A 1153433-nucleotide genomic window follows, 5' to 3' on the forward strand; every position below is an offset into this window, starting at 1 on the left:
TTAAAAAAAACTCTTTTCAAAGAAGTAGCAGCTCATTTTTAAGAGACTTTTTATAGCTTAAATTGAAACGTGATTGAAGAATCCAACCTGCAGGTAGCACAAACACATTCTCTTCCTCCTGTAACCCAGTCCATAAAAATCTGGTATCCATAAAAACCTGACACAGGCTGGAAAGGGAATGATTGCTTCTGGGATAGGAGTAGTGAAGGTGTGGAGCAGATGGGATGACTATTGCTGGGTGAAGTGGAGGAGGTGGTTTGTAGCAGGTGGTTCCTGCTGGGTGTGGGGCTGCTGAGTATGGTTGGAATTGCTGGCAGCAGTGCTAAAGATCCTTGCTTTTCTTGCCCCATCTTCTTCCCATTGGTATTTAATCCACTGTGTGATTTAACGCAATTATTCTACTCTCTGAAGTAAAATGTAATAGATACTGTGAGACGAGATTGATTAGGCCCAGAGGCATCCTGCTGGAGGCCTCAGGTCCTGCCACATTCTGTCCCAAGGAAGAGCAGAAGAGAAGTAGCTGCAGGGGAAGCAGCCAATCGGGTGCTGCAGGAGTAGCCAAGCAGGGACCAGGAGGGCCATATGAAAGGGAGCAGCAGAGACAGAGTCAGTCAGTTGCTGCCTGGGGCTGGAAGAGAGAGGACTGTGTTCTTGGCTGGCTGAAAGATTAGCAGGACCACAGTCAGCTCAGTGTGAGCAGGGACTGGAGGAGCTAAGAAGGAACTCCTGGCTGGCTGTTGGGACTCAGTAAGGACTGAGCTCAAAGAGGGTGGCAGGAAGACAGTGTTTCCAGGGAGAAAGCCCTGGGGTACGGTCCCATACCAGGAAGAGGGTTGCTCTGTTTCACCTACAGACAGGGTGTGTGACTGACCTGGAAGGTTGAGTCTCTGAAGACGCACTGAAGAAACCGTCAACCAAGGGGGGGGCAGGTGCTCACGAAAGGTGGATGCCACCCTCTTATAACACCACAAACTGAGAGATTTCAGGCACATGAATTCAAATGGGGGATGCTCACAAGAGGTGGCTGCCAACCCCGTACACACTGTAATTCTACTAATGTGCTGTGTTTGAACTGGTTCAAAAAATAAGCAATACAGTCCAGAAGCTGCTGATTCTGGCTCAGACAGTAACAGATGTAATCCCTTCACAATGGCTCATTATCACAGGTAATAAATCGTTTATAAGAGCATTAGCGGTTCCTTGGGGCCAGAAACAAGCGCATATGTTACTGCTGGCTGCAACCAGTTCCTCCAGAATTACTGCTCAAGACTGATGTGAGATAGTAATGTTGTTTACAATTAAAGTCAGCCATGTATTGTCAGATCCCTGTTTTTGTTGCTCACAATCCATAAGTACTTATTGGCTTATCAAGGATAAATATTCATGGAAAAGTACTGTTGAATTAAATTATATTATCTTTATGACTCTTTTTGAAAATGTCAAGAAGCCAAAATATAATAAAATATTCGAGCCACTTTAAGCATATGATCCATGTGTGCTGTCATATCTGCCCCAAATCTCAAAGTCTAGGGTCAATTCATGAAGTGAGGCACTTTAGGAATGTTAATGAGGGGCAGATGTTGAGCCCAAAAAGTAAACTGTCACTCATTTATTGGCAAAATTGTTAAACATATATGTCCATTTTCTCAAGACCTAAATTTTAGTTTCTCTTTATGTAAAATTGAGTTGGTATTTTCAGAATTTTAGCATTTGGGGATGGAAATGTAATATCTGATAGATTAGTGATTTAATCCTAATTTCTGTCACTAGACTAGCCTATAATTTGAGTAGGCACACACATACTATGGTGATGGGTGGCAGTATAAAGCCATAAGATAAATTAGTAATTCCTTCTCCAAGAAATGATACAGTCATATAAAGGAATATATTGATATTGTAGTTAGTGGTACAGCTAGAATTTACATTAATGCACTTTCTATGGATACCCAGTGTACTATTGTGACAGGGTGTACACTCTGCATAGGCTCTACACCCTGCACAGGCTCTGAGAAGCCAATTAAGGTATCTGGCTGCACTTGGAGGGAGAAGCAGGCTCAACTGAACATGCAGCCCAGCTGGGCAAAAGCAGGCTGGTTAATATACAGTCAGGAAGTTGATAGCAGAAGTAAGTGGCAGAGAGAGAGACTACAGTAGCTCTCTGGGAACAAAGAAGTTGGGAGGAGAAAACCCAGGATAGACAAAAAGCTCTGGGATCCTAGCTCTGGAGAAAATCAAACTTGGAGGAGTTGTGGGGAAGAAACAGAAATTAAAAGGTACAGTGACTAGAGTGAAATCCGTGCAAGCTGCATGGACACTTTTCAAAGACACCATCATAGAGACTCAACTTAAATGTATACCCCAAATTAAAAAACACAGTAAAAGAACTAAAAAAGATTGACCGTGGCTTAACAACCATGTAAAAGAAGCAGTGAGAGATAAAAAGGCATCTTTTAAAAAGTGGATGTCAAATCCTAGTGAGGTAAATAGAAAGGAGCATAAACACTGCCAAATTAAATGTAAAAATGTAATAAGAAAAGCCAAAAAGGAGTTTGAAGAACAGCTAGCCAAAACCTCAAAACGTAATAACAAAATGTTTTTTAAGTACATCAAAAGCAGGAAACCTGCTAAACAGCCAGTTGGGCCCCAGACGATTGAGATACGAAAGGAGCACTTAAAGACGATAAAGTCATTGCAGAGAAACTAAATGAATTCTTTGCTTCAGTCTTCACGGCTGAGGATGTTAGGGAGATTCCCAAACCTGAGCCGTCTTTTGTAGGTGACAAATCTGAGGAATTGTCACAGACTGAAGTGTCACTAGAGGAGGTTTTGGAATTAATTGAGAAACTTAACAGTAACAAGTCACCGGGACCAGATGGCATTCACCGAAGAGTTCTGAAAGAACTCAAATGTGAAATTGCAGAACTATTAACTATGGTTTGTAACCTGTGTTTTAAATCAGCTACTGTACCCAATGACTGGAAGATAGCTAATGTAATGCCAATATTTAAGAAGGGTTCTAGAGGTGATCCTGGCAATTACAGACTGGTAAATGTAACATCGGTACTGGGAAAATTCGTTGAAAGAATAGTAAAGAATAAAATTGTCAGACACATAGAAGAACATAAATTGTTGCACAAAAGTCAACATGCTTTCTGTAAAGGGAGATCATGTCTTACTAATTGTCATAAATATAAAGGGAAGGGTAAACCCCTTTGAAATCCCTCCTGGCCAGGGGAAAGCTCCTCTCACCTGTAAAGGGTTAAGAAGCTAAAAGTAACCTCGCTGGCACCTGACCAAAATGACCAATGAGGAGACAAGATACTTTCAAAAGCTGGGAGGAGGGAGAGAAACAAAGGGTCTGTCAGTCTATATGCTGGTTTCTGCCAGGGATAGACCAGGAATGGAACCTTAGAACTTTTAGTAAGTAATCTAGCTAGGTATGTGTTAGATTATGATTTCTTTAAATGGCTGAGAAAAGAATTGTGCTGAATAGAATAACTATTTCTGTCTGTGTATCTTTTTTGTAACTTAAGGTTTTGCCTAGACGGGTTCTCTATGTTTTTGAATCTAATTACCCTGTAAGATATCTACCATCCTGATTTTACAGGGGGGATTTCTTTATTTCTATTTACTTCTATTTTTTATTAAAAGTCTTCTTGTAAAACACTGAATGCTTTTTCATTGTTCTCAGATCCAAGGGTTTGGGTCTGTGGTCACCTATGCAAATTGGTGAGGCTTTTTATCCAACATTTCCCAGGAAAGGGGGGGTGCAAGTGTTGGGAGGATTGTTCATTGTTCTTAAGATCCAAGGGTCTGGGTCTGTAGTCACCTAGGCAAATTGGTGAGGCTTTTTACCAAACCTTGTCCAGGAAGTGGGGTGCAAGGTTTTGGGAAGTATTTTGGGGGGAAGGACGCGTCCAAACAGCTCTTCCCCAGTAACCAGTATTAGTTTGGTGGTGGTAGCGGCCAGTCTAAGGACTGGTTATTAGCCAGGATGGGCAAGGAATGGTGTCCCTAGCCTCTGTTTGTCAAAGGGTGGAGATGGATGGCAGGAGAGAGATCACTATCATTACCTGTTAGGTTCACTCCCTCTGAGGCATCTGGCATTGGCCACTGTTGGTAGACAGGATACTGGGCTGGATGGACCTTTGGTCTGACCCAGTATGGCCATTATTATGTTCTTATGAAGGAAAGCTGGAGAGGGCTGGGTAGAAAGAAGCCCAGAGAGAAACAGCAGCAAGAGGTAGGATCATGCAGCCTTTGGCTGCTTGTTCTAGGGTTCCTGGGCTAGAACCCAGTGTAGAGGGCGGGCCTGGGTTCCCCCACCAGCCACTGGGTAGTGGCACAGGATAGTTGGAGATACCGACTAGACAGTTGGTCTGGAGGGACTTTGTTACCCCAGAATGGGGGGACAATATAGTTACTTAAGCAGAGGGCTGAGTCATGAAGAGAGGGAGCACTCCAAGTTGACTCCAAGACAGAGAGAGGTGCCATGGCATGAGTGAATGACAGAAGGAGACACCAGTCCGGATGAGAGCTGATTCCCCAGACACAGCCATGAGGAGGCTCCCCAGTGGATGCACACATACCTACCTACCCACCCACACACACGGCAAACAAACACAAGCAAACCCTTTTAAATACTCCAGTGGGCCCTAGTGAACAAAGTTTAATTACTTTGGAATAGTCTTAATAAAATATGAATTGTGGTGACTATAGGAGATATAAACTGTAAAAGTTGAGGAGTTTTTTCATTTTGTTCGAGATAATTCCTGTTACTGAGGCTGGAGACCTTAACAGAGGAAGGGCAATGGCTCCACTGATTCAGGACAGCAGACACTTGTTTACCTTGCCACAATTCTTATTGCATGCTGATCAGGGAGCCATTGAAGGGATGGGGGGCATAGGCATCCTGGCCTAGAGGTTGCAGCCTGGCCTAGAAATCACAGCTGGGCTGGGGTCTGCACATCAAGGAGGGTAGCTGCTGAGCTGGAGTCAGAGGAATCACAAGAGCCAGCTTCAGTAAGCAAGAGTTGGGACCGGAGTCGGGCAAGAGTTGGAGACTGGAGATTAAAGGTTGTACCAGGCCAGAATCCAGGTCAGAGTCAGACTAGGATTGGGGGATCAGGAGACAAGGTGAAATGTGGAGTTACAGGAGGACAAAGTCTGTATGGTTGCTCAGATAACTTCCTTGGGCAACCCCTGGGGTAAAAGAGGGCTTCAGGGTACTGTCACTCTGGCTCCCTGGGTGGTACTACATGTGGCATCCAGTCTCCCTTCCCCACTGGCTTCCAGCCTCACAACCAGCTGGGTTGTGGGGGTTCAGCCTCACAACCAACCAGTCCCAATATCCACTCCCCCCACACTCACAGTCATCGTAGAACCCTAGAGATGTAGGGCTGGAAGGAACGTCAAGAAGTCATCAGGTCCAGGCCCTATGCTGTGGCAGGACTAAGTAAACCTAGACCATTCTTGACGGGCATTTGTCCAACTTGTTTTTAAAATGTCCAATGATGGGACTCTCTTGGAAGCCTATTCCAGAGCTTAACTACCCTTATAGTTAGAAAGTTTTTCCTAATATCTAACCTAAATCTCCCTTGCTTCAGATGTCCATTACTACTTGTCCTACCTTCAGTGGTCATGGAGAAAAATTAATCATCGTCCTCTTTATAGCAGCCCTTAAAATATTGGAAGACTGTTATCAGGTCCCCCTTCAATCATCTTTTCTCAAGACTAAACATGTCCAGTTTTTTTAACCTTTCCCGATAGGTCAGATTTTTAAAAAACTTTTATAAACGCCTGTGGACTCTTCCTAGTTTGTCCAAATCTTTCTTAAATTGTGGTACCTAGAATTGGATACAGTACTTAGCTGAGGCCTCACTAGTGCAGAGTAGAGCAGGAAAATTACCTCCTGTGTCTTACATACAACACCCCTGTTAATACATGCCAGAATCATATTAGCCTTTTTTACAGCTGCATCGCATGGATGCTTCATATTCAGTTTGTGGTCCACTATAGCCCCCAGATCCTTTTCAGTAGTACTATCCCCTAGCCAGTTATTCCCCATTTTGTAGATGTGCGTTTAATTTTTCCAACCTAAGTGAAGTACTTTGCACATGTCTTTACTGAATTTCATCTTGTTGAATTCAGACCAGTTCTGCAATTTGTACTGGTCATTTTGAATTTTAAACCTGTCCTCCAAAAGGGTTGCAACCACTTCCAGATTGGTGCCATCTGCAGATTTTATAAGCATACTCTCTACTTCATTATCCAGCTCATTAATGAGAATAGTGAATAGTACTGGACCTAGGACTGACCCCATTAGATATGCCCTCCCAATTTGACAGCAAACCATTGATAACTACTCTTTGAGTACAGTTTTCAGTTATAGTAATTTCATATAGACCACATTTCCCTAGTTTGCTTATGAGAATGTTGTGTGGAACTGTGTCAAAAGCCTTACTAAAATCAAGGCATATGACATCTACTGCTTTCCCCTTATCTGTTAGGTAAGTAATCCTATCAAAGAAGGAAATTTGGTTAGTTTTGCATTATTTGTTCTTGACAAATCCATGATGACTCTTCCTTATAGCTCTATTATCCTCCAGGGACTTACAAATCGATTGTTGAATAATTTGCTCCAGTGTCTTTCCAGGTATTGAAGTCAGGCTGGCTAGTCTGTAATTCCACTGGTCCTCTTTGCTCCCTTTTTAAAAGATAGGTACTATGTTTGCCCTTCTCCAGCCTTCTGGGACCTCTCCTGCCCTCAGGAATTCTCAAAGATCCAAGGTCTTGTCCAACCAGTCCAAGCCTGACCTTCCATTCCCACCCCTGGTTTACAGTCTCTTTGCATGGACAATGCCAGTCTCTGCCCCCTTCCCAGTATCCAGTCCCAATTTCTGTCGCCTCTTCCAGTCTCATCTGAGTCCTTGTCACAAGCTCCTTCTTTCCCTCCCCTCTAGTCTGGATTTTGTCCCCTCTGCATTTGAATCAAGCAGCTTTCTTCTCCACACTGCCTGGGTATGGGGGGTTTGGAGTGGGGTCTTTGACAGCACAGAAGGGACAGGCTTCCTGCTCTCTGTTCTGGTGTTTGGCCCCAGCCTGGCTCAGAGCAGCTGTTACAAGGAAAAAGCCAGTATTGCCCCTTGAGCCCAGGGCTGGAGGACGCTTAGCCACTCTGTGGCTGTGGTGATGGCATATGCACAGGCTGGTCATAGATAGAAGCTGTGAGGGGCTGGAGCATATTTGGTGAGGACAAAATCTTCAGATATATTAGTTGCAGTTTAGCAAGTCTCTACTGAGCATGTGCAAACTGCATTGTCCCCCAAAGGCTTATAACTTGACTAAATCTGGTCAGGTTTTCATGGGGACAGCAAAAAGACACCCCCAGGACACACAAGCTATCTTTCAAGTCTAAATTTCAAGTCTCTATCCCAAAGCATGGGGGCATTAGATCTTTTCAAAGAAAAGGTCACCAGAATTGAACATGGGTAAAACAAGGTATTTCCCCCCAGATTTGTTCTCAGAAATGGCTGAAATTTCCAAAATTATATAATATATTCAGTTTGAAGCAGACAACCAGCCTACAAAACTTCAGTCCAATGGTTGTCAAAGTTATAAGCAACTGAAAACAGGATCTTACAATGGGAAATGTCAGACAATATTAATAATAGGTGGTGCTACCAGCCCCACCTATAATATACAAGGTCAGGTATTTTTTCCCTTAGTTTGTGTACAGCACTATGTGTATCTAAAGTGCTAAATAATGACAGAAAATCACTATGCTTACGCATTACGGCACAAGAACAACATGCATAGGTATCATTCATTTTGCCTGCTAGGAATCCTGTTATTACAAGACGACATTAGACAACCATTTCATACTTGGTAAAAGCTTTTCAGATTTTATCTCTCTCTTATTGCAGGCACTTCAGCTCAAGCAGCTACTAAAAGGTCCTAGCCAAACTCAAGTATGTTTTAAATCTCCACGGACCTTTAGTCTTTTAATCTGTTTTCAAGCTTTGTAGCAGATTTTCTTCATGTCCATCATGCACCAATATCCGTATTATTATTTTCAAAGGAGTTTGTAATGAACTTGCCTGTTCTTCAAATGTAAGACATCTGTAACTGGGAAGAAAGCAAACAAAAGACTCTAACTGGCTGAGAGACTAACTCAAGGTTTGTTCTCAGAAATTTTTGCACAATGAGTTTTGTTTGCTCAGCTTTCTGTTTCTGAAGTGGGTATTATATGTTGCCAAAAACGAATATCTTTCATTTTGTTCTGAAAGCCATAAACTTCAGTGTATTTTCCCCATTAGTACACTGTTTTAGATCTATTAGGTGTCTTTCCTGTTCCTGGTGAACTCAATGGAAATGTTGCCATTAACTCAGATAGGAGCAAGATATTATGCTTTTGGAGAGGAATATAGCAACAAAGCTATTGTTTGTCTTCACATAATTTTAAGGAGAGCCTTAGTGCCCCTGAAAGGCACCACACTGACAGCCTGAAAACAGTCCTATATTTATCCAGAGAAACAGTAGTATGGCCAGTGGCCAGCTTTGCCATGCTGTATCTCCACCCCCACACCATGCGTGTTCCTCAATCCTCACTTGAAAGGTCACCTCAGAATGTACGTGGATAGTTTAGTCTTCAGTCCATCCAATAACTGGACATGCCTATAGGGGTGCAAATTGTGATGGTGTGATGTGGACACCTGTTCACTTAAAGCTCAAGTGAGACCATCAGCTTGTTTCACATAGGCCACCAAGTATCAAATCATTGGTTAGTGACACCTGATAATTGCAGACATGCTGGATTTGAGCAAAGGAGCTGGAAGTGAATATCTATTATGAATCCCCTGAGCCATTTACCTTAGCACCACCCACACAAGCTATTGGCATACAACTTTAATATAGTAGATATTGGTATGGCCATGGAAAGAATCCAGAATTTAATTTTCAGCATCAGTTCTGCTGACAGTTTCATCTGTAATATTATGAATTAGCTACAGCAATTTCACTTATGAAAACTTCATATTAATTTTCTGCCTCTAAATATTAGTCAGCTCTTGTTCCTTAACTTAATGTGCTTTTCCATAACTATCTCACAAAACTACAAAACTCACTTTCATTTAATTATACCTTTTAATGTTCTGATTTTGATCCTGTCACAGTGAGAATTTCTTTTAAAAAGGATAGATTCTTGGCACAGAAAGACAGGATTTTAGTTCATTGTCTGGCATTGCTACTACTCATTGTTGATCACTAAATTACAAGAAAATGCCAAATTAATAAAAAAAAAAAAAGAGAAACGAAGAGACATCATTTTGTGGGGGAAGCACAAGGACCAGAACAGAATGAACAATCTCCATTAATCTTCCTTGGGATTTGGAGAGGAAATGGCAAAACTCTCATTGGAATTATAAACAGTGCTTGAATCATTTTCATAGTGCAGTATCCCTGTTTAAACAGTAATAAATTACAATCTTGCTCTGTTATCATCTGGCACATTCCTTTTGCTGTTGCCATGAAATAGCCATAAGATGATTTAAGGTGTTTTTGTTTCCTTACTATCTGACATCAGGGAAAGGGTTTACTGGTGATTGCGTTATGCAGATATTATGCCATTATTTCTTTCTTCTTTCCCCACAACTCCCGTATCATAAAAGGCTCAATCTTGCAAAGTGTCAATGGGAGCTGAGAGTACTCAGCACCTCTCAGTAGGTACTTAGCATTTTACAGGATTGGGTCCAAACTGATTGTCAGAAGGATATTTGCATATTTAATTTTCATGGCATTGCTTTCTGCAGAAAGACTGTCGCCATCACCACTCTTATTTCATTTGATTTATTCCCCCTTATTTGCATTTTCACTAATCTTCACCTTGAAAGAAATGATCCTCCTTCACCTTAGAACTGACCCTAGTTTTTAATAAGCGTATTTTCTGTTCGCTCTTTGAAATGGATGAGTAAGTCTCTGTTTCCTTTCATACCCTCAAGCACTGAAATATATGGGAGTGACAGAAATGGCAAGGAACTCTTTAAGTTAACTTTGCAATCTGCAGTTTGAAAAGAGAAAAATACCCCCGTGATTCTTCTGCTGGGGATCTTAGGTCAAAGAGGGGAAAAGTAACTGTTTGACAAGCAGACATAAAAATGCACCCCAGGGAGCCTTAGTAAACTACAATACTTATGCTGCGGTTTGGTTTAATGTTTATCACTCCCTTCAATTGATGAAGATTTCAGAATGAAACAAGAACAAAAAGATTTCCCTTTCTTCATTTGTATCACGAACTCAGTCTGTATCAGGGCAGTTCTCTAGAGGTTCAAAACTTTGCATGGTGTAGGCTATTTAAAATGAATGATGTTCAAAAAACCTTAGCATTAACTGATGCTGATGAATTATTCTTTTGTAGCTTTCTTTCAGACTCTCAGACTAATCCATAACTGCGTGAAAGAGATCTTTTCAATTGCTTCTCACCTGGAAGCCCATTCAGTGTCCTGAATCTGTCATACTATGGATCAGCATACTTTTTTTTTTTTTTAGGGTTTTAAACTGATGCATAGCTCTGCCTGGCTTGTTTTTGCCTTTCAAATAACAAAGAAACTAAGAGGTGATAGTATCTCTAAAGCTCTCCGATCATTTTATCTTCTTTAAATTTCATCGATTTATAAGCATGGATCTGATCGAGTATAGGTAGAGGAATGTTAATACCTTTGCTGTAATAACCCCTGTGGAAATCTGTTTATTATAAGTAGTATAAACCTAATGGAAGAAACTAAAAATAAAGCCTTTTATGGGACTGCCCTGCTAGATATATATACAATGTTATTCTACCAGTGAAGAGTGCAAAAATATACGGGCATTTCTCCATAGTGTTTTATTTAACCCTAAAAATGTCAAAAGGAAATGCAGAAATGGCAAGTCATTTTCTACAGTTCTGCACTTCTATGCCTAAAAGAACTGATAATGATATTGTGAAATAGTACACTGGAAGGTTATGATTTTAAAATGCATTCCAATTGTTTTTTCTACAAATGTGTTTACTTTGTTTCCTGGGAGCAGTAAACTTGGACAATCACAAGATGAATCCAATACACTCTCTCAGCAAATTTCAACCATGAAGGGGATGAAATAAGAAATCTGAAAATTGTGAACTTAAAAAAAGAGGGGAATGTAGAATTATGTTTTGAGAGAGCCCTGGGAAAATAGATATGGACAATTTGTTGTGAGATAAGACATGGAAACATGTAGTTCTGGGCAATTTCTTAACACACACAAAATCACTTCTCAGTAGAACAGCAGAAAGGGCACCAAAGTTGTAGGCTACTTTAACAGTGGAAGACTTGATAGATCTGTAAACCAGTGCTCAGAGCCCTAAATGATGGCACATCTGTGGCTTAGTTGTCCTAAGTTCATCTTCCAGAAAGTTTTAAGTAGCCAGTGCAGCCCCCAAATGGCTATCAGGTGGTCAGCAGATATGTGGAATCAGTGCATCTCTCAATATTCTCACCTGGCAGGGCTTCTTTGGAGCTCCCTGTGAAACCAATAACTGTTTTTACTAGGTGCATTTTTGTGCCTCCATGTTCCCATCCCAGTCATAATGTGTCTGGCCCCTGGCTAGGAACCTGGAAGAATATTCCCTGGGCAATAGCATTTATACAGAAATGGTGATGAAAAGGTATGAAATAACTATTTAGATATGAAGTATGGAGGTCTTGCCTTGTCTACAGTAACTTGAATATCTGCAACTGCTGCTAAGCCAACCAATTTCAGCCACTAACTTGATCCTGCAGTCTTTTGGTATGAATAATTCCTGTTGGCTTCCATGGGAATTCTGTGCGTGAAATGACGGCAGGATCAAGCAAGAGTCTGCTAGAATGCTATGGTAATGGCACTGTGATCCCTTTTATCCCAAGACCCTTAACTGAGCCTTCTGTGGCGGTCTGTTCACTGTTGTCCCATTGACAATTGCTCCTGTTCTACAGGAACAAAATGTATCTGACTTATAGAAATTCAGTGTTAGTCAATGTAAATCCCCTTCATGATGGAAGAATTTGGAAAAGGTACTATCGTTATTCTTTGGTAAGAATGCCTGGTATAAAAGTTTAATTATGTACCACCACTAAGCCTGTCATTTCTCTTTCATCAGTAACACAGAAGTAGGATATTTTCTACTTTGCTGACCCGTGTTCCCCAGTCTACTTGGCTTTGGTATTTCTCCACAATTCTCACTTGAGGCTTCCATGCCAAATAGGAGAGTTTCCTTTACATAAATGAGGGCAGCTGAATGAGGATGGCTGAATAAATGATGTCTCTTAATTTACCTCTGCCTCTAATATATTCTTAGATGTACTTTGTGCTGTACTCCAACGGAGTGGTTACAGCACTGCAATAGGTCTGTTTCCCAGTCTCATTAAGTCATTTCTGTGGTGGTTAAAAGTCTCCATCTTATCAATCGTTTCTTTAAAAATGCATTAGAAGTGAACAAAATATGAAAAAGGAGGTGATTGTAGCACAGCTTTATATTAAAGGCTGAGTAGTTCCCTGCTTGTGCTGCTTTCTCTGTTTCCCAGGTGGGCTGTGCAGACTCATTCGTTCTTTCTCCATAATGACTTATTTTTCTTTCAGATTTTGAAAAGAACAAAAAAACTGATCTGAAACACAAATATTCCATACCAAAAAGCCATTGCTAGAGAGAGAGGAAATACGTTCCTATATTAGCCCTGCTTTGCGGTGATAGGGCCAAGTCATGGCTCTGGAGAGTCAGGGAAATGCAAGCAGTCATGGAGCAACTGTAGTGCCTAACCCATGTAGAAAAAAAATTATGCTGGTGCAGAGCATAATGCCTTTGGACACTGGGCAGCAGCACAAACTATACCTTCAAAAAGATATGCCATATATTTAAGCACCTAAGTCCCAGATTTAGGCACTACTGCAATCCACAAAAGCCCTGCTCAGCTGCTCCCTAATGCTGTAGGTGTTAATTTTCACAGTAAAAGTTTCCTAGGGTGCCTACGTTTCTGTGCATGCATCCTTCTACCTCAGTCAGGTGCCTGGACACCTATCCTATACTAAACCCCAGTGTGATCCTCAAATCAAGGGACAATAGATGGGACAATGCTTACCTTGTCTGGTAGGCATGCTCTGAGCATGACCAGCTCCACACAAAATGGCCAGAGAGGTATCCCTTTTACCCTTTAACTCAGTGGTTAGGGCACTTAGCTGGGATGTGGGAGATCCTGTTTCAAGTCCTCCCTGTATCTGAGGAGAAGGGATTTGAACTGGGGTTTCCTGCCTCTCAGGTGAGTGCCCTAATTCTTACTGTATCTGGCCCAAAGCATGTTTAATTATTTATACAAAATGAGATGCCTTCAACAGGGAAGGAAAACTGAGAGAACCCCCACATCAGAGTATCCCATACCCCAGTGCTCAGAGCACTCAGCTGAGGGATGGGAAACCCTTTTTCCAATTCCTCCTTCTTCTAAGGCACCCAAGGTGGAAACTGAACCAGGGTCTCCCACATCCCAGATGAGTTCCCTAATCAATACCCTAAAGGTTACAAAGGAGGCGGCTGCCTCCATCTCCTGCCCCCTGAGCCATTGTGTATGGAGTTAACTGTGCACTGCTCCTGTTCTTGCAAGAAGTGGTTTAGGTGCCTGACTGCAGGAGATGGTTCATGGCTGTGGATCACAAACCGAGATGGGCCATCTCCCTGCAGCCCAGACTCAGGTTCCTAACTCTGTGAGAGGGGCAGGACTTACAATGGACCCCACTCATCAGTGCTGCTGTTGACTAGCTTAGGAGGCTCTCTGCCTAGAGTGCTGGCTTTTGTGGAGCCCATTCTAAGGTGCCTGTTTCTCCCCAAGGATTCTATAGGGAGCCTAGTCACCTTACCCAGGGTTAGTGGATTCCATTGGGTGGTTAGGGCCCAGATTCACAATAGCATTTAGATGTCTTATGCCCACTGAAATCAATGGGAGGTTAAGCACCTAAATTCCTTTGGGGATCTGGACCTAGGGACCTAAAAGTTAGGCCTTGCAATGCTCAGAGTGGCCTCTTTGACTTAGGATGTGTATTGTATAAATAAAAGAGAACAGCATTGAATGATTTCAAGGTAACCATTCACTCTGGGCGTTGGTGGATTGTCAGAATGCATTTGGCATCTCCACATAAAAATTTAAAAGATAAATGAAGAAGCAGGTTTTTTTATGGAGAATACTGATCTGTTCAGCTCTACCTGATTGCTTCTCACACCCAAGTGCCTTTGGTAAACACAAAAGTTATTGACTCTGCTTACATTTGTTAAGAGCAGGACAAATTCTTTTAGAACTTTCATCCCAAAGCAGCAGGACTGAATCAATGGCAGTTTAGGCTCTCTAGTGAAGTGCCTGCGGGTCTCTTGCTGGAAAAATGGAATGGTGCTTTTAATCAATCACAGGAATGAATCTTTGCAACAAGGCTTGGAAACGTAGCAAGTAGGTTTTTTTTAATTCTCCTGTCAAAAACAAAATTGGAACCACATTAGAAGTGCTGGATGTGCGCTATTGAGCCACAGTACTAAAGGGATCTTAAAATCCCCACATGCTATAGAACTTTAAAAAAAGGAGGGGGAGAAAGAAAGGAAAATAGAAATTGTCATTTAACTGTGTACTGAAGTGATCCAAACTCCCCCTGATTTTGGTTTCCAAGCAAGATGAGAATACCACACTTCGCAATGATTTCTAACCACTATGTATGTCTATATTCTGGGCATTCTTAAGGAAATAGTCCAGCTCTCATTAAAGGCAAGGTAAAGTTTTGTATGAACTTAAATGGAAGCAAGATCAAGCTCTTATTGGCCCTTAATGGTGAGCACCTCTGGTTGCTAGTGTCACTTTATGTTTAATTGTACATTTTAACCCACAGAAAGCCTGGGTGGATCCAAAACCTATTCTCACAAAGGTTGTGGCTAGGAAACCACACTGGTATTGGAACAAACATAACATAGTCGAGTGGATCAAGCACTAGGCTGAAATTGAAGAAACCTGGTCTCTAATCCCAGCTCTACTGCTGTGTGACCTTGGGAAATTCACTTTACCTTTCTGTGCTGTCTTGTCTGTTTAGACTGCAAGCTCTTCGGGGCAGGAAGTATCTCTCACTATATATTTATAAAGTGTCCAGCATCATGGGTCCCTAATTTCAGCTGGGGCCCTGAGGTTTTACTATACGACAAATAACAATAATGATACTAGTTTCCCAAAAGGCAAGAAACCACTGGTTTAAAGAGCTGCTTTTATTTAATATATGTTTTGGATCGAAGACAAAGATGCATGATTAGGAATTATTAGATAGCCCCTACTATGTTCCATTTACTGCTCATCTCAAATCTTTTCTAAGGTAAATTCACTTTCTCTCACTTTCTTGTGTGGATATACTTTATTCTTAGTCAGAAAATTCTTTTGTACATAAAAATGGGCAAGAGATGTTACTTGAGAAGAAAACAGTGATACCAAGTAAATAGCATATACAACTTTGTGATGGGGGGCTTGTGGGTCTGGTTGGCCTACTGGTTAGCACACCTGCCTCCCAGTCCCTTGCCCCTCTGTCAGGGCAGCTGCAGTAGTAATATCTGTCCTGACTTTGAGGCTGGAATCTTCACCTTTCCATCCCCTCTGGGCCTCAATCCTTAAAGAGATGCAATATGGGGACCTGGGCCTTCCTTCTACTAGGTTGCAACCCAGGGCCCTGTGGGAGGCAACACTGGCTGAGTCCTCCCTGCAGCATGTGTAAGTCCACTTCCTTGGGTTCCTTCCTACCAGTGAGTCCCTTCACTATGGTCCAAACAGTTAGCCTTTCAACAACAGCAAAAGAATCCAAAGGAGCAGGGTCCTGCAAGTTTTCAAAGGGGGTAGGGGTAGTGGTTGGAGAAGGCTCTGCTTGAGGGCCTTACCCACTCTGTGCTCCCCTCTCCAGCTCAACCTTCAGTCTGGCTTCCTGGAGAAGGATTCCTCTCTCTTGCAGCCTGTCTCACCACCCTTTGCCTGGGCTTCTGAGCTGCCTTTTAACTTTCTCCTCCAGCTGGAGCATGCTCAGCAGGCCCAGAGGGTGGGGTTGCCAGGCATCCGGTTTTCAACCAGAACGCCCGGTGGAAGAGGGACCCTGGCGTCTCCGGCCAGCCCTGCTGACTGGGCTGTTAAAAGTCCCGTCGGTGGCGCAGTTTGGCGAAGGCAGGCTCCGTGCCTGCCATTGCTCCGTGTGGCTCCCGGAAGCAGCGACATGTCCCTAGGTGTAGGGGTAGCCAAGGAGCTCTGAGCGCTGGCACCACCCCAAGTGCCACTCTGCAGCTCCCATTGGCCAGGAACCGAGGCCAATGGGAGCTGCAGGGGCAGCTCCTGAGGATGGGGTCAGCACACAGAGCCGCCTCAACACGCCTCTATGTAGGAGCCAGAGAGGGGACGTGCTGCTAGTTCCGGGAACCTCCTGAGGTAAGCACCACCTGGAGCCTGCGCCTCAACCCCCTACCCCAGCCTTGATTCCCCCTCCTGCCCTCCAAACCCCTTGGCTCTAGCCTGGAGCACACTCCTGCACCCCAAACCCCTCATCCCCAGAGCCCTCACTCCAACTTCCTGTCCCAGCCCAGATCCCTCTCCTGCACCCCAAATCCCTCATCCCTAGCCCAACATCAGAGCCTCCACCCCCAACCAGAGCCCTCACCCTCCTGCACCCCAGCCCCCTGCCCCAGCTTGGCGCCACCTCCCACACCCTGAACCCCTCATTTTTGGCACCACCCTGGAATCCACACCCCTAGCCCAGAGCCCATACCCCTTCCCACACCCCAACCCCCTGCCTCAGCCCAGAGCTCCCTCCCATACTCCAAAGCCCTTGGCTCCACCCCCCCAGCCCAGAGCCCCCTCGTGCACCCCAAACCTCTCATCCCCAGCCCCACTCCAGAGCCCAGACCCCCAGCCAGAATTCTCATCCCCTCCCGGATCCCAACCCATTGGCCTCAATCCAGAGCCCCCTCCCATACCGTGAACTCCTCATTTCTGGCCCCGTCCTGGAGCCTGCACCCCCAGCTGGAGCCCCAACCCCAAGAGCCAGCCTGGTGAAAATGAGTGAGTGAGTGAGGGTGGGGAAGAGTGAGGGAGGAAGGGATGGAATGAGCAGGGGCGGGGCCTCAAAGAAGGGGTAGGGCAGGGGCAGGGCCTCAGAGGAGGGGTGGAGCAGGGAGCGGAGCAACAGTGTTCGATTTTGTGTGAGTAGAAAGTTGGCAACCCTACCAGAAGGGTGGGGCTACTTGGGCCCAGTATTGTCTTTTAATCCATTTGGGCCCAATGTGGGGACTGTTTACACCATCACAAACTGGTTACTGTATAGTGTCCCAGTTTTACAAGACAACATGAAAAGCCCAAGAAAAAATGCCCACATTGAAAAATGGAGGGATGGAATTAGAAAGGGAATATTGTCAATTTGAGTGATAGGGTAGGGATTCCTGTGCATCTTGGTGAGATTGTACAGGGCAAAAAGAAAGAAATTATTAAGAAGGTAATAGCATTGTTATACTGAAATGAAATTAAAAAAGAGAACGTTTAAGCTGCAGATCAGGAAAAGCTGGGAGAATAAGGTTTCTTAGCTTAGAACTATTCTCTATAAATGAACTGATTGCAAGCCTGTCTTTTTGTTACTTAAAATTAGGTTAAACAAAGCACTAGTTAATGGACCACGGGAGATGGACTAGATGACCTAAGTGATCTTTTCCATCTCTTAATATATACAGTTCTGTGTTTCAGTCCAAAATGGTTTACTAAAAATGCTGCTGCTTTTTCCAGGGGGGTGGTTGGCAAAAGGAGATGCATGGGTTTTTGAGGATGCAGTAATTGTAATGAAACTATCCAGTGGATTAGTGAGACACGGGGGACATATTTTTAAAGTTCTGAGTGACAGTTCCACTATGTGCACAAATCCCATCATTTTCGATGGGATTTGAAAATGTAGCCCTAGCTGTCACATAACAGGCATATTCTGAGGCTCATGATTGTGGAGCGGGATGAATGTATTATGGAGAATTGTTTCTTCCTTCACTTCATAATATTGCTGAATTGAATATCATTCTGGGTTGCTTTTTTAACTTGCTAACCTCTCATGCTTTCTCATATATAATACCTGTAGCATGATGGAGGAACTTTTCACTTCTGGATCACTGAGTGTGGTGATATATTTAGCTGGCAGTGCAAAGGGCACACATCTTTCCTGAGTTGTGTGAAACCTTTGTTTTTACAGAATATGTCAGGGTGTCAACAGCTACTTGTATTCTGTCATCATACAGAAGATACCATTTGCTAACACTTTCTCATAACCTTGTCTTGGAAACTTAGAAGTTAGTGATGGAAACATCCCATTAGATGATATAGTCCAATTTCTTGCAAATTGTTTCCTACAGCACCTTTTCCAATATATTGTCCACTCAACTTTAAAAGTCCCAAGTTATGAAGTTTCCCTTGGCAGACTATTCTACAACCTTATACCTGTTACTGTTGGGAAGCTTTTCTAGTAATTTAGCAAAATTTTCCATCCTATTTCTCCAAGTTATACATGCACCCTCTCCATCTTCAGTACATCCTACAGACTCATATGCTCTCCTCCTCTCCTGTTTGTATTCCTTTACTAAGCTATTCACATTTTTATGCTTTGAATCTTTCTTTGTAAGTTGTGCCAGTCTTCTGGTGATTTTTCCTGCTCTGTTCTGAACACACTCAAGCTTCAGTATCTTTTTGGGACTGTTGTGGCCTCAGTAGAATTAATAATCTAGGTGTGGTTTTACCAGAGCAGTACGGAGCCGGGTCTAATATTTCCCCACTCCATGATACCTTCATGAATGCAACACAAAACTACGTTAGTCTTTTGTGCGTCCCTAGTATGTTATAAACTCATGTCTAACGTTCTTTCAGGCATTTTTCTAATGACTGAGTGCTCTTTCATCATGTTCCCTTTAAACTCCTTCCTCGGATGAGTGTCAACTAAGGAAGAATTCACATCTGCACAAGATTCTTGGGGGAAGCACCTAGCTATTCCATGGTGGCCCTTCTGATATCACCTTTCCATTGGCATGTCCACCTGGCACTGGTGTGAGAGACTCACAGGTTGACCTGAATCAGTAGAGCACCTAATGAGGTAAGCTCCCTTTAAATCAACTGATATCCAACTCCCATTGCCATCTGGGTTTTAAATTCCACAGCTTAAAACAAAAACAGACATTTGCTGACTCAGTCAAAAAGTTGTAGTTAGATTTAGACCCCTGACCAGTCCAGGCTTTTTTTGGGTTAAGATAGGGGAGATCCTTCTGCCTCAGATTCACACACAACTGACCACTGGAGGAAGCACTGAGTTACTCTAAGTTGCCTGCTGGGCACTCATCTGATATCCTTCTGCTCACTCCCAGCCTTTTTAGCCCCTGAAGGACCAATTCTCGGTGATTCTGTCAGCTGCTAATCCTGGGAGGCCTCTCTAAGGCAGTTCTTGGAGGTCTAAACTTTCTGCCTCCTCTTCTTCCCCTCCCGCCCCGGCCCAGGACGTCATCTTCAAGCAGGGTGTGCCCTGGCAGCTGGGCAGAGGGCAGCAAATGCCTGGTACACCCAGTCACAGACAGCAATGACTATCAACTGCAACTATGGTGATACTACCGCCCAACTATAATCTTTGCTCTTTCCTTTTGTAGCTTTGCCTACGATTTTGGATCCAAATTTGGAAAAATTCTAATTTTTGTTTTCTTCCATATGAAACCCTCCAGGCAGCTATATACATTATTATAGCAAGTAAATGGAGGGAAAACAAAAAAAAAATTTGAACTCATAGTAAGCAGCTGAAAATTATAAAATGAGAGTTTAATCATCAGGTTCCTTGGAACGCAATTCTCTCTCACACCATCAGGGAGGTAGAGTTAGAAACTGTGTTGCTTGCTCTTTCAGTAGCACGTGGGCTGTACAGCAATTAATATGTGATCAAGGGATTCTGCCAGCTGCCTGTCACCTTCACCATGCTGCTGTGCACCCTTATCTCCCACTGAAGTAGGGGAAACTCTCTGCCACAGACGGAAGCATAGAACCATGTTAGGTTTGATGGGCCATGACATGTCTACGATCTGGATCCCAAGAGCTATATTGCATCTAAAATAGAAGCAAAAGGAAGACATTTTACCTGATATTGATAGAGTAAGGGACATAGGAATGGTATATTGCTTTGTGTGTTTTTGTGTGTTCTGTATCATGTCGTGTTTTATGTCACTTTTTTTCGGGGAACTAAAAATACTTTCTATAATTGTGGAATAGGTCCCAGGTAGCTAGTGACCAAACTGCTGGGTACAGGGAGTGCTGGATAATTTCAATTCTCCTTGATTTGTTTCTTCAAGAATTGAATATACTCTTCAGCCTCAAGCAAAATTTGTTGGCATTAAAAAAAAAAGACAGTGTCTCCATAGAAGTGAACTGACTCCTTACAAACTGTAAAGAAGGGAGTAAATTGGACAGCAGTTAATGCCACTTCATTTGGATTTAAAGTCATTAGAGCACGAAAGAAGCTGGGATTCTAAAAGTGACATTTCTAAGTTTCACTTTTATGCTGTAGAATTAAAAATGTATTTGTTGCTTTTATGACAGAAAAAAAAAAGCCTTAATGCCACCAAATGTTCTGACAAGAACTTTACGACTTACATATATTTTCTGCCATACAATAACAGGCTATTGACTGTGCAAAGGGAAATGAGAGTAATAAAATAAGGAAACTTTCACTGTCTTTGAAACCATTTTAAAAATTGTACTTGTAAATGTTCAGATTTGTCTGCAGGGAATCAGACAGTAGTTCACTGGAATTTACATGGATGATAGTTTGCACAGTGCTCTGTCCTAGTAAATCTACAGGAAGTCTTTGCTTGTCTTATAATGAACTTATTTAGAGATGGAAGAATGTTTTTGAAATTTAAATGTAGTGGGCTGAAATGTTTCCCATAGGACTGAATAATATCTTCATTAAGAAGAGATGAGGGGACCAGAAAACCTTAACATTTTTTCAGAGAGGGAGGAGGTAAAGCAATTATGAAATATAGAAAATTAAAAATGCAGAGAAGTAATGGTTTGTTAACTCTCTATTAAAACATAAAGTAATTATAGAGCTGTAGTTTTACTGTCTCAGATTCCTCTCCTCTAACTCTATCTTGGATTCCCCACAATTGGGCTTCTGTCCTCTCCACTCAATTGAATCAGCTCTAAGGAAGGATTTAGATTATTTTCCTGGACAGATCTTACCTTATATGGCTCTCTACCTGGCCAACCAGTGCATCCCACATCTACACTGCTATTTTTAGTAGTATAGAGTCCTGTTGTTTCCCACTTGCCAGAGCCTTTCACTGTGGTGTGTGGCTATGCACCACAGAGACAAATGTGGATGCACCCTGCCTTTCACTAAGGTTCAGGTGTGTAGGGGACTCTACTCCACTCACTGAAGACATGCCTCACCGTCTGCACTGCTATTTATATCCATGCAAGCTGGGTGTGCAGTGTCTGTACTTTACACACTGCCATAAGTGTAGACGCACTCTAAGAGGTGGAGGGATGCAATGGATACAATACTGGATTGGGATTCTTTTCTTGGCTCTGCCATTGACCTGCTGTGTGACCTTGGGCAAGTCACTTTATTTCTCTTTGCCTCTGTTTCCCTCTCCACCCTTTGTCTGTCTTGTCTATTTAGATTGCGTGTTGTTCAGGAAAGGGACTATGTGTTTGCACAAAGCTGAACATGATGGGTCCCCAATCCTAAATGAAACCTCTAGGCCAGGGGTGGCCAACCTGAGCCTGAGAAGGAGCCAGAATTTACCAATGTACATTTCCAAAGAGCCACAGTAATATGTCAGCATCCCCCCATCAAAAACCCTCCCCCTCGCTCCCAGCGCCTCCCGCCCACTGGCAGCCCCGCCGATCAGCAACTCCCCGTCCCTCCCTGCACCGCCCGATCAGCTTTTTCGTGATGTGCAGGAGTCTCGGGGCGGGGGGGGGGGGAGAGCAGGGAGGAGCAAGGGCACAGCAGGGGCGGGGGAGGGGGCGGGAAGGGGTGGAGTGGGGGCAGGGTCTGTGGCAGAGACAGGGGTGAGCAGTGACCACCCCCTAGCAAACTGGAAAGCTGGCGCCTGTAGCTCCAGCCCCGGAGTCCGTTTCTATACAAGGAGCCGCATATTAACTTCTGAAGAGCCACATGTGGCTCCCGAGCCACAGGTTGGCCACCCCTGGTCTAGGCCCTACTGTTGGTAGTGAGGTCTGCTAGTAATAATAGCGTAATGGGGCCCCAACCCTAATTGGCATCTTTGGGTATTACCATAACACAAGTCTTAATTATAGAGGAAGGACTTTGGAGCAGAGACAAGGGTACGTTTGTGGTGATATAGTTGCTGTGGGGAAAGTGGGGAGGAGAGACTGAGTTTGAAGTAGAAAGCAAGGCTGAAGCAGAAATTGAGGCATGGCCCTTGAGGCCCTGGCACATGTGACAGTGTGCATATGGCAGAGAATATGTGTTGATGGGTTAGCAGAAGTGGAGAGGGAGAATTTCAGATGGTTATGAAGGCAAGGGCTTGGCAGAGTGGGAAGGCAGGGCAATAGAGAGAGTGAGATAAGGGAAACTGGAGTTAGGAAGAGGGTCTGGAGCAGACAGTGTAAATGCATCATTCCCTTGGGATGAAATTAGAGTAATAACCTGCAGTGGATAATGGGAAGATTCAAAGCTAGTGGCTTCCATGTAAAGGAGAGTTACACAAAGAGGTGCTGCAGCATCCTACACTGCCCAAATGGAGCTACAAAGTGTTCAAAGACCACAAATTCTTCAGTGACTCTCTGCCCTAGAAATACTGTATGAGGGCTCCTATACCAGGGGAATGGCAGGGGACTTTGCTATTTTCAATTTTTATTATTGTATCCTGTAAGCATAAGAATTACTGCAGAAAACCACTGGGTCAGTCTTGTCTAGTATGCTGTCTCCCACTGTGCCAGTGTCAAATGCTTCAGAGGAAAGAGCAAGAAATCCCATAGTGAACAGTTATGGAGTAATTTGCTCAGAGAGGAAGTTGCTTCCTAACCACTATCAATGGGTGGTTGGATTATACCCTGCAGCATGAGGATTTATATCCTTTATAAAAACATTTTACCTTATCTGTTGTAACTGTTCTCATTACCTCTATGAAATCTCTATTTCTTTTAAAAATCTTACTTAAGATCTTTAGCTCACTGGTACTTTGTGGCAATGAGTTCCACAGACCAGCTATGCGACTGAATATATCAAAAGGATTTCTTTTATCTGGTTTAAAATTGCTGCATTTCAATTTCATTAAATGGCCCCTTCCCCATGTATTATGAAAAGGATAAACAGGAGCACTTGACTTACCCTCTTTATAACATCCATTGTTTTAGATACTTCTAGGTCCCTTCTCATTACTTTCATTCCCAAATGAAACTATCCCATTCTTTTCAATCTTTCCTCATGTTGAAGTCTTTCCAGCTGGTGCAGTTCTAATACAGAGAGGGGAAGGGGGCAGAATTTCAGAGGATTGTGCAAAGGATGTTCACTAAGGCATGGCGCCCAGCTATTTGCACACCAGCACACAGGGAGGTTGGGCATTGGTGGGCCAAAGGAGAGGTGGGGGTAAGGTCTGAACTTCTGCAGCTGTTCTTTTCCTTTTACCCACAGAGGGGGCTGTGTTTAAAGTTGCAGTGACTACAGAAACTTCAGGGTACCAGGGGAGCAATTGAGTAAGCACCACAATGCAGTGGAAACCAGGAGAAGCAGACTTATCTAAAATATTAGCCTAAATAAATAAATAAATAAAATGGCTGCCAGCCGCTGGCCACATAGGACGGTGTGAAGAGGAATAGATCTTGTTTGAGGATGTTTTTGAGGTGACCAGTGGGGAAATTAGGTTTTTAGTGGACAGCAGGTCTAAACCTCAATTGTGGAGAGGCCACCATTGCTCTTGAATACAAAATAATTGAGACACATGATGTTCCTTGAGGCTTCTTTAACTATACTAGTCATCTGGAGTCATGGTGTGCTGAAATCAATGGATCTTTCATTCAGCAAAATCCATTTATGCATGCTCAAAAAAAAAGAGGTGTTCTTTAATGATTCATGATAGATACTGTGACCTCAAACTCAATGTTTTAAAATTTTCTCAACTAGAGATCAATATTAAAATGTGTTCTCTATACTTGCATAACATAAATATTTTATTAGGAGAAACTATTTCATTATGCTTGGTTAAAGCTGTCCAATCCAATTAAAAAAAAACAATAAAAAGTACTCAGTATATTGGATATATTAAATGATCTATATGATCACTTTAAGTGATAAATATGATAGTACACATATGTCCTTATAATTTAGCTGAGCCTGTCACTACAAATAAACCCTGGTTTATTAACTACAAATAGACAATGGTAAGGATCCTACACTCCTTATTCAGGCTAACCTCCATTTGGAATCAATGGGAATTTTTCCTAAATAGAAGTGCATAACAAGACCCAGTGCTTGCATGTATTTTACCAGAAGAAACATACATTTTCTAGATACTTACAATTTTCATTTTATTATTATTGCCACTATAATATGGTGAGCATAAAATTAAAATTGCACAGCCATCTAAACAAATTTAGCCTGAGAACATTTACATGGGTATATCTAAAAGCAATTGCAGTTGCTGGAATTATCTTAATAAGTGTACCCATTTAACACACTGGGCAAAATGTTTCAGTGGCTTTTTGGCAAGTGACTAAAATACTCTTTTTGATTCTTGTTTTGAGGGCTCATCACACATTGTAATCAGCTTTTAGAGAAAGGCTGAAATCTGAATTGATTCAGTGATGTTTCAAAAACAGCATTCCGTAGCCAGCTGCAAGGAAAGAGGCAAAAGCCAAGTGAGACACAAAAGAGAAATGTGCCGTTAGTTGATAGGGAGGAAGGGGACATAATGAAATTAGTATAGGTTTTCTAAGGGCTATGTTTTATCACAGACCTAAAGAATTTACATACATAAGGAATCTATTTTCTGTTCTATCTTGTTTTGCACACTTGAAGCAAATGTAAAGAATAAAGCCAGCTTCCTCTCCGTTACTTCCGTACAACTGCATTGACTTTACCCTTCTTTTAAACAAAGCAAAGTAGATATAGGTATATCTCAAATTCAGGGGATTGGCAAATAATCTGAATGTGGAGTGGAATGAAATTCCAATTCTCCTGCACACTCCTGTAACTGTGTGAATTCTTTGGCATTGTGCTCTGTGAAACAGCTGAGAACAGGCACCCGGATTGAAGTTCTAGGATGAAATCCTTAGCTCCATTAAAGTCACTGAACATCAATGGGATCAGCATTTTTTATGTATAATAGAAAATTTCCTTCCAGGACCTTTATTATGGTGTCAATTTTATATTTTGTTTCACCAAGTGCTAAGAGTTGTTTCTTTCTCCAAGAGCTTCATATACTGGAAAATGAAAGGGTGCAAGATTAACCTGGAGTTTGGGGGTTAAAGTACTTTGCTGCCATTAAAGTAACAAGACAGAAAGTGTGTGTGCGCTGTCGAGCTAATCTTATAACTGAATTGTCACACAGCTTTTCTGAAATATTAAACCAATTTTATTGTCAAATAAGTTAGCATTCCATAAAACATTAACAATATGCAGTTAGGCAAGGTAAGTAGCAGGGAAATAAATCGTCTATATAGTGCTGATATTATTATATCATGTGGTATTCTAACTAGTTACTTTGCCATAACCCATAATATTTTCTTCTAGGTGTGTTCTATGAGTTCACATGTTGTTGCTTGTTTGAAATCACAAAGGGGTACCTTCATGAATTAGATATTTCTAAATGCTCTCCTAAAACCTCCACTACACTGAGGTGTAAAATGATCTAAAGAAGCTACCTTCTTCACATAGCTGACTGCCCATCAGTCTCAAGAGCTGCTGGTGCCCAAGTGGGTTTAGCAATGTCTAGAAGGTAAGTGTGAGTTGGGAAGTAAACAATTTCCTCCATAGTAGAAGAATGGAGGTGATTGTAGTTATCAGAATCTCGGCATATATTAGTTTGGGGGACAATTATTTGTGCCTGGTTCAGAGACCCATTTCCCCTCGGTTTCCTTTTCCTTCTGTCTTGCCATTGATACTCAAGAAGCATAGACAATAGTGGGATATTCTGGGCATTTATACTATGCAAAGTCCTCATGGCTTCTCTGGGTTTCTGCCCCAGAAAGAGGTAGGTGTCAGCTGGGATTAGTACTAGGGAAGAATGTAGGCAAGAAACTTTTGAACAAAAAATTCTTTCAAACACAATTTCTGAATTGAAATGAATGGTCATTATAAAGAGCTTAAAAAGAAGTCATGTACCAGTCACAAACATTTTGTTAGGGCTGGGGGCTTATTCTTTATAAGAGATCCATTAGTTGGGCTGGAGCCAGGTTTCTGGTATTCTGTCCAATTGATCAGTAAATCACCTACTGCTGCTGTTTTGTTTTGTTATGAGAATAGGTTTTTCATCCTTTAGATTTCCAGTGGTGGAACTGTTGTGGCTTCTGGAAGAGATTAGTCAATAGTATGTTACTCTTCAAGTGTTTATGCGTCATAAACACAGTTGAATGGGGCCAAATCCCAAATGTTTCATGAATATACTGTATCATTTGCAACTTAGTTTATTAGCAACACTGTCTATATGTGATGTTTCAAATGACTAAACTTTATACCTATGGAGTTATCGCTTCTGTCAGCCTACTGCAATGCCAGCTAAAAAAAAGGAAGGTGAATTAAGGAAAAGATTGAGTTTGGCAAGAACTTCAGTCACATGTCTCATTTGAAAGATGTCTCAGTAACATGACTTTTCTTTGATTCAATAACAAATTGCACAGCACATTTATTCCAGAGGCAGCAGGGAGATCTGTCTTTCCTTTAAATGCAGTGAATGAATTAGTGCATGGTTGAGCTGCAGGGAATTTTCTGCTTGTCTCAGTGGTTTGAGTTGAACTGTGTAAATTCCGTTTCTTGCTTAATTATTTATCAGTATATTATTCATAGTAGAACTATAGTCTCAGAACCTGCTCAATTTCACCCTCTGTTAACTTGATTGTGCAGTTTGTATTTAATAAATGTTACCTTGATCAACTGAAGCCGGAACATTTTAATAATTTGATTGATACAAAAGACCTGGTCAGATCAGATGTCTTTTTGTTGAGTCTTTGATGGATCAAGCAACATTTTAAAAACTTTTTAAAGAAAAGTCTAAGAAAAAATTAAAATGGTCTGCTTGCATATTAGAATTTAAAATAACAGTTAAAGTCTTGCTTAAATATTTTGTACCTTAGTGATAGAGACACTTGCCTTTCAGTCAGGTTGCTGAAGTCTTTTTGCATGCCTTATTCAGTGACAGCATTTATGCCAGTTTTACTTCTAGAGTAAATGCAGATGTATTGATTTACCACTAGCAACTAGTCCAAGCCCTTAGGGATTTGATAAACCAGCATGCAAAACTCCACATAGAAAGATGTTCCCTTATCCTTTTAAAATAAATAAATACACTAAAGACTCAAAACCTTTCAGTGTGTAATTTTTACCGCAAAGGAATGTGACCACAATGATGCACTTTTCAGTCAGGATTTTATCTAATTTTTTGAAAGTATTCTGGGGAAAAACACACACAGAGTACAACAAGCCCTAAAATCGGGCTATAGTAGGGATCAAAGGCTAGAACAATGTGTCAAGAAGCAAGCCACATTTCTGGCTCTTGGCACGACTCCAGCATTTAGAAGCTGTTGTAAGTGCTGGTCTTACTTTTAGATTGTATACTAGTTTTCGGCACACAAAGCCTTCATTGCCATTATTTGCCATTATTACTAAAAAGGAATTTAAAAAAAAAAAACCCTGAAGATTCCTGAGTTGCAAAGAGCAGGTATTGGACATGTATATTTCAGGCTGAATCGACTTGCCAAGGACATCGATTCGGTCGATACTTTTTTCATCAAAGTCCCCTTTCTAAAAATAATTAGCGTAGTGATGACCACTAGCGGATCACTACTCCTCACTTTTTATGAGCTGCGTAACATGTTTTCCATGGTGGATCACATCGTGGCAGAAGCGTATCCTTTCTCCCAGCTCCCTCCTACTACCTGAGGACGAGCCTTAAAATTACACTTGGTTGAAACTGACCTCAGTTTCGTTGAATTCCTTTAATTCCACAGACCTCATCAACTGTTGAAAAATAAATATAATTGCAAAGGCAATGGCGTTGCCTCGAGATTACTGCGGTGTTACAATAGTAGAATTTCTTGTGTTTTCTAAAATGTCTTATCCCCTTTCCTCTGTCTCGATCCTCTATGACCCTTTTTTCTGCTGAGTAGCAGAGAGCTAGCAAAGTGCACAGACCAGATGCTGTATCCTTCCTGCAGACCCCTTCAGCTAACTTTGTAGTTGTTTGTGGAAGCGGAAACGGACTACTGAGACCCCAGAGTCTAAAAGTTTAAGATGTATTTATTAAAGCAAATGAAATCAGAAAAAAAAAACCCACAAAAAAACACCACAGCAAGACAGTTCCCGCCCGAGCGCCTTTCGCTGTGTAAACCGTGCAATTCATAGACAAGAAGCGAGGGCTCAGCCTTCAGGCTCGCCGGCTCCTGCGGGCTCAAGAGCGACTTGGACCCTGGCTACGAAAAGAGCGACAGTAGAAAGACAACTTCGAAACATTCACATGGGGGTGGTTAGTGTTGTTTCTCTGGAGGCACCGAACTGCCAACCCGCGTCCTGGTTGTTATCAAACGAATAAAAAACGGTGGAAGGAAAATCTCTAAAACAGGAATTAACATTTGACAATCAGCATTTCCTTACCAACCCCCCCCCCCCCCGCTCCCCTCCCCTTCCCCGTTTTTAAACCAGGCAGCAAAGTGCATTATAATCACTATATACAAGGCGCTGCAGGAGGCTCAGTTCTGGCCGGGTCACACACAGAAGAGAAAGACGCGTCCTGGCTCCTTGCTGGGGCTGTGTCCGTCCCGCCCAGCCACCCAGCTCAGGAGCCGCGGGAGTCCCGAGACTTGCATCGGAGCGTCCCCGGGCAGCAAGCAGTGACAGAGCCCCCAAGCCAGCAGCGGGTCCCGGGGCGCCTCCGCTCCCCTTCCCGGGGTGGGGCTGGCCCCCTCGGGCAAAAGGCAACCTTGGCCGCTGGAGCAGCAGCAGCGAGGGCCTGCGCAAAGTGCCACCTGTTTCCTGGCCGGATCCTCGGCGGGAGGCACTTGCTGTCAGTAGGGCCCGACCACCACCGCCTCCACCTCTTTGGACGGTCTCCGGTCCTTCACCAAGAAGTTGATCATCCCCTCGGACTTGATGAGCAGGTTGCAGCCCAGGAAGAAGATGCCGAAGACCACGGTGAGCGAGAGGACGCACATGACCGCGATCTGCACCACCCGCATGATGTAGAGGCTCCTCTCGTCCTGCCCGGTCACCACGAAGCCGTTGTCGGTCACCACGGAGGCCTGGGTGCAGCAGCCCAGGGCCCGCTCCAGGGCGTCACTGCTGTTGGCGAAGAAGAGCCCCGCCGCCTCGGTCTGATTGCCCAGCGAGGCGTTCATGGCCGGCCGGGGGAGTGGGCGCGGGCGGGCGCAGAGCGGAACAGGTGGCCCCGAAGACCAGCCCGGCGCGCCTCATGCAGCGGCGGCTCGGCGGAGCGGGAGCGAGGGAGCGGCTGGCTGGGGTGCGGGGCGAGGTCCAGGCAGCGGCAGCTCCTGGCGAGGTCTGCGCGTCCCCCCGCCAAGCTCGCACGAGTCGCCGCCGCCGCCGCCTCCTGCTCGGCTGGGGCTGAGCGAACTTCTCCGCCTGGGAAGCCGCTGGCCGGGGGAGGCGTCCGCTGCTCCTGCCGCCGGCAGCTCCGAGGGGAGAGCGCCCCTGCCCGGCTGCTGCGGGCAGCTGCTGCCGGAGCCACAAGAGCCTCCGGGCGCTCGCCTTGTCATTTGATGACTTGGAGATCTGGTTTTTTGTAAAGGGCGGGAGCAGTGCAGCGGGAATGAGGACTTGGCTGCTGCACTGCCTCCCACACAGCTGGGAAGTTGGCTAGAGAAGAAAGATGCCACCATCTCCCCCCCCCCCCCCAAAAAAAAAAAAGCCAGCACCCCCTGCGTTTCCTGGCACAAAGCAACTCCACAAGCGCTACACTGGCACCTGTATCCTGCTGGGCCGAGCTCCTTTGTGGTCGCATCACACCTGGTATTGCCACAGTCTCTAAGGTGCCACAAGTAACCCTTTTCTCTTTGCGGATACAGACTAGCAGGGCTGCTACTCTGAAACCTGTCTAAATTTAGTGCATCTGCAGCTAGGAGCAGTGATACTTTGTTTCTATTTTGATGGTGTAATTTCTGAGTGTGTGACCAACATTTGTCAGGTTCAAGGAAAATCTGATTGCTAGATCCAACCTTTTGGGGCACAGTTGCATGGGGACACAAGCTCTAGATTTATAGTGTGCAGCATGAGTGGGTGAATATCTTCTCTATTTAAGCAGTGGAATTTGGCTGATGAGACACAAACAAACAAACCCTGGCAGGATCTAGCTTTTTGCAGCACCTTTGTCCTAGGATGCACTGCTGGCAATACTTGGGGGGCGGGGGTGTAAGATGAGCATCTACAATTCCTCTCTATTTATGTAAGCGATTTAGGAGGGTTGCGGCCAAAAATTAGCTGGATCCATCAGGAGGCACAAGCCAGATCAGAGGGTTTGCTGTGCTCTTGTGTTGAGATGCATCTTAATCTGGATTATCACAATAGGAGTGTCTACATATGTGCTTTATTTACATAGATCCAAATGTCAGATGCAGTTTTTGCTGTGTTGTGGTACCAGGATGCATGATCACGTAGGGTTTTTTGGGTGCAGTAGAGTGACTAGATATGTGCTTTATTTTGGCAGTTTAATTTGTGGGCTTGGGTATAAAATCAGCTAGATCTTTTAACCATACTCATTTATTAGCTGAAAATGCAGGTGCCATTTGGCTGCTTGTTTCTGCAGTAGCCACCTGTCTCCCTTTGCTCCACTCAGCTGCTTCTAAACAGCAAAGTGCTAAGCTCCCATGAAAGTATCCATAGTTAGAAATCTCTGGAAATATTTTTGTTGCACAAAAGTATAAGCACATTGCAGGCTGCTGGCAGTTGATTCTCCTGAAATAAGAACATTAGAATGACCATACTGGGTCAGACCAAAGGTTCACCCAGCCCAGTATCCTGTCTACTGACAGTGGCCAATGCCAGGTGCCCCAGAGGGAGTGAACCTAGCAGTTAATGATCAAGTGATCTCTCTCCTGCGTTCCATCTCCACCCTCTGACAAACAGAGTCTAGGGACACCATTCCTTACCCATCCTGGCTAATAGCCATTCATGGACTTAACCTCCATGAATTTTTCTAGCTCTCTTTTGAACCCTGTTATAGTCCTAACCTTCACAACCTCCGCAGGCAAGGTGTTCCACAGGTTGACCGTGCACTGTGTGAAGAAGAACTTTTTTCTATTTGTTTTAAACCTGCTGTCCACTAATTTCCCTAGTTCTTATATTATGGGAACAAGTAAATAACTTCCTTATTCACTTTCTCCACACCACTCATGATTTTATATACCTCTATCATTTCCCCCCTTAGTCTCCTCTTTTCCAAGCTGAAAAGTCCTAGCCTTTCTAATCTCTCCTCATATGGGACCCGTTCCAAACCCCTAATCATTTTAGTTGCCCTTCTCTGAACCTTTTCTAATGCCAGTATATCTTTTTTGAGATGAGGGGACCACATCTGTACGTAGTATTCAAGATGCAGGTGTACCATGGATTTATATAAGGGCAATAAGATAGATCTTATTCTCTGTCCCTTTTTTAATGATTCCTAACATCCTGTTTGCTTTTTTGACTGCCGCTGAACACTGCGTGGACATCTTCAGAGAACTCTCCACGATGACTCCAAGATCTCTTTCCTGATTAGTTGTAGCTAAATTAGCCCCCATCATATTGTATGTACAGTTGGGGTTATTTTTTCCAATGTGCATTACTTTACATTTATCCACATGAAATTTGTCATTTTGTTGCCCAATCACTTAGTTTTGTGAGATCTTTTTGAAGTTCTTCACAATCTGCTTTGGTCTTAACTATCTTGAGCAGTTTAGTATCATCTGCAAACTTTGCCACCTCACTATTTACCCCTTTCTCCAGATCATTTATGAATAAGTTGAATAGGACTGACTCTTGGGGAACACCACTAGTTACCCCTCTCCATTCTCCAAACCCTAAAGAGTAGCTAAATAGTTTAGCAGGATGCTATGCATCATCACTTATGGTGCCATTGGAGATGTAGACCTAATTCTATATTCGTCTTCCCTGCTTTCTTGAGAACTGTGTATTTGGGAGTCAGAGATCTGAACCATTTCACATTACACTCCATGTGGATTTGACTAAAAAATTGACCTTATGTCAGTCTGAATGGATGGCTAAACTGAACAGATTGTCTTTTACGTCTTACTTCTCCAGTAAAGGGGAGCGGGTGATAATAAGGAATTGCATCACCAAACACCCAGATATATAAACAGAATCTGTTTGTCATGAAAAAAGCCAGCAAATGTAGAATAACCAGGCTGAATTAAATAACTTTCTGTCTTGTACAACATGGGCTAGCCCCAGGACAACAACCTCGGCACTCTGGAAATCTTCTATGCCTCAAGGAGGAGAGAATCTGCTGTCACACTTGTGTGCAGCCTGCCTTTTGGATCTGCAGTGATGTTTCCCAACTCTGGGAATAAGATAGAGTTGGAGAATGGCATTTCCTGCTGGTGTCAAGCATGCTACCAGGGTTATTGTTGCCCGTTTTCTTACATGAGAAACAGCGAGCATGATAAATGGAGGGACAGCAAATGGATCCACGACAATCAAGACAACAGGAATGCATCCATTGCTAGAGCCTAGTGGGTCCGTCTCTAGCTGTACAATGCATCCAGCTGGCTGAAAAGTTGGGTTGCAAGAGTTCACTGCCAAGGGTCCCAAATACCAGGGACCCTCAGTTTTGCATATTTTCTTGCTGTAGATCCAGTATCCAATAATGTGATTGATTTACTGTCAACTGCTGTAATTTTCAACCCTGCAGTCTCCTCTGCCTGAATTGAAATTTAGTTCTTGAAACAGCTACCAGAATCTACTTGTTAGGGCTGTCCACTATTGAGAGTAAGTACTCACTGTGTAATTGATATACAGAATAGTTGGTATGTTGTCTGTGCAACAGGTTACACAATCAAGTGGCCTGTCTTTGAAATTGTGAATAAGTCTACAAGGAGTTCCAGGCAATTGAAATGGAGGGATGACTACTTCTGAGCCTCCTTGTGGCTAGTTTCCTGCAGTGCAATCCCTAGTTGATAAGCTAACATCAGACTATCACTAAGTGCTGAAAGAACCTAAATATAAACCCCTTCCTCATTCCAGGCCCGCATTGGCCCTTCCTCTAGGCAGAGTATACTGGTGTTCCAACGTCTTTCCCTAAACCACCAAGATATCTTCTGTCTCTGGAACTCTTGCCACAGGCTCACCTGCATTCTTGGAATTCCTTGGCAAGCCATAAGGGACATATCCAATCCTTTCCCTGGGCCCCTGTCAGACCTATCTATATATGAAGTCATGCATTGGATGAGCTCTGATGTCATTCTCACATTAGCAGACAGGATAGGATGAGGTCATTTTGTTTTCACTGCTGGATACAAACCACCATGTTAATTCTAATCAGCAAAGAAGGCTGGTGGTTATTTCATCCAGTGGATATTGGGGGAAGATACAAAATCTCAAGAACTGATGCCACCAGGCCTCTAGACAAGGTTTGTGGAGCACCCCTTAATAACAAGATTGTTTTGTGGACCATCCTCTGTCCTGTGTGAAATTCTCTGTGTGTGCACCATCTCCACTCCCAGTCAAGAGGGCATCACATCTCCACAGCAGTTAGAGCAATGGATTATTTGGAAAGTACTTAATGTTTTTTTAGCTTTTTGAAAAATGTTATTTAGTAGCTGGGAATGAGGAGAGCCAGAACCCTATGCCAAGTCACCACCCTATGGACCATTAGCAAGTGCTTCAGGGATGACCACAGATTAGGAACTACTGGTATAGCACTTTCCATCTGACAAACTCAATTTAATGAATTAACCCCATGACAATATGAGGTGAAGGTAATGTTCTCATCCCCATTTTATAGATGGGGACATGGAGGCATAGCGAGGCTGTGATTTACCTAGGGCCACACAAGAAGTAGAAAGAGCACCCAGATAAGATAACTCCTAATTCTGTACTTTGTGTCTTCTGACTTAAAAATTTGTTCTAAGATTTTCTTCTATGGGGGAGTGGCAAAATATAGAAAGAGTCATGACCATAAACAAACAAATCCTATATTCCATACATTTTATTTTACATTGTAATTTAATGCCAGAATTAAGGCAGGATGTATAATTTCACCTCTGTAGAATTACTGTAGTTTAATTCTTATTTTACATCTGCTGGATTTGAAAAACAAATCTAGAGCACCTTTGAAGTGCAGGTGATCTGTAGTCTACAATCAAACAATCTTCTACAGTGCTAGGAGAGCCAGACTTTCCATAATACGTTCAGTGACAGGTGGTTGCTTAGTACTAATGTGTAAAGAAGCATGAAAATGGTAATTTCTGTTCTCTGATCCAGGCTCATTTAAAAATATGAGGCAGAGGAGAATCATTGTCATACCTCAAGAGTCCTGTTAACTTGAGGATTAAAAATACCAGAAATAAATTACTTTGAGTAAACCAGTAATTGAAAGAGCCAAAAACAAAACATTGACCGCTTCTTAAAACTCTCATTTAGTGTACTTGCATGAATCTTCATTAGTGACAAATCTAGCTTGAAACCTATCTTATAAGTGTTGATGTAATGATTAACCAATAAATAACTGATCTGATCAAATATTAACCAAATTTATCCTGCAACAGTTTCACTGATGCTCAGTTTCCAAACTTATTGCACTGTAGCATTTCACTTTTCATTTTCAGTGGTTGCTTTCCTTGTTAGACTTCAATGCAGTAAGCACTGTATAGTTAGAGAAAGGTATTCCAGTCTATTTTCATTCACTTTATTCATTAATTTACTTTTGTGCTGAGTCTTGCCATGATTTGTTTCAGCCAAAATATGAATTGTGGTGTTTAGGGTTTTGTTTGTTTTTGCAAAGGGACAATTGGTTCAGTAATTTTTATGAGGAGTTTGACACATCAAAAGCTTTTAAATATTTTAATGATAGTTTTTTGTATAATTAAGAAATGGGGGAAAGTATAAAGTTGAATACAATAAGAGCCTTCAACGATGAAGAAAAATTGTCAAAGTTAAAAAAGTTTTGATAATATGTGCTAATATATCTCCTTCCCTCTGTGGGTCTGAAAACAGTTTTCCAAAAACAAATTAAGCTTTACCAACAACCCTCTTTGGAAAAAAATTATGAAAATATTTTAATTAAAAATGGACATTTTTACTCTCAGTTTTCTGACCATCTTCATTATTACCTTCATTATACAGATGCTGAAACTCCAACTCAGGGAAGTTGGTCATTTACTCAAGGTCACTGTGAGACCACCCCACACAAAGCTTGAAGGGATTAAGGTGGCTAGGTAGGCCAATTAACTGCCAAGATTTCAACTGGAGGAGGAGTGAGGATTGATTAGAGATGAAGTTCAGTTGGACAGGAACAGGAGTGGCCTGTATAAAGCTCAAAAGATGAGTACAGCTATGGGCTGCAGGGAAGTAGTCTGTAGTCACTCCCTAGCAGAATGGAGGTGTGTTTGGGGCTACAGAGGCAAGTAACCTGCAGTAACTCCTTGGGATGAGAGAGTTTGGGCTGGCAAACTCGGGTGGGAGCCAGACTGTAAAGGAAGGCTCAGGGAAAAGGCAGTAAGCTCCAGGATGGTACAGGCCTTGGGTGCTGACTAGAGGGCCCCTGAGCTGGAACCCAGTGTAGAGGGCTGGCCTAGGTTCCTCTACCAGCCACTGGGGAAGTGGCTCAGACCAGACAGTGGAGGGCAGAATGCCTGGGACAGTTTGCCCCCAAAGACTCTGATACCCTGGAAGGGGAGGACTATAGTGAGAAGGGCCACAGGGTGAGAGAGGATGACAGGTGGAGAGACCACCAGAGGAGGGTGCAGCACCTGAAAGAAGCTAATCCCCAGAGCGGCCAGCAGAAGGTGCTCCTAGTGTAAGTGGACCCTGTGACTATCACACAGCAAGTGACTGTCAGGAAGAGAACTCAGCGTCCTCCCTCCCATGCCCATAGTGTAAACATTGGTGTTGAGGGAGTAAAGGCCCAGCCAGAGTGTCCTTCTGCACTGGCAATCTGTGGGTGTCGAACTAGCCCCTTGGGGCTGTGATGGCTTGCCATAGGTTAGAGAAGGGCTGAAATTGCTCTAGGACAGTGGTTCTCGAACTTTTTTTTTCCCCACGGACCACTTGAAAATTGCTAAGGGTCTTGGCGGACCACTTAATTATCTTTCCAAATGTTTTTGCCATAAGCTATTGTAAAGCGCTTTGGATAAAAGCGCTATATAAAAAACATTAATGTTTTTTGGTTCTACAAATAAAAGCACACAACTTGTATTTTAATATCAGTAGTCTTACCTTTTTAATGCGATGGATGTGCCCTCTCTCCCCTGCTGCGGCAGACACAGAACTGGGGCTGGGAAGGAGGGCTGTCTCTCCCCAGCAGCCACAGCCCTGGAGCTGGGGAAAGTCGCCCCTTTCTCTGGCCGCCGCAGCCCTGCACATCCCAAATTCCCCCCATCCCCTCTTCTCACCCCACTGCCCCCTCCCATCTATCCCCTATTCCCCCCCCCCCCCAAGGCCACCACCTCACCTTACATGTACGTCTTCTCCAGGGTCCAGACACCTAATTAGTGGAGCCATGCCTGCACTGATTAGGTGGGTGGCCCTTCATTCTCTTGTGCGGCTGCCCAGGAGTGCACCTTAGAGGGAACTATCCGTGGATCACCTGAATGGAGCTCACGGACCACTGGTGGTCTGTGGACCACAGTTTGAGAACCTCTGCTCTAAGACATGCTGGTGATTGGGCTAGCTGGTTCTGGGATTGGTGGAGAATAAAGGTAGTGCAAAAGCACTTTTGGTCCATCTTCAGCTGCTCTTGCTACAGCTTGGATAAAACTCAGAATTGGTGCTAAGTCTCTAACATCAGGATAGAAAGATACACCTAAAATCTAGATCAAGATGCAAAAGTTTCCTTTGAGATGAGTAGCAGCTCTGGTCAGAGAAGCTAATGAACTGAAAGATAGCAGTAAGAAACAGAAGACTGCATTATGCTACTGTTAAAATTAAAGTGTGATTTCTAGCTGTGGATTTATTATCCATATTCAAATAAAAGCAAAACCATGTTTTTGGGGGGCAAGATAATTTCTTTTCTATTGTGTGGCATTTTTTGTTTGAGAACGTTAAGGAAATAGATCAAAATCCAGAGTATATTTCAGGTCATGTAGTGACATCTAGTGTGTATAAGAGACAACAGGCAGTATTAACTTACACACAGTGGGTTTTGAAATGAGAAACAGAGAAGGGACGCAATCTCACAACAGCTTCTGGAAATCTGAATGAATAATTGGAAGCAACGAGACACAGTTGTGGTGCCATCTGATTATAGTGTGATCATTACAGATCTGACCATACAAACAAATATTTGAGCCTGCCAGCACTAAACTAGAGAGGACATCAAATTAACCACAAAACTAATGGTCCTTTAAGGTTAAAACAAATTTAGGCTGCCTCTTCTGCAAATGGGGAAAAGAGGTAGCTAAGTGGGAAACCACTGCTGTGTACCTTTCTGAATTTGTCCAATACCTACTATTGAGGGCATCCTTCACCAAAAATTAAAAATTCTGCACACAATATTTTAAAATTCTGCAAGTTTTATTTGTTAATAAATAAATGCAGAGGCTCCAGCATGGCAGTGGGGAGCACAGGCCATTGGCTGCATGAAGGTGGGAGATCACCCTGCAGCCCCCTCCAGCCCCAGGACATGGACTCAGCGGTGTGTGTCTGCACCCAACCGTAACACAGCACAAGGCCTGGGCCTGCCCCAGAAACACCCTGGGGCCCTGCTCCTCTGCACCAGGCACGCCAGGTGTGGGACAGGCACGCTCCACCAGGCAGGATCCAAGTGTGGAGGGGCTCAGTGTGGAGGGATCCAGGTGTGAGATGAGAGGATTCTGTGTTGGACAACTGGGGTGCAGGCAGCTCTGTGGGGGGGTCTAGGTGTGGGGGATCTGGATGCACAGAGGGTCGTTGGGGGGTGGGGTTCCAGGTGCAATGGGACTCTGCAGGGGCTTCTAGGTGAAAGCAGAGGGGTCTCAGCAGGGAAGTCTGGGTGCTGGGGGAGTGGAGCTTTGTGGGGTGGGGGTCAGGGTGCAGTTAGTTGGGGGTCAGTGGTATGGAGGTCTGGATGTGGGGGCTCAGGGTGGTGCAGGGGGTGTAGCATCAAGGTGGGGTTTTGGGTGCAGGAGTGGGGGTCTGCGTTCAGGGGGCTCCAGATTCAGGGGTTGAGGTTTAATGTGGTGGTGTTTGAGTATGGAGGGCTAGGGGGGTTCTGGGCATATGGGGTGAAGCTTGGCAGCTTCTCTGGGTATGAGAGGTCTGGATGCATGGGGGTTGGGCAGATGGGGGAGCCCCTCTCCCCGCAGCTGAGGAACAATGGGGGCAGGAAGCAAGGGAGGATGCTGAGCTTCCTGAAGCTGGGGGAAGTTTCTGGGGGTGAGTCTGACACAGCACCAGTCACTTTTTGCAGGGGAAGAGGAAGTCCCATCCTCTCCCACCTCCAGCCCAGCCGGGACTAGCATCTGATCCTGGCTCAGGGTAGGAGTCACTTGCTGGGGTGTCTCCAGCCCTGCAGTGATTTACCTCTTCACTGGCTTCCTGAATCGATGTACCTGCACAGCTAGGGTGTGGTGCGTGACTGCTCTTGCAGTTTCCCTTTGCTTCCCTGTCAGAAAGTCATTTTTCTGTGGGGAAGCAAAGAAATCTGGGGCGCGGTGGGGACACACACACGAATTCTGCGCACATGCAGTGCTGCAGAATTCCCTCAGGAATAAATATCTGAGGACTTAGCACTTTGCATGTGCTTGGCAGCCACAATTATGGGTGAGTGGGGAACTTGGAATAGTAAGTGCATATCTTCTCTGACCCAGCTGTAATTAGTCTTATGTAAATTACACCTACTCTTGATAGGAGTAGCCTGCATCGGGCTCTGTATGGAACTGCATCAAGGTCAAATAAAGGCCCTCATTGATGCTGTGTTTTCATTAATGCATGGTCATGTGTGCCAACAAATGGAATAGGGAATGAATCTGAATTGAAGTAAAGAATGTTGACATAATCGATTGTTGAAAATATCTAAATGTACTGTGCGCATATACTGTGTGCCTATACCAATATATTCTGTGTATCAGTCAGCCCCAGATTGATCTGCACTACCTGTCTCTTGCTCTTTTCTATTGCTAATACATTGCACAAACATTACTGTCACCATTTAAAAGAGTTATATAATGTCAATCTTGTTACGTAGTTTGAAAAATTACCTGCCCTTTGTACAGGTAATCTTAACCTAATCTGTACCGTCTGAATCATTCTCAATTTAGAGGGCTGCAATTTCACTTTGGTTTTTTGTGTATATGTACCACATCTGAGAGTCCTTACATATTGAGGATATTAGCTGTGATTAATACTGTATGGTCACTGCACTGCGTTCTGGTTACAATTTGGATAACAAGATTTTAATGTTGATTTATAATACAGAGGGCACTTTATTTTTAAAGTTGCTCTAGAAGAGCTGAATGCTGGTCCCACTGACGTCAATGGCAAATCTCCCATCAACTGCAAAGGGAACAGGATCAGCAAAATGTTCATGCCTTTTATACAACATTCGGTTTCCATAATACAAGGAGCCTGGTTGATGGTTATAGACTCGTTTGAGACAAGTGCCTTAGAATGGCTTCTACCTATTGGTGTTTTGGGTACTGATACTAATAATGCCTTGAGAGTTGCTTCCTTCAGGTCTTCTACAACTAGTGCATTTGCACACACTTAAGGGGATAATATAAAAGAATCTTCAGGTGAGGTTAGTGAGGACTACAGGCAGTGATCTCCAGGACCTCTGGGACATTAACTTCCATTGTCAAAAATAATTGGCTTTCCAATAACCGGTGAGAGCCATTCTTAGCCTAGTAGGATTTTTTTGTTTTGTTCCCCACCCAAGATTAAAAATAAAAAACAAAAATGTTGGAACATTTTAACTTTTAGGTGAACAGCAATACTTCGTAGGACTTGGCTCCAGTACCCCTTTTGAGGATATCAAATTTATGATAAAGTTAGATACATTCTCAGTATGGTTTATTTGTCACTAATAGTCCAGATTCTCCCCTCTACTTCTGGCCACTCAAGCATCTGTCCCTGTGTGGTCAGCTGAGAATTTGAACAGTGTTGGGGGCTCTTAGCTGGTATCGAAGGATCAAGCCACCTCCTACATCAACTGCCCCTCAATACCAGGGCATGAGAGAGATGAAATTAAGCATGCCAATTGCCATATGGTCCCATAGAGACTATAGATAGCTGGCATAAGAGTAGCCCCCAAACTGCTCTAATTTACACTGGTGGGCAAACACCAGTGGAAATGCACCATGAGAATCAGGGAGGAATAACCCTAGGAACTGAGCAGATCATGAAGAGGAGACCTAGTTTAATGTGTTCTTTGCTCCACAAGGTATAAATTAGTCTCAATACTTGCTATGGGATTATTTGTTTCATTAGAGCTTGCATACTGTAACTAAATGCAAATATTGATTTTTTTAAATCTACATTTGAACACCACTTTTATTTTTATCGCACTTATGTTTATCGCACTTATGATGAAGTCTATGAAAAGGTCAGTGATATTGAAATTCTATTAAAGTGGCTTTGTTGCCTGGCAAAGAAAACTTCTCTTGTGCAAATTCAGATGCATCTTCTCCCAAAAAGGAAATACTGGGTTACACTGCCTTTCATTTTTCCAGTTGCTCATTATAAGCATCTCTTTTAACTTGTTTTGTCAATTTCAATAATGGTGCTAGATCTAAGTTCAGGCAGTCTTTATCACTACGATAAGCAGTAGAATTTAGACTTCAAGATCATGTAGCACATAGTCCAAAGAAAAAGCTGAAGACAGAGTAAATCAGGTGCTTTAGAAGTCCAGATAAATGTTGAACTTGTCTGTCAGTAGCTTATTGCCTTGGTAAATGACAATGTTCCCTGCTCACTTTGTCATGAGATTTTATGACACATATATACAGTAACTTCCCTGATAGGCTATGTGAGCCATTTTTTTTTTAACACTTTTGGGTTGTTCATTATCTTAATTTGTTTTATTTTGATAAAGGCAATGAAAACAAGTTAGTCTTTTGAAGTACTTTGTTAGGAATTTAGAAATTGTGTATGTATAAACATGCCACCAACTAACCACAAATAAAATATGCTGTTTTATTTCCTATATATAGCATTCTCACTTAGTATCTTTTTATAAATATATTCTATTTTGATGTGGAAAAACTATTCCAGATCATCTTCCTCCCTCAAGGCCTTAATGAAGTGGGCAAGTGCTTTTATTATATGTTTGTAAAGCCTGTGTCACCCTGACTTCCAGCTCAGAAGTCAAGCCATCAGCAGAGCAAATATCTCATATCAGGGTCCTCCAATCTTGAGTATAAATACTCACAACTTCATTTCCCCTGTTTTGTGACCAAAAGTACAATGCATGATAATGAAAGCTTAAAAAAACAAATCCATAAATTCGTAGAGTTTGATTCTCCTCTCATTTACACTGGTTTTGCACCAATGAAACAATTTCTTTTTTTTTTTTTTTTTGCAGTGGAGTTACTCCTGGTTTATATTAATGTAAATGAGAACCAATGTAAGTGAGAGGAGATTCCAGGTCTGACTTCTAGATCATCTATAGGATCTGTGACAGGTTTCAGTCAGTCCTCTAAGCCCCTAGGGGGCGATGGAGAGCTATGGTCCCACTGGCAGGCCTTAGTCACACCTTTCGGATGCTGGGGAATTAGCGGGGAAGGTGCGCCGGCTCGAGTCTGCGGCACGCCCCTCAGGCAGGGCAGGCCGGCCCGGCCCGCCCCGCCCCTCAGGTAGGGCGGGGGGGGGGGGGCGGTATGGGTTTGTAGCACACAGTTCTGCTACCCAAGGCAGGTCGGCTGGGGTAGGGGAACGCAGGCCCACCCAACTCCACTGCGTTCCACCCCAGGGACCGGTCAGTGGCGGGAGGCAAAGGTCCCGCTGCTGGTTCAACGGGGGGCCATCAGCACCGGCTGACCAAACACACCCACCCCACGGTGCAGTTCTACCCCTGGGCTACTTCCTACCCGGTCTCTCAAGCGGGTCTCTCAGGTCCCTCCAGCTCGTCCGGGTATTCCGCTGCTGGCAGCTCCAGCTCCCCCTCTGTGTCGGACTCACACTGGCCCAGGCTACAGCCGGGCCCCTCCAGGTCCTCTGGGTATTCAGCGGCTTGCAGTCCTGGTCGCCACAGGCCTTCCTCCCGGTCAGGTTCCTCCTGGCCCAGGGCTTCCCCTGGGTCAGGAGCAGGATCCACGAGGGAGCAGCCTGTGTCTGTCTCCCTCCCTGGTGCTCTCCTCACTGGGCAAAGGGCCCTGCCCTTTGTACTTCCTGTCCCACCCCTCCCCTTCCGGGGATTGGCGGAAGCTTGGTCTGGGCCCGCCCACTCAGGCTGAGAGGGTGGCTCTTTACCCTCTGGTTCGGAGGGAAGCCACCCTGGCTCCCTACTGGGTCTAAAATAATCAGTTAGCACAAATATATAATGACCTCTTAGAAGCTGGTCCCAAGGGGAAACAGCATTCACTTTTAACTTCTGCCCTGCACCAAGGAGTGAAGTTTTATTGAACTTAGATTTTTTTTACAGCTTTTAATATTTACTTTGGAAGGGGAAGATTTTTGTTGTTGGTTTAACCAAATGGCTAAACTAAACTGTCTATACCAATGAGGAAGAGGGAATCTGTGGGAGTATCCTGATGATGGAAAGATGAGATGCTATTATGCTCCAGCTTAGCCTTGTGGGAAGCCGCAGCGCAATTCCTCTTCTCTGAGCTGTTACAATAGTGATTCTCTCCAACTGAAGTTTCCTTAGACAATTCCAGCCACCTTTAAATAAAAGCAAAATTTACGGGCAACTTGCAGAGGGAAGGAAGCATGAAGTAAGAAATGTAAACTGGGTTACACTGTTATTCCAAAAAGTATAGCTAAGCAATAACACGCCAAAAACTCTTGCATATTCGGAAGCTCTTGGTCTGCTGCAGTAGTAGTACTGCTGAGTGTTGCTTTCGTATCAGTACGTGACACGCACGCCAAAAATATCACTCTGTTAATCAAAGTTCCCCCCAGATACAGGAAAGGGAGCCTTTTGTTTTTCCAGCTGTTTCAAAGAGACCAGTTACCTACCACATTCTCTTCCAAACACTAGTTTTGTCAGATATGTAAGTTTTATTACAACTACAGTATATTTAGCTCTCTGAAATATAAAATTGACCTCACTTTTTAATATATATCTGAAAAGTTATAAAGCGTAAAACTCACATATCAGGAGACATGCCTTAGTTTTGATGTAGTTTCATAGAACATATTTCCTTAACCACAAGCACATATAGTCTCTAGTCTCATCTATTTATCTTAGGTAACTATATGGCCCCCCCTTACCTGAGCACCTCATAATCTTTAATTTATTTATCTTCACTACACCCCAGTGAGGTATTTTACAGATGGGGAATTGAAGCACAAAGACGCCAACTGACTTGCTCAAGGTCACACAGGAACTCTCTGGCAGAACAGGGAAACAATCCTGGATCTCCCAGATCCCAGGCTAGCGCCCTGACCACTAGACCACTGTTCCTCTGTGAAGTCTTTTCTCTACCCCTCTTCCCTACACACACTTTTCATGTGCAACTGGTTCATAATAATACACAATATGAGCTGTCATTGTGTGATTTGTGTGTGTGAGATAGCTGGTGTTCTCCTGGGTCTTAGCAGAGCAGCTATTTACAATGTAAGATATGGCTGTTTCTACCACAGGTTCACTATAAAATATTATAATTTTGCTTTCCTACATATTATAGACCATTGTCTCTTTCTTGTAATAGTAATTTTGAGACCATCACGACAGCTTTGAGCAGGTTAGCTCAGCCCAAGATCATTATGTGGCCCTGGATAGCTTATGCTACAAATTGCAGATTATGAACTAGCTGGCTGGAGGTTTACCATACCTAATAGTCAGCTGGCCATATCCTCTTGGGACTGAGGTGTGCTGGCTGGTATGGAAGCTGGGTTTTCCTGAGTACAAGATTGATACTCAGCCCTGATACTGGAGGATGAAAGTTCTCTACCTCTGCAAACACAAGGCCAAACAGAAAACATTGCCCTGAGGTACAAAAAGTGGCCTTCATTTGTTGAAATTCATATGTATACATAAAAGCTGCATTGAGACTGTTGAAAATGTCTCCTCTTTGGTGTTTGCCTGTGTTTTCACCCAAAATCCCATCATACATACACAAGTAGCACCATGTGATCATTATAGAAATGGTTCTTCTGTAGATATCCCATTCAGCAAGAGTATAATGATCTCTTTATCATGTTTGGTAGCTTTTTACATTACATAAATGGACACCTGTAAATCAGAAGAAAATTCTGTTTAGAAAAAGGTATCTTGAATAGGGCTGGATGAATTATTTATGGACAATACTTTCACTGGAAAATGTAGATTTGGGCTGACTAAAACATTTCACAAATTCATGCTGAATTCACCAAATTGTTTCAGATGGGGGGAGGGGGTTGAGGAAGTTTCCCCAAAACCAAAATGTTTTGTTTTTAACACTTTTGAAATGTCTCAATTTTGTTTCAAAACTTTGCTTCAAATTTTATTTAAAAATAGTAAAACATCAAAATAATTAAATGTGGTGGTTCAGGTTGAAATGCTTCATTTGACCCAAAATGAACTTTTAATTTTTTTTATATGGCCATTAACACAAAAAGTTAGTTATTCTCACAGCTCTAATCATGAAGTTGCTATTTTACTCTCAGTAAAAATAAGGACGTTTATAAAAATATATACTGTCCATTTGCAAATCATAAAACTAACAACCGCTGGTTTAAGTAAACATGAGAAAGTTCCCTATTTTTTAAAAGGAAAAATAACATAAAATATATTCTCATAGCTCTCATTACAAATCATTTGAAAAAGATGTTAAAACATGTCCTCAATATGAAAAGAAAATAAACAGTAGCATAGGGCATGTCTTCACTGCAGAGTTAATTGAAATTATAACTCAAGTGTGGCCCCAACCACCCCAAACCTCCTAACTCGCATATGGTAGTGCCTTTAACTCAAACTGACTAGCACATCAGGGGTATGGGCTGAAGTTCAAGTTAGCACAACTTGTCAGCAGCTAACACAACCCCTCTGTGTAGTGTGACTGTTATTTTACAGTGTGGCTAGGCTATCTCAAAAGGAGTTAACTCAAATTTTCTACATTCAGGTTAACTCTGCATTGATGACATACACATAATCTGATCTAGGGTAGGCCTGGGAAGGAAAGATGCCTAAAGGGTTCGTCTGATGTGAGCTATGTGATTTGGAATCTCCAGGGTTTATTTAGACTGGGGCTTGGCATCAGATCAGCCCCTTCAAGTATGATATGATATTTGTCATCTGCTAGTGGCTAACCAGAACTGGCAGCTTCAGTGAGAGGCTGTTTACTGTTCCCCAAATCCCTTTATCTTTACTTGGCAATTCCTTCTACATTGCCACTTGGGACAAGAGGCCTCCTGAAGACGTACCTATGTAGGAAATAGTTATCCTAGGTAATTCTTCAAGGACTAATTCTTTCATGTTGTCTGATATGACTTCCAGCAATAGGTTCTGCTTGATGTGATTCTAAAAGCATCAGGCCAGCTGCAATGTAAAGGGTAAGACTGCAATTATGTACATTAATATATTTACTTATTTTTATCTGAATAAAGCCAGCAGGCTCTGTGCTTTCTCTAAACTATCTTGGCTTGTAATTTGGCTGCCTGTTGGGATGGAGGTAATTAGAGAGAGACAGCTGTAAAATTTGAGTACAGACATGACATGAAGAAATTCACCTTATGTTACAAAAATGTTCTGCTCTACTAATCCTATGAGAAGCACATATTAATGTATTCATCAATGTACTTTTTGCTACCTTTTTTCTGTGCCCTCCACGGGCTTACAAAATCAATATCAGAGACTCGTTTGAGGCATGACATTGCCATATTGATGGTTTTATATAAAACCACTGTCTGACAAGATATATTGTTAGGTGAAAATTAGGGCTGTCGATTAATTGCAGTTAACTCACACGATTAACTCAAAAAAATTAATCGTGATTAATGGCAGTTTTAATTGCCCTGTTAAACAAGAGACTACCAATTTAAATTTATTAAATATTTTGGATGTTTTTCTACATTTTCATATATGTATGTATCTATCTATCTTGTATTCTGTGTTGTAATTGAAATCAAAGGGTATATTTTGATTATAAATATTTGCACTGTAAAAATGATAAACAGAAGAAATAGTATTTTTCAGTTCACTTCATACAAGTACTGTAGTGCAATCTCTGTCCTGAAAGTGCAACTTACTAATGTAGATTTTTTTTGTGTTACATAATTGCACTCAAAAACAAAACAATGTCAAACTTCAGAGGCTACAAGTCCACTCAGTCCTACTTCTTGTTCAGCCAATGGCTAAGACAAACAAGTTTGTTTACATTTACAGGAGATAATGCTGCTCTCTTCTTATTTACAATGTCACCTGAAAGTAAGAACAGGCATTTGCATGGTACTTTTGTAGCCAGCATTGCAAGGTATTTACTTGCCAGATATAGTTAAACATTCGTATGCCCCTTCATGCTTCGGCCACCATTCCAGAGGACATGCTTCCATGCTGATGACGCTCGTTAAAAAAAGAATGTGTTAATTAAATTCGTGACTGAACTACTTGGGGGAGAATTGTATGTCCTCAGCTCTGTTTTACCCACATTCTGCCATATATTTCATCTTATAGCAGTGTCGGATGATGTCCCTGCACATGTTATTCGTTTTAAGAACACTTTCACTGCAGATCTCACAAAACGTAATGAAGGTACCAATGTGAGATTTCTAAAGATAGCCTACAGCAATCGACCCAATATTTAAGAATTTGAAGTGCCTTCCAAAATCTGAGAGGGATGAGGTAGGGAGTATGCTTTCAGAAGTTTTAAAAGAGCAATACTGTAATGCAGAAACTACAGATTCCGAACCACCAAAAAAGAAAATCAACCTTCTTATGGTGGCATCTGACTCAAATAATGAAAATGAACAGGCGTCGGCCCGCACTGCTTTGGATGGTTTTCAAGCAGAACCCATCATCAACGTGGACGCATGTCCCCTGGAATGGTGGTTGAAGCATGCGCATCTGGTGACAAATATCTTGTGACGTCAGCTACAAAAGTGCCATGTGAATGCCTGTTCTCACTTTCAGGTGACATTGTAAATAAGAAGCGGGCAGCATTATCTCCTGCAAATGTAAACAAACTTGTTTGTCTGAGCAATTGGCTGAACAAGAAGTAGGACTGAGTGGACTTGCAAGCTCTAAAATTTTACATTTTTATTTTTGAATGCAGTATTTTTGTACATAATTCTACATTTGTAAGTTCAACTTTCATGATAAAGAGATTGCATCACAGTACTTGTATTAGGTGAATTGAAAAATACTATTTCTTTTGTCTTTTTACAGTGCAAACACTTGTAATAAAAATAAATACAAAGTGAACACTGTACAATGTAGAAAACATCCACAAATATTTAAATAGTATTCTATTATTAACAGTGTGTTTCATTGTGATTAATTTTTTAAATTGCTTGACAGCCCTAGTGCAAATATGACCACTTGAATGTTGTATAGCATCGAATGCCCGTGTGATAACAGCATTGTGTGGAGATAGAGCTGATGACAATCACCATGTGATTTCTGTTTTCACTGAAAGCATGCATCAGTGCTATGAAATGTTTTTTCTATTACATTCCTATTGCAGTTATTGGTGAGGTTGTGAAACTGAATAACAGTGTGTAGAGGGAATTACAAGTGCTTTCCCTCTGTACATGCATATTTGTGTAAGGATGGTGGTGTGAGTTGGTGAAGTCTCTTATTCAAATGCCTGATGGGCAATATGAAATTTGCACCATTAAAAAGACTCCTAGATCCCAGGGAAGCAGCAATATTGATTGATTGATAGCATTAGGACCCAGAAAAGGAATGCAGTAGGTACCTGAAATAACTGCTTAAAAAGAACACAAACACCCTTATCATAAGCTGATGCAAGGAGCCCCACTAAAAGCCAGAGTCTTCCAGGGCTGGAGCTTTGGTTGGTAAATGCCTTACATCTAAAGTGAACCCAGTTTCAAACAATTTATGTAAACTTTATCTTCCAAAGGCATAGTCAGAGATAAGCAAATGTGTACCTGAATCTGCCTCCTCTGAAGGATCAGGAAAGCAGACACTTATTACCACACATAGCTGGGTTGAGCTTAGTGATGGCTGATCCTCAAAAGATTTGACATGGGCACTTATACAGTCTCCTGAGTCTGCAAAATTGGGCTGTGAAACTTATAGTATCTGCAGTTGGTTAAATATAAGCTATTGGACAGAAAGGATCCATTCCAAATCCTACTGAAGTCAATGGAAAGATTCCTATTGACTTCAATGGGCTTTGGATTAGAACCTAAATTTGTTGACAAGAATGCTTTAAAATTCAGAATCACCATGGTTTTCTTAGCCCAGATATATTTTTTGTTACCTCAGTCACATAAGGGCATTAAAATGTTTTTTAATGTACAAATTATCTGTATTAAAACTGACATCTTGTTTCTCAACATCTCTGCTCCCAGGGCCTGATCCTTCTATTACAGTCACTGAAAAGAAACCCCTTCACTTCAGTAGGGGAGGAGAGATAATTCAGATTACTTGCGTAATATCTAGACCAGGGGTAGGGAACCTTTTTTCTATCATGAGTCATTGACCCACAGAAAAATATCAATCGCGGGCCACACACAAGTAAAAATCAACTTAATTTAGGGTTGGTTTTTTTTAGGGAGAGAAATATAAAATGTTCAAATCACTGTCCTGGGAGGGGGCATGCGCAGACCCGGGACTTCCCGCTTGTCTGTGGCGGGGCAGGGCGAGCTGGCGCTCGCAGCTCCAGCCTTGTGGAGGGGGGTGCCAAGACTTGCCGTGAGCCAGATGAAATTAAGCAATGGGCCAGATCCGGCCCGTGGGCTGTAGGCTTGCCACCCCTGATCTAGACTGTCATAGCTGCTAACTGTAATGACAAAAACATGTTCTCTCCCCCTACACACACACTTTTTAGTAGCCCAGAAACTCCTAGAGCACTGCAGTCGATCTAGGTATGCAATAGTGAGTTGAACTCTAGTCTGGCTTCTGCACGGTCAACAGAACTGTTAATTTAGAACTCAATTTTATGAGGCACTGAAATCAATGTTACTCACATGAGTAAAGCTACTCACATGGATAAGTGTTTGTAGCACCAGGTTCTTTTGGAATGCCCAGGATATGCATATGAAAGAACACAGCACAGCAGCCCACCCTGAGAATTATCTCTTCTAAATGAGGATTAAATTAAAGCATAAGTAGTCATGAAAAGGCCCTTTCCCCCCAACTAAAGCAGGAAAACCGTAGTGTAATTATTTAGCTGAATAAACTGAAATGCAGGAATGGTAATTTTCAAAGATCAGACACAGAAAATTACATTTCTTTGAGCAAACAAACAGGTCCATTATTTTAAAATTATTTGTTTATATTTATAACCAGTATGTTTTTAAAAAGCCTGTCCTGTGCATGTGACATAATCCAAAATACAGTTGCATAAAAGATAAAGCCTGCAGGTCTCCCTTACCTCCCAACCACAAAACAACCAATTACAATGAAATAAACTCCACCAACACCTCACCTGACCCACAAATCCCAGGATTTACTATACCCCTCATTTCCAAAAGGCTGGGTGAAAAGAGAAACCTTGCACCATGTCAAGAAGGTCAATAGATATAGGCAGCTAATGTAGACCTTGGAGTGGAAGTACAGCTGATCCTCACAAAATGTTAACCTCAGAAAATACCCTGCTTAAGAAATAGATTTCCACATGCTACACCAGCTTTAGTTTTCAGGTTGATACAAGGTTTAGGCCTACACAGGGCATGTCATGTTAGTCTAATCTTGGGGTGACCAGAGGAATGGATTACAGTAGCAAGGTAATCCAAGTTCTGGTCACCTCAAGATTAACCACCAAAATGTCCTTTGTGTGGGTTGAAACCTTATCTCCACTTATACAAGAAATGGAGATAAAATCCAGGCCAAATGAGGATGAATGACATTACAGCTCCTCCAAGAGTATTTCACGATCAAACAGTAAATACTTCCTGATTGTCATTAGGCACTGGAATTCATAGGCGCACTCCTGCAATTAAAGGGGCAGATGTAATCCTCATGAAAGCTTTCAGTGTGTGAGTGTTGTTTTAGCAATGTTGATGTTAATTTTGCTAGTGAATGCTAATATTTTGCAGACGTGATCTTCTGGTTTCTTGTTTATAACCACATTATTGGGAGTTGAAAGACTTGTTTGTTCATTCTCATTTCTGCCATTGGCTCACTGCGTGATTTTGGGGGGAGAGAGAATTCCTTCAACTTATTCGTGTTTTTTCTCCTTCTATAAAAGTGGGGATAAAACCCATGTTTTTAAGGCCCTTTTGGAATTTTGGATAAGATGCTATATAAGCCAAATATTATCTATAGGAAATTCCCCACCATAGTTTATGGCTATGCCTTTGACATCTTAGTTTTTCTGAAAATGTAGAATCTGGACTGAGGAATTGCCAAGGGAGGTTTTTAACAGCTGGTAAATTTCTTGCCCAGTTCTTTCCTAAGTGATTTCTATTTGGTCAGAGATAGAATAGCTTGCAATTGTGCCCTGATGGCTAGATCTGCAGGCAACTCAAAGGTCATAGGCACCTCCCTATGTAATAGCAGCTTTGGCCCATTCGAAAAGATCGTTGAAATGATATACTCTAAGGCTGAAATTGCTAATGGATGTCATCCGGGATCTTGGCTCCTAAGACAATCACAGACGTTAATAAAACCAATGGGTGTACCAAGAACTCTTTCAGGTTCAACAGAAGGCTAGGCCCCTTTATGTAACAGAAAACAGCTGCAGACAAAGTGGCCTTATGGCCAGGGCAGAGCTAACAAAGGAGTATTAACAAGAGAGTCTCTGATTGCAAACGTAAGCTACGTCTACACTGAGCACTTCTTTCGGATATGTGTAGAGTACCTATCTGTGTAACCCCTTAGCACAAGTATAAATAGCAGTGTAGACCCTGAGGCATGGTTTAGGTGAGTAGAAAGTTCTACCAATCCTTAAGGATCAGACACATTACCTCCCAGGTTAAGGAATATTTCAGATCTTACCCAAATACACGCTTACAGTAAATTCTTATTAACTAAACTAAAATTTATTTTAAAAAAAAAGAGAGAGTATTGGTTAAAAGATCAATACACATACAGACATGAGTATAGTTCTGAGATCAGATTCATAGTAGAGATGGTGAGCTTTGTAGTTGAAAAGAGTTCTTTCAGAATTAGTCCATAGGTTATAGTCCAATGTTCATATTCAGGGTGATCCAGATAGGACTGGAGATCTCAATCTTAAGATTTAAGCTACCCCTGCATAAAGCATCAAGCAGACCTGAGATGAAAAGGACCAGGACCCAAGACATGTTTATACAGTTCCAGGCCTTCTTTTGACAGTTTGGAGTCCTGAGGCAAACAGTAGGCAATCATGGAGACTTTGAAGTAGACCTATTCCCTAGGCATCACTGGTAATTAGCTACACAGATTAACATAAGGCAATTGCCTGTTTTCCATCATTCATAGGTGATTTGCTATACATTTCAAAGAGAAATGAATACAGTAATATCACTATGTTTATAGTTCATTTAAATTTTATTTTCTCCTTTTGATCTCTGAATTAACAGAATACAGCATAGACAGGGACTGTGCGATTATATTGCTAACCTCTAACAATATATATGTAAACACACAAAAACACAAACATTATCTACCAATATGTCCCTAAAGGTTGAATCTGGGTCAATTAGCCTGCAAGCTGGTTAACCCTTCCTGGGATGGGTCACAGTTGTGGAAATATTAAACGTTGGCAGTTCGGATCCATGTTAGCTTCATACTTACTGCATTCTAGCTTCACTCTGCTGGGTCTGCCAGACAGCCGCTTCATTATTAAGAGACCTTAATGTAGTAGATGTGACAAACAATGAAAGTCAGAAAACATTATGATGAAGCTGATGCTGCATCCTTCAGTCATGTCTTTTTTGAAATATTAAGTAAAATGCTGTGAACTACGAATTCTGCCCAACAGTACATGAAAACAAGTGTTGTTTTCAACAATCACTTTTGGATGGCAAATCAGCAGAAACAAATATTAATACCAGCAATGATAACTGTAAATCTCTATGCCAGTGTCACCGTGCCTCAGTGGGTCACAGCTGAGAATATCAGATTCAGGACAAACTGCTGAAAAATAGAGCAGACTCACCCGAAACTGGTGGTTATTCTACCATTAGCTACACCAAGACAGTAACAAAAGTAAATGTCTGTCTCACCACACTGATTAACAAGAAGTCAAAAATGTAGTCTCCTTAGGCATTCCAGCACTTACCTCACCACCCAGACAGCAGACTTTATAATAAGTGGTTCTTAAAAACTTATTTAATTAAACAAAGGGTTCTTCTGATACCAAGAGAAGCCACATAGCCAGATCAATATATAACTCAGATCTTACCCAATAATGATGCTGCTGCCTATCCTTTAATAACTAAAATCTAAAGGTTCATAAGAGAAAAGAAGAAGAGAGTTAAAATCATTAAGGGAATCATATACATAAAAGTGATTGCAAAGTTCTTATATCAGATTTGAAGCAGTGATGGAATAAATGCTAGCTTGCAAAACTCTCTGGAAATTACCCAAACAGCTTGGGGGATCATCCGTCCTTGCTTAGAGCTCCCTTTGTTAGAAATTCAGTCCCGATAAAAGAAGAAGGAAATGAAGACAAAATGGAAATATTTCCAGGGTTTCTTATGCCCTCTACCATGTGGATGGAATTTTACTGTCCCAAACAGAGCCCACAGCACAGTTTGTGGAAAAGTTCAGGCACAAGATGGAATCGAGGGTCACATGAGCAAGTCAAATGGCCTTACATGGCTTGCTGACTCACAGGGGCAAGCCATTTGCCACTTGGAGGCTAAGGCAGCTGCTGGAAGAGCCATCTGGGTGGAATGAGTTTCGTCTGTGGCCCATGGTGAGTGTTAATTGCCTTTGATCGTGTCAGGGTTCCCTCCCCACTCTGAACTCTGGGGTACATAAAAGACCCTCTAAGCTTATTTTTACCAGTTTAGGTTAAAAACTTCCCCAAGGCACAAATCCTTTCCTTGTCCTTGGACAGTATTGCTGCCACTACCAAGTGATTAGACAAAAATTCAGGAAAAGGACCACTTGGAGTCCCTATTTCCCCCAAATATCCCCCCAAGCCCTTTCACCCCCTTTCCTGGGGAGGCTTGAGAATAATATACCAACCAATTGACTTTAATATAAGTATAGACCTTTATCTTTAAGACACTAAAATCAATCAGGTTCTTAAAAGAAGGACTTTATTATAAAGAAAAAACTAAAAGAAGCACCTCTGTAAAATCAGGATGGAAGGTAACTTCACAGGGTGATAAAAAGATTTAAAACACAGAGGATTCCCCTCCAGGCTCAGCTTCAAAGTTACAAAAAAACCCCAGGAATAAAACTCACTCTTAGCATAGGGAAGATTCACAAGCTAAAACAAAAGATAATCTAACACATTTCCTTGCCTTTATTTACAATTTATGTAATTTTAGATGTATCATTTTAGGTATGTTTTTAGGAGATGTTTTACCGGCTTGGTCTCTCTCTCCCTGTCCAGAGAGGGAACAAAACAAAGAGAGCACAGACAAAACCATTTCCCCCCTCTCCCGTATTTGAAAGTATCTTCTTTCCCCATTGGTCCTTCTGGTCAGGTGCCAACTAGGTTAATTGAACTGATTAACCCCTTACAGATAAGGGCAATTCAGTACAGCTGCTCTGTGTATATTTATGACAGATGGGCCATCAACACAAAGCTGTCTGGCATGGGTGGCACATATAAGAGGCCAGTGGAGGCTAAGTCTCCCCAAAAAAGCCATGCAGGGGGCGGGGAAATACTGCGAATGTGGAATGGGTCACCCCTCCACAGGTGCGCCTGCCCGCTGCTGCCTTTGGAGTGCTGGAAGCAAAGCTCCATAGAAGTGAGGGGGGCCACTGGCGCCCAGACCATGGCCCTGTCCATTCTCTGCCCCACTCCCACTCTGCCTCTTCCCCTGATGCTCCCCTGCCTGCTGCTTGCCTAAGGCAGGAAAAAGTGATGGGGCCATGGCTCCCCCTGTTCTCGGAAATGGGTGGAGAGGAGCGAGCAGTGATGGGGCTTCAGAGGAAAGTGGCTGGGCCATGGTCCAGGCACTGGTGGGGTCCCCCTTAACACTTCTAGGTTGCTTCTGACGCTCACGTGTGAGCCTCTCCAAGCGGAAGACTCACACCCCACCTATGCTGTCTGGCTTCAATGTAGACTTTACTGGTGGGTGTTATACCAGTAACAGATACATTTGAAATACAGGTACATAGTCAATATTCATAACTTTATACGCATGTATCATCTTTGAATCTAAACAGGATAATCATATTTGATTGTAACTTTTCCGTTGATGGGTTACATGGCATACTTTGTATAAGATTTGCTGCAACTGTATAACAGTGGTAGCAACAATGATGTACATAGTCACATTTCAATCACAGCATTACAGCCAGGGCCTGAGAATATGAAATGTGTATAACTCCCAGGGGTTGTATTGACTGGGAGCTATGGAGGCAATATGGTACATGGTCTGATTACCTGATAATTATGCAATTAATTTGGCTAATGACTGATGTGCCACATGGAACAAGCTGACTCTATGCCTGGGTATGATGAATCAGGTACAATTTTATAAGAAATTGGAGAGTAAAGGGTAGTGAAAAAAATAACAGTAGAAAATCAAAACCCCACACTGCGTTTTGAACCTTGCGATAAGCTTTCATGTGGAGAGGCTAACTCGGATTGTTTTGTTGTAGTGACAAGGGAAAAGGAGATTCTTTGAGTTGGATGGAGAATTTGCAAGCAAAATAAAGGCCTTTCTTCTTTTGAGCTTCTAGATGGAATTCTGCTGTCTGCACAGTCCATTTTATTTAGTAATGATTCTAGAGTAGCAGCTCCTCCCTTTGATTTGCGTCCACATAATTTACTCAAGAAGCATTGTATAGTGGCTAAAGCACAGAGTTTAGGAATTGGGAGAACTGTTTTCTTTATTTCTGGTTCTGCTGCAGATTTGGGCCAGTTACTTCACTTTCCCCCCTCATCCCACCCCAGCTACTGCACAGGAATGCTGTAATGCTCAGTCAATATTTGTAAAGTGCTTTTAGATCCTCAGTTGGGGAAAAAACACTGTATCTCTAAAGTATAAAGAAAAGGAGTACTTGTGGCACCTTAGAGACTAACCAATTTATTTGAGCATGAGCTTTCGTGAGCTACAGCTCACTTCATCAGATGTTTACCGTGGAAACTGCAGCAGACTTTATATACACACAGAAATCATGAAACAATACCTCCTCCCACCCCACTGTCCTGCTGGTAATAGCTTATCTAAAGTGATCAACAGGTGGGCCATTTCCAGCACAAATCCAGGTTTTCTCACCCTCCACCCCCCCACACAAATTCACTCTCCTGCTGGTGCTAGCCCATCCAAAGTGACAACTCTTTACATAATCAAGTCGGGCTATTTCCTGCATAGATCAAGGTTTTCTCACATCCCCCCCACCCCCATACACACACAAACTCATTCTCCTGCTGGTAATAGCTCATCTAAACTGACCATTCTCCAGGTTTAAATCCAAGTTAAACCAGAACATCTGGGGGGGGGGGGGTAGGAAAAAACAAGAGGAAACAGGCTACCTTGCATAATGACTTAGCCACTCCAAGTCTCTATTTAAGCCTAAATTAATAGTATCCAATTTGCAAATGAATTCCAATTCAGCAGTTTCTCGCTGGAGTCTGGATTTGAAGTTTTTTTGTTTTAAGATAGCGACCTTCATGTCTGTGATTGCGTGACCAGAGAGATTGAAGTGTTCTCCGACTGGTTTATGAATGTTATAATTCTTGACATCTGATTTGTGTCCATTTATTCTTTTACGTAGAGACTGTCCAGTTTGACCAATGTACATGGCAGAGGGGCATTGCTAGCACATGATGGCATAGATCACATTGGTGGATGTGCAGGTGAACGAGCCTCTGATAGTGTGGCTGATGTTATTAGGCCCTGTGATGGTGTCCCCTGAATAGATATGTGGGCACAATTGGCAACGGGCTTTGTTGCAAGGATAAGTTCCTGGGTTAGTGGTTCTGTTGTGTGGTATGTGGTTGTTGGTGAGTATTTGCTTCAGGTTGCGGGGCTGTCTGTAGGCAAGGACTGGCCTGTCTCCCAAGACTTGTGAGAGTGTTGGGTCATCCTTTAGGATAGGTTGTAGATCCTTAATAATGCGTTGGAGGGGTTTTAGTTGGGGGCTGAAGGTGACGGCTAGTGGCGTTCTGTTATTTTCTTTGTTAGGCCTGTCCTGTAGTAGGTAACTTCTGGGAACTCTTCTGGCTCTATCAATCTGTTTCTTTACTTCTGCAGGTGGGTATTGTAGTTGTAAGAAAGCTTGACAGAGATCTTGTAGGTGTTTGTCTCTGTCTGAGGGGTTGGAGCAAATGCGGTTGTATCGCAGAGCTTGGCTGTAGACGATGGATCGTGTGGTGTGGTCAGGGTGAAAGCTGGAGGCATGCAGGTAGGAATAGCGGTCAGTAGGTTTACGGTATAGGGTGGTGTTTATGTGGCCATTGTTTATTAGCACTGTAGTGTCCAGGAAGTGGATCTCTTGTGTGGACTGGACCAGGCTGAGGTTGGTGGTGGGATGGAAATTGTTGAAATCATGGTGGAATTCCTCAAGGGCTTCTTTTCCATGGGTCCAGATGATGAAGATGTCATCAATATAGCGCAAGTAGAGTAGGGGCTTTAGGGGACGAGAGCTGAGGAAGCGTTGTTCTAAATCAGCCATAAAAATGTTGGCATACTGTGGGGCCATGCGGGTACCCATAGCAGTGCCGCTGATCTGAAGGTATACATTGTCCCCAAATGTGAAATAGTTATGGGTAAGGACAAAGTCACAAAGTTCAGCCACCAGGTTAGCCGTGACATTATCGGGGATAGTGTTCTTGACGGCTTGTAGTCCATCTTTGTGTGGAATGTTGGTGTAGAGGGCTTCTACATCCATAGTAGCCAGGATGGTGTTATCAGGAAGATCACCGATGGATTGAAGTTTCCTCAGGAAGTCAGTGGTGTCTCGAAGGTAGCTGGGAGTGCTGGTAGCGTAGGGCCTGAGGAGGGAGTCTACATAGCCAGACAATCCTGCTGTCAGGGTGCCAATGCCTGAGATGATGGGGCGCCCAGGATTTCCAGGTTTATGGATCTTGGGTAGTAGATAGAATATCCCAGGTCGGGGTTCCAGGGGTGTGTCTGTGCGGATTTGATCTTGTGCTTTTTCAGGAAGTTTCTTGAGCAAATGCTGTAGTTGCTTTTGGTAACTCTCAGTGGGATCATAGGGTAATGGCTTGTAGAAACTCGTGTTGGAGAGCTGCCGAGCAGCCTCTTGTTCATATTCCGACCTATTCATGATGACAACAGCACCTCCTTTGTCAGCCTTTTTGATTATGATGTCAGAGTTGTTTCTGAGGCTGTGGATGGCATTGCGTTCCGCATGGCTGAGGTTATGGGGCAAGTGATGCTGCTTTTCCACAATTTCAGCCCGTGCACGTCGGCGGAAGCACTCTATGTAGAAGTCCAGTCTGCTGTTTCGACCTTCAGGAGGAGTCCATCTAGAATCCTTCTTTCTGTAGTGTTGGCAGGTCATGCAATCACAGACATGAAGGTCGCTATCTTAAAACAAAAAAACTTCAAATCCAGACTCCAGCGAGAAACTGCTGAATTGGAATTCATTTGCAAATTGGATACTATTAATTTAGGCTTAAATAGAGACTGGGAGTGGCTAAGTCATTATGCAAGGTAGCCTGTTTCCTCTTGTTTTTTCCTAACCCCCCCCCCCAGATGTTCTGGTTTAACTTGGATTTAAACCTGGAGAATGGTCAGTTTAGATGAGCTATTACCAGCAGGAGAATGAGTTTGTGTGTGTATGGGGGTGGGGGGGATGTGAGAAAACCTTGATCTATGCAGGAAATAGCCCGACTTGATTATGTAAAGAGTTGTCACTTTGGATGGGCTAGCACCAGCAGGAGAGTGAATTTGTGTGGGGGGGTGGAGGGTGAGAAAACCTGGATTTGTGCTGGAAATGGCCCACCTGTTGATCACTTTAGATAAGCTATTACCAGCAGGACAGTGGGGTGGGAGGAGGTATTGTTTCATGATTTCTGTGTGTATATAAAGTCTGCTGCAGTTTCCACGGTAAACATCTGATGAAGTGAGCTGTAGCTCACGAAAGCTCATGCTCAAATAAATTGGTTAGTCTCTAAGGTGCCACAAGTACTCCTTTTCTTTTTGCGAATACAGACAAACACGGCTGTTCCTCTGAAACCTCTCTAAAGTATGATGTTCAACAGAATGAAAAGTAAGAGTGTGCACTTGGAAAAGGTCATGTACTCTGTGCTGTGTATGGTCATTGAACTGAGGAGATATGGTCCATCTGAAATGAGTGAGATATTGAAGTATTAAATTAAGAAGTAGTCTGTTAACTTTTAGAATAGTACAGGGTACAGTAACTTATGGGAAAGATCTGTTTATCAGATGGAGACATCATCCAAATATTTCATGATGAATTACACCTATAGATTGTATCATCTCAGTGTTTCTTCTCTTTCTCTTGAATTTCTTTTGTGAACTGCAGATGAAGCACGGGGTGCAAATAATATTCCCAGATGTATATTCTAAGTGCTCCACAGAGAGAGAATACCTGTATTAACCATCTGTGATTAGCAACTCAGCACTATTTGCTACATTTGCCATTGATTTAACTGGGATCAGGATTTTGATTTATGGAAGTGTAAAATAATTCAGTTAGAAAATTACATTCTAGAGTAACCACTGTAACCAATTGCATAATCTATATTTTGATTCATGACCCATTAATTTTATTTAAATCTAGTGATATATCAATTTCACCTAGGTAAGTCTGTCTAGCTGTGGATAAATCTTTCTTTCAAAGGTGTGTCAGCCTTGACTTGGAATTTCCTGGTTTGTCTATTGTATCACAATATTAAGATTTAAATGTAACTTTGCATAATCTTGTGTTCATTTTTTGTGTGTAGATTTTTCTAATGAAAGGTTTTAAATGTGTTTATTTAACATTTTATGTCTTTTGAGGTAAATATGCCCTTACACTAAGCTTGTGTATAGAAGCATATTTCATAAATTTGAGCTTAATTTGTTTATCCAGTCAAACAATATTTTGTAGCATGTATTCATTGATCCAAACAGTTTTTGGACATCTATGGTTTTGTTGGGTAAAAGGTACTTTTGGTAGGCATACTCGTTCTGGAAATGTACTGTTCACTGTTCCAATCTGTATAAAGTTAATATGCAGTTTTTTAAAAAGGGGATTTTACAAACCCTTTTGGATTAGAATCTTGTACTTGTTACAGTTTATTGGGCCAAATAAACTCTCAGGCAGTCAGTGCACTTCACAGCAGCCTGTTTCAGCCAAATCCCATTGACTACTCCATTTTCTTAAAGATAAGCATGGATTTAAGTGCTTTGCTGGATCAGGGCCTTAGTCTGTATCCTAGGAACTATTTTGAAACATTCAGTGAAAGATGTGTTCATGCACAGGAAAACCACCATTTCTACATAAATTGGGCCAAATCCTAGTATAGCAGAAGTAAATACTGTTTTACCCTGGGAGAGAACATTTGTTTCTGTGTCTGGCCTTGTTGGGTTTGCATGTTGCTTTAACTGACACTAACAGGAACTTAGCTGGTGGGAGCCTCCCAGTCAATGCCCTCTCTAGCTGACCTAATTATTCACCTTATTTTGCCAGCACTATTATTCACTTTTAGGACTTAAGTGACCCCTTTTGCCAGTATCCCAAAAGCGAAGCTGTACTTACTTCTCTTATTCTATCTTCATTGTTGCCCACCAGAGAGCTCTCCCAGCATTTTCGCTGGTGCCAACATAAATGCTGGCAGTGAACTTGGTCCAATAACTTCAAGACTACTTAAAATCTAGAATACCTACTGCACATTGCTATGCCCTTTGTGATCTTTAGCAAAAGAGCTTTTATATCAATTCCATTCATTAAATGGAAATCTTTCCCTTGACGTGCTCCTCATCAGGTCCCTTCTGATATCAGTAACTCCATATCCTTCACTTTCCCAGACAAGAATGAAAATTCATTAACTAAATGCCTGTCTACAATGAGAATGAAAAGAAATAGAAGGGCAAAGGAACATTTTTATCAGTGCAGATTGCAAACTTACTCTATGAACTTTTAATGTGTTGTCAGTTAATGCTTTCAAGAGTATAGGTGTAGAGTTACAGACAAGTACCTAAAAAGGCTTTTATTTTATGGTACTTCCATAGTTGAAATAGCAAAGCAGGTTTTGGGAATGGGGGAGTGGTTCGTTCTAATCTGAGGTTGAAAAACTAAAATGTTTGGAGTCTAGGTTTTATTAAGGTTGTGTATGCAAACCCTGTATTTGCTGGTTCGAGTGCACAGTTACTTTGCGTTCTTGTATTCTGTACTCACGCAGATTTTGCAGACTTTGTATATTCAGTTTCCATCAAAAAATATTTTTCGTGCTTGAATTTTCAAAACCTGAGAGAGGCTTATGTTGGAAAAACACCAGACACTTTAGCAGCAGGAGTTTGTGGAGCATAATAAGGATAAACTATACAAGTTAAGAACTGAAAAATGAGAATTTTAACTCGTTAATCAATAAGAAAAATATCAGTCAGTCCTTACCCCTGTAGAGCAGAAAAGACCAAATTTTATTTCCTTTGGCAAATAGTACTGTTCCTTTTTTTTTCTTCTTCACTACCTCTCACCACTGTCTCAGATATTCCCTCTCACTTGATGTCAATTTCAAAATCTCAAGCTGTACACAGATAAACTGGATTCATTTCCACAATGTCATTGCCATTCAATTTCGTTTTAGAGACAACACAAACTGAAATGAGAATTTATTGTGTCAGTGGTAAGCCATACAGTTTTCAGGTTCTTTAGAAGTCTGTATCTCCTCCCAAATTCAGTTAAGCGTGAAACAAACATCCTTCTTCAGAACAGCACAACACATATAATGAAGCAACACAAGAACACATTAGACATCCTTTTTCATCTGTATCCTACGCAGAGATCTATCGTTCTTTCTTTCTTTTTTTGGTGGTGTGTGTATAAATGCTTCACCAGCCTCCAACAGCAGGAGTCTGAAGTGGAGAAGGATGAATACCACACAGTGGGGATGACTCATTTCTTTTGTCTAGTCTATTGTTATCACACTGGTTGTCAGTCAGTCTGAAATACCTGCACTTTGAGGGTAGCTTTAATATTATGCTACATGCTGCATCCGATGAAGTGAGCTGTAGCTCACGAAAGCTTATGCTCAAATAAATTGGTTAGTCTCTAAGGTGCCACAAGTACTCCTTTTCTTTTTGCGAATACAGACTAACATGGCTGTTACTCTGAAACCATAGATTATTTAGTAATTCAGCAGCTCTGAGCTTCTCCTTCTAGTTTTTTTACTTTGACATTCTTGCGTATTGTATTCATATAGCCATGCACACCCATCAAAATTTCATTCTTTGATTTATCCCCCATGGCCAAATACAAGCACAAGACTTTCTTTTTTAAAACATCTTTTTTTTAAAAAAAAAAATCCTTTTAGCATTTACTCATCTGAAAATAGATGGGTTTAGGACTGTTCTCCCTCCCTGCTGAGTATGCCAGCAGCGTGCTTTAATTAGTAACAGGGAATTAGCATATCAAGCTGTACCTCTGTACTAGCACATAAGAGTAACATGGCTTAGTTTGGCAGAAAAAAGTATGAAGAGATAGCTACAATCTAGCCCCAGTTTGGCAATGTAGAGGCATAGGAGGGAGTAGGGTTTCCTTACACCCCAGAATTGCCATTCTGGGAGTGCAGGAACTGAGATCCAAATTTTCACTCTTGATTAGGAAGGGGACAGATAGTAGGCGGAGCCATGCACTGGCTAGCAGAACTGGCTGAGATGTGGGGGAGGTACACTGCGTCCCATAAAAGAGTGTCACAAATTACTCCCTACTCAAACTGGGGAACCCCAGGAAGTTTTTTTTTAGGATGCTGCCACAACATAAATAATAATCAGCTGTTGTATTAAAACCTATCTAATTTTTGTTTTTGGTGAGACAGTATGTAAGTTACTATGACCTGTGTTAGGCCTCCCATCCATGGCACCTTGCATGGGCATGTAAACAAAACTGTCAGTTGGTTATTGGATGTCATTACTGGTAAAAGGCATATACATTTCACCAAGAACAAATAAAGATGTTTTAAAATGACGGGTGGCTATTATTACTGAACACTTGCAATGCTGCCAAGCTCAAAGACCCCAATCAAGATCAAAGTCCGATTTTGCTAGGTGTTGTAAGGAAGGAAGGGAGTGTTCCTATCCAAAAAAATTGTCTCTATAAAGACAAAAAACAGATGAATGGTGAGGAAATTAGGATTGGCATACAAGCAAAATGATTGTGGTGATAGGCACGTATCTTGTTTGTTCTATTTTAATGCTAGTTATACGCAATCCTTGTCTAATTATTTAAAGTTATAAACATAGTGATTCAGAACACTGATAATTGTTGTTGTGTCCTCAAATTGTGTTGGGATCTATTCTCCATATTCTTTCATTCCAGTCTTATATTTAGGGCCCGACCAAATTCACAGGCATGAAAAACGCGTCATGGACTGTGAAATCTGGTCTCCCCCCATGAAATCTGGTCTCCCCCCATGAAATCTGGTCTTGTGTGCTTTTACCCTATACAATACAGATTTCCCGGGGGAGATTGGCGTTTCTCAGATTGGGGGTCCTGACCCAGAATGGAGTTGCAGAGGGGTCATAAGGTTATTTTTTGGGGGGGTTGCGGTATTGCTGCCCTTACTTTTGCGCTGCCTTCAGACAGCGGTGGCCAGACAGCGGTGACTGTTGGCCGGGCACCCGGCTCTTAAGGCAGCACCCAGCCAGCAGCAGCGCAGAAGTAAGAGTGGCGATACCATCCCACGCCACCCTTACTTCTGCGCTGCTGCCTTCAGAGCTGGGTGGCCAGAGAGTGGCGGCTGCTGACTGAGGGCCCAGCTCTGCAGGCAACAGCTCAGAAGTAAAGGTGGCAATACCATACCAGGACATCCTTACTTCTGCACTGCTGCTAGCGGCGGCTCTGCCTTCAGAGCTGGACTCCTGGCCAGAAGTTGCCTCTCTTCAGCTCTGAAGGCAGTACCCTGCCAGCACCAGTGCAGAAGTAAGGGTAGAAGTACCACAATCCCCCTACAATAATCTTGCAAACTTCCCCCTTCCCCCACAACTCCTTTTTGGGTCAGGAACCCTACAGTTACAACACCGTGAAATTTCAGATTTAAATAGCTGAAATAATGAAAAATACTATTTTAAAAATTTTATGACCATGAAATTGACCAAAATGGACTGTGATTGGTAGGGCCCTACTCATATTCAAACTGATACACAAATAGCTATTACAATTATATCCCCAAGACCAAATAGTAAAATGGTACCATCAGATTATTAAATCCTAGATGGAACTTCAAAGTATTTTGAAGGAGGAGTCTATCAGTTTCTTACTGTACTTGATCAGGAACTCAGCTTAGGGTATGCAGGCCCCCCCCCAAATCCTCAAACTAGCCCTAAAAGACTATATTGGATACCCTCAAATTTGGGGACTCACAGTCTTTCTGGATGTCATGATTCTCAAAGCTCAGCACTGGGCAGCTCTAGAGTAGGTTGTGAATAAATCATTAGGATCAAATGTTCACAATTCTTCCTAACTCCTAGTTTTACATTTGGAAGGCTACCTGCACACTTCTACTTAGGAACATTTAAAAAAAATTAAGCTGAGATTAGCATTGACATTTAAGGGATCCTTAACAGCAGGGACCTTATGACCTTGGGCTCCACAGGACCCAAATCCCAGGCCTGGAGATATGCAGTTGAACATGATTATGAGATTCATCAAGCTTACATTCTGAGTCAAATGTTGAGGCAGTATTTATTTTTTCTATAAACAGCACAACCAGTGAATTATTATGCTCTACTCCTAGACTATATAAGATATTTTTACTTGTCAATTTATTCTTAAAGTGTTTCAGTTAAGTTAAACCCACTAGGAAGCTGCTACTGTCAAGAAAAGTAATAATGGACATTTCTAGATTTGAAGTTTGCCAGCTCAAGCAAGAATGACTTGCTGTCTGATGAATTTTTCAGTCTACCATCTCTCAGAAATAGTATCTACACATATGACTTCTTGATGTATGTACTGAGGTGCTTTTTTCAATGTTTCATTCAAACATGGAACTTAACTTCCAGGAAAACACTGAATTTGTTTAAGCCCCATATAAATATTGGGACATGCTCTGTTTTGCAGGTACTAATTAAGAATATTTAATACAGAAAAGGTCACTTTTCATTCTTTTGTGTTTGGGAACATGTTTTCAGGAAGAATATCACTTCATGAATTTAATATTTGAATCACAGAGGCAAGTAGAATAATGTAGAATATTTCAGACCTTCATTAGAATACACCTGTTACATCATAAAACAGATACAATAAAACTTTGAACATTTTCATTTCATAGGAAGAAACCATAATCCATAATAGAACGCTTGTTTCGTTTGATTAGGGTGACCAGATAGCAAGCGTGAAAAATCTGGACAGAGGTATTAGACACATTTAATACTTCTTTTCAGCAAGAAGTACTAATTCCTGATTTCTGTACAGTAAGTGTAAATATAAAGGAAGATTACTTGCAATGGACGAGTCCTTCTCATAGAAATTGCCAGAGCTTACCTTAGAATAATATCTCCAAATAAGGGGATACCTACTACAGATATGCATTTGGATCAGACCCATGTCTGTTTCCATTCTAAGGGCTATTCAGACACGGACACAAAGCACAGTATTAAAGACAGTACAGTACTTACAAAGGTAATTGTGATGTGTTAGCTTTCATCTGTCCGTTCATATTTGTCCTAGAGTAGAGAAAATGTGAAAATGGAATTACTGATAAATAGGAGGGTAAAATTTCCAAAAGCACCCAAACCATTAAAAAATCTAAATTACACTGACTTTCAATGGGATTTGGGCTCCTAAATCATGTATAGAGTTCTGAAAATTTCACTACATCTCTCTTTAGGGAGCGGGTTCCAAGGTAACGACCTAAACTGGGGACAGTGAATACTTGAAAGGAGGGTTGTGACAATCAGAGAACAGGGGTTGCTATCTAACCTGGTTTTCCCAGGATCGTTCCTTCTTGGAGGTAGCAGTCCCAGGAAATTGGTGAGGGTGCTCATTACACATTGCTAGCTGCCCAACTTTATGGGCTCAGGATCATCCCAGTAGTCTTTTTTTTTTTTTTTGGTACCTCAGAAGTGGCAACCCTGTTTGGGGAACCTGTCTATAAATCTTTACTTACAATTTCATAACTCAATCAGAATTCATTCATGGAATGCCTCAATTGATGTGGAGTTGGGCATCTGCTGTCAGACCTGTAGCATGTTCTCCTCAGACCAGGTGCAGTGGTGGGTTTTGTTTGATCATACTGGTTGCCTACTGAGGTGGGTCAATGTGTTGGCGGAAGCTCGGAGAACCAATTTTCTCCAACTTCTCTGCAGGGGGCTGCAGTTTGGAGAGTGAAAAAAATCCCAGACATGAAACAAAGAAACCCAGGTTGATGCTAGCCTTTAAAAGCCACAGAGTGGGTCAGGGAGACTTGGACACACACGAACCTTTGGGCAGGAGAGAGGGACCAGGGTGGCATGTTTAACTGTGGGACCAGTCAGGCTGAAGAGAAGCAAGCTGACCTAAAGAGAGAGGCAGGCTTTATGATTAGAAAGAGAAGCCACGGGAAGGGGGCTGTGTGCCTGGACTCCTCAGAGGACTCTGCTCTAAGCCCAAGAACTCTCCAGAGTGGAGCAGAAACTGGGAAATGCATACAGGTATTTTATTTAGGGTTGTCAATTAATCACACTTAACTCACACAATTAACTAAAAAAAAATCAATTATGATTAATTGCACTTTTAATTGCACAGTTAAACAATAGAATACCAATTGAAATTAAATAGTTTTGGATGTTTTTCTACATTTTCAAATATATTGATTTCAATTACAACACAGAATACAAAGTGTATAGTGCTCACTTTATATTACTATTTTTTATTACAAATATTTGCACTGTAAAAATGATAAACAAAGAAATAGTATTTTTCAATTCATCTCATACAAGTACTGAATTGCAATCTCTTTATCGTGAAAATGCAACTTACAATTCTAGAATTTTTTTTTGTTACATAACTGCACTCAAACGAAACAATGTAAAACTTTAGAGCAGTGGTAGCAACCTGCGGCCTGCCAGACAATTTGTTTACATTTGCACGGCCACCTGCAGCTCCCAGGGGCTGTGGTTTACTGTTCCCGGCCAGTGGAAGCTGTGGAAAGCGGCGCAGGCCGTGGGGATGTGCTGGCCTCTGCTTCCCACAGCTCCCATTGGCCGAGAACAGCGAACCATGGCCCCTGTGAGCTGCGGGCAGCCGTGCAAATGTAAACAAACTGTCTGGCAGCCCGTGAGTGGATTAGCCTGATGGGCCATATGCACCCCATGGGCCGCAGGTTGCCCATCACTGCTTTAGAGCCTACAAATCCACTCAGTCCTACTTCTTGTTCAGTCAATTCCTGAGAGAAACAAGTGTGTTTACATTTACAGGAGATAATGCTGCCTGCTTATTATTTACAATGTCACCTGAAAGTGAGAACAGGCATTCGCAAGACACTTTTGTACCTGGCATTGCAAATTATTTACGTGCCAGATATGCTAAACATTCATATGCCCCTCCATGCTTTGGCCACCATTCCAGAGGACATGTTTTCATGCTGATGATGATCGTTTAAAAAAAATGTGTTAATTAAATTTGTGACTGAACTTCTTGGGGGAGAATATTATGTCTCCTGCTCTGTTTTACCCGCATTCTGCCATGTATTTCATGTTATAGCAGTCTCGGATGATGACCCAGCACATGTTTGTTTTTAAGAATACTTTCACAGCAGATTTGACAAAATGGAAAGAAGGCACCAATGTGAGATTTCTAAAGATAGCTAAAGCACTCCACCCAAGGTTTAAGAATCTGAAGTGCCTTCCAAAATCTGAGAGGGATGAGGTGTGAAGTCTTAAAAGAGCAACATTCCAATGCGGAAACTACAGAACTGAACCACCAAAAAGAAAAATCAACCTTCTGCTGGTGGCATCTGACTCAGATGATGAAAATGAAAATGCATCAGTCAGCACTGCTTTGGATCGTTATCGAGCAGAACCCATCATCAGCATGGATGCATGTGCTCTGGAAGGATGGTTGAAGCATGAAGGGAAATATGAATCTTTAGCACATCTGGCACGTGAATATTTTGTGACACCGGCTGCAGCTGTGCCATGCGAATGCCTGTTCTCACTTTCAGGACATTGTAAACAAGAATCAGGCAGCATTATCTCCTAAAAATGTAAACAGACTTGTTTCTCTGAGCAGTTGACTGAACAAGAAGTAGGACTGAGTGGACTTGTAGGCGCTAAAGTTTTACATTTTTATTTTTGAGTGCAGTTATATTTTGTACATAATTCTACATTTGTAAGTTCAATTCTCATGATAAAGAGATAGCACCACAGTGCTTGTATTAAATGAACTGAAAAATACTACTGTTTTTTACTGTGCCAATAGTCGTAATCAAATAATATAAAGTGGGCACAGTACACTTTGTATTCTGTGTGGTAATTGAAATAAATATATTTGAAAATGTAGAAAACATCCAAAAATGTTTAAATAAATGGTACTGTATTATTCTTTAACAGTATGATTAACTGCACAATTAATTGTGATTAACCTTTTTAATTGCTTGACAGCCCTAGTATTTTTATTTTGTTTAGATCGGTGTGTCTCTTATGCTATCTCAAGAGTAATTTGTTTTAGAATCCAGTTCAAAGTGTGTCTATTTTGCTTTACTATCACACGTGCTCCTGAAGAGTTAAATTGTAAATCCGGAGTGCCCACGTGGTCGGAGTTCTTGAAGACAGTGAGCTTGGGCTACTGGGGAATCTGAGGGGTCAGCACTGGCCTAGAGCAGCTGGACTGTATGGTCCCATTTCTGTGAAGAAGTAACAGACAGAGAGCACCTGTGCCCAGGAGATGTGCCAGAGAGGCTGTGGGGAGAGAGGGAGACAGTGATTGAAGGATTTGATATTAAGGGAAGCTTAAAGCACATGAGTCCAGTGGATTGGGACCCAACAGCATCCTGGTGAACAGCCAGCAGAGGGAGCTTTATTAAGGTCTGTGGGTGAGACAGATTAATTATGATGGTTGGTTTGAAGATTCCCTGAGATCCAAAACAATTGGGCTGGGAATGGGGAGATGCAAATCTGGGCTGAAACAGCTATTGCGTGAAGAGCAATGAAGAAATGCAGTACAAAAGGGATACAGAAACAGGAAATACAGTCCTAAATGGATTGGGAGGGAGAACAATGGATATTTTGTGAGACATGACTGTTGTATCCAACTGTCTGGGTATATACACTTGTGGGGGAAGTTTGGAATTAGAATGAACAGAGTATACATAGGTGGTGGACATGACGATTGATATAAGATGAAGAGTTTCAGGGACGCTAATGGCTGCATCTCAGATAGCCTGACAAAGAGTCGGAGAGGAACAAGACAAGCTAGAGAAAGATAATGTGCTCTAGAAGAGTGAGATTTTGCTCACATGTGGTATAATGCACATGGAAGTATTTTGACGCCTCTATTTTAACTTTTTGTTTGTTTTCCATCATGAGATTGTCCGAGGGAAAACAAATTGAGTGAGAGCCCTCTAATGGAATTCTCTGAATTCTCTGAGAGGAGCAGGCTGGAGTTTGCACCACCAATTTCTAACTGGCTCCAGTGGAGCTTTGTCTTTAGCTGCCCCTGAAACTCTCTCTTTAAAGGGGTTTCCCAGCACAGGGGCTCAGCACAAGGTGTAATAAATACAGAGGATTTAATGTACTTCAACCCCGGCCTGCTCCCTTGTCTCCACACATGGCTCTTTGCAACCCATGGAAGTGGCTAATGTATTAGAAGGAGGAGAGCCACAAATGAAGGTTTGGTCCCCTCCACACATGCATTGGGGAATGAATGGGCACGTTGTACTCTCTTTCTCAAGTGCCTGCCATTTTTTAGACCTTTTGGCCTTCTGATCTCTCTAACCTGGTGTTGGAACATTCTTTCCAAATGAATTTAATTACATTTGTGTTTTTTACATTTTTGGCTCTTCTGTCACATTGAAAAAAATATTCAGAACAATTCCTACACAATAAGATAAATCTGTGTGCAAGGTAATATGGTAACAACTGTAATTTTCACCAATGGTATGGGTGTAATGACCGCTCGAAAGCAGTGACAATAATTAAATGTTGAGACAATCCTGAAGGGGAAAGACCTCTCCCTTTCATTTATTAATGTTCTTCCTCCTAGGAAACTGGATTTATCAGGAGGCAGTGCAAACTGACAAATTTAATTTTGCATTGCTTGCCTAGAAGCAAGTTTAATTATATTAATATTTGTTTTTATTTTTTAAACCCAAATGCTTTAAACTAAAGTGCTTCAAAGTTTAAAATAGAGAGAGATTAACTGTCTGAGACTTTGTTTGGATTTCTTCTGTTCAAATAATAATAGATGAGAGGAAGGTTTTTGGGAAGCAGTCCAAAGATGTGCATATTGTACCAATTAAGAACATATTTTTTTCTGCTACCCAATAAGAATATAAAAAAAATTTAAAATGTTCATAATCAAGATTTGAATGATTATGGCAAATTTTTTTTAATGTGGACAATCAACATCTATTTTCTAGCCCAGTTCTCAGAAACAGTTGAACTGTTTGGTTGATGTTTTTTTTAAACTTCAGTCAAGAGTCAGACACCTCCCATAGAAAATTTCAATCCAAACGATTAAAGTTTGACAAAGTTATAAGCCATGAAAACAGGCCCTTCTACTTGGAAACAGTGGGCACAGTTACCAGCCACACCTGTACAGAAATATAATGCAAATGGACAAGGGTAGCAAGTACAAGTGTTGCTTGCATCACCTGGAAGTAAGCCTCTAACTTATTTCCGGCAGCACCAGCAAGGCTTACACCAGTTTTCCCCTAGGTTGAACAAGAATGCACATGTGTTACAGCTGGTCCTTCCACCTCCATCTCACAAGGAGATGTTTTATATTTTAGCTACCCTTCTTTGCTAGGATCCTTTGACACTCCATGGCCCTCGTCACAGGCATCCCATGGGGCAGTTGCATAGGAGCTCCCTTCTATGTACATAATGTTCAGCATTTACTGCGGATAACTCTCTCTCTCTCACTCACTCTCTCAAGTTATTTTGCCTCCTTCCAGAAACTGGAGGGAAAAAAATCATCTATATATCTGTAGATAGATTTTTTTTTCTCTAGTAGCTGGAAGGAGGCAAAAAAAACTTTTTCCTCTCTTAGGTGGCTCTTTGCTTTCTTCTGTCTGAAATACTGAGCTAAACTGGGAAACAAAGACCTTGACTTCAGAAAAGCAGACTTTGACAACCTCAGGAAACTGATGGACAGGATCCCCTGGGAGAATAACATGAGGGGGAAAGGAGTCCAGGAGAGCTGGCTGTATTTTAAAGAATCCTTATTGAGGTTACAGGGACAAACCATCCTGATGTGTAGAAAGAATAATAAATATGGCAGGCGACCAGCTTGGCTTAACAGTGAAACCCTTGCTGATCTTAAACATAAAAAAGAAGCTTACAAGAAGTGGGGATGAGGTGGATGAGGCTTTCTTCTGGTAACTGACGGAAGTTACTAGATTGCAGGCTCTGGTTCTTATGGGAGACTTCAATCACCCTGATATCTCCTGGGAGAGCAATACAGCGGTGCACAGACAATCCAGGAAGTTTTTGGAAAGGGTAGGGGACAATTTTCTGGTGCAAGTGCTGGAGGAACCAACTAGGGTCAGAGCTATTCTTGACCTGCTGCTCACAAACCGGGAAAAATTAGTAGGGGAAGCAAAAGTGGATGGGAACCTGGGAGGCAGTGACCGTGAGATGGTCGAGTTCAGGATCCTGACACAAGGAATAAAGGAGAGCAGCAGAATATGGACCCTGGACTTCAGAAAAGCAGACTTTGACAACCTCAGGGAATTGATGGGCAGGATCCCCTGGGAGAATAACTTGAGGGGGAAAGGAGTCCAGGAGAGCTGGCTGTATTTTAAAGAATCCTTATTGAGGTTGCAGGGACAAAGAATAGTAAATATGGCAGGCGACCAGCTTGGCTTAACAGTGAAATCCTTGCTGATCTTAAACACAAAAAAGAAGCCTACAAGAAGTGGAAGATTGGACAAATGACCAGGGAAGAGTATAAAAATATTGCTTGGGCATGCAGGAGTGAAATCAGGAAGGCCAAATCACACCTGGAGGTGCAGCTAGCAAGAGATGTTAAGAGTAACAAGAAGGGTTTCTTCAGGTATGTTAGCAACAAGAAAAAAGTCAAGGAAAGTGTGGGCCCCTTACTGAATGAGGGAGGCAACCTAGTGACAGAGGATGTGGAAAAAGCTAATGTACTCAATGCTTTTTTTGCCTCTGTCTTCAAGAACAAGATCAGCTCCCAGACTGCTGCACTGGACAGCACAGCATGGGGAGGAGGTGACCAGCCCTCAGTGAAGAAAGAAGTGGTTCGGGACTATTTAGAAAATCTGGACGAGCACAAGTCCATGGGGCCGGATGCGCTGCATCCAAGAGTGCTAAAGGAGTTGGCGGATGTGATTGCAGAGCCATTGGCCATTATCTTTGAAAACTCATGGCGATTGGGGGAGGTCCCAGATGACTGGAAAAAGGCTAATGTAGTGCCCATCTTTAAAAAAGGGAAGAAGGAGGATCCTGGGAACTACAGGTCAGTCAGCCTCACCTCGGTCCCTGGAAAAATCATGGAGCAGCTCCTCAAGGAATCAATTCTGAAGCACTTAGAGGAGAGGAAAGTGATCAGGAACAGTCAGCATGGATTCACCGAGGGCAAGTCATGCCTGACTAATCTAATTGCTTTCTATGACGAGATAACTGGCTCTGTGGATGGGGGCATGTTGTTCCTTGACTTCAGCAAAGCTTTTGACACGGTCTCCCACAGTATTCTTGCCAGTAAGTTAAAGAAGTATGGGCTGGATGAATGGACGATAAGGTGAATAGAAAGCTGGCTAGATTGTTGGGCTCAACGGGTAGTGATCAATGGTGATCCATGTCTAGTTGGCAGCTGGTATCAAGTGGAGTGCCCCAAGGGTTGGTCCTGGGGCCGGTTTTGTTCAATATCTTCATAAATGATCTGGAGGATGTTGTGGATTGCACCCTCAGCAAGTTTGCGGATGACACTAAACTGGGAGGAGAGGTAGATACACTGGAGGATAGGGATAGGATACAGAGGGACCTAGACAAATTGGAGGATTGGGCCAAAAGAAATCTGATGAGGTTCAACAAGGACAAGTGCAGAGTCCTTCACTTAGGACGGAAGAATCCAGTGCACCGCTACAGACTAGGGACCGAATGGCTAGGTAGCAGTTCTGCAGAAAAGGACCTAGGGGTTACAGTGGACGAGAAGCTGGATGTAAGTCAACAGTGTGCCCTTGTTGCCAAGAAGGCCAATGGCATTTTGGAATGTATAAGTAGGGGCATTGCCAGCAGATCGAGGGACGTGATCGTTCCCCTCTATTCGAACCTGGTGAGGCCTTATCTGGAGTACTGTTTCTAGTTTTGGGCCCCACACTACAAGAAGGATGTGGAAAAATTGGAAAACGTCCAGCGGAGGGCAACAAAAATGATTAGGGGACTGGAACACATGACTTATGAGGAGAGGCTGAGGGAACTGGGATTGTTTAGTCTGTGGAAGAGAAGAATGAGGGGGGATTTGATAGCTGCTTTCAACTACCCGAAAGGGGGTTCCAAAGAGGATGGATCTAGACTGTTCTCAGTGGTAGCAGATGACAGAACGAGGAGTAATGGTCTCAAGTTGCAGTGGGGTTTAGGTTTAGGTTGGATATTAGGAAAAGCTTTTTCACTAGGAGAGTGGTGAAACACTGGAATGCGTTACCTAGGGAGGTGGTGGAATCTCCTTCCTTAGAAGTTTTTAAGGTCAGGCTTGACAAAGCCCTGGCTGGGATGATTTAGTTGGAGATTGGTCCTGCTTTGAGCAGGGGGTTGGACTAGATGACCTTCTGGGGTCCCTTCCAACCCTGATATTCTATGATTTTATGATTTAGCTCTGCCTGCAGCTGCCACCATTATTATTAACTACTGGGTAGAACTGATTTGTGAAGCCAGAGTGCTCAGGGTAGGACCCTCCTCTCTTGCTGACAGCTGCCCATTGTGGGTGACCGTGAAGTGGAGACCAAACTTTTTGTCAAGTTTCGTAAAGGTTTTTAAGGACAAACAGCATTGCAGGCACTCAAAACCAGATCTATTTATTTTGCTAACTTCTGCAGGTAGCACTGGTAGCCCAGACAATAGTGTAATGAGCCCATTACAGCTAGGCAGGATTGGCATCAATATTTAGTGCCAATAAAAGCACATGTTGGATTTAATCTTTTTCCAACTGTCAGGACCATGAATCTCTTCCAGTTCCACACCTAGTTTATGTGGCAAAACATCTTTCCCTTGAATCTGACTAAAATTCGCATACTCTGGCATAGTAAAAGGGGCACCAGCTGTGATCATTATTTTTAACAACTTTTTGAGCCCAAACACATCAGGAAAGCTGCTCAATATGACAAAAAGGGACATACCAAATCAGTGAGGAGGGGATGAAATTTGCCACTCCAGTGACTCCCCGTTATTAGGCCTGATCTCTTGGTTGGCCTGAAATAAGTCTGTAAGGCCCTCAGACTGTACATCCTATACCAACAACACACCCAACACTGCCAAAATTAAGAGTATTAAAATAGCATAATGGTCTAAGAGTGATTCTCTGATCTTGGATATGTGCTCCAGAAAATATATATTGTGACTTAAAACACCACTGAAAATTAGATAGCATCTAATATGGAATGCATTTTATTAGAGGTTCACCAAGACACCCCTCCCCCCAAACAATTGTAGTGAATGGTCAGTGTCATCTTACTGACAGTCAGTTCTAGTATCTGGTTCTCGTGTGATTTCACAGTGGTTTTGCATTCAGATTTAGAACTGGCTGCAGTGGAGTACTTAAACAATAATAAAAAAATTATAATATTCTGTTTTTCAAACATGGAATGAATTTTATAGAGATCTGAAAAAACAACAACACCTGATTAAAATTCTGCATTCAGTCCCTGGAAAAATCACGGAGCAGGTCCTCAAAGAATCAATCCTGAAGCACTTGCATGAGAGGAAAGTGATCAGGAACAGCCAGCATGGATTCACCAAGGGAAGGTCATGCCTGACTAATCTAATCGCCTTTTATGATGAGATTACTGGTTCTGTGGATGAAGGGAAAGCAGTGGATGTATTGTTTCTTGACTTTAGCAAAGCTTTTGACACGGTCTCCCACAGTATTCTTGTCAGCAAGTTAAGGAAGTATGGGCTGGATGAATGCACTACAAGGTGGGTAGAAAGCTGGCTAGATTGTCGGGCTCAACGGGTAGTGATCAATGGCTCCATATCTAGTTGGCAGCCGGTATCAAGTGGAGTGCCCCAAGGGTCGGTCCTGGGGCCAGTTTTGTTCAATATCTTCATAAATGATCTGGAGGATGGTGTGGATTGCACTCTCAGCAAATTTGCGGATGATACTAAACTGGGAGGAGTGGTAGATACGCTGGAGGGGAGGGATAGGATACAGAAAGACCTAGACAAATTGGAGGATTGGGCCAAAAGAAATCTGATGAGGTTCAATAAGGATAAGTGCAGGGTCCTGCACTTAGGACGGAAGAACCCAATGCACAGCTACAGACTAGGGACCGAATGGCTAGGCAGCAGTTCTGCGGAAAAGGACCTAGGGGTGACAGTGGACGAGAAGCTGGATATGAGTCAGCAGTGTGCCCTTGTTGCCAAGAAGGCCAATGGCATTTTGGGCTGTATAAGTAGGGGCATAGCGAGCAGATCGAGGGACGTGATCGTTCCCCTCTATTTGACATTGGTGAGGCCTCATCTGGAGTACTGTGTCCAGTTTTGGGCCCCACACTTCAAGAAGGATGTGGATAAATTGGAGAGAGTCCAGCGAAGGGCAACAAAAATGATTAGGGGACTGGAACACATGAGTTATGAGGAGAGGCTGAGGGAGCTGGGATTGTTTAGCCTGCAGAAGAGAAGAATGAGGGGGGATTTGATAGCTGCTTTCAACTACCTGAAAGGGGGTTCCAAAGAGGATGGCTCTAGACTGTTCTCAATGGTAGCAGATGACAGAACGAGGAGTAATGGTCTCAAGTTGCAGTGGGGGAGGTTTAGATTGGATATTAGGAAAAACTTTTTCACTAAGAGGGTGGTGAAACACTGGAATGCGTTACCTAGGGAGGTGGTAGAATCTCCTTCCTTAGAGGTTTTTAAGGTCAGGCTTGACAAAGCCCTGGCTGGGATGATTTAGTTGGAGATTGGTCCTGCTTTGAGCAGGGGGTTGGACTAGATGACCTTCTGGGGTCCCTTCCAACCCTGATATTCTATGATTCTATGATTCTATGATGCTTGGAGTAACTCAGATACAAATTGTTCTTTAAAAATACTCCAGAAGTCTTGAAATAGGAATGGGATAGTAAAAATACAGTATTCATACAACAGAAAATATGTACTTTCAGGAGTTACAAAATAAAATAAATCATGATGCAGGAGGGAAGATTTTAAATGTCCTCAGCTAGAAAGCTTTATGTAAGACTTATTGGGCATCCCCCAGAAACCACAACCAGGACCTTGTATCTCTATTTAGTCACACACAAAAACACTGTATTAAGATGAGTTAAGGTTGAGAGTGTGGATAAACAATGGAAGGGTAAAAAACAGTACAGGGATGTTGTAATTAACCCAAAACAAAATAATATAAATCTAGGAAATTCAGAGTTAAGCTTTCAATTTAAAAGAAATCCGAACATGTTAAGGTAAGAAAAACACGGTTAAGACCCCAAAGCAACCTTAACTCTGCCCACCAGTGATATCGTTCAATAACCGTTTGATTAAAGTATTTTAGTGTTTGTGGTAGCAGATTAATTACACTGATTTTTTTAAAGACACATTTGATATTTTTAATGGAAAGACTTTTGGAGGAGAAAGATTTGACACAAAATATACTATTTATAGTGAGAGTCACAAAAATAAGATACACGTAGGTGAAAGCCTGGCCCCATTGAAGTTGGTGGGAATTTTCTCATTGGCTTCAGTGGGAGTGGGATTTCACACTAGGAGCTGCACAGGAAGATATAAAATGGCTCAAGCTAAGTTAGAACGCTTAGAAAATTACTGAGATTTTGCAAGGTCAGTTCATCATTTTCAATATCACAGTGGAGAGTGACAGACCCTTTCTGTCTGAAGCATGGTAGAGTGGAGCAGGAAATGGTTTTCCCAACCCATGACAGTTTTTGAGATTTTGAAAACTTTTTCCTATCCCGAAATGTTGAAATCTCAAATTGTTGAACTGATAATCAATCTGAAAATAATTTTGGGTGAGGTCAATCGAAATCTTTCAATATGGGATACCATGGGCTGTTAGGTGTCCAGTCACTGTAAGGTAAAGGATGTTCGTGGCACTTTACAGAATTGGCTGACTGACTAATTATTGTAACAGCCTTTGTGGTAGGTAAATAAAATCCCTATTGTACAGATGTAGTAGCTGAGGCAGAGAACAGCAGAGGCCAATGTTTAGAAACAATTGTATAAAATTAAGCATCTATATCCATATTCAGGCACTTAAGTAAGAGTGGCCAGATGACCTGCAGCTTCAGAAGAAATAAAAGGGACAAATTTAAGTTGTGATTATTCTGAATCCTAGTGGCCAGGCCTTGCTGACTGTGAGGGGAATGTAAATAACTTTGAATCTTAAGAGGGAACAGTGACAAGCTTTCAAAGCTATTGATTGATTTTACATCAATTTACACTTTCAAGGCTATCTTCAAAGAGCTAGAAATGCACTTTTCTTTTTTTTAAAAACGGAAAGCTTTGTATTTCTAGGTCCTCAAAGTCCAGCTCTGTGGGCAGGGATGGAGGAGTCTCTGTGGCTGCATCAGTAAACAAGGGTTCTCAACCTTTTTCTTTTTGAGGCCCTCACCCAACATGCTGTAAAAACTCCATGGCCCACCTGTGCCGCCACAACTGGTTTTCTGCATTTGAAAGCCAGGGCTGGCATTAAGGGGTAGCAAGCAGGGCAGTTGCCTGGAGTCCCATGCCACAGGGGCTCCTGCGAAGCTACATTGCTCAGACTTTGGCTTCAGCCTCGGGTGGCAGGACTTAGGGCCCCAGGCTTCAGTTCCAGGCAGTAGAGCGTTGGCTTTCTGCCTGGATCCCAGCAAGTCTAACACTTAATGGTCCCCCTGAAATCTGCTCGTGGCACCCCAGGGGACCCTGGACCCCTGGTTGAGAACCACTGCCTATAAGATGAGCTGATAATCATTCCTTGATTAACTTCAGACAAAAATTAACCTCTCACTGAGAAAACAAGCACATCTACTAGAACAGACAGACTTCAGTTAGCCAAAGAACAAAATAACTGCTCCTAAAAATATGCTGTACCCTTAAAGATTTCTGAATGCTTTAATGCAACGTAATGAGCTCTTAGCTCTTGGATAAAAATAGAATTTTTTTCTCCACCAATCCAGACTGTAGTCCTGGAAAGCACTGTATATTAGTCTATTAGGTTTAGAGTGCAATAAAAACATTTATCTTTGCCTGTCCAAATGTAGAAAGACAAAAATCAATTTCTCTGGAGCCAGTTGTCATTTAATGTTCTCACTTTAGCAACATGGCACAATCTGTGTCACCAATAAAGTTAGATTTTGTGTTGTTTGTTCCAGGAGTGCAAAATGCACTTATCTCTTAGATTGCTTTCTACTGCAGTTTTCACAGGAAAGAGCCACTGTGTCCCTTCTGTCTTTGAGACAGCTAGTGTCTACTAAAGATGGTCAATCAAGGTTTGTTCTTTGTCATTTTGCTGCTTCTAGCAATGTAATTAACTTCTTTTATCAGAAAGATGCAGAAGAATTAAATAAGAGACTAGACACAATCCACACTAGACTGTCTTCTTGCTACATCCTGAATTTCCTCCCTTGCTTTAAATACAAATAGGATCCAATATTCGTTCCTAATTGAACCTATGTATAATTGATTATTTCATCAAAGGTTGACCATGCTTCAGCCATCATTTGAATAAAGAACTTCCTTTGGTATTTTTCAAAAATGAAATTGAAAAGGAATGTATAACAAATAATTGAATGTAATAGAAACATGTGGATGAATCTTTACATATTAATGCCCTTTCTTCAAGTGCAGTCTGCTAATACTCCATCTTCTCTTCCTCTCATACAGACCAGAGGCAGTGCAGTGAACTTAATGGAAATTTTGCCATTGTCTTTAGTGGGGCCAGGACTTTACCATCTGATTCTTAAGTGGCAACTCTCTCTTAACATCCTACTTGGACAGGTAATAGTGCCTAAAAGCCACAAATGGAAATGACATAGGTATCTACTGAAAACTGTGTCCAAGAGGGAGGAAGAGACAATACCTGCAAGACACGGCCAATATTCTACATGGGGAATACGTAGCACATAAACAGTTTGACAGATCTCTGGTTTGATGTAAACATGCTGGGAAATAAAAAAACTATACAAACCTAGCCAGGGGCGGCTCTACCAATTTTGCCGCCGCGAGCAGTTGCTACCAAATTCCCTCCTGCCGCCCGAAAGCCGCTGCGGCAGGAAGAGCTGCCGTCATATTGCAGCCGTGGGACACGGACTGCCACCCCATTCTAAATGCCGCCCAAAGCACCTGCTTGGAAAGCTGATGCCTGGAGCCGGCCCTGATACCTAGCCCTTTCCACATTTGGGCAGAGACCAGAAAACAAGCAAGCAGTGCTGAGGTTCCCTAAAGGAAGCTATTGGACCAATAACCTCATTGTCTTTGACTAGTTGGCTTTGTAATGGTTTTGAGGCAGACTCCTCTGAGGAGGGTATCAACCAGTTTCTGTAAGACAGTGAAATAATGCCCCTGGAAGGGGAAATTTATTTCTGTTAACAAGCCCAAAAAATGTACTTGTTTTGCCTACAACAGAGGCAAACAAAATAATTGCCCCAGCTGCCTTGGTTTCTGAGTAGGAGCCACTGAAGATTTAAAATGCACAAGTAGCAATTGTAGCTTTCTTTAGTAGTGGTGTGTGTGTGTGTGTGTGTGTAATTATACACACACATACAGATATAGGTACCGATCTTGGTCTCTGGTCCTTCCCTTTGCACTGCTCCAGCGGTGCACACCAGTCACATCTCTCTGGCTGGGATGATCTCGTGGGTATAGAGGTGAAGTAGCTGACTCCTACACACCCCAACCTCTGCAATCCCTTAGGCTGCTCTAAACTCAGATGGGGCTGACATAAAATGGACTGCAAGATCAGAGAGCTGTAAGCAGCTCCAGGAGGCCTCCCCTGGTGCCCTGCAGAGACTGCAAGCAGCAGGTGATCTGACCATACTGTATATCGTAGGAGCTCTCTCTGTCAAAACATAAAGGTAGTTGGTCTAAATTGTGGGTACCGAATGAATGGGACGAGTGCTTGTGTGTTCAGAGTGCTCCCCTGGTTGTCTGGAATGAGCAGCTTACTGACATTTATTAGCATTTTTCCTCTTCGCTGCCTTAAGGCATTTCCATAAAATCCTAAGTGCTCTGCTATTCTTGTAGGATAAGCATTATGCTCTTGCAGCCGCACTGCAGCTCTCAATGCAAATCTCTTTTTGTCTATTCTGCAGCTGATCCCTGTACAGAGCTCTTATTGTTAGAGTACTGAATTATTTACTATTCTTATTGTCGTTCAGGAGCTGTAGTCAAGGACCAGAACCTCATTGTGCTAGGTGCTGGATAAAGCCCCAAAAGACTGTCCCAGCCCCAAAGAGCTTGCAATCTAAAGAAAAGCCATGAGATGACAGGTGGATAGAGACAAACAGATGGGGAAGTGTAAGAAAATAATGAGACAATGTTGGTCAGCATGATAGGCGGTGGTCTATCTTATCAAGGATAAGAGAGAATGTCTGGTGATCCAAAGGCACAATTTTTTTCCTTCTAGTTTATTAACTCTGCTTTTTGTCCCAAGGGTTTAGTGCTCTGAGTGTCTCTTCACTGTAAGCCTGATTGCACATGGACTACAGTGTGTGGCTCCTGACTTACAGGTGTGAGAAGGTCAGAATTAGGCACAGTTGGTTTTTTAAAAATACTTTTGACCCAATTCTGCTTTCAGCAGCATCAGTGATCTTGAGCAATTCTGTCTCCACTGAAGTTCCTCCAGATTTACACTGGTGTCAGAGAGAAGAAAATTTGTCTCTTTGTCTAGCCAACCAGCTGCTTTGACTGTCCTGGGACACTTCTTTTCCTATACAATCCCTTTAGATTTTCCTCTAGCCCTTTTTATGACACTTTCATCTCTTTGCCTTTTTTCTCCCCAACACACTGAAGTGTCCCTTCTTCCATCTGCCAATTACACTGAACCATCCTTTTCCTTTCATTAGGCTTGTTTCCTGTTTTGATATATTAGATCTGACACACTTCGCTCCATATACTGAGTCCTGAGGTCAGGAGTCCATTTCCCGTCACTATTTCTTGTGTATGTGCTTCAGCTGAGCATACTAAATTAAAAATATCAACTGGTTGGAGAATATTGTTTTTAGCTAAGGAAGCATTCACTATGATTTTCATGTCACTGTCTAAAACTCCCTGATGATTTTCATCATTTGACCGGAATGTTTTCTTTAAATTCTCTTCCTCAGGGAATACCCAGCGGCATGGAGCCCTGTGATTTAACTGCTCTAGCTGGCAGCCCTTGGAGTTGGGATTTCCCAGTGCTATCTCCAAAGGGATGATTCTGGAACATCTATCCAGTCTGGGCCTGATTCACCATTGTGTAACTCCAGTTTGATGCAGGTTTAACACTGTTTAAATCAATGTTGTTACACTGACATAAAACTGCAGTAACACAATGCGGAATAGAAAAGGAGGACTTGTGGCACCTCAGAGACTAACAAATTTATTAGAGCATAAGCTTTTGTGAGCTACAGCTCACTTCATCAGATGCATGTGATGAAGTGAGGTGTAACTCATGAAAGCTTATGCTCTAATAAATTTGTTAGTCTCTAAGGTGCCACAAGTACTCCTTTTTACGGATACAGACTAACACGGCTGCTCCTCTGAAACAATGGGGAATCTAGCCCTGGGTGTCAGTTTTGGAAACCATCTGAGGCCATTAAACCAGCACATTCAAGAAGAGCTCACTGAATGGCGATCTGAATATCATTCAGCATGAAAGGCAAGCAATGACTTTTCTAGGCAGCATGGTCTTGTGTTTAAAGCATGGGACTGGGAGTCAGTCGACCTGCGTTCTGGTCCCAGTTGTAACAATGACTCATTGAGTGAACTTAGGCACGTTATTACTTTACTCGGTCTGTTTCAGGATGGGGTCCCCATTTAGTATGGGTTGTAGTTGCTTGGGAGCTTACATTCATAACTTTGCTAGACACTAAAAATCATGGTCTTAATAAAATACACTGAATTTATGGCTTATTACAACAATCTGAAACCCACTAACTACAACAATCTGAAACCCACTGTCCTATGACTACATGGATGTTGGTGGGCCACTTCTCCTTGAATGGTCCCTTAGAATATGTGCTAACTACTTATGCTGTCCTGTGTTCCTTTATTTTCTTTGAATGGTAAAAACCACCCTGTGCCAGGTTTATGTGGGTACGTCTTGCCAGTAAATTTTAAAAAAGATATTCACAGAAAATAATAAATGAGTAGAACCCATACCATCAATGATTATTGTTTGGGGTTGATACCAGACAGGCTCAGGCAATGAATGGGAAGAGCATCAGGCATCTGTGTTAAAGAAAAACATTGGAGGATGAAAAATACAATGACTTCCCAAAATGCAAACATTAATGCAGTGCTGAGCATTAGCTTTTAAATGCACAATAATCAGGAGTTTCAAGTTATGGTTCCCACAATAATCATAACAGCCACAATTATATATAACTTTTATGCCTTTATATATGTGTAAAGTGGCAGAGTTATGGTGCCCATAACAACTATAACTCTTCCTTTCCTGACTTTTTTGTGAATTTCAAATCTCCTCCAAGGGCCCAGTCTTGTATCTCTATTGGCAAAACTTCCATTGAATTAAAAGACCTTTAACTTCAGTGGGCGACTTTCCCACGTAAGTATTACAGAATTGGGCCATGCAGTGGTGCTTTAGCACAATTGTTTGCATTTAGTTACCTTTTTAACTATTACACTTAACTTTGATATGGCCCATGATATATTTGCCTTCTTATCCACATAGACAGCAACAAGATTGGCCAGTTTGCAGATACAATATGCTGAGTGATTCTGCTGTTATTCACTCTTTAGATCTATTTTTAAATTTGAATAATTAATACAAGTAGGTAGTTTACCAGAATTAAGCTTCTAGAGATTCAGTTTTAGTCAAGAAGGGACAGTGGCCTTTCTAAGAGTAATAAAAAGCAGCCTTCACTAAAACTTCAGTTAAGATCATTAAAATTGATCTTTTACTCTGATACTGATCAACAGTAAACTTGATTTTAGAACCTTGGAAGACATCATAAGAAACAGATAGGAACTCTATTACAGATAACAGCAGATTTTTTCTCTTTAGCACAAAAATCTGTAATATTATGATATTCTTTATTAATCTTTTGCTCAGTCTTGGAAGAAGCCCATGCATCACTATAACATTTTCAGGATATTTGAGCAAGTAATATTATGCTTTGATCTGATCTAGCTGCCTTTTTATGAAATTCAGCAATCTCTTAACATCTGTGGGAGTTATCTGTTTATTGATGGATCTCTAAATACATTTAGGATTATTTTTGTAACAATGTCAAGAGTCTATTTTATTTTTTTTAAATAGCTAAAGAGGGATTAAGTAAAATTTGGGAACTATTTCCCATGGGACCAGATTAGCCACAGATCCAGTAAGTAACCGTCTTAAATGTACAAGCCTTTGTCAATGCCAGGAGGATCTGTAAACAGTTGCTTACAAGATTTTCCAAGACTATGTTACAATTACTCCCATAATTTGAAGGAAAATCCCTCAAATCTCCCTTAGTATAAATTTATTTTCAATGGGATATTGGCTGGGGGACCCTTCACTGGAAGCATATATCTGGGAGGAGGGGCTGGGGGAAGGTTGCAATTTGTCAATTGTATATGAAACTTGGAGTTCAGATTGTAGGCTTGGTATTTTGATTTTTGTTTTTGTTTTTTTGCTAATTAACTTCCAGTTCCAGGTTCTAAGCACATTAGGAATAATCTATTCTGTTGAATTAATACTTTAGCAATATACTCAACTCCTTATGGCTTTGTCAGATTCTAAGTAAATAAAACTATCACTTTTTCCTTTCTTTTCTTCATCCCTTTGCCAAACATCCCATTCTACCATTTGGAATGGCTGTCTTCAGAGAGGCAAACTCTACAGTCTGACAAACACAGGTCAGAATAATCTTTCCTTCCTTATTGTAAGCTTTTATTGTACAGCATTAATGAGAGCTATGTGAAATGTTCAACTCAGTCCTAAAATGTACTCAGAAATATCCTTGGTTAGAGTTCAATGTGCATTTAGGTACCGGCAGTGCTTTGTTAGCATAATTTTTGCATCAATTAATTGTGAGAATTATTTTTTTGTCTTGCAGTCAACAAACTTTTTCAGGTTACAGTTTGCATTCAGACTGAACTCATTGGGAAAGGTGATATGGTATTACTCTTCTGTCCCTTAGTGGCTGAGCCTATGCTGTGAAAGCAGGAGGTTTTTGGTGTAGGCCATGGTCTGATTCTTGGAAGGAATAACATAGTATATTATTCTCTTCTATAACTTCCCCAAATGGTGAGAATGTGTGACACTAAGCACCCTCTATTCATACCCTACCCAGTAGTGTAAACAATATGCCTCGTGAAATGTACTTGAAAACTAACAACTCACTGATTATTAATGTTCTTGCATGATATAGGTACACGAGAGGGTTAGGAGTTATGGATATATGGTAGAATTGGGACTAAAGTGTGTGTAAACCAGGCATTTCGGGGGGAGTTGTTAAACAGGTCTGTCCTAAACAAAGGAATGTGTTTTTACCTCAGATTACATATAAGCACTAAACAGAACCATCAAGACAGCAGGGGGAGGAGATGGCAGGAAAGAGAACAACTTGCATTTCAGCAAACACAAGAGGGGGAAGAGAGAGCACAGTGCTTCCTTCACTACCAGACTCCATGTTGCTTTCCTCACAGCTTGAATAAACTTTGCTTTGGAAGGTAGAATCCATTTCAAAGGCTATCTTGGGTCTATAAAGATGGGGGTGTGGAGGCTGAACCTCAAGTGATAAGCAAAGGAATCAACTGATTGAGTACAATAGTACTGTATTATAAGAGCACGCAGAGGGGGGGACTGCTGAAAGCAGGGAATCAGAAGCACAGCTAGAAAGTGCTGTGGCACAGGGTTTGCTAGGAGTGGTGGGATACCAGCACAGCTAAGTAAATAGCTATAGGCCAGCACTCAGAGCTGGGAAGACTTCTGGGAGTGGTAAGTCTCTGATACAGATAGGAAAACTGGGGGCCAGAACTCCACTGAGAGCAAGGTAGACTCAAAATGGTAAGTGATGTTTTTTCACACTTTAGGCGGTGATAAATCTTCACTGGTCTGGGTGAGGGAAACTGAGGAACTCAGGGTTACAGAGCAAGTGGTGATACAACCCCTCACTGGTTTGAATTGCCACCCAGATCTTGAAAGAATGGTCGTCGTGTCCCAGATGTCTTTTACTCTGATAACTTCTCAGTTTTAGAAGGGAAAATGTGAGCTTCCATATCATGCTTCTCTACAGGAAACCTTCCAGTCCCTCCATTCCTTGTGCAGAATCATGATTGGAACCTCTTCCATCTATCTTCCACTGGCTCAGTTTTCTCTAGGTTCCTACTTGCTGTATTAACAGTTCTCCCCACTCCCACCACAAGCACCCACCATCTACAACATCTCTCTCCTCCCTCAACAGGTTCTGGGTGATTTTTGCTTCAGGTGCATGAGACAGTGCTTCACAATGTGAATAACTCTGCCTCTCCCTCCCACCGGTACCATGCTCCTGTTGCATCTCCACCACCAACCTGCTCATACTCTTCATGACAGTGGCTCTTTAGATGCCTTCACAGAGTCGTAGATTCTGATTGTCTCTAGTGGTGCAAGTAGAAATCATTTCTTGCCGGTACTGCACTCATGGGAGGGACACAAGGGGGGCACATGACCTCCCCATGTGACCGTCCATGTGACTCCTCCCCACCCCACCCCGAGCCTGGGGTTCCCACGCTCTCCCCGTCCCCTCTAACACCCCCCTTTGTATATACAAACATCAAGATGCTTAACTACTCACTTTCTCCACAAATATGTAGTATTCAATCTGTTTATATGGAATATGGGAGTTGGGTGAGGAGCCATTTCAGCATATGTATGACTTATTAAAAGACAAATTTTAAGTAGAACTGTATCCTAAACTGCTTTATGGTATTGTACCCAAACATTGCATTTCAATGGGGGATTCAACCTCCTTTATAGGAACAGACTCCTGAAACTCTTAACAGTCAACAGAAGTGGTCTATAGTCATGCAAATAGTCCCATTGATCAAATGATTAAGGGTTTACAGAATTAGGTTCCAAGTTTGTAAATTGTTCTGGATGAAACTGACAATGCCTGAGCTGTCAGATCAGAAGGAGCTTCATTCGAATAAAGGAGAGCAGATGTGTGATAAGTCTTAGCTCTGTTGCTAGGATGAGGAACACATTTTCAGCAAAGCTCTTGGCAGATTCCTGAGGCAGCTAATTTAAGGCCATCAGTGTCTGGCATTATAATCTTCACTTATAGTTCTCTCACCCACAAAGCTAGAAAATGAGGCATTTGTTTTCTTTGTTTTGCTGCTCCAGTTCCAGTTAACAAAATGCATGTTAGACTAGTTTGGCTGCAAAGAAAAATTCTATGTACACTGTGGATAACACCTGATTCCTGTAAGGCTGCAGAGCTGGGCTGACATCAAAATCCAAATATCCTCTGGTCAGTGCAAGCAGAGGCATTCCTCTAATGATTTGGACTTGATGTGATGCAGTTTGGATGTCATGGATAATTCAGCCCAATGGGGAGAAACAGAATCAAAAACACTGTTTAAATAGCTTCCATCCCCCCACTCCACCCCTCTTGAGGACTCCTGACCAACATAACAGCACAATACATATGTATTGTGCTGTTAAAGCCATTTAAAGAATGAATGCCCTCCCTAGCCGTGTTCTGCTCCTTTAAGGGAGCAGAGCGCATCCCCACCCCCAAGTCTTTCCGATACCCCATGCCCACTAAAAATCTCTTGCCGATACTGTGTACTGGAGAGTACTGCCCTACTTGCACTCCTGATTGTCCCCTACTTATACCATGCCCTGGTTGACTGCAGAATGCCTAGATGAACCTATGTCCTAGAGCTCAGGCTGAATCTTGTCCTCCTCCAGGGTGCAGGCAGTTCTGCATACTCGGCTTCTTCACTTTTATTTGTTGCTTCTGGGTCCTCCTCTAATCTTAACTATATTACACTACACTAAAGCTAAGGGAAACCTCTAAATCTGCCTACTGATACTGTGCTAATGCTGCACAAACTACAAAAGGAACCTGAAAACCACTTTGTGTACACCCTGTTACCACTGTGTCTAATAAATACTGGTAACAATAAAATGCAAATATGGGAGAAAATGAAGCAGGGACTCACACCAGATCAGGTCCTTTGGGGCATTTTGGCATGTTCAGTCATCTAGAACTCAGATATGAAAAGTCATTCAAAACTGGTGAGGGGGAAAAATTTGCATTGAGTTTATTTCCAAAATAGTGCAAAAGGTCAAAGTAGGAGCATGAATTATGGTTTTGAAGTGATTTGCCCACGGCTATTTTTTTTTCCTAGTGATTTCATGAGAGTAGAGTAATGTTGGACCCAAAACAAAACCACTGATCAGAACATAACTGAACTTCAGTTAAACCTTCAATCACAGCCCAAAATTTCTCGCTGCTTGCTATCTCTACTATCAACTGAACCAACACAGCAGATCTGAACCATCCCAGGGAATTTTGGATCTGAATCTGAACTTTGTGGCTTGGGGCCCATCTTTAAAGAAAATCTTCTCTCTGTGAGTGTAGTAAATGACTATGCTCTGTTATGTTTCATGGCCTAAAAATAGAATTTAAATTAAAAAGAAAAAAAATACTTTGCTGGAGGTTTGCAACGTAACACTACTTTATTTCTTAGAATTCAGAGTTATAACACACAAGAACCCCAACAGAGGGAGACAAAGCGGCTGCTCCCTAAAACAAACAGCACATCTTGCCCCGCTTTACTGTAGTCTGTCTGCAAACTGACACTGATTACATGCTTTTTCTTAGAAATCCCCCTGCCTACAAGCAGGACTAGGAAAACCCCTCTGAATTTAAAGTAATAGATCACAGATTGAACAGTTTTCAAATATACCACACTCTATAGAGGAGAAGAGCCTCCAAATTTGTAGTGAAATAAAAATTGTTTTGAAATTATCTAAATTCAAATCTATCTACAGCACTAATAAATCTATGATTTTACATGCTCTCACTATAAACATGTAAATATAAAATAAGTAAGTAGGAAGCAGCCCTACTGTCATTTTGAGGAGTCCATCTAGACCAGTAGTTCAGAGTTACAGAAAGACACACCAGTAGCAAAAGGAGTTCTCCACATCTCTTTATTTAATTTCTTTGGGGGTGGGGAAAGGAGGGATGTTTAGTCACCTATATAATGCTTATTCTTGTCCTAATCAGATGTGCAGGGGCTGTAGTGGAGTGTAGTTTGCCTCTGAAGCCCACGCTTTCCAAAATGCTTGCTGTTCCCTATATGTCTGCTTGCAGCTCAGATCTTCTGGTCCTGATGGACATTTCCTGTTGCATTTATCATTAAAGCTTTAATCTAGCAAATCTATAAGGTGCACAGCGGCACAAAGCTGTTGCACTCCAGTAAGTGGAGGCAATAAGTGGGCACAAAGAAATGAAAGTGGTAGAAATAGTCTCCTCCATGCTAAGCAGGAATAAATCTCAAGTCCCTTCCATGCCTACTCTCACGTGTGCAGGATTAAAAAAGGGAAGTGGAATGGACAGACAATGGGCATGTCTGAGATGTGGCCTTAAACATGACTCTTTATTCTAATGAGGTGCTTTGCTATGTGCTCATCTCATAGGTCTTACTTCTGCCACTTGTAGGAGTATCTTGCTTGCAGTGCAGTAGTGCTGTCATTAATGCAGAATCAGGTTCCTCTGTGCTCCCTGTTCTTCCCATCACTTCCTGGCTAACTTTGCTTATACGCAAAGTGCTCCCCACCTACATTGTGAAGAATCAAGCTCTAAAATGGCATCAAATAGGGATTACCTGGCTACTCAGTTCATATCAATGGGGACATTAAAGTATTTGCAAGTATCTGCAGAATACTGCTTTAAATTTTCTCTGAGCTTATATACTGCAAGTAAATGTTTTTATAATCTGCTAAAGCAGTACTAAAAGTACAGCAATTTTCCTTCAAAGCTCTTTAATAACATAACTGCTTAGCAAATCTTCCTCATCATTCATATAAAGACATGGTGCTATACAGTTAGGATGTCATAAAAATCCACAGTAATCAATAAAGCACGGGGAAAAGACTATCAGTCTCCTTTTTGTTTAATTATTCTTGATGTCTGACTTCTGAAGCCCATGGACCCTAAAGATTTAAAATGTAATTAGCCCCCCTTTGAGTGATGTTGATTTAGACTTCATGATTTTCAATCATTCTGTTGACAGATGTCAGATGCAATGTAGAAGAACTTCCATAACTTTCTATGACAGATTGACAAATTGTCAGGAATATAAACAGAAGTTACACTAGGACTCACAAGTGCAAAGCTAGTGGGAAAACTTTTCAGTATGAAAGAGTCATTTTGCTGCCTGAATATGAGCTTTATGAAAAAAAAAGTTTGTTGCCCTAAATATCAATGGATGTGTATGCCGTGAAACAGTCCATACATTTATAAATGCACGTAAATAATATTGTTGTAAACATGTTTATTAAACCAATTGTTTTGATGCCAGTGAATTCCAGGAGGTGTTAGAGTACAAATCCAACAAAAGAACAGACTCTCAAACAATTATTTATAACAGGATATTTACCAGCATTGGCATTAGGGAGACAGTGTAGCCTAGTGCATAGGGCTCTGAACAGGGACTCAGGAGCCCTGGTTTCAATTTCTAGCTTTGCTACTGGTTTGACTGATCTTGTGTGATTCACGTCACCTTTCTGTGCCTCAGTTTCCCCATCTGTAAAAGGAGTATAATGATACTGACCTGTGTTGTAAAGTGCTTTGAGATCTAAAGATGAAAAGCACTTATGAGAGATAGGTATTATTATTAGAACTTGAAATAGAGTATTCTAATGGTGCTCTAGGGCCAAATTCCCTCCCCCCTTTGCACAAAAACATATGGAAGTCGAGAAATTCAACCACTTTCCATGTGTTTCTAGCACTAGAAAAGCTGGTTTCTTCCCTCCCTGGTCCCTTTTAGGATGAGCTGGCAGATGGGTGGAATGGTCAAAGAGGCTGGTCTGGTCTTCTAATTGCGTGGAGATCAAAAATTCTGGGGGAGCCCTGGCCTGCAGGTCTTGTGACATCCATGCAGATGGCCTGCCTCTGTGTTGCTTCTTCTCTCCAGACAGCATGCTGACTCAGTACCAAGACTGCCATCTGTCCCCTCAGACTGTGCACAGACCTGACTGTGCACTACCTCCTGCTAGGTAGAAGTTATGGGTCAGAAGTTCAGAGTAGTCCAAGTGCTTGTGCAGTACCCAGAGGTTTTAGGGCTCATTCTGTGCTGCTGTTTGTGGGGGCATACATCAAAAAATGCTGTTCTCACGGTTCTGCCCCAGTCCCCTCCCCAGATGAGAGATCCACCCCAAATCCTATGGAACTTTTCACATTTCTGTTAGAAGTTTGGGGTATTTTCTGGACCTATCTCCTCAGCATCCCTCTCCCCCTATACAAATGCTCAAGGCACATTGGGTTCCCTTCCAGACATGGGACAAAGAAGGCTATGTGGCCTTTAAGTGGTAAATTTGACTTGGTGCACCATTGGATTCTATTTTAATCTTTAAAAGGATAAAAGAAAAGCATTTTGGACATATATTTAGTATGCATTTCATAATACTTTATCCAGTAAACAATTTTTGCCACTAATGTACATACTATACGGTATATATTAATTGCATGATGGTTTGCCCTATAATGTATCACATACAAAAACTCCATTAAAAGAATGTATTTAGGTGGCAAAGTCAGGCACCTGAAAATTAGCAAATACCAGATTTATAATTGCCCATGTTTCAGAGTAACAGTCGTGTTAGTCTGTATTCGCAAAAAGAAAAGGAGTACCTTAGAGGTGCCACAAGTACTCCTTTTCTTTTTATAATTGCCCATGGAACCTTAATTCTGTCCCCTTGTATGTCCATCCTGTGTACTGAACAAGGCAGGGTGACTGCTGCCATCTTGGCCAACAGACTGCAGATTGAAACGGGGACCTCCATAGCTAAAAGCCTGAATATTTACGGCTTAAGTTAAAGAAATAGGCTCTGTAGCTGAGGCCTGCAACAGACTTGCATCTTCTGTAGATCAGGAACAGATGGGGAAACGTACACACCAGTGGGTTACTTGTGCATCAAAGTTGTCTTGTCCTCACACTGGAAAATATAAGTCTTGCTAATGGGTAGAGGAAGCGGTGATGAGAAGGTTGGTTTGTTTGTTTATTTTTTTGGTCCCCATTTAGGCTGTGATCCAGCAATGGACTTCAATAGAATTACTCGCATGCTTACATGCGCTGGTAAGTGCTTGGCTGCCAGATTGGGAACTTATTGAGGATCTTTCTTTGAGGGCAGCGAACCAAGATAAAGATCTGGGTATTACAGTCAAAGCACATCCTTCCCACAGAAGGCTCCAAAGATCTATTTCCTAGCTACATGATTTGTGCAGGCTATTCCACTGTTTACCCCTGCGTGACCTTGCAACACTACTACCTGGCCTCCTGACCACAAGGCTTGATTACAGTAATTTCCTCTTAGGAGGGTTTACAGCAGGGCTTCACTTTTTCATTTACAGCTTGTTTAGAATAGAAAAACATGTTTGCTCACTGGTTCAAGCATATAACACCTCTTCTCAGCTGTTTATGTTGGCTGCTATAAAGTGGTATACGGACTTCATGTTGATACTGTTGGCTTTTAAAGCCCTTAACTCCATAGGTCCTAGCTATATAATTGAGACCTTAAGTATTATCCTGACAGGAATTTGTTCGTGTTCTTTCTCTCTCGACCCCCACCACCAATCCCAACATTGCCATCTTAAGTCAAAAAGCAGTTACATTTGTATTCTCATGGGTGCTACAGTGTGAAACTTTCTCAAACCCATCCCCATCCCCCTTTTAAAAAAACGATTCTTTTTTTTTACTTGAAGCTGTATTTTCCAATGACCATTGTTAGACTCCCTGTTTGTTACCTTTTTTCCTTCTGTCTCTTTCCCACTTCTTTTTTTAATGGACATTCCAATTTGCATTGATCTGCCTGAATTAAGAAGGTGGATTTTAATGATGTTTCTATTGTACATTTAATTTGGTTTTGTTTGTTCCACAGAGCCCCAAGCACCTTTTAAAATGCAATAGAAACAAAATTACTATAAAATATTAGACACACAAAATGCTCAGAATTTGTTTTAGATTAAGCTTTTTTACAAAGCATCCATTGATGCACTTATTTCCAAAGGTGAATATACTGTACTATGTTTCTGAAATTCTGTTTAAATGAGCAAATGTCCTGAGTTCCAAAGTCTAATTTCAGAGTAGCAAACCACAATACAATACAATACAATAAAGTATTGTAGGGTTTTTTTAAAAAAAATTCCACACACCACTCTGACAATTACCTTTTCAGCATTCTGCGAGGGAAATCAGGCACAAAATACCCATTAAAATAACAGAAGTTTTCTCATTCTCAATTCCCTGTGCACTCTGCTGAATATGTCCCAATTTGTGTTTAGTTGCACACATTCAATATAAAAGCAGATTTGGAACCAGAGAAAGCTGTAAAATTGAGAACAGTAGCAAAGACCTGGTTTTCACACCTCCCTCACTCTGAGATTCCTTAACATAAGAATGTCGATGCTGGATCAGACCAATGGTCCATCTAGCCCAGTATCCTGTCTTCCAACAGTGGCCAGTGTCAGATGCTCCAAAAGGAGTGAACAGAACAGGGCGATTTCAAGTGATCTATCCTCTGTCATTCAGTCGGAGCGGGTTAGGGTCCCTCACCATCTTGACAAATAGCCATTGATGGAGCTATCTTCCATAAACTTCTCTAATTCTTGTCTGAACCCAGTTATACTTTTGGTTTTCACAACATGCCCTGGCAGTGAGTTGACCGTGTGTTTTGTGAAGACATGCTTCCTATGTTTGCTTTAAATTTGTAGCCTATTAATTTTACTGGGTGACACCTAGTTCTTGTGTTATGTGACGGGGGTAAATAACACTTTTTCTTCACACTAGTCATGGTTTTATAAACCTCTATCATTTCCCCCCCTTAATTGTCTCTTTTCCAAGCAGAAAAGTCCCAGTCTTATTAATCTCTCCTCATATGGAAGCTGCTCCATACCCCTAACCATATTGTTGCCCTTCTCTGTATTTTTTCCAATTCTAATATATCTTTTTGAGATGGGGAGTCTAGAACAGCACGTAGTATTCAAGGTGAGGGCATACCATGGAATTATATAGTGGCATTATGATATTTTCTCTTTTATTATCTATCCTTTTCCTAATGGTTCCTAACAGTGTTAGCTTTTTGACTGTTGCTGCACATTTCACAGATGTTTTCAGAGAACTATCCATGATAACTCCAAGATCTTTCTTTTGTGATATCAGCTAATTTAGATCCCATCATTTTGTAAGTATAGTTGGGATTGTTTTCCAATGTGCATTATTTTGCATATATCAACATTGAATTTCATCTGCCATTTTCTTGCCAAGTCACCCACTTTTGTGAGATTCCTTTGTAACTCTTTGCAGTCTGGTTTGGATTTAATTATTTTGTAGCTTTGAGTCATCTGGAAACTTTCCCAACTCACGGCTTACCCCTTTTCCCAGATCCAGGATATGACCAGGAGAATTTAATCTCCTTGACATTATTTTAAATCTGACTAATAGAGAGAGCTGAGTTTGGTACATAAGAACCTGCTGATGACTGCGGTGTCTGTGTGTGGCCACAGATTGTTTTACTTTTGTGTAATATGATCTGATAAAGCAATATGTTTCAAAAGGAGAACCTATTTTGCGGTGCTTAAATTTTGCATATAGGGTGTTATACGGGATTCCTATCTTGTAAGTAGGAGAGCTGCTTCTGAAGAGAAACCACACCATTGTTCATTATGGGATTGTTCTCTCAACATAAGGAAGATGTAACTCTATGAGAAACTATAGTACAATTTAGTTGACTATTTCTGTAGCTTTCAAAGTAGGTGCAGTCAATGGATGTACAACTATTCAAATATGTATATTGTAAAGCAATTATAAATGAAGATAATTCATTTAATACTTCAAGACATTCTAGAAAAATTGAAAGAGGAAGCAACCAAAGCAATTTCCTGACATGCTTCTTGCTGGAAAATTATTGTGAGCCTGAGTACTTTGAAAGTTCTAGCGTCATTTTTGTATTGGAATTGGAGCACGAGATAACCTATTTGGATCTGCTCTTCCTAAAAACAATCCTTTTTTGCAATTATCACCTTTCTTTTGATAATTTCACCTAGCTCTTTTACAGGACTTTGCTTCATACATCACACAGTGCTTTACATAGGAGGTAAGTATATCGTTGTCCCCAGTTTACAAATGGCAACACTAAGATGCAGAGAAACAGTGACTTGCCTGAGGTAACCCAGCAACAGAACCTGGAATAAAACCCAGGTTTTCTGAGTCCTGGGCCAGTGCACTGTCCACTAGGCCACGTTCTGAAGGAATGCAAGCTGTTAAAATGTTAAGACTCACAATACCTCTGTGAGATGCAATAGTATTACAGAGGCTGTACTTCAGTGCACTGTACCTCTGCACTTAGGTACAAGCTAACACAGATAGCTAGTATGACATATGTTTTTTAATTTAGAATATTGACACAAATTCAGTGTTGTGGTGCTGATGGAGGTTTCTTTGACTAAAGAATATATGAGAATTTAAAGAATGCTGTACCAAGGAAAGGAAGTTTACTGTGTCTTTATCCATTGACTGCTCTATGTACTCAAATTATACACATAATAACTTAATATGCCTGCCTGTGTTTTCTGCTGTTTTTCAATAGTCTTATTTTTACCTTTAATGCTAGGATCACAGTACTGTGGGAGCACATGGAATTCTTTGAGTAGATTACAGATACACACTTTTGGGGACACACCCATGTACTCCACATCTGACCTGGAACCCTATGGAAAGCTCTGGCTGTTGGGGAGCTGTATAATGTTCCATGAAAGGTAAAGTGTATTTTGAAGGCTCTCTAAATTCTTCTCCACCCTCAGGATCCAATGCAAACAAAGAAATATGAATGGGAAGTAGAGGATGGGTCTCTGTTTATGATCTACTTAAAGAACTCAGATACAGGTGAGTAACTTTTCTTCTTTCAAGTGCTGTCAATGCAGATCCCTCACACTTTTGAGATTCACAAGCAGGAACAAAACCCTAAGGTGGTGGGGGTAAGAAGGAGTCCTCACTGAATGGTGAATGTGGACATTTTTAACTTCTGAGGTCAGGTGGAGAAGATAATCCTTCACAAAGGCGTGGTCTGAGCTCCACGCAGCAGCTGTTTTTATTTCTACAATGGGAACATGACAAATGTATTTGGAATCTAGTCAAATGTGCTCTGGGGCTTTCAGGGACTGGGATAAGCACTAGCTCAGGAGTGGGAAAACTTTTTGGTCTGAGGGCCACATCAGGGTTCCAAAACTGTATGGAGGGCTGGGTAGGGAAGGCTGTGCCCCTCAAACAGCCTGGTCCCTGCCCTGTATCCGACCCCTCCCACTTCCCGCCCCCGACTGCCCCCCTCAGAACCTCCCCACACTCCTTGTCCTCTGACCGCCCCCTCCCGGGACCCCATGTCCCTAACCACCCCCCGGGACCCCACCCCCTATCCAACCCTCCCTGCTCCCTGTCTCCTGACTGCCCCGATCCCTGACAGGCCCCCTGGAACTCCCATGCCCTATCCAACCCCCCGTTCTCCATCCTCTGCTCCCGCCCCTGAACTACTGCCCCATTCAACCGCCCCCTGCTTCCTGTCCCCTGACTGCCTCCCGGGACCTCCTGCCCCTTATCCAACCCCCCCAGCCCTGGCCCCCTTACCATGCCGCTCAGAGCAGCATGTCCGGCAGCCGCCCGGCTGGAGCCAGACACGTTGCCGCGCTGCCCTGCATGAGTGCGCAGCCCCGTTGTCCAGAGTGCTGCCTGCACAGTGCCATAGCTGCAGGGGAGGGGGGACAGCAGGGGAGGGGCTGGGTGTAGCCTCCCCGGCTGGGAGCTCAGGGGCCAGGCAGGACGGTCCTGCGGGCTGGATGTGGCGCACAGGCCATAGTTTGCCCACCTCTGCACTAGCTCATAGCACGTTTCCATACAGGACTTAACCCATTTTGACAAGTGTTGAGATGATCTAGCCTATCTGTCATCATGAAACTTGACTCTGTTGTCATAAATCACAACTAATCTGGGGAATTTATAGCATATTTTTGTTTTATTAAAGTAGCAGCTCCTTATGGGCCTTCTTAGCCCCTGGCATGTCTGACCTGGCAGTGAATGTAAGTTAGGGAGGATAATGGGTAAACTGGTGGTGTGATTTGGATGGAATCCTTGATTACATTACGGATACAATGGGGATGAGAATGCAGTTCCATTTTATCCTTGTGAAAGAGCATGTAAAAAGGATTAGCCACTAAAGGCTGGAGCCTGATGATTCTCCTGGCATTGGCTGCCTCATGTTCTCTCGGGCAAAGGGGTGTCAACTTGCTCCTGCTGAATAAATCATGCCTATGGCACAACTATCTCAGAGGCACTGTGCTACATGGGGGAGAGCCTGCAGGATTTTCAGATGTACCCATTTTAGCACCAAGCACCTTAACCACACCCCAGAACTGGCCTTTGGCCAATTTACTCCCTTACCCCATCTCAGCACAGAGCCCTTGAGCTCATATGGCAACCAATCCCATTCTTTTAGCCTCCCATGCTGTCCCATTTGTCTGTACAAGCTTTTGAAATTCTGGCTGTAGCGTACAATGGATAGCCTTGGTATGTATTCATTATTCATCACTAATAGGTTATTAGTATCTCTTATCTCACCAACAGATAGTTTGTGCTGGTGATTTAAAAGATTGTTCTCTGGACTCACTGGGTAAATACCAAGCGGATATGAATTTAATTAGAGTACAGTTTTTTCTTCTTTCTTTTCTGTGAAGAGAGCACGGGAGAAAATATGTTCTAATAAACAATATTATTGGCTTCTCTTTTTAAAGGTTAAATTCTTGTATAATTAAATACCATTCTCTTCCAATGATGTTGCAAAATATGGATGATATTAGGAATTCAAGTCCAAACCCGCACCCATTTAAAATCTCTGAAATTTCTGGGGTGTGATGAAACCTCATTCTTGCTGGCAGAAACTTACAAGCATGTGAGTGGCAAGTTTCTCTTCAATGACATTTGTACAGACTACAGTGAACGGAACTGCAGATTACATGTCTTGGAGAGACTATAATGTTTATGGATGTTTAAATGCTGTAGAGGTCTGTACACAAGCCAGACAGTAGCAATCAACAGGATGTGATAACACCTAAGCTCTGTCTGCACTAGTGTTTCCACCGTGGTTACCAATGGTGGCATTGTACTGGGTGGTGAATTACATGTCCAACTTTTGCTAGAGAAAAAGAGGAATCCTGAGAAGATGGGTGGGGTGGGATGGACGGAGATATAAGAACACTTCGGAGGGGAGGCATGGATATTTTGTGAGGGAAGAGTCCTGAGAAAGGAAAGTATAGAAGGATCATGGAGATTCTTGAGTAGCAGGGCAGGAGAAGCGTGGGAGTTGTCTTGAGAGGAAGGGGGTTTATACAAGGGAGGTGTCCAGAAGGCAGTGCAGGAAAATAAGCAAGTGCATGGGGTTGGTTCCTGAGGGGAAGAAGGGGTGGTAATGGGACACTAGATGGGCAGCGCTCTGAGTTACTACAGAGAATTCTTTCCTAAGTGTCTAGCCAGTGGGTCTTACCCACATGTTCAGGGTCTAAGTGATCACCATATTTGGGATTGGGAAGGAATTTCTCCCTGGGTTAGATTGGCAGAGACTCTGTAGGGGTTTCACCTTCCTTTGCAGAATGGGGCATGGGTCACTTGCAGGTTTAAACTAGTGTAAGTGGTGGATTCTCTGTAGCTTGAAGTCTTTAAACCATGATTTGAGAACTTCAGTAACTCAGCCAGAGGTTAGGGGTCTATTGCAGGAGTGGGTGGGTAAGGTTCTGTGTCCTGCAAATATGCAGGAGGTCAGATGAAATGATCATGATGGTCCTTCTGACCTTAAAGTCTATGAGTCGACACAAGGTGGAATCCTGAGGTGTAATGTATGTAATTATGTCCCTGTAAGGAGAAGTGTGAATCTGTGTTTTGTGTGCTCCATCTGTACCCATAAAGAGTCTTCCTGGCTACTGTTTCTCTATTGTGGGGAGGGGTCACTTTGAGATATATCAAGGAGGCTGCTACTGATTTGGAGGCACACATGCTTGCTATCTCATTCACACCCACACTCTCAGAGCATGCTCTTTGTCTTGTGCAGACTTAACATTTTTTCTTCCTTGGTTTCATTCATCTAAAATAAAAGCCGATTGGACTGAAAGTTTGGGTTTGATCTTTGTGTATGGAAAATATAATGAGGATATTGGAGTGTGGGAGGCTAAGGGGAAGAGGGGAGCTGGTGAAAGAGGGAAGGAGGTGAGGTAGGACAGCAGCTTTTAAACTACACAAAACCTGCAGCCCTCTCCACCAACTCCACTACACCCAGTGCTTGGCTGCCTCTTCAGCGACACCAGCTCACCCCTTCCCCTGTCTCAAACTGGGTGCTACCTTTGCTCATCCTCACAAGCTAATTTGCCAGTTGGTCTCTAATTGGAAAATCCGCCCCTGCATTTTCCTGGTATTCCTCACCTTTCCTTCTTTCATCAAATAAAGAGTTGATCTGCACATTACAGGCTGTGTCTACCTCTATAATCAACAATGGATAGGCTGCTGTAGAAACAGTCCTTTAAAAGATAGTTTAATTGAATATTAACTGGGGATGTGTGTCCTCTTACCTTTTAAGGATTTCTTTTTGAACCAGGAGGAATACACTATATCTTCCTGACTCCCTGTGGCAAAATCACAGGCTGCAAACTCATGAATCAACATTTATTCACCAAAACTATATTTGTGGTCTGAACTGGTGGCCTTGGGGTACCCTCTTTCATGCAGCGAACAAACGGCCAGTCCTGTAAGAACACCTTTCTTGATGGGAGTGGCTCTTACATATATACATAAGGCCCTTTGTTATGAGGTTCTATTTTCTTTAAAATTTCCCAGGAATTTATCAGTGTTTCTAAAAAAAAAATGTAAAGTGTGAAAATCAATAAAAAAAAGAAAAGAAAAGAAAGAGCCCGTGGGGTGAAGAGTGCGTGCTATTTATTGGCGGCAGTGGATGTGTATGTGGTTAGAGGAGCCTTCCAATCCTTACAGGCCTAATCCTGCAGCGATGGTGGGTCTCTGCTGCCAGGACCTGGCTCCTCACCCATTTCACTCCCCCAAACTGTGCGCTGGGGAAATGAGATGGGCAGGGAGCTGGGTGAAGGGGAGCAAGATGAGCAGAGAGGCCCTTTCAGCAGCCAGGACCCAGTTCCTTGCCCATCATGCTCCCCCACTGCACCAAAGCAGCAGCCACCAGCTGGCAGTGACTCTCTTCTGCACAGAGAAGTGCCTTGTACCATCTGGTAAGCAGTCTGCAAGTGGGGAGCAAGGTCCAGGGAGTTCAGCCAGCACTTGAAAAATTCAGGTTAAGAATAGGTAAAAACTGAATATTTGCTTTTTCAAAACCTGGGATTTTTTAGTGAAATTCAGTAAAAACTGAAAACAAAGGGCTTTACATATATATAGTCCCACTGACTTGATCTTAGATTCTGTACATATAATTACCTTTGTCAGCTCTGATCCTACAAGTACTTACACATGCTCAAACTTCCAGTGGGACTACTCAGTGTGTAAAGTTAAGCACGTACATGTTTTGTGCAGGATCAGGATCACAGATGGAGAGTCTTCAGTGGCACTAATCACACGAAGGACTACTCATGGGGTAAATATTTGCAGTAGTGGCCCAACATTTCTGATCCAAATCTCTCTCATCCCCACCCTATGAGTGGTTTTTCAAAAATAGCTGAAATACCTGTACGTCCTCTGCCCATCTAGCATAAGGTGATGCTAAATCAAATTTCATACATCTGAATTTGTTCTTTCCTAGAGCTACTATTATCTTTTAAAATACAGGTATACTGGTCTGAGGAAAATCGGTACTATTACTCTTGTTTTATTAGCATGAAGTATGATTATATCTGTGCCTAGCTACCAAAAATATGATGAGGAAAAAAAATCTGTGTATTTAAAAATAAAAGTTGATCAAACAGGAGAAATTCCATAAACAAAATAAAGAACTCTGGGTTGTGTAGTCAATTGCTGGAAACTACAACAGCTGATAAATCATACTCTGTCTAGTTCTGAGGAGTCCAGAATTATCATCATTATGAGGTTGTGGAAAATCTAGCAAATGGTTGGCTAAGCAACTCCAGGAGGAAGTATCAAGGATGATAATTCAATTAATGTTTAAGACTGGATTGTAATTGGTAAAATTACTAACTGTTTTTCTTTATTTTTTTTACAAAAGATTGTATCAACCAGAAAGATGTCTTTAGATAGATTGGTACAACAGATACAATCTTAAAAAAATAACAGGTGCAATTCTGACTCTTTCATTCATCATTAGTGAGATATTAAATCATCTGTATGTCTTCTTTCTTTGGGAAGTTCACATCCTCAGGAGCTACTTTTATAAGTATAGTCCTAGCATCAACCCCACTCAAATGAGATTTTCCTATTAATTCTGTAGATCTTTTCAACTACAAGAATTAAAAAAAAAATCACTGGGAAAACTAGTTTGTCACCAACAAAAATGTTTTATGGAAAAGGACATCTTAAAATTGTCTTGATAAAAGATCTCTAGCTCCCTCTACTTACATTGCTCTTATCACACTGAAAAAGGTCTTTGTGAATGTTGTATCTGTTGCATTCTGCTTAGGACAGATTATGATGGAGGTAGAGGTGGCACAGAGAAGGCAGAACGAAAAGCAAATACAAAGACTTTATTTTTAAAAAGGCAGAAAACTTTGACTCATGCATACCTTTTTACAAGATTGGGTCCTGGTACTGCAATCAAGTTTCACATAAACTTGAAATCTATGAAAATATTGCTGGATTTCAGTGAGATGCATTGAACTGAAGATATAGCAAATTCAGGACTTTGCTACAGCTATATTCTCCTCATAGATTACTAATTGGGGATTTCAAGGTTTGGTGGTTACAAAATGGCTATATTTAAAAGCATTTGTATGGTGGTACAATAAGATGCAAATGAAAATGAAGGATTACTGTAATTAAAATGTTAGAAAATGGTGAGCCTTTCAAGATATTCTAAAATCACCCAAACTCTCAATGATTCAGAGACAATTTTTGTTGTATTTATAAGCATTTCTCTAGCTTACTGACAATAAATCACTATTTAATTTTGGAAATGTCAGAAAAAAGCTGAAAACCTTTTATTGGCCTGGTACTGCACATGTAGCTGAAACACAGTGGATCAATTTCATTACCTGTAAGCAACGGATTGACATTTTGAGTGTCATCTGGGAACGCCACAGACACAAATCTCATCCAATTAAAGTATATTGAAAAGACCAATTTTATGCAGTTCTATCCTGTTTTATATTGTGTGGAATACTTGCATTTAGGATAATAAAGGAAATGGAAGCAACTGACAGCAGTTGTATTTTACTTCAATGTCCACGTTTTGCCCTGCTAATTAGCTCAACTCTGACTTGAGAAAAACTGTCTTCACTAGGTGAGAGAAGTTATTCATTCTCCTTGCCTGCCTGATTCTCATTCTTTTCTGAAAAGAAATTGTCAATCATGCTTAATTGCACTAAATTATGTGATAGATTGGAACAGAACTACTGGTTGCTTGAGGCTAAAATGAGTGCCTAGTTTACTTTCATGAGTCTCAAATTGGGATTTTAACCATGCTCTGGAAGCAATTTATATGATGGCAAAGTGGTGTCAGTATTCAGGGCAATTGAGCTGTTCAGAAAATGAGGACACTTTTCCCCCCAAAAAGAAGTTTTTTTTCCTTGAAACATGAAATTCAACTTTTGAAACAGTTCTATAGAGCAGCTTTTTTATTTGCCAGGTTTCTAAACTGTGGTTTATATTTTGGTTTTCCTGGAGATCTGGAATTCTCTCTGGGGCAGACGTCTTTCTAATTATTAATAGTGCTGAACAGAAATTTTGGGTAAAATTTTGCTCAGTTTTTGTATCCAACCTCAACCTTCTGTAAATATATTCCTCACCTCTGACACACACCTCTTCACTTCAAAATTTCAACTGGAAGTGCCGCAAGAACATGCAGAAAGCCAGTGAGAAATACCATTCAGAAAAGCTGACACTAGGAAATATCACACATCTTTTCTTAGCAATTTCTAATCTTATTTCTAACTATCTGACTTTGTCTTTTCTAATGCACAGTTGCTATAGTATCTGGGTATAACAATCCAGCCTCGGCACAAGTCATGAGCAGGACTAGAACTTGGGGCTACCGTACCAAAAACCACAAGCTTTTACCTCGGTAACAATAAGAACAGCTCCCTTAGCTAGAAGAACTAGGAACCTCTTATCCCCTAAAGGCCAATTTCAAGATTTTATATGTACTTCAGATAAGCAGCCAAGCTTTTGGATCCTTAGCTGAACAAAGCCTATCAGTCTTCTGAGGTCTGTTCATCACAAGTGTTTTAAGTGGTCTGAGGTAAGGCACCTGATTCCACAAAAGTGAAAAACAATGTGCAATATCCTTTGTTGTGTAAAGCACTCCCCATTTAGTGACTGAGGGTTAGATTCACCAACGGATTTAGGTGCCTACCAGCCACTTCAGGCACCTAAATTCAAAATTTTTAGATCCTCAAAACCTCTGCTCAGCAGTTGTCTAAATCTGTAGGTGCCTAAATTCCCTGGGTGCTTGTATTTCTGCTGCCTGTAGAGGCCCCATGGCACCTACATTTCTGCTGGTGGGTATGCACAAGGCTGCCTAAATTCTGATAGCACTGAGCTGCACTGCACCCGAGTCTCCTCAAACTAGGTATTGAACTAGATATCTCACCTGTGGGGCCTAAGCCCGTAGGGGGCCTCTAAGCATGTCCCTACACAAAACACAGTCCCAACAAGGTGGTTCAAGTCCTCATTCTGCCTGAGAGAAGCAGCGGTTTAATCCCAAGTCTCTTATATCCTGGAAGAGTGCCCTAACCACTGGGCTATTGGGTATTCTGGGGTGGGGTTCTCTAAATCTCTCCTGTTGAAGCTGTTCCAATTTCTATAAAATGTGTTAGTGCAGGGACTTTGGTCTCCCACATCCCAGCCGAGTGCCATAACCACTGGGTTATAGTGTCAATCTCTCTGGCACAACGAACATTTATTTAGACAAAGTGGAGTATTTTCAAGGTGAGAGCTACCCACTTCAGAATATCCTGCCGCCCAGTGGTTATGGCACTCCCATGAGATGTGGGAGAGCTAGGTTCAATTTCCTTCACTGAATCAGGCACATGGTGACTTGAACCTAGATTTCCCACATCCCATTTGAGTGCTCTAACTATGGAGAACTACTGCAGCTTTGGTAGCGCTACACTCAGCTTGCTGGCTTTTGTGAATCCCATTCTTAGGCACCTAACTCTTCCCATTCATTGTACAGGGAGCTGGACACCTAACTCAGGGCTGAGGATTTCACTGGGTGACAGGGAGCCTAAAGTTAGGCACTGCAAAGTTAGATCCACTTGTTTGTGGCTCTCCCCTGAAAGATTACCTAATCCACTGCATAGTAGCGTAATAAAATCAAACTCATCTGTAGCCTGTAATCTGTATTACTTCAACTCACCCATAATCTCTCATCTTGTATACATCATACTGTTTTTTACTGCTTTGCTGGAAAAATAATGTATGTCAATGATTCAGTTTACTGTTAATAGAAATTCAGAAACTGAAGATCTGAGCTTATTAATCGCCATTTGTGCAAAAGTGTATATTGTAATATATCGGAATGATATGGACAAAATAAGTGTGATGCATGAGACGGCACTGCAATAAAATTTAGTTCTGAGGTGATCTGGTGACTTAGTTCAGACCCTAGTTTACTGGGGCTGCCTGACGAGAGAAAGCTGCAGGATATTTCTTACACAACTGTACTAATGTTCACCTTATCAAGACAAGTAATTATCAAGAAAAGTTTACAGCATAAAGAAGAAAGTCATGATAATTTATTGATGCCACTAGATAGTAGAAACTCAAAGCTAGTAATGAAATGACTCCACCCAACCCTCCAACATATTTTGTGGATGCAATTCAGTGGATTTTTCCCCACCTTATCCTCCTTCACATACCACTACCACTCCATGGGCATAGAAACAGGGAGGGACTGAAATCGCAGGCCCAGGATTTGGCCCTAAGGCACTGTGCCTCTGCTGGAGAACAATTCCTACAGAGGGATATTTTAGATTCCCAGTGGTGAAGATAGGTATTCTGAGTTCAGCACTTACAGTCATGCTATCCCAGCTTAGCTGATGTGCATACACACCACTACCTTCTCCTGTCTGGAATATGAACTGTGTAACTAATAGCTAATGCTGCACTAGCTCATGTAGCTGAGCCATTTTTTGGAAGAGAATGTGAGTTGTGTTCATATCATACGTGCACAAATTCACTGATAACCATGATTTCTAGGAGGTTTTCTGTGACTGCGGACATTTATAATGCAGGCTGCTTATGTTTTACATAAGATTACATATGTACATACACTGCTTCAGTTTAATTTAGTTTTGTGTTTTATTTGAAGTTACTACGCTTTTTAATTTTTGGAATGATAATTTGCATTGTGTTTTCAGATACAACTATTGGCTAATTCAATCAGGATTTAGTTGGGGATTGGTCCTGCTTTGAGCAGGGGGTTGGACGAGATGACCTTCTGAGGTCCCTACCAACCCTGATATTCTATGATTCTATGTTTGATTGAACCAGCCACTGAAGAATTAATCACATGATTTATCATGTTTCAGAGTAACAGCCGTGTTAGTCTGTATTCACAAGAAGACAAGGAGTACTTGTGGCACCTTAGAGACTAACCAATTTATTTGAGCATAAGCTTTCATGAGCTACAGCTCACTTCATTGGATGCATACTGTGGAAAATACAGAAGATGTTTTTATACACACAAACCATGAAAAAATGGGTGTTTATCACTACAAAAAGTTTTCTCTCCCCCCACCCTACTTTCCTGTTGGTAATAGCTTATCTAAAGTGATCACTCTCCTTACAATGTGTATGATAATCAAGGTGGGCCATTTCCAGCACAAATCCAGGGTTTAACAAGAACGTCTGAGGAATGGGGGAGGGGGGGGAATAATAAACGAGGGGAAATAGGCTTGAATAGAGACTGGGAATGGTTGAGTCATTATAAAAAGTAACCTAAGTTAATTGTATCCAATTTGCAAATTAATTCCAATTCAGCAGTCTCTCGTTGGAGTCTGTTTTCGAAGTATTTTTGTTGAAGGATAGTCACTTTGAGATCAGAAATCGAGTGACCAGAGAGATTGAAGTGTTCTCCATCTGGTTTATAAATGTTATGGGGGGGTGGGGAGAAAACCTGGATTTGTGCTGGAAATGGCCCACCTTGATTATCATACACATTGTAAGGAGAGTGATCACTTTAGATAAGCTATTACCAGCAGGAGAGTAGAGTGGGGGGAGAGAAAACCTTTTGTAGTGATAAACACCCATTTTTTCATGGTTTGTGTGTATAAAAACATCTTCTGTATTTTCCACAGTATGCATCTGATGAAGTGAGCTGTAGCTCACGAAAGCTTATGCTCAAATAAATTGGTTAGTCTCTAAGGTGCCACAAGTACTCCTTTTCTTTTTATGATTTATCATGTACAACAAAAGAAACCAGATGTATCACATCTCTGTTTGAGTCACCCCAATTACTTTCCAACATCACTAGCTCAATGGTGCAAAGTGAAGGGCTGGGTCAAGAGAAACTGGAATTGGACATTCTGCAGCATGTGGATATGCAGTCAGACGTAAAATAATAAGAAAAAAATATCTATTCCTCTCCCCCCTCCATATGTATCCACACACATTCATCTCTTATTCACTTCAGTAACCATAGCAACTATGCAAGCTGAGAGCAAAATTTGGCTCCTAGACTTACCCATGTGCAATGAGAAAACAACATGTTAGAACAGTTCTGTAAGAAGTCTATTGTGATGTCACCTAGCAGCATGAATTTTAAATTCTCATCTCATCTTGTCACCTCGCTCACACAATTATTCAGGAATGCTAGGCAGTTAATAGGCTCAGATGAAATGAAGCTCAGATGTTTGTTGTGTCTTGTTCTTTAAACAAGAAAACCAATATGAAGAAACCACTTGAATACAACAAGAACAGGAGTACTTGTGGCACCTTAGAGACTAACAAATTTATTAGAGCATAAGCTTTTGTGAGCTACAGCCCACTTCATCAGATGCATAGAATGGAACATATATATACATACAGATAAGTTGGAAGTTGCCATACAAACTGTAAGAGGCTAATTAGTTAAGATGAGCTATTATCAGCAGGAGAAAAAAACTTTTGTAGTGATAAACAAGATGGCCCATTTAGACAGTTGACAAGAAGGTGTGAGGATACTTAAATTTAGGGAAATAGATTCAATATGTGTAATGACCCAGCCACTCCCAGTCTCTATTCAAACCCAAGTTAATGGTATCTAGTTTGCATATTAATTCAAGCTCAGCAGTTTCTCGCTGGAGTCTGTTTTTGAAGCTTTTCTGTTGCAAAATTGCCACCCTTAAATTTTTTACTGAGTGGCCAGAGAGGTTGAAGTGTTCTCCTAACGGTTTTTGAATGTTATGATTCCTGATGTCAGATTTGTGTCTATTTATTCTTTTGCGTAGAGACTGTCCAGTTTGGCCAATGTACATGACAGAGAGGCATTGCTGGCACATGATGGCATATATCACATTGGTAGATGTGCAGGTGAACAAGCCTCCGATAGTGTGGCTGATGTGATTAGGCCCTAAGATGGTGTCCCCTGAATAGATACGTGGACGCAGTTGGCAACGGGCTTTGTTGCAAGGATAGGTTCCTGGGTTAGTGTTTTTGTTGTGTGGTGTGTGGTTCCTGGTGAGTATTTGCTTCAGGTTGCGGGGCTGTCTGTAAGCAAGGACTGGCCTGTCTCCCAAGATCTGTGAGAGTGATGGGTGGTCCTTCAGGATAGGTTGTAGATCCTTGATGATGCGCTGGAGAGGTTTTAGTTGGGGACTGAAGGTGACAGCTAGTTCTGTTATTTTCTTTGTTGGGCCTGTCCTGTAGTAGGTGACTTCTGGGTACTCTTCTGGCTCTGTCAATCTGTTTTTTCACTTCAGCAGGTGAGTATTGTAGTTGTAAGAACACTTGATAGAGATCTTGTAGGTGTTTGTCTCTATCTGAGGGATTGGAGCAAATGCGGTTGTATCGTAGAGCTTGGCTGTAGACAATGGATTGTGTGGTGTGTCCTGGATGGAAGCTGGAGGCATGTAGGTAAGTATAGTGGTCAGTAGGTTTCTGGAAAAGGGTGCTATTTATGTGACTATCGCTTATTAGTACAGTAGTGTCCAGGAAATGGACCGCTTGCGTGGATTGGTCTAGGCTGAGGTTGATGGTGGGATGGAAATTGTTGAAATCATGGTGGAATTCCTCAAGGGCTTCTTTTCTGTGGGACCAGATGATGAAGATGTCATCAGTGTAGTGCAAGTAGAGTAGGGGTGTTAGGGGACGAGACCTAAGGAGGCGTTGTTCTAAGTCAGCCATAAAAACGTTGGCATACTGTGGGGCCATGCAGGTACCCATAGCAGTGCCACTGACTTGAAGGTATATATTGTCCTCAAATGTGAAATAATTGTAGGTGAGGACACAGTCACAAAGTTCAGCCACCAGGTTTGCTGTGACATTATCGGGGATACTGTTCCTGATAGCTTGTAGTCCATCTTTGTGTGGAATGTTGGTGTAGAGGGCTTCTATATCCACAGTGGCCAGGATGGTGTTTTCTGGAAGATCACCGATGGATTGTAGTTTCCACAGGAAGTCAGTGGTGTCTCGAAGATAGCTGGGAGTGCTGGTAGCATAGGGCCTGAGGAGAGAGTCCACATAGCCAGACAATCCTGCTGTCAGGGTGCCAATGCCTGATGGGCGTCCAGGATTTCCAGGTTTATGGATCTTGGGAAGCAGATAGAATACCCCTGGTTGGGGTTCTAGGCATGTGTCTGCACAAATCTGTTCCAGTGCTTTTTCGGGGAGTTTCCTGAGCAGATGGTGCAGTTTCTTTTGGTAATCCTCAGTGGGATCAGAGGATAATGGCCTGTAGAATGTGGAGTTAGAGGGCTGCCTAGCAGCCTCTTGTTCATATTCCAACTTATTCATGATGACAACAGCACCTCCTTTGTCAGCCTTTGTGATTATGATATCAGAGTTGTTCCTGAGGCTGTTGATGGCATTGTGTTCAGCACGAGGTTATGGGGCAAGTGATGCTGCTTTTCCACAATTTCAGCCTGTGCACGTCGACGGAAGCAATCTATGTGGAAGTCCAGTCTGTTGTTTCGACCTTCAGGAGGAGTCCACGCAGAAACCTTCTTTTTGTAGTGGTGGTAAGAAGGATTCTGTGCGTTAGTATGTTGTTCAGAGGTGTGTTGGAAATATTTTTTGAGTCGGAGACATCGAAAGTAGGATTCTAGGTCACCACAGAACTGTATCATGTTCATGGGCCTGGAGGGACAAAAGGAGAGGCCCTGAGATAGGACAGACTCTTCTGCTGGGCTAAGAGTATAGCTGGAAAGATTAACTATATTGTTGGGTGGATTAAGGGAACTACTGTTGAGGCTCCTTGAGGCATGTAGCAGTTTAGATAGCTTAGTGTCCTTTTTCCTTTGTAGAGAAGCAAAATTGATGTTGTAAATGGCTTGTGTAGTTTTTGCTTTTTGAATACAGTTGGATTCCAAATAGCAGGCCACAATTTTTAACACAACGGAGGGGCGCTCCTTCCCCCCCCCCCCCCCCCCGCAATCACCTATACCTGGCATTTCATTGGTTACAGGGCTCGTTACCGTATAATCCATAATGCAGGGCAGGCTCTCTTCAGCCTACCCCCCAGGACTCTGCTCTCGCTGAGTCCTAGTACCCTCTAATCCTAGGAGGGGGATGCAGGTTGGGGACCTCAGCCCAGGAGGTCCCCAGGTCTGAATTTGGCCTGCAAAGGCCACAAAGTCTCACCCTGTCACCTGAGTCCATCACCAAAATCCAAGGTCTTTTACTTCTGGGAACCATTCATTCTCTGACCCATGCTAGCGCTGGCTACAAGTTGTGATGAGTAAGCAACATTGCCCTAGTACCTTAGTTTAGGTACCATGTACATTTCTACTTAACCCCCTGTGGCTTGCAGGTGCTGCAAGGAAGGCAAAAAACTCCCTAGTCCTCCGCCAATTGGTCCATGGAAGAAAAATTCCTTCCTGACTCTCTGAACTGGCGATTGGCTAGACCCCTGCAGCATCTGTCAGGTTGGGTTCCCTTTGCTAGTTCAGATGGGTAGGGTGGGCTGCTGGAACAGAGCCCAAAGAGGCTTCACATGGCTCCTGTGTGGGGCCAAATCCTGTGAGCTGGGGAATGCTGGCCAATCAGCACCCCTCACCGTCAGCTGGCCATCCCACATTGAGTAACATGGGACCCTAAATGATTAAAATAAGTGGAAGTCACTGTATTGTGAAAGACAGGTAGACCATATGTTATTAGAATATGAAATTAAGTAATCTAATGTGATTAAAAAACATTGCAACGGACAATAAAAATATATGGTCATATAAGTAACATTTATAGTTAATTGTAAAATAGATGCATCTATCTGGCAGAATCATTACATTAATGCCTTTTCAAGTTTTAATGGTCGCATTTAGAGCCATTTACTGTGATTGGCAATATACCAATCAGAAACTAAATTTTTTTGTCATTACATAGGGAAACTTTTAGTAGTGACCAAAAATTAATTAACAGAGCTGGTATTTCAACCAAATGGAGCAGAATTATACTGTATGTCTTTGTGAAACTCTCTTAAGACAAAAAATGGTCTAATGGTGGTCTGTCATATAGGTTTCCTTGGACTTCTTTTTTCTCTTCCAGTTCCCAAACAGGCCCAGAAATTCAGAATACTATGTGATTAGAGCTAGTCAAAATTCATCTGAAATTTAAAGGTTTTTTTCAAACCAACATATTTTGTGGAAAATTTGTCTTGAAATTTTCTAGTTCTTTGACCAACCCCCAAAATTGAAAAAAAAATCATTTTTTGAAAACCAAAACAGGTTGGTTTTCAGTTTATCAACCAACCATAACTTTTCCATGAACATTTTTGAATAAAACCAAAAATGGCTTATTTTAAAATGTTTCACAGAAGTTTCTTTCCATTTTTGACCAGCTCAATGTGCGATAATTGATATTAAAGTGCCAGTATTCATTGATCTTCACAGGGAGCATGTAAGTCACACCATCCTGTTCCAGTAGGGCCCTTTGTCCCTCTGGGGGATTCATCCTGGGGAAGGGCAGGCACTTACTGTAGTGGGCTCCTTCCTTGAGTTTCTCAATAGAGTGAGGGAGCAGCTTTAATACCTAACAGGAGCTCCGTAGGATACTACTGGCTGAGGTTGCTCTGGGAATGCACTGAACTTACATACAGGGTGCTGGACTGGATGACCTCTCGGGGTCCCCTCCAGCCCTATACTGATCACAGAAATCATAGAAATGTATCCCCTGGTTGTTTTGGCCACTCCTTCCTCCTGGCCCTTGCTGCTCACATTTGGGCCTGTTTTTACTCCTTACAAAACCCCTACATATATTGCAATATTTCCCCTAGTGAATTTTCCATCTCAGGGAACCTCTTTTGGGACTTGTGCCATCAGAAGCTAGGGAAAGACTCAAAAGTAAGTCAATACCATTATCGCCATAAAATCTCTGTTGGTGTTTTTAACTCCATTTTGTAGTTTGTCTCTCTCTCTCCCAATCTAGCTTCTAAATTTGTTTTTAGCTTCTTTTTCATGGCATCAACTAGCCGAGTCATGTCTTGGTTTCAGTATGGGAAATCTAAGACTGAAAGCAATATTTTTCAAATAATTACAGTAATAAAGGGTAATTTATATGGCACTGAAATCCAGAAGGCCACTGAATGTCTCTGTGTTTCAAAATGTAGTTTTCCGACAAATTATCTATGACTTCTAAATCATAAATAGTTCTGGAAGCTCTTTCTGGAGTCCTTTGTAGAAAAATGTATCAAATACATACTCGGTTATTACTTATGTACTCCTGTATATCTGAATACAGAGGCCCTGAAACTACAATCAGATATCCAGGTATGGAGCCTGGGACCCGTGCAGAATCTCGGGGTTATGCGCAGATGTAACAGTGTGCCCTCAGTGGGTAGTGGACAGTGGGGACTGAACCCAGGGCTTCTGGTTCTAAAAGCATAAGCTTCTACTGCCTGAGCAAAAACACACTCCTCTGTTAGCTGCAGCTACAGCAGGCTCATCAACCTCTATGTGTAGCTCCACCACCACTAGAGGGGGCAGAGTACCAGACTTAGTTGCTGTGAGTTAGACAGGCGCTAAGATACACTCGCTCACATGGATCACACTGCAGGATTGGAGGAGGGTGTTGTGAACCACGTGCCTTTCTTTTCTAGGGGAAGCAAAGTTAGTTTAAGCCTTTGGCAAGTATTTAGATTTATTTATTACAGATGTAGTGTCTATCAGTGACAAATTTCAATGAGACCACTGAAGTTTAACTACACAGTCATTAATCCTGGTGCCAAAATTTTTGTTCTTTTTAAATTTATGTAATTTAGAGCAGTAAAGCATGAAGTGAAAGGCACAGCGATGTATGACAGTACTTGATGGATTGCCATCCCTGATTTTTTGACCTTCAGGACTACTCAGAAGTCACTAGACTGTACACTATAGACACCCACAGGATGTTCATGTTCATAAACAGGGATAAAATGCAGGGCCTTCTATTCCAGTATTAGAGGCTCCTGCCACTAGCAGTAAAGTCGAATTGTAATGCACACTCGGATGGGGCTACTGTTCTAGTAGAGGGGCTTTGGTATGCAAACACTGGCTAGTGCGTTACTTTCCAGAGAGCTCTCTCTCGCACAGAAGTTCGTACCGATGTGGTTTTGTAAAAGATGGCAATAATGTTATCAATAACCCTGGACAACATTTTTCAAATTTTGGAGTTCAAAGAAACAGGAACATTTCTAAAATAAATAAATGAATAATAATAATAATAAAAAAAACCCAGCTTCTCTCCTAGCTCTAGGTATCAGTATTTTTCCAAAAGTGTTTGGAAAGTGCATATGTGCCCAGTGTGCATTTAATTCCATGTATATACCAAATCCAAAATGGAAAGGTCAGTCTTCAGTTTGAAAACCTGTCCTTTGTCATGCGAACAGGAAAGACTAGTAGTCTGATCCTGGAAGGACTTAATTACTTGAGATGTTGAACATCACTTTCAATTCCTACTGAAATCAACATGAGGCACTCAGCACTCCATAGGATAGATCCCTTAATAACCCAATAAATGTCTAATATCTATGACTCTATGGAGTCTATGATAGTCTTAGATGTACTTGTGATAGATATGGCAATGTCCTGCCACATCTTTGGGAGACTTCTATTGAAAAGTTTCAGTATCTTTGGGGTCCATTGAATTAATGAATGATTTATGTAGTAGTGTGGGACAGGACTGTATGTAAACTCTCTAGGGTGGAGAGGTGAGGTCTCTTAATACACTCCAGGATCATATTAGCCTTTTTTTGAAGCTGCATGTTGTTGACTCATGTAGTTTTCATTTTCATAACCCCCAGATCCTTTTCAGCGGTACTACCACCGAGACTGTTATTCCCCATTTTGTAGTTCTGCCTTTGGTTTTCCCTTGCACTTGTCTTTATTGAATTTAATCTTGTTGAATTCAGAACAATGTGCAAGATAAGAATGGACTTTTGGGACAATAAATGTTAAGTGGATTCCCCACCTCTGGTTATGAAAAAACACAGCCTGATGAAGCTGTGCCCTAAAGAGTGGGTCATTGTCTGCAGATTATCTGTTCCTGGAGACTGGAGATCAAAGGCCCAAGCTGTCTATAGAAATAAACCCAGCCTGGGTTCTGGTTCTGAATCTGAGACAGTTATGAACTTGTAACCATAGGCAGGGCTGGCTGTAGGGAAAATGGCACCCTGATGAACTTGTATTTGGGCACCCCTGGTCCCTGCTACCTCCCCACTGCCTCCCTCGGCCCATCCTCCCCATCACCCATGGCCCCCACCACCGTGCTTAACTTGTGCCAGGGCTTGCCAGGACTAAGCCCTGAAACCTCTAGGCTTCGCAGTTCATAGCCCTGGCACCTCTGGGCACCCAGCCAACAACCACCACTTTCTGACCATCCAGCTTGAGCCCCAGCCTCTCTTGCATTACAAATCAAGCACGGCCCCGCTGCCTCCCCATCCATCCCCCCATTGCTCCCAGACCCACTGGCTTCCCACCATGTTGCTGTGAGCTCCCTTCTGCAGCCTTGTACCTCAGGCCCACCCCACTCCTTGCCTCTTGACCACGGTGCCCTGGGAAGTCACCCATGTTGCCCACCTGTAAGACTGACCCTGTTTAAAGGACAGAGGCCAAGGTCATTGTTGGGGTGACTTCTGAGCTTTTTTAGCCATTTTTTTTCCTGCATGTAGGTTCTTTTATTGTTTTAGTATGTTTTCTCTCATGGTTTCCCCCTTAAGAATAAATGTTCTTGCTTAGCTAGAGCTGTGTAGTAACTTGTAACTATGCAATTACATTGTGCATAGCCTTGAAAAAGAGAACAGATTGCAGACACTGGCCTGCTTAGCCAGTCTGGCTTGCTGTGAATATCACAGTGTAAAACAGGGAACTCTGCAGCCTTAAAAAACCCCAATGAGGAGGGAGGGAGAGGCAGGTCTCCACCCAGGAGAGGTGATGGTTGGGAGTGAGAATCTTTTAAATGGATGCCCTTGGTAGACTATAGATGGGGAATATATGTGCAGTTACGCTGAAACTGTGACATGTAGGGGTTACATACAATCCTGGGTCACAATAATACATAAATCATTCATTAATACAATGGACCCCAAAGATAATTGAACTTAATTCAGTAAAATCTCCCAAGGATGTGGCAGGATATTGCCATATTTGTTACAGTACTTACAGGCAGTTTTCCTACAATAGGAACAGTCAGCTAAATTAATTATAAAATAATTCTCCATTAACAATATCTAGTGATGCATATCCAATAGTAGCAAATGTCACACATTTCTGGAGTATTTTTAAATGCTACACATTTCTGGAGTATTTTTAAATTATTAAATAAGATCTAACCAGCATGTTATACAAAACATTAAACCCATTAGCAAATTGTTTAATTGGCAAAATCAGATCTCTGATTTTTTGTATATTAATGTGAACCAGAAAACTTTTAACTCTGTCTGAAATAATCATTATAAATTTGTTAGCTACTTGATTTTCTAGTAACATAACCTGTCCCAAATGAAAGACAAGGAAGTAAACAGCAGTTTAATTAAATTTACACATGATCTTTTTGCTTAGAAAGCATTCCTTTCCCATTAAGATAAGAAATTTTAACCTTGTAACACAACTGAATTTCAGAGCATATGATATTAAAGGATCCCTACTCTGGAATATGTATTCAGTCCTTACTGGTCTCTGTTTTTCTGAAAGGTAAATTAAAAAGTTAGAACAACAATTTCCTTACTTTCTAATAGAAAGTTTCATTAACATGCTACAAGTACAATAGAGATGTTATAATTTTCTCATAAAAGCAAAATTCTTTCTTCTGTTGCAGGATGCAGTTTTACTTTTATTGTTCCTTTACTATCCTCTGTTTGTTAAATTATAAGAGCTTGCTAGTACTAGACAGGGCCGGCTCTAGGCGCCAGCGAAGGAAGCAGGTGCCTGGGGCGGGCGTCTGGGTCTTCGGCGGCAATTCGGCACCGGGCCCTGCAGTCCCTCTCTTCCTCTTCGGCAGCAGCTCAATGAGGATCGTTTTTTTGTTGTTGTTTTTTCCCTTTGCCGCTTGGGGCGGCAAAAAAGCTGGAGCCGGTCCTGGTGCTCGATCTCCAATGTCTGCAGCGCATCTTCATAAAAAATAACCCAGGCCAAATCCTGAGATGCAGTTTTCCCTTAGTCTTTTCTCATACACATTTCCATTGGCATTAGGATATCAAGATTTAGCACATAGTTTATGATGGATTTTGGTCAAGTTACCATTGTAAATGGAGCTGAGTGAATAACTTGCAGCTGATAAATCTTGCTGCTACAATTTAGTGAGCAGATTTGTGATTTCCATTAATATACCTGTTATGGAATTAAAGTCTTTCAATTTTTTTAAACTCTCTGGAACAATCATAAGTATGCGAAACTCAAACTGTTTAGCTCAGCTGTAATTAGCTGGAGAGATAACGTGGTATTGTTTTTATTTTCTGATTAGATGAGTGCACAAGCATTTGAAGCATAAATTTTTGTGTGTGCTTTCTTCAAGTTCAGTTTTGTGAATTATGTGTAACTTCACATGTTGAGGCAGACCCTTAGCTGGCTTAAACTGTCAGCTAAGAATTTTGAAATGCACTTTACGTGAACATTTATGACCAACTCAATTGCTTGAATTTTTGTGAAAAGCAAATGAAAAAGAGCATGAGTGAGTATGGCAAAAGTAAAAACGGAAAAGTTTTAGCATGATTCAATGAACTCTAATCATAAGCAAGAATTTGCAATCGGTAAATTAATGGATTTGGTTATTTCAGTCACACCTTACACTGTAGATACACAGCTGAGATTCATGCAATTTATTTGTTAAGTATGAAGTATGGGGATGAAATCTGCTAGAATTAATTTAAGGATATAACACTTCAATTTCCAGTTCTATTTAGATATTTCATGCTTGAAAATGGGACTCATAAAGCCTAATCCCCTCCTCCCCCGGTTAAATACACAAATTTCCATTATTTTTTATTGCAGTACATCAGTTATTTCAACAGAATTATCATAGGGCTGTAACAAAGCAAAGATCACTAAATATAAAAATGTTAAAGTTTAAGCATGGAAACATTTTATTCAATAGAAGAGCCTATGTTCTTATTTCAATAAACGAGCTAGTCATCTAGCGAAACCTAAATAATGTTCTTTTGGTAAGTTCATGAAATGCATGGTTTCCCTTGTAGCTTAGTGTATAATATCTCACAACTATTGTAAAACTAATTCCACAAGTGGCACAATACCGAAGCCAGCACAACTTAGAGATTTCTGTATTGCTACCTGTGTGCTCAGGTTGACTAATGTGAAAGTTTAAGGCTCACAGTGGTGTCAAATATTGTAATTTTATTGGAAGTCTCACAACATTCAGTGTTTTTGATAAACATCACGCTTCTGGGATCAGGTCATTGTGAATCTCAGCTTCCATTTAAAAAATAAAAGTTTCTGGCTCTTTTGGTTCTGGAGAAAAGCTTGAAAATAAGAACCCTAAGGCTTTAAGAATAAGTGTTCACATAAGAACCACCCCAAATTTTGTATTTTTAAAGTCTCATAGAAAGGTAGGGCTGGAAGGGACCTCAAGAAGTCATCAAGTCCAGCCCTTTGCACTGTGGCAGGACCAAGTAAACCTAGACCATCCCTGACAGGCATTTGTCCAACTTGTTTTTTAAAAGCTTCCAGTGATGGGAACTCCATGACCTCTGTGGAAGCCGATTTCAGAGCTTAACTACCCTTCTAGTTAGAAAGTTTTTCCTAATATCTGGCCTAAATCTCCCTTGCTGCAAATTAAGCCCATTACTTCTTGTCCTACCTTCAGTGGACATGGAGAACAATTGATCCTCATCCTCTTTATACCAGCCCTTAACACACGGGAAGACTGTTATCAGGTTCCCCGCTCCCCTTCTTTTCTCAAGACTAAACATGTCCAGTTTGTACCTTTTCTTATAGGTCAGTTTTTTAAAAACCCTTTATCATTTTTGTTGCTCTCCTCTGGAGTCTTTCCCATTTGTCCACATCTTTCCTAAATTGTGGTGCTCAAAATTGGATATAGTGCTCCAGCTGGGGCCTCACCAGCACCAAGTAAAGCAGGACAATGACCTCCCATGTCTTAGAATCATAGAATCATAGAATATCAGGGTTGGAAGGGACCCCAGAAGGTCATCTAGTCCAACCCCCTGCTCAAAGCAGGACCAATTCCCAGTTAAATCATCCCAGCCAGGGCTTTGTCAAGCCTGACCTTAAAAACCTCTAAGGAAGGAGATTCTACCACCTCCCTAGGTAACGCATTCCAGTGTAAAAAGAAAAGGAGTACTTGTGGCACCTTAGAGACTAACCAATTTATTAGAGCATAAGCTTTCGTGAGCTACAGCTCACTTCCTCAGATGCATATCGTGGAAACTGCAGCAGACTTTATATATACACAGAGAATATGAAACAATACCTCCTCCCACCCCACTGTCCTGCTGGTAATAGCTTATCTAAAGTGATCATCAGGTGGGCCATTTCCAGCACAAATCCAGGTTTTCTCACCCTCCACCCCCCCACACAAATTCACTCTCCTGCTGGTGATAGCCCATCCAAAGTGACAACTCTTTACACAATGTGCATGACAATCAAGTTGGGCTATTTCCTGCACAAATCCAGGTTTTCTCACATCCCCCCCCACCCCCATACACACACAAACTCACTCTCCTGCTGGTAATAGCTGATCCAAACTGACCACTCTTCAAGTTTAAATCCAAGTTAAACCAGAACATCTGGGGGGGGGGTAGGAAAAAACAAGAGGAAACAGGCTACCTTGCATAATGACTTAGCCACTCCCAGTCTCTATTTAAGCCTAAATTAATAGTATCCAATTTGCAAATGAATTCCACACAAGAGATCCACTTCCTGGACACTACAGTGCTAATAAACAATGGTCACATAAACACCACCCTATACCGGAAACCTACTGACCGCTATTCCTACCTGCATGCCTCCAGCTTTCACCCTGACTACACCACACGATCCATCGTCTACAGCCAAGCTCTGCGATACAACCGCATTTGCTCCAACCCCTCAGACAGAGACAAACACCTACAAGATCTCTGTCAAGCTTTCTTACAACTACAATACCCACCTGCAGAAGTAAAGAAACAGATTGATAGAGCCAGAAGAGTTCCCAGAAGTTACCTACTACAGGACAGGCCTAACAAAGAAAATAACAGAACGCCACTAGCCGTCACCTTCAGCCCCCAACTAAAACCCCTCCAACGCATTATTAAGGATCTACAACCTATCCTAAAGGATGACCCAACACTCTCACAAATCTTGGGAGACAGGCCAGTCCTTGCCTACAGACAGCCCCGCAACCTGAAGCAAATACTCACCAACAACCACATACCACACAACAGAACCACTAACCCAGGAACTTATCCTTGCAACAAAGCCCATTGCCAATTGCGCCCACATATCTATTCAAGGGACACCATCACAGGGCCTAATAACATCAGCCACACTATCAGAGGCTCGTTCACCTGCACATCCACCAATGTGATATATGCCATCATATGCCAGCAATGCCCCTCTGCCATGTACATTGGTCAAACTGGACAGTCTCTACGTAAAAGAATAAATGGACACAAATCAGATGTCAAGAATTATAACATTCATAAACCAGTCGGAGAACACTTCAATCTCTCTGGTCACGCAATCACAGACATGAAGGTCGCTATCTTAAAACAAAAAAACTTCAAATCCAGACTCCAGCGAGAAACTGCTGAATTGGAATTCATTTGCAAATTGGATACTATTAATTTAGGCTTAAATAGAGACTGGGAGTGGCTAAGTCATTATGCAAGGTAGCCTGTTTCCTCTTGTTTTTTCCTACCCCCCCCCCCAGATGTTCTGGTTTAACTTGGATTTAAACTTGAAGAGTGGTCAGTTTGGATCAGCTATTACCAGCAGGAGAGTGAGTTTGTGTGTGTATGGGGGTGGGGGGGATGTGAGAAAACCTGGATTTGTGCAGGAAATAGCCCAACTTGATTGTCATGCACATTGTGTAAAGAGTTGTCACTTTGGATGGGCTATCACCAGCAGGAGAGTGAATTTGTGTGGGGGCGTGGAGGGTGAGAAAACCTGGATTTGTGCTGGAAATGGCCCACCTGATGATCACTTTAGATAAGCTATTACCAGCAGGACAGTGGGGTGGGAGGAGGTATTGTTTCATATTCTCTGTGTATATATAAAGTCTGCTGCAGTTTCCACAATATGCATCTGATGAAGTGAGCTGTAGCTCACGAAAGCTTATGCTCTAATAAATTGGTTAGTCTCTAAGGTGCCACAAGTACTCCTTTTCTTTTTGCGAATACAGACTAACACGGCTGTTACTCTGAAACCTGGCATTCCAGTGTTTCACCACCCTCTTAGTGAAAAAGTTTTTCCTAATATCCAATCTAAACCTCCCCCACTGCAACTTGAGACCATTACTCCTCATTCTGTCATCTGCTACCATTGAGAACAGTCTAGAGCCATCCTCTTTGGAACCCCCTTTCAGGTAGTTGAAAGCAGCTATCAAATCCCCCCTCATTCTTCTCTTCTGCAGGCTAAACAATCCCAGCTCCCTCAGCCTCTCCTCATAACTCATGTGTTCCAGTCCCCTAATCATTTTTGTTGCCCTTCGCTGGACTCTCTCCAATTTATCCACATCCTTCTTGAAGTGTGGGGCCCAAAACTGGACACAGTACTCCAGATGAGGCCTCACCAATGTCGAATAGAGGGGAACGATCACGTCCCTCGATCTGCTCGCTATGCCCCTACTTATACATCCCAAAATGCCATTGGCCTTCTTGGCAACAAGGGCACACTGCTGACTCATATCCAGCTTCTCGTCCACTGTCACCCCTAGGTCCTTTTCCACAGAACTGCTGCCTAGCCATTCGGTCCCTAGTCTGTAGCTGTGCATTGGGTTCTTCCGTCCTAAGTGCAGGACCCTGCACTTATCCTTATTGAACCTCATCAGATTTCTTTTGGCACAATCCTCCAATTTGTCTAGGTCCTTCTGTATCCTATCCCTCCCCTCCAGCGTATCTACCACTCCTCCCAGTTTACTATCATCCGCAAATTTGCTGAGAGTGCAATCCACACCATCCTCCAGATCATTTATGAAGATATTGAACAAAACTGGCCCCAGGACCGACCCTTGGGGTACTCCACTTGATACCGGCTGCCAACTAGATATGGAGCCATTGATCACTACCCGTTGAGCCCGACAATCTAGCCAGCTTTCTACCCATATCTTACATATAACACTCCTGTTAATACACCCCAGAATTATAGTAGCCTTTTTTGCAGGCTATGAATGTTTGGGGTTGGCAATACTGGGCTCTAAGAGTATGTCTACACTTCAAGATGGCAGCGTGATTCGCAGCTCAAGGAAAAATAGAATGGCGTGGCAGCAGCATGAGTGGCGAGAGCAGCTAGTTTATCTGAGTGTGTGCTTGCCAGAGATGCTAAGTACATATGCAGGGCGGCTAGTTCCTCCCAACACTCACGCTGCTATGGCTACCTTCTATATTTAGCGCATTAGTTTGATAAGAGCTAGTGCAAGTTTAACTCCTTGAGCTGGGAATCACACCCCCAGCTTGAAGTGCAGACATACTCTAAGATTCTGATCTGTGACGTAGGGGAAGGAGGAGGTGCAGTGCCCCAGCAGTGGCACCTGGAAGCATTACGCTGATGGAGCTCAGGAACAGGGACAATGGCCTAGATTTTTAAAGATATTTAGATGCCTAACTCCCATTGATGCCAGTGGGAGTTAGGCACCTACACAGCTTTGAGGCTCTGGGCCTATGCTTTTAGGCTCTTGTCAAGGTTCCTTCACCACTCTGAACTCTAGGATACAGATGTGGGGACCTGCATGAAAAACTCCCTAAGCTTATTTTTACCAGCTTAGGTTAAAATTTCCCCAAGGAACAAACTATTTTACCTTTTGCCCTTGGACTTTATTGCTGCCACCACCAAGCATCTAACAAAAATATAACAGGGAAAGAGCCTGCTTGGAAACATCTTTCCCGCCAAAATCCTCCCAAACCCTACACCCCCTTTCCTGGGGAAGGCTTGATAAAAATCCTCACCAATTTGCATCGGTGAACACAGACCCAAACCCTTGGATCTTAAGAACAATGCAAAAGCAATCAGGTTCTTAAAAGAAGAATTTTAATTGATGAAAAAGTAAAAGAATCACCTCTGTAAAATCAGGATGGTAAATACCTTTCAGGGTAATCAGATTCAAAACATAGAGAATCCCTGTAGGCAAAACCTTAAGTTACAAAAAGACACAAAAACAGGAATATACGTTCCATTCAGCACAGCTTATTTTCTCAGCCATTTAAACAAAACAGAATCTAACGCATATCTAGCTAGATTACTTACTAAGTTCTAAGACTCCCTTCCTTTTCTGTTCCCGGCAAAAGCATCACACAGACAGAGAGAACCTTTGTTTCTCCCCCCTCCAGCTTTGAAAGTCTCTTGTCTCCTCATTGGTCATTTTGGTCAGGTGCCAGCGAGGTTATCCTAACTTCTTAACCCTTTACAGGTGAGAGGGTTTTTCCTCTGGCCAGGAGGGATTTTAAAGGTGTTTACCCTTCCCTTTATATTTATGACAGCACTCATCACCTGCAATTACTAGGGGTCTGATTCTGATCTCAGACCAGGATAAATTAGGCCTTGCTCTGCTGAAGCCAATGGAGTTACACCATCAAGAGTATGGATCTTAATCGGGCCTTAAATCTGTAGAACATTTATCGCACACAATAATGCTGTTCTCCATACCATCCAGGCACACAAGGTATTGTGTGCTGCTTACAGAGTGAGTGGAACCTCTTTGCTCTTAAGGCAGAGGTGGGCAAACTATGGCCCGCAAGCCACATCCGGCCCACGGGGCCATCCTGCCCAGCCCCTGAGCTCCCAGCTGGGGAAGCTAGCCCCCTGCCCCTCTCCTGTTGTCCTCCCTCCCCTGCAGCCTCAGCTCACCACGCTGCCAGTGCTCTGGCCCACCGCTGCTGCCAGGCAGCGTGGCGGTGTGGCTGGCTCCAGCCAGGCGGCAAGCTCCCGCTGCTCTGAGTAAGTGGGCGGGCGGAGGGATAAGGGGCAGGGGGTTCCAAGGGACAGGGGGTGGTTGAATGGGGTGGAGGTTCTGGGTGGTGGTGGGTTGGATAGGCGTGGGAGTCCAGGGGGCTTGTCACGGTGTGGGGGTGTGGATAAGGGTCGGGGCAGTCAGGGAATGGGGGGGGTTGGATAGAGGGTGGGGTCGGTTGGATGGATTGGAGGTTCTGAGGGGGGAAGTCAGGGAGCGGGAAGTGGCAGATAGGGGGCAGGGGCCAGGCTGTTTGGGGAGGCACAGCCTTCCCTACCTGGCCCTCCATACAGTTTTGCAACCCCGAAAGAGTTTGCCCACCCCTGTCTTAAGGAATGCAGGCAGATGCATTATGGCTCCCCCCTGCATGGGATTGTTGGTGGCAGAATAATTATCCAGACCAATTCTCACCTAGCACACACCCATGCTGCAGTAGCCATAATTTGGCCTTTAATTTCTGCCAATAAACTGGAGCAAAGAGGAAAGTGAAATTAACTGGACAAATTAATTGTTTTGCCAGTTTTTATTTTTTCAGAAAGAACTCCAGGATAGCAGTAGCAACATGCTAGTACTTCACAGGGCTGTGTGTTAAATAGTATGCCCCACAACTTACTACCACATAGAAATGTGCTTTCCTAGCCAGTTTTCATCCTGATTTGCTCCTGAGTTTTAAATGGAAAGTGCTTTCAGATGAAGTGCTCATTGGATTTCACAGGTGTAAGAGGCCATAATTTGCAGACAACAGGCAGTATAACTGAATTATTACAGTGTCCTGACAATTCATTATTACTGGTAGTGATACACGAGAAGTAGAAAATCTAGGCTGAGCAGAAAAATGGAAGTTAAAGCAAAAATTATTTTATTTGTAAACACAGTTATATTGATACAGATCCCTGAGATGTAATCGACATGAAACCCAACAGAGCAGACGCTGACTAACAGGATTAGGTAATTTATCTATCCAGTATTTGTATTCTAACATATTTCAGAGTCATATTTGTTATGTTCAATAAGCTGCAGTTTACAAAATTCACGTCTGCTGATAAATGTATTTAAAGAAAAATCTTAGTACACAGCCCATATCTCGAATATCTTACTTTATAGATTTATTTTTTGAATCATCAAGCCAAAAATGATGTTTTCTTAGAAAGAAACTAAAAATTAAATGCCTTCTATGTCCTTTGAAACTCCTCTCTTCAGCTTACTGTTTCTGCATAGCCATTTAATGATTTCATGCACTTTGTCATGGGGCGCATCACTCCCCACCAGACTGGGACCTAGTCACTCAGGGGATTAGCTGGAGGCAGAGGCCCCCCCCATCCATACTCTGCACACCGTGACTCCATTTCTTTATCTGCCTGCAGCCTCTCTGGCAGCTTAAGGAAGTGAAGCATCCACTTTCTGGCTCAGCCCTCTGGCCGTGTTCCCCCCTTCCGGGGGCTTTAGCTTCTCAATAGTCTTAGGCAGTCTTCCTATTCACTGCCTCAGTGCCACTCACCCAATGACTGTTAGGGGAAGATGGACCTACCTTCTTCTCTGGATTCCAACCAAGGGACCCTCAGCTCAGCAATCTGGGTCTTCTCTCTTTGGTCTCACTGCTCTATCCCTGGGCAGCTTCCTACCACTAGTCCCCTTTCCTTCCTGGGCCTACCAGTTCCCAAAACCACCTCCTTCTTCCCAGGGAGCAAGTGACTGTAACCTACAATCTTCACTCACTCCTCCATTTCTCCTGGGAGTGTCTGCCTTTTCCCAGAAGCCCTTTCTGCTTTCAGCTCTGGGCTCTATAGGCCCTGCCTATTTCTGCCCAGCCCAGCCTCCTTAATTATCTGCCTAATTGGTTAATTGGCCCATTTGGCCTGCACTAAACCTTGCAGAATGAGAGTGGGGTAGACACCCTATCACACATTTCTGCTTTAATGTTAGTATTTTTCATTCCTGATGTATCAAGTGTTTTTAAGTTAGTGGTTTTTAAAATGTTTTATGATATGTAGTTTTAATGTTAAAGGAGGAAACAAAACAAAGTGTACCCTTTTTTGAGTCTAAAATGAAGATGTCTCATATTGTCTTGACATCATCTGTTCTTTATCCTCTGTTGTCTAGATACCACATTAAAAGCACATTTGGAAAGCAACATACTAATCCTTTAAGCATTCGTGTGCACAGCGAGCCAACATTTTAAAGAGAGCAGATGGAATAAGAGGCAAAACAGATTCACAAACGAACTGAATTCCATTTGCGGTCATACTAGTTGGTTGAAAATATTCAAATAACCATCAAGATAAATGAGAATATGAATGAATCATAGTTCATTTTCAGAAGTCAGTGGTTCCGTGAACTTAGGCCTTCCTTCACTGAACTTTTGATTCTACAACTAAATAACAAGCTCTGCCTCTAATGGCTAAATGGCATTTCTTTTATTAGAAAAATTCATTGGTAGTTGTAAATTTCTTATCCACTGTATGAAAGAAATAAAACTACCCCAATCTGTACACTGGTGTTCTAATCATCAGAGTAAATTATTGTCCAATAATCTTGTCTTTTTGTTGTTTTAAAATATATTCTCTACCTTGTGACAAAATCCATGTTTTTGGTCATTCATCTGTTGCCAAATTCATCTCTGGTGTAATTCCAATGTAGTCATCTAGGATTCTGAATCTTTTTTTTTTTATTATGATACCAACTCTGTTTAAAATGTTGGTATGTTTCAGTCTGTCAGTCGAATGAATGTTTGAGAAGGGGTGTGTGTATAAACTGTATCGCCTGCATGTGCGAAGAACAGGTGCTTAAAAATGCACATGGGAATGTTGTCATACAAAGTTGCTAATGCACAAATAGCGGCTGTGTGGGAGCCCCTTTGAAAAAATCGCCGTAGCTTTGAGTCTCCAAAAATCCATTGTTTTATACTATTGAACGTGAAATGCATAGACAACAAATGGAAATAAAAAAGAATATGGGAAGACAACAGAAGTTAAAATGTGTTATTTTAAGCAAGAAAATCACACATTCATGATGATTTTGCTACTTATTTAGGTCTCTAGCAACTAAGGCCCTGATCCACAAAGGTACTTAGGAGTCTATGTCCCAGTTTTAGGCTTCCGTGCAATCCAGAAAACTCCCACTAAACCCTACAGGCACCTAGTTTTCTGGGTAAAAATTCCCTAAGTGTCTGCCTTGGGACATATGCACTGCTGCCTCCCTCTAGGCATCTGGACACCTACCTCCTGCCTAGAGCAATCCACAAACTGGGAGAAAACAGGCATTTGCCTGCCTATCATGTGTACGGGGCCTGATTTTGATAGGCATGCTCAGAGGCTGCCTTCTGGATTGGAGTCCCATTCATAATCTGGCCACTGGAGGTGCCCACCTTACAACTTTTAGCCCAATAGTTAGAGTATTCACCTAGGATGTGGGAGACACATGTTCAGTTCCCTTCTCTGCCTGAGGGGTCTCCAACGTCTCAGGACTGTGTGCTAGCCAATGAGCTATGGGATATTCTGAATGGGGTGGGGGGATGTCTCTCATTCTCTCCTGTTGAAGCTGTTCCATCATGCATAAAAAAATGAAAGAGCAATTGTAGTAGAGGTACTGGACCCAGCCCTTCCTGCCTCTTAGGTGTGTGCCCTAACCCCTACATTACAGAATCATTCCCTCTCTATTGTTTTAGTAGTCTTAAATGACTATTTAAGTCTTTATCCGCACTGGGGCATACACAAAGAGGGAGATGAGGGACCATGTATGTCAGGAATCAAGGCCGTACTGGAAATCCTGGGACCAACTAATTGACCTACTGCTGAACACCCTGATTGCCCAGACCCTGGTTGGCTGGGAGGTGTCACAAGTCCTCCTCTTAAAGCCCAGCAATAGCAGCACTATGCTTTATGCCTGCAGCTGTGATTGCTTGTGTACCTGTCGTATTCCCAGCCTGTTTCCAGCCTTGTTCACCTGCTGGGTTCCTGACTCTGACTCTGACTCCTAGTTACTGACTGTCACTGTTCTGACCACCCATGCCTTGGTCTGCAACACAGGGCCCTGATATCCTGCTCCAGCCCTAAATCAGGCATTGTGGATTGCAGTTTGTTCCTGTGACTTTCTAGGCACCTAAAAGTTAGGTGCTGCAATGCTGAGCGATCCAATGTCTAAGTCCCTTTATGGATCTGTGCCCAAAATTCTTCCCTCCGTGACCAATTCTCAGTTTAGGAGGGGATTGAGACCCTCCTTCAATAAGGATCATGAATGCTCTTTTGATGGGATGAATTGGAGAGCCTCATGACTTATTGCTGGGCTCCAGATCTGACTATAAGAATTACAGCATTATTTCCTGCAGAGCTGGGTTCATCTTTCCTCTCCTATAACTATTTTTTCAAAATAGTAAGCTTCTGCTAACTTTCTCTGTAGGTTCCTAGCTGGGATCCACAAAGGGACGCAATAATGAAATGGTTCTTTGGGTTGCAACTCCTTTTCGATGGGATCGCCAGGAGAGAAACCCATGGCTAGGGATTGAAGTCTCAGTGGCAGCTGGGGGCTGATGTGGGGCTGTGTGGGTCTTCAAGCCTGAACAATTTGGCTTGGCAGGTCCCCCTGTAGCCTGGGCCACCCGCAATTGCCCTGCTTCCCACCCCCTGCAGGCCCTGTGGATCACTTGCTGTACTCAGGCATGTGTGTTTACCTACCAGTCCACTCAGCACTTGTTGTGTTGAAACCGGTTTGAAAAGTTGCTGTAGAAATAATTATAGCAATGGACCGTTTTCTGAAGAAAAGTGGAGGAAAGAAGGGTAACGAAGGGGAGTCAATTGCCACTTGCAGCAAAAGAAGGGCTGACAGCGAGGATCCAAACAACAGTAAAAAACCAAGAAACTGCAAATACGACCCAAAATATTTGGAATATGGATTTACATGAACTGGCTTTCAGGAGGACCCATAGTGTGTGTGTGTGTGGTGCAGTTCTGGCAAAGGCGAGCTTAAAACTGTCTAAAACGTTGCAGCACTTGCAGACCTGGCACAGTTCTTTTAAAACTGCTCAATTTTTTTCAGTGAAAGCTGGGAGTGCTAAAGGGCCAGAAAACAGTACTGAGAATGGCAGCTACAGCAAATGAGAAAGCCCTTGAGGCATCTTTGCTGTGTCATAGTGGATAGCTAAAAACTGTGAAACCGCACACTACTGGAGAAACTTTTTTTCTGTCACATGCCAAGAAAATGGTTTTGATTATGTTGGGGCAAGGGGCAGCAACTCAATTTGATTCAATTCCCCTGTCTAACAACACTATTGCCAGGCATATTCACAGTATGACAAATGACATGACTGAACAAATGATTGCTAAAATCAAGCAAAGTCCTTTAAAATTGGAGAATGACGAAAAACTCCAATCGGAATTTCTGATCTGCTGGCCATTACCATAGTGTGCTACAGGGGAACAGCTCTTCATACTTTTGGATGCTTTTGTCTCTGGTTCTGGCTTCGACTGGCAGTGCCGTGTAGGAATTTCCAGTGCTCGTGCAGTGATTGGAAAAACAGTGAGCTAGTCACCCGAGTGCAGGCTGTTGTACCTCAGGCAGTTTGGACTCACTCTATTATACACAGACAAGCCCTAGTTGCAAAAAAAAAAAAAAAAAAAGGGCACCCATTCTAAAACAAGTTCTCAATGAAGCTGTTTGCAGTGAACTTCATCAAGAGTAGATCACCGAGTGTACATCTGTTTGGAGTTTTGTGTGATGAGATAGGAGCTGAGCACCATCAGCTGCTTTACCACATAGAAGTTTGGTGATGGTGGCTGTCTCGGGGAAAGGTTCTCAATCGTTTATTAGAGCTCAGAGAGGAAATGAGAATTTCTCTTCCAAAGATTCCCCACTGGCCGAAAAGTTTGCAGATACCAAGTGGCTTGCTTTGCTAGCTTAGTTGGCAGACATTTTGGAATGCCTAAATGTGTTAAATGCTTCTGTGATGGGTTGGACCCTCCTTCCGGGGGTGCCATCTGATGTGCTGGGGTCCCGCTGAGCCCACCCATTCTACCAGCCTGTCTTACTGCACACACACACACACACAGAGGTAGGGATGCACCCAGGTGTAGAATTACACAGAGTCTGCAATCAGCTCTATGTGGGAAGACTCAGCTCAGGGAATTGCCCAGTACTCTGGTGCACACACCCTCTGGAGTGTAAACCCAAAATTATATTGTCTTACGCTATATAGACAGGAAGATATGCACAGGTTTTTGCTGTTATGAATTGCACAAACTGGTTATAGAATAAACAAAAAACAAGTTTATTAACTACAAAAGGTAAATTTTAAGTGATTATAAGGGATAGCAAACAGAACAAAGCTAATTACTGAGCAAATAAAACAAAACATGCAAACTAGGCTTTTTAAATTAAAGGAATTGGCTACAAATAGTAATTTCTCACCCTAAATGTTTTATGCAGGTTGCAGAGTTTCTTGAAAGTAAACTGCACGGCTTGCATCTTAAATCTCCAGATATACCCTTCACAGGCTGACCTTTCTTGCCTGGGCTCAGCCCCTGCCTCTCCCCCCCAGCTTAGTTCCTTTGTGTCTTCAGGTGTTTTCAACAGTCTTCCTTCTTGGGCGGGGAGGCAATGGAGAAGAGCCTATATTAACTCACTCCCCAGGATTGACGTATGGTGGGAATCTTTTGTTTCCTAGTTTGACCTCTACCTCCTTCTAGTGGAAAAATACCAGAAGTCAAAAATGATGTCCAGTACCAGGTGACACAATCACCTGACTCTACAGCTTCAAAGTAGCATCCCAGAAAACTTCTCAGGAGGGAGATTAATGTCTTCAAAGTCCTATTGTCCTTCCTAATGGCCCATCCAGGCTATTTGCATACTGTCTGGTGGGCATTCCCCAGGTGAAAACACAGTTGCAATTATTACATAGTCAATATTTCTAACTTCAGATACAGAAACGATACATGCATACAAATTGGATAATCATATTCAGTAAATCATAACCTTTACAAAAATATCTCACATGACCCATCTTGCATAAAATACATCTTGGTTATGCTGTATTCATATCATAACAATATTTCTGTGAAGAATGTGGGGCATAATGTCACAACCTCACTTCAAGGGCGAGATGCTTCCATCTTTTCTCTCACTGACAAAATCAGAAGTTGTATCAAAAAACTTTCCTTATATGCTCATGTGGCCAGTGGCAGTTTTGAAGGGTGGTTTTTTTTTTACTGCATGTCTTTTTGGACGAAAATGCCTTGCCAAAGCATGACTTGCAACCCATTATCGTCAGCCACCTGAAAAGCCTTAAACTGCAGTTTTTGAAAGGGATCAGAAAACAGAGGTGTGGATGCAGAAACGACTGCAAGTGCTGTTATGTCACTTACAGTGAAAGAAACATTATGGACCATTCCTGTGATGAGACATTGATGCTGAGATTTTCTGAGCAACCTATTGCTAACTTCTGGATTTCTATGTGAGAAGAATATCCAGAGGTGTCACCTGCAGCTTGAAAATGCTCATGCCATTTTCATTCACCTACTTGTGTGAAGCTGGCTTTTCATTACTGACTTTACTGAAAAACAAATACAGGACCCGTCTTACTGTTGAAGATGACCTCCATCTTTACCTCAGTCACATAGAACCCCGCTTCAAGGATTTGTGTTAATCAATACAAGCTCACCCCTCCCATTAGGTGAATTTGTATTTTTTATTGCTGGATATAAAGATAGTCTTGTGATTGTATTGTGAATAAAATATGTAGTGGCTATGTTTTGTAGCTACAGCCTTGAAATGCATTTTTTATTTAAAATACTACTCTGAGTAACACAGGGCACTAGGGTCATGTAATAATTTTTCTGGTCAGAAGGATATCACGGTGCAATGAAATTTGAGAACCAATGCAAGAGTGAGTGTCACAGAACCTAGAAAATCCAGCAAGAACAGTGCAATCCACAAAGCCGAGGTAGCAGCCTACACTCCCTATACAATGAAGGAGGAGAGATAGGCACCTTAGAATGTGACCCACAAATATGCTAGGCAGGGAGCTGCTAAACTAGCCAATGGGAGATGCTGACCAGAGAGGTATGTGCTAAGCCCCACTCCTCTCTTAGAGATAGGCACCTAAGTTCAGGCTGCAAGGAGTTGCCTATCTCTGCTTAGTGATCCAGAAACAGGCACTTGCTGCTTGGAGTCAGACAGCTTAGGTCGTAAGGCATTTCTTTTGCAGCAATGAATTAGGTGCCTGGCTTGCTGCTGCCACACTAAACCGCTGGAAGAGGAAATGGTGCCCACTTTATAACTTTTAGCCTGGTGGTTAGAGCACTCATCTGGGAGACCCAGGTTCAGTCCCCCCCCCACGCTCTGCCAGAGGGGGAGAAAGGATTTGAACAGAGGTCTTCTACCTTTCAGGAGTATACTCTAATCACTGACCTATGGTATATTCTGGAGCTGGGGCTCCCTCAGTTTCTCCTATTGAAGCTGTTCCATTGTGGATAAATAATGGAGTTGTTGGAGCAGCGGTACCAGGCCAGGGTCTTCCAAATGCGTGCCCTAACCATTTCAGTACAGTCATTCCCAAATTCATATTTCTTCACTCTTCCTCTCTGCCACTGATTGTTCCAATGTGGATAAACACTTAGTCATTGGAATAACTCTGTAGGCCAAGTACTTTTGCAGATCCCACCCCTAATTACTAGGAATAATCCCCATTCACTAGAAATAAGTGTAATACAGATGCTCAATGCATGTGATCATGCCTCCTAGGGCATGTGTACACTGCATCTGGGAGTCAGCTTCCACATATGTGTTAGCGGAGTTTGTGCTAATGCGCTAAAAAATAGCTGTACAGATGTTGTGGCTTGGGCTCTGAAGCCTGGAGTGGGGGTGGGCTTGAGGACCGAAGCCACAACCTCAAAGCTGTCTATTTTGAGAGCACTTGCACAAGCCCCACTAGCACAAGTCTGTTGACCCGGGCTGTCAGGCTTGCTCCTTAGTGTAGTGTGGACATATTCCTACTGACTGACCCCAGTGCCTGTAACAGCCTGCTACTTACTCCTTTAACTCTGGCACTGGGGCTTCTGCTTTTAGAATCTGTTCCAAAGCCTACTGGAGTTAATGGAATGGCTCCCATTGCCTTCATTGGGTTTTGTATCAGGCCCTTTGGAAGTAAAGGTCCTAACTTTTATTCTCTTTGAATACTGTGGTGTCTGGTATTTTTTTGGTGCAAAATCACACAGTAGTAAGCCACATCAGTAGTAAGCAAGGTGAGATCTCATGGCTAGACAGTAACATAGAGAGATTTTCTAACACTAAACAAAGAAGCTTTGCAAAGATTTAAGCATCTTTCTGTGCTGTGTTTGTACAGTGCCCATCTCAATGAGATCCTGGGCCATGACTACGGCCACTACTTGCTATAATGCCAATAATAATCTCTATAAGAAATAACCTCTAAATAAGGTGAAAAAAACTAGTTCTGCACTGTACTCATTTTCTGCTTCCTCTATTTCTTTGATTAGAACATATTTTATTTGGAAAATCTGATAAAAGCAGCATGATGTCATGTGTATTCCAAGGAAGTAATTCATGGTCAAGAGAATGTTACAAAATCTACAAAGATTATCAAATGTACAAGACATCAGGAACGGAGTTATACATAGAATTTGAGCATATGAGTTGCAAACGTTCTTACCCTGATGGAATTCTTCATATCAAAAACAAGAGAAACTTTAATGGTTATTATTTAAACAATATACATTTTAAACTGTATTTCTTTCAGTGGTTATAACAGCATAACGATTGGCTTGCTTATAGCAGAGATGAGTGAGCTGGTTTGAATAAAACAAGACCTGTTTCTTTCCCCAAACTTAGTCAAAATTCACAGCAGACTAATTTCTGAAATTTGGTATAGTTCTTTTTAAACACAACTTCTTTCTCATCTTCACAGGGGTTTCCATGTCCTGGCGGTGGACTGAACCAGAATTGGGATAGAGTCCAAAAGAAATGCTGTTGTCCTGGGATTTCCACCTCAACCTAAGGCAGAAAGCACCAGAAATCGCAGGAGAATGCCACATGCCGAAAGATCTCCAGCCCAAATGTACAGGCTCAAGAAATTCGGACAAAGCTTGATTAAGGTAATCTGGAAATGCAGGCTGAGGAACTCACATTGGGCATGTCTAATATGCATCTGGGAGCTAGCCTCCCAGTCTCAGTCCACAGACTCAGGCTAGCGCTCTAAAAAAAATATCTGTGTAGACAGTGCTTTGACATTACAGCTCAGACATTACACCTCAAGCCCTCCTCCCCAGGCTTCAGAGCCTGAGCTCTACCAGAGCTGCAATGTCTACATAGCTATTTTTAAAATGCTACTTTGAGTCCTGGTAGCAGAAATCTATGGAACCAGGCTGGAAGGCTTGCTTCCAGGTGCAGTGTAGACAAACCCATTGCGACCTGTGAACCAGGTGCGGTCCAAGTGTTTCAGAAATGGGGGAGGGAGGGAAATATAAAACAGGAAAAAAATATGTGGTCTTTGAGAGACGCATGTTTCTCACTCTGTAACAATACAGATTAAAGGGAACTCTTACCACACCAGACCAGGAGGGGGAGGTGCTTTCCCTGTTATTTGTCTGGTGGTCTTGCCTAGTTTGCCCCACTGTGCTAGGCACTGTACAGACACATTTTGAACAATACTATGCAAGAAGGAGGGGGAAGATCTCCCTCTGCTTTTCATGAAGGAGTGGGAGCTGCACACTTTCCTTGCCTTGACTAATAGCAACAATCGCAAACAAACCTACAGGAAGTGTCTTTGCAGACAGAACAGAGGGTCCACTTGAAAATGAAGGACATAGTTACAAAAGGGGTTGGGTGCTCTTATAACTCTGCATTCATTGCTACACAAAATACAAAAATATGAAGAGAAGTGATCTGGCAAATCTTAGCCCAGAAGTATGTGTCTAACTATACATTGTAAAAAGGCCATGAATGACATTAAGGGCAGGCCCAGAGGGTTTATCCTGGGCTAAGGCCAAGAAGCAAATCTTTCTTTTAAAGAAGCCTTTATTAAAAAGCAAGTGTAATGGAAACTTTGGTCAAAGGGGTCAGACTGCTAAGGCTCTGCCTGCACGGCAGCTGCCATCAGTTTTAGTTCTGGTTCAGCTGAATCAGTGAAAATTAGGGGGGAGACTTCTCCCGTGTATACAAAGTCTGATGACTGGAGAATGGTGAAATGACATGACAAGATCAAGACCTGAGCAATTGAGAAAGAGAGGGCTTTTCAGTTAGACACACACATAGTTTAAGGCAATCTGCTTTTGTTAACACTTAGTGTAAATGACTAATTGTGACGGGATGTACCTATACCGCACTGGTTCAGCAGGGGTTAACCACGCCTATGGGCTGAGGAGGCCATGCCCCCTTGGCCCTGCTAGGCATGCTCCAGCTGGAATGAGGGTATAAAAGAGAGAAACTCAGCTCAGTCTGGGCTGGCCACCACAGGGAGCAGATGTGTGTTGTAGGCCCCTGTAAAGAGACTGCTAGAGTGCCAAGAGGCAGAAGCCAGCTGGGGCAAGGCTCCAACTGAAGGAGGAGAGACAGCGGAAGCCTTGAGACTACTAGATTTGGAAGGAAGTGTAAGAAGGGCCTGAAGGAACCAGACTTTGATCTGGTTATAGAAGTGGGGATAGACTCAGTGTGTTTTGGAAGGACCCCTACTGAGCCCATGGGGGCTACACCTGCCACAGACAGGCTGGGACCTGGTGGAGTAGGTCCCCTTACCCTGGCTGCCACTCATCCCTTGGTGGTGGCCCACTCCCCTCTGGCCACTAGGATGCCCTCTCCTGCCTAGAAGAGTGGTCCTATTGATCCTGGCTCCTGGGGCCACCCAGCCTTTCCTAGGAGGATGGCTACGGCCACATAGGAAATTAGGCCACTCAGGCTGCCAAATCCCTACTTTAATTCTCCCACAATCTGGCACCCCTCTGATGGGGGTACCTACCCTGTAACACTAATTAATATGTTGATGAAAGGAAGCTTTTGTTAAAGATTTAGCATCATCACACTTTCCTAGCTTAGAGCATGTGTGGTGGTGCTAAATCTTTAACACCAGCTGTGAAGATCAAGCATAATCATATCATGATTCTTGATATTTCTAAGGTTTAAAAAAAAGTAAGAAATAAACAAACCTTTCATGACTTCTGTATTACATCATAAAGGAGCAAGACAGTTTATTTAAAAAATCCTTTCACGATCACTTTTAGATGAAGAACTTACTTTCTAAATTCACAGATTTGTGGGTTGAGTATAATGCTGTTTTATCTTTCTAATACGGTCCCCTATCACCACAGTATCTGAGCACCTCACAAGCTTTAATGTATTTATTCTCACAAGCCCCCACCCCCGTGAGGCAGGATGTTACTATTATCTCCATTGTATAGATTGTCTCTCTATGCCTCAGTTCTACAAGTGAGTTGCCCAGGATGGGACAGGATGTTCGGAGAGTAGGAATTGAACCAGGCCTTCCATGTCCCAGGCTAGTACTCTAATCACTGGACCATCCTTCTTTTCCTGGGAAGCTGACATTATAAATGTTAGGTGCAACTATAGAGGGTATTTCTTTTACTATTGTATTTGCAGTGCATGTCTTCCAATTACTCCCTTTGATGCTATTTCAGGTTGTAATGTGCTCTTGAGAGATTTTAAGGAATCATTTGGTTAGACAGAACATTTTAAAGATAATTTCTTTTAGCAGTGTTTTTTGTTTTGATGTGTAGTTACTGTTCTGTTGAGCTGCTATTTTCATCTCAGTATGATAAGTCATAAATAGATAATCCCTCAAGAGAAGGGATGTTACACTTATAGTCTGAAAAGACAAATAGAAAGCTATATAAACCCCTAGGAAATGGCCATATCGTGGGTATTTAAAATAGTACTCATTGGGGTATTTGTTCAGAACTTGAAATGTAAACCAGCTAAGAACAAACTTATAACAAAAGGCAAATAATATGTTTCACCCATGCCTAGTAATTCTTGCCTCAAGTCCATAACTTGTTTGTGCTAGGGTATTCTAACTTCTGCAAAGATTTGCAATCATGATTTAAAAACTGCAAGTAATGGAGAATCTACCTGTGATAGTCTCTTCCGTGGCTGAGTGGCCCAGTAGCTAGATCACTGGCCTTTCAGTCTGTATGGACAGAGGTGGGACTGAGACTCTCCCTCGCTACCGGGTCCCAGTCCAGGGCCCTGTGTAGATCAACCCCTAAACAGGGGAGATGGGTCTCCCTCCCAGCAGGGAGTCAGGACCCACTTCCTTGGGCTACTTCCTACAACTTTGGGGTGTGGCCCCATTAGTCCAGTTTTCCCAAGTGCTGGGGTTTATTTGCAGCCTCCTGTTGGCAGAGGAGCCCTTGCTTGCCCGCTTGGATAACAATTCCCCAAAATACCTCCAATCTCTGCCTAAAATAACTGGATAGGCAAGCATCAGAGCCATCAGGGACTCTTCTCGTCTCCCCACTGTTCACTTCACTGAAGTCACTTCAGTGCAGGGGTAGGTCCTCACGTCTCCATGCACACACTGTAACATGATGGTGCCCTGAGTTGGTCCTGGGTTACGAACCACTGCGCTTGTTAAAAGAGTCTGGGCACACCCTGAATCTACCAGCCTCACTGCTTCTCTTCCGTTAACCCACACTGTGATGACTCGTTTTGCTGGGTTGCCTTGACATGCTCATGTCCCCAGGGTCCATATCTTTCCGAAGCTGCATTCCATGTAGGGACAGGGTCTGGACCAGTGCCCAGAATGGCCACACGTGAAACACCGATCCTTATCTTGGGTGATTCCCTGTCTGGTCATTTGGGTGGTCTCTTCCCCATGGGCATCCACAAGTTCCATTCCCAACAATACCCCTTTCTGAACCTCTAGTGGCCCAGTCTTGAACTGGGGTGTGAGCGAATGGCTCTGGGTCAGGGAATCCTGGGACCTCTCAGGCCTCGTGCCATCTGGGGCTCTGGTAAGGGGGTAGCATGGCTATGCTCCTCAAGGGGCTGGGGTCCATGGGTGGTTCCGTCTTTCAGTGGCATGGGGCTCTTGGTCCCTACTGATTCCGGGGGGTGGAGGGGTCATCACAGGTGACCTAGCAGCTAGGTAGTTCTCAGTGAGCTGGATGGCATCCATCATGGTGTCAGTACCAGCTCTAGCAGGACCAGTTCATTGACCTGCGCTCCAGTCTTTGTTTCTGGCTTGAGCCACCTCCAGCATGAGTCCTGCAGCTTCTGGGCTCCCGGCAGGTACCACTCCCCCCAAAAATGTTGTTGGAACGTCTCCTCTGAGATGTCTAGGGCTTCAAATAACAGACTTAACCTGGGCATATTCCTGGGTGGCGACAGGGTCTAAAGTGCGATACATGGTCCGTGCTACCCCTGTTAAATATGGGGCCAACACCACTGCCACCGGGCTACCATAGGCACCTGCTCAAAAGTTTTCAGGAAAGCCCCAAGGCCATCATCGGGTCCCATGTTGGTGAGCCCGATAAGGGCAGGGATAGTTGACTCTGCTGGAGTGCTGGGTGTAATATTGTGCTGCTGTTGCTGGGCCACCAATTTGCGGATAAGCTGCTGCATGCCATCTGCTACAGCAGTTGCTGTTGATGGTGGGCATTTTGCTTGGTCATCCATTTTAGTAGCTGTTCCATCTCCATTTAAGTGTCTTTTTAAATTGCCTCTGGCAGGTACTAGGGCAAATGCCCACATTGTCCAACACTTGTGATAGAGTCTTCCATGACTGGGTGGCCTAGTGGCTAGATCACTGGCCTTTCAGTCTGTAAGGCCAGGGAGTTGGAGTGGGATCCAGACCCACCCTCTCTACTGGGTCTCAGCCCTGGGCCCTGTGTAGATCAATCCCTAAAGAGAGGAAATGTGGTCTCCCTCCTGGCGGGTCGTCAAAACCCGCTTCCCTGGGCTACTTCCTACAAGTCTCTTCAGTTTGGGGTATGGCCCCACAATCCAGTTGCCCTGAATGCTGGGGTTTACTTGGAACCTCCCTGTGGCAGAGGAGCCCTTGCTTGCCTCAAGTGGCTGCACTGGCTGGCAAGTTGCTGATTGGTCCCTTCGGGCAGGTAGACAGAGAGCTCCTGCCTCCTCACCAGTCAGCCCCTATCTGAGCCAGGCTCCTTTTTTCTCCCCCTCCAAGCCAAGCATTGGCTGCAGTATAGTGGGGTAGGGCCTGTTGAACCCCAATGATTTTCTTTAACCCCGCTGTGCTGGACACAACCAAATCCCTAGTTCTTCCAATGTTTAATTACCTTCATTGTTTAAAAAAACCCAAACTTGCATCTTGTTTCTAGTCTGAATTTATCTAGCTTTGGCTTTCAGCCATTGGATTTTGTTATGCCTTTGAATACTAGATCAATGAATCTGCTACCACAGAAAATCTTCTCCCCATGCAGGTATTTATAAACTGACCAAGTCACCTCCTATCATTATCTTGAATAAACTAAATTGCACTTCTTTAGACACTCACTGTAAGATGGGTTTTCCAGACCTTAAATCATTTTGTAGCTTTTTTCTGAACCCTTTCCAATTTGCCAGCATCATTCTTAAGCTAGAGACACCAGAACTGGACACAGTATTCCAGTAATGGTCTCACTAATGCTGTATACAGTGGTAATATCGCTTCTTATTTCCCTGTTTAAACATTCAAGAATCAAATTAGATTTCTTAGCCACTGCACCACGCTGGGAGCTCATGCTGAGTTGCTTATCCACCATGATCCCTAAATCCCTTTTATAGTCACTGCTTTCCAAAATAGTCTTCGTCCTGTAAGTGTGACCTATAATCTTTGTTTCTAAACATATGACTTTGTATTTGCCTGTATTAAGACGCATGTTCAAATGAGCCTATATTACCAAATGATCCAGATTGATTTATCTTGGCTATTTATATAGCTCCATTATTGTACCATATGAGTGACTTACAATCTTTATATTTATCCTCACAACAACTCTCTGAAGTAAACAAGTACTGTTTCCCCATCTGTAATAGATTCATAGATTCATAGATATTTAGGTCAGAAGGGACCATTATGATCATCTAGTCTGACCTCCTGCACAATGCAGGCCACAGAACTTCACCCACCACTCCTAAAAAAGACCTCACACCTATATCTGTGCTATTGAAGTCCTCAAATTGTAGTTTGAAGACCTCAAGGAGCAGAGAATCCTCCAGCAAGTGACCCATGCCCCATGCTACAGAGGAAGGCGAAAAACCTCCAGGGCCTTCCAATCTGCCCTGGAGGAAAATTCCTTCCCGACCCCAAATATGGCGATCAGCTAAACCCTGAGCATATGGGCAAGATTCATCAGCCAGATACTACAGAAAATTCTTTCCCGGGTAACTTGGATCTTACCCCATCTAAAAACCCATCACAGGCCATTGGGCCTATTTACCATGAATATTTAATTACCAAAACCATGTTATCCCATCATACCATCTCCTCCATAAACTTATCGAGTTTAATCTTAAAGCAAGATAGATCTTTTGCCCCCACTACTTCCCTCGGAAGGCTATTCCAAAACTTCACTCCTCTGATGGTTAGAAACCTTCGTCTAATTTCTAATCTAAATTTCCTAGTGGCCAGTTTATATCCATTTGTTCTTGTGTCCACATTGGTACTGAGTTTAAATAATTCCTCTCCCTCTCTGGTATTTATCCCTCTGATATATTTATAGAGAGCAATCATATCTCCCCTCAACCTTCTTTTAGTTAGGCTAAACAAGCCAAGCTCCCTGAGTCTCCTTTCATAAGACAAGTTTTCCATTCCTCGGATCATCCTAGTAGCCCTTCTCTGTACCTGTTCCAGTTTGAATTCATCCTTCTTAAACATGGGAGACCAGAACTGCACACAGTATTCCAGGTGAGGTCTCACCAGTGCCTTATATAACGGTACTAAAACCTCCTTATCCCTACTGGAAATACCTCTCCTGATGCATCCCAAGACGACATTAGCTTTTTTCACAGCCATATCACATTGGCAGCTCATAGTCAACCTATGATCAACCAATACTCCAAGGTCCTTTTCCTCCTCCGTTACTTCTAGTTGATGCGTCCCTAGCTTATAACTAAAATTCTTGTTATTAATCCCTAAATGCATGACCTTACACTTCTCACTATTAAATTTCATCCTATTCCTATTACTCCAGTTTACAAGGTCATCCAGATCCTCCTGTAGGGTATCCCTGTCCTTCTCTAAATTAGCAATACCTCCCAGCTTTGTATCATCTGCAAACTTTATTAGCACACTCCCACTTTTTGTGCCCAGGTCAGTAATAAAAAGATTAAATAAGATTGGTCCCAAAACTGATCCTTGAGGAACTCCACTGGTAACCTCCCTCCAACTTGACAGTTCACCTTTCAGTAGGACCCGTTGTAGTCTCCCCTTTAACCAATTCCCTATCCACCTTTCAATTTTCCTATTGATGCCCATCTTATCCAATTTAACTAATAATTCCCCATGTGGCACAGTATCAAACGCCTTACTAAAATCTAAATAAATTAGATCCACTGCGTTTCCTTTATCTAAAAAATCTGTTACTCTCTCAAAGAAGGAAATCAGGTTGGTTTGGCACGATCTACCTTTTGTAAAACCATGTTGTATTTTGTCCCATTTACCATTGACTTCAATGTCCTTAACTACCTTCTCCTTCAAAATTTTTTCCAAGACCTTGCATACTACAGATGTCAAACTAACAGGCCTATAATTACTTGGATCACTTTTTTTCCCTTTCTTAAAAATAGGAACTATGTTAGCAATTCTCCAATCATATGGTACAACCCCTGAATTTACAGATTCATTAAAAATTCTTGCTAATGGGCTTGCAATTTCTTGTGCCAATTCTTTTAATATTCTTGGATGAAGATTATCTGGGCCCCCCGATTTAGCCCCATTAAGCTGTTTGAGTTTCGCTTCTACCTCAGATATGGTGATGTCTACCTCCATATCCTCATTCCCATTTATCATGCTACCATTATCCCTAAGATCCTCTTTAGTCTTATTAAAGACTGAGGCAAAGTATTTGTTTAGATATTGGGCCATGCCTAGATTATCCTTGACCTCCACTCCATCCTCAGTTTTTAGCGGTCCCACTTCTTCTTTCTTTGTTTTCTTCCTATTTATATGACTATAGAACCTTTTACTATTGGTTTTAATTCCCTTTGCAAGGTCCAACTCTACTTGACTTTTAGCCTGTCTCACTTTATCCCTACATATTCTGACCTCAATAAGGTAGCTTTCCTTACTGATCCCTCCCTTCTTCCACTCCCTATATGCTTTCTGCTTTTTCTTAATTACCTCTCTAAGATGCTTGCTCATCCAGCTTGGTCTACAACTCCTGCCTATGAATTTTTTCCCCTTTCTTGGGATGCAGGCTTCCGATAGCTTCTGCAGCTTTAATTTAAAATAATCCCAGGCCTCCTCTACCTTTAAACCCATAAATTCTTCAGTCCAATCCACTTCCCTAACTAATTTCCTTAATTTTTGAAAGTCAGCCCTTTTGAAATCAAAAACCCTAGTTGCAGATTTATTTTTGTTAATCCTTCCATTCAGTTTGAACTGAATTAGCTCATGATCACTTGAGCCAAGATTATCCCCTACAACCATTTCCTCTATGAGATCCTCATTACTCGCCAAGACCAAATCTAAAATGGCATCCCCTCTAGTCGGTTCAGCAACTACTTGTTGAAGGAATCCATCAGCTATCGCATCTAGGAAAATCTGAGCCCTATTATTATTACTAGCACTCATCCTCCAGTCTATATCTGGGAAGTTAAAGTCTCCCATGATCACACAGTTTCCATTAGTATTTACTTTATTAAAAACATTAAAAAGGGCTCTATCCATATCCAAATTAGATCCCGGCGGTCTATAGCACACCCCAAGCACTATCCCAGGGGAGGCTCTAATAGCTTTCTTCCCCAATTTAATTATTGCCCAGACAGACTCAGTCATATCCATTTCATCGCTTCTTATTTCTTTACATTCTATCTCATTATTGATATACAGTGCTACTCCACCACCTTTACCTTTATTTCGGTCTTTCCTAAACAGCACATACCCTTCAATACCTGTAGCCCAGTCATGACTACTATTCCACCAGGTCTCTGTTATACCTATAATATCTGGTTTCACTTCCTGCACCAGTAACTCTAGTTCCTCCATTTTGTTACCTAGGCTCCTTGCATTAGTGTACAAACATCTTAATTTTTGCTGTTTGGCCTCACTCACATTCTGTACCCTATTAGGCACGGTTATTTTACTACCAGTATAACCTATTAGACTTGTATCTACACTGCCCTTCCTCCTACCTACAGCTGTATCCACTCTTACTTCATTTTCTTTCCACTCTATGCTAAATTCTGGCGTGGAGATTACCTGGACATCTCCCAACCATCTCCCCCAAATTCCTAGTTTAAAGCTCTCTTAATCAGTTGTGCCAGCCTCCATCCTAGAAGTCTATTTCCTTCCCTACTCAGATGAAGTCCATCCCGAGAGAACTGTCCTCTATCCATGAATGCCTCCCAATGGCCATACATCCCAAAGCCCTCCTTATAGCACCACTGCCTAAGCCATCTATTGATAGTCATAATCTTGTCACACCTTTGTTGCCCTTCTCTAGGAACAGGCAGAATCCCACTAAAGATCACCTGAGCCTCAATTTCCTTAAGCGTCCTCCCCAGCCTAACATAGTCTCCCTTAATACTTTCCAGTGAGAATCTAGCCGTATCATTTGTTCCCACATGAAGGATAATTAGGGGATTCTTTCCCGCTCCCTTTAGAATCCTTTTTAACCTCAGGTCTACATCCCGTATCTTAGCACCTGGAAGACAGCACACCCTCCTATTTTCTGGATCAGCTCTGGTTACAGGCCTATCTATTCTTCTCAATAAAGAGTCCCCAATCACATAGACCTGCCTTTTCCTAGTGACGGTGCTATTCTCCAGTCTATCCCCTGTTCCCTCTGGCTGCAAGTTTTTTCCATTCCCATTCTCCCTTGTAATCCTTTTTAACCCATCCTGTATCCTCCTGGGATAGCTCTCCTTGTCTCCCTCTCATTTACTGATACATGTGAGAGAGACCCCAGAATAGTCCAGTGTTTAGGACAGTTACCTGAGATGTGGGAGATGCAGATTCTAGTCTCTTATTTGGAACAGGGATTTGAGCCTGTCTCTCACACATCACAGGTGAGTGATCTAGCCAGGGCATAGACTCAACTTCTCATGTTGGAACTGTTTCACTTTGTATAAATTTAAGTAATCATTGGGCCAGAGAGAAAGAGAGAGAGACTGACTCAGGCAGAGCAGGGACTGGAAGCTGGGTCTCTCACATCCCAGTGAGCTCTAACCACTGGGCCATTCTGGAGCTCTTTCTGCTTTTTAGCAAAAGAATTTCCAAAGATCACGTTTTCATCCTGATGTGTCAAGAAAACAAATTCTGAAATGTTTTGCAAAATGGAACGCATGGTTTATAGGCATTAATTCCATTTAAGACTTTACTGATTGCATTCCGTATGAGCCTTTCCATGATTTTGCCTAGGATTAATATCAAGCTAACTGGCCTATGGTTACCTGTGTCATCCATTAATGCATTTTACAGAGCAGAGAGAGGCACAGAAGTGAAGTGACTCACTTAGTCACTCCCAGCTGGGATTAGAACACAGTTTTCCCTACTGCCCCCTCCCTTGTTCTACCCACTGGAACCTGGAGTCTTTACTTGAGGGAGCTGTTTATTTAAAATGTTTGTCTTTAACTTAAGTACTGATCTTTATAAAAGATGACTAATATGCAGCTAAGATTTAAACTTGTGCTTTTGCATCTTGACTGCTTCCAGAACGGGAATAGCATTGGTTTAAAACTGATGTAACTGAGTGAAGTCCAGTATCTTTATTAGTAGTTTATGAAAAATGATCAAGGAAAAGGGCTTTTCAAAAAAAGCTTTAAATACGTTTAATTAATTACTCTAAAAATAACTAATGCTGTCTGTTCAACCTGAGAGCAAGTCCTCCCAGCCATTAAGGTTCTTGAAGCAAATGTTATGGATTAATCTTTCCCATATGAGTGAAATTACAGCCTCTAACCTTGTAAAGTATACAGACCAAGTTGGACTGAATCCCAAGTTGGTTTTTGCAAAGATGTGGATGAAGAACTTTCACCAGTATTTCCCCAGCCTAAAGTTCAATGATACTCGAGCACTATGTACTCCTGGGGGGCTGTGCGGGACTGCGTGCCCTCAGAGAATGCCCCCCGCAGGTTTCCTGTGCTCCCCGGCTGGAAACAGCAGGGGAGCCATGCAGGGGGGACCATGGGCGCAGTTGTTTTTTTGGGGGGGGGTGAGGGAAACGCCCCTCTAAAAACAGAGGCGAGGCAGGGAGGGGCACACGGAGTTACATGCCTCTGCCCCCCCTCATTCTGCAAGCGCAGAGCTGCCCAGCTGAAGGAGGCTGTGTCTGGGCTCCCCTGACTCTGCAGCTGAACGCCACATCCTGGGTCCGAGTGCCAGTCATTGTCCCCTTCTGTGTGCTGGGAGCCTGTTTTCTGTGCAACAGTGAGTGCCCGTGGTGGGGGTGGGGATGGGGAAGGGGGGTGGGGTGGGGGGAAGGTGGGAAAGAAGGGAGAGTGGAATAGGGCATGGGGAGGGGAGTGAAGGAGGGGGATGGATAGGGGAGTCATGGGGTGGGGGGAACGGGTGCCCGGGCTGTGGCATCTCCTCTGCAGCAGCTGGGGCTCCCCTGTTAAGCAGAGCCATTGAACCCTCACCCTGACAAGCCTTACCCCCCTATGCCTGGACCCCTCTGAGCCCCCCACCCCCAGACCCCCATCCCACTGATCCCCGAACCAGTTGCACCTGGACCCCCACCCTATCTAGCCCCACTCCCCCAGCACCCGACCCCCATACTGAGCTCCCCACAGCCAGACCCCCTTCCAAGCCCCATCTCCCCACACCTAGGACCCCCATCCTGAGACCCAACCACCTTCACCTGGATCCCCTGCAGAGTCCCATTGACCCTGCTCCTGGAGCCCCCCAACCAGCCTCTGTGTATCCAGATCTCCCACTGAGCTGCCCGCACCCAGATTACCCCACACAGAAACCTCTCACCCCACACCTGGATCCACCAACACTAAGCCCCTCCACACTTGGATCCTGCTGGGCTGAGCCTGTCCACCCACATCTGGTGCACCTGGCACAAAAGGGCAGGGCTCTGGGGTGTTTCTGGAGCAGGCCCAGCCCTTGCACTGTCAGGGTCCGGTGCATGGGGCCTCAGGGTGATCTCCAACCTCAATGCAGCCAGTGGCCTGTGCTCCCCAGTGCCATGCTGGAGCCACATTTATTTACTGACAAATAAAATTTGTAGAATTTTGCAGAATTTTAAAATATTGTGCGCATAATTTTTTGGCACAGAATTTTAAATTTTTTTGGTGCAGAATTCCCTCAGGAATACACATGTACACTTGATGCTTTCAGAATGAATGAGTCTGTTTAGCATGGATGGTAGTTTCATGTAAAGTGAACAGCAGCATGTTCCTAATAAAGTAGCAAACAAGTTCTGGATTGGTTTATTCCAGTTGTCAAACTACAATATTCTCATACTGGGGACAGCGGTCAGTTGTTCAGTGTCTGGGAGGTGGGAAGTCTATCAATGACATATTATACATCATTGGCACGGATTCAGTTTCAAAAGCTGCAGGAGAGGGAAAGTCTGGTACATTTGTTCTAGAATTTCAGAGTCAGTTCCACCTGCCTAAAGTGGGATTGGGGAGAATTTGCCAGTGTTAAGAGGCAACTATCAGGAAGGGGAAATCCCCACATCACCACACACTTGGGGGTTTGTTCGCATCTTGTTAAACTGACGAGCTGTATGTGACACTTTGTGAGTAAAGCTATGGGGGACATTCTTCACTGAATTCTAAAACGAGGAAATGTGTATCAAGGTGGAATCATAACACTGGACAATGGATATACTGCATTTCCTGGGAAATAGAGAAAAGAAATCATGTTGCAATTTTCATACTAGTATTTCACTTTGTTAAACGTTTTCTCATTCTATCTCAGCGAAGGAACCTTTTGAAATGATCTGTTCAACTCTGATCTCTCTGGAGTTGGGGCAGGGCCTAGGGCTGAGCGGGAGCCTTGGGGGTCTGTGAAAAATTTTAAATCAAAATGCGGGTCCTCCAGTTGCTAAAGTTTGAGAACCGCTGCTTTAAAGGGTTAAAAAGCCAACAAAAGGACAAATAAAATAGATTTTTGTGCAGGTGGATCTAGATCTGCTGGTTATAGAGAAGTTTAATGGTACCAGTGCACTGGTCTGAGCCACTGCAGGTGTGCAGCTTAATGGAGTATTAATGGGTAGCAGTTGAACATGAACAGGGAATACAATGGAGTACAAGCAGTTGCCATGGACAAACGAACTGTGTGCATTTTGAGTTCATGCAACTCAAAATAAAATATGCTGTAGTTTACCTAGCTGCATTGCAGCATTTGTCATAGCTCTTGTAACTCCAATGTCTCCCTCCTCCCAGGTTTTTCATTCTATTATCCCAGCTTCATCTACTCTCATTTCTGAAAGCCATGGCACTACCTCTGTTTTCTTCTCTGAAGCCAATGAAATAGTTTGATTTCCCCTCTCCCCCAACATTGTGGCAAAACCAAGACAATTACCAGAAGGCTTCTGTGTCAGTCACCTAGATCTGTAGTAACTGACATCAGCCATCTTATGATACAGTAACAATGGCATCAGAATTCCATGGAAGGAAATGCAATGTTTGTCTTTTTGCTGCTGATAGAATGCCAACACCCTTAGGAGTGCTTGTCATCTTGTATTACATCTACACCATACCTGCAGGATTTGTGCTGTTCTTCAGTGAGCAATGAATGTTTGTAAACAATTTTATGTATTAAAGCCATATAAAAATGCATGTGTATTTTATATGGGCAAAAGGGATATTTTCCACATGCCTAATATCTGTAGCTGCATTAATGTTTACACTCCCCTAAACCCAGTCTCTATTTTGTGTATGTATATAAACACGCCATTCATCTGAACAAAAAATGGGAGATGTTGAATTTATTTGTAGGAGGGGCTCAGATGAAGAGATTTTTATTCATGAACAGAGAGGCACACATGAGGATGTAACCTAAATTCTAATAATGAAGGTAATTGTACTCTGACAAACAGGGAGCTGGAGCCAGAGAATGAACAATCTTTCAGTCAATTCATCTATTTAACATTTTGATTTTTGGTAAGATTTTTTTTTAAGAATCTGACTTTTCTTAACACACTTACCATTTTCTTTAATTTTTCATGTAAAGAAGATGAAGTTACAGCAGCTTAAGACCTTGCAGTTTATATTTTGCCCCATGGTTTAATCAGATCATGTCTAACGTTCTCTTGTCTTGAGTAAGTGTTCTTTGTTTGGCATTCATCACTATTAAAAATCAACCTGCATTTTCTGTTTTTCTAAAGGTTTCTAGTTCCAGTATAACATTGACCTTGGGATTTAAATTGTCCTTCAAAATGAGAATAGTTTCTGTTTTGAATTACAAGTGCTCAAAGATAAGAGATTTCCAGTTGTTTTTGTACATTCCTATAATTAAAAGTGGATTCCTATTTTAAAATGAAATCCAGGAAGAAACCTTATTCTTTCAATTGGGACATACCAGAGTCTAGTACAGCATCGTAACTGTTCATTTCCTTACTTTTATGACAGAAAGCTGAACATTAATGTAACTTTAATATGCAGTAAAAGGGTAAAAGAATGGAGACAACTATCCCATAAATCCAGAAATCAAACCATTAAAAAGAATATAACAGTAACTAAATACAAATCTATAATTCTCACACGTAAGAGCAAAATATAGAGTAAAATTAAGAAGATGTAGTAGCATGGGGTGTGGGGGGTCACTAAAATGTTTAGCACTAAAGTACAGAAACATTTCCAGCTCTATTGAAAGACAGGCAGGCAGCATATACTGTTACAGAATGAAAAGGAGTACTTGTGGCACCTTAGAGACTAACCAATTTATTTGAGCATCAGCTTTCGTGAGCTACAGCTCACTTCATTGGATGAAGTGAGCTGTAGCTCACGAAAGCTGATGCTCAAATAAATTGGTTAGTCTCTAAGGTGCCACAAGTACTCCTTTTCTTTTTGCGAATACAGACTAACACGGCTGTTACTCTGAAACCTGTTACAGAATGAAGTCTTTTGAATTTCTATTTTAATGACACAGACCTTGGAATTAAATTATATCTTAGAAGTCTGTTATTCACTAGTCTGATAATATGGAGAAAATTATCCAGTACTGTCTCAAATTGTCAGCAATGAGTTAAAGGTAACACAGCTCTTTAAAAGTGAGTGGCAATTCTGTCTCTTTGGCTAGTTGGAGCCAAGGGTTCTCTGCTGCAGAAACTGTCAGTTGTGTGTGTGGCATGAAGCCTGAGACCAATAACAAATGAAGAGATCTGTGTGTGAAGCTATCCATTTTTGCCTCTTGAGCTGCTGATGTGCAAGAACTGAGATTTTCATGAGTTTTTGCAAGATTTCTATACTTGATCAAGGGGGATAATTTGCTGTTTCTGCTACTGTGGACTTTCATGGCAAAAGAGATAAAATCCTACCCTGCTCCAAATTCTGAAACTTCTGTGTGGAAAAACTGGCAGCTTTTCACAGATAAATGGCATTTTTCCACCTTCAGTTTTTTTTTTTTTACTTTTCTGTAAAACAACAGACCAAGAATGCTAACCCCAACTTAAAAAACCTGAGATGAACCAAAAAATATTTCACTTCACAAAATCAACTTCCCCTTGTGCCCCCACCCCCATTTCAGACAAGATGTGGCAGCGAACTTATTATTTTATTAGATATTTATTTATATCTCTAATAATGAGAACAAGTACCTGAAGAGACTTTATCAGAGGACAAACATGAGGGTGTTTCAAAACAGTGATAATGTTTTAGCTACACTGGAGAAACACCCAGAGAACTTTTTATTTTAATGGTATTTCTTTTTTTCTAGATTTTGTGAACCTGCGGTCCTGATGTATAAATTATAGAGGGTATAGTTCTGCAAACTTGTCAGTCCCTGGCAGTTTACTTGTCCTTCACTGCTCAGAAATAAACACTCATTCATAAAGGATGATAATTATATTAAATAATTATAAGAATTAAATTATGAAAGAATCCCAGATGGGTCTTGGTTAAAAAGCACAGCCAGGAAATTCAGAATTCAAGATGGAGCTCCATTTTTGACCAATTCTGTTGTTCCTATGACTTGTAAAGAGACAAATTCAGGACTTAGGTTCCACACACAATGAGTGCATTCCTGCAGAGCTCTGGCTGGGACAGGGCACTGCCTTTATGTACCTAGCTCCCCAGAATCTGTGGAGTTTATATTTCACAGGTTTTCCATAAACAAAAATGGAGAAGCAGGCTTTCCAGGGTGGATCAAGGAATTTTGTCATTCATGAGGAATGCTTTCTTTCTCAACTCATACTAAGCTGTGTGTGTGTAAGAGGGGGTCCTTTAAAATTATTCTTTTAACCACAGGTTATGGCATTACTGCTAGGAGGAGGCATACTCATTTTAAATATAGGGAATATCTGTCTTCTGACAAAGTCGTAACACTGCAGTGCTGTAGTCATGTGTCCAAGACAGTGCTTAGTCTCATACTTCTGGGACCGGGAGCATCACGGATGCTGCACATTCATCAGTCTCTGTGAGGCGGGAGCACTTCTCATAACTTTCAAGGGTCCTCCTCTAGCCAATGATCTGAAATTCATTGTAGCCTCCAATGGCTAGAGAGTAATCACTTCTAATAGCCATCAGCATGACTTGCACCCAGAGGATTTGGTGGTTTGATGCTGTTGCTTGCGGCATAATGGGGAAGACGGAGGGAGAAAAAATGACTTCAAAAGAGATTTCGGATCCTTATGTTTTCTTGCCTGATTAGTGAAAAATTGCATCTATGGCTGAGAGGCACAAAAACAACACTCAACAGACACACTAGCCTTCAGAGAGTAATCACATTAAAGCAGATTTTATGAATAAGTCACCATCTCTGATATAATGTCTTGTTTTGTGGAAAAGCCCATTACCAAAATAAATATTTTGCTTTATTTAGATCAATAAATGGAAAATCTTATTTCAGTGATATATACTGTATGTTTACATTTATAAATTGTACTTCTAAATACAGCTTTAAGTGCCTCTCTTTGCTTATGTTTTCCTAAATTTAAAAAACAAAAACTTGGCAATATTAGGCTGTCCATAAAACCTTTATTATAAGCTAATTTGTTTCCAGTTTAGTAGAGTTTTATACTAATAAACCATTGATTTATTGGGTTCAGTTAATTCTAAATCTTTTGTCTATTTTTAATACAGCCAAATAAAGATCTACTATATTGCAGGATAGTTATTCTGAGCTCTAATGAACTAGAATTGCAGTAACCAGTTGTCAGATTTTAAAAAAATTTCTAGATGCCAAGAATTCTAGATACTTCTAATGCACTGGGCTTGTGGAAGTTTTGATTAAAAGTGCAAAAGGGATCTTTCCAATTTCATAATGTCAGCCAGACCCAGAGGAGCCCCACAAATCAAAGGGAAAGTTCTTGGCTGAAGTTAATACAGCACCGGCATATACTGGGGGTCAGATTCTCATTGTATTCTAGCTCTGGTGGCATAAAAACAACTGGATTCAGCCACTAAGGGAAATCCCCTGGTATAGGGGATAGTTGCCACTGGCATAGAACTGGCATAATAGCTCTCCGCCATGCCTCCTTGTAGTCCCCTTGTAGAAGGGGCCTGGCCAGGGGAAGAGATGTGGCAGAAGTGCTACTGCACTTCAGCTATTCCTGGCACTCAGAATACTCCTTTTAGGGTTATAGGCAGCCAGGTGTAAATTAAAGTAGCTCTGAGACTGGTTTAAACTTCATCTGGGGTCAGCCTGAAACTTTACTTCCTCCTCTCTGTTTTTGTTCTTGTGAAGAGATTATCTAAACCAGAATGAGACTCAGAGTTCAGGCCTGAATTTGTGCCATAGATATTCAAGAGCTTCAAATTTATGGTAGTGAAAGGAGCTGAAGGGATATTGGACCACGATTTATAGGAGGTGTTGAACAGGAAATACTAGATGGTAGTGGAAGAATCAAAGAGAACATGGGACAGAGAAAAGAGAATTCTCCAAGTAGTCTCCCCCTAAACCCACTGATGTGACAAGGAAAGGAAAACCTGGTAAGAAGGTGTTCATATAGCAGGAGCGTGAGGGAGATGCTTGTTAGGAGCTTTCATGTAATATTGGTTTTGGGACTACATAAAATGCAATTCTTTTTTTATTCTGAGTTTAGTGTGGATGGGTGCAGTGTTTTTGCCTCAGAATTGCATTTGATATCAACAAGCCTGGAGCTAAGTGGCAGTAGTTCATTACTCTGCTATATATGAAGAGCTAGATTCAGGAGCAAGGTCAGAGGGAAAATATGAAATATGTAGCCCCAAACTGGAGAGAGACTACAGTAGCATGTTGCTCAGATTCCTGGGGAGGAGGATGTGTACAAAAAAGATATATATTTGATAGAATGACCTAGTTCACAAACACTGTTAAGCTCTAGTGAATTGAGCTCTAGACTTTCAATCTTTTTCGCTACAGTAAGAGCTAGCTATAGAGCTCTCTTCATTTGCTGGCTAAAGTGGGTCAAATAAACCATTGCAAATAACTGATTTGGGGGACGTAGTCCTCCTTCCTCTTTGATATATGAACAGATCATGATTTTTAATACATTTGTTCATTCAATATTGCTTGGTGAATAATGTATTTATTTGAACAGTTCATAGTGTAACATTGTAGGTTTTTGTCTGAGAACATTTCCCCCTTGGATCATTTCCTCCCATGCCATGACAGTGAATCTGTCCCACAGATTATTAAAGGTAAATTTTGAACAGGTTTGTTACTGGCCTAAGTGAAACTGCCTGTATAGTCCACTTGTCACGGAAGTCAGATCTTATTGTTTTTGTTCTCCAAATGGATCTAATTATGAACTATTTTAATTTCTACTGAAATCAATTTTGTTTAATCACAAAGCTTTGTTTCTTGATTAAACAAATCTCAGCTCTAGGCTTCAAATCTGCTTTCTGACAGAATTAATAAAAACAAAACTTTGTGTATGCTCATAGATGAACTTCTTGAGAGAAAGACATGGACTCAGAGAAGAACAAAGGGGTGCTGTTTAGATGACTAGGAAACCGGAAGCTAAGTTTGTCTCAAGAGACATGAAGTGACCTAACCTGTATATCTTTTTCTTCTGTAATATAATATCCTGTAGTCAAGGACCTTGTAAATTTTACTTTTAATTTTATTTTCTCTATTTCTCCCTATGCTTTTTACTCTTTAATAAAGCTCATTTTAAAGAAGAACTGCTGTCTGCTAGGAAGTTCACCCTGCCTTCCATACCAGAGGAGAATAAACAAGCAGGTAGCTGATATTCAGTGTTGTGCAGGCTAAATGAAGGCCTGCAGCCACGCACTCACTCTAGGGCAGTGTTTCTCAAATGTGGCCACCAGGTGCTTTTCTTGCAGCCACAGCTGCCTGGGCTGTGATGGGGTGAGGGGTGGTCTTCAGTAGTGGTTGGCCCCTGCCCCCCTCTGGAGACACAAAAGCTGGAGGAGCAGGCAGCTAGTGAGTTCCTCACCTTCCTGGGGTCAGTGGGGTCAGGGTTCAGCCCTTGGGTGGTGGGTGGCAGGCTCCAGTCATGGGGCTTCAGGCTCCATTCTCTGGCCGTGCGGTGGCGGGCTCTGGTCCCAATCACCCTGGCCCTCGCTGCCTCCCCCAGTGCCCCATCACCACTGGCCCCCATTGCCTCTGTACCCACTTCCCCATCCACGGTTTAACTTGTACCCAGGCTTGCCGGGACTGAGTACGTCTGCTGTGAAAAGTGATACTTGTATGTTTGTTAATATTACTTTTCACAGCTGACTTACTCTCTAGCAAGTCTTAAAAAAAGCAACTAAAAAAGCAAAAGAAACAACAAGAAAAAAGACAAGAACATGTAAAGTGCCTGATTTGTGTTTTCTTTAGATCCGGTAAAGAATAGAGACAACTGTACATTATTTTTTTATTAAGTCTGCAAAAAACAAGCAAAGCCTACATAAATAAATGACAATGATTTGGGCATATATATGTGTAGATTTACTTGTTTTTCCTAAAGTTAATTCAGTATTTTAGGAAAATATTGTGAGAGTGGTCCCCAGGAAGAGATGGTGGCCGCACTCTGAGGCCACCAAAAAGTTTGTGAAAACCCCTGGTCTAGTGGATCATGAGATCCAATCCAAGGAAGGTGATCCCTAAAGGCCCTCACAGGGGGTAACAACTGACAGATCAAGCAGGAGAATGAGGTGCAGGTGTGGTTAAAAGGTAACAGTGAGTATATCTTCGCATAGCAGAGGCAACAGCAAAAACTGCATAATGCTTTCCATTCTAAAGCCTATTCACAGTTGCACATAACTTTCTGAAACTTGCAGCTATCAGACTGAAATTTTCCATGCTTGGTTTCTGTTCTAAGGTGACTTTGTTGGTAAAGGTGATCAAAATTTGTATACATGCTCTTGAAAATGAGGAGAGTGTGTGTGTGGGGGGAATAAATGCTTTCCTTTTATACAAAAGTTGTTGCATTTTTATTTTAAAGAACTTTGCTGATATAATGGCTGGTTGAAAATTTAAAAGTGGCAAGGAACTAGTCATCCCTGGGTTACCTGAATTTGAATTTTTCCTAAGAAAATTCGTTTAGGGTTGATTGTTATGAGCCTTTGAAATCACATACTGAGCATTTGTAACACTTACTGCTGAATATGTAGGGTGGCATTGATCTGACTGTGCTAATTCAACAGGGGAGCAGAGTTAGCACAATGCAAAGTGCTCTTGTAAATCCCACCCATAGATCGTGAAGCTAAGGAACAGATCTGCTATGTGTGACTGACTAGACAGTGAAGATATGCAGGGGATGAAGCAATGACCTCACAGGAGTCTGCTTCATTCAGTCCCTGTGTATCTTTCAAGTTACCCAGGATCTGGGGCAAGGGCTCCTCAAGAGAGGTGCACAAGGAATGCTACTGCTTATTGTGTAGAAAGCCCAGACAGGAGCCACAGTATGACTAGCAGCGCCCTAACTAGGGAAAATCGAAGACACCTTCCCCAGCTGAGCAGCAATTAAGGTTTGCAGGAGAGTACCCTTGTTGTGGGCCTTCCTAAAACATAATGGCATGGTCTTGTGCTGTCCAGCCAAATTGTTCCAGATTATGGAATTTACAGATGCTATTTTCAAGACAGAATAACTGCTCAATCCTAGAGAAGCTCCAACTAACCCTTTTGTTTTTCTAGTTTAAAAAAAAACCTGGCAAATTGCATACAGAAAATGTAGATTGGGGAAATGTTAAGGTTCCACAGTTAAAGAACTGAAACCCAAAAAGCAACAGTTATTGGTATACAGTTTTAACTCTCCCCCCGTGTATGCATTACTGTGGCGTTTAACTGTACAATACCAAAATATTTCTCAATATACAGTACATTTTTTTCCTGCAACTTTTATAATTATGTACTATTTTGTATCTTGACACTTCCTGTGTGGCCTAGGGCAAGTCACTTGATGTCTGTCTCAACTCCCTGTCTGTAAAATGGGGATAATGGTACTTCCCTGCCTTACTGGGTAGGAACAGTTGTGAGGACGAATACATTAGACTGTGAGTGCTCAGTTACTATGATAATGGATATATAAGAACCAAAGAGACAAACAATTTCACTGATATGAAATTCACACTATCTTATTATACCAGATACTACTATGGGGAGTGAGTGGACTTTTCAAATGTGTAACTTCAGTGGGAGCAGTGTTAGATCAATGCTGAGTGATTTTGAAAATCACATCCTGAGTATAATAACAGAGTAATAATGAACATTTGCTGGAACATAGTGACTACATAACTTGATAGCCTTCCCTGGATGCAATTCACAGAATGAGGGAATGTGCCACGTTGCTTGTTGAAAAGAAAAGGTATAGTAAATAAAGTCAGTTCTGAAATATATTAGCATAGAGGGGCAGAGCTAACCTTTATTGTGCTATTTCCTGACATGAGAACTTAATCTTGCAATTTTAGGGCATGCCTACACTACAAACTTTTGGTGATGCAAGTTACATTGGTATAAAGCTGCCACAGTCAGTATATCACTGTGCATGTGCATACTTGGCTCCTTGTGTCGTGGTGAACATATTCACCAGGAGGGCTTGTTTCGATGTGTAGAGAGGTGAACCATGGGTAGTTATCCAGTGTCCAACTCGCCACCATCCAGCATACTGTCTTTGAGGAAGTTTTGACAAGGTCTGACGGGGCAGAAATGAGTAGCACAGGGGTGACTGGGACTGCAGGCTCAAGTTCCCATCATGCAATTTTTCTCCACCCCATAATGCCATCTCATCCCATAATTTTCACGCCTATTTTGAAAATCCAGCACAGGACTTGTCGCTGTCTAAAATCTTTGACAGAAGTATGGAGCCCACCTCGCGCTACATTATCATCACATGCCTTGCAAAAACAGGATGCATGATCCTCCAGTATTTGCAGAGCTGCAAGAATCGCCGTGCAGAACATGACAATTTCCTGAAGGGCAGATGGCTGTAGGACATAGAGCGAACCAATTCAAGGTTGTTGGTGGACTTCGTGGAGCAGCTGCAAAGGATGAAGTACCACATCTGAGCCAGAGACATGAGCACTGACTGATGGGATCATACTGTAAAGCAGGCTTGGGATGATGAGCAGTGGCTGCAGAACTTGTGGAGGTTCTAGTGCTGACAGTGGTTGCCTTCAAGATATGGTACACTGAGCAAACTATTTGTGGGCTTGGAATACAGAGGAACCCTAATAATTACAGTATGCTGCAAAACTTTGAGCTATCCTTTGGCATCATTTAAATAGAGCCATAAGACATAAATTACTGTTCTGTCCTGTTCTGTATGTGACAGGAAAGATATTGTCGTGTGATTGCCGTTCCTCTGCCACTCTTTGAAACATCAAATGTCACTTGACTGCAGCTCTGAAATCTATGTGAAGAAAAGTGCTTTCAACATCTCAATTGCTTGAGTCGCTTCTTCTAGCATGCTGCTTTGTAGCTTTCTGTAATAGCTGTCTCTAAAGTGCACAGATATGAAGAACATTTGTAGAATTAAAAAGAGAAAAGCTGTCACCATCCCTAGAAATCCTTGTAGTTTCTGTTTGTTGTGTGGCCCTGACACTTCAGTAATTACTTCAACCTTAGTGCAGTCAGGCTTTGTGCTTCTCCTATATGAAACATTCTTAGATTTCGTCTTTCAGATGTTTCAGTCCTTCTCCCTTGTCATATTCAGTGCTACTTTTAGTTTGTCAATGTGTTGAAGTCATTTGTTAACTATATGAGAGTGTCATTGATGTGATGTGGCTGACATTCCTTGCTTTACTCATCAAGGACTGAACTGGCCCCTTACAATCTATCCTGAGACATTTACAGCCACTCATGCCTTGCAAACCTACTGTATTCTGTGTAAACTGTCTATTCTTCAACCAATCTTTTGAATCTCGCTAGTGATTTTCTTAATTATGACCAAACTCTCCACACTTAATAGCTCAGCTGTCTATTTCTGACTGCAACAAGCATTTTCTGGAGATTCTATACAAAAGGTGGCACATTGAGTGCAGCCTAATGAAAAGTTTACTGTCAACAAGGGTTCTATGCATTCCGTCTTGTTTGGGGGGGCTTAATTTTTTTAATGAGCTAGGATGTAGAGGTCCTCTAACCATTGCCCAGCCATGCTGAATTATCTTCTCCTGTCTCTGTCCATTGTGATTTGTACTAGAATGGTTAGCTATAGATTCAGGGGGAGTTAGGAAATACTACCAAAATTTTTTTTGTACAAAGGTATTGTTACTTCTATAAGAGTCATACGATGATAACATCAAAAAAGAGTAGCACTCCCTTTTAATCCTTTTTCGTTTCTCCTTCTCTTCTTGACCCCTTTAATTTTAATTTTCAGTTTTATCTAGGTCAGGTGATTTGGGATTTCCTGATTTTTCTACTGCTATTTCCTGATGCCTGATTATCTCTTCAGAAGACCACTCTCCCGGTCTTTGTCTGATGTTGTTTCAGGAAGGTCAGATTTTTCTCACTTTTTCTGTCTTCCCTTTCTTCCAGTATTGATTCCTCTCCACTGTGTAGTTTTATCCTCTCCTGTCTGTACCTCTCTCTCCCTTGCTCCTCTGTTTTCTCTTCTTCCTATTTGTCTCTCACCTTTATATTGAACGTTTTCTCACTTTGCTAATTCTATGCACTCTTTCCTCACCCCATTCTTTCTATCACTACTCTCCCCCCCTTTTTTTCTTTTGTCTCATTGATGGGTGTTTAAAATATTTGAAAATCTTTTATAATGAAACCAGAAACTAACCATTTAACTATCAGTTAACATTTATTTAGGAATTACTCAGAACTGACTGACTTTTATGGCTTTAAACTTCTGAAGCATGTAGTCCTCCATGACACACAGTGCACAGATTAGATTTAGCAAAATTTGATCATAGGATTAAACAGAAGAAGTTTAGAAAAACCCATTTTAATACATAGTCATGACTGAGAATTTAAACACAAACATCATAGAGGCAAAATCAGATGAAAATCTATTTTTGTGTCTAAAACATAAGCTTGGAAGTTAAGATTTCAATTCCTTGTGCTGCCAAGGATTTCCTGTGGGATCTTGAGCAAGACACTCAACCTCTCTACCTCAGTTTCCTCATTTGCCAAATATGGATAATAGGGTAATACTATCTCACAAGGGCAGTGTTAAGCTTAATATATTAATATTTTAAGCACTTAGAGAAGTGCAGAATAGTATTTGTTATTTACATGATGTGAAACTATACATCAAGGGACTTGATCCTCTGCTGGTGGTAATTGCTGTTGTTCCACTGAAGTCAATGGAGCTATGCTGATTTACACAAGCTGGAGACCTGACCCAAGGTGACCACACCAACCTTAATTTTGTTCTCTCCTTACTTGTATCCCATGAACCTTAAAGCTCTCCTTGTTGCCCCACTAATCAAAAGTATGTTCCTTTACCTCCACCTGCCCTCTATGTATGGACTAAAGATTGTCTTCTCTATGAGCCACAACGATATAGAGTAGGACAGAGATTTTGATATCCATACACTCTCCATACTGGGAATGAGACCACCTTATACCACAAATCTCAGCCAGCTTCCAGGAGACAGAGTTTAAGGTTGCTGTGAAGCAAATGGGACAATATACAGAATAAGGGTGCCATAAGCATCCTCCTAGCAAAATTGATCAGAGGGTTGCAAAATATTTTGGGAAGATATCATAGCATTCTAATCTATGTCAAATAGACAAGAGAGCACAGTGATGGCACTTCATACATCCTTATAAAAATAAATATTAGAGCTGATAAAAAAAATCTTGTAACAAGTTAATTGAAAATGCTTCCATTTTAAAAATCCCTTTTGTTAGTATTTTGTTGAAAAACAAAATTTTAACATCTGACCAGCTCTACTAAAGATCAGATTAGATGCTTTGAGAATTTCTTGGTTTTTCTTCCTTCCCTTGTTTCAATTCTTACCTTGATTGTGCATTAAAATTGTTTGCCACATTAATTTTCTTTGAGAATTTTGTTTTGGTTTTATATGTGCACACATAAATATATCTAACTGTTTAAGGCCCCATTCCCATACTCATATCTAGCTGGAGAGCCCTTTCACCTGCTTGGAGCCACCTGAGTTCAGTGGAGATCTTTGCAGGTGCAAGGGTCCACATGCAAGGGTGCGACTACTTGCTTAGGTCTTAAGACTGCAACCACCAGTTTTATCTGGTTTTCTCCTATAGCAATTTCCATAATGGTAGCAGTGGAGAGACTGCTGAAATTACAGTGATAATGAGCAATTCCAGTATGTCTGTACTTAATATTTTGAGATGGTCCCAAAATAAAAGTTCTCTTCTGGTCTGATGATAGAAAATGGAAGCAAGAGTTATTTCAGGAATATCTCTCCTCCCATCACCAAATACTTATTATTGTGGTGGTATAAAAATTACTGAAGATAAACTTTCAAAATTCTTGTGACTGTAGCCATAGTACTTTACCACTGTGGTTTAAAAATGAATATCATCAACTGTAGAGGATAAGAATAAAAATTAAGAGACATGAAACAATTTACTGCTTGTATTAGATCAAACTCAAGAACCCGAGAAGCTTGAATAAGTGGAATGAACTGATAAGTTACAGCAATGATTTTTTTAATCATATGTATACTTATTGCAACTCACAACCTATACTGCCTCTTTTCTGCAATATTCACTGGTCTGGAATATGTGACATCTTCCGATTTAGTCCTTGGACTGTCAACACTTTCATTCATCTGCAATAAAAAGTTAGTAACTAACTAACTGCCACTAACTGCCTTCCCATCCATGCAATTCAATTTCCACAGTTGAGACTGAGCCTTAACTACAGTCTGTGCCACATGCAAACAGCATTTAAATTATTAAATTTGTCTCTTTATTATTCTACTACACTTCCCCTGAGGATTTTTATAGAGTGCCCAAATGCTTATATCTGTCTTTTCATTATATCTAGTAATACACCAATCAACTGTCTCTGTAAGTAGTTCTATACAAAATAAAAACAAAAATCAGCTAAGTGCTAGTTTTCTATGCATTGCAGTTTTCATAAATATTTGGATTACAATGGTGCAAGTGTCACTATTTTTCCTAAATGTAAATTTAACATCAGTAGGTAGAGGCTTTCTTGCAGCATACTACAACATAAGATTGACAGCTTTTCTATCTTTGTCAGACTCTGTAGTCACTGAATAAATCAAGAACTATTTACATTTTGGTTGCTGTTCAGCTTCATTTCCATGTAGTTAAACATGGGAGGGGAATGTAATGGATTCATTTTTCAAGAAAATTCTCTATTTCTTTGACCCCTCGAATGATTCAGCAAGACACTATCAGAGTCACTAACATCTTTGCTGAACCACTCTATCTGATGTCACGTTACCAAAATTCACTGCCATAATGGTTCACTTTTTCAGTATGACACATAGCTCATATCTTAATCTAATGTGCCTGCTGATCAGATTATCTGATTATATTGTTCTATACATAAATTCCCTCAATTTATAGGGCCACTTACAATACAGTTTTCCAAACTTTACACAAGAAAATCTCCCATCTTAATCAAATTTAACTTTCTGGAGATACACAGTACAGATATTGCGTAGCCATGGCCTCCGCTTTCATTCTAGGCTTGACAGTTTTCCCATCTGACGTCATAAAACTTGATTTCCCCCAATCCTCTGCTTCATCTGACCTCCCCTGCCCTGAACAGTGGCCCAGGATATTCTCTTCATCTCAGGTGTTCTGTTCACATGTTGAACTTGAGTAGCTAGAAAAAGTGACTCGGGTAAGTAAAGGGACAACTCCTTCCCCTTCTGTCCCTTTCACACGGAGAGCTGAACTCAGTCATCATGTAAATGATGGTGTAACAGTGTAATTTGTACCAGGGCAATGGTAAGTGGGTGGTTGTGAAAAATGCATCAACCCTGGAGTGTTGCACCCACAGAATTCAAGCAGAATTTGGTATCTGGGTATGGTTTGGATATAAGTTAAAGTAGGGGGTACATATTAGGTCAGAATTTTTTTAAAGCAGAACTCTCCATTCGAATCAATAGGGCATTGTATTTTAAAAAAAATCAATAGCACAATATGGCACAAGAGGTTTGGTCTACTTTACACCTTCCTGTTAGTTGCTTTTCCTGACTCCATCAGTGAAAAAGTTATATTTGCTTTTCAGACCAGAGAATGCCAAATTAGCGAATGCTACATTAATTTGCTACTCAATCTACTGCTGAATTCCACACAGTGCCTGCAATGCTGGTGCACCCACTTGCATTTAGCTCCATGTGCCCTATTTTAAAATCTTCATAAGCCTTTATGAAAGAATACAAAGCTAAAAAATTCTGCTGTTCCGATATGCTAACTTTTTATTTCTGGCATATACCCATTTACTTGAGATAAGTAAACAAACAAGTTCCTAAGCATGCAGCCAATAAGTCCATCAGGTGTACGTCAACCAGTCTGGGAAGTATCAACCTTTTCTGCAAGTAAAAACATAAACCTTCCATATACACATTAAGCATCCTCAACATCCCTTTTGTAAATTTTTTTCTTTACGCTGTTCACACCATCAACAGTTTAAAACCCTCCTCTGATTTAAATATGGTTTAGCAAGCTTGATACCTATACTTTTGCAAGCTACATTTTGATTGTTAAATGTCAAAAGCTGAACAATCGCCTTGATCTTTAGGTGAAGGTAATAAACTCTCTTGTTTGGCTAGTGGCAAGATTATCTTTACTGAGTTTTGGGTATACTGGAATTTACATTGAGTTAATTTGCATATCAAAGTAGGCTTCCTCTTGGCTGCTACTCTGAAAAGTTTATTTGTACCTGGATGTAAACATAGCTAACTGCTAAACAAAGGAATGGATCCTTAGTGGCATCATTGTTTGAAATATGGTCTAGGATTAGGACAATGGTTAATGCTGCGAGATATGTTTTGATTTACCATGACTTAAAGTGTTCAGTTATTTTAAACTAGTTTTGAAGAGAAGGGGCTAAACCCCAAAACACTGCCTGAGTTTGCTGCTTGACCTAATTTAGGGTGGGTTTCAAGTTTCATACAAACATTTTGTATGGTCTTTTTGCCTCTGAACTTTCATTGGATGTTCCTTTGCTCTTGATTTAAGAAAGGGTAAACAGGAGCTGTCACCTGCCCAACATTATACCATTTGATATTTATATGCCTCTGTCGTGTCCTTTTTTACTTTCCACTTTTCTACACTAAACAGTCCTTATCCTTTTCAGTAGCTTCACAGAGTCCAGTTTATCCATTCCTCTAGCTTTTTATGCTGGTTGTGCCTGGACCACTCTACAGCATCTTTTGAGGTCAGAAGACCCTAAAGGAGGCAAGGTGAGGCTATACCAATGGAAATATAATTTCAGTATTTTCTGTCTTACTTTTTATACATCTTTAGCATTCTCGCTTGCTTTTTTCACCACTACTGGGCACTGAGCATGTTTTCAGTGAGCTGTCCAAACGTTAGAGGGCTTATTCCTTCATCCGCGTATTTCCCTGGTCCTTCTCGTATGAACAGAGAGCAACAATACCCGAAGTCTGAAGGTGCAAACAATTCGATGTTTATTGGGGTGAACTTCCAGCAAGCAATGATTCCAGTTTCCTTCCTTAGTGTCCCCCTTCCCAGCTCTGATACCACAGAGCCTTGCCTGTGTCCCTGTTCCCATTCCCCCTTAGCAAAACATGATTCCAATTCCCCACCCCCATTCCCTATTACCATTTCCCCCCCTTACTTCCTGATTGACTGCAGACTATATAGTAAAACTTGAGTTCTGCTTAGCTATACCTTAACCAATCATTTTTCTGAAATTTAACTAACCAATCCTAACATATTGTAACATGATTATCTAACCAATTATATCCCACCACCTTAATTAACTTACACCTAGCAAAATTAATTATGCAGCAGACAGAAACAATTAGAGAACCAGACAGATTAACAATAGAAAAGTGGGGGCCACAAAGATAAAACATACAGCCAGACAGAATGCTATCAGACTAAGTTTCCTTTTACATCTTCTAGGCTCTTCCCTTTATCTGGAGGTGATAAGCATTATCAGGACAGGACTGTATTTCTAACAGTCCAATAGCACCTTATTTCAATGTGACTAGTTTGAAATGTAAGGATGTGACCATTCGCTTCCCAGTTTATGGCTGCCTGTGCTGCTTAGCCAAAGGCATTAGCCTTTGAACAGGGCCTCAGACTGTCATAGTGAGAGAAGGCCTTTACACAGATTCTTTCTTTTATACCTCTATAACTAGCTAAATGATAAACATATATGTCATAAATATAAAGGAAAGGGTAAACCCCTTTAAAATCCCTCCTGGCCAGAGAAAAAAAATCCTCTCACCTGTAAAGGGTTAAGAAGCTAAAGGTAATGTCACTGGCACCTGACCAAAATGACCAATGAGGAGACAAGATACTTTCAAAAGCTGGGAGGAGGGAGAGAAACAAAGGGTCTCTGTGTCTATCTATATGCTGTTTCTGCCGGGGATAGACCAGGAATGAAGTCTTAGAACTTTTAGTAAGTAATCTAGCTAGGTACATGTTAGATTATGATTTCTTTAAATGGCTGAGAAAAGAATTGTGCTGAATAGAATAACTATTTCTGTCTGTGTATCTTTTTTGTAACTGAAGGTTTTGTCTAGAGGGGTTCTCTATGTTTTTGAATCTAATTACCCTGTAAGATATCTACCATCCTGATTTTACAGAGGTGATTTCTTTCCTTCTATTTACTTCTATTTCTATTAAAAGTCTTCTTGTAAAAAACTGAATGCTTTTTCATTGTTCTCAGATCCAAGGGTTTGGGTCTGTGGTCACCAATGCAAATTGGTGAGGCTTTTTATCCAACATTTCCCAGGAAAGGGGGGTGCAAGTGTTGGAAGGATTGTTCATTGTTCTTAAGATCCAAGGGTCTGGGTCTGTAGTCACCTAGGCAAATTGGTGAGGCTTTTTACCAAACCTTGTCCAGGAAGTGGGGTGCAAGGTTTTGGGAAGTATTTTGGGGGGAAAGACGTTTCCAAACAGCTCTTCCCCAGTAACCAGTATTAGTTTGGTGGTGGTAGCGGCCAGTCCAAGGACAACAGGTGTAATATTTTGTACCTTGGGGAAGTTTTGACCTAAGCTGATAAAGAGAAGCTTAGGAGGTTTTTCATGCAGGTCCCCACATCTGTACCCTAGCGTTCAGAGTGGGGAAGGAACCTTGACAATATACCTAAATTCTTAAAGTACAGGCCTTTACAGACAGGCCCGAATATCTATATCCTAATATCCACAATGAGCCACAGGTCTTTTTCCTGAGTGGTTTTAGGTAAGACCTCATCAGTGTGTACAAGTAGTTCAGATTATTCTTTCCAACATGCATTGCATTTGTCAACACTGAATTTAATCTGCCATCCCGGTGCTAAATTGTCTTGCTTTGTTTTATCCTATTTTCTAGGAGTCTTCTCTGGTCTTGACTAACCTCAATAATTTTGTAACATCTGCAGATTTAGCTTCCTCTCTGTTCACCTTTTTCTCTTGGACACTGATCCTTGTACCAAGACCTTAAGTATTCCAAGGTTAAATTCTTTCTATGTTGAAAATTTATCATTTCTTCCTACACTTTTTCCCTTTCTGAGACATTTTCTAATCTGACAGAATTTTCTCTCTATTTTGTTTCTTGAATAGCATCTTGCACAGGATTTTGTCAAAGGCTTTTTCAGAGTCTGAGTTATATCAACCTGTTCTTGTTCATCCACTATTTTGCTGGCTTGTTAAGAAAAGTTCTAGCAGATTGGCTAGCACAGTTTTGTGTTAGACACCATGATGGTTTGTCCCTATCAGATCCTGATCAGCTAGATGTTTTATAACCTTATTTTTAATTACTATTTCTATTGATATCCCTGGTGCTGAAGTTAGGCTCACTAGTCTATAATTCCCAGGATTCCTCATTACTGCCTTTTAAAAAGAGATAGATACAACTTCTTCTACCTTCAGTGAAATAGCTGTTTTTAATGAAGAAATGCATATTTTTGTTAGTAGTTTAACCTATTCTTTCAGTTATTTCTTTAAAATTACTTCAGAACTCTTAGCTGAATACCATCAGCTCCTGGTGACTGGTCACTTTTTAATTTCATCAGTTTGTTCCAATGCCTACTCTTCTGACACCTCAGTCATTGTGACAGTGACAATACCTATTTACCTTTTTACCTATTTACTTTGTCTTTACTAACTAAAAAGAACAGGTATCTCTCCAACATCCTCTGTAGAGAGGACTGATGCAGAGAAATCATGAACTTCTGTACAGTGTCCTTATCCTACTAAACTACTCCCTTTATTCCCTTGTGGATCCACCAATTCTCTTATAGTGCTGCCTGCTTCCGATGTACTTAAAGGATTTTTTTAAAATATCTTTGGCTCTTTAATCTTCACATTCCCTCCTACCTCGCCTAATGTCTATCCTACATTTTACCATTTTAGCTGCCGTAGTTTATTACTTATGGAACTCTCAAAGCACAAAATCATTCTATGCCATATCTTTCATGTTAGTGTCACAATAACCCAAACCTAACCACCTACATTTCCTCCCATATTTGAGTGTCTAAACAAAGAAAATAAAATCTTTAGATGGCATTGCTTAACAAATTACATGACTATTCTGAGTACTATTCAATGCAATGAGTTCCTAAAAAGTTACCATTACATATACATGCATTTTCCTTCAAGTGGTGCAGTATTTACTGATGTTAATTATATAAATATTAGACACATCTAGAATGGTTGCAGATGCAAAATTGGCACCCTGACTGTTAGGTTTCAGAAAGACACTTTTGAAGTTACAGTTACCTTTTGTTTCCTAACGGACAGTCAATAAGAGGATAGAAGATTTATGTCTATTGACATTCTTAAGAGGAGAAAATCTATTACTAGCACAGTAACTGGGGATATACTTTCTCTTAAATAGTTAGAACTGCCACATCAAATCTCTAATTGGACTTTTACTAAAATACCTTCCATCTTGGCATCTCTCCACATCCTTTTCCATCTTCCATTAATAAAATCCTCTTATCTTTAGGTAAAAACTTATTGTAAAGCTAGACCTGAATGAAAAGTGCAAAAAAAATTGTGATGGTATTTGTGATCTTTTATTCACTTTGCACAAACATTCATATGAGCAAAATGTTGTCAAGAATGTGCACAGAAAGAGGAAGTGTCCCAAATACCTGGGTTAATGTGTATTAAGAGAATTTTTGCAAATATACAAGAAGCATTCAATGAGGTTGTAACTAGGAAAATTCATGCACAGTTTGGCTTTCTGTTTGTCAAGTACTCTATGTAAACACTTATGGCCAAATTTTGCTCTCAGTTACATGGGTACAATGCCCATTGTAGCCAAGCAGATGAAGGACTAGACATTACATGAATACAATGGACAAATGCTTTCCCAATCTGAGTGCAAGAAAAAGAAGGGAAGCTCCATTTTTTGGAGATGCAGAGGGATGTGAAAAGTGTGTCTGAGTAAATTTAAGTTAGAGTTAAACATCAAAAGTATTTTTCTAAGACAGAAAAGATTTAGGCAGGAGGACAAAATATTTATGATGGATTATTTCAAGCATAACAGAGAAATGAGGTTTCAGGAGCATCAGATCCATAAGGAACTTATAAACGATTACATAAAGGGCCAAAAGGAGATTGCAGTGCTGTCCCAGGAATAGGTCCTTTACATCTGTTCATACATCATCTGCACACTACAATAGCATGATACCAAACCCACAACTGGATCCTTATAGCAATGAAACCTATATCCTTTGGTTCTACCCTATCTGTTGCAGAGCCTGAACGTCTGTGCGACAGGTATATTTATTTTGGCAAAAGATCTCTGTAAATAGTATATCAAGCATACTGCTTTAATGGCAATACATCCACAATACACTCCTTATTAAGTGATCACTTTAACTCTTACAAATCATATGAAAATTAAACACTGTCTAATTACATAATGATAAATCTTCCTCCGGTAAAGCAAACAATAGTATTTAATAGCAAGAATTTAATAATAATTGCTAAAATATAATGCTTCGTTAATACATTTCCCAGTACAGTCCTCCGTAAACTCCCTCACTTTAATTCATAAAATGTATATAACTATGGTGATTGCAAGAAACTCATAATTACCACACAAAGATAAAGCTATTATAAACAAAAGTTTGGTTAAGCACTGGAATAGGCTTTCAAGCGCAGAGAGCTGGACTAAATTACCTCTTGCAGTCCCTTCCAGCCCCACATTTCTATGATTTATGATTCTAAAACATCATAATTTCCCCTTGAAATCATAACATTTACTCCTACCTACATCAGATATCTGCATCATCCAGCTTCTCCTCCCTTCTGCACTTTGAAATATGTGCACAGAGCACTTCTAATTTAGGCAGTATACCTATTGCAGTGAGACATGCCAAACCTGCGGAAAAAACGCAGACATTGGGCTCGTTTTTGGCTTAATTGGCTTGTCAGTTGCTTGTTGGCTAGTTTTTGGCTTGTTGCTTGTTTGGCTTGCAGCTTGGTGCTGATTTTTTTTTTGATCGGCTTCCGGCAAGGGGGGACAAGCAGGGGCAAGGCGGGGAGAGAGAGTCAGGGGTGCACAGTGGCCCCACCACAGTCCCAGACTACACTGGGGGGATCTAGTCACATAAAGTGTAGGGGTTTTTAGGGATTGTCTTGTTTTGAAATGGGATTACCTTGATTTTTGGCTTATTGTGAAAGTCGGGGTGCTTATTTACCATGTGAAAGTTGGCAACTGATTGCAGCTGTGTTTATTTAAGTCACATCCTCAAGTGGCACAGCTTGTCTGTCCAATTATGAATAATTGCAGCAAGTCCCACTGCCTCGTCATTTCACAGTGCATTGCAGACAGATGATATAATTACTACATTGCTAATGGCTCTGTCATTGCAGACAGAGAGGTTCCATAGTACAGTAACTCCTCACTTACAGTTGTCCGAGTTAATGTTGTTTCGTTGTTACGTTACTGATGAATTAGAGAACATGCTCATTTAAAATCACGCAATGCTCCCTTATAACGTTGTTTGGCAGCCACCTGCTTTGTTCACTGCTTGCAGAAAGTAAGTTTGGTGGGGCTGGAACCCTGCAAGGTCTCTGTGCTTTGGTCACCCAATTATCTATTAGGCTAGATGCTCCTACATCTCTTCTACCATCTCCTTTAGCCTGGGAGACAGGGCTTACTTCCTGGGTGCTGCCTTGGCAGGCAGGCTAGTGACCCTTCCCCTCATGTAGGGATGTAGCTGGCTCCTGCCTCTTGCTAGTCAGCCCCTAGCTGAGCTAGGTTCTCTCCTTTTCTCTCCCCTCCAGGCCTGGCATTGGCTGCAGGTATAATGGAGTGGGGTTAACTGGGCCTAAAGGCTCTTTAACCCCTTCAGTGCTAACAGGTGGTTTCACTGTCCAAGAGAGATGACAGCTGGCAAGCTGGAAGCCTGAGAATGGGTACCCTTGGTGGACCATAGGAAGGGAATACAGGTGCAGCTGCCTTTAACTGTGACATGTACCATTTTAACTATACCGGTATTGTTAAAGCAGTACAATCCATGTGTGTAGACAAGGCCTTAGGGTATTATATATTTGAGAGACTGAGTCATTTAATGTTAAACCAATCATTAGGCACTTCACACTATTATCAGATTCATCTGTTCACATATTTTAATTTAATTATTTTGTAACTATGAAAACACACACCAAATGTGGAAAAAAATCCCCTCTGACCAGAAATTCTTCAGCATTTTTATATCTTGGTTTGTAAACTTCCCTTCATCTTGCTCTAATAAGGTACCAGGGATACATAGACTTAAATAATTTTCTGTAATAACATCCAAATCAGTTCTGTATGACAGCATCACAGTAGCTTTGCCTTAGCTATCACAGAACAGAGACAGGCAAACACCAATATTTATGTGATACCATGGCAAAACAATAGTTTGGGATCATCTGCTAAAATGTAATGCCTCAGTAGTATGGTTGTCTCTTTAACAGCAATTCAAACAGACTCTTGTTTGGCCTGCGGAGTGACCTACCTACCTTAAATTTTTCCCATATTGTAAGCCAAAAGGCTTATCTAGTCACATTTTTTGTCCTATATTAACTACGTTGGTTTAGAAACAGATATAATCAAATGGTACAACCCCCCCCTCCACTACCTCCCCCCTTACGAACTATATAGCACTATAAAGGTGCTTTTATCAATATAGCTTGTTTCCCCAAATCTGAATGATTCCTGCACTGTCAGACATTGCACTTTTCTACCAGTATTACTGTGTCACACTAGGGAGTTGTACCATTAACTGTTTCTAAACAAATAGTTAAAGTGGTACAAAAACGTTGTGTAGACTAGGCCTTAGACACCATTCATGCTGCAAAGGGCACCTTCCAGAGCTAGCAGAGGCTGCTTTGCCTCTGGGAATTCACCCTAACAGGAGAATAGATGGGCATGTCCCACTCTGAGCTAGTGCGCCAAATTTTGGGGCTTCGCTCCATTGTAGAGGGGGTGTTGTGGGGTCTTTGTGCCACCCCAGATTTTCTACCACTGTGGACCCTGAACCCACAGACCTATCTCAGAGCTAAATCTAGCCCCTCATCTTTGTTAGTCCAGAGGTTTATATTTTTAAGACTGGTATTTCCTTTTCTTTTTGATCTGCATTGCACAATCCCATGAATATTTTTGTCTTTCTTTGGGCACCATCCTTGTAAATATTTTCCTTTCTCTCATCTGAAGTCCTCAGACTCCCACTACAGCCAATTAATTTTGACCATGTTCTTTTTGGCTGATTAGTTCTGATTTCAGAGATAAACTGTTGCTTGGCATCTGCATCTCAAAATCAAATTTTCTCCTGCAAAATTGTAACATTCATTCATTTTTAATGCTCATAGGCAATTTGTTTTATTTTGAGGAGGCAGTATATGCTTTGATCTCAGTAAAAAACAGAATAACGTAATCTGATCTCATTACTATTTGTTTACTGAGATAAAAATGTTGGTAGCCAAACAGCCCTCGACAGGGTCTGTATATGCTAAAGCATATTTTAACACTGTGTCTCACATAGTTTGCAATTCTTTTCATTATATGCAACCTATACTGAAAGACCCTTTTACCCCGAGAGACATTTTATGTTGGGAAATCGCTGAATTCATGATAGGACCTTGTGAAGAACAGTTCCGCAAACAAAATTTCAGCCCTTATTTAATTTTTGTGATTAGTATTTTATGCCACATCCTATTAAATTTCCTTTTTTATTGGCCATGAGGAGAGTGCTTTTAAAATTCCTCTCTGACACTCAATTTGTGCTTTTTGAAAGGGAAGCTCTAATAACATAACATAATATGTGGCTCCTATGATTTCCTTATTTCATATCTCCTTTAAGTGGTTGTCTTGAAAAATATATTGATCTCAAAGGAAATTACTCCTTCCTCTGAGAATTCCATTTGTGATGGTATCTTGAATTAACGGATTTTTAAAGATTTTTGTTTTATCTCACTCATTAAGTTTGATCATTTGCTAAAATATAATGCCTCATCAGTACTGTACATCCAAGCTTTTCTGTCTTCATCTTGTTTTATTTTCCATTTATTTCTTTTTTAATCTGCTTATTTTGTCAAAAGTTTCTGATGTTTCTCCTAATCATTATCTTCTTGACATTTTATCCATCCATTTTATGTCTGTAAGGTTTGGATGAAAATAAAGCTTCACCTAATTCTGATTTTAAAAATCCTATCTACTGATTAACTTCAAATGCATGGTTTCAATATACTTTTTTTAAGGATGCTTTGCCCATAATCCATTGAATTTCCTGGCATTATTCCTTTGTTCCCCATACTGGGTTGAGGGCCATCACAGTAGCTGATAAATGTGTGGGTCTGGGTTTGTGGGACTATGGCATAATAGATCTTCTGAATGTACCAAGATCTTAAAAATAGGTCTCCAGTGACAGATGAAGGTTTTCTGATATGCCAGTGGTCACAGAGCTTCTAAAGATTTGTGTAAGAGAAAAAAATTTCCACCACCAAGAAGAATTGTGTAATAATTAATAACACTAGTATGGGAATTTTACATCTGGCATATAGGTTTGATGGTAACACCACCCTTTTTCATGCCTTTCTTTTATTGTTCAGTCCTCTCCTTTTCTTTAGTTCTTTAACAATATTTGATAATTTTATGTCCTGTAGTTTGAATATGGGTGTGCAATCTTCTCATGGCAAACTTCTGTGGAGATAATGGGTCATGGTTGCAGGACTAGCTGCAACTTTACTCCCTCTTGGTTATATCTGAGTGAAACGCCTAAGGAGTAAGATTTCATGTGCTCACATTTTCTGGGGTGGAATCCCTTGATATTCCTACTCTTAGACCTGGTCTTTGGCTAAAGCACCAGTGCACCAACCACGTTTACCCAGCAGGTCTAACTGGATTCAGCATCTGCAAGTCTTCCCTTTGAGAGCTGTCACCAGTGTTTAATCCAGTGATCAGACAGCTTCTTAAAACAAACTATTGTTTAATCTGAACAATGGCAACAGCAAAACATAAGAGAAAAGGGTTGAAACACAATAAACATTCTGTATGCATATTTGTCTTACCTTAAATTTACTATCTCTCTGGAAGCTGAGGAAAAGCCTGACTTCTTCGGACCCCCAAATGGTCTGCTCCTACAAGCAGCTCCCTGACAAATGTCTCCCCCTTCTCTTTACAGAGACAGTTTTTAACTGTAACAGTCCTTTTGATCTGTCTGTCCCCTGCATTGGCAAAACAGCTGTGTAATGTTGGCTGGCACCTGGAAATAACATCTTCACAACTAACAGTGCAGGTATTGTTTCTTACCACCTCACCTGTTTACCAGGCATACTTTATTTGGATCCATTGTGTTATCTTCCTGCTTGTTTCCTAACAGCTCAGCTATTAATTTAAACTCCCATATACATACAGTAAACATTCCAATGTATCAGACAGTAAACATTTTCCATGACCTGGTCACATATATCATTCATAAAGTAAAACAGAACAGCTCCATGTTGTTCATACCATGGCACCATACACAGACTGGCACAGTCTTTGTTTAGCACAGGGCAATTACAAAGTTGGCCTGTGAAGAAGAATGTCATCCAGTCAGGGAACATCCATCCATTCATCATGTCTTACGCTTTCAATCATCCGAGCTTGAATTGTGAATTTCTACTATCGAATACTTAAACTGTACACTGTGAGTACTGCTTTATGAACAGTCTATAGGCTGAAATTGCTTAAGATACAAAATTGCTCAAGATGATTAAGTCCCAGGCAGATTGCGAAGAGCTACAAAAGGATCTCTCAAAACTGGGTGACTGGGCAACAAAATGGCAGATGAAATTCAAGTGTTGATAAATGAAAAGTAATGCACATTGGAAAACACAATCCCAACAACACATAAAAAATGATGGGGTATAAATTGGCTGTTACCACTCAAGACTGAGATCTTGGAGTCATTATGGATAGTTCTCTGAAAACATACACTCAATGTGCAGCGGCAGTCAAAAAAGCGAACAGAATGTTGGGCATCATTAAGAAAGGGGAGATAATAAGATAGAAAACATCATATTGCCTCTGTCAAGGTTCCTTCCCCACTCTGAACTCTAAGGTACAGATGTGGGGACCTGCATGAAAACCTCCTAAACTTACTTTCACCAACTTAGGTTAAAACTTCCCCAAGGTACAAATTAATTTTATTCTTTGCCTCTGGATTTCCACTGCCACCACCAAACTTTAACTGGGTTTACTGGGAAACATAGTTTGGACACGTCTTTCCCCCCAAAATCCTCCCAACCCTTGCACCCCACTTCCTGGGGAAGGTTTGGTAAAAATCCTCACCAATTTGCATAGGTGACCACAGACCCAAACCCTTGGATCTTAGAACAATGAAAAAGCATTCAGTTTTCTTACAAGAAGACTTTTAATAGAAGTAAAGGAATCACCTCTGTAAAATCAGGATGGTAGATACCTTACAGGGTAATTAGATTCAAAACATAGAGAATCCCTCTAGGCAAAACCTTAAGTTACAAAAAAGACACACAGACAGGGATAGTCATTCTATTCAGCACAGCTCTTTTCTCAGCCATTTAAAGAAATCATAATCTAACGCATACCTAGCTAGATTACTTACTAAAAGTTCTAAGACTCCATTCCTGTTCTGTCCCTGGTAAAAGCAGCATACAGACAGCCACAGACCCTTTGTTTCTCTCCCTCCTCCCAGCTTTTGAAAGTATCTTGTCTCCTCATTGGTCATTTTGGTCAGGTGCCAGCGAGGTTACCTTTAGCTTCTTAACCCTTTACAGGTGAGAGGATTTTTCCTCTGGCCAGGAGGGATTTTAAAGGGGTTTATCCTTCCCTTTATATCTATGACAGCCTCTATATAAATCCAGGGTACATCCACATCTTGAATACCATGTGCAGATATAGTCGCCCTATCTCAAAAAAAGATATATTGGAAAAGGTTCAGAAAAGAGCAACAAAGATGATTAGGTGGATGGAATAGCTTCTGTATGAGGAGAAATCAACAAGACTGGGACTTTTCAGCTTGGAAAAGGAGACGACTAAGGGGGGATATGACTGAATTCTACAAAATCATGACTGGTGAGGAGAAAGTAAATAAGGAAGTGTTATTTACTCCTCATAACAGAAGAACTAAGGGTCACCAAATGAAATTAATAGGCAGCAGGTTTAAAACAAACAAAAGGAAATATTTCTTAACACAATGCACATTCAACCCGTGGAACTCCTTGCCAGAGGATGTTGTGAAGGCCAAGTCTATAACAGGGTTCAAAAAAGAACTAGATAAGTTCATGGAGGACAGGTCCATCAATGGCTATGAGCCAGGATGGACAGGGATGGTGTCCCTAGCCTCCCTAGTTTGCCAAAAGCTGAGAATGGGTGGTAGGGGATGGATAATTTGGTGATTACCTGTTCTGTTCATTTCCTCTGAGGCACCTGATATTGGCCACTGTAGAAAGACAGGATACTGGGCTAGATGGACCTTTGGTCTGACCCAGTATTGCCTTTCTTATGTTCTGATGAAATATGTATGCATAAACTCTGGAATAATTTCCAAATATGAAAATATGTGGACATTGCTATCTGAGTCCAAACAACTCATGAACAGAGAAAAGGCTAAATTAAGCTAACCAATTGTTAGCTGTAAATAGTTCACCTGCTCTCAGTTGGATTTGAGGGTTTTCCATTATGCCGGTGGCATACTCATAATTCTAATATTATAAAATTACAGCATTAAAATTGCAAGAGTAAAATTGGACAGATTAATTGCTACTGAGGGTAGTATCACAATTGTCATGTTGCCATCTGTCCTGCTACAGCTGTACTGACACATGATATATTTAAACATACAGTATGTAGTTTGCTTGGATTTGAACTTTAACTGGTTGTGAAGAATGTATGAATGATTTTACCCAGAAGGATGTTGTACTGTTGTGCACAAACTGGGAAAACTGATAAAACTATATTGTTGCCACTGAAAATCTATTTAGTACAAGAAAAAAAGCTTTAAGGAGTTACATCTTTCAGGTGGAGAAAAGTAACCTCATCAGTCAATTTATAAATGCTGTGCTGAAAGAAACAAATTAATGTATTTTTCCAATAGCAATGGTGCAAACAATATAAATGACGATTTAATAAGGGCCTGGGAAAATAAGTGTAAGCAGATCTCACGAGGGAAATCTAGCTTTTTCTTTTATAGTGCACATTGCTTCTCTACACATTTCTTCTGTTGTTGTAAGTGCTGAGGCCAAAGCCCTATTCAGTTAGGGAGAGTTAACTCAAATACATTGTGAGATACAGAAGTTACACCACACTTTTTATTACTGTTCATTTTTAAGTTGAAGAACATTCACAATTTATTCTTGAACCTAGTAGATTGTTGGCCGTTGTTAGATAGATGGAAATGTGATAACTTACTTAGCGCATAACAGTAGCTACTGATGGCGGTAAAACTAATCTCCAGAAAATAGTATATGAAGAAATCATATTTTTAAAGTATAAGTGAGGTCACAATTGGATGAGTTGTATGTGTTAAAATAAAAAGATTTTCCTAAAGCCATTGTTTCTATATGAGATTTGGACTTAAAAATTACCATTCACAGAGAAATACATTAGAAGGGTAGAGGCAGGAAAAAAGAGGTTGCTATGATGGTGCTGACAGAGGTTTGGGATCTAAAAAAGGAAGTTTTAGTAGCCAAAACATAAATCTTATTGACAGAGATGGATACAGGAGTCAAAGAAAAATTTCATTTTTCTAAAATAATAATTTTATCTATCAAATATGTCTTACCCTAAACAAGCCTGAGAACTAATGGGAGTTATCTGATCTAACTTGTTATGGGGATTCTGCATGGTGACAGATCTTTGTTTTGAATTAAGTCTCCACTAGTCAGAAACATTACCTGCTATAACATGAGCATCAAAAGCAAGTATTGTGAGTAAGGGAATTTGGCTGCATTTATTACAAAAATGATTGTCTGCTTACAAGATGAAATCCTGCCCCAAGCGATGAGTGGACATGCACGCCAGCTGCAGCCCAGCCCTGTGGCCTAGTTATGTTTCTTGCTGAAAGTACTAGCACAATCCTGAGGAAGAAAGCCCCCTTCAGGAGCAGTTATAGTCCTACTTTGTAGATGCCAAGCCACGTTCTTAGAGGTAGAATCTGAGACTTCGCTCTGTCACTACCATATACATATGGGGATGTTTTGTGTTGAGCAATTGCTCATCATCCCTAAAGTCATTTGCGGTTCCACAGGCTTCCATTTTGTCTCTTGTCCTGCTCAGTCAGTAGATGGGGCCATTGGAAAGTCCAGTGAGGAGGCATGGGCTCTGGTGCTTTCAGTATATTGGTGTGACCCTGCTTTCTCAAACTCATTATTTCATCCAACCCAGAAAATACTGGTGAATGCCTTGGCTAATGTCTGTTTAGGACTGGGGCTAACTGGCAACAGTCACTTGGGATAAGACTGAGATGATGCTGGTAGTTTAGGAGGAGCATTCAGAAGATCTGTCAAGTATTATGGCTGAACCTCTTATTGAAGATGTATGCTCACCATTTGACTTTGTTTAAAGTTTGCTAGATGATGTATCAATAATGTCTAGGAAGATTATTTTTTCTTCAAGTCAGGAGATTGTGACTATTTCTTGTGGCTAGAGATCTTGTTACTCTTTTCCATACCCTTTTCACCTAAAAATCTAGACAACTGCTATGTGTTCTACTTGGTGTGACAGCTTACATCAACTGACATCTGAAGTTAATGCAGAACTGGGCAGTCTGTTTGTTGATCCGTGTCTCCCCCTGGGAGCACCTCGCATCAGTGCTCCACTATTCACATTGCTGTCTGTTTCTGGATTGAGTTCAAGTGTTGTTTTTTAGCCTACAAAGACCTAAATAGCTTGGGACATGCCTACTTAGAACCCGCCTTGTTCCCCATGCCAGTGCCACAGCTGTACTCTGTAACAGCACCTGAGCTGGAGCCTCTTCAGTATAAAAAAGTAGGGTATTAACTGAGTGTCTCCCCTGAGGTGACCATGGAACCTACTTCCCCCACATCTCATTCCAAAAGAGACCAAATCTACACCCCTTCAGTGCATGTTGCAAGGCCCATCTGTGGACCAAGGCTTTTGGGGAGGAAGGGAAACAATAAGGGCTGAAATTTGTGAGGGTGTGAGATTATCATCATCATCAACCCTGATCATTCAAATTTATTATGGTGTTATAGAAGAATTCTGAAAATATCATGGATAGATACTCTAACCAATGAAAAAGTTTTGGAAATTATTGGAACTCAGCAAACACTAGTCAGCGATCTTGTAAAATGAGATTTGATTTCCAGGGCACATTTTAAGAGATTCAGTGGGTGATGTATGTTTACGGGCACCAGAAAGGAAAGTTGATGGCAGAAGAGCAGAGGGTAGAAAAAAAAAAAGATCTTGGATGGATGATATGGTATCTTGGGAGGATCAAAAGGACTATTAATCCACAATGAGATTAACAGAGGATTATACAGAATGGACTACCATGATTGCAAATCCCCAGTAATAGAGATGCCACATAAAAAGAAGGTGTTGGAAAAGATATAATCTTTGGTTGGGTATTTTCTGGGTTAGGAGTTTTAGGTGATCATTTCTATAATCTATTCTAAAGGTCCTAAAATCCAGGATAGTGTTTTAAAAAAATATTCTTTATAATGTTTCAAAATATAAATACATACTGCAGCAGCAGCTGGACAGGGAGACAATCCACATCCAAAGATGAAGAGTTGGGTCTACCCAGTTCATTGTTAAAGGGAGATGGGGAAAGGTAACATCCTCCCTGCCCCAAGACATTGAAGACTGCAAGAACTCCATAGTGAAGCTGTTATCCATGAAGACTACAGGAAACCTTATTCTTCCAGGGCATGGGAAGTGGAGCGGGTAGCAAAGCATCCCATACCCACCCCATAAGTGCCACTTTCAGAGGAAGTGTCTGATTGAACTTCAGCACGGACACACCTCTCTTGCCCTTAGAGATGCATATAATAACCCCCTTTGTCATTGCCTGCGGAAGACAGGGACAAGATCTATGGACAACCTGTCAGGGCATTGGGACCAGTTCATTTGCATGAACTCCCCCCCGCCCCCAATGTAGGGCTGTGAAGGTCCAGATCAGTAGGTGGCTGCTGTACTGCTCAGTGCCCCCTGCCATGTCAGCCTGATCCTTCTCAGGATCAGTGAGCCCAGCATGAAGTATCTCTATGCAGGAGTAATGAGTGTCCTTCAGAATTTGACTGCAGCATACATGAGATCAGCAAATCATTTCACATGAGTGACTGAATGCAGTTGTCCAATAATAATGACTTTTGGTCACTACTCATGTAGCCAAATTCACACTGGTAAAACAGAAGTTAAAAAGTTCTACATCCTATGACAAGTCCCTGGATCATCCATGAAGCGATTGGCTATTCTATAGTAAATTGAACTAATTCTACTTCTAATTCTACTTAGTGAACTACTAATTCACCTTCTCTCCAGTCTGAGTAGGTAGACTGATGATGTGGGAAAATCATAAGTAAATCTTTGTCTCACCCTCCCCAAACTAAATGACTTTTCTTAGCTTAATTGGGCCATGTATTTTATGTCCTTCCTGTTTTTAAGAGCTACTCTAAGTGAAAATCACTCCTACTCTAAAATGAATGACGAGTCACAGGTAATGAAAAACTGTACTTTAGACACTCCCATAAAGTCAAAAACAGCTTCGTTGAGAAGAGTATTGAAGTAATAAACTTGTAATGAATGTCAGCAAGATGTGAGCCCTTTATTGGAGAAAACTCACTTCTTTTAACAACTGTACTTGTCAGTTATACAAGTGAAAATGCATTTTGTATTTACAAAATTCTAGCATAATTTTTGGTTTTACTCTCTTAGTAATATTTATTTTACACTACAGGTAAATAGAAGTTTTGGACAGGATTTCAATGGGGTTTCTTTGTTTGTGAAGATATAATCAAAGACAGTTGTTTCTCTAGTTAAAAGGTACAGTAAAGATTATTTTCCCTAACCCCCAGAGGAAAGTCAGATACACTTTCTCTACGGGAGATCCCTATATGGCTATTAAGCTATGAAGCCAAGGCTATCAATTTGAATGAGGGAGGTTTAAAAAAAAAAAGTGAGATTTTACTGAAATGTATCACTGAATCACATTGAAATTTTCTTAATCACGAGAGAGAAGTATTTCATATGTTTAAGTGCGATGATACAAGAAGAGATTAAAAAATGTCATAACATTTGTCTATATGTAACCACTGCTCTGCTGGGATATAATGAATCCTCAGATAAGGAAGTAAATGCTCTTGTCAGATTGTGTCTATATGTTCACCTGGCAAGTACACAGGAGTGCGAAAAGCACTTATCTGGCAGGGTTGGCAATTTCCAGGGAAAACTCGTTTAGGAGAGAGCGCTAGCAAATACTGGCTTATACCAGTTTACATTGGGAAACTAGGAAAAATAATTGCATAAAAAGTTTCTAGAAAGTTCAGCAAGCACAGAATTAATTTTTTCCAACTTTGGATATATCCATTCAAAACTGAGAAATAGGCTCAGTATATATCAAAGTTGGTTTTCTACTACAGAATGCAGCATGCCCACATAGACTGGTAGTCTGCATCTCTGCATGCTTCTTATTGCTTAATGCTTCATCTACAACTCTCTATTATTGTCATTTTCATATAACTGAATTTTGACTTATTTATATAATATCGAAAAATGAAGTCATGTCTGTATAACTTCCTTGAGAAAATACCAAAAAAACATATACAGATGTTCCTATGTTCAGTATTATAATTACATTATACTCACTACAGCTTTACTTTTTATTTGTATAACCCTACAAATCTTCTGCTTTATGTAACCACAATTTGAATATGTAACTAACAAACTAAAACTAAGTGTAATGTGGTGTGATTTGAACAATTTTTAAATAGAAAATGTCTTAAAAACTTAGACTAACTAGCTAACCATGATCTTACCTGGTAAAAAACCACTGCCATCCCTGTAACCTGGGCCAATTGGTTGGATTAGATCAGTGGTCTCAAACTGGGGACTGCAACCCCTTAGGGGATCAGAAAGTTATTATGTGGGGGTCATGAGTACATGCACAAAAGAGAAACTGCTATAAAATATGTAATTTAAATCTAGCATTTTAGAAAATTACACACACCTTTCTGTTGCAACGTAGTGTATTTACTTCAAAAAGTATTGCAAATGTATAATGAAGCGAGCATTGTTCCTAAACAAAATATATATTATCACCACTTTAAGGAAATTGGACTCCGGGAATTGTAGTATTGTGCATGCAGGTTTGTTATCTTGAGACTAAAAAGGTGGGACTTAGACAATATTAGAGAGCTTGATTGTTCAACAGCTGAAATGAACTGCACACCAGTCAGAATACCGAGGCAAAAAAAGTAACATATAATTTAACAGTCAGATGGGCAGTGCTAGGAGGTCGTGCAGGCTATAGCCACCCCCAAATTTACCTTAGCCCTCCTCATAGCCACCCTTCCCGGCATACAAGTCAAACAGAAGTAAGGGTGGCATGGGACAGTCAGGAGCTGCCGTTCTCTGGCCACCACAGCTCTGAAGGCACTGCCTGCCACCAACAGCAATAGGGCAATAAGAAAAGGAGTACTTGTGTCACCTTAGAGACAAACAAATTTATTTGAGCATAAGCTTTCATGAGCTGCAGCTCACTTGAAACCTGTCAATAGGGCGATAGTAAGTCTGCTGTGAAAAATGAAATTTAATTAATCACAATTAATCACACTGTTAAACAATGGAATACCACTTTAAATTTATTATATATCTTGGATGTTTTTCTACATTTTCAAATATATCTATTTCAATTACAACACAGAATACAAAGTGTACAGTGCTCATTTTATATTTTTGATTACAAATATTTGCACTGTAAAAAGAATAAATAGTATTTTTCAATTCCCCTCATACAAGTACTGTAGTGCAATCTCTTTATCATGAAAGTGCAACTTACAAATGTAGTTTTTTTTTTTACATAACTGCACTCAAAAACAAAACAATCTAAAACTTTGGAGCCTACAAGCCTACTTCTTGTTCAGCCAGTCGCTAAGAGAAACAAGTTTGGTTACATTTATGGGCGATAATGCTGCCCACTTCTATATTACAATGTCACCTGAAAGTGAGAACAGGTGTTCACATGGCATTGTTGTAGCTGGTGACGCAAGGTATTTACGTGCCAGATGTGCTAAAGATTCATATGCCTCTTCGTGCTTCAGCCATTGTTCTATGCTGATGATGCTCATTAAATCCATTAATTAAATGTGACTGAACTCCTTGGAGGAGGAGAACTGTATGTCTCCTATTCTGTTTTACCTGCATTCTGCCATATATTTCATGTTATAGCAGTCTCAGATGGTGACCCAGCACATGTTTGTTTTAAGAACATTTTTACTACAAATTTGACAAAATGCAAAGAAGATCAGATGTGAAATTTCTAACAACAGCTACAGCACTCGACCCAAGATTTAAGAATCTTCCAAAATCTGAGAGGGATGAGGTGTGGACCATGCTTTCAGAAGTCTTAAAAGAGCAACACTCTGATGTGAAAACTACAGAACCCAAACCACCAAAAAAATCAACCTTTTGCTGGTGGCATCTGACTCAGATAATCAAAATGAACATCGTTGGTCCACACTGCTTTGGTTGGTTTTCGAGCAGAACTCGTCATCAGCATGGACGCATGTCCTCCTGAATGTTGGTTGAAACATCAAGGGCAATATGAATCTTCAGCACATCTTGCGATGCCAGCTACAACAGTGTGATGCAAACGCCTGTTCTCACTTTCAGGTGACATTGTAAACAAGAAGCAGGCAACATTACCTTCTGCAAATGTAAATAAACTTGTTTGACTGAGCAAGGACTGATTGGACTTGTAGGCTCTAAAGTTTTACATTATTTTATTTTTGAATGCAGGGGTTTTTGTACATAATTCTACATTTGTAAGTTCAACTTTCATGATAAAGAGATTGCTCTACAGTATTTGTATTAGGTAAACTGAAAAATACTTTATTTTGTTTTTTACAGTGCAAATATTTGTAATAAAAATATAAACATCTCTGTACACTTTGTAGCCTGTGTTGTAATTGAAATCAATACATTTGAAACAGTAGAAAACATCCAAAATATTTAAATAAATGGTAATCTATTAACAGCGGAATTAATCACGATTAACTTTTTTAATTGCTTTGAGAGCCCTAAATTTTGCGAATAACCTTTGTTTATTATTTAGCTAGATGTATAAAGGGTTAGTTCGTGTTAATGACATAATAGCATTTTTTTATGCCATGCTGCTCCTAAATTATTCATGAGTCATTTTATCACCATTCACCCAGTTTTCTGTTATTCTATCTCTAAAATAGGCTAGTACAAGATACTTAAGAGAAAGCTGTGTGTGACGGGTTCAGTCACAGAGACCCCCTTGGGACTGTCACCTGATGTGCTGAAATTAGCTGTGAGCCCATTTTCCCTGATGGCTTGGGACTTCAGAACCTTGCCTTGTTGAGCCAGACACTGTAGTTTGTTGCAACACAGACACAGTCTGGTGCATGCCCCCAAAGCTGCAGACTTTAACCGAAAACTGCTCTCAACACGTCACTTATCTCCAGCACCCAGTTACCAATGGGATCCAAATCCCAAATAAATCCGTTTTTACTCTGTATAAAGCTTATACAGGGTAAACTCAAACCGTCTGCCCTCTATAAGACTGATAGAGAGATATGCACAGCTGTTTGCTCCCCCAGGTCTTAATCACTTACTCTGAGTTAATTAATAAACAAAAGTGATTTTATTAATTATAAAAAATGGGATTTAGTGGTTTTAAGTAATAACAGACAGAACAAAGTAAGTTACCAAGCAAAATAAAACAAAACAGAAGTCTAAGCCTAATACATTTAAGAAACTGAATAGAGGTAAATCTCACCCTCAGAGAATGTTCCAATAAGCTTCTTTCACAGACTAGACTTCTTCTTAGTCTGGGCCCAATCCTTTCCCTGCTACAGTTCTTGTTAGTTCCAGCTCAGGAGGTAACTAGGGGATTTCTCATGACTGGCAGTCCTTTGTTTTGTTCCACCCCCTTTTATATCTTTGGCAGAAGGCAGGAATCTTTTGTCGCTCTGGGTCCCCACCCCTCTTTCTAAATGGAAAGCACTAGGTTTAAGATGGATTCCAGTACCAGGTGACATGGTCACATATCCTGTGAGACCCCAAGCCTCCATTCTTCCTGGTCTGACTCACAAGAAGGCTTGCACATAAACAGAGCCATTTACAACCAATTGTCCTAGTCAATGGGAGCCATCAAGGTTCCAAGCCACCATTAATGGCCCACACTTTGCATAATTCCAATAGGACTTCAGAATATTACTTCATATTTCTAGCTTTAGATACAAGAATGATACATACAAATAGGATGAACACACTCAGTACATTGTAAGTTTTGTAATGATACCTGACAAGAGACCTTTTGCATGAAGTATATTCTAGTTTCATTATATTCACACATTAGCATATTTCCGTAAAACATATGGAGCGCAACATCACAGAATGAATCCCACTCAATGGATAATAGGGCAGTAACATGCTTCCAAGCACGAAGCAACAGGAAGTTCATGTCCTGCAGAATGTCCTTTACGTGTCTTATTTTTTTAAGTCTTAGCTTGACTGTGACTGCAAATGATGGAGTACTTTTTTATAAATCCTACCAAGCAATTTGTTTCAATAATATATTGTGGAGGTGAATTCTACAGGTTAATTTATTTGTTTTACATGCTACCATATAATTTCACTGTGTCTCTTTTTATTTCTGTTTCACAAAGAGGGATCATAGGAGCACCCACCTGGCCTTTGCTATATTATCAGTTATTTTACATATGTTGGAAATATCACCTCCTCTTCATCTTTTCTCTAAGCTAGACATCAGCCACACTATCAGAGGCTCGTTCACTTGCACATCTACCAATGTGATATATGCCATCATGTGCCAGCAATGCCCCTCTGCCATGTACATTGGGCAAACTGGACAGTCTCTACGTAAAAGAATAAATGGACACAAATCAGATGTCAAGAATTATAACATTCATAAACCAGTCAGAGAACACTTCAATCTCCCTGGTCACTCGATTTCTGATCTCAAAGTGATTATCCTTCAACAAAAAAACTTTGAAAACAGACTCCAAGGAGAGACTGCTGAATTGGAATTAATTTGCAAATTGGATACAATTAACTTAGGCTTGAATAGAGACTGGGAATGGTTGATTCATTATAAAAAGTAACCTATTTCCCCTTGTTTATTCCTTCTCCCCCACTGTTCCTCAGACATTCTTGTTAAACCCTGGATTTGTGCTGGAAATAGCCCACCTTGATTATCATACACATTGTAAGGAGAGTGATCACTTTCGATAAGCTATTACCAGCAGGAGAGTGGGGTGGGGGGAGAGAAAACCTTTTGTAGTGATAAACACCCATTTTTTCATGGTCTGTGTGTATAAAAACCATCTTCTGTATTTTCTACAGTATGAATCCGATGAAGCGAGCTGTAGCTCACGAAAACTTATGCTCAGATAAATTGGTTAATCTCTAAGGTGCCACAAGTACTCCTTTTCTTTTTGCGAATACAGACTAACAGGGCTGTTACTCTGAAACCTTCTCTTTTAAGTCTCTCCTCTTCCAGGCACCTTATAACTTTCCTTGCCCTTGTCTGGGCCTTTTCTTTGTCATCTATTTCTGAGATGGACATAGTATTCAAAGCGAGGGCATGCTCTCAGCATATACAATTATATTCAAGTACTTACACAACAGTATTTCTCTGTATCTTACTGCAACCTAATCGCTTGTACGCTTGTTTTGCCCAGTGTCCACACTGATATGGAAGTCTTTTGCTTGAGCGTCTACAGAATTTTACGAAAAGGAGGACTTGTGGCACCTTAGAGACTAACAAATTTATTTGAGCATCAGCTTTCCTGACCTACAGCTCACTTCATGGGATGCACTCAGTGAAAATACAGTAGACTCCAGCCTCATGTAAGAGTAGCCCAGGGCTGACTCTGGCTGGCGTGTTCCCCTCCCGCGGGGATCAGCCTGGCGCTGCAAGGAGCGCTCACCCCGCCGCTTAGCGACTCCAAGACACGCCTGTACGCGGGCGGCCAAGGGGACGGAGGGGACTTTTCCCGAAGTTACGAGGGGGATTTGTCGGCGTCTCGCTGGGCAGTCGCAGCAGCCCCCTGGGGGCAGCTGGGCGAGGCTCTCAGGCGCTGCCTCACAACACCCGCGCCTGTGCGGGGAAGCGCCCCAAGCCCCGGATACGCGATGACAAGAGCCCGGGTAGGCAGCGGCTCTTGCCGTTGGCCGGGTGGGTGACAGACTCTCCCCCGGGCCGTCAGCGGGGGCTCGGGCAGCTCCCTGCCGTGCTGCAGGAGCTGCGCGGGGCCCCAGCGAGCAGAGCAGCAGCCCGAAGTCTGTCCTCCTCTCCGGGAGACACAGCCCCACCGCGGCCACTCTGCGGCTCTACCTGCCCACGTATCGCGGGACTTGTGCGCACCGCTCCCGCCAGCCGCGGGAGCCGATTGGGTGCCCGCCCGCATAGCCCTTGGGGAGGTGGGGCTAGTGACGTTGCGGCCCCAGCCCCGTGCAACCCCCACGGCTGCCGCTGTCGGGGCGAGCTAGCGAGGGAGGGACTGGAGGCGTTCGCAGCGCCGGCACGCGCGAGGGGAGGGAGCTGGTGACGTAAAGGTGCCAGCCCCCGGCCGCTGCGATAGGCGTGGCTGAGCCGGAGCCGCCGCCGCGGTGGCTCAGGCAGAGGTGACAGTGCGCCAGGCGCGCTCCCCTCACCTCTCCTGACTCGCGCGCCCGCCCGCCCGCCCGCGAGATGGAGACGCCCCTGGTGGATGAGGAGAGGCCGGAGCGGGGCTCGGCCCCGGGGGGCGTGTGAAACCCTCGCTCCCCGCCGAGCGGAGTCCAGGTGAGTCCTGGCGCCAGCGCGGGGCGCGCCCGCTCCGCCGGCTGCGGGAGGGCGCCCTGCAGCCGCGGTGCGGTGAGTCGAGGGCTGCCCCGGCGGCTCTGGAGCGGTGCGGGTGCTCCCAACTTTCTGCGGGGGTTGCCGTCCGGCTGGGCGCCCCGGGCTGCGCGAGGAAGCTGCCGGGGCCGTCGCTCCTGGCGGAGGCTGAACTGGTGCTACAGGGCGGTTTGCGGAGCCTCAAAAGCGAAGCGGCTACGGCGGCGGCGGCGGCAGCAACTTTCTCACGGGTTTGTGCTGCCTGGCCGGGGGAGGAAGGTGGCAGCGCCGAGCGGTGCTTCGAGGCTGCCTGGAGGGCTGGATCGGCGCGTCCCCGTCCGCCCGGCGGGACATGGCAGAGGGCATCTTCTTTCCTCGGTGCACGGCGGGCTGCGCTGTCTGGCAGCGGGCGGAGAAAGTCTGCCCGCGACTGCTCAGGGAGGTGCGCCGCTGCCTGACAAGCAGATGGGGCATCTTCCTTCCCAGCCACGCTCAGCACCACTGTAGGGGATGGGTTGTGGGTCGGGGAGAGTTGCAGCCTAAGAAGGGGATTGAGGTGTGGAATTAGGCATCTTTATCCTCGCGGACATTGATTACCGCTGCCTGGCAGAGAGAGGGGGCGTCTTCCTTGCTTAGCTCCTTGATGCACTAAGTATTGCTGATGGGATTGGGGTTTTAGGTCTCTGCATGCCGCTGAAATCTGCTCCTTGGCTGTAGTAGTTGGTGGGCTATAGAGAAGGATGGGTAGGTGGAAGAGGGGGCTCAGGAGAGACTTGTTCGCTTGTATCTTCACTGAGATGCTGGTGCTGTGGAGGAATCTCAGACTCCAGAGAGACCCTGACCTGAGTCTTCCGATTATGATAATTATTGCAGTTATTTGCTGAACAAAACAAATACATGGCAAAAAAAGATGCAGAAACTCAGAAGTGGATTGTTGCCCTTGTATACCTACTTTCTGTCACCTTTTATTTTTCTGTGTTCAACTTTCAGTCTTTTAAATATTTAATGTAAAGACATGTCTGCCTTTTTGCTGTTTGCCATGCAGCAGTTGTACACTATGGGGCTGAAACTCTAACAACTTGGGCAGATTTCCTGCTGTGTGGAAAGAGAAGGGTGAGAGTGCGATTAGAAGTCAGTCAGGAAACAAACTTGTATGTCAGATATCCTAGAAATCATTTAAATATAGGGCTGAGGGGAGGGATCTTGAGAGGTCATCTAGTCCATCCTCACATACTGAGGCAAGAACAAGTATACCTAGACCGTCCCTGATAGGTGTTTGTCTAACGTATTCTTAAAAACCTCCGATGATGGGGATTCCACAATCTCACTTCAATGCTTCACTATCCTTGTAGTTAGAAGGCTTTTCCTAGTATGCAATCTTGCTGCAGATTATGTCAATTATTTCTTGCCCTGCCTTCAGTGAACATGGAGAACACTGATCACTGTCATCTTATTAACAGCTCTTAACATATTTGAAGAGTATCAGGTCCTCCCTCAGCTATCTTTTCTCAAGACTAAACATGCCCAGATCTCTTACCCTTTCCTATTAGGTCAAGTTTTCTAAATCTTTCATAATTTTTGTGCTCTATTCTGGACTCTCTCCAGTTTGTCTACATCTTTCTTAAAGGGTGCAGCCCAAAACTGGACACAGAACTCCAGCTGAGGCCTCACCAATGCCAAGTAGAGCGAATAGTTGTTTTCCGGGGCTTACATATGACATTCCTGATAATATACCCCAAAAAGATATTTGCCTTTTTTCACAACTGTATCATATTGTTGACTCATTCAATTTGTGATCCACTATAATCCCTGGATCCTCTTCTGCAGTACTGTCTAGTCAGTTATTCCCCATTTTATAGTTGTGCATTTGATTTTTTCCTTACTAAGTGTAGCTTTGCGCTTGTGGTCATTGAATTTCCTCTTGTTGACAATACATCAGGATAAGATCAATGATGATCAGCTCTTGTTGATCCAGTTTATGAAGGTCATTTTGAATTCTAATCCTGTCCTCCAAAATGCTTGCAGCAACCTCTCCAACTTGGTATCATCCACAAATTTTATAAGCATACTCTCTGCTCCCCAGGAAGACCCCTGTGGGACCCCATTAGATAAGTCCTCCCAGTTTGACAATGAACTATTGATAATTACTCTTTGCATACGATTTTTCAATCGTTGTACACCCACTGTATAGTAGTTTCATTTAGACATTTCCCTAGTTTTCTTATGAGACGATCATGTTGGATTATGCCTTACTGCAAAGCATTACTAAAATCAAGATATATCACAACTACTGTTTTCCCACAATGAACTAGGCCAGTAACTCTGTCAAAGAAGGCAATTAGGATGGTTTGGCATGATTTGTTCTTGACAAATCAATGTTGGCTATTCCTTAACCCTATTATCCTCTAGGTGTTTAGAAATTGATTTGAACAAATTATTAAACAGTATCTTTCCAGAAATTGAAGTTAGGCTGACTGCTCTGTAATTTCCCTGTATCTTCCTTTGTCCCCTTTTTGTACATTGTACTAAGTTTTCCCTTTGTTAGTCATCTGGGGCCTGACATTTTTTCTGCCTGGGAAATAATCCTGCCCACGCTCAACTCGTTTTGAAACCCTTTGTGTTGAAGCAAATACTGGACAGAACATTAATATCCTGTTTAAATTATTTTTAGTTGGACTATGTATTTGCACAAGTGCTATTTAAGTTTTCAGTAGTGGTAAACTGATACTTGTATAACTTGCCCTCAAAATATTATTGGCATCCACAGTCCTAAAGATGTTAAAAATGTAAAGCAAGTGAGATACTCCTGTGCCAAAATAGTAGACAATAAGAGACTACCTTAGTGAGTTGCTGGGAATATAGTATATGGAAAGACATTTGCAAGAGCTGATCATCTGCCATATTACCGCTGAAGGTGTAATATCTACCTCAGTGGGTGTTTATCACTACAAAAAGTTTTCTCTCCCCCCACCCCACTCTCCTGCTGGTTTTGTAGCGATAAACACCCATTTTTTTCATGGTCTGTGTGTATAAAAACATCTTCTGTATTTTCCACAGTATGCATCCGATGAAGTGAGCTGTAGCTCATGAAAGCTCATGCTCCAATAAATCGGTTAATCTCTAAGGTGCCACAAGTACTCCTTTTCTTTTTGCATTCTGATTTAGTAGTCTTTTACACTCACTTTGAATGAGCGTAAATTCCCAAACTACAGGGCAAAAGAGAATCTGGCCTGTGTGTTTTCAAATCTAGGTTTTTGATTCATCACATGATAAAGTGATGAGTCAGTTGTAAAGCTCAGATATAGAATTCAGGTTCACATGCCAGCTATTCTTCCATGGATCAGGTTAAGCCTGATTTCAAGTTAACTGCATATAAATTAATTTAAATGTGTTAGAAAATACTTTATAATCAGTTTGGAGTAGTCGAGGCAGAAGCAACAGCTGGAGTTGCCATTATTCCACCTTTGTTGCAGAATGAGAATGAGAATATTTGTTTGGGTGTTTCTGAATGGCTGAAAATAGTAAATGAGCAATAATTAATGAGAGTAAGGCATGATTAGAATTAAGTACTTCACAGGAAAGGAAAAGATTAGGGTCATTTAACTGCTTGGTGGCTGTTGCACTCTAAGCAAAGAGATAAGCAGAACAATTACATTTTCCATGAAATCTCTATTTTCCATTGTATTCTCAGTTAGTAGTACAACCTCATTTTAGCTCTTAATAAACCAAAAGTCTTCTCTGTGTCCTGTGCACAGGAGTAGTACCATACAAACATTCTGATGCTAATGAGTTAAAACTGTTTTACTGAGACCCCTGTTTTAAGTCATGAGTCATCACTGTGTGAGACTGCGCTTTAACCAGGGTCATTACTACAAGTATTTTGGTTCTTTTGTCATAAAAAACAGCTTTGAATGTTTTACTGAGCGAGTCAAAGTGTTGGGTGTGTGGTTAGAAAGAATGGACTTTAAGCCAAGCTGTTTCAAGGACTTATTTCCAGGAATGAAGACAGACCTAAGTTTGGGTCCCCTGACTACATTCATAGGTTTATTCAGTGATTTCTTCATTGTGGCAATTTTTTTTAAAGATTAACTGAAAAACATATGGTCTATCAGCCCATCTTTCTATACAAATATGTCACTAAGAGTATGTTCCGAAAGGTGTTTCGGTAGTCATGAGAAGCTTGATTGCAACAAATAAAATAGAAATTCAAAAGGTGAGAGTTATGTTGATCGCAAATCTTAGAGGAATTGTGAGCGAGTGCATCTGAAGTTGATAGAGTAATATACCATTACAGCGGCATATCTAATAGTTGGATAGTTAAGTTTGCCTGAGTGTTTTCATTGTAAAGAGACCCTTTTTAGTTGCTTCTACTTTTCGCAGATCATTTGGGCTGAAAATTTCCAGATCTCTTCTCTGTCCATGAGTGAATTGCTTAAAATTAGTTTGAGAAAAAACAGTTCAGCAATATCAAACACACAGGGGAGAAGGAGGGGATAGTGGTATAGTGCATGCTGCCACCAGGGGCTTTTCTTGCAGCCACAGCCTCCTGGGAGGGAATTTGGGGGGGCGGGGGGAGGAGAGCAGTGGCCCCTCCCTCAGGGCCACCAGCAGATTTGGGCCCTGCCCCTCTCTTCCCATGGAGACACAAAAAGGCTGGAGGAGCAGGCAGACAGTGAATTCTCCACCTGAGGCGCAGGGAGGTTAGGCTTCGTCCTTTGTGTGGCAGGCTTCAGCCACAGAGGTTTGGGCTCAGTTCCCCATCCATGTGGTGGCATGCTCTGGTCCTGAGCTCACCCCTCCCAATCACTGTTGGCCCTTTGCTGCCCCCCCAGTGCCCCATCACCCCCTAACCCCCACTGCTGCCATACCCACCTCCCTGTTCAGGACTTAATTTGTCCCCAGGCTTGCCTTGACTGAGTGAGTCTTCTGTGAAAAGTGATATTTGTTTGTATGTTAATATCACTTTTCACAGAAGATTTAGTAGCTAGCAAGTCTTTAAAAAAAGCAAAGAAACAAGAAAAAAAGACAACATTCAAAGCATCTTATTGGTGTTTCTATTCTGTTTAGGTCCAGTAAAGCATAGAGACCAACTGTACATTTTTTTTATGGAGTCTGCCAAAAAAAAACCCAACCCTACATAAATAAATTACAATGATTTGGACATGTATATATGCATATTTATTTGTTTTCCCCAAAGTTAATTAAGTATTTTAGGAAAAAATTGTCAGAGCGGCCACCAGCAAGAGTTGGTGGCTGCACTATGAGGCCACCAAAAATTTGTTGTGAGAACCCCTGTCTTGAGCAGTGTTTTGCAACCTTCCAGATTACTGTACTCCTTTCAAGAGTCTGATTTGTCTTCCATACCCCAAGTGTCACCTCATTTAAAAACTACTTGCTTACAAAATCAGACATAAAAATACAGAAGTGTCACAGTACTCTATTACAGAAAAATGCTTACTGTTTCATTTTTACCATATAATTATAAAATAAATCAATTGGAATGTAAATATTGTACTTACATTTCAGTGTATAGTATATAGAGCAGTATAAACAAGTCATTGTTTGAAATTTTAGTTTGTACTGACTTCGCTGATGCTTTTAATATAGTCTGTTGTAAAACTAGACAAATATCTAGATGAGTTGATGTCCCCCCTGGAAGACTACTGCGTACCCTCTAGGATACACGTGCTCCTAGTTAAGAACCACTGTTCTAGTATAGTCTTCTTCCAAATCAGACAGAACGCTGTTTTCAGGTCTCTTGTAATTTGGATAGCCTTCTGAAGGTACAAAGAAGGAAACTGAAGCGGTTGTGGTAAGTATGCTAATGCATGCACTCCACCCTCAGAAGAAAGTTACTGAGTTCTTTGTCTTCTAATTTATATGGAGTGCTTATTGAAAGCAGGACAATGCTATAACTGGAATGTCTATCTGGAGTGTCGTCCATGTAATTTTTGAGTCTCTGCTATATCAGTTTAAGTTTCTTGGCGTGCTGGCAAAGTACTTCCTAGAAAGTATAAATAATGAAGGGGAAAGTTTTATAACTTGATTTAGGTTGGAAATTCTTTTGCCGCTTTAGGTTATGTTACTTTATTTGTAGCAGTAAATCCTATACTGTATTCTGTGTGAACCAGCCATAACAAACAAACGAACCACAATGCAAACAAACCACAAACAAGTAAACTCTACACACATTGAAAATTATGCCTCTCAATATGTTGACAAAGAAATTTAGCAACAAAGCAGCAAAATTAGGGACAACACTTAGATATAAGAAATAAAGAATAAGAAACCTTGTAAGACTATTAATGTAAGACTTTCAAGTGCTAGTCTCTTATGAGACAGTAGAATAAAAGGGGACAAATATATTTTTCTTGAAAATATGGGAGAACTAAATTTCTTCCTCTTGAAAAGCCTAAATTAATTATTGTGTTACAAATTGCTTAAATGAACAACACTAGGAAAAATAGCTCGAGGAATTAGATTTTCTGTTCGATATTGTGAGAGCTGTATATTTTTAAAGGACTTTTGTTTCTGCATGATTGCTTGAGAAATATTACTGAGGATAATAACAGGAAAGAGAGAATATACACTGTAACATTCCGGTATACTAATTTTGGAATGATGCAGTTTTGAATTTACAATAAACACAGTGGGAAAACAGCATTTTAGATCTGGTTTAAAAATAGTCTTGTATTTTCATATTCTGAAGTTACTACTATAAATTGTTTTTGATGATATCAGGGTTTCATAGAATCACAGAATATCAGGGTTGGAAGGGACCCCAGAAGGTCATCTAGTCCAACCCCCTGCTCAAAGCAGGACCAATTCCCAGTTAAATCATCCCAGCCAGGGCTTTGTCAAGCCTGACCTTAAAAACCTCTAAGGAAGGAGATTCTACCACCTCCCTAGGTAACGCATTCCAGTGTTTCACCACCCTCTTAGTGAAAAAGTTTTTCCTAATATCCAATCTAAACCTTCCCCACTGCAACTTTAACCTAGGTTATTTCTATTTTTATTTTTTTAAAAAAGAAAAATAATGGTCTCTTCATTAAACAGAATAACCAAAATAAGCTTTTATTGTGTTGCTGTAGCTCCAACCATTTTCGGTGTGTCCTGCATGCGTAAGGAATATGATGATGTCCTTCTGTAGTAACTAAGGGCCAGATTCACACAGGTATTTAGGCTCCTAAATTCCATTGAAATCAATGGAAGCTAGGAAACTTTCTGGATCGGGACCTCAGTGTTGGTAAGTCTTATCTTCAGTCTAAAGTTAGTAGCCAATAGTGAGAGTTGTCTTTGACTCTTCTTTTCTGAGATAAAATTATCAATTTTATATTGCTGGGATTAGGTTTATATGATCTTCTAGTGCTGAGGTTTTCCATACTGTTACGGTTTCAGTTTAAATCAGTAACAAGAGAAGTCAAATAGCTAGGCTTATACACCTTGATTAATCAAAGATTTAGTCAAAAATTAATATAGCATAATACAGAAAGGAAGGCCAATATCTTGACAACCAGTCTGGGAGGCAGCAGTGCAGTTGTTCAGCTGTCTCAAAATTTGAGGTTCACTTTATTTCTATGTATACTAAAATTGTTTAAAACCGATAAGGGTTTCACCATTTCTTTGTATTGCTTCAGACCTAATATATTATTCTTATCTATTGTCTTTGTGTTTTGGGAAGCCTTTTTTTCTAGGCTGACACAGACTCTGCAGTAAACAGCTTCCTATTTTGGTTTGACCATAGCATTCCAAAAGTCAGCAAAACTTTAGAAACATCCTGCACCAGCTATAAGTATGTTAGCTAAGCATCAACAGAATTGTTTTTGTTCTTTTTCTCTGGAATTTTTCTATACCTAATGTTGAGTTTACAGTACTTCACATCTCACCTTTTGTACCTGAGGGACTTTCTCGTATTTAGCTCCATATTTCTGCAAGACATATTTGTAGTAGCCAGTGTGACAGGGTCAGGCCAGATGGCTTCAGGAGAGTGATAGAAGGCAGATATTAGCCCCAGATTAAGCAGGTCCCTTTTCCCCAAGTAATGTAATGGGCTGTTCCAGAACAATCAGGAACTTGCTGGAACCAATTAAGGCAGGCAGGTAGGTTAATTAGGATGCCTGGATCCAATTAAGATGCTGCTAGAACCAGTAAAGACATGCAGGCTGTCAAGGTTCCTTCCCCGCTCTGAACTCTCGGGTACAGATGTGGGGACCTGCATGAAAAACCCCCTAAGCTTATTTTTACCAGCTTAGGTTAAAACTTCCCCAAGGTACAAACTATTTTACCTTTTTTCCTTGGACTTTATTGCTGCCATCACCAAGCGTCTAACAAATATATAACTGGGAAAGAGCCCGCTTGGAAACATCTTCCCACCCGCCCCAAATCCTCCCAAACCCTACACCCCATTTCCTGGGGAAGGCTTGAAAAAAATCCTCACCAATTTGCATAGGTGAACACAGACCCAAACCCTTGGATCTTAAGAACAAGGAAAAAGCAATCGGGTTCTTAAAAGAAGAATTTTAATTGATGAAAAAGTAAAAGAATCACCTCTGTAAAATCAGGATGGTAAATACCTTACAGGGTAATCTGATTCAAAACATAGAGAATCCCTCTAGGCAAAACCTTAAGTTACAAAAAGACACAAAAACAGGAATATACATTCCGTTCAGAACAACTTATTTTATCAGCTGTTTAAACAAAACAGACTCTAACCCATATCTAATTAGATTGCTTATTAGCCCTTTACAGGAGTTCTAACCTCCATTCCTGCTCTGGTCCCAGCAAAAGCAACACATAGAGAGAACCTTTGTTTCCTTCCCCCACCTCTCCAGTTTTGAAAGTGTCTTGTCTCCTCATTGGTCATTTTGGTCAGGTGCCAGCGAGGTTATCCTAGCTTCTTAACCCTTTACAGGTGAAAGGGTTTTTCCTCTGGCCGGGAGGGATTTAAAGGAGTTTACCCTTCCCTTTATATTTATGACACAGGCTAATCAGGGCACCTGGTTTAAAAAGGACCTCACTTCAGTCAGTAAAGGGTGTGCAAGGACCTGAGAGGGCTGGAGGACTGAGGTGTACAAACGCTATCTGGCATCAGGAAGAAGGTCCTGTGGTGAGGATAAAGAAGGTGTTGGGAGGAAGCCATGGGGAAGTAGCCCAGAAAGTTGTAGCTGTCACACAGCTGTTAAAGAAACACTGTAGACAGCTGTGATCCACGGGGTCCTGGGCTGGAACCTGGAGTAGAGGGCGGGCCTGGGTTTCCCGCCATCCCTCTTCCCCGCTACTGGATATAAGAGGAGTTGACCTGGACTGTGGGTCCCACCAGAGGGGAAGGATCAGCAGAGACTAGGTGGATCAGCAGAGACTGAGGGGATTGTTCTCCTTCCTTTTCCCCTTGCTGGCCAGTGATGAGGTTAGCTGAGTGAACGGCAGGTTTGAACTAGCAAAAGTGGCCAAACTGAGGGCTACCGTGAATCTCTGAGGGAAGCAAATCCACCAATAAGTGCCGGACCCATCAAGGCAGAGGAGGAACTTTGTCACACCAGGTATAGTAGCATACCTTAAGGCTGGTGGCCTGAATGTATTTCTTAAGACCTGTTGTGTGATACTGCAGGAAAATAGAAGAGTCTTGCGAAAATTACAGCATCTAACTGTTGTTCAGTTTTAGAATGATACAATTTAGCATGAATATAAAGTATTCTAAATGTAATGTATTATATTTCTTTACTGTTAACTGCTTTCTTATTTTGGGTACATAATGTCTCACTTTTAAACACACTTATAGTTACAACAGTGAACACTTACATTACGTGATTAATAGTGATATGGGGATGCATATATTTTCTGGTAGATAGCAAATAACAATTTATCTTTCTGGTTAATAATTCTGTTTCTGAAAGCTGTTTCTCCAGTATATTCTGTTTACAAGAGTCAGCTCCACAAACCTTGATAAAGTCCATTCTTTATTTGGTAACTGTTCCTATAGTGTTTAGCAGTGTACAGTAAAAGCTGTTTTATCTGGCCCTTCACCAACCGGAAAACTCTATAAACCTACATTTCTGATCTTCATTTAAATTCTAGTTTATAGTCCAGTTGGCACAGGGCCGGCAGGGGTTTGGGCGCCAGAGGGGGCGCAGGCTCTGGGAGGTAGTTTGGGTGCAGGAGGGGGCTTGAAGCAGTGGGTTGGGGCGCAGGAGGGGGTGCGGGTTGCTGGATCTGTGGGCTACTCACCTTGGATGGCTCCCTGCAAGCGGCAACCTGTCCCGGCTGCTCCTAGGCAGAGATGCGGCAGGTGGCACTATGCCCTGTCCCCGCCGCTCCCTGAGCACTAGCTCTGCAGCTGCCATTGGCTGGGAACCACGGCCAATGGGGGAGGCGGGGTCTGTGGGCAGGGTGCAGAGCCGCCTGCTGCGCCTCCGCCTAGGAGAAGCTGGGACAGGTTGCCGCTTGCGGGGAGCCATCCACGGTGAGTGTTCCCCAGATCTGGCACCCCACATCCCCATCCTGCTCCCCAACCTGCTGCCCCCCTGCACCCAAACTCCCTCCCTCTTTGTTAACTGGCATTTTTCATTTACCGGCACCCTCCATTTCCCCCAACATCTTGGATAAAACAGCTTTTACTGTACCTAACTAAACCTTTGCAAGCAGTGGTTCTCTCTCTCCCCTCCCCACCCCCCTTTTGCCTTTGGTCAGGCTGCAGAGTAACATGGGGCTTTGGTTTAGTTTGGTCAACAATACTATATCACCTATACATGCCTTCAGCCCACCAATCGAGTATCTCAGTTTCTTGTCCATGGTCTTGTCTGATTGGCTTCAGCAGGAATTGAGTTCCTCCTGGCGTATGTAGCTGGTTACAAGAGGCCACGGAGCCTCCAATAGGATGGTGTGTGTCTTACAGGAAGTAGCCATGGGATACTGTCATGGAAGCTTGGAGGTGGTGGAACCTGGCTGCACATGGAAACAGTTACTTGATATATAAGGCTCTGCGTAGCCTGCCCTGTTCAGGTGGCACAAGCCCTCCAACTATTTATTTCAAAAAATGTTGTATTTGTAATAACTATATTTTCACCTCTGAATACAACCATTTGTCACTTTCTGTTTATCAGTGGGCTTATTATGAAAAGAGCATTTGACATATGCTGTTCAGTGTTGCTGTAATATCTTATGAGTGTGTAATTTGGTGACTTTTGACCAGATTTCAGTCACAGTAAGTGCGCAGTCTCAAAATATGAAAATGTGACTCTCAGAAACAATCTATAAAAGAAAAGATGGACAGTGTAGGTAATGAATGCAATATAGTCTAGTGTAGCAACAGCAAGAAGTGCTATTGCCAACCCATCAACAGGCCACTTGTGACCTTTATATCAATTCAGCTTACAGGTTCAATTTTTAAAAACTTTGTTACATAGGGAATATGCCAATAAGCATTTTGTGCATACAAAAGAAGACAAACTGCTACATCTACTTACAGGTTATTAGTTTTTAGTTATAGTGCATGCAGAATAATGGGATGGCACAGCTGGGGTTGTGTGCAGGTTGGCTAGTTTCACAACATTGTGGAACTTTATAGCATCTGTGCTATTGAATACTATAAAGTAACACAATTGTAAAAGTTAGGGGAGAAATCCTTTGGTACACAGTTGATAAGTCTGCTCTACATTCTCACTTCAGTATTTGTCCCCTGGCTTTCCCGTAGGTCATTATCTGAATAGCTGGCTGCTACTGCATCATTTTATCCCTGTTTGGATGGGCAGTGCACATGGGGTTCTGGCCTGAATCTGTCAAGCAATCAACTTTGTGCGTGTGTATATGTTATTCTAATACACCTTTGCAGAACATTGAGACAGCACCAGTAATCTGGAGGAAAAAGGGAAGACATCACTTCTGCAAGGCACACTGTTAATTGACTGTGACAAGGTAAAGTGGCATCTTTGGCAAGAATCTCTTAACCTTTTTTATCACGTGGCTTGGCAGGGTAAAGGAAGAGGAGGCAGGGTTCAGGGGAAGGATGTATCCTGCTTCCGACTGTCTGGTTAAAGCCATGAAAAAGCCTCTTGAGGTTGACTAGTATTTTTTTTTTATTGAATTGTTTTATTTTTCATTGTTTGTCCTTTATAAGAAACAATACACTGTGCCCTGAAGAAAAAAAGGCCTTAAAAGGACTTGGGTGTGGAGTTTGTGTCCTTTCCCTGGCTGGTGAAATAGCTCGCCCTCTCACGAAGGCTAGAAGTCTCAAGGTGGACCAAGACTAAAGGTTCTGTATTTGAGTAGAGGCTGAGCAAAACTCCATATCCAAACATGCCTTTATTTTAGGATCCAAATTTTGTAAATGGCCTTTCTTTTTGTAATGGGCTGAGCCAAACCCCTGGATTTAGACACCTCCTAAATTTGTGATTTTTGAGCCCATCTGTTACAATCTTTTAACTTAGTAAAACTAAGTATTGCTTCTCTGTGGTATAAATTATGACTCTTCGGAGTCAGGAGAGGACCTCTGTCGTAACCATACAGCTAAGGGTAGCCTAGAATTCCTTCTTACTTGTAAGGGGTTAAAAAGCTTAAATAACCTGGTTGGCACCTGACCAAAAGGACCAATGGGGAAAGAAGATACTTTCAAATCTTGGGGGGGGGGGGGGAGGCTTTGTTTGTGTGTTCTCTGGAGAAGCAGAGAAGCATCAGGTCAGAAAACTTCTCCTAAAATCATCCTAAAATGAGTCTCAATATTGCAAAAAGAGTAAGTAAATAAGGGCAAGGTGCCTTAGATTATCTTTTGTTTTTAGCTTGTGAATTTTCCCTGTGCTATGAGGGAGGTTTATCCCTGTGGTTTTTTTTTTTTTTTTGTAACTTTAAAGTTTTGCCTAGAGGGGAATCCTCTGTGTTTTGAATCTGATTACCCTGTGAAGTTACCTTCCATCCTGATTTTACAGAGGTGCTTCTTTTACTTTTTCTTTTATAATAAAGTTCTGTTTTTTAAGAATCTGGTTTACCTATTTGGTTGGTATATTATTCTCAAGCCTCCCCAGGAAAGGGGGTGAATGGGCTTGGGGGGATATTTTAGCGAACAGGAACTCCAAGTGGTCCTTTTCCTGAATCTTTGTCTAACTCACTTGGTGGTGGCAGCAATACCCATCCAAGGACGAGGAAGGATTTGTGCCTTGGGGAAGTTTTTAACTTAAGCTGCTAGAAATAAGCATAGGGGGTCTTTCATGCGGGTCCCCGCATCTGTACCCTAGAGTTCAGAGTGGGGAGGGAACCCTGACAGTGTCTGAGCACCATGGAGGGAGGCTCTGTGCCTGTGTACACCTTTTGGCATTTAGGAAAATGTGCCTGGCAGCATCACTTACTACACCTTTTAAATAGCATTTTAGCTAATGTTTGCCAGTACTGTGGGGCCAGTGATGCCAATACACCCTTCTGAGGCTTGGAACACAGCTGGTAGTGTTGACTAGTCAATGTATTTCTCTCCCCAGTGCTTTAAGGCTAGATTAGGATGAATACTGGGGGAGGGAAGGAGAAGTTCTGATTGTGGGATCTATCAGAATGTGGAATAATTTTCCAAAGGCATTGATGTAAGCCTCGTCACTGGGGCCTCTAAAATTTGGTTTGGACATCACAATACAAAATATATTGTAAGTAACAGAGAGACAAGGTAGGTGAGGTAATATCTTTTATTGGACCAACTTATGCTGGTGAAAGAGACAAGCTTAAAAGATATTATCTCACCCACCTTGTCTCTCTAATATTTTGGGACCAACATGGCTACAACACTGCAAATGCTGTAATGAATAGTCCTGCATTGGGAAGTAAGTTGCTTAGATGAACGCAAAGGTCTTTTCTCACTCTAATATCTGAGAGTCACAGATGTGAGTTTTAAATGAAGAATAAGTCCATTTTAAAATGTCAAGTAGAAGACTCTCAAGAGAGGAAAAAAACTAAAAAGAATGCTTAAAAGACACAAAATGATGACTGATTTTTAGCTAGAAATACCGAATTCTAATTTTGTTGTCTTATCAAATGTGAAAAGGCTCTGTTCTGAGCTCTTGATAGGCTGTCAGTTCCATCATAATTTGTGCAGATAATTATTCATAAATTAATAAACTACTTGTGGGAATCCAATGATGCCTTATGCTGTTTCTGATCTATTCCTAGGATATTTGCAGACTATTAAAATGTATTGAGGATTGGTTTCACAGTAACTTAAACATGTCTTAACTCTGGAATAAGAAGTCTGTATAAAACACATTCTACTTTCAAAACATCACAATTTAAGAAGATAAGGTTGCGAAGTTTACTTATTAATGCCAAACGACCTAGGAAGGTTTCTGAAGTGGTGGTTTGGTTTGGTTTGTGCTTCGGTAGCAAAACTGATACAGTATGAAAGACATCTGTCACATGCATTGTAGCACACTTTAAAGATACACTAAACAAAAAATTTAATTCTCACTTTCACACTGTTTATTTTAGCCTATGAGATCACCTTTTATGCTTTCGTGGCTCCAATATACATATATTTTCTGTGCAGTTTTCTTGCTTCATGTTGTCTGATTGGGAATTGTCACCAATGCACTAATGTCCAAGTTAAATGCTGATGTAGAACTTGGCATAAACGGAGTCTATGTTGAGTTCCCTTTCTCCAAGCAGTATTGTGATATTCGCCATTCTGCATCTTCAGTGCATTCCACAACAGCCTTAAGTGGCTGATAGTCACATTCATTTTGTGATTCACCTGGGATATAAACTGGAAATTGCTTCCTATGGCCTTGAGCTCAGGTGATTAAACTAGACTCTCAACTGCACCTTGTACAGCAGAGTTGAATGTGTAGACTTGGCTTATTTCTCATGCACTGAAGGTGCTCTGCTATGGAATTGCCTGGCCCATTCCCTTGCCATTGACCTCAAACTCTTGGGACATCATTATAAGTGTGCTTGTACAATTTATTAAACTGGCCACTTATGAGGCCAGGATCTAAAGCTGAAAACAAGGTTGTTATTGACCCTAGGTCAGTATTGGGAGGGTAGACACTAAGGCAGAGTTTTACATGGTATTTCCACATTGTAGATTTTTATGTGTACTTTTAGTATTGAATGCTGCTCTCTGTGGTGTGCTTTGCTGGCATATTCTCTGTGTTGGTTTGAATACTTCACCATTACCACTTCTTAAGTTCCATCTTCATTAGCCATCTGCACCAGTTTGTGTTGAATGTTGCAACAAAATATTGCTTACAAAAAGTGTTTCTGCAGCTGTTGTGTGGACATGCCGTGTATGGCCTGTTCTTTGTAAAATGATGCAGCATGTTAACACACAACACAGATATTACCATACCAGTGCCTGTGGTCTGTGGCTCTCCTGAGGCCCCAGTGGAGTGATTATGGGAAAACCTGCAAAGTATTACAAGACAGGTCTAGAGATGGCGGTGGACAGAATTGCAGTGGTGAATTGAGATAGTAGGGCTTCCAGAACTGGAAGACTATGGCCCGAGTGGCATCTTGTATTTAAAATTGTGTTAGTGCAATTTTAAAATGCAGTGTGTCCCAGCTAAATAACAAAAAAGATTGGAAATAAAAGTGTTAAGGTCCTAAGAGGCATGTAATGAATTACATTTATTTATTCACTCATCCACCTTCCTATTGCCCCTATAATCCTGAGCAACATGTTTAGTTATTAATATGTACATAAAAAATCAACCAAATAGAGATCTTCTGCTCTTCCAGATGGTATTTTTTCCCTTTACTGTGTTTTATCTGGGGTTTCTTTGGGGCGGGGGAGGGGAAGGAGGAAACAAGAGTAGGGTGTGTGCGTGTATTTGTAATTTGTTGTCTTTTGATATTATAGGGAGGCATTAGAAAATAGGTCTCTGGTAAAAATGTATAGCTTTATATACTCCTATGTTGCAAAATGTATACTGTAGAGTTTACAGTTCAACATAGCTGAGTAAGTGGTGTTGAAATCCTGCCTTTCAGTTGTTTCTAATTGTGAAACCTTATATTATATTTGTATAGTGTTTGGTATTTTATTATGGATAGAGTAAGGATGTTGATTTAGCTGGAAGATGTTTCTACATCCAATACCTATGGGAAAGCAAGCATACTTTATTTGCAGTGGAGATATTAATGGTGCACACTTTGTTGCGTTTTCTTTCTGGAGAACAGTTGAGGTAACCTTATCCAGTGTTCCTCCATTTATAAATAACTTATCACTTAAAGCTTTGCTACCATATGGTAAAGTGATATCTCCTGTTAAACCGATTTAAGATTACACTAAACCAGGAGAAATAACTGAGACGCCTTCTCTGCCTTTTAGAGGATACTCTTTTATTCTTTTAATTTACACACCATCAAGAATCCTGGAAATGGTGGACCGTTTGCTCTTCTTCTTGATTATTAAGTGCATGATTTTTCCCTTTAACCCTAGATATTAAAAAGCTCTTGGGATACCTGAAAGGTTCTACGTTTTTGGTTTCTAAGATGAATCTGAAGCTGTTGAAAAGAACCTTGCAACAGTTCTGAAACCAAAACTAAAAAGACATGCTGTGGAAGTACAAATAAAAAAGATTTTAGTGAGTAATACTCACTAAAATGAAACAATACAATGGTTTGGAAACTTAGCTGAATTCCATAAAAAATCACCTCCTTGAGAAATGCAGCTACCATGAATTGGGTGCTAGGGACAAGACTGCTGATTTTTGTTGCCAAGCAACAGCAAAGTGAGGCTCACAATCATGCTTGAAATAGATTCACCTAAGAAAGTATCTCACAAACAGAAGGAAGTATGAATTCAATGTTGGGGATAGGGGAGAAAAATCTAACTAAAATAAGAACGCTTTCCATAAGATATGGTTAATCAGATTGTGTTTCCAGTAGGCATTAACTCTTGTCAACATTCCAATAGGCTTCTAATATTAAGATCAAAATAGCTAGAGATAGAAAACTACCTAGTAGATTAATTCAACAATAAATTGGCTGATTTAAATTTACTGCACTGCTTTATTATAAGAGTACATATAGCATTTTCACCTGAGGTTCTAACAGCACTTTTAATAAACTAATGACTAGAGATCCAGCACCCCAGAAAGGCTGTTTAGTATTAGGCCCATTTTATGGATGGATAAAGCAAGTTACAGACGGATCAAGTGATTTATCTGGAGTCATAGGCCCAGATTCTTAAAGGTACTTAGTCTTCTAACTTCCACTGAAATCAGTAGGAGTTAGATGCTTGAATACCTTTTGAGGATCTGGGACAGAATTGCCAGGCTGGAACTTAAACCCAAGAGGCCTAACTTCAGGTTCCCTGCTCTAGCACTCAAACTACACTTCCTCTAGTAAACCATTAACATTACTCAATGCTTCCAATACTCTCGGAAGGTGTTGCTGTGAGTAGTGATTATTTATTTGTGTCATGCGCTCTTGCCCTTGGTTCAGGACACTTCATTCACACAGTTGTCAATTCTCTTATTTGTGTCCACAGTAGTAGGAACTATTTCTCAAAGGCCAGCTGATCAATGTCTCACAGAAATCTACACTCTAAAAATGTATTTTGACGCATTTGTGTGTGGCTGTTTCTGAACACAACTTTTCCACGAGGTGCTTGCTGCCCCTGAAGTGATGCCACTGCGATACATCCTCCTATCTCCTTAGCAATTAAAAGCTAAGTCAGAATATAAAATCACAAGAGATTCTGAAGTTGTTGGAAAACAGGCTAATGAAATATGAAAACAAAAAAACTGGAATATAGGATTAGTTGTGTTATGGACATGGTTGGAGTGAACAATCAGGTTGTGAAATGGATGCTCCCTAGAGGAACCTAGAGTAAGATAATCAACAGGGACGTTCAAAGAAAACTCTCCCCAATATTTTAAAGGATGTGTCACTTTGACTGTTTCTCTCTGAGCTTACAGATAACACTTTAGCAAAATATCATATTGCATCTTGTATATTTAGTATTTTTATTCACATGGTCAAACAGATAAACTAGATAAAATACTGAATGTATAGGCCTTGTTGAGAGGTTAGCGTGCAACACGTTGCCTGAATAGAGGAAAGACTATGTCTGTATGCTCCACATTCCGATGATGATCAAGGAATTTGTCCAAGAGAGAAGTGTGGCTGGACCTGGCTTTGGGATCATGCCACTGGAACACTCTGCAAAATTTGAGCTAATGAGTTCTAGGAACTTGACACTTCAAGTGACAGAAGAAAATGCTGGCAAAAAAATATTTTTGTATTGACACTTTTTAACTTTGGCTGCGTAAAATACTCTGAAAAATAGGTTCTATTCTCACCCAGTCACAAAGGCACACAAAGTTATGAACTTTTAGAAATTTTGGTTTGAATCTCTTTGCCTCAGTTCCTCCTCTGTTAATGAAAATGGATTAATAATGTTTCTTGTGTACTCCTATACTAGGATAAGAAATGTCCTAGACTATCCTGTGAAGAAATTAATCCTCTATTCAGTGCAGAGTGTTGAGGATAAAAAGAAACCTTGAACAACCACCTCATTTACTGAACATTATTCATCCTGTGCATGGAATGCTGCAAGAGACTGATGAAAAAAATTATATGTCGTCATGATGCATACACACAAGGGAGCAAATGTAAGGGTTCATGGACAACTTTAATAATGGCATTCCTTAATGTTTTCAGTGCTTGACTTTGCAATCTTCAATTCTTTTACTACAGCTGTTTCTTAGTGGTTATTATAGACCAGGCTGGTAGCACTGCCTATGATGACGTTTGTCTGACAATTCCCTTATAAGATGTTGTTTTCAGTTGCTTATAATTTTGCTGATCTTTAATCATTTGAACTGAAATTTTCCATGCGAGGTGTCTATTTCAGGCTGGATTTCTTTTTGAAACCTGGAAAGTTCTTCAGCCAAAAGGATTTGGCTATTTCTGAGAATGAGGCTAGGGAAAAATAAGTTATTTTCCCATTTAAAAAATTCTGGTTTCTTAACTTCTGAGTGCTGGACTTTCAACCTTGATATTCTTTTAATGTACTTTTTTGTCTGGAATATATATATTATGGCACAGTGGTGTGCAAGGCAGTGAGAGCTAAGCCAAGGTCCCTGTCCTGAAGAGGTTATATTCTAAGCAGACAGTGAGTGGTGTGGAATGGGATAAAAAGAGATGCTAAGTGATAGATGCATGCTAAACTGCATTGCTAATGTTAGTTCCGTGTGTGTGTGTTTTTAATACTAACTCCTGACACGATTGTTAACCAGAATACATTGATTCTTTGGGCTAGCAGCACTGTATCCAACTTTTTGCTTTAAGCCTTTTCTTTCTGATAATTTTAAATACTTTTTAATTAATTTTTCATTTAAAGAAATGTATGTTCTCTAATATAAAGCATTTATGGGGACAAGTAGACACTTGAAAATCCATTAGCTCGTTGCCAGAAACAAGGAAAACTGGAATGGACTCTTAGTTTTATCTTCAACATATATAAGAAGTGTGTCTTTCTGGTACATAACTGGCTAGGTCTATTACCGGATGTTAAATGAAAATATCCACTGGTGGCTCTTCCTCTAGTTCTGAGATATGTTAATTATCATCTTAAAATGGAGATTTAAAGGATATGAAGAATGGGAGGCATGATTCTTATCTGTTTGTAAATTACAAATTCTATCTAAGGTACTTAGTCTAGTCTTAAGTGTAAGAATCTGATGTCAATGCACAGCATGCACTGCTACACAGATTGAAATTAGTCGCCATTTGCATAATGAACAAAAATATCCTGAATTATCTTTGACTTTTTTAAACTGCAGAATCCAGGTAGTAATTTTTAGTCCAGATGTTAATAACATAAGAGCAATTTACTGCCAAAATTAATTTTTCATTATTACCATTCACCATTAACCTCAGTATAGTTTATTGCACAAGCTTTATTGGACCACAGGTACATTTCACAGTTAAGGAAAAAAGTTCAGCAACATGTTGGAGTAGCCCTTGCATCAACAGAGACAGTGTTAAAACTTGTACAGCCTGGGGCGTGGAAGATTTCATGCAGCCCAATCTATAACAGCTATGGTTTTATTATTATTTTTAATATAAAGAGGTAAACTTAATTGAAGAGAGAGGTTCTTCTGGATTATAAGGTCCTTGGGGAGGGTCTGCCTTTTTGTCTTATATAGCATCAATCACATCTTTGGTATTGAACACATAATGATTCTGCTAAGCATCCCAAAAGCTAATTCTAACCTCCGTACTGGTAGGGAATGGGGGAGACCTAGCATATCAGTCATCATTTCTCCTGTTTTTAATAAACAGGATCTCTGTCTGTTGGGGCCCTACAATTAGAACTGGGACATGTGGAAAGGTTCATCAGATATCAAGTACAGGCATGGTACTTCAGGAACTATTTCAAGGGTTATATTTAAATATATACCATCTTTATCTTTCTCATCAGTTTAGTATGCAATTAAACTTAGTCACCTTATACTTTATATTTTTTATTGTTATTAATTCTGTTAATGAAATTCAGCACTCTTGCGAAGTGTTTTTACTGGGCTTTGGTTAAACATAGTGGTGGGTGAGGGAGGAGTAGTCATACCGTGTGCAGTGTTGTAGATTGTATATTTAAAGGAGAAAAAGAAATGTAACATTTAAACGGGTGCTCAGTTAAAACAAACCACCATCAACAAAAATGAAATACTATAAGCAAGTTATGCCCCAAATCTCAACTGTCTGAAATACCAACATCCTTGTGTGGGAACTCTGTCAATTCTAAATGTTTTTAATTTACTACACTATTGCTTAAATATTTTTTTAAAAGGAAGTAAATCTGAGCAGTTGTTCATGAAACTTAAGGTAGAGTGTCATATGTAAGACACAAGAGACAATTGTCCCGCTGTACTTGGCACTGATGAGACCTCAGCTGGAGTGCAATTCTGGACACCACACTTTAGGAGAGAGTCCATAGGAGAGCAACAAAAATGATAAAATGGTTTAGAAAATCTGAGCTATAAGGAAAGGTTAAAAAAACTGGGCATGTTTAGTCTTGAGAAAAGAAGACTGAGCAGGAACCTGATGAGTCTTCAAATATGTTAAGGGCTGTTGGAGAGGATGGTGATCAATTGTTTTCCATGTCCACTGAAGATATGACAAGAAGTAATTTACTTAATGTGCAGTAAGGGAGATTTTAGGTTACATATTAGGAAAAACTTTCAAACTATAAGGATAGTGAAACACTGGAATAGATTACCGAGAGAGGTTGTGGAGTTCCCCTCACTGGAGGTTTTTAGGAACACGTTAGACAAACATCTGTTACGGTTGGTCTATGTTTACTTGGTTGCCCCTCAGTGCAGGGGGCTGGACTTAATAGTTTCTCTACCTCCCTTCCAGCCCTACATTTCTATGGGTGTGTTTACATTGCAGTGTGGCTGGCTCGTGTTAGTTGACTTGGGCTTGTGCTATGGGGCTGTTCAATTGTGGTGTAGAAGTCTAGGCTCAGTCTGGAGCCCGAGTTCTGCCTCAGGGGAAGGTCCCAGAGCTCGGGCTCCTGCCTGAGCCTGAATGTGAATGCCACAAGCCTGAGTCAGCTGACATGGGCCAGCTGCAGGTGTTTAACTGCAATGTAGGCATACCTTGTGCTTCTAAGGAACATGAATTAACCAGCTAATCTTATTCCCAGAGCTATGCTGAAAATTAAGAGGATGCTTTTATCCCTTATTGGAAGTGGTTTGGGGGGCTCTTTAAATCTTCTTTCCCTTCATTGTGATTCTTCTAGTGGCTATTTAAGTACTCTTAATGTGCTCCAGACAGGAGTAATGGAGCCTGAGCAGCAGATTCTCCTGCTTTTTTCCAACCCTTCCTCCTCTTCCTGTTCCCACCCCACCCCACAAAATGAAACCATTCAATGGTGATCCACCAACAAAGGCACATAAAAATATTTTGAGTCATAACTGAATTGTAAGATCCTTGGGACAAGGAGTGTGTCAGCTTCTATGTTCTGTAGAGTTCTGAGCACACTGCTGACACTATAAAAGAATACAGAACAGGGACTAGATAAGGGCAAAGCTAGAGCGGAAAACGTTTCTAAGGCTCATTGCTCACTAGCCTAAAATCAGGCTTACCAGCTATGGTTTTGTTTGAGGGAGGGTATGTTTGAATTGCATCCTTTCTCAGCTTTTGTTTTTGGTTTTTAATCAGCAGGGAGAATATTGAAATATACAAGAATCCTCCTGTTTCAGTGCTCTAGTGAGAAGGATTCTTACAAGAAGGGGGCAGACCAGTGTAGTAGAGGGATAGTGTGGCATATATACACATACTTGTAAAGTAATCCATGCACTGAGTTAGTTGGGTCCCCCAGAGAAGATGAAATTTTATTAGCCTTGTTACTCTCTTTTTGAGAAGCCAATCGATTTTTTTTTTCCAATATCAAGAAGGTAGTTTACCATTTTCTTTAATACGATCTTTTAAGTAGATTCAAATTTGGATCCTCACAGTGGAGCACGCTCTTCCAAATGAGGGCTCTCTCTAAACTGTCATTTATTTTTGGAAAAGACATGTATGTAAGTGCTAATAGATGGCATATTTTGTTTTATTAGGCCCTGTAAGGTATCTAGCTGCTGAATGTTAGGACACTGCTTTTGAAACCTGGCATCAATATAGGAAGTGTCCTATACAATTTCCCATCTCTGCGTGGAATGCTCTTTGTAGTCATAGATGTGGAAGCTTAAATTTACAATCTAACTTTAATATATTACAGTAGAACGATGAATATGTAAGGGGACTGTTGCTCCCTTACTAACATTCAGTGGGGGTGTTTTGGTTGGCTAGCTCCTTGTCCTAAAAGGGGAAGGGTCTATGGGAAATCAGGACCCTGAGACTGATAGTCCCCAGGAACAATGGGGAGAGGCCAGTGCTCCAGGTCAGCCTGAATGACATGGCAGGCAGGCTAATCAGGGAATCAGGAGGCCAGGGAGGTCCCATCCTCCGTGTGAGCTGGATTTGCCTGGGTCAGACAGAGTGGGGCTGAGCTAAGGAGAAAGCAGGGGCCCAAGCTAAGCTGGGGAGCAGAGCCGTGCCAGATCCAGAGAGAGCAGACCCTGTTCTGGGAGCAGAGCTGCAGCAACCAGAGCCAGAGGGGCCAGAAAAGCAGCCCAGGAAGCAGGTCAGTGCTGGGAGCAGAGTCACAGAAGCAGCCTGCAGAGAAGACCTGTCCTGGGAGCAGAGCTGTAGCAACCAGAGGCAGAGGGGTTAAAGGAGCAGCCCAGGGAGCTGGAGGCAGAGCAGCAGCAGTGCTGAGACAGAGTGGTGCAGCTGGGGCTGGAGCAGTCCAGAGCTGGGTGCGGTGAGCAGCTGGGGAGAGCGAGGGGGACCCTGGGCAGCAGGACCAGCAAAAGGAGACGCCTCAGCCAAGAGGCTCTGCAGGCCAAGCTTGGATTGTAACCCCGACAGGGCGGGGGCGACACTGGGAAGAAGGGTCCTACCACTTAGAGCCTGAGAGCATGTGGCCACCACCAGAGCCAAGTGTCCAACGCACAGCATCCCTGCAGCACAGCCAGGGCCTGAGAAGAAGGCCTGGGACTTACAAGGAACAGACTGTGAACTGCCCTGACGTTCCAGAGACACTGTTTATGATGTTCGCTGCCACAGAGCGGGTTGTTGTGTTTCCTTTAACCTTTCCCATTTTTCCTTATTCTTTTTAAAATTAATTGTTGATTAAATAACTTGCATTTGCTTTAACTTGTATGTAATGGTCAGTGGGTCAGAGAAGTGCCCAGTGCAGAGTGTGTACCCCGGAGCGGGGACACCCTAGCCCGAGTCCTAGGTGACCACAGCAGGGTTGGGGGTCGAGCGCCCCAGGAATCCTGGGCCGAGCCTTGTTGGGGTTACGAGCCTTGTTGGGGTTACGGTCTCCCACAGTATTTTTCTCAGCAAGTTAAAGAAGTATGGGCTGGATGGATGCACTACAAGGTGGGTAGAAAGTTGGCTAGATTGTCGGGCTCAACGGTAGTGATCAATGGCTCCATGTCTTGTTGGCGGCCGGTATCTAGCTGAGTGCCCCAAGGGTCGGTCCTGGGGCTGGTTTTGTTCAATATCTTCATTAATGATCTGGAGGATGGTGTGGATTGCACCCTCAGCAACTTTGCGGATGACACTAAACTGGGAGGAGTGGTAGATACACTGGAGGGTAGGGATAGGATACAGAGGGACCTAGACAAATTGGAGGATTGGGCCAAAAGAAATCTGATGAGGTTCAACAAGGACAAGTGCAGAGTCCTGCACTTAGGATGGAAGAATCCAATGCACTGCTACAGACTAGGGACCGAATGGCTCGGCAGCAGTTCTGCAGAGAAGGACCTAGAGGTGACAGTGGACGAGAAGCTGGATATGCGTCAACAGTGTGCCCTTGTTGCCAAGAAGGCCAATGGCATTTTGGGGTGTATAAGAAGGGGCATTGCCAGCAGATGAGGGATGTGATCGTTCCCCTCTATTCGACACTGGTGAGGCCTCATCTGGAGTACTGTGTCCAGTTTTGGGCCCCACACTACAAGAAGGATGTGGAAAAATTGGAGAGAGTCCAGCGAAGGGCAACAAAAATGATTAGGGGTCTGGAACACATGAGTTATGAGGAGAGGCTGAGGGAACTGGGATTGTTTAGTCTACAGAAGAGAAGAATGAGGGGGGATTTGATAGCTGCTTTTAACTACCTGAAAGGTGGATCCAAACAGGATGGATCTAGACTATTCTCAGTGATAGCAGACGACAGGACAAGGAGTAATGGTCTCAAGTTGCAGTGGGGGAGGTTTAGGTTGGATATTAGGAAAAACTTTTTCACTAGGAGGGTGGTGAAAAGCTGGAATGGGTTACCTAGGGAGGTGGTGGAATCCCCTTCCTTAGAAGTTTTTAAAGTCAGGCTTGACAAAGCCCTGGCTGGGATGATTTAGTTGGGATTGGTCCTGCTCTGGGTAGGGGGTTGGACTAGATGACCTCCAGAGGTCCCTTCCAACTCTGTTATTCTATGATTCTATGACTCTGCCAGACAGGAGGGTGGAAGGGGAGTCCTCAAGGGCCGGGAGGCCACTGGGTAAAGGAAGAGGGAGCGAGGACTCAGATCCTTTCGCTAGCCCACTTCACCAGCGTAGTGCAGAAGCCAGGAAAGTTCCCCAAAATAGTGGGACTATTCACCCGCTTACAAATAGTTAAGTTTAATCCTCCTTCCCAAACATACTCTTTTCAAGGCAGTATTCCACATAAGTAGATAGAGTATCTAGTGGCAGTCTTCCTTCAGTGACATCTGGTGCTCAAGTGGTGGTCTAAATTTCAGTGGCAGGGTCACTCAGTTTTTTGGATTTACAGACATCTAGGTAAAATATAATCCAGCACAGGAAAAAATCAGAAGAACTGGACTCTTTACAAAAGCAAAGGAAACAAATCTTTGTAAGATGGGTTAACATTATCAAAGACGATATTTAGATACAGGAGAAAGGAAAATAGATTAATTTTTAAAATTGAGTAAAAACATCTCAGCATTATATGTTTTTGTATCATTTTTGGATCTTAAACCATGTATACGTGTTAGGTAATTCAGATATTTTTTTCTTTAATTACAGTGGATGCTCTCGACTTCACTTTCATACTGGAATTTAACTGTGTGGCTTGGACACATCCCAGCAATAGCCATCTTTACTAGTGTGTGAACTAAAAACCAAGACGAGATGAGGAGATTTGTCTACTGCAAGGTGGTTCTCGCCACCTCTCTGATGTGGGTGCTTGTGGATGTCTTTTTACTCTTGTACTTCAGTGAATGTAACAAATGTGATGACAAGAAAGAGAGGTCACTGCTGCCTGCTCTAAGGGGTAAGCCCAAGTTCTAAATTATGTACAAAGGTCACAGATTTGTTTGGAAGAATTTGTCCTGACCTGGAACTTGGACTGTGTTATGTTATGTATTGTTCAAAATTAGAAAGGCAAAATATCAGAATCTTAAGCATTCTGGTTCATATTACTATATTGGTTCAGTTTGTTGGTTATGTTAATTTATTTTAGTATTAGACGATTCGCATATTTGCAGCTCAGACAATTTGGTATAAACAAAATTAAATATACAAGTCCCATTTATATGTAAGTATTTGTGTAGGAGAAATCACAGTTCTGTGAAGAGTTTTTCATAAAGGAAAAACTGTTGACTGACATGCAAATCAGTTGATATGCAGAGTCTATGTAACTGCATTTATTATGGTACATGTTGAATTAAAAGTTTTGGTTTAACTCTAGTCACAAAACTTAAAAAAGAAAAAACATTTTTTTTTACCTTTTCTTCCATACAGAGCCATCAGGATTATGTTTGATTTAACTGTAGCTGCACAGGGGGTAGAGACTGGCAAATATTTAGCCACCCTTTCTCCTCCATCCTACTCCCCTTCCCCTCCCCCCCCAGCATCCACCCAGAAACCTCCCTTCCTCTAATGTTCATTCAGATGATTAAATGAACTAGAGTTGTCCGTTTTGCTTTCTTCAATATTTTAATAATTTGCTTTACTGGCAGTTATCTAAATGGAAACTGAATCTTAAGAGATTATAACAGAAATAGTCATGGAAAGCAAATTTGAATGTGTAATTGTGAATATTTGTACTGCAAACTTGGTTCTAAAGTTTCTCATTGGCTAAGAAATAGCATTGCACCATCTGTCTTATGTGTTCAAATAACACAATTCAAATGCAGACTGATACTTGTTCGAAAACAACCTCCCAGACCAAGAATAAGTCATTGCTATTTGAGAGAGAATTTTGATTAATGAATACATTGGAGACTCTTAATCAGTGGAAAATTAACAAACAGAAGAGGAAGTAAAATTTGTCAAATAAATTATTCATTATGAATTAGTTGCTCACCCCTGTTAGGGAGTCTAGGTACAGCCTATGCAGGAGGCAAAGTAGTTTGAGTCTTAAGTCCCATTTAACTACTATATTTATAATGTATCTTTTGCTGAGAGTATGCAAAAGAGAGTGTACAAGGCCATCATTTTTATAATAAATGCATATGTGGATTAATGCACTGATCTGTGGACAAAAGTTGAGAATAAATCAATCCTTCTGCCATTTGTTTTTTGTTGTGTGTGTGTGTAAGGTTCAGTTCAATTGCTGTTTCTGTTAAAAGTTGAAATACCTCATGATGGATCACTTCAGTTTGGAATGATCAGTTTGTCATTTGTTGAACTGATTCAGTCAGATCAGTTGCCAAAAGCAGTTGGCCTGAGTCAGCAAAAATCTGTCTAGCTTCTCAGCCAGGCTAAGGCAGTAGACGTAGGTTTGCCTGTCTTTATACTGAGTTTAGAGCTTCATTTATTTATAGTTAAATAAATAAATAGAATTCTATTGCAAAGGCTAAAACTAGTGATTGAGTTGGTTTTGTATGTCTGAAATATTCAGTTGTAAAATAAATGAAAGTATAATGTCTCTTTCTTGGAACATGAATTGGATTTGTTACAAAAATTTGAATAAAGACTTCGGTCAATAATACCTCTGTCTGAGAAAGGATGTAGAGGATTTCATCCATTTAAAACAAAACAAAACTAAATAAAAATAAACCAAAAGCCCTAACTAAATAATAAAGGTGCTTAAAGGCCTCCTATGGATATGTTGGTATGTCTGTCGATTTTGATATTTTCTTATTTGTTTTAATTTCTTGCATTTAGGTTTTAGATCTGGGTAATCTAGTGTGTTTGATTTTAGTGGGAATACTTGATCAAGATCTGGCCTACTGTAACTAAAAATTGATTTGCCTTTATCGTGAGCTGCAGAAAGAGGAGCACAGGGGTTCTCAACCTTTTTCTTTCTGAGCCCCCCCCCCCCCAACATGCTATAAAAACTCCACGGCCCATAACTACTGTTTTTCTGCATACAAGACCCAGGGCCAGTGTTAGGGGGTAGCAAGCAGGGAAGTTGCCAAAGGCCCCATGCCTCAGGGGACCCTACGAAGCTAAGTTGCTCAGGCTTCAGCTTCAGCCACAGGTGGTGGGGCTTGAGTCACCAGGCTTCAGCCCCATGTGGTGGGGCGTCAGCTTTCTGCCTTTGGCCCCAACAAGTCTAATGCCAGCCCTGCTTGGCGCCCCCCTGAAACCTGCTCGTGGCCCCACAGCGGGCTCCGGACCCCTGGTTGAGAACCACTGCTCTAAAGTACAAGGTAGAGATTTCTCAAAAGATACTGTACTGTTGTCAGAACATGCCTTTCACAGATAATTATACTAATCTTAACTATTTGCTTGCTGATTTCTTTGTAAAATAAAAAATGAGGCAATTCTACAATGGTTTTTGTTTTGGTGTTAAGTCTGTGCTTGTTTTTTTTTTATGTCGGTTTATTTAGGGTTTTTTTTTCTTTCTTCACAATTTATATTGAAATGTATGCATTTGATCACCACAGGGCTAAACATTTTGCTAATCTGTATGGATTAGCTAAAGAAATTATTTAAAAAAAACCCTTACATAATCTCCCAGATTTTACTTCATAAGTAATTTGGGTGACTAGACTGCAGTCGGTATCTTCTTGTAAACCGTGGTGTCTACTTTTCATGATTTTTAATATTCAGTTTATTGGATTTAATGTGTTATAGGTGTGACAAGATTTCTCTGCAGAATTCTCCTTTTCTTTCCATTGCAACTGAAGCTATTAAACTTGTATTGTAGTATTACTGCAACTGGGTGTCTGGGTTTTGTGGAGGAAGAGTCTTACAGAATATGTAGTAATAACCTTCCTGTTCAGAATTTTGGCAAATACAATATGGAGAGAGTGTGTGTGTGTGTTACTCTGCTCCTAGAAAAAAACTTGAAGTTATAACAGTGTTCATTGCAGAACTTTAATAATTATATTCATGTTGTATGAGGGTCCCAGGGACTCTACAGTTTCATTGGAAGATTTCTTGTGCATTGCATGTTTTTTTTAAAAAGTCTGTTAAAATTACATTAAACTTCTGACTTAAAGCAACAAAATGATGACAGTCTAATTTCATCTTTAGCTGCTTGCTTCTGCCTAGTAATTTCAGTTTCTATGAATATAGAACCATGCCCTTTGAGACCCTCTACTTTACTTGGTAACCACATGCTGAGTGAAGTCGAAGCAACTCTCTAAATTGGAATTGCCTGGTTTAGTTGTTTTTAAATGTCAAGTCTAATATGCTCTGTTAACATAGCATTTGTATAAAAAGCTTTTGGTTTTAAAGACAATATTGTACTGTGCAAACTACAGCAGTTATTTTGCTTAATGAATAGTTGCATAAATAATTGCTGCATACTTTTTTTTGTTTCTCTTCTCCTGACTGGCAGCTGTAACTTAGGGAATCCAAATGTCTGACACTCATATGGAGTTTTTGATGCCAGTAGTATTTCCAGAGTAGTCAAATCAATATATATATTGCATCACATGAATACCTACCTTTCAGAATAAAGATCACATCTGTTTTGCCATCAGCTTCAGTGGGAGCGGGTCTGTTGAATGCTGCAAATATTTTATTTAGAATATCCAGTAAGATGTGTTAACTCAGGTATTTCAAATTCAAAATGTGGATGTACTAAAATCTTTTCTCTTGAGCTGCTGCTGCACATCACATTTAATCCTCTTGAAAATTATATGTTGTCAATTTTTTGTTTGAAATACTCTATAATATAGGCTTTTTAGAAATATTTTTAAGACTGTAGTTCTACAAACTGCTACATATAGACAGAACCCTGAGGTCTGCTTGTGTCCATCAGTTTACAGGACCAGGACTGTTTTTTGTGCAAATGTTTTAATTCTATATAAAGGTAATAAATTTACATACTCTTTTACTATCAGCTATGCAAAAATTTTAATTATATATGTCTAGAGTGCTTATTAAATGTCCACATTTTCTAACATTAAATTTAAAAAATGAGTTTTTAATAAGTACCACAAAAATGGAACAATGAAAACAAAAATAGTAAGTCTATAAAGACCCTTTTGCTCTACAGGTGTTGTCTAAATTTGTACTTGCATCTGCATATAACATCTTATTGTTTTTAAATATTTTATTGATTGTGATATTCTTGTAAAATAAGTTTATGAATACTTCCAAGAGAGAGTGTAGAATAGCTGTAAAACATAAAAGCCAACACAGGTAATTGATATACCTATACCCATTATTTAATAAAATAGATTTTCAAAGGTAGACCAAGAATCTATGTACTAATTATTGTAAGGTCATATAATCCATTACTCTTGTAGTTAATTAGTAGGAGGGAAGGACTGCTACTTCTGTACAACTATATTTTTAGCCATGAGTAAAATAACAAATAGTTATTCCATGCCCTCTAATCTGCGATAATTGTTAAATCTCCTAAATTAAGGTGTCAAGTATTCTTGTGCCGATTGAGGCATTAGATTAAATGATTCAAAAAGTTAATACCAGCACAACTGTTGCTAAACTATGGGCAGTGGCAGTATGGAACAGCACATCCTTGTCTAGTATTATCCACTAGCATTTGTCTGTACATCTTTAGGTTTGCTAGCCAGTATAGTGGAGGCCAAGTGGTAAGAAATAGTGTCTGCTGTATTTGGTGGGATCAACTGAATGATCTCTTCATCTTGGTGCAAATGTTATCCTAAACTGGAGTTGATATTTGAGTAATGCTTTCTTTATGCTCTATGTTTGTTCTTGTTTTTTGAGCAAGCATCTCGTTGGAGAGAAGTTAGTTAAAGTAACCCCTGGATCACATCAAGAATTTATTTTTAAGAAATAGAAGAAAAAGGTAAATTGGGGTTCTCTCATTTTAAATGCTCATAATTTGTTCTATCTGATTGCCTTAAATATTAACCTCAACATCCATCCTAAAGAAGCTTGCTGTTGCCTGTTCACTGAGTAGAAACAGATTTTTGGTTCCCCATTCATTGGATAGACACTGATGACCCAGACTAGGTCTTTTGTAGTACTTCTCCTTCTCCATACTGCTTGGGTGCCAGAAGGTTCCAGCATTTAGAGCACTGGAGAAACAGAGCACCTCCTATAAACTGGGAGGAGTAATTGCAGGGTAAAAGTCTTGTTCGGCCCCCAGTACAGAAGGAGTCTTTGAAAAATTTTAGCTGCCACACTCTAACGTGTCTCTGCTGAGCATGTGTGAATTGAGACTTTTGGAGATTTATAACTTGGCCGGTTTGGATGGATTTTCATGGGGAAAGTAAAAGTCCCATCCCTGAAACCAGGGATACCTCTGCCTGATCCCACCCCTAAATTTCAAGTCCCTGCTCTAAGAATGCTTCCTTCTCAATGAACTAGCTGGGGGAAAAAGGGCAAAATAATATATTTTTCCTAAACTAATCTGTAGAAATGGCCATACCTTTTCTGAGGTGTATGTGTGGGGAAATTAGCTTGAGGTAGTCAGGAAAATTTCAGCTTCAAAGGTTAAAATTTCAGAAAGTTGTACATAACTGAAAAAGGATTCTTAAAGCAAAGTATTGGGCAACCTTAACTAGAGGTGTAGCTACCAGATCTGCCTGTAGTTAAATAAATGCACACAAGGGCTGTTAACTTTGAACAGAATGTTCAAAATAAAACACTCTCTCTCTCTCTCCCCGCCCTAGCCCCCTTGATCTCTGTATACTGCCTGTCCTCCTCTCCTGTCTGTGTCCTGTACTTTCTACTTGAGAAACCCCTAATCTGAGGTCACTAGGTCTGGACCACATGCAACTCAGGGTATATCTACACAGCAGCTAGGAGCATGCCTTCCAGTCCAGGTAGATAGACTTGGGCAGCTGGCAAGCCAAAAATTTCTGTTTTGTTTCTCCTGAATCACATTTTTGCTTGAAATCCCTGTGAAAAATTTCATTTATTTTTTTTATTTTTGACATTTCGTCCCAGTTCAGAATGAAAACCAAGAATTTTTTCACAGGAAGGGATTTCCAGTTTTTGGCCAGCTCTAGATAAAACCAGGTGTCTCCACCTCAAAATTCCCTTGCCTTTACTCAGTCAGTTTGTCAATCATTAAACAGTAACTGGTGTCTTATAGAACACATTGGGAAAAATATCTAATCTGCATTCCTCTTTCCCGTTTTAAATTAATGGGATGCTGACATCAAATAGGAACTTCATTGCCTGCAAGTTCATTTGCTTAATTTGCCTGAAGCCCTAAATATCTCATTTTGAAATAATTAGCTGAGATTTGTCACAAATAAGCATTACAGGCTTGTTCCTGGTGCTGTTCAATTCAATGGTGTTAGGAGTAAACCCAAACTGAAGAATAAGATGCAGGATTAGAAGAATTTATAAGCATCAGTGTTAGTAGCCTTAGTAATAAAAAAAAAAAAGGGGGGGGGAGAAGAAACAGAAAATATAACTAAGCAGAACTGTTGCTAAATACTTTTTATTATAGGCAGGGCTAAGTTGCCAACACTTCCTATTATAAGGCACTGTTTTCAGTTACCTAAAACTGCCAAACTTGTATGGGCTGAAATTTTCCAGGCCAGGTGTCTGACTCAAGCTGAACGTTTTTGGAAAAATTCAGCCAAAATGGATCAGCCATTTTTGAAAGCGAGGCTAAGGAAAAATACATGATTTTGCCTATGTTAAAAAATGCTTGGGAGCAGGGACTTGACATTTGGCCTTTGTGACAGGGATTTATCTACTGTCACTTTTGTGAAAATCTGCCCAAATTTGGCCAAGTTAAATGCCTTTGAAAAATCAGTTTGCACGTGTTCAGTAGAGACTTCTTGGGTTTTTAATAGCAGATTGCTTAGGAACCTATTTCCTAACTTGTGAGTACTTGACTTTGCAACCTTAATAATGTTTTTTAATTAAGTTTTTTTGTTTGTAATATATATCCATATGATGCCAGAAGCTCTTTACTGTTGTAACTTTTTTGTATTTAGTGTGCATGCACATTTTCCATTTCCCTCTGTCCCCCCTCCCCCCACCCCAGATGTAGGCTAAGCTGTAGTAAACACTATGCTAATGTTAATTATGTCCAATACTATAAATAGAGGGTAATGGTACTGAAGTTGCTAGACAAATTATTTAAAATATTATTTTGGAGGAAAATTTTCTCAATGTGACAGTAACTCTACTTTATTTAAACTGATAAAGTACTCCTATTTTTAAAGAGAAACAGGCTGTGTTGTGATCATGTGAATCAAGTTAATGAAACATTTGGATGCTGTAATAAAAGTTTGGGGTTATGGCCAAGTTTAGAAAATGAGGCATTCATTTCAGTAGTTTCCATAGAAACATGTTTATCTGACAAACTACTGTATGCATTGGACACTCTGCATTTACAATGGTAGCACATATTTTTAACAACATACCATATTTGTATAATAGATGGAAGAAATATTTGTTAAACAGAAATCTTGTCACAAATTTGTTGACAAGATTTAAAATATTGATTTGTCTATTGTGAAAATGCATTAAGTTTATAGATCTTTGCTATATACCTCATGAAATAGGGTTTCTAAAGGTTGAGAGAAAACTGTTACATAGACACCTTCTCTGATTGTGCATTTAAAAATAAATGGAAGCTCTGACTGAAATTTATAGAGTCCCTGTCAAGGAATATCATTGTGTTTCAAGTACTGGATGGAAATATATCATAGGACTTACTATTATTTGTAACTGTAGAAGCGACAATAATTTAGTTGTTACAAAGTTACCTATTTTTAAAGATATTGAAAGTATGACTGCCAAGCAGCTTCTTTTGTCAAAATGAAGGAATTTATTGTGGGATAGGTTTTAATAAGCAAATATTGTATTGGGAACCATGGTTCATGTTTATGTCTCTTGGAAACATGTTGCCATAAATACTGCTGCTTGAGCACTAAATAGTGCATCTGCAGTCTCATTTATTATCAGATGCATCTGGTGGCCAAAATAAGTTATGGTGTTGGCGATTAGATATTAAATACCCTTTCACACTTCTCTAATAAAATATTTCTGAGCTCTGAACCTCCCCACACTCCACCATTGTTTCTGATTTCCTAAATAAAATTAAGCAACCAACTAAACAATTTGGTGCGCTGTCTCCTCCCTTGATAAATATATTCTATCCCAATAGCTCTTCTGCTGCCACCTCTGCTCCCCTAATGCTATAAATGAACAGGTCACCCACTCTGCTCTGCACTAATGAAGAAGGCTCTTGCATGTCTGAGAGGTAACTGCTGGTTTTTGACCGATCCTAATGCGCAATAAAAGCAAATCTGATGTGCTCAATTCCACTGCATGTCATGGAACACAACACATAGGTGTTTCTGTCCTCCCCCAACACACATTAAACTGGAAATTGAGAAGTACAATAGAAAAAGGTTCATGCTTATGTTAATGTGCATAATACTAACGCTATGCCAATTTATTAAGTTGTCATGGTACATGACTATTCTTTTAACGTTCCACTGTTTGGTATAGAAAAGAATGATAAATACTTTCTAGTGGGTATGTCTTGTCATTTGATGAAGGTTTTTAAGTTCAGTTAGTATTAGTGTGACTTGCTGCGTTAATATAGGAACTTAGAGATTCAGAGATCGCTCCCTACAAAGGATCCCTTACAAAATGTTCCCTATAATACCTTACATTACCGGTCTTCAATTTTTATTGGGTTTTGTACTTCTGCCTGTCACTGCAGTGTCTGAGAAACTTCCACATAAAATTGATAGCAATAGCAAATTTCCTAATAGACTTCATGGAGTCTCTGGCACATTTCTCTTTTTGGGGGTATCATACCAATGAATTACCATGTTGTAGTAATAATCTGATACCTTTAGAGCCATTATGATCCCACATTCACTGTGGTGCTAAGATGGAAGTCAGCTTATCTTACTCTTAGAATTTTTCTCCAGAATATATTAGAATGATACAGCTATAATATAGTCCAGATGCTGGCCTGGCACCCATTCCCAAATCTGTAAACAAAGTACCATTATGTTACCAGTGGACAACTGTCTGTTAATACTATTGTGATAAGAACTTACTGCTATTATGTTTTATATAAAGGCTGTGAAACATATTTATAACAGCTGGCAGTCTGAGGATTTTGTTCAGCAGCGAAGTCCCAATGCTGTGCTGGGTAATTTTCCTTTCATTTACATACTTTACCAGCCTGCATTTGCCAAACCTCTGCCATGTTCCTGAAATCTGAATATGGACTGTGGTAGTTTGCATAGCTGAGAAGCCAGGGGAACTAACTTCCTGACCCCAGTTTACCACCACCTCAGCAGCCATTCCCTCCTCCTTGAACAAACCTTCCTAAACACACCTAAAGTAAAGATGATGGTCCTGGGGGTAAGGAGAGAACAAGCTATAGGTTCAAGTTCGCAAACTCCAGTCTCCAAGAGTATCTGCAGGGAGCAGATTCACTTTCAGCCCCTACAAACAAAGCTATAGGGTTCAGTTTGAGATTCCTTTTGCAAACCCTGCCCTGCATTTGCACAACACTAATTAAGAACCGCAGCAGGTGAAATCTCAGCTCCATTTGAAGTCAATGGTAAAACTTCAACTGATTTCAATAGGGCCAGGATTTCACCCCGGATTTTTCTGTTCATTACTTTAGGTGGGGTAAAGTACAGGAAGGAAAAATGGGAAAGTAATATATTGAATACAAATTTGATATATCCTGAAGCGATGTCTGGAGTTTGGAAATTGTAGGGTATTCAGGGCCTTTAAATGGCAGAGGAAGTCCACTGTGTGTCTGCCTGCCCATCCCTTCCCCACAAACATTGTGGTGGTACCTTACTTCATATTGTATAATGGTGCAAACTACAGCTGGGAACAAAACCCTGGGTCTGAATATATCCAGATTTATGGCTGTTCAAAATACAAACCTGGACCTAGGTCATAATTTTAAAAATGACGTACCAACACAACAGATCAGACACCCCCAAGTCCAAATCTATATCTGAACTTTTCAGCTTTGGTACTCTGTGCTAAAATGTAAGTCTGATCCAGTTCTCTCTAAAGACCATGGGAGCTTCATAATGGACTTCAGTAAAAGCAGGATCACATCCTTAGTCCGATCCCCTGGCTTTTGAACAATAAACCTAAATTATACAGCAGAAACATTGGAATTGTGGCACTGCCAGTTTCAGGATCTTTTGGTGCTACTGTTACTTAAATAAATTAAATATGACTCTTATTTTAAAGTGCCTCATGTTTTCAGTGTGGTGCAGGTTTTGCTTATTACTGTACTGTAGAAGTTGTTAGGGGGAACCAGTCTGTTTTGGCAGGTGACGGGGGCTTCAAAGTTTCTGAAGGCATGGGAATCTTCATCCCAGAGAAGCTGATTGAAGCTTTATGTATGGGGGAGGAAGTATATCTTCTATTTTCTGTTCCCTTTTGGGAAAGGAAAGTGGTGAATTTGTATTTGGGGAACAGGAGGGTATTGTATGCCCCACTGCCCACACTAGTAAGCCTTTATTAAAAAAAATGACCTGCTCCACTGCACGTCACCCCAATGTATACTGTGATGGGGCAAGGCCAGATGGCTACAGTAAAGTAGTGGGAGACAGATATATTAGTCACAGGCTAAACAAATCCCTGTTACCAGGATAAACAAGTGGCAGCTGCTCCAGGTCAATTAAGACACCTAGGGCCAATTAAGATCTTTCCAGAAGGCAGGGAAGACAGGTAGGTTGATTGGAACACCTGAAGCCAATCAGGGCCTGGCTAAAACTAGTTAAAAGCTTCCCAGTTAGTCAGGTGGGCGTGCATGTCAGGAGCTGTAGGAGAAAGTTGCGCTGTTGGAGAGACTGAGCAGTACACACCATATCAGGCACAAGGAAGGAGGCCCTGAGGCAAGGGTGAAGTGAAGCTTGAGGAAGTGGGGGCTGCTATAGGGAAGTAGCCCAGGGAATTATATGCATCCTGTTTCTAAAAAGTCAGCTACCATAACTGATGCTATTCGGGTCCCTGGGCTGGAGCCCAGAGTAGAGGGCGGGCCCAGGCTCCCCTCTTTGCCCCCACCGCTTAATCACTGAGACTGGGAGACAACAGAGACTGTGCAAGGGAGGATAGCCTCTCCTCACCTCCCTCACTGGCTTTTGATGAAAATGGCTCATTAGGCTGTGACCCTTGCCTCCAGAGAGAGAAGGGCTATGTGAAGGGTCACAGTGAGCCTCTGAGGCTAGCGAAATCTGCCAGGAAACGTGGGACGCATGGAGACAAGGACAGAGATCTGTCACAATACCAATATATACAAGAAATTTGATGTTTCTTCATAAATAATTAGTGTTGACATAGTTATGTGTTCATATTTTAAACCTGTTGTTGTTAGGTTTCAGAGCTAACCCTTCATTTAGATGAGTGGGGAGAGTTCATGCTTTGCTCAGAACTGTTGTTTCCTCTATCTGCAGGCTCAGGCAAACATTGCTGTATTGGTTTACAGCTAGTTCACAAGTCTAAGAATACATTTGCAACCATAAGGGCTAGAGAGTGAGGACAAGATTTTAAAAAGACTAGTGGCTTTGGGTGCCTCCATGTTTGGGTGCCCATCTTAAGTAATTAGGCTGACCAGATAGCAAGTGTGAAATATTGGGACAGGGACTGGGGGATGGGTAATAGGAGCCTATATAAGAAAAAGCCCCAAATATTAGGACTGTCCCTATAAAATCAGAACATCTGGTCACCCTATAGGTAATCTAAAAGAGGCCCAATTTTCAGAGGGTGGGTGCTCAGTGCATTCTGACAATTGGGTCTGTTTAAAGTTACTAGTTACTTTTGAAAATCTTGACCTGCACTTTATTTTTTAGATGAAAATTGAGATTCTGAAGTATATATTTTTGTAGAAAACTTAAAAAGAATGTATTGCAATTTACATGGCTGCATAAACACATTGTACATGTAGCCTTATCCTTCACATATTAATGGACAGAAAACTTTGTTAACTTTAATTATGCTACTCTGAACATATATCAAGGATGATTATACTATTAGGGGTTTTTAAAGCATTTAACAGTATAGAAATGAACAACTAAGAGCAAGTTAATGAGCATTCAGATATACTCTCAGCTCGTATAATAAATCCATTAACTTGGTTCTTTTCTTATGGATAGATTCTGGAGAGTTGCAATGAACAATTTTTCTTTTCCAAAGGCTCTCAGATGTGGAGTTTTTCAGGGATCATTCCTATCCTCTGTTATATTCATAATTCAAACAAGGCCATTAAAGGAGGGTGTGAGCTACCCAGAGCTCAGATGGACAATATCTACTTCTACAGATCTGCCCTAGATAGCAGTGCCTTTGTGACATGGCTCAATAAAGCTCAATCCAGATAAGATCCAGGAGGGCAGGGGAAGCGTTTTGATGAGATAACTGAAAAGATGACTTTTTCCAGTTCTGAAGGCATCTGTCTCTCTCGGGTAGTCATAGTGGAACAGTCTTCCGGTAGTGCTCTCAGAAATGCAGGTAGATGCAATGACCAGAATTGTTTCTAAATGGAAAAATTTGAAAGACATTTGTTTTATTGGATTTCAGTGGCCCTTTAAGCCTGTAGGGAGCCAGGGTGGCTCCCCTCTGAACCAGGGTAAAGAGCCACCCTCTCAGCCTGCGTGGGTGGGGCCAGACCAAGCTTATGCCAATCCCCGGAAGGGGAGGGGTGGGACAGGAAGTACAAAGGGCGGGGCCCTTTGCCCAGTGAGGAGAGTACCAGGGAGGGAGACAGACACAGGCTGCTGGCGGCTCCCTCGCGATCCTGCTGCTGACCCAGGGGAAGCCCTGGGCAAGGAGGAACCTGACCGGGAGGAAGGCCTGTGGCAACCAGGACTGCCAGTCGCTGAATACCCAGAGGACCCAGAGGGGCGCGCTGCAGACTCGGGCCGGCACACCTTCCCCGCTAATTCCCCAGTGCCCGAAAGGTGTGACTAAGGCCTGCCAGTGGGACCATAGCTCTCCATCGCCCCCTAGGGGCTCGGAGGACAGGCGATCCCTATCCCTGTAGAAAGGGGTTAGTGCGAGGGGGCCTCTGAAGCTCCCCTACTGGAAAGATGGAGATGGAAAGGCTTATCAAGTTCCTGGCTGAGAGCCAGCAACAGCAGCAGCACCAACTCGTACAGCAGCTGGGCGCCCACCAGCAGCAGTTGCTTCAAACCCTGGGGGCCCAGCACCATGAACAACAAACCCAATGCTTTCAGCAGCTTGCAACCCTGTGGCCGGGCCATGGTGGTGCTCAACCGGAGCGGGCAGCCACCCCGACCCCTCCCGCCCCACCGATCCGTCTGGCCAAGATGGGGCCTGAGGATGACCCGGAGGCCTATCTAGTGACCTTCGAGCGGGTTGCCTCAGTGGCTGGTTGGGCGCCTGACCAATGGGCGACCCTCCTAACCCCATATCTGATGGGGCTGGCCCAGAAGGCTTACCGTGGGCTCCCAGATGATGAGGCCCGAATTTATGCTAGAGTGAAAACAGCTATCTTGGATGCCTTTGACATTACCCCGGAGACTTTTCGGCGACGGTTTTGGGAGAAGGTCTACCCACCGGGCGCCAGACCCCGGGCCGTGGCCCAGGAACTGAAGGATGCAGGTAACCGATAGCTCCAACCCGAGCGTCGAACCGCAGCTGAGGTGACTGAACAGGTCATCCTCAAACAATTCGTGCACATCCTCCCACCCCAGGGGAGGGCTTGGGTGTTGCAGCACTGGCCACAAAGTCTGAGCACGGTCATCGCGCTTATGGAGGACTTTCTCGAGGCAGAGGCCCTGATAGGACTGTCCGCCCGCCCCCCAGACCCTGGACCCAATGCACAGAAACTTGAACGGAGGGGGCCCACCTCCCAAACCAACGCACCCCACCCTACCCGACGACCAGATGGCAGCAGGACCGAGTTTTGCTGACGCCCTGAGTCCACACCACTCTCCAGCCCTGGACGCTTAACCCGGCCACCGGGCCCCAGCCCACTCTGCAGCCCCACTTGTGCCCCCACGCGGCAGGCGTGCCCAGAGGTAGGACCTTGTTTCCGATGTGGCGAGTATGGTCATCTGCAACGGGGCTGTCCTGCAATGGATTACAACTTTGCCCTGGTGTGCGCCGGGGAGCGACGTGCCCGTCTGCCCTCCGTGGCCAAACTGACAGCTCCCATGGAAGTCGCCGGGATCCCCATGGTTGATTTGGGCTGTGGGCAGACCCTTGTCTGCCAGGTGCTCTTCTTGGACACCAAGCGGACCATTGGGGAAGTACGGATTCAGTGCATCCATGGAGACGTAAAATCGTACCCTACGGTTCGGGTCCCCATCACGGTGAACGGGGCAACTCAGTTAATGAATATGGCGGTGGCGTCATCCCTCGCCTATCCAGTGATCCTGGGCCGTGACTGGCCAGACTTCGTCGAGGTGCTCCAATCCCTACCCACCAAAGAGACGTTCGAGGGAGCCCCGCCTGAGAAGAAGACAGGACCTGACTCGAGTTCCGACCCTGGAGCTGACCCAGGTCCCACCCCTGGGCAGAATGGCCTGGAAATGGCTGGTCCCCTTCCTGACCTGGTGGACTTTAGCCGGGATTAAAGGGAGGACCCTACGCTCCGGTTTGCCTATGAGCAGCTGGCCCAGGTGGATGGTGAGGTCGTGGAGGTGCGGCACACCACCCAATGGCCCAGGTTTGAACTCAACCATGAGCGGCTCTACCGCTTTGACTGAGACCCCCAGACCCAAGAGGTCCGGACCCAACTCGTGGTCCCCCGCATTCATCGTCGGGCTGTCCTGAAGCTTGCACATGACATCCCGGCTGCCGGCCATTTAGGGCAGGAAAAAACTGTGGTCAGGGTCCTGGCCAGGTTCTTCTGGCCCGGCGTCCACCGTGAGGTGAAGGATTACTGTGCGTCGTGCCCAGACTGCCAACATGCAGCCACGGCAGGGGTACGGAAGGCCCCCCTGGTCCCTTTACCAGTCTTAGGTGTACCATTTGAGCGGGTAGCAATGGACCTGATCGGGTCTTTTCCAAAAAGTAAGGCGGGCCATCAGTACATCCTCGTCCCGATTATGAGCCTTCCCCGAGGCCGTCCCCTTAAGAAGTATCACCGCCCGCACTATCGCTGCGGAGCTCATGAAGATCTTTGCAAGGGTGGGCCTCCCACGGGAGATACTCACTCACTGATCAAGGGACCAACTTCATGTCTAAGCTGTTCCGTCAGGTATGTGCCCTATTGGGGATTAAGAAATTGCAGGCCTCGGTCTACCATCCCCAGACCGACGGATTGGTCGAACGGTTTAACCGGACCCTGAAGGGAATGTTGCGGCGTTTCCCCACCCAGGACCTCCGCCAGTGGGACCAGCTGCTCCCTCCTTTACTACTGGCAATTCGAGAAGTCCCACAGGCGTCCACGAAGTTCTCCCCATTCGAGCTCCTCTATGGGCGGCGACCCCGCGGGGTGTTGGACCTCTTGAGGGAGACTTGGGAACACAACCCGTCCGCAACACAGGGTCTCTTGCAATACGTCTTACAACTACAGGGGTGGCTGGTGCGGGCGAGCTCGCGAGGGAGAACTTAAACACAGCCCAAAGAGCCCAGGAGCAGCACTACAATCGGGGCACCCAGGCTCGATCATTTGAGCCGGGGGACCGAGTACTCCTCCTGCTCCCCTCGGACGAATCAAAGCTTTTTGCCCACTGGCAGGGTCCGTATGAGGTCCTCCGCCAGGTAGGGCCAGTCACCTACGAGATTCGGCAACCTGGTCGCTGTAAGGAAAAGCAGATTTATCATGTAAATCTCTTAAAACCCTGGCAGGACCGGGAAGGGCTCTTAGTTGCCCCATATCCCCCCGAACCGGAACTGGGGCCCCAACCGCCCGAGGAGTCGGATAATGGTGAGCCCCAGCTAGCAGAGACACTCACAGTTGAGCAGCAAGAACAGGCACTCTGCTTAGTAAGGGCATTCCCCAAGACGTTCACCATGAAACCCGGGCGGACTACGCTCACCTACCATGTGATCCAGATGGAACCCGGGGTGGTGGTCCGAGAGACAACCCGACCATTGCCTAGGTGAATGCGGGAGACCGTAGAGGAGAAAGTCCAGGCGATATTGGATCTGGGTGTTATTGAGCGCTCCCAGAGCGAGTGGCAGAGCCCCGTCGTCCTCGTACCAAAGCCAGATTGGAGCCGGCGGTTTTGCATTGACTTCCAGAGGGTAAACGCCATTTCAAAATTTGACGCCTATCCGATGCCCAGCGTCGATGAGCTCCTCGACCGGCTCGGGGAGGCCTGTTATATCACCACTTTAGATCTCACCAAAGGGTACTGGCAGATCCCCTTGGATCCCAGGTCCAAGGAGAAGACCGCGTTTGCCACCCCTTCAGGGTTATACCATTTCACCCGGATGCCTTTCGGCCTACATGGGGCCCCGGCAAACTTCCAGCGTTTGATGGACCGGGTGTTGCAACCACACACAAAGTACGCTGCGGCCTACCTGGACGATGTGGTCATCTATGGCAATAACTGGGAGGGACATCTTAACCAAGTAGTGGCAGTCCTCCGGGACCTCCGCACAGCCGGGCTTATGGCCAATCCAAAAAATGTTGAATCGGGCGGGAGGAAACCACTTACCTGGGGTACACCTTGGGCTGGGGACAGGTCCGCCCACTCATCGGGAAAGTCCAAGCACTCCAGGAATGTCTGGTGCCGACCTTGAAGAGGCAGGTGCATCAATTCTTGGGCTTAGCTGGTTACCGGCAGTTTGTACCCCACTTCGCAAGCATTACAGCCCTGCTAACGGAGCTCTTGACCAAGGACAGTCCCCGCCGGGTGCATTGGTCCAACGAGTGCGAGACGGCCTTTCGAACTATCAAAGAACGGCTGTGTAGCGATCCAATACTCTTCAGCCCTGACTTTCATCGTGACTTTATTGTTCAGACTGATGCCTCAGGGGTAGGGCTTAGGGCGGTCCTCTCTCAGGTGGTGGACCGGGAGGAACACCCGATTGTTTATCTCAGTTGGAAGCCGTTCCCCAGAGAACGGAACTACTCCGTCGTGGAGAAAGAGGTCCTAGCAGTTAAGTGGGCAGTCGATGCTCTCCGCTACTACATCCTCGGGGCCCCCTTTATACTGGTTACGAACCATGCATCCCTGAAGTGGCTTAATATGATGGACAATAATGCCAGGCTGATGCGGTGGTATCTCGCTCTGCAGCCCTATGCCTTCACAATTCACCATTGGGCAGGACGAGACAACGCCAATGAGGATTTCCTATCCCGCCTCGGAGGGGGTGAGGACGCCAGCTCCGAAGATCGGGAGCTGGATTTGAGGGGTGGGGTATGTAGGAAGCCAGGGTGGCTTCCCTCTGAACCAGAGAGTAAAGAGCCACCCTCTCAGCCTGAGTGGGCGGGGCCAGACCAAGCTTCCGCCAATCCCCGGAAGGGGAGGGGTGGGACAGGAAGTACAAAGGGCAGGGCCCTTTGTCCAGTGAGGAGAGCACCAGGGAGGGAGTCAGACACAGGCTGCTGGCGGCTCCCTCGCGATCCTGCTGCTGACCCAGGGGAAGCCCTGGGCAAGGAGGAACCTGACCGGGAGGAAGGCCTGTGGCAACCAGGACTGCCAGCTGCTGAATACCCAGAGGACCTGGAGGGGCCCGGCAGTAGCCCAGGCCAGCGTGAGTCCGACACAGAGTGGGAGCTGGAGCTGCCAGCAGCGGAATACCCGGACAAGCTGGAGGGACCGGAGAGACCCGCTTGAGAGACCGGGTAAGAAGTAGCCCAGGGCGGAACTGCACCGTGGGGTCGGTGTGTTTGGTCAGTGGGCGCGGATGGCCCCCGCTGACCCAAGCGGCAGGACCTTCGCCTCCCGCCACTGACCGGTCCCTGGGGTGGAACGCAGTGGAGTTGGGTGGGCCTGAGTTCCCCTACCCCGGCCAGCCTGCCTTGGGTAGCAGAACTGTGCGCTACAAACCCATACCGGCTCTCCCCGCCTGAGGGGCGCGCCGCAGACTTGGGCCGGCACACCTTCCCCGCTAATTCCCCAGCGCCCGAAAGGTGTGACTAAGGCCTGCCAGTGGGACCATAGCTCTCCATTGCCCGCTAGGGGCTCGGAGGACCGACTGAAACCTGTCACAAAGCCTAATACCAGTGGAATGTTTCAAAGAAGTTCTGAAAAATTTCCTTTTCATCCTATGTTTGTACGTCACTCTTATCTTCCACATGTTCTCTCTAATCCATTCAGTTGACCTTCATAATTGTGGTGAGGAATTATGCTGCTTAAGGACAGAGCTCTGTGATCATTTTCCTTCTCTTTTTTCATTCTGTGTCAAGGTCCAGTTTCTACAGAGGAAGACTGAATCTGTCTTTCAGTTTCTTTAAGAGTCACCAGTGCACGTTTTTCTCTCCCATGCACCTTGTTCTCACAGTAGTCAGACCAACCAGAGATCTCATTTTTATTTGTCTATTTCATTTTGCTCTCCATTCTGTCTTCCATAGTGACTTGATCATGTAGTATATTTAGTAGCGTGAGTGTTTGAGACTTAGTAAGTTTTTTCTTGGGTTCTGAAGAGCTCTGCAATAAATTTTTGATTTGAATTGGATCTCTACATTCCTATGTTGTGCATAACTCGTAAGAATGACATGTGAGAGACTTTTAAAATGCTGTTAATGAAATGCATCATACTGACAACACTGTAGTCTGAACTTACTTTACCATTTTTGGAATAGGCAAGGGGAGTAGCTGCATAAGCTTCCTTGCCCTGCCCAAGTACCATTGTATCTCTAAGGTGCCACCATAAGGGACAAAAGGGCACTTCATTCTCCATGTCCATTAAGTCCTTTGCCTGCTCTTGTTATATTTTTGTAGTGCAACAGCTATGCAAGATAAAAAAAGGATAAGGTAAGACAATTTCTGATGCGTGAATCTTACAATCCGAACATGTTAAGGACACAATACGATGATTACTATTCTGGAGGTGGAGGAATAATGCTATTTGGAGAATGTGATTTTTGTTCCCATGGAGCTCCAGTTGCAAAAGATGTCTTGTTTCACATTTTTTTGTACATATCTAGTTATTTTCTAGAGTTTAATGTTTAGGAGGACTGTTATTGAAAGTCTTTCTGGGAGAAATGTTTCATGGACGGATTTGAATTACTGCTGTAGTAGAATGGCATTCAAGTGCAAGATTATTCCAAATGTTATTGAAAGCATGGAGGAACGAACAAAGCCAGAGTGAAGAAAGGTTAAAAGGAGCAATTAGGAAGAAGACTTGAGTGGAGAAGAAGGAGCAAGAGGAAACAGGAAGAAACAAGAACAACAATGTAAGTAGAAAAGAAATTGTGAATTCTTTACAAAAAGAAAAGGAGTACTTGTGGCACCTTAGAGACTAACCAATAAATTGGTTAAGCTCATGCTCAAATAAATTGGTTAGTCTCTAAGGTGCCACAAGTACTCCTTTTCTTTTTGCGAATACAGACTAACATGGCTGTTACTCTGAAACCTGAATTCTTTACAGATACTGTTAATTGTAGTATTTTTTTAATGTTGCAGACCTATTGGTACTGGGTGGAGACCACAACTCACTTCATATAGAGAAATGACTAGCCAACCTCTGATTTATTAGACAGATGGTTTTGGATTTAATCACCTGAAAGGTTCCATGTTCCATCACCAATTTCCTGAATCATCCGGTCCTCGGAGGTTTTGCCTGTGGCTTACCAAAAGTTAGAGTGCTTTATGATTCTTCCTGTACACAGTCATGTGTGACTCCTGTACACTGTCACATGAGTAGCAAGGCTGCTCAAGGTAGAAAAATCTCCAGCTTTTCAAATGAAGACCAGGAGGTATTGGCCTGCACTCTCGGAGGAGTGAGTGCCACAGAATGACCCCAACAGGTTACTCTTATACAGCTACGTGTGAAGAAGAATTTTGCAAACATTCTTGAATAACTGTGAATGTTGTGTTGTGACTTTCACTCTGTTTTACCAAATCATTATTAGCAAAGTCACTTATGCTTGTGGGGTTTTTTTTACTTTGAAGGACAGTTAATTACTCTCTGCTTGACTGACTGGAATAAAGTGGTATCATCTCTGCTTGATGGCACTCTTTCAAACTGATACCAAACTCTTAACAAACATGTGCTGGTAGGAATTAACAATACCATCTTTATCCTATTTCACTGACATTCACAAGAGCAAATGCATTTTCAACATTTATCAGTTTAGGCAAGCGAAACAGTAACTATCAAAGTGACAGGCTTGCAAAAAAGTTGTTACACTGTTGAATAAAATGTCATGGTCCATTTACAAGGATGAAAACACACCATCCTCATCCTGGTAAATACAGTCAGTTATATGTGCTCATATATTGATCTGTTTGCAATACAAGGATTTAATAAATTCAGCATTTTTTGTATAGTCAGAAATGCCTAGAACGTGGTATGTTGTAGTTGTCATATTGTGTAGTACCTTTTTAGTATATTGAGCTAAATTCTGATCTCAGTGATGGTGGCATAAATGTGGAGCAAAATTACTGAAGATACCAAAACAGTCTCTCTTATTCTCAGCTGTTACTGAATGTTTAAGTATCAGAAATTGCCAAAAATGCCTTTTCTCTTTGGCATTTAGCAAGAAAGCAGTGGTGTTTTCTTTTGGACGTAGGCCTCGTTACATGCTTCTGTCACCTCAATGCTGGATTACTCTGATGTGCTCTACATGGGGGCTGCACTTTCAGGCCATCTAGAATTTGCAGCTATTCATTTATTAAACAGTTTCCGCAATAAGGAGTATATTACATCTGTGATCTGCACTACTGATCAGTTGATTTCTAGATAAAGTTTAATAAATTGAATTTAACCTATAAAGTCCCCTAAAGTTTGAGCATTGCTCTAGAGACCACTTCTCACCATATGTGATTCTTTGATAGTTGAGATCCACTAAGACCCTAAAGCTCGCGGCACCTGTCTTAAATTCTTAGTCTGCCAGTCCCCAGATTTATTTACCTAAGGGCATAGCATAAAATTCCCTTCTTCTATAAGGCTTTTCCAGGAGTGGGAGGCTGCTGTTTAATATGTTCCTGGAATGAATGATTGGGTGAATCTTTGGTTGGTATTGATTGATGTGGTAAATGATGTATTAATAATTATTTTAAACCTTGTACACTCAGTCCATTTAAAATATATAAATAAAATACATAACACTTGTCAGCGCTAGTTACTTACTTAATTTTACAGAAGTTTAGGGCAGTAGGCCTCAAAAATATTTTAAATTAGAACATTCATTACTGACTTGGAGTGCAGTAGTGCAACATGCTGAAAACAAATATTATCCCTGCCATCTATTTTACCATATGCTCTTTTTCTCCTGAGAGCATACTCCGATCCTGCACAGATGGTGGTAGCCTCCTGAAGAGAGTACTTACCTTGTTCTTCTCTATTATAGTTCAGAAGGTGTAGTTTATCAAGTTGTACTGTTTGTAAAGATATTCCTTTAGCTTTGTTTCAATGGCTTTTGTTCTTATTTTTCTATTCTAGCGTTTTATGTTTATTCCTTTTCATTATTCTGTCTTAGGCCCCAGTCCTACAATAGTGTGTGTACTGGTGTAGTCCTGCTCCCATGTGGACCACCACTGTCTTTAATGGGACAGAAACCTGTGCATGAAGTTAAGCTTGTGTTTTTAAATGGGACCGCTTATAGAAACGAAACAAAAACACTTCCCCTACCCCACCCCAAATTCCAGGTTGTGGTATAAATTGTGATCATTATATTGCAAAGTGATATTTTAGCTCCTGTAACTTTTTAGTTTTCAGTTAAACTGATATTTTTGTAAATGTTAATTTTTGAATCAAGGTCATCATCTGAAATCTAAAGTATGAATAAACTAAATATTTTTAAATCACTTACCACTTTTAAGAAAATGAAATACACTAAATGATCTTACTGCTGGTTGGCTTTACAAGCATATTGTATAGTGTGATAGCTGTAGTGAAAACAGTCGCTCTTCACTGTGTGATCTTCTGTTCAAGGGATCACTAATTTAAAAGAATAAAGCGGTTACACATTTACTGTGAGTGTGCGCACGCACACACTTAGTGCAGATATGAGTGTATATAACATATCTGTTTTGAGTTTGCATTATTCTCTATAATAAATTTGTTATAATATCGTGTTTCTGAAGGGAAAATATGAAAGCCATCTGAGTTGGGAGGCAGGGCAAAGAAGCCATTCTCTCATGTGTAGATTTGACACTTTCTGCAGATTGTTCACCTCAGGATGCCACAGAGATATTTGGAACAGATGCTCAAAACTTTTGAGGATCTATTTTTGGCTTTGGCAAAATGCGCCTTCGAGGCTGTTTTTTGTACGTTTTTCTTTGTTTTTGTTTTTAAATTTCCCAGGTAAATCAGAGAAATGGAGCTAGTATTGCATTCAAATCTGAGTATGAGATATCTGCCGAACATCCCCACTCCCATTTGATTACAAATATATACTTGTAAAATATATTACCCCTTGAAAAACAGTAGCTTAGGAGAAAAACATTTAATGAAAACTTACAGAAACACAACTGACTTCTAGCTTCAGAGATTGTAATGATGAATGTGGTATAACACTGTGGTCCCTATCTTGTGATTGGAGCTATGCAGTCATTGACCCATTGACTTAAGGGGGGCTCTATACAAGTTCAGGTGTCAGCCCAGTTCATATGTGATTGCAAGATTAAGACCTTCAATTGTGTAGCCCAAACTACCATCAGGTTCTCCCACTCCTGTTTATAAATAACACACATGCTTTTTGACAGATTGTTTTTACTTCATTCAGTATTGTTAACTATTCTGCTATGCTGAGGTTTTATTCTCTGATTTTAACACCTGAGAATGGTACTGGACAGGATTTAAGAAACAAAACAAGACATTGAAAACATTAGAAATAGTAAGAGAAAAAGTAGGGTATTAAGATGATATAGCATTGTTGACCATGCAACATGTTGCATCCTCATCTTCCAATTTCAGAGAAGTGTTTGTTGCATTTGTCTTCTCTACACTAACAGCTGTCATTCAACATTCTTGGGGAAACTTTAAAATGAGTGCTAATGAAGATTACCAGTAGAAAACACATTTGAACTTTTACCTCAAAATTAGTACACTATGGAATTTAAAATTATAATTACATGTGCACCATAATCGAAGATTTAAGCTCTAGACATTCCATGATTGCCAAATCATACAAGCTAAATAAACATTCATTTACATAGTAAAGAATCAGAGTGAAATGTATTCCAATATCATCCTTCTTATCCTTGGGATTCTGTGCTTCTTTTTTGAAAAAAATCAATCAACCTTTGAATGTCCAATCACCATATAGTAACAAGGATGCTTGTTGGTACCTTGATCCCTTTGCAATGTGCCAGCTAGTGGAGGCATTTTACAGAAAGGTGTCATTTACTTCAAATATTTGGTAAAAGAAAAAATCATGGTTTTTTATGAAAGGAAAAGAATAGGGTAGAGAGAATAGTAAAACTAAATGTTCTATGACAACATAGTAGATCAATAAAGTTCACATATTAATCTTGTATGATTATACGTGTCACTTCTAATTTCAAAGTTTTATTTTTAATATAAAAGACTTCAAGGAAATCCTTTGAATTCTGACTTATGTTTCTGCAGAATAAAGCTCACTGAAATGAATTACCCAATGCATAAAAAGTAATTTGTAGTCAAAAATGTTTTGCTGTAAAAGTATGTTTTCTTAGGTTCTTGTGACTTGTATACGTTTTCAAATATGAATACTCTAAAACGATATATGTATTAATCTCAAATTCTCTTTGCACACTTTTGATTTAAATTAGCAAGAACTGTCATTTGAAAATGAAATGAATTTCACAACATATTTTACTGTCTGTTAGCAAAAGGATCCACTCCGCTGTCCATGACATTGATTCTAATAGGAGCAGGATCAGAACCTAGTGCACAACTTACATCATGTGATTTCTAACTTTCCAGTCAGAACCTTCTACATTACAACTATCCTTGCAAAGGTACGCACAATTGCAGTGCAATTTTACACACATTTAAGAAAAGTTAGACATGAGGAATGGTTGTTAATTAGGGTGTGTCCACTGGTTTTTTTTTTTTTTTAAACTAAAAACAAATCTTCCATTAAGTTCAGTGGGGCCAGGTTTTTATCCTCAATCAATAACCATTGTCTAGTTTTATTTAAGATGCAGCATGCCTTGTTTTATTTATAAACCAAGCCCGGTCTTGTATAGATCTGTTTTGGTTTCTATTTAAATTTGAAGTTAGTAAATTGGTAACAATAAGCACCTAAACATTTAATACTTGCCAATATAACTTTAAGTGAATGTTCTCACAACCTTTTTATTTTAAAAATAATTGTTTTCAGCTGGCTAAACTGGTCTAGCCCTACTTTGGGCAGATACATTTTTAATTGTAACACAATCAATTTCACTTATCCATATATTCTTGAAGAGTAGTGACTTCAGGCGTACAATTACGGAAAGGTCTGCTGTTTAAATCCTAGCAGAATCCTACTGCCAGGAAGTATGGTGTTATCTATGTCAGAAACCTTTTCCTCCCCATTGTCCCTGTTAATTACATGCTTCACAGCTGATCTACTTACCAAGTATATTCAGTGTTGTTTTTGGAAATCTAATCACTTGGGCAGAGTGAGTAAGTGAAAGAAAATAGAAAGCATGATTATGCCCTTTCGAGAAGTCACTGTAAGGGTACATCTACATTGGAGTTGGGTGGTGTGATTCTGGGTTCACATAGATGTACCCGCTCTAACAAGTGCCTAAAAACAGCATTGTGTCCTTGGCGACTCAGACTAGCCACCTAAGTAAGTACCCAGGGGGTTGGGTGGGATTGGGCAGCTATCTTAAGTGGCTGACCTGCCACCATAGCCACCCTGCTATTTTTAGGCACTAGTTCAAGCAGATCTAGTGTGGTACATCTACACAAACTGGGATTCACACATCCCAGCTCAAATGTAGATGTAGTGTAAGTTCCTTCCACCCCACAAAACAGGGTGGCTTCTGTACTCCATTTCCTTCTTCTTGCTTGAACTAGGACTTCTGTTACATTTGCCTCATAGAGACAGATATGATACTGGTTTTAGGTCTGAGTAGTAGTCTGCTTTATAATCAAGAGTGGATAATTACCTACTGTACCTGTGCTGACAGAAGTATGCACTAGGAAGGGACTATTTTTTCGAAGATGAGTCAACTCCATTATCTTGGTGGATATATCTGTTTTTATTAACTATACAAGCTAGAAGTGTGGTAAAGTTTGCCAGTAAAGCTTTAATTCCAGCCTTGTAGAAGGAAAAGTATGCAAGTATAATGCCAATCTGTAATTCATGCCTTCTTTATTTTTGGTTGAAAGATCATTTTATCCCTGTTCTCTATGATTGGTTTTATATCATTGACAAAAGGAATTGAATAAAATGCTTGTACTTTTTGTAGTACTTTAAGCAGTTTAGCTACAGTACATTAACAGGTGTAATTGTAATCTATCACATGGGGCATAGTGTTCCTCCTTCCAAATATGAAAGATGCAGTAATTTATGAATTACCTCTCAAAAGTAAAATCAATAATTGTTTCTTCTACATTTCTTGTAGAATAATTAGGTTTGGATCTTAAATATTTCCCCCACTTTGCAATATACTCTTTTGTGATGAATCATGCACTTAATTATTTTTAAATCAGAAGTGTCTGAAGGTTATTTTTAGACACGATGCCTACTCATATATTCTATTAAGATAAATGGCAGTTTGACATGAAAGGATATTCTCTGTTTATGTCTTGTACTTTAAAATGCCATGGACACAATTGTGTCAGGAAATTGGAATCATATGAGTATTTGATGAATTTGCAGCATCTGCTGTCATTAACAGATCTCATTCTCTCCTTATGGCATTGTAGACAAGTTACTCAATATTTAAGTGTTTTAAATGTATATATTATGTGCTATTGCTTTGGTTACTCAGCATTACAATTTATATCTCAGAATTATACCTTTTTGTTTTTCAACCTGTTTCCTTAAATCATTGTCAAGTAAGGGCTCTAGAGACCCTCTCACCAAAAAGCCTGTTCTTTTAGCTTATAGATAGAGGCATGCCATCTACATCTGACTTCTCTTCCTGCTCCTGCATCATACATGACATTACATAATTGTCTCCCTTTAATTTAATGGTTCAATATTAGCATCAAGCAGCTACATAGCCCTGCTTAATAACTACCAACATCCCCTCTAATGGATTCTCCTGGGCACTTATGCTTCCTATTCCATTCTCTACATATGTACAGAAACAAAAATGGAACCAACACTGTCTGCCTCCTCCTCACTGTTCTTTTTCTGTGTACTTTAAAATTAAAATTGGGCTATTCTAACCCACCTGTTCCATGTATATTCATAGAGTTTAAGGCTAGAAGGGAGCATCAAGGTCTAGTCCAGCGATGCCCAGTGTTATTACACAGATGGTCACATAAGCTAAGAACAACCTTGTGTGGGCCAAACAGATTCTACATATTTTAATGAGACTTGGTCACCTGTACTGATTTATATTTTAAATTCAGCTTGTTTTGTATGTAGTTTGCTTGTTTCTGGTACAATATTGTCTATTTATACACTTGGATAAACTAAAATGTATGGAACAAAGACAGGTTGGACATGTCATACTTTCTCATTCCGCAGCATTCTGCACTATAAAGTAATGTTGAAGGTACGCAGCTCTGATAAATCTTGTTTGGTTTTGGTGTTGTATTTTGATGATTTCCAGAGTTTAACAAATGATAGTTGATGATAAATCTGTTCCACAGTTGAGTTACATCAGGGGCTAAATTTGGTTTAAGACTTTAAGAAAAGTCTTTTAGATATATTTTTCAAGAGAGGGGCATTTTTTAGTACCAGCATATTCTTCAGTAACTCATGTACAGTATTACTATACAATTAAGATGAACAATTACTACTGAGCCTTTTAAAAGGAAAGGAATTTATATAAATACATATCAGTGGAAGAACAATCTCTAGGTCATTTCTTTTGAGGTTAATAAGTTTTGGAAATATTTTCATTTTTACTGACTACATTTAAACATCAGTATAATGTGGTATTTTTCTCTGCTCATCTTGAAGTAAAATAAATTAGATCCCCACTTCTTCATTATGATGGGTAGAATGTGTTGGATTTCCCTTTTATCACTCATCTACTGAAGATATTTTGTTCTAGTAATTTTTTTAATTGGGGCACTTTGCATATAAAACATTAGAACTTACAGACTATCTTATAGTTAGTGTGTACAGTTCAAATTGAAACTCATTCTGTAATTGAAAGCACAAAACCTGCATTAGATGAGGCATTGGATCGTTTTTCTTTTAATGTACCAAAGTTTTATTGATAAATGAGATTTTTTTTTTTTAAATCTCGCTTTCATTTTGCTTTTCAAGCATTCACTGAACAAAATTAACTTTTCACTTACAGGATTAGAAACTGTGATTCCAGTTTGTCAAGGTATTTAAAAAATCTGGTGCTTTAGACCACAAAACATTTAGGACTGATTCAGTAAGGGCAGGTCTACACTTAAAACCCAGCAGCGGCACCGATGCAGCTGCGCCGCTGTAGCGCTTCAGTGAAGACTCTCCTATGCTAATAGGAGAGCTGCTCCTCCCAGTGTAGTTAATCCTCCTCCGCAAGCGGTGGTAGCTATGTCGACAAGACAAGCCCTCCTGTCAACATAGCGCTGTCTACACCGGTGTTAGGTCAGTATAACTGCATCGCTCAACCGTGCTGGTTTTTCATACATCCACCTGGGCAACGTAGTTATACTGATGTAAGTTTATAGTGTAGACCTGGCCTAGGGTACTTAAGATCTTGCTTAAGTACCACTGAAGCCAATGAAATTTAAGCATGTGCTTAAAGTTTGTGCATGCTTAAATATTATATGATATTGTGACATTAAATCTCATTACAGGGGTTGGCCTATGTGGATAGATCCTGGTGCGCACAGAATCCCATTGGACTTCAAGAGAACTCCGTGTGGGTGCAAGGGTTCTCCTATGTGGATCCAATTGCAGGATTAATGCCTTAGACTGAAAGATGTTTCTGGCACACTTGTGGGTAGTATAAAATAGTAAATAATGAGCAATGCAATCCTGTTGTTCAATTGATTCAGCTTACTTAATAAATGCACTAAATCATGCCTCTCTAGATAAATAATATACCTGATGACTGACATGAATTCATTTAGAGAAGCATTGTATATTTCTAAGCTACAGGGGTAATTTGGAATTAAAATTAGTATACCAAATTTGGCTTCAGTGATGGTGTGGAAACTAACATTGCCAACTGGCTTCTACAGGAATTTATCAGTAACTCCTATGAGGCAGGAGAGCGTGTAGAGTGAGCATGAGCTGTCAGTTATTATCTGATAATGAATTCACTGTGGATTCCGGTGTCCTCTTAGAAACATCTTTAAAATGAGTTAGAACTAGACCAATATAGTCAGAGAGAGAGTGTGAAGGAGATTACCAATATAAGATCTTCAGAATTATCCACTAGTGAGACATGGAATGAATTTCAGGAACATATGTAAAGAACTTAATTATATTATTTGAATTTATTTACAGTATATGGTATTTAATAATGTGATTCAAAGATTGCAATGGAAAATACTTATCTTTACACTATTTCAGTTTTTCAATAATTTTAATTTTTAAAAATCCATTTGACTCTTGAGCATGTGATTAAGCTTTACCCAACAGTACTACCTTCTAATTTTGGAGTTTATATTTTAATTTTGTGAGTGAACTTAATAAATGGTATCTTTACACCCTTGTACCACCTTGAATCAGAGGATCTCAGAGTACTTGAGAAATTAACCCTCACAACACCCCAATGAGATGATACTGTAGATATTATCCAAATATCTCAATGTGGAAACAGCAAGACTGTGTCTTGTGCAAGATTATACAATAATTCAATGGCAGAACTAAGAATAGACTCTTGGGGGCAGATCCTCAGCTGGTGTAAGTGGTCTTAGCTCCATTGAAGACCGGTGAAATTTACTTTCAGTGGCACTGTATGGCAGTGTACCCCAGTTGAGGATCTGGCCCAGAACTTCTAACTGCAAGTTCTGTGTTCCAGCTGCTCTATCATAATCTTTTGATCTCCTTGTGTAATCTCCTAGTGACCTTGATCACTTTAACAAGTACTAAATGGTGTCTAACTTTTGCACTGGAGAAGGGAGCTTAAATAAATGGCAACATTTTAGGACCATGAACATCTTGCCCAATTAGTACTTAATAATATTATTAGTTGAGTGGATATTAGATTACATTTTCTGCCTCTCTAAATTGTCTACCTTTCTAAGCCATGTGAGGCTACCTTTCTAAGCCTTTTGTTTTCATTTAATTTCCCCTTGTTCTCTTATTATGAGAATGGGTAAATAGAAGAGCACAATATGCAGAAAAGATTTTATTGTGGTAACTCTCACTTACGTAAAACATTTAAAGAAAATACATTTGTTTTAGTGGAACTGCTTTGAAAGAAAAATAGAAAAAATACGAAAATTTGGATTTTCACAATGGCCAATATAGTATGACATTCTGGCAAATTAAACTGTAAGTATTATAAACATATTGAGAGAGCTTCTTCACTCCAGACTGTGCTGAATTACAAGTATAATGTTCATCATGTAAATGTTGGTATCTGAATGTTGAATAAAGCTTTAAGGATAAAAGATTTTCTCCATTAAGTGATAACAAAGCCCTTTGTAATAGAAGGATTTTGTCAGTCTTTCAAGATTTAGGAATAATTTAACTGTTAAATTTTTTCATATTTTACACCGATTAAATGGTATTTCCGTTATCCGTTGTGCACTGGAAATCACAAATTTAAATATAGCATATTAGGACCCTAATATTAGCTGGCTAAGCAGTTACTACTAGAGTTGATGGTGCTGACCTTTTGTAATCTGTTAAAGGAAAATAATTTATGTGTTAGTCATCAGTATTAGTTAGAACAGGACGGTAACCACAATGAAGTTCCCAGCTTTCTTTTCCACCTTAAGGATGTAGATAGTATTACAATACCAGACCAGACCACTGGTCCATTTAGCTCAGTACCCAGTCTCTGATGATGATCTTAGCTTTGAAGTAAGGTGCAAGTTACCCCACAGTGGACAGCTATAGAATAATTGCCTAGACGGGAAGTTTTTTTTCCCATTCCTGCCAGTGATTACTTTGAAGCATAAAGGTTTGCATTGCCTATAAAAACATTTTCTTCAATTTAGTATACTGTAACGGGACATTTTCATTATCCATATAAATGTATAATTTTTAACTTTACCAAGCTCTTAGCTTCAATTTTATCTTGTGGCAGTGGGTTCAACAAGTTTAATTATATGCTATGTAAAAAGTATTTGCTTTCATGAGCTTTTAAAACTTGTTGCCTTTTGTTTTCATTTAATTTCCCCTTATTCTCTTTTTATGGGAATGGGTAAATAGAAGAGCACAATATACCTTGTCTGCAACATTTGTTATTTTCTATTCATATAACATGCCCCCCCTTCTTTAACTCCTCTCTAAATAACAAGCCCAACTTTCAGTTTCTCTGCAGATGGGGTTGCTCAATGACTAACCATTTTCAAGCACTTCTCCCTGTTCTATCTTTCTGTTTATACCATATCTTTGAAATAGGATGACCAGAACCTAACATATTCCAAGTAAGGGTGCAGTATTGATTTATATAATGGCAGTCTTCTCCTGTGACAATTTGGCAGCCCTGTCGCACCTGCCCTCTCCTCATTCTGAATGTGATGCTTCCAGAGGAGCTGCACTTCCTCCTACTGCGGTGGAGCCTGCTTACAGACAGTCAGGCCATATATCTCCCTCTCCTTTGACTGCTCCACTTGCTGGAGCTGGGCATGGAAAGAGCAGTCTACTGCAGGAGGTGTCCGTTCAACCTAGCTTTGTTATAGCCCTCTGAAGCCCCTCACTCTCTCCTTTACCTTGATTAGCATAAATTGTTTTGTCAGCCACAAACATTTTCACCTCTCCAATTACCACCCATGAGGCCTTGTCTTCACTAGAGTTTTTACCTTGAGCCAATAAAATCGAGGTATTTGATACCTTTGTAAAGGCTAGTCTGGATGCTTTGCCAAATATTTGTTCCAGGTTATAAATGTTCACGGTTTTCCTTAAAAATCCACATAGTGTAACTTACAGATGTTTACAGCCTTGATCAAACATTTGAGGGTTACTCAGTCTCATTTGGAACAAACGTTTTTAACTACCGCAAGTTAATTGCCTATCAATTACCCTAGTAAAAATCTCCAATGTACCCTCAGTCTCTAAATTCCTTTTTGATGAAATGTAGAAATTATAGAAAATAAACTCCATTATCACCTTGATTCCTCTGATGTATTTGCCCCCTTTGCAATCGGCTTGAGAATGACAATCAGCACTAAATGTACACAGTAATTTACAGAATAGGCAAAAACTGGGTTACTGCCTAGCACAGCTTACAAATTAGGGCCCAAGTCTTGTAATTAAATACATATTGTGTGCTGGGCTCTGGCTTTAAAAAAGCATGCAGGCTCCCAGTGGTTGGTAAGACACATGGCTGGTGAGCCTAAGGCAGCTGTGAGATTAAGGGAGCAGTTAGCTAGCTGAGTTTAGCAGCAGAGGAAAGCAGAGAGGTTGTTTTTCTTTAGCTTGTAGATACTCCACAAGGAAGAACTCAGTTTGGGAGGAAAAGGGCAAATTTGACAATACCACTGTTAGCTCTTCTTCTGCCTGCATGCATGGCAACCCTGGCCAGACAGGCATCCTGACCATGGAAACTTCCATGCATAGTCTGGTCTTGACTTGCTGGGGATGTGGCCTGCATGTTCCTGTTGAAGAAAGGCTGGGGAACCACCTAGTGTAAGAGGTGTCTGTAGATGGAATACCTCAGGAACCAGGAAAGAGAGCTGCAGGAAGAGTTGGCTTATCTATGTAGTATCTAGGAGCCTGAGGATCTCATTGACAGGATGGACATGGAGATGCAAGTGGATGGAAGATGCTAGCCAACTTGAATAGACTACAGTGGAGCCAAAGGAGAAAAAAGAACCATCTGCTCCACCAGGAGGAGACCTCAGGCAGTAAATTGTGATTCAACCTACATCCATGTCCCCCATTGATCAGGTCAAGGAATTATGGGAAATTCTGCAATTTTTGTATCAAGCCTTGGTTCAGGAACCAATCCCCACTTTATACCATTGATTCCTATGGGAAAAGTAGTTTTGACTTACAATGTTTCGACTTACAATTCGTTCCTCAGAATTGCATTATGTTGTTAGTCTCTGAGGACTCCCTGTATATGAGGCCCCTTGATCTATTTCACGAATGTCAAAGGGCACACTGCTACATACCCCCTGATCTTTCTTAATTTACACTCCTTAAGATGTAACTATCCAGCTGTGGTCCCTTTTGGTTAATTTAATCCAAGCACGTAGAAATACTCACATCTTCACTCAGAGGCTTCACACTTCAAAGCCTTTCTATCAAAAAGAAACAGAGTAAAATCTCTAAAGAGGAGACTCTGTATCTAATAGGCATACAGTTAATTATTCAGGAGGCTTGGAGTCCAGGATTTAAAAAAAAACCCCACAAAAAACCCTCTGGAGATGTAAGTTATCAAAACCTGTTCAGAAGATTATTCAAATTGATTATGAGTAAGTTACAAATGTCACTTACTGTTTCATTGGTAAACCTTACACCAAGCATCAAGCACAAAGTGTGCATTGTAAGAGTAAAGTTTTTTTGTCTCTGACACCATAGGAAGAAAGACATGACTCCAGAAAGATGGTTTAAGTAAGCCACAATTAAGTTTCACATCTGGGATGTACCAGGCAATGACTCATCCAGTGCTGGTCGTAGAATCATAGGACTGGAAGGGACCTTGAGAGGTCATCTAGTTCAGTCGCCCGCACTCGAGGCAGGGCTAAGTATTATCGACCCATGCCTGACATGTGTTTATCTAACCTGCTCTTAAAAATCTCCAATGATGGAGATTCCACAACCTCCCTATGTAATTTATTTCAGTACTTAATTAGCCTGGCAGTTAGGAAGCTTTTCCTAATGTCCAACCTAAATGGCCCTTGCTGCAATTTAAGCCCATTGCTTCTTGTCCTATCCTCAGAGACTAAGGAGAACAATTTTTCTCCCTCCTCCTTGTAACAACCTTTTATATACTTTGAAACTGTTATGTTTTCTCTTCTCCAGACTAAACAAACCAAATTTTTTTCAATCTTCCCTCAGAGGTCATTTCTAGACCTTTTGATCACTTTTGTTGTGATTCTCTGGACTTTCTCCAGTTTGTCCACATCTTTCCTGAAACGTGGCACCCAGAACTGGACACAATACTCCAATGCAGTGCTACTCAAAGTGGGGGTCAGCGGACCAGTGCCGGTCCGCGAGCCATCGGCTGCCGGGCTGCGCACACATTGGAAAAAAAAATTGCCACATCAGATAGCTTGAGAAGCACTGCTCCAGTGGAGTATTGTATTCATTGCAGAGTAGAGCAGAAGAATTACTTCATGTGTCTGTCTTACAACACTTCTGCTAATACATCCCCGAATGATGTTCGCTTTTTTTGCAACAGTGTTACAGTGTTGACTCATATTTAGCTTGTGATCGACTATGACCCCCAGATTCCTTTCCACAGTACTCCTTTCTAATCAGGTCCATCAATGGCTATTAGCCGGGATGGGCAGGGATGGTGTCCCTAACCTTGGTTTTGTCAGAAGTTGGGAATGGGCGAAGGGGGATGGATCACTTGATGATTACCTGTTCTGTTCATTCTCGCTGAAGCACCTGGCATAGGCCACTGTTGGAAGACAGAATATTGGGCTAGATGGACCTTTGGTCTGACCCAGTATGGCCATTCTTATGGACTTATTTACCTGTATGGCCCTGAGGATGTCACATGGGCAACAGATGTGTGCTGATTGGGCTGTGGGTTGAGAATCACTGCCTTTAGAGTAAGCCTCACTGTCTTTCCCTGACTCAATGACCATTCATTGTCATTATGAATGACTGTGAACAAAACAGATATTTTTGAACTGCCAGTAGATCAAAATATCAGTTATTTGCCAAGCTGTTTCCATCAATCGTGAGCTTTTATCAAACAAATTATTCTTATAAGGAAATCATTTTTACAAGATATTAACATAGTGGTATCAGCTACTTTGGAAATCATATTTCATGAGAAGGCATCTCTTTTGGTTTCACTACTGTTTGTTTTCATTTTCTAAAAGTTACGTATGTGGGTAGTCAGTCTTAACCTCTCATGATGCTGATAGCTTTAGCTCTTCATAGCAGGGATCCGTTCTGCATCCGGTTCCATTCAATATCTTCATCAATGATTCAGATAATGGCATACAGAGTACACCTATAAAGTTTGCAGAAGTTACCAAGCTGGGAGGGGTTGCAAGTGCTTTGGAGGATAGGATTACAATTCAAAATGATCTGCACAAACTGGAGAAATGATCTGAAGAAAATAGGATGAAATTTAATAAGGACAAAGTAAAAGTACTCCATTTAGGAAGGAACATTCAGTTGCACACATACAAAATGGGAAATGACTGCCTAGGAAGGAGTACTGCAGAAAGGGATTGGGGGGTCATAGTGGACCACAAGCTAAATATGAGTCAACAGTGTAAACACTGTTACAAAAAAAGCAAACATCCTTCTGGGATGTATTAGCAGGAGTGTTGTAAGCAAGACATGAGAAGTAATTCTTCCACTCTACTCCACACTGATTAGGCCTCAACTGGAGTATTGTGTCCAGTTCTGGGCACCACATTTCAGGAAAGATGTGGACAAATTGGAGAGAGTCCAGAAATTAGCGACAAAAATGATTAAAGGTCTAGAAAACATGATCTATGAGGGAAGATTGAAAAAATTGGGTTTGTTTAGTCTGGAAAAGAGAAGACTGAGAGGGGACAATGGTTTTCAAGCATGTAAAAGGTTGTGAAGAGGAGGAGGAAGAAAAATTATTTTTCTTAACCTTGGAGGATAGGACAAGAAGTAATGGACTTAAATTGCATCAAGGGAAGTTTAGGTTGGACATTAGGAAAAAATTCCTAACTGTCAGGGTAGTTACGCACCGGAATAAATTGCCAGGGAGGCTGTGGCATCTCTATCATTGGAGATTTTTAAGAGTAGGTTAGACAAATACCTGTCAGGGATGGTCTAGATAATACTTAGTCCCGCTTCTAGTACGGGGGACTGAACTAGATGACCTCTGGAGGTCCCTTCCAGTTCTATGATTCTATGATAGCTAAAATTTGGAATAGTAATAGAATCATGAAACTATTTAAGTCACAAAAAATAATCCCTGTGTGTTCTAAATAGCTCAGTTGTTACACAATAAACAAGGAAATGAGAGTTTCAGGCATATTATCTGTTAAAATGTTGTGTTAATCTCCTATACGTTATTGGGGTTCAAAGCTTTTTCTATGAACCACTTCAACTTCCAAGAGGAAGTCTGATGTGGAAATTAAAACACTGGAGTAGGAATCAGAAGATTTTGTTGTTTCTGGTTGTTCCATAGACTTCCTGTGTGACTGTAAGCAAGTCACTTAATCTCTCTGTGCCTTGTTTCACCATCTGTTAAATGGCAATGATAATACTTCCCTGCCTCACAGAGACACTGTGAGGCTTAACTAGTTAATGTTTGTGAAGTGCTTTGAATGAAAGGCCTTCTAGAAGTGTGAAGCATTAAAGTCCCTTTTCAATCTATCCTTTTAACCAGGGGTTGGCAACCTGCGGCACACGTGCCGATTTTTACTGGCACGCTGCTGCCAGCTGGGGTCCTGGCCGCCGGCCCTGCTCAGCCCGCTGCCTGCCTGGGTGAACGGAACCCCAGGCTGGCAGCGGGCTGAGTGGAGCCAGCGGCTGGGACCCTGGCTGTTCTGTCCACCAGCCCCGCGCAGCCCACTGACTGTCTGGAGTTCCGGCCGCCGGCCCCTTGCCAGCTGGAGTTTCGGCCACTGGCCCCGCGCAGCCCGCTGCCAGCCTGAGTGAATGGAAACCCAGGCTGGCAGCAGTTGAGCGGGGCTGGCGGCCAGGACCCCAGCTGGCAGGAGCCGGCGGACAGAACCCCAGACCGGCAGCGGGGTGAGCAGCTGCCAGTCTGGGGTTCTATCCCTCACACAGCTCAGCCCGCTGACTGTCTGGGGTTCTGGCCGCTGGCCCTTTGCCAGCCGCGGTCCCAGCCATCGGATCCGCTCAGCCTGCTGCTGGCCTGGGTTACCAACCGCTGGCCCTGCTATCCTCGCTGCTGGTCTGGGATTCCAGCCATCCAGCCCCCTGCCAGCTGGGGTCCAGGCCTCCGGCCCTGCTCAGCCCTCCTGCCAGCTTGGGATACTGGCAGCCAGCCCAGGGCTCTGTTCCTGGCCTGGGTCCAGCGCTCGGCAGCCCTTATCAAAAATTACACTACAATTAGCTTAGAAACGTACTTAAAAACTTTGTATATTACAGTAATTGTTAAGAAATAAATAATAATAAATACATAGGTTTGATGAAATAAAGTAGTTACTTATGCGCCTGTGCTTAATTTGTGTTTTCGATGATTTCCCTTCTAAAAAAATCTCGCATGTCTTGCACGCCCACCCCAGGGGGTGCGTGCACCCTAGGTTAAGAACCACTGCACTAAACTGATAAGATCTGCATTTTAATGTAATTTTAAATGAAGTTTCTTAAACATTTTAAAAACCTTGTTTACATACAACAATAGTTTAGTTATATAATATAGACTTATAGGGCGAGACCTTCTAAAAACATTAAAATGTATTACTGGCACGCAAAACCTTAAATTAAAGTGAATAAATGAAGACTCAGCACACCACTTCTGAAAGGTTGCTGATCTCTGCTTTTAACCTTTTGTTTTTCCATTTTTCATTTTGTGCTCCTTACCTTTCTCAGTGCTCTAAAATCTTTCAAAATACGGCTGTATTATTCTTTGCAATTTCATCACTGAGGAAAAAAAGTTCTGAACATCAAGTGCTTGAACTTGTACATGCTCTGGCAAAATACCCCTTGACATCATCAATATGAATGCGTGTTTTCCTTGTGCAGTGTGCAAGTGCAGGCCCTAGGTGTACTCTTTCAATTAGAAATTGACATTTTGTTTTCATCCTTTTTATACACATTATTCTACCTATTACTTCATTTTTACGTGATGGCCCATTTTTATTTCTTTAGCAGCTTGTTAATCTTTAGACCCTACATTGTGCATTGCCATAATGGTGGTGCTAGCAAATCAGTTAAATTACCTTATGTTCATGAATGTTGGACATTTTTTTCTGATGTTATGTTCATACATATTTGTTGAAACATTACGAAGATGTCGCAGCTTCATAAACGTACAAAAGAATAAACATTTATATATTCTCTTGATGCAGTCTCTCTAATTTTCATGTGCCACTGAAAATAGATGTTTTGCTAAGTTTTAGAAATATAAGTTGGAGCAGTAATTAACTTTACTTGCCCAGAAATACCTACTATATGGAGCCCTGTTTTCCTAGCTATTTGTTTTTAAGATGAATCTGAAAATCTCTTATCTCAGTAGCTCCGTGACTACTATCTTTCTATTTTTATATTTCACTAGTTTCTGCTGATAATGCATTTGCTGTCCCTCTTTCCAGATTAATTTTTATGACTCTGATTTTTCTCATCATTCTTTGTTATTCTTTGACATATCCTCACTTTTCTTAAGCTAATGCACAATGTTGCTTTTTAATTATACTGTAGTGTTTTTCCTTTAACTGGCATTTGTCTTACTGTTTCTTCTTGAAGTATATTCAAGCTTTTTTCATCCTTTTTTTCTATTTGTTTGTTTGTGTAAGTGTGTTGTGAATTTCAAATATGCCAGGTCTCATTTTCAAGCTGTGATGTGACACTCTCAAGCGCTATCATCACCCTCCTGAGGGACCGAGAGAGAGAGACACACAAACCCTGATGAAACCAGCAAAATTGTTTAAAATATTTCACATTACTAACTTAAGGGGATTTTTTGTGAAGAAACTCTTTGTAAATCTGAGTCTCGCAACAAAATATATTTAATTTAAAACAGCAAGCTGGCTCTATCAAGAATGAGCATGATTAGCTTTGGAATGTTCTCTTCTTTGTCATAAAGAGACATGCACATCTTTTCACTTCATCAGTTTCTTCATCATTAAGAGACCCAATAATAGATGCCCTCGACATCTACCTTCAGAAAATGATACCATTGATGATAGCAGTCTAAGGCTTGGGAACAGTCACTTTTATAAAAATGTAATATATAGCGGCAACCATATTCTTAAAAAAAACAAACAGACACAGCAGTAGAATATTGTTTATTTAGAAAATTAGATTTAGAAATATGGAGACTATCCTAATCTTTTCTTACTGTGGCAAATGGCTGGCGCTATTATGGTGTGTCCTGCACTTTTCCTTTGTGTGACAGCTCAGGGTGCCTGTTCTTGGGCATGGACAGCTCCACTAGTGCCCTGGTGGGGGAGGAAACGGGAGTGGGAAGGAACACGGGCCCACCCTCTACTCTGTCCCAGCCCAGGGGTCCTATGGACAGCAGCTAAGCACTTGGAGCTGTTTTTCTTTCCCCTTGGCTACCTACTGCCCTGCTCCTTCAGCTTCTCGGCTTCTTACTCTCTCCCTGCTTGGGTAGGGTTTCTCTTGGTCCTCTGTGCCTGGGGAGTCCCTCTGCTCTGCTTGCGCAGGATTTCCCTTCCCCGGGTACTCTGATCCTCTGGTCAACAACAGTACTCCTCCAACTATAGTCAGCTCTCCTTCCCTCCTCCCATTTGACTGAAGCTGGGGTTTTCAATTAGGTCCCTGGCAGGCCCTTAATTGACTTTAGGTGCTCTAATTGACTTGTTGTAACCTCTTTTCAGTCCACTGGGAATAAGACTCTGATCATCCTGGGATTTATATACTTCCCATCAATCACTCTTTTGCTACCCTTTGGTGCTGCTGTATCACATTACTCTCTCTCCTGTTGCTGTTCATTCACATATGCACCTCAGTGGGTCCTCCCACACCATCTCATTTATATTCAGACATTTCCCCTATATTTATTTTTGCTCACACAGTCTTAGTTTACTCCTGGTGGAATTCTGTGCCAAAATATTAAAAATTCTGCAACAAAAAATTAAAAATTCACACAATATTTTAAAATTCTGCAAAATTCTGCATATTTTATTTGTCAAAATAACACAATATAATCATACTGATGTTAGTTATGTGTGGTCATTTCTTTCAAAGTACCTGTCAGCAAGTATGTCCGTAACAATACATACAGACAACAAAAAAGATTTAGGAAATGTTTTTTGACAGATTCCTTACGAGGCATCTTAATACAGAAATCTGAGTAATTCATTTAAACTACAATACAGAACCATATTTCTTGCACCCCCCCAAAAGCGGTGCAATGGCTTGGGGGAATCAGCAGTAATGGAGGAGCTGATGGAGAGGGAAGTAGGAAGGAGCCTGGGTGTGAACTTGAAGGGTTGTTGGGTATGGGTGGGAAAAGTATTTTTGGGGGGGGCTGAGGGGGTACGGGGATGGATTGTTAGGGAGCTTCCCCCATTCATACCCTGGCTGAATCCTAGTCTCTCCCATTCAGTCAGGCACATCTGTCCCTGTTCCCATGTGTTCCTGCACCTCCATGTGTCCTTGCACCCCTGATCCTGTGTGTCCTCCCCAACCCATGTGTCTCTGTACCCCCAACCAGCCACTCTGCATCCCTATGTGTCCCTGTCCCTATGTGTCCCTGTCTACCTTTCCCCTGTCTCCATGTGTCTCTGTGCCCCCACTCAGCCACCCTTCTGACCCTGTGGCTCTGTACTCCCTCTCTTGTCCCCATGTGTTCCCACTCAGCCTCTGTCCTTATGTAGCTCTGTACCCCTTCCCATCACCATATGGCCCTATACCGCCCTGTGGCCCTGTGCTTCCACGCCCATTCAGCTCCTGCCCCAGTCTGTCCTCCCCAATGCCTGTTCTATTGCCACAGCACTCTCTGGTGGGCAAAAGGTGGAACTGTAGCAACGTTTTTGCAGAAGCTTTTTTCTGCACAAAAACTTAAAAGTATGCATGGCTCATTAATTATGCACATGTGCACTAGCACAGAATTCCCCCAGGAGTATTTGTTCTCTCCCTAGATTCACTCTCTTATAGCAGGAACAGGTTGGGGCTCTGGGGATTGGAAGGGGAGCAGGCGAGAGCAGAGGTAGGAAAGGATTTTTCACTTTTGATGCCTGTTCTCTTTTGCAGCTGGCTGGAACTGTGGGGAGTGATAACAGGTCGCCAACATAACCGCCATTGGTTGCATCCACAATACAATATGGGGAAGCTGGTAGTCTGTTTACAGAGAATTCATATAATAAACCCATCAGACTTTGAAGTAGTTGGCTAGCAATTCCTTGCAGAGTCATAACAATGACAATCTCCGACCAAAGAGATTGAAGTATTCTCTGACTAGTTTTTGGACAGTCTACATAAAAGAATAAATGGACACAAATCAGACATCAAGAATTATAACATTCAGAAACCAGTCACTGGAGCAGGGACTTGAGCAGTGTCCTAGCCACCAGGCTACAGAGTCTCTCTCTTTCTCTCTGTCATTGTCATTATGAAAGATAATGCTTAGTATCCCAACCAAAAAGGAGAGCAAACCAAGACAGTGCAACATTCAGGATCTACTTGTTCCTTCACATATACGGTCTTTTCTCATCAAGCACTTCATTAAGATAGTTTTCTAAGTTCCTATATGAAATCATACTCTAATACCCATGTTCATAAGTTATTTATCGTAACATCCTTTTTGTCATGTTTATTAGATGTAGCAAAATTAAACATGAATACAATAATCTGCTTGTTTACTCAATATTCTCTTATACCCCCATAAAGTCTATATCATCTAATAATAATTACTTAGATTGTAAACTCATTGGAGGAATCTGGGATGCTGCAGTGATTGTTTTCTCCTTTTTTCTTTTGAGGGGAGTGGGTTTGTAATGTTCTTAGTTTCTGATTTCGTGTACCTACAGGAGTTGACTCACTTCTGATACCACATTCAATGTTCAAGTATAAAAAGAGATAGAGCCATGTGCAGGTTCTAGTCATTGCTCCACATATTTGTCTTCTCTCATCAGGCACTTCCTGAAAGGCTAATTTTCTAAGTTCTGCTATTAGGAAGCTATCTGTTGCAACACCTGGAGGAATCCAGTGCTCCAGAAGCACTCATGTATCTTTGAGGATGAGTCTTGCTTTCTGGAAAAAGAAATTTATTGAATCCAGTTCTGACCTTGTTAGAGTTTAAACAGATAGGGTCTTGCATTCTCTTGACACAAACAAAATATCTCCCACATACCATGCTCAGGCCCAAACACACTTTACAATAAAGTGCCACACACTGTGCCCCCTAACCAAAATACAAACGCTGAGAATGCAGCATAAAACAAAACATACCACAGCCTCCAAATTAACTGCTCAGTATAAACTAATTACAACACTTATTGCAGGGTACTTATGTTATTCTAACTTTAATACTTGTATAATTTTTTTCACCCCCACATGGGTCATCAGCATCCTATTATCCCATATGTTAACTAGCCCTTAAAGGGAGACACAACATTTTCCGGTGGGTTATTTGTGAGACAGCAGTGGAACACTTCATATTAGGATTCTTAGTTTCTGTTCTTGGCTCTGGAAACAAAATGGGTATGTCCTACACTGCAATTAGACACTGACAGCTGGCCTGTGCCAGCTGACTCAGACTCACAGGGTTTGCGGTAAGGAGCTGTTTATCTGAGGTGTAGATGTTTGGACTTGGGCTGCAGCCCAAGCTCTGGGACCCTCCCACCTCGCAGGGTCCTAGTACCCAGGTTCGAGTCGGAGCTGGAACGTCTACACCGCAATTAGCTTGAGCCCTCTTGAGCATGGGCCAGCTGTGGGTGTCTAATTGCAGTGTAGGCATATCCAATGTGTCCTAGTGATTATAGATAGTGTAGCTTAAAGTAACAAATACTGCTCCGTGTTTGAGTACTTTGTGATGAGTGAGGACCTTTGTATGTAAAAGCATGAGCCTGTACCATTTGAGCTAAAGAATTGGCTCTCTTAAGATGGAAGCAGTAGCAGAGTCATAAACCTCTATGCTTGATTTTTTTTTTATCCAGTGTATTATATATGTCAGAACTGTATTGTCTAATTTAGAGTATAAAGTCCTATGTGAAGGGGTTGAGTCTACCTCTAGACAACTATGCTGAAAGCAGGTGTTGTCTAGTATAGAACACAGTCTTTAAGGTGGAACAGTTTTTTGTGGGAGAGGACTGATGTGAGAGTACTGGGTTGAAGGAGCATGGAAAAGAGAGTAATGGCCCAGTATTTCTGAGGAAGGCAGGACTGATTGTATATTTTTACTGAATTCCTGAAGACAAATAGGTACTCATGTCTGAGTGATTTTGATATCAACTGGGTCAAACATTCTCAGATTTACTTTTCAGCTTTTTCCTTAGCTGTCTGGTTTTTGCACATTTGGGTTATTATGCTTGGCAAATATTGCATGCATATTTGTGGAGGCTATTTGAAAGTTTGACTCTTGAAATCTGTCTTTTTTCTCTCTGTTAGTCTCCACTTCCTATCCTTCAGTCTAGATGTTTTTCTTCCCTTACCCCAATCACCCATTTTCAAACACTAGCAGGTGACTTGGGGGTGATATTGAATGAAGGGATTCAGTTTTCAAACTCATTCTATCGGACTCTGGCCAAATGAGTAATGATTTGTAAGCTTCCTGTGGAGGTTCCCTGAAACAGAGATGTCCTGGAAAATCTCAGTACTTGAAGAAAGCAGCTGATCAGACTTTTTTACTCCTAGAGATGAGCTCTATAGTAAGCAGCCTGGATGGGAAAGGAGCTAAAGTACACATCTAAACTTTTTATAACCTAAAATAATAGCTTGTTTTCACAGTTTGAGCTAAAGTTCAGGCTGATTCTCAATTATTAATTGGAACTAGTTCACCCATCCTTAATCTGAACCCATTCTTCAGCAAATAGGAGATGTTGTGGGATGGGTCTGATTCAACTTCCTTTAAAGTGAATGAAAAGTCTGTCACTGATTTCAGTGGGAACAGGGTTGGGATGACAAAAAGTTAAGATACAGAAATATCTGAACTTGTGAAACAGTTATTATTCTTGACTTATTCCTCCCATATCTGCTGTTCTGATGCAATCATTGGTATTTTTTTAATTTAAAAGGCTGAACTTTGCCAAATGATTAAAGATTGTGTACACTTTCCTATGTACTACAGTATGTAGACATTTATAATTCTCAGAATTGGAGATAGGGAGAGAATTCATCCATTCACTTAAGACTGGCCTGAAGGTTTAGTGTATTGTATATCCATTAAGATTATAAACCTTCAGACATGTAATTAAATTTTAAAGGCATAAGAGTTTATTCTGTTTTTTAAAAGTAATAAAGTTTAATAAAATGAATCATTATTGAACAGCTTTGTGAAATCATTTATTGTATTCATGTAGAGAATAGTCCCAATAGCACTTTGGTGGTGGTTACATTTTTAAATACAAGCTAGAATATTGATCAGATTACATTAGGATGTAGTTAATACATTAACTGATCAATAAAATTATCCTGGTGGTTTTAACTTCTTAGTATCCTTTCTTTTCGCTTTTTAGCTCTTAACATTCAATTTAATTTCCTTACACTTGGGTTTATATTTAGTGTTTCATTTTTCCATTACTTAAGTTATTGACTCTAAATTTTCCAATGTGATATTTGTTTTAATATATGGAGGAATCAATGAAAATGTATTAAAATATTGTCATTCTAGTACATATGAAAAAGTAAAGCTAACAAAAACAAACAGGGTTATCTTTAAACATACTAAAATAAAGTTTGGCACTATTTTGAAAAACACCGCAATCATATTATTGTAATTCAAATAGTTTAGAAGTTGAATTGCACTTTGTATACAAACATTTATTTGGATGAGAAGTACAGGACCATGTTTTCAAATGGACCTCAAACTGACCTCCATTTCTACATTCTTCTTCAAATAGACATAGCGCCTTCAGGCATTAGTGCTAGAAAAATATCTACATGGTTATTTGTGCCTGCACACATGGAAGCCACATTTTTAAAGTATCAGTGGGTAGCCGTGTTAGTCTGTATCCACAAAAACAACAAGGAGTCCGGTGGCACCTTAAAGACTAACAGATTTATTTGAGCATAAGCTTTCGTGGGTAAAAACCTCACTTCTTCAGATGCATGGAGTGAAAGTTACAGATGGACACATAAATATACTGACACATGAAGAAAAGGGAGTTACCGGACTCGTTGTTGTTTTAAAAGTGTGATCCTTGATCTAAGCAATGATTGCTGGAGTGATTCAGTGGTCTGAGGGAGATAAATGTACACAAAGATTTGTTGTTTTTCAGCATAGTTTAAATGCTTGTTTTAAAAGAGAAGAATTAGTTTGCTATCTCAGGCACACTTTTAATGCATACCTGTACTTAAAGGTGTAATCCAGTTATATTAGAATAAAGCTTAGCATTGGCCAGTAACTGTTCTTTTTAGTGAGTCAGTGTTTCGGACTGGTCATCTCTGTCAGTGGATCAAGGGTGGAAAAAACCCAAACAAAACATGAATGAGACTGGGGATATAAATGTGAGGTTGATGTTTAGATTGTAAGCTCTTCAGGCCACTGACTTTGTTCTGTTTTGAATAAAATAGATTTTGCTGTTTTTGCTGTTAAGAACATAAGAATGTCCCTACTGGGTCAGACCAAAGATCCATCTAGCCCAGTATCCTGTCTTCTGACAGTGACCAATCCCAGGTGCCCCAGAGGGAATGAACAGAACAGGCAATCGTCAAATGATCCATCCCCTGGCGCTCATTCCCAGCTTCTGGCAAATAGAGGCTAGGGACACCATTCCTGCCCATCCTGGCTAATAGCCATTGATGGACCTATCCTCCATGAACACTATTGTAAAGTGTTTTGTACGTCTATGGCACTCTATGTAGCTCTGACTATTTAAATGAATTCCTGTGCTTCACAGATCACAGCAAAGAGGACTGAAAGTCCATTACCAAGGATAGGCTATGCTGTAGGCACTCCAACACTGGTTCCTTCTTTAAGCAGCCTTAGTGGTAAATACAGAATACAACCAGACTAAAAGAAAAACAGCCTAATGACATATGAGTTAACCTTCCTCCCAGTAGTGAACAAATAGCACCTTCTCTTTGCCCAGTACCTATCAGAAGTGTACAACATTTCCAGTTTTCTTGTCTCCTGCATCTGATTGCTTGCCCATTGATGTAATTAGTTTCCAACCTTAGTTCTTACATGGCTGGGCTGGCTCCCATTTAGGACCTCTTAGTCTAATTAAGACAGCCACATTCTTACATGGTTGACTACATCTACAGTTCAGGCAGTTAGGACAGAAAACTCAGCGCACTCACCTGTGATCTCTGCCAAAATCTGTTTGGGGTTTGTCTTTTAGTCAGATTCTCTCGTAACACTAGCAGCAGTAAGGAATGCTTTGCTTGAGCTTGTGTGTAGGTAATATATTAAAAAGAGAAGTGACGATCTTGTCTAAAACATTATTGTTCTAAAGCTGCACACAGTACTTGCACAATGCAATACTCTATGTGCTAAGTGTGACTATTTTTGTCCTGTGTTCTTCTGAGAGAACATTATTGCAGTGTTTCACCCATTAACAGAATGCTGGTAGTTTGTGTTCATCGATGCTGTATTGTTCTGGGTTTTTTAAAAAAAGCCAATCAAGTTTTCTTGATAACTCTAACATTGACACATGCATACATATATCCGACAAAGTGGGTATTCGCCCACAAAAGTGAATATTATGCTCCAATACGTCTGTTAGTCTATAAGGTGCCACAGGACTCTTTGCTGCTTTTACAGATCCAGACTAACCCGGCTACCGCTCTGATAATTGAAGACCCAGTGATAACATTTCTTGTAGCTTATGCCCTTGTAATGTGGACTGTTTGCTGAAAAGTGATGCTGTTTGTTAATGTGCTTATGATTTTCCAAGAAAACATTCTGAAGTTTAAACTTAGTGTCAAGTTTTAGCAAATATTTTCTAACAATCCTAACCATTTTCAACTTGATAGGTTTTTTTTATCAATATTTCTTAATACTGGTCTTTGATGTATGTTTTTTCTTCTGATCCTTAATCTTGTATTAACTATGGAAGAATACATTTTCTTGCATCCCTTTTCTCGCATCACGGGCCTCATAGTTGATAGTGATGTTTTGGGCAGAAAAGTGAATAATTAAAACGTAGCAGCATGACAACAATAGGCCCCTGTTTCCTGTAAATTTCAGTCATTAGATAAATGAGGTTTCCAGTTTTTTGTATTACAGCTTGCACAGCATGCTACATTAAATTACTTACTTACAATTCAGTTTCTTTATAGACCACTTCGGTTTCTTTATAGACCACTTGCTGCTGAAATAGCCCTATCCCAATCCTAGATTAGTTGAGAGCAGTGTCCTTTTGTAACCACCTTTAGAATTCATCCCCATAACACTAAAAAAAATTATAAAAAACCAATAGAAAAGGCAATTTGCCCCCACAGTAAATTGTGCCTCTATTTTTGTGCCCGGAATTTATTCATGCTTTTTCCTGGAAATTCATTTCAGGTGAAAAAATGTGGTACATTTAATCTGCTGAAGCTCACCCTGAACAAAGAACCAGCACAAGGTGGGCTCAAGTGACTTTTAAATGGTCCATACATCTTGCAATTGTAGGCAAGTCTATGCACTGACTGTCTGCACAGGGTGAATTTTTCTCAATATAATAATTTACAAAGGGGTCTCCTTTTTGTTCGTGGTAATTAGAGAAGATCTAATACTTGCCATCAACTGAGAGTGAGCAACTTGAACTTCAGTCTATATAAAACAGAGATTGTACTGATTGATTGTACGATGCATGTTGGGTGAAATTCATCCCTGTGCCTTTGTTCCACCCCAGTCTCTTGTAAATGCTCAAAATATGCTTAAGTGGAGTATAGGCTTAAGCTGGCCTTTTGGAGTATTTAGGGAGGGTGTTTGTTCTCATTACTGTGGAGAAGAAAGGGTTTCAAGTCCAACTGTTGTAAGTTAGGTCCACAGTTTGGTGATACTTCTGATTTCTCATCAAGTTACTAGTAGTATCAGGGGCCAGAAAGCCCTTATTTCGTCTGTGTTGTGGTGATTGTGATGGCTTCTCTTTGATATGGACAGTGCCATTATCACCTCCAGACTGCATTAATGAAATACACTTTACATGAACTTTGTCATCCACTGCTTTATTTTACAGAGTGTATGTTTTATACAAATGACTATATTGATCCTAGGAAAATAAATAAACACAATTTAAAATATGTGGTGGTTGGTGTATTTCTCTAAAAGGGAAAAACATTAAGGAAAGGGAGAAGGAACAGTTAGATGAGTTTTGTCTCTGGCTATGAGATTGATTCCCTTTCTGTCTCTTTCCTCCCGCATAGCTACATAGCTTTGGCCACATAGCTAGGCAGCAAAACTCACAAGTGCTGAGAAGATTAACAAGTCCCATCAGATTCACTGGCCTCCATTCTTTCCTCAGCAGCAATGGCAGGCAGTTCTAAATAAATTTAGAGTTATTTTGATGGTAGAAAATCAAGGTAGCTTGCTTAAACATAGTCTTTCAGTTGAAGTCTAATATGGACACATGGCTAGATTTGTCAAATCCACATCTTTAAAAGAATTTTGAAAAGCTGAGCACCAAGCCTAGTTGTTTGTCAAGAGGAAAAAAGAGGGGAAGAAACAGTTTAGGCTATGAAAATAACCTTATAAAATAATCCAAAAAAAATAAAATCAGGAGCAATAAAAGATGGAAGAAAGGGACAGTTAATTAGGTTGAAAGATTACTTTAGAAGTCCAAGGTACACTGAACATTAATTCTGATGTGGTAAGGTATTAAATAGCTCCTTTCAGTGTCACACTGGTAATGGCCTTTCTCTATACTTCAACATATACACCTTGTAAAAGTAGAAAATCTAATTTTGCAGCAACAAAAAAGGCTTTTCCCAGAAATCTGATCTTATTTACCGTACATTTATCATGGCTAGCATGTCCCCGTTTTATCCTGTCACTTTGCTTAAGAACCCCATGGAACCTACACTGAATACAGAACCCAGGTGTTTAGCAATGTCAGACACAAATAGCTGCTTATGCTAGTGCTCCTGAGCCAGAAAAGGCTCCCTATTGTGCAGGTACAATTTGAGGTGAACATGTTTTATGTTTTGAAAATTTGTGCAGAGATTTTTCTGGAGTTTTTCTTCATGAAAACCCAAATCTCAGACGGTTGGGGTTTTGAAATCTTTGAAAGAAATAAAAAAAAATTCCCTAATATAATTGTTTTGAAAATAGGCAATTTTTCATTTAAACAAAAAGTAAAAAAAATTTCTAGTTATGAGCATCTGTGGTTCCTTTTCTGCAGTTCCCCCCGTGACTGTCTTGTCCATCACAGGGGAGTAGTTCTGGTTAGTCCATTGCCTATGTCCCTCCTGAGCTGGGTGAGGCTCAGAGGGAGAAGCATAAGAGCTTGAGTGGCTCTGCCAGAGCCCAGTGAAGCACCTAGGGGAGATCATTTTAGCCAAAGTATTGACTGTTTTTTGAAATTATACATGTTCAGACTGAAAAGGCTGTACACATAAGGTCACCTGGGGAAATTCCTGCCTGATTATCCACCTGTGTGCTTTCAGTCATCTAAGTAGCAAAGTTAAAATTTCTGTCACGTTGGATAGTTCTTTTGGTGAACATTGGGCCTTCCTGAGTCCCGGTTGGAGCATATACTGGAGAAGCTGGATGGAAAACTGGTTAGTCTGCTAGCCTAGGAGCCCGGAGACCTGGGTTTAGTCTCCTGCTCTGCCTCAGGCTCCCTACACTTAAACTGCATTCTTAAAGTATATGTTGTAATCACAGATCTTGATGAATATGAAGCCATATGTTTGCCTTTGCCCAGTTTATTCTGTTTGATAGTCAGAAATGATATTGCATACACAGCAGAGCTATGTCTTTTTCTAGCATCGTAACATTCAGTTGTACATAAATAAAAACAGTATATTGTAAATAACAAGTTAGTTCTGGGTTTTTATGGAAATATTGCTGCATTTCCCCAGTATTTGGGATAAAATGAAAATGAAGTACTTGTGTATTAAGTACCTTTACCAATTTAATGTAAGGAATAACTGGGGTAATTTTAAATGCCTTCCTGCTCTTCAGTAACAATAGAGAAGACTGGGGTTTTTGTAACACAGCAGAATTAATTTAACCTGCCTCTTAACAACAGCCACCATTGGTACCTCTCTAATAAATAACCTAAGTCATTCTTCATATTTTTATATAGGCATAAGCAGTAAGAAAGTGCCTCAGGTTAGAAAAACATGATTATTTTAGTAAATGCTGTAGTCTACACAATAGAAAATGGGTAGTATTCTATCATATGCCCTATTGTAAGGTGTATTACAGAAATAAAATTAACAAATATCCTATAATTCTGAACCAAACACAGTAAAGAGCTGATGTATGAGAGTATATTTTTAATCCAAGGTAGTTTTATAACTAAATAAAACCAGTCATAACTCTGAACAAAGCACTATTATATATGGCAAAGTATAAAACATTAATGTTCCTTACACTTGACAACAGTAAAAATGTCCTGGATTGTTTTGAGGCTATTGCTATCAAATGTTATTTGTCAATATAAGGGCAGAAATTACGTATGTTCTGTTATGAACAAAAGTCCCTAAACTCTTCTAGAAAATTGATTGCTGCAGGATAGGTTTTAATCTGGATTTCTGGAGTGAGTAGGTTCCCAGATACAGCATTGTCGTCTTTGCCATTCATATATCATAGTGAATGTTCATTTTGCTTTGTAGTTCTGAGAAGTCTTGTTTTTTTCTTCCCGAAGCCTCCACACAAGCAGTTACACTTAGTCCATGTTTATCCTAGTATAACTCTGTCATCTTCAAAAGAATTATACCTGGGTTGAATTTAGCTCATTGTTTACAATTGTCACATGCTCTGCAGCAGTCATGGTATGTGGTATGCAACTAATCAGTTAATTACAATGATGCTGACAGAGTAGAGTTTAGTTGCATTTTCAAATAAAAACAAAATTTCAGCACTTCTGAATTCTCATTGTCTTCATTAGTAGCCTAGCACACAGCATCATCAGATTGATTTTGTTTTTGCAGGCAATGTTTTAAGTTTAGTTCGGTCCATTTCAGAAAGTAAAGATGTTTTGATTAAACCACCACCCACTGTTTGCATTCAAGAGGTGTACTTTACTGTAAGTGTTGTTAGTTTCATATTTGGAAGAGCCTCATCAACATGATTATGGGCATTGGCCGCAAAAAACTATTGAGATCACACTGGCATAAACTAGATTTTACAAAGCAGAGTATTGGGCTTACCTTATTGAAAGTGGATGGCACTTAACTGGAGAAGCCATTATACTTGAAGTGGATTTTTTTTCTCTCCACATAATGAGTTACAACAGCAAAATTTTTGCATTTTTAACTCTAAAGCTGATGCTTTCTTTATCATTTTTGTTTTCCATAATTAATTTTTTTAAACAGACATCTTTTAGGAGTTCCTTTGAGAAAGAAAGCAAAAATGTGTTTACAGCTACTGAGAGTTACAGTAGATATATCTATATCTTATATGTAAATATATATTACAGCAATACTAGTGGGAAAGAATACCTGATGATGTATTGTCAGATTATAAAATGTATTTAATATTTTTAATGGAAAGACACAAGCATAAAAATGTAGTTGAATAGAGGATCATGCTCCCATATGTCAAAAATACTTCATTCATATATATTTTAGAATAAATAATGATTATATTGTAAATGCTCGTCATGGCTTTTTGCATACCTGCAAATTTTCTGTTCCACATTATCAGGGTTACTGGCACAGCTTTAAAAACAAAACAAAAACCTGGATCTGGTGAAAAGGAAAGGTTGCAATCAAGGATAAATACTTTATTAATGAAACTTACAAAAATCTTTTTACATTAAAAGAAACTCTACATTTTAGAGGGTAGGAGCAGTAGCCAAGGGCATAGAAGGTTTTGGGACATTGTGATTCAACCTTTCACTTTCTGTTACCAATTTCAGTCCCTCCTATGGAATAAATTGAGAATTAGAGTTGCTCTTTCCACTTAGAGTTGCTCTTTCCACTGATAGTGATTAAAATCATAGCTGGTACACTGGAAAATCCAAAATGGGACTTTCTGGCTTCATAGAAACTATACGAAACATTAATCAGGAGTAAAGTTTAGATTAGACATGGTAGGACAGTGGTTCTGAACTTGGTCTTTTCAATGATTACTGCCATCAATGTGAAGGTCTTACAAGATTTAGAACTGTAAGATGAGGATATTAAAAGAAGAACAATTGGTTTTGATTTGTTGTCTAATGACTACCCTAATTTTCTGAAAGTAAAAGCTGATCTTTGGGGAGAGATCAGTACAGTGAAGTCCAGAGTTGTTTGTACATTACATTTTGTAATGCAGAATCTAAATTGCTGCTGCCATTGTTGGTGTTATCCTTTGCCTCTTTTGTAATGTTTTAATACTAGTTCTCTCCATGTGCTGTATATAAGAGATTAACTTTAAAGCATCAGGAAAGTATAAGCTCATGGCTGCTCTAATTTAGGCTCAGATGCAGTTAGGGTGATCAGAGAGCAAGTTTCAGAGTAGCAGCCGTGTTAGTCTGTATCCACAAAAAGAAAAGAAGACTCTAAGGTGCCAGAAGTACTCCTTTTCTTTTTGCAGAGAGCAAGTGTGAAAAATTGGGATGTGGGAGGGGAGCCTATATAAGAAAAAGACCACAAAATTGGGACTGTCCCTATAAAATCAGGACAGCTGGTCACCCTAGATGCAGTTGCCTTTTAGAGCCCTTATCTAGAGCTGGTGAGAGGGCACAGGAGTGGCATAATGTCAGAATATCCCTCAGGGGACATTTCCACTGGCTTTCTAGAGGAGAGTAAAGAGATCACATTGGAATAGGGAATCCAGGCCTTTGTTAAAAAATGTAAACTTTATTTTGCATTAACATAAGGTGCGTGTATTTGTTTTTTGATGTTTTGCAGTGTATACAGACGGTGGAATCCTGTTTTTTATGTTTAAATCCAGGGACACTGAGCAGCTGAATTTGGACAAAATAATTTCATAACTCTTGAGAACTTTGATATAATATATGAAAAATATTTGGAGTTGGATATATAGAGAGTTAACAAAAATGCATTTAGGTGCCTCAGAAAGGAGAGAGAGAGAGACACATTTGTTTTTCTTACACATTCCTTATTCAAAGTGATTCATTTAAAATATTTACTAGTATTTCCAAGACTCAGATATTTTTACTGTTTCTGTGCTATTACCCAAGCATCCAATACCTGCAGATTCAGTCTTAACAAAGACACAGTGCAAACACCAGTTCCAGAAAACTATTCTGTACTGTTATTGCTCCCCTGTGTAACTGTATCCACATATGGAATATATTTCATGATACAGAAACCTTTGGCATAGAGAATCCTTAAATGGAACTAGCATTGAGGTTTATGGAGATGACACTAACATAGGCATGGACTTCAGACAATTGATTTTTAATCTTTTGTAGCACAAGGTGAAGTAAGAATCTTTGAAAAAAGGCAAGAAGTACAAAGTATTTTTTAAATGCTGGCTGAGCTAGGGGCTTGAGCCTGAGAGATTCTGGTTTAATCAAGGACTGATGCTGTGGGCATGGAAGAGAAGTCTGCATTAAGATGAGGTTTCAAAATCTTTTGTTTTATAGCCTGAGTAATTTAACCTAGAGGGCACTAATTTCTACATATGAAGCTCCTAATTATGATTCTTAATATTTATGAGTTTAAATAGCTTGGAGAGTGTTGCTATATGCAGTAAACTAAATATTTTAGTACACCTGCTTAGAACTGAGAAATTGACTCTTGTAAAGTCTATATATTCTGTAGGTTTGACTCCTCTTTAATTTCTGCAAGAAAATGAAAACTTTTAAGTGGTAAATTGAACTACTAGATAGAACAATGAAATATATTTTTTAAGAAATTTATTCTCTCCTGGCTCTAATGAACTGATACATGCTTTACTAAAGATTTTAATGTCTGCTTTGTGCTGTATATTTCAAAACTAATCCAAGGTCCAGTTTAGATACCTGAATCATAGATACCTGACCAAGTTTAGATACCTGACCAAGAATTAGTTCGGTTATGTAATATTTGAATAATACTTTGTGCCTTTATTTTACAAAGAACAATAATTCAAGCCCCACAGTGCTTCTGTGACATAGGTTTGACAGCTAGTTCACAAGTGGATAATATAAGGTATGGATAATTTAAGCAATGATCCCAAGATCTCAGTCAGTTGGGAATGGAATCCTGGAGTCTTGACTCTGGGGTCTGTTATATAGACACGATGCCCTGAGCAAATGGAATCAGTTATGCAGTCCCCCACATTGTGTTTTCCTGAAGTGATTGGATGTACAGAGACACGTATGGCAAAGCATATAGAAAGAGACTAGTTAGCTAGCCCATTTGTGAAGCAGTTTGTTTTTTGATGTAGGATTTGATTTGGACACCAAATAAGTGCATTCCCATGAGAAAGCTAAAGTAGGGCGGCTACCTAGAGAAACTAAATGACTCTGTATTTCCTCTGAAAGCCTTAAGCTTCAGTTTAATTGGCTAAATGCGTCACTTCTGTAACCACTAAAAGGATAGAAGTCTAACTGTGTTGATGTATTCTTTTGAAAGATTTAAACCCTTGGACAGACATCTGACCAGTATCTGTGGATCCAGTTAGAAACTGTCAGTATAAGACAAATTTGCTGTGGGTAAAATCCATTTTTAATTTACTTGAAATGTCTTTTCTTGCATCACTGTCATAATTTCATCTCTGGTGCTTGATGTTTTAAAGACCAGTTGGAAGCAGTTAGTGTTTCTCCCCCATTTTATGTTTTTGCAGTGTGGATTCCAAGAAACAAAATGTGGTCAATCCAGGTGGGCTGCTTAGGTTTTGTTTCATCCCTCACATAATCCCCTGGTCCAACACTTAGCATGGTGAAGAATAGGAGTACTGGGCCATGTCTGCCATTCTTCTTCTTCTTCCACAGTAGTAGCTGTACCCTTTCAAAGGCACACTTTCTACTACAGAGGGAGACCAAGATTTCTGTTTTCTCTGTAGACCACTTTTAGAATATGCTAGTCTGAATGCACAGTTGGTTTACTCATGCCATGTGTTCTTTCCCATTTTTCATGAGTTTAAGGGATGCCCCTAAACATTCTTTTCTTAGGGTAAAAAAACCCATACTGCTGCCAGCTGTAGCGCAGAACTGCAGAAGTAACATTTGATCTTTGTGCTGGGAGGGGTGGCAATGGAGAGGCAAAGGCAAATTTTGGGGTGGCTATAGCTCCCGCAAGTCTTGCTAGTGCTGCCCCTGCCTGCATGATTGTCAAATTATACATTACTATTTTTTGCCGATCTCAGTGTTCTGATTGGTCTGCAGTTTAATGCAGCTCTTCAGCTGCTGAACAATCAAGCCCTCTGTCCCACCCTTTTAGTCTCAAGACAACAAACCTGCATGTACAATACAATCCCCAGAGTCCAATTTTCTTAAAGTGGTGATAGTACAAATATATATTTTGTTTGGGAACAGCGATCACTTCATGTGTTTACAATACTTTTTGAAGTAAATACACTACATTGGGACAGAAAGCTGTGTTATTTTCTAAACTGCTAGATTTACATTATATATTTTATTGCCGTTTCTCTCTGTTTTCTGCATGTACTCATGATCTCCACATAATAACCCCATGACACCCTAAAGGGTCACGATCCCCCCCCCAGTGTAAGAATCCCTGTCCTAGAAGATACTTCAGTACATTTAATAACATTATCATAGAATATCAGGGTTGGAAGGGACCTCAGGAGGTCATCTAGTCCAACCCCCTGCTCAAAAGCAGGACCAATCCCCAATTAAATCATCCCAGCCAGGGCTTTGTCAAGCCTGACCTTAAAAAATTCTAAGGAAGGAGATTCCACCACCTCCCTAGGCGGTGTTTCACCACTCTCCTAGTGAAAAAGTTTTTCCTAATATCCAACCTAAACCTCCCCCACTGCAACTTGAGACCATTACTCCTTGTCCTGTCCTCTTCTACCACTGAGAATAGTCTAGAACCATCCTCTCTGGAACCACCTCTCAGGTAGTTGAAAGCAGCTATCAAATCCCCCCTCATTCTTCTCTTCTGCAGACTAAACAATCCCAGTTCCCTCAGCCTCTCCTCATAAGTCAGGTGTTCCAGACCCCTAATAATTTTTGTTGCCCTTCGCTGGACTCTTTCTAATTTATCCACATCCTTCTTGTAGTGTGGGGCCCAAAACTGGACACAGTACTCCAGATGAGGCCTCACCAATGTCGAATAGAGGGGGCTATCATGATAAAAGCAATACCTTAAAAGATAAATGCTTCTTTTTTAATGGCAATAACTTTGTGATTGATGTAATAAACCTTACACAGTACAAAAGAATAAATCTGTTTATCTCCTTGCTCTCCTGCATTATGGCTTGTCACAAACTAGAACCATATGGTTGGTTTTACTGTGCAGTAAAACCTATATATTTTGTACATTGTACTGTAACATAAGTTCTGATCAAATGTATACAAATATATAAAATAATACCTCAAGATCAAATGCAAAGATTCTTATGTTTTCAGTTCTAATGTGACCAAATGGATAACCTCCTTTACAGACCTTGGGCCAGATCCTCAGGTACATTGGTGTAGCTCCATTGATTTCATGCCAGTTTGTTAGCTGAGGATCATGCTGTATGACTCTTTGATTGCTTATTTCCCTGCCTCAGAGATCTTAGTTGACCATGATGCTGCTTATTTGGGCACTTTGCCTTTTGTGTATATAGGAAACATGCATGGACAGGAGGCACAGATATGAATTTAGGGAAAGAAGGAAAACAGTAAAGACTTCTAAGCAACAAAAAAAGACAGGATTTGCTGTAGGACAGTGTCTTGCGTACAGTACTGAAAAAACCTTGAATAAAACACAGTGGTTTAGAAAGTCCATCTTTTGAAGTTTTATCTTTGAATATAGGTACTGCATACAAATTAGGAGCCAACACTTTCACCTTGGTCACAGGTGGATGTTAACAATTGTGACAGGGTCAGGCCAGATGGCTACAGGAGAATGATCCTATTGGGATCTAGAAGGCAGATATATTAGCCCCAGGTTAAGTAGGTCCCTTTCCTCTGGGTTAGGTAACAGGGAAGGTTCCAGAATAATCAGGAACCTTCTGGAAACAATTAAGACAAGCTGATTAGAACATCTGCAGCCAGTCAAGAAGCTGCTAGAATCAATTAAGGCAGGCTAATCAGGGCACCTGGGTTTAAAAAGGAGCTCACTTCAGTTTGTGGTGTGCGTGTGAGGAGCAGGGAGCAAGAAGCACTAGTAGCTGAGAGTGAGAACGCGGACTGTTGGAGGACTGAGGAGTATAAGCATTATCAGACAGCAGGAGGAAGGTCCTATGGTGAGGATAAAGAAGGTGTTGGGAGGAGGCCATGGGGAAGTAGCCCAGGGAGTTGTAGCTGTCACACAGCTGTTCCAGAAGGCACTCTAGACAGCTGCATTCCACAGGGCCCTGGGCTGGAACCCAGAGTAGAGGGTGGGCCCGGGTTCCCCCCAAACCTCCCAACTCCTGGTCAAACATAGGAGGAGTTGACCTGGACTGTGGGTTCACAAAAACGGCCACACTGAGGCCTGCCATGAAGCTCCAAGGTGAGCAAATCCGCCAATAAGTGCAAGATCCACCAAGGTAGAGGAGGAACTTTGTCACGCAATGCAAAACTAGTGTCAATGTGGTCTCATGATCAGCACTGCCGTGTCTGCTACATTCTAGTCCCTGCATAGATTATTACTGCTAGGGGCTTGGGAACACTATACAACAAGTAGGCCATGCACTTTGAACACAGGATGCAGCCCAGAATGTCCTCTATGCAGCTTTAGCTAAGGAGGTCAAGACGTGGTGTCAAGGTTCCTCCCCCACTCTGAACTCTAGGGTACAGATGTGGGGACCTGCATGAAAAACCTCCTAAGCTTATCTTTACCAGCTTAGGTCAAAACTTCCCCAAGGTACAAATATTACACCCGTTATCCTTGGACTGGCCGCTACCACCACCAAACTAACACTGGTTACTGGGGAAGAGCTGTTTGGACGCGTCCTTCCCCCCAAAATACTTCCCAAAACCTTGCACCCCACTTCCTGGACAAGGTTTGATAAAAAGCCTCACCAATTTGCTTAGGTGACTACAGATCCAGACCCTTGGATCTTAAGAACAATGAACAATCCTCCCAACACTTGCACCCCCCCTTTCCTGGGAAATGTTGGATAAAAAGCCTCACCAATTTGCATAGGTGACCACAGACCCAAACCCTTGGATCTGAGAACAATGAAAAAGCATTCAGTGTTTTACAAGAAGACTTTTAATAAAAAATAGAAGTAAATAGAAATAAAGAAATCCCCCCTGTAAAATCAGGATGGTAGATATCTTACAGGGTAATTAGATTCAAAAACATAGAGAACCCCTCTAGGCAAAACCTTAAGTTACAAAAAGATACACAGACAGAAATAGTTATTCTATTCAGCACAATTCTTTTCTCAGCCATTTAAAGAAATCATAATCTAACACATACCTAGCTAGATTACTTACTAAAAGTTCTAAGACTCCATTCCTGTTCTGTCCCCGGCCAAGACGACTACAGACAGACACAGACCCTTTGTTTCTCTCCCTCCTCCCAGCTTTTGAAAGTATCTTGTCTCCTCATTGGTCATTTTGGTCAGGTGCCAGCGAGGTTACCTTTAGCTTCTTAACCCTTTACAGGCGAGAGGAGCTTTCCCCTGGCCAGGAGGGATTTCAAAGGGGTTTACCCTTCCCTTTATATTTATGACACGCCCCCCAAATCTCAGCTAGGGTGAAACACTGGCTGGGATTTCTTCCTGGAGCTCTAGGAAAAACAGAGTTAAGACACATGCATCTCTAAATATACTACCAAGTACATAAAGACTAACAATATTTTCCACATCTCAAGGACGATTTTAACCAGTTGATTCTGGGAAACTTTCACGGGAGAGTGCATCAGCCACTTTGTTAGAAGCTCCTGAGATGTGTTGGATGTCGAAATCAAAATCTTGGAGAGCTAAACTCCACCGAAGAAGTTTTTTGTTAGTTTCCTTGACGGTGTGAAGCCACTTTAGTGCAGCATGGTCGATTTGCAGGTGGAAACGCCGTCCCCAAACATATGGGCGTAGCTTTTTCAGAGCGTAGACAATGGCATAACATTCTTTTTCAGTGACTGACCAGTTGCTTTCCCTCTCAGACAGTTTTTTGCTGAGAAACACTACAGGGTGGAATTCTTGATCAGGTCCTTTCTGCATTAAAACTGCTCCCACACCACGCTCGGATGCATCTGTGGTTACTAGGAACGGTTTGTGAAAGTCTGGGGCCCTTAGTACAGGGTCAGACATGAGTGTCGCTTTAAGCTTGTTAAAGGCCTTCTGACACTTTCCGGTCCACTGAACAGCATTTGGCTGTTTCTTTTTGGTTAGGTCTGTCAGTGGGGCAGCGATTTGGCTGTAGTGCGGTACAAATCGTCTGTAATAACCGGCCAAGCCTAAGAAGGATTGAACCTGTTTCTTTGACTTTGGGACAGGCCACTTTTGGATAGCATCCACTTTGGCCTGTAGGGGGCTGATAGTTCCTTGACCCACCTGGTGTCCAAGGTAAGTCACTCTGTTTAGGCCTATTTGACACTTCTTAGCCTTAACAGTTAGTCCTGCCTCCCTGATGCGCTCAAGGACTTTTTGTAGATTTTCCAGGTGGTCTGCCCAGGAATCCGAAAATATGGCCACGTCGTCAAGGTAGGCGACTGCATATTCTCCTAATCCCGCTAGGAGACCATCTACAAGTCTTTGGAAAATGGCGGGTGCATTTCGCAGCCCGAAAGGGAGTACATTAAATTCATACAGCCCGAGATGTGTGATGAAGGCTGACCTTTCCTTGGCGGATTCATCTAGCGGTACCTGCCAGTACCCCTTGGTTAAGTCCAAGGTAGAGATGAACTGGGCCCGTCCCAGTTTCTCTAATAGTTCATCTGTGCGTGGCATGGGATAGTTGTCTGGGCGAGTTACAGCATTTAGCTTACGGTAGTCCACGCAAAAACGTATTTCCCCATCTGGTTTGGGAACTAGAACCACTGGAGATGCCCATGCACTTTCAGAGGGGCGGATTACACCCATCTGTAACATATCCTGGATCTCCCGTTCTATAGCAGTTTTAGCTTGAGGAGACACCCAGTAAGGTTGGACCCTAATTGGGTGAGCATTACCTGTGTCAATGGAGTGGTATGCCCGTTCAGTCAGTCCTGGGGTGGCTGAGAACGTTGGCGCGTAGCTAGTGCACAGCTCCTGGATCTGCTGTCGCTGCATACGCCCAAGGGTCATGGAGAGGTTCACCTCTTCCACACCACCAGCACATTTCCCTTCGTAGTAAACACCTTCAGGCCACTCAGCGTCGTCTCCTCCCTGGGCTGTAAACTGACAAACCTTTAATTCTCTGGAATAAAAGGGCTTTAGAGAATTAATATGGTACACCTTAGGCTTTCGGTTGGAGGTGGGCAATGCTATGAGCTAATTAACAGCTCCCAGGCGCTCCTGGACCGTGAATGGCCCTTCCCACGATGCTTCCATTTTATGGGCCTGGAGCGCCTTTAAGACCATGACCTGGTCTCCTACTTTGAAGGAACGCTCTCTGGCATGTTTATCATACCAGGCTTTTTGCTCTTTTTGAGCATCCTGTAAGTTTTCTCTAGCAAGGGCTAAAGAGGTTCGGAGGGTGTTTTGTAGGTTGGTTACAAAGTCCAGAATGTTAGTTCCTGGAGAAGGTGTAAATCCCTCCCATTGCTGCTTCACCAACTGCAATGGCCCCTTAACCTCACGGCCATATACAAGTTCAAATGGGGAAAACCCTAAACTGGGATGTGGTACAGCTCTGTAGGCAAAGAGCAACTGCTGCAATACTAGGTCCCAATCATTGGAGTGCTCATTTACGAATTTACGTATCATGGCCCCCAAAGTTCCATTAAACTTCTCCACCATGCCATTTGTTTGATGGTGGTAAGGAGTGGCAACCAAGTGATTTACCCCATGAGCTTCCCAAAGGTTTTTCATAGTTCCTGCCAGGAAATTAGTCCCTGCATCTGTGAGGATGTTGGAGGGCCAACCTACCCTGGCAAAAATGTCTGCTAGTGCCTGGCATACACTTTTAGCCCTGGTGTTGCGTAGAGCTACTGCTTCCGGCCATCGGGTGGCAAAATCCATGAAAGTCAGTATGTACTGCTTTCCTCTGGGTGTCTTTTTCGGAAAAGGACCCAGAATATCCACAGCTACTCGCTGAAATGGAACTTCAATGATGGGGAGTGGCTGGAGAGGGGCTTTGACCTGGTCTTGGGGTTTTCCCACTCTTTGGCACACCTCACAAGACTGGACATAGGTAGAAACATCCTTGCCCATTCCCTCCCAGTGGAATGATCCCCCCAAACGGTCTTTGGTCCTGTTCACCCCAGCATGGCCACTAGGGTGATCATGGGCTAAGCTCAAGAGCTTGGCCCGGTATTTAGTTGGAACTACCAACTGTCTCCGAGGATGCCAGTCTTCCTGGTGTCCACCAGAAAGAGTTTCCTTGTATAAAAGTCCTCTTTCTACAACAAACCTGGATCGATTAGAAGAGCTGAGAGGCGGTGGGTTGCTCCGTGCTGCCGTCCAAGCTCTCTGGAGGCTTTCATCTGCTTCCTGTTCGGTCTGGAACTGTTCCCTTGATGCTGGAGACATCAGTTCCTCATGGGATTGTGGACCTAGGCTTGGTCCCTCTGGAAGCGATATAGGGGATGGAGCTGTTTTTGTTGACTGTGAACCGCTCTCCGCTGGTACACTATGTTGGGATTCAGGCTCCGGCTGAGCCTCTTGTGTAGGGTTATCGGCTGCTGCTAGTTCAGGTTCGGTGGGGCCCTCTGGTGTTGAGGTTGCAAGTACTGGATTCAGTGCTGACACGGGGTCTGGTGTTGGTTGTTCGGCTGGTTCCGGTTCTGGGACTGGTTCCGTCTGGTCTCTGGGACTGGATCCACTACTGCTGTTGCAGACATTGGCCTGGGGTCCAGGTCCATCCCCTCTGACTGGGTCCTGATAGAAGTTTCCGGAACAGAGCTAGGCCTCACGGCTTGTTTAGCCTGGCTGCGGGTGACCATTCCCACCCTCTTGGCCTGCTTCACATGATTGGCCAAGTCTTCCCCCAACAGCATGGGGATGGGATAATCATCATAGACTGCAAAAGTCCACATTCCTGACCAGCCCTTGTACTGGACAGGCAACTTGGCTGTAGGCAAATTGAAAGAGTTGGACTTGAAGGGTTGAATCGTCACTTGGATCTCTGGGTTGATTAAATTGGGGTCCACTAAGGAAGCATGGATAGCTGACACTTGTGCTCCGGTGTCCCTCCATGCGGTGACCTTCTTCCCGCCCACACTCACAGTTTCCCTCCGCTCCAAGGGTATCTGGGAGGTATCTGGGCCTGTGGACCTCTGGTGTGATTCCCGTGCAATGAACTGTAATCTGTTGGGGTTCTTGGGGCAGTTGGCCTTTACATGCCCCAGCTCGTTACACTTAAAACATCGTCCAGCTGACGGGTCACTGGGGCGAGGAGGGTTGCTGGAGAACGGGGTGGTGGGACGATAAGGGGTCTGGAGGGTTCTTTGGGAGGTAGGTGGGGCTTTGGGCGGCCCCCGGTAATAGGGTGTGGTCTGGGGTGGTCCCTTCTGGTCTCCGCTCCAACTGCGACCAGTTTTCTTCTTCTCTGCCACCTCCACCCATCTGGCTCCAATCTCTCCTGCCTCAATTACAGTTTTGGGTTTCCCATCTAGGATGTATCTTTCTATTTCCTCAGGAACACCCTCTAAGAATTGTTCCATTTGCATTAGGAAGGGCAAATTTACTGGAGATTCAACACTTGCTCCTGATACCCAGGCATCCCAATGTTTTACAATGTGGTAGGCATGTCGGGTAAATGACATGTCTGGTTTCCACCTTAGGGCTCTGAACCTCCGACGAGACTGCTCGGGTGTTATCCCCATTCTGACTCTCGCCTTGGATTTAAACAGTTCATACTTGTTCATGTGTTCTTTAGGCATTTCAGCTGCCACCTCAGCTAAGGGTCCACTGAGCTGCGGCCTCAGCTCTACCATGTATTGGTCAGTAGAGATGTTGTACCCAAGGCAGGCCCTTTCGAAGTTTTCTAAGAAGGCCTCAGTATCATCACCTGGCTTGTAGGTGGGGAACTTTCTGGGATGGGAAGTGGTACCTGGAGAAGGATTGCTAGGGTTTGTTGGTATATTCTGCTGGGCCTTTATCCTCGCCATCTCCTCCACATGCTTCCTCTCTTTTTCCTTCTCCTCCTCCACATGCTTCCTCTCTTTTTCCCTATCCTCCTCCACATGCTTCCTTGCCTCCATTTCCCTCTTGTGGGCAGCCTCTTGGTGTTGTTCTGCCTCCCTTTCTTGTTCCTTCTTCAGCTGCATGAGTTCTATCTGTCTTTCATGTTCCCTTTGTTTTTCCTCAGCCTGAAATTTGGCTAATTCCAGCTGTAGTCGAGCTGAGGATTTGGCCATTCTAACCTCTCTGTTTTTAACTAACTTTACACCCGAGGTTTAGAAATAAACAAACAAAACTTGGCTGTAAAATTTTGCTGTGCTGGAATAGAATACCTATTCTCTGATAGTGATTGTCAGCCTACAGAAAAAGACAATTCCCTTGTCTCTGCTCTGGGCCCAAATTAAAGCAAAAAACCTCCAACTGCTTGGAAACCTGCTTACCCAGCCCAAAGAAAAAGCAAATGGGTAGAACACACACCCCCTATTTACTTTTAGGAAGAAAAGAAAAAAAAACCTCTGGGTTGGAAGACTGTGAATTTCCCTGCAGGAGTTAAGTACCCTGCCTCCAGGCAAAGAAAACCTGCAATTCACAAGATAATCCCCTTTTGTCTCTGCTTGGCCACAAAGCAGAGAGAAACCAAGCTGCTTTCAGTTTCAAAGCTGCTTTCTGGACTTGCTTTCCACAGGAAAAAAAAATTTCTTTTTAAAATCTGTATTTCTAGTTCAAAAAATCTCAACTGGATCTCAAAATGATTTCAGGTTAATCCCACCACTGTGCCACCATGTCAAGGTTCCTCCCCCACTCTGAACTCTAGGGTACAGATGTGGGGACCTGCATGAAAAACCTCCTAAGCTTATCTTTACCAGCTTAGGTCAAAATTTCCCCAAGGTACAAATATTACACCCGTTATCCTTGGACTGGCCGCTACCACCACCAAACTAATACTGGTTACTGGGGAAGAGCTGTTTGGACGCGTCCTTCCCCCCAAAATACTTCCCAAAACCTTGCACCCCACTTCCTGGACAAGGTTTGATAAAAAGCCTCACCAATTTGCTTAGGTGACTACAGAACCAGACCCTTGGATCTTAAGAACAATGAACAATCCTCCCAACACTTGCACCCCCCCTTTCCTGGGAAATGTTGGATAAAAAGCCTCACCAATTTGCATAGGTGACCACAGACCCAAACCCTTGGATCTGAGAACAATGAAAAAGCATTCAGTGTTTTACAAGAAGACTTTTAATAAAAAATAGAAGTAAATAGAAATAAAGAAATCCCCCCTGTAAAATCAGGATGGTAGATACCTTACAGGGTAATTAGATTCAAAACATAGAGAACCCCTCTAGGCAAAACCTTAAGTTACAAAAAGATACACAGACAGAAATAGTTATTCTATTCAGCACAATTCTTTTCTCAGCCATTTAAAGAAATCATAATCTAACACATACCTAGCTAGATTACTTACTAAAAGTTCTAAGACTCCATTCCTGTTCTGTCCCCGGCCAAGACGACTACAGACAGACACAGACCCTTTGTTTCTCTCCCTCCTCCCAGCTTTTGAAAGTATCTTGTCTCCTCATTGGTCATTTTGGTCAGGTGCCAGCGAGGTTACCTTTAGCTTCTTAACCCTTTACAGGTGAGAGGAGCTTTCCCCTGGCCAGGAGGGATTTCAAAGGGGTTTACCCTTCCCTTTATATTTATGACACGTGGACTGTGAACCACTGAGATTTTGGGTTGCAAGGTTTGGGGTGCCTTTTCTTTCTGGGCATATGCCTAGTCTTTGCCCAAACCTTGAATTTACCTCACATTTTGCAATTAAGAAGCCTTTGTAATTCCAGTTTAAACTCAGAAATATTATATTCCTTCTTCCTTTCTGCCCATCCTACATAGGTTTGATTTTGTTTTCTTTATTATTTAATGCCACAAGGATTCCTCGTTCTTTTTTATAGATCACAAAGGCACCCTAGATCCCTGAATGTTATACAAAGTAAGAGCATCATTTATATGATGGAAAATAAGTATTTGATTCGATAAATTTTCTAAAAATCTTGTTATACATATAACATTTGTAACTTAAGCAACCTGTTAATATCTCAGATCATTGTATTACTTTCTTTGAAAATGTTGAATTCTTTTTGTTTTAAATAGATATGAATTGGGTATTAATTCAAGATGAAAACTCAGTGACACTTTCTGGGTATAGAAGTCCTTCTGACATCATTTAATGATACCACATGCTAGGATTGTTGAAGCTTCAGCCTTTAGAGTCACAATAAAATCATTTTTAAGATCAGCTCAGTAAAGCTTCCTGAATTTTCCGATTTGACTTTTGAACGTGGTATGGCCCAAATCTTCTTCTCCTCTGTGCCCAAGTAAAGAGAGAAGGATGAAGAGAGTTCCAGCTCAATTGGAGCCAGGGGAAATAGAATCATCAGGTCCTCAGTAGTCAAATTAGCTGCTACACCCTCCCTAATGGAGTTAGATCTGGCATCCTGAATGATTTTGATATAGTCCCATGTTGGGAATGCAGGATGTCATTTACTGTATTACAAGTGTAACCCACATGCTTTGTACAGCAGCAATTGATTTGTAAGACCAAAGAAAGGGAGAGAAGCAATGGGGAGGAGACATGGATTATTTTGTTTGAACCCTTTATTCCCTACACATGTGCAGAGAGCAGGGCAGGGCAACTCATCTTGAAGGATCTAAATGGACTCATGGTGTGGCAGAACCTGGACATGCTCAATAGTTGTTTCTGAAACAGTTTAGAAAGTTTCCAATAAGGGTAAGCAATCTTACAGGCCTCGCTCATTTTCATAATCTGAGAGCGGAGACAATTAGAGTTCAGAAAGGAAAGACTAGAACTATGGGAGTTGGAGACAAATACAATCCTGTGGACTCAGTGGGTGAATAATGCAGGACCAAGAGATGTGTCTGCTGTGAGGGCTGCATCCCAATATCTATACCATTCTGAATACAAGTGAGTATTATGTCAGCTTTACTTACTAGGGTTGTCTAATTTATTAGTCTATAAAACTAATTTATAGTCAACCATAGTGCATGTACCTAGAGGGAGAACTGTAAGGGGGAGCATTTGTCACCCCTAGAGGCGACAGGGACTGTGAAAACTATGCTTTGATATAAACTAACTGCTTTAAATTGGGATTCTGTTTTAGTTAAAGAGAGCAGGGGGCAGAGTTCAGTCAGGTGAGAGTTTGTAAATCCTAACCTGATTTAGGTTTATGGGGGAAATATAGTACCCTATAGAGTAAGAGCCTTATAGAAATCTAGGGAAAGGGATATTTTATATATTGATCCCAATACTTGTAGCACTTGGGATACAGGCTACACCAGAAAATGAGGAGTCCAGTCAGCTGTTAACCTAAGAACTGGAATGCTGTTTAGCTGTAAGGATCCCCAGACTTTTGTTTACTGAGAAGGCTCTGAAGAATCTGGAAAAGAACAGAGGCGTTGTTTCCATCTTCTTAAGCTTTGAAATATCCAGGAATCCACATTACATATTATGGCCACATTTAGAGAGAGACTAAGAAATCATCTCTGAAAGAAGATCAAAGGGAAATATAAGTATATAAGAATGGCCATACTGGGTCAGAACAAAGGTCCATCTAACCAACTATCCTGTCTGCTGACAGTGGCCAATGCCAGGTGCCCCAGAGGGGGTGAACCTAACAGGTAATGATCAAGTTATCTCTCTTCTGCCATCCATCTCCACCCTCTGACAAACAATGGCTAGGGACACCATTCCCTACCCATCCTGGTTAATAGTCATTAATGGACCTAACCTCCATGAATTTATCTAGTTCTCTTTTAAACCCTGTTCTAGTCCTAGCCTTCACAACCTCCTCAGGCAAGGCGTTCCACAGGTTGTGTGCTGAGTGAAGAAGAACTTCCTTTTATTTGTTTTAAAACTGCTACCCATTAATTTCATTCGGTGACCCCTAGTTCTTATATTATGGGAACAAGTAAGTAACTTTTCCTTATTCACTTTCTCCACACCACTCATGATTTTATATACCTCTATCATATCCCCCCTTAGTCTCCTCTTTTCCAAGCTGAAAAGTCCTAGCCTCTTTAATCTCTCCTCATCTGGGAGCTGTTCCAACTCCCTAATCATTTTAGTTGCCCTTCTCTGAACCTTTCCTAATGCCAGTATATCTTTTTTGAGATGAGGAGACCACATCTGTACGCAGTATTCAAGATGGGGGCATACCATGGATTTATATATATAGATCTTATTCTCTATCTCTTTTTTAATGATTCCTAACATCCCATTTGCTTTTTTGACTGCCACTGCACACTGCGTGGACGTCTTCAGAGAACTATCCACGATGACTCCAAGATCTTTCTCCTGATTAGTTGTAGCTAAATTAGCCCCCATCATACTGTATGTACAGGTGAGGTTAATTTTTCCCATGTGCATTACTTTACATTTATCCACATGAAATTTCATTTGCCATTTTGTTGACCAATCACTTAGTTTTGTGAGATCTTTTTGAAGTTCTTCACAGTCAGCTTTGGTCTTAACTATCTTGAGCAGTTTAGTATCAGCTGCAAACTTTGCCATCTCACTATTTACCCCTTTCTCTGGATCATTTATGAATAAGTTGAATAGGATTGGTCCTAGGACTGACCTTTGGGGAACACCACTATTTACCCCTCTCCATTCTGAAAATTTACCATTTATTCCTGACCCTTTGTTCCCTGTCTTTTAACCAGTTCTCAATCCATGAAAGGATCTTCTCTCTTATCCCATGACAACTTAATTTACATAAGAACCTTTTGTGGGGGACCTTGTCAAAGGCTTTCTGGAAATCTAACTACACTGTGTCCACTGGATCCCCCTTGTCCACATGTTTGTTGACCCCTTCAAAGAAGTCTAATAGATTAGTAAGACATGATTTCCCTTTACTGAAACCATGTTGACTTTTGCCCAACAATTTATGTTCTTCTATGTGTAATATTCATAACATGTATGTAAATCACTTTATAAAAGCACATTATTTTTGCTTTCAGCTTCCCCGGTCGATAACATATTTTGCATTAATCTTATTCTTATATATTAATGCAAAATACATGGAATGTGTTTGTTTATATATGCTTGCTAAAGAACAGAAGTGCAAACGTTATGTTGAAGCCTTGAACTGAAATATATGTAGCAGAGTGATGGAAGTGTGTATAAGAAACACCAATAGTGTTACTATTTAATAGCATTGGTTTAAAGAAGTTATTCATGTTTTCCAAATAATGTTTACAACTTTTTTGTGTTAAATATTTATTCAGTATGCTTTGATAGCACAGTCTCTTTAAAGCTAAGTGAAAGCTGTTGTTAACATCTACCTGTATTCAGCTTTCTGCACACACCAGCCCTGAAGGTTTAACTCTGTAATGCTTTCCAAAATGTCCAGAAAAGACGCACTTTTCGCTTATCCTTTTCAGCAAGAGTTAAGCTGAGGTTCAGGAAAAGGGGAGTATAATAGCATGTTAAATAACTTTACCTCCAGCAATCCATCTACACCAATGGCAATCAGGGACTGCCACTTTTTACACAAGCAAAAGAACATATATATTCATAGAAAAACAAGGTCCTTCTGAAGAACATTAGGATACAGAGTTATACATTTTGATGTAGCTCTACTTGGTTGTGTTCCATGGCTGCTTTTATAAAGAACCTGCTTAAAATTTTGATTTTTAATTTCAACAGGAGTAGCTGTTAATGACTATAACATATACAAAGTAACTGATCATGTTTGTGCGGGGTACAAACAGAGGAAATATATTTGTGGTATTATAATAGTTACTCAGGCCTGGAGTTGTCCTTTTTGATATAAAAATAAGCACTTAGGTATAAAAAGTACATTTTAACAGAATGTACAACTTTTAAAACCTGTACAGTTTGATATCCAAGATCTGTCACTTTCCTTTTCTTCCTCTGCAATATCTCCTCAGGCTTAGTAACTCACTGGATTGTATAGAAACCCAGTAAGTTACAAAGTAGCAGTAGTTTTAGAAATAAGCTTTATTTACAAGCAGTCATAATAGTCTATGCCCCCAGACGTTAAAAGTTAGGCCTTTTCTTGGTATGGTAAAAACAGCTACAGCTGCTTTCCTTAAAAATAAAATAAAATAAAAAAACTGAACTATGGTTGCATTGGGCAAAATGGCCATTATATTGCATTAAAATTTAATTAACTGCTGTATTTATTCAGAAGTTAGGCATATTGGTTGTGCCAAATTTAATGCATACCACTCCAATAATTAAGTTAAAAATTATTAAAGATCCTCAACCAGTTCCCTGAGTAGAATATATCAATAGCCTATGTGACAGGATGTGACTCATGCTTTCTGTGTTCTTTTGTCACTAACAAAGCACCGCACATACCCTTTTGTAAGAATGGCCTGTGATGGGCAGTGGAAACTCCACAAATTGCAGTTTGCACAATGCCCTCTGGTTTTTTGGCAGGATTTTCCCATCCTTAACCCCTCCCGCTGAAGAAGCTGCAGGTTTTACATCCAAACTCATGGATTCCCCAAGACATTCCTTGCCACAGATTTTAAAGATACAGCAGAAACAAGGGCTTCCACACACATGCCTCTCTCTTGACTCTGCATTGTTGTCCAGGTCACCTGGCTTTGTGTTCCTGGTGATCCCCTTAAGGGAGGTGGTGGTCTAATCTGTGGATGAGAAATGGCATAGATTATGCCAACTTCCCCCATATGATTTGGGGAAGATGCTGGTAGAGCACCACTGGCTCCCTGTCTACATCAAATCCAGTTAACTAGAATCCTGTGAGGTGCTTCTGCATAGCTGAGTGGAGTGGGGAACATGCCACAGCATTAGGAGGATGATCTGTGAGAAGAGAACCCCTTCTATATATGGATGTATAGGGCATGAATGGAGCCATTGTTTTGTGCGCTTAAAATTAATGTCTGAGATTTTCAAAGCTACCTACCTTTCAAAGCTAACAGATTTGGATGCCGAGATTAATCAGAATTGGATGTTCAAGTCCCTTAGGCAGGTTTTAGAATCTTACCCTATATCTCTGTGACCAGAGAATGCCCTGTAGCATGATGTAGGGCTGAGTGACTGCTGCAAAAACTTTTCTGAGAATATCCAGTCCAATTTTGGAATGAATTCACTTTCTCTGTATTCAGACTCTGTTTTGTGTTCACTTTCTGTGAATAGTCTAAGAAACAAGCTTTACTGGGGTGAAAAATTGCAGAAAACTGAAAGTTAACTTGAATTCTCAAATTTTCGACAAAAGCCAATTTCATAGTATACAGGCTGAAATTGGTGATAGTGCTGGCTTGTCATTACATACATCATCCAATACCATCTCTGACTTCATTCAATACCATTTTTAAAGCTTCAGCCTTTAGACCCACAGAAGACTTATATACTGAAGTGATAATACAATGCGACTTTTGCACTGAATTGTCTATGACTAAACTTCAGACCAAGGCTTATTCTCTGAAAAAATTATAATTAATATATTTCAGAATTTTGCCATTTGTTTGCAGGAAGCTTACAAACAAGGACAGAGGTGAAAATTCTTGAATAAGTTACCGGATAAGAGTTATTCATTGTGCTGTACTACAAAGGCTCTCCTAAAAAGGAGAAACCTTAACTCAAATAACATTTTCTCAAACCTAGACCAAAGAACGTAGTTTCTATGAACAAGTTACTGATTTGTGCTGCTAAACTTAATGTAATTACACAATGAATCTTGTATCAAATATCACATGGGATAATGTGTAATGCTCAATATGCAACTTTTCTGTGGATCCACGGGGTGTTGATTCAAATGGCAGTTCAGAAAATAAGTAATTCCACTATTCATAAATAAATTGATTTATTCAGGGATAATCTCTTTTTCTCTGAAATAAGTAGCAGGGTTGGTTTTAATGGCTACAGAATATTCTAGGCTAGTGGTTCTCAAACTAGGGCTGCCGCTCGTTCAGGGAAAGACCTGGCAGGCTGGGCCAGTTTGTTTACCTGCCGCGTCTGCAGGTTTGGCCGATTGTGGCTCCCAATGGCCGCGGTTTGCCGCTTCAGGCCAATGGGGGCTGCAGAAAGGGCGGCCAGCACATCCCTTGGCCCGCACCGCTTCCCGCAGCCCCCAGTGGGAGCCGCGATCGGCAGAACCTGCGGACGCGGCAGGTAAACAAACAGGCCCGGCCCACCAGGGGCTTTCCCTGAACAACTGGCCTACTTTGAGAACCACAGTTCTAGGCCATGGCATTAAGTAAGAAACGCATGGGAGAAAGGATTTTAAATTTGGGCAGAATGATATCTGGACTGTGCATCAGTATGAAGAAAACAGGAGGAGCCAGTGGGCCAGATCCTCAGCCCCTGCCCTGAAATACATTTTCATCCTTTATAAGGGTTTCTATTAACATTAATAAAATGCACGAAGCCTGGGAAACAAGTAGGGAGAACTGGAAGTCCTGGCACAGTCAAGGAATTATGAGGTGATTGGAATAACAGAGACTTGGTGGGATAACTCACATGACTGAGTACTGTCATGGATGTTCAGGAAGGACAGGAAGGCCAGAAAAGGTGGGGGAGTTGCACTGTATGTAAGCGAGCAGTATGACTGCTCAGAGCTCAAGTATGAAACTGCAGAAAAACCTGAGAGTCTCTGGATTAAGTTTAGAAGTGTGAGCAACAAGGGTGATGTTGTGGTGGGAGTCTGCTATAGACCACCAGACCAGGGGGATGAGGAGGACGAGGCTTTCTTCCGGTAACTAATGGAAGTTACTAGATCGCAGGCCCTTTTCTCATGGGAGACTTCAGTCACCCTGATATCTGCTGGGAGAGCAATACAGCGGTGCACAGGCAATCCAGGAAGTTTTTGGAAAATGTAGGGGACAATTTCCTGGTGCAAGTGCTGGAGGAATCAACTAGGGGCGGAGCTCTTCTTGACCTGCTGCTCACAAACCGGGAAGAATTAGTAGGGGAAGCAAAAGTGGACGGGAACCTGGGAGGCAGTGACCATGAAATGGTTGAGTTCAGGATCCTAACACAAGGAAGAAAGGAAAGCAGCGGAATACAGACCCTGGACTTCAGAAAAGGAGACTTTGACTCCCCCAGGGAACTGATGGGCAAGATCCCCTGGTAGAATAACATGAGGGGGAAAGGAGTCCAGGAGAGCTGGCTGTATTTTAAAGAATCCTTATTGAGGTTACAGGGACAAACCATCTCGATGTGGAGAAAGAATAGTAAATAGAAAAGGAGTACTTGTGGCACCTTAGAGACTAACCAATTTATTTGAGCATGAGCTTTCGTGAGCTACAGCTCACTTCATCGGATGCATACTGTGGAAACTGCAGCAGACTTTATATACACACAGAGATCATAAAACAATACCTCCTCCCACCCCACTGTCCTGCTGGTAATAGCTTATCTAAAGTGATCATCAAGTTGGGCCATTTCCAGCACAAATCCAGGTTTTCTCACCCTCCACCCCCCCCCACACAAACTCACTCTCCTGCTGGTAATAGCCCATCCAAAGTGACAACTCTCTACACAATGTGCATGATAATCAAGGTGGGCCCTTTCCTGCTCAAATCCAGGTTCTCTCACCCCCTCACACCCCTCCAAAAACACACACACAAACTCACTATCCTGCTGGTAATAGCTCATCCAAAGTGACCACTCTCCCTACAGTGTGCATGATAATCAAGGTGGGCCATTTCCAGCACAAATCCAGGCTCTCTCACCCCCCCCCCGCTTTTTCCCGGGGACACACTCACACAAACTCACTCTCCTGCTGGCAATAGCTCATCCAAACTGGCCACTCTCCAAGTTTAAATCCAAGTTTAACCAGAACGTCTGGGGGAGGGGGGGGTGGGGTAGGAAAAAACAAGGGGAAATAGGCTACCTTGCATAATGACTTAGCCACTCCCAGTCTCTATTTAAGCCTAAATTAATAGTATCCAATTTGCAAATGAATTCTAATTCAGCAGTTTCTCGCTGGAGTCTGGATTTGAAGTTTTTTTGTTTTAAGATAGCGACCTTCATGTCTGTGATTGCGTGACCAGAGAGATTGAAGTGTTCTCCGACTGGTTTATGAATGTTATAATTCTTGACATCTGATTTGTGTCCATTTATTCTTTTACGTAGAGACTGTCCAGTTTGACCAATGTAAATGGCAGAGGGGCATTGCTGGCACATGATGGCATATATCACATTGGTGGATGTGCAGGTGAACGAGCCTCTGATAGTGTGGCTGATGTTATTAGGCCCTGTGATGGTGTCCCCTGAATAGATATGTGGGCACAGTTGGCAACGGGCTTTGTTGCAAGGATAAGTTCCTGGATTAGTGGTTCTGTTGTGTGGTATGTGGTTGTTGGTGAGTATTTGCTTCAGGTTGCGGGGCTGTCTGTAGGCAAGGACTGGCCTGTCTCCCAAGATTTGTGAGAGTGTTGGGTCATCCTTTAGGATAGGTTGTAGATCCTTAATAATGCGTTGGAGGGGTTTTAGTTGGGGGCTGAAGGTGACGGCTAGTGGCGTTCTGTTATTTTCTTTGTTAGGCCTGTCCTGTAGTAGGTAACTTCTGGGAACTCTTCTGGCTCTATCAATCTGTTTCTTCACTTCTGCAGGTGGGTATTGTAGTTGTAAGAAAGCTTGACAGAGATCTTGTAGGTGTTTGTCTCTGTCTGAGGGGTTGGAGCAAATGCGGTTGTATCGCAGAGCTTGGCTGTAGACGATGGATCGTGTGGTGTGGTCAGGGTGAAAGCTGGAGGCATGTAGGTAGGAATAGCGGTCAGTAGGTTTCCGGTACAGGGTGGTGTTTATGTGACCATTGTTTATTAGCACTGTAGTGTCCAGGAAGCGGATCTCTTGTGTGGACTGGACCAGGCTGAGGTTGATGGTGGGATGGAATTTGTTGAAATCATGGTGGAATTCCTCAAGGGCTTCTTTTCAATGGGTCCAGATGATGAAGATGTCATCAATATAGCGCAAGTAGAGTAGGGGCATTAGGGGACGAGAGCTGAGGAAGCGTTGTTCTAAATCAGCCATAAAAATGTTGGCATACTGTGGGGCCATGCGGGTACCCATAGCAGTGCCGCTGATCTGAAGGTATACATTGTCCCCAAATGTAAAATAGTTATGGGTAAGGACAAAGTCACAAAGTTCAGCCACCAGGTTAGCCGTGACATTATCGGGGATAGTGTTCTTGACGGCTTGTAGTCCATCTTTGTGTGGAATGTTGGTGTAGAGGGCTTCTACATAGTAAATATGTAAATATGGCAGGCGACCAGCTTGGCTTAACAGTGAAATCCTTGCTGCTCTTAAATACAAAAAAGAAGCTTACAAGAAGTGGAAGATTGGACAGATGACCAGGGATGAGTATAAAAATATTGCTCAGGCATGCAGGAGTGAAATCAGGAAGGCCAAATCACACCTGGAGTTGCAGCTAGCGAGAGATGTCAAGAGTAACAAGAAGGGTTTCTTCAGGTATGTTAGCAACAAGAAGAAAGTCAAGGAAGGTGTGGGCCCCTTACTGAATGAGGGAGGCAACCTAGTGACAGAGGATGTGGAAAAAGCTAATGTACTCAATGCTTTTTTTGCCTCTGTCTTCACGAACAATGTCAGCTCCCAGACTACTGCACTGGGCAGCACAGCATGGGGAGGAGGTGACCAGCCCTCTGTGGAGAAGGAAGTGGTTCGGGACTATTTAGAAAAGCTGGACGAGCACAAGTCCATGGGGCCGGATGCGTTGCTTCCGAGAGTGCTAAAGGAGTTGGTGGATATGATTGCAGAGCTATTGGCCATTATCTTTGAAAACTCATGGCGATCGGGGGAGGTCCCAGATGACTGGAAAAAGGCTAATGTAGTGCCCATCTTTAAAAAAGGGAAGAAGGAGGATCCTGGGAACTACAGGTCAGTCAGCCTCACCTCAGTCCCTGGAAAAATCATGGAGCAGGTCCTCAGGGAATCAATTCTGAAGCACTTACATGAGAGGAAAGTGATCAGGAACAGTCAGCATGGATTCACCAAGGGCAAGTCATGCCTGACTAATCTAATTGCCTTCTATGACGAGATAACTGGCTCTGTGGATGAAGGGAAAGCAGTGGATGTATTGTTTCTTGACTTTAGCAAAGCTTTTGACACGGTCTCCCACGGTATTCTTGCCAGTAAGTTAAAGAAGTATGGGCTGGATGAATGGACTATAAGGTGGATAGAAAGCTGGCTAGATTGTCGGGCTCAACGGGTAGTGATCAGTGGCTCCATGTCTAGTTGGCAGCCAGTATCAAGTGGAATGCCCCAGGGGTCGGTCTTGGGGCCGGTTTTGTTCAATATCTTCATAAATGATCTGGAGGATGGTGTGGATTGCACCCTCAGCAAGTTTGCAGATGACACTAAACTGGGAGGAGTGGTACATACGCTTGAGGGTAGGGCTAGGATACAGAGGGACCTCGACAAATTGGAGGATTGGGCCAAAAGAAATCTGATGAGGTTTAACAAAGACAAGTGCAGAGTCCTGCACTTAGGATGGAAGAATCCAATGCACCACTACAGACTAGGGACCGAATGGCTCGGCAGCAGTTCTGCAGAAAAGGACCTAGGGGTTACAATGGACGAGAAGTTGGATATGAGTCAACAGTGTGCTGTTGTTGCCAAGAAGGCCAATGGCATTTTGGGATGTATAGGTAGGGGCATAGCGAGCAGATCAAGGGTCTTGATTGTTCCCCTCTATTCGACATTGGTGAGGCCTCATCTGGAGTACTGTGTGCAGTTTTGAGCCCCACACTAGAAGAAGGATGTGGAAAAATTGCAAAGAGTCCAGCGGAGGGCAACAAAAATGATTAGGGGACTGGAATACATGACTTATGAGGAGAGGCTGAGGGAAGTGGGGATGTTTAGTCTTCAGAAAAGAAGAATGAGGGGGGATTTGATAGCTGCTTTCAACTACCTGAAAGGGGGTTCCAAAGAGGATGGCTCTAGACTGTTCTCAGTGGTAGCAGATGACAGGACAAGGAGTAATGGTCTCAAGATGCAGTGGGGGAGATTTAGGTTGGATATTAGGAAAAACTTTTTCACTAGGAGGGTGGTGAAACACTGGAATGGGTTACCTAGGAAGGTGGTGGAATCTCCTTCCCTAGAAGTTTTTAAGGTCAGGCTTGACAAAGCCCTGGCAGGGACGATTTAGTCGGGGATCGGTCCTGCTTTGAGCAGGGGGTTGGACTAGATGACCTCCTGAGGTCCCTTCCAACCCTGGTATTCTATGATTAATAGGAGTTGTAAGTTGGGATCTCCATGCATCATGCTGAGAATTTTTTCCTTTCAGTTTTGTCCCTCCATTTTTCTTCTAGTCCCTTTTTAAAATGGAGAATTGTATTATGTCTTGAAAATTTAATTCAGAAGTAGTTAATTTACTATGGAACTGTCATGTTTTAATTATCATTTACAATATGGAATAGTATATTTTAATGTGATTCAGTGTTATTTAAACAGCTGTAAATGAGGAATGATTAAAAATCTTGCAAATAATGCAATTTTTATAGGGAATGGTCCACTTTTTAGAAGTAGGTTTTTCATTCTGGGAGCAGCAGAAACATTCTGAGCAACAAGCTAAAGAAGTTCTGTTCCAGATTCCATAATTTACCTATATTATAGGAGTACCATGGATATAGAAACATACAGCGCAAATGACAAAATGTATACTGGATTGTTTGTAGGGCGCTGATGATGTCTTAAGAATGAATTGCTAAATGTAGGAACTCTAGAGAAAATCTGAAATTCCTCTTAGGAAAGTACTATTTGCTGTTAAATTTGGGCAGAATTGCATATTCTCCATCATGGCTCTCCAGCAGTAGGAGTTAACACCCAGTAGTGTGGTGATGAATCAAACACTTTTTTTTTTCACCAAATGGATCTGTTTGTCCTCAGTACCAGTTTCCCAGTTCCTTACTTCTGCAGCAGATGCCCAAAGCTTGGAAAAGGGCCCAGAATAGTGCACCTTCTGTAGAGGGAATTCAAGTCTTCCTACCGTTCCTTTCACTTGGAGAGTGACAGAAAATCCGGAAGGATGTTTGCTCCCGTCTGACCCTAATAGTTTTGGTTTGGGACAGGAGAGCTTTGTTTACACACCACCAGCAGTTAGTATGGTAATTAGCCTTCTTTCTTCACCCAATCCCACATTTCTACACATACACACACTCACTCTTGTAATTTCTTAGTTTTCCAGATCATCTCCTTCAGGGATGTCATCCTGCACACTGATCTCAGCTTGTCCAGACCTCTCACCTAGTTCATGAGTATAAAATAGTTGTATCTGGTGTTTCTCCATATAATCTCTTCTTTTACCATTTATTTTTGCTGACGTGTCATTGGGCTTCAGTGTCCCGGATGAGTGTTTTACTCTTACCCTTTGCATTTGTTACTTTTTCTCCTAGACTCCTGTTTTCGTGTGGACCGATGTGATGGGGTGTTCACCCCACACATGACTGGAGGGTTAAAGTGGCTAGGCAGGCCAATTAACTGTCCAGGCTCCACCTGAAGGAGACAGGGAGCAGGTGGCTAATTGGAAATGTGCTCAGGTGGGCAGGACCAGGAGGGGCCTGTATAAAAGCCCAGGAGCTGTAAGCAGGAAGGGGCTATAAGAAGTAGTTTGCAGTCACTCCCTGGGAGGAAGGAGGTTGGGCTGGCAAACCCTAAAAGAGGAGGAAGCTAGGTACGTAGAAAGGAAGAAGCCAAGGAAAACTGCAGCAAGGGGTAGGACTGTACAGATCTTGGCTACGAGTTATAGGATCCTTTGGCTGGACATTACTATAGAGGGCAGGCCTGGGTTCCCCTGCCAGCCACTGGAAAATGGCACAGGGTGTTGGAGACACCAGCTGTTCAAAGTGGAAGGACTTTGATATCACTGGAAGGGGAGGACCTTAGTGACCTGGCTGGAGGGAGAAGCCATGAACGGGAAGCTGCAGCTTTGGAAATGAGGGGCTGTAGGGTGAAAGAGAAAATGGGTAGAGATCTCTGCCAGAGGAGGGTGCAACACCTGACAAGAGCTAATCCCCAGAGCCACCAGGAGGAGGCACCATGTGTGGTGAGTGGACCCCATGACAGTTGGCTCATGCCTTGCCTCCTTTTCCACGTTTACTCTGTGGGCTGCTATTGAGAAACTTAATATCTATACTGGTAACAATCAAGTCACGTGAAAAAATAATTCCTACTGTGTTCTGAATGTTGCACCAGTTAACCTGTCCTCCGTCTAATAGGGATACAATTGGAAGCTAGAGGAAGAGGGCAATTTTTTCTTCCAGCTGCAGAAGTGCTTCACTGGTGCTTCAAGCAGCCCCATGGCAATGAAAATGCATGCATATGATTAGTTGCCACATATAAAAAGATATCAAATAAGACAACTATTACTGTTTGATCTGAGTCACTATGAACAATTTATTTTATAATCTGTCATTGGTTAAATATTCTCTTCCAGTAACAAAATTTTATATGTACAAGAGAAAAAAGATAATTACAATTACTACAAAATTAGTGACAATGTAATTGGTATGATATGTTTCGATCTTTCTCATTCATGATTATTTAAGATACGGCAATTTAGATATTGCATGTATTATGGTACAGAGACTATTTAAGTTTTCATATTATGATTTTTCAATGCAGAGCTGCCCTGAGTACCACATGTCAGAGATCTCATATTTCACTGCACTGTCTTAAAGTACTTATATTAGATAATTAAAGCATGTACAAAGTCTGCCAGTGGTCATAAAACATTTCAATATTTCCTTTTTCAGTGTGCTCCTGTGATAAAAGATAGTGTTCATTCTCTGTTTAGAAATCATATGGGGAAATAGGAAGCCCAGTAATGGAGAAGTGTCTTTATCCTCTTGAGGAAAAGTTTGATCCTTTGGGTGTCTTTATCCTTTTGAGAAAAATTTGAATATTCAGCTCAATTATCTGTGACTTCCTCTCTTAAAAATTACTGCTGAACAACTAAAAACAGATTATTGAACTGCTTCAAACTAGTCTAATATTTAGTTTGACTTTGAGTTTTCATCAAAATCTAGATTTGTGGGAGCGTATTTGGTCAGAGCTATTTTCTTGAACAAAACAAATAAAAGTTATACCAGTAGAAACATTTTACTTTAAAAGTGATGTAGTCATTTACTTGCGCGAGCTTGTACAAACAGCTTCTAGCTGATCAATGCTCTTGACACTTCATAGATCAGCATCTCCCGACCATGGGAAAATCTGGAGACTCATAGCTAAAGCAGCTTACCACAGTGTATATTTTGTCCTTGATTTGATCCTCATCTGTGCTTACAAATACTACATTATTTGCACATGCAATTACTATGGTGTTTGTGTATGCACACACACATTCACTGATATTGCTAAATACTTTACAAAAATAAGGTCTTAAATCCCTTCAGTACTTCACCCCACACGTTATGACCTTTGTTTTAAAATTAAAACAATCACTGGGTAATTGGCTGTTCTGTCCCTATAAAGGCCAGAGGTCTTGAGCTGACCAGACCTGGGATAGTGTGTGGGGTTTGTTTAGTAGAAGCAGCTGGTACAGAGCTGATTCCCCTATAAAGAGTATCCGGAAGCTGTAGAGAAGAGGGGGAATGCACTGAAACTGATAAGACTCCAGCAGGGAATGCTGAGCCTGCAGGGAAAAGGGCTGCAGGCAGGGATGCTTGGGAGACCCCCTGTGGGAAGGGACTGAAAGTATAGATTGGGTAAGAATGGGAGTTTTTGAGAACTCTATTTTGGGGAGTTATTTTATGTTAATGAATCCAGCCCCCAGGAGTTGTGTGCTGTGGGCTTCACCGAGAGCCCTGAGAAGTGAGGAAACTGAGGCAGGGTGACCTCAGGTCTGGGAGGGGCTTGGGAGGCAGCCAGAGTGTTCGTGCACTGCACCTATCAATCGCTGACATTCATGGTGAGGTTTTTTCTTAGAGGTACATTGTGTGTCACATTTTACTGGGTGTTCCATTTAGCTAAGTTAGATCAGAGCCATGACTATCATAGTAGGTAAAATACCTCTTACAAGATTTACACTGAAACTACCACATTAGAAGGAAGATAACTGGTTAGACCTTCTGTAATTGGCCTGATTTCATAGAATGCAAATACTGAAATGCATCAGTATGAACGTGTGTGTGTATATGGAGGAATAAACTCTCACTTTCCTTATTTGTGGGTCATCACCTGGCACATTAACGAGACACTAGATGCTTCTTCTCAGACCCTTGCGCCAAAAGTTTGCAATCATTATTCTTTAAATAGGTTTATAGCTGTCCTAAGGTGATTTTTTTCACCTGCTGCTTGCTTCATGGAATTATTTCTCTGTCAGTCAGACCCAGCCACCAATTTAATTCCTCCCCTCCGGCATCCAAGACTGTCTTTCTTATACCCCTCAAGCTGTCTAGCTTGAAACTGCCAATAGGAAACCCAAAGCAGTTTGGCATATCTCTAGACAGCACTTGTAGTAGAAGCACTGAAAAATGTATATATTTACAAGAGAGGCTGCAGTGATTACTAGTGCATTTAACTAGATTATTGAACAGCAGCTACAGATTTTTCAGAATTATACAATGTGAAATGCTAGTACAGAGAAATATTGTGAAGTGAATTATTCAAATTAATGATGTTTGACTTGTGCAGGATTTTGACATAGCATGTAATGAAAACTAGAAGTCTTTATGTTCTGGATTTAAGATTAGAGGCTGTGAGCAGCAAAAAGAATGTGTCATAAACAACGTATGAGTATGTTTGGCTGTGGTTGACCCTTTTGTTTATTGGATTCTGTGCAGAGTTGATGGCAAGAAATTCTGTGTGCTCCATGGAATGCAATACTGGTTTCCTTTCCTATTCCTGGATTTATTGTGGAGATGTAACAGAGAATTATCAGCCCAGGATGCTGAAAAAAACCTCCAAGTAGCAAGCTATTAGCAGGTCACCTTAACATGCAGACTCAGATGCACTGAAGTATAAAGTATTGTATTACATAAAGGATATTCAGGTGCTTCTAATGACTCTTAGAGCCTGAAGTATGTAGCAGATGATGGAACAGGAATGGGATACAAGACTGGTACCTGTACTATAATTTCTAATAGTTTTTTTTGTTTTGCTTGAAATGTTTTTCAACTTATTTCTGGAGTCAAGATGGAGATTGCTAACTGATATTCTTATGGCTGTTTATGACAAAAATGCCTTAGCTAATAAGATGGCTATTGCTGGCCGTACTGAGAGGAAGGGAAACTTGAAGCGGACCACAGAACTATTTTGATTGCTCAGGCAAAATGGTTTGGAAGAGAGAATAACGTAACTGCACCTGCTATATTTAAAAGTATATCTGAATGGTGGAAAGTAAAGTGAATTAGCAATACAGATAATTCTGTGAACTGAATTATAGCAAAACTTCATTAGTAATGAAGCAAAAATGAGCCACAGTTTAATGCAGGGGCTGTAGAGCTATTCATCATCTAAGCCACAGCAGTAGATCAATAGCCTCATGGGCCATCTCCTCCACAATTCCTATTAGTGTGGACCGCCTTCCTTCAGTTTGGGTCCGAATAACAGCTATGTAGAAATTATTCCTGACCAAAACTACCGTTCCAGTGTATCGAACTGCTCTGAGCCTTGTTTGATATGAGGTATTGTGTCACCTGCATTTGTTACCAGCTAACTCTTTGGCGGCAGGTGCTGGGTCTTAGAAAGCACCTAGCACATTTGGTGTTAGACTACAATCTAAATGACAAGGAATTGGGTTTTATGTTCTTCGAAATGGCTTAGCAAAACAGTAATTTATATCATTCTCTGTATAAAGGCAGTGTTCATAACCCTGATCCTACAGCACTAGCATGCTGTGAGGTTATCTTAGTATAGCCTGTGGAGTCCACATCAACCATGATGTTGTCATTGAGGATTAGTATCAAATTGCAGTTCCTGCTTTTCAATATTAGGTCCACCACTGCTTCAGTAACTCATGATGCCATAAAACTACTACGCTAACTTTGCCCCAACAATGGAGATGCTGTGGAGAAGCAGAACCATGACACCATCACCATCAAGAGGGGAGCGCTAGCCAAATATCAGGCAGGTGCACACTCTGGAACCATGCTTTGAGCACTGACTTCTGGTATTATGGGCTTACTATGATTCTAATTAATAAATGTGTGCATCCATCCATATGCTCTCTCCCACAGCAGAATGGTTAAGAGGGCCAAGAAAAGTACATTCTGAAGCACCTCTTGCTTCTGCTCCAGTGAAGAATCAACATGCATGCTCCATAGTGCATGCTGTCGATTTGCAGCATATGTGTATAACTGTAATGAATCTGTGTCCTTACGTAACTACTTCTTAGCCCTCTGTCTACTGAGTTTGCTCATCTGCTGACTTTTTCTGAGTGCCAAAGTAGGGAGCAAGAGAGCAGTATAGTAGCAGCTCAATAAACTTTTCCTGATTCCTTCAATGTCAGATCTTTCTGTCACTATTCATTGCATAGACAACACTGAAAGAGTTCAGTCTCTTTTCCCATTAAAGTTCATTGTCACACAACTTTTACAAAGGTCTGAGGGGTAGGGTAGTTTGCCAACTTGAAACTGTGCAGACCACAGCACTATGAGAATGTCTTGTTCGCATTGAAATCGGTGGCAAAATGCCTGTTGACTTGAGTGTTGTATAAGCAAACCCATGAGGTGTTGCCAGATGTGTTAGCTGGGAACCATCCTCCAGGCAAGCCTGACTGAAAGCTCATGAAAGGCAATGGTAACATACCCATTGATTTCAGGCTGTGGATCAGGTCCAGTATGAGTACTCTGAGGAAATCCTGGCTCGTTTCTGCCCTCACAGCTGTCGTCAGCCAATTCATGTAGCACAGGGCAAGATTGTGGAACTAAATCCCAGAATCGGCTTTCTTTTTGGCTTCAGCATTGTCTGTGTATATATGGTTTAACGTTAACAATCCATCAGTTTTGTGCTTTGTTGAACGGAGAAGCTCCATGCAGTTTTTGTTTTTGTAAGTTCCGTTTGCTGTAGAAGAGAGCTGCCAATTTCTATGTTTTAAAGTTTCAATGTATTAAATCAATTTGTGCACACAGAGGGATAGATTATGGGCAAAACTGTCTCTTGCCCTACGTACCCACATAGAATGTTAAGGGAATCCTGACTCCTCTGTATGGTATAGGATCTGCTATGTTGCTATCCTGGGGAAGGACAACAATCTCTTTGGAGCTGGTATTTCCGTTGATATGCAGGTGGTGGGTATGGTTATGGAATATGCAATGCCTTGGTTCCATTCCCACGGTGTGAGCCAAGACTGCTGGGATGGCATTGCAGGGGATATAATCTGCTACTGGTGTATCTCAGAAAAATTAAGCATGATTTTGAAACTTTTCTTTCTACATCAAAATATGAAATTTACAAAATAGAATGAAACTGCTTGGAACTTTGTCGCAGCTTCCATCCTTTATGTAAGAGGCACTCTGGATCACAATTGCATCCCTGATCTGCATCTGGATTAGTGCAGCTTTGTGCCACCCCTTACTCAGTGCAGATTGTAATCTGATGATTTATCCCTATATATTTAAACTTTCATATTTAGCTGTATTTAATTCTGGGACTTGTTTTGGAAGCAGTACTACTGAAGCCTAAACCAGTTTTCATGCAATTCCTTTGAGAATGAGACAGGAAAGCTTGATTTTTATGACTCACATTTTTTTTGGAATAAAAAATAAATCCATGATAATTAGGAACTGCATAATGCATAAGCTGTGTATGGATAGATACAGTGCTTGTACTGATAGAGAGGCAATTGGGCAAATAGAAATGTAGAAAAGCAAGCAGTCAGTAGTAAAATTTCTAGATATATATGCTCTACTATCTATTTAATTTATATACTTTACACATTTCAATTCTAGTCTATACTTATTTCCAAATTTATTTCAATGTTTATTTTGTCTATTTTATTATTTTATTTATTTTGAGAGGAGAAACGAAACTCTGTTTAGCAAAGTGGAATGGTTTACTGGTCAATGTGTCTTTTAAATGTTGGGGGAGGGGGAAGGGAGGGTGTGGGTCTTCCCCTAAATGTGCAACATACATAAGAGATTACAGAGCCAAATGTATCATGCACCATAAACTACCCTGCACTTTCCACATAGACTACATCCAAAGGCGGAATTACTAACTTCCAAAACAGTCTATTTGAAAAAAAAAATTATCCAACCAGACAAATGTTTTCTCAGTCTCCCCATATATTTGGAATTTTTCCTTCAAATTACCTGGAGGTACAGGATGGGTGAGATTCATTTTACATGGTTTTAACTCTGGAAGTCCCTGGTTCAATCCCTTGTGTGTTGGCCAAGAAAGGCACCCATCATATACGTGTGGATTTGTCTAGTGCAAATCCATGGCTCTTAGATGCTCAGGGTGTTTCCTCTCTCCAGAGGAAGTATGTAACCCACTAGTTAGTGTGTATTATGCATCACCCTTTGCGTCTGATCCCCAAAAGGGACATCTAAAGTGACATTTAGTTGCAGTTCCCTGGGAGTAGTATTGGCCAAGATTGTGAGTGTCACAATCTATAAATAGATCACATAAGGATGAAGTGATATTCCCAGCTCTTTCTCTTTCTGAAAAAGTCTGAGGGTTTTTTAAATTTTTTTTTTAAAAAATAGTACAACACTGATTTTAATGGTTTCTTCAGAGAACTAATTCTCAAATCTAAAAATCAAATTTGAGACTGACATTTTTTCCTTTTTCAAATGTTTTTTGAACATTTTTGGATCCAAATGACCAATCCCACAATTCTACATAACTCAAATCTTTTTTTAAGAATGTAGGGTGCACAGCCTTTCATATTTCTTTTATAAAAAAAAACAAACTCACTGTAATAATTTAATATTTAATTTAACTCATTTAATATAATGGAAGAAACTCAGTCACTTGCTGACTGTGGTAACTAAATGAGTTAACCTGTTGAAAGCAATAAATATGGAGGACTGTCAAATAGGACAGTGCTTTAATCCAAAAACAGCAATATTGTTGTGTAGGCATTATAGAAGAAAGGGTGCACAGTATGGAAGAAGAAAAGCAGGAAAGTTAAACAGGAGATGCTGATGAATTGTGTTCCTTGGCTAGTTTATACACTATTATTCAATTATCATTAAGGCTAAGACTTTGTCACGCATATTTTTAGTAAAAGTCATGGATAGGTCACGGGCTTCCATGAATTTATCCATGACTTTTACTAAAAATATGCATGATAAAATGAGGAGCTGCGGGGTCCCCACACCACCCCTGGGGCCCAGCTGGGAGCATCCCCACCACCTGTAGCTGCCAGCTGCAGGCAGCCCCTGCAATCCCACTGAGGCACCTCAGCAGCCTGTGGTGGCTCCCAGCCACCACGGGCGACGGGGGGACCCTGCAGCTCCCAAGCGCTGCAGGCTCAAGTCATGGAGGTCTCTGGAAGTCACATAATCCATGACTTTAGTGACCTCCATGACAAAATTGTAGCCCTAATTATCATTCTTGTATAATGGTTTGAAGATTTCCCAACAAACAAAATATCTCCTCACTGTCCAATGCATTCCTGCCAGTTACTTACCCAAGAAGCTCTTCAGTTATCTGCACTACTATCTTTGTATTTCATTGAGGAATGAAACTTGAAATTGCCTTTGTGTGAGGTAGGCAGCCTGCCTCCTTAGCATTCATTCTTACATCTACACTGAGGACTTGTTTGGTTGAAGGTTTGCTAGGTTGAGGGACCTGGTTTTTTTGGGGGGGGCTAGTGGTCTATATCCAGTGGTACCAAAGACCGAAAAGAGTCGAGTTCTTCTACTTTCTGTGTAGCTGGCTATGATACAGTCAGATTTTTGTCAATAGAAATAACAAGGTAATTGGGCAGTAGGAGATACAGTAAAAAAAAACCCTGTAAATTAAAAAACCTGTAGTGTACCTCAAACTTGGATTTCATTAATATTTACTTACACCCAAGCTACAGTTGTCACAACTTAAATATGCACATGAAAGTTCTAAATAAAAATAAATGTCAACATGTCAAATGTGTTACTGAGCCCTGGCATCATTTGAACATTCACATACTTACCTCAGCAATATTCCCTGTCTGAAACCTTTTCTGAATCATTAAATCCTGTTTTGAAATCCACTGGCTACTGCCTCCCCCACTCATTTATCTTCTGCAGTCCACCAAAGATCTCAGCACTTGTAATAAGCCCTTGAGTGGGTTGTTTTCACTTCCAAAGGAAGCCTATCTGTTGTGACAGATGATGAAATATGTCTGTAGGCAGAGTGCTGGAAAAGTAGCATTTTTATTCTTTTGGGGCATGCTTCATGTCACTTTGTTATCCCTGCATGCGCCAAACAGGTCATTGAAGGGATGAGCTGTTAATCTTGTGCTTGAAGGTTAAACTATTCTTGATCGACAAATTTGCTTGAGAAAGCATATTTGAAAAGTACTTGAAGCCTGCTTGACTATATTAAGAAGACTTAGTGTTATTTTTTAATTGCACCGATGAAATAAAATTAATCCTGCCATCGTGAGATTCATACTTCTGCCTATTTCTGATGTAAAGTGTATATATAGTTCCTACTGTAATTATACAGGTATGCCTAGTAAGATTTGCAAGATGTGGCAGTCTGCAGATATTTCTAGGTTGCCTTTGTGACAAGATCATGAAAGATAATTCTAAAAACGTAGGGCCAGATCCCCAGATAGTGTAAGTTAGTGTTGCTCCATTGACTTTAGTGGACTTACATTAATTTACACCAATTGAGGACGTGGCCCATAGTCTCTTAGGGCTTAATCCAAACCTCACTGAAGTCAATGGAAGTTTTCCCATTGACTTCAGCTCATGCCTTTAATCTTTCAGGATACCATAATGATAATAAAATAACAGACTAGGGAGCTGGAGGAAACCTCTTTGTTCATTTAGACCATCCCTCTGCCCCAGCTAGAATGTTCTGTATCCTCCAGTACTTTTACCAACACATAATTTTGCCCCTTGTTAAATTATTCTGTGTCTTCAGTCTAAATTCCCCTTTGCTAAATTTTGTCCCATTTATTCTAATTGACTCCTTGGCCCACCATTCAAATACTTATACAGATTATTGGTTCTCATAGTCCCATGTTTCTTATTCCATGTTGGTTTATGGATGGTGGCCATGTTTTTCCATGGGTCTGGACCTGCGTTAATAAATCATGAGTACTTCATTACATGCATTTTACCTCTTTCTGTTGGCCTACATGTGTGTAACGTATATGCAAACTTTCTTGCATTTATTCATAATTCTAAATAATGAGCATTTGAGACTCAAAGTTTGAGTCACTAGGATGTTTGGAGAAAGTAGACATAAAAGGGGGACACTTTAAAATATTTGTTTCAAACTAGTATTTGTAGATTTTTGTTTGTTTGTTTTTGATTTGCAGTATGCACTCAGCTGTATGTGGGATCAAGGCAGTGACATCCACATGCAGCCAGAGCTCCTACTGGCTTTGTTTATCATTTAACCAAGCCTTAATATGTATTTCTTTCCCATTTTACCCCAACATGATCTAAATTTTTATTTATTTTTTTGCTATTCCGTGAATTCTTCCAAACTGTCAATATCCTCATTGGGCTACTTTGGTGCCCAGAAATGTGTGACGGGCAGGGGGAAAGACTATCTCATTTCTGGTCCATGCTGTGCTTCCATATATATATTCCCCAATATTGCATGGACTTATTTTGCCAGTATAACCCATAATCTTTCTTAATATCTGTAACCAATGTGTACTTTCCAACTCTGATTTATAGAGATCTTGTCTGAAACCTGACAAAATACAGAAATTATTTCTGCCTGTAAGACATACATTCACTGTATGGTATCTCAGGCTATTGAAGCACAAGTCATCTGGCTTTCTTTTCTGTGATACGATGTAGATAGCATTAAATCTCAAGACTCCATTAGATATCGATCCTGCTTTTTGCTCTTTCTCTGTTACAGCCAGTTAGCTCTGGGTGAAGTTAAAGCCCTGGAAGTTTAAGCTTTGTAAATTTTGAAATACTTCAGTCTCGCCAGCATTTTGTGTGATATACATGAGTGAAGTTTTTTGTCATGTATCTAAAAACAAATCTCTGTAAAATAACCCTATTTACACAGAATGATTAATTAAAACTAAAATACATTAATTGACTTTGAGATTTACTAAAGTGTCATTCGCTCAGATTGTCATTATTTACTCTTTGTGAACTCACCAACATGTATTTGGGGATGTCGTATGCACCTGTGGCGTGAGCATTATGGGTTGTAGACTCATTTTATTCAGTCAGGGGGGAGGGAAAAATACTCCAGAAATTCATGAAGTATGCAAAAATAGGGGATTTTTATTTGAAATCTCATAAGAGCAAATAAGTTCGGCATGTACAAATTCAGCTCCCTTTTTTGATTTCAGCTAATCAGCCCTCTCCATCTTTCTCAACTGTTTCCTTAGGAGGTTTATGTACATACAAAAATAAATGGTTTTAGCTCTTTTTTTTTTTGATAATTTATACCAATTTGCCATTTTGGCTTCTTTGTGAGTTTAATTTCCACTCGTAACAGAATAGATTTGAAAATCAGGACTAAATTTGCATTTAGTACTTCATGAGGAATCTGATTTAGATTTTTTTTCCTGCTGCTACATTTCATCACTACTTTCCAAATCTCTCTTGCTCTAAATGCTATTGCTCTGTGCTAATGGCATGTGGTAGTATAGGTTGCTCTGTAATTTTTGATGTCTTTCACACCCCGAACTGCCAGTTCATGGGCGTATTGACAGATCATGTTAACTGAGGGGACAACAAGGTAGTACACTTCTATGCTTGAAAGATTCTTATTTTCTTTAGCTAAATTGACTGATTGTCTTAGAATAAATCACCAAACTTAAATTGAATCAAGGACTTAAATATCCCCTTCTATGAGGTACTTAGCTTAGATGCAACTTTTAGCACATGAGTAATCTCATTAATTTTAATGATACTATTCACATGCTTAAAGTTAAGCACAGTATCTTGCTGAATCTGGGCCTAAAGTGCAATGTAAAACAATTATAAACAGTGTTTTGAATATGAGTGAGGCTAAAATCTTGAAACTTTTTATTTAAAATTTAATAGAAATTTGCAAATATTAGACGAATGCTACAATATATGTTTTTAAAGTAACTTACTACTCCATTCACATGAGGGGTCCAATGATTGTATATTTTTCCTGCAATGCATGTTTTGATAAATTGTGCTTTCAGAGTTACATGTTCAAAAACTACGTTGCTACAAGTTTAAGCAGGAGGTTTTATTTTAACTACATAAGTCAGGTTACTATTTCCTTTCCACTGAATTATATTGCTTTTTAAAGAGAAGAAGAAAAAGGAGAGTGAATAAAGAAATACTATAATGAACTGGCTACTGTCTAGGTGTAGACCTCTATCCTCTAATGGATGGAATCTCAAACACTCACCTCTTGTCTTATGGCAGGTCTACACTACGGGGTTAAGTCAACCTAAGTTACTCAACTCCAGCTACGTGAATAACATACTTGGAGTCGACATAGCTTAAAGGACAATTTATTGTGGTGTCTACACCATGCTGGGTCAATGGGAGAAACTCTCCCATTGACTTACCTTATGCTTCTCATTCTGGTGGAATACTGGAGTTGACAGAGGAGCAATCTGAGGTCAATTTAGCTGGTCTTCACTAGACCCACTAAATCCACACCTGGTGGATCGATCGCCACAGCTTCTACGGTAAGTGTAGACATGCCCTTAGTTCCTACACTGCTAACAGCTATTAGTTATTCCTTTAACTCTAGTGATAGGGGTCTCTACCCTTGTAGCAGAACCGTATGAATTCTCTTAATACTATTGCTATGGAGTTAGAGTGGCCAGGCTAGCATGAGGATATTAACACCAACATTTCTGAGACCACAGATTTATAACAACAATTCCCCCAAGAGCTAAACCCCTATTGGATTACCCTAAGAGATGAGTATTTGCACCCCCCCTCCAAATCTAGTCAGAGCACTTCATCTGTCCCACTGCATTGTTAATGGCATTGGCTTTGTATTTTAAATTGTTTTTGATTCAGTTCTGGATGATTTTTAAATTTAAATTTCCTATAGTGCCACTACAGTAAGACTTTAATGGGAAGTTCATTGGATGTACTGAGATAGAAAAGATTTAATAAAATCTGATGACCTGTAATGAAATATGAAGATTAGTTCTCAGGGACACAAGCATAAAATACCTTCTCTATAGCTGGCAGCATTATTGGAATGAAGCCTATGTGTTTAATCATAGTGCAGAAGCAGCTCAAGATTTATGGAAATGTTTGCCTGAACTTCTAATGTTGTTCCCTCTAACTTCCTTTCTTTTGTGCCTGTGTGGAGGATTTTACATAGAAACTCTCTGGTGTCACTTCTGTTCTGTTAGCCTTTCTTGACTTAGATAACTCTTTGCTGATAGTATTGAAATGGGTTTAACAAAACGTCTTAAATGCCTAGTTTTTGGAGGGTCTTGGAAGCTGAGCACTCTCTAAAACCAGGCTCCTTTCAGGTGTCTCAAAAAACATAATACAAAAATTGAGGCACCCAGTATCACTATGTAAATAGGTTTGTTTTGTCTATGAAGTGGCTTTCCTTTTAAAATTGTCTATTAGCATTTCCCTATTATCAAGAAAGAGTACTGTATACATAAGGCCGTGAAGTATTTTATTCAGCGTTCAACTTCAAGTTGCTTGTGCTTATAATAATTAGGATTCTGATAAAAGATTTTAGAGAACAATTTTTTCGACACAGGTACATGAGAAGCCACATGAAAAATATTTTTGTTTCTGCCTTACATCCTCAATTTTTCTCTCCAAAATGATTGTGGCATCTGAAAATTTAATACTGCAATTAAAATTGTTTAAAGTCAATAAGGGCAGTGAGTACATTGAAAACAGTGATTTATAAACATAGGCGTTACATAAAATAACAAGAATATAACGTGACTTTTAATAAAACACATACATGTATTATGTGAATGGATTGGGGGCATTGACTATGCTTAGCTGCAAGTCAACTATAGTTAAATGTTTAATAGGGACTAAAATTTGATGCAATCCAGGTAAGACGTGGGGAAACAGTCTTTTATAGAATGTAGAGGAATCTATGTCCACACTACAATTAAAAACCCACAGCTGGGCTGCGTCAGCTGACTCAGGCTTGCAGGGCTCAGGATAAGGAACTATTTAATTGTGGTGTAGATTTTTGGGCTCAGGTGGTAAGACCCTGAAAGGTGGGAGGACCCCTGAGCTTGGGCTCCAGCCTGAGCCCAGATGTGTACACCGCAATTAAACAGTCCCTTATTAGAAGCCCAAGTCAGCTGGCATGGCCCTGCCATGAATTTTTGATAGGGTATGTCTACACTGCAATGTTACATTCTTAAGTAATCCATGAGATGCACATTGTAAAGCCACTTGTGTTTAAGGTATATGCAGCAGGAAAGCACATTGTTTATGTTTAGAGTAGAAAGCCACACAGGGCAACATCTGACCAATCTTAGATGTTGTAAATTGTGTGAGGGCACTGGCTTGGGAATCTGGAGCTGGAGGCTCCAATACCGTGGCAATGGTGGCTATGTATAACTAGGAGCTAATCTGCTGATAGATCTACTTGGTGATCAAGAAAATTAAATGTTTCATGTTGGCTAGTGTAATTATGAATATTCTTCTTACTGAGTCCTATTAAGCCTTTGCCTCACTAATATTGTAGCGGTGAGTTCTCCTCCACTAGAAAATACTGCCCTTCATCAACTTTAGTTAGATTGTCTAAATTTCATTGAATGTCTCCTTCTCGTATGAAGACTATATAGAAACGACAATATACTTTCTCTGTACTATTTTATATATAACTGGTTCTTGTTCCCTGTTAATCTCTTTTCTAAACTAAATTGTCCTAATATTTTTATTTCCTCATATGAAAGTCCTTTCATACTGCTAATAACTTTTGTTCTTCAAGTATGTCAGTGCGGATCCCACTCTAGGGATCCAAATGTGTGCAAGCTTGGAATGCTATAGCACAGGCCCTTGGGGCTGTGACTGCACAGAGCACATCCTGGTGCCACCACTCAGAGCATAAATGCTTGCTTCCATCATCCTATCCCTACAGCTCAAGATTAGGGTTGGCAATTTTGGTTGGACATATTCATGGAGGTTTCATCACATGACATAATCTTTAATTAAAGATTAATGTTTAATTCCTGAACAATCCTGGAGGGCTGGCAACGTAGGCTCTTGGCTTGCAGGATGCATACTTCCACACAACCTGCAGGAAGTATCTACAGTGTACATAATCTTCATGGTAATAAAACATGCATAGTCTATTGAGGACTGGGCCAGCCAGAGCAACCCCTGTTGATGGCATTATACTACTCTTTGTAGAGTGAAGTTCCAGATATGGCGCAATTCTACAAATCCACAAATCTCTGGGGTGGCCCCCTGGGTGATGCCAGGTGAAGTCAAATCATGCACATCAATGGAGAGCTTGAGAGCATGGTGGGCTTGTTCATCTGGGCAGCATGGCTGAAGAGCATGCAACAGTGCTTTTCAATATAGTGAGCTATCAGAGGAAGGCCAGATCTGTGAGATTATGGCATTTTGCACAAAGTTGGACTGTTTTATGGACTTGGTGCTGACAGCACATACAGAATGCTTCTAGTTGCTTCAAAGTCTGCCTGTAAGATGGTCCAGGTTTCTGACCCAGGTAGAAGTACAGGCAGCACACAGCTGCAGCGTTGGCTGCCCTCGAGGAAAGGGATGTTTAAAAAGCCATGTTTTGCGTGTGTATCGGCTGGGGTATTAAATCCCTCCTCAGTCCATCATTTTTGTTCTGGTTTATTTTTAGGGGGCTTCTGTGTTACTCTCATTTTTGAGCTTCTGTTTCATTCTGCAGTATTTTGCATGAATATAATACCTCTTTAAATATACTTTGTTTTTTGAACAGCAAGCATTGGGTCCTAATTTCAGTCTGTACGTGAAAATGGTAACTAATTTAAAGATTTAAAAGGGAAGTGGTGGAAACATTAAGCTCCTTCCTTCCGCCATTCTCCCCCGCCCCCACAGGATGGGGAAAAATAACCCTGTTTACAGATGGTGGCTGTCAGATACTGCCCACCTATGTATGCTATTGGCTGCTTCGGTGGGCAATGACACAAATCTAACTTGTATCTGTAAGTAATTTGTCCATATTGTATGGTGGAGACATCTTTTTTCATAATTTGCAAATGGTTTGATTTTTGTGTGCAGATTTGATTTCCAGCAGAAATTATTCCCCCCTCCAGTTTAATTCAAACTGGATATTAAAAGAGTGAGATAATGTTCTGAAGAAATAGCTGAAATTAATGGATTTTTCTTCCTACCATGTAATCCTGGCTCAGTGACACACTGGTGTGGCCCTAAAGAAAAATCACTTTGCCCTTTTCTGTTTCTGCACCCATACAAGGCTATAATAGGTTGACATTATCTTACAGTGGTGGTGTAAGCATTTAATACATAGGGGCAGATCCTCAGCTCATGTACGTCAATATAGCTCCATGGAAATGTATGGAATTAATTCCCAGTTCACAACAGCTGAGGATCCTGACCTTGGTGTCTGTACTGTGCTTTGAATATGCTAAGTATCATGATCGATTTCTTTTTTACTTTTGTGGATGTAAAAATTAGCTTCGTAATAGACTATAAATAAAATGATTGACAGCTTGCACAGTGTGCTGTCTTTACCCTGCTGTGTTTATAGTTGAGGGGGAAATGAGGGTGATTTCACATCTTGCAGCCCAATTTGGCATGGTGCTCTAGATTCACTGATTTTAATCACATTTTCAGAGTTGAATAAGGAGGACTTCTCTCTCAACATAAAACATCTTGTACTTCTCAGGGGTTCACAGCTGGAGGCCTTGCCCTCTGTCATTCCAAAACCAAAATGTTATTTTTTTAGGTTCCATTAAAGTGGCCACCTGTCAAGAATAGCTAACTATTAATTCACCACAGTTGCCTCAAATCCAGACAAGTTAGAGGGAATAGGAACTCTCATCCACCTGTTCTACACACACAGGAACCCGCAGACACCATTACATTAAGAGGATTCAGTTCAGATCTTCACTTCTCTGGAAGAAGTAACTGGCTTTCTGGTTAGCTGGCTGTGACCTCTCTGAATCCTGGTATCTCATTGCAAGGATGAGGGATATTTTCCCCAATGTGGGTTGTGAAGTGAAGTACTTTTGCTTTCAGAAGCTTTGTATGTGGTATCACCAAGGAACTGCAGGCCCGATCTAGTTATTTAAAGTCAGTGGAAGTTTTATTTATTAGCTTCAGTAAACTGTCTGGACCAGGTCCTTAGTATACAGTTGTTCTTGAAAATAAGAGAAGCATATTTATCCTACAGGTTTTATTTAACTAGAATGGAAAGTGTAAAAGTAACCAGATATTTTACAATAAAATGTAACATGCTAAACCTACTGTGGCTGTTGCCTGCAAACTGCAATTGCTTACCTATAGCATAGGTCTCCAGTGAATGATACCATTTGAATGTGCCTTTTATAAATTTGACTTTGATTCTTAATGTACTTGTGAGAATTGGGTAAACGGCAGTTGTCACAAAGAATCCAAATGTATTTATTCTGGGCTTTAAAAGTTCCTGTTGGCTTTCTGAACTAAAAGCTTTGAGATGCTCTGAGATTATTTTGGAGTCAGTTGCTGACCTTTATATACTGCATTCATAAACTAAAAACCATGAGCTGAATTTCCAGAAATAGGATTTAACATCCTCAATTATAGGAACACTATAAGAGAAGTTTAGATTCTTTTTACATAGTGCACAAATACAACAGTCATATATTGTGAAAATTGATTCAGGTCAGCAGGGCACAGTTCAAGGCACAGTGAGCTGTAGCTCACGAAAGCTCATGCTCAAATAAATTGGTTAGTCTCTAAGGTGCCACAAGTACTCCTTTTCTTAGTAGAAAGTGCATTACTAAAAATATAAAGGCAAAGAAAAATATTATGATGATTTGAAAATGGAGTTCCAGGGAACTCTAATAAAGGAAAAATGCAAGAGAAAAAAAGTGAGACCCTAAGCAAAAACATCATTGTAAAATCAGGAGAAATGATATGCAAAGAAATAAAACAAATGAAGTGTTCTAAGAAGCAGCTACAGGAAAATAAGGATATTTGTATTGCTTATCTTCTGAGAAACACTATTAGCTACTTTAGTGTAGACCCCAACTTAATCTGTAGGAAATAACAGTCTTGGTGAATAAGTGTATGCTTGTGTGAAAAATCCCCTTTATAATATGGAGATTTAGGATATGAAAACATTCTGCAGTATTTCATATGGATTTGAATGGTGGTACAGAAAGAGAAAGTACCAGTCTACAAAATCATAATACTGGTAAAATGGTGATGTATACTCTTGGTTTATAGTGGTTTTCAATTTGAAAAAAGGGGTGTGGGAGTGCTTGGCACTTGATATAAAACAGTAAACTGTGGTGGTTTGTGAAAGCTAAAGCTTAAAAATGGAAATGGGACTAGCACAGCTATACCTCAACCAGTTTATTTAAATTTTGACCTCATGCAACCCTGTAAGTGAAAACATAGCTAGTGCATTTTTATTTTCAAATGGCCAAGTTAAATAATATATACAGTTCAAAATACCACAAAACATATTAAAAATAATTAGTAGAATATTGGTAATGCAATGGCTGTGTAAGCAAACACAGCAGCCATTATGTGAGCTGAACAATAGCTCACTCATCCTTGGATGTTGGGACGTGATTTACTGAAAGAACGCACATTGGCTAGAGTGCCAAGCTTATCTCCTGCTCTTTTCAACAAGTATAATGGAATCTTTTACTCTCCTCTGTACAGCCACCAAAGTCCAGCAGGTTAAATATCTTTTAAGAAGAACAGCACTTCTCACTGGATGAAACTTACTCATGTTTTGTGCAGTGTGTGTGTAAATGAGCTTTGTGAAAGGAAACTATCCTGGGGTTGTGGGATCCACAGTACATGGCCCTTTTTCAGAGTAGCCCCTTACCCGCCTTTGCAGCCGGTACCCTAGGAAGGAATGGGGGTAGGCCCCCTTCACCTTCCCTGTGGAGGTATTTTGACCTACAGGCCAACTTGACAAAAATCCTTCCCTATGCTGGAATGTGCATACCTTGCGTAGGAGTAGTCTAAGTGTACTCTTGGAGCCCAGCTCTGCCATGTGTAGAAGAAGTGGAGCCTCCTGGTTTGCCTCTTCTGTAGGTGCTCATGCTACGCAGCAGAATCTCAGGGCTTTCCCCAAGTTGGGTGATTTGAGATACCTATTTGACTTGAATTTCATCGACTGCAGTACTGCAGGTGTGCTTCCAATTTAGGTGCCAGCAAATGTGTATTAGCCCAACTGCTAATGTGGGATTTGAAGTTTCTGCAGGGAAAAAAAAAGTCATAGCTTCCCTATTAGGAGTATTTTCAATATTGATCCCACATTAAGATTCAGTGAAGTACCAAAGACACAATAGTGACTAAATATAGTTATAATGGAAGTACAGGATAGCTGAGGGACAGCATGTAATCATGGATTAATCATGTACCCACCTAACATCAATTACCCCCACTGAATATTTTTTTCCCATTTAATGAACTGAACTATTGTAATCAGTGGGTAGAGTACAAGGTGGTGGTTTTGACAGATATAGCCCTAAAATGACCTGGAACCTCCTTGCCAGAAAGTGCACACTTCTCCAGGCAGCCACAGTTGAAATCAGCGGAGGTACCCAAGTTGGAGTCCCTGTGGTAAAAGATAAATAGTAAGGACCCAAAGCTTTGGAAATGACTCTCCCATTTGTCCAAAATAGCCCCAGTCTATTGACCTTCAGAGCATACTGCAAAGGCCATTGTATTTCCTCTCAGCTACAGAAAACAAAAGACTCTAATGGGAGATATTAAAGACTTTAAATTGTTTATTTGTTACGAGGTGTTTTTTTAGATGGCCAAAGAAGGAGGTACAAAGGAGGTCTAAGAACATTTGGAGCAAGGGATAGGCACTCCATTTTTAATGGATGTGTATAAATCAAAATATCTGATTTCTTAAGAAGTATTAACAATAAAGTAAATACAGGCACTATCATTTAGAATGTCATGATTCTTCAATCTTTTTTTTTTCTAGGTACATCTGGCGCATACTAATATACATCCCATGGTCAACCATGCACTTCCTGACAACCTATCTGCCCTTCATTTATCCCATATCTTGCTAACTTCACATACTTTCTTGGTTTGCTTAGTTTTTCATCCTCTTGTCAGCAGTTACAAGTCTTCTGACTGCACGGAGTTATAATCCACATAAAGGTCAACAGAAAACATTTACACTTTCTTTTTAAACTCCCCATAGGTAGATTAGGATCACTTGACAGCTAAGGGTCCCTGGGTTTATAGATTTTTTGGTGGGAAAAAATGTTAATATAAAAATGTGTAGTTGTTCATATTATGCACATAAAACACACAATCACTTTGCAAATTTCACTACGCTCCAATATTCATTTCAGTTTCTTCAAGGAATCTTTGTTGCAGTGTGTGGCAGGGTGTGGCAAGGGAAGTCCTAATCAGCTCCTGACACTCCAGCCCCCATCAGGGGAAATGGATTGGGGCGGGAAACTAGCTAGGACTGGCCTGGAAACTGGCCCCACCTGCCAGCCTCGTTAATGGGCTAAATGTTTGGGAGGAAGTGAGTCCAAGGGGGTTGGGGGGTGTGAAGACTAGGAGGGGAGAGTAGGCTCAGAAGGCCTGTGCTAGGCCAAACCTGTAAATAACTTGTAAATAGTTGGAGCTTGGAGGTGGGGACCAGTCAGAGGAATAAAGAGCATGGGTGTTGCACCAGCTTGGAGTGGTCCTGATTCATTGGGGAATGGGGCCAGGAGGTTGAACCTAGCAGGGCATGGTGAGTACCCCGTTATGCAGTATGAACATGTCATTTTTTTCCACACTAATGTTGAAATTTTGTGGGACAGAATATGCTGTCATTTTGCCTTTAGCGTGGAAAATGTCTGATCTAAATCTTATGATTTTTAGAAGTGTTGATAACCCACAGGTCCTGTTGACTTCAGTTCAACTTGTGGGTGACACATCTGAAAATCATGCTGTTCCTTCTGCAAACTCTCAAAAATATGGGCCATATATTTTTCATGACTGTGTTGTAGCAAATCAAAGGCCATCTAGGAACTTAACAGTTATGCTGTACACCATTGCCACTCAGACCTCAGAATGACAGTGGGGATAGTATGTAGTGTTGTAGCCATATTGGTCTGAGTTTAAAGAGAGAAGGTAGGTGAAGTAATATCTTTTATTGGACCAACTTCTGTTGGTATGAGAGAGAGAGATAGAGAAGCATTTGATCTTGCATAGAGCTCTTCTTCAGGTCTGGGAAACCCATTCAGAGTGTCAAAGCAAAATAAAGGACGGACCAGATTGTTTAGCAGAAATAGTTAACACATTTCAAGGGACCATTCAAAGTGAAGCGGTTCATTAACAGCCCTCCAGTCATGGTGGGAGTAGGGAGGAGATGGTAGGTGGGGGGGGGATGTTAGTGGGTTATAGATTGTAATAAGTGATAAATCCAGTGTGTCTATTCAATCCATGATTTTTAGAGTGTAGCAAAGTTATGAATTTAAACTTCCAGGCTCATCTTTTGAAAGCTTTTTGTAGGTTTTCCTTGGAGGAAGAGGACTGAAAGGTCAGATATAGAGTGATGGCTTTGTGAAAAAGGTTCCACCCCGTCCACAGGTGATGGGGTGGTATTGTCTGTTATTTTTCTATGAGTTCATTCAAGAGCATAGTAATTGTCTCATTTCACCAATGTAGTTGCTTTTGGGGCATTTAGTGCACTAGATGAGGTCACCACATGTTGTGATAGGCATGGATCTTGAAACGTGTGTTGTGGGGGGTGTTGATCCTTGCAGCAGTGGAGATATGTCTGCAGGACTTGCAACTGTTCTGGCAGGGTCTCGTGCCACTTTGACTTGGTGTCCGGGTCTGTGGGGAGCTTGCTTCTGATGATGAGCATGGAGAGGTTGGTGTGTTGTTTTGAAGGGAGGGACACTGGAGTAATAGGGAAATTAGGAGAACATTAAAGAGTAAACTAAATCGTGTTAATAACTAAATCATGTTAATAGTTTGGGAATAAGGCCGACGGGCTTAATGGTTCATTGCCAATCAACCATGCATGACATCTGAGTTTACTAGTAACTCAAACTCTTGCTATCTGGACTTATGAAGTTCAAATATACTCAAAAGTTACATGCTTGGTCTCTGGGGCTCAGCTGATGATCTATCTGCTCTAATAGTGCCCCTCACCTGACCGATAAACAATGTCGAACTTACTTTGGGTGGAGTCTTCTCACCCATTCTGCTTGCTGGTAGAAATGTGCTACAGTATTGATTGTCTATCAGAAGATGCCCTCTTGAGGACTACAGTTAATGTCTGCTGGATTTGATACAGTCAGGGATTATTTCTTACAGACTCTCTGGGCACAATCCATTTGCTCAAACATGAGAGAGAAGATAGCATCCATTTTAGAGCCATAATAAAAATAGATTTTCCTATGTTACCAATGCATCTGATTTAGACTATATATCCAGCTTTATTTTAAAAAGTGCTAATGAATTGTGGTTTGCTTAAATATATTTTATATCTTACATAAAGATTGGACATGGGTTGGCTTTGTTGCATTTTAACCACAATAGAGCTATAATTCTTCATAGCAAGAATGTGTTATCTAAGAATGAAATTTAATCTATTTTAGTTACAGTACACAGCATGAGTACAGACTCTGTAGGAAGTTATGTAGCTTTGCAGATTAAAAGCTACAATATAGCAAAATCTGCTTTTGAAGTTTCACCCTGATGGACTTCAGTGAATAACTGTAGAGCAACAACAGATTGCTGTGGTTCTCCAGCTTGATGAGTGTATAGTTCAAGCTTTCAGGAATGAATGTGCAAGTTGCAAGCCTGTTCTGTGCCTTATTTGTTAATTTATAATGTTCACAATGACAACCAGAAAATATTGTTCAGTAGTATACCATGCTATTGCCATGAAATTCCTGGATCCATCCACTGATGCTGTTTTGTATTGCTGGACCTTACCTGTTTGCACAAATTGCTATTAAGTCTGAATTATGATGTCACTATCTCAGGAATTTCCATTAGGTTTTAGTCTCTTTAAATACTAAGTATTTCTCTTCCAGTTAGAGTCTGGTGCTAGGGAGTGAAACACCCTGTCACAGCAGATAATGGAACAGATCCCACAGATTGTATTTAACTACATTTTAATGGGAGGTGAGGTTCTGCAAGGATAGGTATCAGGTCACTGCTAGTGACTAGATCAATGATAGGGCTGATCAAAAGTTTATCAACTGGTTTCAGCTAAAGAAAAATTTCCATTAAATTTCTGCTTTCTGCAGAATTTTTGTAAAAAAGAGGAATCTGAAGACCAAATACCTCTCAACTGAAACCTGAAATATTTTGATTCAGACTTGCTGCCACAGTGCATAATGGGAACTATAGTTTGGTTGTCTTGTGTCCCCATTCTCTTACATGGGCATGGCTCCTCAGTTGGACCTTATTTCTCATGCTGTGCCAAGGGACTCCCATCGTGTACCATCCTCCTATCAAAAATGGAGACTATGGGACTTCATGGGAGGTGCAGCTGACCCAGTGCCATGAGGCACTACAACTGCCATGAAATACTGCAGCAATATTTCCAGATTGAAATGTTTTGGATTTCAGCCAAAGTGTACATGTGTTTTTGTTTTGTTTTTTGTTTTTTTAAACCAAAAAGTTTAAATTTACAACCAGGGGGAAGAGGAAAGTGGGAAACCTCTGACCAGCTATAGTTTATGGATGATTTGATTTTACTGTGTTAATCATGTTTAAGCTTTTGAGCACGTGATTTAGGATGATTTAGTTGGTGTTGGTCCTGCTTTGAGCAGGGGGTTGGACTACATGACCTACCTTCCAACCCTGATGTTCTATGATGATCTGTCCACTGGTGTTCCTACAAGCCTGAGCAGACTCAGTCTGAGCTGGGTGCCTGTTCAGTTTATCATATGCTGTCTGTCTGTCTGTGTCTCTCTCTCTCCAGCAAAGCTGCTTCCTCGGTGATCACTGAACATTAGTTATGAAGCTGATCACATCTCCAGCAAGGAAACACTGTATAGGTCATTAGTACAGTACCTAATCTACTGACTGGAACAGCCACACAAATTAGGTACAGGTCCTAAACTGAAAGGTTTCCCTGCCAGGTAGATTGCATATTTCACTCCAAAGCATAATTGATTTAGTTGGGGTTGGTCCTGCTTTGAGCAGGGGGTTGTACTAAATGATTTCCTGAGGTCTCTTCTAAGTCTAAGAATGAGTAACTGTTGATAACTACAAACCTTTGAAGTATTTGCATCATTTTCTCCTGGCCTATTTAGGGGTATTGTGGACCAATGTAGGTCCATTTCTTAATTTTATTTTATTTTTTCATGGGGTGGAGGCAGAAGAAATGGGTGCCTCTTTCCTGGCCTGATTGCCTTGCAGAAGGGGATAGGGACAAACTTCCTCCCTAGTTTCACCACACTTGTAAGGAAGACTCTCTGCTATAGAGAGGAAGGAGACCACGGGCATGTGGAAAACAGCTATCTGGCCAGGTATATGCCCCACCCACCTCTCTGGTGGTAAAGGGATATGAACACTTTGAAGACTTGCTACAACATATTCACTCTGCCATTTCCCCAGATAGCCCTACTCAGACTGGGGGATTCATCCTCTCCCCCTTTCCATTTATGCTACATTTTGGGGTGTAGGGCAGTTATCTTGCTCCTTCCTTTGCCCAAAATGTTTTCCTCCCCTGGTTTCTTAAGTCTTGCTGCATCCTATGGCCAGTTTCATGCTGCTGTGTAGAGCAGAGATACTCAAACGTCATTGTACGGCAACCCCCTTCTGACAACAAAAATTACTACACGATCCCAGGAGGGGGGATCAAAGCCCAAGCCCCACTGCCCCAGGTGGGGAGGCCAAAGCTGGGGCTTCAGGTTCAGCTCTGGGCGATGGGGCTCAGCATTTGGCCCTGGGCCCCAGCAAGTTTAAGACAGCCCTGACAACCCCATTAAAACAAGCTTTGAGAACCATTGGTCTAGAGAGGGGCGTATACTCTGACATCTTCAGCAAATGGGTGACAGAACTTATTCCAGTAAGAAGGGTGGGATGAAGGGATTTTGAGGCTGTGTGTAAAAACTGTACCCTATTACAATTCTTAAATACATGTTTGGGTTTTAACAGTGTCTGACCCTCTCTTTTCTCCAAAAAGTGAGGGCCAAGGATACAGTATGCTTCAACATTAGTGGCTACCAGCCTAAATATTTTACATGCTTTTTATAATGCAGTGGGATGTTTAAAGCAGGATGAAAAGTTAACAATAAATAATGTGCATGTGGCTGCTGGTGGGATGAGATTGCCAAATGCTGTTCAGGGATAACTAAAAGAGCAGAACAACATACATGACTGCTTCTCTCTCTCTTGTGGGCTAGGTATACTTTCCAAGATAAAATCTGATGATTAGGAAGCATATAGAGCAGTATAAGTTCTTATCATTCCTTTCCCAGAGCCAGAGCCAGAGAACCAGCAACTGCCCAGACTCAGAAAAACTATTTTATAAAATGTCAAATGAGCATTTAGTAGCAGTTCTGGTGCATAGTGTATTTAGCTCTGGGGAGGATGCTGCTGACCCTGATGCACGTTAAACAGTGAGCCTGTCATATACACATAGGAACAGGAAACTTTATGGAGCAGACATAAAATTTCAGAATCACCACTTGCGGTTCTAAAGTGGCCCCAGTTTAAGAATCCCTCTGATAATTTCATATTACAGTCACAGTGAAACCTACTGTAATTCTTCCTCTTGCAATGTATAAATGTGCTCTGTGACAGGGTCGGGCCAGATGGCTACAGGAGAGTAATAGAAGGCAGATATATTAGCCCCAGCTTAAGTAGGTTCCTTTTCCCTGGGTAAGGTAACAGGGAAGGTTCCAGAACAATCAGGAACCTGCTGGAGACAATTAAGACAGGCTGATTAGGACACCTGCAGCCAATCAAGAAACTGCTAGAATCAATTAAGGCAGGCTAATCAGGGCACCTGGGTTTAAAAAGGAGCTCACTTCAGTTTGTGGTGCGTGTGTGAGGAGCAGGGAGCAAGAAGCACTAGGAGCTGAGAGTGAGAACGCGGACTGTTGGAGGACCGAGGAGTACAAGCATTATCAGACAGCAGGAGGAAGGTCCTATGGTGAGGATAAAGAAGGTGTTGGGAGGAGGCCATGGGGAAGTAGCCCAGGGAGTTGTAGCTGTCACACAGCTGTTCCAGAAGGCACTCTAGACAGCTGCATTCCACAGGGCCCTGGGCTGGAACCCAGAGTAGAGGGTGGGCCCGGGTTCCCCCCAAACCTCCCAACTCCTCGTCAGACACAGGGGTTGACCTGGACTGTGGGTTCACGAAAACGGCCAAACTGAGGACTGCTGTGAAGCTCCAAGGCGAGCAAATCTGCCAATAAGTGCAAGACCCACCAAGGTAGAGAAGGAACTTTGTCACAGCTGATATTGATCAAAATGGGCATAATAGATGGATTCTTTTAAATGAGTTGTACTATATTCTTTGTTCAGTTAAGGTGTAAACTAGAACTGGGGAGACAAGATTTCTGTGGTGTGGTCATACGCTATGTTACGCTATCTGTAGTCCATAATATATATAAAAAAGTCAAATGTCTAAGCTCATTTCTATTAAATTCACCTAATAAGGACTAATGTCTAATTTGTTTAGTGAACCCATAGTTCTCCAGTCTGCTCCGAAGTCCTTCATCTCCTGTGGAACAATGATGGTTTGGAAAGGCTTTTACAGGTGTTCGTTTTCTTTGTTGGAAGAATAAGCAATTTTAATGAATAATTGGCTACAGAGGCTCTGATAAGTAACAGCCCCCCTCTGGGCATTTATGCTCTGTATTTTTTTTTCAAAACCAAGCCAGTTCGTTCCCATGCTAAGGAACTGAAAACACAAACAGAGAAATAAAAGGTTCCCAGCTCTGAAAAGTAAGCCACTGTAGTCTCAGAAAAATATTGGGAGTTCCATGTGGAGATTGGAATACTGCAGATACTGCCCAGCCTGCTGAGGAGGAAGTCATGATTCATGAACTTAAATGGCAAGCTAAGCATGAAGATAGTTTGGTTGTATGTACGGGCACACAATATTTCTAAAGACCCCAATTAAATTCTATGAGACTTCTTTCCATATGGGGCACAGTCCTATGCAAAATGGGAATGGGTAAACCATCCTATAGTAAGGATATTGTTACTAAATTGTATAGACTTGTAAATTATTTCTGTAGTGCCTATAAAAAGATTTAAACTCCCTTAACCATTCCTGCAATTGTGGGCTCTACCCCCCATAACATGTGACATATACCGAATATATGTTATAACAAGCATTTATCTACACTAGTTTGTGATGACTTGCATAACTCATTTGTGGCTTTGCCAGTCATGGGTAATGCAACCATCCCAAACTCATTCTGATGATATTTTTATAGCAGATCACACTCTCATGTATTCCATTTCTCTCTTGGTAGACTTCTCTCTGTATCAGGGAATGAGGTAAGGTGGAGGGATTTTTGAAGATTTTGTTTTTATTGATTTGTGTCAGATTTTAAATGGCATGATATAAATGCTGTTTTTTATGCTCATTTACCTACATGTAGTTGTTAGCAGACACTGCTGTGTTGATGCTTCCTAGTTCCATTTTTATTACCTTCATATTTTTTTTTCAAGCCAAGTATGGATGGAATTGAACAGGAAACTGAGGACCAATATTGTATGATAAATTTCTGCAATTTAATGTAGAAAACTGGGTTGTTGCGTGTGTTAGATTTTTTTCAGGATCAGAAGCTAATTGGTCAGTACAATTCTCCTTCAAAAAGCTTTATTGAGTTCACTGTGGTCGATTGGTTTTGTAACGGTTTGTAGGACTGTTCTGTCACACAATTAATACAGTTAAGAAAGATTTTCTATTATTATGGTTTAAATATTTCACATGGGAGTGGGGTTCTCACAAATAATTTTCAGGTTAATGCTGTCAGTGGACAAGCTAATAGATCAAGTTGCCCAATTTGGATTCAATAAGTGGGACATCCTTTAGGATATCCCATTAAGCAGTCTATTTCATAGGAATGCTATGGAGACATGCCTGGGGTGAAACCCTGATCCCGTGAGAGTCTCTTGGGAGTCGTGCTATTGACTTCACTAGGGCTAGGATTTCACCCCGGCGAGTGAGACCTGGCTCCTGCCCCTGCCAGAGGTGACATCAGTGCTTCAGAGGAGAGTTCCTCTTCCCTTGCTTTTGGTACAGTTTCCTGAGATCCAGCTTTTTTGGGGTTGTTGATCAAAGTGGCTTCTTGTTTGTTTTTCCCTCCATCCCCCAGCAAGCTGGACAACTGTACTCCCTGTGCACCCCACCTCCGCTTAAAGGTGAGGTCAATCTCAGGTTTAGGAAACCTGAATAAAGGAATGGCTTGGTTTCAGACTTTAAACAGTAACTGAAGCTTTTGTTAAAAATATTTTGTTGTTTCTTTTATTCTAGGAAATGGGTTCTGCGGTTGTGTGACAATGTCTGGGCAAATTATGTCACACTAATATCCCTGGGTATTTTCTGATTAACTTTTAAGAACTTCCTTCACCAAACCTTCAAAACAAACTAAATGGCCCACCTTGATTATCACTACAAAAGGTTTTCTCCCCCACCCCCGCCCTCCTGCTGGTAATAGCTCATCTTAAGTGATCAGTCTCCTTACAGTGTGTATGATAACACCCATTTTTTCATGTTCTCTGTGTATATAAATCTCCTCACTGTATTTTCCACTGAATGCATCCGATGAAGTGAGCTGTAGCTCACAAAAGCTTATGCTCAAATAAATTGGTTAGTCTCTAAGGTGCCACTAGGACTTCTTTTCTTTTAATCCAATCCTGCAGTCAAATGCCTATGCAGGTTTGATTGTAGGATCAGGGCCACAGTGGCAATATTTTCATTTGATTATTCACGTCGTCGTCATCAGATAAATCTTGACACTGAAGAACTAGCAATTTTATTATGCTGATTGTTTTTAAAAGAATGCTCTTGTTTTATGGATTGATTTAACGTGCAAATAATTAGTAATATAAAAACTTAGTTTTCTTGAAGATTTTTTTTTTATTTAAATACACATTGAAGGTACATAGTGAAATTGATTGTACTTATTACATTGTTTTTCAGGAGGATGTTCCTTGCCACTCTTTTTTGTCTTGTACAAGCTGATGATGTAATTATATCTCAAGTTCAATATACTTTTTATTTTGATACTGAGAAACTTAGAAAACTAATAAGACACAGGTTAAAATGTGCTGTATGTACAAATACCTCTCATCAAGTATATAAAAGATATATATTTTAAGACTGTACCAATATTGTAGCATAATTCACATTGGGTTAATGTATGTTTACAATCTTCTCGCTCTGGGATTAGTTTCTTTAGGGCTAGAATATTTAGTAGCATGTGTGTAGCAGTCAAGGGTGAATTTTAAAAGGTTAGGAGTTTGGATTCAATTTTCATAAGCATCAGATAATTTGGATGCTTATATAAATCTCATGGACATCTCTTGTGTTTGCAAAATTTCACTGGGAATATGATACTGTGACACAATCATATGTATAGATATAATGAGAATAACAATTCATTGCTGTTATATGTGGTCACTGCAGAAACTAGAAGTGGGTGGAAAAATGTATTTGAAAATTCTAAACTTTTTCTTAAAAAAAAAAATGTTTAGAATTTAAGTTCAGGTCCAGCTATGGGTGAAATCTCAGGCTGGAGTGCAGACATTTTATTTTTCTCTAAATTACCCCATGTTGATAGATGACATAAGTCTCCTATTAGTGCAGAATGAAATCAACACACAAATATTAAAAGTGGGTATTTTGTTATCTTGTGTTACAGCTGTTATTTCAAGAAACCAAGAAGGACCTGGAGAGATGGGAAAGGCTGTGCTCATTCCCAAAGATGAACAGGAGAAAATGAAAGAGCTGTTTAAAATCAACCAGTTTAACCTTATGGCCAGTGACTTGATTGCACTTAACAGAAGTTTGCCAGATGTAAGATTAGAAGGGTGAGTTTGCAATGCGCTGTGTACTTTTCAACACATATGGCTCAAAAATCATACTATGGGCCACATTTTACCAGTAGATATTTGCCCGGGATTCCTAATTGATTTCAGGGCATGATAGGGCTCAATATTAGATTGTTTAATACTTGATTATTTTCAGTGGTTGGTTGAAGAAGCTGTTTGAAAACATAATGATTTATCTTCTATATTCCCTTTACTTACAAAATTCTTGTCAATGGCAGAAGGTGTGTGTGTGTGTGTGTGTGTGTGTGTGTGTGTGCAGGGGGTGTACTGAGGAGAATTAGACCTCAATCACGTTTTCTAAAGCTGCCTTTTATTTGTATTTTTTTTAAATTGCTATCAGCAGACAACTGTGGCATGCACTGAGCAATTTATACAGCACTCAGTTACCAGCTATAGTACCTGAGGGGAAAAACAGTATCTCTAATAATTCTGCTTGAAACATATTTGGGTAAAGATTTAACATACGTATGCATAATCAGAACCTTACTTTAAAAAAAAAAAGGTAGTAAGAACTATTTCCAAAGGCTAGAAAGATGTCCTGAGAAGTCCGTGACAACACTTGTTCTCCAATACCATCTCTAGAGTCTTCTACAAACTTTTATGTATTAAAAAATGTTAGTGTTCCACACAGTGTAGTTTATGAAGCACTAGACAATGTCAGGTTGCATCAATCACTTCATATCATGGCATATGACATAGTTATCTAGTGTGTGTGTCACATCACTGGGATCATAGTTACTTTTTTTCCCAAGGGGTACTTCTGAATATGTTATGAAAGTGTTTGTATTTACCATCTGAAAATTCATAGTAATTATGCATATAGATAGCTCCTAGCACTGAAGCACTAATGGTGGAAAAGTAAACTATCCTGAGACCGCATGCTGGCTTACATCATAAGGTCTTTGTAAAGTCCTGACTGCTTTGATTACTGAGATTTTATGTTACAAAAAACTTGGCTCAGATTTCCCATCATTGCAAAATTGCCTTGAGGAATTTTCTGTAACGTGCTGGCTTTTTGGGTGTCAATGGGTGTATTGCCCTCAAGTTGTAAATCCATGTAGCGGCTTTGAGGTCTACGCGTGTCAGTACCGCAACTCTCCTTCAGTTCAAGAGGCCTATTTTTAACAGAGTCAAAGTGTGCCATCCATTGTGCTCTGCGTGTACGTATGCATGAACATGTGATTTATATAATAATTGTCAGTGTCTGCAGTGTATGTTGTGCTAAGTTGTTGTGCCAAATAAAATTCCCCATTCATTGCTGAATGTAATGCTTCACTTAAAGGTAGAAAAAACTCCATTTGGTACCTGGCCAACTATGGCAATGGTGTATATAGGAGAGGATAGGAATAAGAATTTCCTCTTGTCCCCCCAACATGTGTATGTCCATATGTCCAGGAAATAATGGAGTTACTGCAGCATAAGCAAGGCCCTTCATTTTCAGTTTTTACCAATTTTTCCTGAAACATTGCCAGGTTTGACAAAACCTTTTATTCAATCACTCAACTACATGAAAAATTGGATTAAGAAAATCTAACACATGATGTTAGGCAGGTGTGTGTGATGTTAGATTAATTTTTTATCTGTTAAAGTAAGACAGTGTCATGGAAGATGTATGCACGTATGCATAGATATGTACCTCGGTGCTTGAGTCCTAAAATTAGAACTGCTGGAGCTCCCTGAACCCAGCTCCCTGTTCCAGAAGGAGAGATGGCAGCTTAGTAACTTGGGAATCCTAAGTAACAGAGTTGCCATCTCTCCTTCTGGAACAGGCCTAGAAGTGGAAGAGGTAGAGAAGGCAGCATGAGGAGACTATGCCCTTCCGTCCTCTACCTCTTCCACTTCTGAGGCCACTCTTCTCTATTTGTTGCTTTATTTCTCTCTTCTTGTCCCTGATATTTACCCAGAAAACTGAAGCACTGATTTTTTTCCCCATTTTAATTTTTTTTTTATAATAAACACCACCTATAAATTCCTGGGAAATTTTAAACAAAATAAAAACCAAAAATGAAGGGCCTTGAAGCATAAAGCTAATGTAATGGAGTGGAAAATCAGTCCCCTAATTTCTTAACTTCATTTTTTGGATATATATAAAAAAGATACTATTTTAAAAAGGTTTCAGAGTAGCAGCTGTGTTAATCTGTATTAGCAAAAAGAAAAGGAGTACTTGTGGCACCTTACAGACTAACAAATTTATTTGAGCATAAGCGAATGCATCCGATGAAGTGAGCTGTAGCTCACGAAAGCTTATGCTCAAATAAATTTGTTAGTCTCTAAGGTTCCACAAGTCCTCCTTTTATTTCTTAAAAAAAGGCTCAGTCCTTCTAAGGAGGTTTTCATTTGAAATTACATGCATGAAGGATTGACGTTTGGAACAAATCAAGTTCTACAGATGTCGGTATCCATTTAAGGATACTTGTAGATTGCGGTCTGTAAATTTAAAATCTGGGAAGGCCCCAGGGCTTTGTAACCTCACACCTAAGTTACTGAAGACAGGTGAGAGTATTGTTCCACGACTGTGCAGGTTCTTCCAGACCATCTGGCTCACTAATATAATTTTTCACTGGAAGAAGGGTGGTGTTCTGCCTCTTGTTAGAAAAACACAATAAGGCTGGATGTAATAGTCACTATAATGGTTTTATGCTGTTGTCGGTCCCAGGGAAAGAGTTAATGTCTTGAATCAGTTCTGAACTCTGTGGCAAAGGCACGAAACTTGGTAATTTTCCTATTGACTAAATCTTTACCACGAGACAGCTTTTTAGAAGATGCTTGAATTCAATAAACCATGTGTAGCACTTTATTAATAAACTATAATCAGACTTTGATTCAGTGCATCAGGTGATCCTGTAGGATTTGATGACATGACTGCATCCCTGGGAAGATAACATTATTAATAGAGTTCTATAATGAAATGGAAAGCTGTGTTTTGAGATAATGGTAGATATATAGCATGGTTTCCTGTTTCCATGGGAATTTGAGGCTACATCCTCATAGAATCACAGAATATCAGAGTTGGAAGGGACCTCTGGAGGTCATCTAGTCCAACCCCTGCCCAGAGCAGGACCAATCCCCAACTAAATCATCCCAGCCAGGGCTTGGTCAAGCCTGACCTTAAAAACTCCTAAGGAAGGGGATTCCACCACCTCCCTAGGTAACACATTCCAGTGTTTCACCACCCTCCTAGTGAAAAAAAATTTCCTAATGTCCAACCTAAATCTCCCCCACTGCAACTGGAGACCATTACTCCTTGTCCTGTAATCTACTATCACTGATAATAGTCTAGATCCATCCTCGTTGGAGCCACTTTTCAGGTAGTTAAAAGCAGCTATCAAATCCCGCCTCATTCTTCTCTTCTGTAGACTAAACAATCCCAGTTCCCTCAGCCTCTCCTCATAAGTCATGTGTTCCAGACCCCTAATCATTTTTGTTGCCCTTCGCTGGACTCTCTCCAATTTATCCACATCCTTCTTGTAGTGTGGGGCCCCAAACTGGACACACTACTCCAGATGAGGCCTCACCAATGTCGAATAGAGGGGAACGATCACGTCCCTCGATCTGCTCGCTATGCCCCTTCTTATACATCCCAAAATGCCATTGGCCTTCTTGGCAACAAGGGCACACTGCTGACTCATATCCAGCTTCTCGTCCACTGTCACCCAGGTCCTTTTCCGCAGAACTGCTGCCTAGCCATTCGGTCCCTAGTCTGTAGCTGTGCATTGGGTTCTTCCGTCCTAAGTGCAGGACCCTGCACTTATCCTTATTGAACCTCATCAGATTTCTTTTGGCCCAATCCTCCAATTTGTCTAGGTCCCTCTGTATCCTATCCCTGTCCTCCAGCGTATCTACCACTCCTCCCAGTTTAGTATCATCCGCAAATTTGCTGAGAGTGCAATCCACACCATCCTCCAGATCATTTATGAAGATATTGAACAAAACCAGCCCTAGGACCGACCCCTGGGGCACTCCACTTGACACCGGCTGCCAACTAGACATGGAGCCATTGATCACTACCCGTTGAGCCCGACAATCTAGCCAACTTTCTACCCACCTTATAGTGCATTCATCCAGCCCATAGTACTTTAACTTGCTGACAAGAATACTGTGGGAGACCGTGTCAAAAGCTTTGCTAAAGTCAAGAAACAATACATCCACTGCTTTCCCTTCATCCACAGAACCAGTAATCTCATCATAGAAGGCAATTAGATTAGTCAGGCATGACCTTCCCTTGGTGAATCCATGCTGACTGTTCCTGATCACTTTCCTCTCGTGTAAGTGCTTCAGGATTGATTTCTTGATGACCTGCTCCATGATTTTTCCAGGGACTGAGGTGAGGCTGACTGGCCTGTAGTTCCCAGGATCCTCCTCCTTCCCTTTTTTAAAGATTGGCACTACATTAGCCTTCTTGTTACTCTTAACATCTCTCGCTAGCTGCAACTCCAGGTGTGATTTAGCCTTCCTGATTTCACTCCTACATGCCTGAGCAATATTTTTATACTCATCCCTGGTCATTTGTCCAATCTTCCACTTCTTGTAAGCCTCTTTTTTGTGTTTAAGATCAGCAAGGATTTCACTGTTAAGCCAAGCTGGTTGCCTCCCATATTTACTGTTCTTTCTACACATCGGGATGGTTTGTCCCTGTAACCACAATAAGGATTCTTTAAAATACAGCCAGCTCTCCTGGACTCCTTTCCCCCTCATGTTATTCTACCAGGGGATCTTGCCCATCAGTTCCCTGGGGGAGTCAAAGTCTGCTTTTCTGAAGTCCAGGGTCTGTATTCTGCTGCTTTCCTTTCTTCCTTGTGTTAGGATCCTGAACTCAACCATTTCATGGTCACTGCCTCCCAGGTTCCCATCCACTTTTGCTTCCCCTACAAATTCTTCCCAGTTCGTGAGCAGCAGGTCAAGAAGAGCTCTGGCCCTAGTTGATTCCTCCAGCACTGGCACCAGGAAATTGTCCCCTACGCTTTCCAAAAACTTCTTGGATTGTCTGTGCCCTGCTGCATTGCTCTCCCAGCAGATATCAGGATGATTGAAGTCGCCCATGAGAACCAGGGCGTGCGATCTGACAACTCGCAGAAGCTACTAGAAGAAAGCCTCGTCCACCTCATCCCCCTGGTCTGGTGGTCTATAGCAGACTCCCACCACGACATCACCCTTGTTGCTCACACTTCTAAACTTAATCCAGAGACTCTCAGGTTTTTCTGCAGTTTCATACTTGAGCTCTGAGCAGTCATACTGCTCCCTTACATACAGTGCAACTCCCCCAACTTTTCTGGCTTCCCTGTCCTTCCTGAACAGTTTATACCCATCCATGACCGTACTCCAGTCATGCGAGTTATCACACCAAGTCTCTGTTATTCCAATCACATCATAATTCCTTGACTTTGCCAGGACCTCCAGTTCTCCCTGCTTGTTTCCCAGGCTTTGTGCATTTGTATATAGGCACTTGAGATAAGCCGCTGATTGCCCCTCATTCTCAGTATGAGGCAGGAGCCCTCCCCTCTCACACGCTCCTGCTTGTGCTTCCTTCCGGTATCCCGCTTCCCCACCTACCTCAGGGTTTTGGTCTCCTTCCCCCGGTGAACCTAGTTTAAAGCCCTCCTCACTAGGTTAGCCAGCCTTCTCGCGAAGAGCCTGCTCTTCCCTCTCTTTGTTAGGTGGACCCCGTCTCTGCTTAGCACTCCTCCTTCTTGGAACATCATCCCATGGTCAAAGAATCCAAAGCCTTCTCTCCGACACCACCTGCATAGCCATTCATTGACTTCCATGATTCGACGATCCCTACCCTGGCCTTTTCCTTCCACGGGGAGGATGGATGAGAACACCACTTGCGCCTCATACTCCTTTATCCTTCTTCCCAGAGCCACTAGTCTGCAGTGATCCGCTCAAGGTCATTCTTGGCAGTATCATTGGTGCCCACGTGGAAAAGCAGGAAGGGGTAACGGTCTGAGGGCTTGATGAGTCTCGGCAGTCTCTCGGTCACATTGCGAATCTTAGCCGCTGGCAAGCAGCAGACTTCTCTGTTTTCCTGGTCAGGGAGGCAGATAGATGACTCAGTCCCCCTGAGGAGAGAGTCCCCGACCACCTCCACCTGCCTCCTTCTCTTGGGAGTGGTGGTCGTGGAACCCCCAACCTTAGGACAGTGCATCTCATGTCTTTCAACTTGCGGAGTCTCCTTCTGCTCCCTTCCCCCAGACGTATCATCTGGGCCACTCCCCGCAATGGTACCTGTGGAGAGAATATGAAAACATGGTTACTTACCTGTATCTGTGTTGCTGGTACATGGACGTTCCCCCTTCTTCTTCTAGAGGTCACATGTTGCCAAATTTCTTCACTGGCCTCCTGCCCCAGCTGTGCAGCCTGCTCTGAATCTTCAGACCCTTGTGCCTGTAGATCCTATCACAGTCTTTGTTCAATATTTGATATCGATTGGCTGATGGATAGTCTAGAGAAGGCAGCTGTCAGTGGTGTTGAGCTGAACACCATTTTGCTTTGATACCTTGAACACCTTGATGACATTTGTCTTGTTGGATCAATCTTGTGAATCACTCTAGTTGATAGCTCATCTGGTAGGGCAAGAACCAGTACACTTTGGTTTGGTTATCAGACAGAAGTAAGTTCCTGAAGGAGCCTTTGACAATAGATTACAACCAGCCCAGTATTAACCTGACCAGATGGCATACAGATCAGATGGCAAATGTCAAATACTTTGGCTGTGTTGCAGACAGTGCTGGAGTGCTTGAAAGTTGTAGAAGCTCATATAGTAGCAGCCAAATTCCAGACCATTTAGTGATCTCTGTGGAGATGTCACAGCATAAAGCTTACGATGAAGCTGTGGATCGACAGAACCCTGGTTATACCAACTTTATTGTATGACAGTGAAACATGGGAGCAGAGAGAGGCTGAAGAATGGTGGATTGGTGTTTTTGCTTCTTGTTGGCTTCATCAGCTGCTCCGTATTAAGTGGCAGGACAAGATCAGCAATGAAGCTTTCCATAGTGAAATCCAGTGAGTGCCTGCATCAACACTGGTTCACTTTGTACAGGCATATTAGGATTGAAGACCTATTCCATATTCACCATCAACACTGGTTCACTTGGTACAGGCATATTAGGATGGAAGACCTATTACAAAGCATGGTTACCAAGGACTGCTACTACACAGTCAGCAATCACATGGTTGCCCAAAGCTTTGATGGTGTGATCGGTTCACCAGTGACAGACATAGACTGAACTGCCAGCCAGTCTTACGGACCTAGCTAGAGATCAGTCTGGGCGGTGCTTGATTCGTATGAGGGTCCAACCATTTTTGGATGTGCAACTAGGATGATTAGTTTTGTGTATTTGTTTTTGTTTGGGGGGAGCGGGGAGGGAGAGAAATATTATTTTGGTCACTTAAAACATACAGAAATATGGTGCTGGCTGACCTTTATCTTCCCCCTTTTAATTCTCTACTTCTCATCCATTCTATATTTTGCCACCTAGATACTCTGATAATGGCACACATATCAATGTAATAAATTGCTAAATTTGTTCTCTCAAATGACTCCCACTGTGGATCCCACTTTTACCTTAGATTTGCTGGACCTTCCATCCCTATACAGACACTTTCTGATAGGATACTCTTTAGCTCTTCCTTCCTTGACAAGGAGTCTTTTTTTTTCTTTTTTAAAATGATCAGATTCTGTGTAGTTAAAAATCCATGTGCATTCCTGATCTCACACACTTATTTGCATATTCATATTAAATGCTTTTCTTTAAGAAACCTGCTAAAAGAGCAACTGAAAGAGTAAATTAAACATTTAAGTGTTAAATAAATGTGTTATGTATTCCATATGCTTTTGTTTTGATGTGGGAATTATAGGGTATCAGTCACCACATGAAGGCTACTATCTGAACAGATAAGGAAGGACAAGAAAGCTTGTCTAAGTAGTTCATCTACCTTAAGGCTCATCATTCTGCAAGAGTGTCAACAGCTGGCATATGAACAGGATCATTTCAGTTATGTTACTGTATTTTCCCTAATCCCTCAGGGTTCCCTTAGAACAATATTCATTAGTCAAACTGATTGGCTGGTACTTATTACTAATAATTTAGTGCCTGATTCTGCAAATGCTCAGACACATGAGTAATGTGAGTACTCCCGAGTTGATTTACTCATGTGAGTGTCTTCAGGATTGATTACTAGATTATTTAGGAAAAGTGTGAGGCAAACTGAATTAAATTATAAAAATATCAATTTTAAATTTTCTCATTTAAGAAAAATCATGTTCCTAGAATATCATGACCTACACTTAACTCTCAATTATTTTAGTTTACAACACATTTTTTCAGATAAATGAAAACAATTAAATACACACACATTGTCAAGATGTCTAAATCTCCAATTGTGCATGCTTTTAAAATTGAATCTTCACTTAGCATAAATTATCCTGCATATATATATTTGGTTTAAACATTAATCTCTCCAGCTCTGAGTGAAATTTAAAATAAAACAAGCAACGCCTCCATGTCCCACAAAACACACACACACACACACACACACACACTGCTATTAGGGTAAATCTCATGCATAAACCATGCATGTATGCACCTCCTTGAACTGTAGTCATTTGAAAGACAGCACTAGGTAACCGTTATGACAAAGTTGTATCAATATTTTTTCCCCTACAAGGCAATATTTCTGGTGATTGTGTGGTAATTTTTGGCAAACCTTAATTTATCTTGTACAGTGATGGCTGCAGTTATCGTATGAACATGCAGATGAGCTTTTATAGTGAAATTAGTCCTAAGATAGTGGATTTTTTTCATTGCTCAGAGCTGAAAAGATCCATTTATGAAAACCAAGGACCTGGTTCTCCACTACAGTGGTGGTGGTTTGCATGACATTGTTCGTGGGTGGTTGTTGTTGTTGTTTTGTTTTTGGTGTACAGCCAGCATAGCTGGCTATTTAGGAAGGTAGAGTTGGTGTAGCAGTTCCTATACCACCACTCAGCCTGGATTTGGTTTAGGGAGCACACGATATGAAAGAGGCCATGGCCAGAATGGTCTACCCTCCACTTCTCCCTCACTGCTCCCTGTACCATGGGGCTTTGGCAGCTGGCAAAACTTGAGTTTACAAGAGTGATAAGTTTGTGTGTGTGCATCCTAAAGGAAAGTTTCTACTGCCCAAATTGCCATTCCTCCCATCCTTGTATCTAGGGTAGAGTTACTGAGTTGTGTGCGACAGTGAACTGATTTATTCTGAACACCTGCAAACAAGGTGGGCAAACAGAAGAAACCTGATACAAAATGTGCTGTTAATTCTCATATAATAACCTGATTCTTCATTTATGATATAGTTTATTGCAAAAAGCATCAGCTCTTTGACTTTTGGCCTGTTGAGAAATGGAAATATAAAGAAGGCAACATGTAGGGTGGCCAAGTTGTTGTTTTTTGTTTTTTTTTTTCCTGGTCATTTATCGTATTTGTTCAGTTCCTCAACAGGCTATGTTCCTGTTGTGGTCTAAGCTGTAGAATAGTGAGGCATATGCTATTGCTGCAGGGTTCAATATTTTTGTCAGAGAAAGGCTGTTGGTCCATCTCTGTGGTACCTCTATACAAAGTAAAACAGTTTCAACAGGAGAGACTGAGAGAAACTCACTCCAAAATAGCAAATAGCCTGGTGGTCAGGGCACTCACCTGGCATGTAGAACGCTGGGCCTCAAGTCTCTGCTTCACATCTGGCAAAGTGGGGAGTTGAACCTAGGTGAGTGCTCTAACTACTAGGCTGTTAGGTATAAGGGGTAGGGTGGGAGGGCAGTGGCATCTCCTCTTTTGAGACAGGACTAACGGCTTAGATGCATATCTCCAGGAGAGAGTTCACAGCTGTGAATCTTGAGCAGAGGGAAGCAACTCCCTCTGGCCCAGGGTTAGGTGCATAACTCCCTTTTCTGGGGGGGAGGGGAGGACTCCGGGGGTTTCCTACTGCTAGCTCCCTGTTCAGCTTGCTGGCTCCTGTGAATCCCTTTCTTAGAAGTCTAACTCTCCCTAGCCTTGGGTAGGAAACCTGGGTGTCTAACTCAGTGCTGGTTTCAGAATAGCAGCCGTGTTAGTCTGTATTCGCAAAAAGAAAAGGAGTACTTGTGGCACCTTAGTCTAACTAAGGTAACTCAGGGCTGTGGATTCCAGTGGGTGGCAAGGCACCTAAACATTAGGTGTTTGCAATACTGAGTCTGAATCCCCTTTGTGGATTCACCTCTGTGTGTCTTGTATGTTCTGCAAAAGAGTGTTTCAAGTGAAAACAGCACATATCCTTTGAATTTCTATCCTGAATTGTCATCTTCAGAATTTTTCTCTCTTCCAAGTCTGATTTGGCACACATACTAGTATGACATTTTGAAAATTACACTAATTCACCATAGAAAATCATGGTTTTCATTTTCTTTCTAAGAATTGTCTCAAGCAGTTTAAAAATATCAACCTTAATCTCTCTTTATTGATAAGCCTCTGACAATAGACTGTGAAGAGTATTCTATATACTGTATATTCCACTAGAGGTGGATTTTTCTCATCTTTTTAGGTTCATGTGAATTTGTTTCTCATCACAAAAATTCACATGAGAACAAAATGGTGAGGCTTTTATTTTTCTGCTCTGGAAACGCTTTCGTTTGAAGCAGCTAAGTGTAATCTCAGATGGTATTGTGTATTACTTTCTTTATATCCTTCATTAAAAACCACAACAGTTGAGCATTGTCTGAAATAAAAATATTCCAGGTCATATTAAGGTATTATGAATATGTACTATCATCTGAAATTTCAGAGCTTGAAATCTTTAATAGTCTGTGGTCAAACTGACTGTTTTGTTGGCTGACCTTAACATTCGCTTTAACACAGCCTCTGAATATTAATTTTTTATCAGAACTTCTCATGAAAGAACATATATAATAACCAATAAATTTTTCTGAGCCATATGGTGAACGAATGTTCCATCTCGCTTTGATGTTTCTGAAAACTGCAAGAAGAATTGCTATTGAGTTGATAGAAAGCTAGTCACAATGTTAACTATGGAAACTCTCTCTTACAAATCCAATTTTGACTTGACCTTTTAACTTCTCCATAACAAAACTAATCTATAAAAAAATTCAGATATAGGCTTCTCAGCCAGAGGGGACATTCTTTAAGAATTCTTAGTGATCATTGGACAAACATTGTGAAGGAATCAGAGGCCTATCATTTTTTGCAAGTGATATTTGTAGCTGTTTTTGGAACATAGTATCTCAAAAATTCTTGGTTAAGAAATTCCATTTTTGATTTATTTTGCTTTACTTGGCAACAATTTCTTTAATAAAAAAACCCCAAAACCTACAATATTCTGACTTTTTTCCCTTTAAACTACCAAAGCTCTTCTAAAGATTTTATTTTCATCCTTAATGATTGTATATCTACAACTCTAATTCTAGCTGATCTAAGTATTTTGTCTGGAATTTTTTTTAGCCTTGACTTGGTTATCACAAATCTAGATAGCTCCTTAGGTGTTTGCAACCAATTAACAGGAATTTCCAGTTAAAATACTCAACTGTTCCAATATTGCTCATTGTGATGCAAAAATCACATGTTTGCATTTCGGGTTTTGTTTTTCTCCATGTCCGAGCTAAATACATTGAATGGCAACTTGAAAGCCTGCCCCTTGCTTCTGACATTTATAAATAGAAGAGGTAAGGGAGAGCTTCCAATTTGATTTCAAAGACCAGGAAGGAGGATTTTAAGTAGTGCACACTTTATATTCTCAATCTGTGTACTTCCCAGGTCTTTTTTATTTTGTTTGTGTGCGTGTGTGTGTGATGGAAATCTTTGAAAGAGCACTTTGACTGCATATCTAATCAACTACTTGGGGAGGCGGATGGTTTTTCGGCACGTTATTCCATAGCTCACTTGATATTCATTTTTATTTATTACTTACTTGAAAACGGATTTCACAGCATCGTTTATAGGAATTTGGTGCTTAATTGATTGTACAGTTCACTTACTCACAGGGATTAGCCATTTAGTAAGGTGCATTACAGTTTTTAACATAAAGATCCCAATTTTAGATACCACAGATAATTGAAAGTGACCAGTGGTTTCTAAAATTTACTTAAAATTACTTTATGTGCATATTTCTGTTTTTGTTATAGCTTAGAATTATTTACAAATAAACATAATGTCTGTTCATGGAACTACTTTTCCTTCTTGTGAAATATATTCACACTCCTTGTAGGGAGTGTGTGTGTGTGTGTGTGTGTGTGGTAGGTAGTACTCAAAAAGTATCTGTTTACCACTACTTTTGGAGAGGGGCTGGTGTCGGAAAAGAGAGGATTTGGTTTTGGGTGCTTTTGTCTTTATCATCTACATCATTGTACTGGGCTAAGTTCACACCCCTCCCCCCACCCCATGGTTTACCTTGGCTTTTGACAGTGAAAACCTGGGTGCATGGTCCCAAGGGAGGAAAGCATTCACTGTGGGTAGTGGCAGCAGCAGTCAGTGACTGCAAGCTCCATTCTGTTGGGAAGGCTGTAGTGTTACATGGTAGCATGAAAATGCTTTCAGTACCTCAATACATGTTCGGGAGGAAAAGTGTTGATGAAACCTATAGGTTAGATGGCTGTTTGTCTAGGAAGGGAACACTTGGCAGGAGAACCTTCACACAACTTAACGCTTGGATAAATTGTTTTATGCAGTGGTGGTCATATATCCACTTCATTTGTCTTTTACCATCAATTGTTGTTTCATTCCTAGTTTTTGAGTCATGCTGGATCAACCTCTCCAGAATTCCTTTATTTTGAAAGTTGCTTCAAGTTGTAAGATTAAAAGCTACCCCATTAGTTTATTTTTGAGCATACAAGATATGCAGAGAAAAAATACAGACTACTCAGTTCTTCTCATTTACCTGTCTCAAACTGTATAATCTTTTGAAAAAGAAAATGGATTTGAAAGCCTACAGAGATTAAATTAATTAGTTCTGCTAGAAAGTGTTGTTAAATGAAAGTTTGAAAATGTACCTACCTTGTGAACACACAAAAGCAAAACAAACAAACACAATCCATCACCTTGGAAGACTGCCAATGGGGAGAGAAAAAATATAAACAGATACCCTGACTGAGATTAAAGTGAGTTCCCAACACATAAATTAGCTAATGACTATTAAGTCAGGAAAAAAGATAAGAGTGATGACAAATGGAACAATTAAAATCTGCAGCTTTTTCCTTTTGTCTCTCTTGATCTAGTTGCTGTTATCCCAATACAGAAATAAATGCTTGATTCCATTGTCACTTTCATCAGTATTATACCCATATGAATGTATTGTTTCCAGGTTATTTCTGGATTAGACTGGTGCATGTGAAAGCAGAATCATGCCCTAAGTTTGAGAGAACATGCCTAAATTCAAAGAAACGTTATGAAGGAATTTTAAGTTAGCAGCAATGTTAGAGAGAACATGTACTACTGCTTCTATTGATCACGTAGTCTGGGGTAAAAGTAGAAAGAAACATGACATGCTAAAAAGCGTTCTGATTACGTCAAGGAGAGATGGTTTGAAATACTGCAGGTAAGGTACTTTGAAAATTTACCCGAAAAGGCATCTAACTATGTAACACTAAAGCAGAGTTAATTGTGAAAAAGCCAGTACCTCAGAATAAATAGGTTTCAGAGTAGCAGCCGTGTTAGTCTGTATTCACAAAAAGAAAAGGAGTACTTTCAGCATCCGATGAAGTGAGCTGTAGCTCATGAAAGCTTATGCTCAAATAAATGGTTTAGTCTCTAAGGTGCCAAAAGTACTCCTTTTCTTTTTTCAGAATAAATAGACATTACACAGATGCATAGAAATAGTCCTCTAGTTCTCCAGATTCCTGCCCAAATATACACAATACCGTTCCATATGGAGAGAGATTCTGCTGGCCCCTTACCCAGGTGTGCAGTGGAAGTAGAAGGAGTAAGTAGCTTCCTCCTGCACTTCTTTAGAAGGCTTGCGTAAGGGCCAGGCAAAAATCCAGTCCTTACACTTAAGAGGAGTTCAAGGATTGCTCTCTTCTTTTCCCCCTAAACAGTAATAGAACCATAGCTCTAGCCTCATCAGGGATGTCTCTCAGTTCAGGGCAACTGCACTTGTATTCCTACTCTTTTATACCTCAAAATCACCCTAGGCTCATGGCCCCTCAGTCACACCCTCTCGGGCAGAGACCTGCATCTCTTCCCCTTCCCGGATATTTTCCGTGCTGACAGTTCCAGTTAGCACTGTGATAGTCCTGGCAAGCAGACCACCTACACAGGCCAGTGTCTGCACTTTGCTTTCTCTCCATAGTCTACGGATAACTCTACTCAGCAGCAGGTACCAAAGAGCTCTTTATAAGCAAGTACATCTATTCTTAGCCTGGAAGCATGACAGAGAAAACAGTAAAAGAATTTATGTGCGTGTTAAAAAGCTTACCAGAGGTCACCCCAACTTCAGCCTCAGGCCCTGCTCGATGTCATTCTTTCAGAACACACAACTGTGTTTTCCCATGGTTACAAGTTCACAACTGTCTCAGATTCAGAACCAGAACAACCATGGACAGTTCAGTCTTTTCTTTATACAGCTTGAGTCTTTTGATATTGGCTTCTTGTAACAGCTGGTCAGCAGGCACTGTCCTACTTTTCAGGGCATAGCGTCAAAAGGCTGGGTTTCTGCATAACCAGAGGTGGGAAATTTGAATTCACCATCACTTAGGTATAACCCAGGAAAACCATTTAACACTCTTTGTTCCAAAAATCTATTTTTGTCTGGCACATTGTTCAGCATAGATCTTTGAACAACCAGGTGTCTAATTTGTCACATTTCCCCACTGGAGAGGTTACATACAATCCCAGTCCACAATAATACATAAATCATTCATTTAGTACTTAAACTTAATTCAATAAGGTCTCCCAATTATATTCTAGGAAATGCTATATCTGACAGTGTCAACCAGCAAAGCTAGTTGGCCAGGCAGGGGAGCATGCTGTATGTCATGAAGGAGTAGGGCAGTGTTCATGCTCCCCAAGCACGCTGAGGAGGCTGCTATCCAAGCACTGAAGGAGGGAGCTGCAACAGTGTTCAGAATATCTGGGCAGGGACACAGAACCTTAACCCTGTTCTCTATTCTTGAAACTATAAAGCCTCTCTTTTTCAATTCCCATTCTAAACTTCTTAAGAGTTTCTTTAGTTCCCTTTGGAGCTGTCCCAGTTTTGCTGTGTTTGTCTAAAATCTTCTAAATTCCAGACTCTCCCTCAGTTGTAGGACATGGATGTTCATAAGCTTTGAATGGAAAAGAAAGGATCCAGAACTACTTGTTCAACCTCTTCTGCTGAATGGTCTTTTTAAGTTCTGTCCCTTTCTGTTCCTCTAACACATTCCTGTAGTGTAAGTGCATAACCTCATCCTCACACTGCACAAAACATTCTCACTAATTACTTTATAATTTGTTTAAAAAATTGCGTAACCTGACAGCAAAATAATTTAAGCCCAAATAACTTATATCCGTTTTAGTAGCAACTACAAAACCTTAATCAGTGTTCATTACAGCAATGCAAAACTGCTCTATAGCTTATTCTAGATATGACAGCTTTGGAATCTTGATACCAATATGCCTAAGAACTCAGTTACAGGAAATTATTTTAGTCATGGAAGGAGACCTGAACATACTAGCAATATAAATAATTTCTTACCTAATTGCATAAATCTATAATATTAAGTGTTTCACTAACTAACTCTTTGTAGAATTGGATCTAAAATTAAAAAATAAATTACTATCCTATCTACTCTCAAGCTATTCAGTGTAAGAAAATCTCTAGTCTGTATGCAGCCTTCTAGAACTATTGGAGCTTGTCTTTATAGATTTATACTGAAATGCCTCCCTAGAGCCAGATTCAATACAGACTGGCAGATTTTACTTTGCAGTAGGCTACTACCGGGAAGACTGTTTTTGAAATTGTCTTTAACATAATGTGCAATGAATTCTTTGTATTTCTTATTAGAATTGAAGATTTTTTTTATATAAAAATATTATTATTTATGGCTCAAGTGAGGGACTATGGGTCATTATGCAACATCTTACATCTGCCATAGCTATGAAACTTAAGATTTCAGATTCAAGCATTATCAGCTGAGCACCAAGATGGGTGAGGACAAGAAAACATGAATGTTCAGCAGGAGTATTTGTGTATGGCTAATATAATTTGAGGTTGCTTCAGTCACCAGCATTAATAAAATAATAATTCAAAGTTCTATATGTGCAGCTGTATTAATAAGCTCTTGGGGAAGGGAAACCATCTCTTTGTTCTATGTTTGTACAGCACCTAGCACAATGGGGTCCTGGTACATAAGAACCACTCCTAGGAGCCATGGTAATACAAATAAGTAATATGGTTTTACCCCGTGCTGTGAGGGAAGGGTTTTCATCCTGAAGTTGGAGAGTGCAATGGCACTCTGTGATATTTAGTAGTGATAATTTTGTGGAAAGTGTACATGATAGCTTTACTTCCAAATATTGATATACTGGTATGTTTTAATTTGAGCCATGTGGGTATTCAAATAAAAAGCATACATTACATGAAGGATTTAGACATTGCTTGGCTTTTGAGATATTTGATTCATTCAAATGACTCTCTTTTAGGGTGAAGAGGTCCACTTTTGAAAATGCCCTTTGTTCAGAGAATCCCTAAATAATTAAATGGCCTAAAAGTGCAAAAATATGTCCAGAGCTGATTGAAACTCAGAATTTCTATTTCATCTGAAATTTTGATATTTCAAATCCCCCTTCCTCCAAAATAGGAATTCTGAAAATTTTAATTTGGAAAAAATCTGAAATGTTTCAGAATTTATTGCCCCTTTATTTTTATATTTTAAAAAATTGCTTACATTGTTTCATGACATGTAAGTAGAAGTAGTGGATAATATGTCACGTCAGGTCATGTCATACTCTGTAATACTACAACTGACCTATCAAATTTGACAGATCAAAATATTTTATTGTATTTTTAAAATCATTAAAGGTAGTTGCTTCTTAGTACTGATGAAAAACTCTGATTTTGTAATTGTTCAATATGTCTCTTGTTTGTATTTGAATTAAAACAGTTTGACATTTCAGCACTTTCATCCAGAAAAGATCAGTGCTCAGTATTAATTAGAGGAGCAGCTATTTTCAGTATCCTAGGATTTAGAAAAAATGAGTCCTGTCTAACACAAGGATATTGAATACAGCGTCTCGTCTAATTGTTATTATGTAATAACATGTCATATTATGCACTACTAGTACTGACACCCCACAAAATAAAAGTAATATAAAAATGTTAAAAAATTTCAAACCAAAAATATTTTTTAAAATAAAATTTTGGAATAATTCTGAAACAAACATTTTTGCTGTCTGAAATCCTTTCAAAGGAAATTTTAATGAAAACTGGTATGATCTTTCAAAAATATTCAGTTTCATGGATATGGCTGTTTCCAATAGAAAATGTGCGATGAAAATGTTCCAAGCCACTCAGCAGCATCGATGCCACCGTATGGCTTTATTAGTGAGATCCTAAATGGGATCACTCTGTGAGGCATAAAGAACTCCTCTCCTTAATGAAGTTCAAAAAAGAAAAGTTCTCAAGTGCAATTTTGTTGGATTTGTTACACTATTTCTGGTTACTTTTCCACAATCCTTGTTGGTTTTTGTTTTTGTTTTTCTCTGTTAGTTTATTTCTTTATTTAAATATATTATGAAGTCTTGAGAAGGTTGATGTATGTGGGGAAGGTGGGAGGAAATGAGTTAATTGGAGGAGGGACTAGGAAGAAGAAGGTGGGACCCTGAAAGGAAACAGGAAGAGGGAGCAAGGAAGAGAAGGAAATGAAGGATTGAGGGCAAGGAGAGTAGGCAATGGGACTGCAAAGCAGAGGAGAAGGGAGGAGTTTGGGGAAGTAATCAACCATGACTCCACTGACAACAAAAAACATGACTTTTAGTTGTTTTTTGTAAAAAGTCATGGTTTTGGTTGCTCTGGCCAACCTAATAGTGAGACAGACCCTCTGTGATTTTTTTTTTAATACAAATTTGGCTCTGTGTATGCTAAATAGTACAGACCTGCTGGTTTTTTAAATGTTTTTTTTAACTATTAGCTACATATTGTTAAATGGCTTTGATAATTTTTATGTAAAATAACGAATATTTGACTTTGCTTATTTTTCCCATGACAAACAACTTTTTCATTAACATGTTGTATGGCAAACTTTTCTTCCTTTTTAAACTAAAATCATAACTCTTGCAATTTTGCCTCCGCAGCCAACGCAAAGAATCTTGCCTCCCCAGCGTCTTCCTAGCTCCATCATAGCTTGAAACTGATTAACATTAAAGCACCTTAAAATGCATCTCCCCCACCTCCAGGACAAATTGAAGGTCAAGGGGAGAATAGTAAAGGTGGCTAAGTGTTCAAGGTGGAGGAGGATTTTGAATTTTTGCTTGGCTAACTGGTGCTTGGTTACCTTTTTTAATAATTTTACTGTTCCTCTTAACTTAAAAATATCTGTCAAGGGTACCTGCCACATAAGCACCCTTTTAGTTTTCCTATAAATCTAAACAAAGAACAGAAATAGTGACATAAGACATTTATAAAACTCCTGAGGATGCACAGATTTCACCTAAAATATGCATTTATTTAGAATCATAAACGTACCTTGTTTACTATTTTCCATGAATGCAATTCTTTGGGGTTCCTCTTTGTTGTGTGCTGTTCCTGATGTAAAGATCCCACACATACACAGTAGACGGATACATTGGTAGTAGATTTGCTTGCAGCAGCATCTTCCTTGTGAACTGACAGTGGCTCGATTTTTCTGATTTAATAGTGCAAGGCTATTCAAGCATGAAATTGCCTCCTTCATATAGAGCAATCCCCTTTTGCCTGGCAAGTCAAGGCTCAGAAACTTGATATTTACTGTGATTACAGTTGTTGACCCCAAACAATTGTTGCTACTAACAAAGTTAAGCTTTTTTACATGGCCCAAGAGAGAAATGTTAGAATAACTCACCAAATTCTGTTCAGAGGTGAAAAGAGCATGCAATTACATTCAGCAACATGAAGCTAACTTATCCGTTTCCTTGTTTAAAAAGCTATTCTTTAATGGTAACATTACATTGTTTTATGCTATTCTAAAAATGAATAGACAATGAAAAGCTCAAGAACAGGAGTATGAGACACTACTCTTGCAGACCATGGCACAAATATTGATCACAGAAATGTAGGACTAGAAATGATGTTGAGAGGTCATCAAGTCCAGCCCCCTGCACTGAAGCAGGACCAAGTGAACCCACACCATCCCTGACAGGTGTTTCTCCAACCTGCTTTTAAAAGCCTCTAGTGATGAGAGTTTGCTCCTGAAGGTAACTGAATGCTAAGCATGGAGAGCCAAAGTGCAAGTGATTCACAGTCCAACTTTTTATCAGCAACTGCGGAGAGGGGCTTCTGCATAGTATAGAGAAATGTACTGGACATAATGAACTGAAATGAACTGGTGATTAGGCTGGAGCAGCAGCTCCACTATCTTTGAGTGGGTGCAACGTTAGACAATGATCAGGAAGTATTCGTATTGTGGAGAGGGTGGAATCAAAGTTCTGTCCTTCCTCTTCAGAAAGTGAGGGTCTGATGAGGTGCTAGCCAGGGCCTGGGAGTATGCTGACAAATGAGTTTTTGGTTGGCTCTCTGTAGGGGCACAAGAGGGCAAGGGAGTGGCTCATAGTTCTTTGAGCACCCATGTGGGGGCTGCCCAGAGAATATAAGAGCATTTGGAGCCCTCTTTCAGTGGTGGTTCCGGTCCTAGGCCTGGAGAGGGAAACTCTGGGAACAGCTTAGTTTAAGGAGAAAGGTTTAGGCATCTGACTTATTATATATGGTTATTGTATGTGATGCAGGTTATTTCCACACTTCAGGAAAATATTCTATTCTATTAAGTTAATGGACTTTTTATTTTTTTAACGCTATTGACAGCACACCCAGAAAATTTACTCGGTGTTACAGTGAATAACTTGGAGTAGTTCCCAGAATTCTAGGAAACAAAACCTCTGTAGACAATTCATGCTTCGGCCTTAAGTGCTTATTAACGAAAGCTGTCCTCTCATTTTTGGTGTGGATGGTTATTCAGGGAAAGAGATAATAAGCAATAATGTTGCATACGTTGTAGTTTAATATACATCTTACACTATAACTATTCACAAGTAAGAGCATAAGGCCTTTTCTACTAAGAATGCTCATTCATTGTGGAGAAGCTAGCAGAACATATTTATATAATATGCAGAACTGGAAAACAGCATTTCCAAATTTTGTAGTTGTTAATTAGCAGTTGCAAGAGACATTCAACAGTACATCTAATCAGCATGGAGAAGTCATGATGACAGATACCTGTACAAGGAGAGTTGACACAATAACAATACTAATGCTTGTGAATTTACAAAATTGGATTGTGGTTAATCAAGACGATAGATGTGAGCCTTGCATCACAGTGATTTGCTCTGGGTACATTTGAAAAATCTGGTGCATCATAGAACTATTGTTTCATGTGTTGCTGTTGCTATCTTGGCAGAAATCCAATTTACGGAAGAAGCTCTAAGACTAATACATCTGTTACCTGCCTTATGAAGCATGGCATTGAAGACTACCTTATACCTATTAGCTAACACTGAACAAGGAACTAAGTGACTGTGTCATAAATTATATCATCTCCCTTCTCTTTACTCAGAGTGACACACAGTTTTGCCTCTCACCTAATAGCTCCAAACCTAGCTTCTGTAGATTATCACAGAGCAATAAAATGAGGACATGATTAAGTCTGTAGCATACAAAATGTCATTAATGGTGCCATGTGAAAATGATTGCTGATTTTCCTCTTCTCTTATTTCCCTTATTGCAGTTATAAGTCAGAATACTTTTAGTTTCAGCACTGAACGCTTTCTAAAACATACTTTGAATATATAATGATTCATAGTATATAGAGCATGCAGGGGTGCAGTCAGAAAGGCCAAAGCACACTTGGAGTTTCAGCTAGCAAGGGATTGAAGGGTAACAAGAAGGGTTTCTACAGTTACGTTAGCAACAAGAAGGTGGTCAGAGAAAGTGTGGGACCCTTACTGAATGGGGGAAGCAACCTAGTGACAGATGATGTGGAAAAAGCTGAAGTACTCAGTGCTTTTTTTGACTTGGTCTTCACCGACAAGGGCAGCTCCCAGACTGATGCACTGGGCAGCACAGTATGGGGAGGAGGTGAGCAGCCCTCAGTGGTGAAAGAACAGGTTAAGGACTATTTAGAAAAGCGGGACATGCACAGGTCTATGGGTCTGGATCTATTGCATCCAAGGTTGCTGAGGGAGTTGGCTGATGTGATTACAGAGCCATTGTCCATTATCTTTGAAAACTTGTGCTGCTCGGGGGAGGTCCTGGATGATTGGAAAAAGGCAAATATAGTGCCCATCTTTAAAAAAGGGAAGAATGAGAATCTAGACCAGTCAACATCACCTCAGTCCCTGGAAAAATCATGGAGCAGGTCCTCAAGGAATCCATTTTGAAGCTCTTAGAGGAGAGGAAGGTGATCAGGAACAATCAACATGGATTCATCAAGGGCAAGTCATGCCTGACCAATGTGATTGCCCTCTATGATGAGATAACTGGCTCTGTGGCTATGGGGAAAGTTGTGGACGTGATATATCTTGACTTTAGCAAAGCTTTTGGTACGGTTTCCCACAGTATTCTTGCCAGCAAGTTAAAAAAAGTATGGATTGGATGAATGGACGATAAGGTGGATAGAAAGCTGGCTAGATTGTCTTACTCAATGAATAGTGATCAATGGCTCGATGTCTAGTTGGCAGCCGGTATCAAAGAGAGTGCCCCAGGGGTCGGTTTTGTTCAACATCTTCATCAATGATCTGGATGATGAGATGGATTGCACCCTCAGCAAGTTTGTGGATGACACGAAGCAGGGGGGAGAGGTAGAGACACTGGAGGGTAGGGATAGGGTCCAGAGTGACCTAGACATTGGAGGATTGGGCCAAAAGAAATCTGAGGTTCAACAAGGACAAGTGCAGAATCCTACACTTAGGATGGAAGAATCCCATGGCTAAGCAACAGTTCTGCAGAAAAGGACTTGGGGATTACAGTGGACGAGAAGCTGGATATGAGTCAGCAGTGTGCCCTTGTTGCCAAGAAGGCTAACGGCATATTGGGCTGCCTTAGTGGGAGCATTGCCAGCAGATTGAGGGAAGTGATTATTCCCCTCTGTTGGAACTCATGAGGCCACATCTGGAGTATTGTGTCCAGTTTTGGCCCCCCCCCCCACTATAGAAAGGATGTGGACAAATTGGAGAGAGTCCAGTGGAGGGCAACGAAAATGATTAGGGGGCTGGGGCACATAGCTTACAAGGAGAGGCTGAGGGAACTGGGCTTATTTATTCTGCAGAAGAGAAGGTGAGGGGGGATTTGATAGTAGCCTTCAACTACCTGAAGCGGGGGGTTTCCAAAGATGATGGAGCTAGGCTGTTCTCAGTGGTGGCAGATGACAGAACAAAAAGCAATGGTCTCAAGTTGCAGTTTGGGAGGTCTAGGTTGGATATTAGGAAAAACTATTTCACTAGGAGGGTGGAATGGGTTACATAGGGAAGTGGTGGATCTGCATCCTTAGAGGTTTTTAAGGCACAGCTTGACAAAGCCCTGGCTGGGAAGATTTAGCTGGGGTTGGTCCTGCTTTGAGCATGGGGTTGGACTAGATGACCAGACCTCCTGAGGTCTCTTTCAACCCTAATCTTCTATGATAGTAAGACAGAAAAGGTGAGGATTTCTCGGTAAGGCACAAAAAAATGCTGTATCAACAGGTAGACTGGAAATTAAGCCAAAGGGTCATCTTACTTGGTGGGGAAAAAAATAGCAATCAAAGGTGTTTTAAGAAAAAGCCTTTCCTGATCTATAATTTCCATTACAGATTTGTTCCAATTAAGCTATTGGTCAAATCATTATTGCTAACGCTTTCCTGTTTTAACAAACTAGGCCTCGACTCTACCCCCTTTAAGTTAGTGGTAAAATTCCCCTTGACTTCAGTTGTGCAGGTCTTGTGTTTGCAAATGTGTCCATTCAGCTTTGATTACATAGGTTTGGAGAGTCTAGAAAGAGGCCTGCCACCTCTTAAGTCACCTTAAAGATATAGAGAAATGAAATGGCCTCTATACTATGGTGTTTGTTTTTAAGTAGTACTTTGTCTACATTACCTTGTTCCCACTCAAACATAAAATAACTTTGAGCTTTTAGTAAATGACATTCTTGCATTGAGTAACTACTAAAATATTAATGCTGTATTTAGGGTTTGAAATCCCTAAGGAAGTTTTGATATTCAAGGCTACATTCAAAGTATGTCATCATTATGAATGGTGACAGCTGAAGGTGTGAGTGAAGGGTCTTTGCTCCTGCAATATACCTGCTTATACTGCATAATGGAACACCAGAGAGACATTTTCATGACATATTTTCACATCTATCTTCTGCTGGATATAAAAATTGATTGGTTCTACAGTATTTTGGTTCAATAAAATTCAGCAACACAATGTAGATGCAATTGCTTTATGATGCTGCTTCCCTGTAAGTGAAGTAAATCTCTTTTTAAAAAAATTCTGTTTACATTTCATTTGCATTTGTTTTAAAATACAAACTTTTGCAATTTGAGTAATGTATGTAATTAAAATTGAGTCTAAATCTCTACATACTGAAATGTTGTAACAGAATATATTTTAAGACATTACATTATTTTCTCTTGTCTAAGGTGCCTGGTTGAAACAGATAGTTCATTCCATATAGCTGTCAGAAGTTGACTTCTGTAGTTCCTGTGGGATTTGAGACTTACATACAGCTATGGTGGATGGGGAGGGGAAAGCATAATTAATTGATTAAACCTAAATTGTTGAAATATCTGTCAGAACATGGGAATTGAAGCACACTTGCTTTTTCTCTCATTCTCAGAATCTTATCTGGTCCAGTATAATGTTTCAATTTTCCTATGTACTTTCTAGATTGTGTATAAACTGTTCTGGGTGAAAAATCTATCTTAAACAATAGGCTTACAGTAAACATGATCACAGAGCCACATGTGTTCACTCCAACTTGTGTTTATAAGGAAATTTTTGCACTTTATGAGTGGCTTACTTTTTTTTTAAATCTGCTAACCGCTTATTAGGAAGTATAATTTTCAGAAAGCTCCCTTTTAGAAATTATCTGAACATGACTCTCTTCAGACCCAGTAAATCAGAGTTTGTGACAAAGAAGTGCTATTTCTTTAAGTGCTACTTAAAGGAAAATGAGGATCACTAACCTCTGATTCTAGGTATTATTTATAGTGGATACATTCAATGTAAATCGTATCAGGACTTTATTTGGCTTCATATAATGTACTTGGCAGTTCAATGATAATGTTTTAAAAGAAAAGACCGTGATTTTGGCTGTGTCAATTTTTTATTTAGAGAAGTGAAGTCAGAAAGAGCCCCTTCCATTACAACTGAGTGTTGAGCAAGCCATTGTTTCATTAGAGTACTCACTAAGCAAAAGGCTCCCTTTTCATTCATTTTCTAAAGCTGTTCAAGACTTCCTAGAAAGTACGGCTCAAGCTTTGTGCTACTACCTAAAAAAGACTCTGTGGAATTGTGTGAGACTCACAATCCATCTGTGACCACGTGTCTTGAACCCTGGTCCCTGGGGCTCATAGGAGCTGCTTATAGTTGCCAGCATAGAAGCTGAACTCCGGCAGAGGACTCCAGTCCTGGAATCTGATTGGCAAAACATTGGTGGTCCTGATGGGTTTACAGATTCTATTTAAACCAAGAACAGAAACAGGAAGTTGTTCATGCAATTGGGTTTTCCCTCCTTAGGACTTCTTCCTCTGCAATACCTGGTTCTACTGATCTCTTTCTCCTGACGCTGACTCTTGGGGTATGTCTATACCACCTGCTGGATCAGCGGGCAGCGATCGATCCAGCAGGGGATCAATATATCGCATCTAGACTAGATGGGATAAATCTACCCCCAAGCACTCTCCCGTCGACTCCTGTACTCCAGCGCCGTGAGTGGCACAGGCAGAGCCAACAGGGGAGTGGTAGCAGTTGACTCACCGTAGTGAAGACACTGCGGTGAGTAGGTCTAAGTACGTCGACTTCAGCTACATTATTCATTAGCTGAAGTTGCGTAACTTAGATCGATCCCCTCCAGTGTAGACCGGGCCTTGGTTTTGCCCTCTGGCCTGCTTCAGACTCTGATCTCTTGGTATCTGAACTAGCCAGACTCCTGCTCCGACCACTAGGTCAGACTGCCCACGACCTGTTTGATAGTCATCCATCCCATGCACATAATGTTATCTCTGAGGATTCTGTTGACACACACAGTTGCTTTTGGATTTCCATTACAATGTCCATATTGCACTATTTCCATGTTAATTTTGCTTTAGAATGTGAAGAAGGACATCTTGTCTCATGTTTAGTTCTAGAAGGAAGATGATGAAGCTTGACTTGTGTTCACTGGCTGCCGGTCTTAGTAAGTAATATTGCTTTCACCTCCATTCAGACATTAATCAGTGTCAAAACATGTAAATGACCCTGTGGCTGAGATCAAGCTTCACCTCCAGGCACTGCCTCTTGGTTATTGGAGGTGAAAGATTATTGGAAATCACTGATTCCAAGATTTCCTTCACTCATAGTAGCTGCAAAGGCAGGCCCGTGGGTTATTTCTGTGCCTCCATACCAAAGCTGATAGTTGATGGGAAGAGAAAAATTCTTTGATCCTGAGAGAGAACCCTGAAGTACTACTGAATTTTCTCCTGAGGATCTTCCAGTGATGCAGGGGAGATTGCTGAGGAAATAGTTCTCCTAGGCATTGGAAAATGTCTTTTCACTTTTAAACAGCTGTATTTACTTCATGTGTATTCCTAAAGCAACATCTGAGAACTATACAAGCAAAAGTGATGTTTTTAGGAAAACATTTCAATCACTAGTATATTTCTAACCATTAGAATGGATTGTAAATGATCTGGAGAAGGCAGAGAGTGGTTCCTTTGTGTTTATAATTTCACGATCAATAGCAGCTGATTTATTCACTACACCTTTGATGTGGTGCACCTTTAAATAGGAAAAAATACAACATGAATCCTTTTAATCATTTCAGCAATATAAAGTGAAAGGTCTTTAACTTCTGAACATCTATATATAGTACCAAGTGAGTAAAATGTCATTAAATCAAGTGATACACTGTTCAGAATTAAGACACTGTTAAAGGAGAACTACAAAGATTAATGGAGTTTAGCCTCAGGCTGTGGGAGATATTCAGCATTTTTGAGCCCATGAACCTTGAAACTGTACACTGTAGGACAGGTAGAGTCTACTGAGTTCTTGTAAGAAAGATACTCCCTTGTTGCAGGATTGGTAACATTTTAAAACTCCAGGATTCTAAACAGTTGTAGCAAACTTTTCTGAAAATATTTTTTCCTTCACCTGAAATTCTGTATCCTAACAATGTCCCAAAACTCCTTATTTGGTGACATCACTAACTCCGCTGGACATGTGTGCTGCATTATAAATCATACCATCTGGCAGGTGGTATTAATTGGAAAAATTAACCTGCCAAAAATACTAAGAAAGAACATTTGGAAGTCTGGTTGCCATTTAGATTCCCTGATAGTGAGTGGTTATTTCAGTTTAGTGAGGGGAAAGTAACAAAGTAACAACTTCAGAACAACAGGTCCATTATTTGTGTAACAACCCCTTGAGAATAGGGAATCACGGTTGGGTCTTTTAGCTTTTATTACTTGGCAACATTACTATCTGTACATTGCAAGAAGAACTTTGTATGCTGTAATACCTGTATATGCAACTTTACCTTAGACCGCTCTGTATTGCAACTGTGGAGCATGTATCTTTTTATACTGTTACCTTCATGTATCATTTAAATTTTTTCTTTAATAGTCATATAAAAACTCCACACAGGTTTGTTACAATTGTTTATATAACTCTTAGAACAGTACTTTGGTCATCTGGAAGCAAGTTTAAAATATACAGTAATTACATTTTTCATTGAATATATCTCATTCACACGTGGTTATATTAATGTATCTGGGATGAAAATATTCACTGAAAATTGTCAAGTATGTCACTTGTCTGAATTTTATTTTCTAAAACAGTTGATGTCTTTTATTATAGATTGTGATAATTTTCCATTGCACTTCCGGTAATTGAAAATGTGAATTACGGTAAGAACAAGACTAGTGATTATACACCCACCGTATGTGTAATGTTACTGTTTGTTCTTTAATTTTTTAAAAGTGAATTTAATACTTATGAAAGTGTGTGTACTGAAAACTAATCAGTCTTAGTTTATCCGCCAAAGTTTAGTGTAGGTGGTGACAGCACAAGCTTCCCATACTGACCAGTCTCAACCTTGAACTAGAGCATAATTCAATCTCCATGCCATCTTTGTTGTGCATGACAGTTATTGACAATTTGGATGGTGGCTTTTGTGATGTGCTCTAGAAAATAACTTTAATGACTAGCTGTGATGACTTTTGTGTGATGTACATTGGGAATAGTACTAAGAACACCAAACTTAATTCACATAGGTCTTCAAACAGTTAAAAGATTACAATGACTATCAGTTAGTGCTATGTAATACATTATCAGTTTGTTTAGCATCCTTTTCTTTTGACTTGGTCCATAGCAGCCTACTACCACAACAGACTTATAGACTCATAGATTCCAAGGCCAGAATGGACCATTGTGATAATCTAGAAAGACTTCCTGTAATACAGTGGCTCTCAACCTTTCCAGACTACTGTACCCCTTTCAGGAGCCTGATTTGTCTTGCGTACCCCCCAAGTTTCACCTTGCTTAAAACCTACTTACTTACAAAACCAGACCTAAAAATACAAAAGTGTCACAGCAATTTTTCAATAATAGTGTGCTTACTTTCTAACTTTTGCCATATAATTATAAAATAAATCAATTGGAATATAAATATTGTACTTACATTTCAGTATATAGAGCAGTAGAAACAAGACGTCTGTATGAAATTTTAGTTTGTACTGATTTTGCTAGTTCTTTTAAGTAGCCTGTTGTAAAACTAGGTAAATGTCTAAATGCCTAGATGTGCTGATGTACCACTTGGAAGACCTCTGCATATCCCAGAGTACACGTACCCCTGGTTGAGAACCACAGCTATAATACACAGGCCAGAGAACTTCCCCAAAATAATTCATAGAGCAGATCTTTTAGAAAAACATCCAATCTTGATTTAAAAACTCAGTGATGGAGAATCCACCACAACTCTTGGTAAATTGTTCCAGTACTTAATTACCCTCATTGTAAAATAATTTGTCTTTTATTTCCAGTCTGAATTTGTCTAGCTTCAACTTCCAGCCATTGAATCATGCTACACCGTTCTCTGCTGAATTGAAGAGCCTATTAAATATTTGTCTCTCATGTACATACTTACAGACTGTAATCACCACCTCTTAAGCTTCTCTTTGTTAGGCTCAAAGTGCTCAGGTTAGTTTATCACTATAAGGTACGTTCTCTAATATTCCCATGGCTCTTCTCTGAATCATCTCTAATTTATCAATATCCTCCTTGAATTGTGGGCAACAGAATTGGACACAGTATTCTAGCTGCGGTCACACCAGTGTCAAATACACAGGTAAAATAACCTCTCTACTCTACCTCTGCTGAAGATTCCTCTGCATTAACTCTTTTGCATTAACTCTCACTGTGTCATGCTGGAAGATCATGTTGATCTGATTATCCACCATGACTCCGAAATCTTTTTCGGAGTCACTGCTTCCCAGGATAGAGTCCCCCATCCTGTAAGTATGGCATAATTCTTTGCTCCTGGCTGATATTCCTTATTTAGCTCAAGTTGTAGATGTTTGTGCTGTGATGCTGAAGTTCCCAGTATTTAAATCATGCTGGTGACCAAAGCAGAAGTCGTCATAAATGTAAATCATGTAGTCACCTGTGCAAATAACTGTTTATGCATGCAAATTTTGCAAATGCATAAAGCAGAGTCTCTTTTAAGTTGGCCTAAAGAGTTATAAATGTCTCTGATTTGCAAAAAAGTTGGATCCTTTGCCATACATTGATGTAAGAAAATTTTTCAGTGAATTGGGTCTTATACAATAAATGGATATAGACCAAGAAAAATATTGTTAGAAGGAGTAAGTATTAAGGCTATATTGTTCCATGCAACTGCACCCACAAGCCCTTCCTGATAAGCCCTGCAGTATGTACAAACAAGAATCTAGCTTGAACACTCTGAAAGGTTTACTTTCTGGGGTTTACCCACGTGCTCCCAACAGAAAAGGGGATTGGAAACCCCATAAAGAGGTGAATAGGAGGCTCACTTTAAGACTCAGGATCTGTGAGAAAAGCAGACACCAGCCATGCAGAAGACTTACCCTCTCCTTGCTGTCATTGGCTTTCTCCCCCTCCTCATAGTTGTGTACTGTCCTTCTCTAACTGGGAATAGAGGCTTTGGAGGAAAGTTAATACAGCATTAAATATCTGCTGGATTTCTGCTCAGAAATTCTTTTTGTGTTTGCAGAGAGCATGCCATAGTGTTTTATGATATTTAGTGTTTTTCTTAAAGCCCTAGCTTCTGGAATCAAGAGATTGCATGAAAACCTTTATCTTTCATGAAAGAAGTAAGTGGCTAGCCTTCATGGCTGAAAAGCTTAGGAAAAAAAATTGTCCTGAGTGCACCATAAAGACTCAGAAACTAGAATGCAAATGAAGAAAATCTAAAAGATATTTTTTATCTGGAAAAAAAATCAAAATTTGGGAGCCTGACTCATGATTTTTGAATGCTTGGGATTAGCAATGCTGATGCCGAGTAAATACACTGACCACAGTCCTAAATGTAGAGCCTCAAACTCATGCTAGTGCAGAGGAAAGCAGAGAAGGGTTAAATGTGTTACAGAACCACTGCTTTGCTTAAGGTACTTCTGCCCCTTTTTATTCCCTTGTGTTCCCCTCTGTATTGCAGAGAGGAAAACCGAGAGCCCAATTTATAATGCACAGTGGACTAAAAACTCCTCTGAGTACTTTAATGGCAGCTACCTGTTTTCTAAATGACAACTAATGATACATTGCAAATTATGATTTAATACTGCAGCTTAGGCAAAGTAACAGCCTTTATGACTTCCACTAAAATCAAGTATCCTAAATTAAATGAATTGGGTAGTTTTAATTTAGTTTCTAGTGAGAGGTTCAGCTGTCGACAAATCCGAGCACATTACTTGGTGCACTGCAGAATTTGTTCATGGGAGTTATCCAGAATGAGCTGATCTGGAAAGCGAATGATCACTTTCACATGCACATAATTTCTCTACCTATGCTGTTTTCTTTGCTTTCTTATTGTTTTCTATGATTCATTCATTCATTAATTTGTATGTGTATATATATATGTGTGTGTGTGTGAGAGAGAGAGACAGAAACAGATTAGCAATGTCATTTTGTCTGTTTTGAATAACAAGAAATTATACAATTATAGTACACAATGATAGATTTCAGTCATATTAAATAAAAAAGATTCAAAATGACAGCTGTATGCATTAATTGTACATTACCGATCAAAGTCCCAGGCGTGAATGTAGCAGTCAAACTGTTACATTAGCCCTGTTTTACCTAAGGCCATTGTAATGTCTCTATAGGTGATTGCATACTTAATTGTACATACACGCTAGGTTGAAATGTAGTTGTTTGTTACTTGTAGGTTTATCTTTTTTCTTGTCTACATCCAGGTGTTTCTGTACTGTGCATTGATACACTCTGGTGTCTCCAATCTGTGGGATGCACCCTTAAACCACTTAAATTGGTTAACATACGTTTTTTCCCTATTTCTCTTGTTTTCAGTAACCCAAATTTATACACAAATGAACTTAGTTTATGTACAATATAATGGTAACTAATGACACAAATAATGTTTTTATATAGCCTATAACAGAAACATGACCTGGTTTTCTATATTTTAATTATTTCTATTTTTTATTCCTTTATTAAAATAATGTTTTGGTTTTTTGTCCTGGTTTTCTTAATCTTTTTTGCCACATACAAATGTACCTGTTTTAGATGGTTTTTCAGTTTTTACATAAAGAAATCCATTTTTACTTCCTTAACATGTTAGTAGTTTTCCATGATAAAGGTAGTGCTGGATTGCTAAAACAGGTACTCACAATCTTCTGTGAGACGACTTCTTACTCTGCTCCCTGCCCCCAGCACTTGGTTTTAGCAACAGACTAACAAATAGAATTTTTACTTAAGTTTTTGTTAATTTGTTTGTTATAGCAATTAATATTGCTTTTCTAAATATTTTCAAGGAGGTTGTGAAGGCTAGAACTATAACAGGGGTTAAAAGAGAACTGGATAAATTCATGGAAGTTAAGTACATTAGTGGCTATTTGCCAGGATGGGTAGGGAATGGTGTCTCTAGCCTCTGTTCGTCAGAGGGTGCAGACGGATGGCAGGAGAGAGATCACGAGATCATTACCTGTTAGATTCACTCCCTATGGGGCACCTGGCATTGGCCACTGTCAGTAGACAGGATACTGGGCTGGATGGACCTTTGGTCTGCCCCAGTATGGCCATTCTTATATTCAAGCATAAACTTTAATAACCAATTTTTTAAAAACACAACACAGAAGAAAATGGTATAAAATTAAAACAAAATGAAGTTTAAGTGCAGGTTTATGTACACATGTTGAGAGTAATACGTCTATGGTATTTGCTTGTGCTTGGGAGACAAATTTGAAATGTTTCGTTAGCTTTAACATTTTACAACATAAACAGAGATAATGTATATCCTTTTAAAAACATTTTGGCTACAACACAGGCCAGAGGACCTCACCCAGTAATTTCTACATTAAGCCTATAACTTCAAGTTGAGCTACAGCAGATCTTTTAGAATAGTAATTAATAGTAAAGGAGTTCTTTACATGATCCTGGCTAATACTGTATAATTATACAAACTGAATGTTTAGCAGAGGGGATATATACTGTAAAATAAAGTGCTAAAAACATGGAAGAGAAAAATCCTTCAAATAAATATCCACCTCCATGAAGGCAATTTATAAAAACACGGATATGTTTTCTTATTGCTTTTGCCATTCTAGAACCATGATAAAAATATTTTAATATTTTAGACTATACAATCTCATTTTAATAGTTCACTTCAAGTAGTTTTAATCTAGTTTGTTTTTGTTTAAAATCAAATACCAATCACTACTGAAATAATAAAAATTGTTTAACAATATCTGAAAAAGGAAAAAAAAAACAGTACAGAAATAACCCCTTCAACAATAACATTATATTATGAGGGCACTGGTTGTTAAAGTTGTATTGTGTTTTGCATTGAAGTCCTTCCATTTCACACTTCATTGACTGAATTTAGTTATCAGGTTTGGCCACCATATATCTTCGGGGGGGCAATTGAACGTCATATGTTTTTAGGAAAACATTTACTAACTTCTGCAAAGGAAACAATGTTCCCTTTCTGAGAGATTGCCCCGTTTTGGTCACATTTCTTTGGGTTACACTAACTAAACTACCACCATCCCCACAGATGATAATATAATAGCCATATTATTCATGAACCCTGTAAATCTAAATCATAATAGATGCCCAAATGTATAGTTAATTAGGCCCCCGCAGTAGTTAGGAAAACAATATGTACCACCTTTCTCCATGGATTTTAAAGCTCATTAAGCAAATGAATAGCTTACTGCTCTAAGGCCATGTTGTTTGACTAACTTCCTCAGTGATTGCTTCCAAATTATACATCGCTATAAAATCTGCAAAGAACAATTTCCAGTTCATACAAATTTAGCATGATTCCCCCTGGCTCGGCTGGGAGGAGATTCCTTTTGAAACTCACCTGGCAGAAGAGCTGCTTACTTATCACAATGCTCCTGGTTTTACTCTCCTGCAATAATGGGCAAGATGTACCACATGGATAAGACAAGCAATCAAGAGAGGTTCTTTGCTCTGGTTTCTAGAGCACACTATGGACTTGTGACTATAATATGGAAACCAGTGAACTAATAGACTTTCTTCTATATTTCATACCTGGAAATGTCACCCTTAAATTTTGAAGGCTGTCATTGTGACTCTATTTTATGTAAGTTTTCATGTCAGTGAAGCAATAGAAAGTTTTACAGAGTTTTGTTATGATGAGTGCGGGGGGGGGGGGGGGAGTTCAAGGTCCATTTAATGTTTCTTCAGTGCCCCAATTCTGTCATTCTTCTGACTCCTAAATCAAAAAGTAACTTGACAGACTAACCCAGTGTAAATCCTAGGGAGATAGCACAACATATAGTTCTAGTTGTACTGATTTTCTGCAGCATGGTGAGTATTAAAATATTATGGACCACAGTGATACATTGCTCTTGTGTGAGAATTACAGGACACCAAGTCAGAAAAGGCCAGTAGACTACAAAAGAGTTTCTCTGCTTGTAACATTAGTTAACATACATTTTCAGATTTAAAACATTTAAAAGAAAATGTTTAAAGAGGAATGTATAAACATGTTCTTAGCTTATCTTTAGTAAAAAAATAAATACCACGTATAGGCCTCAGGATAGGTAAGCATAGGGTGACCAGCTTTCCAAAATGCAAAAATTGGACATGTGCAGGAGCCCTGCCCCCTGACCAGGTCAGAAGCCTGGCAGTGGTAAGAGCCACCCAGGGAGCCCGGGCTGCTGTGGGGAGCCCTGGACCCTCCACCTGCCCTGGGTGTGGGATCAGGGTGCCCAAGAGCAGCCCCTGGCCTGTGTCCTGGGGCAGGGCCTTGGGGGGAAGAGGACGACGAGCAGGGGGCAGGGTCTTATGGCAAGGGGGGCCAAAGGCCCCACCTCAGCCCCACCAAGAAGAGGCTGGCAATGCCCCTGAGCCTCAGGCAGGCCAGGATAGGCACTACAGGGAATCCAGACCAAATGATGTCCCACAGTCATTCAGCCCAGAACTTGAAATTTACATTTTGGGACTGTGCCACCCAATTAGGGATGGGTGGTCACTGTAAGTAAGCACTGAACTTACAGGTAAGCATGTGTTTAAGTGCTTTCTTGAAATCGGGATCACAAAGATGAAAATAGAGCTAGAAAATGATTTTAAGTACATAGCTGACATTTATCAATATATCTAAAAGATTTTTTTAAGTAGCAATGCTGAAAATATTAGAATGAAATATCTTGGCTTTGATAACAAGTACTGCTGGTTTTATAATAGCTGCCTGTGCACATGAAGTGCATGTATTGGGGATGGGATGAGGAGACTGTATTTTGATTTGGGATTTGCAAAACACCGCAGGTGAATTTTCTTTACTCAAACCAGGAGTGGTTGGTATTTAGGGTACCGTTACATGACCTCGCCCCAAATTTTAGAGGACAGAGATAAAAGGTTTTAGTTCCATCCTTCTGTATTATGAGCAAACTGGAGTTTTTTTAAAAAATATTCATTTTTAGGTTTTAGTTTTAAGAAACTTCTAGCGTTGCTCAGTGCTGGGTCCCATTTTATCCAAGCTGTAGGACTTGAGGGGTCGTCACTCACATGTTTGGGTGTGTATGTATGTATGTATATATGTGTGTGCACTGTATTATTTCTTGGATGTAAATGTTAATTCTTCATTTAGGAGATCTGGTACAAAATTTTATTTGCAGCTTTAGTCTTTTTACTCATAGTTTTTCCTAGCCAGAATACAGTATTCAAAACCCCATGCCTGAGAATTTCCGTGTGATTTTTTTGTTTTGTTTTGTATTTTGAGGGGGGCATGGATGGGGGGGCGGGGAGCGTCTGGAGAGATTCATATCTTACTGAATGGTGAGCTGTCCAGCAATCTTGAAGCTCAATTTCCAGAATTTGATAACCTGTCATGTTGTTACATAGCACTGGAGAATGAATTTATAAAAAAGATTAACTTGTCTTTTTTTCTCTTTGGCAGATGCAAGACAAAAGTCTACCCTGATGAACTCCCAAATACAAGTGTAGTTATAGTATTTCATAATGAAGCCTGGAGTACTTTGCTTCGAACTGTTTACAGTGTTATAAACAGATCCCCACACCATTTGCTTTCTGAGGTTATCTTGGTGGATGATGCCAGTGAAAGAGGTATGACCCTTGCTCTAATTTTCTTGTGGATAGTTATAATAATTTGATAGAGATTTAAAATGTACATATTTTGTTAGTGTCACATTTGAGAAGCCTGCAGAAGGGATTGTAAATCAATAAAGTTTTAACCAGTAATGAATTTGACCCCCCAACTCAGAGGGGCAGTTTTCTGGATTAAGTAGCTCAGTGATAATGGTGCTTTTCAGTGACCATGTTATGAGTGCTGTGCCAATATTCCCGATAAAGAATATCAAGAATATAGTGTCCTATGTCTCCGTCGCTCATTTCTCTCCTAACAAGGAAATGACTCACTCTTGAGGTTTAAACTTGTTTAAATGTCAGAAGCTTGAACAGTTTCCTCAGATTACTCTTTGGTTTTTGTTTTTAATTTATTTTGAGCCCGAGTTTCACATAGTTTTTTTAAACTAGTAATTGAGGTTATTTGAGGGTAGAAAAAGCAAAAACTGCTTTTGCTCAGTAACAAAAACTGCTTTTGATAATGTTAATGTTTTAGAAATAAAAAAAATGCTAAAATAATGGAACTGGTGAAAAGCCAAAAAATGTCAATGTATTTGCTTTGGATGTCAAAATGTTTGCACAGCACGGCACCATGAGGACTGGAGGATTTGGAAGCTGTGTTGCCTGATTTCTCTCCGGGTGCCAAAACCTGTCCCCTGAGGGAAACCTTCAGCAAACACTGCAAGGTGCACCTCAAAGATTTCCCTAGGTCTTCTGTCCTCCTCATGGAGGTTTTACCATAGGCAGGTACGTTACTGTATCTGCAGCTGTGTAAAAATAAATGCAGGGGAATTTGAAGCTTATTGCACAGTATGAAAGGTACTGTCTTTTGTAATCCACTGATTAGCTACAGCATCATATCCTGTTCAGCATTATAGAGCTGTCGCTTAATATCAGGGGCAGGGCTGTGCCATTGATGTGACATGCCAAGCAGCTGAATTTTTTTGGTTTTCCCCTGTTCCACATTTTTAGGATTTTTTTTCTTCCAAACTATTAAAGTGGTCAAAAGCTGTTTTTTGTGACTGAAAACTTCAGACCATGCAGTATGGCTCCTGTACTGGCTTCCTCTACTCTGTGCAGGGTACCCCTTGGAGGGATTGCAGGTACAGAGCTGATATTAATGCTGCCCTAAGTAGCATTAACATCCACATGGCTACCCAACTAGATATCCCCGTTTCAAAGAGTAGAGGGGAAGCATGCTCTCTCTTGCTCACATTCACAATGTGCAGCTGTTACTAAGGGGTTGGGGGGAGGGAAAAGTATGCTGCACTGGCTTCACTATACCTTGCTTCCACTGCTCTGGGTTTTTCCCCGAACTGTACTTTTTGTTGCTCCCTTCCAAGTCAGACATCAAAGAGAAGCACGGGGTCAAAGTACTTAACATGACCCTCATACATAGGGAAAGGGTATTTATGGAAGCTCCCAAACTGCTGAAGAAGCTTATTAAAATGGATATATTTAAAAACTAAACTTCGACTTTATAACAAAATAGCAAAAACATATATTTAATCAAAGTACACATTTCTGGATTGAATTTATACTAAGCTTTGACTGACCAGTGCTATAAGTAGGAAATTAATCATAATTTTTTCTGTTTGAAATCTTTTATTTGCATGGTCTTCTCATGGGACCCATTTAACCAGAACTATATTGCAATCCTAGAATGTGAGCAGTGTCCTAATGTAAACCTCCATGACCTGGAAACTTATCTCTCATTCTTCAGAAAATTGACAAACATGTCTCAGACTGTATTTCCTGAATTGTGCTTTCAGGACCTTTGGTCTTTCAATATTCATGCATGAGAATATTGTCCAAGAATTACCTGAGTGACCAGTATGATGTATTAACCATACAGTTCTATTTTGACTCCTCACTGACTACTGAATCTAGTTTGAACAAAAGGTTTCTTGTATTTTTAAATTGCATTTGGCAGATTTTCTGAAAGCCTCATTAGAAAACTATGTGAAAAATTTGGAAGTGCCAGTAAAAATTATTAGGATGGAACAACGGTCAGGACTGATCCGTGCTCGGCTAAGAGGAGCAGCGGCTTCTAAGGGCAAGGTCATAACTTTTCTGGATGCACACTGTGAATGCACTTTAGGCTGGCTTGAGCCCCTACTGGCAAGAATAAAGGAAGACAGGTAAGGGCTGATATATGTCCTTCTGCATGATGACAATGCCTGCTACACTGCTCTAGTTAAGGGTCTGTCAGAGTTTCCTTTATAACCCTTTATTTTCAGTGTGATTATATTTTGGCTATAAAAAGAATCTTCTTTGGCCTGAACACATTGAAAACAAGTCATCAACCCAACAGCGTTTTTTAGTTTTAAAAAAATGGTTCAGTAATTTTTCAATCAATATTTTTGTCAGGATAAGATGCTTTAATAGTTATTGTATCTTTCTTCCTACACGGTCTCTGTTAGTGTAACTGGTAATAATAGTTAATAAATAAAGCCTTTTATCCAATCTTTGGTTGGCAAACTAACCCACCACCTTTGTTTGGTTCATGAGTGCTTGTGTATGCGGTGCATTCCTCCACTCTCCCCATCCGTTCCCTTTTCTTGTGAGCTCACAAGCAATTGGAATTTGTGCTTATCCTGTCTTCCAAGTGGATGGTGCAATGTGTACCCGCTCAGTTTATGTGCATAAGTGAATGTCCAGTCACAAACAGAAATCAAAGCAGAAAGCCTTGCTATCATCACTTTTTGCTATTGTTCTAAAAAGCAAATTCCATACACTTATATTTTATGTTGAGGAAGCAAGTGTGTGTGTGTGTGTGTGTGTGTGTAATACCTGCTTGCCTGCCTACCTATCTACAAATGCTGTTGTGTTCAAGGCCAAAAAAGACTCTTTGCCTCTATTTGTGAAGCAGATGGATTGCAAGAGGTCTTCACAAAATGTTCCCTGAGTGACCCAGAGAGCAGAGGGGCAACAGCAACCAGTTACTACAGCAGCTTCAGGGGTTAAAGATGGGTGGAGTGTCTCTTGTGTTTTCAGGATGATGGGTGACTGTGGGGAGGAGGGCAGACGTGTTAGAGTGAGGGGGGGCAGGGCTATCCATTGGAGGAAAGCAGCTTCACAGCATCAATTGAATGCTGCAGCAACAACTAAAGAGTTTATTTTGCTATTTGTGTAGAGAGAGGGTATGGGTTTATGTGGAGGGTGTCTCTACAGAGGAGAGGGTATAGGGAAAGGAGATGGGTGGGAACTGTGCGTATAAGTGGAGAGCAAAGAAATGGAGAAACTTTACAATATCAGTTCAGTTTTACTCTTGGGGTAAGAAATGACAGCAATGTCCCTGCTTACTTGAAGGAGGGGGATGTCTGTGCATGGGGATAGGAATCAGCAGTCTGACCTGGTGTTTGCTGAGGGCAGGGGAGGAGGGGGTGCCAAGGCTGCATAACTCACTGTGTAGTGCATCTAAGCTCGATGCTTCTCGTTTGATGGCCTTCCCCCAGCATCATCATCTCAGTGCTAAGAGATAATGAAATCACGTGTGTCCGAACCAAACCAATTTAAAGATAATTTTGTTGTTGTAAGAAGACCACAAATGCACAAGAGGCATGAAAGAGAGCTGACTGCTGCACCCTTATGGATCCAGTTTAATATAATATACTTTACAAATTGTTTACAATAACTTGCACGGAACTGTTATTGGAGTGTTAGGGAAATGCACAATATTTTAAATTGTGGTGCTCTAACTGCATCTTCTAATGTTTCATTAAGACTTTTCTAATATATAGGGGATTTTTACAGTTTGCACTTTGTGACCCTTATGTTATAAACAATGTTACAAATTATGAACTGATAAAACATCAAGCATAGCAAAAGAGAAAAGCTATCTCACTAGGGATAAAATAAAATATGGCACCCGCTGCAGAAAAGTTAAAGCTATGTGGTACGGAGGTCAGCTTGGCACATCAGCAGCAAAATTTAGGTGTATTTCAAAATCTGCCTGGCTCAGCTGTGGGTTGTCTCTTTAGCTAGAGCCCATACTGATGCAGAGGACACTAAGAAACACATTTGTTACTCTGCATGGTTTCAAGCAAATACACAGATTATGCTGTTTATGGCCGTTATATAGTCTATAACATGTTTGACCTTCTAAGCTGATGTTTTATTAATATGAACATCAGCTTGAAAGTCAATTAACGCACTGTGTTATAGAACCTTGAACAATGGAAATATGTACAAAAGCCCTGGAAAAATACTTTTACAGAGTAAGTGATGAAATGAAAATGAAATGTTTCATTAAGGTTTCAGGTTTTATTCCAAATCTGAAATTCATGACAGATTTGCTGAGGTTTGAGTGAACCTAGATGAATTTTTGACTTAACCTGCACCTAACCTAACCTGCATCAACTTAATGCATTTGGATGGAAACTGTGGGGACCACCTATTTGGTTACCATGAGTTAGTCCTGAAATCTGGTAGCTTAAAGCTGGGCTGTGATTTGAAATTGGGAGGCTAAACTTGGAGTGAAACTCAGGGAGTGCAAGCCTATCTATGTAAACCAAAATGGTGGAAAAAAAAGGGTTTGCAAAAAAAAATCTGACAATTTGAGAAAACTAATTTTGCACAATCTTGTTTCCAAATAAAATCTCTGGTGTGGGTCTTGATTTCTATGCTGCGAAGCCACAACAGAAAGGGGTCTCTAGCATATTTTAAAAAGTAATCTTTTTTTCTTATAGAAAAACTGTTGTCTGTCCAATCATTGATGTGATCAGTGATGACACATTTGAATACATGGCTGGGTCAGACATGACATATGGAGGGTTTAACTGGAAGCTTAATTTTCGCTGGTATCCTGTTCCTCAGAGAGAGATGGACAGAAGGAAAGGGGACAGAACCTTGCCTGTAAGGTAAGGAGAATGGGCAAAGGATGCTATTGTATTGTCTTTGACTCCATTGCATAATTGTGAGCATTGCAGTGTTTTATTTGTGGATAATCATTTTTAATTATTAAGACTTTACTGAAATTCAAATGTATACATATCCAAAAAGCATAAAGGTGTGGTACACCTTTTAGATTAAAGAAAAGGAGTACTTGTGGCACCTTAGAGACTAACCAATTTATTTGAGCATAAGCTTTCGTGAGCTGCAGCTTATGCTCACGAAAGCTTATGCTCAAATAAATTGGTTAGTCTCTAAGGTGCCACAAGTACTCCTTTTCTTTTTGCGAATACAGACTAACACGGCTGTTACTCTGAAACCTTTTAGATTAAAACAATAGAAGACCATTTTCTCACCTATTCACAGTGTGCAATATAGTTATCAGAACTGAGCAAATGCCTTAAAGTTCTTCTGTGAGTATTCAATAACATACAAAATGAATTTGTTTGGATGTGTTTGTCCCCTTTGCATTACTTTTCTTCAAATATTCTAGTGAAGAAGTGTATTGGCTAGCATGTTCATGAAAACAATGAATTTTAAGCTAATATTAGAAAGTACTTGTGGAGAATAACTTCTGAACTTGTAAAATTCAAATATTTTCCCTAGAAACTTGATTCTAAAATTCATGCTCTTCCAGTCAGGGAACAGAATTGATACCTACAGTACGTGTCCTATCAAATCTAACAAACATAACTCCCATTCTAGTACTGAACACTGTCAATGAATTGCTCATGAATGAGCTACAGACTAAGAATTAGTCACAAAAAGTATTTGGTGACTCACTGTAACACATTTGAGAAACTTGCTATCAGCTTGTAGAAAATTTGGGAACAGAAAAAAGAGGTGACATTCATTGACTGGATTATTTGCTCAGTCCTGATAGCTATAATGGTCCTTATGATAGTTAATGAAAGTATTGAAAAGCTGAAATAATGATTTCAAACATGTCTGAGGCATAAAGAAGTTGGGGAAATTCCCCTCCTGCATGTCCCATTACTGCGTGCAACAGGCAGATAAAGAGAGAGCCAGCTCAGGTTGAAATAGTTCACAATGCAGCCAAAAGAAAGGTTTCCAGACAAGACAATGGATAATTAGAGACATTTTCATAATTATGTACATCTGAAAGGGCAGAAATCTATGTTCTTCAGAGTCTTGGGTTTTTGTGGGTTTAGATTTTTTAATATATTTCTGCTTGACAATGAAGTTATCAGGTACCATCTTTTCTTCCACTTATTTATTAGGAAAAACTACAGCATGTTGGTATGTAGAATATAAGGATTAAATGCTTTCGCACAGCTGAGAGGGGGAATATCAAAGGTGGCTTTCAGCCACCTTTCTGTCCCCTCAATCTGAGTCCAAACTGCACCTTGCTGCAGCCAACCTCCAAGGGTCTATTCTTCAGAAGAGCCAGTGCATTGACCATACCTGTGAGTAAACCTTTATGCCAGGGCCAGGAGAAGCGGGGTAGGGCTGGCTGTCGCTGCTCTGTACCACCTGGGGTCTCCTCCATGCCAGTTGCCTCTCAAGCTTTAAGGGGACCAGGATATGGCTCTTAAGTTTTTGACTAGAAAGCATGCACCAAATTCTGTTTGGAAATTGCTTTGGGGAATTGGATGCTGGAGAGTATATAATGGCCCTATTTAAACTACCAGCAATTTTTGATGATTACCACAACATGATATTGGGGATACACTAGAAATAGGCAATAATTGTGGTAGGGAAATAGTACCATGAGTACCATAGGTGATAAATGTTGATTTTTAAAATAGTGACCACTGTAAATGTTAGCCATACTTCACATTTAGGGCTTAATGCTTTCCAGCGCTGCTGGGTGTGGCGTGGGCTCGGGGATGGCTGTCAGGGAGCTGATTCTGGCTCTGTGATTCTTGGAGCTAATTCCAGCCCCAAGGCTATGTCAAGATGCTCCTTGGCAGCACTAGCATGTGCCAGTGATGGATCCTTATGGACCCTACAGTAGTCGAGGAGTACAGTGGCAGAGCAAAGCTCAGCCAGGTGCCATCCCCGCCCATGATACACCTCCTCCCCAGGAATCATAGAATCATAGAATATCAGAGTTGGAAGGGACCTCAGGAGGTCATCTAGTCCAACCCCCTGCTCAAAGCAGGACCAATCCCCAACTAAATCATCCCAGCCAGGGCTTTGTCAAGCCTGACCTTAGAGGGTGTGGAGACCAGAGGTTCAGGGCCTGACTGTAGTGCAGATGTGCCTCTGTCAGGTGAATTCTCTTTTGGGTGTTTGCAGCTGGATTATAGCTCCTTTTGTAGTACCTAAATGGTGCAAAAGGGCTATAGCTCAGCTGGAGATTCAGGCCCATAATGTAGACTTGTAAATGACCTGTTTGTAGTTAAAAGGTACCCCACACAAATGTTCTAGAAATGTATACATACTGCATAGTATATAGTGTACACACACACACGTACACACACACGTGTGTACACACGTATTGATGGACTGGCCTCGAGCAAATATTGTCCGAAAGAGCAAAATTAGAATGGTGAGGGAAATACACAACAAACAAGGAAACTATTTTCCCCCAGGTCAAATTTTACTGCTATTATCTGAAAAGCCCCTCAATAGCTGTTCACTAATGTTGAGATGTTTGTGTAAAATCCCAAGAGTTAATTCTTACCACTACCCCTACTGGCTCAGCCTCTTTTCCTCCTCACCTGGTGGCTCCATCCTCCATGCCCCTTCCTGTACTGGATCTTTGTTCCCTCACATCCCTGCTTGGTGCTTTGTGTGTCAACCACCTCACTCGACTTATCCACTCTCCCTGCTCCTAGCACTGACTTGTGGGGAATTTCAAGAAATTCAAAAAATGCTAGTGGCACCAGCTCTCCTCTCCATGGTTATCAGCTTCTTTAGTGAGAAAGTGTTTGTGAGAAACTTGCTGGTATGTTGGCTGGTCTGTGTAGGACTTCACTACTGATATCCTATTTCCCTCTCTTGGAGTCAAATAGCATTATTTTATAGTTTGGTCCTGAGCCAAAATTAGTCAACGGATTTTAATTTTAAAAAATCCTTTTATTAAAATAAAAATCCTGAAGAGGTTGGGAAGAGACAGAATAAGATACTTATTTGGCAGGTGCTTTTTTTTTTAGCTGAGGTTGCTTGAAATGTTAAAAGTAGGCCCGTTGGAGATAATTAATGAGCAAAGTATAGGCAGAGGTACATGATAAGAGTAAATTATAGTATATGGGTTTATTTTGATTTACAAACAAATTATTAACTCTAGACATGTTTGAAAATTCACAAACAATTGAATTTGTAATATGTTAAAATTATTAACCTGCCTAAAATCCTCCCCAGCTTCAAAACAAAATATTCCTCAATTATCCACCCCATTCCCCTCCTGCCTGTGCCTTGGGGAAAAAATTGGGATAACAAGTGAGTCTTGCATCTTGTTCTGATGACCACCTGATCCAGGCCCCGATGTACCAGGAGAAGAGAGTTTCAGAGGCAAGGGCCTCTTATCAAGAACACCTACCACCAGTTACTCCTACTTAAACTAAGTGAATGTTAGCTCAGACACCACAGGTGAGCATGGCTGCTGTGATGTTCCATGTGGGGGAAAGGCTGTCTCAAGTAGCTAGGACCCTTACCTTCACCCCATTCTTTTTTCATAAGTCACAACAGCATGTGAAACTGGAAATCAGCTGGCAGCTAGTGCATGTCCTGAGCACAGGTACAATGGGCTTCCTCTGGAAATAACATTTAATTAGTGATCTGTTGTATTTGATGCTATCTGCAATTTTCAAATAGATTTTAAAGCATAGCCTCATATGGAGCTTATTGCAGTAAATCAACCTGTAGATGTTAAAGACATGGATAACAGTAACAAGGTCTGAATCCAAAAGAAAATGATGCAATATTCTAGCCAAATAGCCTAAAGTGTTTTTGGCAACCACTGCTACTTCAGAAGCTACTGGGGATCCCTCTCCCCCAAAAAAGACCCTCAAACTGCAAATCTTAGCAACAAACCATTTCTTCTGGTTGATTTTCTCATTCTATAAGCATCTGGGTTAAGTACTGAGTGTGTATCTAGATCTGTTTTTCTGTCCAACTGATGAAATAGGTGTATATAACACCACTGACTTTTATGTTTTCTTGAATATGTGTATAATAGTCATTGCACCCAAGTTCTTCTCTTTGGCACACTGAAAGTTAAGGGGGTTGTAGGCATATAATTGAAAGAAGAATGTTTCCCAGAGTATTTATTATCTATAATAAGTCAATATTGATCAACACTTACCTTTCCCTTTTTATATTCAGTAGCAACATGTATACACTCCAGTAAAAAATATGGGATGCTTTGTAAAGACCTTTACCACCTTTAGTAAGAAAGATCTGGATAATTCACTCATAAGTCACTCAACTTGCTCATGAAGATGAGTCTTAACAGAGCTCAGTCATCTTGTATTTTGTGTATATTAATCCTGATACGCTGAATGTGAAATTTACTGTAAACTCTAAGCAGTAGAATTTATCTGGTTCTTTTTCTTCAGTCGATGGAAATAAGCACTAGACTCACTTGCTTTGTTTGCCCTAGAAATTACAAGAAACTGTTTCATGAAATTTAATTCTGTAAGATGATTGAAGAGGTGAAGCAACAGAAATATCTGCCATTGCTGAAGTTTCTAGAATTTATAGCAAATGGTTAATTAATTCAATGACTTTTGTAAAAGCCTACAGATAATTGTCATCCAATACAGTTGTAAAGAGAACTTTCTTAGTGTAAACTATAACTGAAAAAGAAGCTCAGTCAGATAGCTTTTAAAAAAAAAATCACCTGCAATGAATAGTAGCTGTGGGAATTCATAAGTCTCTTATTTTATATTAAATAATGATGCTTAGTGTAGCAAACAAAGATTCAGAATTCAGTTACAGCAAATTTAAAATATCCTGATCTGATGTACAGTCACTGCTGTCACTGTTCTTCACAAATGTGTCCCTGTTGTTTTGATCCCATATTTTTCTTCTTTGTTTCCAAAATACTGCTCCAGTGTCCTTGTTTCCTTTCCTGCTTCCTCCTCACCATAGTCAAGAAGTCTACCTATCTAGGTTTTTATAAGGTCACCATAGTATATTATCTCCTCCAATAATAATTTTGCACTTAAATGGTGCATTTCATCCTAAGAACTCTTAGCACTTTTACAAAGGTGGATACCATCTCCAGTTTATAGGTGGTAAGTGACCTGCCTAAAACCACACAGCCAGCCTGGAATAGAATCCAGCTCACTCAACCTGCTGTCCTCTACACTATCTACTAAGCTGTGTTACTTTGTTCATGATTCCAAACAAATTCTTTATTTCTCTTTCAGCTGGGGAGTGAGGTAAAGGTTATAGGTTTGCACTGGGACAAAGAAACATTTTTGGATAATAATAAGAACCAACCAACTTTCTACCAAAATTCAAACAGAGAAATGAATCAGAACCTTTTCTAAAGTTCAAGAAGAATTAGCTGGATTTTTCTCAGGCTTGGTTGTTATCTATTTTTTTCCACAGATGTAATTATTTTAGTCTGTAACAAAAGCACCACAACACCAACAGAAAATCTGTGGCTGAAATTACAGAGCGAAGAGGAAAAAGGGAGGGGGGGAGGGTGCGAGAGAGAGAGGAAATCCCCAAGAGTAGATTGATTTCCAGAGACAAAGTAGTTTAGACAAGCATTGCAAATATTGTCTGGGCCCAGGCAGCCTGTGGAAGTTACTGCAGGACACTTCCTTTAAAAGGGTGCTTTGTTTATCTGAAATAGAATAAGTTGTAAGGACTGTCAATCAATATCTCTTAATTAAGCTTCTATTTAACTCCAAAGTTCTTATCCTGCTCCCATTTAAGTAAATAGCAAAACTCCCATTGACTTTCACTGGAATAACTTTAGGCCCAGTAGAGCTGCAATAGATTATTGGACCTTTTCCAAATGCTTTATTTTTATACATACACATAGTGTCATACACAGTTCCCTCTTCCATGAGTACAGAGATTGCTCAGGCTACAGAACCAGTGGGGTTAAGCTATGTAATGAGAGAGAGGGTGGCTAGATGCCAGGGGCACATAAGAGGAGAAAAGCCACAGAACTCTTCTCCAACTAAGCTCCCTTCATGGCTGTGCTTGAAAAATGGAAGGGGTGTGGCTGGAGGACGCATTGATATGTAGATCTTCTGCCCTACAAGTGGGAGGTGTGATCAAATATGGCCCTCTGTAGCCTTCTCCAGCCATCAGGCTTTAGACTACAGCCACATTGCATGCATTACACCATGTCTATACCTTTGTCTTCCAACATTTTCTCTGACAGCCATTGGTTTCACTCCACTGATGATTGCAACCAATGTGGTGGTTATAAAACTAGCAGCCATTGGCTGAAAGGATGTACTGGACATTAGAAGGAGTTCTGAAATCAAAAGACAATGGGAGCATGTTTGAGGGGCAGTTATAGTAATTTCCAAACCACTATTCTTTTTTAGCTCTAGATAACAAAATGGAAAAAGTACAAATCAGAGCTTCATGTAACTAATTACAGGCATCAAGCCAACAACTATCTGTGACTAATTAAAATGGAGTAACAAACACCACAGGGAATTTTGAACCGTGCACCTTTGTCAGGTTGTTGTATCCCACCACTGCACAAATGATGGAGAGGGTTAACCAAATCACATACTCTTGCTAAGCAGAACTACTTCCTTAATATTTTCCTTTAAATAGCTTTGCATACTATTTGTACTCTGCAGTGCTCACGGTGTGTTTGAGAAAATTCATTCCTCCTTCTGTCAGCGTGCCAACATATTATCAACCTTCAGGCAACAGAATACTGTCTGTGCTGAGAACAGTTTAAACACAGCTTGTGTCTTCATACCAGATGTTTTTGTGCTGTGCATGTTAAAGCTGTCCACGCCAGTACATCTTTACTGGATGTCACCATATTCACCATCCTTTCTTAAAAGCTCAGTTCACTAGGTACTAAAATCTATTGAGTCACTCTTTATTTCGACGTTTTTGCTTTCTTCCTAAGCATTTTATTATTATGCCAACTACTATGAATAAAAATAAGAGAACTAACATATACAGAAAGTAGGGAGCATACCTTGTTTATCCCTTTCTCATTCTCCATTCCAACAACTGGACGATGTCTGATACTAATAAAAACCTATATAAATAGAATCCTTATTCCAGATTACATATAATGTCCTTATTTATCTTACATACCTTAAGGTGGTGTATAGTTTTCACTTTTGGCTGTCTGTTGAGGCAGTCAACAAGGATGCTAGTTGGTGAAACTATAGTTCTGTTTTTTGGGTTGTGGACACCTTCTCATTAATAATTGGACTGAGACCACCAAATCATATGGCATAGAGTGGCACGGCCATAAGATGAAAAGGACTGTTCATTGGACTGAAAAGGTCATGAACGTTGACTTTGGAACAAAAAGCTTTATGTCTCATTCATAATTCCTAGAATCATGGAAAATGATGACTTGTCCATATTCCCTCATGCAGTCCCTCATGTTGCGAAATGTGAGTCATGCAATTTACGACTGTAAAATATGTTGTATGCAGTGTTGTTGTTAGGGTGACCAGACAGCAAGTGTGGTGGGGAAGGGGGGGTAATAGGAGCCTATATAAGAAATAGACCCAAAAATCGTGACTGTCCCTATAAAATCGGGACATCTGGTCACCCTAGTTGTTGTAACCAAGTTGGTCCCAGTATGTTAGAAAAACACGTTGGATGTAGTAATATCTTTTTTTCAGCCAACTTCTCCTGGAGAAAGAGGCAAGCTTCGAGCTGACACAGAGCTCCTCTCCAGAGGTCTGCAGAAGAAGCTTGAAAGCTTGTCTCTTTGTCCAGGAGAAGTTGTTTCAGTAAAAGATACAATTTCACCCATCTTGTCAGTGTAAAAATATGAAACTCATTAATTGCCTCTTAGAATTCTTGAAGCCAGTGTTAAATATAATGGGTAGTACTCTGTGCTGCTCTTCTGAAAGGTACAGCACAGATTTCACAGCCAGGAGCAGGGGGGCGTAGGGCAGCTTTAAGCCACCTTTCCTCCCTCCCCGTTCTAGGCTGCTCCAGGGCTTGAGGAGACTCCCAACATAACTTGGACAGCCCTGGAGGCCTTATCTAATTTTTGGCAGCTCCCCTAGTGGCCACAGTGCTGCCTGGAATCTCTGCAGCCTCCCCACCAGCATGCCTCTCTGTCCCGATGCCCTAGCTTGCGAGGTGATCATTGGGGGGCAGTCTTCCACTGGCCCTGCATTGACTAATTGTCCCTCATCAGGATATGGGGTTTTTAGGGTACTTTTATGCTGTGTTGCTCCTTTTACCCAGCATCAAGGAGCCAGATCTTCTTCCCTGGTCTATCTCAGTGGGTTGGCAAAAACTGAACAAACCAAAAAAGCCAAATAAGACCAGAAAAGACCAAACCAAATAAGACCAGAAAAATAAAATCATAATATACTACCTTTACTCTTAAACAATCAACACCTAACACACACAATGCACTAGCTCAGTGGTTTGAGCATTGGCCTGCTAAACCCAGGGTTGTGAGTTCAATCCTTGAGGGGGCCATTTGGGGCAAAAATTGATAATCATACAGTGGCAGCAGCTGAATTTCAACAAGGATCAATAGGACTTTATTCTTTCTATTATCACTATTTTAGTTGTTTTTATAATGACAGCTGCACAGCAATTTTTTAGGTAACAAGTTCAATTTACATAGTTGATGATAGTTTTGGCTGTCATGTTTTATTTAGGTAACCCCTTTATTGATGTGTATGTAAATTTTACAGTACACCTGTACAATACTCAGTAGTTTCAGTTTGTAAGGATTGAGGTGAATATTGCTTACACCCACAACCCCGCCATCATTCAGAAGCCCCACAAATCTCGAAGTAAAACTCAGTTGAAACTGCCAAGAGTCACCTGCTTTCACAACTAATCTGCAGAAATGAAAATTTTTACATGATTTTGGTGCAGAACACCGGGGCTTGATACTGCAATCCCGTGCACAGATGAGTAACTCTACTTATGTGAAATCAATGGGACTACTCATTTTAGTAAGATAGTCTTCTATATGTGTGTTTGCAAAACAGAGCTCATATGCTGGCCCACATTTGTTCATGCATTGCAACATTCAGGTTTGTGCAAAACATTTGTGAATCTTGGTGATCTCTTGATGAATCCGAAGTTGATCAAGTTTCATATATGTAAATAAAGCCCAGCAAACAGTGATTTTAGGTTTCAGTGTAGTGGTTTCACTCAGAAATAGAGATCTTTAACTAACCACTAATATAATTGTCATTTAAAGCTAATATTTTAAATTGGTAAGCACTCTCCAAAATATAAAGTGAAGAAGTGTATACAAATTGCAAGACTTTTTGTTTCTTCTCCTGCTTGATGATACTCACCTATAGTATTACGATATCGTACAATGAAATGCCCCAATCAGGTAGGGGACCATAACCAAAAATCATTACCATCTGTTCAGTTTCATTATTGTTCCTCATTATAGCTCAGAGGGTCAATGATATTACTTGTGGCAGAAATATAGCAAGATTGAGGGCAGTTAAGCAGCTTTGAGACCTAGAAAGGCTCAAGTATATTGAAATGACAGACAGTTAATTATCTGAGTTTACAGTGTAGAGAGCATGGGGAGAAAAACAGACCTATTAAATGTAGGTAAATGCAGAGGTTCCATATCATTTGGTTGCTCTTCACTGAACTATGCTATCTTATTAGGAGTTATGATAGTAAACTCTGGCAGAAGAGGAAATAATTATGCAAAGGCAAATTCCTTGATTCATTAAATATATTGCTAAATGAGAGGTTATTACTGGCACAGTTATGTTTAATATGGTCAGTTATACACTATGTACCTATACATATATTTTGTATGACATATACAGCTGATACCATAGAGTAACATGGAGGATTTCAAGGAAATCTCTTATTAGTGTAGCTTCGCTGGTGCTAGCAATGGCGGGAGTGCTAGTGTAGACCAGTAGCCAGCTTTCTTTACCACCGGAACGGTTAGAAAGAGGTGGCTAATGCACACTAGTGCTCCCAATGTTATCAAACACCAGTGAAGTTGTGCTGGTGCTAAAATAACAGTGGAAGAGGTCCCTCGGTGTGCACAAGGGTGTATGTGTTTCCAGATATTTGTCTATGTATAAATATATGTGGTTGAATAGAGTTGGATGAGTAAGGCAAACAATTTCCCTGAATACTCACCCATATTATTGAATGAATTCTGTTGAGCTATGCTCATTTGAGCAATCAAATTGACATCCACATTTTCACAAAGCCAACTGCAATGTCACATTCACAAGCATTCATGGAAACTGAATTTTAAATTCACACACACAGGTATTTGTGTTGGAAGTTGCATTGCTTATCCATTCAGGGAAGAGAAGCCTGTGACATAGCTGACAAAAGACAAGGAGGAAACTACAAATTTTAAACATTGTACTTGAGTATCTGATATTCAATCTTTACAAATAATCCATTGTATAAAAGAAAAATTGCCGAATAAATTAATTATGAATTACTAAATTATTGACTCGGCTCAATAATAAAGCTGTTTGTATGTGCGTCTATATACTTATTTGTATACAGAGTAATAGAAAAGATTAGTTTCAAAATTAAACACTAATTAAGTGTCATTCATTTTGTAATTGTTCTTAATTCTGAGGATAAAACCACTATTCAATTTCCAAATTTGAACACCAGTCCCTAATTAATAGTAGTTCTAATTTTTTTGTGCTCAGTTGTTCTTATCCAGCAAAGCACATAAGACCTCATTACTTTAATGGGGCTGCTTAAAGTTAAGCTCAAGCTTAAGTGCCTTGTCACATCAGCACCTTAAATATGAAAGGGTTACATTACTAGAATGTAACATTAGAACTTGCCTTCAGTAAGGGGCAGGGCTTAGCTACACCATCAGAGCAGATCAGAGAATTAGTTGCCATCATTTGCTCTCTGCCTTCCCTTTTGTACTGGAGGGAAGTAATCTGCTATTGGTCTATACCAGTAGCCTCCACACTGACTCGAATCTGCTGACTAGTGGATTGCAGGAGAGGGTCAGAGCGAACACCCTGCCAATCTCCCCACCCCCTGCCTGCTCACCTATACAATAGTGGAATAGCATTTCCACAATAGTTGCTCTCCTTCCCACACTGCCCCACCATGTAGATAACCCATGCAGAGGATTAACGCAGAGCCTTGCACCTTCTTATTCCCTTGTATGGTGTTGTAAGAACAGGTTACAATCCTGCCCTAAGGAATTTACAAATAGATTAACTAAAGTGTGGAGGGCCAATTTTTCAGTGAGGGAGAATATAGAACATAAATACTAGAACATATGACTAAAGTTCTGCATAGCCATGTTTGTAGGGTCAAGTTTTAACTTAGATTCCATGCTAGCTAGTTCTGTCCTCCCCCCCCCCCACCCTTAGCTGTGCACTAGTATTTAGGTTGACAGTACTATAGATGCACTAATGAAAGCATTGATTATGAAATTATCTCAGCCTTTATTCTGATGGGAAGAGAAGCCCAAAGCCAAGTGTCCGTGAAGCCTGAAATTAGTACCGTTTCAATAATGTATGTTTCTATTATCTCAGATAAACATTTGTCATTAATGTAGATTTAAACTCTAAAAAATCTTTCCAGGGAAACAGGATATTTTTACTCATAGTGAATTTGCACTCTGATTGGATTTGCCTGTTGTAAAGATTTATAATCCTGTTAAGGGAGATTATGCCTGGTAATTTTATGAACGTTTAGCGTCTCTCTCTAAGGAAAGAGCTAAAGGCATTAAACTCTTCACTAAGCATTTCAGATTGGATTTAAACTGCTATTCCAGATGCAAAAGGCCAATATTCCATCCATTTAAATTGATTATTTTTTTAGGTGCATCATATTAAGTGGAATTTCACGTACAGAGTGATGCTGCAGTTCTTCCTCAGTAAAACTCCTGTTGTCAGTGGGAGTTTTGCCTGAATAAGAACTGCATTATTTGGCCCACAGCTGGAGTAGAGCTGTAGAAATTCTAAACCATATTATTATTTTATATATTTTCATTAATGTACTTAGAATATATTTTATATTCAAAAGATCTGGAGGCATATGTGCTATAGTATCATTTTATTAAATTTCAGTGTCTTTCAAAAGGTATTTTTCTTTTTTTCCTTTTTTTTTTTTTTGTTTCTGTTTGTTTTCAACTAGGACCCCTACTATGGCTGGTGGCCTATTTTCTATTGACAGAAACTACTTTGAAGAGATAGGAACTTACGATGCAGGAATGGATATCTGGGGTGGCGAGAATCTTGAAATGTCTTTTAGGGTAATTCCCATTTTACTTCATTTTCTGACAACCAACAGTTATACTATAATGACATGTACATTGCAGATGAGGCACTTTTGTTTTAGCTAAAATGCAAGTTCTGGATTAATTTAAAATTCTAAAAATAACTAGAGATGCCTCGTGGTAGTGTTTCAGGGGCTCTTTTTCAACTGCATGCAACATTTATCTTTGTTCTGAAAGATTTTTAGATAATGATTTTAAAGTTATCATAAGGTTTACTAATATATTTATATTAAAAACCCAGGGCTTTCATTGAAACAGTAGGGATGCCAATTGACATAAATTAAGTAAAGAAGTGAGTTGGATTTTCAATACTGCAATGCTTTTCAACAGAAGCTTTCAACTATGTATATTCTCATGGATTTGCAAGCTATGACTGGGATTTCTATTGTTTTTACATATGAGAGCCCTACCCTCTAAGGAATTCAATATCCTGCAGAATAGTGACTTGATTTCTATCAGCATATTGCCCCTGACAAGAATAAAATGAAATGCATTTGTTTTATAAATTATCTTTTAAAATCAAATGAAGATTGGAAAAGTGGGGCTTTGATGAATAAATGATTAGGAAGGATGTGAAAAATGACTTAATATTATATGATGTATTGCAATCTTTACAAGGCAAAGTAGTTCGCAAAATAAAACTAAATAAACCCCTTTTCTACGCATAAAACGCAAGCAGACATTATTATTACTTTTAGAAGAAATCAGCTGAGGCTTTGCAGTATCTTAACTACACAGTGAAAGCATACATTGTTATTGTTCAGTGAAGTAGAAGGATAGAGACTTTTTTCCTAAACTTCTTTTGCCTTGAGTGTTTTTGCTTTAAAGTATCAGATGTACAATACTGTGTGTATATGTGCGCGCGCGTGTGTTCAAATGTACCTGTTAATTCAGTTCACTTTTTGCTGGGTATAAAAGGAAATGAATGTCTGTGACTTATGATGAGCATTTTAAAACTAAAGTTTTTGATGTAAATTAAACCATGTCCCAGTGAACCTGGACACAATAGTCTATAATTGTCCAGGAACAGCCTATTGTTAGAGCCTTCCATGGATACAAAATTTGTGTCCGCATCCAATTCGCAAAAGTGGTCCACGGATACTCGGATTTGCAGGGCTCTAGTTACAAAATTTGTGTCTGCATCTGATCCACAGACCATTTTTGTGGATATCTGCAGATTTGCAGGGCTCTACCTATTGAAGTTCTATTTTCAGGGTATTTCATCCATTGTCTTTGAGAGGGACTCTGTCCTGTTATTCAGGAAGATTCTCTCCATGGATCTCTTTGTAATGTCTGTCAAGAGGGAAACCTGGAAAAATTGCTTGCCCCTCATCTCGCAGCATCTAACTCCTTAAAGCTCTAATCCTAGACATTTGATAAAAGCATTTTTTGTCTCCTGTTACCTCTCAAGAAAAGTGTAGTATTCAATTCAGGACAGCACATACACATATATTTAGCTTTAAGCACATACTTAAGAACCAGTTTCAATAAAGATAGACTTAGTGTGTGCTTACCTGAATCAGGGCCCTATATTTTAAAAACTTGCTCCTAGGGGTTTAATGTCTTAAAAATGGTGGTCTCCATCCTCTGCTGATTCTACCTTGCCTTGCCTTTCCCAGCTCCCTGGCAGGCAGTTGGGGTATTCCTGTGGTATTTACCCAGACAGAGGTCAAGAACTCCGAGGATTTAGCTGCTTTGAACCATAGTGCACTAGTCAATAACTCTTTCCCTAACAGATGTCCCTAGGGAAATATAACCCTATTTAAACTGAGAATTGTTTTAAAGAACATGACTACCTATGAGGTGAAATCCTGGCCGCACTGACTTCAATGGGGCCAGGGCAAAACTCCCATTGACTTCAATAGGGCCAGGATTTCACCCTGTGTGTTTAGGTTTGTGATGTGAGTTGGCTGGTCTTAGAATATTCCATTCTCTGGAGAGCAGAGCATCAGTTTATAGCATTTTTTCCCCCTTTTAATACTTTCTTTAGACATATACCATCAAATCCTGAGGTCCTTGCTCAATTTGTATTTTGCTCCCATTCAGGGAAGTTAATAGGAATTGGTCTAAGTAAAGACCTCAGCATTTGGCCCATGGTATATAAATTGTGGGACTATTTCATTAGACACTAAATTCCAAATTCAGATTAAAAATGCCACTCCAGAATATTTGAAATGGTCAAGGGCAGTAACGCAAGTGCTAGTTTTAAAAGATGCACTGGTAGTAAGGAGAAGAGGGAGCTTCGCAAACAGAGCTATATTCCTTACTCATTAAAACTGGGCAAAATAAGCTTATGAATTTTCTGATGAACTCTCCAGGCATCACATTAGGAAAAGCTATTTCATGTCTTACTTCAGAAGACATTTAAACTTCAAGAAAAATCACCAGTTTGAAAAGTAAGAACAAACTAATGAGAGCAAGGTATCAAGAATAGAAATAAAATAATATGTTTTCAATGCAATGAGATTACCATGGAAATGGAAAGCATTAATACTATGCTATTTCTCGGTATTCAGAGCCTTTACATTTTAAAAGAAGGCAAAGTGTGACCTAATTAAAACAAAGTTTTTAGACCTCAAGCAGGAATTGATTGATAAAATACCAATGGGAACAAATTAAAAACTAAAGCTGGTGAAAACATTTCTAGTTTCAGTTTTTTTCTATGACGTTTTCTGTACTTTTTGACCAGCTCTGTTCAAAACTAGTGATGTAGCTACCATGGTACGGGTACCAGCAGGTGAGGCCTTGTCTAATGGTACCAAGGTTTACAGTATTTATTTTATGCAAGTGTTTTTTTTTCTGGAAGATGCCAGACTGATAGTTATGGTGGCTTGAATCAGTATTTAGTCACAAAATGAGCACAGTATGGTAAGAGACAACAAAACCTTCACTTATGTTAGCTCAGTAATGTGCCTCTCTCTATCTGTTCTGGAGGGATTACCTTTTATGGTGAGAGCGAAGTTTAGTCTCCTCACCTGTGAAATGCTTGGCCTGTCTGTGAAGACAACTAGCCAGGGATAGTGGTGAATGTTTGTTCATTTTCTTAAAAGAATATTTCATAATCTGAAGCGTTTGTGTCATCTAGCAGTAATATGTGTTGGCACATTGTGTCTCTCAAATCTGTGGTGGACTTTCCCTCTAGAGAATTCCACCAGGATGTAGTTTTGTCGAGGAAGTTTTCAGAATTCTATATAGGTTCTCCTCTTGCAAGCTTCTGATTATAGACTCCTCATGTTATTGTTTGAGGAATTTATGCTGAATGTAAAACTATATTCTGGGTATCTCAAGACCTACAGGTGCCTGCCATTGAGTTATTTTTGGTCTGTGAATAGTTACCAACACATAATAAGCAGTAGGCTTGAATAATGTTAATGATGACACACTTGCTATCAGAATCTAAGAAATTAAAAATTGTGATTGGAATCCCCACTTAAAGCTGAAAACAGATGCAAAACCTAATGAAAAGGTGGAGCGTCAATCCAAAGTTAGAATTTTCTGGCTTTTACCAGTTGGTGTCATACTATTTAATTATGTTGTTATTTTTGGAATACATGTCCCAGAGCTTAGTTTTAGCTAGCATCTAAAAGTTAATGGTAAGTGGTTCAAAACCTACCACCAAACAATCCCTTTTTATCCTATTGCCCCATGATGGACATTCTGTGGCATCACTCTTATGAATAAATTTAGGGGATAAATCTTCACTAGCCCTGTATATCCCTTTTATACTCCTATATTGCCACATTGGAGGGGAAGCAAGCTCCATAGAATTTTTTTTATGAAGAACAATAATTGGATGATTACAAAGAGGTGAGCATGGTATGTTCAAACAATAGGACGTTTTCAGAAATGCTGAGCACTTGAACTAAATAGGATCTGGGGATACTCATTACCTTTGAAAATCAGATTACAATGTCTGTCCATCTCTCTGACAAAAGGGACTGAAAACAATGGGCTTCAAAAGGATCAGGCCCCAAATCAGAGTTACATATATATATTTAACAGGTTTCAGAGTAGCAGCCGTGTTAGTCTGTATTCGCAAAAAGAAAAGGAGTACTTGTGGCACCTTAGAGACTAACAAATTTATTTGAGCATAAGCTTTCGTAAGCTACAGCTCACTTCATCGGATGCATAAGAGAATTTGTCTCCACAAAGACAGGGAGGAAAATGAAAGGCTTAAGAAAGGAGAAGTCAGATCTAAGATCATAACAAAACAGTCACTTTGGGGGCAGATGTTTTAGAGGCTGTTTACCTGAAGGTAAACATTTATAAGTTAAATAATAAAAATCATTTCAGCTCTTCTGGAGTCAGGAAAGGTTAGAAATATACAATTTTCTGGATATGAAAAAAACAAAATTCTGGCTACCTTTTTGTTTTCATAGGTATAACTCAAAAAGAGTTACACTCTGAGGGCCAGATACTCAGCTGGGGTAAATCAACATAGCTTCAGTGAAAGAATTTAAGTATTGAGTAGTCCAAACGAAGTCAAACACTCCATTCAGGAAAGCATGTAAGCACATGCTTAAAATGGGTTGAAATTTTGGGGAAATGTTCGTGAAATTTTTTTTCCAAAACGTTTATCCCCTTTTCTCTCTCTCTCTTTCTCTCTTGTCAAAAAATTGAAACTTAGAAATTTTTTGACCTGCTTTACCAATAATCAAGACAAGTTTGAAAAATAAAGTGTTTTTTTTCCTTTTGAAGTTAAGAATGGATAAGATTTGTAAGTCTTGGGACTACCTCAACTCATATACACTTAGAAAGGTGTATGCTAGTACATATGAAGGTATGGTCATTCATTCTGCAACACAAGGAGAGACTAGTTAACCTTGTGCTGACTCATGCCTGTTAATTCTTCAGATGCAAAATATGATGATAATAGGTGCCCATTGACACCTACCAACTGTTACCTGTCAGTTACAGAACTGGGAATCTGTTGGTCTGTTCTTTCATAAAGCGCATCCATTCCCTTTTGCGTAGAAGAGTTTTTACACTCAAGATAATTTTGTCACTGTGCATATTATCCTGTTATGCTTCATCTTTATAAGCTCCGATTGATGCAGCATGTAATACATTTTGGAAATAGATGGCAAACTTCGAGGGCTTGTCAACATTTTTCACTTTCTCCAGCCCCAGTTCAGCTCCACTGGTGCTAGCATCAGTGGAAGCACTAATATAGCACATTCAGGCATTTTTATCATTGCCTCATCTAACCGTGGTCTGAGTTGCATTGGTGCAAAATGAACAAAAAATGTAGAGTCCTAGTGCAAATGTACTTTTGGGACTCTTGGTTTGATAGATGCTTGACATGATTTTCTTGTTACTTCACTATTTTCCTACAGCCTCAAGGGGGTTAATACTCTTTTGTGTGTGCGTCTTTTTCTCCTGAATGAACATCCTTCATAATTTACCAATGGTAATCTCTTACTGCCATCCATTTTCCCTTTCTGCCATAGACTTGGAGAATTCTAACAGTTCATTTGACTTATTCATGCTTGTACCAATTGGTTATAACATCGTGGCTATGTTGGAATCCCTCCTCTAGAAAAAGAGTCCCTACGGCCATGTTTGAGGTGGCCAAGCTGATTTCTTTTTTAGATCTGAATGAACAAAAGGTTGCCACAATGTACAGATGAAGGAGTCAAGATGTTAGAAAACTATTTGAAGAGAGAGACAAATTTTATTAATGCAATAATGCACTCCATAGTATGCAGATTGTACTCTAATAAAAACACTTCTCAGATGAAAGGAGCACTTATATTTTGGGGTTGTTTTTTTTTAGTTTGTTCGTTACTGTGCACTTGAGACATCATTAAAGTAATGGTTGTATCATTCTATGAGAGCAAGCATGCACTACATTGCTTTTCTTGGCATAGAGATTTCAATCTCAAAGGTGCCTTGGCAAAACAGTTTCCTTAATGTTTCTTTGTCAGAAAATGATCCCATAGAGCCTAAAATGGAAACAAGACCACTTGAAAGTTAATTATTCTGAAGGGTAGGATGTGGGCATATTCCCTTAGCAGACTTTTTGTTACCAAAGACTGGCTTTAGCTCCCGTTGAAGCTCAACATGTATTAATTATCAGCAAAACTTCAAAAACAAAATTGTGGTGGATAAGAACATTTTTCAAAAGCTGCAGGAAATCAAAGATAGACTAATTATTGTTCTGTCCCAAGAGAGTCAAAGATATGTGTGTGTGTACCAACCAGAAGCATGATGAACATGATAGTAAAGCAGGAAGTTTGCTGCAGGAGCCTGTGTTGTCCTCGAAAAACTTCAAAACCAAACATTTAATTGAGAAAAGTCTTGTGAGTAGGAGTCAGCCACAACTGGCATTGTTAACATCTCTCAGATCTTCTAATACCTCTCTCTCTTTTCATCCAATGTTCGAGTTGAGAGGGAAAGGGTACCCTGAGGGTCCTTCACTTCCCAAATCACAAGAACAAACTGTGCATTCTTGGTGTCATTTCTGACTAAGAAGGCACCACCCTAGGAATGCAAACACAAAAGGATCAGGATCACTAAATATCTCCTCTAATGGTTATTTATAAAAGTTTTGCAGACTACAATTGTCTTTTGGGCTGATGTCTACAACTGCTTTCTTGAGTCCCATTGCCTGTCCACCCACTTCCTGGTGAAGATGGCATCATCTATAAGCACAAATATTAAATGGATTAATTGGACTATATGGCTTCTTTCTCACTCAATACTTTGTCCACAGTAAATCTAGACTAGATATTACAGCTAATTTGTAAGCTGATTTCTCTGTTATTCAACTGGCTTCAAGAAGGTGCATCAGTATTCAATAACCTGCTTTTATCCTGATGGATGAGGAACTGGGACTAGTGTTTTCATCACTTCAGAAAAGGCTTAGGAGTGTAATCAGTAGACATTAATATTTAGTATATTGAATTACCCAGCTGGAGTTATTTGCACTGCACAGAGATCCTTGAGCTGTGGAGTGAATGTGTGCAAATGGAATGGTTCCACAAAGTTTTCATTTCCACAAAAATACAGATTGGAGCCATCCTATTTCCCTTATTACTTGCAGTAACAATACAAGGCTTAGCTCAGATAATACAGATTAATGATACATAATGAAATGTGTAGGTATTCTGTTGGGAAAACAGTCACACAACTCCACATAAAATATTCCACAAGATAATGGTAATGCAAGTTACTAAATATGACTTTTGTATTTTCAAATAAATCAATATAATCGTTTAGCTGTGCTACTGATCTTTGGTACTTTCTCTTTAATGATTTTATTTGTAGCAAGTCATAGAACAATGGCAATTTGGCAAAATATGATGCAATATCTCCTTTAACACAGAATAAAGAACTTTAGTCTAACAAAAGAAAATATCTCTAAATCTATCCCTCTGTCTCTCTGCTGTAGTGTACAGTTTATGCCTACAGCTTTACCCACCTGTCTCCTGTATAGCTTTCTGATACTGATTTAACAAAGCAGTATACACATCACGAGTTGTCACATTCATCTTTCACTAAATGCCTTATGCTGTAAAACAACATGCTATAGTTACAAGAGGATTGCATACAGTGAAGGCTTGGGAGTTGCTAATTTTTCACTTTGCTCACTGCACCATATAAAAATAAAGTGGAACATTTAGCCATTCAGGAGTAAATAGTCCAGTGGTGTAAAAGATTTTTTAACCAGTTAGGTGAGTGTAATTAAGCACCTAAATAGTGTAACTAGCCGAAGTGCATAATTGAGACCTTTCTTAAAAAGTTCTAAGCAATTTAGTAAGGATGAAACCTCCAGTGTTTTGAAGACACTTAATAGAGTTTTATAGGAATTACTCTAAAGCCTGTTAGGATCTTATTCTATATTACGTTCTTTCTTTGGATTTTTTAAAAATCCATTCTAGGGAGTTTCTATAGCAAGGATTTATTTCCCTTAAATTCTACAGGATGTTTCAAATATTTTTCATTTTTTATTCAGTTCTGTAGGGTTTTTTTTTTCATAAGGGAATGCCCAGAGCCCCCTCATAGTGGAAAAGGAGCCTTAAATAGCAGGAGGTGGGCTTTTCTGAGGTGAGTGGAGCATTAAATAGGGAGTTTAAGCCAGAAAATGGGTTGTTCTTTAGAAAAATGGCGCATGTCAAGGCTAAAGAAAATTAAACTCATACTGTGTTGAGAATAAGATATTCTTTAATCTTGTTTTGTGCCTAGTATTGTGTGTGCCTAGAGATTTGTACAGACACCTTTTTTATTATTGTAGAAATCCAAATAAATCAATGAGGGGAAAGCATGTTTAATTCAGTTGTGTTACTTGGGTAATACCTCTCTCACATTATAGCAGTCATCAAAATCACTATGCAACAGCCACACAGCACTGCAGAATAGAGCCTTTTCCAGAAAAACAGTAAGGGGGTCTGAGTAACCAAAACCCACCCCATTTACTATATGCCTAACTATGGCAAACACTGAAAAACACATGACCACTGTTCAGATGCCCAAGGACATGTCTGACAGCTGTACCGTGTTCAGGCTCTTTTATATGTTACTTCTTAGCTTGCACCACTTTACTGGATTTTGCTTTCCTGATACAACCATTGACTAATGTGGGTAATGCTTATTCCAATGTGCAGAAAGGATTATTAATTCCAGATCCTTAATCTGACTTTATCTGAGTCTTCATTTTTGCACCTGAAAAATTGCAGTGATTACACAGGTGATTTAAATGTTTAAATACACTATTTTAGGCACAGTCACTGATTTAGCTGTCGAAAAGACCTAAGCTGCACTATATAATTATGGACAAAATAATGTGAGCCAGTGTAACTCGTAGTGAGGCTGGAAAAGTTGCATGCATGCTTACTTTTCAGAAGTAAAACTAAAGTAGATGGTGACACTGAAAATTATTTTAAGTGTTTGTGTAATTTTGATTCTCTAATTACCTGTCAAACAGTCATTCTAAAAAACTAGCCCAAAGGGTTTTTCAATATTCCATAAGTGTTCAACTCTGCTGACTAATTTTAGGAGCACAGTTTGTACCCAGAACGCACTGAACATGTGCTTACATGCTTTAATATACATCCCTGAACTCAGGACTCCCACTTATTTTTGCTCTTTCCTTTGGGCATGCAATAAGGTTTGTGCACCTAAGCTCTATTCTAAAAGTAAATTTGTGCACCACTATCTATACTTCATCCTCAGATTCATTTTTGTGAAAAGTTAGCTGGAAGTATCAAAAGGACATTGAAATAGCTAATTTCATTATTACAGCATATTTTAATTATTATTATTAATGGCTATTTTCAAATAAATTTTCTACATATTTCCTTATCAAAGCAGCTGTTTCTTGTGTTGATTATAGTCATTTTCATGTGATGGAAAACATCTCTTTTTGTACTGTGATTTCAATGCCTGTGTGTAAACTGTGATTGATGAATGATCTAATTGAACCATCAATACATGCTCTGATAAACATGTTCAAGTAAAAAAAAAAAAAGTATTAATTTCCCTTTCTAAAATCCTGTGAAACAGATTACTGATGCATATAAAATGTTTTCATTATCCGGATCTCTTGAAATCTTAACCTAAAATGCCTTTTTCACCATGAAAAGAGAAATTAAGCATGCAGAAGAGTTGTGACTTCAAGAATGAGGCTCTCACCAACAATTAAGACGTGTTATTTCTAATAACCTCCGTTGTTTTCAGTCATATGATTCTGTTTTAAAAGGTTGGAAATTAGAATGGTCAATTCGTAAAGCAGCTGTATCAACAGATGAGTATTTGGCAGTAAGAAGCTGACTGTGCCTTGCTTGCCCCAGTGTGATCTACCAGACATCAAATATCTACTAAATTTTTATTAAATTGTCAAGTTTAAGTATCCATGGTAACTGTTGGAGAATTCTATAGCAGCCTAAATATGATTATACTGTCAGACCTGGATATTCTACCTGCAGTGCAATAGTCAGTACAAAGACCAATAGTATCATTGTTGTTCTCAGCAACTATAAGGGTAGTTTAAAAAATGGAATCAAATCATGTGACTTCTTTTAAATAGATCAGAGTAATTTATGCTCTAAAGGACAAATGGTTGTAGGAGATATTTCACTTCTGGGCATCCATAAATTGTTTGCTGGTGTGTATACACAGGGACCTGAATGTAAGTGATCTTGCTTTGACTTGGTATTGACAAGACAGAAATGAAGCTTTGTGGAAGGAGAAAACACGAAGTGGTGGGATAAGTCAGGATCTCCATCATTTATCAGCAAGATGTGCACATCTTTTATCAAATTGGTTTGTATTCTGGGATGCTTTGGTCCCGTGCTGTTCTCACTTAGCAGCTTTGGCCCAAAATGTCTTTTATCATCTATGCAACTGCAGTCATTCCTAATATGGGCATTACCACTGTCGTTCACACGTTTGTCACCTTCAGGATGAAACACTATAGTGCTATATTGTAGACCACAAGAGGCTTCAGGCAGTGTGGAATCTAGCTGTCTGCCTCTCAAGAGGAGGTGAGGCAGCGATGAGCATATAACAGTAGACAAAGTTTTTTGCATTGGATTCTTATTTGCTTCCCAGTACCGTTCATGGTGTTTGTGATTATCTTTAAACATCTGAAAGGTCACTTCTTACACTAGCACGCAGGTGAGTTTGGCTTAGATGTTCTTTGACACCAGCAGCAGGGATGTCTCAGTTGAGGACTCTTGATTTTGGACTTTACTCCCCTCCTAGCCTTAAACTGTACTGTTTATAGCATCTTGCCATTACAAAACATGACTAACAAAAACAGGATGCAAGCAGACATTACAATTAATGGACAAGCTATAGAGGTGTGAATTTAATTATCTGGGATCATATTTATACAACCGAGGCAGCAGTTCCAAAGAAATCAGAAGACCACCTGGGCTGACCTTCCTTAAGAAAGTGTGGAAAAACCATGACATCTCAAAATGTACAAAGGTGTGACTGGTGAAAAGGCTAACTTTTTCCATAGCAATTTGTGGATGTGCATAGTGGGAAGTTAATGCTGCTGATAAGAAGAAAACTGAAGCTTTTGAAATGTTTTGGTGAAGACTCTTGTATATCTCTTGGATGGGAAAAAAAAGAATGAATGCCTATATTAGAAATGTTGTTGGAGAGAAGCAAACCCTGATGTCGGAAATCAACAGATACAAACATAAAAACTTTGGTCACATTAGGCACAGAGATGGAAATAACCTTGAGAAAATTGTTATGGAAGGAATGGTGAAGGGCCTTCATAGTAGGGGATGAGTAGCAAGTGGGTGGATGGATGGATGGTATGCGGCAGATCAGTGAAAGGTCGCTGCTAAGCGTTCAAAATTAGTGATGGCTCATGAAGGCTTCTGAAAATTCTGCTATGATGTCACCAATATTCAAACATTAATAAATGGATTAACTTATTGATCCAGTCAGTTCTCACTGTTAATACAATAGTCAGTTCTCGTTTAAAAGATTCTGGGATAATAGTACTTCCCTACCTCACAACGATGTTGGGGGGATAAATATACTTTAAAAGATTGTGTGGAACTTAGATACTACAGTAATGGAGGCAAGGCATTAATAGGATTGATAACAACAACAAATTCAAGAATAGACTCTCTCCTATTACATTTTTACATGCCCTCACTTGAAGGAAGCTGTAGAATACAAATTCCAGCACTCCCAGAAAAAAAATTGAATTAAAGGTCTGCTATACAGTAAGTTAAAAGGAATTGTAGCTAGTCAGCAAAATATAATTGCTGTATTGTGAAGCAGAGTTCAATTGCTAGTCATATAATTGCACATGAATACCATACTTGTTTCCAACTCAAAGGTGTGTTCATGTGCAGTTATATGACTAACCAGTGATCAAAACAAAATATTAACAGGTTGCTTGTCACCCCAGTTTTGGTCATGTCTACACAGATTCCATATAGTTTAAATACTACATTTTTAATAGTAGTCAATTTCCCTATGAATGCTTAAAAGCAGTTTACAAAAAAAAAAAAAAAAAAAAAAGACTGAAAGGTTAAAATGCTGTTCTTCACCATGGCATCTAGACACCTCTGTAGTCCTGTAACAAGTTTACTGGAGAGGAGGTTGTATCAGGAGCAAAAGTTAGTAGTATAAATTTAAAACAAATATTTTGGGAATTTCCTGATGGACAGTATAATCAGCAGGGGGAGGAATGGAAAATCTGATACTAGAGAAGTATCTCAGTGTTGTTGCTTAATGAGAGGCATAATGTTGAAATACATGAAATATATTGTTTTGGTGATGGTTTGTAAATATATACAGTAATGTAAATTTAATTCCCTTTTTTAAAAAAGTTAGCAACTGTTCTGTAGTATGTCAGCTTGAAGTTTCATCTATACTGACTAATTGTCACTGAATATAAAACACAAGATGTTAAACGCAAGAATGTTTTGTTGTTGTCATTGTTAATCCCACCAGAATACGTTCATTAGCATACTAATGAAATTATACAAAAGAGTTTAGCTTTAATTAAATAAGAGCTATATTGTTACTATGGCAACAACATTTCTATTCATACAGTTCATTCTTAAATGTTATGTCTATTTCAAGGAGTACTAAATCCAAAAATGTAACAGTTTTCATGTCAAAGATGCCAGAAAGTTTTTGTATTTTTTTTTTTTTTTTTTTTTTTTTTTTTTTTTTAGTGATCAGGAAGTGCTGTAAATTGACTTCATAAACTATACTGTCAGGGGACGTAGAAGGTGGATGGGTTCGACGGTGGCCGCTCTCTTTGCTTACAGCAAAAAAGGGAATGAATGTCAATTAAGTATGAGCCCCAAAGAAACTACATAATATAGGTAACATAGAGAAGGGAGTAGTTCTGAGGGATATGATTAAGTGCATTGTGAGGTGAAAAACTGAAAAGTATACGTGTAGTAACCACCTCACCGATTTATGCAGAGGTAACTAGTAGATAGAGTGAAACGTCTACATTGGAATGGTGACCCCACTAAACTCGCGCCATTTCTGGAATCATGTCAGTCCAGATTATTCAGCGGCAGTAGCACTACATACTGAAGGTTGCAGATAAGTTTCTGTTGATACATCCTTGCCCTTCATTTCCCCCCACTCCATGCTTCTGTGAATAACAGTTTCAAAATCGGTCGGCAAGGTCTGTGACCCGCGTGGAATATTTTTTTTACCAAATTACAGGGCTACTGGATGCTGAAACGTAGGAGTGAATTCTGAGTCCCCAGAAAGAGATGTTAAAGACTTCTGAATTTTTCCAGTGCTTTTTTTACTATTCGGTAGCCAAAAAAGACAAGAAGTAGAAAGGGGAAAAATCTGATTTGTTGGACTGTTCTCATTGAGGTCTATTGCACAGAATCAAATATTAGGTTATTAGATTCTAATATTAAAAAGTTAACATTTTAAATAGGAACATACATGAGTCATTGAGAGCTGATGCCCTAATTTTGGCTCATTGGCAGCTCCAGAGACATTGCTGGGAAGCAGAAGGAGACAGACAGGAAGAATTTATTATCTCCCCAAGTCGCCTGCATGGAGACTGGGGAGGAACAGCAAGATTACAGGCAAGAGCATATAATACGCTAACCTATGTATAGTCCTGGAACTTTAAAATTACTTTGGTCCTGCAGGTGGATCTTGTTTTGTGAGAACTTGCTGCTGTTCAGTGTAATTACGTCTGCAGGTCTGATGGACTATTGAAAGCCTGAGGCCAAAATTTGCCCTCAGTTATACCAGTGCAATCCCACTGAAATAAGTGGAATTACACTGATGTAACTGAATGTAGAATTTGGCTCCAGGACTTAAGTAAACCAGTAATTTCCATTGCATGGAGATTATCAGATTTTCTTTTGTGTGTATAGGTTTCTTCTTGCTAGTCTATGGTAGCAGAGCTGCCTATCTCACCACAGATAGGGACTGGTTTTGGAGCCAAAGAGCATACATTTGGGCCTAGTGCTTCATGTATGTAGCAGGATGATGGCCATGGTGACTGTGTATATGCATATCTATACCTATAATATTACAGTCAAGGACCGTTGTACCATCTTCTAAATAGCCAAAAAAACACGATGCCAGTAAAAATTACCAATGCTCTTTTCTATTGTTATAAAACGCTATGAATTGCAGAATGAAATTCTTGGAAACTCAAAATCATTACAAAGAAAAGAACAACTGACATCCTGAATTGAATATTAGTGCATAGCATAATTACACCATTTATAATGTAGGGTGCTCGAAAAAGTGTGTGTGTGTGTGTGTGTGTGTGTCTAAAATGATAGGGCTGAGTCTACAAGTCAGGTAAGCTTGCACAAGATGACAGAAGTCTATGGTCTTGCACGTACTTTATCATTAGTGAAATTTGACCTGTATAATTACATTAAAAATTGATGTGTAAATCTCTGTACACTTCTGGGATGAAAAAACAAAATAAGGAGTCATCTGTCAAATGTTTTCTTAGAGCTGGCTGCTTCTTGGAACAGAATTTTTGCAGGATACTTTTCATACACAGTTTTAAAATATTTTGCCTAATTTCAGATTTGGCAGTGTGGAGGCTCCCTGGAGATTGTAACATGCTCTCATGTTGGACATGTGTTCCGTAAGGCAACCCCTTACACTTTTCCTGGTGGCACCGGACATGTAATCAACAAGAACAACAGGAGACTAGCAGAGGTCTGGATGGATGAGTTTAAAGACTTCTTCTATATAATATCCCCAGGTAAGAAATCATTTTGTGTTCATTTTATGAAATGTGGATCTATCTGAAAAATGAATATGCCTATATATGTATGTGAGTGAGAGGCATGGGAGAGTATAGTTAGAGTTCTTTCTGCATCTCCTTCTCAAGTGTCAAATCCTTCTATATTCTTTTTTTAAAGAAAAAATATTGCCTATTTAAGTCTAGAAAAAATTGAAGGTCTTAAGAAGTCTTGTTTGAGATAATTTCTAGCATGTTATTTTCAAACCAGTGGGAAAGTTCTTTGGCTCTATTAACTCTAAGAAAAAGAGGATGTAGTCAGATCAGTCTTGCATTCTGGTGATCCCTTGGAAGTAGTTGCAACTGGTGCAAGTTAGAGCAGCTCTAGAACTGTTCTGCATTGCTCACTGGACTATAGCAGTACTCAGTGGCCTGGCAATCAGGGAGCCAAAATATTAAAAAGTGAAAACATGAGTCTAATTCCTCCATTTGATGTACATGCATAGCTCCCATTAATATTTCTCTCTTCTATGCATGTCAAGGAGAAGACTCATGTTTTCACTTAGTCCAGAGTAAGAACTTCAAGAAAATCATGAAATGAAGGAATGATTCTAAGATAATGCATATCTTGCTATAACTTATCATACAGAAATTGAAATGCCTGTACAACAGATATGAGTAATGTATGTAAAATATTGTATTTTAAACATGTTCTTGTATTTATGATTTTTATATTTCAGTAACATGTAAAAATAATTGCACAAATGTTTGTAAGTACATTTACAATCAACTGACAGGGATCACAGAGTATACAGATAGTAAATATGCAGTATTTTTTTCCCTTATGAACAAAACATGCAACATTTTTCAATGAGTCACTTAATTATTGGTTCAAAAACATATAAAATAGCAAAAATAAGAATATAAGGACATAAGTACTAAAGCGTGTCAAAAATGTCATTTAAGACATCAGCTGAAGAGTTGGTGTTTATAGCACCTGGAAGGTATAGTATCTTCAGTGTTACTGCATTTATTAAGGGCTAGACTGTGATGTTAAAATCAAGCCTCAAGCAAGGAGCGCAGCTCTGTTGAGAAGCCCAGAGGGAGACTCTTACACAGTCTCCTTTCTGGTCTCACCACTGCCATGGGGAAGGAGTGCATTGTGACAAGTCTATGTCCAACACAGCATATTCTCCCTGACACACTGGTGTAGCAAAGCTGCATGTGATGGGGGAATGAATGTCGAGCCTCTGCCCTGTCCTTCCCCTTCTCATCCCAAGAAGATTTGGGTTGGAGGGGAAGTGCTTTTAGAGTAGATCAGGATAAGGCTTTCCTGTCGCACATCACTTTTCAGGATTTCAGAAATGTTCCCATTCCACATCAGGCTGAAACAGCAACTTTTCAAAGTGTTTTGTGAAAAACGAGAGAGAGAGAGACCCCCAATCCACAGTAGCCAGGTCATCAGGACACTCACCTGGGATGCTGTTCTCCCACATCCCAGGTGAGTGTCCTGACCTCTAGACTTTTGGATCTTCTGGGATGGGTCTTTGTCTCTTTTTCAGTATGACCAGAAATTTCGTCCTGGACCTGAGAAACCTTTCCTGACAAAAGTTTTGTCAAAACAGGTATGTTCCAGTGAAAAGCTTAGGTTTTGATGAATCAGCAATCTTTTGACCAAAAAATAATAATTCAAGACCATTTCAGGTGCTACTGACCTTGGTACCAGTAATGACGCTGGAGGACCCCATCCTCAGCCACCTTTAAGACAGGGCTTTTCTGTACTCTGTCTGTGCAAGTGCATGAGCAATCATGCCTTCTTCCATCATAGTGCTTTTTGATTTATTTATATTTTTAAAGGAGGAAACTTTGACCTGATAGACCCCGTTCTCTGCTCCCCTACTAAGTTCCATAATGAAGTTATCCTAGGAAATTTCTTCTTCCTATCATGCAGCCCTGTTGTTATGGAATATCAGACATACTAAATGTATGATTGGTCAATATAATGTGTCCTTTATTGAGATGAGTTGTATCTAGGCAGATTAGAACCCTTGCTTTGGTGTGCATAAAAGATGTACCTGTGAAGTCCCATGAGTTTTTTTTTCTTTCCCCTGTGATTTTAAAATGTATTTCATATTTTTGTTTTCCCTTTTATTCCATTTTCAGTTTCTTTTATGAAATTATTAAATTACCATAGCTTTTTATAAAACATATAACAACCCTGTAGCCTCTTAAAGCTTGTGGCGGTTTTCGGCATATTGGCTGTCTCAGCTTAAACCTAGTGGTTCAAAAAGGAACTAGTTTTTACAGAACTGCCAACCTTTCAGATGGAAAACTCTTCCCTCCCTCCCCCCTCATCAAAGACAATAATTGAAAACTTTAAATTGTGGCTGTGATCAGAAAAAATAAGTGTTTACCAGCAAGTCAATGTTTCAGATAAAGAGGTTTTTTCCCCTCTTTTATTTCAAATAGTTTCTTGATTGGTAGTAGCCAGTCTCCTGAAAGCTGCCACAGGCTTTATGAGCTAAAGTATTTGTGAGCTTAAACCTGTGTTTTCATGTTTTGGCTGAACCCCCCCCCCTAAAAATAAGGGTAGTTAAAATCTATTTTATAATACATTTTTAAGATTTTTTTTTGTATAAAATCTAATGCCAGTGTAAGGTGGTTTACATTTTAGACAAGCTTGGTTTTATGGTTTTATTAATACCTTAAAATCACAGATTCCAAATCATATCTGTTTAAAGCCAGAACCTCACATCTGGAAGCCCATTATATTTTGCAGCTTTTAGAAATCATTGTTTAAAATGTTGAAAGAATTGGCTAGTCATAAACTGAAGGTGCTGTTGCTATGTTTTATCATGAATCTCTCAGTAGTCTCCCCACTCTCGTGTTGATAATGTACCTTGAGTCTACAGCAACAGAATCCCCGGGATAAAATTTACACAATAGTTCATGAAGAATTTGATTCCAAAATCCTATTATCACTGGGAGTTTTGTGTCTAATCCTCTGCACCGTGTATTAGACTGTTAACCAAATCCATTCATTTTAAAAGCCTAATTGGTGCCACACACGCTTTCACTGCCTGAATATTCCAGGACTTCAGGAGTTCAGTCAAAAAGAACATAAGAATGGCCATACTAGGTCAGACTAGTGGTCCATCTAGCCCAGTATCCTGTCTTCCGACAATGGCCAATGCCAAGTGGTTCAAAGGAATTGATCACAATAGGGCAATCAAGTAATCCAGCCCCCCATTGTCCAGTCTCAGTATCTGTCAGTCAGAGACTAAGGGACACCTGGAGCCTGGGGTTGCATCCCCGATCATCTTGGCTGATAGCCACTGATTGACCTATCTTCTATGAACTTATCTAAATCTTTTTTTTAATCCAGTTATAGTGTTGGCCTTCACAACATTCCCTGGCAATGAGTTCCACGGGTTGACTGTGCATTCTGTGAAGAAATATTTCCTTATGTTTGTTTTAAACCAGCTGCCTATTAATGGATGACCCATGGTTCTTGTGTTCTGTGAAGATGTAAATAACACTTCTTTATGCACTTTCTCCACACCATTCATGATTTTATAGACCACTATGATCCTCGTTTGAGTAGTCTTCCAAAGGATGTGCTGGCACAGTGGATCCTGTATTCAATTTCTGTGTCAATGTTGCCTGTTTTTGAGAGGTGGCTGCCAAGGTATGCAAAATGGTCCACAGGTAGTTTGTGCAGGTGAGGGCTGGTAGAGTACCTTGGTTTTCCCAATGTTGAGAGAGAGACCTAGGCTGTGATAGGCATCTGCAAGAAGATTTAGGGTACTTTGCAGGCCAGCCTCTGTGTGTGCAAGAATGACATACTCCTCTCTATACTGAAGGTCAGTGATGCTAATTCTTGTGATCTTAGATTTTGTTTGGAGACATCAAAGATTGAGAAGTTGGCCATCCATATGATACTCAATCCCGATTCCATCAGGAAGGCGGTCGCAAATGAGAATCAGGATCACGGCAAGGTAAATGGAGAAGTGTGTTGGAGCAATGACATGGCCCTGCTTGACACCAGTGCGAATGATGAATGGTTCGGTCTCTGAGCCATTGCACAGAATGCTGGCAGTCATCCCATCACGGAGTAGTCCGATGATGGAAATGAATTTCTGTGGACAGCCAAACCTACATAGCACCTTCCAGAGGGCATCACGATTAGTAGTCAAAGGCCTTGGTTAGGTCGATGAATGTTATGAACAGTTCCTGGTGTTGCTTTCTGCACTTCTCCTGAATCTGTTGTGCTGCGAAGATCACGTCGGTTGTGCCTTGGGGTGGCCTGAAGCCACACTGTGGTTTGGGGAGGAGTCCCTTAGCAAGGGGGAGGAGGCGGTTTAGTAGGATACGGGCAAGAATCTTTCCAGTGATGGAGAGGAGAGTAATATCTCTGTTGGTCCCACACAAAGATATATCCCCTTTCTTTAATGTAACAATGTTTGGGTTCTTAAAGTGAGGTAGAATTTCTTCGCAGGTCCAGATTTTGGCGAGGAGTTGGCAAAGTTTGTGCTGGAGCATTGTTCCACCAGCTTTAAAAACCTCAGCTGGGATGCTGTCTGGGTCTGGTGTCTTGTGATTTTTTTTTTGTTTGAGTGCTGGCATGCTGGACTTCCTCAAAAGATGGGGCATCAGCAAGGTGTTCCATTGCTGAGAATTGTGGAATAAACTCAATGGTGTCTTCAGAGACCAGGGATTTGTGGTTTAGTAGACTCTCAAAGTGCTCCTTCCAGAGTTGTTTAATGGATGCATTGTACCTGAGGAGGGTGGAGGCATCCTGAGAATGTAAGGGGATTGGGCTTTGGAGCTTGGCCCATACATAGCTTTGGTTGCTTGAAAGAAGCTTCTCATGTCATCCTGGTCTACGAAACCCTGGAACTCAGAGGCCTTCTCTTGCCATCACTTGTTTTTGATGTCATGTAGCTTCCTTTGGACTTTGGCTTTAAGCAGGTGATAAGCCTCATGTTTTCATTTGTTAGAGGAATCAATTTGCCAGTTACAAAATGTATTTCTTTTCTGTTGAATTAATGCTAGGATTTCCTCAAACCACTCTTGGTGCTGATGAGTGGAATATCCTTTGATTTCAGCACATGCATTGTGAATGGTGTTTAAGTTGATCCCAGTGCTCTTGAATGTCAATGATTTTGTCAGGCAGGTTAGAGAGTTTCTGTCAGATGTTGCTGGAATGTCTTGCAGCTGGCTTGGTCTTGAAGTGCTTTGACATTATATTGCTTTTGCTTAGTCTTTGGGTGTTTGCGGTGTGGTGGAGCAAGCTGCAGGTACCTGACAAAAATGATTAGGGAACTGGAACTCATGACCTGTGAGGAGAGGCTGAGGGAAATGGGATTGTTTAGTCTACGGAAGAGAAGAATGAGGAGGGATTTGATAGCTGCTTTCAACTACCTGAAAGGGGGTTCCAAAGAGGATGGATCTAGACTGTTCTCAGTGGTAGCAGATGACAGAACAAGGAGTAATGGTCTTAAGTTGCAGTGGGGGAGGTTTAGGTTGGATATTAGGAAAAACTTTTTCACTAGGAGAGTGGTGAAACACTGGAATGCGTTACCTAAGGAGGTGGTGGTGGAATCTCCTTCCTTAGAAGTTTTTAAGGTCAGGCTTGACAAAGCCCTGGCTGGGATGATTTAGTTGGGGATTGGTCCTGCTTTGAGCAGGGGGTTGGACTAGATGACCTCCTCAGGTCCCTTCCAACCCTGATATTCTATGACTGATCTTACTAATTGATGGTCTGGCCAACAGCGATCGGTACCTCTCAGACCTTGTGTTATATGATGTCAGTATAGTCTCTGGCTCTGACTATAACATAGTCAGGGAGGTGCCAGTGTTTGGACAGAGGATGTTTCCAGGTGGTCTTAAATGTATTACTCTGCCTAAAGATGGTATTTGTGATGAGCAGGTCATACTGAGGAAGAGAATACCATTGGGGTTTACCTTTCTCACCCCTTATTTGCCTATTGTGCCACTTTAGAGTTGGGAATCCCGTCCGACTCTGGCACTGAAATCTCCCAGGAGGATGAATTTGTCTGCCTTAAGTGTGGTTGTGAGGACTGCATCAAGAGTTCTACAAAACTTCTCCTTATTGTCTTCCTCATCATCGAGTGTTGGGGCATATGCGCTGATGACTGTGGCATATTGGTTGTTGCTAAACTTGAGCTGAAAAGTCATGAGATGCTAGTTGATCCTCCCGGGAAGCTCCAAAAGCTGACTGGCAATCTTATTTTTGATGGCAAATCCAATCGCGTGAATGCATCTCTCTTCGGGTGGCTGTCCTTTACAAAAGAAGGTGTAGCCACCTCCATCCTCTTTTAATTGGCTCTCATCGGCCTCGCGGGTCTCACTAAGAGCTGTAATGCCAATGTTGAGTCTTGTCAGTTCTCTGGCAATTATGTCAGTTCTTCTTTCTGGACATTCGCTGTGCTAAGAGTCCATAAGGGTGTGGACAGTCCAGGTGGCAAAATTCATTGTCTTGTATCTTTTGTTTCAGCTGCAGAGTTGAGTGATCCCACTGGATACGGCCATCCAGTCAGAGGAGTGAGAGACAGCCTGTGTTTGGAGCACCTTTTCTAGCCCCTTCCCCCTGAAAAGTCCTGCTCAGTCACAGCCACTGCTGTCAAAATGCACTTCTGTCTCAACCAAGCACAAAATGACCATGACTTGTCTGTCGCCATAGGACTTTGTGTGGGTGTGAACCCTTTGGCAGAGGCCTGTGCATGAAATCTTTTAACGTGGGGAAACCGGTGCGCAGGCAGTGACCACAGAAAACTTGACAGGAGGAAAACACTGATCCAGTGGCAAGGAGATCCAAGGGCCTCCTTCCTGCTGCAGCCTTCACAGCTGCAGGGTACTATTAGGTCCTCTATATGTGCCTGTTCCGCTGTTGGGGTCTTTTGAAGTTTGGACCACGGTTAGTCAGGAGCCTCGCCTCAGACCTGCTCACCAAGGGGGACCCTATCAGGAGTATAAACACTCCAGACGAGGATCTTTAGCCTCTCCACCGCAACAAGGTTGCGGTCCATCAGAGAGTACCACTATCATCTCTCCCCCCTTTGTCATCTCTTTTCCAAGCTGAATAGTCCCAGTCTGTTTAATTTCTCCTACTCTGTACCTTTTTCCATTTCTAATCTATCTCTTTTTGAGATGGGCTGACCAGAACTGCGTGAAATATTCAAGGTGTGGGCAAACCATAGATTTATATAGTGGTATTATGATATTTACTGTCTTATCATCTCTCTCTTTCCTCATGGTTTCTAATATTCTGATAGCTTTTTTGACTGCTGCTGCACATATAGCAGATGTTTTCAGAGAACTGGTCACAATGATTCCAAGATCTCTTTCTTGAGAGGAAATAGCTAATTTAGACCCCATCATTTTGTATGTAAAGTTGGGATTATGTTTTCCAATATGCATTTATCTCTGGCAGGTTGGGCGGCATGGCCGCAGGCTGCTAGCCCCAGAGCTGCAGCTGCTTCGGAGGCTGGGGAAGAACAGCATGGCCAGAAGCGGAGAGACTCTGGCCCGGCCTCTTCGCTTCTAGCTCTGCTGCCTCTCCTTGCCCCCCCCCGCCCCCCGTTGGGGGGAGGGGTTGTGTCCCACCTCTCCCTCTCTATACCTGTTCATAAGCCGACCGCCTTCTCTGATGCTTCCCTTTCTTACTAAAACAATTCAGCTTATGAACGAGTGTATACGATAGTTCCTCATTTTTCTGTAGTTCCTCTTTCTGAAATTAAATGCTACTGTGGTGGACTTCTTTGGTATTTCCCCTCCAACAAGGATGTTAAATTTAATTATATTATGGTTGCTATTACTGAGTGGTTCAGCTATATTTACCTCTTGGACCAGATCCTGTTCTCCACTTAGGACTAAATTAAGAATTACCACTTGTGGGTTCCAAGACTAGCTGCTACAAGAAGCAGTCAATAATGGTGTCCAGAAACTTTATTTCTGAATCCTGTCCTGAGGTCACATATACCCAGTCAATATGGGGATAGTTGAAATCCCCCATTATTACTGAGTTTTCTATTTTTATAGACCCTCTAATCTCCCTGAATGTTTCACCATCCTGGTTAGGTGGCAGGTATAATATTCCTACTACTGTACTCATATAACATAGCATCTCTATGGATAGAAATTCCATGGTACAATTTGATTCATTTAAGATTTTTACTGTATTTGACTCCATGCTTTTCACATATAGTGCTACCCTCCCACCAGCACAACCTATTCTGACCTTCCTATATATTTTGTATCCTAGTATTACCATGTCCCATTGATGGTCATTCCACCAAGTTTCTGTGATGCCTATTATATCAATATCCTCATTTAATACCAGGTACTCAAATTCACCCATCTTAGTATTTAGACTTCTAGCCTTTGTATACAAGCACTTCTAAAATTTGTCACTTTTTAGTTGTCTGCCATCATGTGATGTAATTGAATGGGGACTCTTTTTCATTTGACTGTTTCTCTTCAGTTCCTACCTGTATTTTATCAACTTCTATCCTCTTTACTAAGATACAGAGAATCCTGGTTAATGGATCCTTCCCATGGGATGTCTCTGTCCAAACCATGTGCTCCTCCACACCTGTTGGCTTTCCTCCAGCCTCTAGTTTGCTGGCATGTAAAATTAAAAAGGTCGTAATCTGGTTCTGTTTTGGTTTAGGGGAGCCCATCCATCCTATATAGGCTCCTCCTTTTTCCAAAAGGTTTCCCAGTTCATAATAAACCTAAAGTCGTCCTTCCTACACTAGCATCTCATCCATGCACTGAAACCCTGCGGTTCTGCCTGTCTAATTGGCTTTGTATATGGAACTGGAAGCATTTCAGAGAATGCTACCATGGAGGTCTTGGACGTTAATCTCTTACCTAGCAGCCTAAATTTGGCCTCCAGGAACTCTGAGCATGCCCCAGGTGGCTCTCATGATATCTGAAGACACTTGATTTGTGGTTGAGTTAACATGAGTATCCTATGACTGCCATGGCATGCATGTGCAAAAAAGGGGTATGCTGAGTGAGAGAGAATAGTCTCAACCCCTTAATTTTTTTAAATTTCATTTTAAACATCCTAAAAGATACTTATTCACCCTGCCACCCAGTAAAAATATAATCCAAAATATTTTTTAAAAAGCAACAAAATTCCCCACCAATCAACATCAACATATTTGCAACAGACTAGCTATGGTTTTTCTGTATTTGTTATTTTATGTTTGTTTTTCTGATCAAAAATGGAAGAGGATGTAATGGATTGAGAACAATAAAGATGCTGTGCTAGGAAAAGGACTCTTTGATATGATTTACCAGTGCATTTGACCAAATTAAGGTAGTTTTTTTAAAAAAATCACCTATTGTATCGTGGTATATTTTCTAAAAGAATGGATAATTCCAAGTTCTCTTTTCACATACAGTTTGATAATACAAAGATCCCATTGCAAGGGCCACCTGAGCTTGTTACAATAAATGGTTTTAATAATATCAATTAAGAATACAGTTTGGTTTATAGGGGTATGAAACAAGGAAATAATAATACCTTGATCCTAGGTGTCTGACATTCTAGCTGCTTTTGCATTACATCTTACCAGCAGGTGCTCAAGGCTGACTGGGGTTAGTTGTTTAATGCATTTCGGTGAAATAATGCACTCAAAATGTATTAGAAAATCACATTAACCTTCGTTTTATTCTAAAATACTTTAGAAAGTACATTCTGGATACATTATTGGTAAAAAGCATCATTATGTAAGTGTTTGGGATAGTGATATAGACAATGGAATAGTTAAATTATTCTATTTTTCTAAAAGGGCCTGGAATGAAATTGCAGCCTAGCAATGGTGATAGTCATTCCTAGTAGTAAAGACAAGTCTGTCAGCATTTCAGTTATGAAGACTAGCCAACCTGTGCCATTTTTATTTTACTCCTAGAAGCAACCCCCTCTTCACTGATCCTGGCTAACAGAGTGCAGCGGTACTTGGATATTTTGGGAAGAGGGTTTAATTCCATATCTGCCAGAGCTAGTGTAGGATCTCTTCATGCCATCATACTGTTTCATGCCTTGATGATTTCCTTTGTCCCCCATTCTGTTTTATTTTCTACTTGTCTTCCCTTGCCTCTCTGCTTAGTGTGGGGATTTCAATATTTAGGGCATCTTGATTACAGTAGACTCCCACACTGGGTTTTATTTTGTATGCCTTCTTACATAATTCTCCCACTGAATTTAACTGAACTGGGTGATAGGGGAATGTAGTAATTTGAGCCTCCCTCCCAAGGAGGTCACTAGTATAAACAAATTAATTAAAAAAGCGGAATGGAAAAGTAGATCCAAATTTTGCCTGTTTTTCACAAATTCAGCTTGTTCTCTGTTTGCTCCCCAAACCTGTATGTGCCCTATTTCCAAACTCTTCCCACTCTGTGACCTCTGTTAATCATGTGGCCAATTGTCAGACTCCCAAAATAATGTTCATGTGGAATCAAAGATAGTTAATAGAACAATTAAACCTTACTGACTAAAATGAATATTTTCTGGCCAGTCTTAATAGGGCTGGCCCAAAGTGTCTACACTATGTGGTGCTTTCTCAGTCTGCACCTCATCGATCCAGCCTTTTGTCTACAAATGCAATGGAAAATGGGACTAATACCCCGAAGGTGGTAGTTTGATAGTTTAGTATCACATAAAAACCAAGAGTATTATTTGCCTTAGATGTTTTTATATGAGAAGACAAAATATAATGTTTTAAAAAATGGATGCAGCCCTTTAGAAAGTAGATGTATTAAAAACGTGGGTGTTGGTAATGTCAAATGACTGTATAACCTTGCAGTTGCTTCAGTGTTTCATTCTGGTAAGTTTTAATAGCCAAGTGCCCCACTTTAGGAAGCAAGGGATAAAATCAATAGATTTTCTGAGATCTGCTGCCAGAAGTATGTATTTCAAGGGGTGAGCAAGAGGCAAACATATTTTTCACTGGGAATTGTCTCAAATACTCAGGAGATCCCAAAGCATGAAGCAGCATACAATTGGGATGCTAATTAGATTTAGAATCTCTTTCTGCAAAAGAACTACACTATTTTTTCACAACATGTATTTTAAAAGTGCCTAATTCGTTCCCTCAGAGCATGTGTTTGAAAAGTACCTCATGCACTGTATATCCTAATTTACCTCTATAGATTTTTTTTTCCCAGTCTTGTGAAACCTCTGTGGAGTTAGGTGCTTGGGATATAAGGTTTGCTTTTGAATGTTGATATGATTAGTACAGTAGGAAGTATTGGTATACGGAATTAGACACCTTACCCCATTATGCAACAGAATTATTCATAAGGATATCTTAATGCTGGGTCCTGTGGTGATATATTTAGTGTATGGATCTTTTCACAATATATTGAGTAGATAGATGATATCCTGCCTTAGGCAGGATGGGGGAACATTAATGAGCCTCCATTGTTGTGAATTGTTTAACAATCCCATTATTTAGCTAAATAGAAAATGGCTTATTTGAAAGTTTTGACACACACAGCCATTGAGTGATGCTCTTGTAGTGGAGCACCTGTCCTTTAAGAGCTTAAATGAATGAATGTTTTAGAGCTTCCTCACAGGAACTTCTATCTTGGACAAGGAGAAAAACAAAAGAGATTCTTCTGGTGTCATGTTTGGATCCTTTTGTGACTACGCTTACAATCCTGCAGAATACAGCATGTAGGGTGAGAAGTTATTTTCACCACCCAAATCCATACTTAGTCACATAAATATTCTAATATTCTCACTAATTCTATTGAAATAACTGAGATTTGCAGGAATCCCATGCCCTTGCAAGCCAAGTGACTTGTACTTTGATGCCCAAAGATAGATATAAATAAGAGTTTGTCTTCAGTGCATAATGCTGTTCCGTGTACTGTCTCTTAGCTTGATGCCCAGGGGCTGGATTGCCCTTTTCTGCAGTAAACTCTTCAGGAGGGGCTAAAAGGAGTGGCAACTATGTGGTGTCCAACATCATTTCATTATGTGAGGGGGAGTTATTTCCCCCTTCACAAAATGGACTATGGGGCCTGGGAAATCCCAGAATCAAGGTCCTTGAGCCCCAGAGTTTCCTAACCCGGGCCTAGTCCCTGTAGACCTTGCTTGACATAAGTAACTTGCCTCATTTCTTATTGGGCATAAGTGGGAAGGTGAATGGAAGGTTAAATTGTAAGTTCTTGAGAAACAGTATGCTGGACTCAGGATGTGTGTGCTAGCTAAGATAAGCAGCAACAGCCTGATGCTAGGGACTATGGACAAGAGTAAAGATCAGGTTCCACATGAACAGTAGGTGTACAGGGAAACCAATCCAAAAATGTGTGGTGTAATGGATAGCAAATGTAATGTGTAAATGTACATAAAAGAGGCTTTCTGTCTAACTTTGGATGTGTGGTATGCACATAGCCACCCCCTACTTTTGAGTCTGATCAACTCCTTGTCGCTTTGCTGTATGCCAAATAAAGGAACCTGAATGGTGAAATCCAGTGTTTTGGATCCTAGAGATCTGGATGAGGTATTCTCCCAGAACTGGACAAGGTGTTCTAGATAAGCCAAGTAGAAGAGGTCTTGGAGGGAATCCCAACAGTGCCTGTCAGTTGGCTCCAGTGGAACTCAACCACTTGGAACTCGCCTTGTTTTATTGGTCCGTGGGATTCCCTTAAAGTCCGCACCAGAGGGGGGAATCTGTGGGAACATTAATATAGCTCTAGGTAACCTCCACAGACCAATGGGTGGAGGGCACCGCTCTGGGGCTCACCTTTTCAGCTCCCCTACAAGGAAGCAACCTTTCCAACACAGTAGACTTACAAGGAGCTGTCCATATCTTGAAAAAGCGTGAGGATCCAGCTTCTTCTTGGTTATCACTCATCTATCCCCTTCTAGATGATGAAATGATAAGCTCCTCCATCTACCTCTCCATAAGGGCAAGCGTCCCTGATCTTGCTGTCAAACTGTCCCAACCCCAAATGAGCTAGCTGGCTTACAAACATCTGCCTGCGACTCTCAACATCTTACATTACAAAAGGCACCTGCAAAATCTACTTTGAGCTCAGTGGATTTTCATTAATGGCATCTGCTTTGTGCAAATATGTCCCTGTCTCAAAATTAGAATTTGGCCCAGGATATTAACCCTTAGGTCAGTATTGTTCTCAAATGATTATTTATGTGTTTAATGATTTGGATAAACTTTGGATAACAATATTGTTCTATAAAGCTTTTTATCACTTAAAGATTCAATTTGTATTACTACTTCTGTGCTAGGAAAATTAGGATGAGTGGGTAGCTTTACACATTGTATAATTCAGTGTTAAATTGTGATTTGCTTTTGCAGAATTTTACATTGTGATGAAGTTTTTAATTATAGTAAGTTTATAAGAGCTGCAGCTTTCTAAAGCAGAGAGTAGAGGTTAGATTTATTAATTACTTCAGAAACAAAGCAAATGCTTTAGGCTAAGTAAATGGATATTGAAAATACAAATCTAGCTTTCAGGCTTATTTAGACACAATGTTTAATTACAAACCTATGTTCCTATGTAAGCATTTATAATCATTAAATTACTTTCTCTTAAAATTGAATTGAAAAAAATGCCACTCACTCTGAAAATCACCACCCTCTCCTTGTCCTCTCCTCCCCCGGCATGCAATGTTGTTAGTTTTCAAATTATTTTCGAACATGGCCTTTCACATACTTTAAATACAGAAATCAAAGTAGAAGTGTGAATACAACATTAAAGTACCTAATTGTGCAGTCTTAAGACATGCAGGAACTCTGAAATTTGTGGGATTTTGGCTGCATGAAGACTGCAGGGGTGCTGGAACAATTTGTATAGTGGGGGCGCTGAGAGACATTGAACCAAACTGTAAACCCTGTATATAATTGAAACCACTTCAAGCCAGTGGGTGCAACAGCATCCTCAGCACCCGTAGCTCCAGCATCTATGGAGGACTGAGGAATCAAACTCTGAACTATATTTTGGATTAAAAAAACCTATAATACTTACATATTGAGGAATACTTTGAAACTGATTTATTTACCTCCCATAGGCCTCAAATGTTATTTTAGTCGTGTTTTTGAATGGCCAAAGATACATGTGTTGGTCCTGCAGAAAACTTGCACTGTTAATAACCATTTCTAAAAACTACTGGACCTGATTCTGCTCTGTTATACTGGTGTAAGTCCCAAGATCAGCAGAAGTACTCCTGATTTACGTTGGCGTAACTAGTCACAGACTTTAACATTGTGATATCAGAAATAGGAGATCGCGGCAGGATTCAAGGGAAGGAAGAGATTGGTTTTGTAGGGAAAGGTCTGTATTCAAACACATTTTCAACAACAAAGAAAAAATACCATATGACCAAACTAATCTTTGAATGAATTTTCACTAGTTTATAGTCTTTTTAAAAGTCCATTTAAATATAAATAATAAAATTATAATAAATATGGTTAACAAAGTAAAAATACAAGCAGAATTGTTGCAAATAAGCATAGTTTTCTTACATAAGAAGAGCGGCAAATATAAAAGGAATCTCTTCATTGACTTCAGCCATAAAAGAAAAGGGAACATAACAGAGCTGAGGCAACAAGGTTGAACTGCAGCAAATATAGATACTGTTGTTTTAAAAGTTATATCTATTATTTTTCCTCACCAGTTCATCCCATCTGCCCCATCTTTTTTTCAGATAGTTCAGTAATTAAATAGATGTGGCCTTTTTAAGTTCAGGTAGGATAAGTAAATGTACAACACCATAAACAGGTAGATTTCCAAAACAAATTTCCATGGAGGAATTTTACGACTAGCTGAATACAAGATTTTGTATGTTAACTTGTGCAATTCTTCATTCCAGCGTAGAGGGCCTTGCACAATAACACCCACATCACTTTAAGCCTTTTATGTCAGGCTTAAATGGTTTGGGATTCCTGCATTGGAGCGAATTTAATAATCTCTGCAGAATCCAATGAATCCCAGTAGTCATTGGGCAATAGAAAGATATATCTATAATAGTGAGTGTGTCATGATGAGAACCAGCCCAAGTTAGCTAATACTCTTTCACAAATATTTTAGTGATGTGGTGTTGTTTTGGCTGTTCATTTAATTCAATTTTGTACTTGCTTCCTCCACTCCCACCCCAAAGTTTTATTTTTCACAAAATTTTGAGACTGCTTTTCATAGCAAAGCAAGCAAAAGCTCACAAATTTGATCAATGAAGTAGTGCAAAACTTCAAGGTGGGAGAATGGTGCCAGGGATAAGTACAGATAATGTTAGCGTGGGCATAGAGATTGCTACCTTGATCATTCATTGATCTAAAATGCTAACATTAGTACTGCTAATTAGAGCTATGCAAATAACTAATTTTTAGTGCCAATTAAACTTTTAGAAAATTTTCAGTGATCTGAAAAAGTTAACAAGTTTCAGTCAAACGGAACATTTTGACCCAAAATGAAATGTTTTCAGGTTCTTTAACTTTTTAAAAAAAAACATTGCAGTAAAATTCAATATGAAATGGCCTTTCAGATAAAAATGTTTCGTTTTAAAAATGTCAGAACAAAACACACACATGTTTTCGCCCAGTTCTACTCCTGATCAAAATTTCTACCCATTTCTTTTATTCCAAGCATTTTGTTTGCTGCCTTTTTACAAACTCAAAACCTGGCAAATGTCACAGGAAAAAAAATCCATGGAGAACATTTCCTCCAGCTGTCGTCCCTCACTGGTAAAGTATAATAAGGTAGGATTGTAATTGCTGGATGCAAATCATGCTTGAGGATACAGCCATAAACTATACAGCAAGAAAAAAGCCTGTGGTTTGTTTCCAGAAACACTGGCCTGCCAGCCTGGGAGTCTTTCCTGTGCATCAAAATCAAATATGCTGGGAGTCAAGACCTCACCATGAAGCCCTTAACTTTGCGGGAACAGTCAGTGAGGAGTTAAGGCCTGTATAAGAGGTTCTTCTAGTTGAACTGTTAAACTCATTAATCCACATGTCGCTAAGGGATTGTTTCACCAACTTGGCACTGCTCCCCTTTAGTAGCAGATTTCAGAGTAGCAGCTGTGTTAGTCTGTATTCGCAAAAAGAAAAGGAGTACTTGTGGCACCATAGAGACAAACCAATTTATCCGATGAAGTGAGCTGTAGCTCACGAAAGCTTATGCTCAAATAAATTGGTGAGTCTCTAGGGTGCCACAAGTACTCCTTTTCTTTTTAGTAGCAGACAATGTGATCATCATATTTCATCAGGGTGATGGCTGCAAATGGAGCAAAAAAGTAATCAAGTTCATGTAGAAAATTGAAAATAAAGTTACCAATTATAAGATGACCTTCTCTATAAGAAACGTGTAGATAAAATATTAAGTAACTATAGCTCATTCTTTTATAGGTCATTTCTGGATGTCAGAAGATTATCAATATTATTAAAATTCTTTTTATGCTTATATCCAATACAGATCTTTCATAGTTTATTAGTCTGTATAATATAGGTTTCTAGATAATACTGTTCGAGAACAAAGAGGGTTACATTAGTAATTAGTTCTCTGAAGCGATTATCTATTGGGCACATGCTTATCTACCCTGCTCTCTTTGGGAACTGATTCACTTGAATACTTACATTATGTCCTAAGAGAGAGAGAGGTACTGATGGTTATTCACACTGGTAAGGTGTTAAATATATCCCTTAATATAAGCATGGAATACACCAAATATTATGCCTCGAGGCAAAATCTTGCTGAATTGAGCTATGAATTGCTGTCTTGTGGCTGTGTACCAGAGAAGTATGACTCCACTGATAACCACAACCTATTAGCTCAATTTATAGATAAAATAGCTCTCCTCACCTAGTATGTGATGTAGGGTCTGTAGGAACCAGAGTTTTGAAATAAGCACAGTTTTAAAAGATTTAAAGAAAATTCCGATTATGAATTTTTGTAGGTCAAGTTCTTGACAAAACATTGTGGCTTACAAGGTAGGCCAAGTTTTCCATGTAATGCAGTCAGAGTCTAAGACGCATAAGGATTAGGTACATACCTCCCTGCACTTACATTACCTTCATGGATAGGCACTTCACACTATTCGGAGCAGCTGTTAGGGATCCAGCAGAATGTGTTACTCTCCGATCTGTCTGAGCCACCCTGTGAGTGTGATGTCTATTGCTGCTTTCTGCAATCCCACCCTCAGTGCCTTATACTCCTAAAGGTAAATAAGGCATTTTTGTGTTCCTCTTTTAGAAAGTGGGATGCTGTTTGTTGCAGAGTGCAATAAATATATTTAAAGTATTCACGTATATAGTTTTATATAATATAATTATTTGGAAATTATGATCCTGCACTAAATGCATAAAATACAGTTTTTATGGCTGATCATTTTCAGTGCATGGGTATGGTGTATAATTTGAGCAGTCTCTCAAATGTAAAGATCAGTATTGTTAATTAACTGCAGTTGTGAGACAACTTTCTATGAGAAAATCTTGTGTCTGAACTGGAGGAATTTTCTAAAAGGTCATCTCAGCAACATGTATCATTTTCTTTTTGATTGAACAAATACTTCCAGAAAGCTACACATCCCTAGAAGCAACACTCTTTGTGAAGCCATCATGGATCAGCTGGAAGCTTTTGTAGACAGTGCATATGGAGTTCTGGTTTAGTGACATTTCAAATAGAGTAAGCTCTTGTATGCTACCATACTGAGGTCATAAACAATAAAGCCCAAGGATGCACTCTTTTGTTATAGTTTTGGTAAATGGAAAATGTTTCAGAGGAGGAAGTAGTCTCTAAGTTGAGTAACATATTTACGATAAATAGTCAATAAATCTAGTGTCCCCAGTCAGGACTCTCTAATGCTAGACATTGGACAAACAAAGGTAAGTTGTTCTTTCCTGATATAAAAAAGCTTCCCACTTAAGCAACCAAGCGAAAAACAAATAGCAAGGGAGAAATACAGTCAAATACATATTATCTATATAATAAGATTCCAGGATTGTCACTTTGTGTCTCATTCTGAAGACAAGTATATCTGAGGTATGAAATGATGGAAACAGCAACAAACAGGGTTGGAGAGGTGTTTTTGTTTGGAATATCACCAGCTTGAATTCTCACTAGGATTCACAATCTCTTACATTCCAATTTTTAAGTTCTTGGTCATTTGACTTTATCAAGCACTGGCTTTCAGCTACAATAAGGCATGCATCTATGCTGTGCCAGGAGACCTAGATCATTGTGATATCAGCAATAACTCAACTCTTCACCCCCCACACACCTTACTTTACAGCTAATTTGCATGCAACAATTTCATTAGTTGAATGAAGGAGATTGCACAGATGGTGAATTACTTGGCCCAACTGACACTCCCTTGGGACAGCTCAGGCTCTCAACTACTAGCTTTTATTTACGTGACATGCACTAAATCAAATCAGTCCCTTCCTTTGCAACTCTCTGGTCTTCACTGACTTTACCCAATGTAGGGTTGTCCTCTTACAGGAACTTACCCCCAGCATGCTGTTCTTAGAGTCTGGCCCTTTCAACTGGCAAAGTTATGCAGCTGCTGCCTTACTACTGATGCCACTTCCTGCATCTCGCTCTTTCAGCTGGTAAGTATTCTTGACTCCAGTTATGTTTTCCCTTTCCGATTCTGGAGGAGATGATACAGTCTCCCATTATTTATATCCATTGGGGCCTTAAGTAACATGGAATCTAGATCATAAACTCTAGTAAATTCAGGCATAGTGCTGGTGTCACAGATTAAGGGTTTGATCCTGCAGCCATTATGCAGCCAAAACTGTTGTTTTTTGCTGAGTGACTGTTAAAATGATCCAGGTGGCCAGAGAGGTATGCTTTATAATTTGCATAGCCAGATATCAATTCTGCTATCACAAACTAGGTTTTACCCCCATTAAGGGAAATCCATAATTTCCAGAAACCCAGGAACACTCAATTATAGAAGTTGCAATTTCTTTAGTTGGCCTCACAGACATTTAGACCTTTAAATGTTTCCAGGATTCTGTATAAAAGCTGCTTCTAATGTACTTTGGCCAATGGTACCTAATTGTAGTACTGAGTTCTACTATAGTTCCCTCATAAATTTGAAGACTGAGCCCGTATAGATACATCTAGTAACACTGACTCTGAAGTGTAGCTCACTCAAAACCCTTTAAACGATAATTTCTCCTGTCTGATCAGCAAGCCTCCCCCTCCAGCTGTCTAAAATGAGAGAGCTTTGATTCCTTATAGACACAATACCTGTTAGGGAGAAAATGTTGACAGATTTTCTTGTGTGTTAAGTTACGGCAGCAATTCCTGTATAAAAGGATACTGTATATGGTAATTTAACAATACTACTTTAAGTTAAAAATAGCAGTTTCATTTCATCTAGTGAAAAGGGAAGTTGTTCTGTATATCCATAGTGTTATTTTCCAGACACAAAACACAAAGAAAAGGGCAATTCACATTAGAATGCCATTATCAGTGTTGCAAATATGCTGTTTACTAAGAAAACTAAGATTGGTCTGAAGAATTATGTTGATAACATACTTAGGAAACCATATAGGGATGATTCAAAATATCATTCATAGAAGAGAGAGAGAAGTGAACAAACCTTTAAAAAATTCAATGAGAGAGCCCTAGCAAAGAGTGTTCAAAAGCAAAATAAATTTGCTGTTTACTATTCAAATGACAACATCATGATTAACAACACCAAAATGATGAGCACAGCTGTCTCTGAAGCTCCCAAAGGTGCCTGTAGTGTAGATAAAGAGCTTCCTGAGCTTCTCTTTTTAGGGTCAGTGGTTAGTGCCCAAACAACTCATGAACAAAATACTTTTTTGTTAATGGTTTTTACAGTGCTCTCAGAAAATGCACCAAATGTCTCTGCAGCTCTGGTTAAAGAAAAACTAATGTATGTTCTTTTGTAGAAACAGTATTCATTACTTTAGTTTACTGTGGAAAACAGATGGGCTGCTGATTATGGGTTCAATCCTGCCACCACTGAAATCAGTGGGAGTTTTGACATTGACTTCAATGGAAACAGGATTAGGTGTATTGCACACTATTTCATTTACACTAAGGGCCTGGCACTAGCATGGGTTCTCTTGGGGGATGAGGGGAGGGAGTCTTTCCACCCAGGATAATATCCATTCCCAAAGGGAGTGGAGAGGTTGTCAAGGTTCCTCCCCCACTCTGAACTCTAGGGTACAGATGTGGGGACCTGCATGAAAAACCTCCTAAGCTTATCTTTACCAGCTTAGGTCAAAACTTCCCCAAGGTACAAAATATTCCACCCGTTGTCCTTGGATTGGCCGCTACCACCACCAAACTAATACTGGTTACTGGGGAAGAGCTGTTTGGACGCGTCTTTCCCCCAAAAATACTTCCCAAAACCTTGCACCCCACTTCCTGGACAAGGTTTGGTAAAAAGCCTCACCAATTTGCCTAGGTGACTACAGACCCAGACCCTTGGATCTTAAGAACAATGAACAATCCTCCCAACACTTGCACCCCCCCTTTCCTGGGAAATGTTGGATAAAAAGCCTCACCAATTTGCATAGGTGACCACAGACCCAAACCCTTGGATCTGAGAACAATGAAAAAGCATTCAGTTTCTTACAAGAAGACTTTTAATAGAAATAGGAGTAAATAGAAGTAAAGAAATCCCCCCTGTAAAATCAGGATGGTAGATATCTTACAGGGTAATTAGATTCAAAAACATAGAGAACCCCTCTAGGCAAAACCTTAAGTTACAAAAAAGATACACAGACAGAAATAGTTATTCTATTCAGCACAATTCTTTTCTCAGCCATTTAAAGAAATCATAATCTAACACATACCTAGCTAGATTACTTACTAAAAGTTCTAAGACTCCATTCCTGGTCTATCCCCGGCAGAAACCCCCAGCATATAGACAGACACACAGACCCTTTGTTTTTCTCCCTCCTCCCAGCTTTTGAAAGTATCTTGTCTCCTCATTGGTCATTTTGGTCAGGTGCCAGCGAGGTTACCTTTAGCTTCTTAACCCTTTACAGGTGAGAGGAGCTTTCCCCTGGCCAGGAGGGATTTCAAAGGGGTTTACCCTTCCCTTTATTTATGACAGAGGTGGTGGGGTAATGGCCCTAGCATGCCCTACTGACCCACAGTGTTAGCCATATATGGTGATTGGGAAGACACTGGAGCACCCAAAGGGATGGTATGTGGGCACCTACCATAGTCACCAGCAGCTCAGACAGGGATTACATATCCTGAGGAACAATTGCTCCCCATGTTCCCTTTGTGGATGGGTGGCTCTAAACTGACTCAATGCAGGTCTTTGCATATCTGGCTTAATTTGGTCTCAACTCCAGTAGGTCTCGTCTACAGGCAGTTTTTGTATCACTGTGACTATATCTGTTTAGAAACCAACTTAAAGAGTTGCAATCCCTTAGTGTGAATACAGAATAAGGGTGCTTATCATTATATCTTGTTCCCTGTGAGGCACCTTTATCCTGCTCTAACTGCATCTGCAGTGGGAGGTTGTACCACTTTAACTATGTGAGTGTCTAAGGGCATGGCTACACTTGCAGATGTAGAACGCTGGGAGTTAAACCAGCCTTTGCAGACCGCAGTAGGGAAAACGCTCTCTTGTGTTTACACTGTCAGCTGCAAGGGCACTGGGGTGGCCATATTAGCAACTCTTGCAATGCCACAAAGAGCAGTGCATTGTGGTAGCTATCCCAGTGTACAAGTGGCTGCAGCGTGCTTTTCAAATGGGAGAGGAGTGGAATGTGACGGAGTGTGTTGTGTGTATGTGTGGGAAGAGACAGTGTGTTGTGTGTATGTGGGGGAAGAGACAGTGTGTTTTGGGGACCAGAGAGTGTGTCAGCATGCTGTCTTGTAAGTTCAGATGGCAGCAGACCCTCTTCCCCCGCCTCTCTCTCTCTCACACACTCACAGCAGCAGCATTCCACAGTAATGGTTTGCCTTGTCCCAGAGCAGATGAGCATGCCAGCTGTCAGAAACGGAGCTTTGAAAGGGGATATCCGCATGCCTGCAGCCGAGTTCAAAACAAGAGTGGCCGCTTGTCTTCAGGGGATTATGGGACGTTTCCAGAGGCCAGTCACAGTGCAGTAATGCAACATGTCATCCACACTGACACCTGGGCATTTCAGCCAGGCCGCAGAAAGCTTTATGCTTCTCTTGGAGGTGGATTACCAGGAGCGCTCCAGCTTCAGAGTCTAGGTGCTCTACGTGCCTTGCCAGTGTGGACACATTGGGAGTTAGGGTGCTGCTTTAATGCCAAGTGTAGCCAAGTCCTAAGATGATCTAGTCATAGTGGAACAAACTGTATATACAAGCCTTTACTCAGTGTTTGAACTGTAGGTAGTTGAATGAGTTCCCTTGATTTCCCTTGAAAAGAAGCAATTATGTTGAAGATCTGGATTTTCCCATGAAAATGCCAAGGGAAAGGAATAGTTTTGCGTGCCTTCGCGTTTGCACAAGCTAATTTTTTTTCTATTAGAAGTTAATAACCTTCAGACAACTTTCTGTAATATTTTAAACTTTAGATGACACTAGGTCTAAGTTAATAATGATGTAGGTTCTTGTTGGGATTCCCTCCAATGCCTTTTCCACTTGGCTTATCCAGATCGTCTGGTACAGTTCTGGGAGAACACTTCATCCAGTTCTCTGAGATCCAGAAAACTCAGTTTGACTCCACATTTTGTCACTCTCAGGTTTTTTTTATTTGGCATACAGCAAAGCTATGCTGAGTTGATCAGACTGAAGCATAGGGTTGAGCATAGGGTGTACCACACACCCAAAGTTACACAGAATCCTCTCCCTTCAGATGCAGCTCTCATTGCATTTACTAAGTATTACATCACACATTTTTTGATTGGCTTGGTCTCTTTGCAGGAAACAATCCCTGTACAACATGCTCAGTTCATGCATTGTCCATGCTTGACCTCCTCTTTACATCCCTAAGTATATTGTCCATTTTTAATAAATGCTTCCCTGGGTATTCTCCCTTTTATTTTAGCTGGCTCAGACATTGTCTTTTTAGCCCGCTGACCTATTTATTTCAGCCTAATGATCTGTTTACCTCCCTAATTCTATGCTGCAAAAAAGGAGGCCTCTCCTCATGTGTTCATTACTCATGTCAGGCCAGACCTATAGTTCTTAATGTGAAAGAATACGCACAGTTTATGTGAAATCTAAATAAGTAGATTAAGTTTTATTTTTTTTAACAAATTATCTGCCTCAGAAGATTAGTGCCCTAACCTTTCTATGCCAAGTACATCTATTTTTGGCATCCTACCAGCTTAACATTGGATGACTGAGGAAATAGGTCACATTTACTGAGGTATAATAATATTTCTGTCATATTTATGCAATAGTTATTGTAAATCCTATACATAATATCAGTAAAATTCCATGCAAGTTTGAATAGTCTAGTCACTGAACAGTCAAAGGGGATGCAAAGAAATGTATCTTGTTGGTAGGTAAGTAGCTATGAGTATATACAAGGTGTGTGACAAAATATATAAGCAGTGCTCTGCCTGTTCTATTTTTTCACTAGCTCCCTCTTCTCCCATTCGCATACCTGTTTTTTATCAGCTCAGTTAATCAAAAATGTTAATTATTTCATGTATTTTAAGTAGTTTGTAACTATATGTTTTTGTAGCCATATTCCTATTGTGATTCTGATTATTATTACTAAATAGGCTGTCAAGCGATTAAAAAAAATTAATTGCACGATTAATCGCTCTGTTAAACAATAATAGAATACCATTTATTTAAATATTTGTTTTCCACGTTTTCAAATATATTGATTTCAATTTCAACACAGAATACAAAGTATACAGTGCTCAATTTATTTTTATTTTTTATTAGAAATATTTGCCTTGTAAAAATAGAAGAAATAGTATTTTTCAATTCACTTAATACAAGTACTGTATTGCAATCTCGTTATCATGAAAGTTGAACTTACAAATGTAGAATTATGCATAAAAATATAACTGCATTCAAAAATAAAGCAATGTCAAACTTTGGAGCCTACACGTCTTCTCAATCCTACTTCTTGTTCAGCCAATCGCTCAGACAAACAAGTTTGTTTACATGCGCAGGAGACAATGTTGCCCACTTTTGGTTTACAGTGTCACCTGAACATGAGAACAGGCATTCTCATGGCACTGTTATAGCTGGTGTTGCAAGATATTTATGTGCCAGATGCGATCAAGATTCACATGTCCCTTCATGCTTCAACCACCATTCCAGAGGGCATGTGTCCATGCCGATGATAGGTTCTGCTCAATAAAGATACAGAGCAGTGCAGACCGACGCGTGTTAATTTCCATCATCTGAGTCAGATGCCACCAATGGAAAGTTGATTTTCTTTTTTGCTGATTCGGGTTGTGTAGTTTCTGCATCAGAGTGTTGCTCTTTTAAGACTTCTGAAAGCATGCTCCACACCTCGTGCTTCTCAGGTTTTGGAGGGCATTTCTGATTCTTAAACCTTGGGTCGAGTGCTTTAGCTGTCTTTAGAAATCTCACATTGGTACCGTCTTTGCATTTTGTCAAATATGCAGTGAAAGTGTTCTTATAATGAACAACATGCTGGGTCATCATCCAAGACTGCTATAACATGAAATATATAGCAGAATGTGAGTAAAACGCAGAGCAGGAGACATACAATTCTCCCCCAAGGAGTTCAGTCAAAAATGTAATGCATTTTTTTTTAACTAGTGTCATCAGCATGGAAGCATGCCCTCTGGAACAGTGGCGAAAGCATGAAGGGTCATACGAATGTTTAGCATATCTGGCATGTAAATATCTTGCAATGCCAGCTACAAAAGTGCCAGGTGAATGCCTGTTCTCACTTTCAGATGATATTGTAAATAAGAAGCGGACAGCATTATGTCCCATAAAAGTAAACAAACTTGTTTGTCGTAGCAATTGTGTGAACAAGAAGTAGGACTGAGTGGATTTGTAGGCTCTAAAGTTTTATGTTGGTTGTGAGTGCAGTTATGTAACAAAAAAAATCTACATTTGTAAGTTGCACTTTCATGATAAAGAGATTGCACTACAGTACTTGTATGAGGTGAATTGAAAAATACTATTTCTTTTTTCATTTCACAGTGTAAAAATAATATAAAGTGAGCATTGTACACTTTGTATTCTGTGTTGTAATTGAAATCAATATATTTGAAAATGTAGAAAAACATCCAAAATATTTAATAAATTTCAATTGGTATTTCTATTGTTGAACAGTCGATTAAAACTGCGATTAATCGCGATTAATTTTTTTGAGTTAATCGCGTGAGTTTACTGCGATTAATCGACAACCCCACTCAATAGATTATCCAAACTAAAATGATTTGGGAAAGGACAGCTGGTACAGCTAGGGAGCAGGCTGATAAGGTCATAATTAAAGTCCAGGAGTGTCTTTTTGTGCTGTATGTCTTTTTCTACTGTGAGATGTCCGTCTGTCTCTCTCCCCCAATCATCTCACTCACCATCTGTCAGTCATCACCATTTATCTTCTCAACCAGTCACTCTCGCCATGACTCACTCCATTCACCCTTTGTGACCCTAAAAATGGACAGTTATGCCTCCAATGACTATTTGTGTGCGTGTAGATACCTAATTTGTGCAGGCAATTGCATATTTTTATGTACACATTTGCACAGAGGCAATTTAGAAAAATCCGGCGCATAATATTTCAAGGTGTAACAGCTCAGTCCCTGTATGTCCTTGCTGCGTAGCTAAGCCATTTTATCTTCTTAATAATCAGTTAGTATACAATTAACACATAGTACCTAGCCTGTTAAATCTAAGATAAATACCCAGGTACTGTGTTTTTAGAGCACTGTAAATAAAGTGTTATTGGAAATTTAAATATACTAATTTTAGAGTTTTAATTTGGGATTGCAAGATGACTTCGTGTTTTACCAAGATTTACTCAGCAGATAATGTGCAATGCTTTTTTTCAAATGTAATTACATAATTAGGTTGATGATGACTGTATTAGTTTAGTGAACAAGAAACCTTGATAAACATTTTCACTCTTTCTTCAACCATTTTGAATTTTTGTGTTAAAGACTGCTGGAGTTATGCAGTGAAATAACTCCAAAGTAAACACTTTTAACCTGTGGCAATAGGGCCTGATCCTGTAATGGGATATGTAGGGCTAATCTTGTGTACCTCTGTAGCAGGACATTAACATACTGACTCAGGTTTAAAAACAACTGCATAGCATAAGAGTGGCTACTCCACATGTACAAAGCATTCTTAGCTTTTACTGCTTAATCATGTTGTTGCTGATAATGGGCTGTATAGTAAGAAATAGGTTCTGTTTAATATCTTAATAAAAGATTTAGATAATGGCCTAGAGCATACTTATAAAGTTTGTGGATGATATGTAGTTGGGAGGGGTTGCAAGTGCTTGGGAGTGTAGGATTAAAATTCAAAATGATCTGGACAAACTGGAGAAATGGTCTGAAGTAAATAAGATGAAATTCAATAAGGACAAATGCAAAGTTTTCCACTTAGGACGGAACAATCAGTTGCATACATACAAAACAGAAAATGCCTGCTTAGGGAGGACTACTGCAGAAGGGGATCTGGGAGTCATAGTGGATCACAAGCTAAATATGAGTTGACAGTGTAAAACCGTTGCAAAAAAAAGGAAACATTTTGGGATGTATTAGCTGGAGTGTAGTAAGCAAGACACAAGAAGTAATTCTTCTGCTCTACTCTGTGCTGATTAGGCCTCCACTGGAGTATTGTATCCAGTTCTAGGTGTCACATTTCAGGAAAGATGTGGAAAAATTGGAGAAAGTCCAGAGAAGAGCAACAAAAGTAATTAAAAGTCTAGGAAACATGACCTATGGGAAAAGACTGAAAATTGTTTAGTCTGGAAAAGAGAAGAATGAGAGGGGACATAACAGTTTTCAAGTACATAAAATGTTGCTACAAGGAAGAGGGAGAAAAACTGATCTCCTTAACCTCTGAGGATAGGACAAGAAGCAATGAGCTTAAATTACTGCAAGGGCAGTTTAGGTTGGACATTAGGAAAAGCTTTCTAACCACCACAATTTTTGTAAATTGCCTAGGAAGGTTGTGGAATCTCCATCATTGGAGATTTTTAAGAGTATGTTAGACAAACCCCTGTCAGGGGTGGTCTAGATAATAATTAGTCCCGCCATGAGTGCAGGGGACTTGACTAGATGACCTCTGGAGGTCCCTTCTAGTCCTTTGATTCCATGAAAAGTAGTCATGCTGTGGATGGAGAATGTGAGACAGAATTCAACACTACTTATTCCACATTCTAGCCACCAAAAGGGCTCATTCTTATATAACTAAATCTCCCTTTGACTGTACTGAGAATTTTGAATATATAATGAAAGCAAGATCAAATCCACAATGGTAATAGTCGTCATGCTGTTCGGAGTTACTTTTACTAAAGACAAAATTTAAATCCATTGATGCAGTTACTACTATTTAGGGCCAAAATTCACAGGATGCTTTTGACTCCAAGTGTATAGTGCATCTCCCAAAGACCACTCTTGCAGCCCTTCTTTTGGGCACCTGTAAAAGAGGAGAGGAAAACTGAACTATAATTAATTTGTTGTTGTTGGGATCTGTTATTGCTCCTGTGCCCAGTTACACTTTGTTAATATTCTTGGTTCTTTTAAGGCTCTGTCCCTTACTCTTGTAGCAGTCTGTGCATATATGTACAGTTCAGTTGAAGTTTAGTGTTTTCAGGTGCAGCTCTTTAGTCTACAGCTTTGTATTGGTTGACAAAAATAGAAATTGAATTAAAGCAATAACATTAAAATAACAGTCCAATCACAGGTTTCAGAGTAGCAGCCGTGTTAGTCTGTATTTGCAAAAAGAAAAGGAGTACTTGTGACACCTTAGAGACTAAAAAATTTATTTGAGCATAAGCTTTTGTGAGCTACAGCTCACTTCATCGGATGCATTCAGTGGAAAATACAGTGAGGAGATTTATATACACAGTGAACATGAAACAATGGGTGTTACCATACACACTGTAAAGAGAGTGATCACTTAAGATAAGCTATTACCAGCAGGAGAGCGGGGGGGGGGGGGGGAGGAGGAGGAAGAAAACCTTTTGTAGTGATAATCAAGGTGGGCCATTTCCAGCAGTTGACAAGAACATCTGAGAAACAGTGAGGGGTGGGGTTGGGGGGGGGGGGAATAGGTTACTTTTTATAATGAATCAACCATTCCCAGTCTCTATTCAAGCCTAAGTTAATTGTATCCAGTTTGCAAATTAATTCCAATTCAGCAGTCTCTCGTTGGAGTCTGTTTTTTTGTTGAAGAATTGCCACTTTTAGGTCTGTAATCGAGTGAAACCATTTGCTCAAGAAACTCCCTGAAAAAGCACAAGAACAAATCCGCACAGACACACCCCTGGAACCCCGACCTGGGGTATTCTGTCTGCTACCCAAGATCCATAAACCTAGAAATCCTGGGCGCCCCATCATCTCAGGCATTGGCACCCTGACAGGAGGATTGTCTGGCTATGTAGACTCCCTCCTCAGGCCCTATGCTACCAGCACTCCCACCTATCTTCGAGACACCACTGACTTCCTGAGGAAACTACAATCCATCGGTGATTTTCCTGAAAACACCGTCCTGGCCACTATGGATGTAGAAACCCTCTACACCAACATTCCACACAAAGATGGACTACAAGCCGTCAGGAACAGTATCCCCGATAATGTCACTGCAAACCTGGTGGCTGAACTTTGTGACTTTGTCCTCACCCATAACTATTTCAAATTTGGGGACAATGTATACCTTCAAATCAGCGTCACTGCTATGGGTACCCATATGGCCCCACAGTATGCCAACATTTTTATGGCTGACGTAGAACAATGCTTCCTCAGCTCTCGTCCCCTAATGCCCCTACTCTACTTGTGCTACATTGATGACATCTTCATCATCTGGACCCATTGAAAAGAAGCCCTTGAGGAATTCAACAATTTCCAACCCACCATCAACCTCAGCCTGGTCCAGTCCACACAAGAGATCCATTTCCTGGACACTATGGTGCTAATAAGCGATGATCACATAAACAGCACCCTAAACCGGAAACCTACTGACCGCTATTCCTACCTACATGCCTCCAGCTTTCACCCTGACCACACCACACGATCCATTGTCTACGGCCAAGCTCTATGATACAACCACATTTACTCCAACCCCTCAGACAGAGACAAACACCTACAAGATCTCTATCAAGCATTCTTACAACTACAATATCCACCTGCGGAAATGAAGAAACAGATTGACAGAGCCAGAAGAGTACCCAGAAGTCACCTACTACAGGAGAGGCCCAACAAAGAAAATAAAAGAACACCGCTAGCCATCACCTTCAGCCCCCAACTAAAACCTCTCCAATGCATCATCAAGGAACTACAACCTGTCCTAAAGGACGACCCATCACTCTCACAGATCTTGGGAGACAGGCCAGTCCTTGCTTACAGACAGCCCCCCAACCTGAAGCAAATACTCACCAGCAACCACAAGCCACACAACATAACCACTAATCCAGGAGCCTATCCTTGCAACAAAGCCCGTTGCCAACTGTGTCGATGTATCTATTCAGGGGACACCATCATAGGGCCTAATCACGGTCAGCCGCACTATCAGAGGCTTGTTCACCTGCACATCTACCAATGTGATATGTGCCAGCAATACCCCTCTGCCGTGTACATTGGTCAAACTGGACAGTCTCTATGTAAAAGAATAAATGGACACAAATCAGACGTCAAGAATTATAACATTCAAAAACCAGTTGGAGAACGCTTCAGTCTCTCTGGTCACTCGATTACAGACTTAAAAGTGGCAATTCTTCAACAAAAAAAATTCAAAACCAGACTCTAATGAGTGACTGATGAATTGGAATTAATTTGCAAACTGGATACAATTAACTTAGGCTTGAATAGAGACTTGGAGTGGATGAAGTGAACTGAAGCTCACAAAAGCTTATGCTCAAATAAATTTGTTAGTCTCTAAGGTGCCACAAGTACTCCTTTTCTTAGTCCAATCACAGTTTCAGCTTGCTCAAGGCTATCTGGTTTCTATTAATTTCCATAGAAGTCACACAACTAATTCCCCTTGTGCCACACTGAAAATGAGACACTTTGAGATATACTCATATAGTTCTATCTCTAAACATATAGTGTTGTCTGCCTGACAAACTACACACACAAAAAAGCCCAATCTTGCCCTTGATTATGTCCATGTAACTCCCAGCGAAGTCCCATGAGAAGTGTGCATGCATATCCAAGGGGAGAGTAAGTCCCTTTGGAATTAATGGCATATATTTCACTCAAGTTTTCATGTAAAATGTTCTGCATATTTAATTATCTCAAGGCCATCACTATGTCTGGAAGTATACTTCATTACATAGCATGAAAATTATTTCTGTATATATTCACATTTTTTGGTACTGGCATCCAGAACTCATGCATGCATGCAGGTGGTTCTCTGCACCCACATGGAGCTCCTCACAGGATTGGGCCTAACTGTATAAACATTTTATTAATATAGTGCTTATTCAGTATTTCCTGTAGTGGCTATTACTTCATTCATTCCAATGCCGGAAGGGAACACTGATCATCTAGTCCATTGTATTTCAACCTGTGGTCCACAGACCTCTGGGTGTCCTCAGGCTATACCTAAGATTTCCAAAGAGTCCATGTATCCATTTGAAATTTTTTAGGGATCCACACATGAATAAAGGCTGAAAACCACTGAACTAGTCTGACCTCTTGTATAGCCCAGGCCATAGAACTTCCCCAAAATAATTCTTAGAGTATATCTTTTAGAAAAACATCCAATCTTGATGTAAAGATTGTCAGTCATGGAAAATCCCCCACAACTCTTGGTCATTTTTTCCAGTAGTTAATCACATTCGCGGTTAAACATATACACCTAATTTCCAGTCTGAATTTGTCTAGCTTCATTTTCCAGCTATTGGACTGTTATACCTTTTTCTGCTAGATTGAAGAGCCGATTATCAAATTTTTGTTCCCCAAGTAGGTACTTAGACTGTAATCAAATCACCCCTTAACCTTCTTTGTTAAGCTAAATAGATATACTGCTTGAGTTTCTTGAGTTTAAGGCTGATTTTCTAATCCTTAAGCATTCTGGTGGTTCTTCTCTGAACCTTCTCTGATTTTCAGAATCCTCCTTGACCTTACTGACCTGTTTGTTTTTAAAAAAAAATTACAGTTTGCTATTAAAGGTCATACTTAAGTAACGTGTGAGTGGTGGAGAGGATAGTGAAACTAGAGCTGTGCAGCATATTTCTGTGTTTGCATTTTTAAATTAAGTCACTTGGAGTGGCCCCGTTGTGTTTCCAGCAAATGTTCTAAAAATGAGTTTACTAGCTGGAATGTTTGTGGAAACAGAAACATTTAGACAAGTAGTTGAAAGTATTTGTGGAAAGTGAATTCTGAGATCATATATGCAACTGTTCATATCAGAATCTTTTTGTGTCTGTGTCTGGGGGGGCGCCACACTGAGGTTACTCAATTAGGGCAAACTGCAAAGAATGGGGCAGATAATTCCCAAAGCTGCTGGATATTCCAATACTTAGATTTACCAAGCCAGCACAAAACCGCTTCTACAATTCCTTACTAGTTGCACAGAAGCCAAAACACAGTTCCCTTATTGCAACCCAGCCTTGGGTTTCCACCCAGACACCCAAGTCAAATATGATGATTACTGAAAATCATATTAATCATATAAGAAAGTTCTACCAATCCCAAAGGATCAGACACATTACCTCCCAAGTCAATGAATATTTCAGATTTTACCCAAATACACACTAACAGCCAATTCTTATGATCTGAAATTTATTATTTTTAAATTCTGAAAGTTATTAAAAAAAGAAGAGAGTATTGGTTAAAAGATCAGTGTATATATACAGAGATGAGTGCAATTCTAAGATCAGTTTTATAGACGAGATGGTGAACTTTGTAGTTGCAAAGAGTTATTTCATAATTAGTCCATAAATTATTAGTCCAGTGTTCATATTCAGGGTGATCCAGGTGGGACTGGAGATCTCAGTTTTACGACTTAGGCTTCCCCTGCATAAAGCATCAAGCAGATCTGAGATGGAAGGATCAGGTCCCAAGAGTCTTTTATACAGTTTTCTAGCAGCCTCTTTACCATACATCACAGTAATTAACTACATGGATTAACATAAGGCAATTTATCCATTAAGCAGTTTATCACAACCTTTAAAGAGACATATACACAGTGATATTTCACCCAAGATTCATGTAAATGTAATATTCCGTTTTGATCTCTGAGTCAATAGCTATAGTAATAGACAGGAACTGTCTGTTTACCTGGCTAACATCTAACAAGATATAAGTAAATACATACAATTAGTATCACCTCTAATTCTCAAACAATACAGGTTTGCATTCTCTCAATCTGTCCATGAAGAAGGAAAAAAAGGTTAAATTCTTCGTATAAAATATATATTACTTATTCTTCACCTGGTCTAGTTAGAATAAAGGTCCATGCTGTTTCATTAAGACTTTCATTTGTTGTTGACACTCTGATATATTCTAAGTGGAAAAGAATATAAATTATATGGAAAATATGAATATCAGATCCTTTGCTGAAAGGTTAATAACTACAGAAATAAGGTGTACTTTACAGCAAAAACACTTTAATTCATTTTTGCCTAATATGGTAAAGAAAGGAAGAAAAATACAGTAATGACATGTCAAGCAGATATAATAAAATCACAAAAAAACTGGATGGAAAAGGTTTAATGATTTAGGGTTGGAAATTGTTAGGTCATCTTTTCATTTCACTTCCAGAATTGTTCCCTACAGTATATTCTCTAGTTCTTTGTTCAGTTAAGCTTTAAATTCACTTATGTGACTGAATTACTTGATATTAAGAAAAGAAAGAGTAGCATTTATATAGTACCTTTTTATCTCCAGAACACTTTTTATAAAGATTAACTATTCTTTTACAAGACCTGTTTGAGGTAGTTGAGTGTTATCTATATTTTAAACAAAAGGAAACTGAGGCAGAGATGTTGAGTGAGTGTGACCGTCTGTATCTCTATGTTCAGTCTTTATACAAGACTCTGATAAACTTTGTACAAAGTATACCTTGTGAAGTATCATTTGGAAACTCATAATCTGCTGACCATTATTGTCATGGTAAAATATGTGTGGCAACATTGTATGTAAAGTTTCAGAGTAGCAGCTGTGTTAGTCTGTATACGCAAAAAGAAAAGGAGTACTTGTGGCACCTTAGAGACTAACCAATTTATTTGAGCATAAGCTTTCGTGAGCTACAGCTTATGCTCAAATAAATTGGTTAGTCTCTAAGGTGCCACAAGTACTCCTTTTCTTATTGTATGTAAAGTTATAAGATTCTACTGTACGACTATACTGAGTTATGCTCCAAGTTTAGAAAAGCAGGCACAAATCAGTTCCCCAGAGGCAAGAGGCTAGCCAACACAACAGCCAGGTGTCCACATAATCCCTCTGGTTTTAGGGAGCTTCTGCCACTCGTGCCCTAGGTAGTGTCAAAGTTAGTTACCCAAGGTCATAGAAGGAGTCTGTCAGGCTCAGAATTAGAATTATGCTCACATCACTAGAACATACTTCTCCCAGATACTGTAGGTATCTGCTCTTCTCCTGAATAGTGTGCCTATTAATACACTATATAATACAGTGATATGCATACAGAGAGAATTATGTAATTACATTAAAGCTTAATCTCTAATACAAGAATGAAGTTGTGAAAACTATACTCTTGTTTGCTGCATCATGCATGAAACAATGCTTGGAAGGTCATCCATCTTCACAGAGTGAGGAATGGAGTAACTGGCATAAGCTACAAGTAAAATCAGTTTGGTCATCTCAGTTGTCTATAGCACAAAACCACGACATATAATGTGGTGATTTGTCATGACTAGTAGCAATCCTTTTTTTCAGTGAGTCCCCTACTGGAGTTTCAGGGGAGTGTTGTTCTTTGGAAAGGTGAGTGGGAATATTGCACTGTGCCAGGCAATAGTGAGTTTTTTGTTCTCTTAAGATCTGTCAGTCTGCCGGGCATCAGCCTTTATGTTTAAAAATTTGCCTGCAGTTTGAAAAGCAAATGTTGACATTTCATACATGTGCTAATATTTAGTTCACATGCATAAACTGTCTTTGTAAATAATTTGCTATCCATGAAACAATTATCTGAGAAAATAAAAATTTAGACTAAATGTTTCAGCACAGGATTTAAATTTGAATCCTAACCAGTTTAAACAAAAACAGGTTCACACATATTAACAGTGGAAATTGAATTACCAGAGTTCAGAAAATATCTTGATATAAATTATAGGTCCCAAAAAACTTGTTTGAACAGATTTTAACAGCATTAAATTCTCCTTTTGCTGATCAGTTATGCTGTCTGACCCGCTCTCCTTTTGTGTAAACAAGGAGAAGCAGCTCAGATTAATGGCTCATTCCAGAATGCTTGGAAGGGCTTTGTATGTTCACAATGCTCAAAGCTTATTGCTGGCTAGAAATTTGACACATTGCTTCAGTATACCTTGTAAATTGCAGTTTACATGCGTTTTCTTGCTTTCAGAATAGGTTGACTTTATTAAACTCTGATTTTAACAATAGCTGTCTTGACTTAAATTTCAATCATATAGGCAGTAATGAGACTGGTATGTTTGCAATCCACTATTTTGAAATAATCAGTGTGTAATATTGCATCCACAAGCTACTGGTTTAAAACATGGTCTTACAGAGCAACATGCAGGTTTAGATACCCTCAGTAGAGTACATGATTATTTACTGTACATTTCTTGATTCCAAACAAAGATTCAGAGATATAAGGCTAGAAGGGACCATTATGATCATCCAGTATGACCTTTTGTATAACACAGTCCATGGGACTTCCCTTAATTCCTTTTGAATTAGAGCATATCTTTTAGAACAACATCCAATCTTTATTTAAAAATTGCCAGTGACCAAGAGTCTACCACAACCCTTAGTAAATTGTTCCAATTGTTAATTACTCTCACTATTAAAAACTTGCATCAGATTTCCAGTTTCAATTTGTCTAACTTCAGTTTACAGCCATTGAATCTTGATATACTTTGTCCGGTTAGAATGGAGAGCTATTGTCAAGTTTTTTGTTCCTGATGTAGGTACTTATAACCTCTGATCTTCTCTGTTAACCTTAACCTACTCTATGTAATGCTAAATAGGTTGAGCTCCTGGAGTCTATTACTATTTTCCAATACTTTAATCATTCTTGTGGCTCTTCTGTGAACCCTCTCCAATTTATTAATAGTCTTCTTGAACCCTGGAATTCTGAACTGGACACAGTATTCCATTAGTGGTGCCAGATACAGAGGTAATAGAGCCTCCCTACTAGAACTGAGTAAATAACTAAACAATTTTTTCAATCTTTCCTCAGGTCCTATTTTCTAGACTTTTGATCATTTTTGTTGCTCTTCTCTGGACTTTCCCCAATTTGTCCACATCTTTCCTGACATATGGCATCCAGAACTGGACACAGTATTCCAGCTGAGGCCTAATCAGCACAAAGCAGAGCGAAGAATTACGTCTCGTGTCTTGTTTACAACACTCCTGATAATGCATCCCAGAATGGTGTTTGCTGTTTTTGTGACAGTGTCACACTATCGCCTCATTTTTAGCTTGTGATCCACTATGACCTCCAGATCCCTTTCTGCAGTATTCCTTCCTAGGCAGTCATTTCCCATTTTGTATGTATGCAACTGATTGTTCCTTCCTAAGTGGAGTACTTTGCATTTGTCCTTATTGAATTTCAGCCTATTTACTTCAGACCATTTCTCCAGTTGGTGCAGATCATTTTGAATTTTAATCCTATCCTCCAAAGCACTTGCAACTCCATCCAGCTTGGTATCACTCGCAAGCTGTATAAGTATACTCTCTGTGCCATTATCTAAATCATTGATGAAGATATTGAACAGAACCGGACCCAGAACTGATTCTTGTGGGATCCCACTTATATGCCCTTCCGGTTTGATTGTGAACTACTGATAACAACGCTCTGGGAGTGGTTTTCCAACCAGTTATGCACTCACCTTATAGTAGCTCCATCTAGGTCATATTTCCCTAATTTGTTTATGAGAAGGTCATGCAAGTCAATATCAAAAGCCTTACTAAAGTCAAGAATGACCACATCTACCGCTTCCACCCCATCCACAAGCCTTGTTGTTCTGTCAAGAAAGCTATTTGGTTGGTTTGGCACAATTTGTTCTTGAAAAATCCATGCTGACTCTGTTACTTATGACCTTATTATCTTCAAGGTGTTTGCAAATTTATTTCTTAATTATTTGCTCCATTATCTTTCTGGGTACAGAAGTTAAACTGACTGGTCTGTAATTCCCTGGGTTGTCCTTATTTCCCTTTTTATAGATTTACATTATATTTGCCCCTTTCCAGTCCTCTGGAATCTCTCTTGTCTTCCATGACTTTTCAAAGATGATCACTAATGGTTCAGATATCTTTTCTTCAGGCCCTGGTGACTTGAAGATATCTAACTTGTCTAAGTAATTTTTAACTTGCTCTTTCCCTATTTTAGCCTCTGATCATACCTCATTTTCACTGGCATTCACTGTGTTAGACGTCCAATCACTACTAACCTTTGTTAATGAAAACTGAAACAGTCATTTAGCACTTCTGCCGTTTCTACATTTTCTGTTATCGTTTTTCTCCCCTTATTGAGTAACGGACCTACCCTGTCCTTGGTCTTCCTCTTGCTTCTAATGTGTTTATAGAATGTTTTTTGTTACCCTTTATTTCTTTAGCTAGTTTAATCCCGTTTTATGCCATGGTGTTTCTAATTTGTCCCTACATACTTGTGGTGTTTGTTGATATTCATCCTTTGTAATTTGACCTAGTTTCCACTTTTTGTAGGATTCTTTTTTTGAGCTTCAGATCATTGAAGATCTCCTCATTAAGCCAGGGTGGTCTCTTGCCATATTTCCTATCTTTCCTATGCAGTGGGATAATTTGCTCTTGTGCCCTTAATAATGTCTCTTTGAAAAACTGCAAACTCTTGAACTGTTTTTTCTCCTTCAACTTGCTTCCCATGGGAACTTACCCTACCCAGTCCCAGAGTTTGCTAAAGTCTGCCTTTTTGAAATCCATTGTCTTTATTGTGCTGTTTTGCCTCCTACCAGTCCTTATAGTTGCATTCTCTACCATTTCATGATCACTAAATGATAAAATGGGAGACAAGTGATGAAACTAAAAGAACTGGCAAGTCTCTGTTGTTCAAATGTAAAGCAGGATGTTTATTTTGGTGGGTGAGGGTGTGGTTAAAACTACCTTACTTCCTGATGGAAAAGCATGCAAGACCCAGAGCTGGCATTGCATCCCCAGACTGAATTATGCCATATTTTGAGTATTGTTGGACCATGAAATATTCTTCTCCCCTTTCCTTTTGGCTTACATCCACTTCTTTCTCTGGTACTTGTGTACCCAGTTATCTAACCCAGCAACTGCCTCACTGTTGCTTTAATTCTCAACAGATTTAATTCACAGCCAAGTTTAATTAAATTTAGGGTGTAAAAGTTTAGCTTTTTTTTACCCCCCACTTACTCTCATGATCCTACCCTTGTCCATATCTTCCTAACTTCATGCAATCTGTGGTGTTGACCCACAATCAGTTGAAAAACAGAGCTTAAAACTTTTCTTTCTCGTAGGTGCTCCTGTTTCATTTATCATGTTATTTTAAAATGTTTTACAAGACGAACATGACATTTGTACATCAAAAAGAGAAGAAGTGGCACAATACATAGTAAATATACATGAAGCAAAAAAACCCAAAATCTTATTTTATCTTGTGTGTCATTTACTACAGTCTGGTGCTTGCAAAGAGCACTCAATTACTTTTCCAGTAAAGTAAAATCAGAGAGAGGAGATTCCCAGATCATTGCTTATGGGGGAAACAAGACCATTCTAGAATTTGTTTTTCAGTTTGGTGTTCTATCATGAGCTACATAGCAAGGTCTATAAGGGCTCAGATCTCATGTAGCTTGTTAGCTGATAGGGGAGGTTGGTAGCCGTATCAGCAAAAACAACGAGGAGAACTTGTGGCACCTTAGAGACTAAAGCTTATGCCCAAATAAATTTGTTAGTCTCTACAATGCCACAAGTACTCCTCGTTATTTTTACTCATACTATAGGCAGTTTGTTCTAGAGGCTAGGATATTGTACTGGGAGTTGGACAACACACACATTCTATTACTGGGTCTGCCTCTGACCTCCTGTGTGACTTGGACAAGACACTTCACCTGTTTGTGCCTCAGTTTCCATTGCTGTCCTTTGTCTGCCATGCTAGATCTTTGAGGCAGAGATTGCCTCTTATGATGGCTGTACAGAGCCTAGCACAGTGTGGCCCAATCTCGTTTTGGGCCTCAAGGCAATACTGTACAAAACCCTCTTTTGTACAAATCCCTCTTTTATATACCCCAAATGCAGATAACTTGAGTCACCATCATGTTACTATATAAATAACTTGCTTTACCATTACTATCTGATCAAATAACCTTCTCACTTACAACTTTGAAAGCAACAAGTTAGACCATGCAGTATGCATATGTTTTATGAATAGATGTTTATTGCTTTATATGACAGTCATTTAACAAGCCATCATGTTGTGCTCCCTTTTATCTCTTAAATGATAAATAACAGATTTTACTTGCTTAAGGATATATAAGTAAAAGTATGTTACTTCCCTAATCAGAATGGCATAAAAAAACAAGAGTAAAAAAAGAGTAAAAACATGTTCATGGAAGGAGTGTGTGCAAGAGAGTAATGTATAAAATAATATGAAATAAATATTTGGAATATATTGAGGGGTTTTAAACTAAAATGTATCAGCCTGATTTGGAAAAAAAGAAAATCCTATTTTGCATGGATGCTCAGACATATAAGTTACTTCAGCACACTTGTTTGATTAGACTGTTTTAATATGTTCACTATCATAATAATGCATTCTATTAGTTGCATACCATTAATACTTTGCTATCAAAGTTGTGTACTTATTTTTAGGTGAAATTTAGAGATGGGAAAACCTCGGGGGAAGACTTAGATGTCATGGAAAACTGCAGGGAAGAAGAAATGTAGGCTCTAATCCTGGAACTTGTTCCAGGTAGGCAGACCAATGACACTACATCAAACCCTATTGACTTCACTGGAGCTTTGCGGGAGTCCAGGTGTTCCTTCGCGTGGAACAAATTGCAAGATCAGAGTCTTGGCATTCAAAGCAGAAGACAGGGAGTCAGTTCTGTTCCCAGCTCAGTCACTTAGTCACTTTTGGTGCCTCCATTTATCCACCTGTAAAACAGGGATGGTGATAGTTACCAATTTCATAGCCACCGTAAGGTTTAATTAACTGTTGGAAAGCAGTTTGAGAGACTTCACTAGAAGGTATGCAAAATGTTCCAATTTTATAACTTCTTCTTCCTATCATCTGTCCCCTTCATAATAAAGCTTGTGGTCTGTGTCTTGCTGCTGTTCAGACTGCTCCATATTGATCCCAGAATCCTTGCAAGCGGTGTATCACAATAGCGATGGTACTTGTACACAGGAACATAGGATTCTGGAGGTGGTCGCTCGTAGACAGATGCAGACTTGTATCTCTGAGGCTGTGGGGCCAGTTAGAAAAAGGGCTTTTAAGGATGAGTGAACCATTTAATTGAGAACAGGGATGGATTCAGACTTTGCTGGAGTTTTGCAAAAAGTGAGATTACTTTTTGTCCATTATTTTTCAGTTTCTTTTAATCTCTAAACTTCCTAATCTAATCTAAGATCAGAATGATAAAGGGGGAAATAACATGAAGTAGCCTGCTGTTGTGTTGTGTTGTATTGTTTTCTTTGTTTGTTGAGTTGTTATTTTGGCTTGAACAGAAGCTGAAAGTTCTGGAAATCTTAGCAACGTGGCGATTCTGATGAGTTGTCCAGTGCAATTTTTCCAATTCCTGTTTTGTAGAAAATTTGAATAAGTTCTGGATAATCATGCAGACTCCTGGACCAACTGAACCAAAGACAAATCTATTGAGGTTTTTTAATCCCTATTGGTGATATAGTTGAAAGTTTACAGTGCAGAGGCTGAGATAAGAGAGAGGATGGGGCTGAAGAGGCAGAAAAAAAGTAGTTGAAAAGAAGGAGGGTAGTAGAGACAGAAAGTTCTCTTAAATAACTGCAGTCTGTGTATAGTATGTTGTTGGTTTGAAAGTTAATCACTTTCTTAGGCTAGAGTAAAGCTTCTTACAGCCCCAGGTTTCCCTCTGTTGTAGTTTTAGGGAGTATGTGTAGGCTGATATTTAGATATTATAAGGCTATTTTAGATATTTAAATATAGTCATTCATGGGTGAGCCTAAGAGAAATACCAAAGAACCTAGCTAAAAATTGGATCTAATTTAAAGGAGTGTTTAAAAATGTATACATTAAATCTCTTGCAAAATTGAATAGCTTCATATGTATTTATTACATGAAAATATTGTCTTTCTAACCACATGGATCAATAACACAACTAGCAATAAGATGTTTTACCCTCCAGTGAACAGCAGTGGAAAATAAATGTGCATATAGTGATAAAATAGATTTTTGTACTATTTTTCAGTCTTGATTATGTTCTTTGAAACATATTTCTTTTTAAATAAATCAGCCCTCCATCATGCCCCTAACCTAGTGCCAATCCTGCAACCATGACTCATGTCACTAACAATGCTCACATGAGTAAGGACTAAAAGACTGACAGGGAAACAGGATTCCTGAGTTCTTTTTCTATTCTGCCACTTAGTCACCATGGGCCTACATGAGACATCCTTAAATCTTATAATCAGACTGAAGCACATATTTAAAGTTAAATGCACATTTTAGTGCTCTTCTAAATAGGGAAGTTTAGCGTATCTTAAGTATGTTCCGGAACTGGATCTTTGTAGTCCTGGTTCTGCAGATGCTTATTAACACACACGCTTAATTTTGGTGACATGAATAATGCATTCACCTCAAAGAGATTACTCAGGTGAGTAAAATTAAGTACATGAGTGTTTGCAGGATCTGAGCCAAAGTTAGTACTGTGTGCAAATCAGTTCACCTCTCAGAGCCTCTGTTTACTTACCTGAAAGAGGAATATGATATTAACCTTCCTAGTTGGTGTGTTGCAAGGATTAATGAATGTTTTAATGTTTTAAAGTGCGTTCAGAAGCTCGGATAGAAGACACTATATAAGTATGAAAGATGCTGCTGCTGCTTTATTTGTAGAAAGAAGTACTGACATTTTCCATTTACTTTCTTTAGTAATAGTAGTTTAGAATGACAAAGAATTTAAAAAGTCTCTAAAATTGTATAGCTTAATACATATATTTTCTCATATATTTAGAATCTGCCTAAGTCACTACATTTCACACTAATTAAACTACAATCATTTATATTGTTTTGCTCACAGGATGATCTAAGAACCATTCAGACAGGTATTTTGGACTCTCTTGTCAGTTGGGCATATTTTTTGCACAGTGCAAATGAAGCACAACTGAGAATTCCACAGCCAAGTTCATTAGTATTTTCCCTAATTGGAATGTTTATGAGCTGCCAATTAACATGTCTGCTTCTGATACAGGTGTGAAATAAAGGTCACTGGATTTCAGAAGTGTGTGTAATTTGCTTTAAATTTATTCTTTACTGAGCCACCTCGTATAAAGTTTCAGAGAAGCACAAAAGACATATTGCAATAAATCATTGTACTCTGCACATGATTTCAATGAATTAGACCAGGGGTCTCAAAGTCAATTTACCTTAGAGCCAGTGCTAGTCCTCAAATCCCCCCAGCAGGCCAATAATGTCACTCAAGCCCCCCCAGAACCACCCCCCAAAACTCCACCCCCATAAAACTCTGCCCCCACCTACCTAAGGCTCTGGGAGGGAGTTTGGGTGGGGGAGGAGGTCTGGGGTAGGGGCTTGGGGTGCAGGCTCTGGGAGGGAGTTTGGGTGCAGAAGGGGTGAGAGGTTGGGCTCTGGGAGGGAGTTTGGGTGAGGGAGAGGGTCTAGGGTGCTGGCTCTGGGATGGAGTTTGGGTGCTCAGTGCAGGCTCTGGGCTGGGGCAAGTGGTGGGGGTGCAGGAGGAGGGGTGCAGGCTCTGGGAGGGAGTTTGGGGGTGGGAGGGGGCATGTGGGAGGGGGTGCAGGCTCAGGGTGGGGGGGGTTGCAGCACTTCCCTGCTACCCCCAGGTGCCTCTTCCCATTGGCCACAGGGGCCCTTGTGCCGGAGGCAGCGCGCAGAGGCACAGCTCTGTCCTCCCCAGGGGCTGCAGGGAGGGACCGGCAGATACGTGGAGCGGCAGGTGAGGCCAAGGGAGAGACCTGGCCTCAAAATTGCTGGAGCCCCACGGGCCACATTGGGGAGGTTTGCGGGCTGCGATTTTGAGACTCCTGAGTTAGACCATGTATCCTGTAATGTATGGTGATTATTTTTGAGTTCTAGGGTTATCTTTTGCATTTCTGCAGTATGCCAGACCTAATTCAGTTTTCTGTTCTGCTGAGATGAAGGTAATTTCCATTTTCTAATTAAAATACACCTGGTTGCAAAGATTAAGTCACTTACTATAATAAAAAGAAGTAGTTAATTATGTGCAGTTCGGTAGAAAACCCAAATGGTGTAATATTACCCAAAGATTCACCTTGATAATGTCACATGGATTTTTGTGGAAAAAGTCCAATGTTCCATTAAGGCAAGATTCATGTGACCTTCACTGAGACTACATTACAAATACTCCTTCCGGAAAACAAGTTTCAGACATGACATTTAATACGATCTTCTCATACAATATTAATGATAATCTCCTGTATGTGTCACCCAAAGTTTGAAATAAGAATATAAGAATGACCATACTGTGTCAGAACAAAGGTCCAACTGTCACAGTATCCTGTCTTCTGACAGTGGCCAATGCCAAGTGCCCCAGAGGGAATGAACAGAACAAGTAATCATCAAGTGATCCATCCCCCATCACCCATTGCCAGCTTCTGTCAAAATATCCAACATCATGTGCTCTATCTGTGCGCTAATGTGACAGATTGTGTATATCCTTTCCTGATCTAAGTACAGTGCAGTGACCACAAGTGACTGGTGACTTTGGGTGCCTCTGTGTTTGGTCAAAACCTTAAAGGAGCCTGATTTTTAGAAAATGCCGAGTAACCATCCTCTGAAAATCAGGCCCCTTTAAGGTACTGGATGTTGCTTGCCCCAAAACTGAGGCACTCCAAATAACTTGTCACTTTTGAAAATTAAGCCAGTCTAGCCTCTCTTAAGTAAGATGCCACCTAAGTAAAATCTAGTACTGAATTTGAGGGATTAGAAGCAATGGCATTGAGCCACACTTGCTCTGTAATGCACTGGATTTTTATGTGGACATTATTTGCATCTGATGATATTTAATAAATTGCATTTCACAAATATAGGAAATACAGTATAATTTGTATGTTTTATTTTAATTTTTCCCAAAGATGGGGTTCTGGGCATATCTTTGTAAGATTTTGGCATAAAATTTAGTTTGTTCAAGGACTATATAAGTCATCGTACATGTCGCTGAAGCTATGAGTAGTCTCCTGATAAAACCTTTTTTCATACTGAAAAATTAAATGCAAGATGAGCTGCGATTTCAAATTAAGAGAGCATTGTGGTAAACAGAGAGATGCACTGACATGCATTTCTGTAATATTTTTAGATTTTAAAAAAATGGCTTGAAATTTGTCATTGAGCATCTATATACATTTCTGAGTAATAAAACTTCGGTAAGGTTTTATTTATTTATTTATTTATTTATGGACTTAAAGTAGGAAATGACAACTCTGGGCATTAACAGTTAGGTTAGTAATTGTAATCATGGCTTGTTGGGTTGCTTTTTTAACTCTAGGGCCTGGTCTACACTAGAAGAGCTATACTGGTATAAAACTATGTCAATTAGTGGTGTGATTATTATTCTTATTTTTTTTTTTACCCGTATAGTTTTATACTAGTATAAGGCCTTGTGTGGATGCAGCTATGAGTGGTATAAAGATGTCTTTTACTGATTTATAGTTTATTCTTAGTTTTGAAGTGAAATAAACTACACCAGTAAGCACTTTTATACTAGTATAACTGTGTTTACGCTAAAGGTGTTTTGCTGCTGTAACTGTACCAGTATAATTAAAGTGGCAAAGCTTTCTAGTGTAGACGAGCCCTGACTTGGTTGCTTTTTCCACTGTAATTTGTTCCTTTCTTCTCTGTTTCCCTTTTCATTATCCCTTCAGCAAGAAGAGGAGAGGCATTGTTATTCCTTGACTTTTTCCCCCCCTCAGAGGGTGGTTGTCTTCTCCACCTGGCCACTAAATATTTATTTAGTCTTCATTAACCTGACTCAGTTGTCAGGCCTGAGATTTGTAGGAAGTTTTACTTCTGTGATTGAGTGTGAGGAGGTTTGAACAGATTTACTTAAAGCAATTGCTTCCAAATTACTCTTCAGTTTGCTTATCCTTTGCATCAGGCCTAAAATATCTCATGGGCCATGATAGTCGCTTACCATAAACTGTCTTGAATAGTTGTTCTCCTGAACCATTTATGTACTGCCATCTGTTTATAATGACATATGCCTGCAACAGAAACTCTTCTGATTTTCCACTTATCCTATCGAAAGATAAAATCAGTGTCTTAAGGCCTGATATTAAACTTGTATTCACGTTTAATCCTTACTCATGCAGGTAGTACCAATTAAGTGAATAGATAAACTGGAGAGAGAAAAATTAAGAGAAACTTTGCATAATCAGCTCAGTATATGCCTCTGTCTTCACAGTCAGGGCTGCTCAGTGAGACCTTGCAATGGAACCCAAACTGTCACAATCAGGTGTTGCTATAAGTTAAGGGGAAGGCAGCTATGAGCACAAGGAGAAAAGCATAGCAGATTGAGATAGAAAGGGTGAGATCTGTGATGAGTACAATTTTGTAGACTGTGGGCTTATTCCTGCAAGCTCGCTACACATGGCACTTATATGGACTGCCAATGGGATTTTGCATGTTGGAAGATTCACAGGATTAGGCCCTTAAATTTCTTCAGGTTTTTTTTTTCCAGTTTTGTAAATTCTGTACAGGTGTGTTTGCTGCACAGACACCCATGGAAAAGTACATCGAGGGAATATTAAAAGTTAACTTGAAGTTTTACAACCTTATTGTTCTCACATAAAATCTTGCCATGTTAGCTCTTTATTCTTAGGGCATTTTAAATTTGTTAGCGTTAAATAATATTGACAAAAGCAAACTAATATGGAGATTTTCAAAAGTGCCTATGTGACCTAGGACTACAAGTCTTTCAATGGGATGTGCTTGTAGGTCACTAGTACCCATATCCACAAAGGTACTTAAGTGCCTAAATCCCATTTTTAGGCTTCACTGTGATCCACAATACTCTCACTCATCTGCCACCTAGCCCCATAGAAAATTAAATTCACTCAGCACCTAAGTTTCCAGAGTAAAAATTCCCTAGATGCCCTAGTTTCTGCTAATGCGTATGCATGCTTCTGCCTTACTCTAGGTGTGTGGGCACCTAAACCCCAGAGCAAACTGTGGGAAGATAGGTGAGTGCATAACAACGGCCCTACTGGGTCAGACCAAAGGTCCATCTAGCCCAGTATCCTGACTTCTGACAGTGACCAATACCAAATGTCCCAGAGGGAAGGAACAGAACAGGCAATCATCCAGTGATCAATCCCCTGTCGCCCATTCCCAGCTTCTGGCAAACAGAGGCTAAGGACAGTATCCCTGCCCATCCTGGCTAATAGCCATTGATGGACCTATACTCCATGAATTTATCTAGTTCTTTTTTGAGTGAAGATATATCTTGCCTGGGTGGGCTGATCTGCTAGGTATACTCAGAGGCCACCTACCTATTGGGTCTAATTCAAAATCTGGCAGAGAAGCAGGAGATGGAGCCTACCTTATAACTGTTAGCAGAGTGGTTAGAGCACTCACCTGGGATGTGGGAGACCAGGGCTTGAGTTTCCCCTCTGCGTGAGGAGAGGAAGAGGATTTGAACAGGGGTTTCCCACACATCTCAGAAGAACACTGAGCTATGGGATATGGGGCTTCCTTAGTCTCCTGTATGCACAGTGGAGCAGCTTCAAATAACTGGAATTATTGGGGGGACTGAACTCCTCCCAGTTGGGTCTCCTAACTACCACAGTATTGAGTCATTCTTGTCATCTGGCCCCTTGACTCTAAGTATTTATACAGAGTGGAAGACTGTCAATAGGAGAAACTGGAAAATAGGAAGCCCATGTCAGAATATCCTATAGCCCAGTGGCTACTGAATATCTTATAGCCCAGCCTCTGAGCACTTTCCTCAGAGGTGGGAGACCCCTGTTCAAATCCTTTCTTCCCCTAAGGCAGAGGGGGAAATTGAACCTGGGTTTCCCACATTCCAGGTGAGTACTCCAGTCACGGGACTAAAAGCTGTAAGATAGGTACTGCCACCTGCCCCACAAGAAAAGCCTTAGGCACCTAAGTTGCCTGACTCCAGGAGAGACATTCTTGGCTGTGAGTTGCCAGCAGGGATCGGCACCTCCCTTCAGCCTGGACTTAAGTGCCAAACTCCATGAGAGTGGTGGGACTTAAAGTACACACCTTACATCAGCATTTTTCATTGGCTAAGGTACACAAGACTTGAATTTATAAAGAATAAGTATATGTTTTTAAAGCAAAAACTTCTTACCTTCTTCATACATCACAAAGAAAGGAGCTGGGGGAGGGAAGGCACTCCCCTGATATTGCTTTTCTCTGTCTTTAATAACATAATTAAGAACCGGATCTTGCAGCACACTGCACATGGGAAACACTGCTCCACCTCCAGGGAGGCACACTGATTTCTATAGTCCTCTGCATAGCTGAAGTGAATTGCAGGACAGGCCTAAAATGGATTATATCAATCCCATTACTCTAGCTATTTGTAATGCCAAACCACAAGAGTATCAGAGATATAATACAGGAAAAATATAGATAAAAGAAAAAAGTTCCTGCTATGTGTTCACGCAGGCAGTCAACTAGGCTACCAAGGAAAATGATCTTATAGGAGGAATTGGTAGTGTCCTTTATGTTTAAATTGCCTTCCACTTTCCATTATAAAAGATTTTTGTGACTTGTTCTTTGAGGAGCTTTCACACCTCCTTGTGTGCGGTTTTTGTGTGTACGGCAGGAGGCCCTCAGGCTACCAACATGTATTTTTTGTTCCATGAAATTCCTTTCAGACAAAATGCTAAAAATTGCCATTTCCTTTTTCTGGCTTTTGTTCCTTGGGAAATTTTTGGCAGCATACCGGAATAACAGATCACACAAACTTTTTATCTAGCTGGGTTGGTGCCCTAGCAACAGCAATACTCAATGTGCTGGGAACACATGGGAGCTGCTAGAACAGCTGTAGCAGAAGGTATTGAGGGAAGAAGAGAGCTGGGAGAGCATCCCCTCACCTAAATCACCCTTCAGACTCAGCACCTGGACCCAACAGTCTCTCCCTCTATAGACTTCTGCTGCTGCCAGCTAACATACTTAGTCCTGTTTGAGTCTTAGAGCTTAAGTGGTAGCAGACAGTATTGCAGTGCTGGGAAGGGCTTAAACATCACTGATGATTAAGGCTGTAATTTGGTCATGGAAGTCACGGAATGCATGACTTCCAAAGACCTCCGTGACTTCGGATAGCACCAGTTAGGAGTGGTAGGGAGCTGCGGGGCACCAGCTACACACCACGCTATCCATTGTCTACAGCCAAGCTCTACGATACAACCGCATTTGCTCCAATCCCTCAGACAGAGACAAACACCTACAAGATCTCTATCAAGTGTTCTTACAACTACAGTACCCACCTGCTGAAGTGAAAAAACAGATTGACAGAGCCAGAAGTCACCTACTACAGGACAGGCCCAACAAAGAAAATAATAGAACACCACTAGCCATCACCTTCAGCCCCCAACTAAAACCTCTCCAACGCATCAAGGAACTACAACCTATCCTGAAGGATGACCCATCACTCTCACAAATCTTGGGAGACAGGCCAGTCCTTGCTTACAGACAGCCCCCCAACCTGAAGTAAATACTCTCCAGCAACCACACACAACAAAAACACTAACCCAGGAACCTATCCTTGAAACAAAGCCCGATGCCAACTCTGTCCACATATTTATTCAAGTGACACCATCATAGGACCTAATCACATCAGCCATGTCATCAGGGGCTCGTTCACCTGCACATCTACCAATGTGATATATGCCATCATGTGCCAGCAATGCCCCTCTGCCATGTACATTGGCCAAACCAGACAGTCTCTACGCAAAAGAATAAATGGACACAAATCTGACATCAGGAATCATAACATTCAAAAACTGGTAGGAGAACATTTCAACCTCTCTGGCCACTCAGTAGAAGATTTAAGGGTAGCAATTTTGCAACAGAAAAACTTCAAAAACAGACTCCAACGAAAAACTGCTGAGCTTGAATTAATATGCAAACTAGATACCATTAACTTCGGTTTGAATAGAGACTGGGAGTGGCTGAGTCATTACACATATTGAATCTATTTCCCTAAGTTAAGTATCCTCACACCTTCTTGTCAACTGTCTAAATGGGCCATCTTGATTATCACCTACAAAAGTTTTTTCTCCTGCTGATAATAGCTCATCTTAACTAATTAGCCTCTTACAGTTTGTATGGAAACTTCCAATTTCTCTCTATGTATATAAATCGTCTTACTATATGTTCCTTTCTATGCATCCGATGAAGTGGGCTGAAGCCCACAAAAGCTTATGCTCTAATAAATTTGTTAGTCTCTAAGGTGCCACAAGTACTCCTGTTCTTTTTGCGGTTACAGACTAAAACGGCTGCTACTCTGAAACCATTCAAGTTTAAGTTAAGACGGAATCTTAACTTAAATATTTGCCATGCATTTAAATACAATAATTTCATGTATGCATCCCATGATTGGGGTAGGAGGAGTGTGAGACAGAGAGAGAGAGAGAGAGAGAGAGATTCATAAACAATTAGTTGCAGCCATAGTAGTAATAGCAAATAGCAAAGACGTAAACGCTGTTTGTATGCAAACTGTAAACTGACATTTATGTGCATGAAACACTGTTAAATGTTACTGAATAAATTGATAAATATCAAAATCTCTTGACAAATATTCATGAACAAAAAAGGGTGGTGGTTGTAGATTACTCTACTGCAGAACTTTACTCTCTGACTCAGAGGGAGAAAAAAGAAGTGCTTTCCACTGCTGCTTATACCAGCTTTCAAGTGTTTCCAGTGGGATATGACACTTCTTTTTCTGGTGGGTTCTAATGTATCATATCTTCAAATGAGTATACTTATTATGAATCAAAGAGCTAGTGTGAAGAATTTTTAGTTTCTAAAGATCATTTCAGCCAACTTTCCTCTCCTTTTGAATTCAGGTTTGCAGACAGTGTCAATCAAGTTTTAAAACTCTCCAGTAGATTTCTAAATAATATTTTCTGCAAAATATGTGACATACACAGATTACATGATGGTGTGGGATAGTGGAAATTATTTTGGGGGAACAACTTGAATAATGACCTGGATCACTTGCTGGTACCTTAGCCACTCATGAGGAATTACAACTGCCCTAAAATCATGCCATCAAAACGTTGATACATCCCATACCACTCCCCACTCCTCACATGCATCTCTTAAGACAGCAGGCTGCTTAGTAAGGGGACAGATTTCACTAAAAATAATAAATGCTGTGAAGTATTGTGCAGATGCCTTTAAATAAGTTGCAAAATCACCCCAAGATTCCATCCCAAGATTCCATTCCTGGTCTGTCCCCCTCCTTTTTGCTCTCCATTTGAGACTTGTAAAATATAAGCTATTTGGGACAAAGCTTGTCTTTTACTCTTTGTACAAATCATAGCACAACAGGGCCCTAATCCTCTAAGCCAGTGGTTCTCAAAGCCGGTCCACTGCTTGTTCAGGCAAAGCCCCTGGCGCGCCGGACCAGTTTATTTACCTGCTGCATCCGCAGGTTCGGCCAATCGCAGCCCCCACTGGCCGTGGTTTGCCGCTCCAGACCAATGGGGGCTGCAGGAATGGCGGCCAGAACGTCCCTTGGCCTGCACCGCTTCCCACAGCCCCCATTGGCCTGGAGCAGCGAACCGGAGCAGGTGGGAGCCGCGATCAGCCGAACCTGCAGACGTGGCAGGTAAACAAACCGGTCCAGCGTGCCAGCGGCTTTCCCTGAACAAGCGGCAGACTGGCTTTGAGAGCCACTGCTCTAAGCACTATGGTAATAAATAGTAAAATCCCCAGCTTCATCACCTTGTACTTTGTTTCAAAGGCATGTCACTTCTATCTTTATCATTATGAATTAGTTTATGCCATCTTGTCTCACAAAAACAGTACATTTAGCCAATTTTGAAACTATATCTCCTTCCGACCATTTGCAGTATATTCCAGTTAGACAAAAGTAGGTGCAATGCAATGCCCCATATCATCTAGTTTGTTACCACTTGAAAATCATCTGCTTTTTCATCTAAAAGCTCTTTCCTGAAATATTCAAATCCATTCTTTTACAAACTATACTTTTTCTATAGCCTCAAATATTATGTTCAAATCATGCGATGCTTTCACTCTGCTGCCAGCAAGGACATGTTTGATTATTTGGTGCACAGTGACATTAATGTATTGATTCATAATAGCTTGGTTTTAAGTTGAGCAGAGGGGAATATAAAGGATTACTCAAAATCAATACAAATTAGTTTCTTGCTCAAAGTAAAAAGAATATATGTGTGTGCTAGCATGCATGTGTATAGTGTGATGTAGTTCTGGATAAGCCAGTCTGTTTAGGTAGTCTGAAATGAAAAGTATTTATTAGCTGAGTTCTTCTGTTTTTTTTAATACAATACAGCTCCGGCTGCTCACGGAAGCTACTAGATCGCATGCCCTGATTCTCATGGGTGACTTTAATTTTCCTGATATCTGCTGGGAGAGCAATACAGCAGTGCATAGACAATCCAGGAAGTTTTTGGAAAGCGTAGGGGACAATTTCCTGGCGCAAGTGCTAGAGGAGCCAACTAGCGGGGGCACTTTTCTTGACCTGCTGCTCACAAACCGGGTAGAATTAGTGGGGGAAGCAAAAGTGGATGGGAATCTGGGAGGCAGTGACCATGAGTTGGTTGAGTTCAGGATCCTGACGCAGGGAAGAAAGGTAAGCAGCAGGATACGGACCCTGGCCTTCAGGAAAGCAGACTTCAACTCCCTCAGGAAACGGATGGCCAGGATCCCCTGGGGGACTAACATGAAGGGGAAAGGAGTCCAGGAGAGCTGGCTGTATTTCAAGAAATCCCTGTTGAGGTTACAGGGACAAACCATCCCGATGAGTCGAAAGAATAGTAAATATGGCAGGCGACCAGCTTGGCTTAATGGTGAAATCCTAGCGGATCTTAAACATAAAAAAGAAGCTTACAAGAAGTGGAAGGTTGGACATATGACCAGGGAAGAGTATAAAAATATTGCTCGGGCATGTAGGAATGATATCAGGAGGGCCAAATCGCACCTGGAGCTGCAGCTAGCAAGAGATGTCAAGAGTAACAAGAAGGGTTTCTTCAGGTATGTTGGCAACAAGAAGAAAGCCAAGGAAAGTGTGGGCCCCTTACTTAATGAGGGAGGCAACCTAGTGACAGAGGATGTGGAAAAAGCTAATGTACTCAATGCTTTTTTTGCCTCTGTCTTCACTAACAAGGTCAGCTCCCAGACTGCTGCGCTGGGCATCACAAAATGGGGAAGAGATGGCCAGCCCTCTGTAGAGATAGAGGTGGTTAGGGACTATTTAGAAAAGCTGGACGTGCACAAGTCCATGGGGCCAGACGAGTTGCATCCGAGAGTGCTGAAGGAATTGGCGGCTGTGATTGCAGAGCCATTGGCCATTATCTTTGAAAACTCGTGGCGAACGGGGGAAGTCCCGGATGACTGGAAAAAGGCTAATGTAGTGCCAATCTTTAAAAAAGGGAAGAAGGAGGATCCTGGGAACTACAGGCCAGTCAGCCTCACCTCAGTCCCTGGAAAAATCATGGAGCAGGTCCTCAAAGAATCAATCCTGAAGCACTTAGAGGAGAGGAAAGTGATCAGGAACAGTCAGCATGGATTCACCAAGGGAAGGTCATGCCTGACTAATCTAATCGCCTTTTATGATGAGATTACTGGTTCTGTGGATGAAGGGAAAGCAGTGGATGTATTGTTTCTTGACTTTAGCAAAGCTTTTGACACGGTCTCCCATAGTATTCTTGTCAGCAAGTTAAGGAAGTATGGGCTGGATGAATGCACTATAAGGTGGGTAGAAAGCTGGCTAGATTGTCGGGCTCAACGGGTAGTGATCAATGGCTCCATGTCTAGTTGGCAGCCGGTGTCAAGTGGAGTGCCCCAGGGGTCGGTCCTGGGGCCGGTTTTGTTCAATATCTTCATAAATGATCTGGAGGATGGTGTGGATTGCACTCTCAGCAAATTTGCGGATGATACTAAACTGGGAGGAGTGGTAGATACGCTGGAGGGGAGGGATAGGATACAAAGGACCTAGACAAATTGGAGGATTGGGCCAAAAGAAATCTGATGAGGTTCAATAAGGATAAGTGCAGGGTCTTGCACTTAGGACGGAAGAATCCAATGCACCGCTACAGACTAGGGGCCGAATGGCTAGGCAGCAGTTCTGCGGAAAAGGACCTAGGGGTGACAGTGGACGAGAAGCTGGATATGAGTCAGCAGTGTGCCCTTGTTGCCAAGAAGGCCAATGGCATTTTGGGATGTATAAGTAGGGGCATAGCGAGCAGATCGAGGGACGTGATCGTTCCCCTCTATTCGACATTGGTGAGGCCTCATCTGGAGTACTGTGTCCAGTTTTGGGCCCCACACTTCAAGAAGGATGTGGATAAATTGGAGAGAGTCCAGCGAAGGGCAACAAAAATGATTAGGGGTCTAGAACACATGACTTATGAGGAGAGGCTGAGGGAGCTGGGATTGTTTAGTCTGCAGAAGAGAAGAATGAGGGGGGATTTGATAGCTGCTTTCAACTACCTGAAAGGGGGTTCCAAAGAGGATGGCTCTAGACTGTTCTCAATGGTAGCAGATGACAGAACGTGGAATAATGGTCTCAAGTTGCAGTGGGGGAGGTTTAGATTGGATATTAGGAAAAACTTTTTCACTATGAGGGTGGTGAAACACTGGAATGCGTTACCTAGGGAGGTGGTAGAATCTCCTTCCTTAGAGGTTTTTAAGGTCAGGCTTGACAAAGCCTTGGCTGGGATGATTTAACTGGGAATTGGTCCTGCTTTGAGCAGGGGGTTGGACTAGATGACCTTCTGGGGTCCCTTCCAACCCTGATATTCTATGATTCTATGAATACAAAGGAGAAGCTGTCAAAATCTCCTGATTGTATGTACTGTGGTAGAATTTTCAATTTGTGAGTGAGATCACACTGAGAATGTAGTTAATCGGAGATTAGCAGATCACAGTGAAAAAAGACACAGTATGAAACATCCAGTGAAACAAAAACTAGACGTCGTTCCTATAAGTCACATGGTGTTTGAGTTGAGAGGCAGCATTTCTGATTTGGATCATAAAAAGAACAACATCAAAGTTTCTTCTCCTGTATTGCTTGTGATCTTAAATGTTATAATCATTTTAATATCTTTTGTTCCTTGATGTTCAGCTTTAATGTGTTATCTGCAAATATTAAAACACTGAAAAAAACAATATTTGTATTTTGCTTTTAATTCTCTAAAATTGAGGCCTCTGCCCGAAAGTGGGCTGGCTAGGTCACAGACCAGAATTCTAAGCCACAAGAAAAAGAACTACAAGCATGCCTTCTCCCTGAAGTAGTCAAATAAGCACTCTCCTTCACCCCCCAACCCCAATACAATCAGATACTTTCCTTTAAAATGTTGTTTGACATTGAAAAGTGGCTCTTTTTTCAAAAAGTGAAAATGGTGGTTTCCCGGTCAAATGTGCAGAGTTTACAATTAACAAGAGGCTTCTCAAACTGCCACGCCTACAAATTCCACCAGAGCTCTGAATCTCAAGGTGGGTTCTTTTTGATTATCAACAACAAAGATTTTGCAAACAGAATTTAGTTAACCATTCTGTTGATGATGCATGAGCCAGAGTAGAAACCAATCCATACACTCTCAATTCTTTTGCCTCTTTAGTGGTAAAAGGAGTAAAAATGATACTTATTTTAGTCAGTAAAGTCACAAGGTCTGATTTGTTCTACAGAGTTCCGTTTCAGAGCAATACTGCATTTTAAATGGTGGCCTTTCAGCTGGCAGGTGGGATTGGTGGGTGTTAGTGGGTGCAGGTAAGAATGCTTAGGGATTGTAGTTTCTGGGTGCAGATAAGTAAGCATGCTGGCATGTGATGTTTCTGACACTAGGTGACTAATGCATTTTCCTTTTGAGTGTTGACCCAGGAACAATGCTTGGAAAAGTTTATTGTTCCTAATGTATTTATACAGTTTCCCTGACCTGCTGCATCACAAAATATTGCATCTTAAAGCATAAATATTTTTTCTTTTGTTGTTGGATATTAATTGTCTGGCTATGCCAAAAGGAGGACATGACACATTTGACATTGGTTTAATTAGGCTGCAACTTTATTATTAGATGTCTGGGACTACCCAGCAGATAACAGTGTACAGTGCAGGTAACCCCCATGTTTATTCCATAATTACCTGGGGGGCTTTTACCAGCTCCCCCTCTTTTTTCATCCATGTTCCTCCAGCAAATCCATTGCTGGGAACTTACCATCCACACCTGACTCGTAGGAGGGCTAAGGTAGGCTATAAGAATGCGGGGTTGGCTCCCTGCCATACCAACCATAGGAGTCCCCAACCACTCCCCTGTTCCTTCCTTTAATGAACACCTCTTTTTAAGTTCTTTTCCAAGCCATTTATCCAGTCACTCTATACCTTTTCTATGGAGTACCTGCACTGGACAATCGCCATACACTTAAATAATGAGTTGTGACATATGGCCTACCTGCCGTCATGCCATGCATGAACAAAGCCCTTTCTGAAACTTGCTGTGGGGAAAGCGGGAAAAAAAAAACCAACTGCACCCAAGCCAATATGGTGGTAAGGGAAAAATTCCTTCCCAGCCTCCTTAAAAAAGGGACAGCTAGTGTAATGCCTACAGCAGGTGTTGTCTAAACTGGATATTTTGCCACCTAAAAAGGAGGGAGGGTGGGTCCTGCCTCAGCCTTGGTCCATGTAAAAGGAAGGCCTTGCTACTCCTTTTCAAACCCTGCATTCCCAGGGGATGAGTCAGTGACCACTCTACCTGCCCCTTTTGCAGGAGTTTTCATACCCCCTCAACCCCCAGCCATAAAGCCCGGTTCCCTTCACTCGGCCAGACCAGCCAAAAAACCACCTGCTTAAAGGTGCAGAGTGGTCAGTATGTCAGTCAACAGATGTTTCGCAAAATTAAAGCAAAGCTAATCTATATCTTAGCTGTGTCTCCATTTCCCAGAGGCTGTCTGAGGGCTATACTGGTACTGCTGCTAACATGAGCATTTCCTGTTTCCATATCAGTCTGACAGTGAGGAAACAATCTCCAAGATAAGCTTTGGTCTCCAATGTGATAGCTCCTCATGTTACCATTAGGTCTGGGCTAACTCCCTTAAATGGCATTTTTGTCATATTTGAATACACTACTCTGATCTAGCATAGAAAATTGCAGAAGAGAACATTTCACTTCCCAAGCAACAGCTCAGACATTTGAACATGACATTCTTCTTAGACTTGATTCTAGGTTCATTCTAAACGGTTGTCAAAAATAACTGCATGGTCTTGGAGGTGAAAAACCATAATTGTAGTTTGCCTTTCAGTAGTTATATTACCAGGCTTCCTGACAAGGGAGTTTCAACATGTGTAATCAGAACTTCAGCAAAAGAAATACACACTAACCAGATGCTAATTAACTGAATCACAGGGTTAAGCACTGAGGTGAAAGAGAAGGCTCTCAGTGTGCTGCAAAGGAACAGTTATTCTAGGATAATAACCTATTTGGGAAACATTAAACCCATCAGAGACTAATGAGGGAAAGTGTCCTTATGTACCCCTTTACCTCATGGAACTGCTTATAAATTGGAGCTTTAAAATATATCTCCTGGACAAGTTTCCACATCATAAGATGACCTTCAGAATGGACTGTAACTGGCATTGATGTGGACAGTGACAAAATGAGCACAGCCATATCCTTGGAATTAAGCAGCAGGCGGTAACTTTAACACAAGGGAGAGGCGCTACCCCTCCCCCCATTACCCATAATGTCCTATACCAGGGATTTAATTGGTTCCAGTGCTGGGGTTACAGGTCTCCTTACCATACAACCCATATCATTGGGTAGGCTCTCCTCAGCCTACCCTCCCAGCCTGGACTCAGCTCTCTCCATATGAAGGGGACAGAGGGTTCAGCAGGGTGGGGACTTCTCACCCTATCAACTGAGCCCAAGGCCCATCACCAAAATACCAGGTCTCTTACCTCTGGGAACTGTTCATTTTATTCTCTTAACTGCATGGGAAATTGGCCCCAATTGTGACAAGTAAACAACTCCACCCCAGTAAATCGGCTGGGTATTAAGTGTGTTCCTACTGAACCCACTGTGTCTTGCAGGTGCTGTGAGGAAGGCAAAAAATTCTCTGGTCCTATGCCAATTGGCCTCAGGAAAAAAATTCCTTCCTGACCCTCTAAACAGGAGATCAGCTAGATCCTGCAGCATCTGTCAGGCTGGGTTCCCATTCCTGGTTCAGGTGGGTAGGGCGGGCTGCTGGAATGGAGCTAAAAGGGGCTCCACGTGGCCCCTGCACTGGGCTAAGTCCTGGGATCTGGAGAATGCTGGCCAATCAGCACCCCTTTCCCTCAGCTGGCCAATGGGTGCCAGAGACTCCCAGGGGCGGGGGGAGGATCTACATATTGTCCTTGGCAAGTGTCTCCCTTCCTTGCTGCTGGGACTGTTCCCCTTTCAGCGCCAGCCCCATCAATTTCCTCCACACTTTGATGTGGGTGGGTGGCATTTCTTGTTAGCAGAAATACTAATGACTGAACAGAGATGGAGACTGAATTCCCTCTTCACCTTCTATAAGTGGGGAAGTATGGGGGAAGCCAATACCCCTGTTGACCATAATATAAGGTCTTTCAGATTTTCAAAATGATTCATGACTTTGGGTACCTCCATTTTTGGGTAACCATTTTGAGACACCTTATTGGTCCATCATTTTCAAAGAGCACTGAGCACCCTCCCTCTGAAAAATCAGATCACCTCTAAGGTGTCCTAACGGGGCACCCCCACTCCTCAGCACCACTCACTTTTGAAAATCTAGGTCTAACTGTCCTGTATACAAAGGACTTTGTTCTGCAAAACTCTCAAACCTTTCACACATTGAATTCACTACAAAAACATATATATGATGACACCGTACCATCAGTCTGAATTTGTAGTCAATATTGTTGTCACATCTCTGTAGATTTTTTTTATTCTCAGAGTCCTAATGTCAGAAAATGTGTCATGGACTAAGTATAATGGCTACAGAACTAATGAAGTTGACTGGCAGGGATTTATTTAGCAGAATAACAGTTTGTCTGATAATTCCCTTTTTTTCCATTTCTTTTCTTATATTTGCCTGGCTTTGAGAATGTATCCTCAAATGCTATTGGGTTCTAAAGCTAGGAACAACTCATTGTTCATGTCTTTGCTTTGAATGCAATCCCACAAAGGAACACTTAACTTTGGAGCAAAAAGCAATATTTTCTTTACAAATTTCTGGTGTTTTTCTTCCCATCACAATTATGTATGAATTAAAAGGTGGGGGGTGGGTGTCCAGTTGCAGTTGTTGGTTTATCCCTAGGTACCAACTTGTATATGATGATGCTGTTCCAAAAGCAACATGATATAGCATTTAGCTGTATATTTACCATGCATATATGATCATATTGACCCATGTACCTAATTAGCCATTGTTCTGTGCACCAAACTGTAAATGCATTTTAAAATACAAATTCACAGGTAAAATAATAAGAACAAATAAAATAGACTTGAGTCAGGAAACCAAAAGCTCAGGAAAAAGAGCAAAACCATAGCCATGATATCAACTATACTTTCAGATCAGTTATTAAGTAACACAGGGCCAGATTGCTCCCTTCAACAGCAGGAAAACTCTGCATGAGTCCACTGGTGGAGTTCTCTTCACTTGTTTCAGCTGGGTGTGTGGTTTGCTCACATTCAAATCTGGAGGATACTCATGGATCTGCAAGATGCTTGGACAATCCACATAGACGCCACTGTCTTTATTCTGGCTCTATTCTCTGTATTCCCCAACAGTACAGTTCAAATGGGAGCTGGTCTACCAAGGTCTCCTCCTGGTTTTGGTTGCCCTAGAGTTCACTATCATGAAAGAGGTTCTGCAGAACAGGTAGTACAATCACAGGCTGTATTGCCTTTCCCAGAGAATCACCCTGGGGCCAGAGGCCCTATCAGGTTCCAACCCCACAGCTCTCTTCTTATTCTCAAGCAATCTCAGTCCCAGCCCCACTGTGCAGATCCTTTTACTGCCCTCCCTCCGCAAGTCCTAGGGAGTGGGGATGGAACACGCTGGTTTGCTGAACCTCCTCCCTCATTTAGCTGTGTCCTCCATTTACAGACCTGAGAGTCTGACACATAGAGAACAAAGATGCACAGAGAGCAGCAAATTTAAAAATAAAATAAAATAAAATAAATGCAAGTGGACATGATCCTTTTTCTCACATAAAAGCTTATATGCTATGAGGTGACAGGACTTTCTCAGCACAAGAGAATTCAGTGATCATTATATTAACAACTCAAAGATGTTGTTAGTTTTCTTTCACCACAACACCCTGTGCATGCACGCATGCTATCTCACGCTCTCTCTCGCTCTTTCCACCCCCCCCCGCCCCGCCCCAACAAAATCTAATTGAAATGAAAAGCTATACTCTTGTATTTTCGGAACATCACGACGGTATTTCCTCCCCTAAGTGCTCAAATATTATTAGTCAACCACAAGCAATTGTAAGATTAGCTTAACAATCATGAGTTTTTTTTAATTGAATTTTTTGTTTGCCTGAGCTTTTCTCCAAAACTATAATGCCTAGAAATGTACTTTAAAGGAAGGACAGTATGAAGAAAGGAATATCAGATAATAACATGATTCCAGGACTTGGGAGTTTAAGAAAGTCCTCAAATATTGAGAGGCTTGTATTACATTTGGCATTGCTACTATATGGGTTAGATATAAAATAGCTGAACGCTTGAGCAGAGACTCATTGCCGCATTAGCTGTACGCATAAGATCTAATCCAACAATCCTCATTGAGAATTCATGTCAAAATTTTGGCTCAATAAAGACTGCAGGATTCATCCTATTGACTTCAATGGCTTTGCCTGAGTAAGACCTACAGGTTTGCGTATATAGTAGCAGTACCTACCAGTAGCATGTATTTCATCTCCATCCATCTCTAATGAATTTTGACTACCAGGCTCCAGTTTTTAATGGGAAAACAGTTCCATCTGCTGGATGTTGTGTGTAAAGGACGGTGTACAATTCACTGCATCCACAAGTACATTTATGTATTTAAGTAAGCACTATACGTGTAGTGTAGAACTGCTACATAGTCTATCTAGAGTTTTCTGTTTTCTAAATGCTGACCTATCTAGGATATATTTATTTGGGGGATTTAACTAACAAATAAGTGAACAAAAATAATCAAAGCATAATGCATATTTTCAAATGTATAAGGGAAGCACAATGTTATTTAAGTTTTTTTTTACAGGTTTTATTTTTATTACCTGCTGTCAGGGTAAAATTCACTTTACCCACATTCATTCGCAGAAATGGAGAGTTTATGCAGGTGAGGTGTGCAATGTGTGGATCCAGAGCCAGGAGGTCACAGGGTAGCCACCTTCCCATCCCAGCCAATCATCTCAGCTACTATTCCATTCTGCTGTCTGGTGCAGCACCACTAACCTTTGTGCACCACTTTTAGGTGTTAGAGTCACTGATCCTGCCTGATAGCATATTTTATGGTTTCCATCCTGACTTGACCCCAATGCTTCCCTCTATGGAGGCCTATATATAGGATCAATGTATAGCCCTTATTCTGCAGTACTCTGCAGGGGGAGAGGTCACCCTGATGGGCCATTCTGAGGTAGCTTCCCTCACAGCCACACTTCAGGTGTGGAGGGTGTTACCCCAGCTTTCCACAGAGAGGTGAATTTAGCTTTGGTGATTGCACCATTGCTAGTTAGGGGCCAAACATATTTTCACAAAAATGCTCTAGGTTGTTTTAGTTTTGACACGTTCAAAAACTGTCCCTCCTTTTTCTTTAATATTCCCCCCAAATGATCAAAAATACTCTCCAAAACACTTATCAAAATGGTTATTGAATTTTTTTGTTTCACAAAAAACAGTTTTAGTAAACAAATTTTCTTGATAATATTCTCAATAATGCTTTTAATAAAAAAGAAAATGGAAAACAACATATAAGGAGTGAAAGCACATTTTTTCATGGCATGAAATATATTGACAATATTTTGTGCAACTTTTGATTTTGAAATAAAGGGTATTTTTCAATGAAAGAACTTTTCATGGAAAAATTTCAACCAGGCCTACTATTTAGTTGCTCTAAACCAGGGGTGTTCAACCTCAGTCTGAGAATGAGCCAGAATTTACCAGTGTACATTGCCAAAGAGCCACAATAATACATCAGCATCCCACCATCAGCTCCCCCACCCATCGGCCTCACCCTCCCTCCCTCCCTCCCTCCCCACACCTTCCATGCAGGAGGCTCTGGGAGGGAGAGGGAGGGACGAAGGCACGGCAGGCTGAGGGGAGGGCGCGGGAAGGGGTGGAGTGGGGGCAGGGCCTGTGGCAGAGCCAGGGGTTGAGCAGTGAGCATCCTCCCCCCCAGCACATTGGAAAGTTGCTACCTGTAGCTCCAGCCCAGGAGTTGGTGCCTATACAAGGAGCTGCATGTTAACTTCTGAAGAGCCACATGTGGCTCTGGAGCCACAGATTGGCCACCCCTGCTCTAAACATTATCTTTGTACTTCTACTGAGCATGTTCCAGGATTAATTAATTAATTAATGTCTAAATCCTAGTTGTTCAGTAGCTTGTTTTAGCATTTTTTTCCATTCCGATTTAGGCAGTGAATGGATCCCAAGTGTGAATCTTAATACCATGTACCTACAGCTCAGACATTTATAGACTAGAAAGATAGCGAACACATCTTAAAATTAGCTAACATGTTTTAACTAACACAGGTTACAATAAGAAAAGGAGTACTTGTGGCACCTTAGAGACTAACCAATTTATTTGAGCATGAGCTTTCGTGAGCTACAGCTCACTTCATCGGATGCATACTGTGGAAAATACAGAAGATGTTTTTATACACACAGACCATGAAAAAATGGGTGTTTATCACTACAAAAGGTTTTCTCTCCCCCCACCCCACTCTCCTGCTGGTAATAGCTTATCGAAAGTGATCACTCTCCTTACAATGTGTATGATAATCAAGGTGGGCCATTTCCAGCACAAATCCAGGTTTTCTCCCCACCCCCCACCCCACTGTCCTGTTGGTAATAGCTTATTGAAAGTGATCGCTCTCCTTACAATGTGTATGATAATCAAGGTGGGCCATTTCCAGCACAAATCCAGAGTTTAACAAGAACGTCTGAGGAATGGTGGGGGGAGGAATAAACAAGGGGAAATAGGTTACTTTTTATAATGAATCAACCATTCCCAGTCTCTATTCAAGCCTAAGTTAATTGTATCCAATTTGCAAATTAATTCCAATTCAGCAGTCCCTCATTGGAGTCTGTTTTCGAAGTTTTTTTGTTGAAGGATAGTCACTTTGAGATCAGAAATCGAGTGACCAGAGAGATTGAAGTGTTCTCCGACTGGTTTATGAATGTTATAATTCTTGACATCTGATTTGTGTCCATTTATTCTTTTATGTAGAGATTGTCCAGTTTGACCAACGTACATGGCAGAGGGGCATTGCTGGCACACGATGGCATATATCGCATTGGTAGATGTGCAGGTGAACGAGCCTCTGATAGTGTGGCTGATGTTATTAGGCCCTGTGATGGTGTCCCCTGAATAGATGTGTGGGCACAGTTGGCAACGGGCTTTGTTGCAAGGATAGGTTCCTGGGTTAGTGGTTCTGTTGTGTGGTATGTGGTTGTTGGTGAGTATTGCTTCAGGTTGCGGGGCTGTCTGTAGGCAAGGACTGGCCTGTCTCCCAAGATTTGTGAGAGTGTTGGGTCATCCTTTAAGATAGGTTGTAGATCCTTAATAATGCGTTGGAGGGGTTTTAGTTGGGGGCTGAAGGTGACGGCTAGTGGCGTTCTGTTATTTTCTTTGTTAGGCCTGTCCTGTAGTAGGTGACTTCTGGGAACTCTTCTGGCTCTATCAATCTGTTTCTTCACTTCTGCAGGTGGGTATTGTAGTTATAAGAATGCTTGATAGAGATCTTGTAGGTGTTTGTCTCTGTCTGAGGGATTGGAGCAAATGCGGTTGTATCGTAGAGCTTGGCTGTAGACAATGGATCGTGTGGTGTGGTCAGGGTGAAAGCTGGAGGCATGTAGGTAGGAATAGCAGTCAGTAGGTTTCCGGTATAGGTTGGTGTTTATGTGACCATCGTTTATTAGTACTGTACTGTCCAGGAAGTGGATCTCTTGTGTGGACTGGACCAGGCTGAGGTTGATGGTGGGATGGAAATTGTTGAAATCATGTTGGAATTCCTCAAGGACTTCTTTTCAATGGGTCCAGATGATGAAGATGTCATCAATATAGCACAAGTAGAGTAGGGGCATTAGGGGACAAGAGCTGAGGAAGCGTTGTTCTAAGTCAGCCATAAAAATGTTGTCCTACTGTGGGGCCATGCGGGTACCCATAGCAGTGCCACTGATTTGAAGGTATACGTTGTCCCCAAATGTAAAATAGTTATGGGTAAGGACAAAGTCACAAAGTTCAGCCACCAGGTTAGCCGTAACATTATCGGGGATAGTGTTCTTGACGGCTTGTAGTCCATCTTTGTGTGGAATGTTGGTGTAGAGGGCTTCTACATCCATAGTGGCCAGGATGGTGTTATCAGGAAGATTACCGATGGATTGTAGTTTCCTCAGGAAGTCAGTGGTGTCTCGAAGGTAGCTGGGAGTGCTGGTTGCGTAGGGCCTGAGGAGGGAGTCTCCATAGCCAGACAATCCTGGTGTCAGGGTGCCAATGCCTGAGATGATGGGGCGCCCAGGATTTCCAGGTTTATGGATCTTGGGTAGTAGATAGAATATCCCAGGTCGGAGTTCCAGGGGTGTGTCTGTGTGGATTTGATCTTGTGCTTTTTCAGGGAGTTTCTTGAGCAAATGCTGTAGTTTCTTTTGGTAACTCTCAGTGGGATCAGAGGGTAATGGCTGGTAGAAAGTTGTGTTGGAGAGCTGCCGAACAGCCTCTTGTTTATATTCTGACCTATTCATGATGGCAACAGCACCTCCTTTGTCAGCCTTTTTGATTATGATGTCAGAGTTGTTTCTGAGGCTGTGGATGGCAGTGATGTGCACAGCTGAGGTTGTGGGGCAAGTGATGCTGCTTTTCCACAATTTCAGCCCGTGCACGTCAGTGGAAGCACTCTATGTAGAAGTCCACTCTGCTGTCTCGACCTTCAGGAGGAGTCCACCTAGAATCCTTCTTTTTGTAGTGTTGGTAGGGAAGTCTCTGTGGATTAGTATGTTGTTCAGAGGTGTGTTGGAAATATCAAATCTGCATTTTCCAACAAAAAAACATTTTCTAGACATCTCACTACCCCATGGTATCTAGAGAGAGGAGGAAATTCAGACAAGGACAAAAAAAATTGAGCTAAACAAGTATAACTTGACTAGATGAGGACTCAAGTGATTATAGTGACTATTAGTATTTGAAGGCTGCAAACACCAAAGAATTGATTGTTGGGGTAGTCCAAGGGGTTCTGACTGAGAGTAAGATGATGAATCAAACGTTTGGTAACACTGCGTGTAATTAAACAGACAAATAGTTTTTCAAGAGGTACAGTGGAAGCCCAGTCACTAGTAGCTGTCATCTAAAATTAGATAGACAAGGCGGCTGATATAATATCTTTTATTGGACCAACTTCTGTTAGCGAGAGAGAGAAGCTTTTCAAGCTACACAAGCTTTCGAGCCACAAGCTTCTTATTTTTCTTCGTCCAATAAAAATATTACCTCACGCTCCTTGTCTCTCTAATATCCTGGGACCGACACAGCTATAACTATACTGCATATAAAATTAGAGTAGACTCAAGAATATAGGCACGCACTTCTTCAGCATGAGCTTTAGTCAGTCATTGGGTTTTTTTGTTTTTAATTCCAGGTCTTAAAATAACTCAAATTAGATGGTGTCATTGGAATGGCCTGCATGCTTCTTCCCATTATTTCAATGCACCTTGACTGGCCCATTCTTTCCCTGAGGCCTAGAAGTGTGCCAGCAGAACTGGCAATGCTTGTCATTAGATGACTATTGTGGTCGTCTTTGACAAATTATAGGCAAACCTGCAAAAAAAGTCAACTTGATAAGGAAGTAGAAAATGAAAAGAATGTCAGCTTGTCACATTTCCCTGTGTAAAGGTTAAGATATTGGCTATATAAAGCCTCCCTCCTTTTGGTACTAAAATTATATGCCTGACACACTTCTCTTCTCATCATGACTGGATTTTGTTCTTTTGACTAGCTGTTGAAAAGTTCTAAAGCTGAGCAGTGTGCACATTACCTCATCAGTTGTACCTTATACAGTCTCAGCATATGTTCTGGGTGGGCTTTTCCAAAGCTTCTGGGGTTGATTGACTCTTTCCCCATTGAAGGCAATGGTAGCAAGGTTGGGCCAACACTGTGTGCTTTTACAACTACCACCCTTTGTGGAATATCTGACAGTAGAAAATGTTGAGAGGGGATGAAATATTATATTGCTACTGCCCAGTCAAGGAACAGCATACAACCACAATTACTATCCTAAGACCCATGTTTAGGACTCTTCCATCTTCCCCATTTGTACCCGGGCATATCAAAGGAATGGCACGCTTTGTTTCCAAAAAGAAGTTTCCAATATGTGTTTGCTTAACATCCCCTGCTAGCCAATTAATAGCATACACAGCCCGCTCTTATAGCAAGAGATGTGCAGTTAACTTTTTGAAATCAAATTTCAATCAGAAAACATTTATACTTCCTTTTCCAATTTGTATTGCATAGTTTGTCAATAGTCAGCATCAAATGTGTTTCTTATTGAGATTGACTGATTGTCAGGAAGCTTATTCCGTGAAACATATATGAATGTTACAGTGTGGATTTCTTTCTAGTAACCATGTGAGAACATGTAAAGGCTACAGTAATTGCCAGTCTGCTCTGGGTAGTGTCACTTCTGCAGATGCATTATAGTTAGGAAATTAAATGCAACTGGGCAATACATTGGCAGTTACAATAGCATATACTATTGTACAGCTATTTAAAAATGAAGATTCAGATTGTTGTGTTGCAAACAAAATAATCGGTTCAAGTGGCTAATGCCTCATTTTTCAATGTTAGTCTGCAATGTGGTAAACTAATTGAAATAAAACAGTTAATTTAAATAAGGGAGTAGTAATCACAGGCTGTAGAAACACTTGCAAGCCTTGAAATTCCTTGTTTCTGAAGTCATAACTCAGATTTGGGGCCATATTTTGCTCTCAGATGTGGACTTCTCTCTTAATGTGCATGCTATCAAGGGCAGAAGGCCCATAATATATATTTGTTTGCTTTGACTGCAGACATTTATGTGGTTTCTTCCATGCTGTCTCCTACATATGGAACACCCACCTGTATCTGGTTCACAAGACTACCGCCTTCTCATTCAGATCCTTCCTGTACATGTTCATCTACCATGATATCCAGAAGAAATCAATAGACTAAATATTGCGAAGTTGTGAGATAGTTGGAGACAGTCTATATATTCCTTTAATTTGAATGGGAATCTACTAGTAGGATGTAGCCAGCCACCATCTGGCCACCTTACTTGTTTGGATTTCCCCCTATCCCTTCATCTGTTTTGTGTTTTGAGTGCATCAGTTCTCAAACTGAGCTGTGGATCCCTTGTTGAAGGTCTGCAGAGTATTGCATGCTCTTGTGCTGCTCACTATAGCTCATTTGAAATGCTTTGAGTTCTTATCTGTTAATGCCCTTACATATAATTAATTACTGACATTGCCAGATGGATGCTATCTCATGGTCGATAGGAAGGAAGGTATCCATGAGGCAGTCTGCCTATTGAGTTGTATCCCACACTGTAAAGAAGTTTGAGAACCTCTGTTTTAGGTCCCAGTCATACAATCTGATCTGCATGGGAGGACCCCTATGGCCATGCACAACCCTCTTGAAGTCAATATAACCACGGTGGCAAAAAAACAAACCTATAGCCATGTATAAGTGACCAGAGATTGTCCCATTCTATTGGACATAGATTTGGCTACATGACCTGTACGTTTGAGTATTCCAACCCATTATCTCTAGGGATGAAGCAGCACACCCTGAAAAGCACCAACTGGTAGAGAATTCAGTAATCCAGTTTAGCAACATGGGTTGCTATGAACACATCTCAGCCAAGCAATGCTCTCTGCACTGGGTTCCTCTTGCATAGAGAGGCCTTTGGAAGGTCTCAGTCCTAACATTTGAAGCCATCCATGGAACTGGCCCTAGGTATCTGAGGGAGTGCTTCTCCCTCCTCAGTTATGACTACTCACACCAGGTAGATTCCATTGGAACCATGAAAGTGTTGACCAGAAGAGCAAGGCTCATTAGTGGACGATAAAGGAGCTAGCCCTGGACTATAGAACTTACTCTCACAACAGATAAGTCGAGAATGAAAACGGGCCTTAGTACTTTCCGAACAAAATGCTAAACTTATTTCTTTAATTTCCAAATATACGTGCAAAAATGAGGTAATTATCACTTTGAACAGCTGTTAAATTTTGACAGTAAATAAAATAACAAATAGAAACATTTATTCATTCAAGTCTGAACCTCACAAAATATCTTATCTTTTTATTCCAAATAAAGGTGAGCCATAAAGTCAGTTAGAACGTTATTTCTCAGATAAGATGAGACAGAGTAGTAGTAATTTTCCACTGTCACATTAGGTATTTTTTATTTCATTCGTTCATGATTAGGCTTTCTCTTTGTATTAACAAATAGGAAAGCTGATGTAATGCAAACTCAGCAAGATTATTTTTGTATAAACTGAAAATTACCATTGGTGTGTATCATTAATATGATCAGATAACTGTCAAGAAAATTTTCGTAGCTGTGAAACACACTTTTGTTAATGAACTCAAAAGATAAAAAATTAGATGGCTAATATATTGTCAGAGTTCATTTTTCTGGGTTTATACAGATTGTCTTCATTTTAAGAAATTATCCAAAACTTTTTTTGAACAACTAAACTCTTTTAAGCCAGAGCTCTATTACAAATATTTTCCACTGCAGCCTCCAGACATCTCTATCCTTAGTAAAACCTGATCTAGACTGTGACTGAGAGGCAAATGTATCTTGTAGTGGATTATAACCTTTATTTATCTTCTGCTAATTACCCCCAGACCGAGGACCCATTCTCTTTTTCCAAATGCAAAGAGACTTGCCTGTCAACCGCATCTCCTTGTGCTTTATCAAGTTTGGAACTAAAGCTTCTGCACAGAAAGGCACCCTACATAGTTTTTGACAAGTAGAAAGGTAGTTTGTGCATGATTACAGCATATTTTTGGCAGCCATTTTTTCTCATTAACTGCTAGAAATAGAGAGCTATGCTTTATACCATTTGAAAGCTGAGGTTACAAGCTTTTGTATGGTCTACACCACTGATTCTGTGTTTAATAGCTCTCAAGATAACCAGTACTAAAGGCATGTCAAAATCAAAGGGGAGAGACAAAGGTAATTAGAATGTTGTGAGTTTAAAATCGATTATCTCATGAAACTCTAAACCTAAAAAAAAAATAGCTATCAACCATTCTAAAGCTGGGAGCCTCAGGAAACAGTATAGCTGTTTAGCAGCAGTGGAACAAATTCTGCTGTCAGTTTCACTGAATAATTACATTGATCTTAGCGTCATAAAAATGCACAGCTAGAAGGGACCTCCAGAAGTCATCTAGTTCATCTCCCAATGCTGAGGCAAGATTAAGTATACCTAGACCATCCCTGACCATTGTCTGTCTAACCAGTCTTAAAACGCCCCAATGACGGGGACTCCACAGCGTCCCTACATAACATGTTCCAGAGATTACCTGTCCTTACAAAGAGAGAGGTTTTTTTTCCTAATATCTACCCAGATCTCCCTTACTGCCAACTAAGCCAATTACTACCACTTCTACCCTCTGTGGACATAGAGGCCAATTGATCACAATCCTCTTTATAAGAACTTTTTACGTATTGGAAGTCTGTATCAGGTTCCCCCTCAGCCTTTTGTTCTCTAGACTAAATATGAATTTTTTTTTGGCCTTTCCTCACAGGTCATGTCTTCTAAACCTCTTATTTTTGTTGCTGTCCTCTGTACTCTGTTTGTCCACATCTTTCTTAAACTATACCACCCAAAACTGGACACAGATCTCTGGCTGAGGTATCACCAGTGCCAAATAGAATGGAACAATTGTCTCCCGCCTCTTGCATATGACACTCCTGTTAATACTACCCTATATTGACATTTGCCTTTTTTGCAATAGCATTACATTATTGGCTCATATTCAATTTGTGATCCATTATAACCTCTAGATGTTTCTCTGCAGTACTGCTGCCTAGCCTGTTATTTCCCATTTTGTGTTTGTGCATTTGATTTTTTTCCTTCCTAAGTGTAGTACATTGCACTTGTCTTTATTGAATTTCATCTTATTGATTTCTTATTATCCTGTAGTAAATGAATCAATTGAATTACTTTGGATTTACATAGATGTAACAGAGAGAAGAAATTGGGACCTGTATATTTTCCAGAGAACCTGTCAGTATATTGGTCCGTTCTTTTCTTTCCAGAGAAGTCCTTTAGAAACAGTCAAACACAAAGGGAGAGGGGAGAATGAATAATAACAACCAGATTTAGATTGCAAACATAAAAGTGTAAAATTTAAGAAGTAGGAATGTTAATTTATCCCACAACCATTGAAATCACTTTCTTGTGTTATAACTTCTGTGAATGACAATAGCAATGTCAAATCCTATAACCAGAAAAATGGAAATAAGATGCAAATTAGATTGCTGAGAACATGACTTTCTGAGCATATATTGACTGTAAGCAGAAAGAAAGATCATAGAGTAGAAAAGCAGATTGTATAGTGATTGTGTTTATTTTAATGAACAGATATTAGCACTTGACTGTGCCTTTAGGCTCATCCGTGAGTAAGGGGCAATGTGTACACTGCACCATGCCACAGTAGCACCAGAAGGCATTGTGCCTCTGGGACACCTCTTTAAGGCACAATCTCCTCCTTGTTTCTCTTGTTCCAAGGGGTAGTAATTTGCTGTTGGTTTATAACAAGAGCAAATTATGAGACTGTCTGCACCAGCTTGTGCTGGTTGTTATGTTGCAGGTGTGGAGCATTAGTTCTCAGTGCATGCACCCATAGAGTAGCGGAAAAGAAAGGCAGGATTTTCTCCCATAGAAATAACAAAATTGATTGAAAAAAGCAGCACTGTTACTTCCATACTTGTAATAAGACAGTGGGTTCTTTATGACAGTTGGTCAACTTTTTAAAGACAATGAACTAATTTTTGAGGGTTTGATAAAATAATCCATCTTCCTTTCAAGTTATTTTTCTCAAAACAATTAGTTAAATTTTAAAACCCCAGCAAGATGCCTTTTAAATCTGTACTTAAAAATTAGATGGCTATTTTTTTCTTTCTTTCTTAGAAAATCAAAGCACATAGAACCACTGGTAAACTAAAGCAAAAGAAAACCGTAGCACTTAAAATAATCTGCATTGAAATCTTTTATATAAAATGAAGCTGGATAAATTGATATTGATTTCAGTCATTTAGGTTAGTTCAAATTTAATTTTGATTCTGAGATAGTAAATTAATAATATTTCATGCCATATGTAATTAACTATCCAACATGGGAACCAAGACATTTGTATGGCTATATTTTTCCATATTAGCAAATTATAAATAGAACAAATATTGTTTTTATTAGCCCTTCATTTCCTAAAGTGGATGGCAGCAAAAATATCAGTGTTGTAACAGCTGCTACATACAATTGTATCTTGTCGATCTATAATTATAAGAATTAGAAAATGATAAAATGATCAGTGACATTTTTGTGTGGCTGTATAGAATACTATACATTGATTATGTATTTCTCTGAAAAATTCCAGGTGTTGTCAAAGTGGATTATGGTGATGTGTCAGTCAGAAAAGCACTAAGAGAAAATCTGAAGTGTAAACCCTTTTCATGGTACCTAGAAAACATCTATCCAGACTCCCAGATTCCAAGACGCTATTATTCACTTGGTGAGGTATGAATTATTTCTTTTGGTTAAGTTAAAATACATTGTGAATATGGGGGCATTGCTAAATAGCTAGAATTTCTGTAGCATTCTCAATTAAATGCTTTGAAATGTTCCCCACACCCGATCTTTTTATTTTAAACATTCTGCTGCTTTTCTTTTGCATGCTTCATAAGGGGATGCCTCTTCATAAATGTTCAGACCTAAAGGTTTATATTTTTAACTGCATGGCATGTTGGAAAAATAATGCTTGTGACTAATACTTTTAAAATGAAAATAATGTGCATTAGTTGGAGAAAATGCTTTCCAGTAGCATTTATGTGGTAATATAAGTGAGGTCATTTTTGACGAATCGGTTTATTCGTTTATGCCCTGTCATCTGGTGGTGTAGTTTACAGGTGAGTATCACAAACATTCCTAACAAACAGCAGATTTTAATGCAACAAAATGCAGAGACCTCTTTAAATGTCAGATAATTTACTATTTGAAATATTATTTTATGTTTTATCTGAGCTGACTTTTAAAAGCTCTAAATACTTGTGCAAAAAGATAACTACTGGTAGAACAGCAATCAAAAGGGTTTGTGTTTTTCTTACATTCAGCAAAGTAACCTCAACATTGTAAGAATTGGGAATTGCTATGCAAAGTAAAATCCACAGTAAGCTTTTTAGTCTAACTACTTAAAAAGTAAGTCAAACATGGTGTTAGAAAGAACGTACTTAATAAGCATGAAATAATAGAGTTTTGGAAGAGAATGTCGGAATGGTAAACCTGGGTATGTGAAAATTATAAAATAGTCATTAAAAACACCATATTTTCATCAATATGGCCTCAGTTTCTATGGAAACGGGAACAAAAACTCTGGCAGCATCTGTGAACTAAAACTCTTGCTTGTCAATTTCAGCTGCTGGCTGCCTGCTGAGCAGCAAAGGTGGATTTTTGCACCTATAGATAATAATACTGGAAATCTGAAAAAAGCAGAAGTGAGAGAGACACAGGACAGTATATGTCTATTACTTAATGGGGAAGGAGAGAAAATAATGGATGAAACAGACAAAGCTGATGTGTTGAATGCCTTTTTGGTTTAAAAAAAAAGTAAGAAAAGGAGGACTTGTGGCACCTTACAGACTAACAAATTTATTCGAGCATAAGCTTTCGTGAGCTACAGCTCACTTCATTGGATGCATTCAGTGGAAAATACAGTGGGGAGATTATATACACAGAGAACATGAAACAATGGGTGTTACCATACACACTGTAATGAGAATGATCAGGTAAGGTGAGCTATTACGAGCAGGAGGCGGGGAGGAACCTTTTGTAGTGATAATCAAGGTGGGCCATTTCCAGCACCTAACAAGAACATCTGAGAAACGGGGAGGGGGGGAGATAAACATGGGGAAATAGTTTTACTTTGTGTAATGACCCATCTACTCCCAGTCTTTATTCAAGCCTAAGTTAATTGTATCCAGTTTGCAAATTAATTCCAATTCAGCAGTCTCTCCTTGGAGTCTGTTTTTGAAGTTTTTTTGTTGAAGAATTGCTACTTTTAGGTCTGTAATCGAGTGACCAAAGAGATTGAAGTGTTCTCCAACTTGTTTTTGAATGTTATAATTCTTGACGTCTGATTTGTGTCCATTTATTCTTTTACGTAGAGACTGTCCAGTTTGGCCAATATACATGGCAGAGGGGCATTGCTGGCACAAGATAGCATATATCACATTGGTAGATGTGCAGGTGAACAAGCCTGTGATAGTGTGGCTGATGTGATTAGTCGCTACGATGGTGTCCCCTGAATAGATATGTGGACACGGTTGGCAACGGGCTTTGTTGCAAGGATAGGTTCCTGGGTTAGTGGTTCTGTTGTGTGGTTGCTGGTGAGTATTTGCTTCAGGTTGGGGGGCTGTCTATAAGCAAGGACTGGCCTGTCTCCCAAGATCTGTGAGACTGATGGGTCGTCCTTCAGGATAGGTTGTAGATCCTTGATGATGCATTGGAGAGGTTTTAGTCAGGGGCTGAAGGTGACGGCTAGTGGCGTTCTGTTATTTTCTTTGTTGGGCCTGTCCTGTAGTAGGTAACTTCTGGGTCCTCTTCTGGCTCTGTCCATCCGTTTCTTCACTTCTGCAGGTGGGTATTGTAGTTGTAAGGATGCTTGATAGAGATCTTGTAGGTGTTTGTCTCTATCTGAGGGGTTGGAGCAAATGCGGTTGTATCGTAGAGCTTGGCTGTAGACCATGGATCGTGTGGTGTGGTCTGGATGAAAGCTGGAGGCATGTAGGTAGGCATAGCGGTCAGTAGGTTTCCGGTATAGGATAGTGTTTATGTGACTATCCTGGAAGTGGATCTCTTGTCTGGACTGGTAAAGTAAAACCCTCCTCCCCCCGGCTGTTCCTCAGACGTTCTTGTCAACTGCTGGAAATGGCCTCACCTTATTAGCACCGTAGTGTCCACTTTTCCCCCACCCCCCGCTCTCCTGCTGGTAATAGCTCACCTTACCTGATCACTCTTGTTATAGTGTGTATGGTAACACCCATTGTTTCATGTTCTCTGTGTATATAAATCTCCCCACTGTATTTTCCACAGAATGCATCCAATGAAGTGAGCTGTAGCTCACGAAAGCTTATGCTCAAATAAATTTGTTAGTCTCTAAGGTGCCACAAGTACTCCTTTTCTTTTTGCGGCTGTGTCATAAATATAAAGGGAAAATTCCTCCTGGCCAGAGGAAAAACCCTTTCACCGGTAAAGGGTTAAGAAGCTAGGATAACCTCGCTGGCACCAGACCAAAAGGACCAATGAGGAGAGAAGATACTTTCAAAGCTGGAGGGGGGCGGGGAGAAACAAAGGCTCTTTCTATCTGTGTGATGCTTTTCCCGGTAACAGAAAAGGAATGCAGTCTTAGAACTTAGTAAGTGATCTAGCTAGATATGCGTTAGATTCTGTTTTGTTTAGATGGCTGATAAAATAAGCTGTGCTAAATGGAATGTATATTCCTGTTTTTGTGTCTTTTTGTAACTTAAGGTTTTGCCTAGAGGGATTCTCTGTTTTGAATCTGATTACCCTGTAAGGTATTTACCACCCTGATTTTACAGAGGTGATTCTTTTGCTTTTTTCTTCAATTAAAATTCTTGTTTTAAGAAGCTGATTGCTTTTTCATTGTTATCCAAGGGTTTGGGTCTGTGTTCACCTATGCAAATTGGTGAAGATTTTTATCAAACCTTCCTCAGGAAAGGGGGTGTAGGGTTTGGGAAGGATTTTTTGGAGGGAAAGACGTTTCCAAGAGGGCTCTTTCCCTGTTATATGTTTGTTAGATGCTTGGTGGTGGCAGCAATAAAGTCCAAGGGCAAAAGGTAAAATAGTTTGTACCTTGGGGAAGTTTTAACCTAAGCTTATAAAAATAAGCTTAGGGTGTTTTCCTGCAGGTCCCCACATCTGTACCCTAGAGTTCAGAGTGGGGAAGGAACCTTGACATGGTGGCAGAGCGGTGGGATTAACTTGAAATCATTTTGATTTTTTGAACCAGAAGCACAGATTTTAAAAGGATTTTTTTTTCCCTTTGGGCTGCTGGAAAGCAGGTTTTGAGCTGAAAGCAGTTAGTTTTCTTTTTGTCTCTGATTGGGGGCCAGAGCAGAGACAAAAGGGAATTGTCTTTGGTGAGCTGGAGTTCTCTCTACCTAAGGGCAGGGTAGTTAACCTCCTGCAGGGAAATTCACAAGTCTTCACAGACTTGAAGTGTTGTTTTTTTTTTTTTAACCTAAGAGCAACTAGAGGGGTTTTCCGTCTATTTGCCTGGAGACAAAGGTGTTAAGTTTTTGGGGGTTTTTTGGGTTTTTTTTGTTTTTTTTTAAGGATTTTTCTGTAGGCTGACAATCACTATCAGAGAACATAGGTATCCGGTTACAGCAGAGCAAAATTTTACAAGCCAAGTTTTTTGTTTGTTTTATTTCTAACTTTAGGGTGTAAAGTTAGTTAAAAACAGAGAGGCAAACATGACAGAAACCAAGACATAACACAAATTGGAGTTAACCAGACTGGAGGCAGTGAAAGAGGCAGAAAAAGCCCTAGAAGCTGCCCACAGGAGAGCTATGAAGGCAAAGGACAAAGAAATGGAGGCAGCGAAAGAGGCAGAAAAAAACCAAGAGAGCTATGGAGGTAGAAAAGAACCAAGAGGCTGCCCACAGGAGAGCAATGGAGGCAAGGGACAAAGAACTGGAAGAGAAGGAAAAAGAGAGGAAGCATGCACTGGAGATGGAGATGGAGAAGGCAAAGGCTCAGCAGAATATACCAACAAACCCTAGCAATCCTTCTTCAGGTACCACTTCCCATCCCAGAAAATTCCCCACCTACAAGGCAGGCGATGATACCGAGGCCTTCTTAGAAAACTTCAAAAGGGCCTGCCTTGGGTACAGCATCTCTACAGACCAATACATGGTAGAGCTGCAGACGCAGCTCGGTGGACCCTTAGCTGAGGTGGCGGCTGAAATGCCTAAGGACCACATGAACCAGTATGAACTGTTTAAAACCAAGGCGAGAATCAGAATGGGGCTAACACCCGAGCATTCCAGTCTGCAGTTCAGAGCCCTAAGGTGGAAACCAGACGTGTCATTTACCCGACATGCCTACCACATTGGGATGCCTGGATATCGGGAGCAAGTGTTAAATCTCCAGTAGATTTGCCCTTCCTAATGCAAATGGAGCAGTTCTTAGAGGGTGTTCCTGAGGAAATAGAAAGATACATCCTAGATGGGAAGTCCAAAACTGTAATCGAGGTGGGGGAGATTGGAGCCAAATGGGTGGAGGTGGCAGAAAAGAAAAAAACTGGTTGCAGTTGGAGCGGATACCAGAAGGGACAACCTTAGACCACACCCTACTACCGGGGCAGCCCAAGGCCCCAACTACCCCCCAAGGAACCCTCCAGCCACCTTATCGTCCCGCCACACCATTCTCCAGAAAACCACCTCGCCCCAGTGACCCGTCAGCTGGACAGTGTTTTAAATGTAACGAGCTGGGGCATGTAAAGGCCAACTGCCCCAAGAACCCCAACAGATTACAGTTCATTGCACTGAAATCACACCAGAGGTCCTCAGGCCCAGATACCTCCCAGATAGCCTCGGAGCGGAGGGAAACTGTGAGTGTGGGCGGGAAGAAGGTCACCGCGTGGAGGGTCATTGGAGCACAGGTGTCAGCTATCCATGCTTCCATTTAATTAACCCAGAGATCCAAGTGACGATTCAACCCTTCAAGTCCAACTCTTTCAATTTGCCGACAGCCAAGTTGCCTGTCCAGTACAAGGGCTGGTCAGGAACGTGGACTTTTGCAGTCTATGATGATTATCCCATCCCCATGCTGTTGGGGGAAGACTTGGCCAATCATGTGAAGCTAGCCAAGAGGGTGGGAATGTCATCCGCAGCCAGGCTAAACAAGCCGTCACGCCTAGGTCTGTTCCGGAAACTTCTACCAGGACCTGGTCAGAGGTGGACCCGGACCCCAAGCCAATGTCTGCAACAGCAGTAGTGGATCCAGTCCCAGAGACCCAGAAGGAACAAGTCCCGGAACCGGAACCGGTGGAACAACCAGCACCAGACCCATTGCCAGCACTGAATCCAGTACTTGCAACCCCAACACCAGAGGGCCCCACCAAACCTGAACCGGCAGCAGCCGATAATCCTACACAAGAGGCTCAGCCGGAGCCTGAACCCCAACATAGTGCACCAGCAGAGAGCGATTCACAGTCAGCGGAAGCAGCCCCATCCCTACATCGCTTCCAGAGGGACCAAGCCTAGGTCCACAATCCAATGAGGAACTGAAGTCTCCAGCATCAAGGGAACAGTTCCAGATCGAACAGGAAGCAGATGAAAGCCTCCAGAGAGCTTGGATGGCAGCACGGAGCAACCCACCGCCTCTCAGCTCTTCTAATCGATCCAGGTTTTTTGTAGAAAGAGGACTTTTATACAAGGAAACTTTCTGGTGGACATCAGGAAGACTGGCATCCTCAGAGACAGTTGGTAGTTCCAACTAAGTACCAGCTCAAGCTCTTGAGCTTAGCCCATGATCACCCTAGTGGCCATGCTGGGGTGAACAGGACCAAAGACCGTTTGGGGGGGTCATTCCCCTGGGAGGGAATGGGCAAGGATGTTTCTACCTATGTCCAGTCTTGTGAGGTATGCCAAAGAGTGGGAAAACCCCAAGACCAGGTCAAAGCCCCTCTCCAGCCACTCCCCATCATTGAAGTTCCATTTCAGCGAGTAGCTGTAGATATTCTGAGTCCTTTTCCGAAAAAGACACACAGAGGAAAGCAGTACATACTGACTTTCATGGATTTTGCCACCTGATGGCCAGAAGCAGTAGCTCTGAGCAACACCAGGGCTAAAAGTGTGTGCCAGGCATTAGCAGGCATTTTTGCCAGGGTAGGTTGGCCCTCCGACATCCTCACAGATGCAGGGACTAATTTCCTGGCAGGAACTATGGAAAGCCTTTGGGAAGCTCATGGGGTAAATCACTTGGTTGCCACTCCTTACCACCATCAAACAAATGGCATGGTGGAGAAATTTAATGGGACTTTGGGGGCCATGATACGTAAATTCATAAATGAGCACTCCAATGATTGGGACCTAGTGTTGCAGCAGCTGCTCTTTGCCTAGTGTTGCAGCAGTTGCTCTTTGCCTACAGAGCTGTACCACATCCCAGTTCAGGGTTTTCACCATTTGAACTCGTATATGGCCGCGAGGTTAAGGGGCCATTACAGTTGGTGAAGCAGCAATGGGAGGGATTTACACCTTCTCCAGGAACTAACATTCTGGACTTTGTAACCAACCTACAAAACACCCTCCGAACCTCTTTAGCCCTTGCTAGAGAAAACTTACAGGATGCTCAAAAGGAGCAAAAAGCCTGGTATGATAAACATGTCAGAGAGCGTTCCTTCAAAGTAAGGGACCAGGTCATGGTCTTAAAGGCGCTCCAGGCCCATAAAATGGAATTGTCGTGGGAAGGGCTATTCATGGTCCAGGAGCACCTGGGAGCTGTTAATTATCTCATAGCATTCCCCACCTCAAACCAAAAGCCTAAGGTGTACCATATTAATTCTCTAAAGCCCTTTTATTCCAGAGAATTAAAGGTTTGTCAGTTTACAGCCCAGGGAAAGGATGACGCTGAGTGGCCTGAAGGTGTCTACTACGAAGGGAAAAGTGCTGGTGGCATGGAAGAGTTGAACCTCTCCATGACCCTTGGGCATACACAGTGACAGCAGATCAAGGAGTTGTGCACTAGCTACGCGCCGACGTTCTCAGCCACCCCAGGACTGACTCAACGGGCATACCACTCCATTGACACAGGTAATGCTCACCCAACTAAAGTCCAACCTTACCGGGTGTCTCCTCAAGCTAAAACTGCTATAGAAGGGGAGATCCAGGATATGTTACAGCTGGGTGTAATCTGCCCCTCTGGCAGTGCATGGGCATCTCCAGTGGTTCTAGTTCCCAAACCAGATGGGGAGATACATTTTTGCGTGGACTACCATAAGCTAAATGCTGTAACTCGCCCAGACAACTATCCAATGCCACACACAGATGAACTATTAGAGAAACTGGGACGGGCCCAGTTCATCTCTACCTTGGACTTAACCAAGGGGTACTGGCAGGTACCGCTAGATGAATCCGCCAAGGAAAGGTCAGCCTTCACCACACATCTCGGGCTGTATGAATTTAATGTACTCCCTTTCGGGCTGCGAAATGCCCCTGCCACTTTCCAAAGACTTGTAGATGGTCTCCTAGTGGGATTAGGAGAATATGCAGTCACCTACCTTGACGATGTAGCCATATTTTTGGATTCCTGGGCAGAACACCTGGAACATCTACAAAAAGTCCTTGAGCGCATAAGGGAGGCAGGACTAACTGTTAAGGCTAAGAAGTGTCAAATAGGCCTAAACAGAGTGACTTACCTTGGACACCAGGTGGGTCAAGGAACTCTCAGCCCCCTACAAGCCAAAGTGGATGCTATCCAAAAGTGGTCTGTCCCAAAGTCAGAGAAACAGGTTCAATCATTCTTAGGCGTGGCTGGTTATTACAGGCGATTTGTATCTCAATACAGCCAAATCGCCGCCCCACTGACAGACCTAACCAAAAAGAAACAGCCAAATGCTGTTCAGTGGACCGAAGAGTGTCAGAAGACCCTTAACCAGCTTAAATTGACACTCATGTCTGACCCTGTACTAAGGGCCCCAGACTTTGACAAACCGTTCCTAGTAACCACAGATGCGTCCGAGTGTGGTGTAGGAACAGATTTAATGCAGGAAGGACCAGATCAAGAATTCCACCCTGTAGTGTTTCTCAGCAAGAAGCTGTCTGAGAGGGAAAGCAACTGGTCAGTCAGTGAAAAAGAATGTTACGCCATTGTCTACACTCTGGAAAAACTACACCCATATGTTTGGGGATGGCGTTTCCACCTGCAAACCGACCGTGCTGCGCTACAGTGGCTTTGTACCGCCGCAGGAAGTAACAAAAAACTTATTTGGTGCAGTTTAGCTCTCCAAGATTTTGATTTCGACATCCAACACATCTCAGGAGCTTCTAACAAAGTGGCTGATGCACTCTCCCATGAAAGTTTCCCAGAATCAACTGGTTAAAATCGTCCTTGAGAGGTGGAAAATATTGTTAGTCTTTATATACTTGGTCATATATTTAGAAGTGCATGTGTCTTATTAACTCTGTTTTCTCCTAGAGCTCCAGGAAGAAATCACAGCCAGCGTTTCATCCTATCTGTGATTTGGGGGGTATGTCAAAAATATAAAGGGAACATCCCTTTAACATCCCTCTTGGCCAGAGGAAAAACCCTTTCACCTGTGAAGGGTTAAGAAGCTAGGATAACCGCCCTGGCACCTGACCAAAATGACCAATGAGGAGACAAGATACTTTCAAAGCTGGAGGGTAGGAGAAACAAAGGTTCTCTCTGTCTGTGTAATGCTTTTGCCGGGACCAGAAAAGGAATGGAGTCTTAGTACTTAGTAAGTAATCTAGCTAGATATGCATTAGATTCTGTTTGTTTAAATGGCTGATAAAATAAGCTGTGCTGATTGGAATGTATATTCCTGTTTTTGTGTCTTTTTGTAACTTAAAGTTTTGCCTAGAGGGATTCTCTATGTTTTGAATCTGATTACCCTGTAAGGTATTTGCCATCCTGATTTTACAGAGGTGATTCTTTTGCTTTTTTTCTTCAATTAAAATTCTTCTTTTAAGAACCTGATTGCTTTTTCATTGTTCTTAAGATCCAAGGGTTTGGGTCTGTGTTCACCTATGCAAATTGGTGAGGATTTTTATCAAGCCTTCCCCAGGAAAGGGGGTGTAGGGTTTGGGGAGGATTTTTGGGGGGGAAAGACGTTTCCAAGAGGGCTCTTTCCCTGTTATATGTTTGTTAGATGCTTGGTGGTGGCAGCAATAAAATCCAAGGGCAAAAGGTAAAATAGTTTATACCTTGGGGAAGTTTTAACCTAAGCTTGTAAAAATAAGCTTAGGGGGTTTTCCTGCAGGTCCCCACATCTGTACCCTAGAGTTCAGAGTGGGGAAGGAAACTTGACAGGCTGCTACTCTGAAACCTGTCATTTTTGGTTTCATTCATCACTAAAACTGTTAATGGTAATCAGATGCTTAACTCAATTAACAACAACAACCGGGGGCAGGATCCCAGGCCAAAACACAGAAAGAACAAGTTAAAGGCTGTTTAGCTGGGTTAGATGTATTTACATCCACAGGGCCTGATGAATTTGACCCTAGAGTACTTACAGAAATAGCTAAAGCAATCTTTGAACTATTCATTGGAGAGTATCTTTGAGAACTTGTGGAGGACAAGTGAGGCCCAACACACTGGAGAAGGGCAAACATTTCTTATCTTCAAAAGGGAAGAAAAGGAGGATATGGGGAATTATAGACCAGTCAACCTAACTTTGATATCTGGAAAGATACTGGAACAAATTATTAAACAATCAGTTTGTTCAAACCTGGAGGATAATTAGGTGGTAAGTAATAGTCAATATGGATTTGTGAATTACAAATCATGCCAAATCAATCTTATTTCCTTCTTGACGAGGTAACGGATGGGGGAAGCAGTAGATTTGATATTCCTGGATGTTAGTAAGCTTTTGACACATTCCCCTATGACATTCTCGTAAACAAACTAGGAAAATATGGTCTAGATGAAATTACTCTAAGGTGGGTTCACAACTGATTGAAAGACCATTCTAAAAGAGTACTTATTAATGGTTTTCTGTCAAACTGGGAGGGCATATCAAGTGGGGTCCTGCAGGGGTCTGTCCTCGGTTGACTACTATTGAATATTTTCATTAATTACTTTGATGGAGTTGAGCGTTGTGATGCTAGGCACCCATGTATTCACAGCATACACACTACCGTAATAATAATTGTACAAATTATGCTTTGTGAGGTGTCATGTGAAAGCTAACATGCTGATTATTAATATCATTGTAAAATGCGTATGTTAACATTATATGTGAGTTATGAATTCCCTTACTATGATGTTACTAACTTGTTTAAGGCCAGATAGCCTAGCCTAGGTAAAAGTGATAAACAGGTCTGTCCCAGACAAAGGAATATGGGTTTACCTCAATTAGCAGTAAACAAAGCCATCAAGCTAAACCAGCAGGGCCTATCCAGATCCTGAACCTGAGATGCAGATAATTAATAGGGCTTCTTCACCCCAGACAGGAGACCGAATCCCCCGGACTGCAGAGGAGACTGAATCCCCCGGTGACCTTCCTGACTTATAAGACAAAAATATCCCTTTGGGGATATAAGGAGGAGAGAGAGAGAGCGAGAGAGATTATCTTTATCCTCTGCCTTAGGAGACAAAGAAACCAAACAATTTGATCTCTGTGATAGGTCCTAGCCAGGCTGGCCAGTAAAAGCTGGAACGGAGATGGTGGTGAGAGAAACCATCTAGAACAAAGACTGTATTTTGCTAGATTAAGTTTTAGACTTTTGGATGCATGTTTTCACTTGTATTTGCTTGTGACATCTCTATCTTGATCCCTTTTACTTGGTATCACTTAATCAGGGCTCTTTTGTATACTTTTACTATAAACCAATTCAGTGCTTTGTTTGAAGGGAAGGCTATATGTACCCCAGTTAAATTAATGAGCAGTGATGTACTGAACAGTGAACTCAACATCTTCTGTGAATGCACAATGGCAGGGGCAATGCACTGCAGAGAAACATATCTGCGGAGTTTGGTGTCTGGAGTTCACTGATTGTTACCTGCTAGGCAAGGCTTGGGCCAGGAGAGCCCTTAAGGAGTTTGCTGGTGATGGATTCTGGTGTGGCAGGGAGCTGACACACAGTCTAATCACCAGCAAAACTCACTCTTGCTCAGGCAGAGAGGTAACAGTGGCTCCCAGCTGTCGGTATTCCCAGCAATGTGTTACAAGAACATATTTATAGAATTTACTGATGATACCAAACTGGGAGGGGTTGCAAGCACTTTGGAGGATAGGATTAGAATTCAAATGATCTTGATGAACTGAAGAATTGGTCTGAAATTAAAAGTGAAATTCAATAATGACAATGCAAAATACTATGCTTAGGAAGGAAAAATCAAATATAAAATGGGGAATAACTGGCTAGGCAGAAGTACTGCAGAAAAGGGTCTAGCCTTTCTAGCGGATCACACATTTAATATGAGTGAATAATGTAATGCTGGTGTGAAAAGGCAAATAAAGCTTGGACAGAGAGCCTCCTTCAACAACCATGTGAGAGAGGGTTCTCCCCCACCACACATGGAGAACAGCTTTTCCAATTGCCCCAGTCTCCGGATAGGAGTAGTCCCCAGTCTCCAGCAGCTGAAGCTGCTTCTGCTTTTTAATAATAGAACAACCTAGTCCTGGAACCTTCCCTTTCCCCTCATTGGAGTCAGACATGAAGCCTGCTACAGACTTTGCACTGCAATCATTTTGTGGACTGCCAATGAAGAAGGATAGGGCTAGAACTGGGAGTAGCACTACTTACTTATCAATGAACTCAATCCCCCAAGCAGCTTCATAGCTCCTGTCTGCAGAGCAGATGGCTTGTTTCCATATACATCAGATCAACCTGTCCCTAAAGAGATCAGGCTGATGTGTGGGCATATTACACAGCCTTAGGGATCTCAGATACCCCAGAAAGCCACACATCTAACTTGCACAGCAGAGATTTAAACAAGCCTGAGATAAAATAAATAAACTGTTTAAGAACAAACACCCTGATGGTTTTCTCTGAGGGAAGGAAAGCAATTTAAAAACAGAAATATCTTTATCATCTCAAATATCTTAGTGATAAGCCTGTCACCATGCAAGATTCCCTAGTTGAATTTCTTGTCAGAGCCACTTTTCCCCTGGGCCAGTAAGGCCTAAGAGGGCTGTAAAATAAGACCACTGAGCATCTGAATGAGAGCCTTGTGTTTGTGAATAGTGACCTCCTTTAGCTGATTAAGAAGCAATGTTGTTAGGTTGTAAAGACCGTCCCCTTCCAGTCCTCCTTGGTATTGTGTAATATATTAAAATAATCTGATTTTACTTGTATCGGTGATTTAATTCTGATTTAATTACATTCCAGCTGGATTTATCCCGTACATACAATACCAGTTAGGCACCAGTAAGTGGTATTTGTAATTGCAGCTGATGGATAATTGTATTACATGTAAATGTTTAATCAAGACATTGAAGTATTTTGGAATTATGCAGTATCACAATGGTTTTTCATAAAGGATGCATGAGAGCTAAAGATGCATTTGTACTTTGTGTATTGCTGTTGGAAATTCCCCCTCTCCTACTGAAAGGGGAAAAAACGCTTTATTTGTAAGACACATTCTTTAGGGTCTGAGCTCCTTTCTTCTGAAGAAGGATAATAAATAAAAGAATAACTTTTGTGTATGATGAGAACTTTACACATTTTGTACATGCAGCTTCATTGAAACTTTGGGGTGCCAGACAGTATCACGTGGTGTGCTGATGGGGCCTCAAAAGGGATTGTAGTGTCACTTGTTTCAGTTCTGTCTACAAAGTGAAGGCAAGGGTTGAGGAGACTGTTTCTGAATTCACCCACTTGTCTGGTAAGTAGGCACACAGGCACCATGTTGATGGACGCAATATAAGGACCTAGACAGATACCCAGATACTAGAAAATCATCTTACCAGAATTCTTGAAGAGCAAATATTTTTGCCTTAGGAATACACCAGATTGTGCCAACAATATTTTAAAAAGTATTCCCTGGGGGGGTGGGTGATAGATTCTATATGGGGTATCTGCTACGTTTGCTTTATTACATGCATGCACGTGCACACACACAATTGCATTTGTTAGACATTGTGATAAACTATCAATATATTCGTGATCTGATTTTCAGAGATTTGAGCACCTTAAGTTCCCACTGACTCTAGTGGGAACTCTGTATGCTCAGCACTACGGAAAGTCAAGCCATCATTGTATTTTCAGGAGCAAACTATAAAATATGCTGTTAAAGTGCATTGAAGAAAAGTTTCCCATTTAGTGCATTATTCCATGTTTATTGCTCTGAGCGTATGGTTTTGTTTAAATGGAGAAAATAAACAGATTTCCAAATTTCTCAGGCCTCTCTAATTGTGTATGCCTGTGAGGATGGAAGGGTTGTCACAGAGTAAGGGGGAATGTTTAGTTGGAGCCCCGTGTTAAAATATGGGCAACACATGCTGGTGACAACCCACTGCACAGTATATTGTATTACAGTGGGGGAGGGGAAACCACTTTTAGTCAAAGGGCATTAGGGCAAACCATTACACTTATGAAAGCGCCATAAGATTGTTAAAGTCTGTGCAGAGCAGGTGGGGCCTCAGTCTTTAAGGTCTTATCTGAAACGACCACACACAGAACTGTGTGTTACTCAGCGGATCTACCTGGGAAAAATGGAGAGTGGAGTCAGCCCTGCTTCACTTGGAAAAACAACAACCAATTTTGAAGACAAATAATTTTGTCCTATGTCACTTTCTTCCGGAAAGGTAATATTTTATTAGATAATTAAGGCAAAACAGTCCATTGACATAGAAGGAGAGGTGAATTTTTATACATACAAGTAACACATTTAAATCACAATGCGCTGCTTTGTGATATTTTTCATGTGCTTGGAGATGTTCTTTGTTCAAAGCTGGGAATGCACATGTTGCAGGTTAAAACATTGGTGCATTCGGATCATGTAACTGAACATTCAGATGGGTAGTTGCTCATGCAGTTATCTTATTTTCACACATAAATGTGAGGTTTGGAATTACATTTTTCAAAGAGCATCTGTAGTATCTAGGTCTACAAATTTAATCCTAATGTTTTTTGCAGAGTCTTCTGGTTTCTTTTCTTTTTCTCTTCCTTTTAACTACCTGCATTTGTTTTCACCTTTATGTTTTCTTCAGATCAGAAATGTTGAAACCAACCAATGTTTGGATAACATGGGCCGCAAGGAAAATGAAAAAGTGGGTATATTCAACTGCCATGGCATGGGAGGAAATCAGGTAAAAAAAAAAATAGCTACACAGTAATTGCTTAAAGAATGATGTTCTTTAATCTGCGGGTGTGGAAACTAAGGCACAACAATCATCTAAATAATATAAACAGCCTGATTTAAATTCACTGAAGGTAATGCTGAGGCTGAAAAAGAGTCAAAGCTAAAATTTCTCCCTTCAGTACTTCACTGTTGCTTCTTCACTGATGCAGAATGGGATGGTATTTTTAAGTGCTGGTATTTAAATATTATGCTTCATGTTCACAGGGCAACAACATGTGTTGTCCCATTTACCTTTTATTTTTGGCAGCATTGAAACAGTTTACTTACCTAATTCTGCTTTGGTATTGCAGCAGAAATGTTGGTGTGTAGAATCACCCGGTATTCAGAGGTTACAAAACAAAAGCTATAGTTGCAATTATTGAGCAAAATAATGAAAGATAAAGACAGAGTTCCAAACTTACTTCTTAACTTCCTGCCACTTATGAATTTTAACAATACTCAAAAGGCCTAATTTTCAGATAGTGTCTGTACCCTTTGAACACCTATAAATTGTACACACAGACCACCATTTACAGCTCTGGCCAAACTCTTGAGTGAATACATTTTTCTTCTTTGTAAGCAAACAAAGACCTTAAGGTGCAATGTAGACACCAGCTTTGAACATTTGGTCCTGAATGTTTACTTATTTTTTTGCTTATGGAAAAAATATCCTTTATGGAAATGGATGAGACTTTGGATGGCTTACAACCTCATAGTCATAATTTTTAAAAATGTGTGCTGTTGTATTAATTAAGATGGAATATATGGGCTAAAGGTGTTAATATAACCCAGTCACTGTCCAGCATTAAACAGTGTTAAACAAGGTCCAGGGTTTGGTATACAGAGACCTCAGCCTGCGTAGTACCAGGGCAAACACAGCATTAAAAATATTAACCTTTTATTAAAGATAAAGGAAGAAGGAAAACAGTTATAGCATTTGAAATATAAAGTATTAAATAAGCTTTCACTTTAACAACATCCCTTGTTCCCTTTCCCTTTAGCTGGAGAGAGCTTTTAGAAGGGAAAAAAAACCCTTGTCTGGCAGTCTCTGAGATGGTATCAGAGGGTAATAACTGTCCCTTTTGGGAAAAGAGAAGTTAGCTGAGATGGGCTGGAGCTGTTGCTGCTGCTGTTAAAATTAAATCCCATTTCATCCCACCAGGGTGTTTGGGCTTCAGCTGGAGCTGGTAGAGGTGGTCGTGTCATCTGCGTCCCTCTCTCTGGCCTGGTCTGGTCTGGACATCTCCCAGGATTAGGATGATGAGGACCTGGGTTCCCAGGAGATGCGTGGGGAGGTGAGGGGATAGTAGTCATGATGATGAAGCTCACTCCAGTAGCCAATTTTTCTCCCAAAGTCTTTCTTTAAGAACCCAAAAAGAGAATGGCCCATCTTGTCATTATTTTGTCCACCAATTAGGTCTAGTTTCTAACACACCAATTTTGATTCACTGATTTCTGGTTTTACACTTTTCTTGTTAACCAAGCATGATCTTAACAAAGTCTTTGAGTTAGATCAATAAGTCTTTTTGTTTGGACTATTTCATACTTTTTCCCATCAATGTTTGTTGTTGTAGGTTATTGTTACAGCTTATGAACTAGCACTGACTTTTTACAATTGAACTCCCAATTAGGGTAAATCTGTAAACCCAATTATCACAACAGTGCTTACCACTATGAGTGACCCCCACTAGCATTCATGAGGCTACTCAGGGCAGTCAAAGCTTTGCCTGGTAATTGTGTTTGCTGGATTGGGCTCTAATATTTTTCTTTAATGAATGGCAATGGCGGATTCTGAGCTCCCCTGGGCTGGTGTCACACTCCACTGAAGGATTCTTAAATCTCCAGATTATTTTTGTCCCTCATACATGCACATTAGGGGCGACATTTCCAAAGTAAGCACAGTGGATGCACATGCAGAGTGTGCATTTACCCGTTGCACTTTCAAATCCCTATGTTTGCTTATGCAAATTATTTATCTTATATTTCTGGTGTTATTTTTGCTGAGCCATTCATATTTGACCTAAATATAGGGGTCCGTTATCCTTTAGTACTCATACATAACTCCTATTATCATTAATGGGAGTTCATAATGAGACAGAAAAATAGGACAGAATGTAAGTGCTAGAGGGATTGTATAGCTAACAAAATATAGCTATGGAATTGAACTATTTCAGATCGAAAAGGATGTCAAAAATAATACCAGGCTCGTTAGAATTTCTGAACAAAAAGTATACAAGCTTTCCCAGCTTGAGGCAAAGACAAATATCTCATGGCTCACAAATCTTGCTCAAAATATTTTGTAATTGTAACATGTCAAAAGCATTTCAAGAGACTTTAAGGCTAAAATATTAGAAAAGACCATATATTTTAACATTTCTTTAACAAAAAATGTTGCATTTAAAGTCTTAAGAAAATGAGCTCTGGTGATTATGAAGCCATGTATAGTACTATATGTTAGATTTATTTGATCCTACATTTTAGCAATGTTGCCAGGATATAATACTTTGATAGGCTTCATGGTCATGCAGACCTGTGCATTTCAGATAACTGCTAACCACTAATGTGTGGTGCATTGATGAGTTAACTACGAACCGCTTTTTTAAAAAGCTGCAAATTGTACAGTACAACTTACTGCAACTTTAAAACTGGCCTCTGTGCCAGGGAAAAACTTTAAAGGGTCTGGGGTCAAATACTGCCCTCTGCTATGGGGAAATGATTCTAAATAAAGTCAATAGATTTTGTGTACTGATGTCTGAGTGGAAAGAGCATATACACTTTGACATGGACACAGCAGCAAAATGAGGACACATGCATGAAATTAAGTGGCAGGCCACAACTTGTATTAAACTTTAAAACAGAGGAGGGGCTCTACCTCCCCATCACCCATCCTCTTTTATATCAGGCATTTAATTGGTTCCAGTGGAAGGGTTACAGGGCTCTGTACCATATAACCCATAACACAGGGTAGGATCTCCCCAGACTACCCCCCAAGACTCGGTTCTCTGAATCCTAGCATCCTCTCCCCCCCCAACCCGTGTGAAGGGGACAAATTGTACAGCAGGGTGGGGACCTCAGCTTGCAAGGGCTAAAAGGTCTCACCCTGTCACATGAGCCCAAGGACTATCATCAAAATACTAGGTTTTTTACCTTTGGAAACCGTTCATTTTATTCTCTTAGCTGCACTGGAAACCAGCTGCATGCTGTGACGAATAAACAACTCCACCCCAGTAACTCAGCTGGGTACTAAGCATGTTCCTACTTAACCCACTGTGGCTTGAAGGTGCTGCAAGGAAGACAAAAATCTCCCTGGTCATCTGCCAATTGGCCCAAGGGAGAAAAAAATTCTTTCCTGACTCCCTAAACAGGCGATTGGCTAGACCCTGCAGCATCTGTCAGGCTGAGTTCCCATTCCTAGTTCAGATGGGTAGGGTGGGCTGCTGAACTGGACCTGAAAGGAGTCCATGTGGCCCCTGTGCTGGGCTAATCCTGGAACCTGGGGAATGCTGGCCAATCAACACCCGTCTCCTTTAGCTGGCCAGTGGGTGCCAGAGACTCCCAGGGGGAGGAGCTACCTATTATACCTTGACAAATGTCTCTCTTCCTTACTCCTGGGACTGTATCCCTTTCATTGCTGGCCCCATTAAGTTTCCCCACCATTTGATGGTGGGCGGGGAGGGAGGGAGGTGGCAATTAAATCTGTACCTGTAGATAGATTTTTGATTCGATGGAACACTGGCGATAAGTGAGTCACACAGGAAAATGAATTATTAATGCTTATCAAAATCAGACATTAGGTAAAGCCCCTTCATTGTAATTCCACTTTTGCAATAGCTGACTTCTAGGATTTTTGTTATTTTAGTTGAAATCAGTTGATTTTACTGGTCAGTTAGACAATGAGTCAGCCATGTGATTTACCCGGCTGGAATCATCTCCATAGGCATCATGGCTTTGGCTACTCTTGTATTATGTTACCATGGAAGCGGTTTCTGTTACTGTGTATATTCAGAAATAGAGCCTCTGCTCATAACAATAATCTAATCCTACCTTCATTCACACCCAAGAAAAAGAAATAAAAGAAGCCTGAACTGGAGATTAATGGAAGTTTACAATTGCTACTCCTATATGTTAGCTTTACCAAAAGAAGCTTTCTTTTTAAACATTAAAATTTAATGATATTGGCTCTCTATGGTAATAGATGGGAAATGTCTCCCTTAGCCACACACATTTGTAGGAAGAGCAAGAATATATAATCAATCACTCTTTTTCTCTTATAAAGGTAAGTCAAATAAACAAAAAAGCTTGAATTTCAAGGTTCATCATTCATTCATTTCTCTTATTTTGAATTCCTTTCTTGAGATCCAGTGGTTGTATTGTGTTTGACACATTCAGTATAATAGCAAAAAGGCCTGCCTTTCTCCCAGTGAGCTGTTTTTAATAAAAATAAATTTAAAACCATCAACAGACATTTCTTGTAATACCTCTTAGCTTTTCTTTTTAGTCACTAAATCTTCAGAACTAAATGAACAAAAGAGGTCACCTTTTGAGAAGCCTAGATTAGAAGAGACCCTGTGCAGTGTTTTTTTTTTTTTTTTTTTTCCCAGTCTTCTGAGTTTTAGCAACAGGTTAAAATTAAGGAGTGAGATTTTATATTTTCAAAATATAAACACAGATTGATGTCGGATTGACAGGAGGAACGATGAAGGCAAATGCAATGAGAGAAAAACAGTGAAAAATCCAAGTGAGCTATGAAATGTACACAGTAGTAGATAAATGCATTTCTTTTTCTTTTGCTACATATTTAATTTTATGCTGAAGCTGGTTTAAACGATGACTTTCTGAAACTGTGCTGAACTTGTTTTGTCCTGGTCTACACTTGCAACTCAGCTATGTAAGTGGCAAAGTGGGGGTATGATTCTCAGCTCAAGGAGGCATGCTTGAGCTAGCTTGCGAAAAATAGAGAGTAGCTGCAGCAGCATGAGCTGCAGGATAAACTAGCCGCTGAGTACATGCCCTTCCGAGACCCTAGGCACATACTCGGGGTACTGCTGTGGCTACACTCTATTTTTAGCATGCTAGCGAGCTGGGAGTCACACCCACTCAGCTCGAAGTGTAGACATACCCTAAGAAGCACAGCACAGAACTCACAGCTCCGGGGTAGTGACTAAAGTAGCTTGAAGCCACCTTTGTATCCTCCTAATCCTGGACTGTTCTAGGTGCAAGAGGCTGCACATAATTTACACAGCTTCAAGGGACTGTCTAAATTACAACAGTTTCTTTGGGCTGCCATATGGCTGTCCAGACTCTCAATTCTGCTGAGTGCTAAAGATCTCCCCTTCTCCATTCCTTCCCCCACCCCTTCCCCCCCCCACCCAGCAAAGACCTCCTGCTTAACTTGTAATGGAAGAGGTGCCAGGGCTCAAGCATTTTTTTTTTTGCATTCATAACTGATGCAGCAAGCCCAGGGGCTGTGGATTGCTAAGTCTAGAGGTGCCGGGACTCAGCCCTGCACAAATAAAGCACTGCCTCCTGCCCTTCTTCAACTTTCCCCCATGCCACGGTTTGCAGTGAGGTCCTTGGAGCCTTACAGCTATCTCTGTAGTATTGGCACTGGGGTCACCTTCCCCAGCTGTATATGATACTTTTAGGGCTCCTTTACCCCACTCTGGTCCTTTTCCCCAGTTGAAAGAGTCTGGAGCAGAGGTGAGGCTCACATACCAGGAATTCATGAGTCCTAATTCCATTTCTAACACTGAACCCCTCTCTCTCCTCAGGCAAGCCGCTTAACCTTTCTGCCTCAGCTTCCCCACCAGAAAAATGCAGATGATAATATGTACATAACTCACCTCACACCATGAAACTCCAGGGAAGTCGTTGATGGTGAAAGGAGGTGAATTTCCTTGCAAAACACTGCCAAAGGCCTGCTGTTTGTTGTAAATCAGTGTGAATTTGACCCAGTGTTTCTAAAGTCCTCTAAAGCAGTGGTTCTCAAAGCCGGTCCGCCGCTGGTTCGGGGAAAGCCCCTGGCGGGCCGGACCGGTTTGTTTACCTTCCGTGTTCGAAGGTTCGGCCAATTGCGGCTCCCACTGGCCGCGGTTCGCCACTCCAGGCCAATGGGGGCTGCGGGAAGCGGCGCGGGCCAAAGGCTGTGCTGGCCACCCTTCCCGCAGCCCCCATTGGCCTGGAGCGGCAAACCGCGGCCAGTGGGAGCTGCGATTGGCCGAACCTGCGGACGCGGCAGGTAAACAAACCGGTCCGGCCCACCAGGGGCTTTCCCTGAACAAGCGGCGGACCGGCTTTGAGAACCACTGCTCTAAAGGTATTATGCAGTGATGTTGTGGTGACTTTTGCAATCCCTGTTTCTCCATTTTAACCTCACAGTTCGGCAATCCTTTCCTATTTGGCTTTCAGTCCACCATATTGTAGGACGTTATTCTGGGAATCTTTAGTCATGGTTGCTCAGCTCTATCCTGTCCTGCTGTAATGGAACATCACGAGTGTTACATGGTAATTCTGAAAGCTGATTTCTTCTAAAGATGCTGGCTTATTCGGGGTGATGTTCTGCTTTATTTTAATGCAATGTTAGAGATTGATGCTTTTACCAAATCTTTTTACCTTGCAAAGTACTCTTCCTAAATTTCATGAATAAGAAGGATATTTTATGTAATAGCTGACTGTAAATCTGAGACTAGTAAAAGCAAAAGCAGAAAATGACTATTCCCATATAATAGGGCTATGTAAGCTTTAGATAAAAATCCTTTTTTTGTTGCATCCAGATAAAAATTTCAGAGCTATCCAAATGAGGGAATAAATATGGTAAACTGAACCACTCCTCATCAATTGCCCTATTCAATTTTTTAATTCTTTCAGTTCGTCAGTTGGGGTTTTGTTTTCTTCTTCTAAGAATAATAAATGCATAGTCAACCTAAATTATACATTACAGTTGCTGATTTGGAGTGAGTTCTACAAGGTGTTGAGATCTTCCTCCATGGTGCTGTGAGCAGCATTCAGTTCATCTCTGGAAATGTGCAGCCCCTTGTAGAGTCAGACTGTAAGGAACTAAAAAAAAAATTGAGTTTGGAGACTGCAGGTGAGATCCTCACTTCTGCTCTAGCCTTTTTACTTCAGGTAAACCAGCCAGTGAGGCATAAAGGAGCCCTAAATGCCTCATGTCCAGCCTAGGGAGGTTTCTCCTGGTGCAAGAGCTATAGAAGGATCCAGAAGTCTGCATTTTGAGGACTCCTATACCAGCACTGATGTAGGGGACCTGCCAGGTGTATAGGTTGGGGAGGAGGGACAATATGGGGTGAGGTCGCAGTATGCAACATTGTGGAGACTTTTGGCCATGCTGCAGTCCATAGAGTAGCCCCAGAACCTGCTGTAAGTTAGGTCCCAAGGGCTGTCTAGGTTGAGCTGGATATTTTCCTTAAGTGAAATCTGAAAAAGTAAAGTTTTTTTATTCTGACTAAAAGTTGCATTATAGTGCTACTAAGGCTCAGAAGCTCTAAAAGGTTTCATATGGCTCTTATGCTCCAGGTTAACCATGCAGAAAGCGAAGTTACCCACCGGGTCAGTAAACAGTGCTGGCTATGGAAGAGAAGTGTGGGGAGCTGTGGTCAACCCAGTTGTGTGGCCAGAGAAGTGGGGCCAGAGAAACCTGCTTCTATTCAGGACCTCTTTTACATTTAAAAAAATAAAAAGTGACCATACATGTTGAGGCTTGGATCTCCTTCACCCAGTAAAGTTACTGGCTGCAGAGGTTTGGGGCTCATCACACCTTTCACTGGCTATGGAGACAAGGTGAGGGGAATCTTGCCTTCTTTCCCTCCATATAGGGCTCCCTCCTTGGTGATCACCATTTGTAGAGGAAGAACACAGACTTTTGAGCCGGTTGCTAGCAGCTCCAGCTCCATTTCAGAACTTCCACTTTCAGAACTGACTGTCAATTGCTCTGTGGTGCCTTCATTGAGCTCCACTGTCCTGTACAGAAAAAGTTAGAATTAAGGAGCAATGTAAGACTGGATTCCGCTATATGCAGCTGCTTCTGAGAGGGGGGTAACCTTTAGAATAAAGGGCAACATTGATGGCTATAGGTTTCAGAGGGGTAGCAGTGTTAGTCTGTATCAGCAAAAACAACAAGGAGTCCTTGTGGCACCTTAGAGACTAAGACATTTATTTGGGCATAAGCTTTCATGGGCTAGAACCCACCTCATCAGACGCATGGAGTGAAAAATTCTGTAGGCAGGTATAAATATACAGCCCATACCTGCCTGCTGTATTTTTCACTCCATGCATCTGATGAAGTAGGTTATAGCTTATGAAAGCTTATTCCTAAATAAATTTGTTAGTCTCTAAGGTGCTACAAGGACTCCTCATTGTTATTGATGGCTATGAAAGCAACGACTCTCAGAAATCTTCTGTGAGCTGTGCAGACAATTAAAAGCTGAACAGAGCCCGAGAATAAAAAAATAACCTGCAAATGTCCCCATTGCCTTTTTCACTTATATTCTACATATAATCTTAAAGGATGACCATAACATACGTAGTATGTTTGATTTGTTAAGCACCTTTTTGTTAGCATTTAGCCTTTTGCAATTTATTTTTAATTAGGATATCGGGGTGAAATAATGAACACAGGAACATAGTGTTTTGGTAGGTATCAGGTGGAGTTTATGGTCTTTCATGTTCTTCTTAGTATGTGAAAAAATGTTCAGTTTTTGGAAGACATGCTGTGGTGTTGATAAGTTTGATTATGCACAGTTCTGTTCCAAGGTAGTGGGCCTTGGAGAGGGATCTGTGAGAGCAGCAGGTGAGTTTGCTTTCTGTCTTGGTCTCTGATCCAAGTCAGAGGCAGAGTCTCTGAGGCACAGTTGCCCCCTGGAAATCAGGCATTGGTGTTGGACTGAGATTCCTGAAAGAAGAGATGACCTACCTGCCATTTGACCACCTCTATTCCAGGATTGGTGTATACGTGTAATAAAATAATAATATCTAGTTCTTGTATAGCAAGTTATATATATAATGACTGATTGCTCCTCCACAGGTAAGGTGACCTGCATGGTCTTGGCCTGGAGATCTGTTGCCACTTGGCAGAGGGGCAACATTAGTGTCATAACAGTACACTAATGTCAGTGCCCTAAGAAGGGGCAGCAGTTGGAACAGGCCAGCATAATATGCAAGTCGTGCAATGTAAAGCAATTAAAAATGCTATTTCATTACACAGGTATAGCCTATATCTAAACCATATTCTCCAGTTTCAAAATGATTTCCACCCTCCCCAAGAAGACTATTTTATGAATAATAATATAAAAGCAAGATACAGCTAAGAGAGTTTCAGTCACTTAGGGCTGCATCCTGCAAAATGCTGAGTACTCTCCATGCAGGTGAGGTGTTGAGTGCCCTGCACTCCTGTTGAGGGCACTCACAGCCTAGCAGGACTGAGCCCAGGGACATTGTTGGTTCATTGGCAGTTAGAACCCAATCCTTCAAGATGTTGAGTACTTCCTCTGTGGGGCAGAATTGGGCTCTTAGTGAATCCAAAATGAAAACAGCCAGATTTTTCCCTAGTTTTACTTTTCGTAATCAAACATCACATGGTAACAGTTGTTGCAGAGTGACATTAGAACAGGCATATTATGTGTGTTTTTAGCTACCATATATATGAGATAACCATTTCCCCCTATGTCTGCTGTCCGCTTAGAACAGATTAGAAACTGAATGACAAAAAGCATATAGTTTATTGAAGGAAGTGATGCAGAACCCCTTCTCAACATAGAATTCTAAGTAACAAATCTTTAGGGATTGTTATCCATCTGTGGAATTCTCATTCTATGCACACTTAACAACAGGATAGGTAATTGTAACATGCTAGTGAGTATGAGGGGTTTCTACGCAACTACATGTAAAAAAAATCTTGATGCTTGGAAGATATGCTTGGCTTTGAGAATCTGCTCAATTTTGACTATAACTATAAATGTATGTTTTATCTTGCTCTAGAGAATTTTCTACAATAGAAATTCTCAATTATAGGTATGTTATGTGGAGTAATTTTTTACTCAGTAAATACCCTGCCAAATCATAAAGACTAAGAGCCATATTGTGCCATTGATTTTAAGCACAAGAGAAATTGAATTTGAATAGAGAGTTCTGCTGAAAAATCACAATATGGCCTTATAAGTGTAATAATTAGTCACATTTTATATATTTTATTTTAATTATGTAGCAATAATTCTAACATTTTATACAATCATCTAAATGTATTTTAAACACATTAATTCAAAAGGGCAAAATAGTTTATTTAATCATAATTGGACATTAAAGTAAGAAATTTGTCATGTGTCAAAGAAAGGCATGCTGGTGATTTTGCAGAGTTTACGTAAGAGAAAGTATCACAGAATAGTGACTTTATTGCTGCCACCACCAAGTGTCTAACAGATATATAACCGGCAAAGAGCCTGCTTGGAAACATCTTTCTCCCCCCGCCAAAATCCTCCACAAACCCTACACCCCCTTTCCTGGGGAAGGCTTGATAAAAATCCTCACCAATTTGCATAGGTGAACACAGACCCAAACCCTTGGATCTTAAGAACAATGAAAAAAGCAATCAGGTTCTTAAAAGAAGAACTTTGATTGAAGAAAAAAAGTAAAAGAATCACCTCTGTAAAATCAGGATGGTAAATACCTTACAGGGTAATCCGATTCAAAACATAGAGAATCCCTCTAGGCAAAACCTTAAGTTACAAAAAGACACAAAAACAGGAATATACATTCCATTCAGCACTACTTATTTTATCAGCCATTTAAACAAAACAGAATCTAACGCATATCTAGCTAGATTACTTACTAAGTTCTAAGACTGCATTCCTTTTCTGTTCCCAGTAAAAGCATCACACAGACAGAGAGAGCCCTTCCCCTCCCCCTCCCCCCCGCCTGCAGTTTTGAAAGTATCTTGTCTCCTCATTGGTCATTTTGGTTAGGTGCCAGCGAGGTTATCTTTAGTTTCTTAACCCTTTAAAGCTGAAAGGGTTTTTTCCTCTGGCCAGGAGGGATTTAAAGGTGTTTACCCTTCCCTTTATATTCATGACAGCTGCTATTACATTGTTCACTCCACTTGTGTCGTACACCCCTTTCCACACCCTGTGGCTGTCTGATCTATTTATGTTGTTATCTCTTCAAGGCAGGGCCTGCCTAATACTCTGTGTTTGTACAGCACCTAGCACAAAGGGGCTCCGTTCTTGGTTGGTCTTTAGGCATCATATCTGTTTCAGATGGTAAAGGAAAGAATCTTGTTTATATAGTTAACATTTCCAAAGTCATCAACTGATAATAATTACCTCACAAAAAGTGTAAACTGGATATTTTTTATTTTAATGTTATTTGTTTAATATTTTTATACTTTATACTGGCTCTGAGTATTGGGCCTTGTTACCTTACAGTAACGATTGGTTTTAGGTTTTTAATATGCTTAGAAGCATCTGGGTATGAACACCAAAAATAACTAAATAAACAAACAAATATTCATGATTATTATTGGAGCTGGAAAACAGTGAAATAAATTTTCCATGAGTATTTTTTGCAAAATGAACTCTGCTTTGATGAAGTTTGAGATCACTGCTGTTGGTACAAAAATCTGTTAGATGAGATCTGAGTTAATTTCATGCAATTAAATATTCTGGCATAGTTCCTTGTTCAACACGGCACTTGACTGATTTGTCCATTGAACAACATAGTGTTGCAAAAGTCGTGGTTACTAAACATACTAAGATATTATTGTAAAATGAAGCCAAATATGTGATTATGCTTTGTCTCATTTATTCAATCGCAAATATTTACATTTATATTTTGGATCTGTCCATATGCTAAAATGAACTACAAGATTTTCATAATTAACTATCGAGTTTGAAAATGAATAAGCAGAGTATGCATAAATCTGCTGTAACATTTTGCCCCCTAAAATGTTCTAATTGGAAACTTGGTAACATTTGCGTGTATTCTTTAATTGGTAGTATAATCAACTTCAGTTTGAATGCTTTGCCTAAGGTGGCTTTCATCAATTAATGTCTTTGTGCATCAGCATAGTGTGTGAGGGAAGAGAAAGCACTTTCCCTGTAGCTTTTATTAGAATGCTTTAAATCAATTAAGAAAGGTGAATGCAAAATAATTGGGAAGCTTGGGATAGTTAATATGGCAGTAAGAATAAATGTGATTAGGCCCATATGCAGTGTTTCTTTCTGAGAGGTGTCCAGTTAGTGAATACCCTTACCTGCTCCTTGATTTTGACACTTTTTTTTAGAGAGAACATTTCTTCACTGTTTGAGTCCACATAGTATTTAAAAAGTATATTTCCTATCCTGGGCATTAGACTTCTTATTTTATGGAATCCTCAGAGAACCGATAAAATATACTTGCCAGAAACCTCCCCTCAGATCCATACAGAAATGTCTTGTGGACATGAGAGGAGAGTTTTGTTCATAAATGACTGAAGCTACATGCTTATTTGGCACTGCATCATGCCATCAGCATTTGTCCTACCTCCTTCTCAGTAGTCGGCAGGTCAAGGTTTCCACCTGGAGGGCATAAGATATAAATATCCTTCCCTCTGGTAGGTCAGTGCTATCTCATCTGAGCTGGGGTTCTGGTTCTATCTTGCTCACCTCAGGTGTTGCCCCCTTTTACTTCCTCTCATAACCCAGGGCAGTGGGGACTTTTCAAAGGGCCATCACTCCTTTTCATCTGCCCAGATAAAGACCCACTGCATTTAATTGCGGGATCATATTCCCTTTATCTTTTGGTTTGTCCATCCTGAGGCAAAAGGAAATACAAGTATATGTTAATCTTAAATCTGATCCCGTGATTGTACAAACCATTTGTACTTATCCATATTACCAAGTTCAGAAACTTTATATATTTCTGCAGGAGTGTTTAGTTAGAATAATCTTACTGTCACAATCTTTAGAACATAATAGCATGCAGATCAAGGCATAATCAATTTAATCACATTAATTTTGTTTTACTGTGTGTTAAGAACTCTAGATCATTTAAATTGATATTCTTTTCCCCTTAGAGACGGCACCCACCAAAGATGGTCTGTGGAGGTAAATGTGCTATTGATGTAGATGTTCAATGCAGAAGATAATAAACACCAGGTTTCATAGTCCAAACAGAAAGATAATAATAGAATTTTAAATATTGCTTGAAATCCCAATATAGGCAAATTGGTACAAATGTGTACCAATACTTGACTGGATAAAGAGTTAATTGTGTTGCTTTGAATTTTACCAGAGTTGACCAATCAAGTTAATTTCTCAGACTTTCACTTCAAGCAGAGTGGAATACTTGGTCTGCTTCTTTGTATGTCAATAATACACAAAATGACTCTGTCATTTCATAGTCATGCTGGTATGTGAGCAGTAAGCATAGGCTTTGACATGCTTGTGGCTTCATGGCGGTCATTCCTGATTATGTAGTTGCTGTTCTGTGAACAGTTCTAGGTGTCACATTACAGGGGTAATATTTAAACATTGAGAAAAGTACATAAGAAGATAATCACATTGATCACAGAAGCTTCCAGGTAATACAGCCATTGGGTATGTTTGCATAGCTACTGTCTGGGTCAGAATTGCATTAATTAGAAAAAGCTATCGGCTATTCAGATAGGGGTAGAAAAGGTAGAAGCCATTTCATAGAATAATAGTTATCTTATTATATCTTATCTACGTACTTGTATGCTCCTCCCCACAATACTTAAAATTTAGAGTTGGTTGAAAATGTTAATAGCTTTTTTCCATTTCTCTGATAAGCTCTGTTTTAAAAATAAAAGAAAAAATAATATCTTTCTCTTTCTTTCTTCACAGCCTATAGGAAAAATAGCTTAGTTAGTCGTGTGTGTGTTAAGGAGTGGGTCTATGTGCTTATGAAGCCCTTATGGAAAGAAAGAAAGAGAAAGAAAGAAAGAGAGTTTTGCAGGTAGTCCTGAACTAAGAAGGCCCCAAATCATTCTTACCTGAGGTTCAGTTGTGAAAGATTTGTCTCCTACACTCACAAGCCTGTCTCTATTTGTTGATATTTTCATGGTTCCGGCAGAGGCTAGCTATCATGGGAAGTTATGATTGCACAGAGAGGCAGCCTCTGAGGAATACAGACCCATTCCTATTGAGGGCTTTGAATATGAGGACAGAGACCTGAAATTAGACTTTGTTTTCAGTGGGAGTCAGTGTATAGAAAAAAGCAACTAGGAGATTTGTGCACAGTGACCTGTGTTGCTAAACAACGAGCTGCTGTGTTTTGTGCTATTTGGTGATTTTTCAGGGTCTGTGATGTCATCCCAGATATAATCAATTGTAATAATCCAGCCCAGAAGTAACAAATGTATGTATCACTGTGGCCAGATCTGAGTCTGTTGGGAAGTGGTATTCTTCTGTCCACTAACAGTAGTAAGTGGATGTTCTGTGCTGCCATTGTTATTTGAGCATCTAAAAATGCTCAGATCTCCAAAAGGAGCCCAATGTTGCAGCAACCTGGCTTAACATTCAGTGGGCAGATGTCCTCAGTAGAAGAGTATAGTATAGAGGTAGCAAGTTCTTCAAAGGTCTTCCATCTTCCTACTAGTATCCAGTCAGTCTTGCCTCGGTTCAGCTTTAGCCAGCTGCTCTTCAAACTGCCTATTCAACGGGCTCAAAAACAAGAAAACATGAAGCTATGAAAGGCCTGGGCAACAATGGATATTAACAAAAATGTCTTTACAGAGGGTCATGTATGTGTGGAATGAACTGTCAAAGGCATCAGCAAAAGCTGAAAGGGTAAACATATTCAAAAAGGAATTTGAGAAATATTCACAAAAAGCAAATTTTGCAAGGTAAAGACCCAGGAAGTTAAACACATGTGTGGCCTTCTTCTGACTGAACGCATTTCTAAATGGAGAACTAATGGTAGGAAATTGTTGTGCCCAATCTCTTTGTGTGTTTACATCACATTATCTAACATCGCTGATCTTATCCCCAGTTCTTTATTGTTATTGCAACACAAAATGCAAAGTTGGAATACTATGAAAGAGCAGCAAGAACCATTATTTGTGCCCTGTCAGTCCTACCTGGAACATCTTGTGAGGCAGTGATCCTGTGAAATTTCTAGACCAAAGTATTTAAATTTAGCATCTAAACTTGTGGGTGCACATCAGAAACAAGCCTTTGGACGGTGGTTCATCACTAACCAAATCCACAAAAGCTCAGTTTGGCATTTGGATCTCTGCTTTTGCTGAATTATATGTAACATTTCAGGTATATAGAGAACTCCTTACTAGCTACACATCAGTGAAGAGTCCAGAGGCAAACTTATAATTTACATTACTAACTGCTTTCAAAACTGTGATTTTTATACAGCAAAACAGAATTTATGGGTTTTGTTAAAACTGACTTCTTTTGTTAAGTAGGCTGCCGTTTCAGTGATTTGGCTTCACAAATGTGGGGGACAGGATCAATGGATGTTGTCAGCCCTCGGCGACATCATTTTTCAGATATAGTATCTGAGTATCTGTGGTATCAGGGAATAGAATTAGGTCTTCTTAATTTACCAAAAAGTATTAATTAGCTAAACTAACCCTAATTCAGTATATAAAAGTTACTGATAATACTCTGTAATTTATAGAGCTGGGTTAGAATTATTATTAAATAAAAGGAAATACCTACCATTCCTTAGGTCTTCAGAGAATAATACTTAGGCACTCAGAAGATTCTTCACTTTCTGCTTGGTGCATAACTTAATTGATAGATTTTATTTTCTGGGTACATGAGATAACCTTTTTATAAAGTAGTGTCATTCTTTCTTCTTAAAATAATCGGATGAAATATGAATGTTATTTATGATTGTATTCTGATGGTGTCCACAATGAACTATGCACTGAACACACAGAGGATGAAACCGTCCCTTCTCTGAAGAGCTTACAGTCTAAGAAATTTTGATGAAAAGCTGAAAACCAATTATGAACCAAGTCAACTGGGAGGAAGAATTTAATCAAAAAAATGTAAATGATGGGAATCTTGTAAGAACACCTTATTAGATTCCCAAAATGGTACAATTGAGGAAGAGGGCTGTACTGGTTAAAAATCTGACCTGGTTTAGAAGAGAAGTGAAGGCAACTATAAAATATATATATATATATATATATATATATATATATATATATATATATATATATATATATATATATATATATCCCTACACTAACACAGTGCTTGGGGTATTGTAAATTCCGCCAAGATCCAATTTGGATATGGATAGAGACCTCCTTAGTATTTTCATGAAATAAATCGTACTGGGAATTATGTGATTATGGGAGACTTTAATTTTCCAGATATAGATTGGAGGACAAGTGCTACTAATAATGGTAGGGCCCAGATATTCCTGAATGTGATAGCTGACAGATTTCTTCACCAAATAATCATAGAACCGACAAGAGGTGACACCATTTTAGATTTAGTATTGATAAGTAGTGAGGACCATCCTAGAAGAACTGGTTGTGGAAGACAATCTTGGTTCAAATGATTGTGAGTTAATTCATCTTAAACTAAATGGAAGGATAAACAAAAATAGGTCTGCAGCTTGGCTTCTTGATTTCAACAGGGCAAACTTAAAAAAAATAAGAGAAGTAGGAGTGTACTGGACTGAACAACTCAAGGATCTGAATGTGGAGGAAGCTAGGAATTACATTAAGTCAAAGTTACAGGAACTGTCAGAAGCCTGCATACCAAGCAATTGTAGGGACGAATCGCAGACCAAACTGGATGAGCAAGCATCTGAACCAAGTTATTAAAATACAGCCTATAACAAATGGAAGAAGGGATGGATCAGCAAGGAAAGCTACCTCTTGGAGGTTAGAAAGTGTAGGGGAAAAGTGAGACCTGCCAAAAGCCAAGTGGGTTTGGACCTTGCAAAGGAAATTAAAAACAATAGTAAAAGGTTATTCAATCATACAAATAAAAATAAAATAAGGAAAGAAATAGGATTTATAAACACTGAGGATGGGGTAGAAATTAAAGATAATCTAGGCATGACCCAACACCTAAACAAATACTTCGCCTTGGTTTTTAATGACGAGTTGAGGGGCAGTGGCATTGCGGCTAATGAAAACAAGAATATGGAAGTAGAAATACCAAAGTGGAAACCAAACTCCAAGAGCTTAATGGGACCAAATCAGGGGGACACGATAATCTCCATACAAGAATATTAAAGGAACTGGCGCATGAAATTGCAAGCCCAATAGCGAGGATTTTTAATGCCCACTGTGTACCCGGAGGAACCAGAGGACCTATGGGTTACAAAGGTACCAAACCCCCGGGAGGTAGGAAGTAGCCCAGGGGCAGCCGATGACTGTCCGGCTATGTTGCTGACTGACTCAAGGTCAGCATGTTACAGCTGGATCCCAGCTGACCCAGGGGCTGACCACTCTGCCACTGTTAGGGCCCGGGGCTGGAATGTGGTGGAGTCGGGCAGGCCCGCATCCCCCTGCTACCCCACCCCTGGGGTGGCCGACTTCCCACCATAGGCCAGGAGGCCTGTGTGAACCTACTGTCCATCGAATTAGGATGCTAGACTTGGTTGGTGCCCCCCCTCCCCCGGAGCCCCTAGACTGTGTGGGTGCTCCTTCCTACCCAAATCCTGAACTGAGTGTTTGTTGGCTGCCTTAGCCAGAAAGTTTAGGTTAAAGCCTGTCCCCAGCTCTGCCCTGCTCACAGGGCCAGAGCCACAGACTGTGTGTTTGCAGGCTGCCTTAGCCCACAAGCTTAGGCTGAAGCCTGCTCCCTGCTCTGCCCCACCCACAGGGCCAGAGCATTAGATAGTTAATTACTGCCAGGCTGAAGGCTAAAGACTGCTCGGTGCCTAGCACATCCGAAGGAGGGCAAGAGCCTTAGACTATTGCTACTTGTTTGCCTCTGCTAGGCGGCCACAGAACTATAGATTGCTTTCAACTCGGCCCTGCCAGCACGGTCCAAGCGCTGGTGCCTCATACAGCGAGGCGGAGTGGCCTCCCTCCCCACTTGAGACTGAGGAACCACTTCAGGACCAATCTTATTTAACATTTTCATTAGTGACCTTGGCACAAAAAGTAGAAGTGCACTAATTTAATTTGCAGATAACACAAAGTTGGGAGGTATTGCCTCAACAGAGGAGGATCGGAGTATCATACATGAAGATTTGGATGAACTTGAAAACTGGAGTAATAGAAATGGGATAAAATTTAATAATGCAAGGTTATGTACCTAGGGACTAATAACAAGAATTTTTGCTATAAGGTGGGGACATCTGTGTTCGAAGTAGCAGAGGCATTGGTGAGACCTCATCTGGAATACTGTGTGGAAATGTGATCTCCCATGTTTAAGAAAGATGAATTCAAACTGGAACAGGTGCAGACAAGGGCTACTAGGATGATCAGAGGAATGGAAAACCTACCTTATAAGAGGAAACTTAAGGTGATTGGCTTGTTTAGCCTAACCAAACAATGGCTGAGGGGAGATATGATTGTACTCTATAAATACATCACAGGGATAAATACCAGGGAGGGAGAGGAGTTATTTAAGTTAAGTGCCAATGTTGACAAAAGAACAAATAGATCTAAACTGGCCATCAACAAGTTTAGGCTTGAAATTAGACACAGGTTTCTAACCATCAGAGGACTGAAATTCCAAAACAGCCATTTAAGGAAAATAGTGGGGGCAAAAAACATAACTGGTTTCAAGACTGAGCTAGATAAGTTTGTGGAAGGGATGGTATGATTGCCTACAATGACTGCTAGTAGCAAATATCTCCAGTGGCTGGGTATGGGACACTAGATAGGGAGGGCTCTGAGTTACTACAGTGAATTATTTCCCAGGTGTCTATTAGTGGGTCTCGACAACATGCTCAGGGTTAACTGATGGCCAAATTTGGGGTCAGGAAGTAATTTCCCCTTAGTCAGATTGGCAGAAGCCTGGGGGGGGGGGGAGGATTGCCTTCCTCTGCAGCATGGGGCGTGGGTCACTTGTTGGTTTGAACCTGCAAAAACTTCAAGGTGTTTCCTCTATCATTTGCCCAACACACGCGTTTTAACCGTCACTTTCTCTCAATTCCTACTCCATCCTGTATCCACCCTCACATGCAGATTCTCCCTCCCTCCTTGCTTTATAGTCTCCCCAGTCAACAACATCAAATAACATTTTACAGTTTTTTTCACATTTGTATATTTTGCATATTGCCAGCTCCAATAACTAAAAATCATGGATCAGGCTCCCAAAATCATGAGACTGGCTTAAAAACCAGAGGTTTTAAAAATAATAAATGTTGGGTTCTTTTTATTTGCCTTCTGATGCTGGAAACTGTATGCTTCATTTTTAAGCTTTTCTTCACCACTGTGAGGGTTAGAAACTTATCCTTTTTTTCATCTGAGAACTAAGATGCTTGTATAAAAACTTGACTCTCGGAATCTGCACTTTGACCATACTTCCTCCTTTCTGGTGTTTGTGTCAGCTCTATTCCTTTATGAGCTGTTAGGAGAGCAATGAAAATTATCTATTTTTTGTTCTTCAAGTGATTGCAGATGTCTGTTTCACCAAGGTGTGCACGTGCCCAGCATGCCAAAGATGGACAACCCCTGAATTGAATACACATCGGCATCTACCTCTTGAAGAACTGTTACTGTGCAGATATGTACCGTGGGGATTTTTTGCTGTTTGGTGGGGGGATCTTGGGGAGACAGGAGGTGTTTCCAGGAAAAACTTGGGTTTTGGGGGGTAGGGCCAATAACAACTGCTTCTTTCTTGTGGTCTGCTAATTTACAGATGGATTGGGCATAGATTCTGTAGATTCAGGTACCCAGTCAGTTATTATCTGCACCCATGATGCAACATTGGTCCCTGGCCAAAAAATTGTTCGTAGACAAGTTCAAAAACTGAATAGTTGTTGAAGGTGAAAGTAAAATTATAAATTGATGAATCGCCTTTGTGGGAGATTAGTGATATAATTGGCAGTACAGGTATGTAATATCACTAGGGATATCAGAATAATATCTTATTGTTTGGAACTGTCTTTGGAGGAATTCTGTCTCTTGCCAATTTGGAATCATTCAGCATGAGTGATTTAGATGTAAATCATTGTTATATCACCTTATATAACTCCTACCATATCATATTATTATGTGTGTAACAGACTGTAAGGTTTCTTGGGCAACAAACCAGCACATACAATCACTAGAACCTCGACTGGGAAATGAATGCTGTGATTCTTTTCCAGATAATCTTGTTCTATTCCATTATGTCTCGTTTGGTTCAGTTCCATTCCACTGGATGTGATTATCATCTGAGGAACAAAGAAGAATTCTACCAAAATAAGATGACGACAGTCATTGCATTCGGAATAACAGTGCTTCAGCCCTACAGTGAAATAGGTGTGAGTTTCTAGTGACCCAAATATTTCCATGTGGAAAAACTTTTAATCTTAACATATCCTGGAAAACCTCTTAGAATTAAACTTTTTAAAAGTAATTCTGTTCAAATATATGTTCCCAGAGAGGATCCCCTGGGGGACTAACTTGAAGGGGAAAGGAGTCCAGGAGAGCTGGCTGTATTTCAAGGAATCCCTGTTGAGGTTACAGGGACAAACCATCCCGATGAGTCGAAAGAATAGTAAATATGGCAGGCGACCAGCTTGGCTTAATGGTGAAATCCTAGCGGATCTTAAACATAAAAAAGAAGCTTACAAGAAGTGGAAGGTTGGACATATGACCAGGGAAGAGTATAAAAATATTGCTCGGGCATGTAGGAATGTTATCAGGAGGGCCAAATCGCACCTAGAGCTGCAGCTAGCCAGAGATGTCAAGAGTAACAAGAAGGGTTTCTTCAGGTATGTTGGCAACAAGAAGAAAGCCAAGGAATGTGTGGGCCCCTTACTGAATGAGGGAGGCAACCTAGTGACAGAGGATGTGGAAAAAGCTAATGTACTCAATGCTTTTTTTGCCTCTGTTTTCACTAACAAGGTCAGCTCCCAGACTGCTGCGCTGGGCATCACAAAATGCGGAAGAGATGGCCAGCCCTCTGTGGAGATAGAGGCGGTTAGGGACTATTTAGAAAAGCTGGACGTGCACAAGTCCATGGGGCCGGACGAGTTGCATCCGAGAGTGCTGAAGGAATTGGCGGCTGTGATTGCAGAGCCACTGGCCATTATCTTTGAAAACTCGTGGCAAACCGGGGAAGTCCCGGATGACTGGAAAAAGGCTAATGTAGTGCCAATCTTTAAAAAAGGGAAGAAGGAAGATCCTGGGAACTACAGGCCAGTCAGCCTCACCTCAGTCCCTGGAAAAATCATGGAGCAGGTCCTCAAAGAATCAATCCTGAAGCACTTGCATGAGAGGAAAGTGATCAGGAACAGCCAGCATGGATTCACCAAGGGAAGGTCATGCCTGACTAATCTAATCGCCTTTTATGATGAGATTACTGGTTCTGTGGATGAAGGGAAAGCAGTGGATGTATTGTTTCTTGACTTTAGCAAAGCTTTTGACACGGTCTCCCATAGTATTCTTGTCAGCAAGTTAAGGAAGTATGGGCTGGATGAATGCACTATAAGGTGGGTAGAAAGCTGGCTAGATTGTCGGGCTCAACGGGTGGTGATCAATGGCTCCATGTCTAGTTGGCAGCCGGTATCAAGTGGAGTGCCCCAAGGGTCGGTCCTGGGGCCGGTTTTATTCAATATCTTCATAAATGATCTGGAGGATGGTGTGGATTGCACTCTCAGCAAATTTGCGGATGATACTAAACTGGGAGGAGTGGTAGATACGCTGGAGGGGAGGGATAGGATACAGAAGGACCTAGACCAATTGGAAGATTGGGCCAAAAGGAATCTGATGAGGTTCAATAAGGATAAGTGCAGGGTCCTGCGCTTAGGACGGAAGAACCCAATGCACAGCTACAGACTAGGGACCGAATGGCTAGGCAGCAGTTCTGCGGAAAAGGACCTAGGGGTGACAGTGGACGAGAAGCTGGATATGAGTCAGCAGTGTGCCCTTGTTGCCAAGAAGGCCAATGGCATTTTGGGATGTATAAGTAGGGGCATAGCGAGCAGATCGAGGGACGTGATCGTTCCCCTCTATTCGACATTGGTGAGGCCTCATCTGGAGTACTGTGTCCAGTTTTGGGCCCCACACTTCAAGAAGGATGTGGATAAATTGGAGAGAGTCCAGCGAAGGGCAACAAAAATGATTAGGGGACTGGAACACATGAGTTATGAGGAGAGGCTGAGGGAGCTGGGATTGTTTAGCCTGCAGAAGAGAAGAATGAGGGGGGATTTGATAGCTGCTTTCAACTACCTGAAAGGGGGTTCCAAAGAGGATGGCTCTAGACTGTTCTCAATGGTAGCAGATGACAGAACGAGGAGTAATGGTCTCAAGTTGCAGTGGGGGAGGTTTAGATTGGATATTAGGAAAAACTTTTTCACTAAGAGGGTGGTGAAACACTGGAATGCGTTACCTAGGGAGGTGGTAGAATCTCCTTCCTTAGAGGTTTTTAAGGTCAGGCTTGACAAAGCCCTGGCTGGGATGATTTAACTGGGAATTGGTCCTGCTTTGAGCAGGGGGTTGGACTAGATGACCTTCTGGGGTCCCTTCCAACCCTGATATTCTATGATTCTATGATCTCTAGTTAGTGAGATTGAGGTAGAGGCCAAGCTTCTTTGCTCTTGCTGGCTCCTGCAAATAAACTGCATCAGAAAATGAGCAACATCACAGCATTATCTTTCAAGTCTAAAAGCTGGCTCACATGCTAAGGAAAAGAACTTGGGGCGACGTGTAAAAGTACTATCTAATGACCCCTTACATAGCAGCAAAACAAAACAAAATAAAAATTTTATGGGAGATTTCTGAGATATAAGTTTTCAGACTTGAGTTCCTTTAATTTCTTTGTTAAGTAATTACTTGCTATTGTTTATTATTTGACACATGATTTTTCTCTTGGCACTGTAGTAATTTTCCCTCCAGTAGTTTTGTTACTATTAAGCAGTAAAGATGGTTACTGGATTAGAAATTGTGCGACTTTTGATAATACAAGAAGTATGTCCTGTATAGATAGGTGCCATACCATATGTGCACAGTTTAATCTATGCATCTGGCAGACAAGACAGCTTTATGAGCAATAGTTAAAGCACTTGAGCCTCACTAATACCAAAACATTTAAAATCTTCTTTTTAGACATTGCAGCATGCCATTATTTTAGTTAAATATTTTATCCTTGTAAAAAGATGCCTGAGAAAACCAACAAAATAACATTTGTTATGTCTGTGGTTTTGCTAAGTATTTATCAATTATAATACTTAATTTTCTTCCTCTGACTACTGCATGCTGTATCTCTAGCATATTTGGTAGCCACAGAAACAAACTATTTACTGGGGGCAGGGGAGATATCATTCTGGTCTTTGGTGTGCATAATGCACAGTTGTAAAATTTTCCTAATTATGGGCAAGATTCTGCTGACCTCAGGCTGACTACTCAGTGGGACTCCTTGTCTGGTAAGTTACTACTTAACGAGGTTTCAGAGTAGCAGCCGTGTTAGTCTGTATTCTCAAAAAGAAAAGAAGTACTTTTGGCACATTAAAGACTAACAAATTTATTTGAGCATAAGCTTTCATGAGCTACAGCTCACTTCATCAGAGTGAGGCTGGCAGAATCTGGCCCTATTTATATGTTCAGTACATTGAAATGAATTCTTAGAAAGTAAGGGCTGGATTGTGACCCAGACTTGCACAGCTGCGTAGTGAGTGAGGGAGAGTAAGATCCCCCTCACCCGCATGTGCAGTCACATTAGTGCTCTCCACTTCACAGCTGCGGGTGAGGGTAAGTGTAGAGGCTGTGTACCCAGCAAGTGCAGGCATTTAAATTGGGTCCCTTTTGGAAGGGCACGTTCTGTGCCCCTGCCATGGCCCATGCCGGGGCCAGGAAGAGCTTGCCCTTTACCACCAACCCCTCCCCCCGATGATTATTGGGGGGCATGCCCCTGGTGCCCAGTACTCTTCCCCTCATCTCCCCACCTACATTCACAGAGCATGTAGACGAGGAAGAGACGGAGTCTCGGAGTCATGCTCTGGCATAGGCTTGCCATCTCAGAGGTACAAAAAACTAGGATGTTCTGTGTTGATCCTTAGCCAATAAAACTTGACAGATGGCTTTGTGTACTGAGTGCACTTCCAGATTTCCTGGGAGACCTACCTCCAAAAAAAGGGACAACCCTGGGAAAACCTGGACAGGTGATAACCCTACCGTAGCATCCAATGCACTGACAAGTAAGTTACGTTGGAAAAAAGGGCTACAGCAAATGGCTTCCTGTGGCAACATAGGCAGGGAAAGAATTGTGCCTGAGTGTGAATCACTCCATGGGCTCCTCTTGGAACAGACAGCTATGCACCATCCATTCCACATGGCTAAAGGCTCCAGTTAGCCCTACATTTTTTTATATTATGAAATTAATTCACGTGTTAGTAAACTGTTACTGACTGATAATTTGAAACAATAATTGGTACGTCGTTTTCTTTCTCACACCGCATGTTTTTAAACAATGTATTGCGATTATTGAACATAAAAAAAGGAAACAGAAAAATGCACCTAGAAATTGACTTCAAAATATTATGGTTTCCTTTTCATAAAACACAAATACAAAAATCTCTTAGAAGTGAGAAGAAAATTGCCAAATTCAAACAGATTTTTGGGTTTTAAGATGAAAGTGACTGAGATGTTTTGCTTTCAGGTTAAATGAGCTGAAGCTGAAGCTTTGCCATTCAGTACCCCCAAACTGTGGGAATGTTTGGATCTAGATCTACACTTTTCATGCTAGTTCCCCTTTTTAACTATTTTTTTAAGTGTCAGTGTTTTATAATTACAGTTAATGCTACCCAGCTACCTTGGGCTAAAGGTTTTGTTTCTTGGAAAATTAACAACATCAACTGAGTTAATGAATTTTAGGGTAATGAACATAATAAAAACTCGTGTGCATTCTATATGAGTACAAGAGGGCTTCTGAGGTAGGAATATACAAGCATTACCTTCGGTAAGTAGTACCTTTATGTCATGAGCAGTCCCAGTGTTTTTTCAGATAAATCCAAAACAGACAACCATTCTGTTTTATTTCAGTTATTGCATTTTATGGCCAACACAAAGTAATCAGTTTCTCTCCCTGTATGTATATATAATTGCTTGGTTTCAAATGTATGTGTGTTGGCCATCAAAGGCATATATTAGGATAGCTTATTTTGATGAATGATTCTTAAAGGCAGGTTTGTAACATTTTAAATACATACTATCCAGCCCTGTCAAACAAAATCTGTCCAATTTTGATGGATTCCAGTCTTGGTGCGGGGGGAAAGGAATTAAATTTATATCTATGAAATTTATGAAGAATATTCTCAATACGAATAGAACCATTGGATAAGTAAGGAATATTTCACCTATAATTGAAATAATTTTGTTTAGAATTTACAGGCCATGCTGCAGTTCCAGTTCTGCCAAAAGAGTGCTATGTTTATATCAGTACTTATTAAGATTTATAGCACCAATATCCTTTTCATTCTAACCCCTATTTTTAGTTGCTTATAAGTTTATCCAAAAAGTACCTTTTGTGCTGAAATTTCTCATGTGGGCATTAGTTTAAAAGTGATTTGCAGGTGGTTGTGCTGATTTAGAAATTTCTGCAGTCATTTTTGTGTTACTGAAGAGGGGTTGGGGAAGTTGTTGTTTTTTAACCCATTTACAAGTATTTTTCATATGCTTTGTTGTACATTGATAATGCAAATAGCTTTATTTTTCAAAAGCTCCAGATTTGTTTTTAGCCCATTATGTGGACTTTTGTTTACCTCCCTTGAAGAAATTGTCTTAATGAGAAAGCGGTGAGCATTAGACAGCCTTGTAGCGAGTAGCTGAGTGCATTGCTTTTCTTAGTTTTGAGAATGTAACAAAGCACATTATGAACAATGTTCAAATATCTATTAACAGGGGTTTGTCATATTTCTTGTACCTATGTATTTCTAGTTGACGTTAAACAGTGTCTGAAGTGATTTGGACCTGGTAATCTGTAGGGCTTGGAAACGTATTTGAACATTTGCCTGTGCTTATGTGTTTTCAAGTGAAAATAAGACTATTAACACTTCAAAAGTGGCTTAGGGTATTTGTGTGTCAAACAGTAACTCCCAAATGGTGGCTGGTATTTTATAACACCTGCAGGATCCTGGAAGCTCTTAATCCACTTAAATAGCAGAGGCACAATTAATTCCTTGTCACTGAACCATGATTCAGTATCTCCCATTGTAATGGGTCACAGAACAATCCCGTTGATATAGTTTGGCTGCTAAACCAAAACTCAGAAGCTGTAAATTGAAGTTCCCTGTGGCAGTCCCTCATGTACTCATGGCAGATTCTGAAAATAAAGTCTGGGGGATGCTACACTAAGGTGCATTTCTACACAGTTGATGTTAAACCAAAGTCCTTTCTACCTGACTCTAGGTGAAAGTTCAACAGTTCATGATACTTTTCCAAATGATTAAGGGGTAACCTAGTGTTTTGGCCTGCAAAACGAAAAACCGAAAACAACACCCCCCACCCCCTCCCCACTTCCTAATTAACCATATTATAATATCTGGTTTCACATGGTCTATTGCTGAAGGTATAAATAAGGAGCAAATAATCTAATTAGGAGATGCTTCTGTCCCTACCACAGACTCTCTGGGCAAACCTCCAAAATGAACCTGCAAGGGTTAGTCCACTGCCTTCCCAAAGTAAAGCAAATGTGCAGTTTTCAATTCATATGACATGCATAAACTGAAGCCTGCAGAGTTTACACAGACATAGTTGAAAGGACAAATTCTCAGACAAAATGCAGAACTTGTTTAACATGTTTATATTGTAAAAGGGGGCAAATTCTGCCTTTGACTATGAATATGTGAGCCATGATCTTCTGCAGGGCATAACATGTCCTTCAGTAAATATGGTATTAATCAGTGGTTTGAGGTTGGCCAGTACACAACATACTAAGAACACTGCTTATTACATGTGTCTGAGAATATGAAATTTGAAAAAGTAGAAAAGGTCACTGATCCCCATCACGTCTGGTCCTTCTTAGCTTTCCTCATTCCCCGTTGCCTATTTCTAAACCTGCTTCTCTCTCCTCTTTACTTAGAAACTCATTTAGTTGTCTCTTCATCTGGCTGCTTCAGTGTCCCCTTTGGCTGTTTATTTAATACTGTGAGATTTACTACCATCTGTGTAAAATAAATTTGCCTAAATTTCAATTTCCCAAGTTTGAGCCCTATTCTCTTGTGCACTTGGTGTAGTGTGTTTACGTGCAAAAAGTCAGTTAGATGAAATTGCCTGTCCTAGTTTTAAAATCTTCAGTTGAGTCACAGCAAAGCTTCATGGTTTCCTAATAGAATCTGGCCAGCTTTTTCAATCTTTCTCATAATTCATTGAAAAATGGTTTCATTCTGATGTATGATGCTAGATATCTCAAGGGCAATTACATAATTTAGGAAGTACACTTGCCTTCCCAATAGATACAGCATTGTACTAGGTGAGAGTTATCTGGGGTTTGTATACCAATCCCAACTTTCTGATTTGGATTGTATTCCCCTGGCAATGCATGACATTATCATGCTTAACTTTTTCCCTACTTTAACACATTGGGTTTAATCCCATAGGAATTGTCCTATGGTAACTATGAAAACATTTTTAGTAGCTATGTATCATACCTCCATGTTTCATCAAAATTTGATATTTTTGAATATACTCTAATCATTTGTATTGATATCTGTTAAGTTACATTTGCCCTTTTTAAGTGAAACATTTAATGCTATACGATTTTAACTGCATTATTAGACGTTATCCAATATAATTATAAAACATTACATTTCTGTATAGACATTTATGTGACCAAATCATTCTACTACTCAGCGTGGTATTCACAGTATTTTGCTTGAAACAGCAGTACATCAAAGCGCGCTACAGAACTTCTGCATATGGTAACAGGGTCTGCATGGCCAGTTAGTGCACAGCAGGCTAGAGCAGCATAGATTCACACCCCGGCTTGCCATGCTCTAAGTCAGCATGTACACAATCCCTTAGAGGTGCAGCAACAGAATCTCACCCCATATCTTAACTATTGAAGTGTACTGCTAAAGATCATTGCTTGTGTATTAAAATGTGATGTGAAAATAATTATGGTAAATGTTGCCAGTATAGGCACGGTGTGTTTTACATATTTGCTCATGCACAAGAGTTAATAATCATAATGTCAAAACATGGAGCCTTTTGTTTGTTCCTACCTGAAGATATCCATAGTTAAAGAGCAAAAAAGTAGAGATATGCTGTGCAAGACTTTATAGAGTAATAGTTTTATTCAGTTACTGCTTCTACCATTTTTTTATTATCTAAAAAGTTGTAAATATTGATTTCGCTATCCTTTATTCAAGATGTTGTAAAACAGCACTTCCTCTAATGCAGGTACTGAAACCTAGCTTAAAATAGTTTTGTTCATGGTGACCCATTATTTTCCTGTTCTTCAACCATAATTTTATCAAAGTACCCCATATTTCTTATTCCAAGATATAGCCCTCTATACATACATGATAATCTTTGGTACAGTAAATTGGGAAGTTGAGTGTTTCGGCTAAGAACACGCTGATTCTTCAAATGATAGGGTCAATATCCAAATCCTGGTTTTTAAAAAAAATCCTGTGAAATGCTTTCTGAAATATCCATATATAGGATCATGTATTATTACTTTGTCCTTTTGTACTATTCTCAGCTTAAAGACTCACACACTTATTTAACTGTATCCACTGAATTGTCCCTTTGATTCAAAATTAAACACATGTGAAAGTCTTTGCTGGATAAGGGCTTTATACTAGTTTTCTGTTATAAAACATTCATTTCTTAAAGTCATACTGTGAACCTTATGTAAACTTCTGTGAAACACAGTACAACATTGTTTAGTCCTTCTCAGTGTAGAAGAAGGAACTGCTGGCAGGTCACTAACTTAAATCAAAATGATGGATGTTACAAGTCAGTAATCGTTTAAATAGGTGTGTGTCTTTAATCCCCTATAACTTTAATCATTTTCTGTTTTCAGGTATTTTCTTTTACTGCTGATAAAGAGATCCGCACAGATGATTTATGCTTGGATGTTTCTCGACTCAATGGCCCTGTGGTCATGTTGAAGTGCCATCATATGAGAGGAAATCAGCTCTGGGAGTATGATGCCGAGGTATATAATTATTTCATAATTAGAGCAGAAAAATACAGGTCCAGTGTTTCATATCTATTGTTACCCATTTTAATTTCAATTGGATTTGTTTGACACAGGGATGCAATAAGTATATCTTTGTCAGTTTTTTGTGACAGAAGATAATTTGTGAGTGTGATAGCTGATGGTGGAGTGACTTTATCATATTTATATCATGATGTGATGGTGTCCTTCCAGTTCAGGAATGCAAAGTGCTAAATGAATAGAGCTGGTTGAAAAGTTTTCAAATTTCAATTTTTCATTCAAAACTACAAAAAAATAAAAATAAGATGAGAATTAACTTCAATTTTTGTACGGTTATAGAGCATGATGCAATGTTTTGATTTTCAAAAATTTTCATTTAAATGTTAAATATTTAAAAACACAGTAAAATTCTGAAATTTTTACTTGTTTTTCTACCAGTTCTTAAATGGAAGATGCTTGGATATGGATTTTAGTGACTGAAACACTGTGATATGCAGGTTTCTTTATAAGACTCTGACCTTGAAAAAAATGATATACCTTTAACTTTACACAGTGTGAGCAGTCCCATTGTAGGCAACAGATTGAGAGATTCTGGACATCTTCAATTCATATTGAAGTCAGTTGGAGTTGAAAAGGGACAGAACCTTGCAGAAGGTGCTAAGCACCTCACAGGATCAGTCCCATAATGTGGATGAAACACTTGAAGGGCTCAGTTCTGCGAACATTCAAAAGGAATGCTCAATATCTTGCATAATCATGTCCTTAGTGTTAATTTTTTCCAGCATAATCTACTGTTTGGTATACCTTTTGTAAATGTAGGCTGCTTGTTGTAAGAGTTGATCTAACACTCATCTCTGCAATTTAAGGGACTGCAAATTGTAAATGGTCATTTATATTTGGATCAGTTGCTCTGTTAGGCAATAGATTTACCTTAGTTTCCAATGTTATCTTATTCCCAAAATTGTTAAACCATGAGTTTTTGTTCCATATTTCAAGAATGCTTTAACTGTCATGTAGCAGAAGTTACGCAATACAGTAAAGTTTTATAGCTAGATTCTGCTATTAGTTACACCAGTATATAGAGAACTGCATCAATAGAGTAACTGAGATTAGAAGATGTCTTAGATTATACTAAAAATCTAAAGTCTCATCTCTGAAATTGTTATAAATTATATGCAAGATATAGAGCATAGACTTGTAAAACTGAAGTGAAAATTGGTAAAGTTTATTGCTCTGAAACAAATGTAACAATTCTGAACTATGCAATTTTTGCAAATGCAAAAATTCTGAACAGCAAGCTAGAAGTGCCTGTGTTTAATGCTATTTCCTTGCTAAAATTCCATTCATACCCAGAAGAACTCTTCTGAGATCATATTGCTCTCCCTCATCTGCAGTGCTCTACTTGCAATATTTAACACCTTCCCAGAGCGTGGGACATGTCCTCTTTGTGGGAGTGTGAAGGACTAGCTGTGGGGAAATAAAATTAAGATGACTAGGTCTTTAAAACATTGTGAGGATGTAGTGGAACGAGACTCACTTGGTTTGAAAGGGAGCTCAGCTCTCAAAACTGATGAGACTTTTGGTGACTCAGGGCCAGATTGTGATGCTGTTTTTATTGCAGTACAAAATAGAGTAAATTGGGTTGGATCTCAGTGGTAATATATTACTGAAACAGCAAATAGAGCTGGTTAATAAAAAGAAATTTATTGAAATTTGTTTCAAAACTTTGTTTTGTTTTGAAATTTGAAATTGGCAGAACCAGAGTGTAGGTGGTCAAGCCTAGTGGTTCAGAGTCCGGGACCAAGGGTCAGAACCAAGGGTCAGAGCCTCAGCCAAGGGAGTAGGGTGGAGCAGGCCTGAAAGAAGGCAGTCATGGAAGCAGTCACTGTTGCAGACATAACCTAGTGCTGCTGCTGGGCTTAAGAGCAGGCCCTATGATTCCCCCTCCAGCCAATTGGAGAGTCTGGCTGATTAGGATGTTCAGCTGCATGTGCCAGGCTCAGCTGCAGGCCCTGATTCCTGATAGAAATATTATCAAATTTGGAAAGTGTTGATCAGCTTTATAATTAGTCAAAAAATGAAGGGGATCATGAAAACTTCATTAACATTTCTCCCTTTCGTTTTCAATTTTGAAATATTGCAATCTGACAAATTGTGACCAACTCTAATAGCAAATAAAGGCTCCAGTCCTGCAGCGGTTCCCCATGTGTAGAACCCTGAGTTTGTGTGGAGCCCCATTGAAGTAAATGGGGCTTAACACTATGGTTACCATCTTTGAAATGCAAAATAACAGGCATCCTCCACAGACAAGGCAAGCCCGCTACAACCCCAATCATAGGGTAGCTCTGCAACCCCTAGCTCCTCCCCACACCCCTTGAACAGACACTTATAGCGTCTAGGGAGATACAGAAACACAGATAAGATTGATAACATCATTTTCTCACCTTGGTCGTGTTTCTCGAAGCTGCTTTGTTTGTATCTGTCACAGAGATTATTTTTTCCCAAACTGCACTGATTCTGTGTTTTAACTATGTACTCGAATGTGAATGTTTGGGAACTTTATACGTAAAGAAAATCTAATGAGTCTATTTCTTGTATTTGTATTTGCTGTTTGTTTTTGCTATTTCCAGCAATTTCTTATTTTTAATGGCAACATCTTAGCATCTTTAGCTGGACTCAGACACTTTTAACATTAGATATCCTGGTGTATTGTGATAATAGTGCAAATACTGAGACCCATGTGAAAAAAAAAGGCAGATTAAATTATTTTTCAGGCAAATCCATAAAAAAACCAGCCAGGCCAGTCAAATATCAGCCAGGTGGTAACCCTACTTCACACAGATCTAGAGGTCTGCCTGTGCAGAGAATCTTATGCACAAGTTTCCTAAAGACCTTTCCAGGGGAAGGTTCTTAAAAATGTAATAGTACATTTCAGTTTTGCAGAGTGAAATTCACCAAAGTGTGAATTTAATTTGCTTCTACAAAAAAAATGTCTAATCCAAGACCGTAGAAGGCAGCATGCAAAGAATATATAGGCCATCCAATGCATGCAATTAAAGCAGTAACAAGAAAAATTACTGTAGAACTGATCTTGGCTGAGATCTAACTTACATAGGTCTTTGATGTCATAAATATACTCTATAGTATAACAGCAGAATGTAAACCCACTGTCCCCTCATTAGGAGGGAATCATTTTGTTCATATAAGCAATATTTAAAGATTCTCTAATCGGATCACTATTTAGCTACATTTTGGAGTGTGTTCACGCACTGAGGTGACATGGATAATATCTGAGACCCAAGATGTGATGACACAAAGTAACTCCACCTTAGTTATATTAATTGATATATCCAAACGGATGATGAATTCCTTTATAGCTATTTATAAATTGGGTAACAGACTCAAGAGCAGCCTGGTGCTAGCTTGTGGCCTTAGCGTTTAAGTGCTTTATGGTGATTCTTGTCCTAAATGCCCCAGGGGGACAGGCATAAAAGCACTGTGGACAAAGTATGCTCAGCCTCCTATTGTTCTACTCATATAGGATTCCCTCTGGATGATGCTTTTATTATCTTTGCTAGGTTTTGGTTAGAGTTATGTCCCGTTGTCTTCCACTTGGTATCAGGGTCCCTTTTTGACTATATTCAGTGTGTCTGCAGGACAGGGGGAGTGAGTAGGGATATACTAGATGTTCACTCCTTCACTGACAAAAGAGAATTATTAGCAGGGGAAAAAAACAGAATAAGACACTAGACAAGCAATCATGGGTAGGCCCACCAATTAAAGGTTTGTGCTGCGCTGATGCTCTTTCATCACTGATGTTGATTTTATCAGGTCTGGCTCGTGTTGTCATTCTCATAGCAAGCACTTTGTATCAGTATTATTCAAATCACAGCAGTATTAACCCGTGTCCACTGATGTGCATGATTCTTAGTTTTAAAGTACAGTGACATTAATCACTTTACTTTAAATGTCAGTTTTTCAGGCTATTGGATTGAGGTTTTTCAGGCTCATCTGAGACACAGCTCAAATGGTAAAACAGACTTTCTGTCATTAACTTTAATTGTTTTATTTTTGAAAAGGAGCTCTCTGTCCATGAGTGAATCTGAAGCTAGGACGAGCAAAACCTCTGGGGAATTTTCTGATATAACTTCCTGATGCTCACAGTGACCTATTTTATCATTTTATGCGTTTTCTTTTTCATGCGCATAAGCAGTCAGACCTAGTTAATCCAAGCCAACTGGTGTATTGAAAAAATGTGTTTGCAATCTGTGCATATAATTTAACTTCAACCAGGCTGGATCTTTAGTGAGTTCTTGAAGGCAATTTAAATTATCCAAGGCCAGAGGCTAACAAATTAATGTGTATTAATTGGATCCAAACTTCACTTGTGTATTTCCTGGAACTTACTTTTAGTATGTTCCCATTCTCAGAATTTCTCATTAATATCTGAAAAATGTTGACTGAGAGCACATTACCCATATTATAAAATCTTGACCCTATTGAAGTCAATGGCAAAACTCCCATTGATTTTGGTGAGGTACCCATAGTGCCTAGCATTCATATTGATAACCAAGTGTGCCATGGAAGTTTCTAAGTCTATCCTCCCTCACTTCAATTCTCTTTTGTAAATAGATTTTATTTCAGAGAAAATATTTTATTCCCCAAATCAAACTCAGAGAGGCATTTTTTGTTAATAAATATGGAACCTTCCCTCCCAAATATTTTGGCCTAAAATAAGCTTCCACAAAGACAATGGCCCTAATTTTGTTCCCCCTCCTAGTATATGAATAGCCAACAGTAGCTGATTTAACAGATTACTGAGTGATACATTTCTGCAGATCTGAGATCAGAATCTGGTTCTTAATCTGATTAGCTAGAGTCAAGGGAGCATTGCTTGTGACTTTCTTCTGAGCTTTAACAAGAGGCAAATTGTATTTTTTTTGGAGTAAGGCTAGAAAAATATCGGATTTATAACACCCTAAACAACTGTTTGGAAAACTATTTTGATTCTATTCATTATTCTACATATAAATTTTATAGCTTATTCTCTATATCTTCCATACTACAGAAAATGCTATCACTTGCTTTTTAAAATGCTATCTTTTTCTATTTAAAAGGATTTAACATAAAAGGTCCATAATAGAAGAATTAATAAGATACTTATAAAACAAAATCAACCATTAGATGGCGCTAATAAAAAAGAAATATTCACCATGCTTCTTGATCAGTTTTATATGAGAACTTTGTGAAAACTGCTTTGTTTTGCCATCTGTTTTTACATGTAAAACACAATCAGTTACATTAAGTAGAGAAATAGAATTTTTTTATGTGATTTATTTCATGGACTCCATTTTATAGAAGACATTGCAGTATCTGTCAGGTTATGTGATTCTTTGTGATACTGGACATAGTTCTCTTCTCAATCTCCTCTATGCCTTATGGGAGTGGGTTTTGGTACATTTTAAATTGAATATTCTCTCCCCAGCCTAGATATCTGTGGGGAGGATTGGGCCCCCTAGTACTACATGTTGTATTCCATGTGTTTACTAATGAAATATTATTAAGCAATACTGCATGATTTTGTGCTACAACCTGGGAAAAGGTAACTATGATGAGCATTATGTCCTGAGCCAAAGGTCAGTTATTTCATGAACATTGGGAGTTACGTTTATATCATCATAGTGGGTACTTCGATGCTTTGAGAAGCTTCCTTACTACACATTTTCCAAAGCCCAATATCAGAATGTTGGATAAAAACGGTAGCCAAAAGCTACAGAGACTGTATGCAGTATCTATTATTTGTTTGTGTGTAATGCTGAAAGAAAAGGGTATTGCCCTTTAGGCTTAACATATAAATCTTTGAGGATAAAATTGCTATCTAAACATATGTCTCTCTATGTCTTCTGTAGAAAGCATCAAAGTACCCACTATGATGATATAAACGTAACTCTCAATGTTCATGAAATAACTGACCTTTGGCTCAGGACATAATGCCCATCATGAATATAAATCAGAAGTTAGGAATTGTCATATGTATTGCCTCTCCTTAGTAAGACCACTTTACACTGAGCGTACATGAAAAAGTGGAGCGAGGTGACAATCAAAGACACGCCACACAGTGTGACACAATAGACAGTCTTTGCTTAAGAGAAACAGAGGACAAGGCATAGCATGGGTGTTGCAGTCAGGTGTGTGGTGCATTGGCTAAGCTGTATGAGCTATCTTGCACAGCACTAACCGTCACTTCAGCACTACGAGACCATCACTTTCATGAGCCCTAAATTCACTCCCAAACTCTTTAAAGTGCAATAGGTGATGTGAACTAAAGATAGGATGTCTTAGCTCTTAAAGGGATTAAAGTAGAATTTTGTTTTAAAAGGCCTGATTGGGAAAGGCACTGAGCACCTGCAACCTGCAAGTCAGCAGGACACATACTGAAGTCCTGTTTTAGTCCTTACTCGGTAACCTTCCCTGTTCACTTGTGCCTGAGTAAGAAGTGAGCAGGACTTCAGGCTCAGCCAAGGCTGGAGCCATGGTACTCAGCATCTATCACACTGACAGCCAGCCTGTGTTTAGGGGCCACTCATTATCCTCAAGGTTTTAAATTGTCACCCCGAGGGCAACTCTGTTAACAAGGAAATGTGAATTTGATTATATGAACTGAAAATGTGCTCCCTTAGCCCCACACTGTGGCTGTTAGACGGAAGTGTTTAAATCAGCCCCATTCCTGTGGGAAGTAATAGTGGGCACCATTTCCAGGGTGCTGCTCCAGGGACAGCTTTGGTGTTAGCTGTAAGTGTCATGAGCTGTGGTTCCTATAACAGCCCCTTAGCAGCTCTCTTACTGGTCCTCTCTTGTGTTGTAGAAGAGGGAAGATAGAGTAGCTCCATTGCTGCCCTCCCTGCTGGGCTGTGGGAACCCTAGGAAGAGTAGATAGAAGCTGGACTGACTGCCTGATCATAGGGGACTACATAGTGAACAATGACCGCCCTATCCCACATATATACCCAGGGCAACCCAGAAGAGGGGAAAAGAAAGAGAAGCTGAGACTAACAACAAATTTTGGCTCCCTATTTCTCTACCCCAGGCAAGTTGAAGAATTTTATGGGCAGCTGGAGACAGACCCATAAAAACCATACACCATCTGCACCTGAGTGGTGCAAAGGGAGCACAACAGGGTTGAGAATCTGTTTTAAAGTATTGATTGTGGCCCCTTGACCTTTCTGAAATAAAGTTTGGCTCTAGGGCTGAAAAGGTCCACTACTGACCTCTCAGGATCAGGGGCGGACAAAGCAGGAATTAATTTATGATATATTTATTTATAAAATACTTTCTTCTTTGAGTGCTAGTTCCCATGTGTGTTCCACTTTGGGTGTACAGATGCACTCCATGTGTCTGGAGTCAGATAAATTTTGAAAGCAGTATCCGTTGGTCCATGCATGCACCCTAACTCTCCTTGTGTCTCCAAACCAAGGGATAAAAGGTGGACAGGACAGATCATCTCTCTCCACTTCCTTCTTACCATCTCATGTCCTGGGTTAGAATCTCCAGTGTCCAGAGATTCCTGTTCCTTATTAGTAGAAGAAAAGATTTCACCAGGAAATGCTACTTGACCAAATGGAAGCATTTCTCCATCTGGGTGCAACAAAAATTTGTATCCACAGAGTCAGCAGATATCAGCAGTCTTATTTTAGACTATCTTCTGTACCTCAGAATGACTGGTGTCTCCATCAGCTCTTTACAGGTTCACCTGGCAGCAGTCAGTGCATACCACCCATCTTCTCATGGATATTCCATTTTTGCTCAGCCCCTGAGTAGTAGGTTCTGGAGAGGGCTAATCAGATCTTTTCCACCAGTAAGGTTTCATGGCTTGTGTCTGTCACTTCAGCCAGAGGGGTAGATGAGCTCAGAGCACGCACTGATGGCAGATCCACCTTGCACCATATTCCATAAAGCCAAAGTCTCATTACATTTACATCCTGAGTTCACCCACAAAGTTGTTTTGGAGTTTCACCTGAATCAGTCAATCCAGTTGTGCTCCACTTACCTGTGTTTTTTTTTTCTTTCTGAAACTACATGCATCTGGGGAAGAAAGGAGACTTTATTACCTTGACCTGTGATGAGCCTTAGCTTTTCACCTGCAAAGGACAAAGCTAATCAGAAAATTATTCAGACTGTAGCTGAATGAGTCCAAGGGCAAGCTACATCCTCACAGAGGACTTCTAAATGGATCTCGTGCTGTGTCTTACCCTATATGTTGTCACATCGTCCACCCCCTCCTGGAGTGAGGGCTCATTCTAAAAGAGCACAAGCAACATCAATGGTGTCTCCTCAAGAAGTACCTTTCCTGGACATTTGCAAAGTTGTTCTTTATGCTACTCTGATCACCGGCATGCAGTTTCATGTGTTTTGTGGTCACCTCTCAAATTCTGTACATTTTCTTTCCTCTAATCACTTAAGTCCTTCTCTAAAGACTAGAACCTAAGAAACCTTCCTTCCACATCTATTTATGTGGCCTGCTTATTGGGTGCACATCAGATGGACCCCCAACACACACACACACACCACGTATCACCCTTATTATACCGTAGGCCACTGGACTTCTAGAGATGAGCCAAAACTAGGATTTTTTTTTAACTCAATGACACCAGCCTGAACTTTGGTGGTTTGCCAACTCTGATCACAGACAAGGGATGGGACTGAACCCTGGCCTGTGGGACCTACAAGCCAATACTCAATTGCTCTTTAAAAGACGGATGGATTAGAACAGTCAGACCAGGTAAGAAGAACAGGAGTACTTGTGGCACCTTAGAGACTAACAAATTTATTAGAGCATAAGCTTTCGTGGGCTTCTCTCCTCAAAAGGTGAGCATACCAGGTCAAGTACTGCAACCTGTATGTGAGATTAGCCTCTTACAGTTTGTATGGCAACATCCACCTTCTCTGTGTGTATATATATCTTCTTACTATCCATTCTATGCATCCGATGAAGTGGGCTGTAGCCCACGAAAGCTTACACTCTAATAAATTTGTTAATCTCTAAGGTGCCACAAGTACTCCTGTTCTTTCTGCGGATATAGACTAATACAGCTGCTACTCTGAGACCAAGTAAAATCACCATCTGTTGGATTGCCCTGAATTAGGAATTACAGTATCTATCTTTTATTGACACTGACTAAGCCAATCTACCAAGGCATTTCCACCCTTTCCTTTCTGCTAGACCTAGGGAATAATCCTTTTGTTTGAGCCATGCATGTGTGTGTTTAGAGGTGACCCTGAGACAGAACCTCAGCTAGTGTAAATCAGCCTCACTCCATAGACTGCAACGAGCCAAGACTGACTTGAACCAGCTGAAGATCTCGTCCTTATGGGCCAGAGTTTTAAAGGCATGTAGGCATCTAAGATGTAGATAGGTTCCTATTGGGAATTCTAAAAGCTTCCCAATTCCCTTAAAAATCTGGCCCTATATGCTTTAGCACCTAACGAGCCTGTCTTCAAGGTTAGATTCACCTGGCAGGCTACCAAGTAACTGCTACAGGTTGGTTTATCACATCACTTCAGCCCAGCCATTGAGTGGGGCCAATTACAATGTTTTATAGCATGTATTAGAGCCTAGCAAAAATGCAGTAGCTTAAAGTGATCAATAATAATGGATGCTGAATTGGTGGAAGTGTCATAGCATCTCATACACAGGATGCAGTGCTTGACCTGGTATGCACACCTTTTGAGGAGAGAAGATAAATAAATCTGAGTTTAAATACTGCCTTACAAAGCGGACCAAAGGGTGACTGAAGATCTATCAAATATTAGCCAGTGGACAGGATTTTTTCCTCCTGAGAACTGTCATCACAGCAAAAAGACCAATTGTTTAAAAACTGGAAAGTGATCGCTAAATGCTGTAGTTTCAGTGAAGTCCCAAACATGAGGGTCATTCTTGTCAGTTGCCAGCGTGTGCAGATCAAGGAGTGACTGGTTCACATTCTTTTCCAGGTGCAAGGCACACTCCACTGCTGTCAACCCATTCTCCCAGTCACTGGAAGCATGTTGTAGTACCAGCACCCCAGTGATCACGGTAACACTAACATTTGGGGTTACGTCTGCAGTTACAAAGATTATTTTCACGTCCTATAATTAAGTGAACAGTCAGAGGTGATTGAAACAGGCCCTTTCTTCTCTCTACCCTCAAAAAAATGGAGAGAGTCACCTTGTTTTTTCTTTGCAGTCACTGAAAAGAAAAAAGAAACAGAGCAGCTTCCAGACAGGATCAAAAGAAACAAACAACCTCCTGTAAGACTGAGTGAGTGATTGCACTCACAGACCATCCACCCCAGGTGGCATTTTGTTTGTCCGAAGCTGTTTCCATCCCCTATTGTGAAACAATTATAATGTTTATTATAAGCCTCTTATGCTTGGAATGAAATCCTCATGGCTGTGAAAAACACAGAACTGGCATGGTTCCAGTGAGAGTGTAGACTAGGCACTGTCTGGGCTAGGGACAAGCGCCATCATGGCCCATTCATTGGAAGAGTCAAGAGGGAGACAGCATGGTGGGGCAGAATGGGGTTATAGACGGGGGGGCCATGAATCGCATGCATGTACTGCCCACAAAAATATATGCATGGAAATATCAGTCTGTGGACACTACTACTGTCCATACAATGCAGGCTGCTACAGGTTGGGACTGGAAATTCTGAGACCCGCATGCATGCACACAGGAACACAACCTTTTTATTTAGGCTGTGTGCTGTTTCCCAGAAAGTCATCCTCACTGAGCATCATCACTTTGACTCATCCCAGTTGGCATCTGTATGGGCAAAAGCAGCTCATGTAGATAATGTTTCCTATAAAAACAGAACAAAAGTCCAACATTAAATCTTTTCTTTGGAAGTTAAAAAAAAATCTTTACCTGCATAATTGATCATAGGGACACAGTTCAATTTTAAGAGAGCAACATTCCAAATTAGGGGAGTCTGAGGCCACCGAAAACAATAATGGCAGTAAACTTGCAGCTTGCAGACCGCTACTTGAAAAAGTTATTCTCCAAGAAGGCAATGCTAGGCAGGGCAATCTACTTAATTTCTAATTTCTTCATGAAGTATTTTGTTTATTTGTTCTGCGAATTCAATCTTGGCAGGAAACTCGTTTGATTTGATTTTTTTAATCCATTATTTTTCTTCATTGTTTCTTAACGCTGTTATTTCGCACTTCTCAAAAAGCACATTAAGATTCTTGCATTCCTTCCCCTTTGAAATCTGACTATTTAATTACAAGGGCAACCTCACCATATGCTATATGCATAGGTTGAGACAAAATAGAATTTCCCAGTTTTCCTTTGGGCTATCCTACAAAATTTAGGCTAAAATACACCATCTAATAAATGTTATAATGGTGATAGATTTAAATAGATATCTCTCTTGCTTTGTTTTAGTCTGTATTTGAAGCGAGCTCTGATGCTTCATCTTATATTGTGGCTTGCAGAGTCAAGCCAAACCCCATAACTTCTCTCTCCCTCTCTCGTTCCCATATTAGTGTACTATCTGAACTTCTCACAATCTTCAAGAGCTTCTGGCATTCCTGGCTTGAATTATTATATAATATTTATATTACAGTAGCATTCAGGCTCATGAAATATGTATGAAAACCACATGAAACACATCTGTGCCTGTGCTCATATAACTGGCAAACAGAATGGCATTTCTACCCAAAAATCCAGGTGGCTGTAATGTGTATGGAATCTCTTACAATATATGAAAATATGTACAAGAAAAAAATTGTAAACCTTTATCTATTATAAACCTGCCATACTTTCTGAAAATAATAACTATATATATAATTATTTATCTATATAGCGCGTGAATAAAGATTTCAAGATTTTTGTGGTAAGTTTGCATCACCTAACATTAGTATAGTATAAACCTATAGGATAAGCATTGTATAAACCTATTGGAAAGATAAGGGATTTGCAAAAAGACGTGTTTGTCCTGAGTCATTGTTTCTTTCATATTTCTGTGCTTCCGTCAGTATGTAGGTAAATGGGAATATAGTTTTGAGGTAAGTATACTAACGCTTGCAGTTCCTGTAATAAATTCTAGTTTAGTATCTCCCTGTCCTTGTAGCAGTGTGGTACAAAAGTGACCTTTACTTGGTATCTTTCAGTAGACTGTGTTTCAAGATGATAGATCTTAACTTTTCAGTTAGTGTATAGTACCTATATGTGTAAATGTTTTCTGTGGAATGCATTAGTTTTTAGAGAGACTGATAACTCAGGGGTACAACTTCAAAATCTGTTGTTGATGGAAGATGTACACACAAGTGCCTGTGTACTGAGCCAAATTGTTCCCTCACATAAGCATCCAGGGCACCTAGCAGAATTTAGTCAGCGCCCTATGAATGTATCAGAGAACAGAATTTGCTTGATTATTGGAACATGAGGAGTAGATTTATATATCAAGTCTGATTCTCTCCAATCAAATGCAGTAATTATGTCCTTTGGAAACCATAACTGACTTTGCCAAACAAAACCCCATTTAGGGCTTAATGGCTATAGAAGTCAGTAGCAAAGCTTTCATTGACTTCAGTGATGCAAGAGCAAGCACATACTGTTCTAAAACAATACATTTTCCCAACAATACAACATAAAGAGTGACAGTGGAGAAATATAGAAGCATATATTTCCAATTAATTTAAGCAACTATTCGTATATTGACTGAATAGTCTAATAAGCCTTTGCAATCATGACTGACTTAACATGCAGTGATGTGTCATTAACTTCACGTTTACCAGTGCGCATCATTAAAATAACTATAGCCTTTGCTGATCTGACACTTTGTAAATGTATGGGGCTCATAAACTGAAGTCAATGAAGGCATACTAACTTATACCAGCTTGAGGATCTGGCCCATAAATCAGATCTTTAGGTAAATTGCAGTCTGATTACAATTGATCTAAAAGGACCCATGCATTTTTTGAAAGGAAAGAAAACCCAGATTTTGCACTTCTTTCTTATGTTTTTAAAAGGACACATTTAACTGAAAGGAAAACAATCTGGCATAAGTCAACATAGCTCTTTTGAAGACAATGAAGCTATGCTGATTTCCACCAGCTGCCAGCTCTGACCCTGCTTGTCTGAGAAAATCAAATACATTGGTCTGTCCATTAAAATAATGCATCACTGTATATGTACTTCCCATTGAATCTGCCAAATATATAGTATGTACATTTAAACATATAATACATTGAGATTATTAAATCTTTTCCTTAATTTGTTTATGTAACATTGTTTTTCCTTTAATAGAGAAGTAGACAGATGAGAGGGATATGAACATGAAGCAATGATACATAATGAAACAAAAACAAAAATTGATGTTCATGCTGGTTACTCAAAGTGACATTATAAAGACGTTTGTTCTTGAATTTTCTTTGTGGCCTCCATATATTTTATTTTTTACTTTGGAACAAAAAGTGGGATGGCTGCAATGAGTTATACATAAAATACTAAGTAAGATTTTGTTATGGGGTTATATGAAATATAACTTCAAAGAAAGGTCTCATTCAGGACTAGCTGTAATTTCTGTGAGTACTGCGCTTTCTGTTTTAATGACAGTACTTTCTATTAATATTAAACTAATTTTTAAAAAACATGCAATTAAATTCCAGAGCCTATATAAACTCTATATATTGACTCTCCCAACATACTATACAGATGTATGCAATGTATATTGGTTCAAGACATTAAAAAGTTGCTTTACTGTATTCTAGTCAGTTTTACTTCAAGTGACAAAAAAAGTAAAGCAGCTATTTAAACTCTTCATGCACAGAACTCTATACAGGTTTCCTGAAGGCTATGGTTCTGTAGATTTAAGGTGCAACTTTTATATATTTATGGGAGCTATTCATGAACATTTTCCTCCCAGTAAAAGTTAAATTCTCTTGTTCGTTTCAAAAAAGGATACCCGTCTTCTACATACGCTGCACAAACTTGTTGTTCATCCATCCAACAATCTGCAATTCATAAGTTTAGGTTTGCAGGATGTTCCCTCATGGGGTTTCATACCACTTGAGTTTTGAATTTTAGATTAACACAGCACAAGAAGTAGAAGTGAAACTTAGTAAAATCCACTAAGCTTTGCCTGACTGTAGTCAAAACAGAGAATCTACTTCCCCAGAGGTTATTGTGAGTCTGTGGAGGGAAAGATTGCTCCTTTCCCCACACCAGGATGACAGGAGCAATCTAGCAGTCATTAGGTTGGTAGCTGAAAGCAGCAAAGCCAGTTAGCTGCTTGAGAAGGAGGCAGGGTTCTCTGAATTCTCCACTTGGTGAACATCCTACCTCCAGCTTTGCAAAACACATCAAACCTGGACTCAGTTTGAGTGGGCTCACTGTTATGTTGATTAGCAAATCCCTGAACTCTGCTGGAAGACAGCCTCATGAGTTTGTTATAGAGGGACAACAAATGCTAACATGAGGCAGAAGGAAATACATATTCAGTGCATTCATTAAATAGAATAGCATCTCTATAAAGCTCCTTGTTGAGCGCTACTTAAACAGTAGATTATGGGAAAATGTATATTTTTCATAATATCATGATGGAGGATCGGCGCCAACATTTACAGTAATTTAATACAAAGTACCAGATAAAAAGCTTTGTACTGTGTCCTGCAAGTGTTTCATAATATGCTAAATCCTGCAGTTTTATCAGGGGATGGACTTGTTATCATAATAGCTCCTTCCCATCTCAATTTACTATGATTCTGTATGGAAATATAGGGGCCAAGAGGTAAAATTATGGCTGGCAGTCAAATTCTTCTCATCTAGCATTTTTATTTGAAACATATGCACATATTATTAATTATAGTATTTATTATTTACATTTCAGTAGCAATCACGGATCAAGGACCAACTGTGCTAGGCACTGGAGACATGCAATTAAAAAAAAATCTTTACCCCAGTCTTAGCATATGATGAGACAACAGGTGGATAAAACAAACAGATGTGTGCTGGGGGAGAGAGAACAAGTGAAATAAGTATAGTGAGCAGTGGTCTCAGCATGCCACTTGCCCAGCATTGTCAAGTGTTTTGTTCTAATATTTGTGCCTCAAGGTAATTGCTCCCAGTTAATTTGCACCAAGTCCTAGCTCCTGCATGGAGCTCTGTGTGGGCAGGTTCCTGAGATCAAGAAAAGTCCCATTGGAAGGGTCTGCTGACCCAGAGCTTCATGAAAAGATCAGACCCTAAACTTGTGGTTGTGCACATTCGTGTGTGGGTTAAAACTATCCAAATGCTGTAAGTTTTAAGAATATCCTCCAACAATAAAACGGTGCTCACAGATGCAGCTAGACTTGAGAGTATCACTTTCTCATAATTTCCCTGATGTACTGTTATAGGTGCATAATAGTACAGTTTTTAATTTTATTTTATTTGTTTTTGCTGTCTTTATATTTGCTTTTAAAATTTTTCTGTCATGCAGACCCACACCTTTCTTCATATAATCACCCAATCGTGTCTGACAATAAGCAAAATAGAGGATGGCACCCATGGTCCCACCGTGGAGACTTGTAATGGTAGCCCTTTACAAATGTGGATGCTAAGAAACTACACAAGGCTGGAAGTTTTTAGGAATATTTTTTACAGCCCCACTGATTATTTCCTTTAGCAAATTATTGGAGGTTGGTATTAAAGAGCGAAATAAATGTATTTCAGTTAAGATTTTCCCTGAATAATGCTGTCTTTCATTTTCTACTTGTTAACTCATCTCACTTCCTTTTTTTGTTTTTATACTCATAAATATTCTAATATTATAGAGATACAAAGTTGATTATTATTAGTTAAATACAATTTTAGATGCGTTAAAATATCTGAGTTCCACTGAGTTTAATGGAACTTTGACAATTTACACCAGCTAAGGATCTGGATCCTTTTATAGAGGTATATTCCAACATAGACAGGAACTACTTATTACCAAAAAAAGGTCTCTGTTACAGACAAATATGTTCAGAAACTCATATTTATTTTTAAATGTTTCTGTTATCAAAATGTGAGCAAAATGTGTTTCGGTTATCAAAATGGATAATTTAAGTAACCATTTGCCGTTGACTGAGTCATAGCAAACCTGCTAAATGCTCCTTGCCTTACTCACCAAGAGGTCCTATTGGAAGTAGTAGGGCCATTAACAGGAGCAGGATTTGGCCCTAATTTCTTACATGCATCCCTGATCCTACAAACATGCATATGCTTGCCTTTAAACGTAAGAGTAGTGTCTTTGAAATCTCTGGGTGAAGTCCTGGAAAAATTCCCATTGACTTCCATGGGATCAGGATTTCACCCTATGACACTACTCATGTGTTTAAAGTTATGGGCATTGGAGTTTGCTGAACCAGGGCTATAGTATTTATTCATTTAGACAACACTCCCATTAAAGTATATGGGAGTGTTGCTTGATGATAGATTCCAGAATTTTATCCATTTATGTTTAACTGATCTTGTTTTAAAATATTATTTTGTCAGAATCTCATTCCTGAGATTTAGTCTCTGGAGAAGGTTAATTTTCATTATTGCAAAAAATTAAGATTTTATAGTGTACAGTGTTTGTGAGTGAGCAGAAGGCAGACTCAGGTATATGTTCCATCAGCAAAATAAATGGGTCATTGCAAAAAATGTTTTGCTATGTAGTAGCTTTGCAGTAGTATACTGAGATATGTTTTTTCTCAGTATATATATAAAACAGCTGGGTAGCAAAAAAAATTGTTGAGATTGTTTGTGTTTCTCAGTATTACATTTTAAAAATATTTCTAAATGTTAATTCACCTTTCATTTAAATAACATTTCATTGGTATCTTTTCAAGTAAAATGATTCATAATAATCATTTCCTCTAAGCAGTTTGATAACACAACTATTTTTCCATCACTTTGATGTTTATAATTACATGCTAGAATTGCTAGGGTAAAGGGAACTTCAATTTTTATTACGTTTGTCATAATGCATGTGAATTGTATGCTCATCAGAACATATTTGTTTACATATACTTGGTGAGTAAGAACATACAGAGACTTGCTCTTAAGCTTCTGAATGTTTATATAACTAAAGCTACTTCAGTGTAATCATTCTTTGATTCTGGACATTAAAAGGAAAATCCAGACTGTTTTGTATGTGTGGTATATTACCCAGTGTAAATGATTGTTTTCGAAACAAAGGAGCCTTTTCTGTAATAGCATTAATAATGATAGAATGGAGAAAAATGCTTTTAGGAGACAATTGAAAAGCTCAGTGATATGCTAGCCTTATATGAAATTGTACACTGAATAAAAAGGAACAGCTGATGAAGGCAGCAGTATCATTTTTAGATTTGTTTGCATTTCTGGTTTATAGTAGAGAATGACAGAAGCTTAATTGATCTTAAAAACATATAAGTGAAATATCTTTAATGCTTTGAAGAGGGTTATTTAATAAACAAGCTACTTCTGTTAACATTACTAATTCTTTTCTCTTGTGATTAGTGAAAGATGGCTTATCTCCCAGCACTGAATGAGTATTAAATGGCCCTGAATGATTTAGTAAAACAGATGTAGGCTTTTCTTTGGGAATTGTATAACAGTTTGTTTTGAACTGAAGAGCAGGACTCTGGGGAAGCTTTACTTAAAGAATAGACCCAGGAGAAATCATGCACTGCATAAAATGTTGAAATGTGACATATATCAATCCAGCATGGACTGTAAAGTAATATTATCTTCTGCAGTAGAGTGGAGAGATGTTTGGATAATATAATTACTGCTATTGCTCAAGTCTTAGGAGAAAATAGCATCTTTAAAAAAAAAGTGTTTTAACAAATAGTATTGGCAAGGATATACTGAAATTCATATACAATCATATACATTGTCAAGGTACTGTAATTGGCAGCATGTCATACTGTGGTTCCTGAGGGCCACCTAAGGAGGGTGCAGAATATGATACAAATCTCTGAGTTAAAGACCATTGACAACAACTTCATTACTGTGATCAACCAGTAAATAATCCATTATTTATTATTAACTTGCAGCTTAAATCCATGAGGTCCCTTAATCAATGTGGCCCAGCATGCCTATGAGCAACTCAGTGGCCCAGCTTCCAGAGATATCCTACCCCATACCAGAAGTCTCTCTTTTTACAGTTTTGCCCCCTGGGGAGAATTACATAGCTTGGTCTTCATTCCTGTACCCAATAATAGGGTCCATCCTTGGCAGTGATGTTGCCACCAAGTTTCCAGCACTTTGTGTCCCAATACAAAGCTGGATGCTGTCCCACAACATTCTCCTGATGCCGTGTCAGCTCAGCTGCACCATAGCACATTGAACCTGAGTTGTGGGGATTGTTTTTGGCCTTGGAAATATCTAGCATCCCTAGAACTAGGCTTGGATTTCAGCAGGTCTGACTCAGCCCTTCATATTTCTGAGGCAAATATGCTGAGAATGCAGTTTAATGTGTGAAGGTCTTTTAGATAAGACTTTAAAAACAGGTTTTAACTGCTTCATGTGGACACTTAAGCTCCCATTGCATTTCTTGTATGACTAAGGGCTTGTCCCAGGTGCTTGGCCAAAATTTCCCCTCAACACACACTGTTTCTATGCTCCAATTGGTTGGTACTCTCCTCTCTGTGATCCAGTGTTGGTGTATGAAAATGCTGGTTTTTGTAAAGCACCTTGGAACCGTAAGGTTGAAAAGCCCTATGAGAATGTAAAATATTATCGGCTGCTGGATTTTTATTAAGTAGCTTTTTGAGATGCTGCAGGCATCTCTGAGATACATTGGTTACCATTGTAAGAGCTCTTGTACACTGATTACTGCAGAAGGCAGCATACAATATACAAACTTCCAGGCAGCAATTTAGATGTAGCTTTGGATGATAGTTCATTTATCCACACCCCCATTTAAAATAAGACATAACTTATTCAAAGCTTTGTGTGTACTTTTCTGGGAAGAAATGGTTGAGCAGGGTCATTTGTTTCCCAGGATAAGTCTTCATGGCAAAAAAATAAAGGTGTGTTCTTAATTCGTTTGCTAATTTGCATAAACTAACTCAGGTTAAAATAGCAGTGAAGACCCAGCAATTCATCTGTTAACTTACATTAGCAGCTTGAGCTGAAGCCTATAAGGAAGCTGGAGGTTGAACTCAAGCTACTAATCTAAGTTAGCAGCCCAATTGTTGTGTCTTTACTGTTGTTTTAACTTTAGTTAGCTAACTTTGGGGGGAGGAAAGGGAGAGTGAGGACATATCCTCAGATTACTCTCTCATTTGGGATTGTCCACAAGTTGGAGTCACAGTAGGGCTGATTTTATTCTTAGGGAAAGGGTTGTGCATGCCCAAAACACAGAGCAAATTTCCTGTTTGGTTCACAACTACTGTGTGTTTTTTGATATGTTGGCCACCCTCTAACATTTCATTTAACAGGAGAAATTTGGGGCTAGATTGTACATTTTATGCACTTTGAGTGAGGGTCATTACATAGCAGCACCAGCTCTGGAGGCATCGTATCTCAGAGGAAAAATTCCTCCTGGGCGTCTTGGTTGTGCTGTATGTTACTTTTCTGGGGCCAGATGACAGAGTTGAGGATCGGAACTGGGTTACCTGGAATGAGACAACAGGGAACAAGCAAAGACTATCACAGCCACAGGTAGATGTTTTGAGCAGCCACTGAGCTGCTGCTGCTGGGCTTAAGAGCCAGTCTGCTGACTCTTCCTACCAATCAGGTGGTGCAGCCAATCAGGTTGCCTACTCCAGGTCAACTGTGCTCCATAGATTGCCCAGAGACATCCTATGTTGCAGGCCGTGCTTGCAGACTGGGTGCATTGCAAGCCCTGATTCCTGACAGTGTGTAGGAAGGGATGCAATTTGCTACAGATTTTATCAAGCTGCAGTTTACTTCCCCCCTCCTGCCATTGGGCCAGATAACTCTGCTAACCAAATCCATTCTCACTTGCTCCCTTGGGGATCATATGGCACATGACCCCTGCACTCTCCTGACGACCTAATGCCAAGATCTTGCTAGCCTTAACGTGGTTATATAAGGAAAGAATCCCTTGCCCCTGTTTCCATGTGTGGCCTCATTAGGGCTAGTCACATTCTATCCCTTAGCTGGTATAAGGTTGAATGGTTCTAGCCTTGTTTGATCACATCACATAAGCATTTCAGAATGCTTTATACAATACTGTAGAGCAAAAAGGTGGGGAAAGCCTTTACATTTATTTTCATAAACTGAAGAGAACTTCTCTTTCAGGCACTTCAGCAAACAGGGGGGCTTTTACTGGAGAAGTATTGAGTTCATAATAAACACTAACCTTGAAAGGCCATTGATAATTAACAATACATGATATAATGATTGGTCTAAATTAGAGATCTTAAGCTTCTTTTGAGTAAAATCCCTCTCCCATCTACATGCTGATTTCTGGGGGAGGAGGAGGGATAGGATTCTATCCAATAATCCAGTGTTCCAGTAAGTTCTGGAGCAAGACGCTTATTGACATTTTGAATGTGCCAATGCTGTGGGGGACAGCTGAGCTGATGTTTAATCTCTTGGAAGGACAGATTAAATTTCACCTTGGGTCATCGCAAAAAGAAAAGGAGTACTTGTGGCACCTTAGAGACTAACCAATTTATTTGAGCATAAGCTTTCGTGAGCTACAGCTCACTTCATCGAGTGAGCTGTAGCTCACGAAAGCTTATGCTCAAATAAATTGGTTAGTCTCTAAGGTGCCACAAGTACTCCTTTTCTTTTTGCGAATACAGACTAACACGGCTGTTACTCTGAAACCTTGGGTCATATGTTTGACACTGCTGTTCTACAACATTACAGTCAGGGGTTGCTACTGTACATTTTAAAATATGAATTACATAATTCTCCCACAGATGAGAAATTTAGGATGTATTTATGTGTATGCATGGAGATGAAGGTTTGCTTTTGAATGTTACCCCATCTGTGGATAGAGTACTAGGTGTTTCAAAACTGGTACCAAGTTCTTTAGTAAGTACAACAGTTTCCTAATGCTTTGTTTCAGTCTCCTTTAGCTCCCCCAACAAAGGAAATATATGATCTTTAGATAGGAAGATGCTGCATATTTTAAAAAGTTTGTACACAGAGTTCAAGGGAGGAAAGGCTATCTGCTTTCCTTAGGAGGTACTTTAACACAGAGCGTCCAGCACTTGGTATGCTCACTCATGTAACACACTTGAAGTGTACCTAATTTTTCTCTTGCTCACGTACGTGTGTGTGTGTGTAAGCAACATTGTACACATGGTGTTGATTTGATATGCTATGAAGTAAGACAGTCTGTTGTAATCAGAAATCAAATGCAGATATTTTGACTGATCACGTATTTTGGGGCCTCCCCAAATAATTTCCAATTCACTCAGAGTTTTCCATTGGCACCTTCCTGTGAAGGGGATGTGAGGGAAACATTTCCTGGATGGAATAGGCTTGGAGCCATACTGCACTTCCCTGTGACTGCCGTCATATCAATGTTAGCTCCAGATCAGCAGTGTGTGAAAGAATGCTGCCAAATCTAGTTCCCTGCCATTACCTTGACTAACCCCCCGTAACCAAAGACCTACCACAATCACACGAAGTAAAATCCTTGGGGGAATGCAATTTGGGCAGCACTGCAATCCAGAGACATTTTACCTTGGCCTGTTGAGCCACTGTGCTGGCTCTGGGGTTCTGCTCAGTATTATAGTAGTGGTAATCATTTTAGTGCACTGTGATTGCATTATCAAACTTTTTGAGAAGAGAACTGAAAAATATTTTAAGGATTAATTTTTTGGAAACAATGGTTGACTGCTGATGTGTGTAAAATCCACCCTCAGTTGCACATGCTATAATCCCCACAAATGTAAAGGTGAGGAATATGGAAAGGGAGACACGACTTTGGATTGGACCTTTGATTCCTTGAACCTAAACATAATTGCTTTGTAATAATATTCACTTGCACTTAATTTGAACTTTTTTTTACACATACATCACAGTCCCTCACTCCTTAAGTGGGATGGCCTTGACATACATCTAAAAAAGGTGAGCCCGTTATTTTAATCAAAAATGTGAAAAGTGGCATGATACAGGGTGTTGGTGTTCACTGTGTCAGAGCTGTACAAGTGGTAGTGGTTACTTAGTGGATGACACACAGTTTGAACAGGGACATATGCTTTAGGATGAAACACTTGTTTCTTGTGACCATTAAAGTAGCTAGATTAAGATTAGAATTATTAATATTCAATTCACAACATTAATTATCTTTTGACAATTATTTCATTTATTTTTGTTTGTTGTTACAGCGGCTCACATTGCGGCATGTCAACAGTAACCAGTGTCTCGATGAGCCATCTGAGGAGGACAAAATGGTTCCAACCATGAAGGACTGCAGTGAAAGGCGTTCCCAGCAGTGGCTGCTACGTAACATGACCTTGGGTGCCTAAAGCTAGAGAGACTTCGCATGTTCCCTCAGGCCTTGTAACGTGTCTAGGCTTTCATTCTTCACTTATTTGAATCAGAGGAAAGGATATTCCCCTTCCTTTGTTCTTGGTGAAATGAAAGGCTTTGAAGCCCTCTTAGAAGTCCAACTATCAGAGCAAAGTCATTTGGTTTTTTGCTTGTTATGGCATGTTTCCACATGCCCCTTTGAAAGTTGTGTCCATTCAAAAGAAGCACATTAGAAGCTATAAATAGCATAATATATGCTACTATCAATACCAGACGCACTTGGAAAAGTATTTCCAGAAAAACCTTTGAGCCTAATATCAAAAGGTTTGGGAGTTTTGTTTTCTGGTTATGTCACATAATATTGCTTGAAAGTGACATGATGTAAAATGCCTTATGACACTAACTTAGTTGTGAAAGATTATATCAGTTGTTTTATAAATGTAATGTATTCGTTCTGGCCCTCCATAGCAACATGATGAGAATATTAGTTGCTATCTAGTGTCATTTGGTACTCAATGAAGTATTAAACTGAAAGGGTTACTGAGCAGTAAATTTACTGTACATAACGAATGTTTCATGTTTTGTGCCAGGAACAATGAAATCGCTATACGTAAGAGTTCTTTATAAAAGCAGCAAAACTGAACAAAGAATGCAGTAAGAAATGGAAACTATATCATAAATGAAACTTCAGCAAAAAATGTTTGAATGATATTAAAGAAAGTGGGCAACATACATGAGTAACCCAGTTTAATGCAGATGGAATTACCCATGTATCCTGTACAATAGGAAGACAAATCACTATGGGCCTCATTTACCTGTGTGCACCTCCATTAACCCCAAATGGTTTCATGGATGGAGAATGGAACTGGTACCAGAATTTGGCCATCTGAGTCAAAAGTTAGGCTGAAGCTCAATCTGTAGCCTCTTGGTTTGAGCATAAATATAGCAGCAGACTGCCTAATGTATACAAGGGGATCCAAAGTTTGGAGATCCCTAAAATACCTATGCACAAAGGAACAGGCTATGGAAGGACTCTGAACTTTCTTGCTTTAATAGGTTTATGATAGATGCGTATTTATATTTTAAAATAATAGTTTGTCTCTTAATTTCTTTTATTCTCTTTTCTTAACATGGATATTAAAAATGTGCTGCTGACAAGCTGTAGTATCAAAGGCTTCATAGGAACCAATCCCATATCAACAAACACAGTAAGAGTTTGCAAAAGTGTTTTGTGTTGTTTTAATACATGTTCATAACACCGACATTTGAGCTAAACCCTCTCGCGCGTATCGCCACATAATGGATCGGCTTTTACAATGCTTGGGCTTAATAGGCTTAATAGTGCAATAGGCTTAATGTATGTCATTTGCCCAGGGGCATAAGGGTCATGGGAGGTCCCAGCACAGCAGAGCCGGGAATAGAGCAGCAGCCACAGAAAGGCTGCTGAGCAATATGGGCAGCATCCTACCCAGGGATAGGGGATAAATTCTATCCCAACCAACCACCCACACTTCCCCAAACACAGCCTGTTGCATTGTGTTAGGAGCGGGAAGATGAAACTGACTTCATTTTCTGTGTACTGGCTCCTTTGGTGAATGTGTATTACCAGTACCATGTATTTGCATACTATGGATTGATATTTCATGCACATTTTCGTGATATGGATCATTAAATGAATACCAAATGCATATTAAATTTGAAAAATCATTACTATGCATACACAGTAGCTGCTTTTCAAGCCATCATATCTTGTCTTTTTTTAACACACACACAAATTGTTCACGTTATAGCTTAACAGCTATCAAAACTGAACAGGGCTATAATTTTACTACATGAAAGGAACATTACAAAATCACAAACAAAATCATTTAAATGCCAACCTTAATGCAGAACAAATTATTGCATTTTTCAGTCGTCACCTTTCAAAGGTCTGTTGGCCCATTCACACCCTTATTTTGAAATTCATGCTGATAGATCACTTATTTGGCTACTTACCTTGATAGTGCCCCTGTAACAATAGTGGTGCTGGTGGGAACTACTATCATGTCTAACACCATTTAGCAATGTCAGAGGAGTGCATATGATGGTGCCTGCCATCTTTTTTTAACCTCTAATATTCTTATTAAATAATATCTCACTTATCTCACTGCAACTTGCAAAGGTTGCTAAGTGCAGTTGCACTATACATTTCTGATTGCGCAGTATTATTGACATTATTGGAAAGTAATGAGAGAATGGTACAATATCAAGGTTGATTTCAAGAGCTGAGTCTCAAATACAGATCATGAAACTGTTCGACTTTTCTTTGCTAGGCATGCTGTACTACAGTGTTTAATACTTTTTCTCTGTATAAAGTGGATTGTGGCAATGAATATGGACTGTTATACTCCTTGGTTACAGTTGATGCACCTTTATTATATCAACAACTGCACTGCTCTATTATATATGAGCTGCTTGACTTCGAAAAAAGAAAAAAATACGTTTGTTTTATTTTATGCTTACTGATGGATAATGACACTGAGCACAGTACCATGTTTAGAGCAGAAATATAGTTCAAAGGCTTGTCAGACTTGCATTACAGCTAGAACATAAGGCCTCATTCTTCAAACACTTACACATGTGCTTAGCTTTACGCGCTGTAAGTATGCTGTTTGACTTCAGTGAGATTAAGCCCTAAATTTTACTCCCTATTTAAGGAGTATAGGAACCAAATAAGCCACCAAAAGGAAATCTAATATAAGCAACTTGGCTGAGGAGAGATGTCCTGCCACTCACCAACTGGCTATTGTGTTGCTTTTGAGATACTCCAGGGCCATCTTAAATTCTCATGCAGTTTGAGAGGTGGTCTCTCAGCACAGCAGTGGTATATCGTGTCCTTAGTACTGAGGGTAGTTTAATGAGCATAAGACTAGGAACTTTCTAGGTTCTAATTCCAAATCCTAAGATTGAATTTCTGTTGGCTTTGGCAAGTCATTTAGGCCAAAATTATTCAAAAGCGGTGTTTAATTTTGGTTGCATACATTTGCGCTATCCAAAGTGGGATACCCACAGATTGAGGCACCCACAATTAAAGGCCATATTTGAAAAAATTAGTCCTTAACCTCTGAATCTGTCTCCCCATCTGTAAAATGAAGCTAATTCTTCCCTACCTCCCAGGGTCTTGTGAGGATTAACAAATAGTGTTTGTACAGTGTGTTTAAAATGTAAAGAGCTATATAAATGCTGAATATTATTATTACTACTAGTGGAACAGAAATTCCAGTTCTCATATTTTCCAAGAGTTGCTTTCAGGGAATGAAAGCCGGACACAAGGCTAGAGCAACATGTTAACAGCATTGAACAAAGTGTGCGTTTTGAAGGGCAGGTTATTACTGTAAATAGGACAAAAGTGCTGCAGTTTCTCATTACTCCTGTACCTTCAGGAATTACTTGGGGAGGAGAGAACTGTTGTAAAATATGAGAACAAGTTAAATTATAAAACAGATTGAGTTAGTTTTGACTGGAAGGGTCGATCTGGACTGATGTAATGCCCTATTCCTTGGAATATTTTTTGTTAGTTTCTTTGTTTGATTTTTGTTTTATTGCAAACTAGTATGAATAACATATCTAAGAAAGGACAAGTACTGTACTTCTAACCTACGTATTCTGCATTTTGCACTTGAAAGCAAAGATCATATCTGATCACATACATTTTAGTTGCATCTGATTTGTAGATGCTGAATACAGTCCTCAGCAATCCTTGGTCAGATGCTTAAGCTTAGAGCTATTAAATACTGTAGATTGTATTGCTTTCAATGGTATGAACAGTGTGGGGAAATAAAAAGAACTTAAGTGTTGGTAAATGTCACAATTCATAAATCCTTACGCATTATATCCATCATCTGAAAATCTTTAATGCCCACAATTGAGCAGGACATCAAAGATTTAATTAGCTATTGTGACAGCTATCACTTCAGAATTCTCTTTGTGTACCACTAACCATCATTCTGTTTTCTGTATTTCAATATAGGGAATAGATAAAGTTAGCTGTTATACTGTATGGTATCAGAACATATCTGGTAAGATTACACCATGTTTAAACTGCTACTAAATATAAGCTATTGAATTATCTTAAGGTGTTGAATGAACACCAGCAATGTGTTAGGTTATGTGAATTTTAGTGTCAGTGTTCTTCTTACATTCAATAACTTCTTAAATCAAGTCTTGTTCATATATATTGAAGCCCCCATTTCATTCTCAAATAGCATATATTCAGGAGAGCTTGATAAGTGTGTTTCTTTTCAAACATAGCCATTATGATTTTAAGTATACAAAATAGTATGTCTCTATTTAAAAAGAAAGTTATCTATAAAGTATGGACTCTTGTGTATTTTCTGTTCTCTGTGAACTAGAAGAGGCTGGGATGTCAGTTTATTTAGAGGACTCACTTATAAAGCATCCTGAAGAAGTGCTTGAGACACAAACTCAAATGAAATTTACAAAGGTAGATTGTGAATAAAGAATTACACATTTTAAATGTTGTAACAGTTATTTAATGGTCTGGTACTCTTTGCTGTAAATTTAAATATTTATACATTTTTGTAGAATAAAAATATACCAGTTTAGTTTTCTTCTGGTGTATATTGTCTTTTGATAGCTGTACAGTTATGTCTTTCATGTTCAATTGTTGATCTATATTATGAACTAGACTATTATTTTCAAATACATACTATTTACATTAAGGCCCTTTATGCACATCGTAAATTTGCACAGAAATATCCAGAATGGTTATTGCTATCTGGGTGTACTATAAAGAAGTGCATATAAACTGTCTCAGTCAAAAATGGCCGGCACTGTCCATGTTGCACTATCCAAGACCCCAGTCCTGGAAGCTGAAATAGATCTCTTGACCCTCTGTTATACTTATAAGAACCACACAGGATCTTTATAGGGAAGAAGGCAGCATGCCGCATTTATTGAGAATACAACAGTTAGCATATGCTTTTCAATCACACACACACAGAGAGAGAGAGTCCTGCCCGTTGGTGTTGATAGTTACCAGTCCAGAGTCTGGATCAATCTAGTGGCCAGCCAAATTGGTCGCAGAGGGAAGCAGGGCTCTGTCGGTTGCAATCCGATGCTCCTGGAGTGTGGCAAGACAAACCCAAAGTCCCATGGGCAAGCGCTCTGTTCTTATAGTCTTTTTTCTCTATTGAAGTCTATGATTTTGCTGTGTCAGTTTGTGACCAGTTATTTCTTAATTGGTGTATCTTTTGATGTAAACATTCCAATACACCTCTGAGAGGGTTATCCTGTACTGGTTCCGATTTAATCAATTGTCCCGTCTTTAGGGGTGCCAGCCTTCACCTCAGGGTCATCAATTTGCCCTTCCTTCATTATGGATGCGCGTTGATGATTTTCTGGTGTCGTTAAGTCTCTTTACTCCTTTTTCCTTGACCATCTGGATATAAAAATGGCCTTCACACCTTATCTTTTCCTGATGCATACATTCCTCATTCACACAAACAGTCTTTTTACAGAGACCTTTGAGAATACAAACAGTGTCAGTTTATTTTGAATCTCCTTAACATAGACACAATACAAGATCCTGTCTTTTACTTATTAAACCTTAAAACAAAGAAATGTATATTTAACGAGAGTGCCTAATTTGTAATACATATAGGAAACCAGAGTAGACATTATAACTTATCCTAAAACAAAAGGGTGATCATAATCAGTCATAAGGATTGTTCTGGTCTGTCCCTGCCTTAACATCATAACAGACACTGGCAGTCTGTCACATGCATTCCTGCCAATGTCCCAGAGGGTCATTCCTTTCTGCTATTCAAAAAGGGTGGCTGGTAAAATGAAATCAAGACATACATTAGTACCTCTTTTCTTATAGCTCAGTTCCAGGTTCAGCTTGCAGCATCAAAGCACAGTGAACTCTCCACTACATGGTCCATGATTAAAATTGTAATAGCACCAAAATAAAGGAATATATAAAAGTCTGGGTCATACAGATCAATTCTTAATAGATCAACTTTCCTAAATCCAAATTGCATGGCACATCCTGTTCATATATTTAATCAAATGTACAATTTTCAAAAACTCTGTCAATGGGAAGGAAATAGTTTTCATCCAAATGCATGTGTTATTTCTCATTTCTTCTGGCAAAGGGACCAAGCTGGACAATCTTATACCACAATTATGATTGCTGATTCATGATGCTTTTCATCCATAGCTCATAACAATAGTCTCTGATTACAGAGAAATAAGGGAAATCTGGAATCTTTTTATACTTAAAGCAACAGATATTCAGTATAGTCTATGTTAATGACCAGAGGTAAAAAATCAACATTTTGATGGTGCATTGACAGGATAATTTCTAGCAAGAGGCAAAGAGAGAGGCTATCAGAAAAGAAAGAATTTGTGAATAAAATCAAAATTAAATCCATCTCAGGAGACTAGGAGAGGAAGAATACTAGTCCAGTTAATAATCTCCTACTCTGTAGAGAAAGTGATTCATAATAAATTTTAGGAGGAATAATGGCAAACCATTATTAGATTATTTTAAATTCTATTGTGAATTCTAATTGCTTGATGAACCCAAATCTCCTTGTATTAACCTCTTGAAATGTCAAGGGAAAGTGATACTTTTATTTTTTTATTTATTTAGCTTTGATAAGCAATAATTTGAGTTATTTATACAGAATTGCTGAAGATTTTTTTAATAGCAGCAATTTCAGAAATGGATTTAACAAAAAAAAATCCTTTCAGACTTTCCCTTTGTAGTATAATATGCAGACATTATAAACTGTACTGATTTCTTCGTAGTTTATCATCCCAATTAACAAAATATCTCCCTGAATGCTGGCACCCTTGTCTATTCAAATATAGAGGCAGAAATATCTTTTAAACAGCTCTTTGTCAGAGTACACCACCATCAGTATTTTCTCATTCTAAAATTATCTAGACTGCCTCAGAAATGTTTACTCATCTATTTATTTCTGATGAACGCTTGTTTATATACAACATTCAGCACATCTATGAGATTAATAGATGATTTTGAAACCACTACAGTGATTATGAAACTATTTTGTAAAGATGCAATTAACTGTAGGGCTCATGTTAATTACAGTATGTGAATTGATAAATGAGTCACCAAATAATCTATTTGTGAGTAATGAATGCAGAAATTGAGGTATGTTTCTTTTCTGCTCTGCACTCAAAAAGTTAATAAGTTAATGCTAAAATTAGAGAAGGAGCAACAGTCAACAATTTGTTTTCCTTAATAAAAATATATATTTTCTCTCGTCCCGGCACAATGTGTCAAATTTTGAAGTCCTTATGCTGGCAAAACTCCTCTGAGGGGGTTAGTGGAGGTGAGGGCACTCAGCAACTCACATGATCAGGTCTCTATTCCACAGACACTCTGCAGGTCTCAGAATTCAGTCCCAAAACTTATTTTAATAGGAGTTTTGTTGAGTAGGGTCTGCAACATTTGGCCCTAATGCTCTGATCCTATGTAGGATGATCCCATGTGAATAGTCCATGGAACATCATAAAAAGGTACATGCAGGATTAGGGTCTCTGTTTGTAAATATGGAACAGAATTAAATTATTTACTTATATAGATTTTACAATTTCCTTATATAGATTTTATTTTTGAATACACATCTTTAAGAACAGGTTAGACGAACATCTGTCAAGGATGGTCTAGGTATGTGGTCGTGCCTCAGTGCTGGGGGCTGGACTACATGACCTCTAGGGATACATTCTAAGACAACCTGGTGCATGGTTGTGGCAACCCTGATGAAGCCAGAGAGTGAGTAGCCTGTTGATCCTGATCCAGGATCTACGATCAAGTGGGACAAGGCAGCAGGTGCAGCAGTTGACTCCTGAATTTACTTAATGTGTTAGACTCCCTTTCCTACTGTTGCTTGCACTCTGTAAGGGCATAATTTAAGCTCCCTGGGAGTGCTAATCCTTCAGTTGCATCAACAAGAGTGGATAAAATGGAAATAGAATGCGGAGAGTATTCCACATGCTGAAGATTCTGCCAGCCCACATTGTACTTCCTCACCACCCTTCTTTGCTGTCCTTTGTACACTCTGAAGAGATGTGACTGAATGTGGAACCCTGAATGAGAAAAAGGTAGATGCAGGTAAGCAACTACCCAGTGCTAACAACCTCAGATCTTTCAGCAAAAAAGTAGTGGAAACAATCCAGATTGACTTCATCTCCCCCTTCTGGGGCCTGCCAGTGCATTTACACCTCTGGTGAACGATACCGAATACAGCCGACAGGTCTAGACATTCACCTTCTAATCTTCATACATCAGTAGCAGGAGATCATCAACTAGCATAACCAGTAGAATCTATGGCTCAGACCTAAAGCTAAACTGATTGAGACTCAGAAGACAGAGGAACCCTAATTCTGATGGCTGTCCTCACCACAAGTACCTGGAAAATCTTCCCCCCAGAAAAGGAACATTGAAGACAGTGAGAGCTGGAGAGTTTGTCAGTTTGTTGAGGAAGGTATAAAAATACCTTCTTTAAGAAAAGCTGGCATCTTGCCTCCCTCAAGTGGGCACTGACAATCCATGCCAGTAATGGCTCAGCGCTTCCCAACTATCTTACCACCCACACCATTTCCCCCCCCCCACACACACACAAGATATAATTGCTGCAAAGAGACTACTCACTGAAAATATCCTTGGAGGAACCTTTAGTGTGATAACTGCCATGGTGTTCCACAGTGTATTGGAAATATCATTTGGGCATTCTCATAACCATATCAATTAGAGGTGGAAGGATCCATTATTTCATTCAGTCGGTCCTGCCCCCCGCAGGATGGCTGCATGCTGATTATTTACTAGTTTTTGTCCAATATTGTTTTAAATGTCCCAAGCAGCATTGCTTGAACTAAAATACATGATACATGTGCAAACAATCAGCCTTGAACTTCTCCTGGACTACAATTAGAAAAGCCATATGTTGGTAATTTTTCCTAGATTTTCAATAGGCTCTTGAATCTGACTTACAATTTGTTCTCATTGTAATGTGATGTGTAAGATTCTCCTTACAGGTAATATGCAGGCAAGCAGACATAAAATAGGCTCTAGAGTGATTATACCATAAATTTAATTAGATTTGCACTAAGGACTCGCATTTGATGTTTAGTCTTAAGTCACAAGGTATCAATTCCTATTATTTTAATACAGATTTACTACAACCAACAAAGATAAACTCAAGCTGCAAAACTTATTTATTACTGAAATGTTATTTATTTATACTGTTTACCTGTTCTCTAGGTAACTCCAGCTACACTACACATGGTAACAGATAGTTAATGTATAGTCATGTTAATGTGTCAATTAAACATTGGAGGGCCAAATCTTACCTTATTCACACAAATGGTTCTACTGGCTTAGAGCTTGATCTTGCACTCATTGTAGCCAATGGCAGAACTCCCACTGACTCCAAGGTGCTGTATCAGGCCTTTCGGCTCCAATCCTGCAACTGAGGAAGTCTCACCTAAGACTAATGTAATGTGACCTTGTAATAGAGTGGTTTGCCCCTTTAAGGCCCCAGGGCCAGCCAGCCTTGTTCAAATATCAGACCCAGCTCTCCTGCGCTAGAAGAGATATTCCCTAGCTGGACCTGATTAGGAAGGCTAGGTGGCATCTGGGGCTATTCAAGGGAGACAGAAATGAGAGTGAGAGAGAGTCCCAAGTTTGCAGAACCAGAGGCAGGAATGGGGCTGCACAGGACTGGTTCTAGGTGGTGAGCAGGGTGATGGCCCAGGGGTATAACTTCCAGGAGGCACCAGCCCTACTGCTGCACCTCTTGGCTTTTTTTGCTCAGCCACTCGTGGAGGGTCGGCACAAAAGCATTTTCTACCTCACTGGCAACATGGCTAGGGCTACTCCTGAGGCTGGAGAAAGCTGAGAGCCAGGGAAGCAGCAGAGGGTTTGCCTACTGATCTGTCCAAGCCAAAGAATAGACAGAACCAGGAGAGTGTCGAACCCCCTCCTGGGGAACAAAAGAACAGCAGGTTGGAAGACCAGGGAGTTCCTGCTGGGAAAAGTAGGGAAGTATTCCAGCTAAATGGGGCCAGGGTGGCTATTTGGCAAAAAAAAAAAAAAAACAACAACAAATAAACAACCAGACTGGAACTGAAGTACATCCCTGAGACTGGCAGAAGTCTCAGGAACTTAATATGTGCTGTATTAATGGATGGTATTTTGGGACTTTGAGGACTGTTTGAGTGTTTATGGTAATAAATCATACCCAAGCAGGGATATTAGCCACAAGAACTTCTAATGCAGTTCTTCAGAGCCCTGAGTTGGGAAAATGGAGATACGTTCCCTATGGCTACCATAAGGGAGATTCTAAGGAATAAGGAGAACATGTCAGCCCTAAAGAAATTATGTAAATTAATCATATTTCCTCCTTTTTATGAAATTTGCAGCCATGTTTACATGAGTCACAAATTCATAATTACATACTCTAATTTGCCAAATACCATCACACTATTGTGATTTTGGAAATAGAAACCCCTGGTTTCACATACATTATTCTTTTAAAAATTTAGTTTCTAGCATGTATTCTCTGAAATGACTGAGCCCTCTAATCTAAGTAAGCAGTAGCACATCATCATCAAGGCAAATCCCAAAGGGATATAGCCGCTTTGCAGATCCAGGGACCAATTTTACATTTGCCATCGACACAGAGGATGTGGGGATGGTTCTTTCTCAAGGTTTCCTTGGCCATTTTTGCCTCTTTGTTGCAAGTGATTGACTTCAGTAGAATCAACCTCACAGCATAAGTACCCGCCCTGGAGGGCAATAGTACATGGTTTTCCATTTATTTTCTGTAAAGAGGCATCCTTTGGGGGTACAAAAAGTTCTAAAAGCAATTTAAGATATTTTACCAGCCTGTGTACTAAGCATTTTTCTGATCTCTTAGATTGCCTAAATCATCAGTGTTTGCCACATTGCTATTGCACTAGTGTGCTGAGAAATCTCTAATTAAACCTTCCACTTAACTACTATAGATGCTAGCACACATCTTAAAGCTAAAGCGTTGGAGTCAATATGTACTTTGATCTGCTCCAATTGTCTTGTATCAACTCTCCTGTTTTAGCCCCAGTTCAACCAAGGGCTTAAGCACATCCATCTTTAAGCATCTGAGTAGTTCCATTGAACTGATATGCTTCAGTACCTTGCTGAATCAGGATCTTAACGTAGACTAAGGTAGCTTTCCAGCAGGCAATGATGTCTTGTGTTTGATGCCGAGGGTACGCACCACATTACCATTCTTCAGCTTGTTCCCTATGCAATTCTGCACATGCAAACTACCCCCAGATGAAAAAGCACAGGTCAGAGTACTAATTGAATCCCACTGGATCTTAGTGTCAAGCAAAAGGTCATCGTTACAGGGTAATGTAACATAAGAACAGTCATACTGGGTCAGACCAAAGGTCCATCTAGCCCAGTATCCTGTCTTCTGACAGTGACAATGCCAGGTGCCCCAGAGGGAATGGACAGAGCAGGTAATCATCAAGTGATCCATCCCCTGTCGCTCATTCCCAGCTTCTGGCAAACAGAGGCTAGGGACACCATTCCTGCCCATCCTGGCTAATAGCCATTGATGGACCAATCCTCTGTGAATTTAGCCAGTTCTTTTTTGAACCCTCTTATAGTCTTGGCCTTCACAACATCCTCTGACAAGGAATTCCACAGGTTGACTGTGTGTTGTATGAAAAAATACTTCCTTTTGTTTGTTTTAAACCTGCTGCCTATTAATTTCATTTGGTGGCTCCTAGTTCTTGTGTTATGAGAAGGAGTAAATAACACTTCCTTATTTACTTTCTCCACACCAGTTATGATTTTATAAACCTCTATCATATTCCCCTTAGTCATCTTTTCCAAGCTGAAAAGTCCCAGTGTTATTAATCTCTCCTCATATGGCAGCCATTCCATACCCCTAATCATTTTTGTTGCCATCATAATTGTAAATTAAATGCCCAAGCCAATCCCATTAACAGTAAAACTTCCAGTTTTGATTCATCAACAACAGGTTCAACTCTCAATCCTTTGATTATAATTATAGCCAGTGTATACTTGAATATAACAAATGTATAAGAAAGCTTAATTTCATCTATACTATTCAGAGACAGATGAAACAAGCATTGTGTAACATGATACCCAAACCGTTTTCAGTCTTTATAGTTTTTATAGTGAAAGTATAGTGTTCTGAACTTTTTTTATTATTTTTTAAAACCTGTTATTGCCCGAATGAAAAAGTCCAACAGAATTTTGTAGAGTGCTGTTTTTCCTGTAGAATTATTCAATTAACTGATAGCAAGGATATTATTATCTCTTACATTCTGTAGGATGATTTAAACATTCTACACAAAGAATTTCATTATTTGTCATATGTCATTCTGTCGTCTTATCCGAACCAGTAGCCATTATGTTCAGTATTACAGCTCCATCTATTGTATCAAGAAGCAAGAAATGTCAATCATCTAGATATACCCCAGTCCACTTTTTTGCTTTCTACATCAAGAAAGCATAGGGAAACATAAGGAAAGCACTGTACCTTCCTTCTTTTAGCCATCTCAGAGCAGGGATCTGAGTCAATGCCTCTGCCAATAACTGGATGCAAAAGGAGATCAATTTAAAGTGTGCTAGTAAAGATGGTTAAACAGGGAAGGAATGGAGATATTCTGAAAAAAAACACCCTGTTTTTTTCAAAATTTGAAATTTCATTAACTTTCTAGATTTGAAAAACAGTAGTGATCTCTGCATGCTAGCAGTTTCTTTGCCACCCTGTCCACAGATTCCCAGCCAATGGCCTGACTATATGATCAGGAATAAACCCAAGCTCAGGAGGCAACTATTGGAACTCTTCTTATCAAAATATCCCTCTGCCTCATCCCACCACTCCTGACAGAAAAACTGGGGATTTTGTTTCCAGTACTAATTGTTCTGCGAGTGAACATGGGGCTTCAGCTAAACCTAAAATTCCTGGACCTAGCAAGGTAGATGAAGGACTATATCTTCCTTGCTTAGGACCAAGCTAATACAATCATTCTGCAGTTTCTCAGGTTGGACTCCACTGTGGCCATCTCACAGGCTTGGAAGGCTCAAGTATCCATCCCCTCCATATGCTAGGCAGCTCCGGGTCATCTCCACCTATGTTCACTTGCCATTATCAACTGGACCTCTTGTCTACAGAAGAATCAGAGTTCAGCTGGTCAATGCTCTGAGTGCCACACTAGGTAAGTACTCCGCCACTGTTCTATGTGTTCAGTTAGTGTAATAATTATCATGCAGGATACGTGAAGACGTGGCTATACAGTGAAGAAAATTACTTCTCATAGTCCTCTCTTCTCCTAGCCTACATCCACCCCGATGTGCCAAGACAGTATCACTTAAGTCATAAGTATCTCTTAACATATTTTTTTCTTATTCGAACAAACTCTTTCACACTGGAAGTGCCTAACTAGTAGAAAGTAAGCAGGCAGAGGTCAACACATAGATTGCCAGTTATTACTTACCTCCTCCTTCCTGATGGATGGAGACATAGTGAGCATAATGGGTATCAGGTAAGATAGGAGAAGGTAGGACTGTGACAAACAATTACTAATAAATAATCTTTTCTTATTCAGATCTGTAGTCGGGGGGGGGGGGTCAGAATAGTTTGCTGTATTGTAATAAAGCAGGTAACACTGTCTTTTAAACTTGAATGTAGTCTGCCTATCCTGTATTGCATTAACATGTAGCCTTTCAGGGGGGAATAATGACAGCAGTATTTTTATGACTGATTTCAGAGGTCAATAAGGGATTCTAAATGTTTATAAGTGGAAACTTAGTCATTTGAAAACTCATAAATCATGTTTCCAAAACAGGATAGCCTTTAGTTATCAAGGATGCAGGGCTTAATGAAAGCTACCACTAGTTGTACCAGTCTAGGCTCTTTTTTACAAGTGACAGAATTCTGGGTGGAGCCAGATATTTCCCTCATTCTGACACTCAGAACATCAAACTTGGACTCAACTTTTTATACCAAATCAAAACATATCTCCTATGATCTGGGAAATGAACAAATGTTATACCTAATCTGTGACATGGGGAAAAATGTTTGAAACTAACAATACAAATATCTTCAAGAGGGAAGGATGCAGTAGTCGGTGGTTAAGAACGGAGGACAAGATTTTCAAAAATGGGAAATTAAAGTTAGTCACCTAAATACTAGGTTAGGAATCTAGTTAAGTGGCCTGACTTTCAAAAGTGGACTCCTGTTTTTGGAAATCTTGAATTGAAGATTCAGCATAGGGCTTTGAATTTTATGGGTGTTGGTCACCATTGGCCTGTGTCACCTCCCAGCCTCAGACTCCCTTGCTGTAGGACAAAGGCTGCACTATAGGCTCCTAGGATCTGGGTCTGTCACCTAAGGTCTAAAATGTGGCAGCCTGCAGGTGCACCAGCTCTCCTTCAATGCTGTACCAGTCAGCCCTTACCCCAATTGTCTTTCTACTGTAGACCAGGCAAGTGCATATGAAATGTCAGAGGTAACTTAGAACTTCTTTCACACTGCTTAACTTTCCTGTTCTTCCCCAGGACTACCGTCTGTGCTCTGGAAATGCAACGGGGGATGGGTTATGCTCCACATAAACCAGCTGCGCAACAATTCTATAGTAAGTGCCTAACGCTGCATCCTTTACTATAGGCAATGCATGATAAATTACTGTAGGTACTCGACCATCTATGATTCTTGCACATCCCAAATACCCACAAATGGGCAAGTGGGCTAACCAGTTGGTGGAATATGGTGGTGAAGGTGAAGCTGCTCTCTGATTCACCGGGTCTTTTATTGGACTCTCAAGAGATAAGAGGACCCAGTCTGGATATCAGACTTGTCTGCCACCATCATAAATTCTGTCAGTTTTCACACTCTGCATAGATTGCCCTCTTATTTCTGTTGGATACACGGGGCAGAGGCCTAAGCTTTCAGCTCAGACTAGCCAGCCACTCAGGCCATTGGTGTGTACTGGCCCACCTATATGATAGGTGGCTGCTTGTGGTGACATGGCAAAAGAGTCTCAGACCCAAATGGCCTGGCACCTGGTTCTTTTAAAAGATTCTAGTTTTGTATATATTTGGCCATCTTTACAGCTTTCAATTTAATTCAACAGTATTTTTAAATTTTCTTTTTAAAAGCTACTGCCATGTTGATAAAATCCTTTTGATAAGCACTGACTGACTTTTGATAGGTTCTTGAAGCTAGTGTATGTTTGTCATTGGAGTCCATGAGGGGTATAATTTTTCCAAGCACTTCACAGGACAGAAGCAGTGGGAGATGCACTGTGCAAACCTTGCACATTGCTTTGAAAATATGCCCTTTCTTATTTTGTTTCATGTACTATAACTGGGCCATGCCTATAACCCACTAAACAAAACCATGTTGTAAACAGTGCCTTAGGTACTAAGATTCACATCTCAGAGCTTAAGGCATTGCTGTCCTCGCTATGTTTGTTCAAGGGAATATTTTCCAAAGCAGGGCTAGAAATAATTTTGAATAGAGTTGATTTCAAGAAATTAATGATATAAGCAAAGATAGAAGCAACATGGGCAAAGTGTCACTCATAACTTTCTGAAGCTTGGATATAATTCCTGTCCTTAATTCTGTTTTTAATTGCATTCTTTGCCTTTTCAGTTAACCAAGACACAAGACTTCAGCCTTTCCATGTATGTACAGAAATTCTCATAGAAATCTATGGGCATTTGGGAGATCTGTACCATCCAGCATACTGTACCACCCAATCACCAGGACTCCAGCAGGTACTTGGACGATGCACCCAGTTAACCAACATTGATGAATCCTCCTGTATCCTTAGGTCCTATGTCTATTCTAAGCTCAGAGATTTAACAGTCTAATGTTTTGAGGCAGAAGGGAGGTGTGAATCAAACACTATTTTTTAATCTTTGTCTTAGATTTGTTCTCAGTTTTATCAGCCTTATCACAGGACCTAGAGTTAGTACATAAAGAGCCAGATTCCGCTATCATTTACACTGGAATAATTCTGCTGCCGTCAATAGAATTAGACTAGTGTGGACCTGGTGTCAGATCAGCATCAGACCTACAGTATCTTTTCTATCTTTTGATTAAGCTCCCTCGATCTTCTGTTTAAATAAATATATATAAACTCCTGAGCCACTACTTCCTGTTTCTTTGCCAGGTCCAGATTAGTCCATTTCCCCACCCCCCAATTCCCTGGCAAATGCCCCCACCACCAATCAAAAGAAAAAGAGAATTTCTTGAGGAAGGACAGCCTTCTGGTTAAGGCACTGGGATTCAAGAGATCTGGGTTCAGTTCAGTGTTCTGCCATAGATTTGCCCAGGTCACACAGGAAGACTCTTTTCTCCGTGGATGAGATGTTCATCACCCCTCAGGCCCCTATACACCAGGCAAAGGGGTGCTAAAAGCCCTGGATCCAGTAGGGAGAGAATTCATCAGGCACAAAAACAGCCAAAACAGCCAAAGGCTGTCCTCTGAGGAACCCCTAGCAAGCCCTGGCATATAGGACTTATCAGGTGAAAAGTTGAGGGGGGAAGAGTATTTTGAGGCTGCAGCCACTGCAACAGCACATAGGGCTATGGGGATTCTGGGCAGTGCTACTACTCATTGTCATGAGGGGACAGGCTGCTCTAACTTAGCTTTAAGAAACTGCCTAAATTATGTCTCTGGCCTGTAGCATCCTAGAGGTCATACTGGTGACTTAACCATAGTCCCCCTCCCTCTTGGCTGTGAGTTCTGTGCTGCGCTTCTCAGAACCACAGCTCAAAATCATAGAATCATAGAAGATTAGGGTGAGAAGAAACCTCAGGAGGTCATCTAGTCCAACCCCCTGCTCAAAGTAGGACCAACCCCAACTAAATCATCCCAGCCAGGGCTTTGTCAAGACAGGCCTTAAAAACCTCTAAGGATGCAGATTTCACCACCTCCCTAGGTAACCCATTCCAGTGCTTCACAACCCTCCTAGTGAAATAGTTTTTCCTAATATCCAACCTAGACCTCCCACACTGCAACTTGAGACCATTGCTCCTTGTTCTGTCATCTGCCACCACTGAGAACAGCCTAGCTACTTTGTCTTTGGAATTCCCCTACAGGTAGTTGAAGGCTGCTATCAAATCCCCCCTCCCTCTTCTTTTCTGCAGACTAAATAACCCCAGTTCCCTCAGCCTCTCCTCATAAGTCATGTGCCCTAGCCCCCTAATAGTTTTTGTTGCTCTCTGCTGGACTCTCTCCAATTTGTCCACATCCTTTCTGTAGTGGTGGGGGGAGGGGGGCAAAACTAGATGCAGTACTCCAGTTGTGGCTTCACCAGTGCCGAATAGAGGGAAATAATCACTTCCCTTGATCTGCTGGCAATGCTCCTACGAATGCAGCCCAATGTGTCATTGTCGTTCTTGGCAATGAGGGCACACCGTTGACTCATATTCAGCTTCCTGTCCACTGTAATCCCCAGGTCCTTTTCTGCAGAACTGCTGCTTAGCCAGTTGGTCCCCAGCCTGTAGCAGTGCATGCAATTCTTCCATCCTCAGTGCAGGACTCTGCACTTGTCCTTGTTAAACCTCATGAGATTTCTTTCGGCCCAATCCTCCAATTTGTCCAGGTCACCCTGGACCATATTCCTACCCTCCAGTGTATCTACCTCTCCCCCCAGCTTAGTGTCATCCGCGAACTTGCTGAGGGTGCAATCCATCCCATCATCCAGATCATCTTCACCCTATATGCCTTAGTTCCTGTCTCCATTTAGACTGTAAATTCTTTGGGGTATAGACTCTCTTTCTGTGTGCATATACTGTGCTCAGCAAAATGGAGCCTTAATTTAGATCTTGATCTCTAGTTGGTGCAGGAATACAAGTAGTAAATCATAATATTAATATTAACTAGAGTTAATAACTCTACAATGATTTTTGCACGGAGCCTCCAATGTTCTACCTTCTTTGTTTTACCTTGGAACTTTTGCAGTGCAGTGCACTTTCAGCCTAGGGCATAATCCAGATCCCCCCTGTGGTCAATGGGAGTCCTTCCATGGACTGTAGCAGGCTTTGGATCTGGACTTTAGTGAATTACTAGTAAATTATGGGTGTGTGCCCCACAGCCAGATGAAAATGTAAAGAAGGGTGTGATGGCAGATCTTAGTCCATTAAACTCGGAAAAAAAGGGATTTTTGTAGAACAGTAAGTTCCACTAAGAGACGAACTGACATTAATAGAAATTTATTTTGCTATGTCCAACTAAGGGCTTGTCTACGTGGGAAGTTGGTGAGTAAGCTGGCACTAGCTATTCTTTACTTGCTCTCTGCATAGACACTCTTTCTGCTCACTAAAAGTAGCTTTGTGTGGTTTAGCTTAGTATAATTTAAACTAATTTGTATTACTGTAGCAACTTCAAAGTGTACTAAGGTAAAACACACACAAGCACTTTTATGGTGTCTTATGAGTGTCCATATGGGTTGTTAGTACAGAATAGTTAGTGTGCTTTAAATTCACAACCTAGCTTACTCTATGCTAACTCCCATGTAGACAAGCTCTAAATCATAAATAGACAACATATAGTGAGGCCCCCTTTTAAAGTAATAAATTTAAAGGAATACAATTATAAATAGAACAAACTTCCACTGGAGAACAAAAGTTTACACACAATGGACAATAAACCCAATTTAAAAGAACAGAGCAGATGAATGGGTAGCAAATAAACAATGTCTGATAAAACAGCAGTGTCCTAATAAGAAATAGATGACAAATGGAATACAGCTATTTTGCAAAGTAAGATGTATCCCTGGCTGCTGTAAATATTGAGCACTCCTGATTTACATTTAAGCGCAATGTAGGAATAGGGGGCATGTGAGGTGTGAGCTAATCACACAGGAACTCAGACTATTCTGGGAGGTAACTACCTTTAAGACACATTGCAAGACCCTCTTCATTGAGAAAGCTTTCCCACAGTAACTGTGTAGATAGACAAACAATGCCCCAACCTGGGCCTAGATGGATTCAGAACCTCCTGTACCCAGGGAAAGGCAGAGCACAGACAACTCCATATAGTTCATACAAGTGGACAATCGAACTTAGCTGGGAAGTACTTTGGTATTACAGTGATGGACATAAAAACCCTAAGAAAGGTAAGAAAGCAAGTCTGGGGAAGTCGACAGGTTACATTACAGGAGACATATTTAAAAGCATGGGACCTTGACAAAGACTGAATTCCATATTCGGAGGATTTATGTAACCAGATGTAAGTGAAAGGGGAGTTTTAGTTATGCTGAAGATCCAGAAGAAGCTGTCAATAAAAATACATTAGATTCCCCTCTGAATCTGACCCTGAGAATCTTTTTTTTCTCTTTAAATTAATAACCTCATGCATTCCATTCAATAGGAGCTTGTGAGTAATAAATTCAGTTCTGTGCATCTAACCAAATTTTCTGTCTGTAGGTACTAGACATTTAATCTGAACAATTCAGTTTTTTGCTGCTCCTATGGTAATATCTCCTTCATATTCCATGAGGTTATGCCTACCAGAAGGAATTAGTCATAGTTGGAAATTATGAAGTTAGTGCTCTATAATTCATCTTTCATTAATATAGAGGAGTTTGCTTCTTGAATTATTATCCTTCCATTTTATACATATATTTCTTGATAATATGTGGTGATCTCTCTGCTGCAGCTTGAGAGTGGGAGTTTAAGTGTAATGCTTTTTCTGGGGAGGAATAATAGTATTAGAAGCAGAGCCACAAGTGACAGACACAAGGCTTTGGGGAGAGAGCAGGTTCTTCAGCTCCTACATATGTACTCTACTCAATAGCTGCCCTGAATGGCTTCCTACTAATGGAGCAAGATTATTGATGATTATGTCAAATTTGAACAAACAAAGCACACTGTGAACAATTTGAAAAAACATGTAACCAGTTTATCAATGCTGACAATTTGTGATGGTTTTAATGAGTAATGTGCAAGAGGCGCACTGTCAAATGACCTGGAATCTCCTGCCTATTCTCAGGTGTCTCAATTCTCTTAATACAAGAATTCTTTATTACAGAGATTAAGTACTGGAAAAACCTGCATACAAATTCATGTAGCCTCCCAGTCTCAGATGATATTTTCCTTCACAGAAAACTGATATTCATCTGTGTAGGTTGTAAGTTCTCCAGGACAGGGGGAGTGTCTCATTATGTCCTATGCTTAGCTCAGTGGAGCCCTGTGACGGGGTGTATGGGCCCCTCACCAAACTAGGCCTGGGAGTAGAGCAATATTGGTTGAGAGAGGCCCCACCCCTCAATAGGTGCAGGGTCTAGTCCAAATGGAGGAACAGTTTAAAAGGACATTAGTAGCCTGGGGAAAAGGGTGAAATCAGTTGTATGTGACATCTGGAAGCAAGGCTGACGCTGTGTCAGAAGTGGCAACAGGCTTGTGAAGGCTGCTCTAATGGAAGGGGCTTGGATTTCCTCCCTCTCTTTGTAAGATTAAAGCCCTAAAAGAGATTGAGCAGGACACTAAGAGACCAAGGAGAGTCTGCTAAGCCAGAAAATATGTCCCAAACTGAGGTGCTCTAGGAAGTGACCTGGGGCAAATATAATTTGGGAGTAGCCCAATAACTGGGCTAGTTGCTTTAATAAACTCCTGCTGTCTCTGAGTTGGGACCTGATGAAGTGGGTGGGTTTGGGTTCCTTTATCTTGCCACCTCCCTCCCTCCCCCCCATTCTGCTCTTCGGTAGTGACAAAACCTCTGGAGGGAGGAATTAGCACATTCAGTGGCAGAGGTGCTGGAGCTAGGGGTGCTGGAGGTGCTGCCGCACCCCTTGGCTTGAAGTGGTTTCCATTATATGCAGGGTTTACAGTTTGGTTCAATGGCTCTCAGCGCCCCCACTATACAAATTGTTCCAGCCCCTTGTGTGGGGGTGACTGAGACCACACCCGTGAAAAGCCAGGGCCCTGCCCAGAGGTTACTCTGCCTCACAGAGATGGCTTTGCCCTACTGTGGCTGTATGGACAACCCATAACAGTCAAGTTCTTGTCTAGAGGAGCACACCATAGGCCTGACAGAGGTCGCTTTATTATACCATTGCCAAAGAGGTAGCCACTAAAAGCCAAGCTCCTGCTTAGAGGAGGACCTCATGTGACTGAGCTTGGCTGCTGTTGCGCCGCAGATTCTCAGGAAAGCGCATAGAATCAGACCACGTAACCAAAGAGGTGCTCCTGAGCAATGGCTGTTTGCGGCAGGACTAGTGGCTAGGTTTGGCAGGGCTTGGTTTCCCTTTCCCTGCTTCCTCAATGGGGTTTGTGTTTTTAGAGCATTGTCAAATTTTGGCTTTATGCTTTGTGTTGCTCTTTGTGGCTTTATGGTTCTTCACTCTGCGTCTGTGGTGAAATAATACTTCTGGCTATTTGTTTTTGTTATATTGCTAATGGTGAGAGGACAGTGAGAGTTTCTGTCGGTCTTGTTTTAGTCTCTGATTTTCTTTTGTTTGAATGGCTTGGTTGGGGTGTGAATCATTGTCTGGCTTAGCCTCCCATTTCTGTAAGTGTCCTAACCCTTTGCTTTTTGTAATGGGCTGAACCAAACTCACTGAGTTGAACACTAGATGAGGATCCAAACTTTACCTACAAGTTTGTGTGTAGGGTAACAGGATATGTTTTTGTTATGTGGAATTCTTACATCTCTGATCACTTACATTCAGTTGTAAGTCATACGTGTCCTTCTGCTTGAATCTCTGCCTCTCTTTCCAGTCTCACAGATGCTATTTTACTACCCTTCCATCCTGTCTTGTTTCCAGTTCCTGCTCTTGTCACCTAGTCAATAAGAATGTCTGGCTCAAGAGCTGGACAACATAATACAGAGATGGATTTAGGAGGTAATTACACTGACAGCAGGTAAGCTTTTGCTGAGTAATCTATTCAGAGTTCAGAAGTTAATCATATGTAGGAGGTAGTTACAGTATCTTTCAAGGACTTATTCTTTGGCTTTTACTAGGCAGCTTTACTTTCATTTAAAATATCCTTTGTGCAGTTCCTATTTTAGGACAAAATTCTCAGACATGTTTTGCACAGTATGGCAATACTAAGTCGTACAATAGTTGTCTTTTGACATATCAAAATCAAGTAATAGGTGAGGAATAACTTACAATGCACTACAGGTAGTGCTGAATTGTATGGTGCAGAATAAGTTAGCAAATGCAACTGTACTATGACATTTAGGTATCTAAACTAGAAGTATCCTTTTTCTTATTTATAATGGCAATAGCAATTGATCCATTATTATCACTGGGGGAAGATTTCTGAGACAAATAAGAAATAACACAGTTTTCTGCTATTGATATGATGATAGTCAACAAAATAAAGCTTTTATTTGTCCCTATGGGAGCATTGGAACCAGAACTGTTAAGTTCTATTTTTCTTCAGTGCATCAGGAAAAATGTAGTTATTTGCAAGAGACTCAATTTCCCATCATAATACAGTATTGCTAGCACCCTGCATGTATTAGCTGTAGCTAAAGATACTGCTGCAGAAGAAAAGGAGTACTTGTGGCACCTTAGAGACTAATCAATTTATTTGAGCATAAGCTTTCGTGAGCTACAGCTCACTTCATCGGGTTTTCATGCTGGGTAGGCTTAGGCATTAAAGCAACATTGGAATGGAACTCCACAGTCAAACATTTAATATTGCCAAAGGAAATAAAGGTCAGTGACACTAACACAATATGTGAGCTACTTTATTTCTCAGATGTGTCTCCGCTCATCCCTTGGGTCTCTGTTCCAGGGCAAATGCTTTTTATAATGTTTTTAAACCACACAAATTGCAACAGTTCATTGGGATTTCATTTAAAACAAACACTAAGGTTTCATTTCAGTTTACATGGAGTCCTTTCAAGAGCTCTGTGTGAGCCAGAAGGTGCGACAGAAAATAAAATGCAACAAATGGAGTGAGAAAGTTTGTAACAGGAATTGGTCCCTAGGAAGAAAGATATCTCCTACGAGTAGAGAGGAGATTTTAGGAGGACATGAGCAAAAAAGGAAAACAATGAGTCCCAAAAGCTCAGACATTCAGTGCATTTCCAAGTGATCGTCTACAGATTCAACCCTAGTGGGTTTTCCTAACTCTAGAAGATGTAAATCTTATTTACTAACTAGCAGCTGAAAGCTCATGCTGTCACATGGGAGTGGCAGTTGGGCCAAGTAATCCACCATCTGTGCAGTCTTGCTCATACAGCTAGTGGATTCTTGCATGCAAATTAGCTGTAGTGAAGGGTAGTCATTGGTTGATGTTACCTCTGATATTATAATGGTCTAGGACTCTTGGCATGGAATAGATACATGCCCTTCTGCTCACACTGGAGTAATTGATAAAGTCAAAATGGCTGAGACTGTGAATCCCAGTGATGATTGAACCTGGTGATATTCTGAAGAAAAGAGCTCTCAACCATGCGTGTGGCTGTTTCCTTCACATGACACTGACTCAACAGGCATTCTAGGCTTCTGAGTGACATATGGTGACAATCCTAAATTTAGGATGTAATAATTGGAATGTATACTTTAGGTATTGGGACATGTGAAAAGATTCCTGCTTTTCTGGCAAGGAAAGAGAACAGTCAGGAAAACAGATAGGTCAGCATACTAATCTTAGTGGTAGGCAGAAAAAGTGTTTATACAATATATAATGAATAATTTTGTAACAGTGTACTTAAGGCAAGCATCCGAGTGTGGGGGTGCACTTGCATTTAACCCTAATTTTGTCAGAATCTCACTGAAGCAGCAAATAAATGACATATTTCTTCAGTTCAAGAGTCTGTCTGTCTGAATCTGTGTATTCTGGATGGTGGGCACTGGAATCTTAATACTGTATGTAGATATACTTTCTTGACACTAGAGAGACAAGCCCAGGAAATAGTGAAGAATTAGATGAAACCACCATGGGTGAAGGGAGAAACTAAGTCCCGTAATCAGAGAGAGAGAGAGAGAGAGAGCACCAAGGAGAAGAGAAAATGGAGCTTTGGAAGCAAGGAGAGAGAGAGAGAGAGCATTTAAAATCCTGGGAGAAGAGATCAGTGAGTTTGAAGTGAATCACCCAGTGAGCCAGTTAATGAAAATTCATGCAGCTCACGGGAGGTGTGCCATAATTCAGAACTGTCTCTCTTACCATTAGAGCTAAGCTATATACGAAGGTATAACACTACAGAACAATTCCAAATGCACTTCATCCTTTGTTGAGAGATTTTTTTCACCCCTACTGAGGCTGGGGAGGAAAGTTTTAAAAACAGCTGACAGCCAAAACTTCTAAGAGAGCATTTGATAATGCAAGTTGAAGAGAGCTTTGTCTAAAATATTTTTGCATTGTTTTCTATACACACACAGAGAGAGTGCATGTATGCATGCATGGGTAAGAGTTACATTAGCTATTTTATTTTAATTTCAGGGGTTCAGGGGAAGATGCCAAAGAAGACTCTCACATCATAATGGGACAGCATGTTTCAGATGACAGTTATTAAATAGGAATGCACAGGTTTTCAAGTGATGCTTAGAGAGGAAGGATGATCCAGTAGTTAGGGTGCTAGCCTGGGCCACAAGGAACCCATGTTCAATTCCTGTTCAGTCTCAGACTTCCTGGGGCAAGTCACTTAGGCCAAGATCTTCAAATATTTAAGTGCCCAATTTCCACTGATTTCAATAGGAGCTAGGTACCTAAATTGGATCTAGGCCTTAATCTCTCTGTGTCTCCAGTCCCCCTTTGTAAAATAGAGATAACTCTTCTCTACATCATAAATACATTCAAGATTGTGAAGGAGGGAGCTCTACAGAGTGAGACTCCTCAGAGAGAACCCCCCCCCCCTCCATTTCTCAAAAGACCATATCTACAAACTATCAAGATGAGCACTTCAGAAGGTTCCAGTCATCCTGATGGCAGGGTGAGACAGGTCATGCTACCTCATGAAGTCATGTCTGGCAGCATGAAGAGCTTTATAGTTAAAAACAGGACCTTGAATTGTACCCATCTGTGAAGAGAAGGCAGTGCACTGCACACAGGTGGACTTTATTTGATCAAAATTGCTTCAGTAAGTAGGCAGACCACCTTATTTTATGCTTACTGAATTTTTATTTTAAGCAGTTTTTAAAGGCAGGTTTTTTTCACTTGACTTGACTTGACTTTATTTTATTGTATGCATTTAAATAATGTTATTAACCAGCCCTTGACGTGCATGTGCATATTCTCTACTAAGATCTTTCTATAGTGTGCACATAATTAATCATATTTGCTAAAAACACTGATCTCACATTTACTTCCTCTATATAGAATGCAGAGAGATTTCTGCAGTTTACCAATTATATGGGCTTCAGATTACTATCTAGTTATAAAATACAGGAGGAAGTGGTTAGAAATCAAGTCATGTAATTTTAATGGATCAGTAATATAATTAAAAGATTACTTTTTTCTGCTTGGCTAGGATTACACCAAATATTATATAATTACAGGACACAAATCTGTTCACTTCTGATATTAAAATGCATGGGGAAATCAAATAGGTAAAAAATATTTAGCTGTTTATTTAGAAATGGTGCCAGGTGCCACAATAATCTTATTTATTTTTTAAAAAAACACCTTTGTTCTAAAAAAATTGTGGAGTAGTATTTTTTTAAACTAAATTGTCAAGGTCCCTTTTACAGATTATTTACAAAAAGTTACTCTTGCTAGTGTATTGTTGTTAACTGTGATTGTCCCAATTTTGTCAGAATTGTTTCTTTAAATAATCAGGTGAAAATAATTATCTGAGCCTCTAGTTGATGTGTGGTGACTGTGATAAGATTGCTTCCCTTTTAAAATGCTTTTTGGTGTCTATATTGCAGTAACTACTGATTCTTTCCTCATCAAACCATTTTTCTTGTTCTTCTGTTTTGTTCCATCTTCCCTTTTTTCAGTGATTCTGAATAGGGAAAAACTGGCTCAGTTATCTGTGGGAAAGAGTGAGTACCCCTCCAAGAGCAGAGCCTGAGGGGAACCCACTTCAGGGTATAAAGCAGGTGGTTGCTAGGCAGCCTTCTGTCAGGCAGAGCGGAAGGGAATTAAAAGGATGTAAGACTTATTAATTAAGAGAACTAACCTCTATTGATGTATAGTTGGACTGAATTTATTCTCTTATTTTATTTAATGTGTGGGGGTTTAGTTTAAATAAACTGGATTATTTAACTTTATTTATAGTTGTGTTTGCTGTTGGTTAAATTCCATCCTTTTAGATTTGCTTCAGTTGTCTTATGTATTATTTGTATTGCAAAAAGATGTGGTTCCTATTCTGAAAAGCATACAATGACTCTTAAGACACTCAAGTATTGTCTCTTGTATCAAAGGAGAAGGGGAATGTTGCAGTCCTGTAGGCTAGTGATATGTCCTCTACCTGATGGTTCTGAATCCACTACAAATATGGTGGGAGTTCTGTTTCTCTCTTTCCCCTGATCTAGTCATTATTTGTTGCCTGGCTTCCTGGAGATACCAAGGGAGTCTTGAGGAGGAATTGGAATGAAAAGACAACAATGGCCTTAAGGGCTAGTTCAGGGAGTGAAAGTTATGTGTAAAGGGAAATGTGAAAAATGGCTGTGGCAGAAGTGGATAAACAAGCAGTCCAACATGTTGTTATTGCAGTGTGTGCGTGTGCGGGAGGAGGGGAGTTATACTGGAATCTTCCTCAGACTCTAGGGTGAATTTTTTTTAAATGTATGTAATTTTATTTAACTTTATTTTTCCCTTCCTAAGTCAGAGGTGTATCCCATAGTGCAAAAGGAAAGGAAGCACTCTGTGTGCCAGGCAAGAAGGGGTGCCAGCTGTAGCAGTGAGCGTGCACAAGAAGAGAAGGGGGTGCTTTCTAGCTAGGGAAGGGGAGCTGCACTCCTCCCTTTTGACTCTATTGTCCACTGCATAGCAAAGTTAGAAAGGACCCAAACAAAAAGCCAAAGTGGGATTTTCTTCACGCTCACAATCCTCTGAAATATTCTCCCCTCCTCCCCCCCCCACACACTTTGTCCTCTGTCACCCATACAAAGCACACAAAGGGTGAGATTCTGTGCTGCACCTCTTAGAATTCTCAGCTGGGGAGAAGACGGGTGGGAGGCGGACGCTGTGGTGGCTTTAAGCCACCATGTTAAAACCACCATAATGGTTTATTGGATTTAAACTATAGTCTCCCTGAGCTGCCCTCTGGGCCACTGCCCTGCCCTGTGGTACATCTCTCCCACCTGGGCTTGCAAGGGAGTCTTCAGGAGGGAAGCTTACAGCTGTGTTTTGCTGTGCCTTTGCTGGGGAAATTCCCCTCCTGCTGGTTATGGGGCATTTAAGGTCCCTTTATGCCACTCTCACCTCTCTATGAACCATAATGGAGCCATAGCAGGGAAGAGTGTACTGTGTCCAAAATGTGCATCCTAAACTGCATTAGCTGTTCATCTCCTAGACCCTGGTGTCTCTCTCTCCACTTCCTCCCCTCTAGCTTCCAGTGTTTTTACCCTGCTCTTTATTAGACCAGCAGCTACTGAGTATTCTTCTATACTACTTCTCTTCGCTGGGCTTCCTTACTTCTCTGCCCTCCTTCCCATTATGGAGGAGAAGTAGGACAATTACAAATGAGGGGCAGTTGTTGGAGACTAACTCTCCTTTCCCTTTGGCAGCAGTGGGTTCTGTAAGGCTCCCTGCGTGTCTGTGCCCCAAGCACTGTGCAGGAGCTACAGGAATGGGATGCAGATTTGATTTTGTTCATCCTAATACCACAGTACACAAAACATTCTCCCTTCAATCTGTCAGTCATTCAAGAACTGGCCTTGGCTTAGTTCTTGGGTGAAAGTCAGCACCTAAATACTATAGTGACAGGCTCTCTAGAACTGGATGGAAAGTGTGCCTGCCCTGAGTGCTTTCTGCTATCTTTTCTCAGTACTTGTGAAGTGGATCTGAAAGGGATTCTAAAGGCAACACAATGGAGAATTGTGCTAAAGGAACTACAGCATTATTTGAACACCTGGTCAGTTTCACAAAGCTAACAAAGATCCAGAAAATCATAAATTGTTCTCTGAGCTGGAGGAGCATTATTTTTGGGGGAAGGGGGGAGAATGCAGGGAGAAATAGTAATTGATCTATTTTAGCTGAAGAAGAGTTTATTTTAATCAGGGATTAAGAGACAAACTCAACATGGTAAAAATCCTCATCCTACCAGTACAAAGCCAGATTGGCTCAGGTCTTTTGAAAAGCTCCAGCATAATGTCCAAAATTCCTCATACTGTACTTTCCAGACAGTGTGAACACTTGGTATTCAAAAGGTAACTTACACAGATTGGGGAAATTAGGTGTGAAAGGAAAAGCTGTTGGTATAGCAAGGCACAAAGAAATTCAACAACTTTTAAAAAATAATAAAAAGGGAGAGAGAGAAAGGGATAAGGAATGAAAAAATTGAAAGTATCTCTGTCATCATAAAATCAGTAACTCCTTTGAAATTAAATACACTAATCAAATAGTAAGCACTAATTACTATAGACTTCCACCTGTCCACAAGCGCGCACATGAAAAATGGTTGTTGTGAGAGAGAATGATCCATAGAAAAGCTAATCCAGTGTGAAGTTATTAGCTTTTCTGTTTAACTTTACTAGGCTGGAGTGGAGTCCTCACTCCATAAATCCCACCCCAGCCCAATTTGACTCCATTCTCTCCCCTTGCAGAGCTTGGAGTTTATGGAAGAGGGTTGATGTCTGAAGGAGAATAATCCACATCTGGACTGGAACAGGGGGTATTTTCACTTCATCTTTAGCCTGGAGGAGCCTTGCTACAAAAACTGGCTGGTGAGAGGGTTGTACTGGAGAAAACAAAACCACTTATAAAGTCCATCTGGCTGTTTCTGTTGAAGCAAACTGATCATGTCAGCCTATGTCTAAGAGCATCATGTTCAAATGGTTGTCTAATGGCATTTCTCACTGTCATTCTGTGGCAGGGATGTCACATGACAATATTGTAAAGACTTTATCAAAGGCTTGCTAGTGACAGCAATATTCCACTGATTCTACCCCTCTCAATGGTATTGGCAATCGGGAGAAAGGGGGATAGAATCTAGAGCACTATAAGTGACTTCATTTAAAATTATTTTATTTACAATATTTTCAGTTTTATTTATTTATTTATTTATTTCCAGACTATGACCATCAACTCCCTTAATACAGGCCACTGAACAGCCACCCGCTTTTAATAACTGGTCACTACTAAACTGGGATGAACTTGAACCAGTGACCTAAAGGTGCCAAGCCCTGTAACATTTGTATTCACATATCCAGCCTCTCTCCCATTTTTATATATAAAAAAGACAAATAGAGCATCATACATCTGACCTGAATACGTACAGGGTCTCACACAGCAGAGAAGGAAATGTAGTAACTAGAAAGTAAACACTAATTGAAATGTGCAAACATTAGACTTGCATGCTGTTGCAGTAACTAAATTAGATTGCAGTTAGCAGTTTGGAATTTCCTCCTTTATTCAATTCATGCAGGTGAGGCTTGCCTCCTTAGAAACCTAGGTGTTTGCCACACTGCTGTCTGTACATGCAGACATTTATGCATATGCTTAACTTTATGTAGATAAATAATCCCATTCCCTTTGTTACCAAACACCGGCTGCCTCTTAGGCCCTGTCTATAATACAGAAATTTGCACTAGTGTAGCTACCTTAGTGTAAACTCTGCACTGAGGTAAAGTGCGGTTGACTCCACCAGCATGGCTTACTCTAGTAACTTTACATCAGTGCAAATTTATATTGGTGCATACTTAATGTAGACAGGGCTTTAGGTCTTCATCCTGCAAACAGTTTACACACGTAACTTTTGTCTGAGGGAGTAGTAAATAGGACTATGCCTGCATGTAAATGTAAGCAAACATTTGCGGAACAGGGACTTACAAGTCCATTGGTGTATGACAAGTGTTGGTTCTGTCATCACGTTCCGCATTAGCAAAAGTATTGTGAGGGGGGAATTAAGCAATATTTGGGGGGAAGAAAAAAACAAAATCTGAAGAAGCTTTGATGTTGGCAGGGAAAGGTCTATAATGTCCCTTCATTATAAGACAGAAATCAAGAAATCTGTTTAATGTCTGTATTAGGAAAAGAGCAAGAGCAATCACTTTCCTGCTTGTTATCAAATTGTACCCTGCTCTCTGCACACCTAGAGTCCATGGTGAAATTCTGGAATGCACTACATCATTACTCAAACTAACGTAAAGCTGTGGTGAGGACTCTACATATGATGGGAGTCTCTTGATCAGGATTTATTTTTAAGTGATCTACAAACAACATGCTACATTTCATTTTCTTCAGTGATATACGCTGAATGCCTCCACTAATGGGGTGGATATTAGAGTGTCTTATTAATGTTGGTAAAGAAGCTTTGAAAGCCATTGCCTGTCATATACTGCAGTTGCTATGGACAAGCAGAATTTCCTTAGTATTTCAGCTCTCAGAGCCTGATGCACTTTGAGTACAGACCAGCCACTGTGACTTCAGGCATTCTAAAAGGGAAGGTAAACTTTCAGTTGTTCTCATGCTGAGCACCCCTCCTAGCCTTGGCTTGTGAGGTTACCCAGCATACGGTGCTGAAGTAACTAAAAATCTGCCAATTTTGTTTTCATATCAGCTTTAAAATATAGTTTTAGATATGGATTTTATGGTAATTACAGGGATGTTCATCAAAGCCGCTTGAATTTGTGATCTTTAAGCATTTCTATCGGTTTGAAATCATGGACTGACAACTGATTAGAGTAATATAAACAAAGGTATAAGACAATGATTCTAATTGAGGTTCTAGTGGGGCATCACAGTGATTGGTGTATGGTGGTCCAATCTTATTAAACATCTTAATTTTTTTATCTGAAGTGGAAGGGAGAATTCTTGTGGTAGAGCTACTGGACTGGGACCTTAAGAGGATCTGAGTTCAATTCCTGGCTGTGTCACAGACTTCTTGTGTGATCTTGGACAAGTCATTTGATTTCTCTGGGTGAAATCCTGGTCATAATTACATATTCTATGCCTCAGTTTTTCCATCTAGAAACTGAGGATTGTAAGGGTAAATTACTAATGCTTGTGCGGTTCTCAGATACTATGAGTGCCACAGAAAAGCCTGTAAACAAATAAAGAACAGACATATTAATGAAAGTTATGGTGATCCTACGCTGGGAGACATTGCAAACAGTAGTTAGGGCACAGAAATGCAGCACCATTTTTCACAGAGATGCAGGAGGGAAAACATAGGTAGGGAACAACAAAATGATTATATTCAACCTGACTAAATGCCAGCTATTTTCTGGTAGAAAATGATCAGGAAGATAAATATAGGTAAATCCTAATTTTTCTGAACCCTGATTATCCAAAATTTGTTTTTCCCTCTTTTCTGAAATTGATGTAGAATGCCAGTCATGCACTGGAAACTCCAATTTACCAATGTTTTAGATGTCCACTTTGTAAAACTGGAATTTACCTGTATTAAATTAAAATGACACATTTGAAAAGCAGTAATGTGAAAAACAAAAGAGGTTTAAGTGAGTGAGAGGACAGCAAAGAGCATGAGTTTGCATTGTAATATGGCATAAAAAAGCCAATGTAAATTTGGGTACATATCTAAAAGCATTAGGTCATCATGCTATAAGGAGGAAAGAGTTGTCTTATGGCAGCACTGGTGAAAACCTTGAATTCAGCACATATTTCCATGCAAATACTGTGTATATCTCAAAAGAGGCAGATAAAGAGGGGAAAATTATTAATGAGATGGAGGGATTGATGGGAAGAATGAAACATGTCCTAACAGTGAGACTTAAGTGGCATAGTATCCCAGTGGAAGATGTGGAAATCCTGTCATTTGGGTCACTTAAAATTGGATTGGAAAAAGGTACCGGAAAATATACATTAAGATAAATGCCTGAATTGGCAGGGTGGATGAATTAAATAACCTCACTGATCTTTCAGTGTCTCATTTATATTATTCTGTTATCAGGTACTATTGGAAAGGGGTAGCATGCCTGTGTAGTGCTCCAGGAGGAAATACCAGGAGCCACAATTCCCACCCCCCCAACCCGCACCCCCATACACTCCACATCTTCCACTCCCTTGCTCTGGCAATGTGCCAGCAGTAAATTACTACCTCCAGCACACTAGCGCTGGCCAAAGTAATGGGGGTTTGGTGGTGGAATCATTCCCAGCCCACAGGCTTAGAGGGTAGTAAATGCTCCTTAACTCTGTGCACCAGGCCCCAAGCCCAATCTCTGGGTAGTCATGCAGGGAAGTAAGAGGTGAGGGGAGGGGAAGGGTATTACTCCACTTCATTTTCCTGGGCAGGTGCAAGTCCTACCTTAGTTTTGCCCAATGTTACTAATGTAACCCTTCTGCCCGTCAGAGTTGGCAGCAACAAGGGCCGGGTTCAATATCTAGGGGTTCCATTTCAATAACACAATGCAAACCGGCTCGAGCCCCCACCCAGTGACCTGGGACAAATATATACCACCCCCGCTGGGCGCCTCCAAGAGGCAATACTTCCCCTCTCGCAAGCACATAGTCTGAGTGTAGCAAAAGTCTTTTAATAACAGAGAGAAACAATGTGGCATTATGTTGGGGAAACACCACCAACAGGATTCATAACACAACCCATGAGCAAAAAAACCCACCCCAGGCAAATTGGGGCATGCCCTTTTCCCTTTGGTTCTTGAGTCCAGCAACCCCAAATCACCCAAAGTCCCAAAAGTCCAATGCCCCAAAAGTCTCTGTCCCTGGTCAGGGCAGCCCCAGAGTTCGAAAGTTTATCTGCGGAGCTTTACCTCCCAACCTGGGTGGAAATGGGACGGGGGTAAGAGGCACCTTACGTGATCTGAAGCTGACCGCCCCATAGCGGCGCTCCACTCCGCCAGCCGCCCCACAAACTCCTTCGCTCAGCTGCGCTCCGCTCCGCTCCGCTAGCCGCCCCACGAACTCCTTCGCTCAGCTGCGCTCCACTCCGCCAGCCGCCCCACGAACTCCTTCGCTCAGCTGCGCTCCATTCCGCTCCGCCACGTCGAACTGCTTCACCATATATCTTCAGGCTCCCCCACTACTTAACACAACACTCAGTGATTTCAGCTCTTAGGTGAATTCAGCTTATAATAGGGGAGCCCCAGTGCTGGTGCACTGTCAGCCCAAAGTGAGCTCAGCAGCCTATAACTAGACTTCTAATGAAATCAAAATTAGCTCTGATATTCCACAGTGGAGAGAGGAGGAAGTGCAATTAGCATGTAAGGCCCTCACCAAGGGGCCCATGCCACCAAGTATTAATACTTGTCCCCAGCCTCTCTCCATTCACACAGTTTTGGAACCCATGACCCTTGCCTAGCGAGTGCTACTTAGTTGATGGTGAATCCCTCCATCATAACAAAAGGCCACGTACAGTTCCAAGCACAGTTCCCATAATCAGGGTAATAACAATTTATTCTTCCTGCCCCAATAACAGAGACACTGGGGATCCCACAGCAGCCAAAGTGACCATTTGGGAAGCTATGGTCTCATTCTAGGCGTGGTGGGTGTGCCTATGCAAATGAGATCGGCCCCTGAAGTTCTTTTCCACAACTTGCCACACCTCACCACCAGATGTCAGGGTGGAGCTCATCCTGACACTGCTTACATCAATAACTTTAAGTGTTAAAATATATTTAAAATTCTTCCATGATTTTTACTGCTCACATTCTTATTTGAACTTGCCTCTTCTTAAGCAAACAAAATAGACCTTCCTTTTGTTGCCTTCTACCTTAGTTCCTATACATGTTCACTTTCAGGTTTTCATTAAGGAGCACAGTGCTGCAATTTGGAGCTGCAAACTCTACAAGGAAATATTTGGTTTTAGAAACTGCTTCTGTAGAAATTAAACATTAAAAAAAATCTATCAGCCTTAAATTCTGTATGTAGAAAATTCCTTGATTTTACAGAGCCTAAATTTGGGGCGGACTTTTATAAACAGGATTCTTCTGAAGGATTAAAGCTCAGATCCTGCAAATGGTTATGCGTGTGAGTAGTTCCATGGAAGCCAGTAGGACGACTCACGGTACATAAAGTTAAGCATCTGCATAAATCTTTGCAGGATGAGGGTGTAAGAAACCGAATATGACATGTACTTTACCAAATCTACAGTACTTATAGTCAGTTACTTCTCACTTCTCCATATATATTTTATCAAATGAAATAATGCATTCCTGGCCTCGAGTTAAAGTACAAAGAAAATAGATTGTCTGTTTGAAAAAGCTTAACATCCATTAGAATTGATAGAAATTATGCACAGTTCCCTGTTGTTTGAGCAATTTTGTTTAGCTGTTTGTCATTGAATGTTAGAATGATTCTGTCTTTCACAAGAGACTGGTGGATCTGACCATTGTTGTAATGACAGGGAATTATGAGAGTGTTTACTGGGAGACTAGTTTGAAAGGAAATTATTTATTCATATTCCTGTAGCACCTAGGATCCGTAGTCAGGACAAGGAGCCCATTGTGATAGTTGCTGGACAAGCTCTAAAAATGAAAAGAATGGTCCCTGCCCCAAGAAGCTTACAGTCTAAGTATACACAACAAGAGACAAGAGATGGATACAGACAGATAGATGTGAAAGTGCAAGTGAACAATGAGACAATATTGGTCAGCTTGAATAAGCAGTGGGCTCAGCACACCAGCAGACCAACTGTCAGATTTTTCGTAGGCATCACAGAAAAGGAAAGATTGAGGATGGATAATGAGGTAGCTTTGCAAATGTTTACAGAGAGCTACTCCGAAGTGTGAGGGGCAGCACAGCAGAAGACACAAAGATGCTTGTTTGAAAATGGAACAAGTAGGCAAAGGAGGCTGGTATCTTGGGCTGACTGGAGGCAGGAACTGATATCTCCATAGTGAATGAGAGATGACAGACAGGGAGGGGATAGGCCATGAAGGGCCTTGAAAGTCAAGACAGATGGCTTATGTTCGATGTGATAGAGACACTGGTTACATGCAAGGGGGAGGAGATCACTGGCAATGTGAGGTGAAGAGACTATTCTTCATATCAACTCCTGAATCCTATCTGCCTGTAAAATAAGTAAAGAAGAGCCAATTCAAAACAAAACTACATTCTATCAGCTAACTTAAAACTGGTACTCAAAGCTGTCTGATTTCTAAGTTTCTTCTTGTACCCTAATTATCTTCAATTCCTGGAAATGCCTTCATCAGCTGAATGTTTTATTATTTCTTATGTTAACTAAATACCAATTCTTTTACAAGAATGCAATTTTAAAACACTTGGATTTTATTATAAGACTTTAGGCTCTTTTATAAGTCCTGTAAATTTGTATAAATGACAGTTTTAGTGGGAATCATTAAAATAACAGCTCTGCTTTACATAGTTTAGGGGGAAAAAACCCTATCTTCAGTTTTTCATTGTCAGAAGAAAACGTAAAGAATGTGACTGCAGCAGATAAAGAGCTGCTTTAATCAAATTTGTAATATGGCATCTGAACATTGTAACACGAATATTTTGAACAATATTTGCAAAACCAATTCATATATTCAATAGAAACTAAAACTTACACGGTAACTGAATATACTCTGCTGAAACAAACTATGTGTCTGTATTTTTTTTCTTTGTTCAGAAATATTATAATCCACTGATTAATCTGCCATTTTGAGATAGATAAGATACTATGGAGATGAGTATGGTCTAAATATTTAGGTATCTGAGACAATATGAAAGACATCTCTGCTATTACTTGGAAACATGTGGTTTGTGTTTTGGCAACAATTGTTTTCATGTTGGATTTTTTGTAGGACAACATTGGCTTGTATGCAGTATGTATTTAATGAAAAAATAGTAGATATTAAAAGGTAGTTTGAAGAAAATATGGCACAGTCAATGCAGGTTACCTGTATAGTCGTGGTGATATCAGATTTAAAATCTATCAAAATGGTATCCCACTGGGCCTTTGCAACAGAGTTCCATATGATGATTAATTTCTTTACAGACTTGAAAGTACATAAGAAAACAGAAAGACAAGAAGACCAATGTGTCTTTTCTGACCCTCTTCTTGCCCCCTGCAACTGTTTCATCTTATTGTTAACAAGTTCAGAAAACAAAAGAGTGACCAAAATAAGGAAATATACATAGCCAGAGAGAAGTTTTTCATTTGGAGAAAGTCTTCAATAAATTATATATATGTGGACAAACAAAGTTAAGAGGTTAGAATTATAGCTGCATCAGGGTATTATTAATGTTGCACTGATTATGGACATCTTCAAGAGGAGTAAACAGAATGAACATTTGACCCATTTTTTTACTTAATGCACATATTGTGAAAATTATTTTAATTCCCATGGCGTCTTAGTGGTTTGATATCTTGGTGATAGTCTTAGTTTGATCAAACAAACTGCACACTGTTTGTTGGCACAAACATAATCCAACACACTCTGCTACCTAAGATAATGCAAAGGTAGTCCACTACCATTGATTTCCATGCACAGTGAATCCACTAGCATGGATCCCCATGCCCGGCAGGACTCTACACAATCATTGGGACCCATGCTAGCAGATCCCAAAGAAATTTTGTATTTAGTTCCACTGAAGTCAATGAGATTATTTACCTGATTAAAGTAAAGCATATACATAGACAAACCTGCAAACAGTTATGATTTGATTTTCTTGTGGCTTGGAAAAAAATAGTACACTTTTTAATTTGGAATTTTTATTAAAGATTCTGAAATAGTTGGTAACAAATGTTACTGGAATGTAAATAAATCAACCTCAACCATCTCATAAATATTTCTGAAATATTGAACAAGATCAATATTTTTTTATTACAAGTTACAAAGAATTCCAGCAATCTCTTGACCTGCCCTGGTATTGTATGACTAAGTCAATCAATATTTCATTTCAAAGCTCCCTGGCAATTTGAAACAGGTATCCTGTTTCTACTGCAGAAGACCTTATCCCCAGAAAACTTCCTAAAAAGTTCTGTCAAGACTAGTATCAAATGCTGGTTTTTAGACACAAGTCAGTAATTTGTTGCACACAAAGTTTACAGGATTAACTACTTTGTTAACTCTGCTGAATCATTTGAAAAGGACTTCGTATTGGAAAGAGTTCTTTCCATGTGAAATACTGTATAAGTAGATGTGGCAGTTTTTATTTTAACTAGGTATTTATTTGATTATCATTTTGGTGGATAATATTGATTATAAACATTTTTTCTATTTAAATTTTCACAGTTGCAGGAATTTGGAAGGAGGGAACAGACAATAATTATTTTATAACAGAGGTTGAGATTAAAAAAGTTAAAAGCTTTATAACCATTAAAACACAAACTGTCAACATATGTCAAAATGTTGGCCTTAAATCAGACTCGAAATTCTCAAGCAGCATTTCCTTTCTTTGTCTGTCTGTATATATTGATTGTTATGAATGGAAATATTTTTTCATTTGTTTGTGTGTACAGTGAAATTGATCTCTGTCAACATTTACTGATAAAATCTAATAATTCCAAGACTAACTATAATTTGATAAGCCAACTCATCAATAAGGCCTTCAGCCAACTCCAACTGGAGTTGCTAGAAATGTTCCCAATGGGCTCTAAAATGCATGACTGGCTAAGCATTAACCTCAGCACACAACATTGACTCCTTCTCCCACTGAAAGCAATGGCAAAACTCACACTGCCCTGAGTCAGGTAGATCAGGCTACAAATTAATATAACTTTTCAAAATGTTCTCTATTGAAATATTCTGATAATAAAAATAGAGATGATGTTATAGGCCTGTGTGAATTTCCAGCTGCATCACATGAGCTTCTTTCTCAGCTGCGAGCTGCTACATGCAGCTGTAGTGGGCTACTCTGTCTCTCTCCACAGCTTCCTTCCATCTCAGCAGTTTCTTTCTTCTCCATTATTCAGAATTCCAGCATCCTTATTTCTGCATCTACAGCATCTGGGTCATGGGGGTGTCCAGACCCTGCTTTATGGTCATAGTCCAAGAGCACAGCACTCAGTTCCTGATCAGAAGTTTCCTTCTTAACAGATCTCCCCCTTTCTTTATATAGTTTTTTAAGTTATTTTGAGTCAAGACCACATATGATTGTGATTCGCCCATTGTGACTAATCTTTAACCCTTAAAACTCTCAATATCAAATTTAATTTTTTAACAGCATTGGGTTCTGATCTTTAAGCCCAGTTGACCCGTGGCATGTGAATCCTGCCAACTACACCAATTCTCACACTGTCTGGAGTGGCTCACAGCTGTGAGTGCCAATCTTAAAACAGACAGTCAGAAACAGGGCAGACACCCCAAACTGGTGGTGTATTCTATAATTAGATTTCACCAAGCCAGTTGCAAATGGATCACTTATCAGCCTTACCATGGAGTCACAGACAGTCCCCTTAGGATCTCCAGTTTATCTTGCCACCCAGACAAACTGAACTTTGTGATAAAAGGTTATTAAAACAAAAAATCACACCACATGAGGTTACTCCCAATCCCAAATGATCAGTCACTTATCACAGATCAACTGGTACTCTGGATCTCACATCAAACACAATGCTGGAAGTCAAATCTCTAATAAACTAAAGATTTATTAGCTAAGAAAAATAAATGAGAGTTATTGAGAGAGGTTAAAGCAAGTAAAATTCATTAACAGGTGAGTCAAAGTTTGTAAGTCCAAAATGATAGCGGAGAAGTAATAAACTACCAGTTTCACAAAAGTCTTTCGGGGTTACCCAGAATAATTCCGGGGATCTCTCTCTTTTTGTCCAGATATTACACCCTATTAGAATCCAAACAGTCCAGTGATGAAGGCTCATTCCTTTAAATTCATTTTATAGCTTTTTCACACAGCCAGCCAACCAACAGTCTCACTACCTACATGGGCATTTCTTTTGAGGATGGCGAGTGAGGAATACACTTAGAGTCTATGAACCCCCATTGTCGCACACATTGGCCCTTGCTTTGAAGTTAGCACTCTTCTTCATTTGCATTTCCCCAAGGCTTCATCTGCATTTAATGGGTTATTTAGTTACAAGGATATACAGAATCTAAATGCCTGCCATTATATTATAATAGGAATAGATAAGTGAAAACAAGACAGGTAACGTTCCATTAATTTTCATGAAGTTTTAACACCCGACTACATTCTTACATCAACACACCTTTGACCTGTGGTAAACTAATTACCAGGATATAAATAATGTAATGCGATAGCAATCAACGGGTTATAGATAAGACAATACGAATAACATTTCCTTTGAATTATACACACAAGTGAATTGACCTGATTATACTACAGTACCTTTTGACACTCCTTTGATTTCTATTAGCATTTGAGTGAATTAGGTGGCATCCTGGTAGACCGCATCACAGCTTGTCACTTGGAAAGGGTGCCCACTGAAAGACAGACCAAAGGTACAGCTCACCATTTAACTGTAACAGCAGTTAACAAAGTAGTAGGGTAGACCAATATTTACTCCTTACCATGCCACTTTCAGCCATTAAAAGAATATAACTGTAATAATTAATGAACTTCTTCATAACCTCTTTATTTATTTGGACAAAACCAAATGCTGAAATGTAGGAATTTCCTGTGGGTCAGACATCCTGTTCTTATTAGAGCTGACAGAACTTTAGCTCTAATAGCTGCTTTTGGATTTATTTTAAATGTTTATATTCTATCCTATTTCTGGTGGAGTAGGAAGAATTTTCTACTTTAAAATAGGGGGCAAGATTCCCTAGCATGGTCTGTCCTCTTTGGTCTTCTCCAGTGGCACAAAGGGGCCAGGGACTAGAAACTAATGGATCTCCCAAGCTGAGGATTCCCTCAGCAGCTGGGACTATCCAGCAAACACAGAGCCATTGTAGTTGGCTTCTGTACCATCTTTCCACTCTGTAACCTCAGGTGTAGTCAGTGTGCCAGTGGAGAGCATGTGGTCAGAGTGTACTGTTCTTCAGTAATCCCTTATTGGTGGATGGCCCATTGGGGACTATAGCAAGCTGCCACTAATCTACACTGGAAGTGGAACTGGCATAGAATTAGCCTGATAATTAGGCAGCTGCAATCTGGTCTCTTGCAGTCCCTTTCCCCTTTTGCTGTGCCCAGTGGAAACAAGGTGGAGCAGAGAATCTAGCTCAAAATTACTAAAGATCCCCTAGTAAAATTATGAGTATGTGTGACAGGACATACCTACTCCCCACCAGCCCCAAGAGGGTTAACTCTGCTTTGCAGGCTGAGGAAGCCCCACCCCTCTGAACCTGCTGGGCATGCTCAGCCTGGAGGCAGCATATAAAAGGTGGCAGCCCAGCTGACTCTGGGCAGGCTGCTGGAGGGGAAGGAGGAAGGCTGTAAGCTCTCTCCAGGAAGTTGCTACAGGCCCTGATGGTGGGACCCCGGCTCATAGAGTGACAGACAGACTCCAGGCTGCCCGACGAACCCCGAGAAGGGACTGCACTGGTGGGAGCCCAGCCATTTGAGGACCCCAGAGACCCAGAGGTACTGGGGAGCTTTGACAACGGGGAAAGGGTAAGAAGCAGCCCAGGGGACTTAAAACTTTTTACCAGTGAGTGATCTGGGAAACTAGTCAGCTTGTTTCGGGAGGACCCCTGCTGACTCAGTGGTGAGCACTCCCAACATCGCCAGTGCCTTGGACTGTGACTCGGAGAAGCAGGAAGGGCCCGAGTCCCCTTGCCCAGGGTGTCACATTCCCCTGAGTGGGGCCCCACTCCCGCTGCGGGCAAACAGGCCAGGCAGAGGTGGGCTACTTTACTGACTCTGGTCATTAGGCCACACTGCCCTAGTGAAAGGGCCGTTTGCTGACCTTGGCCATTGGGCCACACTACCCTTAGCGGAAGGGCTGCTTTATTGACTTTGGCCATTAGGCCATGTTGCCCTGTGTGGGAGGGCGACATTATTGACTCTGGCCACTAGGCCATATTACCCTGCTTCATAGTAAGGATCATTAGCACTGGACCTAATAGGCTGCAGCACAGCCTCTTTCCTCGCTTGTGAACATGTGGCCTGACACCCTGTGACGGAGTGTACCTACCCCGTGACAGTATTAAAGACAGATTTGCTGAGAAGTGTTGAATATTTTTATTTTAAAAATGCTAATTTACTTTATCATCTGAAAGGTATCTTCTTCCAAGGACAACTACCTCTCTACTTTCTGAAAAAGGAGTAGAAATTGGTGCAGAAAAACCCTATTTTTCTGTGGTTTATTTTGCATCATTAAGCTGCATTTCATAAAATTAGAATTCTATTAATCTTCTCCACATATTGTATGTATAGGTGTATGTGACAGGTTATGCATACTCCACACTAGGCAGGAAAGGGTTAACCCCAGACTGTGGGCAGAGGAAGTCCCGCACCCCAAACTGTGCTGAGCTAATATAAGGGAGAGCAGCCCAGCTCAGTCGTGGCTGACCACCAAGGAGGAAAGATGCTTGGTAGAGGCTCCAGCCCAGGAGTCGTTACAGCCCTTGCATGCAGGAGCCATGAGACCCAGAGTGGAGACCTGTCGCCTACAGCTGAATGGCTGGAGTTGGAGTCACAGGGAGCTATCTGTGCCGAGGAGATGATGTCGTACAGACTACAGCTGCAGGAAGCATGGTAGGAAGGTGCCAAGGGAGGTGGAGAGAGTGGTATCTCCCACCTGCACAAAGTCAGCATGTTATATCTGGATTCCCCACTGACCCAGTAGTGGATCACTCTGCCACAGTTAGGGCCCTGGGCTGAGACCCGGTGGAGTGGGGTGGACCTGGGTACACCTTCCCCAGCTGCTACCCCCACTTTGGTGGCAGCCCCCAGATCTGGCCACTAGGCCATGCAGCCCTGCACTCGAGTGCCGCCCTATTGACTCTGGCCACTAAATTGCACAGCCCTGCACTTGGGGGCCGCCATATTGACACCACTAGGCCACACAGCCCTGTGATCCTGGATGGCCACATCGTCTTGGTCCATTAGGCCATGCAGCACAGAACCCAAGGTTAGTTGCTTTGACTCTGGCCATTGAGTTGTGCTGTTGTGAGTCTCAGGACAGTCTGGTGGACTGTAACCACGGTGTCACCACACCCACAATCCACCCCGAAGAAGATGGGGTGTACATTCACTACCACATGGTCTCAGTCTCACTCTGTAGCTCTGATACATTTTTTCATGGATATTTGGTGCTTAATTCTCTTGTGGGATCAACAATGTTGAAATGAGAGCAGGTTCTAGGTTGGATATCCGAAATTTTTCATTTGGACATCTGAGGATTAAACTCTGTGGAAGTTAACAACACCTAAGATATTATTTCTTTCCTCAGTCCTTATTATTGGGAGCTATTTTACCCCGAGGTTAGCTTTAGTTCAGCAATGAGGTAGTTGGATGATGTTAGCATGGTTGGTAACTCATTTTATGCAGATTGTAGTTTTCTCTGCATGGAAAGAAATGATTGACAAATCCAATATCTACCTATTTCTTCCCTTTGAAATTGTGTGTGTGTGTGTTGTTTTTTTTTTTTTTTTTTTGCTGACAAGTTTACACTAGCCTGTATCTGAGAGGAGAGAATTCAAAAGGGAAAATAAGGACACCAATTTTTTCCCTTCAATCTTAAAGTTTTTTAGGGCCCACGTCATTAAAAGTATTCTGTATGTGGGATGGATGGTATGCTGGAGGAATTACATTATTTTTACCTGGGAACTAACATACTAGGTTTTGGTTTTGTCTTCTTTTGGGGTCTAGGCTTCAGAATAGGAGGATATGGAAGTAACCAACCTTGGTAATTACTTAAGGAGAAGCAAAATATTCTACAATCACTTTAGTCTGTCACTGAATTTTAGGGTCCAGGCCAGTCTGGTGTACATGGGAACTACTCCATTGACGTCAATCAAGTTGCACCCACTTATGCCAAGGCTGAGTTTAGTGATCAGCTCTCACATCATAATGCAGAAGAGACCAATAGTTAACACCAATTTTACAAGCTGATGAACTAATAAACTGGAGGAACAGGGTCTCTATAATTAAGCATTTTATTTAGAGACACTGTTTTGTGAAGGGGGGCCTAGGTGTGCATTGAAAGGAGCCATTTCTACCCTTTTCAACACCTAATGCAAAAAATCAGCATCTCCAGTGAAGTCTGACAGAAAGGCAAGCGAAGGAGAGGAAAAATAGAGGGTCAAGAGCTCTTTGTTACCGTTTATTATCAGCCTTCAAAACTTCAGGGGGGCTTTTTAGGTTACATCTGAGCTAAACATTACTGCAAACAACTTGGTAGAGCCATGATTGTAGAGCACTGTTGATATGTTCCCTGGGTAAGCAGCAATTCTTTCATTTCAGACATACATCATTTATTATTTTCTGCCATGCTGAGCTTCATTGCTGTTGTTTATGCTATGGCCTTAGCTCTGAACTGTTTATGGCTATATATCAGAAAGTTAGCTGTGCATATTAGCTACTGTGGCTGATTAAATTGGCATTATTCGAAACTTTTACATAGGCTTTATCAAAGCTAATATTTTTTTCTTTTTGAAAATTTAAATGAAAATAGTTTGCAAGAGGTTCTGCTGTTCCCCCCCTCCTCCCAGGTCCTATAAGGTGCCTACATACTTATAAAGGATGCAGTATTTCCTAGTGGCTAGAGCAGTGGGCTGGGATTTCAGGAGACCTGGATTTTATTCCCAGCTATGCTGCTGGCCTGCCTGGCAACCTTGGGCAAGTCACTTCACCTCTCTCTGCCTCACTTTCCCCATTTACAAAATGGGGATAATGTCGCTGAACTACTTTGAAAAATGCTTTGACAACTACTGATGAAAAGTGCTATTTAAGAACTAGATATGATGGCATTGAAAAGGGGTAAACATCATGCCAAGAGCAGGGAGAATTCCCTTAGTGCAGGTATTGTTAGACCACTCAAATGCAAGATCTGGAATAGAGGACAAGCTAGGAGTCAGAGGTATCAGGTCATAGCACACCTGCTATGGCTCTTCTGGCATGTACTGCAAGCTACAGACAACATCAGGGAGGCTGCCATAAATTAAAGTAGCCTTCACACCTGTTCAAGTTTCCCTGGGGGCCCCTGCTTCCCTTGCAGCAGCCCAGAATCCAGAGGGTGCAAAGGTTGATTTAAAGCCACCTTTGGCATCCTTCCCCCTGGACTGTGCTTTCAGTGCCATGCTTCCTGGAGGTGCAGCACAGAATTTCACTCTTTGTATTTATACTTTCTCCAGAAGCCCAGACACTGCAGGATTATGCTACTGCATGAAGACTAGGAAGTGAGGCTGACTACAGATTAAAGTGCTCAAGGAGGCTCAGTTAAATGCTCATTGTTGGCATAACTATGTTCCTGTTGACGTCAAGGGGAGTTAGGCCAATGCTGTGTGCTTTTGCAAAGTAAGCATTAACACACACACTCATGCACACAACCCATTCCAAAAATTAGGCTATGTTTGGGCTAGCTCAGATATCTGCCTGCCGGCTATGGACACTTAAACTAGATATTGGATCAAAATGGCTTTCATAATTTGTTGGAGGCCCATTACATCCTTTAGGATAGATAAATAGCTAAATAGATACTGCATACTATTATAGTCATTTACAGTAACAGTACCCTCTGTGTGTGGGTCTAGTGGAAATGTGCTTCACTTACATCCACATATAAGGGTTAAAATTATTAAAGTAAAACTTTGTTTCATGGCCATGGGTCCTCTGCCTCTGCCCCTTCCCCCTGAACATTTTTCTTGCCCAGTATATTTTTGGGGATGCATATAATTACTGATTTAGAGAAGATTAATCTTTTAAGCTCCTGGTGCCTAGAAAGCTGTTTGCTGCCCTTATGACTAACATAAATCTCTAGATTTGACATCCAAGGACTCAGAACTGCCATTGCTTTCAGAGAGCAGGATTTGAACCTAGGTTCCCAGCAAATGATTTATGGTGTCTATTTTAGTTATCATTAGAGCAGTTAACCATAACCAAGAAGCAGAAGCTGTTCTGTGAGTGCATGATTGTATAATCTTACTGCGATAATGTTAGCCAAAAGATAACAGCCAGCTTTAATAATAACTTCATTATCTTGTACACCATTGATTAACAGAACACTTTATCAGTCAGAATGCCAGCTGAGCATTCTTTCAGTACTTCAGCACCTTTTCCAGGACTACTGCTTTTGCGGATAGTATTTGTTGCAGGTTATGATGAGGAAAACACAGTCAAGTTCATAGGAGGAAGTTTTTCCAATAAAAATATCTAGTCTTGCCTTCCTTCTTTAAATCAGAGGAGCCTATGGAACATTGAAAATTAAGTGGGATTATAGGACATCACCAGAGACTGAAATCTGAGCTGCATCTTCCCACTCCTCAGTTAAGAGAGGTGGGGACATTTAGTCAAATTGTTTTGAAATATTTTCTTTTTCTTTGGTTTTGATAAATCTGTTGAAGTCTAAATTTCTAACAAACACTTGGTAAAAACAATGAGGAGTCCGGTGGCACCTTGAAGACTAACAGATTTACTTGGGCATCAGCGTTCGTGGGTAAAAACCCACTTCTTCAGATGCATCTGGCGAATGGGTTTTTACCCACGAAACCTTATGCCCAAATAAATCTGTTAGTCTTCAAGGTGCCACCGGACTCCTCATTGTTTTTGTGGATACAGACTAACACAGCTACCCCTCTGATACTAAACACTTGGTAGAAAGTGAAAGATTCAACAGTGCTTCCCCTCCTATTGAGGGCTGAGAATACTTCCATTCTGGTGCTCTAGAAAATCCTCAAGCAAAAGCAGGGGAAACTAGAATTTCATAGTTTAAAAAGAAAGAAAAATATTGAAGTTATGAAGGTCACCTCTATTCATTTTGAGCTATTCTAAACCCACCATTTAATATTGTAAGTCAAAATAATATGATTTTGAAACTTTTATCCATGCCTCATCAAATTATTGGGAGCAATGAATGACCATGGCAGACACCTTCTTTAACTTTGCAGTAGGTAACAACTTTTCCTCTAGTATATTACAGCATAAATGACGCAAAGGACTGGCTCCGCAAAGGGACTTAAGACATGGTGATCCTAAGCATTATAATACCTAACTTTTAGGCACCTTGAAAATCTCAGGTTTGTGGATTCCAGTCAGGGGCCTAAGTTCCCTATACAATGAATGGGGAAAGAGGCACCTGAGAATGGGAATCACAGAAGCTAGTATGCTAGGCCGGGAGCCACCTAAGTAACCCAATGGGAGATGACAACAAGAGGTATGTGTCCTAAGCGCCTCTCACCTCCCCAAGTTAGGCACCTAAGTCTGTGCTGCAGGGAGGTACCTATCCCTGCTTGCAAACCAAAACTGGGAACCCCTCTCCTGGAATCAGGCATCTTAAGAGCTTAAGATGTGTTTTGTGAGAGTGGTTTAGGTACTTGCCTAACTCCACAAACAGCTGAGGCAGCCTCCCTTACAAGCTTTATCCCACTGGTTAGGAAACCCACCCAGAATGTAGGAGATCAATTCCCCACTCTGCAAGATGAGAAGAGATTTGACCCTGGTTTCCACACCTGTCAGGTAAGTCCCCTTCCCAATAGACTGAAGAGTCATTCTTTCTCTGACTGAATTAACAGTTGATTATTTAATACAAAGTGGAACATCTTCAACAAGAGTGTTGGAGGGAGACCCACGTCAAAATATCCCAGACTCCAGTGATCTGGGCACAGTGTGTGTATAGTTTACTTGCTTGGTGGTACGTAGTTCTGTAACTCTTCAGTCCTTTTCCTCTCCCTCTTTCTGACCCTGTGACAATCTTGTGATGTGCCTAACTATACTAGGGCATAGGTATTATTTTATTAAGCCCTTAATAGACTTTATTTTTTCTCCTTTTTATGTATTACTTTTGTTGAAATAAATAGTTCCCAAAGAGTCAAAGGTGTTAACATTATCCTGCCACTGTCCAGCATTAAACAGTTTTAAATTAGGGTTTGGAATACAGACCACAGTCTGCTTGGTACCATGGCAAAGACACCATTAAAAATCCCCTTTTGACCTTTTATTGAAGATACAGAAAAGAAGAAAAAACATGTAAGCATTTGAAATGTAAAGTAATAAGTAAGGCTTTAATTTAACAACATCCCTCCTTTCCTTTCCCTCTAGCTGGAAAGGACCCTTTCCCCCCATTTGCAAGTCTTTTAAATGGTATTAAAGATGGTAATAACCATACTGTAGAAGAAGAGAGAAGAAATTTATTGAGATGGGCTGGACATGTTAAAGTCTGATCCTCTTTTCTTGAACACAAGACAAACACACAAAGGGGAAGAGAAAAACAGCAAAGCTAGAAAATGCAGCTTCTGTCTCTGGTGATAACTCTCACTTGCAACCTCACTGCTGTAAAAACACAGGCACAGGACATGATCTATCAGCCAGTCTCAAGACCTGGCAAACCTGTACCAGCATCAGGCTGTTTAGGGCATTGCTTATAACTGCCTTTCTGATCACAGGCTCATACCAGGGTTTCAAAAAATTCTTGGCAGGCTAAGTGAGACAGTTATTAAACAGAGGGCAAAAGGAAAGAGATAGGAAAGAGAAGACATAATGTGGGGAAGGAAAAGGACACATCAAGGGTGGTGATGACAAAGTCTTACATTCCAGATAGTGTTCAGGATTTAGCTGGAGTGAGTGGAGGTGGTCGTGTCATCTCTTTCTGGCTCAGCCTGGTCAGGACAGTGCTCATTGTAAAACAGTGGTGTTATAATTACATATGTTTTAACGTCTGTTCAAAACCTCAATTTTCAATAGAGGCAGATCTGAAAAAATTACCAGATCCAAATACCAATGATTTTTGGGAAAATTCAGATTTGGATTAAAACTTTTCAGTTGACCACTTTATCTGTGTTAGGCAAAACCAAAACCTAGATCCAAACACCCCTTTGCGGAACTTCTCATCTGGCTCAGAACTATGTGGCTTGGGCCCATATTTAATTCACAGTGATTCATAGCTTTGCTGTTAAAAATGTTGCCAGAACTCAACTGATATTATCACATCTCCAATGTGATTTTCCAGTAAAATTTAAATAAATAATGTGACTGCATCAAGATGATCAGGAGTGCAGAAGTGATATAGGAGGTTATCATTTTTAGATGCACTGCTCCCCTGCCCCTCAGCTAAAACTGGTTTATTTTCACACCATCATTACACTTTTGGGATTTGGTACTTGGCAATTCCAAAATAAATGACTGAGACTTAAAAACAGTTACCGAGTTAAAATAAACCCAACAAAGAGTGTTCAGCATGCTATGGCTTATCCTGCAACCTATATATATATACAATATACACACAATCATTATACTGCTCATATGAATAAGAAATTTTGGGAGTGAGCCCTGTATGTTTTCTATTGTAAAAAATCAGATGGTCAGAGCAACAAAAGAGGAGGAGGATAAAGAAGAATCTTCCTTCGTAGTAGCTGTATATTTTTTCACAACCTAACAAAGCTTTTTAAGCACTTAGAAGCAGATACTGTGACAGTTATTACTATTATCTCTCTTACACCAATGTTGCTGTGATGAGATTTCAGGTACTCCTTATCTCAGTTTGTGTCGTAAGATAGGGATGACTGGATCCTGGAGAGTTCTGTAGGAGGCAGAGTAAAATGATGCTATGTCTTCTAGCACTTGGTTTATGGGAAAATCCTTCCAGCATCTTCAGGAGTTATGCATATGTTTTCAGCTGCCTCCATTGATATCATTTTGAATAAGGCAAAGTGTTCTGTTTTCTAGATATGAATCATGCAGTATTGTCAGTATTATTCCCTTCCTGACATCTCAATGATTCTGAACATTAAGGATAGCATAGAATTTCTATTTCCTATCAGTGAGATTACAGCTGCATTTCCTGTACGTTTGAAATATGCTCTACCTTTTTTCCCAACAAGTATGGTAGCTGGATAAATTGTAAAAACATGTTTATACCTGGATTATCATCATTCTTGAAAAATAAATTCCGTATGGACTGTGTATAACTCAGCTAAAAATGAATGAAGATGAGCACCTTATCTTCATTTCTTCTCCTGTGGTTGCTGCAGTATAACAGGCATGCTTTCAAGTCCTCTGCACTCCCTTTGGGTCTTAAATTCCAATTACTTGGAACCAGCTGCTTGGGCAGATATTTTGGCAACTTGTTTACTCACCGGGTAGGGAGAGGTATGTCAAGATTTATGTGTCTTGGAGAGAATGAGAAAGTTTACACAGCATCATCTCACATTCTCACAGACAAGCTGTATTTCAGGAGGAAGGAGGAACTTGAGGAGGAGGTGGAAACAAAATGCAAAACCTTGTGTATGTGGATAACCATCACGATTATAGGCAGAGCAAGTAGAGATGCCTATAATTGAAGTTGGGTGACACTTCCCATGTAAAACTGTTTTCAGTTGCTTAGAACTCTGACAGACTTCTGGTGTTTCAGCTAATGTCTTCTGTGCCAGGTGTCTGCTTCTGGCTGACTTTTTTTTAAGCTTAAAATGGTTCAACTGTTTGTCAGAATGAGGTTGGGGAAAATCCATTGTTTTGCCAATGTTAAAAAATTCTTACATTTGGTATTGTGAAGCTGTCATAAATATAAAGGGAAGGGTAAACCCCTTTGAAATCCCTCCTGGCCAGGGGAAAGCTCCTCTCACCTGTAAAGGGTTAAGAAGCTAAAGGTAACCTCCCTGGCACCTGACCAAAATGACCAATGAGGAGACAAGATACTTTCAAAAGCTGGGAGGAGGGAGAGAAACAAAGGGTCTGTGTCTGTCTGTAGTCGTTTTGGCCAGGGACAGAACAGGAATGGAGTCTTAGAACTTTTAGTAAGTAATCTAGCTAGGTATGTGTTAGATTATGATTTCTTTAAATGGCTGAGAAAATAATTGTGCTGAATAGAATAACTATTTCTGTCTGTGTATCTTTTTTGTAACTTAAGGTTTTGCCTAGAGGGGTTCTCTATGTTTTTGAATCTAATTACCCTGTAAGATATCTACCATCCTGATTTTACAGGGGGGATTTCTTTATTTCTATTTACTTCTATTTTTTATTAAAAGTCTTCTTGTAAAACACTGAATGCTTTTTCATTGTTTTCAGATCCAAGGGTTTGGGTCTGTGGTCACCTATGCAAATTGGTGAGGCTTTTTATCCAACATTTCCCAGGAAAGGGGGGGTGCAAGTGTTGGGAGGATTGTTCATTGTTCTTAAGATCCAAGGGTCTGGGTCTGTAGTCACCTAGGCAAATTGGTGAGGCTTTTTACCAAACCTTGTCCAGGAAGTGGGGTGCAAGGTTTTGGGAAGTATTTGGGGGGAAGGACGCGTCCAAACAGCTCTTTCCCAGTAACCAGTATTAGTTTGGTGGTGGTAGCGGCCAGTCCAAGGATAACGGGTGTAATATTTTGTACCTTGGGGAAGTTTTGACCTAAGCTGGTAAAGATAAGCTTAGGAGGTTTTTCATGCAGGTCCCCACATCTGTACCCTAGAGTTCAGAGTGGGGGAGGAACCGTGACAGAAGCTCTAAAGTCTCTATGACTTGGAGTAGGGACTAAACATTTAGCAGAGGTGTAAAGAGACTGGAACTGGCATAAATAGCTTGGGAAGGGTGAGGAAGAGACCCCCCAATGGGGGGAGGGTTAAGGGAGCGCAGTGTCTAGGAGGGCAGGGAGAACTGTGAAGAGCTCTGTGGGATGGGAATAGAGACTGGACATGGAACCAGAGCTGAGCAGGACAAGGAGCCAGGGAAGAGTGCTGACTGGAGATGAAGAAAAAGACAGAGAAGGGCCGGGGAGCCAAACAGAGCGGGAAGGTAAGGGATTTTGACTTGGCTGTAGTCCAGTTTATGACACAGTGGAACAATTATTACAATGTCCAGTCCATCACATGCTAGGCTACCACAAGGTTTGCAGTGATTTTTGCATTATAAATACCTAGGTCACAGCTTTCACTGGGACAGCTCAAGTCTGCTCAGTGAGCTTGGTTTTTTTGGTGGGGTGGCTACCTTTTTTATTTTGTTCCCAATCCTGCCCCACTGCCTGGCTGTCACTCTGGAGCCATCTTATGATCTTGTTGTGCCTTTGGTTCACCAGAATTCCAGTGGTACTGACTACAAACACACAGCTGACCTTAAAGACCTAGCTGTAAGTCCAGGGGCTAGGGGGAGTCATTGACAATCTGAAGGGTCCCCTGCTGTTGCCTGAAGTACCAATGCCAGGTCCTTCTGTTACTACTAACTGCAACCTCAGTAGAGGTTGCTATTCATTGCTGTCATTAATTTCTGATTGCTAGGTAATACACTACCAATTCTTTCTGCCTGGGAGAATGCGGTATTGGTGTCAGCGGAAGAGGAGGAGCACCTATTGTGGCACTGAGGGTGGGTGGGTGTGAGCCTGCCCATTGCTAAAGACAGACCCCACCTCAGCATAAGGAGAGGAGCTATAGACCCCAACAAACCCCAAGGGGACAACAAATGAAAAAAACTGGGGTGGGAATAAAGGTCACAGGAAGCCAGATGAGGACACCAAACAGAGTACCCCAGGCAGCGCCCACTGTTCTTTGAAGGCATCCAGGGAGGCAGCGGTCACCACCTAGAGGAACTCTGCCTGGAGACATAAGTTAAGGAGGGATTGGAAGTAGGCCCCACAATCGCCAATGCCACCCCATCCAGCTTCCTCCTTGTCAACCTGCATGGAGGCCATGTTGGCCAGTGCCAGGAGGAGGTTGGTGAGGTGGTCTTGTGACTTTGTGAGGCCATGGATGGGGAATGCGTGGAGCAGGAGGTGTGAGGGAAAGTGCAGTTGGAACTTCAGGAGGAGGTTCTGGAAGAGCCGGAAAAGGGGTTGCAGTGTAGCACACCCTCCATAAATGTGCCCCAGGGTCTCCGTGTTGCTCCAGAAAAGCAGAGGTGGAGTGAGGCCATGAACCACATTAGATACATGCCCATGCTCACGGTTCTGTGAAGGAGCCAACAACTAATTTCCCCCTCGGCTCTGAGAGGGTCCCATGCAGTCAGTGTGGTCATGAAGTCCCTGTCCAGGACCAGGTACTTGTGAGAATCTAGAGCGCTGAGGAAGGCAGATGCCAGCCAGAAGAAACACACCGTCTCTGGACCTGGTATCGGGGCATTGATGTTAATGAGGTTGAGCATCAGCGCCTCCATGCAGGATGGGAGGTGCAGCAGGAGAGTTAACACAACCTCAGTGACCCCTCTAATACCCTGGGCTATAGGTCCAGGGAGAGCAGGGTGGTCACCCCACCAGAGAGCATAGTGAGGTGGCTGAAATAGACTATGTCCCCTCACTCCAGCCACCTTCAGCAGCTGGGTCTGTGTGGGTCTTCTACAGGAAAATAACAGAGTACCCTCTCACCCCCACCCAAAGGAAGAAGAGCATTTGCAGAGACCCACTCTACAGACCTGGGTGTTCAGGGAGGCAAAGCTGGTGTGTTTCATTGGGGAGTGGGGTAGAGGAGCCTCATGGCCAGGAGTGCCAGCCATCCCCACAGAGCCTCACAACAACCTGGCCCAAAGGTGAGCAGGGAATCATTGAAGCTGCAGGCCTTCTGGAAGGCTGTAGCATCCTGCTTTCTGGTCCCCCTGTTGTCCCCTAACATGGCACTCATGGCCTGAAGGACCAGATGGAAGTCCCCCCATCGCTGGAGCGCAAGCTGTACCTTTCTCTTGGAGCCACACGTGTCTGACAGGAACAGGCACAGCTCATTCTGTAGCGTGTTGGGAGCCATGATCTCTGTGGACTCAACCGAGTCCATGGACTCCTGGTCATCTGCCGGTAAGGTCTCCTTGATGCCCCCGCAGATTTCAGGCAGGATTGGGCATGCCCCACCCTTGAGGGTAGCAGACCCCTTTCATGATGCCTGTTCTTTCATCACCACTTCATTCACCCCAGCTCCTGGCAAGAGCGTGATGATGAAGGAAACACAGCAACCCCAGATGGGACAGAGAAAGGAAATGCAAAAACCACTTCCCAAGGGCTGCCTCCCACAAAAGGGAACAGAAACAACCTTGGGGTGGCAGCAGCATGGGAAATGGAAGTGGTGAGGGATGGGAAAAGTATCAGGGGCTACAGTGGCTGAGCCAGAGCAGGAGGAACAGGAGCAGCTGCATAGGCAGCAACCCAGAACTTCATCCAGAGGCCAGTAAGGCCTCCCAGCTACCCCAACCCCCACTTCCCCAAGGAGGAGCTGAGCTTGGCAGAGCTGAGGGTGAGGGCACTTACAGCCCACCATGGAGGAGCCAAGCTGAGGGGTATCCAAGCTCTACTGATGGTAAACTTAGTCCAACACTACCTACAGAACATTCAAGCCCCACCTGGGGAGTTAAGCCCAACAAAGCCTAGGGTATCATATGTCCCATTTTGGTATCTGTCTCAAAAAGATGGAGTTTGGGAGAATACTTGTGCTCTCTCCCCTCCCTGCCTGTTTTGAGGCCTGATATAGACAGGTAGCTATGATAGATGCCGGTAACTCAGAAACCTTTATCGAGACACTCATAAACTCCGAAACAGGAAATTAAGTATTTTTATTTTCCTTTTTGCTACTAGTTCAGCTCATTTCTCTATAGGGTTTTCAAGGTATCACTGTTTCCTAGACAACATTTAACATGATGCATAAACTATTTCAAAGGAACAACTGTTCATTACAGACTCATAAGCTTCATTGCATTGGCCAACAACCTCTCCTGCTGTGAACTTGGGTACAAATGAATAATATGCAGTCCTGCGGCTTTTCTTTTATCAATATTTAAAGCAGTACAGTGAGAAACTTACAATATGTAATAGACAACAAATATAATCAATGTTCTCATAGCAACGAAAGCAGAAGCTATTGTGTTCATGTGCCAGTCATCACAGTGTGGGCTTATGAGGTGGTGATATTCAAGAGAATAAATGGTGAAATTTCTCCTTTGATCAGTATTGTTCTGTAGAACTCCATTCATTCCCTCTCCTTTCTGTTTCTATAACAATACAGTCTGGGAGATATTTACCACAATATAATACAAAATGTAGACCTTGATTTTCCTTTGACAAAACTGCATGTGGCAAACCTATACAGCTCTTGCCTCTTCCTCCCCTGTAAATAATCATGGTCCATGCTAAAAGACAGTAACACAGCCAGAGGTTAAAGGTCTATTATAGGAGTGGGTGGGTGAGGTTCTGTGGCCTGCAGTGTGCAGGAAGGTCTCTCTGACCTCAGACTCTATGCGTCTTGTAGGAAATAGTTATTCAGCAAATGTAGGCTATCTTTTTCTATTCGTAAATTATCTATGAACAGCTTGTGGTTGTCTCAAATTTATTCATGACATACTGTTCACCAAATAATTTCATGACTGATCATGTGAGTGTTCTACACTTGAAATTAAATCTGTGTTGGTTAGTTCTCACTGAGCACATAGGTTCATATTATTTTGTTTCTGTTCCCAGATTATATGACTGTAACTCCATTCGAGGTCCTGATTCAGCAAAGCAATTATGCACATGTCTAACTTTAAGCATGTGAGTAACCTGCTGACTTCTGTGGCACTATTTATATACTTAAAGTTAGGCATAGCTTAATTGGTTTGCTGAACCTGGGCCAGAATCCCTGTTCTGGTGTGAAATATTCAAATTTACTGGTTGAAAACTTGTCTTTGCTGAGTATTTTCTAATAACTTCGTAAAATGTGCTGTTTTGGCAAACTTTCCTGCCTGTAAACTTGTTCATTAGACTATTCATGGGAAGCAAACACAAAAAGATGAACATAGCCAAAGAGAATACATGACTATTTGAGTATTCAAATAGGGCTCTATATTCCTCAAACATGCTGTGAAATATTCACCCACTTCTAGACAATTCCTATAACATAAGTGGAAAGTAAAAGAGAAAATGATAGCAATTTCTTTCTAATAATCATAATGGACACAATACTTTACGCTTCCCACTCTGAGGCTTTAATTTTATTTATGGTTTGCCACAGTTCTTCCGACACCACAGGTGCTGTATATAAAGTGAGCTTTGGCAGAAAACTTTAATCGGCGACCAACTTTTTATTGTTATTCCTAAGGCACAAAAGAGGTGGCACCTCAAAGCTGATGGCAAATGTTTTAACGCCTTCAGCAATGAGTTCAGTAGACTGGTGAGACTAGTGTCCCTGCCCTGGGGACTGACAGCTAGCAATGATCTTGCCAGAGACACCTCCAGTGGGCCCCTTGTGTTTCCCTTTTTGTTTCTGACAGCTCTGGTCTCCATCCTTAGGTTTTGATGACAGTCCCATGTGCATGCTAGTTCTTCCAAACTTTAGAATAACTTGTATCCTGTCTGGAAACTCCCCCTCCTAAGAACAGAAATCTGTTACTTGGACCACTCACAGAGTAGTTATAGCTACTTTTGTCACACAACTCCTCTCTCCACTTCTAAAAGCACAAGGTTTTAACAACACCATGTGGCTTTCTCACATTGCAAGTGTGGAAGGCTGGTGACAATTCATCTGGGAAAAAGAGCCTGTGACTCAGGTATGCCCAGACCTCCCCTGCAGGTAGGCGAGGGAAGGGGCGGAGAGGAGGTAGAGAGGAGTGGGTGGGAGGCGCTAGAGGGAGGGGTTGGAGAGGAGCAAGTGGCGGGCAGGCGGGAGGGGAACTTTGGGGGAGGGAGCAGAGAGGAGAGAGCGGTGGGTGTGCAGGGAAGCCTCAGGGGAGGGGGTGAAGAGGAGCGAGCGGTAGGTGGGCAGGTGGGGCCAAGGGGTCAGAGAGAGAGTGGGAAGAGGCCAAGCAGGAGTGGGGTCTCAGGGAAAGAGACCAAGCGGGAGCAGGGCTTCAGGGTGGAGCGAGGGTGTACCCACCGGCAAAAACAAAAGTCAGTGCCTGTGATGTTGGTGCACCAGGAGGATGCTGGCCCCCTCTGTGGTCCCAAAGTGCCTGTTCTGCCCATCACAATGTATTTGCATTACTTGAATATATTATAATGATATAATTATTGAAAATATGGCCTTGCTGGGAAATCAACCTGTTACTCAAGTGGTGCCAAAAGCTCTTAGCTCTTACAATGTTGTCACTAGTAATGGATGAACAAGTTCAGGTAAAGTTCTCTCACCTATACAGAGACTAGCATGTGTCCATTATAAGTGCCTCTATATACAAATCTTCAGTTAAAACTTGAATTGAACCTGTAAACATATGAAAAGTTGAGCTAACTTTTCTGCACTTCTAGGATTAGGCCGGCAGAATTGGAATAAAAGAGCTGTTCCCCTGTCTTTTGACTGAAAGTAAGTAGTACCAAAACTCAATTAATGCACACATGCACCAAATGTAGTTCTCGCTTCATAGACTGACTGTAACAATGTTACCTGAACAATGGCTGTTTATTCTCCATGTTCACGTGGCCAGCAGCATGATGATGGCTGCTTTGCTCATCCTGCTCAGATTTGCAAGGAGCAGTGTCCAAAACACCTGATTAGTCTTTCAACAAAAGAGGTAGAAGGGAATCCTTCAACAGTGAGTTTGAGATTGAGCAGCTGCCACACTACTGCTACTATGCCTTCAAGTGATTTTTTTAGTCTAGAGCTAGGCCAGTGGGTGCTGGCAATGCCAATATTTGTCAGAGCAGTATTCATGTGGCCACTGCATTGTCCAGTTTCTCAGAAAATCATCTGGTATACGAGACGGAGGCTATGTCCCCACTTGTGCTGAAATTTTTTGTGCTGAAATGAAGTTGGAGGACAAAATCCATACTTTGTATTACCTGTGGCTCTGTCAGAATTTGCTTACAGTGAGCCTCCCCTGAATCAGTTACAAAGAAATATTTCTGGCTGTTAGCTAGCTTCTCTCAGAGGTGGCCATTAAGAAGAACAGGTTTAAAAATTTTATTATGATGATGTTTAAAAAAAAAAAGTGAACGGTACAGAGTTTAAGCATAGAAGTTTATCAGGGAATAACGTACAGATTATCAAGGGGTGCGAAGTTCGGTTTAAGATCGGATGGCATAAGGAATACATAATCTGCAATATCCCCAATTGGGGGTAAAAGGTTAATGGGTCAAAGTACAGACATTGAGATATGAGGGTATGTTGTTCATATAATGGCTATGTTCAGGTGTGGAGTATAATGAGTGGATACGATGATGAGGATGGATAGACCCTCATTTGGTATGATTTAACATTCAGTGAATTTATGGTTCCAGTTCATATGGTCCAATGGGCAAAATCTCTCGGTCCCTTTCTTGTAATCGATGCATGATGTCGCTCCAGCTCATGCCTCCTGGTACTGTCGGTGGCCGGTGATGTGTTCGGTGTAGATGTCCCTGGACCATCGGATGGTGTCTGAGACCATGAGGCACTGCATGAACATGTGTAGCATCGACCGATCCCGCAGGTCCGCAGCACATGCTCATTGCAGGGGTCCCAGGCGCCCAGGGCTCCGACGATCAGGGTGTCCATCTGCACCTCATAGCCCTTTGCTCTCAGGGTGTCAGCCAGGGGAGCATACTTTTCCAGCTTACAAGCTTGGGCTTCGCGAAAGGCCAGGGTCCTGTTCTCAGAGGAGACCGTGACATTGACATTTTTCTGGGCCTTATCGGTGATGATAATGTCAGGTCACAGCTGGCTGTCAGTACCGGGGATGGCGCAGTTCACGGTGACCTCCCCCAGGTGCAGTGCGAGGCTTTCACCAGGCGGTTCTGGATGGCGTTGTGGCACAGCTGCCAGGATCTGGAGTGGGGGTTGCAGCTGCACAGGACGTGGGGCAGGGTCTTGTTGGAGTAGCCGCACTTCCTGCAACACTTGTCTTGGTTCCCATGGCAGATGGCTCCGTTAAGCGGGATGCAGGTGAGCTGGGCACGGTGGATGAACCGCCAGTCGGCAGAACAGGTAATGCCACCCCCAGTGAGGAAGTGTTTGCTGGAGTCCCGCTTGCTGGTCAACATATTGTTACCCCTTTTTTACCCCAGTGGCTAGCCAAATTTGAGGGCTAGCAGGCTGCTTCTGTCAGGATAAATTGATGATGGAATAGATATTTCTTTGATGCAATCTTCTTTGTTCACAAAGAAAGCACAAAATCCTGTTTCCTTGAATACAACAGGAACCAGTGTCTTTGCTCACAGCTCCAAGCCCTTTTAAGCCAGTACTTTACCCCTAAGCTCACGCTCTCAACTTTTCCCTCAGGCTTATTGTACAAGGGCTTCTCTGCATGTGTTTCGGCTTTTTGGCTTCTTTTTTCAGTACTGCTGTGTGTTTCTGTTCTCTTTCTGTCTCTCTCACACACATACCTCCGCTAGTCAATGCCTCAGTCCCTGTGTTTGGTATATCAGTCTCCAGGGAAACCTCTTGGGCCATGTGGGTCAACTTCTCCATGTTCCTGTGTTTTGGGTGGTGGCTTCTATTGTTTCATCCATCTGGTTACATAAAGAAGCTTAAGGAAAAGGGCTATTGTGGCCCTTTAGAGAATAACACATTTATTTGAAAAGAAGCTTGATTGTTTCTTACATTTATGTTGACTGAAGGGCGGTGGTTATGCCCACCAGCTTCAGTGAGATTTGGCCAACACCCCAGAATAACAATTGAGTACCAGGAAGAGCAGCAGGGAGCCAGTACGACATCATGCATCAACTATGGGAAAGGGACTGAGAGACTTTTTCCATGGGACCATATGAACTAGAACCATAAACTCACTGAACATTAAATCCCACCAAATGAGGGTAAATCCATCCTCATCATCGTATCCACTCATTATACTCCACACACATAGCCATTATATGAACAACATACCCCCATATCTCAATGTCTGTACTTTGACCCGTTAACCTTTTACCCCCAATCGGGGAGATTGCAGATTATGTATTCTTTACGCCACACGTTCCTAAACTGAATTTTGTACCTCTTGATAATCTGTACCTTATTCCCTGATAACCAGAAACTTCTATGCTTAAACTCTGTACCATTTTCTTTTTACTTTAACATCATCTTAATAAAATTATTAAATCCCCTGGCAATGTTCCCTTCTGCCTGTGCTTATCAGAGCACCAGACTCTTGATTTTGCTGTAGTGAATATAAAATTGTTTTTCCTTATTCATCACTCTGTTCTGCCTGTTCTTGTCACTTAGGATCATATATAATTAGCCTTGCCACTCCCACTTCTGAGAGCAGAATATTTTAATACCCATTGGTTTAGGTTTGCAGTCTGTGCCTTCAGCTTAATTTTGTTGCTTTATGCATTTTACGCTAACATGGAACAGCTTGTACCTTGATTTTGGGGAAAAAAACAACACTAATTATTTCAGCTGAATGTTTATTAAACCAATGCACTTATATTCAAGTGTCCCTTTGTTTCAAATTACTAGCGGGAGGAGACACACAGAAGTAACATAGAACTGTTTTGAAGTCCAAAAGATAAAGCATTATGTTGCACAGGGATTACAGATGCTTTTCTTGCAAACGATCCTCCATTTGCTGTTGCTGCAAAAAACATCACTGTTGGTGAGGGGTAATGCTGCCAATTTTGGCTTTATCAATTTGCTTGAGTGAAAATGAATTTTTCATGAAAATCCTTGAGCTCTGTGAACACATCAACCTATGTAGTTGGGCAAACTAATTCAAAATTTAAAATGAAAGGAGAGTTCAGACATAACATGCACTGTTCCTCCCTACTACAATGCAGGGGAAGGGATACTAAAGAAGCAGAAGGAAGGACTGAAGCAGTAGTAGCATCTAATGCCACTTGGCATTCACAACTTTTGGGACACAACTACCGCCCGCAGTGTGTTGCTCTAAAAGGGGCTTTTCTTAAGGGGAAATATGAGTTAATAATTTAACTAATAAGACTTGGCCTCAGCACCGGGGGGGAAGCCAGAATATGTGTGCTCTTTCCAATTATATCTTAACTGAATGACACGCATTATGGCCCCAGGAAATGAAATAATTTTTTACTACTAGATAGAGAAAACTAAGTAGGGAAAAGATCAGCTGATTTGAACATTCCTTAGACATAAATAGGTACAATATTCTTTTTTATATTGTTGCATTAAAAATGAACTCTAAGGTAGAAAGTCTTCGCAGTGAACACAATCAATCTGCATTAAATATGAGCCCGGCTGTATCTGTATCTGAATCAGCACGTCTTGTGCAATATGTCATTCTGTTTACCTTGCCTCATAACTAGTATCATATTAGTCTATTGTGGTGACTAACGAGCTTCATTACAATTTGAGCAAAAGGCTTAAAAAAGTATGAAAGTTGATGTTGATTAGTCAAAACACAGAAAGGAAAATTTGCCTCCCAGTGTTGAACATTAGCATCAGAGAAAATTGCTTAATAATTCTAGTGCAAAATTCTTAAATTACATAATCATTACATGGCAGCATTCCATTCACTATTCATAGTCTGCAACACTATAATGCATTTCTCTTCATGTATGCCTCAGAAATGAGATAAAATTGATATGATCTCATTATACCTGCATATTTTTCCATTGTTATTGCTCTTACTCCTGCAGTTCTATATTTTTTGTTAGGTTATTTTGGGATGAATTCCAACAATCAAATTCTGGTCTCCTTGAAGTCGATAAAACTTCCACTGACTTCAACCAGACCAGCTTTTGACCCCTACAAAGCATCTGAGACAAAACTTCTTTTTAAATCAACTATCAAAAGCTGGACACAGTATAACTATAAACCTAAAATGAATTTACAAATTCACACACATTCTCAAAACATAGGTCCCTTAGTTTTTATCCTAGAATTATACTGTGTTAACATAAAGTTTTGTACAAATCAGTAATTTAGTTGTGACATCCCTGCAATATTTCTACCTTTATCAAAAAATAACAAATATTATAAATATAGGAAATTCAGCATGAAGGTTCAACCTAAAAGAAATTCAAACATGTTCAAGTGTGGAAGAGAATAGTCCAGATAGTCAAGGTACTCAGACAACCATAGCTCTGCATTTGTAGTGATGCCATGTAATAACCATACATTTATAATAATGGTTAATAGTGTTTGTAGTCCCAGATTAGCTGATTTTAAAGACACAATCAGATATTAGATTCTTTCATTTTGCTTGTGGTATAATTATAGGGCAGATAACTTTGGTTGGCCTTAATAGCACATAGACTTTAAGGTCAGAAGAGGCCATCGTGATCATCCACATTTCACTACCTTAACAGATTTAAATCTCTTATGAATTTCTTCCCATAATTAGTGAATTTCACACTCATAAATCAATACAACGCTCTTGGTGCATGATAATTCCTCCCCTTTTTCCTTCTTGTCCATCTTTTAATGGACTGAAGGGCCTCTAGCATGTGTTCTAAAATGAAAATCTGTTTTATTTAACTTATTTGGTAGAGGCAATTTAAAAGGTTTTTTCCCCCATGTAAATTATATGAAAAATCTTGTGTAAAAAAACATGAGTCACTTACAAATAGACCCTTTGGGATATTTAAAGAACTATCCAGTTAATTTCCAGTATGACTCTACTGAAGTCAGTGGAATTGCACTTAGGTTAAATTTGGCCCAAAGTAGCTAGAACAGCTACTTAAACTGAAATTCATCTGACAAAATGTTGTTTGTAATACAGTTGGTGAGCCACTTTGGGAAATCAGTGAGAATTAAAGGCTCTGTTTCAAGGGATTTCAATATTACATTTATTCCAAAAGCTACTTAAGTGATTGTTGTGATACCTTTACTAATGTGGCTCATACCTTTTTAGTTTCTGCTTTTTTAGATTCTTCTCCCCAGGCCACCTTTCTCACTCTATCTTCCATTAATGACACCTTAATTTGTTGCTTTTGTTCTTCATTGGACCTTGCTTCCGAGTCACAATCCAGCTTTGTATCAATACCCATTTCCCATCCATTCCAAAGTGTAATTATATTGAATGTCTCCTGTACTGATGAAGTGCCTCTGTAAGTTAAGCCTACAAGTACTTTGTCTTTGTATTTCTAAGGAGACCATGTCCTCTTTGTCTTTTCTTTGATAAAGTAAGGGAAAAAAAGTTCTTTGCTAGTTTGGATCTGTATTTGGAAGGAGTTTGGGTTTGGTTTTTAGGTTTGACGATTCATACTCAACCTTACATGTGAGGTCCTCACCCCCTACCCTGGCACCTTTACACCAGATAAAAGGGCTAGAACAGTGTAAATGGGCTTTCGAAGTGCTGACTCTGGCTGTGGGAAGATCCCCCAGGCTCAGCTATTGCAGAAGATCGCAATATGGCTGCTTTCTGAGGACCCCCTTGCAAGTACTGCATAAAGGGTGTGTTGGGCATGGGTTTGTAGCATGCAGTGCTGCAGAAATTTGCAGCAGCTCCATGATCCTCAGGGCAGCCCAGGGAGGCTGCCATATCTTAGGCATGCAGCCTAAATCAGGGGTGGGCAAACTATGGCCTGCGGGCCACGTCTGGCCCATGAGACCTTTTATCTGTCCCTTGAGCTCTGGCATTCCAGCCACAGAGCAAAGTTGGGGGCTTGCCCCGCTCTGCACATGCCGCGGCTCCACATGGCTGCACAAGGTCACAAGGCTCTGGGCAGCGCTTACCTCAAGCAGCTCACAGAAGCAGTGGCATGTCCCCCACTCCGGCTCCTATGTGTAGGAGCAGCCGGGGGCTGCATACGCTATCTCTGCCCCAAGTATAAGCTCCCAGCTCCCATTGGCTGGGAACCATGGCCAGTGCGAGCTGCAGGGGGGACACCTGCGGACAGGGCAGCGCGCGGAGCCAGAGGGGGGACATGCCGCTGCTTCCGTGAGCTGCTTGAGGTAAACGCTGCCCAGAGCCTGCATCCCTGACCTCCTAGCATACCCCAACCCCTGCTGCAGCCCTGATCCCCCTCCTACCCTCTGAACCCCTCAGTCCCATTGCGGAGCCCCCTCCTGCACCCACACCCCACACCCCCAGCCAGAGCCCTCACCCCTCACACCCCAACCCCCTGCCCCAGCCTGGAGCCCCCTCCTGCACTCTGAACCTCTCATCCCTACCCCCCCCAAGAGCCCACACCCACAGCTAGAGCCTTCACCCCCTCCTGCACCCCAGCCCCCTGCCCCAGCCCGGAGCCCCCTCCCGCACCCGGAACTCATTTCTGGCCCCACCCCATAGCCCACATCTCCAGCTGGAGTCCTCACTCCCTCCTGCACTCCAATCCCCAATTTTGTGAGCATTCATGGCCCACCATACAATTTCCATATCCAGGTGTGGCCCTCAGGCCAAAAAAATTTCCCACCTCTGGTCTAAATTATGCCATGAGTCCCTGCAGCCCCCAGAATAGCCCAGGATTGGGGAAGCACAAAGGAGGCTTAAAGATATATGTGCATGCTTTTGGATTTGAACATAATGAAAGAGAAGCCACCATGTACACCTTTTCTTAACTCTTTATTAAAAGTAGTAGAAAAGGTGATGTACAGTCACAGCATGGTCACCCTTTTCACCTTGCACTTTTAAAAAAAAATTAGCTGTATACTTTCTCATGTTTCAGAAGTAGAACAAAGAGTTCAGTGCCCAGGTGGAAGATCAAATGCACCATTTTCTTTGAAATTCTGGAACCAGAGAAGTGCTGGTAAGAATGGAGGGCCAAATTTCAAAAGGATCTGCTTCTGCCTGACAACTGCATTGCAAAGCTTGGGTGGCTGGACTGCTGCTACTGCATCTGCATCTTTTGGACTTCTGAAGAGTAATGGTTTCTCTGTCTTGTTACAATAAGATCCTATTGTTCAATGGTTCTTGATGGTGAGGATGGAATAATATTGATGGTTATGCTTGTATAAGGTTCCAGGTCTGAAATTATGTTCAGGGTTCTTTATTGTTTTGTTTGCTTTTCTAATGGCTACTTGTCACTCGTGATAAGGGAAGGGCAAAAGGGAAGGGCAAAGTACTTGAAGCAGTATATTTTACTACATCTTCTTTAGTCAAATGGCTTAAACCAAATGAGGGAAGAGAGATTTTGATTAGGACAAGAAGTGATTTAATTGTCAAAAAACTTATTTTAAAAAATTAGAGACTCATGTAGAATCAAAAGTCAATGCAGTCTGTAGGAATGTATCAAACACACAATACAATGGCCATTCATGTACTGATATAGTCCAAGTTGTCAAGTGCTGAATAACTACCAGTGGCCCAAGTGAAGCTACAAAGTATTATTGTTATAAAAATTTGCACGTCCTCTATACTCACAGTGGTTTTTCAACCAACAAGCAGAAAAGAGATGTTTCATTTTTCTACAAAAAAATCTAAGCTCAAAGCTCCTGCAGCAATCAAATTAATAAATTTCCTTAATAGAATTTTAATAATGCAGTAACAGCATGTAATACATATTCATACTATTACTGTGAATGAGAAGGAGCTGCACCACTACCCTGCTATTCATGAACGTATGCAAGAGTGACAGATAAACTTCTCCCCCCACCCCTCTGTTAATACTTGCACATGCCTCCAGGCCTAACGTGTTTTTACCAGCCTAGTAAGGGACAGAATGAGGAGAATAGTGACAGGGAAGCTGGTCCCTTGGCTAACCTTGCTAGCCAGCAACTACTGCAGTGTTGTTTAGAAGGAACAAGTAAAAGCAGAAGAAAGATAGGAGATGTTAATTCTGTATTGGCTAAATTGGCAAGTTGTCCCCATAGGAAATTAAATGTGAGCCATTTTGATATGTTTTGGTGCATCTCTAACAGCACATTCAATTAAAACCCAAATTAACTTTCAGCCTCTGTGCTTCTTCCCCAGCTGTCTGAATATGAATTGCCCTGTTCAGGCTGTCTGTGAATGATTCATGTACTAGGTCCAGAGAGCATGATTTAGTGGATAAAGCAAAGGACTGAAAATCAAAAGTTCTGGAGTCTGTCCCTGATGATACGGTCTTGCTTTGTGATTTGGGCAAGCCACTTACCATCTCCATATTGTTTACCTACCTATAAAGTAAGGAACACTTACATGAGCCACTGTGGCATTGTAAGACTTGGTTTCAAAGCAATTTGCAATCCTCCCATTCCAGGCATTATAGAAGTGTTACCATTATTATGTAACACAAAACAGGCTATGTTAAAAGGACATTAACGTTGCAAAGTCAAACATTCAAATTAGGAAATGCCAGAATTAAGGTTGCCTGTGCAGCCTTAATCCAACCCCCTTCTGAATATGCATTGTGACAGAAAAAAATTGAAGGCATGAAAATACTTTGGAAGGGAAAACTGGCAGAACCCCACAGGCAGCTGAGCAAGGTGATTTAAAGGTTCAGGAGTTAACTTTTTGTTGGTGAGTATTACTTCACAAATCCAAAGATGTTACTGAAGATAATATCTTGCTGGGAAGGCAGGTAAAAATATTAGAGAGTGAATGTTCTCCTGCAAAGTACATATGATAGGTATTAACAAATTTATTTGAGCATAAGCTTTCGTGAGCTACAGCTCACTTCATCGGATGCATTCAGTGGAAAATACAGTGGGGAGATTTATATACACCTGTTGTTTCCTGTTCTCTGTGTATATAAATCTCCCCACTGTATTTTCCACTGAATGCATCCAATGAAGTGAGCTGTAGCTCACGAAAGCTTATGCTCAAATAAATTTGTTACTAAAGTGCCACAAGTACTCCTTTTCTTTTTGCAGATACAGACTAACACGGCTGCTACTCTGAAACCTGTCATGATAGGTATTGATATACTGATGGAAGCCATTTGTTATTTTGGGAATGTTTTACATGGATTTTACATCCAAGCCATCATCTAATCTAATCTGTGTATGCATTTCTAATGGTCCTCTTGCGGTGGTAGCTAGTTGCTAATTATGTTTTAACAGAAAAGTCTTACCCCTTTGAAGAGTCAAGATAAAGATATAGTTCATGGGAAAAGGATGATCATTTGGGTGGGTTTGGGATTGTTTTGTTTTGTTCCCCTCCCCCACTCACCTTAGACCTATTATATAGATAAAACATTAGGAACCAAGAGAAGTGAAGCAGAATTTAATGGATCAAGGAGTGGAATCCACTCTTACTCCCAGCCAATCTCAACCCCAACCCCAAATAATTCCCTAGTAGCCATATCCACTGGCTTTATGAATACTGTGGACCACTATAGTGATGTGAAGGGACTACAATACAATAGAGCAATAGGCCCATTCTCTTTTCCTGTCTTCTGTTGTAATCTTTATTTGTGCTAACTGTGCAGCATCATTGTTTCTTGTATCCTAACAGGATTTTTGGAGATTCTTTATTAATATTTTCAGTTACCATATTAATAAAAAATTAACTTTAAAAGTTTAAAGGTTTCTTTATTTTGTTTGACAGACTTTCCCCTTCTCCTCCCCTGCTCCCCTTGTCACACTGTGTCCCATTACACCAGAAAAGCTTTATGCAGGCCTGGAGCCCTCAAACTACATCTTCCAGTTAGCGTCTCTTTTACAGGAATTTGTTGTTGTTCAATGGCATTCATTCTGCAGGTCAGGTGGAATTTTAAGGCTTCAGGACTTCACTAATGTAAGTGCTACAGGTGATGTATTTTGCTTCAGAGGAATTCAGAAATATATAGTCTTATGAATATTACATGAAAACATCTCTAGTAATAGCCTTTAAATGATTTAATTTTGAAGAACAGCATAATTTACAGGACAAAACGCATAGAAAATAATTTGGCTGCAGTATAGTAGACCCGTTTTAACAACCTATTAGATCTTATTCGCCACTGTGTTACTTCTGTTTTGGACAAGTTTAACTATTGATTTCAGTGAAGTTACACCTACATAAATCTGGAGTAATACAGAAATGAATCAGGTCCACTAAGTGAAGAGAAGTACCACCAAGCAAGCAGTATATTTCTCCTTCAGTATCCATTAGCTGATGGTTTTAGATACTGAATTCTAGCAAGTCCCACGCTGCCAAACAAGCATTGTCAGCTGGAGGGTGAAGTTTGTGAGGTTTTTAAGTGGATCGACATTTGCTATAGTAAAAAACTGTTGTAATTGTTGTGCATAAGGGCTACTGGAGTTATTCAGCACATACAGAGATAATTCAGTCCAAAAATGGTTTACTTTGTGTGCAGGCTTGCAGTTCAATTATTATGAAAGGAAATTGGTTATTTGATCAGTTGTGCATAATGCCTCAAATTCAACCATAAAATTTACAATTGGTATTTCAGTTCAGATACTACTGTTCTTTACATAGAGTTCTGGGAGTATTCTTCAGGACACAGCATCTGATGTTGATATTCCAGGGTTCTATTATTGGCTTTGCCATTGACTTGCTGTACAACTTTAAGCATCCCACTCAACCCCTTGGTAAACTGGGACCAATAATACTTAACTTCCTCATAGATTTTAAGGCCTGGAAGGACCCTTAGATCATCTAGTCTGACTTCCTGTTTAACGTAGGCACCCCTGTTACTCAGGCACCCCTGTAGTAGGCTCAATAACTTGTGTTTGAAAAAAAGCATATCTTCCAGAAAAGCATCTAGAAATTATGGAGAATCCACTACTTTCCTTGGAGGTTTGGTCCAGTGGTTAATCACTGATGTAGTGAAGCATGTCTGTAAAGTTCTTCTAGGCTTCTGATTAAAAGCGCTACAAATTAAATTATGAAATTACATTAGCTTGTGTGCTTTCATTTGCTTTATTCCTTTTCCATATTAAAATAGAAAAATATGTGATTTGTCTCATTTCCAAATAGCCATTTTTCCAAACGAGTTAAGAATGAGTCCTTTAATACCATAGAATCTGTGGTGACAATCCATTAGGCCATGAATGGCAGTTGGACATATACTGTAAAAGTTTCTCTCTCATGGCCAGGGAAACAAAACCAAATGCATGAGAGAGATAAAGGGCCATATTCAGTTGTCACTTATACTTATGCAACCTACTAGTCAGTAAATAAGGGCAAAATGTGGCCTATGAAATATGATCTGGTGGTAGCATTTTTGCAAAGTAGTCTTTCTTCTTTATATAGTTTGCAATCCCTGTTTTGCCAGAATACTATATGTATCCCTGAGTTTGCATTACCAGGTCAGTTTTAATAATGTTTGGCTCTCTGAGAAAGATAAGAAGATTAATGTGGTTACTCCACTATAGGGAGACCAGTTTTAAGACAAAATATTGCTAGTTTGATTACTGGAAGTATTGACACTCAGTTAAACTGATCTGTTGTACACAGTCACAATAGTCAAACTAGCAGTTTCGTTTCAGTTCCTAAATTAAAATCTACATGTAGAGAGAGCACTATATGTCTCAGACATATACGCTGCATTTAAATTAGTCTTATTACATCAATTGATACATACAAGTGCCCACGCCTCTTGTCTGGTTGGAATTTTTTTGTTTTGTGTTCATAAAAAATATATGTGGTGTGTGCAAATAAAATAAGGGCACACGGGTGGGTAAAATGCCAACTCCCTTACATGGATTCCCTATTCCACAATCCCAGCTGGCTTTCTCCAACTCTTTCTTCAAAAGTAAGAGATGCCATGAAATGGTCACATAATGAGAACATTTTTCTCTCTGCAGGTGTGTAGAGAAAAGAGCAACAATAAGTAGTTACATCACCTGAAGAGAACATTCTCTCTCTAATAGGAATCAAGTGCACTTGCCATAGGATTTTAAAAGAAATAAGATGGGAACCTTATCCTTCTGGATATAAGCCAATCTCTAACCACAGTGGTTAGGAAGAGACTTCCACTGTGGGCAGGTTACTACACAATTGTCCGCTGCAGAGCTTCTTGTGAATCATCAGATAGTGACCATTGTAGGAGACAGAACACTGGGCTATAGGATCACTAATCACATCTGATATATTTCCTATCTATCTCTATTCCATTTGCAGTGAGTTATCAGCCATACATGAGACAGGATCCAGTGAGGATAGTGAGTGTGAAACACACAGAGGAAGTTGAAGTGTACAGATCCATACAGAGCTATCAGGGAGGCAGCCCTCCTGGTGTCTTTCTCTCCATGTGACAGGACAATTTACTTCAATATCCTTCAAAAACCTTACTGAATAAGTTTAAGTATCTTTGGAGTCCATTGTATTGAATGCAAAGTTTATGTATTATTGTGGGATTGCAGGAGAGAGATGTGGCCAGCATTACCCTTGTGAAGTGTTATGAGCTTCAAAAACTATTTTAATCAATGTGCCAGACAAGATGGAATTTTTGGGACAAACAAAGTTAAGGAAATACCTGGGGCAGGGGGGAGGTGAATGCAAATTCCCACCTCTTAAAGCTATGCCCTGCACAGAAAACCATTGTCTGCTGATTACCTATTCTTAAACATGAAAACCAGAGGCCAAAGCTGTATAAAGGAAAGACTGACTTATCCATGTGTGTTCTTGTTCTAAGCAAAAGCAGTTACGAACTGGTAACCACAGAAGAACCCTGTGAGAGGGCTGAACGACTTTTCACCTATCAGGGCTCTTATTGGAGTCGCGGGTGATCTCTGGTAATGCTTTCACCTTGGGAATAAATGTGCTTGCTTAGAAAGAGCTATGTGGTAACTTTTAACCATGGGCAATTACAGCTGTTCATAGCCTCTGAGGAGAAAGCAAAGCACCAACACAGGCCTGTTTAGGCAGTCTGGCTTTCAGGGGAACTCAGTGTCAGCATAGAACTGTGCAGCCTGGAAAAATCCAAGTCAGGATGGGGAGAGATGCAGATCTCTGCCCAACAGAGCTGACAGCTAAGGAGATGGGAGCCTAGATTGGGTGCCTTTGGTTGACCACAGAGGGGGCATACCGGTGCAGCTGCTCTGAAGTGTGACATATATGGTGGGAGCATGTGTGGATCTTTGACCTTGTGAATTGTCATTAATGCCAAGGCCAGTAAAAGCAAGTACTCTAAAAGGGAAAAGCCCAGAGAAAAGTCTCAGTCTGCTCGGGAAAGCAGTCTGCTCAGTCTGTGAAGAACTTCAAAAAGATCTCACAAAACTAAGTGATGGGGCAACAAAATGGCAAATGAAATTTCATGTGGATAAATGTAAAGTAATGCACATTGGAAAAAATAACCCCAACTATACATACAATACGATGAGGGCTAGTTTAGCTACAACTAATCAAGAGAAAGATTTTGGAGTCATTGTGGATAGTTCTCTGAAGACGTCCACGCAGTGTGCAGCAGCAGTCAAAAAAGCAAACGGGATTTTAGGAATCATTAAAAAAGGGATAGAGAATAAGATGGAGAATATCTTATTGCCCTTATATAAATCCATGGTACACCCACATCTTGAATACTGCGTACAGATGTGGTCCCCTCATCTCAAAAAAGACATAGTGGCATTAGGAGAGGTTCAGAAAAGGGCAACTAAAATGATTAGGGGTTTGGAACGGGTCCCATATGAGGAGAGATTAAAGAGGCTAGGATTTTTCAGCTTGGAAAAGAGGAGACTAAGAGGGGATATGATAGAGGTATATAAAATCATAAGTGGTGTGGAGAAAGTGAATAAGGAAAAGTTATTTACTTGTTCGCGTAATATAAGAACCAGGGGCCACCAAATGAAATTAATGGGCAGCAGGTTTAAAACAAACAAAAGGAAGTTCTTCTTCACACAGCGCACAGTCAACCTGTGGAACTCTTTGCCTGAGGAGGTTGTGAAGGCTAGGACTAGAACAGGGTTTAAAAGAGAACTAGATACATTCATGGAGGTTAGGTCCTTTAATGGCTATTAGCCAGGATGGGCAAGGACTGGTGTCCCTAGCCTCTGTCAGAGGGTGGAGTTGGATGGCAGGAGAGAGATCACTTGATAATTACCTGTTAAGTTCACTCCCTCTCAGGCATCTGGCATTGGCCACTGTCAGTAGACAGTGGGCTGGATGGACCTTTGGTCTGACCCAGTATGGCCATTCTTATGTTCTTATGTTCTTAAATGTATAGTGAAAAGAAAGACGGGAAATGAATTACAAACAGCTGAAGAAGGGGTCTAGACATGCAGTTGCCCTGAACTGTGACACTCCCCAATGAGGCTGTGTTGCTGAGTCCACACTCCCAGAACAACCCCTGTGGCACAGCAGCAGCAGCTGAGGGCTACATTCTGAAAAATGTTAATGCAATCAGGGGTCAGGACAGACAGATAAAGGACAACAGACAATGGCAAAACACTTAGCAAGCACAGAGAGAGATGGCCCCGGAGTTACTGCCCAGGATATAGCACTCCTCCTACAAGGTAACTCCAGTTCACCATCACACAGTTAGGATTCACCCAGAGGAGAGTCCGGCTATTGGATTCATGGGGACCCCCTTTCCTACTGCCACTTGGGTGACATTAATCAAGGAAGAAGGCAAAGAACTCTAGGGGTCCCCCCTTTCACAGCAGCTTCTTGTACCACAGCTGGCAAGGGCTCAAAGTTCCTCCTTCCCCCGTGACTTCTGATGCTGCTGGTGTTAAGGAAAAGTTAGCACATGTGACTCCATTTTGGTTTGGGGCCCACCATTGTTTAAATGCCAGCACATCATACACCAGGAGGAGTAATCCTTAGATACTGAATCCCTGTGAAAATCCTCCTCCTTGTCTCCAGCCTGCCTTGACTCCCAGTATCTGGTTTTTGTCAGTCTCTAACTCCCTGTCTCTTGGCCTTGATGTGAGGCCTCCCATCCTGATAATAAAAGTTACTGATGCATGGCTTTAAGACCATGCTGTGTAATTAACATACTGGTATAGCACGAGGAATGCACCAAGCAGGGATAGGTGGTAGATAAGACAAGGGTTTGTTTATTGGCTAAGGTTTCCGATGCACGAGGGCAATATGCTTTGCTAAAAGGTATATAACCTTTGTATAATCTGCGTTCAGGGTCCCCTCCTGGCTAGCAGGGGGGCACCACGCTCGAGCATAATAAACTTAGTGTCTTTTGGGAACTCTGCAGTTGTGGGCTTTATTTCTGTGCCTCAGCCTAGATTCGAACTGTGCGTGACCTATCAGGTGTCATTCGTAACATTGGTGTGCGTGACCTATCAGGTGTAATTCGTAGCACTTGTGTGCGTGTCCTACCAGGTATAATTCACAGCAGTTGTGTGCGTGTCCTACCAGGTGTAATTCGTAGCACTTGTGTGTGTGTCCCACAAGGTGTAATTCGTAACCCTGGTCAGGTTGGGAGATATCACATTTCTCTGAGTCATCTCTGCTGCTGGTGGTCTGGGGATAGAGGGAAGGGAATCAAGAGTTCTCGCTTCCATTTATCATGCTGCTGGTGTAGGGGGGAGGCTTCCAGAACTATTTTTCCTTCTGTCCCTTGTCTTTTTCTCAATTTCTGTCTCCCCTTCTCTAGTCTCCACTTCCTCTCTCCTTTTCTCACCCAAACAGTGGGAGATTATGTAGCAAGGGGAGAAAGGCAGAAACTGAAAAGGAGGATGAGGAGGTTGAGAATGAGGGTTAAGAGGAGAGTTAACAAATATGGGGTATGGAATGAGTAAGAGGAGAGAGGGAATGAATGAATGCAGTTATATGGAATGGAGGAGGAGGGGGACTCAGGGGAGAGAGAATTGGAGTGGGCAAAACTGTTTTCATAGGTTTAAACTCAAACTCTTGGAAATCTTTCATTCCAGCCCACAGGAAAGAAGAAAATCAAGGGCATGTTGCCCTGACTCCATTTTCCTCTGTGCTTCACTCTCTGACTCCTTCATGATTCCATTCCAGGATGACTTATAAACATGCAAAATCTGACATTTTATCATTCATTTTCTATTTCAAGTGCTCATAAGGAGCCACCTCAGCCATCTCCAGATACCAATCCTTAATTGCAGGAAAAGTACCGCTCTAAACCTCCAAGATTGAGAGAGTGCAATAAAATCCATCATTTAGCTGTATCTATTAGTGCTGAAAAAAGTGGTAAGAATATCTGCTATAAAGTGTAGGTTTATAATCCAATTATTTTTCGATTATGTTAATCATTTCCTTTGGGTCATGATCCAATAATATTAGTCAGGATGCTGCCTACTCTGCCACATCTCCAGCAAAAGCATTCCTATTTAGTCCACATTCATAGCCATGGGGAGGAATCCAAAATGTTCTTTGCAAGATTTGGCATTTGCATTGGTGTATGTTTGTTGTTAGTGATTGGAAAGAGCTAGTCTTTCCAGAAAAATTAGACTAATTCTTCATGAGTCAGACACTAAGGTCAATGAATACCCCTTCAAAGTAGGGCTTTCACGCCAGAAAATCTTGGGGGGAAACAGAAGTGAGTTTTCTCTGCATTTTCCTTTAGTTAAAGATATTTGAGTTCTGAATCAAATGGCCAGACCATTGGCCCTTTAGGTCCCTTTTGTGCCACTCTGGTGGCATGAAATAGATTTAAAGCTTCCCTAAAGGTGTAGTAAGGTTTGAAAAGGGAGGAAGTAGAGGTGGGATTGGGGTGGTCCTCATATCTTATCTCACTTTGCTGGTGCATCCTGGGTTTGGTCAGTGTCCTTAGGCCAGGCAACTCTTCCTGCCTTGTCTTTTTGCATGTATCATCGGTCTGGCCCCCTTAGCTCAGATAAACATCCATCTTGAAAACAGAATCTGTCTTCTTTTTTTCCCTGGTGCTTCAGCTGGGGGAAATTCTGGGCTCAGCTTCTGTGTAGCGAGTCAAACAAAGTCAATGGCCCTACCACTAGCAAACCCATTGTTCCAATAGGGGACATTCAATGTTAATGGGTTTTGATGGCTCTACCATATCTTCTCGGACCTATTCTTTCTACTAGGTGTCAAGCCCAACTATAAAACGGTTGCTCTAATCCACACAGGAAGTTGCAATACAACATGAGGATCACAGGAAGTTACAATACAATGCAGAGCCCTGAAGCAAACCTGGCTTCATAATTTGACACAGTCATACCCCCAATCTGTCACACATAGCACTTATTTGAAGATACAACAAAGTAAAGCATACAAAAAATAAAAAAAAGATTATTTCTGCTGGTCCCGATTCTAATACCCGTATGTACCTTGAGTAGTACCTTATTGCTCAAGTAGTTACATGAAATGGGATTACTTGAAGACTAAGGTGCAACTAAGTGGGAATCTGGTCTTTTATCTGCATTATTCCTATAGAATGTAAGTTACACACTAGTGGAATCCACAGATATATTAATTGTGAAGATACTCTCAAAAGTTATTGTTATGCTCTAGTAGTCTATTAGCTTGCCTTCTTCCAGGGTGCTTACCACCCCTCTTCTTCCTCCCCACCCAACACGGACACTATGTCAACACTTGGAGCTAGGGGTGTGATTCCAAACTGGAGGAGACGTTCTCCCACTAAACACAGAATGTAGCCACAGCGGCCACCAGCGGGAGGGAGTAGCTTCCCCAAGTATGTGCCTATGGTCTCACACAGAACAGTACTTGGGGCAGCTAGCTCCTCCCACTGCTGCAGCTAAACTCCACTTTTAGCAAGTTAGCTCTATCAGAGCTAGCATGGGTATGTCTCATCAAGCCAGGAATAACATCCCCAGCTCCCAGTGTAGACACACCCAGGTATGTATGCATCGCATTCTCTTTCAGCAGAAAAGACACTGTATACCAACTGTATAGTTATAGCCAGAGTAATACACAGCTTCGTCTCTTACTATTGCATTTGTCCTTTTAAAATCATCTTCTTGGTAATGACCCAATCTGTCTGTCTGGCCTAATCACCATTGAATCAGCTCTGCTGGAAGCAGAAACTCCTGTCAATTAGTCACAGGGAGACCTTTATCCAGAAGACCAGTTTAATAATATGTCAGGCACAGAGTGACATTTAATCCTTCTAAAGACATTGTAACCCATTTTGAAGACTTAACCCCTACCCCCATCAATAGCAACCCTCGTGTCCCTTTGCTGATACAGAAAAGAAGAGGAATGGGTCAGACAACAAGGGGAAAGAAAGGAAGAGGCTCTGCTCTGTTCTCCTTGTCCTTTTGCAGTTATTCCTTCTTTCTTTCAGCAATTACACAACAAACGGCTAAGTGAAATGCCATAACCCCAATGGTATGGTGCCACAACTACTGCTCTGCCTTGCTGGAGACTACAACAAATCACCATTGTATATTGCCTCGTATGGGTTACTGCAGACACACGTTTCAGAAGCAGTGTGGCAAAGTGGACTTGCTTGCTCATGCTACTAACAAAATAAACAAATATACTGACCATTTTTATAGACTAAAGAGGGTAAATTAACATTAGAATATTAGAATTTAAACATGAAAGGTCAAAAATGGATGTCGTAAACCCTTTATGATTTCTCAGGCCTTTCCCCAAACAGCTTGCCCACAGAAACTGGGACAATACTACTGGACCGGATACAAAACAATGTCCATTAGATTCGCAATCACCCATCCAACAGTTATCACCAGTTTTTTCATGGATACAATGGATTTTTTCCAGGGAAACCATCAGGAAACATAAGATGGGGGCAGATTCATCTTGTCCCGAGAGCAGAACTTTCGATGTGAGTAAAAATGAAATTACTTCTTAAATATGATTTTATTTTCAAATGTCAATGCGATTGTAAAGGCTTCACATAAACTGTGTTCATGGTTTAGCATTTTAAAGAGGTTTAAAATGCAGTTATAAAATTTTGTACAGTTCACTTTTGAATATGGAACAGCATTTGACACAATGGTGGTATATTATTAGTTCATTACAGTGTAAATATTTCTGGCATAGCAGTTAGTAGTAAAGAGCTAAACCTATACACTTGATACTTATTTCCCTTCTTCATAGAGGTAGTGTGAATATATATTTCACTATAATATAATATGTGTATACTTACGTATAAGTGCTATTTTGTTTATTATGTTTCCATTTCATTGAGTGCTTGTTGTACTCTAACAGATAAGTCCTTCAATTCTGGATCCTGTGAATCTGCAAAGATATAATATAATACATTAATTCTGAACTTATCAGTCTAGCCAAAGTAAAGAGTTGGATAAATTACAAAGACAGAAAATTGACCATTTCAATATTTCATAAAACATCAGTAAATTTAGAACAGTTATTTAAATTGTAATTGTTCAGGGAGTCCATGTGAATATATGTACACTACAGCTCATAAAGGGATTTCAATTTGATGAGGTTTTCAGAAAAAAATACAGCGCTCTAAAGAAAATCAAATTAATTTTGGTCTGTGCCAGTCAAATTTAAGTTTAGGAACTGCAGCAAGCAGAAAAACACCAGATAGTTCTATACTAGGTAATGGCAATCATTCCCTCAACCAATTACTACTTGAAAAGTGGAAAGCTCAGAAAAAAGGATATCCCAGGGATCAGAAAATGGTGAGCTAGCATATTGATTCCTCAGATGTAAATCCACATTGGCAAATTCCAACATTATAGATTCCTGCTGTGATAATATCTCTTAGGTCATATGAAAGTGTCATGAAGGAAAAAACATTGCAGTAAACCTAGAATACACTATTATGGTTCACTCATTATTTTATGTAACTGAAGAACATTTTCAGAAAAAAAGTGTTACAACTGCAATAACATATGCTATGAAAAATTACACTATTCTCAGCAGTAGAGGCTGCTGTGGAGAAACAAAAATATTAACAGCAAATAAGTTTATCCTCTAAAGAGATTTTTTTTAAAAAAAAAGCTTTTCACAGTCCTAGAGCATTAGCATTAAAGTCTCATCTTCTTTACTACATTTCCAAAAAGTGGTGGACATTCTTTTCAACACCTTGCTATTCTCTAGATTGCCATCTACTGGACGGGCTGGATGTTTATTTTAAATTATTCAGCCTTGTCATTATTTCTTTCCACACATTTTTTAACAGTGCTACAGACCTAAATGCAATTTCAATTCTATTTAGCTTAACAAACAGAAGGTTAAGGGGTGACAAGCCATCTACATGGGGAACAAATATGTAATGATGGGCTCTTCAGTCTAACAGAAAAAGGATCATCTGATTCAGCGGCAAATTAAGACTGAAATCAAGCATAAATTCTTCACGGTCAGAGTAATTAACCATTGGAACAATTTACAAAGGATTGTGGTGGATTATCCATCAATAACCATTTAAAAATCAAGATTGGGTGTTTTTCTACAAAATATGCTGGAGGAATAATTTTGGGGATGTACTGTGGCCTGGGCTATGCAGAAATTCAGACTATATAATCACAGTGGTCCCTTTGGTCCTTGGCATCTATAAGGGGGGGCCAAGCTATGATTGAACAGCCAAACTTAGTTCTGGAATTTCCTAACTGTTGAGTGTTTGACTTTACAAACTTAATAATGTTTGTAATGATATTTTATAATATATGTTAATAATGTTCTCTTTTTGTGTGTGTTATTTTCTAAGTTTTTAAAAAAGCAAACTGAAAAAAAAGAAATTCCATTATATTGACACCCACATGGTCTGCCCACTGGCTGGGAATCTTTAGGTCCCTTGAACGGGCCTCTGCCACTTGAACTAACAGTAAGTGACAGCAATAGCAGGATTTCATCCTCTGTGAACCAGCACTCAAAGGGGATGAGAGAGACACTTTGCCAGTGGGTTTCAAAGATATTTGCTGGCATCTGAGGAATGGTGAGACTCAGGAATCGTGGGTTCTATTCCAGGCTCTTGAGGAGGGTGAGCTCTAGTGAGCACAGACACTTCTGCCAGTGTACTCCAAGCTTTCTCCTTCTGCCCCATCCTCTCTAACCTGTCCCTGTTCCAGTTCTGTCTCTTCTGCACCCAACCCCTTGTCCCAGAGCCATTCTCCTTACCTACCCAATCCCAGTCAATTTGCACAGCTAGTCCCAATTCTGACAGTCCCATCCCATGTCCTTGTCCTTGCGCCCAGTCTCCTTGATCAGCCAGTCACACTTGCCCCCTCCTGGTTCTTTATCCAATCTCTCTTCCTCTCCCTTCCTACCTCACTGGCTCCCAATAGAATCTCTACCCACTGGGCTCCTCATTCTCTCACTTCACACCCCCAGCCTCTCCCTGTGTTCTTGCCCAGCCACATTTCTCCCCTCACAATTCAGCTCATTGTTCAATCTCAGTGCTCTCCTTACCACCACCCGACAGCTGGCTCCAAGTCCCTCCCTGCCATTTCCCTCACCAGCTCGCCATCTAGTCTCCTCCCGTGTAGCTCCCAATCCCAGTCTCCTTGCCCAACCAGTTCCATCCTGTCTGCCCCCCCCCCCGAGTTCCCAGTCTCTTTGCCAAGTCAGTCCCAGCCTTCCACCCCCCACAACTCCCAATCCAAGTTTCTCCCCCTTCAAGTCCCAGTCTCACCGGACTCCTTGTCCTTTCCCTCCCCCATTTGGTCCCCTCTGCATTTGAATAAGATGGCTTCTTTCTCCATGCTGCCTGGGCACTAGCAGGAGGATCATTGTGAACACAGAAGATACATACTCCATGCCCCCAGGGCCAGTGCCCAGCCCCACCCTCTGACTTAGAGCAGCTGGGAGCAGTGGGAGCAGTCATTACAGGGAAAGTCTTTTTGAGCCCCCATAGCCTAGGACTGAACATGCTCAGTCTCTCGGTGTGGATGGTGCATGGACAGTTCAGTCACATATAGGAGCTGTGAGAGGCTTGAGCATGCCCAGTGAGGATGAAATATTTGAAGATTTCAGCAAGTGCTAGCAAGTCTCTACTAAGCATGTGCAAACGGCAATTATTCAGTGTCTTATGACCTGACCAAATTTGGGTTGATTTTCATGGAGATTGCAAAAGCCACCCCCTGACAAATTTAAAGTTCCTGTTCTTTCAAAGGAAAGGTTTCCAGAATTTTTTAACATGGCCAAACAAAGTATTTTCCCCCAGCCTTGTTTTCAGAAACTGCTCAATTGTTTTGGCTGAACTTTTTCAGAACAATTCATCCAGCACATAAAATTTCACATAAAACAGTTAAAGTTTGCAAAGTTAAAAGCAACTGGAAACAAGGATATATAATGGGAAGTGTTGGGCAATCTTAATAAAAAGGGGTGCTACCAGCCCCACCTATAACACCATATAGTCTTTGAGAAAGGCCTGGAGGATAGATTTTTTTCAGAGGCACAAATGGTAGTTAGGCACCTGTTCCTACTGCAAGTCAACAAGAGATAAGGGCCTGACTGACATTTTCACCTTTGAAAATCTCCACCTTGATCCAGTGAAGACTTATTTAAAAGTATCAATGTACTTATGTGTGTAGTCCCCTTAAAGTCAATGGGGCTATCAGGTGGTTAAAGTTTTGCATGTATTTAAGCGTTTTGTTGGATTTGGGCATAAAAGTTCATGTACGTTTTCTGTGGCATTTTGTGTGCAGTTAATGGAGATTACACCTACAAAATGTTTAGCTTTTGCTTTTCACTGATTTCAGTTGATGGCGCTGTAACTATACTCATACTCTACATAAAACTATACAACTTTACCAGTTCCTAAAGCTTTGACTGCATTCTTTCCATGAATAACTTGAATTTACTACAATATTAGTTCAACATTCTAATGTTTTATGGCTTTGTTTGTAATGTTTCTATGAGGTTACTAAAGTAACAATATATCAGATTTGCATGATAGCTTTATTATGGCATTATTTTCTTGGGAATGCTATTGAAACACATTGAGTAAGGAAAGGAGGCAGATGAAAGATTGTTCAAGAGGAAAAACTGCTAAAATATTTTGAATAGGTTATTACAACCTAAATCTTAAGTGAAGGATAGAGATTCAGCCACAGTCATAAAGAAATGCTAGGCAAAATTAATGGGGAATCACCAAAATAATATTTAAAGAAAATTACAGTTTCAAAATATTTTAAATTAACCAGGCTCCTATCCAGAGTAAAGAGTATCTTTGTTTTGCTCCTTTTTCTATCAGTATAAGCAGTGATAACATTTTATTCCATTTTATTCTTCCATGTGATGTACATTTATTTTATAATTCAAAGGACAAAGGAAAGCTTTTAAGGATGAGTCATGGCTATAATTTATTTAAACTTAAAGGGGGAGTTGCAGTAGCACCAAAAAGAGAAAGTGGAGGTTTTGAAGAATTCTGAATACTCTTACTGTCATACATGCAAAACATATTGTATAAGATTTCTGTATTGACTGTCAAAGAAAAAGCATTTTTTAAACAGGGTATGTTGACACATATTATATAAGATTGAATGCTAGCTGTAAGCTTCAGAAACCACATTTCATAATGCACATTACACTGTGTGTCTTTCAAAGAAAAGAACTCACCCAAAAATCTATTAAATCTAAATTAAATACTTTCACATGGGGCACTTAATTTAAAGTGTTACCATCACATTAATCTGAACATGACTCAGAGATGTCAGCAAGCTTTGAATCATATAAAATTGTTTAAACAGGCTACCTATATGGAATCTTCAATGTCTAGTTCTAAAATTCTCTTGAAATTGAGTAAGATTTGAGTAAGATTTTGGAAAATTTCAGCCAAACTGGTTCAGCCACTTCTAAGAACAAAACTTGGGACAAAGACATTGTTTTTCTCATGTTAACAAATTCTGGCAATCTTTTCTATGTGCTTTGGAGCAGGGACTTGAAATTTTTCAGGGGAGATCTTTTTGTCTGGGATGTACCTTTTGCTGTGCCCATGAAAATCTATCAAAATCTGTCCAAGTCATAAGCTTTTGAAAAATCACAGTTCACACATGCTCAGAGACTTATTTTAGCAGATAAATTCCCCCCAAAGATTCCATCCACACTGAGCATGACTTTCTCTACAATTGCAGCTGTGAGCCACAGCAGACCATGTGGGGTCTGGACACATAGAATCATAGAATATCAGAATGGGAAGGGACCTCAGGAGGTCATCTAGTCCAACCCCCTGCTCAAAGCAGGACCAATCCCCAGTTTTTGCCCCATATCCCTAAATGGCCCCCTCAAGGATTGAACTCACAACACTGAGTTTAGCAGGCCAAAGCTCAAACCACTGAGCTATCCCTCCCATCCCCGAACAGAGAGCAGGAGCATGTCTCTCCTGTCCTCTCCCATTTTATTAGCATATGAAAATACCCTTTCCTTAAGGTAATGTTAATCATTTACATTTAGCAGAAAAAACACAAAATCAAAGGATGTGGTTCAATTTACCCATCTATTAATTGTATATAATAATACTTATCTATTTCACAAGGGTAAAATGAGGCTTAATTAATGTTTGTAAGATGATTTGAGGGCCTTAAAAGAAAGGTACTGTGGAAATACCAGGTGTTATACAAAACTCCAAAGCTGTTCTATTTTGTGATCTGGGTTGAGTGGATTTCTTTGTGGATAATTAAGTATTATATAGATTTGTTATAGCTTGCTAGACTGCAAGATGATCAGTCATAGAGCTAGGTATCCTGAATCTACTGTTTATTGGCCAATGCAGAGACTGATACAGTAATTGATAGTGGGGGAGGATATATGAAAGATGTTAGGGTCAAAGGCCAGAAAGGGGTTGATGTGAGAGAAGCTACTTGAAGATTTACTTGCACAATGCCATCCACATAATTCCAAGAGGGTGGATTTGTCCCCCTGTCAAATGAGCTGTGGGTCTGGGATGAATGCAGCAGATTCTGTGAACTGCTTGACAAGTGCGTAAAGGCATCTGCATATTGATCCTGTGCCTCTGTTCTGGTTTTGGGGCTTTCCACATCCCTTACTTTCCATGCCCCACTCTGTTCCCTGACAGGATAGCTTGGCTGGCATCCCACTAACTAGGGATTTCCCTTCCATGGCTGTCCCTGGAAGATTGCCTTTAAACAGGTTCTCCAGCATTAAAGGGGTTCTACAGAAAAGGTATAAATTCAGTAGTAGTTATTCTACATAATCTCTGTGGGAACTGCAGGGGACAGTGTGCGCCCCAGCACCATGAGCTACCCACTCCGTAACCCTGCATGGATCCTGACCCTGTGGGGATCCCTTTGTGGAAATTGTGACCTGGAAGCAACGTACACTCCATTCCTCTTATCCCTCCAACCCATACAGGAGAGGTATGATTCACACACAGATATTACCCTTTGTGCATGGCCTTAAGGGTGTGACCTGAACCAGTGATAGGTTAACTTCTCTTTTAATCTGTATTTGACATAAAGAGGAGTTGTCCTTTCCTCCTAAATACTTTTCAAAGGACGCCAAAGCTGTGGCAAGATCTTCAATCAATTCCACTCCTAGGTTACCTGAACAAATAAAATAAGTTCTGCCAGACAATAAAACCATGGTAGGTTATCTGAAAATAAAAGGTGGAACAAGAAAGGAATAATATCCAGACACGCTTCTGCTGACATTTACAGACAAACATAATTGGATATATATTTAGCAGCCTACATTCCAGAAAAAAGGGAACTGTACATCTTTGTCAGAGTCTTAAGTTCATCTGACAAAGAGTTAAAGAATTGAAGCTTCAAAAATTAGGCTTAAGCTCTGTAACTTACAAAATAAATGTATATGACTAAGACAGCAAACTTTGTGTTAAAAATATACTGTTTCTCTGTAATATGTATGTATCTTTGTTATTAATCAGTTAAATACAAGCAGTGTTCTTACAAAATTTAGTGTTAATGGTGTAACATTATTGTAAAGGGGGCACAAAAAATGCCATGTCGGACAGCAGCAGTCAAAACAAAATGTTACAAAGCATAATGAACAGGATGAAAAAATAATACTGAAAATACTATAATGCCATTGTATCTTAATATGCTATGTCTTTATCTGGAGTACTGTTTTCAGGCTGGACCTTCCTATCACGAAAATGATGTAGTTGAAACCAGAGGTGGCTCAGAGACAAGCAACAAGCAATATTAGTGACATGGATAAACTTCCGTATGAAGAGTTGCCTGTGATGGGGTGTTCAAACCCCCTTATTGGGCAGCAAGGGGTTAAGGAACTACTCTGGGTCCAGCCAGCCTCATCCGGCCACACCTGTAGCAAATGTGCCAACTGGAGGAGGAGTTAAAAGGCAGGGGAGCAGCTCATTTGGTGACAGATCAGAGACGAGAGCAGACCTGCAACTTCAGGAAAGAAGAGCTGAGGGAAGGCAGAATCTCTCCCTAATTAACTGCACACAGGTTCCTCCCTGAGAAAAGGCAGAGACAGCCTGATAAGGATGCATTGCCATTTCCCTCTCATACCAATTCTGGACTTGGTTAATCCCCATGTGGATACTCCTGGCATAGACCAGAAGACTACATTAATGTGAAGTCCTTTTTAGTTTGTGGCAGCAGCATCCACATGGGGCAGATAGAGTACAACAGTTTGGTTTGCTCTGCAATTCAGACCCTTGTAGTCTGCACTGCAGCATGATGTAGACATCTCCTTCCACACTACAGTTAAAAAAACCCATGGCACTGAGGTTCAGAACCTGGGTCAGCTGACTTGTATTCACGGGGCTTGGGATGCGGAGCTATAAAACTGCAGAGCAGATGTTCAGGCTGGAGCCCAGGTATGGTGACCACATGTCCCGATTTTATAGGGACAGTCCCAATTTTTGCATCTATTTCACATATAGGCTCCTATTACCCCTCACCCCCTGTCCCGATCTTTCACACTTGCTGTCTGGTCACCCTAAGCCCAGGTGCTTGCAGGGTCTCAGATCCAGGCTCCAGCACAAGCCTGAATGTCCACACTGCAATTTTTAGCCCCAAAGCCCAAGCCCCATCAGCCCCAGTCAGCTGACCCCAGGCCAGCCATGGCTATGCCACGGGTCTTTCATTGCAGCATAGGCATACCCATAGATTACTGGGAATTAAGGTGTAGGTAATCTTGTTTCTCTGGGTCTTGGCAATGAAAATCCACATCCCAACCAGGAGATGGATTTTTTCTTCCTCACAATACATTCCACATATTTGTCAGCTTACTCTTTTAGTTTTCTCCTGACTTCTCAGAAATTTCAGCATCGCAAACAATCGTCCTCAAGGAATAATGTCCAAAGCAAAATAAAGGCAACATCGTACTAGAAACCAAAATGTGTACATCCAGATAGCGTAACTTTCTAGATCCTGGGAAATTGCAATGGGCTAGATTCTGCACGGTGGCAGAAATCAATCTTAGAGAGATGGATTAGTGGGTGAATTGCTAGTACAAGTGGCCCAGAGTCTATGATAAAGAAATTAATCACTTGACTGTGCAATTTATTACATGGGTAGCACCTCCATCTATGTGCTGAGCGTACATATTAATAATACAAACGTGATATTCTGAATCATGAGAATGCTTAACATTTAAACCGTGCTTTTCAAACACTACTTAATCGGTGCTCAAATACCCTGTGAAGTAAGCAAACTGTAGGGATGTGCTACCAATGTTTTATCAAGATGCAAAATTTCCCCCTTTAGCGTATGACGAACAGGGTCATGTTCTTGCCGAGTGTGTTTCTTTCTCTTTACTACAAAATTTCATCAAGTTAGACCATGACCTTGTTGAGCTAAGTTAATACGCAATGCTGACCACAACTTTGCAGTCACAGAAACTTAAAAATGGAGGGATGGAAGGGCCCCCTCCAGAGGTCATCTAGTCCAGCCACCTGCACTGAGACAAAACAAAATATGCCTAGACTATGCCTGACATGTTTGTCTAACCTGTCATACAGAGCAAATTGGATCACTTAGTACAATCGACCCATTAAAACAAAGTGTATTTTAATACAGCCAAATAAAAAGTTATACATCCAGGAACAAGGAATGCAGGCCATACCTAATGGGATGGGGCTACAAACCCCACACTGGGATGGAAGGGGTTAAAGGACAGCACTGGGTCCAGCTAGACCTACCCCTCCAACTCTGCAGAGCATGCTCCAACTGGAGACAGAGTTGAAAAAGGACCTACCCAACTCAGAAGGATGGAGGCTTGGGAGGAGTACAACTCTACCCTGCAGGCTCTTGCCAAAAGCGGCTAGAGTCACCTTCTTGAAGTACTAGGACTGTGTGCTGAGCCTGGTTGGGGCTGATGGTTTAGTTACCTTTTCCATTTTTCTTTTTCCTTATCTGGGATCAGAAGCAGAGGGAGGGTAACTCAGAAGGTACACCCCCATTCTCCATGGGCCCTGGATCAGGGCTTGGTGGAGTGGGTTGGGCCCCGACTGCCCTACCATTACCCTATGCCTCAGTGGATCCTAACCACTAGTCCCCTCCCCCCCACCCCCAAGCCCTCTGAGGACTGCTACACCTTCAGAGTAGGGGACTGTATCCTGGAAAGCAGTGATTCTGAAAAGGATTTAGGGATTATAATGGGGGAGCAACTCTGTGGGAGCTCTCAATACAATGTTGTGAAAAAAGAGCTAATGAGATACTTGGATGTATAAACAGGAGCAGGAGTAGGGAGGTGATTTTTATCTCTGTATATGGCGTTGGTGACACCAATACTGGGATGGTGCATAGAATTCTCATGTCCACATTTTAAAAAGCTTGTAAAAAAACTGGAGCTCCAGACCAAGCACAAACATTTACATGGCTATTTTTAGCACCGTAGTTCAAGCCTCAGTCTGTAGCCCAGACTCTGAGACTTACTGTTGCAGGGCCTTTTTCTTCTGCTGTGTATATATCCTAAGCATCTATGAACATAGCACTGATAGCTTCTGGCATAGGCATATACAGTTGCTATTAGTAACAAGTTAAATCTTTGTTCCTCAGCAACAGAGTTGCAAAGAAGTGTGATTCGATATTACGTGGGGGAAAACCGTGTGTTCAGTTGTTACTTTTCCAACAGTGGTGGTAACAATAATAATTATCTCAGGTTTCCAGTGGACAATGACAGATAGTTACATTAGTTCTCGCAGCAAATCAATATTTCTAAAAATTGTAAGAATTGCACTAGGGCAACTAAATATGTATTTATTGAATAAACATATGTATTAGTTTACATGAGGAACTGAAAAATACCTGTTGTACACTCTTTGTTCAGTCACAGGGTGTGAATGGTGCTTGAAACAATCAAATAGGTGGTTTGTAGTTATGAATTAAGAACTAGGGCCCACAACCTTACAATGAGTTCTTTTCAGGTGGATCTCTACGTCCCAGTGCAGCTGTGTTTACATCATGGGGTTCCACACAGGTCCATGGGTGCACCCACACTTGTGTTCGTTGCAGAATGGGTACAATTTGCAGAATTGTTCAATTTACAGAATGGCTAGAATTTTAAATCTGGACATTTCACTGACCACTTTGGAAATATGAAATATAAAATGGGATAAATAGTGCTCACTAGTGTACCAACCGTGACTCCCCAGGGGGTTGGGAGGATTAATGAATGCTTGTAAAGCATCTGAAGATGAGAAGTATTACATATACTGTAACAGGAATCTATTGCCTTTGTGAATTTTCATTTCATGCAGGTTGTTCATTGCCTGTTTTCATTAAAGAAATGCAAACTCTTTTAATATATCTTTAAAATAGTTTGGCTTTATAAAAATATTCAAATAACATTAAATAGTTTTTGTTTTGCAAAAGTATATCAAATCCCCCCTGTGTATTTTTGGCAGAATGTGCCACTGGAGAATCATTATATATCTTATTAGGGGATATCATCTACTAGCATATTACTGTTCACATATGCATCTACTGCACTTATCAGTATGCTTTATTTTTACAACAATCCTGTGCAGCAGTGCTGGTTTTTAGGAGTAATTCAAGGAGAACACTGACCTCAATGTATCACTACCATGCAATTAAGTGTGGGAAAGGGGTTATGTTTTTGATTCACGTCACAATGATGTCTTATCCCATATACCTTGCTTTTGTTTGTGGTAAATATAATTCCTTGTTTATTAGACTGTAATCATAATTTTTAAACTCAAGCTGTGAAATATCTTGAGCCTTTGTTAAAAACCAAAAACCTTTGTGCAAGTCAAATTCTTGCAGGTCTATAGGGGATATTTTGATTTTTGTGAATATAAGAATAAAAAATAAGACTAAGTTTAAAAAAAAACCTAAGAGGAGACTCTTGTATAAGATATACTGGAAGTGTGCTACTTATGCTTCAACACCAGAGATAACAATATTGGATTAGATAAAAGAAATTGGAATTAATTGGCCAGATCCTCTGCGCTGATTTCACACGTGCAAAGCACAGATGAAAGTAATGCTAACAATGGTATGGCAAATGGTCCACACATAATGGGAGAGTGGGGAATCACCCTTTTTTCCATCCAAGTCTTTGGATGTCCCTCCTTGTTAACACTGGAGTTCCCTGTGGGGTTGGGGAAGTTAAATGGCCAGCTACTGGGGGACACAGCTAGGAAGGTGGGAATGCCTCTCGTGCAGCCCTGCAGATCTCCAAGGAGACAAAAAGAAAAGGAGTATTTGTGGCACCTTAGAGACTAACCAATTTATTTGAGCATAAGCTTTCGTGAGCTACAGCTCACTTCATCAGATGTAGCTCACGAAAGCTTATGCTCAAATAAATTGGTTAGTCTCTAAGGTGCCACAAGTACTCCTTTTCTTTTTGCGAATTCAGACTAACTCGGCTGTTACTCTGAAACAAGGAGACAAAGTTTCCTGTGGTAGTTAACGCTGCTAGATTCAGCATTAATGCCTGCTGTGCAGCTTTTTACTCCACTTAATGGGGTCATTCAGTTGGGGGCAGGGAATCTGAGGAGCCACATGGAGAGGATGGCCCTCCATGCATGGGCAATGCAGATGGGGATTGAATTACCCACAGCACTTGGCCATAAGGCAAATCCTCTAGCCCCTCCATGGGGGCCTTAACACTCCCCTCAGCAGGAGGCAATTCTACAGTTCCCAAGCCTTGGCTATTTTTGTTTTAACTTTTCCCATTCGCTTGACTGAAAGTTGGATCATTTAATCCAGTATTTGCAGAATTAATTTCTCCATCTCTCTTGCCTTCAGTGCAGTATATTGATTTAATTCATATAATTAGTTACAGACTCAGAGGAAGGAAACAGGACAAGGCTGAACTTTACAGACTAGGAGAGGCAGCTCATGATGCTACTTAAAAGTATGAGTTCAATATAAAATTGGCAGTAGAAAATTTAGATTTGTCTAAGTTAAGACAATTTACTAGGGGAGAGACAGAGGGGAGCAGAGGTAATGAGCCCTCCTGCTTCATGTTAAAATAAATTTTCTGTGCCTCGAAGTATTGCTATGGCTGTGATCATTCATACTACTAATATTTATCCATGGCTGCAGCTTTGCTTCTAATAGCCAGATTTTAAGTATGTCCCCTAGCAGAGGGGATTAAACAGAGGTAGAGGGAAAAGCGATAGATAGAAAGGGAACTTGCCTCCTTTAATTTACACTATATCCTTGGTCCTGCTACAGGAAGGTGAGAATAATGTTAGTTATAAGCAGGACATATTTTGTTCTGATGGCCAAGCGGAAATGATGGTTCTATTGCAACCTTCTCAAGTTCTTTAAATTATTCTGTTTTATTCTTTATGCATATTTAATATCCATGTTTTTCACCACTATTCACATTCTTCTTATTCCTGCTATGTACCACACAGCTTGCTTGCTTGCTTCTATGAAATAGTCCAGCATCATATCTGTCAGAAACCATAATGGGAATAGTCAGATATAGTGATTGGAGACATAGCAGTTGGGCCTAGTGGTTGGAGCTGGAATCAGGAGTCCAGAGCTGGGTTGGAGCAAGGCTGGAGTGACAGCAAGGCTGGACCAGGGCAGCAACAAGAGCACGGCTGGAGCAGCCTAAGGCTTGGGGAGTCTATTGTCACCATCAGGCAGGAGTGAGTTCCAAGCCCTGGAGTGACATTGAGCAGACTGAGCTGCTGTTCCTCCTGTGGGGCTTATATACCTGCCCTGGGAGTCACCAGACCAGTTCCTGGCTTGCAGATTGGCTTGAGCCCAGCACAGGAGTGACTTATCACCTTACAATATCCAATTGGGGTTACTTATTATTTTAATATATTTTTCCTGTGAACCACACCAAGAGTTGTGACAGTGTAAAATCCTGAGGTAGTCTGTTTTCTCATCATAGTGTAGGAGAATACTGTGACCTCATTCCATGAGTTGATCAGGAATATCTAGATATTGCTTTTCTCTTCCCAGTAATTGTTTTCATAGTTTAACAATGCTGTCTCCTAATTTCAGAGAATGTAAGAACTTAGAGTCCTTTAAAACTGCAATGAGCCATACAGATGAATTGTTTCATCCATGCCATCAGATTCCATTTCAGTTTGCTTCTCAAGGGCAAGAAGAAAAAGTACAGTCAAAACTAAGAAAACCAACAACAAAATGAAATACAGAGAAATCAAAATAAAGTATGAAAACAAAATACAACACAAACAAAAAGGAAAAAAATTAGTGAACCAAACGAAGATGAGGTACAAGTACAACAAACCTACAGTGCACAAGGTATGAACTGAAAGGAAAGAGAAATCACTGACCTTGGAAAACTGAAAGTACTATATAGATTTATAGTTTGCCTGAAGGCTCTGAGAACAGGTAAGTTTATAATGTAACCTGTCCAGTCATAGAATAATAGAAATGTAGAGCTGGAAGGGACCTTGAGAAGTCATCAAATCCAGCCCTCTGTGCTGAGGCAGGACTAAATAATCCTAGACTGTTGTTAAGTAGATTTCATTTTTATAACACAGTCTTAGGTATCTATCCTACTTAGACTTCTTATTTAGAGAATGTGAATCATGTAAAGTGACCAGGGAGTGCAGCTGGAGTGTTTTATTAATGGTTTAGCCTGGGATTTCCAAAGGAGCCTAAGGGAGTTAGATGCCCAAGTCCCAATCAAAGTTAATAGGAGTTGAATATGCAACAGCCTTACAGCCCATTTGAAAATTTCAGCCTCACATTTCAAGGGTACTCAGGGTATGCTGATTCCTTTGTTAAAATGAAATACTATAATTAGCTTACAGGGACACTGACAAACCCCAAATATAATCCTCACTCCACCACCAAAATCATTCTTTGTGGAAATCTTAGATCCTAGGTTTGGTCCTGATATAAAGTATTATAGCCAGCTCACTGGATAAACACCAGGAAGAAAGATCTGTCATCATTGCAGCTGTAACAGCCTAACACGGAGGCAATGTACAGTAGCAGCATCACTGCTGAAATGCTGACGTTCTCATTTGTCTTCAAACTTATTTTAAATGAATTATCTCCAAGACCGTTCACAATAAAATATCCCTTGTTATGTGCTATTTTTAGACACGATCTATGGAAATGCATGGAGTGAGAGAGTCCAGCTAATCACTTTTTAAAAGCCTACCATTATTCTGGCTTTTGGTGGCCTTTGTACAATGAGTTTGGTGGTCTCAGTTTTGGTTCCTTGTCATGAGGTGAACCTCATGCCTCAGGGCTTACTGCCTACTGTGAAGTTGCTTGCACCTGCCTCTGAAGCATCTGGTACTTGCTGCTGCCAGAAACAGGATACTGGGCCAGATGGACATGTGGTCTGATCAAGTATGTCAGTTCCTGTAGTCACATAATAATAATACCACTAACACATATGGTATTGGCAGTCTTTGCATTGGCAAGTACTCAACACTATTGGCTTTGACGTCAAGGGGATTACTTGTGTGTTTGACAATTAAGTGCTGAGCTGGATCAGGGTGGGTAGTATCGTAACCCCCACATGGGATTTCTCAGCTCCTGGAGCTCCAGGCTGAGTGTGTAGGGGGCTCTCTACAACTAAGATGGCAGCCAAAGCCCCTTGACTCTATTCTCAGCGTGCTTGGAGTCAGTGGTGGGGACAGAAGGAATTGGAAATCCCTACTGGGGCCAATAGAGAGGTTTCTGTTTGGGGGATCAGGATGAACAGCCCACTGGACCAATGACAAGTCAGGGCTGCACAGCCCCAGCTTGTTGACGGGAGAAGTGGCAGCCTGACTTTAGAAACAAAGAAAGAGAGTTTGAGTTTGCAAGCTGTGAGAGACAGAGCACAATTCAGTGAGTCTTTGATTTACCTTATTCCCTCCTGTGTCCTGGACTTTAAACTCCTTGTCAGCTAGGAGTATTGTTATTGATTTCTTAAGGGATAGGATGTCATGGCTGGCATGTAGGAGGCTGGGTCTAGTGGTTTGTAACCTACTTCAGAAGAGTTGTGTTCACGTTCCTGGGAAATAGGCATGGGGCCAGGCACTTACTTGGGGCATGAGAAGTCAGGCTAAAGTCAGAATACTAGGAATCAGGCAGGTCAGAGTCTGTAGTGCCAGGCAAGGGGTCCAAGCATCAGCCCAGTAGTGCCCAGTTGTTCAGACAACTTCCTGTGCCACTCTTTGGATTTAAGTAGGAAGCCCTGGCCAGTCAGATGTTCTGGTGTTCCTCCAATCAAAGCCCAAGGGAAGCCTCCAAATGTACCTTCAGGTTTCATGGTCTCTCCACCTGGTAGCAAGCTCCTGGGTGAAAGCAGGGAGTTGCTCAAAAATAACATGCAGAGCAATCCCTTCTTTCAGGAAACTCAGCCCAACAGCAATGTCTAGGCAGAAGGCAAACACTTTTCTGCTCCCATGGCTCATATGTTTGTGCACATACACATATGGAGATGTACCAACCATATATTGAACTGAGTACCTCACCTGTGTATTTACTTGTATATTGAAAATTTAGTTGTTTAGGTTTACAGATTACATGAGTTAAATTTTTTAATGTTGCTAAGTGATAGGGAAAATGTAAAGGCAAATGGAAGAACTTATCTGGGACATTTTTTAAAAAAATGATGCACAGAGAAAATAATGAAGACCATTAAGGGAAGAACACCAGAGAGAATGAAAAGAGAAACAAGTGAAAAGGGGAAGGAAATAAAAATAAATAAGATCTTTGCCCTGGTCTACACTAGGCCTTTAGGTCGAATTTAGCAGCGTTAAATCAATGTAAACCTGCACCCGTCCACACGATGAAGCCCTTTATTTCGACTTAAAGGGCTCTTAAAATCGATTTCCTTACTCCACCCCTGACAAGTGGATTAGCGCTTAAATCGGCCTTGCCGGGTCGAATTTGGGGTACTGTGGACACAATTCGACGGTATTGGCCTCCGGGAGCTATCCCAGAGTGCTCCATTGTGACCGCTCTGGACAGCACTCTCAAGTCAGATGCACTGGCCAGGTAGACAGGAAAAGAACCGCGAACTTTTGAATCTCATTTCCTGTTTGGCCAGCGTGGCAAGCTGCAGGTGACCATGCAGAGCTCATCAGCAGAGGTGACCATGATGGAGTCCCAGAATCGCAAAAGAGCTCCAGCATGGACAGAAAGGGAGGTACGGGATCTGATTGCTGTATGGGGAGAGGAATCCGTGCTATCAGAACTCCGTTCCAGTTTTCGAAATGCCAAAACCTTTGTCAAAATCTCCCAGGGCATGAAGGACAGAGGCCATAAAGGACCCGAAGCAGTGCTGTGTGAAACTTAAGGAGCTGCGGCAAGCCTACCAGAAAACCAGAGAGGCGAATGGCCGCTCCGGGTCAGAGCCCCAAACATGCCGCTTCTATGATGAGCTGCATGCCATTTTAGGGGGTTTAGTTCACCACCCCAGCCGTGTTGTTTGACTCCTTCAATGGAGATGGAGGCAACATGGAAGCAGGTTTTGGGGACGAAGAAGATGATGATGATGAGGTTGTAGATAGCTCACAGCAAGCAAGCGGAGAAACTGGTTTTCCTGACAGCCAGGAACTGTTTCTCACCCTGGACCTGGAGCCAGTACCCCCTGAACCCACCCAAGGCTGCTTCCTGGACCCGGCAGGCGGAGAAGGGACCTCCGATGAGTGTACCTTTTAAAATACTATACATGGTTTAAAAGCAAGCATGTGAAAGGATTACTTTGCCCTGGCATTCACGGCTCTCCTGGATGTACTCCCAAAGCCTTTGCAAAAGGTTTCTGGGGAGGGCAGCCTTATTGCATCCTTCATGGTAGGACACTTTACCACTCCAGGCCAGTAACACGTACTCGGGAATCATTGTACAACAAAGCATTGCAGTGTATGTTTGCTGGCGTTCAAACAACATCCGTTCTTTATCTCTCTGTGTTATCCTCAGGATAGTAAGATATAATTCATGGTCACCTGCTTGAAATAGAGTGCTTTTCTTCAGGGGACACTCAGAGGAGCCCGTTCCTGCTGGGCTGTTTGCCTGTGGCTAAACAGAAATATTCCCCGCTGTTAGCCACAGGGAGGGGGGAGGGTTGTGGGGGTAGCCATGCAGTGGGGGGAGGCAAAATGCGACCTTGTAACGAAAGCACATGTGCTATGTATGTAATGTTAACAGCAAGGTTTACCCTGAAAGACTGTAGCCACTGTTTTATAAAATGCGTCTTTTTAAATACCGCTGTCCCTTTTTTTTCTCCACCAGCTGCATGTGTTTCAATGATCACAGGATCTTCTCCTTCCCAGAGGCTAGTGAAGATTAGAAAGAAAAGAAAACGCACTCGAGATGAAATGTTCTCTGAGCTCATGCTGTCCTCCCGCACAGACAGCACAGACGAATGCGTGGAGGCAAATAATGTCAGAGTGCAGGAAAGCACAAAATGACCGGGAGGAGAGGTGGCAGGCTGAAGACAGTAAGTGGTGGGCTGAAGACAGGGCTGAAGCTCAAATGTGGCGGCAGCGTGATGAGAGGAGGCAGGATTCAATGCTGAGGCTGCTGCAGGACCAAACCAGTATGCTTCAGTGTATGGTTGAGCTGCAGCAAAGGCAGCTGGAGCACAGACTGCCACTACAGCCCCTGTGTAACCAACCGCCCTCCTCCCCAAGTTCCATAGCCTCCACACCCAGATGCCCAAGAACACGGTGGGGGGGCCACCGGCCAACCAGCCACTCCGCCACAGAGGATTGCCCAAAAAAAAGAAGGCTGGCATTAAATAAATTTTAAAGTTGTAAACTTTTAAAGTGCTGTGTGGCATTTTCCTTCCCTCCTCCACCACCCCTCCTGGGCTACCTTGGCAGTTATCCCCCTATTTGTGTGATGAATTAATAAAGAATGCATGAATGTGAAGCAACAATGACTTTATTGCCTCTGCAAGCGGTGATCGAAGGGAGGGTGGTTAGCTTACAGGGAAGTAGAGTGAACCAAGGGGCGGGGGGGTTTCATCAAGGAGAAACAAACAGAACTTTCACACCGTAGCCTGGCCAGTCATGAAACTGGTTTTCAAAGCTTCTCTGATGCGTACCGCGCCCTTCTGTGCTCTTCTAACCGCCCTGGTGTCTGGCTGCACGTAACCAGCAGCCAGGCGATTTGCCTCAACCTCCCACCCTGCCATAAACATCTCCCCCTTACTCTCACAGATATTGTGGAGCACCCAGCAAGCAGTAATAACAGTGGGAATATTGGTTTCACTGAGGTCTAAGTGAGTCAGTAAACTGCGCCAGCGCGCCTTTAAACATCCAAATGCACATTCTACCACCATTCTGCACTTGCTCAGCCTGTAGATGAACAGCTCCTGACTACTGTCCAGGCTGCCTGTGTACGGCTTCATGAGCCATGACATTAAGGGGTAGGCTGGGTCCCCAAGGATACATATAGGCATTTCAACATCCCCAACAGTTATTTTCTGGTCTGGGAATAAAGTCCCTTCCTGCAGCTTTTGAAACAGACCAGAGTTCCTGAAGATGTGAGCGTCATGTACCTTTCCAGGCCATCCCACGTTGATGTTGGTGAGACGTCCCTTGTGATCCACCAGAGCTTGCAGCACTATTGAATAGTACCCCTTGCGGTTTATGTACTCGGTGGCTTGGTGCTCCGGTGCCAAGATAGGGATATGGGTTCCGTCTATGGCCCCACCACAGTTACGGAATCCCATTGCAGCAAAGCCATCCACTATGACCTGCACATTTCCCAGGGTCACTACCCTTGATATCAGCAGATCTTTGATTGCGTGGGTTACTTGCATCACAGCAGCCCCAACAGTAGATTTGCCCACTCTAAATTGATTCCCAACTGACCGGTAGCTGTCTGGCGTTGCAAGCTTCCACAGGGCTATCGCCACTCGCTTCTCAACTGTGAGGGCTGCTCTCATCTTGGTATTCATGCACTTCAGGGCAGGGGAAAGCAAGTTACAAAGTTCCATGAAAGTGCCCTTACGCATGCGAAAGTTTCACAGCCACTGGGAATCGTCCCAAACCTGCAACACTATGCGGTCCCACCAGTCTGTGCTTGTTTCCCAAGCCCAGAATCGGCATTCCACAGCATGAACCTGCCCCATTAGCACCATGATGCATGCATTGGCAGGGCCAATGCTTTCAGAGAAATCTGTGTCCATGTTCTGATCACTCACGTGTCCGCGCTGACGTCGCCTCCTCGCCCGGTATCGCTTTGCCAGGTTCTGGTGCTGCATATACTGCTGGATAATGTGTGTGGTGTTTAATGTGCTCCTAATTGCCAAAGTGAGTTGAGCGGCCTCCATGCTTGCCTTGGTATGGCGTCCGCACAGAAAAAAGGCGCGGAACAATTGTCTGCCATTGCTCTGACGGAGGGAGGGGCGACTGATGACACGGCTTACAGGGTTGGCTTCAGGGAGCTAAAATCAACAAAGGGGGTGGCTTTACATCAAGGAGTATTTCAGACAGGACTTCACGGAGAGTTCCAATAAGAAATGGTGCACCTAAGTTATTGTTCTTATTGGAACAAGGAGGTTAGTCTGGCCTCTGATTGATACATGGCTAGATTTACCTCGCTGCACCTTCCCTGTGAGTGACTGCAGTGTGACCTAGAGGAATGAGTCCCCTAGACGGGGGAGGAGGCAAATGAGTACAAAACAAATCTGGTCTATTTCTTGTTTTGATCCACTCCATCTATCTTGTACATCTTTGGCTGGCAGCAGATGGTGCAGAAGGACTGCTAGCCATCCACATCTCATGGCTGCTCGGCAGAAGATGGTACAGTATGACTGCTAGCAATCCGTATCGCCTGCCTGCTCACCATAAGATGGTTCAATAGGACTGAATGCAGGACTAAAGAGAATGACCTGGTCAAGTCACTCCAAATTTAGTCCCTGCGCCCATGTCTGCCCAGGAGCTCCCAGCCGACGTGGCCAGGAGCACCTCGGACACGACGATGACGGCTACCAGTCGTATTGCACCTTCTGCTGCCAGAAGGCAATAGGTTGCTGCTACTGTGTAGCAATACCGTACCGCGTCTGCCAGCACCCAGGAGACATACGGTGACGGTTACCTGAGCGGGCTCCATGCTTGCCATGGTATGGCGTCTGCACAGGTAACTCAGGAAAAAAGGCGCAAAACGATTGTCTGCCCTTGCTTTCATGGAGGGAGGGAGGGAAGGGGGGCCTGACGATATATGCCCAGAACCACCCGCGACAATGTTTTAGCCCCATCAGGCATTGGGATCTCAACCAAGAATTCCAATGGGCAGCGGAGACTGCGGGAACTGTGGGATAGCTACCCACAGTGCAAAGCTCCGGAAGTCAACTCTAGCCTCGGTACTGCGGAAGCACTCTGCTGAGTTAATGCACTTAGAGCATTTTCTGTGGGGACACACACACTTGAATATATAAAACCGATTTCTAAAAAAACGACTTCTATAAATTTGACCTTATTCCATAGTGTAGACATACCCTTTGAAACCAGAGCTGCATGCATAATGAAGCTGGGAGATCAGGACTCCATGAGCAAAGAAAAGAAGACAAGAAGAATAGAAAAGTGATGGAGAAGACCAAATACCATATAAACACAAAGGGGGAAAAATATCTGCTTTTGTCCTAGTTCACAAAGTAGCCTGCTTTAAAATTAGTACTTATAGTTCACAATACAAGAAACTACTTTAAAAAATTCTAGGGTAGCATGCCCCCTGGCATCCCTAGATTAGATTAGACATCACTCAAATACTACTCTATTTCTCATTCCAGAGGAAACTCATGTAGCTGCACTGCAGGGATACAACCACCTATATTCTTTCTACTTCTATTTTTGATCAAAAACTGTACACTTCCATCAAAGAGAAAAGGGAATACTTAGGTATAGTCTATTGTAGGTGTACCCCAGGGGAGGTTTCTTTGTGACTATTCTAGAAGAAAACAAAATAATAAAAATGAAATTTAATCCTAGGTTCTATTTTTCGTGAGGAAAAAAGCAAGATTACTCCTGATAGCTGTGCATATTTATTTCCAGGGGTCTGTAAAACTGCCTACTCTACTAAAGAAAGAGAGAACTTTCTTGGAATCAAAGTCTAGATCAGAGGTGGGCAAACTATGGCCCACGGGTTACATCCAGCCCGCGGGCCTGTCCTGCCCGGCCCTCGAGCTCCTGGCCCGGGAGGCTGTTCCCCCTCCCCCGCGGCCACGCCGCCGTGCAGCGCAATGCTCTGGGTGGCAGGGCTGCCGAGCCCGGCCTGAGCCGGTGCTCTGTGCTGCACAGTGCGGCTGTACTGGGTCAGCCGCGCTGCCAGCCACTGGTGCTCCAGACAGCGAGGTAAGGGGGCAGGGAGCCGGGGGGGGGGGTTGAATGGGGTGGTGGGGGACAGTGAGAGGCAGGGGGCAGTTAGGGGCAAGGAGTCCAGGGGCAGTCAGGGAGAAGGGGTGGTTGGATGGGGCAGGGAGCCTGGCGGGGCAGTCAGGAAGGAGTGGGGGGTTGGATGGGATGGTGGGGGGCAGTTAGGGACAGGGATTCGGGGGCGATCAGGGGCCCAAGAGTGGGAGGTGGTGGATGGGGCAGGGATCCCCGGGGGGCCATCAGGGGGAGAGAAGTGGGGGGGGGGTTGGATGGGGGCGGGGGCTGGATGGGGGCGGGGGCCGAGCCATGCCTGGCTGTTTGGGGAGGCACAGCCAAAAAGTTTGCCCACTCCTGGTCTAGGTCACGCATTGGACTTTTGCACTAGCCTTTTATATTTGGAAATGGAGACAAATCCGGCTTTTGTTTTCAGCTGTGTATACACACAGTAAGTCTATTTGCTTCCAGTGGAGTTACTCCACATTTACACAAATATGAAGGAGAAGAGAATTTGGCCTGTGGTTTAAATCCTACAGAGTTTTGGGAGTGGATAGATATTTCGCATATGTTGCCTGCCCACTATACCTGGCTCAAACTAATGCTGATGCCTCCATTTTGTGGGCACAAATGCACTTATCCACTTTAAAAAAAAAGGGGGGAATATCCATAAAATATGTTTTTATAAAGTATTTTTACATTTCATGGGAACATTAAGTATTATGCCTTTTTTTTCCAGTGCAATTCAGGAATAACTCCTAGGATGTAAAATTAGTTTAAGTGAAAAGAAAATCAGGACTAGTAGAATTATTCCAGGTTTACCATGAGTGCAACTAAAAGCAGAACATGGCCACATCAGACAATGTGGTAAACTGTTACATTATTTCAATGAATGGAAAAGTCTGATGACAAATTTCTCTTAAAAAAGACATCCATCATACTTCACAAACACAACAAACAAGCACAGAGAGAGGGATTACAGCTAAGGAATTACAGAGAGAAACCAAATGTATGAAAAATATAATGGAATAAATCTGTTTTTTAACAACCATCAAGTGCATTGTAAAGGAGCTCACATAGCATGTGACTGGGAGGGTGTAATGTATCCATAATATATTCACAGCTGTGTCTCTACAACCAATGTATATTTTTATGTAGGGATTTTTTAAACTAGTAATATAGCTTTATGACTAAAGTTCATAAGAAAGGAAACAAGGCTATTTATTGGATGGAATAGCAAGGGTGCCAAGGCATGTTCACCACCACATGCTGGAATCCGTGATACCATCGGTGTTTCTCGGACTTGAATAACCAGATAGTTTTGCAAAAAGAAAAGGAGTACTTGTGGCACCTTAGAGACTAACCAATTTATTTGAGCATGAGCTTTCGTGAGCTACAGCTCACTTCATCGGATGTATACCGTGGAAACTGCAGCAGACTTTATATACACACAGAGAATATGAACCAATACCTCCTCCCAGCCCACTGTCCTGCTGGTAATAGCTTATCTAAAGTGATCATCAGGTTGGGCCATTTCCAGCACAAATCCAGGTTTTCTCACCCTCCACCCCCCCACACAAATTCACTCTCCTGCTGGTGATAGCCCATCCAAAGTGACAACTCTTTACACAATGTGCATGATAATCAAGTTGCGCCATTTCCTGCACAAATCCAGGTTCTCTCACCCCCTCACCCCCCTCCCAAAAACCACACACACAAACTCACTCTCCTGCTGGTAATAGCTCATCCAAACTGACCACTCTCCAAGTTTAAATCCAAGTTAAACCAGAACATTGGGGGGGGGGGTAGGAAAAAACAAGGGGAAATAGGCTACCTTGCATAATGACTTAGCCACTCCCAGTCTCTATTTAAGCCTAAATTAATAGTATCCAATTTGCAAATGAATTCCAATTCAGCAGTTTCTCGCTGGAGTCTGGATTTGAAGTTTTTTTTGTTTTAAGATAGCGACCTTCATGTCTGTGATTGCGTGACCAGAGAGATTGAAGTGTTCTCCGACTGGTTTATGAATGTTATAATTCTTGACATCTGATTTGTGTCCATTTATTCTTTTACGTAGAGACTGTCCAGTTTGACCAATGTACATGGCAGAGGGGCATTGCTGGCACATGATGGCATATATTACATTGGTGGATGTGCAGGTGAATGAGCCTCTGATAGTGTGGCTGATGTTATTAGGCCCTGTGATGGTGTTCCCTGAATAGATATGTGGGCACAATTGGCAACGGGCTTTGTTGCAAGGATAAGTTCCTGGGTTAGTGGTTCTGTTGTGTGGTATGTGGTTGTTGGTGAGTATTTGCTTCAGGTTGCGGGGCTGTCTGTAGGCAAGGACTGGCCTGTCTCCCAAGATTTGTGAGAGTGTTGGGTCATCCTTTAGGATAGGTTGTAGATCCTTAATAATGCGTTGGAGGGGTTTTAGTTGGGGGCTGAAGGTGACGGCTAGTGGCGTTCTGTTATTTTCTTTGTTAGGCCTGTCCTGTAGTAGGTAACTTCTGGGAACTCTTCTGGCTCTATCAATCTGTTTCTTCACTTCCGCAGGAGGGTATTGTAGTTGTAAGAAAGCTTGACAGAGATCTTGTAGGTGTTTGTCTCTGTCTGAGGGGTTGGAGCAAATGCGGTTGTATCGCAGAGCTTGGCTGTAGACGATGGATCGTGTGGTGTGGTCAGAGTGAAAGCTGGAGGCATGCAGGTAGGAATAGCGGTCAGTAGGTTTCCGGTATAGGGTGGTGTTTATGTGACCATTGTTTATTAGCACTGTAGTGTCCAGGAAGTGGATCTCTTATGTGGACTGGACCAGGCTGAGGTTGGTGGTGGGATGGAAATTGTTGAAATCATGGTGGAATTCCTCAAAAGCTTCTTTTCCATGGGTCCAGATGATGAAGATGTCATCAATATAGCGCAAGTAGAGTAGGGGCTTTAGGGGACGAGAGCTGAGGAAGCGTTGTTCTAAATCAGCCATAAAAATGTTGGCATACTGTGGGGCCATGCGGGTACCCATAGCAGTGCCGCTGATCTGGAGGTATACATTGTCCCCAAATGTAAAATAGTTATGGGTAAGGACAAAGTCACAAAGTTCAGCCACCAGGTTAGCCGTGACATTATCGGGGATAGTGTTCCTGATGGCTTGTAGTCCATCTTTGTGTGGAATGTTGGTGTAGAGGGCTTCTACATCCATAGTGGCCAGGATGGTGTTATCAGGAAGATCACCGATGGATTGAAGTTTCCTCAGGAAGTCAGTGGTGTCTCGAAGGTAGCTGGGAGTGCTGGTAGCGTAGGGACTGAGGAGGGAGTCTACATAGCCAGACAATCCTGGTATCAGGGTGCCAATGCCTGAGATGATGGGACGCCCAAGATTTCTAGGTTTATGGATCTTGGGTAGTAGATAGAATCTCCCAGGTCAGGGTTCCAGGGGTGTGTCTGTGTGGATTTGATCTTGTGCTTTTTCAGGGAGTTTCTTGAGCAAATGCTGTAGTTGCCTTTGGTAACTCTCAGTGGGATCATAGGGTAATGGCTTGTAGAAACTCGTGTTGGAGAGCTGCAGAGGGTAACTGTTGGTAAATGGTGACTTTTTAATGGCAGCTACTGTGGTAACTGCGCACTGTGGGAGTTTTTTTTTAAATATTACAGAACTTCTTTCAGATAAATAGACCCATTTATTACAAAGATAATATTTTTATTGTTAATGTCATGAAACAGGCTGAACTACCTAAATTATAAGAGGCCAGAGGCTACTTAGTCAATTTAGAAGATTTTGCAATCAAAATAAAAAAAAAAACTAACAAACTCTACTCTTTTTGTCTAAACTGTACTGCTTTTTTATGGGAAATGTTTTTGCTTATGCTTAACTTCTAGCAATTTAATTTTAATTTTCAGGAATATCTACAGACTCTAAACAAGAGACTAACAGATATGAAGCTTAGTTTCAGGCAATGGTCATTCTTGTTAACTGACTTCACAGGGTAGTATTCTACTCAGGCATCATTGTCAAAGCAATGTCCAGAGTGCCTTGAAATGATGTTGCTTTGCATTGTACATGACCTACAAGGATCCTATTACTGTCACTGGAAGAAAATATCTACTATTTTTCAGCCTCAGTAACAACCTTCCTTTAGCCAACAGCATTTTCTTGTGATAAGATGATCTCTCAGTACCTGCACTTGTTATCTTAAGGTAAATCGGGAAAATGCTTACTAATATAACAGATGGCTTACTAATATAACAGATGTGAGAACTGGAGAGTATTTGAGTACCTGCGTTCAGCTAATAGTCTTTTACACCCCACTTTTCCCAGGTAAAAATTCTTCACTCCATTTCAGCTTTAATTACTCAACTGGAATCAACTAATATTAATTCTACTACAATGTTTGTAGAACATTTACTCTGTTCATTCCATTTTCTGATTTCAGCAACATAGGTGTATTTTCCCCCTATCCACTCACTGATTATCTGTAAACACTGGTGAAATGGTACCCTAAACTTTGTTTAGGGTAAAAGTTTACACTATTCATACATGGTCCTTTTCACTTCCCATAAGTGATTCTTTTCTTATGATGAGTTTTATTTTAAATATGCCATATGATACACTGTGTTGTAGTAAAGTACTAACCCAGTAATGATTCATTGGAATGGCTGTCAGTTGCAATCTCTCAAGTGAGGACAAAAAGGTATAAAAATACTTTGTCAAGAAAATAAAAAATTTCAGAAGCTATGCTAGCTGTGAAATATGAATTTGGTAGTGGTTTCTAGTAATTAGGAGGTAGCACTGTTGTATTAATTGAGATTAAATAAACGGGCCAAAGATGTTAATATTACCCAGTCACTGTCCAACCTTAAACAGTGTTAAACGAGGTTTGGGGTTTGGTATATGGAGATCTCAGCCTGCTTAACACCATGGCAAACACACCAAGAAACATCCTTTGAATCTTTTGTTAAAGATAAAGAACAGAAGGAAAAACAGTTAAAGCATATGAAATGTAAAATATTAAATAAAGGTTTCATTTTAACATTTCTTGTCCCCTTTCCCTTTAGCTGGAGAGAGTTCTAGAAGGAAAAACTCCCGTGTTTCACCAGTCTCTTAGATGGTATCAAACATGGTAATAATTGTCCTTTTGGGTAAAAGAAAAGAAGTTAGTTGCAATAAACTGGAGCTGTTGTTGTCATTGCTGCTGTTAGAACCCAATGCCATACGATCTCAGAGGGTGTTTGGAATTCAGCCGGTACTGGTAGAGGTGGTGATGTCATCTGGATCCCTCTCTCACTCCTGGTCTGGCCAGGACATCTGTCAAGATCAGGATGATGAAAGCCCAGGATCCCAAGAAACAGTGGGGGTAGCAGCCATGACCCCAAGATGGTGAATCTTGCTCCAGTAGGCTCCATCTTTTCCCCCTCAAAATGTCTTTATTTAAGGACGAGCAAAGGGAGTGGAGAGTGGAATAGCCCACCCCTCATTATTTTGCCCACCAATTAGTCCTAATATCTGACACACTTATTTTGGTTTATTAATTTCCAGTTCCACATCTTCTGTTGTTGTTTTTTTACCAAGTAGGATTTTAAGATAGTCATTGAGTTGTATCAGTAGGCCTTTTTGTTTAGACTAATTCAGTTTTTCTGTCTCCCTTTTGTACCTTATTTTGTTATAGGTTATTGTGACATTTTATGAACTTCTATGTACGTTTTACGGTTGAGCTTACAATTAGGGTAAATTTTTAGTCCCAATTATTACAACAGTACCTCCAGTACAGCACCTTTAGGGAGCTTTTTCACATGCTCCATCGATCACTACTGTTCTATCATTCTTCTGACACATAGTTATTAATTTAAAATGTAGAAGAAAGAATGTTGCTTTCTGAGCTTTTACAGAGCAAATACAGATGTAATCATAATTACAGCTCATGTATCTTTAGGACAGGGTGTAGACTTGAATGTCTTCTTATGGATCAACTAAGGAGCAACTATAACTGTCTTTCAGTTTTACAGGCAGAAAACAGTCTGATGCTTAAATTGTCACTTAAACGCATGAAAGCAAAGAAATTCAATTAGTTCTGTTGTTCAGTGCTTTTCTCCTATAGTTGTGCTTTTGCATTTACAAGATCTCCCATACATACCACATGTATTGCAACACAGGCAGCAATTGTTAACTACAAAGATGTATGTCTTCTCAGTGATGAATGGCAGGATTTAAAGAACAGTATTACCAGCTCTGACTGGCTGCTTCTTAGGATGAAAGCAGTAGATCTTAATGGCTCCAAAATGGATATGATAGCGTACTGTGTTAAGGAATACAGTCCTAATTTGGAATGGGGGGTTGACTTCATTTCTTTTAAACTTTCATTCTCTAGTGAATCTTCTGGGTCTGATATCACTTAAACTGGTTCTATAACAGTGCAGCTCAATTGAACTCAATGGAGCTACTCCTGATTTACACCAGTGCAACTGACAGCAGAATCAGGCTTTTCATTTGCTACGTATTCACATTTTGGCCTTTTAACACTAAAATATCCAAATCAACATTTTTTTCAAATTTTATTCCTCCCCCCCCCCCGATAATCCAAGTGTCCATAAGGAATTAATTTCTGTGGCCTAACTGTAACTCTTTTCAGTTGGTATTAGCATTTCCATTACAAACTAAGATGATCTGCATACAGCTCTAATTCACTGGAAGAAGCTATTATAATGGACTAGCCAAGTTGGATTTATAAAGTAAATTCAGAGTTAAGGTTGCTATGGTTTTATAAGCCTGTTGCTGTTTGCATATGCACTCCTTTCATAATATGATGAGATAACACAGTATGAAATACTACTAGTAATTTTTTATTGTACAAATATGTGTTAACTGTGTAAAATAGTAAAATATTTCATACATTGTTTATATTACATTTCCAGATTATACATGTCTGATCATTCAATTTTCAATGTCAGTCTTCAAAATTAAACCCCCAAAATTGTGTGTGTATAAACGTTCATGGGCACATAATCTATATTTTTGTAGATGGCTTAGTAACCAGCCTTCATATGCCAAGCCCTGTCTGTTTTACCAAATGCAGACTTTGTTTGTGTGACACTGTGCTGTGCTGGCTGGCTTGCAGGCTGGTTGTAAAACTGGTTCCACCATATGAGAGCATCACTATCCAGTTGTCCAACCACGGATGTGGTCCAGCAACATGTCTAAAACTTGTTCTGTGGAGAGCCATAGGTAGAAAAGAACTAGAAGTAAGGTGGTGCATAGTTAGACAGATAAATCATTGAACTATTCAGTCAAGGTATTTCAACATAGAAAAATATTACAAATGGGGTGTATGTCCAAGAACACGCTTCCTCACTATCTATCTATCTACATACACATAAAGGTGCAATACCTGTTTTCATTAAAATTAGAACAGTGATGAGGCTGTGCTGAGAGCCCTAGTCACCAAAAAATATAAACTGAAAGCAAGATACCTTGTAAAGCCTGTGGAGGAGGTTGAACAGCAGTGACTGAATCCTTCTGGCACAGACACATAACTGTAACTGTTTCTTTTGGCTATTCTAGATAAACAGGAAAAAGATTAAATGGAAAGGAATGGCTTATCTAGACAGAGGAACAAAGAATGTAAGGGACGGAAACCAGAAAATTATTGTTTTTGCAATATAAATTAGGTAATTATTCCTCAGTTGTATGATAACCCAGGTGGAGCTTACGGTCCCTTGTTTTAATTGTTCAACAAAGGCCAGGAATAGACAAGCTATGACAGCCTTATTTATTTCATTTCAGAAGAGACTAATGTGATCACTGGGTGAGCTCTAAACCAGCACTTGTATTTTTTCTCCCTGATTTAAGTATTTTTCTGAACCTTCGTGTTCTTATATAAATATAGCAATAGCATCACAAAACATTTATTTGAAAAAAGGGATGAGACATAATATATAGTGTTACTTTAATTATACATGTACCTTGCCAGCAGTATATTCATTTAAGGGGACTTGATCTAAGGCCCCAGTATAGCAAAACACTTAAACGTGTGTTTAAGCACAAGATACTACAGACATGCTTAAAGTTAAGCATTTGTTTCAGTGCTTTGCTGAATCACGGCCTAAATGCAGCTGCATGTTTTATGTTCTGACCTGACTCTGCAATGATAGATCATCCATTCTCAGGTAAGTACGAAAACATTTTGAGGACTATTGAACACTAAAAGGCAAATTCTGTTCTCAGTTAATGAGTGTAAATCTTGAATAACTCTTAGCCTATGTAACTGAGAGCAGAAGCTAGCTGTATGAATTTACCCAGTAAATCAATACAATATTGTATAGCACAGGTTTTCTGTCTCTGGATACAGTGGGAAAATATAGACTTAATGGTCTGTGAAGTCCCTTTTTCACCAATGCTCAACTGCAGTAATGTCGGCAGGCACACATTTGTTCTGTAAGGTGTTTTATAGCACACCTTGTGTGTCTTCAATCTATCGCTATGTTAATGAGAAGAGATAATCACCACCGGCCTTTATATTCCACATTTATTTGTTTTTGAAATCCTCCCAAATTCTAATGCTTGGACACTATGTTAATAGGGGACCATATATGTTAATAGGGGACCATATACACATCTAGATAGACAAATATATAACTACTACTTTTAGTCCTATGTTGCTGAGCATAGATTATTGGTCTTGACCTATAAAGCTTTAAATAGCCTGAGATTTATGTGTTGGAAAGACTACCTCTCTTCCCTGTACAATACTGATGTCTTGGTAATTAGCAGAGGCACCCCAGCCAGATCCCCATCAGAATTAGCGAGAGGGAGCAGAGGGTGATCTCCCTAAGGCCCTGTCAGCTTTGGAACTTGCTTTCCCAGTCTGAAACACTGATAGCTTATCAACCTTCAGTAGTACATTCTTCAAGACTGTGAGGGATCTTGTGGGAGATTGTAAAGCTCATATTTTCTGATATATGTGTTAATTATTGGTGAAAACTGGGGTTATAGCAGTAGCCTGGTTTTATAACTGTATTTTTTACAGTTTTATAACTGTATTTTTTGTGGCCAGGGAACTGCAACCTCCAGCTGATGCACTTCTGCTAAAATAGCCTACTGAGTCAGTAAGGGGATGTCTACCTGGCAATTAAACACCTGTGGCTGGCCCATGTCAGCTGACTGGGGCTCAGGTGGCAGGGCAGTTTAATTACTGAGTAGACATTCAGGCTTGGACTGACCCTGGGACCCCTCCCCCATCCCAGTCCTGGGGTCCCAGAGCCTCTCCCTCCTGGGGGCTTAGCCCAAACATCTACACTGCAATTATACAGCCCTTTAGTCCAACCCTGCAAGCCTGAGTCAGCTGGCACAGGACAGCTGTGGGTGTTTAATTGCAGTATAGACATACTCATAGAACATGTAAGAGATAGGGTGGCCAGATAGCATATGTGAAAAATCGGGATGGGGGTGGGGGATAATATGCACCTATATAAGAAAAAGCCCTGAATATCAGGGCTGTCCCTATAAAATTGGGACATCTGGTCACCCTAGTAAGAGACCAGCTCTGTGACTCGCTCAGGACTTACACCCGCCTTTCTTTCTGCCCTTGGGCAAGATGATGAACTGATTCTCTTTGCCTCCACTTCTACATCTGCAATATGGGGTTAATAATAGTCCTTTACTTCAATGGGGGTGTTGAGAGGTATACTCCATTGCATATTTGTAGAGTGTTTTGAGATGCACTATAAAGGGCAAAGTATACTATCGTCCGTATCAATAATATTAGAGCTTGTTGTAAAATGGGAAAGCCTGTATCTTCTCATATCTTGTTATCTATACTGTTTGGTCAGAATGGCAGGCTGTAATTTATACTTTTTTACAGACTTTTTCTCAGCTTGGTGTAATGAAAATATGGAACCCAGTTCAGTTTTCTGAAGGAACTGAGCAGTTCTTGGAATAACGAGGTAGTTTTCTTTAGTTTTATGACTATATTCTAGTTTTGACAATTTTTCCAGAAATGAGGAGGCCAGGTAAGTGTCAGTATCTTTCTGAGTCTGTGTTTAACACTTGACAACCACAGTACAAGAAAGCATGGGATCAGATCCTCACTGGTGTAAACTGTCTCCATTTCAGAGCTCAATGGAATATACCCAGCTGAGGATCTGGGCCACAGTGTCTACAAGAGAGGCAATAACCTAGCAAACTACTTCCTAGATAATACAAGCAGAGTGCCTACCAATTTAATCATTTCAGGGGCATATTTATTCTTCTATGCATAGTAAGATTTTTATCTCTGGTCTGATTTCAATTCAAAGCTATTTTAATATGGCTCTTCTTATTGTGTATTGGCCCAGTCCAGAGGTGCTGAGTGCTTCCTCTGAGATGTGACTTGACTTCAGTAGGAGTTGAGAGAACTCATCAACTTGCAAGAGGAGTTCAGCATCTCCCAAGATCAGACCCTGAGTGATCCAGGGCCTAATCCTGTTCCCACTAAAGTCAGTGGGAGTTTTGTAACAGATCCCATGTCACCCGGAAGGGCTGTTTTCAGAAACCTAAGTCATCCAATCTGTTTGTAGTTGTTTAAAATATTCAGAAGATTATTTATTTTGATTTGTACATTCAGTGAAAAGTATCCTGTAGCCTTTGCTCTAGGTGTTCCACTCATTTTCCCCATAGCCATTCCCTTGAGATATCTTCTATGCAAGGAGGAAGCAAAGAGGATAAAATAAAGCTACTCGAGTAGGTCCTGCACCATCCAGAGATATCTCCATGCTGTGGAAAGCTGTAGTATGCTAGTTACGTTAGCTGTGAAGCTGCTTTGCAGTGGGTCAAAATCTGGCTGTGTACATGTAGATTTTAATTCTACCTACTATGCAAAGGCAGTTTTGGGGGCAATGAAACACATTCTTATGACACAATTAATGTGAGATTGCCTGTGTCTGAGCATATAGGCTTGCATGCTATGAACTAGGCATGGACTTACTTATAGGGAGAAGAGGAGGAGTAATATAAACTATTTCTGGCTTCTCTGCTAGGTATGTGGGGGAGTGCAGAGACAATATTCTAAAGCTGATCCTGGTAATATGTAAAACCAAGTGACGCTCACATTTTTGTTTCTAATGCTAAGCTCCAACTATATATACACAAACACACAATATATGAATGTAATACTAATTAATTGACCTGATATTCAAAGGTTCTGAACACCCAGAGGCTCCCATTGAGACAAATGGTGTCTACAATGAATGCCTTGATGTGGAATTAAGTGCCTATTTTTAGGTTTCCACATTATTGATGCTTTGTTTTCATTTTTAACCATACTTTGCAAATAATTGTTAAGATTCTGACTGCCATTTCCATTGTACTGGCAACCAATAATATTTATGTTCTCTATGGGGTCTGTTCACTGAGTTTTATGTGAGAAAGGACTATATGGTCAGACCCACAGTACAGTGCATCACTTTGAGCCTATCCCAGAGAGAGAAGATTAAGAAAAAAATCCACATAGCTAAGCTTCTTTGAAAAATGATTCTCATATCTATGAACAAAAATCAAATATTCTATATGTTAAAGGTGGAGCAACAAATTGTATTTTCTTTGTTAAGAATATGAAAGGTACAACTTCTCACCATGTACATACTTGTCAATTTCTCTTCTAAGCCTTGTCTTTTTTCATAAGATAGAATAGGACTAATTCCCTGTAGAAACAACCATATCAAATTCATTGTATATACAGGATGGAGCTCACTGAAAATTGCTGTTTGGCCACCTTGGTCCTCAAAATAAATACACAGATAAATCAATGGATGGTGTGTTTGCAAATGAAAACAAATGGTTAAGAACACTGTTTGAGAGAGATTAAATTTAAAAATTGACATATACTTATGGACATGAAACTTCAAAGTCTTGCTGGGACCAAGTTAGCTTTGCACCTTGTTTAAACCAAGGTACCGCATTATGGCTTCTGTTACTCCTGTGTACCCTCCTGATTTCAGTGCAATTGCATGGATGTAACTGAGATCAGAACCTGGCACTGTGTATGTTTCCCATTACAATTTCTGGGCCAGTTTCTGATCTCACTTACACTTCTATAAATGAGGAGTCCCTCCACCGAAGTCAGTGAACTTACTATGATAAGTGTGATCAGGAATAGGTCCCCTCTCTCGGCCCACTCTTTTTTCATCTATCTTCTGATATCACCTTTCCTCCCCTTTTCTCACAAGCCATCTATCTACTTACTATGGTGATACGGGCTAAATATCTGAGCACTTTAGGCACTTTTGTATATTTGTTTTTCTGAGTGCTTGTCTGTCTACATCCTCAAAACACTTTACAAACATTAAGGGTCCAGTCCTGCTCCCATTAAAGTCAATTATTTTCAAAGTCCACAGAAGCAGTAAAGGAACTCAGGAGTCCCTAGCTCCCAGCTCTGTGCTCACTTCACTGACAAAGCAGTCCTTCCTAATGCTGTATTTGTTTGATGGGGGTTTGTAAATAATACAAAATCTGATTGCATAAGGTGACCTGTTTGCCACTTTGGTGATAGTTTCATATTACAAAGTTTTGTTTCATGTGACATTGCTGTGGGTGGCTTTCTGACATGCTTTTTTAAAATACTTTTGCTTTGAAATTTAAGGCTTATTTTAAGTTCATTTTTAAAAGGACCAACAAAGCAAAACATTTAACAATATCTCATGCTGGCTTGAATGAGAAATGTTTAAATAATTGTACTCATTCTGGAACACGTCAAGCAACCCACTTGAGAGCAATAGGACCAGATGTCATTTTTCAGCATGCTACAGGGCAAGAAAGAAATGGATAAAAACAAAGCAGTCCTTCCTAATGTGGACTAAAAATAATATTAAAAGAGCAATAACTTTATTGAATATTATATAACATACCCAAATTACAGTAAACCTTCTGAAAATTTAGGTCCTAATTCTTTGCTATTGTCAGATGTAATTTTACTAAAAGTTCTGAACTAAAAGTTTAGAAAACAGCAGCAGCCATAAGTTACACTGACATCCTCACTGCAAAAAGAAAATGGATTCATAGTTACTGAAGAGGCACTGTCACTCTACTGCTAAGAATCAAACACACAGAGACTTGCACCAAGAAATAATCAGATGGGGGTCACCAGGTTAGCCCCTGGTACATATACTTTATATTTAAGAATGGCCAAGATTGTTTGTCTAAAAAAAAACTAGCCTGCACATTTGCACTTACTTGGAAAGGAACACTTCTCCCACTACTCTTTGTTGATGGGCTCTCTCCCTGCGGCTGATGTTGCTTCTGCAGTTCAATTCAAAGGCTTCATTATCATCAGAGCTCCAGACTGCATACTGCATAAACCTCGTATAAGATGCAATGAGATTCCTGGGGTATCTGTGGAGCAAATTAGCCACAAAATCACCCAAACACTCCACTTCCTCCCAAGGCTAAGTGCCCTACAGTTTTTAAGGGTGTGTATTTGTACTCTGAGTGCACACTGAAATGCATGCTCATGCTCTTACATATTTGAGGGCATTTGGCCGCAGTAGGCGGTACAGAATAGAACTTGCATTTCTGTTAATATGGAGGGTGGGGGGCTGTGGTGTCTGTGTGAGGAGGGAGATGCTGAGACATCCTAAAAATAGTTTTTGTTTTTTATTTTTATGGCTGACTTAGAACAACGCTTCCTCAGCTCTTGTCCCCTAATGCCCCTACTCTACTTGTGCTACATTGATGACATCTTCATCATCTGGACCCATGGAAAAGAAGCCCTTGAGGAATTCCACCATGATTTCAACAAGTTCCATCCCACCATCAACCTCAACCTGGAACAGCCCACACAAGAGATCCACTTCCTGGACACTACAGTGCTAATAAGTGTCACATAAACACCACCCCATACCGGAATTCTGACCGTTATACTTACCTACATGCCTCCAGCTTTCATCCAGACTACATCACACGATCCATTGTCTACAGCCAAGATCTACGATACAACCACATTTACTCCAATCCCTCAGACAGAGACAAATACCTACAAGATCTCTATCAAGCATTCTTAAAACTATAATACACACCTGATGAAGTGAAGAAACAGATGGACAGAGCCAGAAGAGTACCCAGAAATCACCTACTACAGGACAGGCCCAACAAAAATAGTAACAGAACACCACTAGTTGTCACCTTCAGCTCCCAACTAAAACCTCTCCAGCGCATCATCTAGGATCTACAACCTATCCTGAAGTACAATCCCTCACTCTCACAGATCTTGGGAAACAGGCCAGTCTTCGCTTACAGACAGCCCCCCAACCTGAAGCAAATACTCTCCAGCAACTACACACCACACAACAAGAACACTAATCCAGGAACCTATCCTTGCAACAAAGCCCGTTGCCAATTCTGCCCATGTATCTGTCAAAGGGACACCATCACAGGACCTAATCACATCAGTCACACCATCAGGAGCTCATTCACCTGCACATCTACCAATGTGATATATGCCATCATGTGCCAGCAATGCCCCTCTGCCATGTACATTGGCCAAATCGGACAAAAGAACAAATGGACACAAATCAGATGTCAAGAATTATAACATTCAAAAACCAGTCGGAGAACACTTCAATCTCTTTGGTCACTCGATTACAGACCTAAAAGTGGCAATTCTTCAACAAAAAAAACCTTCAAAAACAGACTCCAACGAGAAACTGCAGAACTGGAATTAATTTGCAAACTGGACAACATTAAATTAGGCTTGAAAAAAGACTGGAAGTGGATGGGTCATTACACAAACTAAAAACTATTTCCCCATTCTAATTTTTCCCCTACTGTTACTCACACCTTCTTGTCAACAGTTTGAAATGGGCCATCCTGATTATCACTACAAAAGTTTTTTTTCTCCTGCTGATAATAGCCCACCTTAATTGATTAGTCTCGTTAGAGTTGGTATGGCAACCCCATTTTTTCATGTTCTCTGTATATATATATATATCTTCCTACTGTATTATCCATTGCATGCATCTGATGAAGTGGGTTTTAGCCCACGAAAGCTTATGCCCAAATAAATTTGTTAGTCTCTAAGGTGCCACAAGTACTCCTTGTTCTTTTTGTTTTTTTAAAGTTTGTTTGGTTTTATTTTCAGCAACTTTTTCACATTTTACTTGTGTGTACCATGATTTTGGCAAACAAAAACAACCCAGCCATTTCTGGTAAAATGTGGAAACTCTGTGGCATGTTAGCTATCTACAGAGTAGGCTAGAAGTCCAGGGGCCAGATTCTGCTCCTTTTCCAGCCATTTTATCCCACTCTGGCATTGCAAAGAGGCCAGAGAACGGTCCTAACTGGATAACTGAGGCTTCCCCCAGGAAGGATGTTTCAGGGGCGTGGCTGGATTGCGCTGCACTCCAGCAATCTCTGAACAATATAACAACTCCTTAGGAGTCATTCAAGCCAGCAAAATTAAGAGCTCTAAGTACTAAACTGAACCCATTTGGATCCTTGGCAGTCCCAAGGAGCAGGGGAGTGTAAAGGGGATGTAAAGCCACCTTTGAGCTCTCTTGCCACAGCTGCAGTTACTAAAGCTGTGTCGTAGCTGAATAGCGGGCCCAAAGCTTTTATTTGTTTACCGAGGGAATCACCCAAAGTCCATGACCACATTCCATAGGAAACTTGAGGCCAAACTGGAAGGAGCTGAGGGTACGTGGGCTCAAATTCTACTTATAAATCCAGGTCCTGAATTCGAGGAAAGATTTCCATAAGGAGTTAGGGATTAGGAGAAGGAAACACAGTACCAGCTGAATGCCCAAGTTCAGGGCTAGTTATTTTTAAATACAGAGGGAGAGTCTAAAAAAAGAACACAGTATGCGAGGGACTATCACACTAACCATGAGAGAAACAGATGACAATCTGAAGGCCCAAGGACAGAGTCTTTTTTATTCCAGTCTAAGCTGCTTCATGAAACGATAGGTGACAGGGCTGCTGTGCTGTAAATGCACTGTTTTCTGGGTCACAAACTCTGCTATGAGCAAGTAAATGGAATGTGCTGTGAGCATATAATCAAATGAAACGGAATGAAAGAAAATTCTTTTGAATGAATTTAGAGCACAGTGAAAAGAAAAGGAGTACTTGTGGCACCTTAGAGACTAACCAATTTATTTGAGCATGAGCTTTCGTGAGCTACAGCTCACTTCATCAGAGCATAGTGACTTCCAAAGGTACACACATTTTATATGTACGCATAAATTAAGTGCATTGTGCATGTGTAACGGCATGTCTATATTTACTGGGGATTGATGCTGTGGCGATCGATGCACCGGGGGTCGATTTAGCGGGTCTAGCGAAGACCAGCTAAATCAACCGCATATCGCTCTCCCGTTGACTCCAGTACTCCACCAGAACGTGAAGTGTAAGGTAAGTCAACAAGAAAGTGTTTCCCATCAACCTAGCATGGTGTAGACACCGCAGAAAGTTGACCTAAGCTATGTCGACTCCAGCTACGTGAATAAGTTGCGTAACATAGGTCGACTTACCCCCATACTGTAGACATAGTCTAAGTGAGTTCTTCTCTACATTGTGTATAGATAATGGAGACAGTTTCCCACCATTAAGGTGATGGTTGAGACACATTGGAGGAGCATTGGGGAGAAGTCTTGCAGTGTTGTTTCTGCTGTGCCGGTCCTGCAGATTCAGAGAGGAAGACAGAAAGTCAGCCGTAGATTATAAATTCTTTGGATCAGGGACAGTCTTTTTGTTTTATGTTTGTACAGCGCCTAACACAATAAGTGATAGTCTTTGATGCTACCACAATATAAATAATAATAATAAACTAACACCTTTCACAAGCACTTAGGTCAAAATTTTGAAACGTGTGCCTAGAATTGGACATCCAAGTCCAAATTTAGGCACCTAAATAAGTGAGCTGATTTTCAGCAGTGACAAAGAAGCCACAGCCTCCAATCCGTTGTTTTAAATGTTTGTTGCAGGTACTCAGCAACTCTGAAAATCAATAGAGTTACTCATGATTTCCATTTTCTGAGATCAGAATGTAGCTCCGTGTATCTATTTCTATCCTAAGCTTGACAGCTGTATTACTATATTACACTGAGTCTAACCAAATATTGTGACTTTCAATATAGATTATGTCATGTTTTTCAGAAATTCACCAGGGCTTCAAACATGATCAATAATTACAAGCTACTAAATATTGTAGGTAGACATTGTCACAATGTTTGCCAAGATCTTCATTTTTGAGAATGTAAAGGAACACTGTTTAGCAGCTGAACACAGTAGCAAAGGTCTCTTTTCTTCATTATCTGTTTCTATTTCCAGACTATCAGGATGTTGTAGCACTTGGAAGAATATATACTGTGTTGCACTGTGCATTGAAGTGCATAGGATATGTAGCAATTAGGAAACTCTGAGTTACGGACTTTGGATTAGGAATTAGCATCCTTTGATCTGGTTTGAAGTTATTGCAAAGATTAATACAAAATGCAAAATTTAAATCTATATTGGATTTTTTTCTGAAATTCAGGGGGAAGGGCTAGGATCCAGGATTCTAGGTCATGTTCAGCTCTATTTGTTACAGTCCTTTCTAATGGAAACACTCATGTATGTGCCATCATTATTTAGAATCTATTTGCTTATATCGATTCTTTGGTCTCATGAATAATTATATTTCTTACTATGAAATTCCCTATGCCGGTTTTTAAAGTAGCTTTAATAATAAAAATGTTTAGCACTTATGTATTGATTTTCAACTCTAGATAACAAAGTACTTCTTAAAGGTGTTCAGGTATTGTTCTCATTTTACAGATGAGGAAATGGAGAAGCAAAGAGGCCAATAGTAACACAATAAGTCAATGACAGAGCTTGACTTGCACCAAAGCAATGGTTTCTTGACTGCTAGTCTGGTGCTCTCTCAGCTGGACTATATCTGACTCTCAAGTTGTTTCTTACATCAGATTGCTTACATGATATTTTTTATGATTAAAACGTCTAGTGAAATAATAGTGCTTTCCAGTTCAACTGAAAGCTCATTGTGTCAGGAGAAAATCCATTGTAAATAGGATTGTTGTATGACAACCAGTATATTAATTCCACTCAAAAATGAATACTGCCAGCACTTCCGTTTCAGCAGAGATTTATGTAGTTACAAAAATGTTCCAAAAATTATCTGGTGTGTGTGTCCAGTAGATAATTTTACAGCACTGTGACTTAATTTTTTTTAGAATTGTTTTTGGGTCAAAATATTGGGCAAATATTCAATGCAGCTTGTGTAGCGGGTGAAGTTAAAGCCTCGTTTGTACTTCCCTGATCCTTAGGTACAACTGAGAGCAGCCTCAAAAGTTGTAGGATATGTTTCTAGAAGTATTAGAGACAGAAAGATTTTAATTATCTATGTCTTTATATCAGATTAAATCTTTCATCAGAACTAACATCTTTCAAACCAAATTTTAGTTTGATCTACTTTGAAATTGACAGATATTAAACCATGAACTTCAACTGATAAATTAATTATAATTATTCACTTTAATTTTTTAAATTTATTTCTTCATTATTCTATTCCATTGTATTCTATATAGGTGCTTATATTGCACTCATTACTATAGTGTCTTCCATTAGTGTTGTGTTCAACAACATGACTACACATCTGCCATGTGGTGTTTGTTCTCTCATTTGTTCCATGAGTAAGAATAATTGATGATAACAAAACTTTAGTAACCAGAGTCTTTGCTAGCTTAACTGCATAGACTTCCAGTAAAAATTCTTCCCTGCCCTCGTAAAGGACATCGGTTTTATCCAATAAATATGGATCAAAACTCTACTGAAGTCCATTCAGAGACTAATTTACTAATTTGGTCCTATATGTCTTATTGAGCTGAGTTCTAGGAAAAAGTAATTTTTTGTTTGTAGTTTCCATTTCATTTATAAAGATGGTGCAGTTGGCAGAAGTTCAAAAGAATGAGGGTTGGAACTGGGAAACTTGTCCTTTGTTCACTATTAGAAATGTAATGTGTAAAGGGCACACATGCTGATGCTCTGAGCTGTTCAGAGTCTTATGTAGAACAGCAATCAGTGCAGCTGACCAGAAAACAAAAGAGGATTTAAGTAAATAAATAAAACAATTTGGGAGGGGTTAAAAGAGTTTTTTGTTGTTGTTTTATGTTTTGTTTTGTTTTGCAGTACATTGTGCCATGGATTCTCTTTTTTCTTTCAGTTTGTATACTGGGAAAGATAGATTGTCTCCCACAGACATAACAGAAATGATAAACAAATTGGAATCTAACAATGCAGATAGGACTAGTAAAAAGAAACAGACATTATTTAAATGCAGGAGCCAATGTTAAAGATTATTATTATGCAGCCAAACTAAAATCTCTTTCCAAGAAAACTGCAACTTGCAGAACCAAAGAAATTCCAGGTTAAGCTGCTCATTCTGTCCCTACCTCAGCTCACTACTAGCCAGATGTTGGCCCTTCCTATGTACTGGTGCAAGGGAAAAGAGCTGAGTGTAAAGTGTCTCTTTACTCCTTTGTGCCTCTGTACTCTAATGCTGTTTGCAGCACATGAGGAGGAGGAGTAGGTTCTGAACAGCCACTACATCCCACCTGTTGGAAGTGGGCCGGAAAGGGTGGGAGGTAACTCCTCAGCCTTACGATAGTTATGTCAGATGTGTAGGATAGAGACTTAGTGCAGTTCACTCACTCCCCAGGCCAACTGGGAGACTAGGAGGGAGATTGCAATTGTCACAGTCTCCCAGCCCAAGCGGCTCCAGAAGCAGCACAAGAGTGCACTACCCTTTACTCTGGACAGTTCATACTCTGACAATCTAGCCCTAAGTCTGATTCTGATCTCGCTTACTCTATTTTTGTTTTATGCCCTGAAGCTCTGTTTACTTCATTGCAAACACTTCTATTTTACACCCGTGTCAGCAAGATCAGAATCAAGCCCAGAACAGTGGTTCACCTTGGATACTGCAGCCTGCCCAGCAACACGCTGGTAAGTACCATTGAGTGTAATAAAGCCAGAGGCCTAGCAACACTGAGATTTTCTTTACTTTCACTGACTTAAGGTAAAATTAAACAGATATTTAAAGTTTTTTTTTTAATAAAAAGTTAGAAGAACTGTTTATTTTGTTTGTTTTTTGTTTTTGTTTTGAATTGGTGTTGAGATATAGACCTTTTCACCACCAGGTCATATCCTGAGCAGAAAATTGTTACCTCTGACTGACATTTCAATGGCTTGTAAGGAAAGACTTTGGTGCTATGTCCATTTCCTGGTGGATAGCCATCCACATCAGCACAGTTGGCACCAACTGAAACTTTCTCAGCAGTGTCAGTCAAGATGAGGACTAAAGGTCTAGTCCAATGCCTGCTGAAATCAATGGAAAAACGCAGAATTCACAGGGCATTGGATCAGGCCTTAAACAGGCAATACACCTGAACTACTTTCTCAAGCTTAGATATATGGTCCCTTTAGATTAAGGATGAGACTGATGGGTAGAGTTTTGTGGGGGATAATTACACAGTCAGTGCCCATGCTGTCTTGTTTTTGTGCATGAAGAGAATACACCATTCTCTGGCACATTTCTAGAGGACAAAACTGAGAGAAAGAGACACTTTTGAACTGGAACTTGCACTGACATTGCAGTGGTTTCTTTGAAACCATTTCTATTGACTTTCTACCAGCTCAGATTCACAATAAAAATAAAAAAAAAATACAGATGAAAACTTTTTTCCTAATAACCCTTGACTGACACTATAATGGCTCCTTCTACAATTCTTCCATTGCCACCAAAATAACTCACTTTGGAAATGAATTCAACTAAACTGAATTAAGGCCACTTTAATTCTGAATAACAATGTCCCCACAGGGATTTCATCCAGTTTAACTAGTCCACTTCAAATTCACACCTTCAACTAATTCAGATTAACTTTCCTGTGTGTCCCCGTGTAGAGATGCCCTAAAATGCTAATTCCACCACTATCCTCCTCATCCCCTCACCTGCCTCATGTTTTTGGGCTGAACGCAGTATTGCCAAACTTGAGGACTTGGACCAGGGTCTTGAGAGGAGGTAAAATATGGAGAGTGGGAGGAATCTCCCATATAAAACCTCCTTTCAAAGAGAAAAAAATAAAAGTTGCTAAATCAAGAAGTAATTAAGATTCATACATATCTGAACTGCAAAACCATCTCTTTAAGTCTTATTCGGGCTGATGAGACGGGAGAAATGGGAACAATAGTAGTGAGTCCTGGAGCACAGGGCCCCCCCCCAAAACATTTGTAATGTCTATGTAAATAAAGTGAAATGGAAGGATGTGGAGCCACAGCGAACATGATGTACTGAGGCCCCAATTTTCTATTGACGGGCCTGCTTGACCTGATGGTGTTTGGACATACTGCTTTCACAGACCTAAACCAATTAAAAAAAACAACAACTCAGCTTTCTGTTTGTTGATATTTTTCAGTATAATTTCTGTATAGGTTTTGAAATTCTAAACACAAATGTAATGTGTGTGTATCAAGTTCAGTGTCTGAAAAACAGGTTTTCTTATAACATTGTTTGTGAAATAATCTGAATTATTAGTTTGAAACAGGGCTGTAGTAATGAACAATACATTTCACCCATTCAGATAATTTATTTATGTTTACTCTCATGCAGCAGCAGAATTTACATAAAAGAAGTTGCTACTAAATTGTCTTTTAACTGATGTGACATCGCTACAGTATTAATATATGCTTTAGAAAAAACAAGTATTATAGCTAGAGTCTTATTTCACCTGTCCTGGAGGAAAGTTGTGCTTCAGTCTCATTTGTCTCTCTAGACACCATCCTTTTTCTTCATCCCCAGTTTTTCTGAAGGTCTAGCGTATCCATCTGGGTTCAAGTGTTGTCAAACCTAAGATTACTCTAATTTATGACAGCAGTGAGCCAGCCCCTGGCTGTCTCTTTACAGGGTGAACGTAAAGGCAGCGTAGAACCTGATCACCACCATGTCTTGGGTCCTGCACCAAGCAGATCTCAGCTAGATCTAAGGATGTAACCAATCTTTTCACAGGTTGTAACTTGTCATGATTTTTGCCTTCACTGTTGGAAAGCACTGCTGTCTCTTAAAACTCCATATTAGATATTCTCCAATATGGCTTTTGACCTCACCAGTTCACCAAAACTCTTTGACTTAAGATCATAGATGTCCTCCTGCTTCCATACTCTTGTCCTTGAGCCTCTCTGCTGTCATCATTTTTCTCTTCTTTTTCCTCCCCTCTCTTAGCTTCCACAACTTCGTGCTGTCCTGGCTCTCTGACTTAGCCGTCTTCAGCACCTCACCAGTGACTTTTTATGCTGCTTTCTGTCCAGTCTGTTTGCTTTCTTTATCTTTCTCCATAAGCTCTTCAGATGGGACATAGAGGAACCTGCCTCTGAGAGTTGGGGAAATCCCTTTAGTTACAGTTGGCTAAATCGAAGCAGATTGGGGAAATTGTGCTTGACTGCAGGTGAAGAGGTGGCTTTGCATTGCCATTTACTTTTCACAGCATAGAAGTCATTGCATTTGAGAAATAAAACTGTTATCTAAGACAATTTATTTACCATCCTGCATGCTTAAAGGATAAATGACATCTTACTGAGGCTTGCATTTTAAAGGACAATACTTCAAGTGTTGATGTTAGATTCCTTTCTCTATCTCTCGCTCTTTTTCTGTGCAAATGTCAAAACATGGTTTAGTATTCTGAGTGACAGAGTTATTCCCTTTCCTCACTTAGTGCCTGTGATGCAGTTTTTACAAGGTAAGTTGTGGAGATTCAGTGACATTTAATACTTTTGTTTGAAAGAAAATGTAACCTTGTCAGGCTTGCCAGATAAATCCACGCAACTTATCTTGGCTGTGAGCTTCTGATAGCCAGGCATAACTTGGGTTCCCACACAAGATGGATTATATCACCAAGAGTGATGTGCATTTATGTGACAAAATTAATTTGCTCGTCTGTCACCAAAGGAGTCCTGCTCCATGTCGAAGTATGAAGTGTTCCAACATTTACACTGTCTGTCCTCTTAAAGCATCAGAGATTTGGGGCCAGATTCTGCCTCTGGGCACTGCACAGAGTGCATTGCAGGGGGAAAGTCAGCTTAAGCAGCTAGCTGTTGATTCTTCTGGTATAGCAGAAGTCACTAATGGCATATCAGTTCTACATTATTCTCTTTCCTGGTACCAATCTAGGGGGTGTGATTAGAATGCTGCTGTTCTCTGGTGATCCCCAGCTGTTTGAATAGTCTCTTGAGGCCATGGACAGAAAATGCAAGTTAGAGCAGACTTGAAATGGGGGGGAGCAGGTATGAAAGCTGTGAAAGTGGCACCCTCCCCTGCCACCCATGGTGCTGCTCCAAGTGGAGTTGAGCCAGACCTTGTGGTCTATGACATTCTCTTCAAAAGTTGCAGTTTGTAATATTTTTCTGTCTTCACTGTTGAGTGGCATTGTGTTCTATGCAGTTATACAAACTGACCTAGTGGAATGAGCTTATGCTCAGCCAAGCCTGTAACGAGGTGGTGACAGCAACTGAAGAAAGGACGCACTAGTTGCCAGCATTCTATTTTGCTAGACCCTGATCTCCATTACACCAGTGTAATCCAAAGTAACTCCATTGACGTTAGTGGAGTTATTCCAGTTTTATATGGATGTAGCTAAAATCACAATCCGGTACTATTCAATTTGTGGTGCTCTATACCTGTAAACAGGCAAAATCAAAGAGCTTGAATGTGAAATACTCTCTATAAAATGGAAAACTATATAGAAATTCTATAACTGCTCCAAGAATGACTGATGTTCTTTGAGCTCAAGCTGTCTGGTGGTTCTTGGATTCTTGGCCTTCATTTTGCCTGCCTACTGCTGCTGACCAGCATTAAAAAAGGTATCCATATTCAAAATAGCTCAGAGCACTGATGTTTATGAGCTGCTGATTAGTATTCTATATGAGATACTAAACTGGCACAGCTGACATCTTTTATTTAAGCCAAAAAGGGCCTTCTGTTGCATAAAAGATTTCCCATATCCTATAGGTGAATATTCAAAACACTTTCCTAGTATAGCGAATCACAATGTTTAAAAAAAATTAAGCATGACTATAAATGAAAGCACACAATAGGATAAGAGTATGATATAGAGCCATAGCTACAGGGCAGACATTTAGAACTGATAGACATCAAGGCACTTCATTGTTTACAGCCAATTTTTACCTTTACTGACATCCTGGGTAGTTCCATCAAATTGAGTTCCATGTGACTACACAAGGTGTTAAGAGAAAGATTGGCCCACTGTCTCCAGCCTGTAGCAGTTTATTACCATGTTATCTCAGAAGCCATTTTTTATGGTCTATTGAGGACAAATGTCATGATACACAGAAAAAATTCCAGGTTCAGTGTGTGGTCCCGTCCCCCCCGCCCTCCCCCGTATCATAATACTTCTGATTTAGTCTGCAACAAAGTTTTAATGCAAGGGAAATTTAGCACTGAAATATGACTGAATTTGGTCTAAAAGTCATTGTAAATGGAGACATGTGTGGTGATGCAGATGGCTGCTTGTTTGCCCTTCATAATTAAAGCATGTGTTGACACTTGAATAAAACTAGAAATGTGCTACAAAAGCACAGTGATTTCAATAGAGCCAATCATCTGACTAAAGAAAAACTAACATCTGTCTACTACTGCACAACACAAAACCAGATAATGTAGATGGATAATATTCACTTCTCCAACAAGGTGCTGTCTAAACTAAGTGTCTGAAAACATCCTATGCTGTTAAAAATATTAAATTCAACATGATTTTTCTTTAGTATAAGTTTGCTGCTATGTACAAGAATGTCCCACTCATAGAATATGCGCTGATTTAGTTTGTTAGCAGGATGTATATTTGTTCAAGAATATTCCTATACAATCAGCAATAAATAGTGAGAATATCCAAGATCTCAATAGGGCAGAAATGGGGGCGGGGGAGAGAAAGAGTGTGTGTATTGGGGGGCATTAATCTAAACTAGCTGAAATAGCTGAAGAGGAAATGATAAATGTGAAAAGAGAGTATGTATTAATCTATTTAGCTGTCATATAAACCACTGGCTGTTTGGAAATAAACACAGCACCTAATGGAATGAGGCCTTCTTCCTCCACTGACTACCCTTGCTTTTGTTCTGTTCTTTGTCTTTTAAAAGCTAGCTCATTTCATTAAACTTATTTCTATGTACAGTAAATGCTGTACTTCTTACCATCCATCAGACTCTCTAAATCATGAGACAGGCTGGTAATCTGTTGTTGGATAATGAACTGAATGTGCTATGGTTGGAATAAATCATCACTTGTCAAAAAATTGGATAAGACTCTTTAAATGTGATATTGCACTTCAGACTGACCTCTAACTTATCCAAAATGGATGTTACGGCGCTGATGACCTTTGGGAAACAATTGCGCTGCTGAACCAGCGTGAAAAGCACTGCAGGTCTTGAAAATGACATTCCATTAATTTTGCTGATGAAGTGTAACTTAAATGTGCAGTGTTAAAATAGTTCATAGTAGTTTTAGAGAGATCAGACCCATTGAACCAGATGGTATTGTAGCACTCATAAGGAAATGTCAGGGTTATATTTACCTGTTCCCAGCCCCTTTAATGATTGAAGTTCTGCTGAGAAGGAGTAAAAGGGGATGGTTCTGGTTGCAGCAGCAAAGTTGTGTATGCTTTAAGGATTGAGCAGCAATAGGGCTTGTGAAAGCTGTATTTGTTTGTTTTTTTAATACTAAGTTTAATAAAATTCTAGTTTTAACACCAGGGTAATATTTGGCAAGCACAGGCAGGAGAGGCTACATTGCAATGATTTGACCTCTCCAAAAGAAAAGCCTACTTGAAGCTGGTGTAAACTGTTCCAGGAAAAGATGCCAGAGGAAATTTAATTATTTGCAAGCACTATTGCTGGGAAAGAAAGGACCTGCATATGGAGGTAGGAGGACTTTTATACCAGTTAATGGATGAACATTTAAGAGAAGTCTGACTCTCTGGGCATTTCTGGGACACGTTGCAGTGAAACTGCAGCAAAAAACTATCTTGCTGTAATTAAATATATAAGAAGCTACTTAAATAGGCAGGAAAAATTGGAAGATCAGAGGTTGTCTACATTGCTGGCATTAAAAGATAAGATTTTACACCTTGTTGCTACATCAGAAGAGGAGCAAACTGGAACAACTGAAGTACAGACAATTTAGAAATGGTATGTTGAAAAATGAAGATTGCTTGAAATACTGTTTCAGGAAAGCATGACAGAAATTCTGGAAAATCTGTCACTACCACCACCACAGAAAACAGAACCAATTTTAAAGAAAGACTTTAAAATAACAGGATGGAGTGGGGACTCCCACCTAAGTATTTTGATGTATGAGATTGAAAGTGGCATTCAAAAGGAGTACCCTGAGGCAGAGATCATGGAAGCTATGATCAGGGCAGTTTGTCCAGGACTGAGCCTCAGGGGCTTGGAGGCAAAACTGATCTGAGCCTGCCAAAACTGAGGTGCATCTTAAGGTCCTATTACCAGGGAAAAGGTGCATCTCAACTTTTCCAGTAGCTCTCAAGAGCAGTACAAGAGCCGGAAGAGACACCTCAGGATTTCCTAGCCTGAGCACTGGATTTGAGACAAAAGTATTGTTTGCCTCATAAGAAGCTGACTCTGACCCAAGATATGACCCTGTCCCTGTACAAAACGTGTTCCTCCCTTCAGTCCTGACAGGCCTGCAGAATGACAACATTCGGACTGTAATGTGACCTTACTTAAAAAATAATAATTAGGTTGCGGATGAGACTTTGAGAAGCTACACACAGCCATAGGTGAGGAAGTAGAGAAACAACAGAAGTTGGGGAATAGAGCATGTACTAAGGCAGTAACTTGTAGGTCTGTGCAATCACCCTACACAGAGCACAGGTCACAGAGTAAAGCAGCACCTCCTCCCAAGAGAAAAGGAGTCTCCAAAGGTGACTCACTGATGAATGAGATATGGGAACTATAGGCCAGAATTGATTAAATCAAAGGTGTGAAAACTCAAATTAATATATGAGCAAGCTGTCCAGGTGCATGACAAAGGAACTGATAATGGTATGAACAGGCATGCAGACAGGATGTGCTAGCTGTAGGCAATCTGGTAGAGGCAATACTTGTACCACTGTTTCAGATGTGGCAGGAAAGACCACTACCACTCAGGATATCATGCAGGAAAATCACAAGAAAGCAGAGACCAAACTGATACTGCATCTGATTTACCAGGAGCGGCCTTCATTTGCCACCTAATACCCAAACAGCAAACCAGAGTAGCTAATTTAGTTGGAAAGAGATGTATGGCAAGCATGGTGTTTCCTCAATAAAGTAAACAGTCAAGATTGATGGGACACTGGAGCATTGTGGGTATGGTCTCAAGTCAGTGGGTGGAAGATAATCTCCCAGGGACATGCTTTAGAAAGCTTGAAGGGTTATTGGAAATAGAAGATGGGCTTGATCTTAAAGCTGCCAAATCCCTTACAAAGGGTGGATTTAAGTCCAGTTCCAATTAAGCAAAGATGATGAAATCTTGACTTTTCCTGTGCTGGTCTACTCACACAAATTAGAGAACTTGATCATTAGCTACAATGTTACTGAGGAGATAGTCAAATACCACCACTGTAATGTACTTAATGAGGCACCAGCCCCTAGAATGGAACACCATCAGAAACAACAATTCAGACAAACTATGTGTTTAAAGGTTTCAGAGTAACAGCCGTGTTAGTCTGTATTCGCAAAAAGAAAAGGAGTACTTGTGGCACCTTACAGACTAACCAATTTATTTGAGCATAAGCTTTCATGAGCTACAGCTCACTTCATCGGATGAAGTTGCTTTCGTGAGCTACAGCTCACTTCATCGGATGCATACCGTGGAAACTGCAGCAGACTTTATATACACACAGAGACCATGAAACAATACCTCCTCCCACCTCACTGTCCTGCTGGTAATAGCTTATCTAAAGTGATCATCAAGTTGGGCCATTTCCAGCACAAATCCAGGTTTTCTCACCCTCCACCCCCCCACACACAAACTCACTCTCCTGCCGGTAATAGCCCATCGAAAGTGACAACTCTCTACACAATGTGCATGATAATCAAGGTGGGCCATTTCCTGCACAAATCCAGGTTCTCTCACCCCCTCACCCCCCTCCAAAAAACACACACACAAACTCACTCTCCTGCCGGTAATAGCCCATCGAAAGTGACCACTCTCCCTACGATGTGCATGATAATCAAGGTGGGCCATTTCCAGCACAAATCCAGGTTTTCTCACCCCCCCACCCCCATACACACACAAACTCACTCTCCTGCTGGTAATAGCAATTACCCTATGATCCCACTGAGAGTTACCAAAAGCAACTACAGCATTTGCTCAAGAAACTTCCTGAAAAAGCACAAGATCAAATCCGCACAGACACACCCCTGGAACCCCGACCTGGGAGATTCTATCTACTACCCAAGATCCATAAACCTGGAAATCCTGGGCGCCCCATCATCTCAGGCATTGGCACCCTGATACCAGGATTGTCTGGCTATGTAGACTCCCTCCTCAGGCCCTACGCTACCAGCACTCCCAGCTACCTTCGAGACACCACTGACTTCCTGAGGAAACTTCAATCCATCGGTGATCTTCCTGATAACACCATCCTGGCCACTATGGATGTAGAAGCCCTCTACACCAACATTCCACACAAAGATGGACTACAAGCCGTCAAGAACACTATCCCCGATAATGTTACGGCTAACCTGGTGGCTGAACTTTGTGACTTTGTCCTTACCCATAACTATTTTACATTTGGGGACAATGTATACCTTCAGATCAGCGGCACTGCTATGGGTACCCGCATGGCCCCACAGTATGCCAACATTTTTATGGCTGATTTAGAACAACGCTTCCTCAGCTCTCGTCCCCTAAAGCCCCTACTCTACTTGCGCTATATTGATGACATCTTCATCATCTGGACCCATGGAAAAGAAGCCCTTGAGGAATTCCACCATGATTTCAACAACTTCCATCCCACCATCAACCTCAGCCTGGTCCAGTCCACACAAGAGATCCACTTCCTGGAAACTACAGTGCTAATAAACAATGGTCACATAAACACCACCCTATACCGGAAACCTACTGACCGCTATTCCTACCTGCATGCCTCCAGCTTTCACCCTGACCACACCACACGATCCATCGTCTACAGCCAAGCTCTGCGATACAACCGTATTTGCTCCAACCCCTCAGACAGAGACAAACACCTACAAGATCTCTGTCAAGCTTTCTTACAACTACAATACCCTCCTGCGGAAGTGAAGAAACAGATTGATAGAGCCAGAAGAGTTCCCAGAAGTTACCTACTACAGGACAGGCCTAACAAAGAAAATAACAGAACGCCACTAGCCGTCACCTTCAGCCCCCAACTAAAACCCCTCCAACGCATTATTAAGGATCTACAACCTATCCTAAAGGATGACCCAACACTCTCACAAATCTTGGGAGACAGGCCAGTCCTTGCCTACAGACAGCCCCGCAACCTGAAGCAAATACTCACCAACAACCACATACCACACAACAGAACCACTAACCCAGGAACTTATCCTTGCAACAAAGCCCGTTGCCAATTGTGCCCACATATCTATTCAGGGGACACCATCACAGGGCCTAATAACATCAGCCACACTATCAGAGGCTCGTTCACCTGCACATCCACCAATGTGATATATGCCATCATGTGCCAGCAATGCCCCTCTGCCATGTACATTGGTCAAACTGGACAATCTCTACGTAAAAGAATAAATGGACACAAATCAGATGTCAAGAATTATAACATTCATAAACCAGTCGGAGAACACTTCAATCTCTCTGGTCACGCAATCACAGACATGAAGGTCGCTATCATACAACAAAAAAACTTCAAATCCAGACTCCAGCGAGAAACTGCTGAATTGGAATTCATTTGCAAATTGGATACTATTAATTTAGGCTTAAATAGAGACTGGGAGTGGCTAAGTCATTATGCAAGGTAGCCTATTTCCCCTTGTTTTTTCCTACCTCCCCCCCCCCCCCCCAACGTTCTGGTTAAACTTGGATTTAAACTTGGAGAGTGGTCAGTTTGGATGAGCTATTGCCAGCAGGAGAGTGAGTTTGTGTGTGTGTCCCCGGGAAAAAGGGTGGGGGGTGAGAAAGCCTGGATTTGTGCTGGACATGGCCCACCTTGATTACCATGCACATTGTAGGGAGAGTGGTCACTTTGGATGAGCTATTACCAGCAGGAGAGTGAGTTTGTGTGTGTATGGGGGTGGGGGGGTGAGAAAACCTGGATTTGTGCAGGAAATGGCCCACCTTGATTATCATGCACATTGTAGGGAGAGTGGTCACTTTGGATGAGCTATTACCAGCAGCATAGTGAGTTTGTGTGTGTGTTTTTTGGAGGGGGGTGAGAGAACCTGGATTTGTGCAGGAAATGGCCCACCTTGATTATCATGCACATTGTGTAGAGAGTTGTCACTTTCGATGGGCTATTACCGGCAGGAGAGTGAGTTTGTGTGTGGGGGGGTGGAGGGTGAGAAAACCTGGATTTGTGCTGGAAATGGCCCAACTTGATGATCACTTTAGATAAGCTATTACCAGCAGGACAGTGAGGTGGGAGGAGGTATTGTTTCATGGTCTCTGTGTGTATATAAAGTCTGCTGCAGTTTCCACGGTATGCATCCGATGAAGTGAGCTGTAGCTCACGAAAGCTCATGCTCAAATAAATTGGTTAGTCTCTAAGGTGCCACAAGTACTCCTTTTCTTTATGTGTTTAAAGTAGGGAGAAGGAATGTAATTATCCCTGAAGGAAAAACCATTAGTGTAACATGTTGGGCTCATGCAGGCCTCAATTCTGAAAGTTTAGTGGCAATATTTGAGCTAGATGCTGCTGTTCAGTGTTCTGAGGATTTGGACATAAAAGAAACATTAGTCAAAATACCTTGTCCAGGTTCCTCCCCCACTATGAACTCTAGGGTACAGATGTGGGGACCTGCATGAAAACCTCCTAAGCTTACTTTTACCAGCTTAGGTTAAAACCTCCCCAAGGTACAAATTAATTTTATCCTTTGTCCTTGGAATAACCACTGCCACCACCAAACTCTAACTGGGTTTACTGCGAAACGTAGTTTGGACACGTCTTTCCCCCAAAAATCCTCCCAGCCCTTGCACCCCACTTCCTGGGGAAGGTTTGGTAAAAATCCTCACCAATTTGCATAGGTGACCACAGACCCAAACCCTTGGATCTGAGAACAATGAAAAAGCATTCAGTTTTCTTACAAGAAGACTTTTAATAGAAATAGAAGTAAATAGAAGGAAAGGAATCACCTCTGTAAAATCAGGATGGTAGATACCTTACAGGGTAATTAGATTCAAAACATAGAGAATCCCTCTAGGCAAAACCTTAAGTTACAAAAAAGACACACAGACAGAAATAGTCATTCTATTCAGCACAATTCTTTTCTCAGACGTTTAAAGAAATCATAATCTAACACATACCTAGCTAGATTACTTACTAAAAGTTCTAAGACTCCATTCCTGTTCTATCCCTGGCAAAAGCAGCATATAGACAGACACAGACCCTTTGTTTCTCTCCCTCCTTTCAGCTTTTGAAAGTATCTTGTCTCCTCATTGGTCATTTTGGTCAGGTGCCAGTGAGGTTACCTTTAGCTTCTTAACCCTTTACAGGTGAGAGGATTTTTCCTCTGGCCAGGAGGGATTTTAAAGGGGTTTACCCTTCCCTTTATATTTATGACATACCTAAAGGATCATCTTGCTGGATAAATATCCCTGTGAATAACCCATTAAAACATGACATCTTTTTGAAAGGACAGATTGTGCTGGGAAATTTACAGCAGATTAAATCTGAAATTCCAGGGAACATTCCACAGATAAAATCCTTACTGGTGGCATCAGTGTTAAAAGGCAGAGATGTGATATCATGGATCAAGGACTGAGGCAACAAAGAGAACAACCTCTAAGCAGAGGTGATGATCGAGATCTGTCTGAACATCTGAAGCAGTTTATCAAAGATGCAAAGGAAAATGGCCAGGCAGATATTGAAAGAGGAGTCCAAAGTTTTCTCCAGAGGTGATGGACACATGGGAAAGATCCCTACTCTGCAGATGCATATCAAGTTAGATGACCGGCAGGCAGTACAGACGATTCACATCTCAGTGCCCCATCCACTATATAAAGAGGTAAAGGAATATCTGCAAGTTCTCCTGAACAGGGGATGCATCACAAAATCAAAGTCATCTTATTCATCACCAGTAATATGTGTCCAGAAAAGGAATGGCAGTTTATGATTCTGCATCGACTATCCGGAATTTAATAGAAATATCATCCCTTATTATAAATACCAGAAGACAACCCATCCCTCAAATCCAAGATGTTTTGAATTGATTAGTTGATAAATCTTGGTTCTATGTCTTAGATCAAGGGAAGACTTTCTATCCAGGTTTTGTGGCTGAAGAAAGCTGTCACCTCACACAGCCTTCATTACATTAACAAATGCACTTGCTGCCTTCCAGCAGTGCATGCAAAGTGCCTTGCATAATTTAGGGGAGAGATATGTATTCCCTACTGAGATGATGTCCTTTGTGTACAGTGGCACTATTGAAGAACATTTGAGGAATGTAAGGAGAGTATTGAAACAGTTCAGAAGCATGGAATTAAGCTGAAAGCTTCTAAAAGTGCACTCTCTCAGATAGAGATACGTTACTTGGGAATGGTGGTATGTGCTGAAAGATATATGGTGGATTCAGCTGACACATCTGGTGTTCGTGCTCTTGCAGCAAAACCACCACACACCGGAGGGGGACTTCGCAAGCTGTTAGGCTTCTTCACCTACTATTGAAGGTACAGTCAAGATTTTTCTCATCTAGCAAAGCATTGTATGACTTGTTGACTGTTCCGTTGGAATTTGACACGCAACACTGTCAAAAGTGGACTCCGAAAAAGAAGGAAGTCAAAGGGCAAGGAAAAAGACTTGGAGAGAGACCCTCTAAACTGCCAGTTACCTAGACTGAGCAATATAAACCAGTTGATTAACTGCCCGATTCAACCATCAATAATATCCTGTCTCAGTTTTGCCTTACCCTTTATCCTTTATGTAGATGCTTCCAATAAGTGATCAGGTACAGTTTTATACCGACATCAGGAAGGTAAACTGAGAGTCATTGGTTTAGGGTCAAGAACACTAACTGCAGCTGAGAAAAATTATCACCTTAATTCAGGAAATCTGGAGTTTCTAGTTTTGAAATGGGGTGTAATGGACAAATTCTGTGACTAGCTATACTCCGCACAATCCTTTATGGTTTAAAGTAGTAACAACTCACTAATCTGTGTTTTCACTTCTGCCAGGCTGAATGTCACAGCAAACTGGTAGATTGCAGAATTAGCTGGCTTTATCTTCAAAGTTAGATATTATCCAGAGAAATCTAGTGTGGAGGCAGATGTTTTATACAGAATGCCATTGATATGGAAAAATATGTGGCAGAATGCACAAAGAGATGAGCAAAGACTCTGTCTTATAGTCCTTGGATGTACAAAGAGATAGCAAGATATCTTGGTTAGCAGATATTACTACCAACTTTTTGGCAGTAGAGGACTTCTCCTTGGGTATTATATCCACCATAAAGCCTATTCTACAAAAAGACATTTTGACAGCTCAGAAGGAAGATCCAGCTATTGCTAAAATTCTTCATTATAAGTCCTTGGGGCACAAACTGAATAATCAAGAGAACACAAAATGATGTGGTAAGATCTCAGCTCTGATGTGTGAATGGTATTGGTTGCATTTGGATACAGGTGGAATACTTTATTGGAAAACCAAGTTACGAAATCAACTGGTATTACCTGAAAAATACAAAAGACAGGTATATCAGGAACTACATGGAAGAGATGGGACATTTCCTTGTCTGGGAGTGTGATAATATTACTGCATTAGCAAGGACTATGCACAAGATTTTGCCCCCTAAATCTCTCCCTCTGCATAGAAGTGAGAGGTCAGCCACCTCTGAGGTACTATCCCTCCCTTCCCCAGACTCATGCAGGGCTCTTCACAGTGCTGAGGATCAGTGATTGGGAGGCAGTGGGCCAGGGAATGGGAAGAGGGTGGGAGCCTGATATCTGCATTCACTTCCCTGTGGTGCTCCCCTGTGCTGTGCAAACTGCCATTGAAGAGATGCTGCCATGGAGAGGGGGGTCTGGAGTGGTGTGACAGCACAGGACCCCCATGTATGACTCTCTGCCTCAATCAGATCCTAGAGACCAATGAAGATCTTGGGTGATCTGCAGGATTTGAAAGAAGACGCCTGCTTCATCCATGGGGAGACAAATGCTGCCTCCAGTGGAAGAATTCACAGAAAATTTCATGATGTTCCTCCCCACAGGGTGCTCTTTTTGTAGAATTTTCTGTGGGAGGGGAATATTGCATTAGTTGGCTTTCAAGAAATATAAAAATGGATTTCCTCTTTGTGATCAATGGCAGCCTCATTTCCAACAGTTTGAAACAACTTTAAGGACCCCTTTGTACTACTTACCACAATAACCATATTCACTCACTCACTGAATGCTAAATGAGTGCAAATTATATGATGTTGACCATTCATGTACCTGTTTCCTGGTTTCTGATCAATGTACTCCCAGCATAACGCTTTACACTCTGATTTACCCCATTTCTGATTTTGACCCAAAGGCTTTCCTGGGAGCTGCACTTATTTATTCCATTCTACATTTGGGTGAATTTGATCTAGGAGTGACCTTGTGGGAAGAGACTAGAAAAATTGATATTGATCATGAAAACAATGGTTCCTAAATGCCAGTACAAATGCGTCCACCAGAATCAAATCAATAGTGCTGACATCATAATGCAGACACCCCCTCTGCCCAACTAATGGTGCCCTTTTTGTGGATGCAAGTTATCATTGGAGCAGAATGCCAATCTCAGGCAAAACATTTAAGTCCTGGTGTAGGGGCTGCAAGCGGTGTCTGTCTACTGTGTGACACAGGTGTGGCTGCACACCTCCTGCATGCTACGGGAAGGGTCTACACATCCACTAATATGAAGGAACACAATAGGGGTGATCTGGGGATGGGCTTGGTGGGGGGGTAGAGATTGATATTTACATGGATCCAGTAGCTCCAGTACCCTATGCACATGGCACAGAGGGGCTGCAGCTGCTATTCAAGTCTACTGTAATTGCATCTTTGAGGGATGGGAGAGATTGTACTGCAGCCTCATCACCCTTGCCCTAGCTTGTGAATTTCTCCTCCTTAACTCAGACTCTAAGCAAGTGGAGGGATTTTTTCAACCTGTAAGAGGATGTATCAATTTAACCAAGTCTTCCAAAAAGAGTATGGGCACATTCCCTACATGATGTGAAATCAGTAAAATAAATTGTCACCTTCTGGCATATCAAGAACTACTATGCAGCCCATTCAAAAAGTCTACCAAGGTTTAATGACAGTGATGGACATCATGAGTTTAGCAGTGTGTGGTTATGAAGGCTAAGGCAATTTGCAAAGAGAGATTTGACATACCTGATATTCTTATTCATCCCTTGCTACCTACAGTGTCCTCAATTCCCATCTGTGCCACTCATCAATGCTCATGAAAAATGCACAGACAAGTATCTTGTAGAGGATAGAGAAAACATGATTCGTTCATTCTTACAATTAGTTCAGGGCTAGTCAAAGGGTGGGAAAGCCTGAAGAAACCACTGCATCTATTCCCTGATCCTGGGGGAGTGAAACTAAGGCATTTACCAAGGGTTTCTCTATAGACAACAAAACCAGTAGTTATGAAACCCCATACATTTTTATTATTATTATAGCAGCTTTGTGGCACTGTCTAGCAAAGAACACTAAGCATATGGGAGCAATTCAGTAAGAATTTCATTTGGGAAACAAAAAGAAAAGGAGTACTTGTGGCACCTTAGAGACTAACCAATTTATTTGAGCATGAGCTTTCGTGAGCTACAGCTCACTTCATTGGATGCATACCGTGGAAACTGCAGCAGACATTATATACACACAGAGATCATGAAACAATACCTCCTTCCACCCCACTGTCCTGCTGGTAATAGCTTATCTAAAGTGATCATCAAGTTGGGCCATTTCCAGCACAAATCCAGGTTTTCTCACCCTCCACCCCCCCCCCCCCCCGCACCACACAAACTCATTCTCCTGCTGGTAATAGCCCATCCAAAGTGACAACTCTCTTCACAATGTGCATGATAATCAAGGTGCAGGAAATGACCCACCTTGATTATCATGCACATTGTGAAGAGAGTTGTCACTTTGGATGGGCTATTACCAGCAGGAGAGTGAGTTTGTGTGTGGGGGGGTGGAGGGTGAGAAAACCTGGATTTGTGCTGGAAATGGCCCAACTTGATGATCACTTTAGATAAGCTATTACCAGCAGGACAGTGGGGTGGAAGGAGGTATTGTTTCATGATCTCTGTGTGTATATAATGTCTGCTGCAGTTTCCACGGTATGCATCTGATGAAGTGAACTGTAGCTCACGAAAGCTCATGCTCAAATAAATTGGTTAGTCTCTAAGGTGCCACAAGTACTCCTTTTCTTTTTGCGAATACAGACTAACACAGCTGTTACTCTGAAATTTGGGAAACAGTAACCCTGAGGCGAGGCACATACCTTATTATATTCCTTATTAATAACATCATAAAGAAGAGCAACAAATGTTTTCACTAACATTACCCTACTACCCTAAGTGAGAGAGATGCAAGTTCCTTGAAGGTTTATGCATGACCCCAAAGTTCTGGAGCCAACGCCTCTTACTTGCATCTCTGCACAGTGATCTGTTGTATATGTATGTTTAACTTTTGGCTTGACAGTGTGTTTGGTTTTCACTGGAGTCTATGATAGCCTTATGATTCTTTATGACTGTCTGCTGGAGACTGTTACAAATGTCACCTAGTTCAACCTAGAAGTGGGAAACCAGAGCCAATGTCAGGCTTTCTTCCTTTGTGAAATAATAATTTTCTGCCTCTCTGCCTGCTTTAGAGGGAATAAGCTTCTTTCAATATTGTCATATCTCCCAGTTCCACAGTTGTTGTTGATTATGAGCCTGTCAGTTGGCTCAATATATCTCTGTAGCAGAACCCAGAAAACCAAAGCAAGCCACTACCTTAGCAATATGTGTCAGTGAGATCTTTCAGGAACAGAACTGCTGCAGCCATTCTGACTACAGTGCAGGGCAAATGATGCATCTCTAACACTTCTCCTTAGGGAAACCAATTTATTAGTTCTGCTCTTGAACAAACCAATCCTTAAATGGGAAGTTGTTTTATTAATTCTTTGTCTCCTGAATGAGTACTACTAAGTGATCACAAAGCTATCTTGCCACTCTGTTCATCGCCCAGTCCGTACCCTCTGCCTGTACAAAAAGAAAACTAGAGATGTAAAACAAGCCAGAGGAAGACTTAAAGAGTGCATAGCCCTGGTGTCAGAGGCATGAACTACATGCCTTCTTACTTACTTGTTTGTTCTTATCCCACTTAGAAAGTGGATAAACTATGCTAGAATCAGGGACTGGAACTGTTGAATGTAGGACACCCTGAACCCTGTTGAATTTTGCTGGTAACTGTTATATTGACATTTTCTTAGAATAGCTGTGCAAGCATAGTGGGCTATTTGCATTTGGTATCTTAAAGCCTAATTCTCCTATCACTTATTAGTGATAATGATTTATTAGTGATTAGGACTGTTGTAAATTAGGAATAACTCCACTGAAGTCGGCAGAATTTACAGCACTGTAAAACAAGTTTAAAGGTATGTCTACTGGAGGTGTAATTCCCAGCTCAGATGGATGTACACATGTTAACTTTGATTGAGCTGGCATGCTAAAACTAGCAGTGTAGCCACAGTGGGTGGAGGCTTGGGCTAGCCCCTGAGTACAATCCCATCCAAGACCCTAGATATGTATTCGGGCAGTTATCTCATGCCACCAGCTGTCCCACCGGTCCGGGCCACTTCCAGCTTTTGAGACCCCCTAGCCATAATAAAAATAAAAAATGATGACACATGAAAACAAAATAAGGCACCAATAAAAGAGTGAGACATAATTTGAATATTTTTTTATTTAACAAATTCTTTTCTAGCCTTTTTCTGTACAAATGCACTAATTATTGAGGAAAAATCTAGCTTTCATGCACCTAAAAACAAGTTGTGAAACTTATCAAATGCCAAAAAATTAACAAGTGTCTAAATTTTAGGCCCCCTTTGAGCTTGAGGCTCAGGCCAAATGACCCTCCTGGCCCCACCTCTGATTGGCCCTGTGCTATATTGCTATTTTTAGAAAGCTAGCTTGATCAAAGCTGGTGCATGTACATCAACTCAAGCTGGAAATTACATCTCCAGCTGCAGTGTAGATGTACCCTAAGTGTTAGGAGAACCAGGCGCCTGGACTGGAGTCTTACCTTCATAAGTTAAGATTACTCATAGACTTCCACCTCAATGCCTTTGGCCTGATATGAAGCCAAGTCTATGCCGGCCATGTTAGAACAATATTAAAGCAAGTTATACTACCTTATAAAAACTAACTAAACAGAGAAGCTGTGTTTTAATTCTGAATTAATGTTAAAGTTTGTACTTACATTTTGAAAGATGAGGAAACTTTGAGTTAAGATTCTCTCAGCACCATTAGCTGTGCCTCTTTATTTGTAAGCACTGCATATAAACCACAGTGAGAGGTTCACAATGGCTCCAGTGGCTCCACGGAGCCAGGCTCATGCTCAGAAGAGGCCCCGGCCTGCTCTGCTTGCACTGTGCCCCGAGACCCTGGTGGCTCCCCATGCTCACCACTTGCTCCTCTTGGCCTGCCCACCGGCTGGCTGAGGGCTCCTCTCCACTCCCTGGCCCCACCCCCTGCTCCTCTCAGCCCCTTGGCTGGACTCCAGTGCACCTCTGGCTACAGGCAGTCTCTGCTTCCCACCACCTGTGGGGCCCCACCTGTCTCCCCGGAGCTGAGCCGCCTGGGACTAGTGCAGAAGCCTGGCCAGTCCCAGCCAGGTGGTGGGGGTGGGGCAAGAAGACAATGTGGGGTGCTTGTCTGGGCCCCCGCCATGCAAGTGCATCTTGAGGGAGCCTGGCCGGGGCAGGTCCTGGCCTGGCTGATCATGCCACTCCCGAGGGGCTGGAGAAATTCCTGGCCCTGGGACCAGCGCTGGCTGTGCGGCTGGCTAAGCCCGGCAGACACAGTCACCTCCCAGCAAGGCCGGTGAGTGCGGCCAGGAGGCAGGCCTTGGGTCTGTGGGGGTGCTGGGCTGTGAAGGGGCGGCAAAGATCTGAGTGTTGGGGCACTAGGGAGTGAGGGTTTGGGGGGGTGCTGGGCAGTTGTGGTGGGGCTGTGGGCAGGGGTAGTGTTGTGCAGGGCACTGTGCATTTGTGGGTGGATCTGGGGGGTCGCTGGGCATAGTGGGTCCGGGGGAGGGGGGCCCTCTGGCCATAGGGAGTCAGGGGGTGTTGAGTGGTGGAGTGGTTGTGTAGTGTGGCATGGGCCTGCCCCGAGGGGAAGGGGCATGGTGTCAGCACAAGGCCGGGCAGGCCACTGTGCATCTGGCAACTGCTGGTTTGTAAATAGCGTCCTCACATTGGGCCGAGCGGGGCTGCCCCTGCCATGCCATGCCCCATTGCCTCTGGCTGGCTCCTCGCTCCGGGGACTAACCTCCCCGCGCCATGCTCCATTGCCTCCATGGGGGCCCACAAATATGTTTGGTGGCAAGCCCACAAAAGGTTAATTCAGCCCTGATAAACAAACCTCATTTTATCAGTGCAACAGCTGTTTGCCTCATTTTAGGTGCTAAATGAGATTTTTAGCTTTTGTTCTGGGCAAAACGTACGAAGAATTTAATTTATCAGTGATGTTGTTACTACTGCTATTATCATGGCTTTCCATTTAATCTACAAAAATGATATGCCAAGTAGTGTGTTTGATTTTTAAAGAGACTACTTTGAAATGTATTCATGGAGTTTTTAAGGTAATGGTTTGCATGTGCTATTTTTACACTTGGCCTAGCCCAGTCCTGGAATGCACCTCACAATGATATTTCTAGTTGTTCTTTACATTGACACTTGATCTGGGTGGCACTCGATCTTTGGGACTTGATATGATGATGATTTATATTCACTCTATCTTTTAAAATAATAACATTAAATATCTACTCCTGCATTTTGTGTCATGTTTGAATCTATGTGGTGACATCTTGATCCCACTAAAGTCAGTGGGAGTTTTGCCATTTACTTCAATAGGAGCAGTATTTCTGTTCTGTTCTGTCCTCTCAGATTCTTCCCCATCGACACAAGAAATTCCATTGAAAAACATGATTTAGAATCCAAGCCTAACCAAAATGGTGATGATTATATGGTTAAGTTGTACCATACTATAAATATATTTGGAAGACTATTTTGAGTTACAGTATGTAGCCACTACATTTTATAAATTACACTCACAAAATACTGTAAATATGTTTGTGTGTCATATTATGATGGTACCGCATGTTGTTTCCTGCCTAGACACCTGATCCAAACTCTGCTGAGTAAATGGAAAGACTCTCATTGATCTCTGTGTGCTTTGTATCAGGCCCAAAATCCTGATCCTGTTATTGAGTATGTAAGGAGTGGCCCTTGTGTCCAAGTAGAAGCCATTGAAATGAATAGGAATCTGCTTGCAAAGACCTGATTACAGATTTGAGGCCCCAATTTTGTATTACATTTGTCTACATTAACAATGAGTATTCCAAGAGGAACTCACAAAGAAAACTATTGTCAAAAAATAAATCTGATTTTCGTGATTCATAGATTTTTAAGGCTAGACAGGACCATTGTGATAAACTAGTCTGACCTCTTGCATAACAAATATAATTGAATATTACGCAGTAACTCCTGCATCTAGTCCAACAATTATTTGTGGTTGAACTAAAACATATCTTTTAGAAAGACTTCCAGACGCAATGAGGAGAAGCTCAAACTCAGGTAGCTCAAAATTTCAGGGATCTTTCATGGTTTTTGTGTATGAAATTGTTATTAAGACTTTTTGATAGTCCCGATGGTCCCCATTGTCGAATGGTCTGTCCTGCATCCTAAAGTGTTAGTTTTTGGAATATTCTACAGACTCAATTTTAATTCAAATTAGAAAACGCCTTCATGCATCATGAGTGACTGCATGACAATGAGATTATGTTGTACTGCCAGAATGCAACACTATGCTTAGTACAATGGGGCTGCTTGTTCTGCTGGCAGATCCAGCTACTGAGAGATTCCAATGGTGTAGATTGTGGTTTTGTGGGGTATGGTTAATTGTCTGTCTCCTGAAATCTGAATTTCATTCATGTATGTGCAGGAACTATGTATAGCATCAGCAGAAATTAAGAGCTCAAGAATAAGGGTATGTCTAAACTAGGAACATTACAGCTGCACCTACACCACTGTACTACAACAACAAAAGGGTTTTTTCTGTCACTGCAGTAAATCCACTCCTCAAATTCTATCTTTGATCTAGCTGTGTCTAGAGAGGGGGTTAGGTCAACCTAACTACATTGCACAGGATGTGAAATTTTTTACAGCCCTGAATGACGTAGTTAGGTCTGCCTAAATGTTAGGTATAGACCAAGCCTAAGATCCAAAGCAAGTGAATTCCAAGGGGGTGGTGGTCGGTCTCTCAATTTATAGCATCACAGAATTCCCAAGCACTTCCATTAATTGCAGAGTTCCTGGTTGGAAAAAGAGAATTTTTGCAGGGCATTTGTCAAGGTTCCTCCCCCACTCTGAACTCTAGGGTACAGATGTGGGGACCTGCATGAAAACCTCCTAAGCTTACTTTTACCAGCTTAGGTTAAAACTTCCCCAAGGTACAAATTAATTTTATCCTTTGTCCTTGGAATAACCACTGCCACCACCAAACTCTAACTGGGTTTACTGCGAAACGTAGTTTGGACACGTCTTTCCCCCCAAAATCCTCCCAACCCTTGCACCCCACTTCCTGGGAAAGGTTTGGTAAAAATCCTCACCAATTTGCATAGGTGACCACAGACCCAAACCCTTGGATCTGAGAACAATGAAAAAGCATTCAGTTTTCTTACAAGAAGACTTTTAATAGAAATAGAAGTAAATAGGAGTAAAAGAATCACCCTTGTAAAATCAGGATGGTAGGTACCTTACAGGGTAATTAGATTCAAAACATAGTGAATCCCTCTAGGCAAAACCTTAAGTTACAAAAAAGACACACAGACAGAAATAGTCATTCTATTCAGCACAATTCTTTTCTCAGCCATTTAAAGAAATCATAATCTAACACATGCCTAGCTAGATTACTTACTAAAAGTTCTAAGACTCCATTCCTGTTCTAATCCCGGCAAAAGCAGCATATAGACAGACACAGACCCTTTGTTTCTCTCCCTCCTTTCAGCTTTTGAAAGTATCTTGTCGTCTCATTGGTCATTTTGGTCAGGTGCCAGTGAGGTTACCTTTAGCTTCTTAACCCTTTACAGGTGAGAGGATTTTTCCTCTGGCCAGGAGGGATTTTAAAGGGGTTTACCCTTCCCTTTACATTTATGACAGCATTGCTAATAGCAAAGTATTTCTTTCATTGAGCTCATCTGAATGCTAATGGAAATTCTTATACATTTATGAGTTTGTCTTGGCTTCCACTCCCATGAGATGCTTACCTTTCTGAATGTAGTAAGACAGATATACACTTTGATCAACCCATCTATTACCACCTGGAATGATACCCTGGATGTGGAAAGGAGCTCAAACAAATGTAGGAATATTCTTATAGGTGAGAAAATTGGTACTTCCTCTTATAACAGTTATAGTAACTAGGTACAACATTCAGCACTTTGAATCCCGCTAAGTGGGCTCTCCTTAGTATAAATGCAGTTTATATAATATCAAAAGTCTCTGCTGTGCCAAGCAGAATGCCAATGAAATGTGTTCTACTCAAAGACATATGCCAGGAGAGGTTGGTGAGAGTAGCACAGGGAATGAGGAAGTGCTGGAAAGAGTGACAAGAACTATCAAGGCCTGAGTGAAGATTGGACAGGACAGAGTAACAGTGACCAAAGGACGAAGCATCCAAAGGTCTGATTCTGGCTTCCATCCACAAATAGGCCCACTGATTTGGGACCAAAAAGGAGCAAATTTAATTCAGTCTTCCTCAAGAATCTAGGCAAATGGTGATACCATCTACTGCCCTGGCTGCAACATTTCTTTCTTGGACAAAGGTAATCAACAAGTTGGTTCTGAACAGATTCCAGGTGCATTTGACATCTTCCAGGACACCAAACTCCTCACATTCAGGCTTCAGACTGGGAGATAATGCAGAGATGGCACCGTTGGATAAACTCTTCACAGCCACTGAAAAAAAATATCCATGATGATATTTTTTATGCATATTGGAGCCTTTGACACAACCAGTGATGAGATCTGCTGCTGACACAGCTAGGAGACCTGGCAGAGTTGCGTGGAATTGCATAGAATTCATTCATTCTTTTCAGACAGATCTCCAAGGAGTGCAATGGGCAGTTCTTCTTGCATGTGGATTTCCATGCAGCTCAATCCTGTCCCAAGTCTGGTTTATTGTACATGTCTTATACCACTAGTGAGCTTGTGAGAAGCAACAGGCTTTGATGTCAAGAATATGCTGGTGACACTCAACTTTACATCTCTTTCACATCTAATGAAAACAGGGAAATTAGGTGTCCCAGTGTTTGGGAGGTATAAATGAATGGATGAAAAGCAGCTGACTCAAGTTCGACTGGAAAAAGAAAGCTATGATGCTGACTGGAAGAAGAAAGCACTTTGAGGAAGTTGCCTGAAGCTATGATGTCACCTCCTCCTGAGGGTTTTTGCACTCCAGTTGCAAGGTGGCATGTGATCTCTGGGTCCTCTTGGAATCACTGCTGCTCTTAGATGTCCAAACAAGAGTAGTGGCATCAAATCCCATTTTCCATCTCTTGCTAGCTAGAAGACTATGCTCTTTCCTACTGAAAGATCAACAGAAGTAACCCATGGTTTCTTCACCCCCAGATTAGACTTTCGCAATGCCCTCTTCTTGTTCAGTACACAACAGCCTGCCTTCTGGGCAAGAGTGCTGAAAACATATTATGTCCTGCCCTAGATCCTGATCCAAATCTTTAAAGCCGTAAATGGACTAGAGATTAGCTATCTCAGAGACTCTTTCACCCCAGGCCATACTGCAACAGCTACATTCCACATTGACATGACAGCTGCTGGAACCTATGGAACTCCCTGCTGCTGGTGATCAGAATAAGTGGAGGCCTTTCTCTGAAGGTCTTCAGCTAGACAATTAAATTGAGAAGCATATCCATATAAAAGAGTATGGAGTAACTAGAGAGGGCTAGATACTCAGAGTATAATCATTTTGCTTTCCAGAGGCTGAGTGTATTAAGTTGGAGAATTTCTCTGGGAGTGCACCGCTGAGATCTGTGGGAATGATTCACTAAGCAGGCAGGCTGCTACATTCTGCTCTGCATGAGGGAACAGAGCCTGCCCCACACCTACCTCTTCAGAAACATCCCAAAGCCCTATCCCTACACACCGAGTATGCCGCAATAGCAAGAGAGAGGGACAGAGTGTGTCTCTCTCTCTCACACGCACAACTGCCCAGTTCCCCTCACCCCCGGCGGTGATTTATGTCTCTTTCAGATGCTCTGGGTGCCCAAACCAACCTGTCTACACTGATGGGGCGTGGATGCATGACCACATTTCCAGCTTCCCTTTGCTTCCCCGTCAGAAGTCATTTTTCTGTGGGGAAGCAAAGAAATCTGCAGAGGCCATGAACTCTGTGCACGTGCAGTGGCACAGAATTCCCCCAGGATTAGTACTTGGACACCTCTCCCCACCCTCTGCACTGGCCAATCCCATGACCCCATAATGGCCAGATTAAAACAGCTGAATACTTATAGTTTATCTAAGAAGTAATTAAAGGAAGTGGGGGAGGGATATGATAGTGCAAATATTTTAAAAGTGCAGTGCCAGGGGGCAAAAAGGGAATTATATAGGGTGGCAAAAGATGTTAGGAATAATGTGAAAATGTATTTCTTAAAGAGAGAACGCAGGCTGAATATTAGGAAAGATATCCTGACAGTGAACTGAATTACATTTGGAATAGTATCCCAAGAGTAGTGGGAAACCCATCATCTGGGACATTTAAAAGTAGACTACACAAAACATTGGGGAAAAATAATACAGAGACAATCTGGAGTGGCAAGGCCTGGATGACCTAATACATCACTGTTTGATGGACTTTCATGAGGGCTGTACACTGTCTTCACAGAATGCTGTCTTGACTGTATTGCAAAGTGCTTCACAGACCTCAGCCCCAAAAGACTGACTAGCTGTTACAGTACTTACCCAAGTACTTCATTCCTCACTTATGATGCTAAAATTCTTCACAGCCTTAACTGTGAACACTTACTTATTAAAAGGCAAAATGATTTTAGTCAGTATGCCACAGCTATACCATAGCTTAGACAATAAACTAGAAAATAAAATAATTTGAAATCACTTATATTTGTTGTTATTAGTAGGAAATAACATAAATATATATTTAGCATTAACAAAACTATTTTATAAAATAATCTCAAAATTAAATAGTAAATATTTTAATAAAAATATTTTAAATCACTACATAAGTACATTGAATATATACAATTTTCTCAGCAACAATATACATTAAAATAATTCATAATTGATTTTTTCACATAATAGCCTTAGTCTATAAAAAGAAAAGGAGGACTTGTGGCACCTTAGAGACTAACCAATTTATTAGAGCATAAGCTTTCGTGAGCTACAGCTCACTTCTTCAGATGCATATCGTGGAAACTGCAGCAGGCTTTATATATACACAGAGAATATGAAACAATACCTATTCCCACCCCACTGTCCTGCTGGTAATAGCTTATCTAAAGTGATTTCCAGCACAAATCCAGGTTTTCTCACCCTCCACCCCCCCCCACAAATTCACTCTCCTGCTGGTGATAGCCCATCCAAAGTGATAACTCTTTACACAATGTGCATGACAATTAAGCTGGGCTATTTCCTGCATAAATCCAGGTTCTCACATCCCCCCCACCCCCATACACACACAAACTCACTCTCCTGCTGGTAATAGCTCATCCAAACTGACCACTCTTCAAGTTAAAATCCAAGTTAAACCAGAACATCTGGGGGGGGGGGTAGGAAAAAACAAGAGGAAACAGGCTACCTTGCATAATGACTTAGCCACTCCAAGTCTCTATTTAAGCCTAAATTAATAGTATCCAATTTGCAAATGAATTCCAATTCAGCAGTTTCTCGCTGGAGTCTGGATTTGAAGTTTTTTTGTTTTAAGATAGCGACCTTCATGTCTGTGATCGCGTGACCAGAGAGATTGAAGTGTTCTCCGACTGGTTTATGAATGTTATAATTCTTGACATCTGATTTGTGTCCATTTATTCTTTTACGTAGAGACTGTCCAGTTTGACCAATGTACATGGCAGAGGGGCATTGCTGGCACATGATGGCATATATCACATTGGTGGATGTGCAGGTGAACGAGCCTCTGATAGTGTGGCTGATGTTATTAGGCCCTGTGATGGTGTCCCCTGAATAGATATGTGGGCACAGTTGGCAACGGGCTTTGTTGCAAGGATAAGTTCCTGGGTTAGTGGTTCTGTTGTGTGGTATGTGGTTGTTGGTGAGTATTTGCTTCAGGTTGCGGGGCTGTCTGTAGGCAAGGACTGGCCTGTCTCCCAAGATTTGTGAGAGTGTTGGGTCATCCTTTAGGATAGGTTGTAGATCCTTAATAATGCGTTGGAGGGGTTTTAGTTGGGGGCTGAAGGTGACGGCTAGTGGCGTTCTGTTATTTTCTTTGTTAGGCCTGTCCTGTAGTAGGTAACTTCTGGGAACTCTTCTGGCTCTATCAATCTGTTTCTTTACTTCTGCAGGTGGGTATTGTAGTTGTAAGAAAGCTTGACAGAGATCTTGTAGGTGTTTGTCTCTGTCTGAGGGGTTGGAGCAAATGCGGTTGTATCGCAGAGCTTGGCTGTAGACGATGGATCGTGTGGTGTGGTCAGGGTGAAAGCTGGAGGCATGCAGGTAGGAATAGCGGTCAGTAGGTTTCCGGTATAGGGTGGTGTTTATGTGACCATTGTTTATTAGCACTGTAGTGTCCAGGAAGTGGATCTCTTGTGTGGACTGGACCAGGCTGAGGTTGGTGGTGGGATGGAAATTGTTGAAATCATGGTGGAATTCCTCAAGGGCTTCTTTTCCATGGGTCCAGATGATGAAGATGTCATCAATATAGCGCAAGTAGAGTAGGGGCTTTAGGGGACGAGAGCTGAGGAAGCGTTGTTCTAAATCAGCCATAAAAATGTTGGCATACTGTGGGGCCATGCGGGTACCCATAGCAGTGCCGCTGATCTGAAGGTATACATTGTCCCCAAATGTGAAGTAGTTATGGGTAAGGACAAAGTCACAAAGTTCAGCCACCAGGTTAGCCGTGACATTATCGGGGATAGTGTTCTTGACGGCTTGTAGTCCATCTTTGTGTGGAATGTTGGTGTAGAGGGCTTCTACATCCATAGTGGCCAGGATGGTGTTATCAGGAAGTGAGTTTGTGTGTGTATGGGGGTGGGGGGGATGTGAGAACCTGGATTTATGCAGGAAATAGCCCAGCTTAATTGTCATGCACATTGTGTAAAGAGTTATCACTTTGGATGGGCTATCACCAGCAGGAGAGTGAATTTGTGTGGGGGGGTGGAGGGTGAGAAAACCTGGATTTGTGCTGGAAATCACTTTAGATAAGCTATTACCAGCAGGACAGTGGGGTGGGAATAGGTATTGTTTCATATTCTCTGTGTATATATAAAGCCTGCTGCAGTTTCCACGATATGCATCTGAAGAAGTGAGCTGTAGCTCACGAAAGCTTATGCTCTAATAAATTGGTTAGTCTCTAAGGTGCCACAAGTCCTCCTTTTCTTTTTGCGAATACAGACTAACACGGCTGTTACTCTGAAACCAGCCTTAGTCTATGTAACATTATATATATGGGAAATCGTCTTTATCTTTCAACCTGTGCTTATAAGCTAGTTGACAATGATGCTGTTAGCAGCCAAGGGTGAGAAACAAAGTATGTTTTTGAGAAATGGATACACATGATTATATCACATAAATCCTTGGAATCCTGATTGAAAATAAATGTGCTATGTTCTTCAAATTAGTAACTCCGTAGATATGAAGACTCAATTTTTATTTTCCTTCACTTTAAGTAATTGACAGTCTTTATTTTGGAGCAACTTTATCTGTAATTTAATGTAGTTTTTGTTAATTTCCTGTTGTGTTTTGATACTTTTGTTTTATTTAATATCTCTGTAATTAATGTATGATAATATTCAGAGTACATAGAAATCACACTCAAATTTGCTCATGTTAAAATATTTAAACAAAAGAAGGTCTCCCTATTCCTCCTGGGCATGCTCCAGGGACAGGCCCAGGAAAATTTACCTAGGAGGTCTCTGCACAGGTGGTTGGAGGAGGGAAAGGTAGGATGTTCTACAGAAGTCGGCTGCTGTTCTTTATTTGTACTGGTATCGACAACAAGCCCGTCATGATGGACCAGCACCATTCTGGGGCGGCAAAAAACCTAGAGCCGGCCCAGTCCCTGCCTGCCCCAAAGAGCTGACAATTGAGCTGGGTGTTGTGCTCCAGTGCCAGGGAAGCAGATTATGACACCACACTGGCTGCATCTCTGAGTCTGTGCCTGTCCCCTCGCAGCTCCTTTGCGCAGTAGGCACAGGCATGTACCGTGACAGAGCAGGGGGTAAAGGCTCCCCTCACCATGCAAGGGGGCAGAGCCGGGGACTGCTCTGTCTCCATGGGCCACCCGGCTCAGAGTCAGGATGGGGACAAGCTGCCGTTGCCTGCCACAGGGGGAAGGAAAAGATCTGGGGATGGGCGGAGCTTTGCTCTTGGCACCCTGATGCCCTCTAGGCTCCACGGAGGGCTGCTGCTAATGCAGGCTGAGGACGCCCGGCTCTGGCTCAACCTGCGGCACCCGCTATAGGCAAGCTCCCCGGGCCACTGGCGCTCCGGACGGGAGCGGAGCTCCGCCAGCAGGTGGCGTGGGAGAGCAGCGGCGGTTGCGCTGCGGCAGCAAAGCGTCGCTGGGCCCGGACCCGCACCCACGCGTCCGCCACCAAGGAGCCTAAACTTTAGGACGTTTCAGTGAGGGCACCAGGGGACTGCTAGCCGTGCCCCCCCCCCCTCAAATCTAGTGACAGCTCCCCCTGCTCTCCCTCTGCCAGGTGCTTCTCCTCTCCATTCCCCGCCTTCCCACGCTTCAGCTACGCGTAGCACAGGGCTGTCTCACTCCCCGGGGCAGATCCCTAAGTGTCTCGTTTGTGTCTGGAGGAGCGAGTTACCGCCTCAGCTGTGTCAGGAGCCCAGCTAGCAGCTGCACTCCGACAGCAGCTCCCCAAGCAGTCGCCCTTTCCTCTCTGCTCCCTCCTCCCCACGGCCTCCAGGCCCCCATCAGCTGCCCTGCTGCGCAGCCTGCCCACTGGCGTCCCACAGCTGCCCACTGCTGCAGGCAGGAAAGCAGGCGCACAGCCTGGAAGACCAGCAGCCGCCAGCACATAGTAGGCTCTCCCTCAGCCTCCCTAAAGAAATGTGTTATGGAGAATAAGGGGGAAAAGCCAAAGAAAGAAAACCAAGGGCTGTGGGCACTAATAGGTGCAAGAAGGGACAGCTGTGTAAAATATGAGGGGTTAATGCAGGGGTGGACAAACTACGGCCTGCCAGTCCATTTAATCTGGCCCTCGAGTTCCAGCTGGGGCAAGGGGTCGGGGCTTGCCCTGTTCCTGCACTCCAGCTGCACAGCAGGGTCTGGGGTCACTCTGCCTGTGTGGCCCTGGGGCTCCCGGAAGCAGCAGCATGTCCCCCCACAGCTCCTATGCATAGGGGCAGCCAGGGGAGTCCGCACACTGCCCCCGCCCCAAGCATCACCCCTGCAGCTCCCACTGGCCAGGAACTGCAGCCAATGGGAGCTGCAGGGGTGGCGTGTGTGGACAGTCAGCACGCAGAGCCACCTGACCACACCTCCTTGTAGGAACGGAGGGGGTGACATGCCACTGCTTCCGGGAGCTGCTTGAGGTAAGCACCGTCCAAAGCCTGTACCTCTGATCCCCTCCCACACCCCTACCCTGATCCCCCTCCCATACTCTGAACCCCTCAGTCCCAGCTCGGAGCACCCTCCTACACCCCAAACCACTCCTCCCCAGCCTCACTCTAGAGCCTGCCCCCCAGCCAGAGCCCTCAGCCCCTCCTGCCCCCCAATCCCAATTTTGTGGGCATTCATGGACCGTCATACAATTTCCATACCCAGATGTAGGCCTCGGGCCAAAAAGTTTGCCAAGCCCTGGGTTAATGAGATTCTCTCAAAAAGTTATGGAAGGGCAAAAAATAGTGACACAGGTAAAAGTTCATCAATAGAAAATTTTATGAGCGCTTTCTTTAAACACAAAGAGGGTATTTTTTTTTAAAGGAAAGAACGCAGGAAATTATTTTATTGCCACCTCCACACACGTTTAAACTTTAAGCAACCAGCTATTAAGTTGTAAAAATAAAAATGTCAGAGCAAACTGCTGCTTTAACTGTTTCTTTCAATGCAGCTGTAACCAGGCAGTGGTTACCCATGCCTCCTGAGAGTAGTTGGCCCTCATGCTGAAAAGGTTCAACTGGATGAGATGGGGCCCTAGAATAGGAAGTGTCTGATCAGCCCAATCCCAAACCATAGTGTTATCTCTGGAGCTCAACAACATCAGCTTTTTATTAGAAAAGTAAAAAAGCTCCATAGTGTCCTGTATCTGTGCTGTGGGTATATTGGCCTGGTGATTGTATGAGCATAATGTTGGGGAGGGTGGGTGTATTGCTCTCCCTCTCCTGACCTTTTGTGGGGAGAGGGGGAGGCTGGTAAAATTCACTGTTGGGGGCTGCAGCATGGGAGTGCTTGTTGCCCATCAACTGTTGAATCCTTGGGCTCAGTGGAATGCACCCACCTGCCTCTGGGGCAGTGATACACAGACCTTAGTGGTTCAGGAATTAGCAATCAACATTACCAGAAAGAGCCACAGCCTTGTGAATTCATTGTTTCCTTTACTATAGTACTACATATTCTACCACACAGTGTTTTAATATCACATTAAAGATCCACTTGCAGTTCCAGAACCTCAGTTTGAGTAACCCTGCTCTAGGGGCTGTTCTGCCTTGCTGGGCAGCTGAAAGTCCTGCCAACCCCAGCAAACCAATCCTGCTAAATCAGAGCAGAGGAGCAAGAGAGGAGACTGAGCTAGCCCCAGGCGCTCCTATACCACACCCCACTGCCAAGAGGGAAAGAAGGGGAGCTGGCCCATGCACAGCCCCATGGGTGTGAAAAAAACACAGGAACGGCCCTACTGGGTCAGACCAGAGGTCCATGTAACCCAGTATCCTGTCTTCTGACAGTGGCCAATGCCAGGTGTTCCAGAGGGAATGAACAGAACAGGTAAATCATCAAGTGATCCATCCCCTGCCGCCCATTCCCAGCTTCTGGCAAACAGAGGCTAGTGCCACCATCCCTGCCCATCCTGGTTAATAGCCATTGATGGACCTATCCTCCATGAATTTATCTAGTTCTTTTTTGAACCCTGTTATAGTCCTCACCTTCACAACATCCTATGGCAAAGAGTTCCACAGGTTGACTATGCATTGCGTGAAAAAATACTTCCTTTTGTTTCTTTTAAACCTGCTGCCTTTTAATTTCATTTGGTGACCCCCAGGGCCAGCTCTAGGCACCAGCAAAGCAAGCACGTGCTTGAGGCGGCACAATTCCAGGGGCGGCATTCCGGCCATCCATCCATCCATCCATCCATCCTTCCTTCCTTTCTTTCTTTCTTGGGCAGTTGCGCTCTCGGAGCTTGGGGCGGCAAAAAACCTAGAGCCAGCCCTGGTGACCCCTAGTTCATCCATGGGTGGGATACACCAGTAGGAGAGGGAAGCTGAAACCTGGGAGAAGAGAGGTGGGAGGACCTTGGAGAGGGCAAGGCACAAAAGGGAACTGGAGAGACATGCGCAGGGTGGGAGTTGCTTTGGCTGAGGGGAGCTCAGGAGAGGGGGACTGGGAGGAGGTGAATTAGGGAGGCAGGGGTATTTAGATGGAAGGCAGAATGGGAGGTGGGGGATATGAAGGGGAGGGCAGAGGGAGGAGTGTGGGGAGATAGGGATGGGAGAACAAGGGGTAGGCAGTGGGGGAGAACTGAGAGGCTTGGGGCACAGCAAGGGGTGTTTGGGGAAAGGGGCTGGGCTGGAGGGGGAGTGTGAGGAGAGGTGAGAGACCTGAGGGAAAGGAGCAGCGCTGGGGTGTGGGGGGAAGCGGAGGGGTGTGAGGCAGGGAAAACGGAGGGTTTGAGAGGACAGAGAATTTAGGGAATATTTGGGGAGCAGGGCGGTGCACAGAGCGGGGAGGGAACATATTGAGGTACTGTGAGGGTCTTTGCGCCCCCCACGTGTGGGCAAAAATCACGTGGCGACTCTCTCATATGTTCTGCATTTGGCGGGGGGCGGGGGACAACCCATTTGCACGGAGCGCTGCCTCAGCTGCTGCTGAGGTGCCACAATCGCGGCAGCTTGTCGGCTCCCAAGCCAGTGAGACGCGAGCCATAAACCGTAGCCCGTTAGCCTCCTCCGTGGCAGTTGTTGCTCTGCGGGAGCCAGGGTAGGAGGGAGGCGGGTCCGGGAGCCGCTGGGGGGAGCCCCGTTGCTCTGGGGGCTCCGGGGTGGCGGTGCTGCCCGGCACTGCAGAGCCAAGTGAGGAGCAGCGGAGGTGCAGAGCAGGCAGGGGCAGGCGGGGCTCGCCGAGCTCCGCAGCTCCTCGCACGCGCCGCCGCGCGCACAGCTCCGGGGCCGCGGCCGCTGCCTCGCCACAGCGCGAGTCTCGCTGCCCGCTAGCATGAGGAGGAAAAGACCCCTGGAGCACGATTTCTGTTCCAGCTAAAAACCGGACCGGGAGCAACCGACAGGCTGTAACCCCCGCCCCGCGGCTTGCAGAGGAAGGGGAGAAGCTGCCAGCCCAACGGGGGGTCCTTCCTGCTGAGCTCCCTGGGGCTCTCTGCTTGCTACCAGCCGCCGCCGGGGGTAACGGGGGACCTGTATCTCAAGCCCTCCTGTAAGCCGCAGAACCGGGGCTGAGAAGAGAGGGGAGCAGCTCCTGAGGCGCAGCTAGGAAGCTGCCTCCTCCCGGGGATTGGGGCGCCTCGCCTGGTGCTCGCCGATCGCCTCTCCGTCCATGTGCTTGACTTGTGTCCGGCTGGGAGTGGCTGATAGTGAGAGCCCGGCCAGAAGGAGACTCCCTTGCTGCATCTTGCTGGGTGGGGGGATTAGGAAGGCTGCCCTTCCCCGTCTTTCTAGGGGTGCACTGAGCCTGGGAAGAGAGACCTTTGTGCCCGGTCCTCGCCAAAGGATAGCGCCGTGGAGGAGGAAGACAGGGAGGAGAGGGGCAAGTATCTGCCCCTCTCATTGCAGGCTTTGCACCTAGTTTGCTCGGAATACATCTACTTTCCCCCTCTGACATGCAGGTGCAGCAGAGGGAAGTGGAATAAGGGAGATACAGAGCGAGCGAGCTGCACAAAGGTAAAACGGGACTGAATGTCTTTGTGTGGCTCTTGGTTTTAAGGGGGGGGGAAGGGAAGGTTCTGCCTGTTAGGGAGCGATTGGAAAGTAAGGGGCTGCAGAAAGAAAAAGAGGAAGCATCTGAAAAAAGGAGGGGAGTGAGGAGAGAAGCAGGAAGGGAAAGAAAAGAGGAGGTAAGGAGAGGGAATAGGAAAGAGGAAGGGAGACGGAAGAATGCAGAAGGGCAGAGAAAGAGGCAGGGAGAGAGAGGAGCAGAAAAGTAGAGAGTGAAGGGGAGCGGCAGACCCTCCCCCCTTGTGCTGTTCAAGCCCAGAAGTGCCTCCTTTCTGGTGACTCTGGCTAGCCCCTCTGTATTATGTCTGCACTCCGAAGGAAATTCGGGGACGATTACCAGGTAGTGACCACCTCTTCCAGTGGCTCAGGCTTCCACCAGCAGCAAGCTGCAGCAGCAGCTCCTAGGAGAAAGAGGCAGCGATTTGTGGACAAGAATGGCCGTTGCAATGTGCAGCATGGCAACTTGGGCAGCGAGACAAGCCGCTACCTGTCGGACCTGTTCACCACCCTGGTGGACCTCAAGTGGCGCTGGAACCTCTTTATCTTCATCCTCACGTACACTGTGGCCTGGCTCTTCATGGCCTCCATGTGGTGGCTCATCGCTTACATGCGGGGTGATCTGAACAAAGCCCATGATGATAACTACACTCCCTGTGTGGCCAATGTCTACAATTTCCCCTCCGCCTTCCTGTTCTTTATTGAAACTGAGGCTACCATTGGGTATGGCTACCGTTATATCACTGACAAATGCCCCGAGGGCATCATCCTCTTCCTCTTCCAGTCCATCCTGGGCTCTATCGTGGATGCCTTCCTCATTGGCTGCATGTTTATCAAGATGTCACAGCCTAAGAAGCGGGCAGAGACACTGATGTTCAGTGAGCATGCTGTCATCTCCATGCGGGATGGCAAACTTACCCTTATGTTCAGGGTAGGCAACCTTCGCAACAGCCACATGGTCTCCGCGCAGATCCGCTGCAAGCTACTTAAAGTAAGTGCATAGTCCTGTTCTTGCCTTCTCCTTGGCGCTCAAACTTCCTCCTGAACGATTTATCTCTCCCCACAGCTCTTGTGCTGCTGTCTTCTTTGCAGAGCCCATCCAACTCCTCCTTCACTTTCCTCTTCTCTCTAGGACCTTCACACCATCTCTTCCTCCTCCTCTGCAGGATATTAACACCTCCTGCACATTCCACTGCTTCCCCTTGTCCTCATGCTGCCTCTTCCTTCATAGAGTACTCACATTTCACCCTCTCCCCAGAATTCTCTCACCTTTTCCTGAACCTTTCCCCAGTCCCTTGAAGCACTCACACCTTCTTCCCCTTTCACCAACCTCCTTCTCTCCTGACCACTCTCAGTTCCCCTTCTACTTTCCCACCTCTTCCAGAGAGCATTCAAGATTATTTCTCCACCTTACCACTTCTGACTTCAGTACCTTCCTCCTCTTCTCTCCAGAGCATTCCCTTTAGCACTGTCCTTTTTTCTGCTTCTCCTTCCTTTCTTCTCTTCCTTTACAGGACTCTCAGCCCCATCACCTTCCTCCTGAGCACTCCTTCCCCTTCTTTCTCCAGAGCACTTGCATTCCCACTCTATCCAGAATTCATCTTCATTCATTCCTCCTTCATTTTCAAAGCATTAGTTTCCCAAGTCAGAGTTAATTTTTAAACTCCCCTCCATCCAGCTCAGTTTTTTAAATCAACATTTTTCTTTGTTCTTTGTGTGTCAATCTTTGGAGTATCTTACAAGCACAAGAGTATTTTCTACAGTTGGCCTTTAAGTTTTGGTCTCTGCATCCTTTACACTATAATTTGCTGTCAACACATTTCCAGTTTGGTTACTATGTCTATTCAGCACTGTAATGTGTGTGCATTTTATAGACAGAATAGGTAGATTCCTGCCCTTAACATTATGCAGCCTACATTTTGAGCTGTTAAGTAAACAGGATCTATTTTTTAAAAAAAGCAATCTCTATTCAGAATCTCTGGTTATTGTTTTACCTTTTGTTTTGTCAATTTTCTGCTGTATATTTTTTGAATAATATTGAGGGCTAATCACGGAGACCCTTTTTTGCGCAGATAGTTCATTAACTTCCTGGGAGGCCGAATCTCAAGATAGTGGGTTTTAAAATTGTATAGGTTTCAGAGTAACAGCCGTGTTAGTCTGTATTCGCAAAAAGAAAAGGAGGACTTGTGGCACCTTAGAGACTAACCAATTTATTAGAGCATAAGCTTTCGTGAGCTACAGCTCACTTAGTCTCTAAGGTGCCACAAGTACTCCTTTTCTTAAAATTGTATAGATGATTTGTAAGGAAAACTGACCATTTAACTGACATTTTAAATATAACTTAACATCCTTACAAACTTAGATTCAAATCAAATTTGGTCCAAAACCTAAAAACAATTTAAATATTTCTGTAGTGTTCCACAAGAAAAATTCTGTGGTAAACAGTACATATTTTAAAATATCCACCTGAAGTGTTTGCAGCTCAGACATTTCAGTATTTTTATAGGGCTTGATCTAAAACTCATTGAAGTCATTGGAGAGACTCCCACTGTCTTCAATGGGCTTTGGATGAAGCCCGTAGATCAGGGGTGGCCAACCTGTGGCTCTTCAGAAGTTAATATGTGGCTCCTTGTACAGGCACCGACTCCAGGGCTGGAGCTAGAGGTGCCAACTTTCCAATGTGCCCTGGGGTGCTCACTGCTCAACCCCTGGCTCTGCCACAGGCCCTATTCCCACTCCACTCCTTCCCACCCCCTCCTCTGAGCCTGCCATGACCTCACTGCTCCCCCTCCCTCCCACAGCCTTTTGCACACCACAAAACAGCTGATTGGGAGGTGCTGATTGGTGGGGCTGCAGGTGGGTGGGAGATGCTGGGAGCGGCGGGTGGAGGAGCTGATGCGGGGGCTGCTGATGTATTACTGTGGCTCTTTGGCAATGTACACTGGTAAATTCTGGCTCCTTCTCAGGCTCAGGTTGGCCACCCCTGCCCTACATTATAGTAGTCTGCAAATGAAATTGACTAAAATCTGACTATAAAATACTCATTGTCTAGGAAATGGATATTCACTATTCTAAAATATTGAAAACTAAAAACATTTTTTTAATATTCTCGAGGGTTATTGGTAAGAGAGGTTAAGAGATCCCCACCCCCTGCCAAATTCTGTTCTCAGTTACACCTGTGCAAGCCCTTTAAAATCATGGTTTTAACTAAGGCCCCAGTCCTGCAATTTGAAAAGTGTTGGCAGAATCCCATTGATTTCCAAACAATGAGGCATATATGCCACAGTACGGTTATATGCGGAGGCTGCAACTTTATTAAAACTTTGTAAATTACCTGGAAGGGCTGTTCTAGAGCAGGTTTCAATTGATCGTCAATGGCTTCAGCTTGGCAGACGTGAGGGTAGAAGTGAGGGCTATGCCCATTCAGGCCTGCCCAGGAACCCTGGCTGGAAGCCAGGGTGCCAAACTGTTCCCCCTCTTCCATGCAGGAGGTAGAAGAGATGGGGGGACCTCACAGTGTGTAAGACATGAGAGCATACTCTCTTATTGTGCAATGCTGTGCTTGGGGTCCTTGCTCAAGCAGCCCATTGGGTTACATGGATCTCACCTCGGACCCTTTTGAATCCACCAACCGTACTAGAAACTTTTAAAGTCATGACAGATGTTATTTAAACCCTAAATCTGGACCTCCAGGATGCTGGCTGGAAGGTGAAAAATCCCACACAGAAATTTGACAGTTCTGTCATATGGGGAAAAATCCCTTCCAGAGCCTGAAGAAAACTTGGCAATCAGCTTTCTCCTGGCATCCTAAGAGATCTAGCTCACGAGAGAAGCGGGGGCCTGGAAAAGAGCCCAACATGGCTGCTCCCAAGCACCAAACAGACACAGCCTCCACCTTCTTGCTGCCCGGTAGGGGAGAAGTAATGAGCTGCCCCATCCCCACCCTCCATGTCCAATGGAAGCAGCAGTAGGCAGTACAGGGCCCCTCCCCCATCCCACAGCACAGGGAACGGGGGTGAGAAATGAGAAAGAAGCAGCACCTTCCCCCCTCTCCCATACACATATGCTATGGGGAGGGAGAACCTGGTGAAGTGCAGGAGCTGTGCCGCAGCTGCTCCTGCCTGAGCTCTCTCTCTCCCCCCCCACTTGTGGGGGTGTCCCCATTGCTCCTGGACCCATCAACGATGCACACTGCCTAGCCAGATGAGCACCAGTGAAAGTGTCACACTATATGGATTCAGTGGCAGGATTGTGGCATTTAGACCTGAACAAATGTTTCCAAATGAGATTATTCTCTATTTTCAGTAGTATTTGGAGAACTAGGTCCATAGTTATGTACTAATTCGTGGTAAAGTGTAACCTCCAACTATGGTGTTAGCGCACACATTGTCCTCAACTTCAGTGAATTTCTTATATGCATCATAGGATAGAAATGTTTAAAGAAATTATAGAAATTAAGTTGCTTCTTTATTACCCTGCCAGGATAATTTCCATAGATCAAAAATAAAACGTTACGGAGGTACTCTAACTTCCCCCCTTCGCAGCTATTTTAGATCTTTTTGATAATGAAATCAGACATTAGTTATATATTTTCCGTATCTGGTTAAAGGGGATTGTTTTCTATTATCAGTTGTTTAAATTACTAGAATAAAATGTGTGAAATAGCCTGGTTGGTGTTCATTTAGTCTTTAGGGGGCACCAAAATAAACCATGGAACTGCTTTACATTATTAGGCTGTACTATCCAGTTAGAGGTTATGCTACTGATTTTAGCCCAACCTTATATTTAAATTAAATATTTTAAGGAGTTCAACCTTGAGGTACATTTCAATAACAATGCTGCTTTGTGAATTAAAAAGTTCTCCCTTTGTATAATTTTGGCATGCCCCTGCAAAGGATTATAAGAGGTGAAGCTGCTTTTAGAACTTGCCATGATTCCACAAAACTTAGCAAATATTACAGATGTGAGTGCATGACTCTATAATCACTTTTTGTGCTTGGTTTAGAAGAGTGAGCCAGTCCATGAGGGAGATTTATTGTGGAAATTTGTTGAATATAAATATTTCTGTGAAGAAAACTTGTCTTAGTATCAATTTAAATAAAATACCACATGCATTGTAATATGTAGAAATAAAATCACATAAAACCAGGCTACAATTAAAGGCATTATATTAAAAATTATACTGTAGAATGTTCATACATACTGTGCCACACAAACAGTAACAGTATGAGAGTTTGTTCATTATCGTAATTTTGGATGGATTGTGTCCCTGAGCTGACATGCATAGAGGGTGCTCTCCCCACTCACATTTCTCCCTGACTGTGGAATGATGAGGTGGTTTTGTGGAAATGTGTCCTCAATTTTTCAGATGTTGTGGAGCGCTCTCTGCAAGGATGGGGATGTGTGTGTGGAGTGTCCTAAAGGAGAAGGGTAAGTTAGGGGCCAGAAAATGGCTAGAAGCTATGTACACTGACCCCAACTAACTCTGCAGGGTGTACTCTGAAAAGTTTGTGAATCTCTCTTCACCATGGATCTTTGAACATGCGCAGGTTCTGGGAGCTGAGCCCAGAGCATGCTGGACAAAAGTTGGCTCCTAGATAGAATTATATGACAAAAAAATTCTGCAGTGAGAGTGATCTCGTAGGAAAAGGAAAACTTCAACGAAGAGTACTGATACGTGTAAATAGTCTTTTTAAAAAGTTTTCTATTCCAGTATAGTATTTGAAGGATATCCCACTATTTCAACATGGAAAACATTTTCCTATGATTTGTGTGACCTATGCTGGATTTTCTTTGTTTGGGGAACACAGGAGATTCATCTTAGAGGTTACTGAAACATTGTTTTATCCCAAGACAAAGTAATAAGATTGGAATCTCAAAGTTATGTCTACAGCTGGTTTAAAAAAAACCTTCTGTTAAGATGCTTATTTGATGGGAAATAGCTTTTTCAACAAATTAGAATTTTTCACAAAAATGTAAGTTGTTGAAATATTTTTGATTTTTGCTGAAAAACCAAAAAACTCAAAAACTAAAAGTTCTGGAAAACATTTGGTTTTGAGGTTTTTGAGGTTTGTTGACAAAACCCCAAAGATTTGGACAAAAGTGAAAACCATGTCATTTCTATTGACTCCTTTCTCTCCCGACCCCCTTTCCTCTGCCATAAATATATATTTCCCAGCCTGCTCTGGTTAACTCTGCCCATCATCATAATGGTCTTTTGAGATCACTGGCAAACTACAGTTCTATTGTTTAAAATAATGTAGGGGCCAGACGCTTGTACTCTTGTTCAGATTGAGTAGCACCTTGACTTTGTTAGGACCTCTTGTGGAATAATGGATTATATCACAGAAATGTAAAGATTCTGTAGTGTAACATTAGGGGTATCCTGACCCTACTTCAGGGTACTAGAGGGAGCACAGTGATGAACATCATATGCAGGGTAGAGTGATTTCATATCATGGTTTGGACACCCATAGAACATTCTAGAGCTTTGATTAGACTTTCTCTGCCCTGTACTGAGTCGCTGTTTGCTCCAACCCTCTCCTTTCTCCTCCCTCACAATTGCTTCACCTCCGCTTCAATCCACCTGCCCTTCTTATCTTCTCCCCTGCTGTCTCTCTCCTTCCTTTGAATATTCCCTCTCCCTTCGCTTTTCTTTCCGTTTTTTAGCTTATTCCTCTTAAACCAAACCCCCTTTCTCCCCTCCCCTCACCTGAAAAAAAAATTGTGGAGCTAACATGTTTGCTACCATCACATTGTTCACTGTGTGTGTTATACCCCTTCCCTCACTCTAGGGTGACCAGACAGCAAATGTGAAAAATTGGGACAAGGGGTGGGGTAATAGGAGCCTATATAAGAAAAAGACCCCAAAATCGGGACAGTCCCTATAAAATCGGGACATCTGGTCACCTACCTCACTCTGTGTCTGTCTTGTCTATTTACACTGTGTGCTCTTTGGAATGGTGATTGTCTCTTACTCTGTGTGTAGAGTGTCTAGCCTAGGGGGTCTCAAACTCAAATGACCACGAAGGCCACATGAGGCTGCATCACTGACCCCCCCATGCTGCCCTGGCCCCGCCCACACTCCGCCCCTTCCATGAGGCCCCGCCCCTTCCATGAGGCCCTGCCCCTGCCCCACCTCTTCCCAGCCCCCATTCCAACTCCTTCTTTGAAATTCCCACCCCAACTCTGTCCCATCCCTGCCCCCAGAAGGTGTAGGAGGAGTGCGGGGTGCAGCAGGGGGCTCAGGACAGGGGGCTCAGGGTGCAGGAGGGGTGTGGGGTGCGGCAGGGAGGTTGGGGTGCAGGAGGGGTTTGGTGGGTGGGCTCCGGCCCAGCGTGCACAGCAGGCTCCCCACCTGCCTGCCTGTCCTACCCCTGTGCCGCTCCAGGAAGCAGCTGGAACCTGGGGGCTTGGGGGTGGGGGGCACAGGGGTCTGTGTGTTGCCCTGGCCGCGCCTTCAGGCACCGCTCCCCACAGCTCCCATTGGTTGGGAACGGGGAACCGTGGCCAATAGGAGCTTCGGGGAGGTACCTGGAGGAGCGGCCAGGGAAACACACAGATCCCTGTGTCCCCCCTCTCCCAGGTCCCGGCTGCTTCCTGGAGCAGCGTGGGGGCAGGGTAGGCAGGCAGGCGGGGAACCTGCCCTTGCCCCTCGTGCGCGCCGGGCCGGCCAGAGCTGCTCTAGGTAAACGCTGGGGACTGCGGGGAGCTGGCGGGCAGCAGAAAATAACTCCGTGGTCCGCGTGTTTGAGACCCCTGGTCTAGCCCAATGGGGTTCCATTCTTATTTCATTCTTAGACACTACTATAGAAGACTTTATTTTTAATAAAAATTAGCTTCAGGCTTTGTCAAGCAAATTTGAAAATGTCATTGTAACATCATATTAAAACTTATAATGAACCAGATTATAAATGTTGGGTTTTCAAAAATGCAAATTAAGGCTCTGATCCTAGAAACATGTACATAGGTAACTTTATTCCTATGAATACACCACTTGACTTCAGTGGGACAACCAGTGTGCTTAAAGTTTAAGCATGTGCAAAAACGTTTGCGGCAGCAGCCATTAAAATTGCATTTTATTAAAACCAGTCTTTGTAGCATAAAATATTGTCATGCAGAACAAAATAGCTTTAGCATTAACAATGAAAAGTAATTTAGACTTTCAATACATTAGCAAAGTTATTGGTGAACTTTTTTTATGCACATAGACCAAAATTTTCAAAAATAGGAGCCTAAAATTAGGATCCTAAACCCTAGGATTTAGGGAGCTGAGGGTGGGATTTTCCAAAGCACCTAAGTCCCATTGACTTCAAACTGTGAATTTTGGTAGAGAAATATGGCCTGGTCTAAGTATTTCAGCCTTCTTGACTTGTGGAAGTTTAATATATCAGAAAGTGGCAGATATAACATGGACTGTTCGCTTATTGGTTTTGTGTCTGAATTTGTTTTGTTCATAATAAGAGAGGCATTGAAACCTTGGACTTTTCCTTTTCAGCACAGATGAGGAATTTAAGTGTGAAACTTTTTAGTAAAAAAAATAAAATAAAAAAATTTCCATGTAAATCTGAAATTCTGCTAACATTTACTACTATGACTAATGAAATTCTAACACCACTACACAGAGTTCGGAAACTAATTAAAGAAACAACCACAAAACATCTACATTAGCAGTTTAAAGTGGTAAGAAAGTAAAGAACTAGAAAAATGGAAATTAAAAAAAACCTGATCTAAATATAATCAATTTAAATAAAAATCATTATTTAACATTTTTTAAATGTCAGGTTTTAAATTATTTTTAAAAAATCATGATTTTATCTACACTGACCAGCTGCTGATCCATTAGGACAAGTGGCTGAAGAGGGAGAGGGAGTGGGTGGAGCCATGGCTCTTGCTCCTTCAGCCTACTGAGTTGGTCAACCACTTGGGAACATGCTGTGTATTGAAAGGGTGCAGCAAATTGCTCCCCACTTCCAGTACAACCGGGATGCTCCTGACTCTATTCGTGGGTTGGTGCTATTACACGCTACTCCTTATTTGGGATATACATATAATGCAGTAAAGCATCAAGAGGTTTGCAAGGCTGTTAAGTATCGTGCATCTTCCATGATCTTCTCAGTATTTGCAATCTCAGAAAATCAAAAATCCTGAGCTGAACCCTCTCGAGATCAAAAACCATGAAGCAGAGCTCAAAACCTCATGAGATTTGCCCAACAAATCCTGAGATTTTTAGAACAGTAGTTCTCAAAGCTGGTCCGCCGCTTGTTCAGGGAAAGCTCCTGGCGGGCCGGGCCGGTTTGTTTACCTGCCGCATCTGCAGGTTCGGCTGATCGTGGCTCTCACTGGCAGCGGTTCACCACTCCAGGCCAATGGAGGCTGCGGGAAGGGCGGCCAGCACATCCCTTGGCCCACGCTGCTTCCCGCAATCCCCATTGGCCTGGAGCGGTGGACTGTGAACAAGTGGTGGACTGGCTTTGAGCACCACTGTTTTAGAAACATCATCAAACCATGTTTTTTAGTCTTTTGACTTTTTAATTCCCCTCTACTCTTCTGGCTATGTGTGTGAGATAATTTCAGGTTGAAAAGTCAACCTTTAATGCACACAAAAAAGCCTCTTCCTGGCTGCTCAGATGGAGACTTCACTTACCTCTCCTCACCCCTAAGCTGTGGCAACTTCCGTACATTTTCTTTTAATATCTTGACTCCCTCCTGCCTTGATGCCCCCTGGAGCTTCTCTTCTTCCCTGGACCCAGGAGTACCACTTCTTCAGCTCTCCCTCTCCCTTGCCTTACTGCTCCCCAGGATTTCTCTGCCTGGATTCCAACCAACACAGCGTTCCCCTGGCTGCTTTGGGAGGACTCCCCTTTCCCACAGCTACCACCAGGCTGGGAGAGTTGCCGCCTCCATCTCCCACCCCATCACTGTTCTCTGCATCCCCTTCAACCTCCCTCCTCTCTCCATTCCCTCTGCAACTCCTACATTTGCCTCCTTCTCCCCCCACCCACCCCATATCCTTTATTAAGGACAGCCTCACTTCCACATGCATCTGAATTGTAGGGAAATGGTGGCCATCTTGCTGGCTTCAGCCCCACTGGCAGTAGTAGGAGATGGTGGCCATTTTGAATATTTATGAAAATTAATAAGTTGTCAATGTCAGCCTTTCATTATTTTTTTCATGAGACAGGTAAGTGAACACCCCCAAATCGCTAGTCATGATAAAATGGAGAGAGGTGGCAATACTGCACTCTCATTCAGCTACCCTGTTGTGCTGTAGCTCAGCTGAGATCTCCTGTGTCCATCATGGTCATAGAAGTTGCTGCTGCAGGCCACCAAGGGCTGCTGTGTAACCTGCCGAGCAGGCAGCCAGGAGGCCTCCATATCTACTCTCTTTCTGGCTTCCCCTACTGGATCCAGGGAGAGATGCTGCTGGGAGGGTTTAGGCAGTGGCAGCAGGTGTGGGGAAAAGCCCAGCTTTACCTCAGACAGCTCTATGCAGCAACTAACTATCCCCTACAGCCTTCAGCATCCATCTTAGCTAGCTTAACATTCCCCAGACTTTCTGCAGCATGCACCCCCTCCATCCCCACACACACACTCCCTCATCCATGACTTTTGAGTTTTGTGTAGCTCCATGCCCCACCTCCGTCAGTGCTTAAGGCAGCTTGTGTTGCCTATAAACTGAAGTTTATGGTTGTATGCAAAGTATTTTCAGCTATTCAAAGTGCATACAAAACACAGTGGAGTAGCGCCAATTTTGGCAGCTACTGATTTAGATGCCATCATGTCGTAACCATGTCACCAAGTTAAGTACAGCACCCTTATTCAGTTGCATTGTGTTTTTACAAGACTGCTAACAAAAACAATTCCTTTCCAAAACTGTCTGGTGGCCCACCTGTATGTTTTTGGCAAAATATTGTTCCTTTGAGAAGCACAGACAAGGATATTTATACAGATGTGTTTTAGATGTTTAGTTTGATTTGATATATTTACATAAAGCTCATTGTTTTGTGGTAGGATGTGATAGCAGAGGCAACTCAGTCACTTCTATCTATGATGGATTTGAATTCATTGTCGTATTGGAATCCTGTTTTAATAAAATGCAATAAAATCTCTTGGGCTTTTCTCACCCCACCCCATATTTCACAGCTAAAACTTCAGGGCTATAAAATATAACCTGTGATTACATATGAATCTGAAATATGATTTTCTTAGAGACTGGCTTTGGGTTTTTTGGTATAGTTTTAAAATGTATAGGACCAAATCCTGAGAGGGGACCATAAAAAATAAACAGGCAATTATATCACAGAACAAACATTTTACAAAGGGTTCTGGTGATGTTATAAACTATTATGTTAAAACATGAGTATCCAATCTCAAAATGGAATTATAGCACTATCATTTAAAAATTCAAACAGATGCTTCAGAGTGCTAGACCTGTGGCTTTCATGGTTCTTGCTCTTCCACTGCTCCTATTTTGGTTAACCCTGAAATTTCACAGAGAATTCCTCATTTGTCTCTCTCTCTCCCCCTGAACACCCCATTTCTGACCCTCTGTTCCACTGCCTATCTGAAAGGATCTTTAGGTTTCAGAGGCTTTTAATATACAGCTGCCAGAGCAGAGGCTTTTAATATACAGCTGCCAGAGCAGAGTCCTCTGTTGCTTAAAAGCTGGATCTTTCTCTCAGGGCAACTAGTATGACTTCCTCCGGTCCCATAAATGGTCGGATTTTGTAATTCACTGCTATGCTGACTATAATACATTCAACATTACAATCCAAGGGTGTGTGTGTGTGTGTATATTAAATATATGCAGATATAGTGTATAGTTTTATGTAAATGTTTATGGTCCCAGTATAACTAATTACTGATGCCTTCTGAATTATAACAACAAAAGACATAATTAGAGGAAATAATACAAGCTGGATCCTGCCAACATTTAAGAATGTAACTTTATCAGTGTGTGTAATCCCCTTGAGTTAAATAAGACTATCCATGTTAGTTGCGTGCAAAGTAAAGTTGCATGCAAGATCTGGCCTACATCAGTAATGAATAGTTTTAAAAGGTATTAAAATATTACTTTAAACTAGAAACTTCATTTTGGTCACTTATATCAAAAGTTGGTATTTGCAGATGTGCCAGTTTTTGATTTAGTTCACTTTTACTTAGAAAAAATAACTTCTCTGTTTTATGAGGTAAAGTCAACAACAAACCGTGGTTACCAGCAAAGGCTACAGTGGTCTGTGCTAGCCAGCATAGTCAGAGCACTAAGAAAGAGAAATAAAGAATCAGAGCAACAGCAGGAGGTGGGAGAGAAGAAGGGAAAAATATGGCAGAGCAGCAGGAAAGGAGGTGTATTGAGTCAATAGGAAGAGAAGAAGGAGGGTGATATATGGTAACAAATTGCAAAGTGTCCTTTGTTACTATACATCATATGTAAATTAGTAATCCAAAAATTATATTAAGATTCAATTTTTGTGCGAGATCATGGCTATATTAACAAACCACTTGCATTTCACTCAATTTATTGCCTGAGCCACTCGATGAAATTAAGTACATAAAGTTGTTATATTTAGTTCTTGAAGGTAGGATAATTTTCTCTTTATAAGCTGGTAATTTACAAGGTTAAAACTAACTGGAAATAAAATGGAAGATTCCTTCATATATTATCAGGCCAGAAGGAACCATTGTGGTCATCTAGTCCAGTGGTTCTCAAAGCCGGTCTGCCGCTTGTTCAGGGAAAGCCCCTGGTGGGCCGGGTCGATTTGTTTACCTGCCACGTCTGCAGGTTTGGCCGATCGCGGCTCCCACTGGCCGCGGTTCGCTGCTCCAGGCCAATGGGGGTTGCAGGAAGGGTGGCCAGCACATCCGTCGGCCCGCACTGCTTCCCGCAGCCCCCATTGGCCTGGAGTGGCGAACTGCAGCCTGTGGGAGCCACGATCGGCCGAACCTGCAGACGCGGCAGGTAAACAAACTGGCCTGGCCCGCCAGTGGTTTTCCCTGAACAAGAGGCGGACCGGCTTTGAGAATCACTGTTGTAGTCTGACCTCTTGTATGACACTGGTGTTAGTATTTCCCTGAATGATTCCTATTTGAACTAGAGCATATCCCGTAGAAAAACATCTTGATTGTCAAATGTCCAGTGATGAAAAGTCTAACACAGCCCTTGATAAGATGTTCCAATGGTTAATTATCCTCTTTTAAAATTTGTGCGCTATATTTCTAATCTGAAAATGGTCCAATCTTGTTTAAATTAAATTTAAATTTTATACATGTGAGTAGCCACATGTGTTCTTACTCATGAAAGTAAGGCCAAGGGACTACTTGTGTGAGTAAGAACTCATCACCTGGGAAAAAGGTTTTCCAGAACAAACCTTAAATGAGTATCATAAACTTGAAATCTAGTCAAATTTTAATAAATGTGTTAAAAGTGGTTTCTGATTCTATACCTGTCCTTGAATCCCTCTGCCAATTTTTGTGGTTTTTACCATTACATTTTCCTATTAAACAAAACATTTTCCCTCACATCCTCTGTTGCAGAGTGAATAATTTTCACAAACAGAAAGAAAACTGACAAGCTAAGGCTCCAAACCTGCCTTTGCACAAGAGGAGTGCTGTGTCCATGCAGATCCCATTGTAGAACTGGGCAACGTAAACAAAGTGGAAAATCACATTTTGGTCTGCAGCATTTTAACCAATGATGCTACAATACCTAAACTTACTGTAACTGAAAGAAAAACAATTTTCCCTAAATTTTGAAGTATGTACGTTTGAATAATAGACAAAAAATGTAGCCTATAAAGCAAAAGTTTCAATTAAATCAGATTAAAAAGTGTCTTTCACAGCACTGGAATGATATTTTTCATCTTTATGGTTACAGCCATAAAATATGACTTTTTTTTTTAAAGTGTTAAACTCGGAAGGTTTACGTTTTTTAAGCAATGTTGCTGCCTTATACAGATAGATTAAGATGATCAGAAATGGAAAAAAAAGTGACAGTTGTCATCAACATTTTGAAATCTGTGAATTTTTCCAAACTGCTTTAAAATAGATTCCAGTTGAATCTTGATTTGCAGAATTGCCTTTGATATTGCAATTCTGCTACCTACCAAATAGCTTTCATAACGACTTGACATTAAACCTAGAAAGCTTGCATCCTGTTTTCCCTTGTTCACTAACCAACAGAATCATGCAAAAGAATAACATGAAGGAGGACATATGACCTGTTTTTGATAAAAGGCAGTTTTAGCTGTTGGTGTTAGTCTTGTGATATATTTTAAATATAAAACAAAGCATAGAGAAAAATTGAAGGGCTTGTCACCATTGCCATGCAGTTTGAACTATGGGGCTATGAATAGCAATGTGCACCAAAGTGCTGCACTGTAACTCCCCTGTGTGGATGCTGCTGGCACAAACTAAAAGGTTCCTAGTTCATATTAATGTAATCCTCTTCAGACAGTATTACATTAAAGTGATCTAGGAACCTTTTCATTCACACCTGAATCATCCACATGAGGGAGTTTGAGTGTAGCACTTTGGTGTACAGTGCTATTCAGGCCACCGTAGTCTGAACTTCAGGGCAGTGTAGAAGTGCCCTGAGAATCTATACATCATATAATAATAAACCCCACAGGCTTTATTTGCAACTTATAATTACCAGTGTACATTTAGATATGGTGAAATTTACCCAGCTTCTTTAGAGACACAGAAGTTGCTAATGCTGGAGAACTGCTATGGTTATGATGCATCAGACAAGGAAAGAGGACTCCATGCTCCTTGTATGCAATAGAGTTGGGCTCCAAGACAGCATTGTGAAGGGCAGTGGGAGGTGTCGTGTTTTGGTGGCAGGCATAGCTAGTGCGTTTGAGATTAAACAGATGTTAGTTCAGGTGCTGAAATAGTAATGACCTGCAAAGTTTAACTTAAATATGCAGATTTTTTTAAACTAGGTTCATTTGAGCTGAGACCTTGAACTTCAACATTCAGCTCAGAATATTTTTACAGATTTGTTTTGAGGTTCTTCAAATACAGCTTATAGGAAAGAAGTTGAAACCATTAACTACAACAACAAACACCGCTCTACTCTGTGATTATGTAGTTATGCACACTGAGTATGTAGTTATAGAGTAAAAACTTCTAAGGGAATACTTTAAAATATGTTTTCTACTCACTTTTACACTGCCATTAATCATTGTTAATCAGCTTCCATACACCTATATTTTGATGAGCAGCCCATTAATATGTTTAAATGCAGTAGATGTATGAAATAAGTTTATTATAATAGGCCTGTAAGTGGACTTCTGACTCTTTGGTCTTCTCGGATACATTCTGTAGCATGCAGTGGTTTTATATTACACTTTAACATATATACACCAGTTGGTAATAGGTTAAACTTGTAGGAAGGGCAATGTAACACACTCTGGCTGCACAGATACTTATTAATGGCCTGAATCTGCCACCCTGACTTTCAGGGAGTAGTCCCTTACATGTGACTAGTCCCATGGACTTGATTGCAACCACTTGCCTAATAGTAGCAGGGCTCTAATTAAGGGTACTCTTCAAATTTCCTTTCAGCTGTTTTTGTGGCTTTTCAATGAACTCTTGCTGCTTTTCTCGGGGGCCCCCTAGTCAAACATGCACATTTACACTCTGTAGTCTGAGCTATGGGAGGAGCTGCCCCTACATGAATACTTCATTTGACTGAGCTGTTCTGTAAAATTAGGGCTGTGAATGAGCTGCAGAATTAGATTAAAGGCACATTTATTTTACTCTGATTTTATTTCCTGACTTTTCAGTGTGGCAGTGTCCTGGTGGCAGAACCACCACTGCCGTACACCCACTTCTGTAATTTGTGTGAACAGACATTTTGGGGCCAGGCATTTTTCCAAAGCTCTTGAGTTAGTGAGCTGTAATTATAGTTAGATGTATATTGTAAATAATTCATGCATGTTCTATATGAACAACATTGGGTTTCTGCCTGGTTTTCTGTAACATAGCAGCGTAATGATTTGTTTGGATTTTGTCTCAGATGATTGATAATGCAAAGTGTTGGCAATGATGTGAATTGCTTTCAGGCTGTCTCGAAAATTGCTGTACTAGAGGTGATTTCTTCTCTTTTTTTTCTGCATGCTTGTCTAGTCTCGGCAGACACCTGAGGGCGAGTTCCTCCCTCTCGATCAACTTGAACTGGATGTAGGTTTTAGCACAGGGGCAGATCAACTTTTTCTTGTTTCCCCGCTTACAATCTGCCATGTGATTGATGCCAAAAGCCCCTTCTATGACCTCTCTCAGCGAAGCATGCAAACTGAACAGTTTGAGATTGTCGTCATCCTAGAGGGCATTGTGGAAACAACTGGTGAGTAAAAAAAAACAAAACAAAAACAACCACCCAGCAAAAATTATGTTTGTATATATTTTATAATTGTTTTGCTTTTTCCAAAAGCGAAATAGATTTTTACAATGGCTTTTATTCTGTTGTCGTAGAATGTCATTAATGAATACAAGGTTACTGTACACCTATTTTCATATGAACTACATATTATTTGAGAGATTGTTTTGAAAACTGAAATGTATGTTTTATAAATATGCATCTGCGTGCCCAAGATGGTTGGTAAGCTAATACAATAACAGTAAATATCTGTAGAAATTGATTCAGCTGCTCAGTTGTGCCTGTCTCGGGCCTTTTGGAAAGTAGAAAATAAATGACAGATGCATGCAGGTCTGTTCTCTTTGCAGTCTTTACTGTAGAATAATGTATTTTATGTTTGCTGCAAGGTACATGCATGATTGTGTTGGAGTTACTAGTGGACAGACTCGCCAGTATGCTTGCGTGCATGCTGATAAGCATGGCTTCAATGGGAGAATATTTAGAGATAATACATTTAGGAAAATATTCTATTTACTATTTTTTCAGTTCATATTTTTGTTTTTAAATATTTTTGTACTACCCAAATGTAATAGGGGGGAAATATTTAAAATAAAGAGAAACTTTTGATATTAGATTCCTTCTAAATGGGAAAAGTACACTGTGTGCATAAACAAGGGAGTATATTTTATGAAGAATTTATGCCACTAACTGTATTTTTAATCCAAACATACTGTTCTAATCCTGAACATTGTCAGCAGTAATGTAATTTGAATACACCACCTTTGGTTCCAAAAAATACCAGTTTTTTGAGGATGGAATATTGAATAATATAGGGCCATGAGCGTTTGGACAAGAGTCAACGTGCACAGAGGTTGTGGCAGGATAGAAGCCAGAGGGACTAAGCTCGCAGTCCTTGAATAAATTCAGTTCAGCTTTCACTGAAGTCAGTGAGAGCAGAATTAGGTTCTATCCTTATTCAACTAAAACTCCTGCTAACATTAGTGAGTGTTTTGCTTGTGTAAAATCTTAAGAACTGAGACTCAGAATGTTTATATAAACAGAACTACTATGCATATGCTATTTATTAGAGATTGGTGATAATGGGAAAAGAATTCTGCAAATAATAATTGGAAATTTTAAACTTGCTTAGACTGGGTTTTCACCCCCTTTTTAATTCACTTTTTGTAAATATTCTAGTCTTAAGATGGTCTTCATGTTATCAAAATCAGCTGCTGGGAGTAGGATCTTATTCTGCAAACCCTAACTTACATGAATTTTTAGGATCAGGAGCTAGATGTATAGAAGTAGACAAAAGTGTGATAAACGAAGTGAAAAATAATATATGGATAAAGCATGAAAAAAATGAAAGCGCTTAGAGTACAATAGAGAGAATGTGAACAGAAGATAGAAGAGGAGAAGCTCAGAGAGAAAGCAACCCAATTCTTGAATTAACTGGTGAGAGATGAAGCAGAATTAAACGATTAGAGTTTGAGAATGTAGAAGAAACAGTGGAGTGCAGCAGGGAAAGCAAGCTTTGAGAAATTAAATGGGAAAAGGATGGTACTGTAAGAGGACTAAGAAAGAAGAAGGTGGGGGCCTGATTTCATACAAAATACATTTGGCATCTGCACTGTGAACAGTTTTTACCATGAATCTGATCTAGAGAGAAGAAAAATACAAGTGATACAAATAAAAAACTGAAATAAAAAGGCAGTCTAGTCTAGTTTCTGGTGCCAAACATATTACTTGTAGGGATTTACCTCATGTTTCTGGATTGAACAATAAACTGAATCTAGTGGAAATAAAGTGAAAATTAGAAAGTTTCTCTATTACCTTTTACATTTAAAAAAAAAATCCTTCTCCAGTTTTTTCCTTCCTTTCCTTCCTACCATCTCTTCCCAAAATATACTGCAATTTAAAATGAAAACTTGTTTAAATTTTATCAACTGCCATGTCACCTTCTTTTTAAACATACCAGTTCTGATCTTCTCTAAGGACCAGATTGTCATCTACCTGGGAAAAACTCAGAGTTCCCACTCAGACTGTTCTGATTTTTTGGGGAGGATGAGAGGCAGGATTTGCCCACACACAGACCTTGAAGAAGGCTTACTCCCATAAATCTCTGGAAACCCCATGGATCTCAGGATACCTGGCAGAAGCCAGGGCTGTGCACATGGACATCCTTTTCTATGCACTAGTTCCTAGGCTCACTTGTCTTGTGATTGCTCCTGAATCTTTCCTTGGGAGATCAGTTCTTATAGTGGAAGGTGCTACCTGTGTAGGGTAACACTAACTCATCCACTATTATTTTGCCTGGGTTTCTGGGCTGATGATGCTGTGGAGAAGTGGTCACCCTCTGACCACATGGTTTTCACACAGAGAGGCTTCTGTGATCTCTGAGACCAGCAAACACCACTTAGCTTCTTTCACATCATTTGGGTTCCCCCCACAACGCATAGCCTTAAATACTGCACGCTGACGTTTTTATTTATTGGATTCATATACTGGCCTTTTTTAATGGTGTGTTCATTGTAAGTTTAACTGAGATCCTTGGATCACTTTTCACCACTGTGAGCTCTTCCTCGCACTAAGGAAGTTTCTGATGTAATATTTTCAATAAGGGGAGTAGATTTGGTAACAGACCCTACCGCCTTCATATGGTAAATTGAGGCTAATGAGGAACTCCCTTTCTGCTTTGATTTGGGGACAGCATCAGCCCACACATTTGGCCTTAAAAGCATAGCTTTAAGGGAGAGGATCCTCTTTTGAAAATATAATAATAATGTTGCTATGACTTGTATTCATATAGATGTCACTTCTGCAGTGTCATCTAATGGTCACAGTTGAATCATAACAAAGACGCAGAAACTGTAGTATCCAAACTCCTTTGGAAGAGTGACTGTATTTCCTCAACACAAAAATGTCCCACAGCAGTTCCAGGGAAACAAAATGGGTTAGGACAAAAGTGGACCGATTTCTCTGTCTGCACTAGCAATATGTGCTTTCATAGGCTTCCCAGTAGATATGGTCTGAAGCAGGAATTTTTCCTCCAAATTTGGACAGCAGGTGCAGCTTGATGTATGTTTACTATAATGAGTGTATCTTAAATAGAAGAGTATCTCTGTTATTCCAGTGGTATTCCAAACTAATATGATGTAAATTATGATGACTAAGTGCCCTGCTTCCCACCTTCCATTATTGTGAGAAGTTGGGATATCTCCTTGAAGAACCAGGTAAGGGTTATATAAAAACTACTCTTTTTAATTTTAAAGTTCAGTAGAGAAACAAGTGGCCAAAAACAAACCAATCATCCCTGCCTCCCGATTTCAACCCTACAAAATATTCCTTCTATCTACTTTAAAAGTGATCTGCTAATCTACAGCTCAAACGAGCATTAAGATTCCTGGCCTCACTGAAATCAATGACAAAATTCCCATTGACTTCAATAGGGCAGTATTTCAGCTCAGTCATAACCTACTGCTACAGCTAGGTTTCTGCTTGCTCCTTTATTTTTAACAGTTGCTTAAGCGCTTCCCTTAGCTGTTCAACTCAACCCTCTTGATGATGCTGATCTTTAGAGTTGCTGAACAAAGGGCATTGCATCTGTATAGCATCTACCATGATCAGTCCATACAGAAGAGAGGAACAACAATTCCCATCTAGAAGGATTAAAATCTTCCTGCCAAACAACCCCTAGAACCAGGAAAAACTACCAACAACATCACTGTATATTACAAACATTCCTATAGTAAAACTATAATCTGGGATATATTCTGTATATTCTGAATCACAATTGCAACAAAATGCTACCCAGTTACTAACCTACGTCTCCCCAGAGGCCACGTCTAAAGTCAACGTTCACGTTACTCACCCAGCTTTTAGGTGTGCCTGTATCACATGGAGCCCCAACGTGGAAGTAGGACACCAAAGGAAAATAGCAGTTTCCTGTGTCACTGCCTACTTTGTTAGTAATGGTTTCATGGTAGGAAGAGGAGGAAGTACTTCTGTATAGGTTGGCGTTGACCCATGTAGCAGTGAATGTATGAGGTGGCCTTGGAGAAATGCCATTCCCACTAACACACACACTTGCTAAAATTTGCTGAATGTAATGTAACAGCAGAAAGGAGGAAAAAGGTGAAAGGCAGCGGCTCTACTGCCAGCTACATTAGTGGCTATAATACCACTAGTAATGCAAGAGGACATACCTGCAGGTGGATGGGGGCTGTGAAGAAACGGCCTGCCACTTTTCCTTCACAGGACTCAGCCTGGCTAGAGCTTTTTCTGCTGTGGGTTTTGGGCCGCTTTCCTTGCCAGCAGTGTATCATCTGGGGGTTTATTCTAATTACTTCTTCTCTCATGTAGTGTAGGACCAGTGCCTTCAGGCAAGAAATGGCCTTCTGGCAAACACTCTTGGGTGAACTGGTCCCTAAATCTCAGCCTAATATACTCACCTAGAACAAAATGACATTTTGTGCCTTGCTGAACAATGATCACCCTAAGGGAGTGTAGGAAGACACACAGTGCTAGTGTAAGTAGGTATACTGGAATGTCTGAGATGATTCCCTTTATGGTCCCTGTTTAAACATTGCTGTTCTTGATGCCTTCTGTAGGATCAACAGGCATGGACTTCACTCCTCCTTCCATGAAATTATCTCTGAGTGACATGCAGGTTCCCAAAACATGGTTCCATTGAACCCCTCTCAAACTTTCAGAACCTTCCCTCAATTTAAAGCCCACCAGACTTCTTGACCTGTATCTTGGTGGGTTGTCCTTAATACTGTCATCTGTGCTTTCATAGAAGTCCTTACTTGGTTGGTGTCAGGGTTCCTTCCCCACTCTGAACTCTAGGGTACAGATGCGGGGACCTGCATGAAAGACCCCCTAAGCTTATTTCTACTAGCTTAGGTTAAAACCTTCCCCAAGGCACAAATTTCTTTGTCCTTGGATGGTATGCTGCCACCACCAAGTGATTTAAACAAACCTTCAGGGAGGGCCACTTGGAGCCCTATCTCCCCCAAAATAATCCCCCCAAGCCCTTCACCCCCTTTCCTGGGGAAGGCTTGAGAATAATCTACCAACCAGATAGGTAAACAAGGTGAGCACAGACCCAACACCTTGGGTCTATAGGACACTGAAAAATCAATCAGGATCTTAAAAGAAGAATTTTATTTAAAGAAAAGATGAAAGAATCAACTCTGTAAAATCAGGATGGAAGATAACTTTACAGGGTAACAAAAGATTCACAAACACAGAGGAGATCCCTCTAGGCTTAGTTTCAAAGTTACAGAAAACAGAATAAGCCTCCCTCTAGCAAAGGGAAAATTCACAAGCTGAAAACAAAAGATAATCTAATGTGCCTTGCCTTATTTACTTACTCTTTTTGCAATATTGAGACTCATTTTAGGATGATTTTAAGAGAAGGAGTTTTTCTGACCTGATGCTTCTCTGCTTCCCTAGAGAACACACAAACAAGAAGCCCAAACAAAACCTCCCCCCCCCCAAGATTTGAAAGTATCTTCTTTCCCCATTGGTCCTTTTGGTCAGGTGCCAACCAGGTTATTTGAGCTTCTTAACCCCTTACAGGTAACGAGGAATTCTAGGCTACCCTTAGCTGTATGATTATGACCGTTGGCTAAGGAGTTTATTGATTATCCAGTAAAGAAAGGTGGAAAGTGTGCAAGTTTTCCTGTTAAAAAGAATACAGAAAGCCTAACCTTTTAAAAATATACGTTTATGATAGATCAGTAATTTTAATTGATTAGCATCAACGTTTCATTCCAAATCTGTATTTAAAGTGTAAGTTCAAAACCTTTATTTTTGATGTTGGTCATGTTTCATATATATGATAAGTCCGTTAATGCCATTACTATTCTTCAGTGATAATAAATATGAGGTGAAGGTTAGTAGTTTAATGTTTCATTTTAAATGTAATGAAGGATGGAACATTTTTGCTATGTCAAATGAACACATGAGAAGCAATGATTCACTGATAATCCTAATTGTCCTGATCCCGGCCTCATTGAATTCGGTAGCAAAATGACTTTATTGAATGCAGTGGAATCAGGAATATGCCCTGTATCTCAAAATGTACATGTAGAAGGGACTGCTTTTTACTACATGTTATTTACCACAGTGATTGCATGATTGAGGATATGCAAGGGAGTAAAATTTCTTATTCCCTAGCATTTGTCTCTGTTGCTACTCCAGCCAACATTACTTCCCCCTTTTAAGTTCCCACAATGTGGGAAGTGTTCTCAGAGAACAGTTGCCTTAAAAGTGAGCAAGGGTTTTTCTGAAGGAGTTGCAAGCAAGGGATTGGGATTGTGTTTTTTGCAGCTTCATTTAATCTAGGTGTGGGTGTCAGCAACTTAGGAAAGAAGCCCCCCATCCCACTTCCAGATAGCAGGTTTCCCACAGAACCTTATTCCCATGCAAATTCTTCTGTGGGATTGCAGGAAGAAAGCAGGGCATAGTTTTAACCACAGATTCCAAACCTTTCCATCCTTCTCTGTCCAAGCCTCATCCTGTCTGATAGTTGATGGAATGATAGGGGCCATTATCTTTTTGTTGTAATGGCAAAACCGTCTATTAAAATATTTTAGCTTATTTTATTCAAACTGATTTGAAATTTAATTTTTAGTGTTCAGATTACTGAACATTCCAATATTATAATGACAACGTGTTGAATTTGTTGCCACATCTATCCTGGCATATGGTTGATTCCAAAAGTCAAATTTAAGGCATATGCAACAATGTACTGTATGCACCTGTTCACGTTACATAATGCCTTTCTATTATTCTGGTGTTTCTCTCTTTAGACAAAGATCTTCTCTGTTGCCATTAAGTAAACTATTGTTTGCCTAGAGAACTGCTTTTTTAAAACTTAAAATCTGACTCTACTTTCAAATTCACAGTATCAAAACATTTTATTTTTAGTTCTGATGCCTTAATTCCGTAAGGGTGAACCTCACTCTCGACAGAGGATCAGCACAGGGGTGAATTTCAAACACTATGAATTTATATTTAGAATACTATACAGCCTTTCTTCCATTTTGCATCTACCCTTTTTTATTTCCAAAGTGAGTTTACATGTCAGCACAGAGGATATGATTACATAATATATCTGAATTTCAAAACCTTAAGCAGCCCTGTAACACAGTAAGTTTTCTGAAGCTGCTTTCTTTTTTTATAAAATTGACTTGCAGACAGTCATTACCATGGAGAAGAGATCACTTTAGAAATAATAAAAATATCATATGGGGGAGCTGTGTTTTCCCCTTCAGTTGTGAAGAGCTCGAAAACTAATCCTTCGTGGTTCATATTAGACTCTTAGTCCCGTGCATTTGTTGATACTAACATGACAGAATGAACTGCAAAGGCCTTTCTTAGTGCTTATTGTTTCTATAGCTTGAGTTAAATGGAAATTCAATACCCATCTGCCTAAACTCAGTTTTTGCTTTTTTTATGGTAAAATATTCTCAATACGCTCTTGAAAAGTACTGTGAACACAGGGGCCAGTCCTGTAGTCTCCCGGCACAAAGAAATCTTATTGAGTTCTATAAATGGGTGGTTTATAGGATTAGGCCCATGGAGGACTTCTACCTATTAAACTCATCCTATTTTAATAATCTAATTATAATGAATAAAGTAAAAAAAATCCTTAGTTGAGAGAGTGAGTGTAAATTACTAAAGCTACTGTGCTGTTTTAATGTCAAGAATTCCAGTGAACATTTGAAGAATCTTCATTTCAACTGTTTTCAGCATTCTCTATCATCTCATTGATACTGACATGCCAGATATTGCATCATATAAAAATCTAGTATATTAGGTTGAAAGGAAGAACTTTATTTCCTTTTTTTTAAAAAAAAAAACTAAAGCAAAACAAAAACCTGTGTGAAGGAAAATATAGAATTCCAATTATATTAAGAAAAAAATATGAGATAGTTGGACTCATGAGAAAAGTATCAGGGAAACAATGTAGCACTCAATTTTTTTAACGTGTTTTATATTTTGAGACTTTTCACTTTTTAAATTCTTACAGACATTTATTTGAGAAGATCTTTAAAAATGAAAAGTTTTCCTTTAATATATGGGCTTCAGCATAGTTGGAAATAAAACTGCTTTAAAATGTGATATTAAAAAGTAGAAGCACATTTGGTTGCCTTTTGAGTGTTTCTACTGCAATCGAACTAGTAATATCATGATTAGATCATTGGGAATGGCTCTGCTTGGGGAATAATCTTCGATAGAAAACTCAGAGTAGCAAGAGGAGTGCACACATTTTGCATGTCACACCAAAATAGTGGCATGTTAAGTTAAAGTAAATAAAAATGGTATTTAGAAGTGGGAGGACATATCACACCATTTTATGTTAATGTTAAATAAGCATAGGTATAATTGAGGCCCTAATTAATAACATCTCTTTGGTTTTTCAGTTCTAAGGTTAAGCTGACATAGATTTTACCATTTGCTTTGATGGGCTGATTTGACAGCTTATTTCTCTTGCAGTGAAATAGCAAATTTTACTCCTAATTGCCCTTGTTTTTGTGTCTCTGAGAAGTGAAATTTGAGCAAAGCTATTAACTCCCTATGCAGAAGCATGTTTTGGGGAGAAGTCTGGATAGCTGATAATCACCTTATCTGCCTTCTCCTTCCCCCTTGAATGACTCCATCCGGGCATGATACTCATAACAGATGCATGAAGAGTGGGATGGGGAGCTCATGTGGGCCACCTTCAGAGTCACAGCCTCTGGTCTCCCCAGGAGTCAAATGTCCACATAAATGATGTAGAATTGAATGCTATTCCACTGGCGTGCATGTGTTTCTTCCTGTTACTTCAGGGTGACACAGTACAAGTGCTCAGTGACAATACTACAACAATATACTGTGTCAACAAACAGGGAGAGGCATACTCATTGCCACCGCATCAGGAAACAATCAATCGTTAGGACCAGTGCATCAATCATCAAGCCACATGAGTAACGAACCCTTCACATTCCTGGTCTACAGAATGCTATGTGTACTACCTACAAGTTCTTGCTGACAATATTCAGACAACCATAAATGGTCTTTCTAGGATTTAAGACATCTTGTGCAAGTGGGGGTATTGGACAATAGACCTAAACAAGAAATACCACAGATTCTGCTCCATTGGGGAACTTGGTCATGGCTTTCTCTCAGGTTCTTTCTCATTCTGTGGTCACTGAGGGTCATGTATGCCTACCCTCTATTCTCCTGATACTGAGAGTGCTTGGGAAGATCAGACAGGATGCAGCCCTGATGATATTGATAGCCCCAGCCTGGCCCAGGTAGTTCTGGTACTGTGACCTCATGAACTTGTTAGTACGGCCTCCAATCAACATATCCAGATATGATCGTACAATTGAAGGGGTGAGTTTTGCAGCTGGACTCTTCTTCCCTCCCTCTGACTGCCTGGATGCTGGCTGGCTAACATCTACAGATAGATCCTCCTCCTTGACAGTTCCAAATATTGTAGCATAGAGCAGCAAGACTCCACTAAACCCACATATGCTACCAAATGGAAGATAGTCTTCATCTGAGCTGTAGAGAATTGGCTGTCCCCTGTGGGGGCTCTGCTTGTCATCACTCTCTACTACCTGCTCACCTTAGGACACTCAGGTGTCTCCATTAGTGCCATCAGAGGGAGACTATCTGTGCTCAACACCCTCTGGTGGAAGCCCCCCTGCTTTCTTCCATCCAGCCATGACTAGATTCCTTATGGGGCTTATTCAAGTCTTCCCACCAATCAGAGAGACCCACCCTCCTGCTGGAATCTCAGTATTGTTTTAACATATCTGATGGGTTCTCCCTTTGAACTGCTGGCATATTCTCCTTTCTACCAACTGTCTATTAAAATTGCCCTTTTAATTGCCATTACATTGGCCAGAAGAATAGGGGAGATTCAGCTCCCTGATGTTGGGATCTTCCCATGCTGTTTTCCAGAAGGACAAAGTGACTTTGAGACCTCACCCAAGGTTCTTACCTAAAGTGGTTTCTGATTTTCATCTTAATATGATGATTCACCTATTTGTCTTCTTCCACAAACCTCAACGTAGTTGGGTGACAAGCCATGCTTTATACCTTGGATGTTGCCAGGTGCCTGTCTCACTATTTACTGAACAAAGCTCTTCAGGAAATCTCCAAGACCAGTCATTCTCAACCAGGGGTCTGGGCCCCCCGGGTGGGACTTGAGGAGGTTTCAGGAGGTCCACCAAGCAGAGCTGCCATGAGACTTGTTGAGGCCCAGGGCAGAAAACCAAAGCACCACTTAATGGAGCTGAAGCCCGGGACCCTGAGCCCTGCCACCTTGGGCTAAAGCTGAAGCCTGAGTAACTTAGCTTCATGGGGCCCCCTGTGGTGTGTGGCCTCGGGCAGTTGCTCTGTTTGCTACTCCCTAACGCTGGTCCTGCCTTTTATATGCAGAAAAACAGTTGTTGTGGCTAGCTAGGCCATGGAGTTTTTATAACATGTTGGGGGGGTGGGGTTCAGAAAGAAACAGATTAACAACCCCTGTCCAATATTCACTCTAATTTTTGACAGGCCGTGTGCGCAAACTTGTCTTCTGTGCAAATTTTTGTGCGTGCTGTGTTTCGTTGTGTGTGTGTGTGGGGTTTAGGATCTGTGTGTGTACGCACACAGCTTAGAGGGAACAGTGCCCCTGTCCTAGACTGTTTCTAACATTTCTCAACAGAATGAAAGGGCAACCTATCAAACTGGTTTCAGACTGTTGAGACATGGTATGAGCAGGTCTAGTTAGACCCACCTGTGCAAGTTAGGGCTCATTCCACCAGAGTCCAGGCAGCCTCTGTTGCATCTCTTGAGGCATTCTAATTCAAAAAATGTTTGCAAAATTGCTGCTTGGAGTTCCATTCACACCTTCACCCTGCACTATTCTCTGTTGGAGGGCTCGAGATCAGACGCCTGTGTCGGTAGAACTGTCTTGCAGTCATTATTCTAGTAGACTGTGAGCACCACAGGACACAAGTTACTGCTTGTGAGTCTCCGGAAGTGGAATCTATGTGGAAGAAAGAATGGTTACTTAATCTACAGCAACTGTGGCTTTTTGAGATGGCATCCACATGTATTTCCCGACCCATCTTCCTTCCATGCTACTGTGGAGTCCTTGACTACTTGGTTTTGTGTTAGCTAAGGCACTGGCAAGCAGATGCAGCCTCACCACCCTTTAAGCCCTTGGTGGTGGAGTGCCAGAGGGCATACAGGGTGCAGGGGCAGCCCCTACAGACACCGCCACTCAAAAAGATTCTAGCTCACTCACATAAAGTACATACACCCCTGAAGTGGGTTCTCAAAAGTGGGTTCTCAAAGAGCCACAGTTACAATAGGGCAAGTACCCACTCTTTATTTCCTTTATAAACTGCTATGGCTTGAGTTGCAGGTCAAGAACTGGATGGTGACATTTTATCAAAATGTGATTTCTGACTAATTTATTATTGCTCACCCAGAAGCTATTGAAATTCTCTAGTACTGGCCACTTGCACTTTTTACTCTCTGGCACTTTCTCCAGAGTATTAATATCTTTCCTAATTTGAGGTGATGAGAGAGCTTGTAGATCTGCATTTATGTCATAAAAATTGTAGATATTTTATTTTTGTTGCTGTATGCACCAAGCTCCAAGTACTGCTGTAGTGTCCATGCTTTGCAGGCTATTGAATTGTTGGGCTGGGTAGTAATATGTGAGATGTCAGTGCGCTGTCTTCAGGGTAGTGCATAGTTTATTTTTCTTCTTCTTCTAAAGTAGCTTTAATCTTCCATAGGATTATATGTCTCTGAGAGGAGTGGAGAAATATCTTCTATGTGTTGCTTGTAGGCATGAATGTTACAGGGGAGGGAGTAGGAACTGTGGGTTTTCAGTCCTTTGAAGGATCAGGAGAAGGGACAACCAGACAGTTATTTCTGGGCCCCTCAGCCCTTTCTTGTCACCTGGGGAACATAAGAGAGGAAGTTGTCCTTTGTAGCATTGCAAGAGTATGTTCTCTCTGCCCCTCCCTTTATGTTTACGGTCAAATAGGTTGTATGTTTTTTGAAGCAGGGACAGTGACTTTCTATATGCTTGCACAATGTCTAGTACAATGGCATCTTGATCTGACTGTGGCCTGAGTGTAACTGCATTACAAATAAGTGTCAGAATGTACCCTACATTTCTTACTCTAACATAGGCCTGTATATATTATAAATTACAACTACCAATGAAACCCAGAAACAACAACTTTCCAGTGACCATGAAGCCATTTATAGCCACTGGTGTTTATCAAATTGTCATAGAACTGTTTCATTCTCTGTGTCTTTTTACTTTCGTCAGTAAACTTTTATGTGGCGCCTTATCAAATGATGTTTGAGAATTGTTGCTTCAAAATTGAATTAAACTAAACCACTATCTAGTTCTCATGCATCTTATCTGAACTGTGCAAACCTCTGGAAATATATATTAAGATTTTATTACCACCATCTTACAATTTAGTTATTATCTGAACAAACTAAGGGCTATAACATTTTAGCATATTTTAAAAATTTCCATACTTTTTCATAAGAATTTAAAACATTATCACTTTAAAAGTATGGGCGCTATAGGAGTTCCTCAGTATAGTTCACCTTAAAAGCCATAATTCTTTAAAAGACCAGATATTGCTTATAAGAGCAACAGCTTTAACTTAAGGGGTATTTTTACCTACTTAAACATATATTGAGTAATAACTGTAGCCAAACACACACATCAGAGAAGAGCTTTATGATCCAAAAAATAGAGAATACAAACAAAACAGAAGACTTCTCACAGTTGCTCTTGGCACAATGCTGTTATAGAAAGCTAGACTGGGCTAGTGTTTGAGAAGAGGTGATGGGAATAGGTGGGAAAGTTGTCCCACTTAAATAGGGAGGAATAGAAAAATTAGAAGAGTTTTCTCCTCTGGGAAGGGGGAGGCAGGATTCTAATTATGAGCGGGTGGGGGTAAAAGAGCATAGGAAGTGCTAAGTACAAACATATGTATCTTGTGAACCTCTGTGCAGACCAGTACATATCAGTATACCTTTTCTGTTCTAAAGGCTGTAATCAGAATGGATAGAATACTGGAAGATGCACAGGGAAATGGACTTAGATGACCTTATTTATGTGTCTCCCATCTGTAATTTTTAAGTTATGAATTATCAGGAGAAAATCCAAGTTGGTGGTCTTTGTGTGGCAGCTCTGTAAATCCATCTCACTCTTCAGCTAATAGCTGAATTATGAATTTACTGTAATTCCTTCCTGTCATGCAGGGAAATATAACCCTTTGACAGGTACTTTTCCATCCACCCACTCATTTGTGAGACAGAAGCAAAATAAATGAGGCAGATTTTCCATTTCTTTATTCCATCTGCTAAATCCTAGTCTGTCACTTTTTTAAGATGGTCTATTTCTATTACCTTCTGTCTAATGTTAGTGCATTTGGAAAGTGTTGAACTGTGATTGCCTTTACTGAAAGGACTAATAGAGTCTGAGTATGTAATCATATCTAGCACATCACAATAATATTTGGTGGTCTCATGATGTGACACTCATATTGCAGAGGATGTAATCCTTTTTGTCCTTGAAATGCTTTTGTGTAATTTTTACTCATCTCCCAATTCTGTTCCTTACCTCACAGTACATGTTTGAATTGTGCATAAAAGCTTATGCTTAGGAAATGCTTTGGGAACGTGAAAAAATAGGTTGCCAACATTTTTGGATTATTCAAAGAAAACTGCAAAGCAATTCCATGTGGTTCTACCAGGTTCCTCAACCCTATCTCAGATGCCTACTTCTGAGGTTTTTGGGGCCAAATTTTGCTATTAGTGCTGTAAATCTGGAGTAGAGCCATTGAAGTTAAGGAGTTACTCTAAGTTTACGTTGATGTAACTGAATGATTAATACTGCATTCATTTTTTCTGTTCTTTTTTGTATTTGAAGGTCAGCTTAGCATTACCTTGCTTCTCAAAGATCGTGCAAAATTTTTTTGGGGGGGGAATAAATAAATAACCAGCTAAGGTGCTCAAGAGTGGCCATGACTCGTGAGGGTAATTTCTAATAGTTAAGGACCTGAAAATCATCATTTGATATGTATCTAGTCCCCAGAGTATTAAGATGTACAAGTTTTTGAAGTGCCCCCAAAGCATTTATTTTCAAAATTGACTGAAGTACTGTCCTATTTTTGTGAAACATTGTTGTAATAAAGATGTTTTTTTAAGAAATCTGCTGTTCATATAGGAATAGTGAAACGTCAAGAAATTGTTGCTAGAGAGAAATAATGTTTGAGTCTTATATTGGATTTCCATCAGAGGCCTCAATTGCTGCGTATGCTTAGGAGCCCATATCCTTTATAAATTGCAGTATTATCCTGCAACTTACTGATAAGCTACTGAAACTGTTACAAAGTGAGCATTTAATCAGAATCTGAAACTTGTAGGCACCTAGAAGGAAATTGGTTCATGAATTCATTCTTAAAGCTTATTAAATGTTATTTTGAAAATGTTTAAATAGAGCACAGAAATCAAACTTCCTGTCACATATTAATCAAAAAAGTGAGACTATAACAGCATATTTTTCATTGTTGATGTTTTCTGAATGATGAAAATTTAGATATCCCCTCAAAGAGCTTTCTCAAATATAAATACTTATCTAATAAAAAATGCTTAAGTGATCAATGAAGTGCAGTACAAATTTGAAAGCTGCGTATAATTTATATAAGTACTAATCTTGTTTTAAAATGTGTGAGGTACTAAGTATTGTCCTCAAGGTTACTCTATTCATATTGTTGCTTAAAAGGAACTTACAATTTATGTTTTTAATCTTTTTTTTTATTTCCCATTGTTTCTATTTTTTTGATCCAAATTGCCATCTCCAGCACAGACTCAGGCACGATGGGGAGGGGTGGGAGAGTTTGTTAAACACTTGGAGATTTGCAGATAAAATAACTGCTAAATGTTTGTTATTGATTTCAGCACAGAGAGACACATACGCTGTAAGGAACTTCATAAATCCTTTGAGTCATTGTGGATAGTTCTCTGAAAACATCCACTCAATATGCAGCGGCAGTCAAAAAGCTAACAATGTTAGGAAACATTAGGAAAGGAATAGATAATAAGACAGCAAATATCATAATGCCACCATAGAAATCCATGGTATGCCTACACCTTGAATAGCCTGTCTCAAAAAAGGTATATTAGAAATGGAAAAAGGTACAGAGCAGGGCAGCAGAAATGACTGGGGTATGGAACAGCTTCCATATGAGGAGTGATTAAAAAGACTGGGCCTGTTCAGTTTGGAAAAAGAGATGATGAAGGGAGGGATATGATAGAACACTATAAAATCATGACTGGTGTGGAGAAAGTGAATAAGGAGGTGTTATTTACGCCTTCACATAACACAAGAATCAGGGGTCATCTAATTTAAATAAATATGCAGCAGATTTAAAACAAACATAAGGAAGTGCTTCTTAACACAACGCACAGTCAACCTAAGGAACTTGTTGCTGGGGATGTTGTGAAGGCCACAAGTACAACTGGGTTAAAAAAAGAATGTAGATAAGTTCATAAAGGATAGCTCCAACCCTGGCTATTAGCTAGGATGGTAAGGGACACAACTCCATGCTCTGGGAGTCCCTAAACCTGAGACTGCTGGTTGCTGGGACTGAACAACGGGATGTATCACTTGGAAGCTGCCCTGTTTCTGTTCATTCCCTCTGAAGCATCTGGCACTGGCCACTGTTGGAAGATATGGTCCTGGGCTAGATGGACTATTGGTCTGACCCAGTATGGTCATGCTTATGTTCTTAATTGGTGCAACCTCTGTCTAGAACATCCCCACAGCCATCTCCAGAACCTTACACAGTCAGAGAGCATTAGCTCTCATTGTGATGCTGTAGCTAAAAGAGCTAACACGATCCTGGGATGCATAACCAGGAAAATCTCAAGTAGGAATTAGATACATGTATATATTTTATATGTATATTTGGCACTGGGGCAACTGCTGCTGGAATATTGTATCCAGTTCTGGTGCCCATAATTCAAGAAGGATATTAATAAATTGGAGAGGGCTCAGAGAAGAGCCACAAGAATGATTTAAAGGATTAGAAAACATACCTTATAGTTTTCAGAGTAACAGCCATGTTAGTCTGTATTCGCAAAAAGAAAAGGAGTACTTGTGGCACCTTAGAGACTAACCAATTTATTTGAGCATGAGCTTTCGTGAGCTACAGCTCACTTCATCCACGGTATGCATCCGATGAAGTGAGCTGTAGCTCACGAAAGCTCATGCTCAAATAAATTGGTTAGTCTCTAAGGTGCCACAAGTACTCCTTTTCTTTTTGCGTATACCTTATAGTGAAGGACTCAAAGAGCTCAATCAATTTACCTTAACCAAGAGAAGATAAAGGGGTGACTTGTTTACTGTCCATAAGTATCTACACGGGGAACAAGTATTTAAGAATGGTCTCTTAAATCTAGTAGAGAAAAGTATAACATGATCCAATGGCTGAAATTTGAAGCTAAACAAATTCAGACTGGAAATACGGCGTACATTTTTAATGATGAGAGTAATTATCCATTGGAACAATTACCAAGGGTTGTGGTGGATTCTCATCACTGACCGTTTTTAAATCAATATTGGATGTCTTTCTGCAAGATACGCTGTAGGAATTATTTTGGGAAAGTTCTATGGCCTGTGTTATACAGGAGGTCAGACTAGATAATCACAGGTCCCTTGTGGCCTTGATGATGATTTAAGTCCCGGTTCCAGGCCTTCGAAGATCTGCAGCATTCATGTGTAATCTCTCCATTTTCAACATGCCAAAACTGGCAAGGGCAATTGGTGATTATTCCTTAAAAACTACAGAAAGGCAAAGACCTCACCTTGATAAGACTGCTAAGATCATTGAAACTTTGAAGACCAAGAATGAGCATTCTAAAGAAATGATTGGTGCACTTTGCCTGCATATAATCTGTAAGGAAGAGTTATACTTACAAATCTACTACTAAGTGATGCCAGTGGAGTTGTACAGGAGAATTAAAGGAAGAACTTGAACGATCAGTATTGCCATTTTAATGCAAATGGTTGGGCCATAGGAAATAACTCAATAATGGTTACAAACAATCTTAGAAGAAAAAATGAATTCCTAATTAATGCTATTGTTTCTACATCTAAAAAGAAAACCATATAAGATTATCTGAGTTTCTGAAGATGCCATCCGAGAATACAGCGGGGAAAAAAATGTAACTGAGGCCAGACAACAAATAATAAACATAAAAGAACTTGTCAGTCATCATAAACTTCTGATGTATGGGCATATAGCATAGTTTTAAAGATCATTTGAAAGAAGTAACACCTAGCACAGTCCTAAAGCATGTTAAAATTCAAAAATCACAATTAACATCAACCTCCTGGTTGTCTGATGGAGCTCTCAAGAAGATTCTGTTTGCATCCAACTACTATATGTAGATTTAAAACTTTAACTATGCAAAACATAGAAAATGTTTTACACAAATATTTTAAGGACTCTCCAGTGAGGTACTAAACTTCTAAAACAATGGAAGGAGATTTTGGGAGGACTTGACAGATTAGAGGCTGAAAACACTTTGTTGCATTCACCGTGGAAAACTAGTTTAAGCAATAACAAACAAGGATTAAAATAATAAAAAATGATTCAGAGAAGTTTTGGACATTCTCCAACTTAGCCAGCATAACTGATCTCAAATACAAAGGCCATAGCTTGATTCCAAAACAGGAAGAAAAGGCTGAAATGTGGCAGATGAAAATGCTAATCTAGTTCCTTATCTCCTGGTTCAGAATATTTTCTTGAAACTTCAGATTTTTAACTCAAATCTATGTTTGTGAAGAAGGGTATGTCACAGTGTGTGGCATTAAAATAGTGGAAAATGTGAAAGTAAAATCATGGACGACAGGACAGTTGAATCCTGAATTTTGGGGTTTTTATATTACTTTCACGTCAGTCAAGCCAGATCAGCATCAATTAAGTGTGTGTTTTGCACATTCAGTTGTTTTGCTCAAAATATATAATAGGGTATATCATGAACATGCAGCTAAGGGTAGCAATAAAATCCCTCCTTTACCTGTAAAGGGTTAAGAAGCTCAGATAACCTGGTTGGCACCTGACCAAAAGGACCAATAAGGGGAGAAGATACTTTCAAATCTGTGGGGGGAAGGGTTTTGCTTTGGTTCTTTGTGTGTGTTCTCTCGGGAGACAAAGAAAGAGACCAAGCAAGTAATCTAGCTCCTACTGAATGATATATCTAAATTTACAGAAATAGTAAGTAATAGCAAGGAAATGCGTTAGAGTATCTTTTGTTTTAGCTTGTGAATTTTCCCTGTGCTAAGAGGGAGGTTTATACCTGTTTTTTGTAACTTTAAAGTTTTGCCTAGAGGGGAATCCTCTGTGTTTTGAATCTGATTACCCTGTAAAATTACCTTCCATCCTGATTTTAGAGGTGCTTCTTTAATTTGTTTTAATAATAAAATTCTGATGTTAAGAACCTGATTGGTTTTTAGGGTCCAGTTTGTGATCACCTTGTTTACCTATCTGGTTGGTAGATTATTCTCAAGCCTCCCCAGGAAAGGGGGTGAAGGGCTTGGGGGGATATTTTAGGGAAACAGGAACTCCAAGTGGTCCTTTTCCTGAATCTTTGTTTAACTCACTTGGTGGTGACAGCAGTACCCAACCAAGGACAAGGAAGGATTTGTGCCTTGGGTAAGGTTTTAACCTAAGCTGATAAAAATCAGTTTAGGGAGTCTTTCATGCGGGTCCCCACATCTATACCCTAGGGTTCAGAGTGGGGAGGGAACCCTGACAGGGTAGGTAATGAAAAAGCAAATAATTTGGTGAAAGTATATTGTTATCTAGAGGCAGATGCAAAAACAGTAGTATTTAGTTGGCAGACTGGGGTCTTTATTGTTCTCTTGTGTTTTACTTACAGAATTGCAAGCTTTTCGTTTTGAACAGTGTTTGCATTTTAATGTTTGAGGCATAAATATGCTAACAAGGCTAATTATATAACATTTTGCGTTTCACTTAATACAGGGTACATGTATAGGTTATTCCCTTCACTTTTTTCCCCATCAGAAAAGACTGATGTTTTGGCTTGTTTTTCTGGGTAGGGAATAGCCAGAACAATCCTGGTGAGACAGCAGAGAGAAATGATTGCATAGAGGTTTAAATATTATGAGTTAGTCTTTTGGAGCTTTCGTTTTACCTTACATAACGTGAATGCCTGGAAACCAGTCATGTTGTTTAAAAACATTTTGTTCATCCTTTAATCTAGTGGTATTTAACCCTCTGGGACTAGGCTTCATTTAGTGATTAAGAGGCATACATAAAATTGACCATATGTGGTCAATGTATACATGTATTTCAGTCTTTTCATGAACAAGTATTGAAGTGCTAAGCATGAGTTAGTAATCACTGCGGGACTGACTTGTGCGATGATCCAGAAAACTTAGGCACACTAAATTGTGATCTCTGAGTGTATCATAAATCCGAGCAATGCTTGCAGCAAGTAGAACATATTTAACAGGAAAAATATTAATTCCCAGCTCCCTAAGCACATGTGATTTATGTCCCCTGTGCAAGTGAAGCATTTTTATTTTCTTTTTAAAATATTGTATCTTAAATGTAGCTTAGAAGGAGTGAATGCACTTTAACCTTTAGGTAAGTGTAGTAAAATGAAGGCACAGCCATGGCAGGCACTGATTTATTGCATCCTGCAAAATCCATGAACATTGTTTAGACATTGTATAGAGGAGAAAAATACTTCCATTTCCCCACAAAGTGATTTTAATACTAGAGTGGCTATTGTTATCTCTTCTGTGCTGCAATGCTCATGTCACATTAAATTGTTAGTCGTCAGTAAATGTCCATTTTATCTGGCATGCAGAAATTGAAAAAAAATGCATCAGTATAATCAGGGAGCACTGCCCTCCCTCTGCGTCTTTCACCCACAGGGATCTAGTATCCTGTGCCTCGCATGTAACAAAGCCCTGGCTGGGATGATTTAACTGGGAATTGGTCCTGCTTCGAGCAGGGGGTTGGACTAGATGACCTCCTGGGGTCCCTTCCAACCCTGATAGTCTATGATTCTATGATTCTATATGTGCAGGGAGCCTCCTGGAACCCCACTGTCACTGGCCCCATTTGTTCACTCACCAGCTGGGCGGGGCCTAATGTGAAGGTGCAAATTTCCATCACTACTTGTTGGGTGCAACCCTCCAGGAGGGACTTAAACCATTTTAGTGTCTGACCCTGGACCCTAGCCACCTCTCTCACGTGACACAGCAGAATCTTATGGTCAACAGAGCTGAATGCTGCAGAGACATCCAGGAGGATATCCTCTATCTGTTGACTGGAAGAAATCATTCATCAGTGTAACTAAGGCAGTTTCGGTTCCATTTCTGTTTCAGTTGTCATCTGTAACTTCAGGTAAATAAGAGTAGTTAAACTTCTGTTTATGAAAAGTACTCTCTTAAAGTCTGTATTATGTCATCTTCTGGGGTCAGGGTGGAAAGGATTAGCCACGGTGTAGGAATTGACTCTAGTTCTTAGACTCTATAAATATTGATTTTTTTTTGGTATGTAATGATTTAACTCCAATCCTAAATTGAGACTAACTTTGTTTGATTTGTTGAATTGATCTGATAGCTTTAATACTTTGAGTTTAGTTTAATATTATTAACAGTAGCTTTGTTTGTTTTCCTGTTTTGAATTTTAATAAAATAAAACTGATTGAGTTACATTTCTTTCAATAAAACAATGTGGGTGTAGAACCTTTGAGGTGGGATACCAGCCAGTCAACTTAAAAGCTTGACCAGTTCCCTTCTAATTAGTCTTTTGTTTTCCAATGACGTAATGAGTTATAGATTTCATTATGTGAGCATGGGAAAAAGGCGTAACAATACTAAGGGTATGCCTACACTGGAGATGTCTCTTTGACATCACAAGGCAAGCATGTACCCTGCTAGCACGAAGTGTAGCCATGGCAGTGCGAGTGGTGGGAGGGCTAGCCGCCTCAAGTACGATCCCATCCTAAACCCTAGCTACATACTCAGGAAAGTTAGCCCCTCCCACTGCCAGGGCTACACTTTCATTTTTAGCATCCTAGCTAAATCACAGAACTCGAGGATGTCGTCTTGAACTAGAAATGATATCTTCCAACTCCAGTGTAGATCTACCCTAAAGCTTTCCATTGAGATGGACACTGACCACCAGCAAAAGCAGTGAGCATTACAAGGATCTGAAGTCTTGTTCCCTTTTTTTAATGGGGTGATGCCAGTGTATTAGTATTCTCCTTTTGGTTTGTAATTTTTCATGAGACTTTCTTTGAGAAATACAGAAAATAAAACTGTAGTAAGTACAGTGATGCAATTTTGTTGGTGCCTTGCCTCCACATCCTGGCAAAGAAGTGGGGAAAATCATCCTGACTAGATAGATGATTCAGGAATGTGAACTTTATTACATTAGCTTCTCCATTTCTGTGCAGAACCAGTCTTGCTTTCACCACTCCTTTTTTGCTGGATGGTGGTGGTTTCCATTGTTGAAATTAGAATGCTTAATAATGTTGTTCATCTCTAAACAAAAATCAGTCACATGACTTAGGTAGATGTGAGAAGCTGTAGAGACAGTGTTATGACCTCTTGCATAGACCAGCCAGATTGAATTTCTTAACTGATGTACGTCTCTATATGGTAGCACAGTTAATTGTGTTCATTGACGAGTCTTTGATTAGAACAGATGCTCATATTCAATATGTTGCAGCACATGCCAGGTTTATCATTAACAAACCTGAGTTATGTAACAGCAGGAAATAGTAAATCTTTTATTATATGTGGATCTATATCCTGGCAAAATCTTTGCATTAGGTGCTCATAAGGAGTTGGTATTTTCAGTAGTTAAGGTCTCTTATATCTGTCATCTATCAAACAGAAGCAATAGCTTGAAAACTGACAATGCTATGCCCAAGTGAAAACTGTTTGAAGAACTGTCAACCTTCAGTCCCTTTTTAACAGGGATGGTGAAGCCAAATCCCAAGGGGATTGCTGGAAACTTCAAAAGTCAGGTTTCACCAGCTGTGCATGGTAAAGGACCAAAAAGATTTATTTGTGTATTATTGAGCAGTAACACACCAGCATCATCTGTGGTGATAGAACAGTAAAATTTTGCTGTGAACAGGGAGTCAGTTAATACTTTGCATTGCCTTTTTTCCCTATGGAAATATTTCGGAGTCCTTTGTTCTGGTGTGACACAGCCGACAGAATCTCGCACCATAGCTTGCTATGCTGGTGCATACAATGTGTTATGCACCACATAGACTACAGTGTGTGGAGGGTCAGGAGTCATCTGTAACAGTTTTTCCCTAATGGTGAATCCTGGGAAGATTCTAGATTGGTTGTTATGCCCAGGGGTCAGATTAACCTATCACTGAGAGTGAGCCTGCCTCACAATCATCTAAAGGCAGCAGCTTCTGTCCCACAGGCTGGGCCTGGCTTCCCATTCCAGGCATTGCGACCTGGTGCACGGCTTCGCAGCACCACTCAGGTTTGAAAGCTCCCATCTGAGGAGTTATATTAGTAGCCCTCCAGCTGGTGGAAACAATTAAGGAAGGAATCATGACCTGTACAAGTTATTGTTGGATAGTTCCCAGATATGTTACTTAATAAGGCTGCAGCCTAAGTAAAACACATTTCTTGCATCTTGTCTTTCTTTCCTGCATTTTCAGGACAAACACTAGTGCTAGCCAACGATTCCAATGGAAGCCAGTGAAGGGCATGTTGAATTAATTTAGATGGAAAATATATGGGCCAAAATAGTCAAAGGTGTTAACATAACTTCATCACTCTCCAATGTTTAAACAAGGTTTGGGGCTTGGTAACAGAGGCCTCAGCCTGCTTAGTACATGGTGCAAATACCTTTAAAAATCCTTTAAACCTTTTATTAAAAATACAGGGGAGAAAAAAGGAAGAACAATTTAAAGCATTTGAAATGTGGAGTATTAAATAAGGCTTTAATTTTAACATCTTTTTAGCTGGAGAGAGGTTTCAGAAGGAAAAAACCTCCTTATTAGCCTTTTAGACTATTTTAAAGATGGTAATAACTGTCCTTTTGGGGGGAAAGAGTAGAAATTAGTTGAGATGGACTGGAACAGTTGTTGCTGTTAAATTTTGATCCCATTTCCTAGAAGAGAAAACAAGACACACACATAAAGAGAGAGAAAAGTATAGCAAAGATAGCAGCGTCTATGTTTGCTGTAGGCTGTCACTTGTAACCTCACAGCTGGAAAAACACAGGCACAGCACATGGTCTTATCAGCCACTCTGAGACCTGGCAAACTTGTGTCAGCATTGGGCTGTTTAGGGCATTGCTTTTATCTGCCTCTTTCTGACCACATGCTCACAGCAGTTTTGGCCTGCTTAGCCAGACCCTTATTAGAGAGAAGGAAGAACAAGAGAGTTAGGAAGGAAAAGGAGACACTGAGGTGGGAGGGGCAAACAAAGTCTCACATCCCAGGTGGTATTGGGGATTTAGTTGGAGCCCATGGAGGTGCGATGTCATATGGGTCTCTGGGTTTGGCCCAGTCTGGTCAGGACATCTCTCCCAAATAAGATGAAGAGGGTCCCAGGAAGGGTTGGGGTGGTAGCCAGGATGGTTCCAGTAGCCAATCTTTATGTTTAAGGACTCCAAAAGGGAGTGGTGGGTGGAATAGCCCATTCACTCATCATTTTCTCTGCCAATTAATTTTCAGTCCTCAACTTTTGTTTAATAGGCATGATCCTAACACAGTCCTTGAATTATATCAGTAGGCCTTTTTGTTGGGACTAACTCATTCTTTCTGTCTCTTTCACACCTTTTTCCATCAATGTTTGTTGTCATAGATTATTGTGACATTTTATAAACTTTCACTTTTCACAATTGAGCTCACCATTAGAGTAAATGTTTAAGTCCAGTTATTACAACAGGAGGAATGCATTGGGTGTAAAGTCAAAATATACACCTCAGGGAGAGTCTACTATACTCATTAATTAAAACTGTAGCTCTTCTTCATTAACAGGTGAAAACTAACTGGGATAAAATAGTATAGAAACATGTATTTCAGACAAAGAACATACATAAGGCACCTACATGGGAAGAAATATTTGATAATGGGCTCTTTAATGTAGTAGAGAAAGGTATAACACAATCCAAAGGCTGGAAACTGAAGCTAAGCAAATTGAAACCGGAAATAAAGCATAATTTTTTAACAGTGAGGGTAATTAACCAGTGGAACAATTTACCAAGGATTGTGGCTGATCAGATGTCTTTCTGAAAGATATGCTGTAGGAATTATTTTCAAAAGTGTTGTGTTATACAGGTCAGACTAGACTATCACAATGGTGTCTTCTGGCCTTCTAATTTATGCATATAATTACAGCTTAGATTTGAAATAGTATATACACAGTTTGAGTTTATTTCTATCCCCTGTTGTTGAACTGTTCTATTAAGTATGATAGATACTGTTATTACTTGTGAAAAATATTTTTCTCCATGCCATGAGATTTGTTTCATTAATGTACAGTATCTGAGGAAGATCATTTGATCTAAAAGTTCAAACTCTACAGTATGCAACTGATGGACCACTTTGAAGAAGCCTCAACCTGACTACAAAATTTGTCCCTACAAAGAACTGTGAGCTCAAAGATAGAATTTAGACGCCAAATTACCTGAATGTACATTTTTAGGGTTTTATATAACTCCTGAGGGAATTCTGCGCCAAAAATTAAAAATTGTGTACAATATTTTAAAATTCTGCAAAATACTTGATTTTCAATTATTTTGATAATTTATTTCAAAATACCTGTCAGCAAATATGTCTGTTGCAATACAGATAACACAAAAGATTCAGGGAATGTTTTTTGACAAATAGATTCCTTACTAGGCATATTAGCACATCTATATGGCTTCATGGTGCAGATGGCAATACTAATATTTTCATCTATGTCAAGCACAGAACATATTAAGGGTATGTGTACACAGCAAAAGAAAAACAAAAACAAAAACCAACCTGTGGCTGGCCCATTCCAGCCAACTTGGGGCTCAGGCTGTGGGGCTGTTTCATTGTTGTGCAGACTTCTGGGATCGGACTAGAGCTGGAGCTTGTGACCCTCCCACCCTACGGGGCCCTAGAGCCTGGGTTCCAGCCCATCACTGTATAGTCTGGGTGCTGGTGGACTTTGGCTTAGTGGGGTGGGGGTCTGGGTGCAGGTGGGCTTGGTGGGGTGGTCCACATGCAGCCGGGTGGGGGTTCCAGTGCAGGGGAGGCTAACAGGGAGGTGGTCTGGGGGTGTGTGAGGGTCTGGATGAAGAGGGTGGGGCTTGGTGGGCGTGCTCTGGATGTGTGTGGGGGTCCAGAAGTATGAGGGTTGGGCAGACAGGGGCAGGGGAGTGATGGGGGCAGAAAGCGAAGGAGTGGGCTGTGGAGTTTCCTGGAGCTGGGGGAGGTTCCCAGGGTGGGTTTGACCCAGCCCCGGCCCCGGCCCCGGCCCCGGCCCCAAGATTGGCCTGTGCAGGGGAGAATGAAGTCCCCCTCCCCCCCCCCCGGCCCACCGCCAAGCCAGGCCTAGCAGCTGGAGCCTTGGGTGGGGTAGGATCCACTGGTCGGGGCATCCCTAGCTCTGCCCCTCTCTGGATCCAGGCATACCATGATAGCAAGTGAGAGGGATAGAGTCTTGCACTCACGCCTAGCCCTGCCCCCCAAAGCAGTGATTTACATCTCCCCCAGCTGTTCCCGATGTACCACTTGGGACTACTGCCTGGGTGGTGTGCACGAATCAATTATTCTGTAGAGAAAGACTAAAATCTGTGGGGCACATTCTGTGCTTGTGGAGCGGTGCAGAATTCCCCCAGGAGTAATATATATATAACAACTTTTTCATATTGCAGAGGGACAGGCTGGCATAGTAATTAAAATACTATAGTATAATAGTATAAAATGGCATAGTAATTAGCAATGAAAGCAAACTACCGTATCTCTTAATAACCCTGCCACTGCGGGATTATTCCCTACAGTATGTTGTTAAATTCTTTGTCTTGTCTAATTTTAGATGATTCAAGTGAAGCCAGAAGGATACATAAACTTGGCAAGTAACTGCTATATTAACCTCCCTCCCCCAAATTCATACCTCTGGATCTACAGCACATACAACCTTTCAGAATCATCAATATCGGGCACTAACTGTTTTGCCATGCAATAGCCATTCCATGATGAAGGAATGTTCGTGTTTTGCGATCCCAGATATAACTGATTTTTTTTTTTAAAGTTCATTTCCTGCACATTACTACCACCATCACCTTCCTGGAGTCAGTTTTTGGCAAAGTTGTGTTTGTTTAGAGTGCCTTATCTCTGCATTTTCCATACATTACTATGTTTGGATGTCTTTCAAATTTAATCTTAACTCTGAACTTCCTGGGTTTGTATTGCTTGTTTTGGGGGTAATCATATTATTATAATGCTTTTTAATCCTTAAGTCATTGTTATATGTACTGAACCGTAACACCAGGTTAATGAAGTATTTCTGTCAGGGAATAAATATTAGAGTGAAATCCTGGCTTCTTTGAATTCAGTGGGCCCAGATTTCACCCTTTCTGATTTAGCTAATATACGGTAAGATGAGGATTCAATTACCATATATTCAACATTTCTTCCATTAGGGCCCCCTTCTTTGAAAATACTTGGGAAACATTCAAGTTTTATCATTCCCCTGCCATGTTCCTTCTAAGTGTCAATTTTTTTTAACATTATTGCAATAATGGGCTCGTAACAAGGAAAAGAACAGTTCAATCAAAATCTGCCTTGGTTACTGCAACTTTTTCATCACATAAAATGAGCCATAATATTACCATCAAATAATTTGTGTTGGAATAGACCTGTAGTGGGTCCAGCCTGTCCCTCTGCAATATGGAAAAGTTGTTACATGTACTTCAATGACAACCTTAAAGACCATAATCAGCAAAACTATTGTTTTTAAAAATAGTTTCACGATGGATTGCATAAATGTAAATTTAAATATGATAGCTTCTTTTCTGCCTGCAAATCAGTTTTGGAAAACTCAGCATCAGCACTGTTGTAGGCAAATTCAAAATCTGCTACTTCGTGATTTGTCCTTGAAAGACGAATGCATTGCAGTGCTAACCGCATATAATTAAATGTACTGTTTGATATGAGCATAGTTAGAATATTTGGGCAGTATATTAGTATGTTTAAATGCCAAAGTTAGTGTACTGCTCTGAATTACCTTTTATAAAAAATAATTAAAAATATTAGATGAAGAGATATTCTAGCCCTGGTCCTGAAGCTGTAAACAAGTTTGGTGGATTGGCAAAAAGTTTTGTAACATTAAGGAGAGAGAATGAACGTGGCAGGATGTTACACTGACTGTGAAGCCCTGTGAGGGTATGTCTACACAGAAAAGAAGAACCCATGGCTGGCTAGTACCAGCTGACTTCGGCTTGTGGGGTCCGGGCTGCAGGGCTATTGCTGTGTACACTTCTGGTCTCGGGCTGGAGCCTGGGTTCTGGGACCCTGTGAAGTGGAGGGGTCCCTGAGCCCAGGCTCCAGCCCGAGCCCGGAAGTCTACACAGCACTTAAACAGTCCCACAGCCTGAGCCCTGCAAGCCGGCCAACCTCAGGCGTTCGTAAGTTAAAAATGCCCAAGTAGATTTCTAGAGAGACAAGGTGGGTGGGGAACAGTAGAACCTCAGAGATCAACATCTCGGGAACGGAGGTTGTTCATAACTCGGAAATGTGTGTACCTCTGAACAAGACATTGCGGACTTCAGCCATGGGGAGGAGAGGGTTGGCGCTGCAGTCGCAGGGGGTGGAGGGGTCAGGGCTCCAGGCGGGGGTCAGGGCCCTGGGCATGGGGGTGGGTGTCAGGGCTTCTGCCCCCCGGGAGCACCAGGGCTTAGGGCTTTAGACCACCTGGGAAGTGCTGAGGCTCAGGGCTTCAGCCTTGCAAGTCTCGTCCTGGCTTCAGCCTGATGGAGGGCGCTGGGCTCCCCATGGCTCCACTGACGGTTTCAGCCGGGGGTGGGACGCATCGGGGCATGGGGTTTTAGCTACTGGGGGAGCGCAGGGGCTGAAACCAGGAGCAGAACTGCAGGGAGCTAAAGCTCGGAGCCCTGGCGACTGCCATGGGACTGAAGCCGGGAACAGAGCCAGGGGGCTGAAGCCCCTCCCCCTGGGTCTGAACTGTGGGGCTGAAGCCGGGAACGGAGATACAGGGTTGAAGCTGGGAGCGGAGCCGCGGGGCTGAAGACCGGTGCCCCAGAACTCCCCCCCGAGTCTAAAACCCTAAGCCCTGGTGCTTCCAAGGATCAGAAGCCCCGAGGCTCCCAGAGCCCTAAGCTCACCCCCACCCCATGGCTGAAGTCTGGAGCCCCCTGGACTCTAGAGTTTTTATAGTATGTTTTCTTTTGGGGGGAGGGGAGGGGAGCTCTGAAAGAAAAAGTTTGAGAACTTCTGCAGTACGTTATTTGCTTCTTCTTTTGCTCCACTGCTGCCTGATTGATTACTTCTGGTTACTTCTGTAATTCTGGTGTTCCTGTCTTTGAGGTTCTACTTTAATATCTTTTATTGGACCAACTTCTGTTGGTGAGAGAGACAAGCTAGTTCTGTGTAACTTGAAAGCTTGTCTCTCTCACCAACAGAAGTTGGCAGAATAAAAGATATTCCCTCACCCAACTCCTCTTTTAATATCATGGGAATGACATGGCTACAACACTGCATACAAGTGGAATTCTGTCAGTTGAAAATTTTTCATTGGTTTCTCAATTGCATGAGGCTTTGTAAAATGAATAAACTGGTACTGATCTCGTTTTCCCCTTTAAATGATCATTTCCCTTACCATTGGGTTTTAAATAATATTTTTAAATGTAAGCCTTAACTTTCATTCTTTACTTTGAGAATTTGAGGTCACATTAGAGCCTTTACCATGGTCTGAGCTATTAATTAAATCTTCATAGATTTAAACAAACACATGCAAGCAGAGTTCTTTTCCACATTGCTCCAACAGGCATGTGGAAGCATCCTGCTAGCTGACATGAATCTGTCTTTAGAAGAGATTCTAAGTTAGTGTAATGAACAGATCATTAAGTATTTAATTTTTTCCTTCTCTACACTGATTCACTAACTGTTTCCAGCAATTCAATATGTGAGTCTTGATTTATGTAGTGTAATCTGTAGAAATATAAATCAAGTGAGCCTGCCGTCTTCAAGTACAGTTTACAAGCCCCTATTCAGCAAAGCTTTTAAGCACAAGCGTAACCTTAAGCATGTGCTTCAGCCCATCCCAGGATGGATTGATTTAAATCAAAGTGATATAAGTAATTGATCTTATTCATGGTTTAAATCAGCAAGCAGAAAATTTGATTTAAGTAATTGATTTTAATCTTGTTTTGCATTCACACTTGTTAGTTATTGTCTTAAACAAAGGGCGATTCATATGTTCATTTGCAAGTAACTGTAGCCTTTACACTAAATTTGGTGCTGCTGCTTGCTAAGCAGGAGGATACATCACACCTATACATAATTACATAAATCATTATGTAGCTTAATTTACCTATTCAGAGTCTTACTTTTATATCTATTATTATGTTAGAAAAATGGCAAATGATGCATTTCTTAGTTACTAAATGACTAATTTTTTACTTGTCGTGTGTCAGTCTCTATTTGGATGGAAATTCAAATTAAATTAAAAATGTCTCAGAACAGAATTTTAATTTTTTTTTATTAATCTACCTTAAATGTGCTAGAAACATAAGAAAGGAAAAGTTTATCGAATAATTTATCAAACAAGTTTTGCATTTAAAACTAACTGGTTAATTTAAACAAAGGAAATATTATCTTTAGTTAGTGTAATGAACTGTTTGTTTCTGGTCAGTGAGTCCTTCAGGGTTTTAGAACTAGTAGATCTCATCATTCACACCAAGTTTTCATTCATAGATTGAAAGAGGAAAACGAGTTTTCCTATTTTCTCAGCTTCCAATTGGTTTCTTAACTTTAAATGAACTAGTCATTGAACTGAATTGGTTGAATAAACTGAAATGAAGAAAATATTCTCCCTGTACCTGTAGAAGAGGCTGCTGCTGTCCAAATCTGTTTTAGCACTTTAGCAAACTCAGGAGCTCAGCCAGTGACTTCCACCAGATCAGTTGTTTGCTTTCTTTAAAACTTGGCAGCAAACATGTACCACTTAATATTATTTTTTTAATTTTATTTAAAAGATCTTAATATCTTATAAGTAGTTTAGGCCTTAATAGAGGCTGTCAATTTCTAATTTAATTTTAAATAGGTTTATTTTTAAACAATAAATCTGTATTTAGTTTAAATATAATCTGATTATAAAAATGAAACTTTTTTATTTTTTTCAGTAATTGCTTTTTATGTACTGTGGTCTATCCTTACTCAGCAAAGCACTTAGGCATGTGGTTAACTGCTTGGCTGAATCAGAAATATGTTGTGTATCACTACAGAAAAAAACAATAGTGTTCTTTCATATTATTTACTTAACTTGCTATAGATTGAATACATAAGTATACAAAATTTCATACTGGGTTTTAGTAAAAGTGTCTGTCTTTTTTTAATTGTCCATTTTAAAAAATGCTATACATATGGTATTTCAGCTGGTTAGTATTCTTCTAAATATTGTACTTCGTAAACCAAAATAGGGAATCATTTGCAGAAAGTTCCAAGAGCGCCACATTATATGGATGGGACATGTCTATCTGAATTGCTCTTACTTCCCCTGGTGTTTACCGGGATTGTTATTAGCAATGGATGGCAATGCTGATTTCCATCCAGCTATAAGGGAGAAACACTGGAGGATAGTTGAGTTAGAAGAGAGCATCCAGACTACTAAGAGGTCTGTGTTTGCCTGAGATTGTAATCATATACTAGGCATTTACCTGAATTGTTATTGGCTAGAATGATAGTGGCAATTTCATTTGAACATGAAGAGGGAAGCCCATGTTAAAATCTTTCAGGTGTTTGCATGCTTTTAGAATTGTTATGGCTTTTTATGTGTTGCTGAAAATAAAATAAGATTTTTTTCCATATACTCTCAGTATTAATGTAGATATTTAGTTACTGTTTATCATTTTCAGATTAACATGCTTTAGAATATTTTTGTTGGGTTTTTTTGAGAGAGAATTTTTCAGAAAATATTTTAATATCCGTATTGAAATGACAAAATTCAGACAATGTTTTACACATTGGTGCAATGAATCTGTGATCACTCGCAAGGTGCTTGGAGACATGAGCATACTGAGGTGGTTGGGGAACCCATTTCAGGGCTGTGCTGGTATTGCCCATAGACCAAACATCGAAATATTGTTCTGAAAGGATTGTTCTTGGCCCAGAGATGGGTGAAGCTCTAACTTTCATGAATAAAACAGTTTTTGTGGACTTTCATCCGAGTAATCCTTGTTCATGAGAAATGTATGTGAAACCTAGTTTTGTAAGCCTTATAGAGTGAGGCTAAAAGAAAGCAAAAAATTAAACCATCCATTGCGGGACACTACCCTACAGAACTTTGTCTCCAGCAATTATTTGTGCTAGTGTGTGGCAGTGGGACCTATAAGAGGAGCAAGGTAGGTCAGGGAGGAGAAGGGTAAGGTAACAGAACATAACAGGATTTGTAATTTTTTTTAGGCTTGTTCTGCTGTATGGTGTTTACATGCTGAGATTTTTCTTCAGGCTTGTGTTAGGTTTTTATCTGGTGTCTAAGATAGATACTACATATTCTGCTATGCAGAAGAGACTATATTGACTGTTGGGGAAAGTTAGTTTTCTATTTCAAAAAGAAGAAACTCTCATTGCTCTATTTCTTTGACCACAGTTTGTTTGATATTATAAGCATTTTTTCCTTCCACTCAAAACTAAAACTGGTGGTTGCTGAAATACAAGTACTCTGCAGCTTATACAGTGCAGAGCAGAATGTGTGGCAGCTCTCTCTTACATTACTGTGCAAAGAGTATAACCAGTGGATCATCATGTATTTTGATCCACTGGGTAAAACGTTCTGCTTAGAGAGGGGAAAGTAGAAGCCCAGGGTTCTGAACAGTAGCAGCTGCAGAATCGCTCTGCTGATACTCCATGGCCTGGGGAAGAGGAGTTCTGACTACTGTGGCCAATGCCTGGACAAGGGCCTTTAAGTGCATTTTTATCTAAGTTTCTTTGCACTACAAACCTTGGGTTGTGTAATGTAATGAAATCAGTCCTGGTGGGGGAGAGAGTTGTCACACTCAACATACTGATACTGATTTACATCACTCCCAATGTACCCTCTGGCTGATTTTATGAGTGGTATTGACACGGTGTAGAGCAAGGTCACATCCTGATGCAGGGTTTTAGGCAGCGGTTGGGGGAGGGATGTGTGTGTATCTGTCATGGGAGCAGTGAGGGGATGAAATTGGAGAAGAACCTGCGTGACTCTCCCCTCCTCACCAAATAGGCTATTACTAAAGCAATATTAAGCCATTTTGATGCCTTTAGTCATCAAGGTATATTAGATAGAAAAGGGCAGAATGGCAACAAGCACTTTTTGCTACAATTTACTAGCATAAATTGAGTGATTTGTTTTAGATTAATGTCAGACTTCTAGAATCTATATACTGCCATTAGAGTATGTCCCTCAAGCAAAGGGGTCTTTGTCTAGCTAGCTGAACGGAAAGGGTATTGCCCCTTTAGAGGTTCCCTTACAACAGGTGGGAGAAGGGGGAAAGTTTACAGGGATGGACAGGAAGGGCAGGAAGCAGTTGGGGCCAGGTAAGGAGAAGATACTGAATTATGCTTCCTGCTGACCAGAAGAGTGAGGGGTTAATAATATCCCATGAAGTCCTGGCAAGGCCCTTTTTTACTGGGATCAGGTGGGCAGCAGCAACCCATTCTCAAATTTGTCAGGAGGATCTGGTTTCTCTTTGATCTGCTGCGGACATTATATTAGTTGCCCTTTTCCTTGTAGGGCTGGAAAGGAATTTTTCCCTCACTGCCAGATTGGGGGGTGGGTTTTTTCACTTTCCCCACAGCAGGTCTGGGACCCAGTGGGTGGAAGTAGGGGGATTGGGTTATGATATTGCAATTCAGTATGTAAAACCTTGTGGCAGATATCCAGTGCAGGTAGTCTGTATGGAAGAGCTATAGATATTGGATAAAATGGATTAGGAAAGGATTTCAAGGAAAGCATCCCTTAAGGCAGCTGAATTAGGGGGTTGGAGTTCCTATGCCTAGAACTGCAGGGAGCCAACCCCCTTCTCTTATAGTGCCTTTCACCTTATGCAAGGGAAGGGCAGCAGGCTCCCAGCAGCAGGATAGTTGGGCAGGGGTGCTGGAACAATTTGTATAGTGCAGGTGCTGACAGCCATTAGACCTGTGTATGCTGGAAACCACTTCAAGACAAGGGGTGAGGCTGCACCCCTAGTTCATTCCCCTATGTAGTTGGAACCTGGCTGAGGATTATTTGGAAATGTTTAAGGAAAGGAGGGTGACCTTCACTGTGCAATTTGTTGCTGGTATTATATTGTCTGGAGTGGCTCATGACTGAGTGTGACAATTTAAGGGCAGACTGTCAAAAACAGGCCAGACACCCCAAACTGGTGGCATGTTCTATAATTAGATTTTCACTAAACCGGTAACAAATGTGGACTCCTGGATCACTGTAACAGTTGTGGAGTCACAGTCTGCCCCCTTAGGGTCTCCAGTCTATCTTGCCACCCAGGCAAGCTGGACTTAGTGATAAATGATCACTTACACCAAAAATCACAAAATATTTAGGTTGCTCCCATTCCAAGAGACCAGTCACTTACCTCAGATCAGTTTGTACCTTTACATCTCGTACCAAAGACAACATTGGTAGCCACTCTTTTAATAAATGAATTAAGGATTTATTAACTAGGAAAAAGAAAAGAGTTATTTACAGATTAAAGCAGGAAACATAATGTACAAATGAGTTCAGTCTATGGTTCCGAAAGGTGATAGATATAGTAATCTGTCAGCACTGAATGTCCTTTTAGGGCTTAACCCAGGTTGACCCAGGGATCTCTGCTTTCTTTTTGTTGGCTCCTGTTCACGTAAGAGTCCGAACAGCAAAGAGATGACAAATCTTGCCAACTATTTTTATTTCCTTCTTCCAGCATTCAGACTGATGGGTCAAGGGCTTCTGTATTTAGTTCTTCATGGGTGGATGGGGCAATAAAGAAAGCTTTTGTCTTTCAGTGGCCCCCTTAGTTTTGATAGTCCTTCTTGATTGGCAGGGGGAGCTATTCTTCCTATATGAGCTCACAAGTTCAGAGCAGGCATTTTTACAATTATAAAACAAACTTATATTTTAGCTTCTAGCATGGAATACAGACATTACAAGTATGCAATGTATGCAGCGACTCACAAGCCTTTTATAGAGTCTAAACACATCCTATATTATAGAGTCTAACACCTATCTTGAACATTAGTAACATATAGGTGAGCTGGTCTGATTTCCAGATATGAATATCATTCTTTACCTGATGCCTACAGACTTGGCAATAGCTGGCACTTGATTTACCAATGTCACAGCTAGGTTCTCCCAGATATTTTAAGTGAATTAAGGTGCAGCCTAATTAAACCACATCCATTGCCTCCTGTCTTTTTTCCGGTGCGGCTGGACAAACTATTATAACTTTTGCTAGTTCATCATGGCTGTTTAGCTGTGGTATGTCCTTGTAGTACCCCAAAGTGTTGATGCTTGTTTGTTTACATCTGGGAATTTGAGTTAAAACCAAAATTTCCAAAAATTGCATTGGACATGCAGAGAAAGTCCTTGTTTTACATTTCTGAAGATTCTCCAATCCACTACTGCAGTAGAAAGATTATAGAGGCATATCTTTTGACAAATGCAGAAATGTCTTTACCATCTTAAAATCCATTACCACAATCAAATCCCTCAACTCATTCTGTTAGACACTTTCCTGGTGAGAACTCTGTATGGAAGACATATTGGTAAACTTGTACAATATAAGTAAGGCCCTACCAAATTCACGGTTATGAAAAACGCGTCATGGTCCATGAAATCTGATCTCCCCTTGTGAAATCTGGTCTTTTGTGTGCTTTTACCCTATACAATCAGATTTCACAGGGGAGACCAGCGTTTCTCAAATCGGGGGTTCTGACCCAAAAGGGAGTTACGGGGGTGTTGCAAGGTTATTTTAGGGAGGTTGCGGTATTGCCACCCTTCTGCTCTGCCTTCAGAGCTGGTTGGCTGGAGAGCGGTGCTGTTGACCAGGTGCCCAGCTTTGAAGACAGAGCCGCTGCCAGCAGCAGCACAGAAGTAAAGGTGGCAATACCAAACCATGCCACCCTTACTTCTGCGCTGCTGCCTTCAGAGTTGGGTGGCCAGAGAGTGGTGGCTGCTGACCAGGAGCCTAGCTCTGAGGGCCACGGCACAGAAGTAAGGGTGGCAATACCATACCATGACACCCTAACTTCTGCGCTGCTGCTGGTGGTGGTGGTGGTTCTGCATTCAGAGCTGGGCTCCCGGCCAGCAGCTGCCGCTTTCCAGCCGCTCAGCTCTGAAGGCAGCGCTGCTGCCAGCAGCAGCACAGAAGTAAGGGGGCAGTACTGAAACCCCCCTATAATAACCTTGTAACCCCCCCACAACTCCTTTTTGAGTCAGGACCCCTACAATTACAACACCGTGATATTTCAGATTTAAATATGTGAAATCATGAAATTTACTATTTTTAAAATGCCATGACTGTGAAATTGACCAAAATGGACCATGAATTTGGTAGGGATAAGAGACAGAAAACCTACATCATGATTTAGATATTTAGAAAAGCTGGACATGCACAAGTCCATGGGGCCGGACAAGTTGTATCCGAGAGTGCTGAAGGAATTGGCGGCTGTGATTGCAGAGCCATTGGCCATTATCTTTGAAAACTCGTGGCGAATGGGGGAAGTCCCGGATGACTGGAAAAAGGCTAATGTAGTGCCAATCTTTAAAAAAGGGAAGAAGGAGGATCCTGGGAACTACAGGCCAGTCAGCCTCACCTCAGTCCCTGGAAAAATCATGGAGCAGGTCCTCAAAGAATCAATCCTGAAGCACTTACACGAGAGGAAAGTGATCAGGAACAGTCAGCATGGATTCACCAAGGGAAGGTCATGCCTGACTAATCTAATTGCCTTCTATGATGAGATTACTGGTTCTGTGGATGAAGGGAAAGCAGTGGATGTATTGTTTCTTGACTTTAGCAAAGCTTTTGACACGGTCTCCCACAGTATTCTTGTCAGCAAGTTAAAGAAGTATGAGCTGGATGAATTCACTATAAGGTGGGTAGAAAGTTGGCTAGATTGTCGGGCTCAACGGGTAGTGATCAATGGCTCCATGTCTAGTTGGCAGCTGGTGTCAAATAGAGTGCCCCAGGGGTCGGTCCTGGGGCCGGTTTTATTCAATATCTTCATAAATGATCTGGAGGATGGTGTGGATTGCACTCTCAGCAAATTTGCGGATGATACTAAACTAGGAGGAGTGGTAGATACGCTGTAGGGCAGGGATAGGATACAGAGGGACCTAGACAAATTGGAGGACTGGGCCAAAAGAAATCTGATGAGGTTCAATAAGGATAAGTGCAGGGTCCTGCGCTTAGGACGGAAGAACCCAATGCACTGCTACAGACTAGGGACCGAATGGCTAGGCAGCAGTTCTGCGGAAAAGGACCTAGGGGTGACAGTGGAAGAGAAGCTGGATATGAGTCAGCAGTGTGCCCTTGTTGCCAAGAAGGCCAATGGCATTTTGGGATGTATAAGTAGGGGCATTGCCAGCAGATCGAGGGACGTGATCGTTCCCCTTTATTCGACATTGGTGAGGCCTCATCTGGAGTACTGTGTCCAGTTTTGGGCCCCACACTTCAAGAATGATGTGGATAAATTGGAGAGAGTCCAGCGAAGGGCAACAAAAATGATTAGGGGTCTGGAACACATGACTTATGAGGAGAGGCTGAGGGAACTGGGATTGTTTAGTCTGCAGAAGAGAAGAATGAAGGGGGATTTGATAGCTGCTTTCAACTACCTGAGAGGTGGTTCCAGAGAGGATGGTTCTAGACTATTCTCAGTGGTAGAAGAGGACAGGACAAGGAGTAATGGTCTCAAGTTGCAGTGGGGGAGGTTTAGGTTGGATATTAGGAAAAAATTTTCACTAGGAGGGTGGTGAAACACTGGAATGCGTTACCTAGGGAGGTGGTAGAATCTCCTTCCTTAGAAGTTTTTAAAGTCAGGCTTGACAAAGTCCTGGCTGGGATGATTTAATTGGGGATTGGTCCTGCTTTGAGCAGGGGGTTGGACTACATGACCTCCTGAGGTCCCTTCCAACCCTGATATTCTATGATTCTGTGTGATCTTCCACTTATTTCTCGTCCATATTCTGTGTATTTCAGATCTGTATGTAAGTGAAAGGTCTGAACTATCTGTATAATATTTAATCTAAGCTTTTTGAGAGAGGAGCTGCCTTTTCTTACACATCTGTATGCCTTCAAGCAAATCTGGCGTTCTGTAAATAGTAATTACAACCACAATCCAGATTAGGCTAATTCACAAATAACAGTTAGTGAGAGACAATGGGTCTGTACTGATGTATTTTAAAAGGTCTTGCTGTAGATACAGATTAACTTTCCTTGCTTAGTATTTATTATTGTTTCAGCTGTAGTAAAATAAAAACTTCAAGCTCATTGATAAAGAAATTAAATATTTGTCTACTTGCACTTCACATACTTAAAAAAGCTATGTCCTTAAAATGTGCTACGGGTGGACAAAGGTAAATTTTAAAATTGTTGAACATGAAATAATTTTATTGTAAAAGGGCTAGAGAAACAAGAAATAGTAGGCCAGCTCTAATTGTGTCTCTTACTGCCAGTTCAGGGATGTGACTCCCACTATTTTAGTCACGGGGGTTCTTTTACATACCTTCAGGAACACTGATTAAATCCAAGCAAAATAATCACAATTATTAACCATAGCTATTATTAAGGAAAAATAAAATATTAAACAAAACATAAGATAGTGGTTACTGTAGTGATATGTTTGTAGAAGATTATAATTTAGAGACTCCCTCGTAAGGGACAGTATTATGAGCACAGGAATTTGGAGTTGTTCTGAAGGTGGGGGTTGGGAATACCACATGGTTGTGGGCATGTGCAGCAGTTTTCCAGAGACCCTCTCCAGTTTGTTTTATTAAAGTTTTATTCCTTTCTCATTCGCTGGTTTCTTATTTAGTGAACCCCAAGATCGTTACTGTTACTTAGATTGAAATCTCTTTTGTTGTCTCTGTGGAGAGCTGTAGCCAGAGATTACATCTTTGAAAATGGGCCTGACCTTGGTGAAGCACTTTTCTTTTGTTACGTATTGTTGCCAACCTTTCAGGATTGGCCTGGAATCTCCAGGAATTAAAGATTAATCTTTAATTAAATATTGTCATATGATGAAATCTCCAGGAATACATGCAACCAGAATTGGCAACCCTATTGGTACACTGAAACCAAGGTCTGATTGCCCAAAATGATTGAGTCCAAGCTTAGAGTACCATACAAAAGCAAAGTCTGTTTATTAATTAGCACAAGAATAAGTTTAAGGGCAGGTGAGCTTGTCTGCTTATTGTTAATCACCAGACAGTTGATAGATGAGCAAGATAAGCAATCTTAACTAAATCCTATGAAATCAAAAGCTATTTTAATCAGTTACTTAGCAGAAGTCATTTAAGGAGCTGTCTTATGACAGACCAATTAACAAATATTAAGAGTCTTAAGTCCAATTACATACCACTATTTCTGTGTTAGCCAGTGATTAGTAGCCCCTGTCTCCTCTCCAGGAATAAAAGGTTTAACCTTGTGGTGATCAACAACAAATTGTTAGTATCTTAAATTGCAATAGCATCTCAATATTCCAATAAAATCATTACAAGAGTTATTAAATATAATTCATTGGCAGTGTTAGTTAACTTTAATATAGACTGGTAAAAGGAAGTTTTGAGGAGGCTTTCCTTGGGTTGGTTCTTCTTAGCTGTCTGTGGCAGCTTGCTTATGGAGATGGACATAGTGAGTTATGTTGAGTGCTGTGTGTCTGAGTAGCCTCAGTCTGGACCAGTCCACACAAGAGATCCACTTCCTGGGCACTACAGTGCTAATAAACGATGGTCACATAAACACTACCCTATACCGGAAATTTACTGACCGCTATGCCTACCTACATGCCTCCAGCTTTCATCCAGACCACACCACACGATCCATTGTCTACAGCCAAGCTCTACAATACAACTGCACTTGCTCCAACCCCTCAGACAGAGACAAACACCTACAAGACCTCTATCAAGCGTTCTTACAACTACAGTACCCACCTGCTGAAGTGAAGAAACAGATGGACAGAGCCAGAAGAGTACTCAGAAGTTACCTACTACAGGACAGGCCCAACAAAGAAAATAACAGAATGCCACTAGCCATCACCTTCAGCCCCCAACTAAAAACCTCTCCAACGTATCATCAAGGATCTACAACCTATCCTGAAGGACGACCAATCACTCTCACAGATCTTGGGAGACAGGCCAGTCCTTGCTTACAGACAGCCCCACAACCTGAAGCAAATACTCACCAGCAACCACATACCACACAACAGAACCACTAACCCGGGAACCTATCCTTGCAACAAAGCCCGTTGCCAACTGTGCCCACATATCTATTCAGGGGACACCATCATAGGGCCTAATCACATCAGCCACACTATCAGAGGCTCGTTCACCTGAACATCTACCAATGTGATATATGCCATCATGTGCCAGCAATGCCCCTCTGCCATGTACGTTGGCAAACTGGACAGTCTCTACGTAAAAGAATAAATGGACACAAATCAGACATCAAGAATTATAACATTCAAAAACCAGTCGGAGAACACTTCAATCTCTTTGGTACTTGATTACAGACCTAAAAGTGGCAATTCTTCAACAAAAAAACTTGAAAAACAGACTCCAACGAGAGACTGCTGAATTGGAATTAATTTGCAAACTGGATACAATTAACTTGGGCTTGAATAAAGACTGGGAGTGGATGGGTCATTACACAAAGTAAAACTATTTCCCCATGTTTATTCCCCCCCCCCACTGTTACTCAGATGTTCTTGTCAACTGCTGGAAATGGCCCACCTTGATAATCACTACAAAAGGTTTCCCCTCCCCCCACTCTCCTGCTGGTAGTAGCTCACCTTACCTGATCACTCTTGTTACAGTGTTAAGGGTAACACCCATTGTTTCATGTTCTCTGTGTATATAAATCTCCAATAAATTTGTTAGTCTCTAAGGTGCCACAAGTCCTCGTTTTCTTTTTGCGGATACAGACTAACACAGCTGATACTCTGAAACCTGCATTAGGGTTGTAATTCTTCCTTTTTCAGTTATATTTTCTTTGTCTCTCTGGTGGGAGAGTCTCAGAACATCATTAAATGTGGAATTTTAACTCTTTTATTCAATCAGTTTTCTAAGATTTGTTCAGTTTCCTTAGGCTTTAACAGGAAATGAAATCTTTTCAGAAAGTCCAAACACACCTGTTCTTTATATAAAGGCTTTTAGTTTTCAAAACAGTTTTAAAAATTAAATAACTATTAGAGAGTCTTTAGCTTAAATAGTTATTAAAGAAGTTGTTGATTCTTTTACAATTTTTGAGGAAATGATTCTTGTTATTTACCTGAAGTGGGTGAAGTAGTTGCTTGCTTGCCAGATAACTAACTAAAATAACTCCCCACATTAATATCACTATTCTATATTTAAATGACTTCTTATATTAATAGTCAGTTTAGGAAGGTCATTAGATTTCAGGTTGGTTCATAAACTATTTTACTCTTTACATAGCAATGATAATAGGAAATAACACTGGAAGTTTTTAATATAGCTAATATATTTGCAGGTGTGCATTTCACAAAGGTGTTCACCATTTCAACAGCTCAGAAATAATAATAATATAATAATAAAGGCTTTAAACATTTCCAACTAAACATGTTTTTCTTAGTGGCTTTTCTTCACAAAGTGTGTGTGGGAAGGGCTTACTTTATGGCTTAGCAGATACCACATCCCTACATTCCTCTTTAGTATATGCAGAATAAGGAGCATCCTGAAATTATTATTAATGACCAGGTATTTCCTAAATCGGGTTCTCAACCTTTTTCTTTCTGAGCTCTCCGCCGCCCCCATCCCAACATGCTGTAAAAACTCCATGGCCCAACTGTGGCACAACTAGTTTTTTGCATGTAAAAGCTAGGTCCTGTGTTAGGGGGTAGCAAGCAGGTCAATTGCCTGGGACCCCATGCCACAGGCGCCCCCGTGAAGCTAAGCTGCTCGGGCTTTGGCTTCAGCCCTGGGTGGTGGGGCTCAAGGCCTCGGGCTTCAGCCCCATGGAGTGGGACTTCAGCTTTGTGACTTGGGCCCCAGAGAGTCTAATGCTGGCCTTGCTTGATAGACCCCTTGCAACCTGCTTGTGACCCTCCAAGGGGCCCCGGACCCCTGCTTGAGAACCACTGTCCTGACCATCATCTTTGCAACATTTGTTTTCTTGAGATAAAGCTTGTACCTATACCAATCTGGTACCTTATATAAGAGGGAGATATCCTGCTCTCGATAAGAAATTCTTCTGGTGGGTTTATGTTGGCTTATGACCCAATCTCCTGTTCGTTGCAGCAATTAAATTTCTGTGAAATACTGTACAAAGCACAAATTTTAATAACCAATACATCTTTTAAAACATGGAACAAAAGAAAATAGTATAAAATTAAAGCAAAGTAAAATTAAAGACTGTATTTTAGATTTGTATAAACGTACTTGGGTGTAATAAACATGATCTTATGGCTAAGGTGGGCTATCTTCCTGACATTTGACTTGTCATTGAGTGACAGAAAGCAGAAATCTCCTGCAATTTCTTTAACTATCCCGAAAGTCTTACTATTTAATAAACTAATCACCAAAACCAGAGGGATGTAAGTTATATTTTCCAAGCATCATATGCGACAGTAAATATCTCCTGAAATTTAGTAAAGTCACAGGGCTTTGCTGATGACCTAATATTTATAAGAATAAGTTATTAAATAAAATTATTATTATTATTGCTTCAGTATTGAAGTCTCTCCACTACAGTTCCCATCCAGAACTCAGTGGTCTAATGTTTGTATATGATGGGAAAAATATTAAACAACACACACTAGTGACCTTGTCCAAAATATAAAATCCTGCAAAGCCCACCCAATTGAGGGACTTCCTGGCATCCATGGCAACCTACTTTCACAGGAAAAAGCATGAGAGAAAATGAGCTTTCCTGCATGAGCTTAAGATCAACAAATTCATGCTACAGCAGATTGAGCAAGAAAAGTAAGTTCCAGGAGAGAGTACTAGGGTGACCAGACAGCAAATGTGAAAAATCGGGACGGGGAGTGGGGGGGTAATAGGAGCCTATATAAGAAAAAGACCCAAAAATCAGGACATCTGATCACACTAGAGAGAACACTTCATTGAGAATGCCTTTCCTCCAGTACCTTGTGTACTGCATTGATTCACATTCCTGGGAATAGCTTCATCAACAAAAAGGGGTGAAGATTTGTTTGTTTGTTTTTTTAAAGAGCTTATTTTGTGGAGAAAATAACATTTGTGAAGCAACCCCAAATCCACAGCAAAGTGCAGAATCTTCAATAATATTCTGCCACACTGAAGTCAATGGGAGTTTTGCCATTGACTTAAATAGGGCAACATTTTTTGGCCCCATGTGTTCACAGTGCCCCAAGTAATGGGCAAACCCCTCAACAATTGCAGGTTTGCTTTGGCTTAGATAATCTTAGAAAAGTGAGCTTACCTCAACCTTTTGAAGTTGCCCTTGTCCTTCCTTTCCACATCCCATATTTCTTTTCCACAAATCCCACAAGTCCTGACCCATGTCTCAGTGATGGTGGTAGTAATGAGAACTGGCGAGGGCACAGGGTCTGGCACCTCTCTACCGTGCCTTGTCCAATACTTAGTTTTGCATGCTTTTGTGCTTTCCAAAGTCAGAGCTACTCCAGATTCCTGTGTTCCTTCTCTCATCCAAGTGAAATTGATTTACAATCACAAGTTAGCTCTGTAGAAATAGCCAGTCCTTGGTTAAGACCCTGAGATGGATTTTAGCATAGGTACCTGGTTGGGAATCAATTTAGGGGCAAGGTTGTTACTAATATATGATAGATTCAATTTGTTTCAGTTTTGGGCTAAGCTTCAGACTGGCTTCCCCGCCCACCGGACTACATTGATCAATTATGTAAATAGTAGCTACTGCACTTAAAAATGTGGAATACCAAAATGGTGTCCTTTGTTATGTATGATTTTCATCCATTTTCTTCAGGACATGGGGTGCTGTGAACTCTGCACATAATATGCACTTTTTAATATCCTTCTTGACATTGTTGCTTAGTGTAGTTTTATAAATGTCTGTTTCTCTTAAAGCACTGGAAATTGGGTGACAATTTGGAAGATAAGTGGTTCTAAAATATTCCGTACACTATTTTAAACAATAAAGAAAACAAATTCTTCCAGAAAAGTGGCTTCTGATGTGCTGGAGATTTTAGGTGGCACTAGTCTATTTGACAGAAACTATGCAGGATATACATATAGTAACTTACCTGTTAATTAGATATAGCCCTAAATATGTGGATAATATGCTTTACACAGGATATACTAAGTGGTACATTATTTATATTAAATACTGCTCTAAGTAGAGATAGACAAACCAACAAACTATTTCGCAAAATATTAAAACTGTAGCCATATCCCCAAATATGTTTAGTTTTGAAAAAGTTTAAATAAACAGCTGCTCTCCTTCTTTTTCAACTATTCAATGTTCCTTCCCTGTAGGCAAGCTAGCTTTAAATAGAGACCTGCTAATTTGAAAATCTCATTATGAAACTTAGCAGAGATCTATTTCTTTGATAGAGTTTGGGGAGAAGTCTGAGGTTTCCCTGCTGGTGGTGTTGGAGAGTTTTGGTGCATGGCTTTGGATCTTGATAGCTTTAAACTACGTTCTCATAGGCCTTTCGGGGCCTTATTGTTATGTCGTAGGCATGTACCATTTCCAAGTGATGCAGTGCATGCATTTCCTAGTGATGTCATCAGTGGGAGGATAAAGGAGGGAGAAATACCTACACCAATTATTTTAAATTAGAGAAAAGAAAGGAGAAATAAAGATACACATTATTCTAGTTTACCTCTATTTCCTGAAACCTTGTCCCACTCTTGAACATTCTGGGTGTAGGCATTTTGTTTAAAACTATACATGCTTTATCTTGATCAGCAGCCAAAGGCTATAATCCCACAATTTGTATGCCAGCTCCTTTTCCACTGCACTTCTCTCCTCCTCCCAGCTTCTTCCCATCTTCAACAAATGTTCCATCTTAAACTGAACTTGGAGTGTTGAACCAGTTCACGATTCTACAGTAAATGTTCATTTAAATTCAGCCTGGTGCTCCACTTCCCATGACACACTGTGAACACAGACCATGGAAAGATCCGCCTCAAGGGTTTGACAGATGACAGCCCCATGACAGCTGATTAGCTCCCTGCCCCATATAAACCCAGCGGGCACCACAGAAAGTGTCCAGGCACTAGCGTTGATCTTCTGTAGCTGCCATGATCATTCCTGCTCCTTGCTCTTGAATTCTTGGCTTGACCTCGGCTTGATTTGGACTTTGCCTCCTGACTCAGCCCCTGAAACCTGATGCGGACTCTGACCCTTGGTATCGACCATGGCCAGGACCTGACTATGAACTCCTCAGCTACTCCTAGCCAAATGTTTGCCCCTGCTCTGACCCTTGCCCCGACTGCCCATGTTGGGATCCTGACACTACCAAAAACATTCTTCAATAAAAGTTTGCCGTAGGAAGCTCAGTTAATTAATATAAAAATACAGAAAGAAAGGGGGAAGCAGAGGAGAAAAACAGCGGCAGTTTGAAATTGTTTCTTCTTCCTCTTCCCCATTAGTTTGGATTTCCTTTCGGCCTGTGGCCTAGCAACATCCGTCAATGTGACATCTTTTTCTCCAGAAAAAAAAATAAAACTTAGGCTCTTAATTTAGCTTTTAAAAAAATTGAAAGTGAGAGTCAGAATTATCCTTTGGGCCACACGTTGATAGGGCAGAGAGGTTCACATGGGAGAAGGAGAGGGTAAAGAGCATGTGTGTGTCTGTGTGGGAAGAAAAGCAGAGACTGTCATTTAGGCAGCTTTGAGGAAAAGTTTTGAAGTATATAATAAAAATAGAGTTTTGCTTGCTGTGTGAGATAAGGAAAGGAGTGGCTTCTTTGTTATTGGTCTGCATCATCTTGCCATGGAATTATTTTTAACCCTCCCTCACACCTCCCTTTCTTTTTAGATAAGAAAAGCTGAGCTATTCAGTTTCTGCAGTTTGCCACTCCTTTGATTTGTAGCTACTAGATTTGTGGAGCCTGTGGCTTCTGCATCTGGAGCTATTTGTGGTGCTGCAATTTGAACCTAACTGATCTTTCACTGAAAGATGTTCTTAACTCCATGGCATCCTTACCTCTCTATCTGCTCAAATTTTAAAACATACAATAAAGTTGGGATGAGGCTGCCTGTTACTGGACAGAGCTAAGAGCACCAGTCTCAGGTCAGACTGCTATGAAGCAGGGCATGTTCCCCAAACTGGTGGTATATTCTATCATAAGAATTCACCAAGCCAGTGACAAATGTGTGCTTCCAAAATCCTACACTAGTTATTGTGAAGCCACAGACAGTCTCCCTCATGCACCACACAGACAAACCAGACTTCTGTGATAAATGATTATTAAAACCAAGAATCACATATATTAGGTTCTTCTAGTTCCAAAGAACCATGGGAGAAGTAGTGGGAGCATTGAACCAGTTTGACACACTCCAGGTCAAAGTATACTTCAGATATTACCCAAAAATCACACTGGTAGCCAATCCTTTAGTAACTAAAAACTAAAGGTTTATTAATATAAAAAAGGAAGAGAGTTATTAATAGGTTAAAATGAACCATATGGGTTACAGCTTATTTCAGAGTTTGTAAATCAGGATAATATCAGTGATGTTTAATCTGCCAGTTTGTTAAGTCTCTCTAGTTCCTCCCAAATATTGAGTTCCTCAGTCCATTGTTCAAAGCTCTTCTTTGTTAGATATCATAATCCAGAGATATGCAGCAGGAAAGAGGAAAATTAGTAATGTCACAATCTCCACTTTTATATCCTCAGCCCATGTGCCTGGAAAGTTTGCTGGCACAAACATGGAGTCTTGGATCATGTGGCGTTACATGGCATTGCTGAGTCATGGGGCATCCATTCTTTCCGTGCCTTCCGAGGCATCCTCGAGAGGGGCTCTTTGGAAGAGCTGATTCTCCTTAATGGCCTATCAACCATGGCTGGCTGGTCTGGATGTAAATCTCTCTCATGGTGTTACCCACGAAAACAGCATGTTTGAGATACAAACACATAGAAAACAATCATAACTTCATACATAATGCTAATACACACATATAAACAAGATAACATTGTTCAACAGATCACAGCTTTTCCAGTGGTACCTTACAAGGCATACTTTGCATAAGATTTAGCACAATTGTGCAATAGTGGTGATACATCAGTGGTGATACCTTAGTGTACATATGATCCTTTCTCTTTCTATACAGTGTCACAGAGAACAAGCATGGAAAATGTTAACCTCAGAGATTGTGTCTGAGAACATCATAAGTAGCTGAAATGGTGGGTTTAAAATTGAAGGTGAAACTCCAGCTTAGAGGATTCTGACATATTGGGCCTGATTCTCATCTGGCATAGCTCCATTGACTTTTGTGGAGAATGGAGCTGAGAATCCGGCCAAAAATGTGTTGCTTATGGGGAAACTGCCAGTATGTGAGATTGGAAAGGAGAAACTGGCCTCAAGCCAAATAAAGAACCTGGCTATCCGCTGGGATCAGCAAATGTTCCACCCTGCACTCTCTCCCCTACAAAGGGACTGGAAGACATGTGGAAGTGAGTAGGAACCTCTTGGGGTCCAGAGAAGGGAGGAGGACTCTGAAGGATTAGACAAACATCTGAACATGGGAGTATCTACCCAAACCAAAAAGGCAGATACTCTTAGGTTCACATTCTGACTTTAAGATGGGAAAATGATAGTTTTAATATTTTCCCCATTTTAATGGGTTTAAAGCTTTTTTATTTTTTAAAGCTACATTGTTTACATGATCTAAGCACCTCCCACATAGCGGTGGTCTCTTGCTATATGTTTTTATAATAGATTAAATGTGCACCAAGAACTACACAAGAATTGAAGTGAAAAACATAAATCACTACTTTTTTGACAAGTAGGACCTGCAAATAAGCAATACAATCTATATCCTTCATGCTGTTCCATGATAATTCATGTTGTGAATGAGAGAAGCCATAGCTCTGTGGTTTAGCACTCACAGTAGAAAAATGTACTCTGTCTGTGAGTTATGTAATTTGAAAGGACTAGGAAGAAGTGTTTTCTGTTTCACTGGTATAAACCTATTTATTCTGCTCCTCACGCTCTGTTAAATAAGGAGCAGTTTAAAATGAGACTTCTGAAGAGAAGTGTAGTTCGTACCTGTCATACAAAAATCATACTTTTTAGTTCGTATCACAGTTTTTAAACATTTATAAGTGTGACTAGGGCTTTGCTCACATTTCTAGAAACCATTTGAATACGTGAAAGATTTTCCTGTAATTGAGAGGGGGAAATAGAGGTGAAACCTTTTAAGTGAATCTTAGTGACAAAGTAAAACTAACTCATTTAAATTACATGTGCAGTTAGAATGGTATTATTGTTCTTCGTTTCCTGTCTTAAACTTTTTTTTTGTTTGGTGTTGCTCTGCACATGTTCCATTCCACAGTAAGAGAAATTATTTCTACTTGTATGTGCAAATAAATTTGGCTCCCTTATATTTATAAAAGAACATGGAGGATCTGATGTAAAATGACATACAGTCAGTTAGTTTTGCACCTGTCAAGGTTCCTCCCGCACTCTGAACTCTAGGGTACAGATGTGGGGACCTGCATGAAAACCTCCTAAGCTTACTTTTACCAGCTTAGGTTAAAACTTCCCCAAGGTACAAATTAATTTTATCCTTTGTCCTTGGAATATCCACTGCCACCACCAAACTCTAACTGGGTTTACTGAGAAACGTAGTTTGGACATGTCTTTCCCCCCAAAATCCTCCCAACCCTTGCACCCCACTTCCTGGGAAAGGTTTGGTAAAAATCCTCACCAATTTGCATAGGTGACCACAGACCCAAACCCTTGGATTTGAGAACAATGAAAAAGCATTCAGTTTTCTTACAAGAAGACTTTTAATAGAAATAGAAGTAAATAGAAGTAAAGAAATCACCTCTGTAAAATCAGGATGGTAGATACCTTACAGGGTAATTAGATTCAAAACATAGAGAATCCCTCTAGGCAAAACCTTAAGTTACAAAAAAGACACACAGACAGAAATAGTCATTCTATTCAGCACAATTCTTTTCTCAGCCATTTAAAGAAATCATAATCTAACACATACCTAGCTAGATTACTTACTAAAAGTTCTAAGACTCCATTCCTGGTCTATCCCCGGCAAAAGCAGCATATAGACAGACACAGACCCTTTGTTTTCTCTCCCTCCTCCCAGCTTTGGAAGTATCTTGTCTCCTCATTGGTCATTTTGGTCAGGTGCCAGCGAGGTTACCTTTAGCTTCTTAACCCTTTACAGGTGAGAAGTTTTTTCCTCTGGCCAGGAGGGATTTTAAAGGGGTTTACCCTTCCCTTTATATTTATGACAGCACCCCATCAATATTTATAATAAACTCCCTGTTTATAATAATCATCTTTCTGAAGTACACAAGGCACATCTCCTCATAGGAAATGCTGAGGGAGCTATATTGTATATAAATGTACTTGTTGTTCTGAGTTTTCTGTAATATCCAGACACTCAGTTGGTCAAACAAAAAAGGAAGTTTCAATTTTAACTATGAATGTTTTGCTTTGAATCCGATTCTTCAAGTTATTAGAATAATTTGTTTGCTACAGTATGTAATCAAATGCCAATCAACTTTTGTTGCATGTAAATTGATTCCTCTCACAGAAGAACCACAAGAGCATCTGTTCTCAGTTGAAATTTAGAAAAATTAGGTTTATAAGGGGATGGAAAATGGATTGTATTGAAATGATAGAATGACTTTTCTATGTGGCTTGGTTTTATTTCAGATAATTGTACACAAGTTGTTCCACAGACATAGCAACACCAGATAGAGTTACAGGCTACTATTGAAAGGCTAAAGATAACAAAACATGAGCCAAAGTGTTCCCTGGTGTAATTCCATTGATTTAACATCAAAGGTGAATTTAGCTCTCGATTTTCATACAGCTCAGTTATAGACACTGCTCTCCAACAGTGCAGAGCTCCCCAGTCCAACTGTTGCTATACTCTGTTAGGGATGCAGTATATTTCCTACTGTGTACCCCGCCAATTGTTTCTCTCTTGAGCATCCCTGGAGAAGCTGGGAACATTCATGGTTTTGTGTGTGTAAAATGTGGAAAATACTGGAAAGCAAGTACAAATATATGAAGCCCAGGAAAATGAGCCTCCCCTAATCTAAATACAGTAATTAACAATCACAATAATTGGGTACTATATCACTACAAAATTTACCTATGAAATATATATGTATACACACACACACACAATACAGCACATATATAGCAGATATGTAAAAAATGTTTTCTGTCATTATATGAAACAGCACAAATGATAATGAAAGTGAAATCCTCCAAGACTAAATCGTTCAGTAAAGTACAGTTCTAGTAATACACCTTTCTACTACTGATTTGAAACCATTTCTAATCAATCTGCCAAGTCAGCTTACTGAAGCTGTGTTGATGCTTTACAGCATTAGCCAGTGCCTATTGCCTTCTTTAATGCTGCCACCCAGTCAAAACCTGTCAAAAAAACAATCTTCTTTATGACAGTTTTGCTCCAGTTTTTAGAACAGATTCATAATTGTCTAGTCCTTTACTCAATTTTCTGATCTGGGAATGTGTGTGTGAAGTGATTTCTTCCAACATTTAGTGTGGCTTATTGGTACTGAATATCAATGACCCAGCATGATTCTTACAAAACATTAATGCAAGTCAACTTTAAGGACATCAGATGGAGTGGAGATCTATTAACATTTATAGTGGTTTCATAATCACAACATGGAATTTGTGACGAGATAAGAAATTAAATTCAACAGGATTAAGAAAACATCATAAAATGATGTGTGTTCCAGACTGAGAAATTATTGCACTTTCTATATACCGCTGCACTCATTACTGTACAAATGAAAGAATTACTGTTATTTTTTTACCTCATGATCTTTACCACAGAATCTTCTGTGCCTGTCTAGGTTGAATGGTATAAAACTAATTATTACAATTGTGGACAATTGCATGACATAATTTTCACCTGATGTGTATTTATAATCAAATATAAACAAGTCATTAAATTCACGTAAGGTCTTCAGTTCATTATCCATTTTATTTTATGTTTGGGAAAGCCAGAGGCTTGGTAACCTCCTCCCAAACTGAGAGATCCACTTCCAGGAGTGACAAAGTTTTCTGCTCCTTTGTTTTGGTGTCAAGTTTCTTTCTGGGCTGTCCAAAATCCATATACCTCACTCTACCAAATTCCTATCTTCTGCACAGACCCCAGCCACACTTCTGGTACAGCCTGATGTGATAGTACAGAATGGAAGGCCGATTCTACATCCAGATACAGCGTTGCTGTACCTCACAGCTTGGATGCTGGCTTGCTGACATTCATATTCAGAGCCTTTTTCACAGATGTCCAGAACATTCTTGTTTGTAGTGGAAGAGATTCCACTATACTGACTTATTCAGTAAAATGGAAGATGATCTATATCTGGGCAACACATAAGCAACTATTCCCATTAGAAACTCCAATATCAGATATTCTGGATTACTTACTAGACTTCCAAGATTCTCCATCAGTTCCATGAGAGTCCACTTGGCAGCTATTTCTATTCTTCCTCCTCCTATGAAGGTCACATATCTTCTCACGCTCTACAGTTGCAAGATTCCTTAAGGGCCTAACTCATCATTTCATAGTGTTTTAAGGCCACAAGGGGCCATCGGATCATTAAATCTGACCTTCTCTATATCATGGGCCATTGAATTTCACCCAGGTACCCTTCTACTAAACCCAAAGACTTGTTAGACTAAATCATTTCAGTCCATAGGAGACTTTGTTGTTGTGTGCACAGGCAGAGAACAGGAGAGACAAAGGTGCTACCAATGCCTGAGGCCCCTTCAATGACAGGGAATTAAACCATGCTCAGATGAAACCAGTAGGCAAACCATATCCCATGCTACCGAAGAAGGTGAAATCTCCCCCTCCCCATGTCCTGGCCAATCTGACATGGGGGTAAAACTCCTTCCTGATCCAATATATGGCAAGCGGTATGACCCTTGAGTGTTTGAGCAAGATGTACCACTCAGGCATCTAGAAAGAGGATTCTCTGTACCACCTCAAAGCACTGTTTCACCTGGCCAATCTATAGTAGTTCAGGAGAAGGTGGAAAACCCCTGGGATACATCTAGCCAATTGTGCATTGGGTGAAGAAAACCGTCCTGGCTCCTGCAGGTGACTACCTGAAGCATGCAATATAATTATAGTCACTATCTTCATGCAGACTTGCTATTGTTATGAACACGTGGAGAACAATGCAGGTAATCCCATTCTCCCCCGACCCATCAAGGAAAGAGATGAAGAGGGGATTCTCAAATCTATAGACTCTCAGAGGAGAAAGATCACTGTGACTATTCAGCCCACCACCCATCACCGCCCCCAAATCCCCACCCCTTCCCTGCCTCTTTTCCGCCTTCTCCACTGAGCGCGCCACTTATTTGAATCTATTCACTGACTGAAATAAATGCTCTTGCCATAGCTGGACTTTTGACACAGGCGGGTCATGGAGTTTTTATAGCATGCTGGGTGGGCCTCAGAAAAAAAAGGTTGAAAACCCCTCCTGTAAAAGGCATGCCCTTTCTGTAGAACAGATGGAATACTAACTCGTCCAGGACTGCACTTATCCATAATGTAAGAGGATTTTTTGAACAATGATTTTTTTTTTTAACCTGCCAATGTACCTTTTATGTGGTGGTTCATTATGATCAGTGGACAAATGAATAGGGAGGGAAGGAATGAAAGGGAGACCCGAAGTCTTTGCAGGTTGAGGTACCTCTTTGGGTTCAAAAGTGAGCTCAGTCCTAGGGGCTGGCAGAGTATGGTCTACCCCGAGCTATTGGTTAAATGCCTAGTATGCTAGAGATGGGCATGTAGCACCTCCTTCTAGTATTAAGTTAATAAATGGCCTGGCACTTAAATCCATCCCTGTATCTGTCTTCATTTGCCTGCATGTCGTGATCCACGTAGTTCAGGGGTTCTCAGTCTTCTTCTTTCTGAGGCCTCACTGCCAACGTGCTATAAAAACTCCACAGCCCACTTGCATCACAGCAACTCTTTTTCTGCATATAAAAGCCAGGGCCAGCATTAGGGGGCAGCAAGCTGGGGAATTGCCCAGGACCCCATACCACAGGGGCCCCTGAGAAGCTACATAGCTCAGACTTTGGCTTCAGCCTCAGATGGCAGGGCTCAGGGCCCTGGGCTTCAGCCCCAGGGAGAGGGGCTTCAGCTTTCTGTCATAGCGAGTCTAATATTGGCCCAGCTTGGTGGCCTCCCTGAAACCTGCTCGTGGCCCCCCAGGAGGTCCCAGACCCCTGGCTGAGAACCACTGATGTAGTTAATGGACAATGTGTGTAAGTGTAAGTATAGATTCAAATAGACCCTTTAATTATATTAAAATACTCATTATATCTGGCAGAATTATGGCTCTGGAACCTCTGCCCTCTAGCATCAAAATATAAACACAGTAATAACTGTAATATTAAATACCAGAATCTGGTAGCAGATCTACTGATATTTTGATGTCTCTGCATAGATCATCACAAGTACCAGTTTGACTCCAAAATTGCACTCTAGTCTAAGGGTCCAAGGTTTACATTTATAAATATTAATCTAAGCACTAGTAAATTTGTTATTTTAAGCGTGCAAGCATATTTTTATACATTCTGTGCAATGGTAACTTTTTATAATTTCTGTCTTTATTCACAAATTATTAGTCAATAGGTACCTTAGCGATCTTTGTAGGTTTGGAAAAAAATATTTAGAATGTTGCTATTTTACTGAGCCAAACTTCATGAGCAAAGAGTATAATCAAAAGTTATAATGTTACTACCAGCAACCTTTATTTCTGTTATGATTTTGGGGGAGAAGAGGTTTTTTTTAATTCAGTAGAAAATGGATGTTCTGTTTAAAGGGGGATTCCTGATTTTTTGAAGTGTTTTGTATGCAGCACACTGTAGCTTTTAGTGGAATTGTTTAAATTGCCTTTACTTCCTGTAAGGCTCAGTTGATAATACTAGTTCTTGGTTTGAAAGAGGAACAGTTGTCCTGTCATGTCCCACCCCAGGATTTGAGCTACTTGCCAAGGCTCATACCGCAAAGTTGAGGGGTGAAAGAGGTGCCCTGCATCTGGCAAAATATTAAATCAAGGTTCCTTCTGTCTGTCTCATGTGCTGTCCAAATAAAAGATGATGAGCTGATTGCAGGGCAGGAACTGAACATACTCCTTAAACCCTGCTCCACCAACTAATCATTATCTCGAGCTAGGTTTCCTGGGCCCCCTATCAAATCCAGCTTCCTTATGGTACAACCTGTCTTTGTTGGAGAGATTGCCAGCAACAGATCTTCTAGGGAGGACTCACCAGTGGAATGCTTTTTAGCCCCAGGTAGGAGAGGCCAAGAGCATTTTCTTGCCCTACAACAAACTAGGTATAGAGTTAGCAGCAGTTTCTCTCTTGTCGCTGTGAAGAAGAGGAAGACATGTAGCAGGGGTCCTTGAGCTACTCATTTTCTCTTAATTCATCCTAATTAGTAGCTTAACATGGGGACTTGACTTTTGCAATTGCTGTTTGCAGCAGCCATCTAGCTCTCTTTGAGCTTGTGTAACCTGCTACACTTTGGGTACTTGTATAATCACTGTAATTCCATTTTACAGCATGAATCATGAGCGGGTTCAGTCTGTTTTGACAGCAGAACTCCTGTCTATGAGTAATAACACAGAAGATAAATATGCAAATTTGGACTGTCATGGATGCGCGTACCCTGGGTTGCTTGAGTTTGGAATAAAGACATCACAATGTCATAAAGCTGCTAAGACTAAAAATCTTTAAGTTTATAAGAGGACAGTTTGCAAATACTATGTAAGCAAAATAATAGTATCAAACATACAGATTTCTTCAGTACCAAAAGATACACAGACCACACATCCTATGCAAATCCTGGGATTGTTTAGTCTGCGGAAGAGAAGAATGAGGGGGGATTTGATAGCTGCTTTCAACTACCTGACAGGGGGTTCCAAAGAGGATGGATCTAGACTGTTCTCAGTGGTAGCAGATGACAGAACGAGAAGTAATGGTCTCAAGTTGCAGTGGGGGAGGTCTAGGTTGGATATTAGGAAAAACTTTTGCATTAGGAGGGTGGTGAAACACTGGAATGCATTACCTAGGGAGGTGGTGGAATCTGGAAAAAGGCTAATGTAGTGCCAATCTTTAAAAAAGGGAAGAAGGAAGATCCTGGGAACTACAGGCCAGTCAGCCTCACCTCAGTCCCTGGAAAAATCATGGAGCAGGTCCTCAAAGAATCAATCCTGAAGCACTTGCATGAGAGGAAAGTGATCAGGAACAGCCAGCATGGATTCACCAAGGGAAGGTCATGCCTGACTAATCTAATCGCCTTTTATGATGAGATTACTGGTTCTGTGGATGAAGGGAAAGCAGTGGATGTATTGTTTCTTGACTTTAGCAAAGCTTTTGACACGGTCTCCCATAGTATTCTTGTCAGCAAGTTAAGGAAGTATGGGCTGGATGAATGCACTATAAGGTGGGTAGAAAGCTGGCTAAATTGTCGGGCTCAACGGGTAGTGATCAATGGCTCCATGTCTAGTTGGCAGCCGGTATCAAGTGGAGTGCCCCAAGGGTCGGTCCTGGGGCCGGTTTTATTCAATATCTTCATAAATGATCTGGAGGATGGTGTGGATTGCACTCTCAGCAAATTTGCGGATGATACTAAACTGGGAGGAGTGGTAGATACGCTGGAGGGGAGGGATAGGATACAGAAGGACCTAGACCAATTGGAAGATTGGGCCAAAAGGAATCTGATGAGGTTCAATAAGGATAAGTGCAGGGTCCTGCACTTAGGACGGAAGAACCCAATGCACAGCTACAGACTAGGAACCGAATGGCTAGGCAGCAGTTCTGCAGAAAAGGACCTAGGGGTGACAGTGGACGAGAAGCTGGATATGAGTCAGCAGTGTGCCCTTGTTGCCAAGAAGGCCAATGGCATTTTGGGATGTATAAGTAGGGGCATAGCGAGCAGATCGAGGGACGTGATCGTTCCCCTCTATTCGACATTGGTGAGGCCTCATCTGGAGTACTGTGTCCAGTTTTGGGCCCCACACTTCAAGAAGGATGTGGAGAAATTGGAGAGAGTCCAGCGAAGGGCAACAAAAATGATTAGGGGACTGGAACACATGAGTTATGAGGAGAGGCTGAGGGAGCTGGGATTGTTTAGCCTGCAGAAGAGAAGAATGAGGGGGGATTTGATAGCTGCTTTCAACTACCTGAAAGGGGGTTCCAAAGAGGATGGCTCTAGAATGTTCTCAATGGTAGCAGATGACAGAACGAGGAGTAATGGTCTCAAGTTGCAGTGGGGGAGGTTTAGATTGGATATTAGGAAAAACTTTTTCACTAAGAGGGTGGTGAAACACTGGAATGCGTTACCTAGGGAGGTGGTAGAATCTCCTTCCTTAGAGGTTTTTAAGGTCAGGCTTGACAAAGCCCTGGCTGGGATGATTTAACTGGGAATTGGTCCTGCTTTGAGCAGGGGGTTGGACTAGATGACCTTCTGGGGTCCCTTCCAACCCTGATATTCTATGATTCTATGATTCTATGATTCTAAGCTCCTTCCTTAGAAGTTTTTAAGGTCAGGCTTGACAAAGCCCTGGCTGGGATGATTTAGTTGGGGATTGGTCCTGCTTTGAGCAGGGGGTTGGACTAGCTGACTTCCTGAGGTCCCTTCCAACCCTGATATTCTATGATTTAAAACATGCACCATTGATTTGGCATTAATGTCATCACGCTGTTCTGAGCTGAACAAGCACCAAGTGGCCAGTTGTTTGAATAGGCTGTATCCATCTCCTTGTGGCTATCTTCTTGCTGCAATTAGTAAAACCAGGCCTTTCTGCTCCGAGACTCAGCAGATCTTGCAGAGTAAAGGAACAAAGGAGCTAGAAGCAGCAAATGTTCTGCATGGGTGTCAGATGGCCACCTTGCAGCTACTGAAGAGCACCCCCAGCAAGGAGCTCCGAGCTTTGGACTGGGGGTTTTCACTGATGGAAAAGGAAGATAGCAAAGCTCTTTAGCCCATGCTTCTGTCCGCCACTATCACAAAACCTCTCCTTGCTGAGGTTATGAGATGAGCTCCCCAAACCTCAAATTAGTATTGCTCCTGTCTGACTGCAGACTCTTTTGAAGCGTGTCCAGGAAACCTGGTATTTTGGCTAACAATCTCTTTCCTATTAAACCAGTCTAATGTCAAACTGTGTATGAGCTATTGCTGAGCTCAGGGCTGCTCTGTTTGTCTACACATAAACTGCACCTCCAGAATTTATTAGTCATTACTTTATGTAGAACTTAGAGATACTGTGAGTGGCAATGCACTGTGGAAAACCAAATTCTGTTGTTCTGTAACTGGATTCTGTTGCTGACAGCAGTAAATGTCATCTTTGTCAATAAGACTTGGAGAAAAAAATGTACCTCAAAGTAGCCTTAAAACTTTCCTGGAGCTGGGCAGAGAGATTCAGGTCAAACAGTATAGAGTGATATAGCTAGGCTTTTCAAGCTAACATGAATAAAAATATAGGTTTTCCTATAGGGAAAGATAAGCAGCTGTTTGGTTTTTTAAAAAAAAAACAAAGTTTAATTCCCATTCCACAACCACAAGGTGAAAAGTTGTTACTATCAGCAAAAGCCAATCCAAGTAGATACTGAACATATGGGAAATACAGACAGTATTTGATTTCTTTTTGAAGAATCTTATGCATATAAACTTGCGCAAGCAACTTTGGTCTATATATAGTCTCAGCAAACTAAAATGTCTACTTTTATGGAGTAATCAATGTTGTTGTTTGAAAGAACACTGAGAATTATGAGTACTAGGAAATGGGTAGAATTTTGCATAGGCGGCATATATTGCAAGGGCTTTGACATTTCTATTTGTGTTTTCGGGGCAGGTATTTCTCAAGCAGAGCACCTATTTTTGAAAAGCACTTGTCCAGTGGAATTCATAACACACCTTCTCTCTCTCTTTTCTTTTCTTTTTTTTGGTCTTCAAATATGGAGCTAGAACAAGCCAGAGAAGGAGACAACTTAAAATGAAGGTGAAAGAAATAAAGGAGATGAGAAATAATATAAAATAGGAACAGCAATAAACCTTTAAAAGAAACCAATCAGGAGCTGTTAAAGTAAAGAAAGAAGGTGCACATGGAGGGGGAGAATAAATGAGGGAGTGAGAGAGGAATAAAGTTAAGATAAATAAGACTTGATATAGTACTTAATTAAATTTTATTTTATTGACAGTATGGCTTCAATTAGCTAGCAGTTTCAGGGCACATCCAAAACCTTCAGATAGCCAGGCTTCAGAAAGCCAGCTGAATTCAGGCTTATTTTGCATAGCTGACCATTTCTACTCTAGACTACTGGGCAACTTCCCCCAAAAGAAAACTTTGTGCTGAAGCCCTGAGACACTTAATGGCTTTAATTTATGAAGGCTGTCATTTGACAACCCCAAGGGCACAGTAGCGGTAGGGCACGTCGAAGTGCCCCAATCCAAACTATACCCTTAACCACCAGCCTTGGAAAGTGTATGTCAGTCTTTACAAATATCTGAACCTACTTTACCTTAAAACCCATTATCTCCAGAGGGACATGACCCTGTTTTGGGCAACAGAGGATTTCAGATAAACCCAGCTTTGCCAAACACATTCTCCACTTTTTATTTTATGCCTCTAGAAAATGGCTCTCGACTTTTCTTATTTGGAAAGAGAAGTGATGATAGATGTGAGATAGTGCTGCTGTTGCTTAGTGTGTGTTTCTAGCATAAGTCATTAGGCAGATCTTTTTAAAAATTACTGCCAGGGTGACTAGTAGCTTTTTCACTGAATTTCCAGCCTTCTTTGAAGAACTGTGTGTAATCCCTGAAATGGTTTCACTCTTATAAGTCTATTATTTTAAAGTTTTGTTTGCTTTAGTGCTTCATTGTTCATTTTTATCTCTGTTCATTCTCAATTTAACTTTTTAAAACTCAGTTTAAAACTTAATTAAAGAAAACCAAAAATTTCTTCCAACTGGAAGGAGTTAAATACCTTACATAAAGAGCCTGAATCCATACTAGTCATTTCTAATGTAATGAAGTATCGTTGTAACTTTTAAATATTTTTTATGTTGCAGTATCTGAGTTCTTTTAATTTTACATGTAGGACTTATTAAACACATTTGCACCTTCAGACATACCGATGAATACAGATGGGCAATGCAAGTTGTTACTTTCCATGGAAGAGACACGGTCACAACCTAATCTAAATGTAGAATTGTGCTTGACTGAGATTAGAACCCGTCAGTAGTATTAACTTAAAACAAACAAACAAACAAAAAACAACCAAAACCCTTTAAGTTTAAAAAGAACAGGTGGCCTTTCTTTTTCTACCTGACCTTAAACTATCATAGTATGTAAAATTTGTAACTCTCACACTGCTGAAATTGTATTTATTTATCTTTTCCACAAACTGCTCTACATTTTTAATTCACAAAGTGGAAGACATCTATGTACTAATGGTGTTCACACATTCCTTAATTTATATGCCTGCTTGTACTTGAATGCATATGGATGTATCCCACTGATGTCAGCAGGAGCTTTGCAGACGTTCAAGGAGAGAATTTGTCCATGATCTCCCTTTTTAATAACGTTGTTTATTTCTAAATATGTTATAAAGCAAGAACGATTATCAAATTACAACAAAGCATTCTTATGGTATTTCTACAATGCCTGAATCAGTAAGATACTTTCTGTTGCAAAGAGTTGTAAAGTTAATATTTTCATGTAAAGTTTTGGGGTATTTTGGTTATAGTCCTTGAATATTGATAGCAGACCATATTATTTCTTCTTTGTCCAAAGAAGCGGTGGATGTGTGTGATTTCAGTATTTCTTACTACTGATAGTCCTCCTTATCCGAGCTAGTATTTTATTTACTGTATTAACCAAAACCTTGGTTGTTATGTTACGTGGTAGCTTAATAGGTCAGTAGGGAGGGTATATAGTAGCATCTTACTGTGGCAAGGATTATTTTAGAGTTACTCTCACTAATGCTGCAAGCTTCTTCCCCATTAGTATAGTATTTACAAATGTCTGTCAGTGGGCCTATTAACACTTCTTGAAAAGTTTTGTGAAATTCAGCAGGATAGCTGAGGCAGAGGCTTTACCTGGTTTTATATCTGAGTTGGAGGCCCATACCTCACCTCCTAGCATAAAATTTTACCTACTTATGGATATTTTTATTCAGAGCATTATATTTTTTCTTGCAAAACTCTTTAACTTCCAAACCAAAAGCCTGCCCCTTTATTTTGTTTTTTTTTAATATTTGTTTTATTTATCTAAGTTTTTTTCAGTTTGAATCTATTTAATTTCATCCTTGTATTTTGTAATTGTTGACAAAATTTCTTTGAACCATTTTATTTATATAACTGTTCCAGATTAAGTATGTTCTTATCAATCTATCTTTTCTTTTGTGTCTTCTTTAATTGGGAGCATCTGCTAATTAACTGGCCTCTCATTACAGCCTTCTCTGAGTCTAGGAACGGGCCCCTGTTAATGTTATCTTTAAGTTCAAAGTATTGAAGGATCTCTCTCTTTTTTTGATAGCTTCTTTTCTCTGAGGAAAAGAAGCCAGCTTAATCACCATGAATTAATGTGGGAAAGATAGTTTCGTAGGTCGAGTGAGGCTGAGCCATTGATCTTATCTTATGACTGTTCCAATTGTGCTGCTTTCAGCTAATTGCAAGAGAGACTGTATAAAGACATGTTATATTAGGTATGGTGAAGGATGTCTGGCTAAACCCTGTCCTGCTCCAGTGTCTAATGATTCATTTGTGTCCGTACACCATGCTGCCTAACCTGTTAGCAGTAATGTACATACTATAAGTGATTCCTAGTTCAGGCGGGTAGGGTGGGCTGCTGGAATGGAGGCAAAAGAGGCTCCACATGGCCCCTGCACTAGAAGAAATCCTGGGAGCTTGGGAATGCTGGCCAATCAACATCCATCTCCCCTGGCTGGCCAATGGGTGACAGAGACCCCCCAGGTAGGGTGACCACCTTTTCAAAAGGCAAAAGTGGGATACATATAGTCCTAGCCCTCTGTGGCCCCTGCCCCTCCTCTCTGTGAGGCTCTGGCCAGGCCAGAAGCCAGAGCCAGGCTGTGGTAAGAACGGCCCAGGAAGCCCGGGACATTCCACCTGTCCTGGGCAGGGGGCTGGGCTGGTGCTGCTCCCGAGTCTTGGGCAGGCAAGGATTGGCACTGCAGGATATCTGGGACAAATGCAGTCCAGAAGTCATTCAGCCTGGAACCAAGACTTGAACTGTGCATTTCGGGACTGCCCCGCCCAATTTGGGACACATAGTCTCCCTACTCCCAGGGGGAGGAACTACCTATTGTCCCTTGGCGAGAGCTCCCTGCCTTGCTACTGGGACTGTTCCCCTCAATTTCCTCCACCTAGTGATGGGGGTGGGTGGCATCTAGCCAAGGCTTTCAAAGGAAAAGAGGGTCCATTCTGAGCTTTATGGTTCTATGGCTAAGGAAATGTAGTGTGAAACTGCTAATCTAAAACCAAAATGCCTTATCTGTCAAAAATAAAGATACTAAGGATCAAATTTTAGCCATCTGAAATAAGGCAGCAGACTGGTTTTCCTATTAACTTGAATGGGAGCAGGTTGAAGTCCTTAATGAGGAGGAAAGAAGTAAGCTGGGACTAATGTTATTGCTGTATTTGCTTTTTAGTAAAAACTAACAATACCTTGCCTATTAGAGATTGTGCAGTAAATGTGTGCAGATTAAAGCTACCTAATCACCACACTCCAATCCTGTTTGTTAGTATAGCTTGTTGCTTTTGGTCTTAAATTTAGAATTGTAAGCTGTTTGGAGCATAGACTCTCTCTTACTATAGTTTCTTGCTTTGTACAGCTCATAAGCTTGAAGGGATCCTGATTTTCAAAATGGTGGTGTAAAGCTTTAAAAAACATGTGAGGCAAAAGTGGGTCAGGAGAGCCTCAGCTGGTGTAAATTGTTATACATTGACTTGAGTGGAGTGATGACAATTTACACTACCTGAGCATCAGCTTGTTACTTTTTTATATAATTAAGACAATGCATTGAGGGACATAATCTGATATAAGACTAATCAAGTTAATGATGATGGTTTCCATGAAGTTACAGTATATTCACCCTTTGGCCCTGGTCCTGAAAGCTGCTCATGTGTTTTTCCCCTGCACAGAATTCCTCACGAGTGAGTGTTTGCAGGATTGGAGTCTTAGACATAAGCTATTACATAAATTATGATACAAAGAAATCATTAAGGCCCTATAATGGGGAATATAAATCCTTCCTGGTCTGGAGGAGGCTATGTTGCTGCCAGAGGCTCAATTAGAGCCTCAATCAGAGGCCCCTTCCCAAGTGCACCTGTATTAGCTATTAGGTCTGGGTGAAGGACTTAAAAGAGAGAGAAGCTGGGACACGCTTTTGCAGCCTGGGGCAAGCAGGAAGCCTGCTTGGGTGGGGCCCTGGTGAGCTGTAGCCTGCCAGAACCTCTGAGTAAGGGAAAGATTGTGCCAGCTTCTGGACCATGGGGTTTATCAAGACACAGGTGCCCTGTGGTTAGACAGAAGGACAGCTTCTAGCAGCAAAGGCAAGCTGTAATGGGGGGGGGGGGGCAGCACACCGAGACCAGCCAGGATGAAGGGTTGATTGTTTGCATGTTTCTATTGCCTTTAGGAGGAGGAAAAAAAAAAAAATCTCTGTTGCCCTGGAAAGGGCTGGTCTCTGTAAAGTGGCCTGGTTGGTGATCCAGGTTGTTCCTATGGCCAGAGAAGGCCAAAGTCAGTGGGAAAAACTGAGGCAGTGTTGCTACATCACTCTGTGGCCAAAAATGGGTGTGCTTGAATGGTAACTTTACTACAGGCTCCTAATTCAGGCACATACATGCCTAAATGTTTCTCCAGACTGAAACATTGTTCTTTTAGTGAAAACAAACTTGAAGTGTTTGAAATGTGAGTGTCTCTTCTGAGATGATCAGCCCTCTGTTCATTTTTAGTACTACCATGTTTTGAGATCATACTAAAATTATAGAGAGTATAGCAGTTCTCTGTACCCATCATGCCCATTAGACGCATGAGCACTGTTGCCACTTAGACATAATGATTTTGGTTTTGACCAGGAGAGGCAAGTATTTTCTTTTTTGATGTACACACAAGTCCCATTAACATTAGACTTCCCACACACTCACTCAGAGGAAAAGTAGATGCAGCGAAAAAGATGGCAGACTTTTCAGTAACTAGTAATCAGATCTTTACAGTTTAGCCTTATTCTTAACAGAAAGATGAAACCAGGGGTAAATCAAAATACTCACTGTTAAGCCACTGAGAGAGCTTTGCCCTTGGCTTCTGTGCACAGTCACATAGCATTATATACCTAGCTAGTCAAATACTAGGAGTTAAAGAAATTTGACCATTAGATTATTGTAATTTTTAAAGCATTTAGTATCATTTAATGCATTTAGGAAGAGAATAGAGAGTGGTTCTAATACGTTCCTATTTTGTGGATCTCTGATTCACTATAAATAGTGTGTGTGTAAAAATGTTTTCAATGTTCATTCATATTTTTATAAACATGTGAATGAACAATGCAATACAACAACACTGCAAGTGTGTGTGTAATATATGTGGAAAACTTGAGGAGCTCTGTGTAGCTTGAAAGCTTCTCTTCCACCAATAGAAGTTGATCCAATAAAAGATATTACCTCACCCACTTCTCTTATGTTTTATATAAGATTTAAAAAATCTCTATCTTTTAACAGCAAAATTTTTTTTGTGCTGTTCATAGACTGGTAGTTTTTCTACCTCAAAGTTAACAGTATCAGTGGAAAAAAATATACTGGGCACAGATTAACAAGTCCAAACAACTGGTTTAATTAAGCAATACATGTAGTATCCAGTTCCGTGCTAGATGAATGCGTGGTACCAAACTTTGTAATTCTTATTCAGTCTTTGAACTGAAAATTGCAGGTTTTGGACACTAGTGAAGAAACGAGAGAGGGTTTTCCACTGTTTCTGTAACCTCTGTTGGTGGTTTTATTTATTTATCAAGGGTGGTGGTTATTAAATAAAAGACTCTTATAAGAGTAAGGATTTTAATACTTTAAGGGCCAAATGCTCATTCTGCATGTAAAGATGTAGTTAAAGGGGCTCTATGTGGCCTATGGGAATCCTCTAGACCAGCGGTTATCAAACTGTGGGTTGGGACCCCAAAGTGGGTCATGACTCCATTTTAATGGGGTCACCAGGGCTGAAGTTAGACTTGCTGGGGCCTGGGGCTGAACCCTGATGCACTGTCTGGGGCCAAAGCCCAAGCCCAAGGGCTTCAGCCCTGGGTGGTAGGGCTCAGGTTACAGGCTTCCCTGTCTGGGGCTGAAGTCCTCGGACTTTGGATCTGGGCCCCCTGCCCAGGACAGCGGGGCTTGGACAGGCTCAGGCTTCGGTCCCCCCTTCTAGGGTCCTGTAATAATTTTTGTTGTCAGAAAGGGATCACAGTGCAGTGAAGTTTGAGAACCACTGAATCTATACACGTTCTACCCCAACCAAGTCCAGGACACGGAGCAGCTGTGCATTCCTGTGGCTCATACTGCAGTCTTCAGGCTGAAGTAGTGACATCAGCATGCTGTTCTTTCCCACCACCTGCCCCCCCAACTCCTGCCAGATGGGTATTTTTGTTTCAAGATCTGTGTAGTGTATTGACCTTCTGGCTGTTGTTGGGGAGTAAAAGTGGGAAACTGAGTCACAAGTCCACCTAATGTAGGTTTAATCATTTTTTGCCTTTATTTATACAATTTTAGATGGAATTTTTGTTACTTAGTGTCTAGACATGTTTATTCCAGACAAATAACAGATAAGACGGAATTGGTAAACGGGCTCAGGTCACTGCATTCTAGGGCACCTGGAAGTCCTTCCACCTTCCATGATAGTCATCGCCTTCTCTGATCCCTTGATCTGGTCTTTCAATCCCACCCTTCAGTTTCTAGTCTGGTGTTTCTCCAGTTTGGGCCTATGTCTGGGCTGGGCTGGTCTTTCTCCATTTGTGCTGATGTTCACATAGGCCTTTTATCTACATTAGACTACTTAATCTTAATCCAATTGGCTTTTAACACATTAACCCTTCTGGTTTTAGGAAACCTGTACATCATGCATATGCAGACTTCAATTACCCAATTTCTGCATTTTTCCTGTTGGTTTTGTGGTTTCTGGGTCATGTTATCCTCCCCTGGGTCTTCCCTGAAAAAGGTCTTTTTGTTGTTACAGGTTTGTGTGGCCTTTTTTACCTCAACCTCCAGCACAATGTTACTTTTGTTCTGTCAGTAATAACGTTATTTTAAGCAACACAGCACTTATGCCAGCAAGGCCTTGGCCTAAGTGTTCCCTGATCTGTACTCATTCACTACCTGTAATTACAAATCATTAAAATATAACTGACAAAGCTTTAAATTTTACCATTTAGCAATCCTTCATGTTTATATTTCAGTGTTATAAGTTAGTATATGTATCCCCTTAACTTATTTGGGGAGGGGAGTTTGGAGAACATGCTCTGATTCTTTGATGTCAACGGTTCGTATCTTCTTTAAACATGGGGTTTTCATTCAAAGTTCAGTTTTGTTCGTGCATCATGACAAAAACTTCATTAGAAATTTTTCTATGAGTGCATTTTGATGCATGTCTCAATTTTAGGGCCTTGATACTTAGTAGCTTTTAATGATAACCCAACACTGTCTCACTTCCGGCGTCCTCTCAACACTCTTCTGTGCTTCCATGGACCAAGCCCCTGTAGAGCAGTGTTCAGCAGGGTGCACCATGCATTACTTCTCTGAATTTGTTACATGGTTCAGAATGTAAACACTTGGCCCCAAATTTTGTAATTATGCTTTGATGCCTGCTCTCTGCATGGCTGATAGTTGGTGGTTCTACTGATCTGGGGGCCTTAAATGCTTATTCTGTGGAAGGCTGACAGAATTTATCCCTACATCTGAGATTGGGCAGTTGTAGATTATATGGCTAGAAAAAAAATTAAAATGATTTGTCTGTTCATAGACCAGTATTCTTCTTCAAGCTTGAGCATTTGAGGAAAGCCTTGCATGATGTCCTGTTGATGCAGCTGTTGTGCCAGGGGAAAATGGCAATTTAAAACCAAAGTAGAGGTGGACGCAGATACATGTGAGGGGCAGTGACTTTGGTAGAATAGAATAATTCCTTCATTTAATCTCACATAATACATTAACTGTTTCTGTCGATGAAGCAGTTAAATAGTTTGAGGTGTTAATGATTGACTGCAACTTTTTTGGAAGGTATATTCTTAGTTAAACACATTGAGCTCTAGCTATTTCTCTGGTGTACACTAACAGGAGTTATGCATAAAATGTGAGAGCTGGTAATATGTATAGGTCTTAAAAACTAAAAAAATAAAAATGTGACTGTTCAGAGAATGGGGGCTGGGGAACAGTGTTTTAAACCCATAAATCTATGTGGAGCATACCACATGGCTGCATGTGCTCACAAAACACTGGGAACAGAAATTTTTGGTGGTACAAACATGGCATAGCAAACTTCACAATACCCTTGCACCTTCTGGCAACCGGGAGAAATGGTGAGAGAGCAGGTTTGGAGTGCATAATGGTCAGACTGATCCATGGCCAGAAGAGCATACATAGGGCAGCTCCAACTGGCATAATTTAGAGCTGTCAGGGGCCTCTGATTTGGGGGAAATAAAAAGGTGTCTTAGAGCTACTTTCTTCCTCCCCTTGTACCCTCCTGAGCTGTATCAAGTGAAACCTTGGCTCGGTTGAGGATCTAGTGGTTTTTCACTGAGAGGTACTACATTGTATTTATACCTACTGAAAAATACAAAACGAAGAGTGACCTCTCAGAATGAGGTAAATAGAAGCTGTGAAGTGTAATAGTTCTAATCGCTGCTTATTAGGAAGAGTCCTTGAAACTGTATTTTTTAATGTAATGTCATATAGGAAAATAGCCCCTTTTTCCCAATTAACATTAACACCTTATCCTAGAATAAAAAGAAATTACCAAATACATATTTGAACCAATTATAACAATTTTCCCAATTCTCATGATTCTTCTTGCATAGTGCAGGTGTCAGTTTAATCTACAATACTTTCAAGAGGACTGAACATTTCTTCTAGTATACAGACTCATTAAAAATACTTTAATTTGTACTAATGACTAGGGCTGTTGATTGATCTCAGTTAACTCATGCGAATAACTCAAAAATTGTGATTAAAAATTGCAGTTTTAATTGCACTGTTCAACAATAGAATACCAACTGAAATTAAATATTTTGGATTTTTCTACATTTTCAAATATTGATTTCAATCACAATACAAAGTGTACAGTACTCACTTTATTACAAATATTTGCACTAACATTAACAAAAAATTTTCAATTCACCTCCTACAAGTACCATCATGCAATCTCTATCATGAAAGCGCAACTTACAAAAGTAGGGTTTTGTTTATCACTGCACTCAAAAACAAAATATAAAACTTTAGTGCCTACAAGTCCAGAGTCCTACTTCTTGTTCAGCCAATTGCTAAGAGAAACAAGTTTGTTTACATTTATGGGAGATAATGCAGTCTGCTTCTTATTTACAATGTCACCTGGAAGTGAGAACAGATGTTCGCATTGCATTTTTGTAGCCAGCATTGCAGGATATTTACATGCCAGATGTGTTAAATGTATGTCCCTTCATGCTTTGGCCACCATTCCAGAGAACATGCTTCCTTGCTGATGACGCTCATTTAAAAAAAGCGTCAATTAAATTTGTGACTGAACTCCTTGGGGGAAGAATTGTAGGTCTCCTGTTCTGTGTTTTACCTGCATTCTGCATATATTTCATGTTATAGCAGTCTCAGATGACCAAGCACATGTTTGTTTTAAGTACACTTTCAGAGCAGATTTGACAAAATGCAAAGAAGGTACCAATGTGAGATTTCTAATAATAGCTAGAACACCTGACCCAAGGTTTAAGAATTTGAAGTGTTGTCCAAAATCTGAGACGGACAAGGTATGGAGCATGCGGATGATACTAAACTGGGAGGAGTGGTAGATACGCTGGAGGGCAAGGATAGGATACAGAGGGATCTAGACAAATCGGAGGATTGGGCCAAAAGAAATCTGATGAGGTTCATTAAGGATAAGTGCAGGGTCCTGCACTTAGGACGGAAGAACCCAATGCACCGCTACAGACTAGGGACCGAATGGCTAGGCAGCAGTTCTGTGGAAAAGGACCTAGGGGTGACAGTGGACGAGAAGCTGGATACGAGTCAGCAGTGTGCCCTTGTTGCCAAGAAGGCCAATGGCATTTTGGGATGTATAAGTAGGGGCATAGCAAGCAGATCGAGGGACGTGATTGTCCCCCTCTATTCGACATTGGTGAGGCCTCATCTGGAGTATTGTGTCCAGTTTTGGGCCCCACACTACAAGAAGGATGTGGACAAATTGGAGAGAGTCCAGCGAAGGGCAACAAAAATTATTAGGGGTCTGGAACACATGACTTATGAGGAGAGGCTGAGGGAACTGGGATTGTTTAGTCTGCAGAAGAGAAGAATGAGGGGGGATTTGATAGTTGCTTTCAACTACCTGAGAGGTGGTTCCCGAGAGGATGGTTCTAGACTATTCTCAGTGGTAGAAGAGGACAGGACAAGGAGTAATGGTCTCAAGTTGCAGTGGGGGAGGTTTAGGTTGGATATTAGGAAAAACTTTCACTAGGAGGGTGGTGAAACACTGGAATGTGTTACCTAGGGAGGTGGTAGAATCTCCTTTCTTAGAAGTTTTAAGGTCAGGCTTGACAAAGCCCTGGCTGGGATGATTTAATTGGGGATTGGTCCTGCTTTGAGCAGGGGGTTGGACTAGATGACCTCCTGAGGTCCCTTCCAACCCTGATATTCTATGATTCTATGCTTTCAGAAGTCTTAAGAGCAATACTCTGATGCAGAAACTACAGAATCCAAGCCACCAAAAAAGAAATCAGCCTTCTGCTGGTGGCATCTGACTCAGATAATGAAAATCAACATGTGTCAGTCCACACTGCTTTGGGTTGTTATCAAGGAGAACCCATCAGCATGGGCACGTCCTCTGTAATGGTGGTTGAAGCACAAAGGGACATGTGAATCTTTAGCGGATCTGGCATGTAAATATCTTGCAGTGCCGGCTACAAGAGTGCCATGCGAGTGCCTGTTCTCACTTTCAGGTGACACTGTAAACAAGAAGCAGGTAGCATTATCTCCTGCAAATGTAAACACTAGTTTGTCTGAGCGATTGGCTGAACAAGCAGTAGGATTGAGTGGACTTGTAGGCTCTCAAGTCTTACACTGTTTTATTTTTGAATGTAGTTATTTTGTACATTCCCTTTTGTTCTTACCCTTTTCCCCCTTGGGTGGGGTACCTGCAGTCCTTAGCTGTTGGGGAATGGAGTCTGATTTTCCACGTCTCACAGCACACCTCCAAGTTCCAGTCCTCTCTCCTTCCTCCTCTGTCTTCCTGAAGCAGGGGGTTTTATTAGGTTCCTAACAGGGCCTTAATTGACTGCAGGTGCTCCAATTAACCTACAGCCACCTTCCCTAGTCTACAGGGAACCACACCTTAATTAGCCTTCACCTTATATATTTCCCCTCTAGCACTCTCCCCCTGGTCCCTGGGAGAATGTGTGATACAGGAGGGCCAGGGAGCAGGGGTTGGGCTACACCACAGGGTTGGGCTACTTGGGATGAGAGACAGTGTTGTCATGACAGGCTGTCCGCGTTGTTGTGTTGGCTTCCGGCTCTATGTTGTATCTGGAGGTGGAAAGGTTGTAGGGATAGAAACCATCTAGTCACTTGTGCATTTTTCTCCTTGTTTGTGCTCATCCTTTGGAGTGGGCGTGGTCTGTCACAAGGATGAACCTCTGCCCAAGCAAGTAGTACAGTACCCATTTAACTGCTAGGCATTCCTTTTCTACTATGGTGTACCGTTGCTCCCTGGGCAGGAGCTTTCAGCTAAGGTAAAGGATTGGGTGCTCCTTATCCCCCACCATCTGTGAAAGGACGGCCCCAAGACCTACCTCCGAGGCATCAGTTTGTAGGATGAATTCCTTTTTGAAATCTGGGGCTATGACCACCTGATGGCTGCAAAGGGCCATCCTTAGGTCTGTGAAAGCTTCCTCTGCCACCTCGGTCAACTTAACTATTTCTGGGCCCCGAGCTCTTATCAGGTTTGTCAGAGGCGCTGCCCTTGTGGCGAAGTGAGGGATGAACTGGTGATAGTACCCTACTATCCCTAAGAATGCTCTAACTTGCTTCTTGTGGATCAGGTAATACCATTCCTGTATTGTGTTCACTTTGTTCCATTGAGGAATCACCAGGCCCCTTCCGACTACATACCCGAGGTATCTGGCCTCAGCTAACCCTATTGCACATTTAGATGTGTTAGCAGTGAGGCCAGCCTGTCTAAGAGCATCCCATACCACTTCCACTTTCCCCAGGTGCATCTCCCAGTCAGGGCTATGGATAACCACATCATCTAAATAGGCAGCAGCATACTTGTCATGGGGTTGAAGTAATTTGTCCATCAATCGTTCGAAAGTTGCAGGGGCCCCATGGAGCCCAAAAGGGAGGATGGTATATTGGAAAAGGCCATCAGGTGTAGAGAGCTGTTTTTTCCTTGGTGTCCTCAGCCAGGGGGATCTGCCAGTAGCCTTTTGTCAAGTCCAAGGTGGTCAAGTATTGGGCCTTGCCAAACTGATCCACCAGCTCATCAATATGTGGTATTGGGTAGGCATCAAATTGGGATACCTTGTTTAACTTCCGGAAGTCATTACAAAATCTCAGGCTGCCATCAGGCTTGGGGACCAAGACAATAGGACAGGACCACTGGCTGGTTGATTCCTCAATTACCCCAAGTTTCAGCTTCTTTTTGCCTCTGGTATGCGATACGGTTTTATTGTCACCCTTGCTCCAGGACAGGAGACAATGTAGTGTTGGATCAGCATTGTACAGTCTGGTTGTGTGGAGAACATGTCTTGGTTCTGCTGGATCATTTTGATGACCTCTGTTCATTGTTCTGGGGCTAATTTGGGGGATATCTTTACCTGCCCTCGTGGGCTATCTGCCTGGGATGGAGCCGGCAGGACGGCCAGGCACATCTCCCGATCGAGCCAAAGTTTCATTAAGTTGACGTGGTATATCTGCTCTGGCCTTCGGCAGTCTGGCTGATTCAACTTATAATTCACCTCCAACGGCTTCCATGATCTCATAGGGTCCACGCCAACTGTCCAGGAGCTTACTTTCTGTTGGTAACCAGCACCCGTTCTCCTGGTTGAAATTTCCATGTTTTTGCCAGATGATTGTTGTATGTTTGTTGGGCCTCTTGTGCTTTCTCCAAATGCTATCATACTAGGGGGTCACTTGGGCTATTCGTTCTCTCATCTGGGCTACATGTGCAGTGACGTTCTTCCCTGGGTTGGGTTGTTCCTCCCATTCTTCCTTCGTGATGTCTAATATGCCACGTGGGAGGCGTCCATACAGTAGCTCAAAGGAGGAGAATCCAGTAGATGCTTAGGGAACTTCTCGCACTGTAAACATCAAGTATGGTAGGAGGGTATCCCAGTCTTTTCCATCTTGGGCCACCACCTTTCAGATCATGCTCTTGAGAGTGCAGTTAAATCACTCAACCAGATCATCTGTTTGGGGATGATAGACTGAGGTCTGCAAGGCTTGGATGCAGAGCAAGGTACGCAAGTCTTTCATTACTCTTGACATGAAGGCAGTCCCTTGTTCTGTCAGGATCTCTTTAGGGATGCCTACCCTAGCAAAAACCTGCACCAATTCTTTTGCAATCACCTTGGATGTTGGATTTCTTAAAGGAATGGCTTCGAGGTACTGTGTAGTGTAGTCCAGGATGATGAGTATGTTTTGGTGGCCCCAGGCTGTTCTTTCTAGGGGGCCCACTAGATCCATTGCTATCCTTTCAAAAGGGACTTCAATTATAGGCAAGGGTATCAATGGAGTCCTTAACTGACGTTGGGGGCTATACAGCTGGCACTGTGGGCCAGAGGTGCAATAGTGCTGGACTTCTGCCCATACCCCCGGCCAGTAGAACCTCCTTAGGACTCTGTCCAGGGTCTTGTCTGCTCCTAGATGTTCCCCAAACAGATGACTGTGAGCTAACTCTAATACAGTCCTTGTGTGCTTCTGTGGCACGAAGAGCTGTTCTATTACTTCCCCACGTATTGGCACTACCTGGTATAACAGATCCTGTTTGATTTATATAGTATGGCCCTGGGCCTTTGGTTTTCTCTTCTGTTGGCACACCATTTACTTCTACTACCTCCTCCCTCACGTTTGCATACAGTGGGTTATTGGCTTGGTCCTGCCCAAAACACTCGCGTGCGGCACCGATCTGGCCTGATTCTATTGGATTGGGCTCCCCTCCTTCTCTTGGGGTGCTTGTGCTGGAAACTGTCTCTGGATCTCCACTGGTCCATACTACCTTGCCGATTCCCTGACGGGGTCTCCTCCCAACCAGGGCAGCTCTCTGGTTTGCTGCCAAAATCCTGGTTCCCAATACTTTATCTGCCTTCCTTTCCCATCTAGATTTCCAGGACTTCCCAGGGGGTGAAAATAACTCTGGGGAAAACACCACAAAAATTGTGGTAGGGTCATCCACCTCAAACTCTTCTGGGGGTTTACTTCCCTCCCCTAACTTGATGGGGAGAGTAAGCTCTCAAACCCAGGAAAGTCCCTGCTAATTAAGACCAGATAGGGAAGCTTGGGGACCACCCCTGCAATCATCTTGGTAGTATTTCCCTGGATCTCAATATGTATTGGAATTGTGGGGTAGAAATTTACTATGCTGTGGACACATGTCACTCTGGTGCTCTTGCCCCACTAACTTCCCTGAGACCAATGTGACAGCACTCCCAGAGTCCACCAAAGCTATGGTCTTGATGCCGTTCATTTTTTCCAGTCTGGTGTACTCATGTGGGGTCTTTGTGACCCCCACCAGACTGATTAGGCCACATTTGTCCCTGGGATCCCCCAGATTACATTGCATGGGCTCCTCCCTATTGGGCACTGGGCTGCTATACTCCCCAACTCCCCACACTCATAACAGCGATATCTCATCCCAGAGGTTGCTATCTATCTTAGACCCTCTGACTCGCTCCCCCAACTCTCTCACCCTGGACCCCCAGGTCTTTTTGGGGCCTGTTCTTCTGGCTGTGGCTTTCCTGGCATTCTCAATGATCCAGGTCCCCGGGGTTGGGACTGGTTTCCACCTCCTGGGGTTTCAAACAGTTCACGGGCTGCCAGTTGTCTCAACAGTTCATCATAGGTGGAGGGGTCATTCTGGCCTACCCAGGCTTGGGGGCCCAAGGGTAGTCCCCCTCATATAGTGGTCCAGCACCAGGAGCTCCATCATTTTCTCTGATCTGAGAGCCTCCCGGCATAACTCCTTCCAGGCTTGGTGAATTAGGTCAAATAGTTGTGATCATGGTGTCTTGTCTTCGCAGTACTGCCATTCATGGAACCTCTAGGCTCGCAGGGCCATCGTTACCCCTGCCCTGGCCAGGATCTCTGCCTTCAGTTGGGGGTAATCTGCTGCCTTCTCTGCGGTCAAATGATAGTAGGCCTTCTGGGCCTCCCCGCACAAAAATGTGGAGAGGATGCCTGACCATTGGTCTTGGGGCCAGGAGGTTTGCCTCCACATCATCCTCCCAGGTCATTTTCTGCAGACAGTAGCTGGCCTGTATGGTCTGCATCCCATCATACCCGCGGCTCCTCTCTGTAAGGGCCTTCACCTGATTCACTAGTTCCTGCAGCATGGCCTGATCTTGGGTGGCCTGGGTCATCAGCAGGCGATTGGTCTCTTGCTGCAGCTGCATGGCCTCCTGTTGGGCAGCTGCCTGGACCCAGGTAGCCTCCTCCTGGGCCGCAGTGGCTTGCGCCAGTGCTTTGACTACATCCTCCATTTTGAGGCAGGATGGTTGTAACCCACCTGGACTATGTTCAAAGAAATTCCACCTCTCTCACCACGTGAGAGAAGATGGCTGTCAGGGTTCCCGCCCCACTCTGAACTCTAGGGTACAGAGGTGGGGACCCGCATGAGACCCCCCCCAAGCTTATTTCTACCAGCTTAGGTTAAACCCCCCCAAGGCATAAATTCTTGCTTGTATCTTAGATTAGGTAACACTGCCACCACCAAGTGATTTAGACAAACTCAGGCAAAGGACCACTTGGAGTGCCTACTCCCCGCTAATATCCCCCCCAAGCCTCCACACCCCCTTTCCTGGGGAGGCTTGAGAATAAACAAGACACTAAAAAAAACCAGCCACCCAAATCGGATTCTAAAAGAAACACAACTTTTTAATAAATAAAAAAGGTAAAAGAAGCACCTCTATAAAATTAGAATGGAAGATAATCTTACAGGGCAATCAGATTCAAAAACAGGATTAAACTTTGGCCCAGAGGGAAAAGTTACAAAAAGAAAACCAGGAATACACCTTCCACTTAGCACAGAGAAAATCATAAGCCAAAACAAAAATAAGCAAACTCATTCCCTTTGTAGTACTTACTTAGTTCTAATGGAGTTGGATTAGTTGCTTCCTTGATCTGTGTCCTGCAAACGCACAGGACAGACAGACCCAAACCTTCCCTCCAGATTTGAAAGTATTGTGTCCCCTTATTGGTCCTTTTGGTCAGGTGCCAGCCAGGTTACCTGAGCTTCTTAACCCTTTACAGGTAAAAGGATTGTGCCTCTAGCAGGAAGGGATTTTATAGCATTGTATACAGGAAGCTTGTTACCCTTCCCTTTATATTTAGGGCAATGGCCAATGTTAGTCTGGTGGGTCCTGCACTTTTCTTGGCAGGAAGCTCAGATGCCACCCATTGCCCCTGTTCTTGGGGCAGCGATGGCCCCACTAGTAGCCCAGGAAGGTGGTAAAGGAGGGAAGTGGGGGAGGGGGTCTGGGTTTGCTCCTCACTCTGAGCCTCAGCCCCTCTCAACCCCTGCAGTTTCTTACCCTCTTCCCCCTTGGGTGGGGTACCCTGCAGTCCTTAGATGCTGGGGCAGGGTCCCCCTTACTTCAGTCCTCTGATTTTTCTAAGCTCCAATCCTCTCTTCTTGTCTGCCTGCCTGAAGCAGGGGGTTTTATTAGGTTCCTAACAGGGCCTTAATTGACTGCAGGTGCTCCAATTAACCTGAAGCCACCTTCCCTAGTCTACAGGGAACCACACCTTAATTAGCCTTGACCTTATATATTTCCCCTCTAGCACTCTCCTACTGCTTCTTGGCCTTCCTGTATCACTTTCCATAATGTTTGCTTTGTTGCATAGTTTGCTTTATTCTCTTTGGTGATTTTTTGTAAGTGTTACACAAATAAAATTATTTTCTGCTTCAAAAAAAAATCACTTTCCATAAGTACAGAAGGTACCTAATGGGGGTGAAGAGCCTGGTGGGAGGGAGGAATGGATAGAGTGCTGCCTTTGCAGTGTCACTCCCCTTTCTCCAGATCTATAGGGACTTCATTAAGACTGTTAATGCTTATCTATTTTCCTCTGCCATAGAGCAGGCGATACTAGGGAAAGTGGCCAACCAGGGTAGGTGACAGCCTCTGTAAGACTTCAAACAGGACAACTCAAGTAATTAAAACAAGCAGGATTTCACACACAATATTAGAAAAAGAAGGCATCTACAAAATTTGCTTTTTGATTTTTATATTTTGAATGATCTCTTCTATCATTACCAATTCTGCAAATTCAACTTTCCTGTCTGTAGTTTAGAGTTAGGGATTTTTCATTTGATCAGAATTAATGTACTGGGCTACAGAAGATCACACATTAATCAACTTCCTAGAATTGCTAAAGACCTAGGAGTAATTTATATACTTCTGAGAATAAATACCCAAAGACTACATGGGACTGAAAAATCTAAAACCATGTTGGTTCTAGCATCCCTCCACTAGAGGGATGGGTTTACTCTATAGTGCCACCAGACTTTACTAGCTGTAACATAATCAGCATGTATATGACTAAGCTATTCTGTTGGATCAACATACTTGAATGTACAGCAGAATACAGTGAACTTTTCTTATACTTAAATAATATTTCTATCAATATGAGATTTAATTTAGGTATCTTGTTCCATACTTCAATCACTGGTTTACCTTTCTAGGAATAAACAGTAGAAATGTAATGATTCATGAAATGACTATGTTATTTGAGTGAAGTCTGAAATATTTGACTAAACTATGTCTTAGTTAAAGATAATGCCAAAATGAGAATAGCAAGATTAAATGATTTTTATATCTTAATAACTTTATTAATACAATTATTTGGAAATAATTGATCATGGGGAAAAATCCCTCCTTATCCAAGATGTATACAAAATTGGAGTTTTAAAAAATTTCAGATACAGCTTACCACACTGTTACTTTGTAGTGAAATGCTTTTTTTGGATTCCAAACATTGTGGTAGAGCATACAAGGTTTTTGTTTAGGTTGGATGTTAAGGCATTAAGGATGTACTGTACAAGTTGTTTGTTTTTGTTTTTTGTTTTCTGTGTGTGGTACTGTAGTTTACAAAGTTTGCATTAGGAATGGGCAAAATGATACAGACTTCTCTTCAGGTGTGGGAAAAATAGGATATAATCCCTCCCCCTTTCACCTTACCTTTGGCATTTTATCACAGGGATGATGATGGGAACGCAAATGGTCTCCCCCAACATGTTCTTCAAGGGTTGAAAAAAAGAAACAAGACAGCTCACAGCTTCCACCTGTAGTGGGAAGAGCTGTTTGGAGGAGTTAAACAGGCTTCTTCAAGTGGCATCTGTATATTTCAATGTATGGGATCTGGTGCCTCTGGCATCAATCTGTTGAACTTTTCTGGTGAGCGGTATCTGTTGGTGCCAGTTGCCCCTCCAAGTCCCTCATGAAGGAGTCCAAGGGTACGAAAGGGAGAGTAGTTCCAGCTGCCTTCTAGTTCTTTTACCATTGAAGGACCAGTAAGTTGGAATCATACAAATGTCTGTCTTGGGTCTCAGCCTGGCATTATGTATTATAAATCAAGCAAGTCTGGACTAGGCTTCTTTAATATTAAGCATAACACCCATTGTCTTCAGCTCCGCTTCGGGATCAAACAAAACCCAGTGTCACTGGCAAACTCCCTTTTCTTGGACTAGAATCAGGAGTTCCTCCTCATGTTCCTTCTGATTTTGTTGGTTCAGGAGGTCAGCTCAGAAGTTGCCATAGTTGTAACGGTCTTGGCAGTTTGGTTCAAATATCCTAGTTCTGAAGTTAGCACCACGTCTATATTAATGGACCAGTGTCTTCAGTTTGAGGTAAGAATCCACACCAGATCGTGGATCGCCTTGGATTACACCCTAACTTCTAGTGGGTTTTTTTTTTTTTTTTTTTTTTAATATTCAGTATCATCTTATGAATTCTTCCATAGGGGAAGGATTGTCGTGGAGAGGAGTTGTGATTTCAGCTTCCACCCTCACGTGCTCAGTCATTGCAGTACTCCAGTTTATGGAACCATTGCTTCATGTACCACTAGGGTTACGTGTGTCTTCATGACTGCATTGGAGGAATGTAGATTTTTTTTTTGTAGCTGTATACTCAGTTGTACTACAGCAGGAATAGATACATTTTGCTGCCCACAGAGTATTTCCTCTAGTGCATGTGCCTTTTCTGAATTGGGTCTGGAGTCTTGTTTCTCAAAACTCTTTGGACATCTGTTGGCTATTTGTAAGAATATCATCTCTACCACACATGTGAGAAGAGGATACCTCTCATAATGGTAGTTACTGCCTTGAGAGATACAGGCCAAATGGCCTTCCGTATGGGAAGTGTGACTTAGTGCCCTAAATTCCCATTTCCAGCCTCAAGTCACTTATGTTTTCATCTCAAACCTGTCATCTACTACTATTGGGTATGAAGAAAAGAAATGGCTGGAGCCTTCTGACTGCCCACCATTCCTTTGTGCTGAGTGGCACAGAACTGCTTATGGGTATTTTTGTGGCACAATACAAGAGAGTGTAGGTGAAGATGTTTCCTCTGCATTTTGACCTTTGCTTGGCTATGTGAGGGGACGGAGGCAGGATTTCAAGAGAGTACACCTTAAACTGAAAAGTATTTCCTTTTCTCAGATGGCTTCACTTTAACAAAAAGAACAAAATAAATCATGAAAATTCAAGTCCACTAATTATTGAAGAAAAATGTTTGTAAAAACTTCTCATAATGTAAATATTACCCAAAGCCTAAGAAAGACTATACTAACTTTATAGAGAAGAAGGTTTGAGGGCCTGATCTTTATCTGATTAAAAGCACTGGAGAAACTCCCATTCATTTCACTGGGAAGTGAATCAAGTCCTGAATGAAAAACTCTAAGGGTTTGATCTGCAAAGTGCTGAGCACATTTTACAAAGTGTTGAGCACTCTCACTTCTTGTTTGAAATCAGTAGGCATTGAGGACACTCAGGAATTTTCAGCATCTAACCTTAAAAACTTTCGAAGGCACTGTAGGATCAGAGCCTAAAGAAGGCAGCTAATTGCATAATTAAATTGTTTGGCAAGAGAGAGATGAAAAAAATCTTAATTTGGCAATTTGGAAGGAGTTATGGAGGCTAAATAAATTTAAATATAATTTTATGGGAATGTATTTGTGCTGAGAGGCTTCCCAACCAGTTCCAGCCAAAATGAATTAAAAATGTGTTATGCAATCGGAATGCAGAAAACTTCTTAATCGTCGTGGCATTGCCATTAGACAAGTCTGCAGGGTGTAAGAGAATCAATTACAAGCTTTATAACTTTCACTTCTTGTAGTTGCATATATTATTCATGCTTATGTTACATACTTGAAACGTAAGCAATAACAATAAATGATGAAAAATGCTGCTCGTGTACTCTAGCAACAACATGGATCCTGCATATATTGGTTTAATGTGGCTGAACACATGCTCCTTCCGATAGCATTTTTAACATGATGGTCCTGACTGGGCTTCTCAGTTGCACATCTGTAATTTTCAGCTAAAATATTTTTGGAATAAAGCAGCTGGTTTGCTGCATGCTTTAAATGTCCTGTACCTTTATAATGAACACACTATGAGCTAGTTGAGTTTAAAAAAGATTTGTTTATTTGAAAACATCTCTGGAAGCAAGTAAACAAGGTCTTTCTTAATATTAGTTGTTATACTGAATTGTGTGTAGTTAAGCAAAGTAAGGAAAATAATTTGTGTCTAAACACTGCTATGCTCAAACATTAATATTACTAGAAATGAGGCCTTAGAAATGTGCCATAAGGAGATAATGATAAACCTTATTACCTTGAGTCCAGAACTGGCCTGGTTTAAGGGTTAGTCAGGTGTGTTTAGTATGCTCCACCATTTGTGCTGAAATTTTAAGGGTACTTGCTCAAGGTCTAAGCTTTAAATTTAAATTTTTGAGGCCTGTGTTCCAGGCCTCAAAATAGAATTAATACTAAGAGGAAGAGTAAATTCTTCTTTAGCTCAGGTCACCTAACTGCTTTTGATTATGTCCTTGGTCACCATTGTGTTCAGCACTTTTCTACATCAGGCTTTGCCGCTTGTATTCTTCTTCCTAGAATGTTTACTCATTCCCTGCTTTTCCTTTATAGTGTATCTGGCTGAAATTGCACTTTAATTCTAATCCCCTACTTCAGTGACTTATACTTTCCAATACAAGTACTTTTAGTCTGAAATTTCTCATGCTTGTTCTCAACTCAGAGGAATCTTTTATTTTATTTTATTTTTTATTTTTTTTAAAGTTGGTAGAAAATTCACGTAACTGTTTATAAAGATCACACATTCAGGTAAACAGGCACATTATGACTGAAGATACGATTTGTCATGGAAATCATGGATTCCATAACTTTACCGGTCCTCCGTGAATGCTTCAGCTGTCAGTGGCTGTCACCAGAGCCAGGAGTGCGCTTGTGCGCACACACACACACACCGCTGCAACTTTGGCCGGGGTTGGGGTTGGAGTTGGGGCTGTGCAGCCTTGCTCCATAACTTTGGCTGGGGCTGTGCCCCCAGTCACAGCTGGGGCTGCGTGCCCTCCCCTCAACCACTGCTCCCCCCTCGATGGTGGGACTCGGGCTGTCAGTCCCCCCTCATTACAATTCCCCCCCCCAGTTATTTTTAGTAAATTTTAAGTGGACAGGTCACAGCTCTCATGCCCTTCTGTTTATTGCCCATGACCTGTCCATGATTTTTACTAAAAATAACCATGACAAAATCTTAACCTAGTTAGTCATTATTAAGGTTATTTTTCTATACTTCTTAACAGTCAGGGAAAGTAAATACAAAAAAGGCAAAGTTGCCCAAAGGTTTAAATTTACTTTCATAAAGTAAGGAAAATTCACTTATGTTTCTCTTAGCAATGTTAATTCTGCTTCTCTACACAGTGGTCTCTCAGTTACCTGAGCATCACACGATACTGAGCATTATTACAGGTGTAGACATAATTTCCAGTATACTGAAATGGAAAGGTACTGCATTATTTTCTTCACTATTCCACTGATAAAGATTTGGGCCCTGATCCTACAGGATTTTAGGAACATAAGTAACTTCACTCATGTGACTAGACCATTGAACTCAGTGGAACTGCTCACATACTTAAGTGTTTGCAGGATCAGGGCACGTGTAAGTAGGTTACATGGAAAGAATATGATCAGATTTTTCACAACAAAATACATGCAAAATTCACAACAAAACACTAGAAGGATTGCCATGCATGACATAAGGGAACCATCTTCGTAGTTTCTGGGAATGTCGCAAATTGAAAGAATTCTGATCTGATGTCAGAAAAATCATTTCAGGAGTCAGTAACCCAAATCTCTGTTATTTTAGAGCAAAGTCCTGATCTAATGAAATCGAACAAAAACAAACACCTCATTAAAATCCTTTCAACTGCATGACAGTATATGTTTTATCACTATGGCTGAATACAGATACCTACTACGTGCAGTACGTAAACAGAAAACATGGCAAGCTGTAGTCATTCTATTTAACTGCTGAAGTATTTGAGAACAATCAGAGCAAGATTAACTGCTTAAAAAAAAAAGAATTTAAATGTTGAGTAGATTTAATCCATAATGTAAACAACCTCAACTCTTGCTCTATTTTCTTTCTTACACTTTCCCAGTATAGTGAGTGCTGTCTTTGTTTAATAATATAAGATATCAACAATTCAATTTAATGTTAATACAAATTACTATAGTATTTTGTATTAGTGCATACTTTTACTAAGACTGTGATGCAAACCCCCATTTGAAATGTATACAAAAGGGAACATTGTTACAGATGCTGTGGTATCATGCATTTGTTTTCTAACCCTAAAATGAATTAACATATCCAAATTCTGCACTCATCCTTTGCAGCTAACATGGAGGCACAGGTGTAATTCAGGTCAGAAATTTTCTCCTATACGTCTCGGTTTCTATTTCAAGATTAAGGGAACAATGCAGAAATTTGTACATAAAAATAAATTGGATAAACTCTCAATCCTTAGTCTTTAGTGCTCTGTTGAAACATTGTACTAGTGATAGCATCAACATTCTGCTCAACTCAAGAGACTGAGCATATTGCGATTAGCCAGTGATGTGCTGCCAAAATGTTAATGAGAGACTCTCAAAAATATATTCTCATGTTGTTTTTGATTAACCCCCCTCAGCTAGGCAAGTATGCACCATTTGGGGCACTAATAAACCTCCATTGAGTCTCATGTCCCACAGATTACCCATTATCTAGCAGATAATTATGTAGCTTCAGAGAGATTATTTACATACATACATATGTACATACCTGGAGATGGCTTCCTAAAAGAATCAGAGGACTGGAAGAGACACATGGCAGGACTAAGTCTTATCTAAACCATTCCTGACAGGTGTTTGTTTAACCTGCTCTTAAATCTCCAATGATGGATATTCCACAATGTCCCTAAGCAATTTATTCCAGTGCTTAACTACTCTGAAAGTTAGGAAGTTTTTCCTAATGTCCAACCTAAACCTTCCTTGCTGCTATTTAAGCCCATTGCTTCTTGTCCTATCCTCAGAGGTTAAGAAGAACAATTTTTCTCCCTCCTCCTTGTAACAACCTTTTATCTACTTGAAAACTGTTATGTCCCCTCTCTGGCTTCTCTTTTCCAGACTAAAGAAACCCAACTTTTTCAGTCTTCCCTCATAGGTCATGTTTTCTAGACCTTTAATCATTTTTGTTGCTCTTCTTTGGACTTTCTCCAATTAGTCCACATCTTTCCTGAAATGTGGCTACCAGAACTGGACACAATACTCCAGTTGAGGCCTAATCAGTGCGGAGTAGAGTGGAAGAATTACTTCTATCATGTCTTGCTTACAACACTCCTGCTAAGACATCCCAGAAGGCTGTTGGCTTTTTTTTTTTTTTTTTGCAACAGCGTTACACTGAAGGGTCACTTTACCAAACCAAGCTGCAGCCACTAGTTGAATTTCTCTCTATTTGCCTCAAAACATGAAGAATGTATCAAAGAACCAATGGTTTTGCTATGTATGCGGTGTCATTCATGGCACACGATACCCACTTGATCAGCTGGGTTTGAATAATCAGGAGTGCCTAGAGTACAGTGCTTCAGCAGACTCTCCAAGGAACAGAGATTACAGGAGCACAGCTGCTGCTGTGTTCAGAGCAATGGCGGGTACAGCAAGGGAGTAAGTTGTGACTGAGTTTTCTGTATAAATAAAACTGGCTATATTATAAGTAGCCCCCATTGCCCATTACTCACATGAAAAACTAGCTGGAAAAACTATCTAAATCTCAAAGTATCATTAAACAAAAGCCTGTCTCTGAACATTGCAATTCACCTACTTACTGCTTCAAGCCAATATTATTAATGAAATCTTGAATCTGAGCCTTGTTACCACCTACAGCATCACACCTAAGCACCTATTTTGCTGCAAACAAAACCGTCAGAGGTAAAATTATGAATTGATTTGTAGTTACAATGTATCACCACATCTCTTGTTCTATTAGTCAAAGATGATTTAGTGCTCATCCAAAACCAAAATGGATATTGGCACCCTGCCACTGTCATAAAAGCAGGATCTACTGGCAGATCCTACTGCACCCAGACCATGCTGATGGATGTGAACTTCTTTAAGCATTATGTCTATGACAAGGTTGATACAGATGGTAGTCCAGAATTGACAGATGCTTTCATTTCAACCCCAACTCCTGCAGTAACCACGATAACTACCAGTGTTTGCACAGCTGAAAACACAGTAGTCACTGTTGAATGGTTTTGAGTTTCCCAAGTATGGCAGTTAAATTTGATCCCAGCTGAAGTCCAGAAACACTTCAAGCGAAGCCTGGGGAGGCATTCTAAAACGATGCTGTCAATTGTCAACTGGGTTTCCCTTTGTTTGTATTCTGTAGGAACACTGAGGCTTACTCCTCACCCTTTAGCCCTTCAGGGCCTGTATCTGAAACTCCTGGTTAGGGAAAACTGGGCTTCATATTCTTTCAGTGCTACTCCATAATTGGCCAGAGGGTGTCAGGTGAACAGTGTGAGTGACATGCCACACATAAGGGCTCATTGCCTATGCAGCACTCCAAGTCTTTAATTTTGAGGAAGCAAGAGGCTGGGAAGTAAGCACCACCATATATGAGGCTAACAGTTTCCCTAGGTTTGCTTATCATCTACATTATTGATTGATCTGTAACATAGTTTTGGAATTCAACATCCAATAAATTCAAAAAATTCAGGTAATGTCATGGGCATCAGTGAGCACAACCCTACTGACTTTGGTACAAATCAGAACTCTGGACCAGCCTGGTTCACAGGAAAATCAAGGCCCCTAGGATGCCTGGTGCTACAAACAAAGGAATCTCATAGGCAGCCGTTCAATTTACCATATAGGAAGAGTGTCTGTCTGTAGCCTGGACTCATAACAAAAATAAGAGAGCCTTACAGGGAGGATTTGGAGGTGAGACTGGGTTGTGAGGGATAGTAGGCAGGATTGTTGCAGACCCTGGCTTTGGGGTCTGCTGTGGTGAAACAAAAGGACCATAGATATCAAGTGCCCTGAAAGGATTTGAGCATTTTTATACTCACAAAAGTACATACACATGCTCCTCCTGTCCTGGGATGGCTGGTGGTGACAATTAATTGCTAAGACAACTTTGCAGGCAACACTAGATGCTACTGTCTGTAATCCCTAACTGCAAGATCAGTGTTATAATGCAGAGAGCCTCTTGGTTGGTTGCTTCTGAGATTCCAAAAGTAGTCCAGGCAACAATAGAGGACTTATGTTTTGTTTAGCTCAAAAACTAATGAGGTGTTATTCACTGAAGGATACACAATCAACCCACCATTGTTTAGGGCTCTCTGCCCATCACATAGGAGGAAACAATTCAAATCTCAGATGACTTTGAGGCAAAGACAAGCTTCTTGAATATATGATCCAGTTTCAGTCTTTGCCTCCTCCCTATCACCCAACCCCATCCATCTTCAGGGACCATTTTCACAAGCATCTACTTCAGCAGGAGATGGATACTCTATTTCACGTGAGTGCAATTGTCATAAATATAAAGGGAAGGGTAAACACCTTTAAATCCCTCCTGGTCAGAGGAAAAACCCTTTCACCTATAAAGGGTTAAGAAGCTAGGATAACCTCGCTGGCACCTGACCAAAATGACCAATGAGGAGACAAGATACTTTCAAAAGCTGGGGGGAGGGAGAAACAAAGCTCTCTCTCTCTCTCTCTCTCTCTCTGTGATGCCTTTGCCGGGGACAGAACAGGAATGGAGTCTTAGAACTTAGTAAGTAATCTAGTTTGATATGCGTTAGATTCTGATTTCTTTAAATGGCTGAGAAAATAAACTGTGCTGAATGGAATGGATATTCCTGTTTTTGTGTCTTTTTGTAACTTAAGGTTTTGCCTAGAGGGATTCTCTATGTTTTGAATCGGATTACCCTGTAAAGTATTTACCATCCTGATTTTACAGAGGTGATTCTTTTTACTTTTTCTTCTATTAAAATTCTTCTTTTAAGAAACTGAATGCTTTTTCATTGTTCTTAAGATCCAAGGGTTTGGGTCTGTGGTCACCTATGCAAACTGGTGAGGATTTTTATCAAACCTTCCCCAGGAAAGGGGGGGGGTAACATTTGGGAGGATTTGGGGGGGAAAGACATTTCCAAACAGGCTCTTTCCTAATAAAATAATACTGGTTAGATGTTTGGTGGTGGCAGCGAAAGTCCAAGGGCAAAAGGTAAAATAGTTTGTACCTTTGGGAAGTTTTAACCTAAGCTGGTAAAAATAAGCTTAGGAGGTTTTCATGCAGGTCCCCACATCTGTACCCTAGAGTTCAGAGTGGGAAAGAAACCTTGACAGCATTTGAGAGAGTTTCCCCTGAATTTTGCAACACAGATTTCTGTTCTCAATACTTCCTGATTCCAGATAAGCAAGGAGGCTTGACCTGGCCCTTGGGCATCTGAACAAGTTCATCCATCACATCAAGTTCCAGATGGTGACTCTCATGTCTGTAATCCCTTCCTTAGACCCCCAAGGATTGGTTCATAACTCTGGAATTGCAGGTTGCTTACTTCCTGTGAGCCAGATGGACAGACACATGGAAGTATCTGCTTCACGGAGGAAGGCATACATTATCAATTCAGAGCTTTACTCCCTTTTGGCCTGTCTCCTCTCCCGAGGGCATTCACAAAATGTCTGTCAGTGGTAGCTGATCATTTAAGGAAAGGAGGTCTCTATATTTTTCTTACCTTGAAGATTGGTTAATTCGAGAGAAATCATCTCCACAGTTACCAAAGTTTTACACTTCATTCTCCAGCTCTTTTTCCATGCTGGGTCTCAAGGTCAACCGTAGCAAGTTTGTTCTCATCCTGACCAAGTCAACTGACTTCGTAAGAGCATTCCTGCCTCATGTCAGATTTTGCACCATTCAAAGCGTCTTAGCAGATCTTCACTCTCATCCAATTACTTCAATAAGGGTCTGTCTCAGGTTGCGGGATCACATGGCCTTGTGTTACAACATGAAGAATGACCTTACACTACAGTAGCGTTCTTGAACTGGAGTTCTGTTGTTTTTGATTTGCCTATAAAGCACCATGCATGCCAATGGCACTGTGTAATTAACTGTTGTCCTGGGGGGATTCTGCAGAACTTCATGGCTGCAGAAAATGCCTCCATCCCCGCCCCCCTCTTCCCCGCCACAGATTTCCTGTGTTTCCCTGCAGAAAGTGGCAGGGAAGCAAAGGGAAAGTGGGCCTGCGGGGGAGGGTGGGGGACGACCATGGGCACAGTTTTGGGGAGGGGATTGCCCCCTTCCAAATAGAGGTGAGGCATGGGGGGGCACACGGGGTTATATACCACTGCCCCCCTCATTCTGGAAGCGCAGAGCTGCCCACCTGCAGGAGGCTGTGACTCAGCTCCACTGATTCTGCAGCGGAATGCTGCCTCCTGGGTCTTAGTGCCACTTGGGCTACCATTCTGTGTATGGGAGCCTTCCTGTTTTCTAGTCTGTGAAACAGTGAGTGCCCTCAGTGGGGAAGAGGCAGTAGGGAAGGAAGTGGATGGAATAGGGCAGGGGCAGCGGAACATGGGACTGCGGGGAGGGGGATGAAGAAGAAAAGGGGATAGGGGAATCACGGGGGGGAAGTGGTAGCCCGGCACGCTGCATCCCCCCAGCAGCAGCTAGGCTCCCCCATTAAGCAGGCCCATCGAACCCTCACCCTGGCAAGCCCTACCCCACTACACCTGGAATCCCTCCGATGAGTCCCCCAGACCCTCACCCCACTGATCTCCAACCAGCTGTACCTGGATCCCCACCCCATCAAGCCCCACTACCCCACCTCCCCAATCCCCCTACACCCAACCCCCATCCTCCTGAGCTCCAACCCCCTTCACCTGGATCCTCTGAAGAGTCCCATTGCCCCTGCATCCGAACCCCCTAACGAGCCCCTGTGCATCCAGATCTCCCACTGAGCCTCCTGCGTTCAGATTGCCCCACACAGAAACCTCTCACCCCACACCTGGATCACCCCACACTAAGCCCCTCCAAATTTGGATCCTGCTGGGCTGAGCCTGCCCACCCACACCTGGCGCAGAGGGACAGGGCTCCAGGATGTTTCTGTGGCAGGCCTAGCCCTTGCGCTGTGTCAGGGTCAGGTGCAGCCTCACTGCCGAGTCTCTGTACCAGGGGAGGTGGAGGCATCAGGATGATCTCCCACCTCAATGCAGCCGGTGGCCTGTGCTCCCCACTGCCATGCTGGAGCCACATTTATTTATTGACATAAAATTTGCAGAATTTGAAAATATTATGCACTTAATTTTTAATTTTTTGGCACAGAATTTTAAACTTTTTGGTTCAGAATTCCCTCAGGAGTAAATTAACCTGGTACTTTCTTGTGAGTGTAAATCAGCATCTTTGAGACCAGTACAGTTCTAGAAACAGTACTAATTCGATAACCTTTGTTTAAGAGCCAGCAAAAAGAGCTGAACAGTTGTTTTTTATGAGTTCTGCAAAAAGGGACAGTGTCAAGTAATTGTATATAGATTTTATTTTATTGTTTTCATCAGTTACTTGCTGTCTGTACTGCTCAGAAATACCATGTTCCATTAATAATCCTGTCATTTTCCACTTGATAACCCTCAAGATTTTTCCTGTGTCACATACAGCTGAAATTGACACTGATGTCTTTTTTTATAAACAGAAGCATCAAGTCACATAACACATTCTCTTGCCAAAACATTTTTGTTTTTTGAACCAGTGTCATCCATTGAACTGAACACAGCTCTGGGAATGGAGAATATAAGCTGCACAGCTAGCAGAGGGAGCAGGAACTATAGTCTGTGTGGCTGTCAAAAATGGTGGCCCCTATATTAAAACTTAAAGTGACTTTTTTACAGAAACTGTGGAATGCAGTGATTGCCTCTTTCCCATATATGGAAAATGGGTAGTTCAGAATGCTCTCTAGAGAGAAATTTTTGAGCATGTTTTGGGAGTTCATTGCCCCAATGTCCTAACACAGCGGTTCTCAAACTGTGGGTCGGAACCTCAGAGTGGGCCGTGACCCTATTTTAATGGGATTGCCAGGGATGGATTAGACTTGCTGGGGGCCAAACCTGAAGCCTGAGCCTCACCACCTGGGTCCAAAGCCAAAGCGCTTCAGCCCTGGGTGGCGGGGCTCAGGTTACAGGCCCCCTGCCTGAAGCTGAAGCCCTTGGGCTTCAGCTTTCCCCTGCCCCCCCACGTGGGGTGGTGGGGCTCGTGCTTTGGCTTTAGCCCTCTCCTGCCTGGGGTGGTGGGGCTCGGGACGGCTCAGGCTTCAGTCCCCCCTCCTGGGGTCATGTAGTAATTTTTGTTGTCAGAAGGCGGTCATGGTGCAATTAAGTTTGAGAACCTCTGTCCTAACACAGTGCCTGAACTGTCTGACATGTCAATTCTTGAGGTTAGTCCGGGAGAGGTTGCCTTGAGTATACAACACAGAGGGTTAGCAATGGAAGAAGATCCTGTAAGAATGAGATAAAGTCTTCTGGTCAGTGATATCTTTTTGTTGTTGTTGTTGCTTGGGGGAGTTTCTCTGCACTCTTTGTCAATTTTGTAGGAAAGTAGACGCTTTTATACTCTTATTTCAGAAGAAAGGAATCCTTTAGCTGCAACTGGGTGATTCAGGAGAAGATAAGAGTTTCTCACTCTTGGGTAATTAAATTTTAGCAAAATTGGTCAGGTTGTGCTTGCGACTAGGACTCTATCTCTCCATGTGGAATTGGTATGTGTTTATGTTGAAGCCTGTAAGTCTCCATTGCATCAACTCCTTTTAGCAATTCTAGGTTTTCTGCAGCATGAGGTACAAGGCCTGGAGTGGCTTCTCTGGGAAGAGTATACTTGAATTTGCAAGCAACCTAGATTTTCTTTTTGTGGTGTTCTGGTAATTCTGATGCATAACTTTCTCCTGATGAGCTATGGAGCCAACATCCGCTGCTGACCAAATTTCACACTCAGGAGCCTGTAAATATATTGGGCCTGACTGTGCTTTGACCTACAGCCAAAGTAACATAAATGAGCTGTTAAGCCAGCAGATCTGACCACAAAATAGCCCAGATGTAGACTGATTTTTTCCCTGCTTGGAGTACAGCAGGCAAAATGGCTCCATGGGCTCCCCAGGCCCTTTCTTGCCATTGGTATTTGGGACTCGTAGTGGATGTGGCTCCTTTCCAGTTATTTTCAGCTGCCTGAGTGGCTCTTGGAGCCAGGGCAGCTCACTGTAAGTGAGAGCGGCCCTAAGGCTTTTACAACAAATATGAGCAGCTGATCCCAAAATACAGAGACGCACAAAGGAGGCATGAAGTAGAGCCTGGGCAGAACTGAAATATAAGCTTCATATGGTGCTTGGTCCATGAAATATCTGAGATGCTTAGAAAACCTGTTCTCTAACTGCTGTTAACTTATGTAACTCCGTAAGTTAGTGAACTTTGCTCTGCCTGCTCCCAAGGACATTCCTCTCTCAATGCTGGCTTTCTACAGGACATATTTTGAGAGGATGTGAAGATGAGGATATAGGCAACAAATAAACATCAACATTATTTTCCCTTGTTAAGTTTATTTTTCTTTTGTATACCAAGATAACTTCAAAAGTATTGTTTTCATTCTTAGTGAAGTGTTCAGTCCTCACAGAGTGAAGCATATTCTCTAGTATTTAAGGCATTTTACAAAGCTAAGACATTGTTACAACCGCTAGGACTGACGAGAAATTTGTACCCTGAAATATCATGTTCACTGGACCTCATCCTCTTCCATTTCACTTTATTTTTATATATGTTTTTGTGGAATAGCCTAGGCTCAGGGCCCAGGTACAACTGCCCCCTCTCCCCCCTGCATTATCCTCTTCTCATTAGGCATGCCATATGAGTTTGGTACACCCAATATTTTAAGTGGATTTATTCCTATTGTTTTTTGGAGAATTAAAGTCAAAAGGAGCAGATTTTGCAGTGGTACCAGCTGAGCTGGAGCTCCAGATTGAATAGAAGTTGAAATGTTAGATTGTGCACCTGTTTTTAATATTGTAAATATATCCTAGATCACAAAGACACATGCCATATCTTGTTAATAACACATACAACTAGATGCAATTATTCATAGTTACTATAGTGATGGCTGCAACTGGAAACAGAAAAATCATCCATCAACCCAATAGACAGGAGCTTAGTTACTCAGTGGGATGCTGCATTGATATATACAGGATACTGACAGGGGTACTGGAACAATTTGTATAGTGGGGGTCCTGAGAGCCACTGAACCAAACCATAAACCCTATATACAATGGAATCCACTTCAAGCCAGGAAGTTCGGCAGCAGCACCCCTTACCCTCCCTAGTTCCAGCACCTATGGATACTGACTGATATAGATAACTTTTTAGTTAGGTTTTTAGTCAACAAAAAAGTCAGTAACCCTTTCTAGAACACATTTTTAATAAATATTTTTGGGAAATTGTAAAACCTTTAGAAAAAATGAAACATGCTTCTGTTTTGAACTAGGGCTGTCAAGCGATTAAAAAAATAATTGTGTGATTAATTGCACTGTTAATAATAGAACATCATTTAATTAAATATTTTTGATGTTTTCTACATCTTCAAATATTGATTTCAATTACATAATAGAATACAAAGTGTACAGTGCTCACTTTATATTTATTTTTGACTACAGTTTGCACTGTGAAAAAACAAAAATAGTATTTTTCAATTCACCTCATACAAGTACTGTAGTACAATCTCTTTAAAGTTGAACTTACAAATGTAAAATTATATACAAAAAACTGTTTTATTTTTGAATAATGTAAAAATTTAGAGCCTGCAAGTCCATTCAGTCCTACTTCATGTTCAGCCAATCGCTCAGACAAACAAGTTTGTTTACATTTGCAGGAGATAATGCTGCCTGCTTCTTGTTTACAATGTCATCTGAAAGTGAGAACAGGCATTCTCGTGGCACTGTTGTAGCAAATGTCACAAGAATTTACTTGCCAGATGCACTACAGATTCATGTGTCCTTTTATGTGTCAACCACCATTCCAGTGGACATGCGTCCATGCTGATGACAGGTTCTGCTCAATTAACAATCCAAAGCAGTGTGGACTGATGCATGTTCATTTTCATTATCTGAGTCAGATGCTGTCAGGGTTCCCTCCCCACTCTGATCTCTGGGGTACAGATGTGGGGACCTGCATGAAAGACCCCCTAAGCTTATATCTACCAGCTTAGGTTAAAAACTTCCCCAAGGCACAAATCCTTCTTTGTCCTTGGACGGTATTGCTGCCTCCACCAAGTGATTTAGACAAAAATTCAGGAAAAGGGCCACTTGGAGTCCCTATTCCCCCAAGCCCCTTCACCCCTTTCCTGGGGAGGCTTAAGAATAATATACTAACCAATTGGTTACAATGTGAGCACAGACCAAACCCCTTGGTTTTTAGGACACTGAAAATCAATCAGGTTCTTAAAGGAAGAACTTTATTTTTAAAAAAGTAAAAGAATCACACCTGCAAAAATCAGGATGGAAGGTAACTTTACAGGGTAATAAAAATATTTAAAACACAGAGGATTCCCCTCTAGGCTCAGCTTCAAAGTTACAAAAACCAGGAATAAAACTCCCTCTTAGCATAAGGAAAATTCACAAGCTAAAACAAAAGATAATCTAATGCATTTTTGTAATCTTAGATGCTTAGGTATGTTTTCAGGAGATGAACAAAACAAAGACAGCACAAACAAAACCTTCCCCTCCCCCCCCCCCCCCCCTCCATTTGAAAGTATCATCTTTCCTTATTGGTCCTTTTGGTCAGATGCCAATCAGGTTATCTGAGCTTCTTAACCCCCTACAGGTAAAGATTCAGTATAGCTGCTCAGGAGGGATATTGTTACCCTTAGCTGTATGTTTGTGACAGATGCCACCAGCAGAAGGTTGATTTTCATTTTTGGTGGTTTGGATTCTGTAGTTTCCACATTGGAGTTGCTCTTTTAAGACTTCTGAAAGCATGCTTCACACCTCGTCCCTCTCAGATTTTGGATGACACTTCAGGTTCACCTGCTCAGATTTAATTTGAGCCCTGTTTCTCCACTGTCTTGCATCTTTTATAATTACACCTCTGCAAAGTGCTACTGCTATGATTTAGTGTGTGCTTGGCATAAGTGACTACACAAGGTACAAGGCAATGGAGAATCAGGTATACAGAGTTTAAAAACTATATCAGGTGAGCAATTAGAGGGGGTAAATTCAGGCTATGCTTTATTAGATGAAATAAAGAGTGCGAATATACAATTTATTGAGAAGAGTGGATTGATTTAAATTACTGAATTTAGTGGATGGTTTAAATCAGCAAGCAGGAAACCTAAATCTAAGTTGTCAATTTTAATCTTTTTCTGCATATTCCTAAAGGAAAGTTTGTTCTAGCTGGTTGGTATATTCATTAAAACATGTTGATTTACAACTAAATGTAGCTTTTACACTAAATTTGGTACTTTTTTGCTAAACGAGGATACATCTATACACATTTAAACAAGTTAGCTTAATATTCATTTATTCAGATCTGACTTTTTTTACTTTTTATTAAGTTACAAAGTGGTGAATGATGCATTTCTTAATTATTAGATAAATGTTTACCTGGATTTAGGTAGAGCTTAATTTGGATAGAAAATTGAATTCAATTAAAATTATATGAAAATAGCATTTAAAATTATTTTTATTAGTTAAAACTGCCTTTAAATGTTCTGGATACATAAGAAAAAAAATCTTATCAAAATTTTGCATTCAAAACTGACATTAAACAAAGAAAGAATTAACTGTCGTTGGTGAATGGATGGATTGTTTCTGGTCACCGTGGGCCAGATTTCCAAAGGTAGTTAGGTTCCTAAAGATAAGTGCCGAATTTTCAAGAGTATCCAAGCAGCTTAGGGGCCTGTTTCCCTTTGATTTCTTATCTGTGTCATTAAGTGCCTAAGTACTAGGTTAGGTGCCTAACTCCCATGGAAATCAGACAGCCCTGTGTCCCTCAAGACTTTACAGTTCTCTCTCATCCTCTCCCACCTGGATTTTTCTCTTAGATTGGAAAAGGAAAACAAGTTTTTTCCTGCTTTTTCAATTCCCAACTTCGAATGAATTAGTCCAAATAAAGAATATATTATCTCAGTATCTGATAGCTAAACGGAGACCAAAAGTAATTAAAGTGAAACAAATTAAAGCCCAACAAACTGAAACTGCTTGCATCTGGAAAAAGATAAACACTGGTATTTCGTCCATTGTAAAGCCTGCAAATAATAGATATTTACTTAGTGCAGTGATATTGTAACATCATTAAAGCTTGAGTTGACCTCAAGAGTTAAAGATGTTGTTTTCCCCCTGATTTTATATAAAATTTACAAATAAGCACTCTTATTAAAATTTGAGGAGTGCTCATTGATGCAGCATATTTTATTTAAATGATTTTGATTTTAGTAAGATTAGGCCTTAACATAGGTTGTCATAACCTTAAACCATGTTTATTTTTTAAAAAAGAAAATTTATTTCATTTACATATCATAATTTTTTTTTAATTCTAAATAGATTTTTGTAAGTTACATAAAAACAGACTGGATTGATTTTTTTTTTAAAATATCCTTAGCCAATGAAAAGGCTCAAACCTAAAATAATTATTCAATTTCAATTCATCATATTGATTCTAAATAATTCAGAAGCTTGGGATGGCGGATTGTGTCACTGACTCTACCTTGTACATTTTCTCTTATGCCTCTAGGGGCAAAGAAGGATTTTAGACAGTTCCTGGGATGTGAATTTGGTGAACTCCTCTAATTGATAACATTGGATGGATTTCTCTGGAAATTTTTCTGACAGATCTCATCTTGTACCTGCCAATAAGTATTTTGTTGACATGGAAGAAAAGACCACAGGAAGGCAGAGAATAAGATTAAGATTATTTTTACAAAATCAGAACATGCAAGTGAAACTAAATAGAAAAATCTGTTAGTAAATACTTTCTAGTTTTGTACCTGAGAGCAAAGAGCAACCTTGATCTGAAGTTTTGAAAATGAGAATATACCAATTGCTTTATTTATAAAGGGATCTGCTCCCTGATCAAGACCTTGCAGTTAAATTTTTATTACCCCCCACCATGGGAAAATATTTTAAAAGTTAGATTACTGTTATAAACATGTCTATCCCCATTTTCTTGTGATTTATAGTTGTTACAGTAAGTGTTTGTCACTCCTGGAAACTTAACATACTAGTAAAGAAGACTATGAATATTATAATCTAGATTGCATCTGCATTATGGGGCAATAGCACAGGAGGATAATTTCACTTGAGAGAAGCAAAAGTCTGTTTTGTAATAAAATTAGCTTTTCAAGACAGCACATTTTGCCAAAAATAGTTTTAATATAAACATACCACATTGAGGATATCTAGCTGGATGCAGTCTTGAAGAGGGAATGAAATGGGAGTGCTGTTTCTAGAATTCTAAATGTGAAATCCTGTCCGTTTGAAGCCAATGAGAGTTTTGCCATTGAGTTTACTGGGGCCAGGATTTCACTTTAGGATTAAGCCCTGTACCGCAACATGGAGTCTACTCAAGCCTCAGTACTCAACACCCCATAGTTTGTAGGTATTTAGATCCAACAGTTTGCTTTTGCTCATCATAAAAATATTGGCCAGCTGTGAAATTTGAATCCAGATGCAGGTTCAGATTTTTAAAACCTCCTGTGCCAGAAGTTTTGGTTGTTAAAATTTTGAATTTGTTAAGGACCTTTCAACAGACTGGGAGTTGCTTAAGTTATGAGAACCTATCCCTCTCCAGTGGTCTAATTTAAAATTTTCTGATGTTTTGAAAATTTACCAGTATTCTAACAGTATTCCTCATTATGTGTATAGACAGTATCTCTCAAATAAAAATAGTATAAACATTTTAAGTGTAACTACTGTAGAGCTGTCCATAAAGCTATTCCTATTTCAAACATGCACTGGAGATTTATCATATTTTTATAGAAATATTGATCATGTAATGACGTTAATTCCTATCTCTTCCTAACAATTATTTCATTTGTTTTCAGGACATTGTTTGCAAACCATATTTTATGACCACAATTAAAGTGGTGTCTCCTTTGCCTTCAGGAATTTTTCTCATAAAGAAACTGTTCAGATATTTCATTTCTAGGATTCAAGAATTACTTAAAGATGTGTAGTCAGTATTGGCTTCCTTTGTATTTATCTTAAATGGTTGGAGAAGCATCAAACAAACTGATGTTTAATTACCTACCTTAATACATCTTTTTTTTTGTTCATTTGACATGATAGTTTCACAGTTTGAAAGACTCTAGAGCATCTGTTAACTAGAGTTTAAATAAGTTGCAAGATTCTGCATAGGCATGTTTTTGAAAAGCCATTTTTATTCTTCACAATATTTTATAGTCAGATTTTAATTAAGTAATTTTACATCAAGTAAAACATTATGCCAATTAAGTGATAGGGTATATATGTGGCTATTGATTCTTTAAAGGTAAAGGTAACTTAGGATATGCTGTGTGGGTGAAATGTGGCCTTATTGAAGTCATGGGAATTTTGCCATTGATTTCAGTGGGGCCAGTATTTCATCCTAGATATACAACATGAAAACAGTCTGACTGGAAGTATGGATAAGTAAGCATAATTGTCAACTGTTATATCATCTTCTAGTCCATTTCCATGCCAATGCCAGCTTGTTCATCATATTAAATTATCTGACGATTTCCCCAGTCTGTTTTCCAGTGCTCAGGTAATAGGGCTTTTACTAGACTATAAACAAAACAAATTATTTATTCTTATGATATGTCTACACTGCACATGTCTAGTGGTGTCATGTAGGGCAAGGGTAGCTACATGCTGCAGTGAAAAGCAAGCCACTTCCATGTGTGGTGTGTAGCTATGCAAGCTTTTCCCTGCTGTCTCCCTCATGCCAGAGCCTTTCCCCACCTCAGGGAGTTGCTGGAGCCTTTCCCTGCAGCGGGGGAAGGCTCTGGCAGTGGGGAGGTAACAGGACACTACACTGCTAAAAACAGCAATGTGGACAGGGGAGGCACTGCTTGTGCAAGTACAGAGCCATGTAGGGTACATACCCATAGAGTTCAAACATGCCTTTACTCGCCTAAGCAGTGTCTCACCATATGCATTGCTATTTATACCTGTTTTTGGGGTGTGGGGGGCATGTAATGTATGTACTCTACATACATACAGTGCAGACATACCTTTGAGATATGCCTACTCTGGGGCTGAAGATGTAATTTCCAGCTTGGGTAGATATACCTACGTTAGCTCCGGTCGAGCTAACAGCAGTGTAGCCACAGATGCATGCTGGGTGGGATGAGCTAGCCACTTCATATGTCTCCCTTCTTGAAAAGAAATATTAAATATAGAGCTATGCTATTTCATCATGCACGATTAAATCCGTGTTGTTTCACTGTGGGAAATGTAAACCTCATTGCTGCTTACAAGTTTGAATTTTAGGCTTCTAACTCAAACTGCAAATGTAACAAGAAAGATGAATTATCCCTCAATGAAATAAACAGTCAAGAATAGCACAATAGCGTGTGCCCTATGCAATGACTTCATCTAATCAAATACTTCTCAAGTGTCTGGTAAAAGAATAACATCCCAAAGCATAATTTGGATATATTTATATTTAGAGAGAAACTCTCTGGGATCTTGTCTATAGCACTTATTTCTCTTATTTAGCTAAATTGCCACCTGGTGTAAATTGACTTAGCTCCTTTGGGTTCAATGTTAATTGAATGTTGCATGATGAAATAGCATAGAGCTATATTTAAACTCCTTGCTAGAAAAAAAAACGTTACATTAAAAATGTACTAATATATGTTTCCCAGGGCATTTGATTCATCCAAAGGCTACTTAACGCCTTGAAAGACATAATCTATCCACTTTTCATATATGGCTGGGGCAAGTTATTTTAATACACAATATATTAAATACACACTATAAAATTTTCACTAAAAGTAATCAAGATAAACATTTGATAATGCCCTCAGTCAGCCATTTTCTGTGACTGAATCACCATCACAGTAAAGAGCTTTTGGATTTTTAAAACACGCAAAGCACGTCTACCATTTATACGTATACTCCGCCAGCCCTTTCTGTGGCTCCTGTTAAAGATTAGAAGAAGGATACAAAGACTAATGAATGATCATGCGACAATTTTTTTAAGTTACTCAGGTTTTCCCTGCTCTCCTACATGTGCCACAGCATTGAGAGGTTAAAACAGAAGAAACAGATACAGAAATGGATCGCCTCACTAACATTAAAGAAAAGGGGGTCATATAATTCCCTTAAGCTTCGTGACACGAAGAGAATGAAAGCTGTAATTTTGATCTAGCGTCTCTAATGCCATTTACAACAACACATTATTGTTTCCATCTGAATGAACAGAAGCACCTCTGTCTCGGTGGGGTCTATGCATTTAAAGGAACCATGCCTGAACAGAATGGCCTGAGACAGCTATTCGGTCACAGCGTTCTCTCAGCAAATCTAAAATGGAATTTCTGTAGGAATTAATGTTGACCTTGTCCATAATAATTTCTGCACATTTTGCTCCTGTTTTATAACATCCCCCTGTTTGGGAGTAGGAGTGGCAGTATGGCTGTGACAGCTAGCTGGGGGAAGGAGGCCCAGGACCAAGTGCAAAGGCACCTGCCCCTCCACAAGCACACTGGAATAAGAAATACTTTCCTGTTTAGCTTTGCTTTTTCTACATGTTTTTCCACTTGATGTAGATCCCCAAATCAGACCTTTTGTTATTAAGAACCAGGGAAGTCTGAAACTAGACACTATATCAGTAAGACTTATTTTTTTAATTAAGTTCCCTGCTCCTCTACATGGTCACTATAAATTCTGTTTCCCAATTATCTGAACATTAGCAGCTATTTTTTATTGTCATCATGGTGCCCTAGCAGGAGGTCTGCCAATGGTAGGAGCTGGTACACTTCCTGCTGCCAGGGGCCTTTCCCAGGGCCTGTTCTGGCAGAACTTTGGCCAAATCTGGCTCACCACAGTTATATGTAAATTGCTATGCTAGGTTGATTAGGATGGCTTTGTGTTGTTTTGGCTACTTACAGTTGACTCTGAAGCTTTAATGCATGCTGCTCTTGCTGTTAGACACCCAGCTGGATTGAGGTAGATTTGTAGCAACTGGGTATCTGTTGTCACCAACTAAAAGCTTGATGGTCATTTTTTTAACTGCCTTTCCTGCAAAGACTTGTCTAGGTGCCCGAGCAGGAGGTTCACCAGCTACTTAAGTATTAAGTTCTCACTTGTACTCATATGGAGCTTGATCTAGTTTAAGGTATGATTCCACATTTTGCACTTTGCAGAAAGGATTTATCCCTCCAAAACTCCATGTCAGAACAGTATTGACAGTGTGTTATGACCTTTATACTAGCATTTCTTTCTTGTGCAATGAAAATGGGCTTTTTCTCTACTGTTTTTTCTATGCCAAGACCTATCTAGTGACGCTTTAAAATGTCATACTGCCTTGAAATGCTCCATAATCAATGGAGGACACAGACACTTTACATTTCCCTCCAGCACTAGACGCCAAGTACAACAGAAAGAGCAGACAAATTAGCACAAAATGTAGGCTATATAGTATCTTCACTTTCTGCTTGTCATTGAGTGTCTACCGAGGCTTCTTAAAAAAAGAATATACCACCACAAATAGGTACAGTAATTACAGGTCGTTGAATAAGACTCAGGACAAACTTCAGATGAGAAATATTTGAAGATTTGAAAAAGAATGCTCACAGTTGTAGGTTATTTTGGTTCAATACTTGAAAGCTGCTCCTTCACACATTAACATCAGCCTAAAGTTTTTGTTCTTAAAAGGACTACATCATTGGTAAAGTGACCGTTATATAAAGACACTATGGAAACTTAGGAACACTGTCACATTTTGTTGAATCCTTTCAGTATGTGAAAGGCAAGAATTTCCTGCATGTGCTCTCAAATTCTGTTTTTCTGTTAGCAGTAAAGGCTTTCAGTTTTATTCTCAGACACATTGTTTAATATTTTTTGTTTTTAAGTCATCAATGACTATAGCCTTTTTAATGGCAAATTTATGCAAGACTGTACATATCAGAAGTTGCCAAAACTCAGTGTCTTAACTTACTTTCCAGTTGTAATTAGTTTGGCTTATGAGACATGATTCTTCTCTGTTGAATCATACACTGTATAATACAACAGTATTGTAGTTTCTTTGTGATATTTGTCATGTAACACAGACTGACCCTTACGTGCAGTAACCAGACAAGGGTCAGTGCCACAGATGGTTCCCAGCACTTTGTAAATTTAATATAATTAATTTGGGGATGAAGGGCTGTACCTTTTCATTGACCTACTTCCTATTTTTTCCTCTAGTGACATACCATTATAGCTGCTAATTAGTAATTACATTCTGGTCTTTACCCAGGGCTGTGATCACACTCCATGCCCACTGTTATCATTAGACCTTGGTGCATATCTAAGATGTTGTGTAAATGTTTAAGTAAGTTTACTGTTTACAACAAACTTTATTTTTTCTGTCTCATGAATACACAGCTTCAGAGACCTGCAGAGAAGCTTATTGAACAGTTCTCAGAGAACATAGAGAGGACCAGAGTAGTAACTACATACTGTATATGAAGTCTGTTGAGGGTCCTAGCTCAATCTGACAGCAGATTATGAAGTAGTGTCAGGATGGCAAAGATGAGTGGAGGGCTGTTGAGCTGTATGATTTCCTTTTATGTAGTATTTTAAGTAATTTTAAAGGAGGTTCTGGTTGTCTAAAATGAAATTTTACACTGTTAGGACCACGCTCACAGTAGTAGATTGCTATGTCTGGACCAATCAATTTAGATCAGATTCTAGAAACAATGTATCCCATTCATAAAGATGTTTTAATCTATATCCAGCTAAGTAGCATGATGTACTGTGACTTCCAATGTTTGTACTCTATGATAGAATTGGGTCTCCTGATAAATCCATTCAAGAAAAAAAATTGAATTTGTGAAACAAAAGATAATATAATAAGGACATGTAAATGCAAATAGTAATCATATAATAATACTATGATGTATATAGATACTAATACTGAATCTATTTTTTCAACAATCTGAGATGTGCAAATGCATAGGCAAAAAATATTGTCTAATATCTTCAGATAACTTTCATCTGTGTATTCAACTGCGAAAAGATAAAGGTCTCTTTTAGCCCAGGTTTTATTCAAAATCATTGTAACGTATAGCATAGTACCACATGTCAATTTTGTATCCATTTATGGATGCATTTGTGTACATATTTGCAGGAAATGTGTAAAGCTGTAGGGAGTCAGGGAGACTTAATCACATGGAGTGAAATTTTCAAAAGTGCACAAATGAGTTTATTTCAATGGGAAGTAAGCACCTAACTTGTTGAGGTGTCTTGAAAATTCTGTTAAGTCCCTATCTGCATCTTTGAGCACCCAAATTACTTCTGAAAAAGGGATTTAGGCTCCTAAGTTACTTATGGCCTGATATTTTTTTCAGATGTCTTTAGACACCTAAAGGTGCAGATTGATTTCACCTATTGGAGTTAAGGGCTAACCTGCATAGGTGATTAGTGGGATTTTAAAAAGCACCTGTCTGTATCTTAAGCATCTAAATATTGTAGAAAATCTGGCCCTGTGATAAATGAAGGAGGGGAGTGGGGTAGCTCCCTTTTTATGGACACCCAGCTAGCCAGTAGCTATAAAATCCCTCTTAGTAGCTGTTCTCTAACTGCTCTACCTGTAAAGGGTTAAAAAGTCTCACTGCTATGCATAGGTAAAAGAAAGTGAATGGGTACCTGGCCAATGGGAAGGCTAGAACTTTTTAAAATTGAAAAGACTCCCCTTTTATCTGTTTGTCTGTTGTTGTTCTCCTGGGGAGAAGGGACAGGGCAGCAGCTATGCTGCAAGAAGCTTGGGCCAGGTATATAAAAATCATCAGTATCATACCTAGAAACTATGCATTTAAAACCCCAAATATGTAAGTAGATCCGGAAATGTCTAGGAAGACACAATTAGGGTTATCCCTTTTATTTCGTTATGGCTTGTGGATTCCTCTGTGCTAACCCCAGCTACTTTTGTTTTGCTTGTAACCTTTAAGCTGGACCCCAATAAAGCTATTCTTGGTGCTTAATCCTTGTAGTTGCTCTTTTAAAATCTAGCAATAGCCTGAGTTCCCAGATATTTTATTTCATGTTTTTTATTAATAAAATTTATCTTTTTTAAGAACAGAATTGGATGTTTGTGTCTTTAGACGTTTGTGCGCATGTTTAACTAGCTGGTGGCAACAGCTGATTTCCTTCCCCCCCCCCATTTTTCTGTCTCAGCTCTTCCCTGGAGGGGGCACGGGTGAAAGGGCTTGAGGGTACCCCAAAGGAAAAAATTCCCAAGTGTGCCTTCCTGGGCTCTCAAAGGGGTTCTGCACTTGAGTGGTGGCAGCATCTACCAAACCAAGGTTAGAGAAAAGCTGTAACCTTGCGAGTTTAATACAAGCCTGGAGTGGCCATATTAATTTTTAGAATCCTTGCGGGCCCCCACTTTCTGCACTCAAAGTGCCAAAGTGGGGAATTAGCCTTGATAGGCCTTGAGGTATTTCTGAAATTTATGCCCAACTCAGAACAACACTGTTGGGTACAGTCAATATAATTTCCCATTGCTCCTAAGTACCTAGGGAGAAATTATTTTATTCAGGAGCCTCAGAGAACAGATTACATGGATCTAGTAAAGTGAGTGATTAAAATCAAACATTCACTGGAAGAATTAAACATAGTAATGGGCAAGAACTATGATTTGTTTGAATCACAGAATATCAGGTTTGGAAGGGATCTCATGAGGTCATGTAGTCCAACTGCCTGCTCAAAGCAGGACCAATCCCCAACTAAATCATCCCAGCCAGGGCTTTATCAAGCCTGACCTTAAAAACTTCTAAGGAAGGAGATTCCACCACCTCCCTAGGTAACCCATTCCAGTGTTTCATCACCCTCCTAGTGAAAGTTTTTCCTAATATCAAACCTAAACCTCCCCCACTGCAACTGGAGACCATTACTCCTTGTTCTGTCATCTGCCACCACTGAGAACAGTCTAGATCCATCCTCTTTGGAACCCCCTGTCAGGTAGTTGAAAGCAGCTATCAAATCCCCCCCTCATTCTTCTCTTCTGCAGACTAAATAATCCCACTTCCCTCAGCCTCTCCTCATAAGTCATGTGCTCCAGCCCCTAATAATTTTTGTTGCCTTCCGCTGGACTCTTTCCATTTTTTCCACAACCTTCTTGGAGTGTGGGGCCCAAAACTGGACACAGTACTCCAGATGAGGCCTCACCAATGCCGAATAGAGGGGAATGGTCACGTCCCTTGATCTGCTGGCAATGCTCCTACTTATACAGCCCTAAATGCCGTTAGCCTTCTTGGCAACAAGGGCACACTGTTGACTCATATCCACCTTCTCATCCACTGTAACCCCTAGGTCCTTTTCTGCAGAACTACTGCCTAGCCATTCAGTCCCTAGTCTGTAGCGGTGCATTGGATACTTCCGTTCTAAGTGCAGGACTCTGCACTTGTCCTGGTTGAACCTCATCAGATTTCTTTTGGCCCAATCCTCTAATTTGTTTAGGTCCCTCTGTATCCCCTATCCTCCAGCATATCTACCACTCCTCCCAGTTTAGTGTCATCTGCAAACTGCTGAGGGTGCAATCCACGCTATCCTCCAGATCATTAATGAAGATCTTGAACAAAACCGGCCCCAGGACCAACCCATGGGGCACTCTGCTTGAAAATGAATCTTTGTGTCCTGACCTTTTTTCAAAGAAGTGGCCTCTAACTGATAAAGGATCAGGGTCAGTAGGGATGTTGCACTTTCTAGGTAGGTGGGATTTGTGTCACTCCACTATATGGCTCTGGAAGTAGACAGCTGAATGTGAATCAAACCCAGCTGGGAACAAAGTAACTGTTTAAACTCTACTTGTGTGTCCAGTGTTATGTCTTTCTCCCCCCCCCCCACCATGCATTTCTACAGATAGGGACCAAATTCAGCCTCCCAGTGACTTTGGCATACGTTCATAGGTTCCTGTATGCTTTCTCTGCTCAGTTTTTAAATGTATATTTTGTGTAATCTAGTTTAATCATTAATTATTTTGTCTAATCTCACTGCTTTATCTGGGAAAACGTAGTACACTGTGGAGTTGCTGGTCTCACCAAGAAACCCAAGCTGTACAGAAACTGACCTGGTACAGGTTAGCAGTGGGATGAGCATCAAAAGACAAGATGAAGAGGAAGGAGCAGTTATACTCTTACCCAAACCTATTTAGTTTTTACAGAGGCTTTGTGAAAACATTAAAATATTTCAGTTGTAAAGAACTTTGAAATACTCAGAGGCAAGATGCTATATAAGTGCAAACAATTATCTTGGGCCAAATTCTCTGTTGGTACAAATCTACCCAAATCTATATCGACCTTGTTCCTTTCCTTTGGCTGTTGCATATATAGTATGGCCCTGTTTTTCCTCTCACTTACACCACTGGAAAGCAGCAGTCACTCCATGGAAATCAGTGATACTTCACCAGTGTACCTGAGAGAAGAATCTGATTCTATGCCTTCAGTATCTTCTGTGCCACCTTTTACTTCAGAGTATTTTAACAGGGTAGGAAAGTGATAGAGAAATGGCTGAAATCATTGGGAATGGCAGGGGGGAGGGAGAGCCCTGCATAATATGCTAATGTCAAATAACACCCAACAAAGGAGGGTCCTTCCTCTTGATAATTCCCTGTAACTCCCTTTTCTGTTTCTTTGCACAATAAAGACCCTCTTTTTTTTCCTTTTTTTTAAATTGTTGGTTTTCCCGATGGATCTCCAAGATTTTAGCACTGGAGGTTTTGCTTCTAACAATATGCCAATTAACTGATCTGCATTCATGATTTTGTCATTGGATGTAATGTCTCAATTTTGTGTTTTTGTTTTTTGTCTTTTACTTTCTTTAGAAAATTAGACATTTAAGGTAATTTGCGGAAAATAAACTGAATAATTAGCAAAGGTGTGAAAAAATAGGAAACGAGATCTCCAATACTGTATATATAGGTTCTGTATGTTTACTTATAAAAAAAGTCATACTTCCCTAACAATAAAATAGCTATAATAAGAATTTCAAAAATTCATCCTGCCCTTATAACATAGATACCGTATTTGAACTAGTATAAAAATTCGTCAACAATTTCCTGCTCAACAGTGAATAACTCACCACTTAACTATCCCCATGAGGAAAAAGATAATTATATATTGGGCTAAATTATGTCATGTAGTATTTACAATGCTTAGCCTACTCCACTCTAGGTAACACACACAAACCTTTGTAAATGGACAAATTTCCTTTTTCTGAAGTAAAATCCTCATTGCTGTCCTGTGGAGATGATCTTCTTCCCTTTAGCCAACCTAGTATGGATCAGTGGCTCCATGTAATGGGCAGTGATAAATGGCTCCATGTCTAGTTGGCAGCCGGTATCAAGCAGAGTGCCCCAAGGCTTGGCCCTGGGGCCAGTTTTGTTCAATATCTTCATAAATGATCTGGGGAATGGTGTGGATTGCACCCTCAGCAAGTTTGCAGATGACACAAAACTGGGAGGAGAGGTAGATACGCTGGAGGGTGGGGATAGGATACAGAGGGCCCTAGACAAATTAGAGGTCTGGGCCAAAAGAAATCTGATGAGGGTCAACAAGGACAAGTGCAGAGTCCTGCACTTAGGACGGAAGAATCCCATGCACAGCTATAGACTAGGGACCGAATGGCTAGGCAGCAGTTCTGCAGAAAAGGACCTAGGGACGAGGTCAGTGGACAGTGGACGAGGAGCTGGATATGAGTCAACAGTGTGCCCTTGTTGCCAAGAAGGCCAATGGCATTTTGGGATGTATAAGTAAGGGCATTGCCAGCAGATCGAGGGACGTGATCGTTCCCCTCTATTCAACATTGGTGAGGCCTCATCTGGAGTCCTGTGTCCAGTTTTGGGCCCCACACTACAAGAAGGATAGTCTGCAGAAGAGAAGAATGAGCGGGGATTTGATAGCTGCTTTCAACTACCTGAGAGGTGGTTCCAGAGAGGATGGTTCTAGACTATTCTCAGTGGTGGAAGAGGACAGGACAAGGAGTAATGGTCTCAAGTTGCAGTGGGGGAGGTTTAGGTTGGATATTAGGAAAAACTTTTTCATCATTATTAGGAGGGTGGTGAAACACTGGAATGCGTTGTCTAGGGAGGTGGTGGAATCTCCTTCCTTAGAAGTTTTTAAGGTCAGGCTTGACAAAGACTTGGCTGGGATGATTTAATTGGGGATGGGTCCTGCTTTTGAGCAGGGGGTTGGACTAGATGACCTCCTGAGGTCCCTTCCAACCCTGATATTCTATGATTCTATGATTCTAAGGATGTGGAAAAATTGGAAAGAGTCCAGCGGAGGGCAACAAAAATGATTAGGGGACTGGAACATATGACTTATGAGGAGAGGCTGAGGGAACTGGGATTGTTTAGTCAGCGGAAAAGAAGAATGAGGGGGATTTGATAGCTGCTTTCAACTACCTGAAAGGGGGTTCCAAAGAGGATGGATCTAGACTGTTCTCAGAGGTAGCAGATGACAGAACAAGGAGTAATGGTCTCAAGTTGCAGTGGGGGAGGTTTAGGTTGGATATTAGGAAAAACTTTTTCACTAGGAGGATGGTGAAACACTGGAATGGGTTACCTAGGGAGGTGGTAGAATCTCCTTCCTTAGAAGTTTTTAAGGTCAGGCTTGGATGATTTAGATTGGCCTTGCTTTGAGCAGGGGATTGGACTAGATGACCTCCTGAGGTCCTTCCAACCTGATATTCTGTGATTCTATATGATTCTATGATACCAGTTTAGGCATTGGGCTTTCCTTCCTAATAGATTTTAAACGTATCTATGATGTTCTTTACCTCTTTGGATTCAGTCCAGGATCCTGCAGCCAGCTCTTCCAGTCTGAGGCTTGTATTTTGCTGTGGCATTGAGCAAAAATGCAGTTACTATCTTATAAACTCAATGTTAGGCCAGCAAAGCAGCAACTCTTCTCATGATTCAGTTAGACTTAGATTACTCTCACAGAGTATCTACAATTATTAATTTCTCTTTGATGCTTTTGTTTCCTTACCCTGATTTTTTCCCCCTCTTTATTTTGTCCTAAAAATATTTAAACTCTGTTTTTTCCAGCTGAGCTGGAGAAAAGAATTAGAATTAGGGACAAGCACTGGCTATCTGTGAGGCTTCACTAAGTGAAGGAGTGTAGGCATCATCTAATATACATGTATGAAAAGGATTATCAAAAAGTGTTTTAGTTGTAGGTCCTTTGAGGCTTCATGTCCCTGCAAGGTTAATGCCTCTTAAGGCCCTCACTCATGTGCTACACCAGCTCTCCATCTCAAGCTCAGAAAACTACACCAGAGCCTTAATTTTCTTGTAACCTTGTTTCTTTTCTTACATGCATCCAGAATGCTGAAACCTTCTCTTTAATGTAGTATTTCTAGTGAAACATAATTCACATCAATGTAATAATTCCTATTGCTGCTGTGAAGGATTTGACTTGGGGGCTAATATGTGCCCTTCAAAACCATATTTAGTAAATTGGCTGTAATGAAAGTTTATTGGCTCTAGAAGCATTTGGGAATATTTTTTGTAATGTGATTCTATATTTCTTTGAAGATGACAGTAGGTCCTCGAGTTCAGACTCCCATTTTCACAGTAAAGTTTAAATTGGTGCATCAATAATTAGGTCCAACTACATAGCACAGGATGTATATCTACCGGTGAGCTTTTTTGTATTTTTCAGAGGGGAAATCCTCGGGCTTTAAAATTATGCTTTGGCAGAGAGAAGTGCAGTATTTCAGGGAAACCATGCAGGGATTTCCTACCTGCCGTGCTCAATTTCAGAATTCAATGCTATTATTAAAGTTATCATTTTGGCAGGGAGGGAACCTATTTGCTCTTTCAGCCGTGAACCTCGCTGCACCAATTTTTCTCAAAACACATGTTCTCATAGTGCGCACCCTCAGGCACCCCAAGAATTGAGGGTCTTTGGTTGCTGCTGTAAATTGATTCCATTTACGCATGATGTGAAATGTCTTTTTTTTTCCCTGCAGGGTGGAGGGGGTCTCAGTTTCCCAGCCAAGACCTCTAAAAATTCCAGTTCTCTCAATAAGCCTACTCGCTGCCTTGAATTGTAGCACTCTTCTTCTGGCATAGGGGGACTGAACAGCAACAAGAATCTTTCTTTGTCAAGGCTGCTTTTTAATTAGCTCTTGGGGTAGTTGGATCTTTGCTGAGTAGTTCATGACACTCTCTCTGCACACAGGGCAACTGAACAGCATTTATGGCACTCACGCAAGATTTTTCTTGGGGGTTTAAGTGCTGAGCAGCATGATTTAGAAAATATGATCTTAGCATACATAACTTCTTTCAGGGGACCATAGCCTATATAGGGGAGTTATACTTGTATTTTGAGGGGCCCTTGTGATAATCCTTGAAATGGTTTCTTAACATGTAAATAAAGGCTTTGCACATTTCCATAAATGACCAGTAAATATTCTTGGCACTATTTTCAAACCTGGATGCCTAACTTAGGGCACCTGTTCATATTGGTTGCTGACTTTGGGACCTGTGTGCTCAAATAATCATATTTAGACATACTGTCAAGTATTGCTGTTACATCGGTATAAATCCAGAATAAATATTGAAATCTTGGAAGCTGAAATCAAATTTACATCTATGTAATGGACAGCAGAACATTGCTTGTACATGCTAATTTAAGAACCAAAAGGTAGAATTAACCATCTTAATGCAAGCGTCACAATTGAAAAACTGGGATTCTGGTATTACTGCAATGCTGTAATATACTGACATATAAATGGATTACTTATTAACTGTTCTAATTTATCATAATACATTAATATCATTGCTTCCCACTTTTGCTTAAGATTGTATCAGCATATCTGTTATATTGTCAACTGTTCTTCCTGTAGTTTATATTTTACTTAAATCTGAAATTGAAGCTGTTACAGTCTATTGGGTACACAATATATTATGCAGAAATAGGTATAAGTATGTATTCACTCAACAGATCAGAAGAGCAGAAAAAGGTAAAATGCATTTGATTGTGCTTGGACATAATTATAAATTTCTAGTTAGTAAAACTGGTTGAATATTCTTCTTCAGATTCATTGGTTAATTGTGCGTTTTTCATCAAATAATAATGTTTATCCAATTTTATTAAACCAGCTCTAGTAGTTAATTGAGAAGCGAAGAAAATACATTGGCTCTCAAAAAATTCAGTGAGTACTTCACTGATATGCAGAAGGCAGGGCATACAGTCAGGACTAACCAAAGAGAAGGTCTTTGCTATCATATTTGCAATGAGGGGCCATGTAGGTATATCCAGGGGCAAAATTTGGCTCATTACAAACAGAGAGAAACATATTTTGTGGACGTCTATTGAACTGTAGCCAGGATTTCAGTTGGGCTTCCCTGAATTTATTATTTAAGCCCTGGTCTACACTAGGACTTTAGGTCGAATTTAGCAGCGTTAAATCGATGTAAACCTGCACCTTTCCACACGATCAAGCCCTTTATTTCAACTTAAAAGGCTCTTAAAATCAATTTCCGTACTCCACCCCTGACAAGTGGATTAGCGCTTAAATCGGCCTTGCCGGGTCGAATTTGGGGTACTGTGGACACAATTCGACGGTATTGGCCTCCAGGAGCTATCCCAGAGTGCTCCATTATGACCGCTCTGGACAGCACTCTCAAGTCAGATGCACTGGCCAGGTAGACAGGAAAAGAACTGCGAACTTTTGAATCTCATTTCCTGTTTGGCCAGCGTGGCAAGCTGCAGGTGACCATGCAGAGCTCATCAGCAGAGGTGACCATGATGGAGTCCCAGAATCGCAAAAGAGCTCCAGCATGGACAGAAAGGGAGGTACGGGATCTGATTGCTGTATGGGGAGAGGAATCCGTGCTATCAGAACTCCGTTCCAGTTTTCGAAATGCCAAAACCTTTGTCAAAATCTCCCAGGGCATGAAGGACAGAGGCCATAACAGGGACCCGAAGCAGTGCCGCGTGAAGCTTAAGGAGCTGAGGCAAGCCTACCAGAAAACCAGAGGGGCGAACGGCCGCTCCGGGTCAGAGCCCCAAACATGCCGCTTCTATGATGAGCTGCATGCCATTTTAGGGGGTTCAGCCACCACTACCCCAGCCGTGTTGTTTGACTCCTTCAATGGAGATGGAAGCAACATGGAAGCAGGTTTTGGGGACAAAGAAGATGATGATGATGATGATGAGGTTGTAGATAGCTCACAGCAAGCAAGCGGAGAAACGGGTTTTCCCGACAGCCAGGAATGGTTTCTCACCCTGGACCTGAAGCCAGTACCCCCCGAACCCACCCAAGGCTGCCTCCTGGACCCGGCAGGCGGAGAAGGGACCTCCGGTGAGTGTATCTTTTAAAATACTATACATGGTTTAAAAGCAAGCACGTGAAAGGATTACTTTGCCCTGGCATTCACGGCTCTCCTGGATGTACTCCCAAAGCCTTTGCAAAAGGTTTCTGGGGAGGGCAGCCTTATTGCGTCCTTCATGGTAGGACACTTTACCACTCCAGGCCAGTAACACGTACTCAGGAATCATTGTACAACAAAGCATTGCAGTGTATGTTTGCTGGCGTTCAAACAACATCCGTTCTTTATCTCTCTGTGTTATCCTCAGGAGAGAGAGATATCATTCATGGTCTCCTGGTTGAAATAGGGTGCTTTTCTTCAGGGGACATTCAGAGGAGCCATTCCTGCTGAGCTGTTTGCCTGCAGCTGAACAGAAATGTTCCCCGCTGTTAGCCAGGGGGTGGGGGGAGGGTTGAGGGGGTAGCCACGTGGTGGGGGGGAGGCAAAATGCGACCTTGTAACGAAAGCACATGTGCTATGTATGTAATGTTAACAGCAAGGTTTACCCTGAAAGACTGTAGCCACTGTTTTATAAAATGTGTCTTTTTAAATACTGCTATCCCTTTTTTTTTCCTCCACCAGCTGCATGCCTTTCAATGAACACAGGATCTTCTCCTTCCCAGAGGCTAGTGAAGATTAGAAAGAGAAAAAAAATGCGCTCGAGATGAAATGTTCTCTGAGCTCATGCAGTCCTCCCACACTGACAGAGCACAGACGAATGCGTGGAGGCAAATAATGTCAGAGTGCAGGAAAGCACAAAATGACCGGGAGGAGAGGTGGCGGGCTGAAGAGAGTAAGTGGTGGGCTGAAGAGAGGGCTGAAGCTCAAATGTGCTGGCAGCGTGATGAGAGGAGGCAGGATTCAATGCTGAGGCTGCTGGAGGACCAAACCAGTTTGCTCCAGTGTATGGTTGAGCTGCAGCAAAGGCAGCTGGAGCACAGACTGCCACTACAGCCCCTGTGTAACCAACCGCCCTCCTCCCCAAGTTCCATAGCCTCCACACCCAGACGCCCAAGAATGCAGCGGGGGGGCCACCGGCCAACCAGCCACTCCGCCACAGAGGATTGCCCCCCAAAAAAGAAGGCTGTCATTCAATAAATTTTAAAGTTGTAAACTTTTAAAGTGCTGTGTGGCATTTTCCTTCCCTCCTCCACCATCCCTCCTGGGCTACCTTGGTAGTCGTCCCCCTATTTGTGTGATGAATGAATAAAGAATACATGAATGTGAAGCAACAATGACTTTATTGCCTCTGCAAGCAATGATTAAAGGGAGGAAGGGAGGGTGGTTAGCTTGCAGGGAAGTAGAGTGAACCAAGGGGTGGCGGGGGGTTCATCAAGGAGAAACAAACAGAACTTTCACACCGTAGCCTGGTCAGTCATGAAACTGGTTTTCAAAGCTTCTCTGATGTGTACCGCGCCCTCCTGTGCTCTTCTAACCGCCCTGGTGTCCGGCTGTGCGTAACCAGCAGCCAGGCGATTTGCCTCAATCTCCCACCCCGCCATAAACGTCTCCCCCTTACTCTCACAGATATTGTGGAACACACAGCAAGCAGTAATAACAGTGGGAATGTTGGTTTTGCTGAGGTCTAAGAGTCAGTAAACTGCGCCAGCGCACCTTTAAACGTCCAAATGCACATTCTACCACCATTCTGCACTTGCTCAGCCTATAGTTGAACAGCTCCTGACTACTGTCCAGGCTACCTGTGTACGGCTTCAAGAGCCATGGCATTAAGGGGTAGGCTGGGTCCCCAAGGATATATATAGGCATTTCAACATCCCCAACAGTTATTTTCTGGTCTGGAAATAAAGTCCCTTCCTGCAGCTTTTGAAACAGACCAGAGTTCCTGAAGATGCGAGCGTCATGTACCTTTCCCGGCCATCCCACGTTGATGTTGGTGAAACGTCCCTTGTGATCCACCAGAGCTTGCAGCACTACTGAAAAGTACCCCTTGCGGTTTATGTACTCGGCGGCTTGGTGCTGCGGTGCCAAGATAGGGATATGGGTTCCGTCTATGGTCCCACCACAGTTAGGGAATCCCATTGCAGCAAAGCCATCCACTATGACCTGCACATTTCCCAGGGTCACTACCCTTGATATCAGCAGATCTTTGATTGCGTGGGCTACTTGCATCACAGCAGCCCCCACAGTAGATTTGCCCACTCCAAATTGGTTCCCAACTGACCGGTAGCTGTCTGGCATTGCAAGCTTCCACAGGGCTATCGCCACTCACTTCTCAACTGTGAGGGCTGCTCTCATCTTGGTATTCATGCGCTTCAGGGCAGGGGAAAGCAAGTCAAAGTTCCATGAAAGTGCCCTTACGCATGCGAAAGTTTCGCAGCCACTGGGAATCGTCCCAGACCTGCAACACTATGCGGTCCCACCAGTCTGTGCTTGTTTCCTGAGCCCAGAATCGGCGTTCCACAGCATGAACCTGCCCCATTAGCACCATGATGCATGCATTGGCAGGGCCCATGCTTTCAGAGAAATCTGTGTCCATGTCCTGATCACTCACGTGACCGCGCTGACGTCGCCTCCTCGCCCGGTATCGCTCTGCCAGGTTCTGGTGCTGCATATACTGCTGGATAATGCGTGTGGTGTTTAATGTGCTCCTAATTGCCAAAGTGAGCTGAGCGGCCTCCATGCTTGCCTTGGTAGGGCGTCTGCACAGAAAAAATGTGTGGAACGATTGTCTGCCGTTGCTCTGATGGCAGGAGGGGCAACTGACGACATGGCTTACAGGGTTGGCTTCAGGGAGCTAAAATCAACAAAGGGGGTGGCTTTACATCAAGGAGTATTTCAGGCAGGACTTCACGGAGGGTTCCAATAAGAAATGGTGCACCTAAGTTATTGTTCTTATTGGAACAAGGAGGTTAGTCTGGCCTCTGATTGATACATGGCTAGATTTACCTCGCTGCACCTTCTCTGTGAGTGACTGCAGTGTGACCTAGAGGAATGAGTCCCCTAGACGGGTGGTGGGGGGAAGCAAATGAGTACAAAACATATCTGGTCTATTTCTTGTTTTGATCCACTCCATCTATCTTTTACATCTTTGGCTGGCAGCAGATGGTGCAGAAGGACTGCATGCCATCCACATCTCATGGCTGCCCGGCAGAAGATGATGCAATAGGACTGCTAGCAATCCATATCACCTGCCTGCTCACCATAAGATGGTTCAATAGGACTAACTGCAGGACTAAAGAGAAAGACCTGGTCAAGTCACTCCAAATTTAGTCCCTGCGCCCATGTCTGCCCAGGCGCTCCTGGCCGATGTGGCCAGGAGCACCTTGGGTACATGACGATGATTGCTACCAGTCGTACTGTACCGTCTGCTGCCACAAGGCAAGGGGTTGATGCTGCTGTGTAGCAATGCAGTACCACGTCTGCCAGCACCCAGGAGACATAGGGTGACGGTTATCTGAGCGGGCTCCATGCTTGCCGTGGTATGGCGTCTGCAGAGGTAACTCAGGAAAAAAGGCGCGAAATGATTGTCTGCCCTTGCTTTCACGGAGGGAGGGAGGGAACAGGAGCCTGACGATATGTACCCAGAACCACCCTCGACAATGTTTTAGCCCCATCAGGCATTGGGATCTCAACCCAGAATTCCAATGGGCAGTGAAGACTGCGGGAACTGTGGGATAGCTACCCACAGTGCAAGGCTCCGGAAGTCGACGCATGCCTTGGTACTGTGGAAGTACAATGCCGAGTTAATGCACTTAATGCACTTAGAGCATTTTCTGTGGGGACACACACACTCGAATATATAAAACCGATTTCTAAAAAACGACTTCTATAAATTTGACCTAATTCCGTAGTGTAGACATACCCTAAGTTTATAAAATGTCATCTAAAGTGAGTGAAGTCATATCATATTGCTACTGTGAGTGTCTTAACATTAATAAATACCCTTTCTCCAAATGCTTATAACATTTACTACTGTAGGTCAACATCCTTTCTTGCTATCTTCTTTTGTACCTGCCACCATTATTAAATTTTACTCATGTTATTTATTAAAGCAGTCTATGTAATTCTCTTCGTTGCTGCTTCATGAATATCTTTTCATATGGTCTTGGAGCCTTTCATAGAATCATAGAATATCAGGGTTGGAAGGGACCCCAGAAGGTCATCTAGTCCAACCCCCTGCTCGAAGCAGGACCAATTCCCAGTTAAATCATCCCAGCCAGGGCTTTGTCAAGCCTGACCTTAAAAACCTCTAAGGAAGGAGATTCTACCACCTCCCTAGGTAACGCATTCCAGTGTTTCACCACCCTCTTAGTGAAAAAGTTTTTCCTAATATCCAATCTAAACCTCCCCCACTGCAACTTGAGACCATTACTCCTCGTTCTGTCATCTGCTACCATTGAGAACAGTCTAGAGCCATCCTCTTTGGAACCCCCTTTCAGGTAGTTGAAAGCAGCTATCAAATCCCCCCTCATTCTTCTCTTCTGCAGGCTAAACAATCCCAGCTCCCTCAGCCTCTCCTCATAAGTCATGAGTTCCAGACCCCTAATAATTTTTGTTGCCCTTCGCTGGACTCTCTCCAATTTATCCACATCCTTCTTGTAGTGTGGGGCCCAAAACTGGACACAGTACTCCAGATGAGGCCTCACCAATGTCGAATAGAGGGGAACGATCACGTCCCTCGATCTGCTCGCTATGCCCCTACTTATACATCCCAAAATGCCATTGGCCTCCTTGGCAACAAGGGCACACTGCTGACTCATATCCAGCTTCTCGTCCACTGTCACCCCTAGGTCCTTTTCCGCAGAACTGCTGCCTAGCCATTCGGTCCCTAGTCTGTAGCTGTGCATTGGGTTCTTCCGTCCTAAGTGCAGGACCCTGCACTTATCCTTATTGAACCGCATCAGATTCACTTTCTCTGTGTGGCTTCTTGGCGTACAAGGTGAATTTCATTGATTTTAACACTAAGTCCCCATTTTAAAAATACCAACTTTCCCTGTCTCCAGGACATGGTGACTTTATAAAGTTCTGAGTTTTGTATATGTTGAGGCCTTCTATAATATCTCATGGCACTCACAGGCTTCAGAACTCTGTAACTATCACTGATGGATCTGGCCTACTTACAAAACGTGTTTGGTATTCTTTTATACTAGAATTTCAGACTTCAAAGGAGTAAAATTTAGATTCCTTTTCTTGCCATAAATAGCTTGAGATGATGCTTGTGGTGTCCTGGCACATTAAGTGGCACAAGCAAGAGTAAAGAAGATGGAAGGCAGCCACGTCATTCAACAGCAAGAGTGGGATGTTCAGAAAGAACAAATTTCTTGGTTATATCATCATTTGAGACGAAAAGAAAGAAGAGAAATTTAAAAACCACATCTCATTTTCCCACTCTGCACCCATTGCACTGCTTGGATAGGAGTTGGAGGGCCTCTTCTTCTCCTGTGAAAGAGATTGTTATGCTGAAAGACAAGTAAACACGATATGCTTTCAAACTGAGGTATGCAAACATATCATCTGCTATTTTTAGCAAATCACTAAGATCAGGAGAGGTATTTAGATTTGAGAATTGCATTAGATTTTAGTTACATCTTCCATCTTGAAAAGATTTAAAGTTAATACAAAGCTTTATATAGCCACAGCTTGCCACGGCTGATTACATTTGTTGTTGCTCTGCTGAGCCTCAGATCTGGTCAGATGTATGTATTTCACTTGTAATGGCTCACCTTGTTATGCCTATGAAGAAAAACTTGTGTATTTTTAATCGGTCTCCTCTATGGGGAGAAAAATGGGCATATTGTCTTTCATCAATAGACCTAAACACATGGCTGCTGATCTGTTAATGTCCTTGGATTCTTCCGCCTTAGGTGATATGCTGTTCCTTAAAATACACTGCAGCAACCTAGGTGAGATTGAGATTGCAAATTTATAGTAAAGATGTTACCAGTTGATTTACAGTACATTGGCTTTATATTAGTTTTCATGTATAGATTAAATGGGAAACAGAATATGATTGAGGCCATCAGTCTCCCTCATTTAAGTGGCCTCAAAGTCTCAGGATAGTTTGAAACCTTTCCATAATTCTCCATACAGCGTCCCAATCAGCCTTGCACAGTCTTTAATGGTAAAGAGCAGGCATGCTCACTGTAGTTGACACGTGGACATGCTCTCTGTACTTACAGCTTCTGAATTGTTATGTTCATGTAGGTTATCAAATTAACCTGGAATTATATATTTGAAGGCAGATTCTGCCACTGCCACTTACAAGTCATCCCATTAACTACTTTTGGAGAAAGGTATTGGTCAGCATTAGTAAGTGTGACCGAATTAGAACCTAAATGAACAGACCGCCTATCACTGATGTCGTAAGACACATTTTCCTGATCATTAGAACCAACAAACCTGATTCTAATCTTACACTGCTGTAAATCAGAAGCCAAAGCAATGTATGAAATAGTGTAAATGAGTTCACAGGCAGGCTCAATAAAGTATAGGCAGGACAGAGAGATCAAGGACTGAGACACTAGAAGTCGTACCAAGCAAATTCTACAACATGTTGAGTGTAGCATGGGACTATTCATATGTAACAATGCAGAGTGTCACTTACTTTTGAACATGAGTTTACAAGTAATAAATATTTTGCATTTCTGTAGTGCTTTTCACCTAAGCATCTAAAAACACTTCACAAACATTAATTAAGCCTCATAACATCTGTGAGAAAAATGCAGGCTACTTAGCATCACTTCACTCGGCAGTGTAATAAAGTTGGTGTTTAACAGCAGCGAATAGTACATAACATTTTAGGATTGGAAATGAAGAGTAAGAGAAAAATTTAGATAAGTAGAAAACTTCATTTTGAGTTTGGCCAGAATACTAACCATTTCAAAAACTGCCATAGGATCTGTAGGGCAAAATTTCCAAAGAGGCTTTAACTTGGCCTTAAATATGCACCTTAATTTTGGGTATGTAAATTAGTTAGCGTCTGTGATTTGGGCATACAAATGCAGGTTTTTCCAAGAACGACGACTGGTGCAATCATAGAATGTCAAGGTTGGAAGGGACCTCAAGAGGTCATCTAGTCCAACCCCCTGCTCAAAGCAGGACCAATCCCCAATTAAATCATCCCAGCCAGGGCTTTGTCAAGCCTGACCTTAAAAGGAAGGAGATTCTACCACCTCCCTAGGTAACGCATTCCAGTGTTTCACCACCCTCCTAGTGAAAATGTTTTCCCTAATATCCAACCTAAACCTCCCGCACTGCAACTTGAGACCATTACTCCTTGTCCTGTCCTCTTCTACCACTGAGAATAGTCTAGAACCATCCTCTTTGGAACCACTTCTCAGGTAGTTGAAAGCAGCTATCAAATCCCCCCTCATTCTTCTCTTCTGCAGACTAAACAATCCCAGTTCCCTCAGCCTCTCCTCATAAGTCATGTGTTCCAGACCCCTACTCATTTTTGTTGCCCTTCGCTGGACTCTCTCCAATTTACCCACATCCTTCTTGTAGTGTGGGGCCCAAAACTGGACACAGGACTCCAGATGAGGCCTCACCAATGTCGAATAGAGGGGAATGATCACGTCCCTCGATCTGCTGGCTATGCCCCTACTTATACATCTCAAAATGCCATTGGCATTCTTGGCAACAAGGGCATACTGTAGACTCATATCCAACTTCTCGTCCAGTGTCACCCCTAAGTCCTTTTCCGCAGAACTGCTGCCTAGCCATTTGGTCCCTAGTCTGTAGCAGTGCATTGGGTTCTTCCGTCCTAAGTGCAGGACCCTGCACTTATCCTTGTTGAACCTCATCAGATTTCTTTTGGCCCAGTCCTCCAATTTGTCTAGGTCCCTCTGTATCTTATCCCTGCCCTACAGCGTATCTACCACTCCTCCTAGTTTAGTATCATCCGCAAATTTGCTGAGAGTGCAATCCACACCATCCTCCTGATCATTTATGAAGATATTGAACAAAACCGGCCCTAGGACCGACCCTTGGGGCACTCCACTTGATACCGGCTGCCAACTAGACATGGAGCCATTGATCACTACCCGTTGAGCCCGACAATCTAGCCAACTTTCTACCCACCTTATAGTGCATTCATCCAGTCCATATTTCTTTAACTTGCTGACAAGAATACTGTAGGAGACCGTGTCAAAAACTTTGCTAAAGTCAAGAAACAATACATCCACTGCTTTCCCTTCATCCACAGAACCAGTAATCTCATCATAGAAGGTGATTAGATTAGTCAGGCATGACCTTCCCTTGGTGAATCCATGCTGACTGTTCCTGATCACTTTCCTCTCGTGTAAGTGCTTCAGGATTGATTCCTTGAGGACCTGCTCCATGATTTTTCCGGGGACTGAGTTGAGGCTGACTGGCCTGTAGTTCCCAGGATTTTCCTTTTTCCCTTTTTTAAAGATTGGCACTACATTAGCCTTTTTCCAGTCATCCGGGACTTCCCCCGTTCGCCACGAGTTTTCAGAGATAATGGCCAGTGGCTCTGCAATCACAGCTGCCAATTCCTTTAGCACTCTCAGATGCAACGCATCCAGCCCCATGGATTTGTGCACATCCAGCTTTTCTAAATAGTCCCTAACCACCTCTTTCTCCACAGAGGGCTGGCCACCTACTCCCCATGCTGTGATGCCCAGCGCAGCAGTCTGGGAGCTGACCTTGTTCTTGAAGACAGAGGCAAAAAAAGCATTGAGTACATTAGCTTTTTCCACATCCTCTGTCACTAGGTTGCCTCCCTCATTCAGTAAGGGGCCCACACTTTCCTTGGCTTTCTTCTTGTTGCCAGCATACCTGAGGAAACCCTTCTTGTTACTCTTAACATGTCTTGCTAGCTGCAGCTCCAGGTGTGATTTGGCCTTCCTGATTTCATTCCTACATGCCCGAGCAATATTTTTATACTCTTCCCTGGTCATTTGTCCAATCTTCTACTTCTTGTAAGCTTCTTTTTTATGTTTAAGATCGACAAGGCTTTCACCATTAAGCCAAGCTGGTCGCCTGCCATTTTTACTATTCTTTCGACACATCAGGATGGTTTGTCCCTGTAACCTCAATAGGGATTCCTTGAATTACAGCCAGCTCGCTTTCATGTTATTCCCCCAGGGGATCCTACCCATTAGTTCCCTGAGGGAGTCGAAGTCTGCTTTCCTGAAGTCCAGGGTCCGTATTCTGCTGCTTATCTTTCTTCCCTGTGTCAGGATCCTGAACTCAACCAACTCATGGTCACTGCCTCCCAGATTCCCATCCACTTGCTTCCCCCACTAATTCTTCCCAGTTTATGAGCAGCCGGTCAAGAAAAGCTCCCCCCCTAGTTGGCTCCTCTAGCACTTGCACCAGGAAATTGTCCCCTACATTTTCCAAAAACTTCCTGGATTGTCTATGCACTGCTGTAGTGCTCTCCCAGTAGATATCAGAAAAATTAAAGTCGCCCATGAGAACCAGGGTGTGTGATCTAGTAGCTTCTGTGAGTTGCTGGAAGAAAGCCTCATCCACTTCATCCCCCTGGTCCGGTGGTCTATAGCAGACTCCCACCACTACATCACTCTTGTTGCTCACACTTCTAAACTTAATCCAGAGACACTCAGGTTTTTCTGCAGTTTCATACCGGAATGTAAAGTTAGAAGTCACTTGGAAAATGTTACCAATTAATTTACCTTGGTTTTGTGATTTCATCAAGAAAAACCTGCACATTTTTCAGGAGCTCAGTAAACCAATTATTGACCTGGCCTGACCCTGTTTAACTTGTGAGATCTGATGGAACCATAGCCCAAGGTGGTTTGGTTTGAGGCCCAATGTGAAATTTATCTCGCTAGTGTTTAAGTGGATTCAGAGCAATGAAAAATGTATGTTGTGAATAGTCACTGAGGTTATGATAGTCTGCTTACTGAAGTACTAATGGTTCCAAACATTGTTAGCTTTTTTGACTGCCACTATGCATTGAGCACATGTTTTCAGGGAGCTCTCCATGACGACTCCAACACTTTGAGTGGTAACAGCTAATTTAGACTCCATTGTTGTATTTATAGCTAGGGTTACTTTTTTCCAGTGTGCATTACTATGCATTTATCAACATTGATTTTCACCTGCTATTTTGTTGCCCAGTCATCTAATTTAGCGAGATCCCTTTGTAACGCTTCACAGTCAGCTTTGGACTTATATATTGTCTTGTCTGCAAATTGTGTCACCTCACTGTTCACCCCCTTTTCCAAGTCATGTATGAATATGTTGAACAGCACTGGTCCCGGTACAGATCCTTGGGGGATCCTACTATTTACCTCTCTTCATTGTGAGAACTGACCATTTATTCCTACCCTGTTTACTGCCTTTCAGCCAGTTACTGATTCACAAGAAGTCCTTCCCTCTTATCCCATGACTACTTACTTTGCTAAAGAGCCCTTGGTGAGGGACTTTGTCAAAGCCTTTCTGAAATTCCAAGTGCACTATATCCACTGGATCATGCTGGATAGATTGGTGAGGCATGATTTTCCTTCCAAAAGCTCTATTGACTCTTCCCTAACATATTGTGTTTATCTGTGTCTGATAATTTTGTTCTTTACTATAGTTTGAACCAATTTGCCTGATACTGAAGTTAGGTGACCTGGCCTTTAATTGCCTGGATCGCCTCTGGAGACTTTTTTTTTTTAAATAGGTATTATATTAGCTACCCTCTAGTCATCTGGTACAGAGGCTGATTTACGCAATAGGTTACATACCACAGTTCTGCAATTTCATAGTTGAGTTCCTTCAGAGCTTTGAGTGAATACCATCTGGTCCTGATGACTTACAGTTTAATTTATCAATTTGTTTCAAAACTGCCTCTATTGACCCCTAAGTCTGGGACAGTTCCTCAGATTTGTTACCTAAAAAGAATTGTTCAGGTGTTGGGATCTCTGCCATATCCTCTCCAGTGAAGACCAATGCAAATAATTTATTTAGCCTCTCCATAATTGTCTTGTCTTCCTTGTGTGCTCCTTTAGCACCTTAATTGTCCAGTAGCCCTAATGCTGGATTTACAGGCTTCCTGCTTCTGCTGTACTTAAAAAAACAGAAATTAGTTTTATGTCCTTAGTTAGTTGCTTTTAAAATTCTTTCTTGGCCTACTGTATTATATTTTTACTTTTGACTTGCCAGAGTTTATGCCGCTCTCTATTTTCCTCACTAGGATTTGACTGCCACTTGTTAAAGAATGTCTTTTTGCCTCCAACTACCTTTTACTCTGCTGTTTAACCAGGGTGTCATTTTTTTATCCTCTTACTACTTTATTTATGATATACATTTAAATTGAGCCTCTTATGATATTTTTAAGTAGTCTCCATGCAGTTTGCAGGCACTTCACCCTGACAATTGTTCCTTTTAATTTCTGTTAAACTAGCTTCCTAATTTTTGTGTTGCTCTCCATTTTGAAGTTAAATGATAATGTGATGGGTTTCTTTGGCATTTTTCCCTGGACAAGAAAGTTTAATTATATTATAGTCACTATTACTGAGCAGTTTAGCTATATTTATCTCTTGGACCAAATCCTACTTTACACTTAGGAGTACATCAAGAATTGTATTTTCCCTTGTGGGTGCTAGGACAAGCTGCTCCAAGATGCAATTATTTATGGTCTCTAAAACTTTCTCTGCATCCTTTCCTGAGGTGACATGTACCCAGGAAATAACCCCCCCCCATTATTGAGTTTTTTCTGTCTTTATAACCCCTCTAATCACCCATAGCATTTCACAATCACCATCTCTGTCCTGGTGAGGTGGTTAGTGGTATATTCCTACTGCTATACTCTTATTGTTCGAGCATGGAATTTCTATCCATAGACATTCTCTAGTACAGTTTGATTCATTACAAATTTGTACTTTGACAGTTCTGCGGAAAAGGACCTAGGGGTGACAGCGGACGAGAAGCTGGATATGAGTCAGCAGTGTGCCCTTGTTGCCAAGAAGGCCAATGGCCTTTTGGGATGTATAAGTAGGGGCATAGCGAGCAGATCGAGGGACGTGATCGTTCCCCTCTATTCGACATTGGTGAGGCCTCATCTGGAGTACTGTGTCCAGTTTTGGGCCCCACACTACAAGAAGGATGTGGATAAATTGGAGAGAGTCCAGCGAAGGGCAACAAAAATGATTAGGGGTCTGGAACACATGACTTATGAGGAGAGGCTGAGGGAGCTGGGATTGTTTAGCCTGCAGAAGAGAAGAATGAGGGGGGATTTGATAGCTGCTTTCAACTACCTGAAAGGGGGGTCCAAAGAGGATGGCTCTAGACTGTTCTCAATGGTAGCAGATGACAGAACGAGGAGTAATGGTCTCAAGTTGCAGTGGGGGAAGTTTAGATTGGATATTAGGAAAAACTTTTTCACTAAGAGGGTGGTGAAACACTGGAATGTGTTACCTAGGGAGGTGGTAGAATCTCCTTCCTTAGAGGTTTTTAAGGTCAGGCTTGACAAAGCCCTGGCTGGGATGATTTAACTGGGAATTGGTCCTGCTTCGAGCAGGGGGTTGGACTAGATGACCTTCTGGGGTCCCTTCCAACGCTGATATTCTATGATTCTATGATGCTTTCTTTCACAGTGCCACTCTCTCATTAGTGTGACCCATTCTGTCACTGCTATATATTTTGTACCCTGGTATTACTGTGTCCCTCTGATTTATCCTCATTCCTCCAAGTTTCCATGATGCCTATTATATCAATATCCTCATTTAATGCCATACACTCTAGTTCACCTATTTCAGTGTTTGACTTCCAGTGTTTGTATATAAGCACATGTATAGTTTGTCAATATTCAGTTACTTACCTTCATGTGTTGTATTTAAATGGAACTCTTATGTTTGACTATTCCTCACTAGCTCCTACCTGTACTTTACCAACTTTTTTCCTAATCTCTTTACTAGGATATAGAGTTCCTCCTTAATTAAATTTGTTCTTAAAGGATGCCTTGGCCTGAACCATGTGCTTCTCTGCACCTACCAGCTTTTCCACAGCTCTTAGTTTAGGAAGTCTTCTAGAACCTTTTCTTTTAATTTTATAATGCCAGCAATCTGGTTCTGTTTTAGTTTAGGTGAAGTCCATTCTTCCTATATGGGCTCTTCCATTCCCAAAAGGTTCCCCAGTTTCTAGGAAATCTAAACCCTCTACTCCTTACACCATAGTCTCATCCACACATTGAGACACTGCACTTCTGCCTGTCTAACTGGCCCTGCACATGGAACTGGAAGCATTTCAGAGAATGCTACCATGGAGGTCTCTTACCTAGCAGCCTGAATTAGGCCTCCAGAACCTCTCTCCTATTTATGTCAATGATATCTACGTGTACCATGACTGTTAGGTTGCTAGATTTCAGCTGTGGCTCTTAAGTTACAGCAATTGAACTTATATTAATACTAAAGAGTATCCTTAAAAATCTAAACTTCATCTTCTGTTTGAGCCATGTTCATATAGTTAAGTTCTCCTAAGTCTACTTGCAAAATTGGTAATTCAATTCAAATAGCATGCATTGTTGTTTTTGGACTCAAATATATGTAGAGCTGTTGGCACAAAAAGGAGGATGAGAATGTATAGGTTTTGCATCTTTTATTAATGGACTTGAAAAATTACATTTATATTTTATTTGATAAAAATATGGCAAAACTTTGAGTCATTATCACTGATCTATGCTTCAGTGTATCAATGAGAAATTTGGAAAAGGAGACTAGAGAATTTGGAAAGGGAGAAAACCCCATGTGAAAGTGTAATTGTATCTACAGTCCTATCCGTTCGTCATTGCTCTCTGTTCCCTAAGTACTGAGGGCCAGATGCACAAAGGTACTTAGACACTGCAAACACCTAACCCTTAGGTGCCCTTCCACCTACAGAAATCCTCAGCCCTGAGTTAAGTGCAAGGCTCCCTGTGCATTATATGGGAAAAGTTAAGTGTCTATGAAAGGGGTCCTGAGAAACTAGCAAGCTGAGCAGGGAGCTGCTTAAGCTATCCAAGAATGAAATGCAGAGAAAAGGGACAGGCCTAAGCAGGAAGCCACCTAAGCTAGTCCGGAGTGGAATGTACACCTACAAGGTCAGGCCAAGCTGGCAAGATAAGCAGGGGAATACCACATTTGAGGACAACTTTGTGCTGCCTACTGGTAAAAACTACGGCATCTAGTCAGTTTGGCAGTTATTTTAAGAATGGCACCTAAAGAGGCAGTTAGGAGTGTAAATACCTTGGTAGATCTGGCCCTGATAGCCTTTGGCCCCCAATACGGATGCACAGCTGCCATGACTTGCTGCCAGAAGCGGCAGCCTTTGCCAACTGTTTGCCTAAAAGTGAGAGGTGTTTTTCTAGGGTTGGTGGGTTTTTGCCCATATTTCAGGTTTAGCATTCTTATTGTCATTGCTACATATGCACCATTTCAAATAGGTATGCCCAAGGATCCAAACCTCATCTCACATGTTGACTTCTAAAGTGATCTATCATAATTTTGTAAAAGAAGAAAATTTAATGCCATGATCAAAGAGAAGCAAAGCTGATTCATCTAAAGTTACACTAAGTATGTGGTGCAGCATGTAAGTCAGGCTTCTGTGAGGAATTGTTCACAATCATGAATTAAAATAATGTAAACCGATTTTTATAAGCTTGGTGCAGTCATTCACTGTGAAAAAGAACCACTAAAAAATTGAAAGATAAGAAAATTCTGTTCAAGATGTTGTATTAAAATCAATTTTTATTTTTCATTTTAGAAATATTAAAGATATAATTTTGTGGGAAAGATATCTTATTTTGGAAATTAAATGTACTTTATTTAATGCATTATAATAGGATATACAGACTCCACTCAAATTGTGGAATTGTAGGACTTAAGAGGTCATCTAGTCCAGTCCCCTGCACTCATGGCAGGATTAAGTATAATCTAGACCATCTGTAACAGCTGTTTGTCTAGCTTGCTCTTAAAAATCTCCAGTGATGGTGATTACTTTTCTTCTTTGGCTATCCCTCAACATGAGGATGAGGTCAGCCCAGGGGTTCATTGGTGGGTTTTTAAGTGGCTGAGGAGTCCAATTCGTGCCCTACAGATTTTCCCACAGAAGTGACAGGTGTAATCTTGGAGGAGACAGTTGTTGGCTGGACTGTTATGCCCTTTCTTTCTCCGTCACTTCTGTTTCATGAGCACATCTGTTCTCCTCAAAGTGAGCTGTGGGTTGGTGTATGATGTGGCACCACTGTGTTCTGTTCCACGCCGAGTCCTCCCAGTTTGTTGGGTTGATGCCTCCCTTTAAGGGGTACTAGTATGTCTTTGAAGCGCTTCCACTGTCCTCTGTGAGACCTTCTTCCCTGACTTAACTGAGAGAAGAGTACTTGCTTCAGGACGTCAGTGTCAGGCATATGTACACAGTGGCCAGCCCAGGGGAGTTGATATTTTATGACCTGCGCTTCTATACTGCTGATGTTGGCTGCAGAGAGAACACTGATGTTAGTATGTTAGTCTTCTCAGCAGATCCTAAGAATCCTCCTGAGGCAGCGCTGCTGGAACCACTCTAGCCACTTGAGAGGTTGTCTTTAGGTTACCCAGGTCTCACACCCATAGAGAAAGGTGGGGATGATAACCAAGATCTTGGTTTAGTCCGGCTTGAAGATCCCTATCAATGAAGACTTGTTTGAGTAGTCTTCTAAAGGGTGTGCTGGCACAGCAGATCCTGTATTCAGTACAGGATCCGATGTATATTCCACAACCTGCCTAGGCAATTTATTCCACTGTTTAACCAGCCTGACAATTAGGAAGTTTTTCCTAATGTCAAATCTAAATAGTTCTTGCTGCAATTTAAGCCCATCTCTTCTTGTCTTGTCCTCAGAGGTTAGGGAGAACAATTTTTCTCCCTCCTCTGTGTAACAAGCTTTTATGTACTTGAAAACTGTTATGTCCCTCCTCAGTCTTCTCTTCTCCAGAAGAAACAAAACCATTTTTTCCATCTCCCCTCATAAGTCATGTTTTCTAGACGTTTTATCATTTTTGTTGCTTTTCTTTGGATTTTCTCCAATTTGTCCACATCTTTCCTGAAATGTGGCACTCAGAACTGTATATTGTACTCCAGTTGAGGCCTAATCATGTACATGTCTAAAAATGGCACATCAAATAAAGGGATAAAACACAGAATGAATAACTATAAACCTAAGAGGACATTATGTTGACTGTAAAATTAGGTGTGACCTACTGGTTTATGGCCAAAATGGTTTAAAAACTATTTTCACTGATAACAATGCTAATGTTGCCCTGTTGCTGCTTTTAATCCATTTATATGTATTTATCATTCTCCTACATATCCTGATCAAGCCACTGTTGTTCTCAGTGGGAGCTGACTTTTGAAAATCTATTACATTCATGTAGGTGTCAAAAATAGGAGCTGGTCTCTTCTGAAAAATCTGGTCACGAATGTAGGTATCTAAAGAGGAGCCCTCGGGTGCTGAACACTTCTGCACAGCTGAACCTATAACAATAGTAGTATGTATTTGGTGTAATTTTAGTGTATGGATTAACAAACAATATATAATGGATTTATGTTTAATACAAGTGTCCCATTAGCAATCTGAGCCAGAATGTGACCTCCTAATTCCCAACAGGGAGCATTTACTAACACAAATAAGCAATGGGGTTGCTCATGTAAGTTACTGCTCACAAATGCGGTTTATAGGGTGAGATATTGAACCTATCATTTTAATTACAACCCCCTTCTCTTCCATGACATCCCACTCAAAATAAAAAAAGTGGATCCTAATGTGCAATATATCAGTTACTCAAAGGTAAGTGGAAAGTATATAGTGACAGGCACCCACACTTGAATAGCAGGGGGCAGTAGGACACCAAAACCAATTCAGGTACTTTTCATTAAAGTAGTGAAGGGAATTACCAGTCATAAGTCTGAGTCACCAGCCCAGGCACTGGCATTTGAGCTTGGGAAACACTGCATAACAATTCAGTATAAGTTAGCTGGACTGCTTTTTTGTAAAGAAAAACTAGTAATCTTACTACTTCGCATCTAACCATTCATATCCTCTAGTTTTATGAAAGCTTGATAAATCAGATTAGTTCACCTGGGTGAGGTATACTTCCATTTTGTCTGGAAACTGTTTGCTTCTGGCAATGCCCATAATATGCATATATAAAAGCACTGTACATATATAAAGGAGAGCACAGTTACTTCCCCAAACATTTTACAATCTAGTGATGGTGCTTTATTTTCCGATACCCAGCATGACCAGAATTGACAGAACCTGAGCCAATTTAGTCATTCTGAGCATTAGTTTCTTAGAAAAAAGTGTGCCTGACAGTATTTTCAAGAAGTTTTGTCAATTAATATCAGAAAACTGAATAGCATGCAGCAAAGTCTGTGTTCAGTTCAAAGGATCCCCTGTGAAGTACTGCGAATGAAGTCTAAAAACATGACACAAGCTGTACTGTACTGGGAGATGCTCATTATGATAGAACTGGTAGTTAAGAATGCCATTTAAATAGAAAAAGCGCATCTGAAATATGGTAGATGCGGATGAAAAGCTAGTGGAAACACAAGATCAGACATTATCAGTCTGTTGTAGCAGGAGATAATAAAATATTCCCTTCAAGATGTAAATTACTATTTTGGGATCCTTAGGTTAAATTGTGAAAGTGAACTTGATATTTTTAAAGTTCTGCATGAACACTAATATTTTTAAGTAATATTTATCATCTTAAGGAAGGAGGGAAAACATGCAGGTCCAAATTCATTCCTCAGTTATTATGAGTCCAGAGATATTGGACATGTGTCTATAGCCTGCAAGCCATTGAACTAGATTAGAAAAACTGGCCTATGGTTCTTAAAGACAATGAGATTTGTTGCACAGTACTTTAGTACAATATCATCTATATTTCTGGTTCAGGATATCAGATTTTGAATGCTAGTTTCTTAGGTTGAAATCCATGTTACAGTTTTGGAGAGCTAACAGATTATCTTGTACTAAATACTTGTAGTTCAATACCAGCATTTGAAGCAATACAAAAAAAACCCGGTATACAAAATAGAAGTTAAAATTTTATGGTTTATGTTTAAATAATTAAATGCAATATGTATTAAAAGAGCTATTATAATTTCCCTTGGTATGAGATTTAGTTCATGAACTTCTTTAAAATATCTAATTTTATCCCTTAAAATAAACTTGAAGACAATTATGCATTTCAAATTAAGATTTATTATTTTTTTTTTGGACTCAGATTCACAAAGCACAGTACATTGTGATCAGCTATTCTCTTCCTCGCATAGAAGCCTGTGGAGATTTGTGTAACTTATGTCATCCAGAATTCTAAACCTCCTAAGGTTCTAACTGTTTATTATAATCAGTGTTAAAGGTTTATTCAGCTCGGAATTTCATGGAAGAAATTATACTGTAAAATGATAAACAGCATGTTTTACTTCTGCTTTCAACAATGAATTTGAAGATTGATTTGCACAGTTGCTTCATACTGCTGTATTCTAGAGAAAGTGTACATATTAATATAATATTTAATGACATGGTACAATGTCAAAATAATAGTATCAAACATTAGTTATGATTACCTGTCTGTTATGCAGGAATTATTTTGCACGGGAGTAAGTGATGAATTTTCAGAACTAATTCATGGTAAAGCTGTTAAACTCATATTAAACAACATTTTAGCCACTATAAATAAGCTTCCTTGCAACATTTGGGTACTGCTGAAAAATATAGTCTGTAGATTTCTATTATGAAGAAAGTCATCAGTGCATGTGTTACTGCTTTTTTCATTTCATATTGTTTTAATGATTTTTAGCCAAATTCATCCCTCATAAGTCCATTGACTTCAATAATTGTTGAACATTAACCTCATGAGAAGAATTAAACCAGTTATACACTCTCTTGAGGATTCAGAGTAACAGCCGTGTTAGTCTGTATTTGCAAAAAGAAAAGGAGTACTTGTGGCACCTTAGAGACTAACCAATTTATTTGAGCATAAGCTTTCGTAAGTTGGTTAGTCTCTAAGGTGCCACAAGTACTCCTTTTCTCTTGAGGATATATGCTTCCACAGGGTCTGCATCAGACTGAAGAGATTTTCAAAACATAAAACACGATGATACTTTGAACACATGCTTGCGTGAATATTATCAAAACACTGAACAAATATGAATTTTTGATATCTTAATCTATTGCTATTCAAGATCTCTATTGAAACTTCAACTTTTTCAGTTTCATTGATTGTAACTGATCTTGTGTGTGGAAAGTATGCATCGCATATCCCCAAAATATTAATTCTGTAAATACTTTTCTAGTTATAGTAGAAATAAGTGATTTTCACAACTTTACATGACAAGCATCAAATAATGAGCAAGGTTCAGATTTAAAAAGAGTAATCTTCAGTTTTGTACAAAAAATATTTTTTTCTTGATCTCTAAAATAGCATAGTTCATGCAGAAAATTACATGATAAAACAATTTCCCTTTGCTGAATTCAGGCTCTCTATCATTACTCACTCAATGTTTTTTAATTAAAGATGTCAGTTTAAAATAACTATGATAATGCAGTCATAATAATAATAATGAGAACTCTCTTCTTGTAAGTAAACTGGAATGCAAATATTTAAATCCTTGTTACATCTTTGAATCGTGAATATCAATATGTTGTGATGGATTTTGTGTTTCTTTAACATATTTTTCCAGAGGTCGTTTTTTTTCATGCCAGGAACCTCAAAAATTGCACTAGCATGGGAAAATGCTGTATTAAAAAAATCTCCATATTAGTGCATGTAACTATCTCTGTGGTATTCAGTTTTATGGGCTCTTCTGCCTTCATTTTATATGATATATATATATATATAGTTCTGTTACACTTTTGTGACTGGGGAGATGTGGCATGTAGCAATCACAAGAGAGCCTCAGGTCAGTAGAGTTGTGTGTAAAGGCTTGTAGGATTGGGCCCTATAATAGTTACATCACATTATACCAGTCTGTTTAAAATAAGAAAAACAGACAAAATATGTATGGCAGACAGACCAGTAGTGCAACTTTTACACTATGCGATTAAATACACTTGAAAAGGAGATGGTAAACATTCTACACCATTTCTGACAGATTTCAGTATTTTCTTGCAAGTTACACTTTATTTAAAACAGGGCCCACTAGTGGTTGGCAATTTTCTTTTTATGTCTATCTGAGGTCATGATAGAGCAAAATGTACATTGCTGTTCTTTCTATATGTCTGCTTTTTTTTTTTTAAAAGAGAAGGGCATCCTTTAACACAAACTTTTCAGGATTTGATGCCACAAACAATTAAATGTGCAATTAATTTTACTCACACATTCCTGTTGAATTCAGTACTATGGGATCAGAGCTATAATGGACAACTCGGGGGGGAAAAAAACACTTATGTTCACCCTCCATAAAACAAAAGAGAATCTCTAAATCTGTGTGTTGCCATGTCTGTGCTGGATGTTGTGACTCTACTAAAGATAAGTGAAATTAGTAAAATAATTCAATAATAATTTATATCATCCAGAATGAGTTTAGTTGGGTCCACATTTCAGTATAAGGTTGTAGCAAGGTTGATGACTCACCGGTGTGGCACCTCCTGCTGGTCATCCTGGGAATTAGCTCTCCAGCATATGGAGCGCCTACTTCTGCCGGTCACTCACCTGCCTCAGGCTCCCATATCCCTTCCGGACCCCAGTGCCCTTTTACCTCAGGGTTCTGCCCCAGAAGTACCCCCACTCTCAGGGGTGTCCCCTCCCAGGGGAACCCCCAACCCTCTAAACTCACCTTGCCTCAGTGGCTACTGCCAGTCATCATCTAGCCCCCTTTCACTGGGGCAGACTGCAGTGTATAACAGCCACTCATTATTGGCAAGGGGTTAGGACCTGCTGCCTTTGCCTATCCCCTCTACAGCCCCAGTACCTTTTGTAGGGCTTCAACAAGGCCTGAAGCCCAGGGGTTTACCAGGCTAGAACTCCCCAGCTCCCTTTACCCTTCCCCAGCTCTGCTCTACTTCAGGTACCTCCCTCCAGGAAGGGAGAGAGACTCCTTCAGCTCCTGCCCCCCAGCCCTCTAATAAGGGCCAGGAGCTGAAGCTGGCCACAGCTGTGGCTGCTTCCCCAATCAGCCTAGCTTGGCCTTTTAACGCCTGCCTATCAGGTGGGGCAGTTGCCCCACTACAAAGGTACTGTCCACTTTAGATGCAGTAACTTGCAGTCTTGATCATTTTTGTAGGGCACCAGCTCTGCAACCTTTGATTTAGTCAGAATTGTGGGGGTTGGGAAGGCAGGGAAGCAAAAAGTACTTTTACCTTTCACTGTTAACTTAAGTGAAATTGTTAAAGATTAAGAGAATTTCTACCAACTTCACAGACCTTCACCCTGACCCTCTGGGACAAAGATGCAAACTCAAAAGTTCTATACTCATGGATCTTTAAGTTGTATTTAGTTTGATAGAACCCTAAAACATTAGTTTTTGCAGTGCATCGATTCTAGAAATTAGATAAATTGATGCATTTCCACAGTTCAGCTGCGTTCAGCTAGAAGAGTGATCATTCTTTCTACTTGCTGGATTCTTGGGGGATGGGTGAGGGAGTGAGGATCTAGTAGTACGGTGGCCTTCATGTTCTGTGCAGATGGGGGAGAGTGGGCAATTTTAGCCCTAGCATGTGGTGGAAAGTCTCTTTGGACTGACTGGGGTCATAACAGTATGGTGTGAGAAAGCATTGACTGGCCACACCAAAAGACAGACAGGAAACTATGGATGTGGTTTAATTAAGCTGCAACTTTACTCACTTAAAATGTCTAGGAGTACCAGTGGGGGTGAACTAGTGAGGGGGAGGCCAACCCCCCATCCACCAGCCTTTTAGTATATGAGTGGCACCTTCCCCCAGCAGCAGCTCCTGTTCTGCGCGGCTGGGCCAGGTTCCCCTCTCTGAGCATTGTGACATGGTGCACAGATTGCTTAGCACTATGCCCACATGCTCAAATGGGGCCTGGCCTCCCACCCGCCTCCATCATTCTGGAGAGGCGGCTGGATCAACCCTGAACGGCTCTGAGATCCCACGTGCTAGGTCATAATGCCCGCGGAGGGACAGGAGCCTCTGCTTTTGGGTGAGTGGGGGGGTGGGCTTGCTGTTCAGACCACCACTAATGATCCATCATGCTTTTTCCCCTCTCCAAGATTACGGAGAGTGAAGGGGAAGTAAATTCCCCCACCCTTTCTGTGTTCAAATGAATGTTCCACATACTAGGTTTTTGCATTAAGGCAAAATTGGTTGATAAAAATAGCCCTGCAAATCCACGGGTATCTGCTTTGTATCTGCGGATATCTGTAGAAAATTTTTGCGGATCGTGGATTGGATGTGGCTACACCTTTTTGTATCTGTGCAGGGCTCTATTGATAAAGAACCAGGCTTCCTGAGATCTTACTGTACCTGAATGGGTTTCTTATTGAGTCCCTGTACCAATCCTCAAATTCCACCCACCTCATAGTCTGAGTGACTTGAAGACCTGGCCAGTACCAATGTTTGTCCCTGCCTGACTTGACTCCCTTGCCCCTGGCTTCACTCTTGTAAGTAGTCACTACCACTCAGACAGGAAATAGCTCCCACAGGATTATGTTCCTGTCTCTTCACAGATCCAATGAGTACTGCTCAATTTTCAATCTGAGTCTGGCACCCCATCCTACCTACAAGGAAACCATATTGCACTGAAGGATTGTCCAACACTCAATACATTCTCCATCTCTTAATTTTTCCTGACTAAATTGGGTCTGGCCATGACTGAGAAGGCAGGCTACTGCCAAGTGTAAAACACCCACTCCAAGGATGTGAAATTGAAATGACCAAGCATTTAGTTCATGCAAATAATCTTGGATGCTTCAGTCCTCCTAGCTAATGCCCTTGATCCTGCCAGTTTATTAACAGGGAATAGAGATACCGGCCTTTCTGTAACTTATCTCCAGACACGTGAGCCTGATGGGGTGAAACATTCTGTACTTCATTTTTCTGGCAGTACTCTTCACCTACCGGCCAATGTGCAATAAAGGAAACAGGCTTGTACCTTTTTTTTATCTCCTTCTTTGCTTCAAACAAACATGTATCCAGGTGGCCCACCACCACATGCAAAGCTGGTCTTAAGTAAACTGTTACACCTAGCTTTCAGTTACCCAGATGGGGAAGGGATTTATCCCCCAACCCTTTGGCATGCCTTCCTTGGGGTTTGGCTCTTCCCATGGACTGTGTGTATCTGAGGTAACCATCTCCCTCTTTTTGGTTAACACTATGTTCCTTCCTGAGAGATAGCTTCCTCTCTGTGCCCTGCCTCAGTGTGTGCTGCAAGTGTCTTGACTGAGATGTCCGCTGATATCCAGGACCACCCTCTGTAAAGAGTCCTCTGTTATAGAGTGCAGACTTCCACAGGCTGCACACATCCCATGCCTCAGTTTTCCCAATTTTGGCTGGGGTCTTAGCCGTTCTTCAATTTCCCCATGTGCAGGGAGGGGGAATATGGCATCCTTTCGAAGGAAACAAAAATTCTTTTTCGAGTGCTTGTTCACGACCATTCCACATTAGGTGTGTGCACGTTGTGTGCCGAGCGTTGGAAACTTTTTCCCTTAGCGGCTCTCGTCGGGCCGGTGGGGCCCTCCGAGTGGCGCCACTGCACCATGCATATATACACCCCTGCCACCCGACCCCCTCCAGTTCCTTCTTACCGACCGTGACGGCGTTGGAACAACCTCTCTCTCTCTCTCTCTCGTATGAGAGCAGTCCCTTAGCCTTTCTCTGATAGATAGCTGTTATCAGTTAATTAGCATACCTTTGTTGTGGACACTTAAGTGATTAGGTGCTTGGAGGCTTCCAGCACCCGCCCCGGGCTGCAGGGCATGCGGGAGGCCTACGGGTTTAAGGCTTGTGCCACGTGCCGCAAGCCTATGCCAGTCAGTGACCTCCACGACTCGTGTCTACATTGCCTGGGGGAAGAATATCAAACTGAGTGGTGTAAGATTTGCAAGGCGTTCAAGCTAAGAACAAAGAAAGAAAGAGACTTTTGTTTAAAGCAGTTGTTGATGGAAGACACATTACAGCCTGTCATAAATATAAAGGAAAGGGTAAACCCCTTTAAAATCCCTCCTGGCCAGAGGAAAAATCCTCTCACCTGTAAAGGGTTAAGAAGCTAAAGGTAACCTCGCTGGCACATGACCAATGAGGAGACAAGATACTTTCAAAAGCTGGGAGGAGGGAGAGAAACAAAGGGTCTGTGTGTCTGTCTTTATGCTGCCTCTGTCGGGGATAGACCAGGAATGGAGTCTTAGAACTTTTAGTAAGTAATCTAGCTAGGTATGCGTTAGATTATGATTTCTTTAAATGGCTGAGAAAAGAATTGTGCTGAATAGAATGACTATTTCTGTCTGTGTGTCTTTTTTGTAACTTAAGGTTTTGCCTAGAGGGATTCTCTATGTTTTGAATCTAATTACCCTGTAAGATATCTACCATCCTGATTTTACAGGGGGGATTTCTTCATTTCTATTTACTTCTATTTTTATTAAAAGTCTTCTTGTAAGAAACTGAATGTTTTTTCATTGTTCTCAGATCCAAGGGTTTGGGTCTGTGGTCATCTATGCAAATTGGTGAGGATTTTTACCAAACCTTTCCTAGGAAGTGGGGTGCAAGGGTTGGGAGGATTTTTGGGGGAAAGACGTGTCCAAACTGCATTTCCCAGTAAACCCAGTTAGAGTTTGGTGGTGGCAGTGGATATTCCAAGGACAAAGGATAAAATTAATTTGTACCTTGGGGAAGTTTTAACCTAAGCTGGTAAAAGTAAGCTTAGGAGGTTTTCATGCAGGTCCCCACATCTGTACCCTAGAGTTCAGAGTGGGGGAGGAACCTTGACACAGCCACATTTGAAGGTGCGCTTGAGGACAGTGTACCAGACCAGTCACCAGATCTGTCCCCTTGTTTCCTGAACTGCCTGGCCCATTTCTCCCGTGCGTGGTCCAGCATTACGTCGGATCGTTGGGTCTTACGCACTGTATGGAATGGGTACTCACTGCAATTCTCTTGCCTCCCTCCCTCCCTCCCACACCCCTTCCCTGTCCCTCTTCAGGGACCCCTCACACAAGCATCTCCTAGAGAAGGAGGTTCTCTTTCTGCTACAGGCAGGGGCGGTAGAGGTGGTGCTGCACGGTGTAAGGGGGAAAGGTTTCTATTCTCGGTACTTCCTCATCCCTGAAGCCAAAGGGGGCCTTTGTCCCATTTTAGACCTGCGAAAGCGCAACAAGTTCCTTGTCACGGCCCAGTTCCACATGGTCTCTCTGGGCACCATCACCCTTTCTCTGGATCCGGGAGGCTGGTACGCTGCCTTCGACAGGGACATGTACTTTGAAGGACACGTACTTTCATATCGCCATCCACCCAGCTCATTGGGGGTTCCTGCGCTTCACTGTCGGCCAAGAGCATTACCAGTTTGCGGTTCTTCTGTTCGATCTAGCTTTGGCCCCCACGGGCGTTCATGAAATGTATGGTGGTGGTGGCAGCGTTCTTACAGAGGCAGAGGGTCCGGGTTTACCCGTACCTCGACGATTGGCTCCTGGCAGGTCGATCCAAAGCGGAAGTGCGGGGCCACGTGGAGGTGGCCCTGAGATTGTTCCGCGAGCTGCGGCTCCTGGTCAACGTCCCCAAGTCCACTCTCGTGCCCACGCAGAGAGTGGAATTCATAGGGATGGTCTTGGATGCGATGCAGGCCAGGGCAAGCCTTCCAGAATCCTGCTTGTGAGCTATCCAGCAAGCGGTGGCTGCCCTGCACCAGTTTCCAACGACAGTGGCCAGGTGCTGCTTGCAGCTGCTGGGCCACATGGCAGCATGCACGCACATTTTCAGGCATGCCAGACTGAGACTCTGGACTCTGCAGGCGTGGCTCACTCGGGTGTACTGCCCATGCAGGGACCCCCTGGACTTGGTAGTGACAGCCCCAAGGGACGTGCTTGACTCCCTGCGGTGGTGGCAGTCCCAACCTGTGGTTTGCGAAGGCATCCCCTTTGCCGCCCCACAGCCGGACCTGACACTGGTGACGGACACGTCAGACCACGGATGGGGGGCTCACCTGGGGGACCTCAGGGCTTGTGGTCCGGAGCAGAGCAGTCGCTCCATATCAATGTGAAGGAGCTCAGGGCGGTTTGTCTAGCCTGCCGGACCTTTCACGCCACTCTGAGTGGTCACCGCATGACAGTTCTGACAGACAACCCTACTGCCATGTTTTATATAAACAAGCAGGGCGGGGCCCGTTCCTCGCCACTCTGTCGCGAGGCTCTCCTCCTCTGGGACTTTTGTATAGCCCACGCCATTCTCCTCGAGGCGTCGTATCTCTTGGGGGTGCGAAACAAGCTGGCGGACTACCTCAGCAGGTCTTATCACAGGCACGAATGGAAGCTCAGAGCAGACGTCGTGCTTTCGCTCTTCCACAGGTGGGGGTTTCCCTGAATAGACCTGTTTGCCACCAGGGACAGCACCCAGTGCCCGCGGTTCTGCTCATTCCAGGGTCACAGCCCGGGCTCAGTTGCAGATGCGTTTGCGATCCCGTGGGGAGGGTGATCGATGTATGCATTTTCCCCGCTCCCCTTGGTACACAAGGTCCTGCTCAAGGTATGCAGGGAAAGGGCGGCGGTGGTCCTCATCACCCTGGCGTGGCCCCACCAGCACTGGTACACAACGCTTCTAGAGCTGTCGGTGGAGGCCTCGGTAGTCCTGCCCCTACACTGGGACCTCATCACGCAGGACGGTGGGCGGTTTCTCCACCCTGACCTGTAATCATTACACCTGACGGCGTGGAAGCTCCATGGCTAAATGCCTTGGAGAGCCAGTGCTCCCTTCCTGTGCAGCAGATTCTGCTTGGCAGTAGGAAACCCTCTACCAGAGCTACCTATATGGCCAAGTGGAAAAGGTTCTCCTGTTGGTGTGAGCCCAAACAGGTGCAGCCATGCCAGGCCCCAGTGCAAGCCATTCTCGAGTACCTCCTGCACCTCAAGCAGCAGGGGCTGGCCCCGTCCTCACTTAGAGTACACCCGGCAGCCATCTCCACCTTCCATTGGGGTTTTTGGGGGGCTCGGTATTTTCCCACCCAATGGTGGGACAGTTCCTTAAAGGATTGGAGAGGATGTTTCTGTACTCACGCCCCCCCCCAGTCCCTCCTTGGTACCTTAACTTGGTCCTCTCTAAACTCATGGGACCCCCGTTCGAGCCCCTTGCTCCCTCCTCCACTTTCCTGGAAGGTGGCATTTCTGGTGGCCATTACCTCGGCCAGAAGGGTGTCCGTGCTGAGGGCTCTCACCTCTGAGCCACCGTATACAGTGTTTCAGAAGAATAAGGTGCAGCTCCGACCGCATCCCAAGTTCCTCCTGAAGGTGGTCTCGCAATTCCATTTGGGCCAGTACATTTGTCTGCCTGTGTTTTTTCCAAAATCCTATACGGACCCGAGTCACTGCAGCCTACACACCCTGGATGTCCATCGAGCACTGGCATTCTATTTGGAGTGCACCAAACCCTTTCGTAAACCTGCGCAGCTGTTCGTGGCCGTAGCCGAGAGGATGATAACAAGCTGCATCCGGGAGTTTGAGTGCTATGAGTTTGCAGGTGTTCTGGCCCCGGCAGTCACGGCCCACTCGACCAGGGCACAAGTGACTTCCACGGCTTTCCTGGCACAGGTCCTGATCCAGGAGATCTATAGAGCAGCCACCTGGTTCTTGGTGCACACTTTCACGACCCACTACACGGTCAACCAGCAGGCCAGAGAGGACGCGGCATCTCGGTCCTCCGAGCAGTTGTTCCATGACTCCTACCCTCCTCCAGAGGTAAGCTTGTGATTCACCTAATGTGGAATGGACGTGAACAAGCACTCGAAGAAAAAAAACGGTTACCTTCTCGTAATTGTTGTTCTTCGAGATGTGTTGTTCACGTCCATTCCACCACCCACCCTCTGTCGGAGTCGCCAGCAAGAAGGAACTGGAGGGGATCGGGCCGGCGGGGGTATATATGCACGGCGCAGTGGTGCCACTCGGGGGGCCTTGCCGGCCCAACGGGAGCCGCTAAGGGAAAAAGTTTCCGACGCGCGTGAACGTGACGCGCGCACACCTAATGTGGAATGGACGAGAACACCACATCTCGAAGAACAACAGTTACGAGACGGTAAGTAACCGTTTTGTATAGTGAAGGGGGAGGGAATGAAACATAAATCAAAGTTGGCAGAGGTTTTATTTTATAGAAAGTTTTCTGCCAAAACACGCAAACAATGAACAGTATGTACAATAAATATTCTTTCTTAGTGTTGTGTCTGTGGCATCCATCTGGCTTTTTTTCCGCCTATTTTAAAGCTATTTAAAAAATGGAAAAGCGCTCATTCTGACATGAATACAAAGGCTTTTGGTCTGCTAGTCATGTCAATGTATAATGTAGTAATGGTAAATAGCAAATTGCACCTATCATCAGGATAGAGGCATTCTTGTCATGTTATTTTGGAGTGCAGGCTGATAATGACTCGAAGTATATTAAATCTTTGAAATTGTTATTTACTCACAGAAACCATAGAATTGTTATCACTATGCCTCCCCCTTCCATAGCTCAATTGTGCCACCCTCCCGTACAAAGTTATGCCCCTATCCTTTGTTATACATACTACTTGTACATTTTTGTGGCAGTAGCAGCAGCAGATTCACATGGCTATGATGAAGGCTGCCAGTCTGTCATGGAGGTCATGGATTCCACCACTTTCTGGGAACTCTGTGACTTCTGCAGTGACTTCTCAGGCCACTGCATCGCCCTCCCCCAGCAGCAGAAGGAGTTTGGGTGTGGGAGGGGGCTCAGGGGTTCCCAGTCAATGGGTGCTGCAGAGTTGGCATTCAGGGTGGGGACAGTGTGCAGAGCCCCCATGACCGCACCTCCTCCTAGGAGCCAAGGAATATGTTGCCTCTTCTGGGGAGCCGCATGGTTCTGGACAGAGAGCCTGCCAGCCCCGCCTTCACCCCCCTCCAGCAGCAGCGGGGGTCCCGGGCCACCACCCATCCTCCAGCACCAGCAGGGTCCTGGGCCATCACTTCCCTAGAGTACCCGCGGTGCCCCTTGCCCCAGAGCACCCAAGATTTAGTCAGGGATATATAGTACAGGTCACAGGCCGTGAATTTTTGTTTACTGCCCGTGACCTGTCCATGACTTTTACTAAAAATACCCATGACTAACACACAGCCTTAGTGGCATGCAAAATGGATTTCCATCTTCAATGGTGCCTTGCAAGTCATCTTCCTTCAGCAAGAGTTGGAATGGGAGGATTTAGACCAATGGTTCTCAACCAGGGATTTGTGTACCCTTGGGGTACACAGGTCTTCCAGGGGGTACATCAACGCATCTAGATATTTGCCTAGTTTTACAACAGGCTACACTAGCAAAGTCAGTACAAACTAAAATTTCATACAATGATTTGTTTATACTGCTCTATACACTTAAATGTAAGTACAATATTTATCTTCCAATTGATTTATTTTATAATTATATGGTAAAAATGAGAAAGAAAGCATATTTTTCAGTAATAGTATGCTGTGACACTTTTGTATTTTATGGCTGATTTTGAAAGCAAGTAGTTTTTAAGTGAGGTGAAACTTAGAGTACGCAAGACAAATCAGACTTCTGAAAGGGGGTACAATAGTCTGGAAAGATTGTGAACCACTAATTTATGCTTCTTAAATCCCTCAAAATTTCATCTTCAAGCCTCATTCTAGGTCAGCCTTGTGTTCTGCTTCCTTCAACTCGGTCCATCAGAATAATGCTAACCTCAATGTCCTGTTTGTCCTCTTCTTCCATGACCATCTCTACAATTCTTACATGTCTCCATTTCCCCAGGAATGACCCTTCCTGAGCCAGTCCTCAAAGCCCCTAACTTTCCCTTCCACATGCTTACCCAAAACTTGCCAATTTAAATATCTCATTTATTTTTCTGTGTTATGCTATTTCTTAGCCTTTGCCAAGTGCAAGCTCATTGTCCTTCTTCTTCTGCCTCTCCTTAATATTTTGTTATCTGCCATGTCTTAAATTAATTTGTAAACACCTTGAAACAAGGACTGGGTCTTCTCTATAGTGGGAGGCAACTAATACACTTTTGAGGCACTGTTGCTATAATTAATAATAAATTGCAGTTCCCCACCACTAGACAGAGGAGAGGATCAGTGGAGTCCCCCTTATGCATGCCAGGATAGAGGCTTGCATGCTTGTTTATGTTCAATTTTCAACATGTAATGACCACATACAAATTAGGGGTGGGAGATAACAAATCTAAAGCTACACCAAAACACCTGCAGGTTTTTTAAGTAAATCTCATGATGTTTTGGGGGGTGTAACTCATGTTTTGGACACTTAAGGTTGGCAACACTGTGGAGAAATTTGACTAACAAACATATACATAATTATTCCATCTGCACTAAATAAGGGAAGCTTATTGTAGGACATAAGTACGTGGTAAGAAAAATACCTTCTACAGATACAGTTTATTATACCTAGTGGTAGATTATTTTCTAGTAATACATACTACTTTCATAGTGTTTTTCATGTTCAGAGGGGATTTTTTAAACATTGTCTAATTAAATCCCCACAACAGTATGTAGAGGAAGTACTATCATGCCTCTTTTTGCAGGTAGCTTTTCTTTCTCAATTTCCTTAACTTGTTCAAGCTAACAAGGAGTTAGTGTCAGAGCCAGGAATAGACCTCAGATTGTCCTTATTCCTCTGCTTAAAACTTTCTCTGAAACGAAGCAATTAAGAAGCAAATTGATAATTTTCTCTGACCTGAAAAAAGTGCTAAGTATGTGGCAGTGCTATATAGTACTAACAAATCACAGTTTTCAACAGAGAGGTAAATAGAAAGAGTCTGTCATTCCCAGAAGGGTGATCACTTATATGAAATACTTCTTCAAATTCTGTTTTTTTTTAAATCCAACAAACAGCTGCACATGAAAATCAATGTATTTCATTGTCCCAGCAACAGATGGGCCAGTGGGTGTTAGAGAGGTATAGAACGACTGAAGAATGAATTTATTCAAACATAAAGGGCTGTTTTTCATTTTTATTTTTCTTGCTTCAGAATGTAAACATTTTTAGTGCATGCTTTTTTTAAAAACTTCTCTTTAATTTCCCCTTCTGAATGTATGATTGCTGAATTTCTGTTAAGTGTTTATCTGATTCAAAGCTCTTGATAAATTAACTGACCTGAAACAGCATTTTCTGGTCAAAAACTCTTCCAGATGGAAAATCTGGAAAAGCACAGAAACTACTGCATTTCTGGCCGCATTGCTAATCTGTAATAGGTCATATTCTGTTCTCAGCTTCACTGGTGTAAATCCAAAGTAACTATTAACTGCAGAGCACAATTTGGCCAACTAAATGTCCCAATAAAAACTGGTTATAGAGTACAAGGACGCACAGCACAGAACTGCATACTCCCTTAACTTTCCTATGGGGAGTCAAAGAAAACAAATGATTTATGAGGCTTCATGTTAAAAGGGAGTTCACTTCCAATATTAAATTAAGATGATGATTTAGGCTATTCCCTCCAGATATTCTGATATTGATCAAGGGTAATTTAAAACTTCTCACTGCTAAAATCAGAACTTGCTACTGGTATAGTGATGGCCTTTCATAGCCAATGTAGATTGTACACAATTCAAGAGCAGCTGTAAATTTTTTTTAAAAAGTTGAAATACATTTGCAGTATTTTGCTATCACAAGGAGGTATGTCCCTGTATTATAACATCTTCTCATTAGTCTGGCAGAAGATTGAATCCTGCAAACATTTTCTACCATAGTGCTCGTTACTGTAACTAGTCCCATTGATCAGACAGAGCCTTAGCCAGCATGTTTTACAACATAGATTTTTCATAGCCAGGTAAATCATGCATGAGAGTCCTTTTAGAATGGTAAAAGATGTAATACAAACCTGGGTTTAGAGAGGCAATGGAACAGGCCTGAATGATGACTTGAGGCCCAGTGCAGAGCTCCTCTGAATGTAAAGTATTTAAATAATTATTTGCATAATGACAGCCAAAGCTGTCAATGTTTCAGAATCAAAGCTAATATCACATTATGTGGGTCCAAACTTTATCGCAAAGAATTTGTCCAGTCCTTATTTCAAATCAATTCATATTTTTTCTTACAACCTCTTCCCTGAGTAACATCATTTTTCCCCCAGTAACTTTTCTTTAAAGATTTGCATTAATTTCCTCAAGAGTTTCTCAGGTTGAAAGGGAGGGGTTTCCATTGAGACTGCGATTCAGTAAAATCTACAGAGAAATCCTGTCTTTGAAAAACCTGAAGCCTAAAGCTTTTAGGTTTTCTCAGGAAAAACAAGGGTGGAATATAATAGTATCTCAGTTTCCTCTTCTATGAAAAGTCTAAATACAGGATGGGGCGGGGGGCAGACTCTAAAATTTAAGAGATGAAAAATTATTTGTCACATCATAAAGATTTTTGCTTCTTCTATACAGAGGCAGGTTTCAGAGGAACAGCCGTGTTAGTCTGTATTCGCAAAAAGAAAAGGAGGACTTGTGGCACCTTAGAGACTAACCAATTTATTTGAGCATGAGCTTTCGTGAGCTACAGCTCACTTCATCAGATGTTCAACATCTGATGAAGTGAGCTGTAGCTCACGAAAGCTCATGCTCAAATAAATTGGTTAGTCTCTAAGGTGCCACAAGTCCTCCTTTTCTTTATACAGAGGCAGAGTTGCTAGTGCTATTTATATACTTGGGATGCTTCATGTTACTTTCTACATTCTATTCTTCTATATATGTTATATTTAAATATATTGGTATTTTTCTTTAATGATCTTTATTCACATCCAGTTTGTTTTGGATTACTTGTGCTCACTTCAGAGCAAGACACACTCTAATGGCAAGAAGCTACATCTCCCACAGAGGAGAAAATCCAGAACTGATATTGATACCTCCCTGATCTCTTCTCATAGGGAGGGAGGATTACGCTGAGTGAGCCTGGGTTTCTGCTTCAGTGTCTGTGGACAAAGAATTTTGAAACACTGCTCCATCCTTTCTTCCCTTTAGTGTGTTTGAGTCATAAGAACGGCCATACTGGGTCAGACCAAAGGTCCATCTAGCTCAGTATCCTGTCTTCCGACAGTGGCCAATGTCAGGTGCCCCAGAGGGAATGAACAGAACAGGTAATCATCAAGTGACCAATCCCCTGTCACCCATTCCCAGCTTCTGGCAGACAGAGGCTAGGGACACCATCTCTGCTAATAGCCATTGATAGACCTATCCTCCATGAACTTATCTAGTTCTTTTTTGAACCCTGTTATAGTCTTGGCCTTTACAACATCCTCTGGCAAAGAGTTCCACAGGTTGACTGTGTGTTGTATGAAGAAGTACTTCGTTTTATTTGTTTTAAATAAATAAATAAACAAATAAATAAATAAACTATTAATTTAATTTGGTGACCCCTAGTTCTTGTGTTATGAGAAGGAGGAAATAACACTTCCTTATTAACTTTCTCCACACCAGTCATGATTTTATAGACCTCTGTCATATCCCAGCCCCCCTTAGTCATCTTTTTCCAAGCTGAAAAGTCCCAGTCTTATTCAACTCTCCTCATATGGAAGCCGTCCATCCCCCTAATCATTTTTGTTGCCCTTTTCTGAATTTTTTCCAATTCCAATATATCTTTTTTGAGATGGGGCGACCACATCTGCACGCAATATTCAAGATGTGAGTGTACCATGGATTTGTATAGAGGCAATATGATATTTCCTGTCTTATTATCCATCTCTTTTTTAATGATGCCCAACATTCTGTTTGCTTTTTTGACTGCCACTGCACATTGAGGGGATATTTTCAGAGAACTATCCACGATGACTCCAAGATCTCTTTCTTGAGTGGTAACAGCTAATTTAGACCCCATTATTTTGTATGTATTGTTAGGATTGTGTTTTCCAATGTGCATTACTTTGCATTTATGAACACTGAATTTCATTAGCCATTTTGGTGCCCAGTCACCCAGTTTTGAGAGATCCTTTTGTAGCTCTTCACAGTCTGCCTGAGACTGAACTATCTTGAGTAGTTTTATATTATCTGCAAATTTTGCCACCTCACTGTTTACCCCTTTTTCCAGATCATTTAGGTATATGTTGAATAGGACTGGTCCCAGCAGAGACCTCTGGGGGACTCCACTATTTACCTCTCTCCATTCTGAAAACTGACCTTTATTCCAACCCTTTGTTTCCTATCTTTTAACCAGGTGCCAATCCATGAGAGAATCTTGCCTCTTCTCCCATGACTGCTTACTTTGCTTTAGAGCCTTTAGTGAGGGACTTTGTCAAAGTCTTTCTGAAAATCCAAGTACACTACATCCACTGGATCCCCCTTGTCCACATGCTTGTTGACCCTCTCAAAGAATTCTAGTAGATTGGTGAGGCATGATTTCCCTTTACAAAAACTATGTTGACTCTTCCCCAAAAAATTATGTTCATATATGTGTCTGACAATTTGTTCTTTACTATAGTTTCAACCATTTTGCCCAGTAATGAAGTCAGGCTTACCGGCCTGTAATTGCCGGGATCACCTCTGGAGCCCTTTTTAAAAATTGACGTCACATTAGCTATCCTCCAGTTATTTGGTACAGAAGCTGATTTAAATGATAGGTTACAGACTACAGTTAGTAGTTCTGAAATTTCAAATTTGGCTTCCTTCAGAATTCTTGGGTGAATACCATCTGGTCCTGGTGACTTATTACTGATTAGTTTATCAATTTGTTCCAAAACCTCCTCTAATGACACCTGGGGATTACAGTGGACAAGAAGCAGGATATGAGTCAATAGTGTGTCCTTATTGCCCAGAAGGCTAATGGAATATTGGGCTGCATTAGTAGGATCATTGCCAGCAGATCGAGGGAAGTGATTATTATTCTCTATTTGGCACTGTTGAGGCCAGATCTGGAGTATTGCGTCCAGTTTTGGGGCCCCCCACTACAGAAAGGATGTGCACAAATTGGAGATAGTCCAAAGGAAGGCAATCAAAATGATTAGGGTGCTGGGGCACATGATTTATGAGAAGAGGCTAAGGGAACTTGGCTTATTTTGTCTGCAGAAGAGAAGAGCAGGGCGGGATTTGCCTTCAACTACCTGAAGGAGGGTTCAACTACCTTCAACTACCTGAAGGGGGTTCCAAAGAGGATGGAGCTAGGTTGTTCTCAGTGGTGGCAGATGACCAAACAAGGAGCAATGGTCTCAAGTTGCAGTGTGAGGGGGTGTCTAGGTTGGATATTAGGAAAAACTATTTCACTAGGAAGATGGTGAAGCACTGGAATGTATTACCCAGGGAGATGGTGGACTCTCCATCCTTAGAGGTTTTTAAAGCCCAGTTTGACAAAGCCATGGCTGAGATGATTTAGTTGGGGTTGGTCCTCTTTGAGCAGGGGGTTGGAGTAGATGACCTCCTGAGGTTTTCTTCCAACCCTAATCTTCTATGATTTTATATAGCTGTAAGGCCTATAACCACTGCAGTTAATGGAAAGTCTTCTTTTTTCAGCAGTTAAAGGCCTAAGATTTTTTGAGTGGACAGAGAAAGTTGTGTTCATGTAATTACACTGTGGCCACAGTGTGCACTATAAATAACTGTACAGTATAGAGTCATTGCAATTCACAAGGGAATATGGCAGATAAGATAATCTTTTCCAGCTCTATTTTCCATTACTTGTCTTAAATAATTATGCTTGGATTTATTTTGGCATTAGTGTCAGTGCAATCCTTTGAATCATAGGTGCGATGCATTAAAAAAATAAATAAATAATGCATGAATCCTTACTACAACAAAAACAATGCAATACATACTATAATCTTATGCCTTGCTTTTTGTTATTGAGCTCTCACGATTACTATTTTCCTAAGTGACATAAGCAAACACAGCCTGCCCATGTTTGAAAGATGTATTTTTACCCCTTTTTCTTTTACTGCTGGATTTCTTATGTGATTAAACATGCAATAGCTTAAAGAGAAGAAACCTTATATTATATGTATATAACACTGCTCAAAAGTTCCTGTTATCATTAATTCTGTTGTGTATATATGATGACACTTTGGCAGTTCTGGTTCCATTATAAATAGAAATTGGTTGTCTGGGAAGTAGGAGGGAGGAAATCTGTTATAATTTATGCTAAATGATGCCTTTGTCCATGCCATCTTTTGGCTGTTGTGTCCATTTGCAGTTAATACTAGGAAAGGGCTATGGACAGAAATATCGCGAAACAAAAATAAGAATTTTGGTGAGTACTTGGACCTTCCATTCATCTAGTTATAAGCCCTCCAGATCTTGATGGTTTGTAATAATTTATTTTTCACTGCTTCAATAACTTATTCAGTCATCTTTTTATATATATTTTTAAATGGATCATACTGTATACAGTGTGTTTTATCTTTTAGATCAATGAAAGTCTCCTTTTTGAGGGATTCTGTCCTTTTGAAATAACACACTCCTTTGGTGCATAGCTGAGTAGACCTTCCTTGAGAGAAAATATTATGCTATGTAATATAACTGCATTGTAGAGAGAAATAATGTATAACTCCTATTACTCTACATACAATGATTCGTAATGATAGCACTATTAAATGACTGGAAAATAACAAAGGGATGAATGCTGCTGGTAATCTGTCAAGAAGCTGAATTTATTTTTTAATGTCTAAGCTCTCCAAAGTATCAATGTGTTGCATATTAAAATATGCAGATTTGTTAGCTTTTTAAATAGCATGCGTTTGTCAAAGTAAGGACTATGAAGTACATATCTCACAAATTACATTGTGCTGGTGCCAAGGATGTGTCAGACTACTATTATTTGGACAGTGCCAGCAATATGTCATTATCATTTAAAATATCATGATCTTAAAATGTATTGAAAATCTGAGAATAGATATTTTCAGAGATTTTATTAGAGTGGGATATGAAAAAGAAAGATCCACTCTTAATACTTCTGGATAACATTATCATTTGGGTGAGAGTGATTCAAGATACAAAATTAAATGCTTTTCATCTCACTACACAGTTGACTGCATTTTGTATCAGAGAACAGCACTTTCAGAGTATCACAAAGAAGTCATCACTTAAAATAAAAATCATGTAAGACAGCATGGGTTGTAACTCCTGCCTGTTATCTGGCATATGGATATATCTGATAGTACCTCTTTCCTGATCTCAGGCATATTAATACATCTTCTCCCTGTTCTCTCTTCACTTCATGTTCCTTTTTTTTCTCCCTTCCCCTCCACTGGCCTCGGCATTAGTTGTCTGCTGTCTTTTTACGCTGTGAGTCTACTGTTGGTACTAGCAGGAAGAAATTAAGATCCCTTTCTCTGAGGGATCCATGATCATGATCTTTATGGATCAGGACATTAATGGATCAGGACTTTTCACTCTGGTGCTGCCACTCATTTGAGTAACATACTAGTAGGAAGGAAACGGTGCAAAAATTGGAGTGTGACAAATGGGCCTTTAGACGTATCTCTTCAAGAAGGAGCCTTGAACCTCAACCTACACTTAGCCCTATACACAGAAGGTGAGGGGTAAATCAGAGAAGTCGATAAAATGGCTTGGAAAACAACGTTTGTGTTTCTTAATACGTTCTACATAAGAGGAATGTTGGGACAGGTCCTCAGCTGGTATAAATTGGTGTAGCTCCATTGAAGCCAATGACGTTATGCCAGTTTACACTAGTTGAGAGAGTATGGTCCTGTGTTCTTGGAAGAGAGGAAGCTGCTACTGAAAACTCTAATAATAATAACTAAGACTAAGATTTTGTCATGGTTATTTTTAGTAAAAGTCATGGACAGGTCACGGGCAATAAACAAATATTCACGGAAGCCGTGACTTATCTGTGACTTTTGCTTCTGTGGCTCCATGGTTTCCCCCGCCACTGTGGTGGATGGGAGTTGTGGCGTTCCCCCTCTGCTCGCGTCAGCCCCCCGCCACCCTAGGCAGCTGGGAGCTGCAAGGTAACCATATTTCCCAAAGAGAAAATGGGGCATTCCCAGCTGCTCCTCCAAGGCTTCTCTGCCCCCACTTCTTGGGGAGGGCCCCCTCAGGAGTCTGTTACCTTTCACTGCTGTTGCCTGTTGCTGGAACTCTGCCAGGGCCCCAGAGTCGCGCAGCCCCTGGGGCTGAAGCAGAGAATGTCACAGAGGTCTCTCTGGAAGTCACGGATTCCATGACTTCCATGACATAATGTAGCCTTAGTAATAACCAATCCTGGGTTTCTCTTCTGGAGGACACTTCTGGATATTATCAATATTAATATTGTAAAATTGTAATGTGTTATGCCAGATATGCTATGTAAGGTACCTGCAAAAATGTTATAACTTGCCAGATATGATAATCTCATTTATGTGTTTGTATCCCCTTTGTATTATGAGTTATAGATATGTATGTCTGTATTTCAAACTTGTGCTATGCTTCTGGGTGTCACCCCCAGACAGTTTGGACATCAGCTCTGCCTCGCCTGCTTGATGGCCCATTAAGGACCATCAGCTATACAACTGACTATTGAGAGAAGGCAGATACTCCTTATGACTCAGCAAGGCGTGCAGGGGCATGCCTATGGACAGAACTCTAAGGCCTCCAAGCCATTGGCTGGGCAGCTTTTTGTTTGAAACAAAGGCAGCACAGGCCGCATGGCAAATGACTATAAAAGGCAGCTCATCTTATCAATTTTGTCTTCAATCCTGCTTCTTACCTCTGGAGGAACTTTGCTGCAAACTGAAGCTCTGAACAAAGGATTGAATGACCCATCCAAGCTGTGGATGTATTCCAGAGGGACTTTCAAGCCAGCAAACTCAACCGTACTGCTAAGAACCTGATATATGGACTTTGAAATCTTTGTATGTATGTGACTATTTTACCATTTAACATTTCTCTTCTTGTTTTCTCTTTTCTCTGTATAATAAACCTTTAGTTTTTGATACTAAAGGATTGGCTGGCAGTGTGGTATTTGGGGGGAGATCCAAAACTATACTGACCTGGTAACGTGGCTGATCCTTTGCGGTCCAAAGAACATTTTGTATATGTGAGTAGAGTTTTAAAATAACTTCTCACTATACTGGACCGAGGGGCTGATTGGGAGCCAGGGAACTGGAATGCAATAAAGGGGGCTGCATGATTTCTTTTTTGCTTCTTGATAACAAGTGGGGGTATCAGTAGCACAGTTTGAGACTGGTTGAGGCGTTTAACTTCAGTGTTACCCACCAGTCTTGGGAGTATCTGCTCTCCCTTTTGCAGCCTGCCCTGACCTTGGCATTTCCAATGAGAGCTGCCCTAGGCACCACGGGTCACACTGTGCATATGTTAAAAATGTATTATAATAAAGACTAATAATAGCTAGTTACTTCCCTAATAAGGATCAAGACTATCTTCAAGGCCACACAAAATTATCGCTATATTTAGTGAGTGATTAAAAATGGTCTTAAAAAGAGGATAATATATTGGATCAAAAATATCTTGGCTGTCACTGCTGGGGTTTTTTAAGAACTGAGATAACTCCTGGGAGAACCCTGCAATTTGAACAAGCTAGGGATGTATTCATAGTACTGGAGCATAAACAAAGCATCTAAATTGAGCTGCAGAATAAAAGGTTCAATTTGCTATGCAGCATGATGGGAAATAAAGTATAGCAGCATACTGTGATGTTTAAATGTTAGTAATCTGAATGCATATATTTTATTTCCTGATGAACTGTATGTCTCTTCGTTTTTTACACTTTATTCGCTTAAAAAGTGGTAGGAAATTAAATTATTAGAGCATCTTATAGATGTATAAAATAAAAAATGTTTGGGCTGGGCAGGGCTTTCTATGAGCAGCATGCTGAAGATTTAAATTCCAAAGAGAACTAATAAGGTTTTCTTTCTCAAACAGTAAGCCACATCAGTGCCATGCCTGAGACATGATAAATTGATTCATGGTAAGAGGCAGAATTAAAACATGATTCACTCACTGCAGTTAAAAATCAACATTTTTTTCTGATAATCTGGAAACTGCCATAGTTTCCCATGTTTTTAGGTTTAACTGTTGTTCCTTTTTTCACTCCAAAGATTCATAAGGCATTCAGTAGCCCTAACATTGTAATTAATCCCAAATCAATTTATTCCACTGTAATGCTGAATTTTGATTTAAATTTCTATAAGTATATCTATATCAGCAGTGACTATTTGGGTCTAGTAATGAATTCTAAATAATGAATATTGTAGTAATTGGGTTTTTAGGGGGTTTCACTAGAGTGATGAGAATCTCATTGACAGATAGATCTTATCCACACTGAATTCTGAAGAAGAAGCTTCAAAGCTCAGTGCTATTCCTTATTAGCTCACAATGAACTTTAAATCTTTCAACTGATCTACCAAGCAGTTACAGAATTACATAGAATCTTACAACTATGTTGTAAGCCCAAATCATGTGGAAATCATAAAGCAACTGCAGGAAAGGTCCTCGCAAGACTTCTCCGGAACCGTCATCTTCCTCTTGCCGAAGACATTTTTCCTGAATCTCAGTGTGGGTTTAGAACATCTAGAGGCACTAATGATATGATCTTCACTGCTCACCAGCTGCAGAAAAAATGCAGAGAACAACACACACCACAATACCTGGGGTTCACTGACCTCACAAAAGCTTTTGACTCCAGTAATAGGGAAGTGTTGTGGAAAATCCTTCTGAAGTATGGATGGCCACTGAAATTTGTCATGATTATTCATCTCTTTCATGATGACATGCAAGTGGTGATCCTTTGTAATGGACCTACTACATCTCCTTTTAATGTTAAGACAGGCATCAAGCAGGGCTCTGTCATTGCCCTGATACTCTTTGCTGGGATGCTCTATTTTGATCACTAAGAAGATCCTGGGAGGAGTGTAGCTAATCTACTGAATGGAGGCCACTTCTGATTCAGAATCAAAACATTGCTGACTTCAGTCATCAAGCTTCAATGTTCTGACGACGCTCTAGCATGTGCTTACTTGGCAATAGAACTTCATGTGATCATCAACCTCTTTGCTGAAGCGTATCAGAAAATGGGACTGACACTTAACATACAGAAGACAAAGGTCCTCTATCAATATGCTCCTGGTGCACAATTCCCAGCACCAGCAATATAGATCCTGTAAAGAATGTTCCATTTCTTAGAAGCTTCCTCTCCCAGACAGCTGGTATTGATAAAGAAATCCAGTACTGGCTCAAATGTGCAAGCTGAGCATTTGGTCGTCTGAGAAAGAGGGTGTTTGAAGATTACGACATCAGAACCAAAACCAAACTCATGGTCCATACAGCTGTTGTGATCCCTACCCTACTGTATGGGGCTGAAATGTGGACAACATACAGGAGACATCTTAAAGAACTGGAGAAGTATCATCAATGTTATATACTTAAGATTCTTCCAATCAAATGGAATGATAGATGCACTAACATCAGTGTCCTCTTGCAAGCCAATATTATGAGCATTGAGGTAATAATTATTTACCATCAACTATGCTGAGCGGGCTATGTTGTCTAGATGTCTGATTCCAGACTGCCAAAACAAGTCTCCTATTCTCAACTCAGCCAAGGTAAACGCGCTACAGGAGGGCAGAAAAAACACTACAGGGATGTCCTCAAAGGCTAGTATGAGGAAATGCAACATTGATATCAATTCATGGGAATGTATAACACAGGACCAACAACAGTGGAGGAACTACTTGAGGCAGGGAACTCAGCATTTTGAGAATCAGACTCTGTACTACATGTAATGGAAAAATGGAAGAGACAGAGCATGCTGTGGCTTGAATCAATATCCTAGGTTCAGAAACACACGTCTACAATGTGGCAGAGTGTCTGGCTCTAGATGAGGCCTTATCAGCCATCAGCAGACCCACAGATAATTTAAAATGGACGATCCATAAAAGACAATCATCCTGGACTTTGAGGGATTCCTGATGATGAGGAGGCCCAAATCTTGTAGCCCAACTAAGGGTTACAATTCATAATGCAATATAATCAGTGTGGTTCTGCAGTAAGCAGTGTGGTGGGTATATAGTACGTAGGCCCTCTGTGCACAGCAGAACAAAGCTTTGCAGGAGCTCTATGCACCCTACTGGAGAGAAGTTTGGGATATGGTCAGGGACAATGGATCTGCTTCTTGTGGCTCCGTATGTGTACCCTCATGATGGAGGCTTGGTTATCTCTGAGAGGATTTCTTATCCCTTCTCCTGCATACATCACCACCTCCAGCACATAGCACATTTACTTAATCTGAGTCCTGTGAAGAGGACTTTCCCAAACAATCAGAGAGAAAAATGAGCTATGTGTTAGGTCATCTGTGTACTATCTAGGATAATTCTCAATATTATTCAGTGCATTGGCCATTAAAGTTTTAAGTGACTCAAGCAGTTGTATTTCTGCCACTTTGAAAATTATTCGACGACCTAATAGATCTGATATTCATCCAAAATATCCTTTAAATTCATCCCATTTTTCTTAATCCTCTAGTTCTCAAAAGTGTTGGTCTGTGGGCCACTAGGGAGCTGCAATTCACTTCCAAATATTGCATGGAACAATACAAGAAGCAATGAAGAACATAGGAGGTGGATGTATAGCGGTAAGGCGAGAAAGAGGATGATGGACAGAAGGGAAAGGGATGAAATAGGGAGGAAATTTGTCCACTAGCCAACTGTGGCAATGATCTCTTTGTAAAGTACTCAAATATGGTAATAAAGTAGGCACAGTGCAAAAACTTAGATTGCAAATATTCTTATCCAGACCTGCCTCTTATATCTTAATTCCTGTACCCCCTGGTCATTCTGATTCCCAAACTGCTGCACTCCACTACATGCAAATACTCTGGCAAGAACATCTATCACCCTAAATATATCAACACTGCCTCTGAATCCTTGAGTCTTTGTTTTTCATTATCGCCTTTTTATACAGCTTCATGTCCTCTGCATCTATCTCTCTTACCTAGTCTTGTGTCATAGTGCCTTGCCTTTATGCCACCAGTCCACCAATGATGCCAGACTTGTTCACTTGTTTGTCAGCGTCTCATAAAATGACTTGGTATTTTTTACTTTTGCTGATATGGGCATAGGGCCACTACCTCTGTCCTTCAGATCTCCTCAAGATCTACTTTCGCCCTTATAAAAAATCAGCCAACCAGTGATATCTAGGTTGTGTGACAATGGGGATAGCTGACTTATTTATTTATTTAAGTAGGGGAGAAGGGTATTCAAATGATTTATAACCATCAAGTTGTGAAATAGCATCTTCTTGTTACCATTATCCTGCTTTTCCTCACTGCTTCCCCTCTTATTGTTTGTTACACTTGCTTGTTGCGTCTTTCTTCAGATTAACCCACAAGGTCTTCAGGGCAGGGAACCTGACTATGTGTTTGAACTGTACATAGCACAGTAGAGCATTTAATTTTTCATTGGTGTACACAGATTTATTTTATGTTTAATCTGTCAGTAGTCTTGCACACTCTGTGAGCCTTTCCATTACCTCCACCCCTTTCACTGCATATAAAACACCAGCTGGTCTAAGGAGGTCTTTTCAAGTTCTTATAGCTTTCACTTAAATCATATTTTTATTAATTATTCCTGATGTCTTATTCATCATAGTAATTTTTATTTTGCATCTCTCCCTGACAGTGGTACAGGGACTGAGTCTGCCTGTAGCTTACATATACACCTCTTGCATAAAAAACAATGTATTAATTTTATAAAATGCATACCCCTTTGGAGTAAGACAATATAAAAAGGCTTTGTTTTGTTATATTCCTGTTTATAGACTGAGTATCACAACACATAATTATTACCCTCTGCTATACCTCTCAGATTGCTATGATTTTAACAAAAATATTAGTAGATAGAAACAAGGCAAATGAAAAAGGAGCCACTGCAGTGTTTTCATCTTCTTCTCTAAATCTTGTGAGAGTATCTGGAGTCATATGGGGATTAGAACAATTTTGTATATCACGTGATATAATTTAAATTATATTTAGTACCAGCAAAGAGCTACAGCGTAGTAGTGAATGCAGCTAATGTTCCCTGTCATATAACAGAGAAATGAATACTCTGCCCTAATGAAGGCTAGTTAATCTAGTATCAGCAAAATATGAGTGCTGGTTTATGAAGCTCAAAGATGGGTGTAGCCTCCAAGTAATCAGAATTCACTGTTTAACATGAATCATTTACTTACTGTTTTATTTTACAATAAACAGAAAAGGGTTGACCCCCCCCCGTCCAGCTGTAGTGCAGGGGGCTCAGGGCAGGGGGTTGGGGCGATGCAGGAGCGGTTTGGGGTGCGGGCTCCGGTCTGGTGCCACTTACCTTGAGTGGCAGCGGAGTTAAGGCAGGCTCACTGCCTGCCCTGGCCCTGCGCTGCTCCCGGAAGCAGCTGGAACCACAACCATTTGGCCCCTCAGGGAGAGGGGGCAGAGGGCTCCGCATGCTGCCCTTGCTACAGGTACCTCCCCCGAAGCTCCCATTGGCTGTGATTCCCATTTCTGGCCAATGGGAGCTGAAGGAGGTGGTGCCTGCAGGCAAGGGTTGCACGTGGAGCCCTCTGTCCGTCCGTCCCCCCCCCCCCCCCGAGGCCACAGGGACGTGGTACTGGCCGCTTCCAGGAGCAGCGCGGGGCCAGGGCAGGCAGGGAGCTTGCCTTAGCCTCGTGATGACATGGGGGTGGCAGTTCTGAGGGCTGGATCCGGCCCACAGGCCATAGTTTGCCCACCCCTGCACTATCTCATAACTAGGTATATCGGATAGCTTCTGTTATCTTTAAAATAATTTTTGTCTGTTACATTCCAGTAAAATTCTTAAACCTTCCCCATTTATAAAAAAGTCTGTGTTGTAAATCCATTGAAAAATTATTCCAGTTGTAATCAGTAGATTCATACACTATCCATCAGTGCATACAGTAGGTAGCCATCAATGTGAGGGTGGATTACGTATCTCAGTCCTACTGAAAAGAATCAAGTTACAAAAATGAAAGCACAGCAAGATGATACATTTAACAAGGTGTAGCACACCGAGAGTGGGCAGCCACAATTTAACCCAAAGTACTTCACAGCACTGGCTCTGATTATTCTCAATCTAATACACAGCACGTTCTGATAACGTTATGATAAAGCATTAATACTAGAAATAGCAAAACTTCATCAAAATAAATGGAAAACTTATACAGTTTAGCTATTAACTGACTAGCACTTTAGAATTCCTTGGCTAGGTAGACAGATTACATATTCTTCACAATAACCCCTTCTCTGGGTTGCCATTCTAAATTTAATTTCAAGGGTTTCATAAAAATAAAAGGGGCATAAGCCTCAATAGTGTGAGCCCCTTTGAAGACAGAGCTCTTTGAAAAGTTTTTGACCTACTAAAATTTTCTCTTGGTTATAGAAAATTTTCATATTCACCTGAATAATCAGGGACTTCCAATTTACATTTCTTTACTTCTATTTACAATGTCTCTATTTTCTGTGGCCAACAACATATAACACAAAATAAAATATATACAATAAGTGAATACTGCCACCAAGGGCATCAATCTCTATGAGAATATTAGTTGCTGTCGATGATATTCAGATATTCTGGTATTTTAGTGTAGAAGAGAGTTCTGATTTTGGTCAAGATTGTTTGAATTTCAAATACTTTCTTAACACAGAATCCAGTCTGTTAATTTCAGTATAGTATTTGGTTTACAAATAAAGGGCTAGATTGTTAGAGCTCTTACCCGGGAATGCAGGACTTTAACCCTTACTGCCCTGCTCAGCCCAGTCCCGATTATGACTTGTGCTCACCTAATGCTCCCCTGCAAGTGAGTGAGTAAGGAGGAGACTCTGGCCTCTCTCTTTCCCAATGCCATGCCCACCCTCTAGCCAGAGGAGCTGGCTGGGTGCTCAGAGGGAAATAAAGAGCTCTAGAAGCAACTCACTCTCCTCTACATATCAAGAGAGGAATTCAGGAGGAATTGTAACAATTCGTTCACCACTCTGTTCCTGGGTGCAGCTATGCTTACTTAGCGCAGATGGTAAAGTTACATCTAGGCCAAAAAAGTCACCTGCCCTTTTACTTTTTCCTGTGATAATATGCTTATTATCTAGTTCCATAATTTTGTTTTCTAAATCAATTATTTCCCCGTGTACATGTGTGTAGTTATGATAGACAAATGTAGGGTTTTATTTTCTTAGGAGTATATTATATGTCAACTTAGGATATTACAAGCAGTGAGGATTCACACCCGAAATTTAAAAAGAAAAAATCAACTGCATGCATTTTCCTGGCTTATCTCACAATTCAGTCTTCAGGCATAAACTCTGTCTGTTTTAATTAATTCAAAATGTATGAGAACGTGAGTGTGGTCAGATAATTTTGGTTGTTGGATTTAGTGTTCAAGAAGGGGACCTGGCAAGCATTTGTAACTAGATGCATTTCAATCCTATTACTTAGCTGAAGTAAAGCAATTGCTGAGTCTGAAGGTGCGCTGAGAAATACAGGCTGTGGTTAATAAATGAAACACCAAAAATAGAAATTGAAATGTTGGTGGCACCACTCTGGAGTGGGGGTGGCGGAGAGAAGCAAAACTGGCATAGTTGAAAGTGGCAGTTGAAGTAGGGGGGAGAATGTATCATGGGGCAAAGTGTGGTACGAAGTGTAGGAGTTGGAACTCCTAGTTTCCATTCCAGATTTCATCACTAACAAGCTGTTTTGCCTTGCTCAGGTCCCTTAATATCTCTGAGCATTGGTGAACTCCTCTGTGAAATGTGCATACCTACCTCATTAGGAGTATTCTTCTGCTTTAGTAATCTCAGTAAAGAAAACTTAGTAAAGTCTTTTGAGATACTCTGATAAAAGGTAGTACATATTAGTAAAATGAAAATGGCAGTTAATGAATGATAGGATATTGGCTACATTCAGTAATAATGGGATATGCATATCCCACCCTTATAACAATGTATTATGAGTTTTAGAGATTAATTGAATAGATTCAGCTCCATATGGATACTTCAGAATTCAGGAATGTTTTGAGGCTCATAATAAGACAAGCATTTTGGCTTAATTTACCTACAAATTTTGGCGTAATCCTACCCCCCTTCAAAGTCAATGACAAAATTCCCAGAGACTCTATTCAAATTTTTGGGATGTTGCTTTTTTCATTCTTTTGCCACTGCAAGAAAGTACGGCATCTGAAAATAGGCATTTGCTGAATGACAGCACAGTGAGTAAAACTGATATCATTTGTAGAAATGTTTTCTCTAAGAAATAGTTTCCAGGGAAAGCATTAAGATTTTTTTCAACCACCTTTAGGATTCCATGGCTAGGTTTTTAGTACTTATCCCTGTACATTTTAATCAGGGATCATATCTAATCGGTTCATGTGAAGTACTCATCACGGTAGTGACCCCACCTAATACACCATTTAACATAACTGCACTAACTAGAGTTAGTACAAGTTGAGGAGCCAAAAATCAGACCCTTAGGTAAGTGGGTGCCACTCCATTAGAGTCACTGAGGTTAGATCCACTTACAGACAGTTTAAAACTTTTTAGATTTGCTCATAAAAATAATGATTCATGGTCATGGCAACTCATATAAACTTAATGACTCTTAGGTTATTTTCTTATTAGTCACTTTTATTACAATCATTTTAAAATCTAATGATTATTAAATTTCCAAATAATTTCAAAACTCTTGTTTTTCTATTAGGCACTTAGCTCATATTGTACTTAGAAGCAATTACAATAGACACACTATAAAGACTTTGGTCAAAGTTACTTCTTCTATTTTTATTTAATTATTTGTATAAAGTGTCATGTGAAATCTAATTCTAATGTGCTGTGCTGGAATATTTGCATAATCCAACTTGTTTCCTGCTCATTGGTGCCCCTGGGAAATAAGATACTTGATCTCAGTGGTGCCAAAATGTCATGAAATCTTAACTAGCTACACAAGAAGATAAAGGTTTAGACAGTCTACTGCCTGGTTGAGTTGAAGTAATTACATCCAGTTTTTCAGTCATGACTAGACTCATAGATCTTCCGTTCTGAAGACAAAAAGTTCTACCTCATTAGATGTAATAATTTGTAATTAATCATTTATAATTTGGCAAATAGATGCATTATTCAGTAATTAAATTGTTTCTTACAAATAAAGCACATAACAGAAAAATGCATACATGTTACCGGGAAGGTTAATAACGTAATCATCAATGAAGCAAAAAAGCTAGTCTAAACCCCATGCTAGTCTTCCAGAATTGTTTTTATTTTCTTCAATTAAAACCGTGACTGGAAATTCTGTTCAGTATGAATGATATTTTTTCCTGCATGCCCTCCCTATTACTAACCACTGTGTTATGTGACAGTCTGAACAAAGGGACAAAAGATCAATATGATTGGACACAAGGGACTAAATTAATCTGTGGTGAATTTACTTTTAATTAAATGGAGTTACACCAGTGATAAATTTGAGCCAAGGTTTGCTTTGAGCAGAGGATTGGACTAGATGACCTGCACTCTCTTCCAACCCTAATCTTCTATGATTCTGTGAAAAGCAGATCCTGGCTGTCTTCTGTCAAAGTAAGGATAACAGTCATAGGAAGGGGAAGTACACACATAATCACTATGATTAGGAAAGGTTGCATCGCCGGTGCCAACACTGTTCCTGTCTCCTCTGCCTGCACCTGTATCCAGACACACAACCTAACCATGGATTCCTCTACCCAGATCCTGGTGGGGATTTGCAGAGACTGTGACCTGCATTTCCCACTCTCAGAAAGCCAGGCTGGGGGGACCGTCTAGTGTGAAAGGTGTCTGCTGGGTGGAATCTGAAGATGCAAGTGGGAGAGCTACAGGAGGAGGTGGCTAGGCTAAGAAGCATCCATGCACATGAGGAATTCATTGAAAGTATTCATATGGAGATGTCCAAGGCTGAGGAAGCTATCCAGCTAGAGAGGACTGCTGTCACACCACTGGGGGAGGATGATAGAGCTCTAACACAGGGAGGACACTGGCTGCTGGTTATTTCTTCATAGAAGGCTGTGCTCCATCCCTACTCCCAACCCACCACCATAGCAATGACGATCCATTATGCAGACATGGCAATGAGGAATTGCCCCCAAAGGTAGAGGAAGAGAAGCCATGTACCCCCAAGGCTGGGAGGATTACAGCCACCACTCCCACAAGGAAATGTAGGATAGTGGTGGTTGGTGACTCTCTTCTGAGTGGGATGGAGGCACCCATCTTTTGGCCTGACATTGCATCCTGGGAGGTATGCTGCCTGCCAGGAGCCTGTATCTGAGATGTTACAGAGATATTGTTGAGGATTGTCATAAATATAAAGGGAAGGGTAAACCCCTTTGGAATCCCTCCTGGCCAGGGGAAAGCTCCTCTCACCTGTAAAGGGTTAAGAAGCTAAAGGTAACCTCGCTGGCACCTGACCAAAATGACCAATGAGGAGACAAGATACTTTCAAAAGCTGGGAGGAGGGAGAGAAACAAAGGGTCTGTGTGTCTGTCTATATGCTGGTTTCTGCCGGGGATAGACCAGGAATGGAGTCTTAGAACTTTTAGTAAGTAATCCAGCTAGGTATGTGTTAGATTATGATTTCTTTAAATGGCTGAGAAAAGAATTGTGCTGAATAGAATAACTATTTCTGTCTGTGTATCTTTTTTGTAACTTAAGGTTTTGCCTAGAGGGGTTCTCTATGTTTTTGAATCTAATTACCCTGTAAGATATCTACCATCCTGATTTTACAGGGGGGATTTCTTTATTTCTATTTACTTCTATTTTTATTAAAAGTCTTCTTGTAAGAAAACTGAATGCTTTTTCATTGTTCTCAGATCCAAGGGTTTGGGTCTGTGGTCACCTGTGCAAATTGGTGAGGCTTTTTACCAAACCTTGTCCAGGAAGTGGGGTGCAAGGTTTTGGGAAGTATTTTGGGGGGAAAGACGCGTCCAAACAGCTCTTCCCCAGTAACTAGGATTAGTTTGGTGGTGGTAGCGGCCAATCCAAGGACAAAGGGTGGAATATTGTACCTTGGGGAAGTTTTGACCTAAGCTGGTAAAGATAAGCTTAGGAGGTTTTTCATGCAGGTCCCCACATCTGTACCCTAGAGTTCAGAGTGGGGGAGGAACCTTGACAAGGATCATCCAGCTCTCTGGCTACTACCCCATACTACTCATCCATGTGGGCACTAGTGATACTGTGAGGTATGACCCTGAGTAGATCAGAAGGGACTACAGGGCTCTGGGAGTAAGGGTGGAAGGAGTTGGGGGTGCAGGCGGTGTTCTCTTTCAAGGTCAAGGCCCAGGCAGAGACAGATGCCTGGAGGTGAATGCCTGGCTGCAAGGATGGTGTCACCAGGAGGGCTTCCTTGACCACAGGATGTTGTTCTGAGAAGAACTGCTAAGCATAGGTGGGGTCCACCCATCAAGGAAGAAGAGCATATTTGAAGACAGACTGGCTAACCTAGTGATGGCTTTAAACTAGGTTTGATGGGAGCAGCAGACAAAGGGTTGGAATCTGAGGGGAGTACGGGTCGTTATAGCAGGGATAAGGGAGAGACGAGAGAATATAGGGAGGAATCAATCAGTATCTTAGATGTCTGTATACTAATCTGAGAAGTATGAGGAAGAAGCAGGAAGAATTAGAAATGCTAGTTAATAAACAACTATGACATAGTTGCAGTGCTTAATTTGTAATGAAAGAGGTGCCAGAGCTCAAGCAATTAGGTAGGTGCCAGGGCTCAAACAATGGGTGATGTTATGGTAGGGGTTTACTACAGACTACCTAACAAGGAAGGAGAGGTCGGTGAGGCTTTTTATAAACAACTAACAAAATCATCCAAAGCACAGAACTTGGTGGTGATGGGGGACTTCAAATACCCAGACATCTGTTGGGAAAATAACACAGCAGGGCACAGGCAATCCAGCAAGTTCTTGGAATGTATTGGAGACAATTTTTTATTTCAGAAAGTAGAGAAAGCCACTGAGGAAAAGGCTGTTCTAGATTTGATTTTGATAAATAGTGAGGAACTGGTTGAGAATTTGAAAGTGGAAGGCAGCTTGGATGAAAGTGATCATGAAATGGTAGAGTTCATGATTGTAAGAAATGGTAGGAGGGAAAACAGCACACTAAAAATAATGGATTTCAAGATGGCAGACTTGAGCAAAATCAGGGAGTTGTTAGGTAAGTTCCCATGGGAAGCAAATCTAAAGGGAAAAATAGTTCAGGAGAGTTTTTCAAAGAGACATTATTAAGGGCACAAGATCAAATTATCCCCACTGCGTAGGAAATATAGGAAGTTTGGCAAGAGACCATGCTGGCTTAACCAGGAGATCTTCAATGATCTTCCACTCTCCTCCATGCTGATTAGGCCTCAACTGACCACCTTGGGAGGGGTTACAAGTGCTTTGGAAGATAGGATTAAAATTCAAAATGATCTGGATAAATGGTCTGAAGTAAATGGGATGAAATTCAATAAGGGCAAATGCAGAGTACTCCACTTAGAAAGGAACAATCAGTTGCGCACATACAAAATGGGAAATGACTGCCTAGGAAGAAGTGCTGCAAAAAGGGATCTGCGGGTCATAGTGGATCACAAGCTAACAACCTTTTATGTACTTGATCTCAAAGTTCTAGAACACATGACCTGTGAGTGAAGATTGGGGAAAAAACTGGATTTGCTTAGTGTGGAGAAGAGAAGACTGAGAGGGCACCTAGTTCTGGTAGCTTGGGTTTACTTCTAAGTGAACATGACTGCTCCTCTTATATTATTTACTACATGATAAAAGATTTCTAGGAGTTGACAGATTAAGTGAAGTGAATATGTATAGCTTGGAAATAAACAGATTAAAATGTGACATAACCGTCCGCAAATATCTGAAAGGTGTCAACATCAAAAGTGAAAGAAACTGTTCAAAGTAGTGCCAGTAGGGATAATTACAGTTTGAAATAGCATGAAGGAAAACTTAGATATTGCAGCCCTGATCTCGAGAGGTGATGAGCACCTTCTGTCTATTGACTTCTTGGCTTCAGGAATGTTGTTGTTCTTAATAGTAAGAAGAGTGACTATAAAGAACGGGCTACTGAATTCAGTTGAAGATACTCCATCACTGGAGATATCCGAAGGTAATATAGATGAAGCACTTCTCAAATATCCAGAACTGACAGTCCTGCCCAGTACAGTATACAAAGGCGCAACTACCTACTCCACCTGTGTCACCTTGATAGCAATGATTCTATATCAAGATAGTCTTTTTTGTTTTCTTTTAAAACTTGTAACTGCTGCTTTTGCAGTATGTGCATGTGCACATCATGGAAACATTTTTGTGGGCAGTTAGAATTTGGTCTCTACGATGGAGTGAAGGACTAGCAGCAATTTTTCAGTTCAGTTACAGTTAAATCAGGTCCATTAACATGTTAACACTGAAGGCACTGTTGGCCCCACAGCATTTTAAAAAACACCACTCCCATAAAATCAAAAGGAACTGGAAAAGGAAAATATATTAAGGTAACAGTAAGTTTGCTTTGATAACAAAATCAAGAACATTCAGAGCTGAGTCTGCAAGGTTATCCCTAATCTTTAATCTCATTAATCAGTTCTGCAGCGCTTGATAGACACTCAGTAATCTAGAGTGTCATAAATTCTGACATTCCAAAGTCTGGGGTTTCACTCTGATCAGTGTTAGTTTCATAAACACAATTTACTTATTGAATATGTTTGGTAGAATCATATAAAGAAATAGTGACTGAAGAAAATCATGGGACAGTATCAGTTTGAATGCAAAGCAAATGTGAAAAAAACATTAAGACTGAAATGTTTAACCAGCTTCTTCCAAAGAAAGTTTATTGTCTTCCAATAATGACATTTTTGTTGTAGAATGAAGCCCTGACCCTTTGGTGATTCACCAGCACAGATTGTGACGCCCTCACAATGTCCCATTCACATCCCTGGGACTCTGCAGGGACATAAAGGTCTGCACTTGTGGCTCACGCTAGGCATAGTAAATTTCTTACATGGATAAAATTTTCCCCTCCATGTATACAAAGTGACAGTGTAAATTGTTCTACTCTTAACTTCTATTTTACACGGGGGAAATGTCTTTCAAAAATGTATCATTTATGAAATATTGCAAAAATATATGTTTTAATTTCATTCCTATTCAAACAATTTTTATCAAAGCATTCCAAATCTTCACTGTATTGACTAACGGAAGACTTCTATAGTACTATTAGTCATACACATGCTACCAGTACTGTTATAAACTTTTTTGTGGCTTTTGCTGCTATTGATAGTTCAAAACTATTGATTAAGTTGAAATCTCTGGCTTTGGAACTCTAATTTGGAATAATTTGCCTTACTTGTTTGGGAAATAAGAATTTGTTTAAGGAATCGGACAAAATTATCAGTTGATTGCAGTTATGAGAAGAATTCCTCAGTGCTCTGTACTATTCTTTTATTTGTCATTGTCCTTATAAATATATGTACTGTAAGTAGTCAGCTATTCATCCATGTGCGGAGGACAAAGCAGCCTTACTTTAACTGATATTTTGATAATATTCAGAATCTGTGTAGGAACAAGTACTTTCAAACAGAAAAAAGTTTCAGTGTTTAGCTCTTACTGGACATTAGCATCACAGTGGCTTCCTGAGGGCTTTTGTTGGTTACATTTAAAGATCTGAGGCACCAACTAATTATTAAAAAGCACTTAAAATTAGGGCTGTCAAGCGATTGAAAAAAATTTATTGCGCGATTCATCATGCTGTTAAACAATAATAGAATACCATTTATTTAAATATTTTTGGATGTTGTATACATTTTCAAATATATTGATTTCAATTACAACACAGACTACAAAGTGTACAGTGCTCACTTTATATTTATGTTTGATAAATATCTGCACTATAAAAAACAAAAGAAATAGTATTTTTCAATTCACTTAATACAAGTACTGTAGTGCAATCTCGTTATCATGAAACTTGAACATACAAATGTAGAATTATGTAAAAAAAATAGAACAATGTAAAAGTTTAGAGCCTACAACTCCACTCAGTCCTACTTCAGCCAATTGCTCAGACAAACAAGTGTGTTTACATTTGCAGGAGATAATGCTGCCCACTTCTTGTTTACAATGTTGCCTGAAAGTGAGAACAGGCATTCACATGGCACTGTTGTAACTGGTGTTGCAAGATATTTATGTGCCAGATGCGATAAAGATTCACATGTCCCTTCATGCTTCAACCACCATTCCATGTGTCCATGCTGATGATGGGTTCTGCTTGATAACAACCCAAAGCAGTGTGGACCGACACATGTTGATTTTCATTATCCAAGTCAGATGCCACCAGCAGAAGGTTGATTTTCTTTTTTGAGGTTTGGATTCTGTAGTTTCCGCATCAGAGTGTTGCTCTTTTAAGGCTTCTGAAAGCATGTCCCACACCTCATCCCTCTCAGATTTTGGATGACACTTCAGATTCTTAAACCTTGGGTCAAGTGTTGTAGCTATTATTAGAAATCTCACATTGGTACCTTCTTTGCATTTTGTCAAATCTGCTTTGAAAGTGTACTTAAAACAAACGTGCTGGGTCACCATCCGAGACTGCTATAACATGAAATATATGACAGAATGTGGGTAAAACACACTAGGAGATATACAATTTTCCGCCAAGGAGTTCAGTCACAAATTTAATTAATGCATTATTTTTTTAATGGACATCATCAGCATGGAAGCATGTCCTCTGCAATGGTGGCCAAAGCATGAAGGGGCATACAAATGTTTAGCACATCCGGCACGTAAATACCTTGCAATGCCAGCTACAAAAGTGCCATGTGAACACCTGTTCTCTTGTTCAGGTGACGTAAATAAGAAGCAGGCAGTAGTATCTTCCATAACTTGTTTGTCTTAGTGATTGGCTGAACAAGAAGTAGGACTGAGTGGATTTGTAAGCTCTAAAATTTTACACTGTTTTATTTTTGAGAGCAGTTATGTAACAAAAAAATCTACATTTGTAAGTTACACTTTCACGATAAAGAGATTGCACTACTGTACTTATAAGAGGTGAATTGAAAAATACTATTTATTGTTTATCATTTTTACAGTTGCAAATATTTGTAATAAAAATCAGAACATAAGTGAGCATTGCATGCTTTGTATTCTGTGATGTAATAGCAATAAATATATTTGAAAATGTAGAAAAACATGCAAAAATATTGAATAAATTTCAATTGGTATTCTATTGTTTAACAGTGAAATTAATCATGATTACATTTTTTTAGTTAATTGCATGAGTTAACTCTAATTAATCGACAGCCCTACTTAAAATATAAATTCACATTTAAACTGGTTTCTTTACCAAAAAGTTTTTTTCCTTTCTCATTCACTGATTTGTTATTTAATGAACTCTGAGATCATAAGATATCATATTGCTTTTGGCTTCAGTTTCAAAGAAAGGTGGTCTCTCTGGATCAGCTTCCTAACTTGGACTTTGCATCACAGTGTGATCAGTTGTCCTTTTGGGTCTGTGGTTACGTCACAAGGTACTTTTCTTTTGCTCCATCCAATGGAACGGAAATAGCAATCCTATAAATATGGGTTGCCACTGTGGAGAAAGGCAAACTGGTAGCTGAAGTAGGCCTGTGTTGTTAGAGTATTATAGCTCCTTCCTACCCAGCTTGAAAAATGGAGTTTGATATATTCCTTGGAATGGTAAGTGAATTGAAACTCTGCCTAAGGGGATGTTTACATGGGTTGAACCTCAATACTATAGATATATTTCTGTTAATCTCAGTTCCTTGATACAGACCCTTACAGCTGACTGATCTTAAGAATCAATCTTCAGCTATTGTTTTGGGAGAGGGCATTGTCTCTGTCACAGGATGGGTGATCCCTTTAAAGGGAGATGGACCTGAATCGACCTCTGAGAAACTTACCACATCTCCCCAGGTGGGGAGAATGAGTAGTAATGAATAAGGCTACGTTTATGTCACAGAGGTCATGGAAGTCACAGAATCCATTTTCTCTTTGGGAAAAGTGGTCACTCTGCAGCTCCCAGCTGGGTGCAGCTTCCAGCTGCCATGGGCAGAGGGGGAACCCCACAGCTCCCAGCCACCATGGTGGTGTGGGGAATCCATAGAGCCGCAGCAGCAGCAAAAGTCACAGACAGGTCACAGCTTATATGAACTTTTGTTTATTGCCCATGACCTGTCCGGATTTTCTACACTGCTTCAGAATTTCTCTTGCAATATTAAACCCAAAGAAGGGGTGAGGTTGTGGAAGACTTTTAGATTGTGTTGGTTTGCGACAGTTTTGGTTATGGATATTAGTTTAAATTTTATATGAATTTTATTTAACTCTGTATATGTGCTCAGATAGGCAATGTTGTGTATTTGACCTGAGTGGTTAACCAATATTGGTGGCTCTGTAGAGTTATTTCTGACAGGATGAGCTATTGGGGAGACAAGGAATCAGAAAAACTTTTGATGTAATCTTTGTTGTTTACAAAAAATGCACATGAAGTCCTGTTTCCCTGAACCCCATAGAAACATATAAACAGCAGGCATTTTCCTTGCTCAGACATCCCTAAATCTGCCACTCCAGTGACCTCTGTGCCCAAGAAGCTCTGTCTCTCTGCTTCCTTGAAGGGTCATGCTCACAACTACATCTCTTGGCATTTTGCCTACAATTAGTATCCTAGCCCCAGTTAATGTAATCAACCTGGGTTAGCCCTACTTAAGCCATGCAATTTAGTCCCTCAGGTAATGAAGCTGTTTAACTAAAGGGGTTTCATTGCTCGTTCAATTGAGTTTGAGAGTGCCTGGCACACCCGTTGGCTTTAACATGGTCGGTATAGTCTTTGTTTCAGCATAACAGGCATATTTTAAGTAAATAGAAATATTAAAACACAGAATACTCTCTGCATGATATATTGTTGTTTCCTGTGAATAGCAAAGAGAAATTCTGAAGTAGTGTAGAGTATTGCCTGATGTGGTTTATTTGCAGCTCAAATGTGTATAAGTAACACAACTGTGAAACGGTATGCTTACTCCCTGTGACTTTAGAAAGGAAAAAGTCTATTCTAAACAATTGCTGAGTTGCAAATGTTATTTAATCTCTCTTGCGTCTGTAGACATATAAAAAGAATATCTGAATTTCTGTCAGTGGAGGACATTATTTTAAAATAATGCAAAAAAAATTAACCTATATTTTGAAACAAAACGTTTTGAATAAAAATCACATCTTTCTATGACAGAATATCCTGGGCCAGTGATAGAAGTAGGCCACACAATCCTCACAGTTCTACTGTTGGTTGTGATAGAAGAAAGTTTTAAAAGACTGTAAATGGCATGGCTGTTTCACACTAAATAGTTTGTCCAGTGTGCAGACTACTTTACTGAGGAATTTGTTTTGCTTATTATTTTGGGGGACAATAAAGATAACACAGGCATATGCAAATTTTCAGTTAGCTATTTGTTATGTACTGATAAATTTTAGCTATACATTCTAGAGTAATTTATGCAAGATTGACTACTAATTGCAATATTCAGGCTACATGTCTTCACATATATGACTTGAAGAAAATCTAAAGGGCATATTGCAACAAGCATATTAACAATGGACAAAGAACTTTGTAGGTCAAATTCTCCTTATAAATTCTTGTGTGTGCGCTACTTCAATGGAATTCAAAGGGATTTGTACGTATGGTTCAGAGAACAGTTAACCCTCCTGAAATGAGAGGTAGCACTTCTATGTGACTCCACATCCTTAGTGACTGATTTTCTCTTGTTGATTTCAGTGGGAACAGGACTATGCCTAGGTGTGTAATTAACATAAAGCTATGTATATGTGACAATGGAACACAGAAAGATAAAGAGATTATTGCGGATATGCATTTGGCGCTCATCACCATAGTGTCTGAGGACCTGTTTTGTATCTGGGTGAATCTTAAATGGTTGTAACATGCTGACAGTTGGAGCCTTCAGGAAGCACTCATTGACTTGTCCACCTCGCAGTGGGTGGGTGGGGGTAGAGAGAAGAGAAGAGATTACCAAAAATGAATTTGTGTTACTGGACTTTGATGGGTATTTTAACACAGTCTTATAATTTAATTGGTGAAGTAAACTGAAGTAATTTCGTTATAATGTTAAAAATTGCATTTATACTGTTCCCTTAGGCAACAATTAAAAATGTTTACTAGTCTATAACTATAAAAAATGACCTCAAACATGATTAAACCAAGACCACTTAAAACTGTTCTGTTTTATTAGAGGCTATTTGTTCAAAAACAGATATTTCCTTGTGATGTTATATTATCTATCCTCATGCTAACCTGATTGCACACTGTTGTTATTAACATACTTTTCCTTACAATAGGTATAAACCAAGTTTTATCCTAGTTTAGAAAGCAGCAAAACTGAATTGAGATAAATGATTTAGCTGGGCTTTTTCATTACCCTACATGTAAAGATAGAGCTGTATGTGATGTAGAATCAATGGCAATAAATATTCAAACAGTGTGATATGTTTTATGATCAAGGTATCTGCACTCTTTAAAGCTGTGAGCCGCAGAACCTTGCAGGGTATTGTATTCCTGTTGCATCAAGTTGTCCATAAACTATTAGAGCCTTTTCTCATTAGGAGTGAAATTCACCTCTGTGCAGTAGGCCAGCACAAGGCCTACTGAACATACATTAGTCCCATGTAAGAGAGACTTAAATGATACATAGGGCATGTGCCAGCTCTCAGCACAGGGATGATGTTCCTCCTCTCAGTATAAAACCACTTCAGGTCTAGAGATCTGTTCTCACACAGTGAACCCCCATACATTTACATGAACCCAATGACATGATTTCTTTGGCCAAGATTTTTGCACATTGGTGACTCTTAACACTTTGCATGAGGGAACAGATTCAAACATTTTGTACTATCAAAGAAGATAGCTATTAAAGCTAGTTTACAAAATGTATTATTTGACCATCTTTTCACATTTGAATACCGGTTGCTTTTGATTCTCTATTACGTATGATAATTGCTTTTCTTGTCCTGTAGGATAGTGTCCAAATGGCCTGGTGGACATCAAAAGTTTCAGATATCCAGGCATTCCGATGAACAGCACTGATTAACTAATGTAGGGCTACATGAGGGATGCACTGATGGATTCAGATAACGAGGATTTTCAGATAAAAGAATTTGGGATAACTGGAATTATACTATATTTACCTAAGTTACATCTGGCCACTTTATGTACTGGTATAAGACTTTGTCACATCATGTAAGCAACTGAACAGAGTGGGCACATATAATAGAACAAAAGAAACCATTGAGAAGACTCTTTATGCCATCTCACCACAGCTTTCTTTAAAGCCATCTGGCTGTAAAATGTAGCTCCCGGAAATTCTGAAAAACAATGCATTTGGTTATAATTGGGTCACTTAAATATTTCAGTTAAAATGTTCTTTTTAGTTACTCAGTTACAGTCCTGAGAGATTGCAGCCGCAGATACTTAAGGGGAAAATTCACTAATGAACTTTTAGCCCATAATTCTTCAGCATCCATCAGTAGCTATAGTCCAATCAAGTTGGTAAAACTTTTTCCTTAGTCATAGGCAATAAACATTGGTTAATTGTAGCCTAAAGCAATGAAAGAAATATCATTTTTTTCCAAGTGTTGCAAAACAGATTACTTTAAGCAATTAGATTAAATGCATGCTTGCCAAGATACCTATCAGATGACAGTCTTACATATTCTTTTATCATAGTCTTTCTGCCAGTACAAATTAGTGAATACTGCACGTAGTCTTTTAGGTCTCTGCTTATCTGCAGGTCAGTTTGCTACCTGTGAACTGTCTCCTGTGAGAAGATAGAACTCCCTCATAGTTACGTGGATTACTTTCATGCAGGAACTTTTACTTTGGGTTTTTATTTAAAAACAAATAAAAATTAAGCTAGCCAGTAAACAACAAATTCAGAACCACAAACATCAGTTGATTTCTCTCTGTCCCTTAGGACACTGTCTGCTCGGAACCACTCTGTATGTGAAGCTTGGTTCAGTTTCTCTCACATGCAAACCCTTAATTTGTTTTCAGTGTTTCACGTTTTAAAAAAAAAGTGAAGATTTTTCTGCTCTTCTGTTGATGTTTATGAAGTTATTTTCAACAGAAGAGAAGAGGCCTACATATGCCTAAACCAGGGAAAGGCGTCAACACATTCCTCAAACCTCTGGCAGGCGGATTCCAAAAGGGGACAGGACCATTGTCCTATCTTTTCCTCACCCTCTTTGGCATGGCAGCATCTGTCTCTTTAGTAGTTTCTAGAGACAGATGTGTTGCTGATTTGCATTACTCCAACAGTGACACCCAACCAGGTAGCTGGACACCTACTTAAAGTGGCCAGAGCGCCTTTGGAAAAACAGGTGCGAAGACAAGTGAGGAATGAATGGTGTATGTTTAAACTTGTACACCAGATCAGAAGCTGCCCAGAACCATTCACTGTAAGAGAGCTGGAACAGACACTGGGTAGCATCAAGTGTGGAACCGCTGTGGGCTATGACAACATATTTCCAGAATTCCTGAAAAACCTTAGGCCCCGTGCTCGGCTTTGGCTTGTGAAATTCTTCACCAGAGTCATCAGTGAAGGCAGGCTACCGAAGATACGGCACACCGCAAAAATCATTGGCCTCCTAAAGCCTGGAAAGGACCCAAGTCAAGCATCAAGCTATCATCCCATACTATTGCTGTCAGTGTGCTTCAAGGCAGTGGAACAGCACATATTACCCGACGCGGAGAGAATTTTGAGCCTTGACCAAGTTGGCTTTCGCCGAGGACATAGTACATGTGACCATTTGTTGAAAATGACTTCCAGAGAAACTTGAAAACAGGCGCTGTTTTCATTAATCTAACAGCGGCATATGATGTGGTATGGCACACTGGCCTGCTCATGAAGGTATCACGGGTTCTGCTACCTCGGGTCACAGGCATCGTTGAACTGTTCGTCTGCAATAGGCAGTTAGAATCCATATGGGGGAGAAGACGAGTGCTTGGAGACAGAGCAATGGATTACCCCAGCGCTCTGTGCTTTCTCCAACCTTGTTCAACCTTTACATCAATGACCTGCCAATAACAGAGTCACAAAAGTTCATTTACGCAGACAACATCTATTGCAGTACCGAGGCCCGGACATTTAATCAGCTTGATGCCATCTTAAACTGGGACATGATAAAGTTAGTTGACAACCTTAGAGGTTTTTAAGGTCCTTCCTTAGAGGTTTTTAAGGTCAGGCTTGACAAAGCCCTGGCTGGGATGATTTAACTGGGAATTGGTCCTGCTTCGAGCAGGGTGTTGGACTAGATGACCTTCTGGGGTCCCTTCCAACCCTGATATTCTATGATTCTATGATTCTATGACTACTGTAAGACTTGGCGCCTCCAGCCAAGCATCATAAAAACAGTCTCCAGTTTGTTCCATCTTCATTATGCCAGCACAACCCAAGAACTGAATGTTTATCTGAATCATCAGAAGGTGAAGCATGAAGTAGAACCAGTCTATCTAGGTGTGACCTTAGACTGCACACTGAGTTACCATGGCCACCTGAAGAAAACATCAGCTAAAGTTAAGACGTGTAACAATCTTCTTAGTAAACTGGCAGGTTTGACATGGGGTGCCCATGCTTCAACTTTGCGGACATCAGCTCTTGCTACCTCGTATTTGGCGGCAGAGTACTGCGTACCAATGTGGAGTCGATTGGCACACATCAAACTTGTGGATACGCAGTTACATGCTGCCATGCGTATTGTCTCCATCACCCTGTGTCTGACTCCACTCCCATGGCTTCCAGTTCTGAGCGATATTGCTCCTCCTCATGTCAGACACGAGGTTGCCACTGGCAAGTTACTAGAGAAAATATGCGCCAACTGAAGCCTGCCACTGCACAATGACCTTTTTAAACCACCAGCTGCACATTTGCCATCACATCAGCCATTATGGTCTCATCCGCAATGCCAGGTTGTTAGGGTGGAAACACTCTGGCGAGCGGAATGGATGTCTGTTATAATCCCCAACCAGTCCCTCGTTGCTGACCCCACAATCTGCCCGCCTGGTTTTGACCTGCCCTATCGCCAATGTTCCCTATTGAACAGATTCTGGACCAGACAAAGTCTCTGTGCAGCCAACCAGTATCACTGGGACTTTTGTGACAGCCCTTTGTGCAGCTGTGGTGCAATACAGACGATGACGCACATTGTCGCTGAATGCCTGCTGACTGGGTTCAGCGGTGGCCTAGAAGAACTGAAGATGCCAACACTTGGTTAGATGACTATGCACACGCTAAATAAAATAAATACGTAAATTACTCCAGCATGTCAGTTAGGACTTATCGACACTTAGAAGGCTGCCAAGGTGGAGATGCTACCTACACCGATGGGAGGGCTTCTGTCGCTGGCATAGGTACTCCATCTTGCTGAGAGGCAGTAGCTATGTCAATGGGAGATGCCCTCCCATCAACCTAGTGCTGTCTACACTAGGAGTTAGGGGTATAACTATGTCATTCAGGGATTAGTAATATTGACATAATTGCTAGTGTAGGCCAAGCCTGAGTTAGGCTTGTATAGATGACTCATTTTTGATGACACACAAACTTGTGTGTTTGTAATTTACGAGTTGGTGACTCACAAAAGCTCCATACAAGTCCTCTTCCAAAAATAATGCTGTAATATCTGTGCTGTTTCTAGTCATCAGTGTACATAGACAGTAACCCTTGAGCTGTTCCTACTTTGCATCTCACTAAGGTGTCTCTTTCATAGTGAATTACATATAATTTTAACTGCATCATCAAAGCCCACAGTTTGGGTTTGTTGTCAATTATCTCTTTTGTAAAGAGATATTTACATTTTATGTAATTTGTTAACTACACTAAACAAAAGGTCAGCAGAGCTAAACAACCATGATGTTTACAGTAATCATAGATCTAATTTCCAGTGCTGCTGTATTCATTTTCCATATATTGCTGACAAACACCCATCTACTAATGAGTTCCCTAGCTAACATGAGATAAAAAGAAGCTGAAGATGAAGGTCCTGTTGTTCGGATTGTTCTTTGGCTGTGCCTCCATAGATAATGAACAACTGCAGAATAAAGGACACAGATGGGCCATGTATTCGACATAATTAACACTCTTCTAAAATGTGTTTCGCGATCTGTTGTGTGATGTGATTCTTTCCCATGGTAAATTCATAATAAAAATTGAAAGGCCCTGGGATAAAAAGAAAGCAGGTCATCAATCTAATTTATATACATGAGACATAATTAGAAAGAAAATCACTGTGTATAAATAATATATCTTACCTGAGTGGAAGATGTTTATGGTTGAAGATTTGTTGTGCAGCAGGACTTAGATATCATGCTTTCTTTTTCCTCATTTTAATAAAAAGCTGAAATGACCATGAAAAGAACTAAAACAAAACTGGCAGAATAATATTAGTATGATGCACTGAAGCATACCTGTTTGCATTATTATAATTAATTTGAAAATGAAAGATATGTTTCCAGGAAAGACTGTTAATCAGCAAAACGGGATGGATTTGGTAAGGCTTTGTCAAAGATTATATTCTGACAATAGTGTGTGCGTTTTTTTTAACCTTTCAAAGCCTTCATTTAACTTTATTTCTCATTTTTGAGTGTTGTCCTTTGTTGCTGTCTAAAACAAGGACGTTTGCTCATGTCTGTGTATCTTACCCAAAACTAGCCATTCCTACTGTTTGTAATAATAGTGTAAAATAGCAATTAACAGAGTTGCAAAATATGTTGGTAGATTTAGAATGTAATTATGTTCACAGATTACTGCAAGTAAAAAAAAAAGTCAAATCAAACCACCATGGGAATCAGTTGCAATGACTGATATGAAAATGTAGTTGTTGAATATATAGACTGTTCCTTACACTCAATTCTCCTTATTTCTCCTAAATCTCCTGATTAAAACTGTATTGTGGTTGAAAACTGATTTTTATTTCAAATTTTCAGGTATGTGAATTGGGATGATGTCAGGAATTGGGTTGACATTAGCAGCAAAAAATGAGAGGAGGAACCCCATTTTTAAACACTTGATTATAACAGGAGCCAATACAAACATTTTGAGATTAGCAAAAGCTCAGTACATAAAAGTGGATTACCATATAGTACTGTACAGTGCATAAAAGTGAATATTACAAAACAACATTTAGCCATTGTTGAACAGATAAACTATTTTCCCCACCTTTCTGGGTCCCAGAAAATTCTTTGCTTTACTATGCCCAGCCCCCTGGTATACAGCCTGGAACTGTGGGGCCACTGTGCCCCTTATCTCTCCAGCCTAGGCTGTGTCTCTCTCAATGCTTTGCTAGTGACAAGCAACAAACTCCTCCAGTTGCTGTTATCACGTGGCCACTGGCATACAGAGACAGAGCCAACAAAGTTGTATGAATGCTCTTTAAGCCACTGATGAACTGTACAGAAGCAAATGCGAGCAAATTCCTCACAGTTCCCAGCCTTGCACCCCAGAGATGTACTTTCTTACACTGTTCAAGACCGTCTCTTGAACAATGCAAGCTCATTAGTTTGCTGCTTCACAGTGGAATGCACCAGCCTTTGTAATCTGAGCAAATTCCCCAAGAATTTTAGACAAACTCACTGGTAGAGATAAAACATTAAAATAAGTTTACTGACTACAGAAAGATAGATTATAAGTGGTCATAAGTGTTAGGCATAAAGGTCAGCGATGGTTACATAAGAAATAAAAAGTAAGCACACATTCTACATCCTAAACTTTATCAGACTCATTAAGCTTCTCTCACCCCACTGGATGTTGCAGGCAGGTTACTGTTCTTAATACACAGGCTGAATTCCCTTTGCAGCTTGGGACCAATCTCATGAGTTCAAAATCTCTGTCTTCCTAGTGTTCTTGTTGCCTTCAGAGTAGACGGGGCAGGTGATCTCATGATGCCACTGTCCTCTATTTTGTACTCTCAATTCATGTATCTGGAAAAATACTGGCCCAGGCATGTCCTGGTGGGCTTTGGTGAGTCAGAGTTGAGCAATCCCCATGGTGTGGTGCTTGCATAACTGTCTCTTATTGAATTGTAAATCTCTTGTTTACAGTTCCCCTGCTGGTCAATGGCTGATAATGGTTGTTTAACACCCACCTGGGTATAGGTCACCTCCTTTGTAGCCACTGGTGAGCTAGATGTGGGCATCTCCTAAACTCACAACATATTTCAATAATAATCATATAGCAAAATCTCATAACTCCATATATAATGATGATCTGCATTTTTTCCACAGAACAATGAGTTTCAGCAGATCATGACCTTTTACTGATACCTTACAAGGCATTCTTTGTACAAAATATAACCATACACTAGTATTGGGGTTACAGGGTGCTATTTTGAGGTACCCTATGTCATGTTTACAAATAAACATTTAATATGTATGGGCTGACTGAATTGTGGCTAGTTTTCTTCCATGAACATATAAGTGGCCATGCCCTTTAGCAGCCTTGAGTCAATTTTGCATCTTTTAGTTTTTGCCATGCTTCTCTTTTTATACTTCCTCTAACTGGTTTTCCATGTTTGGGATCTCTTTTGGCTCATACGCAGTCTTTGTTATAAAACATGCAGCTGCTAATAATTCTCTACTTCTGTGCAAAAGCAGATGGAGTGGAACAAATTCATGCTAGAATACTGTGGCTTTGACCATTCTCATGCTCCAGGTACAGGGCACCAGTTGAGATACCAAATGGACAGTGGTAACCCAGAAAAGGGACTGGAGAACCAGTTCCAGGAGTGATTCCCCTTCTGTTATAGCCCTACACAGCCCTTCCTCCTAGTTGCTCACTATTTCACACTTCTGTGAGGCCACAGAGAGAAGGAAATTGCAAAATACATAGTGGAGAGTTAATGCTGTCTCAAAGTAAAGTAGGGGAGTTGAAACACAATCTATTAGTAAGGGTTGTTTGGATTTTGTAGTTGGATGAGCAGGGCAGGTACATCAAGTATTCGGTGATAGCAGTGTTTGAAATTAAGCGAATATTAGAGCAAGTTCTGCAAAACCGATTATTTTTATGAATAATCTGGCTAAATATACATTTCAAAAGTGTGCAGGTTCCTGCTACTCGTGTGTGAGTGAGAGTGAGAATATAAATTCTGTGGAAAAAGACTAAGAATTTGCAAGTTTTGGGAGGGTTATTTAACTTTCTTTTTAAAAAATTTCAATGTCTAACAACATTATATATCATGTGGGATATGCCAATACATCAAAATATGTTCTAAAATATTACAGATATAAAACTTCTTTAAGAAAAATATGTTTTTTATCATTTGTATGTGCAGTTAGTAGAATTTACATATGCAGAACCCATTACCTATGTGGGCATATGATCGTGCCGATATACTCTTGCAAGTGACACACAAAGGGGAACATGTTAAAAATATGGCCTGTAAAATGCTACAGAGAAATAGTAACAACAATACTTGGCATTTATTTAGCATATATCATATCTTCAAGGTGCTTACAAATATGAATTGATTAATCATCACATCTAGTAGTTAACATAAGCATTTTTAGGCAATGTATTATCTTCATTTTACCTGTGGGGGATTTAAGACTAAGGGCGGTTAAATGACCTGCCACATTCTATGTCAGTGCAAAACCTGGGAGTTCTTGGCTCCCAAAGAAGGTAATGTTCTTTGGATAGCAAGATGACTAATCTGTGTCTAGTTCTGCATTGCAGATGGTCTGCTCCCTGAAAATATAAATAAAGCCTCTTTTATGCTGAGATAGGAGTAAACAAGAACTTTTAAGCCCTCAAGATTTGGTACTATTCATTTAAACCCCGAAGACGCAGCTAAACATTAATGTAACAATATTAGTCACTTTCTAATTTCTAATCTAAATAACTGGTCATTAAACTACATTACTGTTATCTACAAATTCGGAAACAGAACTGTCACCACATAAACAATCATTGTAACTGAAGTACACTGCTTTGAGGTCAATATAAAGCAATAATACAGGAATGATTGGCAGCATGAGTGGTTCCCCTCCCCCCCAGCATTTTTCTTTAAACCTTTAATATCTGTGTCTCCATTACTAGTCGTGACCCACACTCTGAGTGCTATTGGCCCCTCTGGTAGCAGGTATTTGTGGGACAACGACACTGTTTAGTGCAGTTTGTTCTTTTGGTTAGTGTCCACTGCTGGGGAAGCTACATACTTCAGTTACAGAGATCGAAACAGAAATGAGCAAAAACAACTAAGAACAAAACTCAGTGAACTGTTAAACAAAATAAATGGGTCTTGTATTGTGCCTGAATTGCCTACTAGATGGGTTGCCAAATTTAAATACATAACCTAATTGGAAGAGAGAGAAGAAGCAATCTGCTCATTCCACACTGCTATACCCATTCCCAAAGGAGCTATGGGATTGCTGCATGCCTGTGTATGGGTAGCCCTATTACAGCTGTACTTAACTCCTGATAACAACCACATTTACTTTACTGATATAAAGCCCAGATATTTGGGGTCTATAAAGGCCTGGGTTATGGATTAAGCACTATAGGCCTAGGGCCCAACATTGAGGAGTCATGTGATAATATCAGAATTTATGGTTTAATTTTTGATAGCCCTCATTGTTGCAAAGAAAACTTAAAAATGTAAACCAAGAATATGCAGACAGCCAGAAACAATAGCGTTGACAGGTTTGAACTGGCATCTCAAAGGGATGTTAACTGTGCTGGGATGCCCAGGTCAAGGGACAGGAGTCTGCATAAGGAGCATGCAATCAGAAATAAAAAATTGCCTATCTCAACTATCAAGTTTTGATGGAGAAAAATAAATAAATATTTATTCTGTGAGCTCTCAGCAACCAATTTCTAGGTTTCAGAGCTCTGTCTAATCTGTGTGTCATTTAGGTGTACCAGTCACAGTGGTAAATCTATGTACTGGTACCAAGTTAGGTTCTGATCTGCAATATTGTTTGCATATGACTCCCATTGGAGAAGAGCAGGCTGTCAAATTTTGATAAATAATTGTGGGGTTTTTTTTTTCAAAAATGCTTGTGAAATTTGTTTTCTGTTCACTGATCAGCTACCGGATTTAAATTTATGAATAGACAAAAGTAAAAATTAAATGAAAAACAGAACTGAAGTGGTTCAGATATTTTGTGACACCCCTCCCTTCCTCCCAACCCTCCCCCCCATTTTCTGACCAGCTCTATATTGGAGACTACAGTAATTGATTCAACAGAATTATTAGATTGGGGAAAATGCAAAATGTGCAGGGAATGTCAACAAAAAGGCCTATTGTAGCAATCTTTCTTATACAGGAACATATCTGCAAAATAGCTAGTCAATGATTTCAGAGTTTAATTAGTACTGGTGTGTTAAATGCATGAAAAAAGCTTAACATATGCTTATATGACATATTACAAATCAAAATTCTACACATCCAAAAATCAAGTTAGATTTTACTTATGCAATTTTATTTCTTAATAATTTATCAAGAGTTTTATTTCCTTTTTTGTTGCAGGGATGACATGTCAAGCCCGAACTTCATATACCGAAGATGAAGTTCTCTGGGGTCACCGTTTTTTCCCTGTGATTTCCTTAGAGGAAGGATTTTTTAAAGTAGACTATTCCCAGTTCCATGCAACATTTGAAGTCCCTACTACACCCTACAGTGTGAAAGAACAGGAAGAAATGCTTCTTATATCTTCCCCTTTAATAGGACCAGCTGTAAGTAACAGTAAAGAAAGGAATAATTCTGTAGAATGTCTAGATGGTCTAGATGACATTAGTACAAAGATACCCTCAAAACTGCAGAAAATGACTGGAAGGGAAGACTTTCCCAAAAAACTGCTAAGGATGAGTTCTACAACCTCTGAAAAGGCCTACAGCATCGGGGATTTACCTATGAAACTTCAGCGAATAAGCTCAGTTCCTGGCAACTCAGAAGAGAAACTGGTATCTAAAACTACAAAGATGATGTCAGATCCTATGAGTCAGTCTGTGGCTGATTTGCCACCAAAGCTTCAAAAATTGTCAGGAGGAGGAGCTAGAATGGAGGGAAAAATTCCTCCAAAATTGAGGAAGATGAATTCTGATCGCTTTACATAACAAGAATAGACATTTAGATATTATTTAAAGTTTGAATTACTAGTCAATCCAATTTGAGCAGGAAAGCAAGCAAGCAGGAAAGAGTCTTATTGCTAAAAGGTGAAAGTTTCCTAAGCACTACATGCAAACTGGGACAGCAGTGTTCTTCCCAGATAATGTACTGTAAGTATAATGTTATGATGAAAGACCTGAAGTCCAGACTGAGGTCATAGGAGAGCTAATATTAATTGGCATGTAGTGTCACAACAAGCATGCAATAATAGTGTACAATTTTTGCATATAGTTTTCTGGCATGATTCTTACTATATTTATATTGTATATTCTGAAAATATGTAAAGGGGGATGTTACTCTCACCTATATTTCTTAAGGGTAAGTTGTAGGTAAAACATAAGTAGGAAATTTTCAGGACAAGTTATAATTTAATTTAAAGTGTGTTTTTTTTCTGATGTAGATTGTGATGTTTTGTTCAAACCAAGTAGTTATGGTGCATGTTTTCTTTCTTAAAATGAGGCTATAAGCATTAGTCAATTCGAAATACCAAATTTCTTAGCCTTAAATTATGTGCCATTTTATAATTTGCTTTAATATTTTCTTCATTTTTTTTCTGCCATTACAATTCTGGGAGAATTTAAAGTGTACTTTATAAGAGGTGTTAGCAAAAAATGTAATATTTAGGGCTGGGCAAAATATCTACATTTTAAGTACAAAATTTAAAATAAAATAATGAGATCATTTTGTTTCATGACTAATAATATTTGTGTAACAAAACATTCAAAATGGGCACATTTGCTTGATTTTCTAATGTCCATAGTATCAGCCTAATAGAAAAATGTAAAATCAACTACTTAGACTTTCTGGGTGAAATTTTGTCTCGATTACATCAAAGGCAAAATACCAATTAGCTTCAATGGGACTGGGTTTTTACCCTCCATATTTAGGACAAATAATTCTGATTGTGACATTCCAATTTGATTGGAAAACTAAAGCAAAAGATCCTGCAGACTCTTGGGTTTTCACCCTCCAAAAGTTGGACAAATAATTCTGAGTGTGCACAAACTGTTACTTGTGCATCATGGGATTACTTGTCTGAGTAGGGACTACTCACTTGAGTAAGAGTCTGCAGGATCTTTTGCTTTAGTTTTCCAACCAAATTGGAATGTCTCAATCAGAATTATTTGTCCGAATTTTCAAAAAATGCTAAATCATTTACTGAAACGCCAAAAAATGTCAATGCTCTCTTATTGCCCACAAAGTCCATCTAGGCAACTTTCCCCTCTCTTTTATGGGAATTTTTCCCTCTTGCTTTCTATATGGTGATAATATTTTAAACTGATAAAAATACATTTAGATGGGTTTTGAAGGGCAAAAGGTCAACTCTTCTTAAATGTATTTTTGAACTTATTTTTCCTTTCACTTTGTTCTAAATTCTCTTTGCAGAGGTGAGCCAGCCTGGTATGGCATAGTATAGGTACCTCCAGCCAACCATGGGTAAGTAACATTTTGGTACCTATCCTCTGCCTCTGCTTGGAGTTGTCTCAGTTCTTCCACTAAAAGTTGAACTTCTATATAGCATACATCACAGCATCTGAAAATGCTCCTTAGTTGATGCTATGATATTACTAGAAGTGGTACTTTGGCACGGTTCCTGCATCTGGTTTGGAGTTTCAGGAATAGGTCTGGCTTTCGGGGTACCTTCAGGCAATGAGTATTTCTATGTTGGCTCATCTCTATTCTGTTCATAAAAGGGTCAGTGTGATTAATTGGACCATAAATGTATAGCTGGTGCACTTTTGGAAACAGGGTAATTAAAGTATCCCCTGTGCAATTTGCACATAGATGTCTGTATTTCCCGCAGCTATTCCATAGCTGTGCTTTTACAGTCTCTTTTCCCCACAGGGCAAGGAGATCCAAGACTTCTTGTTTACTGCAGGTAGGAGCATCTCTAGGAGCAATCTGTGTGCAGAGCGAGCATGGCCAGACACACACAACAAAGGTGAGCTGGTAGGTGTGCTCGCCAAGGTAGGCAATCAGGAAGAGTCATTTCAGAATCACATGGGAGGTGCTAATGGAGAGGTGGGATGGTTAAGGGATTCCAGTCTCTGTGAAGATTAGCAATGGAGTTCAAATTTGTTGCGGGCACATGCATATTGTGGGACAGCTGCTGGAGGACTGCTAGGATCAACAGAGGTAATTCAGTATTTACACTTGCACTGCATCGACCTAAGTAGGCCACCATGGCTCTGACACTCAGGGAGGTGGTGCTGTGTGATGGACACTTATGTTGGTAGGAGATGGGCTTTGGTTTAAACACGTGCACAATTAGGTCAACACAAGTGGACTTAGGTTGACCTCACTTTGTAGTGTAGACCAGGCCTTAGTAATCTGAAGAAATCATGCTTTGAAATTGGACAGTACTGTCCTTTTTATGTTAGACGTTGCAAAATATTTTGCTACATATTCAGTTATGATTAATTCAAAATACTTTATTAACACAAAACATTCACCCTTCCCTGCTGGGAATAAGGCTGCTGAGTCCTGTGGCATGTACGTTAAGATTAAATATTGATAAATGCAAACAAACATGAATAAATTAGTTTGTAATTTTTTAAAAAAGAAACTGAAGTTATTCTGGGTTAATATTTTATTTCTATTTGCACAGTCATTTCTCTCATTTCATCATGTTTTGTTTTTGCCCAGCCCTAGTGCTTAAGCTACAAAAGTATTTCTGTTTGACTGCACAGCAGGTCTGTGTTCTCTACTGCTGAATTTATGCTTGAATTCTATTGTAAATTGTATATATTCAAATTAGAATCAACTAATTGCATTTTCTGGCATGCAATCTATAATTGTATAAATGTACAAGTTTATTTGGATTATACAAAATTACAAACTCTTGTATTTGTTCATACTGCAAGCTCAGTTTTATCTAAGCTATATTAAACTTTCAAAAATTGTTGGGTTTAAATGTCATAGTGTACTTGTCATTTATCAGATGTACCCTATGTATATTTTTTAACAAGTGAATAAAAATTCAGGGTTTTGATTTTTGTACAATTATTTAAATGATGAGGCGGTAGCCTTATGATTTGGCATATACTGTACAAAAATGACTGGTCCACTTCAAATCAGGAAACAAGAACAGGACTTCAGGTGATTCAGGTTTTAAGCAAAAGTGATCACACAAAAGGACATTTCGGGGGGGGCTTTGGGACTGATCCATCTCCTATTGAAGTTACTGGAAAGACTTAAACTAATTAATATTGGATCATGAACATGTTGACCAGCTGGGAAGAACTGATGGCCCATGACCGTATTAATTCTAGGCAGTCATCAATTCTCAGGAAACACTATGCTCAGTAATAGTTACTGCTTGTAAATTGTATGATATTGCCTCCAGGTAATTTGACCTTCTGTACCTGCGTGTCCCTCTATGCACCTCATACAAGTCAAGATCAAAATTAAGTTCACAACATATAACCAGCAACAGGCTGTCACCTCACTTTCTTGTCTTTGGCACAGATAGATCTATCATGTCTCTTTAAGAGCATTATTAAAAGCTACTTCCTGTCCCCCACATGTGATGTAATTTTAAAAGTTTTTCTGGGAGGAAAACTTTTCCCCAAACCTGCGTTAGTAATAGCCAAATACTCTTTGAAAGTGGACTCCTGATATATATTCGTATTGGCTTTTCTTTAGAATGCAGTCCTTCTTAATAAAGCTGTTTACTTAGGAGGATACAGGATGTGGTTTCAATTAACCTAGATATTGTTGATTAATACAAGTCCATTTGAAACAAAGTCTTTGAATGTCAGACATTTCCATAGTTCATTTTCTCTTCTGAGATGGATTTATATACCTACTAGTTTCTAGAATTGTTTCGTTTTAATAAAAAAAAAATTCTAAACTAATAAACCAAAACACCTCTTACCACTATTGTAACTGTTTGTTATTTTTTAAAACCATTTCTATATAATATGGTAGTGGGTTTTTCCCCCAAGTCATCCAAATTTGCTGGTTCAGGAAAGAGAATCAGTTTTGATATGAAGGGATCTGTGAATCCGACTTTAGTTGCAATGTCACAAAACCAACCAAGCTATTCCCTTGCCAAAAATATCTTCCTAATGCAGCCTCTGATATTTACCTGTAGACGATTTACCATCCATTGCATCATAGCATGGAGGGCCTTTATAAATAGCATTTTTCAATTACAACACAGTTCAATTACGCAAGTATACCCTAATGTTCAGAAACATCCTGCTGATATCATTCCCTGATGTTTTAACCTCGTGGTGCACAAACTCTTTTTGCAGGGATGAGAGCAGGAACCTAATAAAATAGAAGTTTAGTGGACAATCCATCATAGAACATCAGACAGAATGGAGCTGTTCAAAATATCTACCAGCAGCATGTTCTCTTTTAATTTGAAGACTCCCATATCATAATATAGGTCATACTCTGTGGGAAGGTATCATTGTTAGGTCCTATATTTCTTTCCATTAACTATCATCCCATCTGCACAAAGAAGTGGCCTACTGTGGCCTACTCCCCTAACCCTGAAAAATCAGGCAAAAGATGGCTCCAAAAATCAGTGGCCACTTTTGAAACTAATCATTCTGAGCCTCTGCTCCCCCAACAGCACAATGGAACTAAGAACAGTTGCCTACCTCAGGAAGTTGTGGAGTCCTTAGGCACTACAGCCATTGACACATGTAAATAAAGAGAATCAGGCAGGATTAACTCCCAAGTTTTCCTGTGAACTGGTGAGCAGTTTGGGGCGGGGGAGAACATGCCACTTTTTGCATGTCAGATCTGGGCTGCCTGGATATTTTGTGAAGAATTTCTCTGAATTTTCTCTCTTTACAGGTGAGGGCAATATTTGTGGGCCATGGATAGATAGGGAGAATGGTACTGAAGTACACTGTGGGAAGACTTAAACTTCTGTATTTAAGGCAGAGGCTGTTTCATCCTTACATTATTATGGGAAAAACCCAATTTGCATCAAGGATTTATAGTCACAATGCTTTGAAAAAGACAAACATTGATAACTTCATTTGTGTTTTCACCCCCTTGATGCTAGAAAATGCATGATCAAGAGAGAAATTGGAAACAGCACTTTCAGATCAGGTAGGATTATTTAAAGGGGAGAATTATTACTGGGACATTTAGACTTTGGGTCTGAAGTAGGCTTTATTATCCTAGAGTAAAAGTAATGTTTGTATAACCTTGCCTGGAGAGTAGGGGCATGGAAATTATGGGCAAACAAAAAGAAAAAGAGAGAGAGAGAGTGGGTGAGAAATTTTGTATGACAGATTTATATACACCAAGAAGGGAATTTCACATGGTAATTTTTCACTGGATGTCCATGAACATGAACTCGTTGGAAGGAAACTGAACTTCTGTTTGAGTGTATAATCTGAGGGTAGACTCCAGTCAATGGGAGTTTTGCAACTGGAAAGTGAAAATCCCTCTGCAAGCACCTGTGTGTATCATTTGGTACCTTACTACCTTTAAAAAACTGGCCCATAGGCTCCTAAACCACTTAGGAGCTTTTGAAAATGTTACCCTGATTCAAATTACACTTGCAATAAATACTTTAGATAGGATTTTATCTTTAATTAAAACATGTAAGCAGAACTTAAATGTTAAGACAGAATTTCTAACAGCAAATTATAACAGGAAAGTTTGGAGCTCAAAAATCTGGATCTTTTTTGTTCTGCAAGATAAGAGTGAAAAGTGTCACTGTAAGGGAAATTGAGAATATATAGCAATTTGGTGTTATTACAGCCATCACCCTATCACTTGATGTAAATCGATTGACTGTTATGATTTACCTTCACACTTTGAATGCAATCCATAACACTTGGTTAAGGGCCAAGAGCTCAATGACCTGAGAAATCCAGCTATCTGAAGATAAACATTTTCTGTAAATGAAAAAGATTAAATTTCCTTTTTCCATTTATAAATTAGTACAATACTTTGATTTTGTATACATAGTGTTATGTATATACAATCTTCCTTTACATTATTTTTCCCCATTGTCAGTCCATTTTGAACTGAAAATGGAATCCTATAATCCATAGCTTCTTTTAGAATACCAGCAATACTTACTACCTCAACCATCTCTGACAGCTGAATCGACTGTGCTGCAAGTGTGCTTGTGGTGTTTTAAAATTGAACTGATTCCAGGAGAAACCCATGTTTTCACGCAATATGCTATTTTAGAGATTCTTACATTAAAATTTCATCTTGAAAAGGTGGAAATATTTTTCTTTAAATTGCTATTTCTACTCCTGTTATGACTTACCCATTAGTAATTACATTATACTGGAAACATGCACTGTGCATTACAGAACAAATAAAAAGACACTGTCTTGCCCTAGAATAATAGTTGGGCTAAAGTCAGTAGAGTTACTGTGGATTCACTCTGGTCAACTGGAAGTAGAATTTGACCCTACGTTCTAAGACAGCCAAGAACACTGGGCAATTGCAAATATTTGAGGCCTCTCTCATTGTCAAAAAAACACAAATATTGTGGTGATAGATACAGCATAAGAACCTAAACAGAATAGAAAGAACATGTTCATAATTTGTGGATATAAACAAAATTGTTCATGGAAAGTCAGATACCTAGTTGCACACACACAAGTCCCTGAAAGTGGCAATTGCACTTGCCCATGTTTGAAAACCAGGCCCTAGAAATCTCTGCTGTAGCCTCGGCGAATACAATCTGCTCCCACAGAAGTCAGTAACAAAACTGAGTGGGTTTAGTAGGAGCAGGAATAGATCCAGCGGGTGAATTGCCATGGACACAAAGAGTACTTTATAAATGAAGATGAAGCCCTGCTCTGAGTCACTGGTCAATTAAATTGTCATTAGTAAAGCTTTCATCCAAACCTCTTTATAAATATTTAACCATCTATATAGAATGGGAATTGGATAGCAAGAAGTGTATGTTGGGAAGCTGATCTGAAGGATTTGCTTGATTCATAATGTCAATGATTGGGTTCATGAAGACATGTTCAACTTGATGTTGTGCAAGGTTTCAATGGGAAAACATTTTCTTTGTTGTTTTTTTGCCCTTCTGATTTAACTGAAGAATTGTCCTCCCAGATTGAGAGTTTCTTATTATTTGCATTAATTTAGAGTCCATCTGCCCCAATCAGGATTGGGGTTCTAGTGTGCTGGATTCTGTACCAGCATGTTGGAAGAAACAGTTCCAGTCTTGAAGCTCTCACCATTGAACAAGAGAGTTTGACAAACCGAAAATGATGGTAACAGAGATAGGGAGATGTAGTTACATAGCACACATTGGAGTCTGCTTTTTTGTATCTTTTTTTTAAGAGATAAAGAAACTCATAGTGCCCACTTTGTCAATTCCTAGGCAACCACTGAGCCATAATAGTGCACTAATTATAGGTACAACAAATTTAAGAATCCCAATCTTTAGGTACTATAGGTATAATCATGGCCCTATTACAGTTAATCACAAAATTTCCAATTTAGGGTGAAAGCTTGGCTCATGTGAACATGTGTACTATGGTCTATGTCTTCCTGCGGTAGATAATCAACTTTATAAAGCAGGGCACACAGGGAATGGAATGCACGCATTTCATTATTTTATTTACTGGTGTTATTTCCCAGTACAAAATCAATTAAAGCTCATTTGTATCACCATGATAAGATCTGATGATCAGTGTGTTGTGTCGATTCTTTGGAATGTCTCATAGGTATCTACCCAGCTATACCTCAGGAAAAAAATATTAGGGCTGAGGCTTCTAATGCAAACATATGTGGAACTGGAAAACAGTCTTTGAAGTAACATTATGAATGAAATGAAAAACACTGCATAGTACTATCAAGATTTGTGTAGCAAAATCTGTTGTTGAAATGGGCAGATGTCTGACAAAAAGATATCATGATGCTACAGAATGGTGTCAGTCATTTTGGGTCATAAAACATAAGACATGTTGAAACCTATTTCTTCAGCCATGTACATAACCAAGTGAACTGGCGACATTTAAAAAAACAAAAACAGACTAACCTGAAAATGCTGATGGGTTAAAAATATTTCAGACGAATACAGCCTGGGAGGTGAATGTGAAGAAAATTGGAGTGAAAGTGAACCACAAAATCTGGTAAAATAGTAAGCCAAAACCTGGGTTATAGGCCCAATCCTGCTCCATTAGCTTCAGTTGGAACAGAACTGGGCCCCTAATTTTCAAAATTGTTTAATTATCCTAGAAAAGATGTTTGACCTTAGATCTAATATTTGTTTAAATGAGTACTCTGAATAAGATATCCTATGGATGCTGATGTTAAAATATTTTTTAAATAAATCTGTACAATCATCATATTTGGTATCAGGATGGAATGATGCAGAGAGTAGGGCAGAAAGAGAAGAATGGACTTTTAAATAAGGGCTATGAGTTTGATTCTGTGCAGGAGAATAGGGAACTTAGCTTCTAGGCTATGAAGGGGTGATTTAGCTTTCTGGGACACTATTGAGCCCCACATGAGGCCAGTGGCATATCAATGTGTAGCCATGACAGTACTGATTCCCCCACCCCCCCCAAGCACTGCCTGTGTTCATAGACCAATAATTCAGGGAAAGATGGGTAGAGTCATTTGCTTTTAAAAACATTTTAATCATGAGTTGTCATTCTAGAATGTGCGTTGTACTCAGACCCAGCATATGCTGTGCACTGTGTTAATCTTCTTATGTTTGTAAGGGGAAGAATGAGGGGGGCAATTCTCTATTCATTTATGATAAACGAAATTACCATTTTCATAGATTCAAGGTAATTTATGCTTATGCATTTCACATTTCCACTTCAAGAAAAGAGAAAAAACTGACCCTTTTATGACAGCTTAATATATGTACGATTATAAGTACTATTTAACACAAGTGCAATACTGGTTTTGTTAGTCTGTTTACAATACTTCCAAGTACTCTGATTGCTATGAAAATGCACTTGAATTATTATTCCAAAAAGATAAACATCTGTGCATCAACTTCTATGAAGAGGTGAAAAGGCCCAGCCTACTCTATTATGGTATGGCTTTATAACCAGCAGGATGACTCCATATAAATAAATCTAATGCTCTTTAATTTTATCATCAGAATCCCAGACAGCCTTCTTGTTGATGGAGTGATCAGTTAACTTTTAAGTTGTGCTTCTAATGAAAGTATTTTTTTAAAATGAAAGGCTTATATTCGGACATTTTTCTGTAAAATGTCTCTCTTCTTACCACCTACAACTAATATATACATAAGTATTAAACTCCATAATTTTACAGCAGTAAATCTGAAGTTAAATTAAAAATACCCACCTGAAATACAAAGAAAGGTGTACGATAATTAGTCACATGCAGACAAAACAAAAGATGTATCTAAACACCATAAATTCTTCAGAGAGATCATAGGGCAATAGACTTCAAGGTATATATATTAGATTTAGCAAGATAATCAATTGTGCCCAGTTGTGATGAATGTGGGAGCTATCTGTCTTAGATTTATAACATTCATAAAATTATCTTTGTGGGCTTGCTGGTGGTTATATTTCTGGCTAAAGAATAAATGAGAATTAAATCAGGCTTAGCTAAGTTTGCAGGAACCAAATATCAATAGCCATAGACTGTCCTAATGGATAGTACTCAAACATGGATGTTATAATTCCTTTGAGGTTTACCTCCACCGATGTGTGGAATCAGCACTGGGTTGGTCCAATCAAGGTGTGTGGAACTTGAAAGCCGTTAAAAAGCAGATCTTATGAAGAGACAAGGGTTGCAGCTTGATAGCAAGGAGACTAGGTTGGGGGTACCAAAGCTATCTAACTGCAATAAGTAAATTTTAAGTTTAGATAATCCTTAAACACATATTAATATTGTCTTTTCTTGTTTTAAGCCTTTTCTCTCTGTTAAGTTCCTTATTGATAAATAATATTTTGTTTCAAACAAACTGTTCTCTGTCACTGCATTTTCAAACTGGTCACAGCTCCTGGAGTGAAGTATATAGCTGGGTCCAAAGGCAGTTGGAAATGCTGAGGTGATACAAGCGAGGGAGTCTGAAGCCTGGTGATTCATTTTAAAAGTGGAGTGAATCTCAGGATTCTGTGAGAGAAGTACAGGTGAAGGCCTGTCACTTGGAAAGGATGCCCGGGGAGAGATTGAGAGGGAAGTCAAAGGTATACCCAGCTCTGAAACCATAAAACCAGGTAGCAAGATAACAATTCTTATATATACCTTGAGGCTGTAAGCTTCCCCATTGTAAAGATGTTTTATACATTATTGTACCAGATGCTCGGGGTGGGGGGGGAATTGACCCAAAGTCCACTGAAGTCAATACTCAAACCACTTTCATCTTCCTTTCACCAGCTGGGGAAGGTGAAATCACATTCCAAACAATGGCACAGCTTCAGTTCTCTTCACTGGGCATTCTTTACTGAAAATATTCAGAACACCACAATACAGAACAGTCTCACTGCTCCTCAGCTCTTAGCGTTTGTTTCCAGGGCTTCACCATCCTTACAGCCCTTCTTCCAGGGCGGACACTTCCCCCAGCTGGTCTCCTGCAGGTGTTTTCCACCTGCCTGGTGCAGAGAGCCTTCTCAGTTCCCCATCCAGAGATGCAGAAAGTCGCACGTGCAGCTTCTTGTACGACACCTGACTAGGAGTAAGCAAGTGACCTGCAACTATAGCTCCCAGTCGGAAATGGCCTCAGATTTGTAACAGGCAGAGTGGGATGCATGCAGGCACCCTAAAGCCCAATGCCCTATCAGATCACCCCACTTTTCCTGTCACAATTGTTAATTCCATTAACTTTCCAAACACTCAAACTTTTGATTTTGGTGTCATTTTTTACCCCTCCCCTAACATCCAAACTATCCCCAACACCTGTTGCTTCATAGAATCATAGAGTATCAGGGTTGGAAGGGACCTCTGGAGGTCATCTAGTCCAAGCCCCTGCTCAAAGCAGGACCAATCCCCAATTTTTGCCCCAGATCCCTGAATGACCGCCTCAAGGATTGAACCCAGAACCCTGGGTTTAGCAGGCCAATGCTCAAACCACGGAGCTATCCCTCCCCCCAATGCTTCTCTGACATTTCTGGCCATTCACTTGGGCTTTGTGCAGGGAACCAGGAGCTCATAATTTACACCTTCCTGCACCATGTTTTTTTGGATTCAGGCTTGTTTTGTTTTACAGGAGTCCTTGTCTTGACTTCATAAATGTGCCTGGTTAAATATCACCTGTTGCTAGAGGTGAATTCAAACTTTTGGTGCCAGGCATCCTTTGACCCTCATCAGTCATAGCCATTTGTAGAAAACAATGTGTCATTGTTCCCCTCATATAAGCAGAATGAGGTTTTCTTAATATCATACTTCAGGTAACCTGTTTTATCACTTGGTTTTTTAAATAGCACAGAAATATGCTAATAAAAGAACAAAGATAATGAATTCCTGTATGTTTTATTTCAGCAAAAATTTAAGATTTATAAAAACTATTTTATAGCTGACTGTCTCCAGTGAGTGAGACCTATACTCATGGCTGCCTGCCCCCACCAGTAATCTGTGCTAAGGGCTTGACAATATCTCTGTTCCGAAGAGCTTTATCATCTTCATTTTAACTCACATTCACACCGAAATAACCTAACATTTTTTCCCAGCTACACACACATCCAATCAGCGTGTAAAGAGCACTGCAAGCAACTGGGTAGGAAAATTGGAAAGGATTTTTTTGAATGTGAAGAATTCTAGTTAAGAATATTTTAATTTCTGCCTATGTGAAAGAGCATTGTAAAACCTGTAGCATGCAAAAGTGAAAGATGTCTGGATGGTTTCTTGTTATAATGTGTTAAGTTATTACAATGGCATAAAAATATGGAGTCATCTGTGTAACAGATTTCATTGTATTCTACTGGAAAATACATCTTGTACTTAAATCATGTATAAATTAATACCATGTGTGCTATAGGTTTTTAATTTGCCCTAGATAATATTGACCATCCTGAATTACACACATTCCTTTTACAAAGGAAAATTTCTCAACTTTTATTATTATATGTTAAATATATAGCATTTTAAAGCTGCATGGTGCTTAATAAATGTGCACTGTGTTTAACATCCCCTCTGGACTGGGCAATTTCAGTATTCATCAGTACTTGATCCTTTTTGGATTTATAGTCTAGTAGCCATAAATTTCTATATGGCTATTTCTGAAACCAACTCATGAGAAGAATTTTACTCTGGACCTAGTTATTTACTGGTACTTGTTTCTCCCTCTGTTTTATTTAATTTGTTTTACTGATCAGTTATCAGTCACTTACCTCTTATTGCTTCATTTATCTCTTGAACAGATCAGCGCACCCCACAATTGTTTAAACCCAAGGTGCAATAGGACAGGAAAAGTAAAATCTCAATTAATGGGGTCTTGACCTCATTTTAGGATGAATCTATTGTTTTCTAGAACAATCACCTCTAGAATTTTCAGTATTGAAATTATTCCATTACTTTTATTATATTTGATTATGAACTCTGTGCATGCATCTGTTTCAGACTGAAAATTCCATTTTGATTAGAAGGCTGATTTTTACTTTCCTACTGCCTGTTGACCTCCATCTTGAAATAGAATTCCAGAGGGGTGCTGGCACAGGACTAACAATAGACGGTGAAACTTTGTCACTTGGATGGTCAATCCTCAAAGAAATGGCAGCTGCTGCTCAGGACAAACCAGTTTTTCAAATTTGTACTCAGCGTGGGGGGAGAGAAGTCACCTTGGCAGTGAAGTGATAAATAATCCCAAACTCAGTTTGCTGCTTTGCTTAGACCAGAGTGTGGCAATAGGAAAGTCTGTTGCCGTGCAGTGGAACTTCAGTGGAAGGGATCTTTTGTCCATTATTGTGATATCTGGAATATTCATTTGAAGCAACAATGGCATTTCTGCAACATGGTCTCCTTTTTGCTCTCTGTTAATTTTCTATGGGGAAGAATAAACCAACTGTCTGAGGTTCTGGACAAGATCCTGAATCCATGCAATTAGCAACATTCTGGGCCAGAGTCTCAAACTCATAGCCTGGATTTTCAGACTTATTTTCATGACCAGACTCAAGAGGACTGGATTAAATTTGATGATGGTTTCAGTCCCAACTTGTTGAGGAATAAAGACAATATATAAGCTTGAACCTCTGGAATGGTCCTGCAGTTCTACTGAACAGTGTTGTTAAATCATTTATAAAGTACTATAAATATATTCTGTGCTTTACCAGCATAGAATAATTACACATTTGAACCTGTTATTGAATGATTTATATTGTGGTATCAGCGTGTATAGCACTTTACACACACACACAACATGATGACAATGTCCCTAAATGAACAAAAGAAGTGAGTTTGGAGGAGGAGAGTGAGTTACATTGTTTATTGCATAGGAAGTAAGAGGATTTTCCAGGTGCACTATGAGGCACAAAAGAGGCACATGACTTGAAGGAGGCAAAAGGAGCAATAAGCAATGGAAATTGGCCAATAGAAAAGTCATTGAGAGCTTTGGGGAAAGATGTAAATGGGAGTGGAGCTCAGTAGAGCCTTGGTGATAAGGTCAAGAACCATGTGTCTGGTTAAATGTCATCTGTTGCTAGAGGTGAACGTTAGTAACGGAAGTTGAGGAGAGTCAGGGTGTTGGAGGAGAGGCATATGTATGGAGCAGCTGCATTTTGAATAGACTAGAGAAGCTGCAGCATTTTGGTTAGTTTCCCACATCTCCACTCTCTAGTCTGAGCCAAGAAAAGGAGGAGGCTGCAGTAGTCAAGGTGAGACATAATTAAAGCGTAAACAGATGTAACAGGATGAGACTCACCACTGCAGCACCTCCTGCTGGCTGTCTTGAGGATTAGCTCTGCATGTTAGTGCACCCTCTTTGGGTGGTGCCTTGCCACCATCACTCTTGCTCCAGGACCCACAGTTCTCCAAAGACTGCAGCATTCTTTTCAGCAACACAGCCCTCCGGCCATGCCAAACACTGTGCTCCCACCTCCCAGGGGACCTGAAGTCCACTGTTCAACCACTTCCCTTAGTGGCTACTGCAGCAAATTCTCTGGCCACTTCCTTGTGGCCCCAGCATCCTCTTCACCCTCACCACAGGGCCTCAGCCTACAAACCCCAGCAGCTAGCTAGCTAGCTGTATGTCACTCCCCCACTCCCTGCTAACAGCACTGCTCTGTCCAGGGTGCTGGCAGTTTTCTCAGTCCTCCAGAGACACAGTCCTTTCTCCCTAGGCTCCTAGCAGAGAACTACTCTCCCCTATGCTGCAGCTCCCCTTTTATATGGGCCTCCTTGGCCCTGCTTGGCTGCTCCTTTCAGCTCTTCTCTGATTGGCTGCCTCCCGTGCAGCCTTCCTAGGTCTCTATTAATCCCTTAGAGCCCAGTGTGTGGCAGATGCCCCATCACAACAGGGTTTATTGGTACAATGGAGAGCAATGTTGCTAACTCTTGCAATTTTATCATGTCTCATGATATTCAGTGTTTTATTTCAAGCACTAGCTCAGAGAGACGTGACTATGTGAGACTCCCAACTTTAATATTTAAAACAAAAGTTTCTGGCCTCCTTTATGGTTGCAGAGAAGAACTTGAAAACCTGACCGAAGCTCTCTCTAAAGGCTCTAAAACTAAAAACCAAGCATCAAACCTGACCAACTGGAACCTGCAATTGTCATCTCTGAGCCTCAAGATGAATGTCACCTGTCAATTAGCATGTCTTCCTATCCCACTCAGGGAAGGAGCACATCTATAAACTTTGAATCAACTTGTACAATGCCCAAAAAATCTACTAGTATTTAAAAGCTAACTTTATTGTAATGTAAATTAACAAGTAAAAAAAGGCTCACTATATTTAGCTAGTAAAATACACATTTTCTGCTTTTCAAATTGTACAGTGATAGTATTTCAATCTCCTATGAAGTGGGCAAATGCCTCAACATTTTTTCAACAAAGAGATAAATTAATCTAATAAATTATTTGAGGCAAATTCTCTTCTCAGCTCCAAACCCCTGAGTGGAATAAGAAGGTGTGCAATTAACCTCAGTTTCCTCATTCGGTTCAGTACTGGTGATAAGAAAAATCCCTAGGACTTGTAAATTGAGGCATGTTGGTTGGGACTAAATGTGGAGTGCCATGATAGAAAAAAAATATTCAAGTTAACAACTGTCATTACAGTTTAATTTCATTGTCAGAGCAGGTGAGCTATCTTGTATGAACAGCACTTTATAAAAGTTCAGTGTTTTGTTGCCAGAATTATAAGACAGATGCAGCAATCTTCTGAACTCCTGACAGGAGTCTCTGACTGAGCTGCACCAGCCTGAGGACATTTAAATATGATGTTCATGCCACTTGCAGACATATTTGGGAGTAAAAATTGAAGAAATGCCACATAAGACAAAAGCCTGTAAGTACATATGCGAAAAGAAGAACAGGGATCTGTTTCAGAAAACACATTTTCTAAAAATAGAAGACTTCCTGTCCCTCCCCGCAATCTTAATCTCAACAGTAAGAGAGCCGGCACATCTGGAATACATTTTGAAGATATAAACACACCTCCAAAAAAGCACCCAGCCTGATTCTCCATTGCTGTTCATCCTATGAATTCATGTACACCTGGGCAAAGAGTTCTAAAACTGGTGTAAATGAGTCGAAAATTCTAATTTGGTAGCATTTAAGATTCATTTGGTAACTGACTACAAGTGGTGCTGGATAGAGGAGAATTTGTATGCTTAATTTTTCTAGCAATTAACCAGAAACAACTAGTTGCTGTCTTGGCCTGCTGCTATCATGCTATCCTATTGAATCTTACAATTAAAATAACAGTCATGTTTTTTTCTAGCAAACGTCAAAAAATTAGCAGCAGACATTCAGAGTTTGCACTCAAGCTAAAGGCCATGTCATGATCTTAATGTATGCTATAGCTGGACAATTTACAAGCTACTGTACCTGCAGAACTAAAAAGTGACAGTATTCTCAAAGAGTTGAAAACACATGTGGAAAGTTACATCTAATATATCTAGGATTAGCTGTGATGTAAGCCTGGGGGAATCTGCTAATTGAACAAAGCTCACATTGAAGATAAATGTTCTAAGCTTACCAAGTTTATGAGCCTTGAGTGACTTATTTTGGTCTGCAGCCAGGACAATTCAGTCTTCAATAGTGCAAAGATTTTGGCTTGGGCAGACCCTTATGTCTGTGTAGCACCTTTTGCAGGATTGAGGCCTAAGACTGTGAACTTCCTATACAGCCCAGCCTCATTAGTAAGTGGGTAAGAGACTTCCATATACATCCCATCAGGTTGTAGGGAGTAGTATTTATTGTTCAGGTGATTGAAACCTTTCCTGGAATCTGACTCAACAATAAAGCCAAGGTATGCTGTTCTGTGCACGTGTATATAAACCATACACATGTTATACAGATGATATCCATGTGATAAATTGCACAGGCACATACGATAAATAAAGGTAACTCAACTGTCCATTAATTGATCTCTGAAAGACATACTCTAACATTCCCAAACCACTACCAGCATTTTTTTAAAAAAAGCCATTTAAAATAAACCAACCTGTTAGGAAAACGTTTCCTCCTCCTACCACCAAACATGTGAAAGTGAGAAGGGGTGCTGATGTTGGCAGTGACCATCATCTTGTGACAGCCTCCATCAAGCTAAAACTGAGAAGCGTGGGTCCACCAAACAAGGGACATAGATGTTATGATATTGACAAGCTAAAGTCCCTTGAAATACAGAAAGCCTTCATTCTGCAGTTAGAGAACAGGATACAAGCATTTGCAGACCTTGACGAGGAGGAGGGGAATGCAGATGAGGAGATCAACAAAAGGTGGGACAAAGTAACAGCAATTTACAAACAGAGCAGTGAAGTCTGACTAGGCTACAGGCAGAAGAGAAGGAAGGAGTGGATTACACTCAGCATATGGAATGCCATAGAAACCAGACGAGCCCTGAAGAAAAAAGTTTTAGACACAAAATGCCAGAAGCTAAAGGACAAATACCACAAGCAGTATAGCAAGGCACACTGGGAGGTCAAACGCCTTGTAAGAGTGGACAAACGGCATTATATTGATAATCTGGCAACACAAGCAGAGGATGCAGCTGCTCGTGGTGAACAAGGAACCGTCTACAAAATGACGCAGCTTATCAGTGGTAAACAGCAGACACCAACAAACACTCTCATCAGGAACGAACAAGAACACCTACTAAAAACCGAAAAAAAAACAAGAAATGCACTGGGCAGAGCATTTCAAAGAATTGCTGAACAGGGAGCCACCTAAAGAGGAAGCAAACATCCAGCAGGCAGAAGAAGATCTTGATATCAACTCAGACACCCCAACTAAGAAAGAGATTGTTCAAGCCATCAAATCCTTAAAAAATAAGAGAGATCCTGGCAATGATAACTTGAATGCAGAATTGTTCAAGGAAAATCCTAAATTAGCAGCATCTATCCTGGTCCCTCTAGTTACATCAGTCTGAGAAAGGGAAAAAGTGCCAGATGAGTGGACCAATGGCGTTATAGTGAAGATACCAAAGAAAGGAACTCTGTGATTATAATAACTGGCGTGGTATCACACTTTTTTCTGTGCCAAGCAAAGTATTATGAAAGATCATAGTCCACCATACATCAGAGGCAGTTGATAGCATTCTCAGAAAAGAGCAAGCTGGTTTTTGGAAAGGGCGTGGATGCACAGACCAGATCTTCATGCTACAAAACATAATAGAACAGTGATTAGAATGGCAACAGTAACTCTACATAAATTTCATAGACTTTGAGAAGGCTTTTGATAGCATTCACAGGACCAGCCTATGGCGCATTCTGCGGGCATATGGAATTCCTTTCTGTACAATCAACGTAATCAAAAGCTTCTATTTCCACTTTACATGCAGTATTGATCACAGTGAATTCAGTTTTTAAGTCAAAACAGGAGTACATCAGTGGTGTGTCATGTCTGCAATCCTCTTCAACATTGCCATCAACTGGGTAATGCGGCATACAACAGAAGACATGCCAAGAGGCATTAAATGGACACTCTTCTCATCCCTTGAAGACCTGGACTTTGCAGATGATGTTGCTCTCCTATCAAATACCCAACACCATATACAAGAAAAAACAACTCGACTCAACGCAGTCAGCCAGTAAATTTGACTGAAAATCAATTGCAATATCATGACCTTTAACATTACCTCACCATCACCAGTACAGTTAGAGGATTATGTTCTCAGCAATGTAGAAACATTCACATACTTGGGCAGCACCATCAGCCAGGACAGTGGAACAAGCCAGGACATCCCGAACAAAATCAATAAAGCCAGAAACACCTTCAGGAGCTTAAATACAGTCTGGAAATCATCAAAACACAACACCAAAACCAAACTCAAGATTTATCAGAGCTGTGTACTTTCAACACTACTTTATAGTGCAGAATGCTGGGGAATGAGAAAGTTTGACATGTCCAAACTGTTCTCATTCTATACAACCTGCCTCAGAAAAATCCTCTATATCTTTTGTCCCAGAACAATCTCAAACCAAGACTGATTGACACAGTGCAGACAAGAGGATCTGAGCACCATCATTTCCAGGAGGTGCTGGAGATGAATCGGTCATGTGCTTCGGATGGAAACTGATTCCATCAGAGTAGCAATAAGATGGACACCTGAAGGCAAGCAAAAATGAGGACAAAAACTACATGGTGAAGAGCTGTCAAAACCGAGCTGAAAAACCTGGGGCACAGCTGGGGAACCACTGAAAGACTTGCCAGACACAGACAGGAGTGGAGGAGCTTCATCACTGCCCTAAACGCCAGAGGCGTAATAGGAACATGATGATGATGATGACCACAGAATATGAACTTTTCCCACCTCCAAATTACTCCTGCTGAATACACAAGTTGGGCAATTTTCAGTCCTGGCCCAACAGGAACTTCCTTTGCTACAAAAAACATCTTTGCTTTAAAGTCCAATTGTTCATGACCCTACAGGCTACAAATGAGTGCTACATATCTCCAGGAAATGGTAGATTCCCCTCTTTCTTATGCGACTTATTACTTACCTCTAGCCTTGGAACATTTTTATGTACAGAAAGACTAGTTATAGGTCTTCTTTTCACTTTTACTCTGTCTCTGAGCCTCACTCAAATAGATCATAGTAACCAAAGAACATCACTTTACAGCTGGAGGGATCCAAGAAAGTACTTCAAAATAGCGATAATCACAATTATTCAACATTTTATCAGAATTTAAATTTCAGCCAAAAAAAAAAAAGTTCTTTGACCAGCTCTATTAAAAAACATTTGGAAGCATAATATAACATGTGGCATGGATAGGTTACATGAGAGTTTGGTATGCTTTTAAGCTTTTATCAACTCTCATTTGGTATTAGCTGCATAACTCATTCTTGACCTCACCCCAAATAGATACCAATAAAATCTTTTATATTATGCCGCACTGATATATTAAATACTTGTGTGTATGTGTGTGTGTATGTGTGTGTGTGTATGGTTAGTTTATAAAACCTTTAGAATGCCAGTGTGAAAGAAATGACACTATAAAAATGTAAGCTGCTTATAATCCTTAAGACTGAAATTAATAGGACAGAAAGTTAAAAGTGGTCTGATAACTCAGAAGCCAGAACAAGTCAAAATTAGAAGAAATATTTTAAAAGGGTGTTTATGGGTTTAGGTTGTTAGACAATTATGTCATTTGTTGCCATATTAAGGCAATACCCCAATCTAGCACTTTGTTCCTTATATGTACGCAAAATAATACTGCTTTAGCTAGCTGGCTGTCTCTCTCTCTTTTGCTGCTTTGCTCTTTCTAATAGCAACTGATTTTGAAGTGCTCTCGCTTCTCTCCCCCTCCATGTGATGCACATCATTCTGCCCTTGGGCTTTTTTAAAAAAAATACACAGACTAAGATTCTGAGGCAGTGCTTTTTTTCTGCAGATTAACTTCTACTTCACCAACACCAGTGAATCCTGTAACTACAGTGTTTGATGGCTAAGAAGAGTGACATTCATCTGCATTTGTTAAGCTTATTATTTCTCAATAGCCTAATGGACACAGTTGGATTTCTGATGAAAATGCTTGATAAGCAGCAGAGAGCACAAAGAATGTGAGAGGTTGGTTCACGAGAGCTGTTGACAATTGTTATGAATAGGTTACTATAGCTGTAATATATATAGTGACTGGGAGTCAGGTCTAATAGATATATATCATACACGCACTTGGAGTCAAGTTAGGTAAATTTATTTCAGTGACTTACTAAGTAAGATCCAACTTTGCAGAATTTGAGGCACTACTCCCACAATACTAATCACTGAAATTTTATTCTTGGTGCACAAAACTCATTGGCATTATATCAGGGATGAATTTCGTTCAAGTGTTTTGAATAGTCCTTGTCTACTGAACATCCCATAGGAAAAAATCTTTTTAATAAATGCTTTAGCATTATCATGGCATAAAAAATTCTCTCTCCAACTTTTTGCACTTTCTTCATTAAGAGATGAAGATCATCATTAAAGGGCTGAGAATCTACAATATTAGACTGAGATGGGCAGGGAAACTTCTCTTCAAAACTCTATGCCAGCAAGGGTACCAGGCAGCACTAAAACACTATTGAAACTAAGGCCTTGTCTACTCTACAAACTGAAGTCGACTTAAGTCGACGTACATCCACTGCAGTAATTAAAGTGGTGGTTCATGGGCACACTATGCTCCTTCTGTCAGCGGTGTGCGTCCTCACCAGGAGCGCTTCCACTGACTGAAGTGGGGCACTGACACCTGGAGCCCCTCTCCCCGGGTGTGCAGGGCTCCAGCTGTCAGCCCCGGGGTGGGGAGGGAGGGCTCCAGCTGTCAGCCCCATACTAGGTTGACAGCCACCAGGGAATGTGCAGTATCTACACAGACACTTTGTCGCTTTAATAACATCAATATAAGCCAGGAGTGGGCAAACTTTTTGGCCCGAGGGCCACATTGGGGTTCCGAAACTGTATGGACGGCCAGGTAGGGAAGGCTGTGCCTCCCCAAACAGCCTGAGCCCCGCCCCCATCCGTCCCTTCCAACTTCCTGCCCCCCTAACGGTCCCCTCAGAACCTCCGACCCATCCAACCTCCTCCTGCTTCTTGTCCCCTGACCAACTCCTCCTGGGACGCCTGCCCCTAACCACCCCCCCCAACCCCACCCCCTATCTAACCTCCCCTGTTCCCTGTCCCTTGACTGCCCCGACCCCTATCCGCATCCCCACCTCCTGACAGGCCCCCCTGGGACTCCCACGCCTATCCAACCTCTCTCTGTCCCCTGACTGCTCCCTGGGATCCTCTGCCCCTTATCTAACCCCCCCCCCGCTCCCCACCCCCTTACCATACCACTCAGAGCACCAGGACTGGCAGCTGCATAGCCCAGCTGGAGTCAGTCATGCTGCCCGGCAGGAGCTCGCAGCCCAGAGCGCTGGTGGCATGGCGAGCTGAGGCTCTGGTGGAGGGGGGGACAGCAGGGGAAGAGCCAGGGGCTAGCCTCTCCAGCTGGAACTCAAGGGCCGGGCAGGACGGTCCCACAGGCTGGATGTGGCCCATGGGCTGTAGTTTGCCCACCTCTGACCTAAGCACTATGCCTCTCGCAGAGGTGGAGTTATGAAGTCAATGTAGTAGGTGACTTACATCAGCAGGAGCTCCATTGTAGTGTAGACTAGGCCTAAGTTTAGCTTCAAATTCAGCTAAGGCTCTAACTTTCTTTGGTGGAATATAATCACGTTGGTTGAGATATTGGCTCCAATGAAATCAATGGGAGTTTTGCCATTGACTTTGATGGAGCTAGAATTTTACCTTGTATCATTTAGATTACAGTAGTGCATTCTACGTGGTAGGCAATTCCCACAAACAACAGAAGACACAAGCCCTTCTCTGAAGCATGTGTAACTTAAGGGAGACAAAGGGTGGGGGAAATGAATGCTTCATACAAGCATTGTAATCAGGGTGCTGATACACATGTATCCTATTAGCAGCAGGGCTTTAATTTTTTTTCCCTAAAGTTTACATTAATTTAACCTTGTCTCATCCTTCCTCCACAATTCAGGCCCCTCGTTTCCCCCCCTACATTCATTCTCAACTTCATATCCATCCATGTTTCTCCCAATACTTGATTCTTTCCCTCAACAAAAATGAACTGATCACACGCAGATAAATTGATGAAACAGCATTGGCCATCTTCATGTAGACATTGTGGAAAAAATGGACCTTTAGGAGGGATATAAATGAGGGTTAGGAAGGCGCCGTGTCTGGAACACTGACCCCTTACCTCTTCTAGAAAAAAGTAGTAAGTATTAATCAAATTCACAGCTCACCTAAGTTTGGAATGTCAGAGCAGACTGCTATAGGAGACCAAAATAAGAGTAAAGCTTTGGCCCATTTTAATTCTCTCATTAACTTCAGTAGAAGCAGGCTGTTTATAAGAACTGTGCAAAAGTAAGAGAGAGAGAGAATCCTGAAGAAGATTATCAGACATTTCCTATTTGACTACATGATGAGTTATCAAATCCTTGTAATGCTGGAATTATTCTAGGCGGGTTTTTGTAGCCAGAGGGCTTCCTTCTGCTTGTCTGAACTATAACTAGAAGTGTAGTTATCTCTCCATGCACACTCCCTTGGTAAATATTTTCAAATGATGAAGTATTTAACACAGGGGTTGCCAACCTGAGCCTGAGAAGGAGCCAGAATTTACCAATGTACATTGCCGAAGAGCCAAGTACAGTAATATGTCAGCAGCCCCCCCATCAGCTCTCCGCATCCAGCCCCCAGTGCCTCCCACCCACCAGCAGCCCCACCAATCAGCACCTCCCCCTCACACCCCACACCCACTGCAATCAGCTGTTTTGCGTGCGCAGGCTCGGAGGAAGGGGCAGGGGCCTTGGGGGCAGAGCAGGAAGTTGAGCAGCGAGCACTCCCTGGCACATTAAAAGGTTCGTGTCTTTAGCTCCAGCCCTGGAGTCAACACCTTTGCAGGTTTCAGAGTAACAGCCGTGTTAGTCTGTATTCGCAAAAAGGAGGACTTGTGGCACCTTAGAGAGACTAACCAATTTATTTGAGCATGAGCTGTAGCTCACGAAAGCTCATGCTCAAATAAATTGGTTAGTCTCTAAGGTGCCACAAGTCCTCCTTTTCTTTTTGCGAACACCTATGCAAGGAGCCACATATTAACCTCTGGCGCCACAGGTTGGCCACCCCTGATTTAACACCAGAAGAGCTTTCTAAGCTCAAATGATTGCTCTGGTTAGTTGCAACTCTGTAGTTAAGAGAGAGCTGAGAATTCTATTCTAGTATTCAGCTGTATAAGCTCGTTGATACACATGCCATTTATGCTACCCAACTGTGAACGTATTTTCTAAAATGTGGCTCAAAATAATGTTGAATTCATCTAGTTTTTAGTGCAGACTGTTGCAAAAAATCTATCCTTTAAATATTCCTTGAGCAGATACTCCATATAAATACCTAGATTTCTGCAATGGTATCAAATCAAGAGCAAAATCATGTTTGTTCTATTCCAAACTGTGTGTGTGTCAGGGACTCAGGCTGATACAAAATAATTAATTGGTAACTTCCTCCTCCTACACAGGGACTACACAGACATATTAACAGCTTACAGTCAGAGACTAATATTTCAGAACTAGAAAGAGCCAAAAGTTTGCACTTGAGCATAATAATATATGCATTTCACTGCTACACACGTTTCAGAATTAGTGGGATAAATTCTGATCTCTTTACTCAAGCAAGAAGTCTCAATGGAGTGAGTGAAAAATCAGTTGAAGTCATTGGGACAGGAGCTAGTTGGGAATTTTTCAGCAAATCGTTTTTCCCTGATGTAAATGCTGATGTCTTGAAACTGAAACTGTTTGTGAAACTGGTTCATATTCAATGTCTCTCCTGCCTGAAACCATTTAAAAATGGTTGAAACATTTTGTTTCAAAATTTAAGCTAATTAGACTTCAACCCTTCTCTTTTTTTAAGTTTCTAAAATCAAAACTAAACATTTTGAAATGATGTGAAAGATTGAGATTGACCCAAACTGAAAAAAAATTGGTTTTTGAATATTTTTGAGCATTTGATTTTTTGTTCTGATTTGAGCCCGCATAATATTTGAAGAAATAGAAAACTGTTTTCTACACAGCTCTAATGGGGACTATTTGAATGAGTGAGGCAAGCCTTGTACAATTTGGCTTCACTTTGGGAGCTTGATTACAAGATCATTTTACTTCATTTCTTCACTGTCTTGACATTAGAAGATGTAGCTCTACTTCGGTGGATTAGCTACTTACCAGTCACTGAAAATCAGACGTGGCCCAAGAAAGAGTTAACCAGTCTCAGATGGCAAAATACTCCATTTAAAACTCCGCAAACTTTATCACACTCCTTAATTCAAATCTCACATTTTCTCCCAGTATCAACTATTCATCTTTAATCTAAACCTTTCTCTGCCTAGCCTAGTCAGCTTTGAAACATCACCTATCTTCAACTCCTCTGCTTGAAACTTTATTCATATTATCTTCTTTCGTATGGATAATTATAGTTGACTGACACCTTTGTGCTATATTCTGCCCTGCCCTACACTCCATGTAATTTCATGAATGTTACTGTTGTCGCACAAAGTTGTAGGGAGGAATATTGCTTTTTGGTCTAAATCTCTACTCTACAAGTGTAAATATGGTGACCTCTCCTTGTACCTTGAAGTGCAAACACCATCCATCCATCCTCAAGATTCTTCACCGGCTCTTTCTCCATTTCCCCTCTGTTCTTTAAAACCCCTAATGGATTCCCCTCTTCCTCCCTCATCCAATCTCCAGCCCATTTCCTCTTCTCCTCAAGTATTGGAAGTTTTTATCGCATCTCCTTTTTGTTTCCAGCATGGGTGAAAGAAATCTCTCCTTCCTTTAAATGGTCTCTACACCTAACTGACTCCATGTCATGTCTCCATTTTTCAGTGCTTCTGGCTAAGGGGAGAACTGGCAAGAATGATACCTGCCTTCTTGTCTGAAGGGGTGACACTACCATGAGTGACTCAGTTTCATGATCCTGGAATTCTATGAGACACACAGCTACTGGTGGAAATTCAAATAGCAGATGCAGCCAGATAAGCAATTTTTTTTCATCTGCATCTAATTTAATGTTTCTTTCCTGTGTGGATCTTGCTACTATCATCCTGGCTTTGCCAATGCTAGATGAGATTCCTGTAGAGTTCTCTGCACAGGATGATGATTGGCCACCATTTGGAAGCATAAGGTAATACAGAAAGCAGCATGCAGGGAATGTGTAACATCCATAATTAGCTCCTGATACATTTCTGAGGGGAGTTCGAGGCGGGTTTTAATCTATGAAGTCCTGATTTGGGACCCTGCTTTCCTTCTTGGCCCATACTGCTATGACTGTGATTAATGGAAGTGCTAAAATTGAAGCACACTCAATGTAATAGAGAGAGCAGCTGGCAGGGGTCTTTCAGTCTGAACTTCTCTTCCTTTGTCGGTCCAAGAGTATTATTTATGCCCATTTTACAAATGTGTAAACTGAGGCACAGGGATATTAAGCTCAACGCTTTTCCCACTCCTACATACACACATGACTAGCCAGCACTAGAATTCCCATGCTCTAATGCTAGATTACAATGGCTCAAATTAAAAAACCAAAATGCATGCAGTGACATGGATACAATCTCAAATTGCCTTGAGTCGTGCAAAAATCTTGCAACTTTTCTAGACAGTTTGTTGACAACTACTACTTTCCTGACCTTTGCAAAGTTTGGAAGGCTTTAAATGATTTACATAACCAGTATTAATACGAAGCAGTCACTTTTCTCAATAGTCATCTTACTATGAATATCTGAATGGAAAAGTCATGATGACTGTTCAAGTAAGAGATAAATGTAATGCATATTTTACTTACAAATCCAGTTACTTTTATATTCAGAAATATCTCATCTGATGCTCCTTAGGATTGTATCCGGTATGAACGTCAGAAGAAATGAAATATTAAGACAACCAAATACAATATCTCTACTTGTGCATAGAATCATATAATATCAGAGTTGGAAGAGACCTTAGGAGGTCATCTAGTCCAACCCCTTGCTCAAAGCAGGACCAATCCCCAACTAAATCATCCCAGCTAGGGCTTTATCAAGCCTGACCTTAAAAACCTCAAAGGAAGGAGATTCCACCACCTTTCTAGGTAACGCATTCCAGTGCTTCACCACCCTCCTAGTGAAAAAGTTTTTCCTAATATCCAACCTAAACCTCCCCCACTGCAACTTGAGACTATTACTCCTCATTCTGTCATCTGCCACCACTGAGAACAGTCTAGATCCATCCTCTTTGGAACCCCCTTTCAGGTAGTTGAAAACAGCTATCAAATCCCCTCTCATTCTTCTCTTCCACAGACTAAATAATCCCAGTTCCCTCAGCCTCTCCTCATAAATCATATGTTCCAGTCCCCTAATTATTTTTGTTGCCCGCCACTGGACCTTTTCCAATTTTTCCACATCCTTCTTGTAGGGTGGGACCCAAAATTGAACAGAGTACTCTAGATGAGGCCTCACCAATGTTGAATAGAGGGGAATGATCACTCCCTCGATCTGCTGGCACTGCTCCTACTTATACAGCCCAAAATGCCGTTAGCCTTCTTGGCAACAAGGACACACTGTTGACTCATATCCAGCTTCTCATCCACTGTCACCCCCAGGTCCTTTTCTGCAGAACTGCTGCCTAGCCATTTGGTGCCTAGTCTGTAGTGGTGCATGGGATTATTCCGTCCTAAGTGCAGGGCTCTGCACTTGTCCTTGTTGAACCTTATCAGATTTCTTTTGGCCCAATCCTCTAATTTGTCTAGGTCCCTCTGTATCCTATCCCTACCCTCCAGCGTATCTACCACTCCTCCCTCTTTCTTGCCTCTAGCACCTATCAGGCAGAAACTCAGAGCTCAAACTCTGAATCCTTTGCATACCCACGAGCAGGCAATTTGACACCACTCTCTTATCTCTTTTATAGGCTACAGACTAATGACCGTCATCTAGCTTTTCATGTTTAAAAATTCAATGTCTTCCTATACTAATATGAGGATACTCCTTCCTATGGTTAAGGATGCCTGTTACAAGAGTGCTCTGTATATGTAAATAGTTGATAGATGAAGTGTCCATAGCGGGTGCCCAGGAACCTGTATCTCAGCTCCTGGGTTTTGTAGGACTAGTAAAACTTCTTGTGCACTGCAAATGACTTCCTTTGTGCAGCTCTTAACAAAACCTAGCTAACCTTTCTAAATGTTAGGTACCACGTAAAAACGTGTTCACATGGAGACTTAGACTGTGGCTACACTACCACCTATATCAGTATAACTTATGCCACTCAGCGATGTGAAAAACACACACCTGAGTGACATAAGTTACGGACATAAGTGCCAGTGTGGACAACGCTATGTCAGCAGGAGAGCTTCTCCCGCCAAAATAGCTACCACCACTCATTGGGGGGTGGAGTAATTATGCTGATGGGAGAGCTCTCTTCCGTCAGCATAGAGCAGTTATACAAGAGATCTTACAGCGGCACTGCTTCATCGGTACAGCCGCGCTGCTGTAAGCTCTCTAGTGTAGACAGGGCCTACAGCAACAAACTGTTTTCCTGCTACCTACAGTGCCTCTCTGAACAGCATGAACTGAATGGTCACTCTTAAAGGGGTATATTTTCCCTCCATCTACAATACACAGGTGTCATAAATATAAAGGGAAGGGTAATCACCTTTAAAATCCCTCCTGGCCAGAGGAAAAACCCTTTCACCTGTAAAGGGTTAAGAAGCTAAAGGTAACCTCGCTGGCACCTGACCAAAATGACCAATGAGGAGACAAGATACTTTCAAAAGCTGGGAGGAGGGAGAAAAACAAAGGGTCTGTGGCTGTCTGTGTAATGTTTTTGCTGGGGACAGAACAGGCATGGAGTCTTAGAAATTAGTAAGTAATCTAGCTAGGTATGTGTTAGATTATGATTTCTTTAAATGTCTGAGAAAATAGCTGTGCTGAATAGAATGAATATTCCTGCCTGTGTGATGTTTTTGCTGGGGACAGAACAGGCATGGAGTCTTAGAATTTAGTAAGTAATCTAGCTAGGTATGTGTTAGATTATGATTTCTTTAAATGTCTGAGAAAATAGCTGTGCTGAATAGAATGAATATTCCTGCCTGTGTGTCTTAAGGTTTTGCCTAGAGGGATTCTCTATGTTTTCAATCTAATTACCCTGTAAGGTATTTACCATCCTGATTTTACAGAGGTGATTCTTTTTTACTTTGATTAAAAGTCTTCTTGTAAGGAAACTGAATGCTTTTTCATTATTCTAAGATCCAAGGGTTTGGGTCTGTGCTCACCTATGCAAATTGGTGAGGATTTTTACCAAACCTTCCCCAGGAAGTGGGGTGCAAGGGTTGGGAGGATTTTGGGGGGAAAGACGTTTCCAAACAATGGTTTCTCAGGAACCCAAATAAAGTTTGGTGGTGGCAGTGGAAGTCCAAGGGCAAAGGGTAAAATAGTTTGTACCTTGGGGAAGTTTTAACCTAAGCTGGTAAAAGTGAGCTTAGGAGGTTTTCATGCAGGTCCCCACATCTGTACCCTAGAGTTCAGAGTGGGGAAGGAACCTTGACAACAGGGTTGCAAGTGATTGTTTACAAATTTTCCTATTATGAGACTCGTTTATTTCTCTCAGGCCGCTACAGTTGCCTGAGCATCAATAGTATTAAACCAAGTCATATTAACTTATGAGTCTAGCCACAGGATCCACATGAGGACTAGCAAAGACAACCCCTAAATGGGGATTAGTAAAAGTCTTCTCTGCTAGGCACTGTGCATAGTCAAACCTGTCTGAGGTGCCTTTGTGTTGCAGAGCAGCTGGACAAAAGGCAGGATAATGGGCAGGCCAGTCTGGACTACACTGATGAGTTCCATGAAATACAAAGCTAGTGACTCTGGGCTAAAAGGCTTCCAGGGAGAAAACCAGTATGCTCAACGCGAGAGAGGCAGGCTAAGGCTGCAAACAAAAGATGCTGTTTCTTGGCAACAGGGCTTCACTCATGAGTGTCTCAGCCAGTGGTCTGCAAACAGAATTGCCTGTGTGCAGTTTTGGCCACCCCTGTTGAAAGTAAAGAGGCCTGTGTGTACATTTTGTAAATAACTAAAAGTGACACTGGAAAGTACCCTCTGCCTGGCACCAATCTTTCTGCCAGCAGGAAGCTGAGCCCTTGCAAAGGCCCAAATCCATTACGGTTTGCAAAGGGGATACAGCCATCTGCCTCACCCTTAACCTAGATGAATTGCAGGTAGGGGAATGAAGCTGTCTTCTCACCCCATCAGCCCAGGGCTTCCTGCTGAAACTACTACACATGGTGTCAGTAAGGGGGGTGGTTCGGGTATCAGAACATCTATCTGTTAGAAAGGGACTGGAGAGCACTGACTCACGTACAGCCATTGAATAATAATAACTTCAGTTAGCACTAATCTACGAGATCTACTTTTCTAAAGGAGGACAGGGAATGCAATGCTCCAGATGCAGAAATTCATAGAGGGCATAACGTGGGATCAGAGAGTCCAATTAATAAAGCAACCTTAAAAGTATACACCTTATAACATGCATGCAAGATACAAATTACAATTTAAAGAAAAAATCTTGTAATCCTTCCCTACTTACAGTTCTGGAGACCAACCATGCAGAAAAACAGTTCATTTGTTAGTGAATCTGCTCCACTACGCAAGGCACTGTCTAATTCATAATAGATGTTTTATGTTCAGTCAAACAAGTAAGCTAATGGGCTGAATATCCCTATATGTTTTATTTTGTACTACAGCCATTAAACATTTAGGAACAAATTCATCCCTAGTGTAACTCCACTGAGTCCAATGGAAATTCAAGAAGACTGGAATTTGACCTTTATAGTTCACCCAACAAAGCAGAAAAAACCACTACAGTCAGAGTGTGTGTGTGTGATTGTTAGATATCCATCTTTTGTGCTCCATTCACCAACCTTGATTACCCTACCCTACTTTCTCCCTCAGGCAATAAACTGCTCTACCTTGAACATTTAAAGACAGCTCTTCCCTCAACACCCACAAAATATTAAAAGCATATTAACAAAGAAATGATCATTTAGAAGAATTGTCTCTTTTTAAAAAAAAAAAAAAAACTTAGCCTTAAGTTCCACTACTGCTTGCCTCACTGACAGAGATATACTGGAAAGGTTTCTGGTATGCCACTGAGAAATTAAATCACCTTGAAGTAAGTGGAGTCTTTTACCCCAGCAGAAAGTCTTGTCTTGGGACGAATCCTCTGTTCATACTGGCAGGTTGTGCGCAGCCCACAATTACTCAAACTCCCTTCAGCTTTCCAAACAACCCTATTTCTGAAGGCTGCTGACAGTTTTTGAATCAGCGGTTTAGTCCATCTCTATTTATTATCTCTTCAGCGCACCCATCTTGCAGTCAGATGGCACTGGGACATATATACATATTTGGAGGGGAGAATAAATGTCTATTATTTAACTATGTTGTGACAAAACTATTATATACTCTTTCAAAAGCTATTGGAATTGAAAAATAAATGGACAATTGACCTGGACTAAATCTTAAGCAGAAGTGCAAACAAATAGGCAAGGAAACTGTTTTGCTCTGTTCACTGATTATTTTCAGGTAGTTAAACTTTATGCTCTGTAATACATTTCTCCATTGTTATGTTTTTCTGCACATCTCAGTTTGAAGATTTTATTCCCTAGTGACACAGGCACTTAATTGAACTTGTCATGGAAATCCATGGTTGAGACTGAGCTGCATTGTTCATGTGTCATATGATGGCAAACAAAGTCCAGGAATGTTATTTGGAACATGGATACAAATGTGGATGAATCCTCCCTTGGCTCTCTTGCTAGACTGGTACCTACTGGCTCCTCATAGGCGAACGCGTGAATACATCTATGGTGCCCTAGTTCTGTCTAAACCATCCATATTATTCCCCTCCCTTTTTAGCTCTTAGGACAGATTCTCCAGAAATCTGCTTACACAGCAGAGAGATGGTTCTACCTGATTCTGTCCTAGCCCTGTTGCAAGTTAGAGCTGCCTGTCTGAGACTGTCCACCAGCTGGTGAGCACACTCCAGCCATTCCCCCTCTATGGGGGGATGCAGAGGGTAGGTTATTGGGGGTACAGAGGGTAGGTTATTCAAGCCAACACTCCTGGCTTTACATACTGTAGGTCTGCTAGGGTGGTCCCTAGCTGGAACATTCAGGCAGTTTCCATTCTTTGTGCAAGCTGATTGGCATAAAGTGGAGTGGAACTGGGCTATGAATCTGGCCTGTAATGGTTAATATAGCTTAGATATTTGTCCCCTCATCTTTTCTTCACATATTTTAAATTGCACCCCCACTTCCTGCCCCAGCACTCCCCTCTGTACCAGGCCAGGATCAGGGTTGCGGTGTCAGGGTGGAAGGTGGTGCTGTGTGTGTGTGTTTGGTGCTCCATTGGCAGGATAAGGAAGCAGAGGAGAAGGATGCAGGCCTATGATTTTGCCTCCTCCCCCACCATGAATTTGGACCTTGGGTGGATTGAGTTTGGTGGTTCAATTTAGTGAAAAGTTTGGGACCCATTGCCAGGAAAACACAGAGAGATTGTATGGAAATAATAACCACACACAATAAAATATTGCTTGACATGCAATATTGACTATTTCAGCCACACAGAACAAACTTTTTCAGGGATTTGGGCATAATTCCTGCTAGAATCCATTTTAAGATGTAAAATTAGAAAGGAATCTAGATTTCTAAATTGTCCATGTACTTATCATTGGCAGCTAGCAAGTGTTCTGCATTGCCATAACATTTGATGTTCCTGGCATGCAACCAGACAAATTAGACAAAAACATGAAATGCTGTTGCTAGACGGACTACTTTATATCTGAAAATCCAGAACATTAACCCACAACAACTAAAAACAGAGAAATCGAGCACGGGCTACTCCCTAAGGCAGAGAAGCACAACTCATTCTACCTTGCTTTAGGCAGGCTTCATGCAGAATAGCTCCAACTGCAAGCTTCCCTATAGCCACCTAGCCTGCCAACAGGGCCAGAACCCCCCACCACACACACACACACACACTCTCAGAGCCGTAGCTTGCAACTCCTACACAGTCATCAGTTCATCACACTACGTGCTGCTTAGACAATCACATGTAGATGTTTCAGCAGCTGCCTGTCATAATGTGGCTACAGTCATTAACAGACAATTATCATCAATAACGTACTTGCTGTTTGTCACAATAGTGGAGTAGCAGATTATATACCCAGCATGCAATCTTCAGCTTCTAAGGGCATCTGTCATAATTAGCAATGTGTGGCTATAATTTTCCAAAATAATTTTATTAGTGTGTATGCAGCAGCACATGATATAAAGTCCCCGCTTCTCCTCCTCCTGCATTTGGCTGGGACCTGTTTATTAACCACATGGGGTATGTAGTCATGAAACACTATTGTAAATAGAGTTTGTTGTAGCCGACAGCACACCTCCAAGCTGATGGAGAAAGCTTTTTTGCAAGTCATAGTATCTGTTCCTTTTTAGTTTAATATTGCCCTTGCCTGAGGTCTTAAATTTGAAATCAAATTGATTCCTGTACTTCTTGTTTCCTCTCAGTCTGTGTTTTATAGCAGAAACACATTTCATGGGCTGTAATGTTATCAAGGCAGGGTCCAGATGTACTACAATCTTTAGTTACAGGTGAAATGGGAGCACCACGTTTTCTAAATATCCATGAAAAAAACGTTAGAAATGACCTGCTGGATGCTTTACTTCTCTCCAACCGTATGTCCAACAGAAACTGAAATGATCCACTGGGAGCTGCATGACCAACATCTACCAATTTTAAATGAAAGTCAGGAGGATGAATCTTTACTGGCTAGACATATATTTGCCTGGCCTCCACTGCAGTTGCTTGCATGGGATGTGGCATCTGTGAGTTTCATTGTGCTACAGCCCAGATTAAGCCCGCTTCAGTCCTCTTACAAGACGTAAGTGGAAAGGGCTCTAAAATACAAATTGTCCAATAACGGAATCATTTTGTAAACTATTTTTATAAAATTGCACCATTGGTGAAATCTTATCTGTTTCTATGGTGACAGATAAGAACAAATGGGATGCAGCACTGGCTGTCTTCTACTTTGTTTTCAACAAGGTGTCCATTATCATCACTGAAAATACAGCACATTATTTCCCAAGTATCATAAACTGAGAGTAACTAATGAGATCACAACAAGCCTTAGCATGTGAAGACTCACAGTAACAGAACTGCAGATGGGAGTAGCCTGTTTCATTAGCGCTAATAGCAATTACAGCCTCGCTCTTAGGAATTTAGGAAATAAATAGAACATGAATTTATGTTTCTGAGCTGGGCCCTTGTGAATCATATAAGATAAATATTGAGGACTAGGGAACAGAAACATCCCATGATCACTAACAAACCTGTGAATTGAAAAATACACATCTGTCCTCTGTGTGTGTGTGTGTGTGTGTGCGCGTGGGGAAGTTGTTTGGTTTTTTTCATTATAGTATAGATGTGTGAATTTTCAAAAATTTTCTAAGTTTTCTTTGCTGCAGATCAGCTCATTTTAATGCCCTGTTTCATGTGCTGTTGTAATGATGACAGACCCCAGTCATTGTCACTCGGGCTCAAACCTGGGATCTCTGGAGTTTAATGCATGAGATAAAAGACACATCTCTCTTAGCCCAGGCTGTGGCAGGCTCATCAATTGCTAGTTGGTCTAGTTGCCACTAGAGGGGGACAGAGTGCCACACCAAGCAGGCATGAGTTACAGTCTATGCAATAATGATTTAATCCTGCTCTCATCAACATCAAGGGGATTTTTCCCATTGATTGTGAGCACTGGCTATTGTACTAAGTTTCTTAAAACATCTGTTGGTTTTTAGATTAGCAGGACACTCATATTAGTCTTGTCTCTGGACTCACAAATCAGGTAGAAGCACTAAAAAGATTTTTATGTGAGTGAACTTTTTCTACCTATGACCTTGTAAAGAAACATAATGGCTACCTTGCCTCTAGATTTGTTCTCCCTGATTTTGGGTCTGTGACAAACAAGATATTTGGGAAGGAGGTATGGGATGAGGTAAGGCAATGCTGAGCTAAAAGTTAGAGTTCCGTGTTTCAGACCAAAATGGAAGATTTGGAATCACAGATTTGGTAAGCAGTTTACTGACCACAGATTTTGCACTGATGGCGGTGGTTCAGGCTTGCCTGTTTTAGGCCTGTGTGAAGTAGTTGATTTCTGACTGTGCAAGACTGGCTAAATTCATTTAAGAGTGCCAAAGTATCACAAACTTGTGTGTGAACTAAATCAGTTTTAAAATGTTTTTTGGTTAAACCAGGGCAACTTGTAATAGAGACACAGCTGAAACTTTCCTGGAATATATCCAGATCCACAACATACAAACAAAAACCCTGTAATGCAGCTAGTTCTGCTACAAGCTGGGAAAGGGGAATGCCGGGGGGGGGGGGAGGTGAGGGAGGAAAGAAGAAAGAGAAGGAAAGAAAGAAAAAAAGATTATTTCTATTTTGAAATACTTGGGATTCATTCAGATATTTCAGTGATCAATGCCTTATACATAACTAGATCGATGTCATTGTGAGCTGAAAAAGCAGAGGGAGGGTAAGGCTAAGAGCTGTGTTTATGCACATATATAAAAGAATTTTCTTGGGGAGGAGGAGAGAGAGCGCAGAGGAATATCTTATCAGGAGGATAGTGGTGTTCTATGTATGCTTTTCTTTTTCATGGGGAAATAAAGGTCAGTCCATTCATATTCTTAATCCACGCCTGAAAGACTCAGTACCTAAAAATTTTCCCTCCACATGCATACACAGCTCCCAGTGATGTCCATAGGAGTTGCATGTGTTCACTCATACATAAATTGTATGGGCTGTTCCTGGATTTCAAATGAAATACTTTCATCTCAGAAGCCAATTGTAAACACTATACTTGACTAAAAACTTCAAGATTTGGCATATGATATTTTTATTATTATGTAACCTCAGTGTAGACATAGTGCTCAGTATAAATCATTATTATTTAAAATATTAGAATTCACACCTCTTTCCTAATGTGGTTCTCAACATAGCACTCAGATTTCTCAGCAAAATTGCCCTTTGCATCAGGTATAATTTAAACATTTGAATCTGCTAAAATTTTGAATGGTATAAATTACCACCTGTCTCACTTGTGTTTTCAAAATAAATAAAGTGATTGTTCAATCTCGAGTCTGGGAATGTTTGGAAAGCTACATTTCTACTGAGCAAGAGAATTTAATGCCCTAGAAATAAATCCACAAAAAAATTTGAAAAAGTGTAGAAACCATCAGTAATTTCAAGCACAATTTATCCTGTGGTGTCTTTGAGTATACAGTAGTACATCCTGCACAAGGGTGCCAATAAACCTGCTCTGTACACATAAGACCTATAACATTGTATCATATTTTAAAATAAGCTGATCATCTTTAAAAGGTAAACTCTAAGTCTCTAACCCTACAAAGGTTTATGTATGTGCTTAACTCAGTGGGACTACTTGTGTGCAAAATTAAGCATGTACACAAACTGTTCCAGGATTAGGATTTAGGTGTCGTCTTTAGCAGGAAAATCAAGGTTCAAAGTATCTGTACATCATAGGAGAAGAAAGAATGTCCCACCCCAGCATCCGCAAGTGGGAGGGGAAGAATGTTTGATTGGACTAAAAGGAATGACGCTTAAACTCCCGAAGGGGGGAGGGGGAAAGGAACAAAGGGGCCCCTTCTCCTATATCTGTGAGGAACATGCATGGGGGAAGGGTTGTTTTCTATTGTCTCCCATTGGCCAGCCAGGAAGCAGTGGGGGGTCTGTGTGAAGGAACTAATTGTCTATTATTGCCCCTCAAATTTAAAACCTGCCCAGTCTTGCAGAAGCCATCTTGCTTTTATGGTTGTCCCGCCCTCCCTGCCTTCCTATAGTTGTTCTGTGCTTTCAGGATGCTCTTGGCCTGGCTGGTCCTCTCTTTTGGGGCTCAGGAAGGAAATTTTTCCCATTAGGCAAATTGACAAATAATTGGCAATTTTTTTTTTGCCTTCCTTGCAAAATTGTGGAGGATCAATTATGTTCCAGGGGCAGGGGGATGTATTATTAAGAGATCATATAGAAAAATTTTACTTCATTGCAATTTGCAGCTGGTGTCCAGGGCACATAAAGGTGAAAAAAAGGGGCCAGCTCCCAGATGTGTCCCCCTAGCGGACCTTGTTTTAGTAAAGTAAGGAGAAGGGGAAACCTGCACTCTTCACAAATGAACTCCACCTTGGTACCCTTTGCCTCCTTCATGAATGGGAGGGAGAGGGGATTCTGAAGAAAGCTGAGATCTACGGCTAGGCTGAGAGGGTCTCCCATGAGTTATTGGTGGTTATACAGTGTGTAGCCTATAGAGATGTTGCTTGCTTATGTTATATAGAAATGTGTTCAAATGTAAGTAGGCCCAAAAATCTATTCTCTACAAATAGGTTTGTCAAAAGTCAAGTGAGGCCTGGTAAAATATGAGTAAAATGAAGTGAGACCATTCAGAGACCAGTTACGGCATAACTCCAGGTCATGTTGTAAACATGGTTTGGTCCTAACTGGTTTTTACAAGTGTTTTAGATAAAATGTGAATGCTTTGGAAAATGCTATCTATATTGATAGTTATTGGTATGGTATTTATGCAGTTGTTAATTAAAATTATGCTTACTATTAATTAGTCAATGAGAAAATAGGGAATATTTACTCCTGGTAGCAGAATATAGATATGGTAAAAGGTAGATTTAATGTTAATTAGTTAAGGGATGTTATTATCATTGATTATAAAAAAGGCAGTTTGCCGATTTTAGATAAGCACAACCACCCACCATCAAGATATGAGTAGGGACAGGATTATACCTGCGTGAGGCTGGCAGACCAGGTGCCATGTCTTGCCAAGGTTTCAGGCCTCAGCCGAGCACTGTCAAATTCATTGCTGGAAACCAGTCTGTTCCACCTGTGTGTTAGTATGGTTAAGATGGGTATTGGACTTATAACAATGCATTTAGTGTTTAGACTTTATGAAATACTTTTAAGTTGCTGCTTGCATTAATTTCACTTATAATATCTTTATCATTTTCTATAAGGTAATATTTCAGTTTTTGCTTTGTAACTGTAAAATATGTTTGCTCTGATACTGTGAACCCAGTCAGAGAGATCATCTCCTGCCCCTTAAGAAGGCCTATCAAAACTAAGTGGGCCGTTGTGGGATATCACAATACAAAGATTTTATTAATTGCCCCCTCAAATCCATGAAGAGGCGAGGTACAAAAGGGCTCATCCCTTCAGGTTGAATTCTGGAAGAAGGAAATAAAAATAGCTGACAAGAAAATATTTAATCTTTTGTTGTTTGGACTCTCACAGGCAGGAGCAGTGGAAACGCCCTAAAACTGGGGGGAGCAGAGGGCCCTGAACTATTCCCTCTGCATTTTTGTCCTCAGGCTCTGCCCCATGCCACCCATTTCCCCTGCCCCCATGCCACCTCTTCCAACTAAGATCCCACCCCTGACTCGCTCCTCCCTGCCCTCTCCCCCTGTTGTTCACTCTTATCGCTGGTAAAAAGTGGAAGGGGGCATGGCTCCCTGGCCGCCCTGTTCCGGCACCCCTGCTCACAGGGCTGGAGCTATGAAACAGAAGCAGAGATCCCCAGGATCAACCTGGTTTTGCCCTAAAAGACTTACAGAGCTGAAAACTCTGTCACCTTTGGAAACCATTGATTGTAACTCATTTGTATATATGTATTTTCCTACTTTAACCTTGTAATAATTCTCATTTCTGTTCTTAGCTAATAAACCTTAATAAACTTTAGATCGCTTACAATACTTTGTGATCTTTGGCATATAGCAACCATCTATCACTTGCTTGGGTGGCAAGACAGATCGGAATGCCCAAGGGGATTGTCTGTGACTCTATAATAAGACTGTTACAGTGCTTTAGAAGTTCACACTTGTTACTAGATTGAGGTCTCTGCCCTGCTTCTTGACAGTCTGCCCTGAGGTTGGCACTCATGGTTGTGAACCACTCCAGACAGTGTGACAACTCATTCTTCTCATCCAGAGACTCATCATCCTGGCTGCATCATTTCATCTTAGAACGTGAGCATTGCTGCAGTGTATGGTCTTATTGTAATGCCTGTTTGCTTAACTAGCTATTTTATATAAAGTCTTTAGTTTTATCACTCATTGTGCCATTTCCAATCTTCTACTAAATTAAATTGTCTGTAACCACCCTGGAGGTTTGAACCTTAAAGAATTCAGATTGGTTTTATTCCTTGTCTTTAAACTACTAATCAGGGACACATAAATCAAAGGTTACAGAATGGAGTACTGCAACCTTACACCAGCTCAGTACCTGGTATGTGAGAGGTGGTGCGTTTTGTGATGATTTGGGGAAGCTGTCTGTGCAATTTGTTAATTCAGTGTGAGATTATGAACACTCTTTATGTATCTTTACCAAGCTGCAAATCCCATTTTCAACGTGCAACACTTTGCCTTTGGAATTGCAGTCTGACATGGAAGTAGAAAAAGAAAAGGAAAAGGGACAAAAGCGAGTTGTTGATTTTCGTGTCCAACCACTGAAATGTAAATCGCTCTAGACAAAGCACTGGTCCCCAACCAGGAGAACTAGATTATCTGGGGAGAGGTCAACTAGCAACAAATTCATTTGGTGAGGGTCTGGGGTCACTTGGGAGGATGACCCAGGAGTCACTTGACAAAAAGAAGGTTATATGGGACAGTCAGGAGCTGATCTATTTGCTCTCTTGGGACATTTTTCACCAGCAAAAGAGGAGGGAAGCTGTTGCAGGAGCCAGATGAACTGGGAAGATGCTGCCAACTTGAACACAAGTGTTCCTCCAAAGACTCCCAAGGGAGTGAAGGCAAATGCCTGTAGGGTTTATTATTTTTGTATAGATCTGTATTTTGCATGTGATTCAGTAAAGAGCAACCACATTGTAGAAGTCTGGGCAGTGTCTGAGTGCATTATATGCTACAACTTTCACCTGTCTGCTGAGAGAGTTAAACTGTAGCCCAGACGATTCACACCTTTGGTGGTATTCTGGAAAAGGGTGTGTTTAAGCTGCGGGGATATCTTGGATGTCAATGATGGATCTGGGGGCCTAGGCAAATGGGCTGAGGGGCTCTATTTCCATGAAGGGATAACAAACTGAAAGTGTGTGCCCAGGAAATGGGACAGAGGGGCCCAGGAAGCAAACAGTGCTTCAGCCTACTCAGACTTACAGAAGCTAAAAAAAAACCTGGGGAAACAGAGGCTGGGTCCCTGTGCAGTCTAGTGAGTGGCCAAAAGAGGGCACTCATCTGGAGCTGTGACAGATGTCTAACACCCCACCTTAGTGTACGTTAATAAAGTTGGTGCTGCTTAAATCCTGCTCCATCTGAAAATGATGACATCATTCTTACCTTGAGAGATACAAATAGTCTGTGTGCAGGAAGCCAAAAGATAAGAATACCAAGCTGTTGCTACCGTTCACAATCTGCTATCCATACCTGTCTGATATTTTGGGCTGTTGTATACATCCATGTTCTGTGCCATTAGAGAATGTGATTGAGTGGAGTAAATTGCTTTACATGTGCTATGGTGTCAGGGGAGAAAGGGAATCTTTCATCTGTGCCTGTGGAAAAAATAAAAATGTAATAGTTATTTCTGTAGGTGAAATAGGATTTATAGACATGAAGTACATTTCAAACGCAGTCCTGTGACAATAGTAGATAGAGATCAGGTCTTCAAGGCCCTATTATCAGTAAATGTAAGAGATACTCGTCTAAGAAAATAACTGGAAAGTTAATTAGAAGGCAAGGTTCCATGTCATAGATTATTGGCTACAGGGGAGAAACACTTTTTGCACAGAAACTTTTCAAACACAGGAAAAATGATAGGTCAAGGCCAGCAGATAAAATGATGAAATTAAGTAGTTTTGGGTCCAGATGACAAGATACAGAGCACACAAATAATAATATTTAATGCTTAGGTTTCAAATCACTTTGCAAGCATTAGCTAATTAATCCTTATAACACCATTTAAAACTTAAGTAATTATTATTCCTAATGTTACAAATGGGAAAACTGAGACAGTGAAGTAAAAGGATTTGCCCAAGGTAAGCGATATTTTGGCCCAGCTGGGATTAAAGCTCAGACGTTCCAATCTTCTAGGCCCTTGGTCAATCCATTAGACTACATTGTCACCATAAGAGAACAAAGATCCAATACACTGACCTGGAAAAACAGTTACTGTCAAGGTGGGAAACATTAGCAAATAGTTAAGTGGGGTGTTGCAACAAAGAATAGTATACAGATGAAGGGTAGTGACTCTAAAAAATGTACGAGACCTATAGATTAGACTTTACTTAGGATAATGGATTATCTTTTCCTAGGGAGGGTGCAATGTTAGAGGAATTTACAATACTGGAAAATGCAAATTATTGCAGGTTTTCAGAGGTTGTTTTTGTTACCATGGATCAATTTTTTAAAAAAACATTGTGGGTGCAAGGAAATTGAATAAAAGCAACCAGCATTATGAGGAGTTTGATAATGATGATCCATGTTCACACACAAGTATCAGAGTTCAGTCTGTAGAGCGGTTAATTAACAGCAAAGAGGGAAATCAGGTGAAGTATTTCCTACAAAGGTAATAGATAATGTGTCAGATAACATATGTAAATCAAATTATACACATTAGTTTAAGAAATGACTGAATTGTGACATCAATCTCAAGGAAGGGGAGCAGATTTTTGCCTTGCCTCTGGAGCAGACAAGGAAGCAACTTGTGTCTAGGAGAATCACAACTTGATCCTGTTCAGACTTGATTTTAGGGAGAAGTACTCAGTGCCAGGCCTACAGTAGGCAGAGTATATTTCCCCTTGGTACGCTGGCATGCCTGTTCTAGCCAGTGCTTTTGGGGGATGGGAGTGGAGCCAAGACTGTCTGCGTGGGAAGAACAAAGTGAGTCCATGAGCATGTTCTCCTCCCCATGCTGCAAGTCATGGCGTGAGTAGCCAGCACAAGAGAATAAGGGAGCATCTTAACCCCCTTACAACTTGGAGCTGCTTTGTAAACTGGACCTCAAGCTGGCCCAGTGAAAATAGGTATTAAGACTAGGGCATAATAAGCAATGACGCTTAGGCATGTTAACATGAGAAGGATGTGGTATAATGAGTATCACTCTGATTGTGAGAGAAATGGGTGGGTAGGGCCATAGAGCCTATCTTCTCCTCCAGGGCAAAGCTGGCCCTATGTGTTTATCGGGGACTTATAGGAACCTTGCACTTGGGCACAATGCTGCCTGGAGCCCATCTACCCATAAGGACTCCAGCTCTACCTTGCTCCCTGTCAAGTGCTATAACATTAAGTCACAATTGAATACAAATATTAATGTTTGTAACCTTACTAAGCCAACAGTATTCTGCACAGAGGGACTGAGAGATTGTTAAAATAAACACCACAAGAACATGCCTGGTAAGTCAAATGAAGTTTCTTCCCCCCACCCCTCTCACCAACCTCTATCCAGATGTAAGTAAATGTTTCACTCTTGCATAGCCCCAAAGGCAAAAATGACAGTCTGAAAGGGAGGAAATTAGAAGGTGGGCAACTGTAGATAACATGCTGTTACCCAAACAAAGCCAAAATATAAAGACAATTACAGGAAAATTTCTGCTGAAACATGAGGAAGAAAAAAAATCAGAGTGCATGTTAAAAATAAAGGAGATACGACAAGGGAGATGATGAAGCTAGGCTGAAATAGGCAAATGGAGCTGAAGAATGGGAAGAGATGCTGTGGTGATAGAGTAAGCATCTGAAGAAGTGAGGTTTTTATCCATGAAAGCTTATGCTCAAATAAATCTGTTAGTCTTTAAGGTGCCACCGGACTCCTTGTTGTTTTTGTGGATACAGACTAACATGGCTACCCCCTGATACTTGTTTTCCCTTAGTTGTCAAGATTTTTCTCAAAACCTTGTTATATAAAATTATGCTTCTTTCTCTGTTTTGGTTTTGAAGACAGACATTTTCACAGCTTGCTTAGCCCATAGCGGCTAAGTAGATGCCAGAGATGACTTTTGAAGACACGGATATACAGCTCCCAAACTATAGTACTGTATGACTAGTGTCGGGGTATACTTGCACTAAGAGCGAAAATAGCACATCCCATGTAGTGATTCTTGAGCTTTAAAGAAATTAGGAAGCAATTCCTTAAATTGGTGCTCCATTTAACACCAGGTTCACTCAGCTTCTAGTTGAAGGTGCATGTGTTTTTTGGGACTTGTATTCAGCTTTAGCTGCAAGAGTTTGTGTATGAACCTCAAAACCTGAGTAGGAGTACAGGATCTGTTCTGTGATGCCTGTTGCTAGGGAAACCACTTCCTTTGTCTGCTTTGTTCAGAACGATTGTTTTATTTCTTGACTTTAAATGATGCAAACCATATTGTGGCATCTGGAAAAAACAGTGTAATGCCTTTATATAAAAATATTATTGTATAATGAATAATATTATAAGTACCTAAATGAGTATTCACTCACACATATGCCATCATTCCATTTTAGACGTGAGGTGGGGACTAATTCATGAAAAAGCTATTAAGGTGCATTGGAATGTACTTACTTGAAAAAGGAAACCAGAGGACCAAAACAAAGTTTTCTTTATGATTAAAAACATATAAAAACTGTGATGACTAGAATGAAAAATTCCTCAGGGTTTGTGTGTGGCTTGATTATGCTCTGTTATACAAGACTGAATCAAGAGTGACATCTACACAGCAAAGTAAAAACCCACAGCTGGCTTATGCCAGCTGACTCAGGCTCACGAGGCTCAGGCTGTGGGCTCTTTCATTGCTGTGTAGACTTCCAGGCTTGAGCTGGCATCTGAGCTCTGGGACTCTCCCATGACTGACTAAGAAGGGGAAGAGCATGTTTCATGCACTGACTTGTTAACTTAGTGAGACGAGTTTTAAACTAAATTCAAAGGGGAAATGTCTCAAAAGCGCACATGTAAGCATAAAAAAGGGACTTGAACAGAGGGCTAGATGTTGGGAGTGACATGGAAAATTAGAATAGGGACATATGAACAATAAGAGTGAAATTAGGGAGGGAATCTACTCAACATCTTAGATCTCTATTCCCCATACTCCTTGCATTTGTGTATAAACAGGAAGAACTGGAAGTATTAGTACGTAAGCTAAATTATGTCTTAATGGCATCACAAAGACTTAGTGGGAAAAATCTCATGATGGGAGTATTGGTATGGAAAGCACATAACTAATTCAGGAAGGACAGGCAGAGAAAAAAGGGAGGAGGTGTTACATTATACATCAAATATATACACGCTTATTCTGAGGTCCAGAACCTGGTGAGAGGCAGACCAGTTGAAAGTCTCTAGGTAAAGATGAAAGGAGGTGATGTCATGGACATGGTTGGAATCTATTATTGACCACCAAATCAGGAAGAGGAGGTGGATGAGGCATTTCTAGAGCAAATATCCAAGACACGCCTGATGATACTGGGGGACTTTAACTACCCAAACATCTGTTGGAAAAATAATACAGCAAAACACAACGTCCAATACATTCTTTGAATGTATAACGGACAACATTTTGTGTCAGAAAGTGAAGGAAGTAACCAATGGACAACCTCCCTAATATACAGACTTGCTGAGTGAGCTCTCTACTTCTGCATTAATGGAAAAAGTGACTGTCTAATAGAAACATGTGGAAAACAATATGAGGATGTCTGATCACACTTGAAACTATTGCATATCTTTTCAGTTTAGTATATATTAGTCCCTGATACTTGTAGGTACGTTCTCACTTGTTTGTCTATTTAGTCACTTTAATAATTAATATCTTGCATGATCTTTAGAGATTCAGAGGTTCCCCCCACCCCAGGTTTTGCAAATAATGAATATTGAACTTCATTATTTATATGCTATTTCCACTTTATTTATTTATATATGTTTTGTTTCATTGTATACTTATATTTTATATAAAAATAATAAAAAGTAAGTTTAAAAAAGTGGAGGAAGTAACCAGCCATTTTAGACTTGATTCTGACCAACATGGAAAAATTGGTGTGACGGTGGAAGGCAATATAGGTGAAAGTGATCATGAAATGATAGATTTGTTGTTTCTAAGGAAAGGAAAGCATGAGAGCAGCAGAATAAGGACAACAGACTTCAGAAATGGAGACTAAAACTCAGAGAATTGACAGATTTTCTTCCCATAGGATCCTAAGTAAGAGATAAAGGAGTTCAGGAGAGTGGTTTCTCAAGGAGACAATATTAAACACATTACTGCTAACTATTATGATGCAAAGGAACAATAGTAAGAGGCCAATATAGCTCCATCAGGAGCTCTTTAATAACCTGTAAATAAAAAAGGAATCTTACAAAAACTGGAAACATGGAAATTATTATAAGTTGGGTGCACAACTGGTTGAAAGACCATACTCAGAGTAGTTATCAATGGTTAGCTGTATAACCCAGATGGCCCAATCTAACTGGGTCCTGCACTATTCAATATTTTCATTAATGAGTTGGATAATGGAGGGGAGAGTATGCTTATAACATTTTTTGATGAGACCAAGCTGCACTTTGAAGGGCAGGATTAGAATTCAAAAGGAACTGGATAAACTGGAGAATTAATCTGAAATCAACATGAAGAAATAGAAAAGTCAGCAAAGACAAGTGCAAATACTACACTTTGGAAGGGGGAAAAGTCAAATGCACAAAAATAAAATGGGGAATAACTGGTTCGGCTGTAGAACAGCAAAACAGAATCTGGACATTACAGTGGATCACAAATTTAATTTGAGCAAACAATATCATGCAGTTGCAAAGAAGGCTAATATAATTCTGAGGTGTATTAACAGGAGTGTTGTACGTAAGATGTGAGAGGTAACTATTCTGCTCTACTTGGCACTTGTGAGGTCTCAGATGGAGTACTGTGTCCAGTTCTGGGTGCTACACTTTAAGAAAAATGTGGACAGAATGGAGACAGCCCAAAGAGAGCAACAAAAATAATAAAAGGTTTAGAAAACCTGACTTATGAGGAAAGGTTTTAAAATTTAGTATAGAGAAAAGAAGACTCGATGGGTGGGGAGATGGGGGGCTTGTAACAGTCTTTAAATATGTTAAGAGCTGTTATAATGGGAACGGCAATAGATTTTTCTCCATGTCCATCAAAGGTAGGACAAGAAGTAATCAATTTAATCTATAGCAAGGGAGATTTAGGTTAGATCTTAGGAACATCTTTCTAATATAAGAATAGTTAACTGCTGGAATAGGTTATCAAGGGAGGTTGTGGAATCCCCATCATTGGGGGTTTGTAAGAACAGATTGGACAAACACCTGGCAGGGATAGTCACTTGCTTCAGACTGAGGGACTAGACTTGATGATCTCTCAAGGTCTCTTCCAGCCGTACATTTCTCTGGTTCTATGACTATGACTCCAAATGGAGTTATATATGTATAATAAAAAAGTGTCAGTGAGAGGAGAATCAAAACATAGTGTTATAGGTGGAATGATACAAAAAATAGGCCCAATCATATATTTTTAAATCTCTTTGTGACAGATAGGACAATTTCCTGCAATATCTTTGAAAGACGTTATTGTATTAAGTGTAAGTATTATTGTGGACCAGGATTGAATGTAACCTCCCTAGGGAACAGATGTGACAGATGTAATACCTGGGAGTTCAAAAGAAAATGTGTCAGACAAGTATGGACTTTTGGGACAAGAATGGTTAAATAGATTTCGTGGAGAAACATGATCCAAATTACCCAACTCAGGTTATCCAAAAACCCATCCTTTTGAAGCTATAACCTGAGGAGAGGGTGATTTTCTGTTGCTTTCAGAAGGCTAAGATCAAAGGCTGAAGTTCTATAAAGAAACTGCTGATCTGCCCACCTGGGTTCTGGATTTAATACTGAGATGAACTTGTAAGCGTGGGGAAGACCCAGTTTTGGATACTGAAATCTACCAGAGTCCTATGCTGGAGTTGGGGGTGACTTCTGATAAGCTTTTAAGCATGGCGGCGGCGAACCAGCTAGGCAGCGGGGAACAGCAAAGCAGCACACAGCAGGAGTTTGCCTGGGATTGGTGAGTATCCGAGTGCGTGTTTGCTGAGTAAGTAGCCAAGTGTGTGTTTGCTGGGAGGGCAGTGTGAAAGCCTGAGCGCGTGCCTGATTGGGTGGTAGCCTGCAGGGGGCGGGCATTGGGGCTGTCTGTTTGTTTGTTTCAGGGAAGCCTGGCTGTTTAAAAATAGCAAGAGCTCCGCAAACCAGCTGAGCAGCGGGGAACAGCAGAGCAGCACACAGCAGGAGTTTGCCTGGGAGTTCGCCTGGAGTGAGCCTAGTGAGGCTTACATCTTGCCAACTTCTCTGAGGAAGCTCGTAGTAGGAAGGTGATATGGAAGGGGGGGGTTCAGCTATTGTGACCTGCACTGGATGTGCCATGTTTGTCTTTCTTCCACAGGACAGAAGCGACTTTGTCTGTACAAAGTGCAAGCTAGTATCCATATTGGAAGAGAAGATTGAAGGTCTGGAGTAACAGATAATGACCCTGCGTTGCATACGAGAATCTGAGGATTTTCTGGACAAAAGTCAGGATATGCTTCTATGGGCACAAAGCTCTAAAGATTTAGAGCAGGTTGCATAGCGGAGCCAAGAGGCCAGTGAAGAAGCTTGGCAACATGTGACCTCCAGAAGAAGAAGGGGGAATGTCCGGGTTCCAGCAACGCGGATACAGGTAACTAACCGGTTCATGTTCTCTCCATAGGTACCATTGTAGAGAGTGGACCAGATGATACGTCTGGGGGGAGAAAGCAGAAGGAGACTCCGCTGGTTGGAAGGCATGAGATGTGCTGTCCTGAGGTTGGGGGTTCCACGACCACCACTCCCAAGAGAAGGAGGCGGGTGGTGGTGGTCGGGGACTCTCTCCTCCAGGGGACTGAGTCATCTATCTGCCGCCCTGACTGGGAAAACCGAGAAGTCTGCTGCTTGCCAGGGGCTAAGATTTGTGATGTGACAGAGAGACTGCCGAGACTCATCAAGTCCTCGGATCGCTACCCCTTCCTGCTTCTTCACGTGGGCACCAATATACTGCCAAGAATGACCTTGAGCAGATCACTGCGGACTATGTGGCTCTGGGAAGAAGGATAAAGGAGTTTGAGGCACAAGTGGTGTTCTCGTCCATCCTCCCCGTGGAAGGAAAAGGCCTGAGTAGGGACCATCGAATCATGGAAGTCAACGAATGGCTACGCAGGTGGTGTCGGAGAGAAGGCTTTGGATTCTTTGACCATGGGATGCTGCTCCACGAAGGAGGAGTACTGGGCAGAGATGGGCTCCACCTTACGAAGAGAGAGAAGAGCATCTTTGCGAGCAGGCTGGCTAACCTAGTGAGGAGGGCTTTAAACTAGGTTCACCGGTGGAAAGGAGACCAAAGCCCTGAGGTAAGTGGGAAAGTGGGATACCGGGAGGAAGCACAGGCAGGAATGTTTGTGAGGGGAGGGCTCCTGCCTCATACTGAGAATGAGGGGCGATCAGCAGGTTATCTCAAGTTCTTATATACAAATGCACAAAGCCTTGGAAACAAGCAGGGAGAACAGGAGGTCCAGGTGATGTCAAGGAATTATGACGTGATTGGAATAACAGAGACTTGGTGGGATAACTCACATGACTGGAGTACTGTCATGGATGGTTATAAACTGTTCAGGAAGGACAGGCAGGGCAGAAAAGGTGGGGGAGTAGCACTGTATGTAAGGGAGCAGTATGACTGCTCAGAGCACCTGAGTGTCTCTGGATTAAGTTTAGAAGTGTGAGCAACAAGAGTGATGTAGTGGTGGGAGTCTGCTATAGACCACCGAACCAGGGGGATGAGGTGGATGAGGCTTTCTTCCAGCAACTCGCAGAAGCTACTAGATCGCACAGCCTGGTTCTCATGGGTGATTTTAATCTTCCTGATATCTGCTGGGAGAGCAATACAGTGGTGCATAGACAATCCAGGAAGTTTTTGGAAAATGTAGGGGACAATTTCCTGGTGCAAGTGCTAGAGGAGCCAACTAGGGGGGAGCTTTTCTTGACCTGCTGCTCACAAACGGGGAAGAATTAGTGGGGGAAGCAAAAGTGGATGGGAATCTGGGAGGCAGTGACCATGAGTTGGTTGAGTTCAGGATCCTGACACAGGGAAGAAAGGTAAGCAGCAGCATATGGACCCCGGACTTCAGGAAAGCAGACTTCGACTCCCTCAAAAAACGGATGGGTAGGATCCCCTGGGGGACTAACATGAAGGGGAAAGGAGTCCAGGAGAGCTGGCTGTATTTCAAGGAATCCCTATTGAGGTTACAGGGACAAACCATCCCGATGTGTTGAAAGAATAGTAAATATGGCAGGCGACCAGCTTGGCTTAACGGTGAAATCCTAGCGGATCTTAAACGTAAAAAAGAAGCTTACAAGAAGTGGAAGGTTGGACATATGACCAGGGAAGAGTATAAAAATATTGCTCGGGCATGTAGGAATGAAATCAGGAGGGCCAAATCGCACCTGGAGCTACAGCTAGCAAGAGATGTCAAGAGTAACAAGGAGGGTTTCTTCAGGTATGCTGGCAACAAGAAGAAAGCCAAGGAAAGTGTGTGCCCCTTACTGAATGAGGGAGGCAAACTAGCGACAGAGGATGTGGAAAAAGCTAATGTATTCAATGCTTTTTTTGCCTCTGTCTTCACGAACAAGGTCAGCTCCCAGACTGCTGCACTGGGCATCACAGCATGGGGAGTAGATGGCCAGCCCTCTGTGGAGAAAGAGGTGGTTCAGGACTATTTAGAAAAGCTGGACGTGCACAAGTGCATGGGGCCAGATGCGTTGCATCCGAGAGGGCTAAAGGAATTGGCGGCTGTGATTGCAGAGCCATTGGCCATTATCTTTGAAAACTCGTGGCGAACGGGGGGTGTCCCAGATGATTGGAAAAAGGCTAATGTAGTGCCAATCTTTAAAAAAGGGAAGAAGGAGGATCCTGGGAACTACAGGCCAGTCAGCCTCACCTCAGTCCCCAGAAAAATCATGGAGCAGATCCTCAAGGAATCAATCCTGAAGCACTTACATGAGAGGAAAGTGATCAGGAACAGTCAGCATGGATTCACCAGGGGAAGGTCATGCCTGACTAATCAAATCGCCTTCTATGATGAGATTACTGGTTCTGTAGATGAAGGGAAAGCAGTGGATGTACTGTTTCTTGACTTTAGCAAAGCTTTTGACACGGTCTCCCACAGTATTCTTGTCAGCAAGTTAAAGAAGTATGGGCTGGATGAATGCACTATAAGGTGGGTAGAAAGTTGGCTAGATTGTTGGGCTCAAAGGGTAGTGATCAATGGCTCCATGTCTAGTTGGCAGCCGGTGTCAAGTGGAGTGCCCCAGGGGTCGGTCCTGGGGCCGGTTTTGTTCAATATCTTCATAAATGATCTGGAGGATGGTGTGGATTGCACTCTCAGCAAATTTGCGGATGATACTAAACTAGGAGGAGTGGTAGATACACTGTAGGGCAGGGATAGGATACAGAGGGACCTAGACAAATTGGAGTATTGGGCCCAAAGAAATCTGATGAGGTTCAATAAGGATAAGTGCAGGGTCCTGCACTTAGGACGGAAGAACCCAATGCATAGCTACAGACTAGGGACTGAATGGCTAGGCAGCAGTTCTGCGGAAAAGGACCTAGGGGTGACAGTGGACGAGAAGCTGGATATGAGCCAGCAGTGTGCCCTTGTTGCCAAGAAGGCCAATGGCATTTTGGGATGTATAAGTAGGGGCATAGCGAGCAGATCGAGGGACGTGATCGTCCCCCTCTATTCGACATTGGTGAGGCCTCATCTGGAGTACTGTGTCCAGTTTTGGGCCCCACACTACAAGAAGGATGTGGATAAATTGGAGAGAGTCCAGCGAAGGGCAACAAAAATGATTAGGGGTCTGGAACACATGACTTATGAGGAGAGGCTGAGAGAACTGGGATTGTTTAGTCTGCGGAAGAGAAGAATGAGGGGGGATTTGATAGCTGCTTTCAACTACCTGAGAGGTGGTTCCAGAGAGGATGGTTCTAGACTATTCTCAGTGGTAGAAGATGACAGGACAAGGAGTAATGGTCTCAAGTTGCAGTGGGGGAGGTTTAGGTTGGATATTAGGAAAAACTGTTTCACTAGGAAGGTGGTGAAACACTGGAATGCGTTACCTAGGGAGGTGGTAGAATCTCCTTCTTTAGAAGTTTTTAAGCTCAGGCTTGACAAAGCCCTGGCTGGGATGATTTAAGTGGGGATTGGTCCTGCTTTGAGCAGGGGGTTGGACTAGATGACCTCCTGAGGTCCCTTCCAACCCTGATATTCTATGATTCTATGATTCTATGGATGTAGGTTCTTCTATTATTTTCTCTGTAAAGTTTTACCTTAAGAAAAGCAAAGCCCAGAAACACACTGGCATGTGTAGGATAGTAGATGGTGAGGTATAACAGGTTTATTGGTATGAAATTCTCTTTTACAATTTTATATACACACACCATCCATATTGTTTGTCTGGCTTTTCTATTTTGTGGCTAATATATTTGTAATTGCAGGTTCAGCTTTCTATTTCAATTTTTCTATGGTTGGACAAACATTAGAAAAGCATACACTTCTGACATTCTTTAGACTGCTTTCCCCTGTGCAGAGAAGGGATACTCCAAGATCAAAAGCAATAACTATGCTTATCCATTCATAAAAACTTAAGAAAAAATTAAACTGCCCAAACTGCAACAAGCATCCTGAGTATTGCCCTCCAACCAAAATGTTCTTCTAAGATGAAGAGCTGCTTTTATGCCAGAGCCTGTGTACGATGTGGCGTGATTTTGTGATGTATAAAACCATCCATTTGTGGCTAATCTGAAAACAGCAAATGTAAAAAACAATTTGCAATCTTGGTACCAGAATGCAAGACACACAAGACCACTTAATGGATTTATATGGCCCAAGTGTCATATTCTGCTTTCTTTCAAGAATAAAATTGCTAACCCTTATGTATAGCCAGTGATATTGGCATATAGCTAAGGAATAGGTCTGAGTTAAAGCAGTAACACAAAAGCCTACAGATCTGAAACCCGTAAGACAAAAGCTTAGCCACAGTAACTGAAGCTGAAGGACTAAAGACTTAGCATAGGTAACTAACCCATAAATGACCTTATAGTACAAGATGTGTATGCTAATAAGTTTGAGGTAGAAGATTTAATGATCTAAAGGAGAACACCCCAACATTAGTATAAGATAATGAAAAGGGACTGAAACCCCCATGGAATCTAGGCATTAGCTAACCTATGATAATAGGTACTTGGCCTTTTATATTTCAAAGAGATTTTCTGGAATCTGCCATGCCAAGGACTGCTTGTGGGTCATCTTATCTCTTACTGGCTCTCCAGCAAGAGATGATGTGAGTATTAGATTGCTTGACACTCTATATCATTTCTCCCTACTTTGCTATGTTGTATTGCTTGTGATATTACTAACTGTGCTAATAAAAGTATTACAAATTCAGAAGGTCATCCCTAAATGCGAGTTTCTCTCCTGCATCTACCGGGGTCCTCACTCCCAAAGTAAATCTGTGGTTGATCTAGAGGCAACTGAATCCTGCCAAACCATGGAATGTTATTTGGAAACTGTAAATAATACCTAAACAATAGATCAAGAAACGCATGGTAGCAATAACAACATTCCAAATGTGAACTGAATGCAAGCTTTTCTCCCTGAGTCTTCACATAAACTGAAACAATAGCTTCGATGTGCTCTCTTCTACCTGTTATTAATCACATTAGGGTGTTAACTCTACAGCCTGTTGATGAGACTTTAAACGTCAGCATTAACTATTTTGTTGCTGATCATTTTTGCAGATGGGACAGGAAAGTGAGTGGGAGTGGTCCACAAAAAATTAGAGGTGGCATTGGGAGTTGCTTCAAGGAAGGATATGCAGCCAGAAAGCAGGAGGAAAACGGTAGAGAAACAGAAAGGAGAGTGAAAAAGAAGAAAAACAAAGGGAAGAAGTAGCATTGATGCTAACGGTCAGAATGCTTTCCCTCTGAGCAATATTGAGAGTGGCAACTTTCATGGGACTGAAATCCTAGCCTCGTTGAAGTCAATGACAAAATTTCTCCCACTGACTTCAATGAAGCCAGGATTTCATGCTTATCTTTCGACAAACCTCCCGGGGGCATGGATCAGTGTACACATTGCACTCCACGTCAGTACCCGGCCTGGGCCAGGGAAGCTAATGATCTAACTAGCAGACCCAATTTGATGCTGAATCATGGTCATGTGCCACCTGAGCTATGTTGTGCATATACTAAGAAGACAAAAACCCTCCCAGTGACATTGCTGTGGCTTGAGGGTAATACAGAGAGCACCACAAAAAGTGCATTCTAGTTTTAAAGGTATTAGCAAGTCCAGTGATGATTCCAAACTTGACATTGGGAATACAGCTGGGACCAGTAATACCTCTAAAATTGGAATTAACTTTTTAATAGCACCTACTGTGTGTAATCCTAAATTTGGATACCGGCTTACAGACCAAATCGGAAATGGAATCCAGTCCCTCTCACCGAATGGGTTTGACTGCCCTGTTAGTAGATTTTAATGCTAGTGAATATGAGAGACAAATAGTTAAACTGACCTCTATCATCCCTCACGTTTAACACCGGAGCACTCACAAAGAGGAAGTCTGGCCTTCGTGTCAAAAATCTGTATTTTTACAATCTACAGGAAAAAAGGGAGAGAGAGAAATGAGTTTCATTAAGCATGTACGGTGTAAAATAAAACCTGTGTAAGAATGTTAGATTGGGTTTCAAATCTGAAACAGTTAACAAGTTACATGAATACCAACTAATATTGGCCTTAATCACTACAGTTTAATGGAATCCCACTGTATTTGGAACTAGCTTTCCCTGTTTATTTTTGGGTTCAATTCAAGCTGCTAAAGATAATCTTTAAGATACTACATAGTAAGATACCAAAAGGGGCAGCCTTTCACCCCAAATCCTAGCATACTAGGATTCTTGCCATTGGCTGCTGGGATAAAATACTCTGCATCTATCTGTAAATAGGCATCTAGCTGCTATGGTGATAAATGCTCTTTAGTATATTAAATTATAAACAATATAGTATTTTGGGACCTGTCTAGATTATTGGGCCTGGTCTGGTAACTATTTTTTTTAATTTACCTTTACTATTCAGTCTTATATTAAGTTAATTTTGGGACCTGTCTAGATTATTGGGCCTGGTCTGGTAACTATTTTTTTTAATTTACCTTTACTATTCAGTCTTATATTAAGTTAATTTTGGGACCTGTCTAGATTATTGGGCCTGGTCTGGTAACTATTTTTTTTAATTTACCTTTACTATTCAGTCTTATATTAAGTTAAGGGTGTATCTATAGAGAGACCTTGTGTGTATTACCACCTCCAGCAAGGCTTGCAGAACTAGAGACTTTTAAGAGGAACCATTAGGAACAGCAGCATGCTCAAACTTGAAATCAAATAGTTTTATCACTGACTTTCTGGTAATTCAAACTGTTCCTGTGCATTAGCCACTCACCTGGGCTGCCTCTTTACAGAGGAATTTTCTGTAAGAGAGTATGCTCCTAGTTAGGACTTGCTTTACACTCCAATACAGATTATAGTCACATTCAGATTCAAACACAGCACCCACAAAGTCAGCTCAAATCAGTGTGTGGTGTGGCATAATATGAAGCAAAGGCTTCTGTTCTGCCATGCAGATGATAGATGAGAAGATAAATATGCATGTATATGGGCCAATTTTTTAAAATAAATTTACACCTCATTCAAACCAACTGATGCCGTTAAACATAATTGTAAAATAAGAATGAGACTCGCCCCTTTGAGATCTGGAAAACATTTGTTACAAATCTGGTGGAGCTTCGCCAGCTGGACATTCACCAGACTGCTGAGCAGAAATCCAAAAGCTGAATCCTTGCTGGGCTGGGCAGAGTTGAGGCACTGTTCCTGGCTTTGAGACTTTAGGTGCGCACTCCAGGTTTAGTCCTCATATCTGACACCCTTCTTGGCAGTGGGGACCGCACAGTTCAATTGCCTAGCTGCAGAAACTAGTGCTGTCTTCCCCAAGCATCCCAGCAACTCTTACACATTCTCCAGAATCCCACCAAAATCCAAGCCCTTCTGGTTCACAGCTTCTCTCTTCAGGGGCACACAGTAGTAAAACCCAACACACATAAAGACTTCACATAGGATCCTAACCACAATTTACTCCTCACCTATCACAAGAAATACACAGACAAAATCAAAATAATAAACACACCTATACACACTTTCCCTGGCTCAGTTTCCTCATTACTTTGGAGAGTTCTTCAGACTTGGGGCAGAGTCCTCTAAGGAGTCCAGGATTTGTTCTCTTCCAATGACTACTGACTCTTTTATAACCTCCATCTCCCTTTTGTCAGGATACTCCCTGATCAACCTTATCAAATTATCAGAATGCCCTACTGAGTCATCTGTTGCTCAGTTAACCGACACCTAGGCATCCTGGTTCCTATGGGTAGGAGCCAGCCTATTGTCCACAGTGGTTTCATTTCAGTGGTAGAGCACTTAAGTTAATGACCCTTTATTGTTAGTTTTATGCTACCACCTCTTGGAATTTCAGTCGAACAGAGAGGTAAAAAAAGAGGGCAAAGAAACAGCACATTCAAAACTGAGTTTGCAGGTTGATAAAGATACCTACTAAATCCATAATCTTACACAGAATAAATAAATTGTACAAAAATGAACTCCCCAGATGGTCACTCATGTCTTATAGTGAGAGACTAAAGAAACTCAATTTGTTTATCCACGAGAAGGCTGACAGGTGACTTGCTCACAATCTACAAGACATGGGGAAGAGATTTCTGAAAGCAGGGGACTCCTTAATCTAGAAGAAAAAAAGCATAACTAGTGTGACAGACCTGAGCCCTGGGGAGCGTAAGGAGTTCAAAGGGTTATATAGAAATGTGACCAGAAAGGCATGGATTTTTGGAGCAGTGAGTGTTAAGTGGCTGCCTGAAGAATCTGTAAGGAGAGATTAATACAATGTACACAACCCCAGTTAGGCAAAAACCCAGCCTTTTGAAGCTATGCCCTGACGAGAGCGCCTTTGACTGGTGATTACCAGTTTCCAGACACGGAAGATCAACGGCTCAAGTTGTATAAAGAAACAGCTGAACTGTCCAGTCGGGGTCTAGTTCCTGATTTAAAAACTTACTTGAATTTGTAACCAAGGTGGCAAAGCCTGGTTGTGGAGTTTGAAAGACTGACACTTACCAGAGCCCTAAGATGGAGCTGGGGATGACCTCTGGTAAGCTTTTAGCATGCATACAAGTTATTTTATATGTTATTTCTGTAATACTTTTGGTCTAAGAATAAATGCAGTTTATTTATGAAAGATGGTTGGCAATTGGTGTACACTGTTACAGCCTCTGGAGAAAGAGTTAACCACAGGTCCTGGACCTTGGTCAGACCTCCTGGAAATTCACAGTGAGGTGAAGATGGGACAGCAAGCCTAAAATCCCAGTCTGAATGGAGAGAGAGGAGACTCCCCGCCCCAAGAGAGTCGATGGCTTGGGAGCCAAAAACCGTAAGTAGGTGCCCTCAGAGAAGACCAGGACGTGGAATCAAAGGTGCAGTTAACCGTGAAACTGACACAACTAGATTTAATTGTCTGAAGCTGAATTAGACAATTAAAAGTTTACACCTGATTAATAGTCTGAACATTGAGGATAATTAATCACTGGAAGAATTTATCTAGGGATGTGGTGGATTTTCCATCACTTGAAGTCTTTAAGCCAAGACTAATTACATATTTTTAAATATATATACTATAACTCAAAGAGAAGTTATGGGCTTGGTGCAGAGATTATTGGGTGTGGTTCTTTGTCCTATGTTCTACAGGAGATCAGATTATATGATCATAATATTCCCTTTCTGGTTTTAAAGTCTATGGATCGGTATTCATTAGTCTTTATATTAATACAGACTACTACTGCATGCATACAGAATCACAGAAATATAGGACTGGAAGGGACCTGGAGATGTCATCTAGCCCATCCCACACACACTGAGGCAGGAACTAGTAAACCTAGACCATCCCTGACAGATGTTTGTCCAACCTATTCTTAAAAACCTCCAGTGATGGGGATTCCACAGCCTCCCTTGGTAACCTATTCTAGTCTTTAACTATTCTTATATTAGAAAGGTTTTCCTCATATCTAACCTAAACCTCCCTCGCAATCGATGAAACAGATTACTTCTTGTGCTACTTTCAGTGGACATGGAGAACAATTGGTTGCTATCCTCTAACCATTTGAAGACTGTTATCAACCCCTCCGCCCCCCATCTTCTTTTCTCAAGACTAAACATCACCAGTTTATTTTTAACATGACCTATGAGGAAAAATTTGCTAAACCTTTTATAATTTTTATTGCTTTACTCTGGACTCTCACCAATTTGTCCACATCTTTCTTAAAGTGTGGCCCCCAAAACTGTACACAGTACTGAAGCTGAGGCCTCACCAGTACCAAGTGGAGCAGAACCTCCCATATCTTACATATGACACTCATGTTAATAGACCACAGAATGATATTAGCCCTTTTTGCAACTGCATCACATTGTTGGCTCATATTCCATTTGTGATCTACTATAACTTCCAGGTCCTTTTCTGCAGTGCTACTGCCCAGCCACTTATTCTGCATTTTGTATATATGCATTTGATTTTCCCCCTTTAAGTATACTATTTTCACTGTTCTTTACTGAATTTCATCTTGTTGATAACAAACTGATTCTCCAATTTATTCAGTTCCTTTTGAATTCTAATCCTGTCCTTCAAAATGCGTCTTGCATAATCTGTAAATTTTGTGTGTGTTGCAGGGAGGGAGGAGGAGACATTCCATTTAGGAGGTTGTATGTTTGTATTTAATAATTCAAGATTGTCAAATAATAGGCTCAAATGGAATTATTTAATCAAAGAGAAACAATCAGAGATTAGTACAGCACTATACAGAATACAGGAAGAGGACATACGTTACTACCCCCTCTAGATGGTGAAGAGAAGGTAGTTTGGTTCCTTCCTCTGTACCTGGAGGAACACTGACAGTTTTCATTTCCAGTCTAACTCCCAAAACCTTTGTCCTTTTATAGGGTCAGAGACAAAGAAACTTCTTTTTGGAGGGAAAATACTCTCCCACGATTAATTTTACCATTTGTTCTGACATTTTCATTTTACCTGATTACTTATAGAACTTCCTTGAGGTTACATGATTGACAAGCTAAAGAGAATTCTAATCCAGTCATTATTACTGACAGCTGACATCAGGCACCCCTTAACAAATCACCCAGACATTGTTTATATCATATTTCTGTATTTTGAGAGGTCTTTTCAATAGACATCTATTTTCCTCACAGATTTGGGGGTACCAGCCATTACAGCTCAAATATTTGGTCACATTAAATTCCTGACTACAGCTCACTCACAGATTAAAAACCAGCTCTCTGGCCTTAGAAACACACTCTTTGCTGTTATCATACAGATTTTGGGAGAATAGTTAATATGTGATTAAATTTAATATACAAAAAGGAAAAGGGGACTAAAAGGGTTAATATTTACTAAGAAGTGAAATGAGCAGTGTCATGGCTGCATTCTTGCTGAACAGCTACTTTTCTGTTTTTATTACAACAACTTGTACATTTTTAGAATTGGTCAGGCCAGCATGCGGTTCCCACATGCAGGAGCTAATAGAGGTCTGGATGGGCCTTACAATATGGCACGTCTTCATCAGAGTAAATTTTAAATGAATAATTTAAAGAAATAGACATGCAAAGTCAGTGTTTCTCAGGCATTTTCACACTGTGGGCACTTCAAAAACATGGACCCCGTGGACTCCATCTCTTAATTTCTCAATCCCAATCTTATCCAATCTCTTCAGTAATCCACAACACAGTGCAGGTAAAACACCCAAAACAAATAACTAACTCTGCCTGGTAGTGAGGGGAAAAATATGAAAAAACCCTGTGTCTTTAAATATCAGTTTAATCTAATTTAGGACATCAAATATTAAAATACCTTAATCACAATTGTATGGTTATTGTACAGCATCATTACCTGTCTGATTCAAGTGTGAGTTCCTTAATTGTCCATTTCTTAGTTTAACATGTTTGGATTTCTTTTAAGCATAACCGTCACTGTGAATTTCCTGGCTTCGGAACACTTAGTTTTGCAATAAATACAAAATCCCCATAATGTTTTTGAGCATTACATTACTGATACACACTCTGAACTTTAATGACATTTTTTGATCTGGGAATATTGTAGTATCACAAGATCCAATAAGGGAGAAAGATGAAGTGGGTTTTTTGCTGTGAGAAGTAATCATCTAAATAACCAATGAGGAACCTAAGAAAAATAAATTATACTAATAGAAATTTTATTATTTGTATTTCAGTAGTGCCGAGGGGTCCCAATCAAGAATCAGGACCTGCTATGCCAGGCACTGCATGAACAAAAAGTTGGTCCCTGCCCTAAATAGCATAGCATCTAAGTGTAAGACAACAGGTAACGTGTGGATGCAAGAAACAGAAGGAGCACAAAAGAACAATAATACAATTATGATAAGCAGTGATCAAATTGCTCTTTTATAAAATAAACTTCTTACACTAAGGAGAACCAGTAGATCTAGAAATAGGACAAGAAGTAATGGACAAGGAAATAGGACAAGAAGCAATGGACAATGGAAATAGGACAAGAAGCAATGGACTCAAACTGCAGCATGGTTTAGATTGGACATTAGGAAAAATTCAGGGTGGTTAAGCACTAGAATAAATTGCCTAGGGATGTTGTGGAATATTCATCACTGGAGACTTTTAAGAGCAGGTTAGACAAACACCTGTCAGGGATGGTCTAAATAATACTCTGTCATGAGTGCAGAGGACTGGACTAGATGACCTCTTGAGATCCCTTCCAGTCGTATGACTCTATGATTCTATACCTGAAGTGCAACAAAAGATCCAGATAATCAACTGGTGTAAATTTACTGCAGATCTGGCCCCAAAATCTTCATGCAATAATCATCTTCCATATCATGACTATTCTTAGTACTACAGGCAAGTGTAAGCAGTGCTAGAGTGAGACTGGCATTTGGGTACCATGGTAACAACTTTCCTTTTCTCCCCTGTGTTCTGGATTTTACATTTTGAAATTAATTATTCAGTGCTGAAGCAGAAGCAAAAAGAGAGACTCCTTCCCGCCGCCCCCAACATAGCCGGAAGAATCAGGTCTCCCAGGTTGCTAAGAGCAGCGATAATGAAAATTGCTTTGTTGTGTTTTGTTACTTTGTTCCAGAGGAACTATTTATGCATATTCAGACAATTCAGGATATTTAACTGAGTTGAGAGGTTTTTTTTTAAATTCTCTCTCAACAAAAGTTTTTGATAGCTGTAAAGTTTGTTGTAGTGTAGCAACATTCTGCATGATCCTAGGTACTACACATTTAATCAGAAATCTAACTGGGCTAAATTTTGATTTTAGGACCCAATCTTGCAACGGGATCTATGCAGGAAGACCCACTAACTTCAGTGGAAATTTGTGAGGATATAGTAGTTCACCCATAAGGATCTGACTGCAGGCTCTTAGTCACACTGGTGTCAGTGCAGAGGAACTCCATTGATCTTATTTGTTATTATTTCAGTTGAGTTTCTCCTGTTTTACAGTGCTGTAATTAAATGCTTTAGTCTTTGCCATTATTATTAAAAATTATGATGTAGAATTGTGTTTTGTTTTGGGTTTTTGCAGTTATTTCATCCACATTTGAAAGCTACAGAACAGGCCAGTTTATGCTTATGTAAATTAGTTTTATATGATGGTAAAATAAAAGTCCTTTTTGTAAACATTTTTTCAAGAATTTAGGGCTATAACACAAACAAAACACTGAGGACATATCATAGGCAATATCCAAAGTTAAATATTCTTTCAAATTTGCATTAAAAGAAACACCTGCAAGTTACAAATGGATGTGACTTTACTTTATCTAACTCATGGACAATCAGATCCCAGACTGCAATACACATGTAATTAACAAACCCATTTCATAATATAAAGGAAGGGATCTGGTGTTCCATATAAAAGAATTCTACAAGCCACAGGAATGTCTCTAAAACTTTCTGCAGCTTTTAAAAAAACTTGATCAAATCTGGTAACTTTTCTTGTTTAAATGAAAAGATTGTCTGCCAGTTAGACACTCAGAAGAAGAAAATGATTCATCTATTACTTAAAGGCAGGCTGGAGGTATCTGCCCAAGAAGTGAAAGAAAAATTTCTTCTACTGTTAGATATGTCTTAATATTTATTTCCTTATGATTCTAAAGGTATTAATTTCTACTGACAGCTGATCTCATTAGTGACCTAAATCACCTTGAAGTGGAACCTGGCATTTTTTCCATGTTGTTTTATTCTTTCACAAAAGGCAGCATGACATTCTGAGGAGAGGGTTCTTGAAAGAGCAGTGCATTTGATGTGACTAATGCATCATTTGTCTTCAGAAATCCAATTTCAGCCACTTCTAGCAGCAGCATCACCAGGGAGCTCTGAGTGAGTGCTGGGTCTGCAAGCCCCTCTGCTGCTTCCCACACACCAGAAACCAGGTTCAATGGCACCAAGCTCCAGCTTTCCATTCCCATATTGTTCCCAAGGTCTGTGAAGAGAGGAATGTAGAGGCTTCTGTGGTGCTCTATAAAGCTTCCTTGCCCCAATAAGTCCCTGATACACAGTCACTGGCAGCAAGAGCAGAAACTGAGGCCTACCTCTGTTGTCTCTTGTACCATGCCATCCACTGATTGTCTTGGACTCTAGCATCTATCACTATGCACAAGCCCCAATTCTAACACTCTGTCCCCCTTTTTCCTCACCTCCTTCTTTCCTTTCTTGCCTCTGTCCTCATCTCTTCTTCTTCTTCCCCTCCTTGTTATGTACCCCTCTTTTTGCTGCTGTTAAACTCATTCCTTCCACCATTTCACTTCTCTTTTATACCTTACATTTTCTTCATCTCCACCAACATGTCTGATTATTGACGTAACCTTTGCAGTCTTATGCCTTACCTATCCTAGCATTTGTCAACACTTGTCTACTGTTAGACCATACGTTCTTCAGAGCAAAACCGCATCAATAACATTGTAAAATGCCTGACATGCTAATGGGTTGAACAAATGTTAGCTAAAAAAATAGAATAAAATAACAACAACAAAAGTGTTCAATTCTGAGACCTTATTCATGCTGAATAGTACTTTATTCTGCTTCGAAATCAGTGCAGTTACTGGTGGCACAATCAGGCCTTTAAGCAGGAATTGCCAGACTGGATCAGACCCCAGGTCCATCTCATTCAGTATCCTGTCTTCAACAGTGGCCAGTACCAGATGCCTTAAAGGAAGGTGTAGAAAATCTCCTATTCCTTAACAGAGATTGACTTATACCCTGAAGCAAATGCTATTGTAACTTTGAGGCAGAGCACCTGCTGGTGTTGCCTTTGGGGAAGTGCAACTCCACCTGGATGTTTATTATTTTTCAGTAAGAAGCAGTAGACAAAAGGCTCTGTGTTACATGCCAGAAACTTTTATAGTCTGAGGTTAGCTGATCTACACAAGATACATTTTTGTATTGATCCTTGTGCAATGTGAGGTTATAGTACTTAGCCTGCTGGTTCTAAATCAACAATAATTAAATAACTAGTTACATTAAATAGTTTAGCGCTTGAGTATTAAGCTTAGTAATAACAGAAATACTGTCCTTTGTGGCTTTAGTAAACAAATTGTCCTATCTCCGTTTTCACTGCAACAGCTATCTTAAGAAAGCTAGATGAGGCTACACTTCCACAGTGGTCCTTAGCAAAGAGCCTAATATTGACTAGATTATCTGCAACATTCAATGAAAAAAAGGCCCACCTCAATCCTTTTATCCATGGACTTGCTGAGAAGCTTGCACTTTTGCTTGTCACCAATATGGAATTGGTGACATTTTGATTTTAGCCACATAAAAAGCTCTGAGACGGAGCAGCCACAATTTCCAGGCTGCAGTGACAGGAATATGATGGAGAAGTACTTCATAGCAAGGGAAGAATATTTTCATCTCAGCTGAGTTTATGGCTTTTCATGCATAGATGCTGCCATGTATGTTAAGATTTTTGAGGTGTAGATTTATATGGTCAGTTATTTAAACCAGGAGTGATAGAAGACTGAAATTATTACATTTCCTTCTATTTTTTTCTGTTTAGTGTTTGTTAACCTAATAGCTCCTCTAGATAGCTAACTGTATGCCTTTTTTTATTTCAGGATAGGGCAAAATGCTTACTTACAGCTTGTGACCTGGTGCACATTCACAGAAGTAGTAGCTATTCCTGTGGATGCGCACTTTACTACTTTGTGTTCTGTTGAATGGCAGCCCTAGCAAATGTGTCTTAAGTAGCATGAGAGGCAAGAGGGACCACAGGGAAATATCTCCAGAGCAGTTAGATTACATCATAGCCACTGCCGAAATCCTCTGGTCAGATCCCCACTTTAAACAACAGCTCCCATTAGTGGTTGATGGGGAAGAGAAGGAAGAGCTGTGACACAGCAGAGAACCCACAGGAATTCTGTCTAACTCCACCAGAATTCGGGAGGAGGAGTGCATGCCGCAGCAGCTGCTCCACCACTCCTTGAAAAGGTGCAGCATGTGCTTTTCTAATATTGGCCCAGGTCTGCTAGTCAATGCAGGTGTTCATCGCCCGGGCCCCACTTTTACTCCATCCTTCTGTCTTCTTGCTGCTGGTGGTGGTGCTAAGTAGGAGAAGTCCTTATTTTCAGAGAGCTCAAGGACTGTGACAAGTCTTGCTCCTGGTCTCATCTTTGCTGTAGAATGACACCATCAAGGGCTTTGAGATTAGGATTCTTTTGTTTTCAGCTCAACATATAATTTGGAGGCAGATGCTGGGGCAGATACCGGATGCCTACATCTCCCTCCTTAGAAACCAGACCATGGACTTTCTAGGAGTTCTGGCCTACAGGCTGTGTTGTTTAACTGTAAGAAGTATGCTACTGATCATGCTGAGTAACCAAAATATCTCCATTTATTTTAATGGGTGTGACTTTACAGTAGAGCCAAGAGAACCTGTGCAGCAGCAGTTCCTCTGGTCCTGCACCATCTTTTCTGCACCCACCCTTCCTGCACACGGACACTCAGCTGGACCTTTTGAATTCAGCCCCCAGACACAGTAGAACTGCACAGATTCCATGGTCAGGGCTGGTTGGAGCAGGATTTATCCCACATGGAGAGCAGAAAGCCAGTCGAGATCTGCTATGGGTATCTGATCAATTTTTGTCTTTTTAAGTATCTACAGCACTGTGGTCAGGTAGGTAATTTTAATGTTCAATGTATTTTAACATTTTAACGTTTAAGGTAATTTTAACATTTCAATGTACAAGGTACTAGAATGGGTAGGATTAAGTAAAATCTCTATCAGAAAATGAGAGCTAACAAACCTACTTAACACTGGTGTTGTGGGGGGAGGAAATACGAACCAAGCCAGTAATGCTAGTTCCATCGCACTACCAAGAATTAATAGTGACTAAATGCAGCCTTTTTCAGAAAACAGATGCTTTTGGAAAACTGGCCCTTGATTTAATGATGATTAATCTAATTTTACCATTGTGTACAACACTCCACTGGTCGAGATCCAAGACTTTCTTTTCTGACGACCTTCTTAAGTAAGCAGCAATTCTGTACCAGGATTGTCACAAAAGACAGTCCGAACGTAGGGTTCATGAGAATCTTATAATCTGTAACAGGGTACACTCGCTGCCTGGGTGCCTCCTTGTGGCTAGGTCTGGGGATTAGCTCTTACCCGGTCTGGCACCCCTTTCCATCAGTTGCTTGCATTGTGCTCTCTCTCATTCTCTTAGGCCAGGTCACTATTAATTCCTCCCCTTTCAGGGTATCAAAGTCCTACTAGAAAAGCTGTCCATATGCCGGGTCAGGCAGTCTTCCTGCCCCAGTCCAGGTCCAGTGCCACTTTTCCAGTGGCTGGTAGAGGAAACCAGCCTGTCCACCCACTAGTCTGCCCAGGGACCCTATGCCTAGCAACTACAGTCTACTCAATCTCAGACCCTGCTACTGTTTCCTTAGTCTCCGTCCTACCTCACTTCTCTATTTCTTGGCTGGTCTCTAGGTTTATCAGCCCTTTGATCCAGGGGCTCCATCGCCTTTCTCAGCTTCTTGCGAGGCCAGGATTTAAGGGTTTACTCTCCCCCTGGAACTCCTCCTTATCCCTAGCCAATTCCCTTTCTCTCTAGGGAGTGACTACAGAGCTTCTACTTGCAGCCCCGTTCTGGGTTCACCTTGCCGGGCGTCCTTGGGCGTCTGGGTGAGGAGGATATGGAACTTGGGGAGGAGGACAGGCGGTTATACAATGGATGCAGCGGGGGTCCATGCTCTTGTTGACTTTCCTGCACCTTCAACAGATGCTTCATCATGTCCGTTTGCTCCCCCATTAACCTCAGCATCGCCTCCTGCCTCTGCTCTTCGCGCTCACTTAATGCTTTCCTGGCCTTTGCCACTGAATGCCTCCATGCATTAAGCTGTGCCCTATCAGTGCGGGAGGACTGCATGAGCTCGGAAAACATGTCATCACGAGTGTGGTTTTTTTCGCCTTCTAATCTGCGATAACCTCAGGGACGGAGATGATAGGGGGAGCATAGAAACATTTGCACCTGGGGGGAGATAAAAAGGGAGAGTAAAATTTAAGGTGATACATTTCTGAGAAGAAAAGGGAGATTCTTTCACAGTGAATCAAGCAATTCACAGCAGACAGCACATGTGCTTTAGGTACAAGGTCGCATTTTGCCTTTTGTATTGAGCACCTGTCGGTATGGTGACACATCCCATACGACTGGGCAACGGAATTCGGTTTCCAGGCAGCAATGGTAAGCCTTTTGGTATGCGGGGTTGGCTTCTTCCGCCTTCATAACATGTGGGAATGTTTTCAAACTGCAGCGCCATCCTTTCCCACAGCAAGCAATGCTGGTTGGGTTTCACATTTAAAAGGAGGGGCTGCGGTTTTCAGGTAGTTGTGCAGCACACACCTCCCCCCACCCCACCGCATGGCTATTCTCTGGGATGATCCCTTCACCCTCCCTCCGCCATGTGGCTATTCTCAGGGATGATCTCTTTTAGCCAAATGCAAACAACCCAGCATGAATGGGGTCCTTTTACTGTTCCCTTACAAAAATTCCCCTATTTCAACCAGGTGACCATGAATGATATCACTCTCCTGAGGCTAACACAGAAAGATAAAGACCGAATGTTGCTTGAATGCGACCAAAACCCAGGGCCATTCGCTGCCATGCTTTCTGCTGCAATGATTCCAGACTACTTGCTACTGGCTTGGCGTGGTAGTGTCCTAGAGTGGAGGACGAAATAAGGCAGCCCTCCCCAGAAACCTTCTGCAAAGGCTTTCAGAGAACCTCCAGGAGAGCTTCATGGAGATGTCCCTGGAGGATTCCCGCTCCATCCCCAGACATGTTAACAGACTTTTCCAGCAGCTGTACTGGCTGCAAATGCATCCCAATTCTTCAGGGTAAATCAAACATTAAACACTATTACTTTTAAACCCTGTACTGTAGTTACAAATGTGCACTCACCAGAGCTGCCTTCTCCAGCTTCAGGGTCGGGGTTCCCACCTTGGGTGGGTATCGGCTCCAGGGTGTTGAAAAGGTCCTGGCTGTTGGGGAGAACAGATTCACCACTTGTCTGCTGCGCATTCTCCTCCTCCTCTTCCTCATCCACAAAATCCTCCTCTGTGTTGCGTGAGACTCCTCCTTTGCAAGTGTCCACGGACAGTGGTGGGGTAGTGGTAGGGTCCCGCCCTAGAATGCCATGCAGCTGATCATAGAAGCAGCATGTATGGGGCTCTGACCCAGAGCAACCGTTTGCCTCCTTTGTCTTTTGGTAGGCTTGCCTGAGCTCCTTAACTTTCATGTGGCACTGCTGTGTGTCCCTGTTGTAGCCTCTCTCCACCATGCCCTGTGCGATTTTGGTGTATATATTAGCATTTCTTCTTTTTGATCAGAGTTCAGCCTGCACAGATTCTTCTCCCCATACAGCAATCAGATCCAGTGTCTTCTGTTCACTCCATGCTGGAGCTCGTTTGCGACTCTGGGAGGACTGCATGGTCACCTGTGCTGATTAACTTGCCACGCCGACCAAACAGGAAATGAAATTCAAAAGTTCCCAGGGCTTTTACTGTGTACCTGGCTAGTGCATCGGAGTTGAAAGTGCTGTCCAGAGCAGTCACATTGGAGCACTCTGGGATAGCTCCCAGAGGCCAATAATGTCGAATTGTGTCTGCACTACCCCAAATTCGACCCAGCAAGGTCAATTTTAGCGCTACTCCCATCACCGGGGAGGAGTACAGAAGTCGGTTTTAAGAGCCCTTTAGGTCGACGGAATGGGGTTGGTTGTGTAGACGCATTAATTTTTAAGTCGACCTAAAGTGGCTAAATTCGACCTAAGTCTGTAGTGTAGACCAGGGCTTAGACTGTATCTGTCCCTGACTCTCCTCTAGGTGCAGCCTATAAGGTTAATTGACCCTTTTAAAACTGCTCAGACCTTCTGCAGTGCGGACACCCCCTTGTATAATCAAATGCATGGTGTACAATTTGGTAAGTATAGGTTTTATGTGTTCGATTATGACATTTTCATGAAAACAACATTAGTTTTGATTGAATAATGGGTAAATGATTTTTGAAAAGAAATAAAATGCAGATACCGCCAAATGTCATGGATTTTCTAAATCAATTTTGCTTTGACATAGTTCATCACATTACTTTCTAATCCATTCACAAACAAAAAAAAACCTTGATCGAAGAAACCATATATATATTTCTTTAAAATAGAAAGAACCTTGAAAAAACATTGGCAAAGTGAAAACATAGTAATGAAGCTTGTTTTTTAAAAATGAATTGCTTATATCTCTGCTTGTTCAATAAATTAAATTCACATTTACTCTTACATTTTAATGTATCCCTTATAAGAACAGAAACAGAAGAGTATGGGTTAACAGATCTCTGCTACAGAACGAATCTTAAGTCTCTTCCTTAAAAAGTCATTTTTCTTCATTTAAATTTCAAGGGAACATGTTGGAAAGCTTTTTGTCCTTTTCCTCAGATGCAGTGGAAAAGAACTTTGCAATAAGTGACTACTATGCAGTGCTGCACTCAGAATATCTCAGAGTGAATAGTTCTGGTGTGAACAATTTATATAATAAATGTATGCATTCCAGAATCTTAGCGAAATAAGATTTCATATTTTATTTTCTCTTCTGCAGTTTTTTTTTAAACCAAAATGATGTCCATTAATCAGAATTAGATTTAGGCAAAGATATGGCAGATGATAATGCTATAATTACAAGATTAACAGTAAGAATATAAATTAAACTGCTGTTTTGCTTCTCTACACTTCATAAACTAATCAAAATATTACATTAAAATGTGATCGGTAGCATTCTTTGCATGAATTACCCATTATGTTTATATTTGATTGCTACACTTGCAGACACAAACTATTTTTCATTCAGCAGACAATAGGAAGTTATGAAACATTCACTGTTAATTGTGAATCAACTATAGATCAAACATTTTGCCATATGGAAGCAGCATTGATCATTGTCAAGGTTCCTCCCCCACTCTGAACTCTAGGGTATAGATGTGGGGACCTGCATAAAAAACCTCCTAAGCTTATCTTTACCAGCTTAGGTCAAAACTTCCCCAAGGTACAAAATATTCCACCCGTCCTCCTTGGATTGGCCGCTACCACCACCAAACTAATACTGGTTACTGGGGAAGAGCTGTTTGGACGCGTCTTTCCCCCCAAAATACTTCCCAAAACCTTGCACCCCACTTCCTGGACAAGGTTTGGTAAAAAGCCTCACCAATTTGCCTAGGTGACTACAGACCCAGACCCTTGGATCTTAAGAACAATGAACAATCCTCCCAACACTTGCACCCCCCCTTTCCTGGGAAATGTTGGATAAAAAGCCTCACCAATTTGCACAGGTGACCACAGACCCAAACCCTTGGATCTGAGAAAAATGAAAAAGCATTCAGTTTTCTTACAAGAAGACTTTTAATAAAAATAGAAGTAAATAGAAATAAAGAAATCCCCCCTGTAAAATCAGGATGGTAGATATCTTACAGGGTAATTAGATTCAAAAACATAGAGAACCCCTCTAGGCAAAACCTTAAGTTACAAAAAAGATACACAGACAGAAATAGTTATTCTATTCAGCACAATTCTTTTCTCAGCCATTTAAAGAAATCATAATCTAACACATACCTAGCTAGATTACTTACTAAAAGTTCTAAGGCTCCATTCCTGGTCTATCCCTGGCAGAAACCAGCATACAGACAGACACAGACCCTTTGTTTCTCTCCCTCCTCCCAGCTTTTGAAAGTATCTTGTCTACTCATTGGTCATTTTGGTCAGGTGCCAGCGAGGTTACCTTTAGCTTCTTAACCCTTTACAGGTGAGAGGAGCTTTCCCCTGGCCAGGAGGGATTTCAAAGGGGTTTACCCTTCCCTTTATATTTATGACAATCATAAACACATAAGATTTACTGAACTTCTGCCCTCAACTGTACAGGATAATTTCACATCCTTACAGACTGAAAATAATTTCATAAAGTCAGTTAGACAAATGACCTATGCACTTCTGCTGGAGTTGACATTATAAGTGCAGATTGCCAGGAAATAACTATTTTTCCTTTATAGCAAATGCTGTTCTGGAAGCCTGCCTCTGAAGTCAGAATTGTTAAGGGGTCATTCTAGAAAAGAAGGATGTTTAATACTGCAAATGAAATAACAGTCTGCCCTGCTGCTCTACTTGAACTTCATGTCTCATTCTTATATCTCACTTTTAGTGAAAGGAGAATAGAAATTAATCATGGTATCAGGAACATTGTTCTGCAAACTAGGAAGCTTCTGGGTTAAGTTAGTTAAAAAAGGGACGGAGGGAGGGTAAATTAGAATTGAAAAATGGATTATTTTTTTCTTAACTGAAATTTTGAAATTCAAAATTTAAAAAAATCTATCCAGTTCTACAGCGGATTGAAAAATAGTGAGAATAAAAATAGCAAAAAACAAGAACAAAACAAAAAATCCCAACAACCCACCAACAATATTTTAAAGGGGTTTTTTTTAGGGCTGTTAAGCTGTTAAAAAAAATGAATCACAATTAATCATTCTGTTAAACAATAATAGAATACCATTTATTTAAATATTTTGGATGTTTTCTACATTTTCAATATATTGATTTCAATTACAACACAGAATACGAAGTGTACAGTGCTCACTTTATAGTTATTTTTATTACAAATATTTGCACTGTAAAAAACAAAAGAAATAGTATTTTTCAACTCATCTAATACAAGTACTGTAGTGCAATCTCTTTACCATGAAAGTTGATCTTACAAATGTAGAATTATGTAAAAAAAAACTGAATTCAAAAATATACCAATGTAAAACTTTAGCGCCTACAAGTCCACTCAGTCCTACTTCTTGTTCAGCCAATCACTCAGACAAACAAGTTGGCTTACATTTGCAGGAGATAATGCTGCCCGCTTCTTGTTTACAATGTCAAAATGAGAACAGGAGGTCGCATGGCACCATTGTAGTCAGTGTCACAAGATATTTACATGTCAGATGCCCTAAAGATTCATAGGTCTCTTCATGATTCAACCACCATTCCAGAGGACATGCATCCATGCTGATGACAGGTACTGCTTGATAACGATCCACAGCAGTGTTGACTGAAGCATATTCATTTTCATCATCTGAGTCAGATGCCACCAGCAGAAGGCTAATTTTCTTTTTTAGTGGTTCAGTTTCAATAGTTTCTGCATCGGAGTCTTGCTCTTTTAAGACTTCTGAAAGCATGCTCCACACCTCATCCCTCTCAGATTTTGGAAGGCACTTAAGATTCTTAAACCTTGGGTCAAGTGATGTAGCTATCTTTACACATTTCACATTGGTACCTTCTTTGCGTTTCATCAAATCTGCATTGAAAGTGTTCTTAAAATGAACAACATGTGCTGGATCATCATCCGAGACTGCTATAACATGAAATATCTGGCAGAATGTAGGTAAAACAGACCAGGAGACATACGATTCTTGCCCAAAGAGTTCAGTCACAAATTTAATTATTGCATTTTTTTTTTACAAACATCATCAGCATGGAAGCATGTCCCCTGGAATGGTGGCCAAAGCATGAAGGGGCATACAAATGTTTAGCATATCTGGCACATAAATACTTTGCAATGCCGGCTACAAAAATGCCATGCAAACTTCTGTTCTCACTTGCAGATGACATTGTAAATAAGAAGGGGGTAGCATTATCTCCTGCAAATGTAAACCAACTTGTTTGTCTGAGCGATTGGCTGAACAAGAAGTAGGACCAAGTGGACTTGTAGGCTCTAAAGTTTTACACTGATTTATTTTTGAATGCAATGTAACAAAAAAATCTATATTTATAAGTTGCACATTCACAATAAAGAGATTGCACAACAGTACTTGTATGAGGTGAATTGAAAAATACTATTGTTTGTCATTTTTACAGTGCAAATATTTGTAATCAAAATAATAATATAAAGTGAGCACTGTGCACTTTGTATTGTTTGTTGTAATTAAAATCAATATTATTTGAAAACAGAAAAACAGCCAAAATATTTAATAAATTTCAATTGGTATTCTGTTGTTTAACAGGGCGATTAAAATTGAGTGAGTTAACTGTGATTAATTGACAGCCCTAGGGTTTTTTTTTTGTTTAAATTCTAAATATTGACCAGCTCTAGCTATGGAAGTTTCACCAATGAGTTCAGGGAGGACAAAGTGGGGTCCATAGTGTAACTTGGGGGTGAATCTTCACTGTGTTCCCCAATTTTACATATTCCATTGATTTCAATGTAGTTACACTGGCCTAAGAATGGTAACACAGTAGTCAATTTGGGACCTTGTGATCTAAAATAGCCTAAATCTTTGTTTTCTGTTTTTCTTAGAATTGACATGTTAAAGTTTCACTCTGATTAATTATGAGTAATTATGGTTAACTCAGCATTGGCTACTATTAGACCTGGGAAAGTGTACCCCAATATCACAACAATTAAAGATATAAGAGGGGGGAATTGTTTTGGGGAAGGCAGCTGTGTACAGTTACCAGTTACAACATTTCTTCTTTGAAGGTCCTTTTTTGTCATCACTTTGGACTTTGTGTATTTGAAATCAATAACTATTTTATTACAAAATCATTGTATAACCAGAAAGCTCTTAAATAAATAAATCATTTTCTAGAATTTATAAAAAAATGTTTTTCAGACATAACTTTTCCTCATAAAATCTCACAGGAATTACTGTCTCCAATTTTACCATCTTTAAAAGCTCCCAGCACTGTCTGCTGTACATATGTAGTTATTAAACCTGGCTGTAAAAGGTAGCAATCTTTATGTTTTTTTGAAGGTATTTCCATTTAGTCTTAGAATTATATATGTCTATTATTTTAGAGTAACAGCCGTGTTAGTCTGTATTGTTCCTTTGTACTCTTTTTACTGAAATAAACAGGTTAATATCCTTTAATTTGATGCACGAAAAATAACTGGGGCTAGATTCATCTGTAATCTAACTCTATTGCCTTCAGTGAAGCTGAACACCAGCGATGACACTGACCTAGTGCTCTGATAGTAATCTATGACTATATCATAATAATCAACAGACATTGCAGCCTGAAATGTTCATCTGTTTTACATAGAAAGAATTCTCTGAAGAGCAAACTTTATTTACAGCTCAGTAACCAGAATGCCAATTAAGCCCAGTGACTTAAGACGGAAAACTGTACTAGTTAGGGTCAACAGATATAATAGCATTTAGCATAACAATCAGAAATAGCAGCTATGCAGTGACTAAGCGAGGTGGGGAGAGACAGAAAAAACACAGGCATCATGATTGTCTGAATCAAGAGAAATCAGGTTTAGAAGACTATATCAGTCAGATACAACTCTGTGCTACTTTTTAAAGAGCTCAGGGACAGTTTTACAAAGGGACTTTGGCACCTGCCTGCATCTTTAGGTGCCTAAGTCCACTGTTCACAAAACCACTCACTCAGCTGCTATCTAAATTTCCAAAGGCATTTTTTCCCAGTGGGCATGTGCAAAGCTGCCTAAGTCCTGACATCTCTCACAGTTAATGAGCTGCTTAGAAGTGTCAGCCATGTCTAAACTCTGGTGGGATTCTCAAACTAGGCATGCCCCTGCATAACAAGTAGGCTTGTTCAGAGTGTCTCCCATAGTACCCCAAAGTCCAGTGGTTAGGACACTCACCTGCATAGGCGCCAACTCCGTAGGTGCTCTGGGGCCGGAGCACTCACGGGGAAAAGCCCCCCTTTCAGCTCCCCCTGCACTGCCTCCCACCTGCAGACCCCGTGGATCATCACCTCCCCCTCCCTCCCCATGCCTCCCGCCTGCCACGATCAGCTGTTTCATAGTGTGCAGGAGGCTGGGAGGGAAGAGGTGGGGTGGGAAGAGGCGGAGCAGGGGTGGGGTCTTGGAGGTAAGTGGTGGAGTGTGGGGCTGGGCCTGGGGCAGAGCCACGGGTCAAGCACCCCCCAACACATTGGAAAGTTGGCACCTGTGCTCATCTGGGACATAAGAAACCAACATTTAAATCCCCACTCTGCCTTAATTGGAGCAGGGACTTGAAGCCAGGAGTTCTATATCCCAGATAAATGCCCTAACCACTAGATTACTCCTGCTCCAGTACTAATATTGACAATATAGTGCCCGTGCCAATGGTACATAATGTGTGTATGGGTGCAGGTAACTCAGGCACCTATAGACTCTCATCAAATGGGAGCTAGGCTTCTAAACAACTCTGAGTATCTTGGCCCTAAGGCCCCACCCCTTTCTTCTGCATTTCACTGCTGGCTAGCTTCCGCACAGCTTCTCTCTTGTTTTCTGGCCTAGTTTTTTTCTGCATAAGTCCTCAGTTCTTGCCATCACCCTAATGAATGTTATACTGTGTATTTTCTTGTAAAATCCTTGTTTTTTTTCCAGATGCAATTAATTCTACGAAAATACTGGTGCTGGTTGGTTAGTCAAAGCATTTGCAACACATTGTTCGTTTTGGGCCAAATCACGGGCCACGGTGTCATCTGAATATAACAGTGCATAAACCCTCTATTCTGGTGCTATGTTAGCTTGAATTTTTCTGAGCAAGACAAAAAATGAGGGGGCATCTCTGGGCCTGTTCTTCTGGAATAGAGAGTTCACATAAATGAATTTCTCTGCCATCATAAGTGACTCATAAATGCTTAAAATTAGTTCCTTTTAAGATGTGTATTTCCAAATACTTTGTATTTAATAACTTCCTAATGTCATTGATATGTGAACCGGAGATGTTTCATGTAGAAATATAACAAGGTTATTTTATGTTGTAACTGGTGATTAACATAAGAAGCCATTTGACTACAGAGTATTCATATTAATTGGGGAATTAGTTCTCTGGTAATGCTTTCACAACTTCTTTACCAAACTCTGAAAGACAAATCACCTCTCCAAAGATTGTTAAAAAAAAGGACAATGACTTATTAAATAACAATTCAAGGTTAAAAAACTCTCTTTAAGAATTAGTTAGGTTTAAAAAGACCATTTTTGTGAGCTGAATAACTTTTATGTAGAAAGGAAGAGTGTTTTGAGTTATTTGGAATAGAATTTCAATTGTTGCCAGGCCCATGTGAAACTAAAGAGAGAGATCAGAAAACAGACTGAATAGAAGGAAAAAGTTAAAACTCTAACTTTAAAGATGAGAATTCCCTGCTATGAAGACAAAGGCTGTATAACTATCAAGTTAAGAAAAAATTACAACTCTGCTGCATATGAAGTAGCAGATCGCTCATGAGCTGAAAGTGCTAACAAGACAACCTATGGAGATGTTAAGACAATGAATGGTTGACAACAGCTAATTTTAAATCTAGCCAGACCTGAAAGAGGTGTGCTTTCCACCTTCTACAAAATTATAGGAAAGAGAAGGGTATAACAACTTTCTGAACTGAGCAACAAGCAGTACATTCTGCTCCCATCCTCCATTTTACAGCATTCATTGCAGCCCCACATCTCTGCTCAGCCTGTCTTTACAACCAAAACAGCTAGAAGGAAACAGTTACAGACCATCATCCAGCAGAAGCAACCTTCCAAGTCAGATGATAATATCACCAGGACCTCAGCATGTGCTGGTGAGATAAAGTTTTAAAAGCACTGCCAAGGGATTAGATTTAAATTTTCTTGTAATTACTTATTGAAATGCTATTGTACTTAAGTACTAACATCTCCTGTTAAACACCAAAATGTTAAACCATGTATTCCTAGAAAGGAAACATAAGATAACCTTTGGTAAACAGTGAGAAATAGTGGTACTCCAGTAGGATTTAAGATTGTTAATATTTATTAATTCTCTGGTCTCAAGACAGCTTCTTGAATGTCTTCTTTTTAGTAAGTGACTTAAATATTTCCTTGTTTCATAGACTTAAGTTAAGCTCAGCTATGTTAATTTATAAACTGTTTAGTTTGTCCAGGATGCACAAAATAGCATTCACTTAAGTGAAGTTTCCTTGGCCATCTATAAAATGGTTTCATTATCTGTGATATACTGAACAAGGACTCTCTACAAATTTGGGGGAATAATATATTTCTGTCACAGAGGGACATACAGAAGAGATTGTAACTGAAGTAATCATTGTTCTTTTGTTTTTACTTATTTTTCTTTCGGTAATAATAATAATAATCATAGTCAAGCTCAACTGTGATTATGTTGCTTTTCTTGAATTGTGGTGTCCCCTAAGGCATGGTAAAGAACTCTATGTGACTAAAACAGGGGGAGTTACATCCCTGGATTGGCATTATGAGCGAGAATTGTCAAGATTTGGCCTGTCATTTCTTGTTTCTCTAGACCATAAAGTTTTAGCAATTTGGAGGATTAAAATTGTTTGGTGTTCAACAACCTGAAACACCTTTTTCATCCCACAGTGTTCACCATCTCCCCCATACCGTTCTAATCAGCCTACAGATAGACAGAGCCACAGATTCTGCCCCCTGACTAGAGGTCTGGTGTTCAAGAGCCAGGAGGTGTTATGTGACCACTTGAAAGACGGTGTCCTCTGCTCTGAATACAATTAATATTCCAATTGCGTGGAGCATGATTGGGCCATGTAGTGTCAAATGGGCCTTAAGCAGCACAAGGAGCAGGGAAAGAATGTGGCCCATGATTAAATTACCATTTAACAGTTCAGGAGCTTTTACTCCTGAGCTCTATAGATTTTGCAGCTATTTATCATGATCTGGAAGTGTGTACAAAATAGCTACAAACGTTCTATTTACTGTGTCAGTGGCTCTCAAACTTTTTTACTGGTGATCCCTTTCACATACCAAGCCTCTGAGTGCGACCCCCCCTTATAAATTAAAAACACTTTTTATATATTTAACACCATGATAAATGCTGGAGGTAAAGCAGGGTTTGGGGTGGAGGTTGACAGCTCGTGACCCCCCATGTAATAACCTCATGACCCCCTGAGTGGTCCCGACCACCAGTTTGAGAGTCCCTGCTCTATGTTGATCCAGTGATAATTTAAAACTTGAAAAATAAATACACAAGTCAGATTTGTGTTGATAGTTTCTCCCTCCCATTTGTGTTTCAGATTACCATTCCTCTAATGTATTAGCTTGCATTTTTCCAAGATCAGCCACCATCTGTTCTTTTCTTGTCCATATTCCTACCTCTCAGTCCCTTTATATTACTTCTTTGTCCTTCTGATGTTTGCAAGTCTTTTAGATCAATGTTTTCTTTAGAACTATTGGTATTTGACTTTTCTTCCAGATCACCAATAAAGAACAAGACACAGAAATCAATTCTTGAAGCACTCAATCTAATACTTCCCCTCAACTCAATACATTAACCAGTTGTCCCACAAAAGCCTTAGTAGTTAGGTTCCCCATGAGTAGAGCATTCAGTCATTTGAAATTAATCAATAGTTGGACCAGACATTTTCTGTTCTCATCCTTATGGTAACTTTTTACTGTAGTTTTCTTTGTAATTTCTCATATTTTTAACCCACCTCTTTTACCACTACCTCTCTTCATTATCCATTTTTCACCTCTCTGGCTGTCAGTAAAGACCTATGACACCCTTCCATCTTTCCTTACTTTTCTATCTTTCCAACTTTATTATATAAATTGCACTTAACAGTATTCATATTCCACTAAGTCATGCTTACCATGTTTCATTTCTGTACCTGAATTTGTATGTAGAAACTGAATTACATAGATACTTTACAAATATTGTTCACCTTATGTTGCTGTCTTTCTTATAATTCAAACTGGAAATACATGCCATACTTTCTATTTATTTCATACCTTGTTTCATGTCCACCTTACTAGCCCCATACAGTTTTGAATCCTGGATGTTTAATAGTTATCAAAGCCCTAAAGCCCTTTTAAAAGTACTTAGTAATCAAGTAATCAAGTACTTAGTAATCAAGGTGGGCCGAAACTATTTCCCCATGTTTATCCCCCTCCCCCCCCCCACTGTTCCTTAGACGTTCTTGTAAACTGCTGGAAATGGCCCCCCTTGATCATCACTACAAAAAGGTCCCTCTCTCCCCCCACCCCCCGCTCTCCTGCTTTTATTAGCTCACCTTTAAGTGATCACTCTCTTTACAGTGTGTATGGTAACACCCATTGTTTCATGTTCTCTGTGTATATAAATCTCCCCACTGTATTTTCCACTGAATGCATCCGATGAAGTGAGCTGTAGCTCACTAAAGCTTATGCTCAAATAAATTTGGTAGTCTCTAAGGTGCCACAAGTCCTCCTTTTCTTTTTGCGAATACAGACTAACGCGGCTGCTACTCTGAAACCTGTCATTATGCAAGGGACTGGATAAGTGAGAATCTGGGAATGCCAAGGAAGTTCACCACATGCACGAGAGAAAAACTCCAGAATAAAAACCTATTGAAAGCCAGGCATAAAGTGGCTAGCAACAAATTTGTAGTTTAGTACAGTGAATAACTGCAGTAATCCATTCAAAGTCAGAAAGAAAGACACGCTGAAGACAACACATAAGCAAAGGACAAAACCATGATTTAAAAAAATTCCAGAAAAATATGGTTTTGCCCTTTTATTGTTTTCATCTTGCTATATTAGGATCTGACCATATGAAGTGCTGAATGCCTCCTGAGATATTGGGGTATTCTCTGGTCCCAGTGAAGACAGTAGTGCTCGGTGCCTGATAGAAAGCTGTCATAGAAATCCCTTTAAGGCCTTAGCCTGTGATGCATCAGCTACCCTCCCCAACAGCTGATCCTGATCCGTTGGAGATTAGGTGACTTGACATAGGGTATGTCTACACAGCAGCTGGGAAGTGTACTTCTCAGCTCAGGTACCCATACGTGCACTAGCTCTGCTCGAGCAAGCACACTAAAAACAGCAGAGTGGCTGTGGTGACATGACCAGTGGCTCAGGTTAGCTGCCTGAGCATATTCCTGCCTGACCCCACAGGGCATGCACTCGGGCAGTTAGCCTGAGCCACCACCCATGCTGCCACAGCCCCAGCCACACTGCTATTTTTAGCACCTTGTTCAAGCAGAGCTAGTGTGTGCATGTTTACCCAAGCTGGGAATCACCCCTCCCCTCTCCCAACTGCTGTGTAGATCATTCCTTTAGTTATTAGAACCAGATGGTGGAGAGCTGGGGATTTCCATAAGGAGTTCGGTGAGCCCCCTGGGACAAGGGAATCCCAGAGCAGAGTTGAGGTGGGAAATTCCTTCTTTATGGGAAGCAGACTGTAAGAAGGCTGAGAAGCAAATAGAAGAGGACAACTCCTAGGGTGAGCTGGACGCCTGACTGAAGGCAGGAATTCTGACCAGTGGCAGCCTGCCTGAACCGCTAAGAAAGGGGAGGAGTGTGCCAGTCCTGGGCAATGGGGCTGTTTGAGAAAGACGATGAGTGAACCTGTGAGAAAGAGGCATTCCACTGAGCCCAGCTGGATAGAAGGTTTGGTTGGTTCATATTTTTGGTTGGATTTTGCTAAAAGACACTGAGGCCCAGAAGGGGCTGGACTCTGTGACTGGTCACACTCATGGCCTGAGTAGGCCAAAGAATAGCAGGGAAAACTGAGGCAAACTTGCTTCAGCACTACAGCTGGACATGAGCAGGTATGTTGGAGTGGCAAGTTTGTTACAGAAGCATTTAGTGCCTCACAGAATTGGATCCTTGTAGCACTACAATTGTAGAGGTAGAAGTTGAGTTTTCCTTAGTGAACGTAATCTAAACAAGTTCATGCATATGCAGGACTTGATGAGTAAATAGACCAAGTATTGATCCTTTCCAGCCCCGTCTGGCTAATCTCTGTTGGCTTGAAAAGGGACTAGGAACAACATATTTGTGGACATAGTCACAGTGAGTACTCAACAGCAATAGCAGACAGCACTAATGGAGGACTAATCTAGTCTTGTGCTGTATGATAAGATGTAGATTTCAAACCAGATGAGTATGAGACAAGAATATTTGTATTAAAACTCTTGAACTTGAACTAAGTTATTGCACAATCTCAGTTCTGCCTTACAGCAATGGCAATAGCACTTCCATTTATATTAAAGTGAGGACAAACCTAAAACAAAAGAGAGTCAGACACAGAAAAAACAAGAGCATAAAATGAGAAATCTTGGCACAAGAACCCAAAGTAGCACAAGTAGAGTGCAGAGAAATGTTTCTATACAGTAACAGCAAAAAGGAGATTTCTTTTTAATTTATGAAAGGAAGGAGTCCACAACCTGGAAACTGGAACAACCACATTTGAAGTTTTAGTCTCCAATGGGCCAGACAGCAGAATATTTTTCTTAAACTTCAACCATATTTCCCCTTTCTTACTGGCAACTAATATTCCCCATCCCTTTCCTTTCCCCTCAGATCTGTGTGTGGTCTTTGTAGCCAGATCTGTAACCACAGACAATGCAAATCTACTTTAAGATTGCAGATTCCTTTCCCATTGTCTATCTAACAACTATATATTTACCTCACCTATGAATATACTCTGTCTCATTCTTTGTCAATATTGTACCAAGTAAAATGTTCAACAAAGCATGCCATTCTGCCTCCTCTTTTTCATACACCTCATTGTCTGAGGTCCCAACATCAATATGGTGTTTCTTTCTCTTTTCCTTTCCTAATATCACTGTGCCATCTTTCTCTGGTAGTTCTGCATGGTCACTGTACTACTTTCCTCTGTTATTGCATCATTTTCTTTTTTAATACAACAGTATCTTGTTCTGAATGTTTACTCTTATTATATTTTCCTCTCTTCTAATCTGAATATCACACTATCCTCTCCACCATGTTATTGAACTTTTCCTTATCTCTATCCACTCACTCATATTGTTGTCAGCAATACTTTTGGTTAATTCTGAGGAATTGTTTAAGTTGTCTTCTTTTTGCTATGGAAAATTTCTGAATCATGCATTCTGCCTCAGGTCACCTGGGGTGAAAGACACCCTGGTGCAGAAGACCAGCATAAAGCCTATGCCAGAATTAAGCCTTATTTTGAAAGCTCAATGCTCATCCACTGCTACTTAATAGTCTTCCCAACAAATATGAAACACACTTTTGTTAGTGTAGTATTTGATATGTTGAATAAAAGTTACGTGACACAAGAAATATTATGAATATCACATCTTTTCTGAAATCTGAGCTGTAGGTTTTGGAACAAGTAAGCACTTTTTGAACTTCTAATCTGTATGGATATTTAAAACATTTAACTGTTTTAACTACAATAACAGCATTTTTGCAATTTCTTACTAGCAAATGCTGCATTTCCAAAGCTGATCCTCTGAGGATCTGAAAGTGCTTTGCGAACTAAACTCCACAGTACTGCTCATCTGTGTGGCATTGTCGATAAGTAATATATAAAACACCTCATGCACCATCTAAATTCTGCCACCTCTTTGTGAAACTTTAAAAGTTTTTACTAACAAACAGCAGTGGACAGGACAAATAAGTGAAGCAGAGGATGATAGCCAATTGAAACTGTAGGAGAAATCCAGGTAGATTGTAACAACCTCTTTTGGGATTTGACAAAGACACCTCTTGTCCTTGAAAAGAGTCATGGGATTCTTAATGAACCCAAGTAGGAAATACTTTGGTTTTGGGTCTCATCCAAGAGACTACACCTCCAGCAATTTTCTGGAGCATTAGATCAGTACTGACTCAAAAAGGGAAGGTGCTGCCTATTGAATCACCTGCTTAGTTAAATGAACATTGAATAACATTTTTCCTAAGGCCCCTGTCTACCCTGGAATTGAAGGCTGAGATTTTCAAAGCTGTCCAGATTCTTTTGAAAATCACAGTTTACACTGATAGCTAAACTATTTTTATACCAGTTCTGACTAATTTGATGTAGGCAGTGTTTGTCAGGGCTTTGTAGACCAGTATAACATAATTATTTTTAAATCTGCTATTGATTAGCCCACTCTGGGATTGACACTGTTAGACTGACCTGATTTTAGAATGGTCTACTGTGGCTTGGACCCATGGAAAAGAAGCCCTTGAGGAATTCCACCATGATTTCAACAATTTCCATCCCACCATCAACCTCAGCCTGGTTCAGTCCACACAAGAGATCCACTTCCTGGACACTACAGTGCTAATAAACAATGGTCACATAAACACCACCCTATACCGGAAACCTACTGACCGCTATTCCTACCTGCATGCCTCCAGCTTTCACCCTGACCACACCACACGATCCATCGTCTACAGCCAAGCTCTGCGATACAACCGCATTTGCTCCAACCCCTCAGACAGAGACAAACACCTACAAGATCTCTGTCAAGCTTTCTTACAACTACAATACCTACCTGCGGAAGTAAAGAAACAGATTGATAGAGCCAGAAGAGTTCCCAGAAGTCACCTACTACAGGACAGGCCTAACAAAGAAAATAACAGAACGCCACTAGCCGTCACCTTCAGCCCCCAACTAAAACCCCTCCAACGCATTATTAAGGATCTACAACCTATCCTAAAGGATGACCCAACACTCTCACAAATCTTGGGAGACAGGCCAGTCCTTGCTTACAGACAGCCCTGCAACCTGAAGCAAATATTCACCAACAACCACATACCACACAACAGAACCACTAACCCAGGAACTTATCCTTGCAACAAAGCCCGTTGCCAACTGTGCCCACATATCTATTCAGGGGACACCATCACAGGGCCTAATAACATCAGCCACACTATCAGAGGCTCGTTCACCTGCACATCCACCAATGTGATATATGCCATCATGTGCCAGCAATGCCCCTCTGCCATTTACATTGGTCAAACTGGACAGTCTCTACGTAAAAGAATAAATGGACACAAATCAGATGTCAAGAATATAACATTCATAAACCAGTCGGAGAACACTCCAATCTCTCTGGTCACGCAATCACAGGCATGAAGGTCGTTATCTTAAAACAAAAAAACTTCAAATCCAGACTCCAGCGAGAAACTGCTGAATTGGAATTCATTTGCAAATTGGATACTATTAATTTAGGCTTAAATAGAGACTGGGAGTGGCTATTTCCCCTTGTTTTTTCCTACCCCCCTTCCAGATGTTCTGGTTTAACTTGGATTTAAACTTGGAGAGTGGTCAGTTTGGATGAGCTAGTACCAGCAGGACAGTGAGTTTGTGTGTGTGGGGGGGTGAGAAACCTGGATTTGTGCTGGAAATGGCCCACCTTGATTATCATGCACATTGTAGGGAGAGTGGTCACTTTGGATGAGCTATTACCAGCAGGATAGTGAGTTTGTGTGTGTGGTTTTTGGGAGGGGGGTGAGGGGGTGAGAGAACCTGGATTTGTGCAGGAAATGGCCCAACTTGATTATCATGCACATTGTGTAGAGAGTTGTCACTTTGGATGGGCTATCACCAGCAGGAGAGTGAATTTGTGTGGGGGGGTGGAGGGTGAGAAAACCTGGATTTGTGCTGGAAATGGCCCAACTTGATGATCACTTTAGATAAGCTATTACCAGCAGGACAGTGGGGTGGGAGGAGGTATTGTTTCATATTCTCTGTGTGTATATAAAGTCTGCTGCAGTTTCCACGGTATGCATCCGATGAAGTGAGCTGTAGCTCACTAAAGCTCATGCTCAAATAAATTGGTTAGTCTCTAAGGTGCCACAAGTACTCCTTTTCTTTTCTGTTACTCTGAAACCAATCATTACTAGTGTTACTGTTATTCTAGAGAACCTCACTGAGGTATCCCCATCAAGAAGAATCCTTCTTCAGGCTTTTTTGGGCTTGGTACTTTACAAACACATAGAAAGAGAAAGTCTTTGCTCCAAAGAGCTTACCATCCAAACAGACAAGCACAACACAGGATAGAGGAGCAGAGGCACAGAGAAATTACGTTACTTGGCTAAGGTCATACAAAAGGTCAATGGCAAGGTTGCAAATAGAATCTAGGTCTACCAGCTCCCAGTCCAGTGCCCCATCCACTCGGCTGCACTGCCTCTCAGATAAAAAAAAGACAACATTTATTCATTTTTGCAGGGCCCCCCTTGAGCTGAGGCCCTGGGCTACAGTCCCTAAAACCCCTGCCTTAATCCAGCCCTGTCAGCAGTTCTGTCTCATGGAATCTGCAGATAAATATCCTGACAGTATCACTAGATCTTTGAACTGCCCCTGTTCATCTTTATGGGTTGTGAACTCTAAGCCCTAATGATGACAACTAATTGGCAGTTGGTGACAAATGCTGTTGACCACTGACTGACGGCATCTTGGTTTACATACCATAGACAGATCCTATATTTCCATCTGCAAATCTATATCAGCTTCTACAAACCAGTGAACAAATGTATATTTCCCTGTCAATCTCAAAGGCACTCATTACTCAATAGACTATCTGCAACGAAGAATTTCACTGGGAAGTTCACCACAAGGGGAAAAGTTCATTAAAAAGCATTCATCTGCTGCTTGCTTTACAGCTGGAATAATTTCTAGCATAACAAGAACCAATGGCTGGAAGCTGAAGCCAGACAATTTCAAGTTAGAAATAAGACACACATTAACAGCGAGGATAATTAACAAATGGAACAAACTACCAAGATACGTGATAGATTCTCCATCTCTTGAAGTCTTCAGAGAAAGACTGGATGTCTTTCAGGGAGACATGCTTTAGTCAAGCACAAGTTATCAGGCTCAATACAGTATAACTGGATGGAATTCTATGGCCTATGTTATACAGGAGGGTCAGACTAGACGATCTAATGGTCCTTTCTGACCTTCAAATCTATGAGTCATCCTTCACTGAGTTCACTGAACTCCATAGGCAAAATTGTGAAGATTTCTTGATTATAAGACATGCCACTGCCTTTTTCTGTCCACATTTAAGACTACAATGAAGAGCATAATCTTCATCAAAGACTGGGCACTTAGATGCTACTTATTAGCACTACAAAAATTACTATTAATCAATTGTATGAAATGCAAAATATTAGCCCTAGTGTGCACCCTTCTGTTAAATGCTTATTTATAATTGTAAGACTACAGATATAGATTTATTTTTCAAGCTCCTTGGGAAAGAGATCATGTCTCCCTCTGTGTTTTGTATAGCACAGATGAGTAACCAATAAATAACATTCAGACCGCTCCTGTGATACAACTAGTGTATGGGGATCAGGGTTTTTTTAAAGTGACCAGTGATTTTTGATAGTCTCCATTTTTGGGCAACCAACTTGAACCACTTTTAAAAAGCTTGATTTTCAAGAGGTGTTCAGCAGTTTCTGAAAATCAGATCCTAAAGTGTCTTAAACTGGGCACCCAAAATTGAGGTACTCTAACCACTGATCACTTTTGAAAATATTGACTCCAATATAAGGTCACATAACAGGTTGCTCAATGGAAAATAAGACTATTAAGACAAACTTGGTTCGCTACACTCATCCATAGGTCAGTGGTGAAATGGTAACACCTTCCTTTTATTTGTTTCAGAAGCAAACTTTCACTCATTCTAGGGGAAACGTGCCAAATAAAAGGAATGCAAATGGAATGATCAATTTAGCTATTAATTCTCCCAGTAGTTTCCTGGCAAACCTTCCTTCCTCTCCCCTCCCCTCCACACCCCCAAGTAATTAATAGTTATTTTGAGAGCTATAATATTGCTTTGTTTTTCTACAAGATAAGTGTTATTTTGTAGTTGTGGTGAAAATAATGGAAAACGTAGACAGAAGGGGAGTCAATAAAAATAAACCAGAAACACAGGTTTTGTACAGATAGGAGGATTCTGACAACCTCAATATCACTTGCGGTAAGATTAATGTCATGAGCATACAGCAAGGGTCTCATTAGAAAACTGTTCCTATCTGGGATCTCTTAAAATTCTACTGTTGCTTTCTTTATCATTGAGGCCAACACATAAACTGATTCTACGCAGACAAGAATCATACAGGTGTTAAGTCATGACAGGCAAATTTAGATTCTGGCAAGCTAACAGCAATGGAAAGCGAGATGAATTTGTGTTTTCACTTTTCGTTTAGCTAGATTGGGCTCTTGCCGTTTTTTTGTTTGTTTTTCTTTTTCTGCAGAGGCTGGTTTTAACTCTCTTTTTATGTATTTGTATTCTTTTTCTGATTCTGAAAATGTAAGTGCTGGATTGAAAACTCTTATGAGTCTCTCTCTCTAACCACACCTCATTGCAATCAGTTAGTTTCCTTGGTGAATGATGCCTCTCAGTGACAGTAGCTCATATCCTTTATGCTTACAGAAGCACCAGCTCAGTTTGCAGGGGAAAACAAGATGAATGGTGACAAGCTTCCTGATATAAACAAAGATAGGTAGAAGCTTGTGCTCCTAGTCTCTATAGAATGGAGCCTCAAACTGGGGCTGGGCTTCATGAGTCCTAGGTATGCTGTTGTCAGCAGGCTGTCAGATGGAGAGTTGGAGCATGGCTGCTCCTGTGAACCTTCCTAACCTAGGTTTGAGGCCCATGGTCATGACAAAGACTATATCAAAGGGTTGTGTCATTTGTATCCAGTATTTGTCCATTCAGACTGACCAGCAAGATAAAAAAGGAACAGTTACCCTAAAATAAACTTAAACTTCCTTAGTTTATTTACCAGTTGAAAAAAAGATAAAGAGAAATACTCTTTATGCACTTGATAGAGCTTAATGCTATATTCTGTTGGACGTGTTTGCAAGAAACAAAACCCAGAAAAAATTTGCACTGAGGTGAATTGGGTTGAAGTACAATACTTGTCCCATTGAAAGCAATGGCAAAACTCCCAATGTCTTCAATACTGCACCCTTGGTGAATACTTATAAACCTTGTTTATACTAAAATTAGAACAAAACAGTGTGATGGGTTTCCCCCAGGGTGCCACCTGGAACTCTAGTACCACTGAGCCCGCCTGACCCACCGGCCTGGGTTCCCTTTACACTGTACTGCTGTGACAGGCCCTCCAGCCCCCTCCAGCACACAAACAGGTAGGGTCACACCCAGCTGCAGCTGAATACAGACACTGAGATCAGCTCTGCATGGAAAGGCTTCAGCTAAGGAACTGCCCAGATACTCAAGTGCACACCCCTATCTAGAGAGTAAACCCAAAATTATACCATCTTGCGCTGCACAGAGATCTGTACAGTGTAAGCTCATGAAATTTTCCCCCTCCCTCAACATGGAGAGGAAATATACAACAGCTTTTTACCCCAAGTTATAACTCCCGCACACTGGTTTGTGATAAAGCAAACACGAATGTATTAACTACAAAAGATAGATTTTAAGTGATTATAAGGGATAACAAACAGATCAACAGATTACCTAGCAAATAAACAAAAACACAATAATATACTGAAGAGATTGGACATGAATAGCAAATTCTCACCCTAAATAATTATTTAAGCTAGTTGCAGAGATTCTTGAGAGGCCAGCTGCACTTGCTTGCAGCTTAAAAACCCCAAGTATTCCTTTCACAGGCTAGAAATCCCTCTGAAGCAGTAACTGAAGTTGATGTAGTTAGATCCACTTACTGTGGTGGCTACAGTACGCTGTGTCAATGGGAGAGCGTCTCCCCTGTCGACTTCCCTTATGCTTCTCAGGGAGGTGGAGTACATAAATCGATGGGAGAGTGCTCTCCTATCAATTTAGCGTGTCTTCACCAGACCTGCTAAATCTACACTCGCGGCATCGATTGCAGCAGTGCCGATCTACTGGTAAGTGTAAATACAGAAGAGATTTATTTACCCCCATGAGCGACATAAGTTATGCCGATATAAGCTGTAGTGTAGACATAGCCTTAGTCAAATCAAAGTTCTTCTTCAATGCATGTTAGAGAGAAGTGGGTGAGGCAATATCTTTTGTCGGACTAAATTCTGTTGGTGAGAGAGACTAGCTTTCAAGCTTACACAGAGCTCTTCTTCAGGTCTTCAGATTTGTACAGAAAAAAAAAAGTAATGGCAGTGTGGAAAAGGAGGACTACATTATTAAATTTGTTTGTACAAATATATTGTATTGTAACACTTCTTGGGACATGAAGAATATGTAACATTCGCCACCTGATTATTTACTTTTTGATTGATTCCCCAGTGTTTCCCACTCCTATGATGCTTGTGCTTTTCAGCCCTGACCAACAAAATACATGCATGACTTTAAGCACATGAGCAGTCCCATTAACTTCAATGAGACTACTTGTGCTTAAAGTTACACACCTGCACAAGTGCTTTGCTGGATCAGAATCCTGAGGCAAAAAGCCTCCTGTGGACTCAAACTACATCCCCATTTGCCGATTACCCCTTTTCTTTTATTTCTCTGTATCTCTCTCTTTTTCTTTTTAACATAAATAGTGTTATTTATTCCACTGACAAGGGAGAGGATATGCAGAAACTTAGAGTAAAAAATACCTAAACTAATTCAGATGAAAATTAGTAAAAGAGACTAAAATATACAGGGACGATCTGCCTTATATTTAAAGATGGACTTAAACTGAGAAATTCACATCTGAATTTCCCCAAAGGTGGAGGGAGATCAGATCCAGGATTCTCATATAATTAAGGCCATAGTTAAAAGATGGGGGGAAGACTAAGCATGTGACTGAAACAAGGGAACTTCAGACAGACTGTAGGACTAAGTTATTCATATAATATTTCATCATGTTGAAACCAATGGCTAAGGAGATAATTATCTGCATGTATTAGTAGTGAAGTGATAATATGTAGTCAAGGCCCACTAATGTGCTCAGTAACATATTGTCTCCAGCAGCGAGTATTTGTATTACTGCCAATTAATCTGTAATGGTGCTTTGAAAAACAAAGAGTTAGCCAAGACACTGGGGTGACTATCTTTGAATGCTACACTGAGTAGGGCAGAAGGCAGAAGACTGTTAGTAATCTGAACATTCACCGTTCCAAAAATAAGCAGATGGAATCTCAGTATAAGAGCTCAAATAGATGGAACAGTGAAAAGTATTACGTCTAAGCACTTGATCTTGCACATCCTTACTCCCATTAACCACTGCAGTGAAGTCAATAAGATTACTCATGTGAGTAAATACAGAATCATAGACATGTAGGGCTGGAAGGGTCATCAAGTCCAGCCCCTTGTGCTAAGACAGGACCAAGTAAACCTAGATCACCCAGATAGGTTTTTGACCATTCTATTCTTAAAAACATCCAGTGATGGATTTTTGTACGTGATTGGGCCATGATATTGCATTACAGCATTAGGACTGAGCTCCTGGTTTAAATTTTAAATTAATAGTCTTCCTTTCTAAAAATCAATAATTTTGGTTGCTTTAACACAGTTGCCATAATCTGATCGGCAGCAAACTTCTACCTATATAATCTCAGGAATTTTATAAACACAATAGCCACAAAATTATTTTTATATAAAATAAAAAAGAAGGCAGTCACAGATGTCCTAATCTAGGAACAGCACATTAAACAAAAGTAGTCCCATTGACTTTGCTGAATCAAGGCTTGAGTTCCCAAATGGATAAACTATGAGGGTAAAAGTCACAAATACCTGGCCAAGTTGCTGAATCTGTTCTTTTTAAGTGGTTCTTCAGAGAGTATCTTTTAACTAGGGGCTCACTGTCCATTTGATATGACATGGCCTTGATTTGATAATATTCAGGGTGCACTTGGATGGATGGAGGTTTATTGTTTTGATACTCATCCCCATTTTGTTTTATTTTACATAATTGTTTAAGCACCAACAGCTTTATGATATGAACTTTTTAAGGAGAAAGAAAGGGAAAATATTTATTTAAAGCTTTTCAGGGCTGAGTGGAGCTTTTCTTAACCATCTTATGTCTTGGTTTTAAATTGGGATGTATTTTAACAAAAAGAATAGCTCCATTTGTATTCAGTTTGTATAAAAATAGAAACACTTTCTCTTTAAAAATATTTTATACCAACAAACACAAACTCTGGCATTTAGTAAATCATGCATTTTCTGGGTAGATTAAAAACAGGAAGTAACAGAAATGTCATCAGGAATTTATGAGATTACCAGCTCATTGCTGAATATGCATGAAATTCAGATAAGCAGCCCAACTTTGACAAACTGAACTTCTGACTCCTTTAAGGTTCAAATATCGCTACAGTATTTTGAAACTCTTCTTTCAAAACACTAAAGAATTGCATGAAATAGCTAAGTGGATAAAGACTATCAAGGAAACTTCTTAGCTAGAACCATTACACTATCTGTTGTAGATGCAGTCTTTCAAGTTCTGTTCTGGGGGAAGTAATTGTAAACATCGTGTCCCACCATTAAGAACGTATTTACACAGAAGGAATTTTTCTACAGAGAAGCTGAAATTAAAGATTACAAGTTTTAAACATACATTGTAAAAATATATATTTATATTATTCTGGGAAAAAGAAAACTATACAATGATATTTCTCCATATAAAAGGCTTTTCCTGAGAAGCTGAATATCACCACTTTCTGCACAAATTTCTTTATTTGATTAAATGTTTTTGGAGAGAAAATCATTCTTGGTGCTGAGTTATTTGAGAATATTTCCAACATACTATTTGCATTGTGAAAGCCTATCACTGAAAAAAATGAAAGATGAAAATTCTTGATTCAACTTTTCTGTTTTTTCTTTATGTTTCTTAGTCACATGTTGAACATGAGCTAGCAAAAATAATACATTCAATGAGACATATTCTTGGTATAACTATGTATTCTGGGCCTGTACTGTTATTCCTGGAACACTCAATACTCACACTGAACTATGTAAGAAATGCCATGGTAGGCACTTCATTACTGCCCTCAAACGATGAACCTGCAGTGCAAGACTTGGGGGTGCTGTCTCACCAGGTGTTCTGCCCTTCTGATTAGATGTTAAACCAAGCTAGCTTTTGCTTTCCAAGTTGGAGTTAAAAATATCATGGCATCTCTTGGGTTTAAGATCCCTTCAGACCTGGTGTCTGTCATAAATATAAAGGGAAGGGTAACCACCCTTCTGTATACAGTGCTATAAAATCCCTCCTGGCCAGAGGCAAAACCCTTTCACCCGTAAAGTCTTAAGAAGCTAAGGTAACCTCACTGGCACCTGACCCAAAATGACCAATGAGGTGGGGGAACAAAGGGTTCTGTCTGTCTGTGTGATGCTTTTGCCGGGAACAGAACAGGAATGCAGCCTTACAACTCCTGTAAAGTTGGTAAGTAATCTAGCTAGAAAATGAGTTAGATTTTCTTTTGTTTAATGGCTTGTAAAATAAGCTCTGCTGGATGTAATGTACATTCCTGTTTTTGTGTCTTTTTGTAACTTAAGGTTTTGCCTAGAGGGATTCTCTGCGTTTTGAATCGGATTACCCTGTAAGGTATGTACTATCCTGATTTTACAGAGGTGATTCTTTTACCTTTTCTTTAATTAAAATTCTTCTTTTAAGAACCTGATTGCTTTTTCATTGTTCTTAAGATCCAAGGGTTTGGGTCTGTGTCCACCTGTACCAATTGGTAAGGATTATTATCAAGCCTTCCCCAGGAAAGGGGGGGTAGGGCTAGGGGGATATTTTGTGGGAAGACGTCTCCAAGTGGTCTCTTTCCCTGTTCTTTGTTTAAAACACTTGGTGGTGGCAGCATACTGTTCAAGGACAAGGCAAAGTTTGTACCTTGGGGAAGTTTTTAACCTAAGCTGGTAAGAATAAGCTTAGGGGGTCTTTCATGCAGGTCCCCACATCTGTACCCTAGAGTTCAGAGTAGGGAAGGAACCTTGACACCTGGCTTCTGATGATGATACACAGCAGTAATAGGTGCATTTACATTGAAGTCTTCATGACAGCAGTATTGCTTTGGCTCTGGAGCACCACCACCATGCCCATCCTGCCCCTCCAACATCTCCCGCATTATTTTACACCATAGTTCATCTCTTGTAATAGTGATTGCGAAGGACTCACTTCCTGGTAAATACTACAGCAAAATGATTCTAGACCCCATGTCACACTTTACAGGGAACAGGACTTGGACCGTATCACTCTCCTCCACTTCTCATCCTTCTCTCCTCCATATTTATTACTAAATCTCTGTGTGAAAGTTATTTGTTTCCTAAGTTACCTCTCTCCTCTCCCTTATATTCTAACGAAAACTTACATTGATACTTTTCAATATGGTCCTAGTTCTGAGTCCTGTGAACCAGTACACCTGTGTGACCTTATACCTTGACCAAGGTTCCATTATAAGATAGGGCTGCCAGGCATCCGGTTTTCAACCTGAACACCTAGTCGAAAAGGGACCCTGGAGGCTCCTGGCAGCAAAACCAACCAGGCCACTAAAAGTCCAGTTGACAGCACAGCAGGGATCTGGGGCTAGAGGCAGGTTCCCTGCCTGCCCTAGCTCTGCACGGCTCCCAGAAGTGGCCACCAGGTCTTTATGGCCCCTGTGCAACCAGGCAACATGTGCAACCAGGGAGGCTCCACGTGCTGCCACCGCCCCAAGTGCTGGCTCCACAGCTCCCATTGGCTGGGAACCACGACCAATGGGAGCTGCAGGGGCAGTGCCTGCAGGCACCTAGGGGCTGCAGAGGCCTGGCGGTCGCCTCCTGAGAGCCATGGTAAGCGCCACCGGGACCCCACACCTCCTTCCGCACCCCAGCCTGGAGTCCTCTCCCACACCCAAACTCCCTCCTGGAGCCTGCACCCCCCCAACACCCCAACATTCTGCCCCAGCCTTGAGACCCCTCCTGCATGCCAGCCCCCTCATCCCTGGCCCCACTCCAGAGCCCACATCCCCAGCCAGAGCCCTCACTCCCCCACTGCACCCCAAACTCTGCCCCAGCCTGGAGCCCGCTCCTACACTCAAAACCCCTTGGCCCAGAGCCCCCTCCTGCACCCCAAACCTTCATCTCTGGCCCCAGCCCAGAGCCTGGACCTCCAGCTGGAGTCCTCACCCCTCCTGCATCCCTACCCTCTGCCCCAGCCCAGAGCCCTCTCCCACACATTTCTAGCCCCACCAGGAGCCCACACCCCCAGCCCAGAGCTCATACCCCCCCCCACCTCAATGCCTGAGCCTGGAGCCCTCTCCCACACCCCAAATCCCTCATCCCCAGCCCCACCCCAGAGCCTGTACCCCCAGCCAGAGCTGTCACCACCACCCCCACACCCAGCCTGCTGCCCCAGCCCGGTGAAAGTGAGCGATGGTGGGGGAGAGTGAGTGAGTGATGGATGGAGGGGGGATGGAGCAAGCAGGGGTGGGGCTTCGGGGCAGGGCAGGGGTGTTCAGTTTTGTGCCATTAGAAAGTTGGCAACTCTATTATAAGATTCAAACATGAGAAGACGAGTTTAATTGAAGCCTGATCCCTTCTGAACTTTAGGACCTATGCAAGCTGGTTCTGATGCACAATATTTGACAACCAGTTTTGAACCACAGTTAGAGGGCTTATAGTGCTTTAGTCCTGATCTATACTGTTAAAGACCTAGACAGCAGCCTGCACTTCACAGCCACATCAGGGTGTAAACAGGATTAAGAACCCTCACTGCACATAAACTGCTGGGAAGGCAGTGGAGAAGTGGGACAGAGAATGTGTGGGGCTCTGGTTCCAACCCCAACAGACCAGCAAACACAGCTGATCCAGCGAGCGGTAGGTAGGAGAACAGAGTAAGAATGTGCTACTGAATAGGACCAACAGCATGTTCTCCCTGAAGTGCAAGGAAGGAATCTCGCCTCTCTGAGGCATGATTTCTTTTCTGAGTGCTTCTGGGGTGGCGCACACCCTCACCGCTCTTACACAGGACAGACTGTAATTGCACAATCCAGTCTATGAACAGTACAAAACAAAATCCATCATATGTGCCATACATAATCAATATCCATTCCAGGCCTTAATCCTATACGCACACAGTCTAATTTGGAGCTTGATTGCAATGGCATAAGTCAGGAGAAACACTAATAAGGCAAATGAAGGTGCACTGTTGCAAAACTGAGGTCACTGGTTTGAAAACCAGGCCAACAGATACCACATCTAATCACACATACATAGCAGAGAGGAGCAAGATCTGTATGCTCCCATAACCAAATGACTTTATTATTTGTACTGAGGTATCACCTAGAGGACCCAGCCCTATTGTACTATGTCTCTGCCCCAAAAAGCTTGCAATCTAAGTTAGATATATTAATATACTTCTGCATATATTTTAATTAGAGGCTGCATCCTGTATGTGCTGATACCAAGTGTGCACATGCTTATGTAACCCACACTCGTCCAGGCTGTGGTGTTCTGTCCCACCTAGTGCCTCCAGGGTGGGGGAGGAGGGAAAAGAGAGACAGCAGGAGAGAGAGATATCGGCTCTACAGCCCTAGCTAAGGACCATAGGGCTTTTAGCACATGCAGTAGAAGCTCATGTACTAAGCTCCAGAGGTTCTAGGTTAGATCCTGACAAGTCGGTGTTACACTAACACACGCTAAATTTCTCTTATTTTTTTATAATGTTAAAAAGAAACAGAAAAAGAAAGAAATTCCAGTAACACAGTAACAGACTCAAATCCTGAGATTTAAAGATTACCCAATAAGGACCTCATCCAAAACCCACTAAAGTCAGTTATTAATATCTCATCTTGTCTCCCTGATTTTGCTAGAGAACTACTTGGAGGATCAGAGAACTGGAGCAAGAGCTTTCTCAGCTCTCAGGTGAGAGGTGCTGAATATAAAAGACATCCTTTTTCTCAAGTATTTATTTAAAAATAGAGGTTAACATAAGCAAAACAAACAAATAAAAACAGATTATTCAGAGCAAAGTGGCCTTAAATTGTCTGGTAGTAGCCTCTGAGAAACTCTTCACAGATGTAAAGCTGAAGGAGACAGCTCATCCACTCTTATCACTTGTATAAGGAGATGGAGGCATTGGCCGGGGCGGGGGGTGGAATTCAGCTCTGCTACACCTAATCCTTCACTGGCTTAAGATAGATCTGCTCCTGCACAGTTCTAACATGCACAGACACCAGAGCACTGAAGATCCGGGAGGCACAAATGGTTCCCTCTAGCTTCCCCCTGTCATTTGGAGCTTGGGTGGAATGGAGAGTTTGCTGCAGAGAGTTTTAAACAATCTGACTAAGAAACACTTCCCTCAGTTCTTTCTGTTGTGAATACTTGATCCAACCAATTCTCCAATAGTCCACAGAGTCTTTGGCAAAGCAGGGTAGGCAAGACAGTCTCATGTAGAAAACAAGTAGAAATTATACTAGTGTTTTTGAAAAAAGGTACACATTATAAAGAAGAAAAAAAGGGATAAACACATTTTATTCCCCTTTCAGAATATCTTTAAGCTTGCTTCTTTCCTCAGGTATGCATAATTTTTCATCTATATATCTACAACCTCATAAAGGATTTCAAATTAGTGTCCTCCAATTGCTGTTACATTTTTTGTATGACAGTCATTTAAATTTTATATTTAAAGTTCTGCAAGGTTGATTTCTCACCCTTCTCTCCCCCCAGCAAAATGTGTTTTGGCTATTGGGGCATAACAGATCATAAAACCATTTTGTTAATAAGTTCTTGAAATGCACAGTAACTTTCAGAGCATTATCTTGAGGAAACACAAAGTTTTGGGGAAATAACAGAAATATCCAACAGTAATCTTTGCACTTTCACTTTATTAAAACCATTTTTATTTCTCTGTGTGAGGAAGCTATTTATGCCACCAGGATCCATCTAAAGTCCCCCAATAAATTATTTCTGAAAAGCTCATGGCTTATTCTCTTTTCCTCTGTTTTTTATTACAGGCAAAATGATGAAACAAAAAACAAGGTAAAGAAGATTGGAGGTGTGCTATTTATTTGGGTGTCAAATTGTTAAGCACCTAAGTCCAGCTACTGAAAACCCACAGTGATGCACTTAATGACAAGGAGCAATACACAAGAGTGATATTGATGTAGAGTGCAATGAAAAATGCATTAATTTAACATGACTCCGGAATGTGATGCCCCAGATATCCTGGCTAAGAACCAACTTGTGGCCTATGGAGCCAATCTATATTTGTTATCTCTCTCTTAGTGGGATCATCATAGCAGCTGTTGCCTCAACCATTTTCCAAATTGCCTCCCATTGTTGAGCAGGCTTGTAATAAAAACACAATGGTAACTCATTGTAATTCTTAACTACAAGAGTTAATAGTGAGAAATTGTGCTATTATCTTTTTCACATATAATCATAATTGGAGTAGGATTGCAAAACACCGTTATTGAATAGTAATAGGCTGTCTTTTATTTTTTTTAAATAAAGTAGACATGTCGTGGCCAGCACACAAATGTGAGAGACTCAACTGTTGCCAAGAATGCTCCAGCAGGAAAAAGTGACTACACTGTAAATGTGAGCTCACTGTATAGTGTATAACTGAGCGAAACTGCACCATGACATTTCCACATCAAAAACAGAAGATTTCCTGAAGATTTTGGTCTGGTTAATTTTTTTTTTCTGTGGCTCAAGCTATGCAAGATTGCAAAGTCTAACGGCCAAATTCACAGGTGACAAAAATTAGCACAACTCCATTAAAATCAGTAAAAAGAAAAGGAGTACTTGTGGCACCTTAGAGACTAACCAATTTATTAGAGCATAAGCTTTGAGCTGTAGCTCACGAAAGCTTATGCTCTAATAAATTGGTTAGTCTCTAAGGTGCCACAAGTACTCCTTTTCTTTTTGCGAATACAGACTAACACGGCTGTTACTCTGAAACCTGTCATTAAAATCAGTGTAATTGTTTCTCAAAAAATCATCTCTGTACTAATTTTCATGTGAAATGCTATGCCTGCAATAATCTCCCAAATTGGACCATCCAACTAACATGCTTTCATATAAAATTTCCCATGAAAACTCATTCTCTCTGTGATTCCTTCATTTAGGGAGTTAATTATTTTCACTTATACACACACGCGCACACATATTTTTATATATGTGCATACAAAGGGAAAACTTAAAAAGCTAGCAGTAGCCAGTTCTAGTGCTTTATCCTATTCTTAAACTGAAGAATTCCACTATAACCAGTAACACCTAGAATCAGAATGCACTTTTTAAGTACCTTACTGTAGGTGGACAACACACATACGCTTCCTTGTCCTTTGCCCCAGCTCCACCCTTACTTGCAAGTCATTACTTAAATTTAGATTGTAAGGTTGTTGGGGCACCATGTCTTTCTATGCTCTTTGTGATGTACCTAGCACAGTTTTTGCCATAATAAAAATATTCCCCAAATATGAGTGAATCTAGGCCTTTTGCCACTGAGTCAATGGCAAACTCCTGTTGACTGAGCCCCAATCTTGCAAATGCTTACAAACTTGATTAACTTTACTTATATGAGTAGACCCACTGACGTTTTGATACATTGTGCTTGGTGCAGGGCAGCTCTAAAACTGTACCAGCTGTCTGTAGCACCAAAGTGCTGGTCCAGGATGCTGGGATGCCAGGACCCCTCCTGCATGCTCCCTTTCAGCCATCCATGGCACATTGCCACAGGGAGAGGTGGATGGCATAAAAGCTGCTATGGTGACTCTTCACTTCCCAAATATTCCTCCCCTGCACTAAGCAGGTTAGAGCTTCCAGGAGCCCAGTGAGACAGGTTTGAGGAAGCTTTGTGTTGGAGAAGCAGAACAAAGGTGCTTTAATGCAGCTGACTGTAGTCAGCCATACACATATATAGGTAAGGCATAACTGTATAAGTATTGATAGATGCAGTAATGCAAGTAGAGGACCAATATGCCCAGGGCCTGTAATGTAAAATATTGTAAAGTGTTCATGTTTGGTTGGTTGGCTAATAAAAAGCATTAATTACAGAAAGAACTGTGCGTATCTGATCTCAGAAGTATCTCAGATTACTACTTTTTAATCAGGTAGGGTGACCAGATGTCCCGATTTTATAGGGACAGTCCCATTATTTAGGGCTTTATCTTATATAGGTGCCTATTACCCCCTACCCCGTCCCAATTTTTCACCCTTGCTATCTGGTCACCCTATAATCAAGGGGGCTGGAACAATTTGTACAGTTGGGGAGCTGAGATCCATTGAACCAAACTGTAAACCCTGTATATGATGGAAACCACTTCAAGCCAGGGGGTGCAGCACCCCAACACCCAAGTTCCAGCCTATGCTTATAATGGATATTATATGTATACATTAGGCTTCATGAGAATATGTCCCTATTGTGTTTTCTTTATTAAATAGTAGCCATATAATAAGTCCTGGCTGGAACAGATTCTCTAGCACAACGTTTAAATGAAATATTATCCTAGTACTAGTGTCACAGATCTGAATACAAAAGAAAAGAAAAGAATATTCCGCAAATAAAATTCCATTATAGCATTTTATGTGCTGTCATCTGACACACGGATAAATTTCTCAACCTGAAGAGGATAGTAACACCCAAGTTGTGCGTGTGTGCATGTGCCAGAGAGAGAGAGAGTGTGTGTGTGTGGGGGGGGGGGTAGGTGTGTGGCACAAAATAATTTGTTTTTATGCACTCACACTCTGATGTTGTTTCTCATTCCAGGAACTTCTCTTTTAATTGTATGTTGAGAAGCATGTTCTGAAAGTTCTGTATTATTAAAAGGCTATTTATCCTGTGAATAAATGATCCATAAAAAGACATTTGCTGGCACTGTCCGGCTACATGCAGCGTATTAGTTTTACTCTACTGGCAATGCAATAGCTGTTTTTTCTAGGTCACAAAAATAATAGATCTGAAGTCCTAGGTTTTGGGACAATGGCACAAACAAATCTCTAGAACTACGTGAAAATTTTCATAATTTTGATGAAAATCAGAAATAAAATACAATTTCCATATTCTTTTTTTTTTTTCATTTTCCCACCTAGCTTTAAACATCTCTCACTGAAATTAGTAAGAGAGATTTCTGGGTCTGTAAGAAAGAAATGGAAAGAAAAAGAAAAAATGAATAATCCATCCTTTTCCCAATCCATGAATACAACACATCTCTTACTTGTGGGCACATCTCACTGAGCTTTTAATACCACTGCATGGAATTCCAAACAAGCTGTAATTGCACATGCTCAGCAAAGCAAAGGCCTATTACAAATGTATAATGATACTATAGCACAGGTACTCAGTAAAACCTTGTGAAGAAAGCAGTGAGACAGAACAACAGTATTGTGAAAATAAGGATGTTTTGCCTATTTAAGGATTGCTGGATTTGGCCCAGAACCCCAAGCTTTTCAGATCTCAGCAAATAAAAAGACTTTGTAAACTTGTGATTGTCTTGATCCTGTCTGGTCATAACTTTTTTTTAAAACAATAACAGATATTACAGGCTCAGCAGATATCACTCTGATTGACTCATTAGAAATCTAAAAATGGATTTGATTTTTTTTATTAAATCACATTAATAAAACAAATATTTTCAGAGTGATTTTTGGAATTTAAATAATAGTTTTGTGCATGATGGCACTTTTATAAAATGTTTAGATTTTTCTGAAGGAAGTGGAAGTGCTTTTAAATCTCTGTGGGAGTATCAACAAGCTGGAAAAATCCAGATCAAAACATTTGAGAGCAATACGCCCAGCAGGTAAATATATAAATATACGTGTAAAAATATAGATGTAAAAGTACAATAACACTGGAGACAGAGCAGATAACTACAGAATGTTAATGAAAGCCCTATAATCTCTATCCTATAAGGCTATCCAAGAACCTAAAATACATAAGTTATGGCTACAGTTCATATAGCAAAGTTCAGTCTGCACTCCTGAGATTTCAGTTTTAGAAATGACATGAGATGAATGTACCAATGCAAATGTTTTTCTGTGCTTGAGACAGTAATAGAAAGGAAAAAAATACCAACAATTTTGAATACACGATGAGGATAAAAGCTGCCGGATGCTGAGTTGATGCAGAGGTTCACTCTGGACTTGTATTAAGACTTATAAACAGAACTCAGACCCAGCAGCTCCTTGAATATGTCAGTAGAGGACACAGAAATGCACGTGACTTTCCCTGACACTAAATGAACTCTTTTTCCTGAATAGCTTAAAAATTGGTGACAAATACTTATCAAGAGTATGATGGAGAAGATGAGTTGCAAATTGTCTACAAGTTGTCATTTACTGTAAGAACAATTAAAAACATAGGGTGTTCGATGTTTATTTAATTAGACATGACAGAGACGGTTCACCATTAAAACATCAGTGTTTTCCTCATAGTGAGCCAAATTGCGCCCCCTCTCTGACCAAAGATATCCTCAGAATCCCTCCCCATCTGTTCAGTCACAGGAGTGTTGCCCCCTCATAGTATAGCTCAAAGGAATGTTCTTCAAACCTAGTGGATCCTCAGGGTCATCTGCATAGAAGCCCTGTTCCTTCATACCAGCCAGCTCCAGCAGATATCTGGCAGTGCAATTACTAGATGCTCTAATCCATTGCAACTGCCCAGGACTATTTGGGGTGGAGGCTCCATAGCAAATATAATATAGCCAACCCCACCCCAGACCACTCACTCCCTACCCAGAGTCTTCCTAGTCTCCACCCTCTCTTCCTTGTGGGTTCCGGACCTGTGAAGCACACTAAATGAGTTCTGGAGAAAAGGGGGATGGTGCTTCAGAGATCATTGGGTTTCACTTCCCCCGTTCTGCAGGAAATAGCGAGCTGTCCTTGCAGAGTCTCTTCCAATCCATGCCCCAAACTGTAATTAGACAGGGAAGTAACTATGGTATCTCAGATACTGTGCTTGATCCAAAGCCACTGAAGTCAATGGAAAGGTACCCTGGGGAGTTTCAATGGGCTTTAGATTAGGCCCAGTGTATGCTATCAGGCAGCTGACTTTTCAATGGTGACCTCAACATCATGGCTTGCCTGTTAGAGTGCTTATACATCAATAATCTCTAAGTAAAGATACCTTGCAGCAACTGCATTCTGGGAGTCATTCAGGGTATTGTCTGAGTTAAAGCTCTATGCTTTGTCTGGCAATTACAGCTCTGAGGTTCCTTTGTCTTGAAGAGCAGCTCCACAATAGAAGGGTAAGCACGTAGGCCCATCTAACCAGACCCTGCAGTATCAGTGAGCAGTTTTGGACTAGGGGTTTCCCAGAACAAAGTAAGGGGCTGAGGGAGAAGAAGGGATATTTCATGAAGCAGAGAGACACTGGAAAGAGACCGAGGCCCAAGGCAACTCCTTGTGGGCATAGGGGAGGAGCCTGACTCAAGGTTTCTGCAAAGAGGCAGTTGTTTCTACACCCTTATAACCACCCTGTTCAAGAAAAGATGACTTGTGTACAATTTGGAAATATACAAATTACATTAAGAAAATACCTGACCCCACATCACAATTTCTGCCCTACTTGTGAAACTAACTTGCAAGGCCCTGAAAATCTTCTACTTCTTGGTAAAGGAGAAGCACCAGTAAAGAATTGTGAATGGTGTGTGTGCAGGAGCATGGCGGCTCCTTTATATGAAATTGTTTTCAACAACACTGGAGGCTCCTAAAGGTTAGACCTCAGGGCAGTGAACTAACCCTCTTTTTAACCCTCCTATACAGAGTGTGTTTAAAAATTCAATTCCAGGAGTACAGCTTCCTTGTCTATTAGAGCAGCTATAATGAAAGCTTGCCACCTGATTAAGTCTAATAAGTGTTTTCCCCTCTACTTTCATAAGAGCCCGAGGATACATTAACTGCCAAACTATAGACTAATTCTGTTCACTGAGCAGAAATATTTTGGCAGGAGTCAAATCTGTCCTTCCCAAAGAGGGAGAAAAGTCTTTAACCAAATGAGAACATAAAAACTGACAATACAGATTTTGTGTAATGGCGTAGTACTTCCAGCCATTTAAAGACATTACACATACAGGATAAAATTAACCAGTGGTAGTGCATGGCTGTGTTAATTTCTCAGCTATTTAATGTGGAGGCCCAGTGGTGAATGGAAAGGTGTTATGTCTCCTTTCTGCTGTAGCACCTTTCTCACTAGGTGGCTTTTCATCACCAGAGTTCTCAGTGGGGGGTCTGTATCAGCTTCTCCTAGCATAGACCCTGGGGGAGTTTGGCCTACTGTTTGGAAAGAACAGCTTTTGATGAACATGTCTGCTTAACTCTGCCAGGAAGTGTGGCAGTGTTTTCTAACCAAAGTCAGCTGTCCCCAATCCAGCCATATTACTGGTTCACTGTCTGGTTATGGACAAGTCATGGCAACTCTCTGTGCCACAGTTTACCGACCTGTAAACTGGATATAACAAGTGTCTGCAGTACTTCAAGATGTTTGTAAATTGCTTTGAGATCCTTCCATGGAGAGGACTACTTGAAGAGTAATTAATTATTCATTATCATTAAACTACTTACAAACTTCTAGTGTTAGGGAATCAGCAGAGAAGATGTTTTACAAGATTATTTTGTACAGTAGGTTACTTAAAATCTTCAGGAGAGATCATTTTAGAAAGATCTTTATTAAGCCAAATAAGTAGATTTCTTTTTGTACTACCTTCATATTCCTGATAGACATTTACATGAATTTACCAATTCAGATTAAATTGTCTTTTTATTGTATTCATTATTATTTGTCATTATGCTCAGCACTTTCAGAATAACCCATTTCAATTTATGAAAGTTGTGCACTATTTTAAAATACAGTATCTGCACTAAGTTAATTATTGAGAAAAATGAAACATAAGTAGTAAATGCATTTGTTCCACAAATGAAAATATTCCAAACCCTTCTAAGCTGTTAGGCCAAATTTTTAAACTTGAATGCTTCAGATTAGGTATTCAGCACCATATTTGTTCCCCAGTCCTACAAACAGATCCATGCAGGTGGATCGTTGCATCCCATGCATGACTTAATGGGATTCCACATAGGCAAAAGGTATGCCCGCATAGATCTGATTGCAGAAATGCAAGTAGAGTTGATTGGGAACTTTTTGTCAAAATTGTTTTCCATCGGAAAAATGCCATTTTGACAAAACCTAAATTTGTCATGGAACCATTGATTTCCATAAAAATTCCCACACAAGATATTTCAAAAGAAAAAAATTATTAAAAAAACCCTTCCTTTTGGAAAAATGTTCAAAATTTTGTTTCAAAATGAAATTTTTGATTTGAAAAATTTATTTTCCTTTTTCATTTTTATTACTTAAATTTATTTCATGGCATGTCAGCAGTAGTAGTGGATAGTATGACATATCATTATCTTCTACTACTGACATGTCAGCATATGATATGAGAGTCAAACATTCTATTTTAATTTATTTTTAAAATGAATAAGACAACTGCTGTTTAGTACTGGCTGAAACATCGTATCTTATTTTCTGGATCAAAGTGTCTCCATTTCATGGGAATTTTCAAAAATACTTGCTTATTTATTAGTTAGGAATGAAAAATGTTGAAATGTCAAAATTTCCTACTGAACAGAAATTACCCGTTTCCACCAGCTCTATTTGTAACCTTCAATGCCTAAATGTAGCCTGATTTTCAGAAGTCCTGGGCACCAAAAATCTACTAAAGGCAATGGAGCTAGAGATGCTCAGCACCTTGCAGAAATCCTCATTTTTAAACAGCTTGTGGTGTATCATAACTTGCAGCAAGTGTTAAAATAGAGAGCACTCACAAAACCATATGAATAATTTTTCATCAAGCTGTGGGCAAAAATGACTGGAGCTGAAACCATCTTTTTGTTCTGCTCGTGTACAGTGCCTAGCACAACAGGGGCATAGTTCACTATAGGCTCCTAAGTGCTTCGCAATACAAATAATAAATAATAATAATAATAATAATTAGTTCTCATTTAAAACATGGATAAAATAATGGCAGGTCTGGGAATGGGGGTTGAATTCACTGAAAACAAAATCATGTAGCTGTTGTGCTATTAAAGAATCTCTAAAAATAAAAAGCAACACAGCTTCTTTGAATCATGACAGCATCGCTTTCTAGCTCCCTGACAGTGTTAAAAAACAATATGGCATTTGTAAGAAAATTTATACACCAGAGCCTGCTGCTGCTGCTGCTATATTTGGATTCTCCTGCTGCTGTTACAATAGTGCCAGATAGAATTTATTCCTACTAAATAGCCATTAAACCAATCCATTTGGACAGAAGCAGCATTGTAGTATTTTAAATAAGCTTTTATTTCGTTCATTCAATATATAATATTTTACTGAAGGGCACAATGCCATGCAGTATTTGCAGGTAAACTTTTGAATCAAAATGGGCCATATACAAGACTATATTCTACATAAAATAGGACACCCCCAATAGAAGGAGATATTTGTTTTCTATTGTCCTTTCTGTACATTATTTCACATTAGATATATTTTGGAGATTTTAGTCACTTGGCCAGGTTCACTTTAGCTGGGGAAAGATGATCTGTGTTGCAGCAACTTCCCCCCCCCCCACCAGTTTAACCCATTGCCCATGGGATATTCACCTGAGGATGGGCGGACACCTTCTATGGAGAGGCGGTTGCATGAATCTCTCCCTGGGATACTTTCTCCCGCAAGGTGTCCCTTGATTGAATTTGGCCCATAGTTTTAAATTGAAAAACAAGCTACTCAGGTCATGGGAAATAAAAAGCAAGGGGAGGGGGGGTTAGAACACCATTATTTCAATCTGCTGTACCAAGGTCCCTGAACCCTAAGGTGCTGAATGCCCTCAACTCCCACTGAAGTCAATGGGAGGTGAAGGCACTTTATATAGCAAAGAATTGTGCTCACACATTTAAAAGTTGAAGAACAACTGCTATAGAAGTTATTTGCTCCTTTCCTACTCACAGGAGGAAGCAGCAGTTTCTCTCTATTTCTGATGTACATTTCACACAGCTGATACACAGGAAAGCAAATTTTCCCAATGAGCTTAGAAAGTGCTGCAAGAAGCAGAATATTTCCTGCCTGAAGTTCGGTGACCCCTGTACCTGACCCCTCCTAGTTAAATTAGGGTAATTTAACTCATTTTATCGGAGCAATTCAGATAACATGTGACCTGAAATAGCTGGACATCCTGAGTAAATGGGTGTGCAGGCAAGGCTGAGGAACGGAATCCTCAGCCATATCCTGCAGTAAGGTCTCTATTGCAGGGCACAGACAGGAGCTCTGACTCTTCACATACATGGCTTTGTCAGCTTGTAGATTTGTCAGTTGTTGACTCCCAGTTTATTGGACTTGTACAATCTGCAGTCTTCTCATCAAGCTGAAAAATGGAAACATATTGGATCCATTGTGTTTTGACTCTTTTCAGCCACGGTGTGGGTGCGGGATCCCACTTTTAGTTCTACTGACTGAAAGAACAATATGAAATAGTAACTTTGAACCATGGTTCACAGAATAACAACAGCCCATTCTTAGCAATAGGATTACCTACTCCCACTGAAGTTAGTTAGACTTTAGCCACTATAGCTTCAATGGGAGTTTAAAGGGACCATTCTTTTGTGGAGGTTCCTGTTTGTATGTTTTTCTTTTGCTTCAGAAAGTGCTTGCTGAAGCAAAGAGTAAAAACCCTAACAATATTCCTGGTATTCCTTTCCTTTGGGCCAAATCCTTCTTATTTTACTCCTGCAGTGGAAGTACTAAGCTGAGAAAGGCTTGCACAGTCTGCTGTTTGTAGACAGAGTAGTGAACATTTGAAACCTCACAAATGAAAAGATTATTGGGATTTTCTAATATAAGTTTGAGAAAATGGCTTTCATATGAAAATAGAGGCAATGTGCAAAATTCAACTATAAAATTATGTATTTTGTTGTCCAAATTAGAAACTCTCAACTTCAATAATTTCTCTATTCATCTAGTTACTTTGATGGCTGTCAACATTTTAGTATCTGATGGCTCACTTATAAGCCATAAGCATATCCTACTTCATCAATCCAATTCTACCTTTAACTTTCATTAAACTTTAGCAGTACTATCAATGCATTACCTGCAATTTACCTACTTTTATGTAGGTTGATGACTACTAAGTGTTTTTGTAACTCATGGCAAAGACAGTGGAACCATATGATAACCAAAGTAACTAGCATCCGATAAAAACATATTTTACCTTCCAACCTTACAGTACTCTGTATTTCACAGACATCTTAAAATTTGATATTTTCCATAGAGCCCACAGTATTTCTACAGAAAGAAAACATCTATTCTAGCTAGAGAGTATCTTTGCTTTAAAAAGATCTGAATAAATACTGGAGATTTGAATATGATGTTCAGACAAATCCCGAAGTCCCCACTCAGGCAAAATTCACAGCTTAGATAAGAATTTTGCTTGAGTAGGGACTGCAGAATTTGGCCCATATACATCAGTAAGAACTGTGGATTATATGAGCTATGTAAAACAAATGGTACAGTTGTTTATATCCAGAGGCATAGCATATTAAATTACAACACTAAAATAATTAGGATTAATCAGTTTAGGACACAAGAATCCTAAAACCATTGGCTGAGGAGATCTCTGGCCTGCTGATGCTTAATTTTAATAAATCTTGGCTTTTCTAGACGACTGGGAGAGTGCTAATGTTGTGCCAATATTAATAAAGGTTAAGTGAGATGACATCAGTAACTAAAGATCGATTAGCTTGACAAAATAATGGAAAGCTGATACAGGAGTCAATGGATAAAGAATTAAAAGATAGGAATATAATTAACGTCAGTCAACATAGTTTTGTGGAAAATAGGTCTTGTCAACAAATGTTATTTCATTCTTTGATGAAATTACAAATTTGGTTGATAAAAATAACTGCGTAGATGTAATATACTTAGATTTTTATAAAGTGTTTGACTTAGTACCACACAACATTCTGATTAAAACAATAGCACTATCCAACATCAATAAAGCACACATTAAAGGGAGCGAGAAGTATAGATGACAGATCTCAAAAAGTAGCTGTTCACTGGGAATCACCACCTAATGGGGATATTTCTAGTGCTGTTGCACTGGGATTGGTATGAGGCCTGATGGTATTCAACATCATCAATAATCTGGAAGTAAATATAAAATCACTGCGGATCAAATTTGCACATGATACTCAGAATAGGGCAGTCACAGAGTGATCTGGATCACGTGGGAACCTGGGCCCATTGTTGAAACAAAATGTGTTTCAATACAGCCTAATGCAAAGTTATACATCAATGATGAAGGAATGCAGGCAATATCCACAGAATGGGGGATAGGTCCTGGAAGACAGAGACTCTGGAAAGGATATAGGGGTCATAAGTGGACAAGCAACTCAATGCTGAGGTACCAGTGCAAAAAGGGCTAGTGTAATCCTTGGATATGTAAACAGAAGAGTAGTGAGCAGGAGCAGGGAATAGTGTTGACATGTTGTACTCCATGTTTATGGAAATATGCTTATGAGTGTGAATATAATGTAACTGGAATATGCTTTATGCAAAAGGTCTCTTGTAAGGTATTATTACAAAGCTTATAATCTACTGAGTCTGTTCACCCTATTTGTATGAATGTATCATTCATGTATCTGAAGCAAGAAATATGAAGTATTACTCTGAAGTCCCATTGTAATTATGCAAAGTGTGGGCCACTAATAGTGGTTTAAAATCTTCATGACTCCCATTGACTAGGACAATTGGTTGTAAATGGCTCTGTTTATTTGCAAGCCTTACTGTGTGAAGAATGGAGGCGTGGGGTCTCACAGCACATGTGACCATGTCACCTGGTACTGGAATCCATCTTAAACCTGGTGCTTTTCCATTTAGAAGGAGGGGTGGGAACCCAGAGAGACAAAAGATTCCTGCCTTGTGCCAAAGATATAAAAGGGGATGGAACAGAACAAAGGACGGCCAGTCATGAGAAATCCCCTAGTTACCACCTGAGCTGGAACTAACAAGAACTGTACCAGGGGAAAGGATTGGGCCCAGACTAGGAAGAAGTCTAGTCTGTGAAAGAAGCTTATTGGAACATCTCTAAGGGTGACATTTACTTGTATTCAGTTTCTTAATGTATTAGGCTTAGACTTGCATGTTTTGTTTTATTTTGCTTGGTAACTTGCTTTGTTCTGTTTGTTATTACTTGAAACCACTTAAATCCTACTTTTTATACTTAATAAAATCACTTTTGTTTATAAATTAACCCAGAGTAAGTGATTAATACCTGAGGGATCAAACAGCTGTGCATCTCTCTCTATCAGTGTTATAGAGGGCAAAAAAATTATGAGTTTACCCTGTATAAACTTTATACAGTAAAATGGATTTATTTGGGGTTTGGATCCCATTCGGAACTGAGTGTCTGGGTGCTAGAGACAGGAGTACTTGCTGAGCTGTTTTCAGTTAAGTTTGCAGTTTTGGGGGCATGGTTCAAACCCTGGGTCTGTGTTGCAGCAGGCTAGCATGTCTGGCTCAACAAGGCAGGGTTCTGGAGTCCCAGGGTGACAAAGAAAACACGCTCATAGGTAGTTTCAGCACATCATGTGACAGTCCCAAGGGGGTCCCTGTGACCGAACCAGTCACAAGCGTGTACAGTTCTGGTGTTCATGTTTTAAAGAGGAGGTTCAAAAATTGGAGAAGGTGGAGAAAAGAGCCACAAAAATTATTTTAAGTCAGGAATACATACTTTGCAGTGAGACACTTAGCACCATCTGTTCAGCTTATCGAAAAAAGAAAAAAAAGAAAGAAGATTGATTACACTTGTATAAATACCTCACAGGGAAAAAAATGCCAGGTGCTAAAGATTCTTTAATATAGCAGAGAAGGGCATACCAAGAACCACTGGCTGAAAGCTGAAACCAGACAAATACAAATAAGAAATGAGGCACAATTTTTTAACAGTGTTGGTAATTAACTGCTAAAACAGACTACCCAGTGAAGCGGTAGATTATCCATCACTTGATGTCTTCAAATCAACACTGGATACCTTTCCGGAAGATATACTTCAGCCAAACACAAGATATGCTATAGTTAAGCACAAGTTATTGAGCTCAATGCAGGGCTGACTGGGTGAAATTTAACAGTCTGTGATACATAGGAGGTCAGACTATATGACCTAATGGTCTCTTCTGGTCTTAAACTCTATGAATCAATGAATATAATTGCTGCTTTCTAGTGATTATCTTCCATTTAAGTAGAATTAAAACAAAAAACAGAAATACCAAACTAGTACTACCCAAGTGAATTGAATAGGTGGGATGAACGGACTTATTCTTTTAGTCATGGTTTACCAATAACTGCACAGTCAATGAAAAGTAGCCAAAGCAAATTAAGTGATAATGAAATGCAGAATCAAATAGGATAGCATGTGGGACCAGATTTTTTAAAGGTCTTCAGGCACCTGAAAATCTAGTATGATTTTCAGAAGTGCCTAGGGGCCTAACACCTTGTCAGCAGTTTTGAAAATCTCAGTAGGCATCTTCAGGTAGCTAATTGTCTTTGAAATAGTGGTTCCTTGCTGTTAATTGTTCCATGCACAACAAGTGTACTAAAATAAAAATGGGCATTCACTGTCAGTGACCTGAATATATTCTGTCATATTTTAAACTATAAAAGATAGATTTTTTTAAAGAAAGGAAAAAAAAAAAAGCACTGGTAACATAAAAATATTGGGCTACTTTAGAATAATGTATTTATTTACAGGAGAAAACTATAGATACACACAATTAGTATAATATACATGAGGACAGTTCTTATCACATAAAGTATTTATTTTTCCTGACAGTTTTGTCTTTTATTTTTAATATAAATAATAAGCTCCCTGACTTTCCTCTCAAAAGTCAAAAGGTGCAGTCCAAGAAGCCACAAAAAACATTATCTTTATACATAAATCTGTGAAAGCATCAGTGGGATGTAATGTCAAATACAGCTTATGAGAGAGTTTTTATGACTTTGAGTAAAAGTCTCCAAACACTTTTTTTTAAAACTGCTTTGCTGCTGCTGCTAAGTGTCCAAATCTGTCCAGCAGGATGTATCTCCAGTGCTGCCAGACTTACTAGTTACCCCATTAATTTCAGGAGAACGATTAATCAAATAGTCATCACTACAGTGTAAGCAAAAGGTTTCTGGTGTTCCCTGAAACTCAGGAAATGGAAACGCAGATTTTAAAGACTGCCCACCAGCAATCCTAATTTTAGAGGCTCTATTCAGGTTGCACTCTGGATCACCAGTGAAGACGACCCTTCCTAGGCCACCTCCCCCAAGGTCAGCTATTTCTGGCAATGAGGTCCTAGGACCTTGAATGCAGCAAAGATGATCCATTGCTGTCCAACTGACTTAGCAATGAAAACTCTGAAGCAGTAACCAAGTTTTGATACACTGGGAGTTTCAGTTAACAAGAGACATCAGTTATCCCAGTGGCTGATACTGCTCCCACTGAAATCAATGGCAAAACTCTTGCAATACCTTTAGTCTCCCACAGGAGTCCAACCCTGCCGTCTTTACTCAGGCACAACTACCCATTGGCTTTAATGGGAATTTTATCTTGATTTAGGTCTGCAGAATTGGACTCATTAGGAAAATTACACAAATGATTGAGAAATATTTCAACAGCTTTCTCAGATCCTAATAATAGCAGCACAGATCTCCCCCTCCCACAATAACACCTGCATGAGAAGATTTGGGGGAAAGCAAATCTCTGGAAAAGATGCCACCACATCTGTTAGAAGAAGAAGCAGGAAGCAGTGGGGGCAAAAGACACATCTGGCTTCAAGACTAAGCTTGATAAGTTTATGGAAGGGATGATATGATGGGATAGCCTAATTTTGGCAATTAATTGATCTTCAACTATTAGTGGTAGATATGCCCAATGGCCTGTGATGGGATGTTAGATGGGGTGGGATCCGAGTTACTACAGAGAATTCTTTCCTGGTTGTCTGGCTGGTGAGTCTTGCCCACATGCTCAGGGTTTAGCTGATTGCCATATTTGGGGTCAGGAAGGAATTTTCCTCTAGGGCAGATTGGCAGAGGCCCTGGAAGTATTTTGCCTTCCTCTGCAGCGTGGGGCAAGGGTCACTTGCTGGAGGATTCTCTGCACCTTGAAGTCTTTAAACCACAATTTGAGGACTTCAATAGCTCAGACATAGGTCAGGGGTTTGTTACAGGACTGGGTGGGTGAGATTCTGTGGCCTGCGTTATGCACGAGATCAGACTAGATCATCATAATGGTCCCTTCTGACCTTAAAGTCTATGATTCTATGACCGAGAGGCGGATTTGAGTACGGGCTTCTTTATTGCGAGACTTGCTCCCTTCGACCCAACTGTTGAGTAAGCACTGAATTAGTTACAGCACAGTCCTTTTGTCTAAGTTAGTATGTACACATCTACATCCGTTACAACACCCCAAAAATCCTTAAGTAATAAAAACACCCATTCTGTTGGTAAACCCACTCCTATCTATTGTGCACAGCATTATGCATCTTACCCAGGCATTTTTACCTTGAAAATACATTTCTTTGCAACAATCTGTTGCCACAAATCTCCCTGAATCAGCGATTCTCAGGGGAGGGAGGAAGGGGCATGACCCTTGTGTAGCTGGGAAAGAAGGGAGGGGGAGACAAAAAAACCCTTTGTGTAAAAGAAGTGGGGTTTTTTTAGACATTTCTTATGCAGCTGCCTTATCAATTCTCAACAAGCAACAGGGAAGGGAAAAATATGGCAACTTATTTATTAAACAAAGAAATACTGCCTGGTTGTGACTTTCTTCCCTAATGCCATGTCAGCATACCAGCAGCTTCCTGGGTCTTTACTTAACCCTAACATATCCCAACAACATCCTTCTGTCAGTAGGTCAGGGTTCCTCAACTGCACAGAGCTTCTGCAGGAATGACGATGCAACCTGGGGCTGTATTGTTTGTTCTCTGTAACATCCACGGGGCTATAGGAGACATAAAATGCACTCTCTGTGACTTTAGGAGCCCCTTAATGCCCACTGTCAGAGGGCCCTCTATACTTGTAACTCATAACACACTAATGTCATAAAAGTCATCCAAAAGGTATCTTGTAAGGTATCAGATGTAAACTGGTGATGTGCTGGTCAGGAATATCATTGACTGATGTATGTACTAGTTATGTTTAAAGAATTGTATGTGTGTTCTGGAAATACATTCTTAAAATGTCTTTTGGAGGCAATGAACAAATCAAAAGTCTGCCCTAGACATAGCTCTGGTCTATACTAGGGGAGCGGGATCGATCTAAGTTACGCAACTTCAGCTACGTGAATAACATAGCTGAAGTCGATGTACTTAGATTGATTTACCGTGGTGTCTTCACTGTGGTGAGTCAACTGCTGCCACTCCCCCATCGACTCCATCTGTGCCTCTCGCAGCGCTGGAGTACATGAGTCGACAGGAGAGTGCTCAGGGGTTGATTTATCATGTCTAGACTAGATGTGATAAATCGATCCCAGTTGGATCGATCGCTACCCGCCGATTTGGCGGGTAGTGAAGACATACCCAAAGGAATGTGGATTTACCTGTCTAGTCAGCTTCATTTTAGCAGAGAACAATGAAAGTACATTTACATATAAGGTAAACAAAGCAATCAAGCTAACAAGTGGCAAAGGAAATCATTTAGTGAGCGCAGTGCAGAATCTTCCTGGCTCTTGGGACAAAGATAATGGACCTTGGAAAATATAAGGGGGAGCAAAAAGACCTTCAAGTTATCCATCACTTAGGGAACAAAGGAGATAACACCCTCTGATTCTGTGAAAGTTGGATCCTCTGGCATGGCTGACTGGAGATGCTGGTAATGATGTAAGTGAGAAAAGTACATAGGCAAACATTGTAACTAGCTAAAATTATGTTTTAATCACTAGGAAGTATGTTTTGTTTTGATGTTTCTTGCTTAGTATCACTTAAATCTTGGTTCTTATTAATAAAACTTATTCTTAGTTTACTATAAACCATCTTAGTGCTGTTATATTGAAGTACAGAGTAAGTTCTTAGCTAACTTAACAAGATAATGTGTACACTGTCTCCTTGAAGGCAGGAAACTTAATAATTTCTGTGAGCGTCCAGTGAGAGGGACTGGAAGCTACAGAAAGACATGGCTGGGGAACTTGGGTTCACTGACTTACCTGCAATGCAGCTCTTGAGGAGTTTGCTGGTGAAGTGGACAGGCTGACGTGGCAGCGAGCTGCCACACAGTCTAAGCACCAGCAAAGCTTGCTCTTGCTAAGGCAGAGGAGTAACACAGTGGCTTACGGTTCTGGGCTTCCCTGAGGAGTGTCACACCATCTCTGCCCCCACCATCCCCCCTCGCCAACCATACCACTAGAGAGGACTATAAAGTGTCCAGAGAAAAGGGGAAATAGAGCTGTAGAAGTGCTTGAGCTGCCCTTCCACATGAAAGGGATAGATCCATACCCTGAGAACCATCTCTGCATGCTGGTTTTTGGGTGCAAAGTTCCCCCCACAAGCCCAGTCTTGCAAACTCTTACTCATACAAGTGATCCATATTCAAGTGAATTATACCACGATTTAATACATTTTACGTGTATAGTTTTCTTGTAGAACTTTACATTAATTTATGCAATGGGCATGCCATATTCTGCATACCCTGTCCTTGAGAGGAGTCCCACTGATTTCCATGGGATTACCTGTGTTAGATAGTAAGATTTGATCCTATATAGGCTACAGAGACATATAGAGATATTTCCATTTCTCATCAACAGTTTGAAAACAGTAAACAAATAAAATATGAATTTCAAGCCAGTGAACCCTCTTCTCTTTTTCTTTAAATTCAATTTGGTGTGAGTTATATGCCTCAGTTTTGACAGCCGTTTTCAGTTCCAAGCTTTATTAAATCATATGGTAGATATTATTTACTTCCGTCTCCATCAGTTCACATCTGGGGGGATTCACTGAGATTAAAATCAGCCACTGTCACAATCTTGTTTTTCTTATGAGCCTTGGCCCCAGGGTGATGAAAGGGTCCTGGCTGCTGGGGAGAACGGATTCACCACTTGCCTGCTGAGCATTCTCCTCCTCTTCCTCATCCACAAAATCCTCCTCTGTGTTGCGTAAGGCTCCCCACTTGCAGGTGTCCACGGACAGTGGTGGGGTAGTGGTAGGGTCCCCCCCTAGAATATACCATGTAGCTGATCACAGAAGTGGCATGTATGGGACTCTGACCCAGAGAGACAGTTTGCCTCCTTTGTCTTTTGGTAGGCTTTCCTGAGCTCCTTGACTTTCACACAGCACTGCTGTGTGTCCCTGTTGTAGCCTCTGTCCATCATGCCCTGTGCGATTTTGGTGTATATATTAGCATTTCTTCTTTTTGATTGGAGTTCAGCCTGCACAGATTCTTCTCCCCATACAGCAATCAGATCTAGTGTCTCCCGTTCACTCCATGCTGGAGCTCATTTGTGATTCAGGGGGGACTGCATGGTCACCTGTGCTCATCAGCTCACCACACCGACCAAACAGGAAATGAAATTCAAACGTTCCCAGGGCTTTTACTGTGTACCTGGCTAGTCCATCGGAGTTGAAAGTGCTCTCCAGAGCGGTCACAATGGAGCACTCTGGGATAGCTCCTGGAGGCCAATAACGTCGATTTGTGTCCGCACTACTCCAAATCCGACCCAGCAAGGTCGATTTTAGTGCTACTTCCCTCGCCGGGGAGGAGTACAGAAGTAGATTTTAAGAGCCCTTTAGGTCGATGGAATGAGGTTGCTTGAGTAGACTCATGCATTATAAAATCGACCTAATGCGGCTAAATTTGACCTAACCCTGTAGTGTAGATCAGGGCTAAGTAAAGCAATTGCCCAACACTCTCTTGACACAGTTGAGAAGCAGTTTGCAAGAATTACATGGTCCACCTCTGATCTAAAGGACAAAGTACTTAAAAAAAAAACCAACAAGAATTAATTTTAGTAATACCTGGGGCTTCTTTATATGTGAGTAGCAGCAGCCACTCAAATAATTTGATTATTCTTTGTTTTACTTTGGCTAGACAGTCTTTGAGGAGATTAAAGGTATATCTACACTGCAGTTGGGAATGTGCCTCGCAGCCTGTAACTAGATTTGTGCTCGCGCTACCATGCTAAAAATAGCATATGGATGTTGCAGCATGAGCAGCAGCTTGAGCTAGCTACCTGAAATCAGACACTGGCAGTCAAGAGGGCTTGGACTCAGATAGCTAGCCTGAGCCACAGCCACAATATCCACATTGCAAATAGCTTGAGTCTGTCTTCCCAGGAAACATACCTTAGATGTCTCAGTGTTTGGGAATGGATTGTTAGAGACTTTCACCTCACAAGCCCAACAATGCAAGCTTTCTATGTGCACAACTCTCACAGAAGTTGAAGGGAGTTACACACATGAAGGTCTGCAGGATATGCTCTTAGGTCACCAACCAATTTCTGTGCAAATCCTGCTCAGAAATGTGTATTAGGCTGAGAGAAACCAAGCTCCTCTGGTAGGGAAAGGACTCACTCCCTCGAATTGCCTGACAGACAACTGAAGTGGGGATGAACTTTATGTACCATCTTTTCATGTCTTCTGTTAATGTACAAGAGGAACACTTCACTCAGCTGCAGACCATGCTGGGGAGTGGAATGGCACAATAGGGGTAGGGGAGGGGCTTCTAGCGTTGGCTGTTTAGTGAGGAGTCTATCTCCTACTTGTCCAGGTTGTTTGTTTTGTTTTCTGATTTTATAGGGAGGCCTTGGTCCGATCGGCTCCATTTCACTGTCTGAATCTCCTTTGTGCCTAAGGCCCCTTAAACTTCTTCCCTAACTGACTTTTTGTCAACCAAAATGAGCACTTGACATTTCATAGAGACATCAAGAGACCTACTGGACTTGAGGGGCAGATGCTCAGCTACACAGATTTATATCAGTTGAGGATTTGGCTGGAGAAAACAGAAGTAGTTCCAGAATACAGATGACTCCAAGAAACAAGATTTTCATGTCAGAGTAAGGAGTGGACTCAGCTTTCACAGAGCCCAAAAAGCCCATGGAGGTTTTGTGGGTCTGCAGAAACAAAACGAATTTTGCCTAGATTGGGCATGAAGAGTGACACACGATTCTGTGCAGAAACACCCGCACATGGTATTATGCAGTACTTAATTCCCTCTTAAATCCTGTAATGAGTGATTCAGTGGGGCTTAGGGCCTGCTCTGGACATCACTTATTTTTTAGAAGGATATTTCGTGCTCAACATCCTCAGCAAGAATTTCCTTACAGGTCTGTTGGTGACTGTGTGCAAAGAATATCAATGTGTGGTGAAGATTATGTTGTAATCTTTATTTTAATTATGTTGTAATCAAAATCTTACAATGATATGTTATCATTGGAACGGCAGTCGCAATGTTATTATGAGCTGGGTAAAACTGCGTTACAGGATGAGTTAAAACCCCATTGAGATTGATAGGTGTGAAGTTGTCCTTCAAATAGCATAACTGTAAGAATAAGCCCCACCTAAGACAAAAGGTGTGTGTAAAATCATGCAGGAGCTTTTGACTGAATATAGTTTTGGGTAAGAGAGTATATTAGAAGGGAAGAGAGAACACACGGAAACTGAGAACAGAGCACAGAGAGAGGCAGAGGCAAAAAAAATTAGGCTTTGAGCAGGGGATTGGACTAGATGACCTCCTGAAGTCTCTTCCAACCCTAATATTTTATGATTCTATAATCAAGAAGCCAAGCCGTAGCTGGTGAGCACAATGTAACCCCTGAAAAAGAGAGAGTGAGGTTTTGGTTCCGTTGGCTAAAGAGGCTTGGAGCTGTCAGCTAACTGCTCCTTTTGCTCTTGGTTCCTTCTGCATTCAGAGAAACAGGACTTTGTACATAAACCAACCTACATCAGAGAAATACCTGACTATCACCAATTTCAACTCCCAAGTGGAACACCCCCGTGACCCAGAAATTTGACTAGCCACTCAGGTTGAAAAGGAGCAACAATATAATCTATAATCTATATCTCACACATTTGATATAGTAATTTGCTTGTGTATATTCATAGATATAGTTTTCATGTGTGTTTTGCTTTCATACATATGCATATGCATATACAAGGTCTCTTTTATGTACCCTTTCCCTAACTCCCTTTTTCTTACTCCAAAATAAAATACATTTTGTAATTTAAAAAAAAATAGAAAAAGAGTACTCCACACAATGAATTATTCATACGTGCAAAGAAACAACTGTGGAGAACTATAATTTCCAACAAACTGTGTGATTTCCATTCAATGTTTTGCCTTAAAATTTCCCCAGGATAAGTTGCAGCCCTTACACATGCAGAATATATTATTGTAATTACAGTGGCTACATGAGCTTTTTCCCACATGTTATTGTCATTTTTGGTTTATGTGATTTTAAATATTCTATTTTTATAAAGATCATTTTTGTACACAATAAAATTCCTAGCTCTTTTGAAATAACAGAACAAAGAATTCAATGTATGTAAAATTTGCATCTTTTTAAAAAAAGTTATGGAAATAGAAATCTCAAATAACTAAGCTAGCCTTTAGGATATATAATTTCCAGACAACTCTTAATTTTCTTTCCTTTTCAGTCTTTCTCTTGTTCTTTTTCTTGTACCTGTTTAAATAGCTTAAAATGATGGCACAAACTGCCACAATAAAGGTGATATACACAAATAGATGGTGGTAGATTGACACACAGTATGAAGCTGTCCTTTCAGCAGAATCTATTAACAGAACAGCATATCAAAAATGACAACCCTATTAGGCTTCCAGTTACCACAGGAAAGAACTCATAAAGTAAACCAGGAACCACAGGAAATTACTGTTCACTCATTATATTCAGTGACACTGATTTTTTAGTTTTACACAGTCTGAAGAGATACTGAAACAAATGTTCATCATGCAAAAATGGTTTCCAAAAACACTGGTTTTGCAATAACACACATAATCAATGGACGTAATAAATTTTTTTAAAGCCATATTAACAAAACAGGAATGACAGGCCAAATTCTGATCTCACTGATGTAAATCTGGAGTAATTCCATTAATTTCAGTGGAGTTTTTATACCAGTGTAAATGAGATCAGAAATAGTCCAGTATGTATATATTTTGTTTGTATTAGTGATGCTAGAGAAAGCCTGCCTTCAGAATATTACTTTAAATGCATTCAGTTTTCACACACAATGAACCAGCAAACCACAAAAAGAGTTAAAAATCACTTACTCAAATAGCTTGTAATTGCTTCTTCCACCAAGTTATAAAATTCTGTTTTATGTTGCTAAAAATGAAAAGTTTTGTTATTGGATTGGATTTGGTGAAGATTACTTACAAGAGTAAGGACTCCTTCTATGAGAAAGGATTTACAGAGTCAGAGCTAAAATCTTTTCACTGATTTCAGTTTATAAATGTCCTTATGGTTCATAGGATGCTGAACATTACCTATGTGCAGTGGTGAGCTGGAGCCAGTTCGCACCGGTTCGCTAGAACCGGTTGTTAAATTTAGAAGCCCTTTTAGAACCGGTTGTTCCATGAGGGACAACAGGTTCTAAAAGGGCTTCTAAATTTAACCAGCCAAAAGTGGCGCCTTAGGTGCCAACTCCATGGGTGCTCCAACCCTGGAGCACCCAAGAAGAAAATTTGGTGGGTACAGAGCACCCATCGGCAGCTCCCCGCCCCAGCCCCAGCTCACCTCCGCTCTGCCTCCTCCCCTGAATGGGCCGCCCCGCTCTGCTTCTCCGCCCCCACAGGCTTCCCGCAAATCAGCTGTTCACGCAGGAAGCCGGGGCAGGCTGAGAAGCAAGCCGTGGCTTCCCACTCAGGCCCAGGGAGGCGGAGGTGAGCTCGGGCCGGGGGGTGGGGGTTGGATGGGGCAGGAGTCCTGGGGAGCAGGGGTGGGCAACGACCCCCTCTTGGGGTGAGGAGGGAACCCGTTGTTAAGATTTTGGCAGCTCATCACTGCCTATGTGTAAGTTATATTGGCAGTTTACCAGGAGATAACCCAACTAATTTACATGCAAAGGATTGCAGCTCCCCTCATCTTCAAGATGGACATACAGCTTGTGAAGACTACAGCATGTATTGTCTAATCTTGATCTAGCTAGTCCAGTATTTCAAGAGGGGATCTGCAGGACGACACCGTGTGAAGTCACTTTGCACAGCTCTAAATGAGGTGAAAAATAAAACCAAGGAGAAGCAAGCTCTAATCTTGGTGTGCTGATCCTCTCAACTAACAATGAAGGCGGTTGCAGGGCACATTTTGAAAATCCTTGAGCTACACATAGATAACTTGCAGGGTCTTGCTTTGCCTTTCTCTGATTTTTCAGAAGTCAGTTATATCTCCTGATATACAGTTCCCAGTGGTTTCACTGGAGACGCTTTCGTATAACTAAAGGTAAAACTTAGAAGTTCTGCTATTTTTATAATGACATGGATACTTGAATTTTTGAAACAGTAACGCAGCTAGAAAATGAAGATCTGTTTTTCCTGCAGGTAATTACAGTGCACACTAAAAGAAACCATTGGATGCCTGGGGAAGAAGCTATCACAACCCTCAGAATATATGGTGACCTGGATGCAGAGCAGCAGAAGTGGACACTGAATAAGTCACGAATCTACAGGCAGCAGAATGTGATGGATCTGCAAAGCAGGGGACTACAACTCACAGGGCCATCCCTAGGGGTGTGCAGGGCCTGAGACATTAGAAACTCAGTGGCTATCTGCTGGTGGTGGTGCTCTGCCCAGACCCCGCCCCCACTCCACTCCTTCCCCCAAGGCCCCACCCCCACCCTGCCTCTTCCCCACCCAGTTCCACACCCTCCCCCGAGCATGCTGCACCCATGCTCCTCGCCCCTCCCCCTCAGCACCTCGTGAAGCTGCAGAACATCTGATCATTGGCAGGTGGTAGGTGCTGGGAGGGACGGGGAGGTGCTGATCAGCGAGGCCCACTGATGAGCAGAAGACACTGGGGGGAGGAGGAGGTTCTGGTAGAGGGGCTCCTCCTCGTTCCCCCAGCCCATCTGCCACTCACCTCCCTTGTTCACCTGCTCACCCTGCATGCACGCCTCACCTCCCCACCCATGGGGCCCCCCAAAGCGCGGGGCCCGAGGCAGTTGCCCCAATTCGCCGTACCCAAGAGACGGCTCTGACAACTCATCAGTCCCCTCCTGACCACATTTCCCTTTCTCCTGGCCAGGTAAGGAGAAAGGTCCTGAACCAGGCTCTCTTGGGGGGAGTGACAAGTTAACTGCATAGCTTTCGAGGAGCTGCTGGGAAGCTGAAGTAGTGGCTGCATGGCAAACAAAGAGCTGGAGGGAATGTGGAGGCAGGAACAGATGCAGAGCCATGTGAGGAACAGGCTGTGACTGCCAGACATTACAGCTGGATGCAGGTGTGTGTGTGTGTGCGTGTGATTTATGGGGAAGCACCAGTGGCTGACAGAGAGCAAGTTCAGAGGGGCCCCAATGCAAGATACTAACTGAGCCTGGCCTGGAAACCTGAGTTCTCCTATTTGCTTGGATAGAGACTGGGCCGAAGTGGGCACTGCAGGCATTAGGGTTGAAGAACCCTGATTCTCAACTGGACTGCCCCAGGGACCCAAACATTTACCACAATTGTTCACCTTGAACTAACTGTTTAAGCCTCTGTACCTAGGGTATTTGCAACGTTTCCCTTCTCTTCCAGCCCTAGTAAAATAACCTTTCCCTTAGCCATGTCTGAATGGTTATTCTCACCCACCAGGGCAAGTGCCTGCAAGGCCTAGATGCTTAAGCACCTACGGAGCTTGTCTCAGAGTATTGGTGCACTAGGCATGCTACTGGTACTCTGAGGATTTGCTGTACTCTGGCACTGAGCAGCAGCAATAATTACAAGAGTAAAGAGCCAGTAAGTGACAAGTAAAGGAAAGGAGACCAAGTCTACACCTTTACATGACTGTGGTCAAACTTTTGAGAAGTGGTAACCCTTTTCCTGATTAGCCAGCACTCACTTCCCCTCCTCCTAACCCACAGTCAAGTCTGCCTTGTGAGATGGCCAATTCTCCATCTCTTCTGGGGTGCTCCTTCCTTATCTTCCCCCCTTCTCCCCCAAACAGATCCTTCTGGAGCAATATTTAAATGCCAGCAGGAGGCAAAGCTTCTTTCTGGATAGGAATTGGTGTACACTGCCCCTTTCTATTTTCAGTGAAGTCTATTTCATATTTCAGTTCATACACACAAGCTGCCAGCAGAGAAGCAAACTTTGCAAACTGGGTTTTATACTATATGACCAGCTCTGGCATAAAACCAACTTTCTTTTGCCTCTCCACACTGTGATGTTTCAGCATGGTTCTCATGATTGATTTTGCAAACAATTTATTATGCTGTACATCTTTCCATCTACCCATTAGACACATATAGGTGCAGGGGGTGGAGGAGTGAGAGAGGGTAAGAAGGAACAGCATCATAATGTAAATCAAAATACATGTCAGAAGAGTCCTGCACTGGGGTAAGGCAGAAAGAAAATTCAGTAACCAACCATAGTGAAGATAAGTAGTCAAAATGCCAAAGAGCAAGATGAAGAGAAAAAATGGATCACTGAGTTTTAACAGAAATTCGCAGCAGCATGCAAGTTACCAGCTGCCAACAGGAGCTCCCCTTCAGCATACATTTATAGATTTATTAGATTTTTGTAAAATCATGTTTGTAGATCAGTTTATTGTTGATTATACTAGCAATACTTAAATTCCCTTATAAAGACTCCTAATTCCTTAAAAAAAAAGGCCTGGGAAGGATACACTATAAAATGATTTGACAATTCAACCACATTCTTCTAGGACAGCAAGTGCCAAGGCGAGATATGGGACCCAATTTTAAGTAAGAACACAACTTTTAGATGAAACAACAGATAAAGTCAGATCAATTAATCATTGAAGTTTAATTGGTTTCTTTGAAGCTGCATGCTTTGATCTTTTCTGGCTGATAAAAGTATTGTGCTCCTTAATGGATTATATGCTGGGCTAAACTCACATATGAAAAAAAAAAAAACCCAACCCAGAATGTTCCTAATGATATAGGACACAGCCAATGTCAACTACCTTTTAAATTTATTCCGTCATGCACGAGTGACTGTGTTTGTGATATTATTAGGAAATGGGTTAGAAGCCTATGGGCACAATTCTTTTCCAAGTGAAGTCAATAAGAGTTTGGTCATTGAATACAATGGGAGCAGGACTTGGCCCTATATTTCTTACAGGTTGTGAGAATTAATGATACTGAGACATGCCTGAACTTTATAGACTATTTACTAAACTGTGTTGGGCACTACCTACACTCAATTTCCTTTGTGGACAGGATCGGTTATAGTTTTACTTCTAACTAAATTATAAGAAATTAGGAATATAGATATATGTAAAGTAAAGTATGACATTGATCTATAGAGATTCATAAGTGAAAAGACTGGTTGAATGTTGACAGCCCAGGCTGAAAACAATGAAATCTAAATCTTTATGAAGATACCACACCACATCAACCCTTTATCAGAATATGAATAGTGGAAGCAACAGTGTGGACCTTCTGTAGCTCCCATGACCATTCCTGCTCCTGAATTCCTGGCTTGGACCTCAGCTTGATTTGGACTTCGCCTCCTGACCTGGACCCTGAAACCTGACTCGGACTCTGAACTTTGGTATTGACCCTGACCTGGAACCTGACTACAAACACCTCTGCTACTCCTAGCCTCATGTTTGTCCCTGGTCCTGACTGCCTTTGATGGGATCCAGACTGCTTGCCTGGACCACCTTAGTCTGTGGTGAAGGCCTACCCTGGGGGAACATGGAGGCAGCAGAGCACTCCCTGCCCAGAATGCCCCAGGGGGTACTGGAAATGTCTGAATGGGTTGACCACTTCCAGGAGGAGCTCCCCATGCTTCAAGCCCATGTATTGAAGCTGGCAAGACAGAAACAAGCTCTGTGAAGGCATCCACCCAGCTCCAGGATGAAAATGTGGCACTGCAGGCCATCTGGCTACAGATAACCAGATGCTATGAGAGCAGGCAGCCAGGCTGAAAGATGAGACTGCTGCACTACAACGTTCACCGCAGATACATACCCAGACCCAGGCCTCCCAGCCTCCCTCCCGGAATGTTTTAATGAGGACCATCAAAAATTCACAGGGGTTATTAACCAATGGCACTGCTGTTTCTGCTCCACCTGCAGTCCTACACCACTGGCCAAACAAAAGTAGGATTCATTAGCAGCCTCCTGACAGGAGATGCATTGTACTGGGTCTGCGCCTACTCAAACAAGCAAGCTGGAAGCTATCAAACTGGGATACCTTCCTCCAGGCATTCTCTGCCCTATTTGACAATCCCCACCATGCCTGCTCAACAGAGATTGCCTAGTGGTACTCTTACTCAGGTCTGGGGAGCTCTGTGTAGCTCTAAAGCTTGTCTCTCTCACCAACAGAAGTTGGTCCAATAAAAGACGTTACCTCACACACCTTGTCCCTCTAACATCCTGGGACCAACATGGCTACAACAGTACTGCATTCATCGACCAAACTGTATGCACTGACAATAGGTTCAAGGAATAATGTGAGGAAAGGAAGGGGTCTGTGTTGTCACCCAGCCAGTGCCTCTTGGTAACTGTCTCCTGTAGCCTGGATTAGCCCCAAGATAACACCCCCAACTCCTCACTGAGGCATGCCTCAGGCATGGTGACCAGCCCCCACATCTTAAAGTCTGTGTCTTCCTCAGTGTTCCAGGGGAGACTTACCGAATTCCACCACAGTGGGCACTGGTGGATTCAGGGGCAACAGACAACTTCACAGATACTGATATGGCCCAAACCCTGGGTATTCCACTTCAACCAAAGACTGTCCTGACCTTGTGGAAACCACAGATGGCTCACTCCTGTTATGGGAGCCAGTGACACAGGAGACTGTGCCTCTGGAAGTTGCCATTCGGGACCATCAGCAGGTCCTCCAGTTTGGAATGATCCACTCAACACACTTCCTCATAATCCTTAGCAATTAATGTCTGGTGGCTCGTGATCCACACATCCTTTCGCATGAGCATCAGGTTAGATTCTACTCCAAGTTCTGCCAGCAAGTCTGACTACGTGCACTGTCTGATGAACCCCAGAACCACGACACACCCCCCAGGCCCTGGCTGTGGGTCAGGTGAGATCACCGCCAGATTCCAGCACTACCCTCCTCCCCCATGTACAGTGACTGTGGTGACTTCTTTGAGAAGAAGAATGTTGACACCCTACCACCACAACAGGATTATGACTGGCCAATTGAACTGAAGCTGGGGGGCCAAGGTGCTGTTTAGCCATATCTACAGGATGTTGGAACCTGAGCAGGCTGCCCTGCATTCCTGGAGAATCTTGGCAAGGTTTCGTACAGCCATCTACCTCTCCCACTAGGACTCAGTTCTGTTTGTTAAAAAGAAAGATAGACCCCCCCATGCCTTTGCACAGATTACTAGCCCCTCTCTCAGGTTACCATCAGGGAATCAATACCCCCTTCCACATCACAAAGCTACTGGACTGTGCATGATCATCCCAGCTGTTCATGAAACTCAAACTGTGGAGGTGGGGGCCTACAACCTGGTTCAGCACTGAGCCGGGGATGAGTGGAAGATGGCTTTTAGAACCTGGTCCAGCTACTACAAATACCTGGTTATACTACTTGGCCTCAAAAATGCCTCTGCAACATTCCAGCGCTTCATAAACAATGTCTTTCAAACATCTATAGTTGTATGCAGTATTGTTGTAGCCCTGTTTGTCCCAGGATATTAGAGGAGGCATTAGAGATGATCATGTCCAGGGTTTGATTCTCTAAGTGAAACAGTAATTAATGACTAGGTAGTCATTCCACCCTGTATTGTAAATATTTGAGATGCAAGGTGGTGAGGTAATATCTTCTATTGGATCAATTTCAGTTGGTGAGAGAGACAGCGTCACCTGAAGAAGAGCTCCGTGTAAGCTTGAAAGCTTGTCTCTCTCATCAACTGAAGTTGGTCAAATAAAAATTATTACCTCACCCACCTTGTGTCTCAAACATCTGCTGTACAGGGTGGAATGGCTACCTACTCATTAACTACTGTTTCAGCTGGAGAGTCAAACCCTGGAGATGAACAAGTACCTATAGGCTCCCTAAAAAATCTCATCCTGTCCATCCCACCACCTATAAGGGTTGTTGGTCTAACAGTAGTAATGTGTCAGGCCAGTGGAAGCATAGACTTTAAATGAAAGTTTAAAGGTACAATAGTTAAGAGTATTGAAAGATTTATGACTGATCAGGGAAAGTAATACAATATTCCAGAGAATAACAGAGTGGTAGTGAAAACTGTAAATAGAAAATTCCCCAAAGAGTCCCTACCCAAAATCTACTGTCATTCTAGATCTAAGGTCATTAGAGTAATTTTGGATTTACACCAGTATAACAGAGTAGAATTTTGTGTAAGGGGACACTATGCACAACTGGTAAGTCTGCAGGAGATAACTTTTGCTATCAGTTAGTAAAATAACAATATACTTAAGAAGCTTGTGATCTTAGATAGCTCTGATTTTTTTTATTGTTGTAGAAATTATTTTGCTTACCAGGAGTGGTATTGTATTGTGTTCACAGCTTTATTGAAAACTAATGAGTACATCAGGCGGGAGCTGATGCTTTGTCATTTCTATATATCATTATCTTGCAAAACTCTGAATACTAAGTATAAAATCTAGAGTATCACTTCACCTAAATGAAAAAATGTAAAGAGGTACTCTAGATTTTATATTTATTTTCAGTCATGATTTTTTGTCATATTCTTATCTGCTTAAAATATTGCAGACTAATATAAGCTGGTTAGGGTGGACGCATTTTCTTCTATTCAAAACAGAATACAAATACAAAAGTGGGATTGCAACTAATCTCTAGGTAGCTTCCTGAAAATGAATTGAGCATGAATATTTAATCAAGGTAGGAGCAAAGCTGTGCAACAAAGACCCTTAGGTAATTCTGGTGGAAGCTGACTTTTTCATTCAGGTGTGCACCCAGAATGCATTCACCCCCAAATAAAACTTTAGGTGTAGATGTGAGTCTGGGAAATTTACAGGCTAATCCTCAGAGGTGCATAGTACTTCCTACAAGATGCTGAGCACCCACAACTTCCATTCATTCAGAACCTGATCCTGCATCGTTAGTTGAAGTTTTGGTCCCAGTTCATGACAGAACTTTTACATCCATCCCCGGTCAGGACAGCACTTAAGAATACATTTCTTTGAAGTTTCTTTGACGAGAATAGCACTTCAGCAACATACTTAACTGCTATCCTGAATAAGGATGTTTTCCTGAATTGAGGTCTTTAACAGGAACATAATCAATCGTAAGGAGTTGAGGACACTCAGAACCATATAGTTGATGCTCAGAATCTTGTAAGATTGGATTGCTATATTTTAGCTATTGACATTTGTACTGGTATAAAACAGGTGCAGATAAAAATATTTTACAATATCACAGATTTTTTATCTAATTCTCATTCTTAGTAAAGTAATAATCTGAATTTCCCTGCTCATGTTTCTTGTGAGCTACCCCTAGAGGCAACCAGATGGTGCCTTATTACAAAGTGAATTATGGAAAGGAAAGATGAGCTGCATAATTAAGGTGATAAATTCTTAGAAAGGGAATATAATAATAGTGACTTGTTTAGAGTTTGGTACTATTACTATACACCTTTCGTATAAGGGTAGCTGTGAGTTGGAGCCCTGAGAGTCCTCCTCTTCTACCTCATGAAAATGGGTGCTAGAATTCTCTCCGAATAAGTTTCTAACTTGAGCAATGCCATTCCATTTTAATGCCCATTTGAAGATCCAGATCTTATCTGTTCTGTGATATACCTCCTGCTATATACACTGTAAATAGTAGTTTAAGCATAGCATTTCCTCACTAATTCTTTCTTTGTTGCTCATTGCAAATAAAACCCTAAGATGTTGTTTGACTCCTGTGTAAATAGCAAATGGTTCTTTTACAAATTCTTTTTCAATTTTTATTTTTTGTGTGTGCTGTTGAAAAGTTCTAGGTTGACAGCTCTTGAAATGGAAGTCGCTTTCACTATCGACTGGAAGGCAAAGATTCAGGGAGTGGCAATTCTAATTCCCTCATATAGTGCCCGGCCAATGTGCAGCAACCCTGAGCTAGGATGACCACTGTCAGGGATGGAGAGGGTAGCTCAGACTCAGTATCTGTCTAATCCTTGACTTCTGTACTAAGTCTTTCATGCATTCCTAATGTGATAGGTGGGAGCCTTCCAAACCTCAGATCTTCTGTTTGGGCATATTAGCTCTCATTGCCCCTAGGCTGCAATACCTCAGGGTGATATCCAGATGGACCCAGTTGAAGGCCTGCAGCAATTCTTACCAACTCATGTGAAAGGAACTCTGTAAAAAGGAAGAAGAAATGGAGCAGAGGAAAACTGTCCAAGTTAGCTTTAAAAAAGTTAAAGAATTGACAAAATTTAAAATATAGAGTGAAAGAAATAGGCAGAATGAAAGAGAAGGCAACTAGATAATATGTAAACAGCTATGTTTACATGTACTCCTTACAATAGGTTTGCCCTAGTTATTGGAACACAGGACTGGGAGCCAGAGCATCCAGTAATCCTGGTTTTGACATTGAATAACTCCTTTGTGCAAATACATTAACTTCTCTGCCTTTTTCCTCTTGTGTAAAAATGGGGATAACAACTTATGTTACAGATGTGAGAAATAAATTAGTAACTATATGGCCAAAATTTTCAAAATTTACTCGTGATTTTGAGTGTCCAACTTGAGATGCCTTAACTGGGCTTGATATTTTTAGAGGGTAGATAGATGCTCAACACTTTCTGAAAATCAAGCCCCTTTAAATTGTCTCAAGGTGGGCATCCAAAAAACTGAGGTACCCTAAATCATTAGAGTCACTTCTGAAAATCTTGGCTTATGTGCTAAGTAATGTTCCTATTACAGCAGTAATGACCTTGGCACAGAGCAGTTCCCAGGGCTGAATAGCCCAAGGAGCAGCTGAGGATCATCAATCCCTCTCAACTGGTCATTAAACCTTAAGTAAATGCTTTGTGCCCCTATCATTACTGCTTAATCAATTACAGTATTATAGCTCTACTATTACTAAGTCCCAAAAGCATGCATTGCTGCTAATGGGTTTTTGGTTAGTCATGAAGACACTCAAATCTACTCTTTCCCCTCATTTCTGCCTATGACAAAGTTCATCATCACTTAAAGGTTTAAATTAAAAAATTCAAGTACTACACAGAAAATAGTAGCCTACCCCTCAGTAATACAGTTATTAAAAGGTACCATCCACAAGTCAACACAGTGGACTTACAGCTAACCCATATTCTGAAAGCGATGGAGGCAGCTGTATCCGAGGTAACTTTTAAATGATGATTACTATACACAAGTGTGTGGAACCTCCACAGTGGAGGGATGTTCTGCGACTCAGAACATGGGTTCATGTCCTAGGTCTGCCACTGGTCTGCTGGGTGACCTTGGGCAAGTCATTTCCCTCCATATACCTCAGGCTACCCAGCTGTAAAATGTGCATATAATAAACATTCCTGCAATTGTGAGGAAAGTTATAATAAGTTATTATTGAAGTTATTTTTCTTGTTCGTTTCAAGAAAGTTGTTCCAGACTTTATATAAACTATTTTTTTTTCATTCAGGGATACAGTATCCTCTGCTGTGATCATTAGACTCAGACAAGAGTCTTCTGTTTACGTGCCTGTAGCCTCACTTGGAGCACTTCTGTAGCTGACAGGTCCTCAATAGTTAGAGCCCAAAATCAGCCCTGGGTTGCTCCCAGAAGCCCCAGGAAGAACAGACATTATTTATTTGACTATAGTTTTCAAGAATCCAAGCAGGTTTTGGCAGAAACATTATGCCTGCAATATAAGATTCAATATACCTGGATAAGCTTGTCTACATGTGCCCGGGCATCTCTACAGACAGCTCTGATTGGCATTTCTGCTCCACTACGAGCATATTTCTACCCCAAATCAGCATTATTTTTATTTTAACTAGCTCAAAGATTTGTTTCCCATTCATAATGAATATAGGATTGATTTCAAGGGACTCATTACAGGTCCAGTTACTGCTAACTTTCTTCATACTTCCCTTTTTCCTTTGAGCTTTCCCTCTTCATTTAACAGTTTTTAACTTGGGGGCATTAGTACATGGATAGAATTGAATAGGAATTCTGATTATTTTGTGAGTCACACCCAAGATCCGAAGATATAAATTAGGATTGGATTCTGTTGGCTGAAATTCAATCTACTTGATACAAGAATATTGATGCATCGAACATAAATGTATGTTCTTTGTTCTGATTACAGGGTTCACTAGCATTTTCCTTGCATAAAGTAATTGCATAAAATATCAGATTCAGCACCAACAGCTGATTTTATGGGAAGAATTTGTGCACAGGTTCCATAATAGATCATATCAGAAGGCAGTATTTAAAGGATACAGAAGTTCTTTGGATCATGAAGTTTGTGACTGTTAAAGTTTTGGTGTATACGTCTTAGGGGTTGGAATCCTGAACTTTTTCTGAACTAGCGTATTCTGGGGTCCATGTTAACTTTGTAGAAGATCACTGTGTACATGGGTATTATGACTAATTTGTTAGTGTAACTTTTTTTAATGATCAAATAAATGTTGATAGCCCTCCCATGCTGTATGCGTTTAATTATCCTATGTCATGTTATGGTCATCTTTTTCATGAGGCAGAATGTTTGCGAGGCATCTCTCTCTAGTAGAGGATTATTGCAACTTTCATTTCTAATCATGGGCACACCACATTCAACTTACATTAGTAGATTAATGGGATGGGCAGGGCTTTCACGTGAGTAGTTTCAGCAAGGTGAGTGTCTGCATTCATGTGTTTTGGGGAGAATGGCTTTCTATTATTGTTATTAATGGAGCTGACCTTAGCACAATATTTCTGTTTCATAGCAATGTCCAAGGTTTTCTTCTGCACTGGAATGAAACCAAAACCTTTCAAATGTTTTGCAAAAACAGAATTGTTTCAAAATGTTCATTTTCAGATCAAAACTTGAGCTTTTCTGTTCAGGAAAAGAGAGAAATTTAGTGGTTAAGCCACTCGTTTGTGATATGGGAGAATCAGGTTCAAATCCTTGCTCTGCCAGATTCAGAGCAGAGTTTTTCACCCCCAGATCACTGGGAATTGGACAGAAGAGGGACCTGAACATGGGTCTCCCACATGCCAAGCCAGGGCCTTAACCACCAATTGGTGTGCATGTGCATGCAGGCACATGTGTGTGGGGTTTTTCTTTTCTTTTTTCATGGAATATTTAGGGGGTGGAACTGCCACCAACAATAGGGAGGAATGCTGCACTCTATTAATGTGTTGGCTTGGGTTGGAGCTATTTCTGCCTTTGGTGGGGGAATGTTCTAAGCCTCTCACTATAATTTGGATTTCTGTTGTACCTCTTCAACAGCTGAGCCCTCATTAACAGACAATCCTAGAATATTGATAAGACACAGATCACTGTTAGGAGAAAACTGTGCTTTTTAGTGTTTTATAAGAAAGTTCCATGTCAAATGAAGCTCCAGAGGAGGGGGAAAAAATCAAATTCCAAGTAAGGCAGGGTGTGAGGTATGCTCCTCTCATATTTTTGACCAGGAAGGTTTGGACTGTGTTGTACCAAGTGTCCAGGAACTGGGGTATGACAATGATTCCATGTACAAATCTCTATGCATGGCCAAGAGTATGAGTAGAAACACAAACAGGTGGAATTTGTAGTTACAGTAACTGGTAAATGGCTGTTTCCCTTCATTTACAGATTGCTGTGCATATTAATATTATGATCCCCTATTTTTACTTAGATTCTGAACTCCCTGCTGCCCTGCTTGTTATTGGTTTGTACACTGCCTAGTACAATGGGGCCTCAATCCTTTATGGGGAGGCGGGTCTATGCATTACAGTAGAAATAATAAAAATTTACTCGTAATAATAAAAGGCATTTACCCATTTAATAGATGAAGGCGTATTAAGGGAGGAAATTTTAATTCTATCCATCCCAAAGGCTTCCAGGAAGTAAAGCTGGCAATAATTAGTCTCTTGACAAATAGTGAATTTGTTGAAATATTCAGAAAACTTTGAATCTGGCAGATCCAGGCCATCACTAAAGGGTCCCAGAACTCATTTCTGCCCTTATCAGTCCTTTCCCTCCATTCTCTGTCTGTTCCAACTTATGAGCAGTACTAACGTATGTAATAGCTTTGTAAAGTGTTTTCAAATACCTTGAAAATAACATATATGAAACCAAAGCCTTTCTATTCTAATTTCAAGCTCTATTAGAAACACAGTGGAAAGAATTCCATATTTGCTGCAGGGAAAGAAATGTTATTTCACAAATTCTAACAGAGCCTGCAAATAATGGAGAGTAAAACTTAATAGCATCCTTGTAATTGTACAAATGGAACGATGCACAACAGAGAAGGGGAAAGTCCAACTTGTACATGAGGTGAGGAAAATTACATGAAAATTACAGTAGGTTAATAATTCTGTTAGTTTAAGAAAAACAGGAGGGTTTGAAATTATATCAGCATACTTAAATGCTTAGATTTAGAACCCAGTCCTCTTCTCATTGATGTAGATAGCAAAAGCATATTAGGAGCAGAATCAGTCCCTTAATATTTTACAGTTCATGCCAAAAATTCAAAAATATCCAAATACATTTATTTTGCTGTATTTGGCTGCGAGCTCCCGCTGCTCTGAGTGGCATGGTAAGGGGGCGGCGGTGACGTGCGTGCGGCGGTGAAGGGGTTGGGCAGGGAGTTCCGGGGGGGCAGTTAGTGGACAGGGAGCAGTTAGATGGGGCAGAAGTTCTAGGGCAGGGTGGTCAGGGGTCAGGGAACGGAGGGAGGTGGGATAGGGCGTGGGAGTCCCAGGGGGCCTGTTGGGGGCAGGAGGGTGGATAGGGAGTGGGATCCTGGGGGGGGCAGTTTGGGGCGGTGGGTCCTGGGAGGGGGCAGTCAGGGGACAAGGAGCGGGGGGGGTTGGATGGGTCAGGGGTTCTGAGGGGGGCAGTCAGGGGGCGGGAAGTGGGAGGGAGCAGATAAGGGGCGGAGGCCAGGATGTTTGGGGGGCACAGCCTTCCCTACCCTGCCCTCCATACAGTTTCGCACCCTGATGTGGCCCTCAGGCCAAAAAGTTTGCCCACCCCTGGCCTAGATGATGTCTTTGTTTGTTAAGTTCTTAAATTTCTACCAATTTAAGGGGGAAATTTGCGTATCCAGCACTTCTGCCAAGTAGAGAGAACACAAAATCTTAGAATCCCTCTGAGTTGTGCAGGGAAACTACACAGGGATTCACCTTTGATTTAAAATGTTCTTCCTTCCTCCCCCAAGGGAATTCCATGGGCAACAAGGAGGTAAGGCAGCCGCTGCCCATGGGCTGCTACATGGAAGGAGGCGGCTTCTGTATCAAAGTCTCTTTCTTCCAACCAACCACCCTGGTAATCTATGGGTTTGAGGGAGTAGAACTACACCCCCACCATCCCAATGGGGGAAGAGCTCCACAAATTAAAGACTCATGGAGTTTTCTATCCTCTCCATGGGCTATTCTTGCACAGGGGGAAATGAGACCTGGGTGAAGAACTCATTATTTGGGCCTTTATTCAGTATCTAGAACGATTATCCACATAGCATGGGCAAGGATACTGTAAGTATCTCTTTCCTACTCCCTTTTCATCCTAGCTGCCCCAGTGACTCAGCCATAGCCAATGGGAGGAGGACCTAAGAGAAGGAAAAGATAGTTCAGAGTAACAAACACTATTAAAACAAAAAAATATGGTTACTCAAGGAGCAGTAAAAGCCCAATGTGAACACCCAATAATTTCTCATAAATGCTTATTACTTTTAATGAGAGAGACAATGTCTTACCATCTCCAGCGTTACTATGACATTCAAACCTTTCATGCTTTTTTAGATTCTGAACAGTCTACATATTAATTATTTGTATTATCAGAGCTCCTGAGAGCCCTAGGACCAGGCCCTGTACAAACACAGACAATATAATAATCCAGGAAAATTTCATTTCTTTCACTGCTTATGACACAAATGTGTGCTGAAGCACTACTTCAGTCTAATGGTCTGAGCATAGACTGGGGCCCAGAAATCCAGAGTTCTAGTAGTGTCAGAGCCAGAATCCCCTACAGCATCAGGCAAGGAACTTTGACCAAGATTTTCATAGTTGCATGCCTAACATTGGCACTTAAATTCATATTTAATAATTTAAGACTCAATCCTGAACCTACTAACACAGATGGCAAAACTCCCCTTGGCTTCTATGATGGAGGGTCAGGCCCATAATCAGTGGCTTTAATGTCAATATTAGTTGTGGGTGCTCAGCACCTCTGAAACTAGTCTATTTTTATAGATGTCTCGATATTGCCTTAACAGCCAAACTTGGGCCTCAGAGTTTGAAGACATTAAGCTTAATCTTGCTGTGCCTCAGTTTTTCTGTTACAAGGGACTATAACAGTAATCATTTTCCATTTTAATAGTATTTTGGGGATTAGTTAATGTTTGTAAAGTGGTTTACAAACTAAAAGTGCTTTGCAAGAGCAAACCTATGACTGGATCATTCACTGAGAACCTCAATGGGAAATTGACAAGAGGCTTGATTTTTCAGAGCTGCCAAGCACTCAGAAGACACTATAAATTGGATACTGTAAATGCCACATACAGTGTATTTCACACATATCCAGCCTTTTGTGGATTAGTATAATTAAATGTTACGCTAAGACACCTGAATGTTTCATTAGTTTCCAGAAAATGTGGCTAATTGAACTATCAAAAGTATTTTTATCACAATAATTTACCCATTTTGCATTACATGGTACATATCCAGTCTTGTAATGTAGGATCTTATACAAACTTAGCACACTGAACATGGTGGGCAAGCCTCATATGCTATAGGGGCTATGACCATTGTCTCTGTGCCACTACTGGTGTTTCACTACATAAAAAGTACTTCTAAGGTCTTAGTTTTCCCTAGGACCATAGATGGATGACCTCTCTTGGTCCCTCAGAAGCTGTTACCTGAGACCCTTGTTGTTATAGGTGTTTGAGCACCCACAGATCCAGAACCCTCCCCCTAAAATGCACAGATTTGTGGAAACAAAGGGGAAACATTTAAACTAAATACTAAAGAAATTAAATAATAAAGCAAGAAAGTAGTAAAAGTAATAGCTCCTGGGAAGCAGCGGACACACAGTTGCTCTGTCTCAAGCTGCAGATCCACTCTTCCTTATTTGCCCTCATTCTGAAGTGTAGTACACAGGCATCAACCCGCGGTCACTGCTAATTCAAATCTCTGGTCAAGAGCACACGGACATGCACACGTCCCACAGTGGAGCCCCACAGGACATATACTCAAAGATGATGTAATTTTCAATTCAAGTAGACATACCCATGCTAGCTCTAATGGAGCTAGCATGCTAAAAAGAGAAACGTAGCTGTGGCAGCGCAAGCAGTGGGAGGGGCTAGCTGCCCGAGTACATACCTTGTGTACCAGACAGGATTGTACTTGGGGTGGACAGCTCCACCCACCACTCATGCTGCAGTGGCTGCACTTCTATTTTTAAGCACGCTGATTCAATCAGAGCTAGTGCAGATATGTGTATTTGACCTGAAAATTACACTTTCCAGATCCAGTGTAATAATATCATCATCACCACCATCACCTCTCTCTCTTACACTTATAAGTAGATCCACAGTCTTTAATGTTTTATCCTCACAACACTACTATGAGGTAGGGAAGTATTGTTATCCCTATTTTACAGATCGGAAACTGAGGCACGGAGAATGAAGTGACTTACCCAAGGTCACACAGGAAGTCTGTGCAGAAAAAGTGGTTTTTTTACCCATGAAAGCTTATGCCAAAAGAAATAGTATTTTTCAATTCACCTCATACAAGTACTGGAGTAGATCTCTTTGTCGTGAAAGTGCAACTTACAAATGTAGATTTTATTTTTGTTACATAACTACAAGTTCACTCAGTCCTATTTCTTGTTCAGCCAATCACTAAGACAAAAAGTTTGTTTACATTAACAGGAGATAATGCTGCCCTCTTCTTATTTGCAAAGTCACCAGAAAGTGAGAACAGGCATTTACATGGCACTTTTGTAGCTGACGTTGCAAGGTATTTACATGCCAGATATGCTAGACATTCATATGCCTCTTCGTGCTTCGGCCACCATTACAGATGCTTCCATGCTGATAACGCTTGTTAAAAAAATAATGCATTAATTAAATTTGTGACTGAACTCCTTGGGGGAAATTTGTATGTCTCCTGATCTGTGTTTTACCTGCATTCTGCCATATATTTCATGTTAGAGCAGTCTTGGATGATGAGAAAACACATGTTGTTCATTTTAAGAACACTTTCACTACAGATTTGACAAAATGCAATAAAGGTACCAATGTGAGATTTCTAAAGATAGCTACAGCACTCGACCCAAGGTTTAAGAATATGAAGTGCCTTCCAAAATCTGAGAGGGATGAGGTGCAGCGCATGCTTTCAGAAGTCTTAAAAAAGCAGCACTGCAATGCAGAAACTACAGAACCCAAACCACCAAAAAAGAAAAATCTACCTTCTACTGGTAGCATCTGACTCAGATAATGAAAATGAACATGCATCGGTGTGCACTGCTTTGGACGGTTATCGAGCAGAACCCGTCATCAGCATGGACGCATGGTTGCCTGGAATGGTGGTTGAGGCATGAAGGGACATATGAATCTTTGGCACATCTGGCATGTAAAATATCTTGTGATGCTGGCTACAACAGTGCCAGGCAAATGCCTGTTCTTACTTTCAGGTGACATTGTCAACACAAAGCAGGCAGCATTATCTCCTGCAAAGGTAAACAAACTTGTTTGTCTGAGCAATTGGCTGAACAAGAAGTAGGACTAAGTGGACTTGTACGTTCTAAAATTTTACATTGTTTTATTTTTGAATGCATTTTTGTACATAATTCTACATTTGTAAGTTCAACTTTCATGATAAAGAGATTGTATCATGGTACTTGTCTTAGGTGAATTGAAAAATACTATTTCTTTTGGTTTTTTACAGTGCAAATATTTGTAATAAATATAAAGTGAGCACTGTACACTTTGTATTCTGTGTTGAAATTAAAATAAATACATTTGAAAATGTAGAAAACATCTAAAAATATTTAAATATTCTATTATTGTTTAACAGTGTGATTAATCACGATTAATTCCTTAATCATTTGACAGTCCTAGTTATTTCCCATGATACAGAATAAAGATCACATGATAGATTTTTTTCTGTTGAGAAGCTAGAAATAGCAAGTGGAAATGACATTATCTAGGTAAAACAAAGAACTTCAGTTACAATGAACCAACAAAATATATCATAAAAATTGGATGTCAAATTGTGGTGCCAAAGAAGACAACATGTGCCACTTCTGAATAGCCAAATGCATCCTCATTATTTTTCTGAATGTGTGCGCATTTATTCTGTTGACTCCCTATAGACAAACTCTGTTCAAGATGTCAGGCTTAGTATTTAACATTCTAAACAGTATATTTCACATAGTTTATAAAGCTGGAAATTTGTCTTTTTCGTAGCATCCAAAACACTTGTTCATTTGGGATCCTCTTCAGTTCTATAGCTGTAACCAAATTCCAGGTTGACTAGAGTCTGGCTAGACTTAGCAGGCCAATTTTTCAACTTGTTATATCATAGGAAAGGACTTTCCCTGAATTCAGGAATCTGCACATGGGAAGTGAAAGTTTCTGGGTGGGAAGGAATAATTCTTGCCTCAAAACACCATGCAGAACATGCACAAATGGGCCACAGCCAAAAGGGAACCTTTATATTCTGCGCAATCCACCTTCATGGGATTCCCATTGGCTGCCAGCAGAATAGGTTTGCTTAGCAGCATAAAGATGTGGATGATCATGGATTTTAGGTTTTCATTCAAGACACAAGAAGATCTCAATGGATCTGAATCCTGGGACCAGACATGATTCTTCCATGTGAACAGTGGAGGCGGGAACCCAGCCCTAGAAGGAAAGGAGCTGGAGGAAACACCATAAGGGGAACACTATAGAATTTCCTCCTCTGAAGGACCTTAGTTCTTCTGACAGGAATTCTTGTGAATAAGTGTGATCTGGACTGGTACTAACATCACTCAAATATAATTGAGGGGCTTGTTTGTAGTATAAAACATTGGCACAGGATAATGATCTCCTGCTGCTATATAAATGCAGACGCATTTATGGAAATTGTGACAATGAAATTACTGTTATACCAAATGAGTGATGTAAATTTAATCATGTTATTAGATGGATGATGGTGCACTAGAGTAACAGTTACTCACTACATTATTATTGACCTGCTGAGTTATAGCTGCATTTGAGACCAGACCTATTGGGACAAATTCATCCGTGCAAAAACTCTATTGACTTCAATGAAGTTAGTGGCGGGGATGAATCTGGCCCATGTATCTGGCCCTAGTAAACCAGAGATCTGATACATGGAATTGGGGTTTTTAATCAAGTGTATGCCAATTTTATAAATATGTATTACAAATTAAAATAAATTAAAAACACAAAGACATAATATAGACATGTCTGGATAAGAAAAATGTAAGTTACCAACATGTATTAGAAACCTTATGGCAGTATATGCATATCTCCAGTTAGCCATAGAGCGAATCAAGAGCTATTTTATTCATCAATGGAAGGAGAAATAAGCTTTTCTAACACTGAATATTGAGTGGGTTAAGGGAGTGGGGTATAGACAGGAAGAGCCAGGACTTCTCCTATCTGTCAATATCTTACAAGACCCAGTCTGATAAAAATATAACTTTAAAAAGGTTGTAGAAAAATTGGAAAGGGTTCAGAAAAGAGCTATGAGAATGACTCAAGGTCTAGGAAACCTGCCTTGCAGTGAGAAATTTAAGAAGCTCAATATATTCAGTTTATCCAAGAGAAAGTTAAGAATTTGACCATGGTCTATAAATACCTGCAGGGGGAAAAGTTTTCTGATGGTAGAGGACTTGTCAATCTAGGAGCTAAACCATAATGAGACCCAACAGCTGGAAGCTGAAGCTAGACAAATTCAGGCTAGAAGTAAAGGAGCACATTTTTAACAGTGCAGGTAAATAACTATTGGAACAACTTACATTGGATATGCTGGATTCTCCATCAGTAGATGCCTTTAAATCAAGACTAGAAGTCTTTCTAAAAAGCTTAACCAAAATTTATGGTCTTGATGCAGGAATTACTGGGAGAAATTTTAGGCCAGTATTATGTAAATGGTCAGATTGATCATAATTAGAGCTGCGTTACTAGCTGATTTAAGTTCACTTACCATACCCCATCCCACCAAAAAAAAATCTTGTTTTGGGACAAACATCTGTGTCATTTGCTCCAAAGCCATTTTTTTTTAAATAGAAGTGAAGTAAATTTCAAAACAGGCATTTAAAATTGAAACATTTTATTTCATTTTATTAATGTTTTGGTTTTCATCCAAAACAATTCAGCAAATTTGACATGAATTTACAAAAAGTGTTTTGGTCACCCTAAATCTGCATTTTTCAGTAAAAAAAAAGTTTCAGGTGAAACATTTTGCCTAGTTGTAATCATAATGGCCTCTCTTCTGGACTTAAAAACCTATGAATCTATCAATCTACATTTCATAGGAGGCATGTTCTTCCAGAGATCTATCATCTGGGATTTCAGTAGGAAAAACAACTCTCTGATTCAGCTATCCAGCTAACTATCAGGTAAATATTCTTTGCTCACCATCTGTTCCACACATTACTGATATCAGTTCTTTATTTTGCAATAAAATCTTAAATTGAGGAAGACACTTCAAACTTAATACTGTAGGTTCAGACTCTCTGGCACGTGCTTAGATTCTTGATTAGTTTGTTTGTTTTCCAAATTAGCCTTCTGTCCTGTCTAGAAATTCCAAGCGCTAATTTTTTCAAGCAGGCACTCTGAATGCTAATGTTTTGAATTGGTTTACAGTGGGTTTGAATGGGTTTACAATGGAATATCTTCCCAACAATTTCTTTTCTTGCCAAAAATTAATATTTGCATCTCTATTTGCTTTCTCCTTTCTCTGTATAGCTGACATTTTTGTTGTTGCTGCCTGGCTTACCTCACCATAATTGTTTTTTACTTTAGGAAAAGGTGGTAGTGTGGCAGCATTTCTAGACTGCCTTTATTTAGTAGAGCCGAAAAAAAGAATGCCAGTGAATTGAGACATTGAAAGATATTAAACCTTAAATCGAAGAGACAATAAAAATGTTATTCTAGTTTTGTTTTAATACTAGAATTAGTCACCCCCCTCCTTTATTCAGATCACTGAGCAAAAGCAGTACTGAAGCATAGGCCAAGTCACAAATAAAGCACTCAGCAGCTCTTTGAAGCTATCTATGGTATTCTATGGCCCCATCACTATGACATGTGAGCATGTATTTAGTCTCATAATACTCCTGTGAGGTAGGGAAGTATGATTATCCCCATTTTATAGATGGGACCAAGTGATTTGCCTGAAGTTCACACAGGAAGCCAGGATTGGCCAGGAAGTTCACACAGGCACACGAGGGAACCGAACCTGGGTCTTGCAAGTGTTAGGTTAGTTCCTAACCACTGCACTCCCTTTTCTGAACTTTCAAAGTGGCACATGCTTAAACATATGCCGTAACTTGCTAGGAATATTGTAACTTTCTCCTTACTCCATTATGGCTTAAAACTGGCATTTCCAAAGAAACCTACAAGAGATTAGATGCCCAGTGCCTACTGAGATACAATAGGAATTGGGTGTCTAACTATTAGTTTCCTTTGAAAACCCCCAGGCTATGTGAGATTACAGTAAAGTGAAATATGGGGCGGAGAGATATGCCCATCCTTTTAGTGTTCTGACATCTGAGGGCCATATTATTCTCTCTCCTTTATGGGGCAGAAATTGATTGCATGGTCCCCAAACTCTAGGAGAGAGGAACCAATGATCTCATACTTTCTGATTCTGTAGTAGCCCCTCTGAGCAAGTGTTGCAAGTTTGGGGTTCTGTAGGGTATTTTTTGAAGGACCACATAGCCATAGGTAGGCAGAGCCAATGACCAACCACTATACATGGCCTTGTTGCTGCTGAATTCACTTGTGGAATTTCTAGCAAGATTTTTGAATAATTAACTTCTGCTCTGTCCCTTCTGCACCACTTTGATGATGAGAAGAAGGTGCAGGCAGGGAGTCAATGACAATATAGCTCCTGAATGAACCATATTGCTGAGGGGAAAAGGTGGACCACGGAAAAGTAGACAGGAAGGTGATTGTACAGTTCCCCCTGAGCAATACAAAGGGGCAGACAAAATTCCCTCTGGTTCCTAAAGCTACATGCATTTAGGAGACCTAATGCCAACCCACAAATTATTCCCTTCTTAGAGGGTGATAAATGTGAACGGAGTTCCCCTACTACATTTTTCCTTCCTATGTGTTTAATATAGGAGGTGATGACTGAACCCCAACTAGGGAGCAATTATGAGTCTCGACCATCCTCTCTTCTTACCCAGTGGTCAAAATTACAACTTGTGATATTCAACCTTTATTCTTGTTATCGTTATGCTTTTGAATTATACCATAGATATTTCAGGAGTGTTATGAAAATAATACATAATGAGATGATAAACTACAGTATAAGAGTTTCCTTTGTTCTTCACCAGAATTTCAGATGAATAGCTGTGCATATGATCTCTTTGACATTCATGCATATTTTAGTCAAGAAAAAGCTGTGCACCTGTTTTTGGTGAATGCCTAAGTTACATTTGCCAGATCTCAAGTTCGTATACGTTTTTCTAGGTGACCTATCTTATGAGGATATCCAAATTACATCACATTTTAAAACTTGTATTTTAAGAGCTATTTGCATTTATCATGAACTATGATAGGCAAAGTAGTGACCTGCCACCAAGAAACTCACAGAAGGACCACAACAGCCAGGAAACTCAGAATGGAGTTTCTGAGTTCCATGACCATATGGAGCTCCAGCATGTCATCTCATTTACTTGTAGTTTACATATCATCATAATCATCAAGAAAGATTCTGCAGGCCCAATAATGCCTACAGTTATACCTGGTCAACCCACTGAAGACTTATATGGTTGCTCAAGGGTAACTAAAGGCATAATTTGAAGAAAATTGGATTGCACAGAGGTAACCCAGAGTAGAATTAGGCCCACAGATTTTTTTTTAATTGGTATACATGAGTTGAAAGAACTCAGCTTGACTTTCAGATCCTTGGCTGAGTTAGCATGCTATCAACTAGAAGAAAAAAGCTCTCTTTGTAAGTAAGCAAAAAAAAGTTAAGTAATAATTTATATTCAACAAGCATGGAGCCTCACAATGCTATTTTTACATAGGCCAAGCTTTCCAAAGTGACTATGCCTGAATGTTTCAGAGACCAACTTAAGAGATCTTAAATGGGCCTGATTTTCAGAGGGTGAGAACTCAATGCGTCCTGAAAATTAAGCCCCTTTACAGTGTCTCAAGTTCAGTACCCAAAAGTCACTGGTGACTTTTGAAAGTCCTTGGCCAGAGAAGCTCTTCAAAGCACACCCACACCATGTTGCGTAACACTTATTTTACTTCTATATATGCAATATATAATATCAAACTAAAAACAAAGATTTGTTCTATATTTTAGTATAGTTGTGGAATCCCTTGCTCAGAGATGGAAAACTCTGTGGAAAAAGTTTAATCGAAAAGGCTTCATTTATATGAATCTGGGCCCTATTTATTTTGTGCTGCTTTTGTAGCACCAAACAGAACTGATTGCTTTTAATGTGTCAATTAAAATAGACCCCACACAGCACAACTCCAAGATGAAAAATAAACCAGTTTGTACAACAACCTCTGTATAATTGCAGAAAATATTTACCAAATATAATTTTCTTTTAAGTTCTATTGTTAATTAATTTTAAAAGCAGATCTAGAAGATCCACTCTTGTTTTCTGATTAAATGATAATACATTGAATAGGTAGATATATTTATAACAAAAAGTTAGTCATCTATTTGCAGTAATAAAAATGGCTTATTTTTAATTTAACTTCTTATCATGCTGTTACAGTTACTGCTGCTCCTTCTCTAAACCAACTGCCCACGCAACACCTGCCACTTTAATAAGTGGTGGAGTGCATACAATAATTTAGTCATGGCATTTTCAAAATGTTAGACACTACAACCACTTATTACAAATAATATTTTTTATTGCAGCTCTGAAGGCATGTACTGAAAATGATTAAACCTAAATTTAGTGGAGTTGATCTTTCAAAGAATTTTCTAGTAACTTAGATGAAAAGAAATGCACACTCTCATGTCATCTGACCATAAAGGTCCTATAAATACTGCGCACAATGCTATCAGCTACTGTCAAGTTAGCTAAAAGCTTTCATGAAATTACAGTTGCTAGCTGGAAATGGTGGGCCAGATCAACCATTCCATTTTTTGACAGAAAAAGACATAAAATAAGCAGAAAAATTGCCCAGTTGACAAGAAGTCCATTGAAGAAAAGAGTGGTGCATCAAAGTGGCATCATGCCCCCCACCGTGATATCAACATTAAATCCTACAGAGTCCTACTGTGCACCTGCCCTCTGAGAAAGGTTTGTTCTAGCACTGGTCCAGGGATTGAAGCAATGGCAGCTGGTAGCCAGGTGTGACATTTTTACTATGGACATAGGAGACCAGAGGAATACTACAGAGTTTCTGGTCAGGACCTGTGCTCAATGGCCTCCACTTACATGCAACATAGTATTTATTTTGTCACCCTAGAAAAGCTAAAACTGATGCCTCAGGACATCTTCAGGGTTGACAGGCCACGCTCTGCTTCCACAGGGTGAAATTCACCTGGTGTAGAGGGGCAGCATGAGGCATGTGTATGACTGAAGTCCCACTTAAGTCCTTGAGTGAGGGCCTGTGTGGGACTTAACTGGTGCAGTGCCTTTGAGCTCACCCTTTGCACAGGCATGTATTTTGTCCTCAGTGAATTGCCAAATCCTGACTACTTGGGGGGATGATGCAATAGGAAACCTATAGTCTTCAAGTCAAAGAGTTTCCCACCCACCTGAGGTCTGTCTGTGACTATTTACATTGGGAAGTATGTCTTTAAGAGTTTATTTTGCATGTGGTGTGTGCAGGTTTAAATTTCATTCAATAACATACATTTGATATACATTTTCCATGCTTTTGTAAAAACAGAAACACTCCCCTTTCCCCTCAAATACACACACAAACACTTTAGGTAAAAAAAAGGCCATTTTTCTTCTTAAGCAGTTTATAGGACACATTGTTTACATGTCGCCCACAGTAATGTTGAAAGAGATGTTACACAAAGGCCCAGAAAGACTAAACACTCAACTGCAACACATTTGTGTAAATGCTCAAATCTACCAGCCAAAATAGCCCTGAAAGGTAAAATACAATTAACATTACTATTTCTAAAAGAAAAAAGGTGAATTAGAAATAAATTCAACCATGGCACTTAATGGGGATTCAATAGATAGAGTTCTGTGGAAGTTGCTCAAAGCAAGCTAAATTATACTAAAATAAAGAGTAATGAATTGAATGAAGGAAACATTGAGCCCTATTCTGTTCATCTACAGAAATAGCCAGCAGAGGGGAGATGAAATAGAGCTGGTCAAAAAATGAGATTTTTTTCCCCTTGTCACAAGAATCATAGAATATCAGGGTTGGAAGGGACCTCAGGAAGTCATCCAGTCCAACCCCCTGCTCAAAGCAGGACCAATCCCCAATTTTGCCCCAGATCCCTAAATGGCCCCCTCAAGGATCCCTAAAAGGCCCCCTCACAACCCTGGGTTTAGCAGGCCAATGCTTAAACCACTGAGCTATCCCTCCCCCTACGAGAAATTCCTACTATTATATTGCAATGAAAATTTTAAAAAATTTCAAACCTCTCTCTCTAGTTAGTTGAAAAATGTGAAGAATATATCCAGTTTTTCATCAAAAATTTAACTGATGAAAACTTTTGAAAAAAATTGAAATTCAAAAAAGTCTCACTAGCTCTAATTTCCACTGATAGAGTTCTCTCTACATTCTTGTTTTAGAGGTGGAGACAGTCCATAAACCCATAACTGCTCCGAACCAATTTCCCCATCCTTTGTGCACTCACAGTGGGCTAGGTGCTAATTAACCCTAATTTTGGTGTTTATTAATTCATCTGTTAACAAATGTCTTGACAGGAATTAAAAACACCCCACTGTTCTTGAAAATAGTAGTCAGTAATGTTTCACTGAACTATTCGTGAAAAAATAAAGGACAAATCAGCAGGATGATGAGCAGCATTAAATATTCAAGGTACCTTTAATTCAAAGTTTTTGCATTTAGAGTAGCCTAATTACTGAAGAATAAGTGTTTCCCACCTGAAAAAGATAAAATCTTAAATTTTTAGTAAGGAGTAGTTTAATCATAAATGCATCCTGCTGTTCCTTTGTCATGGAATGTGAGGTTCACTTAAATGGAAAAATCCTAGCTTCTCCATTAATATTCCAAGTGATATAATATGCCCAGTTTTAAACTCAAAGAGATGCACAAGCTGTGATCACTAATTAAAACACATTTTTACAAAGAACTTCTACAACTAGAATTAAAACACATCTCACACACAGTTCTATCTTTGCCCCAACGTAATTTATCCATGCTTTAACTGTAGCAAAGAATCTGAGCCCTGGTCTATACTGGAAGTTGAGGTCAAATTTAGCAGAGTTAAATCGATTTAACCCTGCACCTGTCCACACGACAAAGCCCTTTTTTTCAACTTAAAGGGCTCTTAAAAATCGATTTCCTTACTCCAACCCCGACAAGGGGATTAGCGCTGAAATCGGCCTTGCCAGGTCAAATTTGGGGTAGTGTGGACGCAATTAGATGGTATTGGCCTCTGGGAGCTATCCCAGAGTGCAGCATTGTAACCGCGCTGGACAGCGCTCTCAACTCAGATGCACTGGCCAGATAGACAGGAAAAGGCCAGCGAACTTTTGAATTTCATTTCCTGTTTGGCTGGTGTGGCAAGCTGCAAGTGAGTGCAGAGCTCATCAGCAGAGGTGATCATGAATCACAAAAGAGCTCCAGCATGGACTGAAAGGGAGGTACGGGATCTGATCACTGTATGGGGAGAGGAATCCATGCTATCAGAACTCCGTTCCAGTTTTCGAAATGCCAAAACATTTGTCAAAATCTCCCAGGGCATGAAGGACAGAGACCTTAACAGGGACCCGAAGCAGTGCCGCGTGAAACTTAAGGAGCTGAGGCAAGCCTATCAGAAAACCAGAGACACAAATGGCTGCTCCAGGTCAGAGCCCAAAACATGCCGCTTCTATGATGAGCTGCATGCCATTTTAGGGGGTTCAGCCACTACTACCACAACCATGTTGTTTGACTCCTTCAATGGAGATGGAGGCAACACAGAAGCAGGTTTTGGAGATGAGGATGATGATGATGATGAGGTTGTAGATAGCTCACAGCAAGCAAGCGGAGAAACCGGTTTTCCCGACAGCCAGGAACTGTTTCTCACCCTGGACCAAGTACCCCCCGAACCCACCCAAGGCTGCCTCCCGGACCTGCCAGGCAGAGAAGGGACCTCTGGTGAGTGTACCTTTTTAAATAGTATACATGGTTTAAAAGCAAGCGTGTTTTATGATTAATTTGGCCTGGCATTCGTGACTCTCCTGGATGTACTCCCAAAGCCTTTGCAAAAGGTTTCTGGGGAGGGCAGCCTTATTCCATCCACCACTGTAGGACACTTTACTACGTCAGGCCAGTAGCACGTAGTCAGGAAATGGCCCACCTTGATTATCATGCACATTGTAGGGAGATTGGTCACTTTGGATGAACTATTACCAGCAGGAGAGAGTTTGTGTGTGTGTGTGTGTGTGTGTGTGTGTGTGTGTGTGTGTTTGTTTTTTTTGGGGGGGGGGGTGATGAGAAAACCTGGATTTGCGCTGGAAATGGCCCACCTTGTTTTTCATACACATTGTAAGGAGAGTGGTCACTTTGGATAAGCTATTACCAGCAGGAGAGAGTTTGTGTGTGTGGTTTTTGGGAAAAAAAAAGGGGGGGGGGGTGAGAAAACCTGGATTTGTGCTGGAAATGGCCCACCTTGATTATCATACACATTGTAAGGAGAGTGATCACTTTAGATAAGCTATTACCAGCAGGAGAGTGGGGTGGGAGGATGTATTGTTTCATGGTCTCTGTGTATATAATGTCTTCTGCAGTTTCCACAGTATGCATCCAATGAAGTGAGCTGTAGCTCACGAAAGCTTATGCTCAAATAAATTGGTTAGTCTCTAAGGTGCCACAAGTACTCCTTTTCTTTTTGCGAATACAGACTAACACGGCTGTTATTCTAAAACCTGTCAGGAATCACTGTAAAACAAAGCATTGCAGTGTATGTTTGCTGGCATTCAAACAACATCTGTTCTTTATCTCTCTGTGTTATCCTCAGGAGAGTGATATTCATGGTCACCTGGTTGAAATAGGGTGCTTTTCTTAAGGGGACATTTAGAGGTGCCCATTACTGCTGGGCTGTTTGTCTGTGGCTGAACAGAAATGTTCCCCGTTGTTAGCCACGGGGAGGGGGGAGAAATGAGGGGCTAGCCACGCGGTGGGGGGAGGCAAAATGCTACCTTGTAACAGAAGGACATGTGCTATGTATGTAATGTTAACAGCAAGGTTTACCATGAAAGAGCGTACCCATTGTGCTATAAAATGTGTCTTTTTAAATACCACTGTCCCTTTTTTTTCTCCACCAGCTGCATGTGTTTCAAGGATCACAAGATCTTCTCCTTCCCAGAGGCTAGTGAAGATTAGAAGGCAAAAAAAATGCACTCACACTTAAATGTTCTCTGAGCTCATGATGTCCTCTCACACTGACAGAGCACAGACGAATGCGTGGAGGCAGACAATGTCAGAGTACAGGAAAGCACAAAATGACCGGGAGGAGAGGTGGCGGGCTGAAGAGAGGGCTGAAGCTGAAAGGTGGCAGCAGCGTGATGAGAGGAGGCAGGATTCAATGCTGAGGCTGTGGAGGATCAAACTAATATGCTCCAGTGTATGGTTGAGCTGAAGGAAAGGCAGCAGGAGCACAGACCACCGCTACAGCCCCTGTGTAACCAACCACCCTCCTCCCCACGTTCCATTGCCTCCTTACCCAGACGCCCAAGAATGTGGCGGGGGGCCTCCGGCCACCCAGCCACTCCACCCCAGAGGATTGCCCAAGCAAAAGAAGGCTGGCATTCAATAAGTTTTAAAGTTTTGAATTTTTAAAGTGCTGTGTAGCCTTTTCCTTTCCTCCTCCATCACCCCTCCCGGTGCTTCCCTCCTCCACCACCCCTCCCAGGCTACCTTGGCAGTTATCCCCCTGTTTGTGTGATGAATTAATAAAGAATGCATGAATGTGAAGCAACAATGATTTTATTGCCTCTGCAAGTGGTGATCGAAGGGAGGAGGGGAGGGTGGTTAGCTTATAGGGAAGTAGAGTGAAGTGGGGGTGGGGGGTTCATCAAAGAGAAACAAACAGAACTTTCACACTGTAGCCTGGCCAGTCATTAAACTGGTTTTCAAAGCTTCTCTGATGCGCACCGTGCCCTCCTGTGCTCTTCTAACCGCCCTGGTGTCTGGCTGCACGTAACCAGCAGACAGGCGATTTGTCTCAACCTCTCACCCCGCCATAAACATCTCCCCCTTACTCTCACAGATATTGTGGAGCGCACAGCAAGCCGTAGTAACAGTGGGATTATTCGCAAAAAGAAAAGGAGTACTTGTGGCACCTTAGAGACTAACCAATTTATTTGAGCATGAGCTTTCGTGAGCTACAGCTCACTATTGGTTTTGCTGAGGTCTACCCGAGTCAGTAAACTGCGCCAGCGCACTTTTAAACATCCAAATACACATTCTACCACCGTTCTGCACTTGCTGAGACTGTAGTTGAACATCTCCTGACTATTGTCCAGGATGCCTGTGTATGGCTTCATGAGCCATGGCATTAAGGGGTAGGCTGGGTCCCCAAGGATAACTATAAGCATTTCAACATCCCCAATGGTTATTTTCTCGTCTGGGAATAAAGTTCCTTCCTGCAGCTTTTGAAACAGACCAGAGTTCCTGAAGATGCGAGCGTCATGTACCTTTCCCGGCCATCCCACGTTGATATTCGTGAAACGTCCCTTGTGATCCACCAGTGCTTGCAGCACTATTGAAAAGTACCACTTGCGATTTATGTACTCACCAGCTTGGTACTCCAGTGCCAAGATAGGGATATGGGTTCTATCTATGGCCCCACCACAGTTAGGGAATCCCATTGCAGCAAATCCATCCACTATGACCTGCACATTTCCCAGGGTCACTACCCTCGATATCAGCAGATCTTTGATTGCATTGGCTACTTGCATCACAGTAGCCCCCACAGCAGATTTGCCCACTCTAAATTGATTCCTGACTGACCGGTAGCTGTCTGGCATTGCAAGCCTTCACAGGGCTATTGCCGCTCACTTCTCAACTGTGAGGGCTGCTCTCATCTTGGTATTCATGTGCTTCAGTGCAGGGGAAAGCAAGTCACAACGTTCCATGAAAGTGCCCTTACGCATGCAAAAGTTTCGCAGCCACTGGGAATCATCCCAGATCTGCAACACTATGCAGTCCCACCAGTCTGTGCTTGTTTCCTGGGCCCAGAGTCTGTGTTCCAGCACATGAACCTGCCCCATTAGCACCATGATGCCCACAGTGCCAGGGCCCGTGCTTTGAGAGAAGTCTGTGTCCATGCCCTCATCACTCTCGTCATGGCGCTGACGTCGCCTACTCGCCCGGTTTCGCTTTGGCAGGTTCTGGTGCTGCATATACTGCTGGATAACGCACGTGGTGTTTAATGTGCTCCTAATTGCCAAAGTGATCTGAGCGGGCTCCATGCTTGCCATGGTATGGAGTCTGCACAGAAAAAAGGCGCGGAACGATTGTCTGCCGTTGCTCTGATGGCAGGAGGGGCAACTGACGACATGGCTTACAGGGTTGGCTTACAGGGAATTAAAATCAACAAAAGATGGTGGCTTTACATCAAGAAGAAACAAAAACAACTGTCACACAGAATGGTCCCTTCAAGGATTGAACTCAAAATCCTGGGTTTAGCAGGCCAATGCTCAACCCACTGAGCTATCCCTCCCCCCAGTATTTCAGGCAGGACTGAATCTCCATTAAACTTTTCAAGGTGCCCCTGACAGACCTCACCAAAACAATTGTCGGCCGTTGATTTCACGAAGGGAGGGAGGGGGGAGGAAATGAATACAAAACAAATCTAGTCTATTTCTTGTTTTGATCCACTCCATTTATCCTTTACATCTTTGGTTGGCAGCAGACGGTACAGTAGGACTGCTAGCTGTCCACATCTCCTGGCTGCTCGGCAGAAGATGGTACAATTGGACTGCCAGCAGGACTAAAGAGAATGACCTGGTTGAGTCACTCCTAATTTAGTTCCTGCACCCATGTCTGCCCAGGCGCTCCTGACTGACCTAACCGAGGCGGCCAGGAGTACCTCGGAAATGACGACGATGGTTATCAGGCCTATTGCACTGTCTGCTGCCACAAGGCATTGAGTTGCTGCTGCTTTGTAGCAATGCAGTACCGTGTCTATCAGAACCCAGGAGATGTACGGTGACAGTGAGCTGAGTGGGCTCCATGCTTGCCATGGTATGGCATCTGCACAGGTAACTCAGGAAAAAAGGCGCAAAATGATTGCCAGGCGTTGCTTTCACGGAGGGAGGGAGGGCCTGACGACATGTACCCAGAACCACCTGCGACAATGTTTTTTGCCCCATCAGGCATTGGGATCTCAACCCAGAATTCCAATGGGCGGCGGAGACTGCGGGAACTGTGGGATAGCTACCCACAGTGCAACACTCTGGAAGTCAACGCTAGCCTCGGTACTACAGAAGCACTCCACTGAGTTAATGCACTTAGAGCATTTTGTGTGGGGACCCACACAATTGACTAGATAAAAACAGTTTCTAAAAAAACGACTTCTATAAATTCGACGTAATTTCACAGTGTAGACATACCCTGAGGTGTAAAAAAAAGGGGGGGGGATTTAAAGGCATCTTTTCACCTTTCCAATATGCTTTGCAAAAAGCTTGCTGCTACATCAAGTTATTTAGTCATGACATTTTAAAAGACATTTTAGACATTACAACCATTTATTTGAATTTGTAATAGATCACAGATCAAAGATCATTATGAACATTAGGGAGGATTTTCTGTTACAAAATATCTCCTTTACACCACTTCAGTGACACAACAAGGCGTGAAGCTACCTGTCTTAACCAGCTACCTGAACAGCCAGCATAATGATTTCACGCTAACCATATCACAGTCTGAATGTAGAAGTGGCTATGGAAAGGGGGGTATAGTCGAGCACCCAGTATTCTAGCTGTTCCTGGCTGCTGGAATGGTGCCTTGCAGCTATAGGCAGCAAGGCATAGATTACAGGAGCCTTGAGACTGCTCTAATTTACCGGGCTGGCCTCATAATCGGGGAACTACAAAAGTTGGCAAAGCCAAGTTTTTCCCAACCCCCTTAGGTCCTGCAGTAAGACACAGCAAGGCTGAATCCAAGAGCTGCAGAGATTATGCATTACTGCATTCTGAGAGATGAGTACTATTATTTGGCATATTGGCAAACCAAAGCACTGAAAATTTAAGTGACTTACCACCCTAGCTCACACAGAGTCAGTGGTGGAGCCAAATATAAAAATTTAGAACCCTTGACTACCAATCTTCCATTTTAACTTTTAGACTATGCTCCCTCACCAGGGCATGGGATTTTTATTAGACCAGCAAAGTATGATTGCATGTAATACACAAGTGAAACAACTATTATAATGCCTAGTGTCTACCCTAAACACTATATACTCTATTCTAGAGCCAACATAGTGCCTAAATGGCCATAAAAGATGTCCCCTGTACTGAAGATCCTCCCAGCAAAATGTTGAAGCCAGCTGACAGAAGTCAGGACAGACGCTTGTACACTTCCAAACATGATACACTTGTGCATTTGGTGTAAAAAGAACCCCAAAAACCAAAAACCAACCCTCACAAAACTCCAACAACTATCAGACCCACTTAGCATGGTTTCCATAATGCAAGTTAATGTGGACTTATAGTGCAAAAGTCCCCTTCATGTGGAATAAAAGAAAATGAACCCCCATTTTATTTTGTATGAAAACATTCCCAACACAGGAGCAAAATCTGGTATCGCTTGCATGGATGTAAATTGGGAATAACTATTGACATCAGGATAGAAGTGAGAGCAGAATTTGGCCTCCTGTGTGGCAGTGAAGTTTAAGTACACAGGGCCAGCAACACAGGGCCAGACTTTTAAAGGTATTTAGGTGCCTAAAGATGCAGATAAGTGCCTAGTGGGATTTTCAAAACTGCATAGGCATTTTAAATGACAGGTCTTCAGGGCTTCCCCCTCCAATTGTGCTCCAGAGCATGAGAACTGTCCCTCCCCACAAAACCCATTAATTGTATAAGGAGGAAAAGGTATTTTTGGATCAAGGGGTGCAGCTCAAGAAGAAACAAATTTGAAAAGAAGCGTAGGGTGGCCAAGAAAGGAGATTACTTGCCCTGCCACAGCATCCTATAAAGTAACAGCTCCGTGGATAGGGAGTGGGTGGGGTCAGGGTCAAGGGCCCTTTCATTTAGGCATATTGAGACAAACATAAACCTAGAAACAAGTTTGGAATCAGGTCAGGGAACAATGTTTAGAACAGCTCTTATTTTGCCCCAAATGGTTCACTCAATCCTAACAATGACTCAGTTGTTTCGAGAAACAGGAAGACTAACTGCTGATTCAAGGAGAAAGGGCAGAAGATGCAGCATCCATTACAAATGCTGTTACACTTGCTGCTCTCTTTTTTTGTGTGTGCTGCTATTTTAGGCATAATCTCATATATCTCACTAGCAATTGGAGTTACCTGTTTTAAAGTAGGCATTTTTGGGGTCTGGGAGGGAGCATTGGGAAGCTGGTAGAAGGATAAACTTTTCACTAACAAACATATTGCAGGGATATATACTAACCCTTAAAGAAAGCGACAAGGACATCAGCTAAGAGCGGTAGAAGTGACAAAGATAAAACTCATTCCTTTGTAAGGTTATATATATCACTTTTAGAGAAGCCAGTTACACAGTCATAAAACATGCAGACTCTTTAAAGCTATGGAAAAGGAATACATTGAATTGGTTTGATTGATTAAAAGGTCCTCTAATACATCTATGGACTTTCTTTAAATTCATGTTCATATTTAATTATAGGCTTCATTCATGCTGACAAAAGAGTAATGGTAAATATAAAAATGGATATTTTTATTAATTTTGAAAATAGGAACAATTCTTCCATACATTTCCTATAAGTTTCTGTTGAGCAGATGAAATGGAAAAGGATGATACTGAAGAACCCATTAGGACACTGATTTTTCCACAATGCAGGGTAAATGCCTGCTAGCCGCATAGCTGAAGTTGTGTATCTTAGGTTGACCCCTGCCATCCCAGTGTAGACCAGGGCTCAGTACCATGAATGGGACAGGATGGTGCCAGGAATGTCATAAAAGTGAATATTCAGTTAAGAGATGAGATTAGAAAAGAGGACCACATTTAATGTAGAGCTGCTACAAGAGAGTCTTTTCATTAGTTGTATACTATATAAAATTAAACATTAAAAGGATGTTTGGTTGCATGATCAGGAGCTCAAAAGTTAGAAAATGCCAGTATTAAGGTTGCTTGTGCAAACAATTCAACCCCCTTGAATAGGCATTATGATACAGTCTTAACTTTCATGATTACATACTACTTTTCCCACAAGACCCTCTCTTATTCAGGGAGGAACCAGGGTTGTATAGTTAATAAGCTCTTGTCTATAGGAACCCTGCCTGTAGAAAAGACCCTAGCATAGCACTGTACAATGTGGCTATGTCTACACTTGAAAAGCTACAGTAGCCCAGCTGCAGCACTGTAGCTGTTCCACCTCAGTGTAGACACTTACTACAATGACAGGAAGTTAATCCACTTCCTGAGAGGTGGCAGCTCTGTTGACGGAAGAATTCTTCCATGGACCTAACATGGTCTACACTGGGAATTCAATTGGTTTAACTACATCTCTCAGAGGTGCAGATTTTTCATGACCCTGAGACACACAGCTGTACTGATGTAACTTTTCATGGTCCCCAGACACAGAGACAGTCCCCACTTACAATCGAAATAGCAAAAAAAGACAAAAGGGTGAGAGAAAGGAATAGTCAAGGGTAAGAGAAAGGAATATCACAGATGAAAACTGAGGCACAGAGATGTAAAAGTCACTTGCCCACCCAATATTACACAGAAAGTCTATGGCAGAGCCAGGAATTGAACCCAGATCTCTTCAGCCCAAGTCCAATACCTTCACCACAATGCTTCCTTATTAATAATATTGCACTATTAACCTTAGTTAAATAATTATAATAATAATAATAATAATGGAATTCATTTAATTGATTTGCTAACTATATGTAACATTTTAAAACGGAATCTCCAGGCATTTATAATACATAGGATAGCTACCTTCAAAATCACATGTACTGTGAAAGTATTAATGACATATCAAAAAAGCAATAAAATCTCTTCTACACTTCAAAGATTTAGAGGTAAGGAATTTTTAGTATAATGATTCAATGATAAGTAATTGCTAAAGGACTAGAGCTTAAAAGGCTTCAAATATTGTTAGTGCAAAAATTATAATTTCCTATTGCTATATAACCCTGAGCATTATACATTTATTGAAGTTCAAAAGGTTGTCACAGTTGTCTATATTGTAGAGTGGAAGAGACAGATGAGATAATAAACTACATAGTACCCAGTAAAAGGCAAAAAAAATGTCCTTATGATGCTCAGACATGAAAATGATAAATCTTACATTGCTTTAGACCCTTCGGCATTACTGGTACCATAGCTGGGTTTTAATAAGGCAAATAATATTACGTGAAAGTTATCGTTCAAATTATCAGGATTTGTAGGAAGGCTTATTTAAGTAAATACATCCTTAAATAGAATTTCAATGTTTGAATGCCTGAGGATCAAAAAACTAATACTTTATAGTTTTAATTAAGAAGAAAAAAAATAGAGTTGCATATGCTGGGACCTAATCATTAGAACTGAGGAGATAATTCACAATGAATATTTCATTTGATCAATTTTCTCTTTATATATTTTTGTAAATTGTTTATGAACAGATTTTGAAAATTTTGGATTCATTACCCTGAATTATAAGTGAATTTCTCCAGTGAACAAGTCTTAATCTAGAGGTTGCTCACAAGCAGTTCATTATGAATCCTCACAATTAAAACTGCATAGGTTAACAGAGTCACGTGGTATGTCTTCAGTTCAGATAACTTTTATATAGTTAACCAACACTGAGTGAATGACTGACGCCATCTTAGTATAATCTTTGCTATGACTCAGAAGTGTGACAATAGGATTCCATAGTCATCCTATCAAAACCTGAGGGGAGGCCAGAAACCTAAGTACAAAGATGTGACTCCCTTGGCCATGCCTAGGAGGGAGATCATCCATCAGTGGGAACTGTGTCCTGTTGGCTGACCTGACTGAGACTATTGGTATTACCCAGGTGTTGTGGGAAGTCCCTTGCAAATGCCTCAGTTAAGTTAGATACCTAATGGTAGTTAAACAGTCAGTTGCATCAAGCAAGGGTAACCGAAGTACCATTCGGATTATAATGTGCTTCATGGGGGTAGTAGAGTTCTATGGTAATTCTATATCTAGTTTTTTTAAAATTAAAATGTTGTGTGGTACCAACTCAAACACCTTACAGAAGTCTAAGTATATTATATCAACACTTACTTTTGTCAACCAAACTTGAAGTCTCATAAAAAAAAATGATATCAAGTTTGACAGAATTTGTTTGCACTAAATACATTACCCTCCTTTATTAATCGAGTCCCATATAAGCCACTGTATTGCCCAGGATCAGTGTCAGGCTGGCATGCCTGTAATTACCCAGGTCATCCTGTATACCTTTCTTAAAAAACTGGCGCAACTTTAGCTTCCTTTCAGTCTCTTGGAACTTCCCCAGTGCTCCAAGACAAACTGAAAATCAACATTAATGCACCAGTTTTTAAAAAACTCTTGGATGAAAGTTATCTGGACTTGCTGATTTAAACAGAAGCTACTAAAGTTAGACATTTTAAACATCCTCAGACAGTAGTGGAATGGAAAGGGTAATATAATTAGACTGCATCTGTTTTTTCCCAAAATTTAGCAGAAATATTTACTGAACAGTTCTACCGTCTATATTATTACTGGTTTCAGAGTAGCAGCCATGTTAGTGTGTATTCACAAAAAGAAAAGGAGAACTTGTGGCACCTTGGAGACAAACAAATTTATTTGAGCATAAGCTTTCATGAGCTACAGCTCACTTCATCAGATGCATTCAGTGGAAAATATAGTGGGGAGATTTATATACATAGAGAACATGAAACAATGGGTGTTACCATACACACTGTAATGAGAGTGAGGTGAGATATTACCAGTAGGAGAGCAGGGGGTGGGGGAACCTTTTGTAGTGATAATCAAGGTGGGCCATTTCCAGCAGTTGACAAGAACGTCTGAGGAACAGTGGGGAGTGGAACAAACATGGGGAAATAGTTTTACTTTGTGTAATGACCCATCCACTCCCAGTCTCTATTCAAGCCTAAGTTAATTGTATCCAGTTTGCAAATTAATTCCAATTCAGCAGTCTCTCGCTGGAGTCTGTTTTTGAAGTCTTTTTGTTGAAGAATTGCAACTTTTAGGTCTGTAATTGAGTGACCAAAGAGATTGAAGTGTTCTCCAACTGGTTTTTGAATGTTATAATTCTTGATGTCTGACTTGTGTCCATTTATTCTTTTACGCCAGTTTGCCCAATGTAAATGGCAGAGGGGCATTGCTGGCAAATGATGGCATATATCACATTGGTAGATGTTCAGGTGAATGAGCCTCTGATAGTGTGGCTGATGTGATTAGGCCCTGTGATAGTGTCCCCTGAATAGATATGTGGGCACAGTTGGCAACGGGCTTTGTTGCAAGGATGGGGTCCTGGGTTAGTGGTTCTGTTGTGTGGTGTGTGGTTGCTGGTGAGTATGCGCTTCAGGTTGGGGGGCTGTCTGTAAGCAAGGACTGGCCTGTCTCCCATGATCTGAGAGAGTGATGGGTCGTCCTTCAGGATAGGTTGTAGATCCTTGATGATGCGTTGGAGAGGTTTTAGTTGGGGCTGAAGGTGATGGCTAGTGGCATTCTGTTATTTTCTTTGTTGGGCCTGCCCTGTAGTAGGTGACTTCTGGGTACTCTTCTGGCTCTGTCCATCTGTTTCTTCACTTCAGCAGGTAGGTATTGTAGTTGTAAGAATGCTTGATAGAGATCTTGTAGGTGTTTGTCTCTGTCTGAGGGGTTGGAACAAATGCGGTTGTATCGTAGAGCTTGGCTGTAGACAATGGATCGTGTGGTGTGGTCTGGATGAAAGCTGGAGGCATGTAGGTAGGAATAGTAGTTAGTAAGATCACCCATGGATTGTAGTTTCCTCAGGAAGTCAGTGGTGTCTCGAAGATAGCTGGGAGTGCTGGTAGCGAAGGGCCTGAGGAGGGAGTCTACATAGCCAGACAATCCTGCTGTCAGGGTGCCAATGCCTGAGATGATGGGGTGTCCAGGATTTCCAGGTTTATGGATCTTGGGTAGCAGATAGAATACTCCTGGTCGGGGTTCCAGGGGGGTGTGTGTGCGGATTTGTTCTTGTGCTTTTTCAGGGAGTTTCTTGAGCAGATGGTGTAGTTTCTTTTGGTAACCCTCAGAGGGTAATGGCTTGTAGAAAGTGGTGTTGGAGAGCTGCCTAGCAGCCTCTTGTCCGACCTATTCATGATGATGACAGCACCTCCTTTGTCAGCCTTTTTGATTATGATGTCAGAGTTGTTTCTGAGGCTGTGGATGGCATTGTGTTCTGCACGTCTGAGGTTATGGGGCAAGTGATGCTGCTTTTCCACAATTTCAGCCCGTGCACATCGGCAGAAGCACTCTATGTAGAAGTCCAGTCTGTTGTTTTGACCTTCAGGAGGAGTCCACCCAGAATCCTTCTTTTTGTAGTCTTGGTAGGAAGGTCTCTGTGGGTTAGTATGTTGGTCAGAGGTGTGTTGGAAATATTTTTTGAGTCGGAGACGTCGAAAATAGGATTCTAGGTCACCACAGAACTGTATCATGTTCGTGGGGGTGGAGGGGCAGAAGGAGAGGCCCCGAGATTGGACAGATTCTTCTGCTGGGCTAAAGGTATAGTTGGATAGATTAACAATATTGCTGGGTGGGTTAAGGGAACCACTGTTGTGGCCCTTTGTGGCATGTAGTAGTTTAGATAGTTTAGTGTCCTTTTTCTTTTGTAGAGGAGCAAAGTGTGTGTGTTGTAAATGGCTTGTCTAGTTTTTGTAAAGTCCAGCCATGAGGAAGTTTGTGTGGAAGGTTGGTTTTTTATGAGAGTATCCAGTTTTGAGAGCTCATTCTTAATCTTTCCCTGTTTGCCGTAGAGGATGTTGATCAGGTGGTTCCACAGTTCCTTTGAGAGCGTGTGGCACAAGCTGTCAGCATAGTCTTTGTGGCATGTAGATTGTAATGGATTTTTTACCTTCAATCCTTTTGGTTTGATGTCCATCTGTTTGCATTTGGAAAGGAAGATTATGTCTGTCTGTATCTGTACGAGTTTTTTCATGAAATTGATAGATTTCCACTCCATACGGCTAAATTCAGTGCCTTGCATAATGACAGGTTTCAGACTTGCAGCGGTGTTACTCTGTATTCGCAAAAAGTAAAGGAGTACTTGTGGCACCTTAGAGACTAATAAATTTATTTGAGCATAAGCTTTCGTGAGCTACAACTCACTTCATCTGATGCATTCAGTGGAAAATACAGTGGGGAGATTTATATTCATAGAGAACATGAAACAATGGGTGTTACCATACACACTGTAACGAGAGTGATCACTTAAGGTGAGATATTACCAGCAGGAGAGCGGGGGAGAAACCTTTTGTAGTGATAATCAAGGTGGGCCATTTCCAGCAGTTGACAAGTTATTACTGTTAATTCTACCATTTCCATCTAGTAATGGACCAATTCCATTGTTGGGATTCTTTTTTCTCTTAATATATTTTTAAAACTCCTTATTGTCCTTTGCTAGCCATAGATTTATTCTTACGCCCTTTTGCTTCCCTTATCAATTTTCTACAATTTCTAATTTCTGATTAATATTAATCATCAATTTCCAGTTGTTCCATTTGTTTTTTTTTTAAAAATTACCTTCACTTTCTCACCAAACCACTTTTTTTTTTAAATCAACTTGGCCTTCTTCTTTGATTGTGGCTTTTGGGACATCTAGTAAAGTGTTCTTAAACAATTGCCTATCATTTACATTTTTCAGATTTTTTCCCCTCCCAGCTGATTTGGCTCATAATTGTTTTCAATTGTTTTGTGAAATTGGCTCTATCAAAGCACCAAGCATATATAGTACTGATCTGGACTTTATTCTGCTTGCACACGATAAATTAGATGAAGTCATGATTACTTGTACCTAAGCAACCATTAAATTTTAGTCCCACGATCAGTTCATCTTTATCAGTTAAGACAAGGTGTAATAAAGAAATCCCTCCTGTTGGCTGCAACACTTTGAGTTAGAAAATGTCCCTTCTTAATTTTGTTATTGACCTGGCCAATGTGAAGGTTGCTCTCAGGTGCCCCTTGAACAGGAAATGAGCAATAACTTAAATACTTTAATCTTTGGGCATCAGACCGCTTAAATCTGAACTTTGTCATTTCATGGTATTCAGCCAAGATGAGATAATGCAAAATAAAGATAATGCAATTCTATGCATCAGCTCACATGGCAAATCTACAAGAAATCTCTGCCACCTTGGAAGATGAAGTACTTGGCTGAATGACTAGCATAGGATTTTAAACAATCTGCATGCAGATATTTTTTAAGAATATTTGGGATCAGTAAGGTTCTTTTTGCTGAGGTTATTCCCAGCCATTTGTCCATCATATTTCCATCTACAGATAACAGCAAAGCATATATTAGTTAATTTTATAGAACAGTAGCTAAAGATCTCAAATGACCAACGGTAACTCTTTTGAACCTTGTTGACAGTGCAGTAGCCCCATCCTGCCCCCATTCCAACCCCTTCCCGAAAGTCCCTGCCTCAACTCCACCCCCTCCCTGCCCCTATTCCAACCCCTGCCCCAAATCCCCACCCTGGCCCTGCCTCTTCCCCTGAGCACACCACATTCCCGCTCCTCCCACCTCCCTCCCGAAGCTTCCTACAGCTGTTTGGCAGCGGCAAGCGCTGGGAGGTAGGCAGAGGAGCGGGGACGCAGCATGCTCAGGGGAGGAGGTGGTGGGGAGGCAGGGTGGGGCGCTTGGCTGCCAGGGGGTGCAGAGCACCCACAAATTTCCCCCCATGGGTGCTCCAGCCCCAGAGCACCCACGGAGGCACCGCCTATGCCAGGCTCGATTTGAAAAGCAGCCGTTGCCTGGTGAGCCATGAGCTTTAGAGAAGTTAGATGCAGAGAGAAACCCCTAGGAACGGTGTACGGAGCTACATGTGGATCAGGCTGTGACTGCCAGATGGTACAGCTGGGAGCAGGTCTGTGTGGGAGAACAGAAGGAGCTGGGGAGGGAGAGAGTTGGTGTAAGCCTGCCTTAGCCCCGCTGTGCTGCCGCTGGCAGCCAGGGGCCCCGTGCCCTTTTAAATCACCCAGGCTCCTGGGCAATTGCTCCTTTTGCCACACCATGTCAGCCGGCCTGCCTGTCAGGGTTGCTCTAAGTTTACTTGGTTATGCCTCAGTTCAGGGAGTTGACTTGATGATTTTGAGACCCCTTTCAGCTCTGCATTTCTATGATTCTGTGATTCCATAAAGGCACAGGATAGGTTTTCCACTGATTTTTCAGAGGAGACTGAACAGGACCTGCCAATTTCTCCCTGCATTCCCATTTGTTAGGACGGGTTCTTAATGCAAGCCAAAACTTGTAGACTTCTCAGTTTTTTTCTTGAAAAGGTGTGATTTGTAGGTATAGATATTGTACTTTGAGTGGTTTTAATATCTCAAGTTAACTTTTCAATCCAGTTCAATATAGGTCCTCTCATTTTCTACCATGTCAATCATATCCAAAAGCTCGTCATCTCCTTCATTTGCACCACAGACTACTCCAAAGATCATTTGTTCCAGATCATACCAATGGCTGTTTCTCTATAGATTCTGTTTGAATGCCCAGTTAGTGACTCTTTCAAAATTCAGTCTCCTCAGGATATTCTTGACATTTAATGTTCTGTTGCTGTGATTGCATGGAATCTGCAGAAAATTGGTAACTATCTTAAACTCATCCTGAAACGGCAACAAAATAGCCTCATTTCTTTTTGTGGAACAACATGCATCTGATTGTGCAGCTGGAAACCTTTCTTCTACATCAACCTTTATGAAACAGTGTTTTAAGGTTGCATGGTGGTCAAATAATGCACTGCTAGGAAAGATTTTACTCTGTTGATTATTATTTATATAGTTCAAAATTCACCCATATACAGAGAGTCAGTGCAAGGCCTATGAGCCACCTAAGCCCTCAAATCCATATAAGTATTCATTGAGTAAAATGGAGGGTTGGGCCCTAAATGTAGTAACTAAAGGCCTGATCCAAATCATATTGAACTCAGTAGGAACTGGATGAGGCCCAAATACAGACTGAACACTACTACTCATTAACTTAATCCCTGAAGCATTGTGGTGTGGTGGCAGATACCATACTGCCATCTATAAAATCATGCTCCTAAAAATAAAGATTCAGTGCTAAAGAATATATGCTATTGACAAAGTAAAGTGAAGATGCTGAAGCAAGTTCTTATTTATCTAAGCTGAAAAAAGCCTCAGGTCATTAAATATTCAGCTCAGTGAACCACACACATTAGTAACAGGGAAGCTTGCACAGTCTGAAAAAAAGAAAGCACTGGGTTTGCGTGCATAGTTCTTTAGTATCTCAGAAATACAGTGCAACTACTGGGCCCACTTCAATTAGCTTTGTTTAGGTAATTAATCATTCTGTGATTCAGAAATGTGGCCAAGTGTGGGTTTTCGGAAGAGTTGTGAAAAGTATTTTAGGCATAATTATAGTTCTATATTTTTCTTAATTGGGCATCAGCACATCATTTTTTAGCAAACCTGACACCTACTACTTAAAATCTCATTAGAAACATTTGTATTGCACAGGTTAAAATAGTTAAAATTGCTAAAATTGTAGTATTTGTGGAGTATTGGGAATACATTTCACATTTCCAGTCCTCTGAGACTTACAGTACATCTGAGATAGGAAAATGCAGAACAAAGAACAAGCAACATAAAACTGCAGAGTTCTCCCCATCAACAATTTAAATGCAGTATTTTTGCATATCCAGTTTCTCAGTAAGATCCAAAGCCTGCTCATCCTTCCACAGGTGCATCGAGACCTGGGCACTATAGAACTGTGCAGAGAGTAGGATTCTGCACAGGCGTCCGCACTCCATGCATACTATAGAGCTATACTCTTAGGGACTTTCTACATCCCAGTACATAGGGGAGATTTAGAGAGGCTGGTGGGAAGGGGAAGTGGCTCAGCAGCTATAAGATCATTTTCCCATGGCTGGAGGTCGGGTGGGGTGGAATGGGAGGGGCGGAGGAAGGGGAATGTATACAAATACTTGAACAGTCCTAAAACCAGTCTAACTGCTCTAGATGGCAAACAGTGTAGCCACTTCTTCGTGCTGCATATTGGAAACAGGATTTGTCATTAAATGTAATTTAACCCTTGTACATTCAATTGCACTGAGCTCTAATGCAATAAGCTGGTCTGTGTGGAAAAGTAGAATTATTTTTCTAGCTGTTCAAAGAATTGTGAAAATCATTTACAATTTGCATTTGCTATTCTACTGACAAAGAACACGGTGTTTCCATACTTAAGATTTGTTTTTATTTGTTTTAAGATTTATCTATACTCTTCATGTCCTGATAGGGTTGCCAACCCTCCTGGAATGGCCAGGAGTCTCCCAGAATCAATCTCCCGGTGGCTATTGAAAGCAATCTGGAAGATTTTAATAGGCCGGTCGGTGGCGCAGCAGGGCTAAGGCAGGATCCCTATCTTCCTCGGCTCCATACGGCTTCCAGAAGCAACTGGTATGTCCCTCTAGCAACTAGCCACAGGAGTGGCCAGGGGGTCTCTGCGTGCTGCCCCCGCCCAAGCACTGATTCCGCAGCTCCCATTCACCAGGAGCTGTGACCAATGGGAGATGCAGGGGCGGTGCCTGGCTGCCCCTGAGCCTAGATGCCAGACATGCTGGTCACTTCCAGGAGCCGCCCGACGTAAGTGCCATCTGGCTGGAGCCTACACCCCCTCCAGCACCCCAACTCCTGCCCCAGCCCTGAGCTCCCTCCCACCTCCAAACTCCCTCCCAGAGCCTGCACCCCTGCCCCAAGCTCAGCCCAGAGCCCCTTCTCACACTCAAAACCGCTCAGCTCTACCTCCAAGACTAGAGCCTGTACTCCATCCTGCACCCCAACCCCCTGCCCCAGCCCAGTGAAAGTGAATGAGAGTGGGGGAAGAGCGAGGGATGGGAGGATGGAGTGAGAGGGGCCTCAGGGAAGGGGCGGGTTTAGGGTGTTTGGCTTTGTGCAATTAGACAGTTGGCTACCTTATCTCCTGAGGAAGACAGACTTGTTTTGGGGAGAATTATAACATACCTGTAATGCTTTAACCCTTATGTTATCAATATGTATTCAACTGTAACTACAACTTAATGTAGCATTTTGTTTTGGGACTATAAGGAGTTTTGGGTACAGAACATCATCTGCAGATAGACAAAGGGAATAGAAGTGGCAAGGGTAACAAAGGCACGAGCTCATATTGTTTGGAGGGGAGGCCATGTAGGAGTAATATCATGGACCAGTGGTTAAAGCAGGGAAACTTGGGTTGTATTCCTGACTGTCAGTTCCTTGCTCTGATCTTGGAAAAGTTTTAAAGTAAAATAGTACAAAGGGATTTATCACTCCTCAGTGGTAGTAGGGCACAGAATATTTCTCTTTCTGGTCATTCAGTTTCAAGATGAGTAGGAAAGTCCCAGAGACATTTTACCTGTCTCTAGAATATTAAAGTACCACCAGAATGATTAAACCTGCCCCAGCCCTTCTTTTCATGGAATGACCCAGGGCTCTCATTAGCCACATGTCCTAGTATCTTCTATTTTCTTATTATGCTAGTTGCTGCAGAAAACATATCTGGAATTTACACAGTGTATTTACAATTTAATTCTGTTTGCTTTCTGGAGAGCACAGACAGAAGAGCTGATCTACCATGAGGTGTGGAATGTAATCTTGTAAGGGAAAGCAGTCACTGATATTATCTACAGCTAAAAGGCCATTTTTTCTGGGAGTCATATCCTCCCTAACATTGCCTGCCAGCGATGAAGATGGGATGATTTGATGAGGTGAGTACTTGTCAACTGAGATCCACATCCCTGCCAATTCTCTACCTCAATCTTGGAGTTGACTGAAGAGCTCAGAAGAGAGAGAACCCACCAAGGATCCTACAAACAAGAGTCTCATGACCTGCTGGAGACCAGCAGTTTCTACAAGTCCCTCACCAGCATCACATCTAGAAAATCCAGCTCATGTTATGGAAATGATGAACTCTGAACCGCTGAGATTTCCATGCTGGTATGGAAGAGAGCCTGGAGCTCACTCTGGGTCCTGGAGGATAAAGAAAGTGAAGGCACATCTATCTTTGGAAAGGCATCATCCATCTTGCAAACAAATACATCAAGTCACCTCCTCCCCTAGCCTCCACTGTGGAGGTGACCGCAAGGTGGCTGAGTGAGGAGTTCTCTCTTTAAAAAGGCCAGCTCATCCCTGTGAGAGACGACAGCTTCAAAGCAGGATCTGGCCAGAATAATCTTCAGTTCTTTGCTGGGGCTAATTTATGCAGCAAGAGCCACGGGAAGAGTCATCCTAATGGTTACTGGAGAGTTCACACAGAGCTACAGTAAGTTAAAGACTTTAAAGACAGCACAGTCTTTTATAATTGATGTGCAGAGAAAACGGAAGTCAGAGTCTGAGAAGTTATGTGTAAAGTTCATTTTTGGGGTCTTCTACTTGATTCTGTTCTTATATAAAGATCTGATATCAATGTGACAAAGACTCATTCAAAATTAATGTTCTTATTAAAATGAACCGGCTAGACCAAAGATATTGTAGCAAACCCACATTCTCTCAAACTTCACAAAATAATTTAAAAAAATATGAACATTTTACCCTAACATTCATGCAAACACCTCAGTAATGAAAATAATAAAAATATTTTACCACTTCTTGGTATTGAGAACGGAGACTTATTTCTACAGATTGTGAGAACAAAAAGCAAGCATCTGCAGTCATGCTGGCTAGGTCTATTAGCTGTACATTTTGGGGTAATCCAATCAGTGAAACAGATGTTGGGCTTTCACATTAGCCACCTATTGATCAGGACATGCATAAGGATTGGACAGACAGGGGGACTGATTTTAAAGTAGAGGGCTGCAACTTTATTAATGTCGCTTTATTGGGGGGACCAATCCTCCCCCTCAGAAACCAGGCATTTATTTGGGTCAAGTGCAGTGTTAAATGGCCTGCGTGCCAAATAACCAGTACTCAAATTTGGCTCCTTCAGCGTAACTCCTAGAATTCAGCCCCACCTTTGCATTCTTTGGCCTTTGGAACGGGGACGGACTGGGGAGAAGGAAGAGGAGAGACATACAGACAACATTTTAAGTGAATGAGTGAAGTTTTCACTTCTTTTGATATATTTACTACATCCTCCCTGTGCCTATGCTGGTGCACAGGGTGGAAACCAGTTTCTGCTGTTTCCATTTGTGCTGTGTGCTGAAATCAGTTATTCTTCTCTCATTACTAGGGGTTCTTCTGAAGGTTTCCCTTGGACACCCTTTTTTCCAGATACCAGTTGGTTTCTACTTCACAGCTTCATGTGCAAGTCTGTGTTGGCATCCTGAGTACTTGCCCCAAATACATTCAAAACTGCCTTCTGAATCTGGTGGAAGTGAGCTGCTGGTTGGTGATTTCTTGGGTCTTTTAATCAGTGATTAAGATTGTCCCTCTGAAGCCCAGAATCTTTTGTAGGTGCTTATTTATGAAGGCATCTAGTTTTCTGTTTAACACCACCAGCTTTAGTGGCCATATGTTAGCACCAAAATTACATTTGAACTGAAAATTCTCAGTTTTGTTCTGGTGCTGTATAACTTTGATTTCCAGACATTGCTCAGATTAGTAAATGCTATGGATATTTTTCCTATTCTTAATTCACTTCCTTCTTGAGGTCTCCATTGGCTAATACAGTGCTGCTCAGATAGGTGAGCTATTCTACTTTATTGATATTTTTGCTTCTACTTTATTGATAGTTTTGTAGTGTTACTCCTTGATGTCTGGGTTTCAAGGATGCTTTGTTCAGCACAACTAATTTTGAGTCCCACTTGATCTATTTGTCAGGTTGCAGCCCTGTTTCATACCAGTGTCACATCAGTCTACTATCTGGTTGTTCACACGTCAGATCTCTGTACATGGCCTTGATGATGCTGATGATTTTAGTTAGCATTCCATCGAATGGAAGAGTATTCCACAATGTATGTTTGTGCAGGCTGTCAAATGAGTTTTTAAAGAATCAGTGAAATTGATTAAGAAGGGAACTTGCCATTCTATACATTCTTTTATAATGGTCCTTAGTGTGACCATGTGGTCAACATAGGCTCCCTTGGGTCTGAATCCAGTCTCTTCTTCTCTAAGCTTTGCAACCACTCTCTTTCATCCTCTGTAGACCACCACTGCAGAAGCCTTTCCCTACAACAGAGACTACCCTAATTGCTCTCCAGGTGTTACAATCAGTAGTATCAACTGAGTATTCTGACAAGGATTCCCTGTTTCCACTGGCCAGGAGGGTCTCTTCTCCTCAAAATTCATTGAACAGCTCTGTTAGTTTTATTAGGATGGGGTTATCTGCTTTTAGCATTTCTGCTGTGATCTGATCATTTCCTACTGCTTTGTTATTTTTTCAGTGTTTTGATTGCAGCCTGTACTTCTGACATCTCTATTGGACTGATGTTAATATCAAGTTGATCTGGTCCACATGATTCATCAATATTTGATGCGGACTTTGAGAGACTTCTTTTAAATGTTCTGCTCATCTGTTTTACTGTTCTACCTCAGTTGAAAGCATTTTTCCATCTTTGCTTTTCATCAGCCCATGTTCTGTTCTGAAGTTTCCACACAGGTTTTAAATCAGTCAGTAAATGGCTCTATGGCTTCCTATCATAGCTTCAGCTTCTAGGTCTTCAACATATCTGTTTATGTTCCCTTGTATTGCTTTTCACTGCTCTGCCTGCTTTCTTATGCTCCTCCTTTAGTATTTCTAATGTTTTGTTGGCCTTAGGATTCAGGAGTTTTCCTTTCAGTACTTTTCTTTCCTCTATCAGAAACCACATCTCTTGGCTTATCCAGTTCTTGCTCTGTCTCCATTGACAGGCTAGAATCACACAGTTTGAGCTTTGCTCATTTTTCTTCATATTCAGTCCGTGTCTCACCTTCCTCTGGCTCTGGCGGTGCCCCAAATCTGTTCCTTAGTTCAAGTTGGAATTTCTCATGCTACTCTTGTTTTCAGTTTTGTACTGCTGATTTTCTTTAAACAGAAAGCAGTAAAGTCCCACAATTTCAGTTTAACAATGCAAAGATTGTGGTCATTGTTAACATCTACAGCTCAAAAAGCCCTTATGTCTTGGAGAGATGACTGGAATCTCGAGCTAATGCAGATGTGGCCGATCTGATTTTTTGTTTTGCAATCTGGTGAATTTCATGTTTCTTTGTGTATGTCTGTATGAGGGAACACAGTATTTGCAAGAACTGGGTTGGACAACAAGCACAATGGAATGAGTCCCAATTTTGGTCAATGATTCCCAACCCAATTCCCCCCCCCTTTCCATTCATCAGTTGTTACATCCTACTTTAGCATTAAAGTCATCATCACAGAGAGCAAACCGCGTTTAGGTATTCTGTCAGTCACACTTTGGAGACAATTGTAGAACTCATTGCTATGACCATCTGTCGGGGCATAGCACTGTATGGTTGACACCTTTAGGAAAATGGTTTGGAGTCTAGCATATATGATACATCAGTTAATAGGTTTGCAGTTTGAGTGACTTTTCCCATGGAATCTGTCATTATGAACGCTATTCCCTCTGAGTGTTTGTTGGCACTCCAACCAAGTAAGTGTGTGTGGGGGGGTACGTCTTTACACTGAAAAAAGAAGCTCATGGCAACAAGCCTCAGAGCCTGGGCCTACAGCACTAAAAATAGCAGTAGAGATGTTCCCACTTGGGCTGGAGCTCAGGCTTTGAGATGCACCCCCACTGGGCTTCAGAGCCAGAGCAGGAACATCTACACTGCAGTACTGCAAGCTTGAGTCTTTACATGCTGACTCTGAGATTCACTGCTGTTTTCTTTGGGGTTTTTTTGTTTTTGCGCAGTATAGATCAGAGGTCTCCAAACTTTGAGATAAGGGCCATATTAGATTTTTGAAGGGGCTTCGCGGGCCAAAGCGACTGTGAAAAAAATTAAATATATGCAAAATCGTTAAAAAAAGAATTATTTTAGGATTAGTGAGAAATATAGTACTGATGTTTTTCTGACAAAATTGCATTTAGCTGTGGTTCAAAGTTAGTGTTCCCTATCATCAAAATTGATTGTACATGTTCATCAGACAAGGTCGACCTGTAGTTTGATTTCACATATTTCATCATTGAAAATGTTTTTTTCACAAACATAACTAGTGTCAAACATTGACATTAATCCACGGACAAAGTTTTTTACATGAGCATACTGATCACTTGGCAGGCATTTATAGAACTCTACCAGATTTCCTTCCTTATATTTGTCCTTCATCAAGTCATTGGATTGCAGGTCAATCACTTCCATTTGAAGTTCTGGTGGCAGTTTTTCGAGATCACAATCAAATGGGTTTTGGAAGATCTGTATTTCTCCTGCATTCACATCAAGGTCAGAGAAACGCTCCTGGAACTGTAGTTTCAGATCAGAAATGATTTCTTGTGCAAACCTAGTTTGGAATCGTGATTCAGTTTCTTGGTTGAACTTTTCATAAACATGTAAAATGAGCAAAGCAGTCCCGCATCAGTTGGGACTCAAAAAGAACTAGTTTTTGTCTGAATGCTTTTACTTGGATGTACATGTCACAGATAAGCCCGTTTTCCCCTTGTAGTCTAAGACTGAAGTCATTCATGTGCTTGGTCAAGTCTGTGAAAAAAGCTAAATTTCCAAAGCCATTCACTGTTTGAGAGTAAAGGTAGAGGTTGTTTGTTTTTTTTATTTAAGAAAATTTCAATTTCAGTTCTAAGCTCGAAAAATCGTGACAAAACCTTTCCACAGCTAAGCCATCGAACTGAAGTGTGGTAGGGCAAATAGTTATATTCTGATTCTATTTCCACCAGAAATGCTTGGAACTGACAATGGTTAAGTCCATGCGAGCGAATGAAATTCATGGTTGAAACTACGGGTTCCATAACACATGACAAATCCAAACATCTCCCTCACAATGCTTGCTGATGAAGAATGCAATGAAGACTCATAGGTTTGGGACAGCTCGCACCTTCACAAGCTTTGTAGATTTGTCCAACCAAACCTTTTTTTGAACCGCACACTTCAGTTGTTTCAATTGCAGGTTGTATTGAGAAAGTGACTTTTCAACTTCTTTGAAAATCTCTTCACCTGTGGTTGTTCCATGCATACTATGCACAGAAGCTAGTTCTTCCATAACTTCAAAATTACTGCCAACCCCGCGAGCAGCTGCGAAATATTGGAAACATCAGTTAACTCGTCAAGTGTGAGGGAAAACCACTCAAACTTCTTAGCTTTTTCATTCAGCTGGAAAATTATATTACTGCCAATGTCCTCGATTCTGCGAGCAACTGTGTTCGCCAAAACACTAATTGTCTTAAATAAATCTACTTTTTCTGGACATATTTCTTCAGCTGCTTGAATCATACATATTTTAACTAGCTCATCATCAGTAAATGGTTTTCCTCATTTTGCTAATAGGTGTGCCATTCAGAAGCTGGCTCTTGTTGCAGCTTCGTTCTCGGTTTACTTCTTCTTAAATATAAACTGTTGTGACGATAAACCACGTTTCTTGGATTCTAATTTAACTGAACGTAGCTTTCCCGTAAATTGAGAATAGTTCGACAAGTTCTTGGTTGCATAATGTCTACGAATGTTGTATTCTTTTAGCACTGCGATAGTTTAGTTACATATTAAACGCAATGCTTTACCTGATTTGATAACGAAATAGTCCACATTCCATTGTTCTTTAAACACACGACATTGAGAATCAACCTCTCTCTTCTGTCCTTTTCCCGACATAATCGCCCCAATAGCAACAGACGTAAACACAACGAATATACGTTTGTCACTAGTCTGACAAGCACCAAGGCAAAAACCGAGGGAAACAACAACTCATCACACATCCGGTTCCTTCTGCCGCTACTAACCTACCTACTGTGTGCTCATTGGCTCTGTGACCCTGGCAAGAATGCAGTGACATCATGAAGTTCTGCCACCGCTTTGGGGTTTCCGCTGCCGGCCCCTTGCCAGCTGGGGTCCCGCCGCTGGCCCCACCCAGCACCCCGGCTGGCAGAAGCCCATGGCAGGAACCCCAGAGCGGCAGTGGGCTGAGCTGCTCAGCCCGCCACTGCTCTGGGATTCCCACCACAGGCTCCTGCCAGCTGGGGTCTTGCTGCCCGATGCAATGTTGGTTGGGGGTGGGTGGACAAATCAAACCTGCAGGCCGTAGTTTGGAGACCCCTGGTGTAGATCATAGAATCATAGGACCAGAAGGAATTTTGAGAGGTCATCTAGTCCAGCCCCTGCCTCATGGGACGACTAAGTATTATCTAGACCATTCATGATAGGTGTTTGTTTAACCTGCTCTTAAAAATCTCCAATGATGGAGATTACACAACCTCCTTAGGCAATTTATTCCAGTGCTTAACCACCCTGACAGTTAGGAAGTTTTTCCTAATGTCCAATCTAAACCTCCCATGCTGCAATTTAAGCCCGTTGCTTCTTGTTCTATCCTGAGGTTAAGAAAAACAATTTTTCTCCTTGCTCCTTTTAACAACCTTTTACATACTTGAAAACTTATGTCCCCCCCTCAGTCTTCTCTTTTCCAGACTAAACAAACCCAATTTTTTCAATCTTCCCTCAAAGGTCATATTTTCTAGACCTTTAATCATTTTTGTCACTTTCCCCTGAATTTTCTCCAATTTGTCTACATCCTTCTTGAAATGTGGCTCTCAGAACTGGACACAATACTCCAGTTGAGGCCTAATCAGCACAGAGTACAGCGGAAGAATTACTTCTTGTGTCTTGCTTACAACACTCCTGCTAATACATCCCAGAATGATGTTGGCTTTTTTTGCAACAATGGATTCTACACTGTGGATTCATATTTAGCTTGACCCTCAGATTCCTTTCCACAGTCCTCCTTCCTAGGCAGTTATTTCCCATTTTGTATGTATGCAACTGATTGTTCCTTTCTAAATTGAGTACTCTGCATTTGTCCTTATTAAATTTCATCCTATTTACTTCAGGCCATATACCCAAGATGATTCACCTTTTGCTCGATGTGCTTCTTATCTGCATTTATCGATCTGTTCTTATTGATGTCCAGGATTGAGTCTACAGCCATCCATCTCCTTCATGAACTGAGAGATATTTGTTTGACACATTGTTCTCACATTCCAATAACCAACTCTGAAGTTTTTTTCCTGGAGGTCAGGCTCAGCAGCAGCAGCAAACTTTTCAGGGTTTTGGCTTCTACAGACTGGCTTTCACCACAAGACTGCACATAGCATGAAGGGTCGGCAGTGTTCACATTGACCAGTTATAGAAACAGACTACCAAGGAGATTGTGTTCTTGTTTCATTTTTTTAAACAAGGCTAGCTCATTAGCCTTGCATTCAACTCTCCCCACTTTATCTGGGATTGGAACAGGCAGCCACACAAGGTGCAGCAGGGTTTTTGATACACTTAGGCTACAGCTACTGGTAGATACATCCTCTACGTAAATCCATTGGTGAAACTCAAAGATTAATCTACGTAAATCCATTGGTGAAACTCAAAGATTAATCTAAGGGCCCAATCCTGCATGAGAGTCACTTTACATACATGAGCAGTCCCACTGTGCTCATCTGCATAAAGTGACTCACTTACATAACCATTTGCAAGTCTGGGCCCGAGTCTAAACTGATGAAATTAAAACCTTCCTGTAGCCCTTTCAGAAAGTAAGAGTGAGCTATACCAGATCATCACTGCCTAACTATTATTAAACCTTTGCAGAATAGTAACATGCTTTAATTGTGTTTTCAACTGGAGAAATTGTAATGCTACTAAGATATCTTGCCACACAGTTATGTGACCTAACATGATTAGTTCCTATGACACTGTCCCAAATTCTTGAGAGAAACCACATGATGTAACAGTTAGGTTAACCTCTGTATGCATTTTGTATTTGAACAGGACTTCCAGCTGTGTGTTCCTTTTCCTTGTGAGCTAGCACTTCATAAACTGAAAAATATAATGGATTTTAAATTATTCATTTCATATATTTGGAAGTCCCTTGCAAGATGATTTAATCCTTGCAACAAAATAGATATATGCCCCCAAAATGCAATAAAGCAGATGTGAAAGAATATGTTAAATCATATTCATGTCCAGTTAAATGAAAGCAGTCATGTGTTTCTGAGGATGAGCTCCTACTTTTTTGTGTGGATATTTATGGTATTAGAATTTATATAACCCACATTAGCCATAGTCTTAAAACATGCTCTGTCTCAGCAATTAGAATGCAGACTATAAAACTCAGATTCCAATCAATTAATTGGCAATTTTATCCCATGGGTTCATTTCCATGCAGCATACTCCTCATTGTTCTCAGGGATTGAGAAAGCCTTCATTCAAAAGCTTTAGCAATATAAATCATCACTGTCTGAACTACATCAAATCATTACAATTCTGTCACCATTTTAAGCACTAACAAGCTCCCATCCTTCTAACACACTTCTGGATCAAAATCTTCAGGCTTACTGATACTCTCTCATTCAGTGAGGAAACAAAATATTCTTGTTAAAAACATTCAGGCAGCTTTTCTTTTGTCCTCAGTATACTAGACATCATATTACATGATACTGGGAAGGCTTTTTGAAAGCCCTGATGTCTACGTACTTTACCTCAAAAAATCAATATATCTGGAAACCTAGCTGTTGCAAATTTAGCTGGATTAATTTATTGATACCAAATATGTTGCTACAACTACAATTGTGTACCCCATTTCATAACTTAATATTCAAGGGCCTCCATCCAGAGGACTGGCTAATCTACCAAAAAGAGTTTACTCACTACACTTACTAACAGTAATATACTTTAGTTCTTTTTAGTCTATTTGAATTATTACATTATTTGCTTTAGAAATATTAACAGACCCTTGATTCCTCTACCTATTCCTAAATTACAAGAATCAAAAAGGATAGAGAATTGTTGTAATTTACAACTTTGTTGCTGCATTTTAAAAAAAACACACAAAGCTAGAATGGATGTTAATAGTTCTTTAGAAGCAGTGTATTTAAGGTCAAAATCAATTTTGTAAGAGCACAATACTCATTTAATAATATTGCTTAGTGCTTCCATAGTGCTTTTAATCTTCAGATCATTTTGAAAACATTAGCTAATTAAACCCAATATAGTTTGCAGCTCAACTGGAAAATATTAACTAATAGATTTTAAGACAGCCATGAAAAATTAAATCAAGATACTTTAAGAATGTTTAAAACATGGTTAAACTTTGAAAAGTGACTTTCAAACTGGCACTATAGATTTAGACATTGACTATCTGTCATTGGTTCAATTTCAGGTTAGTTTATAAGTAAAATTGTATTTAACTGACATCCTTGCAAACTAATCCTGGCCTCTGAAAATAAAAGAGTTCTTTTTGAATGACATCTTCTGTAATAAAGATGTGTTATTGGATTTGATAACAATTTTGATTGAGTGTGCTAGAATAAAATCCAGCTCCCTACTGCTTGTTTGTGTTGACTCTGCCACGCTGGTTAAAGTAGATCTTTGCCCTAATAGGCACCAATTCAGCAAGAGCTGACTAGGAAATAAAGTTTCCAGTTTGTGGAAAATTTGAAGATTTTGGAAAATTTTTGTCTCCATTCAGGACAAAAACATAATGGTGACATTTTTTGTAGGTTGAACCAAAACAGAATTTGTTGGCTTTCCAGCTGCCTAGCTGGAAGAATCTTATCAGTTTCATCTTCCCTCTCCAGGAGAGTTTTCCAGGCTTTCAAAATCAATAGGAAGATTCCCCTTGATTTCTATGGCTTTGGATCAAACCTAAGTCACTTATAATAATGCAGTTACATACAAGGCAAACCTAGCTGTTGTGAATACGTATGTGAATGCACATAAGTATTCACCCAAGGGGTGGGACTATTATTCGTGTAAATAATTCCCCTACACACGAAGGGAAGATTTACAAGATATTTTACAGCATATAAAATATCTCCTCCATATCTTTACACCTTTCTAGTCTTTGAACATTTAACTTTTCATAGGGAACCTCTAAAAAAGGTCCAATAAGACTTCAGATTATATTCTTGTCTCCTTTCAGTCCAATGGATGTCTATTATCTGCACTTTGGGCCAAATTGAGATTTGGTAATAGCAGGTACAGCTCCTAATAGACTCCTTACACCAAAACTGCATTTGGAGTGTTTTGTCTTGCATTATTTCTGTTTTACTTCCTGCACCAGGCAACAAATGGAAATGTAGGGACAAGTAAAAATGTGAAACAATAAAACCAAGAGTCTCCTAAACTTTTAATATTCTCAGAGAAAACCCAGGTTCAGCCAGACAAAGATCAGAGTTTATCTTTTATCCAAACCAATTTGATCAGCTGGAAGCTGTGGTGTAGAAGCAGCCAAGCTGTGCAATGGCTCCTTTCCCTGCCCTCAAGGGTAGGGATCTAATTCTTGCTTTCCTCCCAACATCCACCAAGTTCCCCAATGCAAAGCCATTTTGCTTGGCCTCTGCACTGGAGCCCATCTCTCATCAATAAAGATTTTTTCTTAAAGTAAAGTTTGTGTCCACTTTTACTAGGGTCATTCATGCAGGCACCATACAAGTGGGTTTCAGTGCTTTTATATAGTGTTCATGATGCCAATCTTCCACTTTACTAGAAAACATGGCATTATTATAATGTGCTGCCACTTTTTAAGAAAAGGTACCAATGAGCATTTTCCTCAGAAAGACCCAGTGCCGACATTTAAAAGCAAATCGCCCATTGAAACCAATGAGGGAGCTGCTTGAAAACAGAGTGAAGAATCAGATCCCGATAATGAAATGGCAGTACCATAAAGGCTGTCTGAATGATTTGCTACAGTGGAAGGAACTGAAATCTCTATTACAGCAGCTTAATTGCATTGCTGAAGCGCAGCTTCATTTTACCAGAAGTTGTAGCTTCTGTCCTCTCTGTGGCACAAGGCAGTCGGTGAGGGGCATGGAGCTGAAGAAGTTGGGCAGAGCTGGATAGCTGCAGAGAGAATGCCTTTGGGAGTGCTAGGGAACAGCTCACTCTAGTGCTAGTTATAAAATATTTTTAAAGGAGCACTGGAGAGCCCATCACCTACTGATACATGCTAGCAGGAGCACAGAAGTTGCAGTATCCTGGATGTGTTTCCAACCTGAGCATGGAATGTCATTGCATAGGCTCAGTGGCACCACATCCTAATGTATGAGAGGATGCCAGTCCTGTACTGGGACCAACACCTATGTCACCACATCCGTCAAATCCCTTTTCCCACTTCCCAGTGAAGGGGCAGCAAGTATTTTGTACAGAGTAGCGAGAGATAAAAACCAAAACAAAATGAATGTCATGCAAAGCGGATAAAGCATTTGAATCTACAATCAGATTTGTGCAATAAAAAAATAGTTTTCCAATCAGGATGTCTCATATTTACTTTTCATTTCATATTTATCATGTTAGGCTCTGCAGTGAGTTCAATGACTCTGTTTGTATTTCAGAATGTCTTTTGTATTTTAATAAGTTAATTTTTCTGTAGAAGAGTATATTATGGAGCAAAATGATAGATGCAGAGAAATAAAGTATTACTGAAGCAACAAACGACCACAGAGTTTGACAACCTAGAAGTACTTAACCTTCATTCCTCACTGTGACCTTTTAAATTTGAGTTGCAGACATGACTTCAGTCAAAAAAGAGCACTACCATTATTGTAAGTGCAGAAACATTCCACACCAATGCTTGCAAGCAATAGAGCACTACACTACTATCAAAGCACACCGAAGGCATAACACACAAAGATCTTCATTGCAAAATTTAAAAGATATGCATTGGCAATTATATGCTTTGTTTACTTGTGCAGGTACCAGGACTGTACATGCAACGCTATCTAGGCATTTATCACACAACGTCTTACCATCTTGTTTGCATGAATAAAGGAACAGTGATGTGACTTAAAAAGAAAAGGAGTACTTGTGGCACCTTAGAGACTAACCGGTGCCACAAGTACTCCTTTTCTTTTTGCGAATACAGACTAACATGGCTGCTACTCTGACACCTGATGTGACTTACTGGACTTTTGTATATGATTATCTGTTCTGTTGTGGAATTGTACCACTTACTTGAATAATAAATTAGAAAAATCACACATGTTGTTGCATATAAAATCCTTGAAGTCTCTCACACAAACTTTTAATTAGATGAGAAATAACACTTGTTTCCTTATACATATATCAGAGCTGGCTCTAGGGGCTCTGTTGCCATAGGAGAACCAGCAAATGTCTGCCCTTAGATGCCCAGTGTCACCCATACCAACAGTTCATGGAATAACTTCTTACTGCCCTAGGGCAATCATTCATTCTGCTGGGATATTCTAGTCAGACCTGAGAGAGATCTGATCTTTCTACAGCTGACTGTTTATTTTTAAAGCCTGTTTTTTAAATAATACTACATTTTTATGCAGATACTCTCAAACCTCAGATCCATTGTTCAATGTGTTAATCAAAACATGCAGGCTGTTAGAATAGGTCTTCAAAAAGTACAAACTCCATATTTTCCCCCAGGAATGGAAAATAATTAGGAAACTTAAAGTAAGTGATGAACCTGAATAGGAATGGAAGAGCCAGAAGGGAACCATCTAGTGCCAACTGCACACTAGTTCATTTGCTCACTGACAAAGGCCTCCTTACACTTAGCAACACAGACAGCACTGCATCCATTGTGGTTCTGGTGCAGGTGCATGGCAAAACAGAGAGAATTAGTACTTGGGATACAGAGAGAGAAATCCAAGGCTTCCCCAATGATTCTTTGCGAACTTACCCCTTAATGTGCCAGGATCTTCCAGAAGATCATGGGTAGAGTTGTTGTGGTTGGGGGGAAAAAAACAGGCTGGGTAACACCATTTGACCCTGTGAGATGCTCTGGCATTGGAGCCAACTCTGGATCCTTAAAGCAGACACAAGTGAAGATGTAAATTAAACAAATAACTCAAACATAATAAAATACGTTCAAAAAACTTTCAAACTTAAGTTTGCTAAAGTTAGGTTCCTAAATCCATATTCAACATTATTAGTATAACATTTCCACTGATGTCTAAATAGAGCCAAAAGTCACAAGAGCAGCAACAGCGAAGACAAAGTAAGATTCTAAGAAGGACCACTGTATATTACATTTGTATCCATGCTCTGTTAAACTCTCATCTTGCAAACAATAAAAGTAAGTTTTAAAAACATGTCAGTTGATTTCTGTGACCAGAAATCCAGAAAGAAAAACAATCTGGCCAACCACAAACAGGTTTGTTAACATCCGTTATTGGGTTCTGTCAGCATAACAGAAACTGCAGAGCCCAGGAGTCCCTCTGACTTGTCTGCAGCACAGTAATTGCTTCACAGTATGGGACATTTGCAATGATGAACAATTAAAAGGCTCTTTTTAGCAAAATTACATACTGTGAAACAGGTAATAGATGGGGAAGGGGTGGATTGATGGGAGATAGATGGAGGGGGTTTGAAGGGGAGGTAACATGCTCTGCTGTAAATTTTTGGCTGACACAGAATGGAAACTATTGGAAGATTGCCACTTTATCTGCTGTTCCCTAGGACAGATATGTGAAAAAAAGTGTGTGTTTATGTACACTAGTTATATAAAAATAATCTGCAGAACCCTTTTAGACCTGTCAACTCTTCAGGAAGGAAAGTATTATGTTGGACTTGAGAAATATCAATGGAGCTGGTGGATGTGACCACCACCATTCATTTAAGATAAATTTCATCCCTTTATATAATAAGGTGGCCTCCACCTGAAACAGGCACATTGCTTCCCAAAACAAAGGCACATGAGACTACTGAGGAATGAACTATGTAGGAGAGGGACTTGGCTGGGTATTGTTTTTAGTGGGGTGGGGGATGTTTGTATGTGAGAGAGAGGGACAGGAGAAACACCACAGAAAGGAGCAGACAGCTTGAACAAGCATTGAGATCATGGCCCTGAGAAAAGCACAGAGCGTGGGCTGAGTGCTGGCTGATAGAGGCTTGGAGCTGTGAGCAAAGGAATTTTTTACTGTTTCATTCCTCCTGTGTTCAGAGATATAGGATTTTGTACACTCTTTGTAAATACACAAAAGACTACCTCAAAAGAGACCTGGCTCCATCATCAATTTCTCCTACCAGAAACAACCTGCAGAATCTCAGCTGACTACTCAGATGAAAAAGGGTACCACTTAACTTTGCCACTGCTTCAACTCAGTTATTTACAGTGTATCCTATAATATACTTAGTTATTCCTTCTGCTGAGGAATATTGCAAATATTGTGGTAACATTTTTTGGCTATCAGTGACAACTGACATGTTTTTGAGTATGACTATATTAGTGTCCTAAGAGTACAGAAGCAGGAAGGGAGCGATAGCCCCCGTCTGTCCAAACATTGGGAATAGAGTTAAATTTTCCCCCCTCTCTTTGGAGGGGACAAACACGAATTATCAAAATTTTGCTGGATCATGTTAAACTAATTACAACGATGTAGGCAACTGAAAATTAAATTATGATGTTAGCCTTGGAAAATACCATGGTAAAAGTACTGAACTATTTTCACATTGCACAAAATGCTGACTTGTCACTTTTAGTGGTCCATGTCTTTACAGTATTTTTTAAACTAGAAAACAAGTTTTGGTAGTTAAGGTTGCTTTGATATTGCAGCTATAAATAGCTTCTCCTGTATGAAACAAAATTAATACATTTTCACTGATTTGTGGCCTTTGGAATGGGAAACAGCGAGTATGCCATTTGAAATTGCTGCTAAAAGACTAATATTTACTCCCTAGGCCCAATCATTTGGCATAGGTTACACGGTCATTGGCCTAGCTCTCATCCACTGACTGGATACCGTACCACAATCACGATCACATCTAATACACAGCAACGACCTGTCTTGAATTCTAGTTAACTAAAACTCTGTGATAATGGGAGGTCAGTTAAGTTCCTTGGTATTGCACCCTCTGAAGCTCCACTCCTAGGGATCCGCTACATTCTGAAAATTGGAAATGCAGCTGTTTAATTCCAAGATGATTTAGCTTTTTAAGCAACAAGAAGCCCACTTTCCCTATCACTCCAATTTTACACCAATGTAACTCCATTGACCTCTAAGTAGTTATGCTCAATTATTTCTCCAGTGTAAGAGAAGGAGAATCAGGGTCATGGCAACTGACTGAAAAAAATCTCTATTTAGTAAGGCCTTGATTCAGTAAGGTACTTAAACATGGGCAGATTTGAGAGGTTGCACTGAAGTCAATGGGACTACTTGCCAGACTAGTCACATTGGTTCAAGTTACAACACATTAAGTACATTGCTGAATCAAGGCCTTAGAGTTGACCAAAAATGTGACTAAAACCAAGAGATACAAAAGAACCCACAGGAATTTCTGAGGATCTGGACCTCTAAGCTTATTACTTATGAAGTATTTGATATAATTTAATTCACTCTTAAATAAAGGCATAAAGAATTTGAGTATTAGTTCATACATTATATACACCCACTTTATACAGAACCCTAGACCTGCGCAAGCCTCACACAGAAAGACATCACATAGCTTCATTTGATCCCCATTGCCGCTCAGTTTTTTGGCATTCAGAGAAGTGGATTTTGGAGGTTGTTTCAGCATGATGTGTTATGTTTTAAGATGATGGGAATAGTCAAAATACTTGAGCTATGTGTTGCCTTAAAATACAGCTGACTTTAGGAGTACTGATCATTTAAAAATGTTATTCTATTAATCTTTTTTTGAGAAATAAATGCATTGTTATATAAGATCCCAATCATGTCCCAAGTGAGGCCAATGGAAAAACTCCCTTATTGACTTCAGTCGGAGTACAAACAGACCCTGAAAGACTTATTACTAAAGGTTACTTTATCATACCTTACAAAGAAGACACATGATAATTCAACCTAACAGAAACACTGTATAGGTCAAAACCTTAGAAGCATTGTCACTATTGGGCATGTTCAGAGATAAGCTGTATTTGTTCTCTCAAACTGCCCATGGCCTAGATCCTTCATAGTAAGTTTAACAAATGTTTATCTTGGATTTTTATTTGCTTTCTACCTCAGCATTTGAAAGACAGAAAGGCAACACAATATGAATATATTTTTCCACCTCTTCCTTCAAATCACTTGCAGCGTACTTTTGAAATCTTGGTGATAAACCATAGTAACATTTCTTTCCTCAGGAGAGGAAATATTCGCTCAATCTAGACAGAGTAAAATTCTATGTTATGAAACATAAGACGGGCTCTTTTAAGATGAATTATTATTAGTCCATTTATAATCTTTTTTATGAAAGGTCCAAACTTCTCTAGCGCTTACTAAAAGTTTCTCCCTCAGGCTGTTTGAGGTCCATGTCTCTATCATTTACAAAATAAAGATGGTGGTACAGGGAGTGCAGGGGCTGTAAGGAGAAGAGGTTGAAGCAACCATATATTCTAATACAGCCTTTATCAGCATCAAAGCAGATTTTACATGCTGCTAAGGACTGAGAATTTGCCCATTTGTTACTGGTATTTCTCCATTTTAAAATAATGAATTGGATCAATAATTGTAAAAAAACCCTTTTACCATTAAACAACGTGCTCTCTCATGAAAAAGAAGGACTTAGCCCTGAAGTCCTTACTGCAGATGATATTCTGGATACTTGTGAAAAATCTGAGAAAAAACGCTTTGCCTGGGATATACAGACAGATGTTGGGGCAGAGCAGGGATTGAATGTAGACTCACCCTCTGCAACTGAGAGGCAGGTTTCATGGAGCATTTGAACAGCTTAACAGTTACTATTGCATGGCTCAAGAAACAGGCACAACCCACTACATGCCCACATACAGAGAGGATTATAGTATACAGTGGATCTGCAGAGTTCAGACTCACCATGACTCCAGCCTACTCCTGCCCCCACCACTTTAAGATCCCGTGAAGACAGATTCAGCGGATCGATTCATGGCATGGAGACAAGGAGCTGCAGAGTTCTGAATAGCCTCTCCAGTTTCTATCCTCAGATTTTCTACCATGTCCAGAGCTTTCTCTGCCTGAAGGATTTTATCTTTAGTCCTCACTTGGGAAAATTCCAATGAACTTCACTGGGGGTTTGTGTGAGCAAGTACAATAGTTAGCATTAAAATGAAAATACTAGCAGTCTCAGTGAAGATACCCTACTGTCTTCAACTCAATTTAGTTATATTTAGCATAATTAAAATGTCATTTTCGTATTAGCAATTACTCGGCTACCAGCTATAATGTTAGAGAGTAAGGTGCTGTACCAGTAGGAAAAACTCATTCCACTAGATCCCAGTGATCATTTATGTCTTTAATAATATATAGTATTATTGATACATTACTAGAGCTGACAAAAAATTTATTTTATTTTCTTTGAACATTTTTTAGAATTTTTTTAAATCAAAATCACACTCCATTGAAAAGTCAAAAACTGATTTTTTTTTTTAACAACCTGAATCCAGAATATTTCTGGTTTCCTTTGTAAAAACCCAAAAAACTACTGTTTTCATTATTGCAAAATATTGATCAAAACAGAAATCTTTGTGAAAAATCATCACGTATCAAAAATCTTTTTCATCCAAAAGTTGAGAAAAAAATTTCAACATCTAAGTATTACAGAAAATTCCAATATATTGATGGGGTTTGAACAAACATGAACAAACTAAAGACAAGTATGTTTGCATGAGTGAACTTTCATATGTGGGGAAAAAATGCACAATTCTGTACATATGTGCTGTACATTTCCAAAATGGAATGGAAGTAGCCAGGCTGAAAAATCAGATGTACTCTTTCATCCTGTTTAATGATCTGATACAAGAAAGCTAATGTATTTTTTTAAGTTAACACATGTAATTGTCTGTTTTCTCATAAACCATGCAAGGAGAAGCGTTTCCTGGTGATTAGAAATAGAGCATGGGAGGAGCCTTTTTGAGCAATGGGTAGTTATGACTTTGTCAGAACTGTGTAACACAGAACCACATGGTGCAGTATTTTTGGTTCTAGCCTTTGTTGATTAATTGATTGCTATTATGAGCATTAAATTCACTCCAAAATAAGAAACACTGTATAGCAGACTTAGCCTGCAGTATATGGGTCATAGTCTGCATGTACTAACTAGAGCAGGGTTTCCCAAACTTCGGATGCCGCTTGTTCAGGGAAAGCCCCCCGTGAACCGCGGCCTGTGGGAGCCGCGATCGGCCAAACCTGCGGACACGGCAGGTAAACAAACCGGCCCGTCCCACCAGGGGCTTTCCCTGAACAAGTGGTGGAACAAGTCTGAGAAACACTGAACTAGAGCAACAATTTATGAATCTTTTGCATTTGCCCAACTGGGGAAAAACAGGGCAAAAACTCTGATATATAATTTGATGCCATTCTCTTCACAATGGAAACCCTCTAGCAACCTTGACTTGCTAATTAATTTTAGCATTTATTTAGCTAGAATGTAAGGAGTACTTTGGAAGTAAAAGGATAAAAGCTAGTTATAGGTGGTCTTGATGAGGATTCTCTCTGCTGGGAACGTGCAGATGGTTTGTGGGAAGACAAAAAAAGTATAATTAAAGAAAGCCATATATATGTATGTTATGGGAAGGTTGCATCTGCTTTGAATGAGTGCAGATTTTTCCACTCTGAAGATAAAACTGTTTGGGTGATATTAAAAAAACAAACAAACAAACAAACAAACCCACAAACCCAGCCTAAGGAGTTGCGACTCAAAAGTTATTAACACAAACAGGAAAAGAAAAAAGGGGGAGTTTATGCCAACTTATTCAGTCTCAGCATTATATAAAGGGCTTTGTACTTCTATAATCACCTTTAACACCATGATCTCAAAGCAGTTTGCAAATATTTGTGTGTCTATAAACATGACAAACTCTTCAGAGCCTGGATGCCTTGCATTTGTTTAAAACATTGACATAGGATTAAAAGGGATAATGGGCCTTTTAGGCAGGTTGTAGCATACAGGGAAGTAAGTGGTGATAAATGAAAATTTTAGATTGCTGAAGTTGTGCAAACTAAGGTGGAAAGTTATGCATGTCCTTAGTCCTATGTTTTAACTATAACTACACATCTTCCATTCAAAGAATTAAGAACTACATAGTTACCAATTCATATATCAAAAGAAAGTGAGATTAAAGAATAACAAGGTAAACATTTCAATGAGGTCAGGACCTTAACTGGTAGAGCTCCATTGAAGTCAAGACAGTTTTTGCCAAATGAAGATCTGGTGCAACATGAGAAAATAGTAAGACTGTGCTCACTATACAAATAGAAGTAAAACAAATCCATTTTTTTTGGTACATTAGAATTGGTGAGCAAAATTATAGATTTACACTTAGAAAAGGAAGAGATTCTATCTCATTTTTTTAAGCAGGTTTAATTTAATTTTGGCTTTCTTCTCTTCCATTCAAATTGCACAGCATCTAACATCTGAAAATATTTAAATCCTAGGACATAACTAATTTATTCCTTTGCTGTCACGTTAATACTTCAAGACATAAGGATATTACTTTGTCTTTGAATGATCTGAATTAGTACGGTCATCAAGTTAGCTTCTCACTGGCTCCTCTCTTATAAGATGATAAATTCGTTTCCCAGGAAACTTAGCAAGTGACAGCAATAAATAAACCTAAATATGAGAAATCTTCAAGTGACATTTTATTGTTTGACAGAAGCTCAGCAAGCTCAAAACTGTCTAGGGATATGGTAATTTGAGGCTCATTTTTACTATTATACACCAAACAAAGAAGTAATGATAAATATAGTAGATGATACCAAGAGGTCTTATTATTTTACCTTAGCGCTAAATTTGTCAAGTATGCTATTCATTTATGTTGACCTTTATAGTCTGCAGGCAACCTACATTAATAATGTTTCATAACGTTATACAACAAACAAAAACTGAGGTTGCAATTCCACAAATTGTCCAGAGAATACATTTTAAAAGTACACAAAAAGTATCCAAGTGTAGATAGTGAACTCTTTGTGGGTGCACTACCTTGTGTGCTGGGCATGACATAGCAGCTCTTCTCTTGGTCACCCTGTGCTGATGGTTACTCTGCCTCTTCTCATGACTTAACCCTCTGACCAGGTCACCTTTTTTGTTTCCACCACCTTCTGGTAGAACAAAATGTAACAACAAAAGCCCCTTCTGCCAGCTCTAAGGCTTTCCCTCAGCCTGTCCTTGAGGCTCAGTTTTCAGCCCTAGGCTCAACTGTCCTTAAATCAGGCTTCTGTGCCCCTTCCTCAGGGTTAATACGGGAACCCAGGTGCACTCTCTGCTCTGAGTTCTAGCAGTTAGGTCTTCTCCTTCAGATGCACTGCAATTTCCCTGGACCACTTCTTATCTCCAGGTCTCTTACACTGCTTTCCTACAGCCTGTGCTTAACTGTTCCTTCACCACTGGATGCCAACAATCAGCCTTTCAATCCCTGGCTCTTCCCCAGGTGTAACCTATCAGGTTAATCAACCAAACAACCAGCCCTGCCTTGTGTGTATTGGACAGTCCATTGCACCGATTAACAAGGAATGATACTAATAAAAAAATTAACAAGATCTACCATTTCTAGTTTTATTTTCCACATATTTTAAGAAATTACTCATTTCTCAATGTTGAATATGTAGAATAAAGTATCCTTTTTAATCTTACTGAATTACTCCACTGAACACAATTCACAAACAAAATATTTTTAAAAATTGTCTTGGATTTACTGAAATATTTCATTTCAAGGGGGGTAAGTGTTTCTTTTCCACTTTGACATATTATAAAAGCCAAAATGAAACAGTGTCCTGTTGAAAATTTCAATAAAGTCAATAAGAAAAGGAGTACTTGTGGCACCTTAGAGACTAACCAATTTATTTGAGCATAAGCTTTCGTGAGCTACAGTTCACTTCCTCAGATGCATACTGTGGAAAATACAGAAGATGTTTGTTATTATACACACAAATTATGAAAAAATGGGTGTTTATCACTACAAAAGGTTCTCTCTCTCCCCCACCCCACTCTCCTGCTGGTAATAGCTTATGTAAAGTGATCACTCTCCTTACAATGTGTATGATAACCAAGGTGGGCCATTTCCAGCACAAATCCAGGGTTTAACAAGAACGTCTGAGGAAGGGGCAGGGGGTAGGAAAACAAGGGGAAATAGGCTTGAATAGAGACTGGGAGTGGCTAAGTCATTATGCAAGGTAACCTAAGTTAATTGTATCCAATTTGCGAATGAATTCCAATTCAGCAATCTCTCGCTGGAGTCTGGATTTGAAGTTTTTCTGTTGTAATATCGCAATTTTCATGTCTGTAATCGCATGACCAGAGAGATTGAAGTGTTCTCCGACTGGTTTATGAATGTTATAATTCTTGACATCTGATTTGTGTCCATTTATTCTTTTACGTAGAGACTGTCTAGTTTGACCAATGTACATGGCAGAGGGGCATTGCTGGCACATGATGGCATATATCACATTGGTAGATGTGCAGGTGAACGAGCCTCTGAGTGTGGCTGATGTTATTAGGCCCTGTGATGGTGTCCCCTGAATAGATATGTGGGCACAGTTGGCAACGGGCTTTGTTGCAAGGATGGGGTCCTGGGTTAGTGGTTCTGTTGTGTGGTATGTGGTTGCTGGTGAGTATTCGCTTCAGGTTGGGGGGCTGTCTATAGGTAAGGACTGGCCTGTCTCCCAAGATGTGTGAGACTGTTGGGTCATCCTTCAGGATAAGTGGTAGATCCTTGAAAATGCGTTGGAGGGGTTTTAGTTGAGGGCTGAAGGTGACGGCTAGTGGCGTTCTGTTATTTTCTTTGTTAGGCCTGTCCTGTAGTAGGTGACTTCTGGGAACTCTTCTGGCTCTATCAATCTGTTTCCTCACTTCCGCAGGTGGGTATTGTAGTTGTAAGAATGCTTGATAGAGATCTTGTAGGTGTTTGTCTCTGTCTGAGGGGTTGGAGCAAATGTGGTTGTATTGCAGAGCTTGGCTGTAGACAATGGATCATGTGGTGTGGTCAGGGTGAAAGCTGGAGGCATGTAGGTAGGAATAGCGGTCAGTAGGTTTCCGGTATAGGGTGGTGTTTATGTGACCATCGTTTATTATCACTGTAGTGTCCAGGAAGTGGATCTCTTGTGTGGACTAAACCAGGCTGAGGTTGATGGTGGGATGGAAATTGCTGAAATCATGGTGGAATTCCTCAAGAGCTTCTTTTCCATAGGTCCATCAATATAGCGCAAGTATAGCGTTAGGGGACGAGAGCTGAGGAAGCGTTGTTCTAAGTCAGCCATAAAAATGTTGGCATACTGTGGGGCCATGCGGGTACCCATAGCAGTGCTGCTGATTTGAAGGTATACATTGTCCCCAAATGTAACATAGGTATGGGTAAGGACAAAGTGACAAAGTTCAGCCACCAGGTTTGCCGTGACATTAAACGGGGATACTGTTTCTGCCAGCTTGTAGTCCATCTTTGTGTGGAATGTTGGTGTAGAGGGCTTCTACATCCATAGTGGCCAGGATGGTGTTATCAGGAAGACCGCCGATGGATTGTAGTTTCCTCAGGAAGTCAGTGGTGTCTCGAAGATAGCTGGAACTGCTGGTAGCATAGGGCCTGAGGAGGGAGTCTACATAGCCAGACAATCCTGGTGTCAGGGTGCCAATGCCTGAGATGATGGGGCGCCCAGGATTTCCAGGTTTATGGATCTTGAGCAGCAGATAGAATATCCCAGGTCGGGGTCCCAGGGGTGTGTCTGTGCGAGTTTGATCTTGTGCTTTTTCAGGGAGTTTCTTGAGCAAATGCTGTAGTTTCTTTTGGTAACCCTCAGTGGGATCAGAGGGTAATGGCTTGTAGAAAGTGGTGTTGGAGAGCTGCCGAGAAGCCTCTTGTTCATATTCCGACCTATTCATGATGACAACAGCACCTCCTTTGTCAGCCTTTTGGATTATGATGTCAGAGTTGTTTCTGAAGCTGTGGATGGCATTGTGTTCTGCATGGCTGAGGTTGTGGGGCAAGTGATGCTGCTTTTCCACAATTTCAGCCCGTGCACGTTGGTGGAAGCACTCTATGTAGAAGTCCCATCTGCTGTCTCGACCTTCAGGAGGAGTCCACCTAGAATCCTTCTTTTTGTAGTGGTGGTAGGGAGGTCTCTGTGGATTAGTATGCTGTCCAGAGGTGTGTTGGAAATATTCCTTGAGTCAGAGACGTCGAAAATAGGATTCTAGGTCACCACAGAACTGTATCATGAGAGTGGGGTGGGGGGAGAGAAAACCTTCTGTAGTGATAAACACCCTTTTTTCATGATTTGTGTGTATAAAAACAAACATCTTCTGTATTTTCCACAGTATGCATCCAATGAAGTGAGCCATAGCTCATGAAAGCTTATGCTCAAATAAATTGGTTAGTCTCTAAGGTGCCACAAGTACTCCTTTTCTTTCTGCGAATACAGACTAACACGGCTGTTACTCTAAAATAAAGTCAATACATTCCCACAAAGCATTTCAATTTCATCAAATCATCTTTTTTCCAATGGAAAAACATTTCATTGGAAAAATTTTAAGAGGCATTTGGCATCCTTAGCTCCCGGAGACTTTAATGGGTCCATGGTAGCTGAATCAAGATGATTAGCCTACACTCGTCTGTGACATTGTGTTTATGTATGGTATGCCAAAGGTTATTTAACTGGCATACACCCAGAATAATTTCACTGGTTTCAGAAAAGTTATTCCAGGTTTTAGACCTGGGTAACTGAGCAGAATTTGGCCCTTTGTGTTGGTACAGTTTTACAAAGTCTTTTTTTTTTTTGTTCCCCTGCTTTTGGAGGGCCGGAGGGGTGAATTTCAGTGCTCATGAGAAGTGCTGGATTGGCTTGGTTACTTTGCAGGAGCCAATCCCCGTGCAGCATGCAATGTTTATGCTTCAACTTCCTCTTTGCCTCGTCTCTACATTCCTTACTTCTTTTATGCCTTGTTATCCAGTCAGAGTAAATAGTTCTCTGGGTATTCTCCCTCTTATCTTTATTGGCTCAGACATTCTGTCTTCTTAGTCTACAGACCTATTTACTTATCTTATTTAGCACAAACATTCTGTTTTCAACCTGATGATTCATTTGTGTTCCTAATTCTAATCTTCCAAAATATGAAGCTTCCCTCCATGTGTTCATTTCTCATGTCAGGCCAGGCCTCAGCTACACTTAGGAGCCTAAGTCTCTCTGAAAGTCAATGGAATTTAGACTTTAAGTGCCTAAATCTCTTTTGAAAATGGAACAAACTCCTAAATCACTTTCACACTTTTGAAAACTTTACCCCATATCTACATCCTGAGGCATTTAAGAAGTGCTTACATTCCAGATATTTTGTGAATGTTAGTATCCAGTATGTGCACAGTAAAGGATAGGGACAAGAAGTAGTGTTTGTGACATCTGGATTAGGATTTTCCCTCATTAACATTTTTTGTTTGTTTGTTTTGCAAGATCTTCCTTTATCAAACTTATTGAGGAAAATTACAGTCCTGCTAGGTTTGTGTCTTCTGAAAGAGTCATGAAATTGAAACACTTTTCAGGTGATTTTTTACATCCATGGATGCACATGATTTAGACTGTGCTGCACCTTTATGTTTTACATGGTCATTAAGTTTTATCACATTATAATTTCACCTCTTATTAAAATGGAATAACCACTGTAAAAATTTCAACATTGACTTGACAGTTCAGTAACTTAAAGAGGTTTATTAAGTAAGGACAGTAAGGAGTCCATGTTATTTTAATACTTTTCTATTAATTACTCAGTGGAATAATAAATGCAGGCACCTGAGCATAGAGTACGCTAAGAGGTCATGATACAATGGGTGGCATAGTTTCAGGCCCCAAAAACATGCATTTAATTGTTAATTTGGGGTCCTAGCAACTGAACCTCAAAAACTTAGTAATTTTCATTTTCCCCCCTTGTACAAGAAGCATCAACTCAATTACCCTTTTCCTTTTTTATCCTTCTCTTCAAAAGGCCCTATGTTGGTGTCACCAGACCTCACAACTAAGGTTGGCTACCTATCAGACTAAGTTCCTCTCTCACTAACAGCAGTGAGAATTCAAACTAACTGCATTGTAGTTACGCTTGATATAGATCAGTAGAAGTGAGAACAGAGTTTGGCCCCAAATTCATAGGGAAGGTCTCCAACATGGGTATTAAAAGGACCAAAATTCATAATCTTTTTGCTATGAATATACTGCATACAACTGTATGCTATATCACTGAAAATAGATATCTATGATGTAACTTCCTTACTGCCACAAGGATACTGTAACTGTAAATTTGCCTTTGTCTAGTTTCTCCCCCCCCCCCCTTCATTTTAACAACAAAAGCTTTCCTGGGTGTGCAATAAATGTTTGACACTTTTCCTAGTACTCAATTAGTTCAAAATGGGAATCCGGATGTGGTTTCTCCCAGGCTTTTACAACTTCCTCTTGCCTAACTGCTTTCTCCAGATTCTTTCTGGATTCTTTCTTCTAGCCTCCCTGCTTCTTTTTAAAGTTGTGGAGCAGAAGAACATGTACCTCTACCACAAACTACTGGCTAGGCAGCAAGTGTAAAGCAGGAGCATGGTGGAAGATATTCAGTTTTCCTGTCCAGCTATGTAGTAGGGCAGCTGCCCCACTCCAAGGAGAACGGGATTAAAAGCAGCAACAGCTGGGGCCAGTCCAATCAGGGCCCAGCTGGCTATGGGCCAGGAGCTGTGGAAGTCTCTCTCCAGCCCTAGAGGGAGAAGGGCTAGCTGCCTGAGAGGAAGGTACTTGAACTGGAGCAGTGCTGAGGAATAGGGCTGGGGAGCTCTAGCCTGGTAAAACCCCAGGCTACAGGCCTTGGTGAAGGTCTACAAAGGTACTGGGGCTACAGAGGTGCAGCCTGGGAATAGGCAAAGGCAGTTGGTCCTAACCCCTTGCCAATGATGAGTGGACATTACAGATTGCAGTCTTCCCCAGTGAGTGGGGGCTAGATGATGACTAGCAGTAGCCTCTGAGGCAAGGTGGGCTTAGAAGGTTGGGGGTTCCCCCTGGGAAGGGAGACCCAAAGTGAGGGGTGTGCTACTGGGGGCAGAACCCTGAGGTAAAGGAGCACTGGGGTCCAGGAGGGACATGGGGGCCCTAAGGCAGGTGAGACACCAGCCTGCAGAGGGTGCTCTGGGCTGGACAGGAGCGAATTCCCAAGATGACCAGCACGAGATGCCGCACCGGTGAGTCACTGCTTCACTACAAGCTGAAAAAAAGAGTACTTCAAAAAGGAGGAGGGCTTCTGAGGCATGGATGGAGCTGGTTTTTATTCCGGTTAGCACCTCATAGCTGGATTTTGTTTTTGCTCACACAATCAGAGACCGCATTTTTCATTAAGTTCCAGTTACCTGATCAAATTTTGCACTAATGGAATTGCACTGATGTAACAATAAGGCTTCACAGATGTAGCAGAGCACACAATTAGAAAACAGTGGGCCTGCACAGGTGTAACTAAGGTAGAATATGGCATCTGGAATCTGTTGTTGGTGATGATACAGTTGTCCTGTAGAACCCACCTTGACTCCCAGATCAAGTTTGCAGAGCTCAAAGTTTGAACATTTTTTACTTGTAAGCTGAACAAATAGGATATGAAAATTGAGAAACAAACCTGCAAACGATTACAAAATCATCTTTCAGAGTGAAACTGCATTTAAAATATGCTCTTTCTACACTTCTGCTTTGAATAGACTAAACACAGCTGGATATCTTCTTCACACCATCATTATTGTGCTAACAGATGGGTGGAGCTTTAAAAACCTGATTCTGAAGGATAGCCCTTGACGTACTTCTAAAAGCCTGACAGGACACTTTCATTTGTACAATTTAATTTAGCCTGGTATCATTGAAATTCACTGTAGAACCACTGTATACCAGCCCTCATTGTATTCTGATTTGATGTCAAGAGGTAACACTCTTGAATGTCAGTTTTAATATTCCAGTGGGAAACATTAGTCCTTACAGCTGAAAAAGGAGAAGGATTTTCATTCTACTTTTACAGCTTCACTTCGTGACAATCTGCATGTTTTGCTTGGTTCTCAGTTATTTTCTTTACTTGTTTAGAATGAAATTCACTGCACCTGCAAGAAGTCTGATTACTTTGGCTTTTTGAAGATAAAATCCTAAGGAAGCAAGTTGGGGAAGGGAAATCTGTGCCTCCAGTCTGACAGTATATGGGCTACATTTCAGGGGTTCCCAAACTGTGGCATGTGCACCACTGATGGTAAATGAGCTAGATGTCCCATCCATTCACTTCATGGCAAATTTTTAAGATGATATGCAAACCAATAACGTTTCAGAATCACTGGGCTAGAATAATAGGCACTGCTTCTCCCCACCATTTGCATGTGATGCTCAGGCCACCTACTCTACATAACCGCCGATTCTGTGAACCATCCCCCATCATTGACTTCAGTAGGGATCCACAGAGGTCTGTCCATTCACTTGTGATTAATACCCCACTTCTACAATCATTAAGATGAGATAACCATGAAATATGCAAGCCAGTAAACAGAAAGAGTCAGCAGTCATTATAATGAAAAGAACTTAATTAACGTAGAAAGTAGTTATTAGAAGAAACCCATTACTCATTAAAATTTACATTTATAAATTGTAAACGCAGCAGTCACCTAACATAAGACAAAAAGCCAATTAGTCTGAACTAGATAAAACCACATTCAAAAGAGATGAATATTTTTGGCACCTTCTTCTGGACATGAGGCTTTTAAAACCAACTCAGGGACTGAAAATGCTTTGAAGTTGAAAGGGATCTCTGAAAAAGAACTAACAGAAGGAAACCAAAGGAGTCTCTATTTAAAGAATGGGAGAGTTTATAAAGCATTCAATAAAGACATGCTTGAACAGATCTCCTGGCTGACAACAACTACTAATTATGGGCCAGTTATGATCACTTAACTCATGTTGAATAGTACTCTATTTTATAAATAGTCCCAAAGAAGCCAATTGGCAGATCCTCAGTTTTAGACCATGTGAGAACTTGCCCCAGTGGGGTTATTGGTGAACTAAAGCACTGTTACAGTGCTCCCAATAAGCTAGAAACCTAAGAAACCTCAAGAAACTTTAAAGAGTTCAGAGAAACTTAATATACATGCAATACAGCAAGTGGTAAATAGTATTTGCCAATAGGCAGGAATTTGACTGTCAGACTAGAATGTTTCCATTCTGAAAAGTGATTAAGTGAAATTCTCAATGTGGGATCCATATTTATCTAATTAATTTTTATGTCACTTGCTCACTACATGAATAAAAATATTGTTTTTCTAACTGCTGGGACTGCAAACTCAGCATGAGCTCTGAAAGAGAAGCTGTTGGGGGTTTTCTCCCCCCCATCTCCCTCCATTAATATATATTCTGCAGGCAAAATTATGCTTCATTTACTCCTGTGCAACCCCACTGTCTTCATGTTATGTTCTCACTTGACACTGCAAATGCAGTGTCAACAATGGAGTTGCACTGGTGTAACTGACTGATAAAGACCTCAGCACCCAACAGCCTCCATTTAGGCATGTAGATAAGTGGTGAAATTTTCAGATGTGTTTGGCACCCATCAGCTCACACTGATGATAAAAGGAGGGTGCTTAGCACTTTTGAAAATCTGGCCCAGTTGAGTACCGAGCACTTCAGAAACCTGACCCTTAATAAACCATTCTGTTGGCTATCGATTAGAAAATCCAGCTCACTCTCCTGGCTGTGTTGCTTTGTTGTGCTGAAAGGAAAAGTGGGGGGGGGGGGGAGGGGGAACCACACACACAAACAAACCAACCAACCTTACTTTGGGGCTAAAAATAATCAGCTGTGACTCCATATCCACACAGGGAGCATAGCTGTTAGGTATAGAGACATTTTTACACAGTTGCTTTTCAATGTAAATCCACACTTTAGATTATTGAGTAAAAGGAATTTTACAAATAGTGACCAGGAAAATTAAATTATATCTCCCCCATCAAACTAGTGTGTACCATGTCTGATGGATATTTAACTCAAAGTTCCATAAACACAAAACCTGGGGGGCATGGCCCATACACTTCTAAGCAGTTTTCCGTACTAAATAGATACTCCAGCTGTGTGGTTGCAACAACACTGAAAGCTGACCTGGCTCCCCCTCCAGACAGACAGATGGGTGGCTGAGCCAAATTTCAGTGAGTGGCATTGCAACGTGGCACACAGGGACCAGAATTCCCCCCAGACCCAAATAAATATTTGAATGGGTGCCACTGCTCAGAGTATCTACCTTCTGATTCTGTTTTCCTTCTAATCATACTAGGTTTCCTTCCATTACAGATATGGGATGATCTTTTCCTCTATTTTTTCAGGGTCCCTCCCTATTATAATTTCTTGATTAGAAGACAACTGTTTTTGACTTAACAGTGATTTCACTGTGTGAAAATTGCATATACAGCAAAATATTTTAAGTCAAGTCTAAGTTTCACTGTCCAGTTCTCATTGACTTCAGTGGCCATTGGCCCAAACCCTTAAAGCAAGGCACATCAATTTCACATGTAGCCTTTTTTTTATTAAGGAAAAGTGCGCTAAAAGTAGTTTCAGATATTATGCCTACCCATAAGTTTCCCTTACAAATGTTGTGGTTTTACAATCATTTTCTCTTATCCCTGTTATGTAAGATCCACCCAAACAGTTGAGAAAACTGACTAAACAGAGGAAACAGTGAAACTCCGTATTTAATTGTTCTCCAATGGACAAAGTAAATACACGAACAAAAATATCCTCTCTAATCTCTGTATTTATACTAACCAGACATGTTATTTGTAATGGTAGTGGTAAACAAAAATAACACTTGTATGTGAAAACTAAGTTATGTCACTTTAAATACAGATGTGCGATACATGTGTGTGTAGCTACCTAAGTGGACACTTGACAGGGAGTTTGCAAGCTCCACTAGCAAAGTCTCCAAGACCCACAAGCCCACACAGTGAAGCTTTTTGCTGAAGCAGGGGGGATCATGGAGCAGGAGTGGAGTGGCTGAAAAATGGGTCCCAACAACAGGAAGGCTGTAACTCACGCAGTAGGACGGTGCTTTGCAGATGGTGATGGCATTCCTCAATCAGCTCTGCCCTTGCCTTCTGGTCCCCTTTTACCATACCCAGTCCTGCTAGCACCCCTGCTCCTCCAGCCATTGATTCAGTCCAGGACTCCTCTTCCACTTTGATCTGGCAGAGCTTAGGAACTCTGCTGGAGCAGTTTCATATGCCCCAGATGTGCCCTACTCTAGCACCCCTGTTGTTCTGGAAAAGTCAGCCAACACTCTCTAACTGGAGGAGCTATCCAGATTGCTTTTGAAATCTGTTTAGGTGAGCCTGAATGCAGGCCTAGCTACTCATTGGAATCTATGACATTTTTGGGTGGCCTAGAGACATTTTGATAGTTAGTTCAGAAGAAAGGAACTGCAAACCACTTGACTCTGGAGGCAGGAGTTTACCAGCTTCCCTTGCAAGCTCCTCAACCCAGAGTTCCAGTATTTTTAAGTTTCATTTTATTAAATTATATTAATATATTTCTATAGTGCCATAGCTCTGAGTAGCCACTGTGTGCATGGGGAGGGAAGTACATGGGGATTCAGAGTGAGTTCTAGTGATGTACCACATGCATGGCGGGGGGGGGGGGCAAGAGGAGGAATGAGGTGCAATGCATGGCTTTTAGGAGTGTTGCGGGAGGGTGCATGGGCTAGTATTTTCCCTAGGTTTGTTCTTGGAAATGCTGAACCATTTTGACTGAAATTTCCCAGAAAGATTTAGCCTGAAACAGACATCCAACAAGAAAAAAAACCCACCCAAATGCTTACAGCTTGGAAGAGAGTTATAAGCAAGTATCAACAGGTTCTTTTAATACCAAGTATTAGGCAACCTTAGTAGTTTGGGCTTCCAGCCCCCCCATAACAAGAATACGGGACTACATGGACCACCACTCGTCTGATCTAGTATGGAAAATCTTATGTTCCTATGGCTAGAATGAAAGCACTTGTTTTGCTATTTGTGTACCTCTGATAAAGGAGCACACGGGCACTACCTCATCACCACTGCACAAGAGATGAACCTCAGCTTCACTTCTCTCACCATTCCCCTGGGGCTCAAAAGGAAGAGCTGTAGGAATGGCTTCTGGAGGAGCAGAATGTGGAGAATGCTTGTGGTAAAGCATGGCTCCAAACCCAGGTGTGAGGTGAACCTGGGGTCCGGAAATCTTTTAGTAATTTTTTTTGCTTATGGTTACATGGTTTGATTTATGCTGAAACATGTTGTCCCTGCTGAAAAATCTTTGCTGATTACTGCTGTTTAGCTTCTGTTGAGTCATCGCACCAGCTTGCCACGTGGAAACATTTTTAAGTTTGCTTCATGATAAGCAAAACGTGAAGCCTTTTTCTGTATTTTTCCCTTCCCTTCCTAGTCTTCGGCTTCAACAAGCACTACTGTGCCTCAGATTCCCTGATTGCCTGCTCGTCCCCGTAATATTTGTGGGAGAAAAACAAGAGATCAATTTCTAAGCAGCACACATGTCCATTTCAAGCAAAACTGCCTGGTTGGGAGATTTGTGATAGAGAGGCTGGGCCATAGCTCTAATCCCTTGCATGTACCTGCAGATCCTCATTACATGTGCCTGTGTTGGGGACATGTGTCTCTGTCCTGTCTGCAGATAAAACCATCTGTCATTACTGCCTCTATTCCTGCACTTCCTCACTGAATGAAGTATTGGTCTCATGCCTTAATGGCACAGATAAGACTTCTGATTATCAGTAATTTTAGTGGGATTCCATGTTCCAAATACATTATTTCACTGTAAGCTAACGGTGAGACTCAGTTATATCACCCGATTAAAATTCGGGTCACGTCCCTATAGTTAGGAGACATTTAACATGAGAATGGTCTAAATTTAGAGTGAAGGCCTCAGTCAAATAAATGGAAATACACTTCCCTATGCAAAGGAGAGCTTAAACAAAGCTATGGCTTAAACAAATGCCATGTGTCAAATTTTAATCCCATAAACATGTAGCCTAGGCTTGTAAGAATGTCACTGGCACAATAGAACACATTCTTGTAATACACAAGCCTAGTGAGCATAATCAAAACCCCGCTGGCCCAATGACTATACAGCCTCTTACCTTCCAGCTGTTAAAGGAACTCTCCTTTCACACAAGTGACAGTGGCCTGTATTTTTGGTGATGAAACTCTGGGGTTCAACTTCCACTGCTGACTGTAGCATCTGTATGAGTATGTGACATGGTTTGTTATGTTCTTGTAAGAGAGTAAGAGATAAGCGAGGGGCCTAAGATGACCAGTGGCCTACAATCCCCCTCCCCTCACAAAAAAATTCAGGGACTATTAGAAAAAAAAATAAGATACTATATTCCATCAGCATTTCCCAGATTAGATCACCAATAGCCACCTGCCCCTTCTCTTCCCTCTGTCTCTCTCCCATCACTATCATGTGGAGATTAGTATGAGAAAATGAAACAAAGCCATGTCGTTGCCTCTAATGTGAAGAAGGGCCATCATAGGGATGGGACAGAAAGATTGATTGACCTCATTCATCAGGGCAGGAAAGACTATGGATGCTCCTACCACACAATGGTCTGACAAATTAAATGCTTGTCTGACACAGAATGCCCCTCCTAATATTCCCCCCCAGATTGGAGGGACTCTGTGCCAACCCATATTGGGAGGGTCTATTCAAATAAATGGGAATAATTGCAAAGTAAGGTACTACTAAGTGAGAGAGTAAAGGAGACAGAATTGAGCCCTGTGTGATCTCCCTAATCTCAGAGTATTAAAACTGAAAGCATTTGGAATTTCCATAGCAACCTTGTGAGAATGATAGTAGGCATATTAATTCTACCACACAGTGAAGTGACTGTATATCATTTCTTCGAATACTCAAGTGAGCAACGCTGCTGCTGCTTTCTCCTAAGACGCTAGCTGTTTTAAGGGTAAATGGGTAGATAAAATTAATCTCTTCCTTTCTAAACTACCATGTATACCACTGACACTATATAAAAAAAAACTAGTAAATAACAATAAAGACCTGCTATCCAAATTTGAAGTCATTTCCATACCACCATGTGAATATTTTAATTTAAAATGCATTATAGTATAGATTAAATACTTTAACAGTTGTAGATATCTCAGGGTGTTGTGTTTTGGTTTGGGGCTTTTGTTTCAGAAAAAAAATCAAACCTTAGTATAGATACAGCTTTGCAGATTATTTTAAGGACCCCAAGGATGCAGAAATACAGTTTAGAGTGTGTTGCTAGGAAACCTTAACATTGGCTAAGTTAATGAGCAGAACATTATTTTAAAGTTGAAATAATGTAACAGGCAGATCTAGACCACATGAATAATCAAACAGGTTAGATAAATAATCCACAGCTTTTCAAGTTTAGCATTAAAATATATGAAACACAGGTATTGTATTAGAACAATTAATTATTAAGATTACACATTATTATTCATTATAATTAAGATTACACATCTTATGCTATTAATATCAATAGCAGTTAAAGTTAAAAAGAGTATACTGTCTTGTCTGTATGTCACTTATTTCTCCCATAGAATTACATTTTTGGTTTTGACAACTGCTTTGTGCTTTGTATCCCTGCAGTTTCTCTTCTTTTGCACTGAAAAATTAATGGACCAGATCCTCAGCTGGTGCAAATTGGCAAAATCTGGCCCTTATATGTGGGGCACATATATATATAGCATCAATAATAGTGTGTTTCCATTGAGGTAAATTAAGAGGCAAATATTACACAAGGCCAGAACCTCAGCTGGTATAAATTGGCTTTACTGAAGCCAAAGTTCCACTGTGAAAGACCTTGCCCTCAGCTCGGCCCATTGCGGTCAGCTGTGTCTGGGAGACCTATCAGCAGCTGGTGGCAGTAAAAAGAAAGATATAGGCATGGGCTAAATGGGTTTAGAAAAGTTATGTCCCATTCTCAAACAGGTTTGAATACAAAATGCATTTTCTAATGATCAACCCTTCTAAATAAAAAAAGGATGTAATTCCAGGTGTCTAATAACATTCACAGAACAATGTTACATTACCAGGTTTGTTTAGAAATATTTAGAAGAGCAACATGATCTCGTGGGTTCTGCATGAGGCTAGGAGCCAAATGCTAATCATGGATCTATTACAGACTCTATGTAAAGCCTATAGCAAGTTGGTGATCTTAGGGCAATTCACTTAAATGATTCTGCTGCATGTCTGCTTCCCCATCAGTAAAATCATAATAGTGATTATGATCTTCCTACCGCACAGAGGTGTTGTGAGGATGTGTGCGTATTATATGTATAGATATTCAAAAATACAGACTACATACATACTATGTATTAGGCAAGCAAAATATTCTATTCTATCATTCTACAGTAATAGTATTTTAGAATATTTTAATTACTGCAGTTGAATGCTGTAGCACATTTTCAAATACACGTGCACTGATTACAGGAAAGAATTAGGATATACAAAGGTTTACTTAATACTTGAAGTTACGTCTTTGAGACTCAGTCTTTTAATATTAGATGTTCATCCTGATATTTTCTGGTTAATAGCTGTGGATTTTTTTAAATTTTTTTGGGAGGGGCTGGAACAAGTAATATAATGAAGAAACTCAGATTTTCTTCATTTAAGAGCAGTAACCAGGTTCTGAATCAAATATAACTAGCATGTGTGTTCTGAACATGCCAAACATGATTACCATAGTTGTGAAATAAGTATGCCAAGAATTTGGATCGCTCGTGAATCACCCATTTTCAAGTCAACTAAATAAACTTCCTGACTGATCTTGCCCTAATGTGTTTCATAACAGATATATGAACATATTTCTCAATTTATTGCTGTAACAATGAAATATTTGCTGGTCTGTGTCAATAATCTTCATTAGAACCTTTTTCTGATGACAAGGAACACTGACAGTTCCGAAATATTCCACATATGCAAGACATCTGCTTTGATAATGAATGATATCAAAAATTCTGCTTGTTAATAGTTCTAATTTATTATGGTTAGTGTTTATTTAACAGGTTAACTTAAAGTATCCCCAAGTGCCCAACATAAAGGTTAATGATTTTCTATGAAGACTTGGGTTTTTGAATGTCTAAACTGTGAAGAGCTAGTTAATTCAGATTCCCAGGAATATTTTCTTAAATGAAGCTGCACTGCCTAGAAGTTAAGCTTATTAACATCATCCCTCCCCTCCCCCCTTCTCTCCAAATTAAGTTGCACAGACTGCATTTGCTGATGGATTAATTCAATGTGACCAAACCTATACCCTCTGTCAAGTGGGAAAACACTGTGTAAACCAAAATGATGAAAGGCCCTGGAATATCTGGAGCATCACATATAAAGATACTTCACCTCAAGTTTTCCAAAAAATTCTCTGCAGTTAATGAATCTGTGTGAGGGGATTGTATCAGAACTATTACAGAAGGAAGGATATGACAACATTCAGGTTTTGCATGCAAATATAGTCTTATCTGCATTGCAGATGGCTATTTAATGTGTCAGATGGAGATTAAAAATATGCTTAGATAAAAGCTGCATCTCCTGAAGCTTAAATATAATATTTTCAGTTTTATAATAAATTGGTCATTTTATTTTCAATTAGTAGCTAAAATTCCAGCAAATATTCAAAACAGGTGATTTTAATTAGGTTTTGCATTTTTAAAATACAAAGAATACTGTGTTTGCCATGCACTTTCTAAGCATTAGATATTTTCTAAGTTACAAAAATTAGAAATCTACTGCTCAGTGTGTGTGGCATATCCCCCTGCATGCCCAGATGACAGAGGATATGGTGAGTCTGTTCGAGTCCCCAACTACAGAGCCAGCTCATTAACTCAAGCTATAAAGAGTCATGCTCCTAGTTCATAGAATCATAGAATATCAGGGTTGGAAGGGACCTCAGGAGGTCATCTAGTCCAACCCCCTGCTCATAGCAGGGCCAATCCCCAATTTAAACCTCCACATTTCTTTTCCATTTCTCAAATCTACAATGCTTAATACGCTTTAATTTCATAAGTCAAATACTACAAATTGGAGTAGGTTAAAGTTACAGAAATATGTATTGATTCTTGCTGCATACTACGTGAATAAACTTGGCGAGAGGAATCCTCTCTCCCATGCCAAAGAGTAGCAGCAAAAACTGCTTTGGAGTTACTACTACAACCTCAGGGCTGCTGCAGCAGCCCGTTTCATGTACACCAAACCCCTACACTCATAGCAGGTGGAAATGACTGGTAGATTGCATAGTCATAGATCCACCCATCTTTCCTGTGGCCCGCCCCCATTCCTGCTGGGGTCTACTAAAACTGTGCTTAGCAGCATATCGGACAAACAATTCTGTGTGTGCACACATGCTTTTTGCATTCTGCCCCTTTCTGTGATGTGGAATCTCATGCTTTTTGGAGTGTGTAGGGCTTTCTGCAACCCAAACTTGGATCAGAGGATTTGAGCCAAAGTGAACAAAAAGCGGCCCTATATTCTGTGTATGCACTCTATATATTAGCTGTTCCTTCGTGCAGTTCATAGATTTACACTGTTTATATCATATCAGATTTACAATTCTTTCAGTGGTCATGCTGTAATATAACTATGAGCTGCCAAATATCAAAGAACAAAATGGGTGAAAATAAGGAAATTTAAACCAGATTTCAGGGCAAACTTCCTAATGATGGAATTGTGGAATAACCTTCCAAGATTACCAGAATAGTTATCTTCCCCATCATTTGAGATATTTAAAACTCATGGCTAAGAGTCCCATTTTGGACAGGTCTCTCACGTGTTCAAAGTTCTAGCCTTTAACTAGGAGGCATGGGTGCTTAGGGACAAATTCACAAAGGTACTTAAATGCCTAACTTCCTCATTAGTTCATCATCAGTCTTAAATCCATCATGTAGGCCAGTGGTTCTCAAACTTTATTTTTGCAGACCACTTGAAAATTGCTGAGGGTCTCAACAGACCACTTAATGATCTTTCCAAATGTTGTTCACACCATTAGCTATTGTAAAGCACTTTGGATAAAAGTGATTTTAAAAAATGTTGTGTGTTCAGTATCAGTATCTTACCTTTCTAATGCGATGGATGTGCCCTCTCTCCCCTACCGTGACGGCCCCTGAGCTGGGGCTGTGAAGGAGGGGTGTCTTTCCCCAGAAGCCACAGCCCTGGAGCTGGGGAAAGTTGCCTCTTCCTCTGGCCACCACAGCTCTGCATGTCCCAAATTCCCCCCACCCCCTCTTCTCACCCCACTGCCCCCTCCCCACCCCACTGCCCCCTATTACCTCCAAGGCCACCACTTCACCTTACATGTTTGTTTTCTCCATGGTCCAGGCACCTGATTAGTGGAGTCCTGCATGGCCCCACTAATTAGGTTGGTGGCCCTTCATTCTCTCTTGTGCGGCCAGCCAGGTGCACACCTTAGAGGGAACTATCCACAGACCACCTGAATGGAGCTCGTGGACCACAGGCGGTCCACGGATCACAATTTGAGAACCTCTGATCTGGGCACCATTGACATGCTCAAAACCATAAGCTGCTGCCTCCCCCACTGTGGGTCAGCATTTGCAAAGGCACCTAAGCCCTAATGCTACCTCACAGCTGATCAGCTGCTTGGAGCTTTAGCACAAGCTGAAGCCCCCGCTGTTCCAAAGCGGGAGTCTCAGACTAGGTGTTCCCCACTCCCATTCTCTTGGTTGCCAGCAGGGCTTGATCATGTAGATGTCCTCAGAGCATGCCTTCAGGATCAGGCTCCACTGATTAGTATGCCTAAAACCCGATACCTGTCAGAACAGAAGAGGAGAGGTGGATGCATGTCACAAAAGTGGAGGAGCAGCACAGCACTGTACAAGAGACAAGTAAGGAAAGGGTGAACATAAATATAACAGCCGGACTGGGTCAAACCAATGGTCCATCTAGCCTAGTAGCCCATCTTCTGACAGTGGCCAGTGCCAGATGCTTCAGAGGGAATGAACAGAACAAGGGATTAAATCAAGTGATCTATCCCCTGTTGTCTAGTCCCAACTTCTGGCAGTTAGAGGCTTAGAACACGAAGACCCTGGGGTTGCACCCCTGGTCATCTTGGCTAATAGCCAAGCTAATATTCTCCATGAACTTCTCATTTGAACTCAGTTATAGTTTTGGTCTTCACAACATCCCCTGACAAATTGCACTGGTTAATTGTGCATTGTGTGAAGAAGTACTTTGTTTTAAACCTGCTGCCTATTAATTTCAATGGGTGAACTCTGGTTTGTGTGTTATGTGAAGGGGTAAACAACACGTCCTTAGTCACTTTCTCCATACCAGTCATGATTTTATAGACCTCTCTCATATCCGTCCTTAGTCGTCTCTTTTCCAAGCTGAACAGGCCCAGTCTTTTCAATCTCTCAATTTCATACGGAAGCTGTTCCAGACCCCAATCATTTTTTTGTTCTTTGTACCTTGTCCAATTCGAATATATCTTGAGACAGGGTAACCAGAACTGCATACAGTATTCCAGGTGTGGGAGTACCATGCATTTATATGGTGGCGTGATATTTTCTGTCTGACCTATCACTTTCCTAATGGTTTCTAAACGGTTAGCGTTTTTGACTGCTACTGCACATTGAGTGGATGTTTTCAGAAAACTATCCACGATTCCAAGATTTCTCTCTTTAGTGGTAACAGCTAATTTTGATCCCATCATTTTGTATGCATAATTGGGATGATGTTTCCCCATGTGCATTACTTTGCACTTAACACTGAATTTTGCCAGTTTGATGCCCAGTCACCCAGTTTTGTAAGACCCCTTTGTAATTCTTCACAGTCTTCTTTGGACTTAACTATCTTGAGTAATTTTGTATCATATGCAAATTTTGCCACCTCACTTGTTTACCCCTTTTTCCAGATCATTGATGAATATTTGAACAGTACAGATCCCTGGGGACATGGTCATTTACCTCTCTCCATTCAGAGAACAGATAATTTATTCCTACACTTTGTTTCCTGTCTTTTTATCCTGTTACTGATTCATGAGACGACCCCCAGGCAAATGCATGTAAATATACATTTTTTAAGAGTCAGTAAAAAAAAAAAACAACACACACAACAGTGGATCTTGACATGGTAGAAATGACTGTGCGCACACACAAGACTTGATTAACTAGGACACTAGTGAACCCAAACCAGCGGAAGCAGGTAAAGTGCGTGAACTAAAGAGATCTGTCAAAGTGACCCTGGTCATGGCCAGGACATAGGCACCCTGATCCAGCAGTTAGCAACATGGTTCGGTAGAACCATGTTCAGGTTACCAGGAATCAGGCAGAAGCCAGTTGCACTAATCTGGACTGAGTCACCCAAGGTCAGGATACCAGGTCTCAGGCAGGTCAGAGTCTGTAGCAGCAGGTAAGGGGTCCAAGCAGCAGCCAGATGAAGCCCAGTTGTGAAGATAGCTCTCTCATACTCTTTGGGTTTAAATACAAAGCCCTGCCCAAGCAGAGTTCCCGGTGTTCCTCCCATCAGGGATTAAGGTGGGCCTTGCCTGATGTAGTTGAGGTTTCATGGTCTCTCTGGGTGGTCAGTTGGTAGTGAGATGCTGAGTGAGAGCAGGGAGACATCAGTCAACTGGGAACCATGTTGACCATGGTTCAAAACATGTGGGGTTATGACATGACCTGCTGCTGTATAAGATGACTCTGGGGGAGATACTATCTGACTCAAAGAGAGAAGGTAAAGCATGCTGCAAGCAGGAACTCCTATTCCTATTTCATTTTTAGTACATTATTTTTATTACATGTGGAAAAATTCTGAATGGAAAGATATTTTCTTGATTTGCTGACAGGGCATACAAGGAAACATTTCAACATCTGGCTCAAGGTAGAGAGTTCTGTGTGATGCGGAGAGTAATTTGGTTGCTTAGCAACTCCAGTTGCTTAAATTAGCTAGATCTGTCCAAATAGGTTGGGAAAGAACAGGAGGGAGGGTAAGCTATAGATGATGTGTCCCTCTACAGCACAGATACATACAGCATCCTACAGATCACTGCAGAACCTCTATGCCCATCTTTGCAACTAGCTGGTAACTGCATCTTCAAACTGCAGATCCTGCAGCAACAAAGCATTGGTTGGGAGGTGTTTGTAGACCTTCCCCTTTCTAAGCCCACCCCTGCCATCACTAGAGAGAAAAGAGGGAGTGCTCCATCTTTGGTGAGCCCCTCATGAAGCTGTTTCTACTGCCACATAGAAGGGAGAAATTGAACTCACCACTGGCCACCAGATAAAGGGACAAGCAAGAGTGACACCTCAGAGCCTCTTGTACTACCAGACACCAGAGGCTACTTTCACCCTCCTTGCTCAGACTTTTGTAAATTCTGTGGTCGGCCCCTAATTCTATTTCAATGATTACAGGACTGCAGAGTGCTATAGGCTCTGTGTGTACACTAAAGATTGCTTTGAATAGCTATGCATATTGGAATGTGGGGAAGGGGCCTGGATTTTAGCTTTCCCAAGTAAATAAAACCTGATTTAATACTCCAATGTCACACAATTCCAACATGGTTTTGGAAGGTAAGTCACACGTAAAATATTCAATATTTTTTCCACTTACAAAACACACTAAAATGTTGATTTTTATCTCTCTTCCAGCTTCAGTTGGTTATTCCTTTCCTTTATTAAGAGGTGGCAGAGTAACCTACAATAAGGCCTCTGTGGTGTGGGGTTAGTATTAAGCCCCCAGCAAATGTCTAAAATTGTATTTACAGACAAGCCAAATTCAGCCATTTGACCTATAGTGCAGGTGCTTTAGAAAGTTCCACCTTTGCCTTTATCAAGTGACCTAGGTTCTTTGTTTCAAAATCACCACTGAAACTTGCAGAGTGCCCCAAGACAAAATGGCTCATTATTTTTGCAAAATTAAAAAAAAAAAAAAAAAAAAAGGAGCAAGCTACCACCACTTCTCCCTACTATGCTAACCTTCTTAACGTCTGTATTTTAGACTGTAGACACTGACACAGGGACGGCCTTTATGTTATGGTTGGTACATTACCAAGCATATTGTCAAGGTTTCAAAAATAAATAGTAAGAATATTTTGCTCTGAGCTGAAAAGCCAGCGTGCCATACCATTGTCAGCATAGTTAGAACTTTATACTATCGTCGTCGGCGATCCCTCGAAGTTGAGGATGATCTCTTTCACAGGTTTTATTTTTCCATGGGTCCTTTGGTGACTGAGGAGTCAGATTCTTAAGCCACAGACATTGCTGGTGGTGTTGGAAGACATGGTTGGGCCATGATTGCTGCGTGACAGTTGTCTTTCCTTTTTTTCTGGGTTTTTCTGTGACAAGGGCAAGGTGATTTTCCTCAAAAGTGGACATTCCTTCTCTGACAAGTCTTTGCCAATTACCCCTATCCTCAGCTGCTGTCTCCCAGTGTGTGGTGTTGATGCCACATCTCTTAATCTTTAAAGCATTTCTTTTGGTCTCCCTGTTTCCTTTCTCCTTTGGAGAGTTGGGCGCATAGCAATTGTTTTGTTAAGTGTACATCAGGCATGTGCACACAGTTCCCACTCCACCTCAGCTGACGCAGGATAATCAGGGCCTCAACATTGAAGATGGCCTCTGTGCAGATACTGACGTTAGAGCGGCGATCCTCCCACTTTATGTTGAGGATCTTCCGAAGAAAGTGCTGGTACTGGCATTCCAGGTTTTTCACGTGTTTTCTGTAGGTCACCCATGTCTCACAGCCATAGAGTTGAGTTGGGCTTCAAAAGTCTAGCATGTGTTCTGATGTCGAGATTGTTGAACACCCAGCAAGACAGTCTGCCAAAGGCATGGCTGGCACAGCGAAATCTGTGCTGAATCTCAAGATCTATGTCTGCCCTCCGTGAGAGATGCTGCCAAGATATGCAAAATATTCTACATTTTCCCATTCTTCCTTGTCGATATAGATCTTCCTTGCTAGGTCTGATGATTGACTGGGAGCTGGCTGGTGGAAAACTTTTGTTTTCCCAATGTTCAGAGTTAACCCTAGGCTTTTGTATTCTTCTTCAGCTTCAAGAGTTGATGCATATGCCCTGAGGATAGTGGCAAATGACTTATTGACTGATTGGATGTGGTGGGTCATAAGGCACTCATTGATGCCGATGTGGAGCTCAGTCAGGCAGTTGACTAGAAGGTTTTTTATTGCAAAGCCAATACCACGTATTTGCCTGTCACTTGCTGTTTTCCTTTTCAGAAGAAAGTATAACCACCACCCTCTTCCCTCAAGTGGCCTTCATCTGCATGTCTTGTTTTGCTGAGAGCAGCGATGTCTATGTCTATGTTGTACCTCGAGAGTTCTCAGGCAACAATTGCTATTCTGTGTTTAGGTCTTTCACTTTTCATGCCACAGCATTTTCAGCATAGTTAGTACTTTATACTCTATATGGAACTGCAATACTGTATCAGCTACACTGAGGAATTTATATTGCCTGATGGTATCAGAGAATAGGGGTTTTGGGGGGAGAGAGACAAGAAAAGCAACAGACTTCCATCCAGTCATTCATCTCATTCTGAAATTCTGCAAGCTGTTCATAAGGGATCATGTAAAAATAGTTTTATAGTTTAGTAGAGTCGGTCAGGAAACAGAACTTCAGATGTTTAAAAACAAAATGTCATTCTAGTTTGGAACAAAAAGCTGAAAATTTGAGATTTTCCATGAAAAAAAAATGTTTTGATTCAGGACCATCAAAATGTTTCATTTTGTTTAATTTAGACTCAGTTATATATATTACCAGTTAGAATACAAATCAATTATATGTTTATATTATAATTCAAAAATAATTAAGGCCTAATTTCAAAATGAAATGTTTTATCTAGATTAACAATATAATTTAGTACTATGTCGTCATATTATGACGTGTCAAAGTTGAACCAAAGTCAAAACAGAACATTTGGACTATTTTGTTCCAATTTAAATCAAAAAGTCATTAACGTTTCAGAATTTCCTGTGGAACATGAATTCCAAGTACTGACCAGATCTAGGTCTAAGCCTTCTATTTCCAATAGTCCATTAATCCTACTGTTCAGGAGAGGGAGGTGAGATTGTTCTGCTACCCTTTCTCCATGTTGGAGTGGAGGGAGGAAGCCTGTTCTTCCTCCTTGCCACTCGATATGGAGAATGGGAACAGCAGGATGCTGCTCTTTAGACAAGAGCAAGAATAAGGGAGCTACTGAGGGTCTGCTTCCCAAAGGCCATGAGAAAGGCGAGCATTATGGGACCACTAGAGATCTTCCAACCTCTTCCCTAAGGCCTTGCAAAGCCCAACAGAGATCTGAACAAGCTCATCATTCTTGCTCATGCACGTGGGGTGGGAAGTGGAGCTCTGTATTCAGGGGTCTCCGAGAGCGGGGATGTGTGGAGCAGCAGATGGAGGAACACCCTTTCCTGCATGGAAGCCGTGAGGAGGGGTAGGGAGCGGTGTCCCTGGATGCCAGTTTAAGCGTTAATGTAAAAACATTCTTTCCTAATCAGAGTAGAAACACTCTGTGTATTGGAAAACACACTGCAACTGATTTTTGTTGCTAAAAGGAGTGTGGGATTAGTAACAATTAATTACAGAAAAGAAGAAAATCCAAGATCAGAATTTAACAGCAAAAGTAATGAGGTTTTTTTAAACAGATATTAAAAAAGCCTATAAACTAACTCTTGGCCTCCTATCCCAGGTACTAGCAAAACTACTTATTTCTGATAACATTTATAAAGATAATGCTTTCATTTATCTTGTTGATTGCAGTGGTTCCTGCCTATAAAATGTCTAAGATTTAATATAGAAGTACAACCAAAATGCATGTAGGACCAAAGTTAGATATCAGCACCTTTATGCAGGCTACTTGTTATTAATTTCCATGCTTCATGGTTGGAGGTCATCTTCCAGAACTCGGTACTTTCAGAAATACCTTTCCATCCAGGGAAATATAATTAACTAACTGAACCCAACTTTCAAATAAATTCACTTTGTCTCAATCAGAATGTTTGCTTTTACATGCCTAAGCTCACACTCTGGAAACTTTAATACAGCACTCATATTTGAAAACTAGGCCCCAATGGCAAGTCATTTGCTGAAATCCAGACTTCTGTAACAAATCTGTGGTTGTATACTGAACTGCACATTTGTGATAAAGTGAACAAAATCCCAGTCTTTTGTTCCAGATACACAAGACTTCTGTCATATATACACACATGACTAGACTGTGTCCAGCCCTGTGCTAGTATATGAAGGAGATAGAATGCAAGAGGCTTCTCTGTATGGGGACCAGGCACAATCTGAATCTAGTGAAAGGGCTATGCAAGGCAAAATACTTTGGGGTTAGCCTCCCAAAGAAAAGGTGATCACAAGCCTGCTCAAAGAACAGATCCTGCACCATTTTCAAGGCAATACTGGGGCCATGGCATCACTACACCACTCATAACTCTGGAAAGCATTTGTCCAATTCATACACAATGCATGCTGAAGCTCTCATTGGGGCAGCACACATCTGGTATACCCTCAGTGGGAATGGTGACTTAAAGGCACAATAGGGACTGATTGCTAAACACTGACCCTCTGAAAAAAAAAAAAAATCAATCCCCTTAAGAGCTCTCAAGCTGTGATACCCAAAAATCACTGAAAGTCTGGAATGCTGAAAATCTTGGCATGGAATGTTAATTTTTGTTGTAACTAAACCATTATATCTGGTGTACTTTCAGTCTTTCCCTTCAGTCAGTCCTAGTAAATTAGGGGCTCTCAAACTGGGGGTTGGGACCCTCAGGGGGTCGTGAGGTTATTACATGGGGGATTGCGAGCTGTCAGCCTCCACCCCAATACCCATTTTTCCTCCAGCATTTATAATGGTACAAGTATAAAAAAAAGTGTTTTTAATTTATAAGGGGTGGGGAGGGTCACACAGAAGCTTGCTACATGAAAGGGGTCACCAGTACAAAAGTTTGAGAACCACTGTAGTAAACTTGTTCTTTTGGACTGTGCATGTGGGTGCTTATTGAAGTGTAGCCAATTCTTGCCATTTTTATTGCAAGCCTCACAATATCTGGTGTTCTTCATGAAGCCCCAGTTCCCTAAGAGATTATACGATAATCTCCGTTTTTATTTTAAAAGAAGATTTCTTGTTTTATTCTTGTGAAGAAAAACTTGAAAAAATGAAGCTTAAACGTTAAAAAGCCATATAAATAAAAACCAACCCAAAACTCATGATCGTTTAAACGATCATGATATATTGTTTTTGGATCATGACTTTTGAATGGGTTATAGTGGATCACAAACTAAAGGTGTCTTGACAGTGTAACACTGTCGCAAAAAGAGCAACAGCATTCTGAGATGTATCAGCAGGAGCACTGCAAGACAGACATGAGAATTCTTCTGCTCTACTCCATGCTGATATGGCCTCAACTGGAGTATTTTGTCTAGTTCTGGGCACCACATTTCAGGAAAGATGTGAACAAATTAGAGAAAGTCCAGAGGAGAGCAACAAAAGTTATTGTGTGGTGTGGTGGCTGCCCAAAACAGGCAGGAGAAGGCTTAAGGCAGCCTTGGAGAGGCTGTGCAGAACCCAGCCAATCAGAAAAGGGTTTATTGGGAGAGCCCAGGGAAAGCAGGTAGTGGGACTAGGAGGAGGGGCATTAAGTGGCTGCCAACTATAGGGTCCCAGGGTCAGGACCCAGAGTAGTAGTCAGGCCCAGGTCCGCCGCCCTCCCCCTGCCCCCTTTCACTCTCCTCTTTGGCAAGTAGCAGTAGCCTAAATCCAGACTGCAGTTTGCCCCTGAAGCCAGAGCTTAGACTAGAGACTGCAGTTAGCCACTGAGGCAAGTGGAAGGACTGAGGACCGCCTGTCCCCCGAAAGGCGGGAGACAGCAGGTAGGGCACAGCCGCAAGGCCATGTCCCGAAGAGGACGCTCTGGTCCAGGACCTACGCGGGTCCAGATGGTGGAAGAAGTGGAAGTAATGGCGAGTGAGACACAGCTAGTAAAGGGTGCCCTAGTGGTGGAAAGAGAACTAATTCCCAGCACAACCAGCAGGAGGTGCTGTGGTGGTGAGTCAGCACCGTGACAGTCTAGAAAACATGACCTTTGAGGAAAGATTTTTTAAAAATGGGTTTGTTTAGTCTGGAGAAGATTCGGGGGGGGGGGGGCATAGCAGTGTGTGCATAAAAGGTTATAAGGAGGAGGGTGAAAAATTATTCTCGTTAACCTCCGAGTATAGAGCAGCAGCTTAAATTGCAGCAAATAAGGTTTAGATTGGATATTAGGAGAAAAAACTTCCTGTTAGGGTACTTTAGCACTGGAAGAAATTGCCTAGGGAGGTTGTAGAACCTCCATCACTGGAGGTTTTTAAGAACAGGTTAGACAAACACCTGTTAGGAATGGTCCAGTTATTACTTAGTCCTGTTCTGAGTGCAGGGAACTGGACTAGATGACCTATTGAGGTCCCTTCCTGTCCTACACTTCAATGATTCTATTGTTATTGTGGACACAAACACATGCTACAGCTTATGGGGCCCAGAAGATGAAGTGCATTCAGAATTTGATCTGCATTATATCTAAGCTGCTCCCAAGTATCTGAAGAGGTATAGTGTAAAATAGCTTTCTAGTGACCAACCCCCATCTGTGGGGACAATTACACAATGAATTTATGATTTCATGGATAACATGCTGTCTGTGTCTCAGATACCCTGTATATACTGCTGAATTAATTTATGGGCAGCTAATTCAGACTTCACTGAAATGCTCTTATTAAAATGCAGGATTGGTATAATTATGTATTTTCTCATCGTAAAAACATATGTTGAAGATGAAGTCTCAGTTTTAATGGTTGCATTTTCATTCTTACTCCGTGCTGATTAGCATAACAAAGATTAGAGGAGAAACAGCACAACATTAATCTATGCTTGTGGCAAAAGTTTCTAATAAGAACTGAAACTAGAGCAAATTATAATAAGGATGGAACTACAAACCATTTCCACTGTAGTCAAAAGCAGGCAATCCAGTTTACCATTAATGAGGATACTGGCACAGCTTGATCTCCCATTCTGACACAGATAACTACTTTTTTACCTCTATATCAGATTTCAGATACAAGTAATTTGTGTAAGCGAATAGCAGCTTTATAGATGAAAATGTGCTTTCTATTTAATATTTTTAGAGGGAATCAGGCTTATTGTGTAGACATGGTATACTTAAATTACTCTATGATGCAAAATGCCGGATAACTGCTCTGCAGCAAATTAAAAAATAAAAGGTGTGGAAAAGCAAGTTTTCAATAAGGACTGGAGAAATGTAGCATGTGCTAAATTACTTTAAAAATGTCACATCTTGGATACTTGCAAAACAGAACTTTGAGATCCACAATTTTGTATGCCTCTTCTAATTGAATAAGTTACATAAAATCTTGTAAATAGCCATAAACATTACAAGCTGAACGGCTTAAATCCTCTTGATTCTTGAGAAGCTTTATGACCTTACAAGAGAGATGAGTATTTCTGCAGCATTTAGCCAATAAAGAGATGGGGGGGTCTTTCTATGCTCAGTCTTTCCTATTTTCCCCCCTCTTCAAACTTTTCTTAAGTATTTGGTAGGATCTGGAAGGTCAGATACAGGCATAGCTGGAAGGAAGCTCTGGGTGCATAAAGGGAGACTAAGGCATGTCCCACCACTGTGTAGCCAGAGGAACATGGGTATTGCAGGCAGCAGAAGTGCCCATGTGGGTGAAGACAAAAGCCTCTCCACCTCTAAGACCTTTCTTTGCTATATCACTGGTAATGGGTCCCTTCCCTCTGGCCCGACTGCTGGTACTCCAACTGCAAACCCCTCTCCTTTCCTTCACCTAAAATACACAAGGATTTGGCAAGATCCCAAGGGACAGCCAAGCCATGAGTCAACCTGGAATTTTGAGCAGCCATTGCAGGGAAAGAAGGCTTGACGCTAAAGACGACGTGTAAGCTGTCCCCAAAGAAACAGTGTACACACAGCTTGACTGGTGCAACTCAGAATCAGGTTCCTTATAAGACAGCACCAGAAGCTACTTACAGTGAAGACAAATATAAGTTTATTTACCGACATTAAGATTCAAGAGCTAGTGTGTAAAGATGAGAAGAACAGGTTACAATCCAAACAAAAAAGGTACATCAGGCTCCTTGATTCTAAACTTAACTTTAAGGCTAAAATCCTTGCCTAAAGCAATTTCTCACTTAAAGCAGACTCCTAGCATCACTAGCTCACATGTCCAGGATCCACCTTTCATGAATGCAAAAAGCATGGTCCCTGTGCTGTCTCAGTGAAGAATAAGTGTCTTTTTCCCCTCTTCTATTTCCCCAAACTCACTGTTTTCTCCCCCATGGGTCCCTTCTTGGGCTGCTAGTGCTAAAGCAGTGGGGACCAAACTTTTCGGTCATGCCCCCCCTTACCAGTAATGGAGTCTGCCCGCGCCCTCCCGCCCATTACTGCACAGCCAAGATTTCCTCAGCAGAGGAGCTTGGGTCAAAGGCAGAGCTGAGGCCAGGGGCAGAGCGGGGCTGGGTGGCGCTCCCTCCTTGCTCCCCATGAGGGCTGGCCTGAGCTCCATTGCCCACACCCCTGAACCTTCCTCCACCCCACCCTACACCCCTACAGTTTGAGGACCACTGCGCTAATGTGTCTTATAATCTTGTTTTCACATCCCCCCTGCCCTGCTGACCTATTTCTGAAGTAAATAGGGCTTCCATTGTGTTGGCTTTATGATGCTGAATCTACATATGAACCTAGACAGACATCTGAAAATACATTCCTTTGTCTGGAAAAACCACTTTTTCCCCTCTGCTAGGGAGTAACACCTTAATATTAACTATAAAGACATTTTCAGTATATAGACATAACATCTTAAATATAATCAGTATCTATATTTCATAATTAGTGACCACCATGATCCCAGCTTTCATCTAAGATCTCACACAACATTCTTTATAAATACTGTGACAGCAATGTGTTAACTGTACCAAGGTCATCAGGCCTGATAGGAGTTCCTGTTCAGAACGGTGAAAATTCTGCCAGCTGACATCAAGGAGTTCTCAGGGTTACAGTGACATTTACCAGTGGTTTATAGGTCCCCCTCTATGCCTGATCTGCAATGGACAGGAGTCTGTTACAGCAGCAACTAGCAAGCTATAGGGGCTCATGATTTAGCTTTGAAGATCCCTGGTTCAGTCCAGAGTGTGTCAGCCAATAGGGTGGCTGTCACATATACACAGGGAATGGAAGCAAGCAAGCATTAGAAGCAATCTTAATTTATGAAGGCTGTGCTCTAGTGGATAATAATGAGACCTAGTGAGGGGTGGGGGGCGGGGGTAGGGCTCCATTGGAATACCAACAGGGATGAGTACAACCTTTATAGAAATTGTCTTTATAGCAGGGAAATCAAATTTCATCCTTTAGGATTTAAAGCACCGCTACAAGGGTCAGGACAGCCAGAAGGGAACCATCTAGTGCCAGCTGAACCCTGGTTCACTTGCTTGCTCACAAAGGCCTCCCCACCCTCATTAACACAGACAGCACTGGATCCATTGTGGTTCTGGTGCAGATTCTTGTGCCCCATGTACAGTATTTCATAAATGGCTAGGTTCATCATGTATGTCTATATATGGAGTGGGGCATGTTTACCATTTGCTGTTTTTTGAAGCATCAAGAGAAATTGCCACATCAAGGAGGAGCAGGAAGTCAGACTATGAGCCTACAGTCTGACCTGGTATGTAAAAACCAGCATTCCTATCATTTTAAAAACCTGATTGCTAAAATAGGTTTTGTATCACGCAAAGCTAATTAATTAAATTCCAAATAGTCTTGAATTTAGATAAAAGAAGTAATCTTTCTCCTTAAAGAAATATGTTCGCTCTGTATTATAGTTCATGAAATATTTCCCAGAAACCAAAAAAGTTAACACATCACCATGTTGACTTTTCGGTTTCGAGTTTTCATCCACAAACCAAACTAAGTATAAAACAAAAACAGCCGTTTGGATATACTGGGCCAGATTCTCTCACTAACATCACTCCTACACCATTCTGACTCTTGACTCATGATTTACACCAAGGTAAGCGACAACAGACTCAGGCCCCTTGTCTTCACCACGTAAGTACACTTCTAGGCTTAAGAGTTTCCTGTACTCCATTACGTGGAACAGTTAGTGAATTACCCAATAGGACCAAACCCTGAAGACCTCACTGAACTAATATGTTAACTTTTTGGGACCAGGATTTAGTCCGCTGCGTTCAGTGAAACATTTGCCCGAGTAAGGGCTGTTGATTTTGGCCCATAATGAAGGGGATGAGGGAAAATTAAAAAAAAAAAAAAAAAAAAGTCAGGATGGAACGTAATCATTTCAATTAGCTGATGTAGAGAGATCCTGACATTAATTCCTAATGAGGAGTCATGTGATATAAAACACCCCTTTTGTGTTCCCTTTCCATCAAGTGGAGAAATAAAACCTTTCTGGCAAACTCACCCAACTCGTGGTCTGACGGATACTACTTTTTTCCTACTGCAATGTATGATCTTCGGTCTCTGTACTCCAAAGAATGAATGAGGGGGGAAAATTAAAGGAGAAAAGGGAATACCTAAAAAGGGCTGTGCCCTAGATAGCTGAAATATGTATCACTTTGTTCATGGTTTCTCGATAGCAATAACAAAAAAAAATTTTAAACTGCTGCACATCAACCCTTTTAAAGTGAACAACAGTCCCATGTCACAAGGGAAACAATACTCAGATGAAGAGAAGCTTTGAAAGTACGTATTGCATTTTTGGGTAAGTCTTGTACAGCATGTTCTTTCATACTCCAGAATTATTCTTAGCTCTAAATATAACGTTTGTTTCATTTGTTATGCTTGAGCTGCCAATTTAAAAAAGCCCAGGAAGGTTCAGCTGTTTGCTGAATGGAGTTCATCACAGCTAGTGAATCTGTTAATACTGTGTATTCATAGAGAACAAGGACATCCTCCTGCCACGTTGCCAGCCTCTGTTACAATGCCAGAATGTATTGGTGTAGAAGCTACATCAAGTTCAAGGAGAATTATGCTTCCGATTTCAGTAGTAGCTGAAAGTCAGTATTTTATTTTTTCTGGTCTTCATCATGCACTGTTTTTTCATATACACAATCAAATTTAGAAAGCCTTCACTAGTCACAACTGCATTAAACCATACACAGCAATAATATCAAGGACCTGAATTTCTTAGAAAACTACTCTTGGGACAGTGATATTTCCATTTCCCCTGGTTTTCTTTTCTCTTGCATCTTCAAGGGCTGTTACAATTTCTCCTTAAGTTAAAATAGACTATACATTGCAAGCCCCATGCTTCAGGGAACTTATTTTCTGAGTTGTGTGTAAAACAAGATACCCACCTGTGTTGCAATATGCATCATAAATTGCAGCAATTCATCCAACTAGCAATAATGTATACCATCAGGCCACTGTTGATGTACACGATAGACACTGAAGAGCAGTATCACATGAAAGGAAGTATGATAATAGCCTGAACTCATGGCTGCCGGGGTACTCAGCAAACAGTGTAAGTAATTATTTTTATCATATGGAAACTCATGAAGATGGGGTTAGCTCACATCATTGGCTACTTTGATTTTTGAGAGGCTAAGTTGTAGATTCTGGAAGCACTTCAGCTCTGTTTGTTTTGCAGCGTATAGAGGTCACATGCAATGCTCTTATTTTAGCCACAGTTTTTACTTAATCTGCCCTACATGTCACAGCCAGCTCCTAAAGATCCCCAAGTTGGATAATACAAGGGAATTTGGGCTTGACTTCAGAGAGACAATTAAATGATTTCTGCTACCACCAAAACCCCCTATTTTATTTGTATATGGTTCCCAGGAGTAAGGGTTTTCTCCCGGATCTCTCTACAGCTTTATAGTTGTATGTTTCAAGAGTATTCATGTTAGACTACTTCCCTCCTTAATTACTACATAAATACCAGATAATGGAGCGATAAGGTGACAAAATAAGTCATTGGTGCAAAGAAGCCGAAGTGGGGATCAGAATCTGGCTCCTTCTGTTTCTCTGGCTAAAACTAAAAAGGTTGTACTCAACAATCTGTAAGAAAAAAAAGCCATGACACTTTGCCACTTAGGTATTCCCAAGCCAAATTTGACAACAGTTCTGTGTACAATGCACTCCTGAGCAAAAATTCAAGTACATTTAAGTATGCAGAGAACTAGTCAGTGGGCCATAACAAAACCCCACACAAAGTCAAATCAAATTGTAAGTGTAAAATTGCAAAACAACAGCTTGAGAGTCATTTTCTTTTGTTCTTTTTCACCACTGGACACTGTCATGTGTCACTGTGGGCCTTGGCTTAATTAATGCTTCATTGTCTTTTGGTTTGGCTTCCAAATTCAATGTGGGAATAGTTAGACACTCCGATTAATGATGCACAAACTTTCCATCCATTGAGGCTACCTCAGAAAGGCTCTGGGGATATCTTTATAGGTTCTACAGCCCCAAGTTGGAACACTCTTATATCACACTGCAGTGGACATTCTTCCTAAGGTGATATCAGCAAAAGCCTTTAGTCAGGAGAGTAATAGGCTCCAGAGCAGAAGTACATAGGTAGCAAGAAAAGAGACCAATGAGTAACTGCTGAACTCAAACATCTTTCCACTGCAGTTTAAAAGTCTGACCTAGGCTGAATTCAAATATACTTGTGCTAGGTTCTGCAATCTCCTGTCAGCATCAACACTGTCTTGGGGGTGAAGGGATGCAGTCATGGAGAGCACCTGAACACCTGCTCACCACCTTTGAGAAAGGACCAGAATAGACCAGCACCACCCAGGAAGGTGGTATGGCTAGAGTGCCCAAAGGATGCGGTAATTCAGTCATAGCGTAGCAGAGCCCTCCCTGGGAATAAATCTGAGGAGGCCCAGCAAGCATCAATTTAGTCCAACATTTTTGTTACTGTGGGGGGGATGAGCAGACATTATACAATATAAAAAAATTACAAACAATTTTACCTTTATGTGCTGCATATACCCCCCCCCCAAAAAAAATCACCCACCACCACACAGGAAACCAGTATTGTAAGCCATCCATTTAGATGCAAACTGATGACATCACAAACCATTTCAGTTTTGTTCCTGTGGTTAGCAGGATGTTATCAGAACCCTGACACCCTCAAAATCTTTATTTCACAGTTACCTGTGCATTGTACATACACATATACATATATCTGGAGGATGGTGTGGATTGCACTTAGCAAATTTGCAGATGATACTAAACTGGGAGGAGTGGTAGATACGCTGAAGGGCAGGGATACGATATCGAGGGATCTAGACAAATTGGAGGATTGGGCCAAAAGAAATCTGATGAGGTTCAATAAGGATAAGTGCAGGGTCCTGCACTTAGGACGGAAGAACCCAATGCACAGCTACAGACTAGGGACCGAATGGCTAGGCAGCAGTTCTGCGGAAAAGGACCTAGGGGTGACAGTGGACGAGAAGCTGGATGAGTCAGCAGTGTGGCCTTGTTGCCAAGAAGGCCAACGGCATTTTGGGATGTATAAGTAGGGGCATAGCGAGCAGATCGAGGGACGTGATCATCCCCCTCTATTCGACATTGGTGAGGCCTCATCTGGAGTACTGTGTCCAGTTTTGGGCCCCACACTGCAAGAAGGATGTGGACAAATTGGAGAGAGTCTAGCAAAGGGCAACAAAAATGATTAGGGTCTGGAACACATGACTTATGAGGAGAGGCTGAGGGAACTGGGATTGTTTAGTCTGCAGAAGAGAAGAATGAGGGGGGATTTGATAGCTGCTTTCAACTACCTGAGAGGTGGTTCCAGAGAGGATGGTTCTAGACTATTCTCAGTGGTAGAAGAGGACAGGACAAGGAGTAATGGTCTGAAGTTGCAGTGGGGGAGGTTTAGGTTGGATATTAGGAAAAACTTTTTCACTAGGAGGGTGGTGAAACACTGGAATGCGTTACCTAGGGAGGTGGTAGAATCTCCTTCCTTAGAAGTTTTTAAGGTCAGGCTTGACAAAGCCCTGGCTGGGATGATTTAATTGGGGATTGGTCCTGCTTTTGAGCAGGGGGTTGGACTAGATGACCTCCTGAGGTCCCTTCCAACCCTGATATTCTATGATTCTATGATATACAAATCAAGAGCTGGTCTCTTACATATCCTTGCTTGTTTCATTTCACTTATATGCCAGAGCTTGCAAGCATTATGGTTTATTCTGAAAAAAAAAAACATGATTTTGCTTATTGACAACTCGCCTCTCCTCCACTTCCCCCATTTCAGGTGTCTGCTACAGGACAATCACTTTGTTTGCTAACTTTCTGTTTTGCCCACTGTCAAGGTTCCTCCCCCACTCTGAACTCTAGGGTACAGATGTGGGGACCTGCATGAAAAACCTCCTAAGCTTATCTTTACTAGCTTAGGTCAAAACTTCCCCAAGGTACAAAATATTCCACCCTTTGTCCTTGGATTGGCCGCTACCACCACCAAACTAATACTGGTTACTGGGGAAGAGCTGTTTGGACGTGTCTTTCCCCCAAAAATACTTCCCAAAACCTTGCACCCCACTTCCTGGACAAGGTTTGGTAAAAAGCCTCACCAATTTGCCTAGGTGACTACAGAACCAGACCCTTGGATCTTAAGAACAATGAATAATCCTCCCAACACTTGCACCCCCCCCTTTCCTGGGAAATGTTGGATAAAAAGCCTCACCAATTTGCATAGGTGACCACAGACCCAAACCCTTGGACCTGAGAACAATGAAAAAGCATTCAGTTTTCTTACAAGAAGACTTTTAATAAAAATAGAAGTAAATAGATATAAAGAAATCCCCCCTGTAAAATCAGGATGGTAGATACCTTACAGGGTAATTAGATTCAAAACATAGAGAACCCCTCTAGGCAAAACCTTAAGTTACAAAACAGATACACAGACAGAAATAATTATTCTATTCAGCACAGTTCTTTTCTCAGCCATTTAAAGAAATCATAATTTATTACTTACTAAAAGTTCTAAGACTCCATTCCTGGTCTATCCCTGGCCAAGACAGAATATAGACAGACACACAGACCCTTTGTTTCTCTCCCTCCTCCCAGCTTTTGAAAGTATCTTGTCTCCTCATTGGTCATTTTGGTCAGGTGCCAGCGAGGTTACCTTTAGCTTCTTAACCCTTTACAGGTGAGAGGAGCTTTCCCCTGGCCAGGAGGGATTTCAAAGGGGTTTACCCTTCCCTTTATATTTATGACACCCACTGAATATCTTTCATGTGTTTGTTGTCATGTCATGTGATACAGAGCAAACAATGACAGGTTCTCCAAATTCCAGTATTTTAATGTTTCCTGCCTCTGCTTATTTATTTTTTTAAGAAAAAAGAACACTTTACAAGCTTTATAGTTATATGTTTGCAAAAAAAAATTTGTGGGGTATTTCTGCATTCTTTTCTATGCAAAGTATTATACATTTCTGCCCATATCTGTACCTAATAGGCCACGATTTAAAGTAATGAAATGCAGTGCACTGAAAGCATTCAAATTTCAATGAGTACTTTCACTAAGCATCAGATTTCTCATCATTTTCTCTCACCTAAAAGCACCGAGTAACTTTGTGGGAAAGATGCTCTGTAAAAATAAATGGAATTAGGTCAGGGTTTGCAAGACATCTGCATGATCAGTAGACTAACATGTATCTTATTCATTTGATGTGTGTGTTACGATGTACAGCTTAGGAATTTGTATTGATGTTATGAAGCTATTAAATCGTTGCATCATGGAATACCTGTATGTGGAACCAGGGAAGATAGTTGCTAAATCTTACTGGTTGCCTATTCACGTGGCAGCATCTTAGAAAAATGGGTTGGCTGAAGCTGGGAGAAGCGAGTACCTCCAAATTCTCTGTAGGGAAAATTCCCAGCAGCAGAACAAAGAAACCAGATGATGGTAGGGAGAGATGTAAACTTGAGGGACTCAAACAGGAAGTTTGGGACAGGAAAGAGGTGCATGCTTTCATAGAATGGGTGTCCTGTTTAACTGAAGGACAAGCCAAGGTCACAGACAAATAGCGGACCTCAGAGGCTCCATGATTCTTAAGAGAAACCATAAGATTCAGAGGATTCAAATCCAGCTATTTCTAGAGCTCTGGCACAAACCCCACTAGCCCAAGTCTGTCAGTCCAAGCTGGGAGGCTTGTTCCTGCTCAGTCCAAACTGCTGTGTGGGTGAGAGTTTGCACAATTACCCATAAAGGTCAGGGAAATCTTTCCTACCACCTACTTAGTTACATAAGCATGAAGCTCACCCATGCAAACTGCAATTTGGGGCATCAGATAAGAGCAGAGATCTAGAGACGCCAACAACTGCTAAATCATTTGCTGGCTGGCTGGCCAGTGGAGGGTGGGGGGGAGGGAGATGGACTTCTAGGGGCCAGACTGCCTCCTCCATAGAAAATCCTTGGGAAGGCCCCCTTGGGGAGGAAAATCCCACAAGTTTCCCTTGCACAGTTTGCTCCATCTTTTTTTTTTTTTGGAACAAAAACAAAAAAAACCAGTAGAATTTATGTCACCAAACCAAACTAGTCTGCTTAGAGGCAGTAGGCAATACCCAAAGAAGCCATGTACCACTTCACTAGTTCACACTGTGTTCTGCACAATGCTTATCCGCTCTCCTGCCCGGTTTCCATGCATTGAGACTTCCTTGGAGCCAGGCTGCCCGGAAGGGCCGCAGTGGTGTCTCCTTAAGGATGCATTCCACAATGCTGAGAGATACAAGGAAGGCTTGCTTAACTTTGGGGCACATTTCCCATAGAGCCCAGGGTAGGGCATGTACTTCTTTCACCTCCTCTACCCTTTCCCTTCTAAGCACTCCCTATACACAGATTCCCTTGACTTGCACTGGGCCCTCCGCTAGTCCCAGGATGACAAGGAACATTCTCCTCCAGGTCAGATAAACTCCTCCTTCTGCATGGAGGACGCACCTCATAAGGAACAGAGAAAGAACCGTACCACGACAAAGCTGACAGACTGCATTCAAACAAGGCAAAATTGCCAGGATTTAAAGGGCCCACGGTAACATGTCAGAACAGGGCTAGAGGCTGTCCCTGCTGCCATCTCCATTCCTCATCACCCCTTTGTTACTCCTCACACCCACCCAGCCGCCATATTCACCTGCACCTTCCCAGATGCGTAATCCCACAGGACTGGTACCAGCACTCTATTCAGCAATACTTTATTGGCATGACAGGTCTTGTCAAATGTGGGAAGCAGAGCACTCGGGTCTCTGCCAGGGATAGGTGCAATCTGTCCAGGGTCAGACAGTAACACCGGAGGGGTGGGGGACAGAATACCTTTTCAATCTCCCTCCTTCAGGAACAAGCCCCACGTGCTCATTAAATTCAGATACTGTAACAAGAGCATGCAATATCCCCTCTAATCCAGAGCTCCATTTAAAGTGGAAGATTTTTCTGCACTGTTAAGACATTTTTAGGTTTTTTCTTATAATATTTAGAAAAAGGACTTCAACACCTTAACTGCATTTCCACACTTTTTGTATTGAATGTACACATATTGAGGTATGTGTGAATGTAAAGCCTTTGAAGGATACTGGCTTGATCACACAGAAGACGAAATCTTCAGTTTACCTCTCTACCAGGCACAGCGTAGGCAATAGGAGTGAAGAGCACCAGGGTATAGTTCTGTTTCCATGCTTCTTCTAACTGGGCTCAGATTTTCCATAAGGATGCCTATCACAGGGCAGCTGGTCACTAAGTGATATATAGCCACTGCCAGAACAGGTGCTCCCATTTGGCCTATTAAGAGGCTATGGCAGTGCCTGGGGCTATAAAGGGTCAGAGAACCTGAGAGGGAGAGATCTCATGAAACAGAACTATCTGAGAGAGTCAAGAAAAGAGGCAGATGGGAGCCACTGGAGCTAAGAGACTATATACAGATCCTGGGGGAAGTCTGAAGTCAAGAAGAGAGGTTGGCAGGTTGACTTCCCCAAGCCAGAGAACCACAGCCAGAGAGCTGGAGAAGGCTGAAGGCCAGAGAGCAGCAGAGGGGCTTATCCGTTGACATCCCTGTGCTGAACCCAGAGAGGAGAGTGCAGGGATGCTTCCATGGTGAGGAAGATCTCCTCAAAAGGGAGGCTGTGAGGGTTCCCTCTGGGAAGAGTGAGGTTATGTTCAGGCTGGGTGGCTCCTCTGGCAGAGGGACAGAAGAGGATGACTAGGAACCTAGGTGTGGCAGGTGATACTGGTGTGCGTATGTGGGACATCATGTCTTGGGATTGTAAGGACTATATATACTGGGGAATAAGTGGATTATGTTGGTAACTTTTATTAGAGACAGATTTGCACTATGTTTTAATAATAAACTGCCCCCAAGGAAGGGTAATGTCAAGGCATGAAATTTTGTGGGAAGTTACTGGAGATTCTGAAGGAAGGAAACTGAGGCAGGTGCACTGTGCACCTAGCATGCCAGCGTGTACTCGAGGTAGGGCAGCCCGATAGCAATACCGATTAGTGCTAAGCAATATCAACATCTGTCCATCAGGAATAGAACCGAGGCCTTGTCTACATGAGAAAGTTGTACTGATTTAACTCAATCGGTTTATAAACTGATCCAATTTCTTAAGTAAACAAAGCTTGTGTCATTACACTTCAAAGAGCAGCCCACCAAAACCACAGGAAAAAAAGTCACATAGCAGCAAATCAGTCACAGTTGGTGCATTTTGAAATAGAGACTCCAGAAGTGAAAGGTTTTATGTGCCGTTACCTTGCCCCACAATCCATAGAGATTAGTAACATGGTACACTTAGTACAGTACATCACTGCACTAGTTCAAGCTGTGTTTTGTTTTTGCTTTGTAATCGAGTAGGCAGGCAGTGCTTGAACTTGCTTGCTTCCCGGTCAGTTTAATAAATTCCTTAACTGTTGTTCTCATTCATCTTGCAGCTACTGAAGGATGCAGCTACTGAAGGATGCACAGTTAAGGAATTTATTAATCTGACAAATCACTATTCTCCACATAATTGAAGTCTATAATTAAAAATGATGAATTGTGTAATATATTTTACCCCCACTAATCCCTGTACACTTGCCCTCTTTGAGCCAGCACAAACCAAGGTTGACTAATCAATGTTCTGCTTTTTTGTCTAGCAGATGTTTTTCCTCTATTTAGTGTTTGTAATAGGGTACAGATTGCTGTTAGATCATCAAAACATTTTAAATTAAATTGATGTCAAAATAAGAAGATTGATTTTTGTAAAGATTATTTTTTGAGTGAAGAGTTGACAAGACAGCAAACACATTTCAATATAATAATGACTTGACTGTGCTCATTGTTAATTTGGTATTAACAAGATACTAGGTGAATAAAACTCAACGTAAGCTATGCCTGCTTGGTGTTGTGCTCTGTCCCCTCTAGTGGCAATTAGGCCAACTAGAGATAGATGAGCCTGCTCCATCCTTGGCTAAGAGTGCTGGATCTTTTAGTTCAGGCAGAAGAAGTTCTCATGAAAAGGGATCTTAATGGGTGATTACAAGTTTGGTTGATAAAGATAATAGAGACTTAGGTGAGGGCATGTCACTTGGTACTGTCACATGTCATTTCGGTTAAAATAATAGAAAAAATGAATATGGCACACATTAAATGGTGGCTAACAGGTCTTAAAACGAACAGGGAATCATCATCAAGTGGGTGTGTTTCTAGTGGGGTCCCAGGAATCAGTCTTGGCCCTATACTATGTAAAGATTTTAAATCAACGACCTGGACGAAAACAGACAAGAGTTACAGATGACCCCAAAATTGAGAGTGGTTAAATAATGAAAAGGACAGATCATTGATGGAATGATATGGATTGTTTGATAAGCTGGGCACAAGCAAACAATATGCATTTTAAGATGGCTAAACATATACATCTTGGAACAAAGAATGTAGGCTATACTTACATGATGGGGGACTCCATCCTAGGAAGCAGACACTTAAAGATTTAGAGTCAGTAGTGGATAATCAGCTCAACATGAGCTTTCAATGCGATTCTGTGGCCAAGAGCACTAGTGCATTCCTTGGATGCCTCAAGAGGAGTAGGAGTAGAGAAGTTATATTTGGTACTGGTGCGACAACTTATGGATATTGCATTAAGTTCTGGTGTCCATAATTCTAGAAGAATATTGATAAATTGGAGAGAGGCCATGAAAATGAAAAAGGATCAGAAAACATGCCTTATTGTGACAGACTCCAATCAATTTAGCTTGACAAAGAGAAGGTCAAGGAATTGCTTGATTACAGTCTAGAAATTTCTGCATGGGAAACAAATATTTGATCACAGGCTCTTCATTCTAGCAGACAAAAGTATTCCACAGTCCAATGGCTGGAAGTTTAACAAATTCAGACTGGAAATAAGGCTTTAAAAAAAACCCAAAACACGACACCACCACCACCCAACTCCAATGGTTAATTACTCTCACTGGAACTATTTACCAAGGGTCATTGTCGGTGTGGAAGAATTCACCATTTTTACATCAAAACATATGCTCTAGGAATTACTTTGGCAAGTTCTGTGGCCTGTGTTATTGCAGGAGGTCATACTAGATGAACACAGGTGCCTTCTGGCTTTGGAATCTATGATCCAGAAGTCCCAAGTTTGATCCCCACTGCTGAGGAACCCACTAGGGCAGAGGTGGGCAAACTATGGCCCGGCGGCTGCATCCAGTCTTTCAGACATTTTAATCCAGCCCTCGAGCTCCCACTCTGGCACTTCAGCTGGGGAGCAGGGTTGGGGCCATGGCTTGCACGGCTCCCGGAAGCAGCAGCATGTGCCCGCTTCGGCTCAAATGCATAGGGGCAGCCAGAAGGCTCCACACACTGCCCCCACAGCTCTCATTGGCCAGGGAACGCATATGGGCTGGAGGAGGGACATGCTGCTGCTTCAGGTAAGTGCTGCCTGGAGCCTGCCCCCCTGCCATGCCCCAATCCTCTGCCCCAGCCCGGATTCTCCCCCCCACCCTCCAAACTCCTCAGTCACAGCCCGGAGCACCCTCCTATATCCCCAACTCCTTGTCTCCAGTCCCACCCCAGAGCCCGCAGCCCCAGCTGGAGCACTCACCTCCTCCCTCGCACCTCCAACATCCTGCCCCAGTCCAGAGCCCACTCCCACACCCTGACCTCATTTCTGGCCCCATCCCAGAGCCTGCACCCCCAGCCAGATTCCGCACTCCCTCCCACAATTTTGAGAGTATTCATGGCCTGACATAAAATTTCCATACCCATGGAAAGATGTGGTCCTTGGGCCAAAAAGTTTGCCCATTCCTGCCCTAGGGACAGCGTTTAAAAATTAAACCTATTAGAAACCTATTAAAAATGGTGCACTCAGGATACTATTTAAGGACCTTTCCCTGTTTAATTAACTTTGATAAGTGACATATTTCAGTTCTCTGATCTCCTGTATCCTTTCCAAGAGTTGCAATTTATGAATTTCAAAATCAGGGAGATCATGTCAATGAAACTACATCCATAGACCAGCAGAAGAACAGAAATAATTCTGAACCGTGAAAGCCGAGTGGAACGAGTGGAAAATGTGACATCACATTAACAACAGAAATGCCAACTCCTTTCTCCTCTCAGTTCCCACCCACCCCCATATATCCAAGGGACAGAAGGTTGGGATAGAAATGGAGGTTTAAATCACTACAGACTTGCTTTCTGAAAAGCAGTGCAGTGTTTAAAGGGCGATATTTTCATTCATGTTTTCTCACACAGCAACTCTGATTGCCTGGTGTACTCTTTAGACTCAATGGAAATTCACTACATTTACATAGTTTTGCACTGTATCAGCCTTTACTTTACTTTGAATATCAAACGAACCTTCAAAAGTTACTTTTCCCAAATCCAATGTTGTACAAATATTGGACATACTGTATGTATAAGCACAAATTTAAAGAAATTTTCCCAATAAGTTAATGACAGAAGAAGCAACAGCAAATTAAGAAAATGACCTAGCAGGCAGAGGCTTTGCACCTAAGTACCAATCCCATGGGTCATCCAGTCCACAATGTGGAGTGTTTGAGGATTTATGGCTAGAACTCAGGACAAGGACTCAGGATATCTGGGTTCTGTTCCTGGTTCTACGGTGGAACTTGTGTGAACTTACTTAGGCCAACATTTTAAAAGTTGCGTGCCTAACAGTAGACACCTAAAAACCATATTTACCTAAATAATAAGTGGCCTGATTTTTAGCAGCACTGCACACCCACAGATCCCATTGTACTTATTTAGGTAACCTAACAGTCCTAGGGTGCGATTTTTAATGGTGCTGAGCACTAGACTTCAGTTGACGATGGGTTTCTGAGCATTTCCAAAAAGAAGTCCCTTAAAAGCGTCTAATTTTAGGCACCCATGTGTAAATGTGTTTGTCCTCGTCTGTGTGTCGCAGTTTCTCCATCTGCAAAATGGAGAGGGGGTGGAATTTACATCTGTGTTGTGAGGCTTAATTCTTTCCTATTGATGAAGTGCTTTCACATACTCAAGTGGAAGGTGCTATATAAGCTGAAGGTATCCTATTACTACATTTATGGGCACCAATAAGCAACTACTTAACAGCAAGATCATGTAAGAAAATTCCATTAACATTCATAATATCAAGAGCTTATGTGCCAACTCATTCCTTTTACCACCCTTAGCCTTGTTATAAGTGAGAGTCACTTGTGCCAAGAAAAACAAAACATCCTAGAGTAGCAGGTTAGGTAAGTTTACACCCAGTCCAATTTTTGCAAACTGCAATATTTTTCCCACCCACAAGTAATGACCAAAGCTTCTGCAGATTCCATAATATTCTCTAAAGTCTGATGGAATAAAAATAGTCAGAACTCACTCCCTTTCTCCCTTCCAAAGTAATGACCCTTCGAAGATACCGTTTTGCCATTTACAGAAAAACATTTTTTAAAGGAACATCCATTAGGTGACAGCAGTTTCAATATGCTTCTGCTGGATGTATACAACAATAATGGTCTTGTGGCATGTTCCCAGGTTGGAATTCTGTGGCTTTGACTTTGAATTCAATGAAGCATTACATTCAACTAGAGGCAAGTTGCTTCAGTAGAGAAGAGCTGGTAGAAGCAATTAATAAATTCTGGCAAGACTGCCTGTCTGACGATGTTTGAAATAGTTACATCATCCATATCCACAAATTATTCCCAATTATCAAAGAATTATGATGGGCCTTCTGGATTGCAAATGCACCTTAAGTTCCAGATACACATTCTAGGAATACTCTTTCTCCAAACGTAAGCCTTATGGTAGAGATGTGTTTATGATGAACTACACAAATCTCTTTGCTATAATTCATCAGCTAAAATAAAAGGTTAAAAATAATCAAATTCAACAGTCCTGCAATTATAGCATGGCACTTCCTTTCCAACACATGAAGGCAATAAATATTTAATGTAAAACACTACTTGTGGAAACAGTGAAACAGCAGAATACCTCTTTCCCTTTAACTCCCCCTTGCAAGATATTCAAAGAAAAAAAAACCCCACAAAAGTGAAAATATAGAACTTCTTGCCAGCATTCCTGAATATCCTAAGGATACTCTGATAGAACATGAATAGCTGATTAGAACTGAGTGGTCTCCCTCTGATCTGAATGTTATGATCCAACTCATTGGGAGGGACTCTGAAGTTTTAAGGAGGCTAGAAAGACAAGGGCTCCCATTTCCTGTTCTGACAAGGGGCCTGATCCAATGACCACTGAAGTCAACAGGAAACTTTCAATGGACTTTAGTGGACATGGAATCAGACCCTAACTCTCTTGGATTCCACTGTGAAGCAGTTTCCCTAACTACTGGATTTTTTTCAAGTCTATATATTGTAAATCATTTAGCCTCACTGAGCTGCCAAAATACTCTCAGTAGATGCCTGTACATTCTGGTACATAGGCCAGTTAAGAAATAATGAAAGTGCATGGCACCATAACTATGAGAAACATACATTTCTCATGTGTTCCACATAAGGACTCAGAGAAAAGAAATGCTCAGGCTATGCCTTTACTGAGTAAAGCTCTGGGCCTGACTTCTTGTGACACGGAACTACATTATTTGTTGCCATAAGACTATATATAAAGCATTGTACATGCCTCACAGCTAGGGTTGTCAGGTGTCTGGTTTTCGACTGGAAGGTGCTGTCGAAAAGGGACCCTGGAGGCTCCGATCAGCACCGCCAACGGGGGCATTAAAAGTCCGGTTGGCAATATTACAGGGCTAAGGCAGGCTAGTCCCTTCCTGACCTGGCACAGCACTATGCCCTTGGGCTCCATGCACTGCCCCCACCCAAAGCACCAGCTCTGCACTCTCATTGGCCAGGAACCATGGCCAATGGGAGCTGCGAGGGTGCTGCCTGCAGGCAACAGCAGTGCACAGAGCCTCTTGGCCCCCCTGCCCAGGAGCTGGACCTGCTGGCTGCTTCTGGGGAATAGCGTGGTGCCAGGACAGGCAGTGAGCCTGCCTAAGCCCCACTGTGCTGCTGACTGGGAGCTGCCTGAGGTAAACCCGCACCCCAACTCTGAGCCCCAACCCCCTTCCCCGAGCAACCCCCCCCCCAAGACCAGAGACCCCTCCTTCAACTGAAGCCCCTCATTCCCGGCCCCACCCTAGATCTTGCACCCCCTCCTCCACCCCAATCCACAGCACCCTCCCTCACCCCAACTCCCTGCCCCAGCCTAGAGCCCCCTCCTGCACCCTGAACCCCTCATTTCTGGCCCCACCCTGAAACCTGCACCCCCAGTTAGAACCCTCCCCCCCTCCTGCACCCCAATCCCTGCCTCAGCCCAGTGAGAGTGAGTGAGGGTGGGAAGAGCAAGCCACCAAGGGAGGGTGAGTGTGAGGTAGGGCTAGGATGTTCGGTTTTGTGAGAGTAGAAAGTTGGCAACCATACACAACACATTTCTAATTGTACTTTAAACAAGTGGGCACAACATTGTTCTGCAGCTGCAGTTAGTGGCTGCAATGAACTGACACACTAAAACCAAATAAAGTTTGAGGCCAGAAGGGACCACCAGATCATGTAGTCTGACCATTTTATATCGCAGGCCACTAAACCCCTGCACTCAGCCCAATAAGCTTAACTGAAGTATTACAGCCCATGTGTTAAAATTTTCAAACACTTGTGTGCCTTCTCCCATGCTGCCTCTCACAGTTGGGGAGTGCTCCCCATAAAACTTCTGCAAAACTCACTCATTAACCTTCACTCCCTAAAACTTTCACTCTGATGCCTATAACAGACTTGACAACATGGGCTGCTGGTATGCTGAGACCACTTCCTAACCTGCTGGCCAATATTGCCTCATTTTTCCCTTGTAGTGGCCCTTCTGTCTGCCTGTATTCATCCGTTTTCTTGTTTTATACTTAGACTGTAAGCTCTTTGGGGCAGGGACTGTCTTTGTTCTGTGTTTGCACAGCATCCAGCACAGTGGGATCCTGGTCTATGACTAGGGCTCCTAGGATCTATGCATATAAACAATAGTTGAAGACAGTGAGTCTTCTATATCATATGCTGGCCATAGCAACTCCCTTCCCCAAATGGAGCCAAAGCTAATTACATTAATGTAACAAATCAGAAAAGTGGAACCAGAGGCAATGCAGGATTACATATACACACCCCCGCTCAAGATTTCTGTTTAGCAACAGCTAAATGTTCTGAGGGGACCCATCCAAAAGGGCTGCTGCAGACTCTGCCATGCTGGGCACTGGGAGTGGGCATGGCCTCGGACAGTCTTTCACCAGGATGGCCAGCAGTGAGGAGACAGCGGCTCCCCCTGGTGGTGGCACTCACCTTGTGTTCATACAGCATGGGGAGGGAGGAAGCAACAGGGTGGGCTGGCTGTGGAACAAGTCCTATCACTCCCCCGCTTACATGGGACTGCTTCTCCCTGCTGCTGGAGCCCCAGTGCTTCCCGCTGCCTGCTATGCAACCTATCCTGGGGCAAATGCCCCATGTCTGTTCCCAGGGAAGAGGCTGCTCACCTACTCCTATAGCAGGGGCTCTGCCCAGGAGAAACTGCTCCCCTCGCACTGCTGAGAGTCTTGCCCTGCCTTCCATTTAGCAGTAGCTTCTAAGGTGGAATCACCAGCCCGATACCCAGCAGGAATTCTTCTGCCCCTCTCTCCCAACTAGGGGGCATGCCCCAGTTTGAAAATCTGTGTTCTAGATCCAGAGGAAACATGTGGGGTGGTCATGTGCCGCCCCCATCCCCCATCGACAGTTATGCATTGCCTCAGTCTGGAACAATTCCAATGGATTTTAATCACTCTATTGCCACTGAAGTTCGTGGGTTACTCCAGCTTGATAATGATATGACTAAGATCCAGATTTGGCCCTCAAACAGTAATTTCTTATTGGAACAGACTAGTTTCCCCAAGATAGAGTAATGCTTGGTGCTTCACAGGAAACTAGCGCTCCTAATTGCACATTACACCTTGGAGGCAATTTCTTGCTGACTCCAGGTTGTGATCAGCTAATGCCCAGAATCTCATAATTTTCATCCATATTCATAAGTGTCTTGTCTTTTAAAGAAATAATTATGTTTCATAATGCAGGCTAACAATTTAGTGTTGCTACCTATTATAAAAGCAATATTTTGTCTCAGATACTAATGTAGTTTCCACATGCACATGAGTGAAAACCACTTGAAAATCACAGTAAAGATAACAGCTGACACAAACTCAGTATGAAGAAGGCTCTGCTGAAAACTGAAAAGAACATACACCTGTCATTCCCCTTATACTGCTATTTTCTGTTTTAAAGACCGTCTCAAATGGTGAGTCACAGTCATTTTAGGGAATTGCTTAAGGCTCATTCCTTTCCACCAAGATAGCAAAAGAAAAGTTTGAGAGGCACTTACAGTATAATAGGCCATCTCTGAAATGGTGCAGTGCACAAGAAAGGGCCTCTGTGGATTAGAAGTCCCTATCTACTTGTGCTATTTAAGAATGATTATTAACTTAGCAGGCATGTTGTTCCACTGAATTTCAAAGGAAAGGTAGACATTGGTCTTTCTTTCTAATCTCTAAATATAATGTTCCATGTGACTGTTCTCATGAGGTCTGTTGTGATTGACAGTTAAGATTCCATTAGTTTAATGAACTTTAAACAGTCTAAAAATAGCAAGCTTTGATTTTTCACCTTTTTCTAGTTTAGCTACTGGAATATTATTTGCTCATATAATGGTTTATACCATGCAGTTTATCACTATAGTAGACAGAGAGAGAAAGGAGAAGTTAAAGTGATGCATATGTTAGAAACACAGCAAGTGTTGCCATGCTATGCCTGGAGAACTACAGCACCATTCTCCAGGTCCTTGCAAAACTGACAGGGTTCACTCACCAAAAGGTGGCACCTCCAGGGGAACAGCTCTCATCCAATCTGGCACCCTCTTCTGTCAGTTATTCAAGCTGGGACCCATCTCTCTCTTCATGACTCTGGGAGCTCCCTCTTCATGACTGAACCTTTGAGCCAGGTCATTATATAGCCGTCCCCTTCTGGGGTAACAAAGTCTCTCCAGACCAGCTGTCCAGTTTGCATCTTCAATGCTCCTGTGCCACTTCCCAATGGCTGGTAGGGAACCTAGGCCTACCCTCTACTCTGGGTTCCAGGCATGGGCCCCTATCACAAGAAACCAAAATCTATACAGTCCTATCCCCTTGCTGCTGTTTACCTGGGCTTCTTCCTACACAGCCCTCTCAGACTCTTTCCCCACAACTCCTCTTGGGGTTGACACTCCTTCCAGGGTTAGAAGCTCAGTGTTTAGTCTCTTCCCCATTTACCCCTGCTTCTAGAGAGAGGGATTGCAGCATCTTTCTGCTTCAAACTTCTTAGCTTTATAATCTAGCCTACTCCTGCACACCTGGGCTTCTTGTTCAGTTGAGCCTGGCTCTCCCTCCAGATGCAGCCAGTTACCCTAATTGGCTCCTCAGGCCCACATTAATCTGTTCAGAACCCATGAGGAGTATACACCTCATCAATTAGTTACACACATTCTCAGTAACGAAGCATTTAACTGTGTTTCTCTGTGGGGAGGAGAAAGAGAGAAGTGGTAGGGATGAGACATGTATCTTAGCTGGATACTCTGACTTTGCACATATGCAGAGGAACAGTTTCAGAACAGGCTATTAGCAGACATGTTTGGTGGCTGTTCTGAGGCTGTACAGGACATTTTTGTCATGAGCAATGAACCTAGCAGGTCACACCCTAGTCACTCAGAGCTGAGCCAGTCAGGGAGCACAGGGGTTGGGGGAAGACTGTTATAAATAGAGGAGTTTAAAGCACTATGGACTCAGCTGCTGATCAACGTAGAATCAAAGTGTGTTTACAGTGAGGGTTGATTCCCTCACTTTGTATGCAGGTGAATGCTAGTCCAGCTTTATTTACTAGGGAAGTCCTCCATTATGATGTTTGGTCTAGTGAGGTGTGTGTTTCATGGACCTAGAGCAAGAGCTAATGAAAACATTTGTCACCCCTATAGGCTGCAGAGCCTATAGCACTTAGCTGGTCGCTAAATGTAAGTGCTTAAACTAGGATTCTGTGTCACTGAAAGAGAAACTGGGGCAGCACTTAGTGAGGTATGTATTTGTGAATTCTTGTCTGACTTAGCTGAGCTTCTGGGGAGAAAATGGTGTCCTGTAGTGAAAGGCCCTTATAGAGATCCAGGAAATGTATATATAAGGGACTGTTGCCCCCTTACTAACATTCAGTGGGGGTGTTTTGGTTGGCTAGCTCCCAGTACTAAAAGGGGAAGGGTCTATGGGAAACCAGGACCCTGAGACTGATAGTCCCCAGGAACAATGGGGAGAGGCCAATGGCCCTGGTCAGCCTGAATGACAGCGTGGGCAGGCTAATCAGAGAGTCAGGAAGGCCCCATCCTCCGTGTGAGCTGGATTTGCCTGGGTCAGACAGAGTGGGGCTGAGCTAAGGAGAAAGCAGGGTCCCAACCTAAGCTGGGGAGCAGAGCTGTGCCAGATCCAGAGGGACCAGAAAAGCAGCCCAGAGAGAGCAGAGCTGCAGCCCCAAAGCCAGAGGCACAGCCCAGAGAGAGCAGACGGGCCAAAAAGCAGCCCAGGAAGCAGGTCAGTGCTGGGAGCAGAGTCACAGAAGCAGCCTGCAGAGCAGACCTGTCCTGGGAGCAGAGCCTTAGCAACCGGAGGCAGAGGGGCCAAAGCAGCCGCCCAGGGAGCTGAAGGCAGAGCAGCAGCAGCAGCGCTGAGACAGAGTGGTGGAGCTGGGGCTGGAGCCGTCCGGAGCTGGGTGTGGTGAGCAACTGGGGAGAGCCAGGGGGACCCTGGGCAGTGGGTCCAGCAGAGGGAGACTCCTCAGCCAAGAGGCTCCGCAGGCCACTTTTGGATTGTAACCCCGACAGGGCAGGAGCAACACTGGGAAGAAGGGTCCTACCACTTAGAGCCTGAGAGCATGTGGCCACCACCAGAGCAAGTGTTCAACCCACAGCATCCCTGCAGCAAAGCCAGGGCCTGAGAAGGCGGCCTGGGACTTACAAGGAACAGACTGAACTGCCCTGACATTCCAGAGACACTGTTTGTGATGTTCCCTGCCACAGAGCGGGTTGATGTGTTTCCTTTAACCTTTCCCATTTTTCCTTATTCTTTTTAAAATTAATTGTTGATTAAATAACTTGCATTTGCTTTAACTTGTACGTAATGGTCAGTGGGTCAGAGAAGTGCCTAGTCCAGAGAGTGTACCCTGGAATGGGGACATCCTAGCCCCTGTCCTAGGTGACCACAGCAGGGTTGGGGGTCAATCCCCCCAGGAATCCTGGGCCCAGCCTTGTTGGGGTTATGAGGACTCTGCCAGACAGGAGAGTGGAAGGGGAGTCCTCAAGGGCAGGGAGGCTACTGGGTAAAGGAAAGATCCGAGTCCTCGCTCCCACTTTCGCTAGTGCACTTCACCGGGATACTGCAGAAGCCAGGAAGGTTCCCCACAATAGCAGGACTATTCCCCTGCTTACATCTACGCTGATCCCAATACCTGTACAACATTGGATACGGGCTACAGGCTTCTGTTTCATCAGCAACTGAGACCAGTCAGCTATTAACCTAAAGGGTAAAATGGTGCTAGCAGTGGAGATTGTTTGCTGACAGGGTTCTGAAATGTTTGAAAGGACAGAGATGCTGTCATTTCTCAAGCTCTGAAGAGTTCAAGTGACACATGATACATACTGTGGACACATCACCTCAGAAGATCAGAGGGGAATATGTTTTGATGTGTATGCTGAAGTATAGAAAGTGTTATGCTGAAACCTTATATCTGAATTTTTGTAACAAAGAAAAAGGGGACACAGCTATAAAAGGAACACCAGTGGATTTGCTGTTTAATGGCTTTTGTGTAAAACTTATTCATACTGTTTCAAATACTGTTTACAATGTGTTTTGTGCATTAAATATCTGTTTTACTAAAAGTGTATCTTTGAAGTTGACTGGCATTAACATCCATATATCAGGATTTTACACATAATAACCCTGAGGTTTAACTCCAGGTAATGCTTTTTCAAAAAGTCCTAGAAGACAGAACTCTGGTTTGTGCTTCAGCAAGGAGTTAAACTGAGGTGCAAGAAGAAGGGGAATGTAACAGTTATGCAGAATATTGCCTGAACATACCCTACTCTCCCACTACATATGCACACAAAAAAAAGTTCTAAATTTGTATTTCATAGGCACAATTCAGAAGATCTCCCACTTATTTAAAAAGAAACAATTTCAGATAGAAATAAGGGACTAAGAAAACTATTCTATCTTCCCTGGGCCAAAGTCAGTCCTGGTGTAAGCAGATGCAATTCTATTAAAATCTCTACCCCAAAATTATCATTAACAGTTATGTAAGTTAAGTATTGGTGCAAATTGGTCAAAAAATGGGGAGAAATGGCAATTCATCAAGTGAATATGCAAAATGACTATAATGGTTGATGGGCAGAGAAGATATTAACAGGAAACCAGTTAAGAGGATATCAGAAAAAGCACAGATTAAACAGCACCCCTTCCCCACTACACTTTACCGTACATCTTCCTGTTTCTCCTACTACTTCATTCCCTTCAGCATGTAAATTACATTCAGAAAGCTAAGTAGGTGCAGGATACAAGTTTAGTGCTTACACCACCTCCTAATTTAGGCACCTGGGTTTAATTCTCTTCTCACAATCAGTGAGAATGAGGAATAATGTAGCTGAATTAATGGAGTATAAGACTGGCATAAGTGAGGAGAAACAGGCCTCATGTGCCTTTTGCTTACAGCCCTGTCATTTATTAGAATTCTTTCTTGAAAAACCACTTTTCCCTCAAAATGTTTCTAGGACCCTACTTTGAATGAATGAATGTGGGATTTTTAGGGCCAGCCTTAGGGAAAATGGCACCCTATGTGAACTTGTATTTTGGTGCCCCTGGCCACTGCTACCCCGGAGCCCCATGAAGCTAAGTTATATGCTTCAGGTGGTGGGGCTCAGGGATACAGAAGTCTGGAAAGTTTGAGAACCACTGCCCTTAGTGTAGAAAGGGTACCTCTTACAGCTGCATTACAATCAATTTCAGTGAATAATATGGGTGAGGAGCATTACAATATAGCTGTTCTATGAATTCTGGGTGTGGATCAGTGTGTTTTTTGTGTCTTGTTCACCAATTTTTAGGTGGATACATCTATGGAACCCAGTGTTAACATTAGTATTTTAAAAACAAAATCGTACATGTTTGGAGGCAAACCCTCTTACAGGCTATAGTAACCCTACAGTTTTTAAAATAGAATGTTCTGAACTAGACAAATAACTGCTAAAATAATTTAACTTGACAAGATTGGAATAGCAGCATAAGCATATAAATCTTATAAAATATATTTTTAAATAAACGGTCATATTTGTAAATAGTATACACAATGGATCCTCTCTCACATTAGAATTTCCATCCCGCATCATTAAAGTCAGAGCCAGATAAACTAAATAGCTAAAATGCAAAACAGACATGCTAATTAGTGTTAGAACAATTAATGAAGTCTGGGTTTATCTGGGAGAAAAAGGAGACAGTTTGTCCCTTAGTCTATGAATTAAGACTCTTGATTCAACTCAAGATTGAATATATTAATTCAAGACAAAGAAGAAGAAATAGATACACAGACTTGAGAATATATACATATTAGGGCTCTAATCCAAAGCACACTGAAATCAATGGAAATATTCTCACTGACCTCAGTAGGGTTTGGATGAGGCCCCAGGTTAGAAGGGAAAGGTTGAATTTTATGATCATTGCTCCTATGAATCAAACAGACTGCATGACAAACCAGAATCAAGCCAGGAAAAAAAAAATCAATTCAAGCACAGCAAACTGCATAAGGTGAGCACATGTAACAAACTGAACCACAGATTTTAATATTAAGTGACAATCCTAACATCAACTATGCAAAACTATTCGGCCTGCCATCCAGGACAGATGTTTCCAAACCTTCTCAAGTTAATTATAGGCTCTGGGTACACTACATCCTATAGATAGCCTGAAAGTGGATTTGATGGTACAGTCTGAAGTGCCCAACAGGTGTTTTGTTGTTATTTAATATTTTGCAGTCAGGATCAGGGTTACATAATGCTGTGTTTTTCATACAGCACCCAACTGAAGACAAACTCCCTATCCTGAAAATCTGACAGATCAAGAGAGGCCTGTGTGGACATGAGCACAGTAAGAGATGCAAGTCTGGACCATAAGTAATAAATACATGAACTCTTTTCCAATTAGGTAGTCCAAATTATTTCTAATTTGGCAATTCATAGAATTCCTCTGGGGGAAGGCACTAAGTCAAGCTCTCCTCCAGTGAAATAACCTGTTTTTGACTGAAGAATAGAAGATTGATATTTAGATTTAATACCATATTTTGGTACCTGACTGTATTTACATCGCACCAAAAAAAAAAAATTCAGAAACAGAAGAATGGGTAGAACTAGAAGAAAAATTACAGAAACCAATTCCCACTCTCAGCGATAGTAGAATGGCACTTTAAAAGAAATAAATCCCTGCTTCTGTAGTTCCACATGCAGAAAGTCAGCAAGTCTATCTTTTGGATAACACTAATTTTGATAAGTATCAGGGGGTAGCTAATTTTGATACAAATTTCTGTGGGGACAATCTCATTTAAAGCTCAGTGAACAAATCAGGTTTACACACTCTGGATGGAAAAAAGGAATCATTAGTATAAAAGCAAAAATGGCTTCCTTCGCTGTCATTTTTGTTCTTCATGGTGGAAGCATGCACTGGCCTGGTCATCACCAGCACATTAGACCTACCAATTTTACAATAGTGGAGGCAGCATAGGCTCTAGCAGGGGAAGCAGAAAGAATGTTTGCTTTTCTTTTGTTCAGAATCTTCCTAGTGGACTCCTGTAGCATCGCACTCTGACCTCAAACCTGAAACTACATAGCTTGGTAGGATCACTTCTAGCAACACGATAATATCTATAAGCTTAATTTTATCAAGGACATTGATATACAGAGGATCTGTTCAGACCAGTGCATGCTTCCATTTTGAGAAGCAAAAATGGTTTAGGAGAAAAGGGAAGCAAGGATGAGGAGCACAGCTCCTCATCTTCTGCTGGGGTTGGTTAACAGACTTTTCCCCCCACAGTTTTCTCTCTTCTTTGAATGGTGCAATGAGAGTTCCCCATCCTGATTCAATCTACTTTAAACTACTACTAAACTAGCATTTATAGGTAATAAAATAATTCTCTTTGCTGTACATGAGTATCCACTGGTATGGACACTGCTGCTGGAGATACAGATGTTATACACATGCTTACCAACATGGATTAAGCCCATTTAGATCGTTAGGCACTATCTTGCAGGTGGTATACACCGTTAGCCCACTCTGTTGCATTACTATTGAGAGAAGCACTGGAAAATGCAATAAGACTCAAAAAGTAATAGAGAAAAAAAAGCTGTCAGAAGCAGGAAGCCTGCTAAACAACCAGTGGGGCCACTGGACAATAGAGATGCTAGAGGAGCACTCAAGGACAATAAGGCAGAAACTAAATGAATTCTTTGCATTGGTCTTCAGGGCTGAGGATGTGAGGAAGATTCCCAAACCTGAGCCATTCTTTTTAGGTTACAAAGCTCCAGATTAAGGTGTCATTAGAGCAGGTTTTGGAACAAATTGATAAACTAAACTGTAATAAGTCACCAGGACCAAATGGTATTCACTCAAAAGTTCTGAAGGAACTCAAATGTGAAATTGCAGAACTACTAACTATAGTATGTAACTTATCATTTAAATCAGTTTCTGTACCAAATGACAAAAGGATAGCTAATGTGATGCCAATTTTTAAAAAGGACTCTAGAGGTGATCCCGGGAATTACAGGCTGGTAAAACTGACTTCAGTACCGGGCAAACTGGTTGAAACTATAGTAAAGAACAAAATTGTCAGACAGATACATAAACAATTTGTTGGGGAAGAGTCAATGTGGTTTTTGTAAAGGGAAATCATGCCTCACCAATTAGAATTCTTTGAGAGAGTCAACAAGCATGTGGACAAGGGGGATCCAGTGGATATAGTGTACTTAGATTTTCAGAAAGCATTTGACAAGGTCCCTCACCAAAGGCTCTTAAGCAAGGTAAGCCGTCATTGGACAAGAAGGAAGGTCCTCTCAGGGACTAATAACTGGTTAAAAGATAAGAAAAAGGGTAGGAATAAATGGTCAGTTTTCAGAATAGAGAGAGGTAAACAGTGGTGTCCCTCAGTGGCTGTACTGGACCCAGTCCTGTTCAACACATTCATAAATGATCTGGAAAAAGGGGTAAACAGTGAGGTGGCAACATTTGCAGACGATGCAAATATAGTCTAGATAGTTAAGTCCCAGGCAGACTGCAAAGAGCTACATAAGGATGTCTCAAAACTGGGTGATTGGGCAACAAAATGGCAGATGAAATTCAATGCTGATAAATGCAAAGTAATGCACATTGGAAAACATAACCCGAACTACACAAAGAAAATGATGAGGTCTAACTTAGCTGTTACCTCTCAAGAAAGATCTTGGAGTCATTGTGGATAGTTCTCTGAAAACATCCACTCAATGTGCAGCAGCAGTCAAAAAAGCTAACTATGCAGGAATCATTAAGAAAGGGATAGATAAGACTACACAAAATATCATATTGCATCTATATAAATCCATACTATGCCCACATCTTGACTACTGTGTGCAGATGTGGTCACCCCATCTCAAAAAAGGAGGGCTGTTGATTAATCACAGTTAACTCATGTGATTAACTCAAAAAAAAATAATTGTGATTAATCGCACTGTTAAACAAACAATAGAATGCCAACTGAAATTAAAATTTCACCACAAAGGAAATCCAACCTTCTGCTGGTAGCATCTGACTCAGAGGTTGAAAGTGAACTTGCTTCGGTCTACACTGATTTGGATGGTTATTGAGAAGAACCAGTCATCAGTGTGGACACATGTCCTCTGGAATGGTGGTTGAAGCATGAAGGGATATATGGTTGAAGCATGCAGAAATATAACTTTAGCACATCTGGCACATAAATATCTTGGGATGCCATCTACAACAATGCCATGTGAATGCCTGTTCTCACTTTCAGGTGACATTGTAAATAAGAAGCGAGCAGCATTATCTCCCGAAAATTGTGACCAAACTTGTTTGTCTGAGCGATTGGCTGAAGTAGGACTGAGTGGACTTGTAGGCTCTGAAGTTTTACATTGTTTTGTTTTGGAGTGCAGTTATTTTTTATACATAATTCTACATTTTTAAGTTACACTTTCATGATAAAGAGCTTTCACTACAGTACTTATATAAGGTGAATTGAAAAACACTCATTTACAATGCAAATATTTGTAATAAAAATATAAAATGAGCACTGTACACTTTGTATTCTGTGTTTTAATTGAAATCACTACATTAGAAAATGTAGAAGACATCCAAAATATTTAAATAAATGGTATGCAATTATTTTTTAATTTGGCACGATTACTTTTTTTTTTAAATCATGTGACAGCCCTACAAAAGAGATATATTGGCATTTGAAAAGGTTCAGAAAAGGGCAACAAAAATTATTAGGGGTGTGGAAAAGCAGCAAAGAGTCCTGTGGCACCTTATAGACTAAACAGATGTATTGGAGCATACGCTTTCATGGGTGAATACCCCTCATGCATCTGACGAAGTGAGTATGGAGCAGCTGTCCTACAAGGAGAGATTAATAAGACTGGGACTTTTCAGCTTGGAAAATAGATGACTAAGGGGGGGGAATAGGACAGAGGTCTATAAAATCATGACTGGTGTGGAGAAAGTAAATAAGGAAGTGTTATTTACTCCTTCTCAAACACAAGAGCTAGGGGTCATCAAATGACATTAATAGGCAGCAGATTTGAAATAAACAGAAGGAAGTATTTTTCCCCACACAACGCACAGTCAACCTGGGGAACTCCTTGCCAGAGGATCTTATGAAGGCCAAGACTATAACAGGGTTCAAAAAATAGATGAATAAGTTCACGGAGGATAGGTCCATCCATGGCTGTTAGCGTATAATGGAAAATTTTACTCTGTTTTCATCTGCACAATGTTCTATGAAGCAAGTAACAATCCACACTACCAAGCACCTCTGGACTCTTTATTCATGGGATATCAAATGTTTTCCTTTATACTGTAAAGATAGATTTTATGAAAACCCCAAACAACAAAAGTTCACTCCCAAAAAAGCAAAAACACCAGAAACCATAACAGTGGGAAAATCTGTTAATGCCTGACTTGAGAGGGGACATTGAAGCTTCCAAATACCTGATCAAAAAACCCCCAAAGGGGCACTGAACATTGGCGATGGAGCAAAATATTTTCAAACATAGGTGCATGCTGTACAGCACAGGCCACACTTGCAAAGTATGAAAGGATTCAACACAAAATGGTTTGCGGTACATTTATATGAAAAGGTGTTTTGGTTAAGTTTATTAATTTGAGCATCAACGCCTCACTCATTCCTACTAATCAGTCAGAATTGAAGACCAAAAGAGGGCACCACAGCTGAGGGGTTTTTATTTATCTATTTACATACTCACGCATATAGTGGCTAGCACAGTAATTAGCTAATCACTTTGCACACACTGTATATTTTTTACCAAGAGCCTTCCAAGATTCCCAGTGCTTCCATCACCCAGAGATCCTCCTGAGACACTTGGACCAGTGGACTTCCTTCCCCTTGACCACAGTGTAAATAATGGCAGTAGCTGGAGTTTTTTTTGTAAAGTGCATATAATGGAAGTCTCTGGGTTTCTTCCCCAGAACAGATATGCCCCATTACAGAAATTATATATAGAAAAGAAAGCTGTAAAGGAATGATATATGGAGATAATGGCAGTGTGTGCACAAACTTACTAGCACATAGTATGCAACATTAAGTCAGTAGGACCAATAGAATTATTGTTGCACACCAGAAGCCATTTGCAGATTATACAGGTCTTAACACAGCTGAGGAAATAGTGACTTCTAGCCCACTCCTTACCAGATCCAGGAGGGACCCTCCTGGGGCACCAAGCCTTGGGGCCTCCCTTCCTACCCTCCAACATGGGGACCCGGAGCTGCAGCCAGGAAGTATTTTCAAAAGCCTCTAACTGACCATCTTTTCACTGACCTCTGAAACTTGGATTCTGGGATTTCTTCTCATTGTGTGTCCCATCATTCTCACCTACTCCTACCACGACAAGCTTTCAGCTACTCACTCCTCAGTCTCCCTGTCCATTATCCTCCTTACGGTCTTTCTCCCTTCTCTAGCAATTCTTTCCTTTCCCCCACTTCCAGAGTGCCATCACCAAAAATCTGAAGTTTAACAAATAAAATATATAGACAGATCCAGAGAACTAACATGTCACATAGATACAAGCAAAGCAATTAGAGTGATGGTAGTTAACAACTCCCACCCTTTCTACACTGTAAATTTTTTGAGACAGAAAATACCTATGTAAGAGTGTAGCACTGACCATAGCACAATGGGGTCCAAACTGTAACTGGGGCTTTTGAATGCTACTGCAATAAATAAATGCTTAGAGTCACCAAATGGCATCTCAGGTTTTTCCACTTTACATTTTCAAAGCACTATAGGAAGATTGAGTCCTCACGACTCGTCCTGTGAGGAAGGCAAGTCAAAGTTTGTTTGGGGTTTTTTTGGTGACGGGAAAGACAGATAAGTGCAAAAGTTTCAAACATGGTTATTGTTTCGAGTTACTCAAATGATGCTGGTCCTAGAGTAAAGAGGTGCAGAAAAGAGAGAGGGACATGAATGTCTGACACTGCCACAAAGCACTGTGTTTGACAACAGGTTAATAAAGTCAGCTCCATGGCAGCTTAGCCATATAGCCCAGGTATTGCAGCTACCTAGTCAGCTGTCCAAATTTAGTGTCTCTGCTGCCTAGAGTCCTAGTTATCATAATCAACTAATAAATAAGACAGTTAACAACAATTTGTACCACTTAGTTAACAAACTAGAGCTATTTGTTGTAATTGTTAAATACTTATTTAGAGCATCTAATTCAAAGTGCTACCTGATATCAAAATTCATTCCAAAACTGATTAGCTTTTAGAGCATTCATTTATACTGTAACCGTGGCCAAGAATCTCTTGTCTAACTTGCTTTTCACGTTTCATTAATACGTTAATATAATTCTATGAGAGCTACAAGTGCAAAGCATCATTATTATAGGTCTGCTGTCATGTCTTCATGGTATATTGTATAGCCCTCTTTACAAAGTGGAGTGTAGAAAAAAAAAATCCTCCTTTTAAAATAAAATTTGACTGTCTACTATTGTGTTGTATTGTCAATATTAACTTTTTCATTCTGCCTCTGCAGCGCTCATTATTTGCTCTACCAAACATCAGCACACCTGAGTCCTATCCATAATGGGTCAGAGTTCTGGAGTATCAATCCATAATCCAAAGATAAACCATTTTTCACACACATCTGTCATCTCAGATCAGGGATCTACTGACCTCTCTCAGATTTGAAAATGTTATTTTGTTATAACATGGTGTTCCTGTCTTTTGCAAAGCAACTTTACTGGATATATAATATTACTTTACTTTTTTATAGCAGTTCATGAGAAGTTTATAAGAACTTCTAGGAGATAACATATTATAATACCATGGAATAAGAAATTACATTAAAGCTTTTTCTTTGCGTATAAAGAATCCTCATTTTTATCCTTCCATATTTACTTACTCAATTATATCCTAGTTAGCAAACTAATATTTAATTGCTGTGCTGTTCATAACCAAACATCAAGCCATAAAATTTCCAAGAGGCTATCTCGGCATATTTTGTGCCTCCCTTGATTTGCATTTCTCAGCCACTGCTCCCAGCAGAATGACTTGAAAGCAGCAAACAAAGAAGGAAAACCTGGAGTCAGTGCATCGCTCCAACATAATCATGACACTTTGCCACTTAGGTATTCCCAAGCCAAATTTGACAACAGTTCTGTGTACAATGCACTCCTGAGCAAAAATTCAAGTACATTTAAGTATGCAGAGAACTAGTCAGTGGGCCATAACAAAACCCCACACAAAGTCAAATCAAATTGTAAGTGTAAAATTGCAAAACAACAGCTTGAGCGTCATTTTCTTTTGTTCTTTTTCACCACTGGACGCTGTCATGTGTCATTGTGGGCCTTGGCTTAATTAATGCTTCACTGTCTTTTGGTTTGGCTTCCAAATTCAATGTGGGAATAGTTAGACACTCCGATTAATGATGCACAAACTTTCCATCCATTGAGGCTACCTCAGAAAGGCTCTGGGGATATCTTTATAGGTTCTACAGCCCCAAGTTGGAACACTCTTATATCATACTGCAGTGGACATTCTTCCTAAGGTGATATCAGCAAAAGCCTTTAGTCAGGAGAGTAATAGGCTCCAGAGCAGAAGTACATAGGTAGCAAGAAAAGAGACCAATGAGTAACTGCTGAACTCAAACATCTTTCCACTGCAGTTTAAAAGTCTGACCTAGGCTGAATTCAAATATACTTGTGCTAGGTTCTGCAATCTCCTGTCAGCATCAACACTGTCTTGGGGGTGAAGTGATGCAGTCATGGAGAGCACCTGAACACCTGCTCACCACCTTTGAGAAAGGACCAGAATAGACCAGCACCACCCAGGAAGGTGGTATGGCTAGAGTGCCCAAAGGATGCGGTAATTCAGTCATAGCGTAGCAGAGCCCTCCCTGGGGATAATTCTGAGGAGGCCCAGCAAGCATCAATTTAGTCCAACGTTTTTGTTACTGTGGGGGGGATGAGCAGACATTATACAATATAAAAAAATTACAAACAATTTTACCTTTATGTGCTGAATATACCCCCGCTCCCCCGCAAAAAAAAAAAAAAAAAAAAACCACCACCACACAGGAAACCAGTATTGTAAGCCATCCATTTAGATGCAAACTGATGACATCACAAACCATTTCAGTTTTGTTCCTGTGGTTAGCAGGATGTTATCAGAACCCTGACACCCTCAAAATCTTTATTTCACAGTTACCTGTGCATTGTACATACACATATACATATATCTGGAGGATGGTGTGGATTGCACTTAGCAAATTTGCGGATGATACTAAACTGGGAGGAGTGGTAGATACGCTGGAGGGCAGGGATAGGATACAGAGGGACCTAGACAAATTGGAGGATTGGGCCAAAAGAAATCTGATGAGGTTCAATAAGGATAAGTGCAGGGTCCTGCACTTAGGACGGAAGAACCCAATGCACAGCTACAGACTAGGGACCGAATGGCTAGGCAGCAGTTCTGTGGAAAAGGACCTAGGGGTGACAGTGGACGAGAAGCTGGATATGAGTCAGCAGTGTGCCCTTGTTGCCAAGAAGGCCAATGGCATTTTGGGATGTATAAGTAGGGGCATAGCGAGCAGATCGAGGGACGTGATCGTCCCCCTCTATTCGACATTGGTGAGGCCTCATCTGGAGTACTGTGTCCAGTTTTGGGCCCCACACTACAAGAAGGATGTGGACAAATTGGAGAAGGGCAACAAAAGGGCAACAAAAACGAAGGGCAACAAAAATTATTAGGGGTCTGGAACAAATGACTTATGAGGAGAGGCTGAGGGAACTGGGATTGTTTAGCCTGCAGAAGAGAAGAATGAGGGGGGATTTGATAGCTGCTTTCAACTACCTGAGAGGTGGTTCCAGAGAGGATGGTTCTAGACTATTCTCAGTGGTAGAAGGGGACAGGACAAGGAGTAATGGTCTCAAGTTGCAGTGGGGGAGGTTTAGGTTGGATATTAGGAAAAACTTTTTCACTAGGAGGGTGGTGAAACACTGGAATGCATTACATAGGGAGGTGGTAGAATCTCCTTCCTTAGAAGTTTTTAAGGTCAGGCTTGACAAAGCCCTGGCTGGGATGATTTAATTGGGGATTGGTCCTGCTTCTGAGCAGGGGGTTGGACTAGATGACCTCCTGAGGTCCCTTCCAACCCTGATATTCTATGATTCTATGATATACAAATCAAGAGCTGGTCTCTTACATAACCCTGCTTGTTTCATTTCACTTATATGCCAGAGCTTGCAAGCATTATGGTTTATTCTGGAAAAAAAAACATGATTTTGCTTATTGACAACTCGCCTCTCCTCCACTTCCCCCATTTCAGGTGTCTGCTACAGGACACTTTGTTTGCTAACTTTCTGTTTTGCCCACTGTGAAGGTTCCTCCCCCACTCTGAACTCTAGGGTACAGATGGGGGAACCTGCATGAAAAACCTCCTAAGCTTATCTTTACCAGCTTAGGTCAAAACTTCCCCAAGGTACAAAATATTCCACCCTTTGTCCTTGGATTGGCCGCTACCACCACCAAACTAATACTGGTTACTGGGGAAGAGCTGTTTGGACGCGTCTTTCCCCCCAAAATACTTCCCAAAACCTTGCACCCCACTTCCTGGACAAGGTTTGGTAAAAAGCCTCACCAATTTGCCTAGGTGACTACAGACCCAGACCCTTGGATCTTAAGAACAATGAACAATCTTCCCAACACTTGCACCCCCCCTTTCCTGGGAAATGTTGGATAAAAAGCCTCACCAATTTGCAGAGGTGACCACAGACCCAAACCCTTGGACCTGAGAACAATGAAAAAGCATTCAGTTTTCTTACAAGACGACTTTTAATAAAAATAGAAGTAAATAGATATAAAGAAATCCCCCTGTAAAATCAGGATGGTAGATACCTTGCAGGGTAATTAGATTCAAAACATAGAGAACCCCTCTAGGCAAAACCTTAAGTTACAAAACAGATACACAGACAGAAATAATTATTCTATTCAGCACAGTTCTTTTCTCAGCCATTTAAAGAAATCATAATCTATTACTTACTAAAAGTTCTAAGACTCCATTCCTGGTCTATCCCCGGCCAAGACAGAATATAGACAGACACACAGACCCTTTGTTTCTCTCCCTCCTCCCAGCTTTTGAAAGTATTTTGTCTCTTCATTGGTCATTTTGGTCAGGTGCCAGCGAGGTTACCTTTAGCTTCTTAACCCTTTACAGGTGAGAGGAGCTTTCCCCTGGCCAGGAAGGATTTCAAAGGGGTTTACCCTTCCCTTTATATTTATGACAGTAACTATCCCAGATGGGATGTTAGAACATCTTTGTATTTGTCTCTTATTACTCTCACCTGATCACCAGCCTTCAAAGTAGTAATTCTTCTGTCCTCTTATAATAGCTTTTCTGGTTCCATTGGTAGGCTGCCATCTTCTTAATAGAGCCACTGTTACTTGGTTTAAATAAACTAGCTGTAGTTGTCAGTCTACCCATTATGTGGGTGGAGGATTCCAAGTTGGCTTCTTTGGTTATTTGTGTATGTATGTATAGACATAAGGATATATGCCATCATATGCCAGCAATGCCCCTCTGCCATGTACATTGGCTAAACCAGACAGTCTCTATGCAAAAGGATAAATGGACACAAATCTGACATCAGGAATGATAACATTCAAAAAACTATAGGAGAACACTTCAATCTCCCTGGACACTCAGACTTAAAAGTGGCAATTCTTCAACAAAAAACTTCAAAAACAGACTCCAATGTGAAACTGCAGAACTGGAATTAATTTGCAAACTGGACACCATCAAATTAGGCCTGAATAAAGAATAGGAGTGGATGGGTCATTACAAAAACTAAGTTTCCCCATACTAATTTCCCTGTACTGTTACTCACACCTTCTTGTCAACTGTTTGAAATGGGCCATCCTCAGAACCACTACAAAAGTGATTTTTCCTCCCTTGGTATTCTACTGTTAATTGAATTGTCTTGTTAGACTGACCCCCCACTTGGTAAGGCAACTCCCATCTTTTCATGTACTATGTATATATACCTGCTACTGTATTCTCCACTCCATGCATCTGATGACGTAAGTTCTAGCCCACAAAAGCTTATGTCCAAATAAATTTGTTAGTCTTTAAGTTGCCACAAGGACTCCTTGTTGTTTTTGCTGATACAGACTAACGCTGCTACCCCTCTGAAACCTAATACCACTCGGAAACCTTCGTTTTCTTGAGTATATTTTTGTCAGTTTATGGCCTATAATTAAGGCTAAGATTGTGTCATGGTTATTTTTAGTAAGAGTCACAGACAGGTCATGGCTTCTGTGATTTTGTTTATTGCCCATGACCTGTCTGTGACTTTTGCTGCTGCAACTCCATGGTTCCCCCCCCCCCCCCGCCCACCACAGCAGTGGCTGGGAGCTGTGGGCTCCCAACCCTCCCTCCCAATGCAAGGCTATAGCCCCGGGACTGGAACCCTGCAGCGGAACCCAAAGGAGGCTGGAACCCTGCCGGGGCCCTGCTGGCTGCCAGCTCCAGTTCGCGGCCCCAGGGGCTGAAGCAGAGAATGTCACAGAGGTCTCTAGAAGTCATAGCTTCCATGACTTCCATGACAAAAACGAAGCCCTATTTAGAATCTCTATTTTTGTCCTTTAAGAGTTAAAGTTCTAACTTTATTAACCCATCACAGACAGACCAGTGATAGTGAATTAGTTATTGGTTTATCTCTGGCCATCTACAAGTATAATATTTGAAAACTTGAATTTCTATATCCTAACAAAGGTATTTTACCAACTCCTGTATTTTAGTTGTAGAAGTCGGTAGCATTTCAGCTAGTATGTTGTCAGAAAATTAAAGGGAAGGGTAAACCCCTTTGAAATCCTTCCTGGCCAGGGGAAAGCTCCTCTCACCTGTAAAGGTGAGGTAAAGGTAAAGAAGCTGAAGGTAACCTCACTGGCACCTGACCAAAATGACCAATGACGAGATAAGATACTTTCAAAAGCTGGGAGGAGGGAGAGAAACAAAGGGTCTGTGTGTCTGTCTTTATGCTGCCTCTGTCGGGGATAGACCAGGAATGGAGTCTTAGAACTTTTAGTAAGTAATCTAGCTAGGTACGTGTTAGATTATGATTTCTTTAAATGGCTGAGAAAAGAATTGTGCTAAATAGAATAACTATTTCTGTCTGGGTATCTTTTTTGTAACTTAAGGTTTTGCCTAGAGGGGTTCTCTATGTTTTGAATCTAATTACCCTGTAAGGTATCTACCATCCTGATTTTGCAGAGGTGATTTCTATTTACTTCTATTTTTATTAAAAGTCTTCTTGTAAGAAAACTGAATGCTTTTTCATTGTTCTCAGATCCAAGGGTTTGGGTCTGTAGTCACCTAGGCAAATTGGTGAGGCTTTTTACCAAACCTTTTCCAGGAAGTGGGGTGCAAGGTTTTGGGAAGTATTTTGGGGGGAAAGACGCGTCCAAACAGCTCTTCCCCAGTAACCAGTATTAGTTTGGTGGTGGTAGCGGCCAATCCAAGGACAAAGGGTGGAATATTTTGTACCTTGGGGAAGTTTTGACCTAAGCTGGTAAAGATAAGCTTAGGAGGTATTTCATGCAGGTTCCCCCATCTGTACCCTAGAGTTCAGAGTGGGGGAGGAACCTTGACACATGTGCACAGGGGTTTCTTTATCATGTTTCAAGTTACTCTCAGCTTCTGTGTAAATGGGACCTAGATGTGGCACCTGGATTAGATTCAAGTATTTCTTTTGTACTCTCACATACAATGTTTGTATTCTGGGAAATTCAAGGTTTGGGGAGTTTCTTTCCCAATTGGTTTTATAACAGATATATTAGTGAAACCTTTTACACCATAGTATTCTTGCAGACTCTTTTGGGTCTCTCCCTCTCTGTGGGTCATTTTTCTAGAGGCAAACAATTAGCAACATGGTGTAATAAAACAGCATCACATCCACTTTCAGACATCAGGAGTCAATATAGCCAGTATGGATATTTAAAGCTGCAAAATAGTGATGTCTGTTTGCTTTTTGGTTTCTATTTCGTTTGGATAATTCAGACAGACATCCAAAAACTTATTAGAAGTACCCTATCCAGTTTGAGGTACTTGCACTTAATTATTGCAAAAATGGAACTATTCTGGATCAACATGGAATGAATGCTCTAAGCTACCAAAAACAACAAGTCAAAGAATAGACGTAATTTTGGTAGAATTCTTGAAAAAGGAGTGATAACATTCTGCACAGGATCTGCCAAAAAGACAAGACCAAGATAAATGGACACATTTTAGAAGCTGAATTGTATGAAGCATACTAAAATGATTTGCTTTGTGGGGTTTTTGAGGTTATTTAAACTAAATTATGAAGACAGATGACATAACAGGAACAGCTGGCCAGTTTTCACTTGTACACATCTTTTGCAAGAGATCTTCATTTCCATTACATCAGTTAACAGTCTACCATATCAAACACTGATGTTCACTTTTCTTTCTTGCTAGCACTTTCAGCTTTTCCCATTTCTTTTTATAGAATATTGTTCATGAGCTGCAGTTTCCTCTGAAGCTGATCCTCATCAAACATGACCTTTCTGATGGTTCATGTGGCTCTGCTATAAATTAAATGGAAGGAACTTGGTCTGAGATTAGCACTGGTGTCAATCAGAAATCTGTCCTACCACATCTGCTCTGTCAAGCCACAGATTAGACACAAAGGAGTATAGCAGATGGCAGAAACTTTGAAATCAACTAACTTTTAAAGAAGTTTTATTCTGGACATAGAAATGGGCCACTTTCTAGTGGATACTTCTCAAAAGTAGACATGATAAAAGGGCAGTACCCACATGTGAGACTCTGGGTGAATGTCACTATCATTGACTGGAAAATCTGAAAGAAGGATGCGAGAAGAGAGTCGATAAAGTTCATAAGAGACAAGTTCAAGTTTAACACAAGCAGCAATTAACAATGAAGATTAAAAACTTATTCAAAAATCATTGATGGGCAACTATTTATAGAAAAAGTTGGTACCCAAAACAGAAGTCCACTAAACTATTTCTGTAATATTTTCCTATTACCAGCTAATTAAGAAGTATGATTTTTTGTTTTTAGAATATTTTAGTAGAAAGCGTGGTAAGTGACATTTAAATACATTGCACAGAAGTTTAAAATACGTGTCACCAGGAACAGTTAACCATGCTGTGAAGCTGTAGAACAGGTTTGCAGTTCAGTAAGAATCCCAGGACAAAAGAGTGAGGTGATGTTAAAAGAGGAGAGGAAGAATGGTTTTGTGGATAAGGCCGGGGGACTGGAACAATTTGTATAGTGGGGGTGCTGAGAGCCATTGAACCAAACTGTTAAACCCTGTATATGATGGAAACCACTCCAAGAACCCCTACTTCTACAGCCTATGATTAAGGCACTGGCTGGAGTCTCAAATCTCAGCTCTGCCAGACTGTTTATGTGCTCATCCTGCAAACATTTAAACGTGTGCTTATTTTCACTACCATAAGTAATCCCATCGATTTACTCATGGTGATAAAGTTAACCAAGTGCATAAAAGTATTTGCAGGATAGAGGCCAGAACCTCTCTGCCTCAGTTTTCTATCTGTAAAATTGGGATATTTACCTCCCTCACAGGGGTACTGGGAAGGTAAATTCATTAATATTTGTGAGCCCTATAAATACCTAGAATAGATAAATAGGTTTATTCTGTGATGACAGAGCACTAACAGACAAAGGGGAAGAATGCCTAAATGTAGACTTGGAAGGTTAGGTCATCGTGCTATCAATGCTCATCATTCCACAATCAAATATGTAGCACAGTCAATTATCATGGGAGAATTAGAAGTAAATGAGAACCTGATTCTTCAACTTGTACTCACACTGGATAGTACTAACATGGGCAGTCCCACTGACATCGCACATGTCAAGTAACAAGTCTTGAGATAGAACTTCAACCACAAAGAATGACACTGGCTCAAAAGCTAACACAAGTTGCTTGAGATCAAAAGTAGGCAACGTGGTGAAAAGATAAAAGTTTTCTGAAAAGAAAACAATACCAGTGGGACAAGATTTAGCAATCTAACAAATGGATGCTGACCTAAAATAAAAGAAATCTGTTGATTAATGCATTGGTGGGAAATTATTATAGGAGTGCTTTACTACACCTCATGCAGAAGAAAACTATAAAAAACATTCGGATTTAGTTTTGAGATGCACAGAGGCTATGGCTGGAAACAGAGGGCTAAATTCACATCGGGCATAAGTAAACTCCTCCCACTGATTTCAGAGGAAGTTTCACCCAATTATTCTGGAGCTGAATTTTTAATTTAAAGAGCCTGAGGGTAATGATTGTGGCTGCATCACATAAAAGTTGTTGGTGAAGCTTGTATATAATGTTTGAGTCAGAAAAAGCAAGTGAAAGTTTAAGTGATTTTAGGGGTCAAAACAACTAAGAAGCTCCCTGGCTCCAATGCAGAGGGAGTCTTGTCCACAGAAATGGAGCACTTCCTCTGGGACAGGGGAACCACATGCAAGGCCACTTCCCAGGAGGATTGCAGTCATGTCACGTCACATTATAAGGCACACAGTGTGAGTCGCTCCAGTGACAGCATAGAGTAGGGCAGAGGGCATCAGTTGGGGCAGGATCAGAGGATCTGCTGCTGCAAAGTGGAACAGGAGCGATATGGATTGCTGACTCAGTGAGCTCATCACAAGAAAAGGATTCCTTCCCCCATAGCTTCTGAATATTTGGCCTACCTCCTCATGCCTGGTGTTAGGCTCAGAATTTTCCCTTCAGTCCAGGGCATTTTGTTCACAATTTGAAGAAAATGCATAAGCATGAGAAATCACAAGAGGATTCCAGTCCTGGTTTCCAGAACATGGATCTAATAAGTTCATATTTGTTTTAGAGGAATCAGATCATTTTACAAAATAAGAAAAATATATTGCCCCACTCCTGCAATTTCAGTATCATTAATCTGAATGGCATCCAAATGCCTGTAGGATCTTGTGCCTGAGCAGGAACAGGCTGAAGCTGCCTGTTTCAGACCAATAGCACCTGTAATATCCTAGCACACTGCTAAATGCCATTACAACCGATAGACAGATATTTTAATTCAGTACTGAAAACTCCCAGTCTGTGGGAGGGCTATACTCAAAAGGAAGAAGCTTATAAATAGCATTTCACAGAATATTGGAGTGCTTGATAAAAGGGGGTAAATAAGTGGAGCTATTTAAGATAGAGGTTGAGAATGTGGCTGTATAGCTGTGTCTACAATGGCTTTTTTTCGGAAGTCTACCATTACAGCACAATCATCATTGTAGAGCCATCAGCAGTCGAAACAGTTGTGCAGTGTTGGCAAGACATTTTAAAATGCAATATGTAAAATACGTCATTCCTTGCACGAGGTAGAGAGTGATTACCGAGTAGGGCTAGATACTCCACTGGTGTAAATCAACATATCTCCATTGTAAGTCAGCATGGTGAAAACACCAGCTAAAGAACTGGCCCACAATTAGTTCAGTAATTGTATAGATCATGATTTGCTGAAATCTACCCATTCTTTAACAAATACAAAGAAAAACGTGGAATAATTTTAGTTTCCTGTGAATATTCAGTATTGGCTCTCTGATGGTTAGTTGCAATAGGTCAGTGAAGATACTTTCTGTAGCTATTCCCTTATCAGGGATGCTTATCCAATATTACCACTACTTGCCCATATGGATGTAAAGTTCTATTTTCATCACAACTTGTATACAATTTTGGAATTTGCAGTTGCTATAAATATTACAAACAAACGTATCTCTCAAAATATAAATGTCACCAGAAAAATTAGTACCCGAGGGCTATTAATTTGAGTGCTTTCCTGCATTCAGTGACTAGGAATTAAGCAGCTGGCCAAGTGTGATTAATTAGAAACGAAAGACACTGTGAATGAACTAGCACAAGAACAGTTTCAAATATCATAATCTTACTTTAAAAACGATGCTAACATGTTATTTGCAAAGTAAGCTCTCAAAAACTAACACAATAATTAAGGTTATTCCCCTGCAACTTTAATTCAACCTGTTGTGAATACGCATTAAGATACAATTTTAGTTACAGGTTTCAGAGTAGCAGCCGTGTTAGTCTGTATTCACAAAAAGAAAGAAAGAAAAAAAAAAGTACTCGTGGCACCTTAGAGACTAACCAATTTATTTGAGCATAAGCTACAGCTCACTTCATCCAGTGAAGGTGCCACTAGTACGCCTTTTAATTTTAGTTACATGATCACGTTCTATTTTTTCCCCAGGACTCTGCCTCATTCAGTGAGCAGTAGGGATGGTATGCAGGAAAGAAGGCAGCTGTTCAAGATTTATATCTGCACCATTTTTTGATACCTTCCTTCTGTACTGCATACCATCCAAAGCCTGTAATAATACAGAAATTTGCATTTCCCCATGGCCCTTCTATGGGAGTAGAATTTGAGTGCCTCACAAACATCAACACATTTATCTTCACTGTAAGATAATTTTATTTTCCTTTTTACAGATAGAGATACTGACAAAGAGGCTTGCCTGAAGCCACACAGTGCATCAATGGCAAAGCCAGGAACTCAGGATGACTGTTGGGATGGGAAAACAGTTCTCTGTCCAAGAGGAATTTGAGATTTCAAATTTTTTTTTTTGAGTCTCTAATGAGGTCGAGAAGTCAAAAAATCCAGAAAATTTTCATAAAATGAAGAAAGTTTGGATCAGGTCACACAAAGTGTTTTGTTTTCAACCTTCCCCTTCTTCCCCCTCCCTGACTCTAAATTAACATATGTTTCAGAACAAAGTCATTTCAACCCTATAACAGAATGTTTTCATTTATAAATTAGAAGAAGTGGACACTGACAATTTTGAAGCTTTTCAGCAAATACTCACTCTTTCCTGCAAGTGTTTTGGTTTTGATGAATCAGCATTTTCTGACCAAAAAAGTTCATTCAAAGATTCCCAACCAGCTCTCCTTCTCCTCGGGATATCCTAACCCTGTGCTCAGTCTTCCAGGCCCACACGGCCTTGCTTGCAGAGGTGCTGAGCATGTACAGTTTCCACTGACATAAGTTATAGTGAGTGCTCAGCACTTCTATATATTTGACCCAGGTGTCAAGTTGGGGACATAGAAAATAAAGGACACAAATTAATGGCCACCTGTGAAAATTTTTGATTTAATAAGTGATTTGCATGGCACCACACAGCATGACATTCTATGGGCTATACACAGGGCTTAAATTCTCGTCAACTATCTTCCAGAGCCCCATGCCCATTCTGCAGGCAAGGGGTTTCCATGGGTTTGAAAATAATTTACCAGGGCTCTACTTTGGACAGCTTTGGCTGAATTTAAGTCCTGATTAGAAGCGAGTTCTCATGTGGGACAGTCACCACAAGACTTTTCCTATAGTCCCTTACCTTGTACTTGACACACCTTCCAACACTTTGAGCAAATGAGGCAGAGATTCTACAGAGAAAATCTTTCACTACACAGGGATTCATTGTGTAAGCACCATTCATCCCATATATTGAATGAGGCATGGGTCCTATGGGAAAAGAGGACACAATAAGATAATTAAAGACTATCATAATGCATATACACAAGGAGGCAAAATTTAAGTTATGCAGACATATGCAGGGGCAGGTGACGTTTGAGTGAGAAGCAGCAGAAACACAGAAGGAGCAAAGAAGCCCCACGCACAGCTAGCGAACACCCCAGAGAGAAAATGCTGAGAACACATTTGTGTGAAGTGCTAGCTGAAAAAGACTTAGAGCTGTGAGCAAAGAAATGATCTCCTGTTTCATTCCTATGATGTTCAAGGAAACAGGACTTTGTACATTCTTCGTAAACAAACAGGACTGCACCAAATACCAGACTCCATAATCAATTTCTCCTAATGAAAACTACCTGCCAGATACTGAAAATTGACTAGCTGCTCTGGACAAAAAGGAGTAACATTTTTTGGTTTACAAAACTAGTTTGATCTTAAGTCTGTCTCATCTTTAAATGTGTGTCCTTGTCAAGAGTGTTGTCTCTATTACATTAGCGCATGGAGCAGTGAGATCAGGGTCCCATTGTGTTAGATGTTGAACACACACAAAGTAAGAGAGTTCCTCCTGCAAAGAGCTGACAATATAAGAAAGCCAAAACAAAGGAATCACCCTCATTTTATAGATAGTAAGATGAGCCACAGAGATTAAGGTCACAAAGTTCAGTTTCTGGCTGTTCAGAAAACTTCCTCAGATCTTCTTAGCCTTGTGTTTTAAGTATTGGGCTGGAACTGTTCTCTCTCTAATACATAACATAAAATGTCCCTTTATTTTTAAAAAAGCCAACCAAAGCTGAGAAAAAGATCATGCCCCTAAAGCTAGACTGCCACAAATAAGGGACTTTGGGGACAGGATGAGAGAATAAGCCATACATGACAGAACACTCAATGCACTACTGGAAAATGATCAGATTCCTCATGGGGTAAGAACCTGACTATATATACACAAATAAGTGGTTTATTTTTAAATCTTTACAGTTTTGCCATAACAGGACTTAATTACTTGTAAATGATCAGCCTCTGCATTTGTTTTTTACTGTGCTCCATATTCTTCTCTGTACTTATGTTTACCCCATTTTTAAGATCGGTATTGCATACAGCTTCTGGCTCCAGGAAAGTGGCTTTTGGTAACTGATGCCCCACCTCTGCCCCTTTCCATTTGAATAGGTCTTGGGACCAATTACAGGAAACACAAATGAAGTCAAACTTCCACAGAAGCTGTAATTCAATTATTTCTCTCAGAGGTTTTGATCCTTTAATAAATACTGATAAGCTTGTATGTATAATCTCAAAAAAGGTGTTTTGCAATCCATGGTTCAAAGCACATTTTCATTAAACTGTAAATCTTCCCCTTTGTGGTGATCTTGTCGTGCTCATATAAAAGGTACTCTGCATCAAAAACAAGATGAATGCTCTTCACTGATGAACAGGAAAAACAAGGAAATAATGGCAGCTAGAAAGTTACTCTATAAAGCCTTAACCAATCTTAGGATCTTAACATACATTGAAAAGGTTAAGCAGTTTAAACAAACCTTAAATGTTTGCTTTTTAAATTAGTTTTTTTAGTCAGCTTTCAATCTCATTTGAGTCCAATTTTCTGATTTTTTCCTTCCTCCAAAAACAAAATGTTATTTTCTTGTATTCTCCCAGCCTATGAACATGAATGACTTGTGATCCAAATTCTGTTTATCCCTTTGAAGTCAATAAACCATTCACTCAAACCTGCTCACCTTATTCATGTAACCCCCTTTGCATGCCAAAACTACTGTATAACAAAGCTAGAAATTGAAGTTGTATATGTTCCTGCCCCTTAACTGGAAAGACTTTGTTTTAGCTTTCCCAAATCCACTTCTAGACTTTTGAACTTTTAGTTCAAAACAGTTTCTGCAAAGTTAGCACTATTAAAAAGTCTATTTGCCTATAGTAGAAAAGGAAAATTAGCAGTCATTCGTTAAGTAAGATTCCTATCTTCCACATAGTTGATAAACAGGAATGGTACACTCAGTAGAAATGCCAAACAGCTTTCTAATTGCAGCTATTGCTGATTATAGGGATTAAAAAAGTTAAATGCCATATAGACAACTGTATCAACCAGAGCTCTGTGAATAATTCAGCTTGAACCTCAACACAACTCAAAATGATGGTGGATTGGAGTCTTTGAGTCCATGAATGATTAATTCAGGTCTAGGAATGTGCACAGAACTGGGATGATTTAGTTAACATAACTCTAGCCCTCCCTCCAAATGATGCCGACATCTCCACTCTTCGGCAGCTTTCCTTTCCCAAACCTTACCATTTGGAGGGTGAGATGCTGGGAGAAATCTATTCAACAGCACAATCCAAAAGCATAGCTAAAGAATGTTTTCTTCTTACCCGTCTCCTGCCTGCTTTTCTCCTATTTATTGTATTCCTCATAGATCTTCAGAAGATTGCTGGCTGAAGGTCCAGTGGTAACACAATAGGTATCATTTATATTTTTAAGAAAGTGTGTAGAGTGGGAAGGTTCCCCATAGTATTCTGAATCATTTGGAGAGCTAGCTGGGGATGAAGGAAACTCATCTATACATTTTCCCCTTCTCAGGTTTGGGAAGTCATGTGTTCTGCAGAGTTGAGCCTCATCATGATAAACTGGGTTTATTTTTTATGTAGCTAAGGAATCTCTGACCAAGACATTGTTTTGACAGTTGTCTCTCATAATTACAGCTATTTGTTCTCCTCACAGGAGGACGTTTAACACAGACTGAAAGCAAAGCAAAAATATTCTTCGAAATATTGCCCATTGTGTATTTTTCAGCCTGGAAATCTATTTCCATCTTTTCACCCTATACTATTCCAAGCTTAATATACAGAGTTTGATAAAGACTGCATCCCTCACATTTTGGAAATCACATGCCAAATTTCCAGATGATTTTTTTACTTATGCCTTTTCCATGGAAAATATTTTAATGTAGCAGTCAGGAAACTAGAATGTTTAAGATTACCTTTATTTTACTTGTGTGGAGAAGTGGTTATATAGTAAGGACTACATCTGATCTCTTAAAGAAAATGAATAGATTCATTAGACACTGAGTTACTTTAGTTTTCTAATGACATAGCTAAGAGAAGATGAATGAAGTACTTAATCAACATCTGCCTGTACTAGTTTTGCCACTTGGAATGCAGAGGTAAAGAACTAAAAGTGTGTTCCAGCAGCCATTATCTAAATCAGATCTACAGAGCTGCTCCTGTATTACACATCCTCTGCCTTGTACACATCCTCTGCCTTGTACACATCCTCTGCCTTGTACACAAAGCTTTATCTGTAATTGAATCCTTAGGGGATGAATTATAATTCTCTGATAAAATAAATCCTACAATATTTTCAAATAAACTTGGTGGATTTAAATATTAAAGCTAATTGGTCTCAATGGGAAATTAAGATATATTTTGAAACATTTTTCACATTGGTGTGGTTAGCCTTTGTTCACCTCCAACATACTGAAAGAAGACACTTTCTAAGCAGAAGTAAAGACTTGCACTGTGGCATTCACTGTTCAATATAAACTACTTATTCATTTAAATTCATCTGATATTTTACAGATAGTGCTTCTGATTGTCCTGAATGTTCCATCTATTTTGTGCTGCTGTGCTAGTGTAATTGTTGTGCAATGTTTGAATAAAGTGCCGGCTGGGGATGCAGTAGTTGCAGATGCAATCCTTTAGCTACATAACCCAGTTGTACAGGAGACATGCTGGTCCTTGATTGCCACTGTAGCACAGAAGCCGAAGCCAAAGCAGATGCAATACAAAGTGGGTGTGGTTATTTCTATAAGATGCTCTGCTGGTCTCTGCTATCCCTACTATATGAAAAGGTACAAAATGGACATAACCTGAACAGCTATCACTGGGCTGGTAAGTCATGGCACAAAGGTCCACTACACCTGCTAAACAGTTAAACAAAACAAAACAAAAACAAAAACAAACACACCTGCTCAAATGGTGCTAGCCTACAGGTACCTGGAGCTAGCAGTGTGGTCAATGGTTACTATTCATATCCATAAATAACATGGCTCTAGGCTTGTGCTGTCACAGAGTAATAGACCTGTGGGTAAGGTAGCCAACAAGAAGTCACTTAAACACAGAAATAACTGATATGTAGGAATTGTCTCTCCAATTGAAGGGGTGTGGGGCAGGAAAGACAACTCAACACCATCCCACAGGGCTATATAAAATGTAATTAATCTGTTGGAGACATCCTATGTGCAGCCATGAGATAGCTTATACTACTGACAAACTCCTATATCAGGACAATCCTGTAAGCACCATGGTTATAGTTTGAAAAGCTAGATCGCTCAAGTCACAGAAAATCACTTCCCTATCACCCCACAGCAGATCAAGGCAGAAAAAAAGTGCACTTCAGCAGCAGACATGATAGTAATGTTTATGGGAAACGTCACTGTCACGTACATGGTCTGCGAAGGTAGAAGTGGCTGCTCCTTCTACCATTCACCCACATTAATATCCAGCAATTGCCACTGCTTTAGTCATTTGCCTCTGTATATTAACATTCACTACCATGGCTGGTTGCTTTGAGGGCTCACTACACATATTCCAACCATGCTCTCTTTAGCAGTAGTTAACAGCACTTGCATAAAATGCTGTCTCAGACATCTTTCAACACAATTTGTAGAAAAGAGTCAAATCCCCAACATGTCTATCTGGATTCAGATACCACTCTTGGGTAATCTGCCTTGCAAATGGATCTGCCATCACTAGAATCAGCTGTACCAGCATGCACAGCAAAGTCCAGGGGGACATTCCACGCTAGGGCTGCTTGCTACAAAATATGCATGGTAGGAATGAAAACAATGCTACTGATAGATGGCTGTAGAGTCTAACACAGCTGCCATACCTCTTCTCCCCCCGCCATGAAAATTCATATGCTACGCTGGTATCCATATACTGGCACTATTAGCCCAACAGCCACACAGTACTCCCACTCACCTTTACTTTCTGGACAGCTGTATTGTGCTGGCAGAATTTCATCCCCAGGTGTACCCAATTTCTCTCAGTGCTAGTTCTCTTACTGTCAGAAGCCATTTGTTAAAAGAAATAGCAAAAGTTTGAATGCATGGAGTGAACAGAACTAGTTACCAGTCAATGTTTACCAATCCCTGGCACCACCATAAAACAAAGCCTTAAACCTCAGAGAATATAGAATGGGCCTCATTCAAAGGCTATTGAAATAAATTGAGACTCTCCCACTGACTTCAATAGGGTTTGGATCTGGCCCAGTTCAGAGTAATCACATAAGAGTACCACTGCAAAAATACAGCCACAGTACTTAGACTGAAAGATCTTTGGGGCAGGGACCATCTTTTTGTTAGATGTTTGTACAATGCCTAGCACAATGGGATATTGGCCCATGCATGGTGCTCCTAGACACTCCAGCAACACAACCACAAGGTTAGCAGACCACCTATTCCAGCCAAGGAATAGAGAGCACAGGAGAAGTCTGGCAGAAGGACTATTCCATGAAAATTGCATAATGAGAAAGCTTTTTCTTCTGGCAAATGCTGCTGTTCTTTCTTCCTGATGTGGCTATCAATGTTTAATCAACACGACAGAACCTCCCTCAATCATGAAGAAGCAACCAATTCTTCATAGTCAAAACAGTAAAGTCATTTATTTAACTGTAGATAACCAAATATTCAATAAAAAGGAAAACATATGAAACAATTTCCATGCTATGTTATTTATGGCAGCACATATATAGGAGTGCTGTTAAGCCAGTCTTCTCTTTCAGTTATTATTGAAGGGTCCTCATTGTAGTGACAGAAATAGAACACTTGCACAATCCTACATTAGTGAAGCTGAATTGCCATATTTTAGAAGTGCTAGTCTTTTAGAATCAAACAAGTTCTAATCATTTTCATAATTACTTGTTCAATTCATGTACACCTGATGCTGCACTACTTGACTGAGAAGCAGTAAAGTGATTAAGGTGTGCATTTAGCACATCTCCTAGTAACATGTACTAATACCAGTTCTGTGGCTAAATTTAAAAAAAAAAGAACAAACATCTGAAATAACTTCATTGCTTGGCTAAATAACTGCAAATATTGTCTCTAGAATTCCTTTTCAAATGACAAACATGCTACATTGTCAATCAAGTAAAATATCTCAATGTAACTCACTAAAGCATGAAAAAAGGCAACATATTGTGTGCTACTCAATAGAAAAATATTTCTTTAAAAAGCAAATGGTCATGTTTGTTTTCTAATTCTAGCACTTTGTGTAGCAGGAAGTAAGATGCTCTTGTAGTTAAGACACTGGACTGGGATTTTGCAGATTTGGGTTCAATTACCAACTCAACCACCAAAATTTCACTTCCGAATCTCTAAAACATAGGGATAACAATTCCTTCCCTCACCCTCTCTTTTTTATTTAGATTGTAAGGAGGTTTAAAATTTTATTTTCATACCACATTGGAAAGGATTGGGGTTTTTTGTTCCAGTATTTTCACAAAAAGGGAACTGTGTCTAAACGTCCATTTTAGGACCAAAACTGGACAGAGGGGCCTGATGGTTGGACTACTGGCCAGGGATGGGGAAAAAAAAAAAAAAAACACACAGATTCCAGTTGCTGCTCTGGATGATTCAGAGTAGAGTTTTTCCCATTCCAGATCATTCAGAATCTGGCAGACCAAGGGCTTGAAACAGGGTCTCCTACAGCTTAACCACCAAGGTAGCAAGTCTCACGTGCATTTTCTTTTCACCAAAAGTGTTCTAACCAGCTCTAATTGTAAGTGCTTTCAGACTGTCACTGACTATGTATTTGTAGGGTGCCTAGTACATTAGGGTACTGATTTGAGTTGGGAGCTCTAGGAACTACAGTAATTAAGAAAAAACCCAAGAGTTTGATATTATACATTATTACTACGAGCTACAAATTAACAGATTCTGCAGATTATGTCCTTAAAACTCCTACAAAAAAAAGGGCACTGACATAGAAAAGTCAAGGTGTGGAGAATGAGGGAGTTGTGCATAATTTTTTTATTAGTCATGTCAGTTTATTTGTTTGGGATTATCCTGCCTGTCTGCACAGAATTTAAAACTAAGTGTGAGGAGGGAGTGGAGACAAACAGGAAAAAAAAACAATGAGAGCAAGGAGGTAAAATACCTTATGAACTATCCCCATCCCACATTGAAGCTATTACATGATGAATGCCTATACCTGGCTCCAGCTAGGCTAGCAAGGTTTATTCTTAGACCCAAGTCTAAAAATCAAAGGGAATTGTGACAGGGTACTTTACTCACCACTGGATGGTGCTGCCTGCTGGTAATTCTGGGGGATTAGCTAGTCAGGCCAATGCCCCTTACAGCAGTTACACCACAGCAGTTTCTCCTCTGCAGCCCGTCTCTGGCTCTCAGGCAACACAGCTGTCCTCTTCATGACCAGCCCTCTGGTGGTTACTATTGTGGTTTCCCCACCCAGGGGGTAGCGAATCAAGGTTCCTGCTCTCCAGCAGTCTGAGGCAGTCTTCTGCTACACTCCCTCACAGTACCACTCCCACAGTGGCTGGCAGGGGATCCTGGGCCCACCCTCTACTCCAGGTTCAGGCCTAGGGACCCTCTACACAGCAGCCAAGGTCCATTCCCTACACCTTGCTGCCTTTTTCTGAGCCGTTTCGATACCCCCTGGCCTTCCCCACTCCTCAGGGTTTGCCAGTAACTTCACTCCCTCCCAGAGGGACTTTAGGCAACTTGTCTCTACAAACACTCTCAAACACTCTCAGCTAGTGATTGCAGCCTTCTTCCTGCTACCCCTTCTGTTTCTATTTCCTGTCTTTGACAGGAAGCCCTGTCTGTCTCTCACAATTAGAGCTTCTCTCTAATTAACTGCCTCAAGCTCCTCTCTTTGCAGCCCAATTAGCTGATTGGACCCACCTGGTCCAACTCAGCTCTTGCAGGGCAGTCTGGGCTTAGTGGAATTGATCCCATCCTGGAAAGGATGTTAAGAACAAGGTACGCAGGCCTTTGGTGTTGTAACCCATCCCTGATCTCTGTGTACCTTTGGGTGAATGAACAAACAATGTTTTGTTTTGGAGAATCTGTTTCTGAGACACTTTAAGCAGCTGCTGGTCATAGGTCCCTGGTGTAAGAGGACTTACAGGTGCACTTACAGGTGCCAGACAAAATTGAGCTTGGTGTGTTAACATGGTTGGGAAACAGGGGAACTGCCAGTTCCAGAGTGGTTGAAGTACATGGTCCTAGCCTTGACAGAGGTGAAGGTAGTGATGACTGTCATCTGAGGGGTGCACTTGAGAGGAACAAAAAGGGGTCTAAAGCTCATTCTGCAACTATTACACCAGATAAAACAATTTAGGACTTCTATATTTGTCTTAAATGAAATGCTAGTTTATATAATCAAACATTTTCTCCTGTTAAATTCTCCCCACTCTCCAAGTGGTACAATTTCCCCTCTTGAGCAAGTGTATCATCAAGTTACTTAACGTAACTATACAAGTTTAAAGGAAATTTGGTCAAGACATAAAGGCTGATGTTCTCTCAGCCAAACTAGCAGGCTAAATAAGTCACCAAATCTATGTAGGGAATAAACGTTTCTATTACCCTATTGCTTTGCATTGTCTTGAAGGCATCATGTGCTGCAGAAAAATGAAGACTGGTTTCATGTATCCTTATTTTTCTTGCTGTGACTATTACACATAAAGAAGATCTCACTCACCTTCCCAAAGGCAAGGGGTACATTTTGCAGAAGGCATCCTGAAATCTAGGGGAGTTGTGGTTCGTTGCTGATCCATTGTCACTGCCCTCTAGACATGTGCCACTGCTGTCATCAGGGCCGGTTCTAGGCACCAGCAAAACAAGCAGGTGCTTGGGGCGGCACATGTCTAGGGGCAGCATTCCAGCACCAGCCATGCAGCCCCTAGACATGTGCCCCCGCCACCCCAGCTCACTGCCCCCGCTCCGCTTCTCCCCCTCCCTTCCAGGCTTGCCGCACGAAACAGCTGTTCGGTGCGGCAAGCGTGGGGAGGGAGGGAGGAGAAGTGGAGCGGCTGGGCACTCGGGGGAGGTGGCGGCGCAGAGGTGAGCTGGAGTGAGCTGTAGCTCACGAAAGCTCATGCTCAAATAAATTGGTTAGTCTCTAAGGTGCCACAAGTACTCCTTTTCTTTTTTCTTAAGAATAATATTATCCATCAAAATTATATAAAAATTGAATTTTGCCAAGCCTGCAGAGCTGATATTTTCCCTCTATGTATTTGAAGACTGTCCACCAGTGGAATCAACACCATACACCTGCTGAAGTCCTGCTGTGAGCGATCAGAGATATTGACAGAGGTCAGAGGCTCTCAACTGCTCAATCATTTTAACTAAAACTAAGAGGATAGGCACTGAACATTAACTGATGGACAATCATCCACACTTAGTCATGTTTCTGACTGACAGCTCATAGCTATGGTAGCTGTGTGCAGACATGCATCATTTTTGCAGTTCTATAACTCCTTTCCAGAATCTTAAAATGTTGTCAAAACATTAATTAAGCCTCAACATAACCTGTGAGGTACTGTAGACAGAATTATACATATCAACTGAGATACATCAGAATTTTATTCCAATATTTGCTATCATTTCTACTCTCTGAAACTGCCAGTCCCACTCTTTCCTTCTTTAGAATTTGTTTTTATTTTTAAACAATTAATAGTTATGATGTAGGTTATATTATCCAGAATTAAATAAGTAGCTCTAAACTGTCCACTTGTAAAATGGTTCAGAACTTCTATATCAACAGATTGTAGCTTCATTCATTACAATTTTATAACTAAACATTAACATATCACATATACTTTATAATAAAAAGTTTAATCAGATGGATCATATTAACTCCATCTTGGCTTTATTGGGGGATAAGATATGTGTGGGATTTTCAAAGACTTCATAATTGTTCAAAAGCCTCCATATGATTTTACCAAATTATGGTTTTTTTATTTCATTAAAAAACATATTGTAATTAAATATTTCAGGACAGTTTCCCAGATGGCGTAAATCTTTGTCATTTTATTCACATTATTGAGGCAATGGTGCTTTGCATTTGATGGGGACCCAGCCTTGAATTTAGAAACTATCATCACTATTTAAGGCCTTTATCATGCAGCTCTTAGGACCAGTAATTACATTTACTAGAAGCTGACCACATTTTCAATTTAAAGTCACAGGTGCAGGGAAGAGAGCCAGATTCTGTAACTAGAAGTAACTAGAGCCCCATGGCCCCAGTGAAGTCAGTGGGGCTTCATAGGGTGAAGGGATATGCCTTCATGGATCCATTTCCAAGATCTATGCTTTATATCATATTTTAGGCAAAAAAGGTCTCTGATTTAGAACCTCCCTGGCTGACCAGACCCCCTAGTTGGATCTTTTCATGATACATTGTCCCTTGCTCTCTCTTTCAGGTTTGATCTTTTGCTTTATTTCTTAGCCCTCTCTACTGTTCTCTCTCTTCCTCTGTGAGAGCCCATCACTCTTAAGACAACATGCACTTAGCCTTTGTCAAGGTTCCTACCCTAGAGTTCAGAGTGAGAAACAGATGTGGGGACCTGCATGAAAACCCCCTAAGCTTATTTTTACCAGCTTAGGTCAAAACTTCCCCAAGGTACAAACTATTTTACCTTTTGCCCTTGAACTTTATTGCTGCCACCACCAAGCGTCTAATAGGGAAAGAGCCCGCTTGGAAATGTCTTCCCCTCCCCCTACAAATCCTCCCCAAACCCTACACCCCCTTTCCTGGGGAAGGCTTGATAAAAATCCTCACCAATTTGCATAGGTGAACACAGATCCAAACCCTTGGATCTTAAGAAGAATGAAAAAGCGATCAGGTTCTTAAAAGAAGAATTTTAACTGAAGGAAAAAAAGTAAAAGAATCACCTCTGTAAAATCAGGATGGTAAATACCTTACAGGGTAATCAGATTCAAAACGTAGAGAATCCCTCTAGGCAAAACCTTAAGTTACAAAAAGATACAAAAACAGGAATATCCATTCCATTCAGCACAGCTTATTTTCTCAGCTATTTAAACAAAAGAGAATCTAATGCATATCTAACTAGATTACTTACTAAGTTCTAAGACTCCATTCCTCTTCTCTTCCTGGCAAAAGCATCACAAAGACAGAGGGAGCCTTTGTTTCTCCCCCCTCCAGCTTTGAAAGTATCTTGTCTCCTCATTGGTCATTTTGGTCAGGTGCCAGCGAGGTTATCCCAGCTTCTTAACCCTTTACAGGTGAAAGGGTTTTTCCTCTGGCCAGGAGGGATTTTAAAGGTGTTACCCTTTATATTTATGACAGCCTTCCTTTCAGAGAAAACCCCCCCTCTTCCTTTCCAAGCCTTCTGCTCTGATTATTCAGTCTTCTTTCAGCTCTGTATCTCCTTTGTTCCATACCCCTCTATAGTCTTGGACTTGATCTCTGCTCCAGCCTCCATCTACAGGTTTGTTCAAACAGTTTCCAGCCCCCACATCTCATTTCCTCATTTTCCCTTTGCTCCTTAGTGATTTCAGAAAGAGTGATGGGTCCTAATATCTATTTTTGCATGCTTTGGACGTTGAGATACTATTTTCTATGTACTTTCTATTCACCTTAAACTGTTAAACAAACAGTCTCCCAGCAAAAGCATCATGTCCAAACAATTAATTTATGTTTTACTTTGTTTATAACATCTGTGAACTCCCAATGAAAAAGTAACTAAAGCGATCGGGGTAGAGGTCACTGAAGAGAATACTGGAGGAATAAAGAAAACTCTAAATGATCAGGAGAAGCAGTTAAAAACCTATTATAATGATGTCGGTAAATAATGAGAATACGTGTAGGGGAATTCTGACAGAATTACACAGTTAACTCGTGGATTGTGTTAAGATCTGTTCAGTTTGTAAATGCAAACGTTGTCCAGGCTGTAGATGTTACAAAGCAAGAAAAATGAGCTGAGTGCAAAATGAGATGTTTAGGTATGAGCTTAACATTGTTTGATGTACATTGTATAACTTGCCCAGAAAAGCAGTTCAGCGACATTACTGTTTTTCTCCTTATGCAACAATGTAACAAGTTCATATTCGAAAGGGCAAAAGGGGACTGAAAAGGCTGTTTCCTACAAAGGATCAAAGTGGATATGCAGTGGACTATGCTGAAAGTAGAAGAAGCAAAAATACTGTAAAAGTCCCAGTGAAGGGCATGAGTAAGGCTAAGATTTTGTCATGGGTATTTTTAGTAAAATTAATGGAGAGGTCACAGGCAAAAACAAAAAATTCAGGGAAGTGTGACCTGTCTGACTTTTACTAAGAATGTCTGGAACAAAATGGGAGTCTGGGGGGTCCCCACACCACCTGAACGGGTGCAGCTGCGCAGGGGCTAGCAGCCACCTGCAGCAGATGGGAGCTGCGGGGTACCCCTGCTGTCTGCAGCTCTGGGGGTTCCTTGCTGCCTGCAGGGGCTGGGAGCTGTGAGGTACCCACAGCGCTCTCAGCTCCAGGTGCCATGGCAGCTGGAAGCTCAGGGGATCTTCTGCCACCACCATGGAGGAGCTCAGGGGCTCCCCCGCCATCCCTGGTGGCCAGGAGCTTGTGAGTGAGCTCTCCTGCCACTGCCCGCAAACTTGGGGGTTCCCCCGCCACTCCTGCTGCCCAGAAGCTTGGGGGTTCCCAGGCCACCCCTGGCTGCCAGGAGCTCAGGCATTCTCCCACAGCCGCCCGCGAGCTAGGGGTTTTCCCCCCGCCACCTGCTGTGGCCGGGAGTGAGGAACCACCCGTGGCAGCCAGGGGCTTCAGAGTACCCCGTGACCCGTTGCAGTTGGGAGCTGCCAGGGCTGTCAAAGGTGGCGGGATACCCTTGCAGCTCCCCACCTCTTCGTGACTTCTGTCACAGTCAGATTCTGTGACTTCCGCAACCTCCATGACTAAATTATAGCCTTAGGTATGAGGTATTAGAAAAAGGCTAGGCCACAGAACAGATGATCTGTTCTCACTTGTCTATTCAAAACTATGTTATTGTTCTGAAAACAATATGGCAGAAACAGCCACTATAGTGTGTATATGTAAAACATAGCATCTAAGCTCCATTTAAGTAAAGTAGAGTTCTTCTACATTTGTTATTGTAACCCAACTGGCATCACCACTAGACATTTTATGGAAATCCTCTTCCCACATTCTCATTTAAGTTTCCCACCAAATTAGTAAAGACCAGAGATGCGTAGCTTTTTGTTGCTGTTAAACTGCTGTCCTCCAATTGCAGCAATGGCCAACCTGGCTAACCTCTGAATTAGCCTGGAAATGCTTCTTTTCCCATCTGTTATTGCCTCAATAATAAATTTAGCACAGAGTAGTGAGAGTAGTTCTGCATAAAATATAATGGTACATAATTAATAAAAAGTGTAACTTATGTTCAAACACATGTCACCCTTTCCCACAAAATATATGAGCAAGAAATGGAAACTTCCCAAACACTTATATGTTGCACTTTATGACCATCTGTCTTCTCTGGGCATACAAGAAAAAATGCTTAAAAGAAAGAAAAGTACTTAAAGAAATAGGCTGCCTGGCATATTGTACAGTGTCATGGTAATCAGGGCCAAGCCAGAAGAGGGGTACATATGCACAGGAGTATGTCCAGAAGGAAAGGGATTACCCTCCCTTCCAAACACAGACAGACAGACATTCCTCTGGAGGTCATGGCTTAGACTCTAAGAAGTCCAGGATTTTTACAATGAAGTGTTACCACCTCAGCTCCCACTTGCAATCAGTTCTTGCATGTTCAGCAAGAATGGGGGACTGAAAAGGAAGACATTGCTAGCCATGATTGCAAGGAATGGGGATGTTGTGTTATTAAGGACTTAATAAGTACCTAATCTCACCTCTCATTTTACTCTGATACTTTGTTTTCCCTTCTTTGTTTATTTGGTAACCTCTGCTTGCTGGCTTGGTGCAGAAGTAGCAGAGGGCATGGGCAGAGTCCAGTCAAGATAGCTCCCTTATTCCCACACACCAAATCCATTCTACAGCCTTGGAAAGTAGCTGAAAAGACTTCTCCACTCCTCTCACCCACTGTGGTCCAGGTGAGTAGAAAGGGCCACCAAGGGAGGCTTTTAGAAGACCTAAGCCAGAGTTGCTCCCACTCATCAGCCAAGATCAACAGCAGAAGCTGACCTCGACATCTCTTGCAACTACCTATCATTGCTGTAACTTCACATCTGTTGCATATGAACTGTAGACATAATTGATCGATCGATTACTCCTCATGCTCCTTACCACACTTCCATCTTTAAATCTTCCCATTCCCTTGCCCACACACAATCACCCTCCCTGCCTCTCCTTATGCTCCTTACCACACTTCCATCTTTAAATCTTCCCATTCCCTTGCCCACACACAATCACCCTCCCTGCCTCTCCTTAGACCTGCCATTTGTACTGTGTCACATAATTTTTAAAAAAGCAAAACAAAAAACAAAGGCCCCTAAAAGACATCTGTAGTACCACCCAAGCTCGCTCACTGATTTATATACCCCTTTTCCAACTCCCTCTTTCTGCTTTCATCTTTTTTGGATTACAAGCTCATTAGGGCAGGGACAGGACTCTTGTACAGCACTTAGAGCAGTAGATACTACTTTAATACACATAAATCATCATTAAAGAATACAGAAAATAAAGGAGCACCCCCTTCTGCAGGGCCTGATCCAGATCCTATTAAAGTAGATGAAAAAAAGAGACCCATTGTCTTCAGTGGGAGATAGATCAGGACCTCAGATACAAGGGGCTTTAAGTTACAGACACATAGGGTAAGGGTAGGTCTTTTCCCTAAATGCATACCATTCAAACCCAGAGGTTTGATATTCTTGGGGACTGTCACAGGGTGACGACTCACTGCTGCGGCACCTCCTGCTGGTTGTCCAGGGAATCAGCTCTTTTCAGCCAGGAGCGCTCTCTGCCGGTCGGTGTCTCACCTGCCACTGGCCCCATGCCCCTCCCGGATCCCGGTACCCTTCCAGATTAGGGTTCTGCTCCTGGCAGTACCCCCTCAGTCTGGGTGTCCTGTCCTGTCCTCTCCTCGAGGGAACCCCCAACCCCCATCCCTCCTTTGCCTCAGTGGCTACTGTCAGTTTTTGTCTAGCCCCCACTCCCTGGGGCAGCCTGTACCACTCATCATCAGCAAGGGGGGTCAGACCAGCGGCCTCTGTCTAGGTCTGGGCAGCTCCTCTGCAGCCTTAGTACCCTTTAATGGGCCTTTACCTTGACCTGCATCCTGGGGCTTTGCTAGGCTGAAGCTCCTCAGCTCCCTCTGCCCTTCCCCAGCTCTGCTCTGGGTACCCTCCTCAGCTTCCCCGGCAGCTAGGTCCTCCTCTCTCTGTGTAGCTAGCTAACAGCCCTCTTATAGGGCCAGCTGTGGCCTGATTGGGGTGTGACCCCACCTGTGGCTACTTCCCCCGATCAGCCTAGCTTTCCTCCCTCTCTTAGAGCTGTTTTAAGCCCTTCAAGGCATGGCAGGGTGACCACCCCACCACAGGGACATAAAAGATGGACATAGCCCCTCTCTCAACTCCATTTTTAGTTTTAGCTGACTGAAGGCTGAAGAGGATGGTGACTGAATTTAAATAGGGACTAGAATAGCTTCTACTTCAAATACTAGAATACAAAACCCAAAATGAACTATAAACCATAATGAGTTGTTCTCGGAAGAGTCTGAACTGTTAACACCAATAATGTGATTGTCTCTAAGGCCCAGTCCAAAAATCTTTACCTCGGGTAAAATTCTCATTGACACCAATGAAAATTTTGCCTGACTGCAGGACATGGTCCTAAGAGTACATCAAATGACTAAGGCATTTGAAATGGCTCGTATTTCTATAAAAAGCCAAAAAGATTGTTTCCAAAAGCTCATTATCTTTTATAAACCATGAGTTGTAAGGAATGACCTCAATATAAAGTTGCCAGTACTTTTTGTACAATATGTGAAAAACCCCAAAATCTATACTACAGAACATTACATGATTTTAAATCAAGTCACTAGCCAATAACTCTGGTTTTCTACCATTATCATTAATAATGCTTACTAGGCCCAAGGAGATTTAGATATTTTGAGTGCACTTAAAACCCTAGGAATTTGTACAATAACTGCAAGCTCTATTTTCTTCCAGTGCAGACTTTTTAAAGAACTTTGGTATCCATAACTAAAAAGAAGTTTGTAAATATTAAAGGTCACAGTTTCATAAAAATGAGAGTGTCAGTAGACTTATGTACCACTTAAAATGCTCACCACCTGTAATGCTGCCATCATTTGACTTTTCCCCTTCTATAGTATTTTCATGATTTTAAAACTTTCAGCAAATAGTTTTGTAAAATAATAGCAATAAAAATAGTGTGTCATCGTGTAATTCAAGACTTTATCATAAGGCATACAAGGGGACGGAATTAATGTTGCAAAGGTTATCCTGTCATTTCCTAGCATTTGCATGCTTGACTTTGCAGTCCTAATAATGTTCTTTAATGTAGTTTTTTTGTATGAAATCTGACATGAGTTGGAAGAGTAGTCATGAAATATATCATATATTCAACATGGCAGAACTAAGTTTTAGATGGAAATCAGTGGGGGTCTTCAACCTGTATATAGAAGGCATTACCAGTACAGAATTAAATATGGTTTTGGAACGTGACCTGCATTTTTTTTTCCATTTCTACCATTTAATTATTTTTAAAGTTTATTAATTTTTATTTTTCAAACAATACACCCTTATCTATATATCTCCAGGTCAGAAACACTGATAACTATATTATAACATGCATGTTATAATACATTGCCGGGGTCACTACCTAGTCTCCAGTAAATCAGGAGTTAAGACTTCCCCCTTCCTTTGTACAGGTACTCAGGGGAAGAGTCACAGCTCTTCAGAGGAAAAAGCCCACACCAAGGGGTGGAGGGAAAAGGGATCAAAAGACTGGCTTCTAGCCTTAAAGATCTGTGAATCTAAACTCTGAGAAGAGACCTTGCTGACTAACCTTTCTCCCCCCCCCCCCTCCGGCTGGGTTACTCCACTGGTTTACAGTACAATAATTATTATCATATTATCATATTTCATCTCAGCTCCCAACAGAAGTCAAACAGTATACTATTGGCATGAGTACGGGAGAAAAATATTCTTGATCATATTCTTACAAGAATAAAAGTTCACCTGTATCAAGAACAGATGCTTGGATATAAAAAATTATATCAATAAATTTTCACATCTAAAACTACACTCCAGAAATACACCTACTTAGCCAGTGACACATGTCTATGTACCATTTTCGTTCCCAACAGAAAGAAAATATTAATGTAGTAGAGGTCTGTTAGAATCCTTTCCCTGATCAGATGACATTTCAAAGGTTCTCTCTCTATCTGACTTTATGATCTGCACAAATCTCAGTGTCCTCGGGGCTGTTGAAGATATATGACTGTCCACTCCATTCTGTTGAGGACCTTGATAAGTGGAAAACAGCTGCATGAATATGATTTAGGTGGGTTTAGGTTCTGACTTTTAAGAATTCTTTTAAGTATACAGAACTATTATTTTACTTTTGTTTCAAAGGGCAATCTATTCTCCACCATAACTTTGGCTCAACAAGATTTTTAGAGGGAGAAAAGTGAAAGAATTAGCCCTAAAGCAATTATTCCTGGACTAAACATATGGATTGGCATAACCGTCAAAAGTTATAAATAGGGCTGGTCAAAAATTTTCCATCGCAACTACTTTTCGAAGAAAAACAGCATTTGACAAAATGATTTTTGTGAAAAATATTTTCTTCTTGTGGAAAACCAACATTCCACTTCTGATATTTCTATGTTATTGAATACAAAGAAACTCAGCCTATAGAAGAGTCTTGAGAGCATAAGGCACCCAAACCACAACTCTCACAAGGCACTGTGATGACATTTACAAATTGAAATATTTGGGGTTTGGGACAAAATATATTGGCTTTTAATTCTTCACCAAGACCTCAAAGTGTTCTTCAGAAGAAAAAAAAAATCCAACCACCTTTAGTTATAATGTATGTCTAATAAACGGTTCAAAATCCAACACAGGTTAAGTGACCAAGTATTACTAGAGTCAGCCATCTTGATGAGAAGATCTTCATGAGCTGGGAAAAACAAAACTTATAGTCCAAACAATGCCAATTAGGACTTGTCTATACTTCATTTTTGTTCAGACTTAATTAAATTAATTTTAAACATATTTAGTTAAATCGGTACAACCCCTAGTGTAGACACACTTACACCAGCTGAAACTAATATGAACAGTTTTAAAACAATGTAAATGCTAACACTAATGGCTTACACTGATTTAACTAGATCGACAAGATTTAACTAAATCAGTGCAAAAACTGGGCAAAGACAAGCCCTTAGAAGGAAATAACATGGGGCCATGTGATGGGCTGCATTAAAAGGCTCTAGCATCTGCAGTTTGCTTATATTTTCTTTTGGCTGAAAATTTAACATCTAGTAATCTACTGCCCCAAAGACTAAGTGGAAACAACAAAAATATAACTCACGAAGTACTACAATCTGGCCATCAAGAGTCAAAAGATCCATGAAGCAGAGGCTGCAGAAGGAGATGCCATGTACAGACATTTTTATATAACTAGGAGGTAGAATCTGTAGTTGTGGTGCCCCACTGTGCTCACATGGGATAGCTGCAGAAAAGAGCGTTCTGAACACCTACAGCATAAAAACTGATCTTTATCTCCCCAAAATACATAAGAGCACTTCATTAAAGCCACTAATTTAAGGCAATTCTCAAATTTCAAAAGCAGAGGGACCATTTTAATTTTTTTTAATGGAATGCTCATATACATATCAGATAGCTTTATTTGTTTATAAAGGAAAAATCCAGGCACTTTGCAGAGGCCTAGGAAAGTTCTCGTGGACAAATTTGGGAAAGTAAACTCCAATTTGAGAATTATTAAAGTCTCCAATATAAACAAACTATAAATTATATATAAAGTTAGAAAAGCTTTTAAAATTACCTTAAAAAAAGTATAGTGAGCCGTTTCTGTGACACCTAAAATTGATTAGATCCAATTATCATGCATGTGATGAATAACCAATGCAGCTAGACATATGATATCAGCATAAGTCCTTAAGTTATGCAGAAGCCAACTTTATGATACAGAAAGTAGAGGTGCCATTGTAGATCTACTTGGTAGCCAGAAGAAGGAATAACTGAGAATGTCATTTTACTAAGGAAGCTGGGTATATTCCTCCAAACAGAAATGGGGAGAGGAAAGAGGGGGATGGGCTCTTCCCTGTGCAGCTGAGAGAGGAATTGTGCTTCAGGAAAGTTTAATCCTTCCTGAAGATTCCTCGGGGGGAAAATCATGAGACAACTAGAGGTTACCATTGCAGAACTGTGGCCTAAATATTCTGAAGTCAGAAGTTTTATCTTCACTCTGACTCTGTATTGATGATGCTTATACAGTTCCATTCCCCAATACAGTAGCATTCACACAATAAGTTCCTGAACAGCTTTGCCTCTGATGTCTACTCTCACAGAGCAAAATATTATTATTTCTTCTAAAACTAATTATATAAGCATATCAGTGGTTTGTGCAGTGTTCTTACAGTGGCAATATTTGTATCTATGACAAACAGATCGCAAGACTAAAATATAACTTCAAATATGTGCTAGATTTTCACCAAAGACACAGAGCATATAATTTTATCTCGGTGCTTTTATCAGTTTGGTTGGAGCGCCCCTTAGTGGATAGCTCTAGGATCTAATTCTGCTAGTCAGTACTGTCAGAAGTTAATATAATAATAAATACCTCTCCATTTTCAAAATGGTATCAAAGCATTTAATCGTGTGATCCCCATCATCAACAGGAGCTGGACTGATACTAGCCATGCACCTCTTTAAAAAGGTGGTGGTGAAGTGCACTTTTAAGAAGAAAGCTTCCAAAGAAAGACTGATCGATAATCCAGTGTTGTGTACAACAAAAAAAATGAAGCAAACTAGAACAGATTAACAAAAAGGATCAAAAATTGTTGCAGCAAGAGTGTCCTAGTGTGGAAAATAAGGTCAGGGCTGGTTTACATCCCCTTCCAGTAAATGCCTTCTCATTTTAGCTTTATGACTATTTCCTTTTCAAATATAATTTTTAGCCAGGACTGAGACATTGCTATTGGACTGAATGCAGTGTGTAGTATACATTAATGTGGTATTTCCAACAGCAGAGAATCCTTCCAGGAAATTCCTCTTTCAGATATGGTAATGACACAGTTTATTATTTTTATCGTCTAACTACATAGGTGATCAAAACTATTATATTAACTCTTATTTTATGGACTTATTATAGACTTTTACTGGGTGACTTAAGTCTATCTCCCCTTCCATATAGGAATTTTCCCTACTTCTTCTAATCTTTTTCTATAGTCTAATTTTAAATATCCCAAGACATTGACCTGGGATTGTCTCTGGGAGACGCTTCACAGAGAATTTTCTCCTCATGCTTAACAAGCTATATGCTGCAAACAGTTAAAAAGTTCACTGAATACGGCACTAATGGCTGTCAGTAAACACTCGCCAAACTAAATACTTTAGTTCAGTGCTGGACACCGCTTCCGGCAGCTCCCATTGGCTGGGAACGGCAAACCATAACCACTGGGAGCTGCGGGCTGCTGTGCCTGCAGACGGTTAATGTAAACAAACTGTCTCACAGCCTGCCAGTGGATCACCCTGATGGGCCGCATGCAGCCCGCAGCTTGCCCACCACTATTTTAGTTACTATGGAAACAGCATAGTCTAAATCTGCTTCTTCACATTTAATAAGATGCGATCCAGTCACAAAGCCCTAATAAAATCAATCAAATAAATGGCATAAACAAAGAGCTCTTTGGTGTCTGATAGTGTTGTTTGGTATCAGATGTTCATTGTGCAGAGCTGGGGAAATGCTACTAGAGCTCATCAAACATTTGGTCAAAATTATTTTCCAATAAAAAATGTCTTTTCCACAAAAAACATTTTTTTTCCTGTGACAAAATTTTAGTTTTTCTGAAAAATGGTGTATGTGTATATGTATATTATAGAATCATAGAAATACAGAACTGGAAGAGACCTCTATTGGTCATCTAGTCCAATCCCCAGCACTGAGGCGGGACTAATTATTGCCTAGACCACCCCTGACATGTGCTTGTCTAGCCTGTTCTTAAAAACTTCCAGTGATGGACATTCCCCAAGCTCCCCAGGTAATTTATTCCAGTGCTTAACTATCCCTTACATTTAGGAAGTGTTTTCTAATGTCTAACCTAAATCTCCTTTGCTGCAATTTAAGACAATTACTTCTTGTCCTGTCCTCAGTGGATAAGGAGAACAATTTATCACCCTCCTCTTTATAACAACCTTTTATGTACTTGAAGACGGTTATGTCCACACTTAGTCATCTCTTCTCCAGACTAAACAATATTTTTCCTCATATGCCATGTTTTCTAGATCATTATAGATATAGATGAGAGAGAACGCAATGGCAGGGCAACATCATTACATTTCTAAATTAACTTCTCTTTGCCATAAAGTTTAATGTAAGAGAGATTGCAGTCCATTTTTTTAAATTTTAATGTCTATAGATAATTGCTTAGGCACTATACTCTAGATACTAGAAAGAATATTGTTAAATTCATTTTTTCAGTTCTTCTCCAACCTCTTCAGAGTTAGGGAGTATGCTTCTGATTTGTCTGACTAGGGTATAAGCAAAATAATTAAAGAATTATTTTGAGTTTAGTTGCTCCATAAACAATATAAATCTGCTGCCAGTGAAGTCAGTTTTACCATTCTTCCAGGCCCTGATTCTGCACCACTGAACTCAATAGGAGTTTTACCATTGACTTCACTAGTAAAGATCAGACCTTGTACAGTAGTAAGGTGACTTCACTGTGAAATACTGAAGTGTTACTTTCACAGAGAAAGTAACATTTTTATTGTGTGTTTCTTTTTAAAAAGAAACAGTTTTTCAAATGAAAGTGTTACTTTCTCTTTTTAAACTTTCTCTTTTTCCCCGTTAGAAAAGCGTAGGGAAAGCATGAGATAGGGAGAAGCTTAGCATTTTTGTACAATATATCAAAAATTGTCAGCTGTATCCCCCAAATGTTTGTTTTCTATTTTTCTAAAAACCAAAAAAGCTTTAGTTTCAGGAATAGAAATTTCTTTCCATGAGAAATTTTGTTTTTGGCAAAACACTTCTGATAAAAACCTTGGACAAAATATTTTGAGCAGCTCTGTGGTGGGCTTAACGGATTTAGCTACACTTTTGCCGAAGGTGATATTATCCCTGAGAAGTTCAGAGAAATTAATGCTCTTACTATGTCCGGTTTCTTCAACAAAGCTGCCTCTCCCAAGTGTTCCTGGTTCATCCTTTTAGCTATAACACCCTCTTTCCTCTAATGAGGGTTTTTCCCGTAGTTCTGATTCTGTGCTGAAAGTCAGCTTATTATCCAGATTTGATACACATCTCTCCAGATTTATACATCTTCCAATCTTTCTAAAAGAGCCTCTTAATTCTTTTGTTGGCTCTCTTCTGTCTCTTACTGGTACTTGGAAAGAGTTTCATAGCAGCTTCTCTCTTTGCAAAGAAATTTTGGAAGCTATTAAACTTTCCATCCAATGGAGAAGGTTTGATTGTAGCTCTTGTCCTTTTATTCTTCAGTCCAGCTAACACAAAAGATGAAAGTTAAAGAAATTGAGCTATGTTTTCTGCAGAAACATAAAAATGACTGTGGGAATACTTTTTTGATTCAAGCTAGTCTCTTTGCTTCTCAGATTTTAAGTTTTATCAAAATTCCCTCAGAAATTCAAAGTTAGTATAATTTCTTCATGTTTTCTAGCTAACATCTGCTTAAAACCTTACCACAATTCTCTCAAGAAAATGATTGGAAAGAGACCATTTCAGGCTCTGTTGTGGATTTACTGCTACTGCTGTGAAAGGGGCAGCTGCCCCAGCAGTAGAGAAGAGACTGAATGGTGAGACAGAGTCATAATTCACACACTGGTTCCCTGCTTGCTCTTGGTGGTGGAGGGAATAATCTGCATCTGCCTTCACCTCATTTGGATTACTTCCCCCTTTCCTCCTATCAGCTGCAATGGTTGGTGTATTAGGCCTGGTCTACACTGGGGGGGGATCAATCTAAGTTACGCAACTTCAGCTATGTGAATTATGTAGCTGAAGTCAACGTACTTAGACCTACTCACTGCGGTGTCTTCACTACGGTGAGTCAACTGCTGCCGCTCCCCCGTTGACTCTGTCTGCGCTTCTCGCAGCGCTGTAGTACAGGAGTCAATGGGAGAGCACTCGGGGGTCGAGCACTGCCTGCCGATCAGGTGGGTAGTATAGACATACCTTTAGAGTCATGTAATCCTGGTTGCCTGCCACCCTTCTATGTGAAAGAAGAAATAGCTGCCTTATGAATGCTGCTCTTCCAGACACTGTAACCTCTAACGTGGGTAGCTGCTCTAGGTTACCTTTCTCCTCTGTGTGGATGATTAGGCCAAGCCACAGTTTTACTTTTAATGTTTTGTTAATGTTGGATTTTGTCATCACATTCAAGTGGTTCTATAAATACAAATTCCTCAGTCACAATGAACGCATCTTTTAAGGTGTAACTTGTTATCGGTATTTGATAAGGTGAAATCAACATGGATAACCAAGTTTTCTTTAATTCTACAACAAGAGATGTATTTCAAATTCATTTGTGTTCTTGGTACCTATTTTCAGTTGTTTTCTAGTTTTTATAGTCGAGTATTATCTCCAATTAGTATTAGGCATCTCAAAGGTGAAAATACATGTCAATATTGATGTGTTAAGTTTTGGAGCTCATTTTGACTTTTATTATTCAGTTATGAATAATTCAATTTCAGGAAACAAATTTAGCATTTTCAGTCATATTTATGCAGGTATCTGATGGTATATGAGCACATAATTTCTAGACACACAAATATAAGATTTTTATATGGGGACTTATTTTTCTATAACTATGTCCCTCAAAGATTGCTTTTTGTTGTAGGAACTAAGAGCTTGGAACATAGACATCTCAGTTTCTGTCTAGGCAAGGCATTTATAGTGCTATCTCAGGCAATGCGATTCCCATAGCAGAGAAAGGATACATGTACAAAGGGAGAAAGACGATAAACATGTTCTCATTCTGTGGCCCTTGGACCGTTAGTGGTCATTGGAACATTTCCAGGTGGTTCATGGAATTGTTTCTTTCCCAAAATGTCAGTCAGTCTTCAAGCAATGATACTTCCTGCCCAGTCCATAACACTTTGAGGTTTCCAGAGTCTTTTCTGACCATCTGAACTTAAAAACAATCTCCTCTCTGAATTAGATGCACCTGCTTCATGTATTTCTTTAGCAAGAGTTTCTTTGTTGTAAATTAAATGGTGATCTGATTTGGAGAAGACCCCAAATCTGGAGTGATGGAAAACAAATAGGAGGACAGTACCAAACTGTAAAATGATCTGGAGAGATTAAAGTAATTGGCACTGCAGACAATATGGGGAAAAATCAGAATAATGAATGTAAAACCCTAGACCCTGAGCAGGAAAAACAGCACACCAAAAACTATGCATGGAAGGCAAGAATGAAAGCAGGGACAGGGAATAATAAAAAAAAAGGATATAACCACCTAGCTGCACCCATTTAACTGAAGTGAGTTTATTTTAATCTCCTTAATACTGCCCTATCTAGGTACTTCTATCGTGTCCATCACTGTAACATCTGGATGGGCTCCACCTACGTTTTCATACCCAAGCAAAATAGTTGTCACAAAGAAGGTGTGGACTCAGGAGTGCCAGCTTGGGAGGAGACGTTGTCCATGAGAGGATCTGTAATATGACCATCAGAGAGGTTTGAGAACCATTCATATAAAGTAATCCTTGACTAAAGCATTGCTTCCAACTCCTAGTAGTCCATTGTTGTAATGAAAGGTGGCTGCATACATTAATGGAGAGAGAAACTGGAACCCTCAGCATCAAAAGCCTTTGTCTCTTGAGCAAAAGGAGTAATTGTTAGCTCTCAGTAAGGGCACGTCTTGTGCTTTGAGCTGGAGATGCAATTTCCAGTTCAAGGAGGGAGACCCATGCTAGCTCGTAGCTGCTTTGGTTTGAGTGGTGGGAGAGGCTAGCCACAACAAGTATGTACCCATGCATGATGCTAGATACCTACTGGGGGTGGCTAGCCCCTCCTGCTGCTAGTGCCATGGTGCCTACACTCTATTTTAAGTGCACTAGCTCAGTCAGAGCTAGTGTGGGAATATCTCCTTGACCTTGAAATACACCTCCAGCTCGAAGTGTAGCCATGACCTAAGTAGCAGAGCCTTATCTTTTCTAGATCCTTCCACTGGAGGGAAATGTGATCTCACACACTTGCCAGTATATTACATTATGCTGAAATAAAGTGACCTTAGAGAAGAAGGAATTTTCACTTCCTCAGCTGAAGACAGCTCATATAGTATCACCATCTTAGTTTGGGGGTTCGACCAGCCCCTGCTGCCTAGTATAGATTATGGCTCTACTGAGCAGCTCAATTCTCAGAATCTGAGGCATTAAGGTTTAGAATCAGGAGCAAAGTTTACTCCCTTTGACTAGCTACTGTGGCCCAGAAATCCTCTTCCCAGTGAGTAGGTTTTTTTCATACTTGCTTCACCCCAGCCAACCACTTCCCCACTGCCTTTCCTCCTCATTCAGTAATGTTGCCAGTTTGGAGATGCTTCTTCCTCACTATCAGCCTCAGTTGTATAATATTTTTAGTTGTATATTGTTTGTTTGCTTGGGTATAACCTATAAGCAGTAGAATTGTATCGGTTAAAAAGAGAGTAGGATTAAAGAAGAAAAGAGTACTAATGATATGCTAAGTCTTTAAAACAAATGGCACCATAGCTGACAGTAAGCATTCCTTCCAAGAGCTAATTCCTTATATGTTCAGTAAAACAAACCTTATATGTAACCGCAGCATCTGGCAGTTTCCAGTAAAGTTATAAGTTGCAGTCAAGTGCCACCTTCCTTCTGCTTCTTCCTAGCTTGAAAAAGGAGGTAGAACCAACTGCAGAGTGAGATGAGAAACAGAATACATGCTGGAGGGGAGAAAGATGGTCTGAAACAAGGAGGGAAAGAGATAGGGTGGGTCATGACTGGGTTTTCCCAAGAATTCCAAGTCTGACCCTCTTCCCAGAGGCCACAAGGAACCCTAGAAACTGGTCAGTCCTTGTGAACCAAAGTTTAGGTTTAATCATTTTCCTAAGGCACAAGCAACTCATGGCTGCAAAGATGAAGTGGAGTTATTGGGATTTGTACCAAGGAGAGAAGGGATGACTGCATCTCCTGCCTGTTTGAATGCCAAAAGCCTATAAACAGGTTGGCCCAAATATTCAGCCTACTACAGGGACGGAAGCAGAGTGTAAGAAACAGATAAAGAGAGGTAAGCGCAGAAGACAAAGCAAGAGACAGAACAAAGAAAGGTTGTGCCTTTCTTTTTGATGAAAGAAACCAAGCCAGAGAAGAAAAGTAACAACATTCTGATGCCTAGGGAGTTAAGAGTATGGCAGAATTTCATGGAAGGCTAATTTAGTTGGCTTTTCATCGTATCAAGTGAGGGGTGTGTAGGTACAGCCCAAGTAGTAATTCCAGTCTGTCACTGATGAGAAACCTAATTGGCAGCACAGACCAGCACAAACTTGATAAGAAAACAGAGACTGGGGCCTGAGATTCCTATAAGAATCTTCCAAGGTGCCATAGCTTTGGTCTGTGATACTAAAGAACAGACATGCTGGGACCTGGTACATGGAGTGAAGTGACTCAAATAAAGAATTTTTTTTCTGTTGTATTGGTAGGTATCTCTCCAGTAGGCCGGCGTCAGGCTATCATATTTGCCTTGTTGTACTGCCTTCACACGGGCTCGTTTGTGTATATATATTTAATGCAACATGGCCTGGTGGTCATTATTTAAAAAATTATATTTCAGGGCCCCTCTTCCTCCTTCTGCTCTTTCAATTTCCACATGATCTGGTATGCAAGGGATTCTGGGGCACTGATTCATTTTAATACAATCACACTAAGTTATTGCTTTGGGAATTTAAAATTTGTTACATTACATCTAGAGGTAGTTCTTGCTTTTTTAAATCTCTAATTCTCTTGGAAATATGCATAACCTATCTTAAATGTTTCGAAAAGTTTATGAGATCATTTAAATATTATCAAATTATAAAGGTATACAATATTTCCTTTTACTAACAAATATTTAAGTTTGTTTTAAATATGCTACTTCCCTGAACTTGCCATTTGAGCTAATTACTTTACAGTAAATGCACCTCTTAAATAATTGCTAAACCTCAAGAAATGCTTTCAATAATTGACTGAGTTTTCATAAGGAAAATGGTGTTATTAAATCTAAATTAAATGCACATTTGAGACACTTAACTTAAAGTGCTACCATACCAAACATTTTATACTGTAAGAGAAATAACTTTGGAAATTAATGTCAGGCAACAGTCATTCAGCAACTCCATTGACAGTTTTCCCCATTTCCTTTCATTTATGTGCCAGACATTTCAAACATTTTTGCAAATATACACGAAATTAATTATAAATAGTGTGCAATTTAGGGTATTCTACATGCAAATTAACATAAGAACTGTGTAAAACCCATTGGTTTCTCTATGGTTCGCACTGTTTTTGTAAACCAAAAAACCCCTTGGTTAGGTTTGCAGGGGGTCTATGATGGCATGCAGTTTCAGGTTAGCATGAGCTCAAAAATGTTGAGACTACTTGGAATGAATCCATGCAAAGTTCATTGGGGTTGTGCTGGGGGCACATGGGGTTCATTAAATAGATCTGAAATCCCATGCCATGTGTCCTGAGAGAACCCTGCTTGCCTCCCACATCCCTTTCAGGAGGCAGGAATTAACCCCAGAAATGAACCCAGCACTCAGAACATTGCTCCATGGGGGGAGTGCAGCTATAAGGAGTCACACATACCCCCCACACCCATCCTAAATAGACACCACAGCAACACTCTGTAACCTAGTTAAAAGCCCACACAGCCCTCCAGGCCCAGTTTCTAAGGCCCAAAGCAAGTTACCTGCTGCCCCATGTAGTGCTGGGTGATATAGGATTTTTCTAATAAGCAGAATGGTTTCAAGATCAACCCTTTGTTAGGACAGAAACTATGTACAGAAATAAAGTAACAAAACTTCTTGCTACTCCCCGGCTGTAGCCTGCACCTGCCCTGTCCTAGGCTCCTTTATTTCTGCTTCCCAGCAGGAAACATGTCACAGGAAATCAAAGATTGCATGAAGAGCTTCTAGGAAGGGTGGTATCTTTACACTTCCCAGAGGATTTACTCTATAGCACACCTGGTTCTTGGGTGCTGTGTGAACACGGAGTAGTGAATCCCAGTCTCTGCAGCATTGCCATGGTTCATTGTGGTGGTAACCATGTTAGTCAGGACTCCTCTACTGGCTGCAGACTGCTTCCTCAGGTCCCAACCTGCATCCCACCCCTGGTTTCAGGCTGCATTTGAACTGGCTCCTTCCAGAAGCAACAGGAACAGATGTTCAGGCCACAGCCATGTGGCTCCTCAGTCTAGCCCCATCGCTTTACCAGCCAACTGACCCAGAACCAACCACCTGGCCTTACAAGCGCTACTCGATCTCCATGATGGGAAGGCTGAGCTCCTACTCTGGAGTGACAGGTTTCTTCCTGAAGTGGGAGGTGAGCTGACAGCAGGAACTCAAGGGTGATATTTCCTCCCAGTCCTCAAGCAAACAGTGCTCTAGGATAACTGTCTCTGCCTGGCCACTAATCATCAGAAGTAGGCCTAGCCATTTCACATTGCAGATGTGCGTGCATAGTGGGGTTTCCACCAGTTTCTTGACAAATTTCACCATCCTACCCATCCTACAAGCCCTCAGATCCCCTTTCCCACCAAGTATCCCCAAGACTTCTACTTACTTGTTTTAGACTTCTCGGAAAGAAGGGTCCCAGCATCATATAACCCCCGATCTTTGTTCAGATGTCTTCTGGGGTGCAAGGTGGTCTACTCCCCCAGCATCTTACTTGTTGTGAGGTGAAGAGGAGGCAAGACATGCTGTCCCCCATCAATTTAGGGGTCATCATAAATTAACCTGCCATCCTAGGATAGGATACATGAACAAGAAAGCTTCTTGATTCTATTCTTGTTATCTCTTTACTGAGTCAGGCTACCTCATGAGGCAGCTAGGGAAATCCAGCTGTTTCCCAAACTGCCATGGTGTGAAACCAAGGATCCATCTGTGGATCTGGAATGCTAACTACTTCAGAAAAACTGTATTTCCCTAGGTTTTATTTCTGTCACCAAACCTGTAGTTCAGATCACTTAGATCACTACCTTTTGTACTTCCATAAATATACTGACTGCAGTTTTGCTTCCTTGATATCTCATATAGTGCCCCATCACAACTCTAGCGAAGATTTACTCTGCAGATCTCCATTCCCTTTACTCTCCTTGACCTCCTAAATACATGATGGCCTGTCCTAGAGCAGTCACAACCCTTCCAGCAGGAACCATAAGATTCAAGCATGAAAGTAGGAGAAGACAACACCAAAAAGGATGTTCATGATTTCCAGACCACATAGATAGATAGATAGATAATCAAACCTAATATTTGTGATGGGGAAAAATATGACTGGACATAAACACTAGGGGGAGATATTTTCCCACATAACATTAATCTGGAAGAAATGTAGCTTAAAAACCAATCTGTGTTGGAACATGAGGGTAGCAGTGACAATAGATCGGTCTTATCCCAGACTACATTAATAAAATATAAATAATAAGAGTGGGGTTTCCCTTATACAGTTTTGTGGGATATACTGGTATGTTTTTGAGTTTCAGAGTTCTACTATTCACCACAATCAACTCACATCAGTTGCCTCTGTACAAATGGCAACAGATACTAAACTGAATTACACTACTGTACAGAAAGTTGCACTGAATTTTAGAGACAAAGTTATTTATTGCTTGAGCCATAATTTACTGCAAATTATAAACTTTAAAAGAGAACAAGATTTAGTAGAATGGAAATTAGAGATGAGAAGATCTAATAGATCAACTGGTCCATTCTTAGAAAATCCCAGTGCAAGACTGCCTGCAGTCACTACAGTGTATTTTCTAGCTCTTTGCCCAGTCTAGTTTTAAACAACTCAAGGGAGTGAGCTTCCACTTAGTGGGAAGCTACTGGTAAATATTTTAGGAGGGCAGTGGAATCTTCCCATCCTTACTTATGCTCATTAATTGAGGTCACTTTTGAAAGTGACCCTCAATCCTGTCTTGTGGCTGCCAGGCTACTCAGTGAAGTGCAGGATCCCTTCATGAACGGCTATTGCTTTGAAGCCCCCCTAAAGAAATGATTAAGTCTAGAATTTTTTCTTGAAGTGCACCTTCCTTTTGCCTTCACTTACTTTTATTCTGCTGAAGTTTTTGTACTCCCTTTATAATTACAATTCCCAGTACTGCCTTTGCCATCTTCTGTACTACCTTGAACAATTATTTTCCTTCCTTGTAGAAGCAGCATCTTTATCAGTTTTAGATAGTTTCTGATCAAGATTTTTCCTTTAACGCTGTAAACTCACTATTGTACATATAAAGAAAAAAGCCAACAATTTTGAGATGTTTTGCCAAAACTTCAGTGTCTGCGTTTCCCGTTTAAAGATTGTGAAAAGATGGACAATCTATCTGAAAGATGCTCTTTGTAAAATACATTATCCGGTGTCATTCAAAAGCTCCAGTACCATTTTGATCATTATTCCAACCCCATAAGTTTCCATTTACAATTTGAGCAAAATCATTCTGTTGTTTCCAGACAATAGACATGAATGACATTGGGCTGTTGTTTGTATACCGTACTCACCACATCTGTCAGTGAATTAAAAAGAAACAAAATCCATTTGGGAGACATTTTTCTAAGGACAATGGTGGGGATTTAATTTTCAAGAGGTAGCACTGTCATTGTTTATAAATATTATAAAGGGAAAATATTATCTGTGTCTGAAGTATGTGAATATCTAACTATGTAATGCTATGCAGATTTATTATTTCATAAAAATTGTACGAACTTGCAAAATATAAAAATCTAAACAAAATTATCTACATTCATTTCTGAATCACACTCAATGTTGGGTAAAAAGTGGAATTTGAGAATTCAGCGATATGATGGAATATGAGAGGAAAGGAATTTAATTAGACTATTTTTGAACCCCATTAAAAGTTCAGTTCAGATTCTGGGTGAACGTTTGAGTCAATTATTGGGGTTTTTTTTCCTAACCTGCTCCCCAGTGGATGCAAAACATTAGAACTTGTATTTATGGAAAAAATCTCTTCTTGGAGTATTATTTTCCTTTTAAATCCATCAAGACATTTATTGACAGTTGAGATCTTTTTTATTATTACCTGATCATTACATACATTTATGAATAACATTTAGGTCCTCATGAATTTCCTACCATCATTGCTGAATGGAGCTACAGCATAAAACATATACGCACAGAGTATGTGCTTTCACTTTACAGATTACATGGCACTATCTTATCTAAAGTTGTCTTTCAAGATTTTATCAAAACAAATGAAAATGTGAAGAAATGTCATTAGAAATCAAATGCATCAGATACTTTAAAAAATGATGAAAAGTTTATTATTGTTATTTTTTCTTATAGAGCAACATTGGTGCACATGGCACATGGTAAGAGATGCTCTCTGTCCTGAGGAGCACACAGTCATATGTGGTTGGCTTCAGTACAGCTGTCTAGAGGATGATGTGTGGGAGTTAGAGCAGACCCTTGGGAGATCAGCAGGAGTAGGCTAGAAGAATAAAGTGAGTTTTAAGGAGAGATTTGAGGGAAGAGCTGAATGCTTAGTGAATGAGAAGAAGGAGGCTGTTCTACAAATAGGCAACAACATGAAAGAAGGCACAAAGTTGAGAGGGAGTGGCACAATCCTGCAAACACTTATGCATAGGCTTTACCCTAAACCCATGAGTAGTCCCACCAAAGTCAATGAGACTTCCTACGAAAAGAGCTGTCCAGAAAATGCAGATTTTTTTCATTAAAAACTTAGAATTTGAAAAAAATTGAAAACCACTCTGCTGACTGGTCAGAAAACACCAAAGAATTTTTTTTTAATTTTGCAAAAAAATGATTTTTTTGAAACATTTTGACCTGCTTTATTCACCAACTTAAGCTTCAGTATGTACTTTAGTGTATGTGGCTTTGGGGGCACAGATCTTTAGGGAGACAGCAAAGGGCAATGTGTAGGCCCCTGAGAGGGTGGAGGAAACACAAGAACCATGTAGAAGTCTTAAAGTTGATACAGAAACGGAGAGTAGTTCATTTTAAGATGAATACAAACAGCAAATCTCCTGCATAGATATTATGTTCTTGGTAGAAGTATACTTTCTGTCAGAAATCCAAGTCATACTCTGGTTAAGTATCCTGTTGTAAGGAATATAGTTTATCCAATAAGGTGTCTAGTCCCCCAAAGATGCTCACACAGAACTCTTTGTAACGATAAAGGGAATTGTACACATGTGCACCCAGATTAGGTTAATTACTCAGCTTGTAAATATAGTAGTAAATCAGGGCCCAGTTACCAAGCCACTCTCTCTTTCTCAACTCCCTGGAGAACTAAGCCTTAAGGCTATGTCTACACTGCAATGTAAACCCAGGGTTTGAACTCAAGCTCAAGACTAATCCCG

General features: G+C 41.0%; 3 protein-coding genes and 1 long non-coding RNA gene across 20 annotated transcripts; 3 read left to right on the forward strand and 1 right to left on the reverse strand.

Moving 5' to 3' along the window:
- Positions 1–28912: 28912 nt before the first annotated feature.
- RPRM (reprimo, TP53 dependent G2 arrest mediator homolog) lies at positions 28913–29985 on the reverse strand. The gene has a single exon (XM_073304733.1). The coding sequence runs from the start codon at positions 29613–29615 to the stop codon at positions 29286–29288; it is 330 nt and encodes a 109-aa protein (XP_073160834.1). The 5' UTR covers positions 29616–29985; the 3' UTR covers positions 28913–29285.
- Positions 29986–184662: 154677 nt separating this feature from the next.
- Positions 184663–688788, forward strand: GALNT13 (polypeptide N-acetylgalactosaminyltransferase 13). 14 transcript variants are annotated; one of them, XR_012154255.1, is made up of 20 exons: positions 184663–184854; positions 210435–210681; positions 317437–317605; positions 352625–352791; positions 354743–354950; positions 357501–357671; positions 369940–370057; positions 384593–384773; positions 455258–455397; positions 469799–469897; positions 499047–499181; positions 521481–521613; positions 522785–522833; positions 525635–525683; positions 534716–534897; positions 536240–536316; positions 537336–537460; positions 550367–550486; positions 596932–596995; positions 688730–688788. XR_012154255.1 is itself a non-coding variant. In XM_073305504.1 (14 exons), the coding sequence occupies exons 2-13, from the start codon at positions 210540–210542 to the stop codon at positions 522805–522807; spliced, it is 1686 nt and encodes a 561-aa protein (XP_073161605.1). In that variant the 5' UTR covers positions 184663–184854; positions 210435–210539; the 3' UTR covers positions 522808–522833; positions 525635–526229. The 14 variants fall into 14 exon arrangements, 7 of the variants coding, with proteins under 7 accessions (XP_073161605.1, XP_073161604.1, XP_073161603.1 ...); XR_012154256.1 differs by having other exon boundaries at positions 521481–522833; XR_012154250.1 differs by having other exon boundaries at positions 522785–525683.
- Positions 671336–870319, forward strand: KCNJ3 (potassium inwardly rectifying channel subfamily J member 3). Of its 4 annotated transcripts, none has more exons than XM_073305508.1 (3): positions 671337–673586; positions 688730–688946; positions 798772–799292. In XM_073305508.1, exons 1-3 carry the CDS (start codon positions 672900–672902, stop codon positions 798855–798857), a joined length of 990 nt encoding a protein of 329 aa, XP_073161609.1. In that variant the 5' UTR covers positions 671337–672899; the 3' UTR covers positions 798858–799292. The 4 variants fall into 4 exon arrangements, with proteins under 4 accessions (XP_073161612.1, XP_073161609.1, XP_073161611.1 ...); XM_073305510.1 differs by lacking the exon at positions 798772–799292 and adding an exon at positions 851046–851118 and having other exon boundaries at positions 671343–673586; XM_073305507.1 differs by lacking the exon at positions 798772–799292 and adding an exon at positions 866713–870319 and having other exon boundaries at positions 671352–673586.
- An 87026-nt stretch (positions 870320–957345) lies between these two features.
- Positions 957346–962212, forward strand: LOC140895291 (uncharacterized). The gene is made up of 3 exons (XR_012154162.1): positions 957346–957431; positions 960682–960733; positions 961825–962212. It is a non-coding gene; the product is annotated as an uncharacterized lncRNA (long non-coding RNA).
- The last annotated feature ends 191221 nt before the right edge of the window (positions 962213–1153433 follow it).

The sequence above is a fragment of the Lepidochelys kempii genome, chromosome 11 (genome assembly GCF_965140265.1).
Source record: "Lepidochelys kempii isolate rLepKem1 chromosome 11, rLepKem1.hap2, whole genome shotgun sequence".
Lineage (NCBI taxonomy): Eukaryota > Metazoa > Chordata > Testudines > Cheloniidae > Lepidochelys > Lepidochelys kempii.

Coding starts and splice junctions, on each gene's coding strand:
- KCNJ3 (XM_073305507.1), top strand. CDS start 672,900: ATGTCTGCACTCCGAAGGAAATTCGGGGACGATTACCAGGTAGTGACC. Junction 673,587..688,729: donor TCCGCTGCAAGCTACTTAAA/GTAAGTGCATAG, acceptor ATGCTTGTCTAG/TCTCGGCAGACACCTGAGGG. Junction 688,947..866,712: donor GGGCATTGTGGAAACAACTG/GTGAGTAAAAAA, acceptor TTTTTGTTGCAG/GGATGACATGTCAAGCCCGA.
- RPRM (XM_073304733.1), bottom strand. CDS start 29,615: ATGAACGCCTCGCTGGGCAATCAGACCGAGGCGGCGGGGCTCTTCTTC.
- GALNT13 (XM_073305502.1), top strand. CDS start 210,540: ATGAGGAGATTTGTCTACTGCAAGGTGGTTCTCGCCACCTCTCTGATG. Junction 352,792..354,742: donor GGATGATGCCAGTGAAAGAG/GTATGACCCTTG, acceptor TGCATTTGGCAG/ATTTTCTGAAAGCCTCATTA. Junction 469,898..499,046: donor ATGGCATGGGAGGAAATCAG/GTAAAAAAAAAA, acceptor TTCTGTTTTCAG/GTATTTTCTTTTACTGCTGA.